General features: G+C 43.7%; 1 protein-coding gene and 1 long non-coding RNA gene across 2 annotated transcripts; one reads left to right on the plus strand and one right to left on the minus strand.

Annotated features, from left to right (window-relative positions):
• Nucleotides 1–167,647: 167,647 nt before the first annotated feature.
• LOC141172230 (uncharacterized) lies at nucleotides 167,648–339,590 on the minus strand. Its single transcript, XR_012252442.1, has 6 exons — nucleotides 339,507–339,590; nucleotides 309,439–309,609; nucleotides 168,241–168,374; nucleotides 168,065–168,170; nucleotides 167,864–167,964; nucleotides 167,648–167,786 (listed from the first exon to the last, which is right to left on the minus strand). It is a non-coding gene; the product is annotated as an uncharacterized lncRNA (long non-coding RNA).
• A 53,424-nt stretch (nucleotides 339,591–393,014) lies between these two features.
• Nucleotides 393,015–955,500, plus strand: GLRA3 (glycine receptor alpha 3). The gene is made up of 9 exons (XM_073656226.1): nucleotides 393,015–393,462; nucleotides 523,011–523,138; nucleotides 533,366–533,433; nucleotides 762,419–762,642; nucleotides 788,577–788,659; nucleotides 794,043–794,180; nucleotides 799,504–799,718; nucleotides 894,653–894,799; nucleotides 954,189–955,500. The coding sequence occupies exons 1-9, from the start codon at nucleotides 393,392–393,394 to the stop codon at nucleotides 954,459–954,461; spliced, it is 1,347 nt and encodes a 448-aa protein (XP_073512327.1). The 5' UTR covers nucleotides 393,015–393,391; the 3' UTR covers nucleotides 954,462–955,500.
• The last annotated feature ends 197,933 nt before the right edge of the window (nucleotides 955,501–1,153,433 follow it).

Raw genomic sequence — 1,153,433 nt, forward strand, 5'->3', positions numbered from 1 at the left:
ATTAATAGAGTCTAGTTATAACACTCTGACCTCCACATCTCTTGTAAGGGGCATTAAATGCGTCTTGTTATAACACTCTGACCTCCACGACTCTTCTGAGAGTCATTAAAAGAGTCTAGTTATAACACTCTGACCTCCACTTCTCTAGTAAGTGGCATTAAAAGCATCTTGTTAAACCATTCTGACCTCCACGTCTCTGGTAAGGGGCATTTAAAGCGTCTTGTTATACCACTCTGACCTCCACGTCTCTTGTATGAGGCATTAAAAGCGTCTTGTTATACCACTCTGACCTCCACGTCTTTTGTAATGGGCATTAAAAGCGTCTTGTTATACCAGGCTCACCTCCACGTCTCTTCTGAGGGGCATTAAAAGCGTCTTGTTATAACACTCTGACCTACACGTCTCTTCTGAGGGACATTAAAAGCGTCTTGTTATACCACTCTGTCCTCCACGTCTCTTGTAATGGGCATTAAAAGCATCTTGTTATACCACTCTGACCTCCACGTCTCTTCTAAGGGGCATTAAAAGCGTCTTGTTATAACAATCTGACCTCCACGTCTCTTCTGAGGGGCATTAAAAGCGTCTTGTTATACCACTCTGACCTCCACGTCTCTTCAGAGAGGCATTAAAAGCGTCTTGTTATAACACTCTGACCTCCACGTCTCTCGTAAGGGGCATTAAAACCGTCTTGTTATACCACTCTGACCTCCACGTATCTTCTGAGGGGCAATAAAAGCGTCTTGTTATTCCACACTGAACTCCACATCTCTTGTAAAGGGGCATTAAAAGCGTCTTGTTATACCACTCTGACCTCCACGTCTCTTGTAAGGGGCATTAAAAGCGTCGTGTTATACCACTCTTACCTCTACGTCTCTTGTAAGCGGCATTAAAATCGTCTTGCTATACCACTCTGACCTCCACGTCTCTTGTAAGGGGCAATAAAAGCGTCTTTTTATACCACTCTGACCTCCACGTCTCTTGTAAGGGGCATTAAATGCGTCTTGTTATAACACTGTGACCTCCATATCTCTGGAAAGGGGCATTAAATGCGTCTTGTTATAACACTGTGACCTCCATATCTTTGGAAAGGGGCATTAAAAGCGTCTTGTTATCCCACTCTGACCTCTACGTCTCTTGTAAGGGGCATTAAAAGCGTCTTATTATACCACTCTGACCTCCACGACTCTTCTGAGAGGCTTTAATAGAGTCTAGTTATAACAGTCTGACCTCCACGTCTCTAGTAAGGGGCATTAAAAGCGTCTTGTTAAACAACTCTGACCTCCACGTCTCTTGTAAGGGGCATTTAAAGCCTCTTGTTATACCACTCTGACCTCCACGTCTCTTGCAAAGGGCATTAAAAGCGTCTTGTTATACCACTCTGACCTCCACGTCTCTTGTAATGGGCATTAAAACCGTCTTGTTATAACATTCTGACCTCCACGACTCTTCTGAGAGACATTAAAAGAGTCTAGTTATAACACTCTGACCTCCACATCTCTAGTAAGGGGCATTAAAAGCGTCTTGCTAAACCACTCTGATCTCCACGTCTCTTGTAAGAGGCATTTAAAGCGTCTTGTTATACCACTCTGACCTCCACGTCTCTTGTAATGGGCAATAAAAGTGTCTTGTTATACCACGCTCACCTCCACGTCACTTCTGAGGGGCATTAAAAGCGTCTTGTTATAACACTCTGACCTCCACGTCTCTTCTGAGGGGCATTAAAAGAGTCTTGTTAAACCACTCTGACCTCCACGTCTCTTGTAAGGGGGATTTAAAGCGTCTTGTTATACCACTCTGACCTCCACGTCTCTTGTAAAGGGCATTAAAAGCGTCTTGTTATACCACTCTGACCTCCACGTCTCTTGTAATGGGCATTAAAAGCGTCTTGTTAAACAACGCTCACCTCCACGTCTCTTCTGAGGGGCATTAAAAGCGTATTGTTATAACACTCTGACCTCCACGTCTCTTCTGAGGGGCATTAAAAGCTTCTTGTTATACCACTCTGACCTCCTCGTCTCTTGTAATGGGCATTAAAAGCATCTTGTTATAACACTCTGACCTCCACGACTCTTCTGAGAGACATTAAAAGAGTCTAGTTATAACACTCTGACCTCCACATCTCTAGTAAGGGGCATTAAAAGCGTCTTGTTAAACGACTCTGACCTCCACGTCTCTTGTAAGGGGCATTTAAAGCGTCTTGTTATACCACTCTGCCCTCCACGTCTCCAGTACGGGGCATTAAAAGTGTCTTGTTATACCACTCTGACCTCCACGTCTCTTGTAATGGGCATTAAAAGCGTCTTGTTATACCACGCTCACCTCCACGTCTATTCTGAGGTGCATTAAAAGCGTCTTGTTATAACACTCTTACCTCAACGTCTCTTCTGAGGGGCATTAAAAGCGTCTTGTTAAACCTCTCTGACCTCCACGTCTCTTGTAAGGGGCATTTAAAACATCTTGTTATACCACTCTGACCTCCACGTCTCTTGTAAAGGGCATTAAAAGCGTCTTGTTATACCACTCTGACCTACACGTCTCTTATAATGGGCATTAAAAGCATCTTGTTATACGACTCTGACCTCCACGTCTCTTCTGAGGGGCATTAAAAGTGTCTTGTTATAACACTCTGTCCTCCACATCTCTTCTGAGGGGCATTAAAAGCGTCTTGTATTTACATTCTGACTTCCATATCTCTTGTAAGGGGCATTAAAAGATTCTTGTTATACCACTCTGACATCCACGTCTCTTGCAATGGGCATTAAAAGCGTCCTGTTTTACCACTCTGACCTCCACGTCGCATCTGAGGGGCATTAAAAGCATCTTGTTATAACACTCTGACCTCCACGTCTCTTGTAAGGGGCATTAAAACCATCTTGTTATACCACTCTGAACTTCATGTCTCTTCTGAGGGGCATTAAATGCGTCTTGTTATAACACTCTGACCTCCACGTCTCGTCTGAGGGGCATTAAAAGCATCTTGTTATACCACTCTGACCTCCTCGTCTCTTGTAATTGGCATTAAATGCGTCTTGTTATACCACTCTGACCTCCACGTCTCTTCTGAGGGGCAGTAAAAGCATCTTGTTATAACACTCTGACCTACACATCTCTTGTAAGGGGCATTAAAAGATTCTTGTTATACCACTCTGACTTCCACTTCTTTTGTAAAGGGGATTAAAAGCATCTTGTTATACCACTCTTACCTCCACATCTCTTGTAAGGGGCATTAAAAACGTCTTGTTATACCACTCTGACCTCCACGTCTCTTCCGAGGGGCATTAAAAGCGTCTTGTTATAACACTTTGAACTCCGCGTCTCTTGTAAGGGGCATTAAAACCGTCTTGTTATACCACTCTGACCTCCACGTCTCTTCTGCGGGGCATTAAAAGCGTCTTGTTATAACACTCTGTCCTCCACGTCTCTTGTAAGGGGCAATAAAAGCGTCTTGTTATACCACTCTGACCTCCATGTCGCTTCTGAGGGGCAATAAAAGCGTCTTATTTCACTCTGACCTCCACATCTCTTGTAAAGGGGCATTAAAAGTGTCTTGTTATACCACTCTGACCTCCACGTCTCTTGTAAGGGGCTTTAAAAGCGTCGTGTTATACCACTCTGACCTCTACGTCTCTTGTAAGGGGCAATAAAAGCGTTTTGCTATACCACTCTGACCTCCACGTCTCTTGTAAGGGGCATTAAAAGCGTCTTTTTATACCACTCTGACCTCCACGTCTCTTGCAATGGGCATTTAAAGCGTCTTGTTATACGACTCTGACCTCCACGTCTCTTGTAAGGGGCATTAAAAGCGTCTTGTTATAGCACTCTGACCTCCACGTCTCTTGTAAGGATTCATTAAAAGCGTCTTGTTATACCACTCTGACCTCCACGTCTCTTGTAATGGGCATAAAAAGCGTCTTGTTATACCACTCTGACCTCCACGTCTCTTCTGAGGGGCATTAAAAGCGTCTTGTTATAACACTCTGACCTCCACGTTTCTTCTGAGGGGCATTAAAAGTGACTTGTTATACCACTCTGACATCCACGTCTCTTGTAATGGGAATTAAAAGCGTCTTGTTATACCACTCTGACCTCCACGTCTCATCTGAGGGGCATTAAAAGCATCTTGTTACAACACTCTGACCTCCACGTCTCTTGTAAGGGGCATTAAAAGCGTCTTGTTATACCACTCTGACCTCCACGTCTCTTCTGAGGGGCATAAATAGCATCTTGTTATAGAACTCTGACCTGCACGTCTCTTGTAAAGGGGCATTAAAATCGTCTTGTTATACCACTCTGACCTCCTCGTCTCTTGTAAGGGGCATTAAAATCGTCTTGTTATACCACTCTGACCTCCACGTTTCTTCTGAGGGGCATTAAAAGCATCTTGTAATAACAATTTGACCTCCACGTCTCTTCTGAGGGGCACTAAAAGCATCTTGTAATAACACTCTGACCTCCACTTCTCTTCTGAGGGGCATTAAAAGCTTCTTGTTATACCACTCTGACCTCCTCGTCTCTTGTAATGGGCATTAAATGCGTCTTGTTATACCACTCTGACCTCCACGTCTCTTCTGAGGGGCATTAAAAGCATCTTGTTATAACACTCTGACGTCCACATCTCTTGTAAGGGACATTAAATGCGTCTTGTTATACCACTCTGACCTCCACGTCTCTTCTAAGGGGCATTTAAAGCGTCTTGTTATAACACTCTGACCTCCACGTCTCTTCTGAGGGGCATTAAAAGCATCTTGTTATACCACTCTGACCTCCTTGTCTCTTGTAATGGGCATTAAATGCGTCTTGTTATACCACTCTGACCTCCACTTCTCTTCTGAGGGACATTAAAAACATCTTGTTATAACACTCTGACCTCCACATCTCTTGTAAGGGGCATTAAATGAGTCTTGTTATAACAATATGACCTACATATCTCTTGCAAGGGGCATTAAAAGCGTATTGTTATACCACTCTGACCTCCACGTCTCTTGTAAGGGGCATTAAAAGCGTCTTGTTATACCACTCTGACCTCCACGTCTCTTCCGAGTGGCATTAAAAGCGTCTTGTTATACCACTCTGACCTCCACGTCTCTTCAGAGGGGCATTAAAAGCGTCTTGTTATAATACTCTGAACTCCACGTCTCTTGTAAGGGGCATTAAAACCGTCTTGTTAAACCACTCTGACCTCCACGTCTCTTCTGAGGGGCAATAAAAGCGTCTTGTTATTCCACACTGACCTCCACATCCCTTGTAAAGGGGCATTAAAACCGTCTTGTTATACCACTCTGACCTCCACTTCTCTTGTAAGGGGCATTAAAAGCGTCGTGTTATACCACTCTTACCTCTACGTCTCTTGTAAGCGGCATTAAAATCGTCTTGCTATACCACTCTGACCTCCACGTCTCATGTAAGGGGCAATAAAAGCGTCTTTTTATACCACTCTGACCTCCACGTCTCTTATAAGTGGCATTAAAAGCATCTTGTTATACCACTCTGACCTCCACGTCTCTTGTAAGGGGCATTAAAAGCGTCTTTTTATACCACTCTGACCTCCACGTCTCTTGCAATGGGCATTTAAAGCGTCTTGTTATACGACTCTGACCTCCACGTCTCTTGTAAGGGGCATTAAAAGCGTCTTGTTATAGCACTCTGACCTCCACGTCTCTTGTAAGGGGTCATTAAAAGCGTCTTGTTATACCACTCTGACCTCCACGTCTCTTGTAATGGGCATAAAAAGCGTCTTGTTATACCACTCTGACCTCCACGTCTCTTCTGAGGGGCATTAAAAGCGTCTTGTTATAACACTCTGACCTCCACGTTTCCTCTGAGGGGCATTAAAAGTGACCTGTTATACCACTCTGACATCCACGTCTCTTGTAATGGGAATTAAAAGCGTCTTGTTATACCACTCTGACCTCCACGTCTCATCTGAGGGGCATTAAAAGCATCTTGTTACAACACTCTGACCTCCACGTCTCTTGTAAGGGGCATTAAAAGCGTCTTGTTATACCACTCTGACCTCCACGTCTCTTCTGAGGGGCATAAATAGCATCTTGTTATAGAACTCTGACCTGCACGTCTCTTGTAAAGGGGCATTAAAAGCGTCTTGTTATACCACTCTGACCTCCTCGTCTCTTGTAAGGGGCATTAAAATCGTCTTGTTATACCACTCTGACCTCCACGTTTCTTCTGAGGGGCATTAAAAGCATCTTGTAATAACAATTTGACCTCCACGTCTCTTCTGAGGGGCACTAAAAGCATCTTGTAATAACACTCTGACCTCCACTTCTCTTCTGAGGGGCATTAAAAGCTTCTTGTTATACCACTCTGACCTCCTCGTCTCTTGTAATGGGCATTAAATGCGTCTTGTTATACCACTCTGACCTCCACGTCTCTTCTGAGGGGCATTAAAAGCATCTTGTTATAACACTCTGACCTCCACATCTCTTGTAAGGGACATTAAATGCGTCTTGTTATACCACTCTGACCTCCACGTCTCTTCTAAGGGGCATTTAAAGCGTCTTGTTATAACACTCTGACCTCCACGTCTCTTCTGAGGGGCATTAAAAGCATCTTGTTATACCACTCTGACCTCCTTGTCTCTTGTAATGGGCATTAAATGCGTCTTGTTATACCACTCTGACCTCCACTTCTCTTCTGAGGGACATTAAAAACATCTTGTTATAACACTCTGACCTCCACATCTCTTGTAAGGGGCATTAAATGAGTCTTGTTATAACAATATGACCTCCATATCTCTTGCAAGGGGCATTAAAAGCGTATTGTTATACCACTCTGACCTCCACGTCTCTTGTAAGGGGCATTAAAAGCGTCTTGTTATACCACTCTGACCTCCACGTCTCTTCCGAGTGGCATTAAAAGCGTCTTGTTATACCAATCTGACCTCCACGTCTCTTCAGAGGGGCATTAAAAGCGTCTTGTTATAATACTCTGAACTCCACGTCTCTTGTAAGGGGCATTAAAACCGTCTTGTTAAACCACTCTGACCTCCACGTCTCTTCTGAGGGGCAATAAAAGCGTCTTGTTATTCCACACTGACCTCCACATCCCTTGTAAAGGGGCATTAAAACCGTCTTGTTATACCACTCTGACCTCCACGTCTCTTGTAAGGGGCATTAAAAGCGTCGTGTTATACCACTCTTACCTCTACGTCTCTTGTAAGCGGCATTAAAATCGTCTTGCTATACCACTCTGACCTCCACGTCTCATGTAAGGGGCAATAAAAGCGTCTTTTTATACCACTCTGACCTCCACGTCTCTTATAAGTGGCATTAAAAGCATCTTGTTATACCACTCTGACCTCCACGTCTCTTGTAAGGTGCATTAAAAACATCTTGTTATACCACTCTGACCTCCACGTCTCTTGTAAGGGGCATTAAAAGCATCTTGTTATACAACTCTGACCTCCACGTCTCTTCTAAGGGGCATTAAAAGCGTCTTGTTATAACACTCTGACCTCCACGTCTCTTCTGAGGGGCATTAAAAGCGTCTTGTTATACCACTCTGACCTCCACTTCTCTTCTGAGGGACATTAAAAGCATCTTGTTATAACACTCTGACCTCCACATCTCTTGTAAGGGGCATTAAATGCGTCTTGTTATAACACTGTGACCTCCATATCTCTTGAAAGGGGCATTAAAAGCATCTTGTTATACCACTCTGACCTCCACGTCTCTTGTAATGGGCATTAAAAGCATCTTGTTATACCACTCTGACCTCCACGTCTCTTCCGAGTGGCATTAAACGCGTCTTGTTATACCACTCTGACCTCCACGTCTCTTCAGAGGGGCATTAAAGGCGTCTTGTTATAACACTCTGACCTCCACGTCTCTTGTAAGGTGCATTAAAACCGTTTTGTTATAACACTCTGACCTCCACGTCTCTTCTGAGGGGCAATAAAAGCGTCTTGTTATTCCACACTGACCTCCACGTCTCTTGTAAGGGGCATTAAAATCGTCGTGTTATACCACTCTTACCTCTACATCTCTTGTAAGCGGCATTAAAATCGTTTTGCTATACCACTCTGACCTCCACGTCTCTTGTAAGGGGCAATAAAAGCCTCTTTTTATACCACTCTGACCTCCACGTCTCTTATAAGTGGCATTAAAAGCATCTTGTTATACCACTCTGTCCTCCACGTCTCTTGTAAGGGCCATTAAAAGCGTCTTGTTATACCACTCTGACCTCCACGTCTCTTGTAAGGGGCATTCAAAGCGTCTTGTTATACGACTCTGACCTTCCACGTCTCTTCTAAGGTTCATTAAAAGCGTCTTGCTATACCACTCTGACTTCCACGTTTCTTGTAAGGGTTCATTAAAAGCGTCTTGCTATACCACTCTGACCTCCACGTCTCTTGTAATGGGCATTAAAAGCGTCTTGTTAAACAACGCTCACCTCCACGTCTCTTCTGAGGGGCATTAAAAGCTTCTTGTTATACCACTCTGACCTCCTCGTCTCTTGTAATGGGCATTAAAAGCATCTTGTTATAACACTCTGACCTCCACGACTCTTCTGAGAGACATTAAAAGAGTCTAGTTATAACACTCTGACCTCCACATCTCTAGTAAGGGGCATTAAAAGCGTCTTGTTAAACCACTCTGACCTCCACGTCTCTTGTAAGGGGCATTTAAAGCGTCTTGTTATACCACTCTGACCTCCACGTCTCCAGTACGGGGCATTAAAAGTGTCTTGTTATACCACTCTGACCTCCACGTCTCCTGTAATGGGCATTAAAAGCGTCTTGTTATACCACGCTCACCTCCACGTCTATTCTGAGGTGCATTAAAAGCGTCTTGTTATAACACTCTTACCTCGAAGTCTCTTCTGAGGGGCATTAAAAGCGTCTTGTTAAACCTCTCTGACCTCCACGTCTCTTGTAAGGGGCATTTAAAACATCTTGTTATACCACTCTGACCTCCACGTCTCTTGTAAAGGGCATTAAAAGCGTCTTGTTATACCACTCTGACCTACACGTCTCTTATAATGGGCATTAAAAGCATCTTGTTATACGACTCTGACCTCCACGTCTCTTCTGAGGGGCATTAAAAGCGTCTTGTTATAACACTCTGACCTCCACGTCTCTTCTGAGGGGCATTAAAAGCGTCTTGTTATAAAACTCTGACCTCCACATCTCTTGTAAGGGGCATTAAATGCGTCTTGTAATAACATTCTGGCCTCCATATCTCTTGTAAGGAGCATTAAAACATTCTTGTTATACCACTCTGACATCCACGTCTTTTGTAATGGGCATTAAAAGCGTCTTGTTTTACCACTCTGAATTCCACGTCGCATCTGAGGGGCATTAAAAGCATCTTGTTATAACACTCTGACCTCCACGTCTCTTGTAAGGGGCATTAAAACCATCTTGTTATACCACTCTGAACTTCATGTCTCATCTGAGGGGCATTAAATGAGTCTTGTTATAACACTCTGACCTCCACGTCTCGTCTGAGGGGCATTAAAAGCATCTTTTTATACCACTCTGACCTCCTCGTCTCTTGTAATGGGCATTAAATGCGTCTTGTTATACTACTCTGACCTCCACGTCTCTTCTGAGGGGCATTAAAAGCGTCTTGTTATAACACTCTGACCTCCACGTCTCTTCTGAGGGGCATTAAAAGTGACTTGTTATACCACTCTGACATCCACGTCTCTTGTAATGGGCATTAAAAGTGTCTTGTTATACCACTCTGACCTCCACGTCTCTTCTGAGGGGCATAAATAGCATCTTGTTATAGAACTCTGACCTGCACGTCTCTTGTAAAGGGGCATTAAAAGCGTCTTGTTATACCACTCTGACCTCCTCGTCTCTTGTAAGGGGCATTAAAATCGTCTTGTTATACCACTCTGACCTCCACGTCTCTTCTGAGGGGCATTAAAAGCATCTTGTAATAACAATTTGACCTCCACGTCTCTTCTGAGGGGCACTAAAAGCATCTTGTAATAACACTCTGACCTCCACTTCTCTTCTGAGGGGCATTAAAAGCTTCTTGTTATACCACTCTGACCTCCTCGTCTCTTGTAATGGGCATTAAATGCGTCTTGTTATACCACTCTGACCTCCACGTCTCTTCTGAGGGGCATTAAAAGCATCTTGTTATAACACTCTGACCTCCACATCTCTTGTAAGGGACATTAAATTCGTCTTGTTATACCACTCTGACCTCCACGTCTCTTCTAAGGGGCATTTAAAGCGTCTTGTTATAACACTCTGACCTCCACGTCTCTTCTGAGGGGCATTAAAAGCATCTTGTTATACCACTCTGACCTCCTCGTCTCTTGTAATGGGCATTAAATGCGTCTTGTTATACCACTCTGACCTCCACTTCTCTTCTGAGGGACATTAAAAGCATCTTGTTATAACACTCTGACCTCCACATCTCTTGTAAGGGGCATTAAATGAGTCTTGTTATAACAATATGACCTCCATATCTCTTGCAAGGGGCATTAAAAGCGTATTGTTATACCACTCTGACCTCCACGTCTCTTGTAAGGGGCATTAAAAGCGTCTTGTTATACCACTCTGACCTCCACGTCTCTTCCGAGTGGCATTAAAAGCGTCTTGTTATACCACTCTGACCTCCACGTCTCTTCAGAGGGGCATTAAAAGCGTCTTGTTATAACACTCTGACCTCCACGTCTCTTGTAAGGGGCATTAAAACCGTCTTGTTAAACCACTCTGACCTCCACGTCTCTTCTGAGGGGCAATAAAAGCGTCTTGTTATTCCACACTGACCTCCACATCCCTTGTAAAGGGGCATTAAAACCGTCTTGTTATACCACTCTGACCTCCACGTCTCTTGTAAGGGGCATTAAAAGCGTCGTGTTATACCACTCTTACCTCTACGTCTCTTGTAAGCGGCATTAAAATCGTCTTGCTATACCACTCTGACCTCCACGTCTCTTGTAAGGGGCAATAAAAGCGTATTTTTATACCACTCTGACCTCCACGTCTCTTATAAGTGGCATTAAAAGCATCTTGTTATACCACTCTGACCTCCACGTCTCTTGTAAGGTGCATTAAAAACATCTTGTTATACCACTCTGACCTCCACGTCTCTTGTATGGGGCATTAAAAGCATCTTGTTATACCACTCTGACCTCCACGTCTCTTCTAAGGGGCATTAAAAGCGTCTTGTTATAACACTCTGACCTCCATGTCTCTTCTGAGGGGCATTAAAAGCGTCTTGTTATACCACTCTGACCTCCACTTCTCTTCTGAGGGACATTAAAAGCATCTTGTTATAACACTCTGACCTCCACATCTCTTGTAAGGGGCATTAAATGCGTCTTGTTATAACACTGTGACCTCCATATCTCTTGCAAGGGGCATTAAAAGCATCTTGTTATACCACTCTGACCTCCACGTCTCTTGGAATGGGCATTAAAAGCATCTTGTTATACCACTCTGACCTCCACGTCTCTTGTAAGGGGCATTAAAAGCGTCGTGTTATACCACTCTTAACTCTACGTCTCTTGTAAGCGGCATTAAAATCGTTTTGCTATACCACTCTGACCTCCACGTCTCTTGTAAGGGGCAATAAAAGCGTCTTTTTATACCACTCTGACCTCCACGTCTCTTATAAGTGGCATTAAAAGCATCTTGTTATACCACTCTGTCCTCCACGTCTCTTGTAAGGGCCATTAAAAGCGTCTTGTTATACCACTCTGACCTCCACGTCTCTTCAGAGGGGCATTAAAGGCGTCTTGTTATAACACTCTGACCTCCACGTCTCTTGTAAGGTGCATTAAAACCGTTTTGTTATACCACTCTGACCTCCACGTCTCTTCTGAGGGGCAATAAAAGCGTCTTGTTATTCCACACTGACCTCCACGTCTCTTGTAAGGGGCATTAAAAGCGTCGTGTTATACCACTCTTAACTCTACGTCTCTTGTAAGCGGCATTAAAATCGTTTTGCTATACCACTCTGACCTCCACGTCTCTTGTAAGGGGCAATAAAAGCGTCTTTTTATACCACTCTGACCTCCACGTCTCTTATAAGTGGCATTAAAAGCATCTTGTTATACCACTCTGTCCTCCACGTCTCTTGTAAGGGCCATTAAAAGCGTCTTGTTATACCACTCTGACCTCCACGTCTCTTGTAAGGGGCATTCAAAGCGTCTTGTTATACGACTCTGACCTTCCACGTCTCTTCTAAGGTTCATTAAAAGCGTCTTGCTATACCACTCTGACTTCCACGTTTCTTGTAAGGGTTCATTAAAAGCGTCTTGCTATACCACTCTGACCTCCACGTCTCTTGTAATGGGCATTAAAAGCGTCTTGTTAAACAACGCTCACCTCCACGTCTCTTCTGAGGGGCATTAAAAGCTTCTTGTTATACCACTCTGACCTCCTCGTCTCTTGTAATGGGCATTAAAAGCATCTTGTTATAACACTCTGACCTCCACGACTCTTCTGAGAGACATTAAAAGAGTCTAGTTATAACACTCTGACCTCCACATCTCTAGTAAGGGGCATTAAAAGCGTCTTGTTAAACCACTCTGACCTCCACGTCTCTTGTAAGGGGCATTTAAAGCGTCTTGTTATACCACTCTGACCTCCATGTCTCCAGTACGGGGCATTAAAAGTGTCTTGTTATACCACTCTGACCTCCACGTCTCCTGTAATGGGCATTAAAAGCGTCTTGTTATACCACGCTCACCTCCACGTCTATTCTGAGGTGCATTAAAAGCGTCTTGTTATAACACTCTTACCTCGAAGTCTCTTCTGAGGGGCATTAAAAGCGTCTTGTTAAACCTCTCTGACCTCCACGTCTCTTGTAAGGGGCATTTAAAACATCTTGTTATACCACTCTGACCTCCACGTCTCTTGTAAAGGGCATTAAAAGCGTCTTGTTATACCACTCTGACCTACACGTCTCTTATAATGGGCATTAAAAGCATCTTGTTATACGACTCTGACCTCCACGTCTCTTCTGAGGGGCATTAAAAGCGTCTTGTTATAACACTCTGACCTCCACGTCTCTTCTGAGGGGCATTAAAAGCGTCTTGTTATAAAACTCTGACCTCCACATCTCTTGTAAGGGGCATTAAATGCGTCTTGTAATAACATTCTGGCCTCCATATCTCTTGTAAGGAGCATTAAAACATTCTTGTTATACCACTCTGACATCCACGTCTTTTGTAATGGGCATTAAAAGCGTCTTGTTTTACCACTCTGAATTCCACGTCGCATCTGAGGGGCATTAAAAGCATCTTGTTATAACACTCTGACCTCCACGTCTCTTGTAAGGGGCATTAAAACCATCTTGTTATACCACTCTGAACTTCATGTCTCATCTGAGGGGCATTAAATGAGTCTTGTTATAACACTCTGACCTCCACGTCTCGTCTGAGGGGCATTAAAAGCATCTTTTTATACCACTCTGACCTCCTCGTCTCTTGTAATGGGCATTAAATGCGTCTTGTTATACTACTCTGACCTCCACGTCTCTTCTGAGGGGCATTAAAAGCGTCTTGTTATAACACTCTGACCTCCACGTCTCTTCTGAGGGGCATTAAAAGTGACTTGTTATACCACTCTGACATCCACGTCTCTTGTAATGGGCATTAAAAGCGTCTTGTTATACCACTCTGACCTCCACGTCTCTTCTGAGGGGCATAAATAGCATCTTGTTATAGAACTCTGACCTGCACGTCTCTTGTAAAGGGGCATTAAAAGCGTCTTGTTATACCACTCTGACCTCCTCGTCTCTTGTATGGGGCATTAAAATCGTCTTGTTATACCACTCTGACCTCCACGTCTCTTCTGAGGGGCATTAAAAGCATCTTGTAATAACAATTTGACCTCCACGTCTCTTCTGAGGGGCACTAAAAGCATCTTGTAATAACACTCTGACCTCCACTTCTCTTCTGAGGGGCATTAAAAGCTTCTTGTTATACCACTCTGACCTCCTCGTCTCTTGTAATGGGCATTAAATGCGTCTTGTTATACCACTCTGACCTCCAAGTCTCTTCTGAGGGGCATTAAAAGCATCTTGTTATAACACTCTGACCTCCACATCTCTTGTAAGGGACATTAAATGCGTCTTGTTATACCACTCTGACCTCCACGTCTCTTCTAAGGGGCATTTAAAGCGTCTTGTTATAACACTCTGACCTCCACGTCTCTTCTGAGGGGCATTAAAAGCATCTTGTTATACCACTCTGACCTCCTCGTCTCTTGTAATGGGCATTAAATGCGTCTTGTTATACCACTCTGACCTCCATTTCTCTTCTGAGGGACATTAAAAGCATCTTGTTATAACACTCTGACCTCCACATCTCTTGTAAGGGGCATTAAATGAGTCTTGTTATAACAATATGACCTCCATATCTCTTGCAAGGGGCATTAAAAGCGTATTGTTATACCACTCTGACCTCCACGTCTCTTGTAAGGGGCATTAAAAGCGTCTTGTTATACCACTCTGACCTCCACGTCTCTTCAGAGGGGCATTAAAAGCGTCTTGTTATAACACTCTGACCTCCACGTCTCTTGTAAGGGGCATTAAAACCGTCTTGTTAAACCACTCTGACCTCCACGTCTCTTCTGAGGGGCAATAAAAGCGTCTTGTTATTCCACACTGACCTCCACATCCCTTGTAAAGGGGCATTAAAACCGTCTTGTTATACCACTCTGACCTCCACGTCTCTTGTAAGGGGCATTAAAAGCGTCGTGTTATACCACTCTTACCTCTACGTCTCTTGTAAGCGGCATTAAAATCGTCTTGCTATACCACTCTGACCTCCACGTCTCTTGTAAGGGGCAATAAAAGCGTATTTTTATACCACTCTGACCTCCACGTCTCTTATAAGTGGCATTAAAAGCATCTTGTTATACCACTCTGACCTCCACGTCTCTTGTAAGGTGCATTAAAAACATCTTGTTATACCACTCTGACCTCCACGTCTCTTGTATGGGGCATTAAAAGCATCTTGTTATACCACTCTGACCTCCACGTCTCTTCTAAGGGGCATTAAAAACGTCTTGTTATAACACTCTGACCTCCACGTCTCTTCTGAGGGGCATTAAAAGCGTCTTGTTATACCACTCTGACCTCCACTTCTCTTCTGAGGGACATTAAAAGCATCTTGTTATAACACTCTGACCTCCACATCTCTTGTAAGGGGCATTAAATGCGTCTTGTTATAACACTTTGACCTCCATATCTCTTGCAAGGGGCATTAAAAGCATCTTGTTATACCACTCTGACCTCCACGTCTCTTGGAATGGGCATTAAAAGCATCTTGTTATACCACTCTGACCTCCACGTCTCTTCCGAGTGGCATTAAACCCGTCTTGTTATACCACTCTGACTTCCACGTCTCTTCAGAGGGGCATTAAAGGCGTCTTGTTATAACACTCTGACCTCCACGTCTCTTGTAAGGTGCATTAAAACCGTTTTGTTATACCACTCTGACCTCCACGTCTCTTCTGAGGGGCAATAAAAGCGTCTTGTTATTCCACACTGACCTCCACGTCTCTTGTAAGGGGCATTAAAAGCGTCGTGTTATACCACTCTTACCTCTACGTCTCTTGTAAGCGGCATTAAAATCGTTTTGCTATACCACTCTGACCTCCACGTCTCTTGTAAGGGGCAATAAAAGCGTCTTTTTATACCACTCTGACCTCCACGTCTCTTAGAAGTGGCATTAAAAGCATCTTGTTATACCACTCTGACCTCCACGTCTCTTGTAAGGGCCATTAAAAGCGTCTTGTTATACCACTCTGACCTCCACGTCTCTTGTAAGGGGCATTCAAAGCGTCTTGTTATACGACTCTGACCTCCACGTCTCTTGTAAGGTTCATTAAAAGCGTCTTGCTATACCACTCTGACTTCCACGTTTCTTGTAAGGGTTCATTAAAAGCGTCTTGCTATACCACTCTGACCTCCACGTCTCTTGTAATGGGCATTAAAAGCGTCTTGTTAAACAAAGCTCACCTCCACGTCTCTTCTGAGGGGCATTAAAAGCGTATTGTTATAACACTCTGACCTCCACGTCTCTTCTGAGGGGCATTAAAAGCTTCTTGTTATACCACTCTGACCTCCTCGTCTCTTGTAATGGTCATTAAAAGCATCTTGTTATAACACTCTGACCTCCACGACTCTTCTGAGAGACATTAAAAGAGTCTAGTTATAACACTCTGACCTCCACATCACTAGTAAGGTGCATTAAAAGCGTCTTGTTAAACCACTCTGACCTCCATGTCTCTTGTAAGGGGCATTTAAAGCGTCTTGTTATACCACTCTGACCTCCACGTCTCCAGTACGGGGCATTAAAAGTGTCTTGTTATACCACTCTGACCTCCACGTCTCTTGTAATGGGCATTAAAAGCGTCTTGTTATACCACGCTCACCTCCACGTCTATTCTGAGGTGCATTAAAAGCGTCTTGTTATAACACTCTTACCTCGACGTCTCTTCTGAGGGGCATTAAAAGCGTCTTGTTATACCACTCTGACCTACACGTCTCTTATAATGGGCATTAAAATCATCTTGTTATACGACTCTGACCTCCACGTCTCTTCTGAGGGGCATTAAAAGCGTCTTATTATAACACTCTGACCTCCACGTCTCTTCTGAGGGGCATTAAAAGCGTCTTGTTATAAAACTCTGACCTCCACATCTCTTGTAAGGGGCATTAAATGCGTCTTGTAATTACATTCTGACCTCCATATCTCTTGTAAGGGGCATTAAAAGATTCTTGTTATACCACTCTGACATCCACGTCTCTTGTAGTGGGCATTAAAAGCGTCTTGTTTTACCACTCTGACCTCCACGTCGCATCTGAGGGGCATTAAAAGCATCTTGTTATAACACTCTGACCTCCACGTCTCTTGTAAGGGGCATTAAAACCATCTTCTTATACCACTCTGAACTTCATGTCTCTTCTGAGGGGCATTAAATGCGTCTTGTTATAACACTCTGACCTCCACGTCTCGTTTGAGGGGCATTAAAAGCATCTTGTTATACCACTCTGACCTCCTCGTCTCTTGCAATGGGCATTAAATGCGTCTTGTTATACCACTCTGACCTCCACGTCTCTTCTGAGGGGCATTAAAAGCATCTTGTTATAACACTCTGACCTCCACATCTCTTGTAAGGGGCATTAAAAGATTCTTGTTATACCACTCTGACTTCCACTTCTTTTGTAAAGGGGATTAAAAGCATCTTGTTATACCACTCTTACCTCCACGTCTCTTGTAAGGGGCATTAAAAGCGTCTTGTTATACCACTCTGACCTCCACGTCTCTTCCGAGGGGCATTAAAAGTGTCTTGTTATAACACTTTGACCTCCGCGTCTCTTGCAAGGGGCATTAAAACCGTCTTGTTATACCACTCTCACCTCCACGTCTCTTCTGCGGGGCATTAAAAGCGTCTTGTTATAACACTCTGTCCTCCACGTCTCTTGTAAGGGGCAATAAAAGCGTCTTGTTATACCACTCTGACCTCCATGTCGCTTCTGAGGGGAAATAAAAGCATCTTGTTATTTCACTCTGACCTCCACATCTCTTGTAAAGGGGCATTAAAAGTGTCTTGTTATAGCACTCTGACCTCCACGTCTCTTCTAAGGGGCATTTAAAGCGTCTTGTTATAACACTCTGACCTCCACGTCTCTTCTGAGGGGCATTAAATGAGTCTTGTTATAACAATATGACCTCCATATCTCTTGCAAGGGGCATTAAAAGCGTATTGTTATACCACTCTGACCTCCACGTCTCTTGTAAAGGGGCATTAAAAGTGTCTTGTTATACCACTCTGACCTCCACGTCTCTTGTAAGGGGCATTAAAAGTGTCGTGTTATACCACTCTGACCTCTACGTCTCTTGTAAGGGGCAATAAAAGCGTCTTGCTATACCACTCTGACCTCCACGTCTCTTGTAAGGGGCATTAAAAGCGTCTTTTTATACCACTCTGACCTCCACGTCTCTTGTAATGGGCATTTAAAGCGTCTTGTTATACGACTCTGACCTCCACGTTTCTTGTAAGGTGCATTAAAAGCGTCTTGTTATAACACTCTGACCTCCACGTCTCTTGTAAGGGGTCATTAAAAGCGTCTTGTTATACCACTCTGACCTCCACGTCTCTTGTAATGGGCATAAAAAGCGTCTTGTTATACCACTCTGACCTCCACGTCTCTTCTGAGGGGCATTAAAAGCGTCTTGTTATAACACTCTGACTTCCACGTCTCTTCTGAGGGGCATAAAAAGTGACTTGTTATACCACTCTGACATCCACGTCTCTTGTAATGGGCATTAAAAGCGTCTTGTTATACCACTCTGACCTCCACGTCTCATCTGAGGGGCATTAAAAGCATCTTGTTATAACACTCTGACCTCCAGGTCTCTTGTAAGGGGCATTAAAAGCGTCTTGTTATACCACTCTGACCTCCACGTCTCTTCTGAGGGGCATAAATAGCATCTTGTTATACAACTCTGACCTGCACATCTCTTGTAAGGGGCATTAAAATCGTCTTGTTATACCACTCTGACCTCCAAGTCTCTTCTGAGGGGCATTAAAAGCATCTTGTAATAACAATTTGACCTCCACGTCTCTTCTGAGGGGCACTAAAAGCATCTTGTAATAACACTCTGACCTCCACTTCTCTTCTGAGGGGTATTAAAAGCTTCTTCTTATACCACTCTGACCTCCTCGTCTCTTGTAATGGGCATTAAATGCGTCTTGTTATACCACTCTGACCTCCACGTCTCTTCTGAGGGGCATTAAAAGCATCTTGTTATAACACTCTGACCTCCACATCTCTTGTAAGGGACATTAAATGCGTCTTGTTATACCACTCTGACCTCCACGTCTCTTCTAAGGGGCATTTAAAGCGTCTTGTTATAACACTCTGACCTCCACGTCTCTTCTGAGGGGCATTAAAAGCATCTTGTTATAACACTCTGACCTCCACATCTCTTGTAAGGGTCATTAAATGAGTCTTGTTATAACAATATGACCTCCATATCTCTTGCAAGGGGCATTAAAAGCGTATTGTTATACCACTCTGACCTCCACGTCTCTTGTAAAGGGGCATTAAAAGTGTCTTGTTATACCACTCTGACCTCCACGTCTCTTGTAAGGGGCATTAAAAGCGTCGTGTTATACCACTCTGACCTCTACGTCTCTTGTAAGGGGCAATAAAAGCGTCTTGCTATACCACTCTGACCTCCACGTCTCTTGTAAGGGGCATTAAAAGCGTCTTTTTATACCACTCTGACCTCCACGTCTCTTGTAATGGGCATTTAAAGCGTCTTGTTATACGACTCTGACCTCCACGTTTCTTGTAAGGGGCATTAAAAGCGTCTTGTTATAACACTCTGACCTCCACGTCTCTTGTAAGGGGTCATTAAAAGCGTCTTGTTATACCACTCTGACCTCCACGTCTCTTGTAATGGGCATAAAAAGCGTCTTGTTATACCACTCTGACCTCCACGTCTCTTCTGAGGGGCATTAAAAGCATCTTGTTATAACACTCTGACCTCCACGTCTCTTCTGAGGGGCATTAAAAGTGACTTGTTATACCACTCTGACATCCACGTCTCTTGTAATGGGCATTAAAAGCGTCTTGTTATACCACTCTGACCTCCACGTCTCATCTGAGGGGCATTAAAAGCATCTTGTTATAACACTCTGACCTCCACGTCTCTTGTAAGGGGCATTAAAAGCGTCTTGTTATACCACTCTGACCTCCACGTCTCTTCTGAGGGGCATAAATAGCATCTTGTTATACAACTCTGACCTGCACATCTCTTGTAAGGGGCATTAAAATCGTCTTGTTATACCACTCTGACCTCCAAGTCTCTTCTGAGGGGCATTAAAAGCATCTTGTAATAACAATTTGACCTCCACGTCTCTTCTGAGGGGCACTAAAAGCATCTTGTAATAACACTCTGACCTCCACTTCTCTTCTGAGGGGTATTAAAAGCTTCTTGTTATACCACTCTGACCTCCTCGTCTCTTGCAATGGGCATTAAATGCATCTTGTTATACCACTCTGACCTCCACGTCTCTTCTGAGGGGCATTAAAAGCATCTTGTTATAACACTCTGACCTCCACATCTCTTGTAAGGGGCATTAAATGAGTCTTGTTATAACAATATGACCTCCATATCTCTTGCAAGGGGCATTAAAAGCGTATTGTTATACCAATCTGACCTCCACGTCTCTTGTAAAGGGGCATTAAAAGTGTCTTGTTATACCACTCTGACCTCCACGTCTCTTGTAAGGGGCATTAAAAGCGTCGTGTTATACCACTCTGACCTCTACGTCTCTTGTAAGGGGCAATAAAAGCGTCTTGCTATACCACTCTGACCTCCACGTCTCTTGTAAGGGGCATTAAAAGCGTCTTTTTATACCACTCTGACCTCCACGTCTCTTGTAATGGGCATAAAAAGCGTCTTGTTATACCACTCTGACCTCCACGTCTCTTCTGAGGGGCATTAAAAGCATCTTGTTATAACACTCTGACCTCCACGTCTCTTCTGAGGGGCATTAAAAGTGACTTGTTATACCACTCTGACATCCACGTCTCTTGTAATGGGCATTAAAAGTGTCTTGTTATACCACTCTGACCTCCTCGTCTCTTGTAAGGGGCATTAAAATCGTCTTGTTATACCACTCTGACCTCCACTTCTCTTCTGAGGGGCATTAAATGCGTCTTGTTATACCACTCTGACCTCCACGTCTCTTCTGAGGGGCATTAAAAGCATCTTGTTATAACAGTCTGACCTCCACATCTCTTGTAAGGGACATTAAATGCGTCTTGTTATACCACTCTGACCTCCACGTCTCTTCTAAGGGGCATTTAAAGCGTCTTGTTATAACACTCTGACCTCCACGTCTCTTCTGAGGGGCATTAAAAGCATCTTGTTATACCACTCTGAACTCCTCGTCTCTTGTAATGGGCATTAAATGCGTCTTGTTATACCACTCTGACCTCCACTTCTCTTCTGAGGGACATTAAAAGCATCTTGTTATAACACTCTGACCACCACATCTCTTGTAAGGGGCATTAAATGAGTCTTGTTATAACAATATGACCTCCATATCTCTTGCAAGGGGCATTAAAAGCGTATTGTTATACCACTCTGACCTCCACGTCTCCTGTAAGGGGCATTAAAAGCGTCTTGTTATACCACTCTGACCTCCACGTCTCTTCCGAGTGGCATTAAAAGCGTCTTGTTATACCACTCTGACCTCCAAGTCTCTTCAGAGGGGCATTAAAAGCGTCTTGTTATAACACTCTGACCTCCACGTCTCTTGTAAGGGGCATTAAAACCGTCTTGTTAAACCACTCTGACCTCCACGTCTCTTCTGAGGGGCAATAAAAGCGTCTTGTTATTCCACACTGACCTCAACATCCCTTGTAAAGGGGCATTAAAACCGTCTTGTTATACCACTCTGACCTCCACGTCTCTTGTAAGGGGCATTAAAAGCGTCGTGTTATACCACTCTTACCTCTACGTCTCTTGTAAGCGGCATTAAAATCGTCTTGCTATACCACTCAGACCTCCACGTCTCTTGTAAGGGGCAATAAAAGCGTCTTTTTATACCACTCTGTGACCTCCACGTCTCTTATAAGTGGTATTAAAAGCATCTTGTTATACCACTCTGACCTCCACGTCTCTTGTAAGGTGCATTAAAAACATCTTGTTATACCACTCTGACCTCCACGTCTCTTGTAAGGGGCATTAAAAGCATCTTGTTATACCACTCTGACCTCCACGTCTCTTCTAAGGGGCCTTAAAAGCGTCTTGTTATAACACTCTGACCTCCACGTCTCTTCTGAGGGGCATTAAAAGCGTCTTGTTATACCACTCTGACCTCCACTTCTCTTCTGAGGGACATTAAAAGCATCTTGTTATAACACTCTGACCTCCACGTCTCTTGTAAGGGGTCATTAAAAGCGTCTTGTTATACCACTCTGACCTCCACGTCTCTTGTAATGGGCATAAAAAGCGTCTTGTTATACCACTCTGACCTCCACGTCTCTTCTGAGGGGCATTAAATGCATCTTGTTATAACACTCTGACCTCCACGTCTCTTCTGAGGGGCATTAAAAGTGACTTGTTATACCACTCTGACATCCACGTCTCTTGTAATGGGCATTAAAAGCGTCTTGTTATACCACTCTGACCTCCACGTCTCATCTGAGGGGCATTAAAAGCATCTTGTTATAACACTCTGACCTCCACGTCTCTTGTAAGGGGCATTAAAAGAGTCTTGTTATACCACTCTGACCTCCACGTCTCTTCTGAGGGGCATAAATAGCATCTTGTTTTAGAACTCTGACCTGCACGTCTCTTGTAAAGGGGCATAAAAAGCGTCTTGTTATACCACTCTGACCTCCTCGTCTCTTGTAAGGGGCATTAAAATCGTCTTGTTATACCACTCTGACCTCCACGTCTCTTCTGAGGGGCATTAAAAGCATCTTGTAATAACAATTTGACCTCCACGTCTCTTCTGAGGGGCACTAAAAGCATCTTGTAATAACACTCTGACCTCCACTTCTCTTCTGAGGGGCATTAAAAGCTTCTTGTTATACCACTCTGACCTCCTCGTCTCTTGTAATGGGCAGTAAATGCGTCTTGTTATACCACTCTGACCTCCACGTCTCTTCTGAGGGGCATTAAAAGCATCTTGTTATAACACTCTGACCTCCACATCTCTTGTAAGGGACATTAAATGCGTCTTGTTATACCACTCTGACCTCCACGTCTCTTCTAAGGGGCATTTAAAGCGTCTTGTTATAACACTCTGACCTCCACGTCTCTTCTGAGGGGCATTAAAAGCATCTTGTTATACCACTCTGACCTCCTCGTCTCTTGTAATGGGCATTAAATGCGTCTTGTTATACCACTCTGACCTCCACTTCTCTTCTGAGGGACATTAAAAGCATCTTGTTATAACACTCTGACCTCCACATCTCTTGTAAGGGGCATTAAATGAGTCTTGTTATAACAATATGACCTCCATATCTCTTGCAAGGGGCATTAAAAGCGTATTGTTATACCACTCTGACCTCCACGTCTCCTGTAAGGGGCATTAAAAGCGTCTTGTTATACCACTCTGACCTCCACGTCTCTTCCGAGTGGCATTAAAAGCGTCTTGTTATACCACTCTGACCTCCAAGTCTCTTCAGAGGGGCATTAAAAGCGTCTTGTTATAACACTCTGACCTCCACGTCTCTTGTAAGGGGCATTAAATGCGTCTTGTTATAACACTGTGACCTCCATATCTCTTGCAAGGGGCATTAAAAGCATCTTGTTATACCACTCTGACCTCCACGTCTCTTGTAATGGGCATTAAAAGCATCTTGTTATACCACTCTGACCTCCACGTCTCTTCCGAGTGGCATTAAACGCGTCTTGTTATACCACTCTGACCTCCACGTCTCTTCAGAGGGGCATTAAAGGCGTCTTGTTATAACACTCTGACCTCCACGTCTCTTGTAAGGTGCATTAAAACCATTTTGTTATACCACTCTGACCTCCACGTCTCTTCTGAGGGGCAATAAAAGCGTCTTGTTATTCCACACTGACCTCCACGTCTCTTGTAAGGGGCATTAAAAGCGTAGTGTTATACCACTCTTACCTCTACGTCTCTTGTAAGCGGCATTAAAATCGTTTTGCTATACCACTCTGACCTCCACGTCTCTTGTAAGGGGCAATAAAAGCGTCTTTTTATACCACTCTGACCTCCACGTCTCTTATAAGTGGCATTAAAAGCATCTTGTTATACCACTCTGACCTCCACGTCTCTTGTAAGGGCCATTAAAAGCGTCTTGTTATACCACTCTGACCTCCACGTCTCTTGTAAGGGGCATTCAAAGCGCCTTGTTATACGACTCTAACCTCCACGTCTCTTGTAAGGTTCATTAAAAGCGTCTTGCTATACCACTCTGACTTCCACGTTTCTTGTAAGGGTTTATTAAAAGCGTCTTGCTATACCACTCTGACCTCCACGTCTCTTGTAATGAGCATTAAAAGCGTCTTGTTAAACAAAGCTCACTTCCACGTCTCTTCTGAGGGGCATTAAAAGCGTATTGTTATAACACTCTGACCTCCACGTCTCTTCTGAGGGGCATTAAAAGCTTCTTGTTATACCACTCTGACCTCCTCGTCTCTTGTAATGGGCATTAAAAGCATCTTGTTATAACACTCTGACCTCCACGACTCTTCTGAGAGACATTAAAAGAGTCTAGTTATAACACTCTGACCTCCACATCACTAGTAAGGGGCATTAAAAGCGTCTTGTTAAACACTCTGACCTCCATGTCTCTTGTAAGGGGCATTTAAAGCGTCTTGTTATACCTCTCTGACCTCCACGTCTCCAGTACGGGGCATTAAAAGTGTCTTGTTATACCACTCTGACCTCCACGTCTCTTGTAATGGGCATTAAAAGCGTCTTGTTATACCACGCTCACCTCCACGTCTATTCTGAGGTGCATTAAAAGCGTCTATTTATAACACTCTTACCTCGACGTCTCTTCTGAGGGGCATTAAAAGCGTCTTGTTAAACCTCTCTGACCTCCACGTCTCTTGTAAGGGGCATTTAAAACATCTTGTTATACCACTCTGACCTCCACGTCTCTTGTAAAGGGCATTAAAAGCGTCTTGTTATACCACTCTGACCTACACGTCTCTTATAATGGGCATTAAAATCATCTTGTTATACGACTCTGACCTCCACGTCTCTTCTGAGGGGCATTAAAAGCGTCTTGTTATAACACTCTGACCTCCACGTCTCTTCTGAGGGGCATTAAAGCGTCTTGTTATAAAACTCTGACCTCCACATCTCTTGTAAGGGGCATTAAATGCGTCTTGTAATAACATTCTGACCTCCATATCTCTTGTAAGGGGCATTAAAAGATTCTTGTTATACCACTCTGACATCCACGTCTATTGTAATGGGCATAAAAAGCGTCTTGTTTTACCACTCTGACCTCCACGTCGCATCTGAGGGGCATTAAAAGCATCTTGTTATAACACTCTGACCTCCACGTCTCTTGTAAGGGGCATTAAAACCATCTTCTTATACCACTCTGAACTTCATATCTCTTCTGAGGGGCATTAAATGCGTCTTGTTATAACACTCTGACCTCCACGTCTCGTCTGAGGGGCATTAAAAGCATCTTGTTATACCACTCTGACCTCCTCGTCTCTTGCAATGGGCATTAAATGCGTCTTGTTATACCACTCTGACCTCCACGTCTCTTCTGAGGGGCATTAAAAGCATCTTGTTATAACACTCTGACCTCCACATCTCTTGTAAGGGGAATTAAAAGATTCTTGTTATACCACTCTGACTTCCACTTCTTTTGTAAAGGGGATTAAAAGCATCTTGTTATACCACTCTTACCTCCACGTCTCTTGTAAGGGGCATTAAAAGCGTCTTGTTATACCACTCTGACCTCCACGTCTCTTCCGAGGGGCATTAAAAGCGTCTTGTTATAACACTTTGACCTCCGCGTCTCTTGTAAGGGGCATTAAAACCGTCTTTTTATACCACTCTGACCTCCACGTCTCTTCTGCGGGGCATTAAAAGCGTCTTGTTATAACACTCTGTCCTCCACGTCTCTTGTAAGGGGCAATAAAAGCGTCTTGTTATACCACTCTGACCTCCATGTCGCTTCTGAGGGGAAATAAAAGCATCTTGTTATTTCACTCTGACCTCCACATCTCTTGTAAAGGGGCATTAAAAGTGTCTTGTTATAGCACTCTGACCTCCACGTCTCTTGTAAGGGGCATTAAAAGCGTCGTGTTATACCACTCTGACCTCTACGTCTCTTGTAAGGGGCAATAAAAGCGTCTTGCTATACCACTCTGACCTCCACGTCTCTTGTAAGGGGCATTAAAAGCGTCTTTTTATACCACTCTGACCTCCACGTCTCTTGTAATGGGCATTTAAAACGTCTTGTTATACGACTCTGACCTCCACGTCTCTTGTAAGGGGCATTAAAAGCGTCTTGTTATAACACTCTGACCTCCACGTCTCTTGTAAGGGGTCATTAAAATCGTCTTGTTATACCACTCTGACCTCCATGTCTCTTGTAATGGGCATAAAAAGCGTCTTGTTATACCACTCTGACCTCCACGTCTCTTCTGAGGGGCATTAAAAGCGTCTTGTTATAACACTCTGACTTCCACGTCTCTTCTGAGGGGCATTAAAAGTGACTTGTTATACCACTCTGACATCCACGTCTCTTGTAATGGGCATTAAAAGCGTCTTGTTATACCACTCTGACCTCCACGTCTCATCTGAGGGGCATTAAAAGCATCTTGTTATAACAATCTGACCTCCACGTCTCTTGTAAGGGGCATTAAAAGCGTCTTGTTATACCACTCTGACCTCCACGTCTCTTCTGAGGGGCATAAATAGCATCTTGCTATACAACTCTGACCTGCACGTCTCTTGTAAAGGGGCATTAAAAGCGTCTTGTTATACCACTCTGACCTCCTCGTCTCTTGTAAGGGGCATTAAAATCATCTTGTTATACCACTCAGACCTCCAAGTCTCTTCTGAGGGGCATTAAAAGCATCTTGTAATAACAATTTGACCTCCACGTCTCTTCTGAGGGGCACTAAAAGCATCTTGTAATAACACTCTGACCTCCACTTCTCTTCTGAGGGGCATTAAAAGCTTCTTGTTATACCACTCTGACCTCCTCGTCTCTTGTAATGGGCATTAAATGCGTCTTGTTATACCACTCTGACCTCCACTTCTCTTCTGAGGGACATTAAAAGCATCTTGTTATAACACTCTGACCTCCACATCTCTTGTAAGGGGCATTAAATGAGTCTTGTTATAACAATATGACCTCCATATCTCTTGCAAGGGGCATTAAAAGCGTATTGTTATACCACTCTGACCTCCACGTCTCTTGTAAAGGGGCATTAAAAGTGTCTTGTTATACCACTCTGACCTCCACGTCTCTTGTAAGGGGCATTAAAAGCGTCGTGTTATACCACTCTGACCTCTACGTCTCTTGTAAGGGGCAATAAAAGCGTCTTGCTATACCACTCTGACCTCCACGTCTCTTGTAAGGGGCATTAAAAGCGTCTTTTTATACCACTCTGACCTCCACGTCTCTTGTAATGGGCATTTAAAGCGTCTTGTTATACGACTCTGACCTCCACGTCTCTTGTAAGGGGCATTAAAAGCGTCTTGTTATAACACTCTGACCTCCACGTCTCTTGTAAGGGGTCATTAAAAGCGTCTTGTTATACCACTCTGACCTCCACGTCTCTTGTAATGGGCATCAAAAGCGTCTTGTTATACCACTCTGACCTCCACGTCTCTTCTGAGGGGCATTAAAAGCATCTTGTTATAACACTCTGACCTCCACGTCTCTTCTGAGGGGCATTAAAAGTGACTTGTTATACCACTCTGACATCCACGTCTCTTGTAATGGGCATTAAAAGCATCTTGTTATACCACTCTGACCTCCACGTCTCATCTGAGGGGCATTAAAAGCATCTTGTTATAACACTCTGACCTCCACGTCTCTTGTAAGGGGCATTAAAAGCGTCTTGTTATACCACTCTGACCTCCACGTCTCTTCTGAGGGGCATAAATAGCATCTTGTTATAGAACTCTGACCTGCACGTCTCTTGTAAAGGGGCATTAAAAGCGTCTTGTTAAACAACGCTCACCTCCACGTCTCTTCTGAGGGGCATTAAAAGCGTATTGTTATAACACTCTGACCTCCACGTCTCTTCTGAGGGGCATTAAAAGCTTCTTGTTATACCACTCTGACCTCCTCATCTCTTGTAATGGGCATTAAAAGCATCTTGTTATAACACTCTGACCTCCACGACTCTTCTGAGAGACATTAAAAGAGTCTAGTTATAACACTCTGACCTCCACATTTCTAGTAAGGGGCATTAAAAGCGTCTTGTTAAACCACTCTGACCTCCACGTCTCTTGTAAGGGGCATTTAAAGCGTCTTGTTATACCACTCTGACCTCCACGTCTCCAGTACGGGGCATTAAAAGTGTCTTGTTATACCACTCTGACCTCCACGTCTCTTGTAATGGGCATTAAAAGCGTCTTGTTATACCACGCTCACCTCCACCTCTATTCTGAGGTGCATTAAAAGCGTCTTGTTATAACACTCTTACCTCGACGTCTCTTCTGAGGGGCATTAAAATCGTCTTGTTAAACCTCTCTGACCTCCACGTCTCTTGTAAGGGGCATTTAAAACATCTTGTTATACCACTCTGACCTCCACGTCTCTTGTAAAGGGCATTAAAAGCGTCTTGTTATACCACTCTGACCTACACGTCTCTTATAATGGGCATTGAAAGCATTTCGTTATACGACTCTGACCTCCACGTCTCTTCTGAGGGGCATTAAAAGCGTCTTGTTTTAACACTCTGACCTCCACGTCTCTTCTGAGGGGCATTAAAAGCGTCTTGTTATAAAACTGTGACCTCCACATCTCTTATAAGGGGCATTAAATGCGTCTTGTAATAACATTCTGACCTAGATATCTCTTGTAAGGGGCATTAAAAGATTCTTGTTATACCACTCTGACATCCATGTCTCTTGTAATGGGCATTAAAAGCGTCTTGTTTTACCACTCTGACCTCCACATTGCATCTGAGGGGCATTAAAAGCATCTTGTTATAACACTCTGACCTCCACGTCTCTTGTAAGGGGCATTAAAACCATCTTGTTATACCACTCTGAACTTCATGTCTCATCTGAGGGGCATTAAAGGCGTCTTGTTATACCACTCTGACCTCCATGTCTCTTGAAAGGGGAATTAAAAGCGTCTTGTTATACCACTTAGACCTCCACGTCTCTTGTAAGGCATATTAAAAGCGTCTTGTTATACCACTCTGACCTCAACGTCTCTTCTGAGGTGCATTTAAGGCGTCTTGTTATATCTCTCTGACCTCCAAGTCTCTTCTGAGGGGCATTAAAAGCGTCTTGTTATAACACTATGACCTCCATGTCTGTTGTAGGGGCATTAAAAGAGTCTTGTTATACCACTCTGAAATTTACATCTCTTCTGAGGGGCATTAAAAGCATCTTGTTATACCACTCTGACCTCCTCGTCTCTTGTAATGGGAATTAAATGCGTCTTGTTATACCACTCTGACCTCCACGTCTCTTCTGAGGGGCATTAAAAGCGTCTTGTTATAACACTCTGACCTCCACGTCTCTTGTAAGGGGCATTAAAAGCGTCTTGTTATACCACTCTGACCTCCACGTCTCTTCTGAGGGGCATAAATAGCATCTTGTTATAGAACTCTGACCTGCACGTCTCTTGTAAAGGGGCATTAAAAGCGTCTTGTTATACCACTCTGACCTCCTCGTCTCTTGTAAGGGGCATTAAAATCATCTTGTTATACCACTCTGACCTCCACGTCTCTTCTGAGGGGCATTAAAAGCATCTTGTAATAACAATTTGACCTCCACGTCTCTTCTGAGGGGCACTAAAAGCATCTTGTAATAACACTCTGACCTCCACTTCTCTTCTGAGGGGCATTAAAAGCTTCTTGTTATACCACTCTGACCTCCTCGTCTCTTGTAATAGGCATTAAATGCGTCTTGTTATACCACTCTGACCTCCACGTCTCTTCTGAGGGGCATTAAAAGCATCTTGTTATAACACTCTGACCTACACATCTCTTGTAAGGGACATTAAATGCGTCTTGTCATACCACTCTGACCTCCACGTCTCTTCTAAGGGGCATTTAAAGCGTCTTGTTATAACACTCTGACCTCCACGTCTCTTCTGAGGGGCATTAAAAGCATCTTGTTATACCACTCTGACCTCCTCGTCTCTTGTAATGGGCATTAAATGCGTCTTGTTATACCACTCTCACCTCCACTTCTCTTCTGAGGGACATTAAAAGCATCTTGTTATAACACTCTGACCTCCACATCTCTTGTAAGGGGCATTAAATGAGTCTTGTTATAACAATATGACCTCCATATCTCTTGCAAGGGGCATTAAAAGCGTATTGTTATACCACTCTGACCTCCACGTCTCTTGTAAGGGGCATTAAAAGCGTCTTGTTATACCACTATGACCTCCACGTCTCTTCCGACTGGCATTAAAAGCGTCTTGTTATACCACTCTGACCTCCACGTCTCTTCAGAGGGGCATTAAAAGCGTCTTGTTATAACACTCTGACCTCCACGTCTCTTGTAAGGGGCATTAAAACCGTCTTGTTAAACCACTCTGACCTCCACGTCTCTTCTGAGGGGCAATAAAAGCGTCTTGTTATTCCACACTGACCTCCACATCCCTTGTAAAGGGGCATTAAAACCGTCTTGTTATACCACTCTGACCTCCACGTCTCTTGTAAGGGGCATTAAAAGCGTCGTGTTATACCACTCTTACCTCTACGTCTCTTGTAAGCGGCATTAAAATCGTCTTGCTATACCACTCTGACCTCCACGTCTCTTGTAAGGGGCAATAAAAGCATCTTTTTATACCACTCTGACCTCCACGTCTCTTATAAGTGGCATTAAAAGCATCTTGTTATACCACTCTGACCTCCACGTCTCTTGTAAGGTGCACTAAAAACATCTTGTTATACCACTCTGACCTCCACGTCTCTTGTAAGGGGCATTAAAAGCATCTTGTTATACCACTCTGACCTCCACGTCTCTTCTAAGGGGCATTAAAAGCGTCTTGTTATAACACTATGACCTCCACGTCTCTTCTGAGGGGCATTAAAAGCGTCTTGTTATACCAATCTGACCTCCACTTCTCTTCTGAGGGACATTAAAAGCATCTTGTTATAACACTCTGACCTCCACATCTCTTGTAAGGGGCATTGAATGCGTCTTGTTATAAAACTGTGACCTCCATATCTCTTGCAAGGGGCATTAAAAGCATCTTGTTATACCACTATGACCTCCACGTCTCTTGTAATGGGCATTAAAAGCATCTTGTTATACCACTCTGACCTCCACGTCTCTTCCGAGTGGCATTAAAAGCGTCTTTTTATACCACTCTGACCTCCATGTCTCTTCAGAGGGGCATTAAAGGCGTCTTGTTATAACACTCTGACCTCCACGTCTCTTGTAAAGTGCATTAAAACCGTTTTGTTATACCACTCTGACCTCCACGTCTCTTCTGAGGGGCAATAAAATCGTCTTGTTATTCCACACTGACCTCCACGTCTCTTGTAAGGGGCATTAAAAGCGTCGTGTTATACCACTCTTACCTCTACGTCTCTTGTAAGCGGCATTAAAATCGTTTTGCTATACCATTCTGACCTCCACGTCTCTTGTAAGGGGCAATAAAAGCGTCTTTTTATACCACTCTGACCTCCACGTCTCTTATAAGTGGCATTAAAAGCATCTTGTTATACCACTCTGACCTCCACGTCTCTTGTAATGGCCATTAAAAGCGTCTTGTTATACCACTCTGACCTCCACATCTCTTGTAAGGGGCATTCAAAACGTCTTGTTATACGACTCTGACCTCCACGTCTCTTGTAAGGTTCATTAAAAGTGTCTTGCTATACCACTCTGACTTCCACGTTTCTTGTAAGGGTTCATTAAAAGCGTCTTGCTATACCACTCTGACCTCCACGTCTCTTGTAATGGGCATTAAAAGCGTCTTGTTAAACAACGCTCACCTCCACGTCTCTTCTGAGGGGCATTAAAAGCGTATTGTTATAACACTCTGACCTCCACGTCTCTTCTGAGGGGCATTAAAAGCTTCTTGTTATACCACTCTGACCTCCTCGTCTCTTATAATGGGCATTAAAAGCATCTTGTTATAACACTCTGAACTCCACGACTCTTCTGAGAGACATTAAAATAGTCTAGTTGTAACACTCTGACCTCCACATCTCTAGTAAGGGGCATTAAAAGCGTCTTGTTAAACCACTCTGACCTCCACGTCTCTTGTAAGGGGCATTTAAAGCGTCTTGTTATACCACTCTGACCTCCACGTCTCCAGTACGGGGCATTAAAAGTGTCTTGTTATACCACTCTGACCTCCAAGTCTCTTGTAATGGGCATTAAAAGCGTCTTGTTATATCACGCTCACCTCCACGTCTATTCTGAGGTGCATTAAAAGCGTCTTGTTATAACACTCTTACCTCGACGTCTCTTCTGAGGGGCATTAAAAGCGTCTTGTTAAACCTCTCTGACCTCCACGTCTCTTGTAAGGGGCATTTAAAACATCTTGTTATACCACTCTGACCTCCACGTCTCTTGTAAAGGGCATTAAAAGCGTCTTGTTATACCACTCTGACCTATACGTGTCTTATAATGGGCATTAAAAGCATCTTGTTATACGACTCTGACCTCCACGTCTCTTCTGAGGGGCATTAAAAGCGTCTTGTTTTAACACTCTGACCTCCACGTCTCTTCTGAGGGGCATTAAAAGCGTCTTGTTATAAAACTGTGACCTCCACATCTCTTATAAGGGGCATTAAATGCGTCTTGTAATAACATTCTGACCTAGATATCTCTTGTAAGGGGCATTAAAAGATTCTTGTTATACCACTCTGACATCCATGTCTCTTGTAATGGGCATTAAAAGCGTCTTGTTTTACCACTCTGACCTCCACATTGCATCTGAGGGGCATTAAAAGCATCTTGTTATAACACTCTGACCTCCACGTCTCTTGTAAGGGGCATTAAAACCATCTTGTTATACCACTCTGAACTTCATGTCTCATCTGAGGGGCATTAAAGGCGTCTTGTTATACCACTCTGACCTCCATGTCTCTTGAAAGGGGAATTAAAAGCGTCTTGTTATACCACTTAGACCTCCACGTCTCTTGTAAGGCATATTAAAAGCGTCTTGTTATACCACTCTGACCTCAACGTCTCTTCTGAGGTGCATTTAAGGCGTCTTGTTATATCTCTCTGACCTCCAAGTCTCTTCTGAGGGGCATTAAAAGCGTCTTGTTATAACACTATGACCTCCATGTCTGTTGTAGGGGCATTAAAAGAGTCTTGTTATACCACTCTGAAATTTACATCTCTTCTGAGGGGCATTAAAAGCATCTTGTTATACCACTCTGACCTCCTCGTCTCTTGTAATGGGAATTAAATGCGTCTTGTTATACCACTCTGACCTCCACGTCTCTTCTGAGGGGCATTAAAAGCGTCTTGTTATAACACTCTGACCTCCACGTCTCTTGTAAGGGGCATTAAAAGCGTCTTGTTATACCACTCTGACCTCCACGTCTCTTCTGAGGGGCATAAATAGCATCTTGTTATAGAACTCTGACCTGCACGTCTCTTGTAAAGGGGCATTAAAAGCGTCTTGTTATACCACTCTGACCTCCTCGTCTCTTGTAAGGGGCATTAAAATCATCTTGTTATACCACTCTGACCTCCACGTCTCTTCTGAGGGGCATTAAAAGCATCTTGTAATAACAATTTGACCTCCACGTCTCTTCTGAGGGGCACTAAAAGCATCTTGTAATAACACTCTGACCTCCACTTCTCTTCTGAGGGGCATTAAAAGCTTCTTGTTATACCACTCTGACCTCCTCGTCTCTTGTAATAGGCATTAAATGCGTCTTGTTATACCACTCTGACCTCCACGTCTCTTCTGAGGGGCATTAAAAGCATCTTGTTATAACACTCTGACCTACACATCTCTTGTAAGGGACATTAAATGCGTCTTGTCATACCACTCTGACCTCCACGTCTCTTCTAAGGGGCATTTAAAGCGTCTTGTTATAACACTCTGACCTCCACGTCTCTTCTGAGGGGCATTAAAAGCATCTTGTTATACCACTCTGACCTCCTCGTCTCTTGTAATGGCCATTAAAAGCGTCTTGTTATACCACTCTGACCTCCACATCTCTTGTAAGGGGCATTCAAAACGTCTTGTTATACGACTCTGACCTCCACGTCTCTTGTAAGGTTCATTAAAAGTGTCTTGCTATACCACTCTGACTTCCACGTTTCTTGTAAGGGTTCATTAAAAGCGTCTTGCTATACCACTCTGACCTCCACGTCTCTTGTAAGGGGCATTAAAACCATCTTGTTATACCACTCTGAACTTCATGTCTCTTCTGAGGGGCATTAAATGCGTCTTGTTATAACACTCTGACCTCCACGTCTCGTCTGAGGGGCATTAAAAGCATCTTGTTATACCACTCTGACCTCCTCGTCTGTTGTAATGGGCATAAAATGAGTCTTGTTATACCACTCTGACCTCCACGTCTCTTCTGAGGGGCATTAAAAGCATCTTGTTATAACACTCTGACCTCCACATCTCTTGTAAGGGGCATTAAAAGATTCTTGTTATACCACTCTGACTTCCACTTCTTTTGTAAAGGGGATTAAAAGCATCTTGTTATACCACTCTTACCTCCACGTCTCTTGTAAGGGGCATTAAAAGCGTCTTGTTATACCACTCTGACCTCCACGTCTCTTCCGAGGGGCATTAAAAGCGTCTTGTTATATCACTTTGACCTCCGCGTCTCTTGTAAGGGGCATTAACACCGTCTTGTTATACCACTCTGACCTCCACGTCTCTTCTGCGGGGCATTAAAAGCGTCTTGTTATAACACTCTGTCCTCCACGTCTCTTGTAAGGGGCAATAAAAGCGTATTGTTATACCACTCTGACCTCCATGTCGCTTCTGAGGGGCAATAAAAGCGTCTTGTTATTTCACTCTGACCTCCACATCTCTTGTAAAGGGGCATTAATAGTGTCTTGTTATAGCACTCTGACCTCCACGTCTCTTGTAAGGGGCATTTAAAGCGTCTTGTTATACGACTCTGACCTCCACGTCTCTTGTAAGGGGCATTAAAAGCGTCTTGTTATAACACTCTGACCTCCACGTCTCTTGTAAGGGGTCATTAAAAGCGTCTTGTTATACCACTCTGACCTCCACGTCTCTTGTAATGGGCATAAAAAGCGTCTTGTTATACCACTCTGACCTCCACGTCTCTTCTGAGGGGCATTAAAAGCGTCTTATTATAACACTCTGACCTCCACGTCTCTTCTGAGGGGCATAAATAGCATCTTGTTATACAACTCTGACCTGCACGTCTCTTGTAAAGGGGCATTAAAAGCGTCTTGTTATACCACTCTGACCTCCTCGTCTCTTGTAAGGGGCATTAAAATCGTCTTGTTATACCACTCTGACCTCCACGTCTCTTCTGAGGGGCATTAAAAGCATCTGGTAATAACAATTTGACCTCCACGTCTCTTCTGAGGGGCACTAAAAGCATCTTGTAATAACACTCTGACCTCCACTTCTCTTCTGAGGGGCATTAAAAGCTTCTTGTTATACCACTCTGACCTCCTCGTCTCTTGTAATGGGCATTAAATGCGCATTGTTATACCACTCTGACCTCCACGTCTCTTCTGAGGGGCATTAAAAGCATCTTGTTATAACACTCTGACCTACACATCTCTTGTAAGGGACATTAAATGCGTCTTGTTATACCACTCTGACCTCCACGTCTCTTCTAAGGGGCATTTAAAGCGTCTTGTTATAACACTCTGACCTCCACGTCTCTTCTGAGGGGCATTAAAAGCATCTTCTTATACCACTCTGACCTCCTCGTCTCTTGTAATGGGCATTAAATGCGTCTTGTTATACCACTCTGACCTCCACTTCTCTTCTGAGGGACATTAAAAGCATCTTGTTATAACACTCTGACCTCCACATCTCTTGTAAGGGGCATTAAATGAGTCTTGTTATAACAATATGACCTCCATATCTCTTGCAAGGGGCATTAAAAGCGTATTGTTATACCACTCTGACCTCCACGTCTCTTGTAAGGGGCATTAAAAGCGTCTTGTTATACCACTCTTACCTTCACGTCTCTTCCGAGTGGCATTAAAAGCGTCTTGTTATACCACTCTGACCTCCACGTCTCTTCAGAGGGGCATTAAAAGCGTCTTGTTATAACACTCTGACCTCCACGTCTCTTGTAAGGGGCATTAAAACCGTCTTGTTAAACCACTCTGACCTCCACGTCTCTTCTGAGGGGCAATAAAAGCGTCTTGTTATTCCACACTGACCTCCACATCCCTTGTAAAGGGGCATTAAAACCGTCTTGTTATACCACTCTGACCTCCACGTCTCTTGTAAGGGGCATTAAAAGCGTCTTGTTATACCACTCTTACCTCTACGTCTCTTGTAAGCGGCATTAAAATCGTCTTGCTATACCACTCTGACCTCCACGTCTCTTGTAAGGGGCAATAAAAGCGTCTTTTTATACCACTCTGACCTCCACGTCTCTCATAAGTGGCATTAAAAGCATCTTGTTATACCACTCTGACCTCCACGACTCTTGTAAGTTGCATTAAAAACATCTTGTTATACCACTCTGACCTCCACGTCTCTTGTAAGGGGCATTAAAAGCATCTTGTTATACCACTCTGACCTCCACGTCTCTTCTAAGGGGCATTAAAAGCGTCTTGTTATAACACTCTGACCTCCACATCTCTTCTGAGGGGCATTAAAAGCGTCTTGTTATACCACTCTGACCTCCAATTCTCTTCTGAGGGACATTAAAAGCATCTTGTTATAACACTCTGACCTCCACATCTCTTGTAAGGGGCATTAAATGCGTCTTGTTATAACACTGTGACCTCCATATCTCTTGCAAGGGGCATTAAAAGCATCTTGTTATACCACTCTGACCTCCACGTCTTTTGTAATGGGCATTAAAAGCATCTTGTTATACCACTCTGACCTCCACGTCTCTTCCGAGTGGCATTAAACGCGTCTTGTTATACCAATCTGACCTCCACGTCTCTTCAGAGGGGCATTAAAGGCATCTTGTTATAACACTCTGACCTCCACGTCTCTTGTAAGGTGCATTAAAACCGTTTTGTTATACCACTCTGACCTCCATGTCTCTTCTGAGGGGCAATAAAAGCGTCTTGTTATTCCACACTGACCTCCACGTCTCTTGTAAGGGGCATTAAAAGCGTCGTGTTATACCACTCTTACCTCTACATCTCTTGTAAGCGGCATTAAAATCATTTTGCTATACCACTCTGACCTCCACGTCTCTTGTAAGGGGCAATAAAAGCGTCTTTTTATACCACTCTGACCTGCACGTCTCTTATAAGTGGCATTAAAAGCATCTTGTTATACCACTCTGACCTCCACATCTCTTGTAAGGGCCATTAAAAGCGTCTTGTTATACCACTCTGACCTCCACGTCTCTTGTAAGGGGCATTCAAAGCGTCTTGTTATATGACTCTGACCTCCACGTCTCTTGTAAGGTTCATTAAAAGCGTCTTGCTATACCACTCTGACTTCCACGTTTCTTGTAAGGGTTCATTAAAAGCGTTTGTTATACCACACTGACCTCCACGTCTCTTTTAATGGGTATAAAAAGCATCTTGTTATACCACTCTGACCTCCACGTCTCTTCTGAGGGGCATTAAAAGCATCTTGTTATAATACTCTGACCTCCACGTCTCTTCTGAGGGGCATTAAAAGTGTCTTGTTATACCACTTTGACATCCACGTCTCTTGTAATGGGCATTAAAAGCATCTTGTTATACCACTCTGACCTCCACATCTTATCTGAGGGGCATTAAATGCATCTTGTTAAAACTCTCTGACCTCCACGTCTCTTGTAAGGGGCATTAAAACCATCTTGTTATACCAATCCGAACTCCACGTCTCTTTTAAAGGGCATTAAAAGCATCTTGTTATAACACTCTGACCTCCACATCTCTTGTAAAGGGGCATTAAAAGCATCTTGTTATACCACTCTGACCTCCACGTCTCTTGTAGGGGGCATTAAAAGCGTCTTGATATAACACTCTGACCTCCACGTCTCTTGTAAGGGGCATTAAAACCGTCTTGTTATACCACTCTGACCTCCACGTCTCTTCTGAGGGGCATTAAAAGTGTCTTGTTATAACACTCTGTCCTCCATGTCTCTTGTAAGGGGCATTAAAACAGTCTTGTTATACCACTCTGACCTCCACATCTCATCTGAGGGGCATTAAAAGCATCTTGTTAAAACACTCTGACCTCCACGTCTCTTGTAAGGGGAATTAAAACCGTCTTGTTATACCACTCCGAACTCCACGTCTCTTTTAAGGGGCATTAAAAGCATCTTGTTATAACACTCTGACCTCCACATCTCTTGTAAGGGACATTAAATGCATCTTGTTATAACACTCTGACCTCCACATCTCTTGTAAGGGGCATTAAAAGATTCTTGTTATGCCACTCTGACTTCCACTTCTCTTGAAAAGGGGCATTAAAAGCATCTTGTTATACCACTCTGACCTCCACGTCTCTTGTAAGGGGCATTAAAAGCGTCTTGTTATACCACTCTGACCTCCATGTCTCTTCCGAGTGGCATTAATAGCTTCTTGTTATACCACTCTGACCTCCACGTCTCTTCAGAAGGTCATTAAAACCATCTTGTTATAACACTCTGACCTCCACGTCTCTTGTAAGGGGCATTAAAACCGTCTTGTTATACGACTCTGACCTCCACGTCTCTTCTGAGGGGCATTAAAACCATCTTGTTATAACACTCTGTCCTCCACGTCTCTTGAAAGGGGCATTAAAACAGTCTTGTTATAGCACTCTGACCTCCACATCTCTTCTGAGGGGCAATAAAAGCGTCTTGTTATTCCACTCTGACCTCCACGTCTCTTGTAAGGGGCATTAAAAGCATCGTGTTATACCACTCTGACCCATACGTCTCTTGTAAGGGGCATTAAAAGCGTCTTGCTATACCATTCTGACCTCCACGTGTCATGTAAGGGGCATTAAAAGCGTCTTTTTATACCACTCTGACCTCCTCGTCTCTTATAAGTGGCATTAAAAGCGTCTTGTTATACCACTCTGACCTCCACGTCTCTTGTAGGGGGCATTAAAAGCATCTTGTTATACCACTCTGACCTCCACGTCTCTTGTAAGGGGCATTTAAAGCTTCTTGTTATACCACTCTGACCTCCACGTCTCTTGTAAGGGGCATTAAAAGTGTCTTGTTATACCACTCTGACCTCCACGTCTCTTGTAAGGGTTCATTAAAAACGTCTTGTTATACCACTCTGACCTCCACGTCTCATCTGAGGGGCATTAAAAGCATCTTGTTATTATACTCTGACCTCCACGTGTCTTGTAAGGGGCAATAAAAGCGTCTTTTTATACCACTCTGACCTCCACGTCTCTTATAAGTGGCATTAAAAGCGTCTTGTTATACCACTCTGACCTCCACGTCTCTTGTAGGGAGCATTAAAAGCATCTTGTTATACCACTTTGACCTCCACGTCTCTTGTAAGGGGCATTTAAAGCGTATAGTTATACTACTCTGATCTCCACGTCTCTTGTAAGGGGTCATTAAAAATGTCTTGTTATACCACTCTGACCTCCACGTCTCATCTGAGGGGCATTAAAAACATCTTGTTATTACACTCTGACCTCCACGTCTCTTGTAAGGGGCATTAAAACCGTCTTGTTATACCACTCTGATCTCCACGTCTCTTCTGAGGGGCATTAAAAGCGTCTTGTTATAACACTCTGACCTCCACGTCTCTTCTGAGGGGCATTAAAAGCGTCTTGTTATAACACACTGACCTCCACTTCTCTTCTGAGCGGCATTAAAAGAGTCTTGTTATACCACTCTGATCTCCTCGTCTCTTGTAATGGGCATTAAATGCGTCTTGTTATACCACTCTGACCTCCACGTCTCTTCTGAGGGCCATTAAAAGCATCTTGTTATAACACTCTGACCTCCACATTTCTTGTAAGGGGCATTAAATGCGTCTTGTTATAACACTCTGTTCTCCACGACTCTTCTGAGAGCCATTAAAAGAGTCTAGTTATAACACTCTGACCTCCACGTCTCTTCTGAGGGGCATGAAAAGCGTCTTGTTATACCACTCTGACCTCCTCGTCTCTTGTAATGGGCATTAAATGCATGTTGTTATACCACTCTGACCTCCACTTCTCTTCTGAGGGACATTAAAAGCATCTTGTTATAACACTCTGACCTCCACATCTCTTGTAAGGGGCATTAAATGCGTCTTTTTATAACACTGTGACCTCCATATCTCTGGCAAGGGGCATTAAAAGCGTCTTGTTATCCCACTCTGACCTCCACGTCTCTTGTAAGGGGCATTAAAAGCTTCTTGTTATACCACTCTGACCTCCACGTCTCTTCCGAGTGGCATTAAAAGCGTCTTGTTATACCACTCTGACCTCCACATCTCTTCAGAGGGGCATTAAAAGCGTCTTGTTATAACACTCTGACCTCCACGTCTCTCGTAAGGGGCATTAAAACCGTCTTGTTATACCACTCTGACCTCCACGTCTCTTCTGAGGGGCAATAAAAGCGTCTTGTTATTCCACACTGAACTCCACATCTCTTGTAAAGGGGCATTAAAAGCGTCTTGTTATACCACTCTGACCTCCACGTCTCTTGTAAGGGGCATTAAAACCATCTTGTTATACCACTCTGAACTTCATGTCTCTTCTGAGGGGCATTAAATGCGTCTTGTTATAACACTCTGACCTCCACGTCTCGTCTGAGGGGCATTAAAAGCATCTTGTTATACCACTCTGACCTCCTCGTCTCTTGTAATGGGCATTAAATGCGTCTTGTTATACCACTCTGACCTCCACGTCTCTTCTGAGGGGCATTAAAAGCATCTTGTTATAACACTCTGACCTCCACATCTCTTGTAAGGGGCATTAAAAGATTCTTTTTATACCACTCTGACTTCCACTTTTTTTGTAAAGGGGATTAAAAGCATCTTGTTATACCACTCTTACCTCCACGTCTCTTGTAAGGGGCATTAAAAGCGTCTTGTTATACCACTCTGACCTCCACGTCTCTTCCGAGGGGCATCAAAAGCGTCTTGTTATAACACTTTGACCTCCGCGTCTCTTGTAAGGGGCATTAACACCGTCTTGTTATAGCACTCTGACCTCCACGTCTCTTCTGCGGGGCATTAAAAGCGTCTTGTTATAACACTCTGTCCTCCACGTCTCTTGTAAGGGGCAATAAAAGCGTCTTGTTATACCACTCTGACCTCCATGTCGCTTCTGAGGGGCAATAAAAGCGTCTTGTTATTTCACTCTGACCTTCACATCTCTTGTAAAGGGGCATTAAAAGTGTCTTGTTATAGCACTCTGACCTCCACGTCTCTTGTAATGGGCATTTAAAGCGTCTTGTTATACGACTCTGACCTCCACGTCTCTTGTAAGGGGCATTAAAAGCGTCTTGTTATAACACTCTGACCTCCACGTCTCTTGTAAGGGGTCATTAAAAGCGTCTTGTTATACCACTCTGACCTCCACGTCTCTTGTAATGGGCATAAAAAGCGTCTTGTTATACCACTCTGACCTCCACGTCTCTTCTGAGGGGCATTAAAAGCGTCTTATTATAACACTCTGACCTCCACGTCTCTTCTGAGGGGCATTAAAAGTGACTTGTTATACCACTCTGACATCCACGTCTCTTGTAAGGGGCATTAAAAGCGTCTTGTTATACCACTCTGACCTCCACGTCTCTTCTGAGAGCCATTAAAAGAGTCTAGTTATAACACTATGACCTCCACTTCTCTTCTGAGGGGCATTAAAAGTGTCTTGTTATACCACTCTGACCTCCACGTCTCTTGTAATGGGCATTAAAAGCGTCTTGTTATACCACGCTCAACTCCACGTCTCTTCTGAGGGGCATTAAAAGCGTCTTGTTATAACACTGACCTCCACGTCTCTTCTGAGGGGCATTAAAAGCATCTTGTTATACCACTCTGTCCTCCACGTCTCTTGTAATGGGCATTAAAAGCATCTTGTTATACCACTCTGACCTCCACGTCTCTTCTAAGGGGCATTAAAACCGTCTTGTTATAACACTCTGACCTCCACGTCTCTTCTGAGGGGCATTAAAAGCGTCTTGTTATACCACTCTGACCTCCTCGTCTCTTGTAATGGGCATAAAATGCGTCTTGTTATACCACTCTGACCTCCACTTCTCTTCTGAGGGACATTAAAAGAATCTTGTTATAACACTCTGACCTCCACATCTCTTGTAAGGGGCATTAAATGCGTATTTTTATAACACTGTGACCTCCATATCTCTGGCAAGGGGCATTAAAAGCGTCTTGTTATCCCACTCTGACCTCCACGTCTCTTGTAAGGGGCATTAAAAGTGTCTTGTTATACCACTCTGACCTCCACGTCTCTTCCGAGTGGCATTAAAAGCGTCTTGTTATACCACTCTGACCTCCACATCTCTTCAGAGTGGCATTAAAAGCGTCTTGTTATAACACTCTGACCTCCACGTCTCTCGTAAGGGGCATTAAAACCGTCTTGTTATACCACTCTGACCTCCACGTCTCTTCTGAGGGGCAATAAAAGCGTCTTGTTATTCCACACTGAACTCCACATCTCTTGTAAAGGGGCATTAAAAGCGTCTTGTTATACCACTCTGACCTCCACGTCTCTTGTAAGGGGCATTAAAAGCGTCGTGTTATACCACTCTTACCTCTACGTCTCTTGTAAGCGGCATTAAAATCGTCTTGCTATACCACTCTGACCTCCACGTCTCTTGTAAGGGGCAATAAAAGCGTCTTTTTATACCACTCTGACCTCCACGTCTCTTGTAAGGGGCATTAAATGCGTCTTTTTATAACACTGTGACCTCCATATCTCTGGAAAGTGGCATTAAAAGCGTCTTGTTATCCCACTCTGACCTCCACGTCTCTTCTGAGGGGCAATAAAAGCTCCTTGTTATTCCACACTGACCTCCACATCTCTTGTAAAGGGGCTTTAAAAGCGTCTTGTTATACCACTCTGACCTCCACATCTCATCTGAGGGGCATTAAAAGCATCTTGTTAAAACACTCTGACCTCCACGTCTCTTGTAAGGGGCATTAAAACCGTCTTGTTATACCACTCCGAACTCCACGTCTCTTTTAAGCGGCATTAAAAGCATCTTGTTATAACACTCTGACCTCCACATCTCTTGTAAGGGACATTAAATGCATCTGTTATAACACTCTGACCTCCACATCTCTTGTAAGGGGCATTAAAAGATTCTTGTTATACCACTCTGACTTCCACTTCTCTTGTAAAGGGGCATTAAAAGCATCTTGTTATACCACTCTGACCTCCACGTCTCTTGTAAGGGGCATTAAAAGCGTCTTGTTATACCACTCTGACCTCCACGTCTCTTCCGAGTGGCATTAATAGCGTCTTGTTATACCACTCTGACCTCCACGTCTCTTCAGAGGGTCATTAAAACCATCTTGTTATAACACTCTGACCTCCACGTCTCTTGTAAGGGGCATTAAAACCGTCTTGTTATACCACTCTGACCTCCACGTCTCTTCTGAGGGGCATTAAAAGCGTCTTGTTATAACACTCTGTCCTCCTCGTCTCTTGAAAGGGGCATTAAAACAGTCTTTTTATAGCACGCTGACCTCCACATCTCTTCTGAGGGGCAATAAAAGCGTCTTGTTATTCCACACAGACCTCCACATCTCTTGTAAAGGGGCATTAAAAGCATCTTGTTTTAACACTCTGACCTCCACGTCTCTTGTAAGGGGCATTAAAAGCATCGTGTTATACCACTCTGACCCATACGTCTCTTGTAAGGGGCATTAAAAGCGTCTTGCTATACCACTCTGACCTCCACGTGTCTTGTAAGGGGCATTAAAAGCCTCTTTTTATACCACTCTGACCTCCTCGTCTCTTATAAGTGGCATTAAAAGCGTCTTGTTATACCACTCTGACCTCCACGTCTCTTGTAGGGGGCATTAAAAGCATCTTGTTATACCACTCTGACCTCCACGTCTCTTGCAAGGGGCATTTAAAGCGTCGTGATATACCACTCTGACCTCCACGTGTCTTGTAAGGGGCAAGAAAAGCGTCTTTTTATACCACTCTGACCTCCAAGTCTCTTATAAGTGGCATTAAAACCGTCTTGTTATACCACTCTGACCTCCACGTCTTTTGTAGGGAGCATTAAAAGCATCTTGTTATACCACTTTGACCTCCACGTCTCTTGTAAGGGGCATTTAAAGCGTATAGTTATACCACTCTGATCTCCACGTCTCTTGTAAGGGGCATTAAAAGTGTCTTGTTATACCACTCTGACCTCCACGTCTCTTGTAAGGATTCATTAAAAACGTCTTGTTAAACCACTCTGACCTCCACGTCTCATCTGAGGGGCATTAAAAGCATCTTGTTATTACACTCTGACCTCCACGTCTCTTGTAAGGGGCATTAAAACCGTCTTGTTATACCATTCTGACCTCCACGTCTCTGGTAAGGGGCATTTAAAGCGTCTTGTTATACCAATCTGACCTCCACGTCTCTTGAATGGGGCATTAAAAGCGTCTTGTTATACCACTCTGACCTCCACGTCTCTTGTAATGGGCATTAAAAGCGTCTTGTTATACCACGATCAACTCCACGTCTCTTCTGAGGGGCATTAAAAGCGTCTTGTTATAACACTCTGACATTCACGTCTCTTCTGAGGGGCATTAAAAGCGTCTTGTTATACCACTCTGTCCTCCACATCTCTTGTAATGGGCGTTATAAGCATCTGTTATACCACTCTGACCTCCACGTCTCTTCTAAGGGGCATTAAAAGCGTCTTGTTATAACACTCTGACCTCCACGTCTCTTCTGAGGGGCATTAAAAGCGTCTTGTTATACCACTCTGACCTCCACATCTCTTCAGAGGGGCATTAAAAGCGTCTTGTTATAACACTCTGACCTCCACGTCTCTCGTAAGGGGCATTAAAACCGTCTTGTTATACCACTCTGACCTCCACGTCTCTTCTGAGGGGCAATAAAAGCGTCTTGTTATTCCACACTGAACTCCACATCTCTTGTAAAGGGGCATTAAAAGCGTCTTGTTATACCACTCTGACCTCCACGTCTCTTGTAAGGGGCATTAAAACCATCTTGTTATACCACTCTGAACTTCATGTCTCTTCTGAGGGGCATTAAATGCGTCTTGTTATAACACTCTGACCTCCACGTCTCGTCTGAGGGGCATTAAAAGCATCTTGTTATACCACTCTGACCTCCTCGTCTCTTGTAATGGGCATTAAATGCGTCTTGTTATACCACTCTGACCTCCACGTCTCTTCTGAGGGGCATTAAAAGCATCTTGTTATAACACTCTGACCTCCACATCTCTTGTAAGGGGCATTAAAAGATTCTTTTTATACCACTCTGACTTCCACTTTTTTTGTAAAGGGGATTAAAAGCATCTTGTTATACCACTCTTACCTCCACGTCTCTTGTAAGGGGCATTAAAAGCGTCTTGTTATACCACTCTGACCTCCACGTCTCTTCCGAGGGGCATTAAAAGCGTCTTGTTATAACACTTTGACCTCCGCGTCTCTTGTAAGGGGCATTAACACCGTCTTGTTATACCACTCTGACCTCCACGTCTCTTCTGCGGGGCATTAAAAGCGTCTTGTTATAACACTCTGTCCTCCACGTCTCTTGTAAGGGGCAATAAAAGCGTCTTGTTATACCACTCTGACCTCCATGTCGCTTCTGAGGGGCAATAAAAGCGTCTTGTTATTTCACTCTGACCTTCACATCTCTTGTAAAGGGGCATTAAAATTGTCTTGTTATAGCACTCTGACCTCCACGTCTCTTTTAATGGGCATTTAAAGCGTCTTGTTATACGACTCTGACCTCCTCGTCTCTTGTAATAGGCATTAAATGCGTCTTGTTATACCACTCTGACCTCCACGTCTCTTCTGAGGGGCATTAAAAGCATCTTGTTATAACACTCTGACCTACACATCTCTTGTAAGGGACATTAAATGCGTCTTGTCATACCACTCTGACCTCCACGTCTCTTCTAAGGGGCATTTAAAGCGTCTTGTTATAACACTCTGACCTCCACGTCTCTTCTGAGGGGCATTAAAAGCATCTTGTTATACCACTCTGACCTCCTCGTCTCTTGTAATGGGCATTAAATGCGTCTTGTTATACCACTCTCACCTCCACTTCTCTTCTGAGGGACATTAAAAGCATCTTGTTATAACACTCTGACCTCCACATCTCTTGTAAGGGGCATTAAATGAGTCTTGTTATAACAATATGACCTCCATATCTCTTGCAAGGGGCATTAAAAGCGTATTGTTATACCACTCTGACCTCCACGTCTCTTGTAAGGGGCATTAAAAGCGTCTTGTTATACCACTATGACCTCCACGTCTCTTCCGACTGGCATTAAAAGCGTCTTGTTATACCACTCTGACCTCCACGTCTCTTCAGAGGGGCATTAAAAGCGTCTTGTTATAACACTCTGACCTCCACGTCTCTTGTAAGGGGCATTAAAACCGTCTTGTTAAACCACTCTGACCTCCACGTCTCTTCTGAGGGGCAATAAAAGCGTCTTGTTATTCCACACTGACCTCCACATCCCTTGTAAAGGGGCATTAAAACCGTCTTGTTATACCACTCTGACCTCCACGTCTCTTGTAAGGGGCATTAAAAGCGTCGTGTTATACCACTCTTACCTCTACGTCTCTTGTAAGCGGCATTAAAATCGTCTTGCTATACCACTCTGACCTCCACGTCTCTTGTAAGGGGCAATAAAAGCATCTTTTTATACCACTCTGACCTCCACGTCTCTTATAAGTGGCATTAAAAGCATCTTGTTATACCACTCTGACCTCCACGTCTCTTGTAAGGTGCACTAAAAACATCTTGTTATACCACTCTGACCTCCACGTCTCTTGTAAGGGGCATTAAAAGCATCTTGTTATACCACTCTGACCTCCACGTCTCTTCTAAGGGGCATTAAAAGCGTCTTGTTATAACACTATGACCTCCACGTCTCTTCTGAGGGGCATTAAAAGCGTCTTGTTATACCAATCTGACCTCCACTTCTCTTCTGAGGGACATTAAAAGCATCTTGTTATAACACTCTGACCTCCACATCTCTTGTAAGGGGCATTGAATGCGTCTTGTTATAAAACTGTGACCTCCATATCTCTTGCAAGGGGCATTAAAAGCATCTTGTTATACCACTATGACCTCCACGTCTCTTGTAATGGGCATTAAAAGCATCTTGTTATACCACTCTGACCTCCACGTCTCTTCCGAGTGGCATTAAAAGCGTCTTTTTATACCACTCTGACCTCCATGTCTCTTCAGAGGGGCATTAAAGGCGTCTTGTTATAACACTCTGACCTCCACGTCTCTTGTAAAGTGCATTAAAACCGTTTTGTTATACCACTCTGACCTCCACGTCTCTTCTGAGGGGCAATAAAATCGTCTTGTTATTCCACACTGACCTCCACGTCTCTTGTAAGGGGCATTAAAAGCGTCGTGTTATACCACTCTTACCTCTACGTCTCTTGTAAGCGGCATTAAAATCGTTTTGCTATACCATTCTGACCTCCACGTCTCTTGTAAGGGGCAATAAAAGCGTCTTTTTATACCACTCTGACCTCCACGTCTCTTATAAGTGGCATTAAAAGCATCTTGTTATACCACTCTGACCTCCACGTCTCTTGTAATGTCCATTAAAAGCGTCTTGTTATACCACTCTGACCTCCACATCTCTTGTAAGGGGCATTCAAAACGTCTTGTTATACGACTCTGACCTCCACGTCTCTTGTAAGGTTCATTAAAAGTGTCTTGCTATACCACTCTGACTTCCACGTTTCTTGTAAGGGTTCATTAAAAGCGTCTTGCTATACCACTCTGACCTCCACGTCTCTTGTAATGGGCATTAAAAGCGTCTTGTTAAACAACGCTCACCTCCACGTCTCTTCTGAGGGGCATTAAAAGCGTATTGTTATAACACTCTGACCTCCACGTCTCTTCTGAGGGGCATTAAAAGCTTCTTGTTATACCACTCTGACCTCCTCGTCTCTTATAATGGGCATTAAAAGCATCTTGTTATAACACTCTGAACTCCACGACTCTTCTGAGAGACATTAAAATAGTCTAGTTGTAACACTCTGACCTCCACATCTCTAGTAAGGGGCATTAAAAGCGTCTTGTTAAACCACTCTGACCTCCACGTCTCTTGTAAGGGGCATTTAAAGCGTCTTGTTATACCACTCTGACCTCCACGTCTCCAGTACGGGGCATTAAAAGTGTCTTGTTATACCACTCTGACCTCCAAGTCTCTTGTAATGGGCATTAAAAGCGTCTTGTTATATCACGCTCACCTCCACGTCTATTCTGAGGTGCATTAAAAGCGTCTTGTTATAACACTCTTACCTCGACGTCTCTTCTGAGGGGCATTAAAAGCGTCTTGTTAAACCTCTCTGACCTCCACGTCTCTTGTAAGGGGCATTTAAAACATCTTGTTATACCACTCTGACCTCCACGTCTCTTGTAAAGGGCATTAAAAGCGTCTTGTTATACCACTCTGACCTATACGTGTCTTATAATGGGCATTAAAAGCATCTTGTTATACGACTCTGACCTCCACGTCTCTTCTGAGGGGCATTAAAAGCGTCTTGTTTTAACACTCTGACCTCCACGTCTCTTCTGAGGGGCATTAAAAGCGTCTTGTTATAAAACTGTGACCTCCACATCTCTTATAAGGGGCATTAAATGCGTCTTGTAATAACATTCTGACCTAGATATCTCTTGTAAGGGGCATTAAAAGATTCTTGTTATACCACTCTGACATCCATGTCTCTTGTAATGGGCATTAAAAGCGTCTTGTTTTACCACTCTGACCTCCACATTGCATCTGAGGGGCATTAAAAGCATCTTGTTATAACACTCTGACCTCCACGTCTCTTGTAAGGGGCATTAAAACCATCTTGTTATACCACTCTGAACTTCATGTCTCATCTGAGGGGCATTAAAGGCGTCTTGTTATACCACTCTGACCTCCATGTCTCTTGAAAGGGGAATTAAAAGCGTCTTGTTATACCACTTAGACCTCCACGTCTCTTGTAAGGCATATTAAAAGCGTCTTGTTATACCACTCTGACCTCAACGTCTCTTCTGAGGTGCATTTAAGGCGTCTTGTTATATCTCTCTGACCTCCAAGTCTCTTCTGAGGGGCATTAAAAGCGTCTTGTTATAACACTATGACCTCCATGTCTGTTGTAGGGGCATTAAAAGAGTCTTGTTATACCACTCTGAAATTTACATCTCTTCTGAGGGGCATTAAAAGCATCTTGTTATACCACTCTGACCTCCTCGTCTCTTGTAATGGGAATTAAATGCGTCTTGTTATACCACTCTGACCTCCACGTCTCTTCTGAGGGGCATTAAAAGCGTCTTGTTATAACACTCTGACCTCCACGTCTCTTGTAAGGGGCATTAAAAGCGTCTTGTTATACCACTCTGACCTCCACGTCTCTTCTGAGGGGCATAAATAGCATCTTGTTATAGAACTCTGACCTGCACGTCTCTTGTAAAGGGGCATTAAAAGCGTCTTGTTATACCACTCTGACCTCCTCGTCTCTTGTAAGGGGCATTAAAATCATCTTGTTATACCACTCTGACCTCCACGTCTCTTCTGAGGGGCATTAAAAGCATCTTGTAATAACAATTTGACCTCCACGTCTCTTCTGAGGGGCACTAAAAGCATCTTGTAATAACACTCTGACCTCCACTTCTCTTCTGAGGGGCATTAAAAGCTTCTTGTTATACCACTCTGACCTCCTCGTCTCTTGTAATAGGCATTAAATGCGTCTTGTTATACCACTCTGACCTCCACGTCTCTTCTGAGGGGCATTAAAAGCATCTTGTTATAACACTCTGACCTACACATCTCTTGTAAGGGACATTAAATGCGTCTTGTCATACCACTCTGACCTCCACGTCTCTTCTAAGGGGCATTTAAAGCGTCTTGTTATAACACTCTGACCTCCACGTCTCTTCTGAGGGGCATTAAAAGCATCTTGTTATACCACTCTGACCTCCTCGTCTCTTGTAATGGCCATTAAAAGCGTCTTGTTATACCACTCTGACCTCCACATCTCTTGTAAGGGGCATTCAAAACGTCTTGTTATACGACTCTGACCTCCACGTCTCTTGTAAGGTTCATTAAAAGTGTCTTGCTATACCACTCTGACTTCCACGTTTCTTGTAAGGGTTCATTAAAAGCGTCTTGCTATACCACTCTGACCTCCACGTCTCTTGTAAGGGGCATTAAAACCATCTTGTTATACCACTCTGAACTTCATGTCTCTTCTGAGGGGCATTAAATGCGTCTTGTTATAACACTCTGACCTCCACGTCTCGTCTGAGGGGCATTAAAAGCATCTTGTTATACCACTCTGACCTCCTCGTCTGTTGTAATGGGCATAAAATGAGTCTTGTTATACCACTCTGACCTCCACGTCTCTTCTGAGGGGCATTAAAAGCATCTTGTTATAACACTCTGACCTCCACATCTCTTGTAAGGGGCATTAAAAGATTCTTGTTATACCACTCTGACTTCCACTTCTTTTGTAAAGGGGATTAAAAGCATCTTGTTATACCACTCTTACCTCCACGTCTCTTGTAAGGGGCATTAAAAGCGTCTTGTTATACCACTCTGACCTCCACGTCTCTTCCGAGGGGCATTAAAAGCGTCTTGTTATATCACTTTGACCTCCGCGTCTCTTGTAAGGGGCATTAACACCGTCTTGTTATACCACTCTGACCTCCACGTCTCTTCTGCGGGGCATTAAAAGCGTCTTGTTATAACACTCTGTCCTCCACGTCTCTTGTAAGGGGCAATAAAAGCGTATTGTTATACCACTCTGACCTCCATGTCGCTTCTGAGGGGCAATAAAAGCGTCTTGTTATTTCACTCTGACCTCCACATCTCTTGTAAAGGGGCATTAATAGTGTCTTGTTATAGCACTCTGACCTCCACGTCTCTTGTAAGGGGCATTTAAAGCGTCTTGTTATACGACTCTGACCTCCACGTCTCTTGTAAGGGGCATTAAAAGCGTCTTGTTATAACACTCTGACCTCCACGTCTCTTGTAAGGGGTCATTAAAAGCGTCTTGTTATACCACTCTGACCTCCACGTCTCTTGTAATGGGCATAAAAAGCGTCTTGTTATACCACTCTGACCTCCACGTCTCTTCTGAGGGGCATTAAAAGCGTCTTATTATAACACTCTGACCTCCACGTCTCTTCTGAGGGGCATAAATAGCATCTTGTTATACAACTCTGACCTGCACGTCTCTTGTAAAGGGGCATTAAAAGCGTCTTGTTATACCACTCTGACGTCCTCGTCTCTTGTAAGGGGCATTAAAATCGTCTTGTTATACCACTCTGACCTCCACGTCTCTTCTGAGGGGCATTAAAAGCATCTGGTAATAACAATTTGACCTCCACGTCTCTTCTGAGGGGCACTAAAAGCATCTTGTAATAACACTCTGACCTCCACTTCTCTTCTGAGGGGCATTAAAAGCTTCTTGTTATACCACTCTGACCTCCTCGTCTCTTGTAATGGGCATTAAATGCGCATTGTTATACCACTCTGACCTCCACGTCTCTTCTGAGGGGCATTAAAAGCATCTTGTTATAACACTCTGACCTACACATCTCTTGTAAGGGACATTAAATGCGTCTTGTTATACCACTCTGACCTCCACGTCTCTTCTAAGGGGCATTTAAAGCGTCTTGTTATAACACTCTGACCTCCACGTCTCTTCTGAGGGGCATTAAAAGCATCTTCTTATACCACTCTGACCTCCTCGTCTCTTGTAATGGGCATTAAATGCGTCTTGTTATACCACTCTGACCTCCACTTCTCTTCTGAGGGACATTAAAAGCATCTTGTTATAACACTCTGACCTCCACATCTCTTGTAAGGGGCATTAAATGAGTCTTGTTATAACAATATGACCTCCATATCTCTTGCAAGGGGCATTAAAAGCGTATTGTTATACCACTCTGACCTCCACGTCTCTTGTAAGGGGCATTAAAAGCGTCTTGTTATACCACTCTTACCTTCACGTCTCTTCCGAGTGGCATTAAAAGCGTCTTGTTATACCACTCTGACCTCCACGTCTCTTCAGAGGGGCATTAAAAGCGTCTTGTTATAACACTCTGACCTCCACGTCTCTTGTAAGGGGCATTAAAACCGTCTTGTTAAACCACTCTGACCTCCACGTCTCTTCTGAGGGGCAATAAAAGCGTCTTGTTATTCCACACTGACCTCCACATCCCTTGTAAAGGGGCATTAAAACCGTCTTGTTATACCACTCTGACCTCCACGTCTCTTGTAAGGGGCATTAAAAGCGTCTTGTTATACCACTCTTACCTCTACGTCTCTTGTAAGCGGCATTAAAATCGTCTTGCTATACCACTCTGACCTCCACGTCTCTTGTAAGGGGCAATAAAAGCGTCTTTTTATACCACTCTGACCTCCACGTCTCTCATAAGTGGCATTAAAAGCATCTTGTTATACCACTCTGACCTCCACGACTCTTGTAAGTTGCATTAAAAACATCTTGTTATACCACTCTGACCTCCACGTCTCTTGTAAGGGGCATTAAAAGCATCTTGTTATACCACTCTGACCTCCACGTCTCTTCTAAGGGGCATTAAAAGCGTCTTGTTATAACACTCTGACCTCCACGTCTCTTCTGAGGGGCATTAAAAGCGTCTTGTTATACCACTCTGACCTCCAATTCTCTTCTGAGGGACATTAAAAGCATCTTGTTATAACACTCTGACCTCCACATCTCTTGTAAGGGGCATTAAATGCGTCTTGTTATAACACTGTGACCTCCATATCTCTTGCAAGGGGCATTAAAAGCATCTTGTTATACCACTCTGACCTCCACGTCTTTTGTAATGGGCATTAAAAGCATCTTGTTATACCACTCTGACCTCCACGTCTCTTCCGAGTGGCATTAAACGCGTCTTGTTATACCAATCTGACCTCCACGTCTCTTCAGAGGGGCATTAAAGGCATCTTGTTATAACACTCTGACCTCCACGTCTCTTGTAAGGTGCATTAAAACCGTTTTGTTATACCACTCTGACCTCCATGTCTCTTCTGAGGGGCAATAAAAGCGTCTTGTTATTCCACACTGACCTCCACGTCTCTTGTAAGGGGCATTAAAAGCGTCGTGTTATACCACTCTTACCTCTACATCTCTTGTAAGCGGCATTAAAATCATTTTGCTATACCACTCTGACCTCCACGTCTCTTGTAAGGGGCAATAAAAGCGTCTTTTTATACCCCTCTGACCTGCACGTCTCTTATAAGTGGCATTAAAAGCATCTTGTTATACCACTCTGACCTCCACATCTCTTGTAAGGGCCATTAAAAGCGTCTTGTTATACCACTCTGACCTCCACGTCTCTTGTAAGGGGCATTCAAAGCGTCTTGTTATATGACTCTGACCTCCACGTCTCTTGTAAGGTTCATTAAAAGCGTCTTGCTATACCACTCTGACTTCCACGTTTCTTGTAAGGGTTCATTAAAAGCGTTTGTTATACCACACTGACCTCCACGTCTCTTTTAATGGGTATAAAAAGCATCTTGTTATACCACTCTGACCTCCACGTCTCTTCTGAGGGGCATTAAAAGCATCTTGTTATAATACTCTGACCTCCACGTCTCTTCTGAGGGGCATTAAAAGTGTCTTGTTATACCACTTTGACATCCACGTCTTTTGTAATGGGCATTAAAAGCATCTTGTTATACCACTCTGACCTCCACATCTTATCTGAGGGGCATTAAATGCATCTTGTTAAAACTCTCTGACCTCCACGTCTCTTGTAAGGGGCATTAAAACCATCTTGTTATACCACTCCGAACTCCACGTCTCTTTTAAAGGGCATTAAAAGCATCTTGTTATAACACTCTGACCTCCACATCTCTTGTAAAGGGGCATTAAAAGCATCTTGTTATACCACTCTGACCTCCACGTCTCTTGTAGGGGGCATTAAAAGCGTCTTGATATAACACTCTGACCTCCACGTCTCTTGTAAGGGGCATTAAAACCGTCTTGTTATACCACTCTGACCTCCACGTCTCTTCTGAGGGGCATTAAAAGTGTCTTGTTATAACACTCTGTCCTCCATGTCTCTTGTAAGGGGCATTAAAACAGTCTTGTTATACCACTCTGACCTCCACATCTCATCTGAGGGGCATTAAAAGCATCTTGTTAAAACACTCTGACCTCCACGTCTCTTGTAAGGGGAATTAAAACCGTCTTGTTATACCACTCCGAACTCCACGTCTCTTTTAAGGGGCATTAAAAGCATCTTGTTATAACACTCTGACCTCCACATCTCTTGTAAGGGACATTAAATGCATCTTGTTATAACACTCTGACCTCCACATCTCTTGTAAGGGGCATTAAAAGATTCTTGTTATGCCACTCTGACTTCCACTTCTCTTGAAAAGGGGCATTAAAAGCATCTTGTTATACCACTCTGACCTCCACGTCTCTTGTAAGGGGCATTAAAAGCGTCTTGTTATACCACTCTGACCTCCATGTCTCTTCCGAGTGGCATTAATAGCTTCTTGTTATACCACTCTGACCTCCACGTCTCTTCAGAAGGTCATTAAAACCATCTTGTTATAACACTCTGACCTCCACGTCTCTTGTAAGGGGCATTAAAACCGTCTTGTTATACGACTCTGACCTCCACGTCTCTTCTGAGGGGCATTAAAACCATCTTGTTATAACACTCTGTCCTCCACGTCTCTTGAAAGGGGCATTAAAACAGTCTTGTTATAGCACTCTGACCTCCACATCTCTTCTGAGGGGCAATAAAAGCGTCTTGTTATTCCACTCTGACCTCCACGTCTCTTGTAAGGGGCATTAAAAGCATCGTGTTATACCACTCTGACCCATACGTCTCTTGTAAGGGGCATTAAAAGCGTCTTGCTATACCATTCTGACCTCCACGTGTCATGTAAGGGGCATTAAAAGCGTCTTTTTATACCACTCTGACCTCCTCGTCTCTTATAAGTGGCATTAAAAGCGTCTTGTTATACCACTCTGACCTCCACGTCTCTTGTAGGGGGCATTAAAAGCATCTTGTTATACCACTCTGACCTCCACGTCTCTTGTAAGGGGCATTTAAAGCTTCTTGTTATACCACTCTGACCTCCACGTCTCTTGTAAGGGGCATTAAAAGTGTCTTGTTATACCACTCTGACCTCCACGTCTCTTGTAAGGGTTCATTAAAAACGTCTTGTTATACCACTCTGACCTCCACGTCTCATCTGAGGGGCATTAAAAGCATCTTGTTATTATACTCTGACCTCCACGTGTCTTGTAAGGGGCAATAAAAGCGTCTTTTTATACCACTCTGACCCCAACGTCTCTTATAAGTGGCATTAAAAGCGTCTTGTTATACCACTCTGACCTCCACGTCTCTTGTAGGGAGCATTAAAAGCATCTTGTTATACCACTTTGACCTCCACGTCTCTTGTAAGGGGCATTTAAAGCGTATAGTTATACTACTCTGATCTCCACGTCTCTTGTAAGGGGTCATTAAAAATGTCTTGTTATACCACTCTGACCTCCACGTCTCATCTGAGGGGCATTAAAAACATCTTGTTATTACACTCTGACCTCCACGTCTCTTGTAAGGGGCATTAAAACCGTCTTGTTATACCACTCTGATCTCCACGTCTCTTCTGAGGGGCATTAAAAGCGTCTTGTTATAACACTCTGACCTCCACGTCTCTTCTGAGGGGCATTAAAAGCGTCTTGTTATAACACACTGACCTCCACTTCTCTTCTGAGCGGCATTAAAAGAGTCTTGTTATACCACTCTGATCTCCTCGTCTCTTGTAATGGGCATTAAATGCGTCTTGTTATACCACTCTGACCTCCACGTCTCTTCTGAGGGCCATTAAAAGCATCTTGTTATAACACTCTGACCTCCACATTTCTTGTAAGGGGCATTAAATGCGTCTTGTTATAACACTCTGTTCTCCACGACTCTTCTGAGAGCCATTAAAAGAGTCTAGTTATAACACTCTGACCTCTACGTCTCTTCTGAGGGGCATGAAAAGCGTCTTGTTATACCACTCTGACCTCCTCGTCTCTTGTAATGGGCATTAAATGCATGTTGTTATACCACTCTGACCTCCACTTCTCTTCTGAGGGACATTAAAAGCATCTTGTTATAACACTCTGACCTCCACATCTCTTGTAAGGGGCATTAAATGCGTCTTTTTATAACACTGTGACCTCCATATCTCTGGCAAGGGGCATTAAAAGCGTCTTGTTATCCCACTCTGACCTCCACGTCTCTTGTAAGGGGCATTAAAAGCTTCTTGTTATACCACTCTGACCTCCACGTCTCTTCCGAGTGGCATTAAAAGCGTCTTGTTATACCACTCTGACCTCCACATCTCTTCAGAGGGGCATTAAAAGCGTCTTGTTATAACACTCTGACCTCCACGTCTCTCGTAAGGGGCATTAAAACCGTCTTGTTATACCACTCTGACCTCCACGTCTCTTCTGAGGGGCAATAAAAGCGTCTTGTTATTCCACACTGAACTCCACATCTCTTGTAAAGGGGCATTAAAAGCGTCTTGTTATACCACTCTGACCTCCACGTCTCTTGTAAGGGGCATTAAAACCATCTTGTTATACCACTCTGAACTTCATGTCTCTTCTGAGGGGCATTAAATGCGTCTTGTTATAACACTCTGACCTCCACGTCTCGTCTGAGGGGCATTAAAAGCATCTTGTTATACCACTCTGACCTCCTCGTCTCTTGTAATGGGCATTAAATGCGTCTTGTTATACCACTCTGACCTCCACGTCTCTTCTGAGGGGCATTAAAAGCATCTTGTTATAACACTCTGACCTCCACATCTCTTGTAAGGGGCATTAAAAGATTCTTTTTATACCACTCTGACTTCCACTTTTTTTGTAAAGGGGATTAAAAGCATCTTGTTATACCACTCTTACCTCCACGTCTCTTGTAAGGGGCATTAAAAGCGTCTTGTTATACCACTCTGACCTCCACGTCTCTTCCGAGGGGCATCAAAAGCGTCTTGTTATAACACTTTGACCTCCGCGTCTCTTGTAAGGGGCATTAACACCGTCTTGTTATAGCACTCTGACCTCCACGTCTCTTCTGCGGGGCATTAAAAGCGTCTTGTTATAACACTCTGTCCTCCACGTCTCTTGTAAGGGGCAATAAAAGCGTCTTGTTATACCACTCTGACCTCCATGTCGCTTCTGAGGGGCAATAAAAGCGTCTTGTTATTTCACTCTGACCTTCACATCTCTTGTAAAGGGGCATTAAAAGTGTCTTGTTATAGCACTCTGACCTCCACGTCTCTTGTAATGGGCATTTAAAGCGTCTTGTTATACGACTCTGACCTCCACGTCTCTTGTAAGGGGCATTAAAAGCGTCTTGTTATAACACTCTGACCTCCACGTCTCTTGTAAGGGGTCATTAAAAGCGTCTTGTTATACCACTCTGACCTCCACGTCTCTTGTAATGGGCATAAAAAGCGTCTTGTTATACCACTCTGACCTCCACGTCTCTTCTGAGGGGCATTAAAAGCGTCTTATTATAACACTCTGACCTCCACGTCTCTTCTGAGGGGCATTAAAAGTGACTTGTTATACCACTCTGACATCCACGTCTCTTGTAAGGGGCATTAAAAGCGTCTTGTTATACCACTCTGACCTCCACGTCTCTTCTGAGAGCCATTAAAAGAGTCTAGTTATAACACTATGACCTCCACTTCTCTTCTGAGGGGCATTAAAAGTGTCTTGTTATACCACTCTGACCTCCACGTCTCTTGTAATGGGCATTAAAAGCGTCTTGTTATACCACGCTCAACTCCACGTCTCTTCTGAGGGGCATTAAAAGCGTCTTGTTATAACACTGACCTCCACGTCTCTTCTGAGGGGCATTAAAAGCATCTTGTTATACCACTCTGTCCTCCACGTCTCTTGTAATGGGCATTAAAAGCATCTTGTTATACCACTCTGACCTCCACGTCTCTTCTAAGGGGCATTAAAACCGTCTTGTTATAACACTCTGACCTCCACGTCTCTTCTGAGGGGCATTAAAAGCGTCTTGTTATACCACTCTGACCTCCTCGTCTCTTGTAATGGGCATAAAATGCGTCTTGTTATACCACTCTGACCTCCACTTCTCTTCTGAGGGACATTAAAAGAATCTTGTTATAACACTCTGACCTCCACATCTCTTGTAAGGGGCATTAAATGCGTATTTTTATAACACTGTGACCTCCATATCTCTGGCAAGGGGCATTAAAAGCGTCTTGTTATCCCACTCTGACCTCCACGTCTCTTGTAAGGGGCATTAAAAGTGTCTTGTTATACCACTCTGACCTCCACGTCTCTTCCGAGTGGCATTAAAAGCGTCTTGTTATACCACTCTGACCTCCACATCTCTTCAGAGTGGCATTAAAAGCGTCTTGTTATAACACTCTGACCTCCACGTCTCTCGTAAGGGGCATTAAAACCGTCTTGTTATACCACTCTGACCTCCACGTCTCTTCTGAGGGGCAATAAAAGCGTCTTGTTATTCCACACTGAACTCCACATCTCTTGTAAAGGGGCATTAAAAGCGTCTTGTTATACCACTCTGACCTCCACGTCTCTTGTAAGGGGCATTAAAAGCGTCGTGTTATACCACTCTTACCTCTACGTCTCTTGTAAGCGGCATTAAAATCGTCTTGCTATACCACTCTGACCTCCACGTCTCTTGTAAGGGGCAATAAAAGCGTCTTTTTATACCACTCTGACCTCCACGTCTCTTGTAAGGGGCATTAAATGCGTCTTTTTATAACACTGTGACCTCCATATCTCTGGAAAGTGGCATTAAAAGCGTCTTGTTATCCCACTCTGACCTCCACGTCTCTTCTGAGGGGCAATAAAAGCTCCTTGTTATTCCACACTGACCTCCACATCTCTTGTAAAGGGGCTTTAATAGCGTCTTGTTATACCACTCTGACCTCCACATCTCATCTGAGGGGCATTAAAAGCATCTTGTTAAAACACTCTGACCTCCACGTCTCTTGTAAGGGGCATTAAAACCGTCTTGTTATACCACTCCGAACTCCACGTCTCTTTTAAGCGGCATTAAAAGCATCTTGTTATAACACTCTGACCTCCACATCTCTTGTAAGGGACATTAAATGCATCTGTTATAACACTCTGACCTCCACATCTCTTGTAAGGGGCATTAAAAGATTCTTGTTATACCACTCTGACTTCCACTTCTCTTGTAAAGGGGCATTAAAAGCATCTTGTTATACCACTCTGACCTCCACGTCTCTTGTAAGGGGCATTAAAAGCGTCTTGTTATACCACTCTGACCTCCACGTCTCTTCCGAGTGGCATTAATAGCGTCTTGTTATACCACTCTGACCTCCACGTCTCTTCAGAGGGTCATTAAAACCATCTTGTTATAACACTCTGACCTCCACGTCTCTTGTAAGGGGCATTAAAACCGTCTTGTTATACCACTCTGACCTCCACGTCTCTTCTGAGGGGCATTAAAAGCGTCTTGTTATAACACTCTGTCCTCCTCGTCTCTTGAAAGGGGCATTAAAACAGTCTTTTTATAGCACTCTGACCTCCACATCTCTTCTGAGGGGCAATAAAAGCGTCTTGTTATTCCACACAGACCTCCACATCTCTTGTAAAGGGGCATTAAAAGCATCTTGTTTTAACACTCTGACCTCCACGTCTCTTGTAAGGGGCATTAAAAGCATCGTGTTATACCACTCTGACCCATACGTCTCTTGTAAGGGGCATTAAAAGCGTCTTGCTATACCACTCTGACCTCCACGTGTCTTGTAAGGGGCATTAAAAGCCTCTTTTTATACCACTCTGACCTCCTCGTCTCTTATAAGTGGCATTTAAAGCGTCGTGATATACCACTCTGACCTCCACGTGTCTTGTAAGGGGCAAGAAAAGCGTCTTTTTATACCACTCTGACCTCCAAGTCTCTTATAAGTGGCATTAAAAGCGTCTTGTTATACCACTCTGACCTCCACGTCTTTTGTAGGGAGCATTAAAAGCATCTTGTTATACCACTTTGACCTCCACGTCTCTTGTAAGGGGCATTTAAAGCGTATAGTTATACCACTCTGATCTCCACGTCTCTTGTAAGGGGCATTAAAAGTGTCTTGTTATACCACTCTGACCTCCACGTCTCTTGTAAGGATTCATTAAAAACGTCTTGTTAAACCACTCTGACCTCCACGTCTCATCTGAGGGGCATTAAAAGCATCTTGTTATTACACTCTGACCTCCACGTCTCTTGTAAGGGGCATTAAAACCGTCTTGTTATACCATTCTGACCTCCACGTCTCTGGTAAGGGGCATTTAAAGCGTCTTGTTATACCAATCTGACCTCCACGTCTCTTGAATGGGGCATTAAAAGCGTCTTGTTATACCACTCTGACCTCCACGTCTCTTGTAATGGGCATTAAAAGCGTCTTGTTATACCACGATCAACTCCACGTCTCTTCTGAGGGGCATTAAAAGCGTCTTGTTATAACACTCTGACATTCACGTCTCTTCTGAGGGGCATTAAAAGCGTCTTGTTATACCACTCTGTCCTCCACATCTCTTGTAATGGGCGTTATAAGCATCTGTTATACCACTCTGACCTCCACGTCTCTTCTAAGGGGCATTAAAAGCGTCTTGTTATAACACTCTGACCTCCACGTCTCTTCTGAGGGGCATTAAAAGCGTCTTGTTATACCACTCTGACCTCCACATCTCTTCAGAGGGGCATTAAAAGCGTCTTGTTATAACACTCTGACCTCCACGTCTCTCGTAAGGGGCATTAAAACCGTCTTGTTATACCACTCTGACCTCCACGTCTCTTCTGAGGGGCAATAAAAGCGTCTTGTTATTCCACACTGAACTCCACATCTCTTGTAAAGGGGCATTAAAAGCGTCTTGTTATACCACTCTGACCTCCACGTCTCTTGTAAGGGGCATTAAAACCATCTTGTTATACCACTCTGAACTTCATGTCTCTTCTGAGGGGCATTAAATGCGTCTTGTTATAACACTCTGACCTCCACGTCTCGTCTGAGGGGCATTAAAAGCATCTTGTTATACCACTCTGACCTCCTCGTCTCTTGTAATGGGCATTAAATGCGTCTTGTTATACCACTCTGACCTCCACGTCTCTTCTGAGGGGCATTAAAAGCATCTTGTTATAACACTCTGACCTCCACATCTCTTGTAAGGGGCATTAAAAGATTCTTTTTATACCACTCTGACTTCCACTTTTTTTGTAAAGGGGATTAAAAGCATCTTGTTATACCACTCTTACCTCCACGTCTCTTGTAAGGGGCATTAAAAGCGTCTTGTTATACCACTCTGACCTCCACGTCTCTTCCGAGGGGCATTAAAAGCGTCTTGTTATAACACTTTGACCTCCGCGTCTCTTGTAAGGGGCATTAACACCGTCTTGTTATACCACTCTGACCTCCACGTCTCTTCTGCTGGGCATTAAAAGCGTCTTGTTATAACACTCTGTCCTCCACGTCTCTTGTAAGGGGCAATAAAAGCGTCTTGTTATACCACTCTGACCTCCATGTCGCTTCTGAGGGGCAATAAAAGCGTCTTGTTATTTCACTCTGACCTTCACATCTCTTGTAAAGGGGCATTAAAATTGTCTTGTTATAGCACTCTGACCTCCACGTCTCTTTTAATGGGCATTTAAAGCGTCTTGTTATACGACTCTGACCTCCACGTCTCTTGTAAGGGGTCATTAAAAGCGTCTTGTTATACCACTCTGACCTCCACGTCTCTTGTAATGGGCATAAAAAGCGTCTTGTTATACCACTCTGACCTCCACGTCTCTTCTGAGGGGCATTAAAAGCGTCTTATTATAACACTCTGACCTCCACGTCTCTTCTGAGGGGCATTAAAAGTGACTTGTTATACCACTCTGACATCCACGTCTCTTGTAAGGGGCATTAAAAGCGTCTTGTTATACCACTCTGACCTCCACGTCTCTTCTGAGAGCCATTAAAAGAGTCTAGTTATAACACTATGACCTCCACTTCTCTTCTGAGGGGCATTAAAAGTGTCTTGTTATACCACTCTGATCTCCACGTCTCTTGTAATGGGCATTAAAAGCGTCTTGTTATACCACGCTCAACTCCACGTCTCTTCTGAGGGGCATTAAAAGCGTCTTGTTATAACACTCTGACCTCCACGTCTCTTCTGAGGGGCATTAAAAGCATCTTGTTATACCACTCTGTCCTCCACGTCTCTTGTAATGGGCATTAAAAGCATCTTGTTATACCACTCTGACCTCCACGTCTCTTCTAAGGGGCATTAAAACCGTCTTGTTATAACACTCTGACCTCCACGTCTCTTCTGAGGGGCATTAAAAGCGTCTTGTTATACCACTCTGACCTCCTCGTCTCTTGTAATGGGCATAAAATGCGTCTTGTTATACCACTCTGACCTCCACTTCTCTTCTGAGGGACATTAAAAGAATCTTGTTATAACACTCTGACCTCCACATCTCTTGTAAGGGGCATTAAATGCGTCTTTTTATAACACTGTGACCTCCATATCTCTGGCAAGGGGCATTAAAAGCGTCTTGTTATCCCACTCTGACCTCCACGTCTCTTGTAAGGGGCATTAAAAGTGTCTTGTTATACCACTCTGACCTCCACGTCTCTTCCGAGTGGCATTAAAAGCGTCTTGTTATACCACTCTGACCTCCACATCTCTTCAGACTGGCATTAAAAGCGTCTTGTTATAACACTCTGACCTCCACGTCTCTCGTAAGGGGCATTAAAACCGTCTTGTTATACCACTCTGACCTCCACGTCTCTTCTGAGGGGCAATAAAAGCGTCTTGTTATTCCACACTGAACTCCACATCTCTTGTAAAGGGGCATTAAAAGCGTCTTGTTATACCACTCTGACCTCCACGTCTCTTGTAAGGGGCATTAGAAGCGTCGTGTTATACCACTCTTACCTCTACGTCTCTTGTAAGCGGCATTAAAATCGTCTTGCTATACCACTCTGACCTCCACGTCTCTTGTAAGGGGCAATAAAAGCGTCTTTTTATACCACTCTGACCTCCACGTCTCTTGTAAGGGGCATTAAATGCGTCATGTTATAACACTGTGACCTCCATATCTCTGGAAAGTGGCATTAAAAGCGTCTTGTTATCCCACTCTGACATCCACGTCTCTTCTGAGGGGCAATAAAAGCTCCTTGTTATTCCACACTGACCTCCACATCTCTTGTAAAGGGGCTTTAAAAGCGTCTTGTTATACCACTCTGACCTCCACATCTCATCTGAGGGGCATTAAAAGCATCTTGTTAAAACACTCTGACCTCCACGTCTCTTGTAAGGGGCATTAAAACCGTCTTGTTATACCACTCCGAACTCCACGTCTCTTTTAAGCGGCATTAAAAGCATCTTGTTATAACACTCTGACCTCCACATCTCTTGTAAGGGACATTAAATGCATCTGTTATAACACTCTGACCTCCACATCTCTTGTAAGGGGCATTAAAAGATTCTTGTTATACCACTCTGACTTCCACTTCTCTTGTAAAGGGGCATTAAAAGCATCTTGTTATACCACTCTGACCTCCACGTCTCTTGTAAGGGGCATTAAAAGCGTCTTGTTATACCACTCTGACCTCCACGTCTCTTCCGAGTGGCATTAATAGCGTCTTGTTATACCACTCTGACCTCCACGTCTCTTCAGAGGGTCATTAAAACCATCTTGTTATAACACTCTGACCTCCACGTCTCTTGTAAGGGGCATTAAAACCGTCTTGTTATACCACTCTGACCTCCACGTCTCTTCTGAGGGGCATTAAAAGCGTCTTGTTATAACACTCTGTCCTCCTCGTCTCTTGAAAGGGGCATTAAAACAGTCTTTTTATAGCACTCTGACCTCCACATCTCTTCTGAGGGGCAATAAAAGCGTCTTGTTATTCCACACTGACCTCCACATCTCTTGTAAAGGGGCATTAAAAGCATCTTGTTTTAACACTCTGACCTCCACGTCTCTTGTAAGGGGCATTAAAAGCATCGTGTTATACCACTCTGACCCATACGTCTCTTGTAAGGGGCATTAAAAGCGTCTTGCTATACCACTCTGACCTCCACGTGTCTTGTAAGGGGCATTAAAAGCCTCTTTTTATACCACTCTGACCTCCTCGTCTCTTATAAGTGGCATTAAAAGCGTCTTGTTATACCACTCTGACCTCCACGTCTCTTGTAGGGGGCATTAAAAGCATCTTGTTATACCACTCTGACCTCCACGTCTCTTGCAAGGGGCATTTAAAGCGTCGTGATATACCACTCTGACCTCCACGTGTCTTGTAAGGGGTAAGAAAAGCGTCTTTTTATACCACTCTGACCTCCAAGTCTCTTATAAGTGGCATTAAAAGCGTCTTGTTATACCACTCTGACCTCCACGTCTCTTGTAGGGAGCATTAAAAGCATCTTGTTATACCACTTTGACCTCCACGTCTCTTGTAAGGGGCATTTAAAGCGTATAGTTATACCACTCTGATCTCCACGTCTCTTGTAAGGGGCATTAAAAGTGTCTTGTTATACCACTCTGACCTCCACGTCTCTTGTAAGGATTCATTAAAAACGTCTTGTTAAACCACTCTGACCTCCACGTCTCATCTGAGGGGCATTAAAAGCATCTTGTTATTACACTCTGACCTCCACGTCTCTTGTAAGGGGCATTAAAACCGTCTTGTTATACCATTCTGACCTCCACGTCTCTGGTAAGGGGCATTTAAAGCGTCTTGTTATACCAATCTGACCTCCACGTCTCTTGTATGGGGCATTAAAAGCGTCTTGTTATACCACTCTGACCTCCACGTCTCTTGTAATGGGCATTAAAAGCATCTTGTTATACCACTATCAACTCCACGTCTCTTCTGAGGGGCATTAAAAGCGTCTTGTTATAACACTCTGACCTCCACGTCTCTTCTGAGGGGCATTAAAAGCGTCTTGTTATACCACTCTGTCCTCCACATCTCTTGTAAAGGGCGTTATAAGCATCTTGTTATACCACTCTGACCTCCACGTCTCTTCTAAGGGGCATTAAAAGCGTCTTGTTATAACACTCTGACCTCCACGTCTCTTCTGAGGGGCATTAAAAGCGTCTTGTTATACCACTCTGACCTCCTCGTCTCTTGTAATGGGCATTAAATGCGTCTTGTTATACCACTCTGACCTCCACTTCTCTTCTGAGGGGCATTAAAAGCATCTTGTTATAACACTCTGACCTCCACATCTCTTGTAAGGGGCATTAAATGCGTCTTGTTATAACACTGTGACCTCCATATCTCTGGCAAGGGGCATTAAAAGCGTCTTGTTATCCCACTCTGACCTCAACGTCTCTTGTAAGGGGCATTAAAAGCATCTTGTTATACCACTCTGACCTCCACGTCTCTTCCGAGTGGCATTAAAAGCGTCTTGTTATACCACTCTGACCTCCACGTCTATTCAGAGGGGCATTAAAAGCGTCTTGTTATACCACTCTGACCTCCACGTCTCTTCTGAGGGGCAATAAAAGCGTCTTGTTATTCCACACTGTACTGCACATCTCTTGTAAAGGGGCATTAAAAGCGTCTTGTTATACCACTCTGACCTCCACGTCTCTTGTAAGGTGCATTAAAAGCATCGTGTTATACCACTCTTACCTCTACGTCTCTTGTAAGCGGCATTAAAATCGTCTTGCTACACCACTTTGACCTCCACGTCTCTTGTAAGGGGCAATAAAAGCGTCTTTTTATACCACTCTGACGTCCACGTCTCTTGTAAGGGGCATTAAATGCGTCTTGTTATAACACTGTGACCTCCATATCTCTGGAAAGGGGCATTAAAAGCGTCTTGTTATCCCACTCTGACCTCCACGTCTCTTGTAAGGGGCATTAAAACCATCTTGTTATACCACTCTGACCTCCACGTCTCTTCTGAGTGGCATTAAAAGCGTCTTGCTATAACACTCTGTCCTCCACGTCTCTTGTAAGGGGCATTAAAACAGGCTTGTTATACCACTCTGACCTTCACATCTCTTCTGAGTGGCAATAAAAGCGTCTTGTTATTCCACACTGACCTCCACATCTCTTGTAAAGGGGCATTAAAAGCGTCTTGCTATACCACTCTGACCTCCACGTGTCTTGTAAGGGGCATTAAAAGCGTCTTTTTATACCACTCTGACATCCACGTCTCTTATAAGTGGCATTAAAAGCATCTTGTTATACTACTCTGACCTCCACGTCTCTTGTAGGGGGCATTAAAAGCATCTTGTTATACCACTCTGACCTCCAAGTCTCTTGTAAGGCGCATTTAAAGCGTCTTGTTATACCACTGTGACCTCCACGTCTCTTGTAAGGGGCATTAAAAGTGTCTTGTTATACCACTCTGACCTCCACGTCTCTTGTAAGGGTTCATTAAAAACGTCTTGTTAAACCACTCTGACCTCCACGTCTCATCTGAGGGGCATTAAAAGCGTCTTGTTATTACACTCTGACCTCCACGTCTCTTGTAAGGGGCATTAAAACTGTCTTGTTTTACCACTCTGACCTCCACGTCTCTTCTGAGGGGCATTAAAAGAGTCTTGTTATAACACTCTGTCCTCCACGTCTCTTGTAAGGGGCATTAAAACCGTCTTGTTATACCACTCTGACCTCCACATCTCTTCTGAGGGGCAATAAAAGCGTCTTGTTATTCCACACTGACCTCCACATCTCTTGTAAAGGGGCATTAAAACGTCTTGTTATAACACTCTGACCTCCACGTCTCTTGTAAGGGGCATTAAAAGCATCGTGTTATACCACTCTGACCCCTACGTCTCTTGTAAGGGGCATTAAAAGCGTCTTGCTATACTACTCTGACCTCCACGTGTCTTGTAAGGGGCATTAAATGCGTCTTTTTATAACACTGTGACCTCCATATCTCTGGCAAGGGGCATTAAAAGCGTCTTGTTATCCCACTCTGACCTCCACGTCTCTTGTAAGGGGCATTAAAAGTGTCTTGTTTACCACTCTGACCTCCACGTCTCTTCCGAGTGGGATTAAAAGCATCTTGTTATACCACTCTGACCTCCACATCTCTTCAGAGTGGCATTAAAAGCGTCTTGTTATAACACTCTGACCTCCACGTCTCTCGTAAGGGGCATTAAAACCGTCTTGTTATACCACTCTGACCTCCACGTCTCTTCTGAGGGGCAATAAAAGCGTCTTGTTATTCCACACTGAACTCCACATCTCTTGTAAAGGGGTATTAAAAGCGTCTTGTTATACCACTCTGACCTCCACGTCTCTTGTAAGGGGCATTAAAAGCGTCGTGTTATACCACTCTTACCTCTACGTCTCTTGTAAGCGGCATTAAAATCGTCTTGCTATACCACTCTGACCTCCACGTCTCTTGTAAGGGGCAATAAAAGCGTCTTTTTATACCACTCTGACCTCCACGTCTCTTGTAAGGGGCATTAAATGCGTCTTGTTATAACACTGTGACCTCCATATCTCTGGAAAGTGGCATTAAAAGCGTCTTGTTATCCCACTCTGACCTCCACGTCTCTTCTGAGGGGCAATAAAAGCTCCTTGTTATTCCACACTGACCTCCACATCTCTTGTAAAGGGGCTTTAAAAGCGTCTTGTTATACCACTCTGACCTCCACATCTCATCTGAGGGGCATTAAAAGCATCTTGTTAAAACACTCTGACCTCCACGTCTCTTGTAAGGGGCATTAAAACCGTCTTGTTATACCACTCCGAACTCCACGTCTCTTTTAAGCGGCATTAAAAGCATCTTGTTATAACACTCTGACTTCCACATCTCTTGTAAGGGACATTAAATGCATCTGTTATAACACTCTGACCTCCACATCTCTTGTAAGGGGCATTAAAAGATTCTTGTTATACCACTCTGACTTCCACTTCTCTTGTAAAGGGGCATTAAAAGCATCTTGTTATACCACTCTGACCTCCACGTCTCTTGTAAGGGGCATTAAAAGCGTCTTGTTATACCACTCTGACCTCCACGTCTCTTCCGAGTGGCATTAATAGCGTCTTGTTATACCACTCTGACCTCCACGTCTCTTCAGAGGGTCATTAAAACCATCTTGTTATAACACTCTGACCTCCACGTCTCTTGTAAGGGGCATTAAAACCGTCTTGTTATACCACTCTGACCTCCACGTCTCTTCTGAGGGGCATTAAAAGCGTCTTGTTATAACACTCTGTCCTCCACGTCTCTTGAAAGGGGCATTAAAACAGTCTTTTTATAGCACTCTGACCTCCACATCTCTTCTGAGGGGCAATAAAAGCGTCTTGTTATTCCACACTGACCTCCACATCTCTTGTAAAGGGGCATTAAAAGCATCTTGTTTTAACACTCTGACCTCCACGTCTCTTGTAAGGGGCATTAAAAGCATCGTGTTATACCACTCTGACCCATACGTCTCTTGTAAGGGGCATTAAAAGCGTCTTGCTATACCACTCTGACCTCCACGTGTCTTGTAAGGGGCATTAAAAGCCTCTTTTTATACCACTCTGACCTCCTCGTCTCTTATAAGTGGCATTAAAACCGTCTTGTTATACCACTCTGACCTCCACGTCTCTTGTAGGGGGCATTAAAAGCATCTTGTTATACCACTCTGACCTCCACGTCTCTTGCAAGGGGCATTTAAAGCGTCTTGATATACCACTCTGACCTCCACGTGTCTTGTAAGGGGCAAGAAAAGCGTCTTTTTATACCACTCTGACCTCCAAGTCTCTTATAAGTGGCATTAAAAGCGTCTTGTTATACCACTCTGACCTCCACGTCTCTTGTAGGGAGCATTAAAAGCATCTTGTTATACCACTTTGACCTCCACGTCTCTTGTAAGGGGCATTAAAAGTGTCTTGTTATACCACTCTGACCTCCACGTCTCTTGTAAGGATTCATTAAAAACGTCTTGTTAAACCACTCTGACCTCCACGTCTCATCTGAGGGGCATTAAAAGCATCTTGTTATTACACTCTGACCTCCACGTCTCTTGTAAGGGGCATTAAAACCGTCTTGTTATACCATTCTGACCTCCACGTCTCTGGTAAGGGGCATTTAAAGCGTCTTGTTACACCAATCTGACCTCCACGTCTCTTGTATGGGGCATTAAAAGTGTCTTGTTATACCACTCTGACCTCCTCATCTCTTGTAAAGGGCATTAAAAGCGTCTTGTTATACCACGATCAACTCCACGTCTCTTCTGAGGGGCATTAAAAGCGTCTTGTTATAACACTCTGACCTCCACGTCTCTTCTGAGGGGCATTAAAAGCGTCTTGTTATACCACTCTGTCCTCCACATCTCTTGTAATGGGCATTATAAGCATCTTGTTATACCACTCTGACCTCCACGTCTCTTCTAAGGGGCATTAAAAGCGTCTTGTTATAACACTCTGACCTCCACGTCTCTTCTGAGGGGCATTAAAAGCGTCTTGTTATACCACTCTGACCTCCTCGTCTCTTGTAATGGGCATTAAATGCGTCTTGTTATACCACTCTGACCTCCACTTCTCTTCTGAGGGACATTAAAAGCATCTTGTTATAACACTCTGACCTCCACATCTCTTGTAAGGGGCATTAAATGCGTCTTGTTATAACACTGTGACCTCCATATCTCTGGCAAGGGGCATTAAAAGCGTCTTGTTATCCCACTCTGACCTCCACGTCTCTTGTAAGGGGCATTAAAAGCATCTTGTTATACCACTCTGACCTCCACGTCTCTTCCGAGTGGCATTAAAAGCGTCTTGTTATACCACTCTGACCTCCACGTCTATTCAGAGGGGCATTAAAAGCGTCTTGTTATACCACTCTGACCTCCACGTCTCTTCTGAGGGGCAATAAAAGCGTCTTGTTATTCCACACTGAACTGCACATCTCTTGTAAAGGGGCATTAAAAGCGTCTTGTTATACCACTCTGACCTCCACGTCTCTTGTAAGGTGGATTAAAAGCATCGTGTTATATCACTCTTACCTCTACGTCTGTTGTAAGCGGCATTAAAATCGTCTTGCTACACCACTTTGACCTCCACGTCTCTTGTAAGGGGCAATAAAAGCGTCTTTTTATACCACTCTGACCTCCACGTGTCTTGTAAGGGGCATTAAAAGCGTCTTTTTATACCACTCTGACATCCACGTCTCTTATAAGTGGCATTAAAAGCATCTTGTTATACTACTCTGACCTCCACGTCTCTTGTAGGGGGCATTAAAAGCATCTTGTTATACCACTCTGACCTCCACGTCTCTTGTAAGGCGCATTTAAAGCGTCTTGTTATACCACTGTGACCTCCACGTCTCTTGTAAGGGGCATTAAAAGTGTCTTGTTATACCACTCTGACCTCCACGTCTCTTGTAAGGGGCATTAAAACCATCTTGTTATACCACTCTGACCTCCACGTCTCTTCTGAGTGGCATTAAAAGCGTCTTGCTATAACACTCTGTCCTCCACGTCTCTTGTAAGGGGCATTAAAACAGGCTTGTTATACCACTCTGACCTTCACATCTCTTCTGAGTGGCAATAAAAGCGTCTTGTTATTCCACACTGACCTCCACATCTCTTGTAAAGGGGCATTAAAAGCGTCTTGCTATACCACTCTGACCTCCACGTGTCTTGTAAGGGGCATTAAAAGCGTCTTTTTATACCACTCTGACATCCACGTCTCTTATAAGTGGCATTAAAAGCATCTTGTTATACTACTCTGACCTCCACGTCTCTTGTAGGGGGCATTAAAAGCATCTTGTTATACCACTCTGACCTCCACGTCTCTTGTAAGGCGCATTTAAAGCGTCTTGTTATACCACTGTGACCTCCACGTCTCTTGTAAGGGGCATTAAAAGTGTCTTGTTATACCACTCTGACCTCCACGTCTCTTGTAAGGGTTCATTAAAAACGTCTTGTTAAACCACTCTGACCTCCACGTCTCATCTGAGGGGCATTAAAAGCGTCTTGTTATTACACTCTGATCTCCACGTCTCTTGTAAGGGGCATTAAAACCGTCTTGTTATACCACTCTGACCTCCACGTCTCTTCTGAGGGGCATTAAAAGAGTCTTGTTATAACACTCTGTCCTCCACATCTCTTGTAAGGGGCATTTAAAGCGTCTTGTTATACCACTCTGACCTCCACATCTCTTCTGAGGGGCAATAAAAGCGTCTTGTTATTCCACACTGACCTCCACATCTCTTGTAAAGGGGCATTAAAAGCGTCTTGTTATAACACTCTGACCTCCACGTCTCTTGTAAGGGGCATTAAAAGCATCGTGTTATACCACTCTGACCCCTACGTCTCTTGTAAGGGGCATTAAAAGCGTCTTGCTATACCACTCTGACCTCCACGTGTCTTGTAAGGGGCATTAAAAGCATCTTTTTATACCAGTCTGACATCCACGTCTCTTATAAGTGGCATTAAAAGCGTCTTGTTATACCACTCTGACCTCCATGTCTCTTGTAGGGGGCATTAAAAGCATCTTGTTATACCACTCTGACCTCCACGTCTCTTGTAAGGGGCATTTAAAGCGTCTTGTTATACCACTCTGACCTCCACGTCTCTTGTGAGGGGCATTAAAAGTGTCTTGTTATATCACTCTGACCTCCACGTCTCTTGTAAGGGTTCATTAAAAACATCATGTTATACCACTCTGACCTCCACGTCTCATCTGTGGGGCATTAAAAGCATCTTGTTATTACACTCTGGCCTCCACGTGTTTTGTAAGGGGCAATAAAAGCGTCTTTTTATACCATTCTGACCTCCACGTCTCTTATAAGTGGCATTAAAAGTGTCTTGTTATACCACTCTGACATCCACGTCTCTTGTAGGGGGCATTAAAAGCATCTTGTTATAACACTCTGACCTCCATGTCTCTTGTTAGGGGCATTAAAAGCATCGTGTTATACCACTCTGACCCCTACGTCTCTTGTAAGGGGCATTAAAAGCGTCTTGCTATACCACTCTGACCTCCACGTGTCTTGTAAGGGGCATTAAAAGCGTCTTTTTATACCACTCTGACATCCACGTCTCTTATAAGTGGCATTAAAAGCATCTTGTTATACCACTCTGACCTCCACGTCTCTTGTAGGGGGCATTAAAAGCATCTTCTTATACCACTCTGACCTCCACGTCTCTTGTAAGGCGCATTTAAAGCGTCTTGTTATACCACTGTGACCTCCACGTCTCATGTAAGGGGCATTAAAAGTGTCTTGTTATACCACTCTGACCTCCACGTCTCTTGTAAGGGTTCATTAAAAACGTCTTGTTATACCACTCTGACCTCCACGTCTCATCTGAGGGGCATTAAAAGCGTCTTGTTATTACACGCTGACCTCCACGTCTCTTGTAAGGGGCATTAAAACCGTCTTGTTATACCACTCTGACCTCCACGTCTCTTCTGAGGGGCATTAAAAGAGTCTTGTTATAACACTCTGTCCTCCACGTCTCTTGTAAGGGGCATTAAAACAATCTTGTTATACCACTCTGACCTCCACATCTCTTCAGAGGGGCAATAAAAGCGTCTTGTTATTCCACACGGACCTCCACATCTCTTGTAAAGGGTCATTAAAAGCGTCTTGTTATAACACTCTGACCTCCATGTCTCCTGTTAGGGGCATTAAAAGCATCGTGTTATACCACTCTGACCCCTACGTCTCTTGTAAGGGGCATTAAAAGCGTCTTGCTATACAACTCTGACCTCCACGTCTCTTGTAAGGGTTCATTAAAAACATCATGTTATACCACTCTGACCTCCACGTCTCATCTGTGGGGCATTAAAAGCATCTTGTTATTACACTCTGGCCTCCACGTGTTTTGTAAGGGGCAATAAAAGCGTCTTTTTATACCATTCTGACCTCCACGTCTCTTATAAGTGGCATTAAAAGCGTCTTGTTATACCACTCTGACATCCACGTCTCTTGTAGGGGGCATTAAAAGCATCTTGTTATAACACTCTGACCTCCATGTCTCTTGTTAGGGGCATTAAAAGCATCGTGTTATACCACTCTGACCCCTACGTCTCTTGTAAGGGGCATTAAAAGCGTCTTGCTATACCACTCTGACCTCCACGTGTCTTGTAAGGGGCATTAAAAGCGTCTTTTTATACCACTCTGACATCCACGTCTCTTATAAGTGGCATTAAAAGCATCTTGTTATACCACTCTGACCTCCACGTCTCTTGTAGGGGGCATTAAAAGCATCTTCTTATACCACTCTGACCTCCACGTCTCTTGTAAGGCGCATTTAAAGCGTCTTGTTATACCACTGTGACCTCCACGTCTCATGTAAGGGGCATTAAAAGTGTCTTGTTATACCACTCTGACCTCCACGTCTCTTGTAAGGGTTCATTAAAAACGTCTTGTTATACCACTCTGACCTCCACGTCTCATCTGAGGGGCATTAAAAGCGTCTTGTTATTACACGCTGACCTCCACGTCTCTTGTAAGGGGCATTAAAACCGTCTTGTTATACCACTCTGACCTCCACGTCTCTTCTGAGGGGCATTAAAAGAGTCTTGTTATAACACTCTGTCCTCCACGTCTCTTGTAAGGGGCATTAAAACAATCTTGTTATACCACTCTGACCTCCACATCTCTTCAGAGGGGCAATAAAAGCGTCTTGTTATTCCACACGGACCTCCACATCTCTTGTAAAGGGGCATTAAAAGCGTCTTGTTATAACACTCTGACCTCCATGTCTCCTGTTAGGGGCATTAAAAGCATCGTGTTATACCACTCTGACCCCTACGTCTCTTGTAAGGGGCATTAAAAGCGTCTTGCTATACCACTCTGACCTCCACGTGTCTTGTAAGGGGCATTAAAAGCATCTTTTTATACCACTCTGACATTCACGTCTCTTATAAGTGGCATTAAAAGCGTCTTGTTATACCCCTCTGACCTCCACTTCTCTTGTAGGGGGCATTAAAAGCATCTTGTTATACCACTCTGACCTCCACGTCTCTTGTAAGGGGCATTTAAAGCGTCTTGTTATACCACTCTGACCTCCACGTCTCTTGTAAGGGGCATTAAAAGTGTCTTGTTATACCACTCTGACCTCCACGTCTCTTGTAAGGGTTCATTAAAAACATCTTGTTATACCACTCTGACCTCCACGTCTCATCTGAGGGGCATTAAAAGCATCTTGTTATTACACTCTGACCTCCACGTGTTTTGTAAGGGGCAATAAAAGCGTCTTTTTATACCACTCTGACCTCCACGTCTCTTATAAGTGGCATTAAAAGCGTCTTGTTATACCACTCTGACATCCACGTCTCTTGTAGGGGGCATTAAAAGCATCTTGTTATACCACTCTGACCTCCACGTCTCTTGTAAGGGGCATTTAAAGCGTCTTGTTATACCACTCTGACCTCCACATCTCTTGTAAGGGGCATTAAAAGTGTCTTGTTATACCACTCTGACCTCCACGTCTCATCTGAGGGGCATTAAAAGCATCTTGTTATTACACTCTGACCTCCACGTCTCTTGTAAGGGGCATTTAAACCGTCTTGTTATACCACTCTGAACTCCACGTCTCTTCTGAGGGGCATTAAAAGCGTCTTGTTGTAAAACTCTGACCTCCACGTCTCTTCTGAGGGGCATTAAAAGCGTCTTGTTATACCACTCTGACCTCCTCGTCTCTTGTAATGGGCATTAAATGCATCTTGTTATACCACTCTGACCTCCACGTCCCTCCTGAGGGGCATTAAAAGCATCATGTTATAACACTCTGACCTCCACATCTCTTGTAAGGGGCATTAAATGCTTTTTTTTATAACACTCTGACCTCCACGACTCTTCTGAGAGCAATTAAAAGAGTCTAGTTATAACACTCTGACCTCCACGTCTCTAGTATGGGGCATTTAAAGCATCTTTTTAAACCACTCTGACCTCCACGTCTCTTGTAAGGGGCATTTAAAGCGTCTTGTTATACCACTCTGACCTCCACGTCTCTTGTATGGGGCATTAAAAGCGTCTTGTTATATCACTCTGACCTCCACGACTCTTGTAATGGGCATTAAAAGCGTCTTGCTATACCACGCTTACCTCCACGTCTCTTCTGAGGGGCATTAAAAGCGTCTTGTTATAACACTCTGACCTCCACGTCTCTTCTGAGGGGCATTATAAGAGTCTTGTTATACCACTCTGTCCTCCACGTCTCTTGTAATGGGCATTAAAAGCATCTTGTTATACCACTCTGACCTCCACGTCTCTTCTAAGCGCCATTAAAGCGTCTTGTTATAACACTCTGACCTCCACGTCTCTTCTGAGGGGCATTAAAAGCGTCTTGTTATACCACTCTGACCTCCTCGTCTCTTGTAATGGGCATTAAATGCGTCTTGTTATACCACTCTGACATCCACTTCTCTTCTGAGGGACATTAAAAGCATCTTGTTAAAACACTCTGACCTCCACATCTCTTGTAAGGGGCATTAAATGCGTCTTGTTATAACACTGTGACCTCCAGATCTCTTGCAAGGGGCATTAAAAGCGTCTTGTTATACCACTCTGACCTCCACGTGTCTTGTAAGGGGCATTAAAAGCGTCTTTTTATACCACTCTGACATCCACGTCTCTTATAAGTGGCATTAAAAGCATCTTGTTATACTACTCTGACCTCCACGTCTCTTGTAGGGGGCATTAAAAGCATCTTGTTATACCACTCTGACCTCCACGTCTCTTGTAAGGCGCATTTAAAGCGTCTTGTTATACCACTGTGACCTCCACGTCTCTTCTGAGGGGCATTAAAAGAGTCTTGTTATAAAACTCTGTCCTCCACATCTCTTGTAAGGGGCATTTAAAGCGTCTTGTTATACCACTCTGACCTCCACATCTCTTCTGAGGGGCAATAAAAGCGTCTTGTTATTCCACACTGACCTCCACATCTCTTGTAAAGGGGCATTAAAAGCGTCTTGTTATAACACACTGACCTCCACGTCTCTTGTAAGGGGCATTAAAAGCATCGTGTTATACCACTCTGACCCCTACGTCTCTTGTAAGGGGCATTAAAAGCGTCTTGCTATACCACTCTGACCTCCACGTGTCTTGTAAGGGGCATTAAAAGCATCTTTTTATACCAGTCTGACATCCACGTCTCTTATAAGTGGCATTAAAAGCGTCTTGTTATACCACTCTGACCTCCATGTCTCTTGTAGGGGGCATTAAAAGCATCTTGTTATACCACTCTGACCTCCACGTCTCTTGTAAGGGGCATTTAAAGCGTCTTGTTATACCACTCTGACCTCCACGTCTCTTGTGAGGGGCATTAAAAGTGTCTTGTTATATCACTCTGACCTCCACGTCTCTTGTAAGGGTTCATTAAAAACATCTTTTTATACCACTCTGACCTCCACGTCTCATCTGAGGGGCATTAAAAGCATCTTGTTATTACACTCTGGCCTCCACGTGTTTTGTAAGGGGCAATAAAAGCGTCTTTTTATACCATTCTGACCTCCACGTCTCTTATAAGTGGCATTAAAAGCATCTTGTTATACCACTCTGACATCCACGTCTCTTGTAGGGGGCATTAAAAGCATCTTGTTATAACACTCTGACCTCCATGTCTCTTGTTAGGGGCATTAAAAGCATCGTGTTATACCACTCTGACCCCTACGTCTCTTGTAAGGGGCATTAAAAGCGTCTTGCTATACCACTCTGACCTCCACGTGTCTTGTAAGGGGCATTAAAAGCGTCTTTTTATACCACTCTGACATCCACGTCTCTTATAAGTGGCATTAAAAGCATCTTGTTATACCACTCTGACCTCCACGTCTCTTGTAGGGGGCATTAAAAGCATCTTCTTATACCACTCTGACCTCCACGTCTCTTGTAAGGCGCATTTAAAGCGTCTTGTTATACCACTGTGACCTCCACGTCTCATGTAAGGGGCATTAAAAGTGTCATGTTATACCACTCTGACCTCCACGTCTCTTGTAAGGGTTCATTAAAAACGTCTTGTTATACCACTCTGACCTCCACGTCTCATCTGAGGGGCATTAAAAGCGTCTTGTTATTACACGCTGACCTCCACGTCTCTTGTAAGGGGCATTAAAACCATCTTGTTATACCACTCTGACCTCCACGTCTCTTCTGAGGGGCATTAAAAGAGTCTTGTTATAACACTCTGTCCTCCACGTCTCTTGTAAGGGGCATTAAAACAATCTTGTTATACCACTCTGACCTCCACATCTCTTCTGAGGGGCAATAAAAGCGTCTTGTTATTCCACACTGACCTCCACATCTCTTGTAAAGGGGCATTAAAAGCGTCTTGTTATAACACTCTGACCTCCATGTCTCCTGTTAGGGGCATTTAAAGCATCGTGTTATACCACTCTGACCCCTACGTCTCTTGTAAGGGGCATTAAAAGCGTCTTGCTATACCACTCTGACCTCCACGTGTCTTGTAAGGGGCATTAAAAGCATCTTTTTATACCACTCTGACATCCACGTCTCTTATAAGTGGCATTAAAAGCGTCTTGTTATACCCCTCTGACCTCCACTTCTCTTGTAGGGGGCATTAAAAGCATCTTGTTATACCACTCTGACCTCCACGTCTCTTGTAAGGGGCATTTAAAGCGTCTTGTTATACCACTCTGACCTCCACGTCTCTTGTAAGGGGCATTAAAAGTGTCTTGTTATACCACTCTGACCTCCACGTCTCATCTGAGGGGCATTAAAAGCATCTTGTTATTACACTCTGACCTCCACGTCTCTTGTAAGGGGCATTTAAACCGTCTTGTTATACCACTCTGAACTCCACGTCTCTTCTGAGGGGCATTAAAAGCGTCTTGTTGTAAAACTCTGACCTCCACGTCTCTTCTGAGGGGCATTAAAAGCGTCTTGTTATACCACTCTGACCTCCTCGTCTCTTGTAATGGGCATTAAATGCATCTTGTTATACCACTCTGACCTCCACGTCCCTCCTGAGGGGCATTAAAAGCATCATGTTATAACACTCTGACCTCCACATCTCTTGTAAGGGGCATTAAATGCGTCTTGTTATAACACTCTGACCTCCACGACTCTTCTGAGAGCAATTAAAAGAGTCTAGTTATAACACTCTGACCTCCACGTCTCTAGTATGGGGCATTTAAAGCATCTTTTTAAACCACTCTGACCTCCACGTCTCTTGTAAGGGGCATTTAAAGCGTCTTGTTATACCACTCTGACCTCCACGTCTCTTGTATGGGGCATTAAAAGCGTCTTGTTATATCACTCTGACCTCCACGACTCTTGTAATGGGCATTAAAAGCGTCTTGCTATACCACGCTTACCTCCACGTCTCTTCTGAGGGGCATTAAAAGCGTCTTGTTATAACACTCTGACCTCCACGTCTCTTCTGAGGGGCATTATAAGAGTCTTGTTATACCACTCTGTCCTCCACGTCTCTTGTAATGGGCATTAAAAGCATCTTGTTATACCACTCTGACCTCCACGTCTCTTCTAAGCGCCATTAAAGCGTCTTGTTATAACACTCTGACCTCCACGTCTCTTCTGAGGGGCATTAAAAGCGTCTTGTTATACCACTCTGACCTCCTCGTCTCTTGTAATGGGCATTAAATGCGTCTTGTTATACCACTCTGACATCCACTTCTCTTCTGAGGGACATTAAAAGCATCTTGTTAAAACACTCTGACCTCCACATCTCTTGTAAGGGGCATTAAATGCGTCTTGTTATAACACTGTGACCTCCAGATCTCTTGCAAGGGGCATTAAAAGCGTCTTGTTATACCACTCTGACCTCCACGTGTCTTGTAAGGGGCATTAAAAGCGTCTTTTTATACCACTCTGACATCCACGTCTCTTATAAGTGGCATTAAAAGCATCTTGTTATACTACTCTGACCTCCACGTCTCTTGTAGGGGGCATTAAAAGCATCTTGTTATACCACTCTGACCTCCACGTCTCTTGTAAGGCGCATTTAAAGCGTCTTGTTATACCACTGTGACCTCCACGTCTCTTGTAAGGGTTCATTAAAAACGTCTTGTTAAACCACTCTGACCTCCACGTCTCATCTGAGGGGCATTAAAAGCGTCTTGTTATTACACTCTGATCTCCACGTCTCTTGTAAGGGGCATTAAAACCGTCTTGTTATACCACTCTGACCTCCACGTCTCTTCTGAGGGGCATTAAAAGAGTCTTGTTATAAAACTCTGTCCTCCACATCTCTTGTAAGGGGCATTTAAAGCGTCTTGTTATACCACTCTGACCTCCACATCTCTTCTGAGGGGCAATAAAAGCGTCTTGTTATTCCACACTGACCTCCACGTCTCTTGTAAAGGGGCATTAAAAGCGTCTTGTTATAACACTCTGACCTCCACGTCTCTTGTAAGGGGCATTAAAAGCATCGTGTTATACCACTCTGACCCCTACGTCTCTTGTAAGGGGCATTAAAAGCGTCTTGCTATACCACTCTGACCTCCACGTGTCTTGTAAGGGGCATTAAAAGCATCTTTTTATACAAGTCTGACATCCACGTCTCTTATAAGTGGCATTAAAAGCGTCTTGTTATACCACTCTGACCTCCATGTCTCTTGTAGGGGGCATTAAAAGCATCTTGTTATACCACTCTGACCTCCACGTCTCTTGTAAGGGGCATTTAAAGCGTCTTGTTATACCACTCTGACCTCCACGTCTCTTGTGAGGGGCATTAAAAGTGTCTTGTTATATCACTCTGACCTCCACGTCTCTTGTAAGGGTTCATTAAAAACATCTTTTTATACCACTCTGACCTCCACGTCTCATCTGAGGGGCATTAAAAGCATCTTGTTATTACACTCTGGCCTCCACGTGTTTTGTAAGGGGCAATAAAAGCGTCTTTTTATACCATTCTGACCTCCACGTCTCTTATAAGTGGCATTAAAAGCGTCTTGTTATACCACTCTGACATCCACGTCTCTTGTAGGGGGCATTAAAAGCATCTTGTTATAACACTCTGACCTCCATGTCTCTTGTTAGGGGCATTAAAAGCATCGTGTTTTACCACTCTGACCCCTACGTCTCTTGTAAGGGGCATTAAAAGCGTCTTGCTATACCACTCTGACCTCCACGTGTCTTGTAAGGGGCATTAAAAGCGTCTTTTTATACCACTCTGACATCCACGTCTCTTATAAGTGGCATTAAAAGCATCTTGTTATACCACTCTGACCTCCACGTCTCTTGTAGGGGGCATTAAAAGCATCTTCTTATACCACTATGACCTCCACGTCTCTTGTAAGGCGCATTTAAAGCGTCTTGTTATACCACTGTGACCTCCACGTCTCATGTAAGGGGCATTAAAAGTGTCTTGTTATACCACTCTGACCTCCACGTCTCTTGTAAGGGTTCATTAAAAACGTCTTGTTATACCACTCTGACCTCCACGTCTCATCTGAGGGGCATTAAAAGCGTCTTGTTATTACACGCTGACCTCCACGTCTCTTGTAAGGGGCATTAAAACCATCTTGTTATACCACTCTGACCTCCACGTCTCTTCTGAGGGGCATTAAAAGAGTCTTGTTATAACACTCTGTCCTCCACGTCTCTTGTAAGGGGCATTAAAACAATCTTGTTATACCACTCTGACCTCCACATCTCTTCTGAGGGGCAATAAAAGCGTCTTGTTATTCCACACTGACCTCCACATCTCTTGTAAAGGGGCATTAAAAGCGTCTTGTTATAACACTCTGACCTCCATGTCTCCTGTTAGGGGCATTAAAAGCATCGTGTTATACCACTCTGACCCCTACGTCTCTTGTAAGGGGCATTAAAAGCGTCTTGCTATACCACTCTGACCTCCACGTGTCTTGTAAGGGGCATTAAAAGCATCTTTTTATACCACTCTGACATCCACGTCTCTTATAAGTGGCATTAAAAGCGTCTTGTTATACCCCTCTGACCTCCACTTCTCTTGTAGGGGGCATTAAAAGCATCTTGTTATACCACTCTGACCTCCACGTCTCTTGTAAGGGGCATTTAAAGCGTCTTGTTATACCACTCTGACCTCCACGTCTCTTGTAAGGGGCATTAAAAGTGTCTTGTTATACCACTCTGACCTCCACGTCTCATCTGAGGGGCATTAAAAGCATCTTGTTATTACACTCTGACCTCCACGTCTCTTGTAACGGGCATTAAAACCGTCTTGTTATACCACTCTGAACTCCACGTCTCTTCTGAGGGGCATTAAAAGCGTCTTGTTGTAAAACTCTGACCTCCACGTCTCTTCTGAGGGGCATTAAAAGCGTCTTGTTATACCACTCTGACCTCCTCGTCTCTTGTAATGGGCATTAAATGCATCTTGTTATACCACTCTGACCTCCACGTCCCTCCTGAGGGGCATTAAAAGCATCTTGTTATAACACTCTGACCTCCACATCTCTTGTAAGGGGCATTAAATGCGTCTTGTTATAACACTCTGACCTCCACGACTCTTCTGAGAGCAATTAAAAGAGTCTAGTTATAACACTCTGACCTCCACATCTCTAGTATGGGGCATTTAAAGCATCTTTTTAAACCACTCTGACCTCCACGTCTCTTGTAAGGGGCATTTAAATCGTCTTGTTATACCACTCTGACCTCCACGTCTCTTGTATGGGGCATTAAAAGCGTCTTGTTATATCACTCTGACCTCCACGTCTCTTGTAATGGGCATTAAAAGCGTCTTGCTATACCACGCTTACCTCCACGTCTCTTCTGAGGGGCATTAAAAGCGTCTTGTTATAACACTCTGACCTCCACGTCTCTTCTGAGGGGCATTATAAGAGTCTTGTTATACCACTCTGTCCTCCACGTCTCTTGTAATGGGCATTAAAAGCATCTTGTTATACCACTCTGACCTCCACGTCTCTTCTAAGGGCCATTAAAGCGTCTTGTTATAACACTCTGACCTCCACGTCTCTTCTGAGGGGCATTAAAAGCGTCTTGTTATACCACTCTGACCTCCTCGTCTCTTGTAATGGGCATTAAATGCGTCTTGTTATACCACTCTGACATCCACTTCTCTTCTGAGGGACATTAAAAGCATCTTGTTAAAACACTCTGACCTCCACATCTCTTGTAAGGGGCATTAAATGCGTCTTGTTATAACACTGTGACCTCCAGATCTCTTGCAAGGGGCATTAAAAGCGTCTTGTTATACCACTCTGACCTCCACGTCTCTTTTAAGGGGCATTAAAAGCGTCTTGTTATACCACTCTGACCTCCACGTCTCTTCCGAGTGGCATTAAAAGCGTCTTGTTATACCACTCTGACCTCCACGTCTCTTCAGAGGGGCATTAAAAGCGTCTTGTAATAACACTCTGACCTCCACGTCTCTTGTAAGGGGCATTAAAAGAGTCTTGTTATACCACTCTGACCTCCACGTCTCTTCTGAGGGGCAATAAAAGCGTCTTGTTATTCCACACGACCTCCACATCTGTTGTAAAGGGGCATTAAAAGCGTCTTGTTATACCAATCTGACCTCCACGTCTCTTGTAAGGGCCATTAAAAGCGTCTTGTTATACCACTCTGACCTCCACATCTCTTGTAAGGGGCATTAAAAGCGTCTTGCTATACCACTCTGACCTCCACGTTTCTTGTAAGGGTTCATTAAAAGCGTCTTGTTGTACCACACTGACCTCCACGTCTCTTTTAATGGGTATAAAAAGCGTCTTGTTATACCACTCTGACCTCCACATCTCTTCTGAGGGGCATTAAAAGCATCTTTTTATAATACTCTGACCTCCACGTCTCTTCTGAGGGGCATTAAAAGTGTCTTGTTATACCACTCTGACATCCACGTCTCTTGTAATGGGCATTAAAAGCGTCTTGTTATACCACTCTGACCTCCACATCTCATCTGAGGGGCATTAAAAGCATCTTGTTAAAACACTCTGACCTCAACGTCTCTAGTAAGGGGCATTAAAACCGTCTTGTTATACCACTCCGAACTCCACGTCTCTTTTAAGGGGCATTAAAAGTATCTTGTTATAACACTCTGACCTCCACGTCTCTTGTAAGGGACATTAAAACCGTCTTGTTATACCACTCTGAACTCCACGTCTCTTCTGAGGGGCATTAAAAGCGTCTTGTTGTAAAACTCTGACCTTCACTTCTCTTCTGAGGGGCATTAAAAGCGTCTTGTTATACCACTCTGACCTCCTCGTCTCTTGTAATAGGCATTAAATGAGTCTTGTTATACCACTCTGACCTCCACGTCTCTCCTGAGGGGCATTAAAAGCATCTTGTTATACCACTCCGAACTCCACGTCTCTTTTAAGGGGCATTAAAAGCATCTTGTTATAACACTCTGACCTCCACATCTCTTGTAAGGGACATTAAATGCATCTTGTTATACCACTCTGACCTCCACGTCTCTTCTGAGGGGCATTAAAAGAGTCTTGTTATAACACTCTGACCCCTACGTCTCTTGTAAGGGGCATTAAAACAATCTTGTTATACCACTCTGACCTCCACATCTCTTCTGAGGGGCAATAAAAGCGTCTTGTTATTCCACACTGACCTCCACATCTCTTGTAAAGGGGCATTAAAAGCGTCTTGTTATAACACTCTGACCTCCACGTCTCTTGTAAGGGGCATTAAAAGCGTCTTGTTATACCACTCTGACCTCCACGTCTCTTCCGAGTGGCATTAATAGCATCTTGTTATACCACTCTGACCTCCACGTCTCTTCAGAGGGTCATTAAAACCGTCTTGTTGTAACACTCTGACCTCCAAGTCTCTTGTAAGGGGCATTAAAACCGTCTTGTTATACCACTCTGAACTCCAAGTCTCTTCTGAGGGGCATTAAAAGCGTCTTGTTATAACACTCAGTCCTCCACGTCTCTTGTAAGGGGCATTAAAACGGTCTTGTTATACCACTCTGACCTCCACATCTCTTCTGAGGGGCAATAAAAGCGTCTTTTTATTCCACACTGACCTCCACATCTCTTGTAAAGGGGCATTAAAAGCGTCTTGATATAACACTCTGACCTCCACGTCTCTTGTAAGGGGCATTAAAAGCATCGTGTTATACCACTCTGACCCCTACGTCTCTTGTAAGGGGCATTAAAAGAGTCTTGCTATACCACTCTGACCTACACGTGTCTTGTAAGGGGCATTAAAAGCGTCTTTTTATACCACTCTGATCTCCACGTCTCTTATAAGTGGCATTAAAAGCGTCTTGTTATACCACTCTGACCTCCACGTCTCTTGTAGGGGGCATTAAAAGCATCTTGTTATACCATTCTGACCTCCACGTCTCTTGTAAGGGGCATTTAAAGGGTCTTGTTATACCACTCTGACCTCCACGTCTCTTGTAAGGGGCATTAAAAGTGTCTTATTATACCACTCTGACCTCCACGTCTCTTGTAAGGGTTCATTAAAAACGTCTTGTTATACCACTCTGACCTCCACGTCTCATCTGAGGGGCATTAAAGCATCTTGTTATTACACTCTGACCTCCACGTCTCTTGTAAGGGGCATTAAAACCGTCTTGTTATACCACTCTGAAGTCCACGTCTCTTCTGAGGGGCATTAAAAGCGTCTTGTTATAACACTCTGACCTCCACGTCTCTTCTGAGGGGCACTAAAAGCGTCTTGTTATACCACTCAGACGTCCTCATCTCTTTTAATGGGCATTAAATGCATCTTGTTATGCCTCTCTGACCTCCACGTCTCTTCTGAGGGCCATTAAAAGCATCTTGTTATAACACTCTGACCTTCACATATCTTGTAAGAAGCATTAAATGCGTCTTGTTATAACACTCTGACCTCCACGTCTCTTCTGAGGGGCATTAAAAGCTTCTTGTTATTCCACTCTGACTACCACTTCTCTTCCGAGGGGAAATAAAAGCATCTTGCTATAACACTCTGACCTCCACGTCTCTTGTAAGGGGCATTAAAAGCATCTTGTTATACCACTCTGACCTCCACGTCTCTTGTAAGGGGCATTTAAATTGTCTTGTTATACCACTCTGACCCCCACGTCTCTTCTGAGGGGCATTAAAAGTGTCTTGCTATAACACTCTGACCTCCACGTCTCTTGTAAGGGGCATTAAAAGCGTCTTGTTATACCACTCTGACCTCCACGTCTATTCCGAGTGGCATTAAAAGCGTCTTGTTATACCACTCGGACCTCCAAGTCTCTTCAGAGGGGCATTAAAAGCGTCTTGTTATAACACTCTGACCTTCACGTCTCTTGTAAGGGGCATTAAAACCGTCTTGTTATACCACTCTGACCTCCACGTCTCTTCTGAGGGGCATTAAAACCATCTTGTTATAACACTCTGTCCTCCACGTCTCTTGTAAGGGGCATTAAAAGCGTCTTGTTATACCACTCTGACCTCCACATCTCTTCTGAGGGGCAAGAAAAGCGTCTTGTTATTCCACACTGACCTCCACATCTCTTAAAAAGGGGCATTAAAATCATCTTGTTATACCACTCTGACCTCCACGTCTCTTGTAAGGGGCATTAAAAGCATCTTGCTATACCACTCTGACCTCCACGTTTCTTGTAAGGGTTCATTAAAAGCGTCTTGTTATAACACTCTGACATCCACGTCTCTTGTAATGGGCATTAAAAGCGTCTTGTTATACCACTCTGACCTCCACATCTCATCTGAGGGGCATTAAAAGCATCTTGTTAAAACACTCTGACCTCCACGTCTCTAGTAAGGGGCATTAAAACCGTCTTTTTATACCACTCCGAACTCCACGTCTCTTTTAAGGGGCATTAAAAGCATCTTGTTATAACACTCTGACCTCCACATCTCTTGTAAGGGACATTAAATGCATCTTGTTATAACACTCTGACCTCCACATCTCTTGTAAGGGGCATTAAAAGATTCTTGTTATACCACTCTGACTTCCACTTCTCTTGTAAAGAGGCATTAAAAACATCTTGTTATACCACTCTGACCTCCACGTCTCTTGTAAGGGGCATTAAAAGCGTCTTGTTATACCACTCTGACCTCCATGTCTCTTCCGAGTGGCATTAAGAGCATCTTGTTATACCACTCTGACCTCCACGTCTCTTCAGAGGGTCATTAAAACCGTCTTGTTGTAACACTCTGACCTCCAAGTCTCTTGTAAGGGGCATTAAAACCGTCTTGTTATACCACTCTGACCTCCAAGTCTCTTCTGAGGGGCATTAAAAGCGTCTTGTTATAACACTCAGTCCTCCACGTCTCTTGTAAGGGGCATTAAAACGGTCTTGTTATACCACTCAGACCTCCACATCTCTTCTGAGGGGCAATAAAAGCGTCTTGTTATTCCACACTGACCTCCACATCTCTTGTAAAGGGGCATTAAAAGCGTCTTGATATAACACTCTGACCTCCACGTCTCTTGTAAGGGGCATTGAAAGCATCGTGTTATACCACTCTGACCCCTACGTCTCTTGTAAGGGGCATTAAAAGCGTCTTGCTATACCACTCTGACCTACACGTGTCTTGTAAGGGGCATTAAAGGCGTCTTTTTATACCACTCTGACCTCCACGTCTCTTATAAGTGGCATTAAAAGCGTCTTGTTATACCACTCTGACCTCCACGTCTCTTGTAGGGGGCATTAAAAGCATCTTGTTATACCATTCTGACCTCCACGTCTCTTGTAAGGGGCATTTAAAGGGTCTTGTTATACCACTCTGACCTCCACGTCTCTTGTAAGGGGCATTAAAAGTGTCTTGTTATACCACTCTGACCTCCACGTCTCTTGTAAGGGTTCATTAAAAACGTCTTGTTATACCACTCTGACCTCCACGTCTCATCTGAGGGGCATTAAAAGCATCTTGTTATTACACTCTGACCTCCACGTCTCTTTTAAGGGGCATTAAAACCGTCTTGTTATACCACTCTGAACTCCACGTCTCTTCTGAGGGGCATTAAAAGCGTCTTGTTATAACACTCTGACCTCCACGTCTCTTCTGAGGGGCATTAAAAGCGTCTTGTTATACCACTCAGACCTCCTCATCTCTTTTAATGGGCATTAAATGCGTCTTGTCATACCTCTCTGACCTCCACGTCTATTCCGAGTGGCATTAAAAGCGTCTTGTTATACCACTCTGACCTCCAAGTCTCTTCAGAGGGGCATTAAAAGCGTCTTGTTATAACACTCTGACCTTCACGTCTGTCTCTTGTAAGGGGCATTAAAACCGTCTTGTTATACCACTCTGAACTCCACGTCTCTTCTGAGGGGCATTAAAAGCGTCTTGTTATACCACTTTGACCCCCACGTCTCTTCTGAGGGGAATTAAAATTGTCTTGCTATAACACTCTGACCTCCACGTCTCTTGTAAGGGGCATTAAAAGCGTCTTGTTATACCACTCTGACCTTCACGTCTATTCCGAGTGGCATTAAAAGCGTCTTGTTATACCACTCTGACCTCCAAGTCTCTTCAGAGGGTATTAAAAGCGTCTTGTTATAACACTCTGACCTTCACGTCTCTTGTAAGGGGCATTAAAACCGTCTTGTTATACCACTCTGACCTCCACGTCTCTTCTGAGGAGCATTAAAAGCATCTTGTTATAACACTCTGTCTTCCACGTCTCTTGTAAGGGTCATTAAAACCGTCTTATTATACCACTCTGACCTCCACATCTCTTCTGAGGGGCAAGAAAAGCGTCTTGTTATTCCACATTGACCTCCACATCTCTTAAAAAGGGGCATTAAAAGCATCTTGTTATACCACTCTGACCTCCACGTCTCTTGTAAGGGGCATTAAAAGAATCTTGGTATACCACGCTGACCTAAACGTCTCTTGTAAGGAGCATTTAAAGCTTCTTGTTATACCACTCTGACCTCCACGTCTCTTGAAAGGGGCATTTAAAGCTTCTTGTTATACAACTCTGACCTCCACGTCTCTTGTAAGGGGCATTAAAAGCGTCTTGTTATACCACTCTGAACTCCACGTCTCATCTGACGGGCATTAAATGCATCTTGTTATAACACTCTGACCTCCACGTCTATTGTAAGGGGCATTAAAACCGTCTTGTTATACCACTCTGAACTCCACGTCTCTTCTGAGGGGCATTAAAAGCGTCTTGTTATACCACTCTGACCTCCAAGTCTCTTCAGAGGGGCATAAAAAGCGTCTTGTTATAACACTCTGACCTTCACGTCTCTTGTAAGGGGCATTAAAACCGTCTTGTTATACCACTCTGACCTCCACGTCTCTTCTGAGGGGCATTAAAAGCGTCTTGTTATAACACTCTGTCCTCCACGTCTCTTGTAAGGGGCATTAAAACCGTCTTGTTATACCACTCTGACCTCCACATCTCTTCTGAGGGGCAAGAAAAGCGTCTTGTTATTCCACACTGACCTCCACATCTCTTAAAAAGGGGCAATAAAAGCATCTTGTTATACCACTCTGACCTCCACGTCTCTAGTAAGGGGCATTAAAAGCATCTTGCTATACCACTCTGACCTAAACGTCTCTTGTAAGGAGCATTTAAAGCTTCTTGTTATACCACTCTGACCTCCACGTCTCTTGTAAGGGGCATTTAAAGCTTCTTGTTATAACACTCTGACCTCCACGTCTCTTGTAAGGGGCATTAAAAGCGTCTTGTTATACCACTCTGAACTCCACGTCTCATCTTACGGGCATTAAAAGCATCTTGTTATAACACTCTGACCTCCACGTCTCTTGTAAGGGGCATTAAAACCGTCTTGTTATACCACTCTGAACTCCACGTCTCTTCTGAGGGGCATTAAAAGCGTCTTGTTACAACACTCTGACCTCCACGTCTCTTCTGAGGGGCATTTAAAGCGTCTTGTTATAACACTCTGACCTTCACGTCTCTTGTAAGGGGCATTAAAAGCGTCTTGTTATACCACTCTGACCTCCAAGTCTCTTGTATGTGGCATTAAAAGCGTCTTGTTATACCACTCTGACCTCCACGTTTCTTGAAGGGGCATTAAAAGCGTCTTGTTATACCACTCTGACATCCACGTCTCTTCCGAGGGGCATTGAAAGCATCTTGTTATACCACTCTGACATCCACGTCTCTTCAGAGGGGCAATAAAAGCGTCTTGTTATAACACTCTGTCCTCCACGTCTCTTGTAAGGGGCATTAAAACCGTCTTGTTATACCACTCTGACCTCCACGTCTCTTACGAGTGGCATTAATAGCGTCTTGTTATACCACTCTGACCTCCACGTCTCTTCAGAGGGTCATTAAAACCGTCTTGTTATAACACTCTGACCTCCACGTCTCTTGTAAGGGGCATTAAAACCGTCTTGTTATACCACTCTGACCTCCACGTCTCTTCTGAGGGGCATTAAAAGCGTCTTGTTATAACACTCTGTCCTCCAAGTCACTTGTAAGGGGCATTAAAAGCACCTTGTTATACCACTCTGACCTCCTCATCTCTTTTAATGGGCATTAAATGCGTCTTGTTATACCACTCTGACCTCCACGTCTCTTCTGAGGGGCATTAAAAGCATCTTGTTATAACACTCTGACCTTCACATCTCTTGTAAGGGGCATTAAATGCGTCTTGTTATAACACTATGACCTCCACGTCTCTTCTGAGGGGCATTAAAAGCTTCTTGTTATACCACTCTGATCTCCACGTCTCTTCTGAGGGGAAATAAAAGCGTCTTGCTATAACACTCTGACCTCCACGTCTCTTCTAAGGGGCATTAAAAGAGTCTTGTTATACCACTCTGACCTCCACGTCTATGCCGAGAGGCATTAAAAGCGTCTTGTTATACCACTCTGACCTCCAAGTCTCTTCAGAGGGGCATTAAAAGCGTCTTGTTATAACACTCTGCCCTTCACATCTCTTGTAAGGGGCATTAAAACCGTCCTGTTATACCACTCTGACCTCCACGTCTCTCCTGAGGGGCATTAAAAGCATCTTGTTATAACACTCTGTCCTCCACGTCTCTTGTAAGGGGCATTAAAACCGTCTTGTTATACCACTCTGACCTCCACATCTCTTCTGAGGGGCAATAAAAGCGTCTTGTTATTCCACACTGACCTCCACATCTCTTGTAAAGGGGCATTAAAAGCATCTTGTTGTACCACTCTGACCTCATCGTCTGTTGTAAGGTGCATTAAAAGCATCTTGCTATACCACTCTGATCTCCACATCTCTTGTAAGGGGCATTAAAAGGGTCTTTTTATACCACTCTGACCTCCACTTCTGTTATAAGTGGCATTAAAAGCGTCTTGTTATACCACTCTGACCTCCACGTCTCTTGTAAGGGGCATTAAAAGCATCTTGTTATACCAATCTGATCTCCACGTCTCTTGTAAGGGCCATTAAAAGCGTCTTGTAATACCACTCTGACCTCCACGTCTCTTGTAAGGAGCATTTAAAGCTTCTTGTTATGCCACTCTGACCTCCACGTCTCTTGTAAGGAGCATTAAAAGCGTCTTGTTATACCATTCTGACCTCCACGTCTCTTGTAAGGGATATTAAAAGCGTCTTGTTATACCACTCTGACCTACACGTCTCTTGTATGGGTTCATTAAAAACGTCTTGTTATACCACTCTGACCTCCACGTCTCATCTGAGGGGCATTAAAAGCATCTTGTTATAACACTCTGACCTCCATGTCTCTTGTAAGGGGCATTATAACCTTCTTGTTATACCACTCTGAACTCCACGTCTCTTCTGAGGGGCAATAAATGCGTCTTGTTATAACACACTGACCTCCACGTCTCTTCTGAGGGGCATTAAAAGCGTCTTGTTATACCACTCTGACCTCCTCATCTCTTTTAATGGGCATTAAATGCATCTTGCTATACCACTCTGACCTCCACGTCTCTTCTGAGGGGCATTAAAAGCATCTTGTTATAACACTCTGACCTTCACATCTCTTGTAAGGGGCATTAAATGCGTCTTGTTATAACACTCTGATCTCCACGTCTCTTCTGAGGGGCATTAAAAGCTTCTTGTTATACCACTCTGACTTCCACTTCTCTTCTGAGGGGAAATAAAAGCATCTTGCTATAACACTCTGACCTCCACGTCTTTTGTAAGGGGCATTAAAAGCATCTTGTTATACCATTCTGACCTCCACGTCTCTTGTAAGGGGCATTTAAAGTGTCTTGTTATACCACTCTGACCCCCACGTCTCTTCTGAGGGGCATTAAAAGCTTCTTGTTAAACCACTCTGATCTCCACGTCTCTTCTGAGGGGAAATAAAAGCGTCTTGCTATAACACTCTGACCTCCACGTCTCTTGTAAGGGGCATTAAAAGCGTCTTGTTATACCACTCTGACCTCCAAGTCTCTTCAGAGGGGCATTTAAACCGTCTTGTTATACCAAACTGACCTCCACATCTCTTGTAAAGGGGCATTAAAAGCATCTTGTTATACCACTCTGACCTCCACGTCTGTTGTAAGGTGCATTAAAACCGTCTTGTTATACCACTCTGACCTCCACGTCTCTTACGAGTGGCATTAATAGCGTCTTGTTATACCACTCTGACCTCCACGTCTCTTCAGAGGGTCATTAAAACCGTCTTGTTATAACACTCTGACCTCCACGTCTCTTGTAAGGGGCATTAAAACCGTCTTGTTATACCACTCTGACCTCCACGTCTCTTCTGAGGGGCATTAAAAGCGTCTTGTTATAACACTCTGTCCTCCAAGTCACTTGTAAGGGGCATTAAAACCGTCTTGTTATACCACTCTGACCTCCACATCTCTTCTGAGGGGCAATAAAGGCGTCTTGTTATTCCACACTGACCTCCACATATCTTGTAAAGGGGCATTAAATGCGTCTTGTTATACCACTCTGACCTCCACGTCTCTTGTAAGGGGCATTAAAAGCATCGTGTTATACCACTCTGACCTCTACGTCTCTTATAAGGGGCATTAAAAGCGTATTGCTATACCACTCTGACCTCCACGTGTCTTGTAAGGGGCATTAAAAGCGTCTTTTTATACCACTCTGACTTCCACGTCTCTTATAAGTGGCCTTAAAAGTGTCTTGTTATACCACTCTGACCTCCGCGTCTCTTGTAAGGGGCATTTAAAGCTTCTTGTTATAACACTCTGACCTCCATGTCTCTTGTAAGGGGCATTAAAAGCGTCTTGTTATACCACTCTGACCTACACGTCTCTTGTAAGGGTTCATTAAAAACGTCTTGTTATACCACTCTGAACTCCACGTCTCTTCTGAGGGGCAATAAATGCGTCTTGTTATAACACACTGACCTCCACGTCTCTTCTGAGGGGCATTAAAAGCACCTTGTTATACCACTCTGACCTCCTCATCTCTTTTAATGGGCATTAAATGCGTCTTGTTATACCACTCTGACCTCCACGTCTCTTCTGAGGGGCATTAAAAGCATCTTGTTATAACACTCTGACCTTCACATCTCTTGTAAGGGGCATTAAATGCGTCTTGTTATAACACTATGACCTCCACGTCTCTTCTGAGGGGCATTAAAAGCTTCTTGTTATACCACTCTGATCTCCATGTCCCTTCTGAGGGGAAATAAAAGCATCTTGCTATAACACTCTGACCTCCACGTCTCTTGTAAGGGGCATTAAAAGAGTCTTGTTATACCACTCTGACCTCCACGTCTATGCCGAGAGGCATTAAAAGCGTCTTGTTATAACACTCTGTCCTCCACGTCTCTTGTAAGGGGCATTAAAACTGTCTTGTTATACCACTCTGACCTCCACATCTCTTCTGAGGGGCAATAAAAGCGTCTTGTTATTCCACACTGACCTCCACATCTCTTGTAAAGGGGCATTAAAAGCATCTTGTTATACCACTCTGACCTCCACGTCTGTTGTAAGGTGCATTAAAAGCATCTTGCTATACCACTCTGACCTCCACATCTCTTGTAAGGGGCATTAAATGGGTCTTTTTATACCACTCTGACCTCCACGTCTCTTATAAGTGGCATTAAAAGCATCTTGTTATACCACTCTGACCTCCACGTCTCTTGTAAGGGGCATTAAAAGCATCTTGTTATACCACTCTGATCTCCACGTCTCTTGTAAGGGCCATTAAAAGCGTCTTGTTATACCACTCTGACCTCCACGTCTCTTGTAAGGAGCATTTAAAGCTTCTTGTTATGCCACTCTGACCTCCACGTCTCTTGTAAGGAGCATTAAAAGCGTCTTGTTATACCACTCTGACCTCCACGTCTCTTGTAAGGGATATTAAAAGCATCTTGTTATACCACTCTGACCTCCACGTCTCTTGTAAGGGTTCATTAAAAACGTCTTGTTATACCACTCTGACCTCCACGTCTCATCTGAGGGGCATGAAAATCATCTTGTTATAACACTCTGACCTCCATGTCTCTTGTAAGGGTCATTAAAACCTTCTTGTTATACCACTCTGAACTCCACGTCTCTTCTGAGGGGCAATAAATGGGTCTTGTTATACCACTCTGACCTCCTCATCTCTTTTAATGGGAATTAAATGCATCTTGCTATACCACTCTGACCTCCACGTCTCTTCTGAGGGGCATTAAAAGCATTTTGTTATAACACTCTGACCTTCACATCTCTTGTAAGGGGCATTAAATGCGTCTTGATATAACACTCTGACCTCCAAGTCTCTTCTAAGGGGCATTAAAAGCTTCTTGTTATACTACTCTGACTTCCACTTCTCTTCTGAGGGGAAATAAAAGCATCTTGCTATAACACTCTGACCTCCACGTCTCTTGTAAGGGGCATTAAAAGCATCTTGTTATACCATTCTGACCTCCACGTCTCTTGTAAGGGGCATTTAAAGTGTCTTGTTATACCACTTTGACCCCCACGTCTCTTCTGAGGGGCATTAAAAGCTTCTTGTTATCCCACTCTGATCTCCACGTCTCTTCTGAGGGGAAATAAAAGCATCTTGCTATAACACTCTGACCTCCACGTCTCTTGTAAGGGGCATTAAAAGCGTCTTGTTATACCACTCTGACCTCCACGTCTCTTGTAAGGGTTCATTGAAAACGTCTTGTTATACCACTCTGACCTCCACTTCTCATCTGAGGGGCATTAAAAGCATCTTGTTATAACACTCTGACCTCCATGTCTCTTGTAAGGGGCATTATAACCTTCTTGTTATACCACTCTGAACTCCACGTCTCTTCTGAGGGGCAATAAATGCGTCTTGTTATAACACACTGACCTCCACGTCTCTTCTGAGGGGCATTAAAAGCGTCTTGTTATACCACTCTGACCTCCTCATCTCTTTTAATGGGCATTAAATGCATCTTGCTATATCACTCTGACCTCCACGTCTCTTCTGAGGGGCATTAAAAGCATCTTGTTATAACACTCTGACCTTCACATCTCTTGTAAGGGGCATTAAATGCGTCTTGTTATAACACTCTGACCTCCACGTCTCTTCTGAGGGGCATTAAAAGCTTCTTGTTATACCACTCTGACTTCCACTTCTCTTCTGAGGGGAAATAAAAGCATCTTGCTATAACACTCTGACCTCCACGTCTCTTGTAAGGGGCATTAAAAGCATCTTGTTATACCATTCTGACCTCCACGTCTCTTGTAAGGGGCATTTAAAGTGTTTTGTTATACCACTCTGACCCCCACGTCTCTTCTGAGGGGCATTAAAAGCTTCTTGTTAAACCACTCTGATCTCCACGTCTCTTCTGAGGGGAAATAAAAGCGTCTTGCTATAACACTCTGACCTCCACGTCTCTTGTAAGGGGCATTAAAAGCGTCTTGTTATACCACTCTGACCTCCAAGTCTCTTCAGAGGGGCATTAAAACCGTCTTGTTATACCAAACTGACCTCCACATCTCTTGTAAGGGGCATTAAAAGTATCTTGTTATACCACTCTGACCCCCACGTCTCTTCTGAGGGGCATTAAAAGCTTCTTGTTAAACCACTCTGATCTCCACGTCTCTTCTGAGGGGAAATAAAAGCGTCTTGCTATAACACTCTGACCTCCACGTCTCTTGTAAGGGGCAATAAAAGCGTCTTGTTATACCACTCTGACTTCCATGTCTCTTGTAAAGGTGCATTAAAAGCATATTGTTATACCACTCTGACCTCAACGTCTCTAGTAAGGGGCATTAAAAGCGTCTTGTTATACCACACTGACATCCACGTCTCTTCCGAGGTGCATTAAAAGCGTCTTGTTATACCACTCTGACATCCAAGTCTCTTCAGAGGGGCATTAAAAGCGTCTTGATATAACACTCTGACGTTCACGTCTCTTGAAAGGGGAATTAAAACCGTCTTGTTAGAGCACTCTGAACTCCACGTCTCATCTGAGGGGTAATAAAAGCGTCTTGTTATTCCACTCTGACCTCCACCTCTCTTGTAAAGGGGCATTAAAAGCATCTTGTTATACGACTCTTACCTCTATTTCTCTTGTAAGGGGCATTAAAAGCGTCTTGCTATACCACTCTGACCTCCACTTCTCTTGTAAGGGGCATTATAAGCGTCTTTTTATACTACTCTGACCTCCACGTCTCTTATAAGAGGCATTAAAATTGTCTTGTTATACCACTCTGACCTCCACGTCTCTTGTAAGGGGAATTAAAAGCGTCTTGTTAAACCACTCTGACCTCCACATCTCTTCTGAGGGGCATTAAAAGAGTCTTGTTAAAACACGGTGACCTCCACGTCTCTTCTGAGGGGCATTAAAAGTGTCTTGTTATACCACTCTGACAACCACATCTCTTGCAATGGGCATTAAAAGCGTCTTGTTATACCACTCTGACCTCCACGTGTCATCGGAGGGACATTAAAAGCATCTTGTTATAATACTGTGACCTCCACGTCTCTTGTAAGGGGCAATAAAACCGTCTTGTTATACCACTCTGACCTCCACGTCTCTTCTGAGGGGCATTGAAAGCGTCTTGTTATACAACTCTGACCTGTACGTCTCTTGTAAAGGGGCATTAAAAGCGTCTTGTTATACCTCTCTGACCTCCACGTCTCTTGTAAGGGGCATTAAAAGCGTCTTGCTATACCACTTTGACCTCCACGTCTCTTGTATGTGGCTTTAAAAGCGTCTTGTTATACCACTCTGAGCACCACGTCTCTTGAAGGGGCATTAAAAGAGTCTTGTTATACCACTCTGACCTCCACGTCTCTTCAGAGGGGCATTAAAAACATCTTGCTATAACACTCTGTTCTCCACTTCTCTTGTAAGGGGCATTAACACCGTCTTGTTATACCACTCTGACCTCACGTCTCTTCTGAGGGGCATTAAAAGAGTCTTGTTATAACACTCTGTCCTCCAGGTCTCTTGTAAGGGACATTAAAACCATCTTGCTATAAAACTCTGACCTCCACGTCTCTTCTGAGGGGCAATAAAAGCGTCTTGCTATAACTCTCTGACCTCCACGTCTCTTGTAAGGGGCATTAAAAACGTCTTGTTATACCACTCTGACCTCCACGTCTCTTGTAAGGGGAATTAAAATCGTCTTGTTATAGAACTCTGACCTCCACGTCTCTTGTAAGGGGAATTAAAATCGTCTTGTTATACCACTCTGACCTCCACGTCTCTTCTGAGGGGCATTAAAAGCGTCTTGTTATAACACTCTGACCTACACGTCTCTTCTGAGGGGCATTAAAAGCGTCTTGTTATACCACTCTGACCTCCACATCTCATCTGAGGGGCAATAGAAGCGTCTTGTTATTCCTCTCTGACCTCCACGTCTCTTGTAAAGGGGCATTAAAAGAATCTTGTTATACCACTCTGACCTCCATGTCTCTTGTAAGGGGCATTAAAAGCGTCTTGTTATACCACTCTTACCTCTATGTCTCTTGTAAGGGGCATTAAAAGCGTCTTGCTATACCACGCTGACCTCCACGTCTCTTGTAAGGGGCATTATAAGCGTCTTTTTATACCACTCTGACCTCCACGTCTCTTATAATAGTCATTAAAAGTGTCTTATTATATCACTCTGACCTCCACGTCTCTTGTAAGGGGAATTAAAAGCCTCTTGTTAAACCACTCTGACCTCCATGTCTCTTCTGAGGGGCATTAAAAGAGTCTTGTTAAAACACTGTGACCTCCACGTCTCATCTGAGGGGCATTAAAAGTGTCTTGTTATACCACTCTGACATCCACGTCTCTTCTAATGGGCATTAGAAGCATCTTGTTATACCACTCTGACCTCCACGTGTCATCTGAGGGGCATTAAAAGGATCTTGTTATAACACTCTGACCTCCACGTCTCTTGTAAGGGGCAATAAAACCGTCTTGTTATACCACTCTGACCTCCACGTCTCTTGTAAGGAGCATTAAAAGTGTCTTGTTATACCACTGTGACCTCCACATCTCTTGTTTGTGGCTTTAAAAGAATCTTGTTATACCACTATGACCTCCACGTCTCTTGAAGGGGCATTAAAAGCGTCTTGTTATACCACTCTGACCTCCACGTCTCTTCCAAGGGGCATTAAAAGCATCTTGTTATAAAACTCTGACCTCCACGTCGCTTCAGAGGGGCATTAAAAGCATCTTGCTATAACACTTTGTTCTCCACGTCTCTTGTAAGGGGCATTAACACCGTCTTCTTATACCACTCTGACCTCCACGTCTCTTCTGAGGGGCATTAAAAGAGTCTTGTTATAACACTCTGACCTCCACGTCTCTTGTAAGGGGCATTAAAACCGTCTTGTTATACGACTTTGACCTCCACGTGTCTTCTGAGGGGCATTAAAAGCGTCTTGTTATACAACTCTGACCTATACGTCTCTTGTAAAGGGGCATTAAAAGCGTCTTGTTATACCATTCTGACCTCCATGTCTCTTGTAAGCAGCATTAAAAGTGTCTTGTTATACCACTCTGACCTCCATGTCTCTTGAAAGGGGCATTAACAGAGTCTTGTTATAACACTCTGACCTCCACGTCTCTTGTAATGTGCATTAAAAGCGTCTTGTTATACCACTCTGACCTCCACGTCTCTTGTAAGCGGCATTAAAAGCGTCTTGTTTTACCACTCTGACCTCCACGTCTCTTGTAAGGGGCATTAAAAGTGTCTTGTTATACCACTCTGACCTCCACGTCTCTTGTAAGGGGCATTAAAAGCGTCTTGTTATACCACTCTGAACTCAACGTCTCTTCTGAGGGGTATTTAAAGCGTCTTGTTATAACACTCTGACCTACACGTCTCTTGTAAAGGTGCATTAAAAGCATCTTGCTAAACCACTCTGACCTTCACGTCTCTTGAAAGGGGCATTTAAAGAGTCTTCTTATACCACTCTGACCTCCTCGTCTCTTGTAAGGGGCATTAAGAGCGTCTTGATATTCCACTCTGACCTCCATGTCTCTTCAGAGGGGCATTAAAAGCGTCTTGATATAACACTCTGACGTTCACGTCTCTTGAAAGGGGAATTAAAACCGTCTTGTTAGACCACTCTGAACTCCACGTCTCATCTGAGGGGTAATAAAAGCGTCTTGTTATTCCACTCTGACCTCCACGTCTCTTGTAAAGGGGCATTAAAAGCATCTTGTTATACGACTCTTACCTCTATGTCTCTTGTAAGGGGCATTAAAAGCGTCTTGCTATACCACTCTGACCTCCACTTCTCTTGTAAGGGGCATTATAAGCGTCTTTTTATACTACTCTGACCTCCACGTCTCTTATAAGAGGCATTAAAAGTATCTTGTTATACCACTCTGACCTCCACGTCTCTTGTAAGGGGAATTAAAAGCGTCTTGTTAAACCACTCTGACCTCCACATCTCTTCTGAGGGGCATTAAAAGAGTCTTGTTAAAACACTGTGACCTCCACGTCTCTTCTGAGGGGCATTAAAAGTGTCTTGTTATACCACTCTGACAACCACGTCTCTTGCAATGGGCATTAAAAGCGTCTTGTTATACCACTCTGACCTCCACGTGTCATCGGAGGGACATTAAAAGCATCTTGTTATAATACTCTGACCTCCACGTCTCTTGTAAGGGGCAATAAAACCGTCTTGTTATACCACTCTGACCTCCACGTCTCTTCTGAGGGACATTGAAAGCGTCTTGTTATACAACTCTGACCTGTACGTCTCTTGTAAAGGGGCATTAAAAGCGTCTTGTTATACCTCTCTGACCTCCACGTCTCTTGTAAGGGGCATTAAAAGCGTCTTGCTATACCACTCTGACCTCCACGTCTCTTCTATGTGGCTTTAAAAGCGTCTTGTTATACCACTCTGAGCACCACGTCTCTTGAAGGGGCATTAAAAGCGTCTTGTTATACCTCTCTGACCTCCACGTCTCTTGTAAGGGGCATTAAAAGCGTCTTGCTATACCACTCTGACCTCCACGTCTCTTCTATGTATCTTTAAAAGCGTCTTGTTATACCACTCTGACCTCCACGTCTCTTCAGAGGGGCATTAAAAGCATCTTGCTATAACACTCTGTTCTCCACTTCTCTTGTAAGGGGCATTAACACCATCTTGTTATACCACTCTGACCTCACGTCTCTTCTGAGGGGCATTAAAAGAGTCTTGTTATAACACTCTGTCCTCCAGGTCTCTTGTAAGGGACATTAAAACCATCTTGCTATAAAACTCTGACCTCCACGTCTCTTCTGAGGGGCATTAAAAGCTTCTTGTTATACCACTCTGACCTCCACGTCTCTTCTGAGGGGCAATAAAAGCGTCTTGCTATAACTCTCTGACCTCCACGTCTCTTGTAAGGGGCATTAAAAACGTCTTGTTATACCACTCTGACCTCCACGTCTCTTGTAAGGGGAATTAAAATTGTCTTGTTATACCACTCTGACCTCCACGTCTCTTGTAAGGGAATTAAAAGCGTCTTGTTATACCACTCTGACCTCCACGTCTCTTCTGAGGGGCATTAAAAGCGTCTTGTTATAACACTCTGACCTACACGTCTCTTCTGAGGGGCATTAAAAGCGTCTTGTTATACCACTCTGACCTCCACATCTCATCTGAGGGGCAATAAAAGCGTCTTGTTATTCCTCTCTGACCTCCACGTCTCTTGTAAAGGGGCATTAAAAGAATCTTGTTATACCACTCTGACCTCCATGTCTCTTGTAAGGGGCATTAAAAGCGTCTTGTTATACCACTCTTACCTCTATGTCTCTTGTAAGGGGCATTAAAAGCGTCTTGCTATACCACGCTGACCTCCACATCTCTTGTAAGGGGCATTATAAGTGTCTTTTTATACCACGTTGACCTCCACGTCTCTTATAAGAGGCATTAAAAGTGTCTTATTATATCACTCTGACCTCCACGTCTCTTGTAAGGGGAATTAAAAGCGTCTTGTTAAACCACTCTGACCTCCATGTCTCTTCTGAGGGGCTTTAAAAGAGTCTTGTTAAAACACTGTGACCTCCACGTCTCTTCTGAGGGGCATTAAAAGTGTCTTGTTATACCACTCTGACATCCACGTCTCTTGTAATGGGCATTAGAAGCGTCTTGTTATACCACTCTGACCTCCACGTGTCATCTGAGGGGCATTAAAAGGATCTTGTTATAACACTCTGACCTCCACGTCTCTTGTAAGGGGCAATAAAACCGTCTTGTTATACAACTCTGACCTCCACGTCTCTTCTGAGGGGCATTGAAAGCGTCTTGTTATACAACTCTGACCTGTACGTCTCTTGTAAAGGGGCATTAAAAGCGTCTTGTTATACCACTCTGACCTCCACGTCTCTTGTAAGGAGCATTAAAAGTGTCTTGTTATACCATTGTGACCTCCACATCTCTTGTTTGTGGCTTTAAAAGAATCTTGTTATACCACTATGACCTCCACGTCTCTTGAAGGGGCATTAAAAGCGTCTTGTTATACCACTCTGACCTCCACGTCTCTTCCGAGGGGCATTAAAAGCATCTTGTTATACCACTCTGACCTCCACGTCGCTTCAGAGGGGCATTAAAAGCATCTTGCTATAACACTCTGTTCTCCACGTCTCTTGTAAGGGGCATTAAAACCGTCTTGTTATACCACTTTGACCTCCACGTGTCTTCTGAGGGGCATTAAAAGCGTCTTGTTATACAACTCTGACCTATACGTCTCTTGTAAAGGGGCATTAAAAGCGTCTTGTTATACCACTCTGACCTCCATGTCTCTTGTAAGCAGCATTAAAAGCGTCTTGTTATACCACTCTGACCTCCATGTCTCTTGAAAGGGGCATTAACAGAGTCTTGTTATAACACTCTGACCTCCACGTCTCTTGTAAGGTGCATTAAAAGCGTCTTGTTATACCACTCTGACCTCCACGTCTCTTGTAAGCGGCATTAAAAGCGTCTTGTTTTACCACTCTGACCTCCACGTCTCTTGTAAGGGGCATTAAAAGTGTCTTGTTATACCACTCTGACCTCCACGTCTCTTGTAAGGGGCATTAAAAGTGTCTTGTTATACCACTCTGAACTCAACGTCTCTTCTGAGGGGTATTTAAAGCGTCTTGTTATAACACTCTGACCTACACATCTCTTGTAAAGGGCATTAAAAGCGTCTTGTTATACCACTCTGACCACCACGTATCTTGAAAGGGCCATTAAAAGCGTCTTGTTAAACAACTCTGACCTCCACGTCTCTTGTAAGGGGCAATAAAAGCGTCTTGTTAAACCACTCTGACCTTCACGTCTCTTGAAAGGGGCATTTAAAGATTCTTCTTATACTACTCTGACCTCCTCGTCTCTTGTAAGGGGCATTAAGAGCGTCTTGTTATACCACTCTGACCTCCATGTCTCTTGTAAGGGGCATTAAAAGCGTCTTTTTATACCACTCTGACCTCCACATCTCTTGTAATGAGCATTAAAAGCGTCTTGTTATACCACTCTGACCTCCACGTCTCTTCTGAGGGGCATTAAAAGCGTCTTGCTATAACACTCTGACCTCCACGTCTCTTGTTAGGGCCATTAAAAGCGTCTTGTTATACCACTCTCACCTCCACGTCTCTTGTAAGGGACATTAAAAGCATCTTGTTATACGACTCTAACCTCCACGTCTCTTCTGAGAGGCATTAAAAGCGTCTAGTTATAACACTCTGACCTCCACGTCTCTAGTAAGGGGCATTAAACGCGTCTTGTTAAACCACTCTGACCTCCACTTCTCTTGTAAGGGGCATTTAAAGCATATTCTTATACCACTCTGACCTCCACGTCTCTTGTAAGGGGCATTAAAAGCATCTTGTTATACCACTCTGATCTCCACGTCTCTTCTGAGGGGCATTAAAAGCATCTTGTTAAAACACTCTGACCTCCATGTCTCTTTTAAGGGCCATTAAAAGCGTCTTGTTATACCACTCTGACCTCCACTTCTCTTGTAAGGGACATTAAAAGCGTCTTGTTATAACACTCTTACCTCCACCTCTCTTCTGAGGGGCATTAAAAGCATCTTGTTAAAACACTCTGACCTCCACGTCTCTAGTAAGGGGCATTAAAAGCGTCTTGTTAAACCACTCTGACCTTCACGTCTCATGAAAGGGGCATTTAAAGTGTCTTCTTATACAACTCTCACCTCCTCGTCTCTTGTAAGGGGCATTACGAGCGTCTTGTTATACCACTCTGACCTCCACGTCTCTTGTAAGGGGCACTAAAAGAATCTTGTTATACCACTCTGACCTCAATGTCTCTTGTAATGAGCATTAAAAGCGTCTTGTTATACCACTCTGACCTCCACTTCTCTTGTAAGGGGCCTTTAAAGCGTATTCTTATACGACTCTGACCTCCACGTCTCTTGTAAGGGGCATTAAAAGCGTCTTGTTATACCACTCTGACCTCCACGTCTCTTGTAAGGGGCATTTAAAGCGTCTTCTTATACCACTCTGACCTCCACGTCTCTTGTAAGGGGCATTAAAAGAGTCTTGTTATAACACTCTGACCTCCACGTCTCTTGTAAGGGGCAATAAAAGCGTCTTGTTAAACCACTCTGACCTTCACGTCTCTTGAAAGGGGCATTTAACGAGTCTTCTTATACCACTCTGACCTCCTCGTCTCTTGTAAGGGGCATTAAGAGCGTCTTGTTATACCACTCTGACCTCCACGTCTCTTGTAAGGGGCATTAAAAGCGTCTTGTTATACCACTCTGACCTCCACATCTCTCGTAATGAGTATTAAAAGCGTCTTGTTATACCACTCTGACCTCCACGTCTCTTCTGAGGGGCATTAAAAGCGTCTTGTTATAACACTCTGACCTCCACGTCTCTTGTTAGGGCCATTAAAAGCGTCTTGTTATACCACTCTCACCTCCACGTCTCTTGTAAGGGACATTAAAAGCGTCTTGTTATACGACTCTAACCTCCACGTCTCTTCTGAGAGGCATTAAAAGCGTCTAGTTATAACACTCTGACCTCCACGTCTCTAGTAAGGGGCATTAAACGCGTCTTGTTAAACCACTCTGACCTCCACTTCTCTTGTAAGGGGCATTTAAAGCGTATTCTTATACGACTCTGACCTCCACGTCTCTTGTAAGGGGCATTAAAAGCATCTTGTTATACCACTCTGATCTCCACGTCTCTTCTGAGGGGCATTAAAAGCATCTTGTTAAAACACTCTGACCACCATGTCTCTTTTAAGGGCCATTAAAAGTGTCTTGTTATACCACTCTGACCTCCACTTCTCTTGTAAGGGATATTAAAAGTGTCTTGTTATACCACTCTTACCTCCACGTCTCTTCTGAGGGGCATTAAAAGCATCTTGTTAAAACACTCTGACCTCCACGTCTCTAGTAAGGGGCATTAAAAGCGTCTTGTTAAACCACTCTGACCTTCACGTCTCATGAAAGGGGCATTTAAAGTGTCTACTTATACCACTCTGACCCCCTCGTCTCTTGTAAGGGGCAATAAGAGCGTCTTGTTATACCACTCTGACCTCCACGTCTCTTGTAAGCGGCATTAAAAGCATCTTGTTATATCACTCTGACCTCCACGTCTCTTGAAATGAGCATTAAAAGTGTCTTGTTATACCACTCTGACCTCCACGTCTCTTCTGAGGGGAACTAAAAGCGTCTTGTTATAAAACTCTGACCTCCACGTCTCTTGTAAGGGCCATTAAAAGCGTTTTGTTATACCACTCTCACCTCCACGTCTCTTGTAAGGGACATTAAAGGCGTCTTGTTATACGACTCTTACCTCCACGTCTCTTCTGAGAGGCATTAAAAGCGTCTAGTTATAACACTCTGACCTCCACGTCTCTAGTAAGGGGCATTAAAAGCGTCTTGTTAAACCACCCTGACCTCCACTTCTCTTGTAAGGGGCATTTAAAGCGTCTTCTTATACCACTCTGACCTCCACGTCTCTTGTAAGGGGCATTAAAAGCGTCTTATTAAACCACTCTGACCTCCACTTCTCTTGTAAGGGGCATTTAAAGCGTCTTCTTATAACACTCTGACCTCCACGTCTCTTTTAAGGGGCATTAAAAGCGTCTAGTTATAACACTCTGACCTCCACGTCTCTAGTAAGGGGCATTAAACGCGTCTTGTTAAACCACTCTGAACTTCACGTCTCTTGAAAGGGGCATTTAAAGCGTCTTCTTATACAACTCTGACCTCCTCGTCTCTTGTAAGGGGCATTAAGAGCGTCTTGTTATACCATTCTGACCTCCTCGTCTCTTGTAAGGGGCATTAAGAGCGTCTTGTTATACCACTCTGACCTCCATGTCTCTTGTAAGGGGCATTAAAAGCGTCTTGTTATACCACTCTGACCTCCACGTCTCTTGAAATGAGCATTAAAAGCGTCTTGTTATACCACTCTGACCTCCACGTCTCTTCTGAGGGGCACTAAAAGTGTCTTGTTATAACACTCTGACCTCCACGTCTCTTGTAAGGGCCATTAAAAGCGTCTTGTTATACCACTCTCACCTTCACGTCTCTTGTAAGGGACATTAAAGGCGTCTTGTTAAACGACTCTTACCTCTACGTCTCTTCTGAGAGGCATTAAAAGCATCTAGTTATAACACTCTGACCTCCACGTCTCTAGTAAGGGGCATTAAAAGCGTCTTGTTAAACCACCCTGACCTCCACTTCTCTTGTAAGGGGCATTTAAAGCGTATTCTTATACCACTCTGACCTCCAAGTCTCTTGTAAGGGGCATTAAAAGCGTCTTGTTAAACCACTCTGACCTCCACTTCTCTTGTAATGGGCATTTAAAGCGTCTTCTTATAACACTCTGACCTCAACGTCTCTTGTAAGGGGCATTAAAAGCGTCTAGTTATAACAATCTGACCTCCACGTCTCTAGTAAGGGGCATTAAACACGTCTTGTTAAACCACTCTGAACTTCACATCTCTTGAAAGGGGCATTTAAAGCGTCTTCTTATACCACTCTGACCTACTCGTCTCTTGTAAGGGGCATTAAGAGCGTCTTGTTATACCACTCTGACCTCCACGTCTCTTGTAAGGGGCATTAAAAGCGTCTTGTTATACCACTCTGACCTCCACGTCTCTTGAAATGAGCATTAAAAGCGTCTTGTTATACCACTCTGACCTCCACGTCTCTTCTGAGGGGAACTAAAAGCGTCTTGTTATAAAACTCTGACCTCCACGTCTCTTGTAAGGGCCATTAAAAGCGTTTTGTTATACCACTCTCACCTCCACGTCTCTTGTAAGGGACATTAAAGGCGTCTTGTTATACCACTCTTACCTCCACGTCTCTTCTGAGGGGCATTAAAAGCATCTTGTTAAAACACTCTGACCTCCACGTCTCTAGTAAGGGGCATTAAAAGCGTCTTGTTAAACCACTCTGACCTTCACGTCTCATGAAAGGGGCATTTAAAGTGTCTACTTATACCACTCTGACCTCCTCGTCTCTTGTAAGGGGCAATAAGAGCGTCTTGTTATACCACTCTGACCTCCACGTCTCTTGTAAGCGGCATTAAAAGCATCTTGTTATACCACTCTGACCTCCACGTCTCTTGAAATGAGCATTAAAAGTGTCTTGTTATACCACTCTGACCTCCACGTCTCTTCTGAGGGGAACTAAAAGCGTCTTGTTATAAAACTCTGACCTCCACGTCTCTTGTAAGGGCCATTAAAAGCGTTTTGTTATACCACTCTCACCTCCACGTCTCTTGTAAGGGACATTAAAGGCGTCTTGTTATACGACTCTTACCTCCACGTCTCTTCTGAGAGGCATTAAAAGCGTCTAGTTATAACACTCTGACCTCCACGTCTCTAGTAAGGGGCATTAAAAGCGTCTTGTTAAACCACCCTGACCTCCACTTCTCTTGTAAGGGGGATTTAAAGCGTCTTCTTATACCACTCTGACCTCCACGTCTCTTGTAAGGGGCATTAAAAGCGTCTTATTAAACCACTCTGACCTCCACTTCTCTTGTAAGGGGCATTTAAAGCGTCTTCTTATAACACTCTGACCTCCACGTCTCTTGTAAGGGGCATTAAAAGCGTCTAGTTATAACACTCTGACCTCCACGTCTCTAGTAAGGGGCATTAAACGCGTCTTGTTAAACCACTCTGAACTTCACGTCTCTTGAAAGGGGCATTTAAAGCGTCTTCTTATACAACTCTGACCTCCTCGTCTCTTGTAAGGGGCATTAAGAGCGTCTTGTTATACCATTCTGACCTCCTCGTCTCTTGTAAGGGGCATTAAGAGCGTCTTGTTATACCACTCTGACCTCCATGTCTCTTGTAAGGGGCATTAAAAGCGTCTTGTTATACCACTCTGACCTCCACGTCTCTTGAAATGAGCATTAAAAGCGTCTTGTTATACCACTCTGACCTCCACGTCTCTTCTGAGGGGCACTAAAAGTGTCTTGTTATAACACTCTGACCTCCACGTCTCTTGTAAGGGCCATTAAAAGCGTCTTGTTATACCACTCTCACCTTCACGTCTCTTGTAAGGGACATTAAAGGCGTCTTGTTAAACGACTCTTACCTCCACGTCTCTTCTGAGAGGCATTAAAAGCATCTAGTTATAACACTCTGACCTCCACGTCTCTAGTAAGGGGCATTAAAAGCGTCTTGTTAAACCACCCTGACCTCCACTTCTCTTGTAAGGGGCATTTAAAGCGTATTCTTATACCACTCTGACCTCCAAGTCTCTTGTAAGGGGCATTAAAAGCGTCTTGTTAAACCACTCTGACCTCCACTTCTCTTGTAATGGGCATTTAAAGCGTCTTCTTATAACACTCTGACCTCAACGTCTCTTGTAAGGGGCATTAAAAGCGTCTAGTTATAACAATCTGACCTCCACGTCTCTAGTAAGGGGCATTAAACACGTCTTGTTAAACCACTCTGAACTTCACGTCTCTTGAAAGGGGCATTTAAAGCGTCTTCTTATACCACTCTGACCTACTCGTCTCTTGTAAGGGGCATTAAGAGCGTCTTGTTATACCACTCTGACCTCCACGTCTCTTGTAAGGGGCATTAAAAGCGTCTTGTTATACCACTCTGACCTCCACGTCTCTTGAAATGAGCATTAAAAGCGTCTTGTTATACCACTCTGACCTCCACGTCTCTTCTGAGGGGCACTAAAAGCATCTTGTTATAACACTCTGACCTCCACGTCTCTTGTAAGGGCCATTAAAAGCGTCTTGTTATTCCACTCTCACCTCCATGTCTCTTGTAAGGGACATTAAAGGCGTCTTGTTATAAGACTCTTACCTCCACGTCTCTTCTGAGAGGCATTAAAAGCGTCTAGTTATAACACTCTGACCTCCACGTCTCTAGTAAGGGGCATACAAAGCGTCTTGTTAAACCACACTGACCTCCAATTCTCTTGTAAGGGGCATTTAAAGCGTCTTCTTATACCACTCTGACCTCCACGTCTCTTGTAAGGGGCATTAAAAGCATCTTGTTAAACCACTCTGACCTCCACTTCTCTTGTAAGGGGCATTTAAAGCATATTCTTATAACACTCTGACCTCCACGTCTCTTGTGAGGGGCATTAAAAGCGTCTTGTTATACCACTCTGACATCCACGTCTATTGTAAGGGGCATTTAAAGCGTCTTGTTATACCACTCTCACCTCCACGTCTCTTTTAAGGGACATTAAAAGCATCTTGTTATACGACTCTAACCTCCACGTCTCTTCTGAGAGGCATTAAAAGTGTCTAGTTATAACACTCTGACCTCCACGTCTCTAGTAAGGGGCATGAAAAGTGTCTTGTTATACCACTCTGACCTCCACGTCTCTTCTGAGGGGTATTTAAAGCGTCTTGTTATAACACTCTGACCTCCACGTCTCTTGTAAAGGGCATTAAAAGCGTCTTGTTATTTCACTCTGACCTACACGTCTCTTGTAAGGGCCATTAAAAGAGTCTTGTTAAACCACTCTGACCTCCACATCTCTTGTAAGGGGCATTAAAAGCATCTTGTTATACCACTCTGATCTCCACGTCTCTTCTGAGGGGCATTAAAAGCATCTTGTTAAAACACTCTGACCTCCATGTCTCTTGTAAGGGCCATTAAAAGCGTCTTGTTATAACACTCTGACCTCCAAGTCTCTTGTGAAGCGCATTAACAGCGTCTTGTTATACCACTCTGACCTCCACGTCTCTTGTAAGGGCAATTAAAAGCGTCTTGTTAAACCACTCTTACCTCCACGTCTCTTGTAAGGGGCATTAAAAGCATCTTGTTATACCACTCTGATCTCCACGTCTTTTCTGAGGGGCATTAAAAGCAACTTGTTAAAACACTCTGACCTCCATGTCTCTTGTAAGGGCCATTAAAAGCATTTTGTTATACCACTCTGACCTCCACTTCTCTTGTAAGGGACATTAAAAGTGTCTTGTTATACGATTCTTACCTCCACGTCTCTTCTGAGAGGCATTAAAAGCGTTTAGTTATTCCACTCTGACCTCCATGTCTCTAGTAAGGGGCATTTAAAGCGTCTTGTTATACCACTCTGACCTCCACATCTCTTGTAGTGAGCATTAAAAGCGTCTTCTTATTAGAGATGAGCGTTGTTCTACTCGAACTGTTCGCCAATCTCAAATTCGAGCTGTTTTGGGCGGTGTTCGAGCCGTTCGGCGAACACGAACAATTTGAGAAAAATTCGGCTGTTCGAGGTTATGTTCGATAACTGTTCGTGCACCAAAATCATAACTGGATTTTTTCTCAGTAATGATGAAAATTAATGTTAATACGCAGTTTGAGTGTACAGCGGGGTGGGGGGAGGGGCAGGGGATGGATCTCTGCAGGAACAATGAAGATCTCCATTTTTTTTTTCTCTTTCCTGCATTTACAGTGGGGAGGTGCAAACTGTCAGCCTATCAGCAGCGCACACACGGAGCGAAGTGCTTTTTTTCACACAAGCAAGGGCATGTGTCATTGGCAGTGTATGTCACATGTCCTTGCCCTATAAGACCAAGCCATTTTCCCCGTCGCCACCATTTTCTCACTGCTGCAGCTGCGTGTTAGACGGCACCGCTGTTGCTGTGTGTGCTATACCTTGTTAATTTCAAGCCAATTTTCGCACAAATCTACAGATAGCTTGGGAGTAGGGAATAGTTGTGATTGCAGTCCTTTTAAGGACTAGGTTACAGCATTTCCTACGACTTTTATCAGGCAGGTCTGTGCTCTTAAATAGATAGATTGTGGGAGTAAAGACTAATTGTAATTGGAGTCCTTTTCAGGACTAGGTTACATCAGTTCCTATCAGTTTTTGCCAGGCAGGTCTGTGCCAGTGCTGTGCAAGTTTTTTTCACAGCATTTGGCTGAATCTAGCAAAGCTAATCCTTTTTGGCCTATTGCAGAGTGTGTTAGTCAGTGGAGTAGCCTATCTGTGTTGCAAGATACACCACCTGTGTATAGAATACCAATTTTTTTACTGCACCTAGTGAAGTAAAATCTTTTGGGCATAGCATCATTCTATTAGTCCATCTATACTGACCTCCATCAGGTTGCAAATTGAAAATAATTTTTTTCTGCATCTAGCTCTGAAAAAATATTGGGCTTCTAGCTGTGTGTGGGACTTGTTGTATTAGTCCATCTATACTGACCTCCATCAGGTTACAAACTGAATATATTTTTTTCTGCATCTACCTCTGAAAAAATATTGGGCTTCTAGCTGGGTGTGGGACTTTCTCTATTAGTCCATCTATACTGACCTCCATCAGGTTGCAAATTAAAAATAATTTTTAACTGCATCTACAGTACCTCTGAAAAAATATTTGGGCTTCTAGCTGTGTGTGGGACTTGTTCTATTAGTCCATCTATACTGACCTCCATCAGGTTGCAAATTGAATATAATTTTTATCTGCATCTAGCTCTGAAAAATATTTTGCCTTCTAGCAGTGTGTGGGACTTTCTCTATTAGTCCATCTATACTGACCTCCATCAGGTTGGAAATTAAAAATAATTTTTATCTGCATCTAGCTCTGAAAAAATATTTGGCCTTCTAGCAGTGTGTGGGACTTTCTCTATTAGTCCATCTATACTGACCTCCATCAGGTTGCAAATTAAAAATAATTTTTATCTGCATCTACCTCTGAAAAAATATTTGGGCTTCTAGCTGTGTGTGGGACTTGTTCTATTAATCCATCTATACAGACCTCCATCAGGTTGCGAACTGAATATAATTTTTTTCTGCATCTAGCTCTGAAAAAATATTTGGCCTTCTAGCAGTGTGTGGGACTTGTTCTATTAGTCCACCTATACTGACCTCCATCAGGTTGCAAATTCAAAATAATTTTTTGTCTGTATCTAGCTCTGAAAAAATATTTGGCCTTCTAGCAGTGTGTGGGACTTTCTCTATTAGTCCATCTATACTGACCTCCATCAGGTTGCAAACTGAATATATTTTTTTTCTGCATCTACCTCTGAAAAAATATTGGGCTTGTAGCTGTGTGTGGGACTTGTTCTATTAATCCATCTATACAGACCTCCATCAGGTTGCAAACTGAATAAAAATTTTTTCTGCATCTACCTCTGAAAAAATATTTGGGCTTCTAGCTGTGTGTGGGACTTGTTCTATTAGTCCATCTATACTGACCTCCATCAGGTTGCAAATTGAATATAATTTTTTTCTGCATCTAACCCAGCCAATAGTTTTGGCCTAATACCACAGTTTGGCTACTCAGCTCTGCTCGGTTCCCATCCATTGTTTTTTTGTGCAAACAACTCCAGAGTTGTGAATTAGTTAACCACCAAAATGAGTGGAAAAAGGCCTGCTGCTGGTGGAAAGGGGAATAGGCGTGTTGGGAAGGGGAAAAAAGGTTGTGTCCGTGGGGTAGGTGTTAAAGCAATAGTAACATCTGCAGAAGAAAGACCATCTTCCAGCCAAACTAAAATGTCTACTTCTTTTAGCGGACAATGTGATAAGATCCCTTTCTTACGGCCACGACATTCGCTACAAATTCCAGATGAGGCACAAAAACAGCAGGTGCTTCAACGGATATCAAGTGCTCCTTTAAGTGGGCTCTCCTCCACATCAACTTCAACATCACAAATACTCCAGTCCTCAAAGGTGTCACCCCAATCGCACTTGCTTCCTCACAGCTCCCAAATCTCCAGCTGCCCGTGTGAGTATGAGGTAGAACAGATGGTTGAGTCTGCAGACCTGTTTACTCATACTATAGCCTAGGAATCAGAGGTCGACTCCAGCGCTTCTGTGAATCCAGACGAGGAAATGATCTGCACTGATGCCCAGAATCTTTATGAGTCGGATCCAGGACCAGACGCAGTAGGTTCTGACCATAATGTAGACCCTCATTCCCAAACTGTAACTCCTGTTGGTGAAGACAATGAGGAAGACGATGATAAGACTCAAATACCTGATTGGAGCGACAACTTTAGTTTTTTGTCAGGGCAGGAACAGGTTGGCTCTGAGGACGACGGGTGTGATAACGCACAGGGTGATGATGATGAGGTTGGAGATCCCACTTACTGTCAACCCACAGTCAGCCAAGAGATGAGGTCAGCAGAGGAGGTGGAGGAAGATGCTAGTGACGACGAGGTCAGGTTGCGCCTTCCTGGACAGAGACGTAGTACTGGAAGCACGTCAACAACTGCATCCTCAAACACAACTCTGCCTCTCACCACAAGTCGTGGTGGCTCTTCAGGTCGCATGGGTGCTAAGCCTTGCATAGCCTGGGCATTTTTTCAGATCGATAAAGATGACCCAACTCGTGTTATCTGTAACATTTGTCAGCAAAAGCTAAGTAGAGGCCAAAAAATACATAGTTTGAGTACTTCATGCATGAACCGGCACATGGACATGAAGCATATGTTGCAGTGGGAAGCTCAGTGTGCTACAATGCGGCCTAGCCGGCCGGGCCAACCACCGTCTGCCATATCTTGTGCATCCGCGGCCTCTTCATCCTCTGTGACTGGGGGGACAGCAGTCACACCTGTTTTGGGGCGCCGACCTGCCACCTCTTTACCCGCAACAGCCAGCGTGATTGGCAGGTCATCATTTTCTTTGGAGGTGGTAACACCAGCTGGTGTTGAGCGCTGTCCAACATCGATAGCACCACCTTTGGATCAAGGCAACCTAACATGTCCGCCTGCATCTTCCTCACAGACCGGCAGTTTGCCGGGGACACCCTTATCAACCCCGTCTAAGCACAATAGCCAGCCCTCGGTCTATCAGATGTGGACAAGTAAAAGACCATTTCCTCCTAGCCATGAGAAAGCTAAGAGGTTGAATTTCACCATCTGCAAGCTCTTGGCTACAGAAATGCTGCCTTTCCGCCTGGTGGACACAGAGGATTTTCGAGACCTTATGTCCGTCGCAGTGCCCCAGTACCAGATGCCCAGTCGGCACTACTTCTCAAAGAAAGATGTGCCTGCGCTCCACCAGCATGTCGCACACAACATCACCGCTTCTTTGAGAAACTCTGTGTGTGACAGGGTGCATTTCACCACAGACACTTGGACGAGTACGCATGGACAGGGGCGTTACATGTCGCTGACTGGGCTCTGGGTAACTATGGTGACAGCAGGACAAGGGGCTGCTGTCCAAGTCTTGCCGTCCCCACGACTTGTGCGTCAATCCTCTTTATGTCAGAGTTCATCCACTGCTTCTGCCTCCTCAACCTCCTCTCGGTCTTCCACCTGCACCCAAAGCCTGTCTGGTCATGCCACAAGCTGTCTAACTGCGCAGAAGGGATCCTGCACACCTCCTTACTATGCTGGCAGTAGGGCTCAACGTCATCAGGCGGTTTTTACATTGAAATGTCTGGGAAATGTGAGTCACACAGCTGAGGAGTTGTGGTCAGCTCTGGAGAACCAATTTCATGAATGGTTGTCTCCACTGGACCTGAAACCAGGGAAGGCCGTGTGCGACAATGCTGCAAACCTGGGTGCGGCCCTTCGCCGGGGCAATGTCACACACGTGCCTTGTATGGCTCACGTGTTGAACCTGGTTGTCCAGCAATTTTTAGCCCACTATCCCAGACTAGATGGCCTTCTGCAGAGGGCATGGTCGCTGTGTGCTCACTTCCACCGTTCGCATCCCGCAGCTCAGCAACTTACATCTCTACAGAAGTCGTTGGGCCTGCTACTTCACCGGCTAAAATGCGATGTGCCTACCCGGTGGAATTCAACTCTGCACATGTTGCAGCGACTGTGGCAGCACCGACAAGCCCTGGTGCAATACGTTCTGACGTATAGCCTGGGCCAACGAGATCCAGAGGTGGGGCAAATCACGCTGGAGGAGTGGTCTCAGATCAGGGACCTATGCACCCTTCTGCACAGTTTTGAAATGGCGACGAAGATGTTTAGTGCTGACGATGCCATTATCAGCATGACTATTCCGGTGATTTACATGCTGGAGCACATGTTAAACACAATTCGGAGTCAGGTGGTGGCACAAGAGGAGGTGGAGGAAGTAGAGGAGGAGGAGTTGTATGCGGAAGGGCTAACATCTGCAAGGTCCAGACGGTCGGCAGCACCAAGGCGGCAGGCATGTGAGGGTGGGGGAGATGGTTTTACCAGGGCGCATGGTAGCAGCCAAACTAGTGAGGAAGGTGCAGGAGCCCAGGAAGAAGTGGAGGACGAACTGATGGAAGACTCATCAGATGAGGGAGACCTTGATCACATTTCTGTTGTGCGAGGTTGGGGGGAGAGGACAGAGGAAGGAAGCATGATTGTTACCTCGCCACCAACACAACAGGGACTTGGTGCTCCTGGATGCGCAACACACATGAGTGCCTTCTTGCTGCACTACCTGCAACATGACCCTCGAATTGTGAGAATTAGAAATAATCCTGACTACTGGGTTGCCACACTGTTAGATGACCGGTACAAAAGTAAATTTGCAGAAATTATTCCTGCCATAGAAAGGGATGCACGCATGCAGGAGTATCAGCAGAGACTGTTGCAGAATCTTACTTGTGCTTTTCCACAAAATACCAGTGGTGCACGTAGTGAATCTCACAGTTCCAACTTGCCAACCGTGGGACCGTCAAGTGTTCAGCACTCAAACCGTAACAGAACCACAGTATCTGCTGGTAACATCAATTTTGCGGAATCATTTCACCACTTTTTTAGCACATCCTTTGCAAGGCCACAGGAGACAAGAAGTCTGACACATAGTCAACGCCTAGAGACGATGGTACAGGAGTATCTCCAAGTAAACAGTGAAGCCACGACTGTGTCACTGGACCCTTGCTCTTTTTGGGCTTCCAATCTGGATAAATGGCCGGAGCTAGCCACTTACGCCTTGGAGATCTTGTCATGCCCCGCAGCCAGCGTTCTGTCTGAACGTGTGTTCAGCGCTGCTGGTGGTGTGCTGACAGATAAGCGCACGCGGCTCTCCACTGATAATGTAGACAGACTCACGTTCATAAAGATGAACAAATCATGGATCCGAAACGACTTTTCTACCCCTGTGTCATCCTGGGGAGAGTAAAAGCTTGATGATTGGTTAAAATCACTCTACCAACCGTTTTAAGCTTTCAAATTACTAATCAAGTTTATCTGTATCTTGGCTGGAAAATAATTTGTTCTTTGTAGCAGTGTGCAGCACTGATTCTATTAGGCCATCTATAATAAGCTCCACCAGATTTAAAATTACTAATCATGTTTATCTGTATCTTGACTGGAAAATAATTTGGGCTTTGTAGCTGTGTGCAGCACTGATCCTATTAGGCCATCTATACTAAAGCTTCACCAGATTTAAAATTAATAATAATTTTTAGCTGCATCTAGCCCGGAAAATAATTTTGGGGCTCCGAGATGTGCAAGACACATAAGTGCCTTCTTGCTGCACTACCTGCAGCATGACCCTCATATTGTCAGAATTCGAAGTAATCATGACTACTGGGTTGCCACACTCTTAGATCCCCCAAACTTTTCGATCAACCTTTTCATTTTAATAAAGACCAAAAAAATGGTCATTTTTGAAATTATAAGCATTAGCAGGTTGTTAGAAACTGAAATCAAACAGTTTTCAACTCAAAACTTTATTCTAGGTGATGTTACATTTTCACATAGGACCCCTTGTTCGGAAGGAGCTTCTGAACTCTCTCGTCCATTGAATTTGTCAGGTTTTGGATGGTTTCTGCTTCAATTGTTTTGCATGAGGACAGAATACCCTCCCAGAGCTGTTGCTTAGATGTGAACTGCCTCCCGCCATCATAGACACTCCTTTTAATGATGCTCCAAAGGTTCTGAATGGGGTAGAGGTCAGGGGAGCATGGGGGTCACACCATAAGTTTGTCCCCTTTTATGCCCATATCAGCCAGAGATGCAGATGTTTTATGTGCAGCATGAGATGGTGCATTATCATGCAAAAAAATGATCTTGCTGTGAAATACACGGTTCTTCTTCTTGAACCATGGCAGGAAGTGCTGTTTGAGAAAATCCACATACATTATGGAGTTCATCTTTAGCGCCTTCAGGGATCCTAAAGGGGCCGACAATCTCTCTCCCCATGATTCCAGCCCAAAACATTACTCCACCTCCTCCTTGTTGGCGCTGTAGCCGTGTTTGCGTGGGGTGTCCATCAACCAGCCATCCTCCACTCCATCCATCTGGACCATCAAGCGCTGCACGGCACTCATCCGTGAACAAAACAGTTTTGAAATCAGTCTTTATGTGATGTTTGGCCCACTGGAGCCGTTTCTGCTTGTGTGAAGTGGATAGAGGAGGTCGACAGGATGGCGTATGCACAGCTGCAAACCTCTGAAGGACCCTGCATCTTGTTGTTCGGGGGACGTTGGAGGCACCAGCAGCTTCAAAACTTGTCTGCTGCTATGACAAGGCTTTTTTGCCGCTGCTCTTTCAACCTGACGTAATTGCCTGTAGGAAAGAGTCCTCAATTTGCCCTTATCAGCACGCACACGTGTGTACTGTGAATCAGCTACATACTTCTTGATTGCCAAGACACTTCATCCTGATCATCGCACAATGTTGATTGTAGTCATGCCTTGACCTAAACACTCCACAATTTGTTGCTTCTCAGCAGCCGACACATCCTTTTTCTTTCCCATTTTGGCAGAAAATGTAGGCTGCTTAATAATGTGAGACAGCCTTCTTAAGTAGTCTTGCCTTTCATTGGACACACCTGCCAAACTAATTAGCACAGGTGTCTGCAATTGCTTACAGTGATATAAAGAGCCCTGACACACATCACCATCAATGAGTTTAACTGACAAACAAACAAATTCTTCCCTTATCACTCCTAAACACTTTTTGCATAATAATTTGGAACACAGTGTACATGTGCTTTTCCACAAAACACCAGTGGTTCACGTAGTGAATCTTACAGTTCTAACTTGCCAACCGTGGTCTGTATGGAGTTGTTCAATAAAGGGCCCAAAATTAAGATAACATAGATGGGAGAGGTCTCTATGAATAGGAATTCCTAAGTATTTGATACCCTGTGAGGGCCAGGCAAAGGGAAAGTTGGACTGGATGGAATCCTATATGGATTTGGGGAGGGAGACATCGAGGGCCTGAGACTTCGCTGCATTGATTTTAAAATTTGACCATGTAACAAAGTGATCTATTTCAGCCATAACAGCATGGATGGATATATGTGATTGAGTGATATATACTAGGACATCATCAGCAAATAGAGAGCACTTGTACTCGGTGCCTCCCACCTCAATCCACCTAATATTGGGGTTATGGCGAATTGATGAGAGCAGGTGCTCCGTCACTAGGATGTATAAGAGAGGGGACAGAGAACATCCCTGCCTTGTCCCATTGGTGATTGTGAAAGGTGATGAAAATGTTCTGACGCGCCCCCTGGGCCTTGGGACACCCGGAGCCGGACCCTTTTTGGTGGATGCTGGTGGTTGTAGTCTCCGTGGCGACGACCCGATTCCGTGGCTCAGGGCGGTCAAACCAGTGGCGGAACTATTTATGTGGTTTTCATGTTTAAATGTCTGACTACACCACCCGTGGATTGCGGTCAGAGTGAACCGCCGCTCCAGGGCAGACCGCTGAGGCTGGTGTTGTGGGTGCAGCAGAGCGTAGCATAACTCCCCACGGGAGGAGTATAGCCTCAGGGCAGTGTATGCGGAGGATGGGGGTGATGGTGCAGGGCAGCAGCAGTAACGACACGGAGTCAGTGATGCAGTCCAGGGCCTTTACTCACAGTTCTTATTATCCAGACCACGTCTGCAGGTAACGGCTGCCCACGTCGTACTGTGCTCACCAGGTGAGGGGCTCAGACAACTCCCAGATAACTTTGGAGCGCTTCACAGGACCCCCTTTGTGTGTCCTTTGTCTGGCCTTTCTTACCAACCCTTCTGTCCGGCTGCCTCGGGCCACCTCTTGGTAAACTTGGCGCCAGTTTCCCTGACCCTATGTGGTGCCTTCCTAGCGGGTGTAGCGAGGGGCTGCGCCACATAAAATGTCACAGCCTCCTGTTTCTAGCTGAGGGTCGTTTCCTGCCTCCACTAGTTTCGGGGACCGGTCTCCCCCTTTGGCCTGACCCCTCCACGCAGGTGGATTCGGGAGTGCGGTGGCGACTCGCCCGTCCGCACCCCTGGGATCTTTTCGTTCCTCGTTCCTGGAGCCTTCTCCGCTCCTCTTCCTTCCTTCTCCCTCTTCCAGGCCTGGGCCTCTGTTACTAGGCCCGCCTCCGGAGCAGAGCTCATGCAGAGCCCCTGCTCCCTGCCACTTCTGCTCAGACTTCTCTGCACTGAACTAAGATGGTGCCCACCTTTTATACTCCCTTCTCAATGCACCCAGGAACTGCTTCCTCCCTGCTCCTGCACTACAGGGTTCCCCTTCCTCAGTGTTCCCTCCCCCCACTCCAGCCAGGGACAGGGACTGTCGTGCCCATCTCAGGGGCATATTGGTCGCCCTTCCCCACGGAAATGTTGTGTAATACATGCAGGTGTCGGGTCCTGATCCACACTACATCCTTACCTGAGAGTGAGATATCACACCTCTGGGTGAGGTGCAATACCTCTGTAGCAACTGAGCCCTCAGGGTGCTACAGTTCCATTTATCTTCAGCCTAGGTGACGTATTGCGATACAGGGCCGTGATTTTGGCTATAAAAGGGTCCCCTAGACCCCTACCCCAAGCTTATTAAGAGAATCATATATGGCGTGCCAGGAGACTCTATGGAATGCTTTCTCAGCATCCAACGAGAGTATCTAATTACAAATTTTTAACCGCATCTAGCCCAGGAAATACTTTGTGCCTAGTAGCAGTGTCTGCTAGTCAGCGGATTATCCCGGCTGTTAAGCAAGCTACAACACCTGTAGTTTGGACACTTAATTTTTTCAAAGGAAATGCTTCGGGACCACGGGATACTCAGTGAAGAGCATCAGGAGGCACCCCAAGGCATAGGGGCTGGGACTGGCAGTAGGATGCCTTGCGGTGGACAGCCGAGCTCGATCCTTATAAAAGCTTTTTAACTGCAGCAGCTTTAGTGGACGCTACTGGAGCTGGAATTACGCGGCTGCTGGCATGAGACTTGCCCTCCATTAGATCCTTGTAAATGGATTTAAAGTGTATTCATTCAAATTAGAGAGACAATTTAAATTAAAAAGCTTAGAGCTGCCTCCACCACAGGGGGGCTCGCTCGACCCACCAGCGGACAGGCACCAGTATTGGGAGAGGGGGGCTGGCCGTCAGGGTTCACTGCGGCTCTGGCACAAACTCGGCGACGCGGAGGTGGCACGGGCAGGAGCGGACTGAACGTGTCGGCTTCTCACTTTTTGGATTCTAGAAGGGCATGACATGCCTATATCTGTGTCTCCCCCTCCTTTTACTTCTCCACCTCTTTTCTTTTCGCATGACTATATGTACTTGTCACTTTTCCATGTGTTAGTTGTGTCTTCTGAGCAGTTTGTGAGCTTTTGGACACCTTTGAAGGTGTTTTCTATGTGTTTCTATGTGTTTTTGTTTGCCTGCCATTGGTTTTAACGGTGTTCGAAGGTGTTCGACGAACAGTTCGACGAACAGTTCGGCGAACACACGGGTGTTCGACGAACCGAACCGAACTCGAACACTACGGGGGTGGCTCAACACTACTTCTTATACCACTCTGACCTCCTCGTCTCTTGTAAGGGGCATTAAGAGCGTCTTGTTATACCACTCTGACCTCCACGTCTCTTGTAAGTGGCATTAAAAGCGTCTTGTTATACCACTCTGACCTCCACGTCTCTTGTAATGAGCATTAAAAGCGTCTTGTTATACCACTCTGACTTCCACGTCTCTTCTGAGGGGCATTAAAAGCGTCTTGTTATAACACTCTGACCTCCACGTCTCTTGTAAGGGCCATTAAAACGTCTTGTTATACCACTCTCACCTCCACGTCTCTTGTAATGGACATTAAAGGCGTCTTGTTATACGACTCTAAACTCCACGTCTCTTCTGAGAGGCATTAAAAGCGTCTAGTTATAACACTCTGATCTTCATGTCTCTAGTAAGGGGCATTAAAAGCGTCTTGTTAAACCACTCTGACCTCCACTTCTCTTGTAAGGGGCATTAAAAGCGTCTTGTTATACCACTCTGACCTCCATGTATCTTGTAAGGGGCATTTAAAGCGTCTTCTTATTCCTCTCTGACCTCCTCGTCTCTTGTAAGGGGCATTAAAAGTGTTTTGTTATACCACTCTGACCTCCACGTCTCTTGTAATGGGCATTAAAAGCGTCTTGTTATACCACTCTGACCTCCACGTCTCTTCTGAGGGGCATTAAAAGCATCTTGTTATAACACTCTGACCTCCACGTCTCTTGCTAGGGGCATTAAAAGCGTATTGCTATACCACTCTGAATTCCACGTCTCTTGTAAAGGGGCATTAAAAGCATCTTGTTATACCACTCTGACTTCCACGTTTCTTGTAAGTGACATTAAAAGAGTCTTGTTTTAACACTCTGACCTCCACGTCTCTTGTAAGGTACATTAAAAGAGTCTTGTTATAACACTATGACCTCCACGTCTCTTCCGAGGGGCATTAAAAGCGTCTGGTTATACCACGCTGACCTCCACGTCTCTTCAGAGGGGCATTAAAAGCATCTTGTTATAACACTCTGACCTCCACGTCTCTTGTAAGGGGCATTAAAACCATCTTGTTATACCACTCTGACCTCCACGTCTCTTCTGAGGAGCATTAAATGCGTCTTGTTATAACACTCTGTCCTCCGCGTCTCTTGTAAGGGGCATTAAAACCGTCTTGTTATTCCACTCTGACCTCCACGTCTCTTCTGAGGGGCAATAAAAGCGTCTTGTTATTCCACTCTGACCTCCACGTCTCTTGTAAGGGCCATTAAAAGAGTCTTGTTAAACCACTCTGACCTCCACATCTCTTGTAAGCGGCATTAAAAGCGTCTTGTTTTACCACTCTGACCTCCACGTCTCTTGTAAGGGGCATTAAAAGTGTCTTGTTATACCACTCTGACCTCCACGTCTCTTGTAAGGGGCATTAAAAGCGTCTTGTTATACCACTCTGACCTCCACGTCTCTTCTGAGGGGTATTTAAAGGGTCTTGTTATAACACTCTGACCTCCACGTCTCTTGTAAAGGGCATTAAAAGCATCTTGTTATACCACTCTGACCTCCACGTCTCTTGTAAGGGCCATTAAAAGCGTCTTGTTAAACCACTCTGACCTCCACGTCTCTTGTAAGGGGCATTAAAAGCACCTTCTTATACCAATCTGATCTCCACGTCTCTTCTGAAGGGCATTAAAAGCATCTTGTTAAAATACTCTGACCTCCACGTCTCTTGTAAGGGCCATTAAAAGCATCTTGTTATACCACTCTGACCTCCACTTCTCTTTTAAAGGACATTAAAAGTGTCTTGTTATACGACTCTTACCTCCACGTCTCTTCTGAGAGGCATAAAAAGCGTCTAGTTAAACGACTCTGACCTCCACATCTCTAGTAAGGGGCATTAAAAGCGTCTTCTTATACCACTCTGACCTCCTCGTCTCTTGTAAGGGGCATTAAGAGCATTTTGTTATACCACTCTGACCTCCGCGTCTCTTGTAAGGGGCATTAAAAGCATCTTGTTATACCACTCTGACCTCCACGTCTCTTCTGAGGGGCATTAAAAGCGTCTTGTTATAACACTCTGACCTCCACTTCTCTTGTAAGGGCCATTAAAAGCATCTTGTTATTGCACTCTCACCTCCACGTCTCTTGTAAGGGACATTAAAAGTGTCTTGTTATACCACTCTGACCTCCACGTCTCTAGTAAGGGGCATTAAAAGCGTCTTGTTAAACCACTCTGACCTCCACTTCTCTTGTAAGGGGCATTTAAAGCTTCTTCTTATACCACTCTGACCTCCACGTCTCTTGTAAGGGGCATTAAAAGCGTCTTGTTATGCCACTCTGACCTCCACATCTCTCGTAAGGGGCATTTAAAGCGTCTTCTTATACCACTCTGACCTTCACGTCTCTTGTAAGGGGCATTAAAAGCGTCTTCTTATACCACTCTGACCTCCAAGTCTCTTGTAAGGGGCATTAAAAGCGTCTTGTTATAACACTCTGACCTCCACGTCTCATCTGAGGGGCATTAAAAGTGTTTTGTTATACCACTCTGACCTTCACGTCTCTTGTAGTGGGCATTAAAAGCGTCTTGTTATACCAATCTGACCTCCACGTCTCTTCTGAGGGGCATTAAAAGTATCTTGTTATAACACTCTGACCTCCACGTCTCATGTTAGGGACATTAAAAGCCTATTGCTATACCACTCTGACTTCAACGTCTCTTGTAAAGGGGCATTAAAAGCATCTTGTTATACCACTCTGACCTCCACGTCTCTGGTAAGGGTCATTAAAATCATCTTGTTATACCACTCTGACTTCCACGTCTCTTGTAAGTGGCATTAAAAGCGTCTTGTTTTAACACTCTGACCTCCACGTCTCTTGTAAATTACATTAAAAGCATCTTGTTATAACACTGTGACCTCCACGTCTCTTCCGAGGGGCATTAAAAGCATCTGGTTATACCACTCTGACCTCCAAGTCTCTTCAGAGGGGCATTAAAAGGGTCTTGTTATAACACTCTGACCTCCACGACTCTTGTAAGGTGCAATAAAACCGTCTTGTTATTACACTCTGACCACCACATCTCTTGTAAAGGTGCATTAAAAGCGTCTTGTTATAACACTCTGACCTCCAAGTCTCTTGTAAGGGGCATTAAAAGGGTCTTGTTATACCACTCTGACCTCTACGCCTCTTGTAAAGGGGCAATAAAAGCGTCTTGCTATACCACTCTGACCTCCACGTCTCCTGTAAGGGGCATTAAAAGCGTCTTGTTATTCCACTCTGACCTCCACGTCTCTTATAAGGGGCATTAAAAGCGTCTTGTTATACCACTCTGAACTCCACGTCTATTGTAAGGGGCATTAAAAGCGTCTTGTTATACCACTCTGAACTCCCCGTCTCTTGTAACGGGCATTAAAAGCGTCTTGTTATACGACTCTAACCTCCTTGTCTCTTCTGAGAGGCATTAAAAGCATCTAGTTATAACAATCTGACCTCCACGTCTCTAGTAAGGGGCATTAAAAGCATCTTGTTAAACCACTCTGACCTCTACGTCTCTTGTAAAGGGGCATTAAAGCATCTTGTTATACCACTCTGACCTCCATGTCTCTTGAAAGGGGAATTAAAAGCGTCTTGTTATACCACTTAGACCTCCACGTCTCTTGTAAGGCATATTAAAAGCGTCTTGTTATACCACTCTGACCTCAACGTCTCTTCTGAGGTGCATTTAAGGCGTCTTGTTATATCTCTCTGACCTCCACGTCTCTTCTGAGGGGCATTAAAAGCGTCTTGTTATAACACTATGACCTCCATGTCTGTTGTAAGGGGCATTAAAAGAGTCTTGTTATACCACTCTGAAATTTACATCTCTTCTGAGGGGCATTAAAAGCATCTTGTTATACCACTCTCACCTCCTCGTCTCTTCTGAGGGGCATTAAAAGCGTCTTGTTATACCACTCTGACATTCACGTCTCTTGTAAAGGGGCATTAGAAGCGTCTTCTAATACCACTCTGACCCCCACGTGTCTTGTAAGGGGGATTAAAAGTGTATTTTTATAACACTCTGACCTCCAAGTCTCTTGTAAGGGGCATTAAAAGCGTCTTGTTATACCACTCTGACCTCCACGTCTCTTCTGAGGAGCATTAAATCATATTGTTATAACACTCTGACCTCCACGTCTCTTGTAAGGGGCATTAAAAGCCTCTTGCTATACTACTCTGACCTCCACGTCTCTTGTAAGGGGCATTAAAAGCGTATTGCTATACCACTCTGACCTCCACGTCTCTTGTAAGGGGCATTAAAAGCGTCTTGCTATACCACTCTGACCTCCACGTCTCTTCTGAGGGGCATTAAAAGCGTCTTGTTAAAACACTCTGACCTCCACGTCTCATGTAAGGGCCATTATAAGCGTCTTGTTATACCACTCTAACGTCCACGTCTCTTGTAGGGAACATTAAAAGCGTCTTGTTGTACGACACTAACCTCCACGTCTCTTCTGAGAGGCATTAAAAGCATCTAATTATAACACTCTGACCTCCACGTCTCTAGTAAGGGGCATTAAAAGCATCTTGTTAAACCACTCTGACCTCCATGTCTCTTGTAAGGGCCATTAAAAGCGTCTTGTTATACCACTCTGACCTCCACGTCTCTTGTAAGGGGCATTAAGAGCGTCTTGTTATACCACTCTGACATCCACTTCTCTTGTAAGGGGCATTAAAAGCGTCTTGTTATACCACTCTGATCTCCACGTCTCTTCTGAGGGGCATTAAAAGCGTGTTGTTAAAACACTCTGACCTCCACGTCTCTTGTAAGGGCCATTAAAAGCATCTTGTTATACCACTCTGACCTCCACGTCTCTTGTAAAGGACATTAAAAGCGTCTTGTTATATGACTCTAACCTCCTCGTCTCTTCTGAGAGGCATTAAAAGCGTCTAGTTATAACAATCTGACCTCCACGTCTCTAGTAAGGGGCATTAAAAACGTCTTGTTAAACCAATCTGACCTCCAAGTCTCTTGTAAGAGGCATTTAAAGCGTCTTCTTATACCACTCTGACCTCCACGTCTCTTGAAAGGGGCATTAAAAGCGTCTTCTTATACCACTCTGAGCTCCACGTCTCTTGTAAGGGGCATTAAAAGCATCTTGTTATACAACTCTGACCTCCACGTCTCTTGTAATGGGCATTAAAAGTGTCTTGTTATACCACTCTGACCTCCACGTCTCTTCTGAGGGGCATAAAAAGCATCTTATTATACCACTCTGACCTCTACGTCTCTTGTAAAGGGGCATTAAAAGCATCTTGTTATACCACTCTGACCTCCATGTCTCTTGAAAGGGGAATTAAAAGCGTCTTGTTATACCACTTAGACCTCCACGTCTCTTGTAAGGCATATTAAAAGCGTCTTGTTATACCACTCTGACCTCAACGTCTCTTCTGAGGTGCATTTAAGGCGTCTTGTTATATCACTCTGACCTCCACGTCTCTTCTGAGGGGCATTAAAAGCATCTTGTTATAACACTATGACCTCCATGTCTGTTGTAAGGGGCATTAAAATAGTCTTGTTATACCACTCTGAAATTTACATCTCTTCTGAGGGGCATTAAAAGCGTCTTGTTATACCACTCTCACCTCCTCGTCTCTTCTGAGGGGCATTAAAAGCGTCTTGTTATACCACTCTGACCTTTATGTCTCTTGTAAAGGGGCATTAGAATCGTCTTCTAATACCACTCTGACCCCCACGTCTCTTGTAAGGGGAATTAAAAGCGTCTTGTTATAATACTCTGACCCCCCCGTCTTTTGTAAGGGGCATTAAAAGCGACTTGTTATACCACTCTGACCTCCACGTCTCTTGTAAGGGGCATTAAAAGCGTCTTGCTATACCACTCTGACCTCCACGTCAATTGTAAGGTGCATTAAAAGCGTCATGTTATATCACTCTGACCTCCACGTCTCTTCTGAGGGGTATTTAAAGCGACTTGTTATAATACTCTGACCTCCACGTCTCTTGTAAGGGCCATTGAAAGCGTCTTGTTATACCACTCGGACCTCCACGTCTCTTGTAAGGGGCATTAAAAGCATCTTGTTATACCACTCTGACCTTCACGTTTCTTGTAAAGGGGCATTAGAAGCGTCTTCTAATATCACTCTGACCCCCACGTCTCTTGTAAGGGGGATTAAAAGCGTATTGTTATAATACTCTGACCTCCAAGTCTCTTGTAAGGGGCATTAAAAGCGTCTTGTTATACCACTCTGACCTCCACGTCTCTTCTGAGGAGCATTAAATCATATTGTTATAACACTCTGACCTCCACGTCTGATGTAAGGGGCATTAAAAGCGTCTTGCTATACCACTCTGACCTCCACGTCTCTTGTAAGGGGCATTAAAAGCGTCTTGCTATACCACTCTGACCTCCACGTCTCTTGTAAGGGGCATTAAAAGCGTCTTGCTATACCACTCTGACCTCCACGTCTCTTCTGAGGAGCATTAAATCATATTGTTATAACACTCTGACCTCCACGTCTCTTGTAAGGGGCATTAAAAGCGTCTTGCTATACCACTCTGACCTCCACGTCTCTTCTGAGGAGCATTAAATCATATTGTTATAACACTCTGACCTCCACGTCTCTTGTAAGGGGCATTAAAGGCGTCTTGCTATACCACTCTGACCTCCACGTCTCTTGTAAGGGGCATTAAAAGCGTCTTGCTATACCACTCTGACCTCCACGTCTCTTGTAAGGGGCATTAAAAGCGTCTTGCTATACCACTCTGACCTCCACGTCTCTTCTGAGGGGCATTAAAAGCGTCTTGTTAAAACACTCTGACCTCCACGTCTCATGTAAGGGCCATTATAAGCGTCTTGTTATACCACTCTAACGTCTACGTCTCTTGTAGGGAACATTAAAAGCGTCTTGTTGTACGACTCTAACCTCCACGTCTCTTCTGAGAGGCATTAAAAGCATCTAATTATAACACTCTGACCTCCACGTCTCTAGTAAGGGGCATTAAAAGCATCTTGTTAAACGACTCTGACCTCCACGTCTCTTGTAAGGGCCATTAAAAGCGTCTTGTTATACCACTCTGACCTCCACGTCTCTTGTAAGGGGCATTAAGAGCGTCTTGTTATACAACTCTGACCTCCACTTCTCTTGTAAGGGGCATTAAAAGCGTCTTGTTATACCACTCTGATCTCCACGTCTCTTCTGAGGGGCATTAAAAGCGTGTTGTTAAAACACTCTGACCGCCACGTCTCTTGAAAGGGGCATTTAAAGCATCTTGGTATACCACTCTGACCTCCACGTCTCTTCTGAGAGGCATTTAAAGCGTCTAGTTATAACACTCTGACCTCCACGTCTCTAGTAAGGGGCATTAAAAACGTCTTGTTAAACCAATCTGACCTCCAAGTCTCTTGTAAGAGGCATTTAAAGCGTCTTCTTATACCACTCTGACCTCCACGTCTCTTGAAAGGGGCATTAAAAGCGTCTTCTTATACCACTCTGACCTCCACGTCTCTTGTAAGGGGCATTAAAAGCATCTTGTTATACAACTCTGACCTCCACGTCTCTTGTAATGGGCATTAAAAGTGTCTTGTTATACCACTCTGACCTCCACGTCTCTTCTGAGGGGCATAAAAAGCATCTTATTATACCACTCTGACCTCTACGTCTCTTGTAAAGGGGCATTAAAAGCATCTTGTTATACCACTCTGACCTCCATGTCTCTTGAAAGGGGAATTAAAAGCGTCTTGTTATACCACTTAGACCTCCACGTCTCTTGTAAGGCATATTAAAAGCGTCTTGTTATACCACTCTGACCTCAACGTCTCTTCTGAGGTGCATTTAAGGCGTCTTGTTATATCACTCTGACCTCCACGTCTCTTCTGAGGGGTATTAAAAGCATCTTGTTATAACACTATGACCTCCATGTCTGTTGTAAGGGGCATGAAAATAGTCTTGTTATACCACTCTGAAATTTACATCTCTTCTGAGGGGCATTAAAAGCGTCTTGTTATACCACTCTCACCTCCTCGTCTCTTCTGAGGGGCATTAAAAGCGTCTTGTTATACCACTCTGACCTTTATGTCTCTTGTAAAGGGGCATTAGAAGTGTCTTCTAATACCACTCTGACCCCCAGGTCTCTTGTAAGGGGAATTAAAAGCGTCTTGTTATAATACTCTGACCTCCACGTCTTTTGTAAGGGGCATTAAAAGCGTCTTGTTATACCACTCTGACCTCCACGTCTCTTCTGAGGAGCATTAAATCATATTGTTATAACACTCTGACCTCCACGTCTCTTGTAAGGGGCATTAAAAGCGTCTTGCTATACCGCTCTGACCTCCACGTCAATTGTAAGGTGCATTAAAAGCGTCATGTTATATCACTCTGACCTCCACGTCTCTTCTGAGGGGTATTTAAAGCGTCTTGTTATAATACTCTGACCTCCACGTCTCTTGTAAGGGGCATTAAAAGCATCTTGTTATACCACTCTGACCTTCACGTCTCTTGTAAAGGGGCATTAGAAGCATCTTCTAATACCACTCTGACCCCCACGTCTCTTGTAAGGGGGTTTAAAAGCGTATTGTTATAATACTCTGACCTCCAAGTCTCTTGTAAGGGGCATTAAAATCGTCTTGTTATACCACTCTGACCTCCACGTCTCTTCTGAGGAGCATTAAGTCATATTGTTATAACACTCTGACCTCCACGTCTCTTGTAAGGGGCATTAAAAGCGTCTTGCTATACCACTCTGACCTCCACGTCTCTTGTAAGGGGCATTAAAAGCGTCTTGCTATACCACTCTGACCTCCACGTCTCTTGTAAGGGGCATTAAAAGCGTCTTGCTATACCACTCTGACCTCCACGTCAATTGTAAGGTGCATTAAAAGCGTCATGTTATATCACTCTGACCTCCACGTCTCTTCTGAGGGGTATTTAAAGCGTCTTGTTATAATACTCTGACCTCCACGTCTCTTGTAAGGGGCATTAAAAGCATCTTGTTATACCACTCTGACCTTCACGTCTCTTGTAAAGGGGCATTAGAAGCATCTTCTAATACCACTCTGACCCCCACGTCTCTTGTAAGGGGGATTAAAAGCGTATTGTTATAATACTCTGACCTCCAAGTCTCTTGTAAGGGGCATTAAAATCGTCTTGTTATACCACTCTGACCTCCACGTCTCTTCTGAGGAGCATTAAATCATATTGTTATAACACTCTGACCTCCACGTCTCTTGTAAGGGGCATTAAAAGCGTCTTGCTATACCACTCTGACCTCCACGTCTCTTGTAAGGGGCATTAAAAGCGTCTTGCTATACCACTCTGACCTCCACGTCTCTTGTAAGGGGCATTAAAAGCGTCTTGCTATACCACTCTGACCTCCACGTCTCTTCTGAGGGGCATTAAAAGCGTCTTGTTAAAACACTCTGACCTCCACGTCTCATGTAAGGGCCATTATAAGCGTCTTGTTATACCTCTCTAACGTCCACGTCTCTTGTAGGGAGCATTAAAAGCGTCTTGTTGTACGACTCTAACCTCCACGTCTCTTCTGAGAGGCATTAAAAGCATCTAATTATAACACTCTGACCTCCACGTCTCTAGTAAGGGCCATTAAAAGCATCTTGTTAAACCACTCTGACCTCCACGTCTCTTGTAAGGGCCATTAAAAGCGTCTTGTTATACCACTCTGACCTCCACGTCTCTTGTAAGGGGCATTAAGAGCGTCTTGTTATACCACTCTGACCTCAACTTCTCTTGTAAGGGGCATTAAAAGCGTCTTGTTATACCACTCTGATCTCCACGTCTCTTCTGAGGGGCATAAAAAGCGTGTTGTTAAAACACTCTGACCTCCACGTCTCTTGTAAGGGCCATTAAAAGCATCTTGTTATACCACTCTGACCTCCACGTCTCTTGTAAGGGACATTAAAAGCGTCTTTTTATACGACTCTAACCTCCTCGTCTCTTCTGAGAGGCATTAAAAGCGTCTAGTTATAACAATCTGACCTCAACGTCTCTAGTAAGGGGCATTAAAAGCATCTTGTTAAAACACTCTGACCTCCACGTCTCTTGAAAGGGGCATTTAAAGCATCTTGGTATACTACTCTGACCTCCACGTCTCTTCTGAGAGGCATTTAAAGCGTCTAGTTATAACACTCTGACCTCCACGTCTCTAGTAAGGGGCATTAAAAACGTCTTGTTAAACCAATCTGACCTCCAAGTCTCTTGTAAGAGGCATTTAAAGCGTCTTCTTATACCACTCTGACCTCCATGTCTCTTGAAAGGGGCATTAAAAGCGTCTTCTTATACCACTCTGACCTCCACGTCTCTTGTAAGGGGCATTAAAAGCATCTTGTTATACAACTCTGACCTCCACGTCTCTTGTAATGGGCATTAAAAGTGTCTTGTTATACCACTCTGACCTCCACGTCTCTTCTGAGGGGCATAAAAAGCATCTTATTATACCAGTCTGACCACTACGTCCCTTGTAAAGGGGCATTAAAAGCATCTTGTTATACCACTCTGACATCCATGTCTCTTGAAAGGGGAATTAAAAGCGTCTTGTTATACCACTTAGACCTCCACGTCTCTTGTAAGGCATATTAAAAGCGTCTTGTTATACCACTCTGACCTCAACGTCTCTTCTGAGGTGCATTTAAGGCGTCTTGTTATATCACTCTGACCTCCACGTCTCTTTTGAGGGGTATTAAAAGCATCTTGTTATAACACTATGACCTCCATGTCTGTTGTAAGGGGCATTAAAATAGTCTTGTTATACCACTCTGAAATTTACATCTCTTCTGAGGGGCATTAAAAGCGTCTTGTTATACCACTCTCACCTCCTCGTCTCTTCTGAGGGGCATTAAAAGCGTCTTGTTATACCACTCTGACCTTTATGTCTCTTGTAAAGGGGCATTAGAAGCGTCTTCTAATACCACTCTGAACCCCACGTCTCTTGTAAGGGGAATTAAAAGCGTCTTGTTATAATACTCTGACCTCCACGTCTTTTGTAAGGGGCATTAAAAGCGTCTTGTTATACCACTCTGACCTCCACGTCTCTTCTGAGGAGCACTAAATCATATTGTTATAACACTCTGACCTCCACGTCTCTTGTAAGGGGCATTAAAAGCGTCTTGCTATACCACTCTGACCTCCACGTCAATTGTAAGGTGCATTAAAAGCGTCATGTTATATCACTCTGACCTCCACGTCTCTTCTGAGGGGTATTTAAAGCGTCTTGTTATAATACTCTGACCTCCACGTCTCTTGTAAGGGCCATTAAAAGCGTCTTGTTATACCACTCGGACCTCCACGTCTCTTGTAAGGGGCATTAAAAGCATCTTGTTATACCACTCTGACCTTCACGTCTCTTGTAAAGGGGCATTAGAAGCATCTTCTAATACCACTCTGACCCCCACGTCTCTTGTAAGGGGGATTAAAAGCGTATTGTTATAATACTCTGACCTCCAAGTCTCTTGTAACGGGCATTAAAAGCGTCTTGTTATACCACTCTGACCTCCACGTCTCTTCTGAGGAGCATTAAATCATATTGTTATAACACTCTGACCTCCACGTCTCTTGTAAGGGGCATTAAAAGCGTCTTGCTATACCACTCTGACCTCCACGTCTCTTGTAAGGGGCATTAAAAGCATCTTGCTATACCACTCTGACCTCCACGTCTCTTGTAAGGGGCATTAAAAGCGTCTTGCTATACCACTCTGACCTCCACGTCTCTTCTGAGGGGCATTAAAAGCGTCTTGTTAAAACACTCTGACCTCCACGTCTCATGTAAGGGCCATTATAAGCGTCTTGTTATACCACTCTAACGTCCACGTCTCTTGTAGGGAAGATTAAAAGCATCTTGTTGTACGACTCTAACCTCCACGTCTCATCTGAGAGGCATTAAAAGCATCTAATTATAACACTCTGACCTCCACGTCTCTAGTAAGGGCCATTTAAAGCATCTTGTTAAACCACTCTGACCTCCACGTCTCTTGTAAGGGCCATTAAAAGCGTCTTGTTATACCACTCTGACCTCCACGTCTCTTGTAAGGGGCATTAAGAGCGTCTTGTTATACCACTCTGACCTCAACTTCTCTTGTAAGGGGCATTAAAAGCGTCTTGTTATACCACTCTGATCTCCACGTCTCTTCTGAGGGGCATAAAAAGCGTGTTGTTAAAACACTCTGACCTCCACGTCTCTTGTAAGGGCCATTAAAAGCATCTTGTTATACCACTCTGACCTCCACGTCTCTTGTAAGAGACATTAAAAACGTCTTGTTATACGACTCTAACCTCCTCGTCTCTTCTGAGAGGCATTAAAAGCGTCTAGTTATAACAATCTGACCTCCACGTCTCTAGAAAGGGGCATTAAAAGCATCTTGTTAAAACACTCTGACCTCCACGTCTCTTGAAAGGGGCATTTAAAGCATCTTGTTATACCACTCTGACCTCCACGTCTCTTCTGAGAGGCATTTAAAGCGTCTAGTTATAACACTCTGACCTCCACGTCTCTAGTAAGGGGTATTAAAAACGTCTTGTTAAACCAATCTGACCTCCAAGTCTCTTGTAAGAGGCATTTAAATCGTCTTCTTATACCACTCTGACCTCCACGTCTCTTGAAAGGGGCATTAAAAGCGTCTTCTTATACCACTCTGACCTCCACGTCTCTTGTAAGGGGCATTAAAAGCATCTTGTTATACAACTCTGACCTCCACGTCTCTTGTATGGGCCATTAAAAGCGTCTTGTTATACCACTCTGACCTCCACGTCTCTTGTAAGGGGCATTAAGAGCGTCTTGTTATACCACTCTGACCTCAACTTCTCTTGTAAGGGGCATTAAAAGCGTCTTGTTATACCACTCTGATCTCCACGTCTCTTCTGAGGGGCATAAAAAGCGTGTTGTTAAAACACTCTGACCGCCACGTCTCTTGTAAGGGCCATTAAAAGCATCTTGTTATACCACTCTGACCTCCACGTCTCTTGTAAGAGACATTAAAAGCGTCTTGTTATACGACTCTAACCTCCTCGTCTCTTCTGAGAGGCATTAAAAGCGTCTAGTTATAACAATCTGACCTCCACGTCTCTAGAAAGGGGCATTAAAAGCATCTTGTTAAAACACTCTGACCTCCACGTCTCTTGAAAGGGGCATTTAAAGCATCTTGTTATACCACTCTGACCTCCACGTCTCTTCTGAGAGGCATTTAAAGCGTCTAGTTATAACACTCTGACCTCCACGTCTCTAGTAAGGGGCATTAAAAACGTCTTGTTAAACCAATCTGACCTCCAAGTCTCTTGTAAGAGGCATTTAAAGCGTCTTCTTATACCACTCTGACCTCCACGTCTCTTGAAAGGGGCATTAAAAGCGTCTTGTTATACCACTCTGACCTCCACGTCTCTTGTAAGAGACATTAAAAGCGTCTTGTTATACGACTCTAACCTCCTCGTCTCTTCTGAGAGGCATTAAAAGCGTCTAGTTATAACAATCTGACCTCCACGTCTCTAGAAAGGGGCATTAAAAGCATCTTGTTAAAACACTCTGACCTCCACGTCTCTTGAAAGGGGCATTTAAAGCATCTTGTTATACCACTCTGACCTCCACGTCTCTTCTGAGAGGCATTTAAAGCGTCTAGTTATAACACTCTGACCTCCACGTCTCTAGTAAGGGGCATTAAAAACGTCTTGTTAAACCAATCTGACCTCCAAGTCTCTTGTAAGAGGCATTTAAAGCGTCTTCTTATACCACTCTGACCTCCACGTCTCTTGAAAGGGGCATTAAAAGCGTCTTCTTATACCACTCTGACCTCCACGTCTCTTGTAAGGGGCATTAAAAGCATCTTGTTATACAACTCTGACCTCCACGTCTCTTGTAAGGGCCATTAAAAGCGTCTTGTTATACCACTCTGACCTCCACGTCTCTTGTAAGGGGCATTAAGAGCGTCTTGTTATACCACTCTGACCTCAACTTCTCTTGTAAGGGGCATTAAAAGCGTCTTGTTATACCACTCTGATCTCCACGTCTCTTCTGAGGGGCATAAAAAGCGTGTTGTTAAAACACTCTGACCTCCACGTCTCTTGTAAGGGCCATTAAAAGCATCTTGTTATACCACTCTGACCTCCACGTCTCTTGTAAGAGACATTAAAAGCGTCTTGTTATATGACTCTAACCTCCTCGTCTCTTCTGAGAGGCATTAAAAGCGTCTAGTTATAACAATCTGACCTCCACGTCTCTAGAAAGGGGCATTAAAAGCATCTTGTTAAAACACTCTGACCTCCACGTCTCTTGAAAGGGGCATTTAAAGCATCTTGTTATACCACTCTGACCTCCACGTCTCTTCTGAGAGGCATTTAAAGCGTCTAGTTATAACACTCTGACCTCCACGTCTCTAGTAAGGGGCATTAAAAACGTCTTGTTAAACCAATCTGACCTCCAAGTCTCTTGTAAGAGGCATTTAAAGCGTCTTCTTATACCACTCTGACCTCCACGTCTCTTGAAAGGGGCATTAAAAGCGTCTTCTTATACCACTCTGACCTCCACGTCTCTTGTAAGGGGCATTAAAAGCATCTTGTTATACAACTCTGACCTCCACGTCTCTTGTAATGGGCATTAAAAGCGTCTTGTTATACCACTCTGACCTCCACGTCTCTTCTGAGGGGCATAAAAAGCATCTTATTATACCACTCTGACCTCTACGCCTCTTGTAAAGGGGCATTAAAAGCATCTTGTTATACCACTCTGACCTCCATGTCTCTTGAAAGGGGAATTAAAAGCGTCTTGTTATACCACTTAGACCTCAACGTCTCTTCTGAGGTGCATTTCAGGCGTCTTGTTATATCACTCTGACCTCCACGACTCTTCTGAGGGGCATTAAAAGCACCTTGTTATAACACTATGACCTCCATGTCTGTTGTAAGGGGCATTAAAATAGTCTTGTTATACCACTCTGAAATTTACATCTCTTCTGAGGGGCATTAAAATCGTCTTGTTATACCATTCTCACCTCCTCGTCTCTTCTGAGGGGCATTAAAAGCGTCTTGTTATACCACTCTGACCTTTATGTCTCTTGTAAAGGGGCATTAGAAGCATCTTCTAATACCACTCTGACCCCCACGTCTCTTGTAAGGGGAATTAAAAGCGCCTTGTTATAATACTCTGACCTCCACGTCTTTTGTAAGGGGCATTAAAAGCGTCTTGTTATACCACTCTGACCTCCACGTCTCTTCTGAGGAGCATTAAATCATATTGTTATAACACTCTGACCTCCACGTCTCTTGTAAGGGGCATTAAAAGCGTCTTGCTATACCACTCTGACCTCCACGTCAATTGTAAGGTGCATTAAAAGCGTCTTGTTATATCACTCTGACCTCCACGTCTCTTCTGAGGGGTATTTAAAGCGTCTTGTTATAATACTCTGACCTCCACGTCTCTTGTAAGGGCCATTAAAAGCGTCTTGTTATACCACTCGGACCTCCACGTCTCTTGTAAGGGGCATTAAAAGCATCTTGTTATACGACTCTAACCTCCACGTCTTTTCTGAGAGGCATTAAAAGCATCTAATTATAACACTCTGACCTCCACGTCTCTAGTAAGGGGCATTAAAAGCGTCTTGTTATACCACTCTGACCTCCACGTCTCTTCTGAGGGGCATAAAAAGCGTCTTATTATACCACTCTGACCTCTACGTCTCTTGTAAAGGGGCATTAAAAGCGTCTTGTTATACCACTCTGACCGCCATGTCTCTTGAAAGGGGCATTAAAAGCGTCTTGTTATACCACTCTCACCTCCCCGTCTCTTCTGAGGGGCATTAAAAGCATCTTGTTATACCACTCTGACCTTTACGTCTCTTGTAAAGGGGCATTAAAAGCGTCTTGTTATACTACTCTGACCTCCACGTCTCTTGTGAGAGGCATTAAAAGAGTCTAGTTATTACACTCTGACCTCCACGTCTCTAGTAAGGGGCATTAAAAGAGTCTTGTTAAACCACTCTGACCTCCACGTCTTTTGTAAGAGGCATTTAAACCATCTTGTTATACCACTCTGACCTCCACGTCTCTTCTCAGGAGCATTAAAAGCGTCTTGTTATAACACTCTGTCCTCCATGTCTCTTGTAAGGGGCATTAAAACCGTCTTGTTATACCACTCTGACGTCCACGTCTCTTCTGAGGGGCAATAAAAGCTTCTTGTTATACCACTCTGACCTCCAAGTCTCTTGTTACGGGCATTAAAATCGCCTTGCTATACCACTCTGACTTCCACGTCTCTTGTAAAGGGGCTTTAAAAGCATCTTGTTTTACCACTCTGACCTCCACGTCTCTGGTAAGGGGCATTAAAAGCGTCTTGTTATACCACTCTGACCTCCACGTCTCTTCTGAGGGGCAATAAAAGCGTCTTATTATACCACTCTGACTTCTTCGTCTCTTGTAAAGGGGCATTAAAAGCGTCTTGTTATACCACTCTGACCTCCATGTCTCTTAAAAGGGGCATTAAAAGCGTCTTGTTATAACACTCTGACCTTTACGTCTCTGGTAAAGGGGCATTAAAAGCGTCTTGTGATACCACTCTGACCTCCACGTCTCTTCTGAGAGGCATTAAAAGAGTCTAGTTATAACACTCTGACCTCCACGACTCTAGTAAGGGGCATTAAAAGCGTCTTGTTAAACCACTCTGACCTCCACGTCTCTTGTAATGGGCATTAAAAGCATCTTCTTATACCACTCTGACCTCCATGTCTCTTGTAAGGGGCATTAAAAGCGTTTTGTTATACAACTATGACCTCCATGTCTCTTGTAATGGGCATTAAAAGCATCATCTTATACCACTCTGACCTCCATGTCTCTTGTAAGGGGCATTAAAAGCGTCTTGTTATACAACTCTGACCTACACATCTCTTGTAATGGGCATTAAATGCGTCTTGTTATACCACTCTGACCTCCACGTCTCTTCTGAGGGACATAAAAAGCGTCTTATTATACCACTCTGACCTCTACGTGTCTTGTAAATGGGCATTAAAAGCGTCTTCTTCTACCACTCTGACCTCCACGTCTCTTCTGAGGGGCATTAAAAGCGTCCTGTTAAAACACTATGGCCTCCATGTCTGTTGTAAGGGGTATTAAAAGCATCTTGTTATACCACTCTGACCTCCACGTCTCTACTGAGGGGCATGAAAAGTGTCTTTTTATACCACTCTGACCTTTACGTCTCTTGTAAAGGGGCATTAAAAGCTTCTTGTTAAACCACTCTGACCTCCACGTCTCTTGTAAGAGGCATTTAAAGCGTCTTCTTATACCACTCTGACCTCCACGTCTCTTGTAAAGGGGCATTAAAAGCGTCTTGTTATACCACTCTGACCGCCATGTCTCTTGAAAGGGGCATTAAAAGCGTCTTGTTATACCACTCTCACCTCCCCGTCTCTTCTGAGGGGCATTAAAAGCATCTTGTTATACCACTCTGACCTTTACGTCTCTTGTAAAGGGGCATTAAAAGCGTCTTGTTATACTACTCTGACCTCCACGTCTCTTGTGAGAGGCATTAAAAGAGTCTAGTTATTACACTCTGACCTCCACATCTCTAGTAAGGGGCATTAAAATAGTCTTGTTAAACCACTCTGACCTCCACGTCTCTTGTAAGAGGCATTTAAACCATCTTGTTATACCACTCTGACCTCCACGTCTCTTCTGAGGAGCATTAAAAGCGTCTTGTTATAACACTCTGTCCTCCACGTCTCTTGTAAGGGGCATTAAAACCGTCTTGTTATACCACTCTGACGTCCACGTCTCTTCTGAGGGGACAATAAAAGCTTCTTGTTATACCACTCTGACCTCCAAGTCTCTTGTTACGGGCATTAAAATCGCCTTGCTATACCACTCTGACTTCCACGTCTCTTGTAAAGGGGCTTTAAAAGCATCTTGTTTTACCACTCTGACCTCCACGTCTCTGGTAAGGGGCATTAAAATCTTCTTGTTATACCACTCTAACCTCCACGTCTCTTCTGAGGGGCATAAAAAGCGTCTTATTATACCACTCTGACTTCTTCGTCTCTTGTAAAGGGGCATTAAAAGCGTCTTGTTATACCACTCTGACCTCCATGTCTCTTGAAAGGGGCATTAAAAGCGTCTTGTTATACCACTCTGACCTTTACGTCTCTGGTAAAGGGGCATTAAAAGCGTCTTGTGATACCACTCTGACCTCCACGTCTCTTCTGAGAGGCATTAAAAGAGTCTAGTTATAACACTCTGACCTCCACGACTCTAGTAAGGGGCATTAAAAGCGTCTTGTTAAACCACTCTGACCTCCACGTCTCTTGTAATGGGCATTAAAAGCATCTTCTTATACCACTCTGACCTCCATGTCTCTTGTAAGGGGCATTAAAAGCGTCTTGTTATACAACTATGACCTCCATGTCTCTTGTAATGGGCATTAAAAGCATCATCTTATACCACTCTGACCTCCATGTCTCTTGTAAGGGGCATTAAAAGCGTCTTGTTATACAACTCTGACCTACACGTCTCTTGTAATGGGCATTAAACGCGTCTTGTTATACCACTCTGACCTCCACGTCTCTTCTGAAGGACATAAAAAGCGTCTTATTATACCACTCTGACCTCTACGTGTCTTGTAAAGGGGCATTAAAAGCGTCTTCTTCTACCACTCTGACCTCCACGTTTCTTCTGAGGGGCATTAAAAGCGTCCTGTTAAAACACTATGGCCTCCATGTCTGTTGTAAGGGGTATTAAAAGCATCTTGTTATACCACTCTGACCTCCACGTCTCTACTGAGGGGCATGAAAAGCGTCTTTTTATACCACTCTGACCTTTACGTCTCTTGTAAAGGGGCATTAAAAGCTTCTTGTTAAACCACTCTGACCTCCACGTCTCTTGTAAGAGGCATTTAAAGCGTCTTCTTATACCACTCTGACCTCCACGTCTCTTGTTAGGGGCATTAAAAGCATCTTCTTATACCACTCTGACCTCCACGTCTCTTGTAAAGGGCATTAAAAGCATCTTGTTATACAACTCTGACCTTCACGTCTTTTGTAATGGGCATTAAAAGAGTCTTGTTAAACCACCCTGACCTCCACGTCTCTTCTGAGGGGCATAAAAAGCGTATTATTATACGACTCTGACATCTACGTCTCTTGTAAAGGGGCATTAAAAGCGTCTTGTTATACCACTCTGACCTCCATGTCTCTTGAAAGGGGCATTAAAAGCGTCTTGTTATACCACTCCCACCTCCCCGTCTCTTCTGAGGGGCATTAAAAGCATCTTGTTATACCACTCTGACCTTTACGTCTCTGGTAAAGGGGCATTAAAAGCGTCTTGTGATACCACTCTGACCTCAACGTCTCTTCTGAGAGGCATTAAAAGAGTCTAGTTATAACACTCTAACCTCCACGACTCTAGTAAGGGGCATTAAAAGCGTCTTGTAAAACCACTCTGACCTCCACGTCTCTTGTAAGAGGCATTTAAAGCATCTTCTTATACCACTCTGACCTCCACGTCTCTTGTAATGGGCATTAAAAGCATCTTCTTATACCACTCTGACCTCCATGTCTCTTGTAAGGGGCATTAAAAGCGTCTTGTTCTACCAATCTGACCTCCACGTCTCTTCTGAGGGGCATAAAAAGCGTCTTACTATACCACTCTGACCTCTACGTCTCTTGTAAAGGGGCATTAAAAGCGTCTTCTTATACGACTCTGACCTCCACGTCTCTTCTGAGGGGCATTAAAAGCGTCCTGTTATAACACTATGGCCTCCATGTCTGTTGTAAGGGGTATTAAAAGCATCTTGTTATACCACTCTGACCTCCACCTCTCTACTGAGGGGCATTAAAAGCATCTTGTTATACCACTCTGACCGTTACGTCTCTTGTAAAGGGGCATTTAAAGCTTCTTGTTAAACCACTCTGACCTCCACGTCTCTTGTAAGAGGCAGTTAAAGCGTCTTCTTATACCACTCTGACCTCCACGTCTCTTGTTAGGGGCATTAAAAGAGTCTTCTTATACCACTCTGACCTCCACGTCTCTTGAAAGGGGCATTAAAGGCGTCTTGTTACACAACTCTGACCTCCACGTCTCTTTTAATGGGCATTAAAAGCGTCTTGTTATACCACTTTGACCTCCACGTCTCTTCTGAGGGGCATAGAAAGCTTCATATTATACCACTCTGACCTCTATGTCTCTTGTAAAGGGGCATTGAAAGCGTCTTCTTATACCACTCTCACCTCCCCTCTCTACTGAGGAGCATTAAAAGCATCTTGTTATACCACTCTGACCTTTACGTCTCTTGTAAAGGGGCATTAAAAGCGTCTTGTTATACTACTCTGACCTCCACGTCTCTTCTGAGAGGTATTAAAAGAGTCTAGTTATAACACTCTGACCTCCACGTTTCTAGTAAGGGGCATTAAAAGCGTCTTGTTAAACCACTGTGACCTCCACGTCTCTTGTAAGAGGCATTTAAAGCGTCTTCTTTTACCACTCTGACCTCCACGTCTTATAAGGGGCATTAAAAGCGTCTTCTTATACCACTCTGACCTCCACGTCTCTTGTAAGGGGCATTAAAAGCTTCTTGTTATACAACTCTGACCTACACATCTCTTGTGATGGGCATTAAAAGCATCTTGTTATACCACTCTGACATCCACGTCTCTTCTGAGGGGCATGAAAAGTGTCTTATTATACCACTCTGACCTCTACGTCTCTTGAAAAGGGGCATTAAAAGCGTCTTTTAATACCTCTCTGACCTCCATGTCTCTTGAAAGGGGCATTAAAAGAGTCTTGTTATACCACTCTGACCTCCACGTCTCTTGTAAGGCATATTAAAAGCGTCTTGTAATATCACTCTGACCTCAACGTCTCTGCTGAGGGGCATTAAAAGCATCTTGTTATAACACTATGACCTCCATGTCTGTTGAAAGGGGCATAAAAAGCGTCTTGTTATACCACTCTGACCTCCACGTCTCTTCTGAGGAGCATTAAAACATCTTGTTATACCACTCTCACCTCCACGTCTCTTCTGAGGGGCATTAAAAGCGTCTAGTTATACCGCTCTGACCTTTACGTCTCTTGTAAAGGGGCAATAAAAGCGTCTTGTGATACCACTCTGACCTCCACGTCTCTTGTAAGAGGCTTTTAAAGCGTCTTCTTATACCACTCTGACCTCCATGTCTCTAGTAAGGGGCATTAAAATTGTCTTCTTATACCATTCTGACATCCACGTCTCTTGCAAGGGGCATTAAAAGCGTCTTGTTATACAACTCTGACCTCCACGTCTCTTGTAATGGGCATTAAAAACGTCTTGTTATACCACTCTGACCTCCACATCTCTTCTGAGGGGCATTAAAAGCGTCTTGTTATACCACTCTGACCTCCACGTCTATTGTAAGGGACATTAAAAGTGTCTTGTTATACCACTCTGACTTCCACGTCTCTTGTAAGTGGCATTAAATGCATCTTGTTTTAACACTCTGACCTCCACGTCTCTTGTAATGGGCATTAAAAGCATCTTGTTATAACACTCTGACCTCCACATCTCTTCCGAGGGGCATTAAAAGCATCTTGTTATACCACTCTGAACTCCACGTCTCTTCAGAGGGGCATTAAAAGCATCTTGTTATAACACTCTGACCTCCACGTCTCCGGTAAGGGGCATTAAAACCATCTTGTTATACCACTCTGACCTCCACGTCTCTTCTGAGGAGCATTAAAAGCGTCTTGTTATAACACACTATCTTCCACATCTCTTGTAAGGGGCATTAAAACTGTCTTGTTATACCACTCTGACCTCCACGTCTCTTATGAGGGGCAATAAAAGCGTCTTGTTATAACACTCTGACCTCCACGTCTCTTCTGAGGGGCATTAAAAGCGTCTTGTTATACCACTCTGATATCCACGTCTCTTGTAATGAGCATTAAACGCGTCTTGTTATACCACTCTGACCTCCACGTCTCTTGTTAAGGGCATTAAAAGCATCTTGCTATACCACTCTGACTTCCACATCTCTTGTAAAGGTCCATTGAAAGCATCTTGTTATACCACTCTGACCTCCACGTCTCTGGTAAGGGGCATTAAAAGTGTCTTGTTATACCACTCTGACTTCCACGTCTGTTGTAAGTGGCATTAAAAGCGTCTTGTTTTAACACTCTGACCTCCATGTCTCTTGTAAGGGGCATTAAAATCATCTTGTTATAACTCTCTGACCTCCACGTCTCTTCCGAGGGGCATTAAAAGCGTCTTGTTATACCACTCTGACCTCCACGTCTCTTCAGAGGGGCATTAAAAGCATCTTGTTATAACACTCTGACCTCCACGTCTCTTGTAAGAGGCATTAAAACCATCTTGTTATACCACTCTGACCTCCACGTCTCTTCTGAGGAGCATTAAAAGCTTCTTGTTATAACACTCTGTCCTCCACGTCTCTTGTAAGGGGCATTAAAACCGTCTTGTTATACCACTCTGACCTCCACTTCTCTTCTGAGGGGCAATAAAAGCGTCTTGTTTTTCCACTCTGACCTCCACGTCTCTTGTCAAGGGGCATTAAAAGCGTTTTGTTATACCACTCTGACCTCCAAGTCTCTTGTAAGGGGCATTAAAAGTGTCTTGTTATACCACTCTGTGAATATGAATAGCGGTACCAGAGCGCCAATAACAGGGCAAAAATATTAAAAGGACTGATTTATTAATACACACACAACGCTTTTCGGTGGACACAGCCTCCTTCATCAGGTGTGACAAGCAGCAAACAATTGATCCTTATATACATTTGACTAGGTATACAATTACTTAAAAGGGGCGGGCCAGATACAGAGTAATACCTCTATATTAACCCCTTGAATTCATATATGCTCAATAGAGTAAAAAGGATTGTTATAAAATAATGCCTAATGAAGCATATAGGGTTCTTATAAAAAGGATTCGCTGTAAAAAAAACAAACTTGTGAATCCTATAATCTTAATACTTCATAGGATATATTGTCATCTACCATCCTATATTTTAGATTATATAAAAAAATAATAATAATAATTTTTACATACAACATAAAACAATGCATAAATATAAAGTATAAAATTACAATCAGTTTCTATCATTGTAATTAGGAAAAGTAGACGAAGAAAGGAAAGAGAAAAAAAAGAGAAAAAAAAAATTCCAAAAAAATTCCAAAAAAATCCCCCCCCCCCCAAAAAAAAAATTCCAAAAAAAAAACCAAAAAAAAAAAAAAATATAAAAATAAAAAAAAAAATAATTTTTTTTTTTTTTAATTTTTTCTCCTTTCTCTCTCTCCTCCCTCCTCCCCTCCCTCTCTCCTTTCTCCTCTTCCCTCCTTCTCTCTCTCCTCCCCCCTCCTCCTCCATATAAAAGATATATATAATAAATTTGCTAAAATATGAAAACAATTATTTAAAAAGTTGTCTTCTCTATATTAAGGTTCAAACCTTCAGGAGACAAGGTTCCCATTTTGAAAATCCAATAATTTTCACGTGTAATGAGACGATTTAGTCTATCAGGGTGTGTATCAACTATATGATCAATGATAGTTAGTTTTAGGTTATTAGGATTTTTTTGATGTTCTTTTAAGAAATGATTAGAAACACTATGTAGGGGAAAGCCGTTTCTAATATTTTGGCGATGTTTATTTAGTCTGGAGTGCATTTCCTGGATAGTGCGGCCAATGAATTGCAGGCCGCAGGTGCACTGGAGCAGATAGATCACATATGAGGACTGACATGTAAGTCTAAAGCGAATGGGATATATCTCTCCAGTGACCGCAGAAACGAATGTTTTGCCTCCGTTATCAATGGATTGACAGCATAAGCATTTAGGGACATTACATTTATAACATCCATTATTGCTAATAGGAGCTGAATGGTTCGGTCTTCTACCAATTGTTGTATTGCTAGGGGCTATATAGTTTCCTAGATTTTTACTCCTCCGATGTATGACATGAGGAAATTCCGGTAAATGACCAGTTAATATTGGATCATTACTTAAAATGAACCAGTATTTTTTTAATACCACTCTGACCTCTACATCTCTTGTAAAGGGGCATTAAAAGCGTCTTGTTATACCACTCTGACCTCCATGTCTCTTGAAAGGGGTATTAACAGCGTCTTATTATACCACTCTGACCTCCACGTCTCTTGTAAGGCATATTAAAAGTGTCTTGTATTACCCCTCTGACCTCAACGTCTCTTCTGAGGGGCATTAAAAGCGTCTTGTTATACCACTCTGACCTCCACGTCTCTTCTGAGGGGCATTAAAAGCGTCTTGTTATAACACTATGACCTCCATGTCTCTTGTAAGGGGCATTAAAAGTTTCTTGTTATACCACTCTGATCTTCACGTCTCTTCTGAGGGGCATTAAAAGCGTCTTGTTATTCCACTCTCACCTCCACGTCTCTTCTGAGGGGCATTAAAGGCGTCTTGTTATACCACTCTGACCTTTACATCTCTTGTAAAGGGGCATTAAAAGCATCTTATTATACCACTCTGACCTCCACGTCTCTTGTAAGGGGCATTAAACCATCTTGTTATACCACTCTTACTTCCACGTCTCTTGTAAGGGTCATTAAAAGCATCTTGTTATACCACTCTAACCTCCACATCTCTTCTGAGGGGCATTAAAAGCGTCTTGTTATACCACTCTGACCTCCATGTCTCTTGTAAGGGGCACTAAAAGTGTCTTTTTTAGCTACTGGGACCTCCATGACTCTTCGAACGGGCATTACATTTCCTCAAAATTTTTGGAAGCTTTTGCTTGGAAGGCATAAGCAAATACTATGGGAGACCCACTCCCCAATAATTGGACTTATGTTTGTAATATGCTGTACTGCATGGCTCTTGTAAGAGGCATTGCAAGTTGCTCCTTCCTAATTTTTGGAAGCTTTTGCTTGGAAGGCATAAGCAAATACTATGGGAGACCTACTCCCCAATAATGGGACTAATGTTTGTAATATGCTGTACTGCATAGCTCTTGTAAGGGGCATTAAAAACATCTTGTTAAGCTACTGTGACCACCACGTCTCTTCCGAGGGGCATTAAAACCGTCTTGTTAAGCTACTGTGTCCTCAAAGTCTATTCCACGGGGCATTGATATTGTCTTTTTATTCCACTGTAACTTCCACCACTCTTCCAAGGGGCATTAAAACCATCTTGTTAAGCTACTGTGACCTCCACGTCTCTTCCAAGGGGCATTATAACAGTCTTGTTAAGCTTCTGTGACTTCAACGTCTAGTCCAAGGGGCATTGATATTGTCTTTTTATTCCACTGTAACTTCCACCACTTTTCCAAGCTGCATTAAAACCATCTTGTTAAGCTACTGTGACCTTCACGTCTCTTCCAAGGGGCATTGAAATGTTGTTTTTAATTACCTTACCTCTAATCTCCACGACTCTTCCAACGGGCATTGCATTTCCTCCTAATTTTAGTCAGCTTTTGCTTTTAAATGCAAAGGTGAAAACTAAGGGAGACACACTGCCCAATAATGGGTAGAAGGTTTTTAGTACGCTGTAATCCACGTCTGTTTCAAGGGGCATTGCAGTTCCTCATAATTTTTGGAAAGCCTTCCATTCACTGCTTAGGCCAACAGTGCACAGGAGACCCAGTTGCTATAAATGGAAAAAAAGGTTTAGTTAAGGCCATCTGACCTCCATGTCATTTCCATTAGCCGAACCGCTCCTTTTGTTACAGAAACATATGTTGTTGACTGGCCTGATATTGATGTGAATGGTCCCTGTTTCTCCTGCTCTTACTCAGTTGCCACTACCTCATCCATCATTTATCACCTGAAGCTTTGTTTTAACCGGAGTCATAGAACTTGGATAGTAACAGGAAAACATCCAGCAATCCTCGGAGGAGGTAGGATATGCGCCAAAATGCTGACCACCTCAGGCCTAGCCACTACTACATACATGCGCTTGCATTCCTTGAAAACAAAGTAGATGCTAACTTCTATCATCCTCATCATGCTCCTCACCTTGGCACTCTCAACTCCCCTGATGGAGAAGCCAGGGCCCACCGGAGGAGTCATTTTCTCTGGTGGGCTCGTCCAATGCTGCCCAAAAGCAGGCCAGTCTAAGAAAAGTGTGTGGGGATAATCCACGGAGAAATCGGGGTGGCTGGGGACCGTTTATGGACACCCGGTCACCCCCAGGCAGCTGGGGACCGTGTGTGGACACCCAGCCGTGGGGCGGCTGGGGACCGAGTGTGGAAACCCGAGTGTGGAAACCCGGCCGCCCCCTCGCCTCTGGGGGCCGAACGTGTACACCCGGCCGCCGGGCGGCTGGGGACTGTGTATAGATACCTCGCTGCCGAAGAAGCCATGAGGTAGTGGCCAGCTTCGGCCTCCTCAAAACTAAATGGCCCCATTTCAAGTGCAAGCTAGCCGTATGGTATTGCAGCCTGGGGGTGGGTGGGTGGCAGGTTGCACACTTACGCTTGCATTCCAAGAAAGCAAAGCAGATGTTAACTTCTATCATCATCATGCTCCTCACCTTGGCACAAACAACTCCCCTGATGGAGAAGCCAGGGCCCACCGGAGGAGTCGGTTTCTCCAGTGGGCTCGTCCAATGCTGCCCTAAAGCAGGCCAGTATAAGAAAAGTCTGTGTGGATGTTCCGCGGAGAAATCGGGGCGGCTGGGGACGGTGTGTGGACTCCCGGCCACGGGGTGGCTGGGGACCGAGCGTGGACACCCGGCCGCCGGGCGGCTGGTGCCTGAGTTTGGATAAAGGGGCCGCCAGTGCAGCCATGACATGGTGGCCGGCGTCTGCCTCCACATGCCTAAATGGCCCAATTTCAAGTGCAAGCATGCTAGCAGTATGGTATTGCAGCCTGGGGGTGGGTGGGTGGCAGGTTGCACACTAACGCTTGCATTCCAAGAAAACAAAGCAAATGCTAACTTCTATAATCATCATGCTCCTCACCTTGGCACAAAAAACTCCCCTGATGGAGAAGCCAGGGCCCACCGGAGGAGTCGGGTTCTCTGGTGGGCTCGTCCAATGCTGCCCTAAAGCAGGCCAGTCTAAGAAAAGTCTGTGTGGATGTTCTGCAGAGAAATCGGGGCGGCTGGGGACCGTTCAAGGACACCCGGCCGCCCCCAGGCGGCTGGGGACCGCGTGTGGACACCCGGCCGCGGGGCGGCTGGGGACCAAGTGTGGACACCCGGCCGCCGGGCGGCTGGGGACTGAGTATGGATACCTCGCTGCCGAAGCAGCCATGAGGTAGTGGCCAGCTTCGGCCTCCTCAAAACTAAAAGGCCCCATTTCAAGTGCAAGCTAGCAGTATGGTATTGCAGCCTGGGGGTGGGTGGGTGGTTGGCTGCATATTTTCGCTTGCATTGCAAGGAATGGGGGAGGTACAATTGAACACTGCCCTGCGACAAGGACTTGCACGGAGCTAGTTGCAAGTCTGCATCTTCTGATGCGGCAAGGATCACTTCTGATGGGCACACTTTTAGGCAGTGACCTGGGAGTCAGAGATGCTTCCAGGGGTCTTCCCCATGCTGTCCCCATGTCTTTTCAGCACTGTATGCATGTGTCACACAGCACATGGCCAGATAAGGTTGTAAAATGTTAAAATGACATTTCCCGGTGAATGCATTTGTCACAGTTGAAAGCAATACAAAAGTGCAAAAATGCATAAAAAATGCTACTTGTGAACATAGCCCAAGGTGTGGAGGAGTATTTTTGTTTTTGGTTATTTATTTTACCTTATACACAAGTCTTTACCCTGGAAAAGAAATTCCTTCACATATTTCACAGGAAAAAAGTTTCACTTTCTTTTTTGAACGTTTTATTATGAGCCTGTAAAAGTGGCTTAATACCTCAGAACACTTTGTTGACAACAGTGACCTGGGGGTCAGAAATGCTTCCTGGGGTGATTCCCATGCTGTCCCCATGTCATTTGAGCACTGTCACTATCATTTTGCGCAATTTTTAGGCTTTCTACAGACTGCCGGGGGTGCCGCCGCAAAAATGCTCGGGTCTCCCATAGACTAACATTGGGCTCGTTGCTCGGGTCTAGCACCCGAGTATCACGGCGAGCTCGGGCCGAGCTTCGAGCACTCGAGCATTTTAGTGCTCGCTCAATACTAGTATTCATCAATTGAAAATGTTAGAAAAAGCAGCCTAACAGATGTAGCAGTCTCCTTTCTGTAGTAGTACAGCCTGGAGTAGAATTTATTAAATGTCGCTAAATTATAATAAGGCAATGCCACCTGCTTGGCCCAACTCAATTGCAGCATATTTCTTACATTTCAGTAAGCATCACTTCAATGTTTTTTGTAGCAGAACATTGTAACCTTTCTCCTCAGGTGATAGCAGCTGCCCAGTGTACAAAACTAATATGTAAAAGTTTAAGTGTCCTATGTAATTATTAAGGATTAACCCCTTATCAACATCCACCATACATGTACGGCGCAAGTTGCTAGTGGGTACATGGAGCTGCAAAATTGGTGAGTCCACCCCATACCCAGCAGATAATGGCTGTGTGTTACAGCTAGGATGGGCTTCTACCAACTGTGGGTGGCATGAAGCACCACCAACAATTGTCAACCTGTTGAATGCTGCTGTCAAACTCTGATCTAAATAAGCTTGAACAATGGGCAGCAACTAATAGATTGGTATTTAACAGGGATAAATGCAAGATTCTACATTTGGTCAAGAAAAAGAAAAATGACATCTACAGAATAGGAGGAATAGAACTAAGCAACATCCTGTGTGAAAAAACTTGGATATACTAATAGATCACAGACTGCACACGAGTCAACAGTGTGATGCAGGAGCAGAAAGGCAAACACAGTTCTGGGATGTATTAAAGGGGTTGTCCAGTACTTTATATGATCCACCAATGTATTCCCCCAGGGCCCATAAGTGTTTCTGTAAATACCTTGTAGTGCCTTTTCACGTGACCCCCGTCTGCAGCCGGCTCTGACATCCGCTGACGTCATGACAAGTCCAGGCTGCAGCCGATGGTCCCTCTTCCGCATTCCACCAGTGGCTGCTGGGTTGTGGGCAGGGTTACACCGTGCGTCACACCCGCGCACTCTCCCTCTCCTCATTCACTGGGAAAACGCACGGTGGATGTTGGGTGTGACGCACGGGGTAATCCCGCCCACAGCCCAGCATCCACCGCGGGGAGCTCAGAGGTATCACGTGGCCTGTCACTGATGTCACGTCAAGTGAGGCGTAATATCAGTGACGAGTCACGTGATACCTCTGAGTGGCCAGAGAAAGCGTCGCTCAGAGGCAGAAAAGTTACCGCAAGGTATTTACAAAAACACTTCTGGGGGTTCATATAAAGTAGTGGACAACTTCTTTAAGAGAAGCATAGATTCTAGATCATGTGAAGTAATTATTCCCCTCTACTCCTCTTTGGTCAGACCTCATCTGGAATACTGTGTACAGTTCTGGGCACCACATTTTAAAAAAAGACATTGAAAAACTGGAGCAATTTCAGAGAAGAGCTACCAGGATCTTGAGCAGACTGCAAACTATGTTCTACAATTAACAGTTAAAGGATTTAGGAATGTTTAGTTTGCAAAAAAGAAGGCTAAGAAGAGAATTAATAGCTGTCTGAAAATATCTGCAAGGATGTCACAGTGTATAGGGATCATCTTTATTCTAATTTGCACATGGAACCACGAGAAGCAATGGAATGAAACTGAAAGGGAGAAGATACAGATTAGATATTAGAAAAAGCTGTTTAACAGTGAGGGTGATCAATGAGTGGAACAGGCTGCCATGAGAATTGGTGAGTTCTCCTTCAATGAAATTCTTCAAACACAGGCTGGACAGACATCTGTCTGAGATGGTTTAGTGAATCCTGCATTGAGCAGGGGGTTGGACATGATGACCCTGTAGGTCCTTTCCAACTCTAGCTTTCTATGATTAACAGCAAGCTGGCATGGGGGCATGTCATTCTATGAGGACGTAATCGCATATCGCCAACGGGTTGATATGACAGCTGTGCTTGTCATTTCGAAACTCCTTTGAAACCCAGCCTGTGACCGGAATTCAAAGGAGACCGTGATTTTTACTATATGCAGTAATAAAGTGGTATTGTTGTACATAGTACTTGTACATAGTACATTGCATGTTCCAGTCCCTTCAAGGGACTTACAAGTACAATGAAAACTAAAAAAATGTTTTAAAATATATGAGTAAAATTAAAAACTTAAAAGTTCAAATCACCACACTTTGCCCTCATTAAAAATAAACATAATTAAAAAATACACTTATGTGGCATTACCACATTCAGAAAAGTCAGCTCTATAAAAAATTCTAAAAATAATTAACCTGATCGCTAAACACTGTAAACGGAACAAATTAAAAAGCGCCAAAATTTAATTTTTTTTGGTCGTTGTAATGCCCCAAAAATTCTGCAACAAGTGATAAAAATGTCATATCTATCCAAGAACGGTATCAATGAAAACGTCATATCACCCTGGAAAAAATAAGACTTGGAAAATAGTGACCCAAAACATTTTTTTTCTAAACTTCGGATTTTTTTTCATCACAAAAATAATAAAAAAACTGTATATGTTTGGTATCGCTGCAATCATACTTATGAGCAGAATTACATTGCAAGGTCATTTTTACCACACAATGCACGCCATAAAAGCAATCCTCAGCAAAACAATGTCAGAATTTTTTTATTTTCACAATTTCATGCACTGAATTTTTTTCGCATTTTTAAGTACATTATGTTGTAAAATGAATGGTGTCATTCAAAAATGCAACTCATGCGGCAAGAAACAAGACCCCATACGTCTATGTAGACAGAAAAATAAAAAACTTATGGCTCTGGGATGAAGGGGAGGAAAAAAGTGAAAACACAAAAACTCAAATTGGCCTCATTGGGAAGGAGTTGAAGGGATTATTAAGTCACATCATAATAATGACCTGTTCATGAGATAAGTCATCAATATGAGATAGGTGGGGGCCCGAAATCTGGCACACCTACCAATATTTGATTTGTTCCAGTGTTCAACAGAAGTAAACACTCTGAACATAGCTCCACTGTGTTTTTTATTCATTGTGTTGTGGCTACTAGCAGATATCGAAGAGAAGCTCTTATTCAATTCGATAGAAGCTATTCTGCAGTAACAAGCAGCGGACACTACACATTGAATGGTGCTGCACATTTCAGCTACGTCCAAAGTGTTTACATCCCTTTGCGGCTGTAACAAATTCCAGCAGATAGGTGGGGGTGCTGTGTGTTGGCCCTCCACCGATCTTATATTGATGACCTACTGATCATCAATATGATGTGACTGAACAACCCCTTTAAGTACAAATATATGGGTATAGAAGATAATACCTAAAATGTATTTCAAAGTAAAACAGGTCACAGGAAACAGGATCAGTCACATAACTATAGTCTGATGTGCAAAATTTGGACCTTGTCCCCTTGCATGTTGATCACATGTATAGGCACTTGAAGCATTCTAAATCCTATAAAGACATGTACACACCCCATCCCCTTCATTATGAAGTAATGTCCCCCATCCTGTACTATTGTCCCTCATCCTGGTATACATGTTCCACATCATGTGCACTTCTTTGGTATATACAGTACAGACCAAAAGTTTGGACACACCTTTTCATTTAAAGATTTTTCTGTATTTTCATGACTATGAAAATTGTACATTCGCACTGAAGGCATTAAAACTATGAATTAACACATGTGTAATTATATACTTAACAAAAAAGTGTGAAACAACTGAAAATATGTCTTATATTCTAGGTTTTTCAAAGTAGCCATCTTTTGCTTTGATGAATGCTTTGCACACTCTTGGCATTCTCTTGATGAGCTTCAAGAGGTAGTCACCGGAAATGGTCTTCCAACAATCTTGGAGGAGTTCCCAGAGATGCTTAGCACTTGTTGGCCCTTTTGCCTTCACTCTGCGGTCCAGCTCACCCCAAACCATCTCGATTGGGTTCAGGTCGGGTGACTGTGGAGGCCAAGTCATCTGGTGTAGAACCCCATCACTCTCTACTTCTTGGTCAAATAGCCCTTACACAGCCTGGAGGTGTGTTTGGGGTCATTGTCCTGTTGAAAAATAAATGATGGTCCAACTAAACGCAAACCGGATGGAATAGCATGCCTCTGCAAGATGCTGTGGTAGCCATGCTGGTTCAGTATGCCTTCAATTTTGAATAAATCCCCAACAGTGTCACCAGCAAACCACCCCCACACCATCTCACCTCCTCCTCCATGCTTCACGGTGGGAACCAGGCATGTAGAGTCCATCCGTTCACCTTTTCTGCGTCGCACAAAGACACGGTGGTTGGAACCAAAGATCTCAAATTTGGACTCATCAGACCAAAGCACAGATTTCCACTGGTCTAATGTCCATTCCTTGTGTTCTTTAGCCCAAAAATGTCTCTTCTGCTTGTTGCCTGTCCTTAGCTATTTTACCATGAAGGCCTGCTGCACAAAGTCTCCTCTTAACAGTTGTTGAAGAGATGTGTCTGCTGCTAGAACTCTGTGTGGCATTGACCTGGTCTCTAATCTGAGCTGCTGTTAACCTGCGATTTCTGAGGCTGATGACTCGGATTAACTTATCCTCAGAAGCAGAGGTGACTCTTGATCTTCCTTTCCTGGGGAGGTCCTCCTGTGAGACAGTTTCTTTGTAGCGCTTGATGGTTTTTACAACTGCACTTGGGGACACTTTCAAAGTTTTCCCAATTTTTCGGACTGACTGACTTTAATTTCTTAAAGTAATGATGGCCACTCATTTTTCTTTACTTAGCTGCTTTTTTCTTGCCATAATAAAAATTCTAACAGTCTATTCAGTAGGACTATCAGCTGTGTATCCACCAGACTTCTGCACAACACAACTGATGGCCCCAACCCCATTTATAAGGCAAGAAATCCCACTTATTAAACCTGACAGGGCACACCTGTGAAGAGAAAACCATTTCCGGTGACTACCTCTTGAAGCTCATCAAGAGAATGCCAAGAGTGTGCAAAGCATTCATCAAAGCAAAAGATGGCTACTTTGAAAAACCTCATAGTTTTGATGCCTTCAGAGTGAATGTACAATTTTCATAGTCATGAAAATACAGAAAAATCTTTAAATGAGAAGGTGTGTCCAAATTTTGGTCTGTACTGTATGTCCAAAATATTGAGTCGCTTCATTATTTATATGTCCCCCATCCTGGTATATATGTCCCCACTCCTGGTATATATGTCCCCCTTCCTGGTATATACTGTATGTCCCCCATCCTGGTGCATATGTCTCCCATCCTGGGCCCATCCTGGTATATTTGTCCCTCATCCTGGTACAGAGCAGGTATGCAAAGTATAGTAGTCAGATGGTCTGAGGTCGGGGCAGGCAGCACCGGCTCACTATACATAGCCGGGGTCAAGAATGGAAGGTCAGACAGAGCAGGTAAAGGAGCCTGGTCAGTAACAGGGAAGAAGAGACAAGGAAACACACTGACTGAATGCTGGAGATGGAGAGGAACAGGAACCTAATTTCAGGTGGGGAACAAGATGAGGGGCACCCTAATATGTCCCTAATAGGCTGGGGAACCAAACCCTGCAGGACACAGTGTTTTGTTCTTCAACTAAGAACTAAGGAATAGGAGGGAAAAGCTGTCCCTGCACTGAGACTCTGCTTAAACCCTACGCTGGGGTGGGTTCCCTATTCCTTGTGAATAGTCCCACCAAAGATCCTGCACTGAACTCAAACAAAGACCTGAAGGAAGGGGAAAGGGTGTCCCTAAAAGATCTAAGGACTAGGAGCAAAACAGGTTACCTCCTAAAAGAAAGGTTAGTTGCAGAAACGAAGATTAAAGGAAACAAAACTGGTGGAACAAGAAGTCCCAGGGTATCAAATGTCCCAAGCACAAAGAACTAACAAGGCAACTTAGCCAGAGCACAAGCGTAAAAACACTGATATCCAGCGAGGAATGGAAGACAGGTGCTGAGTAATAAAGAGTGAGGAGATCATGTGACCAAGACACCGAGCACAAAAGGAAAAGACTAGAAGCCAGCAAACGAGAAAAAGGTGTCCGAAAAGTAAAACAACATAGATTCTAACAGTACCTCCCATTTTACGAGGATCCTCCAGATCATCTAGGCCGAGCCTTACCAGGAAATCTCCTGTGAAAAGCCTTAATTAGCTTTGAGGCCGAGACTTCCGCGGCCTTCACCCTGGAATAATCCTCAGGGCCGAAACCTCTCCAGGACACAAGGTACTGCAATCTCCCTCTATGCCAACTGGAATCCAAAATGCGAGAACTCTCAAATTCACCGTCCTCATCAACAGGAGGAACAGTAGGCTTTGCCTGCTTATCAGGCGAGTCTGCCTTCTTAAGTAACGACACATGAAACACAAAATTAATCCTCCAGGAAGAGGGAATGGCCAACCTCCCCGCTGCCGAGTTGACAATCTGAACCACTCTGAAAGGACCCTCAAATTTTTAGAAGGAATTTTCAAACGAAGATTCCTAGAGGACAACCAAACCATGTCACCAACACCAAACAAGGACTCCTTTCTTTTCTTGTCAAAATACCTTTTTGATCTTCTGTTAGACTCTTTAAGATTCAGGCATACCAGATGGATACCTGTCAGTACAACAAAAAAAGGAGAACATCCAGCCGAGGAAGAAGTATGATTATTAAGGGCAAACTCCGCAAGTGGTAGAAATTCCGACCACATTTCCTGATTGTCTGCCACAAAACATCTCAAAAACTGCTCGACATCCTGGTTCTTCCTTTCAATCTGTGCATTGGACTCTGGATGATACCCCGATGAGAATGACAAATGAATTTTCAATCTGTCACAAAAAGCACACCAAAAGCAAGCCACAAACTGTGGTCCTCTATTGGAAACAATGTCCGTGGGAACACCATAGAGCCTGACAATCTCCTTCACAAAAGCCTTAGCAAGAGTCTTGGCGCAAGGTAACTTGTTGAACTGAATGAGATGACACATTTTACTAAACTGGTCCACAACAACCCAGATGACAGAAAAACCCTCCGATACAGGCAGATCAGTGATAAAATCCATGGCAAGGTGCATCCATGACGAACTAGGAACTTCCAAGGAGCACAGCAACCCCGCAGCCGGAGCGTGAGAGGCCTTCGACCTAGCGCACACAGAACACTGACGCACCCACTTGATGACTTCTCTTTGCCACCCTGGCCACCAGAAACTCCAACTGATAGACTTCCTAGTTTCCGAATTCCCTGGGTGACCCACCAACCGAGACTCATGACATTCAACAAACAATGCTCTCCTCAAGGCTCTAGGCACAAACAATTTACCACACAGAGTGTTAGTTGGTGCCGCACTCTGAGCTCCTAGGATGCTATTCTCCAACTCTGAATCCAATGCGGCCACCACCACCCCTCTCTGCAAAATACACTCCTCCCTCTCTGCATTCACCGCTGGAGAGAAACTATGAGACAAAGCATAAGCCTTAACATTCTTTGTCCCCGGGACAAAGGTTATGGAAAAATTGAACCGGGGAAAAAACAGTGCCCACCTAGCCTGACGGGCATTCAAACGTTTAGCTGCGTCCAGATAAATCAAATTCTTATGATCAGTGAAAGCCTGTATAGAATGTCGAGCCCCCCGCCAAAAAATGTCGCCAATGCTCGAACGTGAGTTTAATAGCCAACAACTCACGGTTCCCAACATCATAGTTGAGCTCTGTCTCAGAAAATTTTTTTGAAAAGAAAGCACAGGGATGCACCCCATCCTCTCCCTCCTGGGTCAGAACTGCCCCTACGCCTATAGATGAGGCATCCACTTCAAACAAAAGTGGCTTGGTCTCATCTGTCAAGATAAGAACAGGAGCGGAGCTGAACCTCTCCTTGAGATACTCAAAAGCTTCAATAGTCTCAGTGGACCAATGGACTGTATTAGCATCCTTCATGGTGAGATCAGTAATAGGTTTATCGATGAGAGAGAAATTCTTTATGAATTTCCTATAATAATTGGCAAACCTCAAAAACCTCTGTACGGACTTCAAACCTTCAGGCCTCGGCCACTCCAGCACAGCCTGAACTTTCACCGGGTCCATCTCAAAACCATCACAAGAGACAAAGTAACCTACAAAAACTATTTTCTGGACAGCAAACTGACATTTTTCCAATTTAGCAAATAGTATGTTATCTCTCAGTATCTGAAGAACTTTGCGGACTCTCTGCCATTGAGACTCAAGATCCGATGAATAAATCAAAATATCATCCAGATAAACAATAACACTCCTGCCGATCAAGGGTCTCAGAATGACATTGATGAAATTTTGAAAAAATGCAGGGGCGTTAGTAAGCCCAAAAGGCATCACCAAACACTGAAAATGACCTTCCAGGATGTTAAAAGCTGTGTTCCATTCATCTCCATCCTTCACCCGCAGCAAATTATATGCCCCACGAAGGTCAATCTTAGAAAACCATTTAGCTCCGGTAAATTGGTTAAACAAATCCGGAATAAGTGGTAACGGGTAGGGATTGCGCACAGTGATCTTATTTATCTCCGAAAATCCAGACATGGCCTAAGACCCCCATCCTTCTTTTGACAAAAATGAACCCAACCGCCACAGTAGACTTAGAGGGTCTTATGTGACCTGCAGCTAAACTAGTCTGAAGGTATTCTTTCAAAGCCTCCCACTTGGGAATTGTCAGATTAAACAACTAACTCTTTGGGAGCTCAGCATCAGGAACGAACTCAATAGCGCAATCATAATCTCTGAGGTGGTAAAGCTTTCGACTCCACCTTCTGAAAAAACCCTCCAAAAATCCTGAATGGGTTCAGGTAACTCTCAACCTTCACAACAGCCGCAATGTGAACATTACAACACTTACCATAACACCCCTGACCCCAGGATCTTATGGAACCAGACTACCAGTCCAGCAAAGGATTATGCACTTTTAAACAGGGCAACCACAGGATGACCGGGGAAGGCAATTTAGCAAGTACAAATAAGTCAATCTGCTCCTGATGTTCCATATTCATAGTAAGCAGAAACCAAGTAACCTTTCGAAGAATGGTCCCATTCTCCAGGGGAGTATTATCAATCGCCACCACAGGAAAAGGAGATGACAAAGGTTCAGAACCGAACTCATACTTTTCAAGGAATTGTTGATCAATCAAATTAAGTGCAGAACCACAATCCACCATTACCTGAAACTCAATCGAACGACCCTGAGAGATGGTATTACCAGGAAAAAACACCCCAGCAGAACGTAAAAACGCAATGCGAACGGGAGTGTTATTTCTACTGACCATTTTGTTTTCTTTCCTTAAGCGAACCTCGCATTGCTTTAAAAAATTATCAGCCTTATCTCAATACAAGCAAAGTCCCTCAGAGAACCTCATGTCCCTCTCCTTGGAGCTGGATGACATTGCCCCACCTGCATAGGTTCCCCAGTGTCGGCAGGATTATCGGGAGAAACAGAATCCAGCAATATAGAAAACTTCTCCTCATTCTGTCTGGTCCTCAACCTTCTATCCACATGGATATCTAACTGCATGGCAACTTGCCAAGTATCAGGTGCAGGGAATGCAATGAGCAAATCTTTAACCCTTTCACTCAAGCCTGCCAGAAACTGAAACTTGAGTTCAGGGTCGTTCCACCTGACCTGTGCAGACAATCGTCTGAACAGGGTGCAATAACTCTCAGCATCAAGAGAACCCTATTTGAGATGACTGAGCTCTGCCTCAGTTGATGTAACCCGATCAGGATCGTCATACAGCAAACCCATGGCATCAAAAAATGACTCCACAGACCTCAAACAATGATCACCAGGAGACAAGGAAAACGCCCAGATTTGAGGTTCTTTACACAATAGAGACATAATAACCCCTAAACGCTGTAGTTCACTCCCAGAAGATCTAGGTCTGAGCCGAAAATACAACAAACAAGCATTTTTAAATGAAAAAAAAATCCCGAGAAACACAACCTTAAGTTCTTCATAGCGTTCTGCAGGGTATTTACTCACGTACTGCTGAAGACTGGCAACCTCCCGAGTCAACCCTTGCAAGCGTTGAGCAAACTCCTGGATGGAACTCATGCTGAAGAAAACCCAGGAAGAGGAGACGAGAATTTATTTTTTTTTAAACGGGGCTGGACATACTGTTATGTTCTGCAACTAAGAACTAAGGAATAGGAGGGAAAAGCTGTCCCTGCACTGAGACTCTGCTTAAACCCTTCGCTGGGGTGGGTGCCCTATTCCTTGGGAATAGCCCCACCGACTATCCTCCACTGCACTCACATGAAGACCTGAAGGAAGGGGAAAGGGTGTCCCTAAAAGATCTAAGGACTGGGAGCAAAACAGGTTACCTCCTAAAAGAAAGGTTAGTTGCAGAAACGAAGATTAAAGGAAACAAAACTGGTGGAACAAGAAGTCCCAGAATATCAAATGTCCTAAGCTCAAAGAACTAAGAAGGCAACTTAGCCAGAGCACAAGCGTAACAACACTGATGTCCAGCGAGGAATGGAAGACAGGTGCTGAGTAATAGGAGGAGATCACCCACCTAACCCAGGAGGAAGTTCAGAAATGCCTATATAAGATCAAAATAGACAAGTCACCAGGCCCAGATGGCCTACACCCCCGGGTACTAAAAGAATTAAGTAATGTGATAGACAGACCGCTGTATCATATATTCAAGCACTCTTTATGGACAGGGACTGTCCCACTAGACTGGCGTCAAGCAAATGTGGTACCAATATTCAAAAAGGGGTCTAAAAGTGACCCTGGGAACTATAGACCAGTCAGCTTAACGTCTGTTGTGGGTAAATTGTTTGAAGGATTTCTTAGAGATGCTATTGTAGAATATCTTAATGATAATAACTGTCTAACTCCATATCAACATGGATTCATGAGGGATCGCTCCTGCCAAACAAACTTGATCACCTTCTACGAGGAGGTGAGCTCACAGCTGGACCAGGGAGAGTCAGTGGATGTTGTATACCTTGACTTCTCCAAAGCTTTTGATACCGTGCCACACAAAAGGTTGGTATATAAAATGAGAATGCTTGGTCTGGGGGATAATGTGTGCAAGTGGGTATATAGCTGGCTGAGTGATAGAAAGCAGAGGGTTGTTATCAATGGAGTAAGCTCAGGGTGTGTCAGGGTTACTAGCGGGGTGCCTCAGGGGTCTGTCTTGGGCCCTGTGTTGTTTAATATATTTATTAATGATCTAATGGAAGGGTTGCATAGTAAAATAGCAATATTTGCAGATGATACTAAACTTTGTAAAGTAGTTAATTCAGATGAGGATAGGGCACAGCTACAGGAGGATTTAGATAAATTGGGGAGTTGGGCCAAAAAATGGCAAATGGGGTTCAATGCCGATAAATGTAAGGTCATGCACATGGGAAAGAAAAACAGCAGTCACCCATACATATTAAATGGGAAACCGTTGGGGAAATCTGACATGGAGAAGGACCTGGGAGTCTTGATTAATAGCAAATTAAATTGGAGTGCCCAGTGTCAGGCATCAGCTGGGAAGGCAAATAGAGTCATGGCATGCATCAGAAGAGGAATAGGGGCATATGATGAGAACATTATTCTTCCTCTGTATAAAGCGCTGGTAAGGCCGCACTTAGAATATTGTGCATAGTTCTGGGCTCCGGTGCTCAGGAAAGACAAATTGGAGCTAGAGAGGGTACAAAGGAGGGCGACTAAGGTAATAAAGGGAATGGAGGGACTAGAATCCCCAGAGAGGTTGTCAAAATTAGGCCTATTTACGTTGGAAAAGAGAAGGCTTAGGGGAGAACTCATAAACATGTATAAATACATCAGGGGGCAGCACAGAGATCTTTCCCATGACCTGTTTATACCAAGGATGGTGACAAAGACGAGGGGGCACACTATGCGTCTGGAGGAAAGGAGGTTCCTGCACCAGCATAGAAGGGGATTCTTTACGGTCAGAGCCGTGAGACTCTGGAACTCTCTGGGAGAGGAAGTGGTGATGTCCAACTCACTTAATGAGTTCAAGAGAGGCCTGGACGCCTTTCTTGAGAACAATAAAATTACATCTTATGCTTAGTGATAGTTAATTAATTCAGGGATTTAATCTGACTGCCAGATTGGTGTCGGGAAGTGAATTTGTCCTCAATGATGTAAATTGGCCTATACCGCATGGGTATTTTTTTGCCTTCCCCTGGATCAATGCTGCGGAATAGCTGCAGTGCACAAGAAATAGGCTGAACTGGATGGACGCTTGTCTTTTTTCGGCGTTAAAAAACTATGTAACTATGTATAAACTATGTAACTATGTAACATGACCAAGACACCGAGCACCAGAGGAAAAGACTAGAAGCCAGCAAACCACAAAAAGATGGCGGAAAAGTAAAACAACATAGATTCTAACACACAGCAGGGTTAAATTCCTGCTGGATCTGTCCACGCCTCTCAATAGCTATGTGGAGACTGCATGGACATGCATCAGATTTAGAAGTGCTGCATGAGGACTCAGCACAGCGACCTAACATGGGAAGAAGCAGAGCAATGACCACAGTGAGTAACAAGGTGCTGGGAACGTGTGCTAGTTACCTCCGTGACATCCCCCCATCCTTGTACATATGCCCATCATCCTGGGACCATCCTTATGTGTACGTCCCCAATCCTGGGCCCTTTTCTGGTATATTTGTCCCCCATCTTCATATATATGACTCCCATCATGGTATATATGTCCCCCTTCTTGGTATATATGTCTACCATCGTGGCAGATAGCTACTGGGCCCATCTTGGTATATATGTCTCTCAGCCTGAGCCCATCCGGGTATATATGTCCCCCATTCTGGGCCCATTCTGGTATATATGTCCCCCATTCTGGGTTCATTCTGGTATATATGTTCCGAAACCTGGGCCCATTCTGGTATATAATGGATTTAATTATTATGTTATACCTGTTTTCATATTAAATTTTTACCCAGTTACTAAATTTACCATTAGAGTCACAGTTACAGAGAAAAAGATTCACTTAATGTGATATTTGTTGCAGTCAGAGCTATGCTCAGGACACAAGAAGGGCATGTGCCTGGGGCGGCATGAAGGGGTGAGCATTACTTTTCAGAAAATGTAATAATTTATTTTGTTTCTTGCATGTAAGTGCTGCTACCAAATGATTAAATATCCAGTAGGAGCAAGGACAGAGATTTGGGCCTGGCTGCCACCTGTCACTGAAGAGGATGCCTGAACGTCTCAGCAGGAGGGCTGCACATCTGATTGTCAGTGGCTCTGTCAGCCAGCGAGAATCTGCTATCTTTTAAAGTCCTGTTCAGAAAGTAGTTCATCCAACTCCGTTCAACAGCAATACAATTATTCAGTCTGGTATACATCTAGCTTGACTGTTCTCCATGTGCAATAGCCCTTACTGCCTTCTATGCTGTCTCACAATAGAGGTGTGAAAAGGATAAAGCTGTCTAAAAAACAGAGATCCAGGCTTCAAGAAGCAGGCAGAGCTGCTGTGTAAATGCAGAGCGCACAATTTGTGGGTCTGCATGTAAATGTAAGACTAATCCAGACGTCTAGTACAATAGCACAGTTTACTACAGACTTGGCTATGATGGATCTAGTTAATGACATGATTGGTCTAAAAGGCAAAGTTTGTTTAAAATGATTTGCAGTTATGGAAAGTTATGAAAGAGGTCGCTGACAAATATAAAGCTCTCTACAATCTATACAATCTCTCTACAATGATAAAAAACAGTAATTCCAGAAAGATGAAGAAACAGTGACTGTGAAGGGAGGAGTGCACAATGGGGTAAATCCTTAATGTAGGTGATAGTATAAACAATGGGATTGCTCACCTTGGGTGGTTGTGTGAAGAGACAACCATTATAAGGCCACGACCCCACTATCAGTATTTAGTCAGTATTTGGTCAGTATTTTTTCTCTGGAGTGGGAGCCAAAAGCAGGAGTGGGTGATAAATGCAGAATTGGTGACTTGTTTCTATTATACCTTTTCTCTGATTGTTCCTCACCTGGTTTTGGCTCCCACTCCTGAGAAAAAATGCTGACCAAATACTGATAGTGGGGCTATGGCCTCAAGGTTAAAATAGCCAGCTGCAACTGCCCCGTGGCTGGGGGAAAGATCAGCCAGATGGAAATGACCAAAACAGGAAATAAATACATCTAAAAATTGGCTGCGCTGCTGGATACAAGTCTTTTGCTGCAGTATTTTTTGAAGGTTTTTTATTATCACTAGAGATAAGCGGTGTTCGACTCGAACTGTTCGCCAATCTCAAATTTGAGCTGTTTTGGGAGGTGTTCGAGCCGATTTGAAAAAAATTCGGCTGTTCGAGGTTATGTTCGATAACTGTTCGTGCACCAAAATCATAACTGGATTTTTTCTCAGTAATGCTGAAAATGAATGTTAATACGCAGTTTGAGTGTACAGCGGGGCGGGGGGAGGGGCAGGGGATGGATCTCTGCAGGAATAATGAAGATCACCATTTTTTTTTCTCTTTCCCACATTTACAGTGGGGAGGTGCAATCTGTCAGCCTATCAGCAGCACACACACAGAGCGAACTGCTTTTTTTCACACAAGCAAGGGCATGTGTCATTGGCAGTGTATGTCACATGTCCTTGCCCTATAAGGCCCAGCCATTTTCCCCGTCGCCACCATTTTCTCACTGCTGCAGCTGTGTGTTAGACGGCAACGCTGTTGCTGTGTGCGCTATACTTTATTAATTTCAAGCTAATTTTCGCACAAATCTACAGATAGCTTGGGAGTAGGGAAGAGTTGTGATTGCAGTCCTTTTAAGGACTAGGTTACATAATTTCCTATGACTTTTATCAGGCAGGTCTGTGCTCTTAAATAGATAGGTTGGGAGTAAAGACTAATTGTAATTGCAGTCCTTTTCAGGGCTAGGTTACATCAGTTCCTATCACTTTTTGCCAGGCAGGTCTGTGCCAGTGCTGTGCAAGTTTTTTTCACTGCATTTGGCTAAATCTAGCAAAGCAAATACTTTTTGGCCTATTGCAGAGTGTGTTAGTCAGTGGAGTAGCATATCTGTGTTGCAAGCTACACCACCTGTGTATAGAATACAAATTTTTTTACTGCACCTAGTGAAGTAAAACCTTTTCGGCATAGCATCATTCTATTAATCCATCTATACTAACCTCCACCAGGTTGCAAATTCAATATAATTTTTTTCTGCATCGAGCTCTGAAAAAATATTTAGGCTTCCAGCAGTGTGTGGGACTTGTTCTATTAGTCCATCTATACTGACCTCCATCAGGTTACAAATTCAATATAATTTTTTTCTGCATCTAGTTCAGAAAAAATATTTCGGCTTCTAGCAGTATGTGGGACTTGTTCTATTAGTCCATCTATACTGACCTCCATCAGGTTGCAAATTCAATATAATTTTTTTCTGCATCTAGCTCTGAAAAAATATCTCAGCTTCTAGCAGTGTGTGGGACTTGTTCTATTAGTCCATCTATACTGACCTCCATCAGGTTGCAAATTCAGTATTTTTTTTTCTGCATCGAGCTCTGAAAAAATATTTAGGCTTCTAGCAGTGTGTGGGACTTGTTCTATAAGTTCATCTATACTGATCTCCATCAGGTTGCAAATTCAATATAATTTTTTTCTGCATCTTGCTCTGAAAAAATATTTCAGCTTGTAGCAGTGTGTGGGACTTGTTCTATTAGTCTATCTATACTAACCTCCATCAGGTTGCAAATTCAATATAATTTTTTTCTGCATTCAGCTCTGAAAAAAAATTTGGGCTTCTAGCAGTGTGTGGGACTTGTTCTATTAGTCCATCTATACTGACCTCCATCAGGTTGCAAATTCAATATAATTTTTTTCTGCATCTTGCTCTGAAAAAATATTTCAGCTTGTAGCAGAGTGTGGGACTTGTTCTATTAGTCCATCTATACTGACCTCTATCAGATTGCAAATTCAATATAATTTTTTTCTGCATCTAGCTCTGAAAAAATATTTGGGCTTCTAGCAGTGTGTGGGACTTGTTCTATTTGGGCTTCTAGCAGTGTGTGGGACTTGTTCTATTAGTCCATCTATACTGACCTCCAACAGGTTGCAAATTCAATATTATTTTTTTCTGCATCTAGCTCTGAAAAAATATTTCGGTTTCAAGCAGTGTGTGGGACTTGTTCTATTAGTCCATCTATACTGACCTCCATCAGGTTGCAAATTCAATATAATTTTTTTCTGCATCTAACCCAGCCAATACTTTTGGGCTAATACCACAGTTTGGCCACTCAGCTCTGCTCGGTTCCCATCCATTGCTTTTTGTGCAAACAACTCCAGAGTTGTGAATTAGTTAACCACCAAAATGAGTGGAAAAAAGGCCTGCTGCTGGTGCAAAGGGGAATAGGCGTGTTGGGAAGGGAAAAAAAGGTTGTGTCCGTGGGGTAGGTGTTAAAGCAACAGTAACATCTGCAGAAGAAAGACCATCTTCCAGCCAAACTAAGATGTCTACTTCTTTTAGCGGACAATGTGATAAGATCCCTTTCTTACGCCCACGCCAATCGCTACAAATTCCAGATGAGGCACAAAAACAGCAAGTGCTTCAATGGATATCAAGTGCTCCTTTAATTGGGCTCTCCTCCACCTCAACTTCAACATCACAAATACTCCAGTCCTCAGAGGTGTCACCCCAATCGCATTCCTCACAGCTCCCAAGTCTCCAGCTGCCCGTCTGAGTATGGGGTAGAACAGATGGTTGAGTCTGCAGAGCTGTTTACTCATACTATAGTCTGGGAATCAGAGGTCTGCTCCAGAGCTTCTGTGAATCCAGACGAGGAAATGATCTCCACTGATGCCCAGAATCTATATGAGTCAGATCCAGGACCAGTTGCAGAAGGTTCTGACCATAATGTAGACCCTCGTTCCCAAACTGTAACTCCTGTTGGTGGAGACAATGAGGAAGACGATGATGAGACTCAAATACCTGATTGGAGCGACAACTTTAGTTTTTTGTCAGGGCAGGAACAGGTTGACTCTGAGGAGGACGGGTGTGATAACACACAGGGTGATGATGATGAGGTTGGAGATCCCCCTTACTGTCAACCCACAGTCAGCCAAGAGATGAGGTCAGCAGAGGAGGTGGAGGAGGATGTTAGTGACGAAGAGGTCAGGTTGCGCCTTCCTGGACAGAGATGTAGTACTGGAAGCATGTCAACAACTGCATCCTCAAACACAACTCTGCCTCTGACCACAAGTCGTGGTGGCTCTTGAGGTCGCATGGGTGATAAGCCTTGCATAGCCTGAGCATTTTTTCAGATCGATAAAGATGACCCATCTCGTGTTATCTGTAACATTTGTCAGCAAAAGCTAAGTAGAGGCCAAAAAATACATAGTTTCAGTACTTCATGCATGAACCGGCACATGGACATGAAGCATAAGTTGCAGTGGGAAGCTCACTGTGCTACAATGCGGCCTAGCCGGCCAGGCCAACCACCGTCTGCCACATCTTGTGCATCCGCGGCCTCTTCATCCTCTGTGACTGGGGGGACAGCAGTCACACCTGTTTTGGGACGCAGACCTGCCACCTCTTTACCCGCAACAGCCAGCGTGATTGGCAGGTCATCATTTTCTTTGGAGGTGGAAACACCAGCTGGTGTTCAGCGCTGTCCGACATCGATAGCACCACCTTTGGATCAAGGCAACCTAACATGTCCACCTGCATCTTCCTCACAGACTGGCAGTTTGCCGGGGACACCCTTCTCAACCCCGTCTAAGCACAACAGCCAGCCCTCGGTCCCTCAGATGTGGACAAGTAAAAGACCATTTCCTCCTAGCCATGAGAAAGCTAAGAGGTTGAATTTCACCATCTGCAAGCTCTTGGCTACAGAAATGCTTCCTTTCCGCCTGGTGGACACAGAGGATTTTTGAGACCTTATGTCCGTCGCAGTGCCCCAGTACCAGATGCCCAGTGGGCACTACTTCTCAAAGAAAGGTGTGCCTGTGCTTCACCAGCATGTCGAACACAACATCACCGCTTCTTTGAGAAACTCTGTGTGTGACAGGGTGCATTTCACCACAGACACTTGGACGAGTAGGCATGGACAGGGGCGTTACATGTCGCTGACTGGGCACTGGGTAACTATGGTGACAGCAGGTCAAGGGGCTGCTGTCCAAGTCTTGCCGTCCCCACGAGTTGTGCATCAATCCTCTTTATCTCAAAGTTCCTCCACTGCTTCTGCCTCATCAACCTCCTCTCGGTCCTCCACCTGCACCCAAAGCCTGTCTGGTCATGCCACAAGCTTTCTAACTGCGCAGAATGGATACTGCACACCTCCTTACTATGCTGGCAGCAGGGCTCAACGTCATCAGGTGGTTTTTACTTTGAAATGTCTGGGAAATGAGAGTCACACAGCTGAGGAGTTGTGGTCAGCTCTGGAGAACCAGTTTCATGAATGGTTGTCTCCACTGGACCTTAAAGCAGGGAAGGCCGGGTGCGACAATGCTGCAAACCTGGGTGTGGCCCTTCGCCGGGGCAATGTCACACACGTGCCTTGTATGGCTCACGTGTTGAACCTGGTTGTCCAGAAATTTTTAGCCCACTATCCCGGACTAGATGGCCTTCTGCAGAGGGCACGGTCGCTGTGTGCTCACTTCCGCCGTTTGCATCCCGCAGCTCAGTGACTTACATCTCTACAGAAGTCATTGGGCCTGCCACTTCACCGGCTAAAATGCGATGTGCCTACCCGGTGGAATTCAACTCTGCACATGTTGCAGCGACTGTGGCAGCACCGTCAAGCCCTGGTGCAATACGTTCTGACGTATAGCCTGGGCCAACGAGATCCAGAGGTGGGGCATATCACGCTGGAGAAGTGGTCTCAGATCAGGGACCTATGCACCCTTCTGCACAGTTTTGAAATGGCGACGAAGATGTTTAGTGCTGACGATGCCATTATCAGCATGACTATTCCGGTGATTTACATGCTGGAGCACATGTTAAACAGAATTCGGAGTCAGGTGGTGGCACAAGAGAAGGTGGAGGAAGTAGAAGAGGAGGAGTTGTATGCAGAAGGGCTAACATATGCAAGGTCCAGACGGTCGGCAGCACCAAGGCGGCAGGCATGTGAGGGTGGGGTAGATGGTTTTACCAGGGCGCATGGTAGCAGCCAAACTAGTGAGGAAGGTGCAGGAGCCCAGGAGGAAGTGGAGGACGAACTGATGGAAGACTCATCAGATGAGGAAGACCTTGATCACATTTTGTTGTGCGAGGTTGGGGGGAGAGGACAGAGGAAGGAAGCATGATTGAAACCTCGCCACCAACACAACAGGGACTTGGTGCTCCTGGATGCGCAAGACACATGAGTGCCTTCTTGCTGCACTACCTGCAACATGACCCTCGAATTGTGAGAATTAGAAATAATCCTGACTACTGGGTTGCCACATTGTTAGATCCCCGGTACAAAAGTAAATTTGCAGAAATTATTCCTGCCATAGAAAGGGCTGCACGCATGCAGGAGTATCAGCAGAGACTGTTGCAGAATCTTACATGTGCTTTTCCACAAAACACTAGTGGTGCACGTAGTGAATCTCACAGTTCCAACTTGCCAACCGTGGGACCGTCGAGTATTCAGCACTCAAACCGTAACAGAAACACAGTATCTGCTGGTAACATCAATTTTGCGGAATCATTTCACCACTTTTTTAGCCCATCACTGGACCCTTGCTCTTTTTGGGCTTCCAATCAGCATAAATGGCCGGAGCTCGCCACTTACGCCTTGGAGATCTTGTCATACCCTACAGCCAGCGTTCTGTCTGAAGGTGTGTTCAGTGCTGCTGGTGGTGTGCTGACAGAAAAGCGCACGCGGCTCTCCACTGATAATGTAGACAGACTCACGTTCATAAAGATGAACAAATCATGGATCCGAAATGACTTTTCTACCCCTGTGTCATCCTAGGGAGAGTAAAAGCTTGATGATTTGTTAAAATCGCCTCACCAACCATTTTAAGCTTTAAAATTACTAATCATGTTTATCTGTATCTTGGCTGGAAAATAATTTGGGCCTTGTAGCAGTGTGCAGTACTGATTCTATTAGGCCATCTATACTAAGCTCCACCAGATTTAAAATTACTAATCATGTTTATCTGTATCTTGGCTGGAAAATAATTTGGGCTTTGTAGCAGTGTGCAGTACTGATTCTATTAGGCCATCTATACTAAACTCCACCAGATTTAAAATTACTAATCATATTTCTCTATATCTTGTCTGAAAAATTATTTGGGCTTTGTAGCAGTTTGCAGTACTGATTCTATTAGGCCATCTATACTTAGCTCCACCAGCTTTCAGATTAATAATAATTTTTAAAGTGTAAAATACAGTAGATTCGCGCTTCCCTTTTGACCAAAATATGATGGGGTACTACGTAAATGGTAACAAATATGGTAGATAAGGAGGTGTGTGCGTATAAGTATGAGGATAATAAAGAAAAAAATAATAATAATGGATGACTAAAAAATCTATATAAAAAGGAATATAAAAACAATGGTATGGAAAAAAAGTAGAAAAAAAAAAAAAAAAAAAAAAAAAAAGGACCAGCAGTAATAAATTAGTGTAAAATCCCAAAAGGGGAGTAAACGGACACTGACAAATATCTGTAGAAAAAATATATTTATTATAATGAATCTAATAAAAGAGGAGGGGGTAACTGGAGTAAAAACAAGAGAGGTCTTGGGCACAATAAAAATAAGGTTAAAAAAGGGAATATGAACAATGGGAGGACTCCAAGGTTCCTAGTGGGGTCAGCTGTATGGATAAGTGAAGACGCTTCAGGTAAGGGTTCTGCTGTAAAAATAGAGAAGAGAGGAATGAGTGATGTGTATAGGATGTAAATAGTGTGAACTAGGATTAATGATAGTTACCTGTGGGTAGAGTGGGGTGGAATGGATACTCAGGTGCCGAGAACGTCCTTGTAGACGCAGTGGGATCAGCTGATGGTGGCTTAAGAGAAAAGATGATGGTTCTGTGGGGAATAGAGGGAGGGGTGAGTAATATTATAATGGAAGTGGTAGTAGAAGTGAAGAAAAAAAAAAAAAAAAAGAAGAAAGAAAAACAGCAGTTACCTGATTTAAGGTGTAATCGGGGATGTGCTCATGGGTGGCGGGTGGTACGCCTATGTAGCAGGAGGCTGATGGAGGCCAGTAGATGTTGTAGAGACGGTATAAAGTACTGGATGAAAGGGTTAATGGTATAGTGGATGGTCGAAGCAGGTCATAAAAAAGAAATAGCTAGAAAGTACCTGAGTACAGGAGCAGTCTCTATGGGTCCCAGGGTGTGGTAATGCCAGTTAGCCAAAGGGTGGTGAAAGAGGTCTGTGCATCTGCAGTTGTGAGTAGGTCTGTATAGTCAATAGGAGAAGGAAAATGGGTAATCCTACTGGAGGAAAAAAGGGCATAAAATTAGAAGGTGCAATGGAGGTTAGTAGAGATAAAAAAGTTCTGAATACAACTGTTTACAGCATAGCTGGAAAGTATATAGAACTGTGGTAGAAGCTTTCAAATAGCTGGTCACTGCTGGTACATGGGGAGGTGTAGAGCTTACCTCCGTACTAAAGTCCGATGATCCGTTTGTAGAGAGGGCTCTCTTACCTTCTAACTGAGGCACAGGAGATATCTTAAGGCTGGAGAGTACGGTAGTGCAGGAGGGCGCGCTGAGGCAGGGGAGTGGAGTCCCGGCCGGTGACTCTGACTCCGCAATACCTGTAGTAGCGGTGCAGGGCCTTACTGTTTATCTGTATCTTGACTGGAAAATAATTTGGGCTTTGTAGCAGTGTGCAGCACTGATCCTATTAGGCCATCTATACTAAAGCTTCACCAGATTTAAAATTAATAATAATTTTTAGCTGCATCTAGACCAGAAAATAATTTTGGGTCTCCTAGATGCGCAAGACACATGAGTGCCTTCTTGCTGCACTACCTGCAACATGACCCTCAGATTGTCAGAATTCTAAGTAATCCTGACTACTGGGTTGCCACACTCTTAGATCCCCCACACTCTTCGATCAACCTTTTCATTTTAATAAAGAACAAAAAAATGGTAATTTTTGAAATTATAAGCATTTACAGGTTATTAGAAACTGAAATCAAACAGTTTTCAATTCAAAACTTTATTCTAGGTGATGTTACATTTGCACATAGGACCCCTTGTTCGAAAGGAGCTTCTGAACTCTCTCGTCCATTGAATTTGTCAGGTTTTGGATGGTTTCTGCTTCAATTGTTATGCATGAAGACAGAATACCCTCACAGAGCTGTTGCTTAGATGTGAACTGCCTCCCGCCATCATAGACACTCCTTTTGATGATGCTCCAGAGGTTCTGAATGGGGTTGAGGTCAGGGGAGCATGGGGTCACACCATAAGTTTGTCTCCTTTTATGCCCATATCAGCCAGAGATGCAGATGTGTTATGTGCAGCATGATACGGTGCATTATCATGCATGAAAATGATCTTGCTGCGGAATACACGGTTCTTCTTCTTGAACCATGGCAGGAAGTGCTGTCTGAGAAACTCCACATACATTATGGAGTTCATCTTTACCCCTTCAGGGATCCTAAAGGGGCCGACAATCTCTCTCCCCCTGATTCCAGCCCAAAACATTACTCCACCTCCTCCTTGTTGGCGCTGTAGCCGTGTTTGCGTGGGGTGTCCATCAACCAGCCATCCTCCACTCCATCCATCTGGATCATCGAGCGTTGCACGGCACTCAAAACAGTTTTGAAGTCAGTCTTCATGTATTGATTGGCCCACTGGAGCCGTTTCTGCTTGTATGCAGTGGATAGAGGAGGTCGACAGGATGACTTACGCACAGCTGCAAACCTCTGAAGGACTCTATATCTTGTTGTTCGGGGGACGTTGGAGGCACCAGCAGCTTCAAAAACTTGTCTGCTGCTATGACAAGGCTTTTTTGCTGCTGCTCTTTTAACCTGACGTAATTGCCTGGAGGAAAGAGTCCTCAATTTTCCCTTATCATCACGCACACATGTGTACTGTGAATCAGCTACATACTTCTTGATTGCGCGATGATCAGGATGAAGTGTCTTGGCAATGTTGATTGTAGTCATGCCTTGACCTAAACACTCCACAATTTGTTGCTTCTCAGCAGCAGCTTCTCAGCAGCCGACACATCCTTTTTCTCTCCCATTTTGGCAGAAAATGTAGGCTGCTTAATAATGTGGGACAGCCTTCTTAAGTAGTCTTGCCTTTCATTGGACACACCTGCCAAACTAATTAGCAAAGGTGTCTGCAATTGCTTACAGTGATATAAAGAGCCCTGACACACATCACCATCAATGAGTTTAACTGACAAACAAACAAATTCTTCCCTTATCACTCCTAAACACTTTTTGCATAATAATTTGGAACACAGTGCACATGTGCTTTTCCACAAAACACCAGTGGTTCACGTAGTGAATCTTACAGTTCTAACTTGCCAACCGTAGTCTGTATGGAGTTGTTCAATAAAGGGCCCAAAATTAAGATAACATAGACTGGAGAGGTCTCTATGAATACGAATTCCTAAGTATTTGATACCCTGCGAGGGCCAGGCAAAGGGAAAGTTGGACTGGATGGAATCCTATATGGATTTGGGGAGGGAGACATCGAGGGCCTCAGACTTCGCTGCATTGATTTTAAAATTTGACCATGTAACAAAGTGATCTATTTCACCAATAACAGCAGGGATGGATATATGTGATTGAGTGATATATACTAGGTCATCATCAGCAAATGCAGAGCACTTGTACTCGGTGCCTCCCACCTCAATCCACCTAATATTGGGGTTATGGCGAATTGATGAGAGCAGGTGCTCCGTCACAAGGATGTATAAGAGAGGGGACAGACGACATCCGTGCCTTGTCCCATTGGTGATTGTGAAAGGTGATGAAAATGTTCCATTTATCATCAGCCTAGGTGACTTATTGCGATACAGGGCCATGATTTTGCCTATAAAAGGGTCCCATAGACCCCTACCCCAAGCTTTTTAAGGGAATAATATATGGCGTGCCAGGAGACTCCATGGAGTGCTTTCTCAGCATACAACGAGAGTATCTAATTACAAATTTTTAACTGCATCTAGCCCAGGAAATACTTTGTGCCTAGTAGCAGTGTCTGCTAGTCAGCGGATTATCCCAGCTGTTAAGCAAGCTACACCACCTGTAGCTTGGACACTTAATTTTTTCAAAGGAAATGGTTCGGGCCCCCGGGACACTCAGTGAAGAGAATCGGGGAGACACCCCAAGGCATAGGGGCTGGGACTGGCGGTAGGACGCCTTGCGGTGGACTGCCGAGCTCGATCCTTATAAAAGCTTTTTAACTGCAGCAGCTTTAGTGGACGCTACTGGAGCTGGAATTTCGCGGTTGCTGGCATGAGACTTGCCCTCCAATAGATCCTTGTAAAAGGATTTAAAGTGTATTCATTCAAATTAGAGAGACAATTTAAATTAAAATGCTTAGACCTGCCTCCACCACAGGGCGGCTCGCTCGACACACCAGCGGACAGGCACCAGTATTGGGAGAGGGGGGCTGGCCGTCAGGGTCCACCGCAGCTCTGGCACAAACCCGACGACACGGAGGTCGCACGGGCAGGAACGGACTGGACGTGTCGGCTTCGCACTTTTTTTTTTTTAGAAGGGCATGACATGCCTACATCTGTGTCTCCCCCTCCTTTTACTCCTCCACCTATTTTCTTTTCGCATGACTATATGTACTTGTCACTTTTCCATGTGTTAGTTGTGTCTTCTGAGCAGTTTGTCAGCTTTTGGACACCTTTGAAGGTGTTTTCTATGTATTTCTATGTGTTTTTGTTTGCCTGCCATTGGTTTTAACGGTGTTTGAAGGTGTTCGACGAACAGCTCGACGAACAGTTCGGCGAACATACGGGTGTTCGACGAACCGAACCGAACTCGAACACTACGGGGGTGGCTCAACACTAATTATCACTACGCATTTCAGTGCCATACTGGCATCTTTATTAAGTGTAAGAGACCAACAGGTAACACACCCTGGTACATGGAGATATTTAAAGTCCAAAATGGGTGCCTTGAAGCCTAAGATAACCACTGAGGGAATGGAATTCTAAAATAAATAGGGCGGGAAGACAGGAAAAAAAGGTTGTGAAGTAACAGAAATAACAAAAAGTTGATAAAAAACTTACCTTAAGAAAAGAGAAAGTAGTTAGACACGTTCTCTCTTTTTCTTAAGCATTTTATCAACTATAAAACTAGAAACATTTGGGAGAAGAGATATATTAATGTTAATAAAATGTCTCTTCTCTCAAAAATTACAAACTGGATATTCTGACTACATACCAATTTCCTATCCCATGAAATGGTTTCAAGTAATAGACCTGGGCTACACTGCAATTGTTTGCAGTGCTACTAATTGATTTTAACTATAAAACTATTATTAACGCCTTCACCCCGGGCCATTTTCCATGTCTTCATTTTTGTTTTTTCCTCCCCCTCTTCCAAGAGCCATAACTTTTTATTTTTATTTTTATTTTTTCCGGGACGAGTTGTGCTTTTGAATGACATCATTCATGATTTTACTGGTAAAAGATAAAACAAATCCAAGTGAGATGAAATTACAAAAAAGGTTTAATTTCACAATTGTTTTTTGGGTTTTCTATCTACCATTTTCACTGCATGGTAATACTGACCTGCTAATATGATTTCCCAGGTCAGTACGAGTACACAGATCCCAAACATGTATAGTTTAGTTTTATTTAAGTGGTGAAAAAAATTTTGAAGTTTATAGGAAAAAAAGTTTTTGCATTTGTCTCCATTTTCCAAGACCCTTAGTGATTCCATTTTTCAGGATCTGGGGTCGGGTGATGGCTTATTTTTTGCACCCTGAGCTGACTTTTTTTATTGACATTATTCTGGGGTAGATATTATGTTTTGATTTCCTCTTATTGCATTTTTTTGCAATACTGTGGTGGCCAAAAAAAGCTCACTGTATTTTTCAGACTTTAAGACACACTTTTTCCCCCAAATTTGAGAGGAAAATAGGGGGGGCGTCTTATGGTCCGAATGTAGCTTACCAGAGAGTTGCGGATGTTGTAGGAACCCGGCAGCAGCAGAAAGCAGTGCGATGCTGTGGGCCCGGTATCGGCGGTCAGGCAGAGCTTTCCTGGCGGACATTTTCCTGGGCCCAGCCGAGATATCAGCCTCCGACGGCCATCCTCCTGAAGCCGTGGGCTGCCGAGATCCCAGTCTGTGCATGTGATGGCTCGGGCAGCAATTTTCTTGTAGACCATGGTTTCAGGAAGATGGCCGCCAGAAAAGCAATGCACTCCACTATGCATCAACACCGACATCGGTCCCGGAGAATCTCACCATTTCTGCCACCGCTGGATTCCTGAGAGAGGGACCCCACTTCTTGCGATCCCGGTTCACCACCGCCACAATCCCCCCCCCCGCTGCTGGGGCACCCCCTTCTCCCACCAGCGCCAGCAGCATTGCTCCACTTCTGCCACCGCCGGCTTCCTGAGGGACTCTGTCTCCTATGACCCCCACTTCACCACCACCACCCGCCAGGTAAGATACCTATTCGGACTATGAGACGGACCTCCACCTATGAAAAATATTTTCTCCTATTTCCCACCCAAAATTTGGGGTGCATCTTATGGTCCGGTGTCTTATAGTCTGAAAAATAAGGTAAATGTGGCTTTTTTATTTTTTGTTACGCTGTTTTCTGATCAGAATAATTTATCTTATATTTTGATAGATCGGACATTTCTGAATGCAGCGACACCAAATATGTCAATTTTTAATTGTTTTTTTTTATTATTTTCATTCTGGAAAAGGAGATGATTTGAACTTTTGTGTTTCTTTTATTTTATTTTCATATTTTTTAAATCTTTTACTGTATTTAAGAACATTCTTAGGGGACTTGAGGCTGCAATCGCCCAATCGCTTGTGCCATACATAGCAGAGATCATGATTTATTTATTTTACTCACTTGTATAGCGCCATTAATTCCACAGCACTTTACAGATATCATCATCACTGTCCCCACTGGATCTCATAATCTAAGTTCCCTATCAGTATGTTTTTGGAATGTGGGAGGAAACCAGAGAACCTGGAGGAAACCCACGCAAACACACAAACTCCTTGCAGATGTTGTCCTTGGTGGGATTTGAACCTAGGACCCCCGTGCTGCAAGGTTGCAGTGCTAACCACTGAGCCACTGTGGTGCCCATGAACTCCTATGACCACTGGTCACGGGCCGGAATTCACAGGAGGATCATAATGACAGGCATAGGGGTCATCAGCAGACTGTTATGACAACTCTTTTGCACCCCTTGATCGTGTCACTGGGGCACCGATGAGAGCGTGGATAGATGCGCCCCCCCTATTGGCATGTGGTAAATTTCACTGTCAAGTGATTGCCATCATGTGTTTAAAAAGACACTCAGCGTGTGAGCCATAATCAAAGTCAGGGACACGCTATATGACGTAAATATACATCATATGTTGTGAAAAGATTAATGAGCAGCTGCTGTGCACCCAATTGCACACAACTCAATGCATTGCTCTAGAAGCAGCTGCAGCTAAATACCGTATTTTTTGGACTATAAGACGCACTTTATTCCTTCAAAATTTTGGAGGAAAGTGGGAGGTGCATCTTATACACAGCAGGAAAAGAAGATCTGTTCAGCGATGATATTGTTAATAAAAATCCATTTCTCTTTATTAAATAAAATTTAAAAGATAATCCAGTGGCTACAATCAAGAGCAACTACCATGCACCCTCCGTGGGGATCCAGATCAACGCGTTTTGACTTGTTAGGCCTTAATCATGATCTGACTTACTACTGGAACAGGTCTGATTTATAGCGCTGTGGGGCCCTCCCATATACACATATGAGTGATGATCCAAAATTAAGGGCTCATACTACAATAATATTATAATGTGGAAAGACCAGAAAGGAGTGAGTCCCCACAGAAATCATCTAAATGACCTTGCTATAAAGATCCCATAGAAATTTCCCACATACACAAAAGCAAAAACATATGAAAAGCAAAAACACAAAACAACAAACAAAAACCAACAAACAAATGTCTTTTAGTCCAAATGTGCTATAGATACTGTATATATATATATATATATATATATATATATATATATATATATATTTATATATATATATATACTGTGGTTGTGGATGGTGGGAGGTGTGGGGGGAGTGGCAACAGTAACCTACACTGTGCTCGCTGCTAAAGAGAATGAATTCTCACTGCTCTCCATGCCCATAGGCAGTGAATGTTCATTCTCCTTAATAGCGCTCACAGTGTAGCCGCAGCGCGGCTCCTGCAGCTGCCGGACGGTCATGTGTGCCCGCTATTAAAGAACATGAATATGCACTACTCCCCACTCCCATGGGCATGGGCAGTAGTGAATATTCATGCTCTTTAATACCGGGCACATGTGATAGCCCGGCAGCTGCAGGAGCCGCGCTGCGGCTTGACTGTGAGCGCTATTTAGGAGAATGAATAGTCACCCATAGTCCCTGCGTGGGGAGCAGTGACTATTCTGGCAGCTCATCTCACCATGTGAGGGTGCATGGCAGTGACGTCATGCACAGCTCACACGGTGAGATCAGTGCTGGCAGCAGAACACAGAACAGGACGCAGTGCTGGAGCAGAACGGTGAGTAGATTTGTTTATTTTTTTGTGTGCAGTGTGATGGGGATGGGAATGGGGATGGAGGTGACATGCATACCAGGATGAGAGATGAGGGGGGCCATGCATACCAGGATGAGGGGTGCCATGCATACCAGGATAAGGAGTGCCATGCATACCAGGAAGAGGGATGAGGGGTGCCATGAATACCAGGATGAGTGGTGCCATGCATGCCAGGATGAGGGGTGCCATGCATACCAAGATAAGGACTGCCATGCAAACCAGGAAGAGGGATGAGGGGTGCCATGCACACCAGGATGAGTGGTGCCATGCATGCCAGGATGAGGGGTGCCATGCATACCAGGAAGAGGGATGAGGGGTACCATACATACCAGGATGAAGGGGGCCATGCATACCAGGATGAGGGGTGCCATGCATACCAGGATGAGGGGGGCCATGAATACCAGGATGAATGGTGCCTTGCATACCAGGATGAGGGGGGCCATACAAACCAGGACGAGGGGTGCAATGCATACCAGGATAAGGAGTGCCATGCATACCAGGAAGAGGGATGAGGGGTGCCATGCATACCAGGACGAGTGGTGCCATGCATGCCAGGATGAGGGGTGCCATGCATGCCAGGAAGACGGATGAGGGGTACCATGCATACCAGGATGAGGGGGGCCATGCATACCAGGATGAGTGGTGCCATGCATACCAGGATGAGGGGGGCCATGAATACCAGGATGAGGGGCGCCTTGCATACCAGGATGAGGGGGGCCATGCATACCAGGAAGAGGGATGAGGGGTGTCATACATACCAGGATGAGGGATGAGGGGTGCCATGCATACTAGGATGAGGAGTGCTATGCATACCAGGAAGAGGGTTGAGGGGTGACATGCATACCAGAATGAGGGGTGCTATGCATACCAGGATGGGGGGTGACATGCATACTAGGATGAAGGGGGCCATGCATACCAGGAAGAGGTATGAGGGGAGCCATGCATACCAGGATGATGGGTGCCTTGCAAACCAGGATGGGGATCATGGCTGCCATGCATACCAGGATGGTAATGAGGGTGCCATGCATACCAGGATGGGGGATTGGGGTGCCATGCATACCAGGATGGGGATGAGGATTCTCTTAAAAGTCCCCTAAAAAGGAACTTTGGGAGAAAGATTTAGCATTCATGTCTAAGGGATAACGTTTCTCCTTATGGAGAGTGAATTAATTATTCACTGTGGGACAACCATTCAGCAGAACTATTTACCTTCATGTGTGATGGCAGAGAGATACTGACACTCAGGGTGAAGGGGGACAGAGAAAATTAATTTGAACATCTGGAGGTCGTTGGGATTTGTGACAGCAAGTTGTAAGAGTTTAGATCAATCGGGGCCACCACATTAACAAACCTCAAATTATGGACTATTTGGTAAGTTTTAGGGGAACCTTTGAGCCCTTTTTTGTTAATTGGATACAAGGGGATGTTACAGGGGTAGGTCTTTTGAACCAGGGCTCCGGCCTGGGCTTAATCTCTTATATCCCTATTCACAGCCATTGATTGGGCTGGGCCTACGGTGTCAATCAAAAACTCTGCCTGCTCCTCCCCCTCGGCATTGTCATGGCTGTGGTTAAGGTAGGACTATTTCTCATGGGCACAAAAGACAAGATGCACATTTGTCACTGGGTTGTAAACTTTCTATGGCAAGGGCAAGAAGGATGGAAAATCAGCCTGAGCCTTTCTAGGGGTTTTGCACTGTCTGGAGTTATGTCCATTCTCTTCATAGTTCCAGCACTGCACTGTTCCTTGATCACGAGGTCTTTCTCTTCTCTATCTCCCTTCTCTGACTTGATTTCCATATGGCCTAGAATACAAGACTGGTCACTTGATCCTTGTCTGATCAACTCCCTTAGCTACTTGCAAAAAGCCTTTTGGGTTTATGCTTCTCCATTCAGGTCTGGTTGTCTGAACTGCCACCCGCAAAACCTTATCCATACCATCAATGAATGCATGCATCAGTATCTTAATGTCCAGAGGGCTCATGGGACTGTGACCCATATATGCCCACCCCTAGTTGTAACTGCCGAAAATACATCTCACCGTGTTGCTGTTATGTTCTGCTACCAGAGCTAAGGAAAGAGAGGAGATCTGTCCCTACGATAGAACTCCGCTTAATCCCTACGATGTAACAGGGGACCTGATCCTGCGATCAGACCTGCTAAAGTCCTAAGCTAGTCTGTACGGAGACCTATAGATGTGGGGAAGGAATCCCTACAAGTACTAAGGACTGGGAGGAAAATGGGACACCTCCTAACAGAAATAGTAGCAGACAGACGAACAAACAAAATATATAGAGCATAGAGGTCCGTAGACCAAGCAAACTAACAGAGTTAGATACAGAGCACAGGCTAGCTAGAAAGTAGTTATACAATGAAGTCCAGCAAAGCCAGAAGGGCGGAGCAGGATTAAATAGGCCAACAAGGTCATGTGACCAGCAAAGGAAAAAAACCTAAGAGCAAGGTTCTAACAGTACCCCCCCTTCTAAGAGGATCCTCCGGATCCCCTAGGACCAGGCTTATCAGGAAATCTCCTGTGAAACGCTCTGATAAGTCTGGACGCGGAAACATCATCCGACCTCACCCAAGAGTTATCCTCGGGTCCGAAACCTTTCCAGGCCACAAGATACTGCAAACTACCTCTATACCGTCTAGAGTTAAGGATGCGAGAAATTTCATATTCCCCGTCCTCCACCACCGGAGGAACAGAGGCAGAGGCGTCACAATCCGATACAACAGCTTTTTTCAACAGAGAGACATGAAATACCGGATTAATTCTCCAGGAGGTAGGAACCTCCAACCTAACAGCAGATTGGTTGACTACCTGAAGCACCTTAAAGGGCCCTACAAACTTGGGACCCAATTTCTTAGAAGGAATCCTCAACCGCAGATTCCTAGAGGACAACCAAACCATGTCTCCAACAGCGAACAAAACCTCCTGTCGTTTCCTATCAAAGTAGTCTTTAGATTTTCTGTTGGCCTCCTGAAGATTACCACGCACATCCATCCAAACTCTCTCCAAATCACCGAAAAAATTCTTCTCCTCAGGCACGGCAGATCCCAACTTGGAGAGCGACCCAAACGACGGATGTCTCCCAGAACAACAAAAAAAAGGCGAACAACCAGCAGAAGAAGATGTATGATTGTTCAGAGCAAATTCAGCAAGTGGCAGAAACTCAGACCACCCCTCTTGATTGTCTGCCACAAAACAACGCAAGAACTGCTCAACATCCTGGTTTTTCCTTTCTGTCTGGCCATTAGATTCAGGATGATATCCGGATGAGAACGACAAATGAACTCCCAACCTGTCACAAAAGGCGCGCCAAAAACGAGCCACGAACTGAGGTCCCCTATCAGAAACAATGTCAGTAGGAACTAGTGTTGAGCCACCCCCGTAGTGTTCGAGTTCGGTTCGGTTCGTCGAACACCCGTGTGTTCGCCCAACTGTTCGTCGAACACCTTCGAACACCGTTAAAACCAATGGCAGGCAAACAAAAACACATAGAAACACATAGAAAACACCTTCAAAGGTGTCCAAAAGCTGACAAACTGCTCAGAAGACATAACTAACACATGGAAAAGTGACAAGTACATATAGTCATGCGAAAATAAAAGAGGTGGAGGAGTAAAAGGAGGGGGAGACACAGATATAGGCATGTCATGCCCTTCTAAAATCCAAAAAGTGAGAAGCCGACACGGCCAGTCCGCTCCTGCCCGTGCCACCTCCGTGTCGCCGGGTTTGTGCCAGAGCCGCGGTGAACCCTGATGGCCAGCCCCCCTCTCCCAATACTGGTGCCTGTCCGCTGGTGGGTCGAGCGAGCCCCCCTGTGGTGGAGGCAGCTCTAAGCTTTTTAATTTAAATTGTCTCTCAAATTTGAATGAATACACTTTAAATCCATTTACAAGGATCTATTGGAGGGCAAGTCTCATGCCAGCAGCCGCGTAATTCCAGCTCCAGTAGCGTCCACTAAAGCTGCTGCAGTTAAAAAGCTTTTATAAGGATCGAGCTCGGCTGTCCACCGCAAGACATCCTACTGCCAGTCCCAGCCCCTATGCCTTGGGGTGCCTCCTGATGCTCTTCACTGAGTATCCCATGGTCCCGAAGCATTTCCTTTGAAAAAATTAAGTGTCTAAACTACAGGTGGTGTAGCTTGCTTAACAGCCGAGATAATCCGCTGACTAGCAGACACTGCTACTAGGCACAAAGTATTTCCTGGGCTAGATGCAGTTAAAAATTTGTAATTAGATACTCTCGTTGGATGCTGAGAAAGCATTCCATAGAGTCTCCTGGCACGCCATATATGATTCTCTTAAAAAACTTGGGGTAGGGGTCTAGGGGACCCTTTTATAGCCAAAATCACGGCCCTGTATCACAATACGTCACCTAGGCTGAAGATAAATGGAACTGTAGCACCCTGAGGGCTCGGTTGCTACAGAGGTATTGCACCTCACCCAGAGGTGTGATATCTCACTCTCAGGTAAGGATGGAGTGTGGATCAGGACCCGACACCTGCATGCATTACACCACATTGCCGTGGGGGAGGGCGACCAATATGCCTCTGAGATGGGCACGACAGTCCCTGTCCCTGGCTGGAGTGGGGGGAGGGAACACTGAGGAAGGGGAACCCTGTAGTGCAGGAGCAGGGAGGAAGCAGTTCCTGGGTGCATTGAGAAGGGAGTATAAAAGGTGGGCACCATCTTAGTTCAGTGCAGAGAAGTCTGAGCAGAAGTGGCAGGGAGCAGGGGCTCTGCATGAGCTCTGCTCCGGAGGCGGGCCTAGTAACAGAGGCCCAGGCCTGGAAGAGGGAGAAGGAAGGAAGAGGAGCGGAGAAGGCTCCAGGAACGAGGAATGAAGGGATCCCAGGGGTGCGGACGAGCGAGTCGCCACCGCACGCCCGAATCCACCTGCGTGGAGGGGTCAGGCCAAAGGGGGAGACCGGTCCCCGAAACTAGTGGAGGCAGGAAACGACCCTCAGCTAGAAACCGGAGGCTGTGACATTTTATGTGGCGCAGCCCCTCGCTACACCCGCTAGGAAGGCACCACATAGGGTCAGGGAAACTGGCGCCAAGTTTACCAAGAGGAGGCCCGAGGCAGCCGGACAGAAGGGTTGGTAAGAAAGGCCAGACAAAGGACACACAAAGGGGGTCCTGTGAAGCGCTCCAAAGTTATCTGGGAGTTGTCTGAGCCCCTCACCTGGTGAGCACAGTACGACGTGGGCAGCCGTTACCTGCAGACGTGGTCTGGATAATAAGAACTGTGAGTAAAGGCCCTGGACTGCATCACTGACTCTGTGTCGTTACTGCTGCTGCCCTGCACCATCACCCCCATCCTCCGCATACACTGCCCTGAGGCTATACTCCTCCCGTGGGGAGTTATGCTACGCTCTGCTGCACCCACAACACCAGCCTCAGCGGTCTGCCCTGCAGCGGCGGTTCACTCTGACCGCAATCCACGTGTGGCGTAGTCGGACATTTAAACATCAAAACCACATAAATAGTTCCGCCACTGGTTTGACCACCCTGAGCCACGGAACCGGGTCGCCGTCACGAAGACTACAACCACCAGCATCCACCAAAAAGGGTCCGGCTCCGGGTGTCCCAAGGCCCAGGGGGTGCATCAGAACATTTTCATCACCTTTCCCAATCACCAATGGGACAAGGCAGGGATGTCCTCTGTCCCCTCTCTTATACATCCTAGTGACGGAGCACCTGCTCTCATCAATTCGCCATAACCCCAATATTAGGTGGATTGAGGTGGGAGGCACCGAGTACAAGTGCTCTCTATTTGCTGATGATGTCCTAGTATATATCACTCAATCACATATATCCATCCATGCTGTTATGGCTGAAATAGATCACTTTGTTACATGGTCAAATTTTAAAATCAATGCAGCGAAGTCTGAGGGCCTCGATGTCTCCCTCCCCAAATCCATATAGGATTCCATCCAGTCCAACTTTCCCTTTGCCTGTCCCTCACAGGGTATCAAATACTTAGGAATTCCTATTCATAGAGACCTCTCCCATCTATGTTATCTTAATTTTGGGCCCTTTATTGAACAACTCCATACAGACCACGGTTGGCAAGTTAGAACTGTAAGATTCACTACGTGAACCACTGGTGTTTTGTGGAAAAGCACATGTACACTGCGTTCCAAATTATTATGCAAAAAGTGTTTAGGAGTGATAAGGGAAGAATTTGTTTGTTTGTCAGTTAAACTCATTGATGGTGATGTGTGTCAGGGCTCTTTATATCACTGTAAGCAATTGCAGACACCTGTGCTAATTAGTTTGGCAGGTGTGTCCAATGAAAGGCAAGACTACTTAAGAAGGCTGTCTCACATTATTAAGCAGCCTACATTTTCTGCCAAAATGGGAAAGAAAAAGGATGTGTCGGCTGCTGAGAAGCAACAAATTGTGGAGTGTTTAGGTCAAGGCATGACTACAATCAACATTGTGCGATGATCAGGATGAAGTGTCTTGGCAATCAAGAAGTATGTAGCTGATTCACAGTACACACGTGTGCGTGCTGATAAGGGCATATTGAGGACTCTTTCCTACAGGCAATTACGTCAGGTTGAAAGAGCAGCGGAAAAAAAGCCTTGTCATAGCAGCAGACAAGTTTTTGAAGCTGCTTGTGCCTCCAACGTCCCCCGAACAACAAGATGCAGGGTCCTTCAGAGGTTTGCAGCTGTGCATACGCCATGCTGTTGACCTCCTCTTTCCACTTCACACAAGCAGAAACGGCTCCAGTGGGCCAAACATTACATGAAGACTGATTTCAAAACTGTTTTGTTCACGGATGAGTGCCATGCAGCGCTCGATGGTCCAGATGGATGGAGTGGAGGATGGCTGGTTGATGGACACCCCACGCAAACACGGCTACAGCGCCAACAAGGAGGAGGTGGAGTAATGTTTTGGGCTGGAATCATGGGGAGAGAGATTGTCGGCCCCTTTAGGATCCCTGAAGGCGCTAAAGATGAACTCCATAATGTATGTGGATTTTCTCAAACAGCACTTCCTGCCATGGTTCAAGAAGAAGAACCGTGTATTTCACAGCAAGATCATTTTTCTGCATGATAATGCACCATCTCATGCTGCACATAAAACATCTGCATCTCTGGCTGATATGGGCATAAAAGGGGACAAACTTATGGTGTGACCCCCATGCTCCCCTGACCTGTACCCCATTCAGAACCTTTGGAGCATCATTTAAAGGAGTGTCTATGATGGCGGGAGGCAGTTCACATCTAAGCAACAGCTCTGGGAGGGTATTCTGTCCTCATGCAAAACAATTGAAGCAGAAACCATCCAAAACCTGACAAATTCAATGGACGAGAGAGTTCAGAAGCTCCTTTCGAACAAGGGGTCCTTTGTGAAAATGTAACATCACCTAGAATAAAGTTTTGAGTTGAAAACTGTTTGATTTCAGTTTCTAACAACCTGCTAATGCTTATAATTTCAAAAATGACCATTTTTTTGGTCTTTATTAAAATGAAAAGGTTGATCGAAAAGTTTGGGGGATCTAAGAGTGTGGCAACCCAGTAGTCATGATTACTTCGAATTCTGACAATATGAGGGTTATGCTGCAGGTAGTGCAGCAAGAAGGCACTTATGTGTCTTGCGCATCTCGGAGCCCCAAAATTATTTTCCGGGCTAGATGCAGCTAAAAATTATTATTAATTTTAAATCTGGTGAAGCTTTAGTATAGATGGCCTAATAGGATCAGTGCTGCACACTGCTACAAAGCCCAAATTATTTTCCAGCCAAGATACAGATAAACATGATTAGTAATTTGAAAGCTTAAAACGGTTGGTAGGGTGATTTTAACCAATCATCAAGCTTTTACTCTCCCCAGGATGACACAGGGGTAGAAAAGTCGTTTCGGATCCATGATTTGTTCATCTTTATGAACGTGAGTCTGTCTACATTATCAGTGGAGAGCCGCGTGCGCTTATCTGTCAGCACACCACCAGCAGCGCTGAACACACGTTCAGACAGAACACTGGCTGCGGGGCATGACAAGATCTCCAAGGCGTAAGTGGCTAGCTCCGGCCATTTATCCAGATTGGAAGCCCAAAAAGAGCAAGGGTCCAGTGACACAGTCGTGGCTTCAATGTTTACTTGGAGATACTCCTGTACCATCGTCTCTAGGCGTTGACTATGTGTCAGACTTCTTGTCTCCTGTGGCCTTGCAAAGGATGGGCTAAAAAAGTGGTGAAATGATTCCGCAAAATTGATGTTACCAGCAGATACTGTGGTTCTGTTACGGTTTGAGTGCTGAACACTTGACGGTCCCACGGTTGGCAAGTTGGAACTGTGAGATTCACTACGTGCACCACTGGTATTTTGTGGAAAAGCACATGTAAGATTCTGCAACAGTCTCTGCTGATACTCCTGCATGCGTGCATCCCTTTCTATGGCAGGAATAATTTCTGCAAATTTACTTTTGTACCGGGGATCTAATAGTGTGGCAACCCAGTAGTCAGGATTATTTCTAATTCTCACAATTCGAGGGTCATGTTGCAGGTAGTGCAGCAAAAAGGCACTCATGTGTGTTGCGCATCCAGGAGCACCAAGTCCCTGTTGTGTTGGTGGCGAGGTAACAATCATGCTTCCTTCCTCTGTCCTCTCCCCCCAACCTCGCACAACAGAAATGTGATCAAGGTCTCCCTCATCTGATGAGTCTTCCATCAGTTCGTCCTCCACTTCTTCCTGGGCTCCTGCACCTTCCTCACTAGTTTGGCTGCTACCATGCGCCCTGGTAAAACCATCTCCCCCACCCTCACATGCCTGCCGCCTTGGTGCTGCCGACCGTCTGGACCTTGCAGATGTTAGCCCTTCCGCATACAACTCCTCCTCCTCTACTTTCTCCACCTCCTCTTGTGCCACCACCTGACTCCGAATTCTGTTTAACATGTGCTCCAGCATGTAAATCACCGGAATAGTCATGCTGATAATGGCATCGTCAGCACTAAACATCTTCGTCGCCATTTCAAAACTGTGCAGAAGGGTGCATAGGTCCCTGATCTGAGACCACTCCTCCAGCGTGATTTGCCCCACCTCTGAATCTCGTTGGCCCAGGCTATACGTCAGAACGTATTGCACCAGGGCTTGTCGGTGGTGCCACAGTCACTGCAACATGTGCAGAGTTGAATTCCACGGGGTAGGCACATCGCATTTTAGCTGGTGAAGTGGCAGGCCCAACGACTTCTGTAGAGATGTAAGTCGCTGAGCTGCGGGATGCGAACAGCGGAAGTGAGCACACAGCGACCGTGCCCTCTGCAGAAGGCCATCTAGTCTGGGATAGTGGGCTAAAAATTGCTGGATAACCAGGTTCAACACGTGAGCCATACAAGGCACGTGTGTGACATTGCCCCGGCGAAGGGCCGCACCCAGGTCTGCAGCATTGTCGCACACGGCCTTCCCTGGTTTCAGGTCCAGTGGAGACAACCATTCATGAAATTGGTTCTCCAGAGCTGACCACAACTCCTCAGCTGTGTGACTCACATTTCCCAGACATTTCAATGTAAAAACCGCCTGATGACGTTGAGCCCTACTGCCAGCATAGTAAGGAGGTGTGCAGGATCCCTTCTGCGCAGTTAGAAAGCTTGTGGCATGACCAGACAGGCTTTGGGTGCAGGTGGAAGACCGAGAGGAGGTTGAGGAGGCAGAAGCAGTGGAGGAACTTTGACATAAAGAGGATTGACGCACAACTCGTGGGGACGGCAAGACTTGGACAGCAGCCCCTTGTCCTGCTGTCACCATAGTTACCCAGTGCCCAGTCAATGACATGTAACGCCCCTGTCCATGCCTACTCGTCCAAGTGTCTGTGGTGAAATGCACCCTGTCACACACAGAGTTTCTCAAAGAAGCGGTGATGTTGTGTGCGACATGCTGGTGGAGCGCAGGCACACCTTTCTTTGAGAAGTAGTGCCGACTGGGCATCTGGTACTGGGGCACTGCGACGGACATAAGGTCTCGAAAATCCTCTGTGTCCACCAGGCGGAAAGGCAGCATTTCTGTAGCCAAGAGCTTGCAGATGGTGAAATTCAACCTCTTAGCTTGGCTAGGAGGAAATGGTCTATTACTTGTCCCCATCTGAGGGACCGAGGGCTGGCTATTGTGCTTAGACGGGGTTGATAAGGGTGTCCCCGGCAAACTGCCGGTCTGTGAGGAAGATGCAGGCGGACATGTTAGGTTGCCTTGATCCAAAGGTGGTGCTATCGATGTCGGACAGCGCTCAACACCAGCTGGTGTTACCACCTCCAAAGAAAATGATGACCTGCCAATCACGCTGGCTGTTGCGGGTAAAGAGGTGGCAGGTCTGCGCCCCAAAACAGGTGTGACTGCTGTCCCCCCAGTCACAGAGGATGAAGAGGCCGCGGATGCACAAGATATGGCAGACGGTGGTTGGCCCGGCCGGCTAGGCCGCATTGTAGCACACTGAGCTTCCCACTGCAACTTATGCTTCATGTCCATGTGCCGGTTCATGCATGAAGTACTCAAACTATGTATTTTTTGGCCTCTACTTAGCTTTTGCTGACAAATGTTACAGATAACACGAGTTGGGTCATCTTTATCGATCTGAAAAAATGCCCAGGCTATGCAAGGCTTAGCACCCATGCGACCTGAAGAGCCACCACGACTTGTGGTGAGAGGCAGAGTTGTGTTTGAGGATGCAGTTGTTGACGTGCTTCCAGTACTATGTCTCTGTCCAGGAAGGCACAACCTGACCTCGTCGTCACTAGCATCTTCCTCCACCTCCTCTGCTGACCTCATCTCTTGGCTGACTGTGGGTTGACAGTAAGTGGGATCTCCAACCTCATCATCATCACCCTGTGCGTTATCACACCCGTCGTCCTCAGAGCCAACCTGTTCCTGCCCTGACGAAAAACTAAAGTTGTCGCTCCAATCAGGTATTTGAGTCTTATCATCGTCTTCCTCATTGTCTCCACCAACAGGAGTTACAGTTTGGGAATGAGGGTCTACATTATGGTCAGAACCTTCTGCGTCTGGTCCTGGATCCGACTCATAAAGATTCTGGGCATCAGTGCAGATCATTTCCTCGTCTGGATTCACAGAAGCGCTGGAGTCGACCTCTGATTCCCAGGCTATAGTATGAGTAAACAGCTCTGCAGACTCAACCATCTGTTCTACCTCATACTCAGACGGGCAGCTGGAGATTTGGGAGCTGTGAGGAAGCAAGTGCGATTGGGGTGACACCTTTGAGGACTGGAGTATTTGTGATGTTGAAGTTGATGTGGAGGAGAGCCCACTTAAAGGAGCACTTGATATCCGTTGAAGCACCTGCTGTTTTTGTGCCTCATCTGGAATTTGTAGCGATTGGCGTGGCCGTAAGAAAGGGAACTTATCACATTGTCCGCTAAAAGAAGTAGACATTTTAGTTTGGCTGGAAGATGGTCTTTCTTCTGCAGATGTTACTGTTGCTTTAACACCTACCCCACGGACACAACCTTTTTTCACCTTCCCAACACGCCTATTCCCCTTTCCACCAGCAGCAGGCCTTTTTCCACTCATTTTGGTGGTTAACTAATTCACAACTCTGGAGTTGTTTGCACAAAAAAACAATGGATGGGAACCGAGCAGAGCTGAGTGGCCAAACTGTGGTATTAGGCCAAAACTATTGGCTGGGTTAGATGCAGAAAAAAATTATATTCAATTTGCAACCTGATGGAGGTCTGTATAGATGGATTAATAGAACAAGTCCCACACACAGCTAGAAGCCCAATATTTTTTCAGAGGTAGATGCAGAAAAAAATATATTCAGTTTGCAACCTGATGGAGGTCTGTATAGATGGATTAATAGAACAAGTCCCACACACAGCTAGAAGCCCAATATTTTTTCAGAGGTAGATGCAGAAAAAAATATATTCAGTTTGCAACCTGATGGAGGTCAGTATAGATGGACTATTACAACAAGTCCCACACACAGCTAGAAGCCCAATATTTTTTCAGAGGTAGATGCAGAAAAAAATATATTCAGTTTGCAACCTGATGGAGGTCAGTATAGATGGACTAATACAACAAGTCCCACACAGAGCTAGAAGCCCAATATTTTTTCAGAGGTAGATGCAGAAAAAAATATATTCAGTTTGCAACCTGATGGAGGTCTGTATAGATGGATTAATAGAACAAGTCCCACACACAGCTAGAAGCCCAATATTTTTTCAGAGGTAGATGCAGAAAAAAATATATTCAGTTTGCAACCTGATGGAGGTCTGTATAGATGGATTAATAGAACAAGTCCCACACACAGCTAGAAGCCCAATATTTTTTCAGAGGTAGATGCAGAAAAAAATATATTCAGTTTGCAACCTGATGGAGGCCAGTATAGATGGACTAATACAACAAGTCCCACACACAGCTAGAAGCCCAATATTTTTTCAGAGGTAGATGCAGAAAAAAATATATTCAGTTTGCAACCTGATGGAGGTCAGTATAGATGGACTAATACAACAAGTCCCACACACAGCTAGAAGCCCAATATTTTTTCAGAGGTAGATGTAGAAAAAAATATATTCAGTTTGCAACCTGATGGAGGTCTGTATAGATGGATTAATAGAACAAGTCCCACACACAGCTAGAAGCCCAATATTTTTTCAGAGGTAGATGCAGAAAAAAATATATTCAGTTTGCAACCTGATGGAGGTCTGTATAGATGGATTAATAGAACAAGTCCCACACACAGCTAGAAGCCCAATATTTTTTCAGAGGTAGATGCAGAAAAAAATATATTCAGTTTGCAACCTGATGGAGGTCAGTATAGATGGACTAATACAACAAGTCCCACACACAGCTAGAAGCCCAATATTTTTTCAGAGGTAGATGCAGAAAAAAATATATTCAGTTTGCAACCTGATGGAGGTCAGTATAGATGGACTAATACAACAAGTCCCACACACAGCTAGAAGCCCAATATTTTTTCAGAGGTAGATGCAGAAAAAAATATATTCAGTTTGCAACCTGATGGAGGTCTGTATAGATGGATTAATAGAACAAGTCCCACACACAGCTAGAAGCCCAATATTTTTTCAGAGGTAGATGCAGAAAAAAATATATTCAGTTTGCAACCTGATGGAGGTCTGTATAGATGGATTAATAGAACAAGTCCCACACACAGCTAGAAGCCCAATATTTTTTCAGAGGTAGATGCAGAAAAAAATATATTCAGTTTGCAACCTGATGGAGGTCTGTATAGATGGATTAATAGAACAAGTCCCACACACAGCTAGAAGCCCAATATTTTTTTGCAGAAAAAAATATATTCAGTTTGCAACCTGATGGAGGTCATTATAGATGGACTAATACAACAAGTCCCACACACAGCTAGAAGCCCAATATTTTTTCAGAGGTAGATGCAGAAAAAAATATATTCAGTTTGCAACCTGATGGAGGTCTGTATAGATGGATTAATAGAACAAGTCCCACACACAGCTAGAAGCCCAATATTTTTTCAGAGGTAGATGCAGAAAAAAATATATTCAGTTTGCAACCTGATGGAGGTCTGTATAGATGGATTAATAGAACAAGTCCCACACACAGCTAGAAGCCCAATATTTTTTCAGAGGTAGATGCAAAAAAATATATATTCAGTTTGCAACCTGATGGAGGTCTGTATAGATGGATTAATAGAACAAGTCCCACACACAGCTAGAAGCCCAATATTTTTTCAGAGGTAGATGCAGAAAAAAATATATTCAGTTTGCAACCTGATGGAGGTCTGTATAGATGGATTAATAGAACAAGTCCCACACACAGCTAGAAGCCCAATATTTTTTCAGAGGTAGATGCAGAAAAAAATATATTCAGTTTGCAACCTGATGGAGGTCTATATAGATGGATTAATAGAACAAGTCCCACACACAGCTAGAAGCCCAATATTTTTTCAGAGGTAGATGCATAAAAAAATATATTCAGTTTGCAACCTGATGGAGGTCTGTATAGATGGATTAATAGAACAAGTCCCACACACAGCTAGAAGCCCAATATTTTTTCAGAGCTAGATGCAGAAAAAAATTATATTCAATTTGCAACCTGATGGAGGTCAGTATAGATGGACTAATAGAATGATGCTATGCCCAAAAGATTTTACTTCACTAGGTGCAGTAAAAAAATTGGTATTCTATACACAGGTAGTATATCTTGCAACACAGATAGGCTACTCCACTGACTAACACACTCTGCAATAGGCCAAAAAGGATTAGCTTTGCTAGATTCAGCCAAATGCTGTGAAAAAAACTTGCACAGCACTGGCACAGACCTGCGTGGCAAAAACTGATAGGAACTGATGTAACCTAGTCCTGAAAAGGACTCCAATTACAATTAGTCTTTACTCCCACAATCTATCTATTTAAGAGCACAGACCTGCCTGATAAAAGTCGTAGGAAATGCTGTAACCTAGTCCTTAAAAGGACTGCAATCACAACTATTCCCTACTCCCAAGCTATCTGTAGATTTGTGCGAAAATTGGCTTGAACTTAACAAGGTATAGCGCACACAGCAACAGCGGTGCCGTCTAACACGCAGCTGCAGCAGTGAGAAAATGGTGGCGACGGGGAAAATGGCTTGGTCTTATAGGGCAAGGACATGTGACATACACTGCCAATGACACATGCCCTTGCTTGTGTGAAAAAAAGCACTTCGCTCCGTGTGTGCGCTGCTGATAGGCTGACAGATTGCACCTCCCCACTGCAAATGCGGGAAAGAGAAAAAAAATGGAGATCTTCATTGTTCCTGCAGAGATCCATCCCCTGCCCCTCCCCCCACCCCGCTGTACACTCAAACTGCGTATTAACATTAATTTTCATCATTACTGAGAAAAAATCCAGTTATGATTTTGGTGCACGAACAGTTATCGAACATAACCTCGAACAGCCGAATTTTTCTCAAATTGTTCGTGTTCGCCGAACGGCTCGAACACCGCCCAAAACAGCTCGAATTTGAGATTGGCGAACAGTTCGAGTAGAACAATGCTCATCTCTAGTAGGAACGCCATGAAGTCTGACAATTTCCTTGACAAAGGCCTTAGCGAGAGTTTTAGCGCAGGGCAGTTTGACGAAGGGAACCAAGTGACACATCTTGCTAAAACGGTCCACGACCACCCAGATGACAGTAAAACCCTCAGGGGGGGGAAGGTCAGTTATAAAGTCCATAGCCAAATGTGTCCAAGGAGCACTGGGAACCTCCAAAGGACAAAGCAACCCCGCAGCAGGAGTATGTGAGGACTTAGATCTAGCACATATAGTACATTGACGCACCCACTTAATGACTTCCTTCTGCCATCCAGGCCACCAAAAACTGCGACCCACCAGTCTCTTGGTCTCAGAGATTCCGGGATGACCTGCCAACCGAGATTCGTGACACTCAACAAACAAATCTCTCCTAAAGGTCCCAGGCACAAACAACCTCCCATGAGGAGTGTTAGATGGGGCATTCTCCTGTGCTTTAAGAATTTCATCTTCCAAAACGGAGTCCAAAGCAGCTATCACAACACCTTCTTGTAAAATGTTCTCCTCTTTCTCAACACCGACTATGGGAGAAAAACTGCGAGACAAGGCATCCGCCTTAACATTCTTAGTACCAGGGATGTAAGTAACGGAGAAATTAAACCGCGAAAAAAACAGTGCCCACCTAGCCTGACGGGCATTCAGGCGCTTGGCAGCATCAAGATATATCAGATTTTTATGATCCGTAAGAACCTGAACGGGAAATTCCGCACCTTCCAAGAAGTGGCGCCAGTGTTCAAATGCGAGTTTAATAGCCAATAATTCCCGATTACCAATATCGTAATTCAGTTCAGTCTCCGAAAATTTTTTTGAAAAAAAGGCACAGGGATGTAATCCATCCCCATTATCCTGAGACAATACTGCGCCAACCCCCACAGAGGAAGCATCAACCTCAACCAAAAACGGCTTAGTCACATCAGGCTGCATAAGGATGGGAGCAGAGGTGAACCTCTCCTTGAGATACACAAAAGCTTCAATGGCCTCAGAAGACCACTGAACCGCATCAGCACCTTTCCTGGTGAGATCGGTCAGAGGTTTGACAATACTAGAAAAATTTTTTATGAATTTTCTGTAATAATTGGCGAAACCTAAAAACCTCTGTATCGATTTCAAACCAATAGGCCTAGGCCATTCCTGTACAGCTTGAACTTTAACCGGGTCCATCTCAAAACCTTCGCTGGAGATAATGTAGCCCAAAAAACTAATTCTCTGTGCAGCGAACTCACATTTCTCCAGCTTAGCAAAAAGCGAATTGTCCATTAATAACTGTAATACTTCACGTACGCTCCGCCAATGAGACTCCAGATCCTGCGAATAAATCAAAATGTCATCCAAATACACAACCACATTTTTGCTGATCAAAGGTCTAAGGATGTCATTAATAAGATTCTGAAAAAATGCAGGAGCATTAGTAAGACCAAAGGGCATAACCAGATTCTCAAAATGACCCACAGGAGTGTTAAAAGCAGTCTTCCATTCGTCACCCTCCTTCATGCGCAACAGATTGTATGCCCCCTTAAGGTCAATTTTAGAGAACCACTTGGCCCCCATTAACTGGTTAAACAGATCAGGAATCAATGGCAGTGGGTAAGGATTGCGTACAGTAATTTTGTTAATCTCACGAAAATCCAGACAAGGACGTAAACGCCGTCCTTTTTTTTTACAAAAAAAAATCCAACCGCCACAGGAGACTTAGAGGGCCTAATGTGACCGGCGGCCAAACTTGTCTGTATGTATTCCTCCAAAGCCTTCCTCTCAGGAATAGTAAGGTTAAATAAACGACTTTTAGGAAGAGTCGCTCCAGGGACAAATTCAATAGAACAATCATAGTCTCTATGGGGAGGCAAAACCTGCGATTCCTTCTCAGAAAAAACTCTCCAAAAATCCTGAATAGGAACAGGCAATTCTCCCCTATCCAAAGCTGCAATACGCCCGTTACAACACTTGTCATAACATTTATGGCTCCAGGATTTAATTTCACTGGTAGACCAATCCAGTACAGGATTGTGAAATTTTAACCAGGGAAATCCCAATATTACTGGAGAAGGCAAGTTATTCAAAACTACCAAATCCAATTTCTCATGGTGAACACCATTAATAGTGAGAGGAAATTCACAGACCTTGAGAGTAATATTCTTCAAAGGGGAACCATCCACAGAAACCACAGCAATGGGGATGATAAAGGTTCGGGTTTTAAATTGAGTCTTTCCAAGAATCCCCCATCAATTACATTCAGAGTAGACCCACAATCAACAAACACCCAAAATTCCATTAATTTTTTCTGAGCAATCGTGGAAGCAGCTAAAAATACACCCTTGGAATTTAAACAGGCAATACGGGCATGACTGACCATTTTTTTTTCTTTCTTCATACGAAGTTCACAGTCTTTAATCAAATGACCAGATTTTCCGCAATAGAAACACAAGCCTTCAGAAAATCTACGGTCTTTTTCTTGAGAGCGAGGTGCCACCGATCCAATCTCCATCGGTTCACCACTGTTAGTACACACATTCTCATAACCAGAAACTGACATAGCAGAGGATTTGCTCTCATTAACCCTTGCACGCAGTCTCCTATCCACCCGTATAGCTAATTGCATAGCCTGTTGCAAATCTTCAGGTGTAGGATAAGCAATTAGCAGGTCTTTAACCCTTTCATTGAGCCCAGCAAGAAATAGACTTTTCAGAGCAGAATCGTTCCACCCTGTTTGAGTAGACCAACGACGGAAATGAGTACAATATTTTTCCACATTACCTGATCCCTGTCTCAAACGCCTCAACTCAGTCTCAGCTGATGAGACACAGTCAGGATCATCATATAATAGTCCCAAAGCAGAAAAAAAACTATCCACTGATCTGAAGCATGTATCACTAGGTTGCAAAGAAAAGGCCCACTCCTGAGGCTCTTTGCGCAAAAGTGACATTATGAACCCTATGCGCTGGGATTCATCCCCAGAGGACTTGGGTCTCAAACGAAAATACAATAAGCAAGCATTTTTAAATGAAAAAAATTCTCGGTGTTCACCAAAAAATAAATCCGGCAAACATACCTTAGGCTCCAAGAAATGTGCTCCAGGACAGTTACTCACGTGCTGACGGAGCTCGGCCACCTCCAGAGAGAGTAGCTGCAGGCGATGAGCCAAATCCTGAACCGACACCATGATGGAACAGAAAAATCTTTCCTTAGAGAATTTGCAGGCTGGACTTACTGTTATGTTCTGCTACCAGAGCTAAGGAAAGAGAGGAGATCTGTCCCTACGATAGAACTCTGCTTAATCCCTACGATGTAACAGGGGACCTGATCCTGCGATCAGACCTGCTAAAGTCCTAAGCTAGTCTGTACGGAGACCTATAGATGTGGGGAAGGAATCCCTACAAGTACTAAGGACTGGGAGGAAAATGGGACACCTCCTAACAGAAATAGTAGCAGACAGATGAACAAACAAAATATATAGAACATAGAGGTCCGTAGACCAAGCAAACTAACAGAGTTAGATACAGAGCACAGGCTAGCTAGAAAGTAGTTATACAATGAAGTCCAGCAAAGCCAGAAGGGCGGAGCAGGATTAAATAGGCCAACAAGGTCATGTGACCAGCAAAGGAAAAAAACCTAAGAGCAAGGTTCTAACAGTTGCTGTGTAAAGTCAATCAGGATGTTAAAGTACTCTGTTTGTTTCTTCGTAGCCCATGCTTTCAGCACCTCACAGTCAGTGCTGGACTGAGACTAAAATTGAGCCCTGGCATTTGAGAGCACACAGGCCACTTGCTGTGCTGGGCATTTAATATGCAATATGTTTGTGAGTTATGAATGATCACATTTAGGTCTCATTCAGACGTTCCTGTTTCTCGTACGTGGTCTATCTTTTTTTTCACCCATTATAATCTATTGGCTATTCACATATCTGTGTTTTTCTCATGCACCATGTGTCCATGCTAAACTCATGGAGACATGTCCATTCTTTCCGGTATCACAGATGAAAAGTGGCGATACATGTCTATGGGGCAGTGAAAGACACGTATTGGCAGCTGCTCTATTAGCCTTGTTATGTACTGCTCAGTAATAATACATATTTAAAATAGTTATCCAGCCAAAATTTGATGACTAGAAAGTCATTTACTATTAGGGCCTGTGCAAACGTTGCAGGTTTGTCACAGATTTTTTGCGATTTTTTTCAGTACAGATTTGTCGCAAAACATGAAGGGTTCTCTGATACCAGCATAATGAATGAGAATACTGAAATCTCATGGACAGCACACGTTGCTTGTTTGTGACTTGCAGATTTGGTGCAGATTTAAATCTGTAGCATGTCAATTCTTCAATTCTTTCAGTGTTTATGCTGCAGATTTCACTCATACTAATGAGTGGGAAAATCTGCATCAAAAATGCATGTAAAAAACTGTTAAAGGAGTGTATTCTGTTTATTAATTAATAACGCTGGGCTTGTCTATCGATAACTAATATCCGGCTAATAACGCACGGCTTAACGTTTTCTGGATCCTTTGCTATATAATACACTGCTCAAAAAAATAAAGGGAACGCTCAAATAACACATCCTAGATCTGAATGAATGAACTATTCTCATTGAATACTTTGTTCTGTACAAAGTTGAATGTGCTGACAACAAAATCACACAAAAATCATCAATGGAAATCAAATTTATTAACCAATGGAGGCCTGGATTTGGAGTCACCCCCAAAATTAAAGTGGAAAAACACACTACAGGCTGATCCAACTTTGATGTAATGTCCTTAAAACAAGTCAAAATGAGGCTCAATATTGTGTATGGTCTCCACGTGCCTGTATAACCTCCCTGCAATACCTGGGCATGCTTCTTATGAGGTTGCGGATGGTTTCCTGTGGGATCTCCTCCCAGATCTGGACTACAGCATCCGCCAACTCCTGGACAGTGCAACGTGACGTTGGTGGATGGAGCGAGACATGATATCCCAGATGTGCTCAGTCGGATTCAGGTCTGAGGAACGGGCAGGCCAGTCCATAGCTTCAATGTCTTCATCTTGCAGGAACTGCTGACACACTCCAGCCACATGAGATCGGGCATTGTCCTGCATTGGGAGGAACCCAGGGCCAACCGCATCAGCATATGGTCTAACAAGGGGTCTGAGGATCTCATCTCGGTACCTAATGGCAGTCAGGCTACCTCTGGCGAGCACATGGAGGGCTGTGCGGCCCTCCAAAGAAATGCCACCCCACATCATTACTGACCCACTGCCAAACCGGTCATGCTGAAGGAGGTTGCAGGCAGCAGATCGCTCTCCACGGCGTCGCCAGACTCTGTCACGTCTGTCACATGTGCTCAGTGTGAACCTGCTTTCATCTGTGAAGAGCACAGGGCACCAGTGACAACTTTGCCAATCCTGGTGTTCTGTGGCAAATGCAAAGCATCCTGCACGGTGTTGGGCTATGAGCACAACCCCCATCTGTGGATGTCGGGCCCTCATACCACCCTCATGGAGTTGGTTTCTAACTGTTTGTGCAGACACATGCACATTTGTGGCCTGCTGGAGGTCATTTTGCAGGGCTCTGGCAGTGCTCCTCCTGTTCCTCCTTGCACAAAAGCGAAGGTAGCGTTCCTGCTGCTGGGTTGTTGCCCTCCTACGGCCCCCTCCACGTCTCCTGGTGAACTGGACTGTCTCCTGGTATCGCCTCCAGCCTCTGGACACTACGCTGACAGACACAGAAAACCTACTTGCCATAGCTCGCATTGATGTGCCATCCTGGATGAGCTGCACTACCTGAGCAACTTCTGTGGGTCATAGAGTACATTTCATGCTACCACGAGTGTGAAAGAACTACCAATATTCAAAAGTGACAAAACATCAGTCAGAAAGCATTGGTACTGAGATGTGGTCTGTGGTCCCCACCTGCAGAACCACTCCTTTATTGAGTGGGTCTTGATAATTGCCAATAATTTCCATCTATTGTCTATTCCATTAGCACAACAGCATGTGAAATTGATTGTCAATCAGTGTTGCTTCCTAAGTGGACAGTTTGATTTCACAGAAGTTTGATTTACTTGGAGTTATATTCTTTTGTTTAAGTGTTCCCTTTATTTTTTGGAGCAGTGTATATAGGGTGTAAGGCAGTGCTAGTCATCATACTGGGGGATACTCGCTGCTCCGGGTAAATTAAGCACACGTGCAATGTCCTTCCGGTATTTCACAATGCAGCCATTTATTATTATCATAAACCGCAGTTCACACATATAATGTCCACGAGCCCTAAGTGGCAGACAGGCCCACTTGGCTCCAGGTACAGCCTTCAGCAAGGTAATAATATAGCAATGTCCATATCAATGTCCATATAACGCAGTGTATTACCTTTGCCGGGTTTTAGCTGCTTCAGTCCATTTGATTTGCCACCACTGTGGCTTTGCGGCTTCCCAGATGGGGGTCTCTAGCCGTCGCTCCCTCAAAGGCTACTGGTATGTCTTTTACACTTGACATCCAGCCTGCGCCTTTTAGGACTCTTCACCAAGCCGGCTTTCCGTGCAAGGCCACTAGCATCTACACACAGGATCCAGGCTCGACCTTTCAGGCTGCCAGGCTTCACTCGGCCTCACTAGGCCTCACAAGAATGGTGTCCCACACACGGGGAACAGGCCGCACGCCTAACACACTGTCTCAAGACTACCAGGGTTTATATATCCTGTAGCACACACACACATACACAGCCAGGACCTTAGCTGATGTCACAGTCATGTGTTCAGACCTTCTGTGTGCAAATGGACCTGTGTGATGTCACAGTCATGTGATCAGTCAGCTGAGGGGGAGGTACCTGGTCGGCCAAAACATACCCTGGACCATACAGTAATGCCAAGCAAGGCGCTGCATTACAAGGGGCATGTAAAAGTTTGGGCACCCCTGGTCAAAATCACTGTTATTGTGAACAGTTAAGCAAGTTGAAGATGAAATGATCTCTAAAAGGCCTAAAGGCCTAAAGTTAAAAATGACACATTTCCTTTGTATCTGTGGTGGCAGCAGCAGAGAGGGAGAAGACACAGAGGGGGACGTGGCTGAGGAACTAGGGTAGAGTACATGGCAGGAAAGGGACATAGAGGGCAGCAGTGGGGCTGGTGATGGTGGCAGCAGCAACAGAGGGACCTGAGAGAGAAAGCGCTGCAGTCGTCGGACCCAAGTGCTGGCGCGGAAATATGACATCATTGCTCCTGCACACGCATCCACGCTCACACCTGTGTGTGCCCCTGTGGCAGGGCACTTTGAAGTGCTGGGCACCTGCACTGATAAGATTATATCAGTGCTGGTGTCCAGTCCCCTGCAGGCATCAGCTGCTTCCAGGACAAAGGGTCACTTTGATCCTTTGCCCTAACAGTCTGTGTCTATCTCCTGACATGGTATTTAACCATGTCAGCAAATGATCACAGACAATAGATGGAGAATTGTCCATCTTATTTGATATGCCCGGACTGGTCATTCTCATCCTGGGCATATCTAATCAGTGGGGGCATTATTATATACAGTTCTTGAAACATTCATACAATTTAACCTGGAAAAAACAAGGAAAACAGAGAGAAAGTGAAATTGAACTGTAAGAATATACAGCTTCCTACAATGCTGTAGATGGAAGCTTGAATGTCATGGGAATCTCAAGTACAGTCTCCAAATAGGCTGGCTGGCCACATTCCCGATTTCAGGACCTGGTTCTGTTACAGCTTTTGAGTTCTGAACCAGAAGGTCAGGTTATGAAATCATCAGTGAGGTCTAATTCAGTGAGGTTAGCATGGCTATAGGTGAGAGCTCAGAGAACTTAGATGATACAGCTGGCGGCAGGACAGCTCTGTTTTTGGAGTGAGTACGCAGGATTCTTTTACAATTTACAGACACAATAACACTCTGTGCAAAGTGCCCAATTCGAAATGCAACCCTCCAGACCAGGCCCCCCGGCACATACTGGCAGACAATGGCGGGGGGGGCCCCGGACCACTCACCCAGCAGCGGCGCACGGCCGCTGCTTCTTCTCCGGCTGGGCCAGGACTGCAGCAGTTAACTTCCCTGTGTGCTGGCCCGGCCTCGTCACTGCTAGGAGACTCGGCCAAGTGCGCGGCCGTGTCTCCTAGCTGTGACGTCACGCAGTGCGCGCCCTGCACTGCTACTTACCACCGGAGAGGACTGGAGCCGAGCCGGGGGATGGTGAGTGTGTGTGTGTGTATATAAGAGAGAGTGTGTATGTGTGAATGAGTGTGCACGTGCAGATATCATTCTGTGATGTCTGTTTATATGTATTTTTGTGTTTCAAATGTGTTTATGCGTGTATGCATATGTCTGTATATGTTTGTGTGTGCGTGACTGCGTGCGGCCTCCCGCTGTGTATAGATGGCGCTGTGTGGCCTCCTGCTGTGTATAGATGGCGCTGTGCGGCCTCCTGCTGTGTATAGATGGCTACATGAGGCCTTCTGCTATGTATAGATGGCGCTGTGCGGCTTCCTTATGTGTATAGATGGCGCTGTGCAACCTCCTGCTGTGTATAGATGGTGCTGTGCGGCCTCCTGCTGTGTATAGATGGTGCTGTGCGGCCTCCTGCTGTGTATAGATGGTGCTGTGCGGCCTCCTGCTGTGTATAGATGGCGCTGTGCGGCCTCCTGCTGTGTATAGATGGCGCTGTGCGGCCTCCTGCTGTGTATAGATGGCGCTGTGAGGCCTCCCGCTGTGTATAGATGGTGCTGTGCGGCCTCCTGCTGTGTATAGATGGCGCTGTGCGGCCTCCTGCTGTGTATAGATGGCGCTGTGTGGTCTCCCGCTGTGTATAGATGGCGCTGTGTGGCCTCCCGCTGTGTATAGATGGCGCTGTGCGGCCTCCCGCTGTGTATAGATGGCACTGTGCGGCCTCCCGCTGTGTATAGATGGCGCTGTGCGGCCTCCTGCTGTGTATATATGGCGCTGTGCGGCCTCCCGCTGTGTATAGATGGCGCTGTGCGGCCTCCCGCTGTGTATAGATGGCTACGTGAGGCCCCCCACTGTGCATAGATGGCGCTGTGAGGCCTCCCACTGTGTATAGATGGCTACATGCGGCCTCCCGCTGTGTATAGATGGCTATGTGCAGCCTCACGCTGTGTATAGATGGCGCTGTGCGGCCTCCCGCTGTGTATAGATGGCACTGTGCGGCCCCCTGCTGTGTATAGATGGCGCTGTGCGGCCTCCCGCTGTGTATAGATGGCGCTGTGCGGCCTCCCGCTGTGTATAGATGGCGCTGTGCGGCCTCCCGCTGTGTATTGATGGCTACGTGCGGCCCCCCGCTGTGTATAGATGGCACTGTGCGACCTCCCGCTGTGTATAGATGGCAACGTGCGGACTCCCGCTGTGTATAGATGGCTATGTGCGGCCTCCCGCTGTGTATAGATGGCGCTGTGCGGCCTCCCGCTGTGTATAGATGGCGCTGTGCGGCCTCGCGCTGTGTATAGATGGCTACGTGCGGCCTCCCACTGTATATAGATGGCGCTGTGCAGCCTCCTGCTGTGTATAGAAGGCTACGTACGGCCTCCCGCTGTGTATAGATGGCTATGTGCGGCCTCCTGCTGTCTATACATGGCTACGTGTGCTCAATATTGAGTCATACAATTAATGTAAGGCTATGTGCCCACGATGCAGAAATGCTTCGGATTTTTTTTGAGCGTTTCTGCATCTCCCTGGCAGAAAAAACGCATGTTGATTTTACATGCGTTTTTCCTGCCAGGGACATGCGGATGTGAAGCGTTCTTCACTTGCAAATCCGCATGTGGGTTGACAAGCGATTTTAGCATCACTTGGAAAGTGCTTGACAACTTGGTCACACTATATAAATCCATGCAACCGGCATGGATTTATATAGTGTGACCGTAAAAGAATGGTAAAAAATAAAAAATAAATATATAATTACCTTCTGATGGCCTGCCAACGTCAGCGGTCGCGTGACCCGTCACATGACTAAATTACGTCACGGCAGATCCTTTTCAGATCATCGGGAGCTGCCGGCAAGCCAGGACGCATCGGATAAAGACACCGGGGGCCATCAGAAGGTAAGTATGATATTTATTTTTTATTTTATTCTTTTTTTTTACAGGTACTATGGTAACCGGGTCTGGAGGAGAGTCTCCTCTTCTCCAAACCCGGGTACCATCCGCACATTGAAACGCATGGATTCTGCACGTACAGATGCAGTGATGCGGATTACATGCGTTCCAATGCAAGTCAATGGCGGCGAAAACGCCGAGCTTCCGCAAAATAATTGGTAGTGCTGTGGATTTTTCCACAATGATAATCCACAGCAGAAATTTCCGCAGCATGTACACAGCACATGCGGATTATCATTGGGGAACATGGCAGACCTTCTACCAAGCGTTTTTTAAGCATTTCTGCAGCGGAATTGCTTAAAAAACGCATAGTGGGCACACAGCCTAAAAAAAATTATTATAATTAATATTGTGCCAAATTAATTTCACGTGAACTATCACATGATCTATCACAGGGGATCATGTGACATGTGATACATCAGGTGTGTGTGTGTGTAAGGGGGGCCCGCGCCTTCTAAACTGCCCGGGGCCCTTTCTACTCTTAATCCACCCCTGATCGCGCCCTCTCGCCCTCCGGTCACGCCCACCCACCTCACCTCTCTAGTCTGCTCTGCTGCTGCGATCTGGAAAGAAGAGGAGGAGCCCGGACACTTGAAGTTCATACTTGAAGTTCCATACTGCTCAGGAACCAGTACCAGGCTCTCTCGCAGGAGAACCATGAAGAAATACAGCAAAATAAGACTTTGCCAGCAATGAATAACCTTGTAAGCCCTCAGAATCCTCCTGGATGGAGAAAGAAGATTGTTGTGAAGAAAAAACTGAGAGTGGTGGTCATGGGGGATTCCTTGTTAAGAGGAACAGAGGCCGCTATCTGCAGACCAGACATAACCTCAAGAGAAATGTGTTGTCTTCCAGGAGCAAAAATTAAAGATGTGTCTGACAGGATATCAAGACTCTTCAGACCTACAGATCACTACCCATTCCTGCTAATACATGTGGGGACAAATGACACCGCAAGAAAGGACCTGGAAACCATCTGCAGTGACTTTGAAGACTTAGGCAAGAAAGTGAAAGAATTGGGAGCGCAGGTGGTCTTCTCATCCATCCTCCCAGTGGATGGCCATGGAACAATGAGGTGGAATAAGATTCTACAGGTGAACAACTGGCTACGTCGATGGTGCCGTCAACAAGGATTTGGATTTCTGGATCACGGAATGAATTACCTATACGATGGACTACTTGCTAGAGATGGGGTGCACCTTACGAAGACTGGAAAACATGTATTTGGAAGTCGCCTTGCTACACTCATCAGAAGAGCTTTAAACTAGAACAATGTGGGAAGGGAAGCAAAAGGCCAGAAAAAGCCATACAGCTGACAAATACTATTGAGATCTCTGCTACTGGAAGTGGAAAAGAAGAACAAAGACAAAACAATTTAAATAATAAAAATATGGGAGGAAGAGAAAACAATCACAAGCTAAAATGTTTTTATACAAATGCACAAAGCATGGGCAACAAACAAGGAGAATTGGAACTACTAATGCAGGAAAAGGAATATGATGTCATTGGAATCACTGAAACTTGGTGGGACGATACACATGATTGCAATAAAAGGCTAAAAGGATACAACTTATTTGCAAGAAACAGACTTGATAAACGAGGAGGAGGTGTTGCATTGTATGTTAGAAAAGCGTATATCTGCACAGAGATTGAAGCTTCAGAGACTGGGAGTTCTGTGGAAACTGTTTGGGTAAGAATACAAGGAGAGAACAACGGAAAGGACACCATTGTAGGCATTTACTACAGGCCACCTGGGCAAGCTGAAGATATGGATGAACTCTTTATGTATCAAATGACCAAGTTCTCCAAAAAATATGACGTGGTGGTCATGGGAGATTTCAACTATCCAGACATTTGTTGGGAATCTCTCTCAAGTAAAACTAACAGGTCAAGCAAATTCTTATCCTCTCTTGCTGACAACTTTATCTTCCAAAAGGTAGGGGAGAAAACAAGGGGATCTGCTACTTTGGATCTAATCCTTATAAACAGGGAGGAAATGGTTGAGGAGGTAAAGGTGGCTGGGACCCTAGGAGGCAGCGATCATGCTATTATAGAATTTTGGATAACTAGAGGAGGAAGACATGTGAAGACTCAAACTTCAAGGTTAGATTTTAGAAAGGCAGATTTTAAGAGACTCAGAAAGAGAATAGGAGGGATCCAATGGCTGGATGTCCTTAAGGACAAAAATGTCCAGGAAGGATGGGAAATTTTTAAAAATGAGATTCTCAAAGCACAATCGTTAACAATCCCAAAAAGTAGGAAGAATGGGAAGCATTTAAGGAAACCAGGATGGATGAACACAGAACTTAAACACATGCTAAAAAGAAAGAAAGAAATGTTTATTAAATGGAAAGAGGGAGGCATATCTAAAGAAGATTATAATGCAGTCTGCAGATCCAGTAGGGCACGTATCAGGTTAGGTAAAGCTGACAATGAATTAAGGCTTGCAAGAGATGTCAAAAGCAATAAAAAAGGATTTTGGGGGTATGTCAAAAGTAAAAGAAAAGTCAAAGATGCTATAGGATTTTTACAGGATGAAAATGGAGAAATGGTAAGAGAGGATGTTGAGAAGGCCGAACTTTTTAATTCCTATTTTGCATCTGTTTTCTCTCAGAAAGAAAATGTAACATCAACTGATCTTCACTGTCCTTTTAAAGGAATAGAGGAATCCAAGTTATCTGTAAACAGAAAGATTGTGAGGGAATATTTAGCTAACATAAATGAGTTCAAGTCTCCAGGTCCAGATGAATTACACCCCAGAGTACTGAAGGAGATCGTAGAAGAAATTTTAGAACCACTCTCCATAATCTTTGAAAATTCTTGGAGAACAGGAGAAGTCCCAGAAGACCGGAGAAGAGCAGATGTTGTTCCTATCTTCAAAAAGGGGAAGAAGGTGGACCTAGGGAACTATAGGCCGGTGAGTCTGACTTCTATACCAGGAAAGATCTTTGAACAAATTATTAAACAACATGTATGTAAGTACATGGATAAGAATGAAGTGATTAACCAGAGTCAGCATGGGTTTGTAACTAACAAGTCATGTCAGACTAACTTAATTTCCTTCTATGACAGAATCACTGACTGGGTGGATCAGGGAAATGCTGTAGATATAGTATATCTTGACTTCAGCAAAGCATTTGACAAAGTATCTCACACCATCCTTATTGAAAAAATGACCAAGTATGCAATGGACCAGGCAACTGTTAGGTGGATTCATAACTGGCTTAGTGATCGGACTCAAAGGGTGGTTGTAAATGGCTTCACATCCAGCTGGATGAATGTCTCAAGTGGGGTACCACAGGGCTCCGTCCTGGGACCTGTATTGTTCAACATCTTTATCAATGATTTAGATGAAGGAATTGAGGGTAAACTGATTAAATTTGCTGATGACACAAAGCTAGGAGGGATAGCTAATACTAGAGAAGAGAGAGAGAGGATTCAAAAAGACCTAAATAAACTGGAGCAGTGGGCAGCAACCAACAGAATGGTTTTTAACAGGGAAAAATGCAAAGTACTACATCTGGGCAATAAAAATGAAAAAAGCATATACAGAATGGGAGGAATAGAGCTAAGCAACAGTACATGTGAAAAAGACTTAGGTATACTAATAGATCATAGACTGAACATGAGTCAACAGTGTGATGCAGCAGCAAAAAAGGCAAATACAATTCTGGGATGTATTAACAGAAGCATACAGTCTAGATCACGTGAAGTCATTATTAGAGATGAGCGTTGTTCTACTCGAACTGTTCGCCAATCTCAAATTCGAGCTGTTTTGGGCGGTGTTCGAGCCGGTCGGCGAACACGAACAATTTGAGAAAAATTCGGCTGTTCGAGGTTATGTTCGATAACTGTTCGTGCACCAAAATCATAACTGGATTTTTTCTCAGTAATGATGAAAATTAATGTTAATACGCAGTTTGAGTGTACAGCGGGGCGGGGGGAGGGGCAGGGGATGGATCTCTGCAGGAACAATGAAGATCTCCATTTTTTTTTCTCTTTCCCGCATTTGCAGTGGGGAGGTGCAATCTGTCAGCCTATCAGCAGCGCACACACGGAGCGAAGTGCTTTTTTTCACACAAGCAAGGGCATGTGTGATTGGCAGTGTATGTCACATGTCCTTGCCCTATAAGAACAAGCCATTTTCCCCGTCGCCACCATTTTCTCACTGCTGCAGCTGCGTGTTAGACGGCACCGCTGTTGCTGTGTGCGCTATACCTTGTTAATTTCAAGCCAATTTTCGCACAAATATACAGATAGCTTGGGAGTAGGGAATAGTTGTGATTGCAGTCCTTTTAAGGACTAGGTTACAGCATTTCCTACGACTTTTATCAGGCAGGTCTGTGCTCTTAAATAGATAGATTGTGGGAGTAAAGACTAATTGTAATTGGAGTCCTTTTCAGGACTAGGTTACATCAGTTCCTATCAGTTTTTGCCAGGCAGGTCTGTGCCAGTGCTGTGCAAGTTTTTTTCACAGCATTGGCTGAATCTAGCAAAGCTAATCCTTTTTGGCCTATTGCAGAGTGTGTTAGTCAGTGGAGTAGCCTATCTGTGTTGCAAGATATACCACCTGTGTATAGAATACCAATTTTTTTACTGCACCTAGTGAAGTAAAATCTTTTGGGCATAGCATCATTCTATTAGTCCATCTATACTGACCTCCATCAGGTTGCAAACTGAATATAATTTTTTTCTGCATCTAGCTCTGAAAAAATATTTGGGCTTCTAGCAGTGTGAGGGACTTGGTCTATTAGTCCATCTATACTGACCTCCATCAGGTTGCAAATTAAAAATAATTTTTTTCTTCATTTAGCTCTGAAAAAATATTTGGGCTTCTAGCAGTGTGTGGGACTTGTTCTATTAGTCCTTCTATACTGACCTCCAGCAGGTTGCAAATTGAATATAATTTTTTTCTGCATCTAGCTCTGAAAAAATATTTGGGCTTCTAGCGGTGTGTGGGACTTGGTCTATTAGTCCATCTATACTGACCTCCATCAGGTTGCAAATTAAAAATAATTTTTTTCTGCATCTAGCTCTGAAAAAATATTTGGGCTTCTAGCAGTGTGTGGGACTTGGTCTATTAGTCCATCTATACTGACCTCCATCAGGTTGCAAATTAAAAATAATTTTTTTCTTCATTTATCTCTGAAAAAATATTTGGGCTTCTAGCAGCGTGTGGGACTTGTTCTATTAGTCCATCTATACTGACCTCCATCAGGTTGCAAATTAAAAATAATTTTTTTCTGCATCTAGCTCTGAAAAAATATTTGGGCTTCTAGCGGTGTGTGGGACTTGGTCTATTAGTCCATCTATACTGACCTCCATCAGGTTGCAAATTAAAAATAATTTTTTTCTGCATCTAGCTCTGAAAAAATATTTGGGCTTCTAGCAGTGTGTGGGACTTGGTCTATTAGTCCATCTATACTGACCTCCATCAGGTTGCAAATTAAAAATAATTTTTTTCTTCATTTAGCTCTGAAAAAATATTTGGGCTTCTAGCAGTGTGTGGGACTTGTTCTATTAGTCCTTCTATACTGACGTCCAGCAGGTTGCAAATTGAATATAATTTTTTTCTGCATCTAGCTCTGAAAAAATATTTGGGCTTCTAGCGGTATGTGGGACTTGGTCTATTAGTCCATCTATACTGACCTCCATCAGGTTGCAAATTAAAAATATTTTTTTTCTGCATCTAGCTCTGAAAAAATATTTGGGCTTCTAGCAGTGTGTGGGACTTGGTCTATTAGTCCATCTATACTGACCTCCATCAGGTTGCAAATTAAAAATAATTTTTTTCTGCATCTAGCTCTGAAAAAATATTTGGGCTTCTAGCAGTGTGTGGGACTTGGTCTATTAGTCTATCTATACTGACCTCCATCAGGTTGCAAATTAAAAATAATTTTTTTCTTCATTTAGCTCTGAAAAAATATTTGGGCTTCTAGCAGTGTGTGGGATTTGTTCTATTAGTCCTTCTATACTGACCTCCAGCAGGTTGCAAATTGAATATAATTTTTTTCTGCATCTAGCTCTGAAAAAATATTTGGGCTTCTAGCGGTGTGTGGGACTTGGTCTATTAGTCCATCTATACTGACCTCCATCAGGTTGCAAATTAAAAATAATTTTTTTCTGCATCTAGCTCTGAAAAAATATTTGGGCTTCTAGCGGTGTGTGGGACTTGGTCTATTAGTCCATCTATACTGACCTCCATCAGGTTGCAAATTAAAAATAATTTTTTTCTGCATCTAGCTCTGAAAAAATATTTGGGCTTCTAGCAGTGTGTGGGACTTGGTCTATTAGTCCATCTATACTGACCTCCATCAGGTTGCAAATTGAATAAAAAAATTTTCTGCATCTAGCTCTGAAAAAATATTTGGGCTTCTAGCGGTGTGTGGGACTTGGTCTATTAGTCCATCTATACTGACCTCCATCAGGTTGCAAATTAAAAATAATTTTTTTCTGCATCTAACCCAGCCAATAGTTTTGGCCTAATACCACAGTTTGGCCACTCAGCTCTGCTCGGTTACCATCCATTGTTTTTTTGTGCAAACAACTCCAGAGTTGTGAATTAGTTAACCACCAAAATGAGTGGAAAAAGGCCTGCTGCTGGTGGAAAGGGGAATAGGCGTGTTGGGAAGGGGAAAAAAGGTTGTGTCCGTGGGGTAGGTGCAGAAGAAAGACCATCTTCCAGCCAAACTAAAATGTCTACTTCTTTTAGCGGACAATGTGATAAGATCCCTTTCTTACGGCCACGCCAATCGCTACAAATTCCAGATGAGGCACAAAAACAGCAGGTGCTTCAACGGATATCAAGTGCTCCTTTAAGTGGGCTCTCCTCCACATCAACTTCAACATCACAAATACTCCAGTCCTCAAAGGTGTCACCCAAATCGCACTTGCTTCCTCACAGCTCCCAAATCTCCAGCTGCCCATCTGAGTATGAGGTAGAACAGATGGTTGAGTCTGCAGAGCTGTTTACTCATACTATAGCCTGGGAATCAGAGGTCGACTCCAGCGCTTCTGTGAATCCAGACGAGGAAATGCTCTGCACTGATGCCCAGAATCTTTATGAGTCGGATCCAGGACCAGACGCAGAAGGTTCTGACCATAATGTAGACCCTCATTCCCAAACTGTAACTCCTGTTGGTGGAGACAATGAGGAAGACGATGATAAGACTCAAATACCTGATTGGAGCGACAACTTTAGTTTTTTGTCAGGGCAGGAACAGGTTGGCTCTGAGGACGACGGGTGTGATAACGCACAGGGTGATGATGATGAGGTCGGAGATCCCACTTACTGTCAACCCACAGTCAGCCAAGAGATGAGGTCAGCAGAGGAGGTGGAGGAAGATGCTAGTGACGACGAGGTCAGGTTGCGCCTTCCTGGACAGAGACGTAGTACTGGAAGCACGTCAACAACTGCATCCTCAAACACAACTCTGCCTCTCACCACAAGTCGTGGTGGCTCTTCAGGTCGCATGGGTGCTAAGCCTTGCATAGCCTGGGCATTTTTTCAGATCGATAAAGATGACCCAACTCGTGTTATCTGTAACATTTGTCAGCAAAAGCTAAGTAGAGGCCAAAAAATACATAGTTTGAGTACTTCATGCATGAACCGGCACATGGACATGAAGCATAAGTTGCAGTGGGAAGCTCAGTGTGCTACAATGCGGTCTAGCCGGCCGGGCCAACCACCGTCTGCCATATCTTGTGCATCCGCGGCCTCTTCATCCTCTGTGACTGGGGGGACAGCAGTCACACCTGTTTTGGGGCGCAGACCTGCCACCTCTTTACCCGCTACAGCCAGCGTGATTGGCAGGTCATCATTTTCTTTGGAGGTGGTAACACCAGCTGGTCTTGAGCGCTGTCCGACATCGATAGCACCACCTTTGGATCAAGGCAACCTAACATGTCCGCCTGCATCTTCCTCACAGACCGGCAGTTTGCCGGGGACACCCTTATCAACCCCGTCTAAGCACAATAGCCAGCCCTCGGTCCCTCAGATGTGGACAAGTAAAAGACCATTTCCTCCTAGCCATGAGAAAGCTAAGAGGTTGAATTTCACCATCTGCAAGCTCTTGGCTACAGAAATGCTGCCTTTCCGCCTGGTGGACACAGAGGATTTTCGAGACCTTATGTCCGTCGCAGTGCCCCAGTACCAGATGCCCAGTCGGCACTACTTCTCAAAGAAAGGTGTGCCTGCGCTCCACCAGCATGTCGCACACAACATCACCGCTTCTTTGAGAAACTCTGTGTGTGACAGGGTGCATTTCACCACAGACACTTGGACGAGTAGGCATGGACAGGGGCGTTACATGTCGCTGACTGGGCACTGGGTAACTATGGTGACAGCAGGACAAGGGGCTGCTGTCCAAGTCTTGCCGTCCCCACGAGTTGTGCGTCAATCCTCTTTATGTCATTTTTCCTCCACTGCTTCTGCCTCCTCAACCTCCTCTCGGTCTTCCACCTGCACCCAAAGCCTGTCTGGTCATGCCACAAGCTTTCTAACTGCGCAGAAGGGATCCTGCACACCTCCTTACTATGCTGGCAGTAGGGCTCAACGTCATCAGGCGGTTTTTACATTGAAATGTCTGGGAAATGTGAGTCACACAGCTGAGGAGTTGTGGTCAGCTCTGGAGAACCAATTTCATGAATGGTTGTCTCCACTGGACCTGAAACCAGGGAAGGCCGTGTGCGACAATGCTGCAAACCTGGGTGCGGCCATTCGCCGGGGCAATGTCACACACGTGCCTTGTATGGCTCACGTGTTGAACCTGGTTGTCCAGCAATTTTTAGCCCACTATCCCAGACTAGATGGCCTTCTGCAGAGGGCACGGTCGCTGTGTGCTCACTTCCGCCGTTCGCATCCCGCAGCTCAGCGACTTACATCTCTACAGAAGTCGTTGGGCCTGCCACTTCACCGGCTAAAATGCGATGTGCCTACCCGGTGGAATTCAACTCTGCACATGTTGCAGCAACTGTGGCAGCACCAACAAGCCCTGGTGCAATACGTTCTGACGTATAGCCTGGGCCAACGAGATTCAGAGGTGGGGCAAATCACGCTGGAGGAGTGGTCTCAGATCAGGGACCTATGCACCCTTCTGCACAGTTTTGAAATGGCGACGAAGATGTTTAGTGCTGACGATGCCATTATCAGCATGACTATTCCGGTGATTTACATGCTGGAGCACATGTTAAACAGAATTTGGAGTCAGGTGGTGGCACAAGAGGAGGTGGAGGAAGTAGAGGAGGAGGAGTTGTATGCGGAAGGGCTAACATCTGCAAGGTCCAGACGGTCGGCAGCACCAGGGCGGCAGGCATGTGAGGGTGGGGGAGATGATTTTACCAGGGCGCATGGTAGCAGCCAAACTAGTGAGGAAGGTGCAGGAGCCCAGGAAGAAGTGGAGGACGAACTGATGGAAGACTCATCAGATGAGGGAGACCTTGATCACATTTCTGTTGTGCGAGGTTGGGGGGAGAGGACAGAGGAAGGAAGCATGATTGTTACCTCGCCACCAACACAACAGGGACTTGGTGCTCCTGGATGCGCAACACACATGAGTGCCTTCTTGCTGCACTACCTGCAACATGACCCTCGAATTGTGAGAATTAGAAATAATCCTGACTACTGGGTTGCCACACTGTTAGATCCCCGGTACAAAAGTAAATTTGCAGAAATTATTCCTGCCATAGAAAGGGATGCACGCATGCAGGAGTATCAGCAGAGACTGTTGCAGAATCTTACATGTGCTTTTCCACAAAATACCAGTGGTGCACGTAGTGAATCTCACAGTTCCAACTTGCCAACCGTGGGACCGTCAAGTGTTCAGCACTCAAACCGTAACAGAACCACAGTATCTGCTGGTAACATCAATTTTGCGGAATCATTTCACCACTTTTTTAGCCCATCCTTTGCAAGGCCACAGGAGACAAGAAGTCTGACACATAGTCAACGCCTAGAGACGATGGTACAGGAGTATCTCCAAGTAAACATTGAAGCCACGACTGTGTCACTGGACCCTTGCTCTTTTTGGGCTTCCAATCTGGATAAATGGCCGGAGCTAGCCACTTACGCCTTGGAGATCTTGTCATGCCCCGCAGCCAGCGTTCTGTCTGAACGTGTGTTCAGCGCTGCTGGTGGTGTGCTGACAGATAAGCGCACGCGGCTCTCCACTGATAATGTAGACAGACTCACGTTCATAAAGATGAACAAATCATGGATCCGAAACGACTTTTCTACCCCTGTGTCATCCTGGGGAGAGTAAAAGCTTGATGATTGGTTAAAATCACCCTACCAACCGTTTTAAGCTTTCAAATTACTAATCATGCTTATCTGTATCTTGACTGGAAAATAATTTGGGCTTTGTAGCAGTGTGCAGCACTGATCCTATTAGGCCATCTATAATAAGCTTCACCAGATTTAAAATTAAAAATAATTTTTAGCTGCATCTAGCCCGGAAAATAATTTTGGGGCTCCGAGATGCGCAAGACACATAAGTGCCTTCTTGCTGCACTACCTGCAGCATGACCCTCATATTGTCAGAATTCGAAGTAATCATGACTACTGGGTTGCCACACTCTTAGATCCCCCAAACTTTTCGATCAACCTTTTCATTTTAATAAAGACCAAAAAAATGGTCATTTTTGAAATTATAAGCATTAGCAGGTTGTTAGAAACTGAAATCAAACAGTTTTCAACTCAAAACTTTATTCTAGGTGATGTTACATTTTCACATAGGACCCCTTGTTCGAAAGGAGCTTCTGAACTCTCTCGTCCATTGAATTTGTCAGGTTTTGGATGGTTTCTGCTTCAATTGTTTTGCATGAGGACAGAATACCCTCCCAGAGCTGTTGCTTAGATGTGAACTGCCTCCCGCCATCATAGACACTCCTTTTAATGATGCTCCAAAGGTTCTGAATGTGGTAGAGGTCAGGGGAGCATGGGGGTCACACCATAAGTTTGTCCCCTTTTATGCCCATATCAGCCAGAGATGCAGATGTTTTATGTGCAGCATGAGATGGTGCATTATCATGCAGAAAAATGATCTTGCTGTTAAATACACGGTTCTTCTTCTTGAACCATGGCAGGAAGTGCTGTTTGAGAAAATCCACATACATTATGGAGTTCATCTTTAGCGCCTTCAGGGATCCTAAAGGGGCCGACAATCTCTCTCCCCATGATTCCAGCCCAAAACATTACTCCACCTCCTCCTTGTTGGCGCTGTAGCCGTGTTTGCGTGGGGTGTCCATCAACCAGCCATCCTCCACTCCATTCATCTGGACCATCGAGCGCTGCACGGCACTCATCCGTGAACAAAACAGTTTTGAAATCAGTCTTCATGTAATGTTTGGCCCACTGGAGCCGTTTCTGCTTGTGTGAAGTGGATAGAGGAGGTCGACAGGATGGCGTATGCACAGCTGCAAACCTCTGAAGGACCCTGCATCTTGTTGTTCGGGGGACGTTGGAGGCACAAGCAGCTTCAAAAACTTGTCTGCTGCTATGACAAGGCTTTTTTGCCGCTGCTCTTTCAACCTGACGTAATTGCCTGTAGGAAAGAGTCCTCAATTTGCCCTTATCAGCACGCACACGTGTGTACTGTGAATCAGCTACATACTTCTTGATTGCCAAGACACTTCATCCTGATCATCGCACAATGTTGATTGTAGTCATGCCTTGACCTAAACACTCCACAATTTGTTGCTTCTCAGCAGCCGACACATCCTTTTTCTTTCCCATTTTGGCAGAAAATGTAGGCTGCTTAATAATGTGAGAGAGCCTTCTTAAGTAGTCTTGCCTTTCATTGGACACACCTGCCAAACTAATTAGCACAGGTGTCTGCAATTGCTTACAGTGATATAAAGAGCCCTGACACACATCACCATCAATGAGTTTAACTGACAAACAAACAAATTCTTCCCTTATCACTCCTAAACACTTTTTGCATAATAATTTGGAACGCGGTGTACATGTGCTTTTCCACAAAACACCAGTGGTTCACGTAGTGAATCTTACAGTTCTAACTTGCCAACCGTGGTCTGTATGGAATTGTTCAATAAAGGGCCCAAAATTAAGATAACATAGATGGGAGAGGTCTCTATGAATAGGAATTCCTAAGTATTTGATACCCTGTGAGGGCCAGGCAAAGGGAAAGTTGGACTGGATGGAATCCTATATGGATTTAGGGAGGGAGACATCGAGGGCCTCAGACTTCGCTGCATTGATTTTAAAATTTTACCATGTAACAAAGTGATCTATTTCAGCCATAACAGCAGGGATGGATATATGTGATTGAGTGATATATACTAGGACATCATCAGCAAATAGAGAGCACTTGTACTCGGTGCCTCCCACCTCAATCCACCTAATATTGGGGTTATGGCGAATTGATGAGAGCAGGTGCTCCGTCACTAGGATGTATAAGAGAGGGGACAGAGGACATCCCTGCCTTGTCCCATTGGTGATTGTGAAAGGTGATGAAAATGTTCTGACGCACCCCCTGGGCCTTGGGACACCCGGAGCCGGACCCTTTTTGGTGGATGCTGGTGGTTGTAGTCTTCGTGGCGGCGATCCGGTTCCGTGGCTCAGGGCGGTCAAACCAGTGGCGGAACTATTTATGTGGTTTTGATGTTTAAATGTCCGACTACGCCACCCGTGGATTGCGGTCAGAGTGAACCGCCGCTACAGGGCAGACCGCTAAGGCTGGTGTTGTGGGTGCAGCAGAGCGTAGCATAACTCCCCACGGGAGGAGTATAGCCTCAGGGCAGTGTATGCGGAGGATGGGGGTGATGGTGCAGGGCAGCAGCAGTAACGACACGGAGTCAGTGATGCAGTTCAGGGCCTTTACTCACAGTTTTTATTATCCAGACCACGTCTGCAGGTAACGGCTGCCCACGTCGTACTGTGCTCACCAGGTGAGGGGCTCAGACAACTCCCAGATAACTTTGGAGCGCTTCACAGGACCCCCTTTGTGTGTCCTTTGTCTGGCCTTTCTTACCAACACTTCTGTCCGGCTGCCTCGGGCCTCCTCTTGGTAAACTTGGCGCCAGTTTCCCTGACCCTATGTGGTGCCTTCCTAGCGGGTGGAGCAAGGGGCTGCGCCACATAAAATGTCAGAGCCTCCGGTTTCTAGCTGAGGGTCGTTTCCTGCCTCCACTAGTTCGGGGACCGGTCTCCCCCTTTGGCCTGACCCCTCCACGCAGGTGGATTCGGGCGTGCGGTGGCGACTCGCCCGTCCGCACCCCTGGGATCCCTTCATTCCTCGTTCCTGGAGCCTTCTCCGCTCCTCTTCCTTCCTTCTCCCTCTTGCAGGCCTGGGCCTCTGTTACTAGGCCCGCCTCCGGAGCAGAGCTCATGCAGAGCCCCTGCTCCCTGCCACTTCTGCTCAGACTTCTCTGCACTGAACTAAGATGGTGCCCACCTTTTATACTCCCTTCTCAATGCACCCAGGAACTGCTTCCTCCCTGCTCCTGCACTGCAGGGTTCCCCTTCCTCAGTGTTCCCTCCCCCCACTCCAGCCAGGGACAGGGACTGTCGTGCCCATCTCAGGGGCATATTGGTCGCCCTGCCCCACGGCAATGTGGTGTAATGCATGCAGGTGTCGGGTCCTGATCCACACTCCATCCTTATCTGAGAGTGAGATATCACACCTCTGGGTGAGGTGCAATACGTCTGTAGCAACCGAGCCCTCGGTGCTACAGTTCCATTTATCTTCAGCCTAGGTGACGTATTGTGATACAGGGCCGTGATTTTGGCTATAAAAGGGTCCCCTAGACCCCTACCCCAAGCTTTTTAAGAGAATCATATATGGCGTGCCAGGAGACTCTATGGAATGCTTTCTCAGCATCCAACGAGAGTATCTACTTACAAATGTTTAACTGCATCTAGCCCAGGAAACACTTTGTGCCTAGTAGCAGTGTCTGCTAGTCAGCGGATTATCCCGGCTGTTAAGCAAGCTACACCACCTGTAGTTTGGACACTTAATTTTTTCAAAGGAAATGCTTCGGGACCACGGGATACTTAGTGAAGAGCATCAGGAGGCACCCCAAGGCATAGGGGCTGGGACTGGCACTAGGATGCCTTGCGGTGGACAGCCGAGCTCGATCCTTATAAAAGCTTTTTAACTGCAGCAGCTTTAGTGGACGCTACTGGAGCTGGAATTACGCGGCTGCTGGCATGAGACTTGCCCTCCAATAGATCCTTGTCAATGGATTTAAAGTGTATTCATTCAAATTAGAGGGACAATTTAAATTAAAAAGCTTAGAGCTGCCTCCACCACAGGGGGGCTCTCTCGACCCACCAGCGGACAGGCACCAGTATTGGGAGAGGGGGGCTGGCCATCAGGGTTCACCGCGGCTCTGGCACAAACCCGGCGACACGGAGGTGGCACGGGCAGGAGCGGACTGGCCGTCTCGGCTTCTCACTTTTTGGATTTTAGAAGGGCATGACATGCCTATATCTGTGTCTCCCCCTCCTTTTACTCCTCCACCTCTTTTCTTTTCGCATGACTATATGTACTTGTCACTTTTCCATGTGTTAGTTGTGTCTTCTGAGCAGTTTGTCAGCTTTTGGACACCTTTGAAGGTGTTTTCTATGTGTTTCTATGTGTTTTTGTTTGCCTGCCATTGGTTTTAACGGTGTTCGAAGGTGTTCGACGAACAGTTCGACGAACAGTTCGGCGAACACACGGGTGTTCGACGAACCGAACCGAACTCGAACACTACGGGGGTGGCTCAACACTAGTCATTATCGGTCTTTACTCCTCTTTGGTCAAACCTCATCTGGAATACTGTGTACAGTTTTGGGCACCACATTTTAAAAAAGACATAGACAAACTGGAGCAAGTTCAGAGAAGAGCGACCAGAATGGTGACTGGTCTGCAAACCATGTCCTATGAGGAACGGTTGCAGGATTTGGGAATGTTTACCTTGCAAAAAAGAAGACTGAGAGGAGACTTAATAGCTGTCTACAAATATGTCAAGGGCTGTCACATTGTAGAAGGATCATCTTTATTCTCATTTGCACAAGGAAAGACTAGAAGCAATGGGATGAAACTAAATGGGAGGAGACACAGATTAGATATTAGAAAAAACTTTTTGACAGTTAGGGTGATTAATGAGTGGAACAGGCTGCCACGAGAAGTGGTGAGTTCCCCTTCAATGGACGTCTTCAAACAGAGGCTGGACAGACATCTGTCTGAGATGATCTAGTGAATCCTGCTTTGAGCAGGGGGTTGGACCAGATGACCCAGGAGGTCCCTTCCAACTCTACCATTCTATGATTCTATGATTCTATGAGTTCCCACGGAGGCCCGGGCAGCACATCGCTGGCGGCGGCTCATCTCAGCAGGCAGCGCCGGTAATTGTGTCCTGTTGTGATGTGCCATTGCGCCGACACTGCCACCCGGGCCGTGGTGCCGGTGCATGATGCTGGCTGAGGAGCTGCCGCTTCTGCAGACAGTCTGCTCTACAGCATAATTGATGATGGCAGGCGGCAGGCGGCGAGGAGGGCGGCGGGATCATAGTTTAGGCGCAGACGCACAGTCAGCAGCTGCTGCCGGTACTGTGTTCTGTGCTGTGCACAGACAGTACAGCCAGCGGGCAGCAGTGCCAGCCTGACAGAGCCCAGACTGCCTGAGTCTCTGACTAGTCTCAGACTCTGAGGAGTCTGACTAGTCTGTGACTGTTGTCACTGGTCAGACTTGATGGCAGGCAGCAGCAGGGAGGGACACAGTGGGGTCTGAATCCCAGACATGGGCTGCAACAGGCACTGCAGCATTGCATATGGGCCATGCAATGCTGTGACCGGGGGGGGGGGGTGACCACTGACAGTGCCTAGGGCAGCAGAAACTCCAAATACGGCCCTGCCCCCAACACCTCTCAGAGGTTAGTTCTCCAAACATTGCAAATAAGATAAAATATTAGTAAAAATGAGACAAGAAAAATCTTACCCCTTCTTTATCAAAAGTTTTAGGCACCTTACTTTCTTTCCAAACTCCTTGTAGGATTAATCAAATCCATTACAATGTGCACAAAAGATGGCAACTCTTAAAGAAATGGAATTTATAAATACTGTATGTGGTCCAACTTGAACCATGATGAAGAGGAAGTTTAGCAGAACCAATTTACCATAGATCATGGATCATAGAAGGAGGTTCTAATCCAGAAAAAACCCTATCTATGATGTTCATTGTCTCAACTGGGTAGCCCCTTTTTTAAGCAAAGTTTCTAAATATGGTATTACTTAAAAACAAATTTATTAATGCAAATCTGGAAAAAAATACGGGCATCTGAAGTTCCCAAATCTCAACTCAGGAGCACTACAAAGTAGATGCTCAATTTGATTTTATGGTATATCAGTTTTCTAGCACAAAGTCTTTCCTACATTGCTCTGATAGATGATACATATTCCAATAATTATGCCAAGATATTTATGTCTTCTGAGAAATCAGGACACAAATCCCTTGAAACACATTTTTATTCAGTTACTCCATTGTTTTGCATTTCTGTTGCTTATTCCATTGAACAGCATTATGGAAAACAGATATGAAAATCCAACATGAATTAATCTTTTAACCCTATATTTTAGCACTTTGCATTGTTTCCGCAGAATGGTAAAGATAATTTTTCACAGAAGAACCACTGTAAAGAACATAACATTGTATTATTTTGTGACATCTCTTGGGATTCAGGAGATACAGGATTGAAATGTTTCTATGTTTGCCTCTAACTTAATGGCCACTGGTCTCCTAATCACATTAGTTTAGTTTTATGAGTGTGGAATTATGTCTGCTTCTGCTGTATAAATTATGCACCAGTAGCATTTCTAGACCCTATTTTATTTTGTAGTGGAAAACTGCTCAGCGTTTTTGTAAGTCCAATAGAATTGTATCCACTGGGCAAAACCAAATTCATCATCTTTCCTCCATCTCACTCAACCCCCCTAATAGACCTAACAATCGCAATAAACAGCATAGCCGTTTCCACTATGTCACAAGTCCACTGCATGGGTGTAATCTTTAATAGTGATGAGTGAGCATGCTGGCTACTGCTCGGTGCTCGCCCGAGCATCTCACTGCTCGAGATGCTCGGAGCTCGCCGAGTATTTCCGGGGTTGCTCGGCGGGAGCTTGGGTCCCCTCCCTGCATGTTTGGTGCTCTTTAGAGCGCCAATCAACATGCAGGGATTGTCTGCCACACACTGTAATGCCGCAGCCATGTTAGTTGTGGCATTATAGTAATTGGCTGGCCGCACAGCATCATCAGGTCTATATCAGACCAGGCACCGTCGTGCTCGTCACAGTCTGCTCCGCAATCAGGCAGTGTAGGGAGAGGTGCTGCTGAGCTAGGAAGAGATTTGGTTGTTTATTAGTTAGTGTAGGTATTCTACAAGATTCTCTACATATCCATCTCAACTAACAGTCCTTCTGAGGGTTAATCCATCTGCAGAAATATCAGTGCTAGGCAGGTTATATAGTAGACTGCAGTGCACATAGCAAGAGGGTCCATTCCAGTTCTGCCTGCTGGTGCTTCTACAGATATTTGTAGAAATAGCCTCATGTATCAGGGGCCAGGAATAATTTTTTTTTAACTTAATCCTGATTATTTGTTTGAAAAGCAAACAAGAGAACACCGTTTTTCTGTGTCATTTGCTTGTTGGCACTGCAGAATACAGCCAGGTCCTTTCCATATTAAAGCGCTAAAAATTCAGTTATTTAAAACAGTGGTTTGTCCGTCACATGGATCACATATAATTGCACTGAAAACATTGCAATTTCTGGCCTCCATTGAAATTTTGTTGCTGTGTGTCAGCAAACTTATTGACACGAGGTCGGCACTGTTAAAAATAGTTACTTACAGGCCAACTATTTAAAACTGTGGTTTGTCCATCATACGGATCAAATATAATTGCGCAGAAAATATTGCTATTGATGGCCTCCATTGAAATTTTGTTGCAGTGTGTCAGCGAACTTATTGACACGAGGTCGGCGCTGTTAAAAATAGTTACCTACAGGCCAGCTATTTAAAATTGCGGTTTGTCCGTCATACAGATCACGTATAAGTTGGCTCCAAATTCAGCCATTTGTAGTGAGCGTGGAAGATATTGTCCTAAATTTAAAATGGGCAAGGCACTTGGCAAGGGATGGGGAACTGGACGTGATGGTGATGGTGCATGCAGAGGCCGAGGCCATGGGCAAGCTGAAATTGTGCCACAACAAACACCCACATCTTCTCGCTCGACCATCCTGTCCCAAATATTAGGGGACCGAAGCACACCACTATTGAACACAGAGCAATGTGAAAAGGTTATTGGTTGGATAGCAGATAATGCTTCCAGTCACTTAGCCACCACCACCACCCTCTCTTCCACACAGTCAAGTCTCAGTAGCCGTGAGTCTGGACTGCATATTCCTCACCCTGATCCTCCTTCCTCCCACCATGCCGAGTGCCCAGAGACAACTGATCCCACACTTGGACACTCTAAAGAGCTGTTCACTTTTCCATTTATAGATTCGGGCCTCTCGCATGGTCCACTTGAAGTGGGGCAAGAGGAGATCGTATGTAGTGATGCCCAAATATTTGATCAGCCACGGTCATACGAAGGCGACGGTGGGAAAGTGTCACAAGAGGTGGACGATCATGAGACACAATTGCCAGAAAGTCAGGAGGAGGATCAGGGTGCGGAAGTGGAAGACGAGGTGGTGGATGATAAAGTAACTGACACAACCTGGTAGAAGGACATGCAGAGCGAGGACAGCAGCACACAGGGGGAGGGAGGCAGAGCACCCCAACAGGCAGGAAGAAGCAGTGTGGTGGCCGCAGACACAAGGCGGGCAACTGTTCCCTGTAACACCAACACGACGGAAGTTGCCACTACAACTGTTAGGTCTTCCCTAGTCTGGTTGTTTTTTAAAGACTCTGCCGATAACCCCAAAAAGGCCATTTGCACCACCTGCCAGGCCAGCATCAGCAGGGGTAGCAAAACTACCAGCCTGACCACCAACAGCATGATCAGGCACATGGCAGCAAAGCACCTGACTAAGTGGGTTGAGCCCCAGGTTCCAGGAACAGTGTCTGTGGGTGAAACCACTGCTTCTTCTGCTGTTGTGCGTGCAAGCAAATCCCCTGTCCATAGTGCATGCGAAGATGCCTACTGCCCTGCACCTGTCGTTGCACACTCTCAACTTGCACCATCAGCAAGCACGTCCTAGTCCCAGCGTTCAGTTGTCCATACCCAGGTCCTTGGAACACAAGCGCAAATACACAGCCAACGCCCCACAGACCACACTACTAAATTCCCACATTTCGCGACTGCTTGCGCTCGAAATGTTGCCTTTTAGGCTCGTAGAGACGGAAGCTTTCTACAACCTGATGGCGGCGGCCGTCCCTCGGTACTTGATCCCCAGCCGCCACTATTTCGCCCGCTGTGCCATCCCCGCATTACACAAGCACATGTCCCACAACATTAGACATGCAATCAAGAATGCAGTTAGTGGGAAAGTCCACCTAACCACGGACCCGTGGAAAAGAGCTTGTGGGCAGGGACGGTACATCTTGCTGATGGCACACTGGGTTAACATAGTGGAAGCCGGGACCCAGTCGGACATTGGGACGGGTCACATCCTCCTGATGCTGAGGATTGCGGACCCTAGGTCAATCTGGGTTGCCCTCACAGTCTACAGCTCCTGCACCTCATCCTCCTCAGCCTCCCCCTCCTCTTCAGCCTCCATCTCCGAAATGACCACATCAGTCACAAGCTGGAAACACTGCAGCACTGACTCGGCCAAGCGGCAACAGGCTGTGCTGAAGCTAATATGCTTAGGTGACAAATCACAGAATGCTGAAGAGTTTTGGACAGCTCTGAAAGAGCAGGAAGATCTGTGACAGACACCGCTGAACGTGTCAGGCATGGTCGTGGGTGACAATGGCTGGAACCTGGTGGCGGCTCTGAGGCGAGGCGAGCTCACACATGTACCATACCTGGCCCATGTGCATAGCCTCGTGGTTCAGTGGTTTCTCAAAACCTACCCGGAGCTGCCGGATTTGCTTGTCAAAGTACGCTGCCTGTGTGCCTATTTTAGAAAGTCAACTACAGCTTCTGCCGCTCTTGCCATGCTTCAGCAGCGTTTGCAGCTTCCACCTCACCGACTGGTGTGTGATGTCCCCACGCATTGGAACTCTACACTGCAGATGTTGAGAAGGATTTGTGAGCGGAAGAGGGCAGTTGTTGACTACCAGCATCAACAAGGCCATCGGTATTCAGTTCAGACTCCACACATAAGACCTCGGGAGTGGACATGGATGTCAGACATATGTACCATCCTCCAAAACTTTGAGGACTCCACCAAGATGGTGAGCGGCGATGACGCCAAAATTAGCGTCACTATCCTGCTTCTCTGTCTTCTGAAACGCTCTCTGCTCACAATCAAAGATGATGCATTGCAGGCGAAGAACGATGAGATGGAGCAAGGAACCATAGAGGGTAATTACACACAGCCCAGCCTCATCTCATCCCAACGTGGATTGGGTGACAATGAGGAAGATTAGGAGGAGGAGGAAGAACAGGAGCTAGTTTCATTCTCTATAGATGGTACTAGCTGCACAACTGTCATACCGTCTATTCAGCATGGATTGCCTGAGGACGACGAGGAGGAGGAGAGCATGGTCAGTAGTCCTCTTGGCTGAGTTTATGTTACGCTGCCTTTCCCGCCCGTGACCCTCGCGTTCTCAAAATTTTGGGTGACAGTCATTACTGATTGATGACACTTCTAGACCCATGCTACAAGGAGAACTTCATATCTCTAATTCCTGAGGCGGACAGGTCTAAAAAGTGGGTCAGTACCAGAAGGCCCTTGTTGCGAAACTATTTAAAAAATTCCCATCTGAAAACGCTGGCGGCAGAGGTCACAGTTGGTTGGGAGACTCACTTCCTATTAATGGGAACATTGTTTTCAGGAGGTCCTCTGACCTCCACGTCTCTTCCAAGGGGCATTGGAGTGCCTCCAAATTTTTGGCAACCCTTGAATTCATTGCATAGGCCAACACTATGGGAGACCCACTTCCTAATAATGGGAACATTTTTTCATGAGACCCTCTACGTCTCTTTCAAGGGGCATTGGAGTGCCTCCAAATTTTTGGCAGCTCTCGCATTCACTGCATAGGCCAACACTATGGGAGACCCACTTTCTAATATTGGGAACATTTTTTTATGAGGCCCTCTATGTCTCTTCCAAGGGGCATTGTAATGCCTCCCAATTTTTGCCAGCCCTTGCATTCACTCAATAGGCCAACATTATGGGAGACCCACTTCCTAATAATGGGAACATTGTTTTCTGGAGGCCCTCTGACTTCCACATCTCTTCCAAGGGGCATTGGAGTGCCTCCAAATTTTTGGCAACCCTTGCATTAATGGCATTGGCTAACACTATGGGAGACCCACTTCCTAATAGTGGGAACATTTTTTCATGAGGCCCTCCTCTAAGTATCTTTAAAGGAGCATTGGAGTGCCTCCAAATTTTTGGCAACCCTTGCATTCACTGCATAGACAAACACTATGGGAGACCCACTTCCTAATAATGGGAACATTGTTTTCAGGAGGCCCTCTGACCTCCACGTCTCTTCCAAGGGGTATTGGAGTGCCTCCAAATTATTGGCAGCCCTTGTATTCACTGCATTGGCAAACACAATGGGAGTCCCACTTCCTAATAATGGGAACATTGTTTTCAGGAGGCCCGCTGACCTCTACGTCTCTTCAAAGGAGTATTGGGGTGCGTCCAAATTTTCAAAGGGTTATTGGGGTGCGTACAAATTTTGGGCAGACCTACCAATCACTGCATATGCAATAACAGTATAGGAGACCCACTCTTTAGTAATGGGAACAACAAAGCATAGCCGCCTGATTGCTCTCTAAGAATAGTGAGGGTTGACTGCTGGTCCTTTAAGAATAGTAAAGGCCACCTGATGGCCCTATAAAAATAGGCTTTGTGACTTTCAGAGTCCCTCCTTCATAAATGAAACAGGATGTGTCTGATCATGTCTCACACACCACATGGCCAGATAAGGTTGTAAAATGTTAAAAAGACATTTCCCGGTGAATGCATTTGTCACACTTGAAAGCAATGCAAATGTGCAAAAATGCATCAAAAACGCTACATGTGAACCTAACCCAAAGTGTAGAGGAGTATTTTTGTTTTTGGTTATTTATTTTGCCTTATATACAAGTCATTACCCTGGAAAGGATGTTGCTTAACATATTTCCTAGGAAAATCTGTTTTGGTTTTGTTTTTGTATGTTTTATTGTGAGTCCCTAAAAGTGGCGTAATACCTCTGACAACGTTGTTGACAGAAGTGACCTGGGAGTCAGAAATGCTTCCAGGGGTCTTCCCCATGCTGCTCCCATGTCATTTGAGCACTGTTCTCATCGATTTGGGAAATTTTTAGGCCCTCTGCAGGCCGCTGGGGGGAGCCGCATGAAAAATGCTCGAGTTTCCCATAGACTTACATTGGCTCGTTGCTCGGGTCGAACACCCAAGCATTCCAATTTGCTTGACCCAAGCATCAAGCACCCGAGCATTTAAGTGCTCGCCCATCACTAATCTTTAACTCTTCTCTGTCCTTAAAACCACATATCCTGCCACCACCAACTCAAAAATATTTCCAGAACTCATCCTTTTCTCAACCTTAATATACTAAAATGTTAGTATATGCCAAATCTCTCGCCTAGACTATTACAAAAAACATTTTCCCACCTCTCCAGTTTATTACTAACTTTGCTACCGTACTAATTCACCTCTCCCCTCGCTACTTCTGTGCTTCTACCAACTCTTTCCCTGGCTTCCAATTATCCAGAAAATCCAGTTTAAATTACTAACAATGACTTACAAGTCTGTCCATAATCTCTCTCCATACTGTCCATACATCTCCAAAATAAGCTCCTGCTACATACCCACAAGTAGTCTCTGGTCCTCACATTACCTTTACTCCTCTGCTGTTGTATGAGCCTCAATTCATTGCCTCCAAGATTTTTCCTGAGCATCACCATCCTATGGAATTCAGTGCCTCAATTTTTCAGTTGTAACCTGAAAATTGATCTTTACAGGAAAGTCTAAAACCCACAATAACCCCACTGCCACCTCACTACCACCAGAACTGCTTCAACCCCTTCAACTACTGTCTCCTTCCGCATTACCCTGAAGATTGTAATCCTGTGAGTGCTGGTTTATCTCCTTCCCTGCATCAGTCTGTCAGGTTGTTTACTTTATTTTCTATATGTTTTATGTCTGTAATATGTATGTAAACTCTTTCCACATCCTTGAATTAATCTTGCTATACAAATAAATAATAATAATAATTCTGAGTGTTTGTACACATATGCAATTTCTGCTGCACCCAACAACTCCTCACTTTAGATATAGCTTATGTAACGGGTCTGGGAGGCGGATCCTCTGAGCAACTATACAAGGGGGCGGTCCTTGTAAGGAAGCGGGTGGCGCCCAGGGAAGATGGGCAGGTAGTCACAGCAAGTGACCGGGGCAGTCTCTGGGTAAACGGGCAGGCGGTCACGGCAAGTGACCGGGACAGTCTCTGGGTAACGGGCAGGTGGTCACGGCAAGTGACCGGGACAGTCTCTGGGTAAACGGGCAGGAGGTCACGGCAAGTGACCGGGACAGTCTCTGGATAACGGGCAGGTGGTCACGGCAAGTGACCGGGACAGTCTCTGGGTAACGGGCAGGTGGTCACGGCAAGTGACCGGGGCAGTCTCTGGGTAAAGGGCAGGTACGACCTGTGACGGCTTAGCCTCCAGGTAGGCTAGCAGGCGAGTAGCAGATGTGTGCTCCCAGGTGAGCAGGCGAGAGTCTCTGGACAGGCAGGTGGTCACAGCACGTGACGGCAGAGCCTCCAGGTAGGCTAGCAGGCGAGTAGCAGATGTGTACTCCCAGGTGAGCAGGCGAGAGTCTCTGGACAGGCAGGTGGTCACAGCACATGACGGCGGAGCCTCCAGGTAGGCTAGCAGGCGAGTAGCAGATGTGTGCTCCCAGGTGAGCAGGCGAGAGTCTCTGGACAGGCAGGTGGTCACAGCACGTGACGGCGGAGCCTCCAGGTAGGCTAGCAGGTGAGTAGCAGATGTGTGCTCCCAGGTGAGCAGGTGAGAGTCTCTGGACAGGCAGGTGGTCACAGCACGTGACGACGGAGCCTCCAGGTAGGCTAACAGGCAGGTAGCAGATGAGTGCTCCCAGGTGAGCGGGCAAGCTGGTCCATAGACAGACTGACTGGTGTCGGAAGGCAGACCGTCGGACCTCAGGCTAGCAAGCAGGTAAGCGGATAACAGGCTGGAATCAGACAGCAAACTGGCAGGAAACTGGCAGGTAACTGGCAGGTAACTGGAAATGGGACCTGAGGGCTGAAGCAGAGTAGTGAACAGTGCAACAACATTGCTCGGGCACCTCCATTTTGGAGGAGGTGCCTTATATATGGAGGGATCCTCCGGCCATTGGCCGGGGACTCCTTAGGGCGGCGCGCGCGGCCCCTTTATGAGAGGGGGATGCCGCGCACGTGCGCCCTAAGCACAGTGACCGGGGGAGAGCGCGCGCTGCAAGCTGAGCGGGAGGAAGCCGCCGGGCACGGAGCAGAGAGGTGAGGGGAACAGCGTCCCTGCCTAGCAGGAGGCAGGGACGCCGACGCTACAGCTTAAAGGGGTTTTCCGAACTAAATTGATAAGTCTGCAGTCACTCTGTGTGACTGCAGACTAATGAATCCCAACAGCAGATGCACTGTGTGCTGCGAGAAACTGCTGCTAAGAAACAGGCATTCCTCATATGTATTAAAGCTGTCAAACAGTCGCAAATCATGAGCATGGAGTGACTAAAACATAACCCCCGAGCACGCTGAAGATGCTCGGAAAACACCCGAGCAGGCTCGTAAATCTCGAGTAACGAGCATGCTCACTCATCACTAGTTGCCAGGTATAAGCCATATATGGGCTGGAATGCAGCAGCCTTGAACATCGTTTAGTAGTTGCAGCCGAGTACTTCACCTTATCTCCTATTTGAATAGGAGATAAACAGCAGTAGTCAACAGTGGACACTAAACAATGTATGAGACTGCTATACCCCATATTTGGCTTATATCTGGAAACTGCTCTAGAGATTTCAGCTAATCATTTAGGGTGCCAGGTTTTAGATCCTATCCTGTCTCTGAAAAAACATTTAATTGAAATATTTTCTATGTTTGGGGCACATATCATGTCTTTTTACGGCAAAGTACAATAATCTCTTGCATACGAATCCATTTTGGAAAGATTATTCATTTTAAATTAATTTAGGAATAATAATTTCACTGATATTTATGCAGTTTACTGCCTTCAGAAACTTGTATGAATATTCAATTTAACTAATGATGCAATTCCATATTGAAATTAAAACAATGCATTATAAATTACATTTAAAATTCACAAAGTGCTTCAGTTACATTAATATTTTTTTTCAATATGACTGTATAAAGAATGGAAAGGTCAATGTATTCTCAACACACTTTCATGAAAACTATAATCCCTATTGTGGCAATTGATTTACTTTCTACTGACATGTTGCCTTAGTGCAGCAAGCATCAATCTAAGTCTCAAGTCCACAAAACAACTTGTTCTCAATACTTCTTGTATAACATTCACCTTTCAACAATAACTTGCAGCTTGTAAAGTTGTCTGCTGTGAATGTTTTGACCCACACACCGGAATTTAATGTTTACATTGCCTTCAATATTCTACACTAAATAGAAAGCTGATTGTAGAAATACTGTATACTTTTTACATTATATCCCCACAGTAATGCAGTATACCTATGAGAAATAGTTCTATATAAGTCCCACTCTGCATGAAAATCTATGTTGAATGATCTGATTAGTGTTTTTAGACTGCTGCATTCAGCATTCTAAGAGGTTATGCTGAGCAGGTGTCATGGGTTTACCACGACAGAGAGGAGCCAGGAGACCACAGTGTCTGAGTTCACGTACTCCTGCATTGAATAGAAGCACTTCTCCCTCTTATTAAATGGTGCAGGTTTCTTTCAGAAGTGCAGGAGTTAAACTGCTCAGCTTGTGGGTCTATGTAGCTTACTTCTTTGAAGTTCTCAGCTGTGCAATATCAACCACTCCCATCTCCTTTATAGTCTCTGCTCTGGAAATCTGGATTGCCAGTGTTAAGTCTTGTACTGCCTGCTGAGGAGTGGAGGATTCTGTGTTTCTTTACCTTCTATTACGGGTCTGGATGGTAGAACCACTGTGCCGTGGTACAAGGAGGGACCAGAGGGGCGTAACTAAGAGCCTACCTGGGACAACCCTGGCTACACGGTGGCTTAGTCAACTCCGTGAACCAAGGAGGGACCGGACAGGGGGTCCAAGTGCCATTCTGGGACTGACCTTGTGTGAGAGCAGGCGACTCCCATGGGACTGACTGCCAAAGCAGACAGACACGGCAGATGGGCTGGCAGATGAGCATGACTGGTAGGCAGACAGGTAGCGCAGGTAGACAGGCAGGCAGCGCAGGTAGACAGGCAGGCTCAGCTGGCTGGCAGACACGGCAGAAAAACAGGCTGGGGGGCACAGCTGATAGACAGGCTGGCGGGCAGCATTGGGATCTGAGGGCTGGAAAGAGTGTTTAGCACACAAAACAACAACTTTGCACAGGCACCTTCACTTTGGAGGAGGTGCCTTAAATAACGGAAGTTCTCCGGCCATTGGCCGGGGACATCTTAGGATGGCGCATGGCCCCTTTATGAAGCAGGGAGCGTGCGCGCCCTAAGCACAGTGCCCTGGGATCTGCGATCGGTGTGCACACCCCGAGGCGCAGCATGGGAGCCAGTCAGATGAGAGGCAGATGCCGGACCGGGGCTGCGGCGTTAAGGTGATCAGCGTCTCTGCCGGGCAGGAGACAGAGACGCCGATGCTACATTACCCCCCCTACACGCCCACTCTTTTTCAAGCACACAAAAATTTTTCCAGAAAAAGAGGAGCATGAATATTCTCCCTGGGCTCCCATGACCTCTCCTCAGGACCAAACCCCTTCCAATCCACAAGAAAGAAAGTCTTTCCTCTTACCCTCTTGGTGGCCAGAATGTTCTTTACCCCAGTGAAGACCAAAGCTGGAGTGGTTCCTGGATCGTCAGAGAAGGAATTGAGGACTACAGGCTTGAGGAGAGACACATGAAAGGAATTGGGGATCCATAACGAGGCAGGGAGTTTCAACTTGTACTCCACTGGATATATTTGGCTAAGAATCTCGAAAGGACCGATGAACCGTGGACCCAACTTGTAAGAAGATATCTTGAGACAAACATACTTGGAGGATAGCTAGACCTGGTCCCCCGGATGGAATAGAGGCGGGTCCAGACGTCTCTGGTCGGCATATCTCTTCATCCACTCAGAGGACTGCAGCAGCGCAGTTTTAGTGTCCTCCCAAATCCCAGAAAAGTCTTTGATGAGAGACTCCACAGCAGGAATGCTAATAGAGGTAGAAATGGAATATTGGGATGCTGACTGTACACCACAAAGAACGGAGATTTGGTAGAGGATTCACTCACATGGTTATTGTAGGAAAATTCGGCCCAAGGCAGAAGCTCCACCCAGTCACTGTGGTGAGCGTTGACGAAGTGCCAAAGAAAGCTAGTGAGGATCTGATTGATACGCTCAACCTGACTATTGGATTGAGGATGATAAGCCGAAGAGAAATCCAATGTGACATTCAGCAGCTTGCATGTGGCTCTCCAGAAGCGTGAACTAAACTGAACTCCTCTATCCAAGGCAATATGAAGAGGTAGGCCATGGAGACTGAATATGTGAAGAATGAAGTCTTTAGCCAGCACTGGTGCAGAAGGAAAACTCAGCAAGGGGATGAAGTGGACCATCTTGGAGAAGCGGTGAAGAATGAAGTCTTTAGCCAGCACTGGTGCAGAAGGAAAACTCAGCAAGGGGATGAAGTGGACCATCTTGGAGAAGCGGTCAGCGACCACCCAAATGACAGTGCAACTGGCCGATACAGGAAGATCTGTGATGAAATCCATCACAATATGTTGCCACGGAGCGGAAGGCACGGGTAGAGGAAGATGTCGACCAGTTGAAAGTTGCCTAGGCGTCTTGATACGGGCACAGGAAGAGCAATCAGAGATAAAATCCACAACATCTTTGCTCAGGGTAGGCCACCTATAATGAGAAATTAGCAGAAGCGTCTTCCACTGACCGGCATGACCTGCCAGTTTGGATGAATGACCACAGAGTAAGACCCTCTTCCTCTCCGGAACCGCCACAAAGGTCTTACCAGGAGGAAGATGAGACAAGTCAAACGGTGCGACAGTCATTATTCTGGAGGGTTCAATGATGTGTAGATGCTCCTCCTCTTGATCGGTAGACAGGAATGATGAAAGATAGGGAAAGCACGTCTGCCTTAATATTCTTGTCTGCTGGACGGAAGTGGAGCGTGAAGTTGAAGCGAGCAAAGAACACAGACCATCTGGCCTGATGAGGATTAAGTCGTTGAGCGGACTGCAAGTAGATGAGATTCTTGTGGTCCATTTAGATGACCACTGGATGCAAGGCCCTCTCTAGCAGGAACCGCCACTCCTCCAGTGCCAGCTTGATGGCAAGCCATTCTTGATCTCCATTGGAATAATTGCGCTCCGAAGGAGAGAAGAGTTTGGAAAAGAAGCCGCAGGTCACCTTCGCCCGGACGAGGACTTCTGGGTGAGAAATGCTTCCGCCCCAGAGGAAGATGCGTTAACCTCCAGGAAGAACTGCTTGTTACCGTCAGGATGATGAAGCACCGGGTCAGTAGAGAAGGCTCATTTCAAGAATGCGAAGGCACTTTCCGCCTCGGCAGTTCATTCCTTCGGATTAACCCCTTTGCGGGTTGGGGCAGAGATGGGAGCAGTCCGGGAGGAAAAATGAGGAATGAACTGGCGGTAATAATTAGCAAACCCCAGAAACAGCTGAATAGCCATCAACCCCTCTCTTTAGATTGGCAGAAACTTTTCGGGGTCCATCTTAAGCCCGGTCTCTGAGATTATGTATCCCAGGAAGGGAAGAGAAGTCGGTTCAAAGATGTATTTTTAAAATTTGACATACAGACAATTCTTCCTGAGCCTCTGCAATACCTGTCGAACTTCTCTTTGATATGAGGGCAGATCAGAAGAGAACACCAGGATATCGTCCAGGTACACTACCACACAAGAATATAGAAGATCTCGGAAGATGTCATTCACCAGTTCTTGGAAGACTGCTGGTGCATTGCAGAGTCCGAAGGGCATCACGCGGTACTTGTAGTGGCCATCCTGAGTGTTGAATGCCAACTTCCACTTGTCACCCTGGCAAATCTGGACCAGATTGTATGTGGCACGGAGATCAAGCTTATTAAAGACCTTAGCGCCCTTGAGGCGATCAAACAACTCGGAGATGAGAGGCAGAGGATATTTGTTTTTGATAGTAATCTGATTTAGACCCCTATAGTCAATACAAGGGCAAAGAGAGCCATCCTTCTTCGTGACGAAGAAGAATCCTGCTCCAGCCGGAGAGGTGGATTTCTGGATAAAGCCCCTAGCAAGATTCTCTTTGATGTATTCGGACATGGCATGGATCTCGGCCAACAACAGGGGGGAAATTCGACCTCGGGGTGGAGAAGCACCAGGAATGAGTTTGATGGGACAGCCATACGGCCTATGAGGTGGTAGTGTCTCAGCCTCCTTCTTGTTAAAGACGTCAGTGTATGACCAGTAGGGTACCGGCAAGCTGGCCAAATTTGCTGGAGTGGGCGGACTCCCTGGCGCTCGAGTCCGGCACATCGCGGATCGGGTTGACAGGTTACTGGGTGGGGCTGGCGAAGACCCAGCGGTCATGGTCCACATTGGCACCAATGACAAAGTGAGTGGTAGATGGAGGGTCCTTAAAAATGATTTCAGGGATCTAGGTAGGAAGCTTAGGGCAAGGACCTCCAAGGTAGTTTTCTCAGAAATACTACCAATCCCGCGAGCCACACAGGAGCGCCAACGGGAGGTTAGGGAGGTGAATAAGTGGCTAAAGAGTTGGTGCAAGGCAGAAGGGTTTGGGTTCATGGAGAACTGGGCCGACTTCGCTGTCGGCTACAGGCTCTACCGTAGGGACGGGCTGCACCTCAATGGGGAGGGTGCAGCGGTGCTGGGGAAGAATATGTCTAATAGGTTGGAGGAGTTTTTAAACTAGAGACGGGGGGGGGGGAAACCAAGGAAATAGGTGGGATGTGAGGCAAGCAAGGGGGAAGGGGAGAAGTGAATATAATGAGGGTGGAGAGGGGGGTGGGGATAGTACAGTTAGATCGTTAGAGAAGAATAGGATGCTAAATAACCCCAAAGTTTTATCTTGCATGCTGACCAACGCAAGAAGCCTGACCAATAAGGCGGATGAGCTGCAGGCGCTTATATCGGAGGAGAGGTATGACATCGTAGGTATAACAGAGAAAGTCACGTCTAAAGCCCAGACTAAGGGAAGATATAGGAGAGGGAGAAGAGGGGGTCGAGTCCATGTGGGTAGAGATAGAGGGGGCAAAAAATAATAATAAAATATTACTGGGGGTCTGCTATAAGCCACCCAATATAACAGAGGAGAATGAGAAACTGCTATTAGGACAAATAGACAAAGTAGCAAAACATAATGAGGTGATTGTAATGGGGGACTTCAACTACCCGGATATTGACTGGGAAACAGAAACCTGTAGATCGCAGAAAGGAAAAAGGTTCTTGACAAATATCAAGGATAATTATCTCTCCCAACTAGTGCAGGAACCAACAAGAGGGAAGTCCGTGTTGGACTTAATATTGACTAATAGGCCTGATAGAATAACTGAGGTACAGATAGGGGGGCACCTAGGTAATAGTGATCATAATATTATCAATTTCAAAATGCCCTTCAGTAGGGTTATCAATAAGGGAACAACTAAAACATTAAACTTTAGGAGGGCGAAGTTTGATCAGCTGAAAGAAAACCTTCAACTTATAGACTGGGACAAAGTTCTTAATCAAGGAAATACGAATAGTAAATGGGAAACCTTCAAAAGAATTCTGAATACTCAGTGCGAGAGGTATATACCGTATGGGAATAAAAGGGCCAGAAATAAGAGGAAACCAATATGGTTGAACAAGAACGTAAAAGGGGCGTTAAATAGCAAAAAAGAGGCATTCAAGAGATTAAAACAGGAAAACAGCAAGGAGGCACTAATGTGTTACAAGGAAAAAACGAGAACCTGCAAAAAACAAATAAAAATAGCAAAGGAGGAAACAGAGAGACGTATTGCTAGGGAAAGTAGATCAAATCCCAAACTGTTCTTTACGTATATAAATAGTAAAAGGATTAAATCGAATAATATTGGACCGATAAAAAGTGATGAAGGCAAAATCATAGAGAAAGATGAGGATAAAGCTAATCTATTAAATAAATTTTTTTCGTCAACTTTCACAAAGGAAAAAGAACTAACAGGCGAAATGAGAAGTGACAAACTTAATCCTCCACTAAGTATGACAAATCTAACCCAAGCTGGGGTACAGAAACGCCTCAGTAACATTAAAATAAACAAATCACCAGGACCTGATGGCATACACCCACGGGTACTAAGGGAACTAAGTAATGTGATAGACAGACCCTTATATCTTATATTTAAGGACTCTGTTGAGACTGGGTCTGTGCCACTTGATTGGCGACAGGCGAATGTAGTGCCAATATTCAAAAAGGGAGCGAAAAGTGACGCCAGAAACTATCGGCCGGTGAGTCTGACGTCCGTTGTGGGCAAAATTTTTGAAAGCTTCATTAAAGAGGCAATTACGGAGCATCTTGATGCTAATAATCTTTTAATCCCGAACCAACATGGATTCATGAGGAATCGCTCCTGCCAAACAAACCTGATTGACTTCTACGAGGAGGTTAGCTCTCGAGTAGATCAGGGGGAACCAGTGGATGTCGTGTATCTCGACTTCTCAAAAGCGTTCGATAGCGTGCCACATAATAGGTTGGTATACAAAATGAGAATGATGGGGCTGGGGGAAAATGTCTGCAAGTGGGTAGCTAACTGGCTAAAGGATAGAAGGCAGAGGGTGGTTATAAATGGAATATACTCAGATTGGGTAAGCGTCACTAGTGGGGTACCACAGGGGTCTGTACTAGGCCAATGTTATTTAATATCTTTATTAACGACATAGTCAACGGGATAAATAGTAAAATATCAATATTTGCAGATGACACAAAGTTATGTAAAACAATTAATACAAAAGAGGACAGTGCAGACCTACAGAGGGATTTGGATAAGCTGGGTAGGTGGAGCATTAAATGGCAAATGAGGTTTAACGAGGAGAAATGTAAGGTCATACATATGGGAAGGAAAAATGGAAGTCACCAGTACTCACTGAATGGGAAATCATTGGGGAATTCAGAGATGGAGAAGGACTTGGGCATCTTGATTGATAGCAAACTAAATTGGAGTGCCCAAAGTCAGGCGGCTGCTGTAAGGGCAAACAGGGTAATGGGATGTATCAGAAGAGGTATAGCTGCAAAGGATGAGAACATTGTTCTTCCACTGTACAAAGCACTGGTCAGACCACACTTGGAATACTGTGCTCAGTTATGGGCCCCACTATATAGAAAGGATATAAATGAGCTTGAAAAGGTACAAAGGAGGGCAACAAAATTAATAAAGGGAATGGAGGGACTGCAATACCCAGAGAGGTTGGCAAAACTAGGACTATTCAGCCTGGAAAAGAGAAGGTTGAGGGGGGACATAATAAATGTGTACAAATATGTTAGGGGACAGTATAGAGACCTTGGCCGGGATTTGTTCAAAAGGAGGGATATTACGGTAACAAGAGGGCATTCACTAAGACTGGAAGAGAAAAGGTTTCAGCACCAGCATAGGAAGGGGTTCTTTACGGTAAGAGCAGTGAGAATATGGAATTCACTGAGTGAGGAGACGGTAATGTCGGATTCACTAAACCAGTTCAAGCGGGGACTGGATGCATTTCTAGATACCAGGCAGATTTCTGCATATACTTAAAAATAAAATAAAATAGTAGGTTGATACAGGGATTTATTCTGACTGCTGGTTTCAGAGTCGGGAGGGAATTTTTCCTCAGGTGAAGATTGGCTAAATCATTTGGGGTTTTTGCCCTCCTCTGGATCAACTTTAGCAATTACAGAACTAACAGGTCGAACTTGATGGACGCAAGTCTTTATTCGGCTTTACTAACTATGTATATGTATATGTAACTATGAGGTCGAGCCGGACAGACAAGAACCAAGCAGGTCTTGTGACACACCTGCCCCCAGCGGATCACCTCTCCCGAACTCCAATTCAAAACTGGCTCGTGTGTCTGAAGCCAAGGCAGCCCAAGCAGTAAATAGTGAAAGAGGACGGACAGCATGTAGAAGGAGATTTAGCATACCTATCTGAAAAACTACAGGCTTGGTAATGAACAAGATGGACTCTGAAAGGGGCCTCCCGTCCATGGAGGAAACTGCTAATGGATCCAAAAGACGTTGAATAGGGATCTGATACTGCTCCACAATGACCTGTTGGATAAAATTCCCAGCGGCACCGGAATCCAGATAGGCAGTCTCGAAAAAATGTATCTTACCACAGGTTATCGATACAGACAGAGTCAGGGATGAAGAGGAAGAATTTTTTGCCCAGGCTGACCTCTCCAAGTGATCCTAGGCCCTGGCATTTCACGGTCTCTCTGGACTAGAGCGGATTAAATGCTCCAAGCTGCCACAGTAAAAACATCTTCCCTCGGCGCGGCGGACCTCCTGGCGGGGCTTGACCATCTTTACCTGGTCTACCTTCATAGCTTCCGGGGTAGATGCTGAGGCAGAGGCTTGTTGAGAGACAGGCCTTTGGAAGGTTGGTGCAAGGCGTAGAGATTTTCTCTCACAGATCACCTCCTTAGAACGCTCCTGGAACCTGATGTCGATCTATTTAGCCAAAGACATCCGGTCATCCAGAGAGGTGGGTATGTCATGACCGATTAGTTTGTCCTTGATCCACCCAGCAAGGCTCTCCCAAAAGGTAGACACCAGAGCCTCGTTGTTCCAGGCCAGTTCAGATGCCAGGGTACGGAAACGCACAGCGCACTGGCCCACTGTAAGGTTCCCTTGGCTTAGACGAAGAAGAGAGGAGGCAGTCGAGGATGTGCAGTCGGGCTCATTGAAAACCCTCTGGAAGGCCACAAGAAAAGCCTGGAGGTTAGACACCAGAGGATCCCCTCTCTCCCATAGGGGGTTGAGCCATGCCAACACTTCTCTGTTGAGATGAGACATGATGAATGTGACTTTAGCCCAGTCTGAAGCGAACTAATGAGCCAGGAGTTCAAAATGCAGCGTGCACTGGTTGATGAAGCCTCAACATACTGTAGAGCGGGATCACCGCCAAAGCATGGTGGAGCAGATAGTCGGGGTCCTAAGTTGGGTGCTACACCGCCACTGGCTTGAGGGGCCACCGGAGCGGATGCTGCTCAGTTAGAGGCGGACACAGACTGGGTGGACAGTGCATCCAAGCGGGAGTTAACAGTTCAGAGATAGGACAGGATTGTATCCTGTTGAGATTTCTGGTGGGAAACCTCCTGGTACAGGTCTGAAAGCGAAAGAACTTGGCAGCCACCGGATTCCATGGCCTGTGAAAACTGTTACGGGTCCGGATGGTGGAACCACTGTACCGTGGTACAAGGAGGGACCAGAGGGTCGTAACTAAGTGCTTACCCAGGATGACCCTGGCTACACGGCGGCTTAGTCAACTCTATGAACCAAGGAAGGATTGGGCAGGGGGTCCAGGTGCCACTCTGGGACCGACCTTGTGTGAGAGCAGGCAACTCCCATGGGACGGACATCTGAAGCAGACATACACGGCAGATGGGCTGGCAGATGAGCACGACTGGTAGGCAGGCAGCGCAGGTAGACAGGCAGGCTCAGCTGGCAGGCTGACTGGTGGGCACGGCAGAAAGACAGGCTGGTAGGCACGGCTGATAGACAGGCTGGTGGGCTGCACTGGGACCTGAGGGCCGGAGAGAGTGTTTAACACACAAAACAACAACTTTGCACAGGCATCTACTTTTTGGAGGAGTTGCCTTAAAAAACAGAAGTCCTCCGGCCATTGGCCGGGGACATCTTAGGACGGCACGCACGGCCCCTTTAAGTAGCAGGGAGCGCACGCGCCCTAAGCAAAGTGCCCGGGGATCTGCATGGTGCGCGCACTCCGGGCAAGCGCAGCGTGGGAGCCAGTCAGAGGAGAGGCAGACAGGGGGTCCGCAGCGGTAACGCAATCGGCATCTCTGCTGGGCAGGAGGCAGAGATGTCGACGCTACACCTTCCTAATCCCTTCGGTGTTTTCCCTCTGTTGTCGGTGAGTGTATATTTAGTATGTTTGGTATTTTCATTTATCCCTATATGTCTTTACCTTGTTTGTCTGTTTTGTATATTTGCATACACATTTCGGTGGGGGGGGGATAAGGGCTCATTCGGGAGTGCAGCAAGGTACATGGCCTCAGCATCTTCACCATCAGAAGTAACCTGGGGAGCAGGGATAGCTAGAGTGCCCCTTGCGTTAGGGACAGGGTAGGAGCCCCTGGTCCCAGGTTATCAGACAACAGTCTCATGACAGTAGGTTCAAAAAGCACCCATCATATCGTTCTGCACTGATTTTCATGCAGCGTGGGACTTTTATTACAGTATATTTCCAAAGATATGCTGCTCTACCTTGGTGATGTAAAAGGGTTGAAGGGATATTCATTAAGATGTATATTAAGTGGTGGCAGTTGTACATAACAAAAAACCTGCTGACAGTTTCCGATAATTAAAGGGTTATTCAGATTCCCAACTAAGCACGTTATCACATATCCACAGAATAGGTGATACCTGTCTGGTCACTGTCAGTCACACTACTGGGGACACCATTGATCTGTGCCATGAATCTGAAATGCCCTGACAGAATGGAGTGCAGGCCATTCCACTTCTACGTTCATTGTCTGTGGGACTGTCAATAGTGATCAGCAAGTTATCACTTAATCTATACATGTTAGCTTATATTGCCCAGCAGCTGATCTTGATGATTTATGTGCTCAAGTGTATTCAGTGTGGCAGAAGATTTTTCAGACAACCAATAATAACCTCATTAATAGCATGCCAAGGCATGTAACTGCGATAATTTTTTCATGCGGTGCTCGTATGCCCATGTGGTTTTCTTCTATCATTTGGTATGTATGTAGCATTTTACCACTTTTCACTTTATTATTTATGAAATTGGAAGAATAAAAACAGCTATATCCAATCCTGGCCATTGCAGCTTAAGAATAACTGTATATTTTGCCGTAGCCTGTGTTATACCAGCTCTGTACATTTACGGTTGTTCTCGTTACCTGCTGCCTAATTTATTTATATGGTGCAGGGTGGAAAGGAGTTAAAGCCATCTATAGTCTATCATTGCAATGTTTTACAGGTCGTCTATGAATCAAATGGTAGAGCTTATTGTCAAACATCTTGATGTTCTGCAGGAATGCCACAGGGAATTTAATTTCCCGACAGTTACGATACCCTAGCTTGAGATTGCTCCTGCTGAATGGAGTTGCAATTTTGCTTGTGATAAAATATGACCCAATTGCAAAGTATACAAATTTTTAATTTTCAATGTATTATTTAAAGTATCTCCCTATGTATTATTTAAAGAAAAATTTCAGATTTGTGCTCTGAATTACATAATACAAGAGCATTTAACATGAAAATTAAGAATAAATGGAACAAGGAATAAAGGAAGGTGAAATCATGATTTTTCCTGCATGGGCTTTAATGTGACAACTTAAATATCCATAAAAGACTAAAACATGTTAACTTAGGGCATTATTAGTAATATTAAGTGAGAGTGTTCTGCTTAACAAACAACTGCACATTATCCGTGTAAAGTTTCAATTAATGGCCTTAAATTAGGCACTTAGTAGGTTCTATTTTACAGCTGACTTAGTACACTATGAATTAAACTGGTTGAATCTGACATCACATTTTACAATATCAGGTTTTTTGAACATTTGAAGAAATAGAGCTAAAGAGGTCTACACACACATTATTAGGGTTCCAGAAGACTTAGCTTCCTGCAATTATTGGACTACAGAATTGATAACTAGTGAGTTGCTGATTTAATGTCTAGGGTAATCTTTTTCTGCGATCAGCAGGAGCATTATGTCATGTGAATTCTCGGTGCCAGCATTTTGACAATCCACTGAGATTTGCCTTGAAATTTGTGTAATAGCAGAAGCCTCGAGAAGGTTTCTATGTGGTCAGCAAAGTAAAAACTCAAAACTACATAGCTTATTCTCCAGTTCAGCAGCAGTCACTGAGATGTAATATGATGTTAATAATACTGCCTAACACTTCTCAGAAATGTTTGGTGTTATAATAAGGCAATGAGACCTCATGAATGAGTTTCCACAGTCTGGATCACTCGGTGCTCAGTAGTGACTACAGTTGTCTACAACCTGGGAGCTATAAACAAGGGGCAGAGAAAGTACATGGAGATTATAGGATAATAATAATAATAATAATAATAATAATAATAATAATAATAATTTTTATTTATATAGCACCAACATATTCCGCAGCACTTTACAATTAACCGGGGACATGTACAGACAATAGATTCAATACAAGTTAAGACAGTTTAAACAGTTACATTAGGAGTGAGGTCCCTGCTCGCAAGCTTGCAATCTACAAGAATAAGCTACTTAAAAAGAATTAAAAAGCAAAAAAAAGAAAAAGCACATTTTTATTTATCTAATCTGCTCAGAGATATGTGATCAGTAGAGATAAGGGTCATATGCACTGCAAGATAATCGTGAACGAATGTTGTGAAAACAATTGTTGAATGAATATCTTGTTATGCTCAGGGAAAAAAAGATTTAATCCTTACAAATTCAGGATCGTGGCAAGATTAAAAAATCTTATTCACCACAGTGAATGTAGCCTTCAGAATATGGTGTAGACTCTGGTATAAAGTCCATGCACTCACAGGCGCTGAGAGAATGAAGACAGAGAGGCAGAGACGTTGTCAGAAGAGCCGGAGATCTGCGCCTACGGTAATGTTTCGGAAGTCCTCCCCCTTTCTCAAGCACATGCATCTTAATGAGTCCGACACATCTGAAAAGTGTTGTGCACCTCTGAGACTGGAGTAAGATTTGTGGCATAAGGGTTGTCATGAATTTCATGAGCAGGCATCATCATAGTAACATAGTAACATAGTAACATAGTTTGTAAAGCCGAATAAAGACTTGCGTCCATCAAGTTCGACCTGTTAGTTCTGTAATTGCTAAAGTTGATCCAGAGGAGGGCAAAAACCCCAAATGATTTGGCCAATCTTCACCTGAGGAAAAATTCCCTACCGACTCTGAAACCAGCAGTCAGAATAAATCCCTGTATCAACCTACTATTTTATTTTATTTTTAAGTATATGCTGAAATCTGCCTGGTATCTAGAAATGCATCCAGTCCCCGCTTGAACTGGTGTAGTGAATCCGACATTACCGTCTCCTCACTCAGTGAATTCCATATTCTCACTGCTCTTACCGTAAAGAACCCCTTCCTATGCTGGTGCTGAAACCTTTTCTCTTCCAGTCTTAGTGAGTGCCCTCTTGTTACCGTAATATCCCTCCTTTTGAACAAATCCCGGGCAAGATCTCTATACTGTCCCCTAACATATTTGTACACATTTATTATGTCCCCCCTCAACCTTCTCTTTTCCAGGCTGAATAGTCCTAGTTTTGCCAACCTCTCTGGGTATTGCAGTCCCTCCATTCCCCTTATTAATTTTGTGGCCCTCCTTTGTACCTTTTCAAGCTCATTTATATCCTTTCTATATATTGGGGCCCATAACTGAGCACAGTATTCCAAGTGTGGTCTGACCAGTGCTTTGTACAGTGGAAGAACAATGTTCTCATCCTTTGCAGCTATACCTCTTCTGATACATCCCATTACCCTGTTTGCCCTTACAGCAGCGGCCTGACTTTGGGCACTCCAATTTAGTTTGCTATCAATCAAGATGCCCAAGTCCTTCTCCATCTCTGAATTCCCCAATGATTTCCCATACTCAGTCATGTCCCCGTCCTGCCCCCTTCCTACCCTGGCTTCACCCATTTCAGCAGAGCTGTTAGAAACTGGTGTAAATAAGTGGAGTTGCACAAAATGTTTGCAACTTTTCAAAGCGTTTTAATTCTAGCATAATCGCTGATGAATTGTCGTCTATGTTTGTCTCTATGATAGTGTATGTGGCTACTCTTTACAATATTTGTCTCTATGATAGTGTATGTGGCTACTCTTTACAATATTTGTCTCTATGATAGTGTATGTGGCTACTCTTTACAATATTTGTCTCTATGATAGTGTATGTGGCTACTCTTTACAGATTGCAGTTATATACTATGTCTATCTTTATCCAGTTCAGCACCAGCTATTTGGGCAATTTATCGTATATACGCTTTTATCGTCTCTAAAAACAATTCTTGTTTGGATATTAAGCTAAATTTTGTTAATTGACTGTACATGAGGCTTAATTTTTATGATATTATTATATTACTTTTTTTTTCTTGATGATATTTGGGGGGAAATGTAAAAAAATATATATGTTTCTTTTTTTTATGTCCACAAAGAAAAGCTAAAAATATTTTAAATTGTGTTCCCCTTTACATAGAAATTAATTTTATGTATTTGCACATGTATTTTTTTTCTGCAAGGGTGGAGTTAGAAACAGATATATGGACTGTCAGTGTCTCTTTTTTAGCTTTTTTTTTTTATTTCAGTTTTTTTTCTATTTTATTTTTGCTTTCTTATTAGATTATTTTGCCTTTATTTCACACACTAAACAAAGAAATAACTCTTAGTGGGGTGGTATTTTAGCATATTAATACTTTTTTTTTATTGCTGATTTCCTCTGTAACTTGGGCTGTTATATTAGCCCTTATGACTAGGGAAATCTATTCTTCTGGTTGCAAAGCAGAACTGACCAGGTCTCCTAGGACCTAGCAGCTCTTGCTCCCTTCCTACTTCAGAGATGGAAGCACTTATAAGTGTTTCCTAAACTGTACAAATAAGTGCTTGTTCAGCGCTGTGTCTATTAAGATCGAGAAAGTAAACATGGTAATAAACCATGTTTTTTTTCTCTCTGCATGATCTCATAAAAGCTGCTTATACTGAATTGAAGTTCCATTAATGTAGAGTAAAGTGAGGACTGCCTGGACGTTTATGCTCTATAAGTAGTCCAGAAGTAGCTACAGTGTACTTGTTTTAGGAGAACTTGTAGCAGGGAGTCCCCTTAAGCTCTAGCTTCTCCTCCTATCTGCATTGAAGCTTATCAAGGGCAACTTTCATCTCTTATTTCAGAAATAAGATAATCTGCTTTACTGAATTTACCACTAGATGCAATATTTTTCAGAGTTAATGATCACACCAGGAAGGAAGGAAGAAACATATTTTTCTGACAAGAAACAGTATTTCACAATATTTCTTAATTTCATGTGTACTATTGATTCATGAAGAATAAACAAATAAAACAATGGTTACCCTTTAACGGACCCCCATAGACTTTAAACATCTGGGTGGCCCGCGTTTTACTCTGTATTGACGTTCTAAAGCATCATTGCATTGTAGAGCAGCTTCACATGATTATTCAACTGCAGGAGTGGGAAGACAGCTATCAAACACAGCCAAGCTCCCATAAAGAAGGCAAGGACAGTTTTTTTTGTTTCTCCCTTCTTGATTGCTGTGTGTACTTAGCGCTGACTGAGCTCGGTGTATACAGCAAATAAGAAGCATTAATAGTGCTTTCTCCTTCTGGCCCAGCAGTCATGTGATTGCTGGTTCTAGTGAGGTAACAGGAGCTGCTGAATCTTAGGAGAACCAGTCAGCATTGCTATGCAGCATGGAGGCAGCATTTCTAGAGCAACTGGAGCTAATATACCAGCCCTAGTTTCAGGGGAATTCAGGTAGAAAAAAGGATTTAAATGTTGAAATGCTCACTCCAAAAGTGTTTTTTAACCTAATAGGGGCATATTATGTGAATATGTAAATAAATCTGCAAATAAAAAACAGGTAAAAATAAATAAAAAAAAGTCGCTGCCAATCCATATCTGTGTTACTAACTCCGCCCCTGTTAATGACCCATATACACACTGACCTATCCATATCTTTGTTACTAGCTCCACCCCTGTCAAAAAAATTCTGATGCATAAAAATAATTGTTACACATCGGGAAAAATATTTTAAAACGTATTTTAGTAGTGCTTTGTTGGCATAAAAAAATAAACTAGAAAATACAGATATATTTCCTTTTTTTGTCAGTGATTTTGATCAACATTGGCCAAAAAAAAGAGAGTTTAGAATTGGCATAAAAAGCATATATCATGATATATCAGTATATCATGAAAGAAATGCAAAAATTATTTGAATATCCTAAATAGAAAATGTGGCAGCTAAAGCCAGTATCTTCAGTTCTAATCCTTCCGAGTGCAACTACATTTGCAGATCCAAATGTGGAGAGTTGTAAATATTTAAGATGAAACTCAACGCATAATAATGTAATTCAATAAGCTATATTTATTATGAGTAATAAGTTAAGCATTTACAATGTTACACCTTTCTACTGTATATCTGCAACCTGATCTCTGTTTACTTCTCTATCAATTTTTCCCTTGAGCAAATGTCTTACAATTAGCATTCTCCTTACTTAAATCTTTTATTACAGTCAAAGGTTTTAAGTAGGCAGGTTATCTCTATACTCTCGAAGGTATTTCATCTGTAATAGTATTGCATTGCTGTCCGAACTAGTTAATGACGCATATACCCACTGGCCTATTTACAATATTTATACTTTTTCTCTCTACCATGCGGTGTTCTAAACTTTGCTATAAAATTTGCATTGCTGAGTTCTGTGCCAAAAAACAAATATTTTGGACAACCACTCAAGTTGTATCAAAAGTAGTCTTCTAGTTGGTGGTCTCCTCAGAGAACTGAAAATAAACAGAATTGAATAACTAAAAATATGTAATAAAAAATTTGTTAAAGGGGGTAAGAAGGTATTTTTTTGACTGGGAAAGTCCACCTAACCATGGACACGTGGACAAGTGCTTGTGAGCAGGGACGGTACATCTCCCTGACGACACACTTGGTTAATATAGTGGAAGCCAGGACCCAGTCGGACCTTGGGACGGAACACGTCCTCCCGACACTGAGGATTGCAGGCCCTGGGTCAATCAGGGTTGCCCCCACATTCTACAGCTCCTGCACCTCCTCCTCCTCCTCTTCTGCCTCCATGTTCGAAATGACCACATCAGTTGCAAGCTGGAAACACTGCAACACTGCCTCAGCCAAGCGGCAACAGGCCGTGCTGAAGCTAATGTGCTTAGGTGACAAACTGCACAATGCTTAAGAGTTGTGGACAGCTCTGAAAGAGCAGGCAGATCTGTGGCTGACACCGATGACCCTACAGCCAGGCATGGTCCTGTGTGACAATGGCTGGAACCTGGTGGCGGCTCTGAGGTGAGGCGAGCTCACACACGTACCATGCCTGGCCCATGTGCTAACCTCGTGGTTCAGCGTTTTTTCAAAACCTACCCGGATCTTCCGGATTTGCTTGTCAAAGTACGCCGCCTGTGTGCCCATTTTAGAAAGTCAGCTACAGCTTCCGCCATTCTCCAGCAGGATTTGCAGCTTCCAGCTCACCGACTGATCTGGCATGTCCCCACGCATTGGAACTCTACATTGCAGATGTTGGGAAGGCTTTGTGAGCAGAAGAGAGCAGTTGTTGACTGCCAGCATCAACAAGGCTGTCGGTATTCAGTTCAGACACCACACATAAGACCTCAGGAGTGGACATGGATGTCAGACATATGTACCATCCTCCAAAACTTTGAGGACTCCACCAAGATGTTGAGCGGTGATGACACCATAATTAGCATCACCATCCCGCTTCTCTGTCTTCTGAAGCGCTCTTTGCTCACAATTAAAGAGAATGCATTGCAGGCGGAGCATGATGAGATGGAGCAAGGAACCATACAGAGTGATTCCACACAGCCCAGCCTCATTCCTTCCCAACGTGGATTGGGTGACAATGAGGAAGAAAAGGAGGATGAGGAAGAACAGAAGCTAGTTTCCTGCACTATAGACGGTACTACCTGCACAACTGTTATACCATCTGTTCAGCGTGGATGGCCTGAAGACAGGGAGGAGGAGGAGAGCATAGTCTCTCATTCTCTTGTTGAGGACACGGAAGTCTTGCCTGTTAGCAGTCTGGCACACATGGCTTAGTTTATTTTACGCTGCCTTTCCCGTGACCCTCGCGTTGTCCAAATTTTGGGTGACAGTCATTACTGGTTTGTGACACTTCTAGACCCAAGCTACAAGGAAAACTTTCTGTCTCTTAATCCCTTGCAGGACAGGCCTAATAAAATGGTGCAGTACGAGAAGGCCCTTGTTGCGAAATTATTTAAAAAATTCCCATCTGAAAATGCTGGCGGCAGAGGTCATAGTTCGTTGGACAACCAAGGAGTACAGGTGAGAGTGACACAAACGCAATCCAGCAGAGGCAGGGGAACACTGTCAAAGTTCTGGGACAGTTTTCTCAGACCCTCCCATCTTACAGGTCCTGAGGCGTGGGGTACTCTCCCAAGGAGGGAAAAGTTTCGGAAGATGGTGAGAGAGTACCTTGCCGACTGTACCAACATCCTCCATGATTCCTCTGCGTCTTATAATTATGGGGTATCCAAGCAGGACACATGGCATGAACTGGCTCTCTATGCCATGGAGGTCCTGGCCTGTTCTGTGTCTAGCGTTTTGTCAGAGCGGGTTTTTAGTGCTGCCGGTGGAATTATAACCGATAGGAGCATCTGCCTGTCAACTGAAAATGCTGACAGGCTGACTCTTTTAAAAATTAACAAGGGCTGGATTGGGCCAGACTTCTTTTTTTTGGAAGGTCTAACTATTCACATGCACCTCTATCTTCCCACCCAGACATGGGTATACGTTTCCCGATTTTGTCTATTTGCTCTTGTCTTCCTCCTTATCCTCATCATCCACATCCTCCTCCATATCACCACCATATCTACCATATCACCATATCTACATCTCTTGCAAGGGACAAGGGCAAGTTCCTCCAAATTTTTGGCAGCAGTTGCATTCATTGCATAGGCAAACAGTATGAGAGACCCACTTCCTAATAATGGGAACATTGTTTTCAGGAGGCCCTCCGACCTTTACATCTATTGTAAGGGACACAGGTTTAGTTTTTGTATGTTTTATTGTGAGTCCGTAAAAGTGCCGTAATACTTCTGACAACATTGTTGACAACATTGACCTGGGAGTCAGAGATGCTTCCAGGTGTCTTCCCCATGCTGTTCCCATGTCATTTGAGCACTGTTCCCATCGATTTTGGCAATTTTTTAGGCTGTCTGCAGCCGGCTGGGTGGGCTGCCTGAAAAATGCTTGAGTTTCCTATAGACTTACAATGGGCTCGTTACTCGGACCGAGCACTCGAGCAATGAGTACCCAAACATTTTAGTACTCGCTCATCACTAGAGACTATTGCTCCCATCCAGCGGTGCCTGTGCTCGCTGTTTCCAATGGCAGGAGGTGCTGGCTGATGGTTGTAGTAGTACTATCAGCCGGCGCCTATGACCCGCGGTAAGCTTTTTACCTCGGGTCACTGCCACAGCGCTCTGATGGCAGCAATGCAATTACCACCGATCAGAGCCTGTGCTTCCTGTGCTATCACGTAAATGACAGCACAGGAAACCAGGTGCATTCGAGTCCCCCATTCAAATGAATGGGGTCCATGTTCGGGTTCAGTGTTAGGGTACTGTTCTGGTACCCGAACCCGAACTTTTAAAAAAATATTCGGTGTTCGGCTATATTAGCCGAACCCGAACAGTCATGGGTTTGCCCATCACTAGTTTGGGACAGATATTCTTCTCCACACAGGGGTACACAGACCTGATAAACTCAAAATGGGTATATAAAGCAGACTACATCTCAGCTTAAAATTGTTTGGGGCAGATATTGTTCTCCATACAGGGGGGGGGGGGGGGGGTTGGATACCAGCAGCTTCCAAACCTTCAAATGTACTGTGCTGTCAGGGCAAGAAGAGGAGGAGGGTGACTCTGAGGGCGAGGAATTGGATAACACATTGGATGATGATGAGGTTGCACATCAAACTTGGTGTGAACCCAAGGACACGCAGCTGATTAATTCATCTGAGGAGGCGAAGGAAGACGAGGTTACGTGGCATCCTATGGCGCAGACACGAAGTGATGCAAGCACGAGGAGCACTGCATCCTTACCGACAACTGTGGCAGTGACCAGCAGTGGTCACGGGTCTACAGCTCACAGGGGTGGCAAGAGTTGCCTAGCCTGGGCCTTTTTGAGACCGCAAAGGATGAGCCAGCTCCCTTTATCTGCAAACTTTGCAATAAAAAACTCAGTAGAGGGAAAAAGTGCAATAATTTGACTGCTACATGCATTAACCTTCTCATGCACAATCAACATGCGTTAATCTGGCACTCTCACTGCGATAAAATGCGGACCTCAACAACCATCAGCCGCCCCATCAACCGCATCCGCTGCTTCTTCATCCTCCTCTGTTACCATGCCAATTATTGTCATGCAGGTCTCTCACCACAGAACTTCTGGCTCTCTAATGAGCCTCTCCGGTCAGGCTGAGTGAGAGCGTGTCAGCTGTAACGGAAGCGGACATGCCTGCTGTGTTTGTTTCACCAAGCACAGCACATGTTTCTCAATCCACCTTAACATCTGCGCCTGCATCTCACGGTCTAGCAATTTGTCCGTTTCACCATACTCCGCCCTGTCTCAGCACTGCAGCCAGCTCTCGGTCCCACCTTTGTGGTCACATAAAAGATTGTTTCCTCACACACATGACAAAGCGAAGAGTTGGAACTCCACCATCTCCAATCTGTTGGTCACGGAAATGGTGGTTTCAGGCCCTAAGTTTTTGAACTGTGAACACTCCTGTATGGCTGCTTTTTTACTGAGGAGGTAACTGGAGAACCTGGGGTAAACCCCCACAAACATGGGGAGAACATACAAACTACTTGCAGATTTTGTCCTCTATCATCATAAAGGAGTTAACTCATTGTCTAGGAGACCGACCACCGCTGCAGACTAACTTGTGAACATTATGCTGAAGCTTGCGAGGTGTCACAGGTTTACTGTGACAGAGAGGAGCCAGAAGATTGCAGCATCTGATTCCTCCCACTCCTGCAGTTATTAGAAGCTTTTTGCCTTCATATTAATCGGTGCAGGGGTTTATCTTCTCAGTTGTGAGCTCCTGGAAGCTTACTGTGATTTAGGCTCTCAGCAGACTTGTCCCGTGCATCTCCCCAACTGTGATAACGCTGTACCCCAACACATCAGACTGTCGCCTACAATGGAAACCTTGAAAAGGAAGCTGAAGACCCACTTCTTATGACAAGCGTACAATCTGCGGTAAGCCTTGCTCCAGAATACCGCTGCACGACTAGCTGGACCCTGACCTACTTTATCCTCACCCATCCCTTGCAGATTGTTTGTGCGCCCTTGTAGGCAGGGTCCTCTCTCCTCTTGTACCAGTCGGTGACCCCTTTTCACATGTAACGCGCCATGAAATAAATGTCGCTTTAATAGTAATAATAATTATAGTACTTGTACTCTGGGTCAATTGATCGCACTTTCCTGGTGCTTACCCCTAATTTGATGTGTTTTGGCAGCTTTTGGGCTCATTTTAAGGTGTTGAATATGCTTTTTTTTGCACCACCCCATTGAATCCTATGGTGTCCGGTAATGTTCGACGAACATTCGACGAATAAATTCGGCTAATGTCTTAATATTTGGCGAACATTTCCGAACCGAACATTGAAATGTTTGCTCATCTCTAGTCTGGAGTTGGATAAGCAAGGGATGAATTTATCTCCAGCCTGCAGTTCCGGGTTTATCCTGACAACAGAGGTGGTGCTAGAGAGCAAAACCTAAAAAGCTTCTTTGTTTGTTGACAGTGGAGCTGGAGTCAGCATGGTTGATGCTGAGTTTGTGAAAACTCATGGCCTTGCTTGCTGTACTTTAGCTAAGCCCATTCCCATCTTTGGCATCGACTCAGCGCCACTTGCACAGAAAGCATTAACTCAGATTGTACATAATGTAAAACTGAGGGTGGGGTCAGTTCATTGTGAAATAATCCCTTGCTATATCCTGGAAGGTCTTCCCACCCCAATTGTTTTGGGTCTTCCCTGGTTGGTGAAACATAATCCGTTGATGGATTGGCAAGCCAGGGAGCTCATTGAATGGGGAGATTACTGCCATGAGAAATGTTTAGATATTTCCCTTGCTACAGTCTCTATAGAAATATTACCTGCTTTTCTGTATGGTTTTGATGACTTTTTTTCTGAGAGGGGGTGTCAGGATTTGCCTCCTCATCGTGCATATGACTGTCCTATTAACGTGACCGATGGAGCTAAACTATCGAAGTCCAGTCTGTATAATCTTTCTGGCTCTGAGAGGCAAGCCATGAAGAATTTAATTGTCTGGAGAAGGGACACATCAGGCCCTCATCTTTGCACATGGCGGCAGGGTTCTTCTTTGTGAACAAAAAAGATGGCTGTCTACGTCCCTGTTTAGATTTCCGGGAATTAAATCAAATTACCATCCGAGATCCTTACCCTCTTCCAGATTTGTTCAGCCAGGTTGTGGGAGCTAAGGTATTCTCCAAGTTGGATTTAAGGGGAGCCTATAATCTGCTTAGAATCCGAGAGGGGGACAAATCAAAAACAGCATTCCATACCCCTGAAGGGCATTTTGAGAGTCTGCTTACGCCTTTCGGTTTATCCAATGAACCTGTGGTGTTCCAGCATTTCATAAATTATATTTTCCATCATTTCGTGGGGAAGTTTGTGGTGGTTTATGACGCGCCCCCTGGGCCGTGGGGTACCCGGTGCTGGGCCGGTAGATGCTGGGGGTTGTAGTCACATAGCGGTGACCCGGTCCATGACCCAGGGCGGTCAATCCAAGGGAAATTATATATGGGTTTTATTAAAGAGTCTGACTACGCCACCTGTGGAGTGCAGCTAAAGGGGGGCCGCCACTGCAGAACAGTCCTCTGAAGCTGGTGGTTTTGCAACAATGATGGTATAACTCCCCACAGGAAGAGTTAGCTTCAGGGCAGTGGGTGGATGATGGTGGTTGTGCAGGTGGTGCTGGGCATTGTAGTGCAGTGTGGGATAGCACAGCAAGGAACACAGAGACAAGATAATGCAGTCCCAGGGTCTTTACTCACGGTTATTGCAGTTCAAGTTACAGGTACTAGTGCAACTTCCCTCGGCGTGCTGTGCTTACTCAGTGAGGGGCTCAGTCCACCCCCAGATAGCTCTGGAGTACTTATCAGGACCCCCTTCAGTGTCCCTTCTCTGGCCTCTTCTCTGCACCTCACACCTAGTGACTCCAATCCGGTACCCGCGGGCCTTGGCGGGCGACGTATGTTCGGTCCCCTGGGTCCTATGTGGCTACCTTCTCGGTGAGACTGATGTGGACTTGTGGCTACAGGACATAAAGTTCTGCAGCCTCCGGTTTCTAGCTGAGACTTGCAATCTTCTACTAGTTGAGGGATCCGGTTCCCTTTTGATGGCCTGACCCCTCCACCTTCTGGTAGATTCGGGCGTACAGGTGGCCTCTAGCACTGCCCGCACCCCTGGGATCCTTTCTTCCTGGAGCCTTCCTGCTCCCTCTCCTCTCTCCTTCTCTCCCAGACTTGAGCCTCACTGTCTAGGCCTGCCTCTGGAGCAGAGCTCATACAGAGCCTCTGCTCCTATCACTTCTCCTCCTCTGACTGAACGCTGATCTAAGATGGTTCCCTCTTTTATACTCTCCCTGTCATGTGCTCCCTTAAGCTGCTTTCTCCACCCACATCCACTACATGTCCACTCCCGTCAGCTAGGAACTTGGGGCTGTGCTCTCCCTTAGGAGCAATCTCGCCCTACCCCCGCTGCAGAATGTGTTGGATGTAAGTCTTGGGGTACTGAGCCATACTCTTTCCTTACCTGAGAGTGAGATACCACACCTCTGGGTGAGATGCAGTACCTCTGTGGTGACTGAACCCTCAGGGGCGCCACATCTATCTGGGCGATATTTTGGTTTACTCACCTGATTTTGAGACACATCGGGGGCCTGTTAAACAGGTGCTCCAGATATTAAGGGATAACAAACTATTTGCCAAACTAGAAAAATGTATGTTTGCCGTTCAGGAGGTGCAGTTTTTGGGGTACTTGTTGTCATCTTCGGGTTTTAGGATGGATCCGGATAAGATCCGTGCAGTCCTTGATTGGGACCATCCTGAGAACCTGAAGGCTCTACAACGTTTTCTGGGCTTTACTAATTTTTACCAGAAATTCATCCAAAATTACTCAGTAATTCTGAAACCCCTTAATGACTAGGAAGGGGTCTGATTTTTCCAAATAGTCGGATACCTCCCTCCAGACTTTTTTCTTCCTTAAAAAATTGTTTTGCCACTGCACCTATACTCAGTCAACCCATTGTTTCCCAACCCTTTATTGTGAAAGTTGATGCATCAGATGTGGGTTGGGGCTGTGTTGTCTCATGGTCCGTCCCCTGGTAAATGGCGTGCATGCGCTCCCTTTTCTAAAAAATTGTCTTTGGCTGAGAGAAATTATGACGTGGGTAATAGGGAACTTTTTGCGATAAAATTGGCATTTGAAGAATGGCGACATTGGTTGGAGCGAACTGTTCATCCTATTACTGTTATTACTGACCATAAGAACCTGTCATATCTCCAATCAGCTAAATGTCTCAACCCTAGGCAAGCCAGTTGGTCCCTGTTTTTTACTAGGTTCAATTTTTTTGTCACTTTTTGTCCATGGGTCAAAAACGTCAAGGCTGATGCTTTGTCCTGGAGATTCCCTGGTGGTGGTGACCATGGGAACCCTCCCCCGATTTTGCAGAAGAGGGTAGTCATTTCGGCATTGTACTCTGAACTGGAGGATGAGGTGTTGGAGTCTCAGGGGGACGTCCCTGCCTCCTGCCCTTCAGGAAGGTTATTTGTACCATCTAATATGCGCCGCAAAGTAATTAAGGAACATCACAATTCTGTGCTTGCTGGTCATCCATTTGGTAAGGCAACCGTGGACCTCCTCTCTCGTCGTTTTTGGTGGCCGGGGTTGCATCAGGATGTGATTGAACATGTATCTGCTTGTAGTATTTGCATGCGTTCTAAGGTTTCGCATACTCATCCATCTGGTACTCTTCTTCTGCTACATATCCCTAGCAGGCCATGGACACACTTGTCCATGGATTTTATTACTGACCTACTGGTTTCTGCAGGCAAAACAGTGGTTTTGGTGGTTGTAGATAGGTTCAGTAAAATGGTTCACTTCGTTGCATTACCTGCGCTTCCAAATGGCAAGACGCTTGCTCAGGTATATGTAAATGAGATTGTGAAGCTTCACTGGGTTCCCTCCAATGTGGTGTCAGATCGTGGGACCCAGTTTGTTTCCAAGTTCTGGAAAGCATTCTGTTCTCGACTGGGGGTACAGCTGTCCTTTTCCTCTAATCTCTCTGAAGTTGGCTCAAGCTAAGTTACTTTCCCCCATGTTTGTCTCCCTTGTTGTCTTTAGTTGTTAGTGGGGACTGACTAGTGCTCATCCCCCTTCCCTGTACAGGGCCAAGCTCTAGGAAAATACAGGGTTTAGGTTCCTGTGTGGCGATTGGTGAGAAACCAATATAGGATCGATAGGGGAGACAGGGTGATATCAGATCAGCTTATGACCCTTTTCCTAGTGTCTGTGCTCTCTTCCCCTCTTCCCTTCTTGTTGCACTTAGTCTTTCCACACCTTGCGTGACAATGTCTCTTCAAAGACGTATTAAGATGCATCCAAATTTTTGGCTGCCCTTGAATTCACTGAATAGGCAGTAACAGTATAGGATACACAATTCCTAATAATGGAAATATTGTTTTTACTGAGGTCCTCCTCTATGTCTTTTCAAAGGGGTATTGGGATGCGTCCAAATTTTGGCAGCCCTTTCATTCACTGCATAGGCAATAAAGTAAATGGAGATACGACAGTAGTTTCTTACATTCCCAAAAAACAAACAGGTCATTCTGATGAGCATGATGCACCATGACAATGTAGTAAGTAGTCTAGATGATATTTGAATATAATTCCACCAAAGGGGCAGTTGATACACTAGATCAATGTACACAAGCAAATGCAAAACCAATCCGTGACCAATGCTTTCATTATATAACATTCTTGATGTATCAACCTACAATGCATTTGTTTTATAGCGTGAAATAAACCCCGATCGGAACGCCAATAAACTGCATAAACGAAGAAACTTTATGGAAGAATTAGGAACGTCACTTGTTAGGCCATCTATTTTAGGAAGAAATGTAAAACCCGAAGTGAATGAGCAGCAGCCATTGTAAACCGTATCTAGCAGCATGCTCAACAAAGCGAACCAACGGCCAACACTAGCACTGGAAAAAGGATAAAAAGGAACAGATGCAGCATTTGTCCATCTTTGTGTGATAAAACAAATATTACATGTTTTAGTTGTAGTAAATATTAATGTAAAGCACATGTGAGTTATTTCTATGTAGAATGTAAGAATGTCTGAATATAGCAATAAGTTAACCTGTACAATCTTTTTCCAAAGAAAATAAAGCAAAACTGAAGGTTTGATTTTCATTTGTTTTTGACCAACCATGTTCACATACAGTTAAATAATGGAGCTGGTATTCAAATAATATGCTTATTATTATTATTATTAATTTATATAGTGCCATTGATTCCATGGCGCTGTACATAAGAAGGGGTTACATACCAAATACAGATATCACTTACAGTAAACAAACTAACAATGATAGACTGGTACGGAGGGAAGAGGATCCTGCCCTTGCGGGCTTACATTCTACAGGAATGGGGAAGGAGACAGTAGGTGGAGGGTTGCGGTAGCTCCGGTGTTGTTGAGGTGGCAGCAAGGAAGGTCATGGCAGGCTGTAAGCTTGTTTGAAGAGATGGGTTTTCGGGTTCCGTATGAAGGATCCAGGTGTGGTGGATAATCGGACGTGTTGAGGCTCAGAATTCCATAGGATGGGGGATACGTTAAATGTGTGGTTAGAAAGCTATGAGGAGAACCAAGATAGGGCAAGGTCTTTGACGCCAAAGGAAGAGAGGATTTGTAGTCGGAGGCAGTGGTCAACTGTATCGAAAATGTATCGCTTAGAGTCTCTAAATGTCAAAATTAGCCGACTTATACCTGAACAGTACTAATGTATAGCCAATACAAAAAGAACAGCATAGTTAAACAGTTAAAATATATATTTTTTTACTGTTGATTTTTCCTTTATATGGCACTGACACATTAGCCTCAGTAATTCATCCTTTCAAAAACACTGTAAAGCAGTTCCTGTTCCATCCTGCTTCCCCACCTCCCCATTTTTGGTGATTCCTAGGATGGAGGGAGGAAACACCAGTATTGCTTCCTAAACTGCATACACAATGCTTGTTCAGCACTGAGGAAGACACAGAATCAATTAATCAATCAATTCAGAAAGTATAGTGCAGAACTGCAGAAACCTTAATTGCTGAAACTTTACAGTCCCTTTTAAGATAATACATCAAATGGGAAAATTGAATTTTAGAAATAGAAATGTGATCCTTGTCATGGCCAAGCATTTTAGTGCACCTTCCCTTTCCACATATTTGTTTTCCTTCTATCCAACCTTTCTCTTTTTTGATGATATTTCTGGCTTTGTAAAGCCAGAGAAGAGCAGAGATGGAAAATATAAATCAAAAGTGGGAAGGTGCACTTAAATGTTGGCCACACCAAGGGTGCACCGAATACTTGTACGTGGTTTGAACAATAATTCTATGCTGACAAACTCCCTTTAGGCACACATATGAATTTGTACAGATTTTTTTACAACGGTAGAAATATACACTATTTGACAAAAGATTGCAAACACTGAATAATAATTGGGATAGAGCATTGGAATAAGATTAAAGTGTCTACACTGAAGGATGTGTTCTGTAGAATGTGCAAGATTACCAACATTTTATCACACAACTTGCTCATTCAGTAAGTAATTAGTTTCAGTACACAATCTGTCAAATCATGTTAACAAATGGAGAGAGACTTTCCTATGCCCTGTTCCTGGTACTTCGCCCACTTCATCTGATGCTGAAGATGGCTCGATGGGAGGAAGCATCCTAGTCACCAAGATGGTGAGACCTGTCTCGTTCCCTTTAGTGGACAGAAGAGGTAGTCTTCTTGAAGAGAAGTTTTGGGAGTCCATTGAGAAGGAACGGCCTCCAACTTCTCTGCAGAAAATCCTTGCGGGCTTGAAGAGGAGGGGGCGTAAAGGGGGGGTATTGAAACATCCCTGGTGGCGTGTTGGCATGGCTTTCCATCTCCCACCATGCAAGGCCGCCAACTTACCTACCAGTCCAGGCTGTGCACTGTGCTCCTCTACTTGTTGTGCGCATGTCTCTTGTTTGCAGGCTCAGGGTGGTGACGCTGGAACTTCCTGAGTCTTAAAGGGACAGTGTGCGCATTCCTATTGCTGTGAGGTACTGGATACTTAAGGTTCCCCCTCCCAGTGGGAGGAGCTTGAGCAACACTTATCTCAGTGCGCTTTGTGCAACCACTGAGTTTCCAGGTCCTGTCTAGCTATCTTGTTCTGCCACCCAGGGGGCTGAGTACCCAGGCCTGTACTTGTATCCCGTTCCTGTGTATGTTACCGCCTCTACTTTGTCTTAGTATGTTTCTCGTTTGCTTATGTGAGATCCTTCCCTCTACCTCCTGTGTCTATTCCAGTACCTTCCTCCTTACCTGCAGTGTCTGAACCAGTACCTAACTCCAACTTGTTGTCTCTGTACTTTTGTTTGTGAGTTCTGTGTCCACTCGCTACTTCATAGCAAGTACCTTGTGTGTATCTGACTTTTCTTGTCCCGGTTCCCTGTCCCCGTATCTACTTCCTGTGTTCTAACTATCTACCTGCGTTTTCCTGGCCCTGTCTGTTCCATGTGAACAGTCCTGCCTGGCTGCTCCTGCGGCATTCCAGCCTGCCTGCTCCTGCGGCATTCCTGCCTGCCTGCTCCTGCGGCATTCCCGCTTGACCGCTCCTGGGGCTCTGCCCTGCCATGCCTGCTTTACTCAGCTCCACTCCCCATCTGCACCTGCGACTCTGTTCTGCCCTTGCGGCATTCCCACCTGGCCTCTCCTGCAACATTCCCGCCTGGCCACTCCTTCGGCATTCCCGCCTGGCTTCACCCGTGGCTCTGCCCTGCTCTGTTCCCTGTTCGCACCCTTGGCACAGCCCTGCTCCGCTCCCCATCCACACCAACGGCTCTGCCTGCTCCGCTCCCTTTACGCATCCGCGGCTCTGCCCTGCTCCGCACCAGCAGCTCTACTCTGCTCCGCACCCAGTCCGCACCCCCGGCTCTGCTCCTGTATCCCAGTCTGTACTGGCCCCTAACCAGCCTGTCTACATACCTGCCTGTATACCAGCCATGCCCGCCAGTACCCACCTGCTTGTATACCAGCTGTGCCCGCCAGTACCTGCCAGTACTTGCCTGCCTGTATACCAGCTGTGCCCACCAGTACCTGCCGGACTGTATACCAGCCGTGCCTGCCAGCACCTGCTTGCCAGTACCTGCCTGTATACCAGCTGTGCCTGCCAGTACCTGCCTGTATATCAGCAGTACCTGCCTGCCTGCCTGTATACTAGTCGTGCCTGCCAGTAACTGCCTGCCTGTATACCTGCCATGCCTGCCAGTACCTGTCTCCCTGTATACCAGCCGTGCCCGCCAGTACCTGCCAGTACCTGCATACCCTGGTGTGGATCAACACCTGTGTGACCGGGGTCTGCCCTGGAGTAGCACCTGGGCCACCTCCCTCATCCCTCCTTGGTTCACGGAGTCGACTAAGCTGCTGTATGAGACAGGGTCGGATCTGGAAAGGCCCAGAGTCACAACCCTTCAGTCACTCCTTGGTTCGTGGCCCAGTGGGACCATTAACCACGCTCATGCCAGAAGATCCAGGCATGAGCGTAACACACGATTTTAAATAGCAGGCCTGTAATTTTCTAATATTATTCTACACAGAGACATAGTGTGAATAGCTTGACCGACACACTGCAACAAAATGAAAATGGAAGAAATGGCTAATTTTGGAGCACTGTTATAGGTGATATGTGTGACAGAGAACCACAGTTTTAAATAGCAGGCCTGTAATTTACTAATATTCTACACAGAGACCTAGTGTGAATAGCTTGACCGATACACTGCAACAGAAGGGAAAAGGAGGCAAATATGTTCCAGGTTCAGTGCAAATTTCTGGATTTTTATCGCTGAAATATGGAACAGATCTGGCTGTATTCTGCAGTGCTAACAAGCAAATGGAGCAGAAAAATGGTTTACTCTGGATTGCTTTTCAAGCAAATATCGACAGTTAAGATAAAAAAAAATTTGCCCTGGCCCCTGATATCTGGGGCTATGTCTACACATATCTGTAATTATTACAGCAGCAGCAGCAGACAGGATGTTCAATGGACGCTCTTGCGCTATATGCACTGCAGTCTGCCCTACACTGACTGCCTGCCTAACTCCTGCCTAGCACTGATTATATGCAGCTGGATTAGTCCTCAGAAGGACTGTTAGTTCAGATGGATATATATATGTTGTGGAATACCTATACTAACTATAAACAAGCAAATCTCTCCATGACTCAGCAGCACCTCTCCCTACTCTGCCTGTTTCCGGGGTAGACTGTGACGAGTATAGCGGCGCCAGGTCTTATATAGACCTGATGACTCTGTGTGGCCAACCAATCACTGTAGTGCCATAACCAACATGGCTACGGCATTACAGTGAGTGGCAAGCAATCCCTGCATGTTCATTGGTTCTCTAAAGAGCACCAAACATGCAGGGATGGGACCTGAGTTCAGGCCTGAGCAACCCGAAAATACTCGCCGAGTTTGTCGAGCATTGTGAAGCTCGGGCGAGTACCAAGCACATTCACTAATCACTAGACCCCTGATGATAAGTTGATCAAAATGGAGTCCTGTTGGGTTGGACAGCCAATGATCAGCTAGAATCAATAAGGGAATGTTTTATGCTTTAGTTACTTAAAAACTACACAGACTCATTTATTTGCTCAGTTCTGTATTCCAGTTACAGCTGAAATACTGACCAACCGCATTTTTCTCTAATCATCCCCTATGCCACAATCAGAAATAGATCACACTATCCAATTATGGGCTCCAATTGTACTTCATGTTGTACCATTGCAATCTTCATGAGTTTATGCTTCTCAGAAGTGAAACCACCAAGCTCTATACTGTAAAAACAATGAGCTGTTTAAAAATTAGTTCTAAGAAGTAACATTTCTCCTTGTGGAGAGCGACATGCTAAGCACGTCAAGGTGAGGAGACTTTTCGAGCCACAGTGCTCCTCTGGGAAATATGCAAATTATTTCTTCAGAGAGGAAGAGAACTAGAACTCCAGTACCACCTATTGGAAGTAGAGAATGAGATTTCTAAATTCTCAGTCACACGTTGCATTTTTTTCCTGTGTTTTTTAAATCTGCAGCTTGTCAATTCTTTCAGGGGTTTTGCAGCATTTTTTACCCACTCAAATGAATTAAAGTAAAACAAAACAATTAAAAATACTTCCGCTTTTTTCCTGCGACCACTCTGGTTTTTGAGGTAGAAAAAAATGCTGCAAAAATACAACATGTGAACATACTCTTATCCTGCTTGGGTTCTAGTTGGACATAAAAGAGAATGGTCATAATAACATGGAGACGTAATTAATTCTATGGTGTTTCCACTTTCAATATTGCTAGGCGACATCTATTTGTGTAGGGCTGCCCGTTTAAGATTATATCAATAGATTCCATGATGACATCACTGGTGATGGTCGCCCATTATGACATCACAGCTCAGAGTCACTACTTATAGAATGTACACAGGGTCACGGGTGCCTTTCTTGGCTTCATAGTGATTGATAGCACTTGCAGTTTTTCGCTATGGCTGAATTTCTTCTGGATAATCTTCAGGTAGAAACACTATTGGGGATTCTTATCAACAATCTCCCTGACACTGCGCTTCTACCACCTGATGGCGACCTCAGCTTCACTCACCGGCTGGTGATGGAGCTAGTAAATGACTGCCTGACCAAATACTACCAAGGTCATCTAACGTCAGAGTATCTGACGGATTTACCTCAAAACATCAGGACATTACTACATGAGGTAAGTGGTGAACACTCTGCACAAATCTTCTCCATAATATTAGATAATAATAGTGGGACAGAAGTTTCTTCTTTCCTCCAATATAAAATGGAGCACCGACGAAACAGGAGCGAGATGATTACGTGTTCTTTGTTTCTTTTCATATGTGTATGGGATGTTTGCATGTTGGGGCTCATATAGTATATATAGAGAGGCTATGTGGAGCTCATACTATGTATAGGAGGCTGAGTTTGGCGACTCATACTGTATTTAGGGGGCTATGTGAGGGCTCATATTTAATATAGCAGCATATTTAATTCTACTCAATATCACATTATACAATTAATATGAATATCAAATAATAATAATTAGTATGTTAATATTAATATTGCGCAGAATTAATTTCAGCCTGTTGGTTCGGCCCTCCACAACAGTCACAGTTTCTCATGTGGCCCCTGGGGAAAATTAATTGCCCAACCCTGATCTAAGTGATTTAGAACTTGGGTCACTTATCATTAATTCTTCAATAATTGTCACAGTTGTTAATAGTAATATGTAACCAATGAGTTAAATGTTCTACAGTGAAAAAAGACACATGAGAAATGTACACAATGTTTCCAATAATATGACTGAGTATATCTTTAAGGTATGTTCACAATTGGAAAGTTTTTTCAGCCTTTTTTTTTGTCTTCTGTGGATAAAAACGTTGCATTTTACAGTACCAGATTAGAGAATGAGATTTCTCAGTTCTTAATCACTCGTTGCATTTTTTTCCTGTTTTTTTTTTAAAATCTGCAGCTTGTCAATTCGTTCAGGGGTTTGGCGGCATTGTTCACCCATTTCAATGAATGAAGCAGCAGCAACAAAAGCAAACAAAATTTTAGGATGTATAAAAAGACAGATAAAATCCCACGATCCCAATGTACTGTTGCCCCTTTATAAATCACTGGTGAGGCCACATCAGGAATATGGGATCCAGTTTTGGGATCCACATTTTAATAAGGATATTCAGAAGTTAGAGTCAGTTCAAAGGCGGGCTACTAGATTATTACAAGGGATGGAAGGCCTCTCATATGATTGGAGGCTGGAAAAGTTGAGCTTGTTTAGCTTAGAAAAAATGATGCCTCAGAGGAGATCTCATCTACATGTATAAATACATGTGTGGTCAGTATAAAGTACTGGCGCATGACTTATTCTTTCCAAAGACCATACTAATGACCCGGGGGCACTCATTACAGGTGGAAGAAAGGCAATTCCAGCAGATAAATAGGAAAGGGTTCTTTACTGTCAGAGCAGTCAGACTGTGGAATGTCCGACCACAAGAGGTAGTGATGGCTGACAGTACGCTTTTATACAAGGGCTGGATGATTTCCTCAGTATATATAACATTGTGGGTTATAGGTAAATTAGTGACAAAATGTATAATTGGTGGAGAAAGGTTGTACTTGATGGACCTAGGTAGTTTTTCAACCTATGTAAAAAAAAATTGAAAAATGCTGCAAAAATGCGAGTATTGTAGGCAGTGTTTTTCCTGCTGCCACTCTGTTTTCTTTGGGCAGAAAAAAATGCAACATGTGAACATATCCTTATCCTGGTTGTGTTGTAGTTGGAAATAAAAAACGATTGGCCATAATAACATGGAGACATAATTAATTCTATGGAGTTTCCACTTTCAGTATTGATCGGTGTCATCTATTTGTGCAGAGCCGCCGTTTAAGATTCTATCACTAGATTTCATTCTATTATGACATCACAGCTCCCAGTCACTACTTATAGAATGTACGCAGGGTCACGGGTGCCTTTCTTGGCTTCATAGTGACTGATAGCTCTTGCAGTTTTTCGCTATGGCTGAATTTCTTCTGGATAATCTTCAGGTAGAAGCACTATTGGGGATTCTTATCAACAATCGCCCTGACACAGCACTTCTACCACCCGATGGCGTCCTCAGCTTCACTCACCGGCTGGTGATGGAGCTAGTAAATGACTGCCTGACCAAATACTACCAAGGTCATCTAACGTCAGAGTATCTGACGGATTTACCTCAGAACATCAGGACATTGCTACAGGGTAAATGGCGGACGCTCAGCACAAATCTATTCCATAATAATAGATAATAATAGTGGGATAGAAACTTCTTCTTTCCTCCAATATAAAACGTGACAAATCCCCAGATATGGAGCCATTGTATCTGGAGACAGAGGAGCAGATGTCACATACAATGGCCGCCTCCATTGTGCCTTTTCTCACCTCAGGATTTTCCTTTTAAATTCTTTTCTTTTTTCTATAGGCTGAAAAAAGATTTCAAAATGGCGATTTGACTTTTATTAAAGAACTCGCCCATAAAGTCCTGTCTGTCCTGGAATGTCTGGCCCGCTCATCGGAACGCCTGGTAAGGAGCCGTCGTCTATTCTATCACACGTCCTTGTTTTCTGATCTTCTCCAGATCACCAGTCAGATATCAGATCTGGTGGTAGATGTTACAGCACCTCCTGTCAGCTCTGGGCCGGCACAGCATATGTATGGCCGCTAGTCTCTGCTGCTCCCTCGCCTGTGAGGACAGTCTGTATTCTGCTGATCTAGTCACAGCTCACTGGTGGGAAGTCTGCATTTCCACCTCTGTCTGTCACTATTATCAGAGTCTTCCTGCTTGTAAAGGCTGCAGCTGAGATAATAGGCGATATTACAGAAATTTAGTGCACACAAGTCTCTTATCCAGTATATTAATCTGGACTTGTGGAGAGGGGCTGCAGTGTAAAGCAATTCCACCCAATAATGAATGAAGTACAAGATGTACCTGTGATATAAAGAACGCAGGTAACACACCTCTGGGATATCACAGTGCAGAAAAGTCAAAGCTTACACAGAACATTTGATTTTTCTATCTTAATTTATCATAATGCACCTAAATGAGGGAACTTTCTAAGAAAAGTTACCAAGATGGGTCATTACTTATATAGTTACAATTGCTGCATCTGTAATTGCAGGTTTAGCGCTTTCTGATTTATGTATTTGGTGATTTAGTGAAATCTTCCACATATTAAATATTTATATATTATATCTATTAGGAAACAGCAGAAGGCAAGACCGAAAATGGGCAAAATCTACACCCGGAAATAATCCCTGACCATAATATGGGTCAGCGGGAACTGACCAGCGATCTGATCACAGGTAAGCCGATCATCCACCCTTCTATAAGAAATATCCAGATATTATAGTGCACATTTATCGACTGTGCTTGGTTAAAGTCAGATGTTCCATCTTCACACCTGATATTTCTGACTTTTACCACGCTCGACGGTAAATGTTAACATTTACCAAGACTTCACAGGTAAAAGTCCAATTTTACTTTTCATTTTGAGCTTTTACCGACAGCCTCGGTAAATGTTCAGATTGACCAGTAAATCCTAGGTTTTACCGTCCTTCTGACTTTTACAGTAACATATACAACTGAGAAAACTGAACTGTAACAAATTAGACTGTAAAGGCCTGTGAACACATGGCAGATATGTCGCATTTTTGTCTTGTTTTTTCTGTGCAGATTTGTCACAAAACCTGAGGGATTTCCTGATGCCAGCAATGTGAATGATATTCCTGAAGTCTCATGCACACGATGCTTATTTTTCCTTGCAGATTTGCAGCAGATTTAAATCTGCAGCATCTCAATTCATGCATTTTTTCCTGAAGATTTCACACATAATAATGATCATGGAAAAATCTGCAACAAAAACGCAGGTAAAAAACATGTCAAAAATGCGATTATTTTGCTTTTCCTGCCAAGAGATGCAGATAAGGTGCAGAAATTTCTGCTGCAAATACTTAATATGGGCATCTACCCCATAGGCTATGTTCGCATGTTGTGTTTTTGCTATGTTTTATCTGCAGGCAGAACCTGCTCTCTTGGCAGAAAAGAAGCATTGCCAAACATCAGGTTTTGCATTGTTCATCTTTGCTTCCACCACAGAATCATGAACACAGGCCACCAATGCAAGATATTTGTTCATGAAAATATACACATTACAAATGTAACAGCGGGGGGAGGTGCATTGGTCAGGATTCAGGAATAGTTTACCTAACACATTGGAAGTACATGGAGTTTGTAGGACATTGATTACTTTCAAACTTTGGTCAGCTCTTGAGCTGTTTAGGTATTGTTTAATTTCACACCTTGGTCAGCCAATGTTTATTGTGCAAGCATCACTAATTTAATTAAACTGTACTAATCCCAACTGTCATCTCAGGTGATGATACCAAGACATTATGGTTTAAACTTGGGAAAATCACAAAAATAAATGGGTTTCACATACTGCTGTGCCTGCTTTTTTCGCTAAAAACGCAGCAAAACCTGATTCCTGCATTTTTTGCTACGTTTTTGCAGCGTCTTTGCACTTACTCATGGCTTTCTATTGGTGAAAAAACGCTGAAAAAAGTGACATGCTGCAAAAAAACTGCATTTTTCCAAATCAGTCAGGAAAAGAAACCAATGTGTGTGCATGAGATTTCTGAAATCTCATAGCTTTTGCTGGTACTGTAAAACGCAGCTTAAAATTAGCATAATAATACAAAGACGCAATGTGTGAACACTGCCTTAAGGAAAGGGATTCAAATAATATAATACATTCACCTGTCCTAGACCCTCATCTGTTCTTATGCTGTCACCGCCTCCAGTGCTTCCCTGTCCTCCTCAGCGGACTTTGCTTTTTTTCGGGGCTCCATTATGGAGCTGATAAGAGTAATTGGCTGCACACAGTCACGTGAGGATTGACAAGATATTGACATCAATGACATCTGCACCCACACACTCCACCATGACCATGTGAGCCCAATCACTGGCATCAGCACCAGAAGGGAGCGCCAGAACAACCAAAGACTGGCACAGAGGATGGAGAACTGCAGTGATGGAGAGGTGGGGAGCCTAGGACAGGAGGGTATAATGTGCTTTATTATTTTTTAACTACTTCCTTCCCCTCCATTTATTATGCCTTGGGGTATGGGAGGAACATAATAAACTTCTTCTTACAGCAATTGGAAGACTTTAAATTTGGACTAATTTTTACAAGGACAGAATCGTATCTACTGGTCAAATTTAGAAAATCTGCCCAAGAAGAATTTTGATACATTCTCTCATCTTTAATGTGACATGGGTGAGAAGGCCGACAGACCCGGCATTGTGCAGACCTCCTATAGTTGATCTATGTAGTGCTATTGTATGCATTTCTAAAAATGGATTTCCAGTGATGACCGGACTTCAAGAATTAGTACAGAAGATCATGTAATGACTTCTATAGATAGACTGTTAAAAAGGATTCATAATAAACCATAAATTCTCCTTCTCTCCAGGGCCGTCTATTTAGTGCACCATAAAGACTCCCACCAGAACTTTGCAATGAAGACAATGGCCAAGTGTAACCTGGATACGCCAAAAAAAGTGGAATTGGTCTTTCTGGAGAGGGACATCTTAACGTACCGTGATTGTCCCTTTGTGGTATCCATGGTCTGCTCCTTTCCAACTAAATCTCACCTGTGTATGGTCATGGAGCATGTAGGAGGTAGGACATGTACATTATATTATATTCAACCCATGTCCGCTTACATCTTATCACCAGTCATATAATTGGGATTTTCCAAGAGGTTGGTTACATCACCACAGAGAATTTTCTATATACTACCAAGATGCCTGGAAATTCTTTGATCTGTGTGCTGTCGGGCCCATGAGTCGGAGTGGGGAGGGCCCCACTTGGCACTTGGCCCCATCCCTCCTCTTGTCATCACAATTTCAGTGGTATCCGCACCCTCAGAATGTGGATATGGTTGAACAGCTTTTTTTAGGTCACATTCACACATTCAGTATTTGCTCAGCATTTTATATCAGTATTTGTAAGCCAAAACCAGGAGTGGAACAATAATAGAAAATGTATAATATAGATTTGGGGGCTGGTGGGAGCCATGATACTGATTAGGGAGCTGAAGGGGGCCATGATACTGATTGAAGGGATGGCGAGGGCCATAATACTGAGTGGTGAGGCTTGTGGGTGTCATAATACTTAGTGGTGGGGCAGATCGGGGCCATAATACTGAGTGGTGGGGCTGGTGAGGGCCATAATAATGAGTGATGGTGCTGGTGGGGACCATAATACTGATAGGTGGAGCTGGTGGGGGCCATTATATTAAGATGGGGGTCTGGTGGGGGACTTAATACTGAGAGTTGGAGCTAATAGAGACCATAATACTGAGCGAGAGGGACTAGTGGGGCCATAATACTAAATTGAGGCTCTGTGGGCCAGAATAATGTGTGAGAGGCTATGGGAGACTGGGAATGCCCCCATATTGATTTGCCGACTGTGAATGCCCCTATACTGAGTGGGATCCTCATACTGAGTGGTGTGCTGTGGGGCTCCTTGTTCTGTGTGGGGGTCCTCATTCTCTGTTGGGCTCCAAATTCTGTGTGAGGTGCTGTGGTGGCCATTATATGGTGTGAGGTGCTGTGGGGGCCATTATATTCGGTGGTGTGACTGTGGGCGCCATCATACTGGGTAGGAATCAAACTGAGTGGGAGCATCATACTGACACTGTATATGTGGGGTGAACCTTATGGTAGGAGGATTCACTGTGGGTATGTCATAGTGTGTGTGGATGGGAGCACTTTTGGGATCATCATACTTTAAAATGGCCATAAATGGTGTATTGTAGGTGAGAACACCAAGGGGCTTCAATAGATACATTATATATATATCTTTTGAGGGGGGCCTAATTAGAACTTTTTTGGGGGGGTGATTTTGGCCCTGTGATTTTTATGTACGCCACTGTCTATGTGATCTCCCCTGTATGTCCGCACTGAGCATGTCAGTATCTCTGGCTGTTGATGAGATGTGACATCACTTTATGTTATTAGTTACATGGAGGACATTTCACCATTACTTTAGATAATATCATGTGCACTATACATTAAATCTGTATATATTCTCTCCTGCCCAATATCTCTGCTCACTTCTCATTATGCATCATGATGATCTGTTTTATAAACCCCTCACTGGTCACATTTCCTTTTTTATTCTATAGGTGGAGACTGTGAGATCCTTCTCAGGGGGGGTCCCTTTCCTGTCTCTTTGGCCCGCTTGTACTTTGCAGAAGCTGTTCTTGCTGTGGAATACTTGCACAGCTATGGTGTTGTGCACAGAGACCTGAAGCCAGAGAAGTAAGTGCCCCCTGTAGTATAATAAGGGTGAAACGGGAAGTTATCATTTATTATCACATGGTCTGTAAGGCTAAAACCATCTTTTCTTTCACAGCCTTTCTGATAACATCTGCTGGACAAATTAAAGTTGCCGATTTTGGGCTTTCAAAAGTTGGTGTCATGATATCAAAAGCCAACAGGTACAAGCAATTAGTAGAAGACATCACCAGAGAGTTCCTGGACTATGAGGTCAGCATCACTTACAGAAACCCAGTTTGTTCTTTACATAGCTCATCACACTACTGTTTCTTCTCTACGTTCTTCATTTCTAGAGAATTTTTCCACTGATATTTTATTTTCTGTCATTGTGTTTTTATGACAAGAACTTGTGATAATAATGGAATCATCAATCTCATCTCTTTCTTCTATTGGTTTCCAGGTCTGTGTCACCCCGGAATATATAGGCCCAGAGGTCCTCCTGCAAAAAGGCTGTGGAAGACCTGTTGACTGGTGGTCAATGGGTATCATCCTATATGAATTTCTTGTGGGATATGCACCATTCTATGGGGATTCCCTAATTGAGCATTAAATAAATATCATTGCTGGTAGGTAGAATAATCCGATCATTGCTTTGATTGGTTACATTGGTTTAGTTATTTCCTTTGCTTTATCTTACAGTCCAATAACGAGGTTATATTTTCTGTAATTTTCTTTATAACAGGAGATGTAGATTGGGATTGTAATCCCATTCCTCCCTTTCCTGCTCAGATCCTCATCACTGAACTGCTCCGAAAAAATCCTGCACATAGACTTGAGACAGGTAACAATTTACTTATTACACTTATCGCTCGTGTCCATGAGAATCAGCACTTATCTATCAGCACATCCCTTTCTAGTTCTCCATAATATGACTTTCAGTCTATTTATTTCATCAACACTGGCTCAGTTATTTCATTAGTTCAGATTAAAGGGGTACTCTGGGGATATAAAAAAGTGTTTTACTCTCCCTGCACTTATAAATTATAAAGATGAGATGGCTGTTACTCATAGTGGGGAGCTTCGCACTAGAGAGGGGGAGCAGTGAGGACCAGGGAGGAGCAGCTCCTCTCACACTTAATTACAAGTATAGAAGTGCACTGGGCATCTCAGCTTTATACTGTACTTTATGAGGGCAGGGGAGTACAACTTTTTTTATCTCCCCGGAGTACCCCTTTAATTTAAACTGTTCAGATATGGAGCAGTCACTGACAATATCCGCAACACTTTTGTTTTGTCTTTTCTAGCAGGAGCATTTGAGATCAAGGGTCACCCATTCCTGATTGGCTTAGATTTTGACAATCTTCTAAGTCAGAAGTCGGAGTATGTTCCTCAGCTTGTTTCAGACATGGACACAAGCTTCTTTATCCGTAAGTAGAAGAAGACGTCATCTAAACTAAGCGACTGTTTGTCTCATCTTCCATAATATGAGACAATCGGTTCCCATTATTATTAGTGATAAATGATGACTGTGTTATAAAGATATCCTCTAATAATACTTCATTACCTATGTCTTGTAGATCACTCTGATGTAAACGAACATATGATCTCAGAGGATGAGGAGGGCACAAGTGAGGACAATGAAAGCCTTACCTTCCAAAATTTTACATCATCTTCTGAAAGGCTTTCTAAAGTAAGTATGAGATCAATAAATCCAAAATATGTAGAAAAAAGACCTCTAAAAGTAAAAAAAAGTATTTAATATCTTCTTGTTATCTGCCTTTAGCTCTGTACCACTGCTGCCAGGACGATGAACAATGAGGATCCTAAGTCCCCTGCAGAGTGTACTCCAGCATCCAGCACAAACCTATTAGAAATGTGAGTAGATTATAGGGTTGTTATTGGGAGCTCCAATGTGTACAATCCCAAATATAGTATATGCAGTTGTGCTCAAAAGTTTACATACCCCGGCAGAATTTTTCCTTTCTTCGCCTTGTTTCATAGAATATGAATGATTACAAAAAAACTTTTTCCCCACTCATGGTTATTGGTTGGGTGAAGCCATTTATTGTCAAACTACTGTGTTTTCTCTTTTTAAATCTTAATAACAGCCTAAAACATCCAAATGACCCTGATCAAAAGTTCACATACCCTGGTGATATTGTCCTGATAACATGCACAGAATTTGACACAAATGGGTTTGAATGGCTACTAAAGGTAACACCCTCACCTGTGACCTGTTCGCTTGTAATCAGTGTGTGTGCATAAAAACTGAGTGAGTTTCTGGGATCCAGACAGACTCTTGCATCTTTCATCCAGCCACTGACATTTCTGGATTGTGAGTCATGGGGAAAGCAAAAGAATTGTCAATAGATCTACGGGAAAAGGTAGTTGAACTGTATAACACAGGAAAGGGATACAAAAAAATATCCAAGGAATTGATAATGCCAGTCAGCAGCGTTCAAACTGTGATTAACAAATAGAAAATCAGGGGCTCTGTAAAAACCAAACCACAGTCAGGTAGACCAACAAAAATTTTGGGTTGAAGGAAAGATGAATAAAGCACGTTATTAGCAAATACTGGAGGCAAATTTGGACTCATCAACCTGAAAGCTGCGCATGGGATGTACTCTGACCTTCCAACATGACAACGATCCAAAACACAAGGCCAAGTCGACCTGTCATTGGCTACAGCAGAACAAAGTGAAGGTTCTGGAGTGGCCATCTCAGTCTCCTGATCTCAATATCAATGAGCCTCTCTGGGGAGATCTCAAGCGCCCAGTTCATGATAGACAGCCCAGGAATTTACAAGAACTGGAGGCTTTTTGCCAAGAAGAATGGGCAGCTTTACCATCTGAGAAATTAAAGAACCTCACCCACAACTACCGCAAAAGACTTCAAGCTGTCATTGATGTTAGAGAGTGCAATACACAGTATTAAGAACTGGGGTATGTGAACTTTTGATCAGGGTCATTTGGATGTTTTTGGTTGTCATTAAGATTTAAAAAGAGAAAACACAATAGTTTAACAATAAAAGTCTTCACCCAACCAATAACCATGAGTGGAGAAAAAGTTTTTTTGCTATCATTCATATTCTCTCAGACAAGGACAAGAAAGGAAAAATTTTGCCTGGGTATGTAAACTTTTGAGCACAACTGTAAATACCATAATATCAAATACAGCATCCATCTCCCCATAATTAGAAGTCATTGTGCTTTTGGCTTTAGAAACCGTTGGTGATAACAGCCCTTAATAGCAGCGTGTCATGCATTTTTACTGCTGCCCACACGGTAGGAGAGATGTAGTACTACATGCCAGCCATTCTGGGTAGCTGTTTTTTGCCTTATAGTCGGTCTTATTCTATTGAGACAACCCCTTTTATACTGCATTTACTTGTGATTTACTCGTTTTTCTTCTTCAAAACAGGCAGAAAGATTATTTTCCCGTATGCAATAGAGACGATTCTATTTTCAGCTTGCCATTCTCATTCCTATTGTCAGGTATGTTTATTTCTATGTATAGAGCACAAAAAATGAGAATGTTGACTTCAAGGCTCAAATATTTCCATATGGTTTTTCTGTTATTGGTCTCCTATGTTATCCATGTTCCATGGATCCCAATTATCCACAGGCCCATACTGTATCTCAATTTCCCTAATTTTGTACAGTTTTTCCAGATTACCATATCTGGAGGAGACAGGACTAGAGCAATTTTACTATATACAGGAAAGATACAAAGCAGTTCGTATAAGAATATATCGTTATTGAGTTGTTTTTTTTAAATTCTCTGTTCAGAATTTCCATCTCAGGAGGAAAAAGGCTTCTGAATAAATCAAAGCATAGAGCAACAAACCTCAGAAAATGAAGAAGAGGGGAAAAAGAGACAAGGTAAGTGTGAGAATCAGCTCCATGTTGTATGATGTAAGTGAGTAAGAATAATTCATGTGGAGCAGATTTTATGTCAGTGATGGGATTGTCACTAGGGATGAGCAAACCCTAACGGTAAAGTTCGGGTTCAAAGTGGACACCTACTGTCTGGTGCAGAACCCTGAACACGGACTTCTCCAAGAAGTCTGTGTTAATTTTTGTGTTCAACAGCCAAATAAATCTTGTTGAAAGGCTGCAGCGCAGCCAATCAGCAAGCTTCAAAACTGTGGGAACTTCTGGTCCCATCCCAGCAATGCCAATTATTGGCATAGCTGTGATTGACCAGCTCCACCTGTGACCCGGCCTGTATGAATGCTAGATCATAAGTGGCATGAGGGACAGTTTAAAAATAAATAAATTAAGTAAAAAACTATGTGGGGTCACCCCTATTTTTAATAACTAGCCAAGGGAAAGCAGACAGCTGGGGGCTCATATAAATAGGCTGGGAAGGTCCATGAAAATTGGACCCTTCTAGTGTTGAGTGAGTATGTTCTATTAACCCTTTCACCGAGTATGCTCGGGCTGAGCTTCGAGTATTTATAGCTGCTCGGTGATATGGTTGAATCGCTCCCGTGTGCATGATTTACAACTGTTTGACAGTTTTATTACATGTGAGGAATGTCTATTTCTTACACATTCCTCACATGCAATAAAACTGTCAAACAGTTACAAATCATGCACACGGGAGCGATTCAACCATATCACCGAGCAGCTGTAAATACTCGAAGCTCGGCCAGAGCATACTCGGACAGAACATACTCGCTCAACCCTAGACCCTTCCCAACCTATTAAGAGAAGCTCTGAGCCGCCCCAGAAATGGTGCATCCATTAGATGTGCCAATTTTGGCGCTTAGCCTCAACTCTTCCCAATTTCCATGGTGCATTGGCAATCAGGTAGTGGGATTGTGGGGTTGATGTCAGCAGCTGGAGCTGACATCAAGCCCATGGGTTATTAATAGAGAGCCGTCTATCAGACACCACCATTACTAACCCAGTAAGTAAAAAGAGAAAAAAAACACCCCAAAAAAATCTTTATTTGAAAAAAAAAACTAACGAACAATTTCCCTCTTTCACCCATCTATTAAAAAAAACAAAACAGTTCACTGTAGTCCACATGGAGGTCCCACACTGGTCCAGTGTAGTCTACCTGGAGGTACCACGACGATCTCCCATCTCTATCTTCCAGTGTATGGAGCCCAGTTCAGAGAACGGGGCTTTATAGACTGGAGCAGCAGCCACTCCGGGTCTCACGCTGTACTCCGCGGGTTTCGTGGAGTACAGCATGAGAGCTGGAATGATGAGTGGTGCATGACCGCCAGTGACCTATGGAGCCTCGCTCTGCACAGTAGCACTATGTAATATGGAGTCCCATTACTTATATTATGGATAAAAAGCAGATCTTATAAGAATGTATCGTTGCTGAGATTCTTTTACTTTCTGATCTGAACTTCCAGCTCCCGAGGAACGAAAATCACTAAATCTGAGAATAGAGGAACAAACCTCAGAAAATGAAGAAAAGGGAGAAAATGGACAAGGTATGTGTGATAATCAGCTCTATGTTGTGTGATGTTAGTCAGTGAAAATAATTCATGTGGACAACGTTATATATCATTGATGGGATTGTCACATGTACTGTATGATGGCTGACAATGATCCCTGACCTCTGTATGATAAGATTCCTTTGCCGATCGGCCACAGTGACCGCACAGGAGTATCATGTAATATAGACGTTTGTCAAAAAATCAGGAAAAGATAGCACTCCCCAGAGGGCATTGGTCTAAAGTCCTTTATTCCAGGTCATGCGTACATGTGAGCAGGGGGCACGGGGAATGCGGGCGTGAACGATGATGACGGCATCCCCCGTGCCCGCTGCTCACATGTACGCATGACCTGAAATAAAGGATTTTAGACTGATGTCCTGTGGTGGGTGCTATCTTTTCCTGATTTTTTGACTAACGTCTATATCAGTGCTACTGTGGAAGCACCACCAAACACAGGTGCAGCATGGCTATTACTCCGTATAAGGACCACAAGTATCACTTGGTGAATATTTGGACTGGTGTCACAGTAGCATCATCTATATATATTTTAGTATCATGTAATAAGTCGCCCCATTACTTATATTAAAGAAACAAAGCAGATCCTATAAGTGTCATTACTGAGGTTTTTTTTTTTTACTTTCTGATCAGAATTTCCAGCTCCCGAGGAAAGAAAATCTTCTATAAATCTGAGTATAGAGAGACAAACCTCAGAAAATGAAGAAAAGAGGGAAAGGAGACGAGGTAAGTGTGAGAATCAGCTCCATGTTGTGTGATGTCAGTCAGTGAGAATAATTCATGTGGAGCAGACGTTATATGTCAGTGATGGGATTGTCACATGTATGATGGCTGACAATGATCCCTGACCTATTTATGAATCCGACTCCTCTACCGCACATTAGTATCATGTAATATGGAGTCCCATTACTTACATTATATTTAATTCTCTTCTCATAGGTTCCCTACTCCACCGGATCTTATCATCCTGCCGGCGTGGATTATCTAGGGCTGCTGGCGTATTTGCGTGTTGTCACTGTTCCCCCAAAACCATCTAAAAGACGGGAAGCCTCAACATCTAGCGCCCTGATGTACAGCAGATCCACCATCATTGCTGTACCTGTATAGAAGGACCTTCATCATCTACCTTTAATCCTATTCTTAATTAATAAAAACAACTAAACTCTGTTACTATTGCTCTGATTGCTTTTCAATTTGAACTCACAGCTAATTGTAACTTATTAATTGTTCTTCTTGTCACTAAATGCATTTGTCATTATCCTGAATGCGGCAGCCAGGCTCATATTTCTATCCAGCAGCTACACCGATGCCTCCACTCAGTACCAGACATTGCACCTAGCATCCTCCATATTTAGGACCTCCCACCTTCACTTCCATGACTTTTTCTGTGCAGCACCAGCTTTCAGGAGTGCACTACTCCAGACAATCAGGTTCATTCCCACTGTCTATTGATTTAAGTACTGTATAACCTAAAAACAAACAATTTTTGGCAGGATTATCAAGTCACCTCACTAATCTAAGTTTTGCCCACAGCACTATGTAGCACTTAATATCTGTATATATAAATATTGGCTGGGGACCTGTTCTTGCAGCCTTAACTCTTCAAAAATATGAAAACAAAACATCAACCTGTTTCATACAGTCAAACCATCCATAATCATGGCAGGAAAACTTCACGTTAAGTTCCCACAATGAGTATATGGTGAGTTTTTGACGTTGTGTATAGTGCTGAGAGAGCACTAAAATGCTAGGGTACTCGTTGCTCGGGTCGAGCAAATTGGAATGCTCGATAGCTCAGTCCGAGTAACGAGCCCAATGTAAGTCTATGAAAAACTCAAGCATTTTTCTGGCGGCCCCCCCATCCCCCAAAGGTCTGCAGAGGGCCTAAAAATTGCCCAAAACGATGGGAACAGTGCTCAAATGACATGTGAACAGCATGGGGAAGCATTTCTGACTCCAAGGTCACTGCTGTCAACAATGTTGTCAGAGGTATTGTATCACTTTTATGGATTCACAATAAAACATACAAAAACAAAAACAAAATGGATTTTCCTGGGAAATAAGTTAAGGAACATCCTTTCCAGGTTAATGACTTGTATATAAGGCAAAATAAATAACCAAAAACAAAAATGCTCCTCCACACCTTGGACTATGTTCACACGTAGCGTTTTTGATACGTTTTTGCACTTTTGTATTGCTTTCAATGGTGAAAAATACATTTACCGGTAAATGTCATTGTAACATTTTACTACCTTATCTTGCCATGTGGTGTGTGAGACATAATCAGACACATCCTGTTTCATTTATGAAGGAGGGACTCTGAAAGTCAAAAACACTATTTTATAGGGCCATCAGGCTGCCCTTACTATTTTTAAAGGGCCAGCAGTCGGCTATGCTTTGTTGTTCCCATTATTAAAGAGTGGGTCTTCTAGACTGTTATTGCATATGCAGTGACTGCAAAGGCTGCCAAAAATGTGGATGCAACTAGTGATGAGCGAACGCGCTCGCCACTGCTCGGTACTCGCTCGAGCATTACTGTGCTCGACGAGCTCGGCGAGTATTTCCGGGTTGCTCGGGTGGAAACTCGGGTCCCCTTCCTGCATGTTTGGCGCTTTTTAGAGAGCCAATTAACGTGCAGGGATTGCCTGCCATGCACTGTAATGCCGTAGCCATTGTTGGTTCTGGGCATTACAGTAATTGGCTGGCCGCACAACATCATCAGGTATGTATAAGACCGAGCGCCGCAATACTCAACCCAGTCTACTCCGAAATCAGGCAGAGTAGGGAGAGCTGCTGCTGCGTCAGGGAGAGATTTTCTTGTTTATAGTCAGTATAGGTATTCCACAGCATATATCTATATCCATCTGAACTAACAGTCCTTCTGAGGAATAATCCAGCTGCATATATTCAGTGGTGATAGCAGGAGTTAGGCAGGCAGGGAGTGTATGTGGCAGACTGCAGTGCATGATACAGCACAAGAGGGTTCATTGAACATCCTGTTAGTATAGGTATTCCACAACATGGATATATATATATATATACAAATATATATATATATATTTATATATATATATATGAGCTAACAGTCCTTCTGAGGACTAATCAAGCTGCATATAATCAGTGGTAGGCAGGCAGGCAGTATATGTGGCAGACTGCAGTGTATGATTAGGCACAAGAGGGTCCATTGAATGTCCTGTCTGCTGCTACTGTAATAAATACAGGCAATTTTTTTTATCTTAATCCTAGTTATTTGCTTAAAAAGCAATCCAGAGTACACCATTTTTCTGCTCCATTTGCTTGTTCTCACTGCAGAATAAAGCCAGATCTGTTCCATATTTCAGTGATAAAAATCCAGAAATTTGAACTGAACGTGGAAAATATTGGCATTCTTTTCCATTCTGTTGCAGTGTGTCGGTGAAGCTATTCACACTAGGTCTCTGTGTAGAATAATATTAGTAAATTACAGGCCTGCTATTTAAAACCGTGGTTCTCTGTCCGACATCTCAACTATAAGACTGTTCAAAAATCATACATTTCTTCCTTTTTCATTCTGGTGCAGTGTGTGGGTGTAACTATTCACACTAGGTATCTGTGTAGAATAATATTAATAAATTACCGGACTACTATTTAAAACCGTGTTTCTCTGTCAAACATACAGGTGCTTCTCACAAAATTAGAATATCATCAAAAATTTTATTTATTTCAGTTCTTCAATGCAAAAAGTGAAACTCATATATTATATAGTCATTGCAAACAGAGTGATCTATTTCAAGTGTTTATTTCTGTTAATATTGATGATTATGGCTTACATCCAATGAAAACACAAAAGTCATTATCTCAGTAAATTAGAATACTTTTTAACACCAGTTTGAAAAATGTTTTTAAAATTCCGAAATATTGGCCTACTGAAATGTATGTTCAGTAAATGCACTCAATACTTCAATACTTGGTCGGGGCTCCTTTTGCATCAATTACTGCATCAACCTTCAAGCGAGTCAAGAGGAGAACGCGTGTAGCAATGTCCAAATATTGGAGCAGCCACGGTCACATGAAGGCAACTTTGAGAAAGTGCAATTACTGTCGCAAGAGGTGAAAGATGATGATGATGAGACACAATTGCCAGAAAGTCAGGAGGAGCACTAGGGTGCAGAAGTGGAAGATGAGATGGTGGATGATATAGCAACTGACCCAACCTGGCAGGGGGACGTCGGGAGCGAGGACAGCAGCACACAGGGGGAGGGAGGTGCAGCACCTCAACAGGCAAGAAGAAGCAGCGTGGTGGCCGTGCAGACACAAGGAGGGAAAGCATTCCTCGAAATGCCAACACGACAGAAGTTGCCAGTACAACTGTTAGGTCTTACCGAGTCTGGTTATTTTTTAAAGACTCTGCAGATAACCTCAAAAAGGCCATTTCCACCACCTGCCAGGCCAAAATCAGCAGGGGTAACAAAACTAGCAGCCTGACCAGCACCAGCATGATCAGGCACATGGCAGCAAAGCACTCGACTTTGTGGGCCGAACCCCAGGGTCCAGCAACAGTGTCTGTGAGTGACACCACTGCTTGTTCCGCTGTTGTGCATGCACGTCCTGTCTATGGTACATGCCAAGATGCCTCCCGCCTTGCACTTGTCGTTGCACACTTTCAACTAGCAGCATCAGCAAGCATGTCCACGTCCTTGTCCCAGTGCCGCATTCAGTTGGCCCTACCCCAGTTCTTGGAACACAAGCGCAAATACGCAGCCAATGACCCACAGGCCACACTACTAAATTCACACATTTCGCGAATGCTTGCGCTCAAAATGTTGCCTTTAAGGCTCGTGGAGACAGAAGCTTTCCTCAGCCTGATGGCGGCAGCCGTACCTCGGTATTCTGTCCCCAGCCGACACAATTTCTCCCGGAGAGCCGTCCCTGCATTACACGAGCACGTGTCCCACAACATTAGAAGTACTCTCAACAACGCAGTTACTGGGAAAGTCCACCTAACCACGGACACGTGGACAAGTGCTTGTGAGCAGGGACGGTACATCTCGCTGATGGCACACTGGGTTAATAAAGTGGAAGCCTGGATCGAGTCGGACCTTGGGACTAGTGTTGAGCCACCCCCGTAGTGTTCGAATTCGGTTCGGTTCGTCGAACACCCGTGTGTTCGCCGAACTGTTCGTCGAACTGTTCGTCGAACACCTTCGAACACCGTTAAAACCAATGGCAGGCAAACAAAAACACATAGAAACACATAGAAAACACCTTCAAAGGTGTCCAAAAGCTGACAAACTGCTCAGAAGACATAACTAACACATGGAAAAGTGACAAGTACATATAGTCATGCGAAAATAAAAGAGGTGGAGGAGTAAAAGGAGGGGGAGACACAGATATAGGCATGTCATGCCCTTCTAAAATCCAAAAAGTGAGAAGCCGACACGGCCAGTCCGCTCCTGCCCGTGTCACCTCCGTGTCGCCGGGTTTGTGCCAGAGCCGCGGTGAACCCTGACGGCCAGCCCCCCTCTCCCAATACTGGTGCCTGTCCGCTGGTGGGTCGAGCGAGCCCCCCTGTAGTGAAGGCAGCTCTAAGCTTTTTAATTTAAATTGTCTCTCTAATTTGAATGAATACACTTTAAATCCATTTACAAGGATCTATTGGAGGGCAAGTCTCATGCCAGCAGCCGCGGTAATTCCAGCTCCAGTAGCGTCCACTAAAGCTGCTGCAGTTAAAAAGCTTTTATAAGGATCGAGCTCGGCTGTCCACTGCAAGGCATTCTACTGCCAGTCCCAGCCCCTATGCCTTGGGGTGCCTCCTGATGCTCTTCACTAAGTATCCCATGGTCCCGAAGCATTTCCTTTGAAAAAATTAAGTGTCTAAACTACAGGTGGTGTAGCTTGCTTAACAGCCGGGATAATCCGCTGACTAGCAGACACTGCTACTAGGCACAAAGTATTTCCTGGGCTAGATGCAGTTAAAAATTTGTAATTAGATACTCTCGTTGGATGCTGAGAAAGCATTCCATAGAGTCTCCTGGCACGCCATATATGATTCTCTTAAAAAGCTTGGGGTAGGGGTCTAGGGGACCCTTTTATAGCCAAAATCACAGCTCTGTATCGCAATACGTCACCTAGGCTGAAGATAAATGGAACTGTAGCACCCTGAGGGCTCGGTTGCTACAGACGTATTGCACCTCACCCAGAGGTGTGATATCTCACTCTCAGGTAAGGATGGAGTGTGGATCAGGACCCGACACCTGCATGCATTACACCACATTGCCGTGGGGCAGGGCGACCAATATGCCCCTGAGATGGGCATGACAGTCCCTGTCCCTGGCTGGAGTGGGGGGAGGGAACACTGAGGAAGGGGAACCCTGTAGTGCAGGAGCAGGGAGGAAGCAGTTCCTGGGTACATTGAGAAGGGAGTATAAAAGGTGGGCACCATCTTAGTTCAGTGCAGAGAAGTCTGAGCAGAAGTGGCAGGGAGCAGGGGCTCTGCATGAGCTCTGCTCCGGAGGCGGGCCTAGTAACAGAGGCCCAGGCCTGGAAGAGGGAGAAGGAAGGAAGAGGAGCGGAGAAGGCTCCAGGAACGAAGAATGAAGGGATCCCAGGGGTGCGGACGGGCGAGTCGCCACCGCACGCCCGAATCTACCTGCGTGGAGGGGTCAGGCCAAAGGGGGAGACCGGTCCCCGAACTAGTGGAGGCAGGAAACGACCCTCAGCTAGAAACCGGAGGCTCTGACATTTTATGTGGCGCAGCCCCTCGCTACACCCGCTAGGAGGGCACCACATAGGGTCAGGGAAACTGGCGCCAAGTTTACCAAGAGGAGGCCCGAGGCAGCCGGACAGAAGTGTTGGTAAGAAAGGCCAGACAAAGGACACACAAAGGGGGTCCTGTGAAGTGCTCCAAAGTTATCTGGGAGTTGTCTGAGCCCCTCACCTGGTGAGCACAGTACGACGTGGGCAGCCGTTACCTGCAGACGTGGTCTTTATAATAAGAACTGTGAGTAAAGGCCCTGGACTGCATCACTGACTCCGTGTCGTTACTGCTGCTGCCCTGCACCATCACCCCCATCCTCCGCATACACTGCCCTGAGGCTATACTCCTCCCGTGGGGAGTTATGCTACGCTCTGCTGCACCCACAACACCAGCCTCAGCGGTCTGACCTGTAGCGGCGGTTCACTCTGACCGCAATCCACGGGTGGCTTAGTCGGACATTTAAACATCAAAACCACATAAATAGTTCCGCCACTGGTTTGACCACCCTGAGCCACGGAACCGGGTCGCCGCCACGAAGACTACAACCACCAGCATCCACCAAAAAGGGTCCGGCTCCGGGTGTCCCAAGGCCCAGGGGGTGCGTCAGAACATTTTCATCACCTTTCACAATCACCAATGGGACAAGTCAGGGATGTCCTCTGTCCCCTCTCTTATACATCCTAGTGACGGAGCACCTGCTCTCATCAATTCGCCATAACCCCAATATTAGGTGGATTGAGGTGGGAGGCACCGAGTACAAGTGCTCTCTATTTGCTGATGATGTCCTAGTATATATCACTCAATCACATATATCCATCCCTGCTGTTATGGCTGAAATAGATCACTTTGTTACATGGTAAAATTTTAAAATCAATGCAGCGAAGTCTGAGGCCCTCGATGTCTCCCTCCCCAAATCCATATAGGATTCCATCCAGTCCAACTTTCCCTTTGCCTGGCCCTCACAGGGTATCAAATACTTAGGAATTCCTATTCATAGAGACCTCTCCCATCTATGTTATCTTAATTTTGGGCCCTTTATTGAACAATTCCATACAGACCACGGTTGGCAAGTTAGAACTGTAAGATTCACTACGTGAACCACTGGTGTTTGGTGGAAAAGCACATGTACACTGCGTTCCAAATTATTATGCAAAAAGTGTTTAGGAGTGATAAGGGAAGAATTTGTTTATTTGTCAGTTAAACTCATTGATGGTGATGTGTGTCAGGGCTCTTTATATCACTGTAAGCAATTGCAGACACCTGTGCTAATTAGTTTGGCAGGTGTGTCCAATGAAAGGCAAGACTACTTAAGAAGGTTCTCTCACATTATTAAGCAGCCTACATTTTCTGCCAAAATGGGAAAGAAAAAGGATGTGTCGGCTGCTGAGAAGCAACAAATTGTGGAGTGTTTAGGTCAAGGCATGACTACAATCAACATTGTGCGATGATCAGGATGAAGTGTCTTGGCAATCAAGAAGTATGTAGCTGATTCACAGTACACACGTGTGCGTGCTGATAAGGGCAAATTGAGGACTCTTTCCTACAGGCAATTACGTCAGGTTAAAAGAGCAGCGGCAAGAAAGCCTTGTCATAGCAGCAGACAAGTTTTTGAAGCTGCTGGTGCCTCCAACGTCCCCCGAACAACAAGATGCAGGGTCCTTCAGAGGTTTGCAGCTGTGCATACGCCATCCTGTCGACCTCCTCTATCCACTTCACACAAGCAGAAACGGCTCCAGTGGGCCAAACATTACATGAAGACTGATTTCAAAACTGTTTTGTTCACGGATGAGTGCCGTGCAGCGCTCGATGGTCCAGATGGATGGAGTGGAGGATGGCTGGTTGATGGACACCCCACGCAAACACGGCTACAGCGCCAACAAGGAGGAGGTGGAGTAATGTTTTGGGCTGGAATCATGGGGAGAGAGATTGTCGGCCCCTTTAGGATCCCTGAAGGCGCTAAAGATGAACTCCATAATGTATGTGGATTTTCTCAAACAGCACTTCCTGCCATGGTTCAAGAAGAAGAACCGTGTATTTCACAGCAAGATCATTTTTCTGCATGATAATGCACCATCTCATGCTGCACATAAAACATCTGCATCTCTGGCTGATATGGGCATAAAAGGAGACAAACTTATGGTGTGACCCCCATGCTCCCCTGACCTCTACCCCATTCAGAACCTTTGGAGCATCATTAAAAGGAGTGTCTATGATGGCGGGAGGCAGTTCACATCTAAGCAACAGCTCTGGGAGGGTATTCTGTCCTCGTGCAAAACAATTGAAGCAGAAACCATCGAAAACCTGACAAATTCAATGGACGAGAGAGTTCAGAAGCTCCTTTCGAACAAGGGGTCCTATGTGAAAATGTAACATCACCTAGAATAAAGTTTTGAGTTGAAAACTGTTTGATTTCAGTTTCTAACAACCTGCTAATGCTTATAATTTCAAAAATGACCATTTTTTTGGTCTTTATTAAAATGAAAAGGTTGATCGAAAAGTTTGGGGGATCTAAGAGTGTGGCAACCCAGTAGTCATGATTACTTCGAATTCTGACAATATGAGGGTCATGCTGCAGGTAGTGCAGCAAGAAGGCACTTATGTGTCTTGCGCATCTCGGAGCCCCAAAATTATTTTCCGGGCTAGATGCAGCTAAAAATTATTTTTAATTTTAAATCTGGTGGAGCTTATTATAGATGGCCTAATAGGATCAGTGCTGCACACTGCTAAAAAGCCCAAATTATTTTCCAGTCAAGATACAGATAAACATGATTAGTAATTTGAAAGCTTAAAACGGTTGGTAGGGTGATTTTAACCAATCATCAAGCTTTTACTCTCCCCAGGATGACACAGGGGTAGAAAAGTCATTTCGGATCCATGATTTGTTCATCTTTATGAACGTGAGTCTGTCTACATTATCAGTGGAGAGCCGCGTGCGCTTATCTGTCAGCACACCACCAGCAGCGCTGAACACACGTTCAGACAGAACGCTGGCTGCGGGGCATGACAAGATCTCCAAGGCGTAAGTGGCTAGCTCCGGCCATTTATCCAGATTGGAAGCCCAAAAAGAGCAAGGGTCCAGTGACACAGTCGTGGCTTCAATGTTTACTTGGAGATACTCCTGTACCATCGTCTCTAGGCGTTGACAATGTGTCAGACTTCTTGTCTCCTGTGGCCTTGCAAAGGATGGGCTAAAAAAGTGGTGAAATGATTCCGCAAAATTGATGTTACCAGCAGATACTGTGGTTCTGTTACGGTTTGAGTGCTGAACACTTGACGGTCCCACGGTTGGCAAGTTGGAACTGTGAGATTCACTACGTGCACCACTGGTATTTTGTGGAAAAGCACATGTAAGATTCTGCAACAGTCTCTGCTGATACTCTTGCATGCGTGCATCCCTTTCTATGGCAGGAATAATTTCTGCAAATTTACTTTTGTACCGGGGATCTAACAGTGTGGCAACCCAGTAGTCAGGATTATTTCTAATTCTCACAATTCGAGGGTCATGTTGCAGGTAGTGCAGCAAGAAGGCACTCATGTGTGTTGCGCATCCAGGAGCACCAAGTCCCTGTTGTGTTGGTGGCGAGGTAACAATCATGATTCCTTCCTCTGTCCTCTCCCCCCAACCTCGCACAACAGAAATGTGATCAAGGTCTCCCTCATCTGATGAGTCTTCCATCAGTTCGTCCTCCACTTCTTCCTGGGCTCCTGCACCTTCCTCACTAGTTTGGCTGCTACCATGAGCCCTGGTAAAACCATCTCCCCCACCCTCACATGCCTGCCGCCTTGGTGCTGCCGACCGTCTGGACCTTGCAGATGTTAGCCCTTCCGCATACAACTCCTCCTCCTCTACTTCCTCCACCTCCTCTTGTGCCACCACCTGACTCCGAATTCTGTTTAACATGTGCTCCAGCATGTAAATCACCGGAATAGTCATGCTGATAATGGCATCGTCAGCACTAAACATCTTCGTCGCCATTTCAAAACTGTGCAGAAGGGTGCATAGGTCCCTGATCTGAGACCACTCCTCCAGCGTGATTTGCCCCACCTCTGAATCTCGTTGGCCCAGGCTATACGTCAGAACGTATTGCACCAGGGCTTGTCGGTGCTGCCACAGTCGCTGCAACATGTGCAGAGTTGAATTCAACCGGGTAGGCACATCGCATTTTAGCCGGTGAAGTGGCAGGCCCAACGACTTCTGTAGAGATGTAAGTCGCTGAGCTGTGGGATGCGAACGGCGGAAGTGAGCACACAGCGACCGTGCCCTCTGCAGAAGGCCATCTAGTCTGGGATAGTGGGCTAAAAATTGCTGGACAACCAGGTTCAACACGTGAGCCATACAAGGCACGTGTGTGACATTGCCCCGGCGAAGGGCCGCACCCAGGTTTGCAGCATTGTCGCACACGGCCTTCCCTGGTTTCAGGTCCAGTGGAGACAACCATTCATGAAATTGGTTCTCCAGAGCTGACCACAACTCCTCAGCTGTGTGACTCACATTTCCCAGACATTTCAAAGTAAAAACCGCCTGATGACGTTCAGCCCTACTGCCAGCATAGTAAGGAGGTGTGCAGGATCCCTTCTGCGCAGTTAGAAAGCTTGTGGCATGACCAGACAGGCTTTGGGTGCAGGTGGAAGACCGAGGGGAGGTTGAGGAGGCAGAAGCAGTGGAGGAACTTTGACATAAAGAGGATTGACGCACAACTCGTGGGGACGGCAAGACTTGGACAGCAGCCCCTTGTCCTGCTGTCACCATAGTTACCCAGTGCCCAGTCAGCGACATGTAACGCCCCTGTCCATGCCTACTCGTCCAAGTGTCTGTGGTGAAATGCACCCTGTCACACACAGAGTTTCTCAAAGAAGCGGTGATGTTGTGTGCGACATGCTGGTGGAGCGCAGGCACACCTTTCTTTGAGAAGTAGTGCCGACTGGGCATCTGGTACTGGGGCACTGCGACGGACATAAGGTCTCGAAAATCCTCTGTGTCCACCAGGCGGAAAGGCAGCATTTCTGTAGCCAAGAGCTTGCAGATGGTGAAATTCAACCTCTTAGCTTTCTCATGGCTAGGAGAAAATGGTCTTTTACTTGTCCACATCTGAGGGACCGAGGGCTGGCTATTGTGCTTAGACGGGGTTGATAAGGGTGTCCCCGGCAAACTGCCGGTCTGTGAGGAAGATGCAGGCGGACATGTTAGGTTGCCTTGATCCAAAGGTGGTGCTATCGATGTCGGACAGCGCTCAACACCAGCTGGTGTTACCACCTCCAAAGAAAATGATGACCTGCCAATCACGCTGGCTGTTGCGGGTAAAGAGGTGGCAGGTCTGCGCCCCAAAACAGGTGTGACTGCTGTCCCCCCAGTCACAGAGGATGAAGAGGCCGCGGATGCACAAGATATGGCAGACGGTGGTTGGCCCGGCCGGCTAGGCCGCATTGTAGAACACTGAGCTTCCCACTGCAACTTATGCTTCATGTCCATGTGCCGGTTCATGCATGAAGTACTCAAACTATGTATTTTTTGGCCTCTACTTAGCTTTTGCTGACAAATGTTACAGATAACACGAGTTGGGTCATCTTTATCGATCTGAAAAAATGCCCAGGCTATGCAAGGCTTAGCACCCATTCGACCTGAAGAGCCACCACGCCTTGTGGTGAGAGGCAGAGTTGTGTTTGAGGATGCAGTTGTTGACGTGCTTCCAGTACTACGTCTCTGTCCAGGAAGGCGCAACCTGACCTCGTCGTCAATAGCATCTTCCTCCACCTCCTCTGCTGACCTCATCTCTTGGCTGACTGTGGGTTGACAGGAAGTGGGATCTCCAACCTCATCATCATCACCCTGTGTGTTATCACACCCGTCGTCCTCAGAGCCAACCTGTTCCTGCCCTGACAAAAAACTAAAGTTGTCGCTCCAATCAGGTATTTGAGTCTTATCATCGTCTTCCTCATTGTCTCCACCAACAGGAGTTACAGTTTGGGAATGAGGGTCTACATTATGGTCAGAACCTTCTGCGTCTGGTCCTGGATCCGACTCATAAAGATTCTGGGCATCAGTGCAGATCATTTCCTCGTCTGGATTCACAGAAGCGCTGGAGTCGACCTCTGATTCCCAGGCTATAGTATGAGTAAACAGCTCTGCAGACTCAACCATCTGTTCTACCTCATACTCAGATGGGCAGCTGGAGATTTGGGAGCTGTGAGGAAGCAAGTGCGATTTGGGTGACACCTTTGAGGACTGGAGTATTTGTGATGTTGAAGTTGATGTGGAGGAGAGCCCACTTAAAGGAGCACTTGATATCCGTTGAAGCACCTGCCGTTTTTGTGCCTCATCTGGAATTTGTAGCGATTGGCGTGGCCGTAAGAAAGGGATCTTATCACATTGTCCGCTAAAAGAAGTAGACATTTTAGTTTGGCTGGAAGGTGGTCTTTCTTCTGCAGATGTTACTGTTGCTTTAACACCTACCCACGGACACAACCTTTTTTCCCCTTCCCAACACGCCTATTCCCCTTTCCACCAGCAGCAGGCCTTTTTCCACTCATTTTGGTGGTTAACTAATTCACAACTCTGGAGTTGTTTGCACAAAAAAACAATGGATGGTAACCGAGCAGAGCTGAGTGGCCAAACTGTGGTATTAGGCCAAAACTATTGGCTGGGTTAGATGCAGAAAAAAATTATATTCAATTTGCAACCTGATGGAGGTCAGTATAGATGGACTAATACAATAAGTCCCACACACAGCTAGAAGCCCAATATTTTTTCAGAGGTAGATGCAGAAAAAAATATATTCAGTTTGCAACCTGATGGAGGTCAGTATAGATGGACTAATACAACAAGTCCCACACACAGCTAGAAGCCCAAATATTTTTTCAGAGGTACTGTAGATGCAGATAAAAATTATTTTGAATTTGCAACCTGATGGAGGTCAGTATAGATGGACTAATAGAGAAAGTCCGACATACTGCTAGAAGGCCAAATATTTTTTCAGAGCTAGATGCAGAAAAAAATTATATTCAGTTTGCAACCTGATGGAGGTCTGTATAGATGGATTAATAGAACAAGACCCACACACAGCTAGAAGCCCAATATTTTTTCAGAGGTAGATGCAGAAAAAAATATATTCAGTTTGCAACCTGATGGAGGTCAGTATAGATGGACTAATACAACAAGTCCCACACACAGCTAGAAGCCCAAATATTTTTTCAGAGGTACTGTAGATGCAGATAAAAATTATTTTGAATTTGCAACCTGATGGAGGTCAGTATAGATGGACTAATAGAGAAAGTCCGACATACTGCTAGAAGGCCAAATATTTTTTCAGAGCTAGATGCAGAAAAAAATTATATTCAGTTTGCAACCTGATGGAGGTCTGTATAGATGGATTAATAGAACAAGACCCACACACAGCTAGAAGCCCAATATTTTTTCAGAGGTAGATGCAGAAAAAAATATATTCAGTTTGCAACCTGATGGAGGTCAGTATAGATGGACTAATACAACAAGTCCCACACACAGCTAGAAGCCCAAATATTTTTTCAGAGGTACTGTAGATGCAGATAAAAATTATTTTGAATTTGCAACCTGATGGAGGTCAGTATAGATGGACTAATAGAGAAAGTCCGACACACTGCTAGAAGGCCAAATATTTTTTCAGAGGTACTGTATATGCAGATAAAAATTATTTTTAATTTGCAACCTGATGGAGGTCAGTATAGATGGACTAATAGAGAAAGTCCGACACACTACTAGAAGGCCAAATATTTTTTCAGAGCTAGATGCAGAAAAAAATTATATTCAGTTTGCAACCTGATGGAGGTCAGTATAGATGGACTAATACAACAAGTCCCAAACACAGCTAGAAGCCCAATATTTTTTCAGAGGTAGATGCAGAAAAAAATATATTCAGTTTGCAACCTGATGGAGGTCAGTATAGATGGACTAATACAACAAGTCCCACACACAGCTAGAAGCCCAATATTTTTTCAGAGGTAGATGCAGAAAAAAATATATTCAGTTTGCAACCTGATGGAGGTCAGTATAGATGGACTAATGCAACAAGTCCCACACACAGCTAGAAGCCCAAATATTTTTTCAAAGGTACTGTAGATGCAGATAAAAATTATTTTGAATTTGCAAACTGATGGAGGTCAGTATAGATGGACTAATAGAGAAAGTCCGACACACTGCTAGAAGGCCAAATATTTTTTCAGAGGTACTGTAGATGCAGATAAAAATTATTTTTAATTTGCAACCTGATGGAAGTCAGTATAGATGGACTAATAGAGAAAGTCCGACACACTACTAGAAGGCCAAATATTTTTTCAGAGCTAGATGCAGAAAAAAATTATATTCAGTTTGCAACCTGATGGAGGTCAGTATAGATGGACTAATACAACAAGTCCCACACACAGCTAGAAGCCCAATATTTTTTCAGAGGTAGATGCAGAAAAAAATATATTCAGTTTGCAACCTGATGGAGGTCAGTATAGATGGACTAATACAACAAGTCCCACACACAGCTAGAAGCCCAATATTTTTTCAGAGGTAGATGCAGAAAAAAATATATTCAGTTTGCAACCTGATGGAGGTCAGTATAGATGGACTAATACAACAAGTCCCACACACAGCTAGAAGCCCAAATATTTTTTCAGAGGTACTGTAGATGCAGATAAAAATTATTTTGAATTTGCAAACTGATGGAGGTCAGTATAGATGGACTAATAGAGAAAGTCCGACACACTGCTAGAAGGCCAAATATTTTTTCAGAGCTAGATGCAGAAAAAAATTATATTCAGTTTGCAACCTGATGGAGGTCTGTATAGATGGATTAATAGAACAAGACCCACACACAGCTAGAAGCCCAATATTTTTTCAGAGGTAGATGCAGAAAAAAATATATTCAGTTTGCAACCTGATGGAGGTCAGTATAGATGGACTAATACAACAAGTCCCACACACAGCTAGAAGCCCAAATATTTTTTCAGAGGTACTGTAGATGCAGATAAAAATTATTTTGAATTTGCAACCTGATGGAGGTCAGTATAGATGGACTAATAGAGAAAGTCCGACACACTGCTAGAAGGCCAAATATTTTTTCAGAGCTAGATGCAGAAAAAAATTATATTCAGTTTGCAACCTGATGGAGGTCTGTATAGATGGATTAATAGAACAAGACCCACACACAGCTAGAAGCCCAATATTTTTTCAGAGGTAAATGCAGAAAAAAATATATTCAGTTTGCAACCTGATGGAGGTCAGTATAGATGGACTAATACAACAAGTCCCACACACAGCTAGAAGCCCAAATATTTTTTCAGAGGTACTGTAGATGCAGATAAAAATTATTTTGAATTTGCAACCTGATGGAGGTCAGTATAGATGGACTAATAGAGAAAGTCCGACACACTGCTAGAAGGCCAAATATTTTTTCAGAGGTACTGTAGATGCAGATAAAAATTATTTTTAATTTGCAACCTGATGGAGGTCAGTATAGATGGACTAATAGAGAAAGTCCCACACACTACTAGAAGGCCAAATATTTTTTCAGAGCTAGATGCAGAAAAAAATTATATTCAGTTTGCAACCTGATGGAGGTCAGTATAGATGGACTAATACAACAAGTCCCACACACAGCTAGAAGCCCAATATTTTTTCAGAGGTAGATGCAGAAAAAAATATATTCAGTTTGCAACCTGATGGAGGTCAGTATAGATCGACTAATACAACAAGTCCCACACACAGCTAGAAGCCCAATATTTTTTCAGAGGTAGATGCAGAAAAAATTATATTCAGTTTGCAACCTGATGGAGGTCAGTATAGATGGACTAATACAACAAGTCCCACACACAGCTAGAAGCCCAAATATTTTTCAGAGGTACTGTAGATGCAGATAAAAATTATTTTGAATTTGCAACCTGATGGAGGTCAGTATAGATGGACTAATAGAGAAAGTCCGACACACTGCTAGAAGGCCAAATATTTTTTCAGAGCTAGATGCAGAAAAAAATTATATTCAGTTTGCAACCTGATGGAGGTCTGTATAGATGGATTAATAGAACAAGACCCACACACAGCTAGAAGCCCAATATTTTTTCAGAGGTAGATGCAGAAAAAAATATATTCAGTTTGCAACCTGATGGAGGTCAGTATAGATGGACTAATAGAGAAAGTCCGACACACTGCTAGAAGGCCAAATATTTTTTCAGAGCTAGATGCAGAAAAAAATTAGATTCAGTTTGCAACCTGATGGAGGTCAGTATAGATGGACTAATAGAATGATGCTATGCCCAAAAGATTTTACTTCACAAGGTGCAGTAAAAAAATTGGTATTCTATACACAGGTGGTATATCTTGCAACACAGATAGGCTACTCCACTGACTAACACACTCTGCAATAGGCCAAAAAGGATTAGCTTTGCTAGATTCAGCCAAATGCTGTGAAAAAAACTTGCACAGCACTGGCACAGACCTGCCTGGCAAAAACTGATAGGAACTGATGTAACCTAGTCCTGAAAAGGACTCCAATTACAATTAGTCTTTACTCCCACAACCTATCTATTTAAGAGCACAGACCTGCCTGATAAAAGTCGTAGGAAATGCTGTAACCTAGTCCTTAAAAGGACTGCAATCACAACTATTCCCTACTCCCAAGCTATCTGTATATTTGTGCGAAAATTGGCTTGAAATTAACAAGGTATAGCGCACACAGCAACAGCGGTGCCGTCTAACACGCAGCTGCAGCAGTGAGAAAATGGTGGCGACGGGGAAAATGGCTTGGTCTTATAGGGCAAGGACATGTGACATACACTGCCAATGACACATGCCCTTGCTTGTGTGAAAAAAAAGCACTTCGCTCCGTGTGTGCGCTGCTGATAGGCTGACAGATTGCACCTCCCCACTGTAAATGCGGGAAAGAGAAAAAAAAATGGAGATCTTCATTGTTCCTGCAGAGATCCATCCCCTCCCCCTCCCCCCACCCCGCTGTACACTCAAACTGCGTATTAACATTAATTTTCATCATTACTGAGAAAAAATCCAGTTATGATTTTGGTGCACGAACAGTTATCGAACATAACCTCGAACAGCCGAATTTTTCTCAAATTGTTCGTGTTCGCCGAACGGCTCGAACACCGCCCAAAACAGCTCAAATTTGAGATTGGCGAACAGTTCGAGTAGAACAACGCTCATCTCTACTTGGGACAGAACACGCCCTCCCGACGCGTGCGATCAGCGAAATGTACCGTCCCTGCCGACAAGCACTTGTCCACGTGTCCGTGGTTAGGTGGACTTTCCCAGTAACTGCCCTGTTGAGAGCACGACTAATGTTGTGGGACACGTGCATGTATAATGTGAGGATGGCACACCGGGAGAAATAGTGTCGACTGGGGACCGAGTACCGAGGAACGGTAGCCGCCATCAGGTTGCCGAAAGCTTCCATCTCCATGAGCCTGAAAGGCAACATTTCATGTGCAAGCATTTGCGAAATGTGTGAATTTAATAGAGTGGCCTGTGGGGTATTGGCTGCATATTTGGGCTTGTGTTCCAAGGACTGGGGTAGGGATAACTGAACAATGTGCTGGGACAAGGACGTGGACGTGCTTGCTGATGGTGCTAGTTGAGAGTGTGCAACAACACATGCAGGGCGGGAGGCATCTTGGCATGCGCCATGGATAGTGGATTGGCGTGCATGCACAACAGCGGAACAAGCAGTGGTGTCACCCACAGACACTTGTGCTGGACCCTGGGGTTCGGCCCACTTAGTCGGGTGCTTTGCTGCCATGTGCCTGATCATGCTGGTGGTGGTCAGGCTGGTAGTTTTGCTACCCCTGCTGATGCTGGCCTGGCAGGTGGTGGAAATGGCCTTTTTGGGGTTATCTGCAGAGTCTTTAAATATAACCAGACTCGGAAAGATCTAACAGTTGTACTGGCAACTTCCGTCGTCTTGGCATTACAAGGAATGCTTTCTCGTCTTGTGTCTGCAGCCATCAAGCTGCTTCTTCCTGCCTGTTGTGGTGCTACACCTCCCTCCCCCTGTGTGCTGCTGTCATCCCTCTGTATGTCCCCCTGCCATGTTGGGTCAGTTACTATATCATCCACCACCTCGTCTTCCACTTCCGCACCCTGGTCCTCCTCCTGACTTTCTGGCAATTGTGTCTCATCATCATCATCCACCTTTTGCGACAGTAATTGCACTTTCCCACTGTTGTCTTTACGTGACCGCTCCAATATTTGGGCATTGCTACACGCGTGCTCCTCTTGTCTCGCTTAAAGCTGGCTGGGTGAGAGGCCCGAATCTACAAATGGAAAAGGGAACAGCTCTTCTGAGTGTCCAAGTGTGGGATCAGTTGTCTCCGGGCGCTCGGTATGGTGGGAGGAATATGCGGTCCAGACTCACGGCTACTGAGACTTCACCGGTAGGAAGACAGGGTGGTGGAGGTGGTGGCAAAGTGGCTGGAAGAATTTTCTGCTTTCCAACCAACAACCTTTTGACACTGCTATTGGTTTAATAGTGGTGCACTGCGGTCCCCTAGTAATTGGGACAGGAAGGTTGAGCGACAAGATGTGGGTGTTTGCTGTAGCACAATTTCAGCTTGCCCACGGCCACGTCCTCTCTGCATGCATCATCATGTCCAGCAGACCTGTCATTTACTAATATTATTCTACACAGAGACCTAGTGTGAATAGCTTGACCAACACACTGCAACGAAATGGAAGGCAGAAATGACTGATTTTGGAACACTGCTATAGGTGCTATGTCTGACAGAGAACCATGGTTTTAATTAGCAGGCCTGTAATTTACTAATATTATTCTACACAGAGACCTAGAGTGAATAGCTTGACCAACACACTGCCACAGTTGTCGCTAAGCATGCAGTGCTCCTCGTGTTATCATTACTCCGTGTCGGCGTCATAATGCACCATAACCTCCTTGTATTCCTCCACCTCCTCAGATGAGCTACTGAGCTGCATGCCTTTGGATTCACACCAAGTTGGATGTACAACCTCATCATCATCCAATGTGTTATCCCATTCCTCACCCTCAGAGTCACCCTCCTCTTCTTATTGCCCTGACAGCACAGTGCAGTCAAGGCTCAGGAAGCTACTGGTACCCAACCTTATTTTCCCCCCTGTATGGAGATCAATATCTTCCCCAAACAATTTTAAGATGAGATGTAGCCTGCTTTAAATACCCATTTTGAGTTTATCAGGTCTGTGTATCCCTGTGTGGAGAACAATATCAGCATCAAAAAATGTATTTCACTAGAGTATAACTATTGTAAAGGAGGCCAAAACCTCTTTCACTACAGCCAACCCAGCACATGGAGACCCAATCAGGAGTGTTCACATTTCCCTAAATTAGGACCTAACACCACCCAAGTGGCATCAATTTCAGTACAGTAGAAATAGTATAATTACGACCGACACTTCTTCCCCTACAGCCAAACCAGTAGATGGAAACCCAATCAGGATTCCCCACATTTCCAAAAATTAGCGGCAGAAACCAACAAAGTGGCATCAATTTAAGTACAGTAGAAATTGTAGAATTAGGAACGACATCTCTTCCCCTTCAGACAACCCAGTAAATGGAGACCCAATCAGAAGTGTTCACATTTGAAAACATTTGGGCCTAAAACCACCAAAGTGGCATCAATTTCACCCCTTTCTACACTTTGAAGTCGGCACAACACAGTCTAGCACCCCTGGTTCAGCGTTAGCTCCGGCGCTGAGCCCGCACTGAACTGGGCACATGATAAATACAGCTGACATGTGCCCGCAACAGCAGCAGGTGGAATCACGATCTACCCGCGGCTGTTAACTAGTTAAATGCTGCTGTCAATCTCTGACAGAGGCATTTAACTCGCGCTTCCGGGAAGCGCGTCGTTAGCCTCGCCCATCGGTGACCCCGTCACGTGATCGCGGGTCCTTGATGGGTTGGCATGACAACAGCAGACCCCTGTGGTTGTCATGTCCTGATTACTATGAGCGCCACCCAATGGTCGGCATTCATAGCAAGTGAGCATTTCTGCTGCATAGAGGGGATCTGCTCGTCCCCTGTATGCAGCAGAGCCGATCAGGCAATTGCTGCTTCTAGTCTCCCATGGAGACTATAGAAGCATGCAAGAAGTAAAAAAAAATATTTTTAAAAATATGAAAAAAATATATAAAGGTTTAAATCACCCCCCTTTCACCCCATTCAAAATAAAATAATTAAAAAAAAAACCACATACACAAATTTGATATCGCCGTATTCAGAATCGAAAATTAAAAATGCTATGGCTCTGGAAACAAGGAGAGCAAAAAACGAAAACACAAAAATGGAAAATCCCAAGGTTGTTAAAGGGTTAATGGAGACAGAACGCTCTTCCACTACAGCTAAACCCAATAGATGGAGACCCAATCAGGATTCTCCACATTTCCAAAAATTAGTGGCAAACACCAGCAAAGTGGCATCAATTTTACTAGAGTAGAAGTAGTTTAATGGAGACAGAAACCTCTTCCATTACAGCCAACACAATAGATGGAGAGGCGAGGAGAATGAGCGGCTTCGGAACTGCACTCAGTGAGTGACAGGACACCGCTCCTGAGCTGCAGCTCCGGAGTGGCTCATTCTCCCCGGCTTCTCTGAAGCAGCGGTCTCATGGATGACAGCGGGGGACACCTAGGAGAGGTGAGCATAAGGATTTTATTATTTTATTCTTAACTTTACAGGTGGGGACACTGAGAGTACACTACTACTACCCTCATCATGGTTCCTGCTGGTGCTAATCACAGCGCCGGCAGGGAACCATGATGAGGGCAGCGTTCAGCACTGGCGCCTGGGGACAGCGTGATTCCCAAGCACCGGTACATGTCACACAGATGACACAAGGATGTCATCCATGTGGTATGTTTTGTGGACCGTGTGTCTGCAAAAAAATGGACTTGTCTCCGTGTGGAGCACACAAACACACGGTCCGCAAAAACACACTGAGGTGTACACAGAACCATTTATTTGAATGGGTCTGCGTGTGTAAGTTTTTCTGGTACATGTGGAAACTGTCACTACTCGTACCGGAGATACTGAAGTGTGAAAGAGCCTTAAGAAAGTAGGTGGCTTTTAGCAGAGTGTATCACCTTTGTATCACGTTTGCGACACAAAAAGATCTTTTGTGGACTCTGCCTAGCAAGACAAAAAATCTATTTTTTTACTCTGAAAACAGCTGAGGTTCACCACCACAAAGATAATAGGTGGCTTTTAGAAGAGTGTATCATGTTTGCGACGCAAAAAAAATCTTTTGTGGACTCTGCCTAGCAAGAGAAAAAGATTTTTTTTTTTACTCTGAAAACAGCTGAGGTTCACCGCCACTAAGATAGTAGGTGGCTTTTAGCAGAGTGTATCACATTTGCGACACAAACAAATCTTTTGTGGACTCTGCCTAGCAAGAGAAAAAAATATATTTTTTCACTCTGAAAACAGCTGAAGTTCACAGCCACTAAGATAGTTGGTGGCTTTTAGCAAAGTGCATCACGTTTGCGACACAAAAAAATCTTTTGTGGACTCTGCCTAGCAAGGCAAAAAAATCAATTTTTTTTACTATGAAAACAGCTGAGGTTCACCCCCACTAAGATAGTAGGTGGCTTTTATCAGAGTGTATCACATTTTCGACACAAACAAATCTTTTGTGGACTCTGCCTAGCAAGAGAAAAATATATATTTTTTTCCCTCTGAAAACAGCTGAAGTTCACAGCCACTAAGATAGTAGGTGGTTTTTAGCAAAGTGCATCACGTTTGCGACACAAAAAAATCTTTTGTCGGCTCTTCCTGCCAACAGAAAAAAAATATTTGTTTTACAAAAAAATGATAAACTGGGCTAACACAGCTTGCACTATCACATTAGCAAATGAAAAATAAAGATTTTTGTGCTCTGCATTTAGAAGCTCTGCACTGACAAGCTCTGCAGATAGCTCAATTTCAACCCCACAAAATCAAAGACAAGGGCTTGCTTGCTTTATCACATTAGCAAGTGCAAAAAAAATATTTTTCTCTAAATTTGAACGGCCGGTAATAATGTCACGCAAGGTGTGGAAAGACTAAGCGCAACACGAAGGGAAGAGGGGAAGGGAGCCCAGACACTAGGGAAAGGTGGGGTGGAGACCTCCTAGGCTGATCTGATATCACCCTGTATCTACTATCGTCCTTATATTTGTTCCTCACCAATCACTGCACAGGAACCTAAACCCTGCATTTCCCTAGAGCTTGGCCGTGGATAGGGAGGGGGGATGAGAACTAGTCAGTCCCCACTAACAACAAAAGAGAACAAGGTAGACAAACACAGGGGAATGTAACTTAGCTTGATCCGACTTCAGAGAGATTACACCAAACATCCTCTTTGTACCACAGAGGAAGTAAGCAGACTGCAATAGCTACAAGCCTTCACAAGGGAACATGTGAATATCACTGGCACCTCCCTGTAGCAAACAGAAAGTATTTCAACACCCCGGCCTGGGTGTCAATTAGCAGGAGGGAGGTAGCCGCTGGGTCCTAGAGTGAGACAGATCTAAGAAGGTGTCTGTAATGTCAAACGAAGAGATCATCTGCAACCAACTGCAGGGCGACTGTCTGTCACATCTGACACACTAGTGTCAGACATAAAGGAGGGCCTCAGTAAAAAAATTAATATAAAGGAGTGAGTCTCCTATACTGCTATTACCTATGTAGTGAATGCAAAGGCTTCCACAAATTTTGACGCATCCCAATACCCCTTTGAAGAGACATAGAGGAGGGCCTCAGTTAAAAAATGTTCCCATTATTAGGAAGTGAGTCCCTTATACTGTTATTGCCTATGTAGTGAATTCAAGGGCTGCCAAAAATATGGATGCATCCCAATACCCCTTTGAAGAGACATAGAGGAGGGCCTCAGTAAAAAAGAGTTCCCAGTATAAAGGAGCAGGTCTCCTATACTGTTACTGCCTATTCAGTGAATGCAAGGGATGCCAAAAATTTGGACGCATCCCAATACCCCTTTGAAGAGACATAGAGAAGGGCCCAGTGCTGCTCACAAATCCTTCCCAACATATGCAATGTTGAGTTCCAACGTGTGGGGACATCACACACCAGTCGGTGAGCTGGAAGCTGCAAACGCTGCTGAAGCATGGCAAATGGTGGCGGAATCTGTAACTGACTTTTTAAAATGGGCACACATGCAGCGTACTTTGACAAGCAGCTCAGGCAGATCCAGGTAGGTTTTGAGAAATCGCTGAACCACTAGGTTGAGCACATGGGCCAGGATGTGTGAGCTCACCTCACTTCAGAGCCCCCACCAGGTTCCGGACATTGTCACACATGACCATGCCTGGCTGTAGTTTCAGTAGTGACAGCCACAGATCTGCCTGCTCTTTTAGAGCTGTCAACAACTCTTCAGCGGTGTGCGGTTTGTCACCTAAATATATTAGCTTCAGCATAGCCTGTTACCGCCTGGCCGAAGCAGTGCTGCAGTGCTTCCAGCTTCCGACTGATGTGGTCATTTCGGAGATGGTGGTTGAAGAGGAAGAGGAGGAGTTTGTAGGAGCTGTAGATTATGGGGGCAACCCTGATTGACCTAGGGCCCACAATCCTCGGCGTTGGGAGGACATGTTCCATCATAGGGTCTTACTGGGTCCCGGCTTCCACTATATTAACCCAGAGTGCCATCAGTGAGATGTGCCATCCCTGCCCACAAGCACTTGTCCACGTCGCCATGGTTAGGTGGACCTTCCCAGTAACTGCGTTGTTGAGTGCACGCGTAATGTTCTGGGACACGTGCTTGTGTAATGCGGGAACGGCTCACCGAGAGAAATAGTGGTGGCTGGGGACCGAGTACCAAGGGATGGCCGCTGCCATCAGGTTGCGGAAAGATTCCATCTCCACGAGCCTAAAAGGCAACATTTCAAGTGCAAGCATTCTTGAAATATGGGAGTTTAGTAGTGTGGCCTTTGGTTGGCTGGCTGCGTATTTGTGATTGCGTTAAAAGCACTGGGGACAACTGAACGCTGCGCTGGGACAAGGACGTGGTTGATGATGGTGGTGGTTGCAAGTATGCAATGACAGGTGCAGGGTGGGAGGCATCTTCGCCTACATAATGGACGGGGGATTGGCGTGCAGACACAACAGCGGAACAGGCAGTGGTGGCACCCACAGACACTGTTTCTGGACCCTGGCGTTCGGCCCACCTAGTCGGGTGCTTTGCTGTCATGTGCCTGAGCATGCTGGTGGTGGCCAGGCTGCTAGTTTCGCAGCCCCTGCTGATGCTGGCAAAGTTGATGTTACAAATGGCTTTTTTGGGGTTATCTGGAGAGTCTTTAAAAAAATTACCAGACTCTGGAAGACCTAACAGTTCTAACTTCCAGGGAACAGTTTCCCGCCTTGTGTCTGTGGCCACCCAACTTCTTGTTCCTGCCTGTTGTGGCTCTACGCCTCCCTCCCCCTCTGTGCTGCTGTCCTCACTATGCATGTCACCTTGCCTGGTCTTCCTTCTGACTTTCTGGCAATTGTGTCTCATCATCATCATCTACCTTTTGCGACAGTAACTGCACTTTCCCACCGTCGCCTTCATGTGACCATGGCTGCTCAAATATTTCGGCATCTCTACATGCAATCTCCTTTTGCCCTGCTTGAAGCTGACCAGCCGAGAGGCCCAAATCTATAAATGGAAAAGTGAACAGCCCTTCAGAGTGTCCAAGTGTGGGATAAGTTGTTTCCAGGCACTCGGCAAGGTGGGAGTAAGGAGGATCAGGATGAGGAATATGTGGTCCAGACTCACGGCTACTGAGACTTGACCATGTGTAAGACAGGGTGGTGGTGGTGGCAAAGTGACTGGAAGCATTATCTGCTATCCAACCAACTTTTTGACACTGCTCTGGGTTAAATAGTGGTGTGCTGCAGTCCCCTAGTAATTGGGACACAAAGGTAGGGTGACATGATGTGGGTGCTTGTTGTGGCACAATTCCAGCCTCAGCCTCTGCATGCACCATAACCATCACGTCCACCTCCACATCCATTGCCACGCTCCTTGCCCATTATAAATGGATTAAAATATTTGACACGTTCCCTACAAATTTCTGGATTTGTATCACAGTAATATCTGATACGTCTAACGGATGCCCACGGTTTTAAGTACTGGCCTTGTAGTTTATTATTATTGCTCAGCGACCACATATGAATAGATTTACCAACACACTTTTGCTAAACTGTAAATGGAGTATAATATCTTGCACGTCCCCTAGAAATTGCTGGATTTGTAGCGCAGTAATATCTGATACATCTGATGAATGCCCATAGTTTTAAGCACTGCCCTTCCATTTTAGTATTGCTCAGCGACCACGTGTGAATAGGTTCACCAACACACTTTTGCTAAACTTTAAACGGAGTAGAATATTTTACACGTCTTCTCCAAATTTCTGGATTTGTACCGCAGTAATATGGGATCACGTCTGATGATGGAAAAGATCTGGCTGTATTATGCAGTGATAACAAACAAATGGAGCAGTAAAATGTTGGACTGTATTGCTTTTTAAGGAAATAATCAGGATTAAGAGCAAGAAAACAAAATAGCCCTGATATCTAGATCAATGAATTTCTGTAACAGGCAGCAACAGCAAACAGAATGATCCAACTTTTATGTAATGTCCTTAAAACAAGTAAAAATGAGGCTCAGTATTGTGTGTGGCCTCCACGTGCCTGTATGACCTCCCTACAATGCCTAGACATGCTCCTGATGAGGTTGTGGATGGTCTCCTGTGGGATCTCCTCCCAGACCTGGACTAAAGTATCCACCAACTCTTGGACAGTCTGTAGTGCAACGTGACATTGGTGGATGTCCCAGATGTGCTCAATCGGATTCAGGTCTGGGGAACAGGCGGGCCAGTCCATAGCTTCAATGCCTTCATCTTGCAGGAACTGCTAAGACACTCCAGCCACATGAGGTCTGGCATTGTCCTGCATTAGGAGGAACCCAGGGCCTACCGCACCAGCATATGGTCTCACAAGGGGTCTGAGGATCTCATCTCGGTACCTAATGGCAGTCAGGCTACCTCTGGCGAGCACATGGAGGGCTCTGCGGCCCTCCAAAGAAATGCCACCCCACACCATTATTGACCCACTGCCAAACAGGTCATGCTGAAGGATGTTGCAGGCAGCAGATCGCTCTCCATGGTGTCTCCAGACTCTGTCACGTCTGTCACATGTGCTCAGTGTGAACCTGCTTTCATCTATGAAGAGCACAGGGCGCCAGAGGCCAATTTGCCAATCCTGGTGTTATGTGGCAAATGCAAAGCTTCCTGCAAGGTGTTGGGCTGTGAGCACAACCCCATCTGTGGATGTAGGCCCCTCATACCACCCTTAAGGAGTCGGTTTCTAACCGTTTGTGCAGACACATGCACATTTGTGGCCTGCTGGAGGTCATTTTGCAGGACTCTGGCAGTGCTCCTCCTGTTCCTCCTTGCACAAAGGCGGAGGTAGTCATCCTGCTGCTGTGTTGTTGCCCTCCTACGGCCCCCTCTACGTCTCCTGGTGTACTGGCCTGTCTCCTGGTAGCGCCTCCAGCCTCTGGACACCACGCTGACAGACACAGCAAACCTTCTTGCTACAGCTCGCATTGATGTGCCATCCTGGATGAGCTGCACTACCTGAGCAACTTCTGTAGGTTATAGAGTCAGTCTCATGCTACCACGAGTGTGAAAGCACAACCAACATTCAAAAATGACCAAAACATCAGCCAGAAAGCATTGGTACTGAGATGTGGTCTGTGGTCCCCACCTGCAGTACCAATCCTTTATTGAGTGTGTCTTGAAAATTGCCAATAATTTCCATCTATTGTCTATTCCATTTGGACAACAGCATGTGACATTGAGTGTCAATCAGTGTTGCTTCCTAAGAGGACAGTTTGATTTCACAGAAGTTTGATTTACTTGGAGTTATATTCTGTTGTTTAAGTGTTCCTTTTATTTTTTTGAGCAGCGTATATGAAGCTGGATTAGTCCTCAAAAGGAGAAGATTGATATATATACTGTACAGACCAATAGTTTGGACACACCTTTTCATTTAAAGATTTTTCTGTATTTTCATGACGATGAAAATTGTACATTCACACTGAACGCATCAAAACTATGAATTAACACATGTGGAATTATATACTTAACAAAAAAGTGTGAAACAACTGAAAATATGTCATATTGTAGGTTCTTCAAAGTAGCCACCTTTTGCTTTGATGAATGCTTTGCACACTCTTGGCATTCTCTTGATGAGCTTCAAGAGGTAGTCACCGGAAATGGTCTTCCAATCTTGAAGGATTTCCCAGAGATGCTTAGCACTTGTTGGCCTTTTTGCCTTCACTCTGCGGTCCAGCTCACCCCAAACCATCTCGATTGGGTTCAGGTCTGTTGACTGTGGAGGCTGCTGTTAACCTGCGATTTCTGAGGCTGGTGACTCAGATAAACTTATCCTCTGAAGCAGAGGTGACTCTTTGTCTTACTTTCCTGGGGCGGTCCTCATGTGAGCCAGTTTAATTGCAGCGCTTGATGGTTAATTGGTTAATGGTTAATTGCAAGCACAAGTATGCAGCCTGCCACCCACCCACCCCCAGGCTCCAATACCATACTGCTAGCTTGCTTACATTTGAAATTGGGCCTTTTTATTCATGTTGAGGCGGAATCTGGCCACCACGTCATGGCTGCTTCGGCGGCCTGGTATTCATACTCTGTACCCAGCCGCCCGGAGGCCGGGTGTTCACGCTCGGTCCCCAGCTGCCAGGGGGCGGCCGGGTGTCCATACTCAGTACCCAGCCGCCCCGTGGCCGGGTGTCCACAAACAGTCCCCAGCCACCTGGGGGCGGCCGCGTGTCGATAAACGGTCCCCAGCCGCCCCTATTTCTCCTGTCAACTTCCCCCCACACATTTTTTTTAGCCCGGCCTGCTTTAGGGCAGCATTGGACGAGCCCACCAGAGAACCAGACTCCTCCAGTGGGCCCTGGCTTCTCCATCAGGAGAGTTGAGAGTGCCAAGGTGAGGAGCATGATGATAATAGAAGTTAGCATCTGCTTTGTTTTCTTGGAATGCAAGCGTAAGTGTGCAGCCTGCCACCCACCCACCCCCAGGCTCCAATACCATACTGCTAGCTTGCTTGCACTTGAAATTGGGCCTTTTACGCATGTGGAGGTGGAATTTGGCCCCCATTTCAGGGCTGCGTCGGAGGCCTGGTATCCATACTCAGTCCCCAGCCGCCCGGCGGCCGGGTGTCAACGCTTGGTCCCTAGCCACCAGGGAGCGGCCGGGTGTCCATACTCGGTCCCCAGCCGCCTGGGGGCGGCCGGGTGTCCATAAACGGTTCCCAGCCACCCCTATTTGAAGGACAATCTAACTACAAAGACGTGGGCAATTGAATGTGGCCAGGGATGGTACATCCTTCACACTGGGTTAATATTGTGGAAGTCGGGACACAGTTGGACACTGGGATGCAACACGTCCTCCAGACATAGAGGATTGTGGGTCCTGGGTCAATCAAGCTTCAACACAAAGTTCAAAAGGTAGACAGTAGCAGTGGTCGGCCTCCTACACAACGAGTTAATTATTCATGATCATGAGGCCATCCATCTCCTTAGCTTTCTGATCCTTGGAATGCAAGCGCATGTATCTAGTAGCGGCTACGCCTGAGGTGGTCTGCGTTTTGGCGCATATCCTACCTCCTCCGAGGATTGCTGGATGTTTTCCTGCTACTATCTCAGTTCTATGACTCCCTTTAAAAGAAAGCTTCAGGTGATGAATGATGGATGAGGTAGTGGCAAAGGAGAAAGAGCAGGAGGAACAGGGACCATTCACATCAATATCAGGCCAGTCAACCACACATGTCTTGTAGGATATGTTTCTGTACCAAAAGGAGCGGTTCGGCTACACAGTTATAGGGCATACTGTGAGTGCAATGCCTACCAAAAATTTCGAGGCACTCCAATGCCCCTTGGAAGTGACATGGGGGTCAGAGGGCCTTAACTAAACTGTTTTTTCCATTTATAGCAACTGGGTCTCCTGTGCACTGTTGGCATAAGCAGTGAATGGAAGGCTTTCCAAAAATTATGAGGAACTACAATGGCCCTTGAAACGGACGTGGATTACAGCATACTAAAAACCTTCTACGCATTATTGGGGAGTGGGTCTCCCTTAGTGCTCGCCTATGCATTGAAAAGCAAAACCTGACTAAAATTAGGAGGAAATGCAATGCCCGTTGGAAGAGTCATGGAGGTTAGAGTTAATTAAAAACAACATTTCAATGCCCCTTGGAAGAGCTGTGTTGTTCACAATGGTTTAACATGACGGTTTTAATGCCCCTTGGAAGAGACGTGGAGGTCGTAGTAGAATAAAAAGACAATATCAATGCCCCTTGGAAAAGTGGTGGAGGTCACAGTAGCTTATGAAGACTTTTTTAATGCCCCTTGGAAGAGACGTGGAGGTCGCAGTAGAATAAAAAGACAATATCAATGCCCCTGGGAAAAGTGGTGGAGGTCACAGTAGCTTAACAAGATGGTTTTAATGCCCCTTAGAATAGACGTGGAGGTCGCAGATGAATAAAAAGACAATATTAATGCCCCTTGAAAATGTGGTGGAGGTTGCAGTAGCTTAACAAGACGGTTTTAATGCTCCTTGGAAAAGTGGTGGAGGTCGCAGCATCTTAACAAGATGGTTTTAATGCCCCTTGAAAGAGACGTGGAGGTTGCAGTAGCTAAACAAGACGGTTTTAATGCCCATTGGAAGAGACGTGGAGGTCACAGTGGAATAAAAAGACAATATCAATGTCCCTTGAAAATGTGGTGGAGGTCGCAGTAGCTTAACAAGACGGTTTTAATGCCCCTTGGAAAAGTGGTGGAGGTTGCAGTAGCTTAACAAGACGGTTTTAATGCCCCTTAGAAGAGACATGGAGGTTGCAGTAGCTTAACAAGGCGGTTTTAATGCCCCTTGGAAAAGTGGTGGAGGTCGCAGTAGCTTAACAATACGGTTTTAATGACCCTTGGAAGAGACGTGAAGGTCATAGTAGAATAAAAAGACAATATCAATGCCCCTTGGAAAAGTGGTGGAGGTGACAGTAGCTTATCAAGACGGTTTTAATGCCCCTTGGAAGAGACATGGAGGTCGCAGTGGAATAAAAAGACAACATCAGTGCCCCTTGAAAATGTAGTAGAGGTCGCAGTAGCTTAACAAGACGGTTTTAATGCCCCTTGGAAAAGTGGTGGAGGTTGCAGTAGCTTAACAAGATGGTTTTAATGCCCCTTGGAAGAGACGTGGAGGTTGCAGTAGCTTAACAAGACGGTTTTAATGCCCCTTGGAAGAGACGTGGAGGTTGCAGTAGCTTAACAAGATGGTTTTAATGCCTGTTGGAAGAGACATGGACGTCGCAATAGAATAAAAAGACAATATCAATGCCCCTGGGAAAAGTGGTGGAGGTCGCAGTAGCTTAACAAGACGGTTTTAATGCCCCTTGGAAGAGACGTGGAGGTCGCAGTGGAATAAAAAGACAATATCAATGCCCCTTGAAAATGTGGTGGAGGTCACAGTAGCTTAACAAGATGGTCTTAATGCCCCTGGGAAAAGTGGTGGAGGTTGCAGTAGCTTAAAAAGACGGTTTTAATGCCCCTTGGAAGAGATGTGGAGGTTGCAGTAGCTTAACAAGATGGTTTTAATGCCCATTGGAAGAGACGTGGAGGTCGCAGTGCAATAAAAAGATCATATCAATGCCCCTTCAAAATGTGATGGAGGTCGAAGTAGCTTAACAAGACGGTTTTAATGCCCCTTGGAAAAGTGGTGGAGGTTGCAGTAGCTTAACAAGACGGTTTTAATGCCCCTTGGAAAAGTTGTGGAGGTTGCAGTAGCTTAACAAGACGGTTTTAATGTCCCTTGGAAGAGACGTGGAGGTCGCAGTAGCTTAACAAGATGGTTTTAATGCCCCTTGGAAGAGACATGGAGGTTGCAGTAGCTTAACAGAACGGTTTTAATGCCCCTTGGAAAAATGGTGGAGGTCGCAGTTGCTTAACAAGGTGATTTTAATGCCCCTTGTAGGAGCCATGCAGTACAGCATCTTAAAAACATTATTCCCATTATTGCGGAGTTGGTCTCCCATAGTCTTTGCTTTTGCCTTCCAAGCAAAAGCTGCCAAAAATTAGGATGGAGGAACTTGCAATGCTGGCAACAGGGACCAAGGTCACCCTGGTATTATAGTGGTGGTGGAGGCTGAGGATAAGGAGAAGAGCAAAATACATCCGAAATGAGGAAGCGTATACCCATGTGTGGGTGTGAAGCGGTGCATGGGAATATACCTCCCGAAATAACACAGTGGATTTTACTTTAAGATACTCTGCTGTCATTTGGTGGTGATGAGAAGTCTGGCCCAATCCAGCCCTTGTTCATTTTGATAAGGGTCTGCTTGTCAGCATTGTCAGTTGACAGGCGAGTGCGCTTATCAGTTATAATTCCCCCAGCGGCACTAAAAACACGCTCCGATAACACGCTAGCGGCAGGGCAGGCCAGGACCTCCAAGGCATACAGAGCAAGTGCATACCAAGTGTCCAGCTTGAATACCCAATAATTAAAAGGCACTGAGGAATCACGGAGGATGCTGGTACGGTCAGCAAGGTACTCCCTCACCATCTTTTGAAACTTTCCACGCCTTGTGAGAGTACTCCGCGCCTCAGGACCTGGAAGCTGGGCGGGTGTCAGAAAACTTTCCCAGAATGTTGACAGTGTTCCCCTGCCTCTGCTGGATTGGAGTTGCGTCTCTCTCACCTGTACGCCTTGGTTGGGCAACGAACTGTGACCTCTGCCGCTAGCATGTTCAGATGGGAATTTTTTTAACAGTTCTGCAGCAAGGGCCTTCGGGTACTGCCCCATTTTTGTAGACCTCTCCACCTCAGGAATAAGAGAGTGAAAGTTCTCCTTGTAGCGGTGGTCTAAAAGTGTCACCAACCAGTAATGACTGTCACCCTTCATTTTTACAAAGTGAGGGTCACGGTTAAGGCAGCCTAACATAAAGTCAGCCATGCGTGCCAGACAGGTAAAGTGGCAAGACTTCCGTGTCCTCACCAAGATGACGACTGACCATGCTCTCCTCCTCCTCCTCCTCTCCTCCCTGTCCTCAGGCCACCCACTCTGAACCGACGGTATGACAGTTGTAGAGGTACTACCATCTACAGCGCATGTTTCCAGCTCCTGTTCTTCCTCCTCCTCTCCCTCATTGTCCCCCAATGCATGTTGGTATGAGATGAGGCTGGGCTGTGTGTAATCGCCCGCTACGGCTTCTTGATCCATCTCATCATACTCTGCCTGCATTGCCTCCTCTTTAATTCTCTGCAGAGAACGTTGCATATTACAGACAAGTGGGATGCTGACGCTAATGATGGCGTCATCGCCACTCACCATCTTGGTGGACTCCTCAAAGTTTGTCAGGATGGTACACATGTCAGACATCCAGGTCCACTCCTGAGGTCTTACGTGTGGAGTCTGACCTGAATATCGACAGCCTTGTTGCAGCTTGTACTCCACAACTGCTCTCTTCTGCTCACAAATCCTTTGCAACATGTGGAGGGTAGAGTTCCAACGTGTGGGGACATCACACACCAGTCGGTGTGCCGGAAGCTGCAAACGCTGCTGCAACACAGCAATGGCGGCGGAAGCTGTAGCCGACTACCGAAAATGAGCTGACAGGCAGCGTACTTTGACGAGCAGATCTGGCAACTCGGGGTACAATTTAAGAAACCGCTGAACCACGAGGTTAAGCACATGAGCCAGGCAAGGTATGTGTGTGATTTCGCCTCGCCTCAGAGCCGCCACCAGGTTATGGCCATTGTCACACACGACCATGCCTGGATGTAGGTTCAGCGGTCTCAGCCACAGATCTGCCTGCTCTTTCATAGCTGTCCACAACTTACAAGCAGTGTGAGGTTTATCACCTAAGCTTATGAGTTCCAGCGCAGCCTGTTGCCGCTTGGCAGAGGCAGTACTGCACTGCTTCCAGCTGGTAACTGATGTGGTGATATCTGAGATGGAGGCTGAACATGAGGAAGAGGAGGAGGATGAGGTGCAGGAGCTGTATACTGTGGGGGCAACTCTGACAGACACAAGGCCCGCAATCCTCTGTGTGGGGAGGATGTGTTCCGTCCCAAGGTCCGACTGGGTCCCGGCTTCCACTATGTTTACCCAGTGTGCCGTCAGGGTGATGTACCGTCCCTGGCCACAAGTACTTCTCCACGTGTCCGTTGTCAGGTGGACTCTCCCAGTAACTGCGTTGTTGAGGGCACGGCAGATGTTTTGGGACATGTGCTTGTGTAGTGCGGGGATGGCACACCGGGCAAAATAGTGTCGGCTGGGGACTGAGTACCGAGGGACGGCCACCGCCATAAGGTTGTGGAAGGATTCCGTCTCTACCAGCCTAAAAGGCAGCATTTCCAACGCAAGCAGTCGTGAAATGTGCGAATTTAGGACTGTGGCCTGTGGGGCGTTGGCTGCAAATTTGCGCTTTCCTTCAAAGCTCTGGGATATGGACAATTGAACGCTGGGGTGGGACGTGGACATGGACGTTGATGCTGTTTCTTGAGAAACTGCCATAACAAGTGAAGACTGAGAGGCATCTTTGAATGTAGTATGGACAGGGGATTGCCTTGCATGCACAAAAGGGGGTTCTATTACACACACAACAGCGGAAGAAGCAGTGGTAACACCCGCTGACACTGGTCGTGGACCCTGGGGTTCGCCCCACAAAGTCAGGTGCTTTGCTGTCATGTGCCTGATCATGCTGGTGGTGGTCAGGCTGGTAGTTTTGTCACCCCTGCTGATGCTGGCATGGCAGGTGGTACAAATGGCCTTTTTGGGGTTATCAGCAGAGTCTTTAAAAAAATTCCAAACTCTGGAAGACCTACCGGTTGTACTGGCAATGTCCCTCGTGTTGGTGTTACGGGGAACTGTTGCCTGCCTTCTGTGTGCGGCCACCACACTGCTTCTTCCTGACTGTTGGGGTACTCTGCCTCCCTCCCCCTGTGTGCTGCTGGCCTCGCTCTGCGTGTCCTCCTGCCATGTTGGGTCAGTTACTAAATCATCCACCACCTCCTCCTCTTCCACTTGCGCACCACGATCCTCCTCCTCACTTCCTGGCAATTGTGTCTCGTCATCGTCCACCTCTTGTGACAAATTGCCAGAGTCGACTTCCTCTGGCCGTGGCTGTTCAAATATTTGGGCATCGCTACATGGGATCTCCTCTTCCACCACTTCAAGTAGAGCAGGCGAGGGGCACAAATCTGGAAATGGACCAGTGAACAGCTCTTCAGAGTGTCCAAGTGTGGGATCAGTTGCTGTCTGACGACACTCGGCATGGTGGGAGGAAGGAGCATCAGGGTGAGGAGGAGTATGCGGTCGAGACTCACAGCTACTAAAACTTGACCGTGTGGAAGACAGACTGGAGGTGGTGGTTCATAGGTAACTGGAAGTATTATCTGCTATCCAATTAATAACCTGTTCACACTGATCAGTTCGCAATACTGGTGTTGTAGTGTGGTTCCCTAGTAATTTGGTCGAGCAGTGGGAGCGAGAAGATGTGGCTGTTGGTTGTGACACATTTTCACCTTGGCCACGGCCCCGTCCTCTACACGCACCATCACCAGAACGTCCAGTTCCCCGTCCCTTGCCACGCGCCTTGCCCATTGTAAATTAAGTAAAATAGTTTACACTCACACTATCAATGGAAAAAGGGTAATAAAAAGGAGATTAGAACTGTGGAAGAAGAAAACCACAGTTCTATTTCTCTGGCCTACACCAGAATCTTTTAAACAGATATATTTGTGACTAAACAGACAGGGAGACACTATTTTTTTTTTTTTTACGTAAAACAGATAAAAAGCTGGATAATACTGTTTTTCTTTAAGGAAAAAATACCAAAAGCTGGAAAATACAGAGATTTGTATACAGAGATTTGAACCGTGGAACTGCAAAACCAAAGTTATATTTTTCTGGCCTACACCAGACTTTTTTAAACAGATTTATTGGTGTCTGACCACTCAGGGAGACACTGTTACGGGTTTTTTTACGGCAAAAAATGGCAAAAACAGGATAATACAGAGATTTGACCCGTGGAACTGCAAAACCACAGTTATATTTTTGTGACCTACACCAGAATCTTTCAAACAGATATATTTGTGTCTGAACAATCAGGGAGACACTATTACTGTTTTTCTTTACGGAAAAAATACCAAAAGCTGGATAATACAGAGATTTGACCCGTGGAACTGCAAAACCACAGTTATATTTTTCTGGCCTACACCAGAATCTTTCAAACAGATATATTTGTGTCTGAACAATCAGGGAGACACTATTACTGTTTTTCTTTACGAAAAAATACCAAAAGCTGGATAATACAGAGATTTGAAATGTGGAACTGCAAAACCACAGTTATATTTTTCTGGCCTACACCAGAATCTTTCAAACAGATATATTTGTGTCTGAACAATCAGGGAGACACTGTTACTGTTTTTCTTTAAGGAAAAAATACCAAAAGCTGGATAATACAGAGATTTGACCCATGGAACAAAACCACAGCTATATTTTTCTGGCCTACACCAGAATCTTTCAAACAGATATATTTGTGTCTGAACAATCAGGGAGACACTTTTACTGCTTTTCTTTAAGGAAAAAATACCAAAAGCTGGATATTACAGAGATTTGACCCGTGGAGCTGCAAAACCACAGTTCTATTTTTATGGCCTACACCAGACTCTTTTAAACAGATATATTGGTGTCTGACCAGTCAGGGAAACACTATTACAGTTTTTTTTTAAGCAAAAAACGCCCAAAAAAGGATAATGCAGAGATTTGACCCGTGGAACTGCAAAACCACAGTTATAGTTATGTGGCGTACACCTGACTCTTTTAAACAGATATATTGGTGTCTGAACAGTCACAGACACACTGAACTTTTTTTTTTGGGGGTGGGATACCAAAAGGTTAATAAGACGTGTATTTGGACAGTCTGATTGAGGAAAAAAAAATACAGGATTTAGATGAAAAAAAAAATTATTTTCCTGGCCCCTGAGACCAGGGTGATAAGTCTAGCAATTTTACCAACAGGAGCATACAGGACTGTAATGCAGCGTTTGCCACTACTCTCCTATACAGCCTGTCTGCCTGCCTGTTATCTGGGATGGATATTAGTCCTGAGAAGGACTGTTTGTTTGATTTGGCAGGCTTTAGAGACCCTACACTAACCATGTTGGAGTATAAATCTCTCCCTAGCTCAGCAGCACTAACCCTACACTGTCTGATCCGGAGCGACTGTGTCCAAGATGGCGGCGCCCGGTTTTAAATACTCGAGGTGACACTGTGCGGCCAGCCAATCACTGTAATGCCCACAAACAACATGGCTGCGGCATTCCAGTGACTGGCTGGCAATCCCTGCATGTTCATTGGCTCTGTAAAGAGCGCCTAACGCGCAGGGCGGAGACCTGAGCTCCCGCCCGAGTAACCCGGAAATGCTCGGTGCTTGCCGAACATCCCGAGTAGTGAGATGCTCGCTCAACACTAGTTGCTACTTTGAAGAACCTAGAATATAAGACATATTTTCAGTTGCCTGTTTCCTGTGTTCACTGTGACGAGCACAGGATCACCAGGTCTGATATAGACCTGATGATGCTATACGTCCAGCCAATCACTGTAATGCCACAAGCAAGATGTCTACGGCATTACAGTGAGTGCCAGGCAATCCCTGCATGTTTATTGGCTGTCTAAAGAGCACAAAATACGTAGGGTGAGGACCCGAGCTCCCGTCCGAGCATCCCGAAAATACTCAAGCAGCTCCGAGCATCTCGAGCAGTGAGATGCTCGGGCAAGTACCGAGCAGTGGCGAGCACGCTCGCTCATCACTAGAAATGAACAAACAACAACAATTCTGCCATTTTTTTGTTTATTGATGGATGGGGAAAGGATTGAGTTCACCATGCAGTACAAATTACATGATACCTTCATTCTCTGGGTCAATACAATTACGGCGATGCCAAATTCATACATTTTTCATTATAGTCTACTAATATTGCACAATGAAAACAGTTTTAAAGATATACAGTTAGGACCAGAAATATTAGAACAGTTACCGAATCTTGGTGATTTTGGCTGTACATGCCACTATTTTTATTTAAAATTAAACAACTGAGATGCAATTGAAGTGTAGACTTTTAGCTATAATTAAAAGGGTTGAATAAAAATATCCTGTGAGACGTTAAGGAATTGCAATCATTTTTCTACAAAGCATCTTCATTTCAGGGGCTCAAAAGTAATTGGACAAATTAACTTTTTTCCATAAATAAAACGCCCATTTTTAATACTTTGAAAAGAATCTTTTGCAGGCAATGCCTGCTTGAAGTCTGGAAGCCATGGATGTCACCAAATTGATTTGCACCAACTCTATTACCTTATAAATCTTAGTTTATTAAAGGCTAGGCTTTTGCTCTTTTGCAACAATTTTTTCTATAATGAATCTAATTTAAAAAGTGAAATTATTTTGCAAATGGTCTCAATAAGAAATATGTCTTTTTGATTTTACAGCTCAAATACAGACTTATGCAGCTCCATAGCTAAACTACTAGTGGTTTAATTCTGTGTTAATTTTTTTCATCTGCGCTATCTTTTTTGTCAGTTTTCAGTTGTAAAGATAATTGAAATTACTAAGTAAATCTTCAACCATTCCATAATGTTCATTAGTATCATGCATTATTGCTACTTCAACTGTCAAGTAGAAAAATTTTGAAAATTGTTCATTTTTTTTGCTGAATTTCTTAAAAATCTGGTGTATATTGTAGAAAGGAGCAGATCTGACAAAATTTGAGTTTGCCAAATTAAGCATATTTTTTTGATTTGCAGCAAAGTTATTGTTCACGAATTGAATGTTCTGTATTAGGCTCTTAGGTCTCTACAAATTCCAGAGCATAAAAAACATAAGATGTAAAACTGAGAAAAAAGACCTTCATACCTTATTGCTCACCTCTCCAGCCGCTCCGGCGGCTTGATGCCCGTATCTGCCTCTGTTGCTCTGCATCTCTGACCAGGTGTTCTCTCTAGGGCGTAGTTTCCAGCTGTGACCAGTGAACTCCAGGGCCAGGACTTCTGGCTGCAGACCCTGGAAGCTTTCCCCAGCCCTCCGCTATATAGCAAGAATGTATTGAATAAAAACATATCTTTATTCTCCAGAATGCATTTTTTGTAAATTTCTAGTAGAATTAATTTCCACTCAAATAAATTTGCTCTTCTCTAGTATGTAGGGAAATGTGGTCTGGATAGAGAATGGTCTTCTCAAATATGAATTAATCTATAGTATTATACAATCATAAAAACTTTAGATTTGTAGCTTCACTGACTCATAAAAACATTGTGCTCCTAATCATGTCTGTTCCCCCTTCAGTCTTTTATTTTCTTCCTATGCTATTCTTGAGAACTCAATATACACACCATTAGTGAAGCTTACAATTGCTGACAGAATTTAGAAAATGACATTTTCAAAGTGACAAAGTTGCCCTTTTATAATTAGTATTTCAAAGAATAAAGATTTGACAACTCAGTTACATCCACTAAGACTACGTTCCCAAGATGAGCTTTTGGTGAAATGTTGATGTTGCAGATTTTCTACACCATTTCTGCACCTATTAAGTAAAGTAAGTTACTTGAAAAAGCACTTATAAAAGTGGTATTTAGCATACCTGAAAAAATATACTAATGTCTTAGCATTTAAATTTTTGTGAAAACAGCACAACAATTTGAGGCATTTTGGTTCTTCAAGGGTTATTCTCAACTTCATTAATGGTTTTGTGTTCATACTTACAAGCAATTTACTACTAGTGTTGAGCCACCCCCGTAGTGTTCGAGTTCGGTTCGGTTCGTCGAACACCCGTGTGTTCGCCGAACTGTTCGTCGAACTGTTCGTCGAACACCTTCGAACACCATTAAAACCAATGGCAGGCAAACAAAAACACATAGAAACACATAGAAAACACCTTCAAAGGTGTCCAAAAGCTGACAAACTGCTCAGAAGACACAACTAACACATGGAAAAGTGACAAGTACATATAGTCATGCGAAAAGAAAAGAGGTGGAGGAGTAAAAGGAGGGGGAGACACAGATATAGGCATGTCATGCCCTTCTAAAATCCAAAAAGTGAGAAGCCGAGACGGCCAGTCCGCTCCTGCCCGTGCCACCTCCGTGTCGCCGGGTTTGTGCCAGAGCCGCGGTGAACCCTGACGGCCAGCCCCCCTCTCCCAATACTGGTGCCTGTCCGCTGGTGGGTCGAGAGAGCCCCCCTGTGGTGGAGGCAGCTCTAAGCTTTTTAATTTAAATTGTCCCTCTAATTTGAATGAATACACTTTAAATCCATTTACAAGGATCTATTGGAGGGCAAGTCTCATGCCAGCAGCCGCGTAATTCCAGCTCCAGTAGCGTCCACTAAAGCTGCTGCAGTTAAAAAGCTTTTATAAGGATCGAGCTCGGCTGTCCACCGCAAGGCATCCTAGTGCCAGTCCCAGCCCCTATGCCTTGGGGTGCCTCCTGATGCTCTTCACTAAGTATCCCGTGGTCCCGAAGCATTTCCTTTGAAAAAATTAAGTGTCCAAACTACAGGTGGTGTAGCTTGATTAACAGCCGGGATAATCCGCTGACTAGCAGACACTGCTACTAGGCACAAAGTATTTCCTGGGCTAGATGCAGTTAAAAATTTGTAAGTAGATACTCTCGTTGGATGCTGAGAAAGCATTCCATAGAGTCTCCTGGCACGCCATATATGGTTCTCTTAAAAAGCTTGGGGTAGGGGTCTAGGGGACCCTTTTATAGCCAAAATCACGGCCCTGTATCACAATACGTCACCTAGGCTGAAGATAAATGGAACTGTAGCACCGAGGGCTCGGTTGCTACAGACGTATTGCACCTCACCCAGAGGTGTGATATCTCACTCTCAGATAAGGATGGAGTGTGGATCAGGACCCGACACCTGCATGCATTACACCACATTGCTGTGTGGCAGGGCGACCAATATGCCCCTGAGATGGGCACGACAGTCCCTGTCCCTGGCTGGAGTGGGGGGAGGGAACACTGAGGAAGGGGAACCCTGCAGTGCAGGAGCAGGGAGGAAGCAGTTCCTGGGTGCATTGAGAAGGGAGTATAAAAGGTGGGCACCATCTTAGTTCAGTGCAGAGAAGTCTGAGCAGAAGTGGCAGGGAGCAGGGGCTCTGCATGAGCTCTGCTCCGGAGGCGGGCCTAGTAACAGAGGCCCAGGCCTGCAAGAGGGAGAAGGAAGGAAGAGGAGCGGAGAAGGCTCCAGGAACGAGGAATGAAGGGATCCCAGGGGTGCGGACGGGCGAGTCGCCACCGCACGCCCGAATCCACCTGCGTGGAGGGGTCAGGCCAAAGGGGGAGACCGGTCCCCGAACTAGTGGAGGCAGGAAACGACCCTCAGCTAGAAACCGGAGGCTCTGACATTTTATGTGGCGCAGCCCCTTGCTCCACCCGCTAGGAAGGCACCACATAGGGTCAGGGAAACTGGCGCCAAGTTTACCAAGAGGAGGCCCGAGGCAGCCGGACAGAAGTGTTGGTAAGAAAGGCCAGACAAAGGACACACAAAGGGGGTCCTGTGAAGCGCTCCAAAGTTATCTGGGAGTTGTCTGAGCCCCTCACCTGGTGAGCACAGTACGACGTGGGCAGCCGTTACCTGCAGACGTGGTCTGGATAATAAGAACTGTGAGTAAAGGCCCTGAACTGCATCACTGACTCCGTGTCGTTACTGCTGCTGCCCTGCACCATCACCCCCATCCTCCGCATACACTGCCCTGAGGCTATACTCCTCCCGTGGGGAGTTATGCTACGCTCTGCTGCACCCACAACACCAGCCTTAGCGGTCTGCCCTGTAGCGGCGGTTCACTCTGACCGCAATCCACGGGTGGCGTAGTCGGACATTTAAACATCAAAACCACATAAATAGTTCCGCCACTGGTTTGACCGCCCTGAGCCACGGAACCGGATCGCCGCCACGAAGACTACAACCACCAGCATCCACCAAAAAGGGTCCGGCTCCGGGTGTCCCAAGGCCCAGGGGGTGCGTCAGAACATTTTCATCACCTTTCACAATCACCAATGGGACAAGGCAGGGATGTCCTCTGTCCCCTCTCTTATACATCCTAGTGACGGAGCACCTGCTCTCATCAATTCGCCATAACCCCAATATTAGGTGGATTGAGGTGGGAGGCACCGAGTACAAGTGCTCTCTATTTGCTGATGATGTCCTAGTATATATCACTCAATCACATATATCCATCCCTGCTGTTATGGCTGAAATAGATCACTTTGTTACATGGTAAAATTTAAAAATCAATGCAGCGAAGTCTGAGGCCCTCGATGTCTCCCTCCCTAAATCCATATAGGATTCCATCCAGTCCAACTTTCCCTTTGCCTGGCCCTCACAGGGTATCAAATACTTAGGAATTCCTATTCATAGAGACCTCTCCCATCTATGTTATCTTAATTTTGGGCCCTTTATTGAACAATTCCATACAGACCACGGTTGGCAAGTTAGAACTGTAAGATTCACTACGTGAACCACTGGTGTTTTGTGGAAAAGCACATGTACACCGCGTTCCAAATTATTATGCAAAAAGTGTTTAGGAGTGATAAGGGAAGAATTTGTTTGTTTGTCAGTTAAACTCATTGATGGTGATGTGTGTCAGGGCTCTTTATATCACTGTAAGCAATTGCAGACACCTGTGCTAATTAGTTTGGCAGGTGTGTCCAATGAAAGGCAAGACTACTTAAGAAGGCTCTCTCACATTATTAAGCAGCCTACATTTTCTGCCAAAATGGGAAAGAAAAAGGATGTGTCGGCTGCTGAGAAGCAACAAATTGTGGAGTGTTTAGGTCAAGGCATGACTACAATCAACATTGTGCGATGATCAGGATGAAGTGTCTTGGCAATCAAGAAGTATGTAGCTGATTCACAGTACACACGTGTGCGTGCTGATAAGGGCAAATTGAGGACTCTTTCCTACAGGCAATTACGTCAGGTTGAAAGAGCAGCGGCAAAAAAGCCTTGTCATAGCAGCAGACAAGTTTTTGAAGCTGCTTGTGCCTCCAACGTCCCCCGAACAACAAGATGCAGGGTCCTTCAGAGGTTTGCAGCTGTGCATACGCCATCCTGTCGACCTCCTCTATCCACTTCACACAAGCAGAAACGGCTCCAGTGGGCCAAACATTACATGAAGACTGATTTCAAAACTGTTTTGTTCACGGATGAGTGCCGTGCAGCGCTCGATGGTCCAGATGAATGGAGTGGAGGATGGCTGGTTGATGGACACCCCACGCAAACACGGCTACAGCGCCAACAAGGAGGAGGTGGAGTAATGTTTTGGGCTGGATTCATGGGGAGAGAGATTGTCGGCCCCTTTAGGATCGCTGAAGGCGCTAAAGATGAACTCCATAATGTATGTGGATTTTCTCAAACAGCACTTCCTGCCATGGTTCAAGAAGAAGAACCGTGTATTTCACAGCAAGATCATTTTTCTGCATGATAATGCACCATCTCATGCTGCACATAAAACATCTGCATCTCTGGCTGATATGGGCATAAAAGGGGACAAACTTATGGTGTGACCCCCATGCTCCCCTGACCTCTACCCCATTCAGAACCTTTGGAGCATCATTAAAAGGAGTGTCTATGATGGCGGGAGGCAGTTCACATCTAAGCAACAGCTCTGGGAGGGTATTCTGTCCTCATGCAAAACAATTGAAGCAGAAACCATCCAAAACCTGACAAATTCAATGGACGAGAGAGTTCAGAAGCTCCTTTCGAACAAGGGGTCCTATGTGAAAATGTAACATCACCTAGAATAAAGTTTTGAGTTGAAAACTGTTTGATTTCAGTTTCTAACAACCTGCTAATGCTTATAATTTCAAAAATGACCATTTTTTTGGTCTTTATTAAAATGAAAAGGTTGATCGAAAAGTTTGGGGGATCTAAGAGTGTGGCAACCCAGTAGTCATGATTACTTCGAATTCTGACAATATGAGGGTCATGCTGCAGGTAGTGCAGCAAGAAGGCACTTATGTGTCTTGCGCATCTCGGAGCCCCAAAATTATTTTCCGGGCTAGATGCAGCTAAAAATTATTTTTAATTTTAAATCTGGTGAAGCTTATTATAGATGGCCTAATAGGATCAGTGCTGCACACTGCTACAAAGCCCAAATTATTTTCCAGTCAAGATACAGATAAACATGATTAGTAATTTGAAAGCTTAAAACGGTTGGTAGGGTGATTTTAACCAATCATCAAGATTTTACTCTCCCCAGGATGACACAGGGGTAGAAAAGTCGTTTCGGATCCATGATTTGTTCATCTTTATGAACGTGAGTCTGTCTACATTATCAGTGGAGAGCCGCGTGCGCTTATCTGTCAGCACACCACCAGCAGCGCTGAACACACGTTCAGACAGAACGCTGGCTGCGGGGCATGACAAGATCTCCAAGGCGTAAGTGGCTAGCTCCGGCCATTTATCCAGATTGGAAGCCCAAAAAGAGCAAGGGTCCAGTGACACAGTCGTGGCTTCAATGTTTACTTGGAGATACTCCTGTACCATCGTCTCTAGGCGTTGACTATGTGTCAGACTTCTTGTCTCCTGTGGCCTTGCAAAGGATGGGCTAAAAAAGTGGTGAAATGATTCCGCAAAATTGATGTTACCAGCAGATACTGTGGTTCTGTTACGGTTTGAGTGCTGAACACTTGACGGTCCCACGGTTGGCAAGTTGGAACTGTGAGATTCACTACGTGCACCACTGGTATTTTGTGGAAAAGCACATGTAAGATTCTGCAACAGTCTCTGCTGATACTCCTGCATGCGTGCATCCCTTTCTATGGCAGGAATAATTTCTGCAAATTTACTTTTGTACCGGGGATCTAACAGTGTGGCAACCCAGTAGTCAGGATTATTTCTAATTCTCACAATTCGAGGGTCATGTTGCAGGTAGTGCAGCAAGAAGGCACTCATGTGTGTTGCGCATCCAGGAGCACCAAGTCCCTGTTGTGTTGGTGGCGAGGTAACAATCATGCTTCCTTCCTCTGTCCTCTCCCCCCAACCTCGCACAACAGAAATGTGATCAAGGTCTCCCTCATCTGATGAGTCTTCCATCAGTTCGTCCTCCACTTCTTCCTGGGCTCCTGCACCTTCCTCACTAGTTTGGCTGCTACCATGCGCCCTGGTTAAACCATCTCCCCCACCCTCACATGCCTGCCGCCTTGGTGCTGCCGACCGTCTGGACCTTGCAGATGTTAGCCCTTCCGCATACAACTCCTCCTCCTCTACTTCCTCCACCTCCTCTTGTGCCACCACCTGGCTCCGAATTCTGTTTAACATGTGCTCCAGCATGTAAATCACCGGAATAGTCATGCTGATAATGGCATCGTCAGCACTAAACATCTTCGTCGCCATTTCAAAACTGTGCAGAAGGGTGCATAGGTCCCTGATCTGAGACCACTCCTCCAGCGTGATTTGCCCCACCTCTGAATCTCGTTGGCCCAGGCTATACGTCAGAACGTATTGCACCAGGGCTTGTCGGTGCTGCCACAGTCGCTGCAACATGTGCAGAGTTGAATTCCACCGGGTAGGCACATCGCATTTTAGCCGGTGAAGTGGCAGGCCCAACGACTTCTGTAGAGATGTAAGTCGCTGAGCTGCGGGATGCGAACGGCGGAAGTGAGCACACAGCGACCGTGCCCTCTGCAGAAGGCCATCTAGTCTGGGATAGTGGGCTAAAAATTGCTGGACAACCAGGTTCAACACGTGAGCCATACAAGGCACGTGTGTGACATTGCCCCGGCGAAGGGCCGCACCCACGTTTGCAGCATTGTCGCACACGGTCTTGCCTGGTTTCAGGTCCAGTGGAGACAACCATTCATGAAATTGGTTCTCCAGAGCTGACCACAACTCCTCAGCTGTGTGACTCACATTTCCCAGACATTTCAATGTAAAAACCGCCTGATGACGTTGAACTCTACTGCCAGCATAGTAAGGAGGTGTGCAGGATCCCTTCTGCGCAGTTAGAAAGCTTGTGGCATGACCAGACAGGCTTTGGGTGCAGGTGGAAGACCGAGAGGAGGTTGAGGAGGCAGAAGCAGTGGAGGAAAAATTACATAAAGAGGATTGACGCACAACTCGTGGGGACGGCAAGACTTGGACAGCAGCCCCTTGTCCTGCTGTCACCATAGTTACCCAGTGCCCAGTCAGCGACATGTAACGCCCCTGTCCATGCCTACTCGTCCAAGTGTCTGTGGTGAAATGCACCCTGTCACACACAGAGTTTCTCAAAGAAGCGGTGATGTTGTGTGCGACATGCTGGTGGAGCGCAGGCACACCTTTCTTTGAGAAGTAGTGCCGACTGGGCATCTGGTACTGGGGCACTGCGACGGACATAAGGTCTCGAAAATCCTCTGTGTCCACCAGGCGGAAAGGCAGCATTTCTGTAGCCAAGAGCTTGCAGATGGTGAAATTCAACCTCTTAGCTTTCTCATGGCTAGGAGGAAATGGTCTTTTACTTGTCCACATCTGAGGGACCGAGGGCTGGCTATTGTGCTTAGACGGGGTTGATAAGGGTGTCCCCGGCAAACTGCCGGTCTGTGAGGAAGATGCAGGCGGACATGTTAGGTTGCCTTGATCCAAAGGTGGTGCTATCGATGTCGGACAGCGCTCAAGACCAGCTGGTGTTACCACCTCCAAAGAAAATGATGACCTGCCAATCACGCTGGCTGTTGCGGGTAAAGAGGTGGCAGGTCTGCGCCCCAAAACAGGTGTGACTGCTGTCCCCCCAGTCACAGAGGATGAAGAGGCCGCGGATGCACAAGATATGGCAGACGGTGGTTGGCCCGGCCGGCTAGACCGCATTGTAGCACACTGAGCTTCCCACTGCAACTTATGCTTCATGTCCATGTGCCGGTTCATGCATGAAGTACTCAAACTATGTATTTTTTGGCCTCTACTTAGCTTTTGCTGACAAATGTTACAGATAACACGAGTTGGGTCATCTTTATCGATCTGAAAAAATGCCCAGGCTATGCAAGGCTTAGCACCCATGCGACCTGAAGAGCCACCACGACTTGTGGTGAGAGGCAGAGTTGTGTTTGAGGATGCAGTTGTTGACGTGCTTCCAGTACTACGTCTCTGTCCAGGAAGGCGCAACCTGACCTCGTCGTCACTAGCATCTTCCTCCACCTCCTCTGCTGACCTCATCTCTTGGCTGACTGTGGGTTGACAGTAAGTGGGATCTCCGACCTCATCATCATCACCCTGTGCGTTATCACACCCGTCGTCCTCAGAGCCAACCTGTTCCTGCCCTGACAAAAAACTAAAGTTGTCGCTCCAATCAGGTATTTGAGTCTTATCATCGTCTTCCTCATTGTCTCCACCAACAGGAGTTACAGTTTGGGAATGAGGGTCTACATTATGGTCAGAACCTTCTGCGTCTGGTCCTGGATCCGACTCATAAAGATTCTGGGCATCAGTGCAGATCATTTCCTCGTCTGGATTCACAGAAGCGCTGGAGTCGACCTCTGATTCCCAGGCTATAGTATGAGTAAACAGCTCTGCAGACTCAACCATCTGTTCTACCTCATACTCAGACGGGCAGCTGGAGATTTGGGAGCTGTGAGGAAGCAAGTGCGATTTGGGTGACACCTTTGAGGACTGGAGTATTTGTGATGTTGAAGTTGATGTGGAGGAGAGCCCACTTAAAGGAGCACTTGATATCCGTTGAAGCACCTGCTGTTTTTGTGCCTCATCTGGAATTTGTAGCGATTGGCGTGGCCGTAAGAAAGGGATCTTATCACATTGTCCGCTAAAAGAAGTAGACATTTTAGTTTGGCTGGAAGATGGTCTTTCTTCTGCACCTACCCCACGGACACAACCTTTTTTCCCCTTCCCAACACGCCTATTCCCCTTTCCACCAGCAGCAGGCCTTTTTCCACTCATTTTGGTGGTTAACTAATTCACAACTCTGGAGTTGTTTGCACAAAAAAACAATGGATGGTAACCGAGCAGAGCTGAGTGGCCAAACTGTGGTATTAGGCCAAAACTATTGGCTGGGTTAGATGCAGAAAAAAATTATTTTTAATTTGCAACCTGATGGAGGTCAGTATAGATGGACTAATAGACCAAGTCCCACACACCGCTAGAAGCCCAAATATTTTTTCAGAGCTAGATGCAGAAAATTTTTTTATTCAATTTGCAACCTGATGGAGGTCAGTATAGATGGACTAATAGACCAAGTCCCACACACTGCTAGAAGCCCAAATATTTTTTCAGAGCTAGATGCAGAAAAAAATTATTTTTAATTTGCAACCTGATGGAGGTCAGTATAGATGGACTAATAGACCAAGTCCCACACACTGCTAGAAGCCCAAATATTTTTTCAGAGCTAGATGCAGAAAAAAATTATTTTTAATTTGCAACCTGATGGAGGTCAGTATAGATGGACTAATAGACCAAGTCCCACACACTGCTAGAAGCCCAAATATTTTTTCAGAGCTAGATGCAGAAAAAAATTATTTTTAATTTGCAACCTGATGGAGGTCAGTATAGATGGACTAATAGACCAAGTCCCACACACCGCTAGAAGCCCAAATATTTTTTCAGAGCTAGATGCAGAAAAAAATTATATTCAATTTGCAACCTGCTGGACGTCAGTATAGAAGGACTAATAGAACAAGTCCCACACACTGCTAGAAGCCCAAATATTTTTTCAGAGCTAAATGAAGAAAAAGATTATTTTTAATTTGCAACCTGATGGAGGTCAGTATAGATGGACTAATAGACCAAGTCCCACACACCGCTAGAAGCCCAAATATTTTTTCAGAGCTAGATGCAGAAAATTTTTTTATTCAATTTGCAACCTGATGGAGGTCAGTATAGATGGACTAATAGACCAAGTCCCACACACTGCTAGAAGCCCAAATAGTTTTTCAGAGCTAGATGCAGAAAAAAATTATTTTTAATTTGCAACCTGATGGAGGTCAGTATAGATGGACTAATAGACCAAGTCCCACACACTGCTAGAAGCCCAAATATTTTTTCAGAGCTAGATGCAGAAAAAAATTATTTTTAATTTGCAACCTGATGGAGGTCAGTATAGATGGACTAATAGAACAAGTCCCACACGCTGCTAGAAGCCCAAATATTTTTTCAGAGATAAATGAAGAAAAAAATTATTTTTAATTTGCAACCTGATGGAGGTCAGTATAGATGGACTAATAGACCAAGTCCCACACACTGCTAGAAGCCCAAATATTTTTTCAGAGCTAGATGCAGAAAAAAATTATTTTTAATTTGCAACCTGATGGAGGTCAGTATAGATGGACTAATAGACCAAGTCCCACACACCGCTAGAAGCCCAAATATTTTTTCAGAGCTAGATGCAGAAAAAATTATATTCAGTTTGCAACCTGATGAAGGTCAGTATAGATGGACTAATAGAATGATGCTATGCCCAAAAGATTTTACTTCACTAGGTGCAGTAAAAAAATTGGTATTCTATACACAGGTGGTATATCTTGCAACACAGATAGGCTACTCCACTGACTAACACACTCTGCAATAGGCCAAAAAGGATTAGCTTTGCTAGATTCAGCCAAATGCTGTGAAAAAAACTTGCACAGCACTGGCACAGACCTGCCTGGCAAAAACTGATAGGAACTGATGTAACCTAGTCCTGAAAAGGACTCCAATTACAATTAGTCTTTACTCCCACAATCTATCTATTTAAGAGCACAGACCTGCCTGATAAAAGTCGTAGGAAATGCTGTAACCTAGTCCTTAAAAGGACTGCAATCACAACTATTCCCTACTCCCAAGCTATCTGTATATTTGTGCGAAAATTGGCTTGAAATTAACAAGGTATAGCGCACACAGCAACAGCGGTGCCGTCTAACACGCAGCTGCAGCAGTGAGAAAATGGTGGCGACGGGGAAAATGGCTTGGTCTTATAGGGCAAGGACATGTGACATACACTGCCAATCACACATGCCCTTGCTTGTGTGAAAAAAAGCACTTCGCTCCGTGTGTGCGCTGCTGATAGGCTGACAGATTGCACCTCCCCACTGCAAATGCGGGAAAGAGAAAAAAAAATGGAGATCTTCATTGTTCCTGCAGAGATCCATCCCCTGCCCCTCCCCCCGCCCCGCTGTACACTCAAACTGCGTATTAACATTAATTTTCATCATTACTGAGAAAAAATCCAGTTATGATTTTGGTGCACGAACAGTTATCGAACATAACCTCGAACAGCCGAATTTTTCTCAAATTGTTCGTGTTCGCCGACCGGCTCGAACACCGCCCAAAACAGCTCGAATTTGAGATTGGCGAACAGTTCGAGTAGAACAACGCTCATCTCTATTTAATACTTATTAAAAAATATTGACGTCCACGAGATATTAACACTTTTTTTGCTTTGTTTTACAGTTTGTTGCCATGGAAACCAACAACCACTGTTAGACAGTAGAACATATGCAGGTCTTACAAGCTCTTTTCTATTGAGCTTGTAAACACTGTTTTGAAGCTGGCCAGGAGCTCACTTTTACCATTTAATCCCGGCCCGCTTTAGTCCATTGCTTACAAGCTAGTCAGCAGTGGTGGTCAGTCTCCAAGGCAGCAAGCTGCAAACAAAAGAATGATGTTACTATCTCAAGAACAGCTGCAAAATTTAAAAAAGCTGTAAATCGTAAAAGTGCTTGTTATTACAATTACTTTCTGACAATATCCTTCAATATTCATCTACAAAGATAACCCTTTAATTTCACATCAGGGTTCAGATCTATGTACTATGTGTTTTATACACTTTGTGCGGCTTACGTAACAATGGGACATGACATAGTTGAAAGGCATGTGGTTTATAGGAAGGATTGTGACTTAACTTGTGAAAGCATACACAAAAAAATAGGCACAAGCTAAGACAACCAATAGGTGGCGTGGAGTTAGTCAAAAGGATACAAAGATGCACCTAATTTTAGCATGAGCCACTGTGATAAATTTGATATAATTCCAGATTAATCAAACCAATCTACTGCAACACATTATTTTGCATATAAACATGTAAGTAATCTAAGGAATTTTAAAGTAATTGGCATAAAAAAAACATTAAGAGGGGTTAATTGAAATAAAAAGGTATCTAATAGAAAACCTTTTTGAATCCTGGAATTCGATACAAGATACCCCAATGGTTTAAATCTCTGCCCAGATTTAATATATATAATAGTTAGCATGTGAAGTTTTTTATCTATTTATTTTCATTTGGGGTTGAAAAGAAGATGTCAAATATCGTAGTATTATTTGGATAAATACAGTACATAATTCTCCTGCTGTTAAATCCAGTTACAAACATATTATAACATGTTACGTATCAGTGTTTGATACATTGTGGCTATTATATTGTATACTGTTATTATAACATGAAGGTATAGTATGATGTGTGAAAATATTATAATTTTACTTTGATGTAGCAACCAAATCAATATAGTACTTCTCAGAAAAACTGGGTTTTTGTATAAAAGACAGGATATCAGTTCATTCAGTATGCTATGAGTAAGAACCATTCATATATATCGGTCTAAAATGCATCAGAAAATGCAATAGTTTTTTCAGGATGTCCTGTTTTGAAAGGGATTGTCTGGTACTTTTTTTAAGTTGCCCAATGTATCCAGCAAGTGGGCATAAGTATCTCTGTAAATACCTTATGTTGCAGATAATGCCTGTGAGTGGCGCTATCACTGGCCGCTCACAGGCATCACGTGACCCCCGGCTGCGGCCGGCGCTGACATCCGCTGACATCACGACAAGTCCAGGCGGCAGCCGAGGGTCCCTCTTCCGCGTTCCACTGATGGCTGCTGGGTTATGGGTGGGGTTATTCACCTGCGTCACACCCGAAATCCACCTCGCGCTCTCCCTCTCCCATTTATTGGGAAAGCGCACTGTGGATGCTTGGTGTGACGCGGGGAATATCCCCTCTCACAACCCAGCAGCCACCGCAGGGACTGCAGCACTGAGTCACACCTCACTTGTCGTGACGTCAGCGCAGAGGTCACGTGATGCCTGTGAGCGCCCAGTGATAGCGTCGCTCACAGGCATTATCAGCAACACAAGGTATTTCCAAATATACTTATGCCCACATGCTGAATACATTGGTCAATTTAAAAAAAGTACCAGACAATTTCTTTAACTTTTAGCTTAATTTTTTTCTAATATGGATGTATAAAGAACTACCTTTTTTAAGACATTGTGATGAAGAGTGCTGGAGGATTTATATAAAAGTGAACATGTAATGATGCTCTCGTGTGGTAGCCTGGCAGCGTTAAATAGCCACTATATTTAGCAGGTCCCAAGGGAACTTTAATCCTCAGCTATACAGGGATTTGGACTTACACAAACCCAATACACTGTGTTCCAAATTATTATGCAAATAATATTTTCTCAGATTTTCTCAAATTACCTATATGAACTGCAGTCATTGTAATTTTCCAGTCAAATAACTATTAGAGTACAATTGAAAGGTTTTTATACAAACTGCCTATGATAACAGTATATTTTTAAAAAAATAAAAAACTCAAACTGCACTCAAAATGCATGTTCCAAATTATTATGCACAGCAGAGTTTTCAACCTTTTCATTTTAATAAAGAACAAAAAAATGGTCATTTTTGAAATTATAAGCATTAGCAGGTTATTAGAAACTGAAATCAAACAGTTTTCAACTCAAAACTTTATTCTAGGTGATGTTACATTTTCACATAGGACCCCTTGTTCGAAAGGAGCTTCTGAACTCTCTCGTCCATTGAATTTGTCAGGTTTTGGATGGTTTCTGCTTCAATTGTTTTGCATGAGGACAGAATACCCTCCCAGAGCTGTTGCTTAGATGTGAACTGCCTCCCGCCATCATAGACACTCCTTTTGATGATGCTCCAGAGGTTCTCAATGGGGTTGAGGTCAGGGGAGCATGGGTGCCACACCATAAGTTTGTCCCCTTTTATGCCCATGAGACAGGGCATTATCATGCATGAAAATGATCTTGCTGCGGAATGCACGGTTCTTCTTCTTGAACCATGGAAGTAAGTGCTGTTTGACAAACTCAACTTACATTATGGAGTTCATCTTTACCCCTTCAGGGATCCTAAAAGGGCCGACAATCTCTCTCCCCATGATTCCAGCCCATAAAAGGGGACAAACTTATGGTGTGGCACCCATGCTCCCCTGACCTCAACCCCATTGAGAACCTCTGGAGCATCATCAAAAGGAGTGTCTATGATGGCGGGAATATGTATAATGCTCTAAGGTCTCTTAGGATTGTATTCAACTCATTGACAGCTCTTTAATGCAAATAAAGCTTTAGTAATATCAGTAACTTCAATTTATTCCCTTCCAATTGTGCTAAGGTACGGATAGAAATAGCTTACTGCGCTTTGGCAGCAACCATCCACGCAAGATGATCTGCTCCCTACCATGGAGCCAATTAATCAGAGTGAGACGGATTGTTTCGTGCAAGTAGAGAGTGGATGCTAGACTGGAACAGATGTGCCATAAGTTCAGAAAGAGAGGGTACCCGATTCGGGATGTCTATCGATACAAGGGTCAGACTTTGGGATTAAATTGTGAAGACCTTTTAAAAGGGGATTGTCATAAAAGGAATGCGAGAAGGATACATTTTATATCCACGTATGGTCCAGAAAGTGGACGTATAGGAAGCATTGTAAAAAAACATTGGCCCCTGTTACAAAAGGGTCTTCCAAACATACAGGAATTTACTTAGCAACATCTTTTGTGCTATAGACATAATTTTAATCTGAGAGATAGATTGGTCAAGTCTGACTTTGGCCCTTCCTGTGTTTCAATACAAACCACACTCAGCACCCTCCGACTGGGTAATTTCCCTTGCCTGGGGTGTGCATGTTGTGGTAATATGATCAAGGAGGATACCTTTCATCATCCTCACTCGGGGAAGCGCTATACTCTTAAAGAAATATATACGTGCTCTTCAAGTTTTGTGATACACGTTTTGTCCTTCCCTTGTGGCCTATATTATGTAGGGGAGAGCATGATGGAAATCAGGGCATGGATAAGCAATAGTGTTGAGCGAGTATGTTCTATTAACCCTTTCGCCGAGTATGCTCGGGCCAAGCTCCGAGTATTTATAGCAGCTTGCTGATATGGTTGAATCGCTCCCGTGTGCATGATTTGCAACTGTTTGACAGTTTTATTACATGTGAGGAATGTCTATTTCTTACACATTCCTCACATGTAATAAAGCTGTCAAACAGTTGCAAATCATGCACATGGGAGCGATTTAACCTTATCACCGAGCAGCTATAAATACTTGGAGCTCGGCCCGAGCATACACTGACAGAACATACTCGCTCAACCCTAATAAGCAAACATAAGAGTACAATCAGGACAGGTCTTACCAAATTGCCTGCTCTTCAGCATTTTGCTGGGAACAGACACTTGATAAACCAATTGCGATTTAGGATTATCGATTGTGTCCCTGTACAGAGGAGGGATGGAGATAGGCTGAAGACCATGAAGAGGAAGGAATTGAGTTGGATTTTTGAACTGAGAACTCTTCAACCTAGAGGGCTAAACATTGAATATAATTTACAAAATAGCCTGCTTTGAATTCTTTCCCTATTTCATCTTCTACCCCTTTCTCTACATTATGATCAGTATAAATTAGATCGTCAAAGATAATTGCCGTGTGATTCTAATGGCATTTGTATATGTGATCTTAATGCTTTTTCTCTTTTTTTTTTCTCTTTTAGACCACTTTTTGAAATCAATCTGGAGGTTGATTGAAGCATGGGGATGAAGGCATCGGTAGTCTACCTTAATAGAGGACAATTCATTATATATATATATAGTGGTGGCCAAAAGTATTGGCACCCCTGCAATTCTGTCAGATAATACTCAGTTTCTTCCTGAAAATGATTGCAATCACAAATTTTTTGGTATTATTATCTTCATTTAATTTGCTTGCAAGGAAATAACACAAAAGAGAATGAAGCAAAAATTAAATCATTGATCATTTCACACAAAACTCCAAAAATGGGCCAGATTAAAGTATTGGCACCCTCAGCCTAATACTTGGTTGCACAACCTTTAGCCAAAATAACTGCGATCAACCGCTTCCGGTAACCATCAATGAGTTTCTTACAATGCTCTGCTGGAATTGTAGACCATTCTTCTTTGGCAAACTGCTCCAGGTCCCTGATATTTGAAGGGTGCCTTCTCCAAACTGCCATTTTGAGATCCCTCCACAGGTGTTCTATGGGATTCAGGTCTGGACTCATTGCTGGCCACCTTAGAAGTCTCCAGTGCTTTCTCTCAAACCATTTTATAGTGCTTTTGGAAGTGTGTTTTGGTTCATTGTCCAGCTGGAAGACCCATGACCTCTGAGGGAGACCTAGCTTTCTCACACTGGGTGTTATGCACACGCCCAGGCTGACTGGCGTGTGCATGATCTAGTGATTCCACTGTGCCATGAACCGGAGAGTGCCTGGAGGGGCATAACTAAGTATCAACTCGATCCGACCAAGGTCGCACGATGGCTAACGACGCCGTGCACCAGGGAGGAACCGAGCAGAGGGACCAGGTGCTACTCCAGGCCAGACCCCAGACACGGCTGTTGACCCACACCGGGGAATACAGGAACAGGCAAGCTAGGCTGGCACACAGACAGGTGGGTATTGGCAGGCACGGCTGGCATGCAGACAGGTGGGCACTGGCAGGCACGGCTGGAGTGCAGACAGGAGGATACTTGCAGGCACGGCTGGTATGCAGACAGGAGGGTACTGACAAGTACGGCTGGCGTGCAGATGGGGAGGTACTAGCAAGTTGGAGCACAGGCTGGATAGGGTCCAGTACAGACTGGGATTCAGGAACAGAACCGCAGATGCGGTAAACAAGCAGAGCAGAGAGGAACCGCTGGAGCAGTGAGCAAGCCGGAGCAGAGAGGTACCGCCGGAGCGGTGAGCAAGCAGAGCAGGGAGAAACCGCTGGAGCAGTGAGCAAGGCAGAGCAGGCAGGAACCGCCGGAGCGGAGAGCAAGGCAGAGCAGGCAGGAACCGCCGGAGCGGTGAGCAAGGCAGAGCAGGCAGGAACCGCCGGAGCGGGGAGCAAGGCAGAGCAGGCAGGAACTGCCGGAGCGGTGAGCAAGGCAGAGCAGGCAGGAACTGCCGGAGTGGTGAGCAAGGGAGAGCAGGCAGGAACCACCAGAGCGGCGAGCAAGGCAGAGCAGGCAGGAACCGCCGGAGCGGCGAGCAAGGCAGAGCAGGCAGGAACCGCCAGAGTGGTGAGCAAGGCAGAGCAGGCAGGAACCACCGGAGTGGTGAGCAAGGCAGAGAGGACAGGGCTCTGTTCACACTGAACAGACTGGAACGGAAAAGCACAACCAGATACACACAAGGTACTTGCAATGAAGTAGCGAGTGGACTCTAAACTCACAAACGGAAGTACAGCGACAACGAGTAGGAGTTAGGGGCAGGTTCAGACTCTGCAGAAAAAGGAAGGTACGGACATAGAGAAAAACAGGTAACAGGCTAGGAGAGTGTTCAGACAGGAACTGAGTGTTCAGACAGGAACTGACACTGCAGCGAGATACTGGAGCGAGTCTGGGTATGCGGCCCCCAGAATGGCGGACAAACAGGCTAGAAGACACAGATAACAGGTCTGGGTATGCGAGCCCCAGAAGGCTGGACGAACAGGCTAGGAGCGCGTTCAGACAGGCCTGGGAATACAGCCTCCAGGATGTCGGACAGGCAGGAAAAACAGAACAGGATCTGCCACATCAGAGACAAGAAGCCCTCTGAGGATAATAGTTGCTCAGGCACCAGCTTCAAGGTGGAGCTGGTTTAAATATCCAGTGACAGACAGCAATAGGCTGAGGACGCATTAGGGGTGTGCCCGCAGCAGCTACAAAAAACAGGAAGTAACTGGGCCACGGCCCTAAGCAGTCAGAACAGAGACAAACAAACAGCATGAATAGAAGCCAGGCAAGCCCGCCACCAGGTATGTTACACTGGACCCTACATTATGCTGCAAAATTTGTTGGTAGTCTTCAGACTTCATAATGCCATGCACATGGTCAAGCAGTCCAGTGCCAGAGGCAGCAAAGCAACCCCAAAACATCAGGGAACCTCTGCCATGTTTGACTGTAGGGACAGTGTTCTTTTCTTTGAATGCCTCTTTTTTTTCCCTGTACACTCTATGTTGATGTTTTTTCCCAAAAAGCTCTACTTTTGTCTCATCTGACAAGAGAACATTCTTCCAAAACGTTTTAGGCTTTCTCAGGTAAGTTTCGGCAAACTCCAGCCTGGCTTTTTTATGTCTCGGGGTAAGAATTGGGGTCTTCCTGGGTATCCTACCATACAGTCCCTTTTCATTCAGACGCCGACGGATAGTACGGGTTGACACTGTTGTACCCTCGGACTGCAGGGCAGCTTGAACTTGTTTGGATGTTAGTCGAGGTTCTTTATCCACCATCCGCACAATCTTGCGTTGAAATCTCTCGTCAAATTTTCTTTTCCGTCTACATCTAGGGAGGTTAGCCACAGTGCCATGGGCTTTAAACTTCTTGATGACATTGCGCACGGAAGACACAGGAACATTCAGGTGGAGATGGACTTGTTGCCTTGAGATTGCTCATGCTTCCTCACAATTTGGTTTCTCAAGTCCTCAGACAGTTCTTTGGTTTTCTTTCTTTTCTCCATGCTCAATGTGGTACACACAAGGACACAGGACAGAGGTTGAGTCAACTTTAATCCATGTTAACTGGCTGCAAGTGTGGTTTAATTATTGCCAACACCTGTTGCCACAGGTTAGTTACAGATGCTGTTAATTACACGAATTAGAGAAGCATCACATGATTTTTCAAACAGTGCCAATACTTCTGTCCACCCTTTTTTTTAGGTTTGGTGTGGAATTATATCCAATTTGGCTTTAGGACAATTCTTTTTGTGTTTTTTCACTGAAGACAAATTAAATGAAGATAATAATACCAAAGAATTTGTGATTGCAATCATTTTCAGGAAGAAACTGAGTATTATCTGACAGAATTGCAGGGGTGCCAATACTTTTGGCCACCACTGTATATATATATATTATATATATATATATATATATATATATATATATATATATATATATATATATAATATAAAGAGGCAGCACTCCAGGAAATTTTTGAAAAAAAATGGACTTTAATGAGCCCAAAGGCGACATTTCGGTTCACAGAACCTTTCTCAAGCAGAGTTCAAGTGCATATAGTGCAATATATATGGTTACAAACAGTGATGCCATAATTATAATCAATTCATACAACAACATGATTATTTAAAAAAGTGCAATAGTGCATATCTCAAAATATCATCCAGTAATATACATAGTGATAAAAAGTCTTTTACAAATATATTATTATCATCAATTACAGTATCCATGACTCTCATAAAGTGATAAGTAGTGTTGAGCCACCCCCGTAGTGTTCGAGTTCGGTTCGGTTCGTCGAACACCCGTGTGTTCGCCGAACTGTTCGTCGAACTGTTCGTCGAACACCTTCGAACACCGTTAAAACCAATGGCAGGCAAACAAAAACACATAGAAACACATAGAAAACACCTTCAAAGGTGTCCAAAAGCTGACAAACTGCTCAGAAGACACAACTAACACATGGAAAAGTGACAAGTACATATAGTCATGCGAAAAGAAAAGAGGTGGAGGAGTAAAAGGAGGGGGAGACACAGATATAGGCATGTCATGCCCTTCTAAAATCCAAAAAGTGAGAAGCCGAGACGGCCAGTCCGCTCCTGCCCGTGCCACCTCCGTGTCGCCGGGTTTGTGCCAGAGCCGCGGTGAACCCTGACGGCCAGCCCCCCTCTCCCAATACTGGTGCCTGTCCGCTGGTGGGTCGAGAGAGCCCCCCTGTGGTGGAGGCAGCTCTAAGCTTTTTAATTTAAATTGTCCCTCTAATTTGAATGAATACACTTTAAATCCATTTACAAGGATCTATTGGAGGGCAAGTCCCATGCCAGCAGCCGCGTAATTCCAGCTCCAGTAGCGTCCACTAAAGCTGCTGCAGTTAAAAAGCTTTTATAAGGATCGAGCTCGGCTGTCCACCGCAAGGCATCCTAGTGCCAGTCCCAGCCCCTATGCCTTGGGGTGCCTCCTGATGCTCTTCACTAAGTATCCCGTGGTCCCGAAGCATTTCCTTTGAAAAAATTAAGTGTCCAAACTACAGGTGGTGTAGCTTGCTTAACAGCCGGGATAATCCGCTGACTAGCAGACACTGCTACTAGGCACAAAGTATTTCCTGGGCTAGATGCAGTTAAAAATTTGTAAGTAGATACTCTCGTTGGATGCTGAGAAAGCATTCCATAGAGTCTCCTGGCACGCCATATATGATTCTCTTAAAAAGCTTGGGGTAGGGGTCTAGGGGACCCTTTTATAGCCAAAATCACGGCCCTGTATCACAATACGTCACCTAGGCTGAAGATAAATGGAACTGTAGCACCGAGGGCTCGGTTGCTACAGACGTATTGCACCTCACCCAGAGGTGTGATATCTCACTCTCAGATAAGGATGGAGTGTGGATCAGGACCCGACACCTGCATGCATTACACCACATTGCCGTGGGGCAGGGCGACCAATATGCCCCTGAGATGGGCACGACAGTCCCTGTCCCTGGCTGGAGTGGGGGGAGGGAACACTGAGGAAGGGGAACCCTGCAGTGCAGGAGCAGGGAGGAAGCAGTTCCTGGGTGCATTGAGAAGGGAGTATAAAAGGTGGGCACCATCTTAGTTCAGTGCAGAGAAGTCTGAGCAGAAGTGGCAGGGAGCAGGGGCTCTGCATGAGCTCTGCTCCGGAGGCGGGCCTAGTAACAGAGGAACAGGCCTGCAAGAGGGAGAAGGAAGGAAGAGGAGCGGAGAAGGCTCCAGGAACGAGGAATGAAGGGATCCCAGGGGTGCGGACGGGCGAGTCGCCACCGCACGCCCGAATCCACCTGCGTGGAGGGGTCAGGCCAAAGGGGGAGACCGGTCCCCGAACTAGTGGAAACGACCCTCAGCTAGAAACCGGAGGCTCTGACATTTTATGTGGCGCAGCCCCTTGCTCCACCCGCTAGGAAGGCACCACATAGGGTCAGGGAAACTGGCGCCAAGTTTACCAAGAGGAGGCCCGAGGCAGCCGGACAGAAGTGTTGGTAAGAAAGGCCAGACAAAGGACACACAAAGGGGGTCCTGTGAAGCGCTCCAAAGTTATCTGGGAGTTGTCTGAGCCCCTCACCTGGTGAGCACAGTACGACGTGGGCAGCCGTTACCTGCAGACGTGGTCTGGATAATAAGAACTGTGAGTAAAGGCCCTGAACTGCATCACTGACTCCGTGTCGTTACTGCTGCTGCCCTACACCATCACCCCCATCCTCCGCATACACTGCCCTGAGGCTATACTCCTCCCGTGGGAAGTTATGCTATGCTCTGCTGCACCCACAACACCAGCCTTAGCGGTCTGCCCTGTAGCGGCGGTTCACTCTGACCGCAATCCACGGGTGGCGTAGTCGGACATTTAAACATCAAAACCACATAAATAGTTCCGCCACTGGTTTGACCGCCCTGAGCCACGGAACCGGATCGCCGCCACGAAGACTACAACCACCAGCATCCACCAAAAAGGGTCCGGCTCCGGGTGTCCCAAGGCCCAGGGGGTGCGTCAGAACATTTTCATCACCTTTCACAATCACCAATGGGACAAGGCAGGGATGTCCTCTGTCCCCTCTCTTATACATCCTAGTGACGGAGCACCTGCTCTCATCAATTCGCCATAACCCCAATATTAGGTGGATTGAGGTGGGAGGCACCGAGTACAAGTGCTCTCTATTTGCTGATGATGTCCTAGTATATATCACTCAATCACATATATCCATCCCTGCTGTTATGGCTGAAATAGATCACTTTGTTACATGGTAAAATTTAAAAATCAATGCAGCGAAGTCTGAGGCCCTCGATGTCTCCCTCCCTAAATCCATATAGGATTCCATCCAGTCCAACTTTCCCTTTGCCTGGCCCTCACAGGGTATCAAATACTTAGGAATTCCTATTCATAGAGACCTCTCCCATCTATGTTATCTTAATTTTGGGCCCTTTATTGAACAATTCCATACAGACCACGGTTGGCAAGTTAGAACTGTAAGATTCACTACGTGAACCACTGGTGTTTTGTGGAAAAGCACATGTACACCGCGTTCCAAATTATTATGCAAAAAGTGTTTAGGAGTGATAAGGGAAGAATTTGTTTGTTTGTCAGTTAAACTCATTGATGGTGATGTGTGTCAGGGCTCTTTATATCACTGTAAGCAATTGCAGACACCTGTGCTAATTAGTTTGGCAGGTGTGTCCAATGAAAGGCAAGACTACTTAAGAAGGCTCTCTCACATTATTAAGCAGCCTACATTTTCTGCCAAAATGGGAAAGAAAAAGGATGTGTCGGCTGCTGAGAAGCAACAAATTGTGGAGTGTTTAGGTCAAGGCATGACTACAATCAACATTGTGCGATGATCAGGATGAAGTGTCTTGGCAATCAAGAAGTATGTAGTTGATTCACAGTACACACGTGTGCGTGCTGATAAGGGCAAATTGAGGACTCTTTCCTACAGGCAATTACGTCAGGTTGAAAGAGCAGCGGCAAAAAAGCCTTGTCATAGCAGCAGACAAGTTTTTGAAGCTGCTTGTGCCTCCAACGTCCCCCGAACAACAAGATGCAGGGTCCTTCAGAGGTTTGCAGCTGTGCATACGCCATCCTGTCGACCTCCTCTATCCACTTCACACAAGCAGAAACGGCTCCAGTGGGCCAAACATTACATGAAGACTGATTTCAAAACTGTTTTGTTCACGGATGAGTGCCGTGCAGCGCTCGATGGTCCAGATGAATGGAGTGGAGGATGGCTGGTTGATGGACACCCCACGCAAACACGGCTACAGCGCCAACAAGGAGGAGGTGGAGTAATGTTTTGGGCTGGAATCATGGGGAGAGAGATTGTCGGCCCCTTTAGGATCCCTGAAGGCGCTAAAGATGAACTCCATAATGTATGTGGATTTTCTCAAACAGCACTTCCTGCCATGGTTCAAGAAGAAGAACCGTGTATTTCACAGCAAGATCATTTTTCTGCATGATAATGCACCATCTCATGCTGCACATAAAACATCTGCATCTCTGGCTGATATGGGCATAAAAGGGGACAAACTTATGGTGTGACCCCCATGCTCCCCTGACCTCTACCCCATTCAGAACCTTTGGAGCATCATTAAAAGGAGTGTCTATGATGGCGGGAGGCAGTTCACATCTAAGCAACAGCTCTGGGAGGGTATTCTGTCCTCATGCAAAACAATTGAAGCAGAAACCATCCAAAACCTGACAAATTCAATGGACGAGAGAGTTCAGAAGCTCCTTTCGAACAAGGGGTCCTATGTGAAAATGTAACATCACCTAGAATAAAGTTTTGAGTTGAAAACTGTTTGATTTCAGTTTCTAACAACCTGCTAATGCTTATAATTTCAAAAATGACCATTTTTTTGGTCTTTATTAAAATGAAAAGGTTGATCGAAAAGTTTGGGGGATCTAAGAGTGTGGCAACCCAGTAGTCATGATTACTTCGAATTCTGACAATATGAGGGTCATGCTGCAGGTAGTGCAGCAAGAAGGCACTTATGTGTCTTGCGCATCTCGGAGCCCCAAAATTATTTTCCGGGCTAGATGCAGCTAAAAATTATTTTTAATTTTAAATCTGGTGAAGCTTATTATAGATGGCCTAATAGGATCAGTGCTGCACACTGCTACAAAGCCCAAATTATTTTCCAGTCAAGATACAGATAAACATGATTAGTAATTTGAAAGCTTAAAACGGTTGGTAGGGTGATTTTAACCAATCATCAAGCTTTTACTCTCCCCAGGATGACACAGGGGTAGAAAAGTCGTTTCGGATCCATGATTTGTTCATCTTTATGAACGTGAGTCTGTCTACATTATCAGTGGAGAGCCGCGTGCGCTTATCTGTCAGCACACCACCAGCAGCGCTGAACACACGTTCAGACAGAACGCTGGCTGCGGGGCATGACAAGATCTCCAAGGCGTAAGTGGCTAGCTCCGGCCATTTATCCAGATTGGAAGCCCAAAAAGAGCAAGGGTCCAGTGACACAGTCGTGGCTTCAATGTTTACTTGGAGATACTCCTGTACCATCGTCTCTAGGCGTTGACTATGTGTCAGACTTCTTGTCTCCTGTGGCCTTGCAAAGGATGGGCTAAAAAAGTGGTGAAATGATTCCGCAAAATTGATGTTACCAGCAGATACTGTGGTTCTGTTACGGTTTGAGTGCTGAACACTTGACGGTCCCACGGTTGGCAAGTTGGAACTGTGAGATTCACTACGTGCACCACTGGTATTTTGTGGAAAAGCACATGTAAGATTCTGCAACAGTCTCTGCTGATACTCCTGCATGCGTGCATCCCTTTCTATGGCAGGAATAATTTCTGCAAATTTACTTTTGTACCGGGGATCTAACAGTGTGGCAACCCAGTAGTCAGGATTATTTCTCATTCTCACAATTCGAGGGTCATGTTGCAGGTAGTGCAGCAAGAAGGCACTCATGTGTGTTGCGCATCCAGGAGCACCAAGTCCCTGTTGTGTTGGTGGCGAGGTAACAATCATGCTTCCTTCCTCTGTCCTCTCCCCCCAACCTCGCACAACAGAAATGTGATCAAGGTCTCCCTCATCTGATGAGTCTTCCATCAGTTCGTCCTCCACTTCTTCCTGGGCTCCTGCACCTTCCTCACTAGTTTGGCTGCTACCATGCGCCCTGGTAAAATCATCTCCCCCACCCTCACATGCCTGCCGCCCTGGTGCTGCCGACCGTCTGGACCTTGCAGATGTTAGCCCTTCCGCATACAACTCCTCCTCCTCTACTTCCTCCACCTCCTCTTGTGCCACCACCTGACTCCGAATTCTGTTTAACATGTGCTCCAGCATGTAAATCACCGGAATAGTCATGCTGATAATGGCATCGTCAGCACTAAACATCTTCGTCGCCATTTCAAAACTGTGCAGAAGGGTGCATAGGTCCCTGATCTGAGACCACTCCTCCAGCGTGATTTGCCCCACCTCTGAATCTCGTTGGCCCAGGCTATACGTCAGAACGTATTGCACCAGGGCTTGTCGGTGCTGCCACAGTCGCTGCAACATGTGCAGAGTTGAATTCCACCGGGTAGGCACATCGCATTTTAGCCGGTGAAGTGGCAGGCCCAACGACTTCTGTAGAGATGTAAGTCGCTGAGCTGCGGGATGCGAACGGCGGAAGTGAGCACACAGCGACCGTGCCCTCTGCAGAAGGCCATCTAGTCTGGGATAGTGGGCTAAAAATTGCTGGACAACCAGGTTCAACACGTGAGCCATACAAGGCACGTGTGTGACATTGCCCCGGCGAAGGGCCGCACCCAGGTTTGCAGCATTGTCGCACACGGCCTTCCCTGGTTTCAGGTCCAGTGGAGACAACCATTCATGAAATTGGTTCTAAAGAGCTGACCACAACTCCTCAGCTGTGTGACTCACATTTCCCAGACATTTCAATGTAAAAACCGCCTGATGACGTTGAGCCCTACTGCCAGCATAGTAAGGAGGTGTGCAGGATCCCTTCTGCGCAGTTAGAAAGCTTGTGGCATGACCAGACAGGCTTTGGGTGCAGGTGGAAGACCGAGAGGAGGTTGAGGAGGCAGAAGCAGTGGAGGAAAAATGACATAAAGAGGATTGACGCACAACTCGTGGGGACGGCAAGACTTGGACAGCAGCCCCTTGTCCTGCTGTCACCATAGTTACCCAGTGCCCAGTCAAAGACATGTAACACCCCTGTCCATGCCTACTCGTCCAAGTGTCTGTGGTGAAATGCACCCTGTGACACACAGAGTTTCTCAAAGAAGCGGTGATGTTGTGTGCGACATGCTGGTGGAGCGCAGGCACACCTTTCTTTGAGAAGTAGTGCCGACTGGGCATCTGGTACTGGGGCACTGCGACGGACATAAGGTCTCGAAAATCCTCTGTGTCCACCAGGCGGAAAGGCAGCATTTCTGTAGCCAAGAGCTTGCAGATGGTGAAATTCAACCTCTTAGCTTTCTCATGGCTAGGAGGAAATGGTCTTTTACTTGTCCACATCTGAGGGACCGAGGGCTGGCTATTGTGCTTAGACGGGGTTGATAAGGGTGTCCCCGGCAAACTGCCGGTCTGTGAGGAAGATGCAGGCGGACATGTTAGGTTGCCTTGATCCAAAGGTGGTGCTATCGATGTCGGACAGCGCTCAAGACCAGCTGGTGTTACCACCTCCAAAGAAAATGATGACCTGCCAATCACGCTGGCTGTTGCGGGTAAAGAGGTGGCAGGTCTGCGCCCCAAAACAGGTGTGACTGCTGTCCCCCCAGTCACAGAGGATGAAGAGGCCGCGGATGCAGAAGATATGGCAGACGGTGGTTGGCCCGGCCGGCTAGACCGCATTGTAGCACACTGAGCTTCCCACTGCAACTTATGCTTCATGTCCATGTGCCGGTTCATGCATGAAGTACTCAAACTATGTATTTTTTGGCCTCTACTTAGCTTTTGCTGACAAATGTTACAGATAACACGAGTTGGGTCATCTTTATCGATCTGAAAAAATGCCCAGGCTATGCAAGGCTTAGCACCCATGCGACCTGAAGAGCCACCACGACTTGTGCTGAGAGGCAGAGTTGTGTTTGAGGATGCAGTTGTTGACGTGCTTCCAGTACTACGTCTCTGTCCAGGAAGGCGCAACCTGACCTCGTCGTCACTAGCATCTTCCTCCACCTCCTCTGCTGACCTCATCTATTGGCTGACTGTGGGTTGACAGTAAGTGGGATCTCCGACCTCATCATCATCACCCTGTGCGTTATCACACCCGTCGTCCTCAGAGCCAACCTGTTCCTGCCCTGACAAAAAACTAAAGTTGTCGCTCCAATCAGGTATTTGAGTCTTATCATCGTCTTCCTCATTGTCTCCACCAACAGGAGTTACAGTTTGGGAATGAGGGTCTACATTATGGTCAGAACCTTCTGCGTCTGGTCCTGGATCCGACTCATAAAGATTCTGGGCATCAGTGCAGATCATTTCCTCGTCTGGATTCACAGAAGCGCTGGAGTCGACCTCTGATTCCCAGGCTATAGTATGAGTAAACAGCTCTGCAGACTCAACCATCTGTTCTACCTCATACTCAGACGGGCAGCTGGAGATTTGGGAGCTGTGAGGAAGCAAGTGCGATTTGGGTGACACCTTTGAGGACTGGAGTATTTGTGATGTTGAAGTTGATGTGGAGGAGAGCCCACTTAAAGGAGCACTTGATATCCGTTGAAGCACCTGCTGTTTTTGTGCCTCATCTGGAATTTGTAGCGATTGGCGTGGCCGTAAGAAAGGGATCTTATCACATTGTCCGCTAAAAGAAGTAGACATTTTAGTTTGGCTGGAAGATGGTCTTTCTTCTGCACCTACCCCACGGACACAACCTTTTTTCCCCTTCCCAACACGCCTATTCCCCTTTCCACCAGCAGCAGGCCTTTTTCCACTCATTTTGGTGGTTAACTAATTCACAACTCTGGAGTTGTTTGCACAAAAAAACAATGGATGGTAACCGAGCAGAGCTGAGTGGCCAAACTGTGGTATTAGGCCAAAACTATTGGCTGGGTTAGATGCAGAAAAAAATTATTTTTAATTTGCAACCTGATGGAGGTCAGTATAGATGGACTAATAGACCAAGTCCCACACACCGCTAGAAGCCCAAATATTTTTTCAGAGCTAGATGCAGAAATTTTTTTTATTCAATTTGCAACCTGATGGAGGTCAGTATAGATGGACTAATAGACCAAGTCCCACACACTGCTAGAAGCCCAAATATTTTTTCAGAGCTAGATGCAGAAAAAAATTATTTTTAATTTGCAACCTGATGGAGGTCAGTATAGATGGACTAATAGACCAAGTCCCACACACTGCTAGAAGCCCAAATATTTTTTCAGAGCTAGATGCAGAAAAAAATTATTTTTAATTTGCAACCTGATGGAGGTCAGTATAGATGGACTAATAGACCAAGTCCCACACACCGCTAGAAGCCCAAATATTTTTTCAGAGCTAGATGCAGAAAATTTTTTTATTCAATTTGCAACCTGATGGAGGTCAGTATAGATGGACTAATAGACCAAGTCCCACACACTGCTAGAAGCCCAAATATTTTTTCAGAGCTAGATGCAGAAAAAAATTATTTTTAATTTGCAACCTGATGGAGGTCAGTATAGATGGACTAATAGACCAAGTCCCACACACTGCTAGAAGCCCAAATATTTTTTCAGAGCTAGATGCAGAAAAAAATTATTTTTAATTTGCAACCTGATGGAGGTCAGTATAGATGGACTAATAGAACAAGTCCCACACGCTGCTAGAAGCCCAAATATTTTTTCAGAGATAAATGAAGAAAAAAATTATTTTTAATTTGCAACCTGATGGAGGTCAGTATAGATGGACTAATAGACCAAGTCCCACACACTGCTAGAAGCCCAAATATTTTTTCAGAGCTAGATGCAGAAAAAAATTATTTTTAATTTGCAACCTGATGGAGGTCAGTATAGATGGACTAATAGACCAAGTCCCACACACCGCTAGAAGCCCAAATATTTTTTCAGAGCTAGATGCAGAAAAAAATTATATTCAATTTGCAACCTGCTGGAGGTCAGTATAGAAGGACTAATAGAACAAGTCCCACACACTGCTAGAAGCCCAAATATTTTTTCAGAGCTAAATGAAGAAAAAAATTATTTTTAATTTGCAACCTGATGGAGGTCAGTATAGATGGACTAATAGACCAAGTCCCACACACTGCTAGAAGCCCAAATATTTTTTCAGAGCTAGATGCAGAAAAAAATTATATTCAGTTTGCAACCTGATGGAGGTCAGTATAGATGGACTAATAGAATGATGCTATGCCCAAAAGATTTTACTTCACTAGGTGCAGTAAAAAAATTGGTATTCTATACACAGGTGGTATATCTTGCAACACAGATAGGCTACTCCACTGACTAACACACTCTGCAATAGGCCAAAAAGGATTAGCTTTGCTAGATTCAGCCAAATGCTGTGAAAAAAACTTGCACAGCACTGGCACAGACCTGCCTGGCAAAAACTGATAGGAACTGATGTAACCTAGTCCTGAAAAGGACTCCAATTACAATTAGTCTTTACTCCCACAATCTATCTATTTAAGAGCACAGACCTGCCTGATAAAAGTCGTAGGAAATGCTGTAATCTAGTCCTTAAAAGGACTGCAATCACAACTATTCCCTACTCCCAAGCTATCTGTAGATTTGTGCGAAAATTGGCTTGAAATTAACAAGGTATAGCGCACACAGCAACAGCGGTGCCGTCTAACACGCAGCTGCAGCAGTGAGAAAATGGTGGCGACGGGGAAAATGGCTTGGTCTTATAGGGCAAGGACATGTGACATACACTGCCAATCACACATGCCCTTGCTTGTGTGAAAAAAAGCACTTCGCTCCGTGTGTGCGCTGCTGATAGGCTGACAGATTGCACCTCCCCACTGCAAATGCGGGAAAGAGAAAAAAAAATGGAGATCTTCATTGTTCCTGCAGAGATCCATCCCCTGCCCCTCCCCCTGCCCCGCTGTACACTCAAACTGCGTATTAACATTAATTTTCATCATTACTGAGAAAAAATCCAGTTATGATTTTGGTGCACGAACAGTTATCGAACATAACCTCGAACAGCCGAATTTTTCTCAAATTGTTCGTGTTCGCCGACCGGCTCGAACACCGCCCAAAACAGCTCGAATTTGAGATTGGCGAACAGTTCGAGTAGAACAACGCTCATCTCTAGTGATAAGTGCTTTCATTGATATCTATCAGTGCCAGGTGTACATTATAAATCATAATATGTTTGAGGTAGCGACTCACCCTGCAGCAATCATGCATAACCACGTTTCCTATTTCCTCCACGCTGCCCTCAGCGTCTCAAAATCTCAACTGAGCATGTCTCCCAGGAAATCCCCATTATCTCATCACTTGATCGGGACAAGCCTGGTCCGCCCACTTCATGACGTCATCGGACATGCTCAGTACATCTCTAAAGTTACAATCGCCATCTTGTAAGTTGGCAAGCCCCATCAAACGTTTTTCCTCAAATTTGAACACCATATATGCTCTAATCACTATTATTATTCCCCATTTATAGTAGAACACACCATTTCTCTCTTTCAGGGATAATATCTTGTTAACAATTTGTATTGAGATAACAAATATTCAATAGTAATTCCTGTGTCCATAAATGAACTGAGGGATAATATATTACATAATCCAAACACCCTTCCATGGAATTCCCTATTCCTAGGTTCATCCATGGAATGAGATTACTGGGTCAGAGGAGAAAGCTTCAACAGGTCCCCACCTCCTCCCCAATCTCAGGTGTTTAATTGGGAGTACATTACAATCCAATTCCCTCCACAAATAGGAATACTATTTTATAGTGTACAATTATATATATTTTTTATTTTTTTATTATATAGCTTCATTAGATAGAGGCTTGAATACTCTCAATTCTTATATATATATAGAAAAGCGATTTTTTAAGAAAAAGTACATTTTCAGAGGAAGTCTGTCTCTCTTTATAAGCATGTTGCTGCAGATCGAGTCGCCTCCACAAACCACCAATGTGAGAGTGATCAATCTGCAAGAAACCAAAAAAAATCCATATATAAATAGATTAAAATACAATAGGTATACATAATACTCCAAATTTCATATACTGTCAAGTCTGAACATACTCCTCAGGTGATGCCTGCTATATTAATTTCAACATTCAATCCATTTGGCTTTAACGTATTTAAGTTATGAATCCACTCAAGTTCCTTTCTTTTTAATAATCGTATTCTATCCCCACCTCGTCTTTGCACGGAAACAGTTTCTATAATCCTAAATCTTAATTGTGTCACAGTATGTCCTGCCTCCACAAAATGCTTTGATACAGGTAAATCCATCCTCTTTTTCCTGATGGAATGTCTGTGATTATTCATACGAGTTTTAAAATCGCACATAGGTTCTCCTATATACCACAATGAGCAAGGGCATTCCAATAGGTAAATTATATACTCGGAGTCGCATGTACAGAAATTTTTTATGTTGTGAATTTTTTGAGTTTTCGGATGAACAAACTGATCACCCTTTAACATAAACTGGCAGTTTACACATGATAGACATGGATAGCAGCCTTTTCTATTTCTACCCATAATAGAGGTCTGAGTCAGAGTTTTCAAAGGGCCTATATCTGAGTGTACTAATACATCCTTAATATTCTTATTCCTTCTATAAGAGAAAAGAGGGGGGTTTTTAAATTCTGGCACATCTGGTAAACATTTATTCAACATTTTCACTCTCTTCACCAAATGTCGACACCATTGGTATTCTATCATTTTTATTATTTTTGATCGTCTTATTTAAAATAATATCCCTTTCTAATCCACTTACTTTTTTCTCCTGTTTATTCAGCAGTCTCTGAGGATAACCTCTTGATCTCAATTTTTTCATGAGTTTTTGTGTACTCCTATACAGGCCCTCCTCATTGCTCTCTATTCTCTTAATTCTTAGATATTGACTGAAAGGGTTAGGGTTAGGGTTAGGGTTAATTTATATATATATATATATATATATATATATATATATATACATAATATGCTATACTATGATCCTTACTTTGATCCTCCTTAGATTGTTTCACTGTGTTGATACTATAATTTCTTCTTTTTGTCTTTCATTCTTTTTTGTGCCCAAACATGTGTATCATTGTCATAATTAGAATAGGGTTAGAGCCATTTGATTATTCACTTTCGTTTCCAGTGTTGTGGTGGTTACCCTGATGAACAATGGGAGCCTGGGCAAATATTGCGCGCCGCTGGGTTCGGTCATGTGACCGTTCCCCTGTGACGTGGCATGTCCTGCTGGTGCGGCCGGCTGATAATGCACGCTTGCGATTTGCGGGTATGAATGAGGTTGTGGTTCCCATGAAAACACCTACGCTGTGTGGTGGTAGGTAGGATTATATACACGTGCATATGGGCATTTTTGGCGCTCACCTATAGGCTTATGGTGATTGGTCCGATTAACTACATACTCATGACCCTGTATGAAGGAATTGGTGGTGGTTACTAGGGGACCAAGGACACCAAAGCCTGACAGGATGATTAAGGTTCAACACATATGTAAATAATGGTCTAAGTATGTTTATTTTGAGTAAATTTAGTGATAGATAAAATGTGATAGTTTGACCTTTATGGTGATTAGTGATCAATTGTTAACTACACAACATATGGATGGCCCTGTGTTTGTTCAGTTAGGCTGAGTGCCCACGTAGAGTTTTTCAAGCGTTTATGCTGTGGAATTTCCGCAGCGGAAATGCTTGTGAAACGCTAGGTAATCCGCACCCCATGGTCCCCAAGGGGATTCCGCATGTTCTATGCACATGCTGCGGATTTTTCCGCAGCGCTTATGCTGCGTACAAAAATCAGCAGCATGTCATTTAATTTTGCCGAAGCGCAGCGGAACTCCCGCCATTGACTTGCATTGAAACGCATAGAAACCGCGGCTGTACATTTGTACAAGCGGCTTCTATGCGTCTCTATGTGCGGATGTTACCCAGTTCTGGAGGAGAGGAGACTCTCATCCAGACCTGGGTACCATTGTACCTGTAAAAAAAGAATAAAATAACAAATAAAGTTTATACTCACCTTTCCGAAGGCTTTTCTTTGAATGCCGGCATCGCTTGAGGACCTGCGGTGACGTCACAGTCATGTGACCACAGGCCCTTCACCGCTCTGTCTCGTGATATGCTGGCAGCCGGGAACCAGACAGGAACGAGCGCTGCTGCACACACCGGGGCCTCGGGGGTGAGTATAGCTTTATTTGTTTTAATTTTTACGGTTCACACTGTATAAATCCAGGCCGTTTGCATGGATTTATATAGTGTGACCTAGTTGTCAAGCACTTTCCAAGTGATGCTATCGCCTGGAAAGCGCTTGTCAATCTGCATGCGGAAATGCATGTGAATCCGCATGTGGATCCGCATGTATTCTGCAGGAAAAACGCATGCACAATCTGGAGACAGGGAGATGCAGAAATTTTCTGCTTCATTTCTGCATCGTGGGCACATAGCCTTATACTTGACAAAGACCCACATAGGGTCGAAACGTTGTTATGGGATGGCGGAATAAACACTTCTATTGCAATTGAACACCCTGGCATGGACGCTGTTGTTTGCTTTTTTATGCTGTGAAACCCTCGAGTGGGTTCCTTGGGGAATACAGATGTACATTCTCTACAGTGAGTGCTGCCAACCATTATCGTAATTGGAAGTCACAGAAAATCATGCTAAAATTCTCCTAGTACAGTCAGTATGTACCTTCATCAGGTTTACCTAAAAGAAAAGAAATGCATCTTTCTCACAAATGATAAATCATTGTTACAATGAGCTTAATTTTAGAACAACGCGCTAGAAAGCTGCAAAGATAATTACATTGTTACATTTTACGTATTTAAAAGAAGACCTTTGCTTTCTGCATTTTCTACAGAATGACAATATAATAGAAAAGTCTGATTAAAGGCAGAAAGATGAAAGATTAGTAATGTGGGGTTAAGTTGGTTATAAGTGATATAAGATTTTCATCTTCTCGTATTGAAAACCGTAGTGCTTATATGAGTAGTGTTTTAAAGAAGATGATGTCAAGAGAAAAAACAAATTGGTATAGGAATACAATGGTCGAGTCTATTAGAGATGTAGGGAACATAGCGGTATGTATAGGAATACAATGGTCGAGTCTATAAGAGATGTAGGGAAAATAGCGGTATGTGTCACGTTGTAGAACATTCCATTTATATGTTCCTATAAACCCATGTAAGACTAATGCACAACTATGTGCTTTTTCCTGAGCTTTTACTATGTATTTACAGGAGATGAGTAAGCACTAAAAGGTTTGGATGCTCTTTACTCGAACTGTGCAATTTATAATGCTCAGATGCTCGTTTCGAATAATGAGAATAATGCGAGTCACTGAAGAATCTGAGCATTTTTATGGCAGACCCTACAAGAAGGTCTGGGGGGCAGTGAAAATGTTGAAATGGATGGAAAAAGTGGTAGTGGTTCTCCTAGACTCATAAAGGCTATGCACTAAGTGAAAATCCTGCCAAAAATTACAAGCAGGGTCATCCATACACCCGTGAAGGCACCGACTGGAGTGCCTCCTAAAAAAATTAAGAAAGTGTAGTTGTAGTACTTCTGCACTCATAAAGACTTTCCACAAAGTGAAAAGACAGGAGAAAATTATAAGTAGGGTCATCCCGCCATCCATAGAACATAGAAGGCAAGAACTGGTCTTATTCAAATATTGAAAACAGTTTATGTACTGCTGTCATCTGGTGGTGTGGAACAGTCGGGTCTAATCCAGGCTGTGTTTACTGTTATCAGAGTGAGCATGTCAGCACTTTCTGTTGCCAGGCAAAAGCACTTGTCTGTTATGACCCCATTCAAGTGGCACTAAAAACCTGCTCATGCAAGATGCTAATGGCAGGGCAGCACAACACCTTTAAGGCATAGAGGGATACATCATGCCAGGTGTCCAGCTTTGGGACCCAATAGCTAAAAGTCACAGATGACTTAGGGAGTATGCTGGTTTTGTCGGCCAGGTATTGCTTGACCATTTTTAAAAACGTTTCTCTTCTTGTCAAAAATACCTGGTCATGAGGGCACTGACGCTGAGAGGGTGTCAATGAACTGGCTCAGGCCTTTGCCAGTATACCCCTCCTCTGCTGTACCATGTCGGTGCCTCCCTTGCGTCTTCTCCTTGGTTGGGCAACGAAGCTTGCCCCCTGCCACTAGCGTTGTCTGATGGGAATTTTTTTTTAACACATTTTCCACAATGGCCTTTTAGTATAGCACCATTTTAGAAGACCTCTCTGCCACAGGAAGAATAGATGCAAAGTTCTCCTTGTAGCATAGGTATAGCAGAGTGAGCAACCAGTACTGTTTTTGACCAAGATGCAAGCAACGCGAGAGTCAATGGTAAGGCAGCAGTACATAAAGTCTGACATATGTGCCAAGGTCTGTACAGCCAAAACTTTCCTTTCTCCACCGTGATGAAGACTCTCCATCTCCTACTCCTCCATCTGTTCCTTCTCATTCCCCTCCTCAGCCTATCCACGTAGGAGAGACAGGATGAAGGTTGTGTGGGTACAAGCCTCTGTTGCAGTAGCCACCATATCCTGTTCCTCCTCCACCTCCTCATTGTTACACAATCCGCTGTGAGCAGATGGGATGAGGCTGGGCTGGGTAGTATCCCCCTGCCTTATGTCTTCCTCCATTTCCACCTGGTCTATATGCAAAGCTTTATGTTTAATTGTGAGCAGTGACAGTTTAAGTAGGCACATAAGTGGGATGGTTGCGCTAACTATAGCGTCATCATTGCTCACCATCTTTGTAGACTTGTGACGCTCGCAGCCCTGCCCTGGGAAGATGGTGGGGGTACTCAGAACCAGGTCAGATGTTGAGGGGGATGCAGCCGTGGCCTGGACTCGTTCCGTGCCCAGGGCTGTCACATTAAAAAGGATGTTAGGGCATTCAGGCTTGAGTGGTTTTAACGACTACGCCACCTATGGTGTCTGGTGATACTCCACCAGCGCTGCTAGCAGTCCTCTGAGGCTGGATGTGTTGGCAGCAGGCAATGTTATAACTCCCCACAGGCGGAGCAGGGTCTCAGGGCAGATGTGACAGGAGGATGGGGAGAGTAGTTCTGGGTGGCCTAGGCGCAGTGTGGTGCAGTGTGAAATAAGGAGTACGGAGGCCATAGGGATAGTCTTCCAGGGTTTTTACTCACAGTTCTTTTAGCTCAGCCGCAAGGCTTCTCCCTGCTCCTCACGGATCACTGCGGCCACCAGGGATGAGGGCTCAGCGCACCCAGATGCTTCAGGTGCCTGGATCAGGACCCTCAGAGTGTTCCTAACAGTCCCCTTTGAACCTCTCCTGTCCGTGTGCGTGCAGAGGCTGGGTCTCCCTCTGGACTATGCACAGATTTAGGGTAAGGCGGCAATTCCGTTCCGCCCGTCACCCGACGGGATCCTCTGTAGCCTACCGGGCTTCTCTGACAGAGACTTATAGGGACAAAGTCAGATATCGGGAGCTGGTACCCCTCTTGCAACAGGAGTCCCTCTGGCAGGGCCAGAATGGAGTGTACAGGTGGCGTACGCCGCTCCGTCCGTGCTCCCTGGGATCCTTTTGCTTGTGGAGCTGTCACTATAGCTCCCAACCTTCTTAAGCAAGGGAACTTGACCGGGGTAGAGACACTGTTAACTCATACCCGCTCCTCGTGTCAAGGTCAGAGCACGAGGACCGTGCATCTTCAACACACTGCAGGCTCCTACACAAGGCCGCTGCCAGCTGTGAAGATCACACTCCATGAATAGGAACTAAGAATCCAGAACATTGTGCTTAAGATGGCTGGCTATTTTATATGAAACTATGTGTGCAACTAAAAGTGTGCTCTACCCTTCCCCCACTACATGGTTCCCCTAACTTTTGGTTCCCCCCACTCGTGATCCTGCTGAGGCAGCACTATGGTGCATACTTGCCTCCCATAGGTCAGGAGTGTGTAGTGTTGGATGCAAGACAGGGTCCTGATTAGTACACCTTCCTTACCTGGGTGAGGAGACACTACACCTGCTGACAGGTTGAAGTATCCCCCCTTGTGGCGACCGAACCCTCAGGGGCGCCACAGACTCCTCAAAGTGTTTGAAAACTGCACAAATGTCAGATATCCATGCTCACTCTTCAGTTATGTGCGGAGACAAACTAGCATACAGACGGGCGTGTTGGAGCTAGTACTCAACAACTGGTTATCTGCTGCTCACAAAGTCTTGCCAGCATGTGCAGTGTGGAATTCCAGCACGTAGGTATGTGGAACACCAGTCAGTGAGCTGGCACTTTCATACAACTGCTGAAGCAAAGCCAGAGCATCGGGGGCACATGTGCCATGCCAGGGTTTGACCCTGCCCCAACCACCACAATGTACACTCATTGTGCCATCAGGGAAATGTAGCATCCCTTGCCACAAGCGCTTGTCCACTTGTCGGTCGTTAAGTAAACAATCCTAGTAACTGTGTTGATATGGGCAAGCGTGATGTTCCTGGACAAGTGCTGATAATAGGTGAGGATGGCACACTGGGAGAAAAAGTTTTTAGTTGAGAACCAAGTACTGAAGGGCTGCTGATGCCATGAGTCAGTGGAAAGCCTCCATGTCAACAAGTCTAAATGGCAACATTTCCACCGCAAGCAGTCTGGAAATGTGCCCATTTAGCATATAGGCCTGTGAGTGGGTGCCTGGAAACTTTCTCTTTTGTTCCAAAGCCTGGGGTAGGAACAGCTGAACGCTGTGCTGGGACAATGATTTGGAAGTGCCTGAAGATCTTGCATCAGAATGTGCAAGGACAAGTGCAGGATGAGATTTATGGAAGCGAGTGTTATGATCTGCTACAAGCACTAAGGAAAGACAGGAGATCTGTCCCTACAATAGAACTAAGCTAGATCCCTAAGATGTAACGGGGAACCTGATCCTGCAATCAGACCCGCTAAAGTCCTCAGCTAGTCTGAACGAAGACCTATAGATGTGAGGAAGGGATCCCTACAAGAACTAGGGACTGGGAGAAAGATAGACACCTCCTAGCAGAAATTGTAGCAGTAAAAAGACAAACAAACAACATAGAACATAGAGGTCAAAAGACCTAGCAAAACTGACTGAGAAAGGTAACAAAGCACCTGGCTAGCTTAAGAGTAGAAATTACAATGAAGTCCAGCAAGGCCAGAAGGGCGGAGCAGGATTAAATAGGCAAAAACGGTCATGTGACCAGCCGAATAGAAAAAACCTAACAGGAGAGTTCTAACAGTACCCCCTCTTCTATGAGGATCCTCCGGATCCCCTAGGCCCAGGCTTATCAGGAAACCTCTTGTGAAACACTCTGACAAGTCTGGAAGCAGAAACATCATCTGCCCTCACCCATGAGTTATCTTGGGACCGAAACCCTTCCAAGCGACGAGATACTGCAAACTCCCTCTATACCGTCTAGAATTAAGGATGCGGGAAATTTCATATTCCCCATCCTCCACCACCGGAGGAACAGTGGCAGTGGCGTCTCTATCTGATACATAAGCTTTTTTCAATAGAGAAACATGAAACACCGGATTAATCTTCCAGGAGGTAGGAACCTCCAACCTAACAGCAGATTGGTTAACTACCTGAAGCACCTTAAAGGGCCCTACAAACTTGGGACCCAATTTTTTAGAAGGAATCCTCAACCGCAGATTCTTAGAGGACAACCAAACCATGTCACCAACCGTAAACAAAACCTCTTGACGTTTCCTGTCAAAGTACCTCTTAGATTTTTTGTTAGCCTCCTGAAGATTACCACGCACATCCGTCCAAACTCTTTCCAAATCACCGGAAAAACTCTCCTCCTCAGGCACAGCCGATACCAATTTGGAGAATGAAGCAAAAGACGGATGTCTCCCAGAGCAACAAAAAAAAGGCGAACACCCAGCAGAAGAGGATGTATGGTTGTTAAGAGAAAATTCAGCATAACTCAGACCACCCCTCTTGATTGTCTGCCACAAAACAACGCAATAACTGCTCAACATCCTGGTTCTTCCTTTCTGTCTGGCCATTAGACTCAGGATGATATCCAGATGAAAATGACAAATGAACTCCCAACCTGTCACAAAAGGCACGTCAAAAACGAGCCACGAACTGAGGTCCCCTATCAGAAACAATGTCAGTAGGAACACCATGGAGTCTGACAATCTCCTTGACAAAGGCCTTAGCGAGTGTCTTAGCGCAGGGCAGTTTGATGAAGGGAACCAAATGACACATCTTGCTAAAATGGTCCACGACCACCCAGATGACCGTGAAACCCTCAGAGGGGGGAAGGTCAGTAATAAAGTCAATAGCCAGATTTGTCCAAGGTGCACTAGGAACCTCCAGAGGGCAAAGCAACCCCGCAGCAGGAGTATGTGAAGACTTAGATCTAGCACACACAGTACATTGACACACCCACTTAATGACCTCCTTCTGCCATCCAGGCCACCAAAAACTGCGACCCACAAGTCTCTTGGTCTCAGAAATTCCAGGATGACCTGCCAACCGAGACTCAAGACACTCAACAAACAAATCTCTCCTAAAGGTCCTAGGCACAAACAACCTCCCATGGGGAGTGTTAGATGGGGCATTCTCCTGTGCTTTAAGAATCTCATCTTCCAAAACGGATTCCAATGCAGAAATCACAACACCTTCTTGTAAAATGCTCTCCTCCTCCTCAGCACCGACCATGGGAGAAAAGCTGCTAGACAAAGCATCAGCTTTAACATTCTTGGTACCCGGGATGTAAGTAACGGAAAAATTAAACCGCGAAAAAAAAAGTGCCCACCTAGCCTGACGGGCATTCAAGCGCTTGGCAGCATCAAGATAGATCAGATTTTTATGATCAGTGAAAACCTGAATGGGAAAATCAGCACCTTCCAAGAGATGACGCCAGTGTTCAAATGCGTGTTTAATAGCCAGCAATTCCCGATTACCAATATCGTAATTAAGTTCAGTCTCAGAAAATTTTTTTGAAACAAAGGCACAGGGATGTACTCTATCCTTGTTTTCCTGAGACAACACCGCACCGACCCCCACAGAAGAAGCATCAACCTCAACCAAAAACGGCTTAGTCACATCAGGCTGCATAAGGATGGGGGCAGAGCTGAACCTCTCCTTTAGAAACACAAAAGCTTCAATGGCCTCAGTAGTCCACTGAACCGTATTAGAACCTTTCCTGGTGAGATCGGTCAGTGGTTTAACAATAATAGAAAATTTTTTAATAAATTTTCTGTAATAATTGGCGAAACCCAAAAACCTCTGTATCGATTTCAAACCAATAGGCCTAGGCCATTCCTGCACAGCTTGAACTTTCACCAGGTCCATCTCAAAGCCCTCGCTGGAGATAATGTAGCCCAAAAAACTAATTCTCTGTACAGCGAACTCACATTTCTCCAGCTTAGCAAAAAGCGAATTGTCAATCAATAACTGCAATACCTCACGTACGCTCCGCCAATGAGACTCCAGGTCACGCGAATAAATCAAAATGTCATCCAAATACACAACCACATTTTTGACGATCAAAGGTCTAAGGATGTCATTAATAAGATTCTGAAAAAATGCTGGTGCATTGGTAAGACCAAAAGGCATAACCAAATTCTCAAAATGACCAACAGGAGTGTTAAAAGCAGTCTTCCATTTATCACCCTTCTTCATGCGCAACAAATTGTATGCCCCCCCGGAGATCAATTTTAGAGAACCGCTTGGCCCCCACTAACTGGTTAAACAAATCAGGAATCAATGGCAGTGGGTAGGAATTGCGTACAGTAATTTTATTAATCTCGCGAAAGTCCAAACAAGGACTTAAACCGCCGTCCTTTTTTTTAACAAAAAAAAATCCAACAGCCACAGGTGACTTAGAGGGTCTGATATGACCGGGGGCCAAGCTCGTCTGTATGTATTCCTCCAAAGCCTTTCTCTCAGGAATAGTCAGATTAAATAAACGACTTTTAGGAAGAGTCGCTCCAGGGACAAATTCAATGGTACAGTCGTAGTCTCTATGGGGAGGCAAAATTTGCGACTCCTCCTCAGAAAAAACTTTCCAAAAATCCTGAATAGGTACTGGTAATTCCCCTTTATCCACAGCAGCAATGCGCCCGTTACAACACTTGTCATAACACTTAGGGCTCCAGGACTTAATTTCATTGGTAGACCAATCCAGTACAGGATTGTGCAATTTTAACCAGGGCAACCCCAAAACTACTGGAGAAGGCAAATTATTTAATACCACCAAATCCAAATTTTCTTGGTGAATACCATTAATAGTGAGGGGAAATTCATAAACCTTGTGAGTAACACATTTCAAAGGAGAGCCATCGACAGAAACCATGGCAATAGGGGATGACAAAGGTTTTGGTTTTAAATTAAGTTTTTCCAAGAATCCCCCATCAATCACATTCAGAGTTGAACCACAATCCACAAATACCCGAAATTCAATTAATTCTTCCTGAGCTGCGGTAGTAGCAGAAAGAAATACACCCTTAGTGTTTAAACAGGCTATACGGGTGTAACTGACCTTTTTTTTTTCTTTGTTCATACGAAGCACACAGTTCTTAATGAAATGGTCAGATTTGCCGCAATAAAAGCACAAACCTTCAGAAAACCTGCGGTCTTTTTCCTGAGAGCGGGGTGACATCGCCCCAATCTCCATCGGCTCTCCAGTGTCAGTACAGACCCTCTCAAGACTCGGAGCTGACATGGCAGAGGATTTACTCTCATTAACCCTTGCACGCAGTCTCCTGTCCACCCGTATAGCTAATTGCATTTCCTCCTGCAAGTTTCCAGGTGTAGGATAAGCAATCAGCAGATCCTTAACCCTTTCACCTAGCCCAGCATGAAACAAACTTTTCAGAGCTGAATCGTTCCACCCCACCTGAGCAGACCACTGACGGAAGTGAGTACAATAATTTTCCACATTAATTGATCCCTGTCTCAAATGTATCAATTCCGTCTCAGCTGATGAGACACGATCAGGATCATCATACAACAACCCTAAAGCAGAAAAAAAACTATCCACTGATCTAAAGCACGGATCACTAGGTTGGAGAGAAAAGGCCCATCCCTGAGGTTCTTTGCGTAAAAGGGACATTATGAACCCTATGCGCTGTGATTCATCACCAGAGGATCTGGGTCTCAAACAAAAATACAATAAACAAGCATTTTTAAAGGAAAAAAAATCTTGTTGTTCACCAAAAAATAAATCAGACAATCGTACCTTTGGCTCCACAAAATGCGCTCCAGAACAGCTACTCACGTGTTGTTGGAGCTCGGCCACCTCCAGAGAGAGTCCCTGCAGGTGTTGAGCCAAATCGTGAACCGACACCATGATGGAAACTGAAGGTCTTTCCTTAGAGAAATTTTTTGGGCTGGACTTACTGTTATGATCTGCTTCAAGCACTAAGGAAAGACAGGAGATCTGTCCCTACAATAGAACTAAGCTAGATCCCTACGATGTAACGGGGAACCTGATCCTGCAATCAGACCCGCTAAAGTCCTCAGCTAGTCTGAACGAAGACCTATAGATGTGAGGAAGGGATCCCTACAAGAACTAGGGACTGGGAGAAAGATGGACACCTCCTAGCGGAAATTGTAGCAGTAAAAAGACAAACAAACAACATAGAACATAGAGGTCAAAAGACCTAGCAAAACTGACTGAGAAAGGTAACAAAGCACCAGGCTAGCTTAAGAGTAGAAATTACAGTGAAGTCCAGCAAGGCCAGAAGGGTGGAGCAGGATTAAATAGGCAAAAACGGTCATGTGACCAGCCGAATAGAAAAAACCTAACAGGAGAGTTCTAACAGCGAGTGTCATGGACAGGGAATTGGAAAGCACCTAGCAGAGGAAAAAAGGCAGTAGTGTCACCTGCTGGCACCAATAGTCAACCCAGGCATTCAGCCCACCGAGTCGGGTGCATAGAAGATGTGCCTGATCATGCTGTTGGTGGTTAGGATCATAGTGGTCAGGTCCCTGCTGATCTTGGCATGGCACAGGTTGAAAATGACCATTTTTTGTCTCAGAACTATCTGTAAAAAAGTCCCAGACTGGTGGAACACCTAACTCTTTGATGGTGGACAAATTCACAAGTGTCAGTGCTCTGAGGAACAGTTGCCCACCTTCATCCCTCTGGTCATGCTACTGCCTCTTCATGCCTGCTTCAGTGTTGCTGATCCCTCCCCCCTCAGCTCTGCTGGCCTCGCTCTGCATGCCAGCTTTCCAAGTTTGGTCTGTGACTTTGTCATCCACCACCTTATCTTCCACCACTGCACCCTGGTCCTCCTGACTTGGTGACTTAACAACCTGACATATCGGCAACTGTATCTCATCATCATGTTTCACCTTAGACTAAATTTGCCATTCACCACTATCATCTTCTTGTGGCTGTGGCTGTGGCCGTCTTAAAGCATGGAGGTTGAGAGGCCACAATCAAGAAATTATGTTGTAAAGAGCTCCTTGCAGTGTCCTAGGGTGGGATCACTAGTCTCCTGGGACTTAACATGGTGGGAGGAAGGAGGATCAGGGTGAAGATTAAGTGATTTAGTATTTGGGCTTGTGAGACTGGACCATGTGAAAGACTGGTTGGTGCTGCCAAGCATGCTGGAAGTATTATCTGCTATCCAACCGACCACCTGTTCACACTGCTCTTGCTTCAGAAGTGGTGTACTGTGCCTCCCTGCAAAGTGGGACAGGAACCTATGTGTCATGGATGGGCATATTTCTTGTCCTCCTACAACAGGCATAGTCACACCTGCCTCACGTTCTCAGCGTCTGAGTGCACCATCATCAGCACTTTCACTTACCCCTTTCCACATGCCTTACGCATTTTCTAATTGCTAAGTCTCTTGAAACCAAGTTTATTTTTAATTAAAAAAAAAAACTGGTCACCTGCAGCGGTCAAAGCGTTTTTTAGAGTTTAATACTACTGTAAAGTAACTCAAAGTATGTAAAAGTGTATGGATGACAAATATAATCCAGAAAAAAAATTTCAACTCTTTATTGGAGTGCTTATATAACACCAAAATGTAACAGAAAGCACGTAATACCCTATGGATGACTAATTGAATCCATAAATATTTTTCAACGATTTTGCGGAGTGTATATTACACCAAAATATACCACAAAGCACTTAATACTCTATGAGTGAGTAACTGAATTCAGAAAAAAATTTAAAGCTTTTTTTGAGTGTTATATACCACTGAAATGTAACAGAAAGCAAGTAGTACTCTATGGATGACTAATTGAATCCAAAAATATTTTTCAATACTTTTGCGGAGTGTTATATAACACCGAAATGTAACAGAAAGCACATAATACTCTATGGATGACTAATTGAATCTAGAAATATTTTACAACATTTTTTGGGAGTGTTATATACCACCGATATTTAACAGAAAGCACATAATATTCTATGGATGACTAATTGAATCCAGAAATATTTTTCAATGCTTTTTTTGAGTGTTATATACCACCGAAATGTTCCACACAGGACGTAATATTATATGAATGAGTAAATGAATCCAGAAAAATGTTTTAATGCTTTTTGGGAGTATTATATGCCACATAAATGTATGCCAGAGCATGTAATACTGTATGGATGAGTAAGTGAATACAGAAACATTTTTAAATTCTTTTTGGAGTGTTGTATACCGCTGAAATGGACCCGAGAGACAGCAATACTCTTTGGATGAGTAAGTGAATACAGAAAAAAATTAATGCTTTTTTGGAGTGTTATAAACCACAGAAATATTACCCAGAGCATGTAATACTCTATGGATGAGTAAGAAAATACAGAAAACATTTTCAATGCTTTTTGGAGTGTTATGTACCACAGAAATGTACCCCAGAACATGTAATACTCTTTGGATGACTAATTGAATTCAGAAATATTTACCAATGTTTTTTTTGAGTGTTACATACCACCAAAATGTAACAGAAAGCACGTTATACTATATGGATGACTAATTGAATCCAAAAATATTTTACAATGTTTTTTTGGAATGTTATTAGTGATGAGCAAACGTGCTAAGAGCTGGGGCCCCGTCCTGCGTGTTTAGCGCTCTTTTGAGAGCTAATGAACATGCAGGGATTGTCTGCCACACACTGTAATGCTGTAGCCATGTTGGTTGTGGCATTACAGTGATTTGATGGCTGCATAGCATCATCGGGTCTATATAAGACCCGGTGACGCATGGCTCGTCACAGTCTATCCCAGAAACAGGCAGAGTAAGGAGAGGTACTGCTGTGTGAGGGACAGAATTGGTGGTGCAATAGTTAGGCATAGGTAGTGGTACTCCAGGAGTATATATACACTGCGCAAAAAAATAAAGGGAACACTTAAACAACAGAATATAACTCCAAGTAGATCAAACTTCGGTGAAATCAAACTGTCCACTTAGGAAGCAACACTGATTGACAATCAATTTCACATGCTGTGGTGCAAGTGGAATAGACAATAGATGGAAATTATTGGCAATTATTAGAGTTGAGCGAGCATGCTCGACACTGCTCGTTACTTGCCTGAACATCACGCTACTCGGGATGTTCGGCGAGCGCCGAGCATTTCCGGGTTACTCGGGCGGGAGCTCAGGTCTCCGCCCTGCACGTTTGGCACTCTTTACAGAGCCAATGAACATGCAGGGATTGCCAGCCAGTCACTGTAATGCCGCAGCCATGTTGTTTGTGAGCATTACAGTGATTGGCTGGCCGCACAGCGTCACCTCGAGTATTTAAAACCGGGCGCCGCCATCTTGGACACAGTGGCTCCGGATCAGACGGTGTAGGGAGAGTGCTGCTGAGTTAGGGAGAGATATGTAGTGCAAAATAGGTAGTGTAGGGTCTCTAAAGCCTGCCAAATCAAACAAAGAGTCCTTCTCAGGACTAATATCCATCCCAGATATTAGGCAGGCAGGCATGCTGCCAGGCAGGCAGGCAGGATACCGAAGCTCATCAGTTCCAAGGATGTCCACCGATTTCTTCTGATACATGTTGGCACCAATGACACGGCAAGGAAGGACCTACCGACAGTCTGCAAGGACTTTGAAGCATTGGGGAAGAAAGAAAAAAAAAAGAACTGGATGCGCAGGTAGTTTTTTCTTCTATCCTTCCAGTAGACGGGCATGGCGTCAGGAGATGGAACAGGATCCTTGATGTGAACAACTGGCTGAGACGATGGTGCAGACAACAAGGATTTGGATTCCTGGACCACGGTGTGAATTACCTCTATGACGGACTCCTTGCCAGAGACGGACTACACCTCAACAAACCCGGGAAACACACATCGCCAGGAGACTCGCAACACTCATCAGGAGGGCGTTAAACTAGAAGAAGAGGGGATGGGAAGAAAAACGCCGGACACGAACATGAAACCAGAGAACATACTAATGAAAGATATGAAGTGCGACAAAGAAGGTCCAAGAAAAGATACTTGGAAGGGAGGTAAGAAGATTTCTAATGCAATCCACAGGGAGAAGATTGGAACAAAACAAAATCGTGTAAACTGCGCGCTAGCAAATGCCAGAAGCCTGACAAACAAGATGGATGAACTGGAAGCAGAAATATCTACAGGTAACTATGACATAGTGGGAATAACCGAGACATGGTTAGATGAAAGCTATGACTGGGCAGTTAACTTACAGGGTTACAGTCTGTTTAGAAGGGATCGAAGAAATCGCAAAGGGGGTGGAGTCTGTCTATTTGTAAAGACGTGTCTAAAGCTTACAATACGGGAGGATGTATGGGAGGGAAATGAGGAGGTCGAGTCCTTATGGGTGGAGATACATGGGAAAAAAAGCAATAATAAAATTATCATAGGAGTCTGTTATAAACCACCAAATATAGCAGAAGCCACGGAAAGTCTATTAATGAGACAAATAGACGAAGTAGCAAAAAATAACGAGGTGATTATTATGGGGGACTTCAACTACCCCGATATAGACTGGGAAACCGAAAGCTGTAGATCTCAGAAAGGAAACAGGTTTCTGTCAATTATCAAAGACAATTATTTGTCACAACTTGTGCAGGAACCAACTAGAGGGACGGCCCTTTTCGACTTAATATTAACTAACAGGCCAGACAGAATAACTGAGGTGCAGGTCGGGGGGCACTTGGGAAATAGTGACCACAACATTATACAATTCCACATGTGCTTCAGTAGGGTGCCCAGCAAGGGAGTCACAAAAACACTGAACTTCAGGAGGGCAAAGTTTGATCAGCTAAGAGATGCCCTTCACCTTATAGACTGGGATAGTATCTTCAGTAATAGGAGCACGGATAGAAAATGGGAAATTTTCAAAACAGTCCTACATAGTCACTGTAGAAGGTACATACCTTATGGGAATAAAAGGGCTAGGAATAGGAGGAAGCCAATGTGACTAAATAAGGAAGTCAAGAGGGCAATGAAAAACAAAAAAAGGGCTTTCGGTAAACTTAAACAAGAAGGCAGCGAGGAAGCGCTAATATCTTATAGGGAAAAAAACAAAATCTGTAAGAAACAAATAAGAATAGCAAAAGAGGAGACAGAGAGATTAATTGCCAAGGAAAGTAAAATGAATCCCAAACTGTTCTTTAACTATATAAACAGTAAAAGGATTAAAACTGATGGAGTTGGCCCATTGAAAAATAACCTGGGTAAAATCATAGAGGGCGATGAGGGTAAAGCAAACCTACTCAATAGCTTCTTCTCCACTGTTTCCACAAAAGAAAACAATTTATCGGAGGAAATGCAGAGTGATAAAGTAAACCCTCCGCTAAATATCACCCACCTAACCCTGGAGGAAGTTCAGAAACGCCTAAATAATATCAAAATAGACAAGTCACCAGGCCCAGATGGCACACACCCCCGGGTACTAAAAGAATTAAGTAATGTGATAGACAGACCGCTGTATCTTATATTCAAGCACTCTTTATGGACAGGGACTGTCCCACTAGACTGGCGCCAAGCAAATGTGGTACCAATATTCAAAAAGGGGTCTAAAAGTGACCCTGGGAACTATAGACCAGTAAGCTTAACGTCTGTTGTGGGTAAATTGTTTGAAGGATTTATCATTGTAGAATATCTTAATGATAATAACTGTCTAACTCCATATCAACATGGATTCATGAGGGATCACTCCTGCCAAACAAACCTGATTACCTTCTACGAAGAGGTGAGCTCACAGCTGGACCGGGGAGAGTCAGTGGATAATGTATACCTTGACTTCTCCAAAGCGTTTGATACCGTGCCACACAAAAGGTTGGTATATAAAATGAGAATGATTGGTCTGGGGGATAATGTGTGCAAGTGGGTAAATAGCTGGCTGAGTGATAGAAAGCTGAGGGTGGTTATCAATGGAGTAAGCTCAGGGTGTGTCAGGGTTACTAGCGGGGTGCCTCAAGGGTCTGTCTTGGGCCCTATATTATTTAATATATTTATTAATGATCTAGTGGAAGGGTTGCATAGTAGAATAGCAATATTTGCAGATGATACTAAACTTTGTAAAGTAGTTAATACAGATGAGGATAGGGCACAGCTACAGGAGGATTTAGATAAATTTGGGAGTTGGGCCAAAAAATGGCAAATGGGGATCAATGCCGATAAATGTAAGGTCATGCACATGGGAAAGAAAAACAGCAGTCACCCACACAAATTAAATTGGAAACCATTGGGGAAATCTGACATGGAGAAGGACCTGGGCATCTTTGTTAGCAGCAAATTAAATTGGAGTGCCCAGTGTCAGGCAGCAGCTGCGAAGTCAAATAGAGTCATGGCATGCATCAGAAGAGGAATAGGGGCATATGATGAGAACATTGTTCTTCCTCTGTATAAAGCGCTGGTAAGGCCGCACTTAGAATATTGTGCACAGTTCTGGGCTCCGATGCTCAGGAAAGACATATTGGAGCTAGAGAGGGTACAAAGGAGGGCGACTAAGGTAATAAAGGGAATGGAGGGACTAGAATACCGAGAGAGGTTGTCAAAATTAGGCCTATTTATGTTGGAAAAGAGAAGGCTTAGGGGAGACCTCATAAACATGTATAAATACATCAGGGGGCAGTACAGAGATCTCTCCCATGACCTGTTTATACCAAGGATGGTGACAAAGACGAGGGGGCACACTATGCGTCTGGAGGAAAGGAGGCTCCTGCACCAGCATAGAAGGGGATTCTTTACGGTCAGAGCCGTGAGACTCTGAAACTCTCTGGGAGAGGAAGTGGTGATGTCCAACTTACTTAATGAGTTCAAGAGAGGCCTGGATGCCTTTCTTGAGAACAATAAAATTACATCTTATGCTTAGTGATAGTAAATTAATCCAGGGATTTAATCTGACTGCCAGATTGGAGTCGGGAAGTGAATTTTTCCTTAATGATGTAAATTGGCATATACCGCATGTTTTTTTTTTGCCTTCCCCTGGATCAACGCTGCGGAATAGCTGCAGTGCACAAGTAATAGGCTGAACTGGATGGACGCTTGTCTTTTTTCGGCCTTATAAACTATGTAACTATGTATGTAACAGGCTGTATAGGAGACGCAGTGGTTATACCAGCAAACGCTGCATTACAGTCCTGTGTGCTCCTGTTGGTCAAATTGCTAGACTTATTACCCCAGTCTCAGGGGCCACAAAAATTATTATTTTTTTATTCATTTAAATCCTGTATTTTTATTTTTTTCCTCAGTCAGACTGTCCAAATACGCGTCTTATTAACCTTTTGGTATTTCCTACCCCCCCCAAAAAAATTGAGTGTGTCTGTGACTGTTCAGACACCAATATATCTGTTTAAAAGAGTCTGGTGTAGGCCAGAAAAATAGAACTGTGGTTTTGCAGTTCCACGGGTGAAATCTCTGTATTATCCTGTTTTTTGCATTTTTTGCCATGAAAAAAACTGTAATAGTGTCTCCCTGACTGGTCAGACACCAATATATCTGTTTAAAAGAGTCTGGAGTAGGCCAGAAAATTATAACTGTGGTTTTGCATTTACCCCGGTCAAATCTCTGTATTATCCTGTTTTTGGCATTTTTTGGCGTTAAAAAAAACTGTAATAGTGTCTCCCTGACTGGTCAGACACCAATATATCTGTTTAAAAGAGTCTGGTGTACGCCACATAACTATAACTGTGGTTTTGCCGTTCCACGGGTCAAGCCTCTGTATTATCCTGCTTTTGGCATTTTTTTCCGTAAAAAAAAACTGTAATAGTGTCTCCCTGACTGATCAGACACTAATATATCTGTTTAAAAGAGTCTGGTGTAGGCCAGAAAAATCTAACTGTGGTTTTGCAGTTCCACGGGTCAAATCTCAGTATTATCCTGCTTTTGGCATTTTTTGCAGTAAAAAAAAAACTGTAATAGTGTCTCCATGACTGAACCCCAGGGTCCACGACCAGTGTCAGCGGATGTCACCACTGCTTCTTCCGCTGTTGTGTGTGTAAGAGAACCCCGTGTTGTGCTTTCAAGGCAATCCCCTGTCCATACTGCATGCAAAGATGCCCCCTCCTCTCAGTCTTCACTTGTTAAGGCAGTTTCTCAACAAACAGCATCAACGTCCATGTCCACGTCCCACCGCAGCGATCAATTGTCCATATCCCAGAGCTTTGAACGAAAGCACAAATTCGCAGCCAACGCCCTACAGGCCGCAGTCCTAAATTTGCACATTCCATGACTGCTTGCGTTGGAAATGCAGCCTTTTAGGCTGGTGGAGACGGAATCCGTCCGCAACCTTATGGCGGTGGCCGTCCCTCGGTACTCGGTCCCCAGCCGACACTATTTTGCCCGGTGTGCCATCCTCGCATTACACAAGCACGTGTCCCAAATCATCTGCCGCACCTTCAGCAACGCAGTTACTGGGAGAGTGCACCTGACAACGTACATGTAAACAAGTGCTTGTGGCCAGGGACGGTACATCTCCCTGACGGCACCCTGGGTAAACATAGTGGAAGCCAGGACCCAGTCGGACCTTGGGACGGAACACATCCTCCTCACACCGAGGATTGCGGGCCCTATGTCAGTCAGAGTTGCCCCCACAGTGTACAGCTCCTGCACCTCATCCTCCTCCTCCGACTCATGTTCAGCCTCCATCTCAGATATCACCACATCAGTTACAAGCTGGAAGCACTGCAGTACTGCCTCAGCCAAGCGGCAACAGGCTGTGCTTAAACTCATAAGCTTAGGTGATAAACCTCACACTGCTTGTGAGTTGTGGACAGCTGTGAAAGAGCAGGCAGATCTGTGGCTGAGACCGCTGAACCTACATCCAGGCATGGTCGTGTGTGACAATGGCTGTAACCTGGTGGCGGCTCTGCGGCGAGACGAGATCACACACGTACCATGCCTGGCTCATGTGCTTAACCTCGTGGTTCAGCGGTTTCTTAAATCGTACCATGAGTTGCCAGATCTGCTAGTCAAAGTAAGCCACCTGTCAGCTCATTTTCAGAAGTTGGCTACAGCTTCCGCCGCCCTTGCAGTGTTGCAGCAGCGTTTGCAGCTTCCGGCACACCGACTGGTGTGTGATGTCCCCACACGTTGGAACTCTACTCTCCACATGTTTCAAAAGATTTGTGAGCAGAAGAGAGCAGTTGTGGAGTACCAGCTGCAACAAGGCCGTCGATATTCAGGTAAGACTCCACACATAAGACCTCAGGAGTGGACCTGGATGTCTGACATATGTACCATCTTGACAAACTTTGAGGAGTCCACCAAGATGGTGAGTGGCGATGACGCCATCATTAGCGTCAGCATCCCACTTTTCTGTTGTTTGCATTGCTCTCTGCAGAGAATTAAAGAGGAGGCATTGCAGCCAGAGTATGATGAGATGGATCAAAAACCCGTAATGGGCGATTACACACAGCCCAGCATCATCTCATCCTAACGTGCATTGGGGGACAATGAGAGAGAGGAGGAGGAGGAAGAAGAACAGGAGCTGGTATCATGCGCTGTAGACGGTAGTACGTGTACAACTGTCATACAGTCGGTTCAGTGAGGGTGGCCTGAGGACGGGGGGAAGGAGGAGGAGGAGGAGGAGGAGAGCATGGTCAGTCATCATCTTGGTGAGGACACGGAAGTCTTGCCCGTTACCAGTCTGGCACGCATGGCTGACTCTATGTTACGCTGCCTTAACCGTGACCCTCACATTGCCAAAATGTTGGGTGACAGTCATTACTGGTTGGTGACACTTTTAGACCACCGCTACAAGGAGAACTTTCACTCTCTTATTCCTGAGGTGGAGAGGTCTACAAAAATGGGGCAGTACTAGAAGGCCCTTGCTGCAGAACTGTTAAAAAAATTCCCATCTGAACACACTAGCGGCAGAGGTCAGAGTTCGTTGACCAACCAAGGTGTACAGGCGAGAGAGACCCAACTCCAATCCAGCAGAGGCAGGGGAACACTGTCAACGTTCTGGGACAATTTTCTGACACCCGCCCAGCTTACAGACCCTGAGGCGCGGGGTACTCTCACAAGGGGTGGAAAGTTTCAAAAGATGGTGAGGGAGTGCCTTGCCGACCGTACCAGCGTCCTCCGTGATTTCTCTGTGCCTTTTAATTATTGGGTATCTAAGCTGGACACTTGGAATGAACTCGCTCTGTATGCCTTGGAGGTCCTGGCCTTCCCTGCCACTGGCGTATTATCGGAGCGTGTTTTGAGTGCCGCTGGGGGAATTATAAGTGATAAGCGCACTCGCCTGTCAACTGACAATGCTGACAAGCTGACCCTTATCAAAATGAACAAGGGCTGGATTGGGCCAGACTTCTCATCACAACCAAATGACAGCAGAGTAGCATAAAGTCAAATCCACTGTGTTATTTCGGGAGGTGTATTCCCATGCACCGCTTCACACCCACACATGGGTATACGCTTCCTCAATTCGGCTTTTTTTTCCTCTTCTCCTTATCCTCAGCCTCCACCACTACTATACCACCAGGGTGACCGTGGTCCATGTTGCCAGCATTGCAAGTTCCTCCATCCTAATTTTTGGCAGCTTTTGCTTGGAAGACAAAGACTATGGGAGACCCACTCCCCAATAATGGGAATAATGTTTTTAATATGCTGTACTGCATGGCTCTTGTAAGGGGCATTAAAACCATCTTGTTAAACCACTCTGACCTCAACGTCTCTTCCAAGGGGAATTTAAACCATCTTGTTAAGCTACTGCAACCTCCACATCTCTTCCAAGGGGCATTAAAACCATCTTGTTAAGCTAATGCGACCTCCAACACTTTTCGAAGGGGCATTAGAAACGTCTTGTTAAGCTACTGCGACCTCCACCACTTTTCCCAGGGGCATTGATATTGTCTTTTTATTCCACTGCGACCTCCACTACTTATCCAAGGAGCATTAAAACCGTCTTGTTAAGCTACTGCAACCTCCACGTCTCTTCCAAGGGGCATTAAAACCATCTTGTTAAGCTAATGCGACCTCCACCACTTTTACAAGGGGCCTTAAAACCGTCTTGTTAAACTACTGCGACCCCCATCACTTTTCCATGGTGCATTAAAGCTGTCTTGTTAAGCTACTGCGACCTCCACCACTTTTCCAAGGGGCATTAAAGCTGTCTTTTTAAGCTACTCTGACCTCCACCACTCTTCCAAGGGGCATTAAAACTGTCTTTTTAAGCTACTGTGACCTCCATGTCTCTTCCAAGGGGCATTTAAACCATCTTGTTAAGCTACTGCAACTTCCACGTCTCTTCCAAGGGGCATTTAAACCGTCTTGTTATGCTACTGCAACCTCCACGTCTCTTCCAAGGGGCATTAAAACCATCTGTTTAAGCTACTGCGACCTCCACCACTTTTCCAAGGGCATTAAAACTGTCTTGTTAAGCTACTGCGACCTCCTCGTCTCTTTCAAGAGGCATTTAAACCATCTTGTTAAGCTACTGCGACCTCCATGTCTCTTCCAATGGGCACTTAAACCGTATTTTTAAGCTACTGCAACCTCCACGTCACTTCCAAGGGGCATTAAAACCGTCTTGTTAAGCTAATGCAACCTCAACCACTTTTCCAAGGGGCATTTAAACCATCTTGTTAAGCTACTGCGATCTCCACCACTTTTCCAAGGGGCATTAAAGCTGTCTTGTTAAGCTACTGTAACCTCTACCACTCTTCCAAGTGGCATTAAAAACGTCTTGTTAAGCTAATGCGACCTCCACCACTTTTCCAAGGGGCATTAAAACCGTCTTGATAAGCTATTGCGACCTCCACCACTTTTCCCACGGGCATTGATATTGTCTTTTTATTCCACTGCGATCTCCACTTCTCTTCCAAGGGACATTAAAACCATCTTGTTAAGCTACTGCGACCTCCACCACTTTTCCTAGGGGCATTGATATTGTCTTTTTATTCCACTGCGACCTCCACCACTTTTACAAGGGGCATAAAAACCGTCTTGTTAAGCTACTGCGACCTCCACCACTTTTTCAAGGGGCATTGATATTGTCTTTTTATTTCACTGCAAACTCCACCATTCTTCCAACGGGCATTGCATTTCCTCCTAATTTTAGTCAGCTTTTGCTTTTCAATGCATAGGCGAACACTAAGGGAGGCCCACTCTCCAATAATGGGTAGAAGGTTTTTAGTATGCTGTAATCCACATCTGTTTCAAAGGCCATAGCAGTTCCTCATAATTTTTGGAAAGCCTTCCATTCACTGCTTAGGCCAACATTGCACAGGAGACCCAGTTGCAATAAATGGAAAAAACAGTTTAGTTACGGCCCTCTGACCTCCATGTCACTTCCAAGGTGCATTGGAGTGCCTCAAAATTTTTGGTAGGCATTGCACTCACTGCATGCCCTATAACTGTGTAGCCGAACCTCTCCTTTTGGTACAGAAACATATCCTACTAGAATGTGTGATTGACTGGGCTGATATTGCTGTGAATGGTTCCTGTTCCTCCTGCTCTTTCTCCTTTGCCACCACCTCATCCATCATTCATCACCTGAAGCTTTGTTTTAACAGGAGTCATAGAACTGGGATAGTAGCAGGAAAACATCCAGCAATCCTCGGAGGAGGTAGGATATGCGCCAAAACGCTGACCACCTCAGGCCTAGCCGCTACTACATACACGCGCTTGCATTCCAAGAAAACAAAGCAGATGCTAACTTCTATCATTATCATCATGCTCCTCACCTTGGCACTCTCAACTCACCTGATGGAGAAGCCAGGGTCTACCGGAGGAGTCTGGTTCTCTGGTGGGCTCGTCCAATGCTGCCCTACAGCAGGCGTGGCTAAGAAAAGTGTGGGGGGATGTTCCAAGGAAAAATAGGGGCGGCTGGGGACCATTTATGGACACCCGGCCACCCCCAGTCGGCTGGGGACTGAGCGCGGACACCCGGCCGCTGGGCGGCTGGGGGCTGAGTATGGATACCTCGATGCCGAAGCAGCCATGAGGTAGTGGCCAGCTTCAGCCTCCTCCAAACTAAAAGGCCCCATTTCAAGTGCAAGCAAGCTAGCAGTATGGTATTGCAGCCTGGGGGTGGGTGGGTGGCAGGTTGCACACTTACGCTTGCATTCAAAGAAAGCAAAGCAGATGCTAACTTCTATCATCATCCTCATGCTCCTCACCTTGGCACTCTCAACTCCCCTGATGGAGAAGCCAGGGCCCACCGGAGGAGTCTGGTTCTCTGGTGGGCTCTTCCAATGCTGCCCTAAAGCAGGCAGGGCTAAGAAAAATGTGGGGGGATGTTTCAAGGAGAAATAGGGGCGGCTGTGGACCGTTTATGGACACCCGGCTACCCCCAGGCAGCTGGGGACCGGGTGTGGACAACCGGCCGCCGGGCGGCTGGGGACTGAGTATGGATACCTCGCTGCCGAAGCTGCCATGAGGTAGTGGCCAGTTTCGGCCTCCTCGAAACTAAAAGGCCCCATTTCAAGTGTAAGAAATCTAGCAGTATGGTATTGCAGCCAGGGTGTGGGTGGATGGCAGGCTGCATACTTGTGCTTGCATTGCAAGGAAAGGGGGAGGTACAATTGAACACTGCCCTGGGACAAGGACTTGCATGGGGATAGTTGCAAGTCTGCATCTTCTGATGCGGAAAGGATCACTTCTGATGGGCACACTTTTAGGCAGTGACCTGGGTGTCACAGATGCTTCCAGGGGTCTTCCCCATGCTGTTCCCATGTCTTTTCAGCACTGTATGCATGTGTCACACAGCACATGACCAGATAACATTGTAAAATGTTAAAATGACATTTCCCGGTGAATGCATTTGTCACGGTTGAAAGCAATACAAAAGTGCAAAAACGTATAAAAAATGCTACTTGTGAACATAGCCCAAGGTGTGGAGGAGTATTTTTGTTTTTGGTTATTTATTTTACCTTATACACAAGTCTTTACCCTGGAAAGGATGTTCCTTAACATATTTCACAGGAAAACCGTTTCAGTTTAGTTTTTGAACGTTTTATTGTGAGCCCGTTAAAGTGGCTTAATACCTCTGACCACGTTGTTGACAGCAGTGACCTGGGGGTCATAAATTTTTCCTGGGACGATGCCCATGCTGTCCCTATGTCTTTTGAGCACTGTCACTATCGTTTTTGGCACTTTTTAGGCTTTCTACAGACTGCCGGGGTTGCCGCCGCAAAAATGCTCGGGTCTCTCATAGAATAACATTGGGCTCGTTGCTCGGGTCGAGCACCCGAGTATCACGGCGAGCTCGGCCCGAGCTTCGAGCACCCAAGCATTTTAGTGCTCGCTCAACACTAGCAATTATCAAGACACATTCAATAATGGAGTGGTTCTGCAGGTGGGGACCACAGACCACATCTCAGTACCAATGCTTTCTGGCTGATGTTTTGGTCACTTTTGAATATTGGTTGTGCTTTCACACTCGTGATAGCTTGAGACGGACTCTACAACCCACAGAAGTTGCTCAGGCAGTGCAGCTCATCCAGGATGGCTCATCAATGCGAGCTGTGGCAAGAAGCTTTGCTGTGTCTGTCAGCGTAGTGTCCAGAGGCTGGAGGTGCTACCAGGAGACAGGCCAGTACACCAGGAGACGTGGATGGGGCTGTAAGAGGGCAACAACCCAGCAGCAGGACTGCTACCTCCGCCTTTGGGCAAGGAGGAACAGGAGGAGCCCTGCCAGAGCCCTGCAAAATGACCTCCAGCAGGCCACAAATGTGCATGTGTCTGCACAGTTAGAAATCAACTCCTTGTGGGTGGTATGAGGGCCCGATGTCCACAGATGGGGGTTGTGCTCACAGCCCAACATCATGCAGGACGCTTTGCATTTGACACATAACAACAGGATCGGCAAAGTCGCCACTGGCGCCCTATGATCTTCACAGATGAAAGCAGTTTCACACTGAGCACATGTGACAGACGTGACAGAGTCTGGAGATGACGTGGAGAGCAATCTGCTGCCTGTAACATCTTTCAGCATGACCGGTTTGGCAGTGGGTCAGTAATGGTGTGAGTTGGCATTTCTTTGGAGGGCCGCACAGCCCTCAATGTGCTCGCCAGAGCTAGCCTGACTGCCATTAGGTACCGAGATGAGATCCTCAGACCCCTTGTGAGACCATATGCTTGTGCGGTTGGCCCTGGTTCCTCCTAACGCAGGACAATGTCAGACCTCATGTGGCTGGAGTGTGCCAGCAGTTCCTGCAAGATGAAGGCATTGAAGCTATGGACTGGTCCACCTGTTCCCCAGACCGGAATCTGATTGAGCACATCTGGGACATCATGTTTCGCTCCATCCACCAACACAGACCACAGTTGCACCATAGACTGCCCAGGAGTTGGCGGATGCTTTAGTCCAGGTCAGGGAGGAGATCCCACAAGAGACCATCCGCAACCTCATCAGGAGCATGCCCAGGCGTTGTAGGGAGGTCATACAGGCACGTGGAGGCCACACACAATACTGAGCCTCATTTTGACCTGTTTTAAGGACATCAAAGTTGAATCAGCCTGTAGTGTGTTTTTCCACTTTAATTTTGGGGGTGACTCCAAATCCAGGCCTCCATTGGTTAATAAATTTGATTTCCAGTGATGATTTTTGTATGATTTTGTTGTCAGCACATTCAACTTTGTACAGAACAAAGTATTCAATGAGAATATTTCATTCATTCAGATCTAGGATGTGTTATTTGAGTGTTCCCTTTATTTTTTTGAGCAGTGTACATCCATCTGAACTAACAGTCCTTCTGAGGACTAATCCAGCTGCATTTATTCAGCGGTGATAGCAGGCGGGGTTTGTGGCAGTACATACAGCACATGAGGGTCCATTGTACTTTCCGTCTGCTCCTACTGTTACAGATATCCGTAGACATACAGTGGGTATGCAAAGTATTCAGACCCCTTTAAATTTTTCACTCTTTGTTTCATTGCAGCCATTTGGTAAATTATATTAAGTTCTTTTTTTTTCTCATTAAAGTCCAATCTGCACCCCATCTTGAATGAAAAAAACAGAAATGTAGAAATCTTTGCAAATTTATTAAAAAAGAAAAACTGAAATATCACATGGTTATAAGTATTCAGACCCTTTTCTCAGACACTCATATTTAAGTCACATGCTGTCTATTTCCTTGTGATCCTCCTTGAGATAGTTCTACTCCTTCATTGGAGTCCACCTGTGTTTAATTAAACTGATAGGACTTGATTTGGAAAGGCACACACCTGTCTATCAAGATGGGGCGCAGAGTGTACTTAAATGAGAAAAAAATGAACTTTTTAGAATTTACCAAATAGATGCAATGAAACAAAGAGTGAAAAATTTAAAGGGGTCTGAATACTTTCTGTACCCTCTGTAGCCCCAGATATCAGGCTAATTTTTTTTTATTTACCTTAATCCTGATTATTTGCTTAAAAAGCAATCCAGAGTACACCATTTTACTGCTCCATTTGCTTGCTAGCAGAAAACAGACAGATTTTTTTGATTTTATTCGCATGACTGTGATGAGGAAGGAGAGAAACTTTTTTTCAATGGTCAGATGTGATCCCATGTGACTGCCATAATAATACATAAATTTTGTGGAGCGTGCCAAATATTCCGCTGAATTTAAAGTTTGCCAGTTGTGTTTTGTTGAACCAATTAACACTTAGTCGCTGACAAATACCATACTATTAGGTGACTGCCTTAAACCGTTGCCATCAGATGGGATGCCATATGACTTCCGTAATAATACAGAAATTTTGTGGAGCATGGCAAATATTCCACTCCATTTAAAGTCAGACAGCTGTGTTTTGTTGAACCAATTGACACTTGGTCACTGACAAACACCATACTATTAGGTGACTGCCTGAAACGGTGGCCATCAGACTTGATTCCATATGACTGCCCTAATATTCCAGCAATTTTTGTGAGCGTGTCAAATATTACACTCCATTTAAAGTATTGCAGTTGTGGGTTCAAATCTGTTCTCAGTTGGTCGCTAACAAATAGCATATCTGTACAATGTTGTCAGAGTATTGACAAAAAAAAAACATGCTAAGATGTAAAAAAATTTAAGAAACATTCTTTCCAGGGTAATGACTTGTATATAAGGCCAAAGAAATACTAAAAAAAATTATGGACTGTGGAAGACATTTATGCCACCAGAATGAAGCTGCGACTCATCTGATGATAGCACCAAGCAGCACCTGTCCCTATTGTAAGTGCATCTAACAGCTTTATCGATAGGGAATAGAATAGATTTAATTATTTTTTTGGGGCAACACCAGCAGCACGCTGTATAAGGCAATAATACCTGGCTGGATCGGTGTAATGCGCTATTCATACTGCGATACCTCAATCGTAAACGAACTTCAGATAAGATAGTTAATATTCTATAATATTGAATCTATTTGAATTGTCCTTCGCATTATTATGGAATGGGTCCCCTATACTGTTTTTTCATATGCAGCAATTTCAAGGGCTGCCAAAAATTAGGACGCACTCTAAGGCTATATGCCCATGATGCAGAAATGCTCCGGATTTTTCCTGAGTGTTTCTGCATCTCCTTGACAGAAAAAACACAGGGACAAGTGGAAGTGAAGCGTTTTTGCATGCATTTCCACATGCAGGTTGTCAAGCGCTTTCCAAGCGATTTTAGCATCACTTGGAAAGTGCTTGACAACTTGGTCACACTATATAAATCCATGCAATCCATGCAGCTGTCACACACTAAAAGACGCTTTTTTTTGCAAAGACTAGTTTTTGCAATCATGTTTCCATATTTCGCCTGACAGAGTCATGTAAGGGCTTGTTTTTTGCGAGACACATTGACATTTTTATTGGTATCATTTTCAGGCAAATGACACTTTTTGATCGCTTTCTATTCCGAGTTTTGGGGGGCAGAATAAACAAAAACCAACAATTTTTTTTGTTTCATGCCGTTTGCGTTTGGTAAAATTGATAAGGCAGCTTTATTCTTTGGGTCAGTACATTTACAGCAATATTACATTTATATTGTTTTTTATGTTTTAGCACTTTTACACAATAAAAACTCTTTTTGATCCCGTTTTATTCCATTTTTTGTTTGGCGGTAGGATGATAAAGCATTGTCTTTAGCTTTGTTTTTTATTTATTTTTTTACCATGCTCACTAAAGGGGTTAACTAGTAGAACAGTTTTATAGGTCAGGTTGTTCCGGACGCGGTGATTCCAAAAATGTGTACTTTTATTGTTTTTTTTTTCATAATAATATTAATTCATGGGTACAGTATATTTTTATACTTTTTTGGATTATTTTTTCATTTGTTTTAAATATTTTTACAATTTTTTTTTCTTTTTCTAACAGTTTCTTTCACTTTTATACTTTGTTCCACTCTGGGACTTTCATTTTTTGCAGGCTGGTCACTAGTATAGCATAGGGATGCAGCAGCATCCTTATGCTACGCAGGCTGTCAGCTCTGCACTGTCACAAGTTAGATAGATCGTGCACTGCGCACTATCTATCTAACTTCCTGATGCCTGGTGACTCTGATCATGACGACATCTGGTCACCATGGCAATGATCGGGACTCCGCACTGATCCAAGGTAAGAGGGGCGCTCCCGCAATGATGCGATCGGGAGTGGTGCAGGGCCTCTCTTCGTGCATATGTGGCGCCCCTGAGGGTTTGGTCGCCACAGTTTTATTGCATCTCATCCAGAGGTGTGGTACCTCACTGTCAGGTAAGGAAGGAGTATGGCTCAGGACCCTAACACTTCATTCACTACACCACATTTCCAGGGGACAGGGCAAGATTGCTCCTACGGGAGAGCACAGTCCCTGGTCCCTGGCTGGAGTGGGGAGGAACCACTTAGAAAGGGGGAACTATGTAGTGGATGGGTGGAGGATGTAGATCCTGGGAGCACTGGAGTAGGAGTATAAGTATGGGAGCCATCTTAGATCAGGGAGTCCCGACAGAGAGTTCCAGTCCAAACGGACTGAGGTGAAGACAGGGAACAGGGGCTCTGTATGAGCTCTGCTCCACAGGCGGGCCTAGTCAGGAGGCCTGAGCCTGAGAGGAATGGGAGCAGGAAAGATCCAGGAACAGAAGGGACCTCAGGGGTACGGGCCGTGCAGCAAGCCACCCGTACGCCCGCCGCTACTAGCATAGTAGGGGGGTCAGGCCAGAAAAAGGGAACCGGTCCCTCAACTAGAACGGAGCTGCAAGGCCCAACTAGGAAACCAGAGGCTGCAGCACTTTAAGTACCGCAGGCCACAAGTCCACACCAGTACACTAAGAAGGTAGCCGCATAGCACCCAGGGGGCGGAACACACGTCGCCCGCCAAGGCCCGAGGATACCGGATAGAAGTGCCACTGGGTGTGAGGTGCAGGGAGCAGGCCAGAGAGAGGACACACAGAAGGGGGTCCTGTAAAATGCTCCGGAGTTACCTGAGGGTCGGCTGAACCCCTCACTGAGTGAGCACAGGATGCCGTGGGCCTTGCACTGGCGCCTGTAACTGGAACTGCTATAATCGTGAGTAAAGACCCTGGGACTGCACTATCTGACTCCGTGTCATTACTGACTACCTGCACCATAACCACCATCATGTATACACGCTGCCCTGGAGCTACACTCTTCCTGTGGGGAGTTACAGTACCTTAGCTGCTATACCACCAGCTTCAGAGGACTGTTCCGCAGCGGCGGTTCCTATTAACTGCATTCCACAGGTGGCATCGTCGGACATTAAACACCTTTATACATAGACTACCCTTGGTTGGACGGCCCTGGGTCACGGACCGGGTCGCCGCCACGGTGACTACAACCCCCAGCGTCTACAAGCCCGAATCCGCGTACCCCATGGCCCAGGGGGCGCGTCACATAGTACCGGGTGTCAGCTGTCAAAATCAGCTGACACCCGGTGGCACAGAGGCTGTGCGAGCACGATTGCCAAGGCATAATAATTCATACTTTGTCAATGAGGCCCAGGGAGCAGGTAAGTATTATTATGCCCCACGTCAGAAAGGGGTTAAAGACTATGCAGCTTATTTGAATTTTTTTTGTATGACAAGTAATACATTTTAAGACAATATTTAGATGAACACATATGGTATTGTTTGATTGGTATGACTTTTTCATAATGGCCGAATGCATAAAAAGTGACTTTTGTTGCTTTTTACTTTTTTTTATTGAGAGAGCACAACTTTATTTTAACGGTTATAGACATGCTTTATCTAATACAGTGGCGACCAAAATTTTTGCATTTTTTTTAAAAGTCTGATTACTTCTGTCTGGTTGTTGTGATGCCATTTCCATGGTGATGAATTGAAAGTCCACAAAGTTGTCAACATCAAGAACTTAATTTAAAAGCAAAATGCTTTTGAATATGGGTATGGTCATTTAATTAAAGAAAACTGACTGCCAAAAGTTTTACATATACTATTTGTTGATCACAACATAGAGAGTAATTCATTGTTTACAATGCTATAACTCAGTATTTTATAGCATAACCTCTTGCTTTAATTACTGCACTACACTGACAGGGCATTGGAACCACTAGGGTATTCCAGACATCTTGAGGGATCTTGCTCCATTCCATATCTGCAAACAATTCATCTTTATTGCAATGGGTACGGGCCCCAACTCATCACCCTAACTCATCCCAAAGGTGCTCTATAGGGTATAAATCAGGTGATTGGCTTGGCCATTGCAACAGGTGAACATTTTTCTTTGCTTACCAATTTTTGACTAAATTGGATGTGAGCTTAGGATCATTGTCTTGCTGGAATTTCCATCCTCTGTCTACTTTGGTTTTAACATGTGGCAGCATTACATTCTCTAGTATATCCTTGTACATGTATGATGCGCCCCCTGGGCCGTGGGGTACTCGGTGCCAGGCCGGTCGTTGCTAGGGGAGATGTCACAGTGGTGGTGACCCGGTCCGTGACCCAGGGCAGTCAATAAAAGGGGATATTTACAGGGGAATTAAAGTTCTTATATAAAGTTCGTGACGGCACCTGTGGTATGTGGCTAAAGGGAGCCGCAGCTGCGAAGCAGATCCTCTGGAGCTGTTGTTAATGCAGCAGAGTTGGATCAGCTCTCCACAGATAGAGCTTAGCTCCAGGGCAGTGTAGATGCTGCTGTTATGGAAGTAGCACCCGTGGTGCAATGTAGTGCGGGGGGTGATGGCGCAGCAGTAATAATTGACAGAGACAGTGGGGTGCATTCTTCCGGATTTACTCACAGTTCTTACTTTGCTCCTGGTTACAACTGCAGAACATAACTTCCCACGTCGTGCTGCATTCACCGGGCAGGGGCTCAGCCAACCCTCAGGTACCTCCGGAGTACATAACGGGACCCCCTTCTGTGTGTTCCTTCTGGCCGTCTCCCTGCACCTCACACCCATTGTCCGAATCCAGTGGCCGCGGACCTTGTCGGGCGACGTCTTCTCTGTCCCCTGGGCCCTCTATGGCCACCTTCTCGGTGAAATAGATGTGGTCTTTGGGCTGCAGCACTTGAAATGCTGCACCCTTCGGTTACCTAGTTGAATATTGTAATTCTCACTAGTTAGGGGCCAGTCCCCTCTGCGACCCGATCCCTCCACCGCCTGGTAGGCTCGGGCATACCGGTGGCCTCCAGCACTGCCCGTACCCCTGGGATCCTTTCTTCACTCCTGGAGCCTTCTCTCTGCTCCCGTTCCTTCCTCCTCTCCTTCTCCTGGGCCTCCTCACTCAGGCCCGTGCTTCTCTTGAGAAGAGCTCCTGCAGATCTCCTGCTCCCAACTCCTCCTCTGACTCTATCTCAGACTTTACTCCCTCTAAAATGTTCCACCCTCTCTTTTATATCGCTTCTTACCGAGCTCCCCTGAACTTTTTCCTCCACCCACACCCACTACATGGTTCCCCCTGCTTTGGTTCCCCCCACTCCAGCCAGGGACAGGGCTCAGCAGGAGAGCGACGCATCTTGCCCCTCCTGCTGGTCTGGAGTAGTGTAGTGTTGGATGCAGGTGTTAGGGTCCCGGGCAGTACTCCTTCCTTACCTGAGAGTGAGATACCACACCTCTGGGTGAGATGCAGTACTTCTGTGGTGACTGAACCCTCAGGGGCGCCACATGTAGGATTCAATTTTCTATCAATTCTATGCAGAGGGCCAATGGCGGATGACGAAAAGAAGTCTCAAACCATGACATTGCCACAACCATGTTTCACTGTAGGTGTTTGGTACCTTACATCATTACGTTTTCCAATTGGGCAGTATATATAGTGCTTGCCATCACTAACAGATTTAACTTGGATTCATCCAACCACAACACCTTAGACCAATCTGTCTCTTTGGCTGTGTTCTTTGGCAAACTCAAATTGGACCTTCCGGTTCTTTGCAGAGATGAAAGGCTTCTTTATTGGAACTCATGCATTCAACCCTACTGCTCTTAGCTGTTGCACCACAGTTTGGCGACTTACTTTGACCCCATATTCTTCATTAATTTTGTGTGATATCTGTACAGTACTTTTATGGCACTTTGGATAATGACTTTTTCTTAATAATGTGATCAACTCTGGAGGAAGTTTTCCATAGTTCTAGGTTTGTCAGCTGTTCCATAACCTTCTTTTTGTTTCTTTAATATACGGTACAGACCAAAAGTTTGGACACACCTTCTCATTTAAAGATTTTTCTGCATTTTCATGACTATGAAAATTGTACATTCACACTGAAGGCATCAAAACTATGAATTAACACATGTGGAATTATATACTTAACAAAAAAGTGTGAAACAACTGAAAATATGTCTTATATTCTAGGTTCTTCAAAGTAGTCACCTTTTGCTTAGATGACTGCTTTGCACACTCTTGGCATTCTCTTGATGAGCTTCAAGAGTTAGTCACCGGAAATGGTTTTCACTTCACAGGTGTGCCCTGTCAGGTTTAATAAGTGCGATTTCTTGCCTTATTAATGGGGTTGGGACCATCAGATGTGTTGTGCAGAAGTCAGGTGGAAACACAGCTGATAGTCCTACTGAATAGACTGTTAGCTGCTTTTTTCTTGCCATAATTCAAATTCTAAGTGAAGAAAAACGAGTGGTCATCATTACTTTAAGAAATGAAGGTCAGCCAGTGTGAACAATTGGGAAAACTTTGAAAGTGTCCCCAAGTGAAGTTGCAAAAACCATCAAGCGCTACAAAGAAACTGGCTCACATGAGGACCGCCCAAGGAAAGGAAGACCAAGAGTCACCTCTGCTTCTGAGGATAAGTTTATCTGAGTCACCAGCCTCAGAAATCACAGGTTAACAGCAGCTCAGATTAGAGACCAGGTCAATGCCACACAGAGTTCTAGCAGCAGACACATCTCTTCAACAACTGTTAAGAGGAGACTTTGTGCAGCAGGCCTTCATGGTAAAATAGCTGCTAGGAAACCACTGCTAAGGACAGGCAACAAGCAGAAGAGACTTGTTTGGGCTAAAAAACACAAGGAATGGACATTAGACCAGTGGAAATCTGCTTTGGTCTGATGAGTCCAAATTTGAGATCTTTGGTTCCAACCACAGTGTCTTTGGGCGACGCAGAAAAGGTGAACGGACGGACTCTACATGCCTGGTTCCCACCGTGGAGCATGGAAGAGGAAGTGTGATGGTGTGGGGGTGCTTTACTGGTGACACTGTTGGGGATTTATTCAAAATTGAAGGCATACTGAACCAGCATGGCTACCACAGCATCTTGCAGCGGCATGATATTCCATCCGGTTTGCGTTTAGTTGGACCATCATTTATTTTTCCACAGGACAATGACCCCAAACACACCTCCAGGCTGTGTAAGGGCTGTTTTACCAAGAAGGAGAGTGATGGGGTGCTGCGCCGGATGACCTGGCCTCCACAGTCATCAGACCAGAACCCAATCGAGATGGTTTGGGGTGAGCTGGACCGCAGAGTGAAGCCAAAAGGGCCAACAAGTGCTAAGCATCTCTGGGAACTCCTTCAACATTGTTGGAAGACCATTTCCGGTCACTACCTCTTGAAACTCATCAAGAGAATGCCAAGAGTGCGCAAAGCAGTCATCAAAACAAAAGGTGGCTACTTTGAAGAACCTAGAATATAAGACATATTTTCAGTTGTTTCACACTTTTTTGCTAACTATATAACTCGACATGTGTTAATTCATAGTTTTGATGCCTTCAGTGTGAATGTACAATTTTTATAGTCATGAAAATACAGAAAAATCTTTAAATGAGTAGGTGTGTCCAAACTTTTGGTCTGTACTGTATGTGACACTTGACTCTAAGAACAGGTGAATTCCATAGCTGCCTCTTTTTGGCTTTTGCCTGACTTCACTCTCAGAATAATAAGCTTCCTGACATCTGGTGATAAATTTGGCGTTGTCTTTGCCATGTTTTAACCTAAAAACACACACATTAAAAAAATAATAATACAATTTTAGTCAAAATTCGACTATCCATGACAAAATATGCAAAACATTTGGTCCAGTAAATGTTGAAAACTAACACATAAAGGGATAAAACAACATCAAACACAATTTTCTTCCTTATAGCTGACAACCATTTGCTTTTGGTTTTCTAAAATCACCAGGAAAATAGCATCACAATAAACAGACAGAAGTAATCACACAAACTTTTGGTCGCTAATGTATGTATTTGCTTCTACATTTTTTGTCTAATACAAATAACTGTATTTATTGAATTTTTTTAAATTTTATTTTTAGTTCATTATTTTTTTTAAATGTTATAAGTCTTTAAGGAGACTTTTACCGTTATTCTTTCTTTATCTTTGTTACAACTTAAATAAAATAAAAACTATGCATGTTTAGTATTGCTATAATCATACTTATCTGGAAGATCATTTTTGATAGTCAATTTTATGGTAAAATAAGTGCTGTAAATAAAAATCCCAAAGAACAATTGCTGAATTGTGCTTTTTTTTGCTATTTTGCCAAAAATGGATGGTCTCATTCAAATGTACAACTTATCCTGCAAAAAAAAAGCACGCCCTCATATGGCTATTTCGATGGAAAAAATGAAAAAGCTATGGCTCTTGGAATATTAGGAGGAAAAAAATAAAACTGGCTCATCCTTTAGAAGTTAAATAATAAATATGGCAGTATATTGCTGACTTAAATTGAATGCTAATGTGATCAGCATTGGGCAGTCTGAGAGCAAGGACTACCAGAAAACTACCAAAGAACTCTGTATGTAGTCTGAGAAGCACAGTACTGCCATCTATGGTGAAATAAAAAGAGCCAGAGGATTTGTGGATTGTAGCACAATAAGGGAGAAAGAGGGCGCCATGTATATTTACTATGCATTCAAAAGTGAAAGTTATTTTTTGTGTGTAAAACTTGAGTTTTGCTTTATAATGCTGGCAGACTATCCTCAGTCCACACAAAGTAATTGACAGCTTTTCTTCCAGTTTGTTTTATAAGTAGTGCAGTCAATCCCACTGTGCGAGCAGGTGGAGCAGGACTCACAGGCTTTTTTCTATCAGCATTTAACTATTTTTTTTTTAAACATGAAACTATTGAATCAAAGCAACCCCTTGCAGTGCAACAGGTTCTCCAACAATAAGCTGATTATGTCTTAAATTACTGTGTCCCTTACGGATGGAAAATATGATAAAACTAAGTCAATTATGTAAGTTTTTGAAAAACAAAACACTATTTGCAAATTAACACCATAATCTTAAAATGAATACAAAGCAAAAATAGCCTGGATAATAAACCATCTCCATAGATATTTCAACTTCATGATCTGCAGATGGTTTCCTTGAAGTGACTGTTGTATGTGTGCAGCTCATTATACTGGTTCATCTGTATCACTAGAGAATAGAAAACCTGCTTTATTTGCGGTTTGTAAATGGATGGAGATCATGATAACCTCAAATACTATTTATACTCAATCTGAATATTGCTGGAACAGAATCAGGTGAGGTCAAAAGAAGGAAACATTGAAAACTTTAAATACATGCTGCGTGTTAAATGCTGTGAACAATAATTTACCCCTATTCCAGACAACTACTATCATTTTGCATTAGAGTTCTTATGAATGAAGGAAAATATATTAGTGCTGATGTCTGTAAAGCATTGTGAAATTAAAGGTGTTATGTAAGTGAATAAAATAAAAATTAAATAATGTGAAAATAATTTGCACATTGTGGTTATGTTGTTTTTTGTCTCAATTGTGACAAATAGTCTTTGTTTTGTGGTGATTTTCAAAATGCTGATGTTTTATTGAGATTGCAGAAAAAAAAAAGAAACCTCAACGAAATTTGGAACCATGGCCTTAACGTTTCTCTTGGACTATAGGATTGTCTGGAATTACAGAAATAATGTTCTACCATAAGGATCAATGTCTAATTGTGGGGGAAAAGTCTGTATACCCTTCAACGTATATAGCACTTTTTCATAGGGTTAGTCTCAACATGTGTCTGTTCCCCAGTCTCCTGACATTTTTATTGTTGGGGGGGCAAAAATTCCTCCTTGAGTCAACAATTGTAGTTCAGCAACATTGTCCTGGTGCTAAACTGAATGTGTTACTGTGACTATCATTGCACTTGACGGAAAGTATGCACTGTTATTGTTATGCTCTTGGATACGATCCCTTGAGTTTGTGTTCTGTGGTCGGATTCTCTTTCTGCCGAGCCACAGGAGACACACATTTTCTCTGGGTGTTTGGGTTCTTCTATTCTGGCTGCATTCTGTCTAGCTTAACACAGATGTTCTTCACTTACTCTGTTTGTTTGCCCTATCATTTTTCAGGTGCAGCTTTAAATTCCTTCCCCTACTGGTGTTTCCTGCTGGTGATATACTTTGTTGGATTCATTCATTTTGCTATAATTTGTGTTAGTTGCAGTTGTTTTGTGTGTGATTCCTTTATTCCATTCAGGGTAAGCCGCTGTCGAGAGGGGGCGCTATTGTGTTATCTTAGGGTGCCAACCTCCGTGGTCAGGCAGAGTCAGAGAAGGGCTTTACCTAGTCTGAACATGGACCTGTCAGGTTCAGATATTTGTCTCCTTGGTTTGTACGTTACCTGTATGAATGTGCTTTGGCAGTCATAACAGTTATCTGTACATTTACATACTGTATAGAGATAACAGTGTCTTTGAACCAATGCATAGCTCAGCAGCTCATGGGAAAAGTGAGCAGGGATTAGGAAAACTGCTCAAACAGTCAAATTGTTGTCTCTAGCTTGTTATTTGCAGGAATGATAAAAGGAGCTCCAGGTCAGGAGCTGGCAGGTAGAGGACAGTAGTTAGTGCTGTCAAACTGTTCTATAAAAATAAAGAAGTGGAGAGACGCAGCAAGGATCTGAGGAGTAAAATATCGGTTCCTAGCCCTGCATGTAGCTACTTTGTATTTTTGGTGACCCTCTGATGGACTGTCCTTTGATATCGAGCTATAAACAGTGTGGAGCAAAAACTCTCATAGCAGAAAGGTGACAACAGATAGAAATAACAAGTCAACTGCAAACTTGCTTATTTTCATGCTATCAATTCATAGAAATTTAACAACATGACAATAACCTATTAACCTGACACTGTGTTAATACCATAATGCAGAAAGATATCTTTATGCAGAAAGCTTTAACCTGAGAATTAAAACAACATAAAACATGCTGAGCAAGGTATTTTGCTGCACCACTGTATTTGCGTTGGGTTAAAAAATGTTTCATCTGTTCATAAATGTATCACCTTGTCAGTGTGATTATCTGTCATTTATGCTGCAATTTATCCAATCCACCTTGTTTTCCAATGTACACAGTTCAGAGGTCAGACCCAGACTGATTAAACATTGATGACCCATTTTAGAGAACTCTCTAAGGTGCTTTTACCACACAATAATTTAGTGACTGTTATTGGTAGGAAAAGAATTTTAGTAATTGCATTATTAATTAAAAATCATCTTTAAAAAACTCAGTGCATAGGAGGAGAAAAAGTATAATTTTTTAGCATTTGAACGTCAATTTAGGGCTCATTAAGTTTATTTTGCACTTTTGCTATTTGTAGGAATGCATAACTTGTGATATGGATGACACAAGAGATTGTCCAGTCTCTGAAAACCTGGGTTCCCTTGCTGAAATATATATATATTTTTTTTAAATAGTGTTGCTCACCCTCCCTGGGTTCAGCATTCAGTCTGCGCTGCTGCTCCTGGTGGTGGCAGTGCGGCAGACAATAACTGAGCTCAGGGGCTCTACCTGAGTTGACAGCACGAATGATCAGTTATTAGCTGCAGCGCTGTCGACGTGATATCAACACTGCAGACAATAATCAACGGGAGCAGTGACAGAAATTCAGGATTAGACCAAAGAAGGAAGGGGCGAAAAGACAGACAGTTTTAAAACAAACTAAAGCTGGGTGTAAGGCTTTTGACAAAACTGGAAAACCTCTTTAATACTTTGCTTCATACGACTTTGCATAAGTTTGTATAAGCTCTGTATAAATGTATTTCTGTTTTGCGGGGAGTCTACTATTTGGTTGGCTTACCATGAAAGGATGCTCAGAATAAACCATGTTTACAATTTAAAAAAAATAATAAAATAGCCCTCACAATATGTATTCTTCCACCATGGACTTTTTTATTAGCATAATAGATTTCTTGCAACAAGATCTTAGCAGCATGTTATACAGAGTATTAATATTTTGCTGATCTCTTTTCATAATTACTCATTTAGTACTTCCAATTACTGTTTTTTACATGCAAATTTGTAACCATTTATAGTAAACATTTTATTGTATGAATTTAACCCCTTAACAATGTGCCAGTTGGGGCCTTTAGGATAAGGCAATTTTTTTCATTTTTCATTTTTTATTGTCACATTCCAGGAGCCATAGTATTTTTATTACTTCATTTACTTTATTGTAAGAGGCTTTGTTTTTTCCAAGGATGAATTGCATTTGTAAGTGTCAGCATTTTAGGATACATATAATTTATTACCTTTTATTAACCCCTTCACAACACATGATGTATATTTATGTCATATTTAGTGTCCTTGACTTGATGTGGGCTCCGGCGCTAAGCCCACATCCTTCCCCACACATGACAGCAGATTTAATCAGCCAATATGTGCCTTTAACAGCCGCAGGTAGATTGGTGCTCCACCCGTGGCTAATAACTAGTTAAATTCTGCTGTCAATCTCTAACAGTGGGATTTAACACACACCGGATGGAAGTTTGTCATTCCAGCCACCCATCGATGCCTCTATCACTTGATTGCTGGGCACCGATGGGTTATCATGACAGCTGGGTGCCTGTCCTTATGATTCTCCTGAGAACTCCGACTCGTGGCCGTCATTCATAGGAGGTTGTGATTTCTGCTATAGCAGTGCTTGTGTAAGTAGGTTACTTGGATGCAACAGTGCAGACAATGAGGAGACAGTGGTACTTAACCAACACTATTTAACTAGCACAGAAAGGAAAATCTATTTATAAGTATGTATATAGATGTAAGCACTATATTGCCGGTAACTGTAACAGGGTTAATACAGTATATAATGACACAGCAATAAATCTAAATACAATATCTATGCAACATTCTATTACATGCACTGTTCTTGCTATCTAGCAGTTAAACGACTGTTAATGCCTTTATGTCTCAACTTCACAGGCATCACTCTCAGTACTAGGCTCATCCCCATCGTAGTCTCTATAAACACCTCTGTTCGTTACACTGGCCCTAGCGGGGGTCACCAGTATTTCCCACAAGGCCGCATGTCCTAGATACTCGAGTCACTGGATACACAATGTGCTCGTCACATTGGTCGTCTCCATTCCCTGAAGCATGGCCCCAGCCCACACCCTGTACCGTACATCTACGCTGGAAGTAATTGCTCACAGGAACGGTCCTCTGCCGGATCGTCTTCCGAGCCTGGTTCGGATCTGGTCACGGTCTTCTACTGGTGCTGCTTATGTATCCTCTAATAGCGCTGCTTACGGATCATCTACTGGTGCTGCTTACAATCTTCAACTGGCGCTGCTTACGGTCTTCTACTGGCGCTGCTTACGAATCTTCTATTGACATGGGGTACGAATCTTCTACTGGTGCTGCCTACGGATGGTGAGAAAATTCAGCTCAGATGCTCTTTTTGAGGCCGGCCCCAGCATAGCTAGTATCCGGGCACATTCATGTGCTTTTTGTACAATGTGTTGCCAGATTATTTAATCTTCTGCATATCTTGTGGGTGGAAAACCAGCGTTGGCATGTTCTATCGGGCCCTTCCTGACTTACTCTTTCAAGAGCACTTGGGCCTTCTGACTCTTCTCTCGAAGGCTCAGCCTCTGGCCTATTTTCTTGGTCAGTCTGAATGGAATGTATTTCTTTTATTTTTTACATTTTGCAACTTTTGCATAAGAAAATCACTTTTTAACCTAAATAGTTATATTTTTTGCATCATGTTCTGAGAGCCATAGCTTTTTTTCATGTATAGAGCTCTGTGAGGGCTTTTCTTTTTTGTGTAACAAGCAGTAGTAGTACTGATACCAATTTTGGTAGGTTTAACTTTTTGATTACTATTTATTTATTTATTTTTTGTGAAGTAGGATAAACAAAAATTGAAATTCTGACATTGTTATTTCATTTTTTTTGTGCCATTCACTATATAGGATAAATAGTGATATAGTGCTTATAGCCCATGTCGCTATGAACATAGCAATACAAAATATATAACGTTTTTACGCTATGTATATTGTTTCCAGATTAAGCCATATTTTTATTAGGAATACTTTTTTAAATACTTAAGGGAATGCATATCCTAGCAGATACAGCAGAAGCTTGGCTATGTATGTCAATTGGGCCCCTGAAGCTGATCCCGTGCGATCAGAAGTACGTGTCAGTCATGGCGCACAAAGTAACTTGCTCATGACTGATAAGTACATAATATAGCGTAAAAAGGTTAATGTGCTATGGTTGATATAGCAAACACAGTTCAATACACTTTACCTTTTAACGCAATTTAGATAATATTACAACCACCAAGAAGTAAGGATTTCAATTTGATTGGTGCTACTTGCTGACTGCCAAATAATCAAAAACAACCTATTTGTTATATTATATTGTGCTTTCACTGCAGCTAGACAAAAGGTTTAAAAAGCAGGATTAATCCAGAGATGATGATAGTAAAATCCTCTAGAACTTCATCTAGTGTAGCTTAGGCATCTAAAATAATTGTCTCCGCTTTTAGCAATCAGCAGAAAAATGTCACCGTAGGAGTTTGTGCTTTTTAAAATGTTTATCCTAAGATGGAAATTTCCATGAATTACAATTAACTTATATAAATGGTAAAGTAAATTAGTTCTGTAATGTTTATAATGATAAATGTTTAAACCTTATTAAAATATTTCAGTATTATGGATGGCTTGTTGTTCTGATCAAATCTATGTTGGTTCTGTATTTTTTTTATTATTATTATTATTATTATTTATTTTTAGAGTATCATTGATTCCATGGTGCTGTAAATGTGAAAATAGATTTACCTCTAAAGTACAAATATAGATTACAATGAACAAACTAACAATGACAAATTGGTACAGAAGGGGGAGGGCACTGACTTGGCAGGCTTACAGTCTACTATACAGGATAATGGGAAAATAGACAGTAGGTTGAGGGGTTGTGGCATCTCCGGTGGTGGTTAAGTCACAAGCGAGGTCATTGTAGGCTGCAAGCTTTCTTGAAGAATTTGGTTTTCAAGTTCAGTCTAAAATTTCCAAATGCGGTGGATAATCTGATTTGTTGGGAAACAGAATTCCAGAGGGTAGGGGATACTCGGAAAAAGTCTTGGGGGGGATTGGGTGAGGAACGTACAAGTGTGGAGGAGATAAGAAGGTCTTAGTAGGACCAAAAATTATATGTGGGAAGATATTGGGAGATTGCTCAAAGATATATGGATACACTGTAGCAGCAGTATTGCCATGTAATGCTATCACAATAACATTGACTGTACAGGGCTATGGTCCGGTCACTCTTGAGGTAAAAATTGTTCTTACCACTTGCATGCCACCCATCGCTATCATTATGATCTTTTTGTTAACTAGCACTATGTAAGGGTCCAAGCAGTGATGTCACATGCCATGGTGCTGGGTGCCAAGTCCTCACACTGTGGTCAGGAGGTAATTAATGTACAGGGTGGGCCACTTATAAGGATGCACCTAAATTAAATGGGAATGGTTGGTGATATCAACTTCCTGTTTGTGGCACATTAGCATATGGGAGGGGGAAAACTTTTCAAGATGGGTGGTGACCATGGTGGCCATTTTGAAGTCTGCCATTTTGGATCCAACTTTATTTTTTTCAATGGAATGAGGGTCTTGTGACACATCAAACTTATTGAGAATTTCATAAGAAAAACAATGGTGTGCTTGGTTTTAACGTAACTTTATTGTTTCATGAGTTTTTTAGAAGTTTATGACCACTTATAAAATGTGTTCAAAGTGCTGCCTATTGTTTTGGATTGTCAATGCAACCCTCTTCTCTCACTCTTGACACACTGATAGCAACACCGCAGAAGAAATGCTAGCACAGGCTTCCAGTATCCGTGGTTTCAGATGCTGCACATCTTGTATCTTCACAGCATAGACAATTGCCTTCAGATGACCCCAAAGGTAAAAGTCTAAGGGGGTCAGATCGGGAGACCTTGGTGGCTATTCAACTGGCCCACGATGACCAATCCACTTTCCAGGAAACTGTTCATGTAGGAATGCTCGGACCTGACACCCATAATGTGGTGGTACACCATCTTGTTGAAAAAACTCTGGGAACGTGCCATTTTCAGTGCATAAAGAGGGCAACACATCATCATGTAGCAATTTCAGATATCCAGTGGCATTGAGGTTTCCATTGATGAAGAAAGACCCTACTATCTTTGTACCCCATATACCACACCATACCATCAATTTTTGTGCTCCAACAGTCTTGGAGGGATCAATCCACTGTGGGTTAGTGTCAGACCAATAGCGGTGGTTTTGTTTGCTAACTTCACCATTCACAAAAAAGTTTGCCTCTTCACTGAACATAATGTTCTGTGTAAACTGATAACACTCCGCTGTTAGGTAGGGAGAGCTCCTCTACCAGGGTCATTCAGGGTCAATTTTTGATTGTTATATGACTATCCCCACCATCCCCTTATTATTAAGTATCTCTTCTCAATATATGTACTTTGTCCTAACTGTACTATTTGGTACACATTTTTAAATGCAAAATTAAAAGTTATTTTTTAACGGGTATTTTTTCTGTTCTTTGGTTTGTTAGTTAGCTTATATACCCTTTTTTCCAACAGTTGTTGGAGATTTTTCTGGTATTTCTTATATAATGGCTGGATTTTTGTCAGGGCCTTTAAATACTAATAGATGGCTGGATGAGGCTAGGGAAGTTTTTTCAGGGGCAGAGTGTAGAGATATTACTCCAACGGAACCTAATATCAAAAATACTTTTTCTGACTTGCTTGAGATCTATAAAGAGAATATTAAATTGTGGTGGGAGTTTCAATCTCTGGAAAATTACATAAAACAAGAGATAGTACCACGTGGTCTGCGGATCAATTTGTTACCGGCACCTAGGAGTAGGTCAACCCCACTTGTGTCCAAGTGGGAGAAGGAGTTGACGGCTGCATCTCTCAGATTGATGCAAGTCCTGTTGGAGGAAGAAAGGATCACTTTTGAGAGGACTGCAGCAACATTGAAAGAGCAGATTGATAAGGCTCTTAAATTTAAGTCCGTATCAGACTTCTCTACAAGAGAGGAAGCACTGAGCGTGTCGGTGGAAAAATATGAATTGATCCTGAAGGATAGGAAGCATAAACATTTTAATAGAGATCTGACTGACTTTAGAGAAAAACGAGCATACCCCGCGTTAAATATTAAAGAGGGTATAACGACGGAGGCTTCCTCCTCGGATATAGAGTCCTCTGACACCGAGCATATCCCATAGGATACCTCGAGACTGCCTAATAGATCGAGGGGACAAGGAAGGAAAGGTCCATATAGAAGATGGCAAAACAGAGGTCCTTCTGGTCAGGGACCACCCCTTTCATCATCGCCCTCTATGGGATTTCCCTCTACCTCCTCTTTTTTAGAGAACAAGGACATGTGGTACCACTTACGGGAAAGAACAGCAAATTACTACCGTTAGCTATTAATAAATTAACATCTGGACCTAATACTGATCATGACAGGAATGTCCTTAATCTTCATATATACTTACGGAGATTGAAAGAAAGGTCTTGGTTACAGGACTATCTTTTGTACCAACAACCCGTTTTGACCCCTTTCTATGGGTCAAAGATATCCATTTATTCTTGAGGAAATTGAGATGGAAAAAGTTTTTTGCCCTTAATGATAAAAATAAATGCCAACAATTGGGCATCTCCATGGAGGATTTTCATGACGTTCATCTTCTGTCTGAATTAGCAGAGGAGGGCGATAGTGATTTAGGGGAGGGCCCATTTTCCAATCTGAGACCCAAGAGTGTCAAAATGCCACCTATAGGAGACACAAGTAGCATAGACATTTTCTTAACGTTGGTCACTGATGAGATCAAGAAAATTAACCTGAGACTACATAGGGTTAATCCAAATCTCACCTTTGAGGAAAGAAGAGCATTACAGAACTTAAGTAATGATACCTCCCTTGTCATGAAACCATCTGACAAGGGTGGATATATAGTACTCCTCGACTGTGATCAATATGTGTCTATGTGTATGGATATTCTTTCTGATACTGTGACCTATAAGGTCTTGCAAGGGGATCCCACTACTATATATATGTGGGCGTTATCGAATATCTTGCAACAAGCCAAACAAGATGGTTTGATATCATTAAATGAATTTAATTTTCTTCTCCCCAAGTTCCCTGTAATTGCGACCTTCTATGCCCTCCCGAAGGTCCATAAGGGCTAACCTCCATTGAAAGGGAGACCAATTGTGTCCGGTGTGGATGCGCTGAGCCAAAATTCGAGTACATACCTTGATCAGATACTTAGGCCCTTTGTTACAGCCCTCCCATCTTATTTGAGGGATACAACTGATTTACTAACAAAACTAGATGATGTTACAGTTGACCCAGGGACTATCTTAGCATCAATTGATGTTGAAGCCCTTTATTCTAGTATACATCATGCAGCGGGCATATCGGCAGTAGAATTTTTTCTTAAATCAAGAGGAAACCATTTGATTCCACATAATGATTTTATTCTCCAATTACTTCATTATGTCTTGATGCATAATTTCTTTTTATTCCATGGGAATTTTTACCACCAGCTCAGGGGCACAGCAATGGGGAGCCCTTGTGCCCACACTTATGCTAACCTGCTCCTGGGCTGGTGGGAGGACACGATAGTCTTCGGGGGCGGGGATGTCGTCGGGGACCCATACATTCAGTTTTGGGGCCGTTATATCGACGATATCCTCGTCCTCTGGATGGGAGATGAGGCATCCTTTATTGGGTTTATTCAACGTTTAAATACTAATGATCTGGGCCTTAAGTTCACCTACGAGATAGGAGGCAAAAAAATCGCTTTCCTGGATGTTGAGATATCCATTGATGAATCGGGTACCTTGAGGTCATCCATCTTTAGGAAACCTACGGCGGCTAATAGTCTTTTAAAATGGGGGAGTCATCATCCTATCCCCTTGAAACAAGGGATCCCTAAAGGTTAGTTCTTGAGATTGCGGAGAAATTGCTCCTCTACTTCTCATTTTTTTAAGAAGGCTAAGGACCTAAAGTATCGATTCAAAGATCGTGGTTATCCAACTAGGGTGGTTAATAAAGCTTTTAACTTTGCCCTGCAACAGGATAGGTCTAAATTACTTGTACCTCGAGATAGGTCTGAACAGACTTATTGGAACGTTTGATGACCAGCATCCAAAAATCATGACAATTTGGAGGAAATATTGGGGCATTTTAAGAACTGATCCTGATATCTCCAAGTGGATTACTGATTATCCATCCGTTACTTTTAGGAGAGGCAAATCTGTAAAAGATCATTTGGTGCATAGTCACTTTGTGCCCGCTAAGAGAGAAGGGACTTGGTTGGATAGAAGGTCTGTAGGCACCTTTTGGTGTGGACAATGTACTTTCTGTAGATATGTTTCAATCTCGGATACCTTTACTAGCTCGGCAACTGGACGCACCTACAAAAATAAACATTTTGCTAACTGTAAAACTATGGGTGTCATCTACATTTGCACGTGTACATGTCCCAAAGACTACGTGGGAAAAACAAGAAGACAATTGAAGGTTCGAATTGGTGAACATCTGGGGGATATTCGAAACAAGAGAGATACACCTCTGGCGAAACATGTGAATATACATCATGGAGGTGATTTAAACTCCATCACGTTTCGCTCAATAGAGGTTGTTAACCCCCATTATCGCCAGGGTGATTGGGACAGGAAAATTCTACAGCGGAATCCAGATGGATTTTTTGGCTGGAGTCCTTGAACCCTGGTGGTATAAACGAACAGCTGAATTTTTCTAGTTTTGTTTAGCCTTCTCTATTTATTTATTTAATATTTTTATTAGCCTTTTTTCAAAAATCAATATCAGCCCCTCTTTCCGGATTAAGGATTTATATGTACATCATTAGGTTCCAGTATTGGTAAAAATGTATACTGGTCTATTTTGGGACAATCTTGACAGATTGCTAATGGATTTTATGCTGCTCATGTATACTTTGTGGGTAGCTCGGGTTTTTGCCTGTCTATGACAGAGCATTCAGCATATTTTACATTATTTTGTCTTTTTTCTCCCTCCTTTATTGTGCCAAAATATTCTTGCTTGCATATATAAAAGCTTTTCTAGTGTATTTTATAATCCATTATTATGACATAGGGATATAATATATCTTTGTATTTATCTATAAGCCTATATTTACTTATACTTGGCCCTCCGTGGGGATTCTGACTATACCCTCACTATATACCTTAGGATGGTTGCTCCCCCCGTGTGATAGTTCCACGTAGTGCCAGTTTTTGCATTAGTTGACTGTTGCTGTGAGTATCCTACTATAAAGTTAATCAGTACGCAGTTTGCGTAACTCCTCTAGTCAAGATTGGTACTCACGCAAGCGGAAATGACGTCGAACGTAACTACCGGAACTGATCACACGTGATGGGGGGATCGTGGAACGCAGCTTGCGTTCCAAAATCATGGCGACTGTGTAAGTAATCACAGGTGGGTTTAATCCCATGGCGTACTGCACCTGGAGGGAGGTATAAAGACAAGGTCCTGCTTAGCTCACGTGTGACTGAACTCTAGCTTGGTAGCACTTATTATCAGTGCACCTTTCTCCTCTAATACAAACCTGTCCCCTTATGAGCCCCACATTAAGGAGGGGGGGGTGAAACGCGAAGGGACTATCAGACTACTCTGAAGGGACTTTTTGCTCCGTTGACGATTTTGGGACTATATTTAAGATATATGTTACCTGCTGATGACTCTATACCTGCCTGAGGGACCACTACTAAGGGTACCTGGTGTGCTTCTGAATTAACCTGCTTATATGTTTTGCTGGGACAACCTCCTGGACCGGGTTCATACTGCCACACACTTGTTGGGTCTGAAGGGGATATTTGCCTGAACACCAGCCGGAACCTCAGAAGGATCTGAATAAGATAAGTCCATTGCTATATAATTTTTGAAATTATTGAGACTATTCGGGACTTTTTTTGATCCTTTGATGATTTTGGGACTATATCTAAGAGACATGTTACCTGCTGGTGACTTTACACCTGCCTAAGGGACCGCTATTAAGGGCACCTGATGTATTTTTGAAGTGAATGTGTGTTGCTGGGAGTACTTCTTGGACCTGGTTCACACAGCCACATATTCTTTGGGTCTGAAGGGGACATTTGCCTCAATATCAGTTGGAACCTCAGAAAGATTTGAATAAGAAAAAGTCCATTGCTATATATTTTTGAAATCATATAATTTTTGACCAGTATATGTCACAATTGGCTATTGTCTCTTAAGGATTGCTCCTATTTTTTTCGGCGATCCTTTCTATTTTCTATGTATTTATTTACTATCCCTATTGACATAATTATTGTGTGCTTGATACATATCTAGTTCGGCAATTAGGAAGTTACTGGTCATTTGTGTGTATGTGTTTGAGTAGGGATATTTAGGGTCAGGTGAGGGACAGCCGTCGTGGAGCGGGGGCACCACTTTAACCCTTAGGGTGATAACACTCCGCTGTTAGGTAGGGAGAGCTCCTCTACCAGGGTCATTCAGGGTCAATTTTTGATTGTTATATGACTATCCCCACCATCCCCTTATTATTAAGTATCTCATCTCAATATATGTAGTTTGTCCTAGCTGTACTATTTGGTACACATTTTTAAATGCAAAATTAAAAGTTATTTTTTAATGGGTATTTTTTCTGCTCTTTGGTTTGTTAGTTAGCTTATATACCCGTTTTTCCAACAGTTGTTGGAGATTTTTCTGGTATTTCTCACAGCTACAATATAACATTATTACCAGACTTTTTCATATTGTCATACTCTCTTCCATTTGTCAGCTGCTATTTAGTAATCACTCAAACATATGAAGTAGGGGATGAATGGAAAGGAGCGGGACTGCAATATTTTTTAACCATTGCTTCGATGGGGATGCATAGGTCTGTTTTGAAGCTATAAACATAAAATAGCAGGAAATTTGTAATCAAAACCATTTGCAAATTTGCAGTCAAATAGGTGTACAGCACTCAGTGTTTAGCGTGGTGCTCGAGTAAAGGTTCCACCCTTTACACAATATATCTAAGTACTCGGCACTCAAAAAATGATATTCTTGAAAATGATGCAATCAGTATTTTTCAGTGTTTCATGGAGCAATCCAAAAAAAATGTGTGTGACGTTTTGACCTTATTTAATCAGGCCTTTATCAAACTCGGATTGCATGTGGTCTCCGCATATAGATACAGCGCTGGAATGCGCATTCCATTGCAGACACATTCTGCCCTTCAGCAGCGCTATATATATATGCGGAGACAACATGCAATCCGAGTTTGATAAATGCCTGATTATATAAGGTCGAAACGTCACACACATTTTTTTTGGATTGCTCCATGAAACAATAAAAATATTGATTGCATCATGTTCATGAATATCATTTTTTGAGTGCCAAGTACTTAGATACATTTGTAAACTTAAATATAAAAAATGCAGTAGCACTGCTGCTATAGTAAGATCAGATAGGCAAAGAGCCGCAATCTCAAGGCACCATATGCCCTGATGCAAATAATAATGAAATGATAAAAAGAAAAGAGATGCTCTGCAAACCACTCATAAAATACCAAAAGAGTGATTCCTACCTGTCTTAGAGAAAATGGTAGTCCAAATGAAGATATACGCGTGCAGCTTCCAAGGGTCCTTTGAAGAAGTCACAGCTTCAACTAGAGGTTATGGACAAGTGCCGGAGTCTGTAGAACAAGCCGTGAATGTTGCAGAAAATGGGTTCAGACAGCGTATTAACACCAGAAATAGAGGGCTGCAGAAACTCTCAGAGACTCGGGCTTTCAGGTACATGCAGCCGTTGCACTAGGTGAATATAGGGATGAAGATCATGGGTGAGAAGAACTGCAGACAGCCTGCTAGGTGTGCATGAAATAAGTATTTTATATAATAGAAAAACAGAACTTAATATTTGGTACAGAAACCTTTCTTGCAATTCCAGAGGACAGACCTTTCCTGTAGTTTTTGTCCAAGTTTGCACACACTGCAGCAGGGATTTTGGCCCACTCCTTCATACAGATCTTCTCCAGGTGTTTCAGGTTTCAGACTGTTGCTGGGCAACACTGAGGTTCAGCTTCCTCCCACGATTTTCTATTGGGTTCAGGTCTGGAGACTGGCTAGGTTACTCTAGGACCTTGAAATGTTTCTTACAGAGCCACTCCTCAGTTGCAGTTGCTGTGTGTTTCGGGACATTGTCATGCTGGAAGACCCAGCCACAACCCATCTTCAATGCTCTTACAGATCCCAGCCTTGTGCAGATCTACAATTTTGGTCCTGGTGTCCTTAGAAAGCTCTTTGGTCTTGGCCATGATGGAGAGGTTGTAGTGTGATTGATTGTGTGGACAAGTAATGAGTTCAAACAGGTGCAATTAATACAGGTAATGAGTGTAAAGTAGGTAGCCTTCTGAAAGAAAAAATAACAGGTCTGTGAGATCAAGAATTCTTGCTGGTTGGTAGGTGATCAAATACTTATTTCATGCAATAAAATGGAATTAAATTTTTTAAAAATCATGCAATGTGATTTTCTGCTTTTTATTTTTAGATTCTGTCTCTCACAGTTGAAGTGTACCTATGATAAAAATTACAGACCTCTCCATTCTCTGTAGGTGGGAAAACTTGCAAAATCGGCAATGTATCAAATAATTATTTTTCCCACTGTACATAACTTCATATTTAAGCCTGTTACAAAGTAGATGAAACCCTTCAAAAAGCCAAGCTTAAAACCCATTAAACAGAAACATTGCAACATATCGCATTTAGATATGATTTATCAGTGTTTTGCTTGCTTAGAAAACAATTAATCAAGTTTGTGTTTTTTTATTTTCAGGAATAAAGAATATGTTTATGTTATATTTACATTTTAATGATGATGATGATTATTAGTAATAATACTAATTTGCTTCAAATACGACTCCATTTCCTTAGGCTCCATTTCCTTTGAAAGTCATTTCTTCTTCCCATGTTCTATGATATTTTAATACTATATGGTATATTGGCACATTTTCTAAAATATCATTCTAAAAGAGAGAAATGACATCTGTAGTGCAGGGTGATTGGGAGATTTTTGTAGCATTGCCTTGTAAGCATACAACATCCAGTCGTTTTTTTACAGCTATCAAGCTGGGTGGGCAAGCAGAGTCTTTAGCTGCATGCTAATCAGACGGAGCCTCTGTAAGGACTAAGCTTTGTGTTTCAGTCCTGCAGCCAGTGATAACCCTGTCATTGTCACAGACTGCAGTGTACAAGCCGTCATTATGTTGCCAGAGGACATTCCCTTTCTTTTCTTCATTGTATCTCTATCCTCCTTTGTGAAATATGTGAAAACTGGAGAGGCAAAATTTATTTTACATATTACTTTGAAAATGCAAGAGTGCAATGTATTGATATAAAAGCCATTGATTCTTTACCGAAGCTAGACGCACAGCAGGTAAATAGTAAATTCTTTATGATGAAATGTGAAGAAAGCTGTTAATACATTCCTTTTCATTTCAACCAGTATCTATGGGAAATAACTAAGATAAAAGAATGTGCATCCAATATATATCACATCTATTATTTGCAATCAGTCTCCAGACACAAAACAGCTCAGGCAGCGATTCTGTATTATATCCGTGATCTGTGAAAGAGAACTTTAAGGATTGCATTCAATGTAATGGATCCACGTGCACCATCAGCAAACAAGGGGTTACTACTGCTCCTTTTTCTCCATCAAAAGAGCTCTCCTGTTCATTGGGTGCTATCAAGCAGCCTGTATCCAACCCCTGTACCAGTCCAGCCTCCTAGCAGGGCTTCAGCGGATTTCAGTGTATAGGAATGCAGCAGCTCGGAGTGGACTCTGCACTTCTGCCTGCGTTACATATCAGCCTTTCTGTCCTGGATCTGAAATTTTCTATCATGCATAAAATACATAATCGTCATCCTCATTATCTTGTCTAGTAGGAAAACTAGGGGGAAGCTTGATTTTTCATCTGGGATTACAGAGTCCTCATTGTGGAGCTGTTCTTGGTGCTGAATTAAGTGTCCTGCTGTTTTCTACTGCCAGCTACAGCCATCTATCACTTTGATGATTTTAATTTCACAGCACATCACAAGAAAAAATGGCCCGAATCAGGTGTATACTCACGGCTGTCTCTGGGTTTTACTTCTGGGAAGCTGCACTCTTGTTAAGGTATGGCATGTTCCACTCTATAAGTAATGCTGCTGACAGCCTGTGCATTGTGCAACCTGTGCAGTGCTCCAGGAAGGGATGGTAGATAGATAGATAGATAGATAGATAGATAGATAGATAGATAGATAGATAGATAGATAGATAGATAGATAGATGAATAAATAGATTAGACAAATATACAAGAATAAATATTTAGATTATACATATACGTGTGTGCATCTACATAGCTATTGTATATCTGTGTTTGTGTGTATATATACTATATGCATATATATTTAAAAAATCTCAATGTGATTTAAGTTATTATAACTAATATATATTCAAATTGTTGCTACAACGAATTATAATGCCAATGACTGTTACTGAAGTAACAATGTAAAAGTTAGTTGTATCTAACATTGACCTCCTCTTCTCCACCTCTCCTTCAACTTCAAGTAGCAATATAATATTCATATTGTAACAACACAACACAGGTGTTGATGAATAAATATATAAATATATAAATAAATGTATAAAATGTGAATTTATATATATTTATATGTTCATACAAAATAAATATGTTTATATATATACATATATATATGAATGAATATGTATATATATATATATATATATATATATATATATATATATATATATATATATAGAAAAGGAATGTGCACTTGCGCTACCACCTGTCTCCTTTAAAGCTGCATATTCAAATGCACCTTTTGCCCTCAAGCACACTGGACTAAGTCCAATAAAATGAGTAATTAAAACAAACTTGAAATGCGCCAAACAAAGATACTTTTTTAGCACATTTCAAATATATATATATATGTTTATTTATCTACACCTTAATGTTAATGACGTTTTTATTTGCTTAATTTATTCATGGCTTAAATCAATATTATGGCCTTGAGTAAAACAACACTTATCTAAATATTTTTGGAAGGTAGCTTTCCACTTGTTTTTAATTAGACATGATCACTTACCCATGAGTGACAAGCTGTAAACCTCCTTCATACTCAAAGTTACAAATCCCAGAGTACACCAGTCAGATTTTGTTCCATCTGGTTACATGCCCAATATTGCCACCTTGTTTACATAGTAAAATCTTTTATCTGAACATTTGGTGAGAAACTAGTGTAACTCCATGCAAGTCTGCATATGTTGTACTGTGAATTTCCATCCTATAACACAATAGGTTTTGTTCATAGAATTAATATGGAAATCAGGAAATTTCAATAAATTACATTTCATAATGTTATCTAGCAGTGCTGATAAATAATGAATGTACAATGAATGAATGCCCTAGTGGCTTTATAATCTAATTTTGTACTAGAATTAATATGTTAATAGAGATTCAAGGTCACAAAGAGCTTTCAGTCTAATTCCAGACTTTTAAGTCTTTAATTCCTGAACACAAATGCAAGGTGTATTATATTTGATTTTTCATGTGTTAATGTGTCAATGACTACAATCAATAACAATTAATATTTCTTTGGTTATCAATTTTGAATTGCTAAGGATTTTACTAAGAATGCAATTGTGTATTAGGAGTCTTATATATTGACTTAGCTGACATTACATTTGGAGCTTAAAAAAATAATTTATATGGTGATTGATGTTATTATAGTAATTTTAGGATTTACTATTGTGAATGTTGCTCATTTTTCCAAAAAGCTGTTTCAGGTTCTTTTTGAGTTAAGGGTTTGCTATTCGTATTATGGAAGTGCTGAAGGACACTTTCCAATGAACACTTAGCAATAATAAACATCTGATTTATTGTAGTGAGATAAATCAATACACTAACTATTCATTTCTCAGAGCTCTTGAAATTCTCTCAGGGAATTTTCAGTAATTCCAAGGAGAATATTAGAAGGTTAGTGGGTTTATTCCAACGCAGCTGCACTTTGAATGCTTAAATGCAACCTACTGATTTGGTGAAGGCTATTATGCAATCTCTACTTTGGGATGTTACACTTAAAGGTACCTATGTACTCAGACTAATATCTAGTACAGAAAAAGGTTATGGATTCAGAGAGGATTTGCATAATGGAACCTGCCACTTTGTGATTGTATCATAAATTTCAACCTCTTATGTAACATTTACATTATCAAATAGATGAATCTGTCTGACATTTTGATATTTTACTGAATTACATTACTTAAAGAAGACCTGTTGGTGTTCTTCTTTCTTTCCCGATATGTCACTTTTTAGTAAATACATTGGTGGTGATTCATCAAAGCTTTTACACCAGAAAAATCATGTAAAACCCTTTGCAAAGTTGCAAAATGTTTGCGTAAAGTGGAATTGTTAAAACATTTTTTTGACTTTTGGAGTTTTCACTCCAGTTGGAAGCACAACTTTACCAAAATGCTCAGAGCTGGGGAGGACTTGTGTGCCATGACCTTTGGGGGCTCATGTACAGAACCATCCAAGGCCTATAAACCATAAAGCCCCAGCCTAGCATGAGAAGCCTGGAGACTTCAGCGTTTCTGATGGTGATCCAAAGAAGGAACGAGGACCGGACATGTAGCGGTGAGGAGCGGGAGGGCCAGAGAGATGAATGGTGAGGTGAGTAGAAGGCTTTTGTTTTGTTTTTTACACATTATGTTTATTATGCTCTAGTGTCTGAATAGACCCCAGAGCATACTAATGGGCATAAAATGTGCGGAGAATAATTTCTCGATTTGAATTTACTGGCAAAATCTGTGTAAATAGGCAAATTCCTGATCTGCTCATGTCTACTGCAATAAACATTCAAGAGCAAAATGAGCATGCTATTCCTAATAAACTCACCATAGACATGCATGCTCACTTAACCAGAGTGTGCAGGTGTTCAGAATGGAAAGAAGAATGTCAGCCAATCGCTAAAACCTCTGCAGGATAATTTTTAGACATGCCAAAATTCATCATGACCTATCCTTTTCTTCCCAGACATAGGCTAAACTAACTTTGAACAAAGCACCTAGGTGCATATTGCCTACCATTAGAGGAAAGAAGAATCATATATGCTGAATATGTTTGGCTGCAATTTATTGCCATCTTTGTATTCAAATAAACATGCAACCAGTTTTGGGTTATCCAGAAAAAGAAATAAACTGAACATTTCATATTGTTCACCCCCTTTCCCATAACTCTTTTCAAGATCTTAGGTTATTGTTGGTCACAGAACTTTAGCATGTGCAGGTTGCTGTTGGCAATGGGCTTTTGTGCACAAGTAGCTATGTAAATTATCCAGATAATACAATACTGAAGGGAAAAAGAATCGTCGCAAACACACTTATAGATAGTGAGAAAACTTGACAAAGTCAAGTAACATAATAGGTTGTAATCCATTTAGAGACATACCAAAATTAAGGAAGGTAAGAAACATAGCAATACCCACAGCTATTATGTAATGAATGTATTAGGTAGGATAACCCTTCAAATATAACTAATGTAAATATAAAGAAGTTTATATGTGTAAATTTTAGATAGGTGTGGAAAAAAGTAATAATGTTTAAAAAAAATTGTTAGTAGTTTATTTTGTTTAGCAATTAATAAAATGCAAGGTGACTGAAAAAAAATGAAATCTAAACCAAATCAATATTTGGTCTAATCACCCATTGCTTTCAAATCAGCATAAATTCTTGTAGGCGCATTTGCACAAAGTCAGAGATATTGTAGGATTATACTCAGGTGTATGAGTAACAAATTTTACCAAATAGGTGATAATGATCATCATTTTCATGTGTAAGTTGAAACACAGTCATTTACTGAAAGTGAAATAGCTGTGTAGAAAGCTTAAAACTGGGCGAGGAACAGCCAAACCTTGCTTGCTCTATATGTGAGGTTGTGGAAGACAGTTTCATTTCACAGGTCAAGCAACGTGGCAATGTTGAGCACAGCAATAAAACTTCATCAGCAAGGTCTCTCCCAGGCAAATATTTCAAAGTCTAGGGTTTCAATATGTGCTGTTCAACCTCTTTTGAATAAGTACCAACAAATGAGCACTGTTGAGGACTGTAGACACAGTGTTTGGCCAAGGAAACTTAGTGTAGCAGTTGAAAGACACATCATGCATACGTCCCTTTGAAATTGGAACATTTGCAGCAGTGCCATCAGCTCAGAAATAGCAGCAACCAGTGGGACACAGTTACATTCATCTATTGTTCAGAGAAGTCTGGCCAGAACTGGTTTTCATAGAAGAGTTACAGCCAAAAAGCCATACCTTCAACATGGTAACAGAGCCAAGTAACTCAATTATACATGGAAACATGGGAACAGGGAGGCGGAAAAATGGCAGCAGATCCTCTGGACTGAGCAGTAAAAATATGATATATTTGACTGTAACAGAAGGCAGTTTGTTCTCCAAAAAGCTGGACAGTAGTACAATAATGAGTGTCTGCAGGCAACAGTGAAGCATGGTGGAGGTTTATGCATATTTGGAGCTGCATTTCAGATAGTGAACTTGAGGATTTGGTCAGAATTAATTGTGTCCTCAGTACTGACAAACACAAATAGATACTTATCCATCATGTAATGCAATCATTGTCATCCGACTGACTCCAATTTTTTTTGTAGCTTATGTCATTAAAAACAATCTTTAGTGTAAGAAGATCAACACACGCCCTGATCTCAATATCATTGAGTCTGTCTGGTGTTAAAAGAAAAGACAAACAAAAATATTAAGAAAACATCAATTCTGCCACTTTCTAAGTAAATTATTATTATGTTTTTTAACATTCTTACCATTTCAATAATATTTAGCTAGGAAAATAAAACAATTTGTTCAAGGTAATCTGTCAGCAAGGATTTCACAGCCCAAGTAGCTTTTTGAAATTCACGTCCAACGTTTGAATTGATATGCAAATGAGGCTGTAGATGTTAAGCTTCAGTCATTCCAGCTTTATTCTCCACTCAGCGCCTCCTCCTCCAGGTAAAAGGAACACTAGTGGGACAATTCCTTCTCAATTTGTTTTTTTGCCCCCAATAAAATAACAATACTTACACTCACCTCCGCTGCCGGCGCATTTCCAGAGGTGTCGGCACTGTCTCTCCCAGGGTTCATGTAACATTCTTATGTCACGTGAGCCCTATGGTCGCAGCCAATCTGTGGCTGCTGGACTTTCCCCACCTTCAGAAAAATCACTGACATCGAAGGAAGTGAGCGCTGCTGCTCTCTCACTTCCTTCAGATGTATGTGATACATCCAAAGACAGGAAGAGTAAAGTGCCACTGATTAGCTGCTGGACTCGCGTAATGTAATATTATGAGAGCCCAGTGATAGACTGCTGGAACGACGCCGACACCGGAGGTGAGTATAAGTGTTGTTTTCTACTGTGGGCAAACATACAGATTGAGAAGGGGTTGTCCCAGTAGTGGACAACCCCTTTAAAGACTGCTCCTTTGCCTAAAGTCACATAGCATAGAGGTTGTCAGTCAATCAGGAGGAGGCTGTGCTGGAATAGAGCTGGAGTGACGCAGCCCCAGAACTACTGCCTCATTTTCATATCGGTTCAAACACTGATTTCTCAGGAATGGAGGCACAGACTGCCATTTAAAGGTTTTGCTGGACTTATCTTTGCCACATTCACATATAAATAGTTTGGATGGTGAAATCCTATTGACAGATTCATTTAAATAAATTATACTGGTACTCTAGAATAGTAGAAATAAATAAACTCTTGGTTCATTTTACTTCACTGCAACAGAGACTGTTTTAGAAAAACAGATTTCGCATCTCTAAAGAATTTAAAAAAAAATGCAACTTCCAGAATGAAACTTGTTTTTCATAGAAATTTTTTTATTTCACAATTATAGCTTTGATCAAATTTTTGTGTCAATTACCTTCCATCTTTTGGCTGGCAATGTTTACTTATAATTTTTGAGTTAGTTAACTGGATATGCATCTTTACATGCTTGAGGAATCATTGCTAAATACCATTTCAGAATTCACCTAAGTTTATCTCTGTTAATAAAAAGGCAAATCAGGCATAAAATAATCACTTGACATGTCACAGTAACACATTGTAGGATAACACATCATAGAATAACATCAGTGCAATATACTCCGGGCAGTTTCCTAATTGAAGAGGCTGTGTCCTTCTATAGAGACTTAATGCCCTCGGGCAAAAAGTTAGAATTGAGATTTTTCTGACTTGAAATCTAAAAAATAATCATTCTGTTACTGTTCCATCAATTCAATAGTACAGTAAGGGCTGAAGTCACATAAATCTCCATCTCTATCTGCTATGATCTGGGTACTCTTTAGGGTACTGAATCATCATTAATGTGGTAGTTGGCAGAAGCCCAAGCTCAGAAAACCCCTTAGATACTGCCTTTGGATTTGTCACTGTGACACGTTAGGACATTATTTTATGGATGGACATTAATTAATTATGGAAGTACAGTAATCAACACTATCACTGTACTTCTTATATATGTGACTACCATGTTTCTATGAATCTAATCTATGTGTGATGCTCTATTCTTTCTATCCTAAATTGTCGGGTACCGATGATGAAATGCCGGCCGGCTTTTTTAAAGAGACTGTGCATGAAAACACTATTATTTTTTTTAATAAAACCTTTAACACTAAATGACAAGTACAGTAAGCAACACTGTCACTGTAATTCTTATATATGTGACTGATATGTTTCTATCTATCTAATCTATGTGTGATGCTCTATTCTTTTTGTTCTAAATTGTCGGGTACCGGTGAATGCCGCTGATGAATTGCCGGCTTTTCATGTAATACATTCTACATTATTCTTAGTTGCTTTCCTTCTTGTAGAATTCACCTAAACGGAAAGAAAGGGTTTATTTTCATTCCTATATCTGTGTCCCATTGACTTGCATTGGTTTCCGGTATCGGAATCGGCGATATCCGATATTTTTTGGGTATCGGTCCGATCCATTCCGATCCGATATTTCCCGATATCGGAAGGTAACGCTCAACACTAGTTATTATATTTTGATAACTCCCTGATGAGGTTTCAAGGTGCACCAGGGATCAGTGTTATATCTGTAAAGACTCATAAAGGCTCAGTTTTGCAAATGTAATTTATGGTAAGACATTACGTTTATTCAATTAACAGTTAACTATTCATTACACTCTGCAAATATTGATTGCATTTTACACCACATTATTGAAGTAACTTTTTGAGTTAAATTTGTGGTAGCTTTGTGTCCTACAACTGATAATATTCTCTTAAACATCTTTCCATTCAATCCCTTGACGCCAATCTGACAGACCGGTTATCTATTTCTAAAAATTATAGCGATCACTATGAAGTTACTTACTCTGAAAAAACGGTGTACATATCATAGAGTCAGCCTATGCCGCTGCTATGGGGCCATTGAGATAAGAGGCATATATGAGCTTTTTACAGAGACTCAGAAAAGTTGTCAATCAGGTAAAAAAATGCTGCCTTGCATGTAATTGACAGATGAAAAATGTCTAGGAGACAATGAAGTCCAAGTGGTCCTTCTTAGGATGTTTATGCATAGTTTTAGGAACCTAAAAGAGAATATTTCTTACATTTATGCTATCAATCCTGTTAATACATTGCTCATTGAAATAGTCCAATATAATTGTTTATTAAAATTTTCATGGAATAACAATCTCAGTAATAAGAAACAGAAAATGTTATCCTCTTCATGAAATGTATTCAATAAGCCCTAATACATGAAACATGAGGACAAACAGAAGCAAGAGACCATATTTCCTGAAAGCAAGAATAAAACAAGAACAATTAAATCTACTGCTGATGTATATGGCCTCTTTAATATATTAGTATTTCGATTAAAGTTTTCTTTTGGGAGCACAGTTTAAATCTTAATGCCTTCTTTAATTACCCAAAATATACAGTGCCTTGGAAATGTATTCATACCGAGTAAAATTTTGCACATTTTTCAAGTTACACCCACAAACTTAAATGTTTTTTACTGGGATTTAAAGGGATTGTCCAGTACTTTTAAAAATATTCCAATGTGTTTTAATGATAAATAGAAGCTTCTTTCTAATTACCTCCTGGTGCTGTTTCTGCCTGTGAGCGGCGCTATCACTGGCAGCTCACAGGCAGCACGTGACCCCCGGCTGCAGCCGGCTCTGACATCCGCTGACATCAAGACAAGTCCAGGCTGCAGCCGAGGGTCCCTCTTCCGCATTCCACCGGTGACTGCTGGGTTGTTGGCGGGGTTACCCCACGCGTCACACCCGGCATCCACCACGCGCCCTCCCTGTCCCCATTCATTGGGAAAGTGTGCGGTGGATGCTGGGTGTGACCAGGGGAATAACGGTGCCCACAACCCAGCAGCCACCATGGGGACCCCAGCGCTGAGTCACACCTCACTTGACGTGATGTCAGCGGGGGGTCACGTGCTGCCTGTGAGTGGCCACTGATAGCGCCGCTGGCAGGCAGAAACAGCACCAGAAGGTAATTAGAAAGAAGCTTCTATTTATTATTAAAACACCCTGGCATATTTTTAAAAGTGCTGGTCAACCCTTTTAACTGATATACCAATACAAAGTAGCAAGCATTTTTGAAGTGTAAAGGAAATGATTCATAGAATCATAAACATAAATCCCTAGCCTTGTCCAGGTGCTAACTCAATAAAACAAATCATGGCTACTTATGCACAGCTGAGCTAGCCAAAGCTCAGTCAAACAAAAAAGCTATTCTTCCTAGCAACCAATGATACTTGCGGTTCTCTGCCTCTTCTCATAGAGGGATTCTGGCCTGTCTCTCTCTTCATCTCCAAGACTCATCCAGTTTAGTCAGCTTCCCTGAGATCACTGACTCAGGAAAACATCTAAACTAGCTATATGCAAGGCTAGCCAGGTAATATAATCAGAACCTGTAGAGCTAGGATTTAACTGTAGCCTATCTAGCTTTGCTACATACCACCCCCCACTCAAAGCCTGGACTAGGCACCATCTGCCAACAAACAGAGTCTACAAGGCTTAAAATTTACATGAACATTAGGCTCATGCTTCATGACACATGGGTCACCTATTACCTCCAAGAACCTGCCCATATTTTTGGGTACCGATTTTTGGAAGGCGGCAAATTTTCTACCACTTTGACACCCGCCATGTTGGCTCCTGACCTGGTCAACAAGCAAGGGGCTTTGAGTCAGTCCCTACCTTTTCAGGGTTCTAGTAGATAGCAATAGTATATTGGAAATACTTTCCTTTTTTCCTGGCTGGTAAGTGTAATTTATAGTTGACCTCTTCCACTTTTTCCACCACCCTATAGGGCCCCTGCCACTGGGTAAGGAACTTGCTCACCCCTGTGGGCACTAGTACAAGAATCCAATTCCCAGGCTTAAATTTTCCCAATTGAGTTAACCAATTATACCCTCTGGAGTTTTCCTGTTGGGTTTTGAGGAGGCACTTCTCGACCAAAAACAATAGCATGCAACAAGTCCTTGACCACGCCCACTTGATGTGACACAGAACCACAGTTTGTGCGTATGTCAACCTGAGCCATGGGATAGTTCTTGGCGTCTCCATGGATACACCTCAACCCCACCCCCTTCCCTGGGACTAGCACATGTGGAAGTGTGGAAATTTCAAGGGTCACAAAACTCCCTGAGTCCAGAAATCCAGACACTTGGACACCGTTCACAGTCACCTGATATTCCTGAGGCCCCTTTCCAAGGTGAGGAACAGCACTGCAGGCAAAGTAGGCAAAGTAGGAGTAGCACCGGCCTACGCTGCAGTCCATCGGCTCCAAGGTCAAGGGACTCAACACTTCCAACAGATAATGATACAAGCTGTACCCTTTGGTAGCACCAGAGATGCATCTGTTGTTCTCGGACTGTCAGGCTGACGCCCAAACGTGCTATAATCTCCACCTTCAACTTGAAGTACTCTCTGGCATACTGCAGGACAAGGTCACAGTATGCTTTCTGCAGTTTCCCTGTAAGGTATGGAGCTAGGACCGCTGCCCATTGCTCAGGGGGCAGTTTCTATCTGTCTGCCACCCTCTCAAATACAGTCAGGAAAGCCTCAAAGTCATCTTCCGAAGTGATCTTCTGTTGTGAACCTTCTATAACTGCTGCTGCTACTGAAATTGTTGCTGCTGCTGTTGTTTTAACTGCTGCCACTGCCTTTACCCAGGACATTAAGTCTTTACATTGCAATCACCTGTGGTCTCTGGTACTTTATGCCCATATTCTTCACCAATTGTAAACACATGTCCCTCACACGCGTTTCGCTGGAATATCGACTTTTTCTAAGGGCCCTGGGGCATGTGTCCTGCTTGCATACCAGATATAAATGAGGGTCAGATAGCTCAATAATACCACAGACAGGGTTTGATTAGCTCGGGATACTTACGAGCACTATACCACTAGCACAGCCTGACATGCTGTGGAGTGTCTAACAGCGTGCCTGCAGCTGCACACCGAGCACTTCCAAATGCTAACATGGTCTCCTGCATGGAGATACTATGCTTCTCAGCCTACATACCCACCTTGAGCAATATAAAATGCTAGCCTTATATATAAAACTCCTTAGGGTGCTTTCACATTGGGTTATGTGTCCCCGTCGGGGCATACGTCCCAAATTCCCCTCAAAGCGGGGTTTAGACGTATGCTTTCCATTCTTTGTAGGTGGAAAAATGTGCAAAATCGGCAGTATATCAAATACTTATTTCCCTTACTGTATATATATATATATATATATATATATATATATATATATATATATATATAGCCAATTACACAGCCCTTTTAGGTCCAAAACAAGCTAAATAGAGTAATTTAGAATTTTCAGAGAAGTGGGAAAATGACACAGATTAACATTTCTAATGGGCAAACAAGGCCATGGAGGACCAGGCTTAACATTTCTCTGTGTGGAGTCACTGAAGTGTGATAGCAATTATCCTCTATGGCCATCCAAGTGAATGATAATGATTATTGATCCATAGAGTGTACATCTGTCCTTAGCGTTACATGCTGTGAAATTAGATCAGCATGTGACCAGGATATTTGTTCAATTTGAAGAGTTAAAAGATGTTAAACATAGCAAATATAATTTAATCCTACATAACAGTGTTTGTTATCACACTGGTCACTGTTCATAATCTGATTACTACAGCAAGCAGGGGATTCCTAGGTCACCTGTCACTAATTGACTTTTACTCTAATTAGTAGCATTTTCTTGAAATGACTAATTAATAATTCAACTGTATAAAGCCCAGAACACTTGAGATATGCATTATCCATCTCAATGTAAAGACATTGGGGGAGATTTATCCAATCTCACTTTGCAGCCCAACAGAGTAGAGCTTTCATTGCCAAAACTGATTTGATAATATGATATGTAATGATGGTGACATAATAATGACTATTAGACACTTTATAACAGCTTTTCAAACTTCTTCTACTGGGGCTTCATCAGACACACCAAGAAGATGTCTTATCTTCACTGTACTGGAAGTCAATGCAAAAATTTAAAATAGTTCTTAATTTTCAAATGTGAAAAGGCAAGCCACACCACAATACATCTAAAATCAAATGACACAATGCTGCTGCAATGAATCCTGTATGTATAATGTAGGTAGGTACAGGGCCAGTATCACCACCCGGCGCACCCGGGCAAGTACCAGGGCCTTGAGCAGACAGGGAGTCCAAGTGCTATCGGGGACACTGGCAAGCTATGGGGCCCATGAGTCTTTAAACTGTTCGCAATACTTGCCTCTCCCTGTTTCTCCGCTGCCCGGTGTCTTCCGCGTCTTCTCTCTGACGTCTCAGGGCAGTGGGCGCGATAATGTCACTACAGTGCACCCTCTGCTCTGATCAGTGCAGAGGGTCAGAAGACTGAAGAGACAGGACCTGCAGGTGGGAGAGGTGAGTATTGAATTTATTTTTTTTAATGTACGAAGCATTATATGGGGCCCATACTGTATGGATCATTATATCTGGCCCATTAGTCTGTATGGAGCATTATATGGGGTCAATTATACGGTATGAAGCATTATATGGGGCCCATTATTCTGTAGAGCGCATTATATGGAGTCCATTATTCTGTATGGAGCATTAAATGGGGTCCATTATTCTGTATGGAGCAATATATGGGGCTCATTATCCTGTATAGAGTAATTCGTGGTGGTCATAATACTGTATGGAGGACTATGTGGTGCCCATAATACTGCATGTAGGACTATGTAGTGCTCAGAATACTGTATGTAGGACTGTGTGGAGAATTTTCCAGTTTCTGAGCTATTGTAGAATTTACAATAAATATCACTCATGTAAGGTAAGAATTAAGTGAAATCTTTGGCATTTTACTACACTTATATTTTTCTTCCTCATCTTTGCATCATGAATCGTGGTATGTGTTAAAGGGGTCCACTGAGACTCTTTCGCCCAGGGCCCACGAAAACCTGGAGTCAGCCCTGTGTAGGTATACAGATAAATGTCCTACCTAAATCTGATGTTCTGCTTGTAAAAGTACTCCGATATGCTGGTAATCCAGTTTCCAGTGAACAGAGAAATAGAAGTTAAACATAATCGCCCATCAGGTGTCGATTTCTTAGTATGTGTTCCTGGTCTAACTTTAACCCCTTAATGACCGCTGATACGGCGGTCGTTAAGGGTACTTATTCCTCTGTGCCGCTCTTTCATGGCGCTGAGGAATAATGCAGCTGACACCCTGCAGTATCGGCCCTGGCCTGTTTTGATGACGATCGGGGCCAATTAATACCTTAAATACCGCTGTCAATCGTAATAGCGCTATTTAAGTGGTTACAAGGGGGTTGCAAGACCCCCTTAGTAACCATCGAAGCGCCGCGACGAGAATCACGGATCCCGATGGTTACCATGGTACCCTGAGATCATGTGATGATCCCAGGGTACGGTGGCCTGGATCTCCCAGGTACAGTCAGGCTGAGTCAGTGACTCACTGACAGGTCTCAGGAGTACAGGAGTACTGTAGTGTATGAGACCAGCGATCAAAGTGAAAATTACACATGGTCCACACTGGGATTTGGTGAAAAAGTAAAAAAAAGTGAAACATAATATGTAAAAAAAAAACACAAAAAAGTGCACACAAATCACTAAAATCCGTTTTGTCACTCAAAATGCAACGTTTGTGATAAAACAAAAATAAAACTTACACATAATTTGTATAGCTGCGTCCAGAACGAACCGCTCTATAAACCTAGCATGTTATTTATTCCCTTTGGCGTACGCCGTAAAAAAAAAATAAACAAAAACACGCCAAAAATTTCACTTTTTTATTATACTAATTCACAAAAAAGTGAATAAATAGCAATCAAAAAGTCATATGTAAAAAAAAAAATATATAAATAAAAATGCCAAAAAACAAAGCCATAATATGGCTCATTTGGCAAAAAAGTAAAAAAGTTACAGCTCTGAGAATGGGACAGTGTAAAAACAAATTAAGTTTTTGTAAAATATTGTTTTTAGTCTGTAAAAATAGCAAAGCAAAAAAATAATATAAATCTGGTATCACTGTAATCGTACCGACCCGACAAACAAATCTCTTTTATCACTTTTACCGCACGACGAACGGCGCAAAAAATAAAAAATAACTGAATTTGAGGTTTTTGTTCATTCTGTCTGAAAAATCTGAATAAAAAGCAATCAAAAATTACTATATGCCCCAAAATGGTACCAAAAAAATCTCCAACTCGTACCGCAAAAAATATGCCCTCATACATCTCTGTTCACCAAAAAATTAAAAAATACAGCTCTCAAAATATGTCGACGAAAAAATTACTTTTTATAAAAAAGCATTTTTACTGTGTGATAGCAGCAAAACCTAAAACAAAACACATACATCTGGTATTGTTGCAATCGCACCGACCAGAAGAATTATCACTTATACCGCACGGTCCTTTATAAAAATAAGGACTATTCTTGTACTGCTGTCTATTTGTGGATTCTGCCTCCAAATAATCAGAACAAGGTTTGGCTCACATTTATTCTGTGCTCTCCGCTGAGCGCTTAAGTTGGGGTTTCCGTGTAAATTTCCCAAAACTGCAATTCAGACAAAACCCCAGATGGAACCATTCACTTATGAGGAAGATGGTGTCACTTTGGACTGGTTTCTGTTCCGGTGGCATCCATTCATTTTAGCCTTTTTTTTTTTGCGCACACATGTGGGAGACCACAGATCTGTGCACGCCTAAAGTACGAAGTGTCTCCATCTGCCTCATTATGGTGTGTGGTTCCATCGAGTATTTCATCTGAATCGCATTTTTGTGGGATTTACACAGAAACCCCGACCTAAGTGCTCAGCGTAAACTGGCGATCCAGTCTTATTCTGGAAGCAATCAAAAATTATGTACCCCAAAATGTAATAAGTAAAGCCCCTAATTTATCCCATACAAAACCAGCCACCACTCTGGTCCGTCATCTGTCACTGGAACTATAGGAGGTCCCACATTACTGGTAGAACAAAGACTCTGGAAAAGCAACAGCTCCCGCCCCCTCAAATAAAATCCAGTGAATTCTACACTCCCAAATCCAAATACCCCCGTCCTTCTGTGCCTCTCTGTGCCAAAACCGCAGTAAGCGGCCACACATTTGGCATTATTATAGCTCGGAGAGCACACCTATCAATTTACTGGGTGTGTGTCACCAGGAAAAATGTATGGGGGTACTATAATATATGGGGGCACTATACTTTATGGGGGCACAATGTATGGGAACTAAACTGGCATATTTGCAATTCTCCGGAATAAAGCCTGGCATGGATGTTACATAATAGTCACTGCAGCCATTAATGAATTCATTGAGATGTGTCATTTATACAATGGGGTCACTTTGGAGGTTTTTCTGCTGTTCTGACATCTTTGGGGTTCTGCAAATGTCACCCACAGACTATTTTACCAAAATCTGTGCTCCAAAAGCCAAATAGTGCTCCTTCCTTCTCAGCCCTGACATGTGGCCTAACAGTAATTTCTGATGACATACAATACAGACCAAAAGTTTGGACACACCTTCTCATTTAAATATTTTTCTGTATTTTCCTGACTATGAAAATTGTACATTCATACTGAAGGCATCAAAGCTATGAATTAACACATGTGGAATTATATACCTAACAAAAAAGTGGGAAACAACTGAAAATATGTCTTATATTCTAGGTTCTTCAAAGTAGCCCCCTTTTGCTTTGATGACTGCTTTGCACACTCTTGGCATTCTCTTGATGAGCTTCAAGAGGTAGTCACCGGAAATCCTTGAGGGGTGTAGTTTCCATAATTGGGTAACTTGTGGGGGATTTCCACTGTTTAGGCACATCAGGGGCTCCCCAAACGTGACATGACATCCGCAGACCATTCCATCAAAGTCTGTGTTCCAAACATCACTCCTTCCTTTCCAAGCCCTACTGTGCACCCAAACAATAGTTTTCCCCTACTTATGGGGTATCTCTGTACTCAGGACCAATTGCACAACAAATTTTGGGGTTCATTTTCTCCTGTTACCCACGTAAAAATAAAAAAAATGGGACTAAAATTGCAGGTTTTTCTAATGTTATGATGTGTTTGTTGCTATATTTAATCAACCATTAAAATAACAATATGGTATGTTTATTGAAGTATCTAATTGAAGTGAAGAACATCAGTATAATGTGGCCGAGATGACATTCCATCAAGGATATATACATCAAAATTACGCGACCTTGTTGCGATCTAATCAGAGAGCTAGGTGTCTCAATTATGTGACTGCTAGTGTAACCAATCAGAATGTCGCATTAGTGTGACATTTTCGATTGTAAATACCTATGGGATTGGGGTATTGGTGAAGGCGGACCCCAATTTTGGATAACAATCAGGGATGGCTACACTGAATGACGTGACCATTGCTATAATGCAACCAAGGGGTCAGGCGTCACTGTCATTTGACCATCAATGGAGCCAATAAGAATGAGCTACGTCATTATGGCATCCCCAATTATCCAATCAAGGGGTTAGGCGTCACTGTGATGTGAAACAATTCACAATAGGTGTCTGTGAAGGATAGTATTAGCAAATAACAGGCCTGCTATTTAAAAGCGTGGTTCTCTGTCAGACATATCACTTATAACAGTGTTCCAAAATCAGCCATTTCTTCCATTTTCATTCCGTTGCAGTGTGTCGGTCAAGCTATTCACACTAGGCGTCTGTAAAGAATAGTATTAGTAAATTACCAGCCTGCTATTTAAAACCATCGTTCTCTGTCAGACATATCACTTATAACTGCAGTTCAAATCCAGCCATTTGTAGTGAATGTGGGAAATATTGTCCTCCATTTATAGATTGTAACAATGTGTCAGTGTACACCATTTTACAGCTCCATTTGCTTGTTCACAAAATACAGCCAGATTTTTTCGTTTTATTCATATTACTGTATTGTGGAAGCAGAGGAACTTTTTTCAATGATCAGATGCATGTGATCCATATGACTGCCATAATAATGCAGAAATTTTGAGGAGCGTGCCAAATATTCCACTCCTTTTAAAGTCATTCACCTGTGTTTTGTTGAACCAATTGACACTTGGTCACTGACAAATACCATACTATTAGGCAACTGCCTGAAACCGTGGCCATCAGACGTTATCCCATATGACTGCCCTAATAATCCAGCGATTATTGTGGCGTGTCAAATATTACACTCAATTTAAAGTATTGCAGTCGAGGGTTCAAACCTATTCTCAGTTGGCTACTGACAAATAGCATATCTTTGAACAATGTTGTCAGAGTATTACGCCACTTTTGCGGACTGACAAAAAAAAACTTACAAAAAACAAGCTAAAATGGAAAAAATGTTAAGAAACATTCTTTCCAGGGTAATGACTAGAGATGAGCGTTGTTCTACTCGAACTGTTCGCCAATCTCAAAGTCGAGCTGTTTTGGGCGGTGTTCGAGCCGTTCGGCGAACACGAACAATTTGAGAAAAATTTGGCTGTTCGAGGTTATGTTCGATAACTGTTCGTGCACCAAAATCATAACTGGATTTTTTCTCAGTAATGATGAAAATTAATGTTAATACGCAGTTTGAGTGTACAGCGGGGTGGGGGGAGGGGCAGGGGATGGATCTCTGCAGGAACAATGAAGATCTCCATTTTTTTTTCTCTTTCCCGCATTTGCAGTGGGGAGGTGCAATCTGTCAGCCTATCAGCAGCGCACACACGGAGCGAAGTGCTTTTTTTCACACAAGCAAGGGCATGTGTCATTGGCAGTGTATGTCACATGTCCTTGCCCTATAAGACCAAGCCATTTTCCCCGTCGCCACCATTTTCTCACTGCTGCAGCTGCGTGTTAGACGGCACCGCTGTTGCTGTGTGCGCTATACCTTGTTAATTTCAAGCCAATTTTCGCACAAATCTACAGATAGCTTGGGAGTAGGGAATAGTTGTGATTGCAGTCCTTTTAAGGACTAGGTTACAGCATTTCCTACGACTTTTATCAGGCAGGTCTGTGCTCTTAAATAGATAGATTGTGGGAGTAAAGACTAATTGTAATTGCAGTCCTTTTCAGGACTAGGTTACATCAGTTCCTATCAGTTTTTGCCAGGCAGGTCTGTGCCAGTGCTGTGCAAGTTTTTTTAACAGCATTTGGCTGAGTCTAGCAAAGCTAATACTTTTAGGCCTATTGCAGAGTGTGTTAGTCAGTGGAGTAGCCTATCTGTGTTGCAAGATATACCACCTGTGTATAGAATACCAATTTTTTTACTGCACCTAGTGAAGTAAAATCTTTTGGGCACAGCATCATTATATTAGTCCATCTATACTGACCTCCATCAGGTTGCAAATTGAATATAATTTTTTTCTGCATCTAGCTCTGAAAAAATATTGGGCTTCTAGCTGTGTGTGGGACTTGTTCTATTAATCCATCTATACAGACCTCCATCAGGTTGCAAACTGAATATATTTTTTTCCGCATCTAGCTCTGAAAAAATATTGGGCTTCTAGCTGTGTGTGGGACTTGTTCTATTAATCCATCTATACAGACCTCCATCAGGTTGCAAACTGAATATATTTTTTTCCGCATCTAGCTCTGAAAAAATATTGGGCTTCTAGCTGTGTGTGGGACTTGTTCTATTAATCCATCTATACTGACCTCCATCAGGTTGCAAACTGAATATATTTTTTTCTGCATCTACCTCTGAAAAAATATTGGGCTTCTAGCTGTGTGTGGGACTTGTTCTATTAATCCATCTATACAGACCTCCATCAGGTTGCAAACTGAATATATTTTTTTCCGCATCTAGCTCTGAAAAAATATTGGGCTTCTAGCTGTGTGTGGGACTTGTTCTATTAATCCATCTATACAGACCTCCATCAGGTTGCAAACTGAATATATTTTTTTCCGCATCTAGCTCTGAAAAAATATTGGGCTTCTAGCTGTGTGTGGGACTTGTTCTATTAATCCATCTATACTGACCTCCATCAGGTTGCAAACTGAATATATTTTTTTCTGCATCTACCTCTGAAAAAATATTGGGCTTCTAGCTGTGTGTGGGACTTGTTCTATTAATCCATCTATACAGACCTCCATCAGGTTGCAAACTGAATATATTTTTTTCTGCATCTACCTCTGAAAAAATATTGGGCTTCTAGCTGTGTGTGGGACTTGTTCTATTAATCCATCTATACAGACCTCCATCAGGTTGCAAACTGAATATATTTTTTTCTGCATCTACCTCTGAAAAAATATTGGGCTTCTAGCTGTGTGTGGGACTTGTTCTATTAATCCATCTATACAGACCTCCATCAGGTTGCAAACTGAATATATTTTTTTCTGCATCTACCTCTGAAAAAATATTGGGCTTCTAGCTGTGTGTGGGACTTGTTCTATTAATCCATCTATACAGACCTCCATCAGGATGCAAACTGAATATATTTTTTTCTGCATCTACCTCTGAAAAAATATTGGGCTTCTAGCTGTGTGTGGGACTTGTTGTATTAGTCCATCTATACTGACCTCCATCAGGTTGCAAACTGAATATATTTTTTTCTGCATCTACCTCTGAAAAAATATTGGGCTTCTAGCTGTGTGTGGGACTTGTTCTATTAATCCATCTATACAGACCTCCATCAGGTTGCAAACTGAATATATTTTTTTCTGCATCTACCTCTGAAAAAATATTGGGCTTCTAGCTGTGTGTGGGACTTGTTCTATTAATCCATCTATACAGACCTACATCAGGTTGCAAACTGAATATATTTTTTTCTGCATCTACCTCTGAAAAAATATTGGGCTTCTAGCTGTGTGTGGGACTTGTTCTATTAATCCATCTATACTGACCTCCATCAGGTTGCAAACTGAATATATTTTTTTCTGCATCTACCTCTGAAAAAATATTGGGCTTCTAGCTGTGTGTGGGACTTGTTCTATTAATCCATCTATACAGACCTCCATCAGGTTGCAAACTGAATATATTTTTTTCTGCATCTACCTCTGAAAAAATATTGGGCTTCTAGCTGTGTGTGGGACTTGTTCTATTAATCCATCTATACAGACCTCCATCAGGTTGCAAACTGAATATATTTTTTTCTGCATCTACCTCTGAAAAAATATTGGGCTTCTAGCTGTGTGTGGGACTTGTTCTATTAATCCATCTATACAGACCTCCATCAGGTTGCAAACTGAATATATTTTTTTCTGCATCTACCTCTGAAAAAATATTGGGCTTCTAGCTGTGTGTGGGACTTGTTCTATTAATCCATCTATACAGACCTCCATCAGGATGCAAACTGAATATATTTTTTTCTGCATCTACCTCTGAAAAAATATTGGGCTTCTAGCTGTGTGTGGGACTTGTTGTATTAGTCCATCTATACTGACCTCCATCAGGTTGCAAACTGAAAATATTTTTTTCTGCATCTACCTCTGAAAAAATATTGGGCTTCTAGCTGTGTGTGGGACTTGTTCTATCAATCCATCTATACAGACCTCCATCAGGTTGCAAATTGAATATAATTTTTTTCTGCATCTAACCCAGCCAATAGTTTTGGCCTAATACCACAGTTTGGCCACTCAGCTCTGCTCGGTTCCCATCCATTGTTTTTTTGTGCAAACAACTCCAGAGTTGTGAATTAGTTAACCACCAAAATGAGTGGAAAAAGGCCTGCTGCTGATGGAAAGGGGAATAGGCGTGTTGGGAAGGGGAAAAAAGGTTGTGTCCGTGGGGTAGGTGTTAAAGCAACAGTAGCATCTGCAGAAGAAAGACCATCTTCCAGCCAAACTAAAATGTCTACTTCTTTTAGCGGACAATGTGATAAGATCCCTTTCTTACGGCCACGCCAATCGCTACAAATTCCAGATGAGGCACAAAAACAGCAGGTGCTTCAACGGATATCAAGTGCTCCTTTAAGTGGGCTCTCCTCCACATCAACTTCAACATCACAAATACTCCAGTCCTCAAAGGTGTCACCCCAATCGCACTTGCTTCCTCACAGCTCCCAAATCTCCAGCTGCCCGTCTGAGTATGAGGTAGAACAGATGGTTGAGTCTGCAGAGCTGTTTACTCATACTATAGCCTGGGAATCAGAGGTCGACTCCAGCGCTTCTGTGAATCCAGACGAGGAAATGATCTGCACTGATGCCCAGAATCTTTATGAGTCAGATCCATGACCAGACGCAGAAGGTTCTGACCATAATGTAGACCCTCATTCCCAAACTGTAACTCCTGTTGGTGGAGACAATGAGGAAGACGATGATAAGACTCAAATACCTGATTGGAGCGACAACTTTAGTTTTTTGTCAGGGCAGGAACAAGTTGGCTCTGAGGACGACGGGTGTGATAACGCACAGGGTGATGATGATGAGGTTGGAGATCCCACTTACTGTCAACCCACAGTCAGCCAAGAGATGAGGTCAGCAGAGGAGGTGGAGGAAGATGCTAGTGACAACGAGGTCAGGTTGCGCCTTCCTGGACAGAGACGTAGTACTGGAAGCACGTCAACAACTGCATCCTCAAACACAACTCTGCCTCTCACCACAAGTCGTGGTGGCTCTTCAGGTCGCATGGGTGCTAAGCCTTGCATAGCCTGGGCATTTTTTCAGATCGATAAAGATGACCCAACTCGTGTTATCTGTAACATTTGTCAGCAAAAGCTAAGTAGAGGCCAAAAAATACATAGTTTGAGTACTTCATGCATGAACCGGCACATGGACATGAAGCATAAGTTGCAGTGGGAAGCTCAGTGTGCTACAATGCGGCCTAGCCGGCCGGGCCAACCACCGTCTGCCATATCTTGTGCATCCGCGGCCTCTTCATCCTCTGTGACTGGGGGGACAGCAGTCACACCTGTTTTGGGGCGCAGACCTGCCACCTCTTTACCCGCAACAGCCAGCGTGATTGGCAGGTCATCATTTTCTTTGGAGGTGGTAACACCAGCTGGTGTTGAGCGCTGTCCGACATCGATAGCACCACCTTTAGATCAAGGCAACCTAACATGTCCGCCTGCATCTTCCTCACAGACCGGCAGTTTACCTGGGACACCCTTATCAACCCCGTCTAAGCACAATAGCCAGCCCTCGGTCCCTCAGATGTGGACAAGTAAAAGACCATTTCCTCCTAGCCATGAGAAAGCTAAGAGGTTGAATTTCACCATCTGCAAGCTCTTGGCTACAGAAATGCTGCCTTTCCGCCTGGTGGACACAGAGGATTTTCGAGACCTTATGTCCGTCGCAGTGCCCCAGTACCAGATGCCCAGTCGGCACTACTTCTCAAAGAAAGGTGTGCCTGCGCTCCACCAGCATGTCGCACACAACATCACCGCTTCTTTGAGAAACTCTGTGTGTGACAGGGTGCATTTCACCACAGACACTTGGACGAGTAGGCATGGACAGGGGCGTTACATGTCGCTGACTGGGCACTGGGTGACTATGGTGACAGCAGGACAAGGGGCTGCTGTCCAAGTCTTGCCGTCCCCACGATTTGTGCGTCAATCCTCTTTATGTCAAAGTTCCTCCACTGCTTCTGCCTCCTCAACCTCCTCTCGGTCTTCCACCTGCACCCAAAGCCTGTCTGGTCATGCCACAAGCTTTCTAACTGCGCAGAAGGGATCCTGCACACCTCCTTACTATGCTGGCAGTAGGGCTCAACGTCATCAGGCGGTTTTTACATTGAAATGTCTGGGAAATGTGAGTCACACAGCTGAGGAGTTGTGGTCAGCTCCGGAGAACCAATTTCATGAATGGTTGTCTCCACTGGACCTGAAACCAGGGAAGACCGTGTGCGACAATGCTGCAAACCTGGGTGCGGCCCTTCGCCGTGGCAATGTCACACACGTGCCTTGTATGGCTCACGTGTTGAACCTGGTTGTCCAGCAATTTTTAGCCCACTATCCCAGACTAGATGGCCTTCTGCAGAGGGCACGGTCGCTGTGTGCTCACTTCCGCCGTTCGCATCCCGCAGCTCAGCGACTTACATCTCTACAGAAGTCGTTGGGCCTGCCACTTCACCGGCTAAAATGCGATGTGCCTACCCGGTGGAATTCAACTCTGCATATGTTGCAGCGACTGTGGCAGCACCGACAAGCCCTGGTGCAATACGTTCTGACGTATAGCCTGGGCCAATGAGATTCAGAGGTGGGGCAAATCACGCTGGAGGAGTGGTCTCAGATCAGGGACCTATGCACCCTTCTGCACAGTTTTGAAATGGCGACGAAGATGTTTAGTACTGACGATGCCATTATCAGCATGACTATTCCAGTGATTTACATGCTGGAGCACATGTTAAACAGAATTCGGAGTCAGGTGGTGGCACAAGAGGAGGTGGAGGAAGTAGAGGAGGAGGAGTTGTATGCGGAAGGGCTAACATCTGCAAGGTCCAGACGGTCGGCAGCACCAAGGCGGCAGGCATGTGAGGGTGGGGGAGATGGTTTTACCAGGGCACATGGTAGCAGCCAAACTAGTGAGGAAGGTGCAGGAGCCCAGGAAGAAGTGGAGGATGAACTGATGGAAGACTCATCAGATGAGGGAGACCTTGATCACATTTCTGTTGTGCGAGGTTGGGGGGAGAGGACAGAGGAAGGAAGCATGATTGTTACCTCGCCACCAACACAACAGGGACTTGGTGCTCCTGGATGCGCAACACACATGAGTGCCTTCTTGCTGCACTACCTGCAACATGACCCTCGAATTGTGAGAATTAGAAATAATCCTGACTACTGGGTTGCCACACTGTTAGATCCCCGGTACAAAAGTAAATTTGCAGAAATTATTCCTGCCATAGAAAGGGATGCACGCATGCAGGAGTATCAGCAGAGACTGTTGCAGAATCTTACATGTGCTTTTCCACAAAATACCAGTGGTGCACGTAGTGAATCTCACAGTTCCAACTTGCCAACCGTGGGACCGTCAAGTGTTCAGCACTCAAACCGTAACAGAACCACAGTATCTACTGGTAACATCAATTTTGCGGAATCATTTCACCACTTTTTTAGCCCATCCTTTGCAAGGCCACAGGAGACAAGAAGTCTGACACATAGTCAACGCCTAGAGACGATGGTACAGGAGTATCTCCAAGTAAACATTGAAGCGATGACTGTGTCACTGGACCCTTGCTCTTTTTGGGCTTCCAATCTGGATAAATGGCCGGAGCTAGCCACTTACGCCTTGGAGATCTTGTCATGCCCCGCAGCCAGCGTTCTGTCTGAACGTGTGTTCAGCGGTGCTGGTGGTATGCTGACAGATAAGCGCACGCGGCTCTCCACTGATAATGTAGACAGACTCACGTTCATAAAGATGAACAAATCATGGATCCGAAACGACTTTTCTACCCCTGTGTCATCCTGGGGAGAGTAAAAGCTTGATGATTGGTTAAAATCACCCTACCAACCGTTTTAAGCTTTCAAATTACTAATCATGTTTATCTGTATCTTGGCTGGAAAATAATTTGGGCTTTGTAGCAGTGTGCAGCACTGATCCTATTAGGCCATCTATACTAAAGCTTCACCAGATTTAAAATTAATAATAATTTTTAGCTGCATCTAGCCCGGAAAATAATTTTGGGGCTCCGAGATGCGCAAGACACATAAGTGCCTTCTTGCTGCACTACCTGCAGCATGACCCTCATATTGTCAGAATTCGAAGTAATCATGACTACTGGGTTGCCACACTCTTAGATCCCCCAAACTTTTCGATCAACCTTTTCATTTTAATAAAGACCAAAAAAATGGTCATTTTTGAAATTATAAGCATTAGCAGGTTGTTAGAAACTGAAATCAAACAGTTTTCAACTCAAAACTTTATTCTAGGTGATGTTACATTTTCACATAGGACCCCTTGTTCGAAAGGAGCTTCTGACCTCTCTCGTCCATTGAATTTGTCAGGTTTTGGATGGTTTCTGCTTCAATTGTTTTGCATGAGGACAGAATACCCTCCCAGAGCTGTTGCTTAGATGTGAACTGCCTCCCGCCATCATAGACACTCCTTTTAATGATGCTCCAAAGGTTCTGAATGGGGTACAGGTCAGGGGAGCATGGGGGTCACACCATAAGTTTGTCCCCTTTTATGCCCATATCAGCCAGAGATGCAGATGTTTTATGTGCAGCATGAGATGGTGCATTATCATGCAGAAAAATGATCTTGCTGTGAAATACACGGTTCTTCTTCTTGAACCATGGCAGGAAGTGCTGTTTGAGAAAATCCACATACATTATGGAGTTCATCTTTAGCGCCTTCAGGGATCCTAAAGGGGCCGACAATCTCTCTCCCCATGATTCCAGCCCAAAACATTACTCCACCTCCTCCTTGTTGGCGCTGTAGCCGTGTTTGCGTGGGGTGTCCATCAACCAGCCATCCTCCACTCCATCCATCTGGACCATCGAGCGCTGCACGGCACTCATCCGTGAACAAAACAGTTTTGAAATCAGTCTTCATGTAATGTTTGGCCCACTGGAGCCGTTTCTGCTTGTGTGAAGTGGATAGAGGAGGTCGACAGGATGGCGTATGCACAGCTGCAAACCTCTGAAGGACCCTGCATCTTGTTGTTCGGGGGATGTTGGAGGCACAAGCAGCTTCAAAAACTTGTCTGCTGCTATGACAAGGCTTTTTTGCCGCTGCTCTTTCAACCTGACGTAATTGCCTGTAGGAAAGAGTCCTCAATTTGCCCTTATCAGCACGCACACGTGTGTACTGTGAATCAGCTACATACTTCTTGATTGCCAAGACACTTCATCCTGATCATCGCACAATGTTGATTGTAGTCATGCCTTGACCTAAACACTCCACAATTTGTTGCTTCTCAGCAGCCGACACATCCTTTTTCTTTCCCATTTTGGCAGAAAATGTAGGCTGCTTAATAATGTGAGACAGCCATCTTAAATAGTCTTGCCTTTCATTGGACACACCTGCCAAACTAATTAGCACAGGTGTCTGCAATTGCTTACAGTGATATAAAGAGCCCTGACACACATCACCATCAATGAGTTTAACTGACAAACAAACAAATTCTTCCCTTATCACTCCTAAACACTTTTTGCATAATAATTTGGAACGCAGTGTACATGTGCTTTTCCACAAAACACCAGTGGTTCACGTAGTGAATCTTACAGTTCTAACTTGCCAACCGTGGTCTGTATGGAGTTGTTCAATAAAGGGCCCAAAATTAAGATAACATAGATGGGAGAGGTCTCTATGAATAGGAATTCCTAAGTATTTGATACCCTGTGAGGGCCAGGCAAAGGGAAAGTTGGACTGGATGGAATCCTATATGGATTTGGGGAGGGAGACATCGAGGGCCTCAGACTTCGCTGCATTGATTTTAAAATTTGACCATGTAACAAAGTGATCTATTTCAGCCATAACAGCATGGATGGATATATGTGATTGAGTGATATATATTAGGACATCATCAGCAAATAGAGAGCACTTGTACTCGGTGCCTCCCACCTCAATCCACCTAATATTGGGGTTATGGCGAATTGATGAGAGCAGGTGCTCCGTCACTAGGATGTATAAGAGAGGGGACAGAGGACATCCCTGCCTTGTCCCATTGGTGATTGTGAAAGGTGATGAAAATGTTCTGATGCACCCCCTGGGCCTTGGGACACCCGGAGCCGGACCCTTTTTGGTGGATGCTGGTGGTTGTAGTCTTCGTGGCGGCGACCCGGTTCCGTGGCTCAGGGTGGTCAAACCAGTGGCGGAACTATTTATGTGGTTTTGATGTTTAAATGTCCGACTACGCCACCCGTGGATTGCGGTCAGAGTGAACCGCCGCTGCAGGGCAGACCGCTGAGGCTGGTGTTGTGGGTGCAGCAGAGCGTAGCATAACTCCCCACGGGAGGAGTATAGCCTCAGGGCAGTGTATGCGGAGGATGGGGGTGATGGTGCAGGGCAGCAGCAGTAACGACATGGAGTCAGTGATGCAGTACAGGGCCTTTACTCACAGTTCTTATTATCCAGACCACGTCTGCGGGTAACGGCTGCCCACGTCGTACTGTGCTCACCAGGTGAGGGGCTCAGACAACTCCCAGATAACTTTGGAGCGCTTCACAGGACCCCCTTTGTGTGTCCTTTGTCTGGCCTTTCTTACCAACCCTTCTGTCCGGCTGCCTCGGGCCTCTTCTTGGTAAACTTGGCGCCAGTTTCCCTGACCCTATGTGGTGCCTTCCTAGCGGGTGTAGCGAGGGGCTGCGCCACATAAAATGTCACAGCCTCCGGTTTCTAGCTGAGGGTCGTTTCCTGCCTCCACTAGTTTCGGGGACCGGTCTCCCCCTTTGGCCTGACCCCTCCACGCAGGTGGATTCGGGCGTGCGGTGGCGACTCGCCCGTCCGCACCCCTGGGATCCCTTCATTCCTCGTTCCTGGAGCCTTCTCTGCTACTCTTCCTTCCTTCTCCCTCTTCCAGGCCTGGGCCTCTGTTACTAGGCCCGCCTCCGGAGCAGAGCTCATGCAGAGCCCCTGCTCCCTGCCACTTCTGCTCAGACTTCTCTGCACTGAATTAAGATGGTGCCCACCTTTTATACTCCCTTCTCAATGCACCCAGGAACTGCTTCCTCCCTGCTCCTGCACTACAGGGTTCCCCTTCCTCAGTGTTCCCTCCCCCCACTCCAGCCAGGGACAGGGACTGTCGTGTCCATCTCAGAGGCATATTGGTCGCCCTGCCCCACGGCAATGTGGTGTAATGCATGCAGGTGTCGGGTCCTGATCCACACTCCATCCTTACCTGAGAGTGAGATATCACACCTCTGGGTGAGGTGCAATACCTCTGTAGCAACCGAGCCCTCAGGGTGCTACAGTTCCATTTATCTTCAGCCTAGGTGACGTATTGTGATACAGGGCCGTGATTTTGGCTATAAAAGGGTCCCCTAGACCCCTACCCCAAGCTTTTTAAGAGAATCATATATGGCGTGCCAGGAGACTCTATGGAATGCTTTCTCAGCATCCAACGAGAGTATCTAATTACAAATTTTTAACTGCATCTAGCCCAGGAAATACTTTGTGCCTAGTAGCAGTGTCTGCTAGTCAGCGGATTATCCCAGCTGTTAAGCAAGCTACACCACCTGTAGTTTAGACACTTAATTTTTTCAAAGGAAATGCTTCGGGACCATGGGATACTCAGTGAAGAGCATCAGGAGGCACCCCAAGGCATAGGGGCTGGGACTGGCAGTAGGATGCCTTGCGGTGGACAGCCGAGCTCGATACTTATAAAAGCTTTTTAACTGCAGCAGCTTTAGTGGACGCTACTGGAGCTGGAATTACGCGGCTGCTGGCATGAGACTTGCCCTCCAATAGATCCTTGTAAATGGATTTAAAGTGTATTCATTCAAATTAGAGAGACAATTTAAATTAAAAAGCTTAGAGCTGCCTCCACCACAGGGGGGCTCGCTCGACCCACCAGCGGACAGGCACCAGTATTGGGAGAGGGGGGCTGGCCATCAGGGTTCACCGTGGCTCTGGCACAAACCCGGCGACACGGAGGTGGCACGGGCAGGAGCGGACTGGCCGTGTCGGCTTCTCACTTTTTGGATTTTAGAAGGGCATGACATGCCTATATCTGTGTCTCCCCCTCCTTTTACTCCTCCACCTCTTTTATTTTCGCATGACTATATGTACTTGTCACTTTTCCATGTGTTAGTTATGTCTTCTGAGCAGTTTGTCAGCTTTTGGACACCTTTGAAGGTGTTTTCTATGTGTTTCTATGTGTTTTTGTTTGCCTGCCATTAGTTTTAACGGTGTTCGACGAACAGTTCGACGAACAGTTCGGCGAACACACGGGTGTTCGACGAACCGAACCGAACTCGAACACTACGGGGGTGGCTCAACACTAGTAATGACTTGTATATAAGGCCAAAGAAATAAAAAAAATAAAGTTATGGACTGTGGAAGACATTTATGCGACCTGGCCTGGGTAGCATCAGCCTGTACTGTTCCTTGCTCCACCTGCAATGCCTCCTCTTTAATTGTGAGGAGCGAGCATTTCAGTAAACAGAGAAGCGGGATGGTGACGCTAATTATGGCATCATCACCGCTCACCATCTTGGTGGAGTCCTCAAAGTTTTGGAGAAAGGTACAGATGTCAGACATCCATGCCCACTCATCAGCTCTTATGTGCGGAGCTGACCTGAATGCTGACGAACGTGTTGAAGCTGGTACTCAACAACTGCTCTCTGCTGCTCAAAATCATTCCAAACATCTGCAAGGTTGATTTCCAATGCGCAGTCACATCGCACACCAGTGGGTGAGCTGGAAGCTGCAAACGCTGCTGAAGCCCTGCCAGGGCGGCGGAAGCTGTAGCTGTCTTTCTGAAATGGGTACAGATGCGTCATACTTTCACAAGCAGATCTGGCAGATCCGTGTAGATTTTGAGAAACTGCAGAACCACTAAGTTGAGCACATGGGCCAGACATGGTACATGTGCGAGCTTGCCTAGCTTCAGAGCTGACACCACGTTCTCTGATACAGCTTTCAACAACTCTGCAACGACGTGAGGTTTGTCGCCTAAGCATACAGTCCTGCTTATTGTTATTGCCACACAAGAAGTTTAAGTAAATAATCTGGAATATGTCCTGAAAAAATTAATCAAGTGATGGAGAAGGAGGCTAAAGAGGAGAAGGTGGTGCAGGAGCTGTAGAATGTAGGGATAACCCTCATTGGCTCAGGGCCCGCAATTCTCTGCATCGGGAGGACGTGTTCCATCCCAGGGTCCCACTGGGTCCTGGCTTTCCCAATATTAACCCAATGTAATGTGTCAGTGAGATGAACTGTCCCTGACCACATTCACTTGTCCATGTGTTTGTGGTTAGGTGGTCCTTCCCACTTAAGTGCACTGGGGAGGGCATGGGTAATGTTCTGGGACTCGCACTTGTGGAAGGCGGAGACGAAACTGGGAGAAATAGTGGCGGCTGGGGACCGAGTATGGACACCCGCCCGCCACCGGCATGAGGTTGTGAAAAGCTTCCGTCTCCATGAGCCTAAAAGGCAACATTTCAAGTGCAAGCAAGCAGTCCAGAAATGTGGCAGATTAGTATTGCGGCCTGTGGGTGGGTGGGTGTTTGGCTGCATACTTGCGCTTGCATTCCAAGTAACACAAAGCTAAGGAGATGGATGATTCAACCATCATGAATAATTTGGTCGTTGTCTAGAAGACCCAGCACAATATTTACCCAGTGACATGCGTCAGTGAGATGCACTATCCCTGGCCACATTCACTTGTCCACGTGTTTGTGGTTAGGCGGTTCTTCCCACTTAAGTGCACTGGAAAGGGCACGGGTAATTTACTGGGACCCACACTTGTAGAAGGCGGAGACAATACCGGAAGAAATAGTGGCGGCTGGGGACCAAGTTTTGCCCCCTTCGCCGCCGCCGCCATAATGTTGTGAAAAGCTTCTGCCTCCATGAGCCTAAAAGGCAACATTTCAAGTGCAAGCAGTCCAGAAATGGGGCAGTTTAGTATTGCGGCCTAAGGGTGGGTGTCTGGCTGCATTCTTGAGCTTGCATTCCAAGAACTGTGGTAGGGACAACTGAATGCTGCAAAGGGACAAGGACGTGGACGGTGATAGTTGCAAGTCTGCAATGACAGGTGTAGGGTGAGAGGCATCTTTGCATGCGCCATGGACAGGGGATTGACATGCATTCACAACAGCGGAAGAGGCAGTGGAGTCATCTGCAGACACTGTTTCTGGACCTTGGTGTTTTTCACAGCTTGTCAGGTGCTTTGCTGTCATGTGCTTGAGCATGCTGGCAGTGGTCAGGCTGGTAGTTTTGGTGCTCTTGCTGATGCTGGCCTGGCATATGTTGCAAATGGCCTTTTTTGGGGTTATCTAAACAGTCTTTAAAAAAGAACCAGACTCGGGAAGACCTAAGAGTTGTACTGGCAACTTTCGTCTTGTTGGTGTTCCAGGAATCAGTTGCCTGCCTTGTGTCTGTGGCCACTACACTGCTTGTTACGGCCTGTTGTTGCGCTGCGCCTCCCTCCCCTGTGTGCTGCTGTCCTCGCTCTACATGCCCCCTTGCCAGGTTGGGTTAGTGACTTCATCGTCCATAGCTTTGTTTTCCACTTCCGCACCCTGGTCCCCCTCCTGACTTTCTGTCCATTGTGTCTCATCATTATCCACCTATTGCGACAGTATTTGCACTCTCCCACCGTCACTTTCAGGTGACCATGGCTCCTCAAATCGCTACATGTGATATTCTGTTGCCCTGCTCGAAGCTGGCCGGTCGAGAGGCCCAAATTTATCAATGGAAAAGTGAACAGCTCTTGGGGTAACCCTGGACTCTAATCTCTCTTTCAAACCATATACCCAAGCTCTTTCCACTTCCAAGCGGACCGAGCAAGAGGCCAGAATCTATAAATAGAAAGATGAACAAAACAGCTCGTCGAAGTGTCAAAGTGTGGGATCAGTTGTCTCAGGGCACTCGGAATGGTGGGAGGAAGGAGGATCAGGGTGAGGAAGATGCCAACTCCAAGTAAAAAAAATCTCCCGGATCCACACATTCCTCAACCACAAATCTACAAAAACACTAGTGCACATGCTCATCATCTCCCTTCTCGACGACTGCAACCTCCTGCTCTGTGGCCTCCCTTCTAACACTGTCGCATTTCTCCAATCTATCCTAAACTCTATTGCCCGACAAATCCAAAGTCCCCTCGCTATTCCCTGCCCCCTCCTCTCTGTCAATCCCTTCACTGGCTTCCCATTACCCAGAGACTCCAGTTCAAAACCTTAACCTTGGAATGCAAAGCTATCCACAACCTGTCTTCTCCATACATATGTGACCTAGTCTCCCGGTACTTACCTGCACACAACCGCCGATGCTCACAAGATCTCCTTCTCTACTCCCCTCTTATCTCCTCTTCCCATAATCGCATACAAGATTTCTCCCGTGCATCCTCCCTTCTCTGGAACTCTCTACCCCACCATTTCTGACTCTCGCCTACTGTTAAAACCTTTAAAAGGAAGCTGAAGACCCACCATGTAATAAATGGTAATAAAGTAATAATAATAATGTGATCCAGACTTACATCTACTGAGACTGGACCATGTGGAACACAGGGTGTTGGTGGTGGCAAACTGACTGGAAGCTTTATCTGCTCTCCAACCAACAACCTTTTCACACTGCTCTGGCTTCAATAGTGGTGTTCCACAGCCACCTAGAAATTGGGACAGGAAGGTAGTTCGACATGACGTGGGTGTTTGTTGTGCTCTCTCAGCAGGCACAGTTTCATCTTGCCCATGGCCTCTGCATGCACTATAACCATCCCCATAACGTCCACTTCCTCGTCCCTTGACACACACATTGCCCATTTTAAATGGAGTTTAAGATTTGTCACGTTGCCAAAAATGTCTGTATTATTACCGCAGTAATATAGGATCACGTCTGATGAGATGACCACAGTTTTACACAGCGCCCTGGGAGATGCTTCCAGCCCCAGGGGTCTTCCCCATGCTGTTCCCATGTCACACACCACATGGCCAGATAAGGGTGTAAAATGTTAAAATGATATTTCCCAGTGAATGTATTTGTCACGGTTGAAAGCAATGCAAAAGTGCAAAAACGCATCAAAAACGCTATGTGTGAACATAGCCCAAGGTGTGGAGAAGCATTTTTGTTTTTGTATATTTATTTTGTCTTATATACAAGTAATTATCCTGGAAAGGATGTTCCTTATCATATTTCCCAAGGAAAATCCATTTAGGTTTCGTTTTTGTATGTTTTATTGTGAGTCCGTAAAAGTTTCGCAATACCTCTGACAACGTTGTTGACAGCAGTAACATAGTTTTTAAGTTTTTAAGGTTGAAGGAAGACTAAGTCCATCTAGTTCATCCCATAGCCTAACTTGTTGATCCAGAGGAAGGCAAAAAAAACCCATGTGGCAAACACTAAGCTCCACATTGGGGAAAAAAATTCCTTCCCGACTCCATACGACAATTAGACTAGTTCCCTGGATCATCGCACTATCAAGGAATCTAGTATTTATAATCTGTAATATTATGCTTTTCAAGAAAGGCATCCATGCCCTTCTTAAATTTTAACAGTAAATCACTCATTACAACATCATGCGGCAGAGAGTTCCATAGTCTCACTGCTCTTACAGTAAAGAATCCGCGTCTGTGATTATGCTTAATCCTTCTTTCCTCCAGGCGTAGAAGATGCCCCATTGTCCCCGTCTCAGGCCTCAGAGTAAAAAGATCAGTAGAAAGGTCTTTGTACTGTCCCCTCATATACTTGTACATAGTAATAAGATCACCCCTAAGCCTTCTTTTTTCCACAGTAAATAACCCCAAGTGTAATAACCTGTCTTGGTATTGGAGACCCGCCAGTCCTCTAATAACCTTGGTCGCTCTTTTCTGCACCCGCTCTAGTTCAGCTATGTCTTTCTTATACACCGGAGACCAGAACTGTACACAGTATTCTAAGTGTGGTCGCACTAATGACTTGTATAGAGGTAAAATTATGTTCTCCTCATGAGCATCTATGCCTCTTTTAATGCATCCCATTATTTTATTTGCCTTTGCAGCAGCAGCCTGACACTGGCCACTAAACGTGAGCTTGTCGTCCACCAATACACGCAGGTCTTTTTCAGTTACAGTTTTGCCCAGTGTTTTACAATTAAGCATATAATTATATATTTTATTTCCTCTGCCCAAGTGCATTACCTTACATTTATCCCCATTAAAGCTCATTTGCCATTTATCAGCCCAAGCTTCTAGTGTACATAGATCCCCCTGTAATATAAAATTGTCCTCCTCTGTATTGATTACCCTGCAGAGTTTAGTGTCATCTGCAAATATTGAAATATTACTCTGTATGCTGTGACTTGGGAGTCAGAAATGCTTCCAGGGGTCTTCCCCATGCTGTTCCCATGTTATTTGAGCACTGTTCCCATCCATTTGGGCAATTTTTAGGTCCTTCGCAGACCGCCTTGGGGAGCCACCGGAAAAATGCTCAAGTTTTCCATAGACTTACATTAGGCTCGTTGCTCGGACCGAGCACTCGATCATTCCAATCTGCTTGACTCAAACAACGAGTACCTGAGCATTTTAGTGCTCGCTCATAACTAGTAGTGACTATTTTGCCCCACTGACGTTCTTCAAAAATTAGTGCGCAAATGGTATTACAGAGTGAAAATTGTAAATATGCCATTTTAGTGCCCAATACATAGTACCCGGCTTGTGCTTCCAGAGACATGTGCTGCATTGATTGTTAAAAGAGTTGTCTAGGACCTAATAACTGATGACTCATCTCAATATAAGATTGATGGGGTCCAATACTCTCATGAACAGCAGAAACTGCTCCGGCAGCTGCCCAAACGAGGTCAAGGTCCACACTGCGCTTGTGGACACTGTTGGGTGCATACCATTTGGAGGTATGCGCCCATCAGTGTGCACTGTCAGGATTCTTTTGCCATTGGGACCCACTGTAAAGAGACATATATCACATGGTATACATCTCTCTGCAATGTTCCCTGAACATTACATTTTTTTATTTGATTTTTATTCTAATATTTGATAAATAGAATGAACAAATAAATAAGAATTTAGGAGTTGTCGTTAATTTATTTTTACGCAATTTTACACTGTTCACCATGTGGTAAACATGATAAGGTGACTTTAGTCTTCAGATCATTAGAATTACAAAGATGCCAGGGTAATTTAGTATTAATAATACTATTTAGTATTTTTATAATTTGTTATTTTTGCATGCTAAAACACTAATTTACAAAAAAAGGATTTGCGATTGCATCGCCATATTCTGAGAGCTATAGCTTTTTTATGTGGATTGGACACCATGTATTAGCATTCAGGTCAGTTTAAAGGGGTTTTTCAAGTAGTCTAGCATGCAGAAACCACTCTGAAACTGAGGATTCCTTTGTTTCTGCATGCAGTTTGTATACCTGTAATAACATTCCAACCGCTTTCACTTCCGCTTCTCTAAATATTTTTAATTAAGAGAAGTAGATGAGTAAGTGGTAGGTATGTGATATTAAGTACGCAAATCTCATGAGTTGTTACAGGATGAACATTGGGAGTGAACAAACAATGGAACGCATAACAATGGAACAGTAAGTATGTTAATCACTGTTAGGATTCCACGTATTGGACTTCTGACAAATTATATAAATAACAATTTTGTTAACCCTTGTAAAGGGTTTTGCCATCTACTTTTATTTAAACAAATGTGTTTGTGACATGATTTGTGTCACTTGCTAATGTAAGTATTACTCTTTCTCCTGATGTGACAGGACTTGTCCATCAGTCTCCTCCAATTGATAAATATTCAAAATAGACAAGCTGTTTTTCAATTGGAGGAGGCAGATGGAGAGGTCTGGTCAAATCGTCCTTCACCAACTGCCATTGTGAGAACAGGAGACCTGTGCAATGTGTAATGTTGGCTCCTATTAGAAGCAGGATGTACTTCACAAAGGAGGAGTACTTGTAATACTTACAAATTGTCAAAAATCATGTCCGCAACACATTTGGTAAGATAAAATGTAAAATCATTTTAATTTTCACGTGCCACTAATTTTATATGGATGTTCACAGTTTTGTACAGTTGAATTCCATACAAATCTGACAGAAAATAATGTGGCATGTTATATCCAACTCTGTTGCTGTTGGAGAAAGTCTTGTTAGATACAAAATACAATGGAACCTGTATGTCATAGGATATTTAGGGTCTAAGCACTGATATACAGGCTCAATGCCAATGCACACAAGTCATTAGACAATTGGAAATAAAAATATTATTATGTAGAAATGTAAACAAATAAGTTTTAGGCAAGAATAAAGGTATTTAAAAATAACAAACACAGTCATACTCACCTAACGCCCATTCAATTGAACCCCTTGTCTCCTGTAAGAAAACAAGAATGAAAAACAACAATATCCCTCACCTGTCCGAAGTTCTGTCCCACGCTGTAATCCAAGTCTGGGATAAATAGTTTTCAACCTGGACAATGTTAAGATGCAGCTGAAAACCATTGAGAAATGAGCTGCTGCGCGCTGCAAGCTCAGCCTCAGTGGCTTGTGGTGACATCATAGAGTTCACCGCCGGTCATTGAGGCTGCGTCCCCAATCACCTCAGTGAGATACCCGCTAGCAGCCCGACTGGGAATGCAGGCTCAATGACCAGCGATGAACTCTATGACGTCACCACTAGTGACTGAGCCTGAGCTCGCAGCAGCTCATTCCTCAGTGGTTTTCAGAAGGAGCGGTCTCATCTTGGCACAGTCCCAAGTTGAAAACTATTTATTCCAGACTTGGATTACGGCGTGGGACAGAACTTCAGACAGGTATGTGATATTGTTGTTGTTTTTTCTTACAGGAGACTAGAGCTTCAATGAAATGGGCATTAGATGAATATAACTGTTTGTTATTTTTAAATAAAAAAGTAAAAGTGTGTTTTATTTCAAATAAAAGACTTTATTCTGGGTGTTTGTGTTTTATTTACCAATTTGACTATAGGATTAGTAATGGAGAGGCATCTTATTGATGACTCTCCATTACTAACCTGTGGGTTGGATGTCACTGGACAATACAAAGGTGACATCAACCCCACAATTATTACCCCACTTACCACTGCCACAGGGCAGTGGGAATAGCCGGACAAATTGCCAGAATTTGCGCATTTAAAAGATACGCCTTTTCTGGAGTGGTTGCAGGTTGTTAATTTTAGGCTGGGGGGCCAGTATCCATAGCCCCTTGCCAGCCTGAGAATACCAGCCCCAAGTTGTCTGCTTTAGCTTGGCTGGTTGTCAAAAATGTGGGGGACCCCAAGCCGTTTTTTTAAATTATTTCTCAATTCTTGATAACCAGCCTTCCTAAGCTGACAGCTGAAGATTGCAACGCACAGCTGTCAGTTTTGCCTGGCTGATTATCAAAATACAGGGGAACTGACGCCATTTTTAAAAAAAATTATTTATTTATAGTGCAGGTGCTGGCCGAAGAATATTCCCATCAGTTGCGCCTGCTCTTTCTATTATCTGCGACAGCAGGTGTAGGCTGATGGGTGTAGTAGTCCCATATGCCGACACCTGTGACCAGAGGTAAACTTTTTACCTCCGGTCACAGCTTCGGGCTCAGTGTGGGAACTGCAGCGCTTTGACTGGTGCTATTAATCTTACTGCTGATCAGAGGCAGTGTTTGCTGCACTGTCATGCACATGACAGCGTGGCAAACACTGGATTTTCGGTCCCCCCATTCCCACGCTGTCATCTCACAGCGTGGGAACTGTAGCGCTCTGACCGATGGCATTTACTCCTTTACCCACAAAGGTTGTTTGCAAGTTAATGACCAGGCCAATTTTTACAATTCTGACCACTGTCACTTTATGAGGTAATAACTCTGGAACACTTCAACGGATCCCCCTGATTCTGAGACTGTTTTTTCAGGACATATTGTACTTCATGATAGTGGTAAAATTTATTTAATAAATAACATTTCCCACATGTTTACTTTATATCAGCACAATTTTGGAACAATTTTTTTTTTTGTTAGGAAGTTATAAGGGTTAAAAGTTGACCAGTGATCTCTCATTTTTCCAACAAAATTTACAAAACCATCTTTTTAGGGACCACATCACATGTAAAGTGACTTTAAGGGGCCTTTATGACAGAAAATATAGAAAAGTTACATCATTCTAAATACTGTACCCCTCATACCCCTCAAGGGCTCAAAACTACATTCAAGAAGCTTATTAACCCTTCAGATTCTTTGCAGGAATTTTTGTAATGTGGAAGTAAGCAATAAACATTTCACTTTTTTTCACAAAAATGTTATTTTAGACACAAATCTTTTTATTTTCGCAAGGGTAACAGGAAAAATGGACCACACTATTTGTTGTGCAAATTCTCCTGAACATGTCAATACCCCATATGTGGTGGAAAAACTTTGCGCACATGGCAGGGCTCGGAAGGGAAGGAGCGCCATTTGACTTTTTGAATGTAAAATTTGCTTGGATAATTAGCGGACGTCATGTCGCGTTTGGAAATAACGTTTTTTGGAACACAAAATAATTTAATTATATGAGAATTGAACAACGTAGCTAAGCTTTTAGTAGTATGCAACTTTTGAAGTTGGACCAAATGAACTAATTTGCTAAGACGGTCCAACCATCACCACCCACACAACAATATTATCGCCAGAGTAAGGCAAATTCGTGACAAAGCCAATGTACAAGTGAGTCCAGGGCTGTGATGGAACTTCATTAGGCAAGTGCCTGAGATCTATCCCCAGAGCACCCACCACCACCTCCTGACTTTCTGTCACCCCTCACTAAGAATCTTAACACAATTTGTCACTTAACTCTGAAACAAAGCTATGAGACACAGTGTCAGCCTTAACATTCTTAGATCTGGTAAGGAAAGTCACAGTAAAATCAAACTGGGCAAGCAAAATGGCCCACCCAGCCTGTCTGGTATTTAAACACTTAGCAGCATCAATATATAACAAGTTCCTGTTAACCCTAAAGGCTGTAACCTCATGTCTTTCCCCCCCAACCAATGTCTTCATTCCTCAAAGGCTACTTTAACCACCAGAAGCTCTCCGTCACCTATATCATAGTTAGACTCCGCTTTGGAGAACTTCTGGGAGTAAAAAGCACAAGGATGTAGGTATCCATTCTTTTTTTGCAAAAGAACAGCCCTCATCCTCACAGCGGAAGCATCTACCTCAACCAACAAAGGCAGAATGAGAACAGAAGCCTTAGAGAAAGCTGACTTGAGAGCAGAAAAGGCATTTACTGCCTCTGCTGACCAGGAAGAAAAGTCTGTTTTCTTCTTGGTCATGTCAGTTAAAGACTTGGCTATGACCAAAAAGTTCTTAATGAACTTCCGATAATAATTTGCAAAGTCTAGAAATTTCTGCAACACCTTTAGGTTACTCGGTTGAACTCACTGAAGAATGGCATTTACATAAATGACATCCATCTGAAACCCCAAAGCAGAAACCAAATGCCCTAAGAACTGGACCTGCTTTACTTCAAACTGACATTTCTCCAGTTAAGCAAATAAATGGCTGTCACATAGAATCTGGACGATCTCTCGGACATGCTCACGGTGTTCCTCCTGAGTGTGCTCACAAATTAATATGTCATAAAGATAAATTTCCACAAAATTTCCCACTAGAGAGCAAAGAATGTCATTTATGAAATTTTGAAAGACCACAGCACAGGCCAACCGGAACGGCATCACCAAATTTTGAAAATGACTTTGAGGCACATTAAAAGCGGTATTCTTTTCGTCACTCTACCGAATGCATATGAGGTTATATGCACCTCTCAAGTCAAGTTTTGAAAACCATTTAGTGCCAGCAAGTTGATTAAACAGGTCAGGTATAATGGGTAAAGAATAAGGATTGCAGACCGTGATCTTATTAATCTCTCTAAAATCCAAGCACGGACGCAAACCTCCATGTTTTTTTTTTGCTAAAAAGAATCCCACCGCGACTAGAGAAGTGGATGGCTGTATATGACCCTTAGCCAAACTATTTTGAATATAGTCTTTTTTTCTCTCTGGAAAAAAAAAAGGTTAAACAAATTAACTTTAGGCATTTTAGCTCCTGGTATGAAGTTAATAGCGGTGGAAGAACATCACACTCAGTTTGATAAAAACATCACAGAAGTCCAGAATGAATTCTGGAAGGTGAGTCCTCACGGAAGCCAAAGATCTTGACAGACATGTGGAAAAGCAAAAGTTACCCCATGACCTATTCTCTCCCAATTGATTACTGAGTCTTCCAATTGATTACTGGATTGTGCTTAATTAACCATGGCAGGCCTAACACACGGCAACATGGTGGCTCAGTGGTTCAAATTCCACCAAGGACAACATCTGCAAGAAGTTTGTATGTGTAGGTTTCCTCTGTTTTCCTCCCACATGCCAAAGACATACCTTTAGGGAATGTAGATTGTGAGCCCCAGTGGGGACAGTGATAATAATTAGTGTTGAGTGAGCATGCTCGACACTGCTCGGTACACGCCCGAGCATCACGCTAGTCGGGATGTTCGGCGAACACCAAGCATTTCCGGGTTATTCGGGAGGGAGCTCGGGTCTCCGCCATGCTTGTTTGGCGATCTTTACAGAGCCAATGAACATGCAGGGATTGCCAGCCAGTCACTGTAATGCCTCAGCCATGTTGTTTGTGGGCATTACAGTGATTGGCTGGCCGCACAGCGTCACCTCGAGTATTTAAAACCGGGCGCCGCCATCTTGGACACAGACGCTCCGGATCAGACAGTGTAGGGACAGGGCTGCAGAGCTAGGGAGAGATTTTTCCTGTGAAATAGTTAGTGTAGGGTCTGTAAAGGCTGCCAGAACAAACAAACAGTCCTTCTCAGGACTAATATCCATCCCAGATATCAGGCAGGCAGTCTGTATAGGAGACGCAGTGGTTATACCAGCAAACGCTGCATTACAGTCCTGTGTGCTCCTGTTTCTGAAATTGCTGGACTTAGCTGCAGGTCTCGGGGGCCAGTAAAAATCCTTTTTTTTCATCTAAATCCTCTTTTTCTTTTCCTCCTACACACTGTACAAATACCCGTCTTATTAACCTATTGGAGTCCCCCCCAAAAAAAAAAAAAAAGTGTGTCTCTGATTTTTTCAGACACAAATACATCTGTTGAAAAGAGTCTGGTATAGGCCACAGAAACAGAAGTGTGGTTTTGCAGTTCCACGGGTAAAATCTCTGTAGTATCAAGTTTTGGGCCTTTGGTATCTAAAAATAAAACAGTTTGAGTGTGTCGCTCACTGTTCAGCCGCAAATCGATATTTTTAAAAAAGTCTGGTATATACACCAGTAAATTAAAACTGTGGTTTTGCGGTTCCACGGTAAAAAATCTCTATCATCCTGCTTTTCGCATTTTTTGCAGTAAAAAAAAATTAGTGTCCCTGAGTGTTCTGACACAAAAATATATCTGTTGAAAATAGTCTGGTGTATACCTGACAAATCCCAGTGTGGTTTTGCAGTTCTACGGGTAAAATCTCTGTAGTATCCAGTTTTGGGCCTTTGGTATCTAAAAAAAAAACAGTTTGAGTATGTTGCTCACTGTTCAGCCGCAAATCTATATATTTAAAAAAGTGTGGTATACCCCAGTAAACAATAACTGTGGTTTTGTTGTTCCACGGTAAAAAAATCTCTATTATTCAGGTCTTGGTATTTTTTCCGTAAGGAAAAACAGTAATAGTTTCTCCCTGATTGTTCTGATTGTTTAAAAGAGTCGGGTGTAGGCCAGAGAAATAGAACTGTGGTTTTCCTCTTCTAATCTACTTTTTATTACCCATTTTCCATTGATAGTGCGAGTGTAAGCTATTTTACTTCCTTTACAATGGGCAAGGCGCGTGGCAAGGGACGTGGAACTGGATGTTCAGGTGATGGTGCGTGCAGAGGGGGCCGTGGCCAAGGTGAAGATGTGCCACAACCAACAGCCACATCTTCTCGCTCCCACTTCTTGACCCAATTACTAGGGAAGCAGAGAACAACACCAGTATTGCGAACTGATCAGTGTGAACAGGTTATTAATTGGAAAGCAGATAATACTTCCAGTTACATGGGCACCACCACCTCCGGTCTGTCTACCACATGGTCAACTCTTAGTAGCCGTGAGTCTCGAACGCATACTCCTCCTCACCCTGATGCTCCTTCCTCCCACCATGCCGAGTGTCGTCAGACAACAATTGATCCCACACTGGGACACTCTGAAGAGCTGTTCACTGGTCCATTTCCATATTTGTGCCCCTCGTCTGCTATGCTTGAAGTGGTGGAAGAGGAGATCCCATGTAGCGATGCCCAAATATTTGAACAGCCACGGCCACAGGAAGTCGACGCTGGCAATTTGTCACAAGAGGTGGACGATGACGAGACACAATTGCCAGGAAGTGAGGAGGAGCATCGTGGTGCGCAAGTGGAAGAGGAGGAGGTGGTGGATGATCTAGTAACTGACCCAACGTGGCAGGAGGACATGCAGAGTGAGGCCAGCAGCACACAGGGGGAGGGAGGCAGAGTACCCCAACAGGCAGGAAGAAGCAGTGTGATGGCCGCAGACAGAAGGCGGGCAACTGTTCCCCGTAACACCAACACGAGGGACGTTGCCAGTACAAGCGGTAGGTCATCCAGAGTCTGGAATTTTTTTAAAGACTCTGCTGATAACCCCAAAAAGGCCATTTGTACCACCTGCCATGCCAGCATCATCAGGGGTGACAAAACTACCAGCCTGACCACCAGCAGCATGATCAGGCACATGGCAGCAAAGCACCCGACTTTGTGGGGCGAAACCCAGGGTCCACGACCAGTGTCAGCGGTGTCACCACTGCTTCTTCCGCTGTTGTGCATGCAATAGAACCCCCTGTTGTGTGTGCAAGGCAATCCCCTGTCCATACTGCATGTAAAGATGCCCCCTCCTCTCAGTCTTCACTTGTTATGGCAGTTTCTCAAGAAACAGCATCAACGTCCACGTCCACTTCCCACCGCAGCTTTCAATTGTCCATATACCAGACCTTTGAATGAAAGCGGAAATTCGCAGCTAACGCCCCACAGGCCACAGTCCTAAATTCGCACATTTCACGACTGCTTGCATTGGAAATGCTGCCTTTTAGGCTGGTGGAGACGGAATCCTTCCGCAACCTTATGGCGGTGGCCGTTCCTTGGTACTCGGTCCCCAGCCGACACTATTTTGCCAGTTGTGCCATCCCCGCACTACACAATCACGTGTCCCAAAACATCGGCCGTGCCCTCAACAACGCAGTTACTGGGAGAGTCCACCTGACAACGGACACGTGGACAAGTGCTTGTGGCCAGGGATGGTACATCTCCCTGATGGCACACTGGGTAAACATAGTGGAATCCGGGACCCAGTCGGACCTTGGGACGGAACACATCCTCCCCACACCGAGGATTGCGGGCCCTATGTCAGTCAGAGTTGTCCCCATAGTGTACAGCTCCTGCGCATCATCCTCCTTCTCCTCATGTTCAACCTCCATCTCAGATATCACCACATCAGTTACAAGCTGGAAGCACTGCAGTAATGCCTCTGCCAAGCGGCAACAGGCTGTGCTGAAACTCATAAGCTTAGGTGATAAACCTCACACTGCTTGTGAGTTGTGGACAGCTGTGAAAGAGCAGGCAGATCTGTGGCTGAGACCGCTGAACCTACATCCAGGCATGGACGTGTGTGACAATGACCGTAACCAGGTGGCGGCTCTGAGGCGAGGCGAGATCCCACACTTACCATGCCTGGTTGATGTGCTTAACCTCGTGGTTGAGCGGTTTCTTAAATCGTACCCCGAGTTGCCAGATCTGCTCGTCAAAGTACGCCGCCTGTCAGCTCATTTTCGCAAGTCGGCTACAGCCTCCGCCGCCCTTGCTGTGTTGCAGCAGCGTTTGCAGCTTCTGGCACATCGACTGGTGTGTGATGTCCCCACATGTTGTAACTCTACCCTCCACATGTTGCAAAGGATTTGTGAGCAGAAGAGAGCAGTTCTGGAGTACCAGCTGCAACAAGGCCGTCGATATTCAGGTCAGACTCCACACATAAGACCTCATGAGTGGACCTGGATGTCTGACATATGTACCATCCTGACAAGCTTTGAGGAGGCCACCAAGATGGTGAGTGGCGATGACGCCATCATTAGTGTCAGCATCCCACTTGTCTGTCTTTTGCAACGCTCTCTGCAGAGAATTAAAGAGGAGGCATTGCAGCCAGAGTATGATGAGATGGATCAAGAAGCCATAGTGGGCGATTACACACAGCCCAGCCTCATCTCATCCCAACGTGCATTGGGGGACAATGAGGGAGAGGAGGAGGAGGAGGAAGAACAGGAGCTGTTATCATGCACTGTAGATGGTATTACCTGTACAAGTGTTATACCATCGGTTCAGCGTGGGTGGCCTGAGGACAGGGGGGGGGAGGAGGAAGAAGAGGAGAGCATGGTCAGTCGTCATCTTGGTGAGGACATGGAAATCTTGCCCGTTACCAGTCTGGCACGCATGGCTGACTTTATGTTACGCTGCCTTAACCGTGATCCTCGCGTTGTCAAAATGTTGGGTGACAGTCATTACTGGTTGGTGACACTTGTAGACCCCCGCTACAAGGAGAACTTTCACTCTCTTATTCCTGAGGTGGAGAGGTCTACAAAAATGGGCCAGTACTAGAAGGCCCTTGCTGCAGAACTGTTAAAAAAATTCCCATCTGAACATGCTAGCGGCAGAGGTCACAGTTCGTTGACCAACCAAAGCGTACAAGCGAGAGAGAGGCAACTCCAATCCAACAGAGGCAGGGGAACACTGTGAACGTTCTTGGACAGTTTTCTCAGACCCTCCCTTCGGACAGACCCTGAGGCGTGGGGTACTCTCACAAGGAGTGGAATGTTTCAAAAGATGGTGAGGGAGTACCTTGCTGACCATACCAGCATCCTCCGTGATTTCTCTGTGCCTTTTATTTATTGGGTATCCAAGCTGGACACTTGGAATGAACTCGCTCTGTACTCCTTGGAGATCCTGGCCTGCCATGCCGCTAGCGTATTATCGTAGCGTGTTTTTAGTGCCGCTGGGGGAATTATAACTGATAAGCGCACTCGCCTGTCAACTGACAATGCTGACAAGCTAACCCTTATCAAAATGAACAAGGGCTGGATTGGGCCAGACTTCTCATCGCCACCAAATGACAGCAGAGTAACAAAAAGTCAAATCCACTGTGTTATTTCGGGAGGTGTATTCGCATGCACCACTTCACACCCACACATGGGTATACGCCTCCTCAGTTTGGCTGTTTTATGTTCTTCTCCTTATCCTCAGCCTCCACAACAACTATACCACCAGGGTGACCGTGGTCCGTGTTGCCATTATTGAAAGTTCCTCCGTCCTTATTTTTGTCAGCTTTTGCTTGGAAGGCATAAGCAAAGACTGTGGGAGACCCACTCCCCAATAATGGGAATAATACTTTTAAGATTACTGTATGGCTCTTGTAAGGGGCATGAAAAGAGTCTTGTTATACCACTCTGACCTCCACGTCTCTTGTAAGGGGCAATAAAAGCATCTTGTTATACCACTCTGACCTCCACGTCTCTTGTAAGGGGCATTAAAAGTGTCTTGTTATACCACTCTGACCTCCATGTCTCTTGTAAGGGGCATTAAAAGCATCTTGTTATACCACTCTGACCTCCACGTCTCTTCTGAGGGGCATTAAAAGTGTCTTGTTATACCACTCTGACCTCCACGTGTCTTGTAAGGGGCATTAAAAGTATCTTGTTATACCACTCTGACCTCCACGTCTCTTGTAAGGGGCATTAAAAGCATCTTGTTATACCACTCTGACCTCCACGTCTCTTGTAAGGGGCATTAAAAGCGTCTTGTTATACCACTCTGACCTCCATGACTCTACTGAGGGGCATTAAAACCGTCTTGTTATACCACTCTGACCTCCACGTCTCTTCTGAGGGGCATTAAAAGCTTCTTGTTATACCACTCTGACCTCCACGTCTCTTGTAAGGGGCATTAAAAGCGTCTTGTTATACCACTCTGTCCTCCACGTCTCTTCTGAGGGGCATTAAAACCGTCTTGATATACCACTCTGACCTCCACGTCTCTTCTGAGGGCCATTAAAAGCATCTTGTTATACCACTCTGACCTCCACATCTCTTCTGAGGGGCATTAAAAGCATCTTGTTATACCACTCTGACCTCCACGTCTCTTCTGAGGGGCATTAAAAGCAACTTGTTATACCACTCTGACCTCCACGTCTCTTGTAAGGGGCATTAAAAGCATCTTGTTATACCACTCTGACCTCCACGTCTCTTGTAAGGGGCATTAAAAGAATCTTGTTATACCACTCTGACCTCCACGTCTCTTCTGAGGGGCATTAAAACCGTCCTGTTATACCACTCTGACCGCCACGTCTCTTCTGACGGGCATTAAAAGCGTCTTTTTATACCACTCTGACCTCCACGTCTCTTGTAAGGGGCATTTAAAAAAATATCTATATATATATATATATATATATATATATATATATATAGTGGTGTTTTTTATTTTTATTTTATTTGTTATTTTTTATTTTTTTTTATTTATTTTTTTTTGTTTGTTTTTGTTTCCCCCTCCCCCCTTTCTAAATCCATATAGAGTTCACTTTTAATTAACTGCTTAATACCTTTTAGAAGTGCACATGTGTTTTAAATTGATGAAAATTGATTGAGGGGTTGGATTAGTTCCTCCTCCTCTTTTTATGCTATATAAATGTATTCTTTAAAGACAACTATGATTTTACCTGATGAAGGCTAATGTTATGTATAGCCGAAACGCGTTGTTTATATAAAAATAAACTGGATTATTCCTGAAAGATTTGGAGTAAGTAATGAATCACCTCCAAGCGCTCCCTGACAAACTGGAAACTTTTTCTTGCACTTTCTGACGAGTCTCCTGCAAAGGAGCTCGTTTTACCTGTTTTTGAGCTGCAGGCCAGCAGATCCAGACAACTACTCCACTCCCTAAAGACAGGGATACATGCTGGATAACAAGACACCACAAAGGTGAGAGCAATTTTTAATTCTAATTCGATATTGTTAAAATATTACACTTAGATCTGCGCCCCCCTTTCTTTTCTCCTTTTCCCTTTTTTTTATTCATCCATTTCTGAAGCCAGAGGAGGCATCTTACCTTCCATTGACTTGTGAGGAAAGAAATCCATTGGGGTTGGCAGCGATTGCACTATGGAACATTTTAAGAACAGATATCACAGAAGACTCGAGGCACTGGCCTCTATCACTTCAGTAAATTTAAGTGTGGACATGACTTCAATACCTACGCACAATGACATTGACTTAGAGACTAAGAAAAATATTAGAAATCTGTTCTCTGGTTTTGAGAAAAGTATGAAGACAGAGATAAGACATCAACTTGATGCTGATTTTTTGAGTATCTGTATTGATCGAAAAATTATACCGAAGGGTCTAGAGATTCATTTTGAAAGTACTTTTTCGAATGATACAGATTTTTCAGAAAAATGGAAAGAGATTTTAGATAAATGCTCATATGAATTAATGTCCCTCCTAGTACACAAACGCAAACAGTTAGCTATAAAAGCCACTGATATTTGTGAACAACTAATGGAGAAATTGCAACAGTATGAAAAATTAGTTTATTATCGTGCTATAAATGAGGATACAAATCGTAACCTTCAAATGTATGAAAATAACTTAATGGAAACAAAAACTAAAAAACTACGGAGAGATATGTTTGAAATCGCATCTGATAAAAAATATAAAAATAACTCTAAAACTAATATGATTACTAATAAGAATACCTTACAACCATTAGGGAATATTGAAGGTCTATCGAAAAAACAAAGAGACACAGTAGATAGTCTACGAGTCTTTTACAACTCTAAAATAGCAGGAGCAAATTCTAATAAGAAAAACATTGATTTAAGAATGAATACGAATGTGATTAACAAAAATTTGGGGGCTATACCAAAAAATAAATTCTATAATCCGTTTAGACCTGATTTTACTTATAAATCAGGACATAAAACAACTAAAAATTTTAATAATCCTATGCCTTCTTCCAACTATATAGGAGATGAAAATATTAATATTGAATCCACATCTATAACTAATTCAGAATTTTCCTTAAAAAATATTCCTGACTGCGAGATATTCAATTCCGATAACAACACAATAATTTGTGATACTGAGAAAAATGAGGAAGAATGTTCCTTTGATCTTAGTATCTTTACTACACATAGTACTGAGGAGACAAATGTACCCTCCATTACAGCTTTACAAGCTTTGGGCCCATCCCAATCATCCCTTAATTCACAGATTTCTTTTTTAGAAATAGGCCCTCTCCAGACTCCCACTCTGTTAGAAACATTAGTACCCAAAATAGTAGCCAAATCCCTACAAGCCCCCTCCTTAACACCTATAGCTCAATTCCTGCCGCAGAATTTGGAGACTATATCCCCTCAAATAGCTGCTCAAAGACAAATAACCAGTTTCTTTCCCACACTTATAGCCCCCCAAAAAAGAAAAGAAGTACCAGGGGCTTCAGGGGTGGTAGAAGAGTCCAATTCAAAAAAGATAAAAAATCCGAGTTTATTTTAACTAACTCAACAAAAGGGTCTTTTTTCAAAAATAAAATTTCCCCTAAATCCTCTCAAAAAATCTTCAACTTGTCCTCGCATGTACTTACACAAGATGAAGAAAAGGTCTTGAGTAAAGGGATAAATTTTTGCCCCACACAACATAGTAATAATTTTGAGCTTTTTATTGATCTTAATCACTATATAAGGCGTCTTACCCTAAAAAGACACTTTGTATTGCAAGATCGTAATAAAGGGAAAAATGACAAAAACATTGTTTTTAAGAAAGAATTGGAACAAACGGCAAGGATAACAAATGAAACACCATATATACATATGGAAGTGAAACCACAATCTGCCTTTAATCCCATACATCATAGGGGTAGCTATATTGAAACATTTTTATCTCTAGTAGGTGATGATTTCCGTAAGTTGAATACTACTGATAAAATAAAGAGCAAAGATAAAAAATGTAAAAATTTACATAAGAAATCAAAAACTGCCCCAAAAATTGCTAAATATAACATTACCCCCCAAGAAAGAGAAGCCTTAAAAAATCTAAGAGAGAACACTGAAATAATAATTAGAGAGGCTGATAAAGGCGGTGGTACTGTTATTCAAGATAGGAAGGATTATCTCAGTGAGGCAGTTAAAATACTATCCAATCGAAAATACTATAAAAAATTGGAAAAGGATCCTACTGTTGATTTTTCTAAAGAATATCACCTATTTCTGAATGAGGCCTCTGAGAAAGGAATTATAACAAAAAGAGAGAAAAAATTTTTAATTAACAAAGAACCAGCTATGGCTTTTTTTTACCATCTCCCCAAAGTCCATAAGGACCTCGAAAATCCACCTGGACGACCTATTATTTCGGGGATTAATTCTCTCACTAGCTGTTTGTCACACTACCTGGATTTACATTTACAAGCACATGTCAAATCACTGCCCTCATATTTGAAAGACTCGAGCCACCTCATTAGTCTCTTGGAGGGAATGGATTGGGAGGAGAATTTTTTATTTCTAACCCTAGATGTGGTAGCGTTATATTCAAATATAGAACATAATTTGGGTATAAGAGCTGCCAGATTTTATTTGGAGAAAAATGAAAAAATGCCAGATGAACAAGTAGAATTTCTTCTGACTGGTTTGCAATTCATTTTGCGTCATAATGTCTTTGAGTTTGATGGACAACTGTACCTGCAGCAGCATGGTACCGCGATGGGGACTCGGGTAGCCCCAAGTTTTGCAAATTTATTTTTTGGGCTATTCGAGTCCCTATCCCCACTTAATTCAGAAAAATACAAAGACAACATAATAATGTATAAACGTTTTATAGATGACTTATTAATCATTTGGAGGGGGGATATAGAACAAGCCCATATGCTGGTGAGGGAAATGAATCAAAACACATGGGGCATTTCCTTTACATCCACTATCAGCGCTGAAAAAATAGTTTACTTGGATTTAGAGATTTCACATATGAAAAAGAAAATCGTAACAAAAACACATTTTAAAAAAGTAGACATTAATGGATATTTACATTATAACAGTGCACACTATACTAAATGGAAGAATAATATTCCATTCAGTCAATATTTAAGAATAAGGAAAAATAATAGTAGTGAACAGGATTATATAACACAAAGCAAGATCCTGACTAACAGATTTCGGGAAAAAAAGTATCCAAAAACCCTAATACAACAAGCTTATAAGGTAAACTTAGCAAAAACTCAGGGTGAATGTTTGAAAAAAACGCTTGAAAATACTAGAGAAAAAAGCACTGAAAAAACTGTGAGAGAAAATGCTGTCATGGATACAACTAAATCTCACCTGAAATCTAATGATGAGAAATGGCAGTTCAACTTCATTACAGCCTATAATAAAGATAACGAAAAAATTCGTGGAATCTTGAAAAAACACTGGTATATCTTAAAACAAGATCCCTTGCTACGAAATGTATTACCACAAGTCCCCAATATGACATTTAGAAGGGGAAAAACAATAAGGAACATGGTGGCTCCCAGCCGATTGAAAAACTTCATGAAAACCCACAATTGCTCAAAAAAGGTGAATAAACCTGGAGTATATAAATGTAACCAGAAAAAATGTCAGTGCTGCTATAATATAGCAGATAAGCAACAACAAATAGTTTCCAAGAGTACAGGTGAAATATTTCAGATAGAACAACATTTGACATGTATAAGCAACTTTGTTATATATGTTATAAATTGTGACTGTGGCCTCCAGTATGTGGGGAGGACCACTCAAATGGTCCAAACCTGACTGAATGGCCACAGACACAATGCCAGAGTCGGTCTCCTTATCCATAGTCTATCAAGGCACCTTTTGCTAATGCATAAAAAAGAATTCAATGTTACTTTGACACCGATTGAACAGATCCCTAGAGATGTTTCCAATAGGATACAACAGTTAAATAAAAAAGAGGCCTTCTGGATATACAAATTGAGGACTCTGTACCCAGACGGCCTCAATGATAAACTAGAGAACATATAATACCGCTAAATTTTTGGGGGTTAAAAATCGAAGTCTGCAAACCTCGTAAATGAGGTAGAGGGAGAAAAGCTAAAGAGAATAAAAAAAAAAATTAAGCACCCAGAGACTATAACTGTGAGTGGCTCAATGGCGTAAATACGCAAATATTGTAGATATGGGGAATCTAAATGTATGAGTTCCAATCCCGGCAGATACTGGTTCATATATTGGTGATAAATTCGTTATACCTTAGAATTGGGAGAAATATTTTTCCCTTATTGGTGATGTAGTAGAGAAGATAAAAAATGGAGTTCTTAATATTAATGACATCGTTATATTCTAGAATCGGGAAAAATATTTCTCCCCTATCAGTGAAGTAGAAAATAGGATAGTAAATGGAGTCATATGACAAATAATTGTATTTTATAAAAAAAAAAAAAAAAAAATTATTGAATAGGAAAAAAAAATATATAGTGGTGTTTTTTATTTTTATTTTATTTTATTTATTTATTTTTTTTTAATTTTTATTTTTTTTTTTGTTTTTGTTTCCCCCTCCCCCCTTTCTAAATCCATATAGAGTTCACTTTTAATTAACTGCTTAATACCTTTTAGAAGTGCACATGTGTTTTAAATTGATGAAAATTGATTGAGGGGTTGGATTAGTTCTTCCTCCACTTTTTATGCTATATAAATGTATTCTTTAAAGACAACTATGATTTTACCTGATGAAGGCTAATGTTATGTATAGCCGAAACGCGTTGTTTATATAAAAATAAACTGGATTATTCCTGAAAGATTTGGAGTAAGTAATGAATCACCTGGAAGCGCTCCCTGACAAACTGGAAACTTTTTCTTGCAAGGGGCATTAAAAGCATCTTATTATACCACTCTGACCTCCACGTCTCTTCTGAGGGGCATTAAAACCATCTTGTTATACCACTCTGACCTCCACGTCTCTTCTGAGGGGCATTAAAAGCGTCTTGTTATACCACTCTGACCTCCACGTCTCTTGTAATGGGCATTAAAAGCGTCTTGTTATACCACTCTGACCTCCACATCTCTTGTAAGGGGCATTAAAAATGTCTTGTTATACCACTCTGACCTCCACGTCTCTTGTAAGGGGCATTAAAACCGTCTTGTTAAGCTACTGGGACCTCCATGAGTCTTCGAATGGGCATTGCATTTCCTCCTAATTTTTGGAAGCTTTTGCTTAGAAGGCATAAGCAAATACTATGGGAGACCCACTCCCCAATAAAAAAGGAATAATGTTTGTAATATGCTGTACTGCATGACTCTTGTAAGGGGCATTGCAAGTTGCTCCGTCTTAATTTTTGGAAGCTTTTACTTGGAAGGCATAAGCAAATACTATGGGAGACCCACTCCTCAATAATGGGAATAATGTTTGTAATATGCTGTACTGCATGGCTCTTGTAAGGGGCATTGCAATTTGCTCCGTCTTAACTTTTGGAAGCTTTTGCTTGGAAAGCATAAGCAAATACTATGGGAGACCCACTCCCCAATAAAAAAGGAATAATGTTTGTAATATGCTGTACTGTATGGCTCTTGTAAGGGGCATTAAAAGCGTCTTGTTAAGCTACTGTGACCTCTACGTCTGTTCCAAGGGGCATTCAAACCGTCTTGTTAAGCTACTGGGACCTCCACGTCTTTTCCGAGGGGCATTAAAACGGTCTTGTTAAGCTACTGCGACCTCCACCACTTTTCCGAGGGGCATTAAAACCATCTTATTAAGCTACTGCGACCTCCACCACTTTTCTGAGGGGCAATAAAACTGTCTTGTTAAGCTACTGTGACCACCACGTCTCTTCCAAGGGGCATTCAAACCGTCTTGTTAAGCTACTGGGACCTCCACGTCTTTTCCGAGGGGCATTAAAACCGTCTTGTTAAGCTACTGCGACCTCCACGTCTCTTCAAAGGGGCATTAAAAGCATCTTCTTAAGCCACTCTGAACACCACAGCTCTTCCAAGGGGCATTGAAATGTTGTTTTTAATTACCTCTAACCTCCACGACTTTTCCAACAGTCATTGCACTGCTTAGGCTAACAGTGTACAGGAGACCCAGTTGCTATAAATGGAAAAAACGGTTTAGTTAAGACCCTCTGACCTCCATGTCACTTCCAAGGGGCATTGGATTGCCTCAAAATTTTTGGTAGGCATTCCACTCACTGTATGCCCTATAACTGTGTAGCCGAACCACTCCTTTTGTTACAGAAACATATCCTACAAGACATATGTGGTTGACTGGCCTGATATTGATTTGAATGGTCCCTGTTCCTCCTGCTCTTTCTCCTTTGCCACTACCTCATCCATCATTTATCACCTGAAGCTTTGTTTTAACGGGAGTCATGGAACTGGAATAGTAGCAGGAAAACATCCAGTAATCCTCGGAGGAGGTAGGATATGCGCCAAAATGCTGACCACCTCAGGCCTAGCCGCTATTACATATATGCGCTTGCATTTCAAGAAAACAAAGCAGATGCTAACTTGTATCATCATCATCATGGTCCTCACCTTGTCACTCTCAACTCCCCTGATGGAGAAGCCAGGGCCCACCGGAGGAGTCTGGTTCTCTGGTGGGCTTGTCCAATGCTGCCCTAAAGCAGGCCGGGCTAATAAAAGTGTGTGGAGGGATGTTCCAAGGAGAAATAGGGGCGACTGGGGATCGTTTATGAACACCCTGCTGTCCCCAGGAGGCTGGGGATCATGTGTGAACATCCGGCCGCGGGGCGGCTGGGGACAGAGTATGGACACCCAGCCGCCCCCTAGCGGCTGGGGACCTAGTGTGGACACCCGGCCGCCGGGCGGCTGGGGACTGAGTATGGATTCCAGGTCGCCAACGCAGCCATGACGTGGTGGCCAGATTCTGCCTCCACATGCCTAAAAGGCCCAATTTCAAGTGCAAGCAAGCAGTATGGTATTGCAGCCTGGGGGTTGGTGGGTGGCAGGCTGCTTACTTGCGCTTGCATTGCAAGTAATGGGAGAGGTACAATTGAACACTGCCCTGGGAAAAGAACTTGATCGGGGATAGTTGCAACTCTGCAACGACAGGTGCAGGGTGGGAGGCATGTTCGCATGTACCATGAACAGGGGTGTGTCATGCACACACTACAGTGGAATAGGCTGTCCTTCCCACTAAATGCACTGGGGAGGGCACAGTTAATGTTTTGGTATACGCGCTTAATCTTATGCATAAGGCACACAGGGACAAATAGGGGCGGCTGGGGACTGAGTATGGATACCTCACTGCTGAAGCAGCCATGAGGTAGTGGCCAGCTTCGGCCTCCTCCAAACTAAAAGGCCCCATTTCAAATGCAATCTAGCAGTATGGCATTGCAGCCTGGGGGTGGGTGGGTGGCAGGCTGCACACTTATGCTTGCATTAAAAGAAAACAAAGCAGATGCTAACTTATATCATCATCATCATGCTCCTCTCCTTGGCACTCTCAACTCCCCTGATGGAGAAGCCAGGGCCCACCAGAGGAGTTTGGTTCTCTGGTGGTCTCGTCCAATGCTGCCCTAAAGCAGGTCGGGCTAAGAAAAGTGTGTGGGGGGAAGTTGACAGGGGAAATAGGGGCCGCTGGGGACCATTTATGGACACCTGGCTGCCCCCAGGCGGCTGGGGACAGTGTATGGACACTCGGCCGCGGGGCGGCTTGGGACCGAGTATGGACACCCGGCCGCCCCCTAGCGGCTGGGGACCGAGTGTGGACACCCGGCTGCCGGGCGGCTGGGGACTGAGTATGGATTCCAGGCCGCCAACGCAGCCATGACGTGGTGGCCAGATTCCGCCTCCACATGCCTAAAATGCCCAATTTCAAGTGCAAGCAAGCAGTATGGTACTGCAGCCTGGGGGTGGATGGGTGGTTGGCTGCATATTTTCGCTTGCATTGCAAGGAATGGGGGAGGTACAATTGAACACTGCCCTGGGACAAGAACTTGCACGGGGATAGTTGCAAGTCTGTATCTTCTGATGCGGCAAGGATGACTTCTGATGGGCACACTTTTAGGCAGTGACCTGGGTGTCAAAGATGCTTCCAGGGGTCTTCCCCATGCTGTTCCCATGTCTTTTCAGCACTGTATGCATGTCTCACACAGCACATGGCCAGATAAGGTTGTAAAATGTTAAAATGACATTTCCCGGTGAATGCATTTGTCACTGTTGAAAGCTATACAAAAGTGCAAAAATGCATAAAAAATGCTACTTGTGAACATAGCCCAAGGTGTGGAGGAGTATTTTTTTTTGGGGGGGGTATTTATTTTACCTTATACACAAGTCTTCTTTACCCTGGAAAGGAAGTTCCTTAACATATTTCACAGTAAAGCAGTTTCAGTTTCGTTTTTGAGCGCTTTATTTTGAGCCCTTAAAAGTGGCTTAATACCTCTGACCACGTTGTTGACAGCAGTGACCTGGGGGTCAGAAATGCTTCCTGGGGCGATCCCCATGCTGTCCCCATGTCATTTGAGCACTGTCACTATCGTTTTTGGCACTTGTTAGGCTTTTAAAACACTGCCGGGGGGGCCGCCTCAAAAATGCTCAGGTCTCCCATAGACTAACATTGGGCTCGTTGCTAGGGTCGAGCACCCGAGTATCACAGCGAGCTCGGCCCGAGCTTCGAGCACCCGAGCATTTTAGTGCTCGATCAACACTAATAATAATGTATGTAAAGCGCTGTGGAATATGTTGGTGCTATATAAAAAAATATTATTATTTTTAACACTTACTTGGCAAGTAAAGAAGGAAAAACTATAATTGAAATTAATTCAGTATGTAACACCCCTACCTTCATACATACATTCGCGACCATCATAATAATGTGACTTATTGAAAGAGAAGAGTTATCAAATTGCCGAAACTTGAATGGGAAGACCGAGAGAAGAGAAATCGTAACCACAGTTTACAGTGAAACCATGATCAATAAGATTCAGGGCAGAATCTGAAACCACAAATTCATGCGTAAAAATAAAACCAGACTTAGTCTCCAGGTATACCTGTAAGAAAAAACAGATGCTTGCACAATAGACAATCTTAGACTTTGGAACCTGCATCTTTACATTTTAGAGTGTCCTCCATTTTTTTTTAGAACTTCATTACTATATTTGAAACATGAACCATGACAAGACTCAAACGACCATAGTATAAATAAAAATGAGCTGATGCTCCGAGTTCTGTACCCCCTTTGGGATCTCTGCAAGCACCAATTTGCATAGGTTCACAAGTATTAACTAATAGTGAGGAAGATGACACTGAAACCCCTTGTGTCTCTATCTCTCAGGCAAATGAAGGGCAAATGACATAGCTTCCTCCAGGGACTGCGGACAAGGACTGTAGATTGACGTGTCCTTAATGTAATCCAAAAGTCACTGGCAGAATTGACTCCAAAGAGCTCTGTCGTTCCAGGAGGCCTCTACTGCCCAGCGTCTAAACTTTGAGCAGTAGTCCTAAGCTTTACAGCCTCCCTGAGCCAACTTACGGATCATGGATTCAGCCACAGCAACTTTGTCAGGGTTGTCATGAATAAGGCAAATAGCTGAAAAAAATGTCTCAACAGAGGAAAACACCGGGGAATCCTCAGGCAAAGAAAATGTCCAAGCCTGTGGATCTCCACAGAGCAAAGACAAAACAATGCCAACTTGTTGACTCTCAGACTCAAAGGAGACAGGACATAGGCAAAAGTATATTTAATACAAGGCAGAAAAGATTGAGAACTTACTTCTATCCTGTTGAAGTACTCAGGCAACTTGGGTTCAGTCGCAATGCTCTGTTGGCCCGAGTCATTTGGAGCAACTGAACATGCGAGCTGTTGTTGACACTTGATATCCGCAACCTCCAAAGACAAAGTTTTTAATTGTGGGACCAAGATGTTCACTGTATCCATGCTGATGCCCCAGAACACACTAAGGGCTAGCCACAATGTTATGAATGTAACACACACTCACTCACAGGTATTGGAAAAAAGGGAAGACCTTCTACAGGGAAATGCTGCACCCACACTCAACTGGTCCCTGGCAAGAAAGACCAAAGTTGCAGAACTAAAAAACACCACCTAGAACATAGCTCCCTAAAAGGCCATCTAGGGGTCTCTCATACCTCCTGATGAATCAGAGGGGAGGCCGCAACACACTGCCAACAAGGACAGAATAAAATGTGCAGGAAAATACGAAAACCCAGGGTGAGAAAATTAAAACATGTTCATATGAGGTAGAGAGGAAAAACTAATAAGTGCCAAAAGTAAACAAAATAAGTATAATCCCCCCAGTAAACCTAAATAGGTGAAAGAAAGAGGAACTGGGAAAGAAAGCAAACAGACTCACTGCAGTAATTCAACTGGTGTTTAACAAGGTAAAACTCCTTAGCTGAAGGGCTGGAACTCTTAAACCGAAGTACACTTAGAGGTATAGCCAGCAAGGAAGTGCAGTGAAGAATGAACATATAAAACCCAACCCAGAATTTGATAGGGCAGACCAAAACAGGAATATTGAATATACCTGGAGAGGAGCAAACCAAGAAGTGGGAACAAAGACAATTGGAATCATCTGCATTTGGACAGGGAAGAAAAGGCAATAGCTCAGAAGACAGTGAAACCGACCATGGAGCAACAGATCAGTGCATCAGATCCCCAAACTGAGCCATGACAGCTGTGATCTTTGTATGATGTGTTAAATAAATTTCAGTAAACATGTTAAATATTTAGCCTGTGTTATTTTTCATTATTTCATATAACTTAATTTATGGACATTTATGGTTTGATTTATTTGCTTTTTGTGGATTGGATAAGCTGTTACTAGTGATGAGTGAGCATGCTCGCTCCTACTCTGTACTCAGAAGAGCATCTCACTACTCGAGAAGCTTGGCGCTCGGCGAGTTCTTCCAGGATGCTCAGGCGGGAGCTCTAGTCACTGCCTCGCCTGTTTGGTGCTGTTTTAACAGCAAATAAACATGCCGGAATTGCCTGCCACTCACTATAATGCGCATCCATTGGGTCTATATAAGAGCTGGTGACCCTATGCTTGTCACACTCTACCCTTCAGACAAGCAGAGCAGGGAGAGCTGCTGCTGAGCTGGGGAGAGAATTGGCGGTTTATTAGTGAGGTATTAGGTATTCCACACATATATATACACATCTGAGCTAACAGTCCTTTTAAGAATTAATCCAGCTGCATATATTATTAATCCTGGTGATAGCAGGAGTTAGACAGTCAGAGTTTGTGGAGAGTGTATGAGCAGAATAGGGTCCATTGCACGCTTTGTCTGCTCTGCTGCTGTTACAGATATCCATAGCCCTAGATATCAGGGCTAATGTTTTTTTTTGCTCTTAATCCTGATTATTTGCCTCAAAAGCAATACAGTACACCATTTTACTGATCCATTTGCTTGTTAGCAGAATATAGACAGATTTTTTGGATTTTATTCGCATTGCAGTATTGTGGAAGCAGAGAACCTTGTCCATCATCAGACGTGATCAGATATTACAGTGGAAATTATGGTGACATTTTTGGAGCGTGCCAAATATTACACTCCATTTAAAGTCTGCCAGTTGTGTGTTGTTCAAAGAACATCACTGAAACAAACAGGCCTTATCAACACCAGGTCAGATTACCAAAGCACAAGCAGGATACAGTAGACCTCCATGATAAAGGTGGAGGCAGCACAGGTGCAAAATACTGAGGTGACAGCCACCCCCTCCATGAATTATCAGATATGTGAGTGGCTGTGTAGTATTACAAGTGCACACAGATGAGGCTTGCATAGGATTTCATTCATAGAATCATAGAATAGAATCATAGAATGGTAGAGTTGGAAGGGACCTCCTGGGTCATCTGGTCCAACCCCCTGCTCAAAGCAGGATTCACTAAATCGTCTCAGACAGATGTCTGTCCAGCCTCTGTTTGAAGACGTCCATTGAAGGGGAACTCACCACCTCTCGTGGCAGCCTGTTCCACTCATTAATCACCCTAACTGTCAAAAAGTTTTTTCTAATATCTAATCTGTGTCTCCTCCCATTTAGTTTCATCCCATTGCTTCTAGTCTTTCCTTGTGCAAATGAGAATAAAGATGATCCTTCTACAATGTGACAGCCCTTGACATATTTGTAGACAGCTATTAAGTCTCCTCTCAGTCTTCTTTTTTGCAAGCTAAACATTCCCAAATCCTGCAACCGTTCCTCATAGGACATGGTTTGCAGACCAGTCACCATTCTGGTCGCTCTTCTCTGAACTTGCTCCAGTTTGTCTATGTCTTTTTTACTATTTCTAACTCTTACAAGGATATGGTGGATTTTACCACCCGCTGCAGGCCCACTGTGTGAACTTACCAGCACCCCTATACAGCACCCCTAAATAGCCAAAAACAAAAATGATCCTCCACACTTTGTGCTATGTTCACAGGTAGCAATTTTTATGTGTTTTTGCACTTTTGCATTGCTTTTAACGGTGAAAAATACATTCACCAGTAAATGTAATTGTAACATTTTGCTACCTTATCTAGTCATGTGATGTGTGAGACATGATCAGACACATCCATACAGTGCTGAAATGACATGGGAACAGCATGGGTAGGACCCCTGGAAGCATCTCTGCATCCCAGGTCACTGCCTAAAACTGTTGTCATCAGACCCATTGCAAAATTTCGTTTCAATCCAACCATTGTTTCCATTTCAAAATTAATTTGGAAATATTGATGCTTTAATTTTACACAGGAGTGTATTTACTTAGAAAATTAGTGACGTGGTCAATACTTATTTCACCTGCTGTATGAAGTCAATTTAAGTCATAATGTTTCGAATAGAACCAAGCCCCTTTTCTGTGACACCATGCCCACTTATCAAGCAAGTAGTAATGAAAAACTAAAACACATAATGAATGTTATGCATAGCATGTATGGCAAATTGCTCCAGGAATCTATTGCAATTAGTTTAAGAAATCTCACCTAATGGTATTCAATACAAGTGACAATTATTGATTTAGTAAAATTAATAAAATCACCTGTTCAAAATAAACATTGACCATTTGAAGTTGACTGAGAAACTTTGTACTAACCTATCTAAACCCAGGACTAAGCTGTACACATAAAAAATAAATTAAATTACTTTGACTATGGCCTTTAAATCAGGATGTAATTATTTACAGGATTGCTGAAATTTCTATACCTCCTTCCTCAGCTCTGTACTCCAAAGTTGATCATTGGGAGGTAGAGTTTTCATAATCTGTATATTTGAAACTGCATTTACCTTGATACAGACAATAAACATTAGTTCAAACCTTCCCTTATGTATTGTAGGTGAAGATCAGACCAATTTATAGAGCAATATTCACTGTAATAAAAATGAGGTCAAGCTAGCTCAAAGTACAGGACAAATATGTCTTTAAGCCATTTGTAGGAAAATCAGCTTATGTAATGTAACAGTATTTCACCTAAAACCTATATTTCTATAAAAATTTGTAAGTTACTGCTTCATTTTTTTAAGAAGAACTTGCGATTCAGTTATGTTTGTGAACAATTGTACAAAGATTTTTTTTTAATTATTTTCATATGATTTCTATTTTTATATTACACTACATGTAGTTTGACACTGTGAGAGAAATATAAGTGTAGTACAATGGCAAAGATTTCACTTCTTACATTACATGAGTGATATCTAGTGTAAATTCTACAACAGCTCAGAAACCGGTGAATCCTCGCAGTGCACAGTGCAGACCGGACAGTATAATCCTCCATACAGTATTATGGGCACCATATAGTCCTGCATACGGAATAATGGACCCCTTATAATGTTCCATGAAGAATACTGGTCCCCATATAACGCTCCATATTGGATACTGGTCCCCATATAATGCTCCATAGAGGATACTGGTCCCCATATAACGCTCCATACAGGATACTGGCCCTCATATAACATTCCATACATAATACTGGCCCCCATATAACGCTCCATACAAAATACTAGCCCCCCCATAGTGCCCCATGCAGGATGTCACTTCCCTCTCATATAATGCTCAATGCAGGATGTCACTTCCCCCCATATAATGCCCCATGCAGGATGTCACTTCCCCCCAGTTAATGCCCCATGCAGGATGTCACCTCTCCCCCCCCATATAATGCCCTATGCAGGATGTCACCTCTCCCCCCATATAATGTCCTATGCAGGATATCACCTCTCCCCCCCTTATATAATGCCTCATGCAGGATGTCACTTGTTCCCCCCTATATAACGCTCCTTGCAGAATGTCACCTCTCCCCTTCCCTTATAATGCCCCATGCCTCCATACATATCAAAAAAAAATCAAATACTCGCCTTACTTCTCCTCACCTGCTGCCACTGCTCCAGACTCCTCACCTGCACTGGCGTCTTCCTGCTCTGCGCTGTGACAGCTCAGGAGAGACGTCACAATACAGCAGCCGCAGAAGAGACCGGACCTGCTGCGGAGGTACGGGGAGAAGTAAGCATTGTTCCAGCTTGGGCCCTGATCAAGCGGGGGCCCTGCTCATGGGTCCCATATCGCGCAGGGTTGCCCGACAGTGAGTGGGCCCCCCTGCCTGCTCAGGGCCCCGTCACTTGCCCAGGTGTGCCGGGTTCTGAAGCCGGGCCTGGGTAATGGGGTTGGGGTTCACATCAGACTTGTATTGGCGGGTGACGTGAAGCCTAGGTTAATAATGGGGGCGCAGTTAAATGGTCGCTGCTTTTTCAATAAAAGACACAGCCAGAATAAAGTATTTTAATGAAATAAAAAACATGTTTTTTTTTCTTTCTTTCTATTGTACGCGTCCGCGAAGCCATCGATCTTCTGAAAAAAAACATAAAACAACCTACCATATCCCTCATCTGTCCGCCATCAATGACACAGTCCACGTACAGCCAACGATTGTGCCACGGCGATCTGGGTCACTTCTATAGCAGTGACATCAGCAATCACTGATGTCACTGCTGTAGAAGACAGCACTGTATACTGACAGGAGTGTAAAATCACTCCTATCAGTATACATTGCTGAGCAGGAGGTCACTGGGGTTCATTTGCTGAAGATCAGCTGATCAGCCCTGATGAGTTCTCACCACTATCACCCTGGGAACATTCTTGAGAATGTTCCCAGGGGGAGGTCACGTGAGCGATCAGCTGATCGCTCATGTGACTGCAGGTTCTGGAAGCACAGTATACTGCACGCTTCCCGCAGTATACCACCGGCAGTCGGGGAGAGAGCATTGCCGGGGACCAGGAGGACACCGGGGGCCGGTGCAAGTATTTATTTTTTTTACTTTTATTAACTGCCGGCTACTTCTCCCTCAGCAGCGCCGCTCTCGGTATCAGCGGGAGCGGCAGTCAAATGAGAGGAGTTGTAGTCCTCCTCTCCCGACTGGGTACCATCCGCCCTGCGTTTCCGGAGTGTTTCCCGCTCATTAGCTTTAATTGAAACACAGCAAATCCGCAGGTATAAATGTCACTCTGACTTTCCCCATGCGCGGGATCCGGCCATGGGAGCTGCACATCACAGGGCACTGTGATGTGCACGGGAGGGCAGGGGAGGGGAGAAATATTTTAATTAAACAAGTAGGCAGGATTTCTTCTTGTTCCTTGAAGGGAACACAGCGCATCCCACAAGTAATAAAAAGCAATTTCACAGTCACAAGACAGCTAATATGGGCCATACAGGTAAGTATAGATTCACATTTCTATCACCTGTATGCCCATATTTGTGGTTTGATAGGTCCCAGGGGGTGACAGATTCCCTTTAATAAATAACATTTGCCTCATGTCAGCCTTACATCAACACCATTTGTCAAATGTCCTTTAAGTTTGTTAGGATGTTAGAAGGTTTAAACATTTGCAGCAATTTTTCATATTTTAAAAAGAAATTTCCAACATTTATTTTTTAAGTTATTTATAACAAGGAGCCTTCAATAGCTCAGAACGATTATTCAAATTTTCTTACATATAAAGATTAAAATCAGTAACAAAAAACACACCATATAACATTTATGCACAAAAAAAGTGATCAACACAGACCTCAAGCTGTGAGTAGCCAGTGGCGCCAATTACAATGTGGTATCATGAATAGTGACTATGCCACAAGGGCATTCCTATACGTAGTACATATTGATAGTATCTAATGAGTCCATAAGTTAAACCCTGAGCCAAAGGGAAGGTATAGTACCTAGTACATCGTGGTAGTTATCAATAGGCTCAAGTGAGAATACATATTAAATAATTGGACTCATGAACATACCCAGCAGTTAGAGATGGACGCCAATGGGACCGTCAACCTGGTGAGAAGATTCCCCAAGTCCACTACGCACGATTCGCTTGTATAAATGACCGCTTCATCATTCCCCCATGATGGCATGTATATGGAGTTGCTTTTGGTGGACAAAAGGGGCACTGTTCCCACTTTTGAACCTCTAATCATGATGTTTGTGATCCAAATGGGTTGTTGTATAATGTTTATTTTTTAAGGACTTATTCAGTTTTGAAGTGACTTTGGGGAGCCCCTCAACACATTCAAAACTGCTGTCAGTAGCTTGCTAACCCTTTATGTGCGTTTCAAGAATTAATGCAAATTGGAATGACAGGAATAAAAAATTATATTTTTTCAATAAAATATTGCTAACATCTGAGAAGGCCACTATAGCTGGAAGACACTAAGGCCATTGTTTAGTCTTGAATTGCCATAGCAATCACCAGGACCACACAATTACAATTTTAGGATATTGATGGGGTTAAAGAGGGAGCCCATATGTTATGTTGACCATCTAGATGCACTGTCACTACTTCCAGCCGCATCTAAGGAGTTAAACAGCCATGGTCTGTGCCAATACCAATCGTGGATGATGCAGCAAGGTATCAGCTACAATGAATAGCTGACAGCTTCTGCATTTTCACTTCTCGGGGAGTTGCTATTTTCTTAGCTCAGGTCAGTAAAAAGGTGTATTAGTAGTCATTAACTTCACCCCCAGGTGATTTTCTGTTTTTACAATTTCGTCTTTTGCTCCCCTTCTTCACAGAGCTATTGTTATGTTCTGCTACCAGAGCTAAGGAAAGAGAGGAGATCTGTCCCTACGATAGAACTCAGCTTAATCCCTACGATGTAACAGGGGACCTGATCCTGCGATCAGACCTGCTAAAGTCCTAAGCTAGTCTGTACGGAGACCTATAGATGTGGGGAAGGAATCCCTACAAGTACTAAGGACTGGGAGGAAAATGGGACACCTCCTAACAGAAATAGTAGCAGACAGACGAACAAACAAAATATATAGAACATAGAGGTCCGTAGACCAAGCAAACTAACAGAGTTAGATACAGAGCACAGGCTAGCTAGAAAGTAGTTATACAATGAAGTCCAGCAAAGCCAGAAGGGCGGAGCAGGATTAAATAAGCCAACAAGGTCATGTGACCAGCAAAGGAAAAAACCTAAGAGCAAGGTTCTAACAGTACCCCCCCTTCTAAGAGGATCCTCCGGATCCCCTAGGACCAGGCTTATCAGGAAATCTCCTGTGAAACACTCTGATAAGTCTGGACGCGGAAACATCATCCGACCTCACCCAAGAGTTATCCTCGGGTCCGAAACCTTTCCAGGCCACAAGATGCTGCAAACTACCTCTATACCGTCTAGAGTTAAGGATGCGAGAAATTTCATATTCCCCGTCCTCCACCACTGGAGGAACAGAGGCAGAGGCGTCACAATCCGATACAACCGCTTTTTTCAACAGAGAGACATGAAATACCGGATTAATTCTCCAGGAGGTAGGAACCTCCAACCTAACAGCAGATTTGTTGACAACCTGAAGCACCTTAAACGGCCCTACAAACTTGGGACCCAATTTCTTAGAAGGAATCCTCAACCGCAGATTCCTAGAGGACAACCAAACCATGTCACCAACAGCGAACAAAACCTCCTGTCGTTTCCTATCAAAGTAGTCTTTAGATTTTCTGTTGGCCTCCTGAAGATTACCACGCACATCCATCCAAACTCTCTCCAAATCACCGGAAAAATTCTCCTCCTCAGGCACGGCAGATCCCAACTTGGAGAACGACCCAAACGACGGATGTCTCCCAGAACAGCAAAAAAAGGCGAACAACCAGCAGAAGAAGATGTATGGTTGTTAAGAGCAAATTCAGCAAGTGGCAGAAACTCAGACCACCCCTCTTGATTGTCTGCCACAAAACAACACAAGAACTGCTCAACATCCTGGTTTTTCCTTTCTGTCTGGTCATTAGATTCAGGATGATATCCGGACGAGAACGACAAATGAACTCCCAACCTGTCACAAAAGGCACGCCAAAAACGAGCCACGAACTGAGGACCCCTATCAGAAACAATGTCAGTAGGAACGCCATGAAGTCTAACAATTTCCTTGACAAAGGCCTTAGCGAGAGTTTTAGCGCAGGGCAGTTTGACGAAGGGAACCAAGTGACACATCTTGCTAAAACGGTCCACGACCACCCAGATGACAGTAAAACCCTCAGAGGGGGGAAGGTCAGTTATCAAGTCCATAGCCAAATGTGTCCAAGGAGCACTGGGAACCTCCAAAGGACAAAGCAACCCCGCAGCAGGAGTATGTGAGGACTTAGATCTAGCACATATAGTACATTGACGCACCCACTTAATGACTTCCTTCTGCCATCCAGGCCACCAAAAACTGCGACCCACCTGTCTCTTGGTCTCAGAGATTCCGGGATGACCTGCCAACCGAGATTCGTGACACTCAACAAACAAATCTCTCCTAAAGGTCCCAGGCACAAACAACCTCCCATGAGGAGTGTTAGATGGGGCATTCTCCTGTGCTTTAAGAATCTCATCTTCCAAAACGGAGTCCAAAGCAGCTATCACAACACCTTCTTGTAAAATGTTCTCCTCTTTCTCAGCACCGACTATGGGAGAAAAACTGCGAGACAAGGCATCCGCCTTAACATTCTTAGTACCAGGGATGTAAGTAACGGAGAAATTAAACCGCGAGAAAAACAGTGCCCACCTAGCCTGACGGGCATTCAGGCGCTTGGCAGCATCAAGATATATCAGATTTTTATGATCCGTAAGAACCTGAACGGGAAATTCCGCACCTTCCAAGAAGTGGCGCCAGTGTTCAAATGCGAGTTTAATAGCCAATAATTCCCGATTACCAATATCGTAATTCAGTTCAGTCTCCGAAAATTTTTTTGAAAAAAAGGCACAGGGATGTAATCCATCCCCGTTATCCTGAGACAATACTGCGCCAACCCCCACAGAGGAAGCATCAGCCTCAACCAAAAACGGCTTAGTCACATCAGGCTGCATAAGGATGGGAGCAGAGGTGAACCTCTCCTTGAGATACACAAAAGCTTCAATGGCCTCAGAAGACCACTGAACCGCATCAGCACCTTTCCTGGTGAGATCGGTCAGAGGTTTGACAATACTAGAAAAATTTTTGATGAATTTTCTGTAATAATTGGCGAAACCTAAAAACCTCTGTATCGATTTCAAACCAATAGGCCTAGGCCATTCCTGTACAGCTTGAACTTTAACCGGGTCCATCTCAAAACCTTCGCTGGAGATAATGTAACCCAAAAACTAATTCTCTGTACAGCGAACTCACATTTCTCCAGCTTAGCAAAAAGCGAATTGTCCATTAATAACTGTAATACCTCACGTACGCTCCCCAATGAGACTCCATATCCGGCGAATAAATCAAAATGTCATCCAAATACACAACCACATTTTTGCCGATCAAAGGTCTAAGGATGTCATTAATAAGATTCTGAAAAAATGCAGGAGCATTAGTAAGACCAAAAGGCATAACCAGATTCTCAAAATGACCCACAGGAGTGTTAAAAGCAGCCTTCCATTCGTCACCCTCCTTCATGCGCAACAGATTGTATGCCCCCTTAAGGTCAATTTTAGAGAACCACTTGGCCCCCATTAACTGGTTAAACAGATCAGGAATCAATGGCAGTGGGTAAGGATTGCGTACAGTAATTTTGTTAATCTCACGAAAATCCAAACAAGGACGTAAACCGCCGTCCTTTTTTTTTACAAAAAAAAATCCAACCGCCACAGGAGACTTAGAGGGCCTAATGTGACCGGCGGCCAAACTTGTCTGTATGTATTCCTCCAAAGCCTTCCTCTCAGGAATAGTAAGGTTAAATAAACGACTTTTAGGAAGAGTCGCTCCAGGGACAAATTCAATAGAACAATCATAGTCTCTATGGGGAGGCAAAACCTGCGATTCCTTCTCAGAAAAAACTCTCCAAAAATCCTGAATAGGAACAGGCAATTCTCCCCTATCCAAAGCTGCAATACGCCCGTTACAACACTTGTCATAACATTTATGGCTCCAGGATTTAATTTCACTGGTAGACCAATCCAGTACAGGATTGTGAAATTTTAACCAGGGCAATCCCAATATTACTGGAGAAGGCAAGTTATTCAAAACTACCAAATCCAATTTCTCATGGTGAACACCATTAATAGTGAGAGGAAATTCACAGACCTTGAGAGTAATATTCTTCAAAGGGGAACCATCCACAGAAACCACAGCAATGGGGGATGATAAAGGTTCGGGTTTTAAATTGAGTCTTTCCAAGAATCCCCCATCAATTACATTCAGAGTAGACCCACAATCAACAAACACCCGAAATTCCATTAATTTTTCCTGAGCAATCGTGGAAGCAGCTAAAAATACACCCTTGGAATTTAAACAGGCAATACGGGCATGACTGACCATTTTTTTTTCTTTCTTCATACGAAGCTCACAGCCTTTAATCAAATGACCAGATTTTCCGCAATAGAAACACAAGCCTTCAGAAAATCGACGGTCTTTTTCTTGAGAGCGAGGTGCCACCGATCCAATCTCCATCGGTTCACCACTGTTAGTACACACATTCTCATAACCAGAAACTGACATAGCAGAGGATTTGCTCTCATTAACCCTAGCACGCAGTCTTCTATCCACCCGTATAGCTAATTGCATAGCCTGTTGCAAATCTTCAGGTGTAGGATAAGCAATTAGCAGGTCTTTAACCCTTTCATTGAGCCCAGCAAGAAATAGACTTTTCAGAGCAGAATCGTTCCACCCTGTTTGAGTAGACCAACGACGGAAATGAGTACAATATTTTTCCACATTACCTGATCCCTGTCTCAAACGTCTTAACTCAGTCTCAGCTGATGAGACACGGTCAGGATCATCATATAATAGTCCTAAAGCAGAAAAAAAACTATCCACTGATCTGAAGCATGTATCACTAGGTTGCAAAGAAAAGGCCCACTCCTGAGGCTCTTTGCGCAAAAGTGACATTATGAACCCTATGCGCTGGGATTCATCCCCAGAGGACTTGGGTCTCAAACGAAAATACAATAAGCAAGCATTTTTAAATGAAAAAAATTCTCGGTGTTCACCAAAAAATAAATCCGGCAAACATACCTTAGGCTCCAAGAAATGTGCTCCAGGACAGTTACTCACGTGCTGACGGAGCTCGGCCACCTCCAGAGAGAGTCCCTGCAGGTGTTTAGCCAAATCCTGAACCGACACCATGATGGAACAGAAAAATCTTTCCTTAGAGAATTTGCAGGCTGGACTTACTGTTATGTTCTGCTACCAGAGCTAAGGAAAGAGAAGAGATCTGTCCCTACGATAGAACTCAGCTTAATCCCTACGATGTAACAGGGGACCTGATCCTGCGATCAGACCTGCTAAAGTCCTAAGCTAGTCTGTACGGAGACCTATAGATGTGGGGAAGGAATCCCTACAAGTACTAAGGACTGGGAGGAAAATGGGACACCTCCTAACAGAAATAGTAGCAGACAGACGAACAAACAAAATATATAGAACATAGAGGTCCGTAGACCAAGCAAACTAACAGAGTTAGATACAGAGCACAGGCTAGCTAGAAAGTAGTTATACAATGAAGTCCAGCAAAGCCAGAAGGGCGGAGCAGGATTAAATAGGTCAACAAGGTCATGTGACCAGCAAAGGAAAAAACCTAAGAGCAAGGTTCTAACAGCTATGACTTTTTTATATTTCCGTCAATATAGCCATATGAGGGCTTGTTTTTTGCAGAACGAGTTGTACTTTTGAATGACACCAATGATTTTACCATATAGTGTACTGGAAACAGGAAAACAATTCCAAGTGCGGTGAAATTGCAAAAAAATTGCAATTACACAATTATTATTATTTTTTTTATTTAGCATGTTCACTAAATGCTAAAACTGACCTGCCATTATGATTCTCCAGGTCACCATTTTTCGAGATCTGTAGCGCCTCCATTTTTCATGATCCGGGGCTTTATTTTTTTGCGTGCCGAGTTGACTTTTTTATTGATACCATTTTGAGATAGATATTATGTTTTGATGGCCTGTTATTGCATTTTATTGCATTGTTGTGGCAACCAAAAAAACACTGCGCTTCTCAGTGTCTGCGGCATGGCAAGCTGGATGGCAGCTTTCGGCTGCGATCCAGCCTGTCATGTGAATGTAGCAGAGCTGGAGCCATCCTGGGAACCATGGAAAGGTAAGGATGAGATTGGTTTATTATTTTATTTTTATTGCAGGAGATCGTTGGCTTCAGCTGGAATGGGCGTGATGGTAAGTATGGTTTAATTTAGAACATTAAAGAATTGTGTGTTTATTTCAATTACAGGACTTTATTCTGGGTGTTTGTGTTTTTTTTTAACTTTGACTATGGGGTTAGTAATGGGGGTGTCTTATAGACGCCTCTCCATTACTAACCTGGGCTTGATGTCAGCTGGCATTATAAGCTGACATCAACCCCAGCCCTATTACCCCACTGCCACCGCTACAGGGCAGTGGGAAGAGCGAGGCTAAGTGCCGGAATTGGCGCATCCTATGGATGCGCCATTTCTGGGGCGGCTGATGACTGGTGTTTCTAGCCTGGGAGGGGGCCAATAACCATGGCACCCTTCCTGGGCTATTAACATAAGCCCCCAGCTGTCTGCCTAGCCTTTGCTAGCTATTAAAATAGGGGGGACCCTACGTCATTTTTTGGGGGGGTCCCCCATTTTAATAGCTGGTAAAGGCTAGGTATTCATCTTATGGCTGATATTAGTAGCCTGGGAAGCTCCGTGGGTATTACCCCCTTCCCAGGCTTCAAACATCTGCCCCAGCCGTCTGCTTAACCTCCGCTAGAGACTAAAATTACGGGGAACCCCACGCCAATTTTTTTTTTAATAAATCCTTTATTTTAACACTAAATGACAAGTACAATAATCAACACTATCACTGTACTTATTATATATGTGACTGACATGTTTCTATCTATCTAATCTATGTGTGATGCTCTATTCTTTCTGTTCTAAATTGTCTGGTACCGGTGTATGCTGCTGATGAATTGCCGGCCGGCTTTTTAAAGAGACAAAAACACTATTATTTTTTTTTTATAAATTCTTTATTTTAACACTAAACAACAAGTACAGTAACCAACACTGTCACTGTACTTATTATATATGTGACTTACATGTTTCTATCTATCTAATCTATGTGTGATGCTCTATTCTTTGTGCTCTAAATTGTCGGGTACCGGTGTATGCCGCTGATGAATTGCCGGCCGGCTTTTTTAAAGAGATGGGTGTATGAAAATCGTAGGGCACTAGTGTGTTAAAAATGCCCTGCTATGTTTTTCATGCACCCTCCTATATACCCTGCCTGCCTGTCTGCCTATATATTCTGCTTGCCTGACATTTCATTGAGCACGGTTCAATCGATTTGGGCAATTTTTGACCTTCTGCAGACCACCAGGGGGGACCACCAGAAAAATGCTCGAGTTTCCCATAGACTTACACTGGGCTCGTTGCTCGGGTCGAGCACTCAAATATTCCAATGTGCTTGACCCGAGCTTGGAGCTCCCGAGCATTTTAGTGCTCGCTCATCACTACACAGGATCCATTCACAATAGGCAATGTCACAGCTGACCCTGTTCCCTCCCCCTTCACAATGACCTTTGTACACGCTCATTAAATGCTTTAATACTTAAAGTTAGTGTTGGAATTTGACCATTGTTTATATGTACATATGTTGTTTCTTGAAACAACAGTAATTTAGAGTCACAATGGTCAGTGTGGAAATTTCAAAATTTCTAATTTTTATTTTTAATAGAGATTATGATATGGAAAAAATTGTTTAATACAAAAACCTGATTGAAACAACAGGCAATTTTCTGATAATAGATTCCATTTAAAGACACCAGCAGATTTAATATATCCAAACTATGCAGGTTAGATGCAACCAGTCTGAGTTTACACACCACAGGTTTGCCTTATATCTCATATTACGATGATATGTTCCCTTTATTGTACATTATTTTCTCCTTGCTGAATGGCGTGCAGTCTCAGACAATCTGAGCAAAAGCTACCTTGCTCTTGAATAGAACTTAGGTCCATGCAATATACAGGGAAGAGAATAAACTGAGATACAGTTGTAATGTTTATGTATTTATATCAGAAGTAACTATTTTAATCTTCCCGGCAGATGATGGCTGACTATTTAGCTATCATCTGCCTCAAACAGTTTAACATGCGCCAGCAAGGGAGTTTTGCAAAGATGAGTGGGCAAAAATTCCTCTAGAGCTTTTGCAGTTGTTGCTGCTAAGGGTGTCCCAAACAGTTATAGTTTAGGGGCAATCACACAGGGCACTGTAGGTTTGGATTTCTTTTTTCCCTTAATAATAAAGACCTTCATTTAAAAACTGTATTTTTTGTTTACTTGTGTTATCTTTGACCAATATTTAAATTTGTTTTGTGATCTGAAACATTTAAGTGTGATAAACATGCAAAAGAATAAGAAATCAGAAAAGGGGCAAACACTTTTTCACACCAATGTATTTAGTATTGCGACATTCATAAAAGTCAGATCTATCAAAGTATAAAGTAAATTAATACGATCAGGAAGCGGCATAACAAGAAAAAAATCAAAACACCAGAATTACTTTTTTTGGCTGCCGCAACATTGCAATAAAAAGCAAAAAGAAGCGATGAAAACATCCTATCTATCCCAAAATGGTATCAGCAAAAATGACAGATCAGGAAACAAAAAATAATCAATCACACAGCCTATATCCCGAAAAGTGTTATGGGTTTTGGTAAACGACAACAGAAGCAAATTTTTTTTTTTTTTTTTTTTTTTTTTTTACAAACTTCTGAAATTTCTGATTTTTTTTCACCCTGTTTGGTATCTGGGTAATTGTACTGACCTAGAGAATCATATTGTCAGGTCAGTTTTACTGTGTAGTAAACATGGTAAATTTAAACAAAAAAATAAAATAAATAAAAATAAGAAATTGCACTTTTTTAGCAATTTCAATGCACTTGGAATTTTTTTCTACTTTCCAGTGCATCACATGGTAAAATGAATGATGTAATTCAAAAGTACACCTCGTTCCACCATAAAACAAGCCCTCTTACGACTATGTGGATGGAAAAATAAAAAAGTTATGGCTCTTGGAATAGGGGAGGAAGAAACAAAAACGAAAGAAAAAAAACAGAAAATCACCCGGGTGTGAAGGAGTAATAAACATAAAGCATAAGACTTTCCAATAACACATTAAGGCTATGTGTCCACGAAGCAGAAATGCTCCGGATTTTTCCTGAGCATCTCTGCATCTCCCTGGCAGAAAAAACGCATGCGGACTTTACATGCGTTTGTGTAGCATTTTTGCATGCATTTCCGCTTGCGGGTTGTCAAGCGCTTTTCCAAGCGATTTTAGCATCACTTGGAAAAGTGTTTGACAACTTGGTCACACTATATAAATCCATGCAACCGACATGGATTTATGTTGTGTGACCAAGTTACAATGCTGCAAATGCAGCATCAATAGTGAAAAAAAGAATAAAAATGTTAAAAAATAAAAAAAACATTATACTCACCTTTCTATGGCCCCCGGTCTCCTTCTCCGGTGAGTCCGGTGTCTTCGGCGGCTCGCGGTGCTCTAAAAAGGACCTTCCATGAATGACGTCATTTAGTCATGTGACAGGTCACGCGACCGCTGACTTCAGCTTCATAATTGGACAGGTAGATTTCACAAAAGTGTCATTGATTTGGAGTTACATTGTGTTGTTTAAGTGTTCCCTTTATTTTTTTGAGCAGTGTATGAATATATATATATATATATAAAATGAAATATATTTTGCTAATTTAGTAAATTGTGAAAATATAATAATATAAGTGGAACATAGTGTGAATATTGGCAGTATATCTGCTATTGAATTAAAGGATTCTCCTCATATCAGCCTTTTATGGAGACCATTTTAGGTTGGGCTATGGAAACAGCCAATAATGACAACGATAGGCTGTTTCTGTAATATCTATTTATTTCTATATTATAGAAACAGCGTAGCTCAGCTGCTTTTGGCTGTTCCAAGTGGTTGATGCCTCCATGGAGTTATTCCCATTTCACCAATGAGAGGCTGAAACGGGAATAACCCTTTAATGAAGATATTGGGCTTGTAAAGTACAATCTAAGGATAAACAGAATGACCAGTATACAATTACTCATCACTTACAGAAATATTTATTTTCTATGATATTCCTATGTGTTTTGTATTTATCATAGCGTCCCTTTGATATCTTTCTCTATACCGAAAGCAGAGTTTTGTAGAGTTACCTACGTGCTATAACCATATGTCAATCTTTTCAGGCAATATTGTAAAGGTGATCAACCAAGTCACTTGAAAAAAAGTGAATCTCATCTTTTCAACATAAGGGTCTTATGTCTACCAAGGTCATAAAAAAGCTAGAATTAATTACTTAGAACTAACCAAGCGCATAGTCTCCATGGCTTCCAATGCTTACAAAACCTGCAGCTATATTATTAAAACATTTATAAAAAGAAGACTGTAGAAGTGTAAACTCAAAAGATGGTAAGACTCATGTTACCTTGGGTCAGACTTTTACGGGGCAGAATTTGGTATATAACGTGTTTGATGGAAGATGTCTGTCGGTTTAGAGAAAATCAATAAATAGGAATTCAAAATAATTTGTAAATGAAGTCCAGGATATGTCAAAATCATATCTGAAATTCATATTATTGTGCTGTTGGTTGTCAAGTTCTAATATCCAATATGCTTTCCTTTTGACATATTTGTAATAATATGTGAAGTTATGAAGATTTGTTACATTTTATTATGTATCCACATATGATTGATTCCTCTGTTTTTAAATGCATTTACTTAACCCTGTGGTTCAGACTATAACTAAAAGTGACACCTTTGGTTGAAATGCGTCAGTTGTTGTTGCTATGTATCTATCAGTCCACTTGGTGATATTGGGTCTATTTGGTCCCCATCCCCCACTGTATGTGTCACCATTGGTACACTGCGACTCATTTTTAATTATGTCCTCTCTATTTTTGGTTTAAAGCAAATCTGTCACTTTTCTTCTTTCACACCCCAAGCTATTTATATGTGCATGTACAACCCCTGGCAAAAATTATGGAATCCCTCGGCTCGGAGGATGTTCATTCAATTGTTTAATGTTGAAAAAAAGCAGATCACAGACATGGCACAAAACTAAAGTCATTTCAAATGGCAACTTTAGGGCTTTAAGAAACACTAAAAGAAATCAAGATTAAAAATGTGGTACTCAGTAAGGGTAATTTTTTTCAGACCAAGCAGAGGGAAAAAATATATGGAATCACTCAATTCCAAAAGAACACTCCAGTACATCACTAGTATTTTGTTGCACCACCTCTGGCTTTAATAACAGCTTGCAGTCCCTGAGGCATGGACTCAATGAGTGACAAACAGTACTCTTCATCAATCTGGCTCCAACTTTCTCTGATTGCTGTTGCCAGATCAGCTTTGAAGGTTGGAGGCTCGTCATGGACCATTTTCTTCAACTACCACCAAAGATTTTCAATTGGATGGAGATCCGGACTATTTGCAGGCCATGATATTGACCTTATGTGTCTTCTTTCAAGGAATGTTTTCACAGTTTTTGCTCTATGGCAGGATGCATTATCATTTGAAAAATGATGTCATCATCCCCAAATATCCTTTCAATTGATGGGATAAGAAAACTGTCCAAAATATCAATGTAAACTTGGGCATTTATTGAAGATGTAATGACAGCCATCTCCCAGTGCCTTTACCTGACATGTAGCCCCATATCATCAATGACTGTGGAAATTTGCATGTTCTCTTCATGCAGTCATCTTTATAAATCTCATTGGAAGAGCACCAAACAAAAGTTCCAGCATCATCACCTTGCCCAATGCAGATTCGCGATTCATCACTAAACATGACTTTCATCCAGTCATCCACAGTCCACGACTGCTTTTCCTTAGCCCATTGTAACCTTGTTTTTTTCTGTTTAGGTATTAATGAGGGCTTATGTTTAGCTTTTCTGTATCTAAATCCCATTTCCTTTAGGTGGTTTCTAACAGTTCGGTCACAGACATTGACTCCAGTTTCCTCCCAATCGTTCCTCATTTGTTTTGTTGTGCATTTCCTGTTTTGGAGACATATTGCCTTAAGTTTCCGGTCTTGATGCTTTGATGTCTTCCTTGGTCTACCAGTATGTTTGCCTTTAACAACCTCCCATGTTGTTTATATTTGGTCCAGATTTTAGACACAGCTGACTGTGAACAACCAACATCTTTTGCAACATTGCGTGATGATTTACCTTCTTTTAAGAGTTTGATAATCCTCTCCTTTGTTTCAATTGACATCTCTCGTGTTGGAGCCATGATTCATGTCAGTCCACTTGGTGCAACAGCTCTCCAAGGTGTGATCACTCCTATTTAGATGTAGACTAACGAGCAGATCTAATTTGATGCAGGTGTTAGTTTTGGAAATTAAAATTTACAGGGTGATTCCATAATTTTTTCCTTAGAAATGAGTAATTCCATAATTATTTCCCTCTGTTTAGTCTGAAAAAATTACCCTTACTGAGTACCACATTTTTAATCTTGATTTCTTTTAGTCTTTCTTAAAGCCCTAAAGTTGCCATTTGAAATGACTTTAGTTTTGCGCCATGTCTGTGATCTGCATTTTTTCAACAACATTAAACAACTGATTGAACATCCTCCGAGCCTGGTGATTCCATAATTTTTGCCAGGGGTTGTAGCTCTTTCAAAGATAAGTCCATTACATGGCTAGTCCATTCCTCTGTCACTGAGAAATCAGCAATTTCATTGACGTACAAATGAGGCTGAAAAGCTTTTGTAGATTTGAAGCCTTTGCCACTCCAGCTCTATTCTCCACACAGCGCCGCCTCCTCCTGCTTGATCTCTATGCTGTGTGACTTCAGTCAAAGGAAGAAGTGGCACTGGGCGGGAAGTAGAACTGGAGTGACAGAGACTTAAGATCTAACTCCTCATTTACATATCAATTCAAATGTTGATTTTTCAGTAATAGAGAAGTGGACTGGTCATGTAAATATTTTGTTGGACTTGTCTTTGAAAGAGCTACATGCACATATAAATAGTTGGTGTAAAATTATGCTAACAGATTACCTTTAAATTAAATAATTTATTTATATTTCTCTACTTTTGGGTCTTGGCACATTTTTGTATTAAGGATTTGTATGGGAGATACAGTCATATGATGGCAAAGTTTCACACAATAGAGGGCATTTTGACAAAAGAGCAAATGGAGAGTATGAGTCATATAAAAAAATACTAATAGATTTAAAAATATGTATTCTAGTATTATAAAACATAAATATGGATGAAGTCCCACAAGAATTTTATCAATATAAATTTACATAGTGTGCAACATTTTTCAAATACACCTGAAAAGCTTAAATTGAAAATACATTTTTTAGACTTTAAATGGCAAAAAGTAGTAAGAATTAAGTAAAATATAGTAACAAGTCAACATATTTGTAAATCAACCAACCTTATAGACATTTGGCTGTCATAATTACTTTTAACTTTTTGGAGCATTAGATGTTAGACTCACGTATAAAAAATTAAACAAGTGAATTAAAACCAGAAAAAGTAAGAATAGAGGCTCACTTAGTAAAAGCAGCTTCCATGTATTATTTGGTTGCACCAAAATTTCACCTAATACATTTCCTCTGCAGCTGATGACTGGGATAGCTGTTTTTAGTCAAACCAGTTTGTTCATTAGATTAATGTCTACCTTAATTACCTCCATTCTATCATAATCACAATTTTTTTTAATTCTACAGGGTACTTTAAAATTATAATGGATTTATTAAATATAAGCTATTTTCTGTTTATGTTCAATGTAGTTTAGTAACTTATCACCTGTTTTCTACACATAACCTCAAGAAATTCTGTTCACCCAGTGGCATGAACTGTCTGTTTGTGCACACGACAGGTACAGACAGGTTTTTTATTAACTGTCAGTTCTTAGATGTGTTCTTCTTTTACATCTTGTGATTTCTGCCTGTTTTGTAGAACAACTATTGATTTACCTTAGCATTCACTTGTATTACAAAAAATAGTTGTTTGGTTTACTGAACTTACATGTATTCCTATAACAAAATACAAACCTCTTCATCATTGACTAGACATTATTGAATCTTATGAAATTCAAATTTGTAAGGTTTGATGAATTTAAAACAAAAAAAAATGTGCGGCAAATAAATTTGCTGTGAATCTCACGTACTCCATTTGCCCTAAAAAGACATTTAGAAGACTCTGTGGTCTTGTAGGTCTGTATCCAACTGCTTACATGCTCTTTAAAGCAAATACAGCATTTGTTAATGTCAAAGTGACTTGACCATAGAAATGCATGGTATCCAAGTAGTAGTCAACAGCTCATTTAATAACACAGCACACTGACAGTCTTTTCATATTTTTAAAAATTTAAAACAACAGTCAAAAATGATCCGTTTTAGTTATTTGTGATCAGACGGATTATTCTCTGCAGAACACTGACTGAAACTGATGGTGTCACTGTTAGAAGTAACATTATCCTACTGTGATTGAGAAAAGTGATGTGCCATATATTCCATGGCACCCTTTGCTGTTTATCCATTAGTATGCTTGCTGAAGGCAATTGTCTGTGTTTAGCAGCCAAGATGTCTGGAACACATGGTGGTAGAGGTGGTGGTGCTCTTGCTGCAGTTAGAGCCTCTTAAATACTTAACAGTGGTATGTTTTTTTTCTTCTTGTACACTAGCCTGTCCATTGTCAGTTGCACTTTCTCTTTTACCATACATTTTGTACAAGGTTATTATTAAATTTTGACCATCTTTTCAATTCCAATTATTAAGTCCTTGAAGTAAAAAGGAAATGTTAAAAAAAGCTAGATAGGTAGGTACATGCACAGAAAGTAAAATGTGGCAGCAGGCTGCAGTAAAGCTGTGGCATATAAGGTTGTCAAATTGGAGTAGTAAAAAAGGTATGCAAAAAAGGATGATAAGTTAGGCATCAACATTCTGTACTATTTTTTCAGCAAAGTTAAACCACCTTCCCAAAAATTATGTCATTAGAAATGCTATATAGGTACATGATAAACAAAACTAGTACCTGTAACAGGGCACTGTATTAATGTGTTGTATATGTATGTAATTTTGACTAGTAAAACAGATGTGCAAAAAAATTGCTTGCGACATGCACACTTTTAGAGGTAGACAGTTGCAGTTAAATGCTTGTATTTTACTGAACATTCTTTTGTGTATTTTAAAAACAATTATTCCACCCTTAACAAAAATGATTGCATGAGAAATGCAAAAAGTTAGTACATATGCTTGTGACAAGCAAGCACAGTGTCTTACACTGATTTGAGATTTTTTTTCTGTAAAAACTATTGAGATGTCTTGCTTTTGCTTTCTAGTGCATTAAGAATAAAGAAAAATGTGTAATTGTAATTCAAACGCAGCAGAACAGATGTGAGCAACACCATATCACTGATCAATTACATTGACTTGGGCTCTGCTGCCAGCACCTCTCCTATCTAGGCACCTCTCATATCTCTCTCTCCTTCAATTGAATTTCTGCATAGTTCACAGACTACTACTTTGTTTTTCTCTACTGTTTCTTTTATTCATTATTTTGCTGTATGAAATATTTGTCCAATGTTTTCCTGAGCTGTGAGCTCTGACAAACGCTCAATATGCTAAAATCACTTTAAAATGGCTGCTGTGCTCCCCGATTATGCTTTTATGCAGGCTATGCAGGCATGTGATAGCTGCATGGCATTATGGTGAACCCTGCACAGTTGCTCCTAAGGTCTTGTCAGCTTTGTGGCTAATACAATTTTATATCAAATAAAAGTAGCAAATGTTTTTTGGGCAATTTGAATCACAAAATTATTGCATTTTCCTGGATAGGCTGTCCAATGTATTTGTACATTAGACATAACAGTTCACTTGGATATTCAATTACTTCTATCCTGCCTGTTCACCTGTTTTCGCCTCCACAGGCTCTATGTCTTAGTTTGCAATGTACTCTGAGCTGTTGGTAGAAGACTAGATACTATGATGTCTCCTATACTCAAATATACACAAAAAGATGGATGGATTCCTGCTCTTTATTCCTTAGTTAGCGTTGAAGAAATTAAATGGCAGTTCTCAGCTTTATGAATGTGAATAAGCTATGAAGTGAAGTAAAAGACTTGTTAGAAAGCTCAGTGTGATATTTCTGTGACTTACTCTGCTTTTTACTCCTCCTCCATCCTTCCCTGGACCAAGGGATCATTAGGCTGTGTAATCTGACACTTCACTGTGCTGGGAGTCTGTCTTGTCTTGAGCAAAATGGAGAGAGGATGGGGAAGAAGCTGTTGATAATTGAAGAAAGAAGAGCAGAATTCTCTGAAAGTTCATTGTTATGAAAATGTACACACTCACAAACACATAGAGAACATGGAGTCCACCGCATAGAGAACATGGAAGTGCGGGGGCTTCGGACTTTCACAAAATGTCGGTGGAGCCCCTGCACCACTGAGGACCGTCGAACATCCCCACTTACCACCCTGGGACACACAGCGTCGCACCTTCAGACATCCCCTCCTCCAAGAGCAGGACCTGCAGCATCACCTGCAGTATCGCCTGACTCCTGACGCCAAGCACCGCTGAGAAGCCCCTTCTTCCAGCCTGGGATGGGACTCCCAGCATCACCCTGCAGCGTCGCACCGCCTAATACTTCCTGGGTTCCCATTCCAGTACCGCCTCCGCCCCTCGCCGGTGAGCTGAATTCAGACTGTAAGACGGACCCCATTTGACGCATTACATTTTTTTCCCTATTTTCCTCCTGAAAATTTGGGGTGGGTCTTATAGTCCAGTGAGTCTTATAGTCCAAAAAATACGGTAATTTCTTACATGGCTTCCCATTTTTTCTCCAGTACTTTTATCCAAAGAGAAAATGCTAATTATCTTGGTTACATTTTGTACTACTCCTGGTCTCATAGGTGAGCTTTGACATAAGATTGCATACACAATTGCATGAGTTGCATAACTTGTTCTTTTTTAATTGACAGATAAAAATAAAGCCTAAATATACTATGCAGTATATGCAAAAAGTATTCAGACCAGTTTACTTTTTTCTACATTTTTTTATGTCATAGACTTATTCTAAAATGAGGTTTGTACACATGTTTGCAAATTTATTACAAATAAAAACCTGAAATATGATAACTATAATATGATGTGAGCTGCAGTTCTTTGTTTAGGCACCTTTTGCAGCCATGACCGCCTGAAATATTCTTTGGTGTGATGCTATGAGCTTGGCACATTTTCAATTTTTGTAATTTTCTCTGACTTTTCTCTGCAAATCCTCTTAGTTCTGTCATAAAAGATAGCCATTTTGAAGGACATTTACCAACGTGTCCTGAAGCAATGCCTGCATTGTCTTTGCGGTGTGATCTTTATTCTGTTGGAAGGTGAAGCTCCAGTTTGAGGTCAACAGAGCTTTGAGGCAGATGATTTTCGTTAAGGATTTGTCTTGTCTTTGCTTTGTTCATATTTCCCTCAATAATAAGAATTCTCTCAGTAACTGCAGCATAAAAACATCCACACAACATAATGTTGCCACCACTATGTTTCACCAAAGTGGTTATATTGACCATGTGTCTTAGTGGTGTATGGTTTCCTTCAAACATAACACTTGGCATTCAGGCCAAAATTCATATTTAATCTCATTATTGTTTTTTTTATTGGTAAACATTTTCTTGTTTTTCATTGTCTCAGAGTCTGTTAAGTGCCTTATGTAACAAACTGTAAGTAGGTTATCAGGTGCCTTTCACAAAGGAGTGGTTTCTGATTGGTAGAGTGCTGCATATCGTATTGCCTTTTGGGAAGGTTTTCACCTCTCCAAAGCAGTACTTTGGAGATCAGTTTGAGTGACTCAGATTCTTCTTCATTTCTATAACCAAAACGCCTCTCATCTAATTGCTTAATTTAAACATGCTGCCACCTAAAGGAAGGGTTCTAGTGGTTCTGAAGTTCTTATATCTAAAAATTATGGAAACAATTATATTCTTCAGGAATTTCAATGCCGAAACTACTTTTCATACCCTTGTATTTATAAATGCATATGTCAAATATTGACATATACTAATGCAATGAATAAGGAAACAAATGTTTAATGTATAGGGAGATTTTGCATCAGTTGTAAACTGGTGGCACTGAAAAGGGGATCAATTGCAAAATTTAATGTATTCCCATAGCACTGTTAAAATGGGAGTTTGCTGTCCACCTACATACACAAGTCTTTTTCAGTGACAGTTTTAGCCAGTGTTTTATCATTTAATACATAATTGTACATTTTGTTTACTTGATCCAAGTGCAAGACCTTACATTTAGTCACACTTAACTTCAATTGCCATTTCTCGGCTCAAGCCTCAAGCTTCCTGAAATCTCTCTGTAGTATTAAGCCACCCTTCCCTGTGTATATTACTTTGTAGAGTTTAGTATTATCTGTTTCATGGCTAACTAGTAGTGCATAGGGAGAGACCTTTCAGTCAAAGAGATCGGTGTGAGGAGAAGCCACCAGGGACTGGCATTGGAGAAGTCATCCAAGACGCATATTCTTTGGCCAGCTTATCAAAGTATGTTTCTCTAAAATGCCACAGCATTTCATAGCAATACATACATGACTGCAATAATGCTGCCAGATTTTGATTCATGCTGCCCGTGGTCCAAGTTATATGAATCAGATGACAAGTTCTCTTTAACTATATAATGACATGGTGTAATTTATCATGTGTTGTTCATCTGAGGTTGTATTTACCTAATTTTAAGACCTTCTAAGGACCTTTTTTTTATTGTGTCCAGTGCCTAATATTAAAGAGAAACTATCAGCATGATTTTGGAATGTAAAAACAAGGCTTTTATTGAAGACCAGCAGGAATTAGCAATGATGGCGCTGGTGCGAGATTTTAAACAGAGGAGGCAGGGCACTGAAAAAGCAGTGACCTGTCATTTAGAGACCATATGCAGATGGAGGGGCTGAGCAATCACAGACAGGGAGGAGAAGACCCAGTGTAGAGTCCAGTGCCTCTGCACTGAAATCTGATTAGTATAAAGCTTCAAAGGGGGTTTAAAGAAAAAACACAAAAAATATTTCTTCACAAAAGGTATCAATTTAATCAGTATTACAGCACCATTACAGCCATGTCTTTAGTCTACATTCCAAAAGAGTGTTGACAGGTTCCCTTTAAAACTTTCTAAGGACCACATTTTGTTCATGTCCTGATTAGTGATGAGCGAGCATGCTCGCTACTGCTCGGTGCTCGCCCGAGCATCTCACTGCTCGAGATGCTCGGCGCTCGCCGAGTATTTCGGGGGTTGCTCGGGGGGATATCGGGTCCCCTCCCTGCATGTTTGGCACTCTTTAGAGCGCCAGTCAACATGCAGGGATTGCCTGCCACTCACTGTAATGCCGTAGCCATGCTGGTTGTGGCATTACAGTGATTGGATGGCTGCACAGCATCATCAGGTCTATATCAGACCTGGTGCCGCCATGTTCGTCACAGTCACTCCGAAATCAGACAGTGTAGGGAGAGGTGTTGCTGCGTTGGGGAGAGATTTGCTTGTGTATTAGGTAGTGTAGGGAGAAAAACCGTACATTACACATATCCATCTTAACAAACAGTCCTTTTGAGGACTAACTAATCCATTTGCAGAGATAACAGGCAGGCAGTGTATATAGGCAGGCAGGGTATATAGCAGACTGCAGTGCATATAGCACAAGAGGCTCCATTCCAATTCTGTCTTTTGCTGCTGTTAGATATTTCTATACAAAGGCCCAGGTCTAAGGGGCCAGGAATACTTTTCTTTGGATCTTAATCCTCATTATTTGCTTAAAAAGCAATCCAGAGAACACCGTTTTTCTGCGCCATTTGCTTGTTGGCACTGCAGAATCCAGCCAGTCCTTTCCATATTACAGCACTAAAAATCCAGCTATTTAAAACGGTGTTTTCTCCGTCAAACGGATCACATATACGTTGTCAGAAAATACTGCCATTTCTGGCCTCCATTAAAAATTTCCTTTAGTGTGTCAGTGAAGCAATTCACACCAGTTTGCTGTTCAAACTACTTACCTTCAGGCCAGGTATTTAAAACTCTGTTTTTCCATCACACGGATCACATATAAGTTCGCTCCAAACTCAGTCATTTGTAGTGAACGTGGAAGATACTGTCCTCCATTTAAAATGGGCAAGGCATGTGGCAAGGGACGGGGAACTGGACGTGAATTTTAATGGTGCATGCAGAGGCCGAGGACAAGGCTGTGGGCAAGTCAAAATTGTGCCACAACAAACACCCACATCTTCTCGCCTTACCTTCCTGTCCCAATTTCTAGGGGACCGCAGCACACCACTATTGAACCCAGAGCAGTGTCAAAAGGTTGTTGGTTGGACAGTGGATAATGCTTCCAGTCACTTAGCCACCACCACGCAGTCTTCCACATGGTCAAGTCTCAGTAGCCGTGAATCTGGACCGCATATTCCGCACCCTGATCCTCCTTCCTCCTACCATGCCGAGTGCCCAGAGACAACTGATCCCACACTTTGACACTCTGCAGAGCTGTTCACTTTTCCATTTATAGATCCGGGACTCTTGCCCGGTCCACTTGAAGCGGGGCAAGAGGAGATCGCGTGTAGCGATGCCCAAATATTTAAGCAGCCACGGTCACATGAAGGCGACGGTGGGAAAGCGTCACAAGAGGTGGACGATGATGAGACACAATTGCCAGATAGTCAAAAGGAGGACCAGGGGGTGGAAGTGGAAGACGAGGTGGTGAATGATATAGTAACTGACCCAACCTGGCAGGAGGACATGCAGAGCGAGGACAGCAGCACACAGGTGGAGGGAGGCAAAGCACCCCAACAGGCAGGAAGAAGCAGTGTGGTGGCCGCAGAAAGAAGGCCGGCTACCATTCCCCGTAACACCAACACGAAGGAAGTTGCCAGTACAACTGTTAGGTCTTCCCGAGTCTGGTTGTTTTTTAAAGACTCTGCCAAAAAACCCAAAAAAGCCATTTGCACCACCTGCCAGGCCAGCATCAGCAGGGCTGGCAAAACGACCAGCCTGACCACCACCAGCATGATCAGGCACATGGCAGAAAAGCACTTGACTTTGTGGGCCGAACCCCCGGGGTCCAGGAACAGTGTCTGCAGGTGTCACCATTGCTTCTTCCGCTGTTGTGCATGCAAGCCAATCCCGTGTCCATGATGCATGCAAAGATGCCTCCTGCCCTGCACCTGTCGTTGCGCACTCTCAAGTAGCAGCATCAGAGAGCACATCCATGTCCTTGTCCCAGCGCAGCGTTCAGTTGTCCATACTCCAGTCCTTGGAACGCAAGCACAAATATGCTGCCAATGCCCACAGGCCACACTACTAAATTCTCACATTACACGACTGCTTGCGCTCGAAATGTTGCCTTTTAGACTCGTGGTGACGGAAGCATTCCGCAACCTGATGGCGGCAGCCATCTCTCAGTACTCGGTCCCCAGCTGCCACTATTTCTCCCGGTGTACCGTCCCCGCATTACACAAGCATGTGTCCCAAAACATTAGCCGTGCCCTCAACAACGCAGTTACCGGTAAAGTCCACCTAACCACGGACACGTGGGCAAGTGCTTGTGGGCAGGGACGGTACATCTTGCTGACGGCACACTGGGTTAACATAGTGGAAGCCATGACCCAGTCGGACCTTGGGACGGAACACGTCCTCCCGACACCAAGGATTGCGGGCCCTAGGTCAATCAGGGTTGCTCACACGGTCTACAGCTTCTGCACCTCATCCTCTTCAGCCTCCATCTCCGAAATGACCACATCAGTCACAAGCTGGAAGCACTGCAGCACTGCCTCGGCCAAACGGCAACAGGCTGTGCTGAAGCTAATATTCATAGGCCACAGACCGCACAATGCTTGAGAGTTGTGGACAGCTCTGAAAGAGCAGGCAGATCTGTGGCTCACACCGCTGAATCTACAGCCAGGCAATGGTCGTGTGTGACAATGGCGGCTCTGAGGTGAGGCGAGCTCACACACGTACCATGCCTGGCCCATGTGATTAACCTCGTAGTTCAGCGGTTTCTCAAATACTACCCGGAGCTGCCGGATCTGCTTGTTAAAGTACGCTGCCTGTGTGCCCATTTTAGAAAGTCAGCTACAGCTTCTGCCGACCTTGTCGTGTTTCAGCAGCATTTGCAGCTTCCAGCTCACAGACTGGTGTGTGATGTCCCCACGCGTTGGAACTCTACACTGCAGATGTTGGGAAGGGTTTGCGAGCAGAAGAGGGCAGTTGTTGAGTACCAGCATCAACAAGGCCATCGGTATTCAGTTCAAACTCAACAAATAAGAACTCAGGAGTGGACATGGATGTCAGACATATGTACCATCCTCCAATACTTTGAGGACTTCTGAAATGCTCTCTGCTCACAATCAAAGAGGATGCATTGCAGGCGGAGCACGATGAGATGAAGCAAGAAACCATAAAGGGTGATTACACACAGCCAAGCCTCATCTCATCCCAACGTGGATTGGGTGACAATGAGGAAGAGGAGGAGGAGGAGAAAGAACAGGAGCTAGTTTCATGCACTATAGACGGTACTACCTGCACAGCTGTCATATCGTCTATTCAGCGCGGATGGCCAGAGGACAGAGAGGAGGAGGAGGAGGAGAGCATGGTCAGTCATCCTCTTGGTGAGAACACGGAAGTCTTGCCTGTTAGTAGTCTGGTACGCATGGCTGAGATTATGTTACGCTGCTTTTCCCATGACCCTTGCGTTCTCAAAATTTTGGGTGACAGTCATTACTGGTTGGTGACACTTTTAGACCCACGCTACAAGGAGAACTTTAAATCTCTTATTCCTGAGGCAGACAGATTTACAAAAATGGGGATGTACCATAAGGTCCTTGTTGTGGAACTATTAAAAAAATTCCCATCTGAAAACGCTGGCGGCAGAGGGCACACTTCGTTGGACAACCAAGGAGTACAGGTGAGAGAGAAACAACTTCAATCCAGCAGAGGCAGGGGAACACTGTCAAAGTTCTGGGAGAGTTTTCTCAGACCCTCCCATCGTACAGGCCCTGAGGCGCGGAGTACTCTCACAAGGAGTGCAAAGTTTTGGAAGATGCTGAGGGAGTACCTTGCCGACCGTACAAACATCCTCCGTGATTCCTCTGTGCCTTATAATTATTGGGTATCCAAGCTGGATACGTGGAATGAACTGGCTCTCTATGCCTTGGAGCTCCTGGCCTGCCCAGCAACCAGCGTTTTATCAGAGTGGGTTTTTAGTGCTGCTGGTGAATTATAACTGATAAGCAGATCCACCTGTCAACTGAAAATGCTGACAGGTTGACTCTTATGAAAATGAACAAGGGCTGGATTGGGCCTGACTTCTCAACACCACCGAATGATAGCAGCGTAACATAAACTCAAACTCAAATCCCACTCCTTTCTAATGGGAACATTTTTTAATGAGGCCCTCCTCCACGTCTCTTCCAAGGGACAATTTTTGGCTGCCCTTGCATTTACTGCATAGGCCAACACTATGGGAGAGTTTCTACTTTCTAATGGGAATTTGTCGTTTCTGTGGCTCTGCTCTATGTGTCTTTAAATTCTTAGTAGGTTTTTTCCTAAAATTGGTCAGCCGTTGGACTCACTGCATACCCTATAACTGTATAGCAGACCCTCTCCTTTCTAATGGGAATATGTCGCACTTGTTACTGTGGCCCTGCTCTATGTGTCTTTGAATTCTTAGTGGGGTTTTTTCTAAAATTGGTCAGCCGTTAGACTCACTGCATACCCTATAACTGTATAGCAGACTCTCTCCTTTCTAATGGGAACATGTCGTACCTTGTTACTGTGGCCCTGCTCTATGTGTCTTTAAATTTTTAGTGTCGTTTTTCCTAAAATTGGTCAGCCGTTGGACTCACTGCATACCCTATAACTGAATAGCAGACTCTCTCCTTTCTAAATGGAATTTGTTATTACTGTGGCCCTGCTCTATGTGTCTTTAAATTCTTAGTGGGGTTTTTCCTAAAATTGGTCAGCCGTTGGACTCACTGCATACCCTATAATTGTATAGCAGACCCTCTCCTTTCTAATGGAATTATGTCGCACTTGTTACTGTGGCCCTGCTCTGTGTGTCTATAAAATCTTAGTGGGGTTTTTCCTAAAATTGGTCAGCCGTTGGACTTACTGCATACCCTATAACTGTATAGCAGACCCTCTCCTTTCTAATGGGAACATGTTGTACTTGCTACTGTGGCCCTACTCTGTGTGTCTTTAAATTCTTAGTGGGGTTTTTCCTAAAATTGGTCAGACGTTGGACTCACTGCATACCCTATAAGTGTATAGCAGACCCTCTCCTTTCTAAATGGAATTTGTTGTTACTGTGGCCCTGCTCTATGTGTCTTTAAATTCTTAGTGGGTGTTTCCCAAATTTTGGCAGCCCTTGCAGTCACAGCATGGGCATTACCACTATAGGAGACCTGCACCTTTATAATGGGAACATTTTTTTACAGAGACCCTCCTCTATGTCTCTTCAAAGGGGTTTTGGGTTGCGTCCAAATTTTTTGCAGCCCTTGCAGTCACTGCATACGCAATAACTGTATAGGAGACCCACTTGTTAATAATGGGAGCAACAAAGCATAGCCGGCTGATGGCTCTCTAACAATAACGAGGGCTGACTGCTGGCCTTTTAAGAATAGTAAGGGCCGTCTGATGTCCCTATAAAAATAGGCTTTATTACTTTCAGAGTCCCTCCATCATAAATAAAACAGGATGTGTCTGATGATGTGTCACAAACCACATTGCCAGATAAGGTTGTAAAATGTTAAAATGACAATTCCCAGTGAATGCATTTGTCTTAAAAAATAACGTAAAATAATGAAACAATAGGATCTTTCTTTAGTATAAAAAACAGTGTCACAAATTTAACCTCAATGTAATCACATTGTTCAGCTCCTGCACCTCCTCCTCCATCTCTGAAATGACCACATCAGTCACATGCTGAAAGCACTGCAGCACTGCCTTGGCCAAGCGGCAACAGGTTGTGCTGAAGATAACATGCTTAATGCTTTATTGACAAATCGCCCAGCGCTGCAGAGTTGTTGAAAGCTGTAACACAGCAGCCTGATCTGTGGCTCTCACCACTGAACATACAGCCAGGCATGGTCGTGTGTGACAATGGGCGGAACCTTGTGATGGAGAAATGACAGCTGTAGTAGCTATGGTTTCCCTCTATGCCAGTCCTTTCACTGAGCTAAATACAACTCTCAGCAAAAAAAGCTGTGGACTGGCTCCGTACCATCCCTGGCCACATTCACCTGTCCACGTGTTTGGGGGTAGGCGGTCCCTCCCAGTAAGTGCACTGGGGAGGGCACGGGTAATGTTGTTGGACCCGTGCTTGTGGATGGTGGAGACGATACTGGAAAAATAATGGTGGTTGGGGACCGAGTATGGATACCCGGTACCCGCGGCCATAAGATTGTGGATAGCTTCTGCCTCCATGAGCCTAAAAGGCCATATTTCAAGTGCAAACAGCTGCCCAGAAATCTGGCAATTTAGCGTTGGGGCCTGTGGGTGGATGGCTGGCTGCATACTTGCGCTTGCATTCCAAGTAACAGAAAACTAAGCAGATGGTGGCCTCTATCATCATCATGGCCTCACCTTGGCACTATGACCTCTCCTGAAGGAGAAGCCAGGGCACACCGGAGGAGTCTCCGGTTCTCTGTTGAGCCCGTCCAACCGTGTTGAGAAGCTGCCCTGGCTAAGAAAAGTGTGGGGGAAGGTTCCCGGATACTCTATGGCTGTTTTTTTAATGTGGATTGTACATGCCTATCCATGTTATTTCTTAAACCGCATTGGAGATCAGGCCATTGTCCAACTCTGTATTCATGAAATTAAATGCTCAAAAAAAGATGTTTGTGTGTCAAAGCACCACCGACAAGTGCGAGTTGATGTTGGACAGGCTGCCATTGCTTCTGCAACAAGCTGCATTTGAGGACTTCCTGGGATAAATGACACCCAGGGTAGATACGGTTTTCCTCTATGCCAGCCCTTTCACGCAGCTAAATACAACTCTCAGCAAAAAAAGCCGTGGACAGGCTCTGTACCGCCCCTGGCCACATTTACCTGTCCACGTGTTTGTGGTTAGACGGTCCTTCCCAGTAAGTGCACTGGGGAGGGCACGGGTAATGTTTAGTGTTGAGCCACCCCCGTAGTGTTCGAGTTCGGTTCGGTTCGTCGAACACCCGTGTGTTCGCCGAACTGTTCGTCGAACTGTTCGTCGAACACCTTCGAACACCGTTAAAACCAATGGCAGGCAAACAAAAACACATAGAAACACATAGAAAACACCTTCAAAGGTGTCCAAAAGCTGACAAACTGCTCAGAAGACATAACTAACACATGGAAAAGTGACAAGTACATATAGTCATGCGAAAATAAAAGAGGTGGAGGAGTAAAAGGAGGGGGAGACACAGATATAGGCATGTCATGCCCTTCTAAAATCCAAAAAGTGAGAAGCCGACACGGCCAGTCCGCTCCTGCCCGTGCCACCTCCGTGTCGCCGGGTTTGTGCCAGAGCCGCGGTGAACCCTGACGGCCAGCCCCCCTCTCCCAATACTGGTGCCTGTCCGCTGGTGGGTCGAGCGAGCCCCCCTGTGGTGGAGGCAGCTCTAAGCTTTTTAATTTAAATTGTCTCTCTAATTTGAATGAATACACTTTAAATCCATTTACAAGGATCTATTGGAGGGCAAGTCTCATGCCAGCAGCCGCGGTAATTCCAGCTCCAGTAGCGTCCACTAAAGCTGCTGCAGTTAAAAAGCTTTTATAAGGATCGAGCTCGGCTGTCCACCGCAAAGCATCCTACTGCCAGTCCCAGCCCCTATGCCTTGGGGTGCCTCCTGATGCTCTTCACTAAGTATCCCATGGTCCCGAAGCATTTCCTTTGAAAAAATTAAGTGTCTAAACTACAGGTGGTGTAGCTTGCTTAACAGCCGGGATAATCCGCTGACTAGCAGACACTGCTACTAGGCACAAAGTATTTCCTGGGCTAGATGCAGTTAAAAATTTGTAATTAGATACTCTCGTTGGATGCTGAGAAAGCATTCCATAGAGTCTCCTGGCACGCCATATATGATTCTCTTAAAAAGCTTGGGGTAGGGGTCTAGGGGACCCTTTTATAGCCAAAATCACGGCCCTGTATCGCAATACGTCACCTAGGCTGAAGATAAATGGAACTGTAGCACCCTGAGGGCTCGGTTGCTACAGACATATTGCACCTCACCCAGTGGTGTGATATCTCACTCTCAGGTAAGGATGGAGTGTGGATCAGGACCCGACACCTGCATGCATTACACCACATTGCCGTGGGGCAGGGCGACCAATATGCCCCTGAGATGGGCACGACAGTCCCTGTCCCTGGCTGGAGTGGGGGGAGGGAACATTGAGGAAGGGGAACCCTGTAGTGCAGGAGCAGGGAGGAAGCAGTTCCTGGGTGCATTGAGAAGGGAGTATAAAAGGTGGGCACCATCTTAGTTCAGTGCAGAGAAGTCTGAGCAGAAGTGGCAGGGAGCAGGGGCTCTGCATGAACTCTGCTCCGGAGGCGGGCCTAGTAACAGAGGCCCAGGCCTGGAAGAGGGAGAAGGAAGGAAGAGGAGCGGAGAAGGCTCCAGGAACGAGGAATGAAGGGATCCCAGGGGTGCGGACGGGCGAGTCGCCACCGCACGCCCGAATCCACCTGTGTGGAGGGGTCAGGCCAAAGGGGGAGACCGGTCCCCGAACTAGTGGAGGCAGGAAACGACCCTCAGCTAGAAACCGGAGGCTCTGACATTTTATGTGGCGCAGCCCCTCGCTACACCCGCTAGGAAGGCACCACATAGGGTCAGGGAAACTGGCGCCAAGTTTACCAAGAGGAGGCCCGAGGCAGCCGGACAGAAGTGTTGGTAAGAAAGGCCAGACAAAGGACACACAAAGGGGGTCCTGTGAAGTGCTCCAAAGTTATCTGGGAGATGTCTGAGCTCCTCACCTGGTGAGCACAGTACGACGTGGGCAGCCGTTACCTGCAGACGTGGTCTGGATAATAAGAACTGTGAGTAAAGGCCCTGGACTGCATCACTGACTCAATGTCGTTACTGCTGCTGCCCTGCACCATCACCCCCATCCTCCGCATACACTGCCCTGAGGCTATACTCCTCCCGTGGGGAGTTATGCTACGCTCTGCTGCACCCACAACACCAGCCTCAGCGGTCTGCCCTGTAGCGGCGGTTCACTCTGACCGCAATCCACGGGTGGCGTAGTCGGACATTTAAACATCAAAACCACATAAATAGTTCCGCCACTGGTTTGACCGCCCTGAGCCACGGAACCGGGTCGCCGCCACAAAGACTACAACCACCAGCATCCACCAAAAAGGGTCCGGCTCCGGGTGTCCCAAGGCCCAGGGGGTGCGTCAGAACATTTTCATCACCTTTCACAATCACCAATGGGACAAGGCAGGGATGTCCTCTGTCCCCTCTCTTATACATCCTAGTGACGGAGCACCTGCTCTCATCAATTCGCCATAACCCCAATATTAGGTGGATTGAGGTGGGAGGCACCGAGTACAAGTGCTCTCTATTTGCTGATGATGTCCTAGTATATATCACTCAATCACATATATCCATCCCTGCTGTTATGGCTGAAATAGATCACTTTGTTACATGGTAAAATTTTAAAATCAATGCAGCGAAGTCTGAGGCCCTCGATGTCTCCCTCCCCAAATCCAAATAGGATTCCATCCAGTTCAACTTTCCCTTTGCCTGGCCCTCACAGGGTATCAAATACTTAGGAATTCCTATTCATAGAGACCTCTCCCATCTATGTTATCTTAAATTTGGGCCCTTTATTGAACAATTCCATACAGACCACGGTTGGCAAGTTAGAACTGTAAGATTCACTACGTGAACCACTGGTGTTTTGTGGAAAAGCACATGTACACTGCGTTCCAAATTATTATGCAAAAAGTGTTTAGGAGTGATAAGGGAAGAATTTGTTTGTTTGTCAGTTAAACTCATTGATGGTGATGTGTGTCAGGGCTCTTTATATCACTGTAAGCAATTGCAGACACCTGTGCTAATTAGTTTGGCAGGTGTGTCCAATGAAAGGCAAGACTACTTAAGAAGGCTCTCTCACATTATTAAGCAGCCTACATTTTCTGCCAAAATGGGAAAGAAAAAGGATGTGTCGGCTGCTGAGAAGCAACAAATTGTGGAGTGTTTAGGTCAAGGCATGACTACAATCAACATTGTGCGATGATCAGGATGAAGTGTCTTGGCAATCAAGAAGTATGTAGCTGATTCACAGTACACACGTGTGCGTGCTGATAAGGGCAAATTGAGGACTCTTTCCTACAGGCAATTACGTCAGTTTGAAAGAGCAGCGGCAAAAAAGCCTTGTCATAGCAGCAGACAAGTTTTTGAAGCTGCTTGTGCCTCCAACGTCCCCCGAACAACAAGATGCAGGGTCCTTCAGAGGTTTGCAGCTGTGCATACGCCATCCTGTCGACCTCCTCTATCCACTTCACACAAGCAGAAACGGCTCCAGTGGGCCAAACATTACATGAAGACTGATTTCAAAACTGTTTTGTTCACGGATGAGTGCCGTGCAGCGCTCGATGGTCCAGATGGATGGAGTGGAGGATGGCTGGTTGATGGACACCCCACGCAAACACGGCTACAGCGCCAACAAGGAGGAGGTGGAGTAATGTTTTGGGCTGGAATCATGGGGAGAGAGATTGTCGGCCCCTTTAGGATCCCTGAAGGCGCTAAAGATGAACTCCATAATGTATGTGGATTTTCTCAAACAGCACTTCCTGCCATGGTTCAAGAAGAAGAACCGTGTATTTCACAGCAAGATCATTTTTCTGCATGATAATGCACCATCTCATGCTGCACATAAAACATCTGCATCTCTGGCTGATATGGGCATAAAAGGGGACAAACTTATGGTGTGACCCCCATGCTACACTGACCTCTACCCCATTCAGAACCTTTGGAGCATCATTAAAAGGAGTGTCTATGATGGCGGGAGGCAGTTCACATCTAAGCAACAGCTCTGGGAGGGTATTCTGTCCTCATGCATAACAATTGAAGCAGAAACCATCCAAAACCTGACAAATTCAATGGACGAGAGAGTTCAGAAGCTCCTTTCGAACAAGGGGTCCTATGTGAAAATGTAACATCACCTAGAATAAAGTTTTGAGTTGAAAACTGTTTGATTTCAGTTTCTAACAACCTGCTAATGCTTATAATTTCAAAAATGACCATTTTTTTGGTCTTTATTAAAATGAAAAGGTTGATCGAAAAGTTTGGGGGATCTAAGAGTGTGGCAACCCAGTAGTCATGATTACTTCGAATTCTGACAATATGAGGGTCATGCTGCAGGTAGTGCAGCAAGAAGGCACTTATGTGTCTTGCGCATCTCGGAGCCCCAAAATTATTTTCCGGGCTAGATGCAGCTAAAAATTATTTTTAATTTTAAATCTGGTGGAGCTTATTATAGATGGCATAATAGGATCAGTGCTGCACACTGCTACAAAGCCCAAATTATTTTCCAGTCAAGATACAGATAAACATGATTAGTAATTTGAAAGCTTAAAATGGTTGGTAGGGTGATTTTAACCAATCATCAAGCTTTTACTCTCCCCAGGATGACACAGGGGTAGAAAAGTCATTTCGGATCCATGATTTGTTCATCTTTATGAACGTGAGTCTGTCTACATTATCAGTGGAGAGCCGCGTGCGCTTATCTGTCAGCACACCACCAGCAGCGCTGAACACACGTTCAGACAGAACGGTGGCTGCGGGGCATGACAAGATCTCCAAGGCGTAAGTGACTAGCTCCGGCCATTTATCCAGATTGGAAGCCCAAAAAGAGCAAGGGTCCAGTGACACAGTCGTGGCTTCAATGTTTACTTGGAGATACTCCTGTACCATCGTCTCTAGTAGAGATGAGCGTTGTTCTACTCGAACTGTTCGCCAATCTCAAATTCGAGCTGTTTTGGGCGGTGTTCGAGCCGGTCGGCGAACACGAACAATTTGAGAAAAATTCGGCTGTTCGAGGTTATGTTCGATAACTGTTCGTGCACCAAAATCATAACTGGATTTTTTCTCAGTAATGATGAAAATTAATGTTAATACGCAGTTTGAGTGTACAGCGGGGCGGGGGGAGGGGCAGGGGATGGATCTCTGCAGGAACAATGAAGATCTCCATTTTTTTTTCTCTTTCCCGCATTTGCAGTGGGGAGGTGCAATCTCTCAGCCTATCAGCAGCGCACACACGGAGCGAAGTGCTTTTTTTCACACAAGCAAGGGCATGTGTGATTGGCAGTGTATGTCACATGTCCTTGCCCTATAAGACCAAGCCATTTTCCCCGTCGCCACCATTTTCTCACTGCTGCAGCTGCGTGTTAGACGGCACCGCTGTTGCTGTGTGCGCTATACCTTGTTAATTTCAAGCCAATTTTCGCACAAATATACAGATAGCTTGGGAGTAGGGAATAGTTGTGATTGCAGTCCTTTTAAGGACTAGGTTACAGCATTTCCTACGACTTTTATCAGGCAGGTCTGTGCTCTTAAATAGATAGATTGTGGGAGTAAAGACTAATTGTAATTGGAGTCCTTTTCAGGACTAGGTTACATCAGTTCCTATCAGTTTTTGCCAGGCAGGTCTGTGCCAGTGCTGTGCAAGTTTTTTTCACAGCATTTGGCTGAATCTAGCAAAGCTAATCCTTTTTGGCCTATTGCAGAGTGTGTTAGTCAGTGGAGTAGCCTATCTGTGTTGCAAGATATACCACCTGTGTATAGAATACCAATTTTTTTACTGCACCTAGTGAAGTAAAATCTTTTGGGCATAGCATCATTCTATTAGTCCATCTATACTGACCTCCATCAGGTTGCAAACTGAATATAATTTTTTTCTGCATCTAGCTCTGAAAAAATATTTGGGCTTCTAGCGGTGTGTGGGACTTGGTCTATTAGTCCATCTATACTGACCTCCATCAGGTTGCAAATTAAAAATAATTTTTTTCTGCATCTAGCTCTGAAAAAATATTTGGGCTTCTAGCAGTGTGTGGGACTTGGTCTTTTAGTCCATCTATACTGACCTCCATCAGGTTGAAAATTAAAAATAATTTTTTTCTGCATCTAGCTCTGAAAAAATATTTGGGCTTCTAGCAGTGTGTGGGACTTGGTCTATTAGTCCATCTATACTGACCTCCATCAGGTTGCAAATTAAAAATAATTTTTTTCTTCATTTATCTCTGAAAAAATATTTGGGCTTCTAGCAGCGTGTGGGACTTGTTCTATTAGTCCATCTATACTGACCTCCATCAGGTTGCAAATTAAAAATAATTTTTTTCTTCATTTAGCTCTGAAAAAATATTTGGGCTTCTAGCAGTGTGTGGGACTTGTTCTATTAGTCCTTCTATACTGACGTCCAGCAGGTTGCAAATTAAAAATATTTTTTTTCTGCATCTAGCTCTGAAAAAATATTTGGGCTTCTAGCAGTGTGTGGGACTTGGTCTATTAGTCCATCTATACTGACCTCCATCAGGTTGCAAATTAAAAATAATTTTTTTCTTCATTTATCTCTGAAAAAATATTTGGGCTTCTAGCAGCGTGTGGGACTTGTTCTATTAGTCCATCTATACTGACCTCCATCAGGTTGCAAATTAAAAATAATTTTTTTCTGCATCTAACCCAGCCAATAGTTTTGGCCTAATACCACAGTTTGGCCACTCAGCTCTGCTCGGTTACCATTCATTGTTTTTTTGTGCAAACAACTCCAGAGTTGTGAATTAGTTAACCACCAAAATGAGTGGAAAAAGGCCTGCTGCTGGTGGAAAGGGGAACAGGCGTGTTGGGAAGGGGAAAAAAGGTTGTGTCCGTGGGGTTGGTGCAGAAGAAAGACCATCTTCCAGCCAAACTAAAATGTCTACTTCTTTTAGCGGACAATGTGATAAGATCCCTTTCTTACGGCCACGCCAATCGCTACAAATTCCAGATGAGGCACAAAAACAGCAGGTGCTTCAACGGATATCAAGTGCTCCTTTAAGTGGGCTCTCCTCCACATCAACTTCAACATCACAAATACTCCAGTCCTCAAAGGTGTCACCCAAATCGCACTTGCTTCCTCACAGCTCCCAAATCTCCAGCTGCCCGTCTGAGTATGAGGTAGAACAGATGGTTGAGTCTGCAGAGCTGTTTACTCATACTATAGCCTGGGAATCAGAGGTCGACTCCAGCGCTTCTGTGAATCCAGACGAGGAAATGATCTGCACTGATGCCCAGAATCTTTATGAGTCGGATCCAGGACCAGACGCAGAAGGTTCTGACCATAATGTAGACCCTCATTCCCAAACTGTAACTCCTGTTGGTGGAGACAATGAGGAAGACGATGATAAGACTCAAATACCTGATTGGAGCGACAACTTTAGTTTTTTGTCAGGGCAGGAACAGGTTGGCTCTGAGGACGACGGGTGTGATAACGCACAGGGTGATGATGATGAGGTCGGAGATCCCACTTACTGTCAACCCACAGTCAGCCAAGAGATGAGGTCAGCAGAGGAGGTGGAGGAAGATGCTAGTGACGACGAGGTCAGGTTGCGCCTTCCTGGACAGAGACGTAGTACTGGAAGCACGTCAACAACTGCATCCTCAAACACAACTCTGCCTCTCACCACAAGTCGTGGTGGCTCTTCAGGTCGCATGGGTGCTAAGCCTTGCATAGCCTGGGCATTTTTTCAGATCGATAAAGATGACCCAACTCGTGTTATCTGTAACATTTGTCAGCAAAAGCTAAGTAGAGGCCAAAAAATACATAGTTTGAGTACTTCATGCATGAACCGGCACATGGACATGAAGCATAAGTTGCAGTGGGAAGCTCAGTGTGCTACAATGCGGTCTAGCCGGCCGGGCCAACCACCGTCTGCCATATCTTGTGCATCCGCGGCCTCTTCATCCTCTGTGACTGGGGGGACAGCAGTCACACCTGTTTTTGGGCGCAGACCTGCCACCTCTTTACCCGCAACAGCTAGCGTGATTGGCAGGTCATCATTTTCTTTGGAGGTGGTAACACCAGCTGGTCTTGAGCGCTGTCCGACATCGATAGCACCACCTTTGGATCAAGGCAACCTAACATGTCCGCCTGCATCTTCCTCACAGACCGGCAGTTTGCCGGGGACACCCTTATCAACCCCGTCTAAGCACAATAGCCAGCCCTCGGTCCCTCAGATGTGGACAAGTAAAAGACCATTTCCTCCTAGCCATGAGAAAGCTAAGAGGTTGAATTTCACCATCTGCAAGCTCTTGGCTACAGAAATGCTGCCTTTCCGCCTGGTGGACACAGAGGATTTTCGAGACCTTATGTCCGTCGCAGTGCCCCAGTACCAGATGCCCAGTCGGCACTACTTCTCAAAGAAAGGTGTGCCTGCGCTCCACCAGCATGTCGCACACAACATCACCGCTTCTTTGAGAAACTCTGTGTGTGACAGGGTGCATTTCACCACAGACACTTGGACGAGTAGGCATGGACAGGGGCGTTACATGTCGCTGACTGGGCACTGGGTAACTATGGTGACAGCAGGACAAGGGGCTGCTGTCCAAGTCTTGCCGTCCCCACGAGTTGTGCGTCAATCCTCTTTATGTCATTTTTCCTCCACTGCTTCTGCCTCCTCAACCTCCTCTCGGTCTTCCACCTGCACCCAAAGCCTGTCTGGTCATGCCACAAGCATTCTAACTGCGCAGAAGGGATCCTGCACACCTCCTTACTATGCTGGCTCAACGTCATCAGGCGGTTTTTACATTGAAATGTCTGGGAAATGTGAGTCACACAGCTGAGGAGTTGTGGTCAGCTCTGGAGAACCAATTTCATGAATGGTTGTCTCCACTGGACCTGAAACCAGGGAAGGCCGTGTGCGACAATGCTGCAAACCTGGGTGCGGCCCTTCGCCGGGGCAATGTCACACACGTGCCTTGTATGGCTCACGTGTTGAACCTGGTTATCCAGCAATTTTTAGCCCACTATCCCAGACTAGATGGCCTTCTGCAGAGGGCACGGTCGCTGTGTGCTCACTTCCGCCGTTCGCATCCCGCAGCTCAGCGACTTACATCTCTACAGAAGTCGTTGGGCCTGCCACTTCACCGGCTAAAATGCGATGTGCCTACCCGGTGGAATTCAACTCTGCACATGTTGCAGCGACTGTGGCAGCACCGACAAGCCCTGGTGCAATACGTTCTGACATATAGCCTGGGCCAACGAGATTCAGAGGTGGGGCAAATCACGCTGGAGGAGTGGTCTCAGATCAGGGACCTATGCACCCTTCTGCACAGTTTTGAAATGGCGACGAAGATGTTTAGTGCTGACGATGCCATTATCAGCATGACTATTCCGGTGATTTACATGCTGGAGCACATGTTAAACAGAATTCGGAGTCAGGTGGTGGCACAAGAGGAGGTGGAGGAAGTAGAGGAGGAGGAGTTGTATGCGGAAGGGCTAACATCTGCAAGGTCCAGACGGTCGGCAGCACCAAGGCGGCAGGCATGTGAGGGTGGGGGAGATGGTTTAACCAGGGCGCATGGTAGCAACCAAACTAGTGAGGAAGGTGCAGGAGCCCAGGAAGAAGTGGAGGACGAACTGATGGAAGACTCATCAGATGAGGGAGACCTTGATCACATTTCTGTTGTGCGAGGTTGGGGGGAGAGGACAGAGGAAGGAAGCATGATTGTTACCTCGCCACCAACACAACAGGGACTTGGTGCTCCTGTATGCGCAACACACATGAGTGCCTTCTTGCTGCACTACCTGCAACATGACCCTCGAATTGTGAGAATTAGAAATAATCCTGACTACTGGGTTGCCACACTGTTAGATCCCCGGTACAAAAGTAAATTTGCAGAAATTATTCCTGCCATAGAAAGGGATGCACGCATGCAGGAGTATCAGCAGAGACTGTTGCAGAATCTTACATGTGCTTTTCCACAAAATACCAGTGGTGCACGTAGTGAATCTCACAGTTCCAACTTGCCAACCGTGGGACCGTCAAGTGTTCAGCACTCAAACCGTAACAGAACCACAGTATCTGCTGGTAACATCAATTTTGCGGAATCATTTCACCACTTTTTTAGCCCATCCTTTGCAAGGCCACAGGAGACAAGAAGTCTGACACATAGTCAACGCCTAGAGACGATGGTACAGGAGTATCTCCAAGTAAACATTGAAGCCACGACTGTGTCACTGGACCCTTGCTCTTTTTGGGCTTCCAATCTGGATAAATGGCCGGAGCTAGCCACTTACGCCTTGGAGATCTTGTCATGCCCCGCAGCCAGCGTTCTGTCTGAACGTGTGTTCAGCGCTGCTGGTGGTGTGCTGACAGATAAGCGCACGCGGCTCTCCACTGATAATGTAGACAGACTCACGTTCATAAAGATGAACAAATCATGGATCCGAAACGACTTTTCTACCCCTGTGTCATCCTGGGGAGAGTAAAAGCTTGATGATTGGTTAAAATCACCCTACCAACCGTTTTAAGCTTTCAAATTACTAATCATGTTTATCTGTATCTTGACTGGAAAATAATTTGGGCTTTGTAGCAGTGTGCAGCACTGATCCTATTAGGCCATCTATAATAAGCTTCACCAGATTTAAAATTAAAAATAATTTTTAGCTGCATCTAGCCCGGAAAATAATTTTGGGGCTCCGAGATGCGCAAGACACATAAGTGCCTTCTTGCTGCACTACCTGCAGCATGACCCTCATATTGTCAGAATTCGAAGTAATCATGACTACTGGGTTGCCACACTCTTAGATCCCCCAAACTTTTCGATCAACCTTTTCATTTTAATAAAGACCAAAAAAATGGTCATTTTTGAAATTATAAGCATTAGCAGGTTGTTAGAAACTGAAATCAAACAGTTTTCAACTCAAAACTTTATTCTAGGTGATGTTACATTTTCACATAGGACCCCTTGTTCGAAAGGAGCTTCTGAACTCTCTCGTCCATTGAATTTGTCAGGTTTTGGATGGTTTCTGCTTCAATTGTTTTGCATGAGGACAGAATACCCTCCCAGAGCTGTTGCTTAGATGTGAACTGCCTCCCGCCATCATAGACACTCCTTTTAATGATGCTCCAAAGGTTCAGAATGGGGTAGAGGTCAGGGGAGCATGGGGGTCACACCATAAGTTTGTCCCCTTTTATGCCCATATCAGCCAGAGATGCAGATATTTTATGTGCAGCATGAGATGGTGCATTATCATGCAGAAAAATGATCTTGCTGTGAAATACACGGTTCTTCTTCTTGAACCATGGCAGGAAGTGCTGTTTGAGAAAATCCACATACATTATGGAGTTCATCTTTAGCGCCTTCAGGGATCCTAAAGGGGCCGACAATCTCTCTCCCCATGATTCCAGCCCAAAACATTACTCCACCTCCTCCTTGTTGGCGCTGTAGCCGTGTTTGCGTGGGGTGTCCATCAACCAGCCATCCTCCACTCCATTCATCTGGACCATCGAGCGCTGCACAGCACTCATCCGTGAACAAAACAGTTTTGAAATCAGTCTTCATGTAATGTTTGGCCCACTGGAGCCGTTTCTGCTTGTGTGAAGTGGATAGAGGAGGTCGACAGGATGGCGTATGCACAGCTGCAAACCTCTGAAGGACCCTGCATCTTGTTGTTCGGGGGACGTTGGAGGCACAAGCAGCTTCAAAAACTTGTCTGCTGCTATGACAAGGCTTTTTTGCCGCTGCTCTTTCAACCTGACGTAATTGCCTGTAGGAAAGAGTCCTCAATTTGCCCTTATCAGCACGCACACGTGTGTACTGTGAATCAGCTACATACTTCTTGATTGCCAAGACACTTCATCCTGATCATCGCACAATGTTGATTGTAGTCATGCCTTGACCTAAACACTCCACAATTTGTTGCTTCTCAGCAGCCGACACATCCTTTTTCTTTCCCATTTTGGCAGAAAATGTAGGCTGCTTAATAATGTGAGAGAGCCTTCTTAAGTAGTCTTGCCTTTATTGGACACACCTGCCAAACTAATTAGCACAGGTGTCTGCAATTGCTTACAGTGATATAAAGAGCCCTGACACACATCACCATCAATGAGTTTAACTGACAAACAAACAAATTCTTCCCTTATCACTCCTAAACACTTTTTGCATAATAATTTGGAACGCGGTGTACATGTGCTTTTCCACAAAACACCAGTGGTTCACGTAGTGAATCTTACAGTTCTAACTTGCCAACCGTGGTCTGTATGGAATTGTTCAATAAAGGGCCCAAAATTAAGATAACATAGATGGGAGAGGTCTCTATGAATAGGAATTCCTAAGTATTTGATACCCTGTGAGGGCCAGGCAAAGGGAAAGTTGGACTGGATGGAATCCTATATGGATTTAGGGAGGGAGACATCGAGGGCCTCAGACTTCGCTGCATTGATTTTAAAATTTTACCATGTAACAAAGTGATCTATTTCAGCCATAACAGCAGGGATGGATATATGTGATTGAGTGATATATACTAGGACATCATCAGCAAATAGAGAGCAAATCAGCAAATAGAGAGCACTTGTACTCGGTGCCTCCCACCTCAATCCACCTAATATTGGGGTTATGGCGAATTGATGAGAGCAGGTGCTCCGTCACTAGGATGTATAAGAGAGGGGACAGAGGACATCCCTGCCTTGTCCCATTGGTGATTGTGAAAGGTGATGAAAATGTTCTGACGCACCCCCTGGGCCTTGGGACACCCGGAGCCGGACCCTTTTTGGTGGATGCTGGTGGTTGTAGTCTTCGTGGCGGCGATCCGGTTCCGTGGCTCAGGGCGGTCAAACCAGTGGCGGAACTATTTATGTGGTTTTGATGTTTAAATGTCCGACTACGCCACCCGTGGATTGCGGTCAGAGTGAACCGCCGCTACAGGGCAGACCGCTAAGGCTGGTGTTGTGGGTGCAGCAGAGCGTAGCATAACTCCCCACGGGAGGAGTATAGCCTCAGGGCAGTGTATGCGGAGGATGGGGGTGATGGTGCAGGGCAGCAGCAGTAACGACACGGAGTCAGTGATGCAGTTCAGGGCCTTTATGTTCTTATTATCCAGACCACGTCTGCAGGTAACGGCTGCCCACGTCGTACTGTGCTCACCAGGTGAGGGGCTCAGACAACTCCCAGATAACTTTGGAGCGCTTCACAGGACCCCCTTTGTGTGTTCTTTGTCTGGCCTTTCTTACCAACACTTCTGTCCGGCTGCCTCGGGCCTCCTCTTGGTAAACTTGGCGCCAGTTTCCCTGACCCTATGTGGTGCCTTCCTAGCGGGTGGAGCAAGGGGCTGCGCCACATAAAATGTCAGAGCCTCCGGTTTCTAGCTGAGGGTCGTTTCCTGCCTCCACTAGTTCGGGGACTGGTCTCCCCCTTTGGCCTGACCCCTCCACGCAGGTGGATTCGGGCGTGCGGTGGCGACTCGCCCGTCCGCACCCCTGGGATCCCTTCATTCCTCGTTCCTGGAGCCTTCTCCGCTCCTCTTCCTTCCTTCTCCCTCTTGCAGGCCTGGGCCTCTGTTACTAGGCCCGCCTCCGGAGCAGAGCTCATGCAGAGCCCCTGCTCCCTGCCACTTCTGCTCAGACTTCTCTGCACTGAACTAAGATGGTGCCCACCTTTTATACTCCCTTCTCAATGCACCCAGGAACTGCTTCCTCCCTGCTCCTGCACTACAGGGTTCCCCTTCCTCAGTGTTCCCTCCCCCCACTCCAGCCAGGGACAGGGACTGTCGTGCCCATCTCAGGGGCATATTGGTCGCCCTGCCCCACGGCAATGTGGTGTAATGCATGCAGGTGTCGGGTCCTGATCCACACTCCATCCTTATCTGAGAGTGAGATATCACACCTCTGGGTGAGGTGCAATACGTCTGTAGCAACCGAGCCCTCGGTGCTACAATTCCATTTATCTTCAGCCTAGGTGACGTATTGTGATACAGGGCCGTGATTTTGGCTATAAAAGGGTCCCCTAGACCCCTACCCCAAGCTTTTTAAGAGAATCATTTATGGCGTGCCAGGAGACTCTATGGAATGCTTTCTCAGCATCCAACGAGAGTATCTACTTACAAATTTTTAACTGCATCTAGCCCAGGAAATACTTTGTGCCTAGTAGCAGTGTCTGCTAGTCAGCGGATTATCCCGGCTGTTAAGCAAGCTACACCACCTGTAGTTTGGACACTTAATTTTTTCAAAGGAAATGCTTCGGGACCACGGGATACTTAGTGAAGAGCATCAGGAGGCACCCCAAGGCATAGGGGCTGGGACTGGCACTAGGATGCCTTGCGGTGGACAGCCGAGCTCGATCCTTATAAAAGCTTTTTAACTGCAGCAGCTTTAGTGGACGCTACTGGAGCTGGAATTACGCGGCTGCTGGCATGAGACTTGCCCTCCAATAGATCCTTGTAAATGGATTTAAAGTGTATTCATTCAAATTAGAGGGACAATTTAAATTAAAAAGCTTAGAGCTGCCTCCACCACAGGGGGGCTCTCTCGACCCACCAGCGGACAGGCACCAGTATTGGGAGAGGGGGGCTGGCCGTCAGGGTTCACCGCGGCTCTGGCACAAACCCGGCGACATGGAGGTGGCACGGGCAGGAGCGGACTGGCCGTCTCGGCTTCTCACTTTTTGGATTTTAGAAGGGCATGACATGCCTATATCTGTGTCTCCCCCTCCTTTTACTCCTCCACCTCTTTTCTTTTCGCATGACTATACAGTACAGACCAAAAGTTTGGACACACATTCTCATTTAAAGAGTTTTCTGTGTTTTCATGACTTTGAAAATTGTACATTCACACTGAAGGCATCAAAACTATGAATTAACACATGTGGAATTATATACTTAACAAAAAAGTGTGAAACAACTGAAAATATGTCTTATATTCTAGGTTCTTCAAAGTAGCCACATTTTGCTTTGACTGCTTTGCACACTCTTGGCATTCTCTTGATGAGCTTCAAGAGGTAGTCACCGGAAATGGTCTTCCAACAATCTTGAAGGAGTTCCCAGAGATGCTTGGCACTTGTTGGCCCTTTTGCCTTCACTCTGCGGTCCAGCTCACCCCAAACCATCTCGATTGCGTTCAGGTCTGGTGACTGTGGAGGCCAGGTCATCTGGTGTAGCACGACATCACTCTCCTCCTTGGTCAAATAGCCCTTATACAGCCTGGAGGTGTGTTTGGGGTCATTGTCCTATTGAAAAATAAATGATGGTCCAACTAAATGCAAACCGGATGGAATAGCATGCTGCTGCAAGATGCTGTGGTAGCCTTGCTGGTTCAGTATGCCTTCAATTTTGAATAAATCCCCAACAGTGTCACCAGCAAAGCACCCCCACACCATCACACCTCCTCCTCCATGCTTCACGGTGGAAACCAGGCATGTAGAATCCATCCGTTCACCTTTTTTGCATCACACAAAGACACGGTGGTTGGAACCAAAGATCTCAAATTTGGACTCATCAGCCCAAAGCACAGATTTCCACTGGTCTAATGTCCATTCCTTGTGTTCTTTAGCCCAAACAAGTCTCTTCTGCTTGTTGCCTGTCCTTAGCAGTGGTTTCCTAGCAGCTATTTTACCATGAAGGCCTGCTGCACAAAGTCTCCTCTTAACAGTTGTTGAAGAGATGTGTCTGCTGCTAGAATTCTGTGTGGCATTGACCTGGTCTCTAATCTGAGCTGCTGTTAACCTGCGATTTCTGAGGCTGGTGACTCGCATAAACTTATCCTCAGAAGCAGAGGTGACTCTTGGTCTTTCTTTCCTGGGGCTGTCCTCATGTGAGCCAGTTTCTTTGTAGAGCTTGATGGTTTTTGGAACTGCACTTGGGGACACTTTCAAAGTTTGCCCAATTTTTCGCACTGACTGACCTTCATTTCTTAAAATAATGATGGCTACTCTTTTTTCTTTACTTAGCTGCTTTTTTCTTGCCATAATACAAATTCTAACAGTCTATTCAGTAGGACTATCAGCTGTGTATCCACCAGACTTCTGCACAACACAACTGATGGTCCCAACCCCATTTATAAGGCAAGAAATCCCACTTATTAAACCTGACAGGGCACACCTGTGAAGTGAAAACCATTTCCGGTGACTACCTCTTTAAGCTCATCAAGATAATGCCAAGAGTGTGCAAAGAGGTTATCAAAGCCAAAGGTGGCTACTTTGAAGAACCTAGAATATAAGACATATTTTCAGTTGTTTCACACTTTTTTGTTAAGTATATAATTCCACATGTGTTAATTCATAGTTTTGATGCCTTCAGTGTAAATGTACAATTTTTATAGTCATGAAAATACAGAAAAATCTTTAAATGAGAAGGTGTGTCCAAACTTTTGGTCTGTACTGTATGTACTTGTCACTTTTCCATGTGTTAGTTGTGTCTTCTGAGCAGTTTGTCAGCTTTTGAACACCTTTGAAGGTGTTTTCTATGTGTTTCTATGTGTTTTTGTTTGCCTTCCATTGGTTTTAACGGTGTTCGAAGGTGTTCGACGAACAGTTCGACGAACTGTTCGGCGAACACACGGGTGTTCGACGAACCGAACCGAACTCGAACACTACGGGGGTGGCTCAACACTAGTCTCTAGGCGTTGACTATGTGTCAGACTTCTTGTCTCCTGTGGCCTTGCAAAGGATGGGCTAAAAAAGTGGTGAAATGATTCCGCAAAATTGATGTTACCAGCAGATACTGTGGTTCTGTTACGGTTTGAGTGCTGAACACTTGACGGTCCCACGGTTGGCAAGTTGGAACTGTGAGATTCACTACGTGCACCACTGGTGTTTTGTGGAAAAGCACATATAAGATTCTGCAACAGTCTCTGCTGATACTCCTGCATGCGTGCATCCCTTTCTATGGCAGGAATAATTTCGGCAAATTTACTTTTGTACCGGGGATCTAACAGTGTGGCAACCCAGTAGTCAGGATTATTTCTAATTCTCACAATTCGAGGGTCATGTTGCAGGTAGTGCAGCAAGAAGGCACTCATGTGTGTTGCGCATCCAGGAGCACCGAGTCCCTGTTGTGTTGGTGGCGAGGTAACAATCATGCTTCCTTCCTCTGTCCTCTCCCCCCAACCTCGCACAACAGAAATGTGAACAAGGTCTCCCTCATCTGATGAGTCTTCCATCAGTTCGTCCTCCACTGCTTCCTGGGCTCCTGCACCTTCCTCACTAGTTTGGCTGCTACCATGCGCCCTGGTAAAACCATCTCCCCCACCCTCACATGCCTGCCGCCTTGGTGCTGCCGACCGTCTGGACCTTGCAGATGTTAGCCCTTCCGCATACAACTCCTCCTCCTCTACTTCCTCCACCTCCTCTTGTGCCACCACCTGACTCCGAATTCTGTTTAACATGTGCTCCAGCATGTAAATCACCGGAATAGTCATGCTGATAATGGCATCATCAGCACTAAACATCTTCGTCGCCATTTCAAAACTGTGCAGAAGGGTGCATAGGTCCCTGATCTGAGACCACTCCTCCAGCGTGATTTGCCCCACCTCTGGATCTCGTTGGCCCAGGCTATACGTCAGAACGTATTGCACCAGGGCTTGTCGGTGCTGCCACAGTCGCTGCAACATGTGCAGAGTTGAATTCCACCGTGTAGGCACATCGCATTTTAGCCGGTGAAGTGGCAGGCCCAACGACTTCTGTAGAGATGTAAGTCGCTGAGCTGCGGGATGCGAACGGCGGAAGTGAGCACATAGCGACCGTGCCCTCTGCAGAAGGCCATCTAGTCTGGGATAGTGGGCTAAAAATTGCTGGACAACCAGGTTCAACACGTGAGCCATACAAGGCACGTGTGTGACATTGCCCCGGCGAAGGGCCGCACCCAGGTTTGCAGCATTGTCGCACACGGCCTTCCCTGGTTTCAGGTCCAGTGGAGACAGCCATTCATGAAATTGGTTCTCCAGAGCTGACCACAACTCCTCAGCTGTGTGACTCACATTTCCCAGACATTTCAAAGTAAAAACCGCCTGATGACGTTGAGCCCTACTGCCAGCATAGTAAGGAGGTGTGCAGGATCCCTTCTGCGCAGTTAGAAAGCTTTTGGCATGACCAGACAGGCTTTGGGTGCAGGTGGAAGACCGAGAGGAGGTTGAGGAGGCAGAAGCAGTGGAGGAACTTTGACATAAAGAGGATTGACGCACAACTCGTGGGGACGGCAAGACTTGGACAGCAGCCCCTTGTCCTGCTGTCACCATAGTTACCCAGTGCCCAGTCAGCGACATGTAACACCCCTGTCCATGCCTACTCGTCCAAGTGTCTGTGGTGAAATGCACCCTGTCACACACAGAGTTTCTCAAAGAAGCGGTGATGTTGTGTGCGACATGCTGGTGGAGCGCAGGCACACCTTTCTTTGAGAAGTAGTGCCGACTGGGCATCTGGTACTGGGGCACTGCGACGGACATAAGGTCTCGAAAATCCTCTGTGTCCACCAGGCGGAAAGGCAGCATTTCTGTAGCCAAGAGCTTGCAGATGGTGAAATTCAACCTCTTAGCTTTCTCATGGCTAGGAGGAAATGGTCTTTTACTTGTCCACATCTGAGGGACCGAGGGCTGGCTATTGTGTTTAGACGGGGTTGATAAGGGTGTCCCCGGCAAACTGCCGGTCTGTGAGGAAGATGCAGGCGGACATGTTAGGTTGCCTTGATCCAAAGGTGGTGCTATCGATGTCGGACAGCGCTCAACACCAGCTGGTGTTACCACCTCCAAAGAAAATGATGACCTGCCAATCACGCTGGCTGTTGCGGGTAAAGAGGTGGCAGGTCTGCGCCCCAAAACAGGTGTGACTGCTGTCCCCCCAGTCACAGAGGATGAAGAGGCCACGGATGCACAAGATATGGCAGACGGTGGTTGGCCCGGCCGGCTAGGCCGCATTGTAGCACACTGAGCTTCCCACTGCAACTTATGCTTCATGTCCATGTGCCGGTTCATGCATGAAGTACTCAAACTATGTATTTTTTGGCCTCTACTTAGCTTTTGCTGACAAATGTTACAGATAACACGAGTTGGGTCATCTTTATCGATCTGAAAAAATGCCCAGGCTATGCAAGGCTTAGCACCCATGCGACCTGAAGAGCCACCACGACTTGTGGTGAGAGGCAGAGTTGTGTTTGATGATGCAGTTGTTGACGTGCTTCCAGTACTACGTCTCTGTCCAGGAAGGCGCAACCTGACCTCGTCGTCACTAGCATCTTCCTCCACCTCCTCTGCTGACCTCATCTCTTGGCTGACTGTGGGTTGACAGTAAGTGGGATCTCCAACCTCATCATCATCACCCTGTGTGTTATCACACCCGTCGTCCTCAGAGCCAACCTGTTCCTGCCCTGACAAAAAACTAAAGTTGTCGCTCCAATCAGGTATTTGAGTCTTATCATCGTCTTCCTCATTGTCTCCACCAACAGGAGTTACAGTTTGGGAATGAGGGTCTACATTATGGTCAGAACCTTCTGCGTCTGGTCCTGGATCCGACTCATAAAGATTCTGGGAATCAGTGCAGATCATTTCCTCGTCTGGATTCACAGAAGCGCTGGAGTCGACCTCTGATTCCCAGGCTATAGTATGAGTAAACAGCTCTGCAGACTCAACCATCTGTTCTACCTCATACTCAGACGGGCAGCTGGAGATTTGGGAGCTGTGAGGAAGCAAGTGCGATTTGGGTGACACCTTTGATGACTGGAGTATTTGTGATGTTGAAGTTGATGTGGAGGAGAGCCCACTTAAAGGAGCACTTGATATCCGTTGAAGCACCTGCTGTTTTTGTGCCTCATCTGGAATTTGTAGCGATTGGCGTGGCCGTAAGAAAGGGATCTTATCACATTGTCCGCTAAAAGAAGTAGACATTTTAGTTTGGCTGGAAGATGGTCTTTCTTCTGCAGATGTTACTGTTGCTTTAACACCTACCCCACGGACACAACCTTTTTTCCCCTTCCCAACACGCCTATTCCCCTTTCCACCAGCAGCAGGCCTTTTTCCACTCATTTTGGAGGTTAACTAATTCACAACCCTGGAGTTGTTTGCACAAAAAAACAATGGATGGTAACCGAGCAGAGCTGAGTGGCCAAACTGTGGTATTAGGCCAAAACTATTGGCTGGGTTAGATGCAGAAAAAAATTATATTCAATTTGCAACCTGATGGAGGTCAGTATAGATGGACTAATACAACAAGTCCCACACACAGCTAGAAGCCCAATATTTTTTCAGAGGTAGATGCAGAAAAAAATATATTCAGTTTGCAACCTGATGGAGGTCAGTATAGATGGACTAATACAACAAGTCCCACACACAGCTAGAAGCCCAATATTTTTTCAGAGGTAGATGCAGAAAAAAATATATTCAGTTTGCAACCTGATGGAGGTCAATATAGATGGACTAATACAACAAATCCCACACACAGCTAGAAGCCCAATATTTTTTCAGAGGTAGATGCAGAAAAAAATTATATTCAGTTTGCAACCTGATGGAGGTCTGTATAGATGGATTAATAGAACAAGACCCGCACACAGCTAGAAGCCCAATATTTTTTCAGAGGTAGATGCAGAAAAAAATATATTCAGTTTGCAACCTGATGGAGGTCAGTATAGATGGACTAATACAACAAGTCCCACACACAGCTAGAAGCCCAAATATTTTTTCAGAGGTACTGTAGATGCAGATAAAAATTATTTTTAATTTGCAACCTGATGGAGGTCAGTATAGATGGACTAATAGAGAAAGTCCGACACACTGCCAGAAGGCCAAATATTTTTTCAGAGCTAGATGCAGAAAAAAATTAGATTCAGTTTGCAACCTGATGGAGGTCAGTATAGATGGACTAACAGAGAAAGTCCCACACACTGCTAGAAGGCCAAATATTTTTTCAGAGCTAGATGCATACAAAAAATTATTTTGAATTTGCAACCTGATGGAGGTCAGTATAGGTGGACTAATAGAACAAGTCCCACACACTGCTAGAAGGCCAAATATTTTTTCAGAGCTAGATGCAGAAAAAAATATATTCAGTTTGCAACCTGATGGAGGTCAGTATAGATGGACTAATAAAACAAGTCCCACACACAGCTAGAAGCCCAAATATTTTTTCAGAGGTACTGTAGATGCAGATAAAAATTATTTTTAATTTGCAACCTGATGGAGGTCAGTATAGATGGACTAATAGAGAAAGTCCGACACACTACTAGAAGTCCAAATATTTTTTCAGAGCTAGATGCAGAAAAAAATTATATTCAGTTTGCAACCTGATGGAGGTCAGTATAGATGGATTAATAGAACAAGACCCACACACAGCTAGAAGCCCAATATTTTTTCAGAGGTAGATGCAGAAAAAATATATTCAGTTTGCAACCTGATGGAGGTCAGTATAGATGGACTAACAGAGAAAGTCCCACACACTACTAGAAGGCCAAATATTTTTTCAGAGCTAGATGCAGAAAAAAATTATATTCAGTTTGCAACCTGATGGAGGTCAGTATAGATGGACTAATACAACAAGTCCCACACACAGCTAGAAGCTCAAATATTTTTTCAGAGGTACTGTAGATGCAGATAAAAATTATTTTTAATTTGCAACCTGATGGAGGTCAGTATAGATGGACTAATAGAGAAAGTCCGACACACTACTAGAAGGCCAAATATTTTTTCAGAGGTAGATGCAGAAAAAAATTATATTCAGTTTGCAACCTGATGGAGGTCAGTATAGATGGATTAATAGAACAAGACCCACACACAGCTAGAAGCCCAATATTTTTTCAGAGGTAGATGCAGAAAAAAATATATTCAGTTTGCAACCTGATGGAGGTCAGTATAGATGGACTAACAGAGAAAGTCCCACACACTACTAGAAGGCCAAATATTTTTTCAGAGCTAGATGCAGAAAAAAATTATATTCAGTTTGCAACCTGATGGAGGTCTGTATAGATGGATTAATAGAACAAGACCCACACACAGCTAGAAGCCCAATATTTTTTCAGAGGTAGATGCAGAAAAAAATATATTCAGTTTGCAACCTGATGGAGGTCAGTATAGATGGACTAATACAACAAGTCCCACACACAGCTAGAAGCCCAATATTTTTTCAGAGGTAGATGCAGAAAAAAATATATTCAGTTTGCAACCTGATGGAGGTCAGTATAGGTGGACTAATAGAACAAGTCCCACACACTGCTAGAAGGCCAAATATTTTTTCAGAGCTAGATGCAGAAAAAAATTAGATTCAGTTTGAACCTGATGGAGGTCAGTATAGATGGACTAATAGAATGATGCTATGCCCAAAAGATTTTACTTCACTAGGTGCAGTAAAAAAATTGGTATTCTATACACAGGTGGTATATCTTGCAACACAGATAGGCTACTCCACTGACTAACACACTCTGCAATAGGCCAAAAAGGATTAGCTTTGCTAGATTCAGCCAAATGCTGTGAAAAAACTTGCACAGCACTGGCACAGACCTGCCTGGCAAAAACTGATAGGAACTGATGTAACCTAGTCCTGAAAAGGACTCCAATTACAATTAGTCTTTATTCCCACAACCTATCTATTTAAGAGCACAGACCTGCCTGATAAAAGTCGTAGGAAATGCTGTAACCTAGTCCTTAAAAGGACTGCAATCACAACTATTCCCTACTCCCAAGCTATCTGTATATTTGTGCGAAAATTGGCTTGAAATTAACAAGGTATAGCACACACAGCAACAGCGGTGCCGTCTAACACGCAGCTGCAGCAGTGAGAAAATGGTGGCGACGGGGAAAATGGCTTGGTCTTATAGGGCAAGGACATGTGACATACACTGCCAATGACACATGCCCTTGCTTGTGTGAAAAAAAGCACTTCGCTCCGTGTGTGCGCTGCTGATAGGCTGACAGATTGCACCTCCCCACTGTAAATGCGGGAAAGAGAAAAAAAAATGGAGATCTTCATTGTTCCTGCAGAGATCCATCCCCTGCCCCTCCCCCCACCCCGCTGTACACTCAAACTGCGTATTAACATTAATTTTCATCATTACTGAGAAAAAATCCAGTTATGATTTTGGTGCACGAACAGTTATCGAACATAACCTCGAACAGCCGAATTTTTCTCAAATTGTTCGTGTTCGCCGAACGGCTCGAACACCGCCCAAAACAGCTCGAATTTGAGATTGGCGAACAGTTCGCGTAGAACAACGCTCATCTCTAGTAATGTTGTGGGACCCGTGCTTGTGGAAGGCAAAGACGATACCGGGAGAAATAGTGGCGGCTGGGGACCGAGTATGGACACCCAGCCGCCGCCGGCATGAGGTTGTGAAAAGCTTCTGCCTCCACGAGCCTAAAAGGCCATATTTCAAGTGCAAGCAGCAGCCCAGAAATCTGGCAGTTTAGTGTTGCGGCCTATGGATGGGTCGGTGGCTGGCTGCATACTTGCGCTTGCATTCCAAGTAACAGAAAATTAAGCAGATGGTGGCCTCTATCATCATCATGGCCTCACCTCGGCACTTTGAACTCTCCTGAAGGAGATGCAGGGCCCACCGGAGGAGTTTCCGGTTCTCTGGTGGGCCCGTCCAACCCTGCCGAGAAGCAGCCCTGGCTAAGAAAAGTGTGGGGGAAGGTTCCCAGACACTCTATGGCTGCTTTTTTAATATGGATCGGACATACTTATGCATGTTATTTCTTAAACTGCTTTGCAGATCAGGCCATTGTCCAACTTTGTATTCATGAAATTAAATGCGCAAATAAAGATTCTCCTGTGTCAAAGCACCACCGACAAGTGCGAGTTGATGTTGGACGGGCTGCCATTACTTCTGCAACAAGCTGCATTAGAGGACTTCCTAGGAGAAATGACAGACAGGGTAGAAACGATTTCCCTCTATGCCTGTCCTTTCACCGAGCTAAATGCAACTCTCAGCAAAAAACAGCTGTGGACAGGCTCCATACCGTCCCTGGCCACATTCACCTTTCCACGTGTTTGTGGTTAGGCGGTCCTTCCCAGTAAGTGCACTGGGGAGGGCACGGGTAATGTTGTGGGACTTGTGCTTGTGGAAGGCGGAGATGATACTGGGAGAAATAGTGGCAGCTGGGGACCAAGTATGGACACCCTGCTGCCGCCGGCATGAGGATATGAAAAGCTTCCGCCTCCATGAGCCTAAAAGGCCACATTTCAAGTGCAAGCAGCTGTCAAAAATTTGGCAGTATAGTATTGCAGCCTGTGGGTGGGTGACTGGCTGCATACTTGCGCTTGCATTCCAAGGAATGGGGTAGAGAAAACTGAATGCTGCAGTGGGACAAGGACATGGACGGTGATTGTTGCAAGTCTGCAATGACAGGTGCAAGGCGGGAGGTATCTTTGCATGCGCCAAGGATCACTTATGATGGGCACACTTTTAGGCATTGACCTGGGAGTCAGAAATGCTTCCAGAGGTCTTCCCCATGCTGTTCCCATGTCTTTTCAGCACTGTATGCATGAGTCTGATGATGCGTTAAACACCACATGGCCAGCTATGGTTGTAAAATGTTAAAATTACATTTCCCAGTGAATGCATTTGTCTTTGTTGAAAGCAATGCAAAAATACAAAAACGCATAAAAATGCTACGTGTGAACAAAGCCCAAGGTGTGGAGGAGTATTTTTGGTTTTGGTTACTTATTTTGCCTTATATTCAAGTCATTACCCTGGAAAGGATGTTCCTTAACATATTTCCCAGGAAAATCCATTTTGGTTTTGTTTCCCATAGACTTACATTGGGCTCATTGCTCGGGTTGAGCACCCGAGTATCCCAATCTGCTCGTCCCGAGCAAAGAGTACCCGAGCATTTTAGTGCTTGCTTATCACTAGTCCTGATATATTAACTAAGAGAGGGTATACTTTGTTTTCTCATAATTTTAGATCAATTCATTCATGTTCATGTCTCTGATTGCCATAGGAGCCAGTGCGCATGTAACTAGAGATGAGCGTTGTTCTACTCGAACTGTTCGCCAATCTCAAATTCGAGCTGTTTTGGGAGGTGTTCGAGCCGTTCGGCGAACACGAACGATTTGAAAAAAATTCGGCTGTTCAAGGTTATGTTCGATAACTGTTCGTGAACCAAAATCATAACTGGATTTTTTCTCAATAATGATGAAAATTAATGTTAATACGCAGTTTGAGTGTACAGCGGGGCGGGGGGAGGGGCAGGGGATGGATCTCTGCAGGAATAATTAAGATCTCCATTTTTTTTCTCTTTCCCTCATTTACAGTGGGGAGGTGCAATCTGTCAGCCTATCAGCAGCGCACACACAGAGCGAAGTGCTTTTTTTCACACAAGCAAGGGCATGTGTCATTGGCAGTGAGTGTCACATGTCCTTGCCCTATAAGACCCAGCCATTTTCCCCATCGCCACCATTTTCTCACTGCTGCAGCTGCGTATTAGAAGGCACCGCTGTTGCTGTGTGTGCTATACCTTGTTAATTTCAAGCCAATTTTCGCACAAATCTACAGATAGCTTGGGAGTAGGGAATAGTTGTGATTGCAGTCCTTTTAAGGACTAGGTTACAGCATTTCCTGCGACTTTTATCAGGCAGGTCTGTGCTCTTAAATAGATAGGTTGTGGGAGTAAAGACTAATTGCAATTGCAGTCCTTTTCAGGACTAAGTTACATCATTCCTATCAGTTTTTTCCAGGCAGGTCTGTGCCAGTGCTGTGCAAGTTTTTTTCACAGCATTTGGCTAAATCTAGCAAAGCTAATCCATTTGGGCCTATTGAAGAGTGTGTTAGTCAGTGGAGTAGCCTATCTGTGTTGCAAGCTACACCACCTGGGTATAGAATACCATTTTTTTTACTGCACCTAGTGAAGTAAAACCTTTTGGGCATAGCATCATTCTATTAGTCCATCTATACTGACCTCCATCACGTTGCAAATTGAATATAATTTTTTTCTGCATCTAGCTCTGAAGAAATATTTGGCCTTCTAGCAGTGTGTGGGACTTGTTCTATTAGTCCATCTATACTGACCTCCATCAGGTTGCAAATTGAATATAATTTTTTTCTGCATCTAGCTCTGAAAAAATATTTGGGCTTCTAGCAGTGTGTGGGACTTGTTCTATTAGTCCATCTATACTGACCTCCATCAGGTTGCAAACTGAAAATAAATTTTTTCTGCATCTAGCTCTGAAAAAATATTTGGCCTTCTAGCAGTGTGTGGGACTTGTTCTATTAGTCCATCTATACTGACCTCCATCAGGTTGCAAACTGAATATAATTTTTTTCTGTATCTACCTCTGAAAAAATATTTGGCCTTCTAGCTGTGTGTGAGACTTGTTCTATTAGTCCATCTATACTGACCTCCATCAGGTTGCAAACTGAATATAATTTTTTTCTGCATCTAGCTCTGAAAAAATATTTGGGCTTCTAGCTGTGTGTGGGACTTGTTCTATTAGTCCATCTATACTGACCTCCATCAGGTTGCAAACTGAATATAATTTTTTTCTGCATCTAACCCAGACTATAGTTTTGGCCTAATACCACAGTTTGGCCACTCAGCTCTGCTCGGTTCCCATCCATTGTTTTTTTGTGCAAACAACTCCAGAGTTGTGAATTAGTTAACCACCAAAATGAGTGGAGAAAGGCCTGCTGCTGGTGGAAAGGGGAATAGGCGTGTTGGGAAGGGGAAAAAAGGTTGTGTCCATGGAGTAGGTGTTAAAGCAACAGTAACATCTGCAGAAGAAAGACCATCTTCCAGCAAAATTAAAATGTCTACTTTTAGCGGACAATGTGATAAGATCCCTTTCTTATGGCCGCGCCAATCGCTACAAATTCCAGATGAGGCACAAAAACAGCAGGTGCTTCAACGGATATCAAGTGCTCCTTTAAGTGGGCTCTCCTCCACATTAACTTCAACATCACAAATACTCCAGTTCTCAGAGGTGTCACTTCAATCACACTTGCTTCCTCACAGCTCACAAATCTCCAGCTGCCCATCTGAGTATGAGGTAGAACAGATGGTTGAGTCTGCAGAGCTGTTTACTCATACTATAGCCTGAGAATCAGAGGTCGGCTCCAGCGCTTCTGTGAATCCAGACGAGGAAATGATCTGCACTGATGCCCAGAATCTTTATGAGTTGGATCCAGGACCAGACGCAGAAGGTTCTGACCATAATGTAGACCCTCATTCCCAAACTGTAACTCCTGTTGGTGGAGACAATGAGGAAGACAATGATGAGACTCAAATACCTGATTGGAGCGACAACTTTAGTTTTTTGTCAGGGCAGGAACAGGTTGGCTCTAAGGACGACGGGTGTGATAACACACAGGGTGATGATGATGAGGTTGGAGATCCCACTTACAGTCAACCCACAGTCAGCCAAGAGATGAGGTCAGCAGAGGAGGTGGAGGAGGATGCTAGTGACGACGAGGTCAGGTTGCGCCTTCCTGGACAGAGACGTAGTACTGGAAGCAGGTCAACAACGGCATCCTCAATCACAACTCAGCCTCTGACCACAAGTCGTGGTGGCTCTTCAGGTCGCATGGGTGCTAAGCCTTGCATAGCCTGGGCATTTTTTCAGATCGATAAACATGACCCAACTCGTGTTATCTGTAACATTTGTCAGCAAAAGCCAAGTAGAGGCCAAAAAATACATAGTTTGTGTACTTCATGCATGAACCGGCACATGGACATGAAGCATAAGTTGCAGTGGGAAGCTCAGTGTGCTACAATGCGGCCTAGCCGGCCGGGCCAACCGCTGTCTGCCACATCTTGTGCATCCGCAGCCTCTTCATCCTCTGTGACTGGGGGGACAGCAGTCACACCTGTTTTGGGACGCAGACCTGCCACCTCTTTACCCGCAACAGCCAGCGTGATTGGCAGGTCATCATTTTCTTTGGAGGTGGTAACACAAGCTGGTGTTCAGCGCTGTCCAACATCGATAGCACCACCTTTGGATCAAGGCAACCTAACATGTCCGCCTGCATCTTCCTCACAGACCAGCAGTTTGCCGGGGACACCCTTCTCAACCCCGTCTAAGTACAACAGCCAGCCCTCAGTCCCTCAGATGTGGACAAGTAAAAGACCATTTCCTCCTAGCCATGAGAAAGCTAAGAGGTTGAATTTCACCATCTGCAAGCTCTTGGCTACAGAAATGCTGCCTTTCCGCCTGGTGGACACAGAGGATTTTCGAGACCTTATGTCCGTCGCAGTGCCCCAGTACCAGATGCCCAGTCGGCACTACTTCTCAAAGAAAGGTGTGCCTGCACTCCACCAGCATGTCGCTGTCATGCTGTCTCTGTGTACTGGAGGTAGGGGGCCTAAGCTGACCCTAAGCTGGGGCCCTGAATAATCCCACTACCTAGAGGTACTGTTAAAGGTACAGAGGTCCAGGCCGGCTGCGTAACCCCTACCTCCTGAGGATCCCTGCACCTAAGTAATCTAGTCCTGAGAAGGACCCTTGATCACAACAAAAGGGGACAGGTAATAATATGCCCACACTCAGTACTTAGACGAACGAGACAGTACAAGGGTAAAACCAAAACCACCTTGCATACAAAAACTACACAACTACAACAGAGGGAACACCAACGGGAAAGGAGATAAATGATAAAGCGAGGAAGGGAAAAAACACTCCAAATACACTTAGCTCTGAAACTCCAAATACCACGATCCGCTCTGTTAGTCTGCATGAAATGCTGTCACCGACACTTCCCTAACAGACCGGCAGGCATTTGAAGGAGTCCCACTACAGCAGCATTGATTGCAGCTGGGCGAGGCTGGACCTCGTCTAGCACAGAGAGAGAGAGTTAACTCCCTCACTTCCGAAAAACACAAAGCACCAAAAACTCAGCTGCGAGAAGTCAGGCTGTGTAATCGTGACGATCTTCGTGGCGACACACCCGTGACAGTACCCCCCCTTCTACGAGGGGCCTCAGGACCCTCAGTGCCAGATTTATCCGGGTGAGTCGTGTGGAAGGCCCGAACTAATCGGTCTGCGTTAATATCCAACACAGGAACCCACATCCTCTCCTCAGGACCATACCCCTTCCAATGAACCAGGTACTGAAGGGACCGGCGATTAAAGCGTGAATCGATGACCCTCGATACCTGGAACTCCAAGTTACCATTGACCACCACTGGAGGGGGAGGTAAAGGTGACGGTACCATCGGCGCCACATACCTCTTAAGCAACGATCTGTGGATCACGTTGTGAATTTTAAACGTAGGGGGGAGGTCAAGACGGAATGCCACCGGATTAATTATAGAACTGATCCTGTACGGCCCGATGAACCTGGGACCCAGTTTCCAGGAGGGAACCTTAAGTTTTATATTCCTGGTAGACAACCATACCTGATCGTTCACACTTAGGTCCGGACCAGACACTCTCCTCCTATCAGCCATACGTTTGTATCGGTTCCCCATAGTATTCAGATTCTTCAGCACCCCTCTCCATACTGAAGCGAGTGATGAGGAAAATCGTTCCTCCTCAGGAACCCCCGAAGAGCCCCCCCTACTGAAAGTACAAAACTGGGGGTGAAATCCATATGCCCCAAAAAACGGGGACTTACCAGTGGACTCGCTCCGCCTATTATTAAGAGCAAACTCTGCCAGAGGTAAGAAAGAAGCCCAGTCCTCCTGGTTCTCTGACACAAAACACCGGAGATATGTCTCCAAGCTCTGGTTCATACGTTCCGTCTGACCATTGGTCTGAGGATGAAAAGCCGATGAGAACGATAAATGCATCCCCCGCCGTGTACAAAACGCCTTCCAGAATTTGGACACAAACTGAGACCCCCGATCTGACACCACCTCGGAGGGTACCCCGTGAAGCCTCACAATCTCCCCAATGAACACCTGCGCAAGAGTTTTAGCATTAGGAAGAGCAGGAAGAGCGATAAAATGTGCCATCTTGCTGAACCTGTTCACTACAACGAGTATGACCGTTTTACCCGAAGACGGAGGGAGGTCCGTAATAAAGTCCATAGACAGATGAGTCCAAGGACGCTCCGGGATCTTCAAAGGTAAGAGGGCCCCAGACGGACGGGTATGTGAGGTCTTAGAGCGCGCACAAACCCCACAGGACGCGACAAAAGTTACCACCTCCTTATGTAAGTTAGGCCACCAAAACCGACGCGAGAGGAGATCCACAGTTGCTTTACTCCCCGGGTGTCCTGCAAAAACTGAGTTATGGTGTGCCTCGATCACCTTTTGTCGCAACTGATCTGGAACAAACAGTCTCCCCGGAGGTCCAACAGGGGCGTCCCCCTGAGCCTCCAATACCTCCTCCTCAAGCTCAGAGCATACTGCCGAAACCACCACTCCCTCCTGAAGGATAGGAATCGGGTCGTCCGTATTCCCGGCCCCAGGGAAACTACGAGATAAGGCATCCGCCTTTACATTTTTTGACCCAGGACGATATGTAACGACAAAATTAAACCTGGTAAAAAACAATGACCACCTAGCTTGTCTGGGATTCAGACGTTTCGCGGACTCCAGATATAGCAGGTTCTTGTGATCGGTGATGACGGTGACCGGATGGACTGCCCCCTCTAAAAAATGGCACCACTCCTCAAAAGCTAACTTAATGGCCAAGAGTTCCCTATTGTCGACATCGTAATTCCTCTCAGCGGACGACAATTTTTTAGAGAAAAAGGTGCACGGATGCCACTTACCAGGGGACGAACCTTGTGACAATACTGCTCCCACCCCTACCTCGGAAGCGTCTACCTCTACAATGAATGTCTGTGACGCATCAGGTTGAATGAGTATGGGTGCCGAGGCAAAACATTTTTTCAAGGAGGAGAATGCTTGACAAGCCTTGTAAGACCACCTAGAAAAATCCGTCCCCTTTTTAGTCATGTCTGTGAGAGGCTTAACCATGGACGAGAAATTATGAATGAACTTCCGGTAATAATTAGCAAACCCCAGGAAATGTTGTAGTGCCTTAAGATTCTCTGGCTGATCCCACTCAAGAACTGCCCGCACTTTCCCAGGGTCCATACGAAAACTGGACGCTGAAACCAGGAAGCCTAAAAACTGGAGTTCCTGTTCGGCGAACACACACTTTTCCCATTTGGCATACAGTTTATTATCCCGCAAGATCTGTAACACCTGCCTAGCGTGCTCCTGATGAGACACTAGATCCGACGAGTAAATTAAGATATCATCCAGATATATGACAACAAACTGTCCCACCAGGCGGCGAAAAATGTCATTAACAAAGTGTTGGAACACCGCCGGGGCATTAGTCAGACCGAATGGCATGACAAGGTTCTCATAATGCCCCTCCAGAGTGTTAAACGCCGTCTTCCACTCATCCCCCTCCTTCATCCTAATCAGATTGTACGCCCCCCTGAGATCCAAATTAGAGAACCATTTGGCACTCACGATCTGATTAAAGAGATCGGAAATAAGTGGGAGCGGATACGGATCTCGGACCGTAATCCGATTAAGTTCACGGACATCCAGGCAAGGGCGTAGGCCTCCATCTTTCTTCTTAACAAAGAAGAACCCCGCGGCCACCGGTGAAGATGAAGGTCTAATATGCCCCTTAGCCAGACTTTCTGAAATATAATCCTTCATGGCCTGCCTCTCAGGACCAGAAAGGTTATACAACCTAGCTTTAGGTAACTTGGCTTCAGGGAGCAGTTTTACAGAACAGTCATACTCGCGATGAGGAGGTAGTTCCTGACACCCTTTCTCCGAGAATACATCCTCAAAGTCCGCCAGAAATGGAGGTAAGACCCTAGGAGTAACCGCACCGATGACCGTATTCATGCAGTTTTTATTACAGAATTTACTCCATTGGCTTATCTCTCTGGATTGCCAATTAATAACCGGGTTATGCTTAGTTAACCAAGGAAGGCCCAACACTATAGGAGTGGGAAGACCCTCCAACACGTAGCAAGACAACAGTTCTTTATGTATCGCCCCCACTTGAAGTTTTACGTTATGCACAGCTTGCAAAAAACTTCCCTGACCGAGAGGCCTGGCATCGATCGAGAATATGGGGATGGGTTTAGCCAACTCACTCAATCGCATACCTTGAACCCGGGCAAACCGAGCGTCCACCAGATTAGCCTCGGCCCCACTATCCAGAAGAACAGATATCCTCTCAGTTCTCGTACCCACCACCACCTCCGCCGGTACGAGAAACTGAGACGAACCTAGGGACGAAATACCTACTCCCAGATTGCCGTCCACCACACAACCTGGGATCAACAGTTTTCCGACGACTCTTCACTCTGCAAGGGACGGGATGGACACCCCCCAGTAAAATGTCCCTTTCTCCCGCAGAAGAAACACCTTCCTGTCTTATGGCGCACCACCGGTCCCCTCCCCCGAAATGATGTCCCTCCTAATTGCATAGGCTCCTCTGGACTGACCAGGGGAACCACCATATGAGGGGACCTTGTAGGAGGTGGAGTCATCACAGGGGGTGGAGTTATCCCGCACCTCTCCCGAAGCCGTCTGTCAATGCGAATAGCAAGGGCCATAGCGGCTTCCAGTGACGCGGGAGAGTCATACTGTGCCAACACATCCTGTAATTTGTCGGATAAACCTTGACAAAACTGGCTCCTAGGAGCCGGGTCATTCCACTGGGTGTCAGTGGCCCACCTACGGAACTCCGAACAGAATTCCTCCGCCGGTCGATCTCCCTGCTGGATCCTACGTAACTTAGATTCAGCAAGGGAGATCCGATCCGGGTCATCATATACAAGACCCAGAGCAGCAAAAAACCTATCCACTGACTGGAGAGCCGGGGAGCCCGGGGGAAGAGAGAACGCCCAAGATTGTGGGTCCCCTTGTAGGAGCGAGATAACAATTCCCACCCTTTGTTCTTCCATCCCCGATGACCGATGACCGAGGCCGCAGGGAGAAAAAACGTACATTACACATATGCATCTTAACAAACAGTACTTCTGAGGACTAATCAATCTGCAGAGATATTAGGCAGGCAGGGTGTATATTCAGGCGGTGTATATAGCAGACTGCAGTGCATATAGCACAAGAGGCTCCATTCCAATTCTGCCTTCTGTTGCTGTTAGATATTTCTATACAAAGGCCCAGGTCTCAGGGGCTAGGTATACTTTTCTTTGGATAGTAATCCTCATTATTTGCTTAAAAAGAAATCCAGAGAACACAGTTTTTCTGCGCCATTTGCTTGTTTTGGGAGAGGTGCTGCTGCGTCAGGGACAGAATTGCTTGTATATTAGGTAGTGTGGGGAGAAAAACCCAATATTACACATATCCATCTTAGAAAACAGTCCTTCTGAGGACTAATATATCTGCAGAGATATCAGGCAGGTAGGGTGAATAGGCAGGCAGTGTATATAGCAGACTGCAGTGCATATCGCACAAAAGGCTCCAGTCCAATACTGAATTCTGCTGCTGTTAGATATTTCTATACAAAGGCCCAGGTCTCAGGGGCCAGGAATACTTTTCGTTGGATCTTAATCCTCATTATTTGCTTTAAAAGCAATCCAGAGAACACCATTTTTTCTGCGCCATTTGCTTATTGGCACTGCAGAATACAGCCAGGTCCTTTCCATATTAGAGCACTAGAAATCCAGCTATTTAAAACTGTGTTTTCTCTGTCAAACGGATCACATATGCGTTGTCAGAAAATACTGCCATTTCTGGCCTCCATTAAAAATTTCCTTTAGTGTGTCATTGAAGCAATTCACTGCAGTTTGCTGTTCAAACTATTTACCTACAGGCCAGGTATTTAAAACTCTGTTTTCTCCGTCAGACAGATCACATATACGTTGTCAGAAAATACTGCCTTTTCTGGCCTCCATTAAAAATTTCCTTTAGTGTGTCAGTGAAGCAATTCACAGCAGTTTGCTGTTCAAACTACTTAACTACAGGCCAGGTATTTAAATCTCTGTTTTCTCCGACACACGGATCACATATACAGTACGTTGTCAGAAAATACTGCCATTTCTGGCCTCCATTAAAAATTTCCTTCAGTGTGTCATTGAAGCAATTCACCGCAGTTTGCTGTTCAAACTACTTACCTACAGGCCAGGTATTTAAAACTCTGTTTTCTCTATCACACAGATCACATATAAGTTCGCTCCAAACTCAGTCATTTGTAGTGAGCGTGGAAGATACTGTCATCAATTTAAAATGGGCAAGGTCTGGGGAACTGGACGTGATGGTAATGGTGCATGCAGAGGCTGAGGACAAGGCCGTGGGCAAGCCGAAATTGTGCCACAACAAACCCCCACATCTTCTCGCCTGACCTTCCTGTCCCAATTTCTAGGGGACCGCAGCACACCACTATTGAACCCAGAGGACTGTCAAAAGGTTGTTGGTTGGATAGTGGATAATGCTTCCAGTCACTTAGCCACCACCACCACCACCCTGATTTTCCACACGGTCAAGTCTCAGTAGCCGTGAGTCTGGACCGCATATTCCTCACCCTGATCCTCCTTCCTCCCATCATGCCGAGTACTCAGAGACAACTGATCCCACACTTGGACACTCTGAAGAGCTGTAGTAACTGACCCAACCTGGCAGGAGGAAATGCAGAGCGAGGACAGCAGCACACAGGGGGAGGGAGGCAGAGCACCCCAACAAGCAGGAAGAAGCAGTGTGGTGGGCACAGACAGAAGGCAGGCAACCGTTCCCCATAACACCAACACAAAGGAAGTTGCCAGTACAACTGTTAGGTCTTCCCGAGTCTGGTTGTTTTTTAAAGACAGTCGATAACCCCAAAAAGGCCATTTGCACCACCTCTCAGGCCAGCATCAGCAGGGGTGCCAAAACGACCAGACTGACCACCACCAGCATGATCAGGCACATGGCAGCAAAGCACCCGAACCCCTGGGTCCAGGAACAGTGTCTGCGGGTGGCACCATTGCTTCTTCCGCTGTTGTGCATGCAAGCCAATCCCCTGTCCATGGTGCATGCGAAGACTCCTCCTGTCCTGCACCTCTCGTTGCACACTCTCAAGTAGAAGCATCAGGAAGTACGTCCTTGTCCCAGCGCAGCGTTCAGTTGTCCATACCCCAGTCCTTGGAACGCAAGCGCAAATATGCAGCCAACACCCCACAGGCCACACTACTAAATTCTCACATTTCACGACTGCTTGCACTCGAAATGTTGCCTTTTAAGCTCGTGGAGATGGAAGCATTCCGCAACCTCATGGCGGTGGCCGTCCCTTGGTACTCAGTCCCCAGCCGCCACTATTTCTCCCGGTGTGTCGTCCCCGCATTACACAACAGCGTGTCCCAAAACATTAGCCGTGCTCTCAACAACGCAGTTAACGGTAAAGTCCACCCAACCACGGACATGTGGACAAGTGCTTGTAGGCAGGAACACTACATCTTGCTCGCTGACGCAACTGGGTTAACATAATGGAATCAAAGAGGATGTATTGCAGGTGGAGCACAATGAGATGGAGCAAGGAACGATACAGGGTGATTACACACAGCCAAGCCTCATCTCATCCCAATGTAGATTGGGTGACAATGAGGAAAAGGAGGAGGAGGAGGAAGGACAGGAGCTAGATTCATGCACTATAGACGGTACTACCTGCACAGCTGTCATACCGTCTGTTCAGCGTGGATGGCCAGAGGACAGAGAGAAGGAGGAGAGCATGGTCAGTCATCCTCTTGCTGAGGACACAGAAGTCTTGCCTGTTAGTAGTCTGGCACGCATGGCTGAGTTAATGTTAAGCTGCCTTTCTTATGACCCTCGCGTTCTCAAAATTTTGGGTGACAGTCATTACTGGTTGGTGACACTTCTAGACCCACACTACAAAGAGAACTTTATATCTCTTATTTCTGAGGCGGACCTGTCTACAAAAATGGGGCAGTACCAGAAGGCCCTTTTGCGGAACTATTAAAAAAATTCCCATCTGAAAACGCTGGCGGCAGAGGGCACACTTCGTTGGACAACCAAGGAGTACAGGCGAGAGAGACACAACTTCAATCCAGCAAAAGCAGGGGAACACTGTCAAAGTTCTGGGAGAGTTTTCTCAGGCCCTCCCATCGCACAGGCCCTGAGGCGCGGGGTACTCTCACAAGGAGTGCAAAGTTTGGGAAGATGCTGAGGGAGTACCTTGACGACCCTACCAATGTCCTCCGTGATTCCTCTGTGCCTTATAATTATTGGGTAACCAAGTTGGATACGTGGAATGAACTGGCTCTCTATGCCTTGAAGGTCCTAGCCTGCCCTTCTGCCAGCGTTTTATCAAAGCGGGTTTATAGTGCCGCTTAGGAAATTATAACTGATAAGCGCATCCGCCTGTCAACTGAAAATGCTGACAGGCTGACTCTTATAAAAATGAACAAGGGCCGGATTGGGCCAGACTTCTCAACACCACCGAATGATGGCAGAGTAACATAAACTCAAATCCAGTGTCTTTTCTAGGGAGGTGTATTCCCATGCACCTTTTCACACCCACACATGGGTATACGCTTCCTGATTTTGTCTATTTGCTCTTGTTCTCCACCTTCTCCTCATCCTCCACCACCATATCACCAGCAATTAGCAGCAACACCCACATAATTTTTGTAAAGTTTGTTTATGATGCCCTTGAAAATTTTTTTTATAAAGCATGTTCATGTATACTTCGCAGGGATAAATGTTTGTCAGCCCATACACTTAGTGCATGGGCATTACAAATATAGGAATCCCGCTCCTTTCTAATGGTAACATTTTTTTATGAGGCCCTCCTCCACGTCTCTTCCAAGGGGCATTGAAGTGCCTCCAAATTTTTGGTAGCCCTTGCATTCACTGCATAGGCCAACACTATGGGAGACTCTCTCCTTTCTAATGGGAATTTGTCGTTACTGTGGCCTTGCTCTGTGTGTTTTTAAATTCTTACTGGGGTTTTTCCTAAAATTGGTCAGTCGTTGGACTCACTGCATACACAATAACTGTATAGCAGACCCTCTTCTTTCTAATGGGAACATGATGTACCTTGTTACTGTGGCCCTGCTCCATGTGTCTTTAAATTCTTAGTGGTGTTTTTCCTAAAATTGGTAAGCCGTTGGACTCACTGCATACCCTATAACTGTATAGCAGACCCTCTCCTTTCTAATGGGAACATATCGTACTTATTACTGTGGCCCTGCTCTGTGTGCCTTTAAATCCTTAGTGGGATTTTTCCTACAATGGGCGAGCCATTGGACTCAGTGCATATCCTATAACTGTATAGCAGACAATCTCCTTTCTAATGAAAACATGTTGTACCTTGTTTCTGTGGCCCTGCTCCGTGTGTCTTTAAATTCTTAGAAGGGTTTTTTCTAAAATTGGTCAGTCGTTGGACTCACTGCATACCCTACAACTTTATAGCAGACCCTCTCCTTTCTAATGGGAACATGTTGTACCTTGTTACTGTGGCCCTGCTCTGTGTGTCTTTAAATTCCTAGTGGGGTTTTTCCTAAAATTAGTCAGCCGTTGGAATCAATGCATACCCTAAAACTATATAGCAGACCCTCTCCTTTCCAATGGTAACATGTCGTACTTGTTACTGTGGCCCTGCTCTGTGTGTCTTTAAATTCTTAGTGGGGTTTTTCCTAAAAATGGTCAGCTGTTGGACTCACTGCATACCCTATAACTGTTTAGCAGACCCTCTCCTTTCTGATGGGAACATGTCATACTTGTTACTTTGGCCCTGCTCTGTGTGTCTTTAAATTCTGAGTGGGTTTTTTTCTAAAATTGGTCAGCCGTTGGACTCACTGCATACCCTATAACTGTATAGCAGACCGTCTCCTTTGTAATGGGAACATGTCTTACCTTGTTACTGTGGCCCTGCTCCGTGTGTCTTTAAATTCTTATTGGGGTTTTTCCTAAAATTGGTCAGCCGTTGGAGTCACTGCATACCCTATAACTGTATAGCAGACCCTCTGTAACGGGTCTGGGAGGCGGAACCTCTGAGCAACTTATACAAGGGGGCGGTCCTTGTAAGGAAGCGGGTGGCGACCAGGGAAGACAGGCAGGTAGTCACAGCAGGTGACCGGGACAGTCTCTGGGTAAACGGGCAGGAGGTCACAGCAAGTGACCGGGGCAGTCTCTGGGTGAACGGGCAGGAGGTCACGGCAAGTGACCGGGACAGTCTCTGGGTGAACGGGCAGGAGGTCACGGCAAGTGACCGGGACAGTCTCTGGGTAAAGGGTAGGTATGACCTGTGACGGCTGAGCCTCCAGGTAGGCTAGCAGGAAGATGTGTGCTCCCAGGTGAGCAGGCGAGAGTCTCTGGTGGTCACAGCATGTGACGGCGGAGCCTCCAGGTAGGCTAACAGGCAGGTAGCAGATGAGCGCTCCCAGGTGAGCGGGCAAGAGTCTCTGGACTGGCAGGTGGTCACAGCACGTGACGGCAGAGCCTCCAGGTAGGCTAACAGGCAGGTAGCAGATGAGCGCTCCCAGGTGAGCGGGCAAGAGTCTCCGGACTGGCAGGTGGTCACAGCACGTGACGGCGGAGCCTCCAGGTAGGCTAGCAGACAGGTAGCAGATGAGCGCTCCCAGGTGAGCGGGCAAGAGTCTCTGGACTGGCAGGTGGTCACAGCATGTGACGGCGGAACCTCCTGGTAGGCTAGCATGCAGGTAGCAGGTGGGCGCTCCCAGGTGAGCGGGCAAGCTGGTCCATAGACAGACTGACAGGTGTCGGAAGGCAGACCGTCGGACCTCAGGCTAGCAAGCAGGTAAGCGGATAACAGGCAGGAATCAGACAGCAATCTGGCAGGAAACTGGCAGGTAACTGGCAGGTAACTGGAAACGGGACCTGAGGGCTGAAGCAGAGTAGTGAACAGTGCAACAACATTGCTCGGGCACGTCCATTTTGGAGGAGGTGCCTTATATATGGTGAAGTCCTCCGGCCATTGGCCGGGGACTCCTTAGGACGGCGCGCGCGGCCCCTTTAAGAGGGGGGGAGCGCGCGCGCGCCCTAAGCACCGTGGCCGGGAAGGAGCGCGCGCTGCCAGCAGAGCGGGAGGAGGACGCCGGGCTCGGAGCGGAGAGGTGAGGGGAACAGCGTCCCTGCCTAGCAGAGGGCAGGGACGCCGACGCTACACCCTCTCCTTTCTAATGGGAACATGTTGTACTTGTTACTGTGGCCCTGCTCTGTGTGTCTTTAAATTCTTAGTGGGTTTTTTCCTAAAAACGGTCAGCCGATGGACTGACTGCATACCCCATAACTGTATAGCAGACCCTCTCCTTTCTAATGGGAACATGTCGTACTTGTTACTGTGGCCCTGCTCTGTGTGTCTTTAAATTCTTAGTGGGTTTTTTGCTAAAATTGGTCAGCCGTTGGACTCACTGCATACCCTATAACTGTATAGCAGACCCACTCCTTTCTAATGGGAACATGTCGTACTTGTTACTGTGGCCCTGCTCTGTGTGTCTTTAAATTCTCAGTGGGGTTTTTCCTAAAATTGGTCAGCCGTTGGACTCACTGCATACCCTCAAACTGTAAAGCAGACTCGCTCCTTTCTAATGGGAACATGACGTACTTTTTACTGTGGCTCTGCTCTGTGTGTCTTTAAATTCTTAGTGGGGTTTTTCCTAAAAATGGTCAGCCGTTGGACTCACTGCATACCCCATAATTGTATAGCAGACCCTCTCCTTTCTAATGGGAACATGTCGTGCTTGTTACTGTGGCCCTGCTCTGTGTGTCTTTAAATTCTTAGTGGAGTTTTTTCTAAAATTGGTCAGCCATTGGACTCACTGCATACCTTATAAATGTATAGCAGACCCTCTCCTTTCTAATGGTAACATGTCGTACCTTGTTACTGTGGCCCTGCTCCGTGTGTCTTTAAATTCTTAGTGGGGTTTTTCCTAAAATTGGTCAGCCGTTGGACTCACTGCATACCCTATAACTGTATAGCAGACCCTCTCCTTTCTAATGGGAACATGTCGTACCTTGTTACTGTGGCCCTGCTTCATGTGTCTTTAAATTTTTAGTGGGGTTTTTCCTAAAATTGGTAAGCCGATGGACTCACTGCATACCCTATAACTGTATAGCAGACCCTCTCTTTTCTAATGGGAACATGTCGTACTTTTTACTGTGGCCCTGCTCTGTGAGTCTTTAAATTCTTAGTGAGATTCTTCCTAAAATTGTTCAGCCGTTTGACTCACTGCATAGCCTATAACTGTATAGCAGACCCTCTCCTTTCTAATGGGAACACGTCATTCCTTGTTACTGTGGCCCTGCTCTATGTGTCTTTAAATTCTTACTGGGGTTTTTCCCAAATTTTGACAGCCTTTGCAGTCACAGCATAGGCATTACCACTATAGGAGACCCACTCCTTTATAATGGGAACATTTTTTTTTACCTATGTCTTTTTATCTATGTCTCTTCAAAGGGGTATTGTGTTGCATCCAAATTTTTGGCAGCCCTTGCAGTCACTTGATACGCAACAACAGTATAGGAGACTCACTTGTTAATAATGGGAACAACAAAGCATAGCCGGCTGATGGCTCTCTAACAATAGCGAGGGCCGACTGCTGGCCTTTTAAGAATAGTAAGGGCCGTCTGATGACCCTGTAAAAATAGGTTTATGACTTTCAGAGTCCCTCCAAATAAAAAAGGATGTGTCTGATGATGTGTCACATACCACATGGCCAGATAAGGTTGTAAAATGTTAAAATGACATTTTCTAGTGAATGCATTTGTCTTGGTTGAAAGCAATTCAAAAGTGCAAAAACGCATCAAAAACGCTACGTGTGAACATAGCCCAAGGTGTGGAGGAGTATTTTTGTTTTTGGTTATTTATTTTGCCTTATATTCAAGTCATTACCCAGGAAAATCCATTTTGGTTTTGTTTTTGTATGTTTTATTGTGAGTCTGTAAAAGTGGCATAATACTCTGACTACGTTGCTGACAACAGTGATCTGGGAGTCAGAGATGCTTCCAGGGGTCTTCCCCATGCTGTTTCCATGTCATTTGAGCACTGTTCCCATCGATTTGGGCAATTTTTAGGCCCTCTGCAGACCGCCGGGGGGAAGCCACCTGAAAAATGCTCGAGTTTCCCATAGACTTACATTGGGCTCGTTGCTCGGGTCGAGCACTCGAGTATTCCAGTTTGCTCGACCTGAGCAACGAGTACCTGAGCATTTTAGTGCTCGCTCATCACTAATAATGAATCCTTCTCTTTGCTAATTAGTTTAAAGTAAAGACAGAAATTATTGTATATGATTTTGATTAGTATTAGGTGCACTTGAAAATAGTCTATTTACTTATTTTTAACGACTTGCAGAAATATTTACTAATTTAATCAAATTCATATTTTATCTTCTAGTTTGGTTGCCACCAAGGAAACAGACAGTGCCCGATCCCGTAGTTCACCAATGTCACCATCTGATTTCCTGGACAAACTCATGGGTAGAACGTCTGGTTATGATGCAAGAATAAGACCTAACTTCAAAGGTAATATATGTTACATTTAGTAAAATGAATTCACCAGTACTGCTTTATTTAGAATTTTTGCACTATTACCTTCAAAGCTTTTCCAGGTGCCCACACCGGCTTGTGCCACAAATGTTTTTAAAGGGATTGTTTAGGACTTTTTTTTTAGTATGGGCCTAAAAACTAATAGGCAGGTAGTTTCTAACACAGAAAACAACCTGCTTGTTCTACATGGCGTGGACTTAGCACAATCACCGAAAGCTCCTGCTGGGAGATTCAGCTGCTAAACCTCAAAACAGCCGCTCTTCTTTTTCTGGGTTGCTCTGTCGATGGGGTGTGACTGCCGATATCATGGTGATAGACGTTCGTCTTCCCGTAGTTACGCAGTGGGAAGCCAGCTGCCAATCAACATGGCGACATCAATCAGGCCCCATCAACAGAACAGAGCTGAAAAAAGCACTGCTCTGTCAACGCGATGTCAGCGGAAGCCACTAAATCAATAGTAGGAGAGGTCTGTGACCAGTCTGTACCAGCAGAGATTGGCACCAGACAAAACAGATAGATAGTAAAAGAATTAAATAGTCCTTGATAACCCCTTTAACACGCACAATATTCAATAGCTTTGGTGATGCTATATTACTGTTTGCCAGAAATCCATACTGCGTTCCACAAGCGAAGAAGAGAGACAATAGTGACACTCAGCAAAATCAGTTGCCTTTATTATCCACAAACTATACTGCAGAGAAATCTCATGACCATTGTTTTTTCATAGTGAAATATTTTTTTCATTTATTTTATTTGCAAAGAAATTATGAAAGCAGTCAAATTAAAACATGAATAATTATCTTTCAATAGAGAAAGTTTTCCACTAGTTTTTCAAAGTTGCGAAAGGAAAGGGATTGCTATACAAATAGGATTGCTATACAAATAAGAGATTAAAGGGTATTCCAGCTATAAAATATTCTCACCACTCCACAGAATAGAAGTTGTAGTGGTTTGAACACTGAGAACAATTGTTAGAGTTGAGAACAGCTATCTCCCATTTGAATGGAGCCATGGTCGAATATGCACAATGATGTTCTATCGATTCTCTACGGGACTGCGAGTATTGTGCTATATCCCAATTTTTTCTATAAAATGGTATTATGATTTGCATTTTTTGGGTAACATTAGAAGATTTATAATGAAATGTATAATATAATTTTTTTCCTGCAATAGTATTAATGTTGAGCAGCTTGTTTGCCAGTTCCACTAAATTTTCCCAAAAAACTACATTTGCGTCGATTTAATTTGATGCAAAATGCAAATTCTGGGAAGCTTCTAATTGCTCAGAAAATACATGCATAACACTCTTAGTTTCAAAGAGAGAGACTCATTTTGTATCAATATGATCTACTGTATATAATCCACTTACTCAGTTTATCTGGATATGGAATCCAACTCTGCCACAGAAACTGCCAGTCCTGTGCCTGCCTATTCTCGACTAGGACCTGTTAGTCTCTGATAACCTAAATCTTGGCCACCATCATTTGATAACACATTCCAACAAAACAAAATTTTCTTTGTTTTTAGGCCAGTTCCTGGGTTTGTTTGGGGCGCTGATTCAGAAAAATCTATTTGTGTACATTTAAAGATAGTTAATCTTCTTGGTCAACAAAATTGCTACACAAAGTACCATTGCTTTTTATGCCTTTGGGATAGTAAAGCCAAAAAAAGAATTGGGCAAGAAAAGATTGTTCTTTGAAGGAATATATCGTGGTTGGAGGACAAAACATAATCAGTGAACCTTTAGTAGTATGAGATAGAATCATATAGCCGCTACTAAGTATAAAACTAGACCTGATGAAGCAATTGGTAAAGGCTTTGAAAAAAAGACAATTCATAGGTAAAGATAGCATGGTAGAGTTGGAAGAGACCTCCAGGGTCATTTGGTCCAACCCCCTGCTCAATGTGCATCTGAGACAGATGTCTGTCCAGCCTCTGTTTGATGACTTCCATCGAAGGAGAACTCACCATGTACTAGATCGCTCAGCATGCATAGGCTGCCATTGTTCTTGATACTGTGAGTCCTGGTTACACAGGATGATGTACCTTTGAGAACAATGATCTGCACATGTGGCAGAATATTGTTGAAATCTCATGATGGATTGGCAGATCTGACTCTCGAGGTTTTACAATATGAGCTACTTGTGTTTCGAATGACTGTAAAGCTTGTAACATAAATCTGTGCTTTTGGTTGAAATAAGTAGATTTTCATGTAGTACATTTTTCTGTTAATGTTTAATATGTTTCCTTCGTGCTTAAAGGATATTAATTTAAACACTATATTAAAATATCCTTAGTTATTATGGGCGAGTGAAGAGTGGTATATGGCATATGGTGTTACCTCAAAGACTAGAGCTGATAGGAGAAAACTGTTGCCATTTTTGACATGAGCTGGTAAATACCCAGAAACAGGTCTAAAATATGAGGCACCAAAATGTGTGTTGGCCACACTGGGATAGAGTGTGTGATATCATAGCTACAGGGTAATATGGAGCGGCCATACCAAACATCATTAGTCTATTCTCCAATACTTCAGCCATTAGTGAAATGGTCCTGTGAATGTTTTTTTTGTAATTTTCGCATATCAGATCTCAAAGTGATAGAAAGCAATATGTATCAATATGTCTAAAATGTATGCATTTTAAATTAATTTGATGGAAAGAAAAGTTTATTCCTCTAGACACACCCTCTGCAATTCCTCTTTGAGTTGAAGCAAAGATCAATGGGGGTGGGCTTATCTAAACCAGTGAAAACAAGTTGGAAAAAAATAGATTTTTTTTATTAAAAACGTAGACGTATGTTTTACATATGTTAACTGTATAAAACTAAATATAGGCAAACGTACTGTAAGTTGACATATTGCACGTTTTCATACATTATAACCATAAATGCCAGATTCATGTGTCTGACATCTGCAGAAGTACAAATGTGAACCTAGTCTTAGTATTCATGTGCTTAAAATGAATCTGTCAGATCCAATTATGTTTTTATACTCCCCTCATGACCTTTTATAGACATTTATTCAGATATTCTAGTAATGTTTATTGTGTTTTGGAACTGCACATATTAGAAAAAAATCAGATTGTACACATCAGTTTGCTGTATGCTAATAGACCAGGACTAGTCCGGTTAGGCATTTAATCACCGAGGCAAGGCCAGGTTCAGTAGCTACAGTCGTGCCACCTAAACTTGATTGATAGTCCCAGTACTGCCCTCTTTTTCACAGTTTGTGCTCCTCCAGGCATCAATCTTCCCCTGTCACAGCTCTCCTAATAGTCCACTTCAGAGCAGGGCTGTGACAAGAAAACCGAGGCGGTGGTCAGTGGCAATAACTGCAGCAACTGATCCTGGACTAGTCTCAGTGAGTAAATGCCTTCCCGGACTAGATCTGGCTCATTAGCATAAAGAGAGTTAATATATATATTTTTCTCATATGTGTTCAGTTCCAAAGCACAATATACTTGTTGGACTGTGTTCACATAAGCGTATGAAAAATCGTCAATTTTCATTTAGAAAAAGAGTACTATTTTTCATTTTTCATTGCCGTCCATATGCCACCTGTATGCAATTCGTATGGCATTCATTTTTATACATCAGCACAGTATAGAATTTACAAGATCAAAAACAGTTTCTTATGTTAATAATTGCAGTGTATCCATAAAAACTGGATGCTATGTTGATTCATATGGGATCCGATTTTATTTGCTCACCCACAGACTTGAATAGGCAAGTCTCATCTGAAATCCAGAAGAGATTAGTGCATGCTGTAATTTCTTTCATGTGGACTTTCGGCTCCTTTAAAAAAACGGTCATCTGAATAGCCAAGCTGAATAGTATTGATTCGAGTGCTGTCAGTTTTTTCCAAGGAGAGCAGTTGGACTGAAAATACAGTCCTGTGATTGTAGTCTTACTGGAATACATGAATAAATGTCTAAAACATCATGAGAGTATTTTAAGGGCTCCCATACACTTTAGACTATTGTCCACTGAACCTGCCAAAATCAATGGGCTCGGCCGATGGTCTCATAGGCGGATTATAATGAGGGCAATCCGGGCTACCGCCCGGGGCCTCGGGGCTCCAGGGGGCCCGAGGTTCCGGGGTGTCTATGGCCAGATTGCCCTCATTATATTTGCTGCGCCGTGGCACATACTGGCAGACAGTGGCGGGGGGGCCCCCGGATCGCTCCCCCCAGCAACGGCGCACGGACGCTGCTTCTTCTCCGGCCGGGCCAGCACTGCAGCAGTTAACTTCCCTGTGGTGGCCCGGCCGAGTCACTGCTAGGAGACCCGGCCCTGTGTGCGGCCATGTCTCCTAGCTGTGACGTCATGCAGTGCGCGCCCTGCACTGCTCATAGGCGGATTATAATGAGGGCAATCCGGGCTACCGCCCGGGACCTCGGGGCCAGATTGCCCTTATTATATGTGCGGCGCCGCGGCACATACTGGCAGACAGTGGCGGGGGGGGCCCCCAGACTGCTCCCCCAGCAGCGTCGCACGGACGCTGCTTCTTCTCCAGCCGGGCCAGCACTGCAGCAGTTAACTTCCCTGTGCTGGCCCGGCCGCGTCACTGCTAGGAGATACGGCCCTGTGCGCGGCCGTGTCTCCTAGCTGTGACATCACGCAGTGCGCGCCCTGCACTGCTACTTACCACCGGAGAGGAGCAGGACTGGAGCCAAGCCGGGGGATGGTGAGTCTGTGTGTGTCTCTGTGTGTTTGTCTGTGTGTGTGTGACTGTGTCTGTGTGTGAGTGTTTGTGTGAGAGAGAGTGTGTATGTGTGAGAGTGAGTGTGTGTGTGTATGTGTGATTGAGTGAGTGTATGTGTGTGTGCAGGCAGATATCATTGTGTGTTGTCTGTTTATATGTATTTTTGTGTTTCAAATGTGTTTATGCGTGTATGTATATGTCTGTATATGTTTGTGTGTGCTTGACAGCATGCGGCCTCTCGCTGTCTCTGGGGGGGCACCGTGCGGCCTCCCGCTGTGTATAGATGGCGCTGTGCGGCCTCCTGCTGTGTATAGATGGCGATGTGCGGCCTCTTGCTGTGTATAGATGGCTACATGCGGCCTCCCGCTTTGTATAGATGGCGCCGTGTGGCCTCCCGCTGTGTATAGATGGCACCATGTGGCCTCCCGCTGTGTATAGATGGCGCCGTGCGGCCTCCTGCTGTGTATAGATGGTGCTGTGCGGCCTCCCGCTGAGTATAGATGGCGCCGTGAGGCCTCATGCTGTGTATAGATAGTGCCGTGTGGCCTCCCGCTGTGTATAGATGGCTATGTGCGGCCTCCTGCTGTGTATAGATGGCGCCGTGCGGCCTCCTGCTGTGCATAGATGGCGCCGTGCGGCCTCCTGCTGTGCATAGATGGCACTGTGGGGCCTCCCGCTGTGTATAGATGGCTATGTGCGGCCTCCCGCTGTGTATGGATGGCTACGTGCGGCCTCCCGCTTTGTATAGATGGCTACGTGCGGACTCCTGCTGTGTATAGATGGCTACGTGCGGCCTCCCGCTGTATATAAATGGCGCCGTGCGGCCTCCCGCCATGTTTAGATGGCTAATTGTGCTCAATATTGAGTCATACAATTAATGTAAGGCTATGTGCCCATGATGCAGAAATGCTCTGGATTTTTTTTGAGCATTTCTGCATCTCCCTGGCAGAAAAAACGCATGCGGATTTTACATGCATTTTTCCTGCCAGGGACATGCGGATGTGAAGCGTTCTTCACATGCATTTCTGCATGCGGGTTATCAAGCGCTTTTCCAAGCGATTTTAGCATCACTTGGAAAGTGCTTGACAACTTGGTCACACTATATAAATCCATGCAACCGGCATGGATTTATATAGTGTGACCATAAAAGAATGGTAAAAAATAAATATATACTTACCTTCTGATGGCCTGCCAATGTCAGCGGTCGCGTGACCCGTCACATGACTAAATGACGTCACAGCAGGTCCTTTTCAGACCATCATGAGCTGCCGGCAAGCCAGAACGCATCGGATAAAGACACCGGGGGCAATCAGATGGTAAGTATAATATTTATTCTTTATTTTATTCTTTTTTTTACAGGTACTATGGTACCCGGGTCCGGAGGAGAGTCTCCTCTTCTACAAACCCGGGTACCATCTGCACATTGAAATGCATGGAATCCGCATGTACAGATGCAGTGATGCGGATTCCATGCATTCCAATGCAAGTCAATGGCAGCGAAAACGCCGCGCTTCCGCAAAATAATTGGTAATGCTGCGGATTTTTCCGCAATGATAATCCGCAGCGGAAATTTCCACAGCATGTGCACAGCACATGCGGATTATCATTGGGGAGCATGGCACGCCTTCTACCAAGCGTTTTTTAAGCGTTTATGCAGCGGAATTGCTTAAAAAATGCATAGTGGGCACACAGCCTAAAAAAAAATATTATAATTAATATTGTGCCAAATTTCACGTGAACTATCTCATGATCTATGACAGGGGATCATGTGACATGTGATACATCAGGTGTGTATGTGTGTGTGGGTGGGGGGGGGCCCGCGCCTTCTAAACTACCCGGGGCTCTTGCTACTCTTAATCCACCCCTGGATGGTCTAATGTGTATGAACGTGCTGGCCGACAGAGGGTCCAGAGAGATATCACGTGTCCAACTTTGGACTGCTGATTGCATTATTCTCCCATAGATAATCAGGTAGCTGACGTGCCGGTCGGCGACATACTCATAGATAAGATTGGAGGGCTTGGCCAAAAGAGCATTCCTATGTATGGGAGAGTCAGCACTCAGCCGCCAGCCATCTTATATGTATAGCCAGCCTGAAAGCATCAAGAGACTTGTCAGGTTCCCTTTATAAAAGTTCCAGTGGATCAAGAACAATTGAGATGGAATACGTTGTGTCTGAATTACACTAAAGTAAAACGTTGTTGTTCTGTAAATCCAAACTAAAAATACAAGTATCGATATAGAACTACACGATTCATGGATTGCTAATTCCGTTGAATGATTGTTAGTAAACATTTCCAGCCTCAGCAAATAAGAACTGCCTCGTAGCTAGATGATTTTTAATTAGTTGCTTAAGCCGGAAGGTTCTAGATGTTTTATATAAATTGCCCAATTAAATATAACAACATAATTTCCATTTTATAACATTTTATGAGGTCGGTTAAGTAAGCTATGCAATCTTCAGCCACAGAGGAATATTACATACCCGCACAAATGACCATAGTTTGAAAGTCAATTGACTCTGAGGGTTTCATAATAAAGCTCTGAAAATAATGCTGCCGTTGTCACCACTGCAAATATCTTCTATAATCTCTGAGCATCGCATTATTACTGCAGTCACTTCTTTTATTGCTTTGCCCTCATGCATATTAAATAGCTCAGCAACAAAATTCACTTTCCTCGATTGCTTGAAATGAGGCAAGCAAAAGACTAGAATATATTGCATCTCTTCAAAGATTTGCTTTGTATGTTTACAGACAATCCCTGACAAACAATCTAATTTATTTTATGAAAATGTTGCCCCATTTGGAACCCAGTACAGATTCCAGAAACCCACTACATTGCTACAATGGAAAAGATATGCCTAAAGCGTTTTGATATGAAAGTGAAGAGTTAAATAAAATGTATTTTAATCTTACCCCCTACTGAAGTATTGTTCCATTTCTTCATTATTTTGTGATCTTTGGATAGTAAGTGGTCAGCCCACCTGGAATATCCGGCATATTTCCAGTGCTGTCAGAATAGTGCTTAATATCACAATAGATAATGTTTATATTTATATTCACTAATCTGTTATGATGATGTCATAATAGTGTTTGTCTTTATTGATAGGTTATGGTTTAAATTGATGTCACACAAATCAATATCATGCAATGATATCACAATGGTGTAATGCAGGGTTGTTTTTAGAGAATTTTGCTTATAGAGTAAGCATTAACTGAACCCACAAGTGAATCTGTTATCACACAATGCGGCAAATTTATCAATTTTGTCCAAATTTTAGATACAAAGTTGCAAACATAGAGTAAACAATCTTGAAATCTACCAGATTTATCACAGTCACTGATGCGATTTGATAATAAACTCGGCGCATGTTTAGACTATCACTACCTATTAGTTTGCTTACCATGTGGCAGAAATGTACAGTAAATTATTTTTTTGGTGGACAGTGTTGCATATAGACTGTGCCCCCTTTTCACTATAACACACCCCCTTTCCAATAAGGCCATGCTTCATTGCTAGGCAAGGCGCAGAAGTTTTCAAAAACTCATAATAAATGTAGTGCGATTTATGAAAGACTGTTTTTGTTTATCCAAACTGGCCTAGAATTCCTCTTGAATTTATCTTACTGAATCTCACCCATTGTGTGCCAAACCAATTTTTTATATATGTTGTCATGCGCTTGAATATTTAAGCCATTCCACTATCACCTGAAGAAAAAGTAAAAGTAGAACACAGAAACACCAAATCACACAATAAGGGACATATGTTAAGATCAATGGAACTGTTAGCAGTCACCTGGTGAGGTGGATTCACAAAACCACAATATGGAGCCAGGGTAACAGTACACCAGTCTGGAAGGCACTTGGAACAGCAGGAACCCAGAAAAAAGGCTATGCTGCACAGTAGACAAAACAAGCAAGGCGGTACACACTGGCAGCCACAGAATCAGGTAGGCAAATAAAAGAGAAAAGAAACAGCACTCATAAGTAGGTAGAAAAATTCACAGCAGATTGTATCGTAATGTGGACAGTCTCTAATAGCAGTTTGTGATGCTTACACCAAATAATAGTTTAGCCAGCAGATTACAGAAGAAGCAGATGCAAATAGCAGAAATACCAGGAGTCTAAAGAGCTGATGGCAACAGAAGAAAATAGATGGTGGCAATCTCCAAACAAACTGAACACATTACAGTCTAGATATTGAGTCACGTGGTTGTGTCCAAGTGGGCCTTAAAAGTTCTTGTGAAATGATGTCATTGAGGAACGCTAGGCCACTTGTAAGATCTGATGTTGAGCACAACAAAGGGAGGCAGCCATGGGTAAGGAAGTGAAGCTTGGCACCATTGAGCCGCCAGTGCTGTAATGCTCACTTCTTTTAGGTCGCTTACAGCATAGAACGTAATGGGCATAGGCAGAAAGCCTATGGACTACACAAGGCTCAATTGAATGTGCCTCTTGATGACTCCAATAAAGTTCTAAGTAGTGCACATATGGAGAACTAAGGTACCCAGACAGAAGTTCAGGGTATGTGCACTGTGACGCCGGATTGTTGATGCCAATAATGACACTTTATTTCTTTTTTTCTTGAAAAATTTGGCGTCTATATGAATCAACCCCTGTGGATCCTTCACTGACCAATTTTATACAGCTGAATGGACAAATACACAGCAGCCACATTTTAGGATCAATATTACACTATCCCACTCTCACCAAAGAAACTGGAAACCCAATAGTCATACATCTGCTGATGTCACAATAGCATTTGCTTTAAAGGAAAACTCTCAGCAGGTTTTTGTAATGTACGTAATCTGGCATGAGGTAGGGGTTAAAACACATATTTCATTATATGCCTCTCTTATCATGCTCCGTTATTTTGTTTACTTACAATGATTGATTTAGCACCAGGAGCTTATCATTGCTGGGGCGCAGCTGCGTCTGCCTCCTGGTCTGACCCCGCCCCCTCCTGTGATAAGCAACTCAGGGTCTATAGCCATTATTTATAGAGAATCTGGTGTGGGTGGGGGCAGCTTACTCAGCTTTGCTTCATACTAAATATAAAAACTCTGATTTTGTCAGAACAGCTGCGCCCAGTAATCTAAGTGATACATCGTTGGAGTCAGCTTCTCTTTGCCTACATCAAGCTGCTCTCAGATGAGGTAGCAAAAACCTGCCGACAGATTCCCTTTAATTCATAAGCAGTGTTTTGGAATTGTGATGTGACAAAAGCGTTTATCTTTAATTCTATTCTCTGTTCTAAATTGATATCATCTACAATCACAAGTAATATTTTATTGCATCTTACCATATTACCAACTTGCTTCCTTTGATTGTACCTTGCAAAAAATGCCAAAAGAGCTTATTTTTATTTAATTTCAAGTGTAGCAAATGTTTTTGCATTCACATTAATATGAACATAGTAAACCACTAAACAGTTTATGTATTTTACACATTTATGGCCTGATTAATTATCAGTGTATTATTTTTCATTTTTTACAGGACCTCCAGTAAATGTTACCTGCAATATATTTGTTAACAGTTTTGGATCAATTGCAGAAACCACCATGGTATGTACATGAAAATAATATGAATTTTTGCTCTAACCGTGCTCTGATCATTACTACCAGATATTTACCTCAATATGAGACTTTGCATGCCTAATGGTGAGTGAAAAAAAAAATTTCTCTGAACTTTTTTAGAAATTAATATATAGCATGGTGCAGACAGTTGTCAAGAGTTGCAGAGTTTTTCATGTGGAAACACTTTTTTTTGGTGAATTTTGAGGTATATGCACACTGAGTCTATTTGCTGAAGTTTGGGAGCAGATTACTGACTAGAATTTCCAAGTTTTTAAGAAGTTTTGAATTTTTGAGGAGGATTGAAAGAGTTTCCACTCATTTGTGCCCCCAAATCCTCTAAATAAACTTTGTGTACACATGGAGAGGAACTCTCCAAATCCTCCTCAAAACCTCTGAACTCTTCCAAGACTTGGAAGTTTTGCTCAGTTTCTGCTCCGAAAACTCAGCAAAAAGACTAAAGGTGTGCTTACACGGACCAACCCGTGGCACAATATGACCGCTGATTGGTAAACTTGTACAGATCGGCAGTCATTTGACTGCCAGTTTTCACAGGCAAACCACAGCAAATGATGCCCACTGAGCAATCTACAGTATATGGGATCCAGTGCGCATAGGCTGCCATGGTTCTCGGCAGCAGGAGTCCGGGTCACAGGACAATGCAACGAAGAGAACAATCATCTTTTATGCTGCTCAAAAGATCATTTCAAATGTGAAAATGATCATCAGCCTCTTTAACAACACTCATTCACAATTATCTTGCCATGTAACTGCCCCTTAGGGTGCACATTCCCTTACAATAGAGCTTAATAGGATAAGGCTTTCAGGCGTTTTTAAGAGCGGACTCACTATATAAAAAAAAACTCCATCTGCACATAGCCTTAAGGATATTTGCTCTGGATATAAGATAATAGATGAATAAGTATTGTAATTGATTTTATTTTACTCTGCAAAGGTCATCTATTTCTTAATACCTGTCACTCTACATCTATCAGTTTGCCATTAATGTATGTAAACAGAAATTGTGAAATATAAAATATAATTATGAAAGTATACTAAAGCAGCAAATGATATCACTTTGTTACGGTTTGTCATATTGTAGCTAGAACTGATATAATGATACAGAATGAACTCCTGTCTCCTAAATTATAGTAAAAATTTGGTGATCCATTCAATAATATTATATGTCAATCACTTCTGACTCAGTTTTCACCAAAAAGTATATGAGTTTTATCAGGAAATATGGTAGAACATGGGTATTTGGTTCTGAAGAGGTTAAAAACAAATATGTTCAGCGTTCATATTAATAATTTATTCAAAATGGTTCTATGCATTATAGATAAATGGCGAAAACACAAAACATTTTGAGGCAAAATTATTTATAGCACAATGAATATTTTAAGAAAATCTAAGAAAAATGTACTACAATCCTTTCTCCATGGGCTTCATAGAAGCTACACGCACTCGCCCTATTGCAGGGATCTCACTGAGGAGCTCTTAGACGGGAAATTGTCAGAGCATTCTTTCTTAAAAATCTTTAGCAACAAAGCATGAAAGGTCTGTGGTGTCTGTGAGGAGCTATCATATATGTTACGTAATGCAGAAGGCAACGCCATCTGATACCTCAGCTGATAAAATGTGGGCTACATACTATTTTACATTTCAATTCATAAATTGTTTACTCTAGATGAATGAATAAACTGAATATTTTACAATTTGCCAAAAAATAGCTTTGCCAATGATATATAATTTAGCAAATTTCCAGAATGATATAATATACATGTGCTTCTCACAAAACTAGAATATCATCAAAAAGATAATTTATTTCAGTTCTTCAATACAAAAAGTGAAACTCATATATACACTGTGTGCAGAATTATTAGTCAAGTTGTATTTTAGAGGATTATTTTTATTATTGATCAACAACTATGTTCTCAATCAACCCAAAAGACTCATAAATATCCAAGCTTAATATTTTTGGAAGCTGGAGTGTTTTTTTTTTAGATTTGGCTATCTTAGGAGGATATCTGCTTGTGCAGGTAACTATTACTGTGCAGAATTATTAGGAAACTTAATAAAAACCAAATATAATCTCACCTCACTTGTTTATTTTCACCAGGTAAACCAATATCAGTGCACAAAATTTAGAAATAAACATTTCTGACATGCAAAAACAAAAACCAAAAAAATTAGTGATCAATATTGCCACCTTTCTTTATAATGACACTCAACAGCCTTCCATCCATAGATTCTGTCAGTTGTTTGATCTGTTTTCGATCAACATTGCGTGCAGCAGCCACCACAGCCTCCCAGACACTGTTCCGAGAGGTGTACTGTTTCCCTCCCTGTAGATCTCACATTTTATGATGGACCACAGGTTCTCTATGGGGTTCAGATCAGGTGAACAAGGGCGCCATGTCATTATTTGTTCATCTTTTAGACCTTTACTGGCCAGCCACGCAGTGGAGAAGCTGGATGCATGTGATGGAGCATTGTCCTGCATGAAAATCATGGTTTTCTTGAACGATACCGACTTCTTCCTGTACCACTGCTTGAAGAAGTTGTCTTCCAGAAACTGGCAGTAGGTCTGGGAGTTGAGCTTCACTCCATCCTCAACCCGAAAAGGTCCCACAAGCTCATCTTTGATGATACCAGCCCATACCAGTACCCCACCTCCACCTTGCTGGCGTCTGATGCGGAGTGGAGTTCTCTGCCCTTTACTGATCCAGTCTCTGGCCCATCCATCTGGCCCATCAAGAGTCACTCTCATTTCATCAGTCCATAAAACCTTTGAAAAATCAGTCATAAGATATTTCTTGGCCTATTCTTGACGTTTTATCTTATGCTTCTTGTTCAAAGGTGGTAGTTTTTCAGCCTTCCTTATCTTGGCCATGTCCCTGAGTATCGCACACCTTGTGCTTTTTGATACTCCAGTAACGTTGCAGCTCTGAAATATGGCAAAACTGGTGGCGAATGGTATCTTGGCAGCTTCACACTTGATTTTCCTCAATTCATGGGCAGTTATTTTGCGCCTTTTTTGGCCAACACGCTTCTTGCGACCCTGTTGGCTATTTGCCCTGAAACGGTTGATTGTTCACTGATCACGCTTCAAAGGTTTGGAAATTTCAAGACTGCTGCATCCCTCTGCAAGACATCTCACAATTTTGGACTTTTCAGAGCCCGTCAAATCTCTCTTCTGACCCATTTTGCCAAAGGAATGGAAGTTGCCTAATAAGTAAGCACACCTTATAAAGGCTGTTGATGTCATTAGTCAACACCCCTCCTCATTACAGAGATGAACATCATCAGATTTACTTAATTGGTAGTTGGCTCTCAAGCCTATGCAGCTTGGAGTAGGACAACATGTATAAAAAGTATCATGTGATCAAAATACTCATTTGCCTAATAATTCTGCACACAGTGTACAGTCATTACAAACAGAGTGATCTATTTCAAGTGTTTATTTCTGCTAATGTTGATGATTTTGGCTTACAACCAATGAAAACTCAAGTCATTATCTCAGTAAATTAGAATACTTTGTAACACCAGCCTGAAAAATGTTTTTAAAATTCGAAATGTTGGCCTACTGAAATGTATGTTCAGTAAATGCACTCAATACTTGGTCAGGGCTCCTTTTGCATCAATTACTGCATCAATGCGGCGTGGCAAGGAGGCGATCAGCCTGTGGCACTGCTGAGGTGTTAAGGAAGCCCAGGTTGCTTTGATAGCAGCCTTCAGCTCGTCTGCATTGTTGGGTCTGGTGTCTCTCATCTTCCTCTTGACAATAAATCATAGATTCTCTATGGGGTTAAGGTCAGGTGAGTTTGCTGTTGTTTTTAAACCAGGTATTGGTACGTTTGGCAGTGTGGACAAGTGCCAAGTCCTCCTGGAGAATGAAATTTCCATCTCCATCACCTTCATCTGAAAACAACACCTTGGACCACTGAGCAACAGTCCAGGTCTCTTTCTCCTTGGCCCAAGTAAGACTCTTCTGGCGTTGTCTATTGGTCATGAGTGGCTCGACACAAGGAATGCGACACTTGTAGCCCATGTCCTAGATACATCTGTGTGTGGTGGCTCTTGAAGCAATGACTCCAGCAGCAGTTTACTCCTTGTGAATCTCCCCCAAATGTTAGAATGGCCTTTTCTTAATAATCCTTTCAATGCTGCGGTTATCTCAGTTGCTTGTGCACCTATTTCTACCACACTTTTTCCTTCCACTCAACTTTCCATTAATATGCTTGGATACAGCACTTTGTGAACAGTCAGCTTCTTTAGCAATGACCTTTTGTGGCTTACCCTCCTTGTGGAGTGTGTCAATGACTGCCTTCTGGACATCTGTCAAGTCAGCAGTCTTCCCCATGATTGTAGGACCTACTGAAGCAGACTAAGGGATCTTTTTAAAAGCTTCGGAAGCCTTTGCAGGTGTTTTGTTAATTATTCTAATTTACTGAGATAATGACTTTTGTGTTTTCATTGGCTGTAAGCCATAATCATTTACATTAACAGAAAAAAACTCTTAAAATAGATCACTCTGTTTGTAATGACTCTATATTATATATGAGTTTCACTTTTTGCATTGAAGAACTGAAATAAATTAACTTTTTGATGATGTTCTAACTTTGTGAGAAGCACCTGTACATATTGCAAATCGTAAATTGTATGAAAAATATGTATTCATCAACAATTTTCACAAAATTAAAAATGTTCTGAAAATTTACAAATTCTAATTCTCTCATTTTTTTTTTACAATCATGAAATGTAATACTAAAAAGAACCTGTCAGCAGGATTTTGCTATGTAAACTGCCATATTAGTGATGTAACTAGTGTTGAGCGAGCATGCTCAACACTGCTCGGTACTCGGCCGAGCATCACGCTACTCGGGATGTTCGGCGAGCACCGAGCATTTCCGGGTTACTCGGGCGGGAGCTCGGGTTTCCGCGCTGCATGTTTGGAGCTCTTTACAGAGCCAATGAACATGCAGGGATTGCCTGCCAGTCACTGTAATGCCACAGCCATGTTGTTTGTGGGCATTACAGTGATTGGCTGGCCGCACAGCATCACCTCGAGTATTTAAAATCGGGCGCCGCCATCTTGGACTCAGTCGCTCCGGATTAGACAGTGTAGGGACAGCGCTGCTGAGCTAGGGAGAGATTTTTCCTGCGAAAAAGTTAGTGTAGGGTCTGTAAAGGCTGCCAGAACAAACAAACAGTCCTTCTCAACGTTCTGGGACAGTTTTCTCAGACCCTCACTTCGTACAGACCCTGAGGCTGGGGTACTCTCACAAGGAGTGGAAAGTTTCAAAAGATGGTGAGGGAGTACCTTGCTGACCGTACCAGCGTCCTCCATGATTCCTCTGTGCCTTATCATTATTGGGTATCCAAGCTGGACATTTGGAATGAACTCGCTCTGTACGCCTTGGAGGTCCTGGCCTGCCCAGCCGCTAGCGTGTTATCGGAGCGTGTTTTTATTGCCGCTGGGGGAATTATAACTGATAAGCACACTCACCTGTCAACTGACAATGCTGACAAGCTGACCCTTATCAAAATGAACAAGGGCTGGATTGGGCCAGACTTCTCATCACCACCAAATGACAGCAGAGTAGCAAAAAGTCAAATCCACTGTGTTATTTCGGGAGGTGTATTCACATGCACCGCTTCACACCCACACATGGGTATACGCTTCCTCATTTTGGCTGTTTTATGTTCTTCTCCTTATCCTCAGCCTCCACCACCACTATACCACCAGGGTGACCGTGGTCCGTGTTGCCATTATTGAACGTTCCTCTATTCTGATTTTTGTCAGCACCTGCTTGGAAGGCATAAGCAAAGACTGTGGGAGACCCACTGCCAAAAAATGGGAATAATATTTTTAAGATGCTGTACTGTATGGCTCTTCCAAGGGGCATTAAAAGCGTCTTGTTATATCACTCTGACCTCCACGTCTCTTGTAAGGGGCATTAAAAGCGTATTGTTATACCACTCTGACCTCCATGTCTCTTGTAAGGGGCATTAAAAGCATCTTGTTATACCACACTGACCTCCACGTCTCTTGTAAGGGGCATTAAAAGCATCTTGTTATAGCACTCTGACCTCCACATCTCTTCTGAGGGGCATTAAAAGCGTCTTGTTATACCACTCTGACCTCCATGTCTCTTCTGAGGGGCATTAAAAGCATCTTGTTATACCACTCTGACCTCCACGTCTCTTGTAAGGGGCATTAAAAGCGTCTTGTTATACCACTCTGACCTCCACGTCTCTTGTAAGGGGCATTAAAAGCGTCTTGCTATACCACTCTGACCTCCACGTCTCTTGTAAGGGGCATTAAAAGAGGCTTGTTATACCACTCTGACCTCCAAGTCTCTTCTGAGGGGCATTAAAAGCATCTTGTTAAACTACTCTGACCTCCACGTCTCTTCTGAGGGGCATTAAAAGCGTCTTGTTATACCACTCTGACCTCCATGTCTCTTGTAAGGGGCATTAAAAGCATCTTGTTATACCACTCTGACCTCCACGTCTCTTGTAAGGGGCATTAAAAGCGTCTTGTTATAGCACTCTGACCTCCACATCTCTTCTGAGGGGCATTAAAAGCGTCTTGTTATACCACTCTGACCTCCATGTCTCTTCTGAGGGGCATTAAAAGCATCTTGTTATACCACTCTGACCTCCACGTCTCTTGTAAGGGGCATTAAAAGCTTCTTGTTATACCACTCTGACCTCCACGTCTCTTGTAAGGGGCATTAAAAGCGTCTTGCTATACCACTCTGACCTCCACGTCTCTTGTAAGGGGCATTAAAAGCGTCTTGTTATACCACTCTGACCTCCAAGTCTCTTCTGAGGGGCATTAAAAACATCTTGTTAAACTACTCTGACCTCCACGTCTCTTCTGAGGGGCATTAAAATCGTCTTGCTATACCACTCTGACCTCCATGTCTCTTGTAAGGGGCATTAAAAGCAACTTGTTATACCACTCTGACCTCCATGTCTCTTGTAAGGGGCATTAAAAGCGTCTTGTTATACCACTCTGACCTCCACGTCTCTTCTGAGGGGCATTAAAAGCATCTTGTTATAACACTCTGACTTCCACGTCTCTTGTAAGGGGCATTAAAAGCGTCTTGTTATACCACTCTGACCTCCACGTCTCTTGTAAGGGGCATTAAAAGCGTCTTGTTATAGCACTCTGACCTCCACATCTCTTCTGAGGGGCATTAAAAGCGTCTTGTTATACCACTCTGACCTCCATGTCTCTTCTGAGGGGCATTAAAAGCATCTTGTTATACCACTCTGACCTCCACGTCTCTTGTAAGGGGCATTAAAAGCTTCTTGTTATACCACTCTGACCTCCACGTCTCTTGTAAGGGGCATTAAAAGCGTCTTGCTATACCACTCTGACCTCCACGTCTCTTGTAAGGGGCATTAAAAGCGTCTTGTTATACCACTCTGACCTCCAAGTCTCTTCTGAGGGGCATTAAAAACATCTTGTTAAACTACTCTGACCTCCACGTCTCTTCTGAGGGGCATTAAAAGCGTCTTGCTATACCACTCTGACCTCCATGTCTCTTGTAAGGGGCATTAAAAGCAACTTGTTATACCACTCTGACCTCCATGTCTCTTGTAAGGGGCATTAAAAGCGTCTTGTTATACCACTCTGACCTCCACGTCTCTTCTGAGGGGCATTAAAAGCATCTTGTTATAACACTCTGACCTCCACGTCTCTTGTAAGGGGCATTAAAAGCGTCTTGTTATACCACTCTGACCTCCACGTCTCTTGTAAGGGGCATTAAAAGCATCTTGTTATATCACTCTGACCTCCACGTCTCTTCTGAGGGGCATTAAAAGCATCTTGTTAAGCTACTGGGACCTCCACGACTCTTCGAACGGGCATTGCATTTCCTCAAAATTTTTGGAAGCTTTTGCTTGGAAGGCATAAGCAAATACTATGGGAAACCCACTCCCCAATAATGGGACTAATGTTTGTAATATGCTGTACTGCATGGCTCTTGTAAGAGGCATTGCAAGTTGCTCAGTCCTAATTTTTGGAAGCTTTTGCTTGGAAGGCATAAGCAAACACTATGGGAGACCCACTCCCCATTAATGGGACTAATGTTTGTAATATGCTGTACGGCATGGCTCTTGTAAGGGGCATTAAAAACGTCTTGTTAAGCTACTGTGACCTCCACGTCTCTTCCGAGGGGCATTAAAACCGTCTTGTTAAGCTACTGTGACCTCAACGTCTATTCCACGGGGTCATTGATATTGTCTTTTAATTCCACTGTAACTTCCACCACTCTTCCAAGGGGCATTAAAACTGTCTTGTTAAGCTACTGTGACCTCAACGTCTATTCCACGGGGCATTAATATTGTCTTTTTATTCCACTGTAACTTCCACCACTCTTCCAAGGGGCATTAAAACCCATCTTGTTAAGCTACTGTGACCTCAACGTCTATTCCACGGGGCACTGATATTGTCTTTTATTCCACTGTAACTTCCACCACTCTTCCAAGGGGCATTAAAACTGTCTTGTTAAGCTACTGTGACCTCCACATCTCTTCCAAGGGGCATTAAAAGTGTCTTGTTAAGCTACTGTGACCTCCACGTCTCTTTCAAGGGGCATTGAAATGTTGTTTTTAATGACCTTACCTCTAATCTCCACGACTCTTCCAACGGGCATTGCATTTCCTCCTAATTTTAGTCAGCTTTTGCTTTTCAATGCAGAGGTGAAAACTAAGGGAGACACACTCCCCAATAATGGGTAGAAGGTTTTTAGTACGCTGTAATCCCCGTCTGTTTCAAGGGGCATTGCAGTTCCTCATAATTTTTGGAAAGCCTTCCATTCACTGCTTAGGCCAACAGTGGCCAGGAGACCCAGTTGCTATAAATGGAAAAAAATCTTTAGTTAAGGCCCTCTGACCTCCATGTCATTTCCAAGGAGCATTGGAGTGCCTCAAAATTTTTGGTAGGCATTGCACTCACTGTATGCCCTATAACTGTGTAGCCGAACCGCTCCTTTTGTTACAGAAATATATCCTACAAAACATATGTGGTTGACTGGCTTGATATTGATGTGAATGGCTCCTGTTCCTCCTGCTCTTTCTCCCTTGCCACTACCTCATCCATCATTTATCACCAGAAGCTTTGTTTTAACGGGAGTCATAGAACTTGGATAGTAGCAGGAAAACATCCAGCAATCCTCGGAGGAGGTAGGATATGCCCCAAAACGCTGACCACCTCAGGCCTAGCCGCTACTTCATACATGCGCTTGCATTCCTTGAAAACAAAGAAGATGCTAACTTCTACCCACTGGAGGAGTCGGGTTCTCTTGTGGGCTCGTCCAATGCTGATCAAAAGCAGGCCAGTCTAAGAAAAGTGTGTGGGGATGTTCCGCGGAGAAATCGGGGCGGCTGGGGGCCATTTATGGACACCCGGCCGCCCCCAGGCGGCTAGGGACCGGGTGTGGACACCCGGCCGCCCCTTGACGGTTGGGGACCGTGTGTGGACACCCGGCCGCGGGGCGGTTGGGGACCGAGTGTGGACATCCGGCCGCCCCCTGGCGACTGGGGACCGAGCGTGGACACCCGGCCACCTGGCGGCTGGGGACTGAGTATGGATAAAAGGGCCGCCGACGCAGCCATGACATGGTGGCCGGCGTCTGCCTCCACATGCCTAAAAGGCCCAATTTCAAGTGCAAGCAAGCTAGCAGCATGGTATTGCAGCCTGGGGGTGGGTGGGTGGCAGGTTGCACACTTACGCTTGCAATCCAAGAAAACAATGCAGATGCTAACTTCTATCATCATCATGCTCCTCACCTTGGCACAAACAACTCCCCTGATGGAGAAGCCAGGGCCCACTGGAGGAGTCAGGTTCTCTGGTGGGCTCGTCCAATGCTGCCCTAAAGCAGGCCAGTCTAAGAAAAGTCGGTGTGGATGTTCTGCGGAGAAATCGGGGGGGGGTTGGGGACCATTCAAGGACACCCGGCCGCCCCCAGGCGGCTCGGGACTGTGTGTGGACACCCGACCGCGGGGCAGCTGGGGACCGAGTGTGGACATCCGGCCGCCGGGCGGCTGGGGACTGAGTATGGATACCTCGCTGCCGAAGCAGCCATGAGGTAGTGGCCAGCTTCGTCCTCCTCAAAACTAAAAGGCCCCATTTCAAGTGCAAGCTAGCAGTATGGTATTGCAGCCTGGGGGTGGGTGGGTGGTTGGCTGCATATTTGCGCTTGCATTGCAAGGAATGGGGGAGGTACAATTGAACACTGCCCTGGGACAAGGACTTGCACGGAGATAGTTGCAAGTCTGCATCTTCTGATGCGGCAAGGATCACTTCTGATGGGCACACTTTTAGGCAGTGACCTGGGAGTCAGAGATGCTTCCAGGGGTCTTCCCCATGCTGTCCCCATGTCTTTTCAGCACTGTATGCATGTGTCACACAGCACATGGCCAGATAAGGTTGTAAAATGTTAAAATAACATTTCCCTGTGAATGCATTTGTCACAGTTGAAAGCAATACAAAAGTGCCAAAACGCATAAAAAATGCTACTTGTGAACATAGCCCAAGGTGTGGAGGAGTATTTTTGTTTTTGGTTATTTATTTTACCTTATACACAAGTCTTTACCCTGGAAAAGAAATTCCTGCACATATTTCACAGGAAAAAAGTTTCACTTTCGTTTTTGAACATTTTATTGTGAGCCTGTAAAAGTGGCTTAATACCTCTGAACACGTTGTTGACAACAGTGACCTGGGGGTCAGAAATGCTTCCTGGGGCGATCCCCATGCTGTCCCCATGTCATTTGAGCACTGTCACTATCGTTTTGGGCACTTTTTAGGCTTTCTACAAACTGCCGGGGGTGCCGCCGCAAAAATGCTCGGGTTTCCCATAGACTAACATTGGGCTCGTTGCTAGGGTCGAGCACCCGAGTATCACGGCGAGCTCGGGCCGAGCTTCGAGCACCCGAGCATTTTAGTGCTCGCTCAACACTAGTTGTAACACTGATTAAAATGATACCTGTCGTGAAGAAATCTTCGTCCATTGGGGCGGGACTATGTGCAGTCTCTTTTCTTGTTGCTCTGGCCTCTCCATCTGCCTCCTGCGCGAATAACAGGTTACTGATCTGTCAATGAGCTGCCTCCTGTTTTAATATCGCACCTGAGCACTACTTTAATTTGTCTCCAAAAAACATTAGGTCTCCCACAAAATTAGGACTGCTGCGGCGCATGGGCGGTCATATCTAAAAGTGCACATGCGCCGACCACTAGGTCCAGAGGACCAGCACTGGAGGACGCAGAAGAGGAGACCATGCAGAAGACACCATAAACATCATGCTGGTCCTCTGGGTACGGTGGGCGGCGCATGCACAGCTTGAGAATTAATATAGACTTTTAGATGCAAACGTGCATACACTGTCGCTGGTGCCATTTTGTGGAAGACCTAATGTTTTTTGGAGACAAAATAAAGTAATGCGCACCAGCGATATTTAAAATAGGAGGCAGGTCACTGATGGATAAGTGCCCTGTCCTTCAAACAGGAGGTAGACAGAGGGGCAAGAGCAACAAGAAAAGTGACTGCCCATAGTCCCACCCTATAGTTTTGTCCGAATACACAAAGTCATGATTACAACAAAACTTTAAACACTGATTACACAAGAACCACAAAACAGATTTTTTCACTGCAGGTATCATTTTAATCAGCATTACAGCACTAATTTGGCCCTGACAGGTTCTCTTTAAGGGTTCACTCACACCATCGTATACATCGCACTAGTGCTATCCGATTTTTTTTGTCATGTGACCTTAGCCTAAAGCTGTATTTGTCCCCAAGTTTATACTTTCCATTTGAGGTCAGCATAGTATAGGTGCAGAAACCTTGATTCCAGCAGTGTGTCACTTCCTGGGCTTCCTACTATAGTTTTAATAGCATCACTGTTTTATCTGATGCAGTTTTGCTACCTTCTCAGTGTCAATCCAGCATCACTCCCCGCACAACCACTTTGCATTCCATAGAAAATGAATTACCCGAGGACCGCTTGCACGGCCATGACTTCATTCTATCTGGGTATTTGTTTTCATTCACACATTATACTCATCTATGAAAATGGGTTTTCACATAAAACAGAAACAGTCAGAGAGGACACAGCTGTTGATTTTCCTGGTTATTTCAATTTAGTAAGCACCAAATGGTAATGCAGGCAACAGCGCAACTGCCATTATGCATTTCTGACTAAATATTACAAAGAAAACAAGTTGATTATATAATCACAAAATATCCTATTTAGCTTTGGAAATTTCTATATCATCCACTGGGATATGCCCAACTTCTACAGTATCAATATTTTACATGTATGAATGCATAGATTGATGCAATTGTAATCATGAATTTATTATTAAAGAGAATTTATTACAACTTCAAAAATCAAAAGGTTATTCCCATTTTTTATGGGTAAATATGCAAACTGCTTGATAAAAAGCATCTTTGTAATTTTCTCATTATAATTTTGCCAAGTTGCCTCCCAATTTTGTTTCATTTTATTGTATAGCAGCTAGTTACCTAGAGGCTTTCTAACAGCGGTGGCTGAATATGCTCTCACAGTGAGCTTGTAAGCACTGCCCTCAGGCTGGCCAGGATGACCGGAGCACAATATTAGCTCTTGTGTTTCCAATATTGCAGAGGCAAAACTCCTTCATATAGCAACATTAAGAAAGCACATTTCAGTCCAGCAGCACAATGAAGCCTGAACTGTAAATCAATCAGCAGTGCCTGTCCCTCAAGCATTCAGGAAGTTAGGAAACTGGGGTGCATGCCTTAAAAAAAATAGTAGCAGCAATTTAGTGCAACGGAATATGGTGTAAATTGTAGCATCACTTTTCATGATCACAAATAGAGAAAAAGTTATTTTCATATATAGCGATGTACAAACTTAACCATAGTGATTTTATTCATCTACAATTGGATTTTCTATATTTTTTATGTATCCAACTTTTTATACCTTGAAAATTGTGACATCTGTGTCAATGCCTGCCTTTCCTGCCTCTGCTTCTGTTTCGCTCTTGTTGCGGGTGACAGTTCTAGTTTTGTGTTCTCAAGAACTTGCAGTTCCATTCATACTGGGAGACAGAGTTAACTGCCGTGTGGTTTGGATGGGTCTGCAAGCTATTTAAGATCCTGAAATCCTGCTGTTTACTGACAGTTATATTCTGACCTGCTTCTGTGTAACTTGTCCCTTGCTATTGTCCCTGTTGCTATTCCCACCTGATTTTTGACCTCTTCCTGCTTTTTGACTATTCTTATTCTTTATGACTTTGTCCCTACACTGACCTCCTGATTTTGACCCAGATAACCCCACTATTCGCTTGCCTCTGATACGCCCCTCAGGACAGTGGCACTTCCATGGAAGCACTCCAATGGACGCCGTTTTAAGTCCAGATCCCTGTAAGTAGCTTAAAGGGTGAAGGCCGGGGTTCCTCTGGAATCTGCCAGATGGAGTGGCTTTCACCAAGGTAGTCATTGGAGCCTGCTGCTTCTGACAGACGTAATACAAATGTACAGCATGTTAAGTTTCATAGGAGTCTGTAACCATGAAAAAGCATAGTTGTGAATTAGGAACTGAACTAAAAATATGTATGACATTTTTAATCATGACTGTATGTAAAGTCGCTTTATTTTTTATTTTAGATTAAGTGGAACATCAGCAAAAAAAAAGGATAGTTAGCCTCTAAACCAATATTGTATACGTTTTTTTTACTGGCAATTGAATGTTGAGGCACTTCTCCTAAAAGGAGTTAACGAAAGAATACATTTATTAACTATTTACAGCATAGTTTATAAATGTATAACCCCCACCAATCAGCAGAACAGCGGTCCCACAGTCTTCTGTGTGAATAAAGTGGTGGTCAACACGATCAAACTTAAATCAGTTGCCATTTATTCCCATCCATCTATGTTTGAGCACAGCAAAGGTTGTTTCTCAAATATGTAACCTTCTCAGGTTCAGCTTCGAAGAAATATCTTTATTAGTGATGAGCGAGCAGTGAGATGCTCGGCGCTCGCCGAGTATTTCCGGGGTTGCTTGACGGGAGTCTCTTCCCTGCATGTTTGGCGCTCTTTAGAGAGCCAATGAACATGCAGGGATTGCCTGCCACTCACTGTAATGCCAAAGCTATGTTGGTTATGGCATTACAGTGATTGGCTGGCCGCACAGCGTCATTAGGTCTATATCAGACCTGGTGCCGCCATGCTCATTACAGTCACTCTGGAATCAGACAGTGTAGGGAGAGGTGCTGCTGAGCTAGGGAGAGATTTGCTTGTTTCTACCTAGTGTAGGTGTATCAAACTATATTAGAGAGACATAACCATCTCAACAAACAGTACTTCTGAGGACTAATCCATCTGCAGAGATATCAGGCAGGCAGTGTATATAGGCAGGCAGGAAGTGTATATAGCAGACTGCAGTGCACATAGCACAAGAGACTCCATTCCAGTTTTGTCTGCTGCTGCTGTTAGATATTTCTAGAAATAGGCACAGGTCTCAGGGGTCAGGAATAATTTTTTTGGGATCTTAATCCTCATTATTTGCTTAAAAAGCAATCCAGAGAACACCGTTGTTTTGTGCCATTTGCTTATTGGCACTGCAGAATACAGCCAGGTCCTTTCCATATTACAACGCTAAAAATCCATCTATTTAAAACTGGTTTGTCCGTCACACAGATCACATATAATTGCGCTGAAAATACTGCCATTTCTGGCATCCATTAAAAATTTCCTTCAGTGTGTCAGTGAAGCAATTGATACCAGTTTGCTGTTCAAAATATTTACCTACAGGCCAGCTATTTAAAACTGTGTTTTCTCTGTTACATAGATCACATATACATTTTCAGAAAATACTGCCATTTCTGGCCTCCATTAAAACATTTTTCAGTGTGTCAGTGAAGCAATTGACACCAGTTTTCTGTTCAAAATAGTTACCTACAGGCCAGCTATTTAAAACTGTGGTTTGTCCATCACACGGATCACATATACGTTTTCAGAAAATACTGCCATTTCTGGCCTCCATTAAATTTTTTTCAGTGTGTCAGTGAAGCAATTGACACCAGTTTGCTGTTCAAAATAGTTACCTACAGGCCAGCTATTTAAAACTGTGGATTGTCCGTCACATGGATCACATATACGTTTTCAGAAAATACTGCCATTTCTGACCTCCATTAAAAATTTGTTTCAGTGTGTCAGTGAAGCAATTGACCCCAGTTTGCTGTTCAAAATAGTTACCTACAGGCCAGCTATTTAAAATTGTGTTTTCTCCGTCACACGGATCACATATATGTTTTCAGAAAATACTGCCATTTCTGGCCTCCAATAAAAATTTGTTTCAGTGTGTCAGTGAAGCAATTGACACTAGTTTGCTGTTCAAAATAGTTACCTACAGGCCAGCTATAAAAAACTGTGTTCTCTCCGACACACGGATCACATATTCATTTTCAGAAAATGCTGCTATTTCTGACCTCCTTTAAAAATTTGTTTTGGTGTTTCAGTGAAGCAATTGACACCAGTTTGCTGTTCAAAATAGTTGCCTACAGGCCAGGTATTTAAAACTGCATTTTTCCGTCACACGGATCACATATAAGTTCGCTTCAAATTCAGTCATTTGTAGTGAGCGTGGAAGAAATTGTCCTCCATTTAAAATGGGCAAGGCACTTGGCACGGGACGGGGAAATGTAAGTGATGGTGATGGTGCATGCAGAGGCCGAGGCCATGGGCAAGCTGAAATTGTGCCACAACAAACACCCACATCTTCTCGCTCGACCTTCCTGTCCCAATTAATAGGGAACCACAGAACACCACTATTGAACACAGACCAGTGTGAAAAGGTTATTGGTTAGATAGCAGATAATGCTTCCAGTCACTTAGCCACCACCACCACCTTGTCTTCCACACGGTCAAGTCTCAGTAGCTGTAAGTATGGACCACATACTCCTCACCCTGAACCTCCTTCCTCCCACTATGCCGAGTGCCCGGAGACAACTGATCCCACACTTGGACACTCTGAAGAGCTGTTCACTTTTCCATTTATAGATTCGGGCCTGTCGCCCAGTCCACTTGAAGTGGGGCAAGAGGAGATTGCATGTACTGATGCCTAAATATTTGACCAGCCATGGTCACACAAAGGCGACAGTGGGAAAATGCCACAAGAGGTGGACGATGATGAGACATAATTGCCAGAAAGTCAGGAGGAGGACCAGAGTGTGGAAGTGGAAGATGAGGTGGTGGATGATATAGTAATTGACCCAATCTGGCAGCAGGACATGCAGAGCGAGGAGAGAAGCACACAGAGGGAGGGAGGCAGAGTACCCCAACAGGCATGAAGAAGCAGTGTGGTGGCCGCAGAAAGAAGGCAGGCAACCGTTCCCTGTAACATCAACATGAAGGAAGTTGCCAGTACAACTGTTAGGTCTTCCCGAGTCTGGATGTTTTTTAAAGACTCTGTCGATAACCCCAAAAAGGCCATTTGCACCATCTGCCAGGCCAGCATCAGCAGGGGTGGCAAAGCTACCAGCCTGACCACCACCAGCATGATCAGGCACATGGCAGCAACGCACCCGATTTTGTGTGCCAAACCCTAGGGTCAAGAATAGTGTCTGTGGGTGGAACCACTGCTTCTTCCGCTGGTGTGCATGCAAGCCAATACCCTGTCCTTGGTGCATGCAAAGATGCCTCCTGCCATGCACCTGTCATTGGATGCTCTCACGTAGCAGCATCAGGAAGCATGTCCACGTCCTGGTCCAAGCGCAGCGTTCAGTTGTCCAAACTCCAGTCCTAGGAAAGAAAGCGCAAACATGCAGCCAATGCCCCAAAGGCCACACTACTAAATTCCCACATTTCACGATTGCTTGTGCTCGAAATGTTGCCTTTTAGGCTCGTGGAGATGGAAGCATTCCGCAACCTAATGGTGGCGGCCGTTCCTCGGTATTCGGTCCCCAGCAGCCACTATTTCTCCCAGTGTGCCGTCCCTGCATTGCACAAGCACGTGTCCCAAAACATTAGCCGTGCACTCAACAACGCAGTTACTGGGAAAGTCCACCTAACCACAAACACGTGGAAAAGTGCTTGTGGGCAGGGACGGTACATCTCGCTGACAGCACACTGGGTTAGCATAGTGGAAGACGAGACCCAGACGGACCTTGGGACGGAACATGTCCTCCCGACCCCAAGGATTGCAGGCCCTAAGTCAATCAGGGTTTCCCCCACAGTCTACAGCTCCTGCACCTCATCCTCCTCAGCCTCCTCCTCCTTATCAGCCTTCATCTCCGAAATGACCACATCAGTCACAAGCTGGAAGCACTGCGACACTGCCTCGGCTAAGTGGCAACAGGCTGTGCTAAAGCTAATATGCTTAGGTGACAAACCGCATAATGCTGAAGAGTTGTTGACAGCTCTGAAAGAGCAGGCAGATCTGTGGCTCACACCACTGAACCTACAGCCAGGCATGGTCGTGTGTGACAATGGCCGGAACCTGGTGGCGAGCTCACACACGTACCATGCCTGGCCCATGTGCTTAACCTCGTGGTTTAGAGATTACTCAAATCCTACCCAGAGCTGCCAGATTTGCTTGTCAAAGTACGCCGCCTGTGTGCCTATTTTAGAAAGTCGGCTACAGCTTCCGCCGCCCTTGCGGTGTTTCAGCAGCGTTTGCAGCTTCCGGCTCACAGACTGGTGCGTGATGTCCCCACGCGTTGGAACTCTACACTGCAGATGTTGGGAAGGATTTGTGAGCAGGTGAGGGCAGTTGTTCAGTATCAGCATCAACAAGGCCGTCGGTATTCAGTTCAGACTCCACACATAAGACCTCAGGAGTGAACATTGATGTCAGACATATGTACCATCCTCCAAAACTTTGAGGACCCCACAAAGATGGTGAGCGGCGATGACACCATAATTAGCGTCACCATCCCGCTACTCTGTCTTCTGAAACACTTTCTGCTCACGATCAAAGAGGATGCATTGCAGGCGGAGCACGATGAGATGGAGCAAGGAACCATACGGGGTGATTCCACACAGCCCAGTCTCATCTCATCCCAATGTGGATTGGGTGACAATGAGGAAGAGGAGGAGGAGGAGGAATAGGAGCTAGTTTCATGCACTATTGATGGTACTACCTGCACAACTGTCATACCGTCTGTTTAGCGTGGATGGCCTGAGGACAGAGAGGAGGTGGAGGAGGAGAAGAGCATGGTCAGTCATCCTCTTCGTGAGGACACGGAAGTCTTGCCTGTTAGCAGTCTGGCACGCATGGCTGAGTTTATGTTACGCTGCCTTTCCCATGACCGTCGCATTCTCAAAATTTTGCGTGACAGTCATTACTGATTGGTGACTCTTCTAGACACACGCTACAAGGAGAACTTTATATCTCTTATTCCTGAGGCGGACAGGTCTACAAAAATGAGGCAGTGCAAGAAGGCCCTTGCGGAACTATTAAAAAAATTCCCATCTGAAAACGTGGCAGAGGTAATAGTTCGTTGGACAATCCAGGACTACAGGCAAGAGACACAACTCCAATCCAGAAGAGGCAGGGGAACACTGTCAAAGTTCAGGGAGAATGTTTTCAGCCCCTTCTATCGCTCAAGCCCTGAGGCGCGGGGTACTGTCACAAGGAGTGCAAAGTTTGGGAAGATGCTGAGGGAGTACCTTGCCGACCGTACCAACATCCTCCGTGATTCCTCTGTGCCTTATAATTATTGGGTATCCAAGCTGGATACGTGGAATGAACTGGCTCTCTATGCATCGGAGGTGCTGGCCTGCCATGCCGCCAGCGTTTTATCAGAGCGGGTTTTTAGTGCTGTTAGTGGAATTATAAATGATAAGCGCATCCACCTGTCAACAGACAATGCTGACAGGCTGACTCTCATAAAAATGAACAAGGGCTGGATTGGGCCTGACTTCTCAACACCGCCGAATGAAAGCAGCATAAATAAACTCAAATACAGTGTCTTTTTTTAATAGTGTATTCCCATGTACCTCTTCATACCCACACATGGGTATTTGCTTCCTGATTTTGGCTATTTGCTCTTGTTCTCCTGCTTCTCCTCATCCTCATCCTCCATCACCATATCACCAGGGTGACCGTGGTCCGTGATGCAACACCCACATAATTTTTTTAAAGGGTGTTTATGATGCCCGTAAAAAAGATTTTTTATACAGTATGTTCATGTATACCCCCCAGGGGTAAATGATTGTCAGCAGATTACACTAAGTGCATGGGCATTACAAGTATAGGAGACCCGCTCATTTCTAATGGGTACATTTTTTTTATGAGACCCTCTAAGTCTCTTCCAAGGGGCATTGGAGTTCTTCCCAATTTTTGTCTGCCCTTGAATTCACTGCATAGGCCCACACTATGGGAGACCCTCTCCTAACTAATGGGAATTTGTCATTACTTTGGCCCTCCTCTATGTGTATTTAAATTCTTAGTGGGGTTTGGTCAGCTGTTAGACTCACTGCATACCCTATAACTGTATAGCAGACTTTCTCCTTTCTAATGGGAATTTGTCGTTACTATGGCACTGCTCTATGTGTCTTTAAATTCTTAGTGGAGTTTTTACGAAATTTGGTCAGCCATCGGACCCACTGCATACCCTATAACTGTATAGCACACCCTCTCCTTTCTAATGGGAACATGTCGTACTCATTAATGTGGCCCTACTCTGTGTGTTTTTAAATTCTTAGTGGGGTTTTTCCTAAATTTGGTCAGCCGTTGGACTCACTGCATACCCTATAACTGTATAGCAGACTCTCTCCTTTCTAATGGGAACATGTCGTACTCATTATTGTGGCCCTGCTCTATGTGTCTTTAAATTGTTAATGGGGTTTTTCCTGAATTTGGTCAGCCATTGGACTCACTGCATACCCTATAACTGTATAGCAGACACGTTCCGTTCTAATGGGAACATGTCGTACTCATTAATAGAGATGAGCGTTGTTCTACTTGAACTGTTCGCCAATCTCAAATTCGAGCTGTTTTGGGCGGTGTTCGAGCCGTTCGGCGAACACGAACGATTTGAGAAAAATTTGGCTGTTCGAGGTTATGTTCGATAACTGTTCGTGCACCAAAATCATAACTGGATTTTTTCTCAGTAATGATGAAAATTAATGTTAATAAGCAGTTTGGGTGTACAGCGGGGTGGGGGGAAGGGCAGGGGATGGATCTCTGCAGGAATAATGAAGATCTCCATTTTTTTTTCTCTTTCCCGCATTTACAGTGGGGAGGTGCAATCTGTCAGCCTATCAGCAGCGCACACACGGAGCGAAGTGCCTTTTTCACACAAGCAAGGGCATGTGTCATTGGCAGTGTATGTCACATGTCCTTGCCCTATAAGACCAAGCCATTTTCCCCGTCGCCACCATTTTCTCACTGCTGCAGCTGCGTGTTAGACGGCACCGCTGTTGCTGTGTGCGCTATACCTTGTTAATTTCAAGCCAATTTTCGCACAAATCTACAGATAGCTTGGGAGTAGGGAATAGTTGTGATTGCAGTCCTTTTAAGGACTAGGTTACAGCATTTCCTACGACTTTTATCAGGCAGGTCTGTGCTCTTAAAAAGATAGATTGTGGGAGTAAAGACTAATTGTAATTGCAGTCCTTTTCAGGACTAGGTTACATCAGTTCCTATCAGTTTTTGCCAGGCAGGTCTGTGCCAGTGCTGTGCAAGTTTTTTTCACAGCATTTGGCTGAATCTAGCAAAGCTAATCCTTTTTGGCCTATTGCAGAGTGTGTTAGTCAGTGGAGTAGCCTATCTGTGTTGCAAGATATACCACCTGTGTATAGAATACCAATTTTTTTACTGCACCTAGTGAAGTAAAATCTTTTGGCCATAGCATCATTCTATTAGTCCATCTATACTGACCTCCATCAGGTTGCAAATTGAATATAATTTTTTTCTGCATCTAGCTCTGAAAAAATATTTGGGCTTCTAGCAGTGTGTGGGACTTGTTCTATTAGTCCATCTATACTGACCTCCATCAGGTTGCAAACTGAATATATTTTTTTTCTGCATCTAGCTCTGAAAAAATATTTGGCCTTCTAGCAGTGTGTGGGACTTTCTCTATTAGTCCATCTATACTGACCTCCATCAGGTTGCAAACTGAATATATTATTTTTCTGCATCTACCTCTGAAAAAATATTGGGCTTCTAGCTGTGTGTGGGACTTGTTCTATTAATCCATCTATACAGACCTCCATCAGGTTGCAAACTGAATATAATTTTTTTCTGCATCTACCTCTGAAAAAATATTTGGGCTTCTAGCAGTGTGTGGGACTTGTTCTATTAGTCCATCTATACTGACCTCCATCAGGTTGCAAACTGAATATATTTTTTTTCTGCATTTACCTCTGAAAAAATATTGGGCTTCTAGCTGTGTGTGGGACTTGTTCTATTAATCCCTCTATACAGACCTCCATCAGGTTGCAAACTGAATATAATTTTTTTCTGCATCTACCTCTGAAAAAATATTTGGGCTTCTAGCTGTGTGTGGGACTTTCTCTATTAGTCCATCTATACTGACCTCCATCAGGTTGCAAATTAAAAATAATTTTTATCTGCATCCAGCTCTGAAAAAATATTTGGCCTTCTAGCAGTGTGTGGGACTTTCTCTATTAGTCCATCTATACTGACCTCCATCAGGTTGCAAATTAAAAATATTTTTTTGTCTGCATCTAGCTCTGAAAAAATATTTGGCCTTCTAGCAGTGTGTGGGACTTTCTCTATTAGTCCATCTATACTGACCTCCATCAGGTTGCAAACTGAATATATTTTTTATCTGCACCTACCTCTGAAAAAATATTGGGCTTCTAGCTGTGTGTGGGACTTGTTCTATTAATCCATCTATACAGACCTCCATCAGGTTGCAAACTGAATATAATTTTTTTCTGCATCTACCTCTGAAAAAATATTTGGGCTTCTAGCTGTGTGTGGGACTTGGTCTATTAGTCCATCTATACTGACCTCCATCAGGTTGCAAACTGAAAATAATTTTTTGCCTGCATCTAGCTCTGAAAAAATATTTGGCCTTCTAGCAGTGTGTGGGACTTTCTCTATTAGTCCATCTATACTGACCTCCATCAGGTTGCAAATTAAAAATAATTTTTATCTGCATCCAGCTCAGAAAAAATATTTGGCCTTCTAGCAGTGTGTGGGACTTTCTCTATTAGTCCATCTATACTGAACTCCATCAGGTTGCAAATTAAAAATAATTTTTATCTGCATCCAGCTCTGAAAAAATATTTGGCCTTCTAGCAGTGTGTGGGACTTTCTCTATTAGTCCATCTATACTGACCTCCATCAGGTTGCAAATTAAAAATATTTTTTTGTCTGCATTTAGCTCTGAAAAAATATTTGGCCTTCTAGCAGTGTGTGGGACTTTCTCTATTAGTCCATCTATACTGACCTCCATCAGGTTGCAAACTGAATATATATTTTTTCTGCATCTACCTCTGAAAAAATATTGGGCTTCTAGCTGTGTGTGGGACATGTTCTATTAATCCATCTATACAGACCTCCATCAGGTTGAAAACTGAATATAATTTTTTTCTGCATCTACCTCTGAAAAAATATTTGGGCTTCTAGCTGTGTGTGGGACTTGTTCTATTAGTCCATCTATACTGACCTCCATCAGGTTGCAAACTGAAAATAATTTTTTGTCTGCATCTAGCTCTGAAAAAATATTTGGCCTTCTAGCAGTGTGTGGGACTTTCTCTATTAGTCCATCTATACTGACCTCCATCAGGTTGCAAATTAAAAATAATTTTTATCTGCATCTACCTCTGAAAAAATATTTGGGCTTCTAGCTGTGTGTGGGACTTGTTCTATTAGTCCATCTATATTGACCTCCATCAGGTTGCAAACTGAATATAATTTTTTTCTGCATCTAACTCTGAAAAAATATTTGGCCTTCTAGCAGTGTGTGAGACTTTCTCTATTAGTCCATCTATACTGACCTCCATCAGGTTGCAAATTAAAAATAATTTTTTTCTGCATCCAGCTCTGATAAAATATTTGGCCTTCTAGCAGTGTGTGGGACTTTCTCTATTAGTCCATCTATACTGACCTCCATCAGGTTGCAAATTAAAAATAATTTTTATCTGCATCCAGCTCTGAAAAATTATTTGGCCTTCTAGCAGTGTGTGGGACTTTCTCTATTAGTCCATCTACACTGACCTCCATCAGGTTGCAAATTAAAAATAATTTTTTGTCTGCATCTAGCTGTGAAAAAATATTTGGCCTTCTAGCAGTGTGTGGGAGTTTCTCTATTAGTCCATCTATACTGACCTCCATAAGGTTGCAAACTGAATATATTTTTTTTCTGCATCTACCTCTGAAAAAATATTGGGCTTCTAGCTGTGTGTGGGACTTGTTCTATTAATCCATCTATACAGACCTCCATCAGGTTGCAAACTGAATATAATTTTTTTCTGCATCTACCTCTGAAAAAATATTTGGGCTTCTAGCTGTGTGTGGGACTTGTTCTACTAGTCCATCTATACTGACCTCCATCAGGTTGCAAACTGAATATAATTTTTTTCTGCATCTAGCTCTGAAAAAATATTTGGCCTTCTAGCTGTGTGTGGGACTTTCTCTATTAGTCCATCTATACTGACCTCCATCAGGTTGCAAATTAAAAATAATTTTTATCTGCATCTACCTCTGAAAAAATAGTTGGGCTTCTAGCTGTGTGTGGGACTTGTTCTATTAGTCCATCTATACTGACCTCCATCAGGTTGCAAACAGAATATAATTTTTTTCTGCATCTAGGTCTGAAAAAATATTTGACCTTCTAGCTGTGTGTGGGACTTTCTCTATTAGTCCATCTATACTGACCTCCATCAGGTTGCAAATTAAAAATATTTTTTATCTGCATCCAGCTCTGAAAAAATATTTGGCCTTCTAGCAGTGTGTGGGACTTTCTCTATTAGTCCATCTATACTGACCTCCATCAGGTTGCAAATTAAAAATAATTTTTTGTCTGCATCTAGCTCTGAAAAAATATTTGGCCTTCTAGCAGTGTGTGGGACTTTCTCTTTTAGTCCATCTATACTGACCTCCATCAGGTTGCAAACTGAATATATTTTTTTTCTGCATCTACCTCTGAAAAAATATTTGGCCTTCTAGCTGTGTGTGGGACTTTCTCTATTAGTCCATCTATACTGACCTCCATCAGGTTGCAAATTGAATATAATTTTTTTCTGCTTCTAACCCAGCCAATAGTTTTGGCCTAATACCGCAGTTTGGCCACTCAGCTCTGCTCGGATTACCATCCATTGTTTTTTTGTGCAAACAACTCCAGAGTTGTGAATTAGTTAACCACCAAAATGAGTGGAAAAAGGCCTGCTACTGGTGGAAAGGGGAATAGGCGTGTTGGGAAGGGGAAAAAAGGTTGTGTCCGTGGGGTAGGTGTTAAAGCAACAGTAACATCTGCAGAAGAAAGACCATCTTCCAGCCAAACTAAAATGTCTACTTCTTTTAGCGGACAATGTGATAAGATCCCTTTCTTACGGCCACACCAATCGCTACAAATTCCAGATGAGGCACAAAAACAGCAGGTGCTTCAACGGATATCAAGTGCTCCTTTAAGTGGGCTCTCCTCCACATCAACTTCAACATCACAAATACTCCAGTCCTCAAAGGTGTCACCCCAATCGCACTTGCTTCCTCACAGCTCCCAAATCTCCAGCTGCCCGTCTGAGTATGAGGTAGAACAGATGGTTGAGTCTGCAGAGCTGTTTACTCATACTATAGCCTGGGAATCAGAGGTCGACTCCAGCGCTTCTGTGAATCCAGACGAGGAAATGATCTGCACTGATGCCCAGAATCTTTATGAATCGGATCCAGGACCAGACGCAGAAGGTTCTGACCATAATGTAGACCCTCATTCCCAAACTGTAACTCCTGTTGGTGGAGACAATGAGGAAGACGATGATGAGACTCAAATACCTGATTGGAGCGACAACTTTAGTTTTTTGTCAGGGCAGGAACAGGTTGGCTCTGAGGACGACGGGTGTGATAACGCACAGGGTGATGATGATGAGGTTGGAGATCCCACTTACTGTCAACCCACAGTCAGCCAAGAGATGAGGTCAGCAGAGGAGGTGGAGGAAGATGCTAGTGACGACGAGGTCAGGTTGCGCCTTCCTGGACAGAGACGTAGTACTGGAAGCACGTCAACAACTGCATCCTCAAACACAACTCACCACAAGTCGTGGTGGCTCTTCAGGTCGCATGGGTGCTAAGCCTTGCATAGCCTGGGCATTTTTTCAGATCGATAAAGATGACCCAACTCGTGTTATCTGTAACATTTGTCAGCAAAAGCTAAGTAGAGGCCAAAAAATACATAGTTTGAGTACTTCATGCATGAACCGGCACATGGACATGAAGCATAAGTTGCAGTGGGAAGCTCAGTGTGCTACATTGCGGCCTAGCTGGCCGGGCCAACCACCGTCTGCCATATCTTGTGCATCCGCGGCCTCTTCATCCTCTGTGACTGGGGGGACAGCAGTCACACCTGTTTTGGGGCGCAGACCTGCCACCTCTTTACCCGCAACAGCCAGCCTGATTGGCAGGTCATCATTTTCTTTGGAGGTGGTAACACCAGCTGGTGTTGAGCGCAGTCCGACATCGATAGCACCACCTTTGGATCAAGGCAACCTAACATGTCCGCCTGCATCTTCCTCACAGACCAGCAGTTTGCCGGGGACACCCTTATCAACCCCGTCTAAGCACAATAGCCAGCCCTCGGTCCCTCAGATGTGGACAAGTAAAAGACCATTTCCTCCTAGCCATGAGAAAGCTAAGAGGTTGAATTTCACCATCTGCAAGCTCTTGGCTACAGAAATGCTGCCTTTCCGCCTGGTGGACACAGAGGATTTTCGAGACCTTATGTCCGTCGCAGTGCCCCAGTACCAGATGCCCAGTCGGCACTACTTCTCAAAGAAAGGTGTGCCTGCGCTCCACCAGCATGTCGCACACAACATCACCGCTTCTTTGAGAAACTCTGTGTGTGACAGGGTGCATTTCACCACAGACACTTGGACGAGTAGGCATGGACAGGGGCGTTACATGTCGCTGACTGGGCACTGGGTAACTATGGTGACAGCAGGACAAGAGGCTGCTGTCCAAGTCTTGCCGTCCCCACGAGTTGTGTGTCAATCCTCTTTATGTCAAAGTTCCTCCACTGCTTCTGCCTCCTCAACCTCCTCAACCTCCTCTCGGTCTTCCACCTGCACCCAAAGCCTGTCTGGTCATGCCACAAGCTTTCTAACTGCGCAGAAGGGATCCTGCACACCTCCTTACTATGCTGGCAGTAGGGCTCAACGTCATCAGGCGGTTTTTACTTTGAAATGTCTGGGAAATGTGAGTCACACAGCTGAGGAGTTGTGGTCAGCTCTGGAGAACCAATTTCATGAATGGTTGTCTCCACTGGACCTGAAACCAGGGAAGGCCATGTGCGACAATGCTGCAAACCTGGGTGCGGCCCTTCGCCGGGGCAATGTCACACACGTGCCTTGTATGGCTCACGTGTTGAACCTGGTTGTCCAGCAATTTTTAGCCCACTATCCCAGACTAGATGGCCTTCTGCAGAGGGCACGGTCGCTGTGTGCTCACTTCCGCCGTTCGCATCCCGCAGCTCAGTGACTTACATCTCTACAGAAGTCGTTGGGCCTGCCACTTCACCGGCTAAAATGCGATGTGCCTACCCGGTGGAATTCAACTCTGCACATGTTGCAGCGACTGTGGCAGCACCGACAAGCCCTGGTGCAATACGTTCTGACGTATAGCCTGGGCCAACGAGATCCGGAGGTGGGGCAAATCACGCTGGAGGAGTGGTCTCAGATCAGGGACCTATGCACCCTTCTGCACAGTTTTGAAATGGCGATGAAGATGTTTAGTGCTGACGATGCCATTATCAGCATGACTATTCCGGTGATTTACATGCTGGAGCACATGTTAAACAGAATTCGGAGTCAGGTGGTGGCACAAGAGGAGGTGGAGGAAGTAGAGGAGGAGGAGTTGTATGCGGAAGGGCTAACATCTGCAAGGTCCAGACGGTCGGCAGCACCAAGGCGGCAGGCATGTGAGGGTGGGGGAGATGGTTTTACCAGGGCGCATGGTAGCAGCCAAACTAGTGAGGAAGGTGCAGGAGCCCAGGAAGAAGTGGAGGACGAACTGATGGAAGACTCATCAGATGAGGGAGGCCTTGATCACATTTCTTTTGTGCGAGGTTGGGGGGAGAGGACAGAGGAAGGAAGCATGATTGTTACCTCGCCACCAACACAACATGGACTTGGTGCTCCAGGATGCGCAACACACATGAGTGCCTTCTTGCTGCACTACCTGCAACATGACCCTCGAATTGTGAGAATTAGAAATAATCCTGACTCCTGTGTTGCCACACTGTTAGATCCCCGGTACAAAAGTAAATTTACAGAAATTATTCCTGCCATAGAAAGGGATGCACGCATGCAGGAGTATCAGCAGAGACTGTTGCAGAATCTTACATGGGCTTTTCCACAAAACACCAGTGGTGCACGTAGTGAATCTCACAGTTCCAACTTGCCAACCGTGGGACCGTCAAGTGTTCAGCACTCAAACCGTAACAGAACCACAGTATCTGCTGGTAACATCAATTTTGCGGAATCATTTCACCACTTTTTTAGCCCATCCTTTGCAAGGCCACAGGAGACAAGAAGTCTGACACATAGTCAACGCCTAGAGACGATGGTACAGGAGTATCTCCAAGTAAACATTGAAGCCATGACTGTGTCACTGGACCCTTGCTCTTTTTGGGCTTCCAATCTGGATAAATGGCCGGAGCTAGCCACTTACGCCTTGGAGATCTTGTCATGCCCCGCAGCCAGCATTCTGTCTGAATGTGTGTTCAGCGCTGCTGGTGGTGTGCTGACAGATAAGCGCACGCGGCTCTCCACTGATAATGCAGACAGACTCACGTTCATAAAGATGAACAAATCATGGATCCGAAACGACTTTTCTACCCCTGTGTCAACCTGGGGAGAGTAAAAGCTTGATGATTGGTTAAAATCACCCTACCAACCGTTTTAAGCTTTCAAATTACTAATCATGTTTATCTGTATCTTGACTGGAAAATAATTTGGGCTTTGTAGCAGTGTGCACCACTGATCCTATTAGCCCATCTATACTAAGCTCCACCAGATTTAAAATTAATAATAATTTTTAACTGCATTTAGCCCGGAAAATAATTTTGGGGCTCCGAGATGCGCAAGACACATAAGTGCCTTCTTGCTGCACTACCTGCAACATGACCCTCATATTGTCAGAATTCGAAGTAATCATGACTACTGGGTTGCCACACTCTTAGATCCCCCAAACTTTTCGATCAACCTTTTCATTTTAATAAAGACCAAAAAAATGGTCATTTTTGAAATTATAAGCATTAGCAGGTTATTAGAAACTGAAATCAAACAGTTTTCAACTCAAAACTTTACTCTAGGTGATGTTACATTTTCACATAGGACCCCTTGTTCGAAAGGAGCTTCTGAACTCTCTCGTCCATTGAATTTGTCAGGTTTTGGATGGTTTCTGCTTCAATTGTTTTGCATGAGGACAGAATACCCTCCCAGAGCTGTTGCTTAGATGTGAACTGCCTCCCGCCATCATAGACACTCCTTTTGATGATGCTCCAGAGGTTCTGAATGGGGTAGAGGTCAGGGGAGCATGGGGTTCACACCATAAGTTTGTCCCCTTTTATGCCCATATTAGCCAGAGATGCAGATGTTTTATGTGCAGCATGAGATGGTGCATTATCATGCAAAAAAATGATCTTGCTGTGAAATACATGGTTCTTCTTCTTGAACCATGGCAGGAAGTGCTGTTTGAGAAAATCCACATACATTATGGAGTTCATCTTTAGCGCCTTCAGGGATCCTAAAGGGGCCGACAATCTCTCTCCCCATGATTCCAGCCCAAAACATTACTCCACCTCCTCCTTGTTGGCGCTGTAGCCGTGTTTGCGTGGGGTGTCCATCAACCAGCCATCCTCCACTCCATCCATCTGGACCATCGAGCGCTGCACGGCACTCATCCGTGAACAAAACAGTTTTGAAATCAGTCTTCATGTAATGTTTGGCCCACTGGAGCCGTTTCTGCTTGTGTGAAGTGGATAGAGGAGGTCGACAAGATGGCATATGCACAGCTGCAAACCTCTGAAGGACCCTGCATCTTGTTGTTCGGGGGACGTTGGAGGCACCAGCAGCTTCAAAAACTTGTCTGCTGCTATGACAAGGCTTTTTTGCCGCTGCTCTTTTAACCTGACGTAATTGCCTGTAGGAAAGAGTCTTCAATTTGCCCTTGTGTGTACTGTGAATCAGCTACATACTTCTTGATTGCCAAGACACTTCATCCTGATCATCGCACAATGTTGATTGTAGTCATGCCTTGACCTAAACACTCCACAATTTGTTGTTCTCAGCAGCCGACACATCCTTTTCCTTTCCCATTTTGGCAGAAAATGTAGGCTGCTTAATAATGTGAGACAGCCTTCTTAAGTAGTCTTGCCTTTCATTGGACACACCTGCCAAACTAATTAGCACAGGTGTCTGCAATTGCTTACAGTGATATAAAGAGCCCTGACACACATCACCATCAATGAGTTTAACTGACAAACAAACAAATTCTTCCCTTATCACTCCTAAACACTTTTTGCATAATAATTTGGAACACAGTGTACATGTGCTTTTCCACAAAACACCAGTGGTTCACGTAGTGAATCTTACAGTTCTAACTTGCCAACCGTGGTTTGTATGGAGTTGTTCAATAAAGGGCCCAAAATTAAGATAACATAGATGGGAGAGGTCTCTATAAATAGGAATTCCTAAGTATTTGATACCCTGTGAGGGCCAGGCAAAGGGAAAGTTGGACTGGATGGAATCCTATATGGATTTGGGGAGGGAGACATCGAGGGCCTCAGACTTCGCTGCATTGATTTTAAAATTTGACCATGTAACAAAGTGATCTATTTCAGCCATAACAGCATGGATGGATATATGTGATTGAGTGATATATACTAGTACATCATCAGCAAATAGAGAGCACTTGTACTCGGTGCCTCCCACCTCAATCCACCTAATATTGGGGTTATGGCGAATTGATGAGAGCAGGTGCTCCGTCACTAGGATGTATAAGAGAGGGGACAGAGGACATCCCTGCCTTGTCCCATTGGTGATTGTGAAAGGTGATGAAAATGTTCTGATGCACCCCCTGGGCCTTGGGACACCCGGAGCCGGACCCTTTTTGGTGGATGCTGGTGGTTGTAGTCTTCGTGGCGGCGACCCGGTACCGTGGCTCAGGGTGGTCAAACCAGTGGCGGAACTATTTATGTGGTTTTGATGTTTAAATGTCCGACTACGCCACCCGTGGATTGCAGTTAGAGTGAACCGCCGCTGCAGGGCAGACCGCTGAGGCTGGTGTTGTGGGTGCAGCAGAGCGTAGCATAACTCCCCACGGGAGGAGTATAGCCTCAGGGCAGTGTATGCCAAGGATGGGGGTGATGGTGCAGGGCAGCAGCAGTAATGACACGGAGTCAGTGATGCAGTCCAGGGCCTTTACTCACAGTTCTTATTATCCAGACCACGTCTGCAGGTAACGGCTGCCCACGTCGTACTGTGCTCACCAGGTGAGGGGCTCAGACAACTCCCAGATAACTTTGGAGCGCTTCACAAGACCCCCTTTGTGTGTCCTTTGTCTGGCCTTTCTTATCAACCCTTCTGTCCGGCTGCCTCGGGCCTCCTCTTGATAAACTTGGCGCCAATTTCCCTGACCTAGCGGGTGTAGCGAGGGGCTGCGCCACATAAAATGTCACAGCCTCCGGTTTCTAGCTGAGGGTCGTTTCCTGCCTCCACTAGTTTCGGGGACCGGTCTCCCCCTTTGGCCTGACCCCTCCACGCAGGTGGATTCGGGCGTGCGGTGGCGACTCGCCCGTCCGCACCCCTGGGATCCCTTCCTTCCTCGTTCCTGGAGCCTTCTCCGCTCCTCTTCCTTCCTTCTCCCTCTTCCAGGCCTGGGCCTCTGTTACTAGGCCCGCCTGCGGAGCAGAGCTCATGCAGAGCCCCTGCTCCCTGCCACTTCTGCTCAGACTTCTCTGCACTGAACTAAGATGGTGCCCACCTTTTATACTCCCTTCTCAATGCACCCAGGAACTGCTTCCTCCCTGCTCCTGCACTACAGGGTTCCCCTTCCTCAGTGTTCCCTCTCCCCACTCCAGCCAGGGACAGGGACTGTCGTGCCCATCTCAGGGGCATATTGGTCGCCCTGCCCCACGGCAATGTGGTGTAATGCATGCAGGTGTCGGGTCCTGATCCACACTCCATCCTTACCTGAGAGTGAGATATCACACCTCTGGATGAGGTGCAATACCTCAGTAGCAACCGAGCCCTCAGGGTGCTACAGTTCCATTTATCTTCAGCCTAGGTGACGTATTGCGATACAGGGCCGTGATTTTGGCTATAAAAGGGTCCCCTAGACCCCTACCCCAAGCTTTTTAAGAGAATCATATATTGCGTGCCAGGAGACTCTATGGAATGCTTTCTCAGCATCCAACGAGAGTATCTAATTACAAATTTTTAACTGCATCTAGCCCAGGAAATACTTTATGCCTAGTAGCAGTGTCTGCTAGTCAGCGGATTATCCCGGCTGTTAAGCAAGCTACACCACCTGTAGTTTGGACACTTAATTTTTTCAAAGGAAATTCTTCGGGACCACGGGATACTCAGTGAAGAGCATCAGGAGGCACCCCAAGGCATAGGGGCTGGGACTGGCAGTAGGATGCCTTGCGGTGGACAGCCGAGCTCGATCCTTATAAAAGCTTTTTAACTGCAGCAGCTTTAGTGGACGCTACTGGAGCTGGAATTACGCGGCTGCTGGCATGAGACTTGCCCTCCAATAGATCCTTGTAAATGGATTTAAAGTGTATTCATTCAAATTAGAGAGACAATTTAAATTAAAAAGCTTAGAGCTGCCTCCACCACAGGGGGGCTCGCTCGACCCACCAGCGGACAGGCACCAGTATTGGGAGAGGGGGGCTGGCCGTCAGGGTTCACCGCGGCTCTTGCACAAACCCGGCGACGCGGAGGTGGCACGGGCAGGAGCGGACTGAACGTGTCGGCTTCTCACTTTTTGGATTTTAGAAGGGCATGACATGCCTATATCTGTGTCTCCCCCTCCTTTTACTCCTCCACCTCTTTTCTTTTCTCATGACTATATGTACTTGTCACTTTTCCATGTGTTAGTTGTGTCTTCTGAGCAGTTTGTCAGCTTTTGGACACCTTTGAAGGTGTTTTCTATGTGTTTCCATGTGTTTTTGTTTGCCTGCCATTGGTTTTAACGGTGTTCGAAGGTGTTCGACGAACAGTTCGACGAACAGTTCGGCGAAAACACGGGTGTTCGACGAACCGAACTGAACTCGAACACTACGGGGGTGGCTCAACACTACTCATTAATGTGGCCCTGCTCTATGTGTCTTTAAATTCTTAGTGGTGTTTTTTCCAAATTTTGACAGCCCTTGCAGTCACAGCATGGGCATTACCACTATAGGAGACCCGCTCCTTTATAATGGGAACATTTTTTTACTGAGACCCTCCTCTATGTCTCTCCAAAAGGGTAATGGGTTGCATCCAAATTTTTGGCAGCCCTTGCAGTCACTGCATACGCAATAACAGTATAGGAGACCCACTCGTTAATAATGGGAACAACAAAGCATAGCCGGCTGATGGCTCTCTAACAATAGCGAGGGCCGACTGCTGGCCTTTTAAGAATAGTAAGGGCTGCCTGATGGCCCTATAAAATAGGCTTTGTGACTTTCAGAGTCCATCCATCATAAATGAAACAGGATGTGTGTGATGACGTGTCACACACCACATTGCCAGATAAGGTTGTAAAATGTTAAAATGACATTTCCCAGTGAATGCATTTGTTTTAAAAAATATCGTAAAAAAAACAAAATAGTAGGCTCTTTCTTTAGTATAAAAAACAGAGTCGCCAATGTAACCTCAATGTAATCACATTGTTCAGCTCCTGCACCTCCTCCTCCATCTCCGAAATGACCACATCAGTCACAAGCTGAAAGCTCTGCAGCACTGCCTTGGCCAAGTGGCAACAGGCTGTGATGAATATTACATGCTTAATGCTTAGGTGACAAACCGCCCAGCGCTGCAGAGTTTTTGAAAGCTGTAACACAGCAGCCTGATCTGTGGCTCTCACCGCTGAACATACAGCCAGGCATGGTCGTGTGTGACAATGGGTGGAACCTGGTAAGGAAGAAATGACAGCCGGAGTAGATATGGTTTCCCTCTATGCCAGTCCTTTCACTGAGCTAAAGAATATGGCTGTGGTGAAATACAACTCCCACTGAGAAGCTGTTTCAGATTGAAAAATATTGGGCCCACCAGTGGATTTGATTCTGAGGGCTAACCTTTCTCCCCCGCTCAAGAGCCCCAAAGCAGCTGCAAAGTTGGCGCTATCATGAACTCTCCTGATATAGACGCCAGGGCATGCCAGAGGATTCTCTGATGGGACCGTCCAACCCTCCCGAGAAGCAGTCCTGGCTAAGAAAATTGTGTGGGAAGGTTCCCGGACACTCTATGGCTGCTTTTTTATTGAGGTGAAAACCCACGCAAACACGGAGAGAACATACAAAATTCTTGCAGATGTTGTCTTCGCTGGGATTTGAACCCAGTATCCCAGCGCTGCAAGGCTTCAGTGCTAACCACTGATCCAATGTGCTGCCATTCACACTCTGATATCTAACAGGCTGGAGAAACTTGCACATACTGCTACTCTATCTTCATCTCCTTTGTGAAAAAGTATTTGGGCAGCCACTCAGTCTACCAAATAAAATTCCTGAGAAGGAAATTGGGGATGGCTTCGCTACTGGTACTGAGGACAGTGCTAATACCATGGCGTCGTACCATAGTTTAATGGAAATATTCCAGGCTAGTAGGAGGCAAGCAGATTTCCACAGAAAAGTACCAGCAGTAATGTTCAGAGACCCGCGCTTGTAGAAGGTGGAGACAACTCTGGGAGAAATAGTGGCAGCTGGGGACCGAGTATGGACATGAGGCATGAGGCATGAGGTTCTGAAAAGTTTCCGCCTCCACGAGCAAAAAAGGCTACATTTCAAGTGAATTAAGGTTATAACACACAAACCTTTTATTGTTTAATAGGCTCTCTACCGCCACCACGCATTTCGATAGCAGAAGGTATCGTCCTCAGGTACCTAAGGAAGATAGCTTCTGCTATAGAAACGCGTCGTGGCATTAGAGAGCGTATTAAACAATAAAAGGTTTATGTGTTATAACCTTAATCCCCTCCCTGTCTAGTTGTTCTAGCGCTTCCCTAACACCGCACAATTCTTTCTTTCTTGATTGCTAATCTCCCATGTGGAGAGCGGTGGAAGATGCTCTGTTTACAACCAGCTTACCACAGGACCTGCCGTGATGTCATGGTAGAATGCCCACTATGGTCACACGGTCCCGGTCATGTGACCGCTGAAGCAGGAAGAAACTCCTTACAGCAGACCCTGTTAAGCTGCGGTCATCATACAGACTCCCTCCTGGAAGCCTTTTCCCTTGTTGTGCGGGGCTCCTTGGCACAACAGGACCAGGTGAGTGGTCACAACATCTCCCCCTTCCCCCCCACCAAACCTCAGGCTCTTCACTATTGGCCCTCCAACTGTTTTTGTTTTCCACATTTCAAGTGAAAGCAGCTTCAGAGGACTTCCTGGGAGAAATGACAGCTGGAGTAGATATGATTTCCAAGTCCTTTCACCGAGCTAAAGAATATGGCTGTGGTGAAATATAACTCAGCAAAAAAGCTGTGGACTAGCTCCGTACCATCCCTGGCCACAGTCACTTGACCACGTGTTTGTGGGTAGACGGTCCTTCCCAGTAAGTTCACTGGGGAGGGCACAGGTAATGTTGTGGGACCCATGCTTGTGGAAGGCGGAGACAACACCGGGACAAATAGCAGCGGCTGGGGACCGAGTATGGATACCCGGTCGCCGCCGCCATAACATTGTGGACAGCTTCCGCCTCCATGAGCCTAAAAGGCCACATTTCAAGTTCAAGCAGCTGTAAAAAATTTGGCAGTATAGTATTGCAGCCTGTGGGTGGGTGGCTGGCTGGCTGCATATTTGCGCTTGCATTCCAAGGAATGGGGTAGGGACAACTGAACGCTGCACTGGGACAAGGACGTGGATGGTGATTGTTGCAAGTCTGCAATGACAGGTGCATGGCGGGAGGCATCTTCGCATGCACCAAGGATTATAGATGAGCGGTGTTCGACTCGAACTGTTAGCCAATCTCAAATTCAAGCTGTTTTGGGCGGTGTTCGAGCCGTTCGACGAACCCGAACGATTTGCAAAAAATCCGGCTGTTCGAGGTTATGTTCAATAACTGTTCGTGCACCAAAATCGTAACTGGATTTTTTAACAGTAATACTGTTAATCAATGTTAATAGACAGTTTCAGTGTAAAGTGGGCAGGGAAGGGGCAGGGGATGGATCTCTGCAGAAATAATGGCGATCTCCATTTTTTTTTTCTTCCTCCATTTACAGTGGGGAGGTGCAGTCTGTCAGCCTATCAGCAGCGCACACACGCTGCGAAGCGCTTTTTTTTCACACAAGCAAGGGCATGTGTCATTGGCTGTGTATGTCACATGTCCTTGCCCTATAAGACCCAGCCATTTTCCCCGTCGCCACCATTTTCTCACTGCTGCAGCTGAGTGTTAGACGGCACCACTGCTGCTGTGGGCACTATAATTTGTAACTGTGTGAATTGCCAGCGAATTTGCTCTTAAATAGACAGATAGGTTTAGGGAGTAGGGACTAGTTGTAATTGCAGCCCTTTTGAGGGCTAGGTTACAGCAGTTCCTAGCACTTTTTGCCAGGCAGGTCTGTGCCAGTGCTGTGCAAGTGTTTTTCACAGCATTTGACTAAATCTAGCTAAGCCAATCCTTTTTGGCCTCTAGCAGTGTGTGTTAGTCAGTGGAGTAGCCTATCTGTGTTGCAAGCTACACCACCTGTGTATCTAATACCAATTTTTTACTGCACCTAGCCAAGTAAAACCTTTTGGACATAGTAGCAGTGTTTGTTACTCATTGGAGTAGCCCATTTGTACCAAACTACACCACCTTTGTATTTAATAACAATTTTTTACTGCATCTAGCCCAGTAAATACTTTTGGGCCTGTAGCAGTGTCTGTTACTCATTGTAGTAGCCCATCTGTACCAAGCTATACCACCTTTGTATTTAATAACAATTTTTTACAGCATCTAGCCCAGTAAAGCATACGGTAAGGCATGGGAAGAGTGGACACGACTAGTAGCAGGCAGACGGGTTGACCAATGTGAACAAGCCAGATTACAAGTCACCATAGAATTTCTCCACCATCTAAAGATGAGGGGCATATCAGGGGCGTCAGCGCAGCGGTGTCTGACCGGTGTAGCATTTCACTTCCAACTACTGAATTGGGGAGATGTGACAAAGAGATTCATCATCAGACAATCCATAAAAGGGTGGAAAAGGGGTCAGCCAAGTCAGGAGTGTAGACGTCCCATCCCGTGTCACTAAAACTGATTTCTCACATCATATCCCTAACACCATTAACATGACACTCACAATTTGAAGCAACACTACTGTCTACTGCTCTTGCGATCGCCTTCTTCGGGGCGCTATACATAAGCGAATTAGTCCCTCAATCCAAAATTACCACCAGTGGAGGCTTATTACACCAGGACGTAGTCATAGCCAATAATGCAATACGTCTACGCATACGCAAATCGAAAACGGTTCCAGCGGGCAGGGGCACTTGGGTACTTCTACAACCCACAAACGGTACACTGAGTCGGGTAACAATAGTAAAAACATATATAACCATCATATCACAAAGTAATTTCTTCCTATCACACATTGATGGAATGCCATTATCAAGATACCAGTTCCAAGCTATATTTAATAAATGCCTAACATCGGCAGGGAACAACCCCAAAGATTACGGGACACACTCATTCCGCATAGGCGCAGCCACGGAAGCAGCAAGAGCAGGACTGTCAGAAACGGAAGTTCAGAGGATAGGGAGATGGCGATCCACGTGTTTGGCGAGATACATAAGACCGGACTTGTTATCCTAACATGGTTTGTTTCTTTTACAGGTGACGCTAAGCCAACAGTGTGGGTGATAGGCCACTCGTATATATATTGGGCAGAAAAAAGGGCAAAAGTCCACCCAGGCGGGAGGAAATTAGAGTTTCATAACACATATTTCAACTGGAGAGGTATTAGAGGCCTGCAATGGCCACAGGTACTAATGGAGGTAATCAAGGTCGGGAGAGAGGCAAGAGGTCCGGTCATCTTAGTTATACAGGCCAGGGGAAACTACCTAGGTCATCACAAGAGCACATAACTAATGGCAATAATGAAACTAGACACTGAGCGCTTCAGAGAATTTTTCACAAAACTAACTATAGTATGGTCAGAGATTGTGCCGATTGCGGTATGGCAAGGTGCGCGAGACATCACGGCCATCGAACGGACAAGGCGGGTAATAAATATTCGAATGGCAAAATTTAGAAGTGACAGAGGTGGTGTAGTGATACGACACCGACAACTGGAAGGAGATAAAGCAGGCCTCATACGGCCCGATGGTGTTCACTTAATGGATATTGGACTGGACATATTCCTGTCAGGACTCCAGGACGGAGTGGAACAAGCGTTAAGAGTGATGTATGGGGGTCAGAGTCCTGCATACGAGTGCGCAGGATCCTCCGTGGCCTGGAACTAGAAAGGACATGTTGGAGAGTTACACTTGCTGGCCAACTTGCCGGTGTGGAGACACAGGGCATGCTGCAACAAGCTTAATTATTTTAGAAATAAAATGCCTTTCTAATGGAATGAGTATAAAGAGTTAATAAAGCTGTGACCTATCCTCACCCATCCAGTTGTAAGAGTTACATTATTGTATTGTCAAGGAAAGGGGGGCGGTAGGGGGGGCTGATCGTCTGGGTTTGGTTGGGGGTCCCCACAGTCTGCCTAGGCTAGATGCAGTTAAAAATTCTTATTAGATACACAAGAGGTGCAGCTTGCTTTGCAGCTGGGCTACTACGCCCAAAGTATTGCCTGGGCTAAATGCAGTTAAAAATTCTTATTAGATACACAGGCGGTGCAGCTTGCTTCACAGCTGGGCTACTACGCCCAAAGTATTGGCTAGGCTAGATGCAGTTAAAAATTCTTATTAGATACACAGGCAGTGTAGCTTGCTTCAGAGCTGGGCTACTACGCTGAGTGCTAGACACTGAAGCTTTGGAGCAGACCTCTGACTAAAGAGCTCTTCAGACTCAACCATCTGTGTTACCCCAAGCTATAGTGTATGTAGTTTCTTACGGTTAAAAGGAGGGAAGAGCGACCCAACCAACCTGGAATTGACGATGCCAACATTACGTAAAAAACACAGCAAGGGGACTCCAAAAAAGAGTCTCCATTTTTTTCCAAAAATTGTGGCACAGACACCACTTAAGTGGCATCAATTGCCCCAGAGTTGCTTAATACGGTTGGTGAGGTGATTTTACCAAATCCTCAAGCTTTCAGTCTCCCCAGGATGACACAGGGGTAGAAAAGTCCTTGCGGATCCATGATTTGTTCATCTTTATGAACGTGAGTCTGTCTACATTCTCAGTGGACAGCCGCGTGCGCTTATCTGTCAGCACACCACCTGCAGCGCTGAACACACGTTCAGAGAGAATGCTGGCTGCAGGGCATGACAAGATCTCCAAGGCGTGAGTGGCGAGCTCTGGCCATTTTTCCAGATTGGAAGTACAAAATGAGCAAGGGTCCAGTGACACAGTCATGGCTTTGATGTTCACTTGGAGATACTCCTGTACCATCCTCTCTAGGCATTGACTATGTGTCAGACTTCTTGTCTCCTGTGGCCTTGCAAAGGATGGTCTAAAAAAGTGGTGAAACGATTCCACAAAATTGCTGTTACCAGCAGATACTGTGTTACTGTTACGGTTTGAGTGATGAAGACTCGACAGTCCCACAGTTGGCAAGTTAGAACTGTGAGATTCACTACGTGCACCACTGGTGTTTTGTGGAAAAGCACATGTAAGATTCTGCAACAGCCTCTGCTGATACTCCTGCATGCGTGAATCCCTTTCTATGGCAGGAATTATTTTGGCAAATTTACTTTTGTACCAGGGATCTAAGAGTGTGGCAACACAGTAGTCGGGATTACTTCGAATTCTGACAATCCGAGGGTCATGTTTCAGGTAGTGCAGCAAGAAGGCACTCATATGTCTTGCGCATCCTGGAGAACCAAGTCCTTGTTGTGTTGGTAGCGAGGCAAGAATCATGCTTCCTTCCTCTTCCCTCTCCCCCCAACCTCGCACAACAGAAATGTGATAAAGGTCTCCCTCATCTGATGAGTCTTCCATGCCCATCGCCAGTTCATCCTCCACTTCTTCCTCGGCTCCTGCACCTTCCTCAACAGTTTGGCTGCTACCATGCACCTAGGTTAATCCCTCTCCCCCACCCTCCCATGCCTGCCGCCTTGGTGCTGCCGACCGTCTGGACCTTGGAGATGTTATCCCTTCCGCATACGACTCCTCCTCTACTTCTTCCACCTCCTCTTGTCCCACCACCTGACTCCAAATTCTGTTTAACGTGTGCTCCAGCATGTAAATCACCGGAATAGTCATGCTGATAATGGCATCGTCAGCACTAAACATCTTCGTCGCCATTTCAAAACTGTGCAGAAGGGTGCATAGGTCCCTGATCTGAGACCACTCCTGCAGCGTGATTTGCCCCACCTCTGGATCTCGTTGGCCCAGGCTATACGTCAGAACGTATTGCACCAGGGTTTGTCGGTGCTGCCACAGTCGCTGCAACATGTGCAGAGTTGAATTCCACCGTGTCGGCACATCGCATTTCAGCCGGTGAACTGGCATGTCCAACGACTTCTGTAGAGATGTAAGTCGTTGAGCTGCGGGATGCGAACGGCGGAAGTGAGCACACAGCGACCATGCCCTCTGCAGAAGGCCATCTAGTCCAGGATAGTGGGCTATAAATTGCTGGACAACCAGGTTCAACACGTGAGCCATACAAGGCACGTGTGTGTGACATTGCCCCGGCAAAGGGCCGCACCCAGGTTTGCAGCATTGTCGCACACGGCCTTCCCTTGTTGCAGGTCCAGTGGAGACAACCATTCATGAAACTGGGTCTCCAGAGCTGACCACAACTCCTCAGCTGTGTGACTCACATTTCCCAGATATTTCAAAGTAAACACCGCCTGATGCCGTTGAGCCCTGCTGCCAGCATAGTAAGGAGGTGAGCAGGATTCCTTCTGCGCAGTTATAAAGTGGGTGGCATTACCAGACAGGCTTTGGGTGCAGGAGGAGGACAGAGAGAAGGTTGAGGAGGCAGAAGCAGTGGAGGAACTTCTAGATAAAGAGGATTGACGCAAAACTCGTGGGGACGGCAAGACTTGGACAGCAGCCCCTTGTCCTGCTGTCACCATAGTTACCCAGTGCCCAGTCAGCGACATGTAACGCCCCTGTCCATGCCTCCTCGTCCAAGTGTCTGTGGTGAAATGCACCCTGTCACACACAGAGTTTCTCAAAGAAGCAGTGATGTTGTGTGCGACATGCTGGTGTAGCGCAGGCATACCTTTCTTTGAGAAGTAGTGCCGACTGGGCATCTGGTACTGGGGCACTGCGACGGACATAAGGTCTCAAAAATCCTCTGTGTCCACCAGGCGGAAAGGCAGCATTTCAGTAGCCAACAGCTTGCAGATGGTGAAATTCAACCTTTTAGCTTTGTCATGGCGAGGAGGAAATGGTCTTTTACTTGTCCACATCTGAGGGACCGAGGGCTTGCTGTTGTGCTTAGACGGGGTTGAGTAGGGTGTCCCCGGCAAACTGCCGGTCTGTGAGGAAGATGCAAGTGGAAAAGTTAGGTTGCCTTGATCCAAAGGTGGTGCTCTCGATGTCGGAGAGCGCTCAACACCAGCTGGTGTTTCCACTTCCAATTGAAATGATGACCTGCCAGTCACACTGGCTGTTGCGGGTAAAGAGGTAGCAGGTCTGCGTCCAAAAACATGTGTGACTGCTGTCCCCGTGGTCAAAGAGGATGAAGATGGGGCAGACGGTGGTTAGCCCGGCCCGCTAGGCCGCATTGTAGCACAGTGAGCTTCCCACTACAACCTATGCTTCATATCCATGTGACGGTTCATGCATGAAGTACTCAAACTATGGATTTTTTGGCCTCTACTTAGCTTTTGGTGACAAATATTACAGATAACACGAGTTGGGTCATCCTTATCGATCTGAAAAAATGCCCACCACGACTTGTGGTCAGAGGCAGAGTTGTGGTTGAGGATGCAGTTGTTGACGTGCTTCCAGTACTCCATCTCTGTCCAGGATGGCGCAACCTAACCTTGTCATCAATAGCATCCTCCTCCACCTCCTCTGCTGACCACATCGACTGGCTGACTGTGGGTTGACAGTAAGTGGGATCTTCAACCTCGTCATCATCACCCTGTGTGTTCTCACACCTGTCGTCCACAGAGCCAACCTTTTCCTGCCCTGACCGAAAAGTCAAGTTGTCGCTCCAATCAGGTATTTGAGTTTCATCATCGTCTTCATCATTGTTTCCACCAACAGGAGTTACAGTTTGGGAACAAGGGTCTACATTATGCTCAGAACCTTCTTCATCTGGTCCTGGATCCGACTCATAAAGATTCTGGGCATCAGTGCAGATCATTTCCTCGTCTGGATTAACAAAAGCTCTGGAGCAGACCTCCGTTTCCCAGGCTATAGTATGAGTAAACAGCTGTGCAGACTCAACCATCTGTGTTACCCCATACTCAGATGGGCTGCTGGAGACTTGGGAGTTGTGAGGAAGCAAGTGCGATTGGGGTGACACCTCTGAGGACTGGAGTATTTGTGATGTTGAAGTTGAGGTGGAGGAGAGCCCACTTGAAGGAGCACTTGATATCCATTGTAGCACCTGCTGTTTTTGTGCCTCATCTGGAATTTGTAGCGATGGGCTTGTCCGTAAGAAAGGGATCGTATCACATTGTCCACGAAAAGAAGTAGACATCTTAGTTTTGCTGGAAGATGGTCTTTCTTCTGCAGATGTTACTCCCCCCCACCGCGGGGGGCTCAACCCACCAGCGGACAGGCACTAGTATTGGTAGAGGGGGGCTGGCCATTAGGGTCCACCGCGGCTCTGGCACAAACCCGGCGACACGGAGGTTGCATGGGCAGGAACGGATGGCCGTGTCGGCTTCGCACTCCAGCGTAGTCCCTCTGCCCGCCCGCTTTTCTTCCCAGGGCTGTTCCTCGCCCAGCAGGAATGTGGGGGAGCTCAGGTCGGCCTTCCACTCTACTCCCTTACCTCCCTCGCCCGCTTTCCTTCTTCCATTCTCCATCTAACCCCTCGGCTCTGTGGTGTCCGCTCTCCCTCCAGCTCTCTCCGTCTCACAGGTGGCCTACCACATGTATTCACACTGTGGCAAATCTTTCGGGCCCAGGCATAAGAAGTTGTCGAGGTAATGGATAATATGTGCCCCCTTAGAAACGTCCATTACAACCCATTCGAAGAAGCAACTAAATGCCTCAAACAGTGAGCAGGATCTGGACCACCCCATGGGCAAATAGCAATCTATATAGTGTGCGCCTTTCCAGGAGCAGCCCAATAGGTGGACACTATTCAGAGGCACAGGTAGTAAGTAACCGGAATGCCGCATCAATATCTGTTTTGGCCATTAGGGTGACCCTTCTTAACTTCTTGATCCGCCTGATTGCCTTGTCAAAGGATGTACAGTATATACTACTGTACTTGGTTCCGTGTCGATGTTGTCGTTTACTGACCTGCCCCTTGGATATGACAAATGGTGGATTAGTCCGAATGTATTGGGTTCCGTTTTTGGAACAACTCACAACGAGGATACCACTACGTCTTGTAAGGAAAGTGTTCTGAATGGAACCGCCATTCTACCTAAAGATATTTCTTTTTTTAATTTCCTTGTCACGATGTCTGGGTGTTGGTAGGCTGATTTTAGATTTTTACTCCAGCCTTTCTTGATTTTAGAAGGGCATGACATACCTATATCTGTGTCTCCCCCTCCTTTTACTCCTCCACCTCTTTTCTTTTCGCATGACTATATGTACTTGTCACTTTTCCATGTGTTAGTTGTGTCTTCTGAGCAGTTTGTCAGCTTTTGGACACCTATGAAGGTGTTTTCTATGTGTTTCTATGTGTTTTTGTTTGCCTGCCATTGATTTTAACGGTGTTCGACGGTGTTCGACGAACAGTTCGATGAACAGTTCGGCGAACACACCGGTGTTCGACGAACCGAACCCGAACACGACGGGGGTGGCTCAACTCTACCAAGGATCACTAATGATGGGCACACTTTTAGGCAGTGACCTGAGAGTCAGAGATGCTTCCAGGGGTCTTCCCCATGCTGTTCCCATGTCTTTTCAGCACTGAATGCATGTGTCTGATGATGTGTTACACCCCACATGGCCACAAAATGCATGAATGCATTTGTCTTGCTTGAAAGCAATGCAAAAGTGCAAAAATGCATCAAAAACACTACGTGTGAACATAGCCCAAGGTGTGGAGGAGTATTTTTGGTTTTGGTTATTTATTTTGCCTTATGCACAAGTCATTACCCTGAAAAGGATGTTCCTTAACATATTTCCCAGAAAAATCCATTTTGGATTTGTTTTTGTATGTTTTTTTGTGAGTCCGTAAAAGTGGCGTAATACTTCTGACAATGTTGTTGACAGCAGTGACCTGCCAGTCATAAATGCTTTCAGGGGTCTTCCTCATGCTGTTCCCATGTCATTTGAGCACTGTTCCCATCGATTTGGGCAATTTTTAGGCCCCCTGCAGACAGCCGGGGAGAGCCGCCTGAAAAATGCTCGAGTTTCCCGTAGACTTACATTGGGCTCGTAGCTCGGGTCGAGCACCCGAGTATTCCAATTTGCTCGACCCGAGCAATGAGTACCCAATCATTTTAGTGCTCGCTCATCATTTATCTTTACTTCACATATGCACCAGAATTTTGTTACAGATTGTACCAAAATGTATTGAACACAGTAGGCTCCAAAGTTGTTACGTGGCTTTTTAAATTTCCCTCAACAGTTAGGAAATACAGTACAGACCAAAAGTTTTGACACACCTTCTCATTTAAAGATTTTTCTGTATTTTCATGACTACAAAAATTGTACATTCACACTGAAGGCATCAAAACTATGAATTAACACATGTGGAATTATATACTTAACAAAAAAGTGTGAAACAACTGAAAATATGTGTTATATTCTATGTTCTTCAAAGTAGCCACCTTTGGCTTTGATGACTGCTTTGCACACTCTTGGCATTCTCTTGATGAGCTTCAAGAGGTAGTCACCGGAAATGGTCTTCCAACAATCTTGAAGGAGTTCCCAGAGATGCTTAGCACTTGTTGGCCCTTTTGCCTTCACTCTGCGGTCCTGCTCACCCCAAACCATCTCGATTGGGTTCAGGTCTGGTGACTGGAGGCCAGGTCATCTGGTGTAGCACCCCATCACTCTCCATCGTGGTCAAATAGCCCTTACACAGCTTGGAGGTGTGTTTGGGGTCATTGTCCTGTTGAAAAATAAATGATGGTCCAACTAAACGCAAACCGGATGGAATAGCATGCCGCTGCAAGATGCTGTGGTAGCCATGCTGGTTCAGTATGCCTTCAATTTTGAATAAATCCCCAACAGTGTCACCAGCAAAGCACCCTCACACCATCACACCTCCTCCTCCATGCTTCATGGTGGGAACCAGGCATGTAGAGTCCATCCGTTCACCTTTTCTGCATCGCACAAAGACACGGTGGTTGGAACCAAAGATCTCAAATTTGGACTCATCAGACCAAAGCACAGATTTCCACTTGTCTAATGTCCATTCCTTGTGTTCTTTAGCCCAAACAAGTCTCTTCTGCTTGTTGCCTGTCCTTAGCAGTGGTTTCCTAGCAGCTATTTTACCATGAAGGCCTGCTGCACAAAGTCTCCTCTTAACAGTTGTTGTAGAGATGTGTCTGCTGCTAGAACTCTGAGTGGCATTGACCTAGTCTCTAATCTGAGCTGCTGTTAACCTGCGATTTCTGAGGCTGGTGACTCGGATAAACTTATCCTCAGAAGCAGAGGTGACTCTTGGTCTTCCTTTGATGGGGCAGTACTCATGTAAGCCAGTTTCTTTGTAGCGCTTGATTGTTTTTGCAACTTAACTTGGGGACACTTTCAAAGTTTTCCCAATTTTTCGCACTGACTGACCTTCATTTCTTAAAGTAATGATGGCCACTCGTTTTTCTTTGCTTAGCTGCTTTTTTCTTGCCATAATACAAATTCTAACAGTCTATTCAGTAGAACTATCAGCTGTGTATCCACCAGAGTTCTGCACAACACAACTGATGGTCCCAACCACATTTATAAGGCAAGAAATCCCACTTATTAAACCTGACAGGGCACACCGGTGAAGTGAAAACCATTTCCCGTGACTACCTCTTGAAGCTCATCAAGAGAATGCCGAGAGTGTGCAAAGCAGTCATCAAAGCAAAAGGTGGCTACTTTGATGAACCAAGAATATAAGACATATTTTCAGTTGTTTCACACTTTTTTGTTAAGTATATAATTCCACATGTGTTAATTCATAGTTTTGATGCCTTCAGTGTGAATGTACAATTTTCATAGTCATGAAAATACAGAAAAATCTTTAAATGAGGTGTGTCCAAACTTTTGGTCTGTACTGTATGTCTAACAAAGGGAAATGGCTTAGATGGCTCATAAAATGTGCCAGGTTTATTAATAACTTGTACCACTTTTTGGAACAAAATATTGATGACTGTGAGTTAGCCAAGAAGTTACATAAGGAAAAGAAAAATGTGCTATGTGTCTAGTGAGTTATGTTCAATTTATCTCACAATGAGCACTGTTTGGATACATTCAGCACTGTCTCTCCATGTGTTATCAAGTTTTAATGTATCTAACTTTACATATTTATTCATATATCTACCAAATTATGCTTATTATGTGGGAGTTTAGAGTTCAAGCTAGCCATACAAGACTAATGCAAAGTATGTTGGCCACATTTTTATTGAACTGGTCAGCTAGCAAAGTGATAGAACAGAATGTGACTAATGCCGCAGACAGCAATGGACAGATTGCACTGTTTGTCTGCTACTGACGTTTACATACTGTTTGTAAGTTGTGCAGGAAGATCAGATGTCACTCTGCCCTATGTAGTGTATAACACTAGATACCCAACATAAAACCAAACAATAGAAACAGTTTAAAGTGGCTTTATTTACAGTAATCCAGTAAGGAGACATGATTCATCAAATTTTCCAATATTCAACACTCATAAAAAGGAAACCTGTCACGTGAAAAATTGCTATTGACCTGCAGATATGGGGTTAATCTGCAGGTTGTGTTCTGAACCTGTCCGGTGCCGGCACTTAGACTGCACTTAGCAGCCGGGAGGAAATGAACTTTATTTTTTTTGGTATAGTTTGGGTTTCAGTCACGGGGGCGTCACTGGCACAGGTTCAGTCATCGCTCTGTGTATAGAGAGCAGAAGCTATAACCACGCCCCTGACATTGACTGACAGCTTGAATTAGACCCAGCTGTCAGTCAGTGCTGGAGGCACGGTTACAGCCACCGCTCTCTATGCAAAGTGCAGTGACTGAACCCTTGCCAGCGCCACCACCGTGACTGAATCCCGAACGCTACCAGAGGGGAATAAAGTTAATTTCCTCCCAGCAGTCGGGGTCTAAGTTTCGGCGCCAGGCAGAATAAGAGCGCTAATAATCTGCAAATTAACCCCATATCTGCAGGTTAATATGTTTTTTCATTTGACAGGTTCTCTTTAAGAAGACTTTGTGGTTTCTTTGGTGCGATTTGCCTCATACCACCACCTTATTACTTGACAAAACTCTGTCGAAGACAATCACTCATTTCCCAGTGCAGCCCACACTCACACCTGTTATTTACCCCATGGTGGCCTCACTCAAGTCAGGACTCCTTCTTCCTCTGCTGATGCCCAACTGTCACAGCAGGCCTTCAGCCACCTATCACTAGGTCCTCAAGGAGTTTCATTCCTTGGATCTTGTCTCCTACCAGCCTTATGTCAACTGTCTGGCTCTCCTCTTTGAAGTTCAGCAATGCTTGTTTCTCCTACCTACCAAACCTTGGCTCTCAAAACAGTTATCACTGGTTTGGTCGATTTTTTTAATCCTGCTTGTGGGAATATGGCCTACTTTTCTGGGTTGTTCTCAACTACAGGCAAAACACTCTCACTTAGTTCTGCTCACCTGGATATTAGCTGCCACAGCTACTTCATGCAACATGCATTTACCCTCCTTACCTGCCTCATGTTACCTCTCAGGTAACATGGCCTTTTCCTTCGCTTCTTCATGGTCAGCCAGTCTCCTGCATCCAGGACAGTCAGAGAGTATAAGAAGTGTGCATGGTTATACAGGAAGCCATAGTGAGTGGAACCTACTAAACTTGCATTTTTTATTAGTATTTACATGATGCTAGATGTGAATCAAGGTTGAGTGAGTCCAGTGCTTTGTATCCAGGGTGCTCTTGCCTATGTCAGCTATAATATGAAAGCACAGATTCATTCTTGTACTGATTTCTTCTTCTACAGTCCATGAGAGATTTGAGAGATTCTACTCTCACAGTTATGCTCAAAAGTTGACATACCCTGGCAGAATTTTTCCTTTCCTGGCCTTGTTTCAGAGAATATGAATGATAACAAAAAAACTTTTTCTCCACTCATGGTTATTGGTTGGGTGAAGCGATTTATTGTCAAACTACAGTGTTTTATCTTTTTAAATCTTAATGAAAACCAAAAACATCCAAATAACCCTGATCAAAAGTTCACATACCCTGGTGATTTTGGCCTGATAACATGCACAGAATTTGACACAAATGAGTTTGAATGGCTACTAAAGGTAACATCCTCACCTGTGACCTGTTTAATAATAATAATAATAATAATAATAATCTTTATATAGCGCTAACATATTCTGTATCAGTATGTCTTTGGAGTGTGGGAGGAAACCCACGCAAACATGGGGAGAACATTCAAACTCCTTGCTGATGTTGTCCTTGGTGGGATTTGAGTGAGTGAGTGAGTTTCTGGGATCCAGACTCTTGCATCTTTCATCCAGCCAGTGACATTTCAGGATTGTGAGTCACAGGGAAAACAAAAGAATTGTCAACGGATCTACGGCAAAAGAACTGTATAACACAGGAAAGGGATACAAAAAAATATCCAAAGAATTGATAATGCCAGTCAGCAGCATTAAAACTGTAATTAGCAAATGGAAAATCAGGATTCTGTAAAAACCAAACCACGGTCAGGTAGACCAACAAAGATTTCAGCCACAACTGCCAGGAAAATTGTTCGGGATGCAAAGAAAAACCCACCAATAACATGAGCTGAAATTCAGGACTCTCTGAAAACTAGCGGTGTGGCTGTTTCAAGATGCACAATAAGGAGGCACTTGAAGAAAAATGGGCTGCATGGTCGAGTCGCCAGAGGAAAGCCATTACTGCACAATTGCCACAAAGTATCTTGCCTACAATACGCAATGCAGCACAGAGACAAGCCTCAAAACTTCTGGAACAAGGTAATTTGAAGTGATGAGACCAAAATGAAACTTGGCCACAAACATAAATGTTACATTTTTGGAGAGAGGTCAACAAGGCCTATGATGAAAGGAACACCATTCCTACAGTAAAGCACGGAGGTGGATCGCTGATGTTTTGGGGATGTGTGAGCTACAAAGGCACAGAAAACTTGGCAAAAGTTGAAGGAAAGATGAATGCAGCACGTTATCAGCAAATACTGGGGGCAAATTTGCACTCATCAGCACAGAAGCTACGCATGGGATGTACTTGGACGTTCCAACATGACAACGATCCAAATCACAAGGCCAAATGACCTGTCATTGGCTATAGTAGAACAAAGTGAAGGTTCTGGAGTGGCCATCTCAGTCTCCTGACCTCAATATCATTGAGCCACTCTGGGGAGATCTCAAGCGTGCAATCCATGGTAGACAGCCAATGAATTTACAGGAACGGGAGACTTTTTGCCAAGAAGAATGGGCAGCTTTACCATCTGACAAATTAAAGAACCTCATCCACAACCACCACAAAAGACTTTAAGCTGTCATTGATGTTAGAGAGGGCAATATACAGTATTAAGAACTTGGGTATATGAACTTTTTATCAGGGTTATTTGGATGTTTTTGGTTGTCACTAAGATTTAAAAAGAGAAAACACAGGAGTTTGATAATAAATGGCTTCACCCAACCAATAACCATGAGTGGAGAAAAAGTTTTTTGCTATCATTCATGTTCTCTGAAACAAGGCCAAAATAGAAAAAAATTCTTCCCGGGTATGTAAACTTTTGAGCACAACTGTATGTGTTAATGTGCCACCCCGGCCGTCCGCTGTGGTCATGGTACTGGTGCATGGCAGTCCGAGTGCTGGTCAAGTGCGACCGGGGGTGCGCACCGCTGTTTGTCAATTGTGGGGTTAATAATAAAATAATAAAAAAGTTTGTGATGCCTGTTGGGATGTTCTGCCTGGTATGGCCGGGCACTGATGAAGGTCCCTGGGAGTTTGGTGATGATGAACAATCCCAGATGATTAACCCTTCCCAACCAAGGCTGGCTTCCAGGGAAAGTTGGAACAGGAATAGTGCAGCAGAGAATGATCAGCATTAGACTGGTTAATAATCATTTTGTACTAGTGATGAGCGAACATGCTCACCACTGCTTGGTATCCGCCCGAGCATCACTGTGCTCGACGAGCTCGGCGCTCTGCGAGTATTTCCGGGTTGCTCTGGCGGGAACTCAGGTCCTCTCCCTGCATGTTTGGCGCTCTTTAGAGCGTCAAATGCTGTTGGTTAAGCGCTGTTGGTTGTGTTGCATTACAGTGATTGGCTTCGCCGCACAGCATCATCAGGTGTAAATAAGACCGGGCGCCGCCATGCTTGTCAAAGTCTACCCCGGAATCAGGCAGAGTAGGGAGAGCTGCTGGTGCATCAGGGAGAGATTTGCTTCATCATAGTTAGTATAGGTATTCCACAACATATATACTGTATATATATATATCCAACTGAACTAACAGTCTTTCTGAGGACTAATCCAGCTGCATATATTCAGTGGTGATAGCAAGAGTTAGGCAAGCAGGCAGTGTATGTGGCAGACTGCAGTGCATATAGTGCAAGAGGGTAAATTGAACGTTCCTGCTGCTGCTGTTCTTAGACATATTTGTATACCTAGAACCAGATATCAGGGGCCAGGGAAGATTTTTTTTTTAAATCCTGGTTATTTGCTTAAAAAGCAATCCAGAGTACATAATTTTTCTGCTCCATTCGCTTGTTCTCACTGCAGAATAAAGCCAGATCTGTTCCATATTTCAGCGATAAAAATCCAGAAATTAAACTGAAAAATCAGACATTTCTTCCATTTCCATTCTGTTGCAGTTTGTCGGTCAAGCTATTCTCATTAGGAGTCTGTGAAGAATAGTATTAGCAAATTACAGGCCTGCTATTTAAAACCGTGGTTCTCTGTCAGACACAACACCTATAAGAGTGTTCCAAAATCAGCCATTTCTTCCATTTTCATTCCGTTTCGGTGTGTCGGTCAAGCTATTCACACTAGATGTCTTTGAAGGATAATATTAGCAAATCATAGGCCTGCTATTTAAAATTATGGTTCTCTGTCAGACGTATCACATATAACTGCATTCCAAAATCAGCCATTTCTTGTGAACGTGGAAAATATTGTCCTCCATTAAATCTCGGCAAGGTGCGTGGCAAGGGACGGGGAAGTGGACGTAATGGTGATGGTGATGGTGCATGCAGAGGCCGAGGCCGTAGCCGTGGGCAAGCTGAAATTGTGTCACAACAAAAACCCACATCTTGTCGCTCAATCTTCCTTTCTCAATTATTAGGGGACCGCTGAACACCACTATTGAACACAGAGCAGTGTCAAAAGGTTATTGATTGGATAGCTGATAATGCTTCCAGTCACTTAGCCACCACCACCACCACCCTGTCTTCCACATGGTAAAGTCTCAGTTGCCGTAAGTCTGGACCACATATTCCTCACCCTGATCCTCCTTCCTCCCACCATGCCGAGTGCCCGGAGACAACTGATCCCACATGTGGTCACTCAGAAGAGCTGTTCACTTTTCAATTTGTAGATTCTTGCCTCACACCCGGCCAGCTTCAAGCGAGTCAAGAGGAGAACACGTGTAGTGATGCAAAATATTGGAGCAGCCACAGTCACATGAAGGCGACAGTGGGAAAGTGCAATTACTGTCGCAAGAGGTGGATGATGATGATGATGAGACACAATTGCAAGAATGGAGGACCAGGGTGCGGAAGTGGAAGACGAGGTGGAGCAAGATATAGTAACTGATCCAACGTGGCAGGGAGAAATACAGAGGGAGGACAGCAGCACACAGGGGGAGGGAGGCGTAGCACCAAAACAGGCAGGAAGAAGCAGTGTGGTGGCCTCAGACGCAAGGCGGGAAAGTGTCCTCATAATGCCAACACGACAGAAGTTGCCAGTACAACTTTAGTTCTTCCCGAGTCTGGTTGTTTTCTAGAGACTCTGCAGATTACCGCAAAAAGGCCATTTGCACCACCTGCCAGGCCAGCATCCATCAGCAAGGGTAGTAAAGCTAGCAGCCTCACCACCACCATCAGGCACATGGCAGCAAAGCACCCGACTAAGTGGGCCGAACCCCAGAGTCCAGAAACAGTGTCTGCAGTTGACACCACTGCTTGTTCCGCTGTTGTGTGTGCACGCCAATCCCCTGTCCATGGCGCATGCCAAGATACTTCCCGCCCTGCACCTTTCGTTGCACACTCTCAACTAGCACCATCAGCAAGCACATCCACGTCCTTGTTCCAGCGCAGCGTTCAGTTGTCCATACCCCAGTCCTTGGAACGCAAGCGCAAATACGCAGCCAACGCCCCACAGGCCACACTACTATATTCACACATTTCGCAAATGCTTGCGCTCGAAATGTTGCCTTTTAGGCTCATGGCTTGATGGCGGTGGCCATCCCTCGGTACTCGGTCCCCAGCCACCACTATTTCTGCCTGTGTGCCGTCCCTGCATTACATGAGCATGTGTCCCACAACATTAGACGTGCAGTCAACAAGACAGATACTGGGTGAGTCCACCTAACCACGGACATGTGGACAAGTGCTTGTCGACAGGGACGATACATCTCACTGATGGCACACTGGGTTAATATAGTGGAAGCCAGGACCCAGTTGGACCTTGGGACGGAACACATCCTCCCGACGCTGAGGATTGCGGGTATGTATAAAAGGCAGGTATGTATACATAACAATTGATTACAATATCAGTAAATACTTAATATAAATATTGCCAACCTAAAGGTAAGCATAAGGATTACTGATATTGTCATGAATTGTTATGTATACATATCCGCCTTTTATTATCATCTGCTCTGCTGTGTTAATTGGATGTCGTCTTGGCTAGTACACATGCGCGCCAGGGTCCTGGCACCTCTGCTGGCCCTCGGCATCTCCAGTACTGTATGACGCGTGGTCACCTGATCTCCCGCCGTTCAGTCCTGATGCCGATGCCGTCACCATGACAGCACATGCATCATTTCCAGTACACATCCGGCATGCTTAGGTAGCTTCACCGCGTTACCATGACACCGGACGGGTTGTGCTCACAGGCTAGCGTCCCTCCGGGTACGCATTTCTTTACAGGTAATATACTGGCATTTTTAGATGTTTTTTTGTTTGACATCAGTCATTACTGTGTATGTACACATGTACATTGACTACCTGTTATATTATACCCGGGGCAGTGATTCCCTTCCTTTAATGTATATGTGAAAAAAACTGATATTGTCATCCTTTATATATTACATATGGTAGCCATATACATGTTCACTTAGTCTTCCTGTGTGCTCTTTTCCACATGGCAATTATTGTTGGTGTTTTTATCTCACATTAATCTGTCAATATTTTAAAATAATAAAGTTTATTCGATTTTTGCATAATATGGACGTCTCTATCATCATTATTTAGGCGACCCAGTCGTTCCCCCCCTGTTGTTATGTAAGATGATTTGTCTTTCAGAAAGTCCCTGATCTGACAGCTATTATTACTATATGTGTGAACATGTTTAGAGCTAATTCATATATATGGCTGATTTCTGTTGTTATCTTTACATCGTATTTGCTGTGATCTGCACAGGTTCATCCTCAGAAATAATGGACTACAAGGCCAAGGAGAAAACTTGGCTTTCTCAGATTGAGCAGGTTTTTGGCGGTGATAATGGTGATGCTCAACAAACTGGTGATCACAAATGGGAGGATCAATTTTCCACCATTCAATCTTTATTAATTAAAAGGACTAAGCTTTGGTGGAGCCGAGCTTTTCTAGAAAAATACATGAAACGTAAATTGATCCCCAGAGGTCTTCATATACGCGTTACTTCCACCTTTCCTGTTGATGATGAAATGTTTGTTGCAAAATGGGAGGAGGAATGTGATAATTACTACAACATCTTTAAGCAACTATTAGTTGAATCTAACACTAATGCCATCATGAACTTGGATAAATTGATTGATGCGGCACAGACTAATCTTAGGTCTAATTGTCCACCTGAAAAAGTACAGGCTTTTGATGCTCAGATTGATAATACTATGGATTAGTGTTGAGCCACCCCCATAGTGTTCGAGTTCGGGTTCGGTTCGTCGAACACCCGTGTGTTCGCCGAACTGTTCGTCGAACTGTTCGTCGAACACCTTCGAACACCGTTAAAACCAATGGCATGCAAACAAAAACACATAGAAACACATAGAAAACACCTTCAAAGGTGTTCAAAAGCTGACAAACTGCTCAGAAGACACAACTAACACATGGAAAAGTGACAAGTACATATAGTCATGCGAAAAGAAAAGAGGTGGAGGAGTAAAAGGAGGGGGAGACACAGATATAGGCATGTCATGCCCTTCTAAAATCCAAAAAGTGAGAAGCCGACACGTTCAGTCTGCTCCTGCCCGTGCCACCTCCGTGTCGCTGGGTTTGTGCCAGAGCCGCAGTGAACCCTGACGGCCAGCCCCCCTCTCCCAATACTGGTGCCTGTCCGCTGGTGGGTCGAGCGAGCCCCCCTGTGGTGGAGGCAGCTCTAAGCTTTTTAATTTAAATTGTCTCTCTAATTTGAATGAATACACTTTAAATCCATTTAGAAGGATCTATTGGAGGGCAAGTCTCATGCCAGCAGCCGCGTAATTCCAGCTCCAGTAGCGTCCACTAAAGCTGCTGCAGTTAAAAAGCTTTTATAAGGATCGAGCTCGGCTGTCCACCGCAAGGCATCCTACTGCCAGTCCCAGCCCCTATGCCTTGGGGTGCCTCCTGATGCTCTTCACTGAGTATCTCGTGGTCCCGAAGCATTTCCTTTGAAAAAATTAAGTGTCCAAACTACAGGTGGTGTAGCTTGCTTAACAGCCGGGATAATCCGCTGACTAGCAGACACTGCTACTAGGCACAAAGTATTTCCTGGGATAGATGCAGTTAAAAATTTGTAATTTGATACTCTCGTTGGATGCTGAGAAAGCATTCCATAGAGTCTCCTGGCACGCCATATATGATTCTCTTAAAAAGCTTGGGGTAGGGGTCTAGGGGACCCTTTTATAGCCAAAATCAAGGCCCTGTATCACAATACGTCACCTAGGCTGAAGATAAATGGAACTGTAGCACCCTGAGGGCTCGGTTGCTACAGAGGTATTGCACCTCAGGTAAGGATGGAGTGTGGATCAGGACCTGACACCTGCATGCATTACACCACATTGCCGTGGGGCAGGGCGACCAATATGCCTCTGAGATGGGCACGACAGTCCCTGTCCCTGGCTGGAGTGGGGGGAGGGAACACTGAGGAAGGGGAACCCTGTAGTGCAGGAGCAGGGAGGAAGCAGTTCCTGGGTGCATTGAGAAGGGAGTATAAAAGGTGGGCACCATCTTAGTTCAGTGCAGAGAAGTCTGAGCAGAAGTGGCAGGGGGCAGGGGTTCTGCATGAGCTCTGCTCCGGAGGCAGGCCTAGTAACAGAGGCCCAGGCCTGGAAGAGGGAGAAGGAAGGAAGAGGAGCGGAGAAGGCTCCAGGAACGAGGAATGAAGGGATCCCAGGGGTGCGGACGGGCGAGTCGCCACCGCACGCCCGAATCCACCTGCGTGGAGGGGTCAGGCCAAAGGGGGAGACCGGTCCCCGAAACTAGTGGAGGCAGGAAACGACCCTCAGCTAGAAACCGGAGGCTGTGACATTTTATGTGGCGCAGCCCCTCGCTACACCCACTAGGAAGGCACCACATAGGGTCAGGGAAACTGGCACCAAGTTTACCAAGAGGAGGCCTGAGGCAGCCGGACAGAAGGGTTGGTAAGAAAGGCCAGACAAAGGACACACAAAGGGGGTCCTGTGAAGCGCTCCAAAGTTATCTGGGAGTTGTCTGAGCCCCTCACCTGGTTAGCACAGTACGATGTGGGCAGCCGTTACCTGCAGACGTGGTCTGGATAATAAGAACTGTGAGTAAAGGCCCTGGACTGCATCACTGACTCCGTGTCGTTACTGCTGCTGCCCTGCACCATCACCCCAATCCTCCGCATACACTGCCCTGAGGCTATACTCCTCCCGTGGGTAGTTATGCTATGCTCTGCTGCACCCACAACACCAGCCTCAGCGGTCTGCCCTGCAGCGGCGGTTCACTCTGACCGCAATCCACGGGTGGCGTAGTCGGACATTTAAACATCAAAACCACATAAATAGTTCCGCCACTGGTTTGACCACCCTGAGCCACGGAACTGGGTCGCCGCCACGAAGACTACAACCACCAGCATCCACCAAAAAGGGTCCGGCTCCGGGTGTCCCAAGGCCCAGGGGGTGCATCAGAACATTTTCATCACCTTTCACAATCACCAATGGGACAAGGCAGGGATGTCCTCTGTCCCCTCTCTTATACATCCTAGTGACGGAGCACCTGCTCTCATCAATTCGCTATAACCCCAATATTAGGTGGATTGAGGTGGGAGGCACCGAGTACAAGTGCTCTCTATTTGCTGATGATGTCCTAGTATATATCACTCAATCACATATATCCATCCATGCTGTTATGGCTGAAATAGATAACTTTGTTACATGGTCAAATTTTAAAATCAATGCAGCGAAGTCTGAGGCCCTCGATGTCTCCCTCCCCAAATCCATACAGGATTCCATCCAGTCCAACTTTCCCTTTGCCTGGCCCTCACAGGGTATCAAATACTTAGGAATTCCTATTCATAGAGACCTCTCCCATCTATGTTATCTTAATTTTGGGCCCTTTATTGAACAACTCCATACAGACCACGGTTGGCAAGTTAGAACTGTAAGATTCACTACATGAACCACTGGTGTTTTGTGGAAAAGCACATGTACACTGTGTTCCAAATTATTATGCAAAAAGTGTTTAGGAGTGATAAGGGAAGAATTTGTTTGTTTGTCAGTTAAACTCATTGATGGTGATGTGTGTCAGGGCTCTTTATATCACTGTAAGCAATTGCAGACACCTGTGCTAATTAGTTTGGCAGGTGTGTCCAATGAAAGGCAAGACTACTTAAGAAGGCTGTCTCACATTATTAAGCAGCCTACATTTTCTGCCAAAATGGGAAAGAAAAAGGATGTGTCGGCTGCTGAGAAGCAACAAATTGTGGAGTGTTTAGGTCAAGGCATGACTACAATCAACATTGTGCGATGATCAGGATGAAGTGTCTTGGCAATCAAGAAGTAAGTAGCTGATTCACAGTACACACGTGTGCGTGCTGATAAGGGCAAATTGAGGACTCTTTCCTACAGGCAATTACGTCAGGTTAAAAGAGCAGCGGCAAAAAAGCCTTGTCATAGCAACAGACAAGTTTTTGAAGCTGCTGGTGCCTCCAACGTCCCCCGAACAACAAGATGCAGGGTCCTTCAGAGGTTTGCAGCTGTGCATACGCCATCCTGTCGACCTCCTCTATCCACTTCACACAAGCAGAAACGGCTCCAGTGGGCCAAACATTACATGAAGACTGATTTCAAAACTGTTTTGTTCACGGATGAGTGCCGTGCAGTGCTCGATGGTCCAGATGAATGGAGTGGAGGATGGCTGGTTGATGGACACCCCACGCAAACACGGCTACAGCGCCAACAAGGAGGAGGTGGAGTAATGTTTTGGGCTGGAATCATGGGGAGAGAGATTGTCGGCCCCTTTAGGATCCCTGAAGGCGATAAAGATGAACTCCATAATGTATGTGGATTTTCTCAAACAGCACTTCCTGCCATGGTTCAAGAAGAAGAACCGTGTATTTCACAGCAAGATCATTTTTTTGCATGATAATGCACCATCTCATGCTGCACATAAAACATCTGCATCTCTGGCTGATATGTGCATAAAAGGGGACAAACTTATGATGTGACCGGCATGCTCCCCTGACCTCTACCCCATTCAGAACCTCTGGAGCATCATCAAAAGGAGTGTCTATGATGGCGGGAGGCAGTTCACATCTAAGCAACAGCTGTGGGAGGGTATTCTGTCCTCATGCAAAACAATTGAAGCAGAAACCATCCAAAACCTGACAATTTCAATGGACGAGAGAGTTCAGAAGCTCCTTTCGAACAAGGGGTCCTATGTGAAAATGTAACATCACCTAGAATAAAGTTTTGAGTTGAAAACTGTTTGATTTCAGTTTCTAATAACCAGCTAATGCTTATAATTGCAAAAATGACCATTTTTTTGGTCTTTATTAAAATGAAAAGGTTGATCGAAAAGTTTGGGGGATCTAAGAGTGTGGCAACCCAGTAGTCATGATTACTTTGAATTCTGACAATATGAGGGTCATGTTGCAGGTAGTGCAGCAAGAAGGCACTTATGTGTCTTGCGCATCTCGGAGCCCCAAAATTATTTTCCGGGCTAGATGCAGCTAAAAATTATTATTAATTTTAAATCTGGTGGAGCTTAGTATAGATGGCCTAATAGGATCAGTGCTGCACACTGCTACAAAGCCCAAATTATTTTCCAGTCAAGATACAGATAAACATGATTAGTAATTTTAAATCTGGTGGAGCTTATTATAGATGGCCTAATAGAATCAGTGCTACACACTGCTACAAAGCCCAAATTATTTTCCAGCCAAGATACAGATAAACATGATTAGTAATTTGAAAGCTTAAAACGGTTGGCAGGGTGATTTTAACCAATCATCAAGCTTTTACTCTCCCCAGGATGACACAGGGGTAGAAAAGTCGTTTCGGATCCATGATTTGTTCATCTTTATGAACGTGAGTCTGTCTACATTATCAGTGGAGAGCCGCGTGCGCTTATCTGTCAGCACACCACCAGCAGCGCTGAACACACATTCAGACAGAACGCTGGCTGCGGGGCATGACAAGATCTCCAAGGCGTAAGTGGCTAGCTCCGGCCATTTATCCAGATTGGAAGCCCAAAAAGCAAGGGTCCAGTGACACAGTCATGGCTTCAATGTTTACTTGGAGATACTCCTGTACCATCGTCTCTAGGCGTTGACTATGTGTCAGACTTCTTGTCTCCTCTGGCCTTGCAAAGGATGGGCTAAAAAAGTGGTGAAATGATTCCGCAAAATTCATGTTACCAGCAGATACTGTGGTTCTGTTACGGTTTGAGTGCTGAACACTTGACGGTCCCACGGTTGGCAAGTTGGAACTGTGAGATTCACTACGTGCACCACTGGTGTTTTGTGGAAAAGCACATGTAAGATTCTGCAACAGTCTCTGCTGATACTCCTGCATGCATGCATCCCTTTCTATGGCAGGAATAATTTCTGCACATTTACTTTTGTACCGGGGATCTAACAGTGTGGCAACCCAGTAGTCAGGATTATTTATAATTCTCACAATTCGAGGGTCATGTTGCAGGTAGTGCAGCAAGAAGGCACTCATGTGTGTTGCGCATCCAGGAGCACCAAGTCCCTGTTGTGTTGGTGGCGAGGTAACAATCATGCTTCCTTTCTCTGTCCTCTCCCCCCAACCTCGCACAACAGAAATGTGATCAAGGTCTCCCTCATCTGATGAGTCTTCCATCAGTTCGTCCTCCACTTCTTCCTGGGCTCCTGCACCTTCCTCACTAGTTTGGCTGCTACCATGCGCCCTGGTAAAACCATCTCCCCCACCCTCACATGCCTGCCGCCTTGGTGCTCCCGACTGTCTGGACCTTGCAGATGTTAGCCCTTCCGCATACAACTCCTCCTCCTCTACTTCCTCCACCTCCTCTTGTGCCACCACCTGACTCCGAATTCTGTTTAACATGTGCTCCAGCATGTAAATCACCGGAATAGTCATGCTGATAATGGCATCGTCAGCACTAAACATCTTCGTCGCCATTTCAAAACTGTGCAGAAGGGTGCATAGGTCCCTGATCTGAGACCACTCCTCCAGCGTGATTTGCCCCACCTCTGGATCTCGTTGGCCCAGGCTATACATCAGAACGTATTGCACCAGGGCTTGTCGGTGCTGCCACAGTCGCTGCAACATGTGCAGAGTTGAATTCCACCGGGTAGGCACATCGCATTTTAGCCGGTGAAGTGGCAGGCCCAACGACTTCTGTAGAGATGTAAGTCGCTGAGCTGCGGGATGCGAACGGCGGAAGTGAGCACACAGCGACCGTGCCCTCTGCAGAAGGCCATCTAGTCTGGGATAGTGGGCTAAAAATTGCTGGACAACCAGGTTCAACACGTGAGCCATACAAGGCACGTGTGTGACATTGCCCCGGCGAAGGGCCGCACCCAGGTTTGCAGCATTGTCGCACATGGCCTTCCCTGGTTTCAGGTCCATTGGAGACAACCATTCATGAAATTGGTTCTCCAGAGCTGACCACACCTCCTCAGCTGTGTGACTCACATTTCCCAGACATTTCAAAGTAAAAACCGCCTGATGACGTTGAGCCCTACTGCCAGCATAGTAAGGAGGCGTGCAGGATCCCTTCTGTGCAGTTAGAAAGCTTGTGGTATGACCAGACAGGCTTTGGGTGCAGGTGGAAGACCGAGAGGAGGTTGAGGAGGCAGAAGCAGTGGAGGAACTTTGACATAAAGAGGATTGACGCACAACTCGTGGGGACGGCAAAACTTGGACAGCAGCCCCTTGTCCTGCTGTCACCATAGTTACCCAGTGCCCAGTCAGCGACATGTAACGCCCCTGTCCATGCCTACTCGTCCAAGTGTCTGTGGTGAAATGCACCCTGTCACACACAGAGTTTCTCAAAGAAGCGGTGATGTTGTGTGCGACATGCTGGTGGAGCGCAGGCACACCTTTCTTTGAGAAGTAGTGCCGACTGGGCATCTGGTACTGGGGCACTGCGACGGACATAAGGTCTCGAAAATCCTCTGTGTCCACCAGGTGGAAAGGCAGCATTTCTTTAGCCAAGAGCTTGCAGATGGTGAAATTCAACCTCTTAGCTTTCTCATGGCTAGGAGGAAATGGTCTTTTACTTGTCCACATCTGAGGGACCGAGGGCTGGCTATTGTGCTTAGACGGGGTTGATAAGGGTGTCCCCGGCAAACTGCCGGTCTGTGAGGAAGATGCAGGCGGACATGTTAGGTTGCCTTGATCCAAAGGTGGTGCTATCGATGTTGGACAGCGCTCAACACCAGCTGGTGTTACCACCTCCAAAAAAAATGATGACCTGCCAATCACGCTGGCTGTTGCGGGTAAAGAGGTGGCAGGTCTGCGCCCCAAAACAGGTGTGACTGCTGTCCCCCCAGTCACAGAGGATGAAGAGGCCGCGGATGCACAAGATATGGCAGACGGTGGTTGGCCTGGCCGGCTAGGCCGCATTGTAGCACACTGAGCTTCCCACTGCAACTTATGCTTCATGTCCATGTGCCGGTTCATGCATGAAGTACTCAAACTATGTATTTTTTGGCCTCTACTTAGCTTTTGCTGACAAATGTTACAGATAACACGAGTTGGGTCATCTTGATCGATCTGAAAAAATGCCCAGGCTATGCAAGGCTTAGCATCCATGCGACCTGAAGAGCCACCACGACTTGTGGTGAGAGGCAGAGTTGTGTTTGAGGATGCAGTTGTTGACGTGCTTCCAGTACTACGTCTCTGTCCAGGAAGGCGCCACCTAACCTCGTCGTCACTAGCATCTTCCTCCACCTCCTCTGCTGACCTCATCTCTTGGCTGACTGTGGGTTGACAGTAAGTGGGATCTCCAACCTCATCATCATCACCCTGTGCGTTATCACACCCGTCGTCCTCAGAGCCAACCTGTTCCTGCCCTGACAAAAAACTAAAGTTGTCCCTCCAATCAGGTATTTGAGTCTCATCATCGTCTTCCTCATTGTCTCCACCAACAGGAGTTACAGTTTGGGAATGAGGGTCTACATTATGGTCAGAACCTTCTGCGTCTGGTCCTGGATCCGACTCAGAAAAGATTCTGGGCATCAGTGCAGATCATTTCCTCGTCTGGATTCACAGAAGCGCTGGAGTCGACCTCTGATTCCCAGGCTATAGTATGAGTAAACAGCTCTGCAGACTCAACCATCTGTTCTACCTCATACTCAGACGGGCAGCTGGAGATTTAGGAGCTGTGAGGAAGCAAGTGCGATTGGGGTGACACCTTTGAGGACTGGAGTATTTGTGATGTTTGAGTTGATGTGGAGCAGAGCCCACTTAAAGGAGCACTTGATATGCGTTGAAGCACCTGCTGTTTTTGTGCCTCATCTGGAATTTGTAGCGATTGGCGTGGCCGTAAGAAAGGTATCTTATCACATTGTCCGCTAAAAGAAGTAGACATTTTAGTTTGGCTGGAAGATGGTCTTTCTTCTGCAGATGTTACTGTTGCTTTAACACCTACCCCACGGACACAACCTTTTTTCCCCTTCCCAACACGCCTATTCCCCTTTCCACCAGCAGCAGGCTTTTTCCACTCATTTTGGTGGTTAACTAATTCACAACTCTGGAGTTGTTTGCACAAAAAAACAATGGATGGGAACCGAGCAGAGCTGAGTGGCCAAACTGTGGTATTAGGCCAACACTATTGACTGGGTTAGATGCAGAAAAAAATGATATTCAATTTGCAACCTGATGGAGGTCAGTATAGATGGACTAATAGAACAAGTCCCACACACAGCTAGAAGCCCAAATATTTTTTCAGAGGTAGATGCAGAAAAAAAATATATTCAGTTTGCAACCTGATGGAGGTCAGTATAGATGGACTAATAGAGAAAGTCCCACACACTGCTAGAAGGCCAAATATTTTTTCAGAGCTAGATGCAGACAAAAAATTATTTTGAATTTGCAACCTGATGGAGGTCAGTATAGGTGGACTAATAGAACAAGTCCCACACACTGCTAGAAGCCCAAATATTTTTTCAGAGGTAGATGCAGATAAAAATTATTTTTAATTTCCAACCTGATGGAGGTCAGTATAGATGGACTAATAGAGAAAGTCCCACACACTGCTAGAAGGCCAAATATTTTTTCAGAGCTAGATGCAGATAAAAATTATTTTTAATTTGCAACCTGATGGAGGTCAGTATAGATGGACTAATATAGAAAGTCCCACACACTGCTAGAAGGCCAAATATTTTTTCAGAGCTAGATACAGAAAAAAATTATATTCAGTTTGCAACCTGATGGAGGTCAGCATAGATGGACTAATAGAACAAGTCCCACACACAGCTAGAAGCCCAAATATTTTTTCAGAGCTAGATGCAGACAAAAAATTACTTTTAATTTGCAATCTGATGGAGGTCAGTATAGATGGACTAATAGAGAAAGTACCACACACTGCTAGAAGGCCAAATATTTTTTCAAAGCTAGATGCAGATAAAAATTATTTTTAATTTCCAACCTGATGGAGGTCAGTATAGATGGACTAATAGAGAAAGTCCCACACACTGCTAGAAGGCCAAATATTTTTTCAGAGCTAGATGCAGAAAAAAGTGATATTCAGTTTGCAACCTGATGGAGGTCAGTATAGATGGACTAATAGAGAAAGTCCCACACACTGCTAGAAGGCCAAATATTTTTTCAGAGCTAGATGCAGAAAAAAATTATATTCAGTTTGCAACCTGATGGAGGTCAGTATAGATGGACTAATAGAACAAGTCCCACACACAGCTAGAAGCCCAAATATTTTTTCAGAGGTAGATGCAGATAAAAATTATTTTTAATTTGCAACCTGATGGAGGTCAGTATAGATGGACTAATAGAGAAAGTCCCACACACTGCTAGAAGGCCAAAATTTTTTCAGAGCTAGATGCAGACAAAAAATTATTTTGAATTTGCAGCGTGATGGAGGTCAGTATAGATGGACTAATAGAACAAGTCCCACACACTGCTAGAAGGCCAAATATTTTTTCAGAGCTAAATGCAGAAAAAAATTATATTCAGTTTGCAACCTGATGGAGGTCAGTATAGATGGACTAATAGAACAAGTCCCACACACTGCTAGAAGCCCAAATATTTTTTCAGAGCTAGATGCAGAAAAAAATTATATTCAATTTGCAACCTGATGGAGGTCAGTATAGATGGACTAATAGAATGATGCTATGCCCAAAAAAAATTTACTTCACTAGGTGCAGTAAAAAAATTGGTATTCTATACACAGGTGGAATATCTTGCAACACAGATAGGCTACTCCACTGACTAACACACTCTGCAATAGGCCAAAAAGGATTAGCTTTGCTAGATTCAGCCAAATGCTGTGAAAAAAACTTGCACAGCACTGGCACAGACCTGCCTGGCAAAAACTGATAGGAACTGATGTAACCTAGTCCTGAAAAGGACTGCAATTACAATTAGTCTTTACTAGTGTTGAGCCACCCCCGTAGTGTTCGAGTTCGGTTCGGTTCGTCGAACACCCGTGTGTTCGCCGAACTGTTCGTCGAACTGTTCGTCGAACACCTTCGAACACCGTTAAAACCAATGGCAGGCAAACAAAAACACATAGAAACACATAGAAAACACCTTCAAAGGTGTCCAAAAGCTGACAAACTGCTCAGAAGACATAACTAACACATGGAAAAGTGACAAGTACATATAGTCATGCGAAAATAAAAGAGGTGGAGGAGTAAAAGGAGGGGGAGACACAGATATAGGCATGTCATGCCCTTCTAAAATCCAAAAAGTGAGAAGCAAACACGGCCAGTCCGCTCCTGCCCGTGCCACCTCCGTGTCGCCGGGTTTGTGCCAGAGCCGCGGTGAACCCTGACGGCCAGCCCCCCTCTCCCAATACTGGTGCCTGTCCGCTGGTGGGTCGAGCGAGCCCCCAGGTGGTGGAGGCAGCTCTAAGCTTTTTAATTTAAATTGTCTCTCTAATTTGAATGAATACACTTTAAATCCATTTACAAGGATCTATTGGAGGGCAAGTCTCATGCCAGCAGCCGCGGTAATTCCAGCTCCAGTAGCGTCCACTAAAGCTGCTGCAGTTAAAAAGCTTTTATAAGGATTGAGCTCGGCTGTCCACCGCAAGGCATCCTACTGCCAGTCCCAGCCCCTATGCCTTGGGGTGCCTCCTGATGCTCTTCACTAAGTATCCCATGGTCCCGAAGCATTTCCTTTGAAAAAATTAAGTGTCTAAACTACAGGTGGTGCAGCTTGCTTAACAGCCGGGATAATCCGCTCACTAGCAGACACAGCTACTAGGCACAAAGTATTTCCTGGGCTAGATGCAGTTAAAAATTTGTAATTAGATACTCTCGTTGGATGCTGAGAAAGCATTCCATAGAGTCTCCTGGCACGCCATATATGATTCTCTTAAAAAGCTTGGGGTAGGGGTCTAGGGGACCCTTTTATAGCCAAAATCACGGCCCTGTATCGCAATACGTCACCTAGGCTGAAGATAAATGGAACTGTAGCACCCTGAGGGCTCGGTTGCTACAGACATATTGCACCTCACCCAGAGGTGTGATATCTCACTCTCAGGTAAGGATGGAGTGTGGATCAGGACCCGACACCTGCATGCATTACACCACATTGCCGTGGGGCAGGGCGACCAATATGCCCCTGAGATGGGCACGACAGTCCCTGTCCCTGGCTTGAGTGGGGGTAGGGAACACTGAGGATGGGGAACCCTGTAGTGCAGGAGCAGGGAGGAAGCAGTTCCTGGGTGCATTGAGAAGGGAGTATAAAAGGTGGGCACCATCTTAGTTCAGTGCAGAGAAGTCTGAGCAGAAGTGGCAGGGAGCAGGGGCTCTGCATGAGCTCTGCTCCGGAGGCGGGCCTAGTAACAGAGGCCCAGGCCTGGAAGAGGGAGAAGGAAGGAAGAGGAGCGGAGAAGGCTCCAGGAACGAGGAATGAAGGGATCCCAGGGGTGCGGACGGGCGAGTCGCCACCGCACGCCCGAATCCACCTGCGTGGAGGGGTCAGGCCAAAGGGGGAGACCGGTCCCCGAACTAGTGGAGGCAGGAAACGACCCTCAGCTAGAAACCGGAGGCTCTGACATTTTATGTGGCGCAGCCCCTCGCTACACCCGCTAGGAAGGCACCACATAGGGTCAGGGAAACTGGCGCCAAGTTTACCAAGAGGAGGCCCGAGGCAGCCGGACAGAAGTGTTGGTAAGAAAGGCCAGACAAAGGACACACAAAGGGGGTCCTGTGAAGTGCTCCAAAGTTATCTGGGAGTTGTCTGAGCCCCTCACCTGGTGAGCACAGTACGACGTGGGCAGCCGTTACCTGCAGACGTGGTCTGGATAATAAGAACTGTGAGTAAAGGCCCTGAACTGCATCACTGACTCCGTGTCGTTACTGCTGCTGCCCTGCACCATCACCCCCATCCTCCGCATACACTGCCCTGAGGCTATACTCCTCCCGTGGGGAGTTATGCTACGCTCTGCTGCACCCACAACACCAGCCTCAGTGGTCTGCCCTGTAGCGGCGGTTCACTCTGACCGCAATCCACGGGTGGCGTAGTCGGACATTTAAACATGAAAACCACATAAATAGTTCCGCCACTGGTTTGACCGCCCTGAGCCACGGAACTGGGTCGCCGCCACGAAGACTACAACCACCAGCATCCACCAAAAAGGGTCCGGCTCCGGGTGTCCCAAGGCCCAGGGGGTGCGTCAGAACATTTTCATCACCTTTCACAATCACCAATGGGACAAGGCAGTGATGTCCTCTGTCCCCTCTCTTATACATCCTAGTGACGGAGCACCTGCTCTCATCAATTCGCCATAACCCCAATATTAGGTGGAATGAGGTGGGAGGCACCGAGTACAAGTGCTCTCTATTCGCTGATGATGTCCTAGTATATATCACTCAATCACATATATCCATCCATGCTGTTATGGCTGAAATAGATCACTTTGTTACATGGTCAAATTTTAAAATCAATGCAGCGAAGTCTGAGGCCCTCGATGTCTCCCTCCCCAAATCCATATAGGATTCCATCCAGTCCAACTTTCCCTTTGCCTGGCCCTCACAGGGTATCAAATACTTAGGAATTCCTATTCATAGAGACCTCTCCCATCTATGTTATCTTAATTTTGGGCCCTTTATTGAACAACTCCATACAGACCACGGTTGGCAAGTTAGAACTGTAAGATTCACTACGTGAACCACTGGTGTTTTGTGGAAAAGCACATGTACACTGCGTTCCAAATTATTATACAAAAAGTGTTTAGGAGTGATAAGGGAAGAATTTGTTTGTTTGTCAGTTAAACTCATTGATGGTGATGTGTGTCAGGGCTCTTTATATCACTGTAAGCAATTGCAGACACCTGTGCTAATTAGTTTGGCAGGTGTGTCCAATGAAAGGCAAGACTACTTAAGAAGGCTCTCTCACATTATTAAGCAGCCTACATTTTCTGCCAAAATGGGAAAGAAAAAGGATGTGTCGGCTGCTGAGAAGCAACAAATTGTGGAGTGTTTAGGTCAAGGCATGACTACAATCAACATTGTGCGATGATCAGGATGAAGTGTCTTGGCAATCAAGAAGTATGTAGCTGATTCACAGTACACACGTGTGCGTGCTGATAAGGGCAAATTGAGGACTCTTTCCTACAGGCAATTACGTCAGGTTGAAAGAGCAGCGGCAAAAAAGCCTTGTCATAGCAGCAGACAAGTTTTTGAAGCTGCTTGTGCCTCCAACGTCCCCCGAACAACAAGATGCAGGGTCCTTCAGAGGTTTGCAGCTGTGCATGCGCCATCCTGTCGACCTCCTCTATCCACTTCACACAAGCAGAAACGGCTCCAGTGGGCCAAACATTACATGAAGACTGATTTCAAAACTGTTTTGTTCACGGATGAGTGCCGTGCAGCGCTCGATGGTCCAGATGGATGGAGTGGAGGATGGCTGGTTGATGGACACCCCACGCAAACACGGCTACAGCGCCAACAAGGAGGAGGTGGAGTAATGTTTTGGGCTGGAATCATGGGGAGAGAGATTGTCGGCCCCTTTAGGATCCCTGAAGGCGCTAAAGATGAACTCCATAATGTATGTGGATTTTCTCAAACAGCACTTCCTGCCATGGTTCAAGAAGAAGAACCGTGTATTTCACAGCAAGATCATTTTTCTGCATGATAATGCACCATCTCATGCTGCACATAAAACATCTGCATCTCTGGCTGATATGGGCATAAAAGGGGACAAACTTATGGTGTGACCCCCATGCTCCCCTGACCTCTACCCCATTCAGAACCTTTGGAGCATCATTAAAAGGAGTGTCTATGATGGCGGGAGGCAGTTCACATCTAAGCAACAGCTCTGGGAGGGTATTCTGTCCTCATGCAAAACAATTGAAGCAGAAACCATTTAAAACCTGACAAATTCAATGGACGAGAGAGTTCAGAAGCTCCTTTCGAACAAGGGGTCCTATGTGAAAATGTAACATCACCTAGAATAAAGTTTTGAGTTGAAAACTGTTTGATTTCAGTTTCTAACAACCTGCTAATGCTTATAATTTCAAAAATGACCATTTTTTTGGTCTTTATTAAAATGAAAAGGTTGATCGAAAAGTTTGGGGGATCTAAGAGTGTGGCAACCCAGTAGTCATGATTACTTCGAATTCTGACAATATGAGGGTCATGCTGCAGGTAGTGCAGCAAGAAGGCACTTATGTGCCTTGCGCATCTCGGAGACCCAAAATTATTTTCCGGGCTAGATGCAGCTAAAAATTATTTTTAATTTTAAATCTGGTGAAGCTTTAGTATAGATGGCCTAATAGGATCAGTGCTGCACACTGCTACAAAGCCCAAATTATTTTCCAGTCAAGATACAGATAAACATGATTAGTAATTTGAAAGCTTAAAACGGTTGGTAGGGTGATTTTAACCAATCATCAAGCTTTTACTCTCCCCAGGATGACACAGGGGTAGAAAAGTCATTTCGGATCCATGATTTGTTCATCTTTATGAACGTGAGTCTGTCTACATTATCAGTGGAGAGCCGCGTGCGCTTATCTGTCAGCACACCACCAGCAGCGCTGAACACACGTTCAGACAGAACGCTGGCTGCGGGGCATGACAAGATCTCCAAGGCGTAAGTGGCTAGCTCCGGCCATTTATCCAGATTGGAAGCCCAAAAAGAGCAAGGGTCCAGTGACACAGTCGTGGCTTCATTGTTTACTTGGAGATACTCCTGTACCATCGTCTCTAGGCGTTGACTATGTGTCAGACTTCTTGTCTCCTGTGGCCTTGCAAAGGATGGGCTAAAAAAGTGGTGAAATGATTCCGCAAAATTGATGTTACCAGCAGATACTGTGGTTCTGTTACGGTTTGAGTGCTGAACACTTGACGGTCCCACGGTTGGCAAGTTGGAACTGTGAGATTCACTACGTGCACCACTGGTATTTTGTGGAAAAGCACATGTAAGATTCTGCAACAGTCTCTGCTGATACTCCTGCATGCGTGCATCCCTTTCTATGGCAGGAATAATTTCTGCAAATTTACTTTTGTACCGGGGATCTAACAGTGTGGCAACCCAGTAGTCAGGATTATTTCTAATTCTCACAATTCGAGGGTCATGTTGCAGGTAGTGCAGCAAGAAGGCACTCATGTGTGTTGCGCATCCAGGAGCACCAAGTCCCTGTTGTGTTGGTGGCGAGGTAACAATCATGCTTCCTTCCTCTGTCCTCTCCCCCCAACCTCGCACAACAGAAATGTGATCAAGGTCTCCCTCATCTGATGAGTCTTCCATCAGTTCGTCCTCCACTTCTTCCTGGGCTCCTGCACCTTCCTCACTAGTTTGGCTGCTACCATGCGCCCTGGTAAAACCATCTCCCCCACCCTCACATGCCTGCCGCCTTGGTGCTGCCGACCGTCTGGACCTTGCAGATGTTATCCCTTCCGCATACAACTCCTCCTCCTCTACTTCCTCCACCTCCTCTTGTGCCACCACCTGACTCCGAATTCTGTTTAACATGTGCTCCAGCATGTAAATCACCGGAATAGTCATGCTGATAATGGCATCGTCAGCACTAAACATCTTCGTCGCCATTTCAAAACTGTGCAGAAGGGTGCATAGGTCCCTGATCTGAGACCACTCCTCCAGCGTGATTTGCCCCACCTCTGAATCTCGCTGGCCCAGGCTATACGTCAGAACGTATTGCACCAGGGCTTGTCGGTGCTGCCACAGTCGCTGCAACATGTGCAGAGTTGAATTCCACCGGGTAGGCACATCGCATTTTAGCCGGTGAAGTGGCAGGCCCAACGACTTCTGTAGAGATGTAAGTCGCTGAGCTGCGGGATGCGAACGGCGGAAGTGAGCACACAGCGACCGTGCCCTCTGCAGAAGGCCATCTAGTCTGGGATAGTGGGCTAAAAATTGCTGGACAACCAGGTTCAACACGTGAGCCATACAAGGCACGTGTGTGACATTGCCCCGGCGAAGGGCCGCACCCAGGTTTGCAGCATTGTCGCACACGGCCTTCCCTGGTTTCAGGTCCAGTGGAGACAACCATTCATGAAATTGGTTCTCCAGAGCTGACCACAACTCCTCAGCTGTGTGACTCACATTTCCCAGACATTTCAATGTAAAAACCGCCTGATGACGTTGAGCCCTACTGCCAGCATAGTAAGGAGGTGTGCAGGATCCCTTCTGCGCAGTTAGAAAGCTTGTGGCATGACCAGACAGGCTTTGGGTGAAGGTGGAAGACCGAGAGGAGGTTGAGGAGGCAGAAGCAGTGGAGGAACTTTGACATAAAGAGGATTGACGCACAACTCGTGGGGACGGCAAGACTTGGACAGCAGCCCCTTGTCCTGCTGTCACCATAGTTACCCAGTGCCCAGTCAGCGACATGTAACGCCCCTGTCCATGCCTACTCGTCCAAGTGTCTGTGGTGAAATGCACCCTGTCACACACAGAGTTTCTCAAAGAAGCGGTGATGTTGTGTGCGACATGCTGGTGGAGCGCAGGCACACCTTTCTTTGAGAAGTAGTGCCGACTGGGCATCTGGTACTGGGGCACTGCGATGGACATAAGGTCTCGAAAATCCTCTGTGTCCACCAGGCGGAAAGGCAGCATTTCTGTAGCCAAGAGCTTGCAGATGGTGAAATTCAACCTCTTAGCTTTCTCATGGCTAGGAGGAAATGGTCTTTTACTTGTCCACATCTGAGGGACCGAGGGCTGGCTATTGTGCTTAGACGGGGTTGATAAGGGTGTCCCCGGCAAACTGCCGGTCTGTGAGGAAGATGCAGGCGGACATGTTAGGTTGCCTTGATCCAAAGGTGGTGCTATCGATGTCGGACAGCGCTCAACACCAGCTGGTGTTACCACCTCCAAAGAAAATGATGACCTGCCAATCACGCTGGCTGTTGCGGGTAAAGAGGTGGCAGGTCTGCGCCCCAAAACAGGTGTGACTGCTGTCCCCCCAGTCACAGAGGATGAAGAGGCCACGGATGCACAAGATATGTCAGACGGTGATTGGCCCGGCCGGCTAGGCCGCATTGTAGCACACTGAGCTTCCCACTGCAACTTATGCTTCATGTCCATGTGCCGGTTCATGCATGAAGTACTCAAACTATGTATTTTTTGGCCTCTACTTAGCTTTTGCTGACAAATGTTACAGATAACACGAGTTGGGTCATCTTTATCGATCTGAAAAAATGCCCAGGCTATGCAAGGCTTAGCACCCATGCGACCTGAAGAGCCACCACGACTTGTGGTGAGAGGCAGAGTTGTGTTTGAGGATGCAGTTGTTGACGTGCTTCCAGTACTACGTCTCTGTCCAGGAAGGCGCAACCTGACCTCGTCGTCACTAGCATCTTCCTCCACCTCCTCTGCTGACCTCATCTCTTGGCTGACTGTGGGTTGACAGTAAGTGGGATCTCCGACCTCATCATCATCACCCTGTGCGTTATCACACCTGTCGTCCTCAGAGCCAACCTGTTCCTGCCCTGACAAAAAACTAAAGTTGTCGCTCCAATCAGGTATTTGAGTCTTATCATCGTCTTCCTCATTGTCTCCACCAACAGGAGTTACAATTTGGGAATGAGGGTCTACATTATGGTCAGAACCTTCTGCATCTGGTCCTGGATCCGACTCATAAAGATTCTGGGCATCAGTGCACATCATTTCCTCGTCTGGATTCACAGAAGCGCTGGAGTCGACCTCGGATTCCCAGGCTATAGTATGAGTAAACAGCTCTGCAGACTCAACCATCTGTTCTACCTCATACTCAGACGGGCAGCTGGAGATTTGGGAGCTGTGAGGAAGCAAGTGCGATTTGGGTGACACCTTTGAGGACTGGAGTATTTGTGATGTTGAAGTTGATGTGGAGGAGAGCCCACTTAAAGGAGCACTTGATATCCGTTGAAGCACCTGCTGTTTTTGTGCCTCATCTGGAATTTGTAGTGATTGGCGTGGCCGTAAGAAAGGGATCTTATCACATTGTCCGCTAAAAGAAGTAGACATTTTAGTTTGGCTGGAAGATGGTCTTTCTTCTGCAGATGTTACTGTTGCTTTAACACCTACCCCACGGACACAACCTTTTTTCCCCTTCCCAACACGCCTATTCCCCTTTCCACCAGCAGCAGGCCTTTTTTCACTCATTTTGGTGGTTAACAAATTCACAACTCTGGAGTTGTTTGCACAAAAAAACAATGGATGGTAACCGAGCAGAGCTGAGTGGCCAAACTGTGGTATTAGGCCAAAACTATTGGCTGGGTTAGATGCAGAAAAAAATTATTTTGAATTTGCAACCTGATGGAGGTCAGTATAGATGGACTAATACAAATAGTCCCACACACTGCTAGAAGCCCAAATATTTTTTCAGAGGTACTGTAGATGCAGATAAAAATTATTTTTAATTTGCAACCTGATGGAGGTCAGTATAGATGGACTAATAGACCAAGTCCCACACACTGCTAGAAGCCCAAATATTTTTTCAGAGCTAGATGCAGAAAAAAATTATTTTTAATTTGCAACCTGATGGAGGTCAGTATAGATGGACTAATAGACCAAGTCCCACACACCGCTAGAAGCCCAACTATTTTTTCAGAGCTAGATGCAGAAAAAAATTATATTCAATTTGCAACCTGCTGGAGGTCAGTATAGAAGGACTAATAGAACAAGTCCCACACACTGCTAGAAGCCCAAATATTTTTTCAGAGCTAAATGAAGAAAAAAATTATTTTTAATTTGCAACCTGATGGAGGTCAGTATAGATGGACTAATAGACCAAGTCCCACACACCGCTAGAAGCCCAAATATTTTTTCAGAGCTAGATGCAGAAAAAAATTATTTTTAATTTGCAACCTGATGGAGGTCAGTATAGATGGACTAATAGACCAAGTCCCACACACCGCTAGAAGCCCAAATATTTTTTCAGAGCTAGATGCAGAAAAAAATTATTTTTAATTTGCAACCTGATGGAGGTCAGTATAGATGGACTAATAGACCAAGTCCCACACACTGCTAGAAGCCCAAATATTTTTTCAGAGCTAGATGCAGAAAAAAATTATTTTTAATTTGCAACCTGATGGAGGTCAGTATAGATGGACTAATAGACCAAGTCCCACATACCGCTAGAAGCCCAAATATTTTTTCAGAGCTAGATGCAGAAAAAAATTATTTTTAATTTGCAACCTGATGGAGGTCAGTAGAGATGGACTAATAGACCAAGTCCCACACACTGCTAGAAGCCCAAATATTTTTTCAGAGCTAGATGCAGAAAAAAATTATTTTTAATTTGCAACCTGATGGAGGTCAGTATAGATGGACTAATAGACCAAGTCCCACACACCGCTAGAAGCCCAACTATTTTTTCAGAGCTAGATGCAGAAAAAAATTATATTCAATTTGCAACCTGCTGGACGTCAGTATAGAAAGACTAATAGAACAAGTCCCACACACTGCTAGAAGCCCAAATATTTTTTCAGAGCTAAATGAAGAAAAAAATTATTTTTAATTTGCAACCTGATGGAGGTCAGTATAGATGGACTAATAGACCAAGCCCCACACACTGCTAGAAGCCCAAATATTTTTTCAGAGCTAGATGCAGAAAAAAATTATTTTTAATTTGCAACCTGATGGAGGTCAGTATAGATGGACTAATAGACCAAGTCCCACACACTGCTAGAAGCCCAAATATTTTTTGAGAGCTAGATGCAGAAAAAAATTATTTTTAATTTGCAACCTGATGGAGGTCAGTATAGATGGACTAATAGACCAAGTCCCACACACTGCTAGAAGCCCAAATATTTTTTCAGAGCTAGATGCAGAAAAAAATTATTTTTAATTTGCAACCTGATGGAGGTCAGTATAGATGGACTAATAGACCAAGTCCCACACACCGCTAGAAGCCCAAATATTTTTTCAGAGCTAGATGCAGAAAAAAATTATTTTTAATTTGCAACCTGATGGAGGTCAGTATAGATGGACTAATAGACCAAGTCCCACACACTGCTAGAAGCCCAAATATTTTTTCAGAGCTAGATGCAGAAAAAAATTATTTTTAATTTGCAACCTGATGGAGGTCAGTATAGATGGACTAATAGACCAAGTCCCACACACCGCTAGAAGCCCAAATATTTTTTCAGAGCTAGATGCAGAAAAAATTATATTCAATTTGCAACCTGATGGAGGTCAGTATAGATGGACTAATAGAATGATGCTATGCCCAAAAGATTTTACTTCACTAGGTGCAGTAAAAAAATTGGTATTCTATACACAGGTGTTATATCTTGCAACACAGATAGGCTACTCCACTGACTAACACACTCTGCAATAGGCCAAAAAGGATTAGCTTTGCTAGATTCAGCCAAATGCTGTGAAAAAAACTTGCACAGCACTGGCACAGACCTGCCTGGCAAAAACTGATAGGAACTCATGTAACCTAGTCCTGAAAAGGACTCCAATTACAATTAGTCTTTACTCCCACAACCTATCTATTTAAGAGCACAGACCTCCCTGATAAAAGTCGTAGGAAATGCTGTAACCTAGTCCTTAAAAGGACTGCAATCACAACTATTCCCTACTCCCAAGCTATCTGTATATTTGTGCGAAAATTGGCTTGAAATTAACAAGGTATAGCGCACACAGCAACAGCGGTGCCGTCTAACACGCAGCTGCAGCAGTGAGAAAATGGTGGCGACGGGGAAAATGGCTTGGTCTTATAGGGCAAGGACATGTGACATACACTGCCAATGACACATGCCCTTGCTTGTGTGAAAAAAAGCACTTCGCTCCGTGTGTGCGCTGCTGATAGGCTGACAGATTGCACCTCCCCACTGCAAATGCAGGAAAGAGAAAAAAAAATGGAGATCTTCATTGTTCCTGCAGAGATCCATCCCCTGCCCCTCCCCCCACCCCGCTGTATACTCAAACTGCGTATTAACATTAATTTTCATCATTACTGAGAAAAAATCCAGTTATGATTTTGGTGCACGAACAGTTATCGAACATAACCTCGAACAGCCGAATTTTTCTCAAATTGTTCGTGTTCGCCGAACGGCTCGAACACCGCCCAAAACAGCTCGAATTTGAGATTGGCGAACAGTTCGAGTAGAGCAACGCTCATCTCTAGTCTTTACTCCCACAATCTATCTATTTAAGAGCACAGACCTGCCTGATAAAAGTCGTAGGAAATGCTGTAACCTAGTCCTTAAAAGGACTGCAATCACAACTATTCCCTACTCCCAAGCTATCTGTAGATTTGTGCGAAAATTGGCTTGAAATTAACAAGGTATAGCGCACACAGCAACAGCGGTGCTGTCTAACACGCAGCTGCAGCAGTGAGAAAATGGTGGCGACGGGGAAAATGGCTTGGTCTTATAGGGCAAGGAAATGTGACATACACTGCCAATGACACATGCCCTTGCTTGTGTGAAAAAAAGCACTTCGCTCCGTGTGTGCGCTGCTGATAGGCTGACAGATTGCACCTCCCCACTGTAAATGCGGGAAAGAGAAAAAAAATGGAGATCTTCATTATTCCTGCAGAGATCCATCCCCTGCCCCTCCCCCCACCCCGCTGTACACTCAAACTGTGTATTAACATTAATTTTCATCATTACTGAGAAAAAATCCAGTTATGATTTTGGTGCACGAACAGTTATCGAACATAACCTCGAACAGCCGAATTTTTCTCAAATCGTTCGTGTTCGCCGAACGGCTCGAACACCGCCCAAAACAGCTCGAATTTGAGATTGGCGAACAGTTCGAGTCGAACAACGCTCATCTCTACTATGGACATTACGGTGAAAAAAATTCATGACATCCAATCTACTAAACATAATAGAGATGTACGTGATTATCAACTTAAAAATGTGTACCGCTGGAGGCAAAGATCCTCTTCACGTCTTCCATCTTCTCATACACCATCTGTTACTTCTATGTCGTCTCAAAGCGACACATCAGATGTACCGTCCACGTCCATGGTTACACGGTCCGGTACAAATTCCATTAAACAACGAGAATATAATTACCACCCTTACAAATGGTAAGACTTTCGACCAGCAGAGAGGAAAAAGAGAGACAATAAGGTAATCAACTTAAGTAAACACACTCTCTCTGCTGTGGATCTCTCTTTACTTGGTAAGGGTCTGTCTTTCTCTCCATCATCTGGATTTGACATCTTTACCGCTTTAAAAGATCTGCACATCTTTGCACGGTCACTGATTTTCAAACGACATTTCTTTAATGATGATCTTCATAAATTGTTCCCCACAGAGGAGGAACAATTGGCCTTAAGGACATTGGAGGAGTTGTCGGTTGAACATAACACAACTGAAAATGGTAAGATACCGCCATTGATTCGACAATGCTCAAAGAAATTCCCCCTTCTCTCGGCGTGTACAAATGTAGAACTTTTTGTGCAGATTGTCACCAATGAATTTCAAAAGATTCCTCGCCATATTAGGGGTGATATTCTTACCAGAGAGGAGCGTGACAGGCTTAAAGTATTGAGTGGTTTAACAGATGTTGAAATCAGCAGACAAGGGGGGGAATATTGCCGTCTGGCCGATACAAATGTATGAGAAAGAGGCATTTCGCCAACTTAACAATAAAATCTGTTACAAGAAGCTTACATACAACCTCTTGTCTGCTTTTAGTCAACAATTGCAAAACACTCTTGACAATGCCATTGATAATGGGGTTATCACCCATGATCTGGCTTCAGCACTGTCAGTCACAGAGCCCACAATACCTACTTTCTATCTGCTCCCCAAACTCCACAAAAATTCGGAGACACCTCCAGGGCGTCCCATTATATCCGGAGGGGGTAATTATCTAGAGCACGTTAATAGATGGATCGACTTCAAACTACAGCCCTTAGTTGAGAATCTACCCTCATTTTTGAAGGATACAGTGGATCTATTGTGGAGGGTTGATGGTGTTTATTTAGAGCCTGATGTATTGATGGTAACAGCGGACGTAGAGTCCCTGTATACCAATATTAGGCATAATGATGGCCTTAGGGCAACCAAATTTTTTCTGGACAGTTCCAATTTACCGGTCACCATTCGCCAACTGGTGATTGAGTTATTGGAATTTACATTAACACATATTTTTTTTGTTTTTAAGTGGTCCTTTTTCCTGCAGCTCCAGGGAGCAGCTATGGGTGCCACCTTCGCTCCCTCTTACCGGTGGGTCAGCAGTCATCGATGGACATATTGCTGATCTGGCAGGGTCCCGTTCAACAGTTGGAAACTTTTATGTCCTGTTTGAATGCCAATGACCTGAACATCCACATTACATACCAATACGATCCTAATAAGGCGGTCTTTCTTGATGTTACACTCAGGTGGGATAGTGAGAATGCTATACAGACCAATATATATAGGAAGCCCACATCATTATACTGTATGTATAATTATTTTAGAATTTAGTCCTGTGCTTACACTGCTTTATTTTGCAGATTATGTACACACTTTATATTTGCACCCACTAATAATACAATTACTTCTACTCACTGGGTCTGTGGCATCTATGTGCGACTTAACTGATTGTCTTTGCCATCCATCACTCAGATCTCATTTGTCTTTGTATCTTTACAACTGGGAAAGCTAAACATACGTAAGTCAATAAATAATGCATTGAATATAACATTGTGCTTTGTAAGGTTTTTTTTTTTTTTTTCTTAGCTCATACTCCTAAAGGTTATTTGAAAATCATCCAAGCATTGAGGTTTGAGGGATCGTCTGTGCATAAATCATTGCTAGTGAGTGACACGTACTTCATAACGCTGGTAATGATGCTTGATGTTAACATACATTGTAAAACAAATGGCATGGCCTTTTATCAATTAAATGTTTAGTAAATTAATTCTCTCTAATCTCTGAATCTATTAGCATAAACCTCGACATGCTATTCTATGACAAATTGTTTTCTACCATTTACCGAATACGCTCTATGGAACCTGCCACAACGGGCATCATATTGTAGCTAGACCGTGGCCCTGAATCATTGAATAAATTCTGAACACAAATCTTTGAGATACTACTAAACAACAGCTGCTTAGTTGCTGCATGGGCAAATTAATCTATTCAAATCCCACAGCTGAATCTCCCCTTCTGCATTTTAAGCTGACTACACCATAATACGGGCATACAAGCATGCTAACCCTATCACTGCTGAGATTTACAGAGAAATCATTATTTCACATGCAGTTCATTCTAATATTCTCGTCATGCAAAAGGATCACAAAAAAAGCAGTTATCTTTTTTGATCAGGGCAAGGGAGAAAATTACATTGAAGAAAATCAATGCATGCAATGTTTATGCATTCAACTACAGACAAATCATAGCTAGAAGACAAATTGCTTCTATGGGTCAGGCTATGTTCCAATATTCACAAGTAGATGGCTTTCCATTCAATGACAGCACATAACAGATTTACAAATGATTGTCTACCAGGGGACACATTTGTTCTGTAGGAGCTTGTATTGTTACCCAGTAATACAGGGGAAAAGGTTTCATATACTTATTTCCTCCTGGAAATAAACATCCTGACTTGTATTAGTTTAATATTCTGTTCAGTATTTCCTGGATATTTTTTTTTCTGCTTCATGGGTAACATATGCTCCCGGACAACCACTAATGACAGCCATTAGCATATAACTATGAATTATTCCCATATGTATTGTGGATAAATACAGCATAAATGAATGTGGTAAAATGTGTAAAACAGAATTGTACAGCTGTACCATGCAAAATAATTCAGAATTAAGCTAAAATTAGGACACAATGGAATACTGTTATTTTAGACACTTTTATACCTGCATTGACTTGTTTTTTACAATATCTATAAAATGGATGTATCTAAAAATAAAGATTAAGAATGTTCCAAATTTATTGATGTTGGTGTTTGGTGACACAAGTGAGATAAATGTGCCTAACTTGCTTAGTGAGTAACAGAAGTGCATATTTCGATTTTTTGGATAAATCTGGATCAATTTGCGCCATTTTCAAGAATGCATGTATCCTATAGTAATATCAACAAATATACTCCAAGTATGATATGTTAAATATATTATATCTTATACAGTGGCATAACTAAGGTTTTTAAGTGTCCCAGGCCAAAATTTGGACCTGCCTTCCCTATAACCCACCACTTCAGATGTGTAGGACCAGTGGCATTACTATAGTCTATGAGCCCGATTCATCAAAGCTTTTACACTAGTATTCTGGCACAAAAAGTTTTGAAAAATCACAACAACTTGACGCTGTGCTAAAATTTTGTGACTTTTGACATTCTTACACCATTTTCGCCCAGCTGTGGCAAAGTGGTCAGCATGGGGGCTTGGCGACTGCCGCTCATCAAATTCATGACGAGCAGTGGCATTCACTATATCACAAATCTTACTTCAGACAGGTACTGGAGGAGGATTTGTGGTGAGGTGCAGACAGAGGTGGAAGCCACTTTTCTAACACTCCTGAGAGGTAGCCCCTCGTAATTAATCAGTAGCATCTGTTTCCTCATCAAGACCGGGATCACCCCTTCATCAAGACCGGCATGAAGAGCGCCAGTCTTAATAAATCGGGGCTTGTGTTCCCATAAAAAATAATATAATATTATATAAATTTCACAAAAAATATGGCAATAAGATAATTTTCTAAATAATGCTTTTAAATAGTAGTCATACAGTTACCAAACAACAAATACTATTCTGTTACTGAAAAAAGTTTATTATGCCAAGACCAATATCACCAATATCACAATGCTAAAGATAACAAATGATGCCACACCATGACTATATATTACCACCATCTGACTATTAGGCTGTATGCCCACGATGCGTTTTTTAAGCGTTTCCGCATCCTGAGCATTTCTGCATCGTGGGTACATAGCCTTACTATCACCCTGTAACTGAATAAAACACATTATATCACAAACATTATTGCCAAAAATACAACTTACAATGGACAAATAATACTGCCACACCATGGCCACATAGTGTATGAATAATGCCACATACTGGTCATTAATTAAAACCACTGAACTAAGAGTGATATTACCCCCATACAATGACCATATAGTGAAAGGTACTATGTCAGTTATACATCAGTGCCGTTTAGACACTGTATAACTGTATTAATCCAGTGACTTACTAGTGATGTCTCCAGCTGAACACACATGTAGCAGCCAGCAGCTTTTTCTGTTATCTCCAGCTGAAGTAATTCATTTTCTCTTAAAGGCCTCGTCACACTTAGCGACGCTGCAACGATCCCGACAACGATACGACCTGTCAGGGATCGTTGCTGCGTCACTATGTGGTCGCTGGTGAGCTGTCAAACAGGCAGGCTCACCAACGATCAGGGGAGCAGCGACATCGTGGAAAGAATCTTTCCACAATGTCCTGCTCCTGGTTACGAGCCTGCTGAAGCAGGAGCAGGCTGGTAACTATGGTAAACATCGGGTTACTAGGGGCACACGCGCTCCTAGTAACCCGTTGTTTATCATGGTTACCACTCTGCTACAGTGAGCGGGAGGTTACCTCTCACTTTAGCAGGCTCGTAACCATGATAAACAGCGGGTTACTAGGTGCGCGTGTGCCCCTAGTAACCCGATGTTTACCATAGTTACCAGCCTGATCGCTGCTCCAGCTGGTCACACACAGCGATGTGTGTTGACCAGCGGGAGAGCAACGACCAAAAAATGGTCCAGGTCACTTTTCAGCGATCAGCAACCTCACAGAAGGGGCCTGATCGTTGCAAAGTGTCACACATAGCGACATCACTGGTGAGGTCGCTGTTGTGTCACCAAAACCGTGACACAGCAGCGATCTCGCTAGCGATCTCGCTATGTGAGATGGGGGCTTTACTTGTTCAGCTGACACAAATCACTTTGACTTCTTCCATCCAGGACATGCATCTATAGAGTATAAGACACAGACATTTATGGCTGATCGCCTTTAGAGCACCTTCCCAAGGTTTTCCCCATTTCTACAGTAACAGAACCTCCCTTTATCCTTTAGCAAAAATATTCTCCAAATTAAAATACATTAAAGTAGTGATTTCTCCCTCTGTTTCCCCCACCTCACAGAGTAGTAATGTCCCCCTATAAGTTTCCCATACCAAAGCATTGTTTATATCCCTTTCAGTGGTCCCCATCTACTATATAATCGGCTTATCCCGTTTGTCTGTCCGTCCAGGAAATCCTGCATCGCTGATTGGTCCGGCCGCGGCCAATCAGCGACGTGGGATTTCAGAACAAGATGGCGGCCATTAGCGGCTCATCTGCCGCACGGAGGTCAGCGGCGATGCAGCTGGGAGATGACCGGCGCTCGCAGCAGAAGTACCCCGTCCGGCAGCCTAGGCGGCGTCGCTCCCCGGTCCTCCCTTCACACTTGCCATCGGGAGATCAGCGGCCCTAGCCACTGATCTCCCGACAGTAGACGCATGGAGGTCATCAGCGATGCAGCCGAGAGATGACCGGCGCTAGCCAGTCATCTCTCGGCTGTTCGCAGCGGAAGTACCCGCACAGGCAGCGCCGCACCCCAGTCCTCACTAACATGGTTCGCTGATTGCTGCAGCCGGAGGCCACGACCAATCAGCGATATTGGCGTGAAACTTAAAACACCGCTGTCCTGATTGGTCGCTGCCGGCGGCCGCCACCAATCAGCAACGAGCGCAGTCCGGCCGCAAATTGGCCCCGGATTTGAAACACGCTTCGCTGATTGGTCGCACCCGCCTGGCCGTGACCAATCAGCCATATTGGCGCAAAATATAAAACACCGCCTCTCTGATTGGTCAGCGACTGGTGCAGCCCGGCCACAAATTGGCGCCGGATTTGAGACACACAGGCCACCATCGGGAGATCAGCGGTGACACAGCCGGGAGATGACCGGTGCTAGCCGGTCATCTCCCGGCTGATCGCAGCAGAAGTACCCCAACCGGCAGCCTCGCTCCCCGGTCCTCCCTTCACACTTGCCGCGTGGTCAGCGAAGTTGTCACAAGCAGTATTGACAACATGATGTAATTACAAAATTAGGGGCCCCGGGGGGATACATTGGAGGGTTAATTTAAAGTAGTGCACAACCCATTTAAACACTGCTTCGCTGATTTGTCGCGCCCGGTCGGCCGCATACATATTCTAGAATACCCGATGCGTTAGAATCGAGCCACCATCTAGTACAATAATAATTGTCCTTATATGTGGCCCCTATACAATAAAGATATCCCTCTATATGGTCCACATACAATAATAATGCCTACCCATGTAAGTCCATAGAAAATAATGATATGCCCATAAGTGGGCCACATACAATACCAATGACCCCAATGTGGTCCTCATACAATAAGAATGCCTCTCCCATGTGGCCACCATACAATTATAATGTCCCCTTTTGTGGCTCCAATCCAGTTATAAAGCCCCATATTATGCCTCTGGAATGTTACTAATAGTGCCACCATTGTGGTCCTCTTCACACTGCTATTATGAAAAGCAATCCAATCTCTCACATTTCCCCACACACACAATGAACATCTTTGTCTCCTTCCTTCTTATCCTGGGGGCACGGGACACCGGCTATCTCTGAAGCTGCGAGACAGTGATAGGCTTGCTGCTTGTGTAGTTCATGAGGAGCAGGGAGCCAGTTGCTCTCTTCACTGTAATAGTTTTCAACGGGATTTGTGTCCGAAGAAGCACATCCATTTGACATTAGTGTTGGCCACCTGGGTGCACACACTCACCACCAGACTTGTTTGTGATTGCATCCCCTGAGTCTGTGATCATTATGCCATAGTGTTGTATTTTTGAGTCTCATGTAGATGGAATTTGAAAAGATAATTGTAACGATTCCACCCCTCAGTGTGTCTGGGATGCAGTTATTGATGGCTCAGCCGTTCAAACTGGTGCAGGAGCATGCTGAAGCTGTTAATACTTTGTTTGACAGCTCAGTCATCCAGTATGGTGTAAGGGCGTGCTGAGTTGTCGATGTTTTGATTGACAGCTTGGTCATCCAATCTGAAACTGGGAGGTGCTGGACTGTCTTCAGGTGTTCCCTGTCCCTGGTGATTGCCGAGCTACTTAGCTGGACTGTCGGTCCCAGACCTCATCCAGACATAGCTTCAGCTAAATGTGGTTGGTTTTCTCTGTGCCTAGTGTTTCGCTTGATGATCTTTCGTTGCCTGACCTTGGACCTTGTTCTGACCCTCCTTCTGTTTAACCCCTCGGCTCTGAGCCGCTATCCTCCCGGTATTTTGACCTTGAACCGTTACCTGATTACGCCTATGTCTCTTCCCTCTGTCTATGACGTACCCTCCTGACTTTTGACCTCGGACTCCTTGACTATCCTGACTCACAGCTTGTCTGTGAGAAGTGACTCAGGGTCACAATAATCAGGGAGAAATATTCAAATCGCTGGCTTATTGTCTTTTTGTCAGAGAACATGTCATATCCTTGCTAGCATATTTCATTATAATATAAAATACTATGTGCAAAACAATGCACAAGTAGCTTTGTTTCCTTCATTGTTATTAAGTTGATCAAATTTTTACAGAGGATCCTTGTACTTTTTATTTTATATGAACGACTGTTCGGAGCTATAAAATAGCACCCATAAAGGTCTACAGGATTCTACTGTACCTCTGACTATGTCCTATTTGATATGGAATCTAATATATAAAATTTGTGTCACAGTCTATCAATTGGCATAACATGTAGAAATTTTCCTCCAGAAGCCATGATAAATCACTTTATGGAGGCCCCATATGGAGGAACATGAAGTACCTGCGGTTCTGTATTACATGGTGGTTCTGCTGCCTACATATGTCCTTACACCATGTTTATTCACACATATTTTGCTTTTGCCTTTGTAACATAATAGTATCCTTATAATGGTCACATTCTTACAATAGTTTTCTGTTTATTACTGGTGTACACATACGGTGCAGATGTTTTTGGTGAGTGATTTGCCAAAGAGAGACATCAAATAAATACAGTATCATCAGCTTGCACAAGGATGTCATCATCTCAGTATATGCGCTCAATAAGCACATGAAAGCACTACCTTGTGAGAAAATCATGATATCATTATTAGAGATGAGCGTTGTTCTACTCGAACTGTTCGCCAATCTCAAATTCGAGCTGTTTTGGGCGGTGTTCGAGCCGTTCGGCGAACACGAACGATTTGAGAAAAATTCGGCTGTTCGAGGTTATGTTCGATAACTGTTCGTGCACCAAAATCATAACTGGATTTTTTCTCAGTAATGATGAAAATTAATGTTAATACGCAGTTTGAGTGTACAGCGGGGTGGGGGGAGGGGCAGGGGATGGATCTCTGCAGGAATAATGAAGATCTCCATTTTTTTTTCTCTTTCCCGCATTTACAGTGGGGAGGTGCAATCTGTCAGCCTATCAGCAGCGCACACACGGAGCGAAGTGCTTTTTTCACACAAGCAAGGGCATGTGTCATTGGCAGTGTATGTCACATGTCCTTGCCCTATAAGACCAAGCCATTTTCCCCGTCGCCACCATTTTCTCACTGCTGTAGCTGCGTGTTAGACGGCACCGCTGTTGCTGTGTGCGCTATACCTTGTTAATTTCAAGCCAATTTTCGCACAAATCTACAGATAGCTTGGGAGTAGGGAATAGTTGTGATTGCAGTCCTTTTAAGGACTAGGTTACAGCATTTCCTACGACTTTTATCAGGCAGGTCTGTGCTCTTAAATAGATAGATTGTGGGAGTAAAGACTAATTGTAATTGCAGTCCTTATCAGGACTAGGTTACATCAGTTCCTATCAGTTTTTGCCAGGCAGGTCTGTGCCAGTGCTGTGCAAGTTATTTTCACAGCATTTGGCTGAATCTAGCAAAGCTAATCCTTTTTGGCCTATTGCAGAGTGTGTTAGTCAGTGGAGTAGCCTATCTGTGTTGCAAGATATACCACCTGTGTATAGAATTTTTTTACTGCACCTAGTGAAGTAAAATCTTTTGGGCATAGCATCATTCTATTAGTCCATCTATACTGACCTCCATCAGGTTGCAAATTGAATATAATTTTTTTCTGCATCTAGCTCTGAAAAAATATTTGGGCTTCTAGCAGTGTGTGGGACTTGTTCTATTAGTCCATCTATACTGACCTCCATCAGGTTGCAAACTGAATATAATTTTTTTCTGCATCTAGCTGTGAAAAAATATTTGGCCTTCTAGCAGTGTGTGGGACTTTCTCTATTAGTCCATCTATACTGACCTCCATCAGGTTGCAAACTGAATATATTATTTTTCTGCATCGACCTCTGAAAAAATATTGGGCTTCTAGCTGTGTGTGGGACTTGTTCTATTAATCCATCTATATAGACCTCCATCAGGTTGCAAACTGAATATAATTTTTTTCTGCATCTACCTCTGAAAAAAATATATGGGCTTCTAGCAGTGTGTGGGACTTGTTCTATTAGTCCATCTATACTGACCTCCATCAGGTTGCAAACTGAATATATATTTTTTCTGCATCTACCTCTGAAAAAATATTGGGCTTTTAGCTGTGTGTGGGACTTGTTCTATTAATCCATCTATACAGACCTCCATCAGGTTGCAAACTGAATATAATTTTTTTCTGCATCTAGCTCTGAAAAAATATTTGGCCTTCTAGCAGTGTGTGGGACTTGTTCTATTAGTCCATCTATACTGACCTCCATCACGCTGCAAATTCAAAATAATTTTTTGTCTGCATCTAGCTCTGAAAAAATATTTGGCCTTCTAGCAGTGTGTGGGACTTTCTCTATTAGTCCATCTATACTGACCTCCATCAGGTTGCAAATTAAAAATAATTTTTATCTGCATCTACCTCTGAAAAAATATTTGGTCTTCTAGCTCTGTGTGGGACTTGTTCTATTAGTCCATGTATACTGACCTCCATCAGGTTGCAAACTGAATACAATTTTTTTCTGCATCTAGCTCTGAAAAAATATTTGGCCTTCTAGCAGTGTGTGGGACTTTCTCTGTTAGTCCATCTATACTGACCTCCATCAGGTTGAAAATTAAAAATAATTTTTATCTGCATCTAGCTCTGAAAAAATATTTGGCCTTCGAGCAGTGTGTGGGACTTTCTCTGTTAGTCTATCTATACTGACCTCCATCACGCTGCAAATTCAAAAAAATTTTTTGTCTGCATCTAGCTCTGAAAAAATATTTGGCCTTCTAGAAGTGTGTGGGACTTTCTCTATTAGTCCATCTATACTGACCTCCATCAGGCTGCAAATTAAAAATAATTTTTATCTGCATCTACCTCTGAAAAAATATTTGGGCTTCTAGCTGTGTGTGGGACTTGTTCTATTAGTCCATCTATACTGACCTCCATCAGGCTGCAAACTGAATATAATTTTTTTCTGCATCTAGCTCTGAAAAAATATTTGGCCTTCTAGCAGTGTGTGGGACTTTCTCTATTAGTCCATCTATACTGACCTCCATCAGGTTGCAAATTAAAAATAATTTATATCTGCATCTAGCTCTGAAAAAATATTTGGCCTTCTAGCAGTGTGTGGGACTTTCTCTATTAGTCCATCTATACTGACCTCCATCAGGTTGCAAATTAAAAATAATTTATATCTGCATCTAGCTCTGAAAAAATATTTGGCCTTCTAGCAGTGTGTGGGACTTTCTCTATTAGTCCATCTATACTGACCTCCATCAGGTTGCAAATTAAAAATATTTTTTTGTCTGCATCTAGCTCTGAAAAAATATTTGGCCTTCTAGCAGTGTGTGGGACTTGTTCTATTAGTCCATCTATACTGACCTCCATCACGCTGCAAATTCAAAATAATTTTTTGTCTGCATCTAGCTCTGAAAAAATATTTGGCCTTCTAGCAGTGTGTGGGACTTTCTCTATTAGTCCATCTATACTGACCTCCATCAGGTTGCAAATTAAAAATAATTTTTATCTGCATCTACCTCTGAAAAAATATTTGGTCTTCTAGCTCTGTGTGGGACTTGTTCTATTAGTCCATGTATACTGATCTCCATCAGGTTGCAAACTGAATATAATTTTTTTCTGCATCTAGCTGTGAAAAAATATTTGGCCTTCTAGCAGTGTGTGGGACTTTCTCTATTAGTCCATCTATACTGACCTCCATCAGGTTGCAAACTGAATATATTATTTTTCTGCATCGACCTCTGAAAAAATATTGGGCTTCTAGCTGTGTGTGGGACTTGTTCTATTAATCCATCTATATAGACCTCCATCAGGTTGCAAACTGAATATAATTTTTTTCTGCATCTACCTTTGAAAAAAATATATGGGCTTCTAGCAGTGTGTGGGACTTGTTCTATTAGTCCATCTATACTGACCTCCATCAGGTTGCAAACTGAATATATTTTTTTTCTGCATCTACCTCTGAAAAAATATTGGGCTTTTAGCTGTGTGTGGGACTTGTTCTATTAATCCATCTATACAGACCTCCATCAGGTTGCAAACTGAATATAATTTTTTTCTGCATCTAGCTCTGAAAAAATATTTGGCCTTCTAGCAGTGTGTGGGACTTGTTCTATTAGTCCATTTATACTGACCTCCATCACGCTGCAAATTCAAAATAATTTTTTGTCTGCATCTAGCTCTGAAAAAATATTTGGCCTTCTTGCAGTGTGTGGGACTTTCTCTATTAGTCCATCTATACTGACCTCCATCAGGTTGCAAATTAAAAATAATTTTTATCTGCATCTACCTCTGAAAAAATATTTGGTCTTCTAGCTCTGTGTGGGACTTGTTCTATTAGTCCATGTATACCGACCTCCATCAGGTTGCAAACTGAATACAATTTTTTTCTGCATCTAGCTCTGAAAAAATATTTGGCCTTCTAGCAGTGTGTGGGACTTTCTCTATTAGTCCATCTATACTGACCTCCATCAGGTTGCAAATTAAAAATAATTTTTATCTGCATCTAGCTCTGAAAAAATATTTGGCCTTCGAGCAGTGTGTGGGACTATCTCTGTTAGTCCATCTATACTGACCTCCATCACGCTGCAAATTCAAAAAAATTTTTTGTCTGCATCTAGCTCTGAAAAAATATTTGGCCTTCTAGCAGTGTGTGGGACTTTCTCTATTAGTCCATCTATACTGACCTCCATCAGGCTGCAAATTAAAAATAATTTTTATCTGCATCTACCTCTGAAAAAATATTTGGGCTTCTAGCTGTGTGTGGGACTTGTTCTATTAGTCCATCTATACTGACCTCCATCAGGCTGCAAACTGAATATAATTTTTTCTGCATCTAGCTCTGAAAAAATATTTGGCCTTCTAGCAGTGTGTGGGACTTTCTCTATTAGTCCATCTATACTGACCTCCATCAGGTTGCAAATTAAAAATAATTTATATCTGCATCTAGCTCTGAAAAAATATTTGGCCTTCTAGCAGTGTGTGGGACTTTCTCTATTAGTCCATCTATACTGACCTCCATCAGGTTGCAAATTAAAAATAATTTATATCTGCATCTAGCTCTGAAAAAATATTTGGCCTTCTAGCAGTGTGTGGGACTTTATCTATTAGTCCATCTATACTGACCTCCATCAGGTTGCAAATTAAAAATATTTTTTTGTCTGCATCTAGCTCTGAAAAAATATTTGGCCTTCTAGCAGTGTGTGGGACTTGTTCTATTAGTCCATCTATACTGACCTCCATCACGCTGCAAATTCAAAATAATTTTTTGTCTGCATCTAGCTCTGAAAAAATATTTGGCCTTCTAGCAGTGTGTGGGACTTTCTCTATTAGTCCATCTATACTGACCTCCATCAGGTTGCAAATTAAAAATAATTTTTATCTGCATCTACCTCTGAAAAAATATTTGGTCTTCTAGCTCTGTGTGGGACTTGTTCTATTAGTCCATGTATACTGACCTCCATCAGGTTGCAAACTGAATATAATTTTTTTCTGCATCTAGCTCTGAAAAAATATTTGGCCTTCTAGCAGTGTGTGGGACTTTCTCTATTAGTCCATCTATACTGACCTCCATCAGGTTGCAAATTAAAAATAATTTTTATCTGCATCTAGCTCTGAAAAAATATTTGGCCTTCGAGCAGTGTGTGGGACTTTCTCTGTTAGTCCATCTATACTGACCTCCATCACGCTGCAAATTCAAAAAAATTTTTTGTCTGCATCTAGCTCTGAAAAAATATTTGGCCTTCTAGCAGTGTGTGGGACTTTCTCTATTAGTCCATCTATACTGACCTCCATCAGGCTGCAAATTAAAAATAATTTTTATCTGCATCTACCTCTGAAAAAATATTTGGGCTTCTAGCTGTGTGTGGGACTTGTTCTATTAGTCCATCTATACTGACCTCCATCAGGCTGCAAACTGAATATAATTTTTTTCTGCATCTAGCTCTGAAAAAATATTTGGCCTTCTAGCAGTGTGTGGGACTTGCTCTATTAGTCCATCTATACTGACCTCCATCAGGTTGCAAATTAAAAATAATTTATATCTGCATCTAGCTCTGAAAAAATATTTGGCCTTCTAGCAGTGTGTGGGACTTTCTCTATTAGTCCATCTATACTGACCTCCATCAGGTTGCAAATTAAAAATAATTTATATCTGCATCTAGCTCTGAAAAAATATTTGGCCTTCTAGCAGTGTGTGGGACTTTCTCTATTAGTCCATCTATACTGACCTCCATCAGGTTGCAAATTAAAAATATTTTTTTGTCTGCATCTAGCTCTGAAAAAATATTTGGCCTTCTAGCAGTGTGTGGGACTTTCTCTATTAGTCCATCTATATTGACCTCCATCAGGTTGCAAATTCAAAATAATTTTTTGTCTGCAACTAGCTCTGAAAAAATATTTGGCCTTCTAGCAGTGTGTGGAACTTTCTCTATTAGTCCATCTATACTGACCTCCATCAGGCTGCAAATTAAAAATAATTTTTATCTGCATCTACCTCTGAAAAAATATTTGGCCTTCTAGCTGTGTGTGGGACTTGTTCTATTAGTCCATCTATACTGACCTCCATCAGGTTGCAAACTGAATATAATTTTTTTCTGCATCTAGCTCTGAAAAAATATTTGGCCTTCTAGCAGTGTGTGGGACTTACTCTATTAGTCCATCTATACTGACCTCCATCAGGTTGCAAATTAAAAATAATTTATATCTGCATCTAGCTCTGAAAAAATATTTGGCCTTCTAGCAGTGTGTGGGACTTTCTCTATTAGTCCATCTATACTGACCTCCATCAGGTTGCAAATTAAAAATAATTTTTTGTCTGCATCTAGCTCTGAAAAAATATTTGGCCTTCTAGCAGTGTGTGGGACTTTCTCTATTAGTCCATCTATACTGACCTCCATCAGGTTGCAAATTAAAAATAATTTTTTGTCTGCATCTAGCTCTGAAAAAATATTTGGCCTTCTAGCAGTGTGTGGGACTTTCTCTATTAGTCCATCTATACTGACCTCCATCAGGTTGCAAATTAAAAATAATTTTTTGTCTGCATCTAGCTCTGAAAAAATATTTGGCCTTCTAGCAGTGTGTGGGACTTTCTCTATTAGTCCATCTATACTGACCTCCATCAGGTTGCAAACTGAATATATTTTTTTTCTGCATCTACCTCTGAAAAAATATTGGGCTTCTAGCTGTGTGTGGGACTTGTTCTATTAATCCATCTATACAGACCTCCATCAGGTTGCAAACTGAATATAATTTTTTTCTGCATCTACCTCTGAAAAAATATTTGGGCTTCTAGCTGTGTGTGGGACTTGTTCTATTACTCCATCTATACAGACCTCCATCAGGTTGCAAACTGAATATAATTTTTTTCTGCATCTACCTCTGAAAAAATATTTGGTCTTTTAGCTCAGTGTGGGACTTGTTCTATTAGTCCATGTATACTGACCTCCATCAGGTTGCAAACTGAATATAATTTTTTTCTGCATCTAGCTCTGAAAAAATATTTGGCCTACTAGCAGTGTGTGGGACTTTCTCTATTAGTCCATCTATACTGACCTCCATCAGGTTGCAAATTAAAAATAATTTTTATCTGCATCTAGCTCTGAAAAAATATTTGGCCTTCAAGCAGTGTGTGGGACTTTCTCTGTTAGTCCATCTATACTGACCTCCATCACGCTGCAAATTCAAAAAAATTTTTTGTCTGCATCTAGCTCTGAAAAAATATTTGGCCTTCTAGCAGTGTGTGGGACTTTCTCTATTAGTCCATCTATACTGACCTCCATCAGGCTGCAAATTAAAAATAATTTTTATGTGCATCTACCTCTGAAAAAATATTTGGGCTTCTAGCTGTGTGTGGGACTTGTTCTATTAGTCCATCTATACTGACCTCCATCAGTCTGCAATCTGAATATAATTTTTTTCTGCATCTAGCTCTGAAAAAATATTTGGCCTTCTAGCAGTGTGTGGGACTTTCTCTATTAGTCCATCTATACTGACCTCCATCAGGTTGCAAATTAAAAATAATTTATATCTGCATCTAGCTCTGAAAAAATATTTGGCCTTCTAGCAGTGTGTGGGACTTTCTCTATTAGTCCATCTATACTGACCTCCATCAGGTTGCAAATTAAAAATAATTTATATCTGCATCTAGCTCTGAAAAAATATTTGGCCTTCTAGCAGTGTGTGGGACTTTCTCTATTAGTCCATCTATACTGACCTCCATCAGGTTGCAAATTAAAAATATTTTTTTGTCTGCATCTAGCTCTGAAAAAATATTTGGCCTTCTAGCAGTGTGTGGGACTTGTTCTATTAGTCCATCTATACTGACCTCCATCACGCTGCAAATTCAAAATAATTTTTTGTCTGCATCTAGCTCTGAAAAAATATTTGGCCTTGTAGCAGTGTGTGGGACTTTCTCTATTAGTCCATCTATACTGACCTCCATCAGGTTGCAAATTAAAAATAATTTTTATCTGCATCTACCTCTGAAAAAATATTTGGTCTTCTAGCTCTGTGTGGGACTTGTTCTATTAGTCCATGTATACTGACCTCCATCAGGTTGCAAACTGAATATAATTTTTTTCTGCATCTAGCTCTGAAAAAATATTTGGCCTTCTAGCAGTGTGTGGGACTTTCTCTATTAGTCCATCTACACTGACCTCCATCAGGTTGCAAATTAAAAATAATTTTTATCTGCATCTAGCTCTGAAAAAATATTTGGCCTTCGAGCAGTGTGTGGGACTTTCTCTGTTAGTCCATCTATACTGACCTCCATCACGCTGCAAATTCAAAAAAATTTTTTGTCTGCATCTTGCTCTGAAAAAATATTTGGCCTTCTAGCAGTGTGTGGGACTTTCTCCATTAGTCCATCTATACTGACCTCCATCAGGCTGCAAAGTAAAAATAATTTTCATCTGCATCTACCTCTGAAAAAATATTTGGGCTTCTAGCTGTGTGTGGGACTTGTTCTATTAGTCCATCTATACTGACCTCCATCAGGCTGCAAACTGAATATAATTTTTTTCTGCATCTAGCTCTGAAAAAATATTTGGCCTTCTAGCAGTGTGTGGGACTTTCTCTATTAGTCCATCTATACTGACCTCCATCAGGTTGCAAATTAAAAATAATTTATATCTGCATCTAGCTCTGAAAAAATATTTGGCCTTCTAGCAGTGTGTGGGACTTTCTCTATTAGTCCATCTATACTGACCTCCATCAGGTTGCAAATTAAAAATAATTTATATCTGCATCTAGCTCTGAAAAAATATTTGGCCTTCTAGCAGTGTGTGGGACTTTCTCTATTAGTCCATCTATACTGACCTCCATCAGGTTGCAAATTAAAAATATTTTTTTGTCTGCATCTAGCTCTGAAAAAATATTTGGCCTTCTAGCAGTGTGTGGGACTTGTTCTATTAGTCCATCTATACTGACCTCCATCACGCTGCAAATTCAAAATAATTTTTTGTCTGCATCTAGCTCTGAAAAAATATTTGGCCTTCTAGCAGTGTGTGGGACTTTCTCTATTAGTCCATCTATACTGACCTCCATCAGGTTGCAAATTAAAAATAATTTTTATCTGCATCTACCTCTGAAAAAATATTTGGTCTTCTAGCTCTGTGTGGGACTTGTTCTATTAGTCCATGTATACTGACCTCCATCAGGTTGCAAACTGAATATAATTTTTTTCTGCATCTAGCTCTGAAAAAATATTTGGCCTTCTAGCAGTGTGTGGGACTTTCTCTATTAGTCCATCTATACTGACCTCCATCAGGTTGCAAATTAAAAATAATTTTTATCTGCATCTAGCTCTGAAAAAATATTTGGCCTTCGAGCAGTGTGTGGGACTTTCTCTGTTAGTCCATCTATACTGACCTCCATCACGCTGCAAATTCAAAAAAATTTTTTGTCTGCATCTAGCTCTGAAAAAATATTTGGCCTTCTAGCAGTGTGTGGGACTTTCTCTATTAGTCCATCTATACTGACCTCCATCAGGCTGCAAATTAAAAATAATTTTTATCTGCATCTACCTCTGAAAAAATATTTGGCCTTCGAGCAGTGTGTGGGACTTTCTCTGTTAGTCCATCTATACTGACCTCCATCACGCTGCAAATTCAAAAAAATTTTTTGTCTGCATCTAGCTCTGAAAAAATATTTGGCCTTCTAGCAGTGTGTGGGACTTTCTCTATTAGTCCATCTATACTGACCTCCATCAGGCTGCAAATTAAAAATAATTTTTATCTGCATCTACCTCTGAAAAAATATTTGGGCTTCTAGCTGTGTGTGGGACTTGTTCTATTAGTCCATCTATACTGACCTCCATCAGGCTGCAAACTGAATATAATTTTTTTCTGCATCTAGCTCTGAAAAAATATTTGGCCTTCTAGCAGTGTGTGGGACTTGCTCTATTAGTCCATCTATACTGACCTCCATCAGGTTGCAAATTAAAAATAATTTATATCTGCATCTAGCTCTGAAAAAATATTTGGCCTTCTAGCAGTGTGTGGGACTTTCTCTATTAGTCCATCTATACTGACCTCCATCAGGTTGCAAATTAAAAATAATTTATATCTGCATCTAGCTCTGAAAAAATATTTGGCCTTCTAGCAGTGTGTGGGACTTTCTCTATTAGTCCATCTATACTGACCTCCATCAGGTTGCAAATTAAAAATATTTTTTTGTCTGCATCTAGCTCTGAAAAAATATTTGGCCTTCTAGCAGTGTGTGGGACTTTCTCTATTAGTCCATCTATATTGACCTCCATCAGGTTGCAAATTCAAAATAATTTTTTGTCTGCAACTAGCTCTGAAAAAATATTTGGCCTTCTAGCAGTGTGTGGAACTTTCTCTATTAGTCCATCTATACTGACCTCCATCAGGCTGCAAATTAAAAATAATTTTTATCTGCATCTACCTCTGAAAAAATATTTGGCCTTCTAGCTGTGTGTGGGACTTGTTCTATTAGTCCATCTATACTGACCTCCATCAGGTTGCAAACTGAATATAATTTTTTTCTGCATCTAGCTCTGAAAAAATATTTGGCCTTCTAGCAGTGTGTGGGACTTACTCTATTAGTCCATCTATACTGACCTCCATCAGGTTGCAAATTAAAAATAATTTATATCTGCATCTAGCTCTGAAAAAATATTTGGCCTTCTAGCAGTGTGTGGGACTTTCTCTATTAGTCCATCTATACTGACCTCCATCAGGTTGCAAATTAAAAATAATTTTTTGTCTGCATCTAGCTCTGAAAAAATATTTGGCCTTCTAGCAGTGTGTGGGACTTTCTCTATTAGTCCATCTATACTGACCTCCATCAGGTTGCAAATTAAAAATAATTTTTTGTCTGCATCTAGCTCTGAAAAAATATTTGGCCTTCTAGCAGTGTGTGGGACTTTCTCTATTAGTCCATCTATACTGACCTCCATCAGGTTGCAAATTAAAAATAATTTTTTGTCTGCATCTAGCTCTGAAAAAATATTTGGCCTTCTAGCAGTGTGTGGGACTTTCTCTATTAGTCCATCTATACTGACCTCCATCAGGTTGCAAACTGAATATATTTTTTTTCTGCATCTACCTCTGAAAAAATATTGGGCTTCTAGCTGTGTGTGGGACTTGTTCTATTAATCCATCTATACAGACCTCCATCAGGTTGCAAACTGAATATAATTTTTTTCTGCATCTACCTCTGAAAAAATATTTGGGCTTCTAGCTGTGTGTGGGACTTGTTCTATTACTCCATCTATACAGACCTCCATCAGGTTGCAAACTGAATATAATTTTTTTCTGCATCTACCTCTGAAAAAATATTTGGTCTTTTAGCTCAGTGTGGGACTTGTTCTATTAGTCCATGTATACTGACCTCCATCAGGTTGCAAACTGAATATAATTTTTTTCTGCATCTAGCTCTGAAAAAATATTTGGCCTTCTAGCAGTGTGTGGGACTTTCTCTATTAGTCCATCTATACTGACCTCCATCAGGTTGCAAATTAAAAATAATTTTTATCTGCATCTAGCTCTGAAAAAATATTTGGCCTTCAAGCAGTGTGTGGGACTTTCTCTGTTAGTCCATCTATACTGACCTCCATCACGCTGCAAATTCAAAAAAATTTTTTGTCTGCATCTAGCTCTGAAAAAATATTTGGCCTTCTAGCAGTGTGTGGGACTTTCTCTATTAGTCCATCTATACTGACCTCCATCAGGCTGCAAATTAAAAATAATTTTTATGTGCATCTACCTCTGAAAAAATATTTGGGCTTCTAGCTGTGTGTGGGACTTGTTCTATTAGTCCATCTATACTGACCTCCATCAGTCTGCAATCTGAATATAATTTTTTTCTGCATCTAGCTCTGAAAAAATATTTGGCCTTCTAGCAGTGTGTGGGACTTTCTCTATTAGTCCATCTATACTGACCTCCATCAGGTTGCAAATTAAAAATAATTTATATCTGCATCTAGCTCTGAAAAAATATTTGGCCTTCTAGCAGTGTGTGGGACTTTCTCTATTAGTCCATCTATACTGACCTCCATCAGGTTGCAAATTAAAAATAATTTATATCTGCATCTAGCTCTGAAAAAATATTTGGCCTTCTAGCAGTGTGTGGGACTTTCTCTATTAGTCCATCTATACTGACCTCCATCAGGTTGCAAATTAAAAATATTTTTTTGTCTGCATCTAGCTCTGAAAAAATATTTGGCCTTCTAGCAGTGTGTGGGACTTGTTCTATTAGTCCATCTATACTGACCTCCATCACGCTGCAAATTCAAAATAATTTTTTGTCTGCATCTAGCTCTGAAAAAATATTTGGCCTTGTAGCAGTGTGTGGGACTTTCTCTATTAGTCCATCTATACTGACCTCCATCAGGTTGCAAATTAAAAATAATTTTTATCTGCATCTACCTCTGAAAAAATATTTGGTCTTCTAGCTCTGTGTGGGACTTGTTCTATTAGTCCATGTATACTGACCTCCATCAGGTTGCAAACTGAATATAATTTTTTTCTGCATCTAGCTCTGAAAAAATATTTGGCCTTCTAGCAGTGTGTGGGACTTTCTCTATTAGTCCATCTACACTGACCTCCATCAGGTTGCAAATTAAAAATAATTTTTATCTGCATCTAGCTCTGAAAAAATATTTGGCCTTCGAGCAGTGTGTGGGACTTTCTCTGTTAGTCCATCTATACTGACCTCCATCACGCTGCAAATTCAAAAAAATTTTTTGTCTGCATCTTGCTCTGAAAAAATATTTGGCCTTCTAGCAGTGTGTGGGACTTTCTCCATTAGTCCATCTATACTGACCTCCATCAGGCTGCAAAGTAAAAATAATTTTCATCTGCATCTACCTCTGAAAAAATATTTGGGCTTCTAGCTGTGTGTGGGACTTGTTCTATTAGTCCATATATACTGACCTCCATCAGGCTGCAAACTGAATATAATTTTTTTCTGCATCTAGCTCTGAAAAAATATTTGGCCTTCTAGCAGTGTGTGGGACTTTCTCTATTAGTCCATCTATACTGACCTCCATCAGGTTGCAAATTAAAAATAATTTATATCTGCATCTAGCTCTGAAAAAATATTTGGCCTTCTAGCAGTGTGTGGGACTTTCTCTATTAGTCCATCTATACTGACCTCCATCAGGTTGCAAATTAAAAATAATTTATATCTGCATCTAGCTCTGAAAAAATATTTGGCCTTCTAGCAGTGTGTGGGACTTTCTCTATTAGTCCATCTATACTGACCTCCATCAGGTTGCAAATTAAAAATATTTTTTTGTCTGCATCTAGCTCTGAAAAAATATTTGGCCTTCTAGCAGTGTGTGGGACTTGTTCTATTAGTCCATCTATACTGACCTCCATCACGCTGCAAATTCAAAATAATTTTTTGTCTGCATCTAGCTCTGAAAAAATATTTGGCCTTCTAGCAGTGTGTGGGACTTTCTCTATTAGTCCATCTATACTGACCTCCATCAGGTTGCAAATTAAAAATAATTTTTATCTGCATCTACCTCTGAAAAAATATTTGGTCTTCTAGCTCTGTGTGGGACTTGTTCTATTAGTCCATGTATACTGACCTCCATCAGGTTGCAAACTGAATATAATTTTTTTCTGCATCTAGCTCTGAAAAAATATTTGGCCTTCTAGCAGTGTGTGGGACTTTCTCTATTAGTCCATCTATACTGACCTCCATCAGGTTGCAAATTAAAAATAATTTTTATCTGCATCTAGCTCTGAAAAAATATTTGGCCTTCGAGCAGTGTGTGGGACTTTCTCTGTTAGTCCATCTATACTGACCTCCATCACGCTGCAAATTCAAAAAAATTTTTTGTCTGCATCTAGCTCTGAAAAAATATTTGGCCTTCTAGCAGTGTGTGGGACTTTCTCTATTAGTCCATCTATACTGACCTCCATCAGGCTGCAAATTAAAAATAATTTTTATCTGCATCTACCTCTGAAAAAATATTTGGGCTTCTAGCTGTGTGTGGGACTTGTTCTATTAGTCCATCTATACTGACCTCCATCAGGCTGCAAACTGAATATAATTTTTTTCTGCATCTAGCTCTGAAAAAATATTTGGCCTTCTAGCAGTGTGTGGGACTTGCTCTATTAGTCCATCTATACTGACCTCCATCAGGTTGCAAATTAAAAATAATTTATATCTGCCTCTAGCTCTGAAAAAATATTTGGCCTTCTAGCAGTGTGTGGGACTTTCTCTATTAGTCCATCTATACTGACCTCCATCAGGTTGCAAATTAAAAATAATTTATATCTGCATCTAGCTCTGAAAAAATATTTGGCCTTCTAGCAGTGTGTGGGACTTTCTCTATTAGTCCATCTATACTGACCTCCATCAGGTTCCAAATTAAAAATATTTTTTTGTCTGCATCTAGCTCTGAAAAAATATTTGGCCTTCTAGCAGTGTGTGGGACTTTCTCTATTAGTCCATCTATATTGACCTCCATCAGGTTGCAAATTCAAAATAATTTTTTGTCTGCAACTAGCTCTGAAAAAATATTTGGCCTTCTAGCAGTGTGTGGAACTTTCTCTATTAGTCCATCTATACTGACCTCCATCAGGCTGCAAATTAAAAATAATTTTTATCTGCATCTACCTCTGAAAAAATATTTGGCCTTCTAGCTGTGTGTGGGACTTGTTCTATTAGTCCATCTATACTGACCTCCATCAGGTTGCAAACTGAATATAATTTTTTTCTGCATCTAGCTCTGAAAAAATATTTGGCCTTCTAGCAGTGTGTGGGACTTACTCTATTAGTCCATCTATACTGACCTCCATCAGGTTGCAAATTAAAAATAATTTATATCTGCATCTAGCTCTGAAAAAATATTTGGCCTTCTAGCAGTGTGTGGGACTTTCTCTATTAGTCCATCTATACTGACCTCCATCAGGTTGCAAATTAAAAATAATTTTTTGTCTGCATCTAGCTCTGAAAAAATATTTGGCCTTCGAGCAGTGTGTGGGACTTTCTCTATTAGTCTATCTATACTGACCTCCATCAGGTTGCAAATTAAAAATAATTTTTTGTCTGCATCTAGCTCTGAAAAAATATTTGGCCTTCTAGCAGTGTGTGGGACTTTCTCTATTAGTCCATCTATACTGACCTCCATCAGGTTGCAAACTGAATATATTTTTTTTCTACATCTACCTCTGAAAAAATATTGGGCTTCTAGCTGTGTGTGGGACTTGTTCTATTAATCCATCTATACAGACCTCCATCAGGTTGCAAACTGAATATAATTTTTTTCTGCATCTACCTCTGAAAAAATATTTGGGCTTCTAGCTGTGTGTGGGACTTGTTCTATTACTCCATCTATACTGACCTCCATCAGGTTGCAAACTGAATATAATTTTTTTTTCTGCATCTAGCTCTGAAAAAATATTTGGCCTTCTAGCAGTGTGTGGGACTTTCTCTATTAGTCCATCTATACTGACCTCCATCAGGTTGCAAATTAAAAATAATTTTTATCTGCATCTACCTCTGAAAAAATATTTGGTCTTCTAGCTCAGTGTGGGACTTGTTCTATTAGTCCATGTATACTGACCTCCATCAGGTTGCAAACTGAATATAATTTTTTTCTGCATCTAGCTCTGAAAAAATATTTGGCCTTCTAGCAGTGTGTGGGACTTTCTCTATTAGTCCATCTATACTGACCTCCATCAGGTTGCAAATTAAAAATAATTTTTATCTGCATCTAGCTCTGAAAAAATATTTGGCCTTCGAGCAGTGTGTGGGACTTTCTCTGTTAGTCCATCTATACTGACCTCCATCACGCTGCAAATTCAAAAAAATTTTTTGTCCGAATCTAGCTCTGAAAAAATATTTGGCCTTCTAGCAGTGTGTGGGACTTTCTCTATTAGTCCATCTATACTGACCTCCATCAGGCTGCAAATTAAAAATAATTTTTATCTGCATCTACCTCTGAAAAAATATTTGGGCTTCTAGCTGTGTGTGGGACTTGTTCTATTAGTCCATCTATACTGACCTCCATCAGTCTGCAATCTGAATATAATTTTTTTCTGCATCTAGCTCTGAAAAAATATTTGGCCTTCTAGCAGTGTGTGGGACTTTCTCTATTAGTCCATCTATACTGACCTCCATCAGGTTGCAAATTAAAAATAATTTATATCTGCATCTAGCTCTGAAAAAATATTTGGCCTTCTAGCAGTGTGTGGGACTTTCTCTATTAGTCCATCTATACTGACCTCCATCAGGTTGCAAATTAAAAATAATTTATATCTGCATCTAGCTCTGAAAAAATATTTGGCCTTCTAGCAGTGTGTGGGACTTTCTCTATTAGTCCATCTATACTGACCGCCATCAGGTTGCAAATTAAAAATATTTTTTTGTCTGCATCTAGCTCTGAAAAAATATTTGGCCTTCTAGCAGTGTGTGGGACTTGTTCTATTAGTCCATCTGTACTGACCTCCATCACGCTGCAAATTCAAAATAATTTTTTGTCTGCATCTAGCTCTGAAAAAATATTTGGCCTTGTAGCAGTGTGTGGGACTTTCTCTATTAGTCCATCTATACTGACCTCCATCAGGTTGCAAATTAAAAATAATTTTTATCTGCATCTACCTCTGAAAAAATATTTGGTCTTCTAGCTCTGTGTGGGACTTGTTCTATTAGTCCATGTATACTGACCTCCATCAGGTTGCAAACTGAATATAATTTTTTTCTGCATCTAGCTCTGAAAAAATATTTGGCCTTCTAGCAGTGTGTGGGACTTTCTCTATTAGTCCATCTATACTGACCTCCATCAGGTTGCAAATTAAAAATAATTTATATCTGCATCTAGCTCTGAAAAAATATTTGGCCTTCTAGCAGTGTGTGGGACTTTCTCTGTTAGTCCATCTATACTGACCTCCATCAGGTTGCAAATTAAAAATAATTTATATCTGCATCTAGCTCTGAAAAAATATTTGGCCTTCTAGCAGTGTGTGGGACTTTCTCTATTAGTCCATCTATACTGACCTCCATCAGGTTGCAAATTAAAAATATTTTTTTGTCTGCATCTAGCTCTGAAAAAATATTTGGCCTTCTAGCAGTGTGTGGGACTTTCTCTATTAGTCCATCTATATTGACCTCCATCAGGTTGCAAATTCAAAATAATTTTTTGTCTGCAACTAGCTCTGAAAAAATATTTGGCCTTCTAGCAGTGTGTGGAACTTTCTCTATTAGTCCATCTATACTGACCTCCATCAGGCTGCAAATTAAAAATAATTTTTATCTGCATCTACCTCTGAAAAAATATTTGGCCTTCTAGCTGTGTGTGGGACTTGTTCTATTAGTACATCTATACTGACCTCCATCAGGTTGCAAACTGAATATAATTTTTTTCTGCATCTAGCTCTGAAAAAATATTTGGCCTTCTAGCAGTGTGTGGGACTTACTCTATTAGTCCATCTATACTGACCTCCATCAGGTTGCAAATTAAAAATAATTTATATCTGCATCTAGCTCTGAAAAAATATTTGGCCTTCTAGCAGTGTGTGAGACTTTCTCTATTAGTCCATCTATACTGACCTCCATCAGGTTGCAAATTAAAAATAATTTTTTGTCTGCATCTAGCTCTGAAAAAATATTTGGCCTTCTAGCAGTGTGTGGGACTTTCTCTATTAGTCCATCTATACTGACCTCCATCAGGTTGCAAACTGAATATATTTTTTTTCTGCATCTACCTCTGAAAAAATATTGGGCTTCTAGCTGTGTGTGGGACTTGTTCTATTAATCCATCTATACAGACCTCCATCAGGTTGCAAACTGAATATAATTTTTTTCTGCATCTACCTCTGAAAAAATATTTGGGCTTCTAGCTGTGTGTGGGACTTGTTCTATTACTCCATCTATACTGACCTCCATCAGGTTGCAAACTGAATATAATTTTTTTCTGCATCTAGCTCTGAAAAAATATTTGGCCTTCTAGCAGTGTGTGGGACTTTCTCTATTAGTCCATCTATACTGACCTCCATCAGGTTGCAAATTAAAAATAATTTTTTGTCTGCATCTAGCTCTGAAAAAATATTTGGCCTTCTAGCAGTGTGTGGGACTTTCTCTATTAGTCCATCTATACTGACCTCCATCAGGTTGCAAATTCAAAATAATTTTTTGTCTGCATCTAGCTCTGAAAAAATATTTGGGCTTCTAGCAGTGTGTGGGACTTTCTCTATTAGTCCATCTATACTGACCTCCATCAGGCTGCAAATTAAAAATAATTTTTATCTGCATCTACCTCTGAAAAAATATTTGGCCTTCTAGCTGTGTGTGGGACTTGTTCTATTAGTCCATCTATACTGACCTCCATCAGGTTGCAAATTGAATATAATTTTTTTCTGCATGTAACCCAGCCAATAGTTTTGGCCTAATACCACAGTTTGGCCACTCAGCTCTGCTCGGTTCCCATCCATTGTTTTTTTGTGCAAACAACTCCAGAGTTGTGAATTAGTTAACCACCAAAATGAGTGGAAAAAGGCCTGCTGCTGGTGGAAAGGGGAATAGGCGTGTTGGGAAGGGGAAAAAAGGTTGTGTCCGTGGGGTAGGTGTTAAAGCAACAGTAACATCTGCAGAAGAAAGACCATCTTCCAGCCAAACTAAAATGTCTACTTCTCTTAGCGGACAATGTGATAAGATCCCTTCCTTACGGCCACGCCAATCGCTACAAATTCCAGATGAGGCACAAAAACAGCAGGTGCTTCAACGGATATCAAGTGCTCCTTTAAGTGGGCTCTCCTCCACATCAACTTCAACATCACAAATACTCCAGTCCTCAAAGGTGTCACCCCAATCGCACTTGCTTCCTCACAGCTCCCAAATCTCCAGCTGCCCGTCTGAGTATGAGGTAGAACAGATGGTTGAGTCTGCAGAGCTGTTTACTCATACTATAGCCTGGGAATCAGAGGTCGACTCCAGCGCTTCTGTGAATCCAGATGAGGAAATGATCTGCACTGATGCCCAGAATCTTTATGAGTCGGATCCAGGACTAGTGTTGAGCCACCCCCGTAGTGTTCGAGTTCGGTTCGGTTCGTCGAACACCCGTGTGTTCGCCGAACTGTTCGTCGAACTGTTCGTCGAACACCTTCGAACACCGTTAAAACCAATGGCAGGCAAACAAAAACACATAGAAACACATAGAAAACACCTTCAAAGGTGTCCAAAAGCTGACAAACTGCTCAGAAGACATAACTAACACATGGAAAAGTGACAAGTACATATAGTCATGCGAAAATAAAAGAGGTGGAGGAGTAAAAGGAGGGGGAGACACAGATATAGGCATGTCATGCCCTTCTAAAATCCAAAAAGTGAGAAGCCGACACGGCCAGTCCGCTCCTGCCCGTGCCACCTCCGTGTCGCCGGGTTTGTGCCAGAGCCGCGGTGAACCCTGACGGCCAGCCCCCCTCTCCCAATACTGGTGCCTGTCCGCTGGTGGGTCGAGCGAGCCCCCCTGTGGTGGAGGCAGCTCTAAGCTTTTTAATTTAAATTGTCTCTCTAATTTGAATGAATACACTTTAAATCCATTTACAAGGATCTATTGGAGGGCAAGTCTCATGCCAGCAGCCGCGGTAATTCCAGCTCCAGTAGCGTCCACTAAAGCTGCTGCAGTTAAAAAGCTTTTATAAGGATCAAGCTCGGCTGTCCACCGCAAGGCATCCTACTGCCAGTCCCGGCACCTATGCCTTGGGGTGCCTCCTGATGCTCTTCACTAAGTATCCCATGGTCCCGAAGCATTTCCTTTAAAAAAATTAAGTGTCTAAACTACAGGTGGTGCAGCTTGCTTAACAGCCGGGATAATCCGCTTACTAGCAGACACTGCTACTAGGCACAAAGTATTTCCTGGGCTAGATGCAGTTAAAAATTTGTAATTAGATACTCTCGTTGGATGCTGAGAAAGCATTCCATAGAGTCTCCTGGCACGCCATATATGATTCTCTTAAAAAGCTTGGGGTAGGGGTCTAGGGGACCCTTTTATAGCCAAAATCACGGCCCTGTATCGCAATACGTCACCTAGGCTGAAGATAAATGGAACTGTAGCACCCTGAGGGCTCGGTTGCTAAAGACGTATTGCACCTCACCCAGAGGTGTGATATCTCACTCTCAGGTAAGGATGGAGTGTGGATCAGGACCCGACACCTGCATGCATTACACCACATTGCCGTGGGGCAGGGCGACCAATATGCCCCTGAGATGGGCACGACAGTCCCTGTCCCTGGCTGGAGTGGGGGGAGGGAACACTGAGGAAGGGGAACCCTGTAGTGCAGGAGCAGGGAGGAAGCAGTTCCTGGGTGCATTGAGAAGGGAGTATAAAAGGTGGGCACCATCGTAGTTCAGTGCAGAGAAGTCTGAGCAGAAGTGGCAGGGAGCAGGGGCTCTGCATGAGCTCTGCTCCGGAGGCGGGCCTAGTAACAGAGGCCCAGGCCTGGAAGAGGGAGAAGGAAGGAAGAGGAGCGGAGAAGGCTCCAGGAACGAGGAATGAAGGGATCCCAGGGGTGCGGACGGGCGAGTCGCCACCGCACGCCCGAATCCACCTGCGTGGAGGGGTCAGGCCAAAGGGGGAGACCGGTCCCCGAACTAGTGGAGGCAGGAAACGACCCTCAGCTAGAAACCGGAGGCTCTGACTTTTTATGTGGCGCAGCCCCTCGCTACACCCGCTAGGAAGGCACCACATAGGGTCAGGGAAACTGGCGCCAAGTTTACCAAGAGGAGGCCCGAGGCAGCCGGACAGAAGTGTTGGTAAGAAAGGCCAGACAAAGGACACACAAAGGGGGTCCTGTGAAGTGCTCCAAAGTTATCTGGGAGTTGTCTGAGCCCCTCACCTGGTGAGCACAGTACGACGTGGGCAGCCATTACCTGCAGACGTGGTCTGGATAATAAGAACTGTGAGTAAAGGCCCTGAACTGCATCACTGACTCCGTGTCGTTACTGCTGCTGCCCTGCACCATCACCCCCATCCTCCGCATACACTGCCCTGAGGCTATACTCCTCCCGTGGGGAGTTATGCTACGCTCTGCTGCACCCACAACACCAGCCTCAGTGGTCTGCCCTGTAGCGGCGGTTCACTCTGACCGCAATCCACGGGTGGCGTAGTCGGACATTTAAACATGAAAACCACATAAATAGTTCCGCCACTGGTTTGACCGCCCTGAGCCACGGAACTGGGTCGCCGCCACGAAGACTACAACCACCAGCATCCACCAAAAAGGGTCCGGCTCCGGGTGTCCCAAGGCCCAGGGGGTGCGTCAGAACATTTTCATCACCTTTCACAATCACCAATGGGACAAGGCAGTGATGTCCTCTGTCCCCTCTCTTATACATCCTAGTGACGGAGCACCTGCTCTCATCAATTCGCCATAACCCCAATATTAGGTGGATTGAGGTGGGAGGCACCGAGTACAAGTGCTCTCTATTTGCTGATGATGTCCTAGTATATATCACTCAATCACATATATCCATCCATGCTGTTATGGCTGAAATAGATCACTTTGTTACATGGTAAAATTTTAAAATCAATGCAGCGAAGTCTGAGGCCCTCGATGTCTCCCTCCCCAAATCCATATAGGATTCCATCCAGTCCAACTTTCCCTTTGCCTGGCCCTCACAGGGTATCAAATACTTAGGAATTCCTATTCATAGAGACCTCTCCCATCTATGTTATCTTAATTTTGGGCCCTTTATTGAACAACTCCATACAGACCACGGTTGGCAAGTTAGAACTGTAAGATTCACTTCGTGAACCACTGGTGTTTTGTGGAAAAGCACATGTACACTGCGTTCCAAATTATTATACAAAAAGTGTTTAGGAGTGATAAGGGAAGAATTTGTTTGTTTGTCAGTTAAACTCATTGATGGTGATGTGTGTCAGGGCTCTTTATATCACTGTAAGCAATTGCAGACACCTGTGCTAATTAGTTTGGCAGGTGTGTCCAATGAAAGGCAAGACTACTTAAGTAGGATCTCTCACATTATTAAGCAGCCTACATTTTCTGCCAAAATGGGAAAGAAAAAGGATGTGTCGGCTGCTGAGAAGCAACAAATTGTGGAGTGTTTAGGTCAAGGCATGACTACAATCAACATTGTGCGATGATCAGGATGAAGTGTCCTGGCAATCAAGAAGTATGTAGCTGATTCACAGTACACACGTGTGCGTGCTGATAAGGGCAAATTGAGGACTCTTTCCTACAGGCAATTACGTCAGGTTGAAAGAGCAGCGGCAAAAAAGCCTTGTCATAGCAGCAGACAAGTTTTTGAAGCTGCTTGTGCCTCCAACGTCCCCCGAACAACAAGATGCAGGGTCCTTCAGAGGTTTGCAGCTGTGCATGCGCCATCCTGTCGACCTCCTCTATCCACTTCACACAAGCAGAAACGGCTCCAGTGGGCCAAACATTACATGAAGACTGATTTCAAAACTGTTTTGTTCACGGATGAGTGCCGTGCAGCGCTCGATGGTCCAGATGGATGGAGTGGAGGATGGCTGGTTGATGGACACCCCACGCAAACACGGCTACAGCGCCAACAAGGAGGAGGTGGAGTAATGTTTTGAGCTGGAATCATGGGGAGAGAGATTGTCGGCCCCTTTAGGATCCCTGAAGGCGCTAAAGATGAACTCCATAATGTATGTGGATTTTCTCAAACAGCACTTCCTGCCATGGTTCAAGAAGAAGAACCGTGTATTTCACAGCAAGATCATTTTTCTGCATGATAATGCACCATCTCATGCTGCACATAAAACATCTGCATCTCTGGCTGATATGGGCATAAAAGGGGACAAACTTATGGTGTGACCCCCATGCTCCCCTGACCTCTACCCCATTCAGAACCTTTGGAGCATCATTAAAAGGAGTGTCTATGATGGCGGGAGGCAGTTCACATCTAAGCAACAGCTCTGGGAGGGTATTCTGTCCTCATGCAAAACAATTGAAGCAGAAACCATCCAAAACCTGACAAATTCAATGGACGAGAGAGTTCAGAAGCTCCTTTCGAACAAAGGGTCCTATGTGAAAATGTAACATCACCTAGAATAAAGTTTTGAGTTGAAAACTGTTTGATTTCAGTTTCTAACAACCTGCTAATGCTTATAATTTCAAAAATGACCATTTTTTTGGTCTTTATTAAAATGAAAAGGTTGATCGAAAAGTTTGGGGGATCTAAGAGTGTGGCAACCCAGTAGTCATGATTACTTCGAATTCTGACAATATGAGGGTCATGCTGCAGGTAGTGCAGCAAGAAGGCACTTATGTGCCTTGCGCATCTCGGAGACCCAAAATTATTTTCCGGGCTAGATGCAGCTAAAAATTATTTTTAATTTTAAATCTGGTGAAGCTTTAGTATAGATGGCCTAATAGGATCAGTGCTGCACACTGCTACAAAGCCCAAATTATTTTCCAGTCAAGATACAGATAAACATGATTAGTAATTTGAAAGCTTAAAACGGTTGGTAGGGTGATTTTAACCAATCATCAAGCTTTTACTCTCCCCAGGATGACACAGGGGTAGAAAAGTCATTTCGGATCCATGATTTGTTCATCTTTATGAACGTGAGTCTGTCTACATTATCAGTGGAGAGCCGCGTGCGCTTATCTGTCAGCACACCACCAGCAGCGCTGAACACACGTTCAGACAGAACGCTGGCTGCGGGGCATGACAAGATCTCCAAGGCGTAAGTGGCTAGCTCCGGCCATTTATCCAGATTGGAAGCCCAAAAAGAGCAAGGGTCCAGTGACACAGTCGTGGCTTCAATGTTTACTTGGAGATACTCCTGTACCATCGTCTCTAGGCGTTGACTATGTGTCAGACTTCTTGTCTCCTGTGGCCTTGCAAAGGATGGGCTAAAAAAGTGGTGAAATGATTCCGCAAAATTGATGTTACCAGCAGATACTGTGGTTCTGTTACGGTTTGAGTGCTGAACACTTCACGGTCCCACGGTTGGCAAGTTGGAACTGTGAGATTCACTACGTGCACCACTGGTATTTTGTGGAAAAGCACATGTAAGATTCTGCAACAGTCTCTGCTGATACTCCTGCATGCGTGCATCCCTTTCTATGGCAGGAATAATTTCTGCAAATTTACTTTTGTACCGGGGATCTAACAGTGTGGCAACCCAGTAGTCAGGATTATTTCTAATTCTCACAATTCGAGGGTCATGTTGCAGGTAGTGCAGCAAGAAGGCACTCATGTGTGTTGCGCATCCAGGAGCACCAAGTCCCTGTTGTGTTGGTGGCGAGGTAACAATCATGCTTCCTTCCTCTGTCCTCTCCCCCCAACCTCGCACAACAGAAATGTGATCAAGGTCTCCCTCATCTGATGAGTCTTCCATCAGTTCGTCCTCCACTTCTTCCTGGGCTCCTGCACCTTCCTCACTAGTTTGGCTGCTACCATGCGCCCTGGTAAAACCATCTCCCCCACCCTCACATGCCTGCCGCCTTGGTGCTGCCGACCGTCTGGACCTTGCAGATGTTAGCCCTTCCGCATACAACTCCTCCTCCTCTACTTCCTCCACCTCCTCTTGTGCCACCACCTGACTCCGAATTCTGTTTAACATGTGCTCCAGCATGTAAATCACCGGAATAGTCATGCTGATAATGGCATCGTCAGCACTAAACATCTTCGTCGCCATTTCAAAACTGTGCAGAAGGGTGCATAGGTCCCTGATCTGAGACCACTCCTCCAGCGTGATTTGCCCCACCTCTGAATCTCGTTGGCCCAGGCTATACGTCAGAACGTATTGCACCAGGGCTTGTCGGTGCTGCCACAGTCGCTGCAACATGTGCAGAGTTGAATTCCACCGGGTAGGCACATCGCATTTTAGCCGGTGAAGTGGCAGGCCCAACGACTTCTGTAGAGATGTAAGTCGCTGAGCTGCGGGATGCGAACGGCGGAAGTGAGCACACAGCGACCGTGCCCTCTGCAGAAGGCCATCTAGTCTGGGATAGTGGGCTAAAAATTGCTGGACAACCAGGTTCAACACGTGAGCCATACAAGGCACGTGTGTGACATTGCCCCGGCGAAGGGCCGCACCCAGGTTTGCAGCATTGTCGCACACGGCCTTCCCTGGTTTCAGGTCCAGTGGAGACAACCATTCATGAAATTGGTTCTCCAGAGCTGACCACAACTCCTCAGCTGTGTGACTCACATTTCCCAGACATTTCAATGTAAAAACCGCCTGATGACGTTGAGCCCTACTGCCAGCATAGTAAGGAGGTGTGCAGGATCCCTTCTGCGCAGTTAGAAAGCTTGTGGCATGACCAGACAGGCTTTGGGTGCAGGTGGAAGACCGAGAGGAGGTTGAGGAGGCAGAAGCAGTGGAGGAACTTTGACATAAAGAGGATTGACGCACAACTCGTGGGGACGGCAAGACTTGGACAGCAGCCCCTTGTCCTGCTGTCACCATAGTTACCCAGTGCCCAGTCAGCGACATGTAACGCCCCTGTCCATGCCTACTCGTCCAAGTGTCTGTGGTGAAATGCACCCTGTCACACACAGAGTTTCTCAAAGAAGCGGTGATGTTGTGTGCGACATGCTGGTGGAGCGCAGGCACACCTTTCTTTGAGAAGTAGTGCCGACTGGGCATCTGGTACTGGGGCACTGCGACGGACATAAGGTCTCGAAAATCCTCTGTGTCCACCAGGCGGAAAGGCAGCATTTCTGTAGCCAAGAGCTTGCAGATGGTGAAATTCAACCTCTTAGCTTTCTCATGGCTAGGAGGAAATGGTCTTTTACTTGTCCACATCTGAGGGACCGAGGGCTGGCTATTGTGCTTAGACGGGGTTGATAAGGGTGTCCCCGGCAAACTGCCGGTCTGTGAGGAAGATGCAGGCGGACATGTTAGGTTGCCTTGATCCAAAGGTGGTGCTATCGATGTCGGACAACGCTCAACACCAGCTGGTGTTACCACCTCCAAAGAAAATGATGACCTGCCAATCACGCTGGCTGTTGCGGGTAAAGAGGTGGCAGGTCTGCGCCCCAAAACAGGTGTGACTGCTGTCCCCCCAGTCACAGAGGATGAAGAGGCCACGGATGCACAAGATATGGCAGACGGTGACTGGCCCGGCCGGCTAGGCCGCATTGTAGCACACTGAGCTTCCCACTGCAACTTATGCTTCATGTCCATGTGCCGGTTCATGCATGAAGTACTCAAACTATGTATTTTTTGGCCTCTACTTAGCTTTTGCTGACAAATGTTACAGATAACACGAGTTGGGTCATCTTTATCGATCTGAAAAAATGCCCAGGCTATGCAAGTCTTAGCACCCATGCGACCTGAAGAGCCACCACGACTTGTGGTGAGAGGCAGAGTTGTGTTTGAGGATGCAGTTGTTGACGTGCTTCCAGTACTACGTCTCTGTCCAGGAAGGCGCAACCTGACCTCGTCGTCACTAGCATCTTCCTCCACCTCCTCTGCTGACCTCATCTCTTGGCTGACTGTGGGTTGACAGTAAGTGGGATCTCCGACCTCATCATCATCACCCTGTGCGTTATCACACCCGTCGTCCTCAGAGCCAACCTGTTCCTGCCCTGACAAAAAACTAAAGTTGTCGCTCCAATCAGGTATTTGAGTCTTATCATCGTCTTCCTCATTGTCTCCACCAACAGGAGTTACAGTTTGGGAATGAGGGTCTACATTATGGTCAGAACCTTCTGCGTCTGGTCCTGGATCCGACTCATAAAGATTCTGGGCATCAGTGCAGATCATTTCCTCGTCTGGATTCACAGAAGCGCTGGAGTCGACCTCTGATTCCCAGGCTATAGTATGAGTAAACAGCTCTGCAGACTCAACCATCTGTTCTACCTCACACTCAGACGGGCAGCTGGAGATTTGGGAGCTGTGAGGAAGCAAGTGCGATTTGGGTGACACCTTTGAGGACTGGAGTATTTGTGATGTTGAAGTTGATGTGGAGGAGAGCCCACTTAAAGGAGCACTTGATATCCGTTGAAGCACCTGCTGTTTTTGTGCCTCATCTGGAATTTGTAGCGATTGGCGTGGCCGTAAGAAAGGGATCTTATCACATTGTCCGCTAAAAGAAGTAGACATTTTAGTTTGGCTGGAAGATGGTCTTTCTTCTGCACCTACCCCACGGACACAACCTTTTTTCCCCTTCCCAACACGCCTATTCCCCTTTCCACCAGCAGCAGGCCTTTTTCCACTCATTTTGGTGGTTAACTAATTCACAACTCTGGAGTTGTTTGCACAAAAAAACAATGGATGGTAACCGAGCAGAGCTGAGTGGCCAAACTGTGGTATTAGGCCAAAACTATTGGCTGGGTTAGATGCAGAAAAAAATTATTTTTAATTTGCAACCTGATGGAGGTCAGTATAGATGGACTAATAGACCAAGTCCCACACACCGCTAGAAGCCCAAATATTTTTTCAGAGCTAGATGCAGAAATTTTTTTTATTCAATTTGCAACCTGATGGAGGTCAGTATAGATGGACTAATAGACCAAGTCCCACACACTGCTAGAAGCCCAAATATTTTTTCAGAGCTAGATGCAGAAAAAAATTATTTTTAATTTGCAACCTGATGGAGGTCAGTATAGATGGACTAATAGACCAAGTCCCACACACTGCTAGAAGCCCAAATATTTTTTCAGAGCTAGATGCAGAAAAAAATTATTTTTAATTTGCAACCTGATGGAGGTCAGTATAGATGGACTAATAGAACAAGTCCCACACGCTGCTAGAAGCCCAAATATTTTTTCAGAGATAAATGAAGAAAAAAATTATTTTTAATTTGCAACCTGATGGAGGTCAGTATAGATGGACTAATAGACCAAGTCCCACACACTGCTAGAAGCCCAAATATTTTTTCAGAGCTAGATGCAGAAAAAAATTAGTTTTAATTTGCAACCTGATGGAGGTCAGTATAGATGGACTAATAGACCAAGTCCCACACACTGCTAGAAGCCCAAATATTTTTTCAGAGCTAGATGCAGAAAAAAATTATTTTTAATTTGCAACCTGATGGAGGTCAGTATAGATGGACTAATAGAACAAGTCCCACACGCTGCTAGAAGCCCAAATATTTTTTCAGAGATAAATGAAGAAAAAAATTATTTTTAATTTGCAACCTGATGGAGGTCAGTATAGATGGACTAATAGACCAAGTCCCACACACTGCTAGAAGCCCAAATATTTTTTCAGAGCTAGATGCAGAAAAAAATTATTTTTAATTTGCAACCTGATGGAGGTCAGTATAGATGGACTAATAGACCAAGTCCCACACACTGCTAGAAGCCCAAATATTTTTTCAGAGATAGATGCAGAAAAAAATTATTTTTAATTTGCAACCTCATGGAGGTCAGTATAGATGGACTAATAGACCAAGTCCCACACACCGCTAGAAGCCCAAATATTTTTTCAGAGCTAGATGCAGAAAAAAATTATTTTTAATTTGCAACCTGATGTAGGTCAGTATAGATGGACTAATAGACCAAGTCCCACACACTGCTAGAAGCCCAAATATTTTTTCAGAGCTAGATGCAGAAAAAAATTATTTTTAATTTGCAACCTGATGGAGGTCAGTATAGATGGACTAATAGACCAAGTCCCACACACCGCTAGAAGCCCAAATATTTTTTCAGAGCTAGATGCAGAAAAAAATTATTTTTAATTTGCAACCTGATGTAGGTCAGTATAGATGGACTAATAGACCAAGTCCCACACACTGCTAGAAGCCCAAATATTTTTTCAGAGCTAGATGCAGAAAAAAATTATTTTTAATTTGCAACCTGATGGAGGTCAGTATAGATGGACTAATAGACCAAGTCCCACACACCGCTAGAAGCCCAAATATTTTTTCAGAGCTAGATGCAGAAAAAAATTATTTTTAATTTGCAACCTGATGTAGGTCAGTATAGATGGACTAATAGACCAAGTCCCACACACTGCTAGAAGCCCAAATATTTTTTCAGAGGTAGATGCAGAAAAAAATTATTTTTAATTTGCAACCTGATGGAGGTCAGTATAGATGGACTAATAGACCAAGTCCCACACACCGCTAGAAGCCCAAATATTTTTTCAGAGCTAGATGCAGAAAAAAATTATATTCAGTTTGCAACCTGATGGAGGTCAGTATAGATTTACTAATAGAATGATGCTATGCCCAAAAGATTTTACTTCACTAGGTGCAGTAAAAAAATTGGTATTCTATACACAGGTGTTATATCTTGCAACACAGATAGGCTTCTCCACTGACTAACACACTCTGCAATAGGCCAAAAAGGATTAGCTTTGCTAGATTCAGCCAAATGCTGTGAAAAAAACTTGCACAGCACTGGCACAGACCTGCCTGGCAAAAACTGATAGGAACTCATGTAACCTAGTCCTGAAAAGGACTCCAATTACAATTAGTCTTTACTCCCACAACCTATCTATTTAAGAGCACAGACCTCCCTGATAAAAGTCGTAGGAAATGCTGTAACCTAGTCCTTAAAAGGACTGCAATCACAACTATTCCCTACTCCCAAGCTATCTGTATATTTGTGCGAAAATTGGCTTGAAATTAACAAGGTATAGCACACACAGCAAGAGCGGTGCCGTCTAACACGCAGCTGCAGCAGTGAGAAAATGGTGGCGACGGGGAAAATGGCTTGGTCTTATAGGGCAAGGACATGTGACATACACTGCCAATCACACATGCCCTTGCTTGTGTGAAAAAAAGCACTTCGCTCCGTGTGTGCGCTGCTGATAGGCTGACAGATTGCACCTCCCCACTGCAAATGCGGGAAAGAGAAAAAAAAATGGAGATCTTCATTGTTCCTGCAGAGATCCATCCCCTGCCCCTCCCCCCGCCCCGCTGTACACTCAAACTGCGTATTAACATTAATTTTCATCATTACTGAGAAAAAATCCAGTTATGATTTTGGTGCACGAACAGTTAACGAACATAACCTCGAACAGCCGAATTTTTCTCAAATTGTTCGTGTTCGCCGACCGGCTCGAACACCGCCCAAAACAGCTCGAATTTGAGATTGGCGAACAGTTCGAGTAGAACAACGCTCATCTCTATCCAGGACCAGACGCAGAAGGTTCTGACCATAATGTAGACCCTCATTCCCAAACTGTAACTCCTGTTGTTGGAGACAATGAGGAAGACGATGATGAGACTCAAATACCTGATTGAAGCGACAACTTTAGTTTTTTGTCAGGGCAGGAACAGGTTGGCTCTGAGGACGACGGGTGTGATAACGCACAGGGTGATGATGATGAGGTTGGAGATCCCACTTACTGTCAACCCACAGTCAGCCAAGAGATGAGGTCAGCAGAGGAGGTGGAGGAAGATGCTAGTGACGACGAGGTCAGGTTGCGCCTTCCTGGACAGAGATGTAGTACTGGAAGCACGTCAACAACTGCATCCTCAAACACAACTCTGCCTCTCACCACAAGTCATGGTGGCTCTTCAGGTCACATGGGTGCTAAGCCTTGCATAGCCTGGGCATTTTTTCAGATCGATAAAGATGACCCAACTCGTGTTATCTGTAACATTTGTCAGCAAAAGCTAAGTAGAGGCCAAAAAATACATAGTTTGAGTACTTCATGCATGAACCGGCACATGGACATGAAGCATAAGTTGCAGTGGGAAGCTCAGTGTGCTACAATGCGGCCTAGCCGGCCGGGCCAACCACCGTCTGCCATATCTTGTGCATCCGCGGCCTCTTCATCCTCTGTGACTGGGGGGACAGCAGTCACACCTGTTTTGGGGCACAGACCTGCCACCTCTTTACCCGCAACAGCCAGCGTGATTGGCAGGTCATCATTTTCTTTGGAGGTGGTAAAACCAGCTGGTGTTGAGCGCTGTCCGACATCAATAGCACCACCTTTGGATCAAGGCAACCTAACATGTCCGCCAGCATCTTTCTCACAGACCGGCAGTTTGCCGGGGACACCCTTATCAACCCCGTCTAAGCACAATAGCCAGCCCTCGGTCCCTCAGATGTGGACAAGTAAAAGACCATTTCCTCCTAGCCATGAGAAAGCTAAGAGGTTGAATTTCACCATCTGCAAGCTCTTGGCTACAGAAATGCTGCCTTTCCGCCTGGTGGACACAGAGGATTTTCGAGACCTTATGTCCGTCGCAGTGCCCCAGTACCAGATGCCCAGTCGGCACTGCTTCTCAAAGAAAGGTGTGCCTGCGCTCCACCAGCATGTCGCACACAACATCACCGCTTCTTTGAGAAACTCTGTGTGTGACAGGGTGCATTTCACCACAGACACTTGGATGAGTAGGCATGGACAGGGGCGTTACATGTCGCTGACTGGGCACTGGGTAACTATGGTGACAGCAGGACAAGGGGCTGCTGTCCAAGTCTTGCCGTCCCCACGAGTTGTGCGTCAATCCTCTTTATGTCAAAGTTCCTCCACTGCTTCTGCCTCCTCAACCTCCTCTCGGTCTTCCACCTGCACCCAAAGCCTGTCTGGTCATGCCACAAGCTTTCTAACTGCGCAGAAGGGATCCTGCACACCTCCTTACTATGCTGGCAGTAGGGCTCAACGTCATCAGGCGGTTTATAGTTTGAAATGTCTGGGAAATGTGAGTCACACAGCTGAGGAGTTGTGGTCAGCTCTGGAGAACCAATTTCATGAATGGCTGTCTCCACTGGACCTGAAACCAGGGATGGCCGTGTGCGACAATGCTGCAAACCTGGGTGCGGCCCTTCGCTGGGGCAATGTCACACATGTGCCTTGTATGGCTCACGTGTTGAACCTGGTTGTCCAGCAATTTTAGCCCACTATCCCAGACTAGATGGCTCTGCTGCAGAGGGCACGGTCGCTGTGTGCTCACTTCCGCCGTTCGCATCCCGCAGCTCAGCGACTTACATCTCTACAGAAGTCGTTGAGCCTGCCACTTCACCGGCTAAAATGCGATGTGCCTACCCGGTGGAATTCAACTCTGCACATGTTGCAGCAACTGTGGCAGCACCGACAAGCCCTGGTGCAATACGTTCTGACATATAGCCTGGGCCAACGAGATCCAGAGGTGGGGCAAATCACGCTGGAGGAGTGGTCTCAGATCAGGGACCTATGCACCCTTCTGCACAGTTTTGAAATGGCGACGAAGATGTTTAGTGCTGACGATGCCATTATCAGCATGACTATTCCGGTGATTTACATGCTGGAGCACATGTTAAACAGAATTCGGAGTCAGGTTTTGGCACAAGAGGAGGTCGAGGAAGTAGAGGAGGAGGAGTTGTATGCGGAAGGGCTAACATCTGCAAGGTCCAGACGGTCGGGAGCACCAAGGCGGCAGGCATGTGAGGGTGGGGGAGATGGTTTTACCAGGGCGCATGGTAGCAGCCAAACTAGTGAGGAAGGTGCAGGAGCCCAGGAAGAAGTGGAGGACGAACTGATGGAAGACTCATCAGATGAGGGAGACCTTGATCACATTTCTGTTGTGCGAGGTTGGGGGGAGAGGACAGAGGAAGGAAGCATGATTGTTACCTCGCCACCAACACAGCAGGGACTTGGTGCTCCTGGATGCGCAACACACATGAGTGCCTTCTTGCTGCACTACCTGCAACATGACCCTCGAATTGTGAGAATTAGAAATAATCCTGACTACTGGGTTGCCACACTGTTAGATCCCCGGTACAAAAGTAAATTTGCAGAAATTATTCCTGCCATAGAAAGGGATGCACGCATGCAGGAGTATCAGCAGAGACTGTTGCAGAATCTTACATGTGCTTTTCCACAAAACACCAGTGGTGCACGTAGTGAATTTCACAGTTCCAACTTGACAACCGTGGGACCGTGAAGTGTTCAGCACTCAAACCGTAACAGAACCACAGTATCTGCTGGTAACATCAATTTTGCGGAATCATTTCACCACTTTTTTAGCCCATCCTTTGCAAGGCCACAGGAGACAAGAAGTCTGACACATAGTCAACGCCTAGAGACGATGGTACAGGAGTATCTCCAAGTAAACATTGAAGCCATGACTGTGTCACTGGACCCTTGCTCTTTTTGGGCTTCTTTTTGGGCTTCCAATCTGGATAAATGGCCGGAGCTAGCCACTTACGCCTTGGAGATCTTGTCATGCCCCGCAGCCTGCGTTGTGTCTGAACGTGTGTTCAGCGCTGCTGGTGGTCTGCTGACAGATAAGCGCACGCGGCTCTCCACTGATAATGTAGACAGACTCACGTTCATAAAGATGAACAAATCATGCATCCGAAATAACTTTTCTACCCCTGTGTCATCCTGGGGAGAGTAAAAGCTTGATGATTGGTTAAAATCACCTCACCAACCATTTTAAGCTTTCAAATTACTAATCATGTTTATCTGTATCTTGGCTGGAAAATAATTTGGGCTTTGTAGCAGTGTGCAGCACTGATTCTATTAGGCCATCTATAATAAGCTCCACCAGATTTAAAATTAATAATAATTTTTAGCTGCATCTAGCCCGGAAAATAATTTTGGGGCTCCAAGATGCGCAAGACACATAAGTGCCTTCTTGCTGCACTACCTGCAACATGACCCTCATATTGTCAGAATCCGAAGTAATCATGACTACTGGGTTGCCACACTCTTAGATCCCCCAAATTTTTTGATCAACCTTTTCATTTTAATAAAGACCAAAAAAATGGTCATTTTTGAAATTATAAGCATTAGCAGGTTATTATAAACTGAAATCAAACAGTTTTCAGCTCAAAACTTTATTCTAGGTGATGTTACATTTTCACATAGGACCACTTGTTCGAAAGGAGCTTCTGAACTCTCTCGTCCATTGAATTTGTCAGGTTTTGGATGGTTTCTGCTTCAATTGTTTTGCATGAGGACAGAATACCCTCCCAGAGCTGTTGCTTAGATGTGAACTGCCTCCCGCCATCATAGACACTCCTTTTGATGATGCTCCAGAGGTTCTGAATGGGGTAGAGGTCTGGGGAGCATGGGGGTCACACCATAAGTTTGTCCCCTTTTATGCCCATATCAGCCAGAGATGAAGATGTGTTATGTGCAGCATGAGCTGGTGCATTATCATGCATAAAAATGATCTTGCTGTGGAATACACGGTTCTTCTTCTTGAACCATGGCAGGAAGTGCTGTTTGAGAAAATCCACATACATTATGGAGTTCATCTTTACCCCTTCAGGGATCCTAAAGGGGCCGACAATCTCTCTCCCCATGATTCTAGCCCAAAACATTACTCCACCTCCTCCTTGTTGGCGCTGTAGCCGTGTTTGCGTGGGGTGTCCATCAACCAGCCATCCTCCACTCCATCCATCTGGACCATCGAGCGCTGCACGGCACTCATCCGTGAACAAAACAGTTTTGAAATCAGTCTTCATGTAATGTTTGGCCCACTGGAGCTGTTTCTGCTTGTGTGAAGTGGATAGAGGAGTTCGATAGGATGGCGTATGCACAGCTGCAAACCTCTGAAGGACCCTGCATCTTGTTGCTCGGGGGACGTTGGAGGCACCAGCAGCTTCAAAAACTTGTCTGCTGCTATGACAAGACTTTTTTGCCACTGCTCTTTTAACCTGACGTAATTGCCTGTAGGAAAGAGTCCTCAATTTGCCCTTATCAGCACGCACACGTGTGTACTGTGAATCAGCTACATACTTCTTGATTGCCAAGACACTTCATCCTGATCATCGCACAATGTTGATTGTAGTCATGCCTTGACCTAAACACTCCACAATTTGTTGCTTCTCAGCAGCCGACACATCCTTTTTCTTTCCCATTTTGGCAGAAAATGTAGGCTGCTTAATAATGTGAGACAGCCTTCTTAAGTAGTCTTGCCTTTCATTGGACACACCTGCCAAACTAATTAGCACAGGTGTCTGCAATTGCTTACAGTGATATAAAGAGCCCTGACACACATCACCATCAATGAGTTTAACTGACAAACAAACAAATTCTTCCCTTATCACTCCTAAACACTTTTTGCATAATAATTTGGAACACAGTGTACATGTGCTTTTCCACAAAACACCAGTGGTTCATGTAGTGAATCTTACAGTTCTAACTTGCCATCCGTGGTCTGTATGGAGTTGTTCAATAAAGGGCCCAAAATTAAGATAACATAGATGGGAGAGGTCTCTATGAATAGGAATTCCTAAGTATTTGATACCCTGTGAGGGCCAGACAAAGGGAACGTTGGACTGGATGGAATCCTGTATGGATTTGGGGAGGGAGACATCGAGGGCCTCAGACTTCGCTGCATTGATTTTAAAATTTGACCATGTAACAAAGTGATCTATTTCAGCCATAACAGCAGGGATGGATATATGTGATTGAGTGATATATACAAGGACATCATCAGCAAATAGAGAGCACTTGTCCTCGGTGCCTCCCACCTCAATCCACCTAATATTGGGGTTATGGCAAATTGATGAGAGCAGGTGCTCCGTCACTAGGATGTATAAGAGAGGGGACAGAGGACATCCCTGCCTTGTCCCATTGGTGATTGTGAAAGGTGATGAAAATGTTCTGATGCACCCCCTGGGCCTTGGGACACCCGGAGCCGGACCCTTTTTGGTGGATGCTGGTGGTTGTAATCTCCATGGCGGCGACCCGGTTCCGTGGCTCAGGGCGGTCAAACCAGTGGCGGAACTATTTATGTGGTTTTGATGTTTAAATGTCCGACTACGCCACCCGTGGATTGCGGTCATAGTGAACCGCCGCTGCAGGGCAGACCGCTGAGGCTGGTGTTGTGGGTGCAGCAGAGTGTAGCCTCAGGGCAGTGTATGCGGAGGATGGGGGTGATGGTGCAGGGCAGCAGCAGTAACGACACGGAGTCAGTGATGCAGTCCAGGGCCTTTACTCACAGTTCTTATTATCCAGACCACGTCTGCAGGTAACGGCTGCCCACGTCGTACTGTGCTCACCAGGTGAGGGGCTCAGACAACTCCCAGATAACTTTGGAGCGCTTCACAGGACCCCCTTTGTGTGTCCTTTGTCTTGCCTTTCTTACCAACCCTTCTGTCCGACTGCCTCGGGCCTCCTCTTGGTTGGTAAACTTGGCGCCAGTTTCCCTTACCCTATGTGGTGCCTTCCTAGCGGGTGTAGCGTGGGGCTGCGCCACATAAAATGTCACAGCCTCCGGTTTCTAGCTGAGGGTCGTTTCCTTCCTCCACTAGTTTCGGGGACCGGTCTCCCCCTTTGGCCTGACCCCTCCACGCAGGTGGATTCGGGCGTGCGATGGCGACTCGCCCGTCTGCACCCCTGGGATCCCTTCGTTCCTCGTTCCTGAAGCCTTCTCCGCTCCTCTTCCTTCCTTCTCCCTCTTCCAGGCCTGGGCCTCTGTTACTAGGCCCGCCTCCGGAGCAGAGCTCATGCAGAGCTCCTGCTCCCTGCCACTTCTGCTCAGACTTCTCTGCACTGAACTAAGATGGTGCCCACTTTTTATACTCCCTTCTCAATGCACCCAGGAACTGCTTCCTCCCTGCTCCTGCACTACAGGGTTCCCTTTCCTCAGTGTTCCCTACCCCCACTCCAGCCAGAGACAGGGACTGTCATGCCCATCTCAGGGGCATATTGGTCGCCCTGCCCCACGGCAATGTTGTGTAATGCATGCAGGTGTCGGGTCCTGATCCACACTCCATCCTTACCTGAGAGTGAGATATCACACCTCTGGGTGAGGTGCAATACCTCCGTAGCAACCGAGCCCTCAGGGTGCTACAGTTCCATTTATCTTCAGCCTAGGTGACGTATTGCGATGCAGGGCCGTGATTTTGGCTATAAAAGGGACCCCTAGACCCCTACCCCAAGCTTTTTAAGAGAATAATATATGGCGTGCCAGGAGACTCTATGGAATGCTTTCTCAGCATCCAACGAGAGTATCTAATTACAAATTTTTAACTGCATCTAGCCCAGGAAATACTTTGTGCCTAGTAGCAGTGTCTGCTAGTCAGCGGATTATCCCGGCTGTTAAACAAGCTACACCACCTGTAGTTTGGACACTTAATTTTTTCAAAAGAAATGCTTCGGGACCACGGGATACTCAGTGAAGAGCATCAGGAGGCACCCCAAGGCATAGGGGCTGGGACTGGCAGTAGGATGCCTTGCGGTGGACAGCCGAGCTCGATCCTTATAAAAGCTTTTTAACTGCAGCAGCTTTAGTGGACGCTACTGGAGCTGGAATTACGCGGCTGCTGGCATGAGACTTGCCCTCCAATAGATCCTTGTAAATGGATTTAAAGTGTATTCATTCAAATTAGAGAGACAATTTAAATTAAAAAGCTTAGAGCTGCCTCCACCACAGGGGGGCTCGCTCGACCCACCAGCGGACAGGCACCAGTATTGGGAGAGGGGGGCTGGCCGTCAGGGTTCACTGCGGCTCTGGCACAAACCCAGCGACACGGAGGTGGCACGGGCAGGAGCAGACTGAACGTGTCGGCTTCTCACTTTTTGGATTTTAGAAGGGCATGACATGCCTATATTTGTGTCTCCCCCTCCTTTTACTCCTCCACCTCTTTTCTTTTCACATGACTATATGTACTTGTCACTTTTCCATGTGTTAGTTGTGTCTTCTGAGCAGTTTGTCAGCTTTTGGACACCTTTGAAGGTGTTTTCTATGTGTTTCTATGTGTTTTTGTTTGCCTGCCATTGGTTTTAACGGTGTTCGAAGGTGTTCGACGGACAGTTCGACGAACAGTTCGGCGAACACACGGGTGTTCGACGAACCGAACCGAACTCGAACACTACGGGGGTGGCTCAACACTAATCATTATGTACAGTGACATTTTAAAGCAATTATAATGGAACACAGATTGTGATGGGAAGGTCAGAACCTCCTGTATATTAAGCAGCTTCTGTTTTGGAGTTAATCAAGGAATAACACTGTTTATACATAATGTATTGTAGAATATAGGGTGCATGAGAATGAATGGTGGCGCTTTCTCACAAGACTGTTCATATCTCATGTTATGGCAGTTTCCAATACAAAATGAACAATCCATGAATATATTAGCTAAACATCAATGTAATAACCGTTATTACTTCGTAGATAAAATTAATTACTATATAGTAGTAGAAGGATTTCACGCCTTTTCTAAGTGGTTACAGACTACTGTCTGATCTTTTAAATTTGCCGAACATCTTTTTTAAAAAAAGAGAATGGGCATTTCATGTCAGTCGAGGAATGGTTTGTCATTGGATATGTAATGTTATGTCATCAGCATCTTTAAACCAGAACTGTATTTTTAACAAACTTTGCATAAATCAGTAGTACAAGTAAATTTAAGAAACTTTGTAATGTGTCTTATCAGATATTTCTGCTTTCTTCCTCACATTTGAGCAACTCTTCTGGCTAAGGCCACAGCCCCACTATCAGTATTTGGTCAGTATTCGGTCAGTATTTTTTCTCAGTAGTGGGCGCTAAAACCAGGTGAGGAACAATCAGAGAAAAGGTATAATAGAAACAAGTCACCAATTCTGCATTTATCACCCACTCCTGGTTTTCGCTCCCACTCCTGAGAAAAAATACTGACCGAATACTGACAAAATGCTGATAGTGGAGATGTGGCATTACTCTTGAACTCACTATTCACTCTGAAAAACAGCACAAAGCCATTTTGCTCAGACAAAAACAGACTGCCAGCTTGCTGTGGTTTCATGTCACACACTCTAAAAAGGGAAGGAGGAAGAGGAGAGAGGAGCAGAGTGAGACTGAAAGCACAAGGAAACACTGAAAGATATTCCTGAACTTTCTAGCAAGCCTTTTACCTCACTCCAGTGAAGGATTCATATTTTCTCTGATTACTACAAATGTGTAATTTTCACCATGCTGCCGCTTCTCTTTGTGTGCTTAAAAAGTAATGAAAATCAGAAATTCATTCCTGTGTGCTGTGTTGTGCTGTCTATGGCAGTTATCATAGCAGCTAGTCTCCTCCCAACAGCTCAGAGTGAATTGCAAATTACAGATAATACTCTGCAGTGAGAAAAACTGGTGAAAATGCTGCACACAAGACATATAATGGCCAGATATAGTTTTATTTCTGATATACTCTCACAGGACAATTTATTCTGAAAAGTTACTAGTAGATATAGGTATAGTGTAAGAGTTATTTCTACTATTTTTCCCCCATAGTTCGCAATAAGTGATATACAAAACTCAGCATATAACTGATATATTTGTAGGAAATCACTTACTTAGAATAGAAGCTATAGACGTTTATTTTGTGCTGTAAACTCTGATTTCTGTCTACTTCAATATCTTGCTTACTCTTTAAAATTTAATATTCCATGGACTGTATTGTTAGAAACGTAGAAGTTAGTCATTTGAATTTAATTTGAATTATTTACTAGTTCTTCATCAAGCAGAACATATGTGAGATTACTGGCATCAGAAATGGAGATTATTTAGGAGTACCAATAAAAATTTGCTCCATTGTTCCATTTGTGTAAAGGGAAAATGATAGTTATTAGATCGTTTTAAAATTAGTAAATCACTATGAAAACACAATAGACATTTAACTAAAGAAAGGATATGATGCCATTGCGTGCCAAAGAGAGGGGAAAATGACATGGATTGGCTTAGTCTCAAAAGGAGGTTGTTTTTATAAAGCATCAGTAGGGATTCATGTGCAGCAGTAAGTAGTGTTCACACACCCAATGCAGTCTGGGCCAAACTTGCAGTTTTATTGCTTTCATAAAAATCCAAGGGATTCAAAACAAAACTGCCTCTTCTGGGCACAAAGGTATCACAGTAAATAAACAATTCATGCATCAGCAGGTAATGACTACCAGAGCGGGCTCACCCATTCAGAATTCAGTCCTTCTCTTAAAGCAGGTTAAAGAATGCCAGAGTCACTCCCAGGCAGCAGTTCAGGTTCCACACCAAGCTTAGCGTGCTTCACATTAGCTGGTTACACCACCAGCTCCAACACCTCTCAGGCTATGGTAGACTATCCAGTATTAAACAGTCTTTTTTCCTCTCTAACATCACAGACTACTCAGCTACCTAGCTGACTGACAAGACAAATGAACATCTAGCCTGGCCCTCTAGACATAGGTAGCCAGGTTCACCTAATTAAGACCTGCAGTGCTAGGAAATAACCCAGTCCTACCTGATTTTCCTACACATCTAACTTTCAAAGATACATCGCATTAGAAAACAAGGATGTAGATGATATTAGATGGCCCTAAAACTCATATGCAAAGTGTTGATTGGCACTTATACTGCATTATAATACTTAAATGGGAGTCTCTTCTAGTTCCAGTATATTGCAGGTTGTTAAAAAATTATTTTATATATCAGCCTAGTACATCAGCACTTGTGCCATATGTTATTCTGCTCTGGAATTTACACACAGTGCTGTATTTTCCAAGTATTTAGGTGAAACATAAAAAACTATACTTAATTGTGGTCATATTTCTTTGCGATGTTGGATTGTCACTTTGTCACCTTCTCATGTATGGCATTTAGCAATATGAATTTGGCTCTCTATTATCTTGGTTCTTCGATTCAAAACCCATTGCCACTTTCTTTGACGTGGACCTCATTCTTGGAATGACTAGCAGTTTCAACCTACCCACTACCCACTGAGGGTCCACCCTATCCGATAAATAAGATATAATTTTATTTTTTATTTTTTCATTTGAATGACCTTTTCTACTAAGCTGTTGAATTAAAATTTTTAACACGCAGCAATTACTGAAATTTGTTAAGTTTAAAATATTTTACACACAGTGCTGTATTTTCCTAGTAATAAGTGAAACATAAAAAACTATACATAATTGTGGTCATATTTCTTTGCGATGCTGGGTTGTCACTTTGTCACCTTCTCATGTATGGCATTTAGCAATATGAATCTGGCTCTCTGTTATCTTGGTCCTTAGATTCAAAACCCATTGCCACTTTTTTCGACTCATTCTTGGAATGACTAGCAATTTCAACCTACCCACTACCCACTGAGTGTCCACCCTATCCGATAGATAGGATATAATTTTCTTTTTTCTTTTTTCATTTGAATGACATTTACCAATAAGCTGTTGAATTAAAATTTTTAAAACGCAGCAATTACTGAAATTTGTTAAGTTTAAAATATTTTGCAGATTAATTTCCAGTAATAACAATTATGTTTGATTAGAAAAATATCACTACAGATTGTTTATGTGGAGCTTTTGTTATCAGATGCAAAGCAACAAAGATCATAAGAAGAGGTGGCTCACAAAGTGATGACTGAGATTCTACTGCATCAACCAATCCATGTTGCTTAGGATTATTGCACACTAGCACATAGTCTCTAGACTCCTTTACAATTAAATAATACAGGTTCCTATTAGAGATGAGCGTTGTTCTACTCGAACTGTTCGCCAATCTCAAATTCGAGCTGTTTTGGGCGGTGTTCGAGCCGTTCGGCGAACACGAACAATTTGAGAAAAATTCGGCTGTTCGAGGTTATGTTCGATAACTGTTCGTGCACCAAAATCATAACTGGATTTTTTCTCAGTAATGATGAAAATTAATGTTAATACGCAGTTTGAGTGTACAGCGGGGTGGGGGGAGGGGCAGGGGATGGATCTCTGCAGGAACAATGAAGATTTCCATTTTTTTTTTCTCTTTCCCGCATTTACAGTGGGGAGGTGCAATCTGTCAGCCTATCAGCAGCGCACACACGGAGCGAAGTGCTTTTTTTCACACAAGCAAGGGCATGTGTCATTGGCAGAGTATGTCACATGTCCTTGCCCTATAAGACCAAGCCATTTTCCCCGTCGCCACCATTTTCTCACTGCTGCAGCTGCGTGTTAGACGGCACCGCTGTTGCTGTGTGCGCTATACCTTGTTAATTTCAAGCCAATTTTCGCACAAATCTACAGATAGCTTGGGAGTAGGGAATAGTTGTGATTGCAGTCCTTTTAAGGACTAGGTTACAGCATTTCCTACGACTTTTATCAGGCAGGTCTGTGCTCTTAAATAGATAGATTGTGGGAGTAAAGACTAATTGTAATTGGAGTCCTTTTTCAGGACTAGGTTACATCAGTTCCTATCAGTTTTTGCCAGGCAGGTCTGTGCCAGTGCTGTGCAAGTTTTTTTCACAGCATTTGGCTGAATCTAGCAAAGCTAATCCTTTTTGGCCTATTGCAGACTGTGTTAGTCAGTGGAGTAGCCTATCTGTGTTGCAAGATATACCACCTGTGTATAGAATACCAATTTTTTTACTGCACCTAGTGAAGTAAAATCTTTTGGGCATAGCATCATTCTATTAGTCCATCTATACTGACCTCCATCAGGTTGCAAATTGAATATAATTTTTTTCTGCATCTAGCTCTGAAAAAATATTGGGCTTCTAGCTGTGTGTGGGACTTGTTGTATTAGTCCATCTATACTGACCTCCATCAGGTTGCAAACTGCATATATTTTTTTCTTCATCTACCTCTGAAAAAATATTGGGCTTCTAGCTGTGTGTGGGACTTGTTCTATTAATCCATCTATACAGACCTCCATCAGGTTGCAAACTGAATATATTTTTTTCTGAAATCTACCTCTGAAAAAATATTGGGCTTCTAGCTGTGGGTGGGACTTGTTGTATTAGTCTATCTATACTGACCTCCATCAGGATGCAAACTGCATATATTTTTTTCTTCATCTACCTCTGAAAAAATATTGGGCTTCTAGCTGTGTGTGGGACTTGTTCTATTAATCCATCTATACAGACCTCCATCAGGTTGCAAACTGAATATATTTTTTTCTGCATCTACCTCTGAAAAAATATTGGGCTTCTAGCTGTGTGTGGGACTTACATATAGTTACATAGTTACATAGTTAGTAAAGCCGAATAAAGACTTGCGTCCATCAAGTTCGACCTGTTAGTTCTGTAATTGCTAAAGTTGATCCAGAGGAGGGCAAAAACCCCAAATGATTTAGCCAATCTTCACCTGAGGAAAAATTCCCTCCCGACTCTGAAACCAGCAGTCAGAATAAATCCCTGTATCAACCTACTATTTTATTCTATTTTTAAGTATATGCTGAAATCTGCCTGGTATCTAGAAAAGCATCCAGTCCCCGCTTGAACTGGTTTAGTGAATCCGACATTACCGTCTCCTCACTCAGTGAATTCCATATTCTCACTGCTCTTACCATAAAGAACCCCTTCCTATGCTGGTGCTGAAACCTTTTCTCTTCCAGTCTTAGTGAATGCCCTCTTGTTACCGTAATATCCCTCCTTTTGAACAAATCCCGGGCAAGGTCTCTATACTGTCCCCTAACATATTTGTACACATTTATTATGTCCCCCCTCAACCTTCTCTTTTCCAGGCTGAATAGTCCTAGTTTTGCCAACCTCTCTGGGTATTGCAGTCCCTCCATTCCCCTTATTAATTTTGTTGCCCTCCTTTGTACCTTTTCAAGCTCATTTATATCCTTTCTATATATTGGGGCCCATAACTGAGCACAGTATTCCAAGTGTGGTCTGACCAGAGCTTTGTACAGTGGAAGAACAATGTTCTCATCCTTTGCAGCTATACCTCTTCTGATACATCCCATTACCCTGTTTGCCCTTACAGCAGCCGCCTGACTTTGGGCACTCCAATTTAGTTTGCTATCAATCAAGATGCCCAAGTCCTTCTCCATCTCTGAATTCCCCAATGGTTTCCCATTCAGTGAGTACTGGTGACTTCCATTTTTCCTTCCCATATGTATGACCTTACATTTCTCCTCGTTAAACCTCATTTGCCATTTAATGCTCCACCTACCCAGCTTATCCAAATCCCTCTGTAGGTCTTCACTATCCTCTTTTGTATTAATTGTTTTACATAACTTTGTGTCATCTGCAAATATTGATATTTTACTATTTATCCCGTTGACTATGTCGTTAATAAAGATATTAAATAACATTGGGCCTAGTACAGACCCCTGTGGTACCCCACTAGTGACGCTTACCCAATCTGAGTATATTCCATTTATAACCACCCTCTGCCTTCTATCCTTTAGCCAGTTAGCTACCCACTTGCAGACATTTTCCCCCAGCCCCATCATTCTCATTTTGTATACCAACCTATTATGTGGCACGCTATCGAACGCTTTTGAGAAGTCGAGATACACGACATCCACTGGTTCCCCCTGATCTACTCGAGAGCTAACCTCCTCGTAGAAGTCAATCAGGTTTGTTTGGCAGGAGCGATTCCTCATGAATCCATGTTGGTTCGGGGTTAATAGATTATTAGCATCAAGATGCTCCGTAATTGCCTCATTAATAAAGCCTTCAAAAATTTTGCCCACAACGGACGTCAGACTCACCGGCCGATAGATTCCGGTGTTACTTTTTGCTCCCTTTTTGAATATTGGCACTACATTCGCCTGTCGCCAATCAAGTGGCACAGACCCAGTCTCAATAGAGTCCTTCAACATAAGATATAACGGTCTGTCTATCACATTACTTAGTTCCCTTAGTACCCGTGGGTGTATGCCATCAGGTCCTGGTGATTTGTTTATTTTAATGTTACTGAGGCGTTTCTGTACCCCAGCTTGGGTTAGATTTGTCATACTTAGTGGAGGATTAAGCTTGTCACTTCTCATTTCGCCTGTTAGTTCTTTTTCCTTTGTGAAAGTTGACGAAAAAAATGTATTTAATAGATTAGCTTTATCCTCATCTTTCTCTATGATTTTGCCTTCATCACTTTTTATCGGTCCAATATTATTTGATTTAATCCTTTTACTATTTATATACGTAAAGAACAGTTTGGGATTTGATCTACTTTCCCTAGCAATACGTCTCTCTGTTTCCTCCTTTGCTATTTTTATTTGTTTTTTGCAGGTTCTCGTTTTTTCCTTGTAACACATTAGTGCCTCCTTACTGTTTTCCTGTTTTAATCTCTTGAATGCCTCTTTTTTGCTATTTAACGCCCCTTTTACGTTCTTGTTCAACCATATTGGTTTCCTCTTATTTCTGGCCCTTTTATTCCCATACGGTATATACCTCTCTCACTGAGTATTCAGAATTCTTTTGAAGGTTTCCCATTTACTATTCGTATTTCCTTGATTAAGAACTTTGTCCCAGTCTATAAGTTGAAGGTTTTCTTTCAGCTGATCAAACTTCGCCCTCCTAAAGTTTAATGTTTTTGTTGTTCCCTTATTGATAACCCTACTGAAGGGCATTTTGAAATTGATAATATTATGATTGCTATTACCTAGGTACCCCCCTATCTGTACCTCAGTTATTCTATCAGGCCTATTAGTCAATATTAAGTCCAACACGGCCTTCCCTCTCGTTGGTTCCTGCACTAGTTGGGAGAGATAATTATCCTTGATATTTGTCAAGAACCTTTTTCCTTTCTGCGATCTACAGGTTTCTGTTTCCCAGTCAATATCCGGGTAGTTGAAGTCCCCCATTACAATCACCTCATTATGTTTTGCTACTTTGTCTATTTGTCCTAATAGCAGTTTCTCATTCTCCTCTGTTATATTAGGTGGCTTATAGCAGACCCCCAGTAATATTTTATTATTATTTTTTTCCCCCTCTATCTCTACCCACATGGACTCGACCCCCTCTTCTCCCTCTCCTATATCTTCCCTTAGTCTGGGCTTTAGACGTGACCTTACATATAAGCAGACTCCTCCGCCCTTCCCCTGTTTCCGGTCCCTTCTAAATAAACTATAATCTGTTAAATTTACCGCCCAGTCGTAGCTATCGTCTAGCCAAGTCTCTGTTATACCTACGATGTCATACCTCTCCTCCGATATAAGCGCCCGCAGCTCATCCGCCTTATTGGTCAGGCTTCTTGCGTTGGTCAGCATGCAAGATAATACTTTGGGGTTATTTAGCATCCTATTCTTCTCTAACGATCTAACTGTACTATCCCCACCCCCCTCTCCACCCTCATTATATTCACTTCTCCCCTTCCCCCTTGCTTGCCTCACATCCCACCTATTTCCTTGGTTTCCCCCCCCCCGTCTCTAGTTTAAAAACTCCTCCAACCTATTAGCCATCTTCTTCCCCAGCACCTCTGCACCCTCCCCATTGAGGTGCAGCCCGTCCCTACGGTAGAGCCTGTAGCCGACAGCGAAGTTGGCCCAGTTCTCCATGAACCCAAACCCTTCTGCCTTGCACCAACTCTTTAGCCACTTATTCACCTCCCTAACCTCCCGTTGGCGCTCCTGTGTGGCTCGCGGGATTGGTAGTATTTCTGAGAAAACTACCTTGGAGGTCCTTGCCCTAAGCTTCCTACCTAGATCCCTGAAATCATTTTTAAGGACCCTCCATCTACCACTCACTTTGTCATTGGTGCCAATGTGGACCATGACCGCTGGGTCTTCGCCAGCCCCACCCAGTAACCTGTCAACCCGATCCGCGATGTGCCGGACTCGAGCGCCAGGGAGGCAGCACAACGTTCGGCGATGGACTTGTTGTATTAGTCCATCTATACTGACCTCCATCAGGTTGCAAACTGAATATATTTTTTTCTGCATCTACCTCTGAAAAAATATTGGGCTTCTAGCTGTGTGTGGGACTTGTTGTATTAGTCCATCTATACAGACCTCCATCAGGTTGCAAACTGAATATATTTTTTTCTGCATCTACCTCTGAAAAAATATTGGGCTTCTAGCTGTGTGTGGGACTTGTTGTATTAGTCCATCTATACTGACCTCCATCAGGTTGCAAACTGAATATATTTTTTTCTGCATCTACCTCTGAAAAAATATTGGGCTTCTAGCTGTGTGTGGGACTTGTTCTATTAATCCATCTATACAGACCTCCATCAGGTTGCAAACTGAATATATTTTTTTCTGCATCTACCTCTGAAAAAATATTGGGCTTCTAGCTGTGTGTGGGACTTGTTGTATTAGTCCATCTATACTGACCTCCATCAGGTTGCAAACTGAATATATTTTTTTCTGCATCTACCTCTGAAAAAATATTGGGCTTCTAGCTGTGTGTGGGACTTGTTCTATTAATCCATCTATAGAGACCTCCATCAGGTTGCAAACTGAATATATTTTTTTCTGCATCTAGCTCTGAAAAAATATTTGGCCTTCTAGCAGTGTGTGGGACTTTCTCTATTAGTCCATCTATACTGACCTCCATCAGGTTGCAAATTGAATATAATTTTTTTCTGCATCTAACCCAGCCAATAGTTTTGGCCTAATACCACAGTTTGGCCACTCAGCTCTGCTCGGTTCCCATCCATTGTTTTTTTGTGCAAACAACTCCAGAGTTGTTAATTAGTTAACCACCAAAATGAGTGGAAAAAGGCCTGCTGCTGGTGGAAAGGGGAATAGGCGTGTTGGGAAGGGGAAAAAAGGTTGTGTCCGTGGGGTAGGTGTTAAAGCAACAGTAACATCTGCGGAAGAAAGACCATCTTCCAGCCAAACTAAAATGTCTACTTCTTTTAGCGGACAATGTGATAAGATCCCTTTCTTACGGCCACGCCAATCGCTACAAATTCCAGATGAGGCACAAAAACAGCAGGTGCTTCAACGGATATCAAGTGCTCCTTTAAGTGGGCTCTCCTCCACATCAACTTCAACATCACAAATACTCCAGTCCTCAAAGGTGTCACCCCAATCGCACTTGCTTCCTCACAGCTCCCAAATCTCCAGCTGCCCGTCAGAGTATGAGGTAGAACAGATGGTTGAGTCTGCAGAGCTGTTTACTCATACTATAGCCTGGGAATCAGAGGTCGACTCCAGCGCTTCTGTGAATCCAGACGAGGAAATGATCTGCACTGATGCCCAGAATCTTTATGAGTCGGATCCAGGACCAGACGCAGAAGATTCTGACCATAATGTAGACCCTCATTCCCAAACTGTAACTCCTGTTGGTGGAGACAATGAGGAAGACGATGATAAGACTCAAATACCTGATTGGAGCGACAACTTTAGTTTTTTGTCAGGGCAGGAACAGGTTGGCTCTGAGGACGACGGGTGTGATAACGCACAGGGTGATGATGATGAGGTTGGAGATCCCACTTACTGTCAACCCACAGTCAGCCAAGAGATGAGGTCAGCAGAGGAGGTGGAGGAAGATGCTAGTGACGACGAGGTCAGGTTGCGCCTTCCTGGACAGAGACGTAGTACTGGAAGCACGTCAACAACTGCATCCTCAAACACAACTCTGCCTCTCACCACAAGTCGTGGTGGCTCTTCAGGTCGCATGGGTGCTAAGCCTTGCATAGCCTGGGCATTTTTTCAGATCGATAAAGATGACCCAACTCGTGTTATCTGTAACATTTGTCAGCAAAAGCTAAGTAGAGGCCAAAAAATACATAGTTTGAGTACTTCATGCATGAACCGGCACATGGACATGAAGCATAAGTTGCAGTGGGAAGCTCAGTGTGCTACAATGCGGCCTAGCCGGCCGGGCCAACCACCGTCTGCCATATCTTGTGCATCCGCGGCCTCTTCATCCTCTGTGACTGGGGGGACAGCAGTCACACCTGTTTTGGGGCGCAGACCTGCCACCTCTTTACCCGCAACAGCCAGCGTGATTGGCAGGTCATCATTTTCTTTGGAGGTGGTAACACCAGCTGGTGTTGAGCGCTGTCCGACATCGATAGCACCACCTTTGGATCAATGCAACCTAACATGTCCGCCTGCATCTTCCTCACAAACCGGCAGTTTGCCGGGGACACCCTTATCAACCCCGTCTAAGCGCAATAGCCAGCCCTCGGTCCCTCAGATGTGGACAAATAAAAGACCATTTCCTCCTAGCCATGAGAAAGCTAAGAGGTTGAATTTCACCATCTGCAAATTCTTGGCTACAGAAATGCTGCCTTTCCGCCTGGTGGACACAGAGGATTTTCGAGACCTTATGTCCGTCGCAGTGCCCCAGTACCAGATGCCCAGTCGGCACTACTTCTCAAAGAAAGGTGTGCCTGCGCTCCACCAGCATGTCGCACACAACATCACCGCTTCTTTGAGAAACTCTGTGTGTGACAGGGTGCATTTCACCACAGACACTTGGACGAGTAGGCATGGACAGGGGCGTTACATGTCGCTGACTGGGCACTGGGTAACTATGGTGACAGCAGGACAAGGGGCTGCTGTCCAAGTCTTGCCGTCCCCACGAGTTGTGCGTCAATCCTCTTTATGTCAAAGTTCCTCCACTGCTTCTGCCTCCTCAACCTCCTCTCGGTCTTCCACCTGCACCCAAAGCCTGTCTGGTCATGCCACAAGCTTTCTAACTGCGCAGAAGGGATCCTGCACACCTTCTTACTATGCTGGCAGTAGGGCTCAACGTCATCAGGCGGTTTTTACAATTAATGTCTGGGAAATGTGAGTCACACAGCTGAGGAGTTGTTGTCAGCTCTGGAGAACCAATTTCATGAATGGTTGTCTCCACTGGACCTGAAACCAGGGAAGGCCGTGTGCGACAATGCTGCAAACCTGGGTGCGGCCCTTCGCCGGGGCAATGTCACACACGTGCCTTGTATGGCTCACGTGTTGAACCTGGTTGTCCAGCAATTTTTAGCCCACTATCCCAGACTAGATGGCCTTCTGCAGAGGGCACGGTCGCTGTGTGCTCACTTTCGCCGTTCGCATCCCGCAGCTCAGCGACTTACATCTCTACAGAAGTCGTTGGGCCTGCCACTTCACCGGCTAAAATGCGATGTGCCTACCCGGTGGAATTCAACTCTGCACATGTTGCAGCGACTGTGGCAGCACCGACAAGCCCTGGTGCAGTACGTTCTGACGTATAGCCTGGGCCAACGAGATCCAGAGGTGGGGCAAATCACGCTGGAGGAGTGGTCTCAGATCAGGGACCTATGCACCCTTCTGCACAGTTTTGAAATGGCGACAAAGATGTTTAGTGCTGACGATGCCATTATCAGCATGACTATTCCGGTGATTTACATGCTGGAGCACATGTTAAACAGAATTCGGAGTCAGGTGGTGGCACAAGAGGAGGTGGAGGAAGTAGAGGAGGAGGAGTTGTATGCGGAAGGGCTAACATCTGCAAGGTCCAGACGGTCGGCAGCACCAAGGCGGCAGGCATGTGAGGGTGGGGGAGATGGTTTTACCAGGGCGCATGGTAGCAGCCAAACTAGTGAGGAAGGTGCAGGAGCCCAGGAAGAAGTGGAGGACGAACTGATGGAAGACTCATCAGATGAGGGAGACCTTGATCACATTTCTGTTGTGCGAGGTTGGGGGGAGAGGACAGAGGAAGGAAGCATGATTGTTACCTCGCCACCAACACAACAGGGACTTGGTGCTCCTGGATGCGCAACACACATGAGTGCCTTCTTGCTGCACTACCTGCAACATGACCCTCGAATTGTGAGAATTAGAAATAATCCTGACTACTGGGTTGCCACACTGTTAGATCCCCGGTACAAAAGTAAATTTGCAGAAATTATTCCTGCCATAGAAAGGGATGCACGCATGCAGGAGTATCAGCAGAGACTGTTGCAGAATCTTACTGTCACGCTGTCTCAGTATACTGGAGGTAGGGGGCCTAAGCTGACCCTAAGCTGGGGTCCTGACTAATCCCTCAACCTGGAGGTACTGTTAAAGGTACAGAGGTCCAGGCCGCCAGCGTAACCCCTACCTCCTGAAGATCCCTGCACCTCAGTAATCTAGTCCTGAGAAGGACCCCGATCACAACCAAAGGGAACAAGAAATAATATGCCCAAACACAGTATTTAGACGAACGAGACAGTACAAGGGAAAAACCAAAACCACCTTGCATACAAACAACTTCTCAACTACAACAGAGGGAAAACCAAAGGGAAAGGAGATAAATGATAAAGCGAGGAAAGGGAAAAAACACTTCCAAGTACACTTATCTCAGCAACTCCAAACACCACGATCCGCTCTGTCAGTCTGAATGAAATGCTTTCACCGACACCTCCCAGACAGACCAGCAGGTATATGAAGGAGTCTCACTACAGAAGTATTGATTGCAGCTGGGCGAGGCTGGACCTCATCTAGCCCAGAGAGAGAGAGAATTAACTCCCTCACTGCCGAGAAACACAAAGCACCAACAAGTCAGCTGCGAGAAGTCAGGCTGTGTACTCGTGACGATCTTCGTGGCAACACACCCGTGACAGTACCCCCCCTTCTACGAGGGGCCTCCGGACCCTCAGGGCCAGGTTTATCCGGGTGAGTCGTGTGGAAGGCCCGAACTAATCGGTCTGCGTTAATATCCGACGCAGGAACCCACATCCTCTCCTCAGGACCATACCCCTTCCAATGAACCAAGTACTGAAGGGACCGGCGATTAAAGCGTGAATCAATGACCCTCGATACCTGGAACTCCAAGTTACCATTGACAACCACTGGAGGGGGAGGTAAAAGTGACGGTACCACCGGCGCCACATACCTCTTAAGCAATGATCTGTGAAACACGTTGTGAATTTTAAACGTAGGGGGGAGGTCAAGACGGAATGCCACCGGATTAATAATAGAACTGATTCTGTACGGCCCGATGAACCTGGGACCCAGTTTCCAGGAGGGAACCTTAAGTTTTATATTCCTGGTAGACAACCATACCCGATCGTTCACACTTAGGTCCGGACCAGACACTCTCCTCCTATCAGCCATACGTTTGTATCGGTTCCCCATAGTATTCAGATTCTTCAGCACCCCTCTCCATACTGAAGCGAGTGATGAGGAAAATCGTTCCTCCTCAGGAACCCCCGAAGAGCCCCCCCCACTGAAAGTACAAAACTGGGGGTGAAAACCATATGCCCCAAAAAACGGGGACTTACCAGTGGACTCGCTCCGCCTATTATTAAGAGCAAACTCTGCCAGAGGTAAGAAAGAAGCCCAGTCCTCCTGGTTCTCTGACACAAAACACCGGAGATATGTCTCCAAGCTCTGGTTCATACGTTCCGTCTGACCATTGGTCTGAGGATGAAAAGCCGATGAGAATGACAACTGCATCCCCCGCCGTGCACAAAACGCCTTCCAGAACTTAGACACAAACTGAGACCCCCGATCAGACACCACCTCGGAGGGTACCCCGTGAAGCCTCACAATCTCCCCAATGAACACCTGCGCAAGAGTTTTAGCATTAGGGAGAGCCGGAAGAGCGATAAAATGTGCCATCTTGCTGAACCTGTCCACTACAACGAGTATGACCGTTTTACCCGAAGACGGAGGGAGGTCCGTAATAAAGTCCATAGACAGATGAGTCCAAGGACGCTCCGGGATCTTCAAAGGTAAGAGGGCCCCAGACGGACGGGTATGTGAGGTCTTAGAGCGCGCACAAACCCCACAGGACGCGACAAAAGTTACCACCTCCTTATGTAAATTAGGCCACCAAAACCGACGCGAGAGGAGATCCACAGTTGCTTTACTCCCCGGGTGTCCTGCAAAAACTGAGTTATGGTGTGCCTCGATCACCTTTTGTCGCAACTGATCTGGAACAAACAATCTCCCTGGAGGTCCAACAGGGGCGTCCCCCTGAGCCTCCAATACCTCCTCCTCCAGCTCAGAGCATACTGCCGAAACCACCACCCCCTCCTGAAGGATAGGAATCGGGTCGTCCGTATTCCCGGCCCCCGGGAAACTACGAGATAAGGCATCCGCCTTTACATTTTTTGACCCAGGACGATATGTAACGACAAAATTAAACCTGGTAAAAAACAATGACCACCTAGCTTGTCTGGGATTCAGACGTTTCGCAGACTCCAGATATAGCAGGTTCTTGTGATCGGTGATGACGGTGACCGGATGAACAGCCCCCTCCAGAAAATGGCGCCACTCCTCAAAAGCTAACTTAATGGCCAAGAGTTCCCTATTGCCGACATCGTAATTCCTCTCAGCGGACGACAATTTTTTAGAGAAAAAGGCGCACGGATGCCACTTACCAGGGGACGAACCTTGTGACAATACTGCTCCCACCCCTACCTCGGAAGCGTCTACCTCTACAATGAATGGCTGAGACGCATCAGGTTGAATGAGTATGGGCGCCGAGGCAAAGCATTTTTTCAAAGAGGAGAATGCTTTACAAGCCTTGTCAGACCACCTAGAAAAATCCGTCCCCTTTTTAGTCATGTCAGTGAGAGGCTTAACCATGGACGAGAAATTACGAATGAACTTTCGGTAATAATTAGCAAACCCCAGGAAACGTTGTAGTGCCTTAAGATTCTCTGGCCGATCCCACTCAAGAACTGCCCGCACTTTCCCAGGGTCCATACGAAAACCGGACGCTGAAACCAGGAAGCCTAAAAACTGGAGTTCCTGTACGGCGAACACACACTTTTCCCACTTGGCATACAGTTTATTATCCCGCAAGATCTGTAACACCTGCCTAACGTGCTCCTGATGAGACACCAGATCCGGCGAGTAAATTAGGATATCATCCAGATATATGACAACAAACTGTCCCACCAAGCGGCGAAAAATGTCATTAACAAAGTGTTGGAACACCACCGGGGCATTAGTCAGACCGAATGGCATGACAAGGTTCTCATAATGCCCCTCCGGAGTGTTAAACGCCGTCTTCCACTCATCCCCCTCCTTCATCCTAATCAGATTGTACGCCCCCCTGAGATCCAACTTAGGAAACCATTTGGCGCCCACGATCTGATTAAAGAGATCGGGAATAAGTGGGAGCGGATACGGATCTCGGACCGTAATCCGATTAAGTTCACGGAAATCCAGGCAAGGGTGTAGGCCTCCATCTTTCTTCTTAACAAAGAAGAACCCCGCAGCCACTGGTGAAGATGAAGGTCTAATATGCCCCTTAGCCAGACTTTCTGAGATATAATCCTTCATGGCCTGCCTCTCAGGACCAGAAAGGTTATACAACCTAGCTTTAGGTAACTTGGCCTCTGGGAGCAGTTTTACAGAACAGTCATACACGCGATGAGGAGGTAGTTCCTGACACCCTTTCTCCGAGAATACATCCTCAAAGTCCGCCAGAAATGGAGGTAAGACCCAAGGAGTAACCGCACCAATGACCGTGTTCATGCAGTTTTTATTACAGAATTTACTCCATTGGCTTATCTCCCTGGTTTGCCAATTAATAACCGGGTTATGCTTAGCTAACCAAGGAAGGCCCAACACAATAGGAGTGGGAAGACCCTCCAACACGTAGCAAGACAACAGTTCTTTATGTATTGCCCCCACTTGAAGTTTTACGTCATGCACAACTTGCAAAAAACTTCCCTGCCCGAGAGGCCTGGCATCGATCGAGAATATGGGGATGGGTTTAGCCAACTCACTCAACCGCATACCTTGAACCCGGGCAAACCGAGCATCAACCAGATTAGCCCCGGCCCCACTATCCAGAAGAACAGATATCCTCTCAGTTCTCGTACCCACCACCACCTCCGCCGGTACGAGAAACTGAGACGAACCTAGGGACGAAATACCTACTCCCAGATTGCCGTCCACCACACAACCTGGGATCAACAGTTTTCCGACGACTCTTCACTCTGCAAGGGACGGGATGGACACCCCCCAATAAAATGTCCCTTTGTCCCACAGAAGAAACACCTTCCTGCCTTATGGCGCACCACCGGTCCCCTCCCCCGAAATGATGTCCCTCCTAATTGCATAGGCTCCTCTGGACTGACCAGGGGAACCACCATATGAGGGGACCTTGTAGGAGGTGGAGTCATCACAGGGAGTAGAGTTATCCCGCACCTCTCCCGAAGCCGTCTGTCCACGCGAATAGCGAGGGCCATAGCGGCTTCCAGAGACACGGGAGAGTCATACTGTGCCAACACATCCTGTAATTTGTCGGATAAACCATGACAAAACTGGCTCCTAAGAGCCGGGTCATTCCACTGGGTGTCCGTGGCCCACCTACGGAACTCCGAACAGAATTCCTCCGCCGGACGATCTCCCTGCTGGATCCTACGTAACTTAGACTCAGCAAAGGAGATCCGATCTGGGTCATCATATACGAGTCCCAGGGCAGCGAAAAACCTATCCACTGTCTGGAGAGCCGGGGAACCCGGGGGAAGAGAGAACGCCCAAGATTGTGGGTCCCCTTGTAGGAGCGAGATGACAATTCCCACCCTTTGTTCCTCACTCCCCGATGACCGAGGCCGCAGCCGAAAGTACAATTTACATGCCTCCCGGAAAACAAAAAACTTGTCCCGCCCCCCAGTGAACCTATCAGGGAGCGCTACTTTAGGTTCTGGTCCGGCTTGCTCCTGAGGATGCCAAACCTTGGACCTAACGTCCGCCAGCTCCATGGACAAACTCTGCAATTGCCGAGCTAGACCGGCTACTGGATCCATAGTAGCTGGAGAAAAACTAAGTGGGTCGGTGAAAATGTCACGCTGTCTCAGTATACTGGAGGTAGGGGGCCTAAGCTGACCCTAAGCTGGGGCCCTGACTAATCCCTCAACCTGGAGGTACTGTTAAAGGTACAGAGGTCCAGGCCGCCAGCGTAACCCCTACCTCCTGAAGATCCCTGCACCTCAGTAATCTAGTCCTGAGAAGGACCCCGATCACAACCAAAGGGAACAAGAAATAATATGCCCAAACACAGTATTTAGACGAACGAGACAGTACAAGGGAAAAACCAAAACCACCTTGCATACAAACAACTTCTCAACTACAACAGAGGGAAAACCAAAGGGAAAGGAGATAAATGATAAAGCGAGGAAAGGGAAAAAACACTTCCAAGTACACTTATCTCAGCAACTCCAAACACCACGATCCGCTCTGTCAGTCTGAATGAAATGCTTTCACCGACACCTCCCAGACAGACCAGCAGGTATATGAAGGAGTCTCACTACAGAAGTATTGATTGCAGCTGGGCGAGGCTGGACCTCATCTAGCCCAGAGAGAGAGAGAGAATTAACTCCCTCACTGCCGAGAAACACAAAGCACCAACAAGTCAGCTGCGAGAAGTCAGGCTGTGTACTCGTGACGATCTTCGTGGCAACACACCCGTGACACTTACATGTGCTTTTCTACAAAATACCAGTGGTGCACGTACTGAATCTCACAGTTCCAACTTGCCAACCGTGGGACCGTCAAGTGTTCAGCACTCAAACCGTAACAGAACCACAGTATCTGGTGGTAACATCAATTTTGCGGAATCATTTCACCACTTTTTTAGCCCATCTTTTGCAAGGCCACAGGAGACAAGAAGTCTGACACATAGTCAACGCCTAGAGACGATGGTACAGGAGTATCTCCAAGTAAACATTGAAGCCACGACTGTGTCACTGGACCACTGCTCTTTTTGGGCTTCCAATCTGGATAAATGGCCGGAGCTAACCACTTACGCCTTGGAGATCTTGTCATGCCCCGCAGCCAGCGTTCTGTCTGAACGTGTGTTCAGCGCTGCTGGTGGTGTGCTGACAGATAAGCGCACGCGGCTCTCCACTGATAATGTAGACAGACTCACGTTCATAAAGATGAACAAATCATGGATCCGAAACGACTTTTCTACCCCTGTGTCATCCTGGGGAGAGTAAAAGCTTGATGATTGGTTAAAATCACCCTACCAACCGTTTTAAGCTTTCAAATTACTAATCATGTTTATCTGTATCTTGGCTGGAAAATAATTTGAGCTTTGTAGCAGTGTGCAGCACTGATTCTATTAGGCCATCTATAATAAGCTCCACCAGATTTAAAATTACTAATCATGTTTATCTGTAGCTTGACTGGAAAATAATTTGGGCTTTGTAGCAGTGTGCAGCACTGATCCTATTAGGCCATCTATACTAAAGCTTCACCAGATTTAAAATTAATAATAATTTTTAGCTGCATCTAGCCCGGACAATAATTTTGGGGCTCCGAGATGCGCAAGACACATAAGTGCCTTCTTGCTGCACTACCTGCAGCATGACCCTCATATTGTCAGAATTCGAAGTAATCATGACTACTGGGTTGCCACACTCTTAGATCCCCCAAACTTTTCGATCAACTTTTTCATTTTAATAAAGACCAAAAAAATGGTCATTTTTGAAATTATAAGCATTAGCAGGTTGTTAGAAACTGAAATCAAACAGTTTTCATCTCAAAACTTTATTCTAGGTGATGTTACATTTTCACATAGGACCCCTTGTTCGAAAGGAGCTTCTGAACTCTCTCGTCCATTGAATTTGTCAGGTTTTGGATGGTTTCTGCTTCAATTGTTTTGCATGAGGACAGAATACCCTCCCAGAGCTGTTGCTTAGATGTGAACTGCCTCCCGCCATCATAGACACTCCTTTTAATGATGCTCCAAAGGTTCTGAATGGGGTAGAGGTCAGGGGAGCATGGGGGTCACACCATAAGTTTGTCCCCTTTTATGCCCATATCAGCCAGAGATGCAGATGTTTTATGTGCAGCATGAGATGGTGCATTATCATGCAGAAAAATAATCTTGCTGTGAAATACACGGTTCTTCTTCTTGAACCATGGCAGGAAGTGCTGTTTGAGAAAATCCACATACATTATGGAGTTCATCTTTAGCGCCTTCAGGGATCCTAAAGGGGCCGACAATCTCTCTCCCCATGATTCCAGCCCAAAACATTACTCCACCTCCTCCTTGTTGGCGCTGTAGCCGTGTTAGCGTGGGGTGTCCATCAACCAGCCATCCTCCACTCCATCCATCTGGACCATCGAGCGCTGCACGGCACTCATCCGTGAACAAAACAGTTTTGAAATCAGTCTTCATGTAATGTTTGGCCCACTGGAGCTGTTTCTGCTTGTGTGAAGTGGATAGAGGAGGTCGACAGGATGGCGTATGCACAGCTGCAAACCTCTGAAGGACCCTGCATCTTGTTGTTCGGGGGACGTTGGAGGCACAAGCAGCTTCAAAAACTTGTCTGCTGCTATGACAAGGCTTTTTTGCCGCTGCTCTTTCAACCTGACGTAATTGCCTGTAGGAAAGAGTCCTCAACTTGCCCTTATCAGCACGCACACGTGTGTACTGTGAATCAGCTACATACTTCTTGATTGCCAAGACACTTCATCCTGATCATCGCACAATGTTGATTGTAGTCATGCCTTGACCTAAACACTCCACAATTTGTTGCTTCTCAGCAGCCGACACATCCTTTTTCTTTCCCATTTTGGCAGAAAATGTAGGCTGCTTAATAATGTGAGACAGCCTTCTTAAGTAGTCTTGCCTTTCATTGGACACACCTGCCAAACTAATTAGCACAGGTGTCTGCAATTGCTTACAGTGATATAAAGAGCCCTGACACACATCACCATCAATGAGTTTAACTGACAAACAAACAAATTCTTCCCTTATCACTCCTAAACACTTTTTGCATAATAATTTGGAACACAGTGTACATGTGCTTTTCCACAAAACACCAGTGGTTCACGTAGTGAATCTTACAATTCTAACTTGCCAACCGTGGTCTGTATGGAGTTGTTCAATAAAGGGCCCAAAATTAAGATAACATAGATGGGAGAGGTCTCTATGAATAGGAATTCCTAAGTATTTGATAACCTGTTAGGGCCAGGCAAAGGGAAAGTTGGACTGGATGGAATCCTATATGGATTTGGGGAGGGAGACATCGAGGGACTCAGACTTCGCTGCATTGATTTTAAAATTTGACCATGTAACAAAGTGATCTATTTCAGCCATAACAGCATGGATGGATATATGTGATTGAGTGATATATACTAGGACATCATCAGCAAATAGAGAGCACTTGTACTCGGTGCCTCCCACCTCAATCCACCTAATATTGGGGTTATGGCGAATTGATGAGAGCAGGTGCTCCATCACTAGGATGTATAAGAGAGGGGACAGAGAACATCCCTGCCTTGTCCCATTGGTGATTGTGAAAGGTGATGAAAATGTTCTGACGCGCCCCCTGGGCCTTGGGACACCCGGAGCCGAACCCTTTTTGGTGGATGCTGGTGGTTGTAGTCTCCGTGGCGGCAACCCGGTTCCGTGGCTCAGGGCGGTCAAACCAGTGGCGGAACTATTTATGTGGTTTTGATGTTTAAATGTCCGACTACGCCACCCGTGGATTGCGGTCAGAGTGAACCGCCGCTCCAGGGCAGACCGCTGAGGCTGGTGTTGTGGGTGCAGCAGAGCGTAGCATAACTCCCCATGGGAGGAGTATAGCCTCAGGGCAGTGTATGCGGAGGATGGGGGTGATGGTGCAGGGCAGCAGCAGTAATGACACGGAGTCAGTGATGCAGTCCAGGGCCTTTACTCACAGTTCTTATTATCCAGACCACGTCTGCAGGTAACGGCTGCCCACGTCGTACTGTGCTCACCAGGTGAGGGGCTCAGACAACTCCCAGATAACTTTGGAGTGCTTCACAGGACCCCCTTTGTGTGTCCTTTGTCTGGCCTTTCTTACCAACCCTTCTGTCCGGCTGCCTCGGGCCTCCTCTTGGTAAACTTGGCGCCAGTTTCCCTGACCCTATGTGGTGCCTTCCTAGCGGGTGTAGCGAGGGGCTGCGCCACATGAAGTGTCACAGCCTCCTGTTTCTAGCTGAGGGTCTTTTCCTGCCTCCAATAGTTTCGGGGACCGGTCTCCCCCTTTGGCCTGACCCCTCCACGCAGGTGGATTCGGGCGTGCGTTGGCGACTCGCCCGTCCGCACCCCTGAGATCCCTTCATTCCTCGTTCCTGGAGCCTTCTCCGCTCCTCTTACTTCCTTCTCCCTCTTCCAGGCCTGGGCCTCTGTTACTAGGCCCGCCTCCGGAGCAGAGCTCATGCAGAGCCCCTGCTCCCTGCCACTTCTGCTCAGACTTCTCTGCACTGAACTAAGATGGTGCCCACCTTTTATACTCCCTTCTCAATGCACCCAGGAACTGCTTCCTCCCTGCTCCTGCACTACTGGCTTCCCCTTCCTCAGTGTTCCCTCCCCCCACTCCAGCCAGGGACAGGGACTGTCGTGCCCATCTCAGGGGCATATTGGTCGCCCTGCCCCACGACAATGTGGTGTAATGCATGCAGGTGTCGGGTCCTGATCCACACTACATCCTTACCTGAGAGTGAGATATCACACCTCTGGGTGAGGTGCAATACCTCTGTAGCAACCGAGCCCTCAGGGTGCTACAGTTCCATTTATCTTCAGCCTAGGTGACGTATTGCAATACAGGGCCATGATTTTGGCTATAAAAGGGTCCCCTAGACCCCTACCCCAAGCTTTTTAAGAGAATCATATATGGCGTGCCAGGAGACTCTATGGAATGCTTTCTCAGCATCCAACGAGAGTATCTAATTACAAATTTTTAACTGCATCTAGCCCAGGAAATACTTTGTGCCTAGTAGCAGGGTCTGCTAGTCAGCGGATTATCCCGGCTGTTAAGCAAGCTACACCACCTGTAGTTTGGACACTTCATTTTTTCAAAGGAAATGCTTCGGGACCACGGGATACTCAGTGAAGAGCATCAGGAGGCACCCCAAGGCATAGGGGCTCGGACTGGCAGTAGGATGCCTTGCGGTGGACAGCCGAGCTCGATCCTTATAAAAGCTTTTTAACTGCAGCAGCTTTAGTGGACGCTACTGGAGCTGGAATTACGCGGCTGCTGGCATGAGACTTGCCCTCCAATAGATCCTTGTAAATGGATTTAAAGTGTATTTATTCAAATTAGAGAGACAATTTAAAATAAAAAGCTTAGAGCTGCCTCCACCACAGGGGGGCTCGCTCGACCCACCAGCGGACAGGCACCAGTATTGGGAGAGGGGGGCTGGCCATCAGGGTTCACCGCGGCTCTGGCACAAACCCGGCGACACGGAGGTGGCACGGGCAGGAGCGGACTGAACGTGTCGGCTTCTCACTTTTTGGACTTTAGAAGGGCATGACATGCCTATATTTGTGTCTCCCCATCCTTTTACTCCTCCACCTCTTTTCTTTTCACATGACTATATGTACTTGTCACTTTTCCATGTGTTAGTTGTGTCTTCTGAGCAGTTTGTCAGCTTTTGGACACCTTTGAAGGTGTTTTCTATGTTTTTCTATGTGTTTTTGTTTGCCTGCCATTGGTTTTAACGGTGTTCGAAGGTGTTCGACGAACAGTTCGACGAACAGTTCGGCGAACACACGGGTGTTCGACGAACCGAACCGAACTCGAACACTACGGGGGTGGCTCAACACTAGTTCCTATGCACTTCATATCTACAGAAATATTCTTCTCTGGAAGCAATGCTTCTAAGGAATGATTGGGCTATACTGTGTGTAAGGGGTAATTTTTCTCACCATTATATCGTAGCTTTGTGTCTTCTTCTAGTTTTTTGTCTTTGATGGTGTTTTCCCTGTTATATCTATCAGTTTTCTCCCCATGTCCAACGAATAAAAAAAACTGCCAAATAGTAGTGGGGTCATGGTTAAACAGAACTCATGAATATGCTTGACTAAATAGCAGCAGGTTTACTAGTCCTCTAGTGCAGGGATGTCAAACTTAAACAGGCAGAGGGCCAAACTGAAAAACTTGATAAAGTCATGGGCCAATCAGTATAATGTGCCCCACATAGTCCTCCATACAGAATAATGGGCCCCACATAGTCCTCCATACAGAATAATGGGCCCCACATAGCCCTCCATACAGAATAATGGGCCCCACATAGTCCTCCATACACTATAATGGGCCTCACATAGTCCTTCATACAGAATAATGGCCCATAAACGGGTGGCGGTCCTGATGTTGTGGGCCAAATATATCCACCCTGCAGGCCAAATTTGCCCAACGGCCCGGAGTTTAACACGTATATTCTATTGATAACCGCTTGCTGATAAAACAGTGATTTTATTTAAACTACACTAAGCAGTCCAGTAAGTGACATATTATTGGTATCAGGGTCAGTTTAGGGGGCAAAAAAACAGGTGACAGATTCCCTTTAATTATGTCAAGCTGACCTGGCTCAGATGCAGGATAACAGGCCAAAATCATGATACTACCACCACCGTGTTTCACTGATAGTATGTGGTTCTTATGCTGTAATGCATTTTCTTTTTCTCTAAGCATAACTCTTCTAATTTAAACAAGAAAAGGACTATTTTGGTCATCCACAAAAACTTATTCTAATAGCCTGCTAGCTTGTACAGATAATCTTTAAAATTTCATAAACGGGCAGCAATGATCTTTTGGGAAAGGTTTTCTCCTTGCAATCCTGGAATACACAACATTGTTGTTCAGTGTCCTCCTGATGGTGAACTTTTGATCATTAACATTAGCTAATGAGAAAAAGGCCTTTAGTTATTTAGAGGTTACCTTGAGTTTCTTTGTGACATTGTAAACTACTATGCTGTACGTCTTGATCTTGTAATGATCTTTGTTGATCAGACACTCCTGTGAAGGGTAATAAAAGTCTTGAATTTCCTTCATTTGTACACAGCCAGTGTGACTTTGTATTAATCAAGTTCAAACTTCTTCCAGCTTGATGAGCATCAACAACTGTTCTTCAGAGGTCCTCATAAATCTCCTTTGTTCATGCCATGATATACTTCCACAAATATGGTGTGAAGATCAGACATTGATTGATCCCTCTTCTTTAATTAAATTAGGTTGCCCATTCACATCTGCTTGTTATTCCATTTATTGAAAACTTCAGACTCTAATTTCACCTTCAAATTATTTGCTAATCCTAAAAGTTCACATACTATTGCCACTCACAGACGTCTGACATAATTTTCCTCATTTAAAAAATGAAAAAGTCTAACGGATTTGACTTGTTTTACTTACTGTAGCTCTCTTTATCTACTTTTTGGACTTAGGTGAAAATTTGGCGTGGTTTTAGGTTAAATGTTTGCAGAAATATGGAAAACTCTGGAGCATTCACAAACTTTCAAGCACCACTGTATATGAATCATGATGGGAACATTAACTTGCTCTCTGTAAAGTTTTTGGCGAATACTGAATATATCTCTAGGGATAATTTGAATACACCTTTTTCACCTTTTTGCTATAGTGAGAGCTTTTCGTTACTTTGCTTTTATTGAGACAAACCCCATGAATTATTTATTATGTTTTTTTCTTGTAGGAATGAAGCAGCACAGTCTCGTTGTCATTGAGTTCCTGGATTTCAGGAAATGCTGACATGTGTCAAAAATAAGGAAACATGCAACATATTTCCAGATTTTCTGTCTATTATTTGCTTGTGATGATTCAAAGGAGACAGAGCTTCTGAAAAATGCAATAACAATAGACATTATGCATGAATGCATCATACAGCATAATGGATTAGTGTTTTTGTGGAAATAATTGCTAAACAATAGTAAATATTAGAGATGAGTGAGTAAATTCGAATGGAGTTGAATTGTTCTCGAATTTTACAAATCCACATAGCAATGGAATCTTTGGTCCTCTCGCACTGTGACTTCCAGGAGGAATATGCGCAAGCGCGTGGGAGATCATGCACATGCATCACAAGATGCAGGATCAGAAGATGCAGTGAGGACTGAATTATTAACAGCGAGTAGTGAAGGAGTTGGAGAGTTGAGTATAAGGTGAGTATTACGACTTTAGTTATTTTACATATTACGTTTATAATTCTCTTGGGTCTGGAGACACTCCAGAGCATAGTAAAGGATATTAAATTTGAGGAGAACAACTTCTCCCCAATTTTCCAGGGAAAAAAACATGTAAACAGATGAATTAGAAATTTCCCTGATCTGCTCATCTCTAGCAAATATGAATACATTTAAGTATGAAATGCCAGCAGGGAGAGATAATCAAATATAATATAAAATATAACTTTTAATGATATTCTTAAAAGAACCTAGAATAAAACCAACACACACAGTGACCACCAATGATTAATATATTATAAAGTGCAAGTCCTCAGTAAACCAGTGGTCAAAAGGTTTGATCTCACCAATGTGTCATGGTGAACCATTATCGTCCAGACAGGATTGCAGGTGTAGGATAAAACAGGGACTGTGTCTATTAAACCCTGTTGTGCCCCATGTACTGCTCCTGCCCAGTTAAGGGCAGTATTTAAGTGTAATACTGCCTTGATGATACCCCCAAAAAATATATAGCCCTCCCTATGCATTTCTTCCTCTGTATAGAGGATTAATCAGGGGAATCTATGAACTGTAGGGGTAGACAGGGTTAATAAGCATAAATAGACTAAATGCAGTGGCAGGAAACTCAAAAATAATGTCTTTAACGAGTCTTGTCAGAACCCTCAAGAGTGGAGTGGTTTGACATGACTTGTTAGACACAATTTTTTTGAGTTTCCTGCCACTGCAGGAACTCTGTTTATGCATTAGAAAGCTATTAAGCTATGGTTAATAGCATTTGGGGACATGAAAGGTTTGCTTTGATAAATGCATGTATCAAGAAATAAGTTGTGCCAATCAATAAATTGTTAAGATCAGTCTTGGCTAGTGTGTCAACTTTTTATTGTTTTTATTCTACTGTGCTTAGTTCCAGAATTTCGATGCAAATACACAAATAATCTTCCGCAATGAGTGAACCCACTATACCGAACTTACTGTAAATTGTGCTTACAAAGCAATTCTAGTAGACAACTTTTCCAGGCTTGAAACAATTTTCCACAGACAAAATGATTAACGTTGTGGCAAATATCTTTTTATGTATTCCCTTTCTTTGACAACAGCCATATCAACAAGTATTGGAACAATTATGGAGTCTTTACAGGAGCTTATGCTGGAAGTTCGAGCAATCTATCATGATCTAATAATAATTAAAAACCATGCAGCCTCTAGGGCAGTGGTGGCAAACCTATGGCATGCGTGTCAGTGGGGGCACGCAGAATCCTCCCGGTGGGCGTGTGTGCCATCTCCTTAGCACTAGCACCACTGCCACTCTCCTCTGTACACACGCTGCCCATCAGGCCGCTCACCGTCCCATCAGGCCATGCGCTATCCCATAAGGTCACTCGTTGTCCCATCAGGCTGCTGAGGAGGGTGAGGGTGGTGGCGCTAGTGCTATATGAAGAGACTGTAACAGCCGGGAAAGGGGCAGAAGTGAGTAGTTTTTTTTTTATATGGGGCCATTATACTGTATGGTGCAATATGTGGGACCATTATCCTGTATGGAGCACTATGTGGGGCCATTATACTGTATGGAGCACTATGTTGGGCCATTACACTTTTTCACACAGTGCCCAGTAGGTTTGGATTTCTTTTTCCCTTAATAATAAAGGGATTTATTGTTTACTTGTGTTATCTTTGTCTAATATTTAAATTTGTTTTGTGATCTAAAACATTTAAGCGTGACAAACATGCAAAAGAATAAGAAATCAGGAGGGGTGAAAACACTTTCACACCACTGTATGTCAAATTATCAGGGGTCCAGGAAGAATAGTTTTCTGCTGCCTAGATTAAGACCCTCACAAACATTGGACTAAAGTTGGCCAAACATGCCTATAATAGCAGGAACGGCCAATAGTCTTGCATATGGAGGCCTTCTGACTCCCCTCAAGTGGATGATATTGGGGGAAAGTAGTATCTGGCCTGCTGAATTTCAGCAGCCTATCATTTTGTATTCGCAGTCTGAAAGCAGCTCTCTCATGGAGAACACAGGAGCTTTCAGCTAATCCAACATTCCTGTGAATTGTCAGGAGAGATAGCTATCGGCCGACAGCTATGAAATATGTATCGGGGCATTCATAATATTTGCCATATAGCTCCCTATATTTCTGTAGTATCCTGCACCCCTGTGTGTTTGATATGGTGATGGGGCGTTAATTTGCAGTCCCTTCTTTTGTAGAATTTTCGTTTTCTCTTATATTTTCCAACATTTTGAAAAAGAAAATATCTATAAAATATTTTTCTCTTTTTTCATGTTTTATTGATTTTCCTGGTACTCTTTTTTATATCAGTTTATTATTTTTATATATAGCTCTGGGTTAGGGTTGTTTTCATTTCTTTTACGAAACAGCTTCTGGAGAATATAACCTATGCTGCTATTGACAACACATATAGTATTGTAAGACCTTGTTTCCCTTAGTAACAGAAAATAATAATGAAAGAGAGTTTGTCTGGAGCAATTAAATATGAGTCATTTTGTCTTCTATTGGACCATTGGGTTTACTCAGATCATCTCTGAGGACTCATGTAATAGAAAATAAATTGTTATTATTCGCTCTTTCTGTTCAAGGCGTAACATCAGATGCATTTCAGTTTAATGCAGCATCACAAAGAATAGGAGAGTAATAGTTATTTGGAATGACGGCTTGATCCATCGCCTACCTTCAATATTCCACCTTTAACAATTCCTTGTTTTCTTCAATGAAGACAGTGCTAGAATTTATACTATATGAATACTGACTCTGGTAATTGAGCACGCAACTAAGTAACAAGCTGCCCGTCTATTAGGAAACAGGGGCACTATAATATTCATAAAGATGCAGCATTCAGTTTTCTATGCTGTAGATCTCTAAAATGGTATCCCATAAAAGTGAGAACAGTAAATTATCAAAACTAGAGTTGAGCAAATTTATTCAAGTGGAACTAAATTCAACTAAAATTTTACAAAAATCCATACTCTCCAGAATGCTGATTTTTTTTATAATTCACTCCAGACAAATACAGCACAATTGTAGTCGGCTGGCCGCTATTTTCCTGTACCATAGAGGGCCAGCAAAAATGTAAAAAAAAGCAAAAAAACAAACTAATTCTCACATCTCTAGCCACCTCAAGTGCTCATTCTCTCCTGTACTGTCCTCGGCATATCTTCTAACCATGTCATAAGTAGAGATGAGCTGTGTTCGACTCGAACTGTTCGCCAATCTCAAATTCGAGCTGTTTTCGGCGAACACGAACAATTTGAAAAAAATTCGGCTGTTCGAGGTTATGTTCGATAACTGTTCGTGCACCAAAATCATAACTGGATTTTTTCTCAGTAATGCTGAAAATTAATGTTAATACACAGTTTGAGTGTACAGCGGGGTGGGGGGAGGGGCAGGGGATGGATCTCTGCAGAAATAATGAAGACCTCCATTTTTTTTAATCTTTCCCGCATTTACAGTGGGGAGGTGCAATATGTCAGCCTATCAGCAGCGCACACACGGAGCGAACTGCTTTTTTTCGCACAAGCAAGGGCATGTGTCATTGGCAGTGTATCTCACATGTCCTTGCCCTATAAGTCCCAGCCATTTTCCCCGTCGCCACCATTTTCTCACTGCTGCAGCTGAGTGTTAGACGGCACCGCTGTTGCAGTGTGTGCTATACTTTGTTAATTTCAAGCCAATTTTCGCACAAATCTACAGATAGCTTGGGAGTAGGGAATAGTTGTGATTGCAGTCCTTTTAAGGACTAGGTTACATCATTTCCTATGACTTTTATCAGGCAGGTCTGTGCTCTTAAATAGATAGGTTGGGAGTAAAGACTAATTGTAATTGCAGTCCTTTTGAGGGCTAGGTTACATCAGTTCCTATCACTTTTTGCCAGGCAGGTCTGTGCCAGTGCTGTGCATGTTTTTTTCACAGCATTTGGCTAAATCTAGCAAAGCAAATCCTTTTTGGCCTCTTGCAGTGTGTGTTAGTCAGTGGAGTAGCCTATCTGTGTTGCAAGCTACACCACCTGTGTATAGAATACCAATTTTTTTACTGCACCTAGTAAAGTAAAACCTTTTGGGCATAGCATCATTCTATCTATACTAACCTCCACCAGGTTGCAAATTCAAAATAATTTTTATCTGCATCTAGCTCTGAAAAAATATTTCGGCTTGTAGCAGTGTGTGGGACTTGTTCTATTAGTCTATCTATACTAACCTCCACCAGGTTGCAAATTAAAAATAATTTTTATCTGCATCTAGCTCTGAAAAAATATTTGGGCCTGGGCTTGTAGCAGTGTGTGGGACTTGTTCTATTAGTCCATATATACTAACCTCCACCAGGTTGCAAATTCAAAATAATTTTTATCTGCATCTAGCTCTGAAAAAATATTTAGGCTTCGGCTTGTAGCAGTGTGTGGGACTTGTTCTATTAGTCCATCTATACTAACCTCCACCAGGTTGCAAATTCAAAATAATTTTTATCTGCATCTAGCTCTGAAAAAATATTTGGGCTTCGGCTTGTAGCAGTGTGTGGGACTTGTTCTATTAGTCCATCTATACTAACCTCCACCAGGTTGCAAATTCAAAATAATTTTTATCTGCATCTAGCTCTGAAAAAATATTTGGGCTTGGGCTTTTAGCAGTGTGTGGGACTTGTTCTATTAGTCCATCTATACTAACCTCCACCAGGTTACAAAATCAAAATAATTTTTATCTGCATCAAGCTCTGAAAAAATATTTGAGCTTCGGCTTGTAGCAGTGTGTGGGACTTGTTCTAATAGTCCATCTATACTAACCTCCACCAGGTTGCAAATTCAAAATAATTTTCATCTGCATCTAGCTCTGAAAAAATATTTGGGCTTCGGCTTGTAGCAGTGTGTGGGACTTGTTCTATTAGTCCATCTATACTAACCTCCACCAGGTTGCAAATTCAAAATAATTTTTATCTGCATCTGGCTCTGAAAAAATATTTGGGCTTCGGCTTGTAGCAGTGTGTGTGACTTGTTCTATTAGTCCATCTATACTAACCTCCACCAGGTTGCAAATTCAAAATAATTTTTATCTGCATCTAGCTCTGAAAAAATATTTAAGCTTCCGCTTGTAGCAGTGTGTGGGACTTGTTCTATTAGTCCATCTATACTAACCTCCACCAGGTAACAAAATCAAAATAATTTTTATCTGCATCTAGCTCTGAAAAAATATTTGAGCTTCGGCTTGTAGCAGTGTGTGGGACTTGTTCTAATAGTCCATCTATACTAACCTCCACGAGGATGCAAATTCAAAATAATTTTTATCTGCATCTAGCTCTGAAAAAATATTTGGGCTTTGGCTTGTAACAGTGTGTGGGACTTGTTCTATTAGTCTATCTATACTAACCTCCACCAGGTTGCAAATTCAAAATAATTTTTATCTGCATCTAGCTCTGAAAAAATATTTAAGCTTCCGCTTGTAGCAGTGTGTGGGACTTGTTCTATTAGTCCATCTATACTAACCTCCACCAGGTTGCAAATTCAAAATAATTTTTATCTGCATCTAGCTATGAATAAATATTTGGGCTTGGGCTTGCAGCAGTGTGTGGGACTTGTTTTATTAGTCCATCTATACTAACCTCCACCAGGTTGCAAATTCAAAATAATTTTTATCTGCATCTAGCTCTGAAAAAATATTTGGGCTTGGGCTTTCAGCAGTGTGTGGGACTTGATCTATTAGTCCATCTATACTAACCTCCACCAGGTTGAAAATTCAAAATAATTTTTATCTGCATCTAGCTCTGAAAAAATATTTGGGCTTCGGCTTGTAGCAGTGTGTGGGACTTGTTCTATTAGTCCATCTATACTAACCTCCACCAGGTTGCAAATTCAAAATAATTTTCATCTGCATCTAGCTCTGAAAAAATATTTGGGCTTTGGCTTGAAGCAGTGTGTGGGACTTGTTCTATTAGTCCATCTATACTAAACTCCACAAGGTAGCAAATTCAAAATAATTTTTTTCTGCATCTATCTCTGAAAAAATATTTGGGCTTGGGCGTGTAGCAGTGTGTGGGACTTGTTCTATTAGTCCATCTATACTAACCTCCACCAGGTTGCAAATTCAAAATAATTTTTATCTGCATCTAGCTCTGAAAAAATATTTGGGCTTCGGCTTGTAGCAGTGTGTGGGACTTGTTCTATTAGTCCATCTATACTAACCTCCACCAGGTTGCAAATTCAAAATAATTTTTAGCTGCATCTTGCCTGTAAACTAATTTTGGGCATATTAGCTGTGTGTGGTACTCATTCTATCAGTCAATCTATACTAACCTCCACCAGGTTGCAAATTCAAAATAATTTTTATCAGCATCTAGCTCTGAAAAAATATTTGGGCTTCGGCTTGTAGCAGTGTGTGGGACTTGTTCTTTTAGTCCATCTATACTAACCTCCACCAGGTTGCAAATTCAAAATAATTTTTATCTGCATCTAGCTCTGAAAAAATATTTGGGCTTCGGCTTGTAGCAGTGTGTGGGACTTGTTCTATTAGTCCATCTATACTAACCTCCACCAGGTTGCAAATTCAAAATAATTTTTAGCTGCATCTTGCCTGTAAACTAATTTTGGGCATATTAGCTGTGTGTGGTACTCATTCTATCAGTCAATCTATACTAACCTCCACCAGGTTGCAAATTCAAAATAATTTTTATCAGCATCTAGCTCTGAAAAAATATTTGGGCTTCGGCTTGTAGCAGTGTGTGGGACTTGTTCTATTAGTCCATCTATACTAACCTCCACCAGGTTGCAAATTCAAAATATTTTTTAGCTGCATCTTGCCTGTAAACTAATTTTATGCATATTAGCTTTGTGTGGTACTCATTCTATTAGGCCATCTATACTAAGCTCCACCAGCTTTCAAATTACTAATAATTTTTATCTGCATCTTGCCTAGAAAATAATATCGGGCATAGTAGCAGTGTGTGGTACTCATTGTATTAGGCCATCTATACTAAGCTCCATCAGGTTTGAAATTAATAATTATTTTTAGCTGCATCTAGCCCGGAAAAATTTTTTTCTTCCCAATAGTGATAGCAATAGAAATATGGGGCGCGCTCCTGGCTAACAAAAATATACGCTTCATAACAAAAAACACCAGCCTAGCACACTGCATTAATAAGGTGGCATCATCGTCTCTCCCGTCTACGCCGACTAGCATTCCTGTGCCTAAAACTCAATGCATGGGTCCGCGCTAGCCACGATGCTGAGGGGTCTAAAGCTGCTGCTAACGCTTTATCACAATTCAATTGGCAGATTTTCACAGAGCTCCTCCCCAATGCCCAGCCATCGGGCAACAGTTGCCCACCCTCCCTATGGGATCTAGTGGCGAATAGTTGATGCCATTAATCAGAGCGTCAGTTGCCCCGTCGACGTGGCAAGCATATGGTAAGGTATGGGAAGAGTGGACACGATTAGTAGCAGGCAGACGGGTTGACCAATGTGAACAAGCCAGATTACAAGTCACCATAGAATTTCTCCACCAGCTAATGATGAGGGGCATATCAGGGGCGTCAGCGCAGCGGTGTCTGACCGGAGTAGCATTTCACTTCCAACTACTGAACTGGGGAGATGTGACAAAGAGATTCATCATCAGACAATCCATAAAAGGGTGGAAAAGGGTTCAGCCAAGTCAGGAGTGTAGACGTCCCGTCCCGTGTCACTAAAACTGATTTCTCACATCATATCCCTAACACCATTAACATGACACTCACAATTTGAAGCAACACTACTGTCTACTGCATTTGCGATTGCCTTCTTCGGGGCGCTATGCATAAGAGAATTAGTCCCTCAATCCAAAATTACCACCAGTGGAGGCTTATTACACCAGGACGTAGTCATAGCCAATAATGCAATACGTCTACGCATACGCCAATCGAAAACGGTTCCAACGGGCAGGGGCAGTTGGGTACTTCTACAACCCACAAACGGTACACTGAGTCGGGTAACAATAGTAAAAACATATATAACCATCAGATCACAAAGTAATTTCTTCCTATCACACATTGATGGAACGCCATTATCAAGATACCAGTTCCAAGCTATATTTAATAAATGCATAACATCGGCAGGGAACCTCCCCAAAGATTACGGGACACACTCATTCCGCATAAGCGCGGCCACGGAAGCAGCAAGAGCAGGTCTGTCAGAAACGGAAGTTCAGAGGATAGGGAGATGGTGATCCACGTGTTTGGGGAGATACATAAGACCGGACTTGGTATCCTAACGTGGTTTGTTTCTTTTACAGGTGACGATAAGCCAACAGTGTGGGTGATAGGCCACTCGCATATATATTGGGCAAAAAAAAGGGCAAAAGTCCGCCCAGGCAGGAGGAAATTCGAGTTTCATAACACATATTTCAACTGGAGAGGTATTAGAGGCCTGCTATGGCCACAGGTACTAATGGAGGTAATCAAGGTAGGGAGAGAGGCAAGAGGTCCGGTCATCATAGTTATACAGGCCCGGGGAACCGACCTAGGTCATCACAAGAGCGCATAACTAATGGCAATAATGAAACTAGACACAGAGCGCTTCAGAGAATTTTTCACAAAACTAACTATAGTATGGTCAGAGATGTGCCGATAGCGGTATGGCAAGGTGCGCGAGACATCACGGCCATTGAACGGACAAGGCGGGTAATAAATATTCGGATGGCAAAATTTAGAAGAGACTGAGGCGGTGTAGTGACACAACACCGACAACTGGAAGGAGATAAAGCAGGCCTCATACGGCCCGACGGTGTTCACTTAATGGATATTGGACTGGACATATTCCTGTCAGGACTCCAGGACGGAGTGGAACCAGCGTTAAGAGTGATGGATGGGGGTCAGAGTCCTGCATACGAGTACGCAGGATCCTCTGTGGCCTGGAAATAGAAAGGACATGTTGGAGACTTACACTTGTTGGCCAACTTGCCGGTGTGGAGACCCAGGGCATGCTGCAACAAGCTTAATTATTTTAGAAATAAAATGCCTTTCTAATGGAATGAGTATAAAGAGTTAATAAAGCTGTGACCGATCCTCACCCATCCAGTTGTAAGAGTTACATTATTGTATTGTCAAGGAAAGGGGGGCCGTAGGGGTGCTGAGCGTCTGGGTTTGGTTGGGGGTCCCCACAGTCTGCCTAGGCTAGATGTATTTAAAAATTCTTATTAGATACACAGGCGGTGCAGCTTGCTTCGCAGTTGGGCTACTACGCCCAAAGTATTGCCTAGGCTAGATGCAGTTAAAAATTCTACGCTGACAAGCAGACACTGAAGCTTTGGAGCAGACCTTTGAGTATACAGCTCTTCAGACTCAACCATCTGTGTTACCCCAAGCCATAGTGTATGTAATTTCTTACAGTTAAAAGGGGGGGAGAGTGACCCAACCCACCTGGAATTGACGATGCCAACGTCACGTAAAACACAGCAAGGGGACTCCAAAAAGAGTCTCCATTTTTTCCAAAAATTGTGGCACAGACACCACTTAAGTGGCATCAATTGCCCCAGAGTTGCTTAAAACGGTTTACCAAATCCTCAAGCTTTTAGTCTCCCCAGGATGACACAGGGGTAGAAAAGTCCTTGCGGATCCATGATTTGTTCATCTTTATGAACGTGAGTCTGTCTACATACTCAGTGGACAGCCGCATGCGCTTATCTGTCAGCACACCACCAGCAGCGCTGACCACACGTTCAGAGAGAACGCTGGCTGCAGGGCATGACAAGATCTCCAAGGCGTGAGAGGCGAGCTACGGACATTTTTCCAGATTGGAAGCCCAAAATGAGCAAGGGTCCAGTGACACAGTCATAGCTTCGATGTTCACTTGGAGATACTCCTGTACCATCCTCTCTAGGCGTTGACTATGTGTCAGACTTCTTGTCTCCTGTGGCCTTGCATAGGATGGTCTAAAAAAGTGGTGAAACGATTCCACAAAATTCCTGTTACCAGCAGATACTGTGTTACTGTTACGGTTTGAGTGATGAAGACTCGACAGTCCCACGGTTTGCAAGTTAGAACTGTGAGATTCACTACGTGCACCACTGGTGTTTTGTGGAAAAGCACATGTAAGATTCTGCAACAGCCTCTGCAGATACTCCTGCATGCGTGAATCCCTTTCTATGGCAGGAATTATTTTGGCAAATTTACTTTTGTACCGGGGATCTAAGAGTGTGGCAACCCAGTAGTCGGGATTACTTCGAATTCTGACAATCCGAGGGTCATGTTGCAGGTAGTGCAGCAAGAAGGCACTCATGTGTCTTGCACATTCTGGAGGACCAAGTCCTTGTTGTGTTGGTAGCGAGGTAAGAATCATGCTTTCTTCCTCTGCCCTCTCCCCCCAACCTCGCACAACAGAAATGTGATCAAGGTCTCCCTCATCTGATGAGTCTTACATGCCCATCGCCAGTTTGTCCTCCACTTCTTCCTCGGCTCCTGCACCTTCCTCAACAGTTTGGCTGCTACCATGCGCCCTGGTTAATCCCTCTCCCCCAACCTCCCATGCCTGCCGCCTTGGTGCTGCCGACCGTCTGGACCTTGGAGATGTTAGTCCTTCCGCATACGACTCCTCCTCTACTTCCTCCACCACCTCTTGTCCCACCACCTGACTCTGAATTCTGTTTAACGTGTGCTCCAGCATGTAAATCACAAGAATAGTCATGCTGATAATGGCATCGTCGTCAGCACTAAACATCTTCGTCGCCATTTCAAAACTGTGCAGAAGGGTGTGTGGTGCCCCTGAGCGTTCAGTCGCCACAGAGGTACTGCATCTCACCCAGAGGTGTGGTATCTCACCCTCAGGTAAGGAAGGAGTATGGCTCGGGACCCTAACACCTGCATCCAACACATACCCGCAGTGGGGGTAGGGCGAGATTTCTACTAAGGGAGAGCACAGTCCCAGGTCCCTAGCTGGTGGGAGGGTCCTATGTAGTGGGTGTGGGTGGAGAAAGCAGCTTAGGGGAGCACATGACAGGGAGAGTATAAATAGGAAGCCATCTTAGAAAGAGCAAGCCAGTGGAGGAGAAGTGACAGGAGCAGAGGCTCTGCATGAGCTCTGCTCCGGAGGCTGGCCTAGCCTGGGAGGCCCAGGACTGAAGGAGAGAAGAGAGGAGTGGGAGCAGGAAGGCTCCAGGAACCGAAGGGACCCTAGGGGTACGGGCCATGCCGAAGGCCACCCGTACGCCCGCTGCTACCAGGAGGTAGAGGGGTCAGGCCAGATAAGGGGAACCGGTCCCTCAACTAGCGGAGAAACAGCAAGGCTCAACTAGAAACCGGAGGCTGCAGCATTTCATGTACTGCAGGCCAAAGTCCACACCAGTCTCACTAAGAAGGTAGCCACATAGGACCAAGGGGACGGAACACACGTCGCCCGCCAAGGCCCGAGGATACCGGATAGAAGTGTCACTGGGTGTGAGGTGCAGGGAGAAGGCCAGAGAAAGGACACACAGAAGGGGGTCCTGCTATGTACTGCGGAGCTATCTGGGGGTGGACTGAGCCCCTGATTGAGTATGCACAGCACGACGGGGGAGATTGCTCTGGTACCTGTAATCTGGACTGCAACAACTGTGAGTAAAGATCTTGGGACTGCATCACACGGACTCTGTGTTCATTACTGACTCCCTGCACTACAACCACCATCATCCACCCACACTGCCTTGAAGCTAAACTCTTCCTGTGGGGAGTAATAATACCATTGCTGCAAAACCACCAGCTTCAGAGAACTGTTCCGCAGCTGCGGCCCCTTTGGCCGCACTCCACAGGTGGCGTAGTCAGACATTATAAAACCCATATATACAAATTACCCTTGGATTGACCGCCCTGCGTCACGGACCGGGTCGCTGCCACAGTGACTACAAACCCCAGCGTCTACCGGCCCAGCTCCGGGTACCCCACGGCCCAAGGGTTGCGTCAACTTCATAGGTCCCTGATCTGAGACCACTCCTGCAGCGTGATTTGCCCCACCTCTGGATCTCGTTGGCCCAGGCTATACGTCAGAACGTATTGCACCAGGGCTTGTCGGTGCTGACACAGTCGCTGCAACATGTGCAGAGTTGAATTCCACAGTGTCGGCACATCGCATTTCAGCTGGTGAACTGGCAGGCCCAACGACTTCTGTAGAGATTTTAGTCGTTGATCTGCGGGATGCGAATGGCGGAAGAGAGCACACAGCGACCGTGCCCTCTGCAGAATGCCATCTAGTCCGGGATAGTGGGCTAAAAATTGCTGGACAACCAGGTTCAACACGTGAGCCATACAAGGCACGTGTGTGACATTGCCCTGGCGAAGGGCCGCACCCAGGTTTGCAGCATTGTTGCACACGGCCTTCTCTTGTTGCAGGTCCAGTGGAGACAACCAGTCATGAAACTGGGTCTCCAGAGCTGACTACAACTTCTCAGCTGTGTGACTCACATTTCCCAGACAATTCAAAGTAAACACCGCCTGATGCCATTGAGCCCTGCTGCCAGCATAGTAAGGAGGTGTGCAGGATTACTTCTGCGCAGTTAGAAAGTGGGTGGCATTACCAGACAGGCTTTGGGTGCAAGTGGAGGACCGAGAGGAGGTTGAGGAGGCAGAAGCAGTGGAGGAACTACTAGATAAATAGGATTGACGCACAACTCGTTGGGATGGCAAAACTTGGACAGCAGCCCCTTGTCCTGCTGTCACCATAGTTACCCAGTGTCCAGTCAGCGACATGTAACGCCCCTGTCCATGCTTACTCGCCCAAGTGTCTGTGGTGAAATGCACCCTGTCACACACAGAGTTTCTCAAAGAAGCGGTGATGTTGTGTGCGACATGCTGGTGGAGCGCAGGCACACCTTTCTTTGAGAAGTAGTGCCGACTTGGCATCTGGTACTGGGGCACTGCGACGGACCTAAGGTCTCGAAAATCCTCTGTGTCCACCAGGCGAAAAGGCAGCATTTCTGTAGCCAACAGCTTGCAGATGGTGAAATTCAACCTCTTAGCTTTGTCATGGCAAGGAGGAAATGGTCTTTTACTTGTCCACATCTGAGGGACCGAGGGCTGGCTGTTGTGCTTAGACAGGGTTGAGTAGGGTGTCACCGGCAACCTTGCCGGTCTGTGAGGAAGATGCAGGCGGAAAAGGTAGGTTGCCTTGATCCAAAGGTGGTGCTCTCGATGTCGGAGAGCGCTCAACACCAGCTGGTGTTTCAACTTCCAAATGAAATGATGACCTGCCAATCACACTGGCTGTTGCGGGTAAAGAGGTGGCAGGTCTGTGTCCAAAAACATGTATAACTGCTGTCCCCCCAGTCACAGAGGATGAAGAGGCCGCGGATGCACAAGATGGGGCAGACGGTGATTGGCACGGCCCGCTAGGCTGCATTGTAGCACAGTGAGCTTCCCACTGCAACTTATGCTTCATATCCATGTGACGGTTCATGCATGAAGCACTCAAACTATGGATTTTTTGGCCTCTACTTAGCTTTTGGTGACAAATATTACAGATAACACGAGTTGGGTCATCCTTATCGATCTGAAAAAATACCCAGGCTATGCAAGGCTTAGAGCCCATGCGACCTGGAGAGCCACTACGACTTGTGGTCAGAGGCAGAGTTGTGGTTGAGGATGCAGTTGTTGACGTGCTTCCAGTACTCCGTCTCTGTCCAGGAAGACGCAAACTAACCTTGTTGTCAATAGCATCTGTGACACCCAGCTGCGCTCGGTATCACAGATCCTAGAAGAGTGCATTGATGGAATCCTCCACAAGAGGCCCCCATAAACATTCACACATCTCCACCATCCACCTCAGACCAGCAGAGGGAGCCCGTTAGGGATATAAATATGGAAGGTGGAGCTAGGCAATTCAGTTCCTCTGAAGAGTTTCTGCAGTAGAGAAGCCTAAGAGAGGTCAGCCTGCAGTGGAGCTCAGTCTCGTCTAGAGAACTCAGTTAATAGTTCAGCAATGGAGCACGAGGCTCCTGTTAGCTAGATTCGGGGAGACCAGTTAGAGCTTAAGGTTTGACGGCGCCATAAGATCGGTTAAGCGCTGCAAGTTATCGTTAGTGTGTATAGCCTAGTGAGGGCCCGAGTAGGCCGAAGGCGAGTGGAGAGTTAGTACATAGGGGGCAGAGGAGCTTAACCAGCTCACCCCGAAGCATTTACTGGACACCGGATCCGAGCTTACCGGGACCTCTATGACACAGTAAGGCATAACCGAATTCCCTGGAGAACTACAAGTCCCAGGATCGCTAAGGTGCTGATACGTAACAGAGCCAGGAGACGCTTAGGCCCCGCATACTGGGAGCATGAACTAAAAGACAAGGCCCTACAACAAGGTCAGCCAGCGCAGGACAGAGACAAAGTTAGGCCTAGCTCGAGGCAGGTCAGAAACTTACTATGCAGAGGCAAGAAACAGGAGGCCCTACACCCGCTCATTGGGGAGGATCCTGATATGCACCCTTCACCCTACAGTGCTCCGGCATGTGCCTGAATTTCCACCAGTAAAAGGTACTGAAGTGACTACCGTGTTCGTTCCAGTTCTTGCTCTGACCCAGCTGGGTCTCGCCTGTCCTGCATTCCCCCTGTATACGCTTTTCTGAGGCCTAGCTCCACCTGTGGGGAGCTATACCATCGAGCTGCCTTATCACCGGCCTCAGTGGACTACTGCAGCGCTGGTGCTTCTCACCAGATACCACAGGTGGCGTCAAAAACTCTTATAAAATTAACAATTATCCACCCTTTTAAAGACTGACCCCAGGGTACGGGCCCGGGAGCCGACCACCGCGACATCCCAAAGGCCAGGCAAAAGCCCGGGTACCGAGTCATCCCCTTCCCCTGGGATAGTCACATCCTCCTCCACCTCCTCTGCTGACCTCATTGACTGGCTGACTGTGGGTTGTCAGTAAGTGGGATCTCCAACCTCGTCATCATCAACCTGTGTGTTCTCACACCCGTCGTCCTCAGAGCCAACCTCTTCCTGCCCTGACCGAAAAGTCAAGTTGTCGCTCCAATCAGGTATTTGAGTCTCATCATCGTCTTCATCATTGTCTCCACCAACAGGAGTTACAGTTTGGGAACGAGGGTCTACATTATGCTCAAAACCTTCTTCATCTGGTCCTGGATCCGACTCATAAAGATTCTGGGCATCAGTGCAGATCATTTCCTCATCTGGATTAACAGAAGCTCTGGAGCAGACCTCCGTTTCCCAGGCTATAGTATGAGTAAACAGCTGTGCAGACTCAACCATCTGTGTTACCCCATACTCAGACGGGCAGCTGGAGACTTGGGAGCTGTGAGGAAGCAAGTGCGATTGGGGTGACACCTCTGAGGACTGGAGTATTTGTGATGTTGAAGTTGAGGTGGAGGAGAGCCCACTTGAAGGAGCACTTGATATCCGTTGAAGCACCTGCTGTTTTTGTGCCTCATCTGGAATTTGTAGCGATGGGCGTGTCCGTAAGAAAGGGATCGTATCACATTGTCCATGAAAAGAAGTAGACATCTTAGTTTGGCTGGAAGAGGGTCTTCCTTCTGCAGATGTTACTCCCCCCCACCGCGGGGGGGGGCTCGACCCACCAGTGGACAGGCACCACTATTGAGAGAGGGGGGCTGGCCGTCAGGGTCCACCGCAGCTCTGGCACAAACCCGGCGACACGGAGGTTGCACGGGCAGGAACGGACTGGCCGTGTCGGCTTCGCACTTTTTTGGTTTTAGAAGGGCATGACATGCCTATATCTGTGTCTCCCCCTCCTTTTACTCCTCCACCTCTTTTCTTTTCTCATGACTATATGTACTTGTCACTTTTCCATGTGTTAGTTGTGTCTTCTGAGCAGTTTGTCAGCTTTTGGACACCTTTGAAGGTGTTTTCTATGTGTTTCTATGTGTTTTTGTTTGCCTGCCATTGGTTTTAACGGTGTTCGATGGTGTTCGACGAACAGTTCGACGAACAGTTCGGCGAACATACGGGTGTTCGACGAACCGAACTCGAGCACTACGGGGGTGGCTCAACACTAGTCATAAGTGCACAGTGTAAGGTCGTGGCCTTACAAAGCGCATGTGCAGAGATTTCCCGGGCCTAGCCACAGCCAGAAGTCCCTACATATAGTGTTTGAATAGACCCGGGATGTCTCTGTGCATGTGCATTGTAAGGTTGCAACTACGTCATGCGCCATGATCTTACAATGTGCACTCTCGGCTGGGACTTTCCGACGTGACTAGACATGTGCAGGACAATAAGGCTACGTAGCACTCACTATGAGGGTGCACAATTAGGACTCCACTGCAATAATTTGTAAGAAAAAATTGACACTCCAATTGTATCATGCAGAAAAAAATGTATTTATTTTTTAAAAAATGATCCAATTTGTTGCCAGTACACAAATTAACGTTTCGGACGTTTATTGGCCTTCCTCAGAACTATAAAAAAATAATATATTGCTATAAGTATATTATACAAAAGAGAAAAACAAAATACATAATCATGTGGCAACATACAAAAAAATAAGCAATTATAATAAAGTAGAAAATTTATATAATGTATAACAATTATACATTAATTGGCCAATTCATGTAAACTATATTATATACTGGTATAAAACCAAAATGCTATAAATCATCAACAATATAAGGAGAAAGGAAAAACTGCAGGAATCACCATTACCAAGATGTTGAAATAGTGTGGGTATGATTGAAGGCAAACTGCAAAGAAATATAATACCATATTAGTATAAGGAAAGCAAGGAACGCTGTAGAGAGTTCACACTGAATAATGACTGCAGGAATGGCGCTAATGTCTGGAAGGCCCCCTCTGCTTTTTATAGTGTGCATTATACTAAGAAACATATGTGAAGGACCTGTCATTAGCTCACTTCCTGCCGCAGCAAATGCTGAGATACAGCATGTGTGAAGGACCTATGTGACATACTTCCGGTCATGTGACCGGATCAAGTGACTAGTGTAAAGTTACATGTCGCTCCCAGGTGCCATCTTTTTAGACAGACTAAGGTGAGAAATATATACAAATATCTCTACACCAATATATGGCCGAAAACATCACATTGTGCTATATGGAATGGTATAGTTAGGATTAAATGTATCCCCTCTGTAAGAAAAGTTAAAATGTTATACCAGATGTAGAATAAACATTAAGGCTAAGGGGTAAATCTGCGCAAAAATAATGAACTAAAGAATGAAAATTACACTACCCAATGTAGTATTAGACCAAAATAAAAGGTAATACAGGGGGAGAAATAGAGAAGAGCAAAAGATCTCTTAATATATGAACTATCACCCATAGAAGTGAACAGGACCGTATGGAAGAGAGTGTGACATCATACCACTCCAATAAAAGGAATCAAGTGGTGCGCGTCTGAAACAAAAATAAACAAAGTTAATAATACTTCACATGAAACTAGATAACTCATATTCTCTATCTAAACCCCGGGGTTCCAACGTATCCAACATGTGGATCTAGAAAGCTTCACAACATTTTATGGACTGAATTCTATTATCCCCACGTCTAGGTGGTGGTACATGTTCTAAAACCTGGAATTTGACTTGTGCAAAGGAGTGCCTCTTCAAATTAAAATGATAAGGTAACGGTAAGTTTTACCACAACTTATGCTGGACTTATGTTGTGAAATGTGGTCTCGTATATGTTGGGCATTTAATAGCATATATTACAAAGGATGAGTCGCAAGTGAAAAAAACACGAATTTTGATGCCCACCCCAGTATAAGGATGAAAAAATGTGTCACCCCTCTGAATATTGCTACTTTGGGGCCAATGTAGCCATGGAAATTTGCCCTGCTTCCGTGTACTCAAAAAGGTTTGTACTGGTAATTTTCTCAAAGAACCTATATACGCATGAACTACATTGTCCCAAATATTTTTAGGCTGACAAAACACAGTAAAAAAGGGTGTTTGAACTGTTCAATATCAGGATAGCTCGCTGAGAGCAAATGCCAAAATTTACAAATGCTTTTATGTAACCGATACACAAAAGGGTGATATAAATGAATAAACAGGATCCTCTTAGTGGTTTCTGTATGAGAATGTGTGGGCAATAATCGGCATTGATCCAGAAGTCTCTGGGGATAACCTATTTGAAGAAACTTGGATTCCATTTCCATTAAGCATGTATTATGCATGGAATGGTCCGAGACTATACGGTTGACTCTCATAAATTGAGACTTAGGAAGAGATTTTAATGTTTTAGTGCCAATTTTTTCTTGCAAATTATTAGACATGTGCAGGGTAATCCTGAGCCTTGTCTCGGCCCGAAAGTCCTGGTCTAGTGTGAAGAAGCAGTGCTCGTCACGTCAGTAAGCACTGACGTGAGGTAAGTTTTAGTGTTGAGCGAACATGCTCGACACTGCTCGGTTCTCGCCCGAGCATCATGCTACACGGGATGTTCGGCGAGCACCGAGCATTTCCGGGTTACTCGGGCGGGAGCTCGGGTCTCCGCCCTGCATGTTTGGTGCTCTTTACAGAGCCAATGAATATGCAGGGATTGCCAGCCAGTCACTGTAATGCCGCAGCCATGTTGTTTGTGGGCATTACAGTGATTGGCTGGCCGCACAGCGTCACCTCCCAGACGATCAGCCCGTCATGATTGGTGTGTGTGGGTGTCTGTGCGTGTGTCTGCGAGTGTGTGCGGGGTGTCTGTGCGTGTGTCTGCGCGATGTCTGCGGGTGTGTGCGGTGTCTGTGCGATGTGTGCGGTGTCTGTGCGTGTGTCTGCGCGATGTCTGCGGGTGTGTGCGGTGTCTGTGCGATGTCTGCGGGTGTGCGCGGTGTCTGTGTGATGTCTGCGGTGTCTGTGCGATGTCTGCAAGTGTGTGCGGTGTCTGTGCGATGTCTGCGGGTGTGTGCGTGCAGGCAGACATAGGCCGATGTGACACTACTACTCCCATCGGCCTATGTCTGTCCCCGGTCCACTCGTGCCAGCAGGATCAGCTCGATGGGAGCAGTAGTTCCCATCAGCCTGATCCTGCTATTTAAATTGCCCTACTGTGTCCCCAATAAATGTTAAATACACGTCATTGGTGGCCAGTGGTTGCCTACAATAAATTAGTTCATACATTACCTGTCCCCGCCGATCGCCACCTAAAATAAAGTAAAAAATAAAAAACTACACCTATACTCACCTAGACACCTAATTCCCCGAAGCCATCGATCTCCTGTAATAAAATATAAAATAATAAACCACAACCTTATCCTTACCCCTCCGTAGCAGTCCACGAGTGTCCCACAAAGATCTCCAGTTTAGAGCAGCCACATAGAATGTGACCGCTCTGAACCGCTGCCGCCGCTAGAATGATGGGGCCGTAAAGCAGCCCCGTCATTGCATAAGCGGGTTCGCCGGAGTTCAGGCAGCGCTGCTCCGGTTAGCTCCTTTATGGCCCTGCTGTATCGTGAGAAATTCCCACGGTACAGCAGTGCCGTAAAAGAGGTCTCCGGAGCTGTGCTGACTGAATGCACTCCGGTGATCTCAGTCAGTGGCTCCCGCTGCTGGGAGCGGACGTGTTCCCGGCAGTGGGAGCTTACAGCAGCCATGCACAGCTGTCACCATCTCCAGATGTGAAAGCTGTGCATGGGAGATCAGCGCAGGAACGTGGACAGGTAACTAATTTTTTTTAGTAAACTAAGAATTAAATAAAATTGTGTGTTTCATTTCAAATAAATTATTTTTTTCTGGGTGTAGTGTGTTTTTTCTTTTTAACACTTTGTAGGTTAGTAATGGGGGTGTCTTATAGACGCCCATCATTACTAACCTGGGCTTCATGGCAGCTGGCGCTGACATGAACCCCAACCCTATTACCCCCTGCCACCGCACCAGGGCAGCGTGGAAGAGCAAGGCTAAGCGCCAGAGTTGGCGCATCCTAAGGATGCGCCATTTCTGGGGTGGCTGACGGCTGGTGTTTCTAGCCTGGAAGGGGAAGCTCCGTGGGTATTACCCCCTTCCCAGGCTTCAAACATCTGCCCCAGCCGTCTGCTTAACCTCCGCTAAAATTATGGGGAACCCCACGCCAATTTTTTTTTAAATAAATCCTTTATTTTAACACTAAATGACAAGTACAGTAATCAACACTGTCACTGTACTTCATATATATGTGACTGACATGTTTCTATATATCTAATCTATGTATGATTCTCTATTCCTTCTATTCTAAATTGTCGGGTACAGATGCTGAATTGCCGGCCGGCTTTTTTAAAGAGACGGTGCATGAAAACACTATTATATTTTTAAATAAATCCTTTACACTAAATGACAAGTACAGTAAGCAACACTATCACTGTACTTCATATATATGTGACTGACATGTTTCTATCTATCTAATCTGTGTGTGAAGCTCTATTCTGTCTGTTATAAATTGTCGGGTACCGCAGCTGAATTGCCGGCCGGCTTTTTTAAAGAGTCAGTACATGAAAACACAATTATTTTTTTAAATAAATCCTTTACACTAAATGACAAGTACAGTAAGCAACACTGTCACTGTGCTTCATATATATGTGACTGACATGTTTCTATCTATCTAATCTATGTGTGAAGCTCTATTCTTTCTGTTGTAAATTGTCAGGTACCGGTGTATGCCGCTGATGAATTGTCGGCTTTTCGCGTAATACATTCTACATTATTCTTAGTTGTTTTACTTCATGTAGAATTAACCTACAAGGAAAGAAAGGGTTTATTTTCATTCCAGTATTTGTGTCCCATTGACTTGCATTGGTTTCCGGTATCGGAATCGGCGATATCCGATACTTTTTGGGTATCGGTCCGATCCAATCCGATACGATATTTCCTGATATCGGGAGGTATCGCTCAACACTATCCTTAACATATTTCACAGGAAAGCACTTTCACTTTCGTTTTTGAACGTTTTATTTTGAGCCTGTAAAAGTGGCTTAATACCTCTGACCACGTTGTTGACAGCAGTGACCTGGGGGTCAGAAATGCTTCCTGGGGCGATCCCCATGCTGTCCCCATGTCATTTGAGCACTGTCACTATCGTTTTGGGCACTTGTAAGGCTTTTAAAAGACTGCCGGGGGAGCCGCCGCAAAAATGCTCGAGACTCCCATAGACTAACATTGGGCTCGTTGCTCGGGTCGAGCACCCGAGTATCACTGCGAGCTCGGCCCGAGCTTCGAGCACCCGAGCATTTTAGTGCTCGTTCAACACTAGTAAGTATTAGTTGTCTTTTTTTTTTTCATTCTACATACAGTTATATGAAAAAGTTTGGGCACCTCTATTAATCTTAAGCTTAATGTTTTATAAAAATTGGTGTTTTTGCAACAGCTATTTCAGTTTGATATATGTAATAACTGTTGGACACAGTAATGTTTCTGCCTTGAAATGAGGTTTATTGTACTAACAGAAAATGTGCAATCTGCATTCAAACAAAATTTGACAGGTGCATAAGTATGGGCACCCTTATCATTTTCTTGTTTTAAATACTCCTACCTACTTTTTACTGACTTACTAAAGCACTTTTTTTGGTTTTGTAACCTCATTGAGCTTTGAACTTCATAGCCAGGTGTATGCAATCATGAGAAAAGCTACTTAAAGTGGCCACTTGCAAGTTGTTCTCCTGTTTGAATCTCCTCTGAAGAGTGGCATCATGGGCTCCTCAGAACAACTGTCAAATGATCTGAAAACAAAGAATATTCAACATAGTTGTTCAGGGGAAGGATACAAAAAGCTGTCTCAGAGATTTAACCTGTCAGTTTCCACTGTGAGGAACATAGTAAGGAAATGGAAGAACACAGGGACAGTTCTTGTTGCGGCCAGAAGTGGCAGGCCAAGAAAAACATCAGAAAGGCAGAGAAGAAGAATGGTGAGATCAGTCAAGGACAATCCTCAGACCACCTCCAGAGAGCTGCAGCATCAACTTGCTGCAGATGGTGTCACTGTGCATCGGTCAACTATACAACGCACTTTGCACAAGGAGAAGCTGTATGGGAGAGTGATGCGAAAGAAGCCGTTTCTGCAAGCACGCCACAAACAGAGTCGGCTGAGGTATGCAAAAGCACATTTAGAGAAGCCAATTTCTTTTTGGAAGAAGGTCCTGTGGACTGATGAAACCAAGATTGAGTTGTTTGGTCATACAAAAAGGCGTTATGCATGGCGGCAAAAAAACACAGCACTCCAAGAAAAACACTTGCTACCCACAGTAAAATTTGGTGGAGGTTCTATCATGCTTTGGGGCTGTGTGGCAAATGCCAGCACCGGGAATCTTGTTAAAGCTGAGGGACGCATGGATTCCACTCAGTATCAGCAGATTCTTGACAATAATGTTCAAGAATCAGTGATAAAGTTGAAGTTACGCAGGGGATGGATCTTTCAGCAAGACAATGATCTAAAACACCGCTCCAAATCTACTCAGGCATTCATGCAGAGGAACAATTACAATGTTCTGGAATGGCCATCCCAGTCCCCAGACCTGAATATCATTGAACATCTGTGGGATCATTTGAAGAGGGCTGTCCATGCTCGGCGACCATCAAACTAAACTGAACTGGAATTGTTTTGTAAAGAGGAATGGTCAAAAATACCTTCATCCAGGATCCAGGAACTCATTAAATACTACAGGAAGTGACTAGAGGCTGTTATTTTTGCACAAGGAGGATCTACTAAATATTAATGCCACTTTTCTGGTGAGGTGCCCATACTTATGCACCTGTCAAATTTTGTTTGAATGCAGATTGCACATTTTCTGTTAGTACAATAAACCTCATTTGAAGGCAGAAACATTACTGTGTCCAATAGTTATTACATATATCAAACTGAAATAGCTGTTGCAAAAACACCAATTTTTATAAAACAATAAGCTTAAGATTAATAGGGGTGCCCAAACTTTTTCATATAACTGTATTATGTTTATTATGCACTGGGCAGATCCCAGAGAATTACAAAGGACATTCAATTCACAAATCATATTTTACGGTAAAATTCGGTATCTAGGGGTAATATTTCTCCTTGCAAAGAGTGACGTGCGATAAAAGCCAATACCGGAAACTCAATTTGCATACACTGTGTTTCAGGGTACTGCCCCTCGTCAGTGCAAAGTGTGAGTTGTGGTTTGGCTGGATGAGAGGCGTCAGACCGGTATCTAGGGGTAATATTTCTCCTTGCGGAGAGTGACGTGTTAAGCACGTCAGGTGAGGAGACTTTTAAAGCCGCAAAGCTCCTCTAGGAAATATGCAAATTGTCTCTTCAGAGAGGAAAAGGGCTAGAAATCTAGTGCCACCTACAGGAAGTAGCAGTCCTAAAAGTCAATAGTGACCCTTTAACGAGCTTTATCACATGGCTTAGGATAAAAGCCAATACCAGAAACTGTATTTGCAGATACTGTTTCTTTTTTTTTCTTTTTCTTTTTTTAAAAAAAAACATTCAGGTTAGTTATAAACAACTCAATATAAGCTCATCAACTTAAACGTTGTTATTTCAAACTCTCATCATCATGGTTCATATTTATTCTAGTATAAGAAACCAAAGGTAAACATAGAAAAGACATTCTAAATTCTCTAGGGAAAAAAAAGACCCTTTCGCTAAAACATCAATAAAACTCACTGATATTTGATCAGGTGCTGCCATTTTTTAAACTTCCAAACGCCTCTGCATCAGAACCACCACCGCCTTTCCTCAACCCCACAATATTACTCTCCACCTCATTCTTACATATTATTTTCATCACATTCTTAGATATTCTAAAATCATTCATTGGCACACTTTGTAAATCATGCTTCCAAACAAAATTTTCAATCATCTCATACCAGACCAGACACTTGAAAGCAACAGGCACTCTAGCATCCCTCTTTCTCCAACATAAGCCATACAACATCCAACCAGCTGAATAACTTGCCATATACGCTAACTTATTCTCTTTATTCAACAACATAACTACCATTTTGATATACTGAAGCCCCAGAAAAATCTCAATGTTTGGAAAGGCCATGTCACCATGGTGACAAGCCTTGAAAAGAGCTTCTCTCTTAAGTTTCTCAATTTTACTGCTCCAGAAAAAAGTAAAAACCGGTGGAAAAACTGTTGCAATAAAAAGCTAAATCAGAAGAATCACCGCTTTAATGAACAAAATCTTACCACTCAATGTCAAGTCTCTCAGGCTCCAAAAATTTAACTTGCGATCTATGCGCAATCCACTCTCCTCCCAGCTCTCCTTACCTTCCAAATCCTTATTAAAAAATACTCCCAGCACTTTGATAGCACCCTCCTCACACTTTACCCTCTCCATTTTAACCCTGTCATCCTCAAAAACATTTAAAACTACATTTATTCCAATTCACTCTAAAGCCAGACACACCACAGAAAAAATCTAAAAGCAACTTAACCCTACTCATAGACGCAACACTTTCACTCACAGCCACAACATCATCCATATATCCAAGAACTTTCACATGCTTCCCACCACTCCAAGGTACCAACAACCCTTGCACCATTTTATCATGTCTCACCCATTAGCAAGAAACTTACTTGACACACGATCATACAAAGACATTATCCCATTCACAATTTTTTTAGGAAATCCCATTCTCTCCAGAACTTTAAACAAAAACACCTGCGAGACTCTATCAGGCGCTTTCTCAAAATCAATTGCAAGAACCATACACTTCTGTTTCCTCACCATGCAGTCTCCAATCAAATCCCTTAATAACAAATTATCACTCATACACCTTCCAGGCACAGCACACACTTGATCCTCACCCACAACACTATCAATCACTTCACGCATGCGATTCGTCAACAATTTGTAGATTTTGTATTCTGAATTCAATAAAGTTATAGGTCTCCAATTCTCTAAACACTTTCTCTTACCTTTCTTGTACAGAAGCACAACCACACCCTATTTCATAGATTCACACAACTTACCATTCTCCCACATATACTTGCATGTCTCAGTCAAATCAGCACCCAGAAAAAACCCATGCTTTCACATAGAATTCTACCGGCAATCCATCTTTACCTGCTGTCTTATTCTTTTTAGCACTCTTCATCACGTTTTCCACTTCATCCATAATCACATCCTCATTCAAAATATCACATTCATCACTATCCAACTTATTCTCTAACCCATTCAGCACTTCTGAAACAAGACCAGAATCAATCCATTTTTTATCATATACAGTGGTGGCCAAAAGTATTGGCACCCCTGCAATTCTGTCGGATAATACTCAGTTTCTTCCTGAAAATGATTGTAATCACAAATTCTTTGGTATTATTATCTTCATTTACTTTGTCTTCAATGAAAAAAACACAAAAAGATATAATTCCACACCAAACCTAAAAAAGGGGGTGGACAAAAGTATTGGCACTGTTTGAAAAATCATGTGATGCTACTCTAATTCGTGTAATTAACAGCACCTGTAACTTACCTGTGGCACCTAACAGGTGTTGGCAATAACTAAATCACACTTGCAGCCAGTTAACATGGATTAAAGTTGACTCAACCTCTGTCCTGTATCCTTGTGTGTACTGCATTGAGCATGGAGAAAAGAAAGAAGACCAAAGAACTGTCTGAGGACTTGAGAAACCAAATTGTGAGGAAGCATGAGCAATCTCAAGGCTATAAGTCCATCTCCAAAGACCTGAATGTTCCTGTGTCTTCCGTGCGCAATGTCATCAAGAAGTTTAAAGCCAATGACACTGTGGCTAACCTCCCTAGATGTGGATGGGAAAGAAAAATTGATGAGAGATTTCAACGCAAGATTGTGCGGATGGTGGATAAAGAACCTCGACTAACATCCAAACAAGTTCAAGCTGCCCTGCAGTCCGAGGGTACAACAGTGTCAACCCGTACTATCCGTCGGCATCTGAATGAAAAGGGACTGTATGGTAAGATACCCAGGAAGACCCCACTTCTTACCCCGAGACATAAAAAAGCCAGGCTGGAGTTTGCCAAAACTTACCTGAGAAAGCCTAAAACTTTTGGAAGAATGTTCTCTGGTCAGATGAGACAAAAGTAGAGCTTTTTGGGAAAAAGCATCAACATAGACTGTACAGGAAAAAAAAAGAGGCATTCAAAGAAAAGAACACGGTCCCTACAGTCAAACATGGTGGAGGTTCCCTGATGTTTTGGGGTTGCTTTGCTGCCTCTGGCACTGGACTGCTTGACCGTGTGCATGGCATTATGAAGTCTGAAGACTACGAACAAATTTTCCAGCATAATGTAGGGCCCAGTGTGAGAAAGCTGGGTCTCCCTCAGAGGTCATGGGTCTTCCAACAGGACAATGACCCAAAACACACTTCCAAAAGCACTATAAAATGGTTTGAGAGAAAGCACTGGAGACTTCTAAGGTGGCCAGCAATGATTCCAGACCTGAATCTCCTAGAACACCTGTGGAGAGATCTCAAAATGGCAGTTTGGAGAAGGCACCCTTCAAATATCAGGGACCTGGAGCAGTTTGCCAAAGAAGAATGGTCTACAATTCCAGCAGAGCATTGTAAGAAACTCATTGATAGTTACCGGAAGCGGTTGTTCGCAGTTATTTTGGCTAAAGGTTGTGCAACCAAGTATTAGGCTGAGTGTGCCAATACTTTTGTCTGGCCCATTTTTGGAGTTTTGTGTGAAATGATCAATGATTTGATTTTTGCTTCATTCTCTTTTGTGTTTTTTCCTTGCAAGCAAATTAAATGAAGATAATAATACCAAAGAATTTGTGATTGCAATCATTTTCAGGAAGAAACTGAGTATTTATTATCTGACAGAATTGCAGGGGTGCCAATACTTTTGGCCACCACTGTAACTTGCTATAGAACCTATTCACCTCCTTTATCACATTCTCACCTGACACACACAAACCGTTAATATCCAGGACTTTATCCATATCAACCTTTCTTCTATTCATTTTTTTAAAAAAGAACCTTGTGTACTTTTCATCTTTCTCAAGATGTTGTATTTTGGTATGATAAATGATTTCTTTCCCTTTTTCATCCATAACACGCTTCAATTCACTCTTTGTCTCAACCGGCAGATCAGATGCATCCATCCCACTTGCTCCACACTTTCTTAACCAGTCTATCCACCTATTTAAATCATTAAATCTGCTCCGATAAATAGAAGCTTTTTATAGCCCCATTTTTTGAAGAATTTTTTGCAACACTCCATAACCCAGTCCCACCATTCAAGTACACGAGCAAAATTCCTCTTACATACTCTCTACTCTTTATATTTTATTTTTAATTCATTCATCACATCCTCATCTTCCAACAATCTTACATTCAACTACCATACCCCAACCCCATACACACGGTCATCAATTGCACTAAACACACCTCTCAAACACTCATGATCAGAAAAAGGTACAACATCTTGTTCAAAATTCATACACAATATATTTTTGGAAAACCACATTTTATCTATTGTGGTTACAATACCACCCCTATCAGCATGGTATATTGGCGGTGATGGGATACCAAATTCAAGAACAGCAGCATCTAGAAGGGAGAAATCAGAAATATGATTGGATAACTTTTTACCAGTTATGTCACAATTCCCTTCTGTGATGCATTTAAAGACCCCAACTAAAACTGTAGGCATTTTGCCCGGAAGAAACAAACTTAATTTTTCCAAAATAGCCAGCCGCTCCTTTATTTTGTCCTTTCCTGATGGACAGTACACATTAATAATTCTAGCCCGCCTCCCCCTATAGCTAGCATGTGCAATTATACATCTACCCACCTAAACCACCGTGTAGCTATCTAAACTAATCTCCCTGTTACCCATTAATATCCCTACACCATCGTTCCTATTAACACATGAGCTGGACCATACATGCTGTCCGTAAGGCCAGTCCTTATCACTTGGAGAGTCCACAATCCTACATTCCTGAAGACAGAAAATATCAGCATTCATATGTTTGATATAATCAAAAACGGTTGCCCTCCTGGATTTGGATCTTATTTGTCTGACATTCAGGGACGCAATGCCCTAACCAGTCTGGGGAGCCATAACATGATGGTATTATATATATGATGACAAACAGGCCACTATCTCTTCAACCGTTTTCGTCTTCCATCTGGAACTTCAACCTCTCAAATCTGTTTACGTCTGCGGAATGCCTAAGAAAGCACTGGTGTCTGGAGAGAAGACATTCTAAGGGTAGCTATTTTCACTCCCCAGACTTAAAAAGTCTTCACTGGCGTCTGTCCAATTTGTTCTAGTCTTCTTACAGGAAGTTCCAGGCTCCTCATCTTCAGAGGACCTTACAAGAGTGAAGTCACCTTGACCTCCACAACTGGCCAACTCCTCCTCAGTGGCTATCCAAGATACACTGGGGGACTTACCAAGAGAATCGCCCAACTTCCCCTCCCCGCAGACATCAGAATGATGAGGGGGCTCACACTCAACTTCAGCAAGTTCCAAACTCTCCGCCTCTGGGCTGGGGCAAGACCTCATCATGTGCATCCAAGATTTCAGGTTCTTCATTAAGATCCAGGCCTGTAACCTGTGGAATGTCAACAACAGCAGCAGGGGGCACAGTCGCCCACCTGAGACCTCAGCATAAGACCTAGGACTGGTCCTGGCCTTACAGTCCCAATACTTATGGCCCTCCTCACCACAAGCATTGCACATAACAGGATTTGTGTGCAGTCTTTTGCCATATGGCCAGAACCAATGCAATTCCTGCAAGTTGGCATCTCCTGGCAACTATCTTGGGTATGCCCGAAAATTTTACACTTCCTGCAGTGCATTGGGGCCTCCGGGAAAATCAAAAAAACACTATTCTTCCCAATTTAAAAATTAAGAGGGGGTAATGGATGCCTCCGGGGCTTTGGGGATCCATCCCTAATCTCACAAAAAAATTGAACTTCCCGGTTCAGAGCCCTTCTCCATTCAGGACCCTGTGGGAGTACTGAACATAAAGGCAATGTCTGTTTAAAAATAAAGTAATATCATCCAGGGGAATAAAAGGGTTGTGCATAAAAACTACAAGTGGGACATCCCCCTTAGAGTAAAGCACAGTAAAGGTAAGATCTTCCAGCAAAGGATTTTCAACTCCATTTGTCAGGGCAGTAAATAAATTCCGGCAAGCAGCCATAGAAGATAGTACCAGCACATACCTGCCTTCTCTCTTGAACTCCTGCAGGCATATTATTTCAGACTTGTGAATCTTCAGGATGTCATAAAACACCATGTTGACCAAATATCCTAGAGAAAAATGCAACTTCTTATCTTCAGTGATGTCAATCCTGAATCCATTTTTGACCCAGATATCCCCAGAGAATTGAAGCTTGACTACCAGCTTCCAGAATCTCCCTCCCGATACCTCCTGGCTATCTCCCAAAAGCAGCGACCGGCTTAAGCCACCAGAGCTAGGGGTTAGAGGAGGGGTTTGACGGCCGAATTGAAGCCCCTTTTGAAAAATGGCACTCCGTGGGATATGAGGCGCAGGGGGAGGATTGCGGATAAACATTTGTCGGCGGGGGCTTCCCTCCTGGCACACCCTAAGCCGGGCGCCAGAGATTCAGGAGTACAGGAAGCCGGAGAGTCTAGTCTGAAAGTCACTCCTTCTTTATTAGCCTACAGCAAGGGGTCCCTTCTTGTCAAGAGCCCATATACATTTGAGGATACTATTTGTCCTAGGACAGAATCTGATGGAGCTTCTACAGGGTCATCTCTTAAGATACACAAGAAAAGCGCTTCATCGCAAACAAGAATGTGCCGTGGGAGTTACCCATATGCTTGTTATAAATCTGGGTTTTCCTCTCAAATTCATTCCGGATCAGGGGAGAATATTCAAATGGACATACAAATACCTGGATGGTCAGCTCTGGGGGACAATCATGTTAATGAGTACTATGTAAGGTGTCTGCTAATTCTTTAGAGGATACTGAGCTGGGTCAGATATTTCCTAACATCAGCAAGCAGAACGATATGTCCCAGTTATCCCCAGCGCAATTTCTGCTCCATAAAGTCAGTGATCCTATTTCATTTAATAACACTAAGTATCTGGGAGAGGATCACTCAGAAGGGGAAGATACTTATAATGATACAAAATTTCTAAATTCAACCTGTACTGGTTATAATATTGATATTAATAACGGTTGCAGCTCAGATTCCTTCTCCTCCAATATGTGTCAGTCTCTGGAGTCTAATCGGGAGGATTCTGATATAGGCGGCTACTCGATAGGGACAGCATCCCCTCCATCTTCAATCAAAACTTTCCACAGCTCAGATGGAGCTTATATTGCAGATACTTTCTCATCAGATGAAGATAAAAACACTCGACTATAACTCCATTAGAAGAATCGTTGGGGAACAGTCAAAACAATCCCAATGAAATTAGAGACAATTTTATTCATAGAACGTTGCTTTGCGACATTCACGCAACTGACAAACCACCATCAGAATTGTTCATCAGAGAGCTCTGTAACACACTTAAACTGTCCTTTAAAAACAGTCCATTTATGACAGGGAAATTCACCCCAAATATCCTATCTTCAGAAGCTAAAACTCAGAGCTATTCTTCACATAGCTCTATTAATGATGGTAATGTAGTTAATGATAAAAATGATTCGCTGTCTTACATTCAAGATAACAATAAACCAGCCACAAAATTGTTTATAAAACAATTAACAACCTATTGTTTTCTATTCAACAGACCTTAACCCCACAGACAAATGGAATTAATATCCAAAATTAAAAATGTCCAAAATAATTGATACAACAGAAAACACCATCATTAATATGAAAAATAAATAAAGAGGCTTTGACTAACTCAGTAGAATCCCTCCATAAAGAAGTAATTTTTAATAAACATCAACAAGCCAACTCTGAAGACAATTCCAGAAAAAAATACTTAAAAATTAGGGGAAAATCTGTAAAAATATCCCCTCCAGACCTTGAAGACTTCATTATAGAGATGACTGTTCGTTTGCTTCCAGATCTCTGATGAAAAAATCGTCGCTAATTTCTACAGAATCCCAAAACCCAACTTCTTACCCAGAGACGTCCCTAGGGATGTCATTGTCAAATTCTAGGTAAGGTAAGAAACAGTCTACTAATAATAATAATAATAGTTTTTATTTTTATAACGTCAACATATTCCGCAGCACTTTACAAATTTTAGGGGGGACATATACAGACAATACAGAATAAGCATATCTCATATCGAAAGGAGTGAGGGCCCTGCTCACAAGCTTACAGTCTATGAGGAAATGGGGGAGACACAAAAGGTAAAAAGTACATATATTGCATAATGCAGCCTTGATATACTAAATAGGATAAATAATAATACATGGTCTGGTCGCCAGCCAGTATGTGTACAGTCCTGACAGAGGCTATTAAGTGCATGGTTGGTATGAACCTGAAGTTGAAGAAGATTTTAATATGGGGGAAAACTGGGACGGACAGAGTGTGTTTAGGCGATACGCCAGTCTAAAGAAATGTGTTTTTAGGGTTCGCTTGAAACTGTAGGTATTGGGAATTAATCGAACTGTCCTGGGTAGTGCATTCCAAAGAATTGGCGCAGCATGCGAGAAATCTTGGAGACGGGAGTGGGAAGTTCAGATTATGGAAGATTTCAGTTTTAAGTCATTTGCAGAACGGAGGGCACGTGTAGGGTGGTAGACTGAGACAAGAGAGGAGATGTAGGGGGGTACTGAAGCATGGAGCGCTTTGTGGGTAAGCGTGATAAGTTTAAATTGAACTCTATATTGGATGGGCAACCAATGCAATGACTGGCACAGGGAAGAGGCATCGGTGTAGCGGTTGGCTTCTAAATCTAACTAGAAAAGCAAAAAAACTCCCCAATCCTTATAATTCCATCTTACTATTCAAAGATCTATCCAAAGCCACCCTCCTAGCTAGGAAATCTTTCCAAAACATTACAAGCGAACTTGCCAGGGTAGATGTCAAATATAGATGGTTAGGATCAGCAACTCTTCAGATGTATAATGAAAATGAGATCTTTCTGATCACAACTCCAGAGGAAAGCATAGACTGGCTACAGCAATCTATTACTTGATTATCCTTTCTTAATAAGACTGTAAATCTCTCTGTATTATATCTATTGCCTTATCCTTGTCTTCTTCTTTTGAGCTTTTCATGACTTATATTTATTACATATGCGGTTCATCTGCGATTTTACAAAATGATCATAGTTCTCATGGCCTAATGCTCAGCTCATAACTACATTTGGGGTTCTCTCTGAGTCTTTATTTTTGAAATCCCAAAACCGGACACTTTCCCCCGAATAAGGCCATAATGGCTTCAGACAAGAGTTGCTATAAGCAACAGATAAAGAATGTCTAGCTTGCTACACTAATCTCACCTGTCATTGTCTTTATACTTCTCTCTACGATAAGCTGTCAAGTGTAATTAAACTATAAGCAATTTTATTTGTATAAGAGATTTGAAATACAAAGTACCTTAGTCATTGTCCCTCTTTAGGGACTTTTTCTCCTTTTTACCCTTGTTTTCTTCATCCCTCCCTTCTTTCCTAACTCATTAAATTTTTGTTTATCTTTTGCTCCTTCCCTCCATCCATGTTCCCTTCACTCCTCCTCTCCCATATTTACTCCCCTTGAAAAGTATTCTATAAATTTCTATAAAAATTATTGAAAAAGAAAATATATATTGCAATAACATGTCCATAAAATATTGAAGATATCTGATATATCACTGATAAGATAAAATGTTAGCTAAATATATTGGAATAAAATTTCAGAGGCAAAACAGGTTACTATTAGTGATGAGCGAGCGTGCTCAAATAATGGGTTATCTGAGTACGCTTGGGTGCTAAACTAGTATCTTCGCTGCAGCTTCATGTCGCACGTCTGTTCGACAGCTGCAACTCATGAAGGGATTGGCTAACAAACAGGCAATCACTCAATGTGCTGCGGCTCTCGAACAGAGGCGCGACAAGCAGCTGCGGTGACTCAAACCTATTTTGCGAGCACGCCAAAGATACTCGGTTAGCACCCGAGCATACTCGAATAAACCCTTATCCGAGCATGCTCGCTCATTACTAGTTACTATATTAACAAAAAGGCACCAATTCTAACTAGCATAAAAATATGCTGAATATCATTTCTGCATTATTATATGCATTATCTCTTCTCTCATAGTAATTATTGTGACATTTTTAATAAGCTAATAAGCAGTTTTTTAGCCTTAGGGAAATGTTCATCAAGCACTGCAGCTTGCTGAATCTTAACAATGAACACGTAGCAAATGGACAGGCACAACCAACATATAAATTCCAGGTGCTGCATGCTCACTCAGGAAGTACCATAGAATCTTAATAGTGAGCATAAAAAATCAGGATTTCTCTCTGCTTACCAGTTTTAGCAGTAATCGTGTGATTGTAAAAATGTGAATGCATATTAGCGATCAAATGCTAACTAGCTTCTCATTCAGTTCTCTCAATGTTCTATTGAGCGAAGAAGCAGATGAGAAGCTAGTCAGCAGCACAAGAATGCAAGTATGCCAATCTCATACTTAGGTCACGTGACCACAACTCAAACTGGCATGCAGAGGCAAATCCAAAGTTTCCATGATGAAAATTTGGTGCTCTTTTGATGATACTGATTTTTCTGCATCATTTCTGCATCAATTAGCAAATTTAGACAGGAAACAAAGAAAAAATGTTGGCACTACCACCACACCCAATTGCAAGGAAAAATAGGATCAAACAAAATATATCCAGATAATAACCATGTCCTCCGGTGCTCAGCTTGATACTTGTAAATGATCATGAAGATTCAGAGGAAAGCAAGAGGAGTCATACTAACCACTGGCAATTTCAGTAAAATGCAACATAGAGACATCAATGAAATGGGCAACAGCTGTTTCGCGCGTTTATGCGCTTCTTCCGGTTCACACTTGTGAGAGTCGGAAGAAGCATGTAAACACACGAAACAGCTGTTGCTCATTTCACTGATGTCTCTGTCTGCAACTCTGTGACTGAAATAAAGTGAATTTTCAGAATCTGCCAGCAGTGACGAGTGCCGCTCCTATTGCTTTCCTCTGAATTTTCATAATTAGTAATTAAGGTTACTTGCATTTTCTTACTGCAATTTTTTTAGTGATTTTTTTTCACATGTGCTTTTATTGCGTTTTTTAGTTGCATTTTTTTAGCTCTTTTAGGTTTGAGGAAGTGCACTAAAAATGCATATACGGATTTTACCTTTTATATACATCTGATTCAAGTTTATACGGAAGTTTCATTATTACTAGTGCTGAGCCACCCCCGTAGTGTTCGAGTTCGGTTCGGTTCGTCGAACACCCGTGTGTTCGCCGAACTGTTCGTCGAACTGTTCGTCGAACACCTTCGAACACCGTTAAAACCAATGGCAGGCAAACAAAAACACATAGAAAAACATAGAAAACACCTTCAAAGGTGTCCAAAAGCTGACAAACTGCTCAGAAGACACAACTAACACATGGAAAAGTGACAAGTACATATAGTCATGCGAAAAGAAAAGAGGTGGAGGAGTAAAAGGAGGGGGAGACACAGATATAGGCATGTCATGCCCTTCTAAAATCCAAAAAGTGAGAAGCCGAGACGGCCAGTCCGCTCCTGCCCGTGCCACCTCCGTGTCGCCGGGTTTGTGCCAGAGCCGCGGTGAACCCTGACGGCCAGCCCCCCTCTCCCAATACTGGTGCCTGTCCGCTGGTGGGTCGAGAGAGCCCCCCTGTGGTGGAGGCAGCTCTAAGCTTTTTAATTTAAATTGTCCCTCTAATTTGAATGAATACACTTTAAATCCATTTACAAGGATCTATTGGAGGGCAAGTCTCATGCCAGCAGCCGCGTAATTCCAGCTCCAGTAGCGTCCACTAAAGCTGCTGCAGTTAAAAAGCTTTTATAAGGATCGAGCTCGGCTGTCCACCGCAAGGCATCCTAGTGCCAGTCCCAGCCCCTATGCCTTGGGGTGCCTCCTGATGCTCTTCACTAAGTATCCCGTGGTCCCGAAGCATTTCCTTTGAAAAAATTAAGTGTCCAAACTACAGGTGGTGTAGCTTGCTTAACAGCCGGGATAATCCGCTGACTAGCAGACACTGCTACTAGGCACAAAGTATTTCCTGGGCTAGATGCAGTTAAAAATTTGTAAGTAGATACTCTCGTTGGATACTGAGAAAGCATTCCATAGAGTCTCCTGGCACGCCATATATGATTCTCTTAAAAAGCTTGGGGTAGGGGTCTAGGGGACCCTTTTATAGCCAAAATCATGGCCCTGTATCACAATACGTCACCTAGGCTGAAGATAAATGGAACTGTAGCACCGAGGGCTCGGTTGCTACAGACGTATTGCACCTCACCCAGAGGTGTGATATCTCACTCTCAGATAAGGATGGAGTGTGGATCAGGACCCGACACCTGCATGCATTACACCACATTGCCGTGGGGCAGGGCGACCAATATGCCACTGAGATGGGCACGACAGTCCCTGTCCCTGGCTGGAGTGGGGGGAGGGAACACTGAGGAAGGGGAACCCTGCAGTGCAGGAGCAGGGAGGAAGCAGTTCCTGGGTGCATTGAGAAGGGAGTATAAAAGGTGGGCACCATCTTAGTTCAGTGCAGAGAAGTCTGAGCAGAAGTGGCAGGGAGCAGGGGCTCTGCATGAGCTCTGCTCCGGAGGCGGGCCTAGTAACAGAGGCCCAGGCCTGCAAGAGGGAGAAGGAAGGAAGAGGAGCGGAGAAGGCTCCAGGAACGAGGAATGAAGGGATCCCAGGGGTGCGGACGGGCGAGTCGCCACCGCACGCCCGAATCCACCTGCGTGGAGGGGTCAGGCCAAAGGGGGAGACCGGTCCCCGAACTAGTGGAGGCAGGAAACGACCCTCAGCTAGAAACCGGAGGCTCTGACATTTTATGTGGCGTAGCCCCTTGCTCCACCCGCTAGGAAGGCACCACATAGGGTCAGGGAAACTGGCGCCAAGTTTACCAAGAGGAGGCCCGAGGCAGCCGGACAGAAGTGTTGGTAAGAAAGGCCAGACAAAGGACACACAAAGGGGGTCCTGTGAAGCTCTCCAAAGTTATCTGGGAGTTGTCTGAGCCCCTCACCTGGTGAGCACAGTACGACGTGGGCAGCCGTTACCTGCAGACGTGGTCTGGATAATAAGAACTGTGAGTAAAGGCCCTGAACTGCATCACTGACTCCGTGTCGTTACTGCTGCTGCCCTGCACCATCACCCCCATCCTCCGCATACACTGCCCTGAGGCTATACTCCTCCCGTGGGGAGTTATGCTACGCTCTGCTGCACCCACAACACCAGCCTTAGCGGTCTGCCCTGTAGCGGCGGTTCACTCTGACCGCAATCCACGGGTGGCGTAGTCGGACATTTAAACATCAAAACCACATAAATAGTTCCGCCACTGGTTTGACCGCCCTGAGCCACGGAACCGGATCGCCGCCACGAAGACTACAACCACCAGCATCCACCAAAAAGGGTCCGGCTCCGGGTGTCCCAAGGCCCAGGGGGGGCGTCAGAACATTTTCATCACCTTTCACAATCACCAATGGGACAAGGCAGGGATGTCCTCTGTCCCCTCTCTTATACATCCTAGTGACGGAGCACCTGCTCTCATCAATTCGCCATAACCCCAATATTAGGTGGATTGAGGTGGGAGGCACCGAGTACAAGTGCTCTCTATTTGCTGATGATGTCCTAGTATATATCACTCAATCACATATATCCATCCCTGCTGTTATGGCTGAAATAGATCACTTTGTTACATGGTAAAATTTTAAAATCAATGCAGCGAAGTCTGAGGCCCTCGATGTCTCCCTCCCTAAATCCATATAGGATTCCATCCAGTCCAACTTTCCCTTTGCCTGGCCCTCACAGGGTATCAAATACTTAGGAATTCCTATTCATAGAGACCTCTCCCATCTATGTTATCTTAATTTTGGGCCCTTTATTGAACAATTCCATACAGACCACGGTTGGCAAGTTAGAACTGTAAGATTCACTACGTGAACCACTGGTGTTTTGTGGAAAAGCACATGTACACCGCGTTCCAAATTATTATGCAAAAAGTGTTTAGGAGTGATAAGGGAAGAATTTGTTTGTTTGTCAGTTAAACTCATTGATGGTGATGTGTGTCAGGGCTCTTTATATCACTGTAAGCAATTGCAGACACCTGTGCTAATTAGTTTGGCAGGTGTGTCCAATGAAAGGCAAGACTACTTAAGAAGGCTCTCTCACATTATTAAGCAGCCTACATTTTCTGCCAAAATGGGAAAGAAAAAGGATGTGTCGGCTGCTGAGAAGCAACAAATTGTGGAGTGTTTAGGTCAAGGCATGACTACAATCAACATTGTGCGATGATCAGGATGAAGTGTCTTGGCAATCAAGAAGCATGTAGCTGATTCACAGTACACACGTGTGCGTGCTGATAAGGGCAAATTGAGGACTCTTTCCTACAGGCAATTACGTCAGGTTGAAACAGCAGCGGCAAAAAAGCCTTGTCATAGCAGCAGACAAGTTTTTGAAGCTGCTTGTGCCTCCAACGTCCCCCGAACAACAAGATGCAGGGTCCTTCAGAGGTTTGCAGCTGTGCATATGCCATCCTGTCGACCTCCTCTATCCACTTCACACAAGCAGAAACGGCTCCAGTGGGCCAAACATTACATGAAGACTGATTTCAAAACTGTTTTGTTCACGGATGAGTGCCGTGCAGCGCTCGATGGTCCAGATGAATGGAGTGGAGGATGGCTGGTTGATGGACACCCCACGCAAACACGGCTACAGCGCCAACAAGGAGGAGGTGGAGTAATGTTTTGGGCTGGAATCATGGGGAGAGAGATTGTCGGCCCCTTTAGGATCCCTGAAGGCGCTAAAGATGAACTCCATAATGTATGTGGATTTTCTCAAACAGCACTTCCTGCCATGGTTCAAGAAGAAGAACCGTGTATTTCACAGCAAGATCATTTTTCTGCATGATAATGCACCATCTCATGCTGCACATAAAACATCTGCATCTCTGGCTGATATGGGCATAAAAGGGGACAAACTTATGGTGTGACCCCCATGCTCCCCTGACCTCTACCCCATTCAGAACCTTTGGAGCATCATTAAAAGGAGTGTCTATGATGGCGGGAGGCAGTTCACATCTAAGCAACAGCTCTGGGAGGGTATTCTGTCCTCATGCAAAACAATTGAAGCAGAAACCATCCAAAACCTGACAAATTCAATGGACGAGAGAGTTCAGAAGCTCCTTTCGAACAAGGGGTCCTATGTGAAAATGTAACATCACCTAGAATAAAGTTTTGAGTTGAAAACTGTTTGATTTCAGTTTCTAACAACCTGCTAATGCTTATAATTTCAAAAATGACCATTTTTTTGGTCTTTATTAAAATGAAAAGGTTGATCGAAAAGTTTGGGGGATCTAAGAGTGTGGCAACCCAGTAGTCATGATTACTTCGAATTCTGACAATATGAGGGTCATGCTGCAGGTAGTGCAGCAAGAAGGCACTTATGTGTCTTGCGCATCTCGGAGCCCCAAAATTATTTTCCGGGCTAGATGCAGCTAAAAATTATTTTTAATTTTAAATCTGGTGAAGCTTATTATAGATGGCCTAATAGGATCAGTGCTGCACACTGCTACAAAGCCCAAATTATTTTCCAGTCAAGATACAGATAAACATGATTAGTAATTTGAAACTTAAAACGGTTGGTAGGGTGATTTTAACCAATCATCAAGCTTTTACTCTCCCCAGGATGACACAGGGGTAGAAAAGTCGTTTCGGATCCATGATTTGTTCATCTTTATGAACGTGAGTCTGTCTACATTATCAGTGGAGAGCCGCGTGCGCTTATCTGTCAGCACACCACCAGCAGCGCTGAACACACGTTCAGACAGAACGCTAGCTGCGGGGCATGACAAGATCTCCAAGGCGTAAGTGGCTAGCTCCGGCCATTTATCCAGATTGGAAGCCCAAAAAGAGCAAGGGTCCAGTGACACAGTCGTGGCTTCAATGTTTACTTGGAGATACTCCTGTACCATCGTCTCTAGGCGTTGACTATGTGTCAGACTTCTTGTCTCCTGTGGCCTTGCAAAGGATGGGCTAAAAAAGTGGTGAAATGATTCCGCAAAATTGATGTTACCAGCAGATACTGTGGTTCTGTTACGGTTTGAGTGCTGAACACTTCACGGTCCCACGGTTGGCAAGTTGGAACTGTGAGATTCACTACGTGCACCACTGGTATTTTGTGGAAAAGCACATGTAAGATTCTGCAACAGTCTCTGCTGATACTCCTGCATGCGTGCATCCCTTTCTATGGCAGGAATAATTTCTGCAAATTTACTTTTGTACCGGGGATCTAACAGTGTGGCAACCCAGTAGTCAGGATTATTTCTAATTCTCACAATTCGAGGGTCATGTTGCAGGTAGTGCAGCAAGAAGGCACTCATGTGTGTTGCGCATCCAGGAGCACCAAGTCCCTGTTGTGTTGGTGGCGAGGTAACAATCATGCTTCCTTCCTCTGTCCTCTCCCCCCAACCTCGCACAACAGAAATGTGATCAAGGTCTCCCTCATCTGATGAGTCTTCCATCAGTTCGTCCTCCACTTCTTCCTGGGCTCCTGCACCTTCCTCACTAGTTTGGCTGCTACCATGCGCCCTGGTAAAACCATCTCCCCCACCCTCACATGCCTGCCGCCTTGGTGCTGCCGACCGTCTGGACCTTGCAGATGTTAGCCCCTCCGCATACAACTCCTCCTCCTCTACTTCCTCCACCTCCTCTTGTGCCACCACCTGACTCCGAATTCTGTTTAACATGTGCTCCAGCATGTAAATCACCGGAATAGTCATGCTGATAATGGCATCGTCAGCACTAAACATCTTCGTCGCCATTTCAAAACTGTGCAGAAGGGTGCATAGGTTCCTGATCTGAGACCACTCCTCCAGCGTGATTTGCCCCACCTCTGAATCTCGTTGGCCCAGGCTATACGTCAGAACGTATTGCACCAGGGCTTGTCGGTGCTGCCACAGTCGCTGCAACATGTGCAGAGTTGAATTCCACCGGGTAGGCACATCGCATTTTAGCCGGTGAAGTGGCAGGCCCAACGACTTCTGTAGAGATGTAAGTCGCTGAGCTGCGGGATGCGAACGGCGGAAGTGAGCACACAGCGACCGTGCCCTCTGCAGAAGGCCATCTAGTCTGGGATAGTGGGCTAAAAATTGCTGGACAACCAGGTTCAACACGTGAGCCATACAAGGCACGTGTGTGACATTGCCCCGTGAAGGGCCGCACCCAGGTTTGCAGCATTGTCGCACACGGCCTTCCCTGGTTTCAGGTCCAGTGGAGACAACCATTCATGAAATTGGTTCTCCAGAACTGACCACAACTCCTCAGCTGTGTGACTCACATTTCCCAGACATTTCAATGTAAAAACCGCCTGATGACGTTGAGCCCTACTGCCAGCATAGTAAGGAGGTGTGCAGGATCCCTTCTGCGCAGTTAGAAAGCTTGTGGCATGACCAGACAGGCTTTGGGTGCAGGTGGAAGACCGAGAGGAGGTTGAGGAGGCAGAAGCAGTGGAGGAACTTTGACATAAAGAGGATTGACGCACAACTCGTGGGGACGGCAAGACTTGGACAGCAGCCCCTTGTCCTGCTGTCACCATAGTTACCCAGTGCCCAGTCAGCGACATGTAACGCCCCTGTCCATGCCTACTCGTCCAAGTGTCTGTGGTGAAATGCACCCTGTCACACACAGAGTTTCTCAAAGAAGCGGTGATGTTGTGTGCGACATGCTGGTGGAGTGCAGGCACACCTTTCTTTGAGAAGTAGTGCCGACTGGGCATCTGGTACTGGGGCACTGCGACGGACATAAGGTCTCGAAAATCCTCTGTGTCCACCAGGCGGAAAGGCAGCATTTCTGTAGCCAAGAGCTTGCAGATGGTGAAATTCAACCTCTTAGCTTTCTCATGGCTAGGAGGAAATGGTCTTTTACTTGTCCACATCTGAGGGACCGAGGGCTGGCTATTGTGCTTAGACGGGGTTGATAAGGGTGTCCCCGGCAAACTGCCGGTCTGTGAGGAAGATGCAGGCGGACATGTTAGGTTGCCTTGATCCAAAGGTGGTGCTATCGATGTCGGACAGCGCTCAACACCAGCTGGTGTTACCACCTCCAAAGAAAATGATGACCTGCCAATCACGCTGGCTGTTGCGGGTAAAGAGGTGGCAGGTCTGCGCCCCAAAACAGGTGTGACTGCTGTCCCCCCAGTCACAGAGGATGAAGAGGCCGCGGATGCACAAGATATGGCAGACGGTGATTGGCCCGGCCGGCTAGGCCGCATTGTAGCACACTGAGCTTCCCACTGCAACTTATGCTTCATGTCCATGTGCCGGTTCATGCATGAAGTACTCAAACTATGTATTTTTTTGGCCTCTACTTAGCTTTTGCTGACAACTGTTACAGATAACACGAGTTGGGTCATCTTTATCGATCTGAAAAAATGCCCAGGCTATGCAAGGCTTAGCACCCATGCGACCTGAAGAGCCACCACGACTTGTGGTGAGAGGCAGAGTTGTGTTTGAGGATGCAGTTGTTGACGTGCTTCCAGTACTACGTCTCTGTCCAGGAAGGCGCAACCTGACCTCGTCGTCACTAGCATCTTCCTCCACCTCCTCTGCTGACCTCATCTCTTGGCTGACTGTGGGTTGACAGTAAGTGGGATCTCCGACCTCATCATCATCACCCTGTGCGTTATCACACCCGTCGTCCTCAGAGCCAACCTGTTCCTGCCCTGACAAAAAACTAAAGTTGTCGCTCCAATCAGGTATTTGAGTCTTATCATCGTCTTCCTCATTGTCTCCACCAACAGGAGTTACAGTTTGGGAATGAGGGTCTACATTATGGTCAGAACCTTCTGTGTCTGGTCCTGGATCCGACTCATAAAGATTCTGGGCATCAGTGCAGATCATTTCCTCGTCTGGATTCACAGAAGCGCTGGAGTCGACCTCTGATTCCCAGGCTATAGTATGAGTAAACAGCTCTGCAGACTCAACCATCTGTTCTACCTCATACTCAGACGGGCAGCTGGAGATTTGGGAGCTGTGAGGAAGCAAGTGCGATTTGGGTGACACCTTTGAGGACTGGAGTATTTGTGATGTTGAAGTTGATGTGGAGGAGAGCCCACTTAAAGGAGCACTTGATATCCGTTGAAGCACCTGCTGTTTTTGTGCCTCATCTGGAATTTGTAGCGATTGGCGTGGCCGTAAGAAAGGGATCTTATCACATTGTCCGCTAAAAGAAGTAGACATTTTAGTTTGGCTGGAAGATGGTCTTTCTTCTGCACCTACCCCACGGACACAACCTTTTTTCCCCTTCCCAACACGCCTATTCCCCTTTCCACCAGCAGCAGGCCTTTTTCCACTCATTTTGGTGGTTAACTAATTCACAACTCTGGAGTTGTTTGCACAAAAAAACAATGGATGGTAACCGAGCAGAGCTGAGTGGCCAAACTGTGGTATTAGGCCAAAACTATTGGCTGGGCTAGATGCAGAAAAAAATTATTTTTAATTTGCAACCTGATGGAGGTCAGTATAGATGGACTAATAGACCAAGTCCCACACACTGCTAGAAGCCCAAATATTTTTTCAGAGCTAGATGCAGAAAAAAAATATTTTTAATTTGCAACCTGATGGAGGTCAGTATAGATGGACTAATAGACCAAGTCCCACACACTGCTAGAAGCCCAAATATTTTTTCAGAGCTAGATGCAGAAAAAAATTATTTTTAATTTGCAACCTGATGGAGGTCAGTATAGATGGACTAATAGACCAAGTCCCACACACCGCTAGAAGCCCAAATATTTTTTCAGAGCTAGATGCAGAAAAAAATTATTTTTAATTTGCAACCTGATGGAGGTCAGTATAGATGGACTAATAGACCAAGTCCCACACACTGCTAGAAGCCCAAATATTTTTTCAGAGCTAGATGCAGAAAAAAATTATTTTTAATTTGCAACCTGATGGAGGTCAGTATAGATGGACTAATAGACCAAGTCCCACACACCGCTAGAAGCCCAAATATTTTTTCAGAGCTAGATGCAGAAAATTTTTTTATTCAATTTGCAACCTGATGGAGGTCAGTATAGATGGACTAATAGACCAAGTCCCACACACTGCTAGAAGCCCAAATATTTTTTCAGAGCTAGATGCAGAAATTTTTTTTATTCAATTTGCAACCTGATGGAGGTCAGTATAGATGGACTAATAGACCAAGTCCCACACACTGGTAGAAGCCCAAATATTTTTTCAGAGCTAGATGCAGAAAAAAATTATTTTTAATTTGCAACCTGATGGAGGTCAGTATAGATGGACTAATAGACCAAGTCCCACACACTGCTAGAAGCCCAAATATTTTTTCAGAGCTACATGCAGAAAAAAATTATTTTTAATTTGCAACCTGATGGAGGTCAGTATAGATGGACTAATAGAACAAGTCCCACACGCTGCTAGAAGCCCAAATATTTTTTCAGAGATAAATGAAGAAAAAAATTATTTTTAATTTGCAACCTGATGGAGGTCAGTATAGATGGACTAATAGACCAAGTCCCACACACTGCTAGAAGCCCAAATATTTTTTCAGAGCTAGATGCAGAAAAAAATTATTTTTAATTTGCAACCTGATGGAGGTCAGTATAGATGGACTAATAGACCAAGTCCCACACACTGCTAGAAGCCCAAATATTTTTTCAGAGCTAGATGCAGAAAAAAAATATTTTTAATTTGCAACCTGATGGAGGTCAGTATAGATGGACTAATAGAACAAGTCCCACACGCTGCTATTAGCCCAAATATTTTTTCAGAGATAAATGAAGAAAAAAATTATTTTTAATTTGCAACCTGATGGAGGTCAGTATAGATGGACTAATAGACCAAGTCCCACACACTGCTAGAAGCCCAAATATTTTTTCAGAGCTAGATGCAGAAAAAAATTATTTTTAATTTGCAACCTAATGGAGGTCAGTATAGATGGACTAATAGACCAAGTCCCACACACTGCTAGAAGCCCAAATATTTTTTCAGAGCTAGATGCAGAAAAAAATTATTTTTAATTTGCAACCTGATGGAGTTCAGTATAGATGGACTAATAGACCAAGTCCCACACACCGCTAGAAGCCCAAATATTTTTTCAGAGCTAGATGCAGAAAAAAATTATATTCAGTTTGCAACCTGATGGAGGTCAGTATAGATGGACTAATAGAATGATGCTATGCCCAAAAGATTTTACTTCACTAGGTGCAGTAAAAAAATTGGTATTCTATACACAGGTGGTATATCTTGCAACACAGATAGGCTACTCCACTGACTAACACACTCTGCAATAGGCCAAAAAGGATTAGCTTTGCTAGATTCAGCCAAATGCTGTGAAAAAAACTTGCACAGCACTGGCACAGACCTGCCTGGCAAAAACTGATAGGAACTGATGTAACCTAGTCCTGAAAAGGACTCCAATTACAATTAGTCTTTACTCCCACAATCTATCTATTTAAGAGCACAGACCTGCCTGATAAAAGTCGTAGGAAATGCTGTAACCTAGTCCTTAAAAGGACTGCAATCACAACTATTCCCTACTCCCAAGCTATCTGTATATTTGTGCGAAAATTGGCTTGAAATTAACAAGGTATAGCGCACACAGCAACAGCGGTGCCGTCTAACACGCAGCTGCAGCAGTGAGAAAATGGTGGCGACGGGGAAAATTGCTTGGTCTTATAGGGCAAGGACATGTGACATACACTGCCAATCACACATGCCCTTGCTTGTGTGAAAAAAAGCACTTCGCTCCGTGTGTGCGCTGCTGATAGGCTGACAGATTGCACCTCCCCACTGCAAATGCGGGAAAGAGAAAAAAAAATGGAGATCTTCATTGTTCCTGCAGAGATCCATCCCCTGCCCCTCCCCCCGCCCCGCTGTACACTCAAACTGCGTATTAACATTAATTTTCATCATTACTGAGAAAAAATCCAGTTATGATTTTGGTGCACGAACAGTTATCGAACATAACCTCGAACAGCCGAATTTTTCTCAAATTGTTCGTGTTCGCCGACCGGCTCAAACACCGCCCAAAACAGCTCGAATTTGAGATTGGCGAACAGTTCGAGTAGAACAACGCTCATCTCTAATTATTACTCAGTCCCTTTTCTCTATGTTGCACATTGGTTATGTTGGTTGATTTTCATACTGGATCACTAATTATTATTATTTGTCTATTTTTCAGCATTCTTTTTAATCTTTTCCATATGTTTGCACTCTGGTATTATCTTTGATCACTTTATACTATTCCTATGTGTAAGATTGATTGCGGTTCCAATTAGCCAACTATTTATTTTTCTGCGTGGACTCATTTTTTACTTTATTATTATTTATGAGTTTTTTTCAGAAATTAATACTTTTTTCAGTTTAATTGATTTGAAAAAGTGACTCTGTCAGCACAGAATGACTGTTCAAACCAAGTACAGGTGGTCGGTGCATCATGGCGGGGCCAAACATTTAAGTACCCCTTCCCACCTGCTTGGTTTCCATCTATCTCCACCCTTCTCTGGCTCAATAAAGCCAGAGCTGTCAATCAAAGAAGAAGGAGGGAGGCATGAAGATAGAGGAAAAACAAGCCTGTGGGAAAGTGCATTTAAATGATTGGCCCCGCCATGGAGTACCGACCGCCTGTACTTGGATTAAACAGTCATTCGTGCTGAGAGAGTCCTTTTAACTTTAAATTTACAATATAGTTCATAATTTGTATATGATTCACATTGTTTTTTCTGCATGTGAATTGTTTACGATAGGCAATTATTAGAGATGAGCAAATAAAATGGAATTTTACTTAAATTTAACCAAAATCTGCATTTGTAAAAATGCAGAATTTTTTTTGTAATTTGTTTCCACACCGATTCAGCAAAATGGCAGCTACTGAGTCTACGAACATACTTTAATGCAATACAATGAAAAATAATTAAATAACAGTTATAAATTGCTTTGGACTCAACTTTAATTTAAAAGAAGCATTGTGGTTATTATTTTGTACCTACCACGAGTTGTGTGTACTTTGATAATGATTATCTATTCTTGCTTTCACAGGGATTACCAGCCCTTTTTTTTATCCCTAATTGTGTGGCTTCCTCGTCTCGCTGCCTGCTAGGATTAGTGTTTTGATTAGAATTTAATTGAGAATTAAAAGCAGTTGAGTCTATTAACATTGCCTTTTTATCACCTCATCCTACATTCAAGGAGCGGAAGGAAATGTATTTCTGAAAATTACAAGTTTGTACATCTCAAATGCTATTTATATTTGTATTTAAATATAAGGAAGGTATAATTCAAATTTACTATGCAATTTGCTGGGGAATATTTTAACCCCTTAAAGATACGGCCATTTTGGGCCTTTAGGACAAAGCTGTTTTACTTGCCCCATACAATAGTAATGTCCCCTCTTTTGTGACAAAATGAAGTAGTAATGACCACCACCTCTCCCCTATGGAACCCATACTGTATACAGTAGTAATGTCTAACTTTTATAGTAGCGCCCAGTTTTGGGAGCCCCATAGAGTTGTAATGTTTGTGTCTACATGCATTAAAAACGTTCCCCTTTGTGGTGATATAAATTAATAATGTCCTTTATTGAGGCCCTCATTCAGTATAAATACCTCCTCTTCCACCCCCCACAGTGGTCTTTTTCTTACTGAAAATACTGTGCACATTTTGCTTTGAAGGGGTTTTCCAGTCAAAAGTGATAAGTCACTCCGTATGACTGCAGACTTATGAATCCCCCCAGCGGGTGCACTGTGCGCAGCAGGGATTCTGCCGGTCTCAGACCTGGGACCTGAGGATATGTATGAGTTATACATACCCGGCCAGATGGCGCCACCTTGCTCCATACACTTGTATTGAGCGAGGCCATGCCCCATCCAGCAACGCGGACGGCCAGTGGGCGAGTCCAACTAGAAGGCGCAGCCTTGCTTAAGACAAGTGTATGAAGAGCGAGGCCACACGCCCAGTGGCCGGGGGTATGTATAACTCATACATAGCCTCCGTTACCAGGTCTGAAACCGGCGAATCCACACAGTGCACAGTGCGCCCGCTGGAGGGATCACTGTTGACCAGACTACCTCTTTAACAGCAATTATACAAAAGAAAAACCTGCCTTTCACCTGTCTCTGCTCAATATTAAGTGTTTTGGACTTTTTTCTACTTAGGCTCAAGTTGACACAATGCAGTGACATCAATGCGCTGCCTGCAACAGTATGTCAGTGTCCTCTGCTGCTGCGAGCCTCTGATAGACCTGCGACTTGCATAATTAGTGTGGGTCAGGGAGCCATTAGCTCTTTGATCTGCAATAGTTTTCAAGTTTTTGAATTCATCATTTAACTTTCATGTTTGGTAAATATAATGAACTATTTGCATTAATTAATTTCTTATCTCTCCTCTAATTTGAGAGTCTACATTGACGTAAAAGTGGATAAATGGGTAATGAATATGAATAATATATTCTTGGTTTTCAGAACTGCTGGATATGAATAAAAAAATAATCAAATTCATACTACAGGTCTATTAAAGATGAATTATGGATGTCATGCTGCATTTGGCGTGTTACAGTAAATTATGCATTTCACAGTGATGCATGGGAATGATGTGCGGCTGTAATTTTAACAGTCCAAAGTAAAGTATGCATAAGTGTGAGCACTGGGGACATTGCTATATGTAATGAGGAGTGACACATGCTGGACAGATTGACTGAAAAGCCAGATTAGGCTGCATAAATGAAACATTGAACTGACATTCCCAATAATAGCTTTATGGCAGTCATATCAACTGTAGATCCTTCACTACAGCTGATATTATTCCCTGTACTCTGGTAATAAGGATTTGTACTTGTTTTTTTTCTGGATACTTTTCATGCATTGCAAAATTCACATGACAACAAAACTTTGATAGACATCTATATGAGGTTACTCAGGAATAAGGGGTTATACCAGTTATTTAACCTTTTCACCCCAAAGTCTGTTTTCACCTTCCTGACAGGCTAATTTTTTAAATTCTGACCAGTGTCACTTTATGAGGTAATAACTTTGTAACGCTTCGATTGATCCCAGTGATTCTGAGATTGTTTTTTCATGACATATTGTACTTCATGATAGTTGTAAAATTTATTTAACATGACTTACATTTATTTGTGAAAAAATTGGAAATTTGGCAAAAATTGTGAAAATTTAGCAATTTTCAAAATTTTTATTTTTATGCCCTTAAAGAAGAGAGTCATGTCACACAAAATAGTTAAAAAATAACATTTCCCACATGTCTACTTTACATCAGCACAATTTTGGAAACATAATTTTTTTTCTTAGGAAGTTATAAGTGTTAAAATTTGACCAGCCATTTCTCATTTTTACAACAAAATTTACAAAACAATTTTTTTTAGGGATCACAGCACATTTGAAGTGACTTTGAGGGGTCTACATGATAGAAAATACATAAAGTGACCTCATTCTAAAAACTGAACCCCTCAAGGTACTCAAAACTACGTTCAAGAAATTTATTAACCCTTCAGGTGCTTCACATGAATTAATGGAATCTGGAAGGAAAAAATAAACATTTAACTTTTTTTCACAAAAATTTTATTTTAGACCCAATTTTTGTTACTTTCACAAGGGTAACAGGAAAAAATGTACTCCAAAATTAGTTATGCAATTTCTCCTGAGCACACTGATGCCAAATATGTGGGGCAAAACCACTGTTTGGACACATGGCAGGGCTCGGAAGGGAACGAGTGCCATTTAACTTTTTGAATGTAAAAATTGCTGGCATAATTAGCTGACGCCATGTCACGTTTGTAGAGCCGCTGATGTGCCTAAATAGTGGAAACCCCCCCACAAGTGACATCATTCTGGAAAGTAGACCCTTCAGGGAATTTGTATAGATGTGTAGTCAGCACCTTGAACCCCAAGGTGCATCACAGAAGTTTATAATGTTGAGCCATTAAAATTTAAAAAATCACATTTTCCCACTCAAATGTTTTTAGTGCCATATTTTGCATTTTCACAAGGGTAACAGGAGAAATGTAACCATGCAATTTATTGTGCAATTGATCCTGAGTGTACAGATACACCAAATGTTGGGGAAAATTACTGTCTGGGCACACAGCAGAGCTCGGAAAAGAAGGAGCGCCATTTGACTTTTTGAATGTAAAATTTGCTGGAATAATTAGTGGATGCCATGTCGCATTTGGAGAGCCCCTGATTTGCCTAAATAGTGGAAACCCCTCACAAGTGACACCATTTTGGAAACAAGACCACTCAGGTAACTTATCTAGATGTGTGCTGGGCACATTGAACCCCCAGGTGCTTCACAGAAGTTTATAATTTTGAGCTGTGAAAATAAAGAAATAATATTTTTCCACAAAAATGTTTTTTTAACCCCAAATTTTGCATTCTCACTAGGTTAACAAGAAAAATTGCACCATAGAATGTATTGTGCAATTTCTACTGAGTATGCAGATACCAAATATGTTGAGGAAAACTACTGTTTGGGCACACGGCAGTGCTTGGAAGTGAAGGAGCACCATTTGACTTTTTGAATGCAAAATTTGCTGGAATAAATAGTGGATGCCATGTCTCATTTGGAGAGCCTGTGATGTGCCTAAGCAGTGGAAACCAACAATCAATGACACCATTTTGGAAACTAGACCCCTGAGGGAACTTATCTAGATGTGTGGTGAGCACATTGAGCCGTGAATGTAAAAAAATATTCCAGCAAGAATATTTTTTAGCCCCAAATTTTGCATTTTCACAAGGATAACAGGAGAAAATGGACTCCAAAATTTGTTGTGCAATTTCTGCTGAGAACGCAGATTCCCCATATGTGGTCGTAAACTACTTTTGAAGCATAGTGCAAAGCTCAGGATGGAAGAAGCGCCATATTGGAGTTCAAATTTTTCTGGACTGGTTTGAGGGTGCCATGTCACACTGGTAGAGCTGCTGAGATGCCAGATCAGCCAAAAACCCCATAAGCGACCGCATTTTACAAACTACACCTCTCAATTAATTCATCTAGTGGATCATATTGCCACCATGGGCGTGTAACAGCATTTATAACCATTGGTCAGAGAAGAAAAATTAATTACATATTTTTTTTTAATACATCATTTTTATTAGGATTTTCAGAAAAAAAAACATATAAAGACAAATGAACAAAGCCAACATGAGACGTTAATCAGAAGCCCGTACGCAAATCAAGCACATTGTACAGGCAATAAATTGTGATTATCTGGCACAAACAAATTAAGATTAAATATTAAAAACTTAAAATCATCATTGTCCACAATACAAAAGGAATTAGATGCGGATAATTAATTTGTTCTGATTATCTCCCATATTTAAGTTTACGCGTAATAGTCCCAAGTTGTTGTTTAGATCCTCTAAAATATACCACTCTGTAGAAGTGAATGGTTCAACAATTTTTTTTTCAATCAGAGAGCAACATGTTATAATAAACTGTTTCCACTTTAATAGAAATTTGCTACTTGTTGTTCCTTGTTACAGAGGGCATCAAGTTGTTCTACTCTCAAAAAGTGTTTAATTTGGATTATCAACTCTGCTATGGGGGGAACGTTAGGGTCTAACCAATGTTAAAATAATTACATTTTTACCACCAAAATTTTGTTTTAGCCCCAGATTTTACATTTTCACACTGGGAAATGGGTAAAAATGGCACCAAAATTTGTCCCACAATTTCTGCTGAAAGTAGAAATAACCCATATGTGGCTGTGCAGTACTGATTAGCCATTTGACTCCATGGGTGTTTTCCAGAAACAAGCAGCAGTGGATGTTGCTAAGTGAAGATTGTAAACTGCCGTTGTAGCGACCAGTACATTATGCTCAGCTCGTGCTTCTGGAAACATGTACCCATTAGTTGGGCTCTCATCGCTACAGCAATGCCAAACATGTGGACCCTAACTGCGGTTTAGGCACACTGGGGCTCAGAAGGGAAGGGGCATTTGAATTTTGGAGTGCAGAATTCGCTGGGTTTCATTTGGAGGGCAAGGAGCCATTTAGTTTTTCCAGAGTCTCTGTGCTACCAGTAACGTGGAAGCCCCCTATATTTTTGTTAACAGATGACGGATCTGAGTGGGGACTTGCTTTTTTTGTGAAAGGAGTTGAAGCTTTTATTGGGAACATTTTACATAACATTTGGGAGCACATTTATCCTGCGCTCTACGCTGAGCACTTCAGGGTTTCCAGAAAAATCTCTGAGTGATGTGATTCAGATGAAACCCCAGAGAAAGCCATTCACTATAATAATGCTGTAGAGTTACTCTGGACTCCGTCTGGCCTCTGTTCAGCATCATCCTTCTTTTCAAAAGTGCACAAAACTGTGGCAACACTTTTATGCATGCCTAATAAAAAGATGGACACTGCTGGATCATAGGCCAGACGGTGTCTCCATCTGCTTCATTATAGGGAATCTTCTACCGGGGGTTCTGTCTGAATCACGTATTTCAGAGATTTACATGGAAACCCCGTGTTAAGAGCCCAGCGCAGAGCGCAGGATAAATGTGAGCTGAGCCATACTGCGATCTTTGGGAGACAGAATGAACAAATAAAAAGAAGGTAAAGAATTTGTTTTATTTTTTTTTTTTACGACGTTCCTCATGTGGTATAAGTCATTAGGCGACTTTATTCTTCAGGTTGGTGCTATTACAGCAATACCAGATTTATATTGGGTTTTTATGATTGGCAGCTGTCACACACAAAGAGACACTTTCTATTGTAAAAACAAGTTATTGCATCGCCATATTTTGATAGCTAGAATTTTTCCATATTTCTGCTGACAGAGTCATGTGACAGTTTGTTTTTTGCGGGACGAGTTGACGTTTTTATTGATACCATATCGGGCAAATGACATCTTTTGATCTCTTTCTGTTCCATTTTTTGGGAGGCAGAATGAACAAAAAACAGCAATTCAGGAATTGCTTTTTTGGGATTTTTTTAATGCCGTTCTGCGTGTGGTAAAATTGACAATGCAGATTTATTCTACGGGTCAATATGATTACAATATTTCCACATTTATATTTTTTTATGTTTTGGCGCTTTTACACAATAAAAACTATTTTATGGAAAAACATTATTATTTTTGCATCACAATTTCTGAGAGCTGTAACTTTTTTATTTTTCTGCTGATGGAGCTGTATGGTGGCTTGCTTTTTGCGGGAGAAGATGAGGTTTTTAGTCATAACATTTTTATTTACATTCGTCTTTTTGATCGCATTTTATTCCAGTTTTTGTTCTGCAGTATGATAATAAAGCATAGTTTTTTTACATATTTTTCATTTGTTTCTTTTTGGTGTTCACTGAAGGGGTTAACTATTGGGACAGTTTGATAGGTTGGATAGTTCTGGACACAGCGATACCAAATATGTGTACTTTTTTTTTTTTTTACACAGATAAATGTATATATTGGATTCATATTTTTCTTTTTTTGTTCTTTATTTTGTGTTTTTTTTTATATTTTTATAATTATTATTATTTTCTTTTCCTGTTTCCCATTGTTCCTCTATGGGACATGAGCTTTCCCTGCCCTGATCACTGATCTAATACTCTGCAATGCATCTGAACTGCAGAGCATCAGATCGGTGTCTGACAGGCAGGAAAGAGTCATCTCAACTCCTGCACTCTAAGCAGGCGCTGAGTGGCCACCTTCCTGCAAGATTCTGAAGGACTCTGCGGCCATCTCAGGAAAAGGGGTCACTATGGCGACCATCAGCACAATGTGATTGCATCGCATTGTGCTGATGGAAGCACAGAGGGAGTTCACGCCCTCTGCGATGTCGCTGTCATTATTGACAGTGGCATCACAGGGGTTAAATGCCCATATACATAAAGTGCTTTGGGGGAACGCTGCTCCCGCAGAAGCATATATGTAAGGTGCATGTCGAGGAGAGGTTAAAGAAGCACTCCAATCAAAATTTTCATTGTTTTAATATATTGCAATCATCATATTAAATAGCACTGTGTACTTACAATTGCCCATTTTGCCTTTCTATCCAGATAATTATTTTCTTTTCCATTAGGTCTATGATATCATGTGATTAAAAACAGACTAGCTGAATACTAGTGATGAGCGAATGTGCTCGCCACTGCTCGGTACTCGCCCGAGCATCACTGTGCTCGACAAGCTCGGCGAGTCTTTCCGGGGATGCTCAGACTGGAACTCGGGTCCCCTCCCTGCATGTTTGGCGCTCTTTAGAGAGCCAATGAACATGCAGGGATTGCCTGCCACACACTGTAATGCAGTAGCCATGTTGGTTGTGGTCATTACAGTGATTGGCTGGCCGCACAGCGTCATCAGGTCTATATAAGACCTGGCGCCGCTATGCTCGTTACAGTTTACCCCGGAATCAGGCACTATAGGGAGAGGTGCTGCTGAGCTAGGGAGAGATTCGCTTCTTCATAGTTAGTATAGGTATTCCATGACCTATATATATATATAAATAAATCCAAGTGAACTAACAGTCCTTCTAAGGACTAATCCAGCTGCATATATTCAGTGGTGACAGCAGGAGTTAGGCAGGCAGGCAGGGTATGTGGCAGACTGCAGTGCATGATACAGCACAAGAGGGTCCATTGAACGTCCTGTTAGTATAGGTATTCCACAACATATATATCCATTTGAACTAACAGTCCTTCTGAGGACTAATCCAGCTGCATATAGTCAGTGCTAGGCAGGCAGGCAGTGTATGTGGCAGACTGCAGTGTATAATACAGCACAAGAGGGTCCATTGAAAGTTCTGTCTGCTGCTGCTGTAATAATTACAGATATTTGTAGACATAGCCCCAGATATCAGGGGCCAGGGCAAATTTTTTTATCTTAATCCTGGTTATTTGCTTAAAAAACAGTGCAGAGTGCACCATTTTTCTGCTCTATTTGCTTGATCTCACTGCAGAATAAAGCCAAATCTGTTCCATATTTCAGCGATAAAAATCTAGAAATTTAAACTGAATGTGGAAAATATTGGCCTCCTTTTCCATTCTGTTGCAGTGTGTTGGTCATGTTCTTTGTCGACATATCACCTATAAGACTATTCCAAAATCAGACACTTATTCCATTTCCATTCTGTTGCAGTGTGTCGGTCAAGTTATTCACACTAGGTGTCTGTGAAGAATAGTATTAGTAAATTACAGGCCTGCTATTTAAAACCATGGTTCTCTGTCAGACATATCAACTATGATACTGTTCTAAAAATCTGACATTTCTTCCATTTCCATTCTGTTGCAATGTGTCGGTCAAGCTGTTCACACCAGGTCTCTGTGTAGAATAATATTAGTAAATAAAAGGCCTGCTATTTAAAATTGTGGTTCTCTGTCAGACGTATCACATATAACTGCGTTCCAAAATCAGCCATTTCTCGTGAACGTGGAAAATATAGTCCTCCAATAAAAATGGGCAAGGTGCGTGGCAGGGGATGGGGAAGTGGACGTGATGGTGATGGTGCATGCAGAGGCCGAGGACATCGCCGTGGGCAAGCTGAAACTGTGCGACAACAAACACCCACATCTTGTCGCTCGACTTTCCTGTCCCAATGAATATTGGACTGCAAAACACCTCTATTGAACACAGAGCAGTGTCAAAAGGTTGTTAGATAGCAGATAATGCTTCCAGTCTCTTTGCCACCACCACCACCTCCACCCTGTCTTCCACACAGACAAGTCTCAGTAGCTGTGAGTCTGGACTGCATATTTCTCACCCTGATCCTCCTTCCTCCCACCATGCCGAGTGCCCGGAGACAACTAATCCCACAAGTGGACACTCAGAAGAGCTGTTCACTTTTCCATTTGTAGATTCGGGCCTCTCGCCCGGCCAGCTTCAAGCGAGTCAAGAAGAGAATGCATGTAGCGATGCCCAAATATTGGAGCAGCCACGGTCACATGAAGGCAACAGTGGGAAAGTGCAATTACTGTCGCAAGAGGTGGATGATGATGATGAGACACAATTGCCAGAAAGTCAAGAGGACCAGGGTGCGGAAGTGGAAGACGAGGTGGTCGAAGATATAGTAACTGACCCAGCCTGGTAGGGGAACATACAGAGCGAGGCCAGCAGCACACAGGGGGAGGGAGGCGTAGCACCACAACAGACAGGAAGAAGCAATGTGGTGGCCGCAGACACAAGGCGGTTAAGCGTTCCTTGTAACGCCAACACGATGGAAGTTGCCAGTACAACTGTTCGGTCTTCCGAGTCTGGTTATTTTTTAAAGACTCTGCAGATAACCCCAAAAAAGCCATTAGCACCACCTGCCAGGCCAGCATCAGCAGGGGTAGCAAAACTACCAGCCTGACCACCACCGGCATAATCAGGCACATGGCAGCAAAGCACTCGACTAAGTGGGCCGAACCCCAGGGTCCAGAAAAAGTGTCTGCGGGTCACACCACTGCTTGTTCCACTGTTGTGCGTGTGTGGAAATCTCCTGTCCATGGTGCATGCCAAGATGGCTCCCGTCCTGCACCTGTCGTTGAACACTCTCAAGTAGCACCATCAGCAAGCATGTCCATGTCCTTGTCCCAGCGCAGCGTTCAGTTGTCCCTACCCCAGTCCTTGGAACGCAAGCGCAAATACACAGCAAATGCCCTACAGGCCACACTACTAAGGTCTCACATTTTGCGAATGCTTGCGCTCGAAATGTTGCATTTTAGGCTCGTGGAGACAGACGCTTTCTGCAAAGTGATGGCGATGGCCTTCCCTTGGTACTCGGTCCCCAGCCGCCACTATTTCTCCCAGTGTGCCGTCCCCGCATTACACAAGCACGTGTCCCACAATATTAGACGTGCCCTAAACAACGCAGCTACTGGCAAAGTCCACCTGACCAAAGACATGTGGACAATTGGTTGTAGGAAGGGACGGTACATCTCGCTGACGGCACTCTGGGTTAATATAGTGGAAGCCGGGACTCAGTCAGATCTTGGGATGGAACACGTCCTCCCGATGCTGAGGATTGCAGTCCCTGGGTCAATCAGGGTTGCCCCCACATTCTACTGCTCCTGCACCTCCTCCTCCTACTCTTCAGCCTCCATCTCCAAAATGACCACATCATTCGCAAGCTGGAAGCACTGCAGCACTCGGTCAAGCGGCAGCAGGCTGTGCTGAATCTAATATGCTTCACGCTGAAGAGTTGTGGAAAGCTCTGAAAGAGCAGAAAGATCTGTGGCTGACACTGCTGACCCCACAGCCAGGCATGGTCATGTGTGACAACGGCCGGAACCTGGTGGCGGCTCTGAGGCAAGGCAAGCTTACACATGTACCATGCCTGGCCCATGTGCTTAACCTCGTGGTTCAGCGGTTTCTCAAAACCGAACCCGGATCTGCCGTATCTGCTTTTCAAAGTACGGTGCCTGTGTGCCCATTTTAGAAAGTTAACTACAGATTTCGCCGCCCTTGCCGTGCTTCAGCAGTGTTTGCAGCTTCCAGGTCACCGACTGGTGTGCGATGTCCCCTCGTGTTGGAACTCTACATTTCAGATGTTGGAAATGATTTGTGAGCAGAAGAGGGCAGTTGTTGACTACCAGCATGAACAATGCCATCAGTATTCAGGTCAGACCCCACATATAAAATCTCAGGAGTGTACATGGATGTCAGACATATGTACCATCCTCAAAAACTTTGAAGACTCCACCAAGATGGTGAGCGGTGATGACATCATAATTAGCTTCACCATCCAGCTTCTCTGTCTTCTGAAATGCTCTCTGCTCACAATTAAAGAGGATGCATTGCAGGCGGAGCACGATGAGATGGAACAAGGAACCATACAGGGTGATTACACACAGCCCAGTCTCGTCTCATCCCAACGTGGATTAGGTGACAATGAGGAAGAGGAGGAGGAGGAAGAACAGGAGCTAGTTTCCAGCACTATAGACGGTACTATCTGCACAACTGTCATACCGTATGTTCAGTGTGGATGGCCTGAGGACAGGAAGGAGGAGAAAGAGGAAGAGGATGAGGAGGAGAGCATGGTCAGTCGTCCTCTTGGTGAGGACATGGAAGTCTTGCCTCTTTGCAGTCTGGCACACATGACTGAGTTTATCTTAAGCTGCCTTTCCCGTGACCCTCGCATTGTCCAAATTTTGGGTGAAAGTCATTATTGGTTGGTGACACTTCTAGACCAACGCTATAAGGACAACATTCTGTATCTTATTCCTGCGCAGGACAGACGTAATATGTGGCAGTACCAGAAGGCCCTTGTTGCGGAATTATTAAAAAAATTCCCTTCTGAAAACACTGACGGCAGAGGTCACAGTTTGTTGGACAACCAAGGAGTACAGGCGAGAGAGACACAAATGCAATCCAGCAGAGGCGGAGGAACACTGTCAAAGTTCTGGGACAGTTTTCTCAGACTCTCCAATCACACAAGCCATGATGTGAGGCGTACTCTCCTAAGGAGGGAAAATTTGAGTAAGATGCTGAGGGAGTACCTTGCCGACCGTATCAACGTCCTCCGTTATTCCTCTGTGCCTTTTAATTATTGGGTATCCAAGCTGGACACGTGGCATGAACTGGCTCTCTACGCCTTGGAGTTCCTGTCCAGCCCTGCCGCTAGCTTTTTGTCAGAGCGGGTTTTTAGTGCCGCTGGCGGAATTATAACCAAACTGAAAACACTGACAGGCTGACTCTTATAAAAATGAACAAGGGCTGGATTGGGCCAGACTTCTCAACACCACCAGATAATAGCAGTGTAACATAAACTCAAATATAGTGTCTTTTTTTGGGAGGTCTAACTCTATTCCCATGTACCTCTGTCTTCACACCCAGACATGGGTATACGCTTCCTGATTTTGTCTATGTTCTCTTGTCCCCCTCTTTCACCGCATCCTCAGCATCCACCACCATATCACCACCATATATTCCATATCAACATATCTAGGTCTCTTGCAAAGGACATTGGAGTTCCTCCAAATTTTTGGCAGCCGTTGCTTCACTGCATAGGCAAACAGTATGGGAGATCAACTTACTAATAATTAGAGATGAGCGGTGTTCGACTAGAACTGTTCGCCAATCTCAAATTTGAGCTGTTTTGGGCGGTGTTCGAGTTGTTCGACGAACCCGAACGATTTGCAAAAAATTCGGCTGTTCGAGGTTATGTTCGATAACTGTTCGTGCACCAAAAGCGTGTCCTGCATGTCTGGCGCTATTTAGAGCACCAATCATGCAGGGATTGTCTGCCACTCACTGTAATGCCACAGCCATGGTGGTTGTGGCATTACAGTGATTGCCCAAATCGATGGGAACAGTGCCAACAGTGAAACATGAAAAGCCGGCAATTCAGCAGCGGCATACACCTGTACCCGACAATTTAGAACCGAAAGAATAGAGCTTCACACATAGATTAGATAGATAGAAACATGTCAGCCACATATATACGAAGTACAGTGAAAGTGCTGCTTACTGTACTTGTCATTTAGCGTAAAGGATTTATCAAAAAATATAATAGTGTTTTCATGCACCGTCTCTTTAAAAAAGCCGGCCGGCAATTCAGCAGCGGTACCCGACAATTTATAACAGACAGAATAGAGCTTCACACATAGATTAGATAGATAGAAACATGTCAGCCACATATATACGAAGTACAGTGACAGTGTTGCTTACTGTACTTGTCATTTAGCGTAAAGGATTTATCAAAAAAAATAATAGTGCTTTCATGCACCGTCTCTTTAAGAAAGCCGGCCGGCAATTCAGCATCTGTACCCGACAATTTATAACAGACAGAATAGAGCTTCACACATAGATTAGATAGATAGAAACATGTCAGTCACATATATATGAAGTACAGTGATAGTGTTGGTTACTGTACTTGTCATTTAGTATTAAAATAAAGGATTTATTATTAAAAAAATTGGCGTGGGGTTCCCCTTAATTTTAGTCTCTAGCGGAGGTTAAGCAGACGGCTGGGGCAGATGTTTGAAGCCTGGGAAGGGAGTAATACCCACGGAGCTTCCCAGGCTACTAATATCAGCCCCCAGCTGAATACATAGCCTTTACTAGCTATTAAAATGGGGGACCCCCCAAAAAAAATGACGTGGGGTCCCCCCTAATTTAATAGCTAACAAAGGCTAGGCAGACAGCTGGGGGCTGATATTAATAGCCCAGGAAGGGAGCCATGAATATTGGCCCCCTCCCAGGCTAGAAACACCAGCCGTCAGCCGCCCCAGAAATGGCGCATTCATAGGATGCGCCAATTCTGGCACTTAGCCTCGCTCTTCCACGCTGCCCTGGTGCGGTGGCAGGGGGTAATAGGGTTGGGGTTGATGTCAGCTTATAATGCCAGCTGACATCAAGCCCAGGTTAGTAATGGAGAGGCGTCTATAAGACACCCCCATTACTAACCCCATAGTCAAAGTTAAAAAAAACACAAACACCCAGAATAAAGTCCTTTAATTGAAATAAAGACACAATCCTTTATTGTTCTAAATTAAACCATACTTACCGTCACGCCCATTCCAGCTGAAGCCAACGATCTCCTGCAATAAAAGAAAAATAATAAAGCAACCTCATCCTTACCTTTCCATGGTTCCCACGACAGCTTCAGCTCTGCTACATCGAGATGACAGGCTGGACCGCAGCAGAACGCTGCCATCCAGCCTGTCATCCCGCAGACACTGAGAAGCGCAGGCTTGCTTGCGCTGCTCAGCGTCTCTCTGTGACGACATCCAGATGAGCCGAGTTCATGTCCAATGAACTCGGCTCACCTCATGCACGTCACTGACAGCGTGGGAAAATTCTCACGCTGAAGCGGTGAGTGCAGGAGAATTCTCCCACGCTGTCAGTGACGTGCATAAGGTGAGCTCATGTCCAATGAACTCAGCTCACCTCCTGCACGTCACTGACAGCGTGGGAGAATTCTCCTGCACTCAGCGCTTCAGCGTGAGAATTCTCCCACGCTGAAGCGCTGAGTGCAGGAGAATTTTCCCACGCTGTCAGTGACGTGCATAAGGTGAGCTCATGTCCAATGAACTCAGCTCACCTCCTGCACGTCACTGACAGCGTGGGAGAATTCTCCTGCACTCAGCGCTTCAGTGTGAGAATTCTCCCACGCTGAAGCGCTGAGTGCAGGAGAATTTTCCCACGCTGTCAGTGACGTGCATGAGGTGAGCCGAGTTCATTGGACATTAACTCGGCTCATCTGGATGCCCTCACAGAGAGACACTGTGGAGCGCAAGCAAGCCTGCGCTTCTCAGTGTCTGCGGGATGACAGGCAGGATGGCAGCGTTCTGCTGCGGTCCAGCCTGTCATCTCGATGTAGCAGAGCTGAAGCTGTCATGGGAACCATGGAAAGGTAAGGATGATGTTGCTTTATTATTTTTCTTTTATTTCAGGAGATCGTTGGCTTCAGCTGGAATGGGCGTGATGGTAAGTATGGTTTAATTTAGAACAATAAAGAATTGTGTGTTTATTTCAATTAAAGGACTTTTTTCTGGGTGTTGTGTTTTTTTTAAATACTTTACTAGAAATTCATGGTGGTCATGTCTAATATTGGCGTGACCCCATGAATTTCGGGCTTAGGGCCAGCTGATAATGCCAAGCTGGCCCTAACCCCTTTATTACCCAGTGAGCCACCGCATCAGGGCCCTGGATGAGTTGGGTACAGCGCCAGAAGATGGCGCTTCTATGAACGCGCCATTTTCCGGGGTGGCTGCGGACTGCAATTTGCAGCGGGGGTGGCCCAGAAAGCTTGGGCCTCCCTGCGCTGCGGATTCCAGCCCCCAGCTGCCTAGTTGTACCTGGCTGGACACAAAAACAGGGCGAAGCCCCACGTCAATTTTCTTTAAATTATTTCATGAAATAATTAAGAAAAAAAGGCCTTCCCTATATTGTTGTGTCCGGCCAGGTACAAATAGGCAGCTGGTGGTTGGGGGCAGCCCGTTCCTGCCTGCTGTACCTGGCTGGACACAAATATAGTGCGAAGCCCCACGTCAATTTTTTTTAAATTATTTCATGAATTTCCTGAAATAATTTAAAAAAATTGAAGTGGGGCTTCGCACTATATTTGTGTCCAGCCAGGTACAGCAGGCAGGAACGGGCTGCCCCCATCCACCAGCTGCCTATTTGTACCTGGCCGGACACAACAATATAGGGAAGCCCTTTTTTTCTTAATTATTTCATGAATTTCATGAAATAATTAAAAAAAATTGAAGTGGGGCTTCGCACTATATTTGTGTCCAGCCAGGTACAGCAGGCAGGAACGGGCTGCCCCCAACCACCAGCTGCCTATTTGTACCTGGCCGGACACAACAATATAGGGAAGCCCTTTTTTTCTTAATTATTTCATGAATTTCATGAAATAATTAAAAAAAATTGAAATGGGGCTTCGCACTATATTTGTGTCCAGCCAGGTACAGCAGGCGGGAACGGGCTGCCCCCAACCACCAGCTGCCTATTTGTACCTGGCCGGACACAACAATATAGGGAAGGCCTTTTTTTCTTAATTATTTCATGAATTTCATGAAATAATTAAAAAAAAAGTACGTGGGGCTTCGCCCTATTTTTGTGTCCAGCCAGGTACAACTAGGCAGCTGGGGGCTGGAATCTGCAGCGCAGGGAGGCCCAAGCTTTCTGGGCCCCCCCCCGCTACAAATTGCAGTCCGCAGCCACCCCGGAAAATGGCGCGTTCATAGAAGCGCCATCTTCTGGCGCTGTACCCAACTCATCCAGGGCCCTGGTGCGGTGGCTCACTGGGTAATAAAGGGGTTAGGGCCAGCTTGGTATTATCAGCTGGCCCCAAGCCCAAAATTCATGGGGTCACGCCAGTATTAGACATGACCGCCATGAATTTCTAGTAAAGTATTTAAAAAAAACACAACACCCAGAAAAAAGTCCTTTAATTGAAATAAAGACACAATTCTTTATTGTTCTAAATTAAACCATACTTACCATCACACCCATTCCAGCTGAAGCCAACGATCTCCTGCAATAAAAGAAAAATAATAAACCAACCTCATCCTTACCTTTCCATGGTTCCCACGACAGCTTCAGCTCTGCTACATCGAGATGACTGGCTGGACCGCAGCAGAACGCTGCCATCCAGTCTGTCATCCCGCAGACACTGAGAAGCGCAGGCATGCTTGCGCTCCTCACTGTCTCGCTGTGACGGCATCCAGATGAGCCGAGGTCATGTCCAATGAACTCGGCTCACCTCATGCACGTCACTGACAGCGTGGGAAAATTCTCACGCTGAAGTGCTGAGTGCAGGAGAATTCTCCCACGCTGTCAGTGATGTGCATGAGGTGAGCTCATGTCCAATGAACTCAGCTCACCTCCTGCACGTCACTGACAGCGTGGGAAAATTCTCCTGCAATCAGCGCTTCAGCGTGAGAATTTTCCCACGCTGTCAGTGACGTGCATGAGGTGAGCCGAGTTCACTGGACATGAACTCGGCTCATCTGGATGTCGTCACAGAGAGACGCTGAGCAGCGCAAGCAAGCCTGCGCTTCTCAGTGTCTGCGGGATGACAGGCTGGATGGCAGCGTTCTGCTGCGGTCCAGCCTGTCATCTCGATGTAGCAGAGCTGAAGCTGTCGTGGGAACCATGGAAAGGTAAGGATGAGGTTGCTTTATTATTTTTCTTTTATTGCAGGAGATCGTTGGCTTCAGCTGGAATGGGCGTGATGGTAAGTATGGTTTAATTTAGAACAATAAAGGATTGTGTCTTTATTTCAATTAAAGGACTTTATTCTGGGTGTTTGTGTTTTTTTTAACTTTGACTATGGGGTTAGTAATGGGGGTGTCTTATAGACGCCTCTCCATTACTAACCTGGGCTTGATGTCAGCTGGCATTATAAGCTGACATCAACCCCAACCCTATTACCCCCTGCCACCGCACCAGGGCAGCGTGGAAGAGCGAGGCTAAGTGCCAGAATTGGCGCATCCTATGAATGCGCCATTTCTGGGGCGGCTGACGGCTGGTGTTTCTAGCCTGGGAGGGGGCCAATATTCATGGCTCCCTTCCTGGGCTATTAATATCAGCCCCCAGCTGTCTGCCTAGCCTTTGCTAGCTATTAAATTAGGGGGGACCCCACGTCATTTTTTGGGGGGGGTCCCCCATTTTAATAGCTAGTAAAGGCTATGTATTCAGCTGGGGGCTGATATTAGTAGCCTGGGAAGCTCCATGGGTTTTACCCCCTTCCCAGGCTTCAAACATCTGCCCCAGCCGTCTGCTTAACCTCCGCTAGAGCCTAAAATTAAGGGGAACCCCACGCCAATTTTTTTAATAATAAATCCTTTATTTTAATGCTAAATGACAAGTACAGAAACCAACACTATCACTGTACTTCATATATATGTGACTGACATGTTTCTATCTATCTAATCTATGTGTGATGCTCTATCTTTCTGTTCTAAATTGTCGGGTACCGCTGCTGAATTGCCGGCCGGCTTTTTTAAAGAGACAGTGCATGAAAACACTATTATTTTTTTAAATAAATCCTTTACACTAAATGACAAGTACAGTAAGCAACACTATCACTGTACTTATTATATATGTGACTGACATGTTTCTATCTATCTAATCTATGTGTGAAGCTCTATTCTTTCTGTTCTAAATTGTCGGGTACAGATGCTGAATTGCCGGCCGGCTTTTTTAAAGAGACGGTGCATGAAAACACTAATATTTTTTTTAATAAATCCTTTACACTAAATGACAAGTGCAGTAACCAACACTGTCACTGTGCTTCTTATATGTGTGACTGACATGTTTCTATCTATCTAATCTATGTGTGAGGCTCTATTCCTTCTTGTCTAAATTGTCGGGTACCGGTGTATGCCGCTGCTGAATTTGCCGGCCGGCTTTTTTAAAGAGAGTGTCTTCTGAGCAGTTTGTCAGCTTTTGGACACCTTTGCAGGTGTTTTCTATGTGTTTCTATGTGTTTTTGTTTGCCTGCCATTGGTTTTAACGGTGTTCGACGGTGTTCTAAGGTGTTCGACGAACAGTTCGACGAACAGTTCGACGAACAGTTCCTCGAACATCCCGGTGTTCGACGAACCGAACCGAACCCGAACACTACGGGGGTGGCTCAACACTACTAATAATAGGAAACATTGTTTTCAGGAGGCTCTCTGACCTCTACGTCTCTTGCAAGGGGCATTGGAGTTCCTCCAAATTTTTAGGCAAACAATATGGGAGACCCACTTCCTAATAATGGCAATATTGCTTTCAAGAGGCCCTCCGACCTCTAGGTCTCTTGCAAGGGGCATTGGAGTTCTTCCAATTTTTTGGCAGTCGTTGCTTCACTGCATAGGTAAACAGTATGGGAGATCCACTTCTTAATAATGGGAACATTGTTTTCAGGAGGCCCTCCGACCTCTACGTTTCTTGCAAGGGGCATTGGAGTTCCTCCAAATATTTGGCAGCTGTTGTTTTAATGCATAGGCAAATAATATGGGAGACCCACTTCCTAATAATGGGAACTTTTTTTTCAGAAGGCCCTCCAACCTCTACGTCTCTTGCAAGGAGCATTGGAGTTCCTCCAATTTTTTGGCAGCAGTTGCTTCACTGCATAGACAAACAGTATGGGAGACCCACATCCTAATAATGGGAACATTGCTTTCAGGAAGCCCTCTGACCTCTACATCTCTTGCAAGGGGCTTTGGAGTGCCTCCAAATTTTTGACCGCCATTGCAGTCACTGCATAGGAAAACGGTATGGGATACCCTCTCCTTTTTAATGGGAATATGTCATTACTGAGGTCCACCTCTTTGTGTCTTTAAATTGTTAGTGGGGTTTTTCCTAAATTTTGGCAGCCGTTGGACTCACGGCATACCCTATAGCCGTATAGAAGACCATCTCCTTTCTAATGGGAACATGTGGTTACTGTGGGCCAGCTCTATGTGTCTTTAAATTGTTAGTAGGGTTTTTCCTAAATTTTGGCAGCCGTTGGACTCACGGCATACCCTATAGCCGTATAGAAGACCATCTCCTTTCTAATGGGAACATGTGGTTACTGTGGGCCAGCTCTATGTGTCTTTAAATTGTTAGTAGGGTTTTTCCTAAATTTTGGCAGCTGTTGCACTCACTGCATACCCTATAACTGAATAGCAGACCCTCTCCTTTCTAATGGGAACATGTCGTACTCTTTACTGTGGCCCAGCTGTATGTGTCTTTAAATTGTTAGTGGGGTTTTTCCTAAATTTTGGCAGCCGTTGCACTCACTGCATACCATATAACTGAATATCAGTTCTCCTTTCTAATGGGAATTTGTCGTTACTGTGGCCCTGCTCTATGTGTCTTTAAATTGTTAGTGGGGTTTTTCCCAAATTTTGGCAGCCCTTGCAGTCACAGCATGGGCATTACCACTATAGGAGACCCGCTCCTTTATAATGGAAACATTTTTTTTACTGAGATCCTCCTCTATATCTATTCAAAGAGGTGTCGGGTTGCATCCAAATTTTTGGCAGCCCTTGCTGTCATTGCATACACAATAACAGTATAGGAGACCCACTCGTTAATAATGGGAACACAAAGCATAGTCGGCTGATGGCTCTCTAACAATAGCGAGGGCCGACTGCTGGCCCTTTAAGAATAGTAAGGGCCACCTGATGGCCCTATAAAAATAGGCTTTGTGACTTTCAGAGTCCCTCCATCATAAATGAAACAGGATGTGTCTGATGATGTGTCACACACCACATGGCCAAATAAGGTTGTAAAATGTTAAAATGACATTTCCTGGTGAATGCTTTTTTCTTTTTTGAAAGCATTGCAAAAGTGCAAAAACGCATCAAAAACGCTATGTGTGAACATAGCCTAAGGTGTGGAGAAGAATTTTTGCTTTTGGTTATTTATTTTGCCTTATATACAAGTCATTACCCCGGAAAGGATGTTCCTTAACAAATTTCCCAGGAAAATCCATTTTGGTTTCGTTTTTGTATGTTTTATTGTGAGTCCGTAAAAGTGGCATAATACCTCTGACAACATTGTTGACAGCAGTGACCTGGGAGTCAGAAATGCTTCCAGGGGTCTTCCCCATGCTGTTCCAATGTCATGTGAGCACTGTTCCCATCGATTTAGGCAATTTTTAGGCCCCCTGCAGACCGCCGGGGGGCACAGCCCGAAAAATACTCGAGATTCCCTAGACTTACTTTGGGCTCGTTACTTGGACCGAGCACTCGAGCATTCCAATTTGCTCGACTCGAACAACGAGTACCCAAGCATTTTAGTGCTCGCTCATCACTACTGAATACTACTTCTAAGCTCTGTGTAGAAACAGGAAGACTTTTTTCCCTGAACATGTCTAGTCGTGTCCGAATGTCCTGGGCTAGAGAGTGCATCGCAGGTATTGCGCATGACGTAGCCTCAACTTTACAATGCACATGCACAGAAACATCCCGATCTATTCATAAATTATATGCATGGACTTCTGGCCATGGCTGGGCCTGGGACATTTTTGTGCATGCATATTGTAACGCCACAACGATGTATGCCTCGACCTTACACCGTGCCCTTACGACATGGTTGGAAGATACACTGAGGACAGTAGAGGAAAGAAAAATTCAAGTTGAATTCAATTCCACTCAAATAAATTTGCCCAACTCTAGTTATCACAATTTACTGTTCATTTTGCTCTTCTACCCAGTTAATTCTTCTCTTTTCCTTTAGGTCTATGACATCACGTGATTAAAAATAGACTAGCTGATACTTCTTAGCTTTATGTAGAATCAGGAAGTCTCTTTTCCCTGCATGAATCATCCCCTTCTTCAACTCCTGACCCAGCTGCTCCGCTCTTACCCTCTTGTCAGAGACTTTGCAGTGAGTGGAATTGTAGTTTTAATGATGACTCTTGCAGGGAAAACAGACTTCCTGTTTCTACATAGCACTCAGAAGAATTCAGTTAATCTGTTCTTAATCACATGATGTCATAGACCTAATGAAAAAGAGAAGAATTATCTGGGCAGAAAGGCAAAATGAGCAATTGTAAGCACACAGCGCTATATAATATGATGAATGCAATATATTATGAGGATAAAAACTTTTTATTGGAGTGCTTCTTTAAACACGATAAAAACAGCTAGAAGGCGAGCTCGGGGGACATTTGTCATTACAAGAAGGATTTATTGTTGATAAATTTTTCTTACACAATGGTATGAAAGTTTATATAATAAATACATGGCAATATAAATAATATAATGAAGAGATAAAGTGTTCAGATTGATGATGTTCATGTATGAATCACTGTAAGTGTAAGTGTGTAAGTGTGAAAACTTTAGTTACATTCAAATAGGTTTTGGTTCAGTGTCCAATTCACTGTATGGCTATGAAAATAATAAAATATTTTCTGCAGCCTCCACTTGGGGAACTTATGACTTTACTGTATTCAATTTTTAAATCTTGTTTTTCCATTATGTTTGGAATACATAGAGGGAAATGTTCCTTCATATATTCTATATTTAGCAGAGTTGATTCAAATCAATTGAATTCAAGCTGAATTTCTGAAATCCGCAAGTCCCGGTGAATTTGAGTTGATTTGCTCAAAAATGTTCATGACCATTAAATGTATTGTATGATTATATCAGTAAAACAAGGACTGCATGGGCCTCTCCCAAATACTTTTCAGTTGTATGGGATCTCTCTCTTTCTTTCTTTCCTTCTCTCTCTCTATTGAGTGAGGCAAATTTCCATTTTTGCGTTTTTCCTCCCCTTCCTTCCAGAGCCATAACTCTTATATTTCTGTCCGTATAGACATATGAGGGCTTGTTTTTCGCGGGACAAGTTGTACTTTTGAATGACACCATTAATTTTACTACATACTGGAAAATGGGAAAAAAAAATCTAAGTGGGGAGAAATCATGTTTGCGTAGGTTTCCTCCGGGTTCTCCAGTTTCCTCCCACACTCCAAAGACATACTGATAGGGAATCTAGATTGTGAGCCCCAATGGGGACATGCCCATAATGTCTGTAAATTGTCTGAATTGTAAAACGCTGCAGAATATGTTGGTGCTATATAAATAAAAAGATTATTATTATTATTATTATTAACTGTGAAAAAAATGCAATTCTGACATTGTTTTTTGGGAATTGTTTTACGGTGTACATCTTATGATAAAAATGACCTTGCCATATGATTCAATTCATCAGTACGATTCCGATTATACGAGTCATGTAAAAAAAAAAATTATTATTTCAGTGGTGAAAAAAAAAGTGAAGTTTGCAAAAAAAAATTGTGTCGCTATTTTCCATAACCTGGTGTTTACCGATTGGGTTAATTATTTTTATATTTTGATAAAGTGGACTTTTCTGAATGCAGCGATACCACATAGGTGTATTTTAATTTTTTTTAATATCTTTATTTTAAATGGAAGAAAAAGGAGGGTGATTTGAACTTTTGTGTTTTTTTTGTTTTCTTCATATTTTTTAAAACATTTTGTTTCTACTTTTCACTGTACTTGTTAATCCCCTTAGAGGACTTGAAGCTGCGATCATCTGATCACTTGTGCTATATACAGCAATGTCACAGTATTGCTGCAAATAGTAAAAGTCACAGTCTCCTTTGGAACTCGGCATCAGGCAGGGTTTCAAGGGAGTTCTGTAAAGACAAGCAGGAGAGTCTTTACCAGACCCCATGCTTTGATATCAACCCATGGATGATCCACGATCACATCACGGGCGGGCCCATGGGCGTATGGAATGACGCGCCCCCATGCTGACATGTGTTAAATGCCTCTATCAGAGTTTTACAGTGGCATTTAAAAGGTTAAGAATCGCGGGCAGAGCTCCACTACACCCAAGATTGTTAGAGGCAGGTCCAGGCTGTAATACATAGCCCTGAACTGCTGGGTATGCGGCAAGCTCACCCCGTGAGCCTGCTCCATGCACCCGCTTCAACTTGCACCGTACATGTATGGCTGATATCATGATGGGGTTAAGTATGGCTGCTTAGTTCACCCAGAGAAAGACAATTCTACATAATGACTGCAGTAAATGGACACAGGGGTCACATGTTAATATAGACCTACTGTACATATCTACCACTGATTATCCTGAACCAAAAGTGTGCCCTTCTCTCTCACATTTCCAAATTACTCAGGGCCATTAAACACATAAAAAAGCAACATACACTACTAGTACAGAAGAGTAATAGCCACATTATTTCATGATGTTTTTGGATAAAATTCGCCAAACCTGGCAATTTCGAATTTCAAAAACTTTGATCATCTTTAATATTTAGGTATGGTATACCCTAATATAGTTAACCATACAGCTGCTTAGTTTGTTTATCAATTCTTAATCTATAAGAAGGGACAATTTTGTATTGAAAATATAGTCCAGTATGCTCCTCCGACAATGTAAGAAGAGTATGGCAACAAAACACTTTATTGGCCAATGTACAATCAAGTAAAGGCTATGGATGCATTCCAGGCATTTCCTGAGTTTAATCTGAATACAATAATGTTAAACTGGGATGTAAACTAACACATCAGTTGTGTCCTTATTTTTGTCAAAAAATGAGGTGTCCAGCTTTAGCCCCTTAATTCTACATGATGAATATATGGAGCAAATTAGGGTGTTTGTAGCAGGCTGAGTAGCACAGCTAGCTCTGCTCAGGATATCCGGCATCTGATCCTAGTAGCAGTGAGTGGTGCTAGCAACAATCTCTGCTGTGAGCCACATAAAGGCTGATGTCAATCACTGACATTGATGCCAAGATCTGGCCTGAAATTTTTTTCAGGTGCCCATACACCAACTCCGAGATGCAATCAGGGGCTGCTCTGATGAGTTGGCATCGCATCTGGGGTCTGCTGTAATTCTCCGTCGCTGCCATGTTTATTCTTCTGTGAAGTCTAAGGTATTGCAGTATAAAGTACAATGAATCGCAGGTTCAGGTTTCAAGACTGAAAAAAAATGAAAAGTAAAAAAAAAAATTTCAAGACCATAAAAAATATATATGAAAACATAACATTTTCATAATGAATCGAAACTCCAAAGTGCTGAATTTTTTCACTGCACCTTCCACAATAATTTAATAAAGGGATCAAAAACTAGCTTTTACCCAAAATTGGCATAAAAAATCCTCTACAGCTCGCCACTCAATAAACATGCCCTAACACTGCTCATGACAGAAAAATAAAAAACTCAGCCAAAGAAACGGCCACACAAACCGAATATTTTTTTTTACAAAGTTCAGAATATTTTTAAGCCACTGAAATAGTAAAAAAAACACAACACAATATGTTTCATATAGTACATAGTCATATTCACCTTGAGAATCATTTTAAAAGGTCATTTTTACTGTACAATTAATGTTATAAACATAAAATCCAAAAAATAAAGGCGGAATTGCATTTCTTTTACTATAACACCACTCTTAGAATTTTTTTTCTTATTTTTTTGTATTTATATGATAAATTGAATGTGGTTTTTCAAAACTACAACTCATCGTGCAAAGACATTAGCCCTCTGATGTCTCTTTGAAATAATAAAGGAAAAATGGAAATGCAAAATCGAAAAAAAAACATGATTTCTCAATACCATGCTGGAACATTTATTCGTAAATGTATGGCCCCCAGTTGTTGTTATAGGAATTGCAGCTTGTGAGAAATGAAATATGAATAAAGCTAAAGGTAGACGGGACACAGCTGCATTTGCAATAATTCACTGAAACTGCGAGGGTTTAGAGCAACGCGGTTGCCCCTGTCTAAGGGCTCATGCACACAACCGTAATAATCGGGCAAGTGCTATCTGACGTTTTTTGACGGATAGCACTCGTCCCCATGTTACTCATGTCCAAATCGGTCTAAGGAAAAAAAATCGCACATTGCACGAGGGGCCTCTGGATGGCACCCGGCCATTCTATAGGTTCGTGGAAAATATCAGACCACACCAATTTTCATGAGCACACTACTGTAGAAGATGGAGAACCTTTTTACTTTTTTTCTCCACATTTGAGAAAATTGGACCACACTATGGTCACACTCTGATCAAACTATGATCAGAGTCTGATTAGAGTGTGATTAGCATAATTGGACCGATTTTCTCTGATTTTGTGAACGATTTTCTCAGCCTAACTGAAATGTAATTGTAATGCACTTTACTTCAAAATGGCATGGTTTCAGTGATTGTTAATTTCTCTGTACTACTTCAGACACAACTGCTGTCACCCAGACCACTGTTGGATAATGGGCACATGTCAATACTTAAAAGTAATCATAGGGTTAATATATAGAGCAGAAGCTTTTGTATTATATGTTCTAAATATCCCAAATATTTTTAATACACTATAAAATACTAGACCATTGTATCTGCGAGAAGAGACTTTGGAGGAGTTGATAAAGTAGAACATGTTATAAAGCAAAGTATATGATGTATGTACTGTAGCGCCTGTGTGACTCAGTCTAATTTGAATGTAGAAAAGATCGCCCTCAGCCACATCTCCATTATACAAATATTTGTCATACAGAACGTCAGTATAATCTCAGCACATCATAAAAAAGGATTCCAGCAACTGTGGAGCAAGAAATAATTACATAGTGTATCTGTGCCTATAATGAGACAACCTAAGGCAACTATCTCCAGCAGAGACTTAAAGTCAAAGCCCAAAAAAGAAAATTAGTATGCTTAGAACTAACAATTTTATTGATGAAAGAGCCTTAAAAAGTTATAATTACCCTGACATTTTTCTAATAGTTGTAAACACTGTAAATATAAAACTTCTACAGACATCAATAATCATTCTATAGACATCAGAGGTTCTACCCATGGCTTTTTTTCTGAAATATATTTTGTTATTTGTAATGATGCTCTGTAGAGGTACCAAGAAAATACATTCCGGTATGTTATTCATTTCTATAGTGTTTAAAATTCATAGGTTAGGGTTTTTGGCTGTTTCGCATACTTTTCTATCCCCCATGTGAATGAAGCATTAGAGAACATGTTTAACCACTTCATGTGCAAGAACTGCCCATGAACAATCTATAAAAGTTATAGACAGTCAATGGAGCAATGGTTGCACATGCTCACTAATGCTTCAAAATAAAAATCTCCATACCTATATGAGGTGGAGACCATAGCAGAAAACTCCTGTATTGAGAATCCACTTGAATTTTCACTTTGGAAACTAAAGCTCTACTAGGGTTAAATATTAGTCAAGACCAAACACTACATAGGTCAGCTGTGTCTTTTTTTTCTAGTGTTGACTGTGCACTTTCTTGATGGAATTTTTTAATGTCTGAATTAAAAATTAAGTTTTAATTACTATAAGCCTTTTTGCTGGACGAGACCTTTCTTTTGATCTGCACTAGTGGAGTACTTCTGACCAACCCCTGCAGTGCCTACCATGATGATCAACCATATAAGCAAAACAGGGAAAAAGAGAGTTAGCTCACCATATCATAGTGTTAATACACTTGAACAGGGTTAACACAATGGCAATAAAGGCTTTCTCCAGGAAATAAAGAAAATTAATAAGTGGAAAAAATACATTATTATAAACATATTGATATGTAATTTTAATTATTTACCTTGTCCTTTGGGTAATTGTAAGTTTTTTTTAAAATGGCTGCCCTCACTTTACTAAGCACAAAACCTGTTCATAAAACACAGTAGGGAGAATTGTGTGAGTAGAGAAAGCTCCCCTGCCTTCTCTGACTGTTAGCTATGAGAAGAGACAGGATGGAATGTGTGTATATCAAAGCTGAAATAACAGCATCTCAGCTTAAAGTTCATTTTTATGAATAAATCTTGTAATAATAATAAGCTCCACAATTGGATGTGTTTAAGTAAAATGTTCCTGTGCTGAGATAATCTTATAAATGTGTCCCTGCTGTGTACTGTGTAATGACTGTGTCTGACCATGCAGGAACAAGCAAAAGATTTCAGACAGAACAGCACGGGATCATAGCTGATTCTTTCTTTGAAGTAAAACTTTGTTTAAAAACAGGAAGGAAATGTTTTTAAATCACAAAAAGAATCAGCTGTGATCCCATACTGTAATGTCTGTATACTCTTTTGCTTCCTCCTCTGCCCAGGAGATGTGGTATGATCAGACCGTGTTCCGCACACGGTCAGACACAGCCATTACTCAGGGGAACATTTATAAGATTATCTCAGCACAGGAACATTTTATTTAAATACATTCAATTGTGGAAATTATTATTATTCCAAGATCTATTGACTAAAATGAACTTTTGTTCTTGGGAAAACCCCTTTAACCCCTTAACAACATCTGACGTACTAATACGCGTCTGTGCCCTGGGACTTAAGAGCCAGACCCGTATTAGTACGTCATCGCGATTGCGCGCGCACACAGGCAGTGCGGGCGCGATCGCTGCCGGGTGTCAGCTGATTGTCACAGCTGACACCCGGCACTATGTGCAGGGAGCGGTCCTGCACCGCTCCCAGCACATTAACCCCTGTGATGCCGCGATCGAAGTCGATCGCGGCATTGCGGGGGCAAGGGGAGGTGATCGCCGATACTCACCTCCTCTTCCGGCTTCCAGCGCAGTCTGCAAAGGCTTCCCGGGTGTTGCCATGACGACCCGATGTCGTCATGACAACATCCGGGTCACCAGACAGCAGGAAGATTGTTTGGACATGCGCAGTGCATCTCCAAACAATCTTCACACTGTGCACCGCTGATAGCCTGCATGGCATAGGGATGGTGCTGCATTCCTGTGCCATGCAGGTGATCAGAGAAAAAAAGTGAAAGTCCCAGAGTGGGACAAAGTAATAAAGTGTATAAACTGTCTGAAAGTGGAAAAAAAAAAAAAATTGCAAAAATATAAAAAAAAAATAAAAAAAATAATCCACCAAAAATAAAAATATAATGTACCCATCAATAAATATTATTATAAAAAAAAAATAAAATAAATAAAAGTACACATATTTGGTATCGCCGCGTCCGGAACAATCTGACCTGTAAAACTGTCCCACTAGTTAACCCCTTCAGTGAACACGGTAAAAAAAAAAAAAAAAAAAAAAACGAAGCAAAAAACAATGCTTTATCACCATACCGCCAAACAAAAAGTGGAATGACACGCGATCAAAAAGACGCATATAAATAAAAATGGAACCGCTGAAAACGTCATCTCGTCCCGCAAAAAACAAGCTGCCATACTGCTCCATCAGCCGAAAAATAGAAAAGTTATAGCTCTCAGAATAAAGCGATGCTAAAAAATATTTTTTTCTATAAAATAGCTTTTATTGTGTATAAGCGCCAAAACATAGAAAAATGATACAAATGTGGTACCGCTGTAAACGTACTGACCCGAAGAATAAAGCTACCTCATCAATTTTACCACACGCGGAACAGAATAAAAAATAAAAAAAAAAAACAATTCCTGAATTGTTGGTTCTTGTTTATTCTGCCTCCCAAAAATCGGAATAGAAAGCGATCAAAAAATGTCACGTGCCTGAAAATGGCACCAATAACAACGTCAAGTCATCCCACAAAAAACGAGCCATCGCATGACTGTCTGCCAAAATCTGGAAAAATTATAGCTCTCAAAATATGGCGATGCAAAAACTAGATTTTACAAAAAATTCGTCTTTTAGTGTGTGACAGCTGTCAGTCATAAAAACCCCATATGATTCTGGCATTGCTGTAATCACACCGACCTGAAGAATAAAGTTGTCTAATCACTTATACCGCACAAGGAACGGCGTCAAAAATAAACTTTTGGGTTAGGATTGGGCTAGGGTTAGGGCTGGGTTTGGGGCTAGGGTTGTGCTGGAGCTAGGGTTGTGCTGGGGCTAGGGTTGTGCTGGGGCTAGGGTTGTGCTGGGGCTAGGGTTGTGCTAGGGCTAGGGTTGTGCTATGGTTAGGGTTGTGCTAGGGTTAGGGCTGGGGTTGGGATTTTTTTCAAAAGTAAGAAAAAAAGATGACGATATGGCGACTAGTGTTGAGCGCAAGTGCTCGCTACTTGAGTTTGCATCGGGTGCTCTGGTATGCATTGAGTATCATGGGTATTTGAGTGACATGCTCGAGTCTCTGCCCCATATGCTTCGCGGCCAAAAAAACTTTACGGGGATTGCCTGCCATGCACGAGCGATCCCCGCATGTTTTTTTTTGGGTGTCTAATAACCGTGAAACATGCGGAGCAGGGACTCGAGCATGTCACTCAAGCACACACTGTACATGGTGCATACCTGAGTACCCGATGCAAACTCAAGTAGCGAGCACTTGCGCTCAAGAATAATGACAACTTATTCAATATGATGACCTAATGTAAACAAATTCTGTGCCGTATCTCTGGGTTCAAAATGTTCACTATACACCTTAATAAAATCCTTGAGGGGTATAGTTTCCAAAATGGGGACACTTGTCGGGGAGCTCCACTGTTTAGGTACATCACGGGCTCTCCAAATGCGACATGGTGTCCGCTAACGAATTGAATGGAAAATCGGTTCAAATTGTTAGCGGACTCCATGTTGCGTTTGGAGAGCCCCTGTGTGCCCAAACATTGGAGCTCCCCCACAAGTGACCCAATTTTGGAAACTAGACCCCCCAAGGCACCTATCTAGTTTCATAGTGAGCACTTGGAACCCCCAGGTGCTTCACAAATTGATTCGTAAAAATGAAAAAGTGAAAAAAAAACACTTTTTCATTTTTATGAATCAATTTGGGAAGCACCTGGGGTTCCAAGTGCTCACTATGAATCTAGATAGGTGCCTTGGGGGGTCTAGTTTCCAAAATGGGGTCACTTGTGGGGGAGCTTCAATGTTTGGGCACACAGGGACTCTCCAAATGCAACATGATATCCGCTAACAAATTATCGGCTCAAATTGTTAGCGGACACCATGTTGCGTTTGGAGAGCCCCTGTGTGCCCAAACTTTGGAGCTCCCCCACAAGTGACCCCATTTTGGAAACTAGACCCCCCAAGGCACCTATCTAGATTCATAGTGAGCACTTGGAACCCCAGGTGCTTCACAAATTGATTCATAAATATGAAAAAGTGTTTTTTTTTCACTTTTTCATTTTTACGAATCTATTTGTGAAGCACCTGGGGGTTCCAAGTGCTCACTATGCATCTAGGTAGCTGCCTTAGGGGGTCTAGTTTCCAAAATGGGGTCACTTGTGGGGGAGCTCTAAAGTTTGGGCACACAGGGGCTCTCCAAACGCAACATGGTGTCCGCTAACAATTTGAGCCGACATTTTGTTAGCGGATATCATGTTGCATTTGGAGAGTCCCTGTGTGCCCAAACATTGGAGCTCCCCCACAAGTGACCCCATTTTGGAAACTAGACCCCCCAAGGCACCTTTCTAGATGCATAGTGAGCACTTGGAACCCCTAGGTGCTTCACAAATTGATTCGTAAAAATGAAAAAGTGAAAAAAAAAACACTTTTTCATTTTTACGAATCAATTTGTGAAGCACCTGGGGTTCCAAGTGCTCACTATGCATCTAGAAAGGTGCCTTGGGGGGTCTAGTTTCCAAAATGGGGTCACTTGTGGGGGATCTCCAAAATTTGGGCACAGAGGGGCTCTCCAAACGCAGCGTGGTGTCCGCTAACAATTTGAGCCGATTTTCCATTCAATTTGTTAGTGGATACCATGTTGCATTTGGAGAGTCCCTGTGTGCCCAAACATTGGAGCTCCCCCACAAGTGACCCCATTTTGGAAACTAGACCCCCCAAGGCACCTATCTAGATGCATAGTGAGCACTTGGAACCCCAGGTGCTTCACAAATTGATTCATAAAAATGAAAAAGTGTTTTTTTTTTCACTTTTTCATTTTTACGAATCAATTTGTGAAGCAGCTAGGGGTTCCAAGTGCTCACTATGCATCTAGAAAGGTGCCTTGGGGGGTCTAGTTTCCAAAATGGGGTCACTTGTGGGGGAGCTCCAAAGTTTGGGCACAGAGGGGCTCTCCAAACGCAACGTGGTGTCCGCTAACAATTTGAGCCGATTTTCCATTCAATTTGTTAGCGGATACCATGTTGCATGTGGAGAGTCCCTGTGTGCCCAAACATTGGAGCTCCCCCACAAGTGACCCCATTTTGGAAACTAGACCCCCCAAGGCACCTATCTAGATGCATAGTGAGCACTTGAAACCCCAGGTGCTTCCCAAATTGATTCATAAAAATGAAAAAGTGTTTTTTTTTTCACTTTTTCATTTTTATGAATCGATTTGTGAAGCACCTGGGGGTTCCAAGTGCTCACTATGCATCTAGAAAGGTGCCTTGGGGGGTCTAGTTTCCAAAATGGGGTCACTTGTGGGGGAGCTCTAAAGTTTGGGCACAGAGGGGCTCTCCAAACGCAACGTGGTGTCCGCTAACATTTTGAGCCGATTTTCCATTCAATTTGTTAGCGGATACCATGTTGCATTTGGAGAGTCCCTGTGTGCCCAAACATTGGAGCTCCCCCACAAGTGACCCTGTTTGGGAAACTAGACACCCCAAGGCACCTATCTAGATGCATAGTGAGCACTTGGAACCCCCAAAGTGTTTTTTTTTTCACTTTTTCATTTTTACGAATCAATTTGTGAAGCACCTGGGGGTTCCAAGTGCTCACTATGCATCTAGAAAGGTGCCTTGGGGGGGTCTAGTTTCCAAAATGGGGTCACTTGTGGGGGAGCTCTAAAGTTTGGGCACACAGGGGCTCTCCAAACACAACATGGCGTCCGCTAATTATTCAAGCTAATTTTACAATCAAAAAGTCAAATGGCGCTCCTTCCCTTCCGAGCCCTGCCGTGCGCCCAAACAGTGTTTTTTCCACAAATATTGGGTATCTGCGTGCCCAGGGGAAATTGCACAACAAATTTTGGGGTCCATTTTTTCTTGTTACCCCTGTGAAAATAAAAAAAATTGGGTCTAAAGTAACATTTTTGTGAAAAAAGTTAAATGTTCATTTTTTTCTTCCACATTCAAAAAATTCCTGTGAAGCACCTGAAGGGTTAACAAAGTTCTTGAATGTGCTTTTGAGCACCTTGATGAGTGCAGTTTTTAGAATGGTGTCACTTTTGGGTATTTTCTGTCATAAAGACCTCTCAAAGCGACTTCAAATGTGATGTGGTCCCTAAAAAAATGGTTTTGTAAATTTTGTTGGAAAAATGAGAAATCGCTGGTCAACTTTTAACCCTTATAGCTCCCTAACAAAAAAAAATTTTGGTTCCAAAATTGTGCTGATGTAAAGTAGACATGTGGGAAATGTTATTTATTAACTCTTTTGTGTGACATATCTCTCTGATTTCAGGGCTTAAAAAATCAAATTTTGAAAATTGCAAAATTTTCTAAATTTTTGCCAAATTTCCATTTTTTTCACAAATAAACGCAAGTGATATTGAAGAAATTTTTCCACAATCATGAAGTACAATATGTCACGAAAAAACAGTCTCAGAATGAGGGGGATCCGTTGAAGCGTTCCAGAGTAATTACCTCATAAATTTGACAGTGGTCAGAATTGTAAAAATTGGCCTGGTCATTAACGTGCAAACCACCCTCGGGGCTTAAGGGGTTAAGCACAGGCAGCTAGGTCAGACGTTGCTAGAGAGAGGAGGAGGGATGAAATCAGACAAGTGTAAGTGCTGCTGCTTATATACACTCTGTTGGAAAAGATCTCTCACAGCTTTTAAGTCATCCCACCATCCTCCTCTGTCCTTACAACTTCCAGCCTAGCTGCCTGTGAATCAGCAGAGATGTTATCTCAGCTCTCTCCTTAAAGCTAGCAGCAAGAGATGGCAGGTGAGCTTTCTCTACTCACACAACCCCTGCTGTTTGTTGAGGATGGGTTTGTGTTTGGTAATGTGACAGTAGCCATTTGGAAAACCTCATGATTTTCCCTATACACGATGAGCATAAATAAATAATTAAAAGTATTTATCAATTTATTTATTTTAATATGTTTTTTAATTTAATTATTTTTTATTCCCTGGAGAACAACTTTAAGGAGCATGTATCTCATGTATTTCTTATTTGATGTTAACTTTAATATACTTGACTCATAGGCTTCAAATCATTTTTGCCTTATGGACTGCCTTAATCCCTGCATGGTCAGGCGATTATTGATATGTTCCAATTATTTAATTACTCTTGTTAGTTTCTCAGAAAAGGATATTATTTGCCCCTTTATACCCCTGAGAGACACCGCTTCACCAAGAGATGAAAACTATTTAAATATTCATTGTTTTCAGACATTTAGCACCGTTTGTATAGCATACAGTATTTTCCTCAATTTCCATTTATCTCAAATATGTACGATCAGTTTAATTATGTGCTGTATTACGTTAGCACTAATTTTTTTTCCCATTATTTAATGAGCGATATCATTTACATAAGACATTAGATTTGCGGATTCATTTCATAGACCGTATTAAGTGTAGAGGCGAATAGCAGAATGTTCAATCAACACAAAATGTAAATCCTAATTGTTCTGATTTAATATATCTCTCCTCACTGTCATCTTAAAATATTAACTTTGCTACACTCAATGGCAAATAAAGTAATCTTTTGTAGGTTTACAAAATATGAGCAGATTTCAATTACTGCTGAAAAGCAAAATGGTTGTGACACACATAATCAAAATCCACTTCTTAAGCCCAGTGAAGCAGATTTGCCTTAGCAAATACTGAAAAGTGTAAATAAAAGGCATTAGAAAACCGAGCACACAGGATGCCATTTATTATTTATGTGGAAGAACTTTCAGATGGGCATGTGGAAACCAGGAGATTAAAGTATAAACATTGACAATGGCCTAGAAGTACATACCTTGCAAAAATAAAGTATGTTTTTAGAAAATCTTCAGTTTGCATTTTTATAGGAGTTTAAATTAACTCAAAGTTCTCATTATTTTCAAAGTTTGTTACTTTGGGATGCAGCTCTTCATACATTCTTGACTACAAATTGGTGTTTCATCAACTAGACGTAGACCTTTATAGGGCGCATGGGGCTTTTACAGCAGCAGATGAAGTTCCTACAGTTCATAATTATGGTGCCATTAACATTGTGTGTGTCACTATATTATGGAGGTATTCTGTCTTTGAAGTAATACTTTTGCAAAAAATATTTCCCAAAAAATTCAATAAAGAGTAAATTTTTTTCCTCATATGTTAAAAATAAACCATTTTATTTAGTGTGTTTAATCCATTTGTGATCTCAGTTTTTACAATCTGCCTATATTATATTTTTCTTGGATAAAAATATATATATATAAACTTTTTTTAAAGCTTCTGCTATCAACTGCTCACTTGAAAGTGTGTATTTGATCCTGCATTTTGGACTAAATTTGGCCTTTAGTCATAGCATAAGTTAACACTGGACACTGTGTCTTTAATATAAACTGACATCAATCTGCAGGAAGATCACTTATCCAATCACAGCCACATGTCCAAACATGTATACTGGATCATAGAGTACAAGACAAAGTAATAAAAACATAATGCAAACAATACCAAATGAAATAAGACATCATGATATCAAGTGAGCAAGTATAAAAAAGTACAATCTATGCAAAAATAAATTATATAACTCAGAAATGTAAGGCAAATCATTAAATATGAAGAATTATATCTGTTCTCCTGTTTAAGCCAAACAATTTTGTGCCTGGGTTGATAGCTTTTTACAGCCCTACATTGTTAACATTGTTATGATTTTGGGGTATACACAAGATGCAAAACAGGCTTTAGGCCAGATGGAGCAGATCATGTGATTTGATAAATTGCTCGATATCTGCAGGATCTCAAATTATTGGCATTTCTCGTACATGGTTCATTTATTTGTAATGTGGCTATAGTCCCGACCTAAAGGATGTGAACTATTTCAACTAATTTGGGTTAATGTTTACCTTTGCTCGTTATACAAATGAGATTTTGTTTCTTAATTTGGTTTTAAATGATAACATGATAAGCAGCATGATAGAGACAAGATTGTATCTTATGATTTAATATGAAATGTAAAGTATTATATTAATTGTATGAGTTTATAGATCATCTTTGGTATCATATTATGGCTTCTTACAACTCTAACAATAACTATATTACACTTCAGAGGAATACAGAGCTCATACTAAGTGACAAGATCCATGTGAGAGTAGGAATAATATCTAGTGGGAAGTAGAACCTGCATTTTATGTGAGAATTGGAATATTGTAGCAGAATAATAGTTGAGTTTTGTGGTCAACAGGAATAGTTAAAATTGGTTTAACTGCTTTTTCACACCCCGATTTCAATAAAGATATATGTTACCAATTTGTATAAAATGTACTTATGTATGTCATAGATCGCTACAAAGTTTATGGCAAAGTATATTTATGTATTTATCCTACAGCTGTACAGCTCCCTATGTTACAGTTCTTGGTGATTGCTAATAAATATAAAGGAGAATCAATATTTCTAAAATGAAACATGATATTTTACATACTATTTACATACTATTTGTAGAGATTTAATATACCACAGTCTGATTTTTTAATTTTCACATTTTCAAGTCCTATATAAAAGTTAAGATAGTATAGTTGTGTAGTCTAAAGACAATCATTGACAGATTCCATGAAAAAAAGGTTGCTTCTGTGAATAGGAAAATGTGTGTGAAGATGCAATATAAAGTTGGATGATAAGATAATTGGTAGCAATACCTACTGAGTTCTGCCAACATTTTTCTGGGCCAAGGTTTATTTTAACATGCCCCAACCTCTTTTCCCTTAGAAAGCACTGCCAGATTTGCCTATCCTTCTGTCATTCTGAAATAAATATTTTTACTGGATGTTTATGGGGGGAATTTGAGGGGAGGTGAATTGTTGACTCTTGTCTAAAGCCTTTGGGTATATGGAACTGAGGACCAAGGACATTTAGATCAACAACCAAGGACATCTAAATCCACAATTAAATATTACATTTTAGAAATGGTGCTATTATGAGTGAACATTTATTCTGTTCTTGATCTAATGAAAATTGTTTTACTTGTTTGTTATACAGCTGCTGTTATACCTGCATACAGCATGCATAATCTATATTAATAATGTTTTACCTCCACAGGATTATCGCTTAAATATTTTTCTGCGACAGAAGTGGAACGATCCCCGTCTCGCATATAGTGAATATCCAGATGACTCCTTAGATTTAGATCCTTCTATGTTAGATTCCATATGGAAACCAGATTTGTTTTTTGCTAATGAAAAGGGTGCAAACTTTCATGAAGTAACAACAGACAACAAGCTTCTGAGGATCTTCAAAGATGGAAATGTTCTATATTCTATTCGGTGAGTTACATACTTGAAATAGACATAATGGAGCAGGTTCACTATTTTCAGTGCCATTAGAGTATTGAGGATACCACACAAACTTTTGGTGCATTTTAATACAAATTAGCAAATCTACTTTTAGACCAATTTGTTACGAGTCTAAAATTATTTTGCACTTCAATCACAACAGCTTAACTCGGATATGGTGTGGTTATCAAAAGAAGTGGTTGGGCTTAAAACTGAGACAACATGCACCCAAAAGCAAGAGCTTGTATAAAGTTAAACTAAAATGTCTAAGAATGAATCAAATTTATTATCCAGCATGGGCAGCTGTAATAAATGTGATTCTACAGGCTAATGGCTTATGGGGTGTACTTACTTTTTCACACACTGGTTCTGCCTTATGGCCCGGTTTTTGAAAAATATTGAAATAGTATAAAGTTGTCAAGTGTTGTTCTTCAACTGAGGTTGTATTTACCTTTTTCTACAACCTTCTCAGGACCATTTCTTTTAATATTATGTCCTGATACATAAACCTATGGAATTCAAACAGGGTGTACTTATTTTTTTTTTTTATGACTTAAGCTGTTAGCTTAACTTCCGGATACATATGAGCTAACAGAGAGATATATTTGGCAGCAGCTTTTCTCCCCTGAAAACAGTAACCCAATCCTCTTCTTTCTAGAAACCACGGGTACCTGCTTCTATCTCAAGAAAAGGGCGCATATTGGCAGGAATGGAAAGGTCAATATGCATGTCCAGCTCTCTGCATTAATTTCTGTGGGAACACTGAAAATTCAAAAACACAATTTCTTTCAATATGGTGGAAAAGCTACAGCTTTACAAATAGAAGAACCTATGTCTGTATTATAAAGTTAACAACAGCTAGGTTAAAATAACCTACCAGCAGATTCATGCTGCCCAAACCACAGGCAGCATGAATCAGCGCCTGACTGCATGATTTTAGCCAGGTATATTTTTCTCTGAAATGCTGATGCAAAAATATACTTTAAAGATCTAGACGGGGATCATAGCCAGAGACAAGACTACTCCGGTGCCTCCTCTGGCTGGCTTCTTTCAATGTTAAAGTGATTGACAGGTCTCTCATTATGGGAAACCTGTCTATCACTTCTAGCAGTACTGGGAGAAGTCAACCAGGGGCGGCACCAGAGTACTCTTGTCTCTGCCTATGGACCCTGTCCAGATCTTTAAAGTATATTTTCTCTGAAACGCTCGGGTGTTTCGTAGATAATTATACTTGTCTTCAATCATGCAGTCAAGCTCTGATTCGTACTGCCCGCGGCCCTGGCAGCATAAATTTGCTGATAGATTCCCTTTAGGGTGTCACAATGTATTGATGAACTGCTCATTATAAAACCACGTATCTGTTATTTAATTTGCCTTAGGAGCCAGGCAAGAAAACTGAACAAACTAGTAGAGAAAAATATATTTGAGCTAAGATATTTGTAAAGCAGAGTAGATCTTAGGACATATTCTGTATCATACAGGAAACCACAAGAGACAGTTATAAATAGAACATGCGTTTATGTGGAATGAATATGTTATCATACTGTACTGACAACTAATGAGGATTTAGAGAGAGCTTTTACCTTTCAGGATATTTGATGATATAATATGTTTTACCTCCAGTAAAAAAGGCTCAATGTCATTAGAAGGACATCATTACAAAAGTGTGCCTTGTATAGGAAATGTCAGAAGTAGCCCATGGCTTTACAGAAACAGAAGCAATTGCGACATGCCATTCAATGTGTCCTTTAGTATCACTGGCAAAAGAGAAGATTTACTGGAAATGAAATAAGAATATGAACACTAATGGAATTAAGTCTAAACACAAGTATAAAATACTGTAGATTGGAAGATGCAAATTTCTTTCTAATAAACCATTGTATCATTATTTACTTTCATTTTGTGTAACATAGCACCAGGTGGAGCTAATTTAGAAACAATCTCTATTACGCTTATTGTTTTGGTTTTTTTTTTCAAATAAAAATCTCCATTTAAACAAGATAAAATATCTCCAAATGGCATGAAAGGGGGCCAAAGAGGTAGATCCGAATTGTAAAGACTAGTCTGAGGGCATTGCATAAAATACTCATGGGGTTTAGAAAAAACGGTAGGGAGGAAACGTAGGAGAATGCTCCACTACTTACAACTACTACTGTATATTGATCTCCGTGCTGCCTCTCAACATGTACTGAATCTCTGTCTTTGTATATTCTGCATGGGAAACTTTCATAGCAGATTGTCTCCACCTACCAGCTCTGATAGAACTAAAAATTAGAGATAAAGCTTGCTTGTGCTAAATGCAACTGTTGAAATTGATCTACGCGTGTAAGAGTAAAGACTTCTTGGATCTGAACTTTTTCTAATCATCTATTGCAGCAAAATGTCAGCTTTAATATTCAGCTCATACCCTCTGCTGATGGCACAGCCTCAGCTTTTAATTCTGTGCCATCAATCTATATATGCCAGGTGGGTCCAATGCCTTATAGGCAGCTCTGTATTTATATGCCATATGCTGCCAAGGGTTGACAAAAATATACACATAAATAATAATCTACCATTTTGGACTGTTTGTTTTCCATAAATATTCTCCAAAAGTTCCCAGCTAAAATGTAATATTTACACATAACAGTATAAACTAGACTGCTGATTCCTATAAAAGCATTGCTTCAACCTCCTTTTGTCCTTGATCGGATTGGATCGGACCGATACCGAAAAAGTATCGGATATCGCCGATTCCGATTCCGGAAACCAATGCAATTCAATGGGACAGAAATATCGGAATGAAAATAAACCCTTTCTTTCCTTGTAGGTTAATTCTACATAAAGGAAAACAACTAAGAATAATGTAGAATGTATTGGGGGAGGTGGGGGAGACAATAAAGGCATAGAGGTTTAGCCCAATCAAATGGAATAGCAGGAATTAATATTTTTTTTTAAGACGTTCTGAGTTACGGAAATATTGACTATGTTAAGTATTTTTATATTTTGTCAGATATTTATGTTTCACTACTTCCATGCTCTTCACCTTCTTTTTTACTTCTCCCACACTTTCTCCTTCATCATCCTCAGCATCTTTTTCATCCACTTCTTCTTCACCTTCTTCATCTTCTTCTTCTTCACCTTCTTCGTATTATTCTTTTTTTTTACATTCTTCATATTCTACTTCTTCATCTTCTTCATCTTCTTCTTCTTCATCATATTCTTATTTGTGGCAGGCATTCCTGTAGTTGTTATCTATAAAAGGTTGGACATTACACCTTTCGTTCTGCCCGTCACAAAAGATTTACAACAGGATTTGTCCGCGTTCAGTTTGGCCTGCAGCAGCAGGTCTTTTCCAGGGGCACCACGAGGAGGAACGGACTCACCCCCATACACTGCTTAGTCATCTTCTGCTTATAATTTAGATATCATCTTTTGCTCTGATTTTTAGTCTTATGCTTAATGTTCTTCCGCTTTTTGTTCTGCAGCTTCTTGTATTTCTGCTTCTTGGTTTTCTGTCTCTTGTTCTTCTGTATCTTGGTGCTTGTCTTCTCTTCTTTGTCCTCTTGGTCAACTTCTTCAGGGTCATCTTCTTGGTCTTCTTCGGGGTGGTCTTCAGGGTCGTCGTCTTCGGGGGTCCTCGTCTTCGGGGTCCTCGTCTTCTTCGGGTTGGTCTTCTGGGTCCTCGTCTTCGGGGTCCTCGTCTTCTTCGGGGTGGTCTTCAGGGTCCTCGTCTTCTTCGGGGTGGTCTTCAGGGTCCTCGTCTTCAGGGTCGTCGTCTTCGGGGTCCTCGTCTTCTTAGGGTTGGTCTTCAGGGTCCTCGTCTTCAGGGTCCTCGTCAGGGAGATCTAGAGTGATTATCAAGAACCATTTCAAAAAGCTTGAACTTGGAAATGTAGCAGAAGGTACAAGAAAGCTGAGGAACTACCGAGGACCAGCTGACGGTACTGGAACCCGGATGGGTAGCAGAAGGTACAAGAGCCAATGGAACTGCCGAAGACCAGCTGACGGTACTGGAACTCGGTTACTAAGCAGGAGGTACCTGTGCCAGAAAGCACTACCAAGGACCAGCAGACGTTGGTGGAACTTGGATACCGAGAAGGAGGCACCTAATCCAAAGGCACTGTCGAGAACCAGCTGACGGTACTGGAAACCGGATGGGTAGCAGAAGGTACCCATGTAAAAAAAAGTTCAAGGCCGCGAGCCGGCCGCAGTTACCAAAACCCACAGTCCTACAGGGGGTGCTTGCCTTTTGGCACTATCTAACCAGCCTTCATCGCCAGATCCCGCAGCCCACATAGGAGTCACCTAAACTGCAGGCACCATAGAGTCGGCTAACCCGACCGCAACACGACAGGACAACGCATTGGAGGCAAAGTGACATTGACACTACCCGGAAACAGCTGGCGTGCTGGAACCAGGCTGGGCAGGAAGGAGTACCCGTGCCAAAGTCACTGCCGAGAACCAGCTGACGGTACTGGAACCCGGATGGGTAGTAGAAGGTACAAGAGCAAATGGAACTACCGAGGACCAGCTGACGGTACTGGAACCCGGATGGGTAGCAGAAGGTACAAGAGCCAATGGAACTGCCGAAGACCAGCTGACGATACTGGAACTCTGTTACTAAGCAGGAGGTACCTGTGCCAGAAAGCAATATCAAGGACCAGCAGACGTTGGTGGAACTTGGATACCGAGAAGGAGGCACCTAATCCAAAGGCACTGCCGAGAACCAGCTGACGGTGCTGGAACCCGGATGGATAGCAGAAGGTACCCATGTAAAAAAAAGTTCAAGGCCGCGAGCCGGCCGCAGTTACCAAAACCCACAGTCCTACAGGGGGTGCTTGTCCTATTGGCACTATGGAACCAGCCTTCATTGCCAGATCCCGCAGCCCACATAGGAGTCACCTAAACTGCAGGCACCATAGAGTCGGCTAACCCGACGGCAACACGACAGGCCAACGCATTGGAGGCAAAGTGACGTTGACACTACCCGGAAACAGCTGGCGTGCTGGAACCAGGCTGGGCAGGAGGGAGTACCCGTGCCAAAGTCACTGCCGAGAACCAGCTGACGGTACTGGAACCCGGATGGGTAGTAGAAGGTACAAGAGCAAATGGAACTACCGAGGACCAGCTGACGGTACTGGAACCCGGATGGGTAGCAGAAGGTACAAGAGCCAATGGAACTGCCGAAGACCAGCTGACGGTACTGGAACTCGGTTACTAAGCAGGAGGTACCTGTGCCAGAAAGCACTACCAAGGACCAGCAGACGTTGGTGGAACTTGGATACCGAGAAGGAGGCACTTAATCCAAAGGCACTGCCGAGAACCAGCTGACGGTACTGGAACCCGGATGGGTAGCAGAAGGTACCCATGTAAAAAAAAGTTCAAGGCCGCGAGCCGGCCGCAGTTACCAAAACCCACAGTCCTACAGGGGGTGCTTGTCCTTTAGGCACTAGGGAACCAGCCTTCATTGCCAGATCCCGCAGTCCACATAGGAGTCACCTAAACTGCAGGCACCATAGAGTCGGCTAACCCGACCGCAACACGACAGAACAACGCATTGGAGGCAAAGTGACGTTGACACTACCCGGAAACAGCTGGCGTGCTGGAACCAGGCTGGGCAGGAGGGAGTACCCGTGCCAAAGTCACTGCCGAGAACCAGCTGACGGTACTGGAACCCGGATGGGTAGTAGAAGGTACAAGAGCAAATGGAACTACCGAGAACCAGCTGGCGGTGCTGGAACCCAGGGTAAATACTAAAAACAGAGTGGAGCCAGAGGTGTAATTGGAGCAAGTTTTAAATCCGTAGTACAGTGGATGTGGACAAAGCAGGAGAATTTGCCGGACACACAGCTGGGGATCAGCTGACGTTACTGAACCCCAATAACACTGGAGCAAGCGTTGACTGTGCAGACGGCACTTCTGAGCAGCAAATAGCGGTATTGAAGCCCAGGGTAAATACTAAAAACAGAGGAGCCAGAGGTGTATTTGGAGGAGGTTTTAAATCCGTAGTACAGTGGATGTGGACAAAGCAGGAGAATTTGCCGGACACACAGCTGGGGATCAGCTGACGTTACTGAACCCCAATAACACTGGAGCAAGCGTTGACGGTGCAGACGGCACTTCTGAGCAGCAACTAGCGGTATTGGAGCCCAGGGTAAATACTAAAAACAGAGGAGCCAGAGGTGTATTTGGAGGAGGTTTTAAATCCGTAGTACAGTGGATGTGGACAAAGCAGGAGAATTTGCCGGACACACAGCTGGGGATCAGCTGACGTTACTGAACCCCAATAACACTGAAGCAAGCGTTGACTGTGCAGACGGCAGTTCTGAGCAGCAACTAGTGGTATTGGAGCCCAGGGTAAATACTAAAAACAGAGGAGCCAGAGGTGTATTTGGAGGAGGTTTTAAATCCGTAGTACAGTGGATGTGGACAAAGCAGGAGAATTTGCCGGTCACAGAGCTGGGGATCAGCTGACGTTACTGAACCCCAATAACACTGGAGCAAGCGTTGACTGTGCAGACAGCATTTCCGAGCGCCAATTGGCGGTGTTGGAGCTCAGGGATAATACTGAAAACAGAGGAGCCAGAGGTGTAATTGGAGCAACTTTAAAATCTGTAGTAGTGAGAATGTGGACAGAGCAGGAGAAATTGCCGTCCGCACAGCAGGGGAACAGCTGACGTTACTGAACCCCAATAACACGGCAGCAAGTGTTGACTGTGCAGACGTCACTTCCGAGCGCCAACTGGCGGTGTTGGAGCTCAGGGATAATACTGAAAACAGAGGGGCCAGAGGTGTAATTGGAGCAACTTTAAAATCTGTAGTAGTGAGAATGTGGACAGAGCAGGAGAAATTGCCGTCCGCACAGCAGGGGAACAGCTGACGTTACTGAACCCCAATAACACGGCAGCAAGTGTTGACTGTGCAGACGGCACTTCCGAGCGCCAACTGGCGGTGTTGGAGCTCAGGGATAATACTGAAAACAGAGGGGCCAGAGGTGTAATTGGAGCAACTTTAAAATCTGTAGTAGTGAGAATGTGGACAGAGCAGGAGAAATTGCCGTCCGCACAGCAGGGGAACAGCTGACGTTACTGAACCCCAATAACACGGCAGCAAGTGTTGACTGTACAGACGTCACTTCCGAGCGCCAACTGGTGGTGTTGGAGCTCAGGGATAATACTGAAAACAGAGGAGCTAGAGGTGTAATTGGAGCAACTTTAAAATCTGTAGTAGTGAGAATGTGGACAGAGCAGGAGAAATTGCCGTCCGCACAGCAGGGGAACAGCTGACGTTACTGAACCCCAATAACACGGCAGCAAGTGTTGACTGTGCAGACGGCACTTCCGAGCGCCAACTGGCGGTGTTGGAGCTCAGGGATAATACTGAAAACAGAGGAGCCAGAGGTGTAATTGGAGCAACTTTAAAATCTGTAGTAGTGAGAATGTGGACAGAGCAGGAGAAATTGCCGTCCGCACAGCAGGGGAACAGCTGACGTTACTGAACCCCAATAACACGGCAGCAAGTGTTGACTGTGCAGACAGCACTTCCAAGCGCCAACTGGCGGTGTTGGAGCTCAGGGATTACAGTTCAGGTGGTAGAAACATGAACACAACAGGAGACCTGGATACTGTTGCCAACCAATTATTTATTCTGGAAGAGGACTGGCAAATTCATGAGAGATCCAGGCCTTGTTCATTTTGAGAAAAGTAAGCCGGCCAACGTTATCGGAGGATAGTCGCATGCGACGGTCTGTTAGTACACCACCTGCGGCACTAAAGACGCGTTCCGATAATACACTAGCAGCAGGGCAAGCTAGCACCTCCAATGCATACTGACTAAGCTCTGGCCATGTATCCAGCTTACAGACCCAAAACTTGAAGGGAGAAGAGCCGTCTGGGAGTACACTAAGAGGGCAAGACATGTAGTCTGTCACCACCTGACGGAAACGTTGCCTCCTGCTGACTGGAGCCGTCTGTGATGGTGTAGACATTTGTGGCGGCGGGGACACAAAACTTTGCCACATTTCGGCCATACTGGTCTTGCCTTGTGTTGAGGCGCTGCTTCTGCTCCCTCTTTGTGCAGAGCTTCCTCCACTGCCTCGACGCACTGAGCTGCTTTGTAAAGCACTAGCAGCACTGCTCTCGGTTGGAATGGAGAACATGATGGAATGCACCAGTGCGTCTTGGTACTCACGCATTTTACGCTCCCGGTTTAACGGTGTTATGAGGCTTTGTAAGTTGTCCCGGTAGCGAGGATCTAGGAGGGTGGACACCCAATAATCAGCCGTGTTGAGAATGTGGGCGATGCGGCGGTCGTTTCTCAGGCACTGCAGCATGAAATCAACCATGTGCTTGAGGCGTGATCTCTGCCTGCTCTGCATCACGCCACCCTCGCTCTAGATACTGACTACTAGAGCATTGTGTACCTCCCTCCTCTGGACAGATGTCTTCCTCATCCATTGACTCCTCCTCATCCTCCTCACAAAGTGTCCCCTGCCTAGGCCTTTGTGAGGAACCACGTTGCGCAGACTGTAGAGAAGCAGATGGCATTTGTGACTCCTCATCCTCCACCTCTTCCAAAACCTCGTCCCTTAGTGCTTGCAGTGTTTTTTCAAGCAGGCAGATAAGGGGGATAGTCATGCTGACTAGTGCATCATCTGCACTCGCCATCCGCGTGGAATAATCGAAGGCACGCAAAACGTGGCAAATGTCCTTCATAGAGGCCCACTCAGTGGAGGTGAAGTGTGAACGGCGCGCACTGCGACTTGTTTGCGCCTGCTGCAGCTGGTACTCCATTACTGCTGCCTGCTGCTCACACAACCTCTCCAACATATGTAACGTTGAATTCCACCTGGTGGGTAGGTCACATATGATGCGATGTTCCGAAAGACGTAATCGGCGCTGCAGAGCTGCAATGCGTGATCTTGCATTGCTGGAACGCCGCAAGTGAGCGCACTCTATGCGGACCTTGTGAAGCAGTGCATCAAGATCCGGATAGTCCCTCAAAAAACTCTGCACGACCAAGTTGAGCACATGTGCCAGACATGGGATGTGAGTGAGGTTGCCTAGGCCCAGAGCTGCCACCAGATTTCGGCCATTGTCACACACTACCATGCCTGGCTGGAGATTCGCTGGCACAAACCACACGTCGCTCTGCTGCTTGATGGCATTCCAGAGCTCCTGCGCTGTGTGGCTTCGATTCCCCAAAGAAATTAATTTTAATATGGCCTGTTGACGTTTGGCCACTGCTGTGCTCATATTGGTCACCATAACAGGTAACCGTTCACGGGTCGATGTGGAGGTAGACCGTGACGGCTCCTGCAGCGCTGATTCAGAGGAACTGGAGTATGAGGAGGAGTCAATGTGTACAGACTGGATTCCTGCAATCCTTGGAGTTGGCAGAACACGTACAGCGCCACTCTCAAGATCTGTACCCGGCTCCACAACATTTACCCAATGGGCAGTGAGGGAAAGGTATCGTCCCTGTCCATGCTTACTGGTCCACGCATCGGTGGTCAGGTGGACCTTGCTACTGACGGCGTTTTGTAGCGCATGTTTAATTTTTCCCTCCACATGATGTTGCAGGGCAGGGACGACTTGCCTGCTGAAATAAAATCGGCTGGGCACGTTGTATTGTGGGACTGCCAATGCCATAAAGTTACGGAATGTGTCAGTCTCCACCAGCCTGAATGATAGCATTTCAAGGGCCAGTAGTTTAGCAATGCCAGCATTCAGAGCCTGTGCTCGGGGGTGGTTTGCCGAGTATGGGCGCCTTTTCTCCCATGCCTGTGCTAACGATGGCTGTAGACTGGCCTGGGAGTGTGAGGATGACTGGGAAACTGGTGCTGTGGGTGGAATTACACTGTGTCTCTGTACAACAGTGCCAGAGATTCTTCCATGGCGATCCTGTGAGGAAGCCGAACCAGCTGTGTGTGAGCTGGAGGAAGAGGCTACAACACGAGCTGAAGAGGTGGTAGGTGGCGCTGTAGGTTGGCCTAGGTCTTCAGTGTGTTTTTGTAACTCCACCACGTGCTTGGTCCGCACATGTTTCCACATATTTGTGGTATTGAGGTTGCTGACACTTTTCCCTCTTTTCACCTTCTGATTACACAGCTTGCATTTGACAAAGCAAATGTCATCTGCAACTGTGTCAAAAAAGGACCAGGTACTGCAAGTCTTGGGAGCGCCCGCTTTGGATTTTGGAAGAGCCATGCTCCTAATGGGTGCCGAAGTGGAGGCTACAGGCAACCAAGTCTGCCCCCTCCCTCTCCTTCCTTTTTGGGCTGTTCGGGGAATCTCTTCCTCAGAGCTGCTTCCACCACCTTCCTGTCCCTCACGCCATGATGGGTCAAGGACCTCATCATCTACACCACCCTCTTCAAACAACTGCTTCTCCTGGGTAGTCTCGACAGCACAGTACGCACCAGAAAGTGGCACCTGAGTCTCATCATCAGATGCGTACTGAAGTGTGCTGCTGACCATAGGCACTGGCCCACCCGCCTCTTCAGATTCAGAGAGACAAAACGGTTGCGCATCACAGCATACTACCTCTTCTTCAAATTCTCGAATTCTGCTTGGCTGGCCCTCTCTTTCCAAGCCAAGAGATTCAGAGAACAGAAGTAGAGATGGCTCCTGTCCAGGGCTCTCTGACTGCCTGGGCAATTTGGCAGGTGGTGAAGAGACAGATGGGTGCTCTTCAGTGCTCAGGACCTGAGAGGATCTGGAACTAATTGAAGTCGATGCGTTAGCTGCCATCCATCCGACAACGGCTTCAATTTGGTCCTCGCGCAGCAGTCGGGTACGGCTAGCTCCTACAAAGCTGCGCATAAAGGACTGTTCCCTGGTAAAACTGGGGGATGCTGAGTCACTGGTGCCCGCAGCAGGCACAGAATCCCCACGTCCTCTCCCTGCAGGCACAGAATCCTCACGTCCTCTCCCTGCAGAAACTCCACGCCCACGCCCACGCCCAAGACCACATGCCTTACTCCCTGCCTTCTTCATCTTGGTAGACTGATAAAGATAGGAAGAAAAGTACTAAGGGCTTAGTGTGCTTATTCCTGAACAGCTGCTAACAGGTATAAGAAACACTAATTTTATAAAGTGTGGACTAGACTTTAATATGAGCCTACACAACTGTAAAGTGGAGTGTTTGGTGAACTTTATTTAGGTTTTTTTGTCACAAAAAGACACTGGATGTGCCTAAAGATGTAATAACGATAGTATCACAAACTTTTTGTAGCTATTACAATGTAGGAAGGTAACCTACAATGCAATAGATGAGGCTGCAAAAATAGGCTAATACTAATCTGGCTGGGGCTGCAGGGCCCAATGCTGCAGAAAGGCTCCTCTAACTACTCCTATATAGTGTGTTTGGAACCAATTTAGCTGAATACGGATGGAACCACCACACTAATAGGAGAAATCAGGAAAAATTATGAATTGGCAAAAAAGGACAATGTATGAGGCAGTGACACACACTGAGTGCACTACAACCAGACGTGGTTGAAGCACACACTACAGGGTGAGCTGCACTCACACACCAGACCTTGCAGACAGCGGTGAACAGTACAGATGCAGAGCACTGTGCACTAGCGCTGCAAGACCAAAAAAAATTCTCTATCTACTCCTATATAGTGTGTTTGGAACCAATTTAGCTGAATACGGATGGAACCACCACACTAATAGGAGATATCAGGAAAAATTATGAATTGGCAAAAAAGGACAATGTATGAGGCAGTGACACACACTGAGTGCACTACAACCAGACGTGGTTGAAGCACACACTACAGGGTGAGCTGCACTCACACACCAGACCTTGCAGACAGCGGTGAACAGTACAGATGCAGAGCACTGTGCACTAGCGCTGCAAGACCAAAAAAATTTCTCTATCTACTCCTATATAGTGTGTTTGGAACCAATTTAGCTGAATACGGATGGAACCACCACACTAATAGGAGATATCAGGAAAAATTATGAATTGGCAAAAAAGGACAATGTATGAGGCAGTGACACACACTGAGTGCACTACAACCAGACGTGGTTGAAGCACACACTACAGGGTGAGCTGCACTCACAAACAGAGACCTTGCAGAAAGCGGTGAACAGCACAGAGAACTGTGCACTAGCACTGCAAGGCACAGCAATTTATAAAGTAGCTTGGGTAAAGCAGAATAGACCAAATAGGTAGCTAAAACTGTCCCTCAAAACAACAGCGTCCTATCCCTAACTGAATTCACAGCAGAGTGAGCTCAAAATGGCGGTGGCGGCTTTTATAGTGCATCATGACATCATTTCAGCAGCCAATCACAGCCATGCCATTAGTTAAGATGCCTACATGCCTAACAGGATGTGCCCACACTTCTTAGGATCCTCATTGGCTGAATAAAATGAAAATGGCTCATTGCATTATGGGAACTTCTGATTCCTGTATACGATATTGCAAAAGTATCGGAATTAAGTATCGGAATTCCGATACCGCGAATATCGGCCAATACCCGATATTTCAGTATCGGAATGCTCAACACTAGTAACGAGATGCTTTACATATAAAGTAAAGTAGACCACTGAAACTTGTGACTTTCCAGATTGTTCTTCTTTGGCTGACAGGGTACACTGGGAGTTGTAGTGCAAGTTGTAGTATCTGCACAGTTTTAAGGGTCACACAGGTTGAGGTGTTTTGTTGTGACTTTAGACACTAGTCCATATGTTCCTCAGGGTTTGTGTGGACTGTTCACTACTGCAGATATTTTCACTTTAGATCGCACTTTGCTAAATGGTACAGGAACCCCAGACAGTATAGACAATATGGGATTCAGTCCATATTATAAAAATAAATTGGATTTTACTGATGTACTTTATGTAACAAATATACAGATTGTAACGGGTCTGGGAGGCGGAACCTCTGAGCAACTATACAAGGGGGCGGTCCTTGTAAGGAAGCGGGTGGCTCCCAGGGAAGACGGGCAGGTAGTCACGGCAAGGACAGGGACAGTCTCTGGGTAGAAGGGCAGGTAGTCACAGCAAGTGACAGGGACAGTCTCTGGGTAGAAGGGCAGGTAGTCACGGCAAGTGACAGGGACGGTCTCTGGGTAGACTAGCAGACAGGTAGAAGGTGGACGCTCCCAGGTGAGCGGGCAAGAGTCTCTGGATGGCCAGGTGGTCACGGCAAGTGACGGCAGAGCCTCCAGGTAGGCTAGCAGGCAGGTAGCAGGTGAGCGCTCCCAGGTGAGCGGGCAAGAGTCTCTGGACTGGCAGGTGGTCACGGCAAGTGACGGCAGAGCCTCCAGGTAGGCTAGCAGGCAGGTAGCAGGTGAGCGCTCCCAGGTGAGCGGGCAGGCTGGTCCATAGACAGACTGACAGGTGTCGGAAGGCAGACCGTTGGACCGCAGGCTTGCAAGCAGGTAAGCGGATATCAGGCAGGTATCAAGCAGGAATCTGGCAGGTGACTGGCAGGTAACAGGCGGGAATCTGGCAGGTGACTGGCAGGTAACTGGTAACGGGACCTGAGGGCTGAAGCAGAGTGAAGGCTTTGCAACAACATTGCTCGGGCACCTCCATTTTGGAGGAGGTGCCTTATATATGGAGAGGTCCTCCGGCCATTGGCCGGGGACTCCTTAGGACGGCGCGCGGCCCCTTTAGGAGAGGGGGAGCGCGCGCGCGCCCTAAGCACAGAGGCCGGGAAGCAGCGCACGCTGCCAGCAGAGCGGAAGGAAGCCGCCGGGCACGGAGCGGAGAGGTGAGGGGAACGGCGTCCCTGCCTAGCAGGGGGCAGAGACGCCGACGCTACACAGATAGTAGCAAGTATATGACTTGTGAGGCTATGTTCACATCACTTTTTAGCCACACATTCATGGCTGTCGGAGCTTTCATCTGAAGCCTTGAAAAATTGGATTCAGCGTATCCGCTGATGGGGTCATTGACTTTAATGAAGCTGTCACTTTGTGCTCTGCCTGACCTCATTATCGCCAGCATTTGCCTTTTTCAGCCGTGTACAAAAACGTGATCAACCATGTTTTTGTGCCTGCCTGAAAAAGGCGGATACTGACGGAAAATAGGTCAGACAAAACATAAAGTGACACCATCTGAATCATTAAATTCATCAGCCCCATATACGGATATGTCTGAATCCCATTTTTCAGGGCTTCAGAAACAAACCCTGCTGAAGACACTGACATGTGGCAAAAACATAATGTGTACATAGCCTAAATTACATCTTCTGAGGCACGGGCTTAATGGTTACATGTGAAGGCACATATCTTATACATATCTTATACTGTATCTAGTAGTCTCTTATCTAGTTTACACGCATCTGCCCTCTGGCCCTCTATCTTTCCAGGTAGTACTTTCCTTTCCTTCTGCCTGAAGCCCACTCACAGTGCACAATCGGTGCCCCAGCTTCGCTATCTAGACTTCTTCCTCTAAATTCCAAGTCCAGCTTCTACTTGCCACTTTCCTTCTTACCTTGCCATCTAAGAGTCCTCACAAACTCATAGCTACCTCTCTGAACTTCTGGGTCAGTATCACTGAAGTTGCTTCTTCACCTCTCTCCCAGATCTCTGTCCTGATCCTAGGTCTTATCAGCTGTACTCCAGCTTCTCATCCACTAGTCAGTATTGGGGTCAATGTATAAGCATGGTATCCTCATCCTTATCACACTCGCCCTGGTGCGGCCTTCTCTTTGCTTCTCAGTCTCCCACTTGTTCTCTTGTAACACACTGCTCCATAACTATTAATAACCAGAAATCATTACCCTTTTTTCTTTTAGACCAAAATCCCCCCTAGGGACAGGGCTGTCTCACTTTAACTCTTCCCTGCCAGGCTGCCTATTGTCTCATACCTTTCACATTAAAGGGATTACGATAAACCATAGCATTAACCATAAAATCGCAATATTTGGGGGTGTCAGCAATCTTTAACTCCTTTACACAGTCACAGGTTGTAGACCAGTTTAGGACTAGCATCAAATGTACTTACAGTAATTTGGGGAAAATGGGATCTTTACCTACCTGTAAATATATCTTTTTAAATATCAAAATGTTTATTAGACTTTTACAGTGCTTTACCTTCAAGAAAGGACATCACGGGAGGAAGCCGCCGGGAACGAAGTGGAGAGGTGAGGGGAACGGCGTCCCTGCCTAGCAGGGGGCAGGGACGCCGACGCTACAGTACCCCCCCTTTAGGCCCCCCCTTTTTTAGGCCAGAGAGAAATTTAGCAAGGATGAGAGGGGCATGGATGTTCTCCCGGGGCTCCCATGTTCTCTCCTCAGGACCAAACCCCTTCCAATCTACCAAAAAAAAGGTCTTTCCTCTTACCCTCTTAGTGGCCAGAATACTCTCTACCTCAAAGACGTCTTCAGCGGAAACCGGAGCAGGAGGAGTAGCTGGATTGTTGGAAAAAGAGTTAAAGACAACGGGTTTGAGGAGAGATTCGTGGAAGGAGTTGGGAATCCGTAAGGTGGCCGGGAGTTTTAATTTGAAGGCCACTGGATTAATTTGCCTGAGGATTTCGAAAGGACCGATGAAGCGAGGACCTAACTTGTAGGAGGGTATCTTGAGCCGTACATGTTTGGAAGAGAGCCAAACCTTGTCTCCCGGACGGAATTGAGGTGGATCCAGACATCTCTTATCAGCATATCGTTTCATCCGCTCAGCGGACTGAAGAAGTCCAGACCTAGTACTCTCCCAAATGGTAGAAAACTCGCTGACAAGAGACTGCGCGGCAGGGTTGTCCACAGAGGCGGGGACGGGAAACGGAATCCGGGGGTGCTGGCCATAGACAATAAAGAACGGGGACTTGGAAGATGATTCGCTCTCGTGGTTATTATAAGAGAACTCGGCCCAAGGACGGAGGTCCACCCAATCAGAATGGTGGGCATTAACAAAGTGCCGGAGATAGCTGGTAAGGATCTGATTGATCCACTCCACTTGACCATTGGACTGAGGGTGGTAAGCGGAGGAGAAGTCCAGGGTGACGTCCAGCAGTTTACATGTGGCTCTCCAGAAGCGTGAGGTAAACTGAACCCCTTGATCCAACACGATGTGGAGGGGTAGGCCATGGAGACGGAAGATATGGCGAATAAAGTCCTTAGCCAGCTCAGGTGCAGACGGAAGACCAGGCAGGGGAATGAAGTGGGCCATTTTAGAGAAGCAGTCCGCGACCACCCAAATGACAGTACACCCGGCAGAGACAGGAAGATCGGTAATGAAGTCCATAGCGATGTCTTGCCACGGGGCAACAGGTATGGGAAGCGGCAGGAGATGACCAGCTGGTAAGTGTCTGGGAACTTTGTTGCGGCCACAAGATGAACAGGCAGAGACGAAGTCTACCACATCCTTACGCAGGGTAGTCCACCAGTAATGCCGGGAAATGAGTAGGAAGGTCTTCTTTTGGCCGGCATGGCCAGCTAGTTTAGAAGAATGACCCCAGCGAAGAACCCTCTCACAGTCTGGAGGCGCCACGAACGGCTTGCCGGGTGGAAGATGAGTCAAATCCAAGGGGGCCACATTCATCACCTTGGAGGGGTCGATAATGTGCATAGGCTCCTCCTCTTGGTCGGAGGACAGGAAGGATCGGGACAAGGCATCAGCTTTGACATTTTTGTCCGCCGGACGGAAATGAAGGATGAAATCGAAGCGGGCAAAAAACAAAGACCACCGTGCCTGACGTGGATTAAGTCTCTGGGCATTTTGGAGATATGCCAGGTTCTTGTGATCCGTGTAGATGATCACCGGGTATAGAGCCCCTTAAAGCAGGTAACGCCATTCCTCTAGCGCCAATTTAACGGCAAGCAGTTCTCGGTCTCCTATGGAGTAATTGCGCTCAAAGGAGGAGAAGATTTAAGAGAAAAAGCCGCAGGTTACCATTCTCCCGGAGGAAGACTTTTGGGTGAGCACTGCTCCGGCTCCAGAGGAGGAGGCATCAACCTCCAGGTAGAACTGTTTGTTGCAGTCCGGACGGTGCAGCACAGGGGCAGAGGAGAAGGCTTGTTTCAGGGAAAGGAAGGCCTCCTCAGCTTCGGCTGACCATACCTTGGGATTTGCTCCCTTACGGGTGAGCGCAGATATGGGCTTAGTCCGTGACGAGAAGTGAGGAATGAAGAGACGATAGTAATTAGCAAAGCCCAGGAATCGCTGTATCGCCTTCAAGCCCTCCGGACGGGGCCACTTTAGGACAGCAGAGAGCTTCTCGGGATCCATTCGCAAGCCTTTCTGGGAGAGAACATAGCCCAGGAAAGGAAGAGAGGTCTGCTCAAAAAGGCACTTCTCGTATTTAGCATAGAGGTGGTTCTGCCTGAGCCTAAGCAGGACCTGACGAACATCCCTCCGGTGTGTGGGAAGATCCGGAGAGAAGACCAAGATGTCGTCCAGGTATACCACCACGCAGGAGTAAAGAAGGTCACGGAAGATGTCGTTGACCAGTTCTTGGAAGACGGCGGGAGCATTGCAGAGACCGAAGGGCATCACACGGTACTCATAGTGTCCGTCTCGGGTATTAAATGCTGTTTTCCACTCGTCTCCCTGATGGATACGGACCAGGTTATATGCTCCGCGTAGATCCAGCTTGGAGAAGATCCTGGCGCCTTTAAGACGATCAAATAACTCAGAGATGAGCGGAAGGGGGAATTTATTTTTAACCGTGATCTGATTGCGTCCTCTATAGTCAATACAGGGGCGAAGCGAGCCATCTTTTTTTTTGACAAAGAAGAATACGGCTCCAGCCGGGGAAGTAGACTTCCGGATGAATCCCCTGGCCAGATTCTCCTCTATGTACTCAGACATGGCCCGGGTTTCTGCCGCAGACAGCGGATAAATACGCCCACGGGGTGGAGTGGCACCAGGTACCAGGTCGATCGGGCAATCATATGGCCTATGAGGAGGCAATGTCTCTGCTTCCTTCTTACCGAAGACGTCAGCATAGGGCCAGTAAGGAGCCGGAAGACCGGGTAAATTAGCTGGGATAGGTGGAGGACGAACCGGACAAACCGGAACCAGGCAGGTATTATGGCAGGCCGGCCCCCACCGGAGTACTTCACCGGAATGCCAGTTCAACACGGGTTCATGTGTCTGGAGCCAAGGTAGACCTAGCAATAGGGAGTGGGAGAGTCCGGACAACACATGGAAGGAGATTACCTCAGAGTGCAGCATTCCCACCTGCAGGGTTATGGGTTCCGTGACGAGCAGGATGGTCACCGGAAGGAGTCTTCCATCCACGGAGGCGACTGACAAAGGTTCAGCCAGGGACTTGGTGGGAATACGGTATTTCTCAACCAGGGACTGAGAGATGAGGTTTCCAGCGGATCCAGAGTCCAGGTGGGCGAGTTCAAAGTGACGGTTCTCTCCCCAGGAGATAGATACAGACAAAGTCAGGGTTGGAGAGCACTTATTTTTGTCTAGGGCGACCTCTCCGAGCGGTCCTAGACACTGGAGTTTCCCGGCCTCTCTGGGCAGGAACGAATCAGGTGCTCCTTACTGCCACAATAGAAGCAGCTCCCCTCGGCTCAGCGTGACTCTTGGCGAGATTTGACCAACTTGGTCTGGTCGATCTGCATGGACTCGGGTGAGTGCGCCCGGGGAGTGACAGAAGAGGAGACAGGTTTCTGAAAAGTAGGAGCTAGGCGGGGAAACCTTCTCTCACGGGTGGTCTCTTTGATACGTTCTTGAAATTGGATGTCAATCCGGGTAGCCAGAGACACCAGGTCATTCAGGGTGGTAGGAATGTCCCGACCGGCGAGCTCATCTTTAATCCGACCGGAAAGGCCCTCCCAGAAGACGGACACCAGGGCCTCATTATCCCAGGCAAGCTCAGAAGCGATGGTGCGGAACCGTATGGCATATTGGCCCACGGTGAGACTCCCTTGGCGGAGACATAGCAAAGAGGAGGCAGATGAGGTCTTTCGTCCCGGTTCATCGAAGACCCTACGGAAAGCAGTGAGGAAAGATGACAGGTCGGACACCAGGGGATCCCCTCTCTCCCACAGAGGGTTAAGCCATGCCAGTGCCTCCCCAGTGAAATGGGACATGATGAATGCCACTTTGGCTCGGTCGGAGATAAACTGGTGAGCCAGGAGTTCAAAGTGCAGGGTGCACTGGTTTATGAAGCCCCGAGCTTGAGCGGGGTCGCCTCCGAAGCGAGGAGGTGCAGAAAGCCGGGGACCGGGGCAGGATGCCATGGTATTGGTGGGCAGCGGCGCTGCCGGGTTGCGAGTCATGACACTAGCGGTGGTTGCTGGTGGAGCAGTCAGAGTGTCCAGGCGAGAGTTGACATTCCGCAGGTGGCTCTGGATGGACTCCTGTTGGGACCTCTGACGGGACAGTTCATGGCATAGGTCCGAGAGCGAGGGAGTTTGGGTGCCACCGGGTTCCATGGCCCGAGCAAACTGTAACGGATCTGGGAGGCGGAACCACTGAGCAACTATACAAGGGGGCGGTCCATGTAAGGAAGCGGGTGGCTCCCAGGGAAGACGGGCAGGTTGTCATGGCAAGGACAGGGACAGTCTCTGGGTAGAAGGGCAGGTAGTCACGGCAAGTGACAGGGACAGTCTCTGGGTAGAAGGGCAGGTAGTCACGGCAAGTGACAAGGACAGTCTCTGGGTAGAAGGGCAGGTAGTCACGGCAAGTGACAGGAACAGTCTCTGGGTAGACTAGCAGACAAGTAGAAGGTGGACACTCCCAGGTGAGCGGGCAAGAGTCTCTGGACGGCCAGGTGGTCATGGCAAGTGACGGCAGAGCCTCCAGGTAGGCTAGCAGGCAGGTAGCAGGTGAGCGCTCCCAGGTGAGCGGGCAAGAGTCTCTGGACTGGCAGGTGGTCACGGCAAGTGACGGCAGGGCCTCCAGGTAGGCTAGCAGGCAGGTAGCAGGTGAGCGCTCCCAGGTGAGCGGGCAGGCTGGTCCATAGACAGACTGACAGGTGTCAGAAGGCAGACCGTCGGACCGCAGGCTTGCAAGCAGGTAAGCGGATATCAGGCAGGTATCAAGCAGGAATCTGGCAGGTGACTGGCAGGTAACAGGCAGGAATCTGGCAGGTGACTGGCAGGTAACTGGAAACGGGACCTGAGGGCTGAAGCAGAGTGAAGGCTTTGCAACAACATTGCTCGGGCACCTCCATTTTGGAGGAGGTGCCTTATATATGGAGAGGTCCTCCGGCCATTGGCCGGGGACTCCTTAGGACGGCGCGCACGGCCCCTTTAAGAGAGGGGGAGCGCGCGCGCGCCCTAAGCACAGAGGCCGGGAAGCAGCGCACGCTGCCAGCAGAGCGGAAGGAAGCCGCCGGGCACGGAGCGGAGAGGTGAGGGGAACGGCGTCCCTGCCTAGCAGGGGGCAGGGACGCCGACGCTACACAGATAATAGCAAGTATATGACTTGTGAGGCTATGTTCACATCACTTTTTAGCCACACATTCATGGCTGTCGGAGCTTTCATCTGAAGCCTTGAAAAATTGGATTCAGCGTATCCGCTGATGGGGTCATTGACTTTAATGAAGCTGTCACTTTGTGCTCTGCCTGACCTCATTATCGCCAGCATTTGCCTTTTTCAGTCGTGTACAAAAACGTGATCAACCATGTTTTTGTGCCTGCCTGAAAAAGGCGGATACTGACGGAAAATAGGTCAGACAAAACAGAAAGTGACACCATCTGAATCATTAAATTCATCAGCCCCATATACGGATATGTCTGAATCCCATTTTTCAGGGCTTCAGAAACAAACCCTGCTGAAGACACTGACATGTGGCAAAAACATAATGTGTACATAGCCTAAATTACATCTTCTGAGGCACGGGCTTAATGGTTACATGTGAAGCCACATATCTTATACATATCTTATACTGTATCTAGTAGTCTCTTATCTAGTTTACACGCATCTGCCCTCTGGCCCTCTATCTTTCCAGGTAGTACTTTCCTTTCCTTCTGCCTGAAGCCCACTCACAGTGTACAATCGGTGCCTCAGCTTCGCTATCTAGACTTCTTCCTCTAAATTCCAAGTCCAGCTTCTACTTGCCACTTTCCTTCTTACCTTGCCATCTAAGAGTCCTCACAAACTCATAGCTACCTCTCTGAACTTCTGGGTCAGTATCACTGAAGTTGCTTCTTCACCTCTCTCCCAGATCTCTGTCCTGATCCTAGGTCTTATCAGCTGTACTCCAGCTTCTCATCCACTAATCAGTATTGGGGTCAATGTATAAGCATGGTATCCTCATCCTTATCACACTCGCCCTGGTGCGGCCTTCTCTTTGCTTCTCAGTCTCCCACTTGTTCTCTTGTAACACACTGCTCCATAACTATTACTAACCAGAAATCATTACCCTTTTTTCTTTTAGACCAAAATCCCCCCTAGGGACAGGGCTGTCTCACTTTAACTCTTCCCTGCCAGGCTGCCTATTGTCTCATACCTTTCACATTAAAGGGATTACGATAAACCATAGCATTAACCATAAAATCGCAATATTTGGGGGTGTCAGCAATCTTTAACTCCTTTACACAGTCACAGGTTGTAGACCAGTTTAGGACTAGCATCAAATGTACTTACAGTAATTTGGGGAAAATGGGATCTTTACCTACCTGTAAATATATCATTTTAAATATCAAAATGTTTATTAGACTTTTACAGTGCTTTACCTTCAAGAAAGGACATCACGTCTTTGCTTAGTGGTCCCCTTCTCATTCCCACCATAAAGAGATAAGAAAAAGACATTTAATGTATAATCAATGATAGGTGCAGGTATATCATCACAAACATAACAGAGCACATATTATCACTATACAAATCCTTGATATACCATAAAAAACTCTGGGTGACACCCCAATAGAAGCAATATCATAGAGACAAACAGAGACTTGGTGTCCTCTAGTACCATTTATATATAACCTTCAAATGGAAATCTTATCCCTTGGGATGCCCTGATTTATTGAGCCACATTGATAATAACTATTTACATTTTCCGAGAGCCTCTCTGCAATCACACATTCCATGTAACACAGCCAGTTAATTTTATCTCATCTATAAATTCCCTTCCTGCAACCAATTTTGGGCTATGAGCTTCCTGGCCACGTTTAACATTCTATCCATAGGCAACTTTACAGGTTCTGTGGTAGTAAATCTTCTAAAAAGCAATGCATACAAACATATGTCAACAAATTAATAGAAAGATCATATATAGAATTCACCAGCTCAGTTACTTTTGACGAAAATACTTGTTTTAGAATGAGCACGGAATATTTTGTTTTCATTTCACATCTTATTATAACTATAAGTATTATTGGGGTCTAGAGTATGATTAGCCAGTAAAGCAGAAACACTGGCTTATTGTTGTGTGCCAATCTTATGAAAATAAAGATTACTGAATATATTATGTTAAAATGAACCTGACAACCTGACATGTAAAATAATGCTATTAACCAGCAGATATGGGGTTAATCTGCAGGTTAATAACATTCTGTCCCTGTGTGGTCTTTGCTATGAGAGCCCCATTGCTGGAAGGAAATTAACTTTATTCCCCCGGCATCCTCACTCTTTCAGTCACAGGGGCGATGCTGGCATGGTTACAGTCACCACTCTAAACATAGAAAGCGGTGTCCGTATCCGCGCCCAAGACACTGACAGACAGCAAGCCCAGCATTAGAGCCAGATGTCAGTAAGTGTCATGGACGCAGTTACAACTGCCGATTTCTATACACTGAGACTGGAAGCCGGGGGAAGTAAAGTTAAATTTCCTCCCAGCAGTGGGGCTCTCAGTGCAGATTCTGCATGTTGTCAGAACGATATTAACTTGCAGATTAGCCCCATATCTACAACTTAATAGCATTATTTTACGTGACAGGTTCCATTTAAACAATTTTTCAATATACTTTGTGTTTCAACACTTGATGGTTTCCAAGTTCTTTTCTAGCTGTGGGTGCATTGAAACATCTTTTCCAATAGAAAGATAACCTGTCCTGATCATGTGATGGACACCCAGGTGCAAGGCTCATTATAAAACAAGGCTCTGATAACTGTACTGTAATGCACTGTGTGATCACATGATCGGGAAAGATTTTCACCTTCTAAGGGCGTAGTTAGAAGGCCATATAAATCGGATGGAAATTGGACCACAATGCAAGGACTGTCCAGCGAATCCCCCGACCTGAGCGTGACAGTTTCATATATCTCTATGCAGCTGTCACATTCGGAATTGCAGACCGATCTCGGTCCAATTCATATCACCGTCTCACTACACCCTAAATGTAAACAATATAGAATCAGTCCCACATTTTCCATTTGTGGATCCCCTGCTGTGTATTTTGCTGTTTGCAGTGTATTACACCAACAAATTACCCCAGCAGAAAAAGTGGATGAGATTTTACCAAATCACATTGACAATCTGCTAAAATTTTGCAGCTGAAATCTTAAATGCTCTACTTACAAGTCAATATTTCCTGAAGATATTAACCATTGATTTTACCCTTTGCAATGCAACAAATATTGTTACTGATTTTGATGCAGGGTTGGCATGGATCTGCAGAAAAATCTGCAGTTAAAAATTTGCAATTTGTAAAGTACCCTAAAAATTTCCATGATGGTTCTCTGATTTCTAACCAAATATAGTGATCACAGAGCAGAAATGATGCAGAAATAAAGAATTGATACAAATATTACTGAATTCTAAAATGCCCCTTTAACACCTTTCTGACCTTTGCCTTAAAGAAATTGTCCACTACTTTGACATTGATGCCCTATCAATGCACGAGGCACCAGCGGCGATTAGCTATTATCGGTGCCGGTGGCAGTGGCAGCCAGCCAGAAGTCCTTACCTGTGGTGCTTGGCTGTCAAGTTGTAGTGGCCGCCGCTTGTAACTGCACATCTGCCTCCCAAGCAATTGAATGGGAGGCAGATGTGCAGTTACAAGCGGCGGCCGCTACAACTTCCCGGACTTCCAGCCGGCGGCCGCCGGCACTGATAACAGCTGATCGGCGGGGGTGCATCAATGTCAAAGTAGTGGACAACCCCTTTAAACGGAATATGTAATTAGAAAATGACCTCATGTTTAAATCATGTTTTCGTGTTAATGTTTTTTTTTTTAAATTGGAAATGTTTTTTTTCATATCATAATCTGTATTAAAATGAGTAATTTTGCAATTTTTCACAATGGCCACTGGGGCTTTTTTAAACTTCTACTTAAAATAACAGCAATAGACTGACATAAACCCTACCTTTTCTATTGAAGCATCCAGTGAGTGCGTACAAAGGTCATTGTGAAGGTCATTGTGAGCTGTGACATGACCTATTGTGAATGATTAATCCTGAGTTATCAGCTATGTATAAAGTTATGTGTCATTCTATTCTCGCCTCTGAGGATTAAGAGACTGCTGAATACTATTCCTGAAAAAAAACAAAAACAGGAAGTAAAAGTCTAAAATAGTCCCAGTGGATAGTATAAAACAGCAATTTTGTTTTTTAATATAGCTTGTAATATGAAATAAAATTTACTTTTTAAAACAATATATGTAACACAAATCTGATTTAAACAATAGGTAATTTTTTGATGACACATTGCCTCTACTGTACATTGTAGGAAGTTCTTTCTGATGTGATTTCATGATAGTTGATTATGTTGCACAGCATTGGCATCATTTAAGGACACCAATGTATTATAGCGCTAACACCCTTCTCTAACACCATTTTACAGAATACCGATCTCATCCCATTTAACCCATTAGATTCAGCATCTAACCAGTTAGAAAGTGAAGGTTTCATTTGTCACTCTTTCATTGCCTCTACATCAGAAAAAAATAGCACAGCATGCTTATAGAAACTCCATCTCAAATCTAAATGTACCATTTTGTACATGTTGTGAAAGTATCTTTCATAAAATGTATGTCGTCCTTTTCTACCCATAGTATTCGAGTGTACGAAGTAACCTTGTCAGATACTCACATATAGCTCATCATTGAGATCATTATCGATCCTGGTCAAGTATCTAAAAAACCCCATATCATCAGGCTTCCTCCACCGAACTTGACAGTTTCTTCAATTTCTCGATCCGTTAGCCCCTTTTTCCCTTGTTTATTCCAGGCCCATTTGAATCTATCAAAGCCTAATCTATCGACTTTCGTTTCATTGCTCCAAATCACCCGTTTCCAATCTTCTACTGTCCACAGTTCATACTTGTTTGTAAACTGGAGGCAATGCCTCTTATGACGATATTGAAGTCAAGACTTCTTTTTTCTGGCCACCATTCCAGACTTGTGGAATATGCGTCGCACGGTGCTTGCATGGACATCTGTGATCTCATTATTATCAAGCATTCGAGCCAACTCCACTGCCATGTTTATCACATCAGAACTTGTGATGAGCCGACTTGCTGATATTTTACCTGGACGTCTACCTCTTGGCTTTTGAATGGATGGACGGACTTCATTTTGTATTCTTCCAACTGTCATGGAGCTCACATGATGCCGTTTGGCAATTTTTATGACCATGAGACTGCTGCTTCTCTTTTTTTGGGAAATCTTCTTCATGGATGCTCCTTGATTCGAACCAGTGACCTTTCCCTTCAGAATCAACCTAATAACACACTGAGCTATTAGGGAATGTGAGAACAGGTGCAATCTGCATAACTAATCATATTCTAAATAGTTACAAGACAAATTTACGTATGAGATAGCCAAGATAATTCTCTATAAAATTATGGTAGTCTCGCATTCGAAGCAATAGTGTATGGTGATGTATGGAGCCTAAAAGTCAAAAGTTTAAAACATTTATACCCTTTTGCTCCTCATTGTAAGACCAGTAGGTGGGCACAGATCAAGTGACCAAAGATATTAAAGGACAATAGAATAGTTGCAGCTGTCTTTTCATTATAGCTTTACAGGAATGTTGCACACATATTTTACAGTCTTTGTTTTAATGACCTCAGCATGAAGGTCTATTGCCCTTCAATTTGTAGCTTTAATACTATTTTCTTTTGATTTCAGGCTGACGCTTACACTGTCCTGTCCTATGGATCTAAAAAATTTTCCTATGGATGTGCAAACTTGTATAATGCAACTGGAAAGCTGTAAGTGTGACGCTAAAAACCGTAATATTTACAAATAGAGCCACTGAACCTACAGTTGAAACCAGTTGTTTACTTACACTATATAAAAAGACACATATGCATGTTTTCTCAATATATGACATGAAATCAGAATAAACCTTTCCCGTTTTAGATCAATTAGGATTACCATAATTTTTAATATTTGCCAATTCCCAGAATAATGAGAGAGAGAGAATGTTTTAAGGCATTTTAGTACTTACTATAAAGTCAAAAGTTTACATACAGTACAGACCAAAAGTTTGGACACACCTTCTCATTTAAAGATTTTTCTGTATTTTCATGACTTTGAAAATTGTACATTCACACTGAAGGCATCATAACTATGAATTAACAAATGTGGAATTATATACAGTACAGACCAAAAGTTTGGACACACCTTCTCATTTAAAGATTTTTCTGTATTTTCATGACTATGAAAATTGTACATTCACACTGAAGGCATCAAAACTATGAATTAACACATGTGGAATTATATACTTAACAAAAAAAGTTTGAAACAACTGAAAATATGTCTTATATTCTAGGTTCTTCAAAGTAGCCACCTTTTGCTTTGATGACTGCTTTGCACACTCTTGGCATTCTCTTGATGAGCTTCAAGAGGTAGTCACCGGAAATGGTTTTCACTTCACAGGTGTGCCCTGTCAGGTTTAATAAGTGGGATTTCTTGCCTTATAAATGGGGTTGGAACCATCAGTTGTGTTGTGCAGAAGTCTGGTGGATACACAGCTAATAGTCCTACTGAATAGACTGTTAGAATTTGTATTATGGCAAGAAAAAAGCAGCTAAGTAAAGAAAAACGAGTGGCCATCATTACTTTAAGAAATGAAGGTCAGTCAGTTTGAAAAATTGGGAAAACTTTGAAAGTGTCCCCAAGTGCAGTTGCAAAAACCATCAAGCGCTACAAAGAAACTGGCTCACATGAAGACCGCCCCAGGAAAGGAAGACCAAGAGTCACCTCTGCTTCTGAGGATAAGTTTATCCGAGTCACAAGTCTCAGAAATCGCAGGTTAACAGCAGCTCAGATTAGAGACCAGGTCAATGCCACACAGAGTTCTAGCAGAAGACAAATCTCTTCAACACCTGTTAAGAGGAGACTTTGTGCAGCAGGCCTTCATGGTAAAATAGCTGCTAGGAAACCACTGCTAAGGACAGGCAACAAGCAGAAGAGACTTGTTTGGGCTAAAGAACACAAGGAATGGACATTAGATCAGTGGAAATCTGTGCTTTGGTCTGATGAGTCCAAATTTGAGATCTTTGGTTCCAACCACCGTATCTATGTGTGATGCAGAAAAGGTGAACGGATGGACTCTACATGCCTGATTCCCACCGTGAAGCATGGAGGAGGAGGTGTGATGGTGTGGGGGTGCTTTGCTGGTGACACTGTTGGGGATTTATTCAAAATTGCAGGCATACTGAACCAGCATGGCTACCACAGCATCTTGCAGCGGCATGCTATTCCATCCGGTTTGCATTTAGTTGGACCATCATTTATTTTTCAACAGGACAATGACCCCAAACACACCTCCAGGCAGTGTAAGGGCTATTTGACCAAGAAAGAGAGTGATGGGTTGCTATGCCAGATGACCTGGCCTCCACAGTCACCAGACCTGAACCCAATCGAGATGGTTTGGGGTGAGCTGGACCGCAGAATGAAGGCAAAAGGGCCAACAAGTGCTAAGCATCTCTGGGAACTCCTTCAAGATTGTTGGAAGACCATTTCCGGTGACTAGCTCTTGAAGCTCATCAAGAGAATGCCAAGAGTGTTCAAAGTAGTCATCAAAGCAAAAGGTGGCTACTTTGAAGAACCTAGAATATAAGACATATTTCCAGTTGTTTCACACTTTGTTGTTAAGTATATAATTCTACATGTGTTAACTCATAGTTTTGTTGCCTTCAGTGTGAATCTACAATTTTCAAAGTCATGAAAATACAGAAAAATCTTTAAATGAGAAGGTGTGTCCAAACATTTGGTCTGTACTGTATATTTTATTAGTATTTGGTACCATTGCCCTTAAACTGAATGACTTGGGTCAAACGTGTGGGATATCCTTCCACAAGCTTCTCACAATAGTTGGTCGGAATTTGGGCCCTTTCCTCCTGACAAAACTGGTATAACTGATCCAGGTTTGTAGGTCGCCTTGCTCGCACCTGCCTTTTAAGCATTGCCCATAAATGTTCAATAGGATTGAGATTATTATTATTATTTATTTAGATTAGGGCTTTGTGATGGCCACTCCAAAACATTGACTTTGTTATCCTTAAGTCACTTTGTTACCATTTTGGCAATATGCTTCGGGTCATTGTCGATTTGGAAGACCCATTTCCGCCCAAGCTTTAACTTCCTGACTGATGTCTTGAGATGTTGCTTCGGTATTGCCATATAATCTTCTTTTCTCATGATGCCATCTATTTTGTGAAGTGAACCAGTCCCTCCTGCAGTAAAACAACCCCACAACATGATGCTGCCACCCCCGTTTTTCACAGTTGGCATGGTGTTCTTAGGCTTCCAAGCTTCTCCCTTTTTCCTTCAAATGTAACGATGGTCATTATGCCCAAAAAGTTCAATTTTAGTCTCATCAGACCACAGGACATGTCTCCAAAAATTAAGGTCTTTGTTCCTGTGTACATTTGCAAACATTAATCTGGCTTTTTTATGTTTCTTTTGGAGTAATGGCTTCTTACTGACAGAGTGGCCTTTCAGCCCACGTTGATACACTACTTGTTTCACTGTGGATATTGACACTATCTTACCAGCTTCCGCCATCATCTTCACAAGGTATTTTGCTTTTGTCCTTGGATTGATACGCACATGTCGGACCAAAGCACGTTCATCTCTGGGACACAGAACCCGTCTCCTTCCTGAGGGTATGATGGCTGGATATTCCCATCTTGTTTGTACTTGTGTATAATTATTTGTACAGATGAACGAGGCTGAGCCAGACTTGTGCAAGTCTACAATTCTCTTCCTGATATCTTGGCTGATTTCTTTAGACATTTCCATGATGCTACACAAAGAAGCAGTGTGTTTCAGGTGTGCATTAAAATACATCCACAGGTGGGTCTCTAAATTAACTCAGATGTTGCCAAAAAACCTATCAGAAGCTTTCAAACACATGACATCATCATATGGGCAGTCCAGAATTGTTTAAAGGCATAGTGATGTTAGTGTATGTAAACTTTTGACTTTGCTGTAAGTAATAAAAATGCCTTAAAACATTCTCTCTCTCTCATTATTCTGGCATTTGGCAAATATTAAAAATTATGGTAATCCTAAATTACCTAAAATGGGAAATGTTTATTCTGATTTCATGTCAGATATTGAGTGTATCTGTAGCCCTATATACAGGCCCACTGACTACTTACAAGATTGAAGACACCTGTGATGCTAATTAGTGGATACAACTTGATTTAACATGTCCCTTTTGTCACATTATTTTCAGGGGTACCATCATTTCTGTCCAGGCCTATTTCATGAGTTTAATTTTTTTAAAAATTCTGTGGAAGCAGGGTTGAAAAGCAATGTCTGACTTTCATTTGTTTATTTTCATAGATTTTTAATTTATTATTACTTTTGTCAGATTCAAGTTATTTCTGTGACCATTGTGGATTTTTCTTTCATTAAACAAGGGGTACCAGCAATTTTGACCACGTGTGTAAGCTGCCAATACACTGTGAAAAATTTGAAGCAAATCTTCTACATATGAACATACCCTGAGTCTTCACTCGTTAAAGTTGTTTTATTGCTTAACCCCAAATTTAAAAAAGCAAAACAAAAAACATTTAACAATTTTTAATCATATTATTTTTACGTCCAACATTTTGTGCTGCTTAGTTCCTTAATATTTCTTTATATACAACAGAGCTCTTTATTCTGCTACAGAGATCCAAACCATCAGCATAGTTATATACAAGTTTTCCGTTATATTGCAATTTTGCAACCAAAATAGATAGATGTTTAAGGTTTCCCTTTTGCACAACTATAAAGAGGTTGTCTCTTAAAAACAACCATTCTATAAATATAACCACTCCAGTGAACAGCTGAGTGTGAGGAGTCCCGCTCCAGTGTTCCGCTTGATAGGACATAAAAAGGGAGGATTTGTGTTACCTTAAATTTCTCCATCAGATGGTGTAGGCATAATGTAGCTATTGTTACATTGCTAATTGATTAGAGAAGAGCAAATTGAAGCAAAACAAAAAAATTTTGGCTGCCATTTTGCTAGATTGTTTAGAGGTCTGGGAAGGGGTTAGAATAAAATAGCACATTATTCTAACTTGTCTAGGCTTCTATGCCCTCACTTAACTCTTTATACCATATTATATGCCGTCATAGCTCCGGGTCCTCCACACGGATCATCAGTTCTTCCGATGCTGTGGCCCACGGGGTCATGGGGGCAATGTATGTCTATGGTGTGTAACATCACCCATTTGACAACATGGGCGTTAGCACCAGAAGAACCGAAGGCTCATGAGTTGGTCCAGGGAGCCGTAGTGAGAGCCGCAAAGGAGTCAGTTGAGGGTCAAGGACTGGAGAATAATGTGCTTTATTTTTTTTGCCTTTTCCTCATCTCTGATTATTATGCTGTGCTGTAAATAAATGGCAATCGAGGCATTATTGATTTTGACTGTTTTTATTCAGTCCAAATGAAGCGAATCTGCCTTAAATGAATGTCAGGAGATTTACTTTTATCTAATAATGATTAAGAATTATTTACAAAAGATTAAATGAAAATGTATATAAAATCGTATAACATGTTAACAGACACAAAATTAATTGTCATATTTTCATCACTCTATATGAGACCATAAAAGAAAAGTTATCTTTCTGTAATGTAACCATTATTAACACTTTTGATAAACACTATACAATAAACCTGTATAATTAACTTTTCATCCTTTGCAAACACATTCACTTTGGCAGAACAGATTTTGATATAGCAGTTGTTTCTTGTCAGATTAATGTCTTTGAATTTAGGATGTTTCTTCTGGCAACTGTTGACATGCTTCAGATGATAATCAGTATTACCCACAGCTGTTTTCAATTGAATACACACCATACTATTGAGTATCAAAGTATTTTATATGGAGTCAAGAAGATAATTCCAAGACATGTGTTCATGGAACCAGAAAACACGTCCTTGACGCTATAATAGAGACCTTTATAGAGCAATTAAATATAGAAATTAACATTTTAATTTCTGTAACTTTTGTCATTAATATTTAGTAAAAAGAGGCAATCTTTATTTTTACTTAAGAAAGAGTCTGAATGATTATTATTTTATGTTGTCGCGTGACAGAACCGTCATATGACATATTTATCTCTAGGTTATGCTTATATGTCTTCCAGTTGGATACACAATGAATGATCTTATTTTTGAATGGCAAGACAATGCACCTGTACAGATAGCAGATGGACTGACTCTTCCACAGTTTGTCCTAAAAGAAGAAAAAGACTTACGTTATTGTACCAAGCACTATAATACAGGTAATCCTCTCCTAATCCTCCTACCTGATCTTATTATTGCACTTTTTTCCTGTACTATTAATTCACTGACATTTAAGAGTCTTTAAATATTTCGAGCCTTTCATTGTGATAAAATAAAAAATTTAATCGCTAATCAATTGTACAAAACATTATTATTACATTACATTATTATTTGGCTATATATATCAAAATCTTAAGGCATATCAACTACATCAATCCATTGCCAATCGACTTCAAATCAAATTTCCTGAACTTTGTAGGTCTCAACAAATTCAAAACAATTTGCAATTCGACTCAATAAAAATACCAGGCCCCATTTCACATGCTGCTGAAGATTGCATTAACATTTTACAGCCTAGGAATAGGAGGTAAGAGTGCGCAGTTCATTATTACAGAACGGGATAAAAAGGCCTAAATCTGATTGCAGTGTTCTGCTGCCATGATGAAGAACATTGTATTGTTATTCACAGACTGAGACTACCACTCCCATTTTCAAAGATTCAAGTGATAGGGAGGTGCAGGACCAGCAGAGTCAGTGTGACTATTAATTGATTGATCTCTTATAGATTGCAATAGAGCACCTAGATAAAACCATTTTTTTGTTATTGATGCACTGCAAACAATGAGGGCAGAGTAATAATCCTCCTTCCTATTTTGCTACAGAAATAAAATACTGAAACAAAGGCTTGTGTCAGATAAAGTTTGCTTCTTAGCTTTTGAGATAGACATAAACTATATTCTTTTTCACATTCCTTTTCCTTTTTTTATATAAAGGTTTAAAAAGACAAAAGAAAACTCTCTACATTCCAGAAATATAATTGAAACTGTGTGTTGTTAAATGGGCCGTTGGTTAACACTAATTACTATCCATTTTCCCTTGCCAGATATGAGGAGATATGAGATCACTTACACCTAAAATAGGGTACGTTTGCATTAAAGTGTTCAAGAGCAGTTCAATAGAGACCTATGAAATCACAGAATATTCTACATGTTTTTTACGGGCAATTAAAGTCTTTACAATACTGAGAATAAGAGCAAATTTATTCGCTGCATCTCGAATAAGAGCAAATTTATTTGCTGCAAATCAAATTAAAAAAAATTCAAAGCTGGAGAATTCGAATGTCAAAAAATTCACTTATTTTTACCAATATATCAAAAAGTGCTGTAAAAAGTGACAGTTTGTAATCTGTCAATGTAAGACAAATGTGAAATAAAAAAAATAGCGATGAAGGGATCTGCAAGAGGAATGAAATCAATAAATGTGAAAAAGCATTACAAAAAGGGTGTAAAGCCCCTCTAATAGGCAAGCCTCTCTAACAGATCGCTAAATCATAACTTTTATTATTGACGCATTAAAACTTTGTGTAATCTTAGGGATAATGTTAGAATGTAAAGAAAATGTCCCATCCACTGATAAAGCTGCTGATGCAGTGAAACATGTTGATGGCCTTTTTAATGTGTAATTTATCTTTAAACAAACACTGTTGGTTCACCAGTTAAAGGGAATCTGTCACTCCGTGGGACTTATCAGACCTCTAATATGGGCATACAGGTGACAGAAATGTAAATCTATACATACCTGCATGTCCCATATTGGAGGTTTGCTTTCTTTGAAATAGTGTTTTATTAATTCAGTTTTCACATAGTTCCCGTCTGGGCGACACTAAGAAATCCCCGCCTACTTACTCAATTTCCATATTCCTGCCCTCCCATGCACGTCTCTTCTAGTTCATATCCCGTACATGTGCAAAGCGCCTCTAACGCAAGGCACGCCTTTTTGCTCCCGGCCTCATTTTTCCCTGCGGTGGCTAGTGGCCTAGTGCGCGGGGGGCGCCGGGGAGTTACTGTGACTTCAGTGACCTCCGGCGTGTGCAACAACAAAGTTAGCTCCCCACTTCCTCCCGGCATCCTGAAAGGAACCATAGTGTATATATGTATACACTTATACATATATACGTGTGTATAGATATATATGTATGTATATACTGTACATATACACATGTATACATATATACACTATGGTTCCTATCAGGATGCCTGGAGGAAGTGGGGTCTCAGGATCACCCAAGAGCTGATACGTACCAGAGCCAGGAGTCACGAAGGCCCCGCAAGCTGGGAGCGCGTACTCCAAGAGAAGGCCCTACCACAAAGTCAGCCGGTGCAGGACAGAGACAAATTTAGGCCTCGCTCGAGGCAGGTCATAAACTTACTACACAAAGGCAAGAAACAGGAGGCCCTATACCCGCTCACTGGGGAGGATCTTGATATGCACACTTCACCCTACAGTGCTCCGGGATGTGCCTGAATTTCCATCAGTAAAAGGTACTGAAGTGACTATTGTGTCCGTTCCTGTTCTTGTTCCGACCTGACTGGGTCACATCTGTCCTGCATCCTTACATCCACGCTGCCCTGAGGCCTAGCTCCACCTGTGGGGAGCTATACCACGCAAGCTGCCTTAACACCGGCCTCAGTGGGCTGCCGCAGCGCTGGTGATCCTCATCAGACACCGCAGGTGGCGTCACGAACTTCTATATAATTTTCCACCCGTTTTTTAAGGAGAGGCCCAGAGTATGGGCCCGGGAGTCGACTACCGCGACATCTCCCAAGATCAGGCAACAAGGCCCGGGGCGCCGAGTCATCCCCATCCCCTGGGCTACACACATGAGCGGGATGTGAACGTGAAGAGTGCACGTTAAGGGGCCCTATGACGTGCAGGGGAGGGGAGAAATATGGAAATTGAGTAGGTAGGCGGGGATTTTTTAGCGTCCCCTGGATGGGAACCATGTGAAAACTGAATTTTTAAAACCAGTTTCAAAGAAAGCAAACCTCTAATATGGGACATACGGTTATGTATACATTTACTTTTCTATCACCTGTATGCTCATATTAGAGGTCTGATAAGTCCCAGGGCGTGACAGATCCAGTTTAATATCAATAGAACAGATCAGGAATACAGTCCTTTGTTATTTTAAGCATTGAATGTGCTATGTATTACATTAATGATGAGGGGGGAACATGCCAAATGTTTGGATTTTAATTCCCACATTATCAGTAAAATATGAAATACTGATAAGCAGCATGCAGAAATTCTTAGACAGTGACAGAGTCATTAGCATGGAGCATGCACTGTGATACACAAAGTCTCTATAGCTTCTAGTGTGAATGCCTACATAACACATGCACAATTTCTGATTCTAGATGAATCAGTAAAAATTCTTTGACGGCTTCCTTACCATATGAAATAGGCATAGATATGTAGAAGATTGCCCCATGGACTACTATTATTACCATGTAGTATTTTAGCTCCATACAAAGTTTAGTATAGAGGATAATATATTTTTGAGCATATCAGTCAACTCAAGAGTTGGATTGGTCAATTTTTGTTTTGGTTCATCTTATGATATGTTAGTGCATGTCTGAATAACCTAAGGCCCAAGGGCCATATACAGCCCATCATTAAAATTTGTGTGGCCCCCAACCATCTATATACAGTAGTTTCTATGTCAGAGGGAAGAAGAATAGCACAATGCACATAAGCAGGAAAGAGCAAGGACAAATAGAGCACTTTGTAACCATAGCTTGGTCCCCCATACATCAACAGACTAGAGTTCCTTGACCCCTTTTTAGCACTGCAAACTGGCATATGTGAGTTATGTATGCAGCACTCACTATTCTATTTCAAGGGAATTGTGAAATGCAACCGGCTACTACAACACCCATAGAGAGTTACAAGTGTGAAGGGTCTTCTCTCTAGAGTACTGATTGGGGAAAAAGAGCACCCCGTTCTCCAGATATGTGGGAGCCTTGGTTGTAGAACCTATATCTTAGTTATTTATTAAATTATTACATATAGTGTTATATGCCGTAACTCTTGTAATGTAATACCCCTTTAAGTTTTACTGCAGCTGTTGCAAGTCATTCAACATGTGTCCCTTGGACTAGAAAAGGTTGTGCACCCCGTGGTTTAGAATGTAATCTGCAGACCAACAGAATATAAAGAATTGTATCTTTTATAAGCAACACATGATCAGTGAGATACTATGTACTATTCTTCATAAGATTCCTGAACTTGAGGAATACAGATGTGTCATGTGCTACTGTACCAGATGGAGAATGCTGCTAGGTGGAACAGATGATGTTGTGCTGCTGCATCACAGAGCACAAATCATAATGGTACATGACAGGGAATGAAAAGTAAAAAAATGGATACAATGCTTACAGTGCTTGTAAAAATCATCCCTCTCCCACACCATGCAATCTAAAATTAAATTATAATTTGGATACAGAATTTCAGAAAAAGACTATGTTATCAAAGTGAAAATCTCTAAAAAGTTGTGCACCTATATTTTAACTATTGAATAAACTAATTAAATACAGAGCTACGTATTTATGAACTTTGGTATGGTACACTTAAAATTCTTGCTCAAACTTCCTAGATACATCAATAACAAGCTTAGTTAAAACTACCTATCAGCCAAGAGATAGATACAAGAAGATTTACAAAAATGGTAAATCCTCAGAGAATACTTTTAAGGCCACGGCCCCACTATCAGTATTTGGTCAGTATTCAGTCAGTATTTTTTCTCAGGAGTGGGAGACAAAACCAGGAGTGGGTGATGAATGCAAAATTGTTGCACTTGTTTCTATTATTCCTTTTCTCTGATTGTTCCTCACCTGGTTTTGGCTCCCACTCATGAGAAAAAATACTGACTGAATACTGACCAAATACTGATAGTGGGCTGTGGCCTAAGACCAGTATGCAGAACAAATGGGACTTTGTGCGCTATAACATATGATCCAGGTGTAATGATTTGCTGTGCATATGAAACCTATGCCTTCCATAAAGAACGATGCTGATCAGAGCTCCTATGAATTGTGAAAGTTGAAGTGGAACATGCACTTAATTTGAAAGTTACATTTTCAAGTAATACAACTTTATCTGGCCATTTTTTGTCTGTAGTGACTCAAGAAAAAATGTACAGCTACTTGGTATCCATTCTATGTAATAAATGTACAAGCCAAGCCTGCAAGATCTAAAGTCGATGTTGGCAGTGTCTCTTATCATTGTTTAGGACCAGGGATTTTTTTTTGTGCTTTTGTTTTTTCCTCACCTTTTTCCAAGAGTCATAACTTTTTTAATATTCCGTCGACATATACATATGAGGTCTTGATCTTTTTGGGAGATGCTGTGGTTTTGAAAGACACCATTTGTTTTGCCATAGAATGTACAGAAAAAAATTTAATTGAGGTAAAATCAGGAAAAGAATACAATTTTGACACTGTTTATTTTTACAATGTCTCTAAATTTTTTCCCTTCCTCTAGGAAAGTTTACATGCATTGAAGTTCGATTCCATCTTGAGAGGCAGATGGGCTACTACCTGATTCAGATGTACATTCCCAGTCTTTTGATTGTTATTTTATCATGGGTCTCATTTTGGATCAACATGGATGCAGCTCCAGCCAGAGTTGCCTTAGGGATAACTACTGTGCTGACTATGACAACCCAGAGCTCTGGTTCCAGAGCTTCACTGCCAAAGGTAAGTAACCTAAAATACATATTATATTGAAGTGTAGACTTATCCTCTTCAATTCCCTGAAGGTTCTGTTCCAGCACTCACCTGGTTCCTGCTGGTTTCTGCTTCCTGGTCTCATACTTGACACACTGGAAATGTCCACTCAACCAGTAAATGGCTGTACTAGAGACCCATCTCAGCCAGTGATTTTCTTATTGAGCATATCCAGTCATTTCCTGAGTGCCAAGACTGCCAAGACCAGAGAAGACCAGATGAGCACAGGACCTGAGAGGAAAGGAGGAGGGTGGTTTTCATTATTTTAAATATTTTAGAGCAGTTCAAGGCATTTCCCCAAAAAAATATTTTCCTGGAACATCTCTTTAAAACAATGGTATAATTTTCTAAAATATTCTAGAGATTATTCAATTGGCAAATTTATTAAACTTAAAATTAGCTTTATACAATTTTTGCCTTGTTTTTGTTAGAATAATCCTCTTATGATATATTGATCACAGAGTTTTTCATTGCAAAAAGCCTCAATGATAATCTTCTCTTTTTCTGTGGGGGATACTATCTGCATCTCAATTTTTCTGCAACTCCATGAAGCTTTACACAGATATTCTTAATGGCTGCCTATGAAATACACAAATGTGTCTGGGTCATCCAGACTGATAGACGGACATTGTAATTGCTCTTGCCTATAGATGAGGGTCATGAATGAGATAACTCCCTATATTAACTTAAATTTTTCTGACATTCTATTTGAAAATTAGTTTCCCAATGAAGACAAGATCATTTAAAGGAGTGGTCTCACATTGTATCTTCAGGAGTGCCCTGCTTCCAGCTTTCTGCTTTGTCCAGGACAAAGGCATGGTCACACAGCTGGTCAGAACGGTGCTCTCCCAGGCTGCTAGCAGATGAGCCTTTGCCTCTGAAGCATAGTTGAAGCATAGTGGGACCGAAACTGGCTGAATTCAGTGAATTCAGCAATCTGGTCAGCTTCAGAGTGAAATGAGCAGGCTGTAATGCATAGAGCCTGCTTGCACAGGAAATTAGCCACATGGGACTGAAGGGTGGCCAACATAAGCTAGGCAACGAGCTGTACGCTATAAAATTAGAAATACCTCCATTCTTGAGACCAGAGAGGATTTCAATAAAAGGTAAATTGCAATTCTTCTTGGCTTTATAAGCACTTTGCAATTTTATCCATTTATGAACTCGAGGCAACCCCTTTAAGTTACATGAAGCAGAGAAATTAGCTCGATAAAAAATAGAGATTAATTGTAAAGCTCTTAAATGGTAATGATAATTAAGCAGATGTGAAATATTTTGTTGATGGGGTGGCAAACTGAGCATGACAAAATGTAGAAAATATTGCTAATGACAATTGAAAGTAATGAAAACTCATAGGATACTTTTCCAAATTCATTAATGACAAAATAATAAAAAGATAGCAGCATTTCAATTATAAAGTTTATCATTATGATAAAGTTACCAACTATAAAAAGTAATATATACTGTAGTTTATAATAGAGAAGCAGAGGAAAAATAGAGTCCCAATCTCCAATAAAAAGTTCCCAAGTGATCTAGTATTTGGAGGGGCTAAAAATTGAAGATTGAGGTTGACTTGTCTACAGGACTTGCCTGACTAAGTTAAGGAGCTGTGTTAATAGTCCCTTATAAATGCTAACATGTATCATTTTTTATTCTTATTATAAAATTATTCTAAACTGCTGAGAATTTCAGAAACTTCAAAAGCTAAAAATTGAGCCCTTAGTAGTTTACACATTTAAATGGTTAATTGGAATAATAATGATGAAAACTAATTTAAGGAAATCATGTCAGGTTTTTAAAATACATGACTTTTTAGTCTTTTATTCAGGTATTTCAGTAATATTTTTTGCACAAATGCATATATTTGATTTAATTTAATTTTATATACATCACCTCGCTACAAGCTTATGAACCAGGACTAATCCTGTAAGGCATTTACTCATCGAGACTAGTTTGGGTTCAGTAGCTGCTGTCATACCCCCTGACTGTGGCTAACAGTGGAGAAGGAGCAAAAATGGTAATCCGCTCACCATCCAGTGAGGACAATTCAGAGTGAAAACCACTTGAATTCACATAGGAACTCTGGTAGACTTTGTTTGGTCAGGGTGTAATGTAGGGAGGGTGGAAACACAATAGGCTGGCATCCAAGTTAGAAGCGGGAGAGAAAGTCAATAAGGACAGGACTCCAGCACCAATGTAAAAATGTTAAAGCATAACTTTTACTGTGCAATTAAAAATATGGTTAGAAAAAAACCAAAAGACAAAAAAAGATTAAGGATCCATAAGCTTACGCGTTTCAGGTTAGCAACAGCTATGAATTAGGGTTGCTAACCTGAAACGCGTAAGCTTATAAATCCTTAATGTTTTTTATCTTTTTGTTTTTTCTCACCATGGACTTTTTCTCCCCACTTCTGATATGGCCGACAGTACCTGCACTGCCTAGGTCTTCACAGTTTGTGCTCCTTCTAACAACTTTGTTCCCCTGTCATAGTACTGCTATGCAAAGGGCTGTTGGCAGAGCTTTGACAGGACAACTAAGGTGCTGGGCGGAGCACAAACTATGGAAACCAGGGCAGTGCTGGAACTGTCAATCACATCCAGGGGGCATAACTGCAGCTATTGAACCTAGACTAGTCTCAGTGAGTAACCACCCAATAGGACTACAGTGAAGTGGTATACATAAGTTCATTTACTCAAATACATGAACTTGTATAAAACAATAAAACCATTACCAAAATAGCTGAATAAAGGACCAGAGAACTTGACTGGCTTGCTTCAGGTCCCTTCTTCAGGCATTCTAAGCATTGCTTAGAGTAGAACTTAAAGGGAACCTGTCAGGTCACATAATGCTAATAACCTGAAAATATAGGGTTAATCTGCAGTTAAACCAACACTGATTGACAGCTGGCTCTACAGTGAATCAGTGCAGAGCAGGAAGTCAATCAATGCCGGAGTGGGCTTCCAGCTGCCACTATCAGTGCTGTCAGCGGTGACTATATTTGCTCTGGGCACACCAGCATGACTGAAAGCCAATGGTTTGCAGGAGAAATAAAGTTAATTTTCTCCCGGGCAACTTACAGTGACAAGGCAACCTCATAACACTATTTATTTGCAGATTAATCCCATGTCTGCAGGTTAATAGCGTTATCGGACATGACAGATTCCCTTAAATTGCCTTAAAATAAAGGTTGGTTTTTTTTTTGCGCTTTGCTGTTTTCATTAGGGCTTATGCACATAGATGGAAGAATGTATTATTATGACGCAGAAAACTGTCTGGCTTCTCTATGAAAGCCCTATTATGGCTCCATAGATTAAATGAAACCTTAAAATTGACTATGCACAAGCCTTAAAAGTCATAAGAAACATATTTATTTGATATTGATCCCCAATATTAAATGAGCTCACTACCCAGTGAAGATGAGAGTTTTGTTTTGTATTATGGATTTGTAATTTCAGGTCTGGCCTCATAGACTCAACAGTTTCGATCTCCCACCATTTCTTTATACAAGTCCAGGGAACTAATGCAACATAGTTTTGATAAAAAGAAGCAAGATACTTTAACCCCTTAATGACTTTGGGATTTTCTGTTTTCGTTTTTTGTTCCCATTCTTCCCAGAACCATCATTTTTTTTTTTTGGTCAATCTGGCCATGCGAGGGCTCATTTTTTGTGGGACAAGTTAAACTTTTGAAAGACACCATTGATTTTGCCATGTAGTGTACTGGAAAATGGGAAAAAAAATCCAAGTGCGGTGAAATTGCAAAAAAAGAGCAATTACATAATTTTTTTTTTTTTTTTTTCGCCATGTTCACTAAATGCTAAAACTGACCTGCCATTATGATTCCCCTGGTCATAACGGGTTTGCAGATACCAAACATGTAATAATTTAATTATAGCTGGCTACAAGAAGCGTTTGGAGGCTGTCATCAATGCCTAAGGGTGTGCAACCAAGTATTAATTAGGGATGCTTTATAGCTGCACATGCTGTTTATTCTGTTTCTTCTTTCAAAATTGCAACATGGAAGTTGAAAAACAAAGTTTTATTGTTGTATTACTTTGGACCACTAATTAAAAAATCCTGAGGATATAACTTTGGTACAATTCCATTTATTTCTAAAGATATTGTACAGTCTATGAAAAAATGAAGGGGTGCCAATAATGATGAGCAGTACGGTACGTCATAGGTCGTCAAGGGGTTAATCATTAATTCTGGGCATTTTGGGGATTGCACCACAAAAATCATGTACTGTAAATATGGCAAGAACTGTCTATAGGGTTGTTCTTTGTAGGACTACATAATATAAAATGAATCAGCTTACCTGGAACTGCAGTCAAGCATCCTTTGGTGGATGAGGTGACAATGACAACAGACTTGGTCTACTTCTCAACCATCTTCTCCCATCTTTACCCTATCATTGAGCAGTCATTATTTGGCTCAACTGTGAACCTTCAAATTAACAAGTAAATAAAGAGTACTACAAGTAGTATCAGTACTATCATCTAATTAATTTATGTCATATCCACGGGAATATGAATATTGGGAATTCATGGAAATCATTAAATAATAGCCTTACTGGTGCACAAGCATTTTTTATTCTTTCTGCAACTATAGACTTCAATGAAGAGAAGTTGCATGCCAGAGAGGCAACCTCTCAATTTATTTCGATGAGAAAGTGAAGGCTTTGAATTGGAAAACAGGTCACAGTACCCTCAATCTTTCAATAAGTGATGTTTCCATGACGGGATGTCCACTACTAATAGGCATTTATGGAATATCCTGTGCGTACATGTCCTAAATGTCATGAAATTACCACTTTTGTATGTTATCACTATGCACCATCTAGGAGAAGAAAGAGCAGTAATACTCACAATTTGAGAAAATCATATGTAAACAGGACAATATTAAATAGATATTCTAAGAGAAAAAAACAATGCAGAAATCCTTACAAAGGCTACTCCGTGCCCTTCACTAGGACATTATCCATATAAAATACATCCAACTGTTGTGATGATGGCCAAAACCAAACACTTGAATGTGGAATAGACACTATTTGTAAAACAGCCTAAAATGTTATAATATTTCTTCGCAACTCAAAATTTGGAACAAAAAATGTATGAATTTTGGTGGTTTTACATCAGTTCCAGATGGTTCACCAAAATTTTTAAACGTGGTTGGAGCACAGGCGATACAAGGTATTTCAATTTATCATAATTTATGTCACAAAAGTTGGGGAGTTTACAGCAGAAATGTGCGCTAGCCGCTAGCTGGTATATGTTTCTGACGGTGGTATACAGAAGTTGAAAAATGGACCAAATTCATGCAGTGTGTTACGGGTCCGGGTGGTGGAACCTCTGTGCTGCGGTGCAAGGAGGGACCCAGAGGGGCGTAACTAAGTATCAACTCGGACTGACCCTGGTCGTACGGCGGCTAATGACTCCTTGACCAGGGAGGGACCGAGCAGAGGGACCAGGTGCTACTCTGGGGATGACCTTGTAAGGGAGCAGGTGACTCCCACGGTACAGATGACAGGGACTGACTGGAATTGCAGATGGGCACAGCAGACAGGCTGGCGAGCAGAAGCCTCCAGGTAGGCTATCAGGTACACACGGCAAGTGACGGTAGGAGTCTCTAGGAAGGCTGGCAGGTGGTCACGGCAAGTGACGCAGGAGCCTCCGCGTAGGCACAGCAGATAACAAGCGAGTAACAGGCAGGTAACAGGCAAGTGCTCCCAGGTGAGCATGCTGGCAGGCACGGCAGGAAACAGGCAGGCAACAGGCAAGTGCTCCCTGGTGAGTGGGCTGGTGGGCACGTCAGGTAACAGGCAGGTAACAGGCAGGTAACAGGCAGGTAACAGGCTGGCAGGCAGAACTGGTAGTCAGGCTAGCAGCGGGACCTGAGGGCTGAAGCAGAGGTAAGGAACACTGTGCAACAACTTCTGGTTGGGCACCTCCATGGGAGGACCCTCGGCTATTGGCCGGGGACTCCTTAGGACAGCGCGCGCGGCCCCTTTAAGAGGGAGGGAGCGCGCGCGCGCCCCAAGCACAGTGCCCGGTGAGCTGCGCGCGCCGGCAGCTGGAAGAGGAGCACTGGAGAACGCAGAGCGGGGAGCGCGGGGAGCTAGGAGGTGAGTAGGATGGCATCTCTGCCTGGCAGGGGGCAGAGACGCCAATGCTACACAGTGCATTTTATTTCAGCACTTCCTTTATTAAGTTTGGTATAGAAAACGTCAGTCTTAAAGGGATTGCCCACTACTTAGACAACCCCTTCTTAACTACTATTATGTCCCTTCTAAAATAAAAATACCCTATAATCGTCTCCCATGTAGATGCCATTCCAATGAGGTCGAAGCTGGGTTTCCTTAGACTCGTGTGTCATTGTTATGTCATGTGAGCCCTGCAGTCAATCATTGCTATTGGCCTGCTGTGCTCACACTTCCTTTACTGCAGGGCTCACTTTTCATAGCAAATCTCACTCCATCCTTGAGAAACTCTGTACCAATATCGCTGGAAGAGTGCGGATACAAGGGTGAGTATGGGTTATTTTGATTTTCTAAGTTAAAATATAGGAGGTATTGGACAACACCTTTAATGTATGAAGGCTTATGTTTTCAGTGCAGCAACCATGAACTCATGCCTCTCTGTCCCCTTGGCTGCCATTTCTTATATCCTCCCCTGACCCTCACTGCGTCTTCTGTTTTCTTTTTCCTGCTAATGTTGCTTTGTGAGCTAGAACAAGAGGTGTTACAAATGTTTGCTGAACTAGCACTCTTTAGGCTAGATGTATGATTATAAATAATAGATGGGGCATTTACGCTACAAGAGTTGAAATCACTTTGATTTACAGATGTAAGTTGGCTGGATAACTAGGGATAGCTTTATCCCTATTCCCTAGATGGTAATTGCATGTTCCAGTTGAGTCTTATTTTTCACAGTTCACAAAAATAACTTACTATGTTAGAAATGTCTTATTTTCTTCGATTAAATACCCTAATGTATTAGGATGCTCATAAATGGAAGAGATCTAATTGTAAACTCACAAGATGGAATATAACTTAACTCATTCCGACAATGCCAGTGTACAGAGTTTGCCAGTGGAATAATCAGGCTCGGGATCTGAGCCCACTCTAACATAGCAGATGCCAGGTGTGTTATACAGCCACCTAAACCTCTAACAGCTGCTAGATCCAATCGCTGCAAGCTGTACATAGTATCCGTCACATCCTCTCAATATAATAGTTCTGAATAAATTAAGAAATTACGGGTTCAAAAGCCCTAAAGGAACTAAAAAAAAAAAAAAAAAAATGTAAATAAATAAAATAAAAATATAAAAGTTTGAATCACCCCCCTTTCCCAGTTATAAATCAAAAGAAAGAAAATGATCCTGTCACGGAGAGGTTACATTCTAATCATTGCCCTCCAAAACTATCAGCATAACATATGTAGCCTGAATTCACGACAATAAAAAGGTAACAAAAAGTCAGCAGATGAATGGAGTTTCTTGAAGGTCCACTACTTGTACAAGAAAGCTGCTAAACATACAAACTCTGCATCCTATGTAAAGGAGTGAGTGACTCAATAGAAATGCACAATGAAGCTTTCGGGACCTAACGCTGACATTTAGTGACGAGAGTCTATAGGGATGGGAAATAAAACTTAGGAACCAAAAGAAAAATGAATGGTTGCACGGAAGGAAGAAAAAGGCTAGATGGACCAAGATGTGATCTGCTGTGATGCAGCAAGAAAATATAAAAACCCCTGAGGCCATAGCAGAGGGTGAGTCATTGCCCAGGCTTGTATCAAGTCGCATGTGCAGTGTAATCTGAACTGGCTTACAGCCGAATCCTAGAAGAGTGTGACAAGAGACTGACAATTATCTTTGGTAGTGAACTCGTACAGGTGTGAATATTGCTCAGATGAGCAGCAGGACAAGAGGCATAAATAAAGGGATGGATTTTGATTGGGTGAGCTGAAAGCCAGGAGGCATCGTTAAAGGGATGGACGTCGATCAGGCGAGTTGGAGGCCAGGAGGCCTGCCTAGATAATGGTAAAAAACTTCCTGGTTGTGTGTCAGGCAGGCATGGACTCCTTACCAATGGTACGGAAGGGACTTAATCTGCGCTCTAAGAATCGGAGGCCACCAGGACAGGTCATTGGTTCAAGGAGCTGCTAGCGGCCTACAGCAAAAGACTTACAGCCTAGCGTGGGTGTAGAGCAGATACATGTTAGGGCCTGTCGTGATAACTGCCATCAACAGTCAGAGGGGCTGAGTAAAGGCCCTTAAAGAAATGGCACAGACTTTGATGGATGATATATCAGTGTATTCTTCCTAAATATCATCTTGGTGCATTGTATAGTTGAAGCTTGTGACATAGATTGTGTTGTATAAGCCAGTTCTTGAATACCTGAAAATAATAGTCATCTGTTTTAGGGAAAGCTAGGGAATCTTTAGTCGACAAGTAGCCTATTGGTGTTACACTTCTAAGTGTAGTAGCGCCAGGATTATTATTTTATAGAGCATTGACTAGGGCCTTAAAGGGGTTTTCCCTACAAACAAAAGTTCATTTTAATCAATAGATCTTTGAATAATAATACGTTCCACAATTGGATGTGTTTAAATAAAATGTTCCTGTGCTGAGATAATCTTATAAATGTGTCCCTTAGTGTACTGTGTAATGGCTGTGTCTGACTGTGCAGGAACATGGTCTGATCATACCACGTCTCCTGGGCAGGGGATGAGACAAAAGAGAATCCTGGGCAAGGGAGGAAACAAAAGAGAACATACAGCCAGGACAGCAGAGTATCACAGCTGATTCTTTCTTTGAAATAAAACATTGTTTAAAAATCGGCAGTGAAATGTTTTAACTCAAAGAAAGAATCAGCTGTGATCCCCTGCTGTAATGTCTGTATACTCCTTTGCTTCTCCTCCGGCCTAGGAGCTGTGGTATGATCAGACCATGTCCCAGCCATTACACAGTACACAGCAGGGGCACATTTATCAGATTATCTCAGCACAGGAACATTTTATTTAAACACTTCCAATTGTGGAACTTATTATTATTCCAAGATTTATTGTTTAAAATTAACTTTCGTTCATGGGACAATCCCTTTAAGGCTAAAGTTAAGGACAGACCAGCAATGTTAAAGTTAACAACTAGTGATGAGCGAGCACTAAAATGCTCGGGTACTCGTTGCTCGGGTCGAGCAAATTGGACTACTCTTGTGCTCGACCCGAGCAGCGAGCCCAATGTAAGTCTATGGGAAACTCGAGCATTTTTCAGGCGACTCCCCCCGGCGGTCTGCAGAGGGCCTAAAAATTGCCCAAATCGATGGGAACAGTGCTCAAATGACATGGGAACAGCATGGGAAAGACACCTGGAAGCATTTCTGACTCCCAGGTCACTGCTGTCAACAACGTTGTCAGAGTATTACGCCACTTTTACGGATTCACAATAAAACATACAAAAACAAAACCAAAATGGATTTTCCTGGGAAATATATTAAAGAACATCCTTTCCAGGGTAATGACTTGTATATAAGGCAAAATAAATAACCAAAACCTAAAATACTCCTCCACACCTTGGGCTATGTTCACACGTAATGTTTTTGATACGTTTTTGCACTCTTCCATTGCTTTCAACAAAGACAAATGCATTCACTGGGAAATGTCATTTTAACATTTTACAACCTTACCTGGCCATGTGGTGTGTGACACCTCATCAGACACATTCATACAGTGCTGAATAGACATGGGAACAGCATGGGGAAGACCTCTGGAAGCGTTTCTGACTCCCAGGTCACTGCCTAAAAGTGTGCCCATCATAAGTGATCCTTGGCGCATGCAAAGATGCCTTCCGCCATGCACCAGTCATTGCAGACTTGCAACAATCACAGTCCACATCCTTGTCTCAGTGCAGCGTTCAGTTGTCCCTACCCCATTCCATGGAATGCAAGCGCAAGTATGCACCCAGCCAGCCACCCACCCACAGGCTGCAATACTATACTGCCAAATTTTTGATAGCTGCTTGCACTTAAAATGTGGCTTTTTAGGCTTGTGGAGGCGGAAGCTTTTCATAACTCATGCCGGCGGCGGCCGGGTGTCCATACTCGGTCCCCAACCACCACTGTTTCTCCCGGTGTCGTCTCCGCCTTCCACAAGCACGGGTCCCACAACATTACCCGTGCCCTCCCCAGTGCACTTACTGGGAATGACCGCCTAACCACAAACACGTGGACAGGTGAATGTGGCCAGGGACGGTACGGAGCCAGTCCACAGCTTTTTTTGCTGAGTTGTATTTCACCACAGCCATATTCTTTAGCTTGGTGAAAGGACTTGGGAAAACATATCTACTCAGCTGTCATTTCTCCCAGGTAGTCCTCTAAAGCTGCTTTCACTTGAAATGTGACCTTTTAGGCTCATGGAGGTGGAAGCTTTTCATAACCTCATCCCGGCGGCGGCTGGGTGTCCATACTTGGTCCCCAGCCGCCACTATTTCTACCAGTATCGTCTCCGCGTTCCACAAGCATGGGTCGCACAACATTCCCCGTGCCCTCCAGAGTGCACGACTGGGAAGAACCGTATAACCACAAACGCGTGGACAGGTGAATGTGGCCAGGGACGGTACGGAGCCAGTCCACAGCTTTTTTTGCTGTGAGTTGTATTTAGCTCGGTGAAAGGACTGGCATAGAGGGAAACCGTATCTACCCTGGGTGTCATTTCTCCCAATAAGTCCTCTCATGCAGCTTGTTGCAGAAGCAATGGCAGCCCATCCAACATCAACTCGCACTTGTCGGTGGTGCTTTGACACACAAACATCTTTCTTTGCGCATTTAATTTCATGAATACAGAGTTGGACAATGGCCTGATCTGCAATGCGGTTTAAGAAATAACATGCATAAGCATGTCCGATCCACATTAAAAAAGCAGCCATAGAGTGTCGGGGAACCTTCCTCCACACTCTACTTAGCCAGGGCTGCTTCTCGTCAGGGTTGGACGGGCACACCAGAGAACCGGAGACTCCTCCAGCGGGCCCTGGCTTCTCCTTCAGGAGAGTTCATAGTGCCGAGGTGAGGCCATGATGATGATAGAGGGCACCATCTGCTTAGTTTTCTGTTACTTGGAATGCAAGCGCAAGTACGCAGCCAGCCAAAACAGGCCGCAACATTAAACTGACAGATTTCTGGGCAGCTGCTTGCACTTGAAATATGTCCTTTTAAGCTCGTGGAGGCGGAAGCTGTCCACAATCTTATGGTGGCGGCGACCGGGTATCCATACTCGGTCCCCAGCCGCCATTATTTTTCCCGGCATCGTCTCCACCTTACACAAGCACGGGTCCCACAACATTACCTGTGCCCTCCCCAGTGCACTTACTGGGAAGGACCGCCTTCCCACAAACACGTGGACAAGTGAATGTGGCCAGGGACACTACGGAGCCAGTCCACAGCTTTTTTTGCTGAGAGTTGTATTTAGCTCGGTGAAAGGACTCACATAGAGGGAAACCGTATCTACTCCGGCTGTCATTTCTCTGTCACCAGGTTCCGCCCATTGTCACACACGACCATGCCTGGCTGTATGGTCAGCGGTGAGAGCCACAGATCAGGCTGCTGTGTTACAGCTTTCAAAAACTCTGCAGCGCAGGGCGGTTTGTCAATTAAGCATTAAGCATGTTATCTTCATCTTCAGCACAGCCTGTTGCCGCTTGGCCAAGGCAGTGTTGCAGTGCTGTCAGCTTGTGACTGATGTGGTCATTTCGGAGATGGAGGAGGAGGTGCAGGAGCTGAACAATGTGATTACATTGAGGTTAAATTGGTGACGCTGTTTTTTATACTAAAGAAAGATCTTATTGTTTTGTTTTTTTTACGTTATTTTTTAGCACAAATGCATTCACCGGGAAATGTCATTTTAACATTTTACAACCTTATCTGGCAATGTGGTGTGTGACACATCATAAGACACATCCTGTTTTATTTATGATGGAGGGACTCTGAAAGTCATAAAGCCTATTTTTATAGAGACATCAGATGTCCCGTACTATTCTTAAAAGGCCAGCAGTTGGCCCTCGCTGTTGTTAGAGAGCCATCAGCTGGCTATGCTTTGTTGTTCCCATTATTAACAAATGGGTCTCCTATACTGTTATTGCGTATCCAGTGACTCCAATGGCTGTCAAAAATTTGGACGCAACCCAATACCCCTTTGAAGAGACATAGAGGAGGGTCTCAGTAAATGAAATGTTCCGTTCCCATTATAATGGAGCGGGTCTCCTATAGTGGTAATGCCCATGCTGTGACTGCAAGGGCAAGGGCTGACAAAATTTGGGAAAAACCCCACTGAGAATTTAAAGACACATAGAGCAGGGCCACAGTAACGACAAATTCCCAATAGAAAGGAGAGAGTCTGCTATACAGTTATAAGGTATTGTAAGGCAGCACTAGTCATCATAGTGGGGGATACTCGCTGCATCGGGTAAATCAAAGCACACCAGCAATGTCCTTCCGGTATTTCACAACGCTGCAGTTTATTGCACTTCATAAATCACAGTTCACCCGGTCCAACTCAGTGGCACGCCGACACACATATATACAGTGCCTACAAGTAGTATTCAACCCCCTGCAGATTTAGCTGGTTTGATAAGATGCAAATAAGTTAGAGCCTTCAAACTGCAAACGAGAGTAGGTTTTATGAACAGAAACATAAATCTTACAAACCAAAAAGTTATGTTGCTCAGTTGAATTTTATTAAATTTTAAACATAAAAGTGTGGGTCAATTATTATACAACCCCTATGTTTAATATTTTGTGGAAAAACCCTTGTTTGCAATTACAGCTAATAATCGTCTTTTATAAGACCTGATCAGGCCGGCACAGGTCTGTGGAGTTATCTTGGCCCACTCCTCCATGCAGATCTTCTCCAAGTTATCTAGGTTCTTTGGGTGTCTCATGTGGACTTTATTCTTGAGCTCCTTCCACACGTTTTCAATTGGGTTAAGGTCAGGAGACTGACTAGGCCACTCCAACACCTTGACTTTTTCCCTCTTGAACCAGGCCTTGGTTTTCTTGGCTGTGTGCTTTGGGTGGTTGTCTTGTTGGAAGATGAAATTACGACCCATCTTAAGATCCTTGACGGAGGAGCGGAGGTTCTTGGCCAAAATCTCCAGGTAGGCGGTGCTATCCATCTTCCCATGGATGCGGACCAGATGGCCAGGCCCCTTGGCTGAGAAACAGCCCCACAGCATGATGCTGCCACCACCATGCTTGACTGTAGGGATGGTATTCTTGTCGTCGTATGCAGTGCCATCCAGTCTCCAAACGTCACGTGTGTGGTTGGCACCAAAGATCTCGATCTTGGTCTCATCAGACCATAGAACCTTGAACCAGTCTGTCTCAGAGTCCTCCAAGTGATCATGAGCAAACTGTAGACGAGCCTTGACATGACGCTTTGAAAGTAAAGGTACCTTACGGGCTCGTCTGGAAAGGAGACCATTGCGGTGGAGTACGTTACTTATGGTATTGACTGAAACCAATGTCCCCACTGCCATGAGATCTTCCCGGAGCTCCTTCCTTGTTGTCCTTGGGTTAGCCTTGACTCTTCGGACAAGCCTGGCCTCGGCACGGGAGGACACTTTCAAAGGCTGTCCAGGCCGTGGAAGGCTAACAGTAGTTCCATAAGCCTTCCACTTACGGATGATGCTCCCAACAGTGGAGACAGGTAGGCCCAACTCCTTGGAAAGGGTTTTGTACCCCTTGCCAGCCTTGTGACCCTCCACGATCTTGTCTCTGATGGCCTTGGAATGCTCTTTTGTCTTTCCAATGTTGACCATGTCTGAGTGCTGTTCACAAGTTTGGGGAGGGTCTTAAATAGTCAGAAAAGGCTGGCAAAAGAGATCTTTAATCCACACATGTGAAGCTCATTATTCTTGGTGCCTGAACTACTTTTTAATACTTTAGGGGGACCAAACAGAATTCTTGTGGTTTGAGGGGTTGAATAATAAATGACACTATGAATTAACTTTTAACGTTTTTAAAAAAAAAAAAAAAAAAAAAAAAATTTGCTGCAGTGCATTTCCCACTTCCAGGCTGATCTACAGTACAAATGTCACAATGCCAAGTTAATTCCGCATGTGTCAACCAGCTAAATCTGCAGGGGGTTGAATACTACTGTAGGCACTGTATATAGTGTTCACGAGCCAAGTGGCAGACCGGCCCACTTGCTCAATGTACAGCCTTCAGCAAGGTAATAACATAGCAATGTCCATATTAATGTCCGTATAACACAGGGTATTACCTTTGCCGGGTTTAGCTGCTGCAGTCCATTAGGCTTGCCACCACTGTGGCTTTGCGGCTTCCCAGGTAGGGGTCTCCAGCCGTCATTCCCTCAAAGGCCACTGACATCCACACAGGATCCAGGCTCTGCCTTTCAGGACTCTTCCTCAAGCCTCTGCCTTCCAAGGCCACTAGCATCCACACAGGATCCTGTCTCGACCTTTCAGGCACCAGGCTTCACTCGGCCTCACTAGGCCTCACACGGTCGGTGTCCCACACACACGGGAACAGGCCTTATGCCTCTCTCACAAAACACACCTGTCTCCCATCAAGCAGGGTTTATATATCCATCCCGTGCACAAACACACACACTGACAGGACCTTGCTGATGTCACAGTCATGTGATCAGACACATTCTGTGTGCGCAGGACCTGTGACATGTGACCAGTCACCTGAGGGGGAAGGTACATGGTCAGGTAAAACACATCCTGGACCATTACCGTAATGCCAGCAAGTTGCTGCATTACATATCCCCCCCCCCCTCTGTTCAAACTTGTGGGGTTGAACACATAATATACACAATCACTATAACCCCCAGCTCTGTTCACATAGAGACCATGTACTTTACAATTGTGCTACTCAGCTCCTGGAACATTAGTCAATGACATTAGCTCATTCCTTAGTGACCTACCATTTGTCGCTGTCACTGACTTAGTCAGGTCACCTTTTCGGGTCGTAACCTTGTCAGAGCTCCCCCGCTCCCAGCGGTCAGTCGTAACCTTGTCAGGTCTCCCCCGCTCCCAGCGGTCAGTTGTAACCTTGTCAGGTCTCCCCCGCTCCCAGCGGTCAGTCATACAGCGGTGTGACTCACATGCCCTGGTATCTAAGGTCAGGTTCGACTCCGTACTGTCCCGTCCTCTATTGGGTCGTTTGTATGGGCTGCTGAAACCTGAGTTACTGGAGGTCTCACTACCTCTAAACCCACGCCCACTACTCTCAGGACATCTTGAAAGGTCCCTAACTTCAGCTGTAGCTGTTCTTTTATTTAGGGGGCCCTTTCTCTGTCGGGTCTCACTATTTCTAGACGGCTGCCACCTTCTGCCGCTCAGGCGATGTTGCCTTTCCATTTGTAGTCTGGCGAGATTCAACTGTTCTACCTCTCGCAGGTAGGTCACTCTGTACTCGATCAGAATGCATATGTATGCCAGGCTTTCTTCCGTTCCTACAGCGGAGAATGACTCCATGCCGTCTTCATCTGGTATCCAGTCCTGACGATCACGTGGACTGCTTACTTTCACCACACCAGACTTCTTGACCATCATCTGCATGGCTCGACCATTTCTCCCAACGAGCTTCCTCACCAGAACATGAGGCACCCGGATGACCTCTTCACGCATACTGTGAGCTTTCCTCATCAACTCCAGTTGTCTAACGGCTTGTTCCGTCTTCAACCGGAGAAACCGCTTTGTGCGAATACATCGCCAGTGCATGTCACTTAGGATAGCCACCCTCTTCACTGTGACTTCGGTCGTGGACAGGACCACCAGCTGTTTAGCTTCTGAGGTCAAGTACACCTTACAGGCTCCCGCGGCCTTCTTAAACTCCTCATGCACGGACTCACTGGTGCATTCTTCCCTCAAATCCTCGGGCACATCTACGAGACACTTGTACCAAGACGTTTCGGTCTCACCAGTGGTTTCCATACGATCAACCAGCTCAGGGTTCAGGGACCACTGACTTTCAGCTTCTTCCCCCTTTACGCTTCCCCTGTGCTGACTCACAGCTACAAATTCACCAATTTTCATCTTGACCACTTCCATCTCATATTTATCTGTGGTTAACACTCTCTTAGCTCTCCTCAGGCCCACCCTCTCTTGGTATAAGGGAGTGAGTGCAACGTGTTCGCCCTTTTCCTTCTCCAAGAAGGCCTCGTTCACTGAGTGATACTTTGTCAGGCGACTTTTGAGCCCAGAAACTTCTTCCTCTAGCTCCACCACTCGCCTCTCAGCGGCCCGTCTCTGAAGCTCCTCTTGCTTCCAATGGGTTTGTAGCGACTCCTTGATCTCGCTCCTACATCCACCGAATCATCCGAGCTCACATCACTCGAGGAGGTATCTGCTTCATACCTCCCATCACCAGCGGTCAACTCCTGGCCCTGGTCTGTGGCTTTTCCGATGGACTCCTCCATCCTCTCTCGCTCAGCTTCCATCTTGCTGACTGTTTCCTTAAGGTACGTCTCTGCCTTCTGGAGAGTATAAAGGACATCTGTAGCTCCTTCACCTGAGCTTCCAGATCTAGGGTCTTTCCCCGGAGATCATCATTCTCCTCACGGATATCTTGCAGAGTGGTCTCAATGACTTGGCGCACTTGCTCTGCACCCACCTTATCCTCCTCTAGTTTTTTCTCCACCTTGAGGAGATCCTCATAATCTCTCTTACTCTGTTGCAGTTCCCTACTGCGTTCACCACACTCCTTCTTGGAGTCACACAGCTCCTGGTTGAGCTGTGTGCGCAGTCGTTCTAGGATTTGTTCGTGTGCAGAAACAACATCCTGCCGCGCCTCCTTCTCAAGTTTCAACTGCAAAACCTCTTCCTTGATTTTGCGGCGGTCCTCCTTAATTGTGTTGAACATTTCCTCTCACAGGTTAATTTCCTCGTTGCTTCCCTTTAGATCTCGCTGTACGTTCTTCACAAGCTGGTGTATTTTCTGCTGTTCAGACTCCAGGATCAACTGGTCTGAGGACATGTTCCCCAGGTTTTCACATAATTGCTGCACGTCACTCTGACCCTGCTGGCCGATAGGCTCCAGCTCTTGGTCACAACTGGCCGCCTCCTCTTTCAGGGCTGTTAGATCCTTCTGACTCGGTACCGTACCGGAGGTTGCTACTGGCAACGTCACCTCCTCTTCTACCTCTAATGGAGGATCCACACTTGAAGCAAAGGCACACAGTACTACATTCTTTTTATTTTCATTTTCAGCCAAGTCTACAGGAGCAACCTTTTTGTGGCCCTTGCGCCGTCTACGAGATGGGGACTTTCTCACCTTTTCTAGCCCCTCCTGACTGACCTCTCCTTCTACTTTCGTAGTGTCACCATCAGCTACGGGGTCTGTGTCACTCCCAATGGTGTTGTGGACTAACAGGTCACCTCCCGCTTTGACGTCACCCCCTTCTACTGGAGCTACCTCGTTATCAACGGTCACATTGTCATTTTTAGGAGGTACCAACCCACCACCAGTAATTTTTTTGGATTTTCTATCCTTCACGCTGTTTTGAGCAACCGCCCCTTTTTTTTGACTCCGCCCCATTTTTAACAACCACACCGAAAGGGGAATTTTTACAAGAAAAATCAATAATAGTCTTAGGACTCAGGTCACAACAGATCTTACCACCTCCCCGGGCACTCTGGGACAACACTGGCGTCCCCGGAGAGTTCATAGAATGGTCCACTGTCGCCATTCCATATGGTGCCCACCGCTCCTGTGGTTCCGGCACCATGTCCAGTTTCATGTCCAGTAGACGTTTCTCAAATACCTGCTCCGGTTTTAACAGGCACTTTAATCGCTCTAATCGCTCAATAGCTTCAGACTCAGTTGCTGCTCCTTTCACAGCCATTTTTATCTGCTCCTGCATTTCCTCAGGACACTATTCACACACCGCTCTCCCCGGAAAAATTTTTGTGGCCCCGCCGAGCAACAGCAAAACCGGATTTGAGTGCGACGACAACCTTCGCAACCCCGCTGAGTTGCAGCCAGATGCTTTAAACTTCGTGAACCCCGCCGAGCCACAGCAAACCAGGTTTGAGCGCGAAGACAATTTTCGCAACCCCACCGAGTTGCAGCCAGATGCTTTAATCCACACTCGTCGTCCTGTGCCGTTGCCCCTAGCAACCGGGCTGCAGTTGCCCCTAGCAACCGGGTTGTCGTTGCAGCTAGCAACCGGGCTGCAGTTGCCCGCATTCTCGAACCATATGTAAGGCAGCACTAGTCATCATAGTGGGGGATACTCACTGCACCGGGTAAATCAAAGCACACCAGCAATGTCCTTCCGGTATTTCACAACGCTGCAGTTTATTGCACTTCATAAACCACAGTTCACCGGGTCTAACTCAGTGGCACGCCGACGCACATTTATATATAATGTTCACGAGCCAAGTGGCAGACCGGCCCACTTGCTCCAGGTACAGCCTTCAGCAAGGTAATAACATAGCAATGTCCATATTAATGTCCATATAACACAGGGAATTACCTTTGCCGGGTTTAGCTGCTGCAGTCCATTAGGCTTGCCACCACTGTGGCTTTGCGGCTTCCCAGGTAGGGGTCTCCAGCCGTCCTTCCCTCAAAGGCCACTGACATCCACACAGGATCCAGGCTCTGCCTTTCAGGACTCTTCCTCAAGCCTCTGCCTTCCAAGGCCACTAGCATCCACACAGGATCCAGTCTCGACCTTTCAGGCACCAGGCTTCACTCGGCCTCACTAGGCCTCACACGGTCGGTGTCCCACACACACGGGAACAGGCCTTACGCCTCTCTCACAGAACACACCTGTCTTCCATCAAGCAGGGTTTATATATCCATCCCGTGCACACACACACACACTGACAGGACCTTGCTAATGTCACAGTCATGTGATCAGACAGACATTCTGTGCGCGCAGGACCTGTGACATGTGACCAACGGCTGACCAAATTTAGGAAAAACCCCACTAAGAAATTAAAGACACAAAGAGCAGGGCCACAGTAACAACAAAATCCCATTAGAAAGGAGAGAGTCTGCTATACAGTTAAAGGGTATGCAGTAAGTACAACGGCTGACCAATTTTAGGAAAAACCCCACTAAGAATTTAAAGACACATAGAGCAGTGCCACAGTAACAACAAATTCCATTTAGAAAGGAGAGAGTCGGCTATACTGTTATAGGGTATACAGTGAGTCCAACGGCTGACCAATTATAGGAAAAACCCCACTAAGAATTTAAAGACGCACAGAGCAGGGCAACAGTAACAAGTACGACATGTTCCCATTAGAAAGGAGAGGGTCTGCTATACAATTATAGGGTATGAAGTGAGTCCACCGGCTGACCAATTTTAGGAAAAATCCCACTAAGAATTTAAAGACACATAGAGCAGGGCCAAATTAATGACAAATTCCCATTAGAAAGGAGAGAGTCTGCTATACACTTATAGGGTATGCACTGAGTCCAACGGCAGACCAAATTTAGGAAAAATCCCACTAAGAAATTAAAGACACATAGAGCAGGGCCACAGTAATGACAAATTCCCATTAGAATGGAGAGAGTCTGCTATACAGTTATAGGGTATGCAGTGAGTCCAACGGCTTACCAATTTTAGGAACAACCCACTAAGAATTTAAAGTTGCACAGAGCAGGGCAACAGTAACAAGTACGACATGTTCTCATTAGAAAGGAGAGGGTCTGCTTTACAGTTATAGAGTAAGCAGTGAGTCCAACGGCTGACCAATTTTATGAAAAACCCCACTAAGAATTTAAAGACACACAGAGCAGGGCCACAGCAATAAGTATGACATGTTTCCATTAGAAAAGAGAGAGTCTGCTGTACAGTTATAGGGTATTCAGTGAGTGCAACAGCTGACCAATTTTAGGAAAAACCCCACTAAGAATTTAAAGACACATAGAGCAGGGCCACAGTTACAAGTACGACATGTTCCCATTTGTAAGGAGAGGATCTGCTATACACTTATAGGGTATGCAGTGAGTCCAACGGCTGTCCAAATTTAGGAAAAACCCCACTATGAAATTAAAGACACATAGAGCAGGGCCACAGTAACGACAAATTCCCATTACAAAGGAGAGAGTCTGCTATCCAGTTATAGGGTATGCAGTGAGTCCAACGGCTGACTAATTAAAGGAAATACGCCACTAAGAATTTAAAGACACATAGAGCAGAGCCGCAGTAATGAAAAATTCCATTTAGAAAGGAGAGAGTCTGCTATACAGTTATAGGGTATGCAGTGAGTCCAACGGCTGACCAATTTTAGGAAAAACCCCACTAAGAATTTTAAAGACACACAGAGCAGGGCCACAGTAATAAGTACGACATGTTCCCATTAGAAAGGAGAGGGTCTGCTATACAGTTATAGTTTATGCAGTGAGTCCAACGGCTCACCAATTTTAGGAAAAACCCCACTAAAAATTTAAAGACACACAGAGCAGGGCCACAGTAATAAGTACGACATGTTCCCTTTAGAAAGGAGAGATTATGCTATACAGTTATAGGGTATGCAGTGAGTCCAAAGGCTGACAAATTTTAGGAAAAACCCCACTAAGAATTTAAAGACACATAGAGCAGGGCCGCAGTAATTACAAATTCCATTTAGAAAGGAGAGAGTCTGCTATACAGTTATAGGGTATGCAGTGAGTCCAACGGCTTACCAATTTTAGGAAAACCCCACTAAGAATTTAAAGACACATAGAGCAGGGCCACAGTAACAAGTACGACATGTTCCCATTAGAAAGGAGAGGATCTGCTATACAGTTAAAGGGTATGCAGTGAGTACAACGACTGACAAATTTAGGAAAAACCCCACTAAGAATTTAAAGACACACAGACCAGGGCCACAGTAACAAGTACGACATGTTCCCACTAGAAAGGAGAGAGTCTACTATACAGTTATAGGGTATGCAGTGAGTCCAACGGCTGACCAAATTTAGGAAAAACCCAACTAAGAATTTAAAGACACACAGACCAGGGCCACAGTAACAAGTACGACATGTTCCCATTAGAAAGGAGAGGATCTGCTATAAACTTATAGGGTATGCAGTGAGTCCAACGGCTGACAAATTTTAGGAAAACCCCACTAAGAATTTAAAGACACATAGAGCAGGGCCGCAGTAATTACAAATTCCATTTAGAAAGGAGAGTCTGCTATACAGTTATAGGGTATGCAGTGAGTCAAAAAGCTTACCAATTTTAGGAAAACCCCACTAAGAATTTAAAGACACATAGAGCAGGGCCACAGTAACAAGTACGACATGTTCCCATTAGAAAGGAGAGGATCTGCTATACAGTTATAGGGTATGCAGTGAGTACAACGGCTGACAAATTTAGGAAAAACCCCACTAAGAATTTAAAGACACAAAGACCAGGGCCACAGTAACAAGTACGACATGTTCCCATTAGAAAGGAGAGAGTCTACTATACAGTTATAGGGTATGCAGTGAGTCCAACGGCTGACCAAATTTAGGAAAAACCCAACTAAGAATTTAAAGACACACAGACCAGGGCCACAGTAACAAGTACGACATGTTCCCATTAGAAAGGAGAGGATCTGCTATAAACTTATAGGGTATGCAGTGAGTCCAACGGCAGACAAATTTTAGGAAAAACCCCACTAAGAATTTAAAGACACATAGAGCAGGGCCGCAGTAATTACAAATTCCATTTAGAAAGGAGAGAGTCTGCTATACAGTTATAGGGTATGCAGTGAGTCAAACAGCTTACCAATTTTAGGAAAACCCCACTAAGAATTTAAAGACACATAGAGCAGGGCCACAGTAACAAGTACGACATGTTCCCATTAGAAAGGAGAGGATCTGCTATACAGTTATAGGGTATGCAGTGAGTACAACGGCTGAAAAATTTAGGAAAAACCCCACTAAGAATTTAAAGACACACAGACCAGGGCCACAGTAACAAGTACGACATGTTCCCATTAGAAAGGAGAGAGTCTACTATACAGTTATAGGGTATGCAGTGAGTCCAACGGCTGACCAAATTTAGGAAAAACCCAACTAAGAATTTAAAGACACACAGACCAGGGCCACAGTAACAAGTACGACATGTTCCCATTAGAAAGGAGAGGATCTGCTATAAACTTATAGGGTATGCAGTGAGTCCAACGGCTGACAAATTTAGGAAAAACCCCAATAAAAATTTAAAGACACATAGAGCAGTGCCACAGTAACAAGTACGACATGTTCCCATTAGAAAGGAGAGGATCGGCTATACACTTATAGGGTATGCAGTGAGTCCAACGGCTGACCAAATTTAGGAAAAACCCCACTAAGAAATTAAAGACACAAAGAGTAGGGCCACAGTAATGACAAATTCCCATTAGAAAGGAGAGAGTCTGCTATACAGTTATAGGGTATGCAGCGAGTCCAACGGCTGACCAATTTCAGGAAAAACCCCACTAAGTATTTAAAGACACATAGAGCAGGGCCGCAGTAGTGACAAATTCCATTTATAAAGGAGAGAGTCTGCTATAAAGTTATAGGGTATGCAGTGAGTCTAACGGCTGACCAATTTTAGGAAAAACCACACTAAGAATTTAAAGACACACAGAGCAGGGCCACAGTAACAAGTAAGACATGTTCCCATTAGAAAAGAGAAGGTCTGCTATACAGTTATAGGGTATGCAGTGAGTCCAACTGTTGACCAATTTTAGGAAAAACCCCACTAAGAATTTAAAGACTTAATGAGCAGGGCCACAGTAACAAGTACGATATGTTCCCATTAGAAAGGAGAGGATCTGCTATACACTTATAGGGTATGCAGTGAGTCCAACGGCTGACCAAATTTAGGAAAAACCCCACTAAGAAATTAAAGACACATAGAGCAGGGCCACAGTAATGACAAATTCCCATTAGAAAGGAGAGAGTCTGCTATACCGTTATAGGGTACGCAGTGAGTCCAACGGCTGACTAATTTTAGGAAAAACCACACTAAGAATTTAAAGACACATAGAGCAGGGCCGCAGTAATGACAAATTCCATTTAGAAAGGAAAGAGTCTGCTATACCGTTATAGGGTTTGCAGAGAGCCCAACGGCTGACTAATTTTAGGAAAAACCCCACTTAGAATTTAAAGACACATAGAGCAGCTCCGCAGTAATGACAAATTACATTTAGAAAGGAGAGAGTCTGCTATACAGTTATAGAGTATGCAGTGAGTCCAGCAGCTGACCAATTTTAGGAAAAACCACAATAAGAATTTAAAGACACATAGAGCAGGGCCACAGTAACAAGTACGACATGTTCCCATTAGAAAGGAGAGGATCTGCTATACACTTATAGGGTATGCAGTGAGTCCAACGGCTGACAAATTTAGGAAAAACCCCACTAAGAATTTAAAGACACACAGAGCAGGGCCTCAGTAACAAGTACAACATGTTCCCATTAGAAAGGAGAGGATTTGCTATACACTTATAGGGTATGCAGTGAGTCCAACGGCTGAAAAATTTAGGAAAAACCCCACTAAGAATTTAAAGACACATAGAGCAGGGCCACAGTAACAAGTACGACATGTTCCCATTAGAAAGGAGAGGATCGGCTATTCACTTATATGGTATGCAGTGAGTCCAACGGCTGACCAAATTTAGGAAAAACCCCACTAAGAAATTAAAGACACAAAGAGTAGGGCCACAGTAATGACAAATTCCCATTAGAAAGGAGAGAGTCTGCTATACAGTTATAGGGTATGCAGTGAGTCCAACGGCTGACAAATTTTATTTAAAACCCCACTAAGAATTTAAAGACACATAGAGCAGGGCCGCAGTAGTGACAAATACCATTTAGAAAGGAGACAGTCTGCTATACAGTTATAGGGTATGCAGTGAGTCCAACGGTTGACCAATTTTAGGAAAAACCACACTAAGAATTTAAAGACACACAGAGCAGGGCCACAGCAACAAGTATGACATGTTCCCATTAGAAAAGAGAAGGTCTGCTATACAGTTATAGGGTATGCAGTGAGTCCAACAGCTGACCAATTTTAGGAAAAACCCCACTAAGAATTTAAAGACTTAACGAGCAGGGCCACAGTAACAAGTACGATATGTTCCCATTAGAAAGGAGAGTATCTGCTATAGACTTATAGGGTATTCAGTGAGTCCAACGGCTGACTAATTTTAGGAAAAACCCCAGTTAGAATTTAAAGACACATAGAGCAGCTCCGCTGTAATGACAAAAACATTTAGAAAGGAGAGAGTATGCTATACAGTTATAGAGTATGAAGCGAGTTCAACGGCTGACCAAATTAAGGAAAAACCACACTAAGAATTTAAAGACACACAGAGCAGGGCCAAAGTAATAAGTACGACATGTTCCCATTAGAAAAGAGAGGGTCTGCTATACAGTTATAGGGCATGCAGTGAGTCCAACAGCTGACCAATTTTAGGAAAAACCACAATAAGAATTTAATGACACATAGAGCAGGGCCACAGTAACAAGTACGACATGTTCCCATTAGAAAGGAGAGGATCTGCTATACACTTATAGGGTATGCAGTGAGTCCAACGGCTGACAAATTTAGGAAAAACCCCACTGAGAATTTAAAGACACATAGAGCAGGGCCATAGTAACAAGTACGACATGTTCCCATTAGAAAGGAGAGGATCGGCTATACACTTATAGGGTATGCAGTGAGTCCAACGGCTGACCAAATTTAGGAAAAACCCCACTAAGAAATTAAAGACACAAAAAGTAGGGCCACAGTAATTACAAATTCCCATTAGAAAGGAGAGAGTCTGCTATACAGTTATAGGGTATGCAGTGAGTCCAACGGCTGACCAATTTTAGGTAAAACCCCACTAAAAATTTAAATACACATAGAGCAGGGCCGCAGTAGTGACAAAAACATTTTAGAAAGGAGAGAGTCTGCTATACAGTTATAGGGTATGCAGTGAGTCCAACGGCTGACCAATTTTAGGAAAAACCACACTAAGAATTTAAAGACACACAGAGCAGGGCCACAGTAACAAGTACGACATGTTCCCATTAGAAAAGAGAAGGTCTGATATACAGTTATAGGGTATGCAGTGAGTCCAACAGCTGACCAATTTTAGGAAAAAACCCACTTAGAATTTAAAGACTTAACGAGCAGGGCCACATTAACAAGAACGATATGTTCCCATTAGAAAGGAGAGTATCTGCTATACACTTATAGGGTATGCGGTGAATCCAACGGCTGACCAAATTTAGGAAAAACCCCACTAAAAAATTAAAGACACATAGAGCAGGACCACAGTAATGACAAATTCCCATTAGAAAGGAAAGAGTCTGCTATACAGTTATAGGGTATGCAGTGAGCCCAACGGCTGACTAATTTTAGGAAAAGACCCACTTAGAATTTAAAGACACATAGAGCAGCTCCGCTGTAATGACAAATAACATTTAGAAAGGAGAGAGTATGCTATACAGTTATAGAGTATGCAGCGAGTTCAACGGCTGACCAAATTTAGGAAAAACCCCACTAAGAATTTAAAGACACACAGAGCAGGGCCATAGTAATAAGTACGACATGTTCCCATTAGAAAAGAGAGGGTCTGCTACACAGTTATAGGGTATTCATTGTGTCCAACAGCTGACCAATTTTAGGAAAATCCCCACTAAGAATTTAAAGACACATAGAGCAGGGCCACAGTAATGACAAATTCCCATTAGAAAGGAGAGAGTCTGCTATACAGTTATAGGGTACCCAGTGATTCCAACGGCTGACCAATTTTAGGAAAAACCCCACTAAGAATTTAAAGACACATAGAGCAGGGCCGCAGTAATGACAAATTCCATTTAGAAAGGAAAGAGTCTGCTATACAGTTACAGGGTATGCTGTGAGCCCAACGGCTGACTAATTTTATGAAAAACCCCACTTAGAATTTAAAGACACACAGAGCAGGGCCATAATAATAAGTACGACATGTTCCCATTAGAAAAGAGAGGGTCTGCTATACAGTTATAGGGCATGCAGTGAGTCCAACAGCTGACCAATTTTAGGAAAAACCACAATAAGAATTTAAAGACACATAGAGCAGGGCCACAGTAACAAGTACGACGTGTTCCCATTAGAAAGGAGAGGATCTGCTATACACTTATTGGGTATGCAGTGAGTCCAATGGCTGACAAATTTAGGAAAAACACCACTAAGAATTTAAAACACACAGAGCCGGGCCACAGTAATAAGTACGACATGTTCCCATTAGAAAGGAGAGGGTATGCTATACAGTTATAGGGTATGCAGTGAGTCCAACGGCTGACCAATTTTAGGAAAAACCCCACTAAGAATTTAAAGACACACAGAGCAGGGCCACAGTAATAAGTACGACATGTTCCCTTTAGAAAGGAGAGATTATGCTATACAGTTATAAGGTATGCAGTGAGTCCAACGGCTGATAAATTTTAGGAAAAACCCCAGTAAGAATTTAAAGACATATAGAGCAGCTCCGCAGTAATGACAAATTACATTTAGAAAGGAGAGAGTCTGCTATACAGTTATAGAGTATGCAGCGAGTCCAACGGCTGACCAAATTTAGGAAAAACCCCACGAAGAATTTAAAGACACACAGAGCAGGGCCATAGTAATAAGTACGACATGTTCCCATTAGAAAAGAGAGGGTCTGCTATACAGTTATAGGGCATGCAGTGAGTCCAACAGCTGACCAATTTTAGGAAAAACAACAATAAGATTTTAAAGACACATAGAGCAGGGCCACAGTAATGACAAATTCCCATTAGAAAGGAGAGAGTCTGCTATACAGTTATAGGGTACCCAGTGATTCCAACGGCTGACCAATTTTAGGAAAAACCCCACTAAGAATTTAAAGACACATAGAGCAGGGCCGCAGTAATGACAAATTCCATTTAGAAAGGAAAGAGTCTGCTATACAGTTACAGGGTATGCTGTGAGCCCAACGGCTGACTAATTTTATGAAAAACCCCACTTAGAATTTAAAGACACACAGAGCAGGGCCATAGTAATAAGTACGACATGTTCCTATTAGAAAAGAGAGGGTCTGCTATACAGTTATAGGGCATGCAGTGAGTCCAACAGCTGACCAATTTTAGGAAAAACCACAATAAGAATTTAAACACACATAGAGCAGGGCCACAGTAACAAGTACGACATGTTCCCATTAGAAAGGAGAGGATCTGCTATACACTTATAGGGTATGCAGTGAGTCCAACGGCTGACAAATTTAGGAAAAACCCCACTAAGAATTTAAAGACACACAGCGCAGGGCCTCAGTAACAAGTACGACATGTTCCCATTAGAAAGGAGAGGATTTGCTATACACTTATAGGGTATGCAGTGAGTCCAACGGCTGACCAAATTTAGGAAAAACCCCACTAAGAAATTAAAGACACAAAAAGTAGGGCCACAGTAATGACAAATTCCCATTAGAAAGGAGAGAGTCTGCTATACAGTTATAGGGTATGCAGTGAGTCCAACGGCTGGCCAATTTTAGGTAAAACCCCACTAAGAATTTAAATACACATAGAGCAGGACCGCAGTAGTGACAAAAAACATTTAGAAAGGAGAGAGTCTGCTATACAGTTATAGGGTATGCAATGAGTCCAACGGCTGACCAATTTTAGGAAAAACCACACTAAGAATTTATAGACACACAGAGCAGGGCCACAGTAACAAGCACGACATGTTCCCATTAGAAAAGAGAAGGTCTGCTATACAGTTATAGGGTATGCAGTGAGTCCAACAGCTGACCAATTTTAGGAAAAATCCCACTAAGAATTTAAAGACTTAACGAGCAGGGCCACAGTAACAAGTACGATATGTTCCCATTAGAAAGGAGAGTATCTGCTATACACTTATAGGGTATGCGGTGAGTCCAACGGCTGACCAAATTTAGGAAAAACCCCACTAAGAAATTAAAGACACATAGAGCAGGGCCACAGTAATGACAAATTCCCATTAGAAAGGAGAGAGTCTGCTATACAGTTATAGGGTACGCAGTGAGTCCAACGGCTGACCAATTTTAGGAAAAACCCCACTAAGAATTTAAAGACACATAGAGCAGGGCCGCAGTAATGACAAATTCCATTTAGAAAGGAAAGAGTCTGCTATACAGTTATAGGGTATGCAGTGAGCCCAACGGCTGACTAATTTTAGGAAAAACCCCACTTAGAATTTAAAGACACATGGAGCAGCTCCGCTGTAATGACAAATAACATTTAGAAAGGAGAGAGTATGCTATACAGTTATAGAGTATGCAGCGAGTCCAACGGCTGACAAATTTAGGAAAAACCCCACTAAGAATTTAAAACACACAGAGCCGGGCCACAGTAATAAGTACGACATGTTCCCATTAGAAAGGAGAGGGTATGCTATACAGTTATAGGGTATGCAGTGAGTCCAACGGCTGACCAATTTTAGGAAAAACCCCACTAAGAATTTAAAGACACACAGAGCAGGGCCACAGTAATAAGTACGACATGTTCCCTTTAGAAAGGAGAGATTATGCTATACAATTATAAGGTATGCAGTGAGTCCAACGGCTGACAAATTTTAGGAAAAACCCCACTAAGAATTTAAAGACATATAGAGCAGCTCCGCAGTAATGACAAATTACATTTAGAAAGGAGAGAGTCTGCTATACAGTTATAGAGTATGCAGCGAGTCCAACGGCTGACCAAATTTAGGAAAAACCCCACTAAGAAATTAAAGACACATAGAGCAGGGCCACAGTAATGACAAATTCCCATTAGAAAGGAGAGAGTCTGCTATACAGTTATAGGGTACGCAGTGAGTCCAACGGCTGACCAATTTTAGGAAAAACCCCACTAAGAATTTAAAGACACATAGAGCAGGGCCGCAGTAATGACAAATTCCATTTAGAAAGGAAAGAGTCTGCTATACAGTTATAGGGTATGCAGTGAGCCCAACGGCTGACTAATTTTAGGAAAAACCCCACTTAGAATTTAAAGACACATGGAGCAGCTCCGCTGTAATGACAAATAACATTTAGAAAGGAGAGAGTATGCTATACAGTTATAGAGTATGCAGCGAGTCCAACGGCTGACAAATTTAGGAAAAACCCCACTAAGAATTTAAAACACACAGAGCCGGGCCACAGTAATAAGTACGACATGTTCCCATTAGAAAGGAGAGGGTATGCTATACAGTTATAGGGTATGCAGTGAGTCCAACGGCTGACCAATTTTAGGAAAAACCCCACTAAGAATTTAAAGACACACAGAGCAGGGCCACAGTAATAAGTACGACATGTTCCCTTTAGAAAGGAGAGATTATGCTATACAGTTATAAGGTATGCAGTGAGTCCAACGGCTGACAAATTTTAGGAAAAACCCCACTAAGAATTTAAAGACATATAGAGCAGCTCCGCAGTAATGACAAATTACATTTAGAAAGGAGAGAGTCTGCTATACAGTTATAGAGTATGCAGCGAGTCCAACGGCTGACCAAATTTAGGAAAAACCCCACGAAGAATTTAAAGACACACAGAGCAGGGCCATAGTAATAAGTACGACATGTTCCCATTAGAAAAGAGAGGGTCTGATATACAGTTATAGGGCATGCAGTGAGTCCAACAGCTGACCAATTTTAGGAAAAACCACAATAAGATTTTAAAGACACATAGAGCAGGGCCACAGTAACAAGTACGACATGTTCCCATTAGAAAGGATAGGATGTGCTATACACTTATAGGGTATGCAGTGAGTCCAACGGCTGACAAATTTAGGAAAAACCCCACTAAGAATTTAAAGACACACAGAGCAGGGCCACAGTAATAAGTACGACATGTTCCCATTAGAAAGGAGAGGGTTTGCTTTACTGTTATAGTGTACGCAGTGAATCCAACGGCTGACCAATTTTAGGAAAAACCCCACTAAGAATTTAAAGACACACAGAGCAGGGTCACAGTAATAAGTACGACATGTTCCCATTAGAAGAGAGAGCCTCTGCTATACCGTTATAGGGTATGCAGTGAGTCCAACAGCTGACCACTTTTAGGAAAACCCCACTAAGAATTTAAAGACACTTAGAGCAGGGCCAAAGTAACAAGTACGACATGTTCCCATTAGAAAGGAGAGGATCTGCTACAGAGTTATAGGGTATTCATTGAGTCCAACAGCTGACCAATTTTAGGAAAATCCCCACTAAGAATTTAAAGACACATAGAGCAGGGCCGCAGTAATGACAAATTCTATTTAGAAAGGAGAGAGTCTGCTATACAGTTATAGGCTATGCAGTGAGTCCAACGGCTGACCAATTTAAGGAAAAGCCCAGCTAAGAATTTAAAGACACACAGAGCAGGGCCACAGTAATAAGTACGACATGTTCCCAATAGAAAGGAGAGAGTCTGCTACACAGTTATAGGGTTTGCAGTGATTCCAACGGCTGACCAATTTTAGGAAAAACCCCACTAAGCATTTAAAGACACACAGAGCAGGGCCACAGTAATATGTATGACATGTTCCCATTAGAAAGGAGAGATTCTGCTATACAGCTATAGGGTTTGCAGTGAATCCAACGGCTGACCAATTTTAGGAAAAACCCCACTAAGAATTTAAAGACACATAGAGCAGGGCCGAAGTAATGACAAATTCCATTTAGAAAGGAAAGAGTCTGCTGTACAGTTATAGGGTATGCAGTGAGTCCAACGGCTGACCAATTTTAGGAAAAACCCCACTAAGAATTTAAAGACACACAGAGCAGGGCCACAGTAATATGTACGACATGTTCCCATTAGATAGGAGAGATTCTGCTATACAGCTATAGGGTTTGCAGTGAGTCCAATGGCTGACCAATTTTAGGAAAAACCCCACTAAGAATTTAAAGACACATAGAGCAGGGCCGAAGTAATGACAAATTCCATTTAGAAAGGAAAGAGTCTGCTGTACAGTTATAGGGTATGCAGTGAGTCCAACGGCTGACCAATTTTAGGAAAAACCCCACTAAGAATTTAAAGACACACAGAGCAGGGCCACAGTAATATGTACGACATGTTCCCATTAGATAGGAGAGATTCTGCTATACAGCTATAGGGTTTGCAGTGAGTCCAATGGCTGACCAATTTTAGGAAAAACCCCACTAAGAATTTAAAGACACATAGAGCAGGGCCGAAGTAATGACAAATTCCATTTAGAAAGGAGAGTGTCTGCTGTACAGTTATAGGGTATGCAGTGAGTCCAACGGCTGACCAATTTTAGGAAAAACCCCACTAAGAATTTAAAGACACACAGAGCAGGGCCACAGTAATAAGTACGACATGTTCCCATTAGAAAAGAGAGGGTCTGCTATACAGTTATAGTGCATGCAGTGAGTCCAACAGCTGATCAATTTTCGGAAAAACGCCACTAAAAGTTTAAAGACACATAGAGCAGGGCCACAGTAACAAGTACGACATGTTCCCATTAGAAAGGAGAGGATCTGCTATACACTTATAGGGTATGCAGTGAGATCAACGACTGACCAAATTTAGGAAAAACCCCACTAAGAAATTAAAGACACATAGAGCAGGCCCGCAGTATTGACAAATTCCATTTAGAAAGGAGAGAGTCTGCTATACAGTTATAGGGTATGCAGTGAGTCCAACGGCTGACCAATTTTAGGAAAAACCCCACTAAGGATTTAAAGACACATAGAGCAAGCCCGCAGTATTGACAAATTCCATTTAGAAAGGAGAGAGTCTGCTATACAGTTAAAGGGTATGCAGTGAGTCCAACGGCTGACCAATTTTAGGAAAAACCCCAATAAGGATTTAAAGACACATAGAGCAGGGCCGCAGTATTGACAAATTCCATTTAGAAAGGAGAGAGTCTGCTATACAGTTATAGGGTATGCAGTGAATCCAACGGCTGACCAATTTTAGGAAAAACCCTACTAAGAATTTAAAGACACACAGAGCAGGGCCACAGTAACAACTACGACATGTTCCCATTAGAAAAGAGAGGGACTGCTATGCAGTTATAGGGTATGCAGTGAGTCCAACCGCTGACGAATTTTAGGAAAAACCCCACTAAGAATTTAAAGACCTAAAGAGCAGGGCCACAGTAACAAGTACGATAAGTTCCCATTAGAAAGGAGAGGATCGGCTATACACTAATAGGGTATGCAGTGATTTCAACGGCTGACCAAATTTAGGAAAAACCCCACTAAGAAATTAAAGACAGATAGAACAGGGCCACAGTAACGACAAATTCCCATTAGAAAGGAGAGAGTCTGCTATACAGTTATAGGGTATGCAGTGAGTCCAACGGCTGACCAATTTTAGAAAAAACCCCACTTAGAATTTAAAGACATATATAGCAGGACCGCAGTAATGACAAATTCCATTTAGAAAGGATAGGGTCTGCTATACAGTTATAGAGTATGCAGTGAGTCTAATGGCTGACCAATTTTAGGAAAAACCCGACTAAGAATTTAAAGACACATAGAGCAGGGACACAGTAATAAGTACGACATGTTCCCATTAGAAAGGAGAGGGTCTGCTATACTGTTATTGGGTATGCAGTGAGTCCAACGGCTGACCAATTTTAGGAAAAACCCCACTAAGAATTTAAAGATACACAGAGCAGGGCCACAGTAATAAGTATGACTTGTTCCCATTAGAAAGGAGAGGATCTGCTATACACTTATAGGGTATGCATTGAGTCCAACGGCTGACAAATTTACGAAAAAACTCACTAAGAATTTAAAGACACGCAGAGCAGGGCCACAGTAACAAGTACGACATGTTCCCATTAGAAAGGAGAGAGTCTGCTATACAGTTATAGGATATGCAGTGAGTCCAACGGCTGACCAATTTTAGGAAAAACCCCACTAAGAATTTTAAAAACACATAGAGCAGGGCCGCAGTAATGACAAATTCCATTTAGAAAATAGAGAGTCTGCTTTACAGTTATAGGGTATGCATTGAGTCCAGCGGCTGACCAATTTTAGGATAAAACCCCACTAAGAATTTAAAGACACAGAGCATGGCCACAGTAACAAGTAGAGATGAGCGTTGTTCGACTCGAACTGTTCGCCAATCTCAAATTCGAGCTGTTTTCGGCGGTGTTCGAGCCGTTCGGCGAACACGAACAATTTGAAAAAAATTCATCTGTTCGAGGTTATGTTCGATAACTGTTCATGCACCAAAATCATAACTGGATTTTTTCTCAGTAATGTTGAAAGTTAATGTTAATACGCAGTTTGAGTGTTCAGCGGGGCGGGGGGAGGGGCAGGGGATGGATCTCTGCAGAAATAATGAAGACCTCCATTTTTTTTTCTCTTTCCCGCATTTACAGTGAGGAGGTGCAATCTGTCAGCCCATCAGCAGAGCACACACGGAGCAAACTGCTTTTTTTCACACAAGCAAGGGCATGTGTCATTGGCAGTGTATGTCACATTTCCCTCCCCTATAAGACCCAGCCATTTTCCCAGTCGCTACCATTTTCTCACTGCTGCAGCTGCGTGTTAGACGGCACCGCTGTTGCTGTGTGCGCTATACCGTGTTAATTTAAAGCCAATTTTCGCACAAATCTACAGATAGCTTGGGAGTAGGGAAGAGTTGTGATTGCAGTCCTTTTAAGGACTAGGTTACAGCATTTCCTAAGACTTTTATCAGGCAGGTCTGTGCTCTTAAATAGATAGGTTGGGAGTAAAGACTAATTGTAATTGCAGTCCTTTTCAGGACTAAGTTACATCAGTTCCTATCAGTTTTTGCCAGGCAGGTCTGTGCCAGTGCTGTGCAAGTTTTTTTCACAGCATTTGGCTAAATCTAGCAAGGCTAATCCTTTTTGGCCTATTGCAGAGTGTGTTAGTCAGTGGAGTAGCCTATCTGTGTTGCAAGCTACATCACTTGTGTATAGAATACCAATTTTTTTACTGCACCTAGTGAAGTAAAACCTTTTGGGCATAGCATCATTCTATTAGTCCATCTATACTGACCTCCATAAGGTTGGAAATTAAATATAAGTTTTTTCTGCATCTAGCTCTAAAAAATATTTGGGCTTCTAGCAGTGTGTGGGACTTGTTCTATTAGTCCATCTATACTTACCTCCATCAGGTTGCAAATTAAAAATAATTTTTAACTTCATCTAGCTCTGAAAAAATATTTGGGCTTCTAGCAGTGTGTGGGAATTGGTCTACTAGTCCATCTATACTGACCTCCATCAGGATGCAAATTAAAAATATTTTTTTTCTGTATCTAGCTCTGAAAAAATATTTGGGCTTCTAGCAGTGTGTGGGACTTGGTCTATTAGTCCATCTATACTGACCTCCATCAGGTTGCAAATTCAATATAATTTTTTTCTGCATCTAGCTCTGAAAAATTATTTGGGCTTCTAGCAGTGTGTGGGACTTGGTCTATTAGTCCATCTATACTGACCTCCATCAGGTTGCAAATTAAAAATAATTTTTTTCTTCATCTAGCTGTGAAAAAATATTTGGGCTTCTAGCAGTGTGTGGGATTTGTTCTATTAGTCCATCTATACTGACCTCCATCAGGTTGCAAATTGAATATAATTTTTTTCTGCATCTACCTCTCAAAAAATATTTGGGCTTCTAGCAGTGTGTGGGACTTGGTCTATTAGTCCATCTATACTGACCTCCATCAGGATGCAAATTAAAAATATTTTTTTTCTGCATCTAGCTCTGAAAAAATATTTGGGCTTCTAGCAGTGTGTGGGACTTGGTATATTAGTCCATCTATACTGACCTCCATCAGGTTGCAAATTGAATATAATTTTTTTCTGCATCTAGCTCTGAAAAAATATTTGGGCTTCTAGCAGTGTGTGGGACTTGTTCTATTAGTCCATCTATACTGACCTCCATCAGGTTGCAAATTGAATATAATTTTTTTCTGCATCTAGCCCTGAAAAAATATTTGGGCTTCTAGCAGTGTGTGGGACTTGGTCTATTAGTCCATCTATGCTGACCTCTATCAGGTTGCAAATTCAAAATAATTTTTTTCTGCATCTAGCTCTGAAAAAATATTTTGGCTTCTAGCAGTGTGTGCGACTTGTTCTATTAGTCCATCTATACTGACCTCCATCAGGTTGCAAATTGAATATAATTTTTTTCTGCATCTAGCTCTGAAAAAATATTTGGGCTTCTAGCAGTGTGTGGGACTTGTTCTATTAGTCCATCTATACTGACCTCCATCAGGTTGCAAATTGAATATCATTTTTTTCTGCATCTAGCCCTGAAAAAATATTTGGGGTTCTAGCAGTGTGTGGGACTTGGTCTATTATTCCATCCATATTGACCTCAATCAAGTTGCAAATTAAAAATATTTTTTTTCTGCATCTAGCTCTGAAAAGATATTTGGGGTTCTAGCAGTGTGTGCGACTTGTTCTATTAGTCCATCTATACTGACCTACATCAGGTTGCAAATTGAATATAATTTTTTTCTGCATCTAGCTCTGAAAAAATATTTGGGCTTCTAGCAGTGTGTGGGACTTGGTCTATTAGTCCATCTATACTGACCTCCATCAGGTTGCAAATTCAATATAATTTTTTTCTGCATCTAACCCAGCCAATAGTTTTGGCCTAATACCACAGTTTGGCCACTCAGCTCTGCTCGGTTCCCATCCATTGTTTTTTGTGCAAACAACTCCAGAGTTGTGAATTAGTTAACCACCAAAATGAGTGTAAAAAGGCCTGCTGCTGGTGGAAAGGGGACTAGGCGTGTTGGGAAGGGGAAAAAAGGTTGTGTCCGTGGGGTAGGTGTTAAAGCAACAGTAACATCTGCGGAAGAAAGACCATCTTCCAGCCAAACTAAAATGTCTACTTCTTTTAGCGGACAATGTGATAAGATCCCTTTCTTACGGCCACGCCAATCGCTACAAATTCCAGATGAGGCACAAAAACAGCAGGTGCTTCAATGGATATCAAGTGCTCCTTTAAGTGGGCTCTCCTCCACATCAACTTCAACATCACAAATACTCCAGTCCTCAAAGGTGTCACCCCAATCGCACTTGCTTCCTCACAGCTCCCAAATCTCCAGCTGCCCGTCTGAGTATGAGGTAGAACAGATGGTTGAGTCTGCAGAGCTGTTTACTCATACTATAGCCTGGGAATCAGAGGTCGGCTCCAGCGCTTCTGTGAATCCAGACGAGGAAATGATCTGCACTGATGCCCAGAATCTTTATGAGTCGGATCCAGGACCAGACGCTGAAGGTTCTGACCATAATGTAGACCCTCATTCCCAAACTGTAACTCCTGTTGGTGGAGACAATGAGAAAGATGATGATGAGACTCAAATACCTGATTGGAGCGACAACTTTAGTTTTTTGTCCGGGCAGGAACAGGTTGGCTCTGAGGACGACGGGTGTGATAACGCACAGGGTGATGATGATGAGGTTGGAGATCCCACTTACTGTCAACCCACAGTCAGCCAATAGATGAGGTCAGCAGAGGAGGTGGAGGAGAATGCTAGTGACGACGAGGTCAGGTTGCGCCTTCCTGGACAGAGACGTAGTACTGGAAACACGTCAACAACTGCATCCTCAAACACAACTCTGCCTCTCACCACAAGTCGTGGTGGCTCTTCAGGTCGCATGGGTGCTATGCCTTGCATAGCCTGGGCATTTTCTCAGATCGACAAAGATGACCCAACTCGTGTTATCTGTAACATTTGTCAGCAAAAGCTAAGTAGAGGCCAAAAAATACATAGCTTGAGTACTTCATGCATGAACCGGCACATGGACATGAAGCATAAGTTGCAGTGGGAAGCTCACAGTGCTACAATGCGGCCTAGCCGGCCGGGCCAACCACTGTCTGCCATATCTTGTGCATCCGCGGCCTCTTCATCCTCTGTGACTGGGGAGACAGCAGTCACACCTGTTTTGGGACGCAGACCTGCCACCTCTTTACCCGCAACAGCCAGCGTGATTGGCAGGTCATCATTTTCTTTGGAGGTGGTAACACCAGCTGGTGTTGAGCACTGTCCGACATTGAAAGCACCTCCTTTGGATCAAGGCAACCTAACATGTCCGCCTGCATCTTCCTCACAGACCGGCAGTTTGCCGGGGACATCCTTATCAACCCCGTCTAAGCACAAGAGCCAGCCCTTGGTCCTTCAGATGAGGACAAGTAAAAGACCATTTCCTCCTAGCCATGAGAAAGCTAAGAGGTTGAATTTCATCATCTTCAAGCTCTTGGCTACAGAAATGCTGCCTTTCCGCCTGGTGGACAAAGAGGATTTTCGAGACCTTATGTCCGTCGCAGTGCCCCAGTACCAGATGCCCAGTCGGCACTACTTCTCAAAGAAAGGTGTACCTGCGCTGCACCAGCATGTCGCACATAACATCACCGCTTCTTTGAGAAACTCTGTGTGTGACAGGGTGCATTTCACCACAGACACTTGGACGAGTAGGCATGGACAGGGGCATTACATGTCGCTGACTGGGCACTGGGTAACTATGGTGACAGCAGGACAAGGGGCTGCTGTCCAAGTCTTGCCGTCCCCACGAGTTGTGCGTCAATCCTCTTTATCTCAAAGTTCCTCCACTGCTTCTGCCTCCTCAACCTCCTCTCGGTCCTCCACCTGCACCCAAAGCCTGTCTGGTCATGCCACAAGCTTTCTAACTGCGCAGAAGGGATCCTGCACACCTCCTTACTATGCTGGCAGTAGGGCTCAACGTCATTAGGCGGTTTTTACTTTGAAATGTCTGGGAAATGTGAGTCACACAGCTGAGGAGTTGTGGTCCGCTCTGGAGAACCAATTTCTTGAATGATTGTCTCCACTGGACCTGAAACCAGGGAAGGCCGTGTGCGACAATGCTGCAAACCTGGGTGCGGCCCTTCGCCGGGGCAATGTCACACACGTGCCTTGTATGGCTCACGTGTTGAACCTGGTTGTCCAGCAATTTTTAGCCCACTATCCCGGACTAGATGGCCTTCTGCAGAGGGCACGGTCGCTGTGTGCTCACTTCCGCCGTTCGCATCCCGCAGCTCAGCGACTTACATCTCTACAGAAGTTGTTGGGCCTGCCACTTCACCGGCTAAAATGCGATGTGCCTACCCGGTGGAATTCAACTCTGCACATGTTGCAGCGACTGTGGCAGCACCGACAAGCCCTGGTGCAATACGTTCTGACATATAGCCTGGGCCAACGAGATCCAGAGGTGGGGCAAATCACGCTGGAGGAGTGGTCTCAGATCAGGGACCTATGCACCCTTCTGCACAGTTTTGAAATGGCGACGAAGATGTTTAGTGCTGACGATGCCATTATCAGCATGACTATTCCGGTGATTTACATGCTGGAGCACATGTTAAACAGAATTCGGAGTCAGGTGGTGGCACAAGAGGAGGTGGAGGAAGTAGAGGAGGAGGAGTTGTATGCGGAAGGGCTAACATCTGCAAAGTTCAGACAGTCGGCAGCACCAAGGCGACAGGCATGTGAGGGTGGGGGAGATGGTTTTACCAAGGCGCATGGTAGCAGCCAAAATAGTGAGGAAGGTGCAGGATCCCAGGAAGAAGCGGAGGACGAACTGATGGAAGACTCATCAGATGAGGGAGACCTTGATCACATTTCTGTTGTGCGAGGTTGGGGGGAGAGGACAGAGGAAGGAAGCATGATTGTTACCTCGCCACCAACACAACAGGGACTTGGTGCTCCTGGATGCGCAAGACACATGAGTGCCTTCTTGCTGCACTTCCAGCAACATGACCCTCGAATTGTGAGAATTAGAAATAATCCTGACTACTGGGTTGCCACACTGTTAGATCCCCGGTACAAAAGTAAATTTGCAGAAATTATTCCTGCCATAGAAAGGGATGCACGCATGCAGGAGTATCAGCAGAGACTGTTGCAGAATCTTACATGTGCTTTTCCACAAAACACCAGTGGTGCACGTAGTGAATCTCACAGTTCCAACTTGCCAACCGTGGGACCGTCGAGTGTTCAGCACTCAAACCGTAACAGAAACACAGTATCTGCTGGTAACATCAATTTTGCGGAATCATTTCACCACTTTTTTAGCCCATCCTTTGCAAGGCCACAGGAGACAAGAAGTCTGACACATAGTCAACGCCTAGAGACGATGGTACAGGAGTATCTCCAAGTAAACATTGAAGCCATGACTGTGTCACTGGACTCTTGCTCTTTTTGGGCTTCCAATCTGGATAAATGGCCGGAGCTAGCCACTTACGCCTTGGAGATCTTGACATGCCCCGCAGCCAGCGTTCTGTCTGAACGTGTGTTCAGCGCTGCTGGTGGTGTGCTGACAGATAAGCGCACGCGGCTCTCCACTGATAATGTAGACAGACTCACGTTCATAAAGATGAACAAATCATGGATCCGAAACGACTTTTCTACCCCTGTGTCATCCTGGGGAGAGTAAAAGCTTGATGATTGGTTAAAATCACCTCACCAACCATTTTAAGCTTTCAAATTACTAATCATGTTTATCTGTATCTTGGCTGAAAAATAATTTGGGCTTTGTAGCTGTGTGCAGCACTGATTCTAATAGGCCATCTATACTAAGCTCCACCAGATTTAAAATTACTAATCATGTTTATCTGTATCTTGGCTGGAAAATAATTTGAGCTTTGTAGCAGTGTGCAGTACTGATTCTATTAGGCCATCTATACTAAGCTCCACCAGATTTAAAATTAATAATAATTTTTAGCTGCATCTAGCCCGGAAAATAATTTTGGGGCTCCGAGATGGGCAAGACACATAAGTGCCTTCTTGCTGCACTACCTGCAACATGACCCTCAGATTGTCAGAATTCGAAGTAATCCTGACTACTGGGTTGCCACACTCTTAGATCCCCCACACTCTTCGATCAACCTTTTCATTTTAATAAAGACCAAAAAAATGGTCATTTTTGAAATTATAAGCATTAGCAGGTTATTAGAAACTGAAATCAAACAGTTTTCAACTCAAAACTTTATTCTAGGAGATGTTACATTTGCACATAGGACCCCTTGTTCGAAAGGAGCTTCTGAACTCTCTCGTCCATTGAATTTTTCAGGTTTTGGATGGTTTCTGCTTCAATTGTTTTGCATGAGGACAGAATACCCTCCCAGAGCTGTTGCTTAGATGTGAACTACCTCCTGCCATCATAGACACTCCATTTGATGATGCTCCAGAGGTTCTGAATGGGGTAGAGGTCAGGGGAGCATGGGGGTCACAGCATAAGTTTGTCCCCTTTTATGCCCATATCAGCCAGAGATGCAGATGTGTTATGTGCATAAAAATGATCTTGCTGTGGAATACACGGTTCTTCTTCTTGAACCATGGCAGGAAGTGCTGTTTGAGAAACTCCACATACATTATGGAGTTCATCTTTACCCCTTCAGGGATCCTAAAGGGGCCGACAATCTCTCTCCCCATGATTCCAGCCCAAAACATTACTCCACCTCCTCCTTGTTGGCGCTGTAGCCGTGCTTGCATGGGGTGTCCATCAACCAGCCTTCCTCCACTCCATCCATCTGGACCATCGAGCGTTGCACGGCACTCATCCATGAACAAAACAGTTTTGAAATCAGTCTTCATGTAATGTTTGGCCCACTGGAGCCGTTTCTGCTTGTGTGAAGTGGATAGAGGAGGTCGACAGGATGGCGTACACACAGCAGCAAACCTCTGAAGGACCCTGCATCTTGTTGTTCGGGGGACGTTGGAGGCACCAGCAGCTTCAAAAACTTGTCTGCTGCTATGACAAGGCTTTTTTTCCGCTGCTCTTTTAACCTGACATAATTGCCTGTAGGAAAGAGTCCTCAATTTTCCCTTATCAGCACGCACACGTGTGTACTGTGAATCAGCAACATACTTCTTGATTGTGCGATGATCAGCATGAAGTGTCTTGGCAATGTTGATTGTAGTCATGCCTTAGTCATAGTCATAGTCATAGTTTGTAAAGCCGAATAAAGACTTGCGTCCATCAAGTTCGACCTGTTAGTTCTGTAATTGCTAAAGTTGATCCAGAGGAGGGCAAAAACCCCAAATGATTTGGCCAATCTTCACCTGAGGAAAAATTCCCTCCCGACTCTGAAACCAGCAGTCAGAATAAATCCCTGTATCAACCTACTATTTTATTTTATTTTTAAGTATATGCTGAAATCTGCCTGGTATCTAGAAATGCATCCAGTCCCCGCTTGAACTGGTGTAGTGAATCCGACATTACCATCTCCTCACTCAGTGAATTCCATATTCTCACTGCTCTTACCGTAAAGAACCCCTTCCTATGCTGGTGCTGAAACCTTTTCTCTTCCAGTCTTAGTGAGTGCCCTCTTGTTACCGTAATATCCCTCCTTTTGAACAAATCCCGGGCAAGATCTCTATACTGTCCCCTAACATATTTGTACACATTTATTATGTCCCCCCTCAACCGTCTCTTTTCCATGCTGAATAGTCCTAGTTTTGACAACCTCTCTGGGTATTGCAGTCCCTCCATTCCCTTTATTAATTTTGTTGCCCTCCTTTGTACCTTTTCAAGCTCATTTATATCCTTTCTATATATTGGGGCCCATAACTGAGCACAGTATTCCAAGTGTGGTCTGACCAGTGCTTTGTACAGTGGAAGAACAATGTTCTCATCCTTTGCAGCTATACCTTTTCTGATACATCCCATTACCCTGTTTGCCCTTACAGCAGCGGCCTGACTTTGGGGACTCCAATTTAGTTTGCTATCAATCAAGATGCTCAAGTCCTTCTCCATCTCTGAATTCCCCAATGATTTCTCATTCAGTGAGTACTGGTGACTTCCATTTTTCCTTCCCATATGTATGACCTTACATTTCTCCTCGTTAAACCTCATTTGCCATTTAATGCTCCACCTACCCAGCTTATCCAAATCCCTCTGTAGGTCTGCACTGTCCTCTTTTGTATTAATTGTTTTATATAACTTTGTGTCATCTTCAAATATTGATATTTTACTATTTATCCCGTTGACTATGTCGTTAATAAAGATATTAAATAACATTGGGCCTAGTACAGACCCCTGTGGTACCCCACTAGTGACGCTTACCCAATCTGAGTATATTCCATTTATAACCACCCTCTGCCTTCTATCCTTTAGCCAGTTAGCTACCCACTTGCAGACATTTTCCCCCAGCCCCATCATTCTCATTTTGTATACCAACCTATTATGTGGCACGCTATCGAACGCTTTGGAGAAGTCGAGATACACGACATCCACTGCTTCCCCCTGATCTACTCGAGAGCTAACCTCCTCATAGAAGTCAATCAGGTTTGTTTGGCAGGAGCGATTCCTCATGAATCCATGTTGGTTCGGGATTAAAAGATTATTAGCATCAAGATGCTCCGTAATTGCCTCTTTAATGAAGCTTTCAAAAATATTGCCCACAACGGACGTCAGACTCACCGGCCGATAGTTTCCGGCGTCACTTTTCACTCCCTTTTTGAATATTGGCACTACATTCGCCTGTCGCCAATCAAGTGGCACAGACCCAGTCTCAACAGAGTCTTTAAATATAAGATATAACGGTCTGTCTATCACATTACTTAGTTCCCTTAGTACCCGTGGGTGTATGCCATCAGGTCCTGGTGATTTGTTTATTTTAATGTTACTGAGGCGTTTCTGTACCCCAGCTTGGGTTAGATTTGTCATACTTAGTGGTGGATTAAGCTTGTCACTTCTCATTTCTCCTGTTAGTTCTATTTCCTTTGTGAAAGTTGTCGAAAAAAAATTATTTAATAGATTAGCTTTATCCTCATCTTTCTCTATGATTTTGCCTTCCTCACTTTTTATCGGTCCAATATTATCCGATTTAATCCTTTTACTATTTATATACGTAAAGAACAGTTTGGGATTTGATCTACTTTCCCTAGCAATACGTCTCTCTGTTTCCTCCTTCGCTATTTTTATTTGTTTTTTACAGGTTCTCGTTTTTTCCTTGTAACACATTAGTGCCTCCTTACTGTTTTCCTGTTTTAATCTCTTGAATGCCTCTTTTTTGCTATTTAACGCCCCTTTTACGTTCTTGTTCAACCATATTGGTTTCCTCTTATTTCTGGCCCTTTTATTCCCATACGGTATATACCTCTCGCACTGAGTATTCAGAATTCTTTTGAAGGTTTCCCATTTACTATTCGTATTCCTTTGATTAAGAACTTTGTCCCAGTCTATAAGTTGAAGGCTTTCTTTCAGCTGATCAAACTTCGCCCTCCTAAAGTTTAATGTTTTTGTTGTTCCCTTATTGATAACCCTACTGAAGGGCATTTTGAAGTCGATAATATTATGGTCGCTATTACCTAGGTGCCCCCCTATCTGTACCTCAGTTATTCTATCAGGCCTATTAGTCAATATTAAGTCCAACACGGCCTTCCCTCTCGTTGGTTCCTGCACTAGTTGGGAGAGATAATTATCCTTAATATTTGTCAAGAACCTTTTTCCTTTCTGAGATCTACAGGTTTCTGTTTCCCAGTCAATATCCGGGTAGTTGAAATCCCCCATTACAATCACTTCATTATGTTTTGCTACTTTGTCTATTTGTCCTAATAGCAGATTCTCATTCTCCTCTGTTATATTTGGTGGCTTATAGCAGACCCCCAGTAATATTTTATTATTATTTTTAGTTCCCTCTATCTCTACCCACATGGACTCGACCCCCTCTTCTCCCTCTCCTATATCTTCCCTTAGTCTGGGTTTTAGACATGACTTTACATATAAGCAGACTCCTCCGCCTTTCCCCTGTTTCCGGTCCCTTCTAAATAAACTATAATCTAATAAATTTACCGCCCAGTCGTAGCTATCGTCTAGCCAAGTCTCTGTTATACCTACGATGTCATACCTCTCCTCCGATATAAGCGCCTGCAGCTCATCCGCCTTATTGGTCAGGCTTCTTGCATTGGTCAGCATGCAAGATAAAACTTTGGGGTTATTTAGCATCCTATTCTTCTCTAACGATCTAACTGTACTATCCCCACCCCCCTCTCCACCCTCATTATATTCACTTCTCCCCTTCCCCCTTGCTTGCCTCACATCCCACCTATTTTCTTGGTTCCCCCCGTCTCTAGTTTAAAAACTCCTCCAACCTATTAGCCATCTTCTTCCCCAGCACCGCTGCACCCTCCCCATTGAGGTGCAGCCCATCCCTACGGTAGAGCCTGTAGCCGACCGTGAAGTCGGCCCAGTTCTCCATGAACCCAAACCCTTCTGCCTTGCACCAACTCTTTAGCCACTTATTCACCTCCCTAACTTCCCGTTGGCGCTCCTGTGTGGCTCGCGGGATTGGTAGTATTTCTGAGAAAACTACCTTGGAGGTCCTTGCCCTAAGCTTCCTACCTAGGTCCCTGAAATCATTTTTAAGGACCCTCCATCTACCACTCACTTTGTCATTGGTGCCGATGTGGACCATGACCGCTGGGTCTTCGCCAGCCCCACCCAGTAAACTGTCAACCCGATCCGCGATGTGCCGGACTCGAGCGCCAGGGAGGCAGCACACCGTTCGGCGATCCCGGTCTTTGTGACAGATTGCCCTGTCTGTCCCCCTAATAATAGAGTCACCCACTACCAGAACCTGTCTTGCCTGCCCTACACTTCCCACCTCCCCCTCATTACTGGAGCATACACTCCCCCGGTGGTCAGAGGATCTGTCGTGCTCCAATAATGCCGGTTCTGAACCAGCCTTGACCTAAACACTCCACAATTTGCTGCTTCTCAGCAGCCAACTCATCCTTTTTCTTTCCCATTTTGCCAGAAAATGTAGGCTGCTTAATAATGTGGGACAGCCTTCTTAAGTAGTCTTAACTTTCATTGGACACACCTGCCAAACTAATTAGCACAGGTGTCTGCAATTGCTTACAGTGATATAAAGAGCCCTGACACACATCACCATCAATGAGTTTAACTGACAAACAAACAAATTCTTCCCTTATCACTCCTAAACACTTTTTGCATAAAAATTTGGAACACAGTGTACATGTGCTTTTCCACAAAACACCAGTGGTTCACGTAGTGAATCTTACAGTTCTAACTTGCCAACCGTGGTCTGTATGGAGTTGTTCAATAAAGGGCCCAAAATTAAGATAACATAGACGGGAGAGGTCTCTATGAATAGGAATTCCTAAGTATTTGATACCCTGTGAGGGCCAGGCAAAGGGAAAGTTGGACTGGTTGGAATCCTGTATGGATTTTGGGTTGGAGACATCGAGGGCCTCAGACTTCGCTGCATTGATTTTTAAATTTGACCATGTAACAAAGTGATCTATTTCAGCCATAACAGCTGGGATGGATATATGTGATTGAGTGATATATACTCGGACATCATCAGCAAATAGAGAGCACTTGTACTCGGTGCCTCCCACCTCAATCCACCTAATATTGGGGTTATGGCGAATTGATGAGAGCAGGTGCTCTGTCACTAGGATGTATAAGAGAGGGGACAGAGGACATCCCTGCCTTGTCCCATTGGTGATTATGAAAGGTGATGAAATTACTCTGACGCGCCCCCTGGGCCTTGGGACACCCGGAGCCGGACCCTTTTTGGTGGATGCTGGTGGTTGTAGTCTCCGTGGTGGCGACCCGGTTCCGTGGCTCAGGGCGGTCAAACCAGTGGCGGAACTATTTATGTGGTTTTGATGTTTAAATGTCCGACTACGCCACCCGTGGATTGCGGTCAGAGTGAACCGCCGCTGCAGGGCAGACCGCTGAGGCTGGTGTTGTGGGTGCAGCAGAGCGTAGCATAACTCCCCACGGGAGGAGTATAGCCTCAGGGCAGTGTATGCGGAGGATGGGGGTGATGGTGCAGGGCAGCAGCAGTAACGACACGGAGTCAGTGATGCAGTCCAGGGCCTTTACTCACAGTTCTTATTATCCAGACCACTTCTGCAGGTAACGGCTGCCCACGTCGTACTGTGCTTACCAGGTGAGGGGCTCAGACAACTCCCAGATAACTTTGGAGCGCTTCACAGGACCCCCTTTGTGTGTCCTTTGTCTGGCCTTTCTTACCAACGCTTCTATCCGGCTGCCTCGGGCCTCCTCTTGGTAAACTTGGCGCCAGTTTCCCTGACCCTATGTGCTGCCCTCCTAGCGGGTGTAGCGAGGGGCTGCGCCACATAAAATGTCACAGCCTCCGGTTTCTAGCTGAGGGTCGTTTCCCACCTCCACTAGTTACGGGGACCGGTCTCCCCCTTTGGCCTGACCCCTCCACGCAGGTGGATTCGGGCGTGCGGTGGCGACTCGCCCGTCCACAACCCCGGGATCCCTTCGTTCCTCGTTCCTGGAGCCTTCTCCGCTCCTCTTCCTTCCTTCTCCCTCTTCCAGGCCTGGGCATCTGTAACTAGGCCCGCCTCCGGAGCAGAGCTCATGCAGAGCCCCTGCTCCCTGCCACTTCTGCTCAGACTTCTCTGCACTGAACTAAGATGGTGCCCACCTTTTATACTTCCTTCTCAATGCACCCAGGAACTGCTTCCTCCCTGCTCCTACACTACAGGGTTCCCCTTCCTCAGTGTTCCCTCCTCCCACTCCAGCCAGGGACAGGGACTGTCGTGCCCATCTCAGAGGCAAATTGGTCGCCCTGCCCCACTACAATGTGGTGTAATGCATGCAGGTGTCGGGGTCCTGATCCACACTCCATCCTTACTTGAGAGTGAGATATCACACCTCTGGGTGAGGTGCAATACCTCTGTAGCAACCAAGACCTCGGGGTGCTACAGTTCCATTTATCTTCAGCCTAGGTGACGTATTGCGATACAGGGCCGTGATTTTGGCTATAAAAGGGTCCCCTAGACCCCTACCCCAAGATTTTTAAGAAAATAATATATGGCGTGCCAGGAGACTCTATGGAATGCTTTCTCAGTATCCAACGGGAGTATCTAATTACAAATTTTTAACTGCATCTAACCCAGGAAATACTTTGTGCCTAGTAGCAGTGTCTGCTAGTCAGCGGATTATCCCAGCTGTTAAGCAAGCTACACCACCTGTAGTTTGGACACTTAATTTTTTCAAAGGAAATGCTTCGGGACCCCGGGATACTCAGTGAAGAGCATCAGGAGGCACCCCAAGGCATAGGGGCTGGGACTGGCGGTAGGACGCCTTGAGGTGGACCGCCGAGCTCGATCCTTATAAAAGCTTTTTAACTGCAGCAGCTTTAGTGGACGCTACTGGATCTGGAATTACGCGGCTGCTGGCATGAGACTTGCCCTCCAATAGATCCTTGTAAAAGGATTTAAAGTGTATTCATTCAAATTAGAGAGACAATTTAAATTAAAAAGCTTAGACCTGCCTACATCACAGGGGGCTCGCTCGACCCACCAGCGGACAGGCACCAGTATTGGGAGAGGGGGGCTGGCCGTCAGGGTCCACCGCGGCTCTGGCACAAACCCGGTGACACGGAGGTGGCACGGGCAGGAACGGACTGGCCGTGTCGGCTTCTCACTTTTTGGATTTTAGAAGGGCATGACATGACTATATCTGTGTCTCCCCCTCCTTTTACTCCTCCACCTCTTTTCTTTTCGCATGACTATATGTACTTGTCACTTTTGCATGTGTTAGTTATGTCTTCTGAGCAGTTTGTAAGCTTTTGGACACCTTTGAAGGTGTTTTCCATGTGTTTCTATGTGTTTTTGTTTGCCTGCCATTGGTTTTAACGGTGTTCGAAGGTGTTCGACGAACAGTTGGCGAACACTTGGGTGTTCGACGAACCGAACTCGAACACTACGCGGGTGGCTCAACATTAGTAACAAGTACGACATGTTCCCATTAGAAAGGAGAGGATGTGCTATACACTTATAGGGTATGCAGTGAGTCCAACGGCTGACAAAGTTAGGAAAAACCCCACTAAGAATTTAAAGACACACAGAGCAGGGCCACACTAACAAGTACGACATGTTCCCATTAGAAAGGAAAGGATCTGCTATACACTTATAGGGTATGCAGTGAGTCCAACGGCTGACCAAATTTAGGAAAAACCCCACTAAGAATTTAAAGACACACAGAGCAGGGCCACAGTAACAAGTACGACATGTTCCCATTAGAAAGGAGAGAGTCTGCTATACAGTTATAGGATATGCAGTGAGTCGAACGGCTGACCAATTTTAGGAAAAACCACACTAAGAATTTAAAGACACATAGAGCAGGGCCACAGTAACAAGTACGACATGTTCCCATTAGAAAGTAGAGGATCTGCTATACAGTTATAGGGTATGCAGTGAGTCCAACGACTGTTCAAATTTAGGAAAAACCCCACTTAGAAATTAAAGACACATAGAGCAGGGCCACAGTAACAACAAATTCCCATTACAAAGGAGAGAGTCTGCTATACAGTTATAGGGTATGCAGTGAGTCCAACGGCTCACCAATTTTAGGAAAAACCCCACTTAGAATTTAAAGACACATAGAGCAGGGCCACAGTAATGACAAAATTCCATTTAGAAAGGAGAGAGTCTGCTATACAGTTAAAGGGTATGCAAAAAGTCCAACGGCTGACCAATTTTAGGAAAAACCCCACTAAGAATTTAAAGACACACAGAGCAGGGCCACAGTAATAAGTACGACATGTTCCCATTAGAAAATAGAGTGCCTGCTATACAGTTATAGGGTATGCAGTGAGTCCAACAGCTGACCAATTTTAGGAAAAACCCCACTAAGAATTTAAAGACACACAGAGCAGGGCCACAGTAACAAGTACGACATGTTCCCATTAGAAAGGAGAGGATCTGCTATACACTTATAGGGTATGCAGTGAGTCCAACGGCTGACCAAATTTAGGAAAAACCCCACTAAGAAATTAAAGACACATAGAGTAGGGCCACAGTACCAACAAATTCCCATTAGAAAGGATATAGTCTGCTATACAGTTATAGGGTATGCAGTGAGTCCAACAGCTGACCAATTTCAGGAAAAACCCCACTAAGAATTTAAAGACACATAGAGCAGGGCCACAGTAATGACAAATTCCATTTAGAAAGGAGAGAGTCTGCTATACAGTTATAGGGTATGCAGTGAGTCCAACGGCTGACCAAATTTAGGAAAAACCCCACTAAGAATTTAAAGACACACAGAGCAGGGCCACAGTAATAAGTACGACATGTTCCCATTAGGAAAGAGAGGGTCTGCTATACAGTTATGCGGCATGCAATGAGTCCAACAGCTGACCAATTTTAGGAAAAACCCCACTAAGAATTTAAGGACACAAAGAGCAGGGCCACAGTAACAAGTTCGACATGTTCCCATTAGAAAGGAGAGGATCTGCTATACACTTATAGGGTATGCAGTGAGTCCAACAGCTGACAAGTTTAGTAAAAACCCCACTAAGAATTTAAAGACACACAGAGCACGGCCACAGTAATAAGTACGACATGTTCCCATTAGAAAGGAGAGGGTCTTCTTTACAGTTATAGTGTATGCAATGAGTCCAACCGCTGACCAATTTTAGGAAAAACCCCACAAAGAATTTAAGGACTCATAGAGCAGGGCCACAGTAACAAGTACGACATGTTCCCATTACAAAGGAGAGGATCTGCTATACACTTATAGGGTATGCAGTGAGTCCAACGGCTGACCAAATTTAGGAAAAACCCCACTGAGAAATTAAAGACACATAGAGCAGGGCCACAGTAATGACAAATTCCCATTAGAAAGGAGAGAGTCTGCTATACAGTTATAGGGTATGCAGTGAGTCCAACGGCTGACTAATTTTAGGAAAAACCCCACTTAGAATTTAAAGACACATAGAGCAGGGCCGCAGTAATGAAAAATTCCATTTAGAAAGGAGAGAGTCTGCTATACAGTTATAGGGTATGCAGTGAGTCCAACGGCTGACCAGTTTTAGGAAAAACCACACTAAGAATTTAAAGCCACACAGAGCAGGGCCACCGTAACAAGTACGATATGTTCCCATTAGAAAAGAGAAGGTCTGCTACAAAGTTATAGGGTATGCAGTGAGACCAACAGCTGACTAATTTTAGGAAAAACGCCACTAAGAATTTAAAGACACATAGAGCAGGGCCGCAGTAATGACAAATTACATTTAGAAAGGAGAGAGTCTGCTATACAGTTATAGAGTATGCAGTAAGACCAACGTCTGACCAATTTTAGGAAAAACCCCACTAAGAATTTAAAGACACACAGAGCAGGGCCTCAGTAATAAGTGCGACATGTTCCCATTAGAAAAGAGAGGGTCTGCTATACAGTTATAGGGCATGCAGTGAGTCCAACAGCTGTCCAATTTTAGGAAAAACCCCACTAAGAATTTAAAGACACATAGAGCAGGGCCACAGTAACAAGAATGACATGTTCCCATTAGAAAGGAGAGGATCTGCTATACACTTATAGGGTATGCAGTGAGTCCAACGGCTGACAAATTTAGGAAAAACCCCACTACGAATTTAAAGACACACAGAGCAGGGCCACAGTAATAAGTACGACACACTAACATTAGAAAGGAGAGCGTCTGCTATACAGTTATAGGGTATGCAGTGAGTCCAACAGCTGACCAATTTTAAGAAAACCCCACTAAGAATTTAAAGGCACATAGAGCAAGGCCACAGTAACAAGCAAGACATGTTTCAATTAGAAAGGAGAGGATCTGCTATACTCTTATAGGGTATGCAGTGAGTCCAACAGCTGACCAATTTTAGGAAAAACCCCACTAAGAATTTAAAGACATATAGAGCAGGGCCGCAGTAATGACAAATTCCATTTAGAAAGGAGAGAGTCTGCTATACAGTTATAGGGTATGCAGTGAGTCCAACGGCTGACCAGTTTTAGGAAAAACCACACTAAGAATTTAAAGACACACAGAGCAGGGCCACCGTAACAAGTACGATATGTTCCCATTAGATAAGAGAAGGTCTGCTACAAAGTTATAGGGTATGCAGTGAGTCCAACAGCTGACTAATTTTAGGAAAAACCCCACTAAGAATTTAAAGACACATAGAGCAGGGCCGCAGTAATGACAAATTACATTTAGAAAGGAGAGAGTCTGCTATACAGTTATAGAGTATGCAGTAGGACCAACGGCTGACCAATTTTAGGAAAAACCCCACTAAGAATTTAAAGACACACAGAGCAGGGCCTCAGTAATAAATGCGACATGTTCCCATTAGAAAAGAGAGGGTCTGCTATATAGTTATAGGGCATGCAGTGAGTACAACAGCTGTCCAATTTTAGGAAAAACCCCACTAAGAATTTAAAGACACATAGAGCAGGGCCACAGTAACAAGTACGACATGTTCCCATTAGAAAGGAGAGGATCTGCTATACACTTATAGGGTATGCAGTGAGTCCAACGGCTGACATATTTAGGAAAAACCCCACTACGAATTTAAAGACACAGAGAGCAGGGCCACAGTAATAAGTACGACACACTAACATTAGAAAGGAGAGCGTCTGCTATACAGTTATAGGGTATGCAGTGAGTCCAACAGCTGACCAATTTTAAGAAAACCCCACTAAGAATTTAAAGGCACATAGAGCAGGGCCACAGTAACAAGTACGACATGTTCCCATTAGAAAGGAGAGGATCTGCTATACACTTATAGGGTATGCAGTGAGTCCAACGGCTGACAAATTTAGGAAAAACCCCACTACGAATTTAAAGACACACAGAGCAGGGCCACAGTAATAAGTACGACACACTAACATTAGAAAGGAGAGCGTCTGCTATACAGTTATAGGGTATGCAGTGAGTCCAACGGCTGACCAAATTTTGGAAAAAAACACTATGTAATTAAAGACACATAGAGCAGGGCCACAGTCACGACAAATTCCCATTAGAAAGGAGAGAGTCTGCTATCCAGTTATAGGGTATGCAGTGAGTCCAACGGCTGCCCAATTTTAGGAAAAACGCCACTAGGAATTTAAAGACACATAGAGCAGAGCCGCAGTAATGACAAATTCCATTTAGAATGGAGAGAGTCTGCTATACAGTTATAGGGTATGCAGTGAGTCAACGACTGAACAATTTTAGGAAAAACCCCACTAAGAATTTAAAGACACAAAGAGCAGGGCCACAGTAATATGTACGACATGTTCCCAATAGAAAGGAGAGGGTCTGCTATACAGTTAAAGGGTATGCAGTGATTCCAACGGCTGACCAATTTTAGGAAAAAACCCACTAAGCATTTAAAGACACATACAGCAGGGCCACAGTAATATGTACGACATGTTCCCATTAGAAAGGAGCGATTATGCTATACAGTTATAGGGTTTGCAGTGAGTCCAAAGGCTGACCAATTTTAGGAAACACCCCACTAAGAATTTAAAGACACATAGAGCAGGGCCGCAGTAATGACAAATTCCATTTAGAATGGAGACAGTCTGCTATACAGCTATAGGGTATACAGTGAGTCCAACAGCTGACCAATTTTAGGAAAACCCCACTAAGAATTTAAAGACACATAGAGCAGAGCCACAGTAACAAGTATGACATTTTTCCATTAGAAAGGAGAGGATCTGCTATACACTTATAGGGTATGCAGTGAGTCCAACGGCTGACTAATTTTAGGAAAAACCCCACTTAGAATTTAAAGACACATAGAGCAGGGCCGCAGTAATGACAAATTACATTTAGAAAGGAGAGAGTCTGTTATACAGTTATAGAGTATGCAGTGAGTCCAACGGCTGACCAAATTTAGGAAAAACCCCACTAAGAATTTAAAGACACACAGAGCAGGGCCACAGTAATAAGTACGACATGTGCCCATTAGAAAAGAGAGGGTCTGCTATACAGTTATAGGGCATGCAGTGAGTCCAACAGCTGTCCAATTTTAGGAAAAACACCACTAAGAATTTAAAGACACATAGAGCAGGGCCACAGTAGCAAGTACGACATGTTCCCATTAGAAAGGAGAGGTTCTGCTATACACTTATAGGGTATGCAGTGAGTCCAATGGCTGACAAATTTAGGAAAAACCCCACTAAGAATTTAAAGGCACATAGAGCAGGGCCACAGTAACAAGTACGACATGTTCCCATTAGAAAGGAGAGGATCTGCTATACAGTTATAGTGTACTCAGTGAGTCCAACAGCTGACCAATTTTAGGAAAAACCCCACTAAGAATTTAAGGACACATAGAGCAGGGCCACAGTAACAAGTACGACATGTTCCCATTAGACCAAATTTAGGAAAAAAACACTATGTAATTAAAGACACATAGAGCAGGGCCACAGTCACGACAAATTCCCATTAGAAAGGATAGAGTCTGCTATCCAGTTATAGGGTATGCAGTGAGTCCAACGGATGATCAATTTTAGGAAAAACGCCACTAGGAATTTAAAGACACATAGAGCAGAGCTGCAGTAATGACAAATTCCATTTAGAATGGAGAGAGTCTGCTATACAGTTATAGGGTATGCAGTGAGTCCAACGGCTGACCAATTTTAGGAAAAACCCCACTAAGAATTTAAAGACACAAAGAGCAGTGCCACAGTAATAAGTACGACATGTTCCCAATAGAAAGGAGAGGGTCTGCTATACAGTTAAAGGGGATGTAGTGAGTCCAACAGCTGTCCAATTTTAGGAAAAACCCCACTAAGAATTTAAAGACACATTGAGCAGGGCCACAGTAACAAGTACAACATGTTCCCATTAGAAAGGAGAGGTTCTGCTCTACAGTTATAGTGTATTCAGTGAGTCCAACAGCTGACCAATTTTAGGAAAAACCCCAATAAGAATTTAAGGACACATAGAGCAGGGCCACAGTAACAAGTACGACATGTTCCCATTAGAAAGGAGATTATCTGCTATACACTTATAGGGTATGCAGTGAGTCCAACGGCTGACCAAATTTAGGAAAAACCCCACTAAGAATTTAAAGACACACAGAGCAGGGCCACAGTAATAAGTACGACATGTTCCCATTAGAAAAGAGAGGGTCTGCTATACAGTTATGCGGCATGCAATGAGTCCAACAGCTGTCCAATTTTAGGAAAAACCCCGCTAAGAATTTAAGGACACAAAGAGCAGGGCCACAGTAACAAGTTCGACATGTTCCCATTAGAAAGGAGAGGATCTGCTATACACTTATAGGGTATGCAGTGAGTCCAACGGCTGACAAGTTTAGTAAAAACCCCACTAAGAATTTAAAGACACACAGAGCACGGCCACAGTAATAAGTACGACATGTTCCCATTAGAAAGGAGAGGGTCTTCTTTACAGTTATAGTGTATGCAATGAGTCCAACCGCTGACCAATTTTAGGAAAAACCACACAAAGAATTTAAGGACTCATAGAGCAGGGCCACAGTAACAAGTACGACATGTTCCCATTACAAAGGAGAGGATCTGCTATACACTTATAGGGTATGCAGTGAGTCCAACGGCTGACCAAATTTAGGAAAAACCCCACTGAGAAATTAAAGACACATAGAGCAGGGCCACAGTAATGACAAATTCCCATTAGAAAGGAGAGAGTCTGCTATACAGTTATAGGGTATGCAGTGAGTCCAACGGCTGACTAATTTTAGGAAAAACCCCACTTAGAATTTAAAGACACATAGAGCAGGGCCGCAGTAATGACAAATTCCATTTAGAAAGGAGAGAGTCTGCTATACAGTTTTAGGGTATGCAGTGAGTCCAACGGCTGACCAGTTTTAGGAAAAACCACACTAAGAATTTAAAGACACACAGAGCAGGGCCACCGTAACAAGTACGATATGTTCCCATTAGAAAAGAGAAGGTCTGCTACAAAGTTATAGGGTATGCAGTGAGTCCAACAGCTGACTAATTTTAGGAAAAACCCCACTAAGAATTTAAAGACACATAGAGCAGGGCCGCAGTAATGACAAATTACACTTAGAAAGGAGAGAGTCTGCTATACAGTTATAGAGTATGCAGTAAGACCAATGTTTGACCAATTTTAGGAAAAACCCCACTAAGAATTTAAAGACACACAGAGCAGGTCCTCAGTAATAAGTGCGACATGTTCCCATTAGAAAAGAGAGGGTCTGCTATACAGTTATAGGGCATGCAGTGAGTCCAACAGCTGTCCAATTTTAGGAAAAACCCCACTAAGAATTTAAAGACACATAGAGCAGGGCCACAGTAACAAGTACGACATGTTCCCATTAGAAAGGAGAGGATCTGCTATACACTTATAGGGTATGCAGTGAGTCCAACGGCTGACAAATTTAGGAAAAACCCCACTACGAATTTAAAGACACACAGAGCAGGGCCACAGTAATAAGTACGACACACTAACATTAGAAAGGAGAGCGTCTGCTATACAGTTATAGGGTATGCAGTGAGTCCAACAGCTGACCAATTTTAAGAAAACCCCACTAAGAATTTAAAGGCACATAAAGCAGGGCCACAGTAACAAGCACGACATGTTTCAATTAGAAAGGAGAGGATCTGCTATACTCTTATAGGGTATGCAGTGAGTCCAACAGCTGAAAAATTTTAGGAAAAACCCCACTAAGAATTTAAAGACATATAGAGCAGGGCCGCAGTAATGACAAATTCCATTTAGAAAGGAGAGAGTCTGCTACACAGTTATAGGGTATGCAGTGAGTCCAACGGCTGACCAGTTTTAGGAAAAACCACACTAAGAATTTAAAGACACACAGAGCAGGGCCACCGTAACAAGTACGATATGTTCCCATTAGATAAGAGAAGGTCTGCTACAAAGTTATAGGGTATGCAGTGAGTCCAACAGCTGACTAATTTTAGGAAAAACCCCACTAAGAATTTAAAGACACATAGAGCAGGGCCGCAGTAATGACAAATTACATTTAGAAAGGAGAGAGTCTGCTATACAGTTATAGAGTATGCAGTAGGACCAACGGCTGACCAATTTTAGGAAAAACCCCACTAAGAATTTAAAGACACACAGAGCAGGGCCTCAGTAATAAATGCGACATGTTCCCATTAGAAAAGAGAGGGTCTGCTATACAGTTATAGGGCATGCAGTGAGTCCAACAGCTGTCCAATTTTAGGAAAAACCCCACTAAGAATTTAAAGACACATAGAGCAGGGCCACAGTAACAAGTACGACATGTTCCCATTAGAAAGGAGAGGATCTGCTATACACTTATAGGGTATGCAGTGAGTCCAACGGCTGACAAATTTAGGAAAAACCCCACTACGAATTTAAAGACACACATAGCAGGGCCACAGTAATAAGTACGACACACTAACATTAGAAAGGAGAGCGTCTGCTATACAGTTATAGGGTATGCAGTGAGTTCAACAGCTGACCAATTTTAAGAAAACCCCACTAAGAATTTAAAGGCACATAGAGCAGGCCACAGTAACAAGCACGACATGTTTCAATTAGAAAGGAGAGGATCTGCTATACTCTTATAGGGTATGCAGTGAGTCCAACGGCTGACCAAATTTAGGAAAAACCCCACTGAGAAATTAAAGACACATAGAGCAGGGCCACAGTAATGACAAATTCCCATTAGAAAGGAGAGAGTCTGCTATACAGTTATAGGGTATGCAGTGAGTCCAACGGCTGACTAATTTTAGGAAAAACCCCACTTAGAATTTAAAGACACATAGAGCAGGGCCGCAGTAATGACAAATTCCATTTAGAAAGGAGAGAGTCTGCTATACAGTTTTAGGGTATGCAGTGAGTCCAACGGCTGACCAGTTTTAGGAAAAACCACACTAAGAATTTAAAGACACACAGAGCAGGGCCACCGTAACAAGTACGATATGTTCCCATTAGAAAAGAGAAGGTTTGCTACAAAGTTATAGGGTATGCAGTGAGTCCAACAGCTGAATAATTTTAGGAAAAACCCCACTAAGAATTTAAAGGCACATAGAGCAGGGCCACAGTAACAAGCACGACATGTTTCAATTAGAAAGGAGAGGATCTGCTATACTCTTATAGGGTATGCAGTGAGTCCAACGGTTGACCAAATTTAGGAAAAAAACACTATATAATTAAAGACACATAGAGCAGGGCCACAGTCACGACAAATTCCCATTAGAAAGGAGAGTCTGCTATCCAGTTATAGGGTATGCAGTGAGTCCAACGGCTGCCCAATTTTAGGAAAAACGCCACTAGGAATTTAAAGACACATAGAGCAGAGCCGCAGTAATGACAAATTCCATTTAGAATGGAGAGAGTCTGCTATACAGTTATAGGGTATGCAGTGAGTCAACGACTGAACAATTTTAGGAAAAACCCCACTAAGAATTTAAAGACACAAAGAGCAGCACCACAGTAATAAGTACGACATGTTCCCAATAGAAAGGAGAGGGTCTGCTATACAGTTAAAGGGTATGCAGTGATTCCAACGGCTGACCAATTTTAGGAAAAAACCCACTAAGCATTTAAAGACACATAGAGCAGGGCCACAGTAATATGTACGACATGTTCCCATTAGAAAGGAGCGATTATGCTATACAGTTATAGGGTTTGCAGTGAGTCCAAAGGCTGACCAATTTTAGGAAACACCCCACTAAGAATTTAAAGACACATAGAGCAGGGCCGCAGTAATGACAAATTCCATTTAGAATGGAGACAGTCTGCTATACAGCTATAGGGTATACAGTGAGTCCAACAGCTGACCAATTTTAGGAAAACCACACTAAGAATTTAAAGACACATAGAGCAGAGCCACAGTAACAAGTATGACATTTTTCCATTAGAAAGGAGAGGATCTGCTATACACTTATAGGGTATGCAGTGAGTCCAACGGCTGACCAAATTTAGGAACAAACCCACTAAGAAATTAAAGACACATAGAGCAGGGCCACAGTAATGACAAATTCCCATTAGAAAGGAGAGAGTCTGCTATACAGTTATAGGGTATGCAGTTAGTCCAACGGCTGACTAATTTTAGGAAAAACCCCACTTAGAATTTAAAGACACATAGAGCAGGGCCGCAGTAATGACAAATTACATTTAGAAAGGAGAGAGTCTGTTATACAGTTATAGAGTATGCAGTGAGTCCAACGGCTGACCAAATTTAGGAAAAACCCCACTAAGAATTTAAAGACACACAGAGCAGGGCCACAGTAATAAATACGACATGTGCCCATTAGAAAAGAGAGGGTCTGCTATACAGTTATAGGGCATGCAGTGAGTCCAACAGCTGTCCAATTTTAGGAAAAACACCACTAAGAATTTAAAGACACATAGAGCAGGGCCACAGTAGCAAGTACGACATGTTCCCATTAGAAAGGAGAGGTTCTGCTATACACTTATAGGGTATGCAGTGAGTCCAATGGCTGACAAATTTAGGAAAAACCCCACTAAGAATTTAAAGGCACATAGAGCAGGGCCACAGTAACAAGTACGACATGTTCCCATTAGAAAGGAGAGGATCTGCTATACAGTTATAGTGTACTCAGTGAGTCCAACAGCTGACCAATTTTAGGAAAAACCCCACTAAGAATTTAAGGACACATAGAGCAGGGCCACAGTAACAAGTACGACATGTTCCCATTAGACCAAATTTAGGAAAAAACCACTATGTAATTAAAGACACATAGAGCAGGGCCACAGTCACGACAAATTCCCATTAGAAAGGAGAGAGTCTGCTATCCAGTTATAGGGTATGCAGTGAGTCCAACGGCTGACCAATTTTAGGAAAAACGCCACTAGGAATTTAAAGACACATAGAGCAGAGCTGCAGTAATGACAAATTCCATTTAGAATGGAGAGAGTCTGCTATACAGTTATAGGGTATGCAGTGAGTCCAACGGCTGACCAATTTTAGGAAAAACCCCACTAAGAATTTAAAGACACAAAGAGCAGTGCCACAGTAATAAGTACGACATGTTCCCAATAGAAAGGAGAGGGTCTGCTATACAGTTATAGGGCATGTAGTGAGTCCAACAGCTGTCCAATTTTAGGAAAAACCCCACTAAGAATTTAAAGACACATTGAGCAGGGCCACAGTAACAAGTACAACATGTTCCCATTAGAAAGGAGAGGTTCTGCTCTACAGTTATAGGGTATTCAGTGAGTCCAACAGCTGACCAATTTTATTAAAAACCCCAATAAGAATTTAAGGACACATAGAGCAGGGCCACAGTAACAAGTACGACATGTTCCCATTAGAAAGGAGAGGATCTGCTATACACTTATAGGGTATGCAGTGAGTCCAACGGCTGACCAAATTTAGGAAAAACCCCACTAAGAATTTAAAGACACACAGAGCAGGGCCACAGTAATAAGTACGCCATGTTCCCATTAGAAAAGAGAGGGTCTGCTATACAGTTATGCGGCATGCAATGAGTCCAACAGCTGACCAATTTTAGGAAAAACCCCACTAAGAATTTAAGGACACAAAGAGCAGGGCCACAGTAACAAGTTCGACATGTTCCCATTAGAAAGGAGAGGATCTGCTATACACTTATAGGGTATGCAGTGAGTCCAACGGCTGACAAGTTTAGTAAAAACCCCACTAAGAATTTAAAGACACACAGAGCACGGCCACAGTAATAAGTACGACATGTTCCCATTAGAAAGGAGAGGGTCTTCTTTACAGTTATAGTGCATGCAATGAGTCCAACAGCTGACCAATTTTAGGAAAACCCCACTAAGAATTTAAAGACACAGAGCAGGGCCACAGTAACAAGTACGACATGTTCCCATTAGAAAGGAGAGGATCTGCTATACAGTTATAGGGTATTCAGTGAGTCCAACCGCTGACCAATTTTAGGAAAAACCCCACAAAGAATTTAAGGACTCATAGAGAAGGGCCACAGTAACAAGTACGACATGTTCCCATTACAAAGGATAGGATCTGCTATACACTTATAGGGTATGCAGTGAGTCCAACGGCTGACCAAATTTAGGAAAAACCCCACTGAGAAATTAAAGACACATAGAGCAGTGCCACAGTAATGACAAATTCCCATTAGAAAGGAGAGAGTCTGCTATACAGTTATAGGGTATGCAGTGAGTCCAACGGCTGACTAATTTTAGGAAAAACCCAACTTAGAATTTAAAGACACATACAGCAGGGCCGCAGTAATGACAAATTCCATTTAGAAAGGAGAGAGTCTGCTATACAGTTATAGGGTATGCAGTGAGTCCAACGGCTGACCAGTTTTAGGAAAAACCACACTAAGAATTTAAAGACACACAGAGCAGGGCCACCGTAACAAGTACGATATGTTCCCATTAGAAAAGAGAAGGTCTGCTACAAAGTTATAGGGTATGCAGTGAGTCCAACAGCTGACTAATTTTAGGAAAAACCACACTAAGAATTTAAAGACACATAGAGCAGGGCCGCAGTAATGACAAGTTACATTTAGAAAGGAGAGTGTCTGCTATACAGTTATAGAGTATGCAGTAAGACCAACGGCTGACCAATTTTAGGAAAAACCCACTAAGAATTTAAAGACAAACAGAGCAGGGCCTCAGTAATAAGTGCGACATGTTCCCATTAGAAAAGAGAGGGTCTGCTATACAGTTATAGGGCATGCAGTGAGTCCAACAGCTGTCCAATTTTAGGAAAAACACCACTAAGAATTTAAAGACACATAGAGCAGGGCCACAGTAGCAAGTACGACATGTTCCCATTAGAAAGGAGAGGTTCTGCTATACACTTATAGGGTATGCAGTGAGTCCAATGGCTGACAAATTTAGGAAAAACCCCACTAAGAATTTAAAGGCACATAGAGCAGGGCCACAGTAACAAGTACGACATGTTCCCATTAGAAAGGAGAGGATCTGCTATACAGTTATAGTGTACTCAGTGAGTCCAACAGCTGACCAATTTTAGGAAAAACCCCACTAAGAATTTAAGGACACATAGAGCAGGGCCACAGTAACAAGTACGACATGTTCCCATTAGACCAAATTTAGGAAAAAACCACTATGTAATTAAAGACACATAGAGCAGGGCCACAGTCACGACAAATTCCCATTAGAAAGGAGAGAGTCTGCTATCCAGTTATAGGGTATGCAGTGAGTCCAACGGCTGACCAATTTTAGGAAAAACGCCACTAGGAATTTAAAGACACATAGAGCAGAGCTGCAGTAATGACAAATTCCATTTAGAATGGAGAGAGTCTGCTATACAGTTATAGGGTATGCAGTGAGTCCAACGGCTGACCAATTTTAGGAAAAACCCCACTAAGAATTTAAAGACACAAAGAGCAGTGCCACAGTAATAAGTACGACATGTTCCCAATAGAAAGGAGAGGGTCTGCTATACAGTTATAGGGCATGTAGTGAGTCCAACAGCTGTCCAATTTTAGGAAAAACCCCACTAAGAATTTAAAGACACATTGAGCAGGGCCACAGTAACAAGTACAACATGTTCCCATTAGAAAGGAGAGGTTCTGCTCTACAGTTATAGGGTATTCAGTGAGTCCAACAGCTGACCAATTTTATTAAAAACCCCAATAAGAATTTAAGGACACATAGAGCAGGGCCACAGTAACAAGTACGACATGTTCCCATTAGAAAGGAGAGGATCTGCTATACACTTATAGGGTATGCAGTGAGTCCAACGGCTGACCAAATTTAGGAAAAACCCCACTAAGAATTTAAAGACACACAGAGCAGGGCCACAGTAATAAGTACGCCATGTTCCCATTAGAAAAGAGAGGGTCTGCTATACAGTTATGCGGCATGCAATGAGTCCAACAGCTGACCAATTTTAGGAAAAACCCCACTAAGAATTTAAGGACACAAAGAGCAGGGCCACAGTAACAAGTTCGACATGTTCCCATTAGAAAGGAGAGGATCTGCTATACACTTATAGGGTATGCAGTGAGTCCAACGGCTGACAAGTTTAGTAAAAACCCCACTAAGAATTTAAAGACACACAGAGCACGGCCACAGTAATAAGTACGACATGTTCCCATTAGAAAGGAGAGGGTCTTCTTTACAGTTATAGTGCATGCAATGAGTCCAACAGCTGACCAATTTTAGGAAAACCCCACTAAGAATTTAAAGACACAGAGCAGGGCCACAGTAACAAGTACGACATGTTCCCATTAGAAAGGAGAGGATCTGCTATACAGTTATAGGGTATTCAGTGAGTCCAACCGCTGACCAATTTTAGGAAAAACCCCACAAAGAATTTAAGGACTCATAGAGCAGGGCCACAGTAACAAGTACGACATGTTCCCATTACAAAGGATAGGATCTGCTATACACTTATAGGGTATGCAGTGAGTCCAACGGCTGACCAAATTTAGGAAAAACCCCACTGAGAAATTAAAGACACATAGAGCAGTGCCACAGTAATGACAAATTCCCATTAGAAAGGAGAGAGTCTGCTATACAGTTATAGGGTATGCAGTGAGTCCAACGGCTGACTAATTTTAGGAAAAACCCAACTTAGAATTTAAAGACACATACAGCAGGGCCGCAGTAATGACAAATTCCATTTAGAAAGGAGAGAGTCTGCTATACAGTTATAGGGTATGCAGTGAGTCCAACGGCTGACCAGTTTTAGGAAAAACCACACTAAGAATTTAAAGACACACAGAGCAGGGCCACCGTAACAAGTACGATATGTTCCCATTAGAAAAGAGAAGGTCTGCTACAAAGTTATAGGGTATGCAGTGAGTCCAACAGCTGACTAATTTTAGGAAAAACCACACTAAGAATTTAAAGACACATAGAGCAGGGCCGCAGTAATGACAAGTTACATTTAGAAAGGAGAGTGTCTGCTATACAGTTATAGAGTATGCAGTAAGACCAACGGCTGACCAATTTTAGGAAAAACCCACTAAGAATTTAAAGACAAACAGAGCAGGGCCTCAGTAATAAGTGCGACATGTTCCCATTAGAAAAGAGAGGGTCTGCTATACACTTATAGGGTATGCAGTGAGTCCAACGGCTGACAAATTCAGGAAAAACCCCAATAAGAATTTAAAGACACATAGAGCAGGGCCACAGTAATAAGTACAACATGTTCCCATTAGAAAAGAGAGGGTCTGCTATACAGTTATAGGGCATGCAGTGAGTCCAACAGCTGTCCAATTTTAGGAAAAACCCCACTAAGAATTTAAAGACACATAGAGCAGGGCCACAGTAACAAGTACGCCATGTTCCCATTAGAAAGGAGAGGATCTGCTATACACTTATAGGGTATGCAGTGAGTCCAACGGCTGACAAATTTAGGAAAAACCCCACTACGAATTTAAAGACACACAGAGCAGGGCCACAGTAATAAGTACGACACACTAATATTAGAAAGGAGAGCGTCTGCTATATAGTTATAGGGTATGCAGTGAGTCCAACAGCTGACCAATTTTAAGAAAACCCCACTAAGAATTTAAAGACACATAGAGCAGGGCCACAGTAACAAGCACGAAATGTTTCAATTAGAAAGGAGAGGATCTGCTATACTCTTATAGGGTATGCAGTGAGTCCAACAGCTGACCAATTTTAGGAAAATCCCCACTAAGAATTTAAAGACACATAGAGCAGGGCCGCAGTAATGACAAATTCCATTTAGAAAGGAGAGAGTCTGCTATACAGTTATAGAGTATGCAGTAAGACCAACGGCTGACCAATTTTAGGAAAAACCCCACTACGAATTTAAAGACACACAGAGCAGGGCCACAGTAATAAGTACGACACACTAACATTAGAAAGGAGAGCGTCTGCTATACAGTTATAGGGTATGCAGTGAGTCCAACAGCTGACCAATTTTAAGAAAACCCCACTAAGAATTTAAAGGCACATAGAGCAGGGCCACAGTAACAAGCACGAAATGTTTCAATTAGAAAGGAGAGGATCTGCTATACTCTTATAGGGTATGCAGTGAGTCCAACGGCTGACCAAATTTAGGAAAAAAACACTATGTAATTAAAGACACATAGAGCAGGGACACAGTCACGACAAATTCCCATTAGAAAGGAGAGAGTCTGCTATCCAGTTATAGGGTATGCAGTGAGTCCAACGGCTGCCCAATTTTAGGAAAAACGCCACTAGGAATTTAAAGACACATAGAGCAGAGCCGCGGTAATGACAAATTCCATTTAGAATGGAGAGAGTCTGCTATACAGTTATAGGGTATGCAGTAAGTCCAACGACTGAACAATTTTAGGAAAAACCCCACTAAGAATTTAAAGACACAAAGAGCAGCGCCACAGTAATAAGTACGACATGTTCCCAATAGAAAGGAGACGGTCTGCTATACAGTTATAGGGTATGCAGTGATTCCAACGGCTGAACAATTTTAGGAAAAAACTCACTAAGCATTTAAAGACACATAGAGCAGGGCCACAGTAATATGTACGACATGTTCCCATTAGAAAGGAGCGATTATGCTATACAGTTATAGGGTTTGCAGTGAGTCCAAAGGCTGACCAATTTTAGGAAACACCCCACTAAGAATTTAAAGACACATAGAGCAGGGCCGCAGTAATGACAAATTCCATTTAGAATGGAGACAGTCTGCTATACAGCTATAGGGTATACAGTGAGTCCAACAGCTGACCAATTTCAGGAAAACCACACTAAGAATTTAAAGACACATAGAGCAGAGCCACAGTAACAAGTATGACATTTTCCCATTAGAAAGGAGAGGATCTGCTATACACTTATAGGGTATGCAGTGAGTCCAACGGCTGACCAAATTTAGGAAAAAACCCACTAAGAAATTAAAGACACATAGAGCAGGGCCACAGTAATGACAAATTCCCATTAGAAAGGAGAGAGTCTGCTATACAGTTATAGGGTATGCAGTGAGTCCAACGGCTGACTAATTTTAGGAAAAACCCCACTTAGAATTTAATGACACATAGAGCAGGGCCGCAGTAATGACAAATTACATTTAGAAAGGAGAGAGTCTGTTATACAGTTATAGAGTATGCAGTGAGTCCAACGGCTGACCAAATTTAGGAAAAACCCCACTAAGAATTTAAAGACACACAGAGCAGGGCCACAGTAATAAGTACGACATGTGCCCATTAGAAAAGAGAGGGTCTGCTATACAGTTATAGGGCATGCAGTGAGTCCAACAGCTGTCCAATTTTAGGAAAAACACCACTAAGAATTTAAAGACACATAGAGCAGGGCCACAGTTCAAGTACGACATGTTCCCATTAGAAAGGAGAGGTTCTGCTATACACTTATAGGGTATGCAGTGAGTCCAATGGCTGACAAATTTAGGAAAAACCCCACTAAGAATTTAAAGGCACATAGAGCAGGGCCACAGTAACAAGTACGACATGTTACCATTAGAAAGGAGAGGATCTGCTATACAGTTATAGTGTGCTCAGTGAGTCCAACAGCTGACCAATTTTAGGAAAAACCCCACTAAGAATTTAAGGACACATAGAGCAGGGCCACAGTAACAAGTACGACATGTTCCCATTAGACCAAATTTAGGAAAAAAACACTATGTAATTAAAGACACATAGAGCAGGGCCACAGTCACGACAAATTCCCATTAGAAAGGAGAGAGTCTGCTATCCAGTTATAGGGTATGCAGTGAGTAAAACGGCTGACCAATTTTAGGAAAAACGCCACTAGGAATTTAAAGACACATAGAGCAGAGCTGCAGTAATGACAAATTCCATTTAGAATGGAGAGAGTCTGCTATACAGTTATAGGGTATGCAGTGAGTCCAACGGCTGACCAATTTTATGAAAAACCCCACTAAGAATTTAAAGACACAAAGAGCAGTGCCACAGTAATAAGTACGACATGTTCCCAATAGAAAGGAGAGGGTCTGCTATACAGTTATAGGGCATGTAGTGAGTCCAACAGCTGTCCAATTTTAGGAAAAACCCCAATAAGAATTTAAGGACACATAGAGCAGGGCCACAGTAATAAGTACGACATGTTCCCATTAGAAAGGAGAGGATCTGCTATACACTTATAGGGTATGCAGTGAGTCCAACGGCTGACCAAATTTAGGAAAAACCCCACTAAGAATTTAAAGACACACAGAGCAGGGCCACAGTAATAAGTACGACATGTTCCCATTAGAAAAGAGAGGGTCTGCTATACAGTTATGCGGCATGCAATGAGTCCAACAGCTGACCAATTTTAGGAAAAACCCCACTAAGAATTTAAGGATACAAAAAGCAGGGCCACAGTCACAAGTTCGACATGTTCCCATTAGAAAGGAGAGGATCTGCTATACACTTATAGGGTATGCAGTGAGTCCAACGGCTGACAAGTTTAGTAAAAACCCCACTAAGAATTTAAAGACACACAGAGCACGGCCACAGTAATAAGTACGACATGTTCCCATTAGAAAGGAGAGGTTCTTCTTTACAGTTATAGTGTATGCAATGAGTCCAACAGCTGACCAATTTTAGGAAAACCCCACTAAGAATTTAAAGACACATAGAGAAGGGCCACAGTAACAAGTACGACATGTTCCCATTAGAAAGGAGAGGATCTGCTATACAGTTATAGGGTATTCAGTGAGTCCAACAGCTGAACAATTTTAGGAAAAACCCCACAAAGAATTTAAGGACTCATAGAGCAGGGCCACAGTAACAAGTACGACATGTTCCCATTACAAAGGAGAGGATCTGCTATACACTTATAGGGTATGCAGTGAGTCCAACGGCTGACCAAATTTAGGAAAAACCCCACTGAGAAATTAAAGACACATAGAGCAGGGCCACAGTAATGACAAATTCCCATTAGAAAGGAGAGAGTCTGCTATACAGTTATAGGGTATGCAGTGAGTCCAACGGCTGACTAATTTTAGGAAAAACCCCACTAAGAATTTAAAGACACTCAGAGCAGGGCCACAGTAATAAGAACGACATGTTCCCATTAGAAAAGAGAGGGTCTGCTATACAGTTATAGGACATGTAGTGAGTCCAACAGCTGTCCAATTTTAGGAAAAACCCCACTAAGAATTTAAAGACACATTGAGCAGGGCCACTGTAACAAGTACAACATGTTCCCATTAGAAAGGAGAGGTTCTGCTCTACAGTTATAGGGTATTCAGTGAGTCCAACAGCTGACCAATTTTAGGAAAAACCCCAATAAGAATTTAAGGACACATAGAGCAGGGCCACAGTAACAAGTATGACATGTTCCCATTAGAAAGGAGAGGATCTGCTATACACTTATAGGGTATGCAGTGAGTCCAACGGCTGACCAAATATAGGAAAAACCCCACTAAGAATTTAAAGACACTCAGAGCAGGGCCACAGTAATAAGTACGACATGTTCCCATTAGAAAAGAGAGGGTCTGCTATACAGTTATGCGGCATGCAATGAGTCCAACAGCTGACCAATATTAGGAAAAACCCCACTAAGAATTTAAAGACACACACAGAGCAGGGCCACAGTAATAAGCATGACATGTTCCCATTAGAAAGGAGAGGATCTGCTATACACTTATAGGGTATACATTGAGTCCAACGGCTGACAAATTTAGGAAAAAACCCACTAAGAATTTAAAGACACACAGAGCAGGGCCACAGTAACAAGTACGACATGTTCCCTTTAGAAAGGAGAGAGTATGCTATAGAGTTATTGGATATGCAGTGAGTCGAACGGCTGACCAATTTTAGGAAAAACCCCAATATGAATTTAAAGACACATAGCGCAGGGCCGCAGTAATAACAAATTCCATTTAGAAAGGAGAGAGCCTGCTTTACAGTTATAGGGTATGCAGTGAGTATAACAGCTGACCAATTTTAGGAAAAAAAGCCACTAAGAATTTAAAGACACACAGAGCAGGGCCACAGTAATAAGTAAGACATGTACCCATTAGAAAAGAGAGGGTCTGCTATACAGTTATAGGGCATGCAGGGAGACCAACAGCTTACCAATTTTAGGAAAAACACCACTAAAAATTTAAAGACACATAGAGCAGGGCCACAATCACAAGTACGACATAGTCCCATTAAAGAGGAGAGAGTCTCCTATACAGTTATAGGGTATTCAGTGAGTCCAACGGCTGACCAATTTTAGGAAAAACGCCACTAAGAATTTAAAGACACTAAGAGCAGGGCCTCAGTAATGACAAATTCCATTTAGAAAGGAGAGAGTCTGCTATACAGTTATAGGGTATGCAGTGAGTTCAACGGCTGAAAAATTTAGGAAAAACCCCACTAAGAATTTAAAGACACACAGAGCAGGGCAACAGTAACAAGTACGACATGATCCCATTAAAGAGGAGAGAGTCTGCTATACAGTTATTGGGCATTCAGTGAGTCCAACGGCTGACCAATTTTAGAAAAAACGCCTCTAAGAATTTAAAGACACATAGAGCAGGGCAGCAGTAATGACAAATTCCATTTAGAAAGGAGAGAGTCTGCTATACAGTGATAGGGTATGCAGTGAGTTCAACGGCTGACCAATTTTAGGAAAAACCCCACTAAGAAGTGAAAGACACACAGAGCAGGGCCACAGTAATAAGTACGACATGTTCCCATTAGAAAAGAGAGGGTCTGCTATACAATTATAGGGTATGCAGTGAGTCCAACAGCTGAACAGTTTTAGGAAAAACCCCACTAAGAATTTAAAGACACATAGAGCAGTTCCACAGTAACAAGTACGACATGTTCCCATTAGGAAGGAAAGGATCTGCTATACACTTATAGGGTATGCAGTGAGTCCAACGGTTGAACAAATTTAGGAAAAACCCCACTAAGAAATTAAAGACACATAGAGCAGGGCTACAGTAGCGACCAATTCCCATTAGAAAGGAGAGAGTCTGCTATACAGTTATAGGGTATACAGTGAGTCCAACGGCTGACTAATTTTAGGAAAATCCCCACTAAGAATTTAAAGACACATAGAACAGGGCCGCAGTAATGGCAAATTCCATTTAGAAAGGAGAGATTTGGCTATACAGTTATAAGGTATGCAGTGAGTTCAACGGCTGACCAATTTTAGGAAAAACCCCACTAAGAATTTAAAGACACACAGAGCAGGGCCACAGTAACAAATACGACATGTTCCCATTAGAAAATAGAGGGTCTGCTATACAGTTATAGGGTATGCAGTGAGTCTAACAGCTGACCAATTTTAGGAAAAACCCCACTAAGAATTTAAAGACACATAGAGCAGGGCCACAGTAACAAGTACGACATGTTCCCATTAGAAAGGAGAGGATCTGCGATACAGTTATAGGGTATGCAGTGAGTCCAACGGCTGACCAAATTTAGGAAAAACCCCACTAAGAAATTAAAGTCACATAGAGCAGGGCCACAGTAACGACAAATTTCAATTACAAAGGAGAGCGTCTGCTATACAATTATAGGGTATGCAGTAAGTCCAACAGATGACCAATTTTAGGAAAATCCCCACTAAGAATTTAAAGACACATAGAACAGGGCCACAGTAATGACAAATTCCATTTAGAAAGGAGAGAGTCTGCTATACAGTTATAGGGTATGCAGTGAGTCCAACGGCTGACCAATTTTAGGATAAACCCCACTTAGAATTTAAAGACACATAGAGCAGGGCCACAGTAATGACAAATTCCATTTAGAAAGGATAGAGTCTGCTATACAGTTATAGAGTAAGCAGTGAGTCTAACGGCTGACCAATTTTAGGAAAAACCCCACTAAGAATTTAAAGACACATAGAGCAGGGCCACAGTAATAAGTACAACATGTTCCCATTAGAAAGGAGAGGGTCTGCTATACAGTTATTGGGTATGCAGTGAGTCCAATGGCTGACCAATTTTAGGAAAAACCCCACTAATAATTTAAAGACACACAGAGCAGGGCCACAGTAATAAGTATAACATGTTCCCATTAGAAAGGAGAGGATTTGCTGTACACTTATAGGGTATGCATTGAGTCCAACGGCTGACAAATTTAGGAAAAAACCCACTAAGAATTTAAAGACACACAGAGCAGGGCCACAGTAACAAGTACGACATGTTCCCCTTAGAAAGGAGAGAGTCTGCTATACAGTTATAGGATATGCAGTGAGTCGAACGGCTGACCAATTTTAGGAAAAACCCCACTAAGAATTTAAAGACACATACAGCAGGGCCTCAGTAATGACAAATTCCATTTAGAAAGGAGAGAGTCTGCTTAACAGTTATAGGGTATGCAGTGAGTCCAACGGCTGACTAATTTTAGTAAAGAAAACCACTAAGAATTTAAAGAAACACAGAGCAGGCCCACAGTAATAAGTACGACATGTTCCCCTTAGAAAAGAGAGGGTCTGCTATACAGTTATAGGGCATGCAGTGAGTCCAACAGCTGACCAATTTTAGGAAAAACCACACTAAAAATTTAAAGACACATAGAGCAGGGCCACAGTAACAAGTACGGCATGTTCCCATTAAAGAGGAGAGAGTCTGCTATACAGTTATAGGGTATTCAGTGAGTCCAACGGCTGACCAATTTTAGGAAAAACGCCACAAGGAATTTAAAGACACATAGAGCAGGGCCGCAGTAATTACAGATTCCATTTAGAAAGGAGAGAGTCTGCTATACAGTTATAGGGTATGCAGTGAGTCCAACGGCTGACAAATTTAGGAAAAACCCCACTAAGAATTTAAAGACACACAGAGCAGGGCCACAGTAACAAGTACGAAATGTTCCCATTAAAGATGAGAGAGTCTGCTCTACAGTTATAGGGTATTCAGTGATTCCAACGGCTGACCAATTTTAGGAAAAACGCCACTAAGAATTTAAAGACACATAGAGCAGGGCCACAGTAATGACAAATTCCATTTAGAAAGGAGAGAGTCTGCTATACAGTTATAGGGTATGCAGTGATTTCAACGGCTGACCAATTTAAGGAAAGACCCCACTAAGAAGTGAAAGACACACAGAGCAGGGCCACAGTAATAAGTACGACATGTTCCCATTAGAGAAGAGAGGGTCTGCTATACACTTATAGGGTATGCAGTGAGTCCAACGGCTGACCAAATTTAGGAAAAACCCCACAAAGAAATTAAAGAAACATAGACCAGGGCTACAGTAACGACAAATTCCCATTAGAAAGGAGAGAGTCTGCTATACAGTTATAGGGTATGCAGTGAGTCCAACGGCTGACCAATTTTAGGAAAAACCCCAATAAGAATTTAAAGACACATAGAGCAGGGCTGCAGTAATGGCAAATTCCATTTAGAAAAGAGAAAGTTAGCTATACAGTTATAGGGTATGCAGTGAGTCCAACGGCTGACCAAATTTAGGAAAAACCCCACTAAGAATTTAAAGACACACAGAGCAGGGCCACAGTAACAAGTACGACATGTTCCCATTAGAAAATAGAGGGTTTGCTATACAGTTATAGGGTATGCAGTGAGTCCAACAGCTGACCACTTTTAGGAAAAACCCCACTAAGAATTTAAAGACACATAGAGCAGGGCCACAGTAACAAGTACGACATGTTCCCATTAGAAAGGAGAGGATCTGCTATACAGTTATAGGGTATGCATTGAGTCCAACGGCTGAACAAATTTAGGAAAAACCCCACTAAGAAATTAAAGACACATAGAGCAGGGCCACATTAACGACAAATTCACATTACAAAGGAGAGCATCTGCTCTACAGTTATAGGGTATGCAGTGAGTCCAACGGCTGACCAATTTTAGGAAAAACCCTACTAAGAATTTAAAGACACATAGAGCAGGGCCGCAGTAATGACAAATTCCATTTAGAAAGGAGAGAGTCTGCTATACAGTTATAGGGTATGCAGTGAGTCCAACGGCTGACCAATTTTAGGAAAAACCCCACTAAGAATTTAAAAACACACAGAGCAGGGCCACAGTAACAAGTACGACATGTTCCCATTAGAAAGGAGAGGGTCTGCTATACAGTTATAGTGTATGCAGTGAGTCCAACGGCTGACCAATTTTAGGAAAAACCCCACTAAGTATTTAAAGACAAACAGAGCAGGGCAACAGTAACGACAAATTCCCATTAGAAAGGAGAGAGTCTTCCATAGTGTTGGCCTATGCAGTGAATGCAAGGGCTGCCAAAAATATGGAGGTACTTCAATGCTCCTTGGAAGAGACGTGTAGGAGGGCCTCATAAAAAAATGTTCCCATTAGAAAGCAGCTGGCCTCCTGTACTTGTAATGCCCATGCACTAAGTGTATGGGCTGACAAACATTTACCCCTGGGGGGTATACATGAACATAATGTATAATTTTTTTTTTATGGGCATCATAAACACCCTTTAAAAAAATTATGTGGGTGTTGCATCATGGACCACGGTCACCCTGGTGATATGGTGGTGGAGGATGAGGAGAATGAGGAGGACAAGAGCAAATAACAAAATCAGGAAGCATATACCCATGTGCAGGTGTGAAAAGGTGCATGGGAATACACCTCCCAAGAAAAGACACTGGATTTGAGTTTATGTTACGCTGCTATCATTCGTTGGTGTTGAGAAGTGTGGCCCAATTCAGCCCTTATTCATTTTTATAAGAGTCAGCCTATCAGCATTTCCAGTTGACAGGCAGACGCGCTTATCAGTTATAATTCCACCAGCGGCACTAAAAACCCACTCTGATAAAATGCTGGCGGCAGGGCAGGCCAGTACCTCCAAGGCATAGAGAGCCAGTTCATTCTACGTATCCAGCTTGGATACCCAATAATTATAAGGCACAGCGGAATCACGGAGGACTTTCATACGGTCGGAAGGTACTCCCTCAGCATCTTCCCAAACTTTGCACTCCTTGTGAGAGTACCCCGCGCCTCAGGGCCTGTGCGATGGAAGGGTCTGAGAAAACTCTCCCAGAACTTTGACAGTGTTCCCCTGCCTCTGCTGGATTGAAGTTGTGTCTCTCTCGCCAGTACTCCTTGGTTGTCCAACGAAGTGTGCCCTCTGCTGCCAGCTTTTTCAGATGGGAATTTTTTTTATAGCTCCGCAACAAGGGCCTTGTGGTACAGCACCATTTTTGTAGACCTGTCCCCCTCAGAAATAAGAGATATAAAGTTCTCCTTGTAGCGCGAGTATAGAAGTGTCACCAACCAGTAATGACTGTCACCCAAAATTTTGAGAACGCGAGAGTCATGGGAAAGGCAGCGTAACATAAACTCAGCCATGCGTGCCAGACTACTAACAGGCAAGACTTCCGTGTCCTCACCAAGAGGATGACTTCCTCCTCCTCCTCCTCTCTGTCCTCTGGCCATCCATGGTAAACAGACGGTATGACAACTGTGCAGGTAGTACCGTCTATAGTGCATGAAACTAGCTCCTGTTCCTCCTCCTACTCCTCTTCCTCATTGTCACCCAAACCATGTTAGGATAAGATGAGGCTTGGCTGTGTGTAATCACACTGTATGGTTCCTTGCTCCATCTCATTGTGCTCCGCCTGCAATGCATCCTCTTTGATTGTGAGCAGAGAGCGTTTCAGAAGACAGAGAAGCGGGATGGTGACGCTAATTATAGCGTCTTCATTGCTCACTATGTCGGTGGAGTCCTCAAAGTTTTGGAGGATGGTACATATGTCTGACATCCATGTCCACTCATGAGGTCTTATGTGTGGAGTCTGAACGGAATACCGACGGACTTTTTGATGCTGGTACTCAAAAAACTGTCTTATTCTGCTCACAAATCCTTCCCAACATCTGCAGTGTAGAGTTCCAAGGCGTGGGGACAACACACACCAGTCTGTGAGCCGGAAGCTGCAAACGCTGCTGAAACATGGCAAGGGCGGCGAAAGCTGTAGATGACTTTCTAAAATGGGCACACAGGCGGCGTACCTTAACAAGTAGAGATGGCAGCTCCGGGTAGGATTTGAGAAACCGCTGAATCACGAGGTTAAGCAAATGGGCCAGCCATGGTACGTGTGTGAGCTCGCCTCGCCTCAGAGCCCCCACCAGGCTCCGGCCATTGTCATACACAACCATGCCTGGCTGTAGGTTCAGCGGTGTGAGCCACACATCAGCCTGCTCTTTCATAGCTGTCCACAACTCTTCAGCATTGTGCGGTTTGTCACCTAAGCTTATTAGCTTCAGCACAGCCGGTTGCCGCTTGGCCGAGGCAGTGCCGCAGTGCTTCCAGCTTGTGACTGATGTAGCCATTTCGGAGATGGAGGCTGAAGAGGAGGAGGAGGCTGAGGAGGATGAGGTACAGGAGCTGTAGACAGCGGGGGCAACCCTGTTTGACCTAGGGCCCGCAGTCCTTGGCGTCGGGAGGACGTGTTCCGTCCCAAGGTCTGACTGGGTCCCAGTTTCCACTATGTCAACTCAGTGTGCCGTCAGCGAGATGTACAATCCCTGCCCACAAGCACTTGTCCACGTGTCCGTGGTTAGGTGGACTTTCCCAGTAACTGCGTTGTTGAGGGCACGGTTAATGTTTTGGGACATGTGCTTGTGTAATGCGGTGACTGCACACCGGGAGATATAGTGGCGGCTGGGGACCGAGTACCGAGGGACAGCCGCCGCCAACATGTTGCGGAATGCTTCCGTCTCCATGAGCCTAAAAGGCAACATTTCGAGCGCAAGCAGTCATGAAATGTTTAGTAGTGTGGCCTGTGGGGTGTTGGCTGCATATTTACGCTTGCGTTCCAAGGACTGGGGTATGGATAACTGAACGCTGTGCTGGGACAAGTACATGGACGTGCTTCCTGATGCTGCTACTTGAGAGTGCGCAATGACAGGTGCAGGACAGGAGGCATCTTCGCATGCACTATAGACAGGAGATTGGCTGAACAGCAGAAGAAGCAATGGGGCCACCTGCAGACAATGCTCCTGGACCCTGGGGTTCGGCCCACAAAGTCGGGTGCTTTACTGCCATGTGCTTGATCATGCTGGTGGTGGTCAGGCTGGTCGTTTTGCCACCCTTGCTGATGCTGGCCTGGCAGGTGTTGCAAATGGCCTTTTTGGGGTTATCTGCAGAGTCTTTAAAAAACAACCAGACTCGGGAAGACCTAACAGTTGTACTGGCAACTTCCTTCGTATTGGTGTTTCGGGGAACAGTTGCCTGCCTTCTGTCTGCAGCCACCACACTACAGTTATAGGGTATTCAGTGAGTCCAACGGCTGACCAATTTTAGGAAAAACGCCACTAAGAATTTAAAGACACATAGAGCAGGGCCGCAGTAATGACAAATTCCATTTAGAAAGGAGAGAGTCTGCTATACAGTTATAGGGTATGCAGTGAGTCCAACGGCTGACAAATTTAGGAAAAACCCCACTAAGAATTTAAAGACACACAGAGCAGGGCAACAGTAACAAGTACGACATGTTCCCATTAAAGAGGAGAGAGTCTGCTATACAGTTATAGGGTATTCAGTGAGTTCAACGGCTGACCAATTTTAGGAAAAACGCCTCTAAGAATTTAAAGACACATAGAGCAGGGCCGCAGTAATGACAAATTCCATTTAGAAAGGAGAGAGTCTGCTCTACAGTTATAGGGTATGCAGTGAGTACAACGGCTGACAAATTTAGGAAAAACCCCACTAAGAATTTAAAGACACACAGAGCAGGGCAACAGTAACAAGTACGACATGTTCCCATTAAAGAGGAGAGAGTCTGCTATACAGTTATAGGGTATTCAGTGAGTTCAACGGCTGACCAATTTTAGGAATAACGCCTCTAAGAGTTTAAAGACACATAGAGCAGGGCAGCAGTAATGACAAATTCCATTTAGAAAGGAGAGAGTCTGCTATACAGTTATAGGGTATGCAGTGAGTCCAACGGCTGACCAAATTTAGTAAAAACCCCACTAAGAAATTAAAGACACATAGAGCAGGGCTACAGTAGCGACCAATTCCCATTAGAAAGGAGAGAGTCTGCTATACAGTTATAGTGTATGCAGTGAGTCCAACGGCTGACCAATTTTAGGAAAAACGCCACAAGGAATTTAAAGACACATAGAGCAGGGCCGCAGTAATTACAGATTCCATTTAGAAAGGAGAGAGTCTGCTATACAGTTATAGGGTATGCAGTGAGTCCAACGGCTGACAAATTTAGGAAAAACCCCACTAAGAATTTAAAGACACACAGAGCAGGGCCACAGTAACAAGTACGAAATGTTCCCATTAAAGATGAGAGAGTCTGCTCTACAGTTATAGGGTATTCAGTGATTCCAACGGCTGACCAATTTTAGGAAAAACGCCACTAAGAATTTAAAGACACATAGAGCAGGGCCGCAGTAATGACAAATTCCATTTAGAAAGGAGAGAGTCTGCTATACAGTTATAGGGTATGCAGTGATTTCAACGGCTGACCAATTTTAGGAAAGACCCCACTAAGAAGTGAAAGACACACAGAGCAGGGCCACAGTAATAAGTACGACATGTTCCCATTAGAGAAGAGAGGGTCTGCTATACACTTATAGGGTATGCAGTGAGTCCAACGGCTGACCAAATTTAGGAAAAACCCCACTAAGAAATTAAAGAAACATAGACCAGGGCTACAGTAACGACAAATTCCCATTAGAAAGTAGAGAGTCTGCTATACAGTTATAGGGTATGCAGTGAGTCCAACGGCTGACCAATTTTAGGAAAAACCCCACTAAGAATTTAAAGACACATAGAGCAGGGCTGCAGTAATGGCAAATTCCATTTAGAAAGGAGAAAGTTAGCTATACAGTTATAGGGTATGCAGTGAGTCCAACGGCTGACCAATTTTAGGAAAAACCCCACTAAGAATTTAAAGACACACAGAGCAGGGCCACAGTAACAAGTACGACATGTTCCCATTAGAAAATAGAGGGTTTGCTATACAGTTATAGGGTATGCAGTGAGTCCAACAGCTGACCACTTTTAGGAAAAACCCCACTAAGAATTTAAAGACACATAGAGCAGGGCCACAGTAACAAGTACGACATGTTCCCATTAGAAAGGAGAGGATCTGCTATACAGTTATAGGGTATGCATTGAGTCCAACGGCTGAACAAATTTAGGAAAAACCCCACTAAGAAATTAAAGACACATAGAGCAGGGCCACATTAACGACAAATTCACATTACAAAGGAGAGCATCTGCTCTACAGTTATAGGGTATGCAGTGAGTCCAACGGCTGACCAATTTTAGGAAAAACCCTACTAAGAATTTAAAGACACATAGAGCAGGGCCGCAGTAATGACAAATTCCATTTAGAAAGGAGAGAGTCTGCTATACAGTTATAGGGTATGCAGTGAGTCCAACGGCTGACCAATTTTAGGAAAAACCCCACTAAGAATTTAAAAACACACAGAGCAGGGCCACAGTAACAAGTACGACATGTTCCCATTAGAAAGGAGAAGGTCTGCTATACAGTTATAGTGTATGCAGTGAGTCCAACGGCTGACCAATTTTAGGAAAAACCCCACTAAGTATTTAAGACAAACAGAGCAGGGCAACAGTAACAACAAATTCCCATTAGAAAGGAGAGAGTCTTCCATAGTGTTGGCCTATGCAGTGAATGCAAGGGCTGCCAAAAATATGGAGGTACTTCAATGCTCCTTGGAAGAGACGTGTAGGAGGGCCTCATAAAAAAATGTTCCCATTAGAAAGCAGCTGGCCTCCTGTACTTGTAATGCCCATGCACTAAGTGTATGGGCTGACAAACATTTACCCCTGGGGGGTATACATGAACATAATGTATAATTTTTTTTTTATGGGCATCATAAACACCCTTTAAAAAAATTATGTGGGTGTTGCATCATGGACCACGGTCACCCTGGTGATATGGTGGTGGAGGATGAGGAGAATGAGGAGGACAAGAGCAAATAACAAAATCAGGAAGCATATACCCATGTGCAGGTGTGAAAAGGTGCATGGGAATACACCTCCCAAGAAAAGACACTGGATTTGAGTTTATGTTACGCTGCTATCATTCGGTGGTGTTGAGAAGTGTGGCCCAATTCAGCCCTTATTCATTTTTATAAGAGTCAGCCTATCAGCATTTCCAGTTGACAGGCAGACGCGCTTATCAGTTATAATTCCACCAGCGACACTAAAAACCCACTCTGATAAAATGCTGGCGGCAGGGCAGGCCAGTACCTCCAAGGCATAGAGAGCCAGTTCATTCTACGTATCCAGCTTGGATACCCAATAATTATAAGGCACAGCGGAATCACGGAGGACTTTCGTACGGTCGGAAGGTACTCCCTCAGCATCTTCCCAAACTTTGCACTCCTTGTGAGAGTACCCCGCGCCTCAGGGCCTGTGCGATGGAAGGGTCTGAGAAAACTCTCCCAGAACTTTGACAGTGTTCCCCTGCCTCTGCTGGATTGAAGTTGTGTCTCTCTCGCCAGTACTCCTTGGTTGTCCAACGAAGTGTGCCCTCTGCTGCCAGCTTTTTCAGATGGGAATTTTTTTTATAGCTCCGCAACAAGGGCCTTGTGGTACAGCACCATTTTTGTAGACCTGTCCCCCTCAGAAATAAGAGATATAAAGTTCTCCTTGTAGCCGAGTATAGAAGTGTCACCAACCAGTAATGACTGTCACCCAAAATTTTGAGAACGCGAGAGTCATGGGAAAGGCAGCGTAACATAAACTCAGCCATGCGTGCCAGACTACTAACAGGCAAGACTTCCGTGTCCTCACCAAGAGGATGACTTCCTCCTCCTCCTCCTCTCTGTCCTCTGGCCATCCATGGTAAACAGACGGTATGACAACTGTGCAGGTAGTACCGTCTATAGTGCATGAAACTAGCTCCTGTTCCTCCTCCTACTCCTCTTCCTCATTGTCACCCAAACCATGTTAGGATAAGATGAGGCTTGGCTGTGTGTAATCACACTGTATGGTTCCTTGCTCCATCTCATTGTGCTCCGCCTGCAATGCATCCTTTTTGATTGTGAGCAGAGAGCGTTTCAGAAGACAGAGAAGCGGGATGGTGACGCTAATTATAGCGTCTTCATTGCTCACTATGTCGGTGGAGTCCTCAAAGTTTTGGAGGATGGTACATATGTCTGACATCCATGTCCACTCATGAGGTCTTATGTGTGGAGTCTGAACGGAATACCGACGGACTTTTTGATGCTGGTACTCAAAAAACTGTCTTATTCTGCTCACAAATCCTTCCCAACATCTGCAGTGTAGAGTTCCAAGGCGTGGGGACAACACACACCAGTCTGTGAGCCGGAAGCTGCAAACGCTGCTGAAACATGGCAAGGGCGGCGAAAGCTGTAGATGACTTTCTAAAATGGGCACACAGGCGGCGTACCTTAACAAGTAGAGATGGCAGCTCCGGGTAGGATTTGAGAAACCGCTGAATCACGAGGTTAAGCACATGGGCCAGCCATGGTACGTGTGTGAGCTCGCCTCGCCTCAGAGCCCCCACCAGGCTCCGGCCATTGTCATACACAACCATGCCTGGCTGTAGGTTCAGCGGTGTGAGCCACACATCAGCCTGCTCTTTCATAGCTGTCCACAACTCTTCAGCATTGTGCGGTTTGTCACCTAAGCTTATTAGCTTCAGCACAGCCGGTTGCCGCTTGGCCGAGGCAGTGCCGCAGTGCTTCCAGCTTGTGACTGATGTAGCCATTTCGGAGATGGAGGCTGAAGAGGAGGAGGAGGCTGAGGAGGATGAGGTACAGGAGCTGTAGACAGCGGGGGCAACCCTGTTTGACCTAGGGCCCGCAGTCCTTGGCGTCGGGAGGACGTGTTCCGTCCCAAGGTCTGACTGGGTCCCAGTTTCCACTATGTCAACTCAGTGTGCCGTCAGCGAGATGTACAATCCCTGCCCACAAGCACTTGTCCACGTGTCCGTGGTTAGGTGGACTTTCCCAGTAACTGCGTTGTTGAGGGCATGGTTAATGTTTTGGGACACGTGCTTGTGTAATGCGGTGACTGCACACCGGGAGAAATAGTGGCGGCTGGGGACCGAGTACCGAGGGACAGCCGCCGCCAACATGTTGCGGAATGCTTCCGTCTCCATGAGCCTAAAAGGCAACATTTCGAGCGTAAGCAGTCATGAAATGTGAGAATTTAGTAGTGTGGCCTGTGGGGTGTTGGCTGCATATTTACGCTTGCGTTCCAAGGACTGGGGTATGGATAACTGAACGCTGTGCTGGGACAAGTACATGGACGTGCTTCCTGATGCTGCTACTTGAGAGTGCGCAATGACAGGTGCAGGACAGGAGGCATCTTCGCATGCACTATAGACAGGAGATTGGCTGAACAGCAGAAGAAGCAATGGGGCCACCTGCAGACACTGCTCCTGGACCCTGGGGTTCGGCCCACAAAGTCGGGTGCTTTACTGCCATGTGCTTGATCATGCTGGTGGTGGTCAGGCTGGTCGTTTTGCCACCCTTGCTGATGCTGGCCTGGCAGGTGTTGCAAATGGCCTTTTTGGGGTTATCTGCAGAGTCTTTAAAAAACAACCAGACTCGGGAAGACCTAACAGTTGTACTGGCAACTTCCTTCGTATTGGTGTTTCGGGGAACAGTTGCCTGCCTTCTGTCTGCAGCCACCACACTACAGTTATAGGGTATTCAGTGAGTCCAACGGCTGACCAATTTTAGGAAAAACGCCACTAAGAATTTAAAGACACATAGAGCAGGGCCGCAGTAATGACAAATTCCATTTAGAAAGGAGAGAGTCTGCTATACAGTTATAGGGTATGCAGTGAGTCCAACGGCTGACAAATTTAGGAAAAACCCCACTAAGAATTTAAAGACACACAGAGCAGGGCAACAGTAACAAGTACGACATGTTCCCATTAAAGAGGAGAGAGTCTGCTATACAGTTATAGGGTATTCAGTGAGTTCAACGGCTGACCAATTTTAGGAAAAACGCCTCTAAGAATTTAAAGACACATAGAGCAGGGCCGCAGTAATGACAAATTCCATTTAGAAAGGAGAGAGTCTGCTCTACAGTTATAGGGTATGCAGTGAGTACAACGGCTGACAAATTTAGGAAAAACCCCACTAAGAATTTAAAGACACACAGAGCAGGGCAACAGTAACAAGTACGACATGTTCCCATTAAAGAGGAGAGAGTCTGCTATACAGTTATAGGGTATTCAGTGAGTTCAACGGCTGACCAATTTTAGGAATAACGCCTCTAAGAGTTTAAAGACACATAGAGCAGGGCAGCAGTAATGACAAATTCCATTTAGAAAGGAGAGAGTCTGCTATACAGTTATAGGGTATGCAGTGAGTCCAACGGCTGACCAAATTTAGGAAAAACCCCACTAAGAAATTAAAGACACATAGAGCAGGGCTACAGTAGCGACCAATTCCCATTAGAAAGGAGAGAGTCTGCTATACAGTTATAGGGTATACAGTGAGTCCAACGGCTGACCAATTTTAGGACAAACCCCACTAAGAATTTAAGGACACATAGAGCAGGGCCGCAGTAATGGCAAATTCCATTTAGAAAGGAGAGAGTTGGCTATACAGTTATAAGGTATGCAGTGAGTTCAACGGCTGACCAATTTTAGGAAAAACCCCACTAAGAATTTAAAGACACACAGAGCAGGGCCACAGTAACAAATACGACATGTTCCCATTAGAAAATAGAGGGTCTGCTATACAGTTATAGGGTATGCAGTGAGTCCAACAGCTGACCAATTTTAGGAAAAACCCCACTAAGAATTTAAAGACACATAGAGCAGGGCCACAGTAACAAGTACGACATGTTCCCATTAGAAAGGAGAGGATCTGCGATACAGTTATAGGGTATGCAGTGAGTCCAACGGCTGACCAAATTTAAGAAAAACCCCACTAAGAAATTAAAGACACATAGAGCAGGGCCACAGTAACGACAAATTCCCATTACAAAGGAGAGCGTCTGCTATACAGTTATAGGGTATGCAGTGAGTCCAACAGATGACCAATTTTAGGAAAATCCCCACTAAGAATTTAAAGACACATAGAGCAGGGCCGCAGTAATGACAAATTCCATTTAGAAAGGAGAGAGTCTGCTATACAGTTATAGGGTATGCAGTGAGTCCAACGGCTGACCAATTTTAGGAAAAACCCCACTTAGAATTTAAACACACATAGAGCAGTGCCGCAGTAATGCCAAATTCCATTTAGAAAGGATAGAGTCTGCTATACAGTTATAGAGTAAGCAGTGAGTCCAACGGCTGACCAAATTAAGGAAAAACCCCACTAAGAATTTAAAGACACATAGAGCAGGGCTACAGTAATAAGTACAACATGTTCCCATTAGAAAGGAGAGGGTCTGCTATACAGTTATTGGGTATGCAGTGAGTCCAATGGCTGACCAATTTTAGGAAAAACCCCACTAAGAATTTAAAGACACACAGAGCAGGGCCACAGTAATAAGTATGACATGTTCCCATTAGAAAGGAGAGGATTTGCTATACACTTATAGAGTATGCATTGAGTCCAACGGCTGACAAATTTAGGAAAAAACCCACTAAGAATTTAAAGACACACAGAGCAGGGCCACAGTAACAAGTACGACATGTTCCCATTAGAAAGGAGAGAGTCTGCTCTACAGTTATAGGATATGCAGTGAGTCGAACGGCTGACCAATTTTAGGAAAAACCCCACTAAGAATTTAAAGACACATACAGCAGGGCCTTAGTAATGACAAATTCCATTTAGAAAGGAGAGAGTCTGCTTAACAGTTATAGGGTATGCAGTGAGTCCAACGGCTGACTAATTTTAGTAAACAAAACCACTAAGAATTTAAAGACACACAGAGCAGGCCCACAGTAATAAGTACGACATGTTTCCCTTAGAAAAGAGAGGGTCTGCTATACAGTTATAGGGCATGCAGTGAGTCCAACAGCTGACCAATTTTAGGAAAAACCCCACTAAAAATTTAAAGACACATAGAGCAGGACCACAGTAACAAGTACGGCAGGTTCCCATTAAAGAGGAGAGAGTCTGCTATACAGTTATAGGGTATTCAGTGAGTCCAACGGCTGACCAATATTAGGAAAAACGCCACAAAGAATTTAAAGACACATAGAGCAGGGCCGCAGTAATTACAAATTCCATTTAGAAAGGAGAGAGTCTGCTATACAGTTATAGGGTATGCAGTGAGTCCAACGGCTGACAAATTTAGGAAAAACCACACTAAGAATTTAAAGACACACAGAGCAGGGCCACAGTAACAAGTACGAAATGTTCCCATTAAAGAGCAGAGAGTCTGCTCTACAGTTATAGGGTATTCAGTGATTCCAACGGCTGACCAATTTTAGGAAAAACGCCACTAAGAATTTAAAGACACATAGAGCAGGGCCGCAGTAATGACAAATTCCATTTAGAAAGGAGAGAGTCTGCTATACAGTTATAGGGTATGCAGTGATTTCAACGGCTGACCAATTTCAGGAAAAACCCCACTAAGAAGTGAAAGACACACAGAGCAGGGCCACAGTCATAAGTACGACATGTTCCCATTAGAAAAGAGAGGGTCTGCTATACACTTATAGGGTATGCAGTGAGTCCAACGGCTGACCAAATTTGGTAAAAACCCCACTAAGAAATTAAAGAAACATAGACCAGGGCTACAATAACGACAAATTCCCATTAGAAAGGAGAGAATCTGCTATACAGTTATAGGGTATGCAGTGAGTCCAACGGCTGACCAATTTTAGGAAAACCCCCACTAAGAATTTAAAGACACATAGAGCAGGGCTGCAGTAATGGCAAATTCCATTTAGAAAGGAGAGAGTTAGCTATACAGTGATAGGGTATGCAGTGAGTCCAACGGCTGACCAATTTTAGGAAAAACCCCACTAAGAATTTAAAGACACACAGAGCAGGGCCACAGTAACAAGTACGACATGTTCCCATTAGAAAATAGAGGGTTTGCTATACAGTTATAGGGTATGCAGTGAGACCAACAGCTGACCACTTTTAGGAAAAACCCCACTAAGAATTTAAAGACACATAGAGCAGGGCCACAGTAACAAGTACGACATGTTCCCATTAGAAATGAAAGGATCTGCTATACAGTTATAGGGTATGCATTGAGTCCAACGGCTGACCAAATTTAGGATAAACCCCACTAAGAAACTAAAGACACATAGAGCAGGGCCACAGTAACGACAAATTCCCATTACAAAGGAGACCATCTGCTCTACAGTTATAGGGTATGCAGTGAGTCCAACGGCTGACCAATTTTAGGAAAAACCCTACTAAGAATTTAAAGACACATAGAGCAGGGCCGCAGTAATGACAAATTCCTTTTAGAAAGGAGAGAGTCTGCTATACAGTTATAGGGTATGCAGTGAGTCCAACGGCTGACCAATTTTAGGAAAAACCCCACTAAGAATTTAAAAACACACAGAGCACGGCCACAGTAACAAGTACGACATGTTCCCATTAGAAAGGAGAGGGTCTGCTATACAGTTATAGTGTATGCAGTGAGTCCAACGGCTGACCAATTTTAGGAAAAACCCCACTAAGTATTTAAAGACAAACAGAGCAGGGCAACAGTAACGACAAATTCCCATTAGAAAGGAGAGAGTCTTCCATAGTGTTGGCCTATGCAGTGAATGCAAGGGCTGCCAAAAATATGGAGGTACTTCAATGCTCCTTGGAAGAGACGTGTAGGAGGGCCTCATAAAAAAATGTTCCCATTAGAAAGCAGCGGGCCTCCTGTACTTGTAATGCCCATGCACTAAGTGTATGGGCTGACAAACATTTACCCCTGGGGGGTATACATGAACATAATGTATAATTTTTTTTTTTATGGGCATCATAAATACCCTTTAAAAAAATTATGTGGGTGTTGCATCATGGACCACGGTCACCCTGGTGATATGGTGGTGGAGTATGAGGAGAAGGAGGAGGACAAGAGCAAATAACAAAATCAGGAAGCATATACCCATGTGCAGGTGTGAAAAGGTGCATGGGAATACACCTCCCAAGAAAAGACACTGGATTTGAGTTTATGTTACGCTGCTATCATTCGGTGGTGTTGAGAAGTCTGGCCCAATTCAGCCCTTATTCATTTTTATAAGAGTCAGCCTATCAGCATTTCCAGTTGACAGGCGGACGCGCTTATCAGTTATAATTCCACCAGCGGCACTAAAAACCCACTCTGATAAAATGCTGGCGGCAGGGCAGGCCAGTACCTCCAAGGCATAGAGAGCCAGTTCATTCTACGTATCCAGCTTGGATACCCAATAATTATAAGGCACAGCGGAATCACGGAGGACTTTCGTACGGTCGGAAGGTACTCCCTCAGCATCTTCCCAAACTTTGCACTCCTTGTGAGAGTACCCCGCGCCTCAGGGCTTGTGCGATGGAAGGGTCTGAGAAAACTCTCCCAGAACTTTGACAGTGTTCCCCTGCCTCTGCTGGATTGAAGTTGTGTCTCTCTCGCCAGTACTCCTTGGTTGTCCAACGAAGTGTGCCCTCTGCTGCCAGCTTTTTCAGATGGGAATTTTTTTAATAGCTCCGCAACAAGGGCCTTGTGGTACAGCCCCATTTTTGTAGACCTGTCCACCTCATAAATAAGAGATATAAAGTTCTCCTTGTAGCGCGAGTATAGAAGTGTCACCAACCAGTAATGACTGTCACCCAAAATTTTGAGAACGCGAGAGTCATGGGAAAGTCAGCGTAACATAAACTCAGCCATGCGTGTCAGACTACTAACAGGCAAGACTTCCGTGTCCTCACCAAGAGGATGACTTCCTCCTCCTCCTCCTCTCTGTCCTCTGGCCATCCATGGTAAACAGACGGTATGACAACTGTGCAGGGAGTACCGTCTATAGTGCATGAAACTAGCTCCTGTTCCTCCTCCTCCTCCTCTTCCTCATTGTCACCCAAACCATGTTGGGATGAGATGAGGCTTGGCTGTGTGTAATCACACTGTATGGTTCCTTGCTCCATCTCATTGTGCTCCGCCTGCAATGCATCCTCTTTGATTGTGAGCAGAGAGCGTTTCAGAAGACAGAGAAGCGGGATGGTGACGCTAATTATAGCGTCTTCATTACTCATTATGTTGGTGGAGTCCTCAAAGTTTTGGAGGATGGTACATATGTCTGACATCCATGTCCACTCATGAGGTCTTATGTGTGGAGTCTGAACGGAATACCGACGGACTTTTTGACGCTGGTACTCAAAAAACTGCCTTATTCTGCTCACAAATCCTTCCCAACATCTGCAGTGTAGAGTTCCAATGCGTGGGGACAACACACACCAGTCTGTGAGCCGGAAGCTGCAAACGCTGCTGAAACATGGCAAGGGTTGCGAAAGCTGTAGATGACTTTCTAAAATGGGCACACAGGCGGCGTACCTTAACAAGTAGATCTGGCAGCTCCGGGTAGGATTTGAGAAACCGCTGAATCACGAGGTTAAGCACATGGGCCAGGCATGGTACGTGTGTGAGCTCGCCTCGCCTCAGAGCCCCCACCAGGCTCCGGCCATTGTCACACACAACCATGCCTGGCTGTAGGTTCAGCGGTGTGAGCCACACATCAGCCTGCTCTTTCATAGCTGTCCACAACTCTTCAGCATTGTGCGGTTTGTCACCTAAGCTTATTAGCTTCAGCAAAGCCTGTTGCCGCTTGGCCGAGGCAGTGCCGCAGTGCTTCCAGCTTGTGACTGATGTAGTCATTTCGGAGATGGAGGCTGAAGAGGAGGAGGAGGTTGAGGAGGATGAGGTACAGGAGCTGTAGACAGCGGGGGCAACCCTGTTTGACCTAGGGCCCGCAGTCCTTGGCGTCGGGAGGACGTGTTCCGTCCCAAGGTCTGACTGGGTCCCAGTTTCCACAATGTCAACTCAGTGTGCCGTCAGCGAGATGTACAATCCCTGCCCACAAGCACTTGTCCACGTGTCCGTGGTTAGGTGGACTTTCCCAGTAACTGCGTTGTTAAGGGCACGGTTAATGTTTTGGGACACGTGCTTGTGTAATGCGGGGACTGCACACCAGGAGAAATAGTGGCGGCTGGGGACCGAGTACCGAGGGACAGCCGCCGCCAACATGTTGCGGAATGCTTCCGTCTCCATGAGCCTAAAAGGCAACATTTCGAGCGCAAGCAGTCATGAAATGTGAGAATTTAGTAGTGTGGCCTGTGGGGTGTTGGCTGCATATTTACGCTTGCGTTCCAAGGACTGGGGTATGGATAACTGAACGCTGTGCTGGGACAAGTACATGGACGTGCTTCCTGATGCTGCTACTTGAGAGTGCACAATGACAGGTGCAGGACAGGAGGCATCTTCGCATGCACTATAGACAGGAGATTGGCTGAACAGCAGAAGAAGCAATGGGGCCACCTGCAGACACTGCTCCTGGACCCTGGGGTTCGGCCCACAAAGTCGGGTGCTTTACTGCCATGTGCTTGATCATGCTGGTGGTGGTCAGGCTGGTCGTTTTGCCACCCTTGCTGATGCTGGCCTGGCAGGTGTTGCAAATGGCCTTTTTGGGGTTATCTGCAGAGTCTTTAAAAAACAACCAGACTCGGGAAGACCTAACAGTTGTACTGGCAACTTCCTTCGTGTTGGTGTTTCGGGGAACAGTTGCCTGCCTTCTGTCTGCAGCCACCACACTGCTTCTTCCTGCCTGTTGGGGTGCTCTGCCTCCCTCCCCCTGTGTGCTGCTGTCCTCACTCTGCATATCCTCCTGCCAGGTTGGGTCAGTTACTATATCATCCACGACCTCGTCTTCCACTTCCGCACCCTTTGTCCTCCTCCTGACTTTCTGGCAATTGTGTCTCATCATCTTCCACCTCTTGTGACACTTTCCCACCGTCGCCTTTGTGTGACCGTGGCTGCTCAAATATTTGGGCATCGCTACACGCGATCTCCTCTTGCCCCACTTCAAGTGGACCGGGCGAGAGGCCGGAATTTATAAATGGAAAAGTGAACAGCTCTTCAGAGTATCCAAGTGTGGGATCATTTGTCTCCGGGCACTCGGCATGGTGGGAGGAAGGAGGATCAGGGTGAGGAATATGCGGTCCAGACTCACGGCTACTGAGACTTGACCGTATGGAAGACAGGGTGGTGGCTAAGTGACTGGAAGCATTATCCGCTATCCAACCAACAACCTTTTGACACTGCTCTGGGTTCAATAGTGGTGTGCTGCGGTCCCCTAGGAATTGAGACTGGAAGGTCGAGCGAGAAGATGTGGGTGTTTGTTGTGGCACAATTTCAGCTTGCCCACGGCCTTGTCCTCTGCCTCTGCATGCACCATCACCATCACGTCCACTTCCCCGTACCTTGCCTCGTGCCTTGCCCATTTTAAATGGAGGACAGTATCTTCCACGCTCACTACAAATGACTGAGTTTGGAGCGAACTTTTATGTGATCCGTGTGACGGAGAAAACAGAGTTTTAAATACCTGGCCTGTAGGTAAGTAGTTTGAACAGCAAACTGGTGTGAATTGCTTCACTGACACACTAAAGGAAATTTTTAATGGAGGCCAGAAATGGCAGTATTTTCTGACAACGTATATGTGATCCGTGTGATGGAGAAAACAGAGTTTTAAATACCTGGCCTGTAGGTAAGTAGTTTGAACAGCAAACTGCGGTGAATTGCTTCACTGACACACTAAAGGAAATTTTTAATGGAGGCCAGAAATGGCAGTATTTTCTGACAACGTATATGTGATCCGTGTGATGGAGAAAACAGAGTTTTAAATACCTGGCCTGTAGGTAAGTAGTTTGAACAGCAAACTGCTGTGAATTGCTTCACTGACACACTAAAGGAAATTTTTAATGGAGGCCAGAAATGTCAGTATTTTCTGACAACGTATATGTGATCCGTTTGACGGAGAAAACACAGTTTTAAATAGCTGTATTTCTAGCGCTCTAATATGGAAAGGACCTGGCTGTATTCTGCAGTGCCAACAAGCAAATGGTGCAGAAAATCGGTGTTCTCTGGATTGCTTTTTAAGCAAATAATGAGGATTAAGATCCAAAGAAAAGTATTCCTGGCCCCTGAGACCTGGGCCTTTGTATAGAAATATCTAACAGCAGCAGAATTCAGAATTGGAATGGAGCCTCTTGGATTAGTTAGTCCTTAAAAGGACTGTTTGTTAAGATGGATTTGTGTAATGTATGGTTTTTCACCCTACACTACCTAATACCCAAGCCAATCTCTCCCTGACACAGCAGCACCCCTCCCTACACTGTCTTATTCCGGAGTGACTGTGATGAGCATGGCGGCGGCAGGTCTGATATAGACTTGATGATGCTGTGCGGCCAGCCAATCATTGTAATGCTACAACCAACATAGCTACAGCATTACAGTGAGTGGCAGGCAATCCCTGCATGTTGATTGGCTCTCTAAAGAGTGCCAAACATGCAGGGAGGGGACCTGAGCTCCCGCCGAGCAACCCCGGAAATATTTGGCGAGCGCCGAGCATCTCGACCAGTGAGATGGTCGGGCGAGCACCGAGCAGTAGCGAGCATGCTCACTCATCACTATTAACAACCAATTCAAAAATTGTGTAGTAATTTATTGTCTGTGACTTCTGAAATGCCATTTACTAGATATTGCATTTTGGTTACTTGAATTTTAAATAGTTAATAACATCCTTGTTCTTCTGTCACCACTGAGTCTGCATTTTCTGTGCCGATGCTTTCTCACACCTGTTTACACCTGAACCTTATACCTATTGAGTGTCATTTACAACACCTGTGTTGTCTAAGATAGTTGAAGACATTAGGAGAACCTTGGGGGATGCTCATTTACCCTTGTATCTCCTATGGCTACTTACATGAAGGTTTTTAAAAAGAACAATTCCAATAATTAGAACATACAAGAGAACTGATTTGTATTTAATCACCTAATATATTAGTGTTAGAGATGAGCGGATATTTGTATAACATGAGAGAGAGGGGTGTTTTTTTGCAATTCTCGCAAATCGAATTACAAAATGTTTGAGCATCTATAGAACCTTAAATTTCCGAAAATTCGATTAGAAGTTGATTGTGGATCGATACACACATCACTAATTTAGTGTAGATTCAGTGAATAGTGAATTAAAGGGGTTGTCTAGGTTTATCACTCTATGTGACAGCAGACTTTGAATCCTTACAGATTCTGTGCGGATTCTCTGGTGCCGACAGTGAGACTGAGAATGTGACCACAAGTATACAATATGCATACTCCAGCCACATCCTGGCTAGATGGGCGCGGTCTCACTCAATTCACTTGCAGTGAATGATGCCTCGCACGTCTAGTCAGAAAGTAGATGGAAGCATGCGTATTCATGATATATATGGACAACGCCTTTAATAATCAAACTCACAAAGCTGATCATGTTCTCTACTGCACTGCACACTCCAGATCTGCATGAATTAATATAGACTACTGTTTTAGTGTTATATGTATGATATATATATATACTGTATATATATATATATATATATGTATGATATGTATGGGCACGCGCATACTCCGGCTCCGCACTCCTCCCCCGGCCTCCGGCAGAACAGGACACCGCAGCTCTGGAGCACAGGCAAGAAAGGTGAGTATAAGTGTTTATTTTTTTGTATGTGTGCAGCATGAAAGGGATGAGGGGTGCCATACATACCAGGATTGGAGGGTGAGGGGTACCATACATACCAGAATTGGGGGGATGAGGGGTACCAAGCATACCAGGATTGGGGGGATGAGGGGTACCATGCATACCAGGATTTGGGGGTGAGGGGACCATGCATATCAGGATGAGGAATGGGGTGCCATGCATACCAGGATGAGGGCTACCACACATACCAGGATTGGGGGGTGAGGGGCCATGCATACCAGCATACCATGATTGGGGGGTGAGGGGACCATGCATACCAGGATTGGGGGGTGAGGGGTACCACAAATACCAGGATTGGGGGGAGAGGACCATCCATACCAGCATTGGGGGTGAGGGGACCATGCATACCAGGATTGGGGGGTTATGGGACCATGCATACCAGAATTGGGGGGTGAGGGGACCATGCATACCAGGATTGAGATGTGAGGGGACAATGCATACCAGGATTGGGGGGTGAGTGGTGTTATACATACAAGGATAGGAATGTAGGGTACCATGCATACCAGGATGAGAGATGGGGTGCCATGCATACCAGGATGAGGGATGGGGTGCCATGCATAGCAGGATGAGGGGTACCATACATACCAGAATAAGGATGAGGTGCCATGCATACAAGGATAGGGATGAGGGGGCCATGCATACTAGGATGAGGGATTGGGTTCCATGCATACCAGGTTTCTTGGATGAGGATGCCATACATACTAGAATTGGGATGAGGGGTGCCATACACACCAGAATAGGGATGCGGGGTACCATGGATACCAGGATGAGGGATGGGGTGCCATGCATACCAGGATGAAGGGTACCACACAAACCAGGATTGGGGGGTGAGGGGACCATGCATACCAGCATTGGGGGGTGAGGGGACCATGCATACCAGGATTGGGGGGTGAGGAGACCATGCATACCAGGATTGGGGGGTGAAGGGACCATGCATACCAGGATTGGTGGGTGAGGGGTAGATTAAATACCAGAATTGTGGGGTGAGAGGACCATGCATACCAGGATTGAGGGGTGAGGGGACCATGCATACCAGGATGAGGGGTACCACACATACCAGAATTGGGGGTGAGGGGACCATGCATACCAGGATTGGGGGTGAGGCGACCATGCATATCAGGATTGGGGGGTTAGGGGACCATGCATACCAGAATTAGGGGGTGAGGGCACCATGCATACCAGGATTGGGGGGTGAGGGGACCATATGCATACCAGGATTCGGGGGTGAGGGCTGTCATACATACAAGGATAGGAATGCAGGGTACCATGCATAACAAAATGAGAGATGGGATGCCAAGTATACCAGTATGAGGGATGGGGTGCCATGCATACCAGGATGAGGGGTACCATACATACCAGAATAAGGATGAGGTGCCATGCATACCAGGATAGGGATGAGGGGTGCCATGCATACCAGGATAGGGATGTGGGGGGCCATGCATACCAGGATTCAGATGAGGGGCCATGCATATCAGGATAGGGATGAGGGGTACCATGTATACCAGGATAGGGATGAGGGGAACAGTGCATACCAGGATGAGGGATGGGGTGCCATGCATACCAGGATAGGGATGAGGAGTGCCATGCATACTAGGATGGGGTGAGGGGCCCATGCATACCAGGATGAGGGATACCATACATATCAGGATAGGGAAGAGAGATGGGGTACCATGCCTTCCAGGATAGAGATTAGGAGTGCCATGCATACCAGGATGGGGGTGAGGGGCCCATGCATACCAGGATTGGGTATGAGGGGTACCACACATACCAGCATTGGGGGTGAGGGGTGCCATGCATACCAGGATTGGGGGTGAGGGGAGCCATGCATATCAGGATTGAGGGTGAGGGGTGCCATGCATACCAGGATTGGGGGTGAGGGGTGCCATGCAAACCAGGATTGGGGGTGAGTGGTGCCATGCAGACCAGGATTGGGGGTGAGGGGTGCCATGCATACCAGGATTGGGAGTGAAGGGTCTGAATAGACTGTTAGAATTTGTATTATGGCAAGAAAAAAGCAGCTAAGTAAAGAAAAACGAGGGGCCAACAATACTTTAAGAAATGAAGGTCAGTTAGTCCGAAAAATTGGGCAAACTTTGAATGTGTCCCCAAGTGCAGTTGCAAAAACCATCAAGCGCTACAAAGAAACTGGCTCACATGAGGACCGCCCCAGGAAAGGAAGACCAAGAGTCACCTCTGCTTCTGAGGATAAGTTTATCCGAGTCACCAGCCTCAGAAATCGCAGGTTAACAGCAGCTCAGATTAGAGACCAGGTCAATGCCACACAGAGTTCTAGCAGCAGACACATCTCTACAACAACTGTTAAGAGGAGTCTTTGTGCAGCAGGCCTTCATGGTATAATAGCTGCTAGGAAACCACTGCTAAGGACAGGCAACAAGCAGAAGAGACTTGTTTGGGCTAAAGAACACAATGAATGGACATTAGACCAGTAGAAATCTGTACTTTGGTCTGATGAGTCCAAATTTGAGATTTTTGGTTCCAACCACCGTGTCTTTGAGTGACGCAGAAAAGGTGAACGGATGGACTCTACATGCCTGGTTCCCACTGTGAAGCATGGAGGAGGAGGTGTGATGGTGTGGGGGTGCTTTGCTGGTGACACTGTTGGGGATTTATTCAAAATTGAAGGCATACTGAACCAGCATGGCTACCACAGCATCTAGCAGCGGCATGCTATTCCATCCGGTTTGCTTTTAGTTGGACCATCATTTATTTTTCAACAGGACAAGGACCCCAAACACACCTCCAGGCTGTGTAAGGGCTATTTGACCAAGAAGGAGAGTGATGGGGTGCTATGCCAGATGACCTGGCCTCCTCAATGACCAGACCTGAACCCAATCGAGATGGTTTGGGGTGAGCTGGACCGCAGAGTGAAGGCAAAAGGGCCAACAAGTGCTAAGCCTCTCTGGGAATTCCTTCAAGATTGTTGGAAGACCATTTCCGGTGACTACCTCTTGAAGCTCATCAAGAGAATGCCAAGAGTGTGCAAAGAAGTCATCAAAGCAAAAGGTGGCTACTTTGAAGAACCTAGAATATAAGACATATTTTCAGTTGTTTTACACTTTTTTGTTAAGTATATAATTCCACATGTGTTAATTCATAGTTCTGATGCCTTCAGTGTGAATGTACAATTTTTAAAGTCATGAAAATACAGAAAAATCTTTAAATGAGAAGGTGTGTCCAAACTTTTGGTCTGTACTCTATCTATATACAGTTGAAAGCAGAAGTTTACATACACTATATAAAAAGACACATATGCATGTTTTTCTCAATATCTGACATGAAATCAGAATAAATCTTTCCCGTTTTAGGTCAGTTAGGATTATTTTAATATTTGCCAAATGCCTGAATAATGAGAGAGACAGAACGTTTCAAGGCATTTTTATTACTTACTGCAATGTCAAAAGTTTACATGTGTTTGGAAGCTTCTTAGAAACATGTATTTTAATGCACACCTGAAACACACAGCTTCTTTGTGTAGCATCATGGGAAAGTCTAAAGAAATCAGCCAAGATATCAGGAAGAGAATTGTGGATGTGAACAAGTCTGGCTCATCCTTGGGTACAATTTCAAGTTACCTGAAGGTGCCTCGTTCATATGTACAAACAATTATACGGAAGTACAAACAAGATGGGAATGTCCAGCCATCATACCGCTCAGGAAGGAGACGGTTTCTGTGTCCCAGAGAATAAAGTTTTTTCATCCGACATGCATATCAACCCAAGGACAAAAGCAAAAGACCTTGTGAAGCTGGTAAGATTGTGTCAATATCCACAGTTAAACAAGTACTGTATCAACATGGGCTGAAAGGCCACTCTGCCAGGAAGAAGCCATTACTCCAAAAAAACATAAAAAGCCAGATTAATGTTTGAAAATGCACACAGGAACAAAGACCTTAATTTTTGGAGACATGTCCTGTGGTATGATGAAACTAAAATTGAACTTTTTGGCATAATGACCATCGTTACGTTTGGAGGAAAAAGGGAGAAGCTTGGAAGCCTACGAACACAATCCCAACTGTGAAACACGGGGGTGGCAGCATCATGTTGTGGGGTTGTTTTGCTGGAGGAGGAACTGGTGCACTTCACAAAATAGATGGCATCATGTGAAAAGAAGATTATGTGGCAATACTTAAGCAAAATCTCAAGACATCAGCACGGAAGTTAAAGCTTGGGCGGAAATGGGTCTTTCAAATGGACAATGACCAGAAGCATACTGCCACAAAGGTAGCAAAGTGGCTTAAGGATAACAAAGTCAATGTTTTGGAGTGGCCATCATAAAGCCCTGATCTCAATCCTATTGAAAATGTATGGGCAAAGCTGAAAAGACAGGTGCAAGCAAGGCGACCTACAAACCTGATCAGTTACATGAGTTTTGTCAGGAGGAGTGGGCCCAAATTCCTACCAACTATTGTGAGAAGTTTATGGAAGGATATCCAAAAAGTTTGACCCAAGTCAATTAGTTTAAGGGCAATGGTACCAAATACTAATGAAATGTATGTAAACTTTTGAATTTGCAGTAAGTAATAAAAATGCCTTAAAACATTCTCTCTCTCTCTCTCATTATTCTGGCATTTGGCAAATATTAAAAATTATGGTAATCCTAATTGACCTAAAACGGGAAAGGTTTATTCTGATTTCATGTTAGATATTGAGAAAAACATGCATATGTGTCTTTTTATATAGTGTATGTAAACTTCTGGTTTCAACTGTATGCTATACACCTGTGTGTGTGTACAAGAGATTTCACTTTTGTTTTCTGCTCGCACTTATTGATTTTTTAATACATATTTGCAATTGATTCACTTACAGAGAAGCATATATTTTTTCACTGCAGGTTTCCTATGTTAAAGCTATTGACATATGGATGGCCGTCTGTCTGCTATTTGTATTTTCCGCCTTACTGGAGTATGCAGCCGTCAATTTTGTGTCCAGACAACACAAAGAACTTTTAAGATTTCGACGCAAGAGAAAGAAGGATAAGGTATTTTTCATCATTTTTTTACTAGTGTTTACATTTGTTTAAATATGGGAGATTTAAAATTAAAACAAACACGTAGGGATAGGAGACAGGGAATAACTTGATGATCGCTGGGGTCTGACTACTGGGAATACCAGTGATCTTGAGATCAGGGCTCTGAAATCCCATTTTATATGTAGCAGAGTGTCATGCTTGGCCTGCGCTCCATTCATTGGCAATAGCACTGCTGGAGAAAGTTAACTAAAGCACTTAGAATTCTTCCGCAGGACCACAGACAGTGAATAGAGTGAATGAAGTGATAGTCATTCATGTGCACTTTTGCTCCATTCAAGATTGAACTGCAGAGTTCTAATCTCAGGATCTCTGGGGGTCCCAGCAGTCAGACCTCCTGCAATTAGTAAATTATCCCCTACCTACTATATATAGGGAATAACTTGTATTTTTTTAGGAATAACCTTTAATAAAAACTCAAAATTGAAGAGAAAATCATTTTTGAACTTTAGGAAAACCCAATGATTATCATGCTGGATACACAGCTCACTAAAATATATCTAAAGGAATTGTATCCTTTTATATTATTGCATTATAGTTGAATGTTATACTGATTATTTAACATATTTTAGAATAATATACAAAGATTGTGATTACTCACCTAATTCACTGTCACTAGAAAATAACTCCTATCTTAAACAGATATATTATCTCCAATTTTAAGGTAAGACTTTTAATTTATTACCATGGATATTTATTACCATGGATATTTACTGTGGTAGGAAACTGAGGTACCAGGAGATAACTATATAAAATGAATATACATACAAATATACATAAAAATATACATGCAAGGCAAGGGCTGGATTTGCCACATGTCAATTCTGGCAAATGCCAGATGGGCCATTTTGGCCATGGGCCGCATCAACTGCGAGTCTATTAATGATATCAGATAAGAATACTTTTGTCCTGCGGCCTGCTGGTTTCCGGCGCCATGCAGGTGACATCGCTTGCGTGGTGATGTAACTTCATAGCACCGCTGGCATCCACTGCAAGACATGATAGAACAAGAAGCTGCAGCTGTGATGAATGCAGAGCCTGGATTAGGTGAGTATAAAGTTTTGGCTATTTGTGAGCTGTGGTGCCCATAATACTGTGGGGGCAATCATACAGTATTAGGGCTATAAAATGGTTCTGCATACTATATGAGGTCTGTAGGGGACCATCATACTTTTTTGGGGCTGAGAGGGGAACCATCATACTATAATGGGGCTGTCAGGGGGACCCTCATACTGTATGGAGGATGTGGAGGACCATCATATTGTATTGGAGTTGTGATGGTGACCATCATGCTATATGGGGCTGTGGGGGAGCATCATAATGTATTGGGGCTTTGAGGAGGACCATTATAATATTTTGGGATTATGGGGTACCATCATACTATATGGAAGGCTGTGGGAGAACAATCATAGTGCATTGGGGTTGTGGTGGACCATGATCTCATATGTGGGACTGTGGGTGGACCATCACATTGTATGTGAGCTGTGGGGGGACCATCATACTATGTTTGTGGACCATCATACTGTGTGTGGAAATGTGGGGGAACTATAATACTGTGTGGGGGGCTGTGGAGACCATTATATTGTTTGGGGGATTGTGGGTAGACTATTCAACTGTGTGGGGGCAGTAGTGACTATCAATATGTAGTGGGACCATCATAATTTATTGGTGCTGTGGGGACCACCATACTATGTGGAAGGCTGTGTGGGAGACCATCATACTTTATGGGGGGCTCCATCAAACTGTACTGTGGCTTTGGGGGGACTATCATACTGTGGGAGGGCTGTTGGGTAGCTGTTATACTGTGTGGGGAATGTGTGAGAACCATCATACTGTGTGGAAGGCTATGGATAAAATCATGCTTTGGACAGACCATGATACTGTGTGGGGAGCTATGGTAAACATTATACTATGTGTGGGTCAGTGGTGGCAATCATAATGTGTGGGAGCTGGAGTGACCATCTTATTGTGTGAGGTCATCATGCTGTGTAGGTGGAAAAATGATGGAACATCATTCAGTATGGGGGAATTTTTGGAGAATCATGCTTTATGGGATACCATGGCAGGGGTATCATAGTGGGCGAGAACACTAAGAGGCTTCAGTTGGGGCAAAATAACTATGTTAATCCGGTAACACATATCCCTCTACATTTCTTAAAAGTTATGAACTGCGGTGACCGCTAGCACCGTGAGAAATCTCTCACAGTACTAGCAGTAATCTCATTGAGGTCACCGCAGTTCATTGGGCCGCTCATACTGAACTGCCCTTGGGAACCGCAGCTTCAGTGATCTGCGGTAACCTCAATGACATCACCACAGGTCACTGAAGCTGCGTCCCAAGTGCAGCTCAGTGTCTCCTGGATTCATGACTGGACTTGATGTCAGCGGCCATACAACAGCTGATATCAACCTCAACCCTTTTACCCCACTTGCCATTGCACCAGGGCAAGTGGGAAGAACAAGGCTAAGTGCTGGATTAGGCGCATCTTATTGATGTGTCATTTCTGGGGCAGCTGAGGGCTGATGTTATTAGCCTTGGAGGGGTACCCAGATCCATGACCTCTTCCCTGGTTATTAATATCAGCCCACAACTGTCTATTTAGCCTTTTCTGGTTAGAATTTATAGGGGGACCCCAAGTCATTTTTTTCTAGGTTTCCCCTGTAAAATAACCAGTAAAGGCTAGCCAAACAGCTGTGAGCTGTTATTAATAGACTGGGAACATTTAGGGGCTAATGACCCCTTTCCCTGGCTATCAATATCAGCCCCCAGTGGGCGGCTTTACCTCTGCTGGTTATGAAAAATATGGGGTAATCCACAAAGGTTTTTTTATTTAAAGAGGTTTTCCCACGAATGAAAGTTCATTTTAATCAACAGATCTTGGAATAATAATAAGTTCCACAATTAGATGTGTTTAAATAAAATGTTCCTGTGCTGAGATAATCTTAGAAATGTTCCCTGTGTAATGGCTGTGTCTTACTGTGTACAGAACATGGTCTGATCATACCACAGCTCCTAGGCAGGGGAGGAAGCAAAAGAGAGTATACAGATATTACAGCACAGGATCACAGTTGATTCTGTTTGTGAGGTAAAACATGTCACTGCCTGTTTATAAACAATGTTTTACTTCAAAGAAAGAATCAGCGCTGCAATCACCTGCTGAAATGTCTGTATACTCTTTTGCTTCCACCCCTGACCAGGAGATATGGTATGATCAGACCGTGTTCCGTACATGGTCAGACACAGCATGGGCACAATTATAAGATTATGTCAGCACAGGGACATTTTATTTAAATACATTCAATTGTGGAACTTTTTAATATTGCAAGATCTTTTGATTAAAATGTACTTTTGTTCATGGGAGAACCCCTTTAATTCTTTATTTTACACACAATGTACACAGTGGGTGCTGAATACAACTCCCATCATTGTCGCCTGGTCACGCTGATCTCAGGTAGACTAGGTGACAATGATGTGAGTGCCTTCAGCACCAGGCGCTTAGGAACAGTGCGAACTGTCCACTTTTTCCCAGGTGCCGGTGCGTGTTATATTGATGCGGCACACGGAGGCCCCACGTATGGCACACATATGTAACAATGTTTTTTCCAGTACCGGAAATGTCAGGATGTGTGAAGGGAGCCTTACACTGTAAAAGCCACTTCTGGGTCACGCACAAAGTGAGCCGGCTAGTCAGAATTGTGGTAATGTCACTGAGAAGTGGAGCAGAATGATACTGGATCCCAGAGAAAGCGGTGGTTGGTGACTCCAGGAAAATGGGCGCCGGAGGCGGCGCCTGCACAGATTGAAATATCAGGAGATGAGATCTCAGTGCCGAGATCTCAATCTGAGCAGGCACCGCCCCCAGCGGCCATTTTCCCAGAGTCCACCGCATAGAGAACATGGAGGAGCGGGGGCTCTGGACTTTCACAAAATGCCGGCGGAGCCTCCGCACAGCCGAGGACTGTCAGACACCCCCTCCTACCACCCTGGGACATGCAGCGTTGCACCTCCAGACATCCCCTCCTCCAAGCGCAGGACCCGCAGCATCGCCCACAATATCACCCGACTCCTGCCGCCGAGCATCGCTGAGCAGCCCCTTCTTCCAGCCTGGGATGGGACTCCCAGCATCACCCCGCAGCGCTGCACCTCCAAACACCTACTGTGTCCCCACTCCATCACCGCCCCTCACCGGTAAGCTGAATTCTGACTGTACGACAGACCCCCATTTGGCGCCTTCAATTTTTTTCCCTATTTTCCTCCTGAAAATTTGGGGTGCGTCTTATGGTCCAGTGCATCTCATAGACTGAAAAATACGGTAATATTGTTACTGTATGTATTTGAACGGCTGGAGGATTTCTCCAACACAGAGTAACCTTGCATCCATATAAAATATATCACTCTTTTTCAAATATGCCTTCTTTGTGCATAATCAATCTTTATTCCTCCACATGAAAAAAAGATTCTGTACTTAGAAGAGTATTGGAAAGCAATGCTGCATTCTTCTTTCTGTACAAACTGTCAAGGAATTGATTTGTATTTAATAGACTGACACTCTGTCCTTGAAAATAATCACTGAAGAAATCTTTATAGTGGCTGTCTTTATAGAAAGACCCAGCAATATGTTATCAAGTGTTTAGTTAAAGGTTTATGATACAATACACAAGAAATGAAAATAGCTTTCTCTAGATTGCTTTTTATCAAAATTCCACAGCTGAATAAAATATTGATTTGTTTAAAACAGCGCACCAGGTAGCGAAGTGTGTGCATACAAGGCATTGTACAAAGCTTATCATATTATCATAGGAATGTGTAATAGCATGCATTGCAAGTTAAGTCATTTCCAAGAATGAAAAAAGCATAAAACAGCACTATATGTCTATAGCCATTTTAAATCTGCACAGTACATTGTAAATATTCATCTTAGTTGAATATTGTAGATCATTAACCTGGAGGAAGGGCCACTTATGTTCCCTCCAAATTTTACATGTTTCACCCAATTTCTATTTCTATGCCAAGGTCAATATCAGTGATGGGCCTCCCAGAAGTCTTATAAGAAAATTCTTTTTCTGCTAAAGTGGCCAAACAGATTAGATATTTAATGGCCAAAATGAGCCTTCCTTGACACATACTTGCTTGGCTCAAGACAGGATTCGGACATATGCTTCGACGGGACTGTAGAATATAATGGTGCTGATAAAGAGAACGTCTGCTCTGTCATGCATCATTTTCGGGCGTGTATGCCTGCTGGAGACGGAAATCCAGATGCAGCCTACTAAGTCTGAGTCTGCGCCTCCAGTAGGCGTACACTCCTAAAAATGATGCACGGCTGAGCACACGTTCACTCTGTCGGCACCATTATAGTCTATGGTCCTATAGAGCATACGCTCGAATCCAGTTTTGCGGGGGGTTCGGATGTAAGCCTCAACTGGACCAACGAACGAGTGCCAAAACGCAGTATGAAATTATCCTTATGAATAGGGAGAGGAAAGTATGCAACTACAAGTTACTTCTGGTGGCAGCTTATCTCCCTTGATAACAAAAAGACCAAGTTGAAATTTAAAAAAGGTTCCATATATATTACATGATCTGTTGCACTAAATGACTGCCAAGAAGATACTTTTTTGCTGATTGACGGTCATTTAATAGCCTGCTTACACAGGGAGACCAGTGATCAGTAGTGGTCACGTCTTGCTGCACAAGCTATCATTGTTCTCGGCAGCACAGGTTCTGTTTATACAGGACAATGTGCTTCTAAGAACGGTGATCTTTTGAGTCAGCCAAATGATCATTTCATCCAGCGTGTCTTGCACATTTGTTAGGTGATCAGCAACCTGTTTACACTGCATAATTACCACTGCCAATAATTGTACAGTTTAAATGTACTTTAACTCTGGCTAGACTAACATTCATTTAAAATAGTTGAATCATCTTCTCACACTGGTAAAATTCTAAAAAAAAGGCAAACTTGCAAATTATCTTTAATTAAAAATGTGCTGTTTTCTACAGAGCTTACAAGAACTGCTCTGGAGTTAGCCAGATCACTGGCCAACATCAATGTCCCTCTCCTCCTCCAATGTTGAAAAGGCAATTCAGCATAGGAGAGCTTACAATTTGGATCAGCAACTTATTTGTACTGCTTCCCTGAACTGTCAGTCATCATTGGCACACCGCTCCCCAGCAAGCAGAACAAAGATGAGAACAACCCTTTAACGTGTATGGCCACCTTTAGCGTATAGATTTATTTAACCTACAGAAACCACCTGCCTCTTGAGATGGATAAATAAGATAGAATGATAATAGCCATAGACTATTTAGAGCATGTTTGGATCCACCCTGGAATTGGTGGCAATCTAGTGAATCTTGGACGAAAACTTAAAAAATAACCATTGTTTTATTTTTTTTCCTTCATAAATCAATGTGAAAATAAGAAACTTTATAATATATCTGATCAGTAAAATCTGCTTCTCTTCCCACTATTTCCTATTGACCAGGTCCTTTCTCTATATAAGATCCTAAATCCCAGTGGCTGCAGGACATTTATTGTATATAGATATATATGAATCCTGTAATGTTATGTTTCACAGTAATATTGAGCCGCGGACTAGATATGAAATCTGATTACAGATATTCATTAACAGGCGACATTTATTCACAGGAATTTTCCCCCTGATTCCCGTCTGTACAGTATCCTGCACCGATCACATACGTGTCCCATTTCATTTACTGGTAATCATTTTTGTGGATCAAACGACCACAGATTTTTTACATGCAGGTCCGTAGGAGTGTTTTAAGCCTCAGGCATTTATTCGTCCTTCCATGTTTGTGCTTTCTGACAAGTGTGAACAGACCTATATTATCTAGCAAAATTTTTAGCATGGTATTTATTCATTGCTCCTGTGTTTTTTCTTTTCCCTTTTTTTCTGTTTTAAAGTGTTCAAAGCTATCTCCTCACTGTTTTATAGCCACTCTGTTCTACATTGGTTTGTTTATCCTGCATAGTAATGCCTGCTCTGGCATTGTGCTAATTGGATAATTACTAGTGTTGAGCGAGCACTAAAATGCTCGGGTGCTCGAAGCTCAGGCCGAACTCACCGTGATACTCGGGTGCTCGACCCGAGCAACGAGCCCAATGTTAGTCTATGGTATACCCGAGCATTTTTGCGGCGGCACCCCCGTCAGTCTGTAGAAAGCCTAAAAAGTTCCCAAAACGATAGTGACAGTGCTCAAATGACATGGGGACAGCATGGGGATCGCCCCAGGAAGCATTTCTGACTCCCAGGTCACGGCTGTCAACAAAGTGGTCAGAGGTATTAAGCCACTTTAACGGGCTCACAATAAAACATTCAAAAACGAAACTGAAACGGTTTTCCTGTGAAATATGTTAAGGAACATCCTTTCCAGGGTAAAGACTTGTGTATAAGGTAAAATAAATAACCAAAAACAAAAATTCTCCTCCACACCTTGGGCTATGTTCACAAGTAGCATTTTTTATGCGTTTTTGCACTTTTGTATTGCTTTCAACCGTGACAAATGCATTCACAGGGAAATGTCATTTTAACATTTTACAACCTTATCTGGCCATGTGCTGTGTGACACATGCATACAGTGCTGAAAAGACATGGGAACAGCATGGGGAAGACCCCTGGAAGCATCTCTGACACCCAGGTCACTGCCTAAAAGTGTGCCCATCAGAAGTGATCCTTGCCGCATCAGAAGATGCAGACTTGCAACTATCCCCGTTCAAGTCCTTGTCCCAGGGCAGTGTTCAGTTGTACCTCCCCCATTCCTTGCAATGCAAGCGCAAGTATGCAGCATGCCACCCACCCACCCCGAGGCTGCAATACCATACTGCTTGCTTGCACTTGAAATTGGGCCTTTTAGGCATGTGGAGGTGGAATCTGGCCACCACGTCATGGCTGTGTCGGTGGCCTGGTATCCATACTCAGTCCTTAGCCGCCCGGGGGCGGCCAGGTGTCCATAAATGGTCCCCACCCGCCCCTATTTGTCCAGGTGCGCCTTATACACAAGCGCGCATACCAAAACATTACCTGTGCCCTCCCCAGTGCATTTAGTGGGAAGGACAGCCTAACCACAAGCACATGGACAAGTGAATGTGGCCAGGGATGGTCCATCTCACTGACGCCTTCACACTGGGTTAATATTGTGGAAGCCGGGACACAGTTGGACACTGGGATGCAACACATCCTCCAGACATAGAGGATTGCGGGTTCTTGGGTCAATCAGGCTTCAACACAAAGTTCAGAAGGTAGACAGCAGCAGTGGTCGGCCTCATACACAACGAATAAATTATTCATGATCATGAGGCCATCCATCTCCTTAGCTTCCAGTTCCTTGGAATACAAGCGCATGTATGTAGTAGCGGCTAGGCCTGAGGTGGTCAGACGTGGAGTTCAGAGTGGTTTAACAAGATGGTTTTAATGCCCCTTGGAAGAGACGTGGAGGTCCCAGTGGAATAAAAAGACAATATCAATGACCCTTGGAAGAGTAGTGGAAAAAGACAATATCAATGACCCTTGGAAGAGTGGTGAAGGTCGCAGTGGAATAAAAGGACAATATCAATGACCCTTGGAAGAGCCGTGGAGGTCACAGTAGCTTAACAAGATGATTTTAATACCCCTTACAAGAGCCATGCAGTACAGCATATTAAAAACATTATTCCCATTATTGGGGAGTGGGTCTCCCATAGTCTTTGCCTATGCCTTCCAAGCACAAGCTGCTAAAAATTCTGTGTTCATTAAATGATCAATATTTCAGCATTGATGCCAATTTATTTTCTTAACCTAAACCAAATTTGGGAGGGTATCAGCTTTCAAAAGAATAATTTATAAAACCAATGGATGAAGTTAACATCAGGTTATAAGCTTTTATTTACATGACATGGATAAGCAACATAACTTCTGTCAGGGAGTCTATACCCATGTGTGGGTGTGAAGCGGTGCATGGGAATACACCTCCCGAAATAACACAGTGGCTTTGACTTTATTTTACTCTGCTGTCATTTGGAGGTGATGAGAAGTCTGGCCCAATCCAGCCCTTGTTCATTTTGATAAGAGTCAGCTTGTCAGCATTGTCAGTTGACAGGCGAGTCCGCTTATCAGTTATAATTCCCCCAGCGGCACTAAAATCACACTCCGATAAAACGCTAGCGGCAGGGCAGGCCAGTAACTCCAAGGCATACAGAGCGAGTTCATTCCAAGTGTCCAAGCTTGGATACCCAATAATTAAAAGGCACAAAGGAATCACGGAGGACGCTGCTATGGTCGGCAAGGTACTCCCTCACCATCTTTTGAAACTTTCCACTCCTTGTGAGAGTACCCCGCGCCTTAGGACCTGTAAGCTGGGCGGGTCTCAGAAAACGGTCCCAGAATGTTGACAGTGCTCCCCTGCCTCTGCTGGATTGGAGTTGCGTCTCTCTCGCCTGTACGCCTTGGTTGGGCAACAAACTGTGACCTCTGCCGCTTTTTTTAACAGTTCTGTAGCAAGGGCCTTCTGGTACTGCCCCATTTTTGTAGACCTCTCCACCTCAGGAATAAGAGAGTGAAAGTTCTCCTTGTAGTGGGGGTCTAAAAGTGTCACCAACCAGTAATGACTGCCACCCAACATTTTGACAACGCGAGAGGCACGGTTAAGGCAGCGTAACATAAAGTCAGCCATGCGTGAGAGACTAGTAACAGGCAAGACTTCCGTGTCCTCACCAAGATGACGACTGACCATGCTCTCCTCCTCCTCCTCCTCCCCCCTATCCTCAGGCCACCCATGCAGAACCGCTGGTATGACAGTTGTACAGGTACTACCGTCTACAGTGCATTATACCAGCTCCTGTTCTTCCTCCTCCTCGCCCTCATTGTCCCCCAATGCACATTGGGATGAGATGAGGCTGGGCTGTGTGTAATCGCCCACTATGGCTTCTTGATCCATCTCACCATACTCTGGCTGCAATGCCTCCTCTTTAATTCTCTGCAGAGAGCGTTGCAAAAGACAGACAAGTGGGATGCTGACGCTAATGATGGCATCTTCGCCACTCACCATCTTGGTCGACTCCTCAAAGTTTGTCAGGATGGTACATATGTCAGACATCCAGGTCCACTCCTGAGGTCTTATGTGTGGAGTCTGACCTGAATATCGACGGCCTTGTTGCAGCTGGTACTCCACAACTGCTCTCTTCTGCTCACAAATCCTTTGCAACATGTGGAGGGTAGAGTTCCAACATGTGGGGACATCACACACCAGTCGGTGTGACGGAAGCTGCAAATGCTGCTGTAACACAGCAAGGGCGGTGGAAGCTGTAGCAGACTTGCGAAAATGAGCTGACAGGCGGCGTACTTTGACGAGCAGATCTGGCAACTCGGGTACGATTTAAGAAACCTCTGAACCACGAGGTTAAGCACATGAGCCAGGCATGGTACGCGTGTGATCTCGCCTCGCCTCAGAGCCGCCACCAGGTTATGGCCATTGTCACACACGGCCATGCCTGGATGTAGGTTCAGCGGTCTCAGCCACAGATCTGCCTGCTCTTTCACAGCTGTCCACAACTCACAAGCAGTGTGAGGTTTATCACCTAAGCTTATGAGTTTCAGCACAGCCTGTTGCCGCTTGGCGGAGGCAGTACTGCAGTGCTTCCAGTTTGTAACTGATGTGGTGATATCTGAGATTGAGGCTGAACATGAGGAGGAGGAGGAGGATGATGCGCAGGAGCTGTACACTGTGGGGGCAACTCTGACTGACATAGGGCCCGCAATCTTCGGTGTGTGGCGGATGTGTTCTGTCCCAAGGTAACTGCGTTGTTGAGGGCACGGCAGATGTTTTGGGACACGTGCTTGTGTAGTGCGGGGATGGCACACTGGGCAAAATAGTGTCAGCTGGGGACCGAGCACCGAGGGATGGCCACCGACTTGCGAAAATGAGCTCACAGGCAGCATACTTTGACGAGCAGATCTGGCAACTCGGTGTATGATTTAATAAACCGCTGAACCACGAGGTTAAGCGCATGAGCCTGGCATGGTACGTGTGTGATTTTGCCTCGCCTCAGAGCCGCCACCAGCTTACGGCCATTGTCACACATGACCATGCCTGGATGTAGGTTCAGCGGTCTCAGCCACAGATCTGCCTGCTCTTTCACAGCTGTCCACAACTCACAAGCAGTGTGAGGTTTATCAACTAAGCTTATGAGTTTCAGCACAGCCTGTTGCCGCTTGGCTCAGGCAGTACTGCAGTGCTTCCAGCTTGTAACTGATGTGGTGATATCTGAGATGGAGGCTGAACATGAGGAGGAGGATGATGCGCAGGAGCTGTACACTGTGGGGGCAACTCTGACTCACATAGGGCCCGCAATCCTCGGTGTGGGGAGGATGTGTTCCGTCTCAAGGTCCAACTGGGACCTGGCTTCCACTATATTTACCCAGTGTGCCGTCAGGGAGATGTTCCGTCCCTAGCCACAAGCACTTGTCCACGTGTCCGTTGTCAGGTGGACTCTCCCAGTAACTGCGTTGTTGAGGGCACGACAGATGTTTTGGGAAACTTGCTTGTGTAGTGTGGGGATGGCACACCAGGCAAAATAGTGTGAGCTGTGGACTGAGTACCGAGGGACGGCCACCGCCATAAGGTTGCGGAAGGATTCCGTCTCCACCAGCCTAAAAGGCAGCATTTCCAACGCAAGCAGTCATGAAATGTGCGAATTTAGGACTGTGGCCTGTGGGGCATTGGCTGTGAATTTGCGCTTTCGTTCAAAGGTCTGGGATATAGACAATTGAATGCTGCGGTGGGACGTGGACGTGGACGTTGATGCAGTTTCCTGAGAAACTGCCATAGCAAGTAAAGACTGAGAGGAGGGGGCATCTTTGCATGCAGTATGGACAGGGGATTGCCTTGCACGCACAACAGGGAGTTCTCTTACACGCACAACAGCGTAAGAAGCAGTGGTGACACCCGCTGACACTGGTCGTGGACCCTTGGGTTCGCCCCCACAAAGTCAGGTGCTTTGCTGACATGTGCCTGATCATGCTGGTGGTGGTCAGGCTGGTAGTTTTGTCACCCCTGCTGATGCTGGCCTGGCAGGTGGTACAAATGGCCTTTTTGGGGTTATCAGCACAGTCTTTAAAAAAATTCCAGACTCTGGAAGACCTACCGGTTGTACTGGCAACGTCCCTCGTGTTGGTGTTACGGGGAACGTTTGCCCACCTTCTGTCTGCGGCCACCACACTGCTTCTTCCTGCCTGTTGGGGTACTCTGCCTCCCTCCCACTGTGTACTGCTGGCCTCGCTCAGCGTGTCCTCCTGCCACGTTGGGTCAGTTACTAGATCATCCACCACCTCCTCCTCTTCCACTTCCGCACCACAGTCCTCCTCCTCTTCCACTTCCGCACCACGGTCCTCCTCCTTACTAGAGATGAGCGTTGTTCTACTCGAACTGTTCGCCAATCTCAAATTCGAGCTGTTTTGGGCGGTGTTCGAGCCGGTCGGCGAACACGAACAATTTGAGAAAAATTCGGCTGTTCGAGGTTATGTTCGATAACTGTTCGTGCACCAAAATCATAACTGGATTTTTTCTCAGTAATGATGAAAATTAATGTTAATACGCAGTTTGAGTGTACAGCGGGGCGGGGGGAGGGGCAGGGGATGGATCTCTGCAGGAACAATGAAGATCTCCATTTTTTTTTCTCTTTCCCGCATTTGCAGTGGGGAGGTGCAATCTGTCAGCCTATCAGCAGCGCACACACGGAGCGAAGTGCTTTTTTTCACACAAGCAAGGGCATGTGTGATTGGCAGTGTATGTCACATGTCCTTGCCCTATAAGACCAAGCCATTTTCCCCGTCGCCACCATTTTCTCACTGCTGCAGCTGCGTGTTAGACGGCACCGCTGTTGCTGTGTGCGCTATACCTTGTTAATTTCAAGCCAATTTTCGCACAAATATACAGATAGCTTGGGAGTAGGGAATAGTTGTGATTGCAGTCCTTTTAAGGACTAGGTTACAGCATTTCCTACGACTTTTATCAGGCAGGTCTGTGCTCTTAAATAGATAGATTGTGGGAGTAAAGACTAATTGTAATTGGAGTCCTTTTCAGGACTAGGTTACATCAGTTCCTATCAGTTTTTGCCAGGCAGGTCTGTGCCAGTGCTGTGCAAGTTTTTTTCACAGCATTTGGCTGAATCTAGCAAAGCTAATCCTTTTTGGCCTATTGCAGAGTGTGTTAGTCAGTGGAGTAGCCTATCTGTGTTGCAAGATATACCACCTGTGTATAGAATACCAATTTTTTTACTGCACCTAGTGAAGTAAAATCTTTTGGGCATAGCATCATTCTATTAGTCCATCTATACTGACCTCCATCAGGTTGCAAACTGAATATAATTTTTTTCTGCATCTAGCTCTGAAAAAATATTTGGGCTTCTAGCAGTGTGTGGGACTTGGTCTATTAGTCCATCTATACTGACCTCCATCAGGTTGCAAATTAAAAATAATTTTTTTCTTCATTTAGCTCTGAAAAAATATTTGGGCTTCTAGCAGTGTGTGGGACTTGTTCTATTAGTCCTTCTATACTGACCTCCAGCAGGTTGCAAATTGAATATAATTTTTTTCTGCATCTAGCTCTGAAAAAATATTTGGGCTTCTAGCAGTGTGTGGGACTTGGTCTATTAGTCCATCTATACTGACCTCCATCAGGTTGCAAATTAAAAATAATTTTTTTCTTCATTTATCTCTGAAAAAATATTTGGGCTTCTAGCAGCGTGTGGGACTTGTTCTATTAGTCCATCTATACTGACCTCCATCAGGTTGCAAATTAAAAATAATTTTTTTCTGCATCTAGCTCTGAAAAAATATTTGGGCTTCTAGCAGTGTGTGGGACTTGGTCTATTAGTCCATCATTACTGACCTCCATCAGGTTGCAAATTAAAAATAATTTTTTTCTGCATCTAGCTCTGAAAAAATATTTGGGCTTCTAGCAGTGTGTGGGACTTGGTCTATTAGTCCATCTATACTGACCTCCATCAGGTTGCAAATTGAATAAAAAAAATTTCTGCATCTGGCTCTGAAAAAATATTTGGGCTTCTAGCGGTGTGTGGGACTTGGTCAATTAGTCCATCTATACTGACCTCCATCAGGTTGCAAATTAAAAATAATTTTTTTCTGCATCTAGCTCTGAAAAAATATTTGGGCTTCTAGCAGTGTGTGGGACTTGGTCTATTAGTCCATCTATACTGACCTCCATCAGGTTGCAAATTAAAAATAATTTTTTTCTTCATTTAGCTCTGAAAAAATATTTGGGCTTCTAGCAGTGTGTGGGACTTGTTCTATTAGTCCTTCTATACTGACGTCCAGCAGGTTGCAAATTGAATATAATTTTTTTCTGCATCTAGCTCTGAAAAAATATTTGGGCTTCTAGCGGTGTGTGGGACTTGGTCTATTAGTCCATCTATACTGACCTCCATCAGGTTGCAAATTAAAAATAATTTTTTTCTGCATCTAGCTCTGAAAAAATATTTGGGCTTCTAGCAGTGTGTGGGACTTGGTCTATTAGTCCATCTATACTGACCTCCATCAGGTTGCAAATTAAAAATAATTTTTTTCTGCATCTAGCTCTGAAAAAATATTTGGGCTTCTAGCAGTGTGTGGGACTTGGTCTATTAGTCCATCTATACTGACCTCCATCAGGTTGCAAATTAAAAATAATTTTTTTATTCATTTAGCTCTGAAAAAATATTTGGGCTTCTAGCAGTGTGTGGGACTTGTTCTATTAGTCCTTCTATACTGACCTCCAGCAGGTTGCAAATTGAATATAATTTTTTTCTGCATCTAGCTCTGAAAAAATATTTGGGCTTCTAGCGGTGTGTGGGACTTGGTCTATTAGTCCATCTATACTGACCTCCATCAGGTTGCAAATTGAATAAAAATTTTTTCTGCATCTAGCTCTGAAAAAATATTTGGGCTTCTAGCGGTGTGTGGGACTTGGTCTATTAGGCCATCTATACTGACCTCCATCAGGTTGCAAATTAAAAATAATTTTTTTTCTGCATCTAACCCAGCCAATAGTTTTGGCCTAATACCACAGTTTGGCCACTCAGCTCTGCTCGGTTACCATCCATTGTTTTTTTGTGCAAACAACTCCAGAGTTGTGAATTAGTTAACCACCAAAATGAGTGGAAAAAGGCCTGCTGCTGGTGGAAAGGGGAATAGGCGTGTTGGGAAGGGGAAAAAAGGTTGTGTCCGTGGGGTAGGTGCAGAAGAAAGACCATCTTCCAGCCAAACTAAAATGTCTACTTCTTTTAGCGGACAATGTGATAAGATCCCTTTCTTACGGCCACGCCAATCGCTACAAATTCCAGATGAGGCACAAAAACAGCAGGTGCTTCAACGGATATCAAGTGCTCCTTTAAGTGGGCTCTCCTCCACATCAACTTCAACATCACAAATACTCCAGTCCTCAAAGGTGTCACCCAAATCGCACTTGCTTCCTCACAGCTCCCAAATCTCCAGCTGCCCGTCTGAGTATGAGGTAGAACAGATGGTTGAGTCTGCAGAGCTGTTTACTCATACTATAGCCTGGGAATCAGAGGTCGACTCCAGCGCTTCTGTGAATCCAGACGAGGAAATGATCTGCACTGATGCCCAGAATCTTTATGAGTCGGATCCAGGACCAGACGCAGAAGGTTCTGACCATAATGTAGACCCTCATTCCCAAACTGTAACTCCTGTTGGTGGAGACAATGAGGAAGACGATGATAAGACTCAAATACCTGATTGGAGCGACAACTTTAGTTTTTTGTCAGGGCAGGAACAGGTTGGCTCTGAGGACGACGGGTGTGATAACGCACAGGGTGATGATGATGAGGTCGGAGATCCCACTTACTGTCAACCCACAGTCAGCCAAGAGATGAGGTCAGCAGAGGAGGTGGAGGAAGATGCTAGTGACGACGAGGTCAGGTTGCGCCTTCCTGGACAGAGACGTAGTACTGGAAGCACGTCAACAACTGCATCCTCAAACACAACTCTGCCTCTCACCACAAGTCGTGGTGGCTCTTCAGGTCGCATGGGTGCTAAGCCTTGCATAGCCTGGGCATTTTTTCAGATCGATAAAGATGACCCAACTCGTGTTATCTGTAACATTTGTCAGCAAAAGCTAAGTAGAGGCCAAAAAATACATAGTTTGAGTACTTCATGCATGAACCGGCACATGGACATGAAGCATAAGTTGCAGTGGGAAGCTCAGTGTGCTACAATGCGGTCTAGCCGGCCGGGCCAACCACCGTCTGCCATATCTTGTGCATCCGCGGCCTCTTCATCCTCTGTGACTGGGGGGACAGCAGTCACACCTGTTTTGGGGCGCAGACCTGCCACCTCTTTACCCGCAACAGCCAGCGTGATTGGCAGGTCATCATTTTCTTTGGAGGTGGTAACACCAGCTGGTCTTGAGCGCTGTCCGACATCGATAGCACCACCTTTGGATCAAGGCAACCTAACATGTCCGCCTGCATCTTCCTCACAGACCGGCAGTTTGCCGGGGACACCCTTATCAACCCCGTCTAAGCACAATAGCCAGCCCTCGGTCCCTCAGATGTGGACAAGTAAAAGACCATTTCCTCCTAGCCATGAGAAAGCTAAGAGGTTGAATTTCACCATCTGCAAGCTCTTGGCTACAGAAATGCTACCTTTCCGCCTGGTGGACACAGAGGATTTTCGAGACCTTATGTCCATCGCAGTGCCCCAGTACCAGATGCCCAGTCGGCACTACTTCTCAAAGAAAGGTGTGCCTGCGCTCCACCAGCATGTCGCACACAACATCACCGCTTCTTTGAGAAACTCTGTGTGTGACAGGGTGCATTTCACCACAGACACTTGGACGAGTAGGCATGGACAGGGGCGTTACATGTCGCTGACTGGGCACTGGGTAACTATGGTGACAGCAGGACAAGGGGCTGCTGTCCAAGTCTTGCCGTCCCCACGAGTTGTGCGTCAATCCTCTTTATGTCATTTTTCCTCCACTGCTTCTGCCTCCTCAACCTCCTCTCGGTCTTCCACCTGCACCCAAAGCCTGTCTGGTCATGCCACAAGCTTTCTAACTGCGCAGAAGGGATCCTGCACACCTCCTTACTATGCTGGCAGTAGGGCTCAACGTCATCAGGCGGTTTTTACATTGAAATGTCTGGGAAATGTGAGTCACACAGCTGAGGAGTTGTGGTCAGCTCTGGAGAACCAATTTCATGAATGGTTGTCTCCACTGGACCTGAAACCAGGGAAGGCCGTGTGCGACAATGCTGCAAACCTGGGTGCGGCCCTTCGCCGGGGCAATGTCACACACGTGCCTTGTATGGCTCACGTGTTGAACCTGGTTGTCCAGCAATTTTTAGCCCACTATCCCAGACTAGATGGCCTTCTGCAGAGGGCACAGTCGCTGTGTGCTCACTTCCGCCGTTCGCATCCCGCAGCTCAGCGACTTACATCTCTACAGAAGTCGTTGGGCCTGCCACTTCACCGGCTAAAATGCGATGTGCCTACCCGGTGGAATTCAACTCTGCACATGTTGCAGCGACTGTGGCAGCACCGACAAGCCCTGGTGCAATACGTTCTGACGTATAGCCTGGGCCAACGAGATTCAGAGGTGGGGCAAATCACGCTGGAGGAGTGGTCTCAGATCAGGGACCTATGCACCCTTCTGCACAGTTTTGAAATGGCGACGAAGATGTTTAGTGCTGACGATGCCATTATCAGCATGACTATTCCGGTGATTTACATGCTGGAGCACATGTTAAACAGAATTCGGAGTCAGGTGGTGGCACAAGAGGAGGTGGAGGAAGTAGAGGAGGAGGAGTTGTATGCGGAAGGGCTAACATCTGCAAGGTCCAGACGGTCGGCAGCACCAAGGCGGCAGGCATGTGAGGGTGGGGGAGATGATTTTACCAGGGCGCATGGTAGCAGCCAAACTAGTGAGGAAGGTGCAGGAGCCCAGGAAGAAGTGGAGGACGAACTGATGGAAGACTCATCAGATGAGGGAGACCTTGATCACATTTCTGTTGTGCGAGGTTGGGGGGAGAGGACAGAGGAAGGAAGCATGATTGCTACCTCGCCACCAACACAACAGGGACTTGGTGCTCCTGGATGCGCAACACACATGAGTGCCTTCTTGCTGAACTACCTGCAACATGACCCTCGAATTGTGAGAATTAGAAATAATCCTGACTACTGGGTTGCCACACTGTTAGATCCCCGGTACAAAAGTAAATTTTCAGAAATTATTCCTGCCATAGAAAGGGATGCACGCATGCAGGAGTATCAGCAGAGACTGTTGCAGAATCTTACATGTGCTTTTCCACAAAATACCAGTGGTGCACGTAGTGAATCTCACAGTTCCAACTTGCCAACCGTGGGACCGTCAAGGGTTCAGCACTCAAACCGTAACAGAACCACAGTATCTGCTGGTAACATCAATTTTGCGGAATCATTTCACCACTTTTTTAGCCCATCCTTTGCAAGGCCACAGGAGACAAGAAGTCTGACACATAGTCAACGCCTAGAGACGATGGTACAGGAGTATCTCCAAGTAAACATTGAAGCCACGACTGTGTCACTGGACCCTTGCTCTTTTTGGGCTTCCAATCTGGATAAATGGCCAGAGCTAGCCACTTACGCCTTGGAGATCTTGTCATGCCCCGCAGCCAGCGTTCTGTCTGAACGTGTGTTCAGCGCTGCTGGTGGTGTGCTGACAGATAAGCGCACGCGGCTCTCCACTGATAATGTAGACAGACTCACGTTCATAAAGATGAACAAATCATGGATCCGAAACGACTTTTCTACCCCTGTGTCATCCTGGGAGAGTAAAAGCTTGATGATTGGTTAAAATCACCCTACCAACCGTTTTAAGCTTTCAAATTACTAATCATGTTTATCTGTATCTTGACTGGAAAATAATTTGGGCTTTGTAGCAGTGTGCAGCACTGATCCTATTAGGCCATCTATAATAAGCTTCACCAGATTTAAAATTAAAAATAATTTTTAGCTGCATCTAGCCCGGAAAATAATTTTGGGGCTCCGAGATGCGCAAGACACATAAGTGCCTTCTTGCTGCACTACCTGCAGCATGACCCTCATATTGTCAGAATTCGAAGTAATCATGACTACTGGGTTGCCACACTCTTAGATCCCCCAAACTTTTCGATCAACCTTTTCATTTTAATAAAGACCAAAAAAATGGTCATTTTTGAAATTATAAGCATTAGCAGGTTGTTAGAAACTGAAATCAAACAGTTTTCAACTCAAAACTTTATTCTAGGTGATGTTACATTTTCACATAGGACCCCTTGTTCGAAAGGAGCTTCTGAACTCTCTCGTCCATTGAATTTGTCAGGTTTTGGATGGTTTCTGCTTCAATTGTTTTGCATGAGGACAGAATACCCTCCCAGAGCTGTTGCTTAGATGTGAACTGCCTCCCGCCATCATAGACACTCCTTTTAATGATGCTCCAAAGGTTCTGAATGGGGTAGAGGTCAGGGGAGCATGGGGGTCACACCATAAGTTTGTCCCCTTTTATGCCCATATCAGCCAGAGATGCAGATGTTTTATGTGCAGCATGAGATGGTGCATTATCATGCAGAAAAATGATCTTGCTGTGAAATACACGGTTCTTCTTCTTGAACCATGGCAGGAAGTGCTGTTTGAGAAAATCCACATACATTATAGAGTTCATCTTTAGCGCCTTCAGGGATCCTAAAGGGGCCGACAATCTCTCTCCCCATGATTCCAGCCCAAAACATTACTCCACCTCCTCCTTGTTGGCGCTGTAGCCGTGTTTGCGTGGGGTGTCCATCAACCAGCCATCCTCCACTCCATTCATCTGGACCATCGAGCGCTGCACGGCACTCATCCGTGAACAAAACAGTTTTGAAATCAGTCTTCATGTAATGTTTGGCCCACTGGAGCCGTTTCTGCTTGTGTGAAGTGGATAGAGGAGGTCGACAGGATGGCATATGCACAGCTGCAAACCTCTGAAGGACCCTGCATCTTGTTGTTCGGGGGACGTTGGAGGCACAAGCAGCTTCAAAAACTTGTCTGCTGCTATGACAAGGCTTTTTTGCCGCTGCTGTTTCAACCTGACGTAATTGCCTGTAGGAAAGAGTCCTCAATTTGCCCTTATCAGCACGCACACGTGTGTACTGTGAATCAGCTACATACTTCTTGATTGCCAAGACACTTCATCCTGATCATCGCACAATGTTGATTGTAGTCATGCCTTGACCTAAACACTCCACAATTTGTTGCTTCTCAGCAGCCGACACATCCTTTTTCTTTCCCATTTTGGCAGAAAATGTAGGCTGCTTAATAATGTGAGAGAGCCTTCTTAAGTAGTCTTGCCTTTCATTCGACACACCTGCCAAACTAATTAGCACAGGTGTCTGCAATTGCTTACAGTGATATAAAGAGCCCTGACACACATCACCATCAATGAGTTTAACTGACAAACAAACAAATTCTTCCCTTATCACTCCTAAACACTTTTTGCATAATAATTTGGAACGCGGTGTACATGTGCTTTTCCACAAAACACCAGTGGTTCACGTAGTGAATCTTACAGTTCTAACTTGCCAACCGTGGTCTGTATGGAATTGTTCAATAAAGGGCCCAAAATTAAGATAACATAGATGGGAGAGGTCTCTATGAATAGGAATTCCTAAGTATTTGATACCCTGTGAGGGCTAGGCAAAGGGAAAGTTGGACTGGATGGAATCCTATATGGATTAGGGAGGGAGACATCGAGGGCCTCAGACTTCGCTGCATTGATTTTAAAATGTTACCATGTAACAAAGTGATCTATTTCAGCCATAACAGCAGGGATGGATATATGTGATTGAGTGATATATACTAGGACATCATCAGCAAATAGAGAGCACTTGTACTCGGTGCCTCCCACCTCAATCCACCTAATATTGGGGTTATAGCGAATTGATGAGAGCAGGTGCTCCATCACTAGGATGTATAAGAGAGGGGACAGAGGACATCCCTGCCTTGTCCCATTGGTGATTGTGAAAGGTGATGAAAATGTTCTGACGCACCCCCTGGGCCTTGGGACACCCGGAGCCGGACCCTTTTTGGTGGATGCTGGTGGTTGTAGTCTTCGTGGCGGCGATCCGGTTCCGTGGCTCAGGGCGGTCAAACCAGTGGCGGAACTATTTATGTGGTTTTGATGTTTAAATGTCCGACTACGCCACCCGTGGATTGCGGTCAGAGTGAACCGCCGCTACAGGGCAGACCGCTAAGGCTGGTGTTGTGGGTGCAGCAGAGCGTAGCATAACTCCCCACGGGAGGAGTATAGCCTCAGGGCAGTGTATGCGGAGGATGGGGGTGATGGTGCAGGGCAGCAGCAGTAACGACACGGAGTCAGTGATGCAGTTCAGGGCCTTTACTCACAGTTCTTATTATCCAGACCACGTCTGCAGGTAACGGCTGCCCACGTCGTACTGTGCTCACCAGGTGAGGGGCTCAGACAACTCCCAGATAACTTTGGAGCGCTTCACAGGACCCCCTTTGTGTGTCCTTTGTCTGGCCTTTCTTACCAACACTTCTGTCCGGCTGCCTCGGGCCTCCTCTTGGTAAACTTGGCGCCAGTTTCCCTGACCCTATGTGGTGCCTTCCTAGCGGGTGGAGCAAGGGGCTGCGCCACATAAAATGTCAGAGCCTTCGGTTTCTAGCTGAGGGTCGTTTCCTGCCTCCACTAGTTCGGGGACCGGTCTCCCCCTTTGGCCTGACCCCTCCACGCAGGTGGATTCGGGCGTGCGGTGGTGACTCGCCCGTCCGCACCCCTGGGATCCCTTCATTCCTCGTTCCTGGAGCCTTCTCCGCTCCTCTTCCTTCCTTCTCCCTCTTGCAGGCCTGGGCCTCTGTTACTAGGCCCGCCTCCGGAGCAGAGCTCATGCAGAGCCCCTGCTCCCTGCCACTTCTGCTCAGACTTCTCTGCACTGAACTAAGATGGTGCCCACCTTTTATACTCCCTTCTCAATGCACCCAGGAACTGCTTCCTCCCTGCTCCTGCACTGCAGGGTTCCCCTTCCTCAGTGTTCCCTCCCCCCACTCCAGCCAGGGACAGGGACTGTCGTGCCCATCTCAGGGGCATATTGGTCGCCCTGCCCCACGGCAATGTGGTGTAATGCATGCAGGTGTCGGGTCCTGATCCACACTCCATCCTTATCTGAGAGTGAGATATCACACCTCTGGGTGAGGTGCAATACGTCTGTAGCAACCGAGCCCTCGGTGCTACAGTTCCATTTATCTTCAGCCTAGGTGACGTATTGTGATACAGGGCCGTGATTTTGGCTATAAAAGGGTCCCCTAGACCCCTACCCCAAGCTTTTTAAGAGAATCATATATGGCGTGCCAGGAGACTCTATGGAATGCTTTCTCAGCATCCAACGAGAGTATCTACTTACAAATTTTTAACTGCATCTAGCCCAGGAAATACTTTGTGCCTAGTAGCAGTGTCTGCTAGTCAGCGGATTATCCCGGCTGTTAAGCAAGCTACACCACCTGTAGTTTGGACACTTAATTTTTTCAAAGGAAATGCTTCGGGACCACGGGATACTTAGTGAAGAGCATCAGGAGGCACCCCAAGGCATAGGGGCTGGGACTGGCACTAGGATGCCTTGCGGTGGACAGCCGAGCTCGATCCTTATAAAAGCTTTTTAACTGCAGCAGCTTTAGTGGACGCTACTGGAGCTGGAATTACGCGGCTGCTGGCATGAGACTTGCCCTCCAATAGATCCTTGTAAATGGATTTAAAGTGTATTCATTCAAATTAGAGGGACAATTTAAATTAAAAAGCTTAGAGCTGCCTCCACCACAGGGGGGCTCTCTCGACCCACCAGCGGACAGGCACCAGTATTGGGAGAGGGGGGCTGGCCGTCAGGGTTCACCGCGGCTCTGGCACAAACCCGGCGACACGGAGGTGGCACGGGCAGGAGCGGACTGGCCGTCTCGGCTTCTCACTTTTTGGATTTTAGAAGGGCATGACATGCCTATATCTGTGTCTCCCCCTCCTTTTACTCCTCCACCTCTTTTATTTTCGCATGACTATATGTACTTGTCACTTTTCCATGTGTTAGTTATGTCTTCTGAGCAGTTTGTCAGCTTTTGGACACCTTTGAAGGTGTTTTCTATGTGTTTCTATGTGTTTTTGTTTGCCTGCCATTGGTTTTAACGGTGTTCGAAGGTATTCGACGAACAGTTCGACGAACAGTTCGGCGAACACACGGGTGTTCGACGAACCGAACCGAACTCGAACACTACGGGGGTGGCTCAACACTAGTCAAGATCTGGGAGCGAGAAGATGTAGCTGTTGGTTGTGGCACATTTTCACCTTGGCCACGGCCCTGTCCTCTGCACGCACCATCACCAGAACATCCAGTTCCACATCCCTTGCCACGCACCTTGCCCATTGTAAATGAAGTAAAATCGCTTACACTCGCACTATCAATGGCAAAAGGGTAATAAAAAGAAGATTTGAACCGTGTAAGAGGAAAACCACAGTTCTAGTTCTCTGGCCTACACCAGAATCTTTTAAACAGATATATTTGTGTCTGAACAGTCAGCGAGACACTGAAACTGTTTTTTTTTATGCAAAAAGGTGGATTACAACCAGATTTGAACCGTGGAAGAGGAAAACCACAGTTCTAGTTCTCTAACCTACACAAGAATCTTTTAAACAGATATATTTGTGTCTGAACAGTCAGCGAGACACTGAAACTGTTTTTTTTTATGCAAAAAGGTGGATTACACCCAGATTTGAACTGTGGAAGAGGAAAACCACAGTTCTAGTTTCCCGGCATATACCAGACTATTTTAAATAGATATATTTGTGTCTGAACAGTCAGCGAGACACTCAAACTGTTTTTTTTATGGAAAAAAGGCAAAAAAGTGGATAATACAGAGATTTGAACCGTGGAACTGCAAAACCACAGTTCTAGTTATCTGGTCTACACCAGACTCTTTTAAACAGATATATTTGTGTCTGAACACTCACAGACACACTCAATTTTTTTTTTTGGGGGGGGGGAATACCAAAAGGTTAATAAGACGGGTATTTGTACAGTCTGACTGAGGGGAAAAAAAAAAAAAAGGATTTAGATGAAAAAAAAAGTATTTTTCCTGGCCCCTGAGACCTGGTGCTACGTCTAGCAATTTGTAAAGCAGCACACAAGACTGTAATGCACTGTTTGTTGGTATAACCAATGCGTCTCCTATACATCTTGCCTGCCTGATATCTGGGATCGATATTAGTCCTGAGAAGGACTGTTTGTTTGATTTTGCAGGCTTTAGAGACCCTACACTACCTATTTCGCAATATAAATCTCTCCCTAGCTCAGCAACACTCGCCCTACACTGTCTGATCCGGAGCGACTGTGTCCAAGATGGCGGCGCCCGGTTTTAAATACTCGAGGTGACGCTGTGCGGCCAGCCAATCACTGTAATGCCCACAACCAACATGGCTGCAGCATTACAGTGATTGGCTGGAAATCCCTGCATGTTCATTGGCTCTGTAAAGAGCGCCAAACGTGCAGGGTGGAGACCCGAGCTCCCGCCCGAGTAACCCGAAAATGCTCGGTGCTCGCCGAACATCCTGAGTAGTGAGATGCTCGGGCGAGTACCGAGCAGTGTTGAGCATGCTCGCTCAACACTAATAATTACTCACATTGGCCAATTGGTGCTGGAGTCTCTGGCAGATATTACATTTCATATATCTTCAGTTCTGGCTAGGGATAGCACGCATGCTAGACACGCGTGCAAAAGATTTTAAGTGCAATAATTTAAAGCGCTTTTTAATAAGCAGTTATACATGGCAGTTGGACACGGCAGGAGACAGGTAAGGTGCATAAGACATTCAAACAAACATTCTTCTTGGTCAGTTGTATTGCATTATGCATTGCTCATATCACTCTGCTTCTTATATGTTTTAAATTCTGCTTTCTAACAACTCGCCAGCCCTTTAACACATTATATGCACTCACTCCATATCCACCCCTCCCTTCTCCCCTCTGCCATGTATAACTCTGAGGTTCAACTGACATTTCTCACCCACTCCAATCCATCCACTACCTCCATACAGCACTCAAAACGTTAATGCAAATTATTGCACCACCTGCTCTTTCTCTTTTTTCTCCTTCTCCTAGTCGCTGGCAACATCTCCCCCAACCCTGGGCCTCCCTCCACTAGCATACATTACTCTCCTCCAGCTGCATATAGAAACCCTGCTAATCTTATTAACATTCAGTGCATGCCCTCTCCTATCGCTTTCCATTGTGCTCTCTGGAACGCACGTTCTGTGTGTAACAAACTAATTTACATTCAGAATTTTTTCCTCTCTAATTCCCTTAATCTTCTGGCTATTACAGAAACCTGGATCCAGTAGTCAGACACCACCACCGCTACTGCTCTCTCATTTGGTAGGCTGAAATTTTCACATACCGCCAGACCTGAGAACAGAGGGTGGAGGTGTTGGTTTGCTCCTTTCATCACAATGTGCTTTCCATTTGATCCACCCAGTTCCCTCACTTATGTTTCCTTCCTTTGAAGTCCACACCAACAGACTCTTCAAACTCTTCTCCCTGCGAGTAGCGGTTGCATATCTCCCTCCAGGCTCCTCCTGCCAGTTCCTGGATTACTTTGCCACCTGGCTTCCTAGTTTCTATCCTGTGACATCCCCACCCTCATAATGGGAGACGTTAACATCCCCATCGATGATTCCCTCTCCCAATCTGCCTCTCATCTACTCTCTCTAACCTCCACATTTGGCCTCTCACAGTTTACTAACTCTCCTACTCATGAAGACGGGAATACTCTGGACCTGGTCTTCTTCCATCTCTGCTCACTGCATGAATTTGCTAACTCCCCTCTCCCGCTCTTGGACCACAATCTTCTTTCCTTCTCTGTCAAGAACTGTCTCCTCACCCGGGACAACCTCACTTACCACGCTTATAGGAATACACGTACCATTAATACCCAGCAGCTTATGGACAATCTACACACATCTTTAGCTCCCATCTCCTCCCTTTCCTGTCCAGACTTAGCATTGTCACACTACAATAATACACTGAAGAGTGCCCTAGATGAAGCAGCACCTTCTACACGCAGAAAGACCCTGCACAGACAACGGCAGCCCTGGCACACGATGCAAACACGTTTTCTTCAGCATTGCTCAAAATGTGCTGAGCGTCAGTGGAGAAAATTGCTTTTAGCAGAAGACTTCATCCACTATAAATTCATGCTCAAAACCTATAACTCTGCCCTTCATCTGGCCAAGCAATCCTACTTCACAACCCTCATCACTTCACTATCCAACAATCCAAAATGACTTTTTGAAACCTTAAACTCCCTCCTGAGCCCTAAAGCACAGGCCCCCATCACCAACCTCAGCAGTGTTGATCTGGCAACTTAATTCCTAGAAAAAATCAACCACATCCATCAGGACATCTCAGCCCAATCTCCTCAGTGCCTGGATCCCCTTCCCTGCCACACTTCAAGCTCACTTCCCTTCTTTGAGGCCATCACAGAAGAAGTTACCCAGCTTCTCGCTTCTTCTCGGCCTTCAACCTGCAACAGTGACCCCATTCCCTCACATCTCCTGCAGTCTCTCACCGGTGGTCACCACTCACCTGACTAAAATAATTAATCTCTCCCTTTATTCAGGTATCTTTCCCTCCTCATTTAAACATGCCATCATAACCCCTTTACTTAAAAAGCCATCCCTGGACCAGAACTGCACTGCTAACTACAGACCCATCTCTAATCTTCCTTGCATCTCTAAACTCCTGGAATGCTTGGTCCATGCCCGTCTAATCCGCTATCTCTCAGATAACTCTCTTCTCGACCCGCTACAATATGGTTTCTGCTCTTTACACTCCACTGAAACTGCCCTCACTAATGTCTCTAATGATCTACTAACAGCTAAATCCAAAGGTCATTGCTCCCTGCTGATTCTCCTGGATCTCTCCACCGTATTTGACACTGTGGATCACCAGCACCTCCTCACTATGCTCTGCTCTATAGGCCTCAAGGACACTGTTCTCTCCAGGTTCTCCTCCTACCTCTCTGACCGCTCCTTCACTGTATCTTTTGCCAGTTCCTACTCCTCTCCTTGTCCCCTTACTATCGGGATTCCGCAGGGCTCAGTCCTAAGCCCCCTCATCATCTCTCTATACGCTGCCCCTATTGGACAAACAGTCAACAGATTTGTGTTACAGTATCATCATCTGACGATACCCAATTATACACTGCTTCCCTTACATCGCCCCTACCCTAATGCAAAATACCAAGGATTGTTTGTCTGCTGTCTCTATCATCATGTCCTCCCTCTATCTTGAACTGAATCTCTCCAAAACTGAACTTCTTGTGTTTCCTCCTGCTACGCTCACATCCGGACTGTTTGGCGTGAGCGCGATTAGTGGTTTAGTGGTCCCACTGGACCATGAACCGAGGAGTGCCTGGAGGTGCGTGACTAGGGGCCTCGCCAGATCTGATCACAGACGCACGGTGGCTTAATCGACTCCGTGGTCTGAGGAGGGACATGGGAGGTGGCCCAGGTGCTACTCCAGGTCAGACCCCAGTCACAGCTGTTGACCCACACCGGGGAATGCAGGAATGGGCAGGTTTGGCTGGTATGCAGACAGGCGAGTACTGGCAGGCACGGCTGGTATGCAGACAGGTGGGTACTGGCAGGCACCACTGTTATGCAGACCGGCGGGTACTGGCAGGTAGGTAAACAGGCTGGATAGGGACCAGTACAGACTGGGATGAAGGAACAGAGCAGCAGGTGTGGAGAGCAAGCAGAGCAGGGCAGAGCAGAGCAGAGCTGCAGGTGTGGAGAGCAAGTAGAGTGGGGCAGAGCAGAGCAGAGCAAAGCCGCAGGTGTGGAGGGCAAGCGGAGCAGGGCAGAGCAAAGCCGCAGGTGCAGAGGGCAAGCGGAGTGGGGCAAAGCAGAGCAAAGCCGCAGGTTCGGAGGGCAAGCGGAGCGGGGCAGAGCAAAGCCGCAGGTGCAGAGGGCTAACGGAGCGGGGCAGAGCAGAGCAAAGCCCCAGGTGCAGAGGGCAAGCAGAGTGGGGCAGAGCAGAGCAAAGCCGCATGTGCGGAGGGCAAGCAGAGTGGGGCAGAGCAGAGCAAAGCCACAGGTGCGGAGGGCCAGCGGAGCGGAGCAGAGCAGAGCCGCAGGTGCGGACAGACTGGACAGGGCTCTATTCACATGGAACAGGCAGGGAAACACAGGAAGATAGCTAGAACACAGGAGGTTGATACAGAGGCAGGGAAACGGGACAAACAGAACCAGATACACACAAGGTACTTGCTATGAAGTGGTGAGTGGACACAAAACTCACAAACAGTAGTACAGAGACAACAAGTAGGAGTTAGGTACAGGTTCAGACACTGCAGAAAAAGGGAAGGATCTGACATAGAGACAAACAGGTAACGGACTAGGACACAGTTCAGACAGGAACTGACACAGGAACGAGATACAGGAACGAGCCTGGGCATTCAGCCCCCAGGGTGGCGGAAATAGACTAGAAGTCACAGATGCAGGTAATGGGCCTGGGTACTCAGCCCCCAGGGTGGCAGAAACAGACAAGATTCAGGACAGGACCTGGCAACTCAGTTGCACGGAACAAACTGAAACAATGCGTTGCTTAGGCACCTCCTACTGGGTGGAGGGGGTTTAAGTATCCAATGACTCAAAGCAATAGGCTGGGGACGCATTAGGACTGCGCACATTGTAACTTTAAGAATTAGGAAGTAACAGTGCTGCCGCCCTAAGCCAGCAGACAAGAGACATGCACACAGCAAGAAAGGGAGCATAGTGTGCAGCCTGGACTGGTAGGTAGTTGGCGGTCTTGCATGGTGGGAGATGGTAAGCCATGCCAGCATGCCGCCAGGGATGTTACACCTCCCTCTACTAACCCAACTCTATCTAACATTGAAATTACCTTGGAGAGTTCAACCATAACTCCCAAGCAGCACGCCCGCTGTCTTGGGGTAATATTCGACACTAACCTTTCCTTTACTCCCCATATCCGATCACTCACTCGCTCTTGTCACCTGCATCTTAAAAACATCTCCAGAATCCGAACTATTCTCTCCTTTGAAACTGCTAAAACTCTTACTGTCACTCTTATTCACTCTTGTCTGAACTACTGCAACTCTCTTCTGATCGGTCTTCCTCTTACCAAACTTTATCCTCTCCAATTTGTCCTGAATGCGGCAGTCAGGGTGGTATTTCTTTCCAGTCGTTTCACAGATGCCTCCATCTTGTGCCAGTCATTACACTGGTTACCCATTCGCTACAGGGTCCAATATAAACTCATCACTCTCACCCATAAAGCTCTCCACAGTTCTGAATTGCCTTATATCTCCTCTCTCATCTCTATCGCTCTAAACGTGCCCTCCATTCTACAAATGACCTAAGATTAACATCCCCCATAATCCAAACCTTGCACCTCCGTCTCCAAGACTTCTCTCGTGCTGCGCAAGTTCTCTGGAATGCTCTACCCCAGATGATCCGATTGATGCCCAGACGATCCGATTAATGCCTAACCACCACATCTTCAAGTGCGGTTTAAAAATCTCTTTAAACAAGCCTACCACCTCAACTCAGTAAACTAACTGTCCCCTGTTCCTTCCTTCTAAATATTATTCAGAATCTAATTCCTACTACTCATCTGTCTCCACACCCGCCATGCACATGATAACTGCACTCAATACTTGATTATTGCACTTAAACATAAAGAATGATGACCGGATCATGCATCGTTATATGAAAATCCCTATTTATTATAATTGTTAGACCTGAAATAACAAGCACTTTTCACCTATTGTGTCCCATTTCCTTGTAGAATGTAAGCTTGTGAGCAGGGACCTCACTCCTAATGTAACTGTTTAAACTGTCTTACCTTGTATTGAATTTATTGTCTGTACATGTCCCTGCTTAATTGTAAAGTGCTGCGGAATATGTTGGCGCTATATAAATAAAACGAATTATTATTTCCTCCAGGACTGATATTTCATTCTCAAAATTCTCAATTCACAGGTAAATTCTGTCCTCAGTGAATACATATTTTTTCATTACGGAGATAGGAGATGACAATTGGTGCTAAAGTTCTATGAAGAATTATAACTGTCATTTCAGGAGAACTTGCAGCACAATGTCTGTGTCTGCCTCTAGCTTTTCACCCTTTCACTTTCCTCCCCTCTCTATAGAATTTCAAAAGTACCAACTGCCATCTCCTATTTCAGTAATGGGAAAATCTATCTTCAGTGAATACAGATTTTACAGATTTTTATACCTGAATTGAGAGTGAAAGGTCTAGGAGGTGTAAAAAGAAGATTTCCCTGAGAAGATACATAACATATTAGCTTGTTTTCATGTGTACAAATGATTCATGAAATACAAAGTTACAACAATGGTTACTCTCTAAAATTCATTGTACACTTGTATTAGCCAAATAAATAACTACTTGCTATTTATTTATTTTCAAAATTGCCTATTTGACAGCTTATTTAGCCCGAATCCATTAACATGAAGCTATGATCAGTGAATCTATGATAGTGAAGCTATGATCAATGTCGGCAGCAGCTGATGCTGTTCGGGGCTGACTGTTTTCTGATAGTGGTCGCCACAGGGTACTGCACATCCACCTCCTATTTATCTGAATAGGAGGATGTGCAGTATCAAGCCTTGGCCACTACCAGAAGATGTAGCAGCTCGGCAAGCGATTACTTCCAGCCAGCAGCTGCCTCCACCACCGTTAACAGTTGATCGGCGGGGGTGCCGGGTGTCAGACCCTGGCCGATCAGATATTGATGACCTATCCTAAGGATAGATCATCAATGTAAAAGTAGTGGACAATCTCTTTACCAGCTTGTACACACAGATCTCGTACGTATCTCCCTCTTTGTTTTTTTCTTGACCTATCAATAGAATTTATCTAAATGGCGTCATGTCCTTAGCACTTATGTTGTAGGTTTATGCACATATACAGCATACTTTTTAATCAAGACTTGTATTTTCTTATGCTTAGTTCATGCAAGTGGTAGTGTGTGATTGAAAATTGCAGTAAATGGTTGCACAAAAAACCAAACACACATTGCTCATATTGCTAAACATCGGCACCCTACCACTATGTGTACCTGGCCTGAAATTGGCAATTGAGCAAACATTTATGAGCAATTCGTTGCAAGCACATTTTCAATGAATACAGTCAATACAGTCATTAATATTTTTGGCATGTGAACAAATTTCTGCATCTTTTGGCATCTCTTTGCAGGAAAAACACAGTGTACAATAAGCGCCGTTTTTAACGTGTTTTTGATGCAATTTTGCATGTCATTTTTTCACCTGTGTTTTTCAAGCATTTTTAGACAGCAATGAATGCTATTAGATATAGATAGATTTCCAGCATATATATAATGGCACAACCCCTCCGACATATTAAAAAATTGCACCCTTTAGTACCTTGCATGTAGAGCTTATTCTTCAACTTTCTAATAAGCTAATAAATAAATGAAAAAAAACATGTGGGATCCCCTCTATTTTTTGTAACCAGCAAAGGCAAAGCAGACAGCTGAAAGCTGATATTATCAGGCTGGGAAGGCCCAGTTATTGGTCCCTTCCCAGCCTAAAAATACCAGCTCGCAGCTGCCCCAGAAGTGGCTCATCATGTTAGATGCTTCCCGTTTGCCCTGGTGTGTTGGCAATCGGGTAATGGTAGTTGGGGTTGATGTCAGCTGTAAACTGGGGTTAGTAATAGAAAGGTGTCTATCAGACACTCCATCACTAACCCACCTATAATCACCTAAACACTGAAAAAACGCTGAAAGAATTGACATGCTGCACCAAATCTGCAAATCACAAGTAAGCAACGTGGCATGAGGAAACCCTTTAGGTTTTGTGACCAATCCAAGCAAAAAAAATCTTCCAAAGCAAAAACCCAACTTATGCACACAGCCTTACATATATTTTCCAATTTTTTTTTATTTACTAAAATTTACCAAATATTGTTTTTGAAATGTACAGAAGTTTATCATTACAAATGACTTACCATATATGTGAAAATCATTTCTTTTGCATTAATCCTTTGTTGTAATGCTTGAATATTAAGCCAGTGCTTGTGGACATCAGAACTCAGGCAATTTGTGCTGTAGCAATGGCATGAGAAATGCTGGACCAACATATGGGACACTGGCTCAGGACAACAGTGGAAATTTCAGGGTAATTTATGTGTGTAATGGTTCTGTGAAAATCCAAGATACATGAATGAAGGTTTTAGCTGGTCATAACCTTCATTGCTTTCCATATTTGCCTGCCTTTAATTCCAAGGTACCTGTCCTGTTAAGTTCTCTATGCTAACAAAAATTACTGTTAATGCTTTTTAATTAAATATTTATTAGGTGCATGCGCTAACAATTTCACGTGTTTCTTAAAGTGTAGAGACCTTTCATTCACATTTATTAGAAAGCATTGTTAGAAATGTATAATAGGTTGCGTGAAGGATCTTAGGCAAAGTTCATATGCCCAGTAATCATCTGTTTAAAGTATTCAGTAAGGAAGAAATCAAATTAATTTCAAATGGAAGAAGAATGGATGGCTATTTAATGGATCTGTTACCATAAACTTTAATGTTGATAAGAAAGACGGATCTAGTTGTAATCTGTTTTTTTACTGGGACAAAAAGTCATGCTAAGATTACTGATTGCTGCTTGATCCTTTTCAAACTGATGTTTCCTGATCATGTTACTTGGTCTTATCTTCATACACAGTTTGAATCGTTTTAATCATGAGAATTCTTTTTTTATATATAAATAAGCTTGGCGATTACTTCATCACTGCTACTCCTTCTAAAACCTTTAAAAATCAGCTGATATTGCCTGAAATTTTATCTCATCATAGATTTTCCCTGCATGCCCATGTTGTAGGTAGTATGACTTACTCCGGTCACAGTATGCTGGAGTAAGAGCTGCTCCGGCTAATAAGCAGGGGGTTATGAAAGGACTGCCTCCATATTTGACATCAATGTGCCATATGCCTCACAGCCTTTAGTAGTTGTTACACAATTTGCTTTGGCCCTAATGATACTATATATCTGCAAAAATTGAGTTAATGTTAAATGAGAAGAAAGTGTAAAAGTCTCTTCATTATATATTTGTATACATAGTGCCTTGAAAAAGTATTCATGTCCAATGAAATTTTCCACATTTTTCCATTTACAAACCCAAACGTAAATGTATTTTATTTAGATTTTATGTGATATAGCAACACTAAGTGGCAAATATTTGTGATATGTAAAGGGAATGAAAAATGGTGTTCTAAATATTTTAAAAATATAAATCTGAAAATCTGATGTTCATTTGTATTCAGCCTCCTATAGTCTGATACTTTGTAGGATCACCTTTCATTGCAACTAGTTCTGCAAGTCTTTTGGGGTATGTCTCTATCAGCTTTGCACATCTAGAAGCTAAAATTAATTTTTCAGGATTGCCTTGTGTTTAGCCCCACCCATCTTTCTATCAATTCTGACCAGTTTTTCTGTCTGTGCGGAAGAAAAACATTCCCACAGCTTGATGCTGACTCCACCATGTTTGATGGTGGAGATGGTGTTTTCAGGGTGATGTGCAGTGTTTGTTTTCCGCCAACCATTCTACTTTGGTCTTATCTGACCAAAGCACCTTCTTCCATATGCCATGTAGGTGACACAGCTAGCATGTGGAAGAAGGTACTCTGGTCAGATGAGACCAAAGTATAACTTTTGGGCTGAATGCAAAATGCTATGTGTCGCAGAAAACGAACACCGCTCATCACCCTGAAAAACCATCCTCACCGTCAAACATGGTGGTGGCATCATCATGCTGTAGGGTTGCTAGATCAAAACATATTCATGTGTGTGAATGGGTCAGTCAAAGTCCAGACCTAAATCCCATTGAGAATCTATGGTAATTTTTTAAACTTGCCCTCTGTTCTCTCCATCCAATCTCACTGAGCAAAAGCTTGCTTGCAAAGAAGAATGGGCAAAAATGTCAGCCTCTAGATGTGCAAAGCTGGTAGAGGCATACACCAAAAGACTTGCAGCAGTAATTGCAGTGATTAGTGGTCCTACAAATTATCAGACTACAGGGGGCTGAACACAAATGTGCCTCACAATTTTAAGATTTAGATTTTTAAAATATTTAGCAAACCATGTATCATTTCCTTTACATTTCACAAGTACTTGCTACTTAGTGTTGCTATATCACATACAATTCAAATAAAATACATTTAAGTTTGTGGTTGTAATGTGAAAAAAATGTGGAAAAGTTCACAAGGCATGAATACTTTTTCAAAGCACTGTAATTAGATGATAAATATCAAATCAATGGGTATTCAACTTGCGGCTCCCACCAATAAACTGTTTGAAGGTGCTGTGGCACAGCAGAAGAGGCACAGCTTTGTACATTTTGTGGTGGTGGTGAGTGGAACCAAAAGCCAAAACATTCAAGCCACCACACAATGTATGAAGCTTTGCCACTTCTGGTGTATTGCAGCCCCTCTTATCAGCTGTTCATGCGGGTCCTGGTAGTCAGACCCACAGTGATCTGATATTGATGACCTACGAAAGGGAGGGATAATCAATAATGAAGTCCCAGATAACCCCTTTGAGGATTCAATACTCCTATCTACTTTTGCCTATTTGCTTTGCGCAAACATAACAGAAGATCAAAAGTAAAGGCCCCGTCACACATAACGAGATCGCTAGCGAGATCGTTAGTACATCACGGTTTTGGGATCGCTGGCGAGTCGTTTCATGATCGCTGGGGAGCTGTCAAACATGCAGAACTTCCCAACGATTTCGGCCGCCCCAGCGATCTAACTAACGATCTCGGCGGTCGTTGGGACGCTTTCACACAGCAGCTATTTCAACGATCCACACCTTTATAGGGACTGTACTGTGTCACAAAGGTGTGCATAAAATTACTTTTCCGCGCCCCCTCATCTCCGATTGGTGGACGCTACTGCGTTCTGATTGGGCAGCCTTGGTTTAACAGAAGACCGCCCACCAGACGGGATCGCTACTGCGTCTCCGGTCAGATGGGATCGCTACTGCCTCTCCGGTCAGACGGGAACACTGGTGTGTGCATTGTTCCTGTACAGATGTATGGATGTCCATATATTTATATGAATATATATATAGAGATGTAAATGGCCATTTATGTGTATGCATATCTGTGTGTTTGAGAGTATGTATGTGTATATATAGTTATCTGTATACGTATGTGTATATGAGTGTGTGTGTATATATTTATGTACTTAAAAATATGTATGAGCACATGGATGAATATGTTTACATACAAGTACACAAATGTACAGTACAGACCAAAAGCTTGGACACACCTTCTCATTTAAAGATTTTTCTGTATTTTCTTGACTAAGAAAATTGTACATTCACACTGAAGGCATCAAAACTATGAATTAACATATTTGGAATTATATAGTTAACAAAAAAAGTGTGAATCAACTGAAAATATGTCTTATATTCTAGGTTCTTCAAAGTTGTCACCTTTTGCTTTGATGACTGCTTTGCACACTCTTGGCATTCTCTTGATGAGCTTCAAGAGGTAGTCACCGGAAATGGTCTTCCAACAATCTTGAAGGAGTTCCCACAGATGCTTAGCACTTGTTGGCCCTTTTGCCTTCACTCTGCGGTCCAGCTCACCCCAAACCATCTCGATTGGGTTCAGGTCTGGTGACTGTGGAGGCCAGGTCATCTGGCGTAGCACCCCATCACTCTCCGTCTTGGTCAAATAGCCCTTACACAGCCTGGAGGTGTAATTGGGGTCATTGTCCTGTTGAAAAATAAATGATGGTCCAACTAAATGCAAACCGGATGGAATAGCATGCCGCTGCAAGATGCTGTGGTAGCCAATTTTGAATAAATCCCCAACAGTGTCACCAGCAAAGCACCCCCACACCATCACACCTCCTCCTCCATGCTTCACTGTGGGAACCAGGCATGTAGAGTCCATCCGTTCACCTTTTCTGCGTCGCACAAAGACACGGTGGTTGGAACCAAAGATCCCAAATTTGGACTCATCAGACCAAAGCACAGATTTCCACTGGTCTAATGTCCATTCCTTGTGTTCTTTAGCCCAAACAAGTCTCTTCTGCTTGTGGCCTGTCCTTAGCAGTGGTTTCCTAGCAGCTATTTTACCATGAAGGCATGCTGCACAAAATCTCCTCTTAACAGTTGTTGTAGAGATGAGTCTGCTGATAGAACTCTGTGTGGCATTGACCTGGTCTCTAATCTGAGCTGCTGTTAACCTGCGATTACTGAGGTTGGTGACTCGGATAAACTTATCCTCAGAAGCAGAGGTGACTCTTGGTCTTCCTTTCCTGGGGCGGTCCTCATGTGAGCCAGTTTCTTTGTAGCACTTGATGGTTTTTGCAACTGCACTTGGGGACACTTTCAAAGTTTTCCAAATTTTTCGGATTGATTGACCTTCATTTCTTAAAGTAATGATGGCCACTTGTTTTTCTCTACTTAGCTGCTTTTTTCTTGCCATAATACAAATTCTAACAGTCTATTAAGTATCACTATCAGCTGTGTATCCACCAGACTTCTGCACAACACAACTGATGGTCCCAAAAGCATTTATAAGGCAAGAAATCCCACTTATTAAACCTGACAGGGCACACCTGTGAAGTGAAAACCATTTCCGGTGACTACCTCTTGAAGCTCATAAAGGGAATACCAAGAGTGTACAAAGCAGTCATCAAAGCAAAAGGTGGCTACTTTGAAGAACCTAGAATATAAGACATATTTTCAGTTGTTCCACACTTTTTTGTTAAGTATATAATTCCACATGTGTTAATTCATAGTTTTGATGCCTTCAGTGTGAATGTACAATTTTCATAGTCATGAAAATACAGAAAAATCTTTAAATGAGAAGGTGTGTCCAAACTTTTGGTCTGTACTGTTTATGCGTGCATGTATGTGTGTATGTATGTATGTATGTATATATGTATGTATCTGTATACGCATGTGTATACATATGTATATATATATATGGACTGCTTAATGCGGTGACTACTGCTACTACTGAAAGAATGAGAAACAAAGCTTTTGCATAGTAGAACACACAGTTTATTAGACACATCAGTACAGAAATGTCAGTAGTGTAGAAACATGAGTAGTTGCCCACTATAGGTTCTGATGCTGCCAAGGAACAGCACCAGGACCGTTAAAATACTGGTAGTAGTTGTCGCGGCAGGTCTTTGCATCATGGGTGTTTCTGCCATGTCCCACTGGTTGAAGGCCTGCAATTGCAGGATCATTTGCACGCCATGCACCGAGCTCCACTTCCCCATTGGCTAGGTCCACAGAGTCCACGAAGCCAGGCGGACAGTACGTATGTGCATCACATCGATGAAGAAAGTTGTGAAGCGTGCAACAGGCCAAAACAACAGAGTCTATTGATTTAAGCTTCATGTTAATTGGCGTGTGAAAAACTCTGAAGCGGTTGGCCAGGACAGCGTGTCAGAAAACGTGCTGTGTGGGAGTGTGTGCACGAGACCCCTAAAATGCAAAAATTGCCCATGCAAATGCATATATATACAGATAGAAGCCAAGCCCTCCCTCCCTGAAGAGCGATGATAGCAGATAATTGGTAGATGTCCTATAAATGAATTAAAAATGGAAACTCATTTGAGACCCCAAACAATACCTACCTCGCTAAAGATGTCTGATTTCTTCAAAGTGGAGTCACAGCCGGAGAACGCTGGTGGGATCCAAAAAACAAGGACGCAGTAGCGACCACCAATCAGGGACGAGGGGCACAGGAAACTCCAATTTATGCATGCCTACAAGTCTCAGTTCTGAATCGCTAACGAGGTCGTTGATAAGGTGTCAAATACAGCTATGCACACTGCCCAGCGGGAGCGCAACGACCCAGGAATGGTCCAGGAAGCTTTGTAACGATCAGCGATCTCACAGCAGGGGCCTGATCATTGCTACCTGTCAGACATAACGAGATCGCTAGCGAGATCGCTATTGCGTCACGAAAACCGTGACGTATCAACAATCTCGCTGTAACATACCTGGCGGCGTCCTTGCATGGTGGTACATCTCCCACTGTGCAAGAGGGCGCACTTGATCTCCTGTCCAGAATGTCTCTCTGGCTTCCCTCCATGCTGTCTGTTTGTGTCTGTTTCTGCTGCTTAAGGGCGGCGCCCAATCACTACCTGCCTTTTGTACCTGCTGTGGGTCACACCCCTTGTGCGTCCTCAGCCTATTGCTGTCTGTCACTTGGTATATAGCTCAGCAGCTCCCTTCTATCCCTGCCTGAGCATAGTGTTTCCTTCAGTGTGTGCTTGCACTCTGAAGGTGCCAGGTCCCGTCTCTTGTCTCCTGCTTTTTGTATCAGTTCCCGTGTCTGAACTGAGTCCTGTATGTCTCCTGCTTTGCGGTATCAGCTCCCGTGTCTGAACTGAGTCCTTTCTGTGTTCTCTTGTCTGCCTATCCTGGAGGCTGTATTTCCAGGCCTGTCTGAACACGCTCCTAGCCTGTTCCTCCTGCCTTCTAGGGGCCGATTACCTAGACCCATTCCTGTATCTTGTCTGACCTGTCTGAACACGCTCCTAGCCTGTTCCTCCTGCCTTCTAGGGGCCGATTACCTAGACCCGCTCCTGTGTCTGGTCTGTCCTGTCTGAACACGCTCCTTGCCTGTTCGTTCCGCCTCTCTGGGGGCCGTATTCCCAGACCCGTTCCTGTATCCCTCTGCAGTGTCGGTCTCCTCCGTACACTCAGTTCCAGTCTGAACTCTCTCCTGTCCTTTACCTGTTTTGCCTCTATGTCCGTTCCCTTCCTTTTTCTGCAGAGTCTGAACTCGTACCTAACTCCTGCTTGTTGTCTCTGCAAGTACTGTGTGAGTATCTGGCTCTGTCTTTCCCTTCCTGTCTGTTCCGTGTGAACAGAGCCCTGTCCTCCCTGCTCAGCCTTGTCTGCACTCTAGCTGTGCTTGCCTGTAACCCTCTGCCTGTATTGTTCCTTAGTCCCGGTGTGTACTGGGTCCTATCCCGCCTGTGTTCCTACCTGCTAGTGCCTCCCTGTCTGCACTCTAGCTGTGCTTGTCTTTACCCCCCTGCCTGCATACCCGCCTGCCTGCATACCAGTCGTGCCTGCCTATACCCACCAGTCTGTGTGCCAGCCTACCAGCCTGTTCCTGTATTCCCCTGTGTGGGTCAACAGCCGTGTCCGGGGTCTGTCCTGGAGTAGCACCTGGTCCCTCTGCTCGGTTCCTCCTTGGTGCACTGGCGTCGTATGCCGTCGTGCGACCCTGGTCGGATCGGGTGAATACCTAGTCACGCCCCTCCAGGCATTCACTCTCCGGCACGGTCCAGTGGAATCACTACCAATCACACGCACACGCTGCTTAGCCCGGGCGTGTGCATAACAGCATGCTCAGGCCATGGTTCCCGTTGAGCCCCACGGCCTTCGCTCTTTGAGAAGTTTTTCCAGCGAATACATGCATTAAAATAAATAAATAAATTAATTTTTTCCCCCCTTTAGCTGAGTTCCAGGCGAATTACGCACCCGTCCAGATGGATCTATCAGCTCTCGTTCCTGCGGATCCGCCACGTTACTATGGGGATCCAAGACAGTGTCGTGCATTTGTGGAGCAATGCATGCTACACTTTAAGGCCTACCCTCTCTATTTTCCTTCCGATTGGGCTAAAGTGGCCTTTATGATTGATTACCTAGCGGGTGATGCCTTGAAATGGGTCACCCCCCTATGGGAAGCATGGGATCCTGTCATCCTTGACCTGCAGGCCTTCCTGGTGGCCTTTCGTATGGTCTTCGAGGACCCTAACTCTGAAGCCCCTGCTGAAGCTTCACTTCCCAATATCCCGGAGCAGCCCCGACGGGTAATGTGTGTGGGTAGCGCAATAGTCCTCCAGCCCAATGAGACTACTGCCCACCCAGAATCCTCACAGGGTGACTACGCTTTCCGGAATACTTCTCTCAACCTCAAGAGGCAGTCCAGACGTGCTAGACTTAGAGGCAAGCCGTCACGCCAGGGTCTGTCCTCCCTGAGACCTCCTGACCCCAACCTTGAAGTCCCTACTGAAGCTTCATCTCCCTGTATCCCGGAGAAACCCCAATGGGTAATGTGCGTGGGTAGTGCACCAGTTCTCCTGGCTGAAGAGACTTCTGCCCATCCAGACTCCACACAGGAGAACTTCCTGCACCCGGCATCAGATGCTTCTCTCTCTTTAACCGGTGTGCATGTCCAAGGATGCTCCAAAGCTGTGGTTACCTCAGAGTCTGTGCACCTCTACTACCTGGCGGAGGATCCCCTGTTGCCTCCTGAACCCTCCGGGATACCACTCGATGACAAATGGAGAGAGACTTCTCTACACCCGGTACACAATACTTTGTCCGCTTCGTCCTGTGAGCCTGACAATGGGTACCCCAAAGTGGTAGTTACCTCCGAGTCTCTACACCCCTCCGACCAGGCGGAGGATCTCCAGTTGTCTCCTGAACCCTTCGGGGTGCTACCTGGTAGCGAAAGGACAGAGACTCTCCTATACTCTGTACCTGATACCTCGCTCGCTTCGTCCAGTGAGTCCAACCTAGTGTACTCCGAAGCAGAGGTTACTCCTGAGTCTCTACACCCCTCCGACCAGGCGGAGGACCTCCAGTTGTGTTCAGAATCCTTCGGGGTGCCACCTGGTGGTGAATGGACAGAGACTTTCCTATACTCTGTACCTGATACCTCGCTCGCTTCGTCCAGTGAGTCCAACCTAGTGTACTCCGAAGCAGAGGTTACTCCTGAGTCTCTACACCCCTCCGACCCGGCGGAGGACCTCCAGTTGTTTCCTGAATCCTCCGGGATACCACCAGATAACAAAGAGACAGTGACTTTTCCTCATTATGTACCTGATAACCCGTCTATTTCTTCCTGTGAGCTTGACAAGATGTACCTCGAAGCAGAGATTACCCTTAAGTCTCTGTCCCCCTCCAACCCAGTGAACGACTGGTCCTCGAATTCCCTGCGGAAGATTCTGGCAGGCCTGAAGAAGAGGGGGCGTAAGGGGGGAGGTACTGTAACATACCTGGCGGCGTCCTTGCATAGTGGTCCATCTCCCACTGTGCAAGAGGGCGCACTTGATCTCCTGTCCAGAATGTCTCTCTGGCTTCCCTCCATGCTGTCTGTTTGTGTCTGTTTCTGCTGCTTAAGGGCGGCGCCCGATCACTTCCTGCCTTTTGTACCTGCTGTGGGTCACACCCCTTGTGCGTCCTCAGCCTATTGCTGTCTGTCACTTGGTATATAGCTCAGCAGCTCCCTTCTATCCCTGCCTGAGCATAGTGTTTCCTTCAGTGTGTGCTTGCACTCTGAAGGTGCCAGGTCCCGTCTCTTGTCTCCTGCTTTTTGTATCAGTTCCCGTGTCTGAACTGAGTCCTGTATGTCTCCTGCTTTGCGGTATCAGCTCCCGTGTCTGAACTGAGTCCTTTCTGTGTTCTCTTGTCTGCCTATCCTGGAGGCTGTATTTCCAGGCCTGTCTGAACACGCTCCTAGCCTGTTCCTCCTGCCTTCTAGGGGCCGATTACCTAGACCCGTTCCTGTATCTTGTCTGACCTGTCTGAACACGCTCCTAGCCTGTTCCTCCTGCCTTCTAGGGGCCGATTACCTAGACCCGCTCCTGTGTCTGGTCTGTCCTGTCTGAACACGCTCCTTGCCTGTTCGTTCCGCCTCTCTGGGGGCCGTATTCCCAGACCTGTTCCTGTATCCCTCTGCAGTGTCGGTCTCCTCCGTACACTCAGTTCCAGTCTGAACTCTCTCCTGTCCTTTACCTGTTTTGCCTCTATGTCCGTTCCCTTCCTTTTTCTGCAGAGTCTGAACTCGTACCTAACTCCTGCTTGTTGTCTCTGCAAGTACTGTGTGAGTATCTGGCTCTGTCTTTCCCTTCCTGTCTGTTCCGTGTGAACAGAGCCCTGTCCTCCCTGCTCAGCCTTGTCTGCACTCTAGCTGTGCTTGCCTGTAACCCTCTGCCTGTATTGTTCCTTAGTCCCGGTGTGTACTGGGTCCTATCCCGCCTGTGTTCCTACCTGCTAGTGCCTCCCTGTCTGCACTCTAGCTGTGCTTGTCTTTACCCCCCTGCCTGCATACCCGCCTGCCTGCATACCAGTCGTGCCTGCCTATACCCACCAGTCTGTGTGCCAGCCTACCAGCCTGTTCCTGTATTCCCCTGTGTGGGTCAACAGCCGTGTCCGGGGTCTGTCCTGGAGTAGCACCTGGTCCCTCTGCTCGGTTCCTCCTTGGTGCACTGGCGTCGTATGCCGTCGTGCGACCCTGGTCGGATCGGGTGAATACCTAGTCACGCCCCTCCAGGCATTCACTCTCCGGCACGGTCCAGTGGAATCACTACCAATCACACGCACACGCCGCTTAGCCCGGGCGTGTGCATAACACTCGCTAGCGATCTCGTTATGTGTGACGGGGCCTTTAAAGCTTTATCAGCATGTAGAGTTTGGAGGTTTTAACTTTACCTTATCAGAGTATACAGCTTAGAGGGAGCCTTCCAATCACACAGAGAAATTAAACCACTTACACCCCCATCCTAAACCTCGAATTGCTAGAATGTGGGTCTCATGTACCTATTCTCTTCTGGTTCTCCCCTGGCTGCAATACTCCTGCCAGATGAAGTTAAATTTATTGAAAGCCTATGGAACTATCTTTCTCAGGGCCAAATCACCTAACTAGTATATACAGTTAGGTCCATATATATTTGGACAGAGACAACATTTTTCTAATTCTGGTTCTAGACATTACCACAATGAATTTTAAACAAAACAATTCAGATGCAGTTGAAGTTCAGACTTTCAGCTTTCATTTGAGGGTATCCACATTAAAATTGGATGAAGGGTTTAGGAGTTTCAGCTCCTTAACATGTGCCACCCTGTTTTTAAAGGGACCAAAAGTAATTGGACAGATTAAATAATTGTAAATAAAATGTTAATTTCTAGTACTTGGTTGAAAACCCTTTGTTGGCAATGACTGCCTGAAGTCTTGAACTCATGGACATCACCAGACGCAGTGAACCCGTGCAGTGAACCCTCTGTATTTTCTTTCATGCATTCTTCTCTTTATGGTAGATTTGGATATTGATATGCCTACCTCCTGGAGAGTGTTGTTCACTTCATTGGCTGTTGTGAAGGGGTTTCTCTTCACCATGGAGATTATTCTGCGATCATCCACCACTGGTGTCTTCCGTGGGCACCCAGGTCTTTTTGCATTGATGAGTTCACCAGTGCTTTCTTTCTTTCTCAGGATGTACCAAGCTGTAGATTTTGCCTCTCCTAATATTGTAGCAATTTCTCGGATGGGTTTTTTCTGTTTTTGCAGCTTAAGGATGGCTTGTTTCACCTGCATGGAGAGCTCCTTTGACCGCATGTTTACTTCACAGCAAAACCTTCCAAATGCAAGCACCACACCTCAAATCAACTCCAGGCCTTTTATCTGCTTAATTGAGAATGACATAACGAAGGGATTGCCCACACCAGTCCATAAAATAGCCTTGGAGTCAATTGTCGAATTACTTTTGGTCCCTTTGAAAACAGGGTTAAGGAGCTGAAACTCCTAAACCCTTCATCCAATTTTAATGTGGATACCCTCAAATGAAAGCTGAACGTCTGAACTTCAACTGCATCTGAATTGTTTTGTTTAAAATTCATTGTGGTAATGTCTAGAACCAAATTTAGAAAAATGTTGTCTCTGTCCAAATATATATGGACCTAACTGTAGGTGATAGTTGGCTTGAACCAGATTAACCCTTTAAAAATTAACTTTAGTAAAAATAATTGTATCCAAATGCTTCATTTAATTATTTAATAATCCAATACACCACTGCTGTGGAACTCTACCCTGTACTTATTAGCAGAACTTCATGTGTGGCTTGTTCATGTTTGTGGTCCTTCTTCTGTTTAATTACTTAGTGTAATTTCACACACAGTATCTTTTGCAAAACATGTTGCCTTTTTAATTGCCTTTTTTGTTGCCCTTGCAAGGCAGCACATCAGCCATCATAGTTTTAGTCCCATTAATCATTGCTATAAAATTCTTGGTTTGACGTTGGTATAATTTGTAGAACATTTACAGAATGGTACCTTCTACTACCAAACAATAAATAGAGAACACATAGGGCAGCGTTTAAGTATTACAAAAATTAGTTTTACCTATAAAGCAGTAGAGGGCACAAGAGCCTAATTTATAAATCTGAAATGTCTCTATTTCTAAGCAAGTTATCTAATAATTTCTAGAGCTAACAGCTTTTTTCTGAGAACATTGCCACTTATGACTTTTACAGGAGTGGTACCTTCTGACTCTGTAGAAAATATATATGCATTTGTCTTTAGGCATTTCTGTAACTGCTTTTTGCTGTGTCCTCGCTTTAGCACCCCAATAAATGTATTTGTAGTTCCTTCAAGCTAAAACAATTTAAATGAACATCTGCTGTGTAGTATGAAGCAAGAAAAATATTGTTAAGCATTGTACAATGTCCATGAAGTGGAAACAAATACTGGAGGATGAAATAGTTTATAATTACTTGTGATTATGCTCAAAATGAAGCTACATTACATGCTAATGCTTCCAAGGTGAAAATTGTCTTTTTTGGTATTTAGAATTTGTGGCCTTAATCTTATTTAAGTATTGTTTCATAGTTGAATATAAAATTGTAAGAAATAGATTAGTTTTTAAACATGTAGAAATAAATGGGTTCTCTTGAATTTTTGAAAAAGGAGGTAAGTGCAGCAAAGGTGTTAAAGGGGCTGTCCAGGCTTGGGGTAAGTGACTGCAGAGTTGTGAATCCTTACAGCATACAGTGCTCATGCTGTCAGTATTCTCAGGTGCTGGCGCCAGGAGTGGGAAGGCTAGCGCATTGTCGCAAGTATGCGATTTGCATACATGCGGTCATGTGCTCACTAGATGTACACGGGGACATGTCTAGTCAGAATGTGGCCAGAAGTATGCAAAGCCCATACTTGTGGTCACATGATTGTCCACACTTGGCACTGGCACCAGAGAATCCTGACAGCACTCACTGTGCATGCTGTGAGGATTCACAAGTCTACAGTCACATAAAGTGTATTCAGCTCCAGCCGGCAACAACATATAGTGCAGTCCCAACTGGGTTTCTCCAAACCTCTTTTGTGAGTTCAGTGATGGGCAGAGGAGCAGATCTGTATTCCACCAGATGGATCCTTGGGATGTTTCTGTAGAGTCCCTCTACAAAGGCAGCCAGAGATTTTATACCCATAGCTCCCATTCAGGACATTCTTCCACAGTATTGGGGAAAGGAGGGGGGAGGTAATCCTTCATTGTTCGATAGTTCAATTAACCTGCATATTTGTCCTAAGTTGAGTAGATTAGTAAACTGCAAGAGGCTGATGCAATATATAATCAGCAGGCATTCACAAATTAACATACACCAAGAATCAATATGCAGTCTCATATGAAACAATAGCTCATTTAAGGACTCTGAGACACTAACAAGAGCAATGGAATGATTGCTTTACCTGCTTACCAATCTTGTGTCTGGCTTTATGTATACATAAGCTCCAGTCTGCATGCCTTCCTCTGCTTACTGTCATTGAATGGAAATATTGATGCCTGAGGCTTTAAGGTGGAGAGATTTGTCCACCTTAAACTGATGAGCAAGCAAATCTCTAATAAAACACAAGAATAAGATTGATGCACATGGTGCTCCGTGATGGAAAAAGTCTACATTCCTTAGGGCCTTGGACTTCGCTCTACGTCCATTGGTCCAATAGTCTTTAGTCCATGGCCAGCTCCTCACTCTCCTCCCCCACTTTTTCAGCACTGCAAGTGCTGGGCTCCAGCAAGAGAGACTATCCCTTCACTTTGCGGGGACAGTCCATCTGCATTTCTCTCAGCATAGACACGAAGGTAAGAGGTTTCATCTTCATGAGAATGAAACTCTGAAACATCTAGTTTCCTCAAAGCATATTCCATGTCTTCCTTGCAAATAAACTCCACAATTCCCATTCTATCCTTGTGTACATCAGCATAACAGATATCTCCAGCATCTCTCATATGATCTTTCAGATCTTGCCAACTCCCCAATGGAGAAAGTCCTGAGACAAGGACTTTGTATTCAGTTTGCTGGGACGAGAGTCTGTTCCTCCCATAGGGTCTTCCATATCCTCCCTCTTATCCTCGGTTTGACCTGGGAAACTCCACACATACCCGTCGAGAATCGAACTTGTATCAATTTTGTCCAAACATGGCATCCTCCACATTCCACGGCTCCTGGTACGCAATGAAGGCGAACAGTGCTGCGCTGCATCCTCCGCGATTCTTCAGAACAATGGTACGGATCTGCCCGTACCAATGGAACAACTCCTCCAGCTCCTTCTCCTGCACATTCCCAGAGTGCTGACCCCCAACTAGGGGGATGGTCACTTGGCAGCCTGGTAAATGGTGTTCTGGGGAACAATATCTGGGCTGACCAGGGTGATGGAAGACCCAGTGTCCTGAAGTCCCTCGGCCTCCTTCCTGATGTCATTTACCTCTCAAAGGTCACGTACAATCTCGTGTCTGGCCTTATGTATACATAAGATCCAATCTGCACGTCTTCCACTGCCTACTGTCACTGAATGGAAAAATCGATTCCTGAGACTGAGCACTTTCGAGGAGAGAATTGTGTACCTTAAACTGATGAGCAAGCAAATCTTTAATAAAATACAACAAGATAGAAGCAACCAGTGCTCCGTGCTTGTAACATACCTGGCGGCGTCCTTGCATAGTGGTCCATCTCCCACTGTGCAAGAGCGCGCACTTGATCTCCAGTCCAGACTGCCACTCGGGCTTCTTTCCATGTTGTCTGTTTTGCTTTGCTCTTGCTGTTTAGGGTGACGCCCGCTGAACTTCCTGTTTCTTGTAGCTGCTGCTGACACTCCCCTGATGCGTCCTCAGCCTATTGCTGTCTGTCACCTGGTATTTAACCCAGCTCCTCCTTGGAATCCTTGCCTGAGCATCTTGTTCTGTCAGTTGGCGTCTTGTCACTGATGTGCCAGGTCCTGGCTATGTTTCCTGCCTTGCGGTATCAGTTCCCGTGTCTGAACTGTGTCCTGTCTGTGTACTCTAGCCAGCTGTCTGTCTGCCTTCCTGAGCCTGTATTTCCAGGCCTGTCTGAACACGCTCCTAGCCTGTTCGTCTCGCCCTCTGGGGGCCGCATACCCAGACTCGCTCCTGTATTTGTTGCAGTACAGTTACTGTCTGAACTGTCTCCTAGCTTCTTACCTGTTTTGTCTTTATGTCCGTTTGCTCCCTTTTTCTGTAGAGTTTGAAACTGCACCTAACTTCTACTCGTTGTCATTGTACTTCCGTTTGTGAGTTGGAGTCCTTTCGCTACTTCTTTGCAAGTACCTTGTGTGTATCTGGTTCTGCCTTTCTTTTCCAGTCTGTTCCGTGTGAACAGAGCTCTGTCCCCTTTGCTTTGTCTTTGTTTTCCTCTTCGGCGATTTATCTCAGCCTTGTCCACCGCATCTGCGGTTTCGCTCTGCTCAGCCTTGTCCACCGCGTCTGTGGTTTCGCTCTGCTCAGCCCTGTCCACCGCGTCTGTGGTTTCGCTCTGCTCAGCCCTGTCCACCGCGTCTGCGGTTTTGCTCTGCTCAGCCCTGTCCACCGCGTCTGCGGTTTCGCTCTGCTCAGCCTTGTCTACCGCGTCTGCAATTCTGCTCTGCTCAGCCTTGTCTACCGCGTCTGCAATTCTGCTCTGCTCAGCCTTGTCTACCGCGTCTGCGGTTTCGCTCTGCTCAGCCTTGTCTACCGCGTCTGCGGTTTCGCTCTGCTCAGCCTTGTCTACCGCGTCTGTGGTTTCGCTCTGCTCAGACTTGTCTACCGCGTCTGCGGTTCTGCTCTGCTCAGCCTTGTCTACCGCGTCTGCGGTTTCGCTCTGCTCAGCCTTGTCTACCGCGTCTGCGGTTTCGCTCTGCTCAGCCTTGTCTACCGCGTCTGCGGTTTCGCTCTGCTCAGCCTTGTCTACCGCGTCTGCGGTTTCGCTCTGCTCAGCCTTGTCTACCGCGTCTGCGGTTTCGCTCTGCTCAGCCTTGTCTACCGCGTCTGCGGTTTCGCTCTGCTCAGCCTTGTCTACTGTGTCTGTGGTTTCGCTCTGCTCAGCCTTGTCTACCGCGTCTGCAGTTTCGCTCTGCTCAGCCTTGTCTACCGCGTCAACGGTTCTGCTCTGCTCAGCCTTGTCTACCGTGTCTGCGGTTTCGCTCTGCTCAGCCTTGTCTACCGCGTCTGCGGTTTCGCTCTGCTCAGCCTTGTCTACCGCGTCTGCGGTTTCGTTCTGCTCAGCCTTGTCTACCGCGTCTGCGGTTCTGCTCTGCTCAGCCTTGTCTACCGCGTCTGCGGTTTCGCTCTGCTCAGCCTTGTCTACCGCCTCTGCGGTTTTGCTCTGCTCAGCCTTGTCTACCGCGTCTGCGGTTTCGCTCTGCTCAGCCTTGTCTACCGCTTCTGCGGTTTCGCTCTGCTCAGCCTTGTCTACCGCGTCTGCGGTTTCGCTCTGCTCAGCCTTGTCTACCGCGTCTGCGGTTCTGCTCTGCTCAGCCTTGTCTACCGCGTCTGCGGTTTCGCTCTGCTCAGCCTTGTCTACCGCGTCTGCGGTTTCGCTCTGCTCAGCCTTGTCTACCGTGTCTGCGGTTTCGCTCTGCTCAGCCTTGTCTACCGCGTCTGCGGTTTCGCTCTGCTCAGCCTTGTCTACCGCGTCTGCGGTTTCGCTCTGCTCAGCCTTGTCTACCGCGTCTGCGGTTTTGCTCTGCTCAGCCTTGTCTACCGCGTCTGCGGTTTCGCTCTGCTCAGCCTTGTCTACCGCGTCTGCGGTTTTGCTCTGCTCAGCTTTGTCCACCGCGTCTGCGGTTTCGCTCTGCTCAGCCCTGTCTACCGCGTCTGCAGTTTTGCTCTGCTCAGCCTTGTCTACCGCACCTGCGGTTTCGCTTTACTCTGATTACCGCATCTGTGGCTCTGAACTAGTCTCCCAGTCTGTACTGGACCCTACCCAGCCTGCGCTCTAGCCTGCCTGTTCCCGCATTCCCCAGTGTGGGTCAACAGCCGTGTCCGGAGTCTGACCTGGAGCAGACCCTGGTCCCTCTGCTCGGTTCCTCCCTGGTGCACTGGCGTCGTATGCCGTCGTGCGACCTTGGTCGTATTGAGCAGATACTTAGTTACGCCCCTCCAGGCACTCTCCGGTTCATGGCACAGTGGAACCACTAAACACACACACGCCAGTCAGTCCAGGCGTGTTCATTACAGTGCTGGCAAAAGTCTGCATTTCTTAGAGCCATGGGCTCCGTGCTATGTCCATTGGTCCAATAATATTTAGTCCGTGGACAGCCTTTCACACTCCTCCCCCTCTATTTCAGCACTGCAAGCGCTGGGCTCCAGTTTATGAAATTTTTTATCCATCTTCACTTTCCGGGGACAGTCCATTGGCATTTCTTTCAGCACAGACACGGATGTAAGAGGTTTCACCTTCATGAGAATGAAACTCTGTATCATCCAGTTTCCTCAAAGTATATTCCATATCTCCCTTCCAAGTAAAATCCACAATTCCCATTCCATGCTGGTGTACATCTCCATAACAGACTTCTCCAGCATCTCTCACGTGATCTTTCAGATCTTACCAACTCCCCAATGGGGAAAGTCCTGAGACTAGGACTCTGTATTCAGTTTGCTGGGACAGGGGTCTGTTCCTTCCACGGGGTCCTCCATATCCTCCCTCTTATCCCCGGTTTGATATGGGAAACTCCACACGTACCCGTCGAGAATCGAACTTGTATCCACTGCATCCAACCACGGCATCCTCCGGATTCCACGGCTTCTGGAAGCTGTTGAAGGTGAACAGTGCTGCACTGCTCCGCCCATGATTGTACATGACCTCCCCCAGGTCACGTACAATCTCGTGTCTGGCCTTATGTATACATAAGATCCAGTCTGCACGTCTTCCTCTGCCTATTGTCACTGAATGGAAAAATCGATTCCTGAGGCTGAGCACTTTCCAGGAGAGATTTGTGCACCTTAATCTGATGAGCAAGCAAATCTCTAATAAAACACCACAATAAGATCGCCATAACTGTGCTCTGTCCTGGAAAAGGTCTGCATCCCTTAGAGCCTTAGACTCTGCTCTATGTCCATTGGTTCAATAGTCTTTAGTCTGTGAACAGCTCCTCACAATGTGTATAAATGAGTACTCCAGGCAAAAAGATTACCCATCCACTAATTAGGTATTATGTTTTAGATTGTCAAGGGTCCAACTACCATTTATCAAAAAAATGTTTTTGGCTAGAATATGATTATAAGGGTTTGTATATTTTCTAATACTTAAACCTTGAAGCAAGCCAACTCCATAGGGTTCTATATAACTAGTAGTATACATAAGGTAAGTAGGTAAATATTTTTGCTGAATGCTAGCAAAGAATACTTCTGTTGAAAGTGAAGCCAGGGTCATGCTTTAGAAATGGACCCCATTCACTGTCAGTGATTTTATGAACAACAAGAGGGTCCACTAGTATAATAAATATATATATTGGGTGTCAGCTAGAGACATTTTTTTGAGACTTCATGGACTACACCTAGTACTACAACTTTGAGTCATGTCAAAACCAGTCTTATTTTCCATAGTGAAAAATAAAATATGTATCAAGATTGGTAGCTATGAAGATGGTGAAATGAGTCTAACTTGCTTAACGTTCATGCATTAAAATATGAAAGTGTCATCTAATCGCTGCAAATATCACTCCAAGCAAAACAGAAAAATGCAGAGGATGTGTAGCTTTAAATGATGACCATCACATAAATTGCAATTCATGTAATCCTAGCTTTCCAGACTATGTTCTGGTTTATAGAAAGTGTTCAAGAGCAGAGTACCTTTAATGTCCTAATAAAGAATCTGTGCCATGCCATGTTTTCATTAATGTTACCAAATCACAGTAGCAGAATGCAGTGTCTGGTAAATGGGGCTATGACTGCAAGATTAGACAGTGTTTATTGTCTATAACCATGGAGATACATACAGTGAAGGAAATAATTATTTGATCCCTTCTGTTTTTGTAAGTTTGCCCACTGACAAAGACATGAACAGTCTATAATTTTAACCCCTTTAAAGCCCAGGACGTACTAATACGTATCTGTGCCCTGGGACTTAAGACCCAGATATGTATTAGTACGTCCTGTTGATTTCGCCCACACACAGGCTGTGCGGGCACGATTGCCGCCAGGTGTCAGCTGATTGTCACAGCTGACACCCGCTGCTATGTGCTGAGAGTGGTCCCGCAGCATTGCGGGGGCAAGGGGAGGTGATTGCGATACTTACCTCTCCTGCCGACATCCAAAGATGTCTGCCGCGGCTTCCCGGATGTTGCAATGATGACCCGATGTCATCATGACAACATCCTGGTCACCAGAGAGCAGGAAGATACGTTGGTCATGCACAGTGCATGTGTGGCGCCCCTGCGGGTTCAGTCTCCACAGAGGTTCTGCATCTCACCCTGTCCCTGGTTGGAAGTGGGGTAACCGAGTGAGGGGGAACCATGTAGTGGGTGTGGGAGGAGGAAGCTGCACAGGGGAGCAATTTAGTAGGTGTATAAAATGGGGAGCCATCTTGGGAGAGTGAGTCCAGTCAGAGTGTTCAGTCTGAGGAGAAGGAGTGGGAGCAGGAGCTCTGTAGGAGCTCTGCTCAGAGGAGAGGGCTTAGATTGAGAGACCCAGGAGGACAGGCTGTAAGAGGACGGGAGCAGAGGGAAGGCTCCAGAAATGAGGGGATCCCAGGGGCACGGCGAGTACGGAAGCCACCCGTGCGCACGAGTCTGCAGGAACGTGGGGGGATCAGGCCGCAAAGGGGACCGGCCCCTAACTAGTGGAGAACTACAAGGCTCAGCTAGAAACTGGAGGCTTCTGAACTATCAGGGTGCAGTTGCTCACAGCCGCAACTATATCGCCGAAAAGGTAGCCATATAGGATTCAGGGGACTTCCGGTTGCCCGCCAAGATCCAAGGTTACCGGCTTGGGACACTGGTTGGGAGTCACAGGGCAGGAGGGTAAGAGCTAGCGCAGGAAGACGACCGAGGAAGGCACACAGAATGGGGTCCCGTTATGTACTCCTGAAACACCTGGGAGTTTGCTGAACCCCTCCCTTGGTAAACACAGGACAACGTGGGAGGTTACCCTGGTCCTGGAAACCTGGAGTTAAACAAGTGTGAGTAAACCTTGAAGACTGCACCCCACTGTGTCCTAGAATTATTATCTGCGCCATCCCCTGCACTACACTACACAGCAACATCTACCTCATTAATCATCACTGCACCGCCCTGGAGCTTAGCTCTACCTGTGGAGAGCTGAACAAACTCTGCTGCATCACCAGCAGCTCCAGAGGACCTGCACCAAAGCGGCGGCTCCATATAGCCGCATACCACAGGTGGCGTCACGAACATTAAGCTATAAAAACTTCATTCCCCTTTTACTTTATTCCCCTTTTATTGGCCACCCTGGGTCACAGACCGGGTCACTGCCACTGTGACATCCCCAGCACCGACCAGCCCGGCTACCGAGTACCCCACGGCCCAGGGGGCGCGTCACATGACCAAAGTATCTTCTGCATCTGCAGCGCTGACAGCCTGTATAGCACAGGGATGGTGCTCCATCCCTATGCTATACTGGCGATCAGAATTAAAAAAAAGTGAAAGTCCCAGAGCGGAACAAAGTATAAAAGTAAAAAAAGTGTTAAAAAATGAAAAAAAAAAAACAACATTTGTAAAAATATTTTTAAAAAAATCAAAAAAATAATCCACCAATAATTAAAATATAATGTACCCATCAATAAATATTATTATGAAAAAAAAAACAATAAAAGTACACATATTTGGCACTGACACGTCCGGAACGACCAGACTTCTAAAACTGTCCCACTACTTAACCCCTTTAGTGAACATGGTAAAAAAAAAAACGAAGCAAAAAACAGTGCTTTATCATCATACCGCCAAACAAAAAATAGAATAACATGCGATCAGAAAGACGAATATAAATAAATGGTACCGCTGAAAATATCATCTTGTCCCGCAAAAACAAGCTGCCATACAGCTCCATCAGCTAAAAAATAAAAAAGTTATAGCTCTCAGAAGAAAGCGATGCAAAAAATTTTTTTTTTCTATAAAATAGCTTTTATTGTAAGTGTAAAAGCGCCAACACATAGAAAAATTATTTAAATGTTTTTACAGCTGTAAACGTACTGACCCGAATAATAAAGCTACCTTATCAATTTTACCACATGCAGAACAGCATAAAAATTAAAAAAAAAACAATTCCTGACTTGTTGGTTTTTGTTTATTTTGCCTCCTAAAAATCGAAATAGAAAGCAATCAAAAACTGGCACGTGCCAGAAAATGGTATCAATAAAACGTCAACTCATCCCGTAAAAAACAAGCCATCACATGACTCTGTTGGCCAAACTATGGAAAAATTATAGCTCTCAAAATATGGCGATGCAAAAACTAGATTTTGCAAAAAAAATGCATCTTTTAGTGTGTGACAGCTGTCAATCATAAAAACCCAATATGATTCTGGTATCGGCGTAATCACACCGACCTGAAGAATAAAGTCGTCTAATCACTTATACCGCACAAGGAATGGCGTAAAAAATAAACTCTAGGGTTAGGATTAGGGTTGTGCTAGGGTTAGTGTTGTGCTAGGGTTAGGGTTTGTCTAGGGTTAGGGCTATGATTGGGCTAGATTTAAGGTTGGGCTAGGGTTAGGGTTATGGCTAGGGTTGGGCTAGGGTTAGGGTTGGGCTAGGATTAGGGGTGGGCTAGAGTTAAGGTTGGGCTAGGTTTAGGGCTAGAGTTGGGCTAGGGTTGGGGTTGGGCTAGGATTGAGCTTGGGGTTAGGGTTGGGGTTAGGGTTGGGCTTCGGGTTAGGGTTGGGCAAGGGATGGGGTTGGGCTAGGGTTGGGCTTGGGTTTAGGGTTGGGCTAAGGTTAGGGTTGGGGTTGGGGTTAGGGTTGGGATTTTTTTCAAAAGTAAAAAAAAAAGATGACATGGTGACTAGTGTTGAGCGCAAGTGCTCACTACTTGAGTTTGCATCAGGTGCTCTGCTATACACTGAGTATCGCAGGTGCTCGAGTGACATGCTCGAGTCTCTTCTCCATATGCTTCGCGGCCAAAAAAAACCTTGCGGGGATTGCCTGCTATGCATGACCGATCCCCGCAATGTTTTTTTGGGGTGTCTAATAACCGTGAAACATGCGGGCAGGGACTCGAACATGTCACTTGAGCATGCGCGAAACATGGTTCATACCTGAGTACCCGATGCAAACTCAGGTAGCGAGCACTTGTGCTCAAGACTAATGACAACTTATTCAATATGATGACCTAATGTTATCAAATTCTGTCGTACCTCTGGGTTCAAAATGTTCACTATACCCCTTGATAAAATCCTTGAGGGGTATAGTTTCTAAAATGGGGACACTTGTGTGGGGTTTCCACTATTTAGGCACATCAGGGGCTCTCCAAACGCGACATGGCATCCACTCTCGATTCCAGCCAATTTTGCGCTCAAAAAGTCACACAGTGCTCCTTCCCTTCTGAACTATGCCGTGCGCCCAAACACTGTATTTTCCCCACATATGGCATATTGGCATACTCAGAAGAAACAGAACAAAAGTTTTTGGGGTCCATTTTCCCCTCTTACCATTGTGAAAATAAAAAATTGGGGCTAAAAAAATCATTTTTGTGGAAAAAGTTTGATTTTTTTATTTTCAAGGCTCCATGTTATAAACTTCTGTAAAGCACTTGGGGGTTCAGGGTGCTCACCACACATCTATATAAGTTCCATGAGGGGTCTAGTTTCCAAAATGGTGTCACTTGTGGGGGTTTCCACTGTTTAGGCACATCAGGGACTCTCCAAACACAACATGGTATCCGCTAATTATTCAAGCAAATTTTACATTCAAATTAGTCAAATGGCCCTCCTTCCCTTCCGAGCCCTGCCGTGCGACCAAACAGTGGTTTTCCCCCACATATGTGGTATCAGCGTGCTAAGGAGGAATTGCACAACAAATTGAATGGTGCAATTTCTCCTGTTACCCTCATTAAAATGCAAAATTGGAGGCTGAAAAACATTTTTGTTGCAAAAATGTGAACATTTTATTTTTATGGCTCAATGTTATAAACTTATGTGAAGCACCTTGGGATTCAAGGTGCTCACCACACATCTAGATAAGTTCCCTGAGGGGTCTAGTTTCCAAAATGGGGTCACTTGTGGGGCATTTCCACTGTTTAGGCACATCAGGGGCTCCAAATGCAACATGGCGTCCGCTAATTATTCAAGCAAATTTTACATTCAAAAAGTCAAATGGCGCTCCTTCCCTTCTGAACCCTGCCGTGCACTACCAAACAGTGTTTTTTCCCCACATATCGAGTATCTGCGTGCTCAGGGGCAATTGCACAACAAATTTTGTGGTCCATTTTTTCCTGTTACCCTTGAAAAAAGAAAAATTTTTGTGAAAAAAGTTAAATGTTAATTTTTTTCTTCCACATTCCAAAAATTCCTGTGAAGCACCTGAAGGGTTAATAAGGTCTTGAATGTGGTTTTGAGCACCTTCAGGGGTGCAGTTTTTAGAATGGTGTCACTTTTTGGGTATTTTCTGTCATAAAGACCACTCAAAGTGACTTCAAATGTGATGTGATCCTTAAAACAATGGTTTTGTAAATTTTGTTGGAAAAATGAGAAATCGCTAGTCAACTTTAACCCTTATAGCTCCCTAATAAAAAAAAAGTTTGGTCCCAAAATTGTGCTGATGCAAAGTAGACATGTGGTAAATGTTATTTATTAACTATTAACATGATTTAAGGGCATGAAAATAAAAATTTTGAAAATTGCAAAATTTTCCAAATTTTCGCCAAATTTCAATTTTTTTCACAAATAAACACAAGTGTTATCGAATAAATTTTACCAGAATCATGAAGTACAATATGTCACGAAAAAACAATCTGAGAATCAGGGGGATCCGTTGAAGCATTCCAGAGTAATTACCTCAAAGTGACAGCGGTCAGAATTGAAAAAATTGGCCTGGTCATTAACGTGCAAACCACTTTGGGGAGTAAAGGGGTTAAGGGTAGGATAATTTTAAAATTGAGAGATAGAATATCCAAAAAAAAATCAAAAAAATCACATTGTAGAAATTAGATACATTTATTTGCATTTTGCAGTGAGAAATAAGTATTTGTTTCCTCTGGAAAACAACACTTAATACTCGGTGGCAAAACCCTTGTTGGCAAGCACAGCAGACAGACGATTTTTGTACTTAATGATGAGGGTTGTGCACATGTCAGGAGGAATTTTGATCCACTCCTCTTTGCAGATCATCTCTAAATCACTAAGATTTTGAGGCTGTCGCTTGGCAACTCGGAGCTTCAACTCCCTCCATAAGTTTTCTATGTGATTAAGGTCTGGAGACTGGCTAGGCCACTCCATGACCTTAATGTGCTTCTTTTTGAGCCACTCCTTTGTTGCCTTGGCTTTATGCTTTGGGGGAGGGAAGGAGGTTGTCACTCAGGATTTTACGGTACATGGCTCCATCCATTCTCCCATTGATGCGGTGAAGTAGTCCTGTGCCCTTATAATAATAATAATTTTTATTTACATAGCGCCAACATATTCTGCAGCACTTTACAATTAAGCGGGGGCCCTTAGCAGAGAAACATCCCCAAAACCTAATGTTTCCACCTCCATGCTTGACAGTGGGGACGGTGTTCTTTGGGTCATAGGCATTTCTCTTCCTCCAAACACGGCTAGTTGTGTTAATGCGAAAGAGCTCAATTTTTGTCTCACCTGACCACAGCACCTTCTCCAAATAACTCACAGAATCATCCAGGTGTTCATTGGCAAACTTCAGATGGGCCTTGCCTTCTTGAGCAGGGTGACATTGCGGGCACTGCACGATTTTAAACCTTTAAGGCGTAATGTGTTACCAATGGTTTTCTTGGTGAGTGTGGTCCCAGCTGGCTTGAGATCATTAACAAGTTCCCCCTGTGTAGTTTTAGGCTGATCTCTCACCTTCCTCATGATCACGGATACTCCACAAGGTGAGATTTTGCATGGTGCCCCAGAATAATGTTGATTGACAGTCATTTTGCATTTCTTCCATTTTCTTACTATTGCACCAACAGTTGTCTTCTTCTCACCCAGCATCTTACTTATGGTTTTGTAGCCCATTCCAGCTTTGTGCAGGTCTATGATCTTGTCCCTGACATCCTTAGAAAGCTCTTTGGTCTTGCCCATGTTGTAGAGGTTAGAGTCTGACTGATTAATTGAGTCTGTGGACAGGAGTATTTTATACAGGTGACTATGTAAGACAGCTGTTTTTAATGCATGTAACTAGTTGATTAGGAGTGTCTAATTGGTCTGTAGGAGCCAGAACTCATAATAGTTTGTGGGAGATCAAATACTTATTTCTCACCGCAAAATGCAAATAAGTATATCTAATTTATACAATGTGATTTTCCTGATTATTTTTTGTATATTCTATCTCTCATTGTTAAATTTAACCTACCCTTAAAATTATAGACTGTTCATGTCTTTGTCAGTGGGCAAGCTTACAAAAACAGCAAGGGATCAAATAATTATTTCCTTCACTGTAGGTATGCATAGAAACAGTATGCATAACAAGCACTATATTTTAAATGCATCTTACTCTCAAAGTTGTTTCATTTTTTAGGTACATCAGCGCAATAAAATGGATTCAAAGATGTGCATCCCTTTTCAGTGTATTTACCAATAAAAAAGTGTGTACAGTATGTCACTGACAAATGTGAAAGGAACCATGGTATTATTACATTACAGACAGTGTAATATATCACTACCTTGGCGACTCGCACCTCTTCCAGATTATTCTAGACATAGGTAGGATCACAGGTCATACTTTGCCCAGGATACTTGTATAAAGAAAAAAGTTCAGCTCACCATGTATAATTTCTTCAGGTGGTTCACACCTGATTTGTGCAAGGATAAGAGTCAGGCTCCAAACCTTCAACAGATTCCACAAAAAAGTGAAATATTGTGACACCTAAGTCCCTTTGTCTTGTTTTAACTTTTTCACAATAAATGGAGTTTTAACTTTTTTCACATTTCCTGGATTTGTGCTGGATTTCTCATTTTTCTGTGGAATTTGCCCAGGATACTGTACTCTGAGGCTATGTGCCCACGTAGCAGATTTGATGCAGAGCGTTTTTGCCTCTCTCTGGCAGAAAAAAACGCATGCAGATTTACATGCGTTTTTTCTGCCAGAGAGAAGTGTTTTTTCAGCTTTTTTACATGCGTTTTCGCATGCGTTTTTTCAAGCAGTTTTCCAAGAGATTGGAAAAGTGCTTGACAAGTTGGTCACACAATATAAATCCATGCAACCGGCATGGATTTATAATGTGTGAACAACTGATGATTTAAATGCAGCATCTATAGTAAAAAAAAGAGAATTAAAACGTTAAAAATAAAAAAAAAACTGTATACTTACCTCTCTGGTCTCCTCCAGTCTGCTCCCGGCCGCGTCCTCTCTCTTCGGTGTCCCGCAGTGTACTGTCAGGACCTGCGGTGATGTCATTTAGTCAGCTGATGGTCACGCGACCATCACCTGACCGTCGACATCAGCGGTCGCGTGACCATCAGGTGACTAAATGATGTCACCGCAGGTCCTGACAGTACACCACGTGACGCCAAGGAGAGAGGACGTGGCCGGGAGCAGACCGAGGGCCGCCGGAGAGGTGAATATACAGGTTTTGTTTATTTTTAACTTTTTTATTTCTTTTTTTCACCGCATGGTAGCCGGGATGAAGAGGAGTTGTAGTCTCCTCTTCATCCTGGGTACCACACGCACCGCGATTACGCTGCAAATTCGCGGCCATTGAATTTAATTGAAACACAGCAAATCCACATATACCTGCGGGTTTGCTGCGTTTCATTGTTCCTCAATGGCCGCGAATTTGCAGTGTAATCACGGTAGAAATGGTCATGCTGCGTTTTGCAACGCAATGCGAATTCATATCTTGACATATCTTAGTAGGATTGATGACTTGGGAAGACTTATCTTTTTGATGACAACATTTGTAGAAACCTATTTTGATTTGGCCATGCTACAAAACAAGATAGATCAATGCCATTATTTCTGTCAGAAACACACCAAACCGTGAATATTTTTTAATTATTTCAATTATATTGCCTAGCTCAAGAAATGACCACGATTAAAAGTTGTCTAACTGTGTCATTGCAGGATGATGATGCGAGAGAAAATCGTTTCAGCTTTACAGCATATGGTATGGGACCTTGTCTACAAGCAAAAGATGGCGTGACTCCAAAGGGACCTAACCCAGCACCTATAGCACCAAAAACCCATGAAGAGATGAGAAAAGTGTTTATTGACAGAGCAAAAAAGATAGACACAATTTCTCGAGCCTGTTTCCCACTGGCCTTTTTAATATTCAACATCTTCTACTGGGTGATCTACAAAATTCTAAGACATGAGGACTTTCACCAGCAAGACTAAAAGACTAAATGCTGGTATGTCAACATTAAGGTTGTCCACAAAAGTATGGACATCAACGTCTTAATTCCATTTTTCCCTAATAGATAAAAGCTTTTCAAATCAAACTGAAAATAACACAATCACAGCTACACTATACTGCCAACTGTTTTTACATGATATTACTCAGAGGTGTCAGTACACAAAGCTTACTGTTTTTTAAGTGATTTTTTTTACTGTATATTATACACAACAGGACCAAAAAGCTAAATTGGTTGTAGATTTTAAAGTGACCACAAACTTATTGACCTTTTTATTTCAAGTTTGTGAAAACCTTTAACTTATATTTTTAGGCAGTAAAAACTATTTTTAAAACATGATTAATGTCACATTTTGTACAACACAAAAAATCCTGAAAGGATGGCAAAGCTTATCAATCTGCTCACAATACATTAAACCTAGTAAGTAACATTAAACCTAGTGAACATTAAATGCGACATAGCATATTATGGATTCAAGTCTTGTCCTTTCAGATCACATCTGCTTAGACTTTAAGAAACAGTAAAATTCACTGCACCATTGTTAAAAAGCCGACTACCTCGATTGTGGTATTGGTAGCCAATATCTGTATATGAGTAATGGAGAAGATACATTACCATGAATAGCAATCAGAATATGTTCTGAGATATGTACTGTCAGGGAGGAAACTAAATTATGAAGATGTCACTTATGTGATGTCACTTTAAAAAATATATACATTTATGATATAATTAAGTGAAGCTGGCATGGAAACGTAGATAACAGAAATTAAGGAGAAATATATAAAAATTGGTTCAAAAGAAAAGTAGAAAAATGAAAGCATTGCTCATAACACCACATCAGATTGCTCCTTTCATATTCAAAACGGAAAATTAGATCGCGACTTTAATGATAGCTATGAGAAAATGTGACACTTTATGTGCGCTAACTTTGATAAATTCTGAAGTGTTTTAGAATATGCCAAAATAAACCTAAAAGAGGTTGTTCCCTGCAGGATAAGTCATCAATGTCTGATAGGTCGGGGTCCAACACCCAACACACCCACCGATCAGTTGTTCTCGGTATCAGTGGCCATCAGCTTAAACTGCTCAATTGCAGACCTGCTCCTTCTTCTTATAGTGGCAGTGGCAGGTTACTGCATATATGCCTCCTATTTATTTGAATAGGAGGTGGATGTGTAGTACCCAGATGCGGCCACTATCAGAGGATGGAGCAGCTCCACAATTGGGCAGTTCCTGTCGGCGGTCATCAACACTGAGAACAGCTGCTCGACAGGGTGCTGGGTGTCGGACCTCAACCAATCAGACATTAATAACCTATTCTAATGATAGATCATCAATGACAAAGTTGTGGACAACCTCTTTAAAGGGTTTTCCCCATCATCACCACTTATCACCATTCCATAGGATGCATAATAAGTGTCTGACAGCTGGGGGTCCCACTGATAAAACCAACCACTGAACAAGAGAACAGAGGTGCCATGTCCTTTACATGCATGCGCACTGCTGCTTAATTTAAAGTTTAGAGGACTTATACAGAGGTCTTGCAGAACAGGCATGTGCGCGAGCTGTAGGGAAGGAAAAAAGGTAATCAACTCACCTTCCACGGAGACAAATTAAGTGTGGAAACCATTTGTAATCACATAGGAACCCTGGTAGACCTTGCTTGGTCAGAGTGTGGTGCAAGGAATGTAGAAACAGGTCTGAAATGGAAGAAGGGTCCATGAGGACTGGGCTCCAGCACCAATGGGAACATGTTAATAGATATCTTTTTGCCTTTTCTCACCATGGGTAAAAGTTAAAAAGGATTAAGGATCCATAAGCTTACACGTTTGCGGGTTAGCTGTGAATAAGGGTTGCTCACCTGAAATACTTAAGCTCATGGATCCGTAATCTTTTTTATCTTTTTTCTTTTTCCCACCATGTTTTTAATTGCACAGTAAAAGTTATGTTTTAACATTTTCCCAATGGTGCTGGATCCTTCTTCTATGTGTGCAAGCTGTTCCTCTTAATTTGGGGACACAAGACCTCCATTTTTAGGATCACTTCCAATCCCAGCAGTGGCACTCTCAGAGATCAGATGCTTATTACTTATCCTGTGAACAGTAGATTTGTGTTAATTGTGGGAGAGCCTTTTTAATGATGAAGGCCAAAGTTCTTATAATTACAGAAGTAGAATATATGGTAGGATGTTCTCATAATAATGACCATATTTATATTTGTAAATTTAATTAATATATTTGGTATGTATATTTATGTATATGTTGACTATTTTTTTGTAATTTGATATCACAATTTGACCGTATGTTGTTTTCATGAAAATTTTCTGTTTTGTTCATGATTAATATCAGCAGAGGTTAGAGGACTGTTCAGTCTGCAGATATAATATAAAAATACACTTGTAAATGAACAGAACCTCACAACTACCAAGTATCATAAGGATGCTGCCTATCAGGGAAATTATTAATATATGGAAAAACTGTAAAAGTATACTAAAATAAAAAAGGACATTGCTAATTATATGGTGCATTGCATAAATAATAATTTAGTACACAACACAGCTGTAAATAATGTCCAAAGAGCACATAATAATAAATAATAATAATAATAATAATAACAACAGCAACGATAATAATAATAATGATAATAATAATAATAATAATAATAATAATAATAATAATAATAATATAAGAAATATTAGAAAACTGCTCTGATCCTGGAGAAAATGCCAGGTGCCAGCTCTATTGCAAAATGCATGTTATATGATTCTGACCCAAACGCTAAGCATTTAGACAGGAATTTGATTTTTAGACTCTGTCTACACCAATACTTCTTCAACTGTTTGTCGTTCCATTTTAAATTTGGCTTTTAGACTCTGTCTACACTAATGTTTCCTGATCTGTTTTTCATTGCATTTTTTTTTAATTAGTTTCTATTAGATCAATCGAATCTCACTTGAACATAATGAAAAAACTTTAACATGGGTCTTCCCAAACTGCTGTTTTTGTTGATTCTTTTAGCAAGTTATCGTACATGTGTATTTATGAGAGATATATTGAAGAAAAAAAATTAAAAAAATTGAAACAAAAAGCATCTTTGTGGAAGGAGGTCATGATGTATCTTTAAATCTTCAAAAAAGAATTATACCCAAAATACTAGTGCCAATTAATATAACTTTATGCATCAGTTGATCAGTGTGGATAAGCTGCACAAAAAAGAAGAAAAAAAAAGAATAGTAAAGATTACTCAGGTAAACCAGTCCTGATAATAACTGCCAGTCATACATGTGCCAAGTATTAATAATGCTTTGATATTCCAATTGTAATAGATGCACAAGTAATTACCAACTGCTAGTGAGTTGCATTGAGGTCCTCTACGCATCACATGCAGCTCCCTGGATAGTGGTTGGTCTATAAGATATTTACAGTATTACAGTTTTAAACAATTTTACAATTTTATACATTCCAAATGTTTCTTAATAAAATGGCAAAAAAACATGAAATAAGAATATCTTAAGTAAGTGACCCATAGTCAGCTGTGCAGTCCACTGAGAATTCTTCCCTTTCTATCTTTTTAATGGTTTTCTCTTTGATTGCTGAGAATTCGTAATTTTTCAATGTCTCTATTTTATTTGAAATTTTTTATGTCCGTCCTTATATTATTTCATTTTTAATGTATATCTTAGGATGGACGTACACGGTGTTTACAAATGTTGCATCCTATAATAGCAGAGATGTTTTACAATGGTAGAGGTTCTTTGGTCTACAGCGTTTTTTAGGAAAAAAAGAAAACAAAGTGGTTATTTGTAGGGTTATATCTGTGTTATTTCCATTGGGTTATTTTGGAGGTGGGAGGGGGCTTAGTGAATGCTGCAGCCTACTATTAAGTGTAAGAAAATGGGCCCAGTATGAACACACTACAAAGAGTACTGTTTTTGTGCCATCTATAGATCAATTTCGGTGTGTTTCTTAAGTTTATGACATTTTTGGAATTGAAGCATGCCTTATTTTAGGTGTTGATGAAAAATGTAATGTAAAATGTATGAACACAAAAACACAGAAAACGAAAACAAAATGTATGCTTTTTATTACAAGCCAAAAAAAGGTACAAAAAATATGTAATATGTGAAGAGAAAACTAATAGTTATGTATCCAAAATATGTACAAAAGAAAAAGAGAAGAAAATGTCCATAGAAAATAATAATGTTGCTGATGTCACTCCTCAATGGATCTCTAAAAATGGAATTTCCTTTTGGCATATTCTACATTTTTGATAAGTCTTTTAAGATATCATTGAACTATGAAAATATCGCTGTACTATAAAATTCTGAAATCTAATAAGTAGAGATACTTCATTTTTAGAGATGAGCAGATCGGGCAAAATTTGAATTAGTCTGTTTATACGGATTTTCCTTGGAAAGTTATTATCTGCAAATTTAATATCTCTTTTAATGCTCTGGGGTGTCTCCAAACCCCAGAGAATAATAAATATCAGATGTGAAAACTAAAAATAAAAATCCTTATGCTCACCTTACTGCTCACCTATCTGGACCCTCCGTTCCTCACCGTCACTTGCTTGTTATCACTGCTGTGAGTGCCAAATCCTGGGAGTTTGATGATGCCTGACAGACTTCTGCACATGTCTGAGGAAGGTCACAAAGACATTAGATCACAACGTGTACCATCACCTTGTGCGCGTGCCTCAACAGAGCCAAAAATCCTGGCTAGGCCTAAGAGGCCCGAAAATTTCAGCGTTCTCAGCGGTGATAAGAAGATGCGATGAGAGCCGGATGGGTTACAGTGAGGAGCAGAGGATCCGGAGAGGTGAGCGGTAAGGTGAGTATAAGTGGTTTCTCTTAGTTTTTAAATCTTACATTTATTATGCTGTGTAGTTTGGAGTGATCACAGAGCACAATATAGGAATTTAAATTCATGGAAAATAACTATACTCTCTGATTATAAGAATTATTTATACTTTTTTTTTTGCTTTAAAAAATTTGATTTTGCTGAATCTGCGCTGAAGCGAATTGCAAAAGATCTGCATTTTGGCGATTACGGATTTTTGTAATAGTCAAGTAGAATTAAACTCCACTCTAATATATTCGTTCATCTTTACTCATTATATTTTACATGTACGAATGTGTATGTTGCTTTTAATATTTTATAAATGTTTATTTTTCATACTTAATGTAATAATTTATATACAGTACAAAAGTTTGAACACACCTTCTCATTTAAAGATTTTTCTGTATTTTCTTGACTATGGAAATTGTACATTCACACTGAAGGCATCAAAACTATGAATTAACACATGTGGAATTACATAGTTAACAAAAAAGTGTGAAACAACTGAAAATATGTCTTATATTCTAGGTTCTTCAAAGTAGCCACCTTTTGCTTTGATGACTTCTTTGCACACTCTTGGCATTCTCTTGATGAGCTTCAAGAGGTAGTCACCGGAAATGGTCTTCCAACAATCTTGAAGCAGCTCCCAGAGATGCTTAGCACTTGTTGGCTCTTTTGCCTTCACTCTGCGGTCCAGCTCACCCCAAACCATCTCGATTGGGTTCAGGTCTGGTGACTGTGGAGGCCAGGTCATCTGGCGTAGCACCCCATCACTCTCCCTCTTGGTCAAATAGCCCTTACACAGCCTGGAAGTGTGTTTGGAGTCATTGCCCTGTTGAAAAATAAATGATGGTCCAACTAAACGCAAACCGGATGGAATAGCATGCCGCTGCAAGATGCTGTGGTAGCCATGCTGGTTTAGTATGCCTTCAATTTTGAATAAATCCCCAACAGTGTCATCAGCAAAGCACCACCACACCATCACACCTCCTCCTCCATGCTTTATGGTGGGAACCAGGCATGTAGAGTCCATCCGTTCACCTTTTCTGCGTCGCACAAAGACACGGTGGATGTAACCAAAGATCGCAAATTTGGACTCATCAGACCAAAGCACAGATTTCCACTGGTCTAATGTCCATTTCTTGTGTTCTTTAGCCCAAACAAGTCTCTTCTGCTTGTTTCCTGTCCTTAGCAGTGGTTTCCTAGCAGCTATTTTACCATGAAGGCCTGCTGCACAAAGTCTCCTTTTAATAGTTTTTGAAGAGATGTGTCTGCTGCTAGAACTCTGTATGGCATTGACCTGGTCTCTAATCTGAGCTGCTGTTAACATGCGATTTCTGAAGCTGGTGACTCTGATAAACTTATCCTCAGAAGCAGAGGTGACTCTTGGTCTTGCTTTCCTGGGGCGGTCCTCATGTGGGCCAGTTTCTTTGTAGCGATTGATGGTTTTTGCAACTGCACTTGGGGACACTTTCAAAGTTTTCCCAATTTTTCGGACTGACTGAGATTCATTTCTTAAAGTAATGATGGCCACTCATTTTTCTTTACTTAGCTGCTTTTTTCTTGCCATAATACAAATTTTAACAGCCTATTCAGTAGGACTATCAGCTGTGTATCCACCAGAGTTCTGCACAACACAACTGATGGTCTCAGCCCCATTTATAAGGCAAGAAATCCCACTTATTAAACCTGACAGGGCACACCTGTGAAGTGAAAACCATTTCAAGTGACTACCTCTTGAAGCTCATCAAGAGAATGCCAAGAGTGTGCAAAGCAGTCATCAAAGCAAAAGGTGGCTACTTTGAAGAACCTAGAATATAAGACATATTTTCAGTTGTTTCACACTATTTTGTTAAGTATATAATTCCACATGTGTTAATTCATAGTTTTGATGCCTTCAGTGTTAATGTACAATTTTCATAGTCATGAAAATACAGAAAAATCTTTAAATGAGAAGGTGTGTCCAAACTTTTGGTCTGTACTGTACATGTTATCAGAGTATTTTAGTGTTGGCTTTACAAAATGCCTCTGACAGATGATGTCAAATGAAGATAGAGCATGTAAGATCACTACATGTCCAAATCCTTTCGTTGGAAGAAGAACAATATCCATATGAGTCTGTCAGCAGCTTAGTCCTCTACTTTCCCTATTGAAAACCAAGCACACTTGGTCATATGGAGAGAGATTAGTTGACTTCAGATGTAATAGCTATTACAGTGGTAGAGAGAAATATGGAGCAATGGAATAAACATTGGACCTTTTTTTAGCAAAACTGACTAAAAGTAAGACCACCCTTGCTGCCCCTGGTAACCAGAGATCAGCTTTAATTTCTAAAACTGTGTTAAAATGAAAACTGCGCTGTGATTGGTTGCTATCGAAAAAAAAAAACAATTCTTATTTTAGACAGGTTTATATACATTTTAATTCTCCCTAACATCTATTAAGTGAGCTAATATTTCACAGTACAATACATGTTAAAATAGACTGCATTCAGATTTTGGTACATACAGCTACTACTGCTACTACTAGTACCAGAAATACTGTTACAATTAAAGTAGTTTTCCAAGTTTCATTTTTTATGCTTCTCTATCTGAAAATAACCAAATAAAACTTACCCCATGCTGCACCAGCACTGCTTTTCCACCATTGCACTCAGTCTTGACATGACTGCAGTGGTGATGTCATATGTACAGCAATAGGTAGCCAATCATGAGACTACTGAGCCCAGTGATTGGCTGCAACAATTACTTGCTGTAGTTGGATCTCACCACTGCATGTCTGTCAACAAAGACCTTAGGCAGCACTGGAGAGTCAGGTGGTGAGTCTCATTTTGCTATTTTTTTTACTAATTTATTAGAGGATGCCTGTGGTATAAAACAAATTAAACCTTGAAAACAGCTTTAAATATATGAATATATTCTACATCCTATACAATAATTAGTGACATTGTAAACCGTGATGACACATATAACACAGATTTCAGGAATTGTCTGTTAAATACATGAACTAGCCTTTACGCTACATCTTTAAACTACTTTAAAGGGAATCTGTCAGTAGGATCAACCCTCCTAATCTGTCTTTATGGGTATGCAGGTCCTAGGAAGCTGAAAGAAATACCAACTTGATATCTGTGATTTGATATCTTATTCAAGAAAGAATCACGCTCTTCTTAATATGTACCCAGATCTCCCGAAGAATCTGCCTCCAGAGCTTATTATGAATGAAAGGGGAGGTACCAGTGTGAGACATGTAATGACTGATAGTTTGTTCTCCTGATCTACGTGTTTCACACTGGTAACTCCCCTTCTCATTTATAATAAGCTCTGAATGAAGATGCTCAGGGAGATCTATATCCAGTCCAATCTTAACTGCTCATTTACATATTAATAAAAACGTGGACTTCTCTGGGAAGAAGACATCATATCATAGCTATCAAAGTATCGTTTTATTCAACTTTCTATTACCTGCATGCCAACATAGATGGCCTAGGAGGGTTGATTCTGACAGCTGATTCCCTTTAAATGTGCTGTAATTTTATTTTTTTCTTTCTTTCTTTTTTCTTTTTTTTCTTAGAAATGTCTGTCTGTCTTATTACCCGCTGTAACAAGACACATATTATAACTGCAAAAACATTATGTAACCATAAATATTGGCAGTTTTACTATTTAGCTAGATTACTCAAATGGAATTGCTTTGAATTCAAGTGATTTATCTTGCTATCATTATCCTAAATAGGTTAAAAAGCCTGAATGAATATTATTTCTTAAATACATTTTATTGCCTTATATAAGCAATGTAAAATGCGTTGCTTGAATTGTTTTACTAATATTAGATTTCATTATTTTAAAAGATAAAAATATGACAAAAATATATTTTCAACTAAAGTTTTCAGTTGCTTACAAGAAAAGTTCCCGATATATTTAAAAGAACATATATATAAAGACATAAATAATAAGGTATAAAAAATGTATAATAATGTACAAAAAGACTTATTGTATTTTATGGTGCCATGTAATGCCAAAGTATGGCACCATAGAAGCAATGCTTAAGGGGGAGAAAATATGCATGCAGATACCATATAAAAAGGGTGCCATATTACACATTTGTGTTGTACTAGAACCGAGTGATAAAAGCAATATTGAAAAACAAGTGAAAATAGATGACAAAACAAATAATTATATATAATAATTTAGGAATAACATTATAGATCTCCTTTTTATTTTATTAGCAAATTATTTATTTTATACTATTTTTTTTATTATTATCAAATAATCTATTAAATGAAATGCCTTAATTGAAAGATATCAGCACATGGCCTTTCAGTTCTTCAAAGCACTATGTTCTCTTTCTTCTCACTTGCTCTTTCACGTCCTCCGTTTGTGAGGAGACATAATAGAATAAAGAGTAGTTACAGAACACATGATCAGTAATTACATTGGTTAGCAACTTTTGCCGACCTCTTTGTACTGTTTTGCAGGGTCACATGCCTCACATATCTTTTTCTATGACAAAAAGATATCATGTATTTTTAACCCTTTTACAACCCATGACGTATTAGTACGCACATTTGCGTACCCCCCGTTCAGTGAGGGCTGCTGCGCTGAGCCCTCACTGAACCGAGCACATGTCAGCTGATTCTTACAGCGCTCCACCCGCGGCTGTTAACATGTTAAATGCCGCTGTCAATCTCCGACAGTGGCATTTAACGCGCGCTTCCGGGTTGCGTCATGAGCCCCGCCCATCGGCGACCCCGTCGCGTGATCGCGGGTCAACGATCGGTGGGCATGACAACCCAGGGTCTGCAGCAGACGCCTGTGGTTGTCATGATCTGGTAATTATGAGCGCCACCTAGTGGTCGGTGCTCATAGCACAGGACCATTTCAGCTGCATGCAGGGGATCTGCTGGTCCCCTGTATGTAGCAGAGCAGATCAGAGAACTGCTGCTTCTAGTCTCCTATGGAGACTATTGAAGCATGCAGTAAGTGAAAAAAAAAGTTTTTAAAAAATATAAAAAAAATAAAAAATATATAAAAGTTTAAATCACCCCCTTTCGCCCCATTCAAAATAAAATGTATAAAAAAAAACCTACATAGACATATTTGGTATTGCCGCGTTCAGAATTGCAACATCTATCAATATAAAAAAAAAATTAATCCGATCGGTAAACGGTGTAACGAGAAAAAAATTCTAAACGCCAGAATTACGTTTTTTGGTCGCCGCAAAATTGCAATAAAACGCAATAACGGACAATGAAAACATCGTATCTATCCCAAAATGTATCAATAAAAATATCAGCCCGGCGCACAAAAAATAAGCTCTCACCCAGCCCCAGATCACGAAAAATGGAGACGCTACAGGTCTCGGAAAATGGCGCTTTTTTTTTTTTTTTTTTTTTACCAAATTTTTGATTTTTTTTCACCACTTAAATATAAAATAACCTATACATGTTTGGTGTCTACGAACTCTTAATGACCTGGAGAATAAGAATGGCAGGTCAGTTTTAGCATTCAGTGAACGTGGTAAAAAAATAAATAAAAAACAACTGTGGTATTGCACTTTTTTTGCAATTTTACCGCACTTGGAATTTTTTTCCCGTTTTCCTGTACACGATATGGTAAAACTAGTAATGGCATTGAAAAGTACAACTTGTCACGCAAAAAATAAGCCCTCACACGGCCATATTGTCCAAAAAATAAAAACGCTATGGCTCTGGGAACAAGGGGAGCAAAAAACGAAAAAGCAAAAACGACAAAACCCAAGGTTGCGAAAGGGTTAACACTGAATACTTATAAAATAATATTATGGTTTCAATTTATAGTTTGCATAAAGATTTGTATAGTTTGAAAAGAGATAAGAATTTCTAATATACTCTCTGTATTAAATCCTCATGGTATTAATATCTCTGCTACCATTAATTAAGAGCCTCTAAAGGGAATCTGTCAGTTGGATTAACCCTCCTAAGAAGTCTACATGGGAATGCAGGTAATAGAAAATTGAATAAAATGAGTCCTTGAAAACGATATGCGATATGATGTCTTATTCAAAAAAGTCCACTTTTTATGTAAATTACATCTTCAAGGCTTCCAGGCTATGGGAAGAATATTGCCTGGAAGATATGTCTGCCTCCAGAGCATATTTTAAATGGAAAGGGAGTTACCAGTGTGAGTGAGATATGTAACTAGCACAAAACAGTACTACTAAACTTTGTCTCATCACAAACACGTTAGCAGCTGCAGGTCTCACAGCTCTCCTGTATTTGAACACTTAATACGTGGGAAATGGAAGCTGAAGCCTTGAGAGGAACTTGAAGATGTGTCAGTTATAACCACACACAGCTCTGCAGTGAGATCAGGAGAGCAGAGAGCGGCCATTACACATCACACTGGTAATACCCCTTAGAATTTAAAGATATTGTTCACTACTATAGAGAATTTAAAAAGTGAAAATAAGATTTTTTGGAAGTACCTTGTGTTCTGATTCTTGCTTGTGAGCGGCGCTATTGAAGACCGCTCACAGGCATCACATGACCCAGCTTCAACCGGTTCTGACATCCGCTGATGTCACGTTCTGGCTGCAGCCAGGCGTGACCCAGTTATACACATTCCCCTGATTGATGGGCTGTGTGTGGGGTTTCACTGCACATCACAGCCCAGCATCCAGCACGCGCTTTCCCAATAAATGCAGAAGAGAGGGAAAGCACGCAGTGGATGCTGGGCTGTGAAGTGCAGTGAAACCCCGCCCACAACCCATCAATCAGCGTCACTGGGTCACTCCTGGCTGAAGCTGGAACTTGGCGTCACATCAGTAGATGTCAGAGCCGGCTGCTGCTGGGTGACGTAATGCCTGGTGAGAGGTCAGCAGTAGCGGCTCTTGAAGGCAAGAAGCACAACACAAGGTACTTACAAAAAATATTATTTCCACCTTTTAAAATCGACAGGGGCATTCTCTATAGTAGTGGACAACCTCTTTAACCCCTTAGTGACAAAGCCAATTTTTACCTAAATAACCAGGCCAAAACCTTGAAATCTGACCAGTGTCATTTTATGTAATAATAACTCTAGAATGCTTCAACATATCCCGGTGATTCCGTGATTGTTTTTTTTTTTGTGACACATTGCACTTTATGTTAGTGGTAAATTTAGGTCGATATGTTTTGCATTTATTTGTGATAATATCGACATTTTGGTGAAAATTTGGAAAAATGTGCAATTTTTAAACCTTATTTTTTTATATCCTTAAGACAGTTAGTCATATTTTACAAAATAATAAATAAATAACATTTCCCCCATGTCTACTTTACATCTGCATCCTTTTCACACTTCGTTTTATTTTGTTAGGATGCAAGAAGGATTAAAAGTTTAGTAGCAACTTCTCACTGTTTCAAGAAATTTACAAAACCTGTTTCTTTAGGGACCTATCCAGATCTCATGGACTGTGAGGGGCCTATGTATTAGAAACTTCCCAAAAGTGATACCATTTTATAAACTACACCCCTCAAAAGCTTCAAAACTGCTGTCAGGAAATGTTTTAATGCTTCAGGTGCTATACAGGAATTAATACAAAGTCAAATGAAAAGAAAATGTTTTAATTTTTACTCTAAAATTTTGTTTTAGCCCCAATTTATTCACTTTTACAAGGAATAGGATAGGAAAATGGACCCCACTCTTTGTGACCTAGTTTCTTCGGAGCATACTGATACCCCACATGTGGTCAGAAAACTGTTTGAAAAGAGGCAGGGTTTGAAAGGGAAGGTGCACTATTTGAATTTTGGAACATAAATTTGGTTGAAATAGATTGCGGGCACCATATCACATTTGAACTGCCCCCTAAGGCACCCAAACAGCAGAACAGCAGAAAACCCCCACAAATGACTCACAGGAACTACACAGAATTTGATTACATTATGTTGTCATATTGAAAATGTTCATTTTTTTTTCATGAAAATGTTTCTTTAGCCCTAAATTTTTAACTTTTGCAAGAGGCAACATAAAAAAAGTGGACTACACAGTTTGTTACACACTTTCTTCTGAGCGTGATGATACCCCACATGTAATCAAAAAGTTCTGTTTGGAAACACAGCATGGCTCCGAAGGGAAGAAGCGACATTTGATATTTGGAATGTAAATTTGGCTGGAATAGATTGCAGACACCATATCTCATTTGCAGAGCCCCTGAGGTTCCAAAACAGCAGAAACCCCTACAAGTGACCCTATTTTGGAAACTAAACTCACCAAATAATTAATCTAGGGGTGTGTTGAGCTTGTTGAACTCGTAGGTGCTTCACAGAACTTTTTAAAATGTGGATGTGAAAACTAAAATAGTTTTTTTCTGCTAAAATGTTATTTAAGCCCCAAATTTGTAATTTTCACAATAGATAATAAGAAAAAATTGACCCCATAATTTGTTATGCAATTTCTTTCGAACACCCCATATGTGGTCAAAAACTGCTGTTTGGGCACATGGCGGGACTTTGAAGGGAAAGAGCGCTATTTGATTTTTGGAGCGTAAATTTGTCTGGAATAGATTATGAAAGCCATGTCGCATTTGCTGAGGCCCTGAAATGCCAAAACAGCAGAAACCCCCAGAAGTGACCCCTTTTTGGAAACTAGACGCCTCAAGGAATTTATCTAGGGGTGTACTGAGCATTTTTAACCGACAGGAAACTTTATAACATTTAGATGTGAAAAGAAAAATAAAATATTTTTTTCTTGTAAAATTACATATTTTCTTCTAAAATATTGTTTTAGTGCCAAATTTATAATTTCCACTAGGGGTAATAGGAGAAAATGGACCCCATAATTTATTATGCAATTTTTACTGTCCTTGGCAGTACCCCATATGTGGTTGTATACTACTGTTTGAGCACATGGCAGGGATCGGATGGGAAGGAGCACTATTTGGCTTTTAGAACACAGATTGAATAGATTGAGAGCTCCATTAGCTGAGCCCCTGAGGTGACAGAACAGCAGAAACCCCCACAGGTGACCCCATATTGGAAACTTTACTGCTGAAGGAATTCAGCTAGGGGTGTAATGAGTATTCTGAATGCACAGGTGCCTCACAGTATTTTATAACATTTGGACATGGAAATATAACATTTTAGTAGTAAAAATGTAATTTTTTTATTTGTTGCAAATTTGTCACTTACACAAGGGTTAATAGGTGAAACTGGACCCCAAGATTTATTGCAAAACTGTTTGGGCACACGTCAGGGTTGAGAAGGAAGGATCGCTATTTAGCTTTTGGAGCCTTTGGAGAATAGTTTGCGGCCAATATTTTCAGAGCCTCTAAGGTGCCAGAACAGCAGAAAAACCCCAAAAGTGATATCTATCATAGAAATTGCACCTCTCAATGAATTCATCTACGGCTGCGACTATTTTGTAACATCCACGCCAGGCTTTTTTTCAAGAGAATTGCAAATATGCCAGTTTAATGCCCATACATTGTGCCCCATACATTGTAATGCCCCCATATATTGTGGCATCCTCATACATTCTGCACTGCTTGTGCTTCTGGAAACATACACCCCATAAATTGTTAAGTACACTCTCTCCGCTATAATAATGCCAAACATGTGGCCTCTAACTTCAGTCTATACCTACTGGGGCTCAGAAGGAGGGGGATTTTGATTTGGGAGCGCAGATTTTACTGGATTTTATTTGAGGCGGTGAGAGCCGTGTCGCTTTTTCAGAGACTTTGTTCTACTGGTAATGTTGACCCCCTATATTTCCAGTGACAGATAACGGACCTGAATGGGGGCTGGTTTTGTGTGGGATAAGTTAGGATTTTTATTGGTAACATTTTGGGGTACATAACATTTTTTGATCACTTTCAGTATAAGGCTGAGATCACATTCTTGTGTTCTACGATGAGCACTTAAGTTGGGGTTTCCGTGTAAATCCCACAGAACCACTCACTATAATGAGGCAGATGGAGGCACTTTGGACTCTGTTGTCTGGATATGATGGTGTCAATCTTTTTTGGCTTTCACAGAATGGTGTCCGGTCACACTTGTACGCTAAAAACATACCTAAAATTATCAAACACCGCCGGAACAGAGACCAGGGTCCAAAGTGACACCATTTGCCTCAGTATAGTGAGTTTTTCCATTGGAGGTTTTGTCAGAATCGTGGTTTTACCCCGAAGTAAGCGCTCAGCGGAGAGCTCAGGATTAATGTGAGCCGAGCCTTAATCTGAGTTTTCTGAAGCAGAATGAACAAATAGACAGCAGTACAAGAATACTTCTTATTTTTATTTTTGCGCTGTTCACTGTGCAGTATAAGTGATAAGACGGCTTTATTCTTTGGATTGGTGTGATTACAGCGATATCAGATGTACTGTATGTCAGTTATTATTATGTTTTGCTACTATCACATGGTAAAAATGCTGTTTCATAAAAAATGTCTTTTTTTGTCACCATAATCTGAGAGCTGTAACTTTTTTATTTTGTAGCAAACAGAGCTGTATGATGGCTAATATTTTGCACAACGTGTTGGAGATTTTTTTGGTACCTTTTTGGGGAACAAAATAATTTTTGTTTATTGTTTTTAATCATTTATTTTTATGCGCGGATCATCGTGCCATAAAAGTGAAAAGACCAATTTGTTTATCGGGTTAGTATGATTACAGCAATACCATGTTTATATTGTTCTTTTAATGCTTTGTTACTTTTACACACTAAAAACAATATTTTATAAAAATTGATTTTTTTTGCATCATCATACTCAGAGAGCTGTAACTTTTTAATTTTTTTCCCAAATTGAGCCATATTAAGGTTTGTTTTTTGCGGGATGGTTTGGCGTTTTCATTTATACCATTTTTTTTCATATGTCTTTTTGATCGCTTTTTATTATTTTCTTTGTGTGTCAGTATGATGAAAAAGCAATATTTTTGGCATGTTTTTTAGTTGTTATTTTTACGGTGCTCGCCGTAAGGAATAAATAACATGCCAGTTTTATAGATCGGGTAGTTTCGGATGCGGCAATACCAATTATGTGTACTTTGTTTACTTTTGTTTTGACGCAAATGCTGTTGTGACAAAATTACTTTTTGTGATTTGTGAGAGCTTTGTTTGAGTTTTTTTTTTTACCTTTTTACACATTTTATGTAATTTTTTTAAACTTTTTCACTTAGTCCCACTCTGAGAAATGAATATTTTTTATTTTGATATCTGGTCTCATGCACTACAATACTGTACAGCAGTGCAAGAGACCTGTCAATGACTCACTGACAAAGCCTGTAAGACCCTGCTTATAGCTGGATCATACAGGCCAATCTACCCTGGGGCAATCAGATGACCTCAGGGTACGATCGGCACCACGATTATAATCGTGGTGGGTTGATCCTGCCATAGATGGTCTTTTAACTCTTTTTCAATGACTTTGATTCCACTGTCGCCATTGACAATGGAATTTAAAGGGTTAATCGGCCCGAATCAGTTCCAAAGGCGAGTCAGATACCACAGGGTGTCAGCTGTCATGTACAACTGTCACCCACAGGAATTGCGCTCTCATGGGGGTGCTATTCACTATTCATGATTGCCGTAGTAAAACGGCAAACAGGAAAAAATCCATTTAACGACCGCTGTTTTACTGCATATTGGCAGTTGTTAAGGGGTTAAAATAATCTATGGAGGCAGATTCTCATGCAGATCAATGTCCATACCATAGTCCTGAACGGCTCAGACTCTAGAATGAGACATCGGATAGCAAATATCAAGGTATAATTTTATTCAGCTTCCTATGACTTACATGCCCATATAGACGGCTTAGAGGGGTTGATCCTACTGACAGATTCCCTTTACGGTTATCATACATATACTGGTTAATGTCTACTGAACCTACTTATTTTATATATGGGGCCTTCTGACTTTTCTCTAACTGATGATGTTGGGGAAAAAAACAATGGGGCGTACTGAATGTTAATGCCTGATATTTTAGTCAGTGTCCCAATATGTTTTTCAAATGAACAATTCTTAAAAAATATGGATATTATTTAAAGCACAGCACGATCAGTTACATATTATAAAATCTGCCGTACAGTAAATGTTTCATATCCACTAACTCAAATTTCAAAGGGCAAGTATAATGGGATCAAAGAAGTATGTACAGGATATCTAGGAACTGAATGGCCATTGCAAATTTCACTCACTCGTTTAATTGTTATTGGTAGTAGATAATTGAGAAGTAGAAAGAGGCTACATTGAAAATAATGTTGCTAAAAATATACATAAAGTCAAATATCAACAAAAAAAAATCAAATCAAATTAACAATTATAAGAGATAGGAATTAAGAATTAAACTAACAAAGTATTACTACTTTATAAAAAGTATATTTTTTGCCAATTAGCTAAATTATAAGTCTTCCTAAAATTCCTTTACATTAAAAATAAATGTGTATAATTATAATATATTATCTTCTCTAAGCAATAACTGTATATTTGACATAAAATTCAACTCTTTTACCAAATTAATCTTGCCATTGAATGTAACACTGAAAAAGATGTAAAACCAATTTGTCTTATAATTTAATTAAAGGGGTAGTTCACACTTTTTTCTCTTTTAAAATCAGACCCATAATGGTCTGAAAATGCGAAATTACTATACTCATTTACTGATCCCCATGCCTCGCCCTGCATGTGTCCCTAACCAGTTTCCTTGCTTTCTACTCTGGCTGGGATGTTGAAATACAGCTATTGTAGATCAATGGTCATAGCTTTTCTCACCAGAAGATAAAGCGAGGAGACAGCAGGGCAACCCGGTAGAGCTATGGAAGAGCGATGGAGGACCACTAGGTGAGTGCAGCTTGTTTTGTTTTTTTTCCAGACCACGCAGGTCCCAGTTTTAAAAGGAAAAAAATGAGTTTGAATACCCCATTAAATAACCTGTAGTAAGTGGTACACTTGTTGCACCAGTCAATCTTCATCTATTGTGAAATAAAATATTTTTTGTAAGATCTATTACAAAAATGTAAGCGCAATAAACACAATGATAAGATATGTGTTCCGAATTATTGTACTATTGAATAATTTGTGTGCTATGAAATTGTAGGGAAATGTTTTGCACTCATTACTTTAAAAGCAAAAAAAAGCTGCTGAAAAACTATAAAACTTTAAAAAATATATGGTATATTTCAATAGATTTCCTAAAATAATTTTTGGAAAACAAGGTCAGAACTTAAAATATAGTTATAAAATGTACCAAATCCATTACCATGGTGTACCATTTTTTGGCCCAAAGCACATACTGTATGTGATATCAGCTGAGAATTGGTATAGGGAAAATAAAATGTCTGCCAGGTCGAAGGTGATAGGGCAGTTTAGGCTTTTTTCACCATCACATAAAGTTGGATTACTGGATTACCCTTGATATGTATACCCCACTGTTTTAAAAAATGGAATGGAAGATGTTAATTCTGTTGAATGTGTTATGGAGCTTTTGCTTCAATTGTAGCAAAAAAAAAGTAAAAAAAAAAGTAAAAAAAATAATTATGTTTCATGCTTGCAATGCTTGAATTTTATTGCACTTCTATATCACGTTGGCAAAATATGCAAGAAGAACAAAAATTATGTTTTTATCACCATGTATGGATATAAATATATAAATATATATATATAAATGGTGTCTGTTGGCAAGAGCACTGTAAATGGCATTTTCAAAAAAAGAAAAATATGTACGTGTTGTAGAAACATGCCACAAAACGTCAGAATACTGCAGATAAATGACAGGTATGGTAATTAGGAAAATTGCGTTTTAAATATATATATGTAATTTATCAAGCTCATTGAGGCCTAAAAACATAATGGAGGATCAGTTTTTAAGGGAATTTATTTTTTGGTGTTTGCTAATTTTCCTGTGCTAGGGACACTGCATGCATGCTTTATATGATGTAATTTTTCCATTTACTCCCAGCAGACCCAGCCTCAAAAGTTAACGTCTAAACAAATACTCTAACTTATTTACTGATGACTGTAAATATTTTAATGTAAAAATAAATTCTCTTTATTACTAAATGTTTTGTTATTATTTGATCTAATTATGTCACAAAGTATAAAAAGTAGGAAATTAAGCAAGAGCATATGGAAGATCAAAACAACATAGTTGGTTTCCAACTGAGGCTATCCAGCTGCTGCAAAGCTACAGCTCCCAGAATGTCCTAATAGTTATTGTGTTGAGAGAGTTGAAGAGCCAGAGATTCAAGACCATTCACACAGTCCTCGTTTCTCTCACTATAGACCCTATGACCAGCTCTTTAGGCGCATAGATGAGGCTATTATCTGGACAAGCCCTATGAAATACTGGCAAAGATTCTTTTTCATACTATATTGAGTACTCCCAAGTAAAATTTTATTTCCTAATCCTTTCCAAATATGTTTGTGATATATAAAGTAAGTGCATTAAAATACTTAATTACGTAGAGATTTATATTTGAGAAAGCAACTACTGTTCCACATGGGGGACACTGTGTGTGCTAGCAAAGCTAAACAGTGCTGAATGGTCCAGAAGAGGACCTGAGTGGCAATGGAAACCAGAAAAGACAGCCATTGGTAAGTATTTTAATGCCCTTACACTACATTACACTATACGCATATTTAGAAATGAGGGAATAAGAATTTCGCTTGAAGAGCTTCTTTAAGCCTTATCAATAGTTATGATGTATGTGCACTGTAAAAATTATATTCTTTTTTTTGACAACCAAATCAAAAGACATTCTATTAAAACTAGATATTAGAAATCCTGGAGCTAAATTGAACTGTTGTGTCAAAAAATGCCATTAACCTGCGTGTTAATAGCATCCTAAATCTGTGCAGCCGCCACACTGAAGACCAACTACCAGGAGAAAATCAACTTTATTCCTCCTGGCAGCCTCCGGCTTTCAGTAATAAAGACGCACCCTGGTTCGGTCACCGCTCATTATATAGTGGGCAGCAACTGTAACCAAGCCCCGGGATTGACGGACAACTGGATCAGCACTGATGCACTAAATAGATAGATATACATATAATGGATGGATTAATTCCCAAAATGTTAAGACACAAGAATGCAATGGGTTAACAAAACACTGAAATAGTAAGTGACACTAATGAAAAACACCTACTGTATTTTTGGACTATAAGACGCACTTTTTTCCACCAAAAATTTGGAGGAAAGTGGGGGGTGCGTCTTATAGTCCAAATATATGTGGGTGACTATGGCTGTGGGGGAATGTGGGAGAGTGGCAGTGGCGGAGGAGAAGGGCACAGGAGGCAGGAGTCGCCTGCTGCAGTCTACAATGTGCCTGCTACTAAAAAAATGAATATTCACTGCTCCCCATGCCCATGGGCGTAGGGAACAGCGAATATTCATTTTCCTTAATAGCGCGCACACTGTACCCACAGCATGGCTCCTGCAGCGGTCAGCAGTCAGTGTGCCTGCTATTAAAGACCATGAATATTCACTATAACCCACTCCCATGGGAGTGCAGAGGGGTGAATATTCATGCACTTTAACAGCGGGCACACTGACCACTGCAGGATCTATGCTGCGGGTACAGTGTGCACGCTATTAGAGAGAATGAATGGTCACTGCTCCCCATTCACACAGTCCCGGCGTGGGGAGCAGTGACTATTGCGGCACAGCATCTCACAGTGTGAGGGCTCAAGGCGGTGTGGCACACACTGAGATCAGTGCAGGCAGCAGAGCTGGACGCAGCGCTTGAGCACAGGGAAGAAAGGTGAGTAGAAGTGTTTATTTTTTTGTGTGCAGCATGGGATGGGGGGTGCCAAACATACCAGGATAAGAGGTGCCATGCATACCAAGAAGAGGGATGAAGGGTGCCATGCATACCAGGAAAGGGATGAGGTGGGCCATACATATCAGAAAGAGGGATGAGGTGGGCAATACATACCAGGAAGAGGGATGAGGTGGGCCATACATACCAGGAAGAGGGATGAGGGGTGTCATGCATACCAGGATGAGGGGTGCCAAGCATACCAGGAAGAGAGATGAGGGGTGTCATGCATACCAGGAAGAGGGATGAAGGGTGCCATGCATACCAGGATGAGGGGTGCCAAGCATACCAGGAAAAGGGATGAGGTGGGCCATGCATACCAGGATGAGGGGTGACAAGCATACCAGGAAGAGGGATGAGGTGGGCCATGCATACCAGGATGAAGGGTGCCATGAATACCAGAAAGAGGGATGAAGGGTGCCATGCATACCAGGATGAGGGATGAGGTGGGCCATACCTACCAGGAAGAGGGATGAGGGGTGCCATATATACCAGAATTGGAGATTGCTGTGCCATGCATACCAGGAAGAGGGATGAAGGGTGCCATGCATACCAGGAAGAGGGATGAGATGAGCCATACATATCAGGAAGAGGAATGAGGTGGGTCTTACATACCAGGAAGAGGGATGAGGGGTGCCATACATACCAGGAAGAGGAATGAGGGGGGCCATACATACACGAAAGACGGATGAGGGGTACCATGCACACAAGGATGAGGGGTGCCAAGCATACCAGGAAGAGGGATGAGGGGTGCCATGCATCCCAGGAAGAGGAATGAAGAGTGCCATGCATACCAGAATGAGGGGTGCCAAGCATACCAGGAAGAGTGATGAGGGGTGCCATGCTTACCAGGAAGACAGATGAAGGGTGCCATGCATACCAGGATGAGGGTTGCCAAGCATACCAGTAAGAGGGATGAGGGGTGCCATGCATACCAGGATGATGGATGAGTTGGGCCATGCATACCAGGATGATGGGTGCCAAGCATACCAGGAAGAGGGATGAGGGGGCCATGCATACCAGGATGAGGGATGCCCAGCATACCAGGAAGAGGGATGAAGGGGGCCATGCATACCAGGATGAGGGGTGCCAAGCATACCAGGAAGAGGGATGAGGGTGGCCATGCATACCAGGAAGAGGGATGAGGGTGGCCATGCATACCAGGAAGAGGGATAAGGGGTGCCATGCATACCAGGATGAGCAGTGCCATGCATAAAAAGATGAGGGGCCATGCATTCCAGGATAAGGGGTGCCATGCATTCCAGGATGGAGATCAGGGGGTGCCATGCACACCAGGATGGGGATCAGGCGGTGCCATGCATACCAGGATGGGAATCAGGGGTGCCATGCATACTAGGATGGGGGATTGGGGTGCCATGCATACCAGGATGGAGGATTGGGGTGCCATGCATACCAGGATGGTGGATTGGGGTGCCATGCATACCAGGATGGGGATAAGGGGTGCCATACATACCAGGATGGGGGTGAGGGGTGCCATGCATATCAGGATGGGGGTGAGGGATGCCATGCATACCAGGATGGGGATGGGGGCCACGTATAACAGAAAGGAGGGGCCACATATACCAGGATAGAGGATATTAACAGAATTGGGGGGCATTACCCCTATACCAGTGTCAGCAGCAGACTCCCTTCTCCCTTAACAGTGCATCATGACCACATTTTTTGCTTTAATCTTTTTTTCTATTTTCCTCCTCTAAAACCTAGGTGCGTCTTATGGTCTGATGCGTCTTATAGTCGGAAAAATACGGTATATAAAGAGAGCATAATGGAAAGGCAGAGTCTCTCAGCAGCAAAGATGGTCAGAGGTTCACCAATCTTTGAACAACTGATTCTAACAATTTAAGAAAAATGTATCACAAAGTAAAACTGCAAAGAATTTAAATATCCCTTCATCTACAGTACATAATACAGCATATCAAAAGGTAGATTGGCACTCCCCATGTACAGTTAGGTCCAGAAATATTTGGACAGTGACACAAGTTTTGGCATTTTAGCTGTTACCAAAACATATTCAAGATCAATTATATAATTAACTAGCTATTGAATCCATTCTACGCCCGGGTGGCGAGCATTTTTATTGGTATATGGTCTCCCATGCTGGTTTTTGTGCTGCCCCCATCCTGTCCCCACCATCCTATCCTGGTATGCATGGCATCCCTCATCCCTATCCTGGTATGCATGGCACCCCTCACTCCCAATCCTGTTATGCATGGCACCCCTCATCCCCAATCCTGGTATGTATGGCACCCCTCATCCCCAATCCTGGTATGCATGGCACCCCTCAACCCCAATCCTGGAAGGCATGGCACCGCTCATCCCCAATCCTGGTATGCATGTCACCCCTCACCCCCAATCCTGGTAAGCATGGCACCCCTCATCCCCAATCCTGGTATGCATGGCACTCCTCATCCCCAATCCTGGTATGCATGGCACCCCTCATCCCCAATCCTGGTATGCATGTCACCCCTCACCCCCAATCCTGGTATGCATGGCACCCCTCATCCCCAATCCTGGTATGCATGGCACCCCTCATCCCCAATCCTGGTATGCATGGCTCCATCATCCCCAATCCTGGTATGTATGGCTCCCTCACTCCCATCCTGGTATGCATTGCACTCCTCATCCCTATCCAGTTATGCATGGGTCCCTCATCCCTAATCCTGGTATACATGGTACCCCTCATCCCTATCCTGGTATGCATGGTACCCCTCATCCTGGTATGCATGGCACCCTTCATCCCTATTCTGGTATGTATGGTACCTCTCATCCCAATTCTGGTATGTATGACCTCCTCATCCCAGAAACCTGGTATGCATGGCACCCAATCCCTCACCCTAGTATGCATGGCACCCCTCATCCTTATCCTGGTATGCATGGTACCCCTCATCCTGGTATGCATGGCACCCCATCCCTCATCCTTGTATGTATGGTACCCCTCATCCCTATTCTGGTATGCATAGCACCCCTCACCCCCCAATCCTGGTATGCATGATCCCCTCACCCCCAATCCTGATATGGATGATGCCCTCATCCCCCAATCCTGGTATGCATGGTCCCTTCACCCTCAATCCTGGTATGTGTGGCCCCCTCATCCCTTTCATGTTGTACACACATACAAAAAAATAAACACTTATACTCACCTTTCGTCTCTGTGCTCCAGCGCTGCTGTGTCCTGTTCTGCAGGAGGCCGGGAGAGGAGTGCAGAGCTGGAGCATCGCGCTGTCCGGCGCCATTTTGCTGAAGACACACTGCAAATGAGTCTTCTGTAAAATGGCGCCAGATAGCACTGTGCGCCTGTGCCGATCCGACGCCTCACTCTTGCCGCGGTCTCCAGCGCAGAGCTGCGCCGCGGCAATGCTCCTCCCGGTCAGGTAAGTATCTAAGTATGGCACCGGATATCGCGGTATGCGTTCAGATGATACACAGCTGATAGTCCTACTGAATAGTGTTGAGCCACCCCCTAGTGTTCGAGTTCGGTTCGGTTCGTCGAACACCCGTGTGTTCGCCGAACTGTTCGTCGAACACCTTCGAACACCGTTAAAACCAATGGCAGGCAAACAAAAACACATAGAAACACATAGAAAACACCTTCAAAGGTGTCCAAAAGCTGACAAACTGCTCAGAAGACACAACTAACACATGGAAAAGTGACAAGTACATATAGTCATGCGAAAAGAAAAGAGGTGGAGGAGTAAAAGGAGGGGGAGACACAGATATAGGCATGTCATGCCCTTCTAAAATCCAAAAAGTGAGAAGCCGACACGTTCAGTCCGCTCCTGCCCGTGCCACCTCCGTGTCGCCGGGTTTGTGCCAGAGCCGCGGTGAACCCTGACGGCCAGCCCCCCTCTCCCAATACTGGTGCCTGTCCGCTGGTGGGTCGAGCGAGCCCCCATGTGGTGGAGGCAGCTCTAAGCTTTTTAATTTAAATTGTCTCTCTAATTTGAATAAATACACTTTAAATCCATTTACAAGGATCTATTGGAGGGCAAGTCTCATGCCAGCAGCCGCGTAATTCCAGCTCCAGTAGCGTCCACTAAAGCTGCTGCAGTTAAAAAGCTTTTATAAGGATCGAGCTCGGCTGTCCACCGCAAGGCATCCTACTGCCAGTCCGAGCCCCTATGCCTTGGGGTGCCTCCTGATGCTCTTCACTGAGTATCCCGTGGTCCCGAAGCATTTCCTTTGAAAAAATGAAGTGTCCAAACTACAGGTGGTGTAGCTTGCTTAACAGCCGGGATAATCCGCTGACTAGCAGACCCTGCTACTAGGCACAAAGTATTTCCTGGGCTAGATGTAGTTAAAAATTTGTAATTAGATACTCTCGTTGGATGCTGAGAAAGCATTCCATAGAGTCTCCTGGCATGCCATATATGATTCTCTTAAAAAGCTTGGGGTAGGGGTCTAGCCAAAATCACGGCCCTGTATCGCAATACGTCACCTAGGCTGAAGATAAATGGAACTGTAGCACCCTGAGGGCTCGGTTGCTACAGAGGTATTGCACCTCACCAAGAGGTGTGATATCTCACTCTCAGGTAAGGATGTAGTGTGGATCAGGACCCGACACCTGCATGCATTACACCACATTGCCGTGGGGCAGGGCGACCAATATGCCCCTGAGATGGGCACGACAGTCCCTGTCCCTGGCTGGAGTGGGGGGAGGGAACACTGAGGAAGGGGAACCCTGTAGTGCAGGAGCAGGGAGGAAGCAGTTCCTGGGTGCATTGAGAAGGGAGTATAAAAGGTGGGCACCATCTTAGTTCAGTGCAGAGAAGTCTGAGCAGAAGTGGCAGGGAGCAGGGGCTCTGCATGAGCTCTGCTCCGGAGGTGGGCCTAGTAACAGAGGCCCAGGCCTGGAAGAGGGAGAAGGAAGGAAGAGGAGCGGAGAAGTCTCCAGGAACGAGGAACGAAGGGATCTCAGGGGTGCGAACGGGCGAGTCGCCACCGCACGCCCGAATCCACCTGCGTGGAGGGGTCAGGCCAAAGGGGGAGACCGGTCCCCGAAACTAGTGGAGGCAGGAAACGACCCTCAGCTAGAAACAGGAGGCTGTGACATTTTATGTGGCGCAGCCCCTTGCTATACCGGCTAGAAAGGCACCACATAGGGTCAGGGAAACTGGCGCCAAGTTTACCAAGAGGAGGCCCGAGGCAGCCGGACAGAAGGGTTGGTAAGAAAGGCCAGACAAAGGACACACAAAGGGGGTCATGTGAAGCACTCCAAAGTTATCTGGGAGTTGTCTGGGCCCCTCACCTGGTGAGCACAGTACGACGTGGGCAGCCGTTACCTGCAGACGTGGTCTGGATAATAAGAACTGTGAGTAAAGGCCCTGGACTGCATCACTGACTCCGTGTCATTACTGCTGCTGCCCTGCACCATCACCCCCATCCTCCGCATACACTGCCCTGAGGCTATACTCCTCCCGTGGGGAGTTATGCTACGCTCTGCTGCACCCACAACACCAGCCTCAGCGGTCTACCCTGGAGCGGCGGTTCACTCTGACCGCAATCCACGGGTGGCGTAGTCGAACATTTAAACATCAAAACCACATAAATAGTTCCGCCACTGGTTTGACCGCCCTGAGCCACGGAACCGGGTTGCCGCCACGGAGACTACAACCACCAGCATCCACCAAAAAGGGTCCGGCTCCGGGTGTCCCAAGGCCCAGGGGGCGCGTCAGAACATTTTCATCACCTTTCACAATCACCAATGGGACAAGGCAGGGATGTTCTCTGTCCCCTCTCTTATACATCCTAGTGACGGAGCACCTGCTCTCATCAATTCGCCATAACCCCAATATTAGGTGGATTGAGGTGGGAGGCACCGAGTACAAGTGCTCTCTATTTGCTGATGATGTCCTAGTATATATCACTCAATCACATATATCCATCCATGCTGTTATGGCTGAAATAGATCACTTTGTTACATGGTCAAATTTTAAAATCAATGCAGCGAAGTCCGAGGCCCTCGATGTCTCCCTCCCCAAATCCATATAGGATTCCATCCAGTCCAACTTTCCCTTTGCCTGGCCCTCACAGGGTATCAAATACTTAGGAATTCCTATTCATAGAGACCTCTCCCATCTATGTTATCTTAATTTTGGGCCCTTTATTGAACAACTCCATACAGACCACGGTTGGCAAGTTAGAACTGTAAGATTCACTACGTGAACCACTGGTGTTTTGTGGAAAAGCACATGTACACTGTGTTCCAAATTATTATGCAAAAAGTGTTTAGGAGTGATAAGGGAAGAATTTGTTTGTTTGTCAGTTAAACTCATTGATGGTGATGTGTGTCAGGGCTCTTTATATCACTGTAAGCAATTGCAGACACCTGTGCTAATTAGTTTGGCAGGTGTGTCCAATGAAAGGCAAGACTACTTAAGAAGGCTGTCTCACATTATTAAGCAGCCTACATTTTCTGCCAAAATGGGAAAGAAAAAGGATGTGTCGGCTGCTGAGAAGCAACAAATTGTGGAGTGTTTAGGTCAAGGCATGACTACAATCAACATTGTGCGATGATCAGGATGAAGTGTCTTGGCAATCAAGAAGTATGTAGCTGATTCACAGTACACACGTGTGCGTGCTGATAAGGGCAAATTGAGGACTCTTTCCTACAGGCAATTACGTCAGGTTGAAAGAGCAGCGGCAAAAAAGCCTTGTCATAGCAGCAGACAAGTTTTTGAAGCTGCTTGTGCCTCCAACGTCCCCCGAACAACAAGATGCAGGGTCCTTCAGAGGTTTGCAGCTGTGCATACGCCATCCTGTCGACCTCCTCTATCCACTTCACACAAGCAGAAACGGCTCCAGTGGGCAAAACATTACATGAAGACTGATTTCAAAACTGTTTTGTTCACGGATGAGTGCCGTGCAGCGCTCGATGGTCCAGATGGATGGAGTGGAGGATGGCTGGTTGATGGACACCCCACGCAAACACGGCTACAGCGCCAACAAGGAGGAGGTGGAGTAATGTTTTGGGCTGGAATCATGGGGAGAGAGATTGTCGGCCCCTTTAGGATCCCTGAAGGCGCTAAAGATGAACTCCATAATGTATGTGGATTTTCTCAAACAGCACTTCCTGCCATGGTTCAAGAAGAAGAACCGTGTATTTCACAGCAAGATCATTTTTCTGCATGATAATGCACCATCTCATGCTGCACATAAAACATCTGCATCTCTGGCTGATATGGGCATAAAAGGGGACAAACTTATGGTGTGACCCCCATGCTCCCCTGACCTCTACCCCATTCAGAACCTTTGGAGCATCATTAAAAGGAGTGTCTATGATGGCGGGAGGCAGTTCACATCTAAGCAACAGCTCTGGGAGGGTATTCTGTCCTCATGCAAAACAATTGAAGCAGAAACCATCGAAAACCTGACAAATTCAATGGACGAGAGAGTTCAGAAGCTCCTTTCGAACAAGGGGTCCTATGTGAAAATGTAACATCACCTAGAATAAAGTTTTGAGTTGAAAACTGTTTGATTTCAGTTTCTAACAACCTGCTAATGCTTATAATTTCAAAAATGACCATTTTTTTGGTCTTTATTAAAATGAAAAGGTTGATCGAAAAGTTTGGGGGATCTAAGAGTGTGGCAACCCAGTAGTCATGATTACTTCGAATTCTGACAATATGAGGGTCATGCTGCAGGTAGTGCAGCAAGAAGGCACTTATGTGTCTTGCGCATCTCGGAGCCCCAAAATTATTTTCCGGGCTAGATGCAGCTAAAAATTATTATTAATTTTAAATCTGGTGAAGCTTTAGTATAGATGGCCTAATAGGATCAGTGCTGCACACTGCTACAAAGCCCAAATTATTTTCCAGTCAAGATACAGATAAACATGATTAGTAATTTTAAATCTAGTGGAGCTTATTATAGATGGCCTAATAGAATCAGTGCTGCACACTGCTACAAAGCCCAAATTATTTTCCAGCCAAGATACAGATAAACATGATTAGTAATTTGAAAGCTTAAAACGGTTGGTAGGGTGATTTTAACCAATCATCAAGCTTTTACTCTCCCCAGGATGACACAGGGGTAGAAAAGTCGTTTCGGATCCATGATTTGTTCATCTTTATGAACGTGAGTCTGTCTACATTATCAGTGGAGAGCCGCGTGCGCTTATCTGTCAGCACACCACCAGCAGCGCTGAACACACGATCAGACAGAACGCTGGCTGCGGGGCATGACAAGATCTCCAAGGCGTAAGTGGCTAGCTCCAGCCATTTATCCAGATTGGAAGCCCAAAAAGAGCAAGGGTCCAGTGACACAGTCGTGGCTTCAATGTTTACTTGGAGATACTCCTGTACCATCGTCTCTAGGCGTTGACTATGTGTCAGACTTCTTGTCTCCTGTGGCCTTGCAAAGGATGGGCTAAAAAAGTGGTGAAATGATTCCACAAAATTGATGTTACCAGCAGATACTGTGGTTCTGTTACGGTTTGAGTGCTGAACACTTGACGGTCCCACGGTTGGCAAGTTGGAACTGTGAGATTTACTACGTGCACCACTGGTATTTTGTGGAAAAGCACATGTAAGATTCTGCAACAGTCTCTGCTGATACTCCTGCATGCGTGCATCCCTTTCTATGGCAGGAATAATTTCTGCAAATTTACTTTTGTACCGGGGATCTAACAGTGTGGCAACCCAGTAGTCAGGATTATTTCTAATTCTCACAATTCGAGGGTCATGTTGCAGGTAGTGCAGCAAGAAGGCACTCATGTGTGTTGCGCATCCAGGAGCACCAAGTCCCTGTTGTGTTGGTGGCGAGGTAACAATCATGCTTCCTTCCTCTGTCCTCTCCCCCCAACCTCGCACAACAGAAATGTGATCAAGGTCTCCCTCATCTGATGAGTCTTCCATCAGTTCGTCCTCCACTTCTTCCTGGGCTCCTGCACCTTCCTCACTAGTTTGGCTGCTACCATGCACCCTGGTAAAACCATCTCCCCCACCCTCACATGCCTGCCGCCTTGGTGCTGCCGACCGTCTGGACCTTGCAGATGTTAGCCCTTCCGCATACAACTCCTCCTCCTCTACTTCCTCCACCTCCTCTTGTGCCACCACCTGACTCCGAATTCTGTTTAACATGTGCTCCAGCATGTAAATCACCGGAATAGTCATGCTGATAATGGCATCGTCAGCACTAAACATCTTCGTTGCCATTTCAAAGCTGTGCAGAAGGGTGCATAGGTCCCTGATCTGAGACCACTCCTCCAGCGTGATTTGCCCCACCTCTGGATCTCGTTGGCCCAGGCTATACGTCAGAACGTATTGCACCAGGGCTTGTCGGTGCTGCCACAGTCACTGCAACATGTGCAGAGTTGAATTCCACCGGGTAGGCACATTGCATTTTAGCCGGTGAAGTGGCAGGCCCAACGACTTCTGTAGAGATGTAAGTCGCTGAGCTGCGGGATGCGAACGGCGAAAGTGAGCACACAGCGACCGTGCCCTCTGCAGAAGGCCATCTAGTCTGGGATAGTGGGCTAAAAATTGCTGGACAACCAGGTTCAACACGTGAGCCATACAAGGCACGTGTGTGACATTGCCCCGGCGAAGGGCCGCACCCAGGTTTGCAGCATTTTCGCACACGGCCTTCCCTGGTTTCAAGTCCAGTGGAGACAACCACTCATGAAATTGGTTCTCCAGAGCTGACCACAACTCCTCAGCTGTGTGACTCACATTTCCCAGACATTTCAATGTAAAAACCGCCTGATGACGTTGAGCCCTACTGCCAGCATAGTAAGGAGGTGTGCAGGATCCCTTCTGCGCAGTTAGAAAACTTGTGGCTTGACCAGACAGGCTTTGGGTGCAGGTGGAAGACCGAGAGGAGGTTGAGGAGGCAGAAGCAGTGGAGGAACTTTGACATAAAGAGGATTGACGCACAACTCGTGGGGACGGCAAGACTTGGACAGCAGCCCCTTGTCCTGCTGTCACCATAGTTACCCAGTGCCCAGTCAGCGACATGTAACGCCCCTGTCCATGCCTACTCGTCCAAGTGTCTGTGGTGAAATGCACCCTGTCACACACAGAGTTTCTCAAAGAAGCGGTGATGTTGTGTGCGACATGCTGGTGGAGCGCAGGCACACCTTTCTTTGAGAAGTAGTGCCGAATGGGCATCTGGTACTGGGGCACTGTGACGGACATAAGGTCTCGAAAATCCTCTGTGTCCACTAGGCGGAAAGGCAGCATTTATGTAGCCAAGAACTTGCAGATGGTGAAATTCAACCTCTTAGCTTTCTCATGGCTAGGAGGAAATGGTCTTTTACTTGTCCACATCTGAGGGACCGAGGGCTGGCTATTGTGCTTAGACGGGGTTGATAAGGGTGTCCCCGGCAAACTGCCGGTTTGTGAGGAAGATGCAGGCGGACATGTTAGGTTGCCTTGATCCAAAGGTGGTGCTATCGATGTCGGACAGCGCTCAACACCAGCTGGTGTTACCACCTCCAAAGAAAATGATGACCTGCCAATCACGCTGGCTGTTGCGGGTAAAGAGGTGGCAGGTCTGCGCCCCAAAACAGGTGTGACTGCTGTCCCCCCAGTCACAGAGGATGAAGAGGCCGCGGATGCACAAGATATGGCAGACGGTGGTTGGCCCGGCCGGCTAGGCCGCATTGTAGCACACTGAGCTTCCCACTGCAACTTATGCTTCATGTCCATGTGCCGGTTCATGCATGAAGTACTCAAACTATGTATTTTTTGGCCTCTACTTAGCTTTTGCTGACAAATGTTACAGATAACACGAGTTGGGTCATCTTTATCGATCTGAAAAAATGCCCAGGCTATGCAAGGCTTAGCACCCATGCGACCTGAAGAGCCACCACGACTTGTGGTGAGAGGCAGAGTTGTGTTTGAGGATGCAGTTGTTGACGTGCTTCCAGTACTACGTCTCTGTCCAGGAAGGCGCAACCTGACCTCGTCATCACTAGCATCTTCCTCCACCTCCTCTGCTGACCTCATCTCTTGGCTGACTGTGGGTTGACAGTAAGTGGGATCTCCAACCTCATCATCATCACCCTGTGCGTTATCACACCCATCGTCCTCAGAGCCAACCTGTTCCTGCCCTGACAAAAAACTAAAGTTGTCGCTCCAATCAGGTATTTGAGTCTTATCATCGTCTTCCTCATTGTCTCCACCAACAGGAGTTACAGTTTGGGAATGAGGGTCTACATTATGGTCAGAACCTTCTGCATCTGGTCCTGGATCCGACTCATAAAGATTCTGGGCATCAGTGCAGATCATTTCCTCGTCTGGATTCACAGAAGCGCTGGAGTCGACCTCTGATTCCCAGGCTATAGTATGAGTAAACAGCTCTGCAGACTCAACCATCTGTTCTACCTCATACTCAGACGGGCAGCTGGAGATTTGGGAGCTGTGAGGAACCAAGTGCGATTGGGGTGACACCTTTGAGGACTGGAGTATTTGTGATGTTGAAGTTGATGTGGAGGAGAGCCCACTTAAAGGAGCACTTGATGTCCGTTGAAGCACCTGCTGTTTTTGTGCCTCATCTGGAATTTGTAGCGATTGGCGTGGCCGTAAGAAAGGGATCTTATCACATTGTCCGCTAAAAGAAGTAGACATTTTAGTTTGGCTGGAAGATGGTCTTTCTTCTGCAGATGTTACTGTTGCTTTAACACCTACCCCACGGACACAACCTTTTTTCCCCTTCCCAACACGCCTATTCCCCTTTCCACCAGCAGCAGGCCTTTTTCCACTCATTTTGGTGGTTAACTAATTAACAACTCTGGAGTTGTTTGCACAAAAAAACAATGGATGGGAACCGGGCAGAGCTGAGTGGCCAAACTGTGGTATTAGGCCAAAACTATTGGCTGGGTTGGATGCAGAAAAAAATTGTATTCAATTTGCAACCTGATGGAGGTCAGTATAGATGGACTAATAGAGAAAGTCCCACAAACTGCTAGAAGGCCAAATATTTTTTCAGAGCTAGATGCAGAAAAAAATATATTCAGTTTGCAACCTGATGGAGGTCAGTATAGATGGACTAATACAACAAGTCCCACACACAGCTAGAAGCCCAATATTTTTTCAGAGGTAGATGCAGAAAAAAATATATTCAGTTTGCAACCTGATGGAGGTCTGTATAGATGGATTAATAGAACAAGTCCCACACACAGCTAGAAGCCCAATATTTTTTCAGAGGTAGATGCAGAAAAAAATATATTCAGTTTGCAACCTGATGGAGGTCAGTATAGATGGACTAATACAACAAGTCCCACACACAGCTAGAAGCCCAATATTTTTTCAGAGGTAGATGCAGAAAAAAATATATTCAGTTTGCAAACTGATGGAGGTCTGTATAGATGGATTAATAGAACAAGTCCCACACACAGCTAGAAGCCCAATATTTTTTCAGAGGTAGATGCAGAAAAAAATATATTCAGTTTGCAACCTGATGGAGGTCAGTATAGATGGACTAATACAACAAGTCCCACACACAGCTAGAAGCCTAATATTTTTTCAGAGGTAGATGCAGAAAAAAATATATTCAGTTTGCAACCTGATGGAGGTCTGTATAGATGGATTAATAGAACAAGTCCCACACACAGCTAGAAGCCCAATATTTTTTCAGAGGTAGATGCAGAAAAAAATATATTCAGTTTGCAACCTGATAGAGGTCAGTATAGATGGACTAATACAACAAGTCCCACACACAGCTAGAAGCCCAATATTTTTTCAGAGGTAGATGCAGAAAAAAATATATTCAGTTTGCAACCTGATGGAGGTCTGTATAGATGGATTAATAGAACAAGTCCCACACACAGCCAGAAGCCCAATATTTTTTCATAGGTGGATGCAGAAAAAAATATATTCAGTTTGCAACCTGATGGAGGTCAGTATAGATGGTCTAATACAACAAGTCCCACACACAGCTAGAAGCCCAATATTTTTTCAGAGGTAGATGCAGAAAAAAATATATTCAGTTTGCAACCTGATGGAGGTCAGTATAGATGGACTAATACAACAAGTCCCACACACAGCTAGAAGCCCAATATTTTTTCAGAGGTAGATGCAGAAAAAAATATATTCAGTTTGCAACCTGATGGAGGTCTGTATAGATGGATTAATACAACAAGTCCCACACACAGCTAGAAGCCCAATATTTTTTCAGAGGTAGATGCAGAAAAAATTATATTCAGTTTGCAACCTGATGGAGGTCAGTATAGATGGACTAATACAACAAGTCCCACACACAGCTAGAAGCCTAATATTTTTCAGAGGTAGATGCAGAAAAAAATATATTCAGTTTGCAACCTGATGGAGGTCTGTATAGATGGATTAATAGAACAAGTCCCACACACAGCTAGAAGCCCAATATTTTTTCAGAGGTAGATGCAGAAAAAAATATATTCAGTTTGCAACCTGATAGAGGTCAGTATAGATGGACTAATACAACAAGTCCCACACACAGCTAGAAGCCCAATATTTTTTAAGAGGTAGATGCAGAAAAAAATATATTCAGTTTGCAACCTGATGGAGGTCTGTATAGATGGATTAATAGAACAAGTCCCACACACAGCCAGAAGCCCAATATTTTTTCATAGGTGGATGCAGAAAAAAATATATTCAGTTTGCAACCTGATGGAGGTCAGTATAGATGGTCTAATACAACAAGTCCCACACACAGCTAGAAGCCCAATATTTTTTCAGAGGTAGATGCAGAAAAAAATATATTCAGTTTGCAACCTGATGGAGGTCAGTATAGATGGACTAATACAACAAGTCCCACACACAGCTAGAAGCCCAATATTTTTTCAGAGGTAGATGCAGAAAAAAATATATTCAGTTTGCAACCTGATGGAGGTCTGTATAGATGGATTAATACAACAAGTCCCACACACAGCTAGAAGCCCAATATTTTTTCAGAGGTAGATGCAGAAAAAAATATATTCAGTTTGCAACCTGATAGAGGTCAGTATAGATGGACTAATACAACAAGTCCCACACACAGCTAGAAGCCCAATATTTTTTAAGAGGTAGATGCAGAAAAAAATATATTCAGTTTGCAACCTGATGGAGGTCTGTATAGATGGATTAATAGAACAAGTCCCACACACAGCCAGAAGCCCAATATTTTTTCATAGGTGGATGCAGAAAAAAATATATTCAGTTTGCAACCTGATGGAGGTCAGTATAGATGGTCTAATACAACAAGTCCCACACACAGCTAGAAGCCCAATATTTTTTCAGAGGTAGATGCAGAAAAAAATATATTCAGTTTGCAACCTGATGGAGGTCAGTATAGATGGACTAATACAACAAGTCCCACACACAGCTAGAAGCCCAATATTTTTTCAGAGGTAGATGCAGAAAAAAATATATTCAGTTTGCAACCTGATGGAGGTCTGTATAGATGGATTAATACAACAAGTCCCACACACAGCTAGAAGCCCAATATTTTTTCAGAGGTAGATGCAGAAAAAAATATATTCAGTTTGCAACCTGATGGAGGTCAGTATAGATGGACTAATACAACAAGTCCCACACACAGCTAGAAGCCTAATATTTTTTCAGAGGTAGATGCAGAAAAAAATATATTCAGTTTGCAACCTGATGGAGGTCGGTATAGATGGATTAATAGAACAAGTCCCACACACAGCTAGAAGCCCAATATTTTTTCAGAGGTAGATGCAGAAAAAAATATATTCAGTTTGCAACCTGATAGAGGTCAGTATAGATGGACTAATACAACAAGTCCCACACACAGCTAGAAGCCCAATATTTTTTCAGAGGTAGATGCAGAAAAAAATATATTCAGTTTGCAACCTGATGGAGGTCTGTATAGATGGATTAATAGAACAAGTCCCACACACAGCCAGAAGCCCAATATTTTTTCATAGGTGGATGCAGAAAAAAATATATTCAGTTTGCAACCTGATGGAGGTCAGTATAGATGGTCTAATACAACAAGTCCCACACACAGCTAGAAGCCCAATATTTTTTCAGAGGTAGATGCAGAAAAAAATATATTCAGTTTGCAACCTGATGGAGGTCAGTATAGATGGACTAATACAACAAGTCCCACACACAGCTAGAAGCCCAATATTTTTTCAGAGGTAGATGCAGAAAAAAATATATTCAGTTTGCAACCTGATGGAGGTCTGTATAGATGGATTAATACAACAAGTCCCACACACAGCTAGAAGCCCAATATTTTTTCAGAGGTAGATGCAGAAAAAAATATATTCAGTTTGCAACCTGATGGAGGTCTGTATAGATGGATTAATAGAACAAGTCCCACACACAGCTAGAAGCCCAATATTTTTTCAGAGCTAGATGCAGAAAAAAATATATTCAGTTTGCAACCTGATGGAGGTCAGTATAGATGGACTAATACAACAAGTCCCACAAACAGCTAGAAGCCCAATATTTTTTCAGAGGTAGATGCAGAAAAAAATATATTCAGTTTGCAACCTGATGGATTTCAGTATAGATGGACTAACAGAACAAGTCCCACACACAGCTAGAAGCCCAATATTTTTTCAGAGGTAGATGCAGACAAAAATATATTCAGTTTGCAACCTGATGGAGGTCTGTATAGATGGATTAATAGAACAAGTCCCACACACAGCTAGAAGCCCAATATTTTTTCAGAGGTAGATGCAGAAAAAAATATATTCAGTTTGCAACCTGATGGAGGTCAGTATAGATGGACTAATACAACAAGTCCCACACACAGCTAGAAGCCCAATATTTTTTCAGAGGTAGATGCAGAAAAAAATATATTCAGTTTGCAACCTGATGGAGGTCAGTATAGATGGACTAATACAACAAGTCCCACACACAGCTAGAAGCCCAATATTTTTTCAGAGGTAGATGCAGAAAAAAATATATTCAGCTTGCAACCTGATGGAGGTCTGTATAGATGGATTAATAGAACAAGTCCCACACACAGCTAGAAGCCCAATATTTTTTCAGAGGTAGATGCAGAAAAAAATATATTCAGTTTGCAACCTGATGGAGGTCTGTATAGATGGATTAATAGAACAAAGTCCCACACACAGCTAGAAGCCCAATATTTTTTCAGAGGTAGATGAAGAAAAAAATATGTGCAGTTTGCAACCTGATGGAGGTCAGTATAGATGGACTAATACAACAAGTCCCACACACAGTTAGAAGCCCAATATTTTTTCAGAGCTAGATGCAGAAAAAAATTATATTCAATTTGCAACCTGATGGAGGTCAGTATAGATGGACTAATAGAATGATGCTATGCCCAAAAGATTTTACTTCACTAGGTGCAGTAAAAAAATTGGTATTCTATACACAGGTGGTATATCTTGCAACACAGATAGGCTACTCCACTGACTAACACACTCTGCAATAGGCCAAAAAGGATTAGCTTTGCTAGATTCAGCCAAATGCTGTGAAAAAAACTTGCACAGCACTGGCACAGACCTGCCTGGCAAAAACTGATAGGAACTGATGTAACCTAGTCCTGAAAAGGACTCCAATTACAATTAGTCTTTACTCCCACAATCTATCAATTTAAGAGCACAGACCTGCCTGATAAAAGTCGTAGGAAATGCTGTAACCTAGTCCTTAAAAGGACTGCAATCACAACTATTCCCTACTCCCAAGCTATCTGTAGATTTGTGCGAAAATTGGCTTGAAATTAACAAGGTATAGCGCACACAGCAACAGCGGTGCCGTCTAACACGCAGCTGCAGCAGTGAGAAAATGGTGGCGACGGGGAAAATGGCTTGGTCTTATAGGGCAAGGACATGTGACATACACTGCCAATGACACATGCCCTTGCTTGTGTGAAAAAAAGCACTTCGCTCCGTGTGTGCGCTGCTGATAGGCTGACAGATTGCACCTCCCCACTGTAAATGCGGGAAAGAGAAAAAAAAAATGGAGATCTTCATTGTTCCTGCAGAGATCCATCCCCTGCCCCTCCCCCCACCCCGCTGTACACTCAAACTGCGTATTAACATTAATTTTCATCATTACTGAGAAAAAATCCAGTTATGATTTTGGTGCTCGAACAGTTATCGAACATAACCTCGAACAGCCGAATTTTTCTCAAATTGTTCGTGTTCGCCGAACGGCTGGAACACCGCCCAAAACAGCTCGAATTTGAGATTGGCGAACAGTTCGAGTAGAACAACGCTCATCTCTACTACTGAATAGACTGTTAGAATATTGTATTATGGCAAGAAAAAAGCCGCTAAGTAAAGAAAAACGAGTGGTCATCATTACTTTAAGAAATGAAGGTCAGTCAGTGTGAAAAATTGGGAAAACTTTGAAAGTGTCCCCAAGTGCAGTTGCAAAAACCATCAAGCACTACAAAGAACCTGGCTAACGTGAGGACCGCCCCAGAAAAGGAAGACCAAGAGTCACCTCTGCTTCTGAGGATAAGTTTATCCGAGTCACCAGCATCAGAAATCACAGGTTAACAGCAGCTCAGATTAGAGACCAGGTCAATGCCACACAGAGTTCTAGCAGCAGACACATCTCTTCAACAACTGTTAAGAGGAGACTTTGTGCAGCAGGCCTTCATGGTAAAATAGCTGCTAGGAAACCAATGCTAAGGACAGGCAACAAGCAAAAGAGACTTGTTTGGGCTAAAGAACAGAAGGAATGGACATTAGACCAGTGGAAATCTGTGCTTTGGTCTGATGAGTCCAAATTTGAGATCTTTGGTTCCAACCACCGTGTCTTTGTGCAAAGCAGAAAAGGTGAACGGATGGACTCTACATGCCTGGTTCCCACCGTGAAGCATGGAGGATGAGGTGTGATGGTGTGGGGGTGCTTTGCTGGTGACACTGTTGGGGATTTATTCAAAATTGCAGGCATACTGAACCAGCATGGCTACCACAGCATCTTGCAGCGGCATGCTATTCCATCCGGTTTGCGTTTAGTTGGACCATCATTTATTTTTCAACAGGAAAATGGCCCCAAACACACCTCCAGGCTGTGTAAGGGCTATTTGACCAAGAAGTAGAATGATGGGGTGCTACGCCAGATGACCTGGCCTCCACAGTCACCAGACCTGAACCCAATCGAGATGGTTTGGGGTGAGCTGGACCACAGAGTGAAGGCAAAAGGGCCAACAAGTGCTAAGCATCTCTGGGAACTCCTTCAAGATTGTTGGAAGACCATTTCCGGTGACTACCTCTTGAAGCTCATCAAGAGAATGCCAAGAGTGTGCAAAGCAGTCATCAAAGCAAAAGGTGGCTACTTTGAAGAACCTAGAATTTAAGACATATTTTCAGTTGTTTCACACTTTTTTGTTAAGTATATAATTCCACATGTGTTATTTCATAGTTTTGATGTCTTCAGTGTGAATGTACAATTTTCACAGTCATGAAAATACAGAAAAATCTTTAAATGAGAAGGTGTGTCCAAATTTTTGGTCTGTACTGTATATATATATATATATATATATATATATATATATATATAATATATATATATATATAAAAATATGCAGCAAGTCAGGCATTCAGGCATTTCACACGCGGAGCTTTTTCTCAGGTGTGAATATCATCCAGTGTGTATATCCTTTTTTTGGGAATAGAACCGACTTTTTTTCTATAAAATGGACAAATACGTAATACCAAAAGATTCAGAGATTCTAGAGAAATCCATATACACCGACGGTGATTATTGGATGCTTGCGATCTATGCACACTCAGGCAACACTGCATTAAAAACAAGCAGGATTTGGTCTTTCAAATCGCATAATGGGCCAATGAATACTTCCAGAAAACACTGTCTGTGAACATAGTTTGCTGTGCAACCCACAAATGCAAGTGAATGCTCTATCATGCAAAAAAAAATTACTATATTTTTTGGCCTATAAGACACAGCGAAGCATAAGACGCACCCCAAATTTTGGGATGGAAAATAGGAAAAAAAATATGTCTTATAAGATGGGGGTAATAGTCCGAATAGGTATCTCACCTGGGGAGCGGTGGAGCAGGGGTCAGAGGAGGCAAGGTCGCCGGTGTAAGTGGAGGAATGCTGTGGACCATGGGTGGGAGAAGAGGGTGCCACAGCAGCGGGGCGGGGGGGGGGGGGTTGAAGTGGTGTTCGAGCAATATCACTGGAAGCAGGGTCCCTCCCTCAGGAACTAGGCAGCAGGAGCAGAAGCGGAGAGATGCTGCGGGGCCGGTGTCTGGCTGTCGGCGGTCAGGCAGAGTGGCGTGCGCTGCTTTTCTGGCAGCCGCGGCCATCTTCCTGAAGCAGTGATCTACAGGAAAATTGTCATCAGAGCTGGCGCATGCGCAGACTGGGATCTCGGTGGCCATCTTCCTGAAGCCTTGGGCCTCAGGTAAATGGCCGTCAAGTTCCCAGTTTGCCAGTGCACAGGCTCGAGCGGCCATTTTTCTGTAGATCACGGCCAGACACCATTCCCATAGCATCTCTCCGCTTCTGCTGCCACCGGATTCCTAAGGGAGGGAACAGAGGAACCCTGCTTCCTGCGCTCCCACTCCACCACCACCACAACTCCCTGGTAAGCTATGCTCGGACTATAAGATGCACCCCCCATTTTCCTCCCAAATTTGGGGGAAAAAAAGGTCTTATGGTCTGAAAAATACGGTATATAGAAAAACTATCGGGAAACACTGCTGTCTTCTCGGGCGAAACCTCATTTAAAATGGACTGAGGCTAAATGAAAAACTGTTCTGTAGTCAAATGAATCAAAATTTTAAATTCTTTATGGAAACGTTGGATGCAAAGTCCTGCAAGCTCAGAAGGAGAGGTACCGCCCAGTTGTTTAATCAGCACACAGTTTAAAAGCCTGCATTTCAGATGTTATGGGTTTCATTAGTACTGGAGATGAGTGGATCTTTAGAAATTGGAATTCGCTAGCTTTGATGAATTTCCCCCCAAAATTTGATTTGCTGCGAATAAAGTTTGTCAAATCACATAATTAAAAAGCCTCTAATTGCCTGAAAAATATGTGTAGACCACTATGATTTTCTCTTGGAGTCATTTGAACATGTTTTGAGCTCTGTAATGCAATCACAGCCTTTTTATAGTCCAAATGATTCAACCTATCTGGTGTAGGGTTTTGTTCTCACTCAGCCGCGTTAGAGGTAGGCACAGGACACTGACTCTTTAAAATGTCCAAGGCAGGTTTACTCTGGCTTCATAAACCGCACTTTCAAAGGAAACAAAACTCAGCTTTTTTCAGGCACAAAGTAACAAAACAGGAAAATAAACAGTTCATATAGTGCTGTGGGTTTTCCCGCTCACAGTCAGTGTCTTTTAGCACAGACATGCTGGAGGTCTCCACACCTCCAGCCACAGACTCTGAATGAGACACTCGGTCTCTATTTTATACACACACCCTGAGGTGGGGATATGTGAGCAGCTAATCCCACCCGTCTCTTATGACTGCTCAAAAAAAACGGCCCTGATACGCCCTATTAACCCTCTCAGCACTATGTGTGCTGAAGCATGCTTTCCTGGTTTTGCATAACTGAAGCTGTCAACCTCAGCGATACATATGACTCCCCTCAATGACATGTCTGGCAGCCATCTTACATACATACCCCCCTCTGCCCAAATCTGGGGGGGCTTGGTACCTTCCCCTAACAAACAGTGGACCCTTGACAATGTGTCAGCATTGCAATGCAGTTTCCCAGACCTATGCTCTACCTGGAAGCTGAACTCCTGAAGAGCTAGGAACCACTTGGTCACTCGAGCATTGTTCCCCTTCTTCTCGCTCATCCACCTTAGTTGGGGCATGGTTTGTGTCTATGACCACTCTTGCCACAATGTAGTCCTTAGCATCCCAATGGAAACAACGGACGCCGACCTTTTTCCCCGGAACCAGCCAATAAGGAACTATGGCCCTCACTAGGGTTATCAAACTCCCCGAGTCTAACAAAGCAGTCACTTGCACTCCATTTACTGATACGAGGCATGCCTGCGGACCCTCACCTGGTTGAGGAACAGCACTGCAGGCAGGATATGCAAAGTACGAACAGCGCCGTCCTGCACTGCAGTCCATTGGGTCATTGCTCATGGGGCAACGGGTGGCTATGTGACCTGGGGTGTGACACCTCCAACATACTAAGCTATGGGGTGGGACCTTTGGCAGCAACTCAGACCCCTCCTGAGCTCTAGAACGCCCCCCAGGTTTGTCTCAAGCTCCCCTTTTTTGGGTGTCCACCCCCTTTTGGGAACCCCAGTTCGGAGAGGCTACGACCCCTTGTTTCCCCAAGGAACTCTCAACCGCCTGGTACCTTTCCACCAATTCTACCAAGTCATTGGCATTATGGGGATCTCCCTGAGCAACCCTGGATATCACCGACCTCGGACGGGAGTGTATGAACCTTTTTATGATAACCCTCTCCACCATCTGTGCTGAGGAGGAAGATTCAGGTTGCAACCTCTTTTGGACCAGGTGGAGGAGGTCGAACATTTGGGACTGGGGAGGTTTGTCACCGCAAAAGGCCCAATGGTGCATCCGTTGCGTTCTGACAGTCAGAGTCACTCCCAAGCACGCCAAGATCTCCGTTTTTAATTTGATGTACTCTTTTGCATCCTGCAGGGCCAAGTCATAATAGGCTTTCTGGGGCTCGCCTGTTAAATATGGCGCCAAAACCTCGGCCCACTGCTCCAGAGGCAATTTCTCCTGCTCTGCTACCCTCTCAAAGACCATCAGGAACGCCTTGACGTCATAACCCGGGGTCATCTTTTGTAAAGCTCTTCTTACCGTTTTCCTCATATGAGAGTCATCACCTGTAGTTGGAGGTGGGGCGGTTGTCCTACCACGGATCTGCTCTGCTAGGAGTTCCACCTGTCTTTGCTGCTGTTGGATTTGCTGCATCAGAAGTCTATTTGTCTCCTGCTGTTGCTCCCGTTGCTGCTGCTGTATGTTCTGCTGGCTCTGCAACTGCTCCCGATGCTGCTGTTGCATGTTCTGCTGGCTCTGCAGGTGCTGCTGCATGCTCTGCTGATGCTGCATTTGCTGTGCCTACAACAAATGTTTAAGCAGGTCCTCTATTTTGTCCGGCGTCACTTGCTGGCTTACGGCTGACTTCACCCAGGACATAAACGGTTTCCTGTAGCAGTCACACAGTTCGTGCCCATGCTTCTAGCACCAATTTTAGGGTTTTGTACTCACTCTGCCGCGTTAGATTTCCTCTTGGAGTCATTTGAACACGTTTTGAGCTCTGTAATGCAATCACAGCCTTTTTATTGTCCAAATGATTCAACCTATCTGGTGTAGGGTTTTGTTCTCACTCAGCCGCGTTAGAGGTAGGCACAGGACACTGTCTGCTTATAATGTCCAAGGCAGGTTTATTCTGGCTTCATAAACCGCACTTTCAAAGGAAACAAAACACAGCCTTCTCCGGCACAAAGTAACAAAACAGGAAAATAAACAGTTTATATAGTACTGCGGGTTCGCCCGTTCACAGTCAGTGTCTATTAGCAAAGACACGCTGGAGGTCTCCACACCTCCAGCCACAAACTCTGAATGAGACACTTTTTCTCCATTTTATAGACACACCCCGGGATGGAGATATGTGAGCAGCCAATCCCACCCATCTCTTATGACTGCTCAAAAAAAACGGCCCTGATACGCCCTATTAACCCTCTCAGCACTATGTGTGCTGGAGCATGCTTTCCCAGTTTTACATCACTGAAGCTGCCAATCTCAGCGATACATATCTCCCCTCAAAGACATGTCTGTCAGCCATCTTGCACTGGCTAGAGGGAAATGGATGGTAACCAGAAGTAACAACAGCATAAGTAACAACACACTGCACTATTAGACTTTTTAGGCTATCAAATTGTTTAAAATGTGTCAAAATTTATTTAGGCTATAAAAGGTGGTGCAAATGGAGGAAGCTGTGGTATTTTCACATGGTTGGACAAAGTGACAGCTTTTTCATAAGCTGAAGACAATTATTCCTTTAATTAGGGAGACAAAACAGTTGGATTGCTCTGTTTTGAATGACCTTTCAACTACAAGTCAAAAAAATTATCCATTCTTTTTGAGGGGTCTTCAAATAGTTTGCTGATCACAAAATCATTAGGCAATTGCAAAGGCTTTTTATCAAGCTATCCAAAAATGAACCCTTTTTTTCCGGAAACAAAACAGTTTAACTATTTTGATCATGAAGATATTATGGCTTTTTGTCAACAAGTCTTTTAAAAAATTATCAGTTTTGAGAACTGTTTCTTGAGGATACAAAAACTTACTATGTTTCCCAGCATCAACAATACAGTCTAGCACTATAAGACAAAGTGGGCAGCCAGAAAAAGTGTGCCTGGTGTGACTGTGCAGTGGCTGTCTCAGGAGCAACAAGGTAGAGAGTTAAGACAGGGGCAGCCAAGAAGATGCTTGGCAGTTTAGGGCCAGCAAACAGCCTCAGCAGCAGCAGTACAGTCTAGCACACTGAAACACAGTGGGCAGCCAACAGGTGTGTGGCTAGCATGGTTGTGCAATGGTTGTGGCAGAAGCTGCATGGTAGAGAGTTAAGACAGGGCAGGAAAGGGAGATGCTTAGCAGTTTAGCACTTGAAATGGAAGCCCCAGCAGCAGAAGTACAGTCTCACTATGCAACACAGTGGGCAGCAAGGAGCTGTATGACTGTGTAGTGACTGCGGCAGAAGCAGCATGGTAGGGAGTTAAGATAGCACAGTCGAGAACACACTTGGCAGTTTAGGGCCAGCAATGACAGCCTCAGTAGAAGCAATACGACAGTATAGATGACACGATGCAGAAATGCTCCGGATATTTCCTGAGCGTTTCTGCAAAAAAAACCCGCGGATTGTAAATGTGTTTTTTCTGCCAGGGACATGCGTAAGTGAAGCGTTCTTCACATGCATTTCCGCATGCGGGTTGTCAAGTGCCTTCCAAGCGATTTTAGCATCACTTGGAAAGTGCTTGTCAACTTGGTCACACTATATAAACCCATGCAAACGGCATGGATTTATATAGTGTGACCTTAAAAAAATTTTAAAAATAAAAAAATAAATCTATACTTACCTTCCGATAATTGGTAGTGCTGCGTTTTTTTTCCGTAATGATAACCCGCAGCGGAAATTTCTGCAGCATGTGCACAGCACATGCGGATTACCATTGGGGAATAAGGCAGGCCTTCTACCATGCGGTTTTTAAGCGTTTCTGCAGCGTTTTTGCCATTGCTGAAACCCTTAAAAAACGCATTGTGTGCACACAGCCTAATAGTCAGGGAGTAGACTCCTGGCAGAGTTTGGTCCATCAGCACTAGCGGCAGCATTATAGTGTAGACAACAGTTAATAGCAAGTCAGACAGACAGATGACATGGCCTAATTAATCATTACCATCAGCCATTGGTGCATGTTTGCCCTGATGCATCCCTGATTCATTCATTCATTCATTTATTCATAACTTAGTCTGCTTTGGTATGAAAAATCTATTGGCTACACTGTATATCCCCTCTAACATAACACTGGAGGTTGGACACAACAATACAAATCCATGGCATTGGAGCTCAGGACATCTGCCTGAGAAAGGACACAGTCAGTGGCGTACCGCCAATGGTGGCAGACCATGTCGCTGCTATGGGGCCCGTGGCCGGAGGGGGCCCGTGAGCCGGGAGGGCCCCAAGCAGCGTGGGAACGAGAAGGATAGGTGAGTAGGAGGTTGCAGCTGTGGAGGAGCAGAGCACACACAGTAGCCGCTGCTGCAGCTATCACGTGTCCCCGCTGCTAAAGGGACATGAATATTCCCTCTTCTCCACTCCCATGGGGGTGGAGAAGACGGAATATTCATTCTCTTTAGTAGCGGCCACGGAGGAGCGCTGAGCCCCGGCTCCTGCTGTCAGTGGTCGCCGCTAAAGAGAATGCATTTTCACGCGAGAGGAGTGAATGTGCCGGCAGCAGCTCACCTCGGCTTCTGAGAGCGCGCGCAGCTCAGATGCCGACATGAGCTGCTGCAGACAGGACTCAGCGCTGGAGCAGAGGTGAGGAAGGAAGGTGAGTATAAGTGTTTATTGTTTTGTGTGCAGTGATTGGGGGATGAGGGGGCCACACATGCCAGGATACTTGGATTGAGGAAGCCACACATGCCAGGATTGGGGGATTGAGGAGGCCACACATGCCAGGATTGGGGGATTGAGGAGGCCACACATACCAGGATTTGGGGATTGAGGAGGCCTCACATACCAGGAATGGGGGATTGATGAGGCAACACATACCAGGAATGGGGGATTGAGGAGGCCACACATACCAGGATTTGGGGATTGAGGAGGCCACACATACCAGGAATGGGGGATTGAGGAGGCCACACATACCAGGAATGGGGGATTGAGGAGGCCTCACATACCAGGAATGGGGGATTGAGGAGGCCACACATACCAGGATTTGGGGATTGAGGAGTCCACACATACCAGGATTGGGGGATTGAGGAGGCCACACATACCAGGATTGGGGGATTGAGGAGGCCACACATACAAGGAATGGGGGATTGAGGAGGCCACACATACCAGGAATGGGGGATTGAGGAGGCCACACTTACCAGGAATGGGGGATTGAGGAGGCCACACATACCAGGAATGGGGGATTGAGGAGGCCTCACATACCAGGAATGGGGGATTGAGGAGGCCACACTTACCAGGAATGGGGGATTGAGGAGGCCACACATACCAGGAATGGGGGATTGAGGAGGCCTCACATACCAGGAATGGGGGATTGAGGAGGCCACACATACCAGGATTGGGGGGGTTGAGGAGGCCTCACATACCAGGAATGGGGGATTGAGGAGGCCTCACATACCAGGAATGGGGGATTGAGGAGGCCACACATACCAGGATTGGGGGGGTTGAGGAGGCCTCACATACCAGGATTGGGGGGTTTACGAGGCCTCATATACCAGAATTTCGGGATTGAGGAGGTCACACATACCAGGAATGGGGGATTGAGGAGGCCACACATACCAGGAATGGGGGATTGAGGAGGCCTCACATACCAGGAATGGGGGATTGAGGAGGCCACACATACCAGGATACTTGGATTGAGGAAGCCACACATGCCAGGATTGGGGATTGAGGAGGCCACACATGCCAGGATTGGGGGATTGAGGAGGCCACACATACCAGGAATGGGGGGATTGAGGAGGCCACACATGCCAGGATTGGGGGATTGAGGAGGCCACACATACCAGGAATGGGAGATTGAGGAGGCCACACATATCAGGAATGGGGGATTGAGGAGGCCACACATACCAGGAATGGGGGATTGAGGAGGCCACACATACCAGAATTTGGGGATTGAGGAGGCCTCACATACCAGGAATGGGGGATTGAGGAGGCCACACATACCAGGATTTGGGGATTGAGGAGGCCACACATACCAGGAATGGGGGATTGAGGAGGCCACACATGCCAGGATTGGGGGATTGAGGAGGCCACACATACCAGGAATGGGAGATTGAGGAGGCCACACATATCAGGAATGGGGGATTGAGGAGGCCACACATACCAGGAATGGGGGATTGAGGAGGCCACACATACCAGAATTTGGGGATTGAGGAGGCCTCACATACTAGGAATGGGGGATTGAGGAGGCCACACATACCAGGAATGGGGAATTGAGGAGGCCACACATACCAGGATTTGGGGATTGAGGAGGCCACACATACCAGGAATGGGGGATTGAGGAGGCCACACATACCAGAATTGGGGGATTGAGGAGGCCACACATACCAGGAATGGGGGATTGAGTAGGCCATACATACCAGGAATGGTGGATTGAGGAGGCCACACATACCAGGAATGGGGGATTGAGGAGGCCTCACATACCAGGATTGGGGGATTGAGGAGGCCACACATACCTGGAATGGGCGATTGAGGAGACCACACATACCAGGAATGGGGGATTGAGGAGGCCACACATACCAGGAATGGGGGATTGAGGAGGCCACACATACCAGGAATGGGGGATTGAGGAGGCCTCACATACCAGGAATGGGGGATTTAGGAGGCCACACATACCAGGAATGGGGGATTGAGGAGGCCACACATACCAGGATTGGGGGTTGAGGAGGCCACACTTACCAGGATTTGGGGATTGAGGAGGCCACACTTACCAGGATTGGGGGATTGAGGAGGCCACACATACCAGGATTGGGGGATTGAGGAGTCTGCACATATCAGGGATTGTGGGATTGAGGGGGCCACACATGCCAGGGATTGTGGGATTGAGGGGGCCACACATACCAGGGATAGGGGGATTGAGGAGGCTACACATACCAGGGATTGTGGGGGCCACACATACCAGGAATTGTGGGATTGAGGGGGCCACACATATGAGGATGGGGAAATTTACCAGTAGCTGCTGCATTTCCCACCCTAGGCTTATATTCAAGTCAATAGGTTTTCCCATTTTTATGTGGTAAAATTAGGGGCCTCGGCTTATACTCGAGTCGGCTTATTTAAAATATACGGTATTTTAAAATCAGTAAGTACGTGGTGCCCATAATACTGCAGGACTGTGGCGTGCATTATACTATATGGGGGCTGCATTTTACCCTATGGGGTGTGTAATATACTGTATGGAGGACTATGGGGAGTGCATTATATTCTATGGAGGACCATGGGAAGTTCATTATACTATATGGAGGATTATGGGGGGCGCATTATACTATATGGAGGTTTATGGGGGGAGCATTATACTATATGGAGGATTATGGGGGCGCATTATACTATATGGAAGATTATTGGTGGTGCATTATACTATATGGAAGGCTATGTGGGGCCATTATAATATTTTGAGGGCTGTGTGGGGGCCATGAGAGTGTATGGAGGGCTCTGTGGGGTTCACAGTTGGGGGATTATACTGTGTTAGGGTCACCATACTTTGCCATGGGAGTTGATGTGGGGTACAATAGGGTCATTATACTGTGCATGTGGAGGCTAATGTGGAGGAATGCACCATAGGGGTATCATACTGTTTGGGGGGCACTTTTGTTGGCATCATACTTTATGGGGGCAATGAAGGAGGAATCTACGACTTCAGAAGGAGGTAAATTACTATGTAAAGGCTGGAAAGTTATGAGAGCTGCTCTTCTGTGACACAGACAAATATTTATATTTTGTAGGGGGTGGGGGCCCAATTAGAGCTTCTGCTATGGGGCCCCATGACTTCTATGTACGCTCCTGGACACAGTATAGGTAGAACTGAACATGGCTGTTCAGACTGGTCTGTGTTTGCTGAAGTGCGCCAGTTAATCACAATAGCAGAAATAACATCTGGTCGATCATCTCACATATACTATAGGTGTTGCTGCTGCTCTCTCAGCTACTTCCTGCAACCCTAATGCTGGCACAAGCAAGTGTTGTGTCTATGTTGATCATAGAGGGGTCAGCTGGTCAGTCATGCAAGTGGTAGGCGTTTGCTTGGCAAATGCTTTGCAGAGCAGATAAAAGACCTTATCCCGGAAGTAAGCTGGAAAAAATTGCTCCATTTTGTTTTATAGCAAGCGTCTAAAAGTATGGCTCTAGGCATATTGAATCAGAGGATTCCTTAGAACCAAAATGTGAAAATCTAAGAAGAAAAACATCCAGCTTCATAAAATGTGAATATTTTATTGGAAAATGCATCAATACATGTCCCTAATTCCAAACTTTGTCACCTCTTCAAAGTGCTTCAGTGGTCAACACGCTTCCCTAATTAGATGCCAATGTCTAATTAAAAAGAAATGCAGGCTCCAATTTAACTGCTGCATGATGTAGTCTGTCACTACTTTACGCTGTTAGTATTAACGCTGCAACATACACAGCAATGAGTTCCAGCGGATAGTGCCATCGCAAACCAGGTGGTGCTCTGCCAACCCATTTTTTTTTTTTGCAAAGCCAGGATCTTTCTGACCATAGCTACCACCTTTCTCAAGCATGTTTATTTAAAAAAGAAATCTTACACTATTAACTTTGATATGTTGGCTATACAAGGAACATGAGTTATTTTGACTGACTGTAAGGCAGCCAAAATGATGTGGGCACTGTCGCACATGAGAACTATAAGTTGCACTGTGTATCACCGATGCCAGCAACTCCCTCCTTACATTACTTCAACTCCTCTTCACTCCCTTCTGGTTCCCAAGTATTGTCCAACACAGAATCATCATCTTTATCGTCATCCATGATTTGGCTGACAGGTGCCTCTGTGTGTGAAAAGGCCAGCAGTCCTTGCTCACGCACCTGATTCCCACCACAAGGTTTGTCCTGGCTCAGAGTGCTACTAACATGGACAGTGTCTTTACCAGACTGACTCAAAGATCCTGCAACGCAGACAAGCCCAGAATTAGAATCATTCTATCCATCTCCTCTGGCACTATTTCTTCCGAGAACAAAGGCTGATTATTCCTGTCCTGCAAAATATCAACTAAAAAAAGTTTTTCTGGTGTAGCATCTTCCTCGGTCGGGTGCTGTGGGTAGTGGACTTTGGGTCAGAAAAGAAACAATTGTCATTGATGGATAGAAAATTCTGCTATTCATAGCATTAACTGTTATGGCAGTGGAGGAGTAGAGCGTTGATAATATTTGATGTCGCCTTCAGAAGCTACATCATCCTACATCATCCTGCTGTGATTAAGATGAGGCATGGGACATATACTTTATTGTGCCCTCCGATTCCTTCTCACTAATGTGCTTTAAAAAGTTTGCAAAGAAGGCCAAATGTTACTTGCATTATCTGTGGTGTTAGAGTTCCTGATAGCAGCAACCACAATCTTATCTGCAATATTAGTTTTTGCCTTCCATCACCCTGCCACATCTATCACCTGTGCTTTGTTTGTGTTTAGCATACACTTTGAACAAAAGTATAACGTTTAATTTAATTAAAGTATACTTAATTGTAAAGTGCTGCGGAATATGTTGGCGCTATATAAATAAAAATCATTATTATTATTATAATTTGTTTATAAACTTTGTTAACAAATTTAACCAATTTTCAGTTGAAAAGTCTTAATGTTATGATGGTGTAGCATTTTCATTCGGGAAAACAGATAACACACTAAATACTGCAACTGACCCTGATTTTTCCTCTACAAACTAGAGATCCTGACCCCACAGTTCCTAGTAGTTCCTGCGTGAGCTGTGGTAGCCCTAACCACAAACTAGATGATGGCAACTCGGAGCTATGCTGCCAGAAAGGCCGTTGAGCGCTTCACATTCCTCCTAAAGAACCAGAGGGCAGAGCAGAGTGCAAATTACCTACATGAGGGAAAGTGTGTTGAAACAGAAATAGATCCCAGAGTGAGTAAAACAAATTACAAAATGCAAAATAAAGAATTAAGTACGTATTGTTAGAGAATATGACACCTACCTAAAAAGAAACAGAAGATAGGTGCAAAATGCCACGTGCCTTTACCAAATAGGATGTAGCTGGAATCACGTCCCACTAATAAAAACATGGAACTGGCCGCTGTATTCAGGTGTTGTGTCTACGCATCTAATATTAGACAATAGGAGCAATGAACAATTATTTCAAACAACACACACTTTGGTAGGTAACCAACTTTATTTAAGTTTCAGGTTTAGGGAGAGCTCTTTAAAAAAAAATGGTGGATCTCAAAACACAAGGATCACACTTTCATTTACAAACAGAAATATGCCTTGAATTCAGAAATTGCATTGAGTTGCAAAATCTGCATTGAGTAGTTTATCCCCTTAAGGATCGGGCGATTTTCCATTTTTTTCATTTTTGTTAAAATCTTCCATAATTGCAAGAGCCATAACTTTTTTTATTTTTTTGCTGATATAGCCGTGTAAGTTGTACTTTCGAATGCCACCATTCTTTTTATTATACTATGTACTGGAAAGCGGTAAAAAAAAAATGTGGCAAAATATCAAAAAAGTGCAGTTCTGAAATAGTTTTTTAACGTTAATTTTATGGTAAAACTAACCTGGCAATATGATTCCACAGGTCAGTACGATTATGGTGATAACAAACATGGATAGTTTTTGTTTTATTTAAGTGGTGAAAAATTTAGAAATTTGTAAAAAAAAAAAAATTGTTTTTGTTTCCTCTTATCAAGAACTGTAACGTTTTCAATTTTCGGGATATGGGGCTGTAAAACGGCTTGTTTTTTGCGCCATGAGCCTATGTTTACATCAATATAATTTTGGTGGAGATATGATGTTTTTATTGCCCATTATTACATTTTTTTCAGTTGTTGCAGTGGCTGAAAAACTGCAATTCTGGCTTTTTGATTTTTTTCTTGTTACATCGCTTACCGATCGGATTAATTTATTTTATACTTTGATAGATCGGATTTTTACGAATGCAGCAATTCCAAACGTGTATTTTTTTATTTGTTTTTATTTCATAATATTTAGTGTTGAGCGAGCACTAACATGCTCGGGTGCTTGAAGCTCGGGCCAAGCTCGCCGTGATACTCGGCTGCTCGACCCGAGCAACGAGCCCAATGTTAGTCTATGGGAGACCCGATCATTTTTGCGGCGGCACCCCGGCAGTCTGTAGAAAGCGTAAAAAGTGCCCAAAACGATAGTGACAGTGCTCAAATGACATGGGGACAGCATGGGGATCGCCCCAGGAAGCATTTCTGACCCCCAGGTCACTGCTGTCAACAACTTGGTCAGACGTATTAAGCCACTTTTAAGGGCTCACAATTAAAAGTTCAAAAACGAAAGTGAAACTGTTTTCCTGTGACATTTGTTAAGGAACATCCTTTCCGGGGTAAAAACTTGTGTATAAGGTAAAATAAATAACCAAAAACAAAAATACTCCTCCACACCTTGGGATATGTTCACAAGTAGCATTTTTTATGCGTTTTTGCACTTTTGTATTGCTTTCAACCGTGACAAATGCATTCACCGGGAAATGTCATTTTAACATTTTACAACCTCATCTGGCCATGTGCTGTGTGAGACATGCATACAGTGCTGAAAAGACATGGGAACAGCATGGGGAAGACCCCTGGAAGCATCTCTGACACCCAGGTCACTGCCTAAAAGTGTGCCCATCAGAAGTGATCCTTTCCGCATCAGAAGATGCAGACTTGCAACTATCCCCATTCAAGTCCTTGTCCCAGGGCAGTGTTCAATTGTACCTCCCCCATTCCTTGCAATGCAAGCGCAAGTATGCAGCCTGCCACCCACCCACCCCCAGGCTGCAATACCATACTGCTTGCTTGTTTGCACTTGAAATTGGGCCTTTTAGGCATGTGGAAGCAGAATCTGGCCACCACGTCATGGCTGCGTCGGCGGCCTGGTATCCATACTCAGTCCTTAGCCGCCCGGCGGCCGGGTGTCCACGCTTGGTCCCCAGCCACCTGGGGGCGGCCGGGTGTCCATAAACGGTCCCCAGCCGCCCCTATTTGTCCCAGTTCACCTTAGACACAAGCGCGCTTACCAAAACATTACCTGTGCCCTCCCCAGTGCATTTAGTGGGAAGGACAGCCTAACCACAAACACGTGGACAAGTGAATGTGGCCAGGGATGGTCCATCTCACTGACGCCTTCACACTGGGTTAATATTGTGGAAGCCGGGACACAATTGGACACTGGGATGCAACACGTCCTCCATAGAGGATTGCGGGTCCTGGGTCAATCAGGCTTCAACACAAAGTTCAGAAGGTAGATAGCAGCAGTGGTCGGCCTCCTACACAACGAGTAAATTATTCATGTTCATGAGACCATCCATCTCCTTAGTTTTCTGTTCCTTGGAATGCAAGCACATGTATGTAGTAGCGGCTAGGCCTGAGGTGGTCAGCGTTTTGGCGCATATCCTACCTCCTCCGAGGATTGCTGGATGTTTTCCTGCTACTATCCCAGTTCTATGACTCCCGTTAAAACAAAGCTTCAGGTGATGAATGATGGATGAGGTTGTGGCAAAGGAGAAAGAGCAGGAGGAACAGGGATCATTCACATCAATACCAGACCAGTCTACCACACATGTCTTGTAGGATATGTTTCTGTACCAAAAGGACCGGTTCGGCTACACAGTCATTGGGCATACAGTGAGTGCAAAGCCTGCCAAAAATTTCGAGGCACTCCAATGCCCCTAGGAAGTGACATGGAGGTCAGAGGGCCTTAACTAAACAGTTTTTTCCATTTATAGCAACTGGATCTCCTGTACACTGTTGGCCTAAGCAGTGAATGGAAGGCTTTCCAAAAATTATGCGGAACTGCAATGCCCCTTGAAACAGACGTGGATTACATCATACTAAAAACCTTCTACCCATTATTGGGGAGTGGGTCTCCCTTAGTGTTCGCCTATGCATTGAAAAGCAAAAGCTGACTAAAATTAGGAGGAAATGCAATGCCCATTGGAAGAGTCGTGGAGGTTAGAGGTAATTAAAAACAACATTTCAATGCCCCTTGGAAGAGCTGTGGAGTTCAGAGTGGTTTAACAAGACGGTTTTAATGCCTCTTGGAAGAGATGTGGAGGTCACAGTAGCTTAACAAGACGGTTTTAATGCCCCTTGGAAGAGACGTGCAGTTCAGAGTGGTTTAACAAGACGATTTTAATGCCCCTTGGAAGAGACGTGGAGGTCCCAGTGGAATAAAAAGACAATAGCAATGCCCCTTGGAAGGGTGGTGGAGGTCGCAGTGGAATAAAAAGACAATATCAATGCCACTTGGAAGAGTGGTGGAGGTCCCAGTGGAATAAAAAGACAATATCAATGCTCTTTGGAAGAGTGGTGGAGGTCGCAGTGGAATAAAAAGACTATATCAATGACCCTTGGAAGAGACGTGGAGGTCACAGTAGCTTAACAAGACGGTTTTAATGCCCCTTGGAAGAGACGTGCAGTTCAGAGTGGTTTAACAAGATGATTTTAATGCCCCTTGAAAGAGACGTGGAGGTCAGAGTGGTTTAACAAGACGGTTTTAATTCCCCTTGGAAGAGGCGTGGAGGTCACAGTAGCTTAACAAGACGGTTTTAATGCCCCTTGGAAGAAACATGGAGTTCAGAGTGGCTTAACAAGATGGTTTTAATGCCCCTTGGAAGAGACGTGGAGGTCACAGTAGCATAACAAGATGGCTTTAATGCTTCTTGGAAGAGACATGGCTTTCATAGTGGTTTAACAAGACGGTTTTAATGCCCCTTGGAAGAGACATGGAGGTCCCAGTGGAATAAAAAGACAATATCAATGCCCCTTGGAAGAGTGGTGGAGGTCTCAGAGGAATTAAAAGACAATGTCAATGCCACTTGGAAGAGTGGTGGAGGTTACATTGGAATAAAAAGACAATATCAATGCCCCTTGGAAGAGTGGTCAAGGTCGCAGTGGAATAAAAAGACAATATCAATGCCCCTTGGAAGAGACGTGGAGGTCACAGTAGCTTAGCAAGACAATTTTAATGCCCCTTGGAAGAGACGTGGAGTTCAGAGTGGTTTAACATGCCTTTTTTAATGCCCCTTGGAATAGACGTGGAGGTCACAGTAGCTTAAGAACTTGGTTTTAATGCCACTTGGAAGAGCTGTGGAGTTCAGAGTGGTTTAACAAGACGGTTTTCATGCCCCTTGGAAGAGACGTGGAGTTCAGAGTGGTTTAACAAGATGGTTTTAATGCCCCTTGGAAAAGACCTGGAGGTCACAGTAGCATAACAAGATGGTTTTAATGCCCCTTGGAAGAGACATGGAGTTTAGAGTGGTTTAACAAGACGGTTTTAATGCCTCTTGGAAGAGACATGGAGGTCCCAGTGGAATAAAAAGACAATATCAATGCCCCTTGGAAGAGTGGTGGAGGTCCCAGTGGAATAAAAAGACAATATCAATGCCCCTTGTAAGAGTGGTGGAGGTTACAGTGGAATAAAAAGACAATATCAATGCCCCTTGGAAGAGTGGTGGAGGTCGCAGTGGAATAAAAAGACAATATCAATGCCCCTTGGAAGAGACATGGAGGTCACAGTAGCTTAACAAGACGATTTTAATGCCCCTTGGAAGAGACGTGGAGTTCAGAGTGGTTTAACAAGACGGTTTTAATGCCCCTTGGAAGAGACGTGGAGGTCACAGTAGCTTAACAAGACGGTTTTAATGCCCCTTGGAAGAGACGTGGAGTTCAGAGTGGTTTAACAAGACGGTTTTAATGCCCCTTGGAAGAGACATGGAGGTCGCAGTGGAATAAAAATACAATATCAATGTCCCTTGGAAGAGTGGTGGAGGTCGCAGTGGAATAAAAAGACAATATCAATGACCCTTGGAAGAGACGTGGAGGTCAGAGTAGCTTAACAAGATGATTTTAATGCCCCTTACAAGAGCCATGCAGTACAGTATATTAAAAATATTATTCCCATTATTGGGGAGTCGGTCTACCATAGTCTTTGCCTATGCCTTCCAAACAAAAGCTGCCAAAAATTAGGAGGGAGGAACGTGCAATGCCCCTTACAAGAGCCATGCAGTACAGCATATTAAAAACATTATTCCCATTGTTGGGGAGTGGGTCTCCCATAGTCTTTGCCTATGCCTTCCAAGCAAAAGCTGCCAAAAATTAGTATGGAGGAACTTGTAATGCTGGCAACACGGACCACGGTCAACTTGGTGGTATAGTGGTGGTGGAGGCTGAGGATAAGGAGAAGAGATAAAAACAGTCGAAATGAGGAAGCGTATACCCATGTGTGGGTGTGAAGCGGTGCATAGGAATACACCTCCCAAAATAACACAGTGGATTTGACTTTATGTTACTCTGCTGTCATTTGGTGGTGATGAGAAGTCTGGCCCAATCCAGCCCTTGTTCATTTTGATAAGGGTCAGCTAGTCAGCATTGTCAGTTGACAGGCGAGTGCACTTATCAGTTATAATTCCATCAGCGGCACTAAAAACACGCTCCAATAACACGCTAGCGGCAGGACAGGCCAGGACCTCCAAGTCATACAGAGCGAGTTCATTCCAAGTGTCCACATTGGACACCCAATAATTAAAAGGCACAGAGGAATCATGGAGGATGCTGGTACGGTCGGCAAGGTACTCCCTCACCATCTTTTGAAACTTTCCATTGCTTGTGAGAGTACCCGGCGCCTCAGGGCCTGTCTCAGAAAACTGTCACAGAACGTTGACAGTGTTCCTCTGCATCTGCTGGATTGGAGTTGCGTCTCTCTCGCCTGTGCGCCTTGGTTGGAAAACGAACTGTGACCTCTGCCGCTTGCGTGTTCAAATGGGAATTTTTTTAACAATTCTGCAGCAAGGGCCTTCTGGTACTGCCCCATTTTTGTAGACCTCTCCACCTCAGGAATAAGAGAGTGAAAGTTCTCCTTTTGTGGGGGTCTAAAAGTGTCACCAACCAGAAACGACTGTCACCCAACATTTTGACAATGCGAGGGTCACGGTTAAGGCAGCGTAACATAAAGTAAGCAATGCATGCCAGACTGGTAACGGGCAAGACTTCCGTGTCCTCACCAAGATGACTGACCATGCTCTCCTCCTCCTCCCCCCTGTCCTCAGGCCACCCACGCTGAACTGATGGTATGACAGTTGTACAAGTACTACCGTCTACAGCGCATGATACCAGCTCCTGTTCTTCCTCCTCCTCCTCCTCCTCCTGTCCCTCATTGTCCTCCAATGTACGTTGGGATGAGATAAAGCTGTGCTGTGTGTAATCGCCCGCTATGGCTTCTTGATCCATCTCATCATACTCTGGCTGCAATGCCTCCTCTTTAATTCTCTGCAGAGAGCGTTGCGAAAGACAGACAAGTGGGATGTTGACGCTAATGATGGCGTCATCGCCACTCACCATCTTGGTGGACTCCTCAAAGTTTGTCAGGATGGTACATATGTCAGACATCCAGGTCCACTCCTGAGGTCTTATGTGGGGAGTCTGACCTGAATATCGAGGGCCTTGTTTCATCTGGTACTCCATAACTGCTCTCTTCTGCTCACAAATCCTTTGCAACATGTGGAGGGTAGAGTTCCAACGAGTGGGGACATCCCACACCAGTCAGTGTGCAAGAAGCTGCAAATACAGCTGCAACGCAGCAAGGGCGGCGGAAGCTGTAGCCAACTTTTGAAAATGAGCTGACAGGTGGAGTACTTTGATGAGCAGATCTGGCAACTCGGGGTACGATTTAAGAAACCGCTGAACCACGAGGTTAAGCACATGAGCCAGGCATGGAACGTGTGTGATCTCACCTCGCCTCAGAGCGGTCACCAGGTTACTGCCATTGTCACACATGATCATGCCTGGATGTAGGTTCAGCGGTCTCAGCCACAGATCTGCCTGCTCTTTCACAGCTCTCCACAACTCACAAGCAGTGTGCGGTTTATCACCTAAGCTTATGAGTTTCAGCACAGCCTGTTGCCGTTTGGCTGAGGCAGTACTGCCGTGCTTCCAGCTTATAACTAATGTGGTGATATCTGAGATGGAGGCTGAACATGAGGAGGAGGATGATGCGCAAGAGCTGTACACTGTGGGGGCAACACTGACTGACATCCTCGGTGTGGGGAGGATGTGTTCCGTCCCAAGGTCCGACTGGGTCCCTGCTTCCACTATGTTTACCCAGTATGCTGTCAGGGAGATGTACCGTCCCTGGCCACAAGCACTTGTCCTCGTGTCCGTTGTCAGGTAGACTCTCCCAGTAACTGCGTTGTTGAGGGTACGGCAGATGTTTAGGGACACGTGCTTGTGTAGTGAGAGGATGGCACACCGGGCAAAATAGTGTCGGCTGTGGACCGAGTACCAATGGACGGCCACCGCCATAAGGTTGCGGAAGGATTCGGTCTCCACCAGCCTAAAAGGCAGCATTTCCAACGCAAGCAGTCGTGAAATGTGCGAATTTAGGACTGTGGCCTGTGGGGCGTTGGCTGCGAATTTGCGCTTTCGTTCAAAGATCTGTGATATGGACAATTGAACGCTGCGGTGTGACGTGGATGTGGACGTTGATGCAGTTTCTTGAGAAACTGCCATAACAAGTCAAGACTGAGAGGAAGGGGCATCTTTGCATGCAGTATGGAGAGGGGATTGCCTTGCACGCACAAAAGGGGGTTCTCTTACACGCACAACAGCGAAAGAAGCAGTGGTGACACCCGCTGACACTGGTCGTGGACCCTGGGGTTCGCCCCACAAATTCGGGTGCTTTGCTGACATGTGCCTGATCATGCTGGTGGTGGTCAGGCTGGTAGTTTTGTCACCCCTGCTGATGCTGGCCTGGCAGGTGGTACAAATGGCCTTTTTGGGGTTATCAGCAGAGTCTTTAAAAAAATTCCGGACTCTGGAAGACCTATTCTGGCAACGTCCCTCCTGTTGGTGTTACGGGGAATGGTTGCCTGCCCTCTGTCTGCGGCGACCACACTGCTTCTTCCTGCCTGTTGGGTTACTCTGCCTCCCTCCCCCTGTGTGCTTCTGGCCTCGCTCTGTGTGTCCTCCTGCCATGTTGGGTCAGTTACTAGATCATCCACCACCTCCTCCTCTTCCACTTCCGCACCATGATCCTCCTCCTCACTTTGTGGCAATTGTGTCTCGGCATCGTCCACATCTTGTGACAAATAGCCAGCGTTGCCTTCCTGTGGCTGTGGCTGTTCAAATATCTGGCCATCAATACATGGGATCTCCTCTTCCACCACTTCAAGCGGGGCAGATGAGGGGCCCAAATATGGAAATGAACCAGTGAACAGCTCTTCAGAGTGTCCAACTGTGGGATCAGTTGCTGTCTGACAACACTCGGCATGGTGGGAGGAAGGATCATCAGGGTGAGGAGGAGTATGCGGTCGAGACTCATGGCTACTAACACTTGACCGCGTGGAAGACAGACCGGAGGTGGTGGTTCCCAGGTGACTGGAAGTATTATCTGCTATCCAATTAATAACCTGTTCACACTGATCAGTTCGCAATAGTGGTGCTGTTGTGTGCTTCCCTAGTAATTCGGTCAAGAACTGGGAGCGAGAAGATGTGGCTGTTGGTTGTGGCACAATTTCACCTTGGCCACGGCCCTGTCCTCTGCATGCACCATCACCAGAACATCCAGCTCCACGTCCCTTGCCACGCGCCTTGGCCATTGTAAATGAAGTAAAATAGCTTACACTCGCGCTATCAATGGCAAAAGGGTAACAAAAAGGAGATTTGAACCGTGGAAGAGAAAAAAACACAGTTCTATTTATCTGGCCTACAACAGAATCTTTTAAACAGATATATTTGTTTCTGAAAAGTCAGCGAGACACTGAAACTGTTTTTTTTATGCAAATAGGTGGATTACACCCAGATTTGAACCATGGAAGAGGAAAACCACAATTCTAGTTCTCTGGCCTACACCAGAATCTTTTAAACAGATATATTTGTGACTGAACAGTCAGCGAGACACTGAAACTATTTTTTTTATGCAAAAAAGTGGATTACACCCAGATTTGAACCGTGGAAGACAAAAACCACAGTTCTAATTTCCTGGTGAATACCAGACTTTTATTACAAAGACATATTTGTAACTGAACAGTCAGCGAGACACTCAAACAGTTTTTTTTAATGCAAAAAGGTGGATTACATCCAGATTTGAACCGTGGAAGAGGAAAACCACAGTTCTAGTTCTCTGGCCTACACCACAATATTTTAAACAGATACAGTACAGACCAAAAGTTTGGACACACCTTCTTATTTAAAGATTTTTCCGTATTTTCTTGACTATGAAAATTGTAAATTCACACTGAAGGCATCAAAACTATGAATTAACACATGTGGAATTATATACTTAACAAACAAGTGTGAAACAACTGAAAATATGTCTTATATTCTAGGTTCTTCAAAGTAGCCATCTTTTGCTTTGATGACTGCTTTGCACACTCTTGGCATTCTCTTGATGAGCTTCAAGAGGTAGTCACCGGAAATGGTTTTCACTTCACAGGTGCGCCCTGTCAGGTTTAATAAGTGGGATTTCTTGCCTTATAAATGTGTTTGGGACCATCAGTTGTGTTGTGCAGATAGTCCTACTGAATAGACTGTTAGTGTTAGAACCCTCCTGTTAGTTTTTGCTATCTTGTGTATTGCGGTCACGTGACCAGCTGCCTATATATTCCAGCTCCGCCCTTCTGGCTTTGCAGGACTTCATTGTTGTTTTGACTGTCTCTCTAGCCAGGTGCTTCAGTGCCTATCTCTGTCAGTTCTTGGTCCTCTGGGACCGTTAGTACTTTTTGTCAGTTTGTCCTTTTTGCTCTGCAACAACTTCTGTTTAGGAGGTGTCCCATTTTTGTCCCAGTTCTTAGTTCTATTAGGGATCCCTCCCTTTATTCTATAGGTCTTCGTTCAGACTAGCCGAGGACGAAGGCGGGTCTGTTCACAAGGAACAGGCAGCCCGCTACATCGTAGGGATTCAGCTTAGTCTTAATGTAGGGACAGCTTTCCCTTATCTTTCCTTAGTTTATGTTGCTGATCATAACACATTTTCCCCGGTATGCCACCCTAGCCAAGCTATTTACCGTCAATCAAAATGCTATAAAAACAGTCGAACCCTTACCTCCATCCAACCAGGCGGAGTGTAATGGTTCCGAAGGACAGATGGAGGACTGGTGTCAGAAGCTGCATGTGGGCACTGACTCCACCCCTTAACACCAAAAACAAGGAGTATACCGGGTGGTCCAAGAGTATGAAAGGGTCTTCAGTTAACACCCACTCGACTTCGGGCAGGTAAAGGGGGTTCAACACCATATCCCCACGGGAGACCAAGCCTTTTTTGGTCGAGGTCGATGCTTCATCGGTGGGGGTCGTAGCAGTTTTGTCTCTGGAGAACAAGGGTGGAGTACATCCTTGTGCCTTCTTTTCAAAACATTTTTCGGAAACCGAACTGAATTATAATGTTGGAAATCGGGAGTTGCTGGCTATTAAACTTGTGTTTGAACATTGGCGTCATTTTTTGGAAGGCGTTAGATTTCCTATTCAGGTTTTCACAGATCATAAGAATTTGATCTATCTGGATGCTGCCAAGCGCTTGAATGCCTGTCAAGCTAGGTGGGCACTTTTTTTTTCTCAGTTTCATTTTTCTGTTACCTATATCCTTGGTACTAAGAATGTTAAAGCCGATGCGTTCTCGCAGCTTCTCTCCTACGGTCGGTTCCGAGGAGGAGGAGACCATTTGCAGAAATGAGTTGTGGTGGCGGCTTTGGACTCCGTTTTGGAGAATGGGATTCTGAATGCTCAAGATGATGCTCCATCTAACACTCCTCATGGGAGGGTGTTCATGCCTAGAGCCTTTAGGAGAGATTTGTTTGTGGAGTGTCATGAATCTCTGATGGCAGGTTGCCAGGAGTTTCGGAGACTAAGAGACTTATCAGTCGCAGTTTTTGATGGCCTGGATGGCAGAAGGAAGTCATTAAGTGGGTGCGTCAGTGTACTGTGTGTGCTAGGTCAAAGGCTTCACATACTCCTGCTGCGGGGATGCTTTGCCCTCTGGAGGTTCCTAGTGTGCCTTGGACGCATCTCACTATGGATTTTATTACTGATCTTCCGGTGTCCGAGGGTTTTACTGTCATCTGGGTGGTCGTGGACCGTTTTAGTAAGATGTGTCATTTGGTTCCATTCGTTAAGTTGCCCTGCGCCAAGACACTCGCTAAGGCGTTTGTTAAGGAGATTATCAAGCTCCATGGCGTTCCCACGGATATTGTTTCTGATAGAGGACCTCAGTTTGTGGCTCGCTTTTGGTGTGCTTTTTGTGACAGGTTGGGAGTCCATTGTCATTTTTGTCTGGGTATCATCCTGAGTCTAATGGACAGACTGAAAGAAAGAACCAGGATGTAGAACAGTTTTTGCGTTGTTTTGTGGCGGACAATCAAGAGGTGTGGTCTGAGTTTCTGCCTCTCGCAGAATTTTCTCTTAACAATCATACATTCTCCTCTGCTGGGTGTTCTTTTTTTTGCTGTACTGGGATACATCAGTCTTTTGGTTCGTTCTCCAAATTGGGGTCGGCGGTGCCGGAGGAGGAGAATTTTTCCGGTGATTTGGAGAGAGTTTGGACTAATGTACGTTGTAACCTGCAAAAGGCTAACAAGAAGTCCAAGAAGTATTTTGACAGGAAACGTAAAGAGGTTTTGTTTACTGTGGGTGACAAGGTTTGGTTGTCCTCGAAGAACCTGCAGTTGAGGATTCCCTCTAAAAATCTGGGTCCTAAGTTTGTGGATCCATTTAAAGTGCTTCAGGTTGTTAACCCGTCTGCTGTTAGGTTGGAAGTTCCTACTTCCTGGAAGATTAATCTTGTGTTTCATGTTTCCTTGTTGAAAAAGGCTGACATATCTAATAGGGACGCCACTGTCACAGTTACCCCTGTGGTGGAGGACGGCAAGTATGAAATTTCTCGTATTTTGAATTCTAGATGGCATAAAGGGAAATTACAGTATCTTGTCTCCAGGAAGGGTTTCGGTCCTGAAGACTAGAGATGAGCGTTGTTCTACTCGAACTGTTAGCCAATCTCAAATTCGAGCTGTTTTGGGCGGTGTTCGAGCCGTTCGGCGAACACGAACGATTTGAGAAAAATTCGGCTGTTCGAAGTTATGTTCGATAACTGTTCGTGCACCAAAATCATAACTGGATTTTTTCTCAGTAATGATGAAAATTAATGTTAATACGCAGTTTGAGTGTACAGTGGGGTGGGGGGAGGGGCAGGGGATGGATCTCTGCAGGAATAATGAAGATCTCCATTTTTTTTTCTCTTTCCCGCATTTACAGTGGGGAGGTGCAATCTGTCAGCCTATCAGAAGCGCACACACGGAGAGAAGTGCTTTTTTTCACACAAGCAAGGGCATGTGTCATTGGCAGTGTATGTCACATGTCCTTGCCCTATAAGACCAAGCCATTTTCCCCGTCGCCACCATTTTCTCACTGCTGCAGCTGCGTGTTAGACGGCACCGCTGTTGCTGTGTGCGCTATACCTTGTTAATTTCAAGCCAATTTTCGCACAAATCTACAGATAGCTTGGGAGTAGGGAATAGTTGTGATTGCAGTCCTTTTAAGGACTAGGTTACAGCATTTCCTACGACTTTTATCAGGCAGGTCTGTGCTCTTAAATAGATAGGTTGTGGGAGTAAAGACTAATTGTAATTGGAGTCCTTTTCAGGACTAGGTTACATCAGTTCCTATCAGTTTTTGCCAGGCAGGTCTGTGCCAGTGCTGTGCAAGTTTTTTTCAGAGCATTTGGCTGAATCTAGCAAAGCTAATCCTTTTTGGCCTATTGCAGAGTGTGTTAGTCAGTGGAGTAGCCTATCTGTGTTGCAAGATATACCACCTGTGTATAGAATACCAATTTTTTTACTGCACCTAGTGAAGTAAAATCTTTTGGGCATAGCATCATTCTATTAGTCCATCTATACTGACCTCCATCAGGTTGCAAATTGAATATAATTTTTTTCTGCATCTAGCTCTGAAAAAATATTTGGCCTTCTAGCAGTGTGTGGGACTTTCTCTATTAGTCCATCTATACTGACCTCCATCAGGTTGTAAACTGAATATATTTTTTTCTGCATCTACCTCTGAAAAAATATTGGGCTTGTAGCTGTGTGTGGGACTTGTTCTATTAATCCATCTATACAGACCTCCATCAGGTTGCAAACTGAATATAATTTTTTTCTGCATCTACCTCTGAAAAAATATTTGGGCTTCTAGCTGTGTGTGGGACTTGATCTATTACTCCATCTATACTGACCTCCATCAGGTTGCAAATTGAATATAATTTTTTTCTGCATCTAGCTCTGAAAAAATATTGGGCTTCTAGCTGTGTGTGGGACTTGTTGTATTAGTCCATCTATACTGACCTCCATCAGGTTGCAAACTGAATATATTTTTTTCTGCATCTACCTCTGAAAAAATATTGGGCTTCTAGCTGTGTGTGGGACTTGTTCTATTAATCCATCTATACAGACCTCCATCAGGTTGCAAACTGAATATAATTTTTTTCTGCATCTACCTCTGAAAAAATATTTGGGCTTCTAGCTGTGTGTGGGACTTGTTCTATTACTCCATCTATACTGACCTCCATCAGGTTGCAAATTGAATATAATTTTTTTCTGCATCTAGCTCTGAAAAAATATTGGGCTTCTAGCTGTGTGTGGGACTTGTTGTATTAGTCCATCTATACTGACCTCCATCAGGTTGCAAACTGAATATATTTTTTTCTGCATCTACCTCTGAAAAAATATTGGGCTTCTAGCTGTGTGTGGGACTTGTTCTATTAATCCATCTATACAGACCTCCATCAGGTTGCAAACTGAATATAATCTTTTTTCTGCATCTAGCTCTGAAAAAATATTTGGCCTTCTAGCAGTGTGTGGGACTTTCTCTATTAGTCCATCTATACTGACCTCCATCAGGTTGAAAACTGAATATAATTTTTTTCTGCATCTAGCTCTGAAAAAATATTTGGCCTTCTAGCAGTGTGTGGGACTTTCTCTATTAGTCCATCTATACTGACCTCCATCAGGTTGCAAATTAAAAATAATTTTTATCTGCATCTAGCTCTGAAAAAATATTTGGGCTTCTAGCTGTGTGTGGGACTTGTTCTATTACTCCATCTATACTGACCTCCATCAGGTTGCAAATTGAATATAATTTTTTTCTGCATCTACCTCTGAAAAAATATTGGGCTTCTAGCTGTGTGTGGGACTTGTTCTATTAATCCATCTATACAGACCTCCATCAGGTTGCAAACTGAATATATTTTTTTCTGCATCTACCTCTGAAAAAATTTTGGGCTTCTAGCTGTGTGTGGGACTTGTTCTATTAATCCATCTATACAGACCTCTATCAGGTTGCAAACTGAATATAATTTTTTTCTGCATCTAGCTCTGAAAAAATATTGGGCTTCTAGCTGTGTGTGGGACTTGTTCTATTAATCCATCTGTACAGACCTCCATCAGGTTGCAAACTGAATATAATTTTTTTCTGCATCTAGCTCTGAAAAAATATTTGGCCTTCTAGCAGTGTGTGGGACTTTATCTATTAGTCCATCTATACTGACCTCCATCAGGTTGCAAATTAAAAATAATTTTTATCTGCATCTAGCTCTGAAAAAATATTTGGGCTTCTAGCTGTATGTGGGACTTGTTCTATTACTCCATCTATACTGACCTCCATCAGGTTGCAAATTGAATATAATTTTTTTCTGCATCTAGCTCTGAAAAAATATTGGGCTTCTAGCTGTGTGTGGGACTTGTTGTATTAGTCCATCTATACTGACCTCCATCAGGTTGCAAACTGAATATATTTTTTTCTGCATCTACCTCTGAAAAAATATTGGGCTTCTAGCTGTGTGTGGGACTTGTTCTATTAATCCATCTATACAGACCTCCATCAGGTTGCAAACTGAATATAATGTTTTTCTGCATCTAGCTCTGAAAAAATATTTGGCCTTCTAGCAGTGTGTGGGACTTGTTTTATTAGTCCACCTATACTGACCTCCATCAGGTTGCAAATTCAAAATAATTTTTTGTCTGCATCTAGCTCTGAAAAAATATTTGGCTTTCTAGCAGTGTGTGGGACTTTCTCTATTAGTCCATCTATACTGACCTCCATCAGGTTGCAAACTGAATATTTTTTTTTCTGCATCTACCTCTGAAAAAATATTTGGGCTTCTAGCTGTGTGTGGGACTTGTTCTATTAGTCCATCTATACTGACCTCCATCAGGTTGCAAATTGAATATAATTTTTTTCTGCATCTAACCCAGCCAATAGTTTTGGCCTAATACCACAGTTTGGCCACTCAGCTCTGCTCGGTTCCCATCCATTGTTTTTTTGTGCAAACAACTCCAGAGTTGTGAATTAGTTAACCACTAAAATGAGTGGAAAAAGGCCTGCTGCTGGTGGAAAGGGGAATAGGCGTGTTGGGAAGGGGAAAAAAGGTTGTGTCCGTGGGGTAGGTGTTAAAGCAACAGTAACATCTGCAGAAGAAAGACCATCTTCCAGCCAAACTAAAATGTCTACTTCTTTTAGCGGACAATGTGATAAGATCCCTTTCTTACGGCCAGGTCAATCGCTACAAATTCCAGATGAGGCACAAAAACAGCAGGTGCTTCAATGGATATCAAGTGCTCCTTTAAGTGGGCTCTCCTCCACATCAACTTCAACATCACAAATACTCCAGTCCTCAAAGGTGTCACCCCAATCGCACTTGCTTCCTCACAGCTCCCAAATCTCCAGCTGCCCATCTGAGTATGAGGTAGAACAGATGGTTGAGTCTGCAGAGCTGTTTACTCATACTATAGCCTGGGAATCAGAGGTCGACTCCAGCGCTTCTGTGAATCCAGACGAGGAAATGATCTGCACTGATGCCCAGAATCTTTATGAGTCGGATCCAGGACCAGACGCAGAAGGTTCTGACCATAATGTAGACCCTCATTCCCAAACTGTAACTCCTGTTGGTGGAGACAATGAGGAAGACGATGATGAGACTCAAATACCTGATTGGAGCAACAACTTTAGTCTTTTGTCAGGGCAGGAACAGGTTGGCTCTGAGGACGACGGGTGTGATAACGCACAGGGTGATGATGATGAGGTTGGAGATCCCACTTACTGTCAACCCACAGTCAGCCAAGAGATGAGGTCAGCAGAGGAGGTGGAGGAAGATGCTAGTGACGACGAGGTCAGGTTGCGATTTCCTGGACAGAGACGTAGTACTGGAAGCACGTCAACAACTGCATCCTCAAACACAACTCTGCCTCTCACCACAAGTCGTGGTGGCTCTTCAGGTCGCATGGGTGCTAAGCCTTGCATAGCCTGGGCATTTTTTCAGATCGATAAAGATGACCCAACTCGTGTTATCTGTAACATTTGTCAGCAAAAGCTAAGTAGAGGCCAAAAATACATAGTTTGAGTACTTCATGCATGAACCGGCACATGGACATGAAGCATAAGTTGCAGTGGGAAGCTCAGTGTGCTACAATGCGGCCTAGCCGGCCGGGCCAACCACCGTCTGCCATATCTTGTGCATCCGTGGCCTCTTCATCCTCTGTGACTGGGGGGACAGCAGTCACACCTGTTTTGGGGCGCAGACCTGCCACCTCTTTACCCGCAACAGCCAGCGTGATTGGCAGGTCATCATTTTCTTTGGAGGTGGTAACACCAGCTGGTGTTGAGCGCTGTCCGACATCGATAGCACCACCTTTGGATCAAGGCAACCTAACATGTCCGCCTGCATCTTCCTCACAGACCGTCAGTTTGCCGGGGACACCCTTATCAACCCCGTCTAAGCACAATAGCCAGCCCTCGATCCCTCAGATGTGGACAAGTAAAAGACCATTTCCTCCTAGCCATGAGAAAGCTAAGAGGTTGAATTTCACCATCTGCAAGCTCTTGGCTACAGAAATGCTGCCTTTCCGCCTGGTGGACACAGAGGATTTTCGAGACCTTATGTCCGTCGCAGTGCCCCAGTACCAGATGCCCAGTCTCTTTGAGAAACTCTGTGTTTGACAGGGTGCATTTCACCACAGACACTTGGACAAGTAGGCATGGACAGGGGCGTTACATGTCGCTGACTGGGCACTGGGTAACTATGGTGACAGCAGGACAAGGGGCTGCTGTCCAAGTCTTGTCGTCCCCACGAGTTGTGCGTCAATCCTCTTTATGTCAAAGTTCCTCCACTGCTTCTGCCTCCTCAACCTCCTCTCGGTCTTCCACCTGCACCCAATGCCTGTCTGGTCATGCCACAAGCTTTCTAACTGCGCAGAAGGGATCCTGCACACCTCCTTACTATGCTGGCAGTAGGGCTCAACGTCATCAGGTGGTTTTTACTTTGAAATGTCTGGGAAATGTGAGTCACACAGCTGAGGAGTTGTGGTCAGCTCTGGAGAACCAATTTCATGAATGGTTGTCTCCACTGGATCTGAAACCAGGGAAGGCCGTGTGCGACAATGCTGCAAACCTGGGTGCGGCCCTTCGCCGGGGCAATGTCACACACGTGCCTTGTATGGCTCACGTGTTGAACCTGGTTGTCCAGCAATTTTTAGCCCACTATCCCAGACTAGATGGCCTTCTGCAGAGGGCATGGTCGCTGTGTGCTCACTTCCGCCGTTCGCATCCCGCAGCTCAGTGACTTACATCTCTACAGAAGTCGTTGGGCCTGCCACTTCACCGGCTAAAATGCGATGTGCCTACCCGGTGGAATTCAACTCTGCACATGTTGCAGCGACTGTGGCAGCACCGACAAACCCTGGTGCAATACGTTCTGACGTATAGCCTGGGCCAACGAGATCCAGAGGTGGGGCAAATCACGCTGGAGGAGTGGTCTCAGATCAGGGACCTATGCACCCTTCTGCACAGTTTTGAAATGGCGACGAAGATGTTTAGTGCTGACGATGCCATTATCAGCATGACTATTCCGGTGATTTACATGCTGGAGCACATGTTAAACAGAATTCGGAGTCAGGTGGTGGCACAAGAGGAGGTGGAGGAAGTAGAGGAGGAGGAGTTGTATGCGGAAGGGCTAACATCTGCAAGGTCCAGACGGTCGGCAGCACCAAGGCGGCAGGCATGTGAGGGTGGGGGAGATGGTTTTACCAGGGCGTATGGTAGCAGCCAAACTAGTGAGGAAGGTGCAGGAGCCCAGGAAGAAGTGGAGGACGAACTGATGGAAGACTCATCAGATGAGGGAGACCTTGATCACATTTCTGTTGTGCGAGGTTGGGGGGAGAGGACAGAGGAAGGAAGCATGATTGTTACCTCGCCACCAACACAACAGGGACTTGGTGCTCCTGGATGCGCAACACACATGAGTGCCTTCTTGCTGCACTACCTGCAACATGACCCTCGAATTGTGAGAATTAGAAATAATCCTGACTACTGGGTTGCCACACTGTTAGATCCCCGGTACAAAAGTAAATTTGCAGAAATTATTCCTGCCATAGAAAGGGATGCATGCATGCAGGAGTATCAGCAGAGACTGTTGCAGAATCTTACATGTGCTTTTCCACAAACACCAGTGGTGCACGTAGTGAATCTCACAGTTCCAACTTGCCAACCGTGGGACCGTCAAGTGTTCAGCACTCAAACCGTAACAGAACCACAGTATCTGCTGGTAACATCAATTTTGCGGAATCATTTCACCACTTTTTTAGCCCATCCTTTGCAAGGCCACAGGAGACAAGAAGTCTGACACATAGTCAACGCCTAGAGACGATGGTACAGGAGTATCTCCAAGTAAACATTGAAGCCATGACTGTGTCACTGGACCCTTGCTCTTTTTGGGCTTCCAATCTGGATAAATGGCCGGAGCTAGCCACTTACGCCTTGGAGATCTTGTCCTGCCCCGCAGCCAGCGTTCTGTCTGAACGTGTGTTCAGCGCTGCTGGTGGTGTGCTGACAGATAAGCTCACGCCGCTCTCCACTGATAATGTAGACAGACTCACGTTCATAAAGATGAACAAATCATGGATCCGAAACGACGTTTCTACCCCTGTGTCATCCTGGGGAGAGTAAAAGCTTGATGATTGGTTAAAATCACCCTACCAACTGTTTTAAGGTTTCAAATTACTAATCATGTTTATCTGTATCTTGGCTGGAAAATAATTTGGGCTTTGTAGCAGTGTGCAGCACTGATTCTATTAGGCCATCTATAATAAGCTCCACCAGATTTAAAGTTACTAATCATGTTTATCTGTATCTTGACTGGAAAATAATTTGGGCTTTGTAGCAGTTTGCAGCACTGATCCTATTAGGCCATCTATACTAAGCTCCACCAGATTTAAAATTAATAATAATTTTTAGCTGCATCTAGCCCGGAAAATAATTTTGGGGCTCCGAGATGCGCAAGACACATAAGTGCCTTCTTGCTGCACTACCTGCAACATGACCCTCATATTGTCAGAATTCGAAGTAATCATGACTACTGGGTTGCCACACTGTTAGATCCCCCAAACTTTTCGATCAACCTTTTCATTTTAATAAAGACCAAAAAAATTGTCATTTTTGAAATTATAAGCATTAGCAGGTTATTAGAAACTGAAATCAAACAGTTTTCAACTCAAAACGTTATTCTAGGTGATGTTACATTTTCACATAGGACCCCTTGCTCGAAAGGAGCTTCTGAACTCTCTCGTCCATTGAATTTGTCAGGTTTTGGATGGTTTCTGCTTCAATTGTTTTGCATGAGGACAGAATACCCTCCCAGAGCTGTTGCTTAGATGTGAACTGCCTCCCGCCATCATAGACACTCCTTTTGATGATGCTCCAGAGGTTCTGAATGGGGTAGAGGTCAGGGGAGCATAGGGGTCACACCATAAGTTTGTCCCCTTTTATGCCCATATCAGCCAGAGATGCAGATGTTTTATGTGCAGCATGAGATGGTGCATTATCATGCAAAAAAATGATCTTGCTGTGAAATACACGGTTCTTCTTCTTGAACCATGGCAGGAAGTGCTGTTTGAGAAAATCCACATACATTATGGAGTTCATCTTTAGCACCTTCAGGGATCCTAAAGGGGCCGACAATCTCTCTCCCCATGATTCCAGCCCAAAACATTACTCCACCTCCTCCTTGTTGGCGCTGTAGCCGTTTTTGCGTGGGGTGTCCATCAACCAGCCATCCTCCACTCCATCCATCTGGACCATCGAGCGCTGCACGGCACTCATCCATGAACAAAACAGTTTTGAAATCAGTCTTCATGTAATGTTTGGCCCACTGGAGCCGTGTCTCCTTGTGTGAAGTGGATAGAGGAGGTCGACAGGATGGCGTATGCACAGCTGCAAACCTCTGAAAGACCCTGCATCTTGTTGTTCGGGGGACGTTGGAGGCACCAGCAGCTTCAAAAACTTGTCTGCTGCTATGACAAGGCTTTTTTGCCGCTGCTCTTTTAACCTGACGTAATTGCCTGTAGGAAAGAGTCCTCAATTTGCCCTTATCAGCACGCACACGTGTGTTCTGTGAATCAGCTACATACTTCTTGATTGCCAAGACACTTCATCCTGATCATCGCACAATGTTGATTGTAGTCATGCCTTGACCTAAACACTCCACAATTTGTTGCTTCTCAGCAGCCGACACATCCTTTTTCTTTCCCATTTTGGCAGAAAATGTAGGCTGCTTAATAATGTGAGACAGCCTTCTTAAGTAGTCTTGCCTTTCATTGGACACACCTGCCAAACTAATTAGCACAGGTGTCTGCAATTGCTTACAGTGATATAAAGAGCCCTGACACACATCACCATCAATGAGTTTAACTGACAAACAAACAAATTCTTCCCTTATCACTCCTAAACACTTTTTGCATAATAATTTGGAACACAGTGTACATGTGCTTTTCCACAAAACACCAGTGGTTCACGTAGTGAATCTTACAGTTCTAACTTGCCAACCGTGGTCTGTATGGAGTTGTTCAATAAAGGGCCCAAAATTAAGATAACATAGATGGGAGAGGTCTCTATGAATAGGAATTCCTAAGTATTTGATACCCTGTGAGGGCCAGGCAAAGGGAAAGTTGGACTGGATGGAATCCTATATGGATTTGGGGAGGGAGACATCGAGGGTCTCAGACTTCGCTGCATTGATTTTAAAATTTGACCATGTAACAAAGTGATCTATTTCAGCCATAACAGCATGGATGGATATATGTGATTGAGTGATATATACTAGGACATCATCAGCAAATAGAGAGCACTTGTACTCGGTGCCTCCCACCTCAATCCACCTAATATTGGGGTTATGGTGAATTGATGAGAGCAGGTGCTCCGTCACTAGGATGTATAAGAGAGGGGACAGAGGACATCCCTGCCTTGTGCCATTGGTGATTGTGAAAGGTGATGAAAATGTTCTGATGCACCCCCTGGGCCTTGGGACACCCGGAGCCGGACCCTTTTTGGTGGATACTGGTGGTTGTAGTCTTCGTGGCGGCGACCCGGTTCCGTGGCTCAGGGTGGTCAAACCAGTGGCGGAACTATTTATGTGGTTTTGATGTTTAAATGTTCGACTACGCCACCCGTGGATTGCGGTCAGAGTGAACCGCCGCTGCAAGGCAGACCGCTGAGGCTGGTGTTGTGGGTGCAGCAGAGCGTAGCATAACTCCCCACGGGAGGAGTATAGCCTCAGGGCAGTGTATGCGGAGGATGGGGGTGATGGTGCAGGGCAGCAGCAGTAACGACACGGAGTCAGTGATGCAGTCCAGGGCCTTTACTCACAGTTCTTATTATCCAGACCACGTCTGCAGGTAACGGCTGCCCACGTCGTACTGTGCTCAACAGGTGAGGGGCTCAGACAACTCCCAGATAACTTTGGAGCGCTTCACAGGACCCCCTTTGTGTGTCCTTTGTCTGGCCTTTCTTACCAACCCTTCTGTCCGGCTGCCTCGGGCCTCCTCTTGGTAAACTTGGCACCAGTTTCCCTGACCCTATGTGGTGCCTTCCTAGCGGGTGTAGCGAGGGGCTGCGCCACATAAAATGTCACAGCCTCCGGTTTCTAGCTGAGGGTCGTTTCCTGCCTCCACTAGTTTCGGGGACCGGTCTCCCCCTTTGGCCTGACCCCTCCACGCAGGTGGATTCGGGCGTGCGGTGGCGACTCGCCCTTCCGCACCCCTGGGATCCCTTCATTCCTCGTTCCTGGAGCCTTCTCCGCTCCTCTTCCTTCCTTCTCCCTCTTCCAGGCCTGGGCCTCTGTTACTAGGCCCGCCTCCGGAGCAGAGCTCATGCAGAGCCCCTGCTCCCTGCCACTTCTGCTCAGACTTCTCTGCACTGAACTAAGATGGTGCCCACCTTTTATACTCCCTTCTCAATGCACCCAGGAACTGCTTCCTCCCTGCTCCTGCACTACAGGGTTCCCCTTCCTCAGTGTTCCCTCCCCCCACTCCAGCCAGGGACAGGGACTGTCGTGCCCATCTCAGGGGCATATTGGTCGCCCTGCCCCACGGCAATGTGGTGTAATGCATGCAGGTGTCGGGTCCTGATCCACACTCCATCCTTACCTGAGAGTGAGATATCACACCTCTGGGTGAGGTGCAATACCTCTGTAGCAACCGAGCACTCAGGGTAATACAGTTCCATTTATCTTCAGCCTAGGTGACGTATTGCGATACAGGGCCGTGATTTTGGCTATAAAAGGGTCCCCTAGACCCCTACCCCAAGCTTTTTAAGAGAATCATATATGGCGTGCCAGGAGACTCTATGGAATGCTTTCTCAGCATCCAACGAGAGTATCTAATTACAAATTTTTAACTGCATCTAGCCCAGGAAATACTTTGTGCCTAGTAGCAGTGTCTGCTAGTCAGCGGATTATCCCGGCTGTTAAGCAAGCTACACCACCTGTAGTTTTGACACTTATTTTTTTCAAAGGAAATGCTTCGGGACCACGGGATACTCAGTGAAGAGCATCAGGAGGCACCCCAAGGCATAGGGGCTGGGACTGGCAGTAGGATGCCTTGCGGTGGACAGCCGAGCTTAATCCTTATAAAAGCTTTTTAACTGCAGCAGCTTTAGTGGACGCTACTGGAGCTGGAATTACGCGGCTGCTGGCATGAGACTTGCCCTCCAATAGATCCTTGTAAATGGATTTAAAGTGTATTCATTCAAATTAGAGAGACAATTTAAATTAAAAAGCTTAGAGCTGCCTCCACCACAGGGGGGCTCGCTCGACCCACCAGCGGACAGGCACCAGTATTGGGAGAGGGGGGCTGGCCGTCAGGGTTCACCGCGGCTCTGGCACAAACCCGGCGACACGGAGGTGGCACGGGCAGGAGCGGACTGAACGTGTCGGCTTCTCACTTTTTGGATTTTAGAAGGGCATGACATGCCTATTTCTGTGTCTCCCTCTCCTTTTACTCCTCCACCTCTTTTCTTTTCGCATGACTATATGTACTTGTCACTTTTCCATGTGTTAGTTGTGTCTTCTGAGCAGTTTGTCAGCTTTTGGACACCTTTGAAGGTGTTTTCTATGTGTTTCTATGTGTTTTTGTTTGCCTGCCATTGGTTTTAACGGTGTTCGAAGGTGTTCGACGAACAGTTCGACGAACAGTTCGGCGAACACACGGGTGTTCGACGAACCGAACCGAACTCGAACACTACGGGGGTGGCTCAACACTACTGAAGACAATTCCTGAGTAAGGACGGATGATGTCTCTGCTCCTAGGCTTGTTAAAGCTTTAAACAGGAGGTTTCCTGATAGGCCTGGGCCTGGAGGATCCGGAGGATCCTCATAGAAGATGTGGTACTGTTAGAACCCTCCTGTTAGTTTTTGCTATCTTGTGTTTTGCGGTCACGTGACCAGCTGCCTATATATTCCAGCTCCGCCCTTCTGGCTTTGCTGGACTTCAGTGTTGTTTTGACTGTCTCTCTAGCCAGGTGCTTCGGTGGCTATCTCTGTCAGTTCTTGGTCCTCTGGGACAGTTAGTACTTTTTGTCATTTTGTCCTTTTTGCTCTGCAACAACTTCTGTTTAGGAGGTGTCCCATTTTTGTCCCAGTCCTTAGTTCTTTTAGGGACGCCTCCTTTTATTCTATAGGTCTCCGTTCAGACTATCCAAGGATGAAGGCGGGTCTGTTCACAAGGAACAGGCAGCCCGCTACATCGTAGGGATTCAGCTTAGTCTTAGTGTAGGGACAGCTTTCCCTTATCTTTCATTACTTTATGTTGCAGATCATAAGAGTTAGAATTTGTATTATGGCAAGAAAAAAGCAGCTAAGTAAAGAAAAACGAGTGGCCATCATTGCATTAAGAAATGAAGGTCAGTCAGTCCGAAAAATTGGGAAAACTTTGAATGTGTCCCCAAGTGCAGTTGCAAAAACCATCAAGCGCTACAAAGAAACTGTCTCACATGAGGACCGCCCCAGGAAAGGAAGACCAAGAGTCACATCTGCTTCTGAGGATAAGTTTCTCCGAGTCACCAGCCTCAGAAATCGCAGGTTAACAGCAGCTCAGATTAGAGACCAGGTCAATGCCACACAGAGTTCTAGCAGCAGACACATCTCTATAACAACTGTTAAAAGGAGACTTTGTGCAGCAGGCCTTCATGGTAAAATAGCTGCTAGGAAACCAATGCTAAGGACAGGCAACAAGCAGAAGAGACTTGTTTGGGCTAAAGAACACAAGGAATGGACATTAGACCAGTGGAAATCTGTGCTTTAGTCTGATGAGTCCAAATTTGAGATCTTTGGTTCCAACCACAGTGTCTTTGTGCGACGCAGAAAAGGTGAACGGATGGACTCTACATGCCTGGTTCCCACCGTGATGCATGGAGGAGGGGGTGTGATGGTGTGGGGGTGCTTTACTGGTGACACTGTTGGGTATTTATTCAAAACTAAAGGCATACTGAACCAGCATGGCTACCACAGCATCTTGCAGCGGCATGCTATTCCATCCGGTTTGCGTTTAGTTGGACCATCATTTATTTTTCAACAGGACAATGACCCCAAACACACCTCCAGGCTGTGTAAGAGCTATTTGACCAAGAAGGAGAGTGATGGGGTGCTACGCCAGATGACCTGGCCTCCACAGTCACCAGACCTGAACCCAATCGAGATGGTTTGGGGTGAGCTGGACTGCAGAGTGAAGGCAAAAGGGCCAACAAGTGCTAAACATCTCTGGGAACTCCTTCAAGATTGTTGGAAGTCCATTTCCGGTGACTACCTCTTGAAGCTCATCAAGAGAATGCCAAGAGTGTGCAAAGCAGTCATCAAAGCAAAAGGTGGCTACTTTGAAGAACCTTGAATATAAGACATACTTTCAGTTGTTTCACACATTTTTGTTAAAGTATATAATTCCACATGTGTTAATTCATAGTTTTGATGCCTTCAGTGTGAATGTCCAATTTTCATAGTCATGAAAATAGAGAAATTTTTTAAATGACGTGTGTCCAAACTTTTGGTCTGTACTGCATATTTGTGTCTGAACAGTTAGCGAGACACTGAAACTGTTTTTTTATGCAAAAAGGTGGATTACACCCAGATTTGAACAGTGGAAGAGGAAAACCACAGTTCTAGTTCTCTGGCCTACAACAGATTCGTTTAAACATATATATTTGTGTTTGAACAGTCAGCGAGACACTGAAACAGTTTTTTTTATGCAAAAAGGTGGATTACACCCAGATTTGATCCGTGGAAGAGGAAAGCCACAGTTCTAGTTCTCTGGCATACACCACAATCTTTTAAACAGATATATTTGTGTCTCAACAGTCAGCGAGACACTCAAAGTGTTTTTTTTATGCAAAAAGGTGGATTACACCCAGATTTGAACCGCGGAAGAGGAAAACCACAGTTCTAATTTCCTAGCGTATACCAGACTTTTTTAAACAGATATATTTGTGTCTGAACAATCAGCGAGACACTCAAACAGTTTTTTTTTATGCGAAAAGGTGGATTACACCCAGATTTGAACCGTGGAAGAGGAAAACCACAGTTATAGTTGTCTGGCCTACACCAGAATCTTTTAAACAGATAAATTTGTGTCTGAACAGTCAGCGAGACACTGAAACTGTTTTTTTTATGCAAAAAAGGTGGATTACACCCAGATTTGAACCGCGGAAGAAGAAAACCACAGTTCTAATATCCTGGAGTATACCAGACTTTTTTAAATAGATATATTTATGTCTGAACAGTCAGCGAGACACTGAAACTGTTTTTTTTATGCAAAAAGGTGGATTACACCCAGATTTAAACCATGGAAGAGGAAAACCACAGTTCTAATATCCTGGCGTATACCAGACTTTTTTAAATAGATATATTTGTGTCCGAACAGTCAGAGAGACACTCAAACAGTTTTTTTTATGCAAAAATGTGGATTACACCCAGATTTGAACCGTGGAAGAGGAAAATCACAGTTCTAGTTCTCTGGCCTACACCAGAATCTATTAAACAGATATATTTGTGTCTGAACAATCAGCGAGTAACTGAAACTGCTTTTTTTCATGCAAAAAGGTGGATTACACCCAGATTTGAACTGTGGAAGAGGAAAACCACAGTTCTAGTTCTCTGGCCTACACCAGAATCTTTTAAACAGATATATTTGTGTCTGAACAGTCAGCGAGACAGGGAAACTGTTTTTTTATGCAAAAAGCTGGATTACACCCAGATTTGAACAGTGGAAGAGGAAAACCACAGTTCTAGATCTCTGGCCTACACCAGAATCTTTTAAACAGAAATGTTTGTGTCTCAACAGTCAGCAAGACACTCAAACTGTTTTTTTTTATGCGAAAAGGTGGATTACACCCAGATTTGAACTGTGGAAGAGGAAAAAAACTGTTCTAGTTCTCTGGCCTACACCAGAAACTTTTAAACAGATATATTTGTGTCTGAACAGTCAGCAAGACACTCAAACTGTTTTTTTATGCAAAAAGGTGGATTACACCCAGATTTGAACAGTGGAAGAGGAAAACCACAGTTCTAGTTCTCTGGCCTACAACAGATTCGTTTAAACATATATATTTGTGTTTGAACAGTCAGCGAGACACTGAAACAGTTTTTTTTATGCAAAAAGGTGGATTACACCCAGATTTGATCCGTGGAAGAGGAAAGCCACAGTTCTAGTTCTCTGGCATACACCAGAATCTTTTAAACAGATATATTTGTGTCTCAACAGTCAGCGAGACACTCAAAGTGTTTTTTTTATGCAAAAAGGTGGATTACACCCAGATTTGAACCGCGGAAGAGGAAAACCACAGTTCTAATTTCCTGGCGTATATCAGACTTTCTTAAACAGATATATTTGTGTCTGAACAATCAGCGAGACACTCAAACAGTTTTTTTTTATGCGAAAAGGTGGATTACACCCAGATTTGAACCGTGGAAGAGGAAAACCACAGTTATAGTTCTCTGGCCTACACCAGAATCTTTTAAACAGATAAATTTGTGTCTGAACAGTCAGCGAGACACTGAAACTGTTTTTTTTATGCAAAAAAGGTGGATTACACCCAGATTTGAACCGCGGAAGAAGAAAACCACAGTTCTAATATCCTAGAGTATACCAGACTTTTTTAAATAGATATATTTATGTCTGAACAGTCAGCGAGACACTGAAACTGTTTTTTTTATGCAAAAAGGTGGATTACACCCAGATTTAAACCATGGAAGAGGAAAACCACAGTTCTAATATCCTGGCGTATACCAGACTTTTTTAAATAGATATATTTGTGTCCGAACATTCAGAGAGACACTCAAACTGTTTTTTTTATGCAAAAATGTGGATTACACCCAGATTTGAACAGTGGAAGAGGAAAATCACAGTTCTAGTTCCCTGGCCTACACCAGAATCTATTAAACAGATATATTTGTGTCTGAACAATCAGCGAGTAACTGAAACTGCTTTTTTTCATGCAAAAAGGTGGATTACACCCAGATTTGAACCGTGGAAGAGGAAAACCACAGTTCTAGTTCTCTGGCCTACACCAGAATCTTTTAAACAGATATATTTGTGTCTGAACAGTCAGCCAGACAGTGAAACTGTTTTTTTATGCAAAAAGCTGGATTACACCCAGATTTGAACAGTGGAAGAGGAAAACCACAGTTCTAGATCTCTGGCCTACACCAGAATCTTTTAAACAGAAATGTTTGTGTCTCAACAGTCAGCAAGACACTCAAACTGTTTTTTTTTATGCGAAAAGGTGGATTACACCCAGATTTGAACTGTGGAAGAGGAAAACAACTGTTCTAGTTCTCTGGCCTACACCAGAAACTTTTAAACAGATATATTTGTGTCTGAACAGTCAGCAAGACACTCAAACTGTTTTTTTTATTCAAAAAAGGTGGATTGCACCCAGATTTGAACTGCGGAAGAAGAAAACCACAGTTCTAATTTCCTGGCATATACCAGACTTTTTTAAATAGATATATTTGTGACTGAACAGTCAGCGAGACACTGAAACTGTTTTTTTTATCTAAAAAGGTGAATTACACCCAGATTTGAACCGTGGAAGAGGAAAACCACAGTTCTAGTACTGTGGCCTACACCAGAATCTTTTAAACAGATAAATTTGTGTCTGAACAGTCAGCGAGACAATCAAACTGTTTTTTCTTTATGCGAAAAGGTGGATTACACCCAGATTTGAATCGTGGAAGAGGAAAACCACAGTTCTAGTTCTCTGGCCTACAACAGAATCTTTTAAACAGATATATTTGTGTCTGAACAGTCAGCAAGACACTCAAACTGTTTTTTTTATGCAAAAAGGTGGATTACACCCAGATTTGAACCGTGGAAGAGGAAAACCACAGTTCTAATTTCCTGGCGTATACCAGACTTTTTTAAATAGATATATTTGAGACTGAACAGTCAGATAGACACTCAAACTGTTTTTTTTATGCAAAAAGGTGGATTACACCCAGATTTGAACCATGGAAAAGGAAAATCACAGTTCTAGTTCTCTGGCCTACACCAGAATCTTTTAAACAGATAAATTTGTGTCTGAAGAGTCAGCGAGACACTGAAACTGTTTTTTTTATGCAAAAAAGGTGGATTACACCCAGATTTGAACCGCGGAAGAAGAAAACCACAGTTCTAATATCCTGGAGTATACCAGACTTTTTTAAATAGATATATTTGTGTCTGAACAGTCAGCGAGACACTGAAACTGTTTTTTTTATGCAAAATGGTGGATTACACCCAGATTTAAACCATGGAAGAGGAAAACGACAGTTCTAATATCCTGGCGTATACCAGACTTTTTTAAATAGATATATTTGTGTCTGAACAGTCAGAGAGACACTCAAACTGTTTTTTTTATGCAAAAATGTGGATTACGCCCAGATTTGAACCGTGGAAGAGGAAAACCACAGTCCTAGTTCTCTGGCCTACACCAAAATCTTTTAAGCAGATATATTTGTGTCTCACCAGTCAGCGAGACACTAAAAATGTTTTTTTTTTATGCAAAAAGGTGGATTACACCCAGATTTGAACCGTGGAAGAGGCAAACCACAGTTCTAGATCTCTGGCCTACACCAGAAACTTTTAAACCGAAATATTTGTGTCTGAACAGTCAGCAAGACACTCAAACTGTTTTTTTTATGCAAAAAAGGTGGATTGCACCCAGATTTGAACCACTGAAGAAGAAAACCACAGTTCTAATTTCCTGGCGTATACCAGACTTTTTTAAATAGATATATTTGTGACTGAACAGTCAGCGAGACACTGAAACGTTTTTTTTTATCTAAAAAGGTGAATTACACCCAGATTTGAACCGTGGAAGAGAAAAACCACAATTCTAGTTCTCTGGCCTACACCAGAATCTTTTAAACAGATATATTTGTGTCTGAACAGTCAGCAAGACACTCAAACTGTTTTTGTTTATGCAAAAAGGTGGATTACACCCAGATTTGAACTGTGGAAGAGGAAAACCACAGTTCTAGTACTGTGGCCTACACCAGAATCTTTTAAACAGATAAATTTGTGTCTGAACAGTCAGCGAGACAATCAAACTGTTTTTTCTTTATGCGAAAAGGTGGATTACACCCAGATTTGAATCGTGGAAGAGGAAAACCACAGTTCTAGTTCTCTGGCCTACAACAGAATCTTTTAAACAGATATATTTGTGTCTGAACAGTCAGCAAGACACTCAAACTGTTTTTTTTATGCAAAAAGGTGGATTACACCCAGATTTGAACCGTGGAAGAGGAAAACCACAGTTCTAATTTCCTGGCGTATACCAGACTTTTTTATATAGATATATTTGAGACTGAACAGTCAGATAGACACTCAAACTGTTTTTTTTATGCAAAAAGGTGGATTACACCCAGATTTGAACCGTGGAAAAGGAAAATCACAGTTCTAGTTCTCTGGCCTACACCAGAATCTTTTAAACAGATAAATTTGTGTCTGAAGAGTCAGCGAGACACTGAAACTGTTTTTTTTATGCAAAAAAGGTGGATTACACCCAGATTTGAACCGCGGAAGAAGAAAACCACAGTTCTAATATCCTGGAGTATACCAGACTTTTTTAAATAGATATATTTGTGTCTGAACAGTCAGCGAGACACTGAAACTGTTTTTTTTATGCAAAATGGTGGATTACACCCAGATTTAAACCATGGAAGAGGAAAACGACAGTTCTAATATCCTGGCGTATACCAGACTTTTTTAAATAGATATATTTGTGTCTGAACAGTCAGAGAGACACTCAAACTGTTTTTTTTATGCAAAAATGTGGATTACGCCCAGATTTGAACCGTGGAAGAGGAAAACCACAGTCCTAGTTCTCTGGCCTACACCAAAATCTTTTAAGCAGATATATTTGTGTCTCACCAGTCAGCGAGACACTAAAAATGTTTTTTTTTTATGCAAAAAGGTGGATTACACCCAGATTTGAACCGTGGAAGAGGCAAACCACAGTTCTAGATCTCTGGCCTACACCAGAAACTTTTAAACAGAAATATTTGTGTCTGAACAGTCAGCAAGACACTCAAACTGTTTTTTTTATGCAAAAAAGGTGGATTGCACCCAGATTTGAACCGCTGAAGAAGAAAACCACAGTTCTAATTTCCTGGCGTATACCAGACTTTTTTAAATAGATATATTTGTGACTGAACAGTCAGCGAGACACTGAAACGTTTTTTTTTATCTAAAAAGGTGAATTACACCCAGATTTGAACCGTGGAAGAGGAAAACCACAATTCTAGTTCTCTGGCCTACACCAGAATCTTTTAAACAGATATATTTGTGTCTGAACAGTCAGCAAGACACTCAAACTGTTTTTGTTTATGCAAAAAGGTGGATTACACCCAGATTTGAACTGTGGAAGAGGAAAACCACAGTTCTAGTACTGTGGCCTACACCAGAATCTTTTAAACAGATAAATTTGTGTCTGAACAGTCAGCGAGACAATCAAACTGTTTTTTCTTTATGCGAAAAGGTGGATTACACCAAGATTTGAATCGTGGAAGAGGAAAACCACAGTTCTAGTTCTCTGGCCTACACCAGAATCTTTTAAACAGATATATTTGTGTCTGAACAGTCAGCAAGACACTCAAACTGTTTTTTTTATGCAAAAAGGTGGATTACACCAAGATTTGAACCGTGGAAGAGGAAAACCACAGTTCTAATTTCCTGGCGTATACCAGACTTTTTTAAATAGATATATTTGAGACTGATCAGTCAGATAGACACTTAAACTGTTTTTTTTATGCAAAAATGTGGATTACACCCAGATTTGAAGCGTGGAAAAGGAAAATCACAGTTCTAGTTCTCTGGCCTACACCAGAATCTTTTAAACAGATATCTTTGTGTCTGAACAGTCAGCGAGACACTGAAACTGTTTTTTTTATGCAAAAAGGTGGATTACACCCAGATTTTAACCGTGGAAGAGGAAAACCACAGTCCTAGTTCTCTGGCCTACACCAGAATCTTTTAAACAGATATATTTGTGTCTCAACAGTCAGCGAGATACTAAAAATGTTTTTTTTTTATGCAAAAAGGTGGATTACACCCAGATTTGAACCGTGGAAGAGGAAAACCACAGTTCTAGTTCTCTGGCCTACCCCAGAATCTTTTAAACAGATATATTTGTGTCTGAACAGTCAGCGAGACACTGAAACTGTTTTATTTATGCAAAAAGGTGGATTACACCCAGATTTGAACTGTGGAAGAGGCAAACCACAGTTCTAGTTCTCTGGCCTACACCAGAAACTTTTAAACAGATATATTTGTGTCGGAACAGTCAGCGAGACACTCAAACTGTTTTTTTTATGCAAAAAAGGAGGATTGCACCCAGATTTGAACCGCAGAAGAAGAAAACCAGAGTTCTAATTTCCTGGCGTATACCAGACTTTTTTAAATAGATATATTTGTGACTGAACAGTCAGCGAGACACTGAAACTGTTTTTTTTATGCAAAAAGTTGGATTACACGCAGATTTGAACCATGGAAGAGGAAAACCACAGTTCTAGTTCTCTGGCCTATACCAGAATCTTTTAAACAGAAATATTTGTGTCTGAACAGTCAGCGAGACACTCAAACTGTTTTTTTTTATGCAAAAAGGTGAATTACACCCAGATTTGAACCGTGGAAGAGGAAAACCACAGTTTTAGTATTCTGGCCTACACCAGAATCTTTTAAACAGATAAATTTGTGTCTGAACAGTCAGCGAGACAATCAAACTGTTTTTTCTTTATGCGAAAAGGTGGATTACACCAAAATTTGAACCGTGGAAGAGGAAAACCACAGTTCTAGTTATCTGGCCTACACCAGAATCTTTTAAACAGATATATTTGTGTCTGAACAGTCAGCAAGACACTCAAACTGTTTTTTTTTATGCAAAAAGGTGGATTACACCCAGATTTGAACCGAGGAAGAGGAAAACCACAGTTCTAATTTCCTGGCGTATACCAGACTTTTTTAAATAGATATATTTGTGTCTGATCAGTCAGCGAGACACTGAAACAGTTTTTTTTATTCAAAAAAGGTGGATTACATCCAGATTTGAACCATGGAAGAGGAAAACCACAGTTCTAATATCCTGGAGTATACCAGACTTTTTTAAATAGATATATTTGTGACTGAACAGTCAGTGAGACACTGAACCTGTTTTTTTTATGCAAAAAGGTGGATTACACCCAGATTTGAACCGTGGGAGAGGAAAACCACAGTCCTTGTTCTCTGGCCTACACCAGAATCTTTTAAACAGGTATACTTGTGTCTCAACAGTCAGCGAGACACTAAAAATGTTTTTTTTTATGCAAAAAGGTGGATTACACCCAGATTTGAACCGTGGAAGAGGAAAACCACAGTTCTAATTTCGTGGCATATACCAGACTTTTTTAAATAGATATATTTGTGACTGAACAGTCAGCGAGAAACTCAAACTGTTTTTTTTATGCAAAAATGTGGATTACACCCAGATTTGAACCGTGGAAGAGGAAAACCAAAGTTCTAGTTCTCTGGCCTACACCAGAATCTTTTAAACAGATATATTTGTGTCTGAACAGTCAGCGAGACACTGAAACTGTTTTTTTATGCAAAAAGGTGGATTACACCCAGATTTCAACCGTGGAAGAGGAAAACCACAGTTCTAATTTCCTGGCGTATACCAGACTTTTTTAAATAGATATATTTGTGACTGAACAGTCAGCGAGACACTCAAACTGTTTTTTTTATGCAAAAATGTGGATTACACCCAGATTTGAACCGTGGAAGAGTAAAACCACAGTTCTAGTTCTCTGGCCTACACCAGAATCTTTTAAACAGATATATTTGTGTCTGAACAGTCAGCGAGAAACTGAAACTGTTTTTTTATGCAAAAAGCTGGATTACACCCAGATTTGAACCATGGAAGAGGAAAACCACAGGTCTAATTTCGTGGCATATACCAGACTTTTTTAAATAGATATATTTGCGTCTGAACAGTCAGCGAGACACTGAACCTGTTTTTTTTATGCAAAACGGTGGATTACACCCAGATTTGAACCGTGGAAGAGGAAAACCACAGTTCTAATATCCTGGAGTATACCAGACTTTTTTAAATAGATATATTTGTGTCTGAACAGTCAGCGAGACACTGAACCTGTTTTTTTATGCAAAAAGGTGGATTACACCCAGATTTGAACCGTGGAAGAGGAAAACCACAGTCTAATTTCGTGGCATATACCAGACTTTTTTAAATAGAAATATTTGTGACTGAATAGTCAACGAGACATTCAAACTGTTTTTTTTATGCAAAAAGATGGATTACACCCAGATTTGAACCATGGAAGAGGAAAATCACAGTTCTAGTTCTGGCCTACACCAGAATCTTTTAAACAGATATATTTGTGTCTGAACAGTCAGCGAGACAATGAAACTGTTTTTTCATGCAAAAAGGTGGATTACACCCAGATTTGAACCATGGAAGAGGAAAACCACAGTTCTAATTTCCTGGCGTATACCAGACTTTTTTAAATAGATATATTTGTGACTGAACAGTCAGCGAGACACTCAAACTGTTTTTTTTATACAAAAATGTGGATTACACCCAGATTTGAACCGTGGAAAAGTGAAACCACAGTTATAGTTCTCTGGCCTACACCAGAATCTTTTAAACAGATATATTTGTGTCTGAACAGTCAGCGAGAAACTGAAACTGTTTTTTTTGCAAAAAGCTGGATTACACCCAGATTTGAACCATGGAAGAGGAAAACCACAGTTCTAATTTCGTGGCATATACCAGACTTTTTTAAATAGATATATTTGTGTCTGAACAGTCAGCGAGACACTGAACCTGTTTTTTTTATGCAAAAAGGTGGATTACACCCAGATTTGAACCGTGGAAGAGGAAAATCACAATCCTTGTTCTCTGGCCTACACCAGAATCTTTTAAACAGATATATTTGTGTCTGAACAGTCAGCGAGACATTCAAAACTGTTTTTTTTATGCAAAAAAGGTGGATTGCACCCAGATTTGAACCGCGGAAGAGGAAAACCACAGTTCTAATTTCCTGGCGTATACCAGACTTTTTTAAATAGATATATTTGTGACTGAACAGTCAGCGAGACACTGAAACTGTTTTTTTTATGCAAAAAGTTGGATTACACCCAGATTTTAACCGTGGAAGAGGAAAACCACAGTTCTAGTTCTCTGTCCTATACCAGAATCTTTTAAACAGATATATTTGTGTCTGAACAGTCAGCGAGACATTCAAACTGTTTTTGTTCATGCAAAAAGGTGGATTACACCCAGATTTGAACCGCGGAAGAGGAAAACCACAGTTCTAATTCTCTGGCCTACACCAGAATCTTTTAAACAGATATATTTGTGTCTGAACAGTCAGCAAGACACTCAAACTGTTTTTGTTTATGCAAAAAGGTGGATTACACCCAGATTTGAACTGTGGAAGAGGAAAACCACAGTTCTAGTACTCTGGCCAACACCAGAATCTTTTAAACAGATATATTTGTGTCTGAACAGTCAGCGAGACAATCAAACTGTTTTTTCTTTATGCGAAAAGGTGGATTACACTAAGATTTGAACCGTGGAAGAGGAAAACCACAGTTCTAATATCCTGGAGTATACCAGACTTTTTTAAATAGATATATTTGTGTCTGAACAGTCAGGGAGACACTCAAACTGTTTTTTTTTTATGTAAAAAGGTGGATTACACCCAGATTTAAATCATGGAAGAGGAAAACCACAGTTCTAATATCCTGGAGTATACCAGACTTTTTTAAATAGATATATTTGTGTCTGAACAGTCAGCGAGACACTGAACCTGTTTTTTTATACAAAAAGGTGGATTACACCCAGATTTGAACCGTGGAAGAGGAAAACCACAGTTCTAATTTTGTGGCATATACCAGACTTTTTTAAATAGATATATTTGTGACTGAATATTCAGCGAGACACTCAAACTGTTTTTTTTATGCAAAAAGATGGATTACACCCACATTTGAACCATGGAAGAGGAAAACCACAGTTCTAGTACTCTGGCCAACACCAGAATCTTTTAAACAGATATATTTGTGTCTGAACAGTCAGCGAGACAATCAAACTGTTTTTTCTTTATGCGAAAAGGTGGATTACACCAAGATTTGAACCGTGGAAGAGGAAAACCACAGTTCTAATATCCTGGAGTATACCAGACTTTTTTAAATAGATATATTTGTGTCTGAACAGTCAGCGAGACACTCAAAGTGTTTTTTTTAATGTAAAAAGGTGGATTACACCCAGATTTAAATCATGGAAGAGGAAAACCACAGTTCTAATATCCTGGAGTATACCAGACTTTTTTAAATAGATATATTTGTGTCTGAACAGTCAGCGAGACACTGAACCTGTTTTTTTATGCAAAAAGGTGGATTACACCCAGATTTGAACCATGGAAGAGGAAAACCACAGTCTAATTTCGTGGCATATACCAGACTTTTTTAAATAGAAATATTTGTGACTGAATAGTCAGCGAGACATTCAAACTGTTTTTTTTATGCAAAAAGATGGATTACACCCAGATTTGAACCATGGAAGAGGAAAACCACAGTTCTAGTTCTGGCCTACACCAGAATATTTTAAACAGATATATTTGTGTCTGAACAGTCAGCGAGAAACTGAAACTGTTTTTTTATGCAAAAAGCTGGATTACACCCAGATTTGAACCATGGAAGAGGAAAACCACAGTTCTAATTTCGCGGCATATACCAGACTTTTTTAAATAGATATATTTGTGTCTGAACAGTCAGCGAGACAATGAACCTGTTTTTTTTATGCAAAAGGTGGATTACACCCAGATTTGAACGGTGGAAGAGGAAAACCACAGTCCTTGTTCTCTGGCCTACACCAGAATCTTTTAAACAGATATATTTGTGTCTCAACAGTCAGCGAGACACTAAAAATGTTTTTTTTTTATGCAAAAAGGTGGATTACACCCAGATTTGAACCGTGGAAGAGAAAAAACCACAGTTCTAGTTCTCTGGCCTACCCCAGAATCTTTTAAACAGATATATTTGTGTCTGAACAGTCAGCGAGACATTCAAACTGTTTTTTTTATGCAAAAAAGGTGGATTGCACCCAGATTTGAACCGCGGAAGAGGAAAACCACAGTTCTAATTTCCTGGCGTATACCAGACTTTTTTAAATAGATATATTTGTGACTGAACAGTCAGCGAGACACTGAAACTGTTTTTTTTATGCAAAAAGTTGGATTACACCCAGATTTTAATCGTGGAAGAGGAAAACCACAGTTCTAGTTCTCTGGCCTATACCAGAATCTTTTAAACAGATATATTTGTGTCTGAACAGTCAGCGAGACATTCAAACTGTTTTTGTTCATGCAAAAAGGTGGATTACACCCAGATTTGAACCGTGGAAGAGGAAAACCACAGTTCTAATTCTCTGGCCTACACCAGAATCTTTTAAACAGATATATTTGTGTCTGAACAGTCAGCAAGACACTCAAACTGTTTTTGTTTATGCAAAAAGGTGGATTACACCCAGATTTGAACTGTGGAAGAGGAAAACCACAGTTCTAGTACTCTGGCCAACACCAGAATCTTTTAAACAGATATATTTGTGTCTGAACAGTCAGCGAGACAATCAAACTGTTTTTTCTTTATGCGAAAAGGTGGATTACACTAAGATTTGAACCGTGGAAGAGGAAAACCACAGTTCTAATATCCTGGAGTATACCAGACTTTTTTAAATAGATATATTTGTGTTTGAACAGTCAGGGAGACACTCAAACTGGTTTTTTTTTATGTAAAAAGGTGGATTACACCCAGATTTAAATCATGGAAGAGGAAAACCACAGTTCTAATATCCTGGAGTATACCAGACTTTTTTAAATAGATATATTTGTGTCTGAACAGTCAGCGAGACACTGAACCTGTTTTTTTTTTATGCAAAAAGGTGGATTACACCCAGATTTGAACCGTGGAAGAGGAAAACCACAGTTCTAATTTTGTGGCATATACCAGACTTTTTTAAATAGATATATTTGTGACTGAATAGTCAGCGAGACACTGAAACTGTTTTTTTTATGCATAAAGATGGATTACACCCACATTTGAACCATGGAAGAGGAAAAACACAGTTCTAGTACTCTGGACAACACCAGAATCTTTTAAACAGATATATTTGTGTCTGAACAGTCAGCGAGACAATCAAACTGTTTTTTCTTTATGCGAAAAGGTGGATTACACCAAGATTTGAACCGTGGAAGAGGAAAACCACAGTTCTAATATCCTGGAGTATACCAGACTTTTTTAAATAGATATATTTGTGCCTGAACAGTCAGCGAGACACGCAAACTGTTTTTTTTTATTTAAAAAGGTGGATTACACCCAGATTTAAATCATGGAAGAGGAAAACCACAGTTCTAATATCCTGGAGTATACCAGACTTTTTTAAATAGATATATTTGTGTCTGAACAGTCAGCGAGACACTGAACCTGTTTTTTTTATGCAAAAAGGTGGATTACACCCAGATTTGAACCGTGGAAGAGGAAAACCACAGTTTTAATTTCGTGGCATATACCAGACTTTTTTAAATAGAAATATTTGTGACTGAATAGTCAGCGAGACACTCAAACTGTTTTTTTTATGCAAAAAGATGGATTACACCCACATTTGAACCATGGAAGAGGAAAACCACAGTTCTAATACTCTGGCCAACACCAGAATCTTTTAAACAGATATATTTGTGTCTGAACAGTCAGCGAGACAATCAAACTGTTTTTTCTTTATGCGAAAAGGTGGATTACACCAAGATTTGAACCGTGGAAGAGGAAAACCACAGTTCTAATATCCTGGAGTATACCAGACTTTTCTAAATAGATATATTTGTGTCTGAACAGTCAGCGAGACACTCAAAGTGTTTTTTTTTATGTAAAAAGGTGGATTACACCCAGATTTAAATCATGGAAGAGGAAAACCACAGTTCTAATATCCTGGAGTATACCAGACTTTTTTAAATAGATATATTTGTGTCTGAACAGTCAGCGAGACACTGAACCTGTTTTTTTTATGCAAAAAGGTGGATTACACCCAGATTTGAACCGTGGAAGAGGAAAACCACAGTCTAATTTCGTGGCATATACCAGACTTTTTTAAATAGAAATATTTGTGACTGAATAGTCAGCGAGACATTCAAACTGTTTTTTTTATGCAAAAAGATGGATTACACCCAGATTTGAACCATGGAAGAGGAAAACCACAGTTCTAGTTCTGGCCTACACCAGAATCTTTTAAACAGATATATTTGTGTCTGAACAGTCAGCGAGACAATGAAACTGTTTTTTCATGCAAAAAGGTGGATTACACCCAGATTTGAACCGTGGAAGAGGAAAACCACAGTTCTAATTTCCTGGCGTATACCAGACTTTTTTAAATAGATTTATTTGTGACTGAACAGTCAGCGAGACACTCAAACTGTTTTTTTTATGCAAAAATGTGGATTACACCCAGATTTGAACTGTGGAAAAGGAAAACCACAGTTCTAGTTCTCTGGCCTACAACAGAAACTTTTAAACAGATATATTTGTGTCTGAACAGTCAGCGAAACACTGAGACTGTTTTTTTATGCAAAAAGGTGGATTACACATAGATTTGAACTGTGGAAGAGGAAAACCACAGTTCTAATTTCCTGGCATATACCAGACTTTTTTAAATAGATATATTTGTGTCTGAACAGTCAGCGAGACACTCAAACTGTTTTTTTTTATGCAAAAAGGTGGATTACACCAAGATTTGAACCGTGGAAGAGGAAAACCACAGTTCTATTTCTCTAGCCTACACCAGAATCTTTTAAACAGATATATTTGTGTCTGAACAGTCAGCGAGACACTGAAACTGATTTTTTATGCAAAAAGGTGGATTACACCCAGATTTGAACAGTGGAAGAGGAAAACCACTGTTCTAGTTCTCTGGCCTACGCTAGAATCTTTTAAACAGAAATGTTTGTGTCTCAACAGTCAGCAAGACACTCAAACTGTTTTTTTTATTGCAAAAAGGTGGATTACACCCAGATTTGAACCGTGGAGGAAAACCACTGTTCTAGTTCTCTGGTCTACACCAGAATCTTTTAAACAGATATATTTGTGTCTGGACAGTCAGCAAGACACTGAAACAGTTTTTTTTTTATGCAAAAAGGTGGATTACACCCAGATTTGAACCGTGAGAGAGGAAAACCACAGTCCTAGTTCTCTGGCCTACACGAGAATCTTTTAAACAGATATATTTGTGTCTCAACAGTCAGCGAGACACTGAAACTGTTTTTTTATATGCAAAAAGGTGGATTACTCCAAGATTTGAACCGTGGAGGAGGAAAACCACAGTTCTAATTTCCTGGCGTATACCAGACTTTTTTAAATAGATATATTTGTGACTGAACAGTCACCGAGACACTGAAACTGTTTTTGTTTATGCAAAAAGGTGGATTACACCAAGATTTGAACCGTGGAAGAGGAAAACCACAGTTCTAGTTCTCTGGCCTACAACAGAATCTTTTAAACAGATATATTTGTGTCTGAATAGTCAGCGAGACATTCAAACTGTTTTTGTTCATGCAAAAAGTTGGATTACACCTAGATTTGAACCGTGGAAGAGGAAAACCACAGTTCTAATTCTCTGGCCTACACCAGAATCTTTTAAACAGATATATTTGTGTCTGAACAGTCAGCAAGACACTCAAACTGTTTTTGTTTATGCAAAAAGGTGGATTACACCCAGATTTGAACTGTGGAAGAGGAAAACCACAGTTCTAGTACTCTGGCCAACACCAGAATCTTTTAAACAGATATATTTGTGTCTGAACAGTCAGCGAGACAATCAAACTGTTTTTTCTTTATGCGAAAAGGTGGATTACACTAAGATTTGAACCGTGGAAGAGGAAAACCACAGTTCTAATATCCTGGAGAATACCAGACTTTTTTAAATAGATATATTTGTGTCTGAACAGTCAGGGAGACACTCAAACTGTTTTTTTTTTATGTAAAAAGGTGGATTACACCCAGATTTAAATAATGGAAGAGGAAAACCACAGTTCTAATATCCTGGAGTATACCAGACTTTTTTAAATAGATATATTTGTGTCTGAACAGTCAGCGAGACACTGAACCTGTTTTTTTTTATGCAAAAAGGTGGATTACACCCAGATTTGAATCGTGGAAGAGGAAAACCACAGTTCTAATTTTGTGGCATATACCAGACTTTTTTAAATAGATATATTTGTGACTGAATAGTCAGCGAGACACTCAAACTGTTTTTTTTATGCAAAAAGATGGATTACACCCACATTTGAACCATGGAAGAGGAAAACCACAGTTCTACTACTCTGGCCAATACCAGAATCTTTTAAACAGATATATTTGTGTCTGAACAGTCAGCGAGACAATGAAACTGTTTTTTCATGCAAAAAGGTGGATTTCACCCAGATTTGAACCATGGAAGAGGAAAACCACAGTTCTAATTTCCTGGCGTATACCAGACTTTTTTAAATAGATATATTTGTGACTGAACAGTCAGCGAGACACTCAAACTGTTTTTTTTATGCAAAAATGTGGATTACACCCAGATTTGAACCATGGAAGAGGAAAACCACAGTCTAATTTCGTGGCATATACCAGACTTTTTTAAATAGAAATATTTGTAACTGAATAGTCAGCGAGACATTCAAACTGTTTTTTTTATGCAAAAAGATGGATTACACCCAGATTTGAACCATGGAAGAGGAAAACCACAGTTCTAGTTCTGGCCTACACCAGAATCTTTTAAACAGATATATTTGTGTCTGAACAGTCAGCGAGACAATGAAACTGTTTTTTCATGCAAAAAGGTGGATTTCACCCAGATTTGAACCATGGAAGAGGAAAACCACAGTTCTAATTTCCTGGCGTATACCAGACTTTTTTAAATAGATATATTTGTGACTGAACAGTCAGCGAGACACTCAAACTGTTTTTTTTATGCAAAAATGTGGATTACACCCAGATTTGAACCGTGGAAAAGTAAAACCACAGTTCTAGTTCTCTGGCCTACACCAGAATCTTTTAAACAGATATATTTGTGTCTGAACAGTCAGCGAGAAACTGAAACTGTTTTTTTATGCAAAAAGCTGGATTACACCCAGATTTGAACCATGGAAGAGGAAAACCACAGTACTAATTTCGTGGCATATACCAGACTTTTTTTTGTCTGAACAGTCAGCGAGACTCTGAACCTGTTTTTTTTATGCAAAAAGGTGGATTACACCCAGATTTGAACCGTGGAAGAGGAAAACCACAGTCCTTGTTCTCTGGCCTACACCAGAATCTTTTAAACAGATATATTTGTGTCTCAACAGTCAGCGAGACACTAAAAATGTTTTTTTTTATGCAAAAAGGTGGATTACACCCAGATTTGAACCGTGGAAGAGGAAAACCACAGTTCTTGTTCTCTGGCCTACCCCAGAATCTTTTAAACAGATATATTTGTGTCTGAACAGTCAGCGAGACATTCAAACTGTTTTTTTTATGCAAAAAAGGTGGATTGCACCCAGATTTGAACCGCGGAAGAGGAAAACCACAGTTCTAATTTCCTGGCGTATACCAGACTTTTTTAAATAGATATATTTGTGACTGAACAGTCAGCAAGACACTCAAACTGTTTTTGTTTATGCAAAAAGGTGGATTACACCCAGATTTGAACTGTGGAAGAGGAAAACCACAGTTCTAGTACTCTGGCCAACACCAGAATCTTTTAAACAGATATATTTGTGTCTGAACAGTCAGCGAGACAATCAAACTGTTTTTTCTTTATGCGAAAAGGTGGATTACACTAAGATTTGAACCGTGGAAGAGGAAAACCACAGTTCTAATATCCTGGAGTATACCAGACTTTTTAAAATAGATATATTTGTGTTTGAACAGTCAGGGAGACACTCAAACTGTTTTTTTTTATGTAAAAAGGTGGATTACACCCAGATTTAAATCATGGAAGAGGAAAACCACAGTTCTAATATCCTGGAGTATACCAGACTTTTTTAAATAGATATATTTGTGTCTGAACAGTCAGCGAGACACTGAACCTGTTTTTTTTTATGCAAAAAGGTGGATTACACCCAGATTTGAACCGTGGAAGAGGAAAACCACAGTTCTAATTTTGTGGCATATACCAGACTTTTTTAAATAGATATATTTGTGACTGAATAGTCAGCGAGACACTCAAACTGTTTTTTTTATGCAAAAAGATGGATTACACCCACATTTGAACCATGGAAGAGGAAAAACACAGTTCTAGTACTCTGGACAACACCAGAATCTTTTAAACAGATATATTTGTGTCTGAACAGTCAGCGAGACATTCAAACTGTTTTTTCTTTATGCGAAAAGGTGGATTACACCAAGATTTGAACCGTGGAAGAGGAAAACCACAGTTCTAATATCCTGGAGTATACCAGACTTTTTTAAATAGATATATTTGTGTCTGAACAGTCAACGAGACACGCAAACTGTTTTTTTTTTATTTAAAAAGGTGGATTACACCCAGATTTAAATCATGGAAGAGGAAAACCACAGTTCTAATATCCTGGAGTATACCAGACTTTTTTAAATAGATATATTTGTGTCTGAACAGTCAGCGAGACACTGAACCTGTTTTTTTTATGCAAAAAGGTGGATTACACCCAGATTTGAACCGTGGAAGAGGAAAACCACAGTTCTAATTTCGTGGCATATACCAGACTTTTTTAAATAGAAATATTTGTGACTGAATAGTCAGCGAGACACTCAAACTGTTTTTTTTATGCAAAAAGATGGATTACACCCACATTTGAACCATGGAAGAGGAAAACCACAGTTCTAGTACTCTGGCCAACACCAGAATCTTTTAAACAGATATATTTGTGTCTGAACAGTCAGCGAGACAATCAAACTGTTTTTTCTTTATGCGAAAAGGTGGATTACACCAAGATTTGAACCGTGGAAGAGGAAAACCACAGTTCTAATATCCTGGAGTATACCAGACTTTTCTAAATAGATATATTTGTGTCTGAACAGTCAGCGAGACACTCAAAGTGTTTTTTTTTATGTAAAAAGGTGGACTACACCCAGATTTAAATCATGGAAGAGGAAAACCACAGTTCTAATATCCTGGAGTATACCAGACTTTTTTAAATAGATATATTTGTGTCTGAACAGTCAGCGAGACACTGAACCTGTTTTTTTTATGCAAAAAGGTGGATTACACCCAGATTTGAACCGTGGAAGAGGAAAACCACAGTCTAATTTCGTTGCATATACCAGACTTTTTTAAATAGAAATATTTGTGACTGAATAGTCAGCGAGACATTCAAATTGTTTTTTTTATGCAAAAAGATGGATTACACCCAGATTTGAACCATGGAAGGGGAAAACCACAGTTCTAGTTCTGGCCTACACCAGAATCTTTTAAACAGATATATTTGTGTCTGAACAGTCAGCGAGACAATGAAACTGTTTTTTCATGCAAAAAGGTGGATTACACCCAGATTTGAACCGTGGAAGAGGAAAACCACAGTTCTAATTTCCTGGCGTATACCAGACTTTTTTAAATAGATTTATTTGTGACTGAACAGTCAGCGAGACACTCAAACTGTTTTTTTTATGCAAAAATGTGGATTACACCCAGATTTGAACCGCGGAAGAGGAAAACCACAGTTCTAGTTCTCTGGCCTACACCAGAATCTTTTAAACAGAAATATTTGTGCCTCAACAGTCAGCAAGACACTCAAACTGTTTTTTTTATGCAAAAAGGTGGATTACACCCAGATTTGAACTGTGGAAAAGGAAAACCACAGTTCTAGTTCTCTGGCCTACAACAGAAACTTTTAAACAGATATATTTGTGTCTGAACAGTCAGCGAAACACTGAGACTGTTTTTTTATGCAAAAAGGTGGATTACACCCAGATTTGAACTGTGGAAGAGGAAAACCACAGTTCTAATTTCCTGGCATATACCAGACTTTTTTAAATAGATATATTTGTGTCTGAACAGTCAGCGAGACACTGAAACTGATTTTTTATGCAAAAATGTGGATTACACCCAGATTTGAACAGTGGAAGAGGAAAACCACTGTTCTAGTTCTCTGGCCTACGCTAGAATCTTTTAAACAGAAATGTTTGTGTCTCAACAGTCAGCAAGACACTCAAACTGTTTTTTTTATTGCAAAAAGGTGGATTACACCCAGATTTGAACCGTGGAGGAAAACCACTGTTCTAGTTCTCTGGTCTACACCAGAATCTTTTAAACAGATATATTTGTGTCTGGACAGTCAGCAAGACACTGAAACAGTTTTTTTTTTATGCAAAAAGGTGGATTACACCCAGATTTGAACCGTGGGAGAGGAAAACCACAGTCCTAGTTCTCTGGCCTACACGAGAATCTTTTAAACAGATATATTTGTGTCTCAACAGTCAGCGAGACACTGAAACTGTTTTTTTATATGCAAAAAGGTGGATTACACCCAGATTTGAACTGTGGAAGAGGAAAACCACAGTTCTAGTACTCTGGCCAACACCAGAATCTTTTAAACAGATATATTTGTGTCTGAACAGTCAGCGAGACAATCAAACTGTTTTTTCTTTATGCGAAAAGGTGGATTACACTAAGATTTGAACCGTGGAAGAGGAAAACCACAGTTCTAATATCCTGGAGTATGCCAGACTTTTTTAAATAGATATATTTGTGTTTGAACAGTCAGGGAGACACTCAAACTGGTTTTTTTTTATGTAAAAAGGTGGATTACACCCAGATTTAAATCATGGAAGAGGAAAACCACAGTTCTAATATCCTGGAGTATACCAGACTTTTTTAAATAGATATATTTGTGTCTGAACAGTCAGCGAGACACTGAACCTGTTTTTTTTTTATGCAAAAAGGTGGATTACACCCAGATTTGAACCGTGGAAGAGGAAAACCACAGTTCTAATTTTGTGGCATATACCAGACTTTTTTAAATAGATATATTTGTGACTGAATAGTCAGCGAGACACTGAAACTGTTTTTTTTATGCATAAAGATGGATTACACCCACATTTGAACCATGGAAGAGGAAAAACACAGTTCTAGTACTCTGGACAACACCAGAATCTTTTAAACAGATATATTTGTGTCTGAACAGTCAGCGAGACAATCAAACTGTTTTTTCTTTATGCGAAAAGGTGGATTACACCAAGATTTGAACCGTGGAAGAGGAAAACCACAGTTCTAATATCCTGGAGTATACCAGACTTTTTTAAATAGATATATTTGTGCCTGAACAGTCAGCGAGACACGCAAACTGTTTTTTTTTATTTAAAAAGGTGGATTACACCCAGATTTAAATCATGGAAGAGGAAAACCACAGTTCTAATATCCTGGAGTATACCAGACTTTTTTAAATAGATATATTTGTGTCTGAACAGTCAGCGAGACACTGAACCTGTTTTTTTTATGCAAAAAGGTGGATTACACCCAGATTTAAACCGTGGAAGAGGAAAACCACAGTTTTAATTTCGTGGCATATACCAGACTTTTTTAAATAGAAATATTTGTGACTGAATAGTCAGCGAGACACTCAAACTGTTTTTTTTATGCAAAAAGATGGATTACACCCACATTTGAACCATGGAAGAGGAAAACCACAGTTCTAGTACTCTGGCCAACACCAGAATCTTTTAAACAGATATATTTGTGTCTGAACAGTCAGCGAGACAATCAAACTGTTTTTTCTTTATGCGAAAAGGTGGATTACACCAAGATTTGAACCGTGGAAGAGGAAAACCACAGTTCTAATATCCTGGAGTATACCAGACTTTTCTAAATAGATATATTTGTGTCTGAACAGTCAGCGAGACACTCAAAGTGTTTTTTTTTATGTAAAAAGGTGGATTACACCCAGATTTAAATCATGGAAGAGGAAAACCACAGTTCTAATATCCTGGAGTATACCAGACTTTTTTAAATAGATATATTTGTGTCTGAACAGTCAGCGAGACACTGAACCTGTTTTTTTTATGCAAAAAGGTGGATTACACCCAGATTTGAACCGTGGAAGAGGAAAACCACAGTCTAATTTCGTGGCATATACCAGACTTTTTTAAATAGAAATATTTGTGACTGAATAGTCAGCGAGACATTCAAACTGTTTTTTTTATGCAAAAAGATGGATTACACCCAGATTTGAACCATGGAAGAGGAAAACCACAGTTCTAGTTCTGGCCTACACCAGAATCTTTTAAACAGATATATTTGTGTCTGAACAGTCAGCGAGACAATGAAACTGTTTTTTCATGCAAAAAGGTGGATTACACCCAGATTTGAACCGTGGAAGAGGAAAACCACAGTTCTAATTTCCTGGCGTATACCAGACTTTTTTAAATAGATTTATTTGTGACTGAACAGTCAGCGAGACACTCAAACTGTTTTTTTTATGCAAAAATGTGGATTACACCCAGATTTGAACTGTGGAAAAGGAAAACCACAGTTCTAGTTCTCTGGCCTACAACACAAACTTTTAAACAGATATATTTGTGTCTGAACAGTCAGCGAAACACTGAGACTGTTTTTTTATGCAAAAAGGTGGATTACACATAGATTTGAACTGTGGAAGAGGAAAACCACAGTTCTAATTTCCTGGCATATACCAGACTTTTTTAAATAGATATATTTGTGTCTGAACAGTCAGCGAGACACTCAAACTGTTTTTTTTTATGCAAAAAGGTGGATTACACCAAGATTTGAACCGTGGAAGAGGAAAACCACAGTTCTATTTCTCTAGCCTACACCAGAATCTTTTAAACAGATATATTTGTGTCTGAACAGTCAGCGAGACACTGAAACTGATTTTTTATGCAAAAAGGTGGATTACACCCAGATTTGAACAGTGGAAGAGGAAAACCACTGTTCTAGTTCTCTGGCCTACGCTAGAATCTTTTAAACAGAAATGTTTGTGTCTCAACAGTCAGCAAGACACTCAAACTGTTTTTTTTATTGCAAAAAGGTGGATTACACCCAGATTTGAACCGTGGAGGAAAACCACTGTTCTAGTTCTCTGGTCTACACCAGAATCTTTTAAACAGATATATTTGTGTCTGGACAGTCAGCAAGACACTGAAACAGTTTTTTTTTTATGCAAAAAGGTGGATTACACCCAGATTTGAACCGTGAGAGAGGAAAACCACAGTCCTAGTTCTCTGGCCTACACGAGAATCTTTTAAACAGATATATTTGTGTCTCAACAGTCAGCGAGACACTGAAACTGTTTTTTTATATGCAAAAAGGTGGATTACTCCAAGATTTGAACCGTGGAGGAGGAAAACCACAGTTCTAATTTCCTGGCGTATACCAGACTTTTTTAAATAGATATATTTGTGACTGAACAGTCACCGAGACACTGAAACTGTTTTTGTTTATGCAAAAAGGTGGATTACACCAAGATTTGAACCGTGGAAGAGGAAAACCACAGTTCTAGTTCTCTGGCCTACAACAGAATCTTTTAAACAGATATATTTGTGTCTGAATAGTCAGCGAGACATTCAAACTGTTTTTGTTCATGCAAAAAGTTGGATTACACCTAGATTTGAACCGTGGAAGAGGAAAACCACAGTTCTAATTCTCTGGCCTACACCAGAATCTTTTAAACAGATATATTTGTGTCTGAACAGTCAGCAAGACACTCAAACTGTTTTTGTTTATGCAAAAAGGTGGATTACACCCAGATTTGAACTGTGGAAGAGGAAAACCACAGTTCTAGTACTCTGGCCAACACCAGAATCTTTTAAACAGATATATTTGTGTCTGAACAGTCAGCGAGACAATCAAACTGTTTTTTCTTTATGCGAAAAGGTGGATTACACTAAGATTTGAACCGTGGAAGAGGAAAACCACAGTTCTAATATCCTGGAGAATACCAGACTTTTTTAAATAGATATATTTGTGTCTGAACAGTCAGGGAGACACTCAAACTGTTTTTTTTTATGTAAAAAGGTGGATTACACCCAGATTTAAATAATGGAAGAGGAAAACCACAGTTCTAATATCCTGGAGTATACCAGACTTTTTTAAATAGATATATTTGTGTCTGAACAGTCAGCGAGACACTGAACCTGTTTTTTTTTATGCAAAAAGGTGGATTACACCCAGATTTGAATCGTGGAAGAGGAAAACCACAGTTCTAATTTTGTGGCATATACCAGACTTTTTTAAATAGATATATTTGTGACTGAATAGTCAGCGAGACACTCAAACTGTTTTTTTTATGCAAAAAGATGGATTACACCCACATTTGAACCATGGAAGAGGAAAACCACAGTTCTACTACTCTGGCCAATACCAGAATCTTTTAAACAGATATATTTGTGTCTGAACAGTCAGCGAGACAATCAAACTGTTTTTTCTTTATGCGAAAAGGTGGATTACACCAAGATTTGAACCGTGGAAGAGGAAAACCACAGTTCTAATATCCTGGAGTATACCAGACTTTTTTAAATAGATATATTTGTGTCTGAACAGTCAGCGAGACACTCAAAGTGTTTTTTTTTATGTAAAAAGGTGGATTACACCCAGATTTAAATCATGGAAGAGGAAAACCACAGTTCTAATATCCTGGAGTATACCAGACTTTTTTAAATAGATATATTTGTGTCTGAACAGTCAGCGAGACACTGAACCTGTTTTTTTTATGCAAAAAGGTGGATTACACCCAGATTTGAACCATGGAAGAGGAAAACCACAGTCTAATTTCGTGGCATATACCAGACTTTTTTAAATAGAAATATTTGTAACTGAATAGTCAGCGAGACATTCAAACTGTTTTTTTTATGCAAAAAGATGGATTACACCCAGATTTGAACCACGGAAGAGGAAAACCACAGTTCTAGTTCTGGCCTACACCAGAATCTTTTAAACAGATATATTTGTGTCTGAACAGTCAGCGAGACAATGAAACTGTTTTTTCATGCAAAAAGGTGGATTTCACCCAGATTTGAACCATGGAAGAGGAAAACCACAGTTCTAATTTCCTGGCGTATACCAGACTTTTTTAAATAGATATATTTGTGACTGAACAGTCAGCGAGACACTCAAACTGTTTTTTTTATGCAAAAATGTGGATCACACCCAGATTTGAACCGTGGAAAAGTAAAACCACAGTTCTAGTTCTCTGGCCTACACCAGAATCTTTTAAACAGATATATTTGTGTCTGAACAGTCAGCGAGAAACTGAAACTGTTTTTTTATGCAAAAAGCTGGATTACACCCAGATTTGAACCATGGAAGAGGAAAACCACAGTACTAATTTCGTGGCATATACCAGACTTTTTTTTGTCTGAACAGTCAGCGAGACTCTGAACCTGTTTTTTTTATGCAAAAAGGTGGATTACACCCAGATTTGAACCGTGGAAGAGGAAAACCACAGTCCTTGTTCTCTGGCCTACACCAGAATCTTTTAAACAGATATATTTGTGTCTCAACAGTCAGCGAGACACTAAAAATGTTTTTTTTTTATGCAAAAAGGTGGATTACACCCAGATTTGAACCGTGGAAGAGGAAAACCACAGTTCTAGTTCTCTGGCCTACCCCAGAATCTTTTAAACAGATATATTTGTGTCTGAACAGTCAGCGAGACATTCAAACTGTTTTTTTTATGCAAAAAAGGTGGATTGCACCCAGATTTGAACCGCGGAAGAGGAAAACCACAGTTCTAATTTCCTGGCGTATACCAGACTTTTTTAAATAGATATATTTGTGACTGAACAGTCAGCAAGACACTCAAACTGTTTTTGTTTATGCAAAAAGGTGGATTACACCCAGATTTGAACTGTGGAAGAGGAAAACCACAGTTCTAGTACTCTGGCCAACACCAGAATCTTTTAAACAGATATATTTGTGTCTGAACAGTCAGCGAGACAATCAAACTGTTTTTTCTTTATGCGAAAAGGTGGATTACACAAAGATTTGAACCGTGGAAGAGGAAAACCACAGTTCTAATATCCTGGAGTATACCAGACTTTTTAAAATAGATATATTTGTGTTTGAACAGTCAGGGAGACACTCAAACTGTTTTTTTTTATGTAAAAAGGTGGATTACACCCAGATTTAAATCATGGAAGAGGAAAACCACAGTTCTAATATCCTGGAGTATACCAGACTTTTTTAAATAGATATATTTGTGTCTGAACAGTCAGCGAGACACTGAACCTGTTTTTTTTTATGCAAAAAGGTGGATTACACCCAGATTTGAACCGTGGAAGAGGAAAACCACAGTTCTAATTTTGTGGCATATACCAGACTTTTTTAAATAGATATATTTGTGACTGAATAGTCAGCGAGACACTCAAACTGTTTTTTTTATGCAAAAAGATGGATTACACCCACATTTGAACCATGGAAGAGGAAAAACACAGTTCTAGTACTCTGGACAACACCAGAATCTTTTAAACAGATATATTTGTGTCTGAACAGTCAGCGAGACATTCAAACTGTTTTTTCTTTATGCGAAAAGGTGGATTACACCAAGATTTGAACCGTGGAAGAGGAAAACCACAGTTCTAATATCCTGGAGTATACCAGACTTTTTTAAATAGATATATTTGTGTCTGAACAGTCAACGAGACACGCAAACTGTTTTTTTTTTATTTAAAAAGGTGGATTACACCCAGATTTAAATCATGGAAGAGGAAAACCACAGTTCTAATATCCTGGAGTATACCAGACTTTTTTAAATAGATATATTTGTGTCTGAACAGTCAGCGAGACACTGAACCTGTTTTTTTTATGCAAAAAGGTGGATTACACCCAGATTTGAACCGTGGAAGAGGAAAACCACAGTTCTAATTTCGTGGCATATACCAGACTTTTTTAAATAGAAATATTTGTGACTGAATAGTCAGCGAGACACTCAAACTGTTTTTTTTATGCAAAAAGATGGATTACACCCAAATTTGAACCATGGAAGAGGAAAACCACAGTTCTAGTACTCTGGCCAACACCAGAATCTTTTAAACAGATATATTTGTGTCTGAACAGTCAGCGAGACAATCAAACTGTTTTTTCTTTATGCGAAAAGGTGGATTACACCAAGATTTGAACCGTGGAAGAGGAAAACCACAGTTCTAATATCCTGGAGTATACCAGACTTTTCTAAATAGATATATTTGTGTCTGAACAGTCAGCGAGACACTCAAAGTGTTTTTTTTTATGTAAAAAGGTGGACTACACCCAGATTTAAATCATGGAAGAGGAAAACCACAGTTCTAATATCCTGGAGTATACCAGACTTTTTTAAATAGATATATTTGTGTCTGAACAGTCAGCGAGACACTGAACCTGTTTTTTTTATGCAAAAAGGTGGATTACACCCAGATTTGAACCGTGGAAGAGGAAAACCACAGTCTAATTTCGTGGCATATACCAGACTTTTTTAAATAGAAATATTTGTGACTGAATAGTCAGCGAGACATTCAAATTGTTTTTTTTATGCAAAAAGATGGATTACACCCAGATTTGAACCATGGAAGAGGAAAACCACAGTTCTAGTTCTGGCCTACACCAGAATCTTTTAAACAGATATATTTGTGTCTGAACAGTCAGCGAGACAATGAAACTGTTTTTTCATGCAAAAAGGTGGATTACACCCAGATTTGAACCGTGGAAGAGGAAAACCACAGTTCTAATTTCCTGGCGTATACCAGACTTTTTTAAATAGATTTATTTGTGACTGAACAGTCAGCGAGACACTCAAACTGTTTTTTTTATGCAAAAATGTGGATTACACCCAGATTTGAACCGCGGAAGAGGAAAACCACAGTTCTAGTTCTCTGGCCTACACCAGAATCTTTTAAACAGAAATATTTGTGCCTCAACAGTCAGCAAGACACTCAAACTGTTTTTTTTATGCAAAAAGGTGGATTACACCCAGATTTGAACTGTGGAAAAGGAAAACCACAGTTCTAGTTCTCTGGCCTACAACAGAAACTTTTAAACAGATATATTTGTGTCTGAACAGTCAGCGAAACACTGAGACTGTTTTTTTATGCAAAAAGGTGGATTACACCCAGATTTGAACTGTGGAAGAGGAAAACCACAGTTCTAATTTCCTGGCATATACCAGACTTTTTTAAATAGATATATTTGTGTCTGAACAGTCAGCGAGACACTGAAACTGATTTTTTATGCAAAAATGTGGATTACACCCAGATTTGAACAGTGGAAGAGGAAAACCACTGTTCTAGTTCTCTGGCCTACGCTAGAATCTTTTAAACAGAAATGTTTGTGTCTCAACAGTCAGCAAGACACTCAAACTGTTTTTTTTATTGCAAAAAGGTGGATTACACCCAGATTTGAACCGTGGAGGAAAACCACTGTTCTAGTTCTCTGGTCTACACCAGAATCTTTTAAACAGATATATTTGTGTCTGGACAGTCAGCAAGACACTGAAACAGTTTTTTTTTTATGCAAAAAGGTGGATTACACCCAGATTTGAACCGTGGGAGAGGAAAACCACAGTCCTAGTTCTCTGGCCTACACGAGAATCTTTTAAACAGATATATTTGTGTCTCAACAGTCAGCGAGACACTGAAACTGTTTTTTTATATGCAAAAAGGTGGATTACTCCAAGATTTGAACCGTGGAGGAGGAAAACCACAGTTCTAATTTCCTGGCGTATACCAGACTTTTTTAAATAGATATATTTGTGACTGAACAGTCACCGAGACACTGAAACTGTTTTTGTTTATGCAAAAAGGTGGATTACACCAAGATTTGAACCGTGGAAGAGGAAAACCACAGTTCTAGTTCTCTGGCCTACAACAGAATCTTTTAAACAGATATATTTGTGTCTGAATAGTCAGCGAGATACTCAAACTGTTTTTTTTTATGCAAAAGGGTGGAATACACCCAGATTTGAACCGTGGAAGAGGAAGACCACAGTTCTAGTTCTCTGGCCTACACCAGTACCTTTTAAACAGATATATTTGTGTCTGAACAGTCAGCGAGATACTCAAACTGTTTTTTTATGCAAAAAGGTGGATTACACCCGGGTTTGTACCGTGGAAGAGGAAAACCACAGTGCTAATTTTCTGGCGTATACCAGACTTTTTTAAACAGATATATTTGTTTGGGAACAGTCAGCGGGACACTCAAACTGTTTTTTTTATGCAAAAAGGTGGATTACACCCTGATTTGAACCGTGGAACAGGAAAACCACAGTTCTAATTTCCTAGCGTATACCAGACATTTTTGAATAGATATATTTGTGACTGAACAGTCAGCGAGACACTGAAACTGTTTTTGTTTATGCAAAAAGGTGGATTACACCCAGATTTGAACCATGGAAGAGGAAAACCACAGTTATAGTTCTCTGGCCTACAACAGAATCTTTTAAACAGACATATTTGTGTCTGAACAGTCAGCGAGACACTCAAACTGTTTTTTTTATGCAAAAAGGTGGATTACACCCAGATTTGAACTGTGGAAGAGGAAAACCACAGTTCTAGTACTCTGGCCTATACCAGAATCTTTTAAACAGATATATTTGTGTCTGAACAGTCAGCGAGAGACTGAAACTGATTTTTATGCAAAAAGGTGGATTACACCCAGATTTGAACCGTGGAAGAGGAAAACCACAGTTCTAATTTCCTGGCGTATACCAGACTTTTATAAATAGATATATTTGTGTCCGAACAGTCAGCGAGACACTCAAACTGTTTTTTTTTATGCAAAAAGGTGGATTACACCCAGATTTGAACTGTGGAAGAGGAAAGCCACAGTTTTAGTTTTCTGACCTACACCAGAATCTTTTAAACAGATATATTTGTGTCTGAACAGTCAGCAAGACACTCAAACTGTTTTTGTTTATGCAAAAAGGTGGATTACACCCAGATTTGAACTGTGGAAGAGGAAAACCACAGCTCTACTACTCTGGCCTACACAAGAATCTTTTAAACCGATGTATTTGTGTCTGAACATTCAGCGAGACAATTAATCTGTTTTTTCTTTATGCGAAAAGGTGGATTACACCAAGATTTGAACCGTGGAAGAGGAAAACCACAGTTCTAGTTCTCTGGCCTACACCAGAATCTTTTAAACAGATATATTTGTGTCTGAACAGTCAGCAAGACATTGAAACTGTTTTTTTTATGCAAAAAGGTGGATTACACGCAGATTTGAACCGTGGAAGAGGAGAACCACAGTTCTAACTTCCTGGCATATACCAGACTTTTTTAAATAGATGTATTTGTGACTGAACAGTCAGCAAGATACTCAAACTGTTTTTTTTATGCAAAAATGTGGATTACACCCAGATTTGAACCGTGGAAGAGGAAAACCACAGTTCTAGTTCTTTGGCCTACACCAGAATCTTTTAAACAGATATATTTGTGTCTAAACAGTCAGCGAGAAACTGAAACTGTTTTTTTTCATACAAAAAGGTGGATTACACCCAGATTTAAACTGTGGAAGAGGAAAACCACATTTCTACTACTCTTGCCTACACAAGAATCTTTTAAACCAATATATTTGTGTCTGAACAGTCAGCGAGACAATCAATCTGTTTTTTCTTTATGCGAAAAGGTGGATTACACCAAGATTTGAACCGTGGAAGAGGAAAACCACAGTTCTAGTTCTCTGGCCTATACCAGAAACTTTTAAACAGATATATTTGTGTCTGAACAGTCAGCAAGACACTGAAACTGTTTTTTTTATGCAAAAACGTGGATTACACCCAGATTTGAACCATGGAAGAGGAAAACCACAGTTCTAACTTCCTGGCGTATACCAGACTTTTTTAAATAGATATATTTGTGTCTGAACAGTCAGCGAGACACTCAAACTGTTTTTTTAATGCAAAAAGGTGGATTACACCCAGATTTGAACAGTTAAAGAGGAAAACCAAAGTTCTAGTTCTCTGGCCTACTCCAGAATATTTTAAACAGATATATTTGTGTATGAACAGTCAGCGAGACACTGAAACTGTTTTTTCTATGCAAAAAAGGTGGATTGCACACAGATTTAAATCGCGGAAGAGGAAAACTACAGTTCTAATTTCCTGGCGTATACCAGACTTTTTTTAATAGATAAATTTGTGACTGAACAGTCAGCGAGACACTGAAACTGATTTTTTTATGCAAAAAGGTGGATTACACCCAGATTTGAACCGTGGAAGAGGAAAACCATAGTTCTAGTTCTCTGGCCTACACCAGAATCTTTTAAACAGATATATTTGTGTCTGAACAGTCAGCAAGACACTCAAACTCTTTTTGTTTATGCATAAAGGTGGATTACACCCAGATTTGAATCGTGGAAGAGGAAAACCACAGTTCTAGTTCTCTGGCCTACAAAAGAATCTTTTAAACAGATCGATTTGTGTCTGAGCAGTCAGCGAGACACTCAAACTGTTTTTTTTTATGGAAAAAGGTGGATTACACCCAGATTTGAACCTTGGAAGAGGAAAACCACAGTTCTAGTACTCTGGCCTACACCAGAATCTTTTAAACTGATATATTTGTGTCTGAACAGTCAGCGAGAGACTGAAACAGTTTTTTTTTATGCAAAAGGGTGGAATACACCCAGATTTGAACCGTGGAAGAGGAAGACCGCAGTTCTAGTTCTCTGGCCTACACCATTACCTTTTAAACAGATATATTTGTGTCTGAACAGTCAGCGAGACACTGAAACTGTTTTTTTATGCAAAAAGGTGGATTACACCCGGATTTGAACCGTGGAAGAGGAAAACCACAGTTCTAATTTCCTGGCCTATACCAGACTTTTTTAAACAGATATATTCGTGTCTGAACAGTCAGCGAGACACTCAAACTGTTTTTTTTTATGCAAAAAGGTGGATTACTGTCCAGATTTGAACCGTGGAACAGGAAAACCACAGTTCTAATTTCCTGGCGAATACCAGACTTTATTAAACAGATATATTTGTGTCGGAACCGTCAGCGGGACACTCAAACTGTTTTTTTTATGCAAAAAGTTGGATTACACCCTGATTTGAACCGTGGAACAGGAAAACCACAGTTCTAATTTCCTAGCGTATACCAGACATTTTTAAATAGATATATTTGTGACTGAACAGTCAGCGAGACACTGAAACTGTTTTTGTTTATGCAAAAAGGTGGATTACACCCAGATTTGAACCGTGGAAGAGGAAAACCACAGTTCTAGTTCTCTGGCCTACACCAGAATCTTTTAAACAGATATATTTGTGTCTGAACAGTCAGCGAGACTCTCAAACTGTTTTTTTTATGCAAAAATGTGGATTACACCCAGATTTGAACCGTGGAAGAAGAAAACCACAGTTCTAGTACTCTGGCCTATACCAGAATCTTTTAAACAGATATATTTGTGTCTGAACAGTCAGCGAGACACTGAAACTGTTTTTTTATGCAAAAAGGTGGATTACACCCGGATTTGAACCGTGGAAGAGGAAAACCACAGTTCTAGTTCTCTGGCCTACACCAGAATCTTTTAAACAGATATATTTGTGTCTGAACAGTCAGCAAGACACTCAAACTGTTTTTGTTTATGCATAAAGGTGGATTACACCCAGATTTGAATCGTGGAAGAGGAAAACCACAGTTCTATTTCTCTGGCCTACAAAAGAATCTTTTAAACAGATCGATTTGTGTCTGAGCAGTCAGCGAGACACTCAAACTGTTTTTTTTATGGAAAAAGGTGGATTACACCCAGATTTGAACATTGGAAGAGGAAAACCACAGTTCTAGTACTCTGGCCTACACCAGAATCTTTTAAACTGATATATTTGTGTCTGAACAGTCAGCGAGAGACTGAAACAGTTTTTTTTATGCAAAAGGGTGGAATACACCCAGATTTGAACCGTGGAAGAGGAAGACCACAGTTCTAGTTCTCTGGCCTACACCATTACCTTTTAAACAGATATATTTGTGTCTGAACAGTCAGCGAGACACTGAAACAGTTTTTTTATGCAAAAAGGTTGATTACACCCGGATTTGAACCGTGGAAGAGGAAAACCACAGTTCTAATTTCCTGGCCTATACCAGACTTTTTTAAACAGATATATTCGTGTCTGAACAGTCAGCGAGACACTCAAACTGTTTTTTTTTATGCAAAAAGGTGGATTACACCCTGATTTGAACCGTGGAACAGGAAAACCACAGTTCTAATTTACTAGCGTATACCAGACATTTTTGAATAAATATATTTGTGACTGAACAGTCAGCGAGAGACTGAAACTGTTTTTTTATGCAAAAAGGTGGATTACACCCAGATCTGAACCGTGGAAGAGGAAAACCACAGTTCTAGTTCTCTGGCCTACACCAGAATCTTTTAAACAGATATATTTGTGTCTGAACAGTCAGCGAGACTCTCAAACTGTTTTTTTTATGCAAAAATGTGGATTACACCCAGATTTGAACCGTGGAAGAAGAAAACCACAGTTCTAGTACTCTGGCCTATACCAGAATCTTTTAAACAGATATATTTGTGTCTGAACAGTCAGCGAGACACTGAAACTGTTTTTTTATGCAAAAAGGTGGATTACACCCGGATTTGAACCGTGGAAGAGGAAAACCACAGTTCTAGTTCTCTGGCCTACACCAGAATCTTTTAAACAGATATATTTGTGTCTGAACAGTCAGCAAGACACTCAAACTGTTTTTGTTTATGCATAAAGGTGGATTACACCCAGATTTGAATCGTGGAAGAGGAAAACCACAGTTCTATTTCTCTGGCCTACAAAAGAATCTTTTAAACAGATCGATTTGTGTCTGAGCAGTCAGCGAGACACTCAAACTGTTTTTTTTATGGAAAAAGGTGGATTACACCCAGATTTGAACCTTGGAAGAGGAAAACCACAGTTCTAGTACTCTGGCCTACACCAGAATCTTTTAAACTGATATATTTGTGTCTGAACAGTCAGCGAGAGACTGAAACAGTTTTTTTTATGCAAAAGGGTGGAATACACCCAGATTTGAACCGTGGAAGAGGAAGACCACAGTTCTAGTTCTCTGGCCTACACCATTACCTTTTAAACAGATATATTTGTGTCTGAACAGTCAGCGAGACACTGAAACAGTTTTTTTATGCAAAAAGGTGGATTACACCCGGATTTGAACCGTGGAAGAGGAAAACCACAGTTCTAATTTCCTGGCCTATACCAGACTTTTTTAAACAGATATATTCGTGTCTGAACAGTCAGCGAGACACTCAAACTGTTTTTTTTTATGCAAAAAGGTGGATTACACCCTGATTTGAACCGTGGAACAGGAAAACCACAGTTCTAATTTACTAGCGTATACCAGACATTTTTGAATAAATATATTTGTGACTGAACAGTCAGCGAGAGACTGAAACTGTTTTTTTATGCAAAAAGGTGGATTACACCCAGATCTGAACCGTGGAAGAGGAAAACAACAGTTCTAATTTCCTGGCGTATACCAGACTTTTATAAATAGATATATTTGTGTCCGAACAGTCAGCGAGACACTCAAACTGTTTTTTTTTATGCAAAAAGGTGGATTACACCCAGATTTGAACTGTGGAAGAGGAAAACCACAGTTTTAGTTTTCTGGCCTACACCAGAATCTTTTAAACAGATATATTTGTGTCTGAACAGTCAGCAAGACACTCAAAGTGTTTTTGTTTATGCAAAAAGGTGGATTACACCCAGATTTGAACTGTGGAAGAGGACAACCACAGTTCTAACTTCCTGGCGTATACCAGACTTTTTTAAATAGATGTATTTGTGACTGAACAGTCAGCAAGACACTCAAACTGTTTTTTTTATGCAAAAATGTGGATTACACCCAGATTTGAACCGTGGAAGAGGAAAACCACAGTTCTAGTTCTCTGGCCTACACCAGAATCTTTTAAACAGATATATTTGTGTCTGAACAGTCAGCGAGAAACTGAAACTGTTTTTTTTCATACAAAAAGGTGGATTACACCCAGATTTAAACTGTGGAAGAGGAAAACCACAGTTCTACTACTCTGGTCTACACAAGAATCTTTTAAACCGATATATTTGTGTCTGAACAGTCAGCGAGACAATCAATCTGTTTTTTCTTTATACGAAAAGGTGGATTACACCAAGATTTGAACCGTGGAAGAGGAAAACCACAGTTCTAGTTCTCTGGCCTACACCAGAAACGTTTAAACAGATATATTTGTGTCTGAACAGTCAGCAAGACACTGAAACTGTTTTTTTTATGCAAAAACGTGGATTACACCCAGATTTGAACCATGGAAGAGGAAAACCACAGTTCTAACTTCCTGGCGTATACCAGACTTTTTTAAATAGATATATTTGTGTCTGAACAGTCAGCGAGACACTCAAACTGTTTTTTTTTTATGCAAAAATGTGGATTACACCCAGATTTGAACCGTAGAAGATGCGAACCACAGTTCTCGTTCTCTGGCCTACACCAGAATCTTTTAAACAGATATATTTGTGTCTGAACAGTCAGCGAGACACTGAAACTGTTTTTTTAATGCAAAAAGGTGGATTACACCCAGATTTGAACTGTTAAAGAGGAAAACCAAAGTTCTAGTTCTCTGGCCTACTCCAGAATCTTTTAAACAGATATATTTGTGTATGAACATTCAGCGAGACACTGAAACTGATTTTTTATGCAAAAAGGTGGATTACACCCAGATTTGAACCGTGGAAGAGGAAAACCACAGTTCTAGTTCTCTGGCCTACATCAAAATCTTTTAAACAGAAATGTTTGTGCCTCAACAGTCAGCAAGACACTCAAACTGTTTTTTTTTAAGCAAAAAGGTGGATTACACCCAGATTTGAACCGTGGAAGAGGAAAACCACAGTCCTAGTTCTCTGGCCTACACCAGAATCTTTTAAACAGATATATTTGTGTCTCAACAGTCAGCGAGACACTGAAACTGTTTTTTTTATGCAAAAAAGGTGGATTGCACACAGATTTGAACCGCGGAAGAGGAAAACTACAGTTCTAATTTCCTGGCGTATACCAGACTTTTTTTAATAGATAAATTTGTGACTAAACAGTCAGCGAGACACTCAAACTGTTTTTGTTTATGCAAAAAGGTGGATTACACCCAGATTTGAACCGTGGAAGAGGAAAACCACAGTTCTAGTTCTCTGGCCTACACCAGAATCTTTTAAACAGATATATTTGTGTCTGAACAGTGAGCAAGACACTCAAACTGTTTTTGTTTATGCAAAAAGGTGGATTACACCCAGATTTGAATCGTGGAAGAGGAAAACCACAGTTCTAGTTCTCTGGCCTACAAAAGAATCTTTTAAACAGATCGATTTGTGTCTGAGCAGTCAGCGAGACACTCAAACTGTTTTTTTTTATGGAAAAAGGTGGATTACACCCAGATTTGAACCTTGGAAGAGGAAAACCACAGTTCTAGTACTCTGGCCTACACCAGAATCTTTTAAACTGATATATTTGTGTCTGAACAGTCAGCGAGAGACTGAAACAGTTTTTTTTTATGCAAAAGGGTGGAATACACCCAGATTTGAACCGTGGAAGAGGAAGACCGCAGTTCTAGTTCTCTGGCCTACACCATTACCTTTTAAACAGATATATTTGTGTCTGAACAGTCAGCGAGACACTGAAACTGTTTTTTTATGCAAAAAGGTGGATTACACCCGGATTTGAACCGTGGAAGAGGAAAACCACAGTTCTAATTTCCTGGCCTATACCAGACTTTTTTAAACAGATATATTCGTGTCTGAACAGTCAGCGAGACACTCAAACTGTTTTTTTTTATGCAAAAAGGTGGATTACTGTCCAGATTTGAACCGTGGAACAGGAAAACCACAGTTCTAATTTCCTGGCGAATACCAGACTTTATTAAACAGATATATTTGTGTCGGAACCGTCAGCGGGACACTCAAACTGTTTTTTTTATGCAAAAAGTTGGATTACACCCTGATTTGAACCGTGGAACAGGAAAACCACAGTTCTAATTTCCTAGCGTATACCAGACATTTTTAAATAGATATATTTGTGACTGAACAGTCAGCGAGACACTGAAACTGTTTTTGTTTATGCAAAAAGGTGGATTACACCCAGATTTGAACCGTGGAAGAGGAAAACCACAGTTCTAGTTCTCTGGCCTACACCAGAATCTTTTAAACAGATATATTTGTGTCTGAACAGTCAGCGAGACTCTCAAACTGTTTTTTTTATGCAAAAATGTGGATTACACCCAGATTTGAACCGTGGAAGAAGAAAACCACAGTTCTAGTACTCTGGCCTATACCAGAATCTTTTAAACAGATATATTTGTGTCTGAACAGTCAGCGAGACACTGAAACTGTTTTTTTATGCAAAAAGGTGGATTACACCCGGATTTGAACCGTGGAAGAGGAAAACCACAGTTCTAGTTCTCTGGCCTACACCAGAATCTTTTAAACAGATATATTTGTGTCTGAACAGTCAGCAAGACACTCAAACTGTTTTTGTTTATGCATAAAGGTGGATTACACCCAGATTTGAATCGTGGAAGAGGAAAACCACAGTTCTATTTCTCTGGCCTACAAAAGAATCTTTTAAACAGATCGATTTGTGTCTGAGCAGTCAGCGAGACACTCAAACTGTTTTTTTTATGGAAAAAGGTGGATTACACCCAGATTTGAACCTTGGAAGAGGAAAACCACAGTTCTAGTACTCTGGCCTACACCAGAATCTTTTAAACTGATATATTTGTGTCTGAACAGTCAGCGAGAGACTGAAACAGTTTTTTTTATGCAAAAGGGTGGAATACACCCAGATTTGAACCGTGGAAGAGGAAGACCACAGTTCTAGTTCTCTGGCCTACACCATTACCTTTTAAACAGATATATTTGTGTCTGAACAGTCAGCGAGACACTGAAACAGTTTTTTTATGCAAAAAGGTTGATTACACCCGGATTTGAACCGTGGAAGAGGAAAACCACAGTTCTAATTTCCTGGCCTATACCAGACTTTTTTAAACAGATATATTCGTGTCTGAACAGTCAGCGAGACACTCAAACTGTTTTTTTTTATGCAAAAAGGTGGATTACACCCTGATTTGAACCGTGGAACAGGAAAACCACAGTTCTAATTTACTAGCGTATACCAGACATTTTTGAATAAATATATTTGTGACTGAACAGTCAGCGAGAGACTGAAACTGTTTTTTTATGCAAAAAGGTGGATTACACCCAGATCTGAACCGTGGAAGAGGAAAACCACAGTTCTAGTTCTCTGGCCTACACCAGAATCTTTTAAACAGATATATTTGTGTCTGAACAGTCAGCGAGACTCTCAAACTGTTTTTTTTATGCAAAAATGTGGATTACACCCAGATTTGAACCGTGGAAGAAGAAAACCACAGTTCTAGTACTCTGGCCTATACCAGAATCTTTTAAACAGATATATTTGTGTCTGAACAGTCAGCGAGACACTGAAACTGTTTTTTTATGCAAAAAGGTGGATTACACCCGGATTTGAACCGTGGAAGAGGAAAACCACAGTTCTAGTTCTCTGGCCTACACCAGAATCTTTTAAACAGATATATTTGTGTCTGAACAGTCAGCAAGACACTCAAACTGTTTTTGTTTATGCATAAAGGTGGATTACACCCAGATTTGAATCGTGGAAGAGGAAAACCACAGTTCTATTTCTCTGGCCTACAAAAGAATCTTTTAAACAGATCGATTTGTGTCTGAGCAGTCAGCGAGACACTCAAACTGTTTTTTTTATGGAAAAAGGTGGATTACACCCAGATTTGAACCTTGGAAGAGGAAAACCACAGTTCTAGCACTCTGGCCTACACCAGAATCTTTTAAACTGATATATTTGTGTCTGAACAGTCAGCGAGAGACTGAAACAGTTTTTTTTATGCAAAAGGGTGGAATACACCCAGATTTGAACCGTGGAAGAGGAAGACCACAGTTCTAGTTCTCTGGCCTACACCATTACCTTTTAAACAGATATATTTGTGTCTGAACAGTCAGCGAGACACTGAAACAGTTTTTTTATGCAAAAAGGTGGATTACACCCGGATTTGAACCGTGGAAGAGGAAAACCACAGTTCTAATTTCCTGGCCTATACCAGACTTTTTTAAACAGATATATTCGTGTCTGAACAGTCAGCGAGACACTCAAACTGTTTTTTTTTATGCAAAAAGGTGGATTACACCCTGATTTGAACCGTGGAACAGGAAAACCACAGTTCTAATTTACTAGCGTATACCAGACATTTTTGAATAAATATATTTGTGACTGAACAGTCAGCGAGAGACTGAAACTGTTTTTTTATGCAAAAAGGTGGATTACACCCAGATCTGAACCGTGGAAGAGGAAAACAACAGTTCTAATTTCCTGGCGTATACCAGACTTTTATAAATAGATATATTTGTGTCCGAACAGTCAGCGAGACACTCAAACTGTTTTTTTTTATGCAAAAAGGTGGATTACACCCAGATTTGAACTGTGGAAGAGGAAAACCACAGTTTTAGTTTTCTGGCCTACACCAGAATCTTTTAAACAGATATATTTGTGTCTGAACAGTCAGCAAGACACTCAAAGTGTTTTTGTTTATGCAAAAAGGTGGATTACACCCAGATTTGAACTGTGGAAGAGGACAACCACAGTTCTAACTTCCTGGCGTATACCAGACTTTTTTAAATAGATGTATTTGTGACTGAACAGTCAGCAAGACACTCAAACTGTTTTTTTTATGCAAAAATGTGGATTACACCCAGATTTGAACCGTGGAAGAGGAAAACCACAGTTCTAGTTCTCTGGCCTACACCAGAATCTTTTAAACAGATATATTTGTGTCTGAACAGTCAGCGAGAAACTGAAACTGTTTTTTTTCATACAAAAAGGTGGATTACACCCAGATTTAAACTGTGGAAGAGGAAAACCACAGTTCTACTACTCTGGTCTACACAAGAATCTTTTAAACCGATATATTTGTGTCTGAACAGTCAGCGAGACAATCAATCTGTTTTTTCTTTATACGAAAAGGTGGATTACACCAAGATTTGAACCGTGGAAGAGGAAAACCACAGTTCTAGTTCTCTGGCCTACACCAGAAACGTTTAAACAGATATATTTGTGTCTGAACAGTCAGCAAGACACTGAAACTGTTTTTTTTATGCAAAAACGTGGATTACACCCAGATTTGAACCATGGAAGAGGAAAACCACAGTTCTAACTTCCTGGCGTATACCAGACTTTTTTAAATAGATATATTTGTGTCTGAACAGTCAGCGAGACACTCAAACTGTTTTTTTTTTATGCAAAAATGTGGATTACACCCAGATTTGAACCGTAGAAGATGCGAACCACAGTTCTCGTTCTCTGGCCTACACCAGAATCTTTTAAACAGATATATTTGTGTCTGAACAGTCAGCGAGACACTGAAACTGTTTTTTTAATGCAAAAAGGTGGATTACACCCAGATTTGAACTGTTAAAGAGGAAAACCAAAGTTCTAGTTCTCTGGCCTACTCCAGAATCTTTTAAACAGATATATTTGTGTATGAACATTCAGCGAGACACTGAAACTGATTTTTTATGCAAAAAGGTGGATTACACCCAGATTTGAACCGTGGAAGAGGAAAACCACAGTTCTAGTTCTCTGGCCTACATCAAAATCTTTTAAACAGAAATGTTTGTGCCTCAACAGTCAGCAAGACACTCAAACTGTTTTTTTTTAAGCAAAAAGGTGGATTACACCCAGATTTGAACCGTGGAAGAGGAAAACCACAGTCCTAGTTCTCTGGCCTACACCAGAATCTTTTAAACAGATATATTTGTGTCTCAACAGTCAGCGAGACACTGAAACTGTTTTTTTTATGCAAAAAAGGTGGATTGCACACAGATTTGAACCGCGGAAGAGGAAAACTACAGTTCTAATTTCCTGGCGTATACCAGACTTTTTTTAATAGATAAATTTGTGACTAAACAGTCAGCGAGACACTCAAACTGTTTTTGTTTATGCAAAAAGGTGGATTACACCCAGATTTGAACCGTGGAAGAGGAAAACCACAGTTCTAGTTCTCTGGCCTACACCAGAATCTTTTAAACAGATATATTTGTGTCTGAACAGTGAGCAAGACACTCAAACTGTTTTTGTTTATGCAAAAAGGTGGATTACACCCAGATTTGAATCGTGGAAGAGGAAAACCACAGTTCTAGTTCTCTGGCCTACAAAAGAATCTTTTAAACAGATCTATTTGTGTCTGAGCAGTCAGCGAGACACTCAAACTGTTTTTTTTTATGGAAAAAGGTGGATTACACCCAGATTTGAACCTTGGAAGAGGAAAACCACAGTTCTAGTACTCTGGCCTACACCAGAATCTTTTAAACTGATATATTTGTGTCTGAACAGTCAGCGAGAGACTGAAACAGTTTTTTTTTATGCAAAAGGGTGGAATACACCCAGATTTGAACCGTGGAAGAGGAAGACCACAGTTCTAGTTCTCTGGCCTACACCATTACCTTTTAAACAGATATATTTGTGTCTGAACAGTCAGCGAGACACTGAAACTGTTTTTTTATGCAAAAAGGTGGATTACACCCGGATTTGAACCGTGGAAGAGGAAAACCACAGTTCTAATTTCCTGGCCTATACCAGACTTTTTTAAACAGATATATTCGTGTCTGAACAGTCAGCGAGACACTCAAACTGTTTTTTTTTATGCAAAAATGTGGATTACTGTCCAGATTTGAACCGTGGAACAGGAAAACCACAGTTCTAATTTCCTGGCGAATACCAGACTTTATTAAACAGATATATTTGTGTCGGAACCGTCAGCGGGACACTCAAACTGTTTTTTTTATGCAAAAAGGTGGATTACACCCTGATTTGAACCGTGGAACAGGAAAACCACAGTTCTAATTTCCTAGCGTATACCAGACATTTTTAAATAGATATATTTGTGACTGAACAGTCAGCGAGACACTGAAACTGTTTTTGTTTATGCAAAAAGGTGGATTACACCCAGATTTGAACCGTGGAAGAGGAAAACCACAGTTCTAGTTCTCTGGCCTACAACAGAATCTTTTAAACAGACATATTTGTGTCTGAACAGTCAGCGAGACACGCAAACTGTTTTTTTTATGCAAAAAGGTGGATTACACGCAGATTTGAACGGTGGAAGAGGAAAACCACAGTTCTACTTCTCTGGCCTACACCAGAATCTTTTAAACAGATATATTTGTGTCTGAACAGTCAGCGAGACACTCAAACTGTTCTTTTAAGCAAAAAGCTGGATTACACCCAGATTTGAACCGTGGAAGAGGAAAACCACAGTCATAGTTCTCTGGCCTACACCAGAAACTTTTAAACAGATATATTTGTGTCTGAACAGTCAGCGAGACACTGAAACTGATTTTTTATGCAAAAAGGTGGATTACACCCAGATTTGAACAGTGGAAGACGAAAACCACAGTTCTAGTTCTCTGGCCTACACCAGAATCTTTTAAACAGATATATTTGTGTCTGAACAGTCAGCGAGACAAAGAAACTGTTTTTTCACGCAAAAAGGTGGATCACACCCAGATTTGAACCGTGGAAGAGGAAAACCACAGTTCTAATTTCCTGGCGTATACCAGACTTTTTAAAATAGATATATTTGTGACTGAACAGTCAGCGAGACACTCAAACTGTTTTTTTATGCAAAAATGTAGATTACACCCAGATTTGAACCGTGGAAGAGGAAAACCACAGTTCTTGTTCTCTGGCCTACACCAGAATCATTTAAACAGATATATTTGTGACTGAACAGTCAGCGAGACACTGAGACTGTTTTTTTTATGCAAAAAGGTGGATTACACCCAGATTTGAACCGTGGAAGAGGGAAACCACTGTTCAAATTTCCTGGCATTTACCAGACTTTTTAAATAGATATATTTGTGTCTGAACAGTCAGCGAGACACTCAAACTGTTTTTTTTTTTATGCAAAAAGGTGGATTACACCAAGATTTGAACCATGGAAGAGGAAAACCATAGTTCTATTTCTCTAGCCTACACCAGAATCTTTTAAAAAGATATATTTGTGTCTGAACAGTGAGCGAGACACTGAAACTGATTTTTTATGCAAAAAGGTGGATTACACCCAGATTTGAACCATGGGAGAGGAAAATCACAGTCCTAGTTCTCTGGCCTACACCAGAATCTTTTAAACAGATATATTTGTGTCTCAACAGTCAGCGAGACACTGAAACTGTTTTTTTTATATGCAAAAAGGTGGATTACTCCATGATTTGAACCGTGGAGGAGGAAAACCACAGTTCTAATTTCCTGGCGTATACCAGACTTTTTTAAATAGATATTTTTGTGACTGAACAGTCACCGAGACACTGAAACTGTTTTTGTTTATGCAAAAAGGTGTATTACACCCAGATTTGATCCGTCGAAGAGGAAAACCACAGTTCTAGTTCTCTGGCCTACAACAGAATCTTATAAACAGATATATTTGTGTCTGAATAGTCAGCGAGATACTCAAACTGGTTTTTTTTATGCAAAAGGGTGGAATACACCCAGATTTGAACTGTGGAAGAGGAAGACCACAGTTCTATTTCTCTGGCCTACACCAGTACCTTTTAAACAGATATATTTGTGTCTGAACAGTCAGCGAGACACTGAAACTGTTTTTTTATGCAAAAAGGTGCATTACACCCGGATTTGAACAGTGGAAGAGGAAAACCACAGTTCTAATTTCCTGGCCTATACCAGACTTTTTTAAACAGATATATTCGTGTCTGAACAGTCAGCAAGACACTCAAACTGTTTTTTTTTATGCAAAAAGGTGGATTACTCTCCAGATTTGAACCGTGGAACAGGAAAATCACAGTTCTAATTTCCTGGCGAATACCAGACTTTATTAAACAGATATATTTGTGTCGGAACCGTCAGCGGGACACTCAAACTGTTTTTTTTATGCAAAAAGGTGGATTACACCCAGATTTGAACCGTGGAAGAGGAAAACCACAGTTCTAGTACTCTGGCCTATACTAGAATCTTTTAAACAGATATATTTGTGTCTGAACAGTCAGCGAGACACTGAAACTGTTTTTTTATGCAAAAAGGTTTATTACACCCGGATTTGAACCGTGGAAGAGGAAAACCACAGTTCTAATTTCGTGGCGTATACCAGACATTTTTAAACAGATATATTCGTGTCTGAACCCTCAGTGAGACACTCAAACTGTTTTTTTTTATGCAAAAAGGTGGATTACTCTCCAGATTTGAACCGTGGAACAGGAAAAACACAGTTCTAATTTCCTGGCGAATACCAGACTTTAATAAACAGATATATTTGTGTGGGAACCGTCAGCGGGACACTCAAACTGTTTTTTTTATGCAAAAAGGTGGATTACACCCTGATTTGAACCGTGGAACAGGAAAACCACAGTTCTAATTTCCTAGCGTATACCAGACATTTTTGAATAGATATATTTGTGACTGAACAGTCAGCGAGACACTGAAACTGTTTTTGTTTATGCAAAAAGGTGGATTACACCCAGATTTGAACCGTGGAAGAGGAAAATCACAGTTCTAGTTCTCTGGCCTACACCAGAATCTTTTAAACAGATATATTTGTGTCTGAACAGTCAGCAAGACACTCAAACTGTTTTTGTTTATGCAAAAAGGTGGATTACACCCAGATTTGAATCGTGGAAGAGGAAAACCACAGTTCTAGTTCTCTGGCCTACAAAAGAATCTTTTAAACAGATCTATTTGTGTCTGAGCAGTCAGCGAGACACTCAAACTGTTTTTTTTTATGGAAAAAGGTGGATTACACCCAGATTTGAACCTTGGAAGAGGAAAACCACAGTTCTAGTACTCTGGCCTACACCAGAATCTTTTAAACTGATATATTTGTGTCTGAACAGTCAGCGAGAGACTGAAACAGTTTTTTTTTATGCAAAAGGGTGGAATACACCCAGATTTGAACCGTGGAAGAGGAAGACCACAGTTCTAGTTCTCTGGCCTACACCATTCCTTTTTAAACAGATATATTTGTGTCTGAACAGTCAGCGAGACACTGAAACTGTTTTTTTATGCAAAAAGGTGGATTACACCCGGATTTGAACCGTGGAAGAGGAAAACCACATTTCTAATTTCCTGGCCTATACCAGACTTTTTTAAACAGATATATTCGTGTCTGAACAGTCAGCGAGACACTCAAACTGTTTTTTTTATGCAAAAAGGTGGATTACTGTCCAGATTTGAACCGTGGAACAGGAAAACCACAGTTCTAATTTCCTGGCGAATACCAGACTTTATTAAACAGATATATTTGTGTCGGAACCGTCAGCGGGACACTCAAACTGTTTTTTTTATGCAAAAAGGTGGATTACACCCTGATTTGAACCGTGGAACAGGAAAACCACAGTTCTAATTTCCTAGCGTATACCAGACATTTTTAAATAGATATATTTGTGACTGAACAGTCAGCGAGACACTGAAACTGTTTTTGTTTATGCAAAAAGGTGGATTACACCCAGATTTGAACCGTGGAAGAGGAAAACCACAGTTCTAGTTCTCTGGCCTACAACAGAATCTTTTAAACAGACATATTTGTGTCTGAACAGTCAGCGAGACACTCAAACTGTTTTTTTTATGCAAAAAGGTGGATTACACCCAGATTTGAACAGAGGAAGAGGAAAACCACAGTTCTAGTTCTCTGGCCTACACCAGAATCTTTTAAACAGATATATTTGTGTCTGAACAGTCAGCGAGACAATGAAACTGTTTTTTCACGCAAAAAAGTGGATCACACCCAGATTTGAACCGTGGAAGAGGAAAACCACAGTTCTAATTTCCTGGCATATACCAGACTTTTTTAAATAGATATATTTGTGACTGAACAGTCAGCGAGACACTCAAACTGTTTTTTTATGCAAAAATGTAGATTACACCCAGATTTGAACCGTGGAAGAGGAAAACCACAGTTCTTGTTCTCTGGCCTACACCAGAATAATTTAAGCAGATAAATTTGTGACTGAACAGTCAGCGAGACACTGAGACTGTTTTTTTTATGCAAAAAGGTGGATTACACCCAGATTTGAACCGTGGAAGAGGGAAACCACTGTTCTAATTTCCTGGCATTTACCAGACTTTTTAAATAGATATATTTGTGTCTGAACAGTCAGCGAGACACTCAAACTGTTTTTTTTTTATGCAAAAAGGTGGATTACACCAAGATTTGAACCATGGAAGAGGAAAACCATAGTTCTATTTCTCTAGCCTACACCAGAATCTTTTAAAAAGATCTATTTGTGTCTGAACAGTCAGCGAGACACTGAAACTGATTTTTTATGCAAAAAGGTGGATTACACCCAGATTTGAACCGTGGGAGAGGAAATTCACAGTCCTAGTTCTCTGGCCTACACCAGAATCTTTTAAACAGATATATTTGTGTCTCAACAGTCAGCGAGACAGTGAAACTGTTTTTTTTATATGCAAAAAGGTGGATTACTCCAAGATTTGAACCGTGGAGGAGGAAAACCACAGTTCTAATTTCCTGGCGTATACCAGACTTTTTTAAATAGATATTTTTGTGACTGAACAGTCACCGAGACACTGAAACTGTTTTTGTTTATGCAAAAAGGTGTATTACACCCAGATTTGATCCGTCGAAGAGGAAAACCACAGTTCTAGTTCTCTGGCCTACAACAGAATCTTATAAACAGATATATTTGTGTCTGAATAGTCAGCGAGATACTCAAACTGGTTTTTTTTATGCAAAAGGGTGGAATACACCCAGATTTGAACCGTGGAAGAGGAAGACCACAGTTCTATTTCTCTGGCCTACACCAGTACCTTTTAAACAGATATATTTGTGTCTGAACAGTCAGCGAGACACTGAAACTGTTTTTTTATGCAAAAAGGTGCATTACACCCGGATTTGAACAGTGGAAGAGGAAAACCACAGTTCTAATTTCCTGGCCTATACCAGACTTTTTTAAACAGATATATTCGTGTCTGAACAGTCAGCAAGACACTCAAACTGTTTTTTTTTATGCAAAAAGGTGGATTACTCTCCAGATTTGAACCGTGGAACAGGAAAATCACAGTTCTAATTTCCTGGCGAATACCAGACTTTATTAAACAGATATATTTGTGTCGGAACCGTCAGCGGGACACTCAAACTGTTTTTTTTATGCAAAAAGGTGGATTACACCCTGATTTGAACCGTGGAACAGGAAAACCACAGTTCTAATTTCCTAGCGTATACCAGACATTTTTAAATAGATATATTTGTGACTGAACAGTCAGCGAGACACTGAAACTGTTTTTGTTTATGCAAAAAGGTGGATTACACCCAGATTTGAACTGTGGAAGAGGAAAACCACAGTTCTAGTTCTCTGGCCTACAACAGAATCTTTTAAACAGACATATTTGTGTCTGAACAGTCAGCGAGACACTCAAACTGTTTTTTTTATGCAAAAAGGTGGATTACACCCAGATTTGAACCGTGGAAGAGGAAAACCACAGTTCTAGTACTCTGGCCTATACCAGAATCTTTTAAACAGATATATTTGTGTCTGAACAGTCAGCGAGACACTGAAACTGTTTTTTTATGCAAAAAGGTGGATTACACCCGGATTTGAACCGTGGAAGAGGAAAACCACAGTTCTAATTTCCTGGCGTATACCAGACATTTTTAAACAGATATATTCGTGTCTGAACCCTCAGTGAGACACTCAAACTGTTTTTTTTTATGCAAAAAGGTGGATTACTCTCCAGATTTGAACCGTGGAACAGGAAAACCACAGTTCTAATTTCCTGGCGAATACCAGACTTTATTAAACAGATATATTTGTGTGGGAACCGTCAGCGGGACACTCAAACTGTTTTTTTTATGCAAAAAGGTGGATTACACCCTGATTTGAACCGTGGAACAGGAAAACCACAGTTCTAATTTCCTAGTGTATACCAGACATTTTTGAATAGATATATTTGTGACTGAACAGTCAGCGAGACACTGAAACTGTTTTTGTTTATGCAAAAAGGTGGATTACACCCAGATTTGAACCGTGGAAGAGGAAAATCACAGTTCTAGTTCTCTGGCCTACAACAGAATCTTTTAAACAGACATATTTGTGTCTGAACAGTCAGCGAGACAATCAAACTGTTTTTTTTATACAAAAAGGTGTATTACAACTAGATTTGAACCGTGGAAGAAGAAAACCACAGTTCTAGTACTCTGGCCTATACCAGAATCTTTTAAACAGATATATTTGTGTCTGAACAGTCAGCGAGAGACTGAAACTGTTTTTTTATGCAAAAAGGTGGATTACACCCAGATTTGAACCGTGGAAGAGGAAAACCACAGTTCTAATTTCCTGGCGTATACCAGACTTTTATAAATAGATATATTTTTGTCCGAACAGTCAGCGAGACACTCAAACTGTTTTTTTTTTATGCAAAAAGGTGGATTACACCCAGATTTGAACTGTGGAAGAGGAAAACCACAGTTTTAGTTTTCTGGCCTACACCAGAATCTTTTAAACAGATATATTTGTGTCTGAACAGTCAGCAAGACACTCAAACTGTTTTTGTTTATGCAAAAAGGTGGATTACACCCAGATTTGAATCGCGGAAGAGGAAAACCACAGCTCTAGTTCTCTGGCCTACAAAAGAATCTTTTAAACAGATCTATTTGTGTCTGAGCACTCAGCGAGACACTCAAACTGTTTTTTTTTATGGAAAAAGGTGGATTACACCCAGATTTGAACCTTGGAAGAGGAAAACCACAGTTCTAGTACTCTGGCCTACACCAGAATCTTTTAAACTGATATATTTGTGTCTGAACAGTCAGCGAGAGACTGAAACAGTTTTTTTTATGCAAAAAGGTGGATTACACCCAGATTTGAACCATGGAAGAGGAAAACCACAGTTCTAATTTCCTGGCATACACCAGACTTTTTTAAATAGATATATTTGTGACTGAATAGTCAGCGAGACAGTCAAACTGTTTTTTTTATGCAAAAAGGTGGATTGCACCCAGATTTGAATCGTTAAAGAAGAAAACCACAGTTCTAGTTCTCTGGCCTACACCAGAATCTTTTAAACAGATATATTTGTGTCTGAACAGTCAGCAAGACACTCAAACTGTTTTTGTTTATGCAAAAAGGTGGATTACACCCAGATTTGAACCGTGGAAGAGGAAAACCACAGTTCTAGTTCTCTGGCCTACACCAGAATCTTTAAACAGATATATTTGTGTCTGAACAGTCAGCGAGACACTGAAACTGTTTTTTTATGCAAAAAGGTGGATTACACCCAGATTTGAATCGTGGAAGAGGAAAACCACAGTTCTAGTTCTCTGGCCTACAAAAGAATCTTTTAAACATATCTATTTGTGTCTGAACAGTCAGCAAGACACTGAAATTGTTTTTTTTTAAGCAAAAAGGAGGATTACACCCAGATTTGAACCGTGGAAGATGAAAACCACAGTTCTAATTTCCTGGCATATACCAGACTTTTTTAAACAGATATCTTTGTGTCTGAACAGTCAGCGAGACCCTCAAACTGTTTTTTTTATGCAAAAAGGTGGATTACACCCAGATTTGAACCGTGGAACAGGAAAACCACAGTTCTAATTTACTGGCATATACCAGACTTTATTAAACAGATATATTTGTGTCTGAACCTTCAACGGGAAACTGAAACTGTTTTTTTTATTCAAAAAGGTGGATTACACCCAGATTTGAACAGTGGAAGAGGAAAACCACAGGTCTAGTACTCTGGCCTACACAAGAATCTTTTAAACTGATATATTTGTGTCTGAACAGTCAGCGAGACACTGAAACTGTTTTTTTTTATGCAAAAAGGTGGATTACACCAAGATTTGAACCATGGAAGAGGAAAACCATAGTGCTATTTCTCTAGCCTACACCAGAATCTTTTAAAAAGATATATTTGTGTTTGAACAGTCAGCGAGACACTGAAACTGATTTTTTATGCAAAAAGGTGGATTACACCCAGATTTGAACCGTGGGAGAGGAAAATCACAGTCCTAGTTCTCTGGCCTACACCAGAAACTTTTAAACAGATATATTTGTGTCTGAACAGTCAGCAAGACACTGAAACTGTTTTTTTTATGCAAAAACGTGGATTACACCAAGATTTGAACCATGGAAGAGGAAAACCACAGTTCTAACTTCCTGGCGTATACCAGACTTTTTTAAATAGATATATTTGTGTCTGAACAGTCAGCGAGACACTCAAACTGTTTTTTTTTTATGCAAAAATGTGGATTACACCCAGATTTGAACAGTTAAAGAGGAAAACCAAAGTTCTAGTTCTCTGGCCTACTCCAGAATCTTTTAAACAGATATATTTGTGTATGAACAGTCAGCGAGACACTGAAACTGATTTTTTATGCAAAAAGGTGGATTACACCCAGATTTGAACCGTGGAAGAGGAAAACCACAGTTCTAGTTCTCTGGCCTACATCAGAATCTTTTAAACAGAAATGTTTTTGCCTCAACAGTCAGCAAGACACTCAAACTGTTTTTTTTAAGCAAAAAGGTGGATTACACCCAGATTTGAACCGTGGAAGAGGAAAACCACAGTCCTAGTTCTCTGGCCTACACCAGAATCTTTTAAACAGATATATTTGTGTCTCAACAGTCAGCGAGACACTGAAACTGTTTTTTTATATGTAAAAACGTGGATTACACCCAGATTTGAACCGTGGAAGAGGAAAACCATAGTTCTTGTTCTCTGGCCTATACCAGAATCTTTTAAACAGATATATTTGTGTCTGTACAGTCAGCGAGACACTCAAACTGTTTTTGTTTATGCAAAAAGGTGGATTACACCCAGATTTGAACCGTGGAAGAGGAAAACCACAGTTCTAGTTCTCTGGCCTACACCAGAATCTTTTAAACAGATATATTTGTGTCTGAACAGTCAGCAAGACACTCAAACTGTTTTTGTTTATGCAAAAAGGTGGATTACACCCAGATTTGAACCGTGGAAGAGGAAAACCACAGTTCTAGTTCTCTGGCCTACACCAGAATCTTTAAACAGATATATTTGTGTCTGAACAGTCAGCGAGACAGTGAAACTGTTTTTTTATACAAAAAGGTGGATTACACCCAGATTTGAATCGTGGAAGAGGAAAACCATAGTTCTAGTTCTCTGGCCTACAAAAGAATCTTTTAAACATATCTATTTGTGTCTGAACAGTCAGCAAGACACTGAAATTGGTTTTTTTTAAGCAAAAAGGAGGATTACACCCAGATTTGAACCGTGGAAGATGAAAACCACAGTTCTAATTTCCTGACATATACCAGACTTTTTTAAACAGATATCTTTGTATCTGAACAGTCAGCGAGACACTGAAACTGTTTTTTTTTATGCAAAAAGGTGGATTACACCAAGATTTGAACCATGGAAGAGGAAAACCATAGTTCTATTTCTCTAGCCTACACGAGAATCTTTTAAAAAGATATATTTGTGTCTGAACAGTCAGCGAGACACTGAAACTGATTTTTTATGCAAAAAGGTGGATTACACCCAGATTTGAACCGTGGGAGAGGAAAATCACAGTCCTAGTTCTCTGGCCTACACCAGAATCTTTTAAACAGATATATTTGTGTCTCAACAGTCAGCGAGACACTGAAACTGTTTTTTTTATATGCAAAAAGGTGGATTACTCCAAGATTTGAACCGTGGAGGAGGAAAACAACAGTTCTAATTTCCTGGTGTACACCAGACTTTTTTAAATAGATATTTTTGTGACTGAACAGTCACCGAGACACTGAAACTGTTTTTGATTATGCAAAAAGGTGTATTACACCCAGATTTGAACCGACGAAGAGGAAAACCACAGTTCTAGTTCTCTGGCCTACAACAGAATCTTATAAACAGATATATTTGTGTCTGAATAGTCAGCGAGATACTCAAACTGGTTTTTTTTATGCAAAAGGGTGGAATACACCCAGATTTGAACCGTGGAAGAGGAAGACCACAGTTCTATTTCTCGGGCCTACACCAGTACCTTTTAAACAGATATATTTGTGTCTGAACAGTCAGCGAGACACTGAAACTGTTTTTTTATGCAAAAAGGTGGATTACACCCGGATTTGAACCGTGGAAGAGGAAAACCACAGTTCTAATTTCCTGGCCTATACCAGACTTTTTTAAACAGATATATTCGTGTCTGAACAGTCAGCGAGACACTCAAACTGTTTTTTCTTTATGCAAAAAGGTGGATTACACCAAGATTTGAACCGTGGAAGAGGAAAACCACAGTTCCAGTTCTCTGGCCTACACCAGAAACTTTTAAACAGATATATTTGTGTCTGAACAGTCAGCAAGACACTGAAACTGTTTTTTTTTATGCAAAAACGTGGATTACACCAAGATTTGAACCATGGAAGAGGAAAACCACAGTTCTAACTTCCTGGCGTATACCAGACTTTTTTAAATAGATATATTTGTGTCTGAACAGTCAGCGAGACACTGAAACTGTTTTTTTAATGCAAAAAGGTGGATTACACCCAGATTTGAACAGTTAAAGAGGAAAACCAAAGTTCTAGTTCTCTGGCCTACTCCAGAATCTTTTAAACAGATATATTTGTGTATGAACAGTCAGCGAGACACTGAAACTGATTTTTTATGCAAAAAGGTGGATTACACCCAGATTTGAACCGTGGAAGAGGAAAACCACAGTTCTAGTTCTCTGGCCTACATCAGAATCTTTTAAACAGAAATGTTTGTGCCTCAACAGTCAGCAAGACACTCAAACTGTTTTTTTTTAAGCAAAAAGGTGGATTACACCCAGATTTGAACCATGGAAGAGGAAAACCACAGTCCAAGTTCTCTGGCCTACACCAGAATCTTTTAAACAGATATATTTGTGTCTCAACAGTCAGCGAGACACTGAAACTGTTTTTTTATATGTAAAAAGGTGGATTACACCCAGATTTGAACCGTGGAAGAGGAAAACCATAGTTCTTGTTCTCTGGCCTATACCAGAATCTTTTAAACAGATATATTTGTGTCTGTACAGTCAGCGAGACACTCAAACTGTTTTTGTTTATGCAAAAAGGTGGATTACACCCAGATTTGAACCGTGGAAGAGGAAAACCACAGTTCTAGTTCTCTGGCCTACACCAGAATCTTTTAAACAGATATATTTGTGTCTGAACAGTCAGCAAGACACTCAAACTGTTTTTGTTTATGCAAAAAGGTGGATTACACCCAGATTTGAATCGCGGAAGAGGAAAACCACAGTTCTAGTTCTCTGGCCTACAAAAGAATCTTTTAAACAGATCTATTTGTGTCTGAGCACTCAGCGAGACACTCAAACTGTTTTTTTTTATGCAAAAAGGTGGATTACACCCAGATTTGAACCGTGGAAGAGGGAAACCACTGTTCAAATTTCCTGGCATTTACCAGACTTTTTAAATAGATATATTTGTGTCTGAACAGTCAGCGAGACACTCAAACTGTTTTTTTTTTTATGCAAAAAGGTGGATTACACCAAGATTTGAACCATGGAAGAGGAAAACCATAGTTCTATTTCTCTAGCCTACACCAGAATCTTTTAAAAAGATATATTTGTGTCTGAACAGTCAGCGAGACACTGAAACTGATTTTTTATGCAAAAAGGTGGATTACACCCAGATTTGAACCATGGGAGAGGAAAATCACAGTCCTAGTTCTCTGGCCTACACCAGAATCTTTTAAACAGATATATTTGTGTCTCAACAGTCAGCGAGACACTGAAACTGTTTTTTTAATATGCAAAAAGGTGGATTACTCCATGATTTGAACCGTGGAGGAGGAAAACCACAGTTCTAATTTCCTGGCGTATACCAGACTTTTTTAAATAGATATTTTTGTGACTGAACAGTCACCGAGACACTGAAACTGTTTTTGTTTATGCAAAAAGGTGTATTACACCCAGATTTGATCCGTCGAAGAGGAAAACCACAGTTCTAGTTCTCTGGCCTACAACAGAATCTTATAAACAGATATATTTGTGTCTGAATAGTCAGCGAGATACTCAAACTGGTTTTTTTTATGCAAAAGCGTGGAATACACCCAGATTTGAACCGTGGAAGAGGAAGACCACAGTTCTATTTCTCTGGCCTACACCAGTACCTTTTAAACAGATATATTTGTGTCTGAACAGTCAGCGAGACACTGAAACTGTTTTTTTATGCAAAAAGGTGCATTACACCCGGATTTGAACAGTGGAAGAGGAAAACCACAGTTCTAATTTCCTGGCCTATACCAGACTTTTTTAAACAGATATATTCGTGTCTGAACAGTCAGCAAGACACTCAAACTGTTTTTTTTTATGCAAAAAGGTGGATTACTCTCCAGATTTGAACCGTGGAACAGGAAAATCACAGTTCTAATTTCCTGGCGAATACCAGACTTTATTAAACAGATATATTTGTGTCGGAACCGTCAGCGGGACACTCAAACTGTTTTTTTTATGCAAAAAGGTGGATTACACCCAGATTTGAACCGTGGAAGAGGAAAACCACAGTTCTAGTACTCTGGCCTATACTAGAATCTTTTAAACAGATATATTTGTGTCTGAACAGTCAGCGAGACACTGAAACTGTTTTTTTATGCAAAAAGGTGGATTACACCCGGATTTGAACCGTGGAAGAGGAAAACCACAGTTCTAATTTCGTGGCGTATACCAGACATTTTTAAACAGATATATTCGTGTCTGAACCCTCAGTGAGACACTCAAACTGTTTTTTTTTATGCAAAAAGGTGGATTACTCTCCAGATTTGAACCGTGGAACAGGAAAAACACAGTTCTAATTTCCTGGCGAATACCAGACTTTAATAAACAGATATATTTGTGTGGGAACCGTCAGCGGGACACTCAAACTGTTTTTTTTATGCAAAAAGGTGGATTACACCCTGATTTGAACCGTGGAACAGGAAAACCACAGTTCTAATTTCCTAGCGTATACCAGACATTTTTGAATAGATATATTTGTGACTGAACAGTCAGCGAGACACTGAAACTGTTTTTGTTTATGCAAAAAGGTGGATTACACCCAGATTTGAACCGTGGAAGAGGAAAATCACAGTTCTAGTTCTCTGGCCTACACCAGAATCTTTTAAACAGATATATTTGTGTCTGAACAGTCAGCAAGACACTCAAACTGTTTTTGTTTATGCAAAAAGGTGGATTACACCCAGATTTGAATCGTGGAAGAGGAAAACCACAGTTCTAGTTCTCTGGCCTACAAAAGAATCTTTTAAACAGATCTATTTGTGTCTGAGCAGTCAGCGAGACACTCAAACTGTTTTTTTTTATGGAAAAAGGTGGATTACACCCAGATTTGAACCTTGGAAGAGGAAAACCACAGTTCTAGTACTCTGGCCTACACCAGAATCTTTTAAACTGATATATTTGTGTCTGAACAGTCAGCGAGAGACTGAAACAGTTTTTTTTTATGCAAAAGGGTGGAATACACCCAGATTTGAACCGTGGAAGAGGAAGACCACAGTTCTAGTTCTCTGGCCTACACCATTCCTTTTTAAACAGATATATTTGTGTCTGAACAGTCAGCGAGACACTGAAACTGTTTTTTTATGCAAAAAGGTGGATTACACCCGGATTTGAACCGTGGAAGAGGAAAACCACATTTCTAATTTCCTGGCCTATACCAGACTTTTTTAAACAGATATATTCGTGTCTGAACAGTCAGCGAGACACTCAAACTGTTTTTTTTAATGCAAAAAGGTGGATTACACCAAGATTTGAACCATGGAAGAGGAAAACCATAGTGCTATTTCTCTAGCCTACACCAGAATCTTTTAAAAAGATATATTTGTGTTTGAACAGTCAGCGAGACACTGAAACTGATTTTTTATGCAAAAAGGTGGATTACACCCAGATTTGAACCGTGGGAGAGGAAAATCACAGTCCTAGTTCTCTGGCCTACACCAGAATCTTTTAAACAGATATATTTGTGTCTCAACAGTCAGCGAGACACTGAAACTGTTTTTTTTATATGCAAAAAGGTGGATTACTCCAAGATTTGAACCGTGGAGGAGGAAAACAACAGTTCTAATTTCCTGGCGTACACCAGACTTTTTTAAATAGATATTTTTGTGACTGAACAGTGACCGAGACACTGAAACTGTTTTTGTTTATGCAAAAAGGTGTATTACACCCAGATTTGAACCGTTGAAGAGGAAAACCACAGTTCTAGTTCTCTGGCCTACAACAGAATCTTATAAACAGATATATTTGTGTCTGAATAGTCAGCGAGATACTCAAACTGTTTTTTTTTATGCAAAAGGGTGGAATACACCCAGATTTGAACCGTGGAAGAGGAAGACCACAGTTCTATTTCTCGGGCCTACACCAGTACCTTTTAAACAGATATATTTGTGTCTGAACAGTCAGCGAGACACTGAAACTGTTTTTTTATGCAAAAAGGTGGATTACACCCGGATTTGAACCGTGGAAGAGGAAAACCACAGTTCTAATTTCCTGGCCTATACCAGACTTTTTTAAACAGATATATTCGTGTCTGAACAGTCAGCGAGACACTCAAACTGTTTTTTCTTTATGCGAAAAGGTGGATTACACCAAGATTTGAACCGTGGAAGAGGAAAACCACAGTTCCAGTTCTCTGGCCTACACCAGAAACTTTTAAACAGATATATTTGTGTCTGAACAGTCAGCAAGACACTGAAACTGTTTTTTTTATGCAAAAACGTGGATTACACCAAGATTTGAACCATGGAAGAGGAAAACCACAGTTCTAACTTCCTGGCGTATACCAGACTTTTTTAAATAGATATATTTGTGTCTGAACAGTCAGCGAGACACTCAAACTGTTTTTTTTTTATGCAAAAATGTGGATTACACCCAGATTTGAACAGTTAAAGAGGAAAACCAAAGTTCTAGTTCTCTGGCCTACTCCAGAATCTTTTAAACAGATATATTTGTGTATGAACAGTCAGCGAGACACTGAAACTGATTTTTTATGCAAAAAGGTGGATTACACCCAGATTTGAACCGTGGAAGAGGAAAACCACAGTTCTAGTTCTCTGGCCTACATCAGAATCTTTTAAACAGAAATGTTTTTGCCTCAACAGTCAGCAAGACACTCAAACTGTTTTTTTTAAGCAAAAAGGTGGATTACACCCAGATTTGAACCGTGGAAGAGGAAAACCACAGTCCTAGTTCTCTGGCCTACACCAGAATCTTTTAAACAGATATATTTGTGTCTCAACAGTCAGCGAGACACTGAAACTGTTTTTTTATATGTAAAAACGTGGATTACACCCAGATTTGAACCGTGGAAGAGGAAAACCATAGTTCTTGTTCTCTGGCCTATACCAGAATCTTTTAAACAGATATATTTGTGTCTGTACAGTCAGCGAGACACTCAAACTGTTTTTGTTTATGCAAAAAGGTGGATTACACCCAGATTTGAACCGTGGAAGAGGAAAACCACAGTTCTAGTTCTCTGGCCTACACCAGAATCTTTAAACAGATATATTTGTGTCTGAACAGTCAGCGAGACAGTGAAACTGTTTTTTTATACAAAAAGGTGGATTACACCCAGATTTGAATCGTGGAAGAGGAAAACCACAGTTCTAGTTCTCTGGCCTACAAAAGAATCTTTTAAACATATCTATTTGTGTCTGAACAGTCAGCAAGACACTGAAATTGGTTTTTTTTAAGCAAAAAGGAGGATTACACCCAGATTTGAACCGTGGAAGATGAAAACCACAGTTCTAATTTCCTGACATATACCAGACTTTTTTAAACAGATATCTTTGTATCTGAACAGTCAGCGAGACCCTCAAACTGTTTTTTTTTATGCAAAAAGGTGGATTACACCCAGATTTGAACCGTGGAACAGGAAAACCACAGTTCTAATTTCCTGGCATATACCAGACTTTATTAAACAGATATATTTGTGTCTGAACCTTCAACGGGAAACTCAAACTGTTTTTTTTATTCAAAAAGGTGGATTACACCCAGATTTGAACAGTGGAAGAGGAAAACCACAGGTCTAGTACTCTGGCCTACACAAGAATCTTTTAAACTGATATATTTGTGTCTGAACAGTCAGCGAGACACTGAAACTGTTTTTTTTTATGCAAAAAGGTGGATTACACCAAGATTTGAACCATGGAAGAGGAAAACCATAGTTCTATTTCTCTAGCCTACACGAGAATCTTTTAAAAAGATATATTTTGTGTCTGAACAGTCAGCGAGACACTGAAACTGATTTTTTATGCAAAAAGGTGGATTACACCCAGATTTGAACCGTGGGAGAGGAAAATCACAGTCCTAGTTCTCTGGCCTACACCAGAATCTTTTAAACAGATATATTTGTGTCTCAACAGTCAGCGAGACACTGAAACTGTTTTTTTTATATGCAAAAAGGTGGATTACTCCAAGATTTGAACCGTGGAGGAGGAAAACAACAGTTCTAATTTCCTGGTGTACACCAGACTTTTTTAAATAGATATTTTTGTGACTGAACAGTCACCGAGACACTGAAACTGTTTTTGATTATGCAAAAAGGTGTATTACACCCAGATTTGAACCGACGAAGAGGAAAACCACAGTTCTAGTTCTCTGGCCTACAACAGAATCTTATAAACAGATATATTTGTGTCTGAATAGTCAGCGAGATACTCAAACTGGTTTTTTTTATGCAAAAGGGTGGAATACACCCAGATTTGAACCGTGGAAGAGGAAGACCACAGTTCTATTTCTCGGGCCTACACCAGTACCTTTTAAACAGATATATTTGTGTCTGAACAGTCAGCGAGACACTGAAACTGTTTTTTTATGCAAAAAGGTGGATTACACCCGGATTTGAACCGTGGAAGAGGAAAACCACAGTTCTAATTTCCTGGCCTATACCAGACTTTTTTAAACAGATATATTCGTGTCTGAACAGTCAGCGAGACACTCAAACTGTTTTTTCTTTATGCAAAAAGGTGGATTACACCAAGATTTGAACCGTGGAAGAGGAAAACCACAGTTCCAGTTCTCTGGCCTACACCAGAAACTTTTAAACAGATATATTTGTGTCTGAACAGTCAGCAAGACACTGAAACTGTTTTTTTTTATGCAAAAACGTGGATTACACCAAGATTTGAACCATGGAAGAGGAAAACCACAGTTCTAACTTCCTGGCGTATACCAGACTTTTTTAAATAGATATATTTGTGTCTGAACAGTCAGCGAGACACTGAAACTGTTTTTTTAATGCAAAAAGGTGGATTACACCCAGATTTGAACAGTTAAAGAGGGAAACCAAAGTTCTAGTTCTCTGGCCTACTCCAGAATCTTTTAAACAGATATATTTGTGTATGAACAGTCAGCGAGACACTGAAACTGATTTTTTATGCAAAAAGGTGGATTACACCCAGATTTGAACCGTGGAAGAGGAAAACCACAGTTCTAGTTCTCTGGCCTACATTAGAATCTTTTAAACAGAAATGTTTGTGCCTCAACAGTCAGCAAGACACTCAAACTGTTTTTTTTTAAGCAAAAAGGTGGATTACACCCAGATTTGAACCATGGAAGAGGAAAACCACAGTCCAAGTTCTCTGGCCTACACCAGAATCTTTTAAACAGATATATTTGTGTCTCAACAGTCAGCGAGACACTGAAACTGTTTTTTTATATGTAAAAAGGTGGATTACACCCAGATTTGAACCGTGGAAGAGGAAAACCATAGTTCTTGTTCTCTGGCCTATACCAGAATCTTTTAAACAGATATATTTGTGTCTGTACAGTCAGCGAGACACTCAAACTGTTTTTGTTTATGCAAAAAGGTGGATTACACCCAGATTTGAACCGTGGAAGAGGAAAACCACAGTTCTAGTTCTCTGGCCTACACCAGAATCTTTTAAACAGATATATTTGTGTCTGAACAGTCAGCAAGACACTCAAACTGTTTTTGTTTATGCAAAAAGGTGGATTACACCCAGATTTGAATCGCGGAAGAGGAAAACCACAGTTCTAGTTCTCTGGCCTACAAAAGAATCTTTTAAACAGATCTATTTGTGTCTGAGCACTCAGCGAGACACTCAAACTGTTTTTTTTTATGCAAAAAGGTGGATTACACCCAGATTTGAACCGTGGAAGAGGGAAACCACTGTTCAAATTTCCTGGCATTTACCAGACTTTTTAAATAGATATATTTGTGTCTGAACAGTCAGCGAGACACTCAAACTGTTTTTTTTTTTATGCAAAAAGGTGGATTACACCAAGATTTGAACCATGGAAGAGGAAAACCATAGTTCTATTTCTCTAGCCTACACCAGAATCTTTTAAAAAGATATATTTGTGTCTGAACAGTCAGCGAGACACTGAAACTGATTTTTTATGCAAAAAGGTGGATTACACCCAGATTTGAACCATGGGAGAGGAAAATCACAGTCCTAGTTCTCTGGCCTACACCAGAATCTTTTAAACAGATATATTTGTGTCTCAACAGTCAGCGAGACACTGAAACTGTTTTTTTTATATGCAAAAAGGTGGATTACTCCATGATTTGAACCGTGGAGGAGGAAAACCACAGTTCTAATTTCCTGGCGTATACCAGACTTTTTTAAATAGATATTTTTGTGACTGAACAGTCACCGAGACACTGAAACTGTTTTTGTTTATGCAAAAAGGTGTATTACACCCAGATTTGATCCGTCGAAGAGGAAAACCACAGTTCTAGTTCTCTGGCCTACAACAGAATCTTATAAACAGATATATTTGTGTCTGAATAGTCAGCGAGATACTCAAACTGTTTTTTTTTATGCAAAAGCGTGGAATACACCCAGATTTGAACCGTGGAAGAGGAAGACCACAGTTCTATTTCTCTGGCCTACACCAGTACCTTTTAAACAGATATATTTGTGTCTGAACAGTCAGCGAGACACTGAAACTGTTTTTTTATGCAAAAAGGTGCATTACACCCGGATTTGAACAGTGGAAGAGGAAAACCACAGTTCTAATTTCCTGGCCTATACCAGACTTTTTTAAACAGATATATTCGTGTCTGAACAGTCAGCAAGACACTCAAACTGTTTTTTTTTATGCAAAAAGGTGGATTACTCTCCAGATTTGAACCGTGGAACAGGAAAATCACAGTTCTAATTTCCTGGCGAATACCAGACTTTATTAAACAGATATATTTGTGTCGGAACCGTCAGCGGGACACTCAAACTGTTTTTTTTATGCAAAAAGGTGGATTACACCCAGATTTGAACCGTGGAAGAGGAAAACCACAGTTCTAGTACTCTGGCCTATACTAGAATCTTTTAAACAGATATATTTGTGTCTGAACAGTCAGCGAGACACTGAAACTGTTTTTTTATGCAAAAAGGTGGATTACACCCGGATTTGAACCGTGGAAGAGGAAAACCACAGTTCTAATTTCGTGGCGTATACCAGACATTTTTAAACAGATATATTCGTGTCTGAACCCTCAGTGAGACACTCAAACTGTTTTTTTTTATGCAAAAAGGTGGATTACTCTCCAGATTTGAACCGTGGAACAGGAAAAACACAGTTCTAATTTCCTGGCGAATACCAGACTTTAATAAACAGATATATTTGTGTGGGAACCGTCAGCGGGACACTCAAACTGTTTTTTTTATGCAAAAAGGTGGATTACACCCTGATTTGAACCGTGGAACAGGAAAACCACAGTTCTAATTTCCTAGCGTATACCAGACATTTTTGAATAGATATATTTGTGACTGAACAGTCAGCGAGACACTGAAACTGTTTTTGTTTATGCAAAAAGGTGGATTACACCCAGATTTGAACCGTGGAAGAGGAAAATCACAGTTCTAGTTCTCTGGCCTACACCAGAATCTTTTAAACAGATATATTTGTGTCTGAACAGTCAGCAAGACACTCAAACTGTTTTTGTTTATGCAAAAAGGTGGATTACACCCAGATTTGAATCGTGGAAGAGGAAAACCACAGTTCTAGTTCTCTGGCCTACAAAAGAATCTTTTAAACAGATCTATTTGTGTCTGAGCAGTCAGCGAGACACTCAAACTGTTTTTTTTTATGGAAAAAGGTGGATTACACCCAGATTTGAACCTTGGAAGAGGAAAACCACAGTTCTAGTACTCTGGCCTACACCAGAATCTTTTAAACTGATATATTTGTGTCTGAACAGTCAGCGAGAGACTGAAACAGTTTTTTTTTATGCAAAAGGGTGGAATACACCCAGATTTGAACCGTGGAAGAGGAAGACCACAGTTCTAGTTCTCTGGCCTACACCATTCCTTTTTAAACAGATATATTTGTGTCTGAACAGTCAGCGAGACACTGAAACTGTTTTTTTATGCAAAAAGGTGGATTACACCCGGATTTGAACCGTGGAAGAGGAAAACCACATTTCTAATTTCCTGGCCTATACCAGACTTTTTTAAACAGATATATTCGTGTCTGAACAGTCAGCGAGACACTCAAACTGTTTTTTTTATGCAAAAAGGTGGATTACTGTCCAGATTTGAACCGTGGAACAGGAAAACCACAGTTCTAATTTCCTGGCGAATACCAGACTTTATTAAACAGATATATTTGTGTCGGAACCGTCAGCGGGACACTCAATCTGTTTTTTTTATGCAAAAAGGTGGATTACACCCTGATTTGAACCGTGGAACAGGAAAACCACAGTTCTAATTTCCTAGCGTATACCAGACATTTTTAAATAGATATATTTGTGACTGAACAGTCAGCGAGACACTGAAACTGTTTTTGTTTATGCAAAAAGGTGGATTACACCCAGATTTGAACCGTGGAAGAGGAAAACCACAGTTCTAGTTCTCTGGCCTACAACAGAATCTTTTAAACAGACATATTTGTGTCTGAACAGTCAGCGAGACACTCAAACTGTTTTTTTTATGCAAAAAGGTGGATTACACCCAGATTTGAACAGAGGAAGAGGAAAACCACAGTTCTAGTTCTCTGGCCTACACCAGAATCTTTTAAACAGATATATTTGTGTCTGAACAGTCAGCGAGACAATGAAACTGTTTTTTCACGCAAAAAAGTGGATCACACCCAGATTTGAACCGTGGAAGAGGAAAACCACAGTTCTAATTTCCTGGCATATACCAGACTTTTTTAAATAGATATATTTGTGACTGAACAGTCAGCGAGACACTCAAACTGTTTTTTTATGCAAAAATGTAGATTACACCCAGATTTGAACCGTGGAAGAGGAAAACCACAGTTCTTGTTCTCTGGCCTACACCAGAATAATTTAAACAGATATATTTGTGACTGAACAGTCAGCGAGACACTGAGACTGTTTTTTTTATGCAAAAAGGTGGATTACACCCAGATTTGAACCGTGGAAGAGGGAAACCACTGTTCTAATTTCCTGGCATTTACCAGACTTTTTAAATAGATATATTTGTGTCTGAACAGTCAGCGAGACACTCAAACTGTTTTTTTTTTATGCAAAAAGGTGGATTACACCAAGATTTGAACCATGGAAGAGGAAAACCATAGTTCTATTTCTCTAGCCTACACCAGAATCTTTTAAAAAGATATATTTGTGTCTGAACAGTCAGCGAGACACTGAAAGTGATTTTTTATGCAAAAAGGTGGATTACACCCAGATTTGAACCGTGGGAGAGGAAAATCACAGTCCTAGTTCTCTGGCCTACACCAGAATCTTTTAAACAGATATATTTGTGTCTCAACAGTCAGCGAGACAGTGAAACTGTTTTTTTTATATGCAAAAAGGTGGATTACTCCAAGATTTGAACCGTGGAGGAGGAAAACCACAGTTCTAATTTACTGGCGTATACCAGACTTTTTTAAATAGATATTTTTGTGACTGAACAGTCACCGAGACACTGAAACTGTTTTTGTTTATGCAAAAAGGTGTATTACACCCAGATTTGATCCGTCGAAGAGGAAAACCACAGTTCTAGTTCTCTGGCCTACAACAGAATCTTATAAACAGATATATTTGTGTCTGAATAGTCAGCGAGATACTCAAACTGGTTTTTTTTATGCAAAAGGGTGGAATACACCCAGATTTGAACCGTGGAAGAGGAAGACCACAGTTCTATTTCTCTGGCCTACACCAGTACCTTTTAAACAGATATATTTGTGTCTGAACAGTCAGCGAGACACTGAAACTGTTTTTTTATGCAAAAAGGTGCATTACACCCGGATTTGAACAGTGGAAGAGGAAAACCACAGTTCTAATTTCCTGGCCTATACCAGACTTTTTTAAACAGATATATTCGTGTCTGAACAGTCAGCAAGACACTCAAACTGTTTTTTTTTATGCAAAAAGGTGGATTACTCTCCAGATTTGAACCGTGGAACAGGAAAATCACAGTTCTAATTTCCTGGCGAATACCAGACTTTATTAAACAGATATATTTGTGTCGGAACCGTCAGCGGGACACTCAAACTGTTTTTTTTATGCAAAAAGGTGGATTACACCCTGATTTGAACCGTGGAACAGGAAAACCACAGTTCTAATTTCCTAGCGTATACCAGACATTTTTAAATAGATATATTTGTGACTGAACAGTCAGCGAGACACTGAAACTGTTTTTGTTTATGCAAAAAGGTGGATTACACCCAGATTTGAACTGTGGAAGAGGAAAACCACAGTTCTAGTTCTCTGGCCTACAACAGAATCTTTTAAACAGACATATTTGTGTCTGAACAGTCAGCGAGACACTCAAACTGTTTTTTTTATGCAAAAAGGTGGATTACACCCAGATTTGAACCGTGGAAGAGGAAAACCACAGTTCTAGTACTCTGGCCTATACCAGAATCTTTTAAACAGATATATTTGTGTCTGAACAGTCAGCGAGACACTGAAACTGTTTTTTTATGCAAAAAGGTGGATTACACCCGGATTTGAACCGTGGAAGAGGAAAACCACAGTTCTAATTTCCTGGCGTATACCAGACATTTTTAAACAGATATATTCGTGTCTGAACCCTCAGTGAGACACTCAAACTGTTTTTTTTTATGCAAAAAGGTGGATTACTCTCCAGATTTGAACCGTGGAACAGGAAAACCACAGTTCTAATTTCCTGGCGAATACCAGACTTTATTAAACAGATATATTTGTGTGGGAACCGTCAGCGGGACACTCAAACTGTTTTTTTTATGCGAAAAGGTGGATTACACCCTGATTTGAACCGTGGAACAGGAAAACCACAGTTCTAATTTCCTAGTGTATACCAGACATTTTTGAATAGATATATTTGTGACTGAACAGTCAGCGAGACACTGAAACTGTTTTTGTTTATGCAAAAAGGTGGATTACACCCAGATTTGAACCGTGGAAGAGGAAAATCACAGTTCTAGTTCTCTGGCCTACAACAGAATCTTTTAAACAGACATATTTGTGTCTGAACAGTCAGCGAGACAATCAAACTGTTTTTTTTATGCAAAAAGGTGGATTACAACTAGATTTGAAACGTGGAAGAAGAAAACCACAGTTCTAGTACTCTGGCCTATACCAGAATCTTTTAAACAGATATATTTGTGTCTGAACAGTCAGCGAGAGACTGAAACTGTTTTTTTATGCAAAAAGGTGGATTACACCCAGATTTGAACCGTGGAAGAGGAAAACCACAGTTCTAATTTCCTGGCGTATACCAGACTTTTATAAATAGATATATTTTTGTCCGAACAGTCAGCGAGACACTCAAACTGTTTTTTTTTTATGCAAAAAGGTGGATTACACCCAGATTTGAACTGTGGAAGAGGAAAACCACAGTTTTAGTTTTCTGGCCTACACCAGAATCTTTTAAACAGATATATTTGTGTCTGAACAGTCAGCAAGACACTCAAACTGTTTTTGTTTATGCAAAAAGGTGGATTACACCCAGATTTGAATCGCGGAAGAGGAAAACCACAGCTCTAGTTCTCTGGCCTACAAAAGAATCTTTTAAACAGATCTATTTGTGTCTGAGCACTCAGCGAGACACTCAAACTGTTTTTTTTTATGGAAAAAGGTGGATTACACCCAGATTTGAACCTTGGAAGAGGAAAACCACAGTTCTAGTACTCTGGCCTACACCAGAATCTTTTAAACTGATATATTTGTGTCTGAACAGTCAGCGAGAGACTGAAACAGTTTTTTTTATGCAAAAAGGTGGATTACACCCAGATTTGAACCATGGAAGAGGAAAACCACAGTTCTAATTTCCTGGCATACACCAGACTTTTTTAAATAGATATATTTGTGACTGAATAGTCAGCGAGACAGTCAAACTGTTTTTTTTATGCAAAAAGGTGGATTGCACCCAGATTTGAATCGTTAAAGAAGAAAACCACAGTTCTAGTTCTCTGGCCTACACCAGAATCTTTTAAACAGATATATTTGTGTCTGAACAGTCAGCAAGACACTCAAACTGTTTTTGTTTATGCAAAAAGGTGGATTACACCCAGATTTGAACCGTGGAAGAGGAAAACCACAGTTCTAGTTCTCTGGCCTACACCAGAATCTTTAAACAGATATATTTGTGTCTGAACAGTCAGCGAGACACTGAAACTGTTTTTTTATGCAAAAAGGTGGATTACACCCAGATTTGAATCGTGGAAGAGGAAAACCACAGTTCTAGTTCTCTGGCCTACAAAAGAATCTTTTAAACATATCTATTTGTGTCTGAACAGTCAGCAAGACACTGAAATTGTTTTTTTTTAAGCAAAAAGGAGGATTACACCCAGATTTGAACCGTGGAAGATGAAAACCACAGTTCTAATTTCCTGGCATATACCAGACTTTTTTAAACAGATATCTTTGTGTCTGAACAGTCAGCGAGACCCTCAAACTGTTTTTTTTATGCAAAAAGGTGGATTACACCCAGATTTGAACCGTGGAACAGGAAAACCACAGTTCTAATTTACTGGCATATACCAGACTTTATTAAACAGATATATTTGTGTCTGAACCTTCAACGGGAAACTGAAACTGTTTTTTTTATTCAAAAAGGTGGATTACACCCAGATTTGAACAGTGGAAGAGGAAAACCACAGGTCTAGTACTCTGGCCTACACAAGAATCTTTTAAACTGATATATTTGTGTCTGAACAGTCAGCGAGACACTGAAACTGTTTTTTTTTATGCAAAAAGGTGGATTACACCAAGATTTGAACCATGGAAGAGGAAAACCATAGTGCTATTTCTCTAGCCTACACCAGAATCTTTTAAAAAGATATATTTGTGTTTGAACAGTCAGCGAGACACTGAAACTGATTTTTTATGCAAAAAGGTGGATTACACCCAGATTTGAACCGTGGGAGAGGAAAATCACAGTCCTAGTTCTCTGGCCTACACCAGAATCTTTTAAACAGATATATTTGTGTCTCAACAGTCAGCGAGACACTGAAACTGTTTTTTTTATATGCAAAAAGGTGGATTACTCCAAGATTTGAACCGTGGAGGAGGAAAACAACAGTTCTAATTTCCTGGCGTACACCAGACTTTTTTAAATAGATATTTTTGTGACTGAACAGTGACCGAGACACTGAAACTGTTTTTGTTTATGCAAAAAGGTGTATTACACCCAGATTTGAACCGTTGAAGAGGAAAACCACAGTTCTAGTTCTCTGGCCTACAACAGAATCTTATAAACAGATATATTTGTGTCTGAATAGTCAGCGAGATACTCAAACTGTTTTTTTTTATGCAAAAGGGTGGAATACACCCAGATTTGAACCGTGGAAGAGGAAGACCACAGTTCTATTTCTCGGGCCTACACCAGTACCTTTTAAACAGATATATTTGTGTCTGAACAGTCAGCGAGACACTGAAACTGTTTTTTTATGCAAAAAGGTGGATTACACCCGGATTTGAACCGTGGAAGAGGAAAACCACAGTTCTAATTTCCTGGCCTATACCAGACTTTTTTAAACAGATATATTCGTGTCTGAACAGTCAGCGAGACACTCAAACTGTTTTTTCTTTATGCGAAAAGGTGGATTACACCAAGATTTGAACCGTGGAAGAGGAAAACCACAGTTCCAGTTCTCTGGCCTACACCAGAAACTTTTAAACAGATATATTTGTGTCTGAACAGTCAGCAAGACACTGAAACTGTTTTTTTTATGCAAAAACGTGGATTACACCAAGATTTGAACCATGGAAGAGGAAAACCACAGTTCTAACTTCCTGGCGTATACCAGACTTTTTTAAATAGATATATTTGTGTCTGAACAGTCAGCGAGACACTCAAACTGTTTTTTTTTTATGCAAAAATGTGGATTACACCCAGATTTGAACAGTTAAAGAGGAAAACCAAAGTTCTAGTTCTCTGGCCTACTCCAGAATCTTTTAAACAGATATATTTGTGTATGAACAGTCAGCGAGACACTGAAACTGATTTTTTATGCAAAAAGGTGGATTACACCCAGATTTGAACCGTGGAAGAGGAAAACCACAGTTCTAGTTCTCTGGCCTACATCAGAATCTTTTAAACAGAAATGTTTTTGCCTCAACAGTCAGCAAGACACTCAAACTGTTTTTTTTAAGCAAAAAGGTGGATTACACCCAGATTTGAACCGTGGAAGAGGAAAACCACAGTCCTAGTTCTCTGGCCTACACCAGAATCTTTTAAACAGATATATTTGTGTCTCAACAGTCAGCGAGACACTGAAACTGTTTTTTTATATGTAAAAACGTGGATTACACCCAGATTTGAACCGTGGAAGAGGAAAACCATAGTTCTTGTTCTCTGGCCTATACCAGAATCTTTTAAACAGATATATTTGTGTCTGTACAGTCAGCGAGACACTCAAACTGTTTTTGTTTATGCAAAAAGGTGGATTACACCCAGATTTGAACCGTGGAAGAGGAAAACCACAGTTCTAGTTCTCTGGCCTACACCAGAATCTTTTAAACAGATATATTTGTGTCTGAACAGTCAGCAAGACACTCAAACTGTTTTTGTTTATGCAAAAAGGTGGATTACACCCAGATTTGAACCGTGGAAGAGGAAAACCACAGTTCTAGTTCTCTGGCCTACACCAGAATCTTTAAACAGATATATTTGTGTCTGAACAGTCAGCGAGACAGTGAAACTGTTTTTTTATACAAAAAGGTGGATTACACCCAGATTTGAATCGTGGAAGAGGAAAACCACAGTTCTAGTTCTCTGGCCTACAAAAGAATCTTTTAAACATATCTATTTGTGTCTGAACAGTCAGCAAGACACTGAAATTGGTTTTTTTTAAGCAAAAAGGAGGATTACACCCAGATTTGAACCGTGGAAGATGAAAACCACAGTTCTAATTTCCTGACATATACCAGACTTTTTTAAACAGATATCTTTGTATCTGAACAGTCAGCGAGACCCTCAAACTGTTTTTTTTTATGCAAAAAGGTGGATTACACCCAGATTTGAACCGTGGAACAGGAAAACCACAGTTCTAATTTCCTGGCATATACCAGACTTTATTAAACAGATATATTTGTGTCTGAACCTTCAACGGGAAACTCAAACTGTTTTTTTTATTCAAAAAGGTGGATTACACCCAGATTTGAACAGTGGAAGAGGAAAACCACAGGTCTAGTACTCTGGCCTACACAAGAATCTTTTAAACTGATATATTTGTGTCTGAACAGTCAGCGAGACACTGAAACTGTTTTTTTTTATGCAAAAAGGTGGATTACACCAAGATTTGAACCATGGAAGTGGAAAACCATAGTTCTATTTCTCTAGCCTACACGAGAATCTTTTAAAAAGATATATTTGTGTCTGAACAGTCAGCGAGACACTGAAACTGATTTTTTATGCAAAAAGGTGGATTACACCCAGATTTGAACCGTGGGAGAGGAAAATCACAGTCCTAGTTCTCTGGCCTACACCAGAATCTTTTAAACAGATATATTTGTGTCTCAACAGTCAGCGAGACACTGAAACTGTTTTTTTTATATGCAAAAAGGTGGATTACTCCAAGATTTGAACCGTGGAGGAGGAAAACAACAGTTCTAATTTCCTGGTGTACACCAGACTTTTTTAAATAGATATTTTTGTGACTGAACAGTCACCGAGACACTGAAACTGTTTTTGATTATGCAAAAAGGTGTATTACACCCAGATTTGAACCGACGAAGAGGAAAACCACAGTTCTAGTTCTCTGGCCTACAACAGAATCTTATAAACAGATATATTTGTGTCTGAATAGTCAGCGAGATACTCAAACTGTTTTTTTTTATGCAAAAGGGTGGAATACACCCAGATTTGAACCGTGGAAGAGGAAGACCACAGTTCTATTTCTCGGGCCTACACCAGTACCTTTTAAACAGATATATTTGTGTCTGAACAGTCAGCGAGACACTGAAACTGTTTTTTTATGCAAAAAGGTGGATTACACCCGGATTTGAACCGTGGAAGAGGAAAACCACAGTTCTAATTTCCTGGCCTATACCAGACTTTTTTAAACAGATATATTCGTGTCTGAACAGTCAGCGAGACACTCAAACTGTTTTTTCTTTATGCAAAAAGGTGGATTACACCAAGATTTGAACCGTGGAAGAGGAAAACCACAGTTCCAGTTCTCTGGCCTACACCAGAAACTTTTAAACAGATATATTTGTGTCTGAACAGTCAGCAAGACACTGAAACTGTTTTTTTTATGCAAAAACGTGGATTACACCAAGATTTGAACCATGGAAGAGGAAAACCACAGTTCTAACTTCCTGGCGTATACCAGACTTTTTTAAATAGATATATTTGTGTCTGAACAGTCAGCGAGACACTGAAACTGTTTTTTTAATGCAAAAAGGTGGATTACACCCAGATTTGAACAGTTAAAGAGGAAAACCAAAGTTCTAGTTCTCTGGCCTACTCCAGAATCTTTTAAACAGATATATTTGTGTATGAACAGTCAGCGAGACACTGAAACTGATTTTTTATGCAAAAAGGTGGATTACACCCAGATTTGAACCGTGGAAGAGGAAAACCACAGTTCTAGTTCTCTGGCCTACATCAGAATCTTTTAAACAGAAATGTTTGTACCTCAACAGTCAGCAAGACACTCAAACTGTTTTTTTTTAAGCAAAAAGGTGGATTACACCCAGATTTGAACCATGGAAGAGGAAAACCACAGTCCAAGTTCTCTGGCCTACACCAGAATCTTTTAAACAGATATATTTGTGTCTCAACAGTCAGCGAGACACTGAAACTGTTTTTTTATATGTAAAAAGGTGGATTACACCCAGATTTGAACCGTGGAAGAGGAAAACCATAGTTCTTGTTCTCTGGCCTATACCAGAATCTTTTAAACAGATATATTTGTGTCTGTACAGTCAGCGAGACACTCAAACTGTTTTTGTTTATGCAAAAAGGTGGATTACACCCAGATTTGAACCGTGGAAGAGGAAAACCACAGTTCTAGATCTCTGGCCTACACCAGAATCTTTTAAACAGATATATTTGTGTCTGAACAGTCAGCAAGACACTCAAACTGTTTTTGTTTATGCAAAAAGGTGGATTACACCCAGATTTGAATCGCGGAAGAGGAAAACCACAGTTCTAGTTCTCTGGCCTACAAAAGAATCTTTTAAACAGATCTATTTGTGTCTGAGCACTCAGCGAGACACTCAAACTGTTTTTTTTTATGGAAAAAGGTGGATTACACCCAGATTTGAACCTTGGAAGAGGAAAACCACAGTTCTAGTACTCTGGCCTACACCAGAATCTTTTAAACTGATATATTTGTGTCTGAACAGTCAGCGAGAGACTGAAACAGTTTTTTTTATGCAAAAAGGTGGATTACACCCAGATTTGAACCATGGAAGAGGAAAACCACAGTTCTAATTACCTGGCATACACCAGACTTTTTTAAATAGATATATTTGTGACTGAATAGTCAGCGAGACAGTCAAACTGTTTTTTTTATGCAAAAAGGTGGATTGCACCCAGATTTGAATCGTTAAACAAGAAAACCACAGTTCTAGTTCTCTGGCCTACACCAGAATCTTTAAAACAGATATATTTGTGTCTGAACAGTCAGCAAGACACTCAAACTGTTTTTGTTTATGCAAAAAGGTGGATTACACCCAGATTTGAACCGTGGAAGAGGAAAACCACAGTTCTAGTTCTCTGGCCTACACCAGAATCTTTAAACAGATATATTTGTGTCTGAACAGTCAGCGAGACACTGAAACTGTTTTTTTATGCAAAAAGGTGGATTACACCCAGATTTGAATCGTGGAAGAGGAAAACCACAGTTCTAGTTCTCTGGCCTACAAAAGAATCTTTTAAACATATCTATTTGTGTCTGAACAGTCAGCAAGACACTGAAACTGTTTTTTTAAGCAAAAAGGAGGATTACACCCAGATTTGAACCGTGGAAGATGAAAACCACAGTTCTAATTTCCTGGCATATACCAGACATTTTTAAACAGATATCTTTGTGTCTGAACAGTCAGCGAGACACTCAAACTGTTTTTTTTTATGCAAAAAGGTGGATTACACCCAGATTTGAACCTTGGAACAGGAAAACCACAGTTCTAATTTCCTGGCATATACCAGACTTTATTAAACAGATATATTTGTGTCTGAACCTTCAACGGGACACTCAAACTGTTTTTTTTATTCAAAAAGGTGGATTACACCCAGATTTGAACAGTGGAAGAGGAAAACCACAGGTCTAGTACTCTGGCCTACACAAGAATCTTTTAAACTGATATATTTGTGTCTGAACAGTCAGCGAGACACTGAAACTGTTTTTGTTTATGCAAAAAGGTGTATTACACCCAGATTTGAACCGTCGAAGAGGAAAACCACAGTTCTAGTTCTCTGGCCTACAACAGAATCTTATAAACAGATATATTTGTGTCTGAATAGTCAGCGAGATACTCAAACTGGTTTTTTTTATGCAAAAGGGTGGAATACACCCAGATTTGAACCGTGGAAGAGGAAGACCACAGTTCTATTTCTCTGGCCTACACCAGTACCTTTTAAACAGATATGTTTGTGTCTGAACAGTCAGCGAGACACTGAAACTGTTTTTTTATGCAAAAAGGTGGATTACACCCGGATTTGAACCGTGGAAGAGGTAAACCACAGTTCTAATTTCCTGGCCCATACCAGACTTTTTTAAACAGATATATTCGTGTCTGAACAGTCAGCAAGACACTCAAACTGTTTTTTTTTATGCAAAAAGGTGGATTACTCTCCAGATTTGAACCGTGGAACAGGAAAACCACAGTTCTAATTTCCTGGCGAATACCAGACTTTATTAAACAGATATATTTGTGTCGGAACCGTCAGCGGGACACTCAAACTGTTTTTTTTATGCAAAAAGGTGGATTACACCCTGATTTGAACCGTGGAACAGGAAAACCACAGTTCTAATTTCCTAGCGTATACCAGACATTTTTAAATAGATATATTTGTGACTGAACAGTCAGCGAGACACTGAAACTGTTTTTGTTTATGCAAAAAGGTGGATTACACCCAGATTTGAACTGTGGAAGAGGAAAACCACAGTTCTAGTTCTCTGGCCTACAACAGAATCTTTTAAACAGACATATTTGTGTCTGAACAGTCAGCGAGACACTCAAACTGTTTTTTTTATGCAAAAAGGTGGATTACACCCAGATTTGAACCGTGGAAGAGGAAAACCACAGTTCTAGTACTCTGGCCTATACCAGAATCTTTTAAACAGATATATTTGTGTCTGAACAGTCAGCGAGACACTGAAACTGTTTTTTTATGCAAAAAGGTGGATTACACCCGGATTTGAACCGTGGAAGAGGAAAACCACAGTTCTAATTTCCTGGCGTATACCAGACATTTTTAAACAGATATATTCGTGTCTGAACACTCAGCGAGACACTCAAACTGTTTTTTTTTATGCAAAAAGGTGGATTACTCTCCAGATTTGAACCGTGGAACAGGAAAACCACAGTTCTAATTTCCTGGCGAATACCAGACTTTATTAAACAGATATATTTGTGTGGGAACCGTCAGTGGGACACTCAAACTGTTTTTTTTATGCAAAAAGGTGGATTACACCCTGATTTGAACCGTGGAACAGGAAAACCACAGTTCTAATTTCCTAGCGTATACCAGACATTTTTGAATAGATATATTTGTGACTGAACAGTCAGCGAGACACTGAAACTGTTTTTTTTTATGCAAAAAGGTGGATAACACCCAGATTTGAACCGTGGAAGAGGAAAATCACAGTTCTAGTTCTCTGGCCTACAACAGAATCTTTTAAACAGACATATTTGTGTCTGAACAGTCAGCGAGACAATCAAACTGTTTTTTTTATGCAAAAAGGTGGATTACAACTAGATTTGAAACGTGGAAGAAGAAAACCACAGTTCTAGTACTCTGGCCTATACCAGAATCTTTTAAACAGATATATTTGTGTCTGAACAGTCAGCGAGAGACTGAAACTGTTTTTTTATGCAAAAAGGTGGATTACACCCAGATTTGAACCGTGGAAGAGGAAAACCACAGTTCTAATTTCCTGGCGTATACCAGACTTTTATAAATAGTTATATTTTTGTCCGAACAGTCAGCGAGACACTCAAACTGTTTTTTTTTTGTGCAAAAAGGTGGATTACACCCAGATTTGAACTGTGGAAGAGGAAAACCACAGTTTTAGTTTTCTGGCCTACACCAGAATCTTTTAAACAGATATATTTGTGACTGAACAGTCAGCAAGACACTCACACTGTTTTTGTTTATGCAAAAAGGTGGATTACACCCAGATTTAAATCGCGGAAGAGGAAAACCACAGTTCTAGTTCTCTGGCCTACAAAAGAATCTTTTAAACAGATCTCTTTGTGTCTGAGCACTCAGCGAGACAGTCAAACTGTTTTTTTTATGCAAAAAGGTGGATTGCACCCAGATTTGAATCGTTAAAGAAGAAAACCACAGTTCTAGTACTCTGGCCTACACCAGAATCTTTTAAACAGATATATTTGTGTCTGAACAGTCAGCAAGACACTCAAACTGTTTTTGTTTATGCAAAAAGGTGGATTACACCCAGATTTGAACCGTGGAAGAGGAAAACCACAGTTCTAGTTCTCTGGCCTACACCAGAATCTTTAAACAGATATATTTGTGTCTGAACAGTCAGCGAGACACTGAAACTGTTTTTTTATGCAAAAAGGTGGATTACACCCAGATTTGAATCGTGGAAGAGGAAAACCACAGTTCTAGTTCTCTGGCCTACAAAAGAATCTTTTAAACATATCTATTTGTGTCTGAAAAGTCAGCAAGACACTGAAATTGTTTTTTTTTAAGCAAAAAGGAGGATTACACCCAGATTTGAACCGTGGAAGATGAAAACCACAGTTCTAATTTCCTGGCATATACCAGACTTTTTTAAACAGATATCTTTGTGTCTGAACAGTCAGCGAGACCCTCAAACTGTTTTTTTTTATGCAAAAAGGTGGATTACACCCAGATTTGAACCGTGGAACAGGAAAACCACAGTTCTAATTTCCTGGCATATACCAGACTTTATTAAACAGATATATTTGTGTCTGAACCTTCAATGGGACACTCAAACTGATTTTTTTATTCAAAAAGGTGGATTACACCCAGATTTGAACAGTGGAAGAGGAAAACCACAGGTCTAGTACTCTGGCCTACACAAGAATCTTTTAAACTGATATTTTTGTGTCTGAACAGTCAGCGAGACACTGAAACTGTTTTTTTTTTATGCAAAAAGGTGGTTTACACCAAGATTTGAACCATGGAAGAGGAAAACCATAGTTCTATTTCTCTAGCCTACACCAGAATCTTTTAAAAAGATATATTTGTGTCTGAACAGTCAGCGAGACACTGAAACTGATTTTTTATGCAAAAAGGTGGATTACACCCAGATTTGAACCGTGGGAGAGGAAAATCACAGTCCTAGTTCTCTGGCCTACACCAGAATCTTTTAAACAGATATATTTGTGTCTCAACAGTCAGCGAGACACTGAAACTGTTTTTTTTATATGCAAAAAGGTGGATTACTCCAAGATTTGAACCGTGGAGGAGGAAAACCACAGTTCTAATTTCCTGGCGTATATCAGACTTTTTTAAATAGATATTTTTGTGACTGAACAGTCACCGAGACACTGAAACTGTTTTTGTTTATGCAAAAAGGTGTATTACACCCAGATTTGAACCGTCGAAGAGGAAAACCACAGTTCTAGTTCTCTGGCCTACAACAGAATCTTATAAACAGATATATTTGTGTCTGAATAGTCAGCGAGATACTCAAACTGTTTTTTTTTATGCAAAAGGGTGGAATACACCCAGATTTGAACCGTGGAAGAGGAAGACCACAGTTCTATTTCTCTGGCCTACACCAGTACCTTTTAAACAGATATGTTTGTGTCTGAACAGTCAGCGAGACACTGAAACTGTTTTTTTATGCAAAAAGGTGGATTACACCCGGATTTGAACCGTGGAAGAGGTAAACCACAGTTCTAATTTCCTGGCCTATACCAGACTTTTTTAAACAGATATATTCGTGTCTGAACAGTCAGCAAGACACTCAAACTGTTTTTTTTTATGCAAAAAGGTGGATTACTCTCCAGATTTGAACCGTGGAACAGGAAAACCACAGTTCTAATTTCCTGGCGAATACCAGACTTTATTAAACAGATATATTTGTGTCGGAACCGTCAGCGGGACACTCAAACTGTTTTTTTTATGCAAAAAGGTGGATTACACCCTGATTTGAACCGTGGAACAGGAAAACCACAGTTCTAATTTCCTAGCGTATACCAGACATTTTTAAATAGATATATTTGTGACTGAACAGTCAGCGAGACACTGAAACTGTTTTTGTTTATGCAAAAAGGTGGATTACACCCAGATTTGAACTGTGGAAGAGGAAAACCACAGTTCTTGTTCTCTGGCCTACAACAGAATCTTTTAAACAGACATATTTGTGTCTGAACAGTCAGCGAGACACTGAAACTGCTTTTTTATGCAAAAAGGTGGATTACACCCGGATTTGAACCGTGGAAGAGGAAAACCACAGTTCTAATTTCCTGGCGTATACCAGACATTTTTAAACAGATATATTCATGTCTGAACACTCAGCGAGACACTCAAACTGTTTTTTTTTTATGCAAAAAGGTGGATTACTCTCCAGATTTGAACCGTGGAACAGGAAAACCACAGTTCTAATTTCCTGGCGAATACCAGACTTTATTAAACAGATATATTTGTGTGGGAACCGTCAGCGGGACACTCAAACTGTTTTTATTATGCAAAAATGTGGATTACACCCTGATTTGAACCGTGGAACAGGAAAACCACAGTTCTAATTTCCTAGCGTATACCAGACATTTTTGAATAGATATATTTGTGACTGAACAGTCAGCGAGACACTGAAACTGTTTTTGTTTATGCAAAAAGGTGGATTACACCCAGATTTGAACCGTGGAAGAGGAAAATCACAGTTCTAGTTCTCTGGCCTACAACAGAATCTTTTATACAGACATATTTGTGTCTGAACAGTCAGCGAGACAATCAAACTGTTTTTTTTATGCAAAAAGGTGGATTACAACTAGATTTGAACTGTGGAAGAAGAAAACCACAGTTCTAGTACTCTGGCCTATACCAGAATCTTTTAAACAGATATATTTGTGTCTGAACAGTCAGCGAGAGACGGAAACTGTTTTTTTATGCAAAAAGGTGGATTACACCCAGATTTGAACCATGGAAGGGGAAAACCACAGTTCTAATTTCCTGGCGTATTCCAGACTTTTATAAATAGTTATATTTTTGTCCGAACAGTCAGCGAGACACTCAAACTGTTTTTTTTTTATGCAAAAAGGTGGATTACACCCAGATTTGAACTGTGGAAGAGGAAAACCACAGTTTTAGTTTTCTGGCCTACACCAGAATCTTTTAAACAGATATATTTGTGTCTGAACAGTCAGCAAGACACTCAAACTGTTTTTGTTTATGCAAAAAGGTGGATTACACCCAGATTTGAATCGCGGAAGAGGAAAACCACAGTTCTAGTTCTCTGGCCTACAAAAGAATCTTTTAAACAGATCTATTTGCGTCTGAGCACTCAGCGAGACACTCAAACTGTTTTTTTTTATGGAAAAAGGTGGATTACACCCAGATTTGAACCTTGGAAGAGGAAAACCACAGTTCTAGTACTCTGGCCTACACCAGAATCTTTTAAACTGATATATTTGTGTCTGAACAGTCAGCGAGAGACTGAAACAGTTTTTTTTATGCAAAAAGGTGGATTACACCCAGATTTGAACCATGGAAGAGGAAAACCACAGTTCTAATTTCCTGGCATACACCAGACTTTTTTAAATAGATATATTTGTGACTGAATAGTCAGCGAGACAGTCAAACTGTTTTTTTTATGCAAAAAGGTGGATTGCACCCAGATTTGAATCGTTAAAGAAGAAAACCACAGTTCTAGTTCTCTGGCCTACACCAGAATCTTTTAAACAGATATATTTGTGTCTGAACAGTCAGCAAGACACTCAAACTGTTTTTGTTTATGCAAAAAGGTGGATTACACCCAGATTTGAACCGTGGAAGAGGAAAACCACAGTTCTAGTTCTCTGGCCTACACCAGAATCTTTAAACAGATATATTTGTGTCTGAACAGTCAGCGAGACACTGAAACTGTTTTTTTATGCAAAAAGGTGGATTACACCCAGATTTGAATCGTGGAAGAGGAAAACCACAGTTCTAGTTCTCTGGCCTACAAAAGAATCTTTTAAACATATCTATTTGTGTCTGAACAGTCAGCAAGACACTGAAATTGTTTTTTTTTAAGCAAAAAGGAGGATTACACCCAGATTTGAACCGTGGAAGATGAAAACCACAGTTCTAATTTCCTGGCATATACCAGACTTTTTTAAACAGATATCTTTGTGTCTGAACAGTCAGCGAGACCCTCAAACTGTTTTTTTTTATGCAACAATGTGGACTACACCCAGATTTGAACCGTGGAACAGGAAAACCACAGTTCTAATTTCCTGGCATATACCAGACTTTATTAAACAGATATATCTGTGTCTGAACCTTCAACGGGACACTCAAACTGTTTTTTTTATTCAAAAAGGTGGATTACACCCAGATTTGAACAGTGGAAGAGGAAAACCACAGGTCTAGTACTCTGGCCTACACAAGAATCTTTTAAACTGATATATTTGTGTCTGAACAGTCAGCGAGACAATCAAACTGTTTTTTTTATGCAAAAAGGTGGATTACAACTAGATTTGAACCGTGGAAGAAGAAAACCACAGTTCTAGTACTCTGGCCTATACCAGAATCTTTTAAACAGATATATTTGTGTCTGAACAGTCAGCGAGAGACTGAAACTGTTTTTTTATGCAAAAAGGTGGATTACACCCAGATTTGAACCGTGGAAGAGGAAAACCACAGTTCTAATTTCCTGGCGTATACCAGACTTTTATAAATAGATATATTTTTGTCCGAACAGTCAGCGAGACACTCAAACTGTTTTTTTTTTATGCAAAAAGGTGGATTACACCCAGATTTGAACTGTGGAAGAGGAAAACCACAGCTCTACTACTCTGGCCTACACAAGAATCTTTTAAACCGATGTATTTGTGTCTGAACAGTTAGCGAGACAATTAATCTGTTTTTTCTTTATGCGAAAAGGTGGATTACACCAAGATTTGAACCGTGGAAGAGGAAAACCACAGTTCTAGTTCTCTGGCCTACACCAGAATCTTTTAAACAGATATATTTGTGTCTGAACAGTCAGCAAGACATTGAAACTGTTTTTTTTATGCAAAAAGGTGGATTACACCCAGATTTGAACCGTGGAATAGGAGAACCACAGTTCTAACTTCCTGGCGTATACCAGACTTTTTTAAATAGATATATTTGTGACTGAACAGTCAGCAAGACACTCAAACTGTTTTTTTTATGCAAAAATGTGGATTACACCCAGATTTGCACCGTGGAAGAGGAAAACCACAGTTCTAGTTCTCTGGCCTACACCAGAATATTTTAAACAGATATATTTGTGTCTGAACAGTCAGCGAGAAACTGAAACTGTTTTTTTTCATACAAAAAGGTGGATTACACCCAGATTTAAACTGTGGAAGAGGAAAACCACAGTTCTACTACTCTGGCCTACACAAGAATCTTTTAAACCGATATATTTGTGTCTGAACAGTCAGCGAGACAATCAATCTGTTTTTTCTTTATGCGAAAAGGTGGATTACACCAAGATTTGAACCGTGGAAGAGGAAAACCACAGTTCCAGTTCTCTGGCCTACACCAGAATCTTTTAAACAGATATATTTGTGTATGAACAGTCAGCGAGACACTGAAACTGTTTTTTTAAAGCAAAAAGGTGGATTACACCCAGATTTGAACAGTTAAAGAGGAAAACCAAAGTTCTAGTTCTCTGGCCTACTCCAGAATCTTTTAAACAGATATATTTGTGTATGAACAGTCAGCGAGACACTGAAACTGATTTTTTATGCAAAAAGGTGGATTACACCCAGATTTGAACCGTGGAAGAGGAAAACCACAGTTCTAGTTCTCTGGCCTACATCAGAATCTTTTAAACAGATATATTTGTGTCTCAACAGTCAGCGAGACACTGAAACTGTTTTTTTATATGTAAAAAGGTGGATTACACCCAGATTTGAACCGTGGAAGAGGAAAACCATAGTTCTAGTTCTCTGGCCTATACCAGAATCTTTTAAACAGATATATTTGTGTCTGTACAGTCAGCGAGACACTCAAACTGTTTTTGTTTATGCAAAAAGGTGGATTACACCCAGATTTGAACCGTGGAAGAGGAAAACCACAGTTCTAGTTCTCTGGCCTACACCAGAATCTTTTAAACAGATATATTTGTGTCTGAACAGTCAGCAAGACACTCAAACTGTTTTTGTTTATGCAAAAAGGTGGATTACACCCAGATTTGAATCGCGGAAGAGGAAAACCACAGTTCTAGTTCTCTGGCCTACAAAAGAATCTTTTAAACAGATCTATTTGTGTCTGAGCACTCAGCGAGACACTCAAACTGTTTTTTTTTATGGAAAAAGGTGGATTACACCCAGATTTGAACCTTGGAAGAGGAAAACCACAGTTCTAGTACTCTGGCCTACACCAGAATCTTTTAAACTGATATATTTGTGTCTGAACAGTCAGCGAGAGACTGAAACAGTTTTTTTTATGCAAAAAGGTGGATAACACCCAGATTTGAACCATGGAAGAGGAAAACCACAGTTCTAATTTCCTGGCATACACCAGACTTTTTTAAATAGATATATTTGTGACTGAATAGTCAGCGAGACAGTCAAACTGTTTTTTTTATGCAAAAAGGTGGATTGCACCCAGATTTGAATCGTTAAAGAAGAAAACCACAGTTCTAGTTCTCTGGCCTACACCAGAATCTTTTAAACAGATATATTTGTGTCTGAACAGTCAGCAAGACACTCAAACTGTTTTTGTTTATGCAAAAAGGTGGATTGCACCCAGATTTGAACCGTGGAAGAGGAAAACCACAGTTCTAGTTCTCTGGCCTACACCAGAATCTTTAAACAGATATATTTGTGTCTGAACAGTCAGCGAGACACTGAAACTGTTTTTTTATGCAAAAAGGTGGATTACACCCAGATTTGAATCGTGGAAGAGGAAAACCACAGTTCTAGTTCTCTGGCCTACAAAAGAATCTTTTAAACATATCTATTTGTGTCTGAACAGTCAGCAAGACACTGAAATTGTTTTTTTTTAAGCAAAAAGGAGGATTACACCCAGATTTGAACCGTGGAAGATGAAAACCACAGTTCTAATTTCCTGGCATATACCAGACTTTTTTAAACAGATATCATTGTGTCTGAACAGTCAGCGAGACCCTCAAACTGTTTTTTTTTATGCAAAAAGGTGGATTACACCCAGATTTGAACCGTGGAACAGGAAAACCACAGTTCTAATTTCCTGGCATATACCAGACTTTATTAAACAGATATATTTGTGTCTGAACCTTCAGCGGGACACTCAAACTGTTTTTTTTATTCAAAAAGGTGGATTACACCCAGATTTGAACAGTGGAAGAGGAAAACCACAGGTCTAGTACTCTGACCTACACAAGAATCTTTTAAACTGATATATTTGTGTCTGAACAGTCAGCGAGACACTGAAACTGTTTTTTTATGCAAAAAAGGTGGATTACACCAAGATTTGAACCGTGCAAGAGGAAAACCACAGTTCTAATTTCCTGGCGTATACCAGACTCTTTTAAATAGATATATTTGTGACTGAATAGTCAGCGAGACAGTCAAACTGTTTTTTTAATGCAAAAAGGTGGATTGCACCCAGATTAGAACAGTTAAAGAGGAAAACCAAAGTTCTAGTTCTCTGGCCTACTCCAGAATCTTTCAAACAGATATATTTGTGTATGAACAGTCAGCGAGACACTGAAACTGATTTTTTATGCAAAGAGGTGGATTACACCCAGATTTGAACCGTGGATGAGGAAAACTACAGTTCTAGTTCTGTGGCCTACACCAGACTTTTTTAAATAGATATATTTGTGACTGAACAGTCAGCGAGACACTCAAACTGTTTTTTTTATGCAAAAAGGTAGATTACACCCATATTTGAACCGTGGAAGAGGAAAACCACAGTTCTAGTTCTCTGGCCTACACCAGAATCTTTTAAACAGATATATTTGTGTCTGAATAGTCAGCGAGACACTGAAACTGTTTTTTTATGCAAAAAGGTGGATTACACTCCAGATTTGAATTGTGGAACAGGAAAAACACAGTTCTAGTTCTCTGGCCTACATCAGAATCTTTTAAACAGATATATTTGTGTCTGAACAGTCAGCGAGACACTGAAACTGTTTTTTTATGCAAAAAAGGTGGATTACACCCAGATTTGAACCGTGCAAGAGGAAAACCACAGTTCTAATTTCCTGGCGTATACCAGACTTTTTTAAATAGATATATTTGTGACTGAACAGTCAGCGAGACACTGAAACTGTTTTTTTTTTTGCAAAAAGGTGGATTACACCCAGATTTGAACCGTGGAAGAGGAAAAACACAGTTCTAGTTCTCTGGCCTACACCAGAATCTTTTAAACAGATATATTTGTGTCTGAACAGTCAGCGAGACACTCAAACTGTTTTTTTTTATGCAAAAATGTGGATTACACCCGGATTTGAACCGTGGAAGAGGAAAACCACAGTTCTAATTTCCTGGCATATACCAGAATCTTTTAAACAGATAGATTTGTGTCTGAACAGTCAGCGAGACACTGAAACTGTTTTTTTTTATGTAAAAAGGTGGATTACACCCAGATTTGAACCGTGGATGAGGAAAACCACAGTTCTAGTTCTGTGGCCTACACCAGAATCTTTTAAACAGATATATTTGTGTCTGAACAGTCAGCGAGTCACTGAAACTGTTTTTTTTTATGCAAAAAGGTGGATTACACCAAGATTTGAACCATGGAAGAGGAAAACCACAGTTCTAATTTCCTGGCATATACCAGATTTTTATAAATAGATATATTTGTGTCTGAACAGTCAGCGAGACACTCAAACTGCTTTTTTTTATGGAAAAAAGGCAAAAAAGTGGATAATACAGAGATTTGAACTGTGGAACTGCAAAACCACAGTTCTAGTTATCTGGCCTACACCAGACTCTTTTAAACAGATATATTTGTGTCTGAACACTCACAGACACACTTAATTATTTTTTTTTTGGGGGGGGGATACCAAAAGGTTAATACGATGGGTATTTGTACAGTCTGACTGAGGAAAAAAAAAAAAAAGAGGATTTAGATGAAAAAAAAAGGATTTTTCCTGGCCCCTGAGACCTGGGGCTAAGTCTAGCAATTTGAAAAGCAGCACACAGGACTGTAATGCAGTGTTTGTTGGTATAACCACTGCATCTCCTATACAGCCTGTCTGCCTGCCTGATATCTGGAATGGATATTAGTCCTGAGAAGGACTGCTTGTTTGATTTTGCAGGCTTTAGAGACCCTACACTACCTATTTTGCAGTATAAATCTCTCCCTAGCTCAGCAGCACTCGCCCTACACTGTCTGATCCAGAGCGACTGTGTCCTAGATGGCGGTGCCCGGTTTTAAATACTCGAGGTGAGGCTGTGTGACCAGCCAATCACTGTAATGCCCACAACCAACATGGCTGCAGCATTACAGTGACTGGCTGGCAATCCCTGCATGTTAATTGGCTCTGTAAAGAGCGCCAAACGTGCAGAGCGGAGACCCGAGCTCCCGCCCGAGTAACCCGAAAATGCTCGGTGCTCACCGAACATCCCGAGTAGTGAGATGCTCGGGCTAGTACTGAGCAGTGTCGAGCATGCTCGCTCAACACTAATAATATTTAATGGTGGAAAAGGAGGGTGATTTGAACATTTATATTTTTTTATATATTTTTTTATATATTTTTTTTACTTTTCACAATATTTGTTAGTCCCCTAAGGGAACTTGAACCTGTGATCATCTGATTGCTTGTGTTATATACAACATGGGCTGGTTTTCACAGGAGTAACACGATGACAGACACAGGGGTCTTCAGTAGACTCATGGCTGTCATGGCGTCACATCGGCATTACCGCGATCACATTGTTGTAGAGACGGTGATACAATAACGTGCCCCCTGATAGCGCTCTGTTAATGTCGCTATCATAGATTTACTGCAGCATTTAACAAATTAACAGCCAGGGGCAGAGCTTCTGCTAGAGGCATATGATGGCTAAATACTTCAGCCATTATCTGCCAGGAAATATGCAAGCTTGGTTTGTGAGCCTGCATTAAAGGCAGGGAGACGACTTATGATGGGCATAGTACATCATAAGTCATTATGATGTACTAACCTTGCTTGCTGCAACTGTGTGAAAACAAAACACCAGAAAGCAGCTATCAAGGTGCTTTTGCTGCTGTATATCACACTGAGTGATGATGATGAGACTACTACAGTAGTTCCCTGTATAGCACTTGAATCTTTGATTTCCATTCATAGACTGAGACTATTACCCCTATTTTCAGTCTGGTACATCAGCACCTTAGTAGCAAACCACAATTGCATTCGGGTTTTTTCTGTCCCTATGCTGTATGCTTTGAGATTATATGCCTGCACAGTATGGGTATAAAATGGAATTTCTTGACCGGCCCAATTGTTTTATACTACCTGTTACATTATCTGTGCCATACCATGTGATCGGGTTACTGCAGTGCAATATGGGGCATTATGGGGAAGACTGCATTGCCAAGCCTGATGCCATTAGCACCTCACTGAGTGCACAGCATGTGTGCAATGATGCTGGACATTTTGTTTTACCCATCCTTGCAATTCAAAATATTGTTCAAAATCACATGTAAACTCTGATTTCAAGAAATTTGACTCAAATTCGATCCTCCGCGAATTAATACACTCATCTCTAATTGGTAACTATTGTACCTCCTGTAACGCCTGATGAAGACTATGACAAGTGGATAAAATGCATTCCTATCCTTTTTAATCTAAACCAAAACCAAAGAAATAAGCCAGCAAACATGTTATTATACAGTATGTGTAATGTGTACAGTAGATGCACATTCACACTGTGGCTATTAACAGACAGAACCTGGGATAAAAACAAAATGAGCAAATACCCTGCAATAAGTAAATAAAGAAATATTAAAAGTACATGTAAATAATATGGGGCATTTAGTAGACAATATTTTGATCAAATAAGCGTAAAAGCCATCCCACCACGACAAAGGTGTACCCAATAAGGATGGTCTTTAACTCCTCTAGTTCACTTTGCTATGTGCCAGCAGGCCTCAAAATAGATGGGGGGCAGAGCAGGACCCAGACCTGGGTTTGAAACACATAACAGTCTACACACGTGTATTTTCTTTTACATTTTTGTACCGTTGATTTTTATTGAATCTAATAAATGTCAATTTTTTATTGAACCTTGGGTTAAGTGCTGGATACATCTTTTCTTAAAAGCTGTAATATAAGTCCAACAGGTAAGAAAACAATGTAATCTATTTTATTATTAACAAGAAATTTAGGGGAAGGCAAGAATATAGGTTTGACTATAGCACACCCAATGAGGCACATTTACTAATATGATGTAGTAGTTAGAAGGGAGAGGCTGGAGGAAGCCATGCAAGGGACCAAATGGGGGACCGTGGTTGTCGGTACAGATGAGTGACAAGGTGGGTATTATTTTTTACAATTTTTTTCACCCTACATTTATTATGCTCTGGGATTTTAAGAGACCTCAGAGCATAATAATGAACATTTGATTTGCATTGAATACATTTGAGGCAAATTGATTTTACTTGCCAAATTTAGTGAACTGACAAAATCTAAATTTAATAGTTCCAACACATTTGATAAAAAGAAGACAGAGTGGACAAACCCTTTGTGTATCATAAAAATATAAAGTATAAAAAAAATTATGCACAAAGTAATTTCTGCTATATACAAAGGGTTTTTCTCAAATAGTCTTGAGCAGCACACAGCTTTCCAGTCTCTTTCACTTTCTGGTTTCTGGAAGGGCATGCTCTCCTCTCTGAATGACAGCTCTAGTAAGCAGCAGAGCTTATGTATTAGTAGAACTGTAAAACTCAGCACAAGTTTTGCTGTAACACATTCAGCTATCATTGGTTTATGCTGGAGTGTGCACTACTAACTGATTATATGGCTTTTGAACAAGTACAAAGCTGGGATGTGGCTGGGATGTTAGGAGTTAACCTGTCTCCTGGAATGTAACTACAGTGCACAAGGCAATGGTCAGGGCAGGCACTAGCTGCCAAGCTCAATGGAAACCAGCTGTGCACTATGAAAGATAAAAAGCTCTCATTGCAGGAGAATGACAGACTAATTAAAGCAATTCAATAATTTGAGAACACCCCTTTAAGTAATAAATGTTATTAATAAAATAATTTTGGAGCTGAAAAAATTGCAACATGTACACATCAATAACAGAATAATAACAGAATAAACTCACTGCACTGTAATGGCATGTATGCAACAAACAGACAAGGTGTAATCATTTTACTATGTCAAAGTGCTATTAATTGTCACTTACAGTATACATCCTTGTTTTTAACATGTTGTCATATAAGATAAAAATGTCACTCAGTCACCTTTTCAATGGGGCCTAATTAGACATGCCCATACATATACACGTTATGTATCATCAAGAGTTAAATCAGTCATTTCTGTAATCACTTATTTTTCTATAGCAGAAAAATATGAGTCACCTGAGATATTCTTTAGTCAGCAGTAAAGATTTCTTGAATGTAAATATGTTTATAATGACTATAGAGAACATCTACAACCAAGTAAATAAGGCATTGATGGATGCCACTTGAATAATGTGTAAGCTTACAGATGACTTCCCTGTCCTATTCATAGGTAATTATATTGTACACAGTGATGCTAATGCTTGAGAGTTTCATCGTTATTCTTCGAATCTCTTAAGTTGCATAACTGAAATGGGTCATCATGACTTTTCAGCACTTTTTCATTTTTTTGCTAGTAAATACATGCTCCCAGTCAGCAGATGATTATTACTCAATCTAAAAACAGGTCACAGGGAAGGCACATAAAAAAACTGTTTTAGAACAGTTTTGCACCCGAGTGCATTTTTAAGGATGGTTTTTGCATGATTTTTTCTTTTTAAACCACAGCAGCCATTGTCTTGTGTTAATACGGCATTTTTGTGATTTTTTAGTAGATTTCTTTCATATTTACAAATTTACAAAATGTCACAAATCATTAAAAGCAACACCAACAATGCCGATAAAAAAAAACGTCATGGCAAGTTTTCATTGGTTAAAAAATGCGAAAGAAGTTAAAAGGTTTCGTCCACAACAGAGAATTTTTTTTTATAATAAACTCATATTGAGGAATTGCTAGTAATATTAACCCCAATATAGCATTGAAAGTGTCTTAACAAGTAATACCCTAATTAATTTGCTCAGTTCAGCTAAAGAAAACTACTTGGGCTGTTTATACTTGTAGCAGCAGTTGCCACAGTTTTGTGAAGCATTTTTGCCCATATGGCTTGTACTAGTGAAATACATGGTAGGGTTTGGTACTCACTCAGCTGCGTTAGAGGTAGGCACAGGACACTGTCTCTTTAAAATGTCCAAGGCAGGATTATTCAGGCTTCATAAACCTCACTTTCAAAGTAAACAAAACACAGCCTTGTCCGGCACAAAGTAACAAAACAGGAAAATAAACAGTCCATATAGTACTGCGGGTTCGCCCTCTCACAGTCAGTGTCCTGTAGCACAGACACGCTGGAGGTCTCCACACCTCCAGCCACAGACCCTGAATGAGACACTCTGTCTCCATTTTATACACACGCCCTGGGGTGGGGATATGTGTGCAGCCAATCCCACCCATCTCTTATGACAGCTTGTACAAACCGGCCCTGATACGCCCTATTAACCCTCTCAGCACTAAACATGCTGGAGCATGGTTTCCTGGTTTTACATCACCGAAGCTACCAACCTGGGTGATACATATCTCGCCTCAAGGACCTGAACGGCGGCCATCTTACAATGGTTTATATTTTTATACTATTCAGTAGATTTTTAATGAGGGGAGGGATGTATATAAACGCATGTAGATCTTTTAATTCCAGTAACTTTTATTGAAATATTTAAACGTTTTATTAAATAAATGGAGAAAGAGAGAGAGAAAGAGTGAGGGGAGAGAGGGAAAAAAGAGAGGACTGAGTGTACATGGGAGTAGAGGGGATAAAAATGAGTGGAGAAAAAAAGACTGAAGGGAGCGACCAAGGATTCTGCTGAAACAATTGTTGAACTTACAATAAATCAGGTAAGGAAATAATGAATAAGATTCAGTAACTTGCATGTAAAATCTATCAGAGTAAGCCAAAACCTCAGCAATATAGTAATAGCATCATCCTGTGGATGTGTCATGACTCGGTTTGGGGATTTAATCTGGTAACCTGTTACAGCATGGTCGATTCCCCTGTCTGTCTGCTGCCCTTTTTACCCTGTCCAAATGCTGACCGTTTCTATTGCCTTTTGCATGGATTTATATAGTGTGACCTAGTTGTCAAGCACTTTCCAAGTGATGCTATCGCTTGGAAAGTGCTTGTCAGTCCGCATGCGGAAACACATGCGTTAACGCATGTGGGTATGCATGTGAATCCGCATGTATTCCGCATATATTCTGCAGGAAAAATGCATGCACAATCTGCATGCGTTTTTTCTGCCAGGGAGATGCAGAAATGCTGCAGAAATTTTCTGCTTCATTTCTGCATCGTGGGCACATAGCCTTACAGTAGCTCTTATCTATGAAGAAAAGTTTTGATAAGAGAGATATGCAGCTAACCCTATGTGCTGGAGGGGTGGTAGATGGTATAGATGTTACCTAAAAGGAAAAAATATAATACAGGATTCTTATATATTAAGAATACAAATGCACAGAGAAAAAGTCCAGCTTAATACATGGAAAGTTACTTAGGATTTAGGACAAGTGATCAGATGTTCGAATCTTCAAGCGCCATTGAAACTTTCCCTTTCTCAAAATACCAAGCAAGCTAAATGTTAAAGGGGTTGTCTGGTCTCAAGATATTGATAATCTATACTCAGCACAGGTCATCAATATCAGAGATCGAGGAGGTCCAGCACCTGCCGCACCCTCATTGATCAGCTTTTGTAAGGTACAGAGCGGCCCTGATGGAGACACATTGAACAGAGCTTCAGAACAGCTCATATTCTATTAAATACGGTCGAATATCGATGTCTTATTCTAAGGAAGTCATGATGTTTTGAAAACTTGATACAAGTCAAATAGAAAGGCCATGAATAGTATACATACGGTACTAGTAAACCAAGTAAGAAATAAAAATGTAAGGATAAAGAAGAATGGAATAAGCCTTAAAAATAGGTTAGGCAATAGAGGCTTTGAAACAATACTTTAGATCCCAAATTATCAAGAATAAAGTTTTGTACACCTCAATCATGAAGGGTTTCCTAGATTAAGAAGTATGAAATTAATGAATAGGCCTACATGTCTTAATGAACTTGGTGCATATTTCAGCTGCCGAGTGAAAAAGTACATAATGTACTTTACTGAGTATTACGCTCGCGCCCGGACTGACTGGCATGAGCGTGATTAGTGATCCCACTGTACCATGAACCGAGGAGTGCCTGGAGGGGCGTAACTAAGTATCAACCCGATCCGACCAAGGTCGCACGGCGGCTTAGTCGACTCCATGAACCAAGGACGAACCGAGCAGAAGGATCAGGTGCTACTCCTGCTCAGACCCCGGTCACAGTTGTTGACCCGCACTGGGGAATGCAGGAACAGGCAGGTTAGACTGGCTTACAGGCAGGTGGGTACTGGCAAGTACGGCTGGTATGCAGACAGGTGGGCACTGGCAAGCACGGCTGGTATGCAGACAGGTGGGCACAAGCAAGCACGGCTGGTATACAGACAGGTGGGCACTGGCAAGCACAGCTGGAGTGCAGACAGGGAGATACTGGCAAGCACGGCTGGAGTGCAGACAGGGAGGTACTAGCAGGTTGGAGCGCAGGCTGGATAGGGTCCAGTACAGACTGGGAGACAGGTACAGAGCCGCAGATGCGGTAGACAAGCAGAGTAAAGCGAAACCGCCGGAGCGGAGGACAAGGCAGAGCAGAGAGGAACTGCTGTTGCGGTGAGCAAGCAGAGCTGAGCGAAAACCGCAGGTGCGGTGGGCAAGGCAGAGCAGAGCGGAACCGCCGGAGCAGTGGACAAGGCAGAGCAGAGAGGAACCGCCGGAGCGGTGGACAAGGCAGAGCAGAGCGAAACCGCAGGTGCGGTGGACAAGGCAGAGCAGAGCGAAACCGCAGGTGCGGTGGACAAGGCAGAGCAGAGCGGAACCGCTGGAGTGGTGGGCAAGGCAGAGCAGAGAGAAGCCGCCGGAGCGGTGGGCAAGTCAGAGCAGAGAGAAGCCGCCGGAGAGGTGGGCAAGTCAGAGCAGAGAGAAGCCACCGGAGCGGTGGGTAAGGCAGAGCAGAGGGAAGCCGCCAGAGCAGTGGGCAAGTCAGAGCAGAGAGAAACAGCTGGCGCGGTGAGCAAGCAGAGCCGAACAGGGCTGAAGGTGCAGGCAGAGAGGACAGGGCTCTGTTCACATGGGGCAGACTGGAAAATACAGGAAGATGGCTAGAACATAGGAGGAAAATACAGAGGAAGGGAAAAGTGACAAGCAGAACCAGATACACACAAGGTACTTACTATGAAGAAGCGAGTGGACACAAAACTCACAAACAGAAGTACAGAGACAACGAGTTGGAGTAAGGTGCAGGTTCAGATACTGCAGGAAAAGGGAAGGTATGGACATAGAGACAAACAGTTAACAGGCTAGGATACAGTTCAGACAGGAACTGCTACTGCAATGAGATACAAAAACGAGCCTGGGAATACAGCCCCCAGAGTGGCGGAAACAGACTAGAAGTCACAGGTAACAGGCCTGGGTATACAGCCCCGAGAGTGTCGGAAACAGACTAGAAGTCAGAGATAACAGGTCTGGGTATGCAGCCCCCAGAGTGGCGGAAACAGACTAGAAGTCAGAGATAACAGGCCTGGGTATGCAGCCCCCAGGGTGCCAGAAACAGACAAGATACAGGACAGGACCTGGCAATTCAGTTGCAAAGACAAACTGAGTGAAGGTGTTGCTCAGGCACCTTCTTCTGGGTGGAGGGGGTTTAAATATCCAGTGACTCACAGCAATAGGCTGGGGATGCATTAGGAGTGTGCCCACAGCAGCTATAAGAATCAGGAAGTAACCGGGCCACCGTCCTAAGCAATCAGACAAGAGTCATGCACACAGCATGAACTGGAGCAAGGTTTTCAGGCTGGACTGACAGGTAAGATTGCGATCTTGCATAGTGGGAGGTGGTGCACTATGCAAGCAAATCACCAGGGATGTTACAGTATCCCTCCTTTACGCCCCCTCTTCTTCAAGCCTGCAAGGGTCTTCTGCAGAGAATTTGGAGGCCAATCCTTCTCTTCAAGAGGATTACCTCTTCTGTCCATTAGAGGAAATGAAACTGATCTCATCATCTTAGTGACTAGGATGCTTCCTCCAATCAAGCCATCCTCAGCAACAGATGAAGTGGGTGAAGTACCAGGAACAGCACACAGGAAAGTCTCTCTCCATTTGTTATCAGGTAGCACCCTGGTGGATTCAGGAGACAACTGGAGGTCCTCCGCCTGGTTGGAGGGGTGCAGAGACTCGGGGGTAACCACCGCCTTGACGTACACTTTGCCAAGTTTACTGGATGAAGTGGGTGGCGTACCAGGTACCGGGTGTATGAAAGTCTCTCTCCGTTTATCAGGTAGCACCCCGGGAAATTCAGGAGACAACTGGAGGTCCTCTGCCTGGTTGAAGGGGTGCAAAGACTCGGGGGTAATCACTGCTTCGATGTATACTTTGCCAAGTTTACTGGATGAAGTGGGCGAAGTACCAGGTACAGGGTGTAGGAAAGTCTCTCTCTCTTTGTTATCAGGTAGCACCCCAGAGGATTCAGGAGACAACTGGAGGTCATCCGCCTGGTTGGAGGGGTGCAGAGACTCGGGGGTAAACACTGCCTTGATGGATGTAGGACCAGATTTATTAGAGACGGAGGGTCCTTGCTTTAGGACCATCTTCAGACTGGTTTCAGAGATGACATGTCTGTAAGGCGGAACGGTACCTGAAGCCAGATCATTGGTACAATCGTCGAGACTGTGTGGGGACATCGCCTCCGCTTCTCTTCCTTCGGAGACTTCAGCGCACAGCGAGTCAGCAACTAGCAGATCTGGTGAAGAAGAAGAATAAACTGCTGACTGTCCTGAACATGTGGGGACTGGACACCCCTTGTACCTTAGCAGTCCCACAGGATACACCATTTAGGATCTCCAGACCTGAGCGGGCACTAGATCTCTCGGCTCTGGACGACCTGTGGGTAAGCCAGTCAGCACCTGAATGTGAACTTCTTCATGTGTAATGCTCCAATCTGGAACTTAATTTGTACAGACATATTTTGACTGTTTCTGAGTAGGGCTCGTCCTTCTGCTGACAATGCCCAAACCGGCTTCTGGAGTTGCCGGATGGGAATCAGACACTGACTTTTCAAGGCTTTAAGCCTGAAACGTCCAGTTAATCCGAGGCCTTCACTTGCCACGGAGACAGTCATGGTCATCTGTGGAGAGGAATCACTAACGCCAAGGGCAGCCTCTCCTACAGGCCTAATGTCTTGGGATTCTACAACCTTCGCTGGACAAAGACCGTCAGGGGGTCCCAAACCACCTCAGCGGGACCGCAATCCGATTTTGTGACTGAGTTCTGGCTTCTGCTTTGCCTGACAAACATAGTCATCCTTCATGGATTCTGTGCGGAAAGCTGCCTCTACAGGCTGGGGAACAGGAGGTCTTTGGGAGGACAGAACCTGGCGTGACGATTTACCTCTACGCCTTGAACGTCTGGACTGCCTCTTGAGGTTGGGAAGAGAAGTATTCTGTGGAGCATAGTCATCCTGTGTGGATTCTGGGTGGGCAGCAGTCTATTCGGGCTGGAGGACTGGTAGGCTACCTACACACATTACCCATCGGGGCTGCTCCGGGATATTGGGAAGGGAAGCTTTAGCAGAGGCTTCAGGATTAGGGTCATCGAAGACCATTAGAAAGGCCACCAGGAAGGCCTGCAGGTCAAAGACGATAGGATCCCATGCTTCCCATAGGGGGGTGATCCATTTCAAGGCGCCACCCGCTAGGTAGGACATCATAAATGCTACTTTAACCCGATCGGTAGGAAAATAGTGAGCATAGAACTTGAAATGCAGCATGCATTGCTCCACAAATGTACGGCTTCGTTTTGGATCCCCATAGTACCGTGGTGGGTCCGCAGGAACGAGTGCTGATAGATCCATTTGGGCTGGTGCGTAAATCACCTGGGCCATAGCTTGAGAAAAAAAATTTTCTTGGTGCACGTATTCGCCAGACAAGGATTCAAAATGTCTCTGAGAGCGAAAGGCCGTGGGGCTCAACGGGAACCATGGCCTGAGCAAACTGTTACGCTCGCGCCCGGACTGACTGGCATGAGCGTGATTAGTGATCCCACTGTACCATGAACCGAGGAGTGCCTGGAGGGGCGTAACTAAGTATCAACCCGATCCGACCAAGGTCGCACGGTGGCTTAGTCGACTCCGTGCACCAAGGAGGAATCGAGCAGAGGGACCAGGTGCTACTCCAGGTCAGACCCCGGTCACAGTTGTTGACCCACACCGGGGAATGCAGGAACAGGCAGGTTAGTCTGGCATACAGGCAGGTGGGTATTGGCAAGTATGGCTGGTATGCAGACAGGTGGGTACTGGCAAGTACGGCTGGTATGCAGACAGGTGGGCACTGGCAGGCTCGGCTGGTATGCAGACAGGTGGGCACTGGCAAGCACAGCTGGAGTGCAGACAGGGAGATACTTGCAAGCACGGCTGGACTGCAGACAGGGAGGTACTAGCAGGTTGGAGCACAGGCTGGATAGGGTCCAGTACAGACTGGGAGACAGGTACAGAGCCGCGGATGCGGTAGACAAGCAGAGTAAAGTGAAACCGCCGGAGAAGAGGACAAGGCAGAGCAGAGAGGAACTGCTGGTGCGGTGAGCAAGCAGAGCAGAGCGAAAACCACAGGAGCGGTGGGCAAGGCAGAGCAGAACCGCCGGAGCGGTGGACAAGGCAGAGCAGAGAGGAACCGCCGGACTGGTGGAAAAGGCAGAGCAGAACGAAACCGCATGTGCGGTGGACAAGGCAGAGCAGAGCAAAACCGCAGGTGTGGTGGACAAGACAGAGCAGAGCGGAACCGCCGGAGTGATGGGCAAGGCAGAGCAGAGAGAAGCCGCTGGAGCGGTGGGCAAGTCAGAGCAGAGAGAAGCCGCCGGAGCGGTGGGTAAGGCAAATCAGAGGGAAGCCGCCGGAGCAGTGGGCAAGTCAGAGCAGAGAGAAACCGCTGGCGCGGTGAGCAAGCAGAGCCGAACAGGGCTGAAGGTGCAGGCAGAGAGGACAGGGCTCTGTTCACATGGAACAGACTGGAAAATACAGGAAGATGGCTAGAACATAGGAGGAAGATATGGAGGAAGGGAAAAGGGACAAGCAGAACCAGATACACACAAGGTACTTACTATGAAGTAGCGAGTGGACACAAAACTCACAAACAGAAGTACAGAGACAACGAGTTGGAGTTAGTTGCAGGTTCAGATACTGCAGGAAAAGGGAAGGTACGGACATAGAGACAAACAGGTAACAGGCTAGGATACAGTTCAGACAGGAACTGCTACTGCAATGAGATACAAGAACGAGCCTGGGACTACAGCCCCCAGAGTGGCGGAAACAGACTAGAAGTCACAGGTATCAGGCCTGGGTATACAGCCCCCAGAGTGGCGGAAACAGACTAGAAGTCAGAGATAACAGGTCTGGGTATGCAGCCCCCAGAGTGGCGGAAACAGACTAGAAGTCAGAGATAACAGGCCTGGGTATGCAGCCCCCAGGGTGGCAGAAGCAGACAAGATACAGGACAGGACCTGGCAATTCAGTTGCAAAGACAAATTGAGTGAAGGTGTTGCTCAGGCACCTCCTTCTGGGTGGAGGGGGTTTAAATATCCAGTGACTCACAGCAATAGGCTGGGGACGCATTAGGAGTGCGCCCAAAGCAGCTATAAGAATCAGGCAGTAACCGGGCCGCCACCCTAAGCAATCAGACAAGAGACATGCACACAGCATGAACTGGAGCAAGGTTTGCAGGCTGGACTGACAGGTAAGATTACGGTCTTGCATAGTGGGAGGTGGTGCACTATGCCAGCACGCCGCCAGGGATGTTACACTGTGATTGTAATTTACAACATTTTTGTGGCATAAATTATGATAGATTAGTCGGTTGTGCTTAGTCATGTCCCTTCCCACTTTTTAAAAAGCTGGCAGAACTGGTTTGGATAGGCATTAAAAGTAAAAGTTGATAAATTTTTGCTTTAAATTTCAGTAAGTTTTATGCTTTGTGGCAAAAACCGTTTGATGATTTGGGGCTGTAATATTTATATTACAAGAGCCAGAATGTCTACCTGGCCTTTTCTTATGCTTACCTGTGATTTGTATATTTCCTGCAAAGTAATATTAAACAGAAGGGAAAACTACTGAGCAAAAACAAGGAGACCACTGATCTGCGCGGGAGTCCAATTTCATGGCCAGCTACTATCCTCAGAGTCAAAATCATCTGTGGAATAACAGGCAGAGGGAGGCACCAATAATGTTAATAACCCAGGAGTTTCAGTATGTTCATTCTCCCACCCACTTGACTTAGCAACTCATTTGCATACCGCAAAAAATGGGAATTTATCAAGATTAAAGCAACAGACTGAAAATATAAATTTACCAATGCTTATATAAATGGTTTAAGGGGATCAAACTTACTGACATACCTTTTAACCCCTTCACCCCCTAGCCTGTTTTCACCTTCTTGACCAGGTCAATTTTTTCCAATTCTGACCTGTGTCAATTTATGAGGTTACAACTCTGTAACATTTTGATATATCCCAGTGATTCTGAGATTGCTATTTCGTGACATGTGCTTCATGTTAGTGGTAAATTTTGGTCAATATGATTTGCATTTATTTATGAAAATATCAAAAATATTAACATGAATTTGAAACTATGAATTTTTATGCCCTTAAATCAGATAGTTATACCACACAAAATAGTTTATAAATAACATTTACCAGATGTCTACGTCACATCAGAATAATTTTTTAAACATGATTTTTTTTGTTAGAAAGTTAGTAGGGTTGAAAGTTTATCAGCAATTTCCCTTCTCTCCAACACAATTTACAAAACCTTTTTTTGAAGGACCACATTATATTTGAAGGGACTTTGAGGGGCCTGTGTTACAGAAAATACCCAAAAGTGACGTTTTAAAAACTGCACTCCTCAAAGTGCTCAAACCCACATTCAATAAGTATATTAACCCTTTAAGGACTTCAACTGAATTAAAGCGATGTGGAAGGAAAAGAATACAATTTTATTTTTTTCCCACAAAAATATTACTTTAGCCCTAAATTTTGCATTTTCAAAATGGTAACAGGAGAAAATGGACCACATAATTTGTTTTGCAGATTCTCCTGAGTACAAAGAAATACCATATGTGGTGGAAAGCTACTCTTTGTGTTCATGGCAGGGCTTTGAAGGGAAGGAACACCATTTGACTTTTGGAGTGCAAAATTGGCTGGAATACATAGTGGACGCCATGTAGCATTTGCAGAGCACCTGATGTGCCTAAGCAGTGGAAATCCCCCTAAAGTGACCCCATTTTGTAACTACACCCCTCAAAGGACTTATCTAGAGGTGTGTTTAGCACCTTTGAACCCCCAAGTGTTTCACAGAAACAACCCCCAAACTTTGAGCCATGAAAATAAAAATAAAAATTTTCCTGCAAAAATGTTGCTTTAGCGCCAAATTTTTCATTTTCAAAAGGGTTACATGAGAAAATGGACCCCAAAATCTGTTGTGCAATTTCTTCTTACTACGCCAAAACCCCATATGCAGTGAAAAACTACTGTTTTGGCACATGGCAGGGCTCGGAAGGGAAGGAGAGCCAATTGAATTCTGGAGCACAATTTTGGCTGGAATAGATTGCGGATGCCATATCACATTTCAAAAGCCACTAACATACCAACAGCAGAAACCCCCCAAAATGATCCCATTTTGAAAACTACACATCTTCAGTGGTATAGACCCTCAGGTGATTCACAGAATTATATAACATTAGGCTAAGTCAATGGAAAAATTACAATTTTTTCCACTAAAATATTGATTTGGACCCAAGTTTTCAATTTTCAGAAGGGATAATTGGAGAAAATGGACCATAAATTTTGTTACGCAATTTCTTCTGAGCACGCAATACCACATATGTGGTCGAAAACTACTTTTGAAGCACAGTGCAAAGCTCAGAAGGTAAGGAGCGCCATATTGGAGTTAAGATTTTTCTGGAATGGTTTGAGGGTGCCATGTCACATTGGCAGAGCCCCTGAGGTACGAGAATAGCAGAACTTCTCCATATGTGACCACATTTTGCAAATTACACCTCTCAAATAATTCATCTAGGGGTGCAGTTAGCATATTGACACCTCATATGCCTCTAAAATGTTGTTTTAGCCTCAAGATTTTAATTTTTATAAGGGCTAATAGGAAAAAATGGACTACATAGCTGTTGTGCAATTTCTCCTGAGTGCCCCAATAACCCACATGAAATTGGGAATGACTTTTCTGACACAGTGGAAAGCTCTGAAGGGAAGGAGAACTTTATTGTGGTGCACATTTTTCTGTTATGCTTTGCGGGTGCCATGACCCATTGGAAGATCCCCTGAGTTTCCAGAACAGCAGAATCCCCATAAGTGACCGCCATCATTTTACAAACTACACCTCTCAATTAATTCATCTAAGGGTGCAGTGATCATATTGACACCACGAGTGTGTCACAGAATTTTATAACATTGGGCAGTGAAGAATAAATTACATTTTTACCACAAAAATTTTGTTTTTAGACCCAGATTTTACATTTTCACATGGGGAAATGGGTAAAAATGGCACGAAAATGTGCCCCACAATTTCTGCTAAATGTTGCAATACCCCATATGTGGGTATACAGTATTGCGTAGCCACAAGGTGAGACTCGGGAGGCAAGGAGTGTTATTTGACTCTTGGAGAACAAATTATCATAGAATAGCTTGTGGACTCCATATACAGAGCTCTTAAGTGCTAGAAGAGTGGAATCCCCCCTCAAGTGACCCCATTTTGGAAATTACACCCCTGTGACAATTTATCTACAGGTGTAGTGATGATTTTGAATCCATGGGTGCTTTCCAGAAACAAGCAGCAGTGGATGTTTCTGAGTGAAAATTGCAAATCTGCCATTGCAGTGTCTGTACATTGTAGTGCCTGTATATTATGCCCAGTCCATAAATTAAGCGGGCTCTCATCGCTACAGAAATCCCAAAAATGGATGCTAACTGTGTTTTAGGCTCAGAAGGGAGGGGGGCATTTGGATTTGGAAACGCTGAAGTCTCTGGATTTCTTTAGGAGGACGAGAAGCCATTGCGTTTTTCCAGAGCCTTTGTGCTACCAGTAAAGTGGAAGCCCCCTATATTTATATTGATGGATGAAGGACCTAAATGGGAACTTGATTTTTTTGTGAATTCCGTTGAAGCTTTTATTGGGAACATTTTGCATCATATTTATCATGTGCTCTTCGCTGAACACTTACATCGGTGTTTCCATCTCTGAATAACGTGATTCAGGTGAAACCCCAAAACTTTATTCACCACTTAAATAAAAAAGAACCTATACATGTTTGATATCTGCGTACTCGTACTGATCTGGAGAATCATATTGCCAAGTCAGTTTTAGCATTTATGAATTTGTGAAACTTTTTTTGCAATTTCACTGCACTTATAATTTTTTCCCAATTTCCAGCACACTATATGATAAAATCAATGATGTCACTGAAAAGTACAACTCGCCAAGCAAAAACAATCCCTAATTCGGCTACTTTGATGAAAAAGTATGGCTCTTTGAAGAAGGGGAGGAAAAAACAATAGCGCAAAAATGGAAAATCGCAGGGTGAAGGGGATATACTTCATACTAATGTTTATTTCACACAAAAAAGTTAAATTGAATTATTAAGCGCTATCCTGGTGCTCCAAAATCCTTATGACAACATTTCCTGTCTTGTGCTCTTATAGGGTCACGATGGTGCTCACTAGTGGAAATGTTGAACTTAAAGGGACTCTGTCAGCACAGAATGACTGTTCAAGCCAAGTACACGACCTCTGTGCTTCACGGCAGAGCCAATAATTTAAATACACTTTCCTACCAGCTGGTTTTCCCTCTATCTCCACCATTCTTTGACTCTATGAAGCCAGAGCTGTCAATTAAAGAGAAGGGTGAGATTGAGGAAAAACAATCAGGTGGGAAGGTGTATTTAAATGATTGGCTGTGATTGATGATTGAGGTGAGCGCGGGACTTAGGCTGTGTGCCCACGATGCGGATTTAATGCGTTGTTAAGTTGTCAACCATGTTTCCCAATGATAATCCGCTTGTGCTGTGCACATGCTGCGGAAATTTCCGCTGCGGGTTATCATTTGGGAAAAATCCGCAGCACAACCATTTCTTGTGCGTAATCGCGGCAAAATCGTCGCCATTGATTTCCATTGAACCGCATAACATTCGCATGTATACAGTACTGACCAAAAGTTTGGACACATCTTCTCATTTAAAGATTTTTCTGTATTTTCATGACTATGAAAATTGTACATTCACACTGAAGGCATCAAAACTATGAATTAACACATGTGGAATTATATACTTAACAAAAAAGTGTGAAACAACTGAAAATATGTCATATTCTAGGTTCTTCAAAGTAGCCACCTTTTGCTTTGATGACTGCTTTGCACACTCTTGGCATTCTCTTGAGCTTCAATAGGTAGTCACCGGAAATGGTCTTCCAACAATCTTGAAGGAATTCCCAGAGATGCTTAGCACTTGTTGGCCCTTTTGCCTTCACTCTGCGGTCCAGCTCACCCCAAACCATCTCGATTGGGTTCAGGTCTGGTGACTGTGGAGGTCAGGTCATCTGGCGTAGCACCCCATCACTCTCCTTCTTGGTCAAATAGCCCTTACACAGCCTGGAGGTGTGTTTGGGGTCATTGTCCTGTTGAAAAATAAATGATGGTCCAACTAAACGCAAACCGGATGGAATAGCATGCCGCTGCAAGATGCTGTGGTAGCCATGCTGGTTCAGTATGCCTTCAATTTTGAATAAATCCCACCAGCAAAGCACCCCCACACCATCACACCTCCTCCTCCATGCTTCACGGTGGGAACGAGGCATGTAGAGTCCATCAGTTCACCTTTTCTGCGTCGCACAAAGACACGGTGGTTGGAACCAAAAATCTCAAGTTTGGACTCATCAGACCAAAGACCCCTTCACCCAGGGCGATTATCCATTTTTCTGTTTTTGTTTTTACCTCCCAATAGCCATATGAGGACTTGTGTTGTGTGGGAAGAGTTGTACTTTTGCATGCCACCTTTCATTCTACCATGTAGTGTACCGGAAAACAGGAAAAAGAATTCCAAGTGCAATGAAATTGCAAAAAAAGTGCAATTCCACATTTGTTTTTTAGATCTTTTTACTTACCATGTTCACTATGTGGTAAAACTGGCCTGGCAATATAATTCTCCAGGTCAGTACAAATACGCAGATACCAAACATGTATATTTTTTTTTATTTAAGTGGTGAAAAAAATTCAGACATTTGTTAAAAAAAGGGATTTTGTGCAAGTTACTTTTTGCACTGTGATCGGATTACTTTACTTCATATTTTAATAGACTGGACTTTTCTGAATGCAGTGATACCAAATATATTTATTTCTTTTGATTTATTTTTAATGGGCGAAAGGGTGGTGATTTGAACTTTTGTGGAGTTTTTTATTTTTTTTATATTTTTAAACTTTTTTCACTTTTTACTGTATTTAATAGTCCCCATAGGGGACTTGAAGCTGCGATCATACGATTGCTTGTGCTATACTAGCTGTGCATTAGCACTGCTATGTATGGTAGAAATCACAATGTTTTCTAAGTGCCAGCGTTCACAGGAGAATCGTAATGACAGGCACAGGAGTCATCAGCAGACCCCCCCACTGTCATGACAACCCACCCACCCAGCCAATGACATCACGGCCGTATTGATGGGCAGGTGGAATGATGCACTACCCTGCTACCGTGTTTTGAAATGCTGCTGTCAGAGATTGACAGCTGAATTTAACAGGATAACAGGTCTGGCAGCAGCTGTTAAAGGCACATGATGGATGATTAAGGTGAGGTTGACATCGAAGGCAGGGACACGCCATATGACGTAAATATATGTCAAAGCTCGTGAAGGGGTTAAGTTTAATCATTGAAGAACATCCACTAGCAGGTATTCATTTTTATGGGCTGCAGAGGGGACTTACTATGAACCCATACATTCTAGGCTCAACCACACACACACAGATAAAGAGAGAGAGACACACACACACAGACTTACCACCTGTCTATCTTCTCTTCAGTCCTTGTGACTCCCACTGAGTACAGAGCCTGTGGTGACATCATGGTCATATGATCGAGATGTAACCAAAGGTCCTGAAATCCAGCAGAGTACAAGACCTGTGGTGACATCATTGTCAAGTAAGGTGCCTGAGCAAGCCAACGAGCTGCTGCTTCTGCATGCTCTGGCACCCTACAGGAAAATCGTGTCCCAACCCCGTTGTTCTGCTATGTGTGAGGTGCATCACACTTACTTCTGGCCCATAGGCCTCCACTGGATCCAGGCTTCCATCTTCCGGTATCGCAGCACACAATCTAGGGGACACTGAATGATTTATAAAAGTCAAACTTTTACTGAGCAGTTTACGGTCATTACAATGAAGCATGTAAGATAGGGCACAATGGGTTACAGTCTTTCGGACAGGTACCGGACATAAATTCAGCCCTAGTACTCGGTCTGGGTATCCCTCTTGCTAAATCTGCTAGCATCAGGAACTCTTCTCCACTGAAAGCAGTGCACCCGGATTCCATTACCTTCCGCTTCTGAGAGTCTGAGTCCATCTTTAGCTGTAGCACCGCAGGCTTAGGCCCGACGTCCATCTTGAGGTCCCAGGGCCAAGAGACGGATTATATGGCAATTCACTGCCCTGAGTAACAGGCTCATGTTGGCTCTAGAAGTTCATTGCATTTGACCTCTGCTATCTTCACCACACCTTCTCGAACTGAACTTGAACTTCCTGTTCTTGACACTAAGTCTTATGTCCCCTCCCCAATCTGGGCCGACCATTATAGTTAATCCTATCTAGGCTATACTGCAGCCCCAGGAGGTTTGGTTTCAGATAACATACATTACTATAAAATGCATTTAACCACTTGGGGTGTCAGAGGGTGGAACACCATATTCACCACTACCACAGTCACATGACAGGTCACATGATTGTGATGTCACCAAAGGTCCTGAAGCAGTCTCTATATTAGAAGCTATTATCAGTGAAGCTCCTTCTATAGATGCAGGGGACACCCAATGCAGAGGGGGGCCAGGGAAATTGCCCAGTCTTTTCCCCGAACATCAGCCCTGGGGCTTTGATCCAGTGGCCAAGCACTATGTTGATTCATGACCTCTTTACTTCTCGCAATATTTCCTAACTGGGCCTCACTAAAACATGGCTGACACCCTCCGACACGACCTCCTCTATTGTGCGGTGTTGTGGTTGCCTCTACTTCATCCACTCTCCTCGCCCTGGCAACAGACATGGTGGAGGAGTATGTCTTCTCCTTTCTACCAACTGCACCTTCAACCCAATCTCACCTCTACCTTCCCTTATCCTCCTTTCTTTTGAAATGCACTCTGTTTCTGTATCTATTCTATATCCAACTTTCAAGTGGCCATCATATACTGGCCTCCGGGCCTGGCCACTGCATTTATTGACCAATTCTCTACCTGGCTTCTTCTCTTTCTCTCTGCTGACATTTCCACCATCATCATGGGTGACTTCAACATCCCTACTGACACCCTCCAGTCAGCAGCCTCCAAACTCCTGTCTCTTCCTTCATCTTTTGGACTTACTCAATGTTCCTCTTCAGCCACCCACACAGACGGACATACATTGGACCTTATCTTCACCTGTCTCTGCTCCCTATCTAACCTAACAACCTCCCCTCTCCCTCTATCTGACCACCATCTACTCACTTTCTCACCCCTGTCCTCCTCACCCATCACCCATGTCCAGCAACTAGCATACCCCCACAGAAACCTCGCACATCTAGGCACTCACACACTCTCTGACTCTATTCTACCACTGGCATCCATATTTTCACTCCACGACACAGACAGTGCCACGGCTTTCTACTATGCTGCCCTCGCATCAGCTATTGACTCAGCCACCCCTCTCGTGCATGGCAGAGTGCGATGAATCAATAGACAACCCTGTCACAATAACCTCACCAAAAAGCTTCAGCAAGTGTCCAGGGTTGCAGAGTGGCATTGGAAGAAAACACTTTTGCAAGATGACTTCACTACATTCAAACAAGCAATACTCGCATTCAAATCAGCCCTCACCTCTGCTAAACAGACCTACTTCACAATCCTCATATCTTCCTTATCCTTTAACCCCAAACAGTTATTCAACAATTTTATCTCCCTCCTCAGTCCACCACTGCCCCCTCCAACCTCCCTCATCTCTGCTGAGGACTTTGCCCTACACTTCAAAAATAAGATAGACCAAACAAGGCAAGTCTTTATTGTTTGACCACCAAGTCTTTATTGTTTGTATATCAGATTAATGCCCTTCCCCCACAACCTCCCTCTCCAACATCACTGAAGGAGAGCTTACTCATTTCCTCTCCAAATCACACCTCACCACTTGTGCACTTGACCCCATCTCATCCCATCTCATCCCTAACCTCACCACCACACTTATCCCATCCCCAACCCATTTCATCAACCTATCACTAACTTCTGGTACCTTCCCTTTTGCTTTCAAACATGCCACAATCACACCTATCCTCAAATAGCCATCCCTCGACCCAACCGCTATGTCAAGCTATTGCCCCATATTGCTGCTCCTATTTGTTTGTAAACTCTCTGAACACCATGTTCATGCTTAGCTTTCCTCCCACCTCTCATCTACTTGTAACTCACTCTTTGAAAACCTACAATCTAGTTCCTGTCCCCATCATTCCACTGAAACTGCCCTGAACAAAATTACTAACTACTTACTTACAGCCAAAGCTAACAGACAATTCTCTCTAATCCTCCTTCTAGACCTGTACTCCGCCTTTGACACAGTTGATCACTGCCTCCTACTATCGATCCTCTCTTTCTTTGGCGTCAAAAACCTTGCCCTATCCTGGATCTTCTCATACCTTTCCAACTGCACATTTAGTGTCTCCCACTCCCACACTACCTCCTCATCCTGCCCTCTCTTTTTTTGGAGTCCCTCAAGGCTCTGTCCTTGGATCCCTACTCTTCTCCATCTATACCCTTGGCCTGGGACAACTCATAAAGTACCATGGCTTCCAGTACCATTTATATGCTGATGACACTCAGATCTACCTATCTGGCCCAGATGTTACTTTTCTGCTGTCTAAAATCCCGGAGTGTCTATCAGTCATTCTTCTCTTTTTGCTTCCTCAAGCTCAATGTGGACAAATCTGAACTCATCATCTTTCCTCCACCTCACGTATTTTCCCTACCTGATCTATCTATAACAATAAATTACATCACACTTTCATCTGAACAGGAAATACACTGCCTCAGAGTAACTCTTGACTCTGCCCTGTCCTCCAGCTCAAAATTATTTCCAGAATCCGTCCTTTCCCCAACCCTCAATCTACTAAAATGCTTATGCGTGCGCTCATCATCTCCCACCTCAACTACTGCAAGATCTTCCTCTGTGGCCTACCTGCTAACACTCTCACACCTCTCCAGTCCATCCTTAACTCTGCTGCCCAACTAATTCATCTCTTTCCTCGCTACTCCTCCACTTTTCAACTCTGCAAATTCCTTCATTGGCTCCCAATTCCCCAGCGTATCCAGTTCAAACTACTAACACTGACCTAGAAAGCCATCCATAACCTGTCTCCTCCATATATCTCAGAACTAATCTCCCGATATCTTCCCTAAAGTCCTCTCAAGACCTCCTTCTCTCCTCCATACTTATTTGTTCCCCACCCAATCACCTCCAAGACTTCTCCTGAATATCCCCCATCCTCTGGAATTCTGTGTCCCAACACGTCCAATTATCCACAACATTTGGATCCTTCAGACTGAACTTGAAAACCCATCTCTTCAAGAAAGCTTACAGCCTGCAATGACCCCGCTGCCTCCTCACCACCACCGGAGCTATGGCTTCACCAACACCGGAGCTACTGCAACCCCCCAACCTACTATCTCCTTCACCATCAACCTGTTGAAAGTAAGCCCGCAAGGGCAGGGTCCTCGTCCCTCTGTACCAGTGTATCATTGTTAGTTTTTTTACTGTAAGTGATATCTGTATTTTGTATGTAACCACTTCTCATGTACAGCACCATGGAATCAATGGTGCTATATAAATAAATAATAATGTTTAATGACTTCTACGTAAGTGTATGTAAACTTATGTCTTCAATTATTAAACATACAGCAAAAGCTAGTTTTCAATTACCATTGTATGTATTTACTATTATATTAGAGTATATACTTAGAAATAACTACACACACTACTTCTGTATGGCAATACTGCATAAGGGATTGTGTAAAGGAGAGTGGGTCCACAAATGCCAGATACACTCAATTCTCCCATAACTTCACCATTTACTATCAGTATTCCCCTTATATTAATATGCGCTATCATTACCTCCACAACATCACCATTCAGTACCTCCACATTATCAGCATTCACATTTACATTTGGATGCTCAAAACTATTGCAGCCACAGTCATTGACCCCATAAGACTGTTCAACAGTCAAAGAGTCATTAGTTTGTAGTAAACATGTACAAAAATGAACTTACCTAAATCTGTTATTCAGATAAGTCTATTGAGCATCTCTCTTTGGAATAAAAGTGTCAGATAAGTACGGGCTCAATAAGGGCATGTGCAGATGAGCGTATTTTCGGTCCGAGTGTGATCTGACAAAATATCAGATTGCAATCATAGCGATGTTAGTCTTTGAGGCCGTCCACATGTCCAATTTCTTCCTCAGATTGAAAAATTACAGCATGAACGATTTGCATTTAATATTCAGACTGGATATTTGGATGGTAGTTGGCCATGTAGGTCAATGAGTCTGTGGAAAACATTGGACTGCACTCGGATGCCATCTGAATACAGCCTGATTTCCACGGACTGACAGAATGGAATTTTTTGCCCATTTTCTACTTATCTAATTAGATCACACTATCATCACACCCGTGTTATTTGCATGATCGGCCTGATTTTCTTGGATGAGAGAAAATACACCCGTCTGCACTTGTCCTTTATAGTGATCAATAGTAGTTCTATAGGGCCTACATCTCTCTCACAGAGCAGTAGATGGACCCTAAAACTTGTTATGGAACACATACAATGCTTTCATATAGCAGCTAAACACTTCAGAACATAGTTTTGATATTTTAGTGGGGTTTCGGCAGCACATGCCAACCACCATAAATATTGTATTAAATGTTCATGAACCTTTCCTTTATTGCTGCACAGCTAGGTAAATCTACTATTTATGAACCTTTATACAGAATTAAGAACTTAATATAAATTTAAATAAATTATTTAATTGTTTTTGCTTCTCATTTTTATTTTAGTTTATTATTTGTAGGTAACTACTGCAAATATTTCCTCGCTTATGCAGTAATTGTGTAATCCGTGGATGAGGCATACAGTATTACTTGAAACACAGGTAATACAAGTTGTTATAAAGGTACGGTACTGCCTATAAGAATTGGCTTCATTTTAAGGCGTTAGTTTGGTAGCAATTACAACAATTAGAAACAGTGCGTCAGAAAGGACAAGCATTTTAACTAAAAAGTAGTGCCCTAAGGATTAGAAAAAGAAAAGCAGTCATCAAATACAGGTGGAACAACAGGTTTCACTGATAAAATAATCACTATGGTTTAGAGAGATCTATTAATATTTGGCCATGTTATCAGGCGAGAGCCGTAACTAATGTTCATAGTTTCATGATCGAAACGCCTATTTCATAATACACAAAGGGAGTCTATACTTAATTGCTGTCATATTTCATGGCATGTGAGTTCTCACCAATCTGTTTCTTATATCATTTTATGTCACATGTGTCATAACCAGGAATAATCTGGACTGCAGCAATTTACTGAAACCTGAAGTGGATTTTCTATGTGACTGCAGACTTGTGAACCCTCACAGCGCGCATTCACATTTACAATCTGATGCTCAAAAACATTACATCCACAGTCATTAACTCCATAATACTGTCAGTCATATTCAGTGTCCTATAAAGCCACATTCACACGTTCAGTATTTGGTCAGTATCTTACATCAGTGTTTGTAAGCCAAAACCAGGAAAGGAACAATCAGAGGAAAAGTATAATAGAAACACGTCACCACTTCTGTATTTATCACCCACTCCTGGTTTGGCTTACAAATACTGACGGAAAATACTGACCAAATACTGTTTTAACATGTTAATGTGGCCTTAGAGTGTAAGCCACACAACCCAAATCAGAGGCAGACAGATATACACAGATTTTTAGTAAAAAATATCTTCATGGAAGGGACTCTTTAAAGTATGGATTTTAATAAGGGAAGCATGGTGGCTGAATAGTTAACGCTGTTGCTTTGCAGCACTGGGGTCCTGACTACAAATCCCACCAAGGACAACATCTGCAAGGAGTTTGTATGTTCTCCACGTGTTCTCCCCGTGTTCTCCCCAGGTTCTCCAGTTTCCTCCCACACTTCAAAGACATACTGATAGAGAATGTAGATTGTGAGCCCCAATGGGGACAGTGAGAATGATGTCTGTAAAGCGCTGTGGAATTAATACCACTATATAAGGGAGTAAAATAAATAAATACTATTTATTTAAATAATACATTTGTATTCTTATAGGAAATTTGTACTCCTGTGTTTCAATGTGGGTTCAAGAGTCATTAGTTTGTAGTAAATGGTTACAAAGCTAGTGATTTACATACATGTAGTCACGTGTTTGTGGCAGCCCAGGAGTCCGGTTGCCACAGTGGCATTGCCTCCCTCACAGGGCGTGATGCCATTTCTGGAAGCAAGGAGGTGTCCCCTAATCACGTATACCAGCATACAACACTTTCCTGGCTCCAAACCTGGAAGGGGAGCTCCTCCCCTTCAAACTGGAATCTGGAGGCGGGGTTAGTAAGAGAGAGTTGAGAGGGGTTGGAGACAGGAGAACGACGAGGAGGGACCTGGGGAAAGGAGCTGTGAACAATCTCGCCCCAGAGGAGAGAAGCGCAAGTGAACCGGACACCGGAGTCCGTGGTTGTGGGGCACTGATGGCCCAGCAGCGGAATCCGGGGGGCAGGAGACTGCTGGTCTCCTGGCCCCACCAGACACCCGACGGCACAGCAGCACCATAGGGCCCAGCACCGCCACGTGGGAGCGACACTTAAAGAAGGCCCGAGCTGCCTGCCATACGGGTGAGGAAAAAGACGTTTTACTCAGGGACGAGAGCCGCAGCATAGCTTCAAGCAGCAGGGCCAAAGAGATTAGCACAGAGGGAAGGCCTACAACTTCACCTGGCGAGGTGGATCCCCAACTTGCATCTAGGCCGCCTGGACCTATACTACCAGTTAGTACCCGTGCCCCGGTCTGCTTAACAAACCGCAAGTAAAGATAAGAAGAAACCACCATTAAGTTGTTGTCTGTTCATTACCTGCACCCTCAGCCCTGCACGACACTGTCCCAGCCGACAACATCTACTCTTCAAATCATCTACTCTGCCCTAGAGCTTAGCTCTGCCTGTGGAGAGCTGAACCAACTCTGCTGCGTCACCACCAGCTCCAGTGGATCTGCACCGCAGTGGCGGCCCCATATAGCCGCATACCACAGGTGGCGTCACGAACATTATCTCTGAAAACTTTATTCCCCTTTTACTTTCTCTTTAATTGACAACCCTGGGTCACGAACCGGGTCACTGCCGCCGTGACATCCCCCAGCACCGACCGGCCCGGCTATTGAGTACCCCACGGCCCCAGTGGGAGTGTCATGTTGACTAGACATGTGCGACCTTACTCAGTACAAGTGAATTGACTGAGGCTGAACACATCTTTTCAGAATGTGGCCTGAAGCATGCTAACTTCGGATCTGTCTCAAATCGCCCCTTCATTTCTAAACTTCTGAAACTTTTGGTCAACTCCCATCTAATCCGCTATCTCAGATAGCGCTCTTCTTGATCCTTTACAAATTCAGCTTCCGCTCCTTACACTCTACTGAAACTAAAGTCTCTAATGATCTACTAACAGCTACATCTAATGGTCATGACTGATTGCTGATTCTCCTGGATCTCTCTGCAGCATTCGACACTGTGGATCACCAGCAACTTCTCACTATGCTCTGCTCTATCAGTCTCAAGAATACGGCTTTCTCTTGGTTCTCATCCTACCTCTCTGACCGCTCCTTCACTGTATCTTTTCGGGCTCTCATTCCTCTTCTCTTCCGCTTACTGTTGGGGTTCCTCAGGGTTCAATCCTAGGTCCCCTGTTCTTCTCCTTATATACTGCCCCCATTGGACAAACCTTCAAGAGATTTGACTTCCAGTACCATCTCTGTGCTGATGACACCCAATTATACACATTGTCTCTTTCAACCCTGCATTGCTACAAAATTCCAGTAATTGTCTTTCTATTGTCTCTAACATCATGTCCTACCTCTAAAACGGAATCTGTGAAAAACTGAACTTCTTCTGTTTCCTCCCTCTACTAACCTACCTATGCCCGATATTGCCATTTCCGTGTGTGTTTCTATCATTACTCCCCAGCAGCACGCCCACTGTCTTTGAGTTATATTTGACTCAGATCTTTCCTTAGCTCCCTACATCTGAACACTCACTTGCTCATGTCAGCAGCACCTCAAAAACATGTCTAGAATTCAAACTTTTCTTACCTTCGACTTTGCAAAAACTCTGTCGCTCTTCTTCATTCTCGTCTGGACTATTGTAACTCTCTACTAATCTCCCTCTTACTAAGCTCTCACCTCTCCAATCCATCCTGAATGCAGCAGCCAGGATCATATTCCTATCCAACCACTAGACTGATGCCTGTGCTAATCATTGCACTGGTTGCCCATCTTCTACGTCAAATAAATCACTTTTATCACTCTCACCTACACAGCTCTCCCCAATTCTGCATCACCCTACATGCCTTCTCTCTTCTGTCTATGACCCTACCCGTGCCCTCCGTTCCACTAATTACTTAAGACTAACATCCTCAATAATCCGAACTTCCCACTCCCGTCAATAAGACTTTGTGCGAGCTGCACCAATTCTCTGGAATGCACTACCCAGGATAATTTGATTAATTCCCAGTTTTAAGAGTGGCCTAAAAACCCACTTCTTTAGACTGGCCTTATGCCTTACCTCACTTATCTAACTATTCACGTTTTGCCCTTACAAAATTTTCCTACAAATCTGGTACCTCATAACATCTGTTCTCATACCCTCCATGCACTTAATAGCCCTCTGTGTCTGTACTTGTACTGACTGGTTGTCAGTTCATGCAGTGTTATTTGAATACCCTATTTATTATATTGATGACTGGACCATACAACACAAGCACTTTTCACCATATACCTTTCATGTTTCTCCTATTTCCTCACAGATTGTAAGCTTTCGAGTGGCGCCCTCACTCCTCTTAGTATCTGTTTAATTATGTATTGCTCTGTTATGTCCTTATTGTCTGTACAAGTACCTTCTGAATTGTAAAATGCTGTGAAATATGATGGTGCTATAGAAATAAAAATTTTTATTAGCATATATTGCATACTTGCAGTCACATGACTGCCCGCTCCAGGTGCCACCACCGGAGAATCCTTACAGCAAACAATGTGCATGCTCAGAGAATTCACAAGTCTGCAGTCAAATAGAGGGAAATCAGACTTAAACCCCAAGCCTGGAAAACCCCTTTATGGTCCTTGAACATGGAAGGATGATAAAGGTTTATCGCCGCTGTAAACTCCAGGAGAATATATATATATCCATCTGAACTCAGTCCTTCTGAGGACTAATCCAGCTGCATATATTAATCCTGATAGCAGGAGTTAAACAGGCAGGCAGGGATTGTGGCAGTGTATACAGCACAAGAGGGTCCATTGTACGTTCTGTCTGCTCCTGCTCCTGCTGTTAAGATATCCATAAACATAGCCCCAGATATCAGGGGTCAGGGCTCATTTTTTTTTATCTTAATTTTGATTATTTGCTTAAAAAGCAATCCAGAGTACACCATTTTACTGCTCCATTTGCTTGTTAGCACTGCAGAATACAGCCAGATCTTTTGCATCATCAGACATGATCCCATATTACAGCGATAAAAATCCAGAAATTTGTAGTGAATGTGGAAAATATTATCCTTCATTTACAGTTTGTAGCAGTGTGTCAGTGAAGCTATTCACACGTGGTCACTGTGAATAAAAGGAAACTACAAGCCCGCTATTTAAAACCGTTGGCGTCCATCAGACGTATCACATATAACTGCGGTACAAATCCAGCCATTTGTAGCGCCTGTGGAAAATATTGTCTTCCATTTACAGTTTGTAGCAGTGTGTCAGTGAAGATATTCACACGTGATCGCTGTGAATAATAGGAAACTACAAGCCCGCTATTTAAAACTGTGGGCATTCGTCAGACTATCACATATAACTGCGGTACAAATCCAGCCATTTGTAGCGACCATGGAAAATATTGACTTACATTTAAAATGGGCAAGGCACGTGGCAAGGGACGGGGATGTCGCCTACTTGGACACTCTGAAAAGCTGTTCACTTTTCCATTTATAGATTCGAGCCTCTCACCCGGCCAGCTTCAAGCAGGGCAAAAGAAGAACGCGTGTAGCGATGCCCAAATATTTGAGCAGCCACAGTCACATGAAGGTGATGGTGGGAAAGTGCAATTACTGTTGCAAGAGGTGGATGATGATGATGAGACACAATTGCCAGAAAGTCAGGAGGAGGACCAGGGTGTGGAAGTGGAAGACGAGGTGGTGGACGATGAAGTCACTGACCCAACCTGGCAAGATGACATGCAGAGCGAGGACAGCAGTACACAGGGGGAGGTAGGGATAGCACCACAACAGGCAGGAACAAGCAGTGTGGTGGCCACAGACACAAGGCGGTCAACCGTTCCCCGGAACACCAACACGGTGTAAGTTGCCAGTACAACTATTAGGTCTTTCCAAGTCTGGTTATTTTTTAAAGACTCTGCCGATAACCCCAAAAAGGCCATTTGCACCATCTGCCAGGCCAGCATCAGCAGGGGTAGCAAAACTAGCAGTCTGACCACCACCAGCATGATCAGGCACATGGCAGCAAAGTACCCGACTAAGTGGGCCGAACACCAGGGTTCAGAAATAGTGTATGCAGGTAACACCACTGCTTGTACCGCTGTTGTGCGTGCATTCCAATCCCCTGTCCATGGCACATGCAAAGATGCCTCCTGCCTTGCACCTGTCATCGCACACGCTCAACTAGCATCATCAGCAAGCACGTCAATGTCCTTGTCCCAGTGCAGCGTTTAGGTGTCCCTACCCCAGTCCTTGGAACGCAAGTGCAAATATGCAGCCAATGCCCCACAGGCCATAGTACTAAACTCATACATTTTGCTAATGCTTGCACTTGAAATGTTGCCTTTTAGGCTTGTGGAGAGGGAAGCTTTCCACAACCTGATGGCGGCGGCCGTCCCTCGGTCTGGTCTGGTCCACAGCAGCCACTATTTCTCCCGGTGTGCCATAACCGCATTACACGAGCTTGTGTCCCAGAACATTAGCCGTGCCCTCAACAACGCAGTTACTTGGAAGGTCCACTTAACCAAAGGCATCTGGAGAAGTGCTTGTGGGCAGGGATGGTACATCTCACTGACGGCACATTGGGTTAATATAGTGGAAGTCGGGACCCAGTCAGACCTTGGGACGGAACACATCCTCCTGATGCTGAGGATTGTGGCCCTGAGTCAAACAGAGTTGCCCCCACATTCTACAGCTCCTACACCTCCTCCTCCTCTTCAGCCTCCATCTCCGAAGTGCCCACATCAGTCAGAAGCTGGAAGCACTGCAGCACTGCCTCGGCCAAGTGGGAACAGGCTGTGCTGAAGCTAATATGCTTAGGTCACAAACCGCACACCACTGATATCACGGGTGTGTCAGAGGTGACAGACAGTCGCCCTGCAGTGGGTTGCAGGAGATCTCTACGTTTGGCATTGCAGACAGTTTCTTAGATAAGAGGCTGTCTTTAGGACCAAGTGGCTACCTTTCTCTTGCTAATTAGCTCTCAGGGTGATGCAACACCAGACTAGAAGGTCTCCACTTCCCCCCTTTTTCTAGTGTCTGGGCTCCCTTTCCCTATTCCCTCTGTGCTGCACTAAGTCTTCCTCACACCTGGCGTGACATTATAGCCGGCTGAGCACGTTTTGAAAAGGAAAAAAAAAAAAGGGAACTGACATTTTGGTTTGCTTTTTTCTTTATGTGTTTTTGGGTGTGCACCTTTTTTTTTTCCTTTCTCCCTTTGGTATGGGTTCAGTTGCAGAGCTCGCAGAGCAGTTCCGCTGTCTGTCTCTGGAGGTGAAGGATTTCATTGCAAAAAGTCTGGAGAAGGGATATAGCAGACCCTCATCTTCGCCCGTGATGGCAGGGTTCTTCTGTGAGAAGAAAAAAGATGGCGGTCTACGTCTCTGTTTAAATTTCCGGGAATTAAATCAAATTACCAGCCGTGATCCATATCCTCTTCCTCTGACTCCTGATTTGTTCAGGCAGGTTGTGGGAGCTAAGGTATTCTCCAAGTTGGATTTAAGGGGAGCCTACAATCTTGCTAATATCAGAGAAGGAGACGAATGGAAGACAGCGTTCAATACTCCGTAAGGAAATTTCGAGAGTCTGGTTATGCCTTTTTGTTTGACCAATGCACCTGCGGTATTCCAGCATTTCATAAATGATATTTTCCATCATTTGGTGGGGAGGTTTGTGGTGCACTATCTAGATGATATTTTGGTTTATTCACCTGATTTTGAGACTCATCAGGGGCATGTTAAGCAGGTGCTCCAAATATTAAGGGATAACAAACTTTATGCCAAACTAGAAAAATGTGTTTTCACTGTTCAGGAGGTGCAGTTTTTGTCATCTTCAGGTTTTCGGATGGATCCGGAGAAGATCTGTTCAGTTCTTGAATGTCGCGAGAACCTGAAGGCTCTACAACGTTTTCTGGAATTTATTACTTTTTACAGGAAATTCATCTAAAATTACTCTGTTATAGTGAAACCCCTTACTGACATGACTAGGAAGGGGTCTGATTTTTCCAAATGGTTGGATGCTTCCCTCCAGGATTTTTCTTCCTTAAAGAATAACTTTGCCACTGCACCTATACTCTGTCAACTCGATGTTTCTCAACCCTTTATTGTGGAGGTCGATGCTTCTAATGTCGGGGTTGGGGCTGTGTTGTCTTAGAGTTCGTCCTCTGGTAAATGGCATCCATGTGCCTTCTTTTCTAAAAAATTGTTTTCGGCTGAGAGAAATTATGACGTAGGTAATAGGGAACTTTTGGCGATCAAATTGGCGTTCAAGGAATGGCGACATTGGTTAGAGGGGGCTGTCCATCCTATTACTGTTATTACTGACCATAAGAATCTGTCTTATTTTCAGTCAGCTAAACGTCTCAACCCTAGGCAAGCCAGATGGTCCCTGTTTTTTACTAGGTTCAATTTTGTTGTCACTTTTCATCCAGGGGTCAAAAATTTCAAGGCTGATGCTTTGTCCCGGAGCTTCCCTGGTGGTGGTGACAATGAGAACCCTTCCCCGATATTACAGAAAGGGGTAGTTATTTCGGCTCTTTATCCTGAACTGGAGGGTGAGGTGTTGGAGGCTCAGGGGGACGCCCCTGCCTCTTGCCCTTCAGGAAAGTTATTTGTATCATCTGATCTGCACCGCAAAGTAATCAAGGAACATCAAAACTCTGTGCTTGCTGGGCATCCAGGTGGTAAGGCATATGTGGACCTCTTGTCTCGTCGTTTTTGGTGGCTGGGGTTGCATCGGGATGTAATTGAACATCTAGCTGCTTATAGTATTTGTGCGCGTTCTAAGGTGTCGCATACCCGTCCGTCTGGTACTCTTCTTCCGCTACCTATCCCTAGGTAGCGTCCCTTACCGACCTACCGGTTTCTGCAGGCAAAACGGTGGTTTTGGTCATAGTAGATAGGTTCAATAAAATGGTTCATTTTGTCGCATTACCTGCACTTCCCAATGCCAAGACACTTGCTCAGGTGTTCATAAATGAAATTGTGAGGCTTCAGGGGGTTCCCTCCGATGTGGTGTCTGATCGGGGGACCCAGTTTGTTTCCAAGTTCTGGAAGGCATTCTTTTCTCAACTGGGGGTACAGCTGTTCTTTTCCTCTGCCTTCCACCCTCAGTCGAATGGTCAGACCGTGTGTGTCAATCAGAACTTGTAGACATACCTCAGGTGTTTCGTCTCCGAAAATCAGGAGGATTTGCCATCAATAATCATCGTCAAGAATCCACTGGCAGGTCACCGTTCTTTGGTGCATTTGGTTATCATCCACAGTTTGGTAAATTCAGTGGGGGAGGAGCTTCAGGAGTTCCTGAGGAGGAACGGTTTGCTTTGTCGCTCCTCGGTATGGCAGGGTGTTCTGTGTAATTTAAAGACCATGGGAGACAAGTATAAATGTATGACTGACAGAAAACGGTTTCCAGGTCCGGACCTGAATGTGAATTGTTAGAACCCTCCTGTTTGTTTTTTCCATCTTGTGTTTTGCGGTCACGTGACCATCTGCCTTTATATTCCAGCTTCGCCCTTTTGGCTGTGCTGGACTTCAGTGTTTGACTGTTTCTCTAGCCAGGTGCTTCGGTGCCTTTCTCTGTCAGTTCGCTTGGTCCTTCTGGGACCTCTAGTACCCTTTTGTCAGTTTGTCTTTTTGTGTTCTGCAACAACTTCTCTGTTTAGGAGGTGTCCCATTTTTGTCCCAGTCCTTAGTTCTTTTAGGGACCCCTCCCCTTATGCTATAGGTCCTCGTTCAGACTAGCCGAGGACTAAGGCGGGTCTGTTCGCTAGGAACAGTCAGACCGCTACATCGTAGGGATTCAGCTTAGTCTTACTGTAGGGACAGCTTTCCCCTATCTTTCCTTAGTACTTGTTGCAGATCATAACATGAATGACTTTGTGTGGTTGTCTACCAGGAATATAAGATTGAAAGTTCCTTCTTGGAAGCTGGGACCTAGGTTTATTGGTCCCTATAAAATAACCGCCGCCATTAACCCAGCACCATTTCGTCTTGAACTTCCTCAGGCCCTTAAGGTCGACAATGTGTTTCACAGGTTCTTACTCAAAAGGTATGTGGAAGCTATTGAGCCCTCACCTCTGCCACCACCCCCAGTAATGGTTGATGATAATCTGGAGTTCCAGATTTCGAGGATTGTAGATTCTCGTCTCCAATGTCATTCTCTACAATACTTGGTGCACTGGAAAGGCTATGTTCCAGAGGAGAGGAGGCGGGTTTCAGCATCAGAGGTGAATGTTCCCAGATTGGTTCGCTCATTCCACAACTCTTTTCCTGAGAAACCCGGTCCTGACTGTCCAGAGACGGCCACTGGTAGAAGGGTGTGTCAGAGGTGACAGACAGTCGCACTGCAGTGGGTTGCAGGAGATCTCTACGATTAGCATTGCAGACAGTTTCTTAGATAAGAGGCTGTCTTCAGGACTGAGCGGCTACCTCTCTCTTGCTAATTATCTCTCTGGTCTGGGTGTATATATACCTGGTGTGTCTGAGAGGGAGTCGCCGGCTATATCCATTTCTACTTGTGAAGCTTAGCAGGAGCAGTACTTCGTCTTCTCTGGAGCTTGAGGCCGTGTGCTTATTTAGAGCTCATCTAAAGCTAAGCTATTTTCCCTGTTTTGTCCACCCTTGTTGTCTATAGAGTTTAGTGGAGGTTGACTAGTGCTCATCTCCTTCCATCCCTAGCCAAAGCCATACGCCAGGGAGAGTAGGGTGAGGCACGCGTGCGGCGATTGCTGAGGATGCAATATAGGGACGATAGTTGAGACAGGGTGACGCAACACCAGACTAGGAGGTCTCCATTTCCCCCCTTTCCCTGGTGTCTGGGCTCCATTTCCCTTTACCCTCTGTGCTGCACTAACTCTTCCCCACACCTGGCAGCTGAAGAGTTGTGGACTGCTCTGAAAGAGCAGGCAGATCTGTGACTGTAGCCACTGAACTTACAGCCAGTCATGGTCGTGTGTGACAATGGCCAGAACCTGTTGGCGTCTCTGAAGCGAGTCGGGCTCACACGTACCATGACTGGCCATGTGCTTAACCTCGTGGTTCAGTGGTTTCTCAAAACCTACCCAGATCTGCTGAATCTGCTTGTCAAAGTACGCCGCGTGTGTGCCCATTTTAGAAAGTCAGCTCCAGCTTCCGCCGCCCTTGCCGTGATTCAGCAGCCTTTGCAGCTTCCAGCTCACCGACTGGTGTGCGATATCACCACACATTGGAACTCAACTTTGCAGGTGTTGGGAAGGATTTGTGAGCAGCACAGGGCAGTTGTTCAGTACCAGCTTCAAAACGTGCGTCGGTATTCAGGTCAGGCTCCACACATAAGAGCTGAGGAGTGGGCATGGATGTCCGACATCTGTGCCATCCTCCAAAACTTTGAGGACTCCACCAAGATGGTGAGTGGCGATGATGCCACAATTAGTGCCACCATACCGCTTCTCTGTCTTCTGAAATGATCGCTGTTCACAATTAAAGAGGAGGTATTTCAGGCGGAGCATGATGAGATGGAGCAAGGAACTATACAAGGTGATTCCACACAGACCAGCCTCATCTCATCCCAAAGTGCATTGGGTGACAACGAGGAAGAGGAGGAAGAACAGCAGCTAGTTTCCTGCTCTGTAGATGGTACTACCCACACAACTGTCATATCGTCTGTTCAGTGTGGATGGCCTGAAGAGAAGGAGGAGGAGGAGGAGGAGAGCCTGGTCAATCGTCCTCTTGGTGAGGACACGGAAGTCTTGCCTGTTAGCAGTCTGGCACACATGGCTGAGTTTATGTTACCCTGCCTTTACCGTGACCCTCGAGTTCTCCAAATTTTGGGTGACAGTCATTAGTGGTTGGTGACACTTCTAGACCGACACTACAAGGAGAACTTTCTCTTATTCCCGTGGCGGATAGGTCTGCTAAAATAGGGCAGTACCAGAAAGCCTTTGTTGCGGAATTAATGAAATTCCCATCTGAAAACGCTGGTGGCAGTGGTCGCATTTCCTTGGACAACCAATTAGTACAGGCAAAAGAGACACAAATACGATCTAGCAGAGGCAGGGGAACACTGTCAAGTTTCTGGGACAGTTTTCTCAAACCCTCCCATCCCACAGTTCCTGATGCGTGGGGTAGTCTTACTAGGAGGGATAATTTTACGAAGATGCTGAAGGAGTACCTTGCAGACAGTATCAATGTCCTCCATGATTCCTCTGTGCCTTATAATTATTGTGTATCCAAGCTGGACACGTGCCATGAACCGGCTCTCTACGCCTTGGAGGCCTGTCCTGCCGCTAGCGTTTTGTCTGAGCGGGTTTTTAGTGCCGCCGGGGGAATTATAACTGATATGCGCATTTGCCTATCAACTGATAATGCTGATAGGCTGACTCTTATCAAAATGAACAAGGGCTGGATTGGGCCAGACTTTTACACACCACCGAATGATAGCAGCGTACCATAAACTCAAATACAGTGTCTTTTTTTGGGGAGTTCTAAACCCATGCACCTCTTCACACCCAGACATGGGTATATGCTTCTTGATTTTTTCTGTTTGCTGTTGTCCTCCTCCTTCTTCTCATCCTCCACCACCATATCACCACCATATCTATCATATCACCATATCTACGTTTCTTGCAAGGGGCACTGGAGTGCCTCCAAATTTTTGGCAAACCTTGCATTCACTGCATAGGAAATAACAGTATGGGAGACACACTTCCTAATAATGGGAAAAAAAAATTTGCAAGGCCCTCCTCTACGTCTCTTGAAAGGAGTAGTGTTGAGCGAGTATGTTCTATTAACCCTTTCGCCGAGTATGCTCGGGCCGAGCTCTGAGTATTTACAGCTGCTCGGTGATATGGTTGAATCGCTCCCGTGTGCATGATTTGCAACTGTTTGACAGCTTAATTACATGTGAGGAATGTCTATTTCTTACACATTCCACACATGTAATAAAGCTGTCAAACAGTTGCAAATCATGCACACGGGAGTGATTCAACCATATCACCGAGCAGCTGTAAATACTCGGAGCTCGGCCCGAGCATACTCGGAACAGAACATACTCGCTCAACACTAGAAAGGAGCATTGGAGTGCCTCCAAATTTTTGGCAGCCCTTGCATGTACTGAACAGGCAATAACAGTATGGGAGAGCCACTTCCTAATAATGGGAACATTTTTTTCTTCAGGCCCTCCTCTACGTCACTTGCAAGGGGCATTGGAATGCCTCCAAATTTTTGGCAGCCCTTGCATTCACTGTATAGGCAATAACAGTATGGGCGATCTACTTCCTAATAATGGGAATTTTTTTTAATAAGACCCTCCTTTATGACTCTTCCAAAGGGCATTGGAGTGCATCCAAATTTTTGGCAGCCGTTGTACTCACTGCATACGCAATAACTGTCAAGCAGAACCGCTTCTTTCTAATGGGATCATTTTGTTACTGAGGCCCACCTCTATGTGTCTTCAAATTGGTATCGGGGTTTTTCCCAAATTTAGGCAGCCGTTGTACTCACTGCATACTCAATAACTGTATAGCAGAACCGCTCCTTTCTAATGGGAATATGTTGTTATGGAGGCACTCCTCTATATGTCTTTAAACTGGTATTGGGGTTTTTCCCAATTTTAGGCAGCCGTTGTACTCACTGCATATGCAATAACTGTATAGCAGAACCGCTCCTTTCTAATGGGAACATGTTGTTACTGAGGCCCACCTCTGTGTGTCTTCAAATTGGTATGGGGGTTTTTCCCAAATTTAGGCAGCCGTTGTACTCACTGCATACGCAATAACTGTATAGCAAAACCGCTCCTTTCTAATGGGAACATTTTGTTACTGAGGCCCACCTCTATGTGTTTTTAAACTGGCATTGGGGTTTTTCCCAATTTTAGGCAGCCATTGTACTCACTGCATACACAATAACTGTATAGCAGAACCACTCCTTTCTAATGGGAACATGTTGTTAAGGAGGTCCACCTCTATGTGTCTTCAAATTGGTATTGGGGTTTTTCCCAAATTTCTGCAGCCGTTGTACTCACTGTATACGCAATAACTGTATAGCAGAGCCGCTCCTTTCTAATGGGAATATGTTGTTATGGAGGCACTCCTCTATGTGTCTTTAAACTGGTATTGGGGTTTTTCCCAATTTTAGGCAGCTGTTGTACTCACTGCATACGCAATAACTGTATAGCAGAACCGCTCCTTTCTAATGGGAACATTTGGTTACTGAGGCCCACCTCTATGTGTCTTCAAATTGGTATTGTGGTATTTCCCAAATTTAGGAAGCCGTTGTACTCACTGCATATGCAATAACTGTCAAGCAGAACTGCTCCTTTCTAATGGAAATATGTTGTTACGGAGGCATTCCTCTATTTGTCTTTAAACTGGTATTGGGGTTTTTCCCAATTTTAGGCAGCCGTTGTACTCACTGCATACGCAATAACTGTATAGCAGAACCGCTCCTTTCTAATGGGAACATGTTGTTACGGAGGCCCACCTCTATGTGTCTTCAAATTGGTATTGGGGTATTTCCCAAATTTAGGCAGCCATTGTACTCACTGCATACGCAATAACTGTATAGCAGAACCGCTCCTTTCTAATGGGAACATTTTGTTACTGAGGCCCACCTCTATGTGTCTTCAAATTGGTATTGGGGTATTTCCCAAATTTATGTAGCCATTGTATTCACTGCATACACAATAACTGTATAGCAGAACCGCTCCTTTCTAATGGGAATATGTTGTTATGGAGGCACTCCTCTATGTGTCTTTAAACTGGTATTGGGGTTTTTCCCAATTTTAGGCAGCCGTTGTACTCACTGCATACGCAATAACTGTGTAGCAGAACTGCTCCTTTCTAATGGGAACATGTTGTTACGGAGGCCCACCTCTATGTGTCTTCAAATTGGTATTGGGATATTTCCCAAATTTAGGCAGCCGTTGTACTCACTGCATACGCAATAACTGTATAGCAGAACCGCTCCTTTCTAATGGGAACATTTTGTTCCTGAGGCCTACCTCTATGTGTCTTCAAATTGGTATTGGGATATTTCCCAATTTTAGGAAGCCATTGTATTCACTGCATACGCAATAACTGTATAGCAGAACCGCTCCTTTCTAAGGGGAATATGTTGTTACAGAGGCACTCCTCTATGTGTCTTTAAACTGTTATTGGGGCTTTTCCCAATTTTAGGCAGCCGTTGAACTCACTGCATATGCAATAACTGTACAGCAGAACCGCTCCTTTCTAATGGGAACATGTTGTTAAGGAGGCCCACATCTATGTGTCTTCAAATTGGTATTGGGGTATTTTCCAAATTTAGGCAGCCGTTGTACTCACTGCATATGCAATAACTGTATAGTAGAACTGCTGCTTTCTAATGGGAACATGTTGTTATGGAGGCCCTCCTCTATGTGTCTTCAAATTGGTATTGTTTTTTTTTCCAAATTTAGGCAGCCCTTGTAGTCACTGCGTATGCAATAACTGTACAGGAGACCCACTCTTTAATAATGGGAACAACAAAGCATAGCCGACTGATGGCTCTCTCACAACAGTGAGGGCCGACTGCTGGCCCTTTAAGAAAAGTAAGGGCCGCCTGATAGCTCTATAAAAATAGGCTTTGTGGCTTTCAGAGTCCCTCCTTCATAAATGAAACAGGATGTGTCTGATCATGTCTCATAGAATCATAGAATGGTAGAGTTGGAAGGGACCTCCAGGGTCATCTGGTCCAACCCCCTGCTCAAAGCAGGATTCACTAAATCATCTCAGACAGATATCTGTCCAGCCTCTGTTTGAAGACGTCTATTGAAGGGGAACTCACCACCTCTCGTGGCAGCCAGTTCCACTCATTGATCACCCTAACTGTCAAAAAGTTTTTTCTAATATCTAATCTGTTTCTCCTCCCATTCAGTTTCATCCCATTGCTTCTAGTCTTTCCTTGTGAAAATGAGAATAAAGATGATACTTCTACAATGTGACAGCCCTTGAGATATTTGTAGACAGCTATTAAGTCTCCTCTCAGTCTTCTTTTTTGCAAGCTAAACATTCCCAAATCCTGTAACCGTTCCTCATAGGACATGGTTTGCAGACCAGTCACCATTCTGGTCACTCTTCTCTGAACTTGCTCGAGTTTGTCGATATCTTTTTTAAAATGTGGTGCCCAAAACTGGACGCAGTATTCCAGATGAGGTCTGAC

Source organism: Phyllobates terribilis, unplaced genomic scaffold (genome assembly GCF_046119375.1).
Source record: "Phyllobates terribilis strain yellow unplaced genomic scaffold, ASM4611937v1 Scaffold_1__5_contigs__length_1240528914, whole genome shotgun sequence".
Lineage (NCBI taxonomy): Eukaryota > Metazoa > Chordata > Amphibia > Anura > Dendrobatidae > Phyllobates > Phyllobates terribilis.

Excerpts from the sequence above, each read along its gene's own strand:
- GLRA3 (XM_073656226.1), top strand. The coding sequence starts at position 393,392 with ATGGCCCGAATCAGGTGTATACTCACGGCTGTCTCTGGGTTTTACTTC. Across the intron at positions 794,181-799,503 it reads TACCAAGCACTATAATACAG|GAAAGTTTACATGCATTGAA; the intron begins GTAATCCTCTCC and ends CCCTTCCTCTAG. Across the intron at positions 799,719-894,652 it reads CCAGAGCTTCACTGCCAAAG|GTTTCCTATGTTAAAGCTAT; the intron begins GTAAGTAACCTA and ends TTTTCACTGCAG.